The sequence below is a fragment of the Mauremys mutica genome, chromosome 7 (genome assembly GCF_020497125.1).
Source record: "Mauremys mutica isolate MM-2020 ecotype Southern chromosome 7, ASM2049712v1, whole genome shotgun sequence".
In the NCBI taxonomy this organism is placed as follows: Eukaryota; Metazoa; Chordata; order Testudines; family Geoemydidae; genus Mauremys; species Mauremys mutica.
In genome coordinates this window covers 3771746-4925178 of record NC_059078.1, presented here as the reverse complement: position 1 = coordinate 4925178, position 1153433 = coordinate 3771746, and the positions used below count along the sequence as shown (strand labels likewise).

At 43.2% G+C, this 1153433-nt stretch overlaps 4 protein-coding genes and 1 long non-coding RNA gene across 17 annotated transcripts; 3 read left to right on the top strand and 2 right to left on the bottom strand.

Annotated features, from left to right (window-relative positions):
- Nucleotides 1-66500: 66500 nt before the first annotated feature.
- Nucleotides 66501-423311, top strand: CADPS (calcium dependent secretion activator). 5 transcript variants are annotated; one of them, XM_045025307.1, is made up of 28 exons: nt 66501-66881; nt 146075-146188; nt 167675-168007; nt 220248-220328; nt 227194-227430; nt 229639-229760; nt 271930-272041; nt 278699-278838; nt 282954-283020; nt 294438-294546; nt 296176-296388; nt 307864-308000; nt 314386-314573; nt 325695-325796; nt 326913-326976; nt 327684-327807; nt 343296-343402; nt 349501-349657; nt 350859-351000; nt 359343-359489; nt 363721-363876; nt 367721-367868; nt 376520-376594; nt 378076-378159; nt 389705-389737; nt 394169-394276; nt 420258-420362; nt 422116-423311. In XM_045025307.1, exons 1-28 carry the CDS (start codon nt 66501-66503, stop codon nt 422293-422295), a joined length of 3966 nt encoding a protein of 1321 aa, XP_044881242.1. In that variant the 3' UTR covers nt 422296-423311. The 5 variants fall into 5 exon arrangements, with proteins under 5 accessions (XP_044881242.1, XP_044881243.1, XP_044881244.1 ...); XM_045025309.1 differs by lacking the exons at nt 66501-66881; nt 146075-146188 and adding exons at nt 155444-155473; nt 157144-157298; XM_045025308.1 differs by lacking the exon at nt 359343-359489.
- An 18859-nt stretch (nt 423312-442170) lies between these two features.
- FEZF2 (FEZ family zinc finger 2) lies at nt 442171-445724 on the top strand. Its single transcript, XM_045025313.1, has 5 exons — nt 442171-442719; nt 442974-443806; nt 443975-444109; nt 444274-444406; nt 445156-445724. Exons 2-5 carry the CDS (start codon nt 443024-443026, stop codon nt 445401-445403), a joined length of 1299 nt encoding a protein of 432 aa, XP_044881248.1. The 5' UTR covers nt 442171-442719; nt 442974-443023; the 3' UTR covers nt 445404-445724.
- Nucleotides 445725-462883: 17159 nt separating this feature from the next.
- On the bottom strand, nt 462884-480879 carry C7H3orf14 (chromosome 7 C3orf14 homolog). Of its 7 annotated transcripts, none has more exons than XM_045023226.1 (6): nt 479438-479587; nt 478489-478623; nt 477695-477779; nt 476019-476142; nt 467965-468039; nt 462884-464971 (listed from the first exon to the last, which is right to left on the bottom strand). In XM_045023226.1, the coding sequence occupies exons 3-6, from the start codon at nt 477745-477747 to the stop codon at nt 464828-464830; spliced, it is 396 nt and encodes a 131-aa protein (XP_044879161.1). In that variant the 5' UTR covers nt 477748-477779; nt 478489-478623; nt 479438-479587; the 3' UTR covers nt 462884-464827. The 7 variants fall into 7 exon arrangements, 6 of the variants coding, with proteins under 6 accessions (XP_044879161.1, XP_044879162.1, XP_044879163.1 ...); XM_045023227.1 differs by lacking the exon at nt 479438-479587 and adding an exon at nt 478794-478915; XR_006580943.1 differs by lacking the exon at nt 478489-478623 and having other exon boundaries at nt 462884-463979; nt 464733-464971.
- LOC123373933 lies at nt 479741-536401 on the top strand. Its single transcript, XR_006580944.1, has 3 exons — nt 479741-479891; nt 495137-495184; nt 536307-536401. It is a non-coding gene; the product is annotated as an uncharacterized LOC123373933 (long non-coding RNA).
- PTPRG (protein tyrosine phosphatase receptor type G) lies at nt 509098-1078310 on the bottom strand. 3 transcript variants are annotated; one of them, XM_045023224.1, is made up of 30 exons: nt 1078159-1078310; nt 954425-954529; nt 777723-777902; nt 769898-770046; nt 709376-709471; nt 661181-661247; nt 644545-644702; nt 639558-639750; nt 618908-619092; nt 616652-616760; nt 613886-613935; nt 611318-611378; nt 610451-610930; nt 596100-596232; nt 561267-561358; nt 541207-541298; nt 529472-529568; nt 528071-528153; nt 527700-527834; nt 527305-527439; nt 526698-526870; nt 525595-525730; nt 525105-525251; nt 520751-520844; nt 519709-519785; nt 519113-519241; nt 516610-516756; nt 514682-514824; nt 511253-511388; nt 509098-509894 (listed from the first exon to the last, which is right to left on the bottom strand). In XM_045023224.1, the coding sequence occupies exons 1-30, from the start codon at nt 1078241-1078243 to the stop codon at nt 509748-509750; spliced, it is 4014 nt and encodes a 1337-aa protein (XP_044879159.1). In that variant the 5' UTR covers nt 1078244-1078310; the 3' UTR covers nt 509098-509747. The 3 variants fall into 3 exon arrangements, with proteins under 3 accessions (XP_044879159.1, XP_044879156.1, XP_044879158.1); XM_045023221.1 differs by having other exon boundaries at nt 596100-596229; nt 610451-611378; XM_045023223.1 differs by lacking the exon at nt 611318-611378 and having other exon boundaries at nt 610451-611240.
- Between the last annotated feature and the right edge of the window lie 75123 nt (nt 1078311-1153433).

Genomic DNA, 1153433 nt, shown 5'->3' with positions numbered 1-1153433 from the left:
TTGTGAGAAAAATTCCCTCCAGAATGCGGACTCTGGGATCCCACACCAGGGCAAAGAGGCAAAAAGAACTTCCCCGTGCACCATAATGTGCGCTTACCTTGGGCCGAGGTGCGTGGTAGTGAGCAGGCTGACTCACGTCTCCATCCCCGTAGCGGATCCCTGGGCAGACAGTGGGGAAGGGCAGAAAACAGGCTGAATCTTGGCTGTTCCTCCTCCACTTACTGACCAGAGCAGCTCAGCTGGTATAGGCCACCAGGAAATGACTGTCCTCCCTCAGGAGCACGCACAGAAGCTGGGAGGGAATGGCACCTCCCAGGAATGTCCCTGATGCACAATTCCCCCTAGGGTTACTTCTGGGGTGGAGCAGCTCATACACTAGCCCTAGCTCAGGGCTCTGCCTACACTCAGAGCCTAAGAGACTTGTCGTACATTGAGAGGTACTTTACTTCATGAATGATCCTGTTGGGACTACTCAGAGTGAGTGAGAGTGGGAGAATATGGCCCTAAATCAGAGAGGGTGGCCTATGGCTTGTAAAACAACATTGCACAGCCTCGTCGCAAAACCGATGTAATTTCAGGTTGTTTGCTTTTGACAGCGAGTGCAATTAAAAATGCTGAACGATTGGTCTGTAGTGCTCAGAGCTGGACTCTGTCCTCAAATTTTATCGCAGCATTCTACCTCCTGTCTGTGGCAACCAGCCATTACACTACATTGCAATGAACACAAGCAAAAGGCAATACAAATGTTTTCCCCTACTTCATTTCACAGAGATGAGTTATTTTGCACCCAAGCGGTAAGAAGAAAAATGGGGAGATGTGTATGTACAATATTACTGCGTCTGACTGCAACTGGTGGAAAAATACTGAAAACAAGTCTCGCTGGCTGATGCACAGGACGTTTTCACTCCCTATAACTGATTGCTAGCTGGCAAAACCACAAAGCAGCGACATTATTTCTGTAGTCTGCATACCAAACAAATGTTCTTGTAATAATTTTCTGCTGGTTACTTCTGAAGAATTAAATTGAGTGCTCAGCCTGGCTTCCAGTTACATGGGCGTATTTTACTGCTTCTATATCTTGTGAAAAATCTACTGCGTGGGAGTGAGCTGGTTAGCAAGTTGTTTTGAGCACCAAAGAAGCATCAGACATAGGACTGGAAGGGACCTCCAAGGTCATCAAGTCCAATGCCCTGCTACTGCAGGCCCCCCTATGGTATCATCTCATTCATGAATTTATCAATTTCTCAATCACCAGCGTGTCTGAGGGCAGGATCATGTACTCCAGGGTCCAATCATCTGCTGAAATATAGATATTATGCCCAGTAGAAGATTGTTTAGATTATTCTATGAAGAAAGAGCACCGGATGCCTTTCCCAAGCAGTGGTGAGACCACTGCTCTTCATGCTAACTGCCTCACCAGCTGTTATCCAATCCCTCAGGCTTTGATCCAGCAAAGCACTCAAACACATGGTAAACTTTAAGCATGAGTAGTTTCACTGACTTCCATTTTGGGGGTGGGTGACTGAGAAAGTGCTGTTGGAGGGTCTCCAGTCACACCTTCATCTCACTGATACCCTCCTCCCTCATCCTTGTGCCATGATTTCTCCTGGTACCAAATGGAAAGGAAATGGAACATGCTTTTTAAAATTACAACTGTTAAATCTAAAATAATCTGCATCTATAACTAGGGATAGCAGAATCCACAGTGTATTCCACTAAGAAAAACTTTGTGAATGTTTCTAAGGGGATAATTCTCCATTAAATACCCATAGATCCTGCTATGGCAGTCCAGGATGATCCATTTTAACTATTGTTTTATTCATTTTAACTATTTTCATAGATTTCATAGGTTCTAAGGCTAGAAGGATCATTAATAATCATCTGGTCTGACCTCCTGTATAACACAGGCCATAGATCTTCCCAAAAATAATCCCTAGAGCCATTCTTTTAGAAAAACATCCTATTCGGATATTAAAATTGTCAAGGATGGAGAATCCACCAGGATTCTTGGTTAATTGTTCCAATGGTTAATTACTCTCACTGTTAAAAATGGACGCCTTATTTCCTGTCTGAATTTGTCTAGCTTGAACTTCCAGCCATTCGATCATGTTATACCTTTCTCTGCTAGACTGAAGAATCCATTGTTAAATATTTATTCCCCATGCAGGTACTTATAGACTGCAAACAAGTCACCCCTTACCCTTCTCTGTAGTAAGCTAAATGGATTGATTTCCTTGAGTCTGTCACTATCAGTCATGTTTTCTAATCCTCTAATCATTCTTGTGGCTCTTCTGTGAACCCTCTCCAATTTATCAACATCCTTTAGGAATTGTGGGCACCAGAACCGGACACGTTATTCCAGCAGTGGTCACTCCAGGACCAAATACAGAGGTAAAATAACCTCTCTACTGCTATTCGAGATTCCCTTGTTTATGTATCCTAGGATCACATTAGCTCTTTTGGCCACAATGTCAAACTGGGAACTCATGTTCAGCTGATTATCCACCACAGCCCCCAAATCTTTTTCAGAGTCTCTGCTTCCCAGGAGAGAGTCCCCCCATCCTGTAAGTATGAACTACAGTCTTTGTTCCCAGATGTATACATTTACATTTAGCCATAGTAAAATGCAGATTGTTTGCTTGTGCCTAGTTTAGCAAGTGATCCAGATCACTCTGTATTAGTAACTGGCCTCTTCATTATTTACCTCTCCCCCAATTTATGTGTCAGGTGCAAACTTTATCAGTGACAATTTTATGTTTTCTTCCAGGTCATTGATAAAAATGTTAAAGAGTGTAGGGCCAAGAACCAGTCCCTGCGGACCCCACTAGAAACATCCCTGCTTGATGCTGATTCCCCATTTACAATTGTATTTTGAGACCTATCTGTTAGCCAGCTTTTCATTCATTTAATGTGTGCCATGGTCAGTTTATAGTCTAGTTTTCTAATAGTTGTGCGGCACCAAGTCAAATGCCTTGCAGAAGTCTAAGTATATTACATCAACACAATTACCTTTGTGAACCAAACTTATAATCTCGTTTAAAAAAAGATATCAAGTTAGTTTTTTATCAAGTTCGTTTTTGTTCCTAATATACTTTTAAAAAACCTCCTTGTTGTCCTTAACTTCTCCTCTGTATTTACTGTTGAATACTTTTATATTACAGTAGCAGCTAAAGGCCCGAATCTAGATCAGAGTCCCATTGTGCCAAGCACTGTACAAACGCATCTGAAGATAGTCCTTGCTCCAATGAGCTTACAGTATAATAGAGCTTGATTTAGTTGGTAAAAGTAGAAATTGAGCTACATACTAGCACAGCATCCTTAATAGTCTTGGATACATTTTATTAACTTTCTTTAGATTTTGTTATTAAGAGCTCTGGAGTAGATTAAAACTTGCACCCTTTAATGATTCTTTATCCTTATTTATAAGCTGAGTGTGACACTGACAAGATGCTTTTAAGTCTAAAAGGACTAATCAGAAGGAGGACAACCTCCATTTACTGGAAAAGAAAAGGCAATACTAGGAGGTAGGTACAGTGACATCTGTCTCCAGTAAGACTCCTAAGGGACTTCAATCTTCATTCTTTCCCCCGTGAGCGCTGGTTTTTCATCCCAGATGGTATGCTATGGATCCCACCAGCACTATCATACATATCAGAAAAGCCTCAAGAAGAGCAACTGCAGAGACAAAATCAGGACTAAAGGGGGAAACAATTATCCAGTATGAATTTAAAAGAGGTCAGTAAACACTAAATTGTGCCAGTGGAATGTCCCAAGAGGAACCCATGATGGATTGCATGCTGAAGAAGCACGTTGCCATCCCAGAACACCCTGCTTGTGCCATGGTCCGGGAAAAATGATTTGTGACACCCCTTTTTAGGGTGCATTATACTAGTCCTGCTCAGCCAGCCAGTGCTGCTGGCCCATATGTCATTTTCAACCAACAGCCTTGCCATTTTTCAGAATGGATCTGTATGCTCCAGCAAGACATAAGAGATGAGTCTCTTCCACGGTTAACTATCTTGAGTTCCACAATTTGATTATATTTATTTAATAAAAATCACCTGAGCAAATTTTCTGTCTCTGATATGCTAGGCACACGTGATTGTGAGTAGAGCTCAGCACAGACTCAATTTTTCAGTTCTGGGACTGAAATCAGTTCAGTTTGAACTGAGAATTTATATTTGTGAAAATTTTCATTGAATCAAATACTCAGTTTTGTTTGTTTTCAATACACTGAAATGTATTGGTTTGTCCTGAAATGAACTTTTTTTCAATTTTTTGTTTGACTCAAATTTGAGAATAGTTTCAAACCCCCAAAATGCATTTTTCAATTACTATTGAATTACTATAAATACTATTAACTGAAAAACAAATGCCCGCCTTTAATTGTGAGCACAGCTGTGCAAATAGCTATTTGTAGAGCAGATCTGTGTGGTCTAGAACCTAGTTTGGGCCCTGCACATTTCCCAGAGGCATGGCCGGGTTTGTAGATGCTGCAAGCACAAAATTGGAGGCTGGTTTAAGACTTGCTGAAAATGTGTCCCTCTGAGTCATTCTGTCACTGGGTGGATACTGAGCCTTTGACAAAGAATATATACACACATGTACACAAGATATATGCCACTGTTGTCTTTAATATCTATAACCTTGCACGTGACTTTTTAATTTTAAATAATTCTTGTGAACAAACTATAAACTCCTGAAAACAGAAATGTGTGATAGAAATGCCAACACACCCTTACGTACAACACGACGCTATAATAAACATTCTGAAGAGGAGCACCAGTTATTTTAAATTGCTTCACTCTCTTCAGTCCCACAACTCCGATCACTTGCAAATTGAAGTGTTCTTAAAAACTTAAAGCACTCCATTAATTTTAAATTGCCATACACTGCACAAGCCCAGAACCCTCTTCATTTCCAAAGCAAAGCACCATTGAAAATGTGAAGCACTACAATTACTTTAAATCACTGTTTCTGATGTGAGGTCAAAATCCATTTTTTGTGTGTGTGTATTTTTGTTGTTCATATTTTATCTTGCAAATGCATTAAACAGAGGAGAGAGACAAAAAATCTTTGGCCCATTAGGGAAAAAGGTTATAAAAATAGATTTTTTTTCAATTTGTTAAAATAAAGAAGCAGCAACTTGTTTAAGCATTGCAATCACATGCAAAGAGTGACTAGAAAATGGCTTTTTCCCCAAACCTCATTTAGAAGGAGAAACATGTACACGATGTTGTTTCAAAGTTTCTGACAACTGTATTAACTTCTCAGCAGATAAGTCTACACCATCCCTTGCTGTGCAACCTTTTTTCTGCTTTTCACCTCCCTTGTCTGCCCATAATAGTACAGTCAAGCTAGAACCTTAGTGTAAACATCTGATAGCACTGCCGTTCAGGTTATCTCCTGTGAGCCAGATGCACAGTAAAATTTCCCAGATCAGACTGAAACGGCAATAAGGTTTTTCCGCTGAAAAATGGCAAAGAGATTCTAATAAACATTTTAATAAAACTCTGTGTAAAGGAAAGTGAATGGAAGGCTTGTAAAAGGCCCAACAGTGCTGAAGAGTTGCATGCACAGAAGAGATACTACAAGGCTAGTAACACAGCAATCTTTCCCCAAAATCCCCGATGATCTACTCTTCATGATACCTGATCAAATGGGGCATGATAGTTCAATCTCCAGGCCCATTCAGTCCTTGACCACCCAGGTGGGATGATCATGTCCAAATGCGTCAGTTAGCCCCCGGCTGCAGTGGTGTTTTCTGTGCTGTGTACATCGATCCCATGGGAATTACCAACTGACTATTGAAGCTGGTAGAATTCTTTTCAAATTTCATAGATTTTAAGGTCAGAAGGCACCTCTTGGATAACAACCCAGGCCATTGAATTTTATCCAGTCACTCCTGCATTCAGCCCCATAGTTTGTGTTTGACTTTCAAAAGTCTAAAAAAAGAAATGGGGAAAATTTAGATTTTCAACCAACCACAGAGTCAAAAATTTTCAAAATTTCCAAAACTTTTCAAATTGAAAAAAATGCAAAGGAAAAATTTGAAAATATTTTTGCAAAAATGTTCACCTTATTTTCCAATCCTCTCTACTCATTAAACACAGACCACAGAATGGTCATCTGATACAAACAGCTTTTAGTATGAACTTAACTTTAAACATTGATTTCAACAGGACAAATTACAAGCTTAAAGTTAAGCATATGCTTAGGGTTAAGTTGCTGGATGAGGGCTTGGGAGCAGAATCTGAGCTCAGGAACACTATCCAGAGTAACTCCACTGAAGTCAACGGAGTCACTCTGAATATATGCAGGTATAACTCCAGTCAGACTCTGGCACCTGGCTGCATTTGAATCACAAAGCCCTGAAAATTTTGCTAAGCTGTTCCTTACTCTACATTCAAGTGCACTGTAGACTCCACAGTGTCTCTTTTTTATATGTTACAGACCTTTTTAATTATTGCAGCAAATATCTATGGAGTTCTTCCTCCTACAGACATGCTGCAACACTGCTTTGCCTGTGCCAACTCCACTCCAATCAGTATGGGGGAAAATACAATTTACTGAGTGATATTTGGCTGACGTATATATCTTTCTGAGCATGTTCATATGGGAACAAAAGACGGTGCAATTTACTGACACATTTATGAGCATCTGCCACTAAGTGTAACATGCAGGTTTGGCAATCATTGAACGAAATGTGCCCCATTTAATTGCAGGGTTGCCATGGACAAGATAATTAAATGTAAATGAGCTCCAAGGTACATCTCTGACAGATTTCTGGCATGTGCTTGGAGCCTTTTTCAGCGAGAGAGAAAGCAAGAGCAAGAGGTGGCACTAAAGCGGCAATCAAATACGAAAGAGAGCTACGCACCTCTTTGCTTCATGGCCAGGGTTGGACCAATCTAGATATATAGAATTGGGGGAAGTGTATGTATGCTTTTTAATGCATATTTTCTTTTACATTAATATGAACAGGGAATCCCTTATTGAAAGACCATCACTGTATTTCATATTCTTAAAAGGCCTGATTCTGCCACCCTTCCTTGCACCGAGGAGCAGCTACTCATGCAAGCCATCCCACCAAGTTCATTTCTGACTGCTTCGGGGTCAGGGACGCTCAGCCCCGGAGCAGAAAGGACTGCAATCTAGCTCAGGTTCACTTGCAGGGCCAATGGGTCTCCTGGCTTGAGAAGTCAATGTGAGAAAGGGTTGCAGAATTAGGACCCGAACGTGTACATTGGCAGGGCAATGAACAGATTTTGCTTCAGCTGAAGTTATGCTCATTCTGGAGAGGAGGGTTGGTTTGGGGATTGAGGACTCTGTGGCTTCCAGCTCTTCCCAAATAAAACACACCAGCCTGCACAGCTGTGCTGATATCAGAGGGGATTGTCAGTGGCTCCTGGACCAGCAGCAAATTACTCCTCCCGGGAGTGGGGAAGCAGGGAGGGAATTGGGCCTCAGCGGGGTCTGGCTGGATAACATTGCCTCCTTCGTGGGGCAGTCCAGTTTGCACAGCACTCAAGGCTCTGTAGAAAGGCAACAGCTGACTGACAGTTGATACTGCAGCAGAGCAATTTGCCTCCTCCACCCAGCAGGCATGTGGAATATGAATGCAGGAAATAAATCGCGGCGCAAAACCTGGGTGCTTTTTCTTTTCAGTGCAATGACTGTTGCTAGAATCAGACAAAAGCAGCGGGGCACAGGGCTTAGTCCAAGGTGGCAGCCGTTTGTGTGCACTGGTTTCAGAGCGGAGTGTTGCTGACGTCGGGCACGCTTTGTTATTGCTAAATGCAATACAAGTCTCTGAATTCCTCAGGCAAATATCTGTTCCTTACAGGCAACCCACCTACAAAACACTGCCTAGTAATGCCCCTGGCTCCAAAACCTGCGGGTGTCCCCACCCTCACTGGGAGCTGTAGGGGAGCAGGAGGGAGTGGCAGCTTTTACTGCTTGCTCCTTGCTCTGCTCAGCTGCCAGGGAGAGACCAGGGGCTACTCACCCCATCCTCCCTTTTGCACGTAAGCAGCAGGGTGGGGATGACAGCGTGTAGAAGCAGCAGGGTCCCTGGTCCCATCCAGTGGCCGGAGTAGCTGAGGAGTTGCACAGAGGGAATTAAGCTTCTGCCTGCAAAGAAGTGAATAACTGGCTCTTTCTCTAGGGCCCGGGGGGGAGCAGGGGAGCAGAGGCGGAGTCACAATCAGTTCCCTGGTCTATTCCTGGGGCGGTGCCCCCCTTAATCAAGGCAGCTTGTGAGGTTATAGTCTAGGCCATTATGAGCAGCTGCTGTTTGCACACGGATGCTCCCTCTCTCCCCGTTGTGCGTGTGACACCACCAGGCCTTTCCCTCTCACTGGCTGCAGAGCGACGTCAGGCTTTCAGTCATGCCCTGAGGAGCCGGTTGTAACCCTTCCCTTCTGACCAGGAAGCTGGGCTGCCCATTTGGGATGTGCTTAGAGGGGTTTGTTGGGCCAGGCCTGACATTCCCAGACAGTGGCGTTTCACAGTCTCCTACTGCTGCCACTGTCAGCGTGAGTCAGCGTGAGCAGACGCCAAGCCTCCTGGAACTGCCGATTCAGTGCAATGAGGAGGCAGATGGTGGTGCAGCTGCAGAAGGAACCTTTTAAAGAGCATCAAGATGGGGAAAGGCCAATGGGAAGGTGGGAGTTAACGCCACTTCCTGACAACAAAACGTTCCAGTTTTGCTGCGAGTGACACAACCTGACGAAAAACAATTGCACCAGCTGCCTGCCCACTTGTAGCTGTCGTGCAGACTGTTTGGGAGCTTTGGAGAAAAGTTGCTGTAAGTGCAGAGAAACGGGGTGGGGGAAAGAAATCTGATGTCATTTCTTAAGAGGGTGCTTAGGGAAGTAGCTGGCTCCGTAGCTAATTGAGACTCTCGAACATCGTACCATCAAAAGGCAAATGCACGCTAAGCTGGATTTGCAGCATTAACACAAATGCGTATTATCTAGCTGCGGAATGACCCAGAACTGCTGCTGCTACTTGCTATAAGCCAGACTCTGATACCCATAGTCACATGCAAGTTATTTTTCATCTGGTGGGGCAGGAAGGGGAAATCCAAGGCTTTAAACAAATATTTAGTTTATCTGCTGAAACAAGGTGTGAACATCTCACCACTGAGGTATCGCTGTCTGATGGTAACTCTTGTGCCAATGACAAGTTTTGGCACTGCAGTGAGGATGGAGCTCAGAAGCTCATGGGGATCCTATATCACACATACAAGCTGTTTGCAGCTGACACCTGCGAAATGAAGCACCCGTTTGCAACTGCAGTGCAGAGGCAGCACCGTGTAAAGATTCTGCTGCGAATGGCCCCGAACAGAGTGTCTCAATACACCAGAAGCACTACTACCTATCAGCACTATTTGCCCAGGCCCCAGACAGTTTCCGATTGACTGTGTGGCACAAATACTACGGGAATTGTACGTGCTATTCCATAGCAAGTGACCTTGTTCAGACTGCTTCCCCACACCCCCAAATAACAAATTCTGTGATGCGTTTGCCATTCACGATGCAACTGTCAGCTTGGAGCTTAGTACCGAGAACACTGTGTAGCCAAGATGGATGGCCTACTTAATCTCCAGCATAAAACAAGACAGCATAACATTTAGACTAGTTAGTATGCCAGAAGCAAAGCAAGCTCGGAAAATGTCAGTGTTTGTACTGGATTGTGCCGCGCATACTAATCTGGGGTACCCGTCTAAGAGCCTGGGCTTTCCTGGGGCGATGTCCTCGCGTCAGAGGAAGGCTCTAGTAGAATGGGTGTTCAGGTGCAAGAACAGCTACGAACACTGCGTTTATGGCACGTCCCGTGCAATAGTGCGGCTCAGCTGAGAGATGCAGCCCCATTGTCCTGGGCGTGGGAATGCATCAGGTGAAGTAAAGAGCAGGTTTACAACCAACATATCATACTCTCATTGAATGAGAGCCATAATTCTGCACCGTATTTGCCCATATGGCTCCTAGTTGTCACTCCAAGCCTCACGGCAACCTACAGGTGCTATAAAGCTGCTGCAAAGACACAGGAGCATAGTATGTTGTGACGTGTTGAACTCAGCCTATCCCTGGGGCAGGAGTGCTGCACCACCTGACTCAGCAAGGCAATGGGAGGGCAGCACAGTATGTGGGATCAGTTATTCTCTCCAGTCTCCCTCCAACTGTAGCAAAGAGATGGGCTATGGGGAAATGACGGATGCTTGCTCCTGGGCTGAGAATCCCAAAGCAGAGCAAGGTCCAGTGCTGCCAGGCCGAGGAAAGGCAGGTTTTCCTCTGCTCATGCTTTTCTTTCCCCTCCTGTTTGTTTGGCTAAGTCCTTAACAGCAGGGCCGGCTCTAGGCACCAGCGCAGGAAGCAGGTGCTTGAGGCGGCCAATGGAAAGGGGCGGAAGTCCGGGTCTTTGGCAGCAATTAGGCGGCGGGTCCCTCAGTCTCTCTCAGAGGGAGAATTGCCGCCAAAGTGCCGTTGATCGCGGCTTTATCTTTTTTTTTCTTCGCTAAAAAGCTGGACCCTACCCTGCTTAAAGGGGCAGGACACTGGTGCTGTTAGTGGGAGGATCTAGCCTTGCTTGGGCAATATGACCCCAATCTTCCCGGGGGACAGTTAAAACCAGGATACAGAACTTCTGGCCTGAAAATAATTGTGCACTACAAAGGAAAAATGGTTTGTAATCAAAGTGCAAACCCTTGACTGCAGTGGCAGCAATTGATCAGCAGCCACTAAGAAATGCTTGGCGTTTGATCTGAGTGAGGCCTGGAGGATCTCGTCATCCTACCCGACCTGTATAAATGACAGTGCACAGTCCCGCAGCCAGCAGGTGGTGCACTGTAAAAGTTTTCAGAATAGGCACTGTAAAATCTGAGTGAGAAATCCCAGAAGAGGCTTATTGGGAAGACCTTGCCAAGCTCTACTGCAAGGGGCTGGTTCTGAGTTGGGGATTGGCGTATTTGGAAACGTATCAGTTGGGGCATGACCAGGGCTCTGGAACCTTTGTAAAACTGGGAAGGCCAAGGCCAAAGTTCCCCCTTCCTCTCCCTGGCTGGCTGTTCCAGTGGTGATCCAGCTACCCTCTCTTCTGGTACCACAGCAGCTCCTCCTGGATGAAAGGTAATTGCAGTGGTAGAATCTATTATTCTGCAAGGGGGCGGGGGGATCTGTAGGGGACATGAATTCTGCACTTATGTTGCTTTTGTTACAAGTTGGGGGGGCATGGCCCTCCCACTTTTAAAATGGGGAGGAGGGTCCATGGCCCCCTGGCTTCCCCAGTTCTGGTGCCAGTGGGTATTGAGAATGTCTATTTGGGCTCCATCAGACTGTTAAACGGTGCCAAACATCTGCTGGAGAACCAAGCCCTCCTCTAAAAAAGAAACACAATGTTTCTGACTCTTTCACTTGCATAGAGAGGCCCTTGGAGATGCATCCTGATGACCGCTGAGACTTATCACTAACACCCCCGACACACATCCATTCCCACCTGTCCTGCTTTTGTGCAATACCCGTCAGCCCCCATCCTAGCTCAGTTACCCGCCATCTTTTCCTTCCCCCACTCAAGGGAAGAGGTACCAGAAAAACATTAATTCCATGCACTCCCCTGTGATTTCTGCTCTTGGCTTCAGTGGCTTTGTCAGCACTGCACCCAGGAAAAAATGTCCATGCTCCTCCTTGGAAACTGAGTCACCGTAACTACCCCCCTTCCCACCTATGTTGAGGAAGTGAGGTCCCCCTTTGGGGGAGAGGGGGAGAACTGGCTGAAAACACTAACTCTGGAAATCGAGCTCTGGCTCACATACCTGCCCTGAGGCACCAGGCCCAGCAGCAGGCTTGTCTCCGGTGGCTCTAACGTTCGGTGGCACACACAGGGACAGCCGGGTTTCCCGACAGTACCACTGCACCACCCTCAAATATCTGATGTCTGACGTCAATCTTAATGCTGAGGCCCAGAGGGTCTGATTCTGTGTGGCGCTGGGCGGAGGGCAGGGACAAATATGAATTAAAGGTTGCTTGCTTCTGAGCATAGCTGTTTGGTAAATAACATCAGAGTATCTCCTGGTGTACTCCAACTTAAATCAATTTAAAGCAGACCCTTGGGGCTGCTGAGCCAGCTAGAGGATCACAGGATGGCAAGGCAAGCGTCTCAGACCTCTCTTGCTATTGACGTGTCCCTGTGCTGAGGGGAGGTGATTTAGAGCCATATATGCCAAAGGCCACACCCAGCAGGGACTTCCCAGCTGCATTATTAGGGCAGCATCATGTTCCTTTTCATTTGGAGAGTGGCACAAAGAGGATGAAAGAGGGCCTAGGAACTGGCCTGGTATGTCCTGGCTTTCTCAAGGTTGCTTTTTTATATAACAGAAACATTCTCGTAAGCACGTTTATTAAGTTACTGCTAGGCACACTCAGCCTTAACTCCCCCGCCTTAATGACTTGTTTTTGGTCCTCTCTCAGAATTAAAAAATAATTTAAATAATAAATCAAACGGCACCGGCACAAAGAAAGAATCCAAATGGTTCTTTGGCAACATCTGAAAGCCACTAATGAAAAAAGAATAATCCATGCCCCTGAGCGCAGGCTAGGCCAGGATCAAAGGAGGAACCGCACAGTAATCAGAGGAGGTAACATGCAACAGCTGACGTGCCCAGCATCTAAGCATATGCGCCAATTTGTGCCAGGACTGATCTGCACTGGTCCACCTGCCAGCTGGAACTAGGAACAAAAAGAAAAGAAACTAGAGCCATTATTAATCGCTCGTGGACCACTGCATTCGTGAGGGTGGAGCCATGCTCAGAAATGTTGCCCAGAGCCAATGGTTCATCTGCCTTTATCCCGGTGTTGATCCCACTGTACCCCTTACTCAGGCAAAGGGGAAAAAAGCATGAGAAGAGTTTTCAGAATATGATTAACGCACTGGATGTAGAGAATGTCTTGTCTGCATCACTTCAGTCATTTAACGGCTGTCCTCTGCCTGTGGAACATGCAAAACTCTGAAATGATCCTTTCTGGGACTCTACAATGGTAACTCATTTTCCTGAGGCTGCCACGGTTCCATAGCAAATGATAGAATTGATTTAGGGCTCCAGTGACCAGCGAGAGAGGATGGTCCGGGGAGTAGGTCGCTATCCTAGAACTTGGGAAACTCCCAAGTGATTTAACCCCACTGCAGCTCAGTAAATTGCAGATAATAGTACTACCCAGGGAAGTTGTGACTGAAGACTGTGCACTGCTATGGTGGTGTGGGCCAGCTATGGACCTTAGATAAGATATGTTCCCATTATTCAGAGTGACTTTAATTGTGTTTATTCAGAAAAAAAAATGGTTCCTATATATGTACCTTGTTCTAAGAGCCATGTCGTGGCCCCAGCTGGCAGTGGGCAGGGACCTGGTGAGGGAAGGTGTCCTTCAGCTTCTCAACAGCCTCCGAGAGAAGCCTTCGAGTACACATGTAGGCAGGCTCCTCACCCAGGTAGCTCCCCACTCCTCTCCAGAAAGCCAGGCAGGCAGACCCCAGGGGCAGGGTTTAGTTCACAGTGCAAAGGGACTTCTTCCCCAGGCTGTACCAATCACACTATATCCAGCTCCCTGCAGGACTGGCTTTTCTCTTAAGTCAACACTAACAATTAGCGACCTAAAGGGCATCTGAAGCAAATTGCTCAGATGCAAATACATCCCCCGGCGCTTCACAATCCATCAGTTAAAAGAAGAAACGTCCGTCATTATCGCATGGAGGCCAAAGGGGTGAAAAATCATTAGCTGTGCCAGGCTCCTGTGTGATGAGCACTGTGCTACTTCAGCCTCTGATCACAGAGAAAATGAAACTCCCTCTGTGGAGACTGGGGGAGGGGAGGAGATGGTGTAACCGGCTAGAATATAAAACAGCAGAGTGCACTCCGGAGATGAGGCAATTATTTTCCTACAATTACTGCATTTGTTAGTAGCACAGTTAGGTCCTTTAAAAGCCTCACATCTCAGATTTCCAAGCACTTATGACTATAAACTGAGCCAAACCTGTAGCTTGCCCTGGGTGATTATGAAGTGAACAAGACTGGTTCAATCTCCGACTCAAGGCAACATCATCTACGCTGCCCTTTGCTTGATCCCATTGACACCCCTTTAACTGGAAAGACAGCAAGTGCCATAAATGCAGCACGGGGGCACAGCATGCCAACCACATTCTGCTCTTCTATTGATTCATAGATTTTAAGGCCGGAAGGGAACCATTGTGATAATCTGGTCTGACCTCCTGCAGAACACAGATCGGCATTAATTCCTACTTCAAGCCCGATAGCTGGGATTGAGCTAGGGGATAACTTTTCAATATACATCTGATCTTAATTTAAAAACCAGCAATGCAGAACTCCCCAAAGCCCTTGGTAAGTTGTTGAGTGGTTAATTACCTTCAGGGTTTAAAATTTGCACCTTATTTCTAGTCTGAATTTTTCTAGTCTAGCATTGCTTTGAGTCAATGCATCTTGTCATTCTATTGTCTGTTAGATTGACAAGCCTGCTACGATCAAATTTTGGTTTCCAGTGGAAGTTATAAACTGTGATCAAGTCACCCCTTAATCACCTCTTTGTTAAGCTAAATACAGTGAGCTCCTCAAGTATCTCTCCATAAGGCATTTTTTTCAATCCTTTAATCATTCTTGTGGCTCTTTTTGGAACTCTCTCCAATTTATCAACATCCCCCTTGAAGTGTGGACACCTGACCTAGACGCAGTGTTTCAGAAATGGTCGCACCATTGCCAAACACTGAGAAAATATAACCTTCCTACTAGGGCTATCGATTAATCGCAGTTAACTCACACAATTAACTAAAAAATTAATTGCAATTAAAAAAATTAATTGTGATTAATCGCAGTTAAACAATAACAGATGAAATTTATTAAATATTTCTGATGCTTTTCTGCATTTTCAAATATATTGATTTCAATTACAACACAGAATACGAAGTGTACAGTGCTCACTTTATATTATCTTTTATTACAAATATTTGCACTGTAAAATAATAAACAAAAGAAATAGTATTTTTTTAATTCACCGCATACAAGTACCGTAATGTAATCTCTTTATCATGAAAGTGCAACTTACAAGTGTAGTTTTTTTGTTACATAACTGCACTCAAAAACAAAACAATGTAAAACTTTGGCGCCTACAAATCCATTCTGTCCTACTTCTTGTTCAGCCAATCGCTAAGAGAAACAAGTTTGTTTACATTTATGGGAGATAATGCTGCCCACTTCTTAATTACAACGTCACCTGAAAGTGAGAACAGGTGTTCGCATGGCACTGTTCTAGCTGGTGTCACAAGATATTTATGTGCCAGAAACGCTAAAGATTAATCTGCCTCTTCATGCTTTGGCCATCATTCCAGAGGAGATGCTTCCACATTTCCTGGTCAGTTTCATGCCAAAAAAGTAAGTACAATGGGAGTTTATTTTGCCTGAAGTGTTTCCTATTATACTCAAACAATTCCCACCCCATCCAAATCCCCTCTTTGCCAGAAGTATGAACAGTTTTGGGATAGGTGCATAGAAAACTTCCTTCGCACCACATTAGCAAAATGCCGGACTGCTTCAGCACTGCCTGGCATTTTGGATCAAGTTTTCCCAGGTATATTCGCATGATACTGATCTATCTAGCAATTGGAAACAGACCAAAAACCAAAGCTACTGAAGAGCTGAATAGTGAAAAATCTGGTGGCATCACATGTTTGCTGGGAATCACTTTGCAAAGTAGTTGGCTAGTGACCAGGCTCTGAATTACTGTGCTGTGTCTCATCAGTCTGCACGAGCATCATGGTGACGGGACACACCGCTGGGTCAGAACTGCATTGCCTAGGCTAGATCCCAAGAGGGATCTTGCCTTACAGTTGTTTCCTGCCATTGTTTATAACAGCCCTAAGTATTGCTGTTCTAACCCCCACAGAGGACAGACTAGAGTCTTTAATGGGGATTAAAAAACAAGAGCTCAATGGGGATGATGCATGTGAGTGTCAGCGCAGGGAGCAGGGGTATTGCTTTTCTCCTTGCTGCCCTGTCACCTATGTCCTAAAGGGCCCAGCTCACAGCTATTCTGGGGTACTGTCAGGACCGTCACTCAGCTGGGGTGAACACTCATACAGTTAACCCTTCCGCCCGAACCTTACTACCGTTCAAGTAGCAGGCGGAGTCACAAGTGCTGGGTCTGGGAATGAGGGTGGCCGCCTCTGAACCATGCAATGCCTCTGACAGCCTATTACTCACCAGAGTGTGGAGGATAGCTGAGATGCACAGCTCCTACCGGCCTCCATGCCTTGGTGGTTGTGAGGCCTGGAATTTGCCCTCTCTTTTTACCTGAACGCACGGGCGAATAGGAACACCGTTTCCCACAGCTGGGATGGAACTCTGCCCAGGAGTGTTCCCTGTTGAGAGCAGGTTAAAGCAATAGCAATTGGAACCAAGCCTAACTTTCATTCCCGTTGAGCGTTCACCCAGAGTCTTGTTTGCAAGGGCAAACACAAGCCAAGTACAGAGGCTATACAAAATATCCGAAAGCCTGGTTTAGTAGGTTCACTCTTTTTCTGCATTGCATCACCAGCAATGATCTGCGGGAGGCACAGCTGTGGAGGCACACAGAGTAAATGCGTACACATGGGCACAGTTTACCGCTAAAAGCAAACACAAGAAGTATGAAAAATGTGGATTCTGTTCTCCGTTGCATCAATAATCAGGCCAGGAGTTTCCAGATTTGACTTTTTCTGAATGAGGTTACTTTGCCCCTCAATCTCAACAGGACAGGACACATTGTCATTCTCAACTGGACAGGACACAGCTGATTTTTACCTCTGTTCCTGTGTTCAGGAAAACAGATTGGCTTTCTGGGGTCTTTTGATGCCCATCTTAAGGATGTCACTAGGGGCCAAATGCTACACTTCAAGCCACACTGTGATGTTTAGCATTGGGCTTTATTTTATTATGAGTTGAAGGGGCTGACAGGAGCCTGTTGACTTAATTGAGGATCACAGACTATCAGGGTGGGAAGGGACCTCAGGAGGTATCTAGTCCAACCCCCTGCTCAAAGCAGGACCAATCCCCAACTAAATCATCCCAGCCAGGGCTTTGTCAAGCCTGACCTTAAAAACCTCTAAGGAAGGAGATTCCACTACCTCCCTAGGTAACCCATTCCAGTGCTTCATCATCCTCCTAGCGAAAAAGTTTTTCCTAATATCCAACCTAAACCTCCCCCACTGTAACTTGAGACCATTACTCCTTGTTCTATCATCTGCTACCACTGAGAACAGTCTAGATCTATCCTCTTTGGAACCCCCTTTCAAGTAGCTGAAAGCAGCTATCAAATCCCCCCTCATCTCTTCTGCAGACTAAACAATCCCAGTTCCCTCAGCCTCTCCTCATAAGTCATGTGCTCCAGCCCCCTAATCATTTTTGTTGCCCTCCGCTGGACTCTTTCCAATTTTTCCACATCCTTTTTGTAGTGTGGGGCCCAAAACTGGACACAGTACTACAGATGAGGCCTCACCAATGTCAAAGAGAGGGGAATGATCACATCCCTCAATCTGCTGGCAGTGCCCCTACTTATGCAGCCCAAAATGCCGTTAGCCTTCTTGGCAGCAAGGGCACACTGTTGACTCATATCCAGCTTCTTGTCCACTATAACCCACTAGGTCTTTCTCTGCAGAACTGCTGCCTAGCCATTCAGTCCTTAGTCTGTAGCAGTGCAGGGGATTCTTCTGTCCTAAGTGCAGGACTCTGCACTTGTCCTTGTTGAACCTCATCAGATTTCTTTTGGCCCAATCCTCTAATTTGTCTAGGTCCATCTGTATCCTATCCCTACCCTCCAGAATATCTACCACTCCTCCCAGTTTAGTATCATCTGCAAACTTGCTGAGGGTGCAGTCCACGCCATCCTCCAGATCATTAATGAAGATATTGAACAAAACCGGCCCCAGGACCGACCCTTGGGGCACTCCGCTTGATACCGGCTGCCAACTAGACATGGAGCCGTTGATCACTACCCGTTGAGCCCGATGATCTAGCCAGCTTTCTATCCACCTTATAGTCCATTCATCCAGCCCATACTTCTTTAACTTGCCAGCAAGTTGCCAGCAAGATCTACTGGGATACTGGTAGCAGAGTACACAGATGCATGGCTTGACCAAAAACTGGTAATATTCGCAAAAATAACAACAACCCATCTGATCCTGTATGAGCACTTATGGAATCAGCACCTGCCATGCTACGCGATCTTGAAAAATCTATCCCATGGTATACATGTGGTCTGTACTACCAACTCCAACAAGCGGATATTCAGCGGATGTGTTGAACTTAAGTCACAATGTCAGTCACAGGTAAGCTAATTTTCAGCTTTCCAGCCACCTCCACAGATATGCACGCAGAGTTTTCTGGCTGTGAATTTTGCACATCTCTTGGCTAAATTGAGATCCAAATGCAAAATCTAGCATGCATGGGTATCATGTGGATTTGTGCCATCCACTTCAGGTGCTTAAATCAATAAGTGAGCTCCAAAGAGACATGAAGACAGTGCTCTGCTCTGTGATAATTTCACTCCTGTTTGAATATTGTTCATGCTATTTAAAGGGTATTTTCATCTGATTCCCCTCACACCAACAGTCTGAATTTTAAAAGAACCAGAAGCAGCTCTCAGCATGAATAAATGCAGCAATAGTGTTATCTCCTTGAGAAACTTCAGGCTTCTGGCACTTGGACACCAAGGGGAGAGCTAAACTTAGGTGCCACGGAAGTGGCTCTCTTTTAACTATTTTGTAGTACCACATATTGTTGTTATTCTGATGGGCTGTGTCAGGGTTCCTCCCCACTCTGAACTCTGGGGTATAGATGTGGGGACCTGCATGAAAGACCCCCTAAGCTTATTTTTACCAGCTTAGGTTAAAAACTTTCCCAAGGCACAAATTCCACCTTGACCTTGAACAGTATGCTGCCACCAGCAAGTGATTTAGACAAAGAATCAGGGAAAGGACCACTTGAAGTCCTATTCCCCCAAAATAGTCCCCCAAACCCTGCACCCCCTTTCCTGGGGAAAGCTTGAGAATAATACAGGTCTGTTGCATCTTACGCTGAGGTTACGTTCCACAGTCAGCGCGTAAAGCGAAAATCACATACAGTCAAAATTACATTGAGTGTAATGGTGGGCGGAATCGCCCACACTACAGGTACAGTATTAAAATTGTTATTTTTCTCTTTTGTTTTGTTTTGTTTTTTGTTTTTTTGCCAACCACGTAAAGCTGAAATCGCGACAGACCTGTATCCTCACCAATTGGTACAGGTGAACACAGATCCAAACCCTTGGATCTTAAGAACAATGAAAAATCAATCGGGTTCTTAAAAGAAGAATTTTAATTAAAGAAAAGGTAAAAGAATCACCTCTGTAAAATCAAGATGGTCAGTACTTTACAGAATAACAAAAGACTCAAAAACACAGAGGATTTCCCCTCTAGGCAAAACTTTAAAGTTACAAAAACAGGGATAAACGTCCCTCTTAGCACAGAGAAAATTCATAAGCTAAACCAAAAGATAATCTAACACATTTTTTGCTATTACTTACTATTTTTGCAGTGCTAGATGCTTAGTCCAGATATGCTTAAGGAGATGTATTTTTCCTGCCCTGGGTCCTTGCTGACACGGAGAGAACAAAGGAACACAAAAAACAAAACCTTCCCCCACAGAGTTGAAAGTATCTTCTTCCCTTTGGTTCTTTTGGTCAGGTGCCAACCAGGTTATCTGAGCTTCTTAACCCTTTACAAGTAAGGAGGGATTTTATGCTACCCTTAGCTGTATGTTTATGACAGGCTGTAAGCCCTGCCGTGGCACAAAAAAAGTTAAAGAAACCTGGTAGTGCTAGTAACCTGAGGGCATCTGGGGAGTGTGTGGCCAGGTGAAGAAGGTGTACTTAACAAACAAGAGAAAAGCTCAGTTGGGACAGATCCTGGGGAGAGGATGTAATGAGTTCCTCTTGTAGTAGGAAGAGAGCCTGAGACATAAGCCCTTATATCAGAGGCCTGGTCTGAGTTCTGAAGCCTGGGCTAAAGTAGCGGTCAAAGCTTTGCTAATATAAAGCAAAGTCAGGCAGTGAATGAGAGACAGGCCCTGCTCACAGAATCTGGCAAGAACAGGGCTGATATTGCAGAAACACACATTCCTAAGAAGTGCTAGGCACAGAACACACACAAACACATTCCAAAAGGCAGGGCCGGCTCCAGGCACCAGCGGAGGTAGCACATGCCTGGGGCAGCACATGCTAAGGGGCACCACAGTCCGAGTGGCTTTCTTTTTTTTTTTTTGCTTGGGGCAGCACAAATGGTAGAGCCGGCCCTGCCAAAAGGGTGGTACAAACACCTCCCACCCACACACAGAAAAATAACAAGAACACACTGACCCCTCCTAAAGATGAGTTCAGGATGACAGTATAGTGGATAGAGATGTTTTGATAGAACCAACATGTACAAGGTAATGGGTGGTAGCTGACCACGTCAGGGGGCAGTGACTAACCACGTCAGCGGGGCGACACGTAACTTGTTTGTATTGGTATAGAAAATGGAATCTCAAAGGGGGTGTCTTTGGCCAGCCTTGGGGGGCAGTGGAAAGTCCTGCCACTGACAGAGCTTCCCCGGTGCCCTCTTTGGAGCGGAATGCTGGGCATTTGGGATTCAATGGCCAAAAGGATCATGGGATCCAAAGTGTGCTTCTGACAGAGAGTGAATAAATACATAAGCAGCCTAACATAGAACCATCTAGCTGCAGGGACCTCTAAAGCATAGGTGCTGGAACTAGGGGTGCTGGGGGTGCTGCAGCACCCCCTGCCTGGAAGCGGTTTCCATCATAGACAGGGTTTATAGTTTGGCTCAATGGCTCTCAGCACTCCCACTATAAAAACTGTTCCAGCATCCCTGCTCTAAAGCAGGAGGCAGAATTGATTAAATGTACACTCCCCTGCTACTTAAACAAGGCCAATAAATCATGGTTATTACTTCTATGCTCCATTTTATTGGCGATTTCCTATGGAATAAAAGCCAGCATGGATGTGATCCAGGAAGGTACTCAGTGGGAAAGCCTGGCTTGGAAAGTCAGGCCCAATGGATCACACTTTGCTGTTTAAAAAGTTTCCTCCCTGTACGTCTGTCCCTGGCAACTCGAAGTTGTGTATGCAATGGGGAATGCCTGCAATGGAGAGATGGATTGTCATGTAAAGTGCTTCCACGTGACCTGGAACCAGAGTGCTATAGTCTTACACAAAGGGGTGGGGAACAGAGTTCCTTGCGGGATCAGGGCTGCCAACAGTATAATACTGTAATCAGTGGATGTGTTTGAGCAATCAGCTCCCTGCTTTAAAGGGGGGAGGTGTGGAGCAGAGTGCTCTCGCTAGGGGCCCCTTGACTCTGAAACACAATCCTCCACCTCCAGCTCACTTCCTAGGTCTGAAACCCCCCTCTGCATTGATCTTTACCAAAGGCAGATCTATCACCTTGGACACTTGGTAAGCGGTGAATGGCCAGGGCAGGGAGAATGAAGATTTATGCTTTATCTGGCTTGTTGGTTTATTCTGCGAGACTGTTCGAAACAGCGGAGAGATTCCATTTTCCTTTGGATCCTTCCCTTATGTTTTAAAAGTTTGCACTGGGGTTCGTGGTGGGCATTTCACAAACTGAAACAGACGAAGTGACGATGTTTTAGAACCATTTGCAGACGAGAGAGAGAGCTTCAGCATTGTCCCCAGGTTAAAAATGGTGGTTTGCACAGCAGAATCATCCCAGCTTTGGGGTGGGGGGTGGTAATTCTCCTCTCACTTACCCTATTACATTGTAGACGGGGCTGTGCTCAGGGATATCAGTGCTGAGCATCACCTGGCTCCCCAGATGGCTTGCCAAATGGAACCCACCCAGCAAAGGCTCGTGCACATGGGTAACTTTACTGATAGAAGTGTAGTTCCAATGCGTGAGCCTTTGCAGGACTGTGTCCAAAGGGTGAAATCCAATCTACCTGCATAACATCCAAGCAATCAGACTCTCTCAGGTGCAGGAGGTGGGGGAGATGAAATCTACCCACCAATGCAAGTCTAATGGGTGGAGCAGCTGTTGCAGCCATGGCCATCCAATCTAGTTGCATGGGGTGCCGGGAGCATGGATCGTTTTAAAGGTGGATGTGATGGGACATCCGCTCCACTCTGGAAGCTTGGAAGGGGTTAAGGTGGCCAGGCAGGCTAATTAACTCCCCTCCCCCATGCACCAGGGTGCTGGCCACTAATTAGGAGTAGGCTCAGCTGTGCCAAACCAGTTGGGGCTCAGTACATAGCGAGATAGCCAAGTGCAGAAAAAGGGGCTGAAGGAAGCAGTCAGTCCCTGAGTGAAGGGAGTTGTGAAGCTGGCAAGCCCAGAGAGGGGAGAAGCCAGTAACATTGGAAGAAGCCCATGGAAACAGCAGTGAGGACTAAGGAGATATAGGCCTTGGGTGCTTGTTATAGTGTCTCTGGGCTGGAACCCAGTGTAGCGGGCGGGCCTGGGTTCCCCTACTGGCCATTGGGTAGTGGCACAGGGCATTGGAGACGCCAGTCAGGGAGCAGGATCTGGAAAGCCTTTGAATTCCCCGGAAGCGGAGGACTTTAGTGACCTGGCCGGAGGGCCACGCCATGAAGAAGAAGCTGCAGATCCAGCAGTGAGCGGTGCAGCAGAGTCAGACGAGAGAAGGGAAGACGCCACCGGAGGGAGAGCGCACGCGGACAGAGCTAATCCCCAGGATGGCCAGCAGGCGGTGCCGTGAGTGGTGACGGTAGATCTCATTGCCCCACTTGTGGCCTGACCCCCATTGTGGCCTTCTGCAACACTGTGTCTGGGCCTGGTGCCAGAACCCTTACCACAGCATGGGGTGGGGGAGAAAAGGGGGAATACAGCTGCACTGCCCACACTTCCCTTCCCCCCACTCCCCATGCAGCTTTGCTATGGCTCTCTGCACCGGGGCTAGTGTGCCACACAACACAATGAGAACTCTCTCTGGGCCTCTAGTGGGGTGGTCACCCCGCTCCGGCCCTGGAGAGGTGAAAGCAGCCCTGGAGAGGGCTGCAGCAGGGCAAGAGGGATTAAGAAACGCTGGGGAAGCTGACTGGGTAGCTGACCACAGCTGTGGTGACTTAATCAGGGCCCAGCTGGCCCTTACAAGAGGGCTGGGGCCAAAAGCCAAAAGCCAGTCTCTCTCCAGCTGTTGAGAGGGAAGGGCCTGGCTGCTGGGAGCTGAGCAGGGTACCTAGACTGGAGCAGGGCTGGGGGAAGGCCAGAAGGGCTGGGGAGCTCCGGCCTGGAAAACCCCCAGGCTGCAGCCTTGCTAAAGGCCGGAAAGGTACTGGAGTTGCAGAGGGCGGCCCAAGGGTAGGCAGAGGCAGCAGGTCCAAACCCTCCTTGCCAATGATGAGTGGCAATTAGACTGCTGTCCGCCCCAGTGAGCGGGGGCTAGATGGTGACTGGCAGTAGCCCAAGAATGAGGCAAGGTGGGGATAGGGGGTTCCCTGGGGAGGGGAGACCCAGTGAGGCTGCGGGGTACTGCAGGGGGCAGAACCCTGAGAGAAGGGGCACCAGGGTCCAGGAGGGATACCGGGGCCAGTGGCAAGGCAAGACACCGGCCTGCAGAGGGCGCTCTGGAGGCTGGCGAGCTAATTCCCTGGACAACCAGCAGGAGGCGCCGCAGGGGTGAGTCGTCGTCACTGTTACAGGGCCCCGATCCTGCTTACGCATGTAACTTTGTGTACAGAAACCAGTGGCGTTTCTCAGGCACAAACTGGCCCTTACCAGTTTAAATTATATATTGCTTTAAAATTATTGTCCCTCCAGCCCTGCAAAAAATGCTGGAGATATTCAGTGTGTTCCTAATTGAAGATGTTGATTATGTATATAATTAAATTATTTCCCCTTTTAATATGATTATCCCTTAAGCCACAAGTTTTTTCCATGCCAAGTACATTTACAAAACCTCTAAAACAAGTATTAATAACATGGAGGAGAAACCTATCTTTAATATAAATAAGTGTCCAGGCTCTATGTGCTTAAGAACATAAATGAAGAGAGGTGTCAGGCCTTCGGAGTGTACACGCAGTGTTTGCATTTTGCAGAAATTGGATCATTGCTTAATGATCACTGTCAGCCATCTTCTAGTTTGGGTTAATGTGTGTGTTAAGAGGCCCTTTCTCAAGGTCCTCTAGATATCTGTAAATCACAGTCAGCATCAATTGCTTTTTTTCCCCAGCAGCTCACTAAAAGGTTTGGTGACTCAGCTGTTTTCCATGACTTGCTAAGTGCCAAGTCATCATTTCAGATGTCCTGGCTGTCCAGTCACACGCATGGCTGCACATACAGTCCGGCTAGCTCTTTCAGGCAAGTGGAGAGAAGAAACAGCTAGTTGCGGTTGTGATTCATGGGCAGGAGGAGGAGAAATGAAAAACATAAACCCAAAAAAAAAAAAAAAAAGGACAAATGCTAAGAGAAACAGACTGCAGCCAGCTTATGAATGGGCTCAGGCAAATGAGGAGGAGTAAAGACAAGCATTCCAGGAAGGCAAATGCCTGGGCAATAATGATGACACCGTTCAAAGGAAAAGCCAGGACTGGAAAAATATTAAAGATACTGCACAGAAATCCATGTGATTACCACCAGCCTGGTCAGCTCCAGCGACTGAATCAGGGACCGTGAGAATGAATGTCGTAAACATCTACTGCGTGAGCTAAAAGACGCTCCCCCAAGCTGAGGTCCATGGGGTGACCAGATGTCCCGATTTTATAGGGACAGTCCTGATATTTGGGGCTTTTTCTTATATAGGCTCCTATTACCCCCCCCCCACACACCCTCTGTCCCGATTTTTTCGCATTTGCTGTCTGGTCACCCTAGCTGAGGCTGTAGCAGAATCCTGTCCTCTGTGGAGCAGACCAAGCAATAGACTTGATAGAGCTGTGGGAACTGCAAATTTCCCTCTTCCCGGTAGTCACATTTGCAACGGATTTTGCTTTGGCTCTGCTCCCATCCCTCCGATGTTTACTATCCAGAGCCCTTCATGTGGCTGAGCATTACTAGCGGGAATGTTTGCAGATAGTGTGTTTCAAAGTTGCGTATGCAACTCATGGAAAGTGAGGTTCTATTTGCCTGTGTGAGTGAGTTCCCACTGGAAGTGCTGAGCACTTATCCACTCAGGGCATGGAAACAATTCCATGATTTCAACACAACTAGCCAACAGACTGGGAGAGCTGGTATCTAGTATTTGCAGGCAATGTGTCTGGGATCAAGAGTTCAGGTGATTTACAAAGTCCACCGTCAGATCATTTAAAATACCGAATAAATTCAGAGAAATCACAATCTGCTCAAAGATATTATGAAAACAGAAGAAGAGGCCAAATTCACTGGTACATTTTTGTTGTTGTCATTGTCAATGATTCACCCAGCATTAGGAATGGTACATAAACTGACAACAGAATGAGTAGTGACTTGTCTGAGATGAATTAGCAGGGTACTTCAGAGTAGGAGAATAATTTCATTTACAGGATGCTGGGACCTAGTCACATCCATATGTCTGTAAAATAAAAGCAATCTTTCCCTACTCACCTACTCACTGACCCAATAAGGTTACAGTGTGAAGGGAAGAGAAAATATCAGAGGAAAGTGGTTTAGTAGTGGCTGTCTTTCTCCTGTTTGACATAATCACTGGCAGAATCTTAACAGATTGGACAGGGGAGGAGACTGTAGGCTGGGAATAGAGACGGCTGCTTTCATAGTTCCTGTTTACCATTTGCTTTGTGTACTTCTACAAAGAGACACATGACTGTCCAGGTGTGAATGAAAATTGATAATAGAAGAAAGGGACAAGTCTAAGCTCATGTAGATATACAGAGAAGAGATCAAGGAATCCAGACAACAAATGAAATGAATGATCTGAGAGGGAGAGACTAATGAAGCTCAATCTATTTAGTTTATCCAAGAGATGGTTAAGAGGCAACTGGGTCATGGTCTACAAAGGAAAATATCTCTGCTAGAAGAGGGCTCTTAGTCTAGAAGACAAAAGCATAACAAACTGCAAGGATTGGAAGATGAAGCTAGAGAAACAGACTAGAAATAAGGTGCAATTTTTTTAACAGGGAGGGTGAGAAGGGCGTGTGCACCCCACACAGGGGAGAAATGGGTTAATGCAGGCCCGAGAGGCTAATTATGCTCTCTAGCTGCTCCTGGGCCAAATTTAACTGAAGATGAAGCTCTACTAGGGGAGGAACTGGATGGCAACTATCATAAGAAGAAGGCCAGATTAGAAAGAGGTTGCAGGGAGATGGGGAGGAACACTGCAGTCACTCTCTGGGACTAGAGAGTAGAGAGACTGGGTTAAGTAGGAATCCCAGAGGAAGAGTTGGCCCTGGGCTCCTCTCCTAAGTACCAAAGTCTGGTGAGAGGCCAGGAGAGTCATGGAGCACCTACCAGAGTGGACCAAGAGCTGATGATGAACCCCCAATCAAAGGGCAGGATCTGGACTTCCAGAGAAAGCGAGCCCTGGGAGAATTGTATAAGGGAAACTGAGGATAACAAGTCAAGTCTGAAGAGGGCAGAAGTTGGGTTAAGTTGTAATTTTGGTTCTTAATGAGGGGGATTCCAGGGGCAAGTCCTGGCCTTGAAAGCAGGGTATAAACTAGAGAGATTGTGGAGAGAAGACCTGTGAAAGGCTATGGCAGAAAGAAGCCCAGGGAGGTAGAGGGGTGGGTCTGAGTAGACAGACCTTGCCTGCTCACTACAGGATCCCTGGTCTGGAACCTAGAGGAATGGGAAGGTCTGGGTTTTCCTACCAGCCGCTAGTGAGGTGGTGGGAGGCCAGGGAAGCGACAAGAGTGGTGCAGAGCCCTGAGAGAACGGTGTGAGGACCACTGGGACCAGAGTTGGAGCCGAAGACCTTTTTGTAAAGACATCTGGACTGTTATTTGTTAGACTCCTGTTACCCTGAAAAGGGTGGGACTCAACCATGATCCAGCCAAGTTATGGGAGTAGAGACGACCACAGGCTGGAGCAACCGTCAGCAGGGGGAACTAGAGAGGAAAGCCCTCTATGTCACACCATGACCAGCTATGAGGAGGAATTTTAGCAGTGAATTCACTTCTTGACAGAGGGCAATTAACCATTGGAACAAATTACCTAGGGATGTGGTAGGTTCTCCATCACCAGATGCGAGACTTTTCTGAAAGATATGTCCTACCACAGTGGGTTTCAACCCTTTTTTCATTTGCAGACCCCTAAAACATTCAAATGGAGGTGTGGACCCCTGTGTACATCTTAAACATGGTCTGCAGACCCTCAGCGGTCTGTGGACCACAGGTTGAGAACCACGGTTTGTGAAGTTTTGCCCTTCTGGTCACCCAGAAATCTATAAAAACGCAGTTCCTCTCCAAGAACGCCCTGAGTGGTTGTTAATTCACCCTTAGTGTCTGCGGTGATTGGCACTTTAATGCACTCTCACGACAGTGCTGAAGTGTCTATAGATTTCTGAAGGGAAAACACAGTACAAGCCTATTCCTAGACAGCAGTCTCCAGTAATACAAAGTGCTGACTTGTTCAGAGATTGTGCAGTCTGTTGACATATTTTTGCGGCTATAGTAATTCACAGTGAAGCGTTGCTTACTTTCTCCCTGCGCTTTGAGCCATAGGAGTTTAGTTGATGCTACAGTCTTTTCTCAGCCACTTTAAATCCAGAAAGCATTAACTCCTTTTCCTCTCTGCCATTGCTGGCTTCCTTCTGTGATGCTCTGGCTGCTTAAACTGAAAAAGCAGAAATTTGTAGGTTGTTTAGTTATCTCATTTAAATAAAATGTAGAGCTAAAATAGCGCCATGATAGTCCTTGGACGGGATTCAGCAGGGACTGCATTAAAAATCAGCCCAAACATACCTGGAGCCTCATTGTTGTAGGAGCTGTATTAGCTAACCAATGTGGTCTAGTGGCTTACAGCCCTAGACTAAGAGACAAAAGAGCCAGCTTCAGCTCTGCCGCTTGTATAGTGAGTGATATTGGGCAAGTTACTTCCTGTGCCTCAGTTTCTTCATCTGTAAAATAGGGACAGTGATACGGACCCACCCCCTTAAAAAGTGCTCTGAGACACATAGAAGAAAACTGCTAGATAAGAGGTAGATATTTATTATTACTGTATGTGTGATGTGAGCTGGTAGCTGCTGCCACTACCCCACTGTCCTGTCTGAAGTGGAAGGACCTGTTCTAAATTCAGGTGGACAAGAGCTTTTTTTAAAGAACAGTAAAGGAAACTTGGCAAGCAAATGCCTACTTCAACGCTCTGTTGCTTCCACTAAAACATACAAATTAGTCAGTGGCAATGCACAGAATTAATTACTGCTGTTTCTCTGCATCATTAGTCTCATCAGCTGTGTAACTTTGCTAGAAAGATTTTGTGGTATTCTAGACGCATGGATCCTATGTTATACAAAGCTGTATAGAAGGAGTTAAATCCATCCCTAGCGTAAAGCTATTGATTTCAGTGGTGTTAGCCCTGGGATGAATAGGATCCAAAGTGTCCCCTACTGTGGCACTATCCATGGTGCTGATGTTTACTCATGCTCCCCAATGTCAGAGTATTTTCTGTCTCTGAATGTTCATACATAAGAACAGTCACACTGGGTCAGATGAAAGGTCCATCCAGCCCAGTATCCTGTCTTCCAACAGTGGCCAATGCCAGGTGCTTCAGAGGGAATGAACAGAACAGGGAATCATCAAGTGATCCATTCCCAGCTTCCACAGCACCTGTATTAGTGTGTGAGATTTGGGGTCAAATATTAAGAAATTATAAGATGGACAAGATAAGATAATCTGAAAAGAATATTCTTCCCTTCATTCCCATGGGTAGCTTTCATTAGAGTTAATGAGCATCATTCTCAGCGGCATTGCACCTTGTAAAGGTATTTACTTCTGCACAAACTGGGTGTAAAGTACTACTGAATCATCACCCATTGGTGCAAACACTCTTGCCAGTGTCTGCTTCAGCTGAACTGGGTGTGTGGCCTTTTCCTGTGAGTTTTTGCCGAACCCACTTGAGATGAGGCCAACTCATTTGTGTTCAGCCGTTATTGGGAGAGGACGCTGAATAATGTAGGTACCTTTCCAAAGATGCTAGTCTGCCTTGTACAGCTGAAAGGTTTCATGTCCCCCTTCCCTGGCCACTCTGACTCAAGGTTCAGAAAGTCACTGCTGCAAGAGTGCAGAAAGACATGTGTAGTTCTTTGCATGCATATAGCACCTTGAGTCTAGGGAACTCAAAGCACTTTACATGTAATAGTTTACTAATTAAGCATCCGTAATCTCCCGTGAAGCAGGTATTTTTCTAGTTTTGAACTGGAAAACAGTGGCATGGAGAGGTTAAATTCCTTGCCCAAAGTCATATAACAAACCAGTGATAGTGTTGGGAATAGACCCCAGGAGTCCTGGCTCACAGGCCTGTACTTGTACCACTGAACTGATACCATCTCTCTTCACCACATTCCCAGCTCCCCAAAGCCACCTGATGAGCACAGTCTCTTATCTAAAATCCAGTAGAGCTAGAGCAGCATGAAGCTGCAGTACCATAGTGGTGACTCTTTCCCAAAATACTCACAATAGTATTTTTAGCAAAAAAAAGGGGGGGTGATTTGCATGAAAATTTACTTATAACACAAATCGTCGGTATATAGCAGATTGTCCAAGTGATGGCACTGTGTTACCCCAATGGATATATTCAAATCAAAGAGAAAGTTGCTGTTATGTTCTGTGCTATACTTGATATTTATTTCAGTAACCTAGAAATCATCATCTCAGACCAAGGTGGATGTTTGTTTATTCTTTATCTATGTTATCCTCCGCATCTAATTTTTGTAGATCTCTGCGGTAGAAATGAAGAATTGTGCTTTGAGATATGCTCCAAGAAAACCTTTCCATAGACATTTCATTTTCTGCTGTGCAGCTTTTAATTGACAGCTGCCTACCTTATCTCCAGCAAAATCGGCCAAATCATCACTCAAAGCAGCTGGGAAGTGTCAGTCTGAGACAGCCAGGACCATAGCTGTGGAACTGAAAAAGCTATCTTGATTTGATTTTTCTTGCACCCTCGCTTCAGAACATATGTTCAGTCTAAAAGGGAATTGTTTTACTCTAAGACTGAAGACAAACAGCAAAAGTGTCCTGTCCATTTGGTTGGGGAAGGGGGACGAGAGAGAATGGACACAAAGTTGCCAACTAAAATAAGGCTGCGCTTCCAGAGAAGAATGGACAGTCGTCTTTGGATTCGCTGGCAAAAAATGCAAATTTGAACATTCCTCCAAGATTTATTGCTGGTGTTTCTGTGGATCTTGGTATGGTCAGAAATCCAACTATCTTACTGTTGGCAGATTAGAGACAGCACAGTCAGCCAGGCTATGTTAGAATGTGGGGAAACAGGTAACACATTAAATATCTCTCTGCAAATGCCAAGCAAGTAAGAGAATCCTCTAGTCAAGATCACTTATTCAACAAGGGAAACAGAGTAGACTCAAGACATATACATAGTAATTGATATAAGCATAGGAGCTATTTTGCCACTGTGTAATTCCAGGATCGTGCTGGTGTTGCTCCACCGGTGAAAGAAGCCTTGCCTTAGCTGCTATTACCATATTGACCCGTGCATGGAATCCCCACATGGAACCTTATAAGACCTGGACACTGGTAGTTCTACGTCCTCCATTCACACACATCCACAAGGCAATGCCAGGGGTCCCAGAGGTGCTCTGCCTCTTATGCTATTCCACAGTACAACAAAGAGCTGTCTGCAAATCACTGTTCTGAACTGGCTGGTGTTTTTTTTAAATCCTTCACTGGGTTGGCATTTGTCATTTCCATGTCATAGAATCAGCCTTTCAAACCTGCCAGCCTGGTCTTGATCCTTTGTGTGCTGCCTGCAGCCATGCGATGTTTCCATTTCAGCTGGATCAAGGTTGCCAAAGACGCCATAAGGATCATAGTTGACCCTCTGCTCTCTGGAAATGCACAGCATTGAGTGTCTCATGAAACTTTCCTGAGTCTGTGTGGAAAGCCAGTCAAAATGCAACGATACCTTCCATCAAATCATTCCCCCAAATTCAGCTCTTCCATACTGTATGGAGGAAATTGAAACCTGATAACAGCAAGGTAGGTAGCCAGCTGTGAGCTCCGCTCCTGATTGGATAAGGACAATGCATACCATATTATTTTTGTTACGCAGTTCCTCCTTCCCCACCCCTCCAACCTACTGGTCTGTCTCATCCTCCAGTTATGGTTGATTTTCTCTAGCATTGATTGGGAAATGGTTTTCCTGTGAGAATTTTCCACATTTCAAAAAACGTTCTGTCCCAATAGTCAGTCTCAAATGTTCATGATCCAAAAATCCAATAAAATTTTCAGTTCAGGTCAATCCAAACATATTGTTTAGGTCACTTAAAACTGTTTTGTTTCAATTTTGAGCATTTTCCTTTACTTAACCTCACGTAGTGTAGTGTAAATTTGCAACAATTTCTAAACAAAGCTCATTTTGACTTGAAAATCCAGAACGTTCTGGTTCGACAACCTCAGATCCTCTTTTACCAAAAACATTGTGGGTCAGGTGTCTCATAAAACTCAGTATTCTTGCCAACAGTTTCAGTTTCGATGAATGGAACTTTTTTTGCTGAAAAAGGACCATTGAAAGATTCCCAACCAGTTCTCGCCTTTTCAAACAGCAAGTTTTGGAGCAGGGTCTGTCCTTTCCCATTGTTTGTACAGCACCCACCCCAATGGGGCCCTGATCTGCCTGGCCTCTTGGTGCTTCCATCATAAAAATGTTCAATAATGAGGAGAAGGACCTCGGAGTATTGGTTGATCACAGGATGACTATAAGCCACCAATGTTATATGGCCGTGAGAAAAGCTTATGTGGTCTTGGGATGCACTAGGCGAGGTATTTCCAGTAGAGATAAGGAGGTGTTAGTACCATTATACAAGGCACTGGTGAGACCTCATCTGGAATACTGTGTGCAGTTCTGGTCTCCCATGTTTAAAAAGGATGAATTCAAACTGGAACAGATACAGAGAAGAACTACTAGGATGATCCGAGGAATGGAAAACCTGTCTTATAAAAGGAGACTCAAAGGGCTTGGCTTGTTTAGCCTAACCAAAAGAAGGCTGAGGGGAGATATGATTGCTCTCTATAAATATATCAGAGGGATAAATACCAGGGAGGGAGAGGAATTATTTAAGTTCAGTACCAATGTGGACACAAGAACAAATGGATATAAACTGGCCATCAGGAAGTTTAGACTTGAAATTAGACGAAGGTTTCTAACCATCAGAGGAGTGAAGTTCTGGAACAGCCTTCCAAGGGGAGCAGTGGGGGCAAAAGACACATCTGGCTTCAAGACTAAGCGTGATAAGTTTATGGAGGGGATGGTATGATGGGGTAGCCTAATTTTGGCAATTAATTGGTGTTTCACTATTAGCGGTAAATATGCCCAATGGCCTGTGATGGGGTGTTAGATGGGGTGGGATCTGAGTTACTACAGAGAATTCTTTCCTGGGTGTCTGGCTGGTGAGTCTTGCCCACATGCTCAGGGTTTAGCTGATCACCATATTTGGGGTCGGGAAGGAATTTTCCTCCAGGGCAGATTGGCAGAGACCCTGGAGGTTTTTCGCCTTCCTCTGCAGCATGGGGCGCGGGTCACTTGCTGGAAGATTCTCTGCACCTTGAAGTCTTTAAACCATGATTTGAGGACTTCAATGGCTCAGACACAGGTTTGATACAGGAGTGGGTGGGTGAGATTCTGTGGCCTGCATAATGGTCCCTTCTGACCTTAAAGTCTATAATTCTATGATATTAAAAACCCTTTGTCATGTTCTCCAAAAAGTGAAGAATTCTCTTCTTATAAACTGGCACTCCTATAATTAAATACCATAGGCAGACTCTCCCTAGATGGCAGCTACCACTGCCTGGAGCCTCGCACCAGTTGAGGAGATCACCACAACCAGGCAGGCAATGTTTCTGCTGTCATAGGGTGCCCAGCTTTACAGTCTGCAGAGGCTCTGTAGCAGCCCTGCAGACAGAGGCTGCATGGCGTATGCGCTGAATCAGGGCATCTCCTAGCTAGGATGTGCTCCCCTGAGATATGCCAACCAATACCGGACTGTGATAGGCCACTGTGGGCCCTCCCTGGGAGCAGAGATGCCAGCTGCTTTCCTCAGCTGCTTCTCCCCACTGGTGGGTCGCTCCTGAGTGCTGAAGGCTTCTCCAGGGCCCACGCTATCTTCCAGCAGCACAGACTTTGGGGTGAATGAGGGCCCGGTTCTGGGCTCTGTGACCTTGCTCAGAGACACCTAGTGATGATGAAACCTGAAGGAGCTATTCCTGCTGAAACACTGCACCTCGAACTGGGCCTAGAGAGCTCCTGGCTCTGGAACTGACTCAGGCAAGTGGAGATCAGCTTGCAGTGTGTCCTGGAGGTAAGAAACCAGGGCACCACAAGCCAAGTCCCTCTAAGCTGCCCCACAGTCAGCTAGGACTGATGCTCCCCGGGATCTGACTGAATCAGACTGTCACAAGACAGCCATGCTGAAAGAGATCCTGGAATCTCCCTTGGGGTCCGAACCATTCAGTGCCTGCTGGGGGCAAGAGAGAGGCTCCCGTAGTGTGGTACTGTATCATTGGCCAGGAGCATGGCAGGGCAAATTCTGCACCGACTTACACCCTGTGCATCTCCAGTGAAGGCGATGGGTGGAAACCAGTGCCGAATGTAGCATGCTGGTTCTCCTCACAGGCTGGCACTGGAGACAGGAAGATGCACTGGATGGGTGGTTCATCTGCACTGGCGTAGCATCTGTGCTGGTCCAGTGTGATAACGACTGATGAGACGAGGTACCGTAATTCCCAATCTGGTCACTAGCCAGCCTCTTTCCAAAGTGATTCCCAGCAAACACCTGGGGGCCTAGGATTCTTCACTACTCCTATCTGCAGTAGCTCTGCTCCTGGCATGTGTCCAGTCACTAAACCCGTCAGTAACATTAGTCATGCTCCGGCACAAATTGCAGCCAAAACAGAACCGAGTCATGGAGTGTGACGAGCGCAGAACTCAAGCGAGCGAGTGGGACGGTGGCTCCACCTGGCCCTTTCTCTGGCTGTAACATTTAACAGCACTTTGCAGAAGGTGTATTTATTCTAACTGCCAAATGCCACCCGACGTCACGCGCCTGCCTGAACTGGCAGGCAGTGCTGCAGCCAAGGACAAGGAAATGCTTTTGGACTCCCAGCTTCATTGGCAGGTGCCTCAGGGAGGCATTAATCCTGGATACCTGAGTTCCGGTCTCAGCATTCACTGGAGCCCCCACTGTAGCCAGATGCAGCAGCTGCTTGTATGTCAGCCCAGGTGAGCAGCGAGAGCGCACCTTCCCGGTGACCTTAGTAAACCAGCACTAGGAGTCCGGAGAGAACGGCTGGGAGGAAGGGGGTAGCGTCTGTTCTCCCCAACCCTGGCTGCTTGTGGGAGGTGATGTTGTGACCTATGAGAAGGGGTTGGAAGTGGGGCAGTGGCAGGCAAAGCACCTCCCTGGGGATTGCTGCCACCTGGCCACCTGCTCCAGCGGTGTGCTGGCAGGAGCCTCAATAACAGGGACAGGAGAGGCACCGTGGTGACCCGTGAGTGAGCCAAGGCCCCGGTGCAAAGGAGAAAACGCAGCCCTTGGATGGCATGCCTGGCTCAGCAGGGCTGAACACGCTGCCAGACTCTGCCCTGGGGAGGACGGGGGAGGTGTGGACCAGCTGAGCAGACTGAGAAGGGCACAGCTTCTCTCACTGACAGGCAGGCCAGCCGCCTGGTGCCAATGAAGCAGTATAAACGCTATGCGGCTGCCAGTGAGAGGAGCTAGGGAGGCAGAACACAGAAAAAAAAAGACCGGTCTGTGCAGGGCAAGAAGGACTGAGTGGGAAAGTCAGGGAGTCTATATGGGCCGTGAGGGCTGGGAGAAAGATACCATCCATGGGCGAGAACAAAGGAGGAGGAAAAACCTGTTGAGGAGTGGGCTGGAGGATGGCTCTGTTCTGTCTACATCGTTTTGTGAGGTCCCCTTCCGCAGCGTGGCTGGATCCTGGTGCTGGTTTGCTCAATCCGGCCTTGTAACGAAGGTGGGGATAGTTAGGGAGAAAACGAACTGCAGAAGTACAATAATAAATGGGCAACAGCACAGGAGCAAGCTCACTAAACGTTAATAAACTAAACGAATAACTAAATAACCCAGAGTGCAGCCTGGGGCAGTGATGAGCACGTGATAAATGGATACTTCTCTGTAATTGGTCATAGAATAACTCCAGTATAATTAGCCAGGAGCTAGGTTTACAAAGGCTCGTTATCTATATTAGCCTGTGGACCCATCAGCCTCCTGGGAACCATTCCCTTTGCTATACAGCAGTCCACAGGGTAAAGGTGGGTGAAACTGACAAACTCGATGGTGAGGGCATCCTGTTAAAGTCAGTTAGAAAACTCTGTAACTAGCGCGTTATTGACTCTCCAGAGGATTTGCCCTTCATTTTGTGCAGACCAGAAAGCTGACTCTTAATTCCTGGGTAGAAATCCAAGGATGGGCCTTTTCTGGATTACCATCAGGACTTGCCGAGGAGTCTCTCACCTCCCCAAGACAGAGGTCAGGTGGATCCCACACTGGCTTGAGAGTTTGGAGGGTGGATTTAGGTTGTCACTAAAGGTCACGTTTTCAGAAAGGGCCACTACCTTGCTCCCCCGGAAAAATTGCATGTGCTTCATTAGGGAACACAGACCCAACATTTGCATGCCCAAATCAAGGAACTGCACATCTATCTTACTAACTGTAGGCACACTAACTAGCACAGAGGGGTCCGGAGCCTGTTGGGGCCTCTAGCCACTACTGCACTACAAGTTAGAATCTAGTGCCCAGATTTGCAGGTAGAGAGTTGGGTTGTGGATATTCAATTTTGTGGGGAGAAGTTCAGGGCCTACTCTTGAAAATGTGGACCGTAATGCTTGTGCATCGACCTGTCTAGCACAGGCATTTGTTGACCATTAGACCTGTCCCTCTGGCCTTTACCACCTGCTGGACAAGGGGAGATAGCCTCCTTCAGCCTTCTGAGGCTTTCCATTTCTGAGATCTTTGAGAGAGCAGGTTTCGGCGGGGTGGCTTTCCTCTTCCTCTACAGCAGCACTGGTTACATTTTATTTCGCCCAGACAACTTCACTCTTTGCCTCCTCCACTCCTGCCAGCAACACAGCGAAGTGTCACGCACTGTTCCATGAGTCCCTCCTTCAGGCATCCCGTGAGAAAAATGCAGCCAGTCCAGCATAGCAAGCCATTCTAATTAGCTAGTGTAGCACTCTCCCCGTCTTTCAGGAGCATTTGGAACTGGCCGTGCTGCCAGCCTGCAGTTGCCTTTTGACGACTGTGCCTCTGCGTTAGACAGTGGAAATACAACAGATGCTGTAAAACAGTCGCTTTTAGTGATCACGCCAGCTAGGCCAATAAACCAATTTTCATTCAGCTTGTTAGAGCCCCGCTTCTACCACGTTGTGTGGCACCAGTGATCACTCAGTGCTTAGAGTACTTGTAAGAGATCTGCTGTATTCCGTGTGTGTCCCAACCCGCTGTGCAGAACCAGAAATTCACAGTGCCCCACCCGACCCTCCGCTTGGGAAGCTCAGTGTTTAAGGGCACAATCCCCAATAAATGCCACACGCTGTTTGGAAAGGGCCTGGCACTTGCTGGGCACTGCCATTAGTAAATAGCACCGCTGATAAATGTGCTTCTGCAGGAGAAATGAAGCTTTGTACTTTGTTGGGAGCTCTTCCCTCACTCCCACCTGATCAGTTGGAGAAATTATGCACATAAAAGGCCAAATTTGCAAAAGGTGGCCCAGACATAGACAAATCAAAGCATCAGAAGCCCACCTGCAGTTCTTTTGGGGTGACATCCATGCTGGGCTGAGGGCCGACAGGTGTTCTCATGACTTCGGGCCCTCAGCCCAGGGGTACACCCCATTTGAGCACAAAAATGCACAAGTCTTGAGGGAGCCACAACTAGGGAGGCAGTGCCATGCCCTCCGGACAACTGACCCCTCTCTTACCTCGTTATGGGGAGACTGTTCCTCTGAGCTGCAATTTGTTCACTGCTAAATGTTCACTACAAATCAAGTGCAGACACAGGTTTTTATTGAGGACAAATAATTCACTGTAAACGACGGCACTGACTGTATTTCCTTTATAACCAGCAGCTTTAAGGTTCCTGATAAACTAGCGCACAGACAATATATGTTACCTTGTTCCTCAGGGTTTTGAAGAAGATAAAATATCCATAGCATTTTGTATACGCAATTCTGTAGCCTTGTCATTAGCACGGGGATGAGTTGGTACCAAAAGGCCGTCCCTGGACACACTGGTGCTCTGGGGAAGTTCAGCTCTGCATGTAAACATTCTGGGGCTCACGTCTCTTTTTCCCCATGTTGTTATAATGCAGGGGTTGGCAACCTTTCAGAAGTGCTGTGCTGAGTCTTCATTCATTCGCTCTGATTTAAGGTGTCGCGTGCCAGTAATACATTTTAATGTTCTTAGAAGGTCTCTTTCTATAAGTCTATAATATATAACTAAACTATTGTTATATGTAAAGTAAATTAGGTTTTTAAAATGTTTAAGAAGCTTCATTTAAAATTAAATAAAATGCAGAGCCCTCCGGACCAGTGGCCAGGACCCAGGCAGTGTGAGTGCCACTGAAAATCAGCTCGCTTGCCGTCTTCAGCACCCGTGCCATAGGTTGCCTACCCCTGTTATAATGTTTGGTGCCCATGTTTAAGTGGGCACAGATCCAAATAAATGCATCTAAAGAAAGATGTGTGATGTCAGATCAAGTAAGTAGATGTAAACCATGATCAAGAGGGTCAGAAAGAATGTGCACTTTTTTACCTTCGGCATGTAATTACAACATGTGCCAGGAAAACATTTTCATGCCATCTATGACACCAACACAGAACTGCTCTAACATTGAATTGCAAACCCTAGGGTGCTCTAGATAACACTGTGTTGAATGCACCCAGAAGGACTTGTCACCCTAAGCATATAGGGCTTCAGGCTGAGCCAGGAGTTAGGGGGCAGGTGTGGCTGCATTGACCCAGGCGACGCTCCAGCAAGAAACTGGGGTTCAGAGAGTCACTATTCCTGCCCTGCTTCCCTCTTGCTCTGGGGTGAGGGGATGGAAGGGCCCGCAGGTTCCTGGGCAGCCCTCACAACCTGGCCACCACTGGGCAGCTCACCCAGGCAGTGAGGAGCTAGCAGGACTCTGACCCCTCCCAGAGGCACCGCCACGAGGATCCTGACTGGGGAACAATGCCTGGCCCCACAGATGGGCCAGACCAGATTATTTAAACCAGAAGGAGGCACAAGAAATTGTCAGGGCAACTAAGACTTCCTGATTGGATGCTGCACTGGCTCGGACCCCTGGCTTGGTTCCTGGCCTCTGAGTCTGGCCCTAACCACTAGGTCAGATTGCCTGTGTCCCAGTCATGACGAGGGAGTAAATTATACCACCCCTATTTAGGATGCAGTTTCCTGTTCCTTTCATGCATAGCTTGTTCAAAGGGGAGTGGGGGAGGACAGACCCATGGTTCCACCCATCCCCCACCCCTTTGCATGCTGGATGATCGTGCTATCCTGCCCACAAGCCTCCACTGTTCGCTCCATGCCCACAGCTGCAGTCTGGGTGACCCTAACACGTTACACAGGCTGGATGGGAGAGCCTGTGCTCCTGTGCTGGAGCTAGGGACAGTCTAACCCAGGCAAACTTTTTGGCCTGAGGGCCACATCTGGATGGGGAAATTGCATGCAGGGCCATGAATGTAGGGCTGGGACAGGGGGTTGGGGTGCGGGAGGGAGTGCGGTGTGGGGGGGGGGCAGAGGAGGGTGTGGGGTGCATGAGGGGGCTCATGGAAGGGGATTGGGGTGCAGGCAGGGGGCTCAGGGCAGGAAGTTGGGGTGCAGGAGGGGTGTGGGCTCTGGCCCAGCGCTGCTTCCCTGGAGTGGCTCTGGGGTGGCAGGGGCGTGCAGCGGGGCCAGGGAAGGCTCCCTGCCTGCCTGCCCAAGCCCCATGCCACTCCGGGAAGCAGCCAGCACCATGTCCCTGTGGCCCCTGGGGGAGGGGGGACAGAGGGCACCATGTGCTGCCTTTGCCTGTGGGTACCTCCCCCAAAGCTCCCATTGGCTGCAGTTCCCTGTTCCCGGCCAATGGGAGCCGCGGGGGAGGTACCCACAGGCAAAGGCAGCACGCTCAGCCCTCTGACCCCACTCCCCCAGGGGCTGCAGGGACATGGTGCTGGCCGCTGAGCGGAGCGGGGCCCGGGGTGCCATGGGGGTGGCAATCCCACGGGCCAGAGCCAAAGCCCTGAGGGGTCAGATCCGGCCTATGGGCCGTAGTTTTCCCACCCCTGGTCTAACCCAAAGAAGGGATTCTGCATGCTGGTCAGCGGCACCAAGCAAGCTGTGATCAGACCCAAACCTCCAAAGTCATGCATTATTGATCCACAGTTTCATTATAAGATGCCTAAAGTAGTAACAGGTGATGCCAAGTCTCTTCAAATGGAGCTTTCAGTTAAACAACCAACAAATGCAGCTGCAGCCAAAATCTCGTAGAAGATGATTACACATGGTACTTTGCATATGGTTTGGTGGTTGGGCCAGATGCTGCCAAATGAAAGCAGTAAAAGTTTCGCCTGAGGCAGGACTGCAGGCGATATGCAACAAAATTGCAGGCACCGCACTAAGCAGCTTTAGGCTGATGCCCTGGCACATGAGGTCTCGGAACCTTTTATGAATATGGAAAGCAAAGAGTTAGGAATCGAAAGCAGATGTGGAGATATCCTCTGTTCCTTCAACACCACCAAGTGCCATGGATGAGCTGCTTGATACGTTAAAGAGAAAATACTTGGGGTTTTGAGAATAAAAAGAGCACAGCCTGTTGGTTAAAGTGCAGGATGGGATATCAGCTCTGGATCCTTTTCCCAGAGCTACCACACTCTTTGTAGGAAGTTGCTTAAATGCGCTGGGTTCACTCCTGTCCCCATTCAAGTCAGTGGAAAAACTCCTGCTGCCTGGAATTGTGCAGGATCATGGGCTTTCTGCACCTCGGTTTACCCATTTATAAAATGGGATAATATTTCTTCCCTGACCCCTTCATCCTCGGACATTTGGAAATGGTTCATATTTTCCCATTTCCCTAAAAGAACCTGAAGTTGACATCTCACTTTATTTGTGCACCGTCACTGATGATTGGGAGTAGGCCATGTCTTGCTCTCTGTCCCGGGGTTCATTCATTGCCAGTGGCGCCTCTGGCTGGTTGTGCCCTCCCCTGTCTCTCCTGTTGTCCTCTCGTCCTGCAGATCCCTCTTGCTCCAGGAACTGCAGCCTCCTCTTCATGACTCAGCCCTCTGGCCGGGTCATCATACGTGTTCCCCCCCCTCAGAGTATCAAAGTCCCTCTTGACAAATGGGCTCAGGCAGTCGGCCTGCTCACTGCCCCACTGGTGCTACTTCATCACCAGCTAGTAGGGAGACCTGGGTCCTTTACTCTGGGTCCCAGCTCCGACCTCACTGGTTTTCACCTGAGTCCTGCCTACCTCTCTGGCTCTCCTCCTTCTCTGGGCGTGCCAAGCCACACTCCTTCCTCCCAGGAAGTAACTGTAGGCTACTTGCCTCTAGCCCCGGACACCCCTTTCTTCTCCCTGGAAGTACCTGAAGACTTCTTCCCACCAGCCCCTTCTGTTGACAGCTTCCTGGTTTATATAGGCCCTACCTGTTCCCGCCCAGCTGAGCCTATCCTACTTAAATCCCGGCTCCCTGTCTCCTTCATGTGCAACCCTGGCAGTTAATTGGTCCACTTAGCCATCTTAGCCCTTCCAGGCCTTGTTGGCGTGAACACCACATCACATTTGGCTAGCTTTATACCTGCACGGCAGCAAACCCTGTGAAAAAACACTCACCAATAATAGCTGGGGCTACTTTCTGGATTATCTGCCAAAGAGTGGTGATATTTAAGTAGAAAGGTGGCAGGGGGATATTTCCCATCTGGAGGACACACCCCCAGTGGCAACATGACAAAATATATAGTGTTGGCTACATCAATACAAATACAACAAAAGACAAATTAGCTAAACGTGTAAAAATGTTACATAAGTCATACCAGGTTCCTATGTGACATCAGATCAGAAGCATGCCACAAAGCACTCTCCTAGATGCATTATAGTGTGAAGGTAGAATCATAGAATATCAGGGTTGGAAGGGACCTCAGGAGGTCATCTAGTCCAACCCCCTGCTCAAAGCCGGACCAATCCCCAACTAAATCATCCCAGCCAGGGAATGGAGGATGAACTGCAGCCCCATCAGTTCACACTATGCTCTCATTGGATCTGATCAGCTATTCAAGGTCAAGATGAGGTCTTTGTACAGAATGCCTTAAAAGAAAACCCCAGTACAGCAGGATTGGTGATTAAATGGCATTCTTCCCTTTGAGTGGGTACCAAACCAATGACTCAGTGTGGTGTTTAGAGTAGGCCTTCCATTTGCATGAGACATAAGCAGAGGTCTTGACCACTTCTGCTTACTAAAGAGCCCATGGCAATTTGGTTAATTATGCTCTCCCAGCAGTTTCCATCAGAAGAAGTATCTGTGTTGTTTAGTGTTGCTGGGATATATTAAGCAGCTGCTGCATTTCAGCTAACTGGTGGCCACGCTTTTGTGGAAAGCAGAGAGATTTAGGTAGGCAGAATGTATTTGACAGAGCTGGGGGAACACTGTCGAAATTTTGCCACAAATAGTCAGTGGAATTGTTCACTTTCTACAGACACTCCTGCGTTTGAATTTTGCTAGCCTGAACGTTTGTGGAAAGCAGTCTTCAAGCTTGCACCCCTGAATATTTATTCACAGCCAATTTCGAGCTTGCCTGCTCAAATATTCGTGGAAAGTGAATTTGAAGTTCCCTTTCTGTGAGCATTGCCGCCAGCAGGCTGACTGCAACAGTTGAATGGATTGTATCTGGGGACAAAAATTGCTGTGTGATTTATCTCGCCATGCACAACTAAGCAACATCGCTCTGATTGTGAATGATAAATAGCCAGTTCTAATTTTAACTGAATAATATTCAAGAACACAACAATCCAATGATTAGGACCTGAACCACGGCTCATTAAAGTCAATGTCCCTTAATATTCATTATACAAATGGGGGGGGGGAGGAGGGGGAACGTGGCTTGATCTATAGTTGGTTGAAAAACCTGAAAATGTTCAACAAAAATTTTTCAGTGAAACTTGAATTTTTTTCAGAGGGGAGCCATGTTAGTCTGGATCTGTGAAAAGCGACAAAGAGTCCTGTGGCACCTTATAGACTGAGAAAGTGGGTATTCACCCATGAAAGCTTATGCTCCAATACTTCTGTTAGTCTATAAGATGCCACAGGACTCTGTCACTTGAATTTTTTTGTCATACTTGAAATTCAGAAATCTATGGCCAGCTTAGCTTTAGCAACTGTAAAGTCCACCCCATGCCTGATTCTCCCATCACACCAGTTTTACCTAGTGTAACTCCATTGCGCACAACAGAATTAAGCTTGATTTAGACTAGGGCAGGTGTGAAGAGAAGCAGGCCCGTTGGCTCGGACATGAACAGAATGATTTTGATAAAAAGATTGCGTCACGAGAAACTACGGTGTAATAATTACTGGTGCAATCGGTAGTATGATGAGCAGAACTGGAGAAAGAGGGTCAGGTTTCAGGAGGGATTTACTTTAGTGTTGCACCAGAAGGCTCAGCAACACAAGCTGGGCCCCAAATGCTTGCACATAAAACCCTAGAACCTCAGTGTGTAACACTGGCCATCCGGCAATACTTAATGTAGATCTCTTTCCTACAGGTCTGCCTACCTGCTGCACCACATCGTGCTAATGAACCACAAGCCATTTTGCTTCTTTATACTATTTAGGCAATTGCTGTTGAATTTCTGTCTCCCCCCAGTAAAACTAAAGTCATTGCAGTGTTCCTGTGAATCATCTAAAATGTTGCATATGGGAGGAATTTAATTACTGCCAAATGATCTGACCATTTCAATCATTTAAATAAGACTGAAAATTAATAGTATCCCACGTTCAATGCACAGTGTCATTTTTTTTAATAACAGGTTCACAGTATAGCTATTTACTTGCTATTATTATACTCTTACCCTCCAATTATACATTAAAATAACCCTCATCAATGCTGAATTCAGCAATTCCAATGTGAGGAAATTAGAGTGCTTCATACCATCACGGAATCAAGGGGGTTTTGCAATGGAAAAAGTTCTGCATCTAAAAGGAAGGCTACAGCTTAGAACAAATAATACTTGAGGGGTGATAGTAAGTATTCAACCAGCACAAGAATGACTTGGAAGGGATCCAAGCCAATGCTTTTAAAGCCTACATCAAACTCCCAATTCTATTGCTGCTGTTATGTGATATCATGTACAAAGATGGCAGGTCACTTGGAAGGCGGAAAACTCTGCAGCTCAGCATTTTTGTTGTTCGTAAATTGGAAAATCAAAGTGGAATCAAACGATCAAAGGATGTTGCCATGGGGCAGAGGGATGAAAAATACTGCCATACATTAACATGTATAAAAGAGAGACATTCATCTGGCTGTTTCTTTACCAGCTAATGAATGTGATTAGTGCGCATTGCCAAACTATGATAAATGCTGTACCATACATCACGTTGCACGTTCAAATCTCTTTCTCTATCAGAATATGGAGAGCTGTATGAGTAGATAATGTTAATTAGATCACTTTTAGTATTGACAATGGCTTTAATGTTATTTGCCAGCCAGCATCTGATCCAGGTAAGACCATTCCAAATTCAGGCTAAATGGTTTCAACAGAATAGAGAGTTTATAAACTCTTTTCAAGGAGGTATTTCTCATTATTACCTTTGATTCTGTGCTTCTTCTCCCATTCCCCAAGATGTACTAAAGCCTTCAAATAGGCTTTGGGGCCATCTGTTAGAAGGAATAATTTCTTTTTAACATGGGGCTAGATTGTGCCTTGGACTGTATGTCCACATGGCACAGGCAACCCACATCTTAGGGCTGGGGTCACAGGAGGGCGGGGGCATGCTTGCCACAGCAGGTGCATGAAGATGGATAAGAAATGGAAGAAGAGAGCCTTTACCCCACCTTCTCAATATTCTGTCCAACTGAGACCAGCATGGTGTATGGGGTCAAGGTGGGGGGTTCTAAATTACAACCAACTAACTGTGATATCCAGGGGCGGCTCTAGACATTTCGCCACCCCAAGCACGGCGGCATGCCACGAGGGGCGCTCTGCTGGTCGCCGGTCTCGCGGCTCCGGCTTCAGTGGAGCCGCGGGACCAGCGGACCCGCCACAGGCACGCCTGCAGGAGGTCCACTGGAGCCGCCTGCCGCCCTTCCGGCGACTGGCAGAGTGCCCCCCATGGCATGCCGCCCCAAGCACGTGCTTGGCGTGCTGGGGCCTGGGGCCGCCCCTGGTGATATCTTAAAAAGAAAATAACCCCTCCATTTTTCTTCACTGGCATTCCAAATTAGCTTCAAATCCTTTGGTTCTAGCAGCACCCACAGATGAAAGTGTAGTTAAGAGTCCACCAGCATATGCATTTTAATTCCCCATTGTCAAGTTTAAAAACAAAACATGCTCCCACTGAAGCTTGGCATGGAAATTTACCATCTTCGGGTTGAGTGACTCTTGTGTAAGTTACAAGAGGAGCCACGAAAATAGAAGTTTGGTGGTTTCAAATATCTTTACCCTGCTGCAGCTTGAAAAAGACCTTTCTTTTGTTACTAGTTTCTCAGTGCATACACACCAAAAAGAAGAAAGGACAGCAATAAGGGTAGAGAAAAGAAAAATCACAGACCCAGGGATTAAAGACACAGTTTGGGTATCACATACCACAACAAACAAATAACATACAACCAGGCCATTATGCCATCAAAATATTAAGACAGTTCAAGCAGCTAACCAGTTTCTTTGGTTCACTCAGATTAGGATCTCTAGCCAGATTATCAAGGGAAACCAATGGGAGTTAGGTGCCTAAATATCTTTGAGGTATTTCAAAGGTATGTTGTAGTGGGGCAGACTGCCCCACTCCCTGTGAGAGTGGGCTGCAGCAGGCCAGGGTGCCTGCGCAGACAAGGCTTATTGTGAGCCAATCAGAGAGGGGCTTATTAGGAGCCAATCAGGGCCCAGTTTAGAGACAGCCAATCAGGGCCAGGCTCAGACATATATAAAGGCTGCCCAGAGCAGGAGCAGTCAGTCTGTCCCAGGCCTTTGACAGGGGAAGGTTGGTCTCCACGGACAGCGCAGTGCTGGCCAGGCTTGGGAAGGCTAGGGAGCTTGAACCCGTAGCCTGCCCGGCTGCAGGCCCTGAAGGGAAGGGCCTAGCGGGTGCAAGGGGCCGTAGGGGAAGCGGCCCAGGGAAACAGACAGCGGAAGGAGAGAGAAGGACAGCGAGGCTGATGCCAGAGGGTCCCTGGGCCAGGACCCAGAGTAGAGGGCGGGCCTGGGTCCCCCCCTTCACTCCTTGCAGTGCACCCAGTCATTGGCCGTAGGGAGCGGCCATATTGCTACGCCAGATCCCTGACAAGAGGGATTGGACTCAAGGGCGGTTGGACATAGTGACTGAGGTGTGGGACTGCTGATCACCGACCCCCGGAAGGGGGCGCAGATGGAGTAAGGGGCACTGCCGGAGGGCAGTGGCCTCGAAGAGGATGCCGCTGAGCATGCAGCAACGCGGGTCCAAAGACAACGACAGAGGACAGAACGACGGACGGGACACCACCAGGAGGAGGCGCTCCACTGGAAAGAGCTAATTCCCAGAGACACCAGCAGGAGGTGCCGCTGGGGTGAATCCCAACCCGTTACATATGTTCTGTACGTTCACTAAATGGCTGCCTACAATACAGGGTTAACTTCAGTTAGGCTCTTTGAAGTCTCAAATAAATTACATTAAAAAGATGGGCTTTTTTTGAAAGCAGATATTTTTATTTTTATAATCCCCTATGTTCATCGGCTTATATCTGTCTGAAATCTTATCCTTTGGGGATGCCCATTGAGAAATTTCTTCTATAATACATTCAGCTGGTCTTGAGTTATTCAGAAGTGAAACAAATACACTTTCCCACCTAGCATTTTAAGACATTCATGATATTTCCAATATGATTGGGTGGGGGAGGGAGAAGCCATCTATGCTTTACAGACCTGATTCTGTTAGGATGAGACTTTGATGGGGCCGGCTTGTCCTCTGTAGGGTTCCTCTGTAGAGTTTTTTTTGCGCCTGTTTCTGTTGCACCTGGGGCTTGCCGCTGGTGGAGGCAGGATACTGAATTAGATGGACCACAGGTCCGATTTCATGCCTGCATTCCACTGGACGTCAACAGCAACGTTCTCATTGACTTAAAAGGGAGCAGGAAGGACTGTGACCCCACTGAGGAGAAGGCCCTTTGCTACAATTCTGACCGAGGGGATTAAAAATCAAAACACTGCAAGCAATTGCAATAGCACGTTGGAGCATGTGGCACCTGCTATAGCACTGCTGTAAAATGCTCTCTCAGCCGGCTGGTATTTGGGTAGAATTGTTTATATTTAAGCAGAGTACATGCTGTGCATTTAAATCACTTTCACGCTAAATTTGGAATGAGAATCATTAAATATTTATTGCATGCTTAACACACTGCTCAAGTGTCCTACTTACTGATATTACATATTAATTTACATAGATTTTGCAGTATTAATAATGCATTTATTTAAAAGGTGGCTCTGAAGCATTTATTACGAGTGTGGAAAAAAACTTTAGGATTCAGCTTTGCAGAGGAACATGCTAGAGCTAATTCCTCTAAAACCTGAAAAGAGAAAAGTGACCTGTGGAAAGCACAGTTCAGTGGCTGATAATTACAGATGCAAGCACAAACTGGAAGCTCCCAGTGATCTAGTGAAGGCCAAGAAACTGAGGCCACACAAATACAGTCATTTCACAGCCTATAAGAAATCACTAGTTACTTTCTGAGCAGTAGGAGTACAGTATATTCATAGAAGCAATTGCTCAGCAACAGCATAATTACTACTGAATCAATTACTACCCACTGCAGTTTAGTTCCTGGAAACTGGATGGCTGATAGAGGAACTACCACAAGTGCTTTTATGGCAATGACCTAGAAGGATCCTAATCAGGGTTTTGCAATAACTGAATTCAAGAAATAATTAATTTCAGGGTTTACACAAGACCCAGCACACAGATCGCTTGTGGTTATCTCCAACCAGACTGCTGGCAGAGCAGGTGCATTTAATAAAGTTCCTGGTTCCTCTCCTCGACAATAAGTCTCAGTCCTTTTTAATTATTGGTTCACAGTAACCTGGGAGCTAACACCGATCAAACAGCAAAATAACCCTTCAACCCTGTCGATGCCATTAGAGAAAACACTGAAGAGGGTTTTACAGATGTTCTTGACCTGGATGTGGCACTGTGAGTCTAGCAGTAAAGCTGAAATCAACTCTGCAGTGCTGGATTTTGTGGTGTGATTGCAAATATTCAGATTCTTTTCTTAAAGGGTTTGAGAATTTTTTTATATTGGGGCTTATTGAATCTCCGGAGGATGATTTAGCGTGTCCTACAGAAGGGCTAGATTTGGGGGTCAATATTTTGATTTGGGGGTTCTGCAGAATGGACTATCTTACTTCTGCAGCTGCCTGCAGTCATTATCCAGCAATATCACTGGTGCCCTGGGTCCTACTGAGATGATGACCAATAGCCTGAAAAAATGACATTGGAAAAAAAGTAGGAGAAACTGGTGACAAATTCCAGAAAACATAACTGATAGTTTGGATATTATCTTTAATATATTGTGGCAAAGTACCTGCTTCTCCCCAGCTGGCTCAGTCCCTTTTTGCCTTGGGGACACAGGCTTGGGCAAAGTAAGAACCTTCCCAGTCACGCAGGGTCTGGCTGATCCTCCTCTCAGTCAGCCCCTTGCGGTTTTTCTCCCCTTCTGGGGACAGAGTGCAGTCTTCCTTGCTGGAAGAGGGCAGAGCCTTGCTGCACCTATTTGCTGGCTGCTTCTCTCACTCCCCCCTTGTTTCCCTGCCAGGGAGGGTTTAAAAAGGTCACCAGCAATTGGGGCCAGCTGAACCAAATTAGTTCCCTGGTAACCCTTGTTCCAGCTGAACCTAATGTCTCACAGCTGCCTCTCCTCAATGGATAGGGAGAAGCCTTTTAACCCCCCTGGGACTAATTCCTACCCCCCCCCCCTTTGTAGCCATTTGGCCTGGGTTTGCCACAATATACAATTTCTGGCAGCAAAACTCAAGATTTATACGTAATGTTTTTGGGTGTGATGTGTCTGTTGCCTTCTGACTCTGAAGGCCAGTTGTGGGGTGGAGAGCAGTGCAGAAGATAACCTAATGCTCCGGTTGACTCTTTTCAATCCACCTCTGGCATTACCAAGATCCCCATAACAGTTGTGCTGTTTCTGAGTGTCATTGCCAATTGTTCAGTTAAAAACACAATCAACAACACCAGCAAATGCAGCAGCTACAACAAATATAAATGCAATTCCATGCTGTAACAAGAATGCTTAACTTGGTTAATTGAGAGTTCAGAATCTGATTTATAAAATTGGGTTCCAGCTGACATCAAGGCTCTGGTTGTCCTTGAAGGTGAAAATCAGGAGTAGAGAACAGCACAGAGCATTGACAAATAGGATGAGGCTGATTGGGAAAAACCCAGAAATCTGGTGAATGGATCTGAGTAATGGAACTTTCCATCATCTACAAACATGTTACTTACAAATAAATTAAGAGGTGACCTCATTTCAAGCTTCAGTGTGTTGCTGGCAACATTTTCAGTGAAAGGTATTTACAATTATCTTAGCATTCTACTAATCTCTAGTGTATAACTAGAGCATTGGAGAAAGCAGATAAAGTTTCCTATTCATTATCCAAAAGGAAATGTTGCCAAAAGCTCACCCTGGCCTACTCTGTGTATCTGTGACAAAAGATCCTGCTGCAATAATTTATAACATTGTGGAAATAGCTTTGGTTCATGGGCATATTCCTGCTTATTGAAGCCACTCAGCCTTGACAAGACCAGAGATCAATTGTCTCACAGAAATTACAAAGTGCCATTAGCTTTGAGAGTTCAGCAAAGAGATGGAGTTAGCCAGTCACACGGCAGTGCAGATGTGGAATGGAGGTTTGGTGACTTTTCTTATTTTTGATACAATAAAAGATGGTGGCACTTAGCATCCTCCTGGTTGGCCTCTGATAGGAGTCTTTGCTAAAGAACAGAAACCCTGTTCCCTGACAAATGCCAACATGGGGTCTGAGGCAGGAGACAAACCAGAGATCAGAACTGCAAGTGAGAGAGAGGTCAGGAGCCAAGCCAGGTCAGGATGCCAGGTAGTCAGAGCAGGAGGCATAAGGCACATAGTCAGGAGCAGGGTGGATCCCAAGTGTTCAGACAACTTCCTGTTCCTCACTTAAATAGGGCCAGCGCATCCACTGCTCTGGAACTTCACCAGTAGGACATCAGGGGTGAAACCTCAAACTGGGGCTGGGCTTCATAGATCCTGGGTCAGTAGTGGTCAGCAATTGTCAGCGGTGGAAAATTGAAGCATGGGTTCAACACCCGTGGGTCATGACAATTATATTGCATCACTTACATCGTTCCCAAAGTGTGCCAGGCACATCACAGCCATGCAATGGTTACTGTTCCCATTTCCACTTCTGGGAAAGGTGCCAATGGGGTTGGTGGAGCACATCACTCTGAGCAGTCTGGCAGTTCATCCTTGCCTCTGGGACTGTGATTGCTTGAAGTACTCCAAAGTTGGCCACTTCCCTGGGGTACCTATTGGGAAGCCAAAGAAGTGGGCTTTTTGGGCAGACGTTAGATTGATCATTCAGAGATGGGTAGTGCTGGACCTTCTCTGTTGCTGCATCTGTGAGGCCTTTGACCTTGCACTCGTTGCGAATCGTGATATTGACTACCAGGGTTTACCATCCTTGCCAATATCATACATCAGGCTTTCTCAGCTCTTATCAGTTCAAAGCAGGGGCACCTGATAGATTCTCCACTCTTGCTGTCTGGCCTGCCTGGCCGGGATTTCACCAAGCTTGTTGTGCTGCTAGCAGGCCTCCTGAACCACGAGGCATTGTCCCAAGGTGTGGGAGCAGATCTCAGAAAAGATATACTGGCACTAGAAAAGGTTCAGAGAAGGGCAACTAAAATGATTAGGGAGTCGGAATGGGTCCCGTATGAGGAGAGATTGAAGAGGTTAGGACTTTTCAGCTTGGAAAAGAGGAGACTAAGGGGGGATATGACAGAGGTATATAAAATCATGAGCGGTGTGGAGAAAGTGAATAAGGAAAAGTTATTTACTTGTTCCCATAATATAAGAACTAAGGGCCACCAAATAAAATTAATGGGCAGCAGGTTTAAAACAAAAGGAAGTTCTTCTTCACACAGCGCACAGTCAACCTGTGGAACTCCTTGCCTGAGGAGGTTGTGATGGCTAGCACTATAACAGGGTTTAAAAGAGAACTAGATAAATTCATGGAGGTTAAGTCCATAAATGGCTCTTAGCCAGGACGGGTAAGGAATGGTGTCCCTCGCCTCTGTTTGTTAGAGGGTGGAGATGGATGGCAGGAGAGAGATCACTTGATCATTACCTGTTAGGTTCACTCCCTCTGAAGCACCTGGCACCAGCCACTATTGAAAGACAGGATACTGAGCTAGATGGACCTTTGGTCTGACCCAGTATGGCCCTTCTTATGTTCTTATGTTCATACTTAGCAGAACAGCTTCTGTATCAAACATCACAGCTCTGACTTTGTCTCACCCTAGGTATTCCTTGGTAGAATATACATTCACACTGAGCTTGACAGCTGTGATGAACCAGTGATCTTCGAAGCTCTTGTGACATCTTTACCTATCATTGCTGACTGTACCATTGTGAAAGTCCTGGACCCCATGCTTTGGCAAGGAAGCTCTTTCCACTGAAGGAATTCTGCATTTCTCCATTTTCAAGGGACTAGGTATTTCACCTTGGCAGCTGGCCTTGTTTAAGGGCCCTGAGAGCTCTCTGACATGTCTAGCTTATCAGAGATCATTACTGGGGCAGTTAGGACGGACGCCCTCCCATCAGCCACAGTTTCTTGAATGCCTCCTCAATGCCATTTGCCATCAGGCTGTGTCATCCCTGGAGTGGATGATTCTATGCAACTGCCTCATGTGAAGAGATAGTGAGAGCGGTGAATCTCCCCACCTCCAAGCCTCCATACCTCAATCTACGTAGGCTATTGCAGGTGTTAGCCGTCTGATGAAGTGACCCCTTAATTGCCCTCCTGATAGTATCATCAAGGGAAGAAAGCGGAGTTCTCTTGAAATGAGTATGGTCAGTCAGGTAGATAACTCATGGTATGGTGAGCACATTCAGTATGTCCAGTTTCTGCCATGTTTCAAGAGGGCTAATCCTCTTACTTAGGGTTGATCCTCTCTAACCAGGTATCAAGTTTATTGTACAGTGCCAGATTGGAGATCCTGATCCATGGATCGACCTTCACCATGGAGTCTCGCTCAGAGCCTCCTGGAATTATTGTGTTGAGCCCATCTGTACCTACTTTCCAAATCTCAGAGTTGTTCATGACAAGAGAGTTATGAGCGGGGCTGAAGAAGACTGCATGATGCTTCCTGGGCCAGGCAGCCTGCAGGAGAACTCCACAGTGCTGATGTTCACACCTTCTCACAAGTTACTGAACAGGACCAGATCATCAATGGAGGCCAGATCTGGTATTCATTGCTGGATTGAGATTGATTTACTCAGCAGATGGGTCTAACAAATCTTTATTACGGCAAAACACCCAGTGATCAGTTACTTACAAGTGGGAAGCTCATCAGGACAATCTCTTCACAGTCACCTCCATCACCAGACAATACAGCTTCAACCTCCCTTTGTTACACAAACTTATTTATAACTTTTTGTTATCTATTCTTGTACTATATTAATCTCTCATTTCCTTGTTAACTCTCCTGCCCTGTCAGTACAGGTTTAGTGTTAATTCCAACTGGCCTTTTCTAGCTTTTTAGCTACTTTATCTTTCCTTTTTTCTCACAAACGTTGCTCTGCAATTTCTTACACATGCGCAGTTCTAGGACTGCTTACACTGTCAAATGTTATCAGAACAGACGCTTAAAATACACAGCAGGCTTCTATCAGGCCTAAATATGCCTTTGCTTTCAACACTCCTTTAATACCATACCAGAATCTGCTTCCTCCTTCCTCTCACAGGGATATCAGAGGACCCGAGTGCTAGGTTAAATCTTAGGGGAGTCATTGGGGCACCCTGCTTGACACCAACTTTGACAGCGATAGCAGGTGGTTAATTCCATGGGCAGGATGCTGCTAGGATTCCCCAGTCACTAACACTAGGATCCCAAGACTCAGATAAAATAGCTGGCAGAATATGAGAGAATACGTGAGAACAGCGTTGTTTTAACATATTCTGTTGTTTGGAAGATACAGCAATCTGTATAATGCAGTTCCCAAGAAACTAGGGTTGTCTCCATTCTATTTTAGTAGCTACTGAAATAAATAAATCTTGGTGCACACTAGAATTCAATTTCCTTGCTATAAATTAGTATTATTACCAACAGGCAATATTTCACACTGCCATTCTGCAGCCAACTAGACTTTATTTATGCATAAAACAAAGCATGTGTTGCTTGAACCTGCTTACTCCATGCCCTGAGTGTTAATTTTCTAAGCTGCTTTTCTTTTTGTCCACACAGCTGCTAGATGGCATGGTGTAAATTGCCCTGCACCACATAATCAGTGTACAGTTAAAAGACAGCAAGTCTTCTAGCGCATGCAGCATTTAGTTCCCGTTCCTCGTTCAGTCTACACAAGGTTCACACTGAATCAGCACTTTCCTCTTTGTCTTTCAGATGCTGTCAAACCTTGGCGTCTGTTGCTTGTTTTGTTACCTTGAAAGTCTTCTTTAAGTAATAATTTCACAGTTTTCTTTCATTCTTTCTTGTTTCTCATTTTTATCATTGTTGTTTGAAAAATCTCAGTTATGCCCAAGAGTTTTATCTTAAAAATACAGATGAGTAAACAGTTCTCATTCAGATGAGATTGCATGCTGTTCATTTTCTTCTGAAATTCCTGGGCTGCAGTATGGGATGGCTGGGAGGGTAAATGGAAAAGATGATTACATATAAATGTTTGGCTTCTGATAGGTGATTATATTGTTAACTCAGTTCCTCTCCTACATCAACCTATCTTCAAGCACTAGGGATCCTTAACTAGCTTCTTCATGCAGGTTCTTGCTTATAGAGGGCCTGGGAATCACCATGAATATTCATACAAACACCCAGCTTCCTCTGTCCATATCCATCTTCCTCACCCTCATAATATTAGGGTGCCTTTCCTTGATAGGCTTGCATATTAATCCCTATTGACTCATTACCATATTGCTAAAGCAAATTTGTGGTTAGACATCTGCCAAAGATCCTATCCTAAAATATCCAAGTTTAGTATCAGTTCAATATTCCTGCAGTTGCCTTGTCTCATTTTATGCCAACTTTTCTCTTAAGCAAGCTATTCCAGGTTCCCCAAAATCTAGGATGACCATTGGGTCACTTTATCTATGCTAAAGGTCATAGGTCTATGCTTCACTTATGCTAACTTGCTTAAGTCTTACAGGATGCAGGGCTGTAGGTTCCTTGCGTTACTGCTAAGTAAAATAAGGCTCTAATGACTTCACATTGTCTCTTTGGCCGTTTGTACCTCCTTCCATTAGGTTTGTTATCACTGGCTAGTTGGACAATCCCTGAACAAAGCTAATGAAAAAGTGAGTCTTTTATCTTGTGGTCCATTTAGTTCACCATTAATAATACAAAATGTATTGCTATAATAAATCTCACAACAGTTCCCTGTCTATCAAGGTAGTATATTTTCAGTGAACTCCCAACAGATTTCTTAAGCACCAGGCTATTTCTGCACCAGTCTTTAGCAGGAAAAAAGGCAGAAATAAGGCATAAATTAATTGAATTAAGATGTGCATTAAACAAAGAGTCTGGGATTAGTGAAGAATCCATTCGATACTAACCTTGTTTATAAATCTGTCATCCTCCAAAATTCACTGCTACATTAAGTACCATGTGACCTCAGACAGCTCTTTGATAGGGCTAAATATGATAAGAGAAATCCTTTCTCATATGCTTTGGTTACTTTAGAGCCCGTTTTACTTTCTCACCACCCTTCATACACGCACACAAATTTTACAAAGGAGTGAATTGTGTCCAGACTTTAGTAAATAGTGTGTTCTAGGCCTTTACCCAGGATTAATAAAAGGGAAGAGGGTTCTTTTTTATGTAAATGTGAACCTCTCCCTGGGAGCTATTCAGTTAAATGGTCAAAATGGATCCTCTTAATGGGGTTCCCCCTTATGGGGGCTTCTTCTAAACTATTCAAACCTACAGAGTTACAAACCTGGTTATAAAGACATCTAAGCCATCGGGATATAGCAGCTGGGGTCTCTTGCCCATGCAGTCACACCTCTAAACTAAGGGCCAGATCCTGTTTTCATTTAGATTGGTTTTACGTCCATTTAAATCCATTAATTTCCAATGGTGTAACAGGGGCAGATGCAATCCCTAATCCATTTTGCAGGCCTCTTGCTGTATTGAACGTGATATATTTCTAAACAAGCTAAGGGTTTGGAATGTAAAATTTGCATGGCTTGATTGCAATAGAATTACTTCTGATTTACACCGGTATACATGAGAGAATAGGGCCCCCACACTGCAGTATAGAACATATATGCACACAGTTAAATGCACATATTCAGGGCAAGATTCTGCTTTGCTCTTACATAGGAGCACAGCTGTGGAGCAGTACATGGAACATTCTCCCCCACCTTGTGTAGTCTGCATGAGGATGAGGCAGAACCTCAGGGCATGCATCCTCGGTTGTTTTGGGCCCTGTTCCCCAGGTGTGCACAGCTCCCAGTGAGCGTGGCAAGGAGGCAGGGCCATGACCCCACCCACCCTCCACACTGGAGCATTGCGGGAGAGGTCTCCCCCCTGTAGGGGTATAGTAGTGATCAGGTTCCCCCAGGGAGCTCCTGGCTGCATTCTGTCTCCTTGTGCTCCTTTGGATGGCTGGTTCCACATCATCCCCATCACTGGTTGCACCTTAAAGGCATGGGTGATGTACTGGGATCACCCAGAGGAGTAAGGGGTTCTGTCATTGCCTGCCCTGTAACCTTGGGTGCCTTTATTCTGGGCTACTATGGCTCAGAGCCCTGACACCAGCAGCCTTCCCATAAGCACAAGGGCTCACCCTGGCTTCCACCAGCCCAGTTAATCTTGGCAGGGTGACCCCAATGTCCCTTTGAGTTCCGAGTCTCCTCAAACCACTATAAGTTGCAGTGGGGGAGGTCTAGGTTGGATATTAGGAAACACTATTTCACTATTTCACTAGGAGGGTGGTGAAGCACTGGAATGGGTTACCTAGGGAGGTGGTAGAATCTCCATTCTTTGAGGTTTTTAAGGCCCAGCTTGACAAAGCCCTGGCTGGGATGATTTAGTTGGTGTTGGTCCTGCTTTGAGCAGGGGGTTGGACTAGATGACCTCCTGAGGTCTCTTCCAACCCTGATAGTCTATGATTCTGTGGTACTCCTGGGCTGCATGATCTTTTTCTGCAAATGTCTGTGGGGATCGGAGGGTCAATGATGTAAATGGATCCTAGAACTGCAGAGCAAGCTCCCTGGTATCCAGAGGAGGGAGGGATGATGCCACAGAAGGAAGCTGAATCCCCTTTGCATGGAGAACAGAGGGGATCCTGACACAGCCTGTCCTCTGTGAGCATTTCCATGGGGGACAATCCTACCCATGGTGCACAGTGCGTACCGGTATTTACAACAGGCTCTCTGCCTATTGGATACAACACTAGATACGAAGGATTAGAGCTGATCAGGATTTGTTGACTGAAAAATTTTCCTGCAGGAAATTAGGCTTTCTATTAAATGTGCTCATTTTTCAATGGAAAATTCTCAAACAAAAGACAAACTTCATTTGGTTTTACATCAAACTGACCTTTTTATTTCTGTTTTCAAAAATTAATATTTTTCAAAATTTGGATTTATGTTTTCTCCCCCCAAGTTCTCCCCCTATTTCTTGTTTGCTAGGTTGTGGATGGGTGGGAGGAAGGGGTGCTTCGCTTTTTCCATTTTATTTAATTTCTTTATTTTTCCTATTTCCACTCTGCAACTTCTCAAAACTTCCTCACTCCATGAAAGATACGGAGCAGAAAAAAAGAAAAAGGAAGTTCTGAAAGTCTGCCACTCTGGAACTTTTCCATAGTTTCAGTTTTGAAAAGTGAGAGTGGAAAAATGAAATAAGTGTGGGGAGGGGGGAATAAACCCTGGTGGTTATTTTGTTTGTTTGCTTGTTTGTTTTTTGCATTCAGTAGAAAGAGGGAAAAAATTAACATTTGAAATTTCAACAACTTTCCTAAGCATTGCAAAAAAACCAACAACCCTTTTAAAAAACCCTCTATTTCAAACCCTGCAAAATGGAAATAACTTTGACATTTTTCACAAAATAGTTTTCTGTTTTTGACCAACTGCACCAAGTTATTTGGGATCAATTGTGGCCTCATTTATGCAGCTGCCACTCTTACAGCATGGAGGAGGAGAAATTGTCATTGTTATCTCCTTGGGGATAGATCATGCAATCCTGTGTGTATATTTAATCAATTGCTCATTGTTTGTCAAGCAAATATAACCAGGAGCTTGGAATCATGTATTCTAACACAGTGTACATTTCATGTTACTTTAACAAGCAAAAGACCTAGAAATGTAGACTTTTTATAACTAGTAATTGTTCTAGAAAGCTATTTAGGAGTGGTGATTGGTTTGTGATGCTAGGAACAAATATATAGGGTCAAATTTCTGAAACCTTTCTGCTTAGAACTGAATATACTCAAAAGCTCCAACCAGATTCAAGATCCCCTATTATGCAATTTACATTAAATCCGACAAACTGGGTTACCACAATGCTATGGATCAACAGTTATTGTTTGAGCAACCTCAGTGAGTGAAGAGAAATATACACCAATATAATCTCAAAAATTAGAGGGGTAGCCATGTTAGTCTGGATCTGTAAAAGCAGCAAAGAGTCCTGTGGCACCTTATAGACTAACAGACCCACGAAAGCTCATGCTCCAAAACGTCTGTTAGTCTATAAGGTGCCACAGGACTCCTTCCTGCTTTTACATAATCTCAAAAGTTACTCAGTTAATGCTTTCATTTGTGTGTATTTGACCAGTCTCACTGGGCAATTATACAATTGCCCATCATGAAAAATCACCATTGAAAACTACATGTGCATAATTATAATCATAGCACCACTCACACGGCTCCCTTTTCTGAGCAATGCAAGAATAGGCAAAAGTTCTCCCCTGCAAAGTTCCATGCAAGGATAGGCCTGGGGGAACATTCTTAGGTGTTAACCTTCATCTTTCTACTGCTCTGGTCGTGGTAGCAGCTGGATTACATGAGCAGATATTTAGGTAGCAAGGGAGGCAGGAATTAGTGAAGCCTCAGTTATGTCTAGCCAGCAGGAAGGGTCATCCTGGTACACCAGGTACAATGAAAGGCACTCTCTGATAGGAGAGTAATAGTCTTCCATTGCCAGTATTCATTTCTGCTGAAAGGTGGGTGTAACCATTTGACTAGCTACTCCAAAAGCACTGCCAAATTGTTCCTTGCTGTCTTGTTATAACAGAGAGGGGGACAAGGCTAGAGCTTTATGAAATGCAATAAAGAAGCCCCGTTTTATCATAGGAGTGGCTTAAATCCTCCTTTTTCATTGCTGAAATTGGTGCACAGGCTAAATGCCAGGTCCTTGAAGTCATGCGCTGATCTGGCCATCTGCATGTGGGAGTGGGACATTCCATTAGGGCACTGGAAATGGGCACAACTATCCTGTATCGCCCCCTTCAGGCCAGAGTGTGGCTTTGCTATCGCCTGCGGTAGTTTCCCTTTCAGTGAGCTAATGGTTGGTTGGTACACGTCAACAGTCCACAAAAAGAAGCCAAACATGCTAAGTAACATCAGTGGGTCTTTAATGGAGCCTTCTTAAAAGGACATTTAAACAATAGTTTAAAGGCTCTTATCTCAGAGCCCCCATCCGGGCTACTCGGGACTTTAAGTCCCCAGACACCAGTCTTTGGGTCTGATCAGACCAATCTTTGGAGAGCTGGCCTAGGATCATCTTCCTTGGCAGTGTGCGGCTTCTTATCAGTTAGTTTCCACTTTCTCTAGCAGCAGGACCTTCTGCTGGAAGACCCAGACCTCTTTGCCGCCTGAAGCCTCCCACGCTGCATGTTCAGGGTCAGCTAGTGGTAGTCACACACACTCTCACCTTGCAGTGTCCTGCTGCTCTTTTTTAAGGCAGCAGCCCCTCTTCAGCCAGCTAATTAAGGTCCGCACCCCCTCTCAGCTGTGGCTTCGGGCCTCTGCCTCCCTTAAAGGGGCAGGCCACCCCATTACTGACACCCATTTGAAAACCAGGTCCCTACTGTGATTTATGATGGGGCATTTGGCCCTATGGTTACTCAAATGAGAGGTGTATTCCCCGAGGCTATCCCAGGGAGCTAAACTGTACATAACATGGCTATGAAGAGGAACCAATAAATCTGGGGCATCAAGAGGGCTGAGGAAAAAAGACTGTGAGTAGTGGGATTTTCAAAAGCATTCTGCATTGGCCTCTGCTCCCGCTGAAGTCAGTGGTAAAACACCTATTGACTTCAGAGGGAGCAAAGATTGGCTATCGCTTACAGCTTCTGAAAACCCTGCCCATATTGTGTTCATAGATGGAGGATATCTATGCTGAAACATGACGCATACACATAACTGGCGGGGTGTTTTCAAGCATATGGGTTTAGATACACTTGTCGAGACAGGAATTATCAGTTAATAATAGAGACTCCCCACCGGGTATGCACTCTCTGGGCTTTGCTCTTTTTCATTCATGAAAGAGCATTAATTTAGTAACTTTAGGTCTAGACATAACAACAATACAATGAGGAAAACTAGACTGTGAAAGCTGATGAAAGGGAAACCAGCCCCTGTGCTTGGAAGTGGACTTATTTTTGTTTTTCTGGACCTAATGTTCTTCAAAATGAATCTGCTTTAATCCTTCCTTGGATGCCTGATCAATCTCCTTCAAGCATCTCCATATTCAAACACGGTCAGCAAAGTTGCATCCACTAAAGGGTTAATGTAATTCTGAAGACACCCTAGAGAAGTACAAACTTCTTCACCACTTGTGTTTCTGTTTTGCATCAATTAATTACAAGAAATCCCTCCTGGTAATAACTCAAGCCATAGCTATAGACAGATATGGTGCACAGATGGTGGCACTATCCACAGGATAAGTTACATCTCTCATGCACTTTTGACCATCTCATCTGTATTCTACCCACTAATCAGCCTCTGCTAGGACACCTTTCAACAGTCCAACCACTGAGCAGTTTCAAACAGTTGCTATTAAAATAAAAATGGCCAGAACAAACTTTCCACCTTTTCCTACTGTCCATTAAAATGTACACTGCCCAGTGCCTGATGGGCAAGATTCAGTGCTGGAACAGGTTTAAGATCTCCTATCCCATGATCCATCATGATTCAAGAGTCTTATGCCACAGAAAAAGAAAGCTCTCTGCTTTCTAATGGGATAAACAGCACTTTTTTCTAGCCCTGGAGATCCCTCACATGGCAGACTATACATGGTGATATTACTATGCATAGAAAAGCTACCTCAGGTGACTTTTAAACGTTTCTAAATGTTTATTTTTTCTCTCCTTCCAAGTCCTGGACAATGGACCTCATGGCAATGAGGTTTTGTAGGTGGAAGATGTGAACAATAACACCAATTTGAAAAACTAAAATTCTCTAGAAACATTTCTAAAATAGTTTTCTGTAAAGTAAGTAACCGATACTAACTCCATGATGGTGGGGGACGTAGAGAAAGGATTTGATTGACATTCATTTGGAATGATCCATAGTTGTAATCATGTTTATTACGGTATTGCCTAACGACCAGCCAAGATCGGCACCCCATTGTGCTAGGCGTGGTACAAACACAGAGTAGTGTGTTTGTACCATACCCTGTGGAGCTTACAGTCTGAACAGACCAGACAGATACAGTTCTGGGGAAGGAGTAGAACACACAAGCAGAGTGAACCATGTGATGGTGGCAGACATCAGGTTAGTTGCATGAGTTTTTGTGGGGTGGGTTTAGTTAGGAGGAGAATAAGCTAAATGGAAAGGAAAATGAAGTGAGAGAAGACATGGGAAGGAAGGAGGTAGGGGGAGAGGATAAAGTGTAAGTGGGTTACTCACTTACCTAATAATACGTCATCCTGTTCAAACCCTTATAGCACCCTGCCCCATACTCCCTCCCACACATACCTAGATCTGTATCTCGCCAAGTTCTGAAGGGGATGGGGCACTCTTGAAGAAATGCCCTAAACATTCAATGTCTGGCTTTAAATTTGGGGATGGGGAAACCAGCCTTCATGAAGTGTTCACCCCAAGTTTGCATCTTTGCTATATAGGTGGGCACATCCTGAGCGCTGTGGTACACCCTCACGTGTATGTTGCAACTAGTCTGTGACCATCTCATCTGACCTGTTTACAGCAAACATGGCTGAGTTGTGTTTGCACATGAACAGTTTTCAAAATACAAACCGTGCATCAGCCATATGCAGGCCTGCTGTTACACTATGGAAGGGGAAGGCAGGGTTTGAGGGGGCTGCATTGGAGGAAGCACATCCAGTGCTTAATTTGTGCCATGGCTTGCCAGGGCTCAGCCCTGGCACCTCTAGGCTTGGTCATTCCTAGCCCCAGTACCTGTGGGCTTGCTGCATCAGTTATGAATGTAAAAAAATTGCATACGCTCTGGCACATCTTTCACTACAAATTAAGCACTGGGCACATCACCTGTATTAAGCTGAGCTTTGCTCCTTCTTTCTGTGGTACTTATAAGACCCCCCATTACTGAAGAATCTGATCAACAGATTTATCTCTTGTGAGGCAGGGCACGGCTATCATCCCCCTTTTGCAGATGGGGAACCGTGGCATAGAGAGGGTGAGTGGCTTGCTCCAGATCAAAACGGAAGTCTGTGATAGAGGAGGGCACTAAGCTAGTGCTCTGACCGTTGGACTATCTGTCCTTTCTACAGCAAGTCTCTGTGGTCAGTATGCAGAGAGTAGAGGTAGCCAGGGCAGTGGCAAGCCAGGACAGAGAGCAGTGAGGTGGCAGCTGTTGGGATGTGGATGGATAGCCCCTTCCTCTCCCCCACTCCTTTCAGAGAGCACGTTACAGCCGCAGTGGCTACGACAGCCTCGGAGTTGGATTAACTGTCTTGAAGCTACTTGGGCTGGCAGCAGGACTTGAGGAACTGGCCAACAAGGGCAAATTTCGGAGGCGTTCCCAGATGAAAGCATTAGATGGTTAGGAGGAGCCATATGGTTGTTAACAGCTTTACTTGCAGCAATGTCAAGTCGCTGGTGTTTAAGTACAGCTTACAATATTTATTGAAATTACAGAATGTGCAACAGTGGGACACACTAGATTCACTGTCAGTGAGTTGCCAGTTAATGATCTAAAGAGGAAAAATATAGCAACGGAGTCACTCAGGGCCTGGCTCTGCCACCTTCATTCACAGCAAGGCTAAAGAATGACTTGGACTGCATGCCTGCACAGGTGAGTAAGAATCTCTGTGGGCCCCTGAATGGGCTACGTTTGACTCGAGGCATGCACCGACTTCCTCCCTCCGCAGAGCAGGTGGGTGCAGAGAGCGGGAGAGTAGGAAGAGCTTTGGCTCCAACCCCACTTACAGGCTGGTGCAGCTGAGTTGATGCAGGATATGCTGTCATTTGTTGATGGCATCAGACTTCAGCAAATGACTCCACCCCCACCTACCCCCCATGCTAGAACAAAGATGAAGCAGGGCAGGAACTGTGCCTCTGGAGGTCTTGTTGTGAGTTACCTCCCAAGGCTGCCCTTGGGTTGGAGCAACTTACGCGCTATCCCTTGATCAGGGCTATGCTCGAAGTCCAAATCTAGCTCGCTGACCAACCCCTTGCTCCATATGCAGCTCCATTGATGGCACAAGGCCCTTGATTTGCATCACCGCCTACCTTCACCCTGTCCCTTCATCCTTACCCCAGCACATTTATGAAGATAGAGCTGCATCTTGAGATGACATATAATGACATATAATGAGAACAGACTGTGGCTTAATTGTGAAAATCAATACACTGAGACTATCTAATGTGGAATCTCAGTCAGCCAGTGCCCGCTGTTCACACCGACTAGCTGTTCCTATCCTGATCATAATGACCGATGCTGCATCAAACCATTGTCTACAGTGGTCTTTCATCTCAAAGCATTTCCACCCATTGCAGTTCCTATGGGCATACTGATGCAGGTGCAGTGGGAGAGAGACTGCTGATAATTGTACCTTGGGGTCATGAAGACCTGTTCTGATCAGTTCGACACAAAAGTATCCTTAACTAAGCTTTCTTATGTGACATTTCGAAGATGGTTGAAATTGCAATCATCCTAGTTCAGGGGTGATAACAGAAAGTGCTGTGGTAATTGTAAACTCGCATATACAACCCAGTTATATAGTGCACCTCATTTGCCACCACATCCCAGGCTGTAACATGTACAACATTATGCTGATATTGGAGGTGAAGTCTCAGAACATTGCATGTAATGCAATTTAAGGAAATCAGATTAGTTGATCGTAATGGTCTCTTCCAGCGTTATATCTAGGAGTCCAATACAGCGAAGGAAAAATAACTGGAATCAAGGTGGATTACTTCAGTTGGCTGAAACTTTGCCTGCAATTAATCTACCCCAAGGTCTCATTATTTCCCTGGCTTTAACCACCAGCTCTGGTGTGGGGATTTCTTGCGTGAACTGCTCACCTGCAAATGTCATCATTTTAAGTTGTTCTCTATTGCTCCAAATGAAATGTTAGGTCCCGTAATTGATACCACTAGCAAGGAGCCCTGAGCCTGTTGAGAGCCCCGCAGCAGCAAGCAGTCACTCCAGCACATCCAGTTGCAGGACAAGACTCGTGCTTTGGCACAGCAATGTGTGTAAGAGAGGGTTGTGAGTGAAAGCTTCCTCTTCCATTAATTGTTATTGTTATGGGCATGAGAAGATATCCAAACCATGGCACTCTAAGCTCCTTCTCCAGGGGGACAGCCTTGGTACATTCTATGTTACTGGAAGCTACAGAGTGGAGGACAAATTTGGATGTCAACCTTTATTGTTGGTATTCAAGCTGTTATACAAATGAAGGGCTAATTCAGAGCAAAGTACGGGGCTCTCTGCTGCCTTCAAGTACAGTTCATACCTGTTACCTCCTGGTCCAGCAGTAGGCAGGGTGGTTTCTGAGCTGGGTTGCGAAGATGGAAGGGTTTTGAGTGGGATCAGGAGAGGAGCTGAGCCTTATGGAAGACTGGCTGGAGGGAGAAAAGGAGGTTTCAGAGTTGGGGGAGTGGTTCTGAGAATTGGGTAGGAATTGGGATATTCTCGCCTGGTGGAATTGTGTGAAAGGAAGGAAAGTTGAGCATTGGAGGCAGGATAGGATGTAGAATTGCCACCTTAGAAAACTCCAAATCATTAGGGACATTTGTTGTTGTGTAAACATGCTACTTAAATTTGCTAATTTGCATCTTTGTGATTGATAAGCATATAACCATGAACTTCTGATTTTACAACTGTTATTTGTGGATTTAGTGGTGGTGAAAGGCTACGGTGAAGGAAACCTGCTGTTTATCTACATGGAAACAGCCCTGCAAGCTGCCCCCACGTACTGCCCTGCCCCAGCCTGTCTCGACGCTGATATGGGGAGGGGGTGAAAGGGAAGCTCAGTCTTCCCGGCTCAGGAAGATCTAGGCCTCACAGCTGAGTTTGCCAGAGAGTGAAAAGTATGGTGGTGAGTTTGTGATGTGGGAGTTGCAATTGAAACCCAGCTGCCCCCGCATCTGCTTCCGCCCCGCCTCCGGAATGAAAGAGGCTCCGCAACTGACCTTCTCTGCTCAGAACGAGCGGGAGGGCACAGGACATTTCCTTGAACATGGGGCCTGTCTAGATGAAGTGGGGATAGGTGACAACCCAAGTGGAAGGAGGTTTGGGGGTTGGGCTGGAGGGAGATGAGTCAATTTAGGATGGGTTGGGTTGGTTGAATTGAGTGCATGGGAGAAATGAGCGGGTGATTGTGTGTAGATGGATGGATGGTGTGTATGCATGTGTGTCTGAGAGAGAGAGAGATAGTAAAGAACCAGATTGGAGTGGGAGAGAGGAGGCTGGAACTGGGAGAGACCAGTAAAGAAGTCACAGAGCAGAAATGCTGCTTCCTCTACCATCTTTTACTGTGATGTGTCTGTTTTTCACCTTGAATGGAGGAGGGTGGTGGAAGAGGAAACAGCAGGATCCCTCTTTCCACTTCCCAAGTCCCCCCGCAAAACACCCTTCCCCAGGCTCCCACCCCAGTAGTTTTCACTTGGGAGACCTGGCCAAGCTGCAAGAGAAGGTGATGGGGTGGGTTAGGAGGCTCTGGAAGGAAGTGAAGGCTCGGCTACCTGCAGCCCTGCCACTACCTAACATGCAACTGAGTGACCCTCCCTGGCCACCTAAGCTGGTTTTAGGGCCAGTTTAGGAGGCAGGGCAAAGTAACTACATTGCACCAGGGATGCAAAGCCTGTTCAGGCTGTACATTTCTCTTCATCTGCTCCCCAGATTTACTGCTCCATATCCGCACTCCTGCTCCGCTCCTCTATTCTCCCGGTCTCTCAAAGCTGCTCCTCCACCTCCCCCGTCCACTGCTCCTTCCCACCCTCCGGATTTGCCCCAAATGTCCCATGCAGAACCCCAATCTACCTCTCCATCCTCCCAGGCCCCCTATCTGTCCCTCCATCCTCCCTAATCTGCCCCTCCATCCATCTCGCTACAACTCCCATTCTGCCCCGCCAGCCCCCATCCGCCCCTCCCTCCTCTGCTAACACCCTTTTGTGCCATTTCCTGCAACCCCATCTACCCCTCCTGCCCTCTATCTGCCCCCCTCCTTTCCCCACCCTATCAGCCCCAGCCCCTATCCACCCCCTCTCCTCTGTGAACCCCTATCTGCCCATCCATCCATCTCCCTGCCAGGGCCGCCCAGAGGATTCCGGGGGCCCGGGGTCTTGGGCGGTGGGGAGCCCCGCTTCGGCGGTAAGTTGGCGGTGGGGGGTCCTTCCGTTCCAGGACCCGCCGCCAAAGTGCCCCGAAAAACTCTCGTGGGGGCCCCTGCTGGGCCTGGGGTAAATTGCCCCACTTGCCTCCCCCGGGCGGCCCTGCTCCCTGCAACCCCCATCTGCCGCCGAATTACCGCCGAAGATCCGGCTGCGCTCCGGCGGCGGGTCCCGCTTCGGCGGTAATTCGGCGGCGGCGGGGGGGTCCTTCTATCCCGGAGAGGAAGGACCCCCTGCCAGCGAAGACCGGGAGCGAAGAAGCTCCGGGGGCCCGGGCCCCGCGAGAGTTTTCCGGGTCCCCGAAAAACTCTCGTGGGGGCCCCCCCATCCGCCCACCTCCTCTACCAACCCCTCTCTGCCCCCTCCCTCCTCTGCCAACCCCCTTCTGCCCCCTCCATCTCCCTCCAACCCCCCTCTGCCCCTCCCTCCTCTGCCAGCCCCCCTCTGCCCCTCCCCCCGGGCGGGGCACGCGGCGGGCACGGGGCCCCGGGCAGCAGCAGCCGCCCTTGGCTCACGGGCACGTGCGCAGGGGGAAGGGGCGGGCGCGCGGGGCGGGGGGAAGCGGCCTGGGCACGCGCGGGGGGGTGTGGGGGGAGCGCGCGGCGGTGGCTGCCCCGCCTCCTGCGTCCCGCCGCGCCGCTCCAGCACCCTGGTCAGCGCCCGGGCTGGCGCGCGGCGGCGGCTGAGCAGAGCAGAGCAGCGCCGGGCAGGGCAGGGTTAACCCGGCGCGGCCTACGTCATCGCCCCCCCCCCCCGCGCGCGCTCCCCGCTCCCCGCCCCGCCGGGGAAGATGCTGCCTTCGCTCTGCGCTGCGGCGACAGCTGGCAGCAGCCGGGCACCGTCCTGCCGCTGAGCCCCGCGCGCTCCGGGTGCCCCGGGGGCTGCGCTGCAAACCCGCCCCGGCGAGCTGCGGCGCGTGCGAGCGAGCGAGCCCCGAGCCCCGAGCCCGAGCCCGAGCGAGCCCCGGGGCTGCGGGCGCTCCATGCCCCCGGGCGCTCGCTGATCCCCGCCCCGCCGCTCGCCCCGCCGCCCGGCCGGGCCGGGCCCCGCCGCCGCCGCCGGCATGTTGGACCCGTCCTCCAGCGAGGAGGAGTCGGAGGAGCTGGCGGAGGAGGAGAGCAGCAAGGAGGTGCTGGCCCCGGCCCCCGCCGGCGCGCGCCTCTCGCCCAGCCGCACCAGCGAGGGCGCCGGGCCGGGGGCCGGGCTGCAGCCCGGGGGCCGGCCCGGCGGCGGCGGCGGGGCGGGCGGCGGCGGCGGCGGCGCCCGGCCTTCCAGCCCCAGCCCGTCGGTGGTGAGCGAGAAGGAGAAGGAAGAGCTCGAGCGGCTGCAGAAGGAGGAGGAGGAGAGGAAGCGGCGGCTGCAGCTCTACGTCTTCGTGATGCGCTGCATCGCCTACCCCTTCAACGCCAAGCAGCCCACCGACATGGCCCGCCGGCAGCAGAAGGTACCCACGGGCCGGGGGGGGCCGCCCCCGGGGCTGGGCAGCGGTGCCTGGCCGGCAGCCGCGGGGCGAAGGGCCGAGCTGGGGAACGGGGGCTGTGCCCCTGCTGGAAACACCTCGCTGCAGCTGCGGGAGGGGCCCGGCCAGAGGCCCCCTGGCCCGGGGGAGGGGGCTGGGCTCACGCTGCCTTCCCCTGCTCTGGAGGCAGCCCCAGCGCCCACCCACATTGCAGCCAGCAGCCAGGCCAAGGCGGAGAGGGAGGGTGGAAAGAGGCAGCGGGGGAAACAGGGATGGAGACAGGGAAAGTAAAGGAGCCTTGGGTACCACGAGCCCATCTTAGCTCCCTCCGCCCCCCCCCTTGCTGCCCCTGCCCCTGCCGCCCCAGTGGTGGTGACATTGGAAATGGACCAACCCGGCTTCCAGTCAGAGGGCCCATGTCCCCATCCGTCTGCCTTTTCCCTTTGCCATATGTACCCGCCGATATTGCCAGCGCCCCCTCAGCTTTTTAAACACAATCATAATATTGCTAGTAATAATGAGAGAGAGAGGCAGTGATCCCATTCCCTTGCACCCCTCTGTCTTTCTCCCTAGCCTTCCTGTCCCAAGGGGATTCAGGTGTGCCCAGCTCAGGGAAGCAACCCAGCCATTGATCTAAGAGAGAGCTAAGCAAAGGTTACTTTGCCCCAGTTGCTTACAGTGCTTGTACTGCTGTGAGCTCCAGTTATTGCATCAAAGCTTTTGTGTCCCTGCTGGAGGAGTCCCAGCCCTCTCAGCGCAGCTTTGATGTCTAACAGTAACAAACCATGCTCCGCATCAGATTCGGCTCACTTGTTTTCCTTTCAAAACACTCATTAAAAACTGCCCCACTGATGATTTTTGCATAATTCCTTGACCGATTATTGCACCTGTGGAGTTGGGTTTTGAAAAACGTCACTGGCCATCGCCCTGATGGAAATGATCAAATGCATAAAAATGCCTGTATTTAAATAACATTAAGGCCCACAAAAGTTCTGATAAATTTAAGAGCAATTGAAATGCATTGGTTGCGTAGATATGTATGTTACATTGCAAAGGAAATATTTACCCTGTGGCCAGTCAAATTGTTGGGAGAATATAAACTTATAAATGTTTTTTAAACACGGGTTTAATTTATCCACTCATAATAAAGATGTTTTCTTCAGACGCATTGCACTCCAATGTACATTCAGATACATATGAATCTTTGCAAAGATGCACATCTGAAGATTAGATACTCTGTTTATGCAGTGTCCAGATTGTAAAGTTTGGAATTTTGGCCATTTAAAGATTTTTTTTCTCCCACACACCCACACCCTAAAAAATACAGGAGATTTGACTGTACTGTTAAATATTTGCTTGTTTAATTTATATTTTACCTAATTCAAAGTGGTGTTTGAGCTACATGCTACATGTAATTATGTTAAAAAAAATTAACATAAATGTATGTTTGCACTGTCATTGTATTTTTATATATACACACACATGCTCTCGCTTTTACTTCTCTGTTGTAAAGCACTTCAGAATCAAACTAGAAACTTATATTCTTAGTTTCAGCCTGTAGTAAATGTTTATGGACAAGTTACAAATATGTTACTAATTACCAACTGAAGAATATATGAAAATAGAGCTTTATAATGGAAGTGTTGACACAACATTAACTATACCTTTGTGAATGCGTCACAGCCGTCACTACAATACAGCAGTATATAGCATTTCCAGACAAAAGAATAGGAAAGAACACCTCATCTGGAGTCTAAATCAGGAGGTACAATACTGCAGTGAATTAAAAGAAGTGTTATTGACTCTTACAGTTATGGTGGATTTATCTGCTAGTTCTCGGTCTGTCAGATTAAAGACCAATACAGCAATTTGGGTTTTGGAGGGCAGTTAATTCCCACAGGCACAGGATGAATTTCAGTCAAATGCAGCTGACTTTCTTCCTGAAACAGTCTGAGTAGAGAGATAATGGGACATGACTATCTGGAATGTCTGCCTGCTTTTTTCCCCCCTGTTATTTAATTAAGTTTATTGGCGCTGTAGTTTTGGACCTGATTCTGTTTTGCGTTTACAAAGCATCAGTATAAACCAGCAAGATTTCAGGACATACTGAGTAAACAACATTGATTCAGTCCGGTCACACCACAAAGCTGCTATTAGTCATTGGTACGTGAGGAGGTAGAAATGAATATCTGTACCACAAATCATCTGAAGGCAATATAGAGCAATCTGATGTTGAAATCTGAATGGCCCCATGCTTTGTTGGTTGAATGAAATATGGTGATGATGATATAGCTAGATTTTTATATAATTTTTTTATTGCAACTCTTCTATTAGGCTGTGGACATATATTTAGTTTTGCCATCCTGTTTGTTTCCTTTGGAACTTCTCCACATTAGGGGGGAAAAAAAGGTGCGGAATGTAACGTAATCTCTAGTTTTTGTGTAGCTGCAAAAGGAAAAATTGGATTTCAGTTAAAGGTGAATTGCTAATAGAAATTAGCTTTCCACAGGAACCTAAAATATTTTGGTGATCTGAAAATTAATGTAGAGCAGGGAATAAATCCTATTACATGAAAAAAATACAGCACTAACAAGAAAAGGAGAAAGGAAGGTAGGAAAAAAACCAAAATGGGAAAAAAGCCTATAAGAGGCAGCACAGGTAAAACAAATAAGTGGAAGTAGTGGGGGGGGGGGGATGATAAAGTGGAAAACAGAAAGGGGGATCGGGAAGTTAAAACAGGACTACAGAAGAAAGTGGATCACTTTCTGTCAAGAAGAAGAATGTGAGAAAACATATTGGGCCTATTTATGTAAGTAGTAAAACAACTGTCAAAATAAATGAGTTGCAGTGCATTTAAAAATAATCTCCTATCCCATAATAAGAGTTTGGGAAACTGAAGAATCTCTATTGTTTTCCTTGACTGTATGAGTTCACTTTCAAGAATAGTTACATTCTGTTTTTCTACTGTATATTCCTCAGCTGTGTTGTCCCAGAGATTCCATGGGATGGAGGCTAGACTCTCAGCTCAGGCAAAAAAAATCCCATTGACTTCAATGCAAGGATTGCCTGAGCAAGGCGTTAATGACTGGACCACAGGTGAACATAGGTGCTGGATCTAGGGGTGCTGCTGCACCCCCGGCTTGAAGTGGTTTCCATCTTAGACAGGGTTTACAGTTTGGTTCAGTGGTTCTCAGCACCCCTACTATAAAAATTATTCCAGCCCCCTCTGCATGTGGACTGTTGTTATCCTGACAGATTGTTGTAGAAAAGGGAAGGTGGCGTTTTGGGTGTTTTTTCTGTCTCACTTGGCTATGGTGTATCATTAGCGAGAGAACACAGTGTGGAGCAAGAAGGACTCATTCCCTGTCTGGCCAGGCAGGGTTGGATGTTTGTCACAATAATGTTGCTGAATTTAACAGTCTTTCTGGAAACTTTATATTCATCCATGTGTTTATTTAGAAGGACTTTTGAGGTCCTGACTCAAAAATATGTGCCTCGAGACAAACTGGGATATCCCCAAATACAATTTCTTTCCTAGAAGAAAAATGATTTATTGTTTGTTTCAAATTCTTGTTGGATCGGTTTCCCTATTTTACAGGAGATTGATCCACCACTTTCTTTTTTACGTGTAATTTGCATTTTACCCCTTAAAAAGTTTGACATCTGGAAAGAAGTTGACCAGATTTTACAAAATAATAGTTTTTAAGCAGCAAGACTCCTCTCCTCTTCTCCAGTATTGATCAGAGTTTAGAGTAAATGGAATTAGTCCAACCCTCTCCACCTTTTCTCAGAAGCATGCAGCAGGGCAGGCAGGAACTGTGTCACACTAGGATGAGCAGGAGTGTTAGTATAAGGAAGAGGTTTGCTGAAAGGGTAATAAGGGAAGGGTTTGCTTCATTACACGCACAGAGGGCCCTGGTGATTTCATTGGAGTGGGTTAGAGAACAAAGGAAATTAAATATTTCATCCTGCAAGAACTTCGTCGGCTCTTGGCTTGATGAATGCAGACAGGAAAGTGCTGCGTTACTAAGGGACTGCCTCCCACTTTAGATACTCTGTGGTAAATTCTGTACATCTTATAGAACTATATATACTTATAGAACTATATATATACCCTAATGAGTCTGATCCCGCAGTCCTCACTCGGGCAAAAGCCCCCATGATTTCCATGGCAGTTCCATTGGACTGCATTCTGCTAGATCAGGCATGATATTTACGCAGTTGCAGTTGTGATGATTGAACAGTGTTATGGCAGCAGGGAACCACTAAGTCAGAAATACTTATGCCCTTGGGATGCAGTCCTGAAGTGACAGGATTATCGAAGGTGCTGTGTAACCTCCCTGGGTCGGGCCCTTCGTTGCCAGTGAAAACAGGGGTTTAGAACATATTTCTGGTGGGCTGGATGGAGCCATTAGGCCAGTGCAGTGCACACTGTACCCTGCATGTTCCCCAGGATAGGCCAGGAGGAACTGTGCATGGGGGGTGGGGGACGATTACTTTGCCACAGCCCTGTTCAAGGCACAACCCGCTCCTCTTCTTCCACCCACTCAGCTCTGCGGGGGCTGCGACTTGCTTTTGGCGGGTGTGAGGCACAGAGCCCCTGCTCTCCCCCACTGTTTCTAGAGTACAAGCCATTTAAATTGGAGCAACATAAAACTCAGGATGTGCCACGTTGTATGGGGTCTATTCAGACTGCCTGGGCTGCTTGCCACCTCCTTCAGTTATTTGTTTACTGCTACCTTAGAAATAAAAGGGAAAAAAAGAGGTAAATTGATTTCATGACATTCAGACAAGTTGTAAACTCAAGGTCCTGTGTATGTTGTGTGGACATTAAAGATCCCAGGTACTTTTCTGAAGAGTTGGGATTTCCTACCCCCGCCCCAAAATCAATTCTCTCACCACCAATGTGCAGGTATGTGTTATATAATGCCTGGCTGCCATCCTCCACCCCAGAGGTGGCCACATTACAGTAGTGTGGTATCTGTACGCTGTAGTTGCTATTTATGTAGCACCATGGATGTGCATAGTGATCTATACATAGAAAATGTAAGTTGTGAATTGTTTTGGGGTCCTTCGAGGTGAAAGGAACTATATAAATATAAGATACTGTCATATTGGCAAGGTAATTATATGCAGTTATGGTAAATTATAATGTATAGCAAAGCAAAGAATCTCGTGGGAATGTATGAATGCACAGCCTTAGATGACGGTGCAATGCACAGACAGTATAGCAAGTGTTCCCTGTTTATGCTGTAGTCAGAATTCCTCTTGGAGTTTGAAATCGAGTGTATTTATCTAATGCTGCCCCCATGGGATACTATTTTCAAATCACTGATTCTTGATCAGTTTCAGGGACACAGAAAGGTGTGTTTATCAATATATTCAGACATAGATTAACTTCTTTATCCTTTCATTTATTTGCTACATATGGCCTTCACATTAGTAGATACAGATATCTGTGGTTGAAAATAAAATGTGAATAAGATTTACAGTTCATGTTCTAGAGGGTATTTATATTTCTTAGCGGCTTGCCTCAGACTTTTTTGCCTTTAGCTCTCATTTGATTGTTGGGAGAAGAGTTAAGCATGGCCTTTCCCTGCACCCAGTTGAGCATGAATCATATAAATCCCTTGCCGAGGTCCATGAAGGGTAGGGGAGTCAGATGGCATATATCAATTTAGGAGGGATTTGTTTGCGGCTTCAGTCCAGGCTGTTGCTTTTTTCCTATGCAACCCCTGACCTCTTGCCCCCTTCTTTCAGAATAGCTGTGTTCCCTGGCACATGTTTGTAGCCAGCTGGGGACACTTTTGATAAGATGCTAGCTAACACTTCCCTCCGAGAGCGAGAGCACCACCTCCATGACACCTTGAAATCCAAACCCAAAATACGTGAGGTTAAATGGGAGACGCCGCATAGCTCAGATCATTCATTTGAACAAGCATAAGGCAAGTGAAAGATGGATGGATGTTGTCAGGGTTATCAATGCCACATGCTCTGTATTTTATTTAGAAAGCAGCAACGTGAAGGACTCTTTAGTTTGTTCTAAAATGTAATGAATCAATTAGGCGAGACATTAAAATTAATGAATATGTTAACAGTGGTATTAAACAGATGCCTGTGTTTTTTATGCAGTGTAGGTGAACAGGCAAAAGGGAAATATCTAGCGATGTTGTCATTTCATAACAGAGTATAATACTGCAGTGAAAAAACGGAGGGCTTGATTCAGATTACTGTGAATTACTCGCTTCAGTAGAGATACTCTGGATTGGTATCGGTGCAGTTATGTGATGATGTAAGATATTGTTCTGGCCCCCATTCAACACAGCACCTAAGCATCAGCTTAAGAAGCAGCACTTACTGATCTGTTGACTAAGGATGGGTTTATGCCCATGCTTAAAGTTAAGTATGTGCGTAAGGTGAATCAGGGCCTGTAAGGCCAGTTAAAATACATTTTAAATATCAACTTCTGTTTTTCATGCATAAATTCAGACGGCTATAATAACTGAGAAAATAACAAAGCTAGTGCAATGTCTGGAGTAACTAAATATTTCGTGGATCTCCCAGACAGCATTGTAGATCCTGCGAGAAAAGCCTTCCACCATTCGTTCGTGAATAGGCTTACTGTAGACACCGATATATTGTGCTTCTTGTACTGAGCCATGAGTAAGGGATGCCGTGAAGCTGCCCTGCGCCAGCAGCAGCCTTTGGATGGAATTGTGACTTGGTGTCGGATTCCTCCTGTCTCTCCACTCTTGCTCTGGGGATGGAAGTAGTGTACTGCAGCTCTTGAAAGGAGCTGCCTACTTCCCTTCATACCCCAGTCAGCTCCGCTGGCCAGCTGCCATCAGCAATCCCTTAGAGTTTGAAGATGATTGTCTTCCATAGAATGAGAGCCAGTTATTGCTGGTGGATCCACAGGTGGCGAACGAGGCTGATCCGGGATCCACAGATCTTGTCACAGTTGGGGCAGATATTGCCTCGTGGAAGGAGCAGATGTGAATGGTTGAGTTGGGCTGCAGCACGTTCGTTCTTTCTTTCCAATTTCTCTGTTTCCTGTTTGTCTTTGTTGGATCTTGAAATACTGGGATCCCTGCACAAGGTCCTTTTCCATTTTGGTCGGTTGAGGGCTTAGGTTTCCCATGAGTTAACATCAATATTGCATTTCTTTATGTTGGCTTTGAGGGTATCTTTGAAGCTGGCCAACATGTGGGAGGTGAAGCCAGTGGGGTTCCATCCACTTCCTGTCTGGTCTTTGACCTCTTTGTTCCCTGGGAGGAGCATCTACACCATAGCTCTGGTGTTCTGCAAGGAAATGTGTCCAAGATCCAGGTGACACTGACAGGGCCATGCAGGAGGACAAGAGGGCAGCTGCGTTAGAGGTATTCACAGTCTAGCTCATCATGATTACTCACACGATTAAGGCTGCAGGACTGGTCTTTAGATTGGTGTCTAGTATTCTGCTGAATACTACTCTCAGGGTATGTCTTTGCTGCAGAGTTCACTCAGGTGGTCAGCACTAGGGTCTGAGCAACCAGATTAGCCTAGCCTGGTTGTGAGTGTCCACACTGCAAAGCTGCTCTTGCGTTACTGCGTCTACCCTTGTGCTGTACTCACCTTGTGTAGTGCTAGGACTTCTGGGGTCGTATCCTGTGGTTCTTAGCACTGCAATAAACTGAGATACTCTCTGTGTCTTTCCCAGTGAATTGTGGGAGGAGTTGCCTATCCTTCTGTTCTGGGCACACGAAGGGAATTGTGGAAAGACATTGGATAACTAGTAGCACTGAAGTGATTTAGCCTGTGTCCTCACTGCAGAGCGGGCAGATGACTGGCCTGAGTGAAAGCAGTATGGGAGCTTTAACTTATACCCCAGGCCAACCTGATTGTAAATGCCTGGGTTAGAGGCAGCATCTGAGTCAGAGCCCAGACTAACTCTGCAGTGAAGACAAGCTGTCAATATGAAGAAGAATCACTGCTTGGAATGTGTTTACATGGGAGAGGAAATACAGTATGTTTGCAATCTGGAATTTGTGCAGAGTGGAAAAAAGAATATGAATACTGAATGCAAAGTAGTACCTGGAATACACAAAGAATCAATAGTTTCACTTTAAAACGCCTGTAATTTATTTTGCTGGCACCTTGTCTTAATTTAATTTGAGGGTATATTAAATATTTGTCTGTCTTAGGCTTTTCTTACACTTTGTAGATTAATCTCTTCTTAATAATTTAATAAATACCTTGTAAACCTGTTATTCATTTGACTGTTGGAGATTTGTGGGTTGCTGATCAGTGGTCCAAGACTATTGCCAGCATCTCTGTGAATTATTAATTGAATATGTGTGGAATCTCTCAGCCCAGAGACCTTACTTAACTAATAGTTGTGGGGACTCTCTGGATGATTCAGTTTAGTTAGGTGGTTAAGTCTACCTTTAAAAATACTATTTATAGTCTTGCTATGCATAGTCTAGACACACTCCCTAAAGCAGTTTGCCTTTTGCATAACTTGTAATTTCTTCTGCTGAACTATGAATGACTATTTTATTCCAGCAGACAGTGGTCTGCAGTAATTTACCTGTATAGTATTTGTGTTTATATTTGATGCAGTCTTACTTGTTTATAGGTTATGTCAAAAGAAAATATAATTACTGTGTTAGCATTAAAAGGATTTAGTAGCAGAAACATCAGCCATCAGAATCATGGTATTAGGATATTGTCACTGAAACCTTTCATTTGCGAGAGATGCTACAAAATTCTTGTTCAAGCACCCTCCATTTTTTGTTTTCTGAAAATGCCATTGTGACATTACCCAGGGCATAGGCGCTGACTCCGTGGGTGCTCCAGCCCTGAAGCACCCATAGAAAAAAAATAAGTGGGTGCTCAGCACCCATCAGCAGGCAGCTTCCCTCCCCCAAGCAGCTGCCAGTGGCCCCGCCGATCAACTCCTCCCCCTCCCTCTCAGCACCTATTTCACGGCGTGCAGGAGGCGCTGGGTGTGGGGGAGGAGCGGGGTTGGGGCGCACTCAGAGGAGGGGGTGGAGCTAGGTGGGAAGAGGCAGGGCAGTGGCGGAAAGAGGTGGGGTTGAGGCTTGAGGGAAGGGGGTAAGTGAGGGTGGGGCTGGGGGCAGAGCAGGGGGTTGAACACCCCTGGGGTCCAGAGGAGGCCGGCGCCTGTGACCCAGGTTACAATCCGGACTGTTGAACAGCTTTGTCCCCTCATTTCTCCAACCGGGAGCGCCTTTTACACTGCTTCTATGTGAGAGGAACCACTCCTGATCTGTTCACACACAGCCTCTGGCATGTAACTCACCCCCAGCTCTGCTGCAGGAGTGTTATTGCCAGCCACTCTTGAGTTACAGTGCAGAGTAACACCAACAAATTCCCAGTCCCAGAATTCCCCCAGAAATAAGAACGGCCATGCTGGCTCAGACCAAAGGTCTGTCTAGCCCAGTATCCTGTCTTCCGACAGTGGCCAATGCCAAGTGCCCCAGAGGGAGTGAACAGAACAGTAATCATCAAGTGATCCATCCCCTGTCGCCCATTCCCAGATTCTGGCAAACAGAGGCTAGAGATACCATCCCTGTCCATCTTGGCTAATAGCATTGATGGACCTATTCTCCATTAATTTATGTAGTTCTTTTTTGAACCCTGTTATGGTCTTGGCCTTCACAACATCCTCTGGCAAGGAGTTCCGCAGATTGACTGTGCATTGGGTGAAGAAATATTTCCCTTTGTTTGCTTTAAACCTGCTGCCTATGAATTTTATTTGATGACCCCTAGTTCTTGTGTTACGACAAGGAGTAAATAATATCTCCTTATTTACTTTCTTCACACCAGTCATGATTTTATAGACCTCTGTCATATCCCCCCTTAGTCATCTCTTTTCGAAGCTGAAAAGTCCCAGTCTTATTAATCTCTCCTTGTATGGAAGCTATTTCTTACCCCTCATCATTTTTGTTGCCCTTTTTGGTACCTTTTCCAATTGCAATATATCTTTGTTGAGATGGGGTGACCAGAGCTCCATGCAGTATTCACGATATGGACATACCATGGATTTATATAGAGGCAATATGACGTTTTCTGTCTTATCTATCCCTTTCCTAGCTATCCTGTTAGCTTTTTTTACTTCTGCTGCACACTGAGTGGGTGTTTTCAGAGAACTATCCACAATGACTCCAAGATCTTTCTTGAGTGATAACAGCTAATTTAGACCCCATCGTTTTGTATGTATAGCTGAGATTGTTTTCCAATGTGCAGTACTTTGCATTTGTCAACACTGAATTTCATCTGCCATTTTGTTGCCCAGTCACCCACTGACTCTTGTGCATCTTGTACTGCCCAGCCCTCACCTGGACAACACAACCTCATATAAAGTCAGTCATTTTATTAATAGAAAATTATATGCACAAATCCTGTTATCTCAAATGGTGTTTCCCAGACACATCAATCCAAGAACCCTGGTTTTGATAAAACAATAAAACAAGTTGATTAACTACAGAGAGGTAGATTTTAAGTGATTACGAGTAATGAGGCATAAAAGTCAGAATTGGTAACAAGAAAATCAAAGTAAAACACAACTACAGTAAAAGCTTTGTTATCCGGCCCTATACCAACTGGAAAGCTCTATAAACGGGCATTTCTAATCTTCATAGAAAGTCCAGTTTGCAGTCTGGTGGTGCGGGGCTGGCAGGCTCCCTACCTGACTCTGTGTGGCTCCCCGGAAGTGGTGATCTGCCCCTGCTGCTCCTAGGCAGAGGCGCTGCTTCTGCCCACAGGCACCACCTCCACAGCTTCCATTGGCTGGGAACCACGGCCAATGGGAGCTGCAGGGGTGGTGCCTGCAGGCAGGGGCAGCACAGAGAGATGCCTAGCCGGGTCTCCTAGGAGCAGCAGGGACGGGTTGCCACTTGCGGGGAGCCACCCAAGGTAAGCGCCCCCGGGATCCAGCACCCTGAAACCCCTCCTGCACCCCAACCACCTGCCCTGAGCCCCCTCCCTCACCCAAACTCCCTCCCAGAGCCCATGCCCTGCATCCCCTCCTGCACCCAAACTCTCTCCCTCTTAGTTAACCAGAATTTTTCACTTACTGGCACCCCCCATTATCCCATTGTGCTAGATAAAAAAGCTTTTACTGTAATATCTAACTTAACAAGATAAGTGAATTCAAAGCAAAAGTCTCTCTGACCGCATGCTTCAGCAGATTTTCTGGCTGAATTCCTTTCAGACAGGATTCCTCCCTCAGTCCAAAACTGTTCCTTTGTTCCACAGGTGTTGTGGCTAATGTGGGTAGAGAGAAAGGGATTTTGCCCACAAAACACTGTCTAGGAGTGAGATGTTATTATATTTTTCAAAATTAAGATTGCATAATATGGATACAATTTACTTACAAATTGCTGGAGAAAGGACATCACACAGTGTGGGTACCACTAGTTTGGACCAGTGGGTAAATCTTCTTTAACCCTCCATCAGAGGGTGGTAGCCAATCCAGATGCAGGATTGCTGGCCCCAGTTGCTACCCTACTTGTTCTCCTGTGTCACCAGAAGGGACTGCAGCTGGTGCCTCTCTGTTAAGATACCATCTCTCGTCCCAGGTCTCAGCAGAACCTGGACCAACATGGACAGAGTGAGGACCAAGAAGACCTCTTTCCAGAAAAAGGCAGGGAAGAAGGGCAGAAAATGCTTTTCTTGGGTCTCTCTGCTGTATCCCTCAGCAGTGAGTCTGTTCTGTACCTTGCGCACCCACTTCCACTGGAGCCTCCTGCAAGAATGCCAGATCTGAGCAGAGCCATGGGTGGCTCTGAACCGGGTGACTGATCTCTGCTTTGGCAGCTCCCTGCAGATAGTGGAGGCCAGCTGAACAACTCCCAAGTCCTCCTGAATACTCCAGAGCTGCCCAGAGAGGGAGGCAAGTGGGACAGTTTGCCCCGGGCCCTGCAGGGGCCCCCACAAGAGTTTTTTCAGAGCCCCTGGAGCGGGTTCCTTCACTCACTCCGGGGGTCCCGGAAAACACTCGCGGGGCCCGAGCCCCCAGAGCTTCTTCTGCTCCAAGTCTTCGGCGGCAATTCGGCGGTGGGGGGTCCTTCCGCTCTGGGACCCGCCGCCGAAGACCCCAGGCCCCCTGAATCCTCTGGGCGGCCCTGGAATACTCAAGAACTTCAGGAGGACAAGGGGAGCTCATACAGTGACAAGCTGGAGGCGTCACCTTAACTACATCCCCCTGCCCTCAAGTCTTTTCTTATCTGTGGTCCTCAGGCATTCCTAGTGCATCCATTGGACTGCAGCCCTGAGAGTGGCTCATTATTAAGACTAGAGAGAGATTTGATGGACACAAAAGAAGCTGTCAGTATATCTCTGTTATCCTCCGTGGCTCAACAGCGAGGCTTAAATACATAGATTCCAAGGCCAGAACTGTCATCATTTAGTCTGATCTCCTATATAACACTGGCCATAAGACTTCCCCAAAATAATTCTTGGAGGAGACCTTCTGGAAAAACATCCCATCATGATTTAAAAATTGTCAGCGATGGAGAATCCACCACGTCCCTTGGTAAATTGTTCAATATTCTCTTCAGCTACCATGCTAAACTCTCTAACAAATTCACATAGGCAGCCAGAACTCAGGGGCTGTTGTGCGTGGCCCTTTTGTGGTCTCAGTTGCAGATTACACCCCTCAGTACCCTGGGCCATCCTGGGCTGCACCAGCAAGACCTCTCTCTCTCTCTCAGGCAGAAGCCGTCTGCTGGTGTTATCTGGGAATGTGAAGTTGCCTGAGCTGTCTGGACTTGTCCTTAGCTAGTGTAAGGACTGCAGTCACCTGACTGGAATTCAGTGATTTAGACCAGCAATAGGGAATGAATGAATCCCAACGCGTTGTAAGAGGGATGATGGAGTCAGGAGTTTGCAGAAGAGAGGTGGAGCTGGGATGAGGGGAATTTTCATCTTCTCCTGAAATTTTGCCCTGTTTGGTACCTAACTGCCTAAACAAGTTTTACGTTGTACTCTATTGTGGCTTTGACTGGTCAAGGGAAGCCCTGTTGCACTTTTGTCTGCCACTTAGACAGTCAGGACATTTTTTACATTTCTGCTTTGTCTTACTATAAGAGTGGGTTCCTGCTTCAACTGTCCTGTGACTCCTGTAGAGTGTTGTTATTCAGTGCTGTCAGTGTGCTTCACACTTTCCAAGAGACACAAGGAAACAATGCCTACCTTGTCCTGAGGCGCTTACGGTCTAAACAGATGTTCTGTTCAGAGAAGTTCTGTAATGTCTTAGCCCATTTAGCCAACAGAAATGTGAAAAATGACTTTGTGTTACTCAGCGAGGCTTATAAGATGGCCTCTAATCACAGGCTTTGCTGCATCCTACCCCACTTCCCTCACCTCTATTAATGATTTCAGAATAATTCTTTTCCTCCTTATCTTCTGGGCGATCTTACTGGTCTCTTGCTAGCAGTGATAACTGTAATGAAACCTGCCTTTCAGTTCAGGGGGTTACATTCTTCTCCCCCTCGGAATGAATCTGAAGAAAGTAAAGCCAGACAATTAAATCAACTGAGCTATGACAATTTGCAGATGGAGCTATGATGCTGAGCATCTGCCCATACACTGTCCACTGACCAATGATCGCTCCAATGAACTGCAGTTTCTGCAAGGCTGAGCAACCTATTCTTCGAAAAATGTAGGTCTTGATCTTGCAAAGAGCTGGCTGTGGGCATGCAGATCCCTGCCCCAGTGCAGAGCATCCTTCAGTGAGGGTTTGCAATCAGCGTCCCATTAGAACATAAGAACGGCCATACTGGGTCAGACCAAAAGTCCATCCAGGCCAGTATCCCGTCTACCGACAGCGGCCAATGCCAGGTATCCCAGTGGGAGTGAACCTAACAGGTAATGATCAAGTGATGTCTCTCCTGCTGTCCATCACCACCCTCTGACAAACAGAGGATAGGGACACCATTACTAGGGGCCTTACCTAGCCCATTTTGGAGACTGGCTTAGTTGGTCAGAGAGCAGACTGAAAACAGCCTGCTAGGGAAGTGCTATGTGATAAGGCTGGACTTAGAATGACAAGCCTACTCATCCATCTTCATTTGTAAACTTTGTTTGTTCTAAATGGTTTTTGGAAAAATGTGCATATGTAGTCATTGTGCCAGAGGCTTTTGCTGAGGACCCGCAAGCCACATCCCGTTAGGGATGGTCTAGACAGTATTTGGTCCTGCCATGAGGGCAGGGGACTGGACTCGATGACCTCTCGAGGTCCCTTCCAGTCCTAGAATCTATGAATAAGCCACAACTCTAACTGGAGTCAGTGGCAGATGGGAATGCTCAGCGCCATTGAAAATTGGGTCCCGCTGGTAATTCACGGGACAGCTGCAGCCAGGGCAACAGCATTCTTCTGCACCCAGCCCCCGTCACGTGTCCCAGCCCTATGTTGAAGAGACACCCCTGTAGGAGTAAGGTTCAGTGCTCATTCAGTCCTTGGCCTCTCTGCTAGTGCTGCCAACCAGGCTGCTAACTGCAATAGTGGACTCCTGTCCTATTAGTTTCATGTTTTTTGAGGATCCAGGCTTATGTCCTATGTCTATCACATGGTGGGTGCCACTAGAAACCGATGATAATCCTCGTCTTCCAATGCCCCATTCGTTTAGCACGGTACCGAGCAACAGCCAGATGGTGATTTTCAGCTTTATCAACATAGGGCAGATTGGAACTGGTCAATTAGAAGCTGAAAGCTTTTGTGTACCTTTTAACAACATCTGTCCTCGTCCATCTGTTTTGCCGGCTTCTTGTGCAGCACCCTCTACATGGTGGGTCTTCACTGACCTCATCTCTGAGGCCCCTACCCTTTTACATTTAAATCGCACTTATAGACCCACTTCTGCCATGCTGTCTGTCGTGAATGCTGCATATGGGTTTTAGCCCACGAAAGCTTATGCCTAAATAAATTTGTTAGTCTCTAAGGTGCCACAGGGACTCCTTGTTGTTTTTGCTGATACAGACTAACACGGCTCCCTCTCTGAAACTTGCCTTTTGTTGTTTCTCTTCCCCTAATCTCTGTCTGCTTGTCCAGGCATCACTCAGGTCTGAGCTCCTCGGAGCAGGACTTTGCCGAGTGTTTGAAAAGTCCCTACTATGAAGCGGGCACTAGAATGAATAAATAATAATATTCTCTGCATTGCTCAGTCCCACGAAACACAGTACATGTGAAGCATGGTATGTTGGCCTTTGAAAAATATGATCCCTTGAAATAATGATTTTACGCCTCAACCACCAGAGCTTCATTTTTAAGTTGTTTAGGCTGAGGCCTACAATGCTGAGGCTTTGGTTATTGTATTTTTCACATGCAAAGGCGTGTGTGTGTGTGTGTGAGAGAGAGAGAGAAATAGACAATGAAGATTCTGGCTGTCTGATGGAAATATTTCCATGTTTATGCAGAAGTACCCCCAAAGTGAATCGAATCGTTGTGTTCAGTGAGACAGTTTTCACACTGCTCTATTTATAGCACATGCAATTACTGTGAACACATCCCAGACCTCTAATTGCCTTTTTATTGCTGTTTAGCACTCTGTCAAAGGTATCTGAACACTCTTGCCTTGCTTTCTCATTAACCCTGTTTTTCCTGTGTTTCCACTGACTTTCCTCCTCCACTGCACCAAATTCAAACTTTTTGTCCTTGCCTTCAGGGCCCTGCAGAACTCTGCCAGTCACTGCTTGTTCACCCATGTCCCTTGCACATCACTGGCCTGGGTGCCCTGTGTCCTACTAATGATGGCATCTTGATGCACCATTTGTACCTTCCTCCCGCACGCATGTCTGCACTTCCTTCCTTGCCCAGCCCTTATGCAGGAAGCACCCTTCCTATAACTGCTCTGCAAAACCACCGTCCAGTTCCTCCTGACGTCCCACCCACGATGGGTACAAGCACCTAACTAGCTGATGATGGTAAAGCTCTGGGTTATTTGAGAGTGGTCTGATATCTTGTGGATGCCACTCCATAACTACGCCGATATTAACAACTTCCGGTGAATAGCAGTATTTTGCTGGGAACTAATCCCATCCTGTTGACTTTAAAGTTAATGGGCTTTGAACACTGGCCACCGCTTGTTGAACACTGGTTTTGGAAGAAAGGCCCCAGCCCCAGGCAGGCTTACGAGGCTGCAGCCAGGGTAGGAAGTGGTGGGACGCGCCTGCCCTGGCTGCAGCTCCACAAACTCCCTGTGCCTGGGGACTGCACAGGTAACAAGGGGCTAGGGTGTCACTGGGCATGCTACCTTGCAGTGCCATGGGCGCCCAGTGTCCCCACTCTACTACCCACAGTCTCCCCTCCCCGTGGAAAGCCCTGGCATCTGCACTCTAACCCCCAGCTCCGCTGCTCTGCCCGCAGGCAGCTTTGCGGGGCTGCAGCCAGGGAAGGCATGTCCCAGGCTGCAGCCCCACAAACCTGCCTTCACCTTATTAGCAACTGCAGGTTAATGGCAACTTTTTGCTGGCAACTGAGGGGTTGCAAATATGCAGAACCCACTACATATAAACAGGACAAGACCAATTGCCCCCAGACCACTTGATTTGTGTGTTGTGCTCTTTTCCCCTGCCGTCCACCTGGCTGTCAGATTCTTTTGTCATTTCAAAGTGTAAGCCCTCTTCGGAGCAGGGATGATAGGCACTGAAATCCCACTGAGGATGTGGGCTAACTCTCCTTTCAGCTTTGTGTTTGTACGTCAGCTAGCACATTGTGGGTGCTATTGGAAGCAAATAATAATCCTCTCTTGGGTTTGGACACCTACAGCCTTTGAGAGTTTATAGTCCCTTTTTTTAATGGTTTTCTTTAAAATTTAGCCTTGTTGTTCTGCAGTTGTGTAGCATGAATTGTTTAAGTTAATTATCTCCCCAGGTTCTTGCTCTTTCAGTGTCATTCGGAATTTTAGTGCCCTCCTCTTTTGCATTGAGTAACCCACCTAGCTCTGAATCATCGGCAAATGTAATCGTGTTGTTTTAAGTTTGTTCTTCCAGGTCAGCAATACATAAAATAAACCAAACCAGTCTTAATACTGGTCCAGGCACCTGGCTGTGTTTTGAAGTGCTTCCTAACCTTACATGCCCCAGGCACTCAGCCTTAATAGCATCTCTATTGACTATATCTATAAATTACCCGCAGTTTGAGAGAGTTTCTGATACAGTGTCACATAAAACATTAATGTCCATAACATAGCCCCGTCAGCCTGATCACATTTATTAAGCATGATCTCACTGCTATGAATCCATGATGACTGTTCTTAGTTAAATCCAAGCCTTCAGCTTTCTCAAGGTCACCAGTTTAGAGGCAGGTGGAGTATACAGTGAATTCAACATTCCCATCCTCATCCAGTCACGGCTCAGCCGAAAGTTATTTAACAGTAAACTGACCCAGTCAAGACACTGTTTCTGTTGTGTCTCCCATTCAGTTGCCTATGAGCAGACTCAAGCCAGGGGCTGGGTTGATTAACTAGAAAGCAAATAGCTAAATCAGAAGAGTCATTGTGTAGGCTTCTTGTGATGTTTACTAGTTCCAATGGTTTCTTTTCCATAAGTGTGTGGGGCCCATTTCACTGCTGCATTGTATTACTCTAGCACAAAGCGAATGCAAAGACCAACTCAGAATGAGTAGCATTTTACATATGCTTTACACTAGTAGAAATGATTACACAGAGCATAGGGTGGGGAAGGATCAGACCCTTAAAGTTAATGCTGCAAATCCAGAGTAACTTTGTGACACTCAGTGAATTACAGTGATGTGAGAACAGGGGGGTCAGCGGCTGGGATGCTGGTGTGGGTTTCAGTTGAGACTTCGGTTCAGTTCCCTGTTCTGCCTGTGTGACCAGGGCAATTCACTGCGCTTCTCTGTGCCTCTGTGAAATGGGATGATAAGATTCTTCTACCTCACGGGAGGGGTGTGAGGATAAATCTAGTGAGGATTGTGAGGGGCTCCGGTATTACAGCAGTGGGGCTGCACAGGTACCCAGGAGTGATAGAATCAGATCCAATAAATAGGAATATGTTGCAGAGTCTGTGTGTATCTGAACTAAACATCCCTGCATTGCCCCTTCTGTGACTTACTGTGTCCTCTGAGCAGTGTCTGCAGCTGCTGCCTCTTATTGTAAGACAGCTAATACAGCCTTGCATAATTCATTATTACAAGTTGTACACGCTTGATGATAAAGAGAGCTGATGTTTAATTTACACACAACCTCATGGTGTCTTGTGTAGGTCTTCAAATGTAGGCAAACAATAGCCATGGTAAAAGGAGGTGAAAGGAAAAGGTGTATTCCAAGTGGCACCGTGCTAGAGAATTGCAGTGAGCTGTGAAAGATTTGGGGCCTCTGGTCTCCACTTACATACACTTCTTATCAAGCTCAGACAGGAGGTACTGCAGGATCATCTGGATGAAAGCTAATTTTAGAAACACCGGTGAAATGCCATTATTCTGATGCATCAAGTATTATTTTGCATTTAAACGCATGCTTTAAACTGAAACAATATCCCCCTCCTTCAATATCTCCCTCAAAGTCACTTTTTTGATACTGTTCTCAACAGTAACTCTGCCGCTGGCAACATAGATGGATATCACTAGAAATCCCCAGATTCCCTTCCAGAATGGGTGTATATATGCTGGTACTCATACTGTAGGGTTACGTGCTTGCCTGGTGGGGAATGGCTGTGGAGGCAGTGGTCTCGAGATATTCTCCCACACTTTCTTCTCATCCTCAGAAGCCACTCTGTCCCTCCTATTCTATGAGGTCAGCCCTCCCTATTTGTGATGGGGCCGTGCCAGAGAACATCTGCTCTCTATGGTGGCATGAACCAGCCGTGATTTCCTGGTGGGAAGCAGTGCTAAGCCAGTCAGCCTTATCTCACAGAGGATCACGCTCCATGTTTGTGGCCTCCCACTCTGCCCTCCCTCCCCCTACCACGAGAAGTGGGCTGGAGGCCATGATAACGTGGTTCTTGTGGGAGCCATATTTCCTGGGTGAGGTTGGATTCCAGAGAGGAACTGTACTTTTATTTAAAAAAAAACAAAAAAAACAGAAAAAGAAGGAAAATCGGGTTAAAGCATTTGAAAGCCTTGCTTCATACCTGACATTTCATTTTAACGCCATCCCTCATTCCCTGTCTCCAGCTGGAGAGCGTCTTTAGTAGGACACACCCATTTGACAGTCTTTTAGATGGTATTACAGATGGGAAAAGAGAGGACGTTAGCTGAAGTGGGCTGGAGCGGTTGTTATTGGTGTGGAGTCAGATCCCATTTCCTAGAAGACAAAACAAGACCAACACACTCAAAAGGGAGAGAAAAGAGCAGCAAAGACAGAGAATGCAGCTTCTGTCTCTGGTGCTGACTCTCCCTTGCAGCCTTGCTGCTGGAAAAACACAGGCCTACCACATAGTCCTAGCAGCTGCTCTGAGACCTGGCAAACTTGTACCAGCATCAGGCGGTTTAGGGCACTGTTTTTAGCTGCCTTTTTGGTTATAGGCTCACAGCAGTGTTTGAAAAAAAAGTCTTGGCCAACTAACGCCAGACTCCTATTAGACACAGAGCAAAAGGAAGGTGCGGGGGTTGGGGAGAGGAGAAGAAGAAATAAGGTAGGGAAGGAAAAGAATCATAGAATCTCAGGGTTGGAAGGGACCTCAGGAGGTATCTAGTCCAACCCCCTGCTCAAAGCAGGACCAATCCCCAACTAAATCATCCCAGCCAGGGCTTTGTCAAGAATACATGGGCATGTGGGGAGACAGACTCACATCCCAGGTGATGTTTGGGGTTCATCTGGAGGAAGTGGCAATGTCATTTGGCTTCCTCTGTCTGACCTGGTCCGGTCCGGTCAGCGACATCTCTCAGGATTGGGATGAAGGTGGTCTGGGGTCCCAGAAGACGGTGGGGGTGACCACTATGATGGTAAAGCTCACGCCTTCCCTTATTTCAAATAGACAGCTTTTCCCCCAAAGTCTCTTCTTGAGCATCCCAAAAGAGTGATGGGTGGAATAGCCTGTCCCCTCATTATTTTGTCTACCAATGAGGCCTAATTTCTAACACACCAAGTTTGGTTTTAGTTTTTGGTTCCACACCAGGTATGGTCTTAACGCAGTTCTTGAGTTCTATTAGTAAAGCCTTTTTGTTTAGGCTAACTTAGTCATTTTGTTTTTCACTTTTATTTTTACAAGCAATTTAATGTAACCGTCTAAGTTGGACTTTTGTTACCTTTTCCTGTTAACATTTATTGTTAGAGGTTATTGTGGCGCTTCATGAACTTTCATTTACTTTTTACAGGTGAGCTCACAGTGTGGGTAAATTTGTAGGCCCAATTGTTACAACAGGTAGCAAGTCGAGCCTCAAATAGTGAGTCCCATACAGTTCTCTGGTTTCACGGTGTTGTAGGGAAGAGCAAGAGTGACAATCAAATATCCTTTTACATCCCTTCCAACTATCCTGGGAGTGGGACCTGGCAGAACATTGTCTCTGGTATAATGCTAAATAAGAAGCATGAGCTTGCTTGAAGATTTCTCCATGGTTCTTCCATCATCCACATCCTTTTGCTTCATATCTCCAGCTGCTGTACAGTGGTGTGCAGGTGTTTGGCTTTTGCATGATCAAGACCCAATGTCTTGTCATCCTGTAGGCCACACTGAGTTGACGTTTGCAGGGATCACTGTTCCCTATTGAAAGAGTTGCTTCCAGTTACTGCTGCATGACATGAGATGGCATGCCCAATTGCATGACAGCTGTGAAGATAATGTGCCACCACTGTCGGCGGAGGAAGCGGCCCCTGAATAGCCAACCCCATTTCGTTTTGGGGTTAAATCCTGGGAGTTGCTAGTGACAAACTCTCTCCTTGGATGTACTTACAAGTCAACACTCAGCACATTTTTTTCCCAGAGAGTGGCCTAGAGAATGACACGTTTGTTTTTTAGTGTAGTGCAATAGCAAGAAGGTAAAATACTGTTGTTGTTTTTATTGCTGTTCCTTTGTTTTCTTAAATGCTACGGAACAATTATTTACTCACAAAAGGAAGATCCAAAAACTAACTAAATACAAACCTTTGGGCCTAATTATCGGCTACTTGGCACCTTGTGCTGTCATTCAAATGTCTATGCCAAATGAGTGTGTGACTCAAGAAAGCACATAAACAGGTGCTTAAGTCCATCCTTCCTCAGGACAGGAATGGGGCTGCTTTCCTAAATCAGGGCCTGAGTGCTGAGTGTGTGTGAAGTGCTGTACGGGGCTAGATGAGATGCAGGGCCAAGGGGAATCGAGCCTGCTGATATTAGAAGTGCAGAAAGTGCAGTATTTAGTGGACAGACTCACTCCTCTCTCACATCCCTTTTAAACTAGTGTAACTCCATTGTCTTCATTGTAATTGAGAGGCGAATCAGATCCCCGTTCTTTCTATCAGCCAGATTTATATGATTCAATGGCCAGCAAGAAGCAGATGGCTCACTGTGTCTGTGCCCTTTAGTTTTATTACTGCAGGTCCGGGAGATAGTTTAAAGCTGCTCCAGTAGTTAGGCAAATCAGCTTAGTCTGTCTCGTGTTGTGATGTCAGGCGGTGCTTTTACATTTCAGATATGTTCCGACTAAGCAAATCATGATTTTTTCATCAGAAGCTAATGCTGAAAGATGACACTTTGACCTTTTTAAAAAAAACTGATTGTTTCACTCTGTATCTCTCTCCTTGCACTAACTGTAATAATATTTTTCTACCTGTGGCTTGGAAGAACAGATGTGCCTTTTGATTCAGATAGAATACTCCTTTAAAAAAAAAATCTGATTACTTGTAGTACAAAGCTTTGACCTATAGCCAAGGTGAAATGTCTTATAAATATTTGTTTTGAGGGGGGGAAGGGGGAGAGACACTTTTTTGAAGAAGATTAAGGCATGTCAGACTGCAGCTGCCATTTCAAGTAGACCCCAGAATACAAATCATTTAGACTTCTGTTTATTTCAAGGTGAGAGTAAAAAGGATTTAATTCACTTTGAGAGAAGTTGAAATCCTTATGTGCATTAATTATGTTTAGTCAGTTATGCTTGCTAAGTACTGTATAGTGTAAAGTTGAAACTGAATGAGAATATCCTCTAGTGATATTTTTGTCATGCACTAAAAGGTTTGCAGTCTACGTAGAATATTTGTTCAGTCAAAGAACTGTAATGGAAATCATCAGTAGATGAAATAATGACTTTTAAAGCTGCAGATGTGATGGCAATTCTCCAACTTCTGATGTCCCTGATTGAGTGAGTTATTTATTTATTTTTTGTATGGGATATTAATAGGTAAATAGTGCATGAGCCCCAAAAATGCAATTAACTTAGTGTTTGGGGACCAATCAAAATCTCTTAGATGTGATCATCTAAACATATCTTCCAAGGCTTAAATCCACAGTCTGCCAGATTACAGTACATGTATTTATCTATAACATAGGCCTAAATGTACACATCGAGCAAAACTCCGCCTTTACTAATACCCTGTATTAGCTCACTGAAGTTAATTGGGTTGGATGGGAACAGAATACACCCACAGTATTTGTGTGCACGTGTGTTGTTTCCCTTTGAGTCACACATAAAAGTGTTTCTGCCAGTTTTAAAGTTTTCTCTAGTTTAAAAGACATGTATTGGGGAATAACAGTAAAAACTTCAGACAGATAGAAATTTTTAATCCCCAGTTCTGCAGTTGAATCCATGCACGTGTGATCTTGCCTGTGAGTGCAAGGATCTCTCCACGTGGGTCAGCTTGCAGGATAGGATCTTGAGTATGCCAGTTACATGTATACTTACAAACTATGGTGTGCCCACATACAAAAATATACAATGCATACCTATCAAATGTATTGACGTCAATGGGACTCAAGCACATGCTTAAATGCTGCCCAGAATCAGGGCCAACGTGAGCACACGTGGCATAGGCTGATTAGATCTAACTTCAGTATATTCAGATTAAATCAGCATTCCTTAAATGGGAAAGATTTAAAAATCTGCTGCTCACCATCAGAGGAAGAATGAATACAATGAGTGCAATGTGTCAGAATGGACAAATTCTCAAAATTGTTGAATGAACAAGATCAAGTCGGAGTGGGGGAGGAGAAGGCGAACTGCTTGTGTCTCTGAATATATCCCCCTTATCCTCCTTATGCAACAGAGCTTGGAACCAAGACAGTCCAAGCACCTGGTTTACACAGCAGTGTGACATGTAATGAAATATGTTGTCCCCAAAAACGTAGGAAGTGCATAAATGAACTGTCCCAGTGGAGCCTTGCAACTCACATGTTGTAAACTTAAAGGTTTTGTTTTCTTCTCTCGGTTTTAAAAGGCGAGTGGAAGAATTTTGGTGGTGGAAAACCTTTTAGTTATGTTGTTTTCTGTTTTAAGAGGTAAAAATAAAAGCAGTTAAAGATGTTAGAAAAGGCCAGGTAAGAGAAAGATCAGAATTCTACTCTATATACTGTGTATAAAGCTTCAAAAATACCTGGCCTTTCTCTACAGTGTATATGTTGCTATTTTTTCTGCTTTCTCAACAAACCTAAAAGAAATCAGATTAATGACCCCTCCCATAAAACATCTCCTATTAAAACACTGTGTACAAGGTCACAGACGTTCATGTAGCAAATCTGACTTGATTTGAAAAATGGCATGTCTGGGTTGATCTCTTGTAAGGCTTGTCAGTGGTGTTTATAGACTGGCAGTGTACTACCTTTGTACTGTAAGAGGCTGTTTGGTGCCATAACTACACACTGTAGGGTTGTGTTCTCTCTCTCTCATTTATTTTGTTTTGACTTGCAGGCCAAAGTTTTGAAACGTGGATGACTAAGCTGTGCTTAGATACTGCGTTGAAGGGTTCTACAGAAAAGAAAAAAGAAAGAAAGTTAGGCAATGAAATCCATAGTTAGGCCTCTAAGGGCTGGTCTATGCACAAACTGATGCTGAAATAACTAAATTGGTTTTAATTCATCCCTTTACTCATTTCTGTGCAAGTCCGCATGTGGCTGCTGTTGTTTTGGAATAAAAGTGCCCTATTTTGGTTTTGCTTTTTTGTTTGTCTCTTCCCCCCCCCCCATTTTCTTTTTACTGTGGCCTGGTTTCCAAAGGTGCGGAGCAACTGAAGCTCCCGCTGGTATCATTCAGTAACACAGTGGTGTTGTGACTAGTGCCTTTTGCGATGCCAGAATACCTGCCACCAGGTTGTGCTCCTTATGTCCCATGTGACCTTTATATTCTGCTTTCTAATGGATTGGGTGCCCAGTCCTGCTCCCATTGACTTTTGTAGCAGCAGGATCAGGTCCTTCTTGTCTTCTGTTTTCCTCTTTCTGTAAACTCCGCATTGCAGACAGCTTCCTTGATGTCATTGGAGCGATGCCAGTTGACGCCAGCTAAGGATCTGGCCCTGAAATTTTAAATTACACCAGCAAATTGAGTTTGGTGATACTCTGCTCTGGCTGTTACCATCTGCTACAGCTAATTGTGTTGTCAACACAGTGGTAAATTCTGCCTATAAATAGGAATGTAGAAGACAGAAGGGAAAATTCTGGCCCCATTGAAGTCAATGGCAATGTTCCCATTGACAGTGGGGAGGCCAGGATTTCAATTTACTGTGTAAGAGCCTCCCTGTGTTCCTAGAAGACAGGGAGTAAAAGTGCACTTGGTGACTACTGGCTTCATTTGTGTGAAAGGTCACAATAAGGGAGCCTAAACTATGGTGGAGAAAAATGAGCAATCTCTGGAGTGCTGACCTAACACCGGCTTCGTCTCACATTTCAATTGTTATTGTGATAACCCTCGTTGCTCTGTGATATTTAGTAAAGGAAAGAATGGACCAGGCAGTCTGCTCCTTCTAAAAAGGAGATGGCTCCCATGCAACGCATTCATCTGTATGGTCTGGGGTTATGTCTTATGAAGTAAGTGCCAACTCCTGTGCGCTATATCAATAAGGTAACTGGGACGGTGAGCGATTCCAACACCTCTAGCAGTGAATGAGTCATTTATTATAAACCGTGACATTTCTGTTGAATGTGAGGAAAAAATCCTGCACATACAATTTAAGATTTTATTTTTAAAGAGAAGAGGTACTGGAAATACTATACTGAATAAAAGAAGAAAAACATCTTTCTCTGCCATGCCATGTTGGGATCAAAAATTGCATTATAGAAAAAAGAAGAAAAAATGACTCCGCTTTTAAATTGGTTTTAAAATGTGCATGCCAATAGGTGGCCATACGTATTCAGCTTAATGGCACAGCTAGGATTCGCTACCAGCTGATTAGATTATTTGTGTTAGTGAAATATTATTCAAATGTACTAACTCCTCATCAGTGGTCACAGGATGTTTTCTGTGTGTCCAGAGGCCCATGGCCCTTATGGAGAGGACTCTTTAGTTCATGCCACTCTGACTAAAGGATCAAGTTAAACTTTTGACACACACAACCCCTTCCCTGGCTTTCCTTAGAGGCTGATGTTTTGCCCTTTGGGATAGCTTGTGTGAAATTCACAAGCAGTCAATCGATCTACTTTTACTGGTTTTTAAGACTGTGTAGATGAAATTCTGCTGCAAAAAATGCACAGCATCAAGTCTCCACTTCTGCAGTGGTTGGTCTGGAGAGGTGCATGTGGAGTTAGCTGCTATGCACAAAGCAGAAGCCCTTTCTTTCTGGAGAATGCATCGTCTCCATTGCAGTTGCCCCTGGTTCCAAGAACTGGCTGTGCACGAAGGAGAATGTATGCTTCATCCCCCGATACAGCCGTGTTAACAGCCGGCACTTCCCTCCTGAGTACCAAGGGGAACTAGAGCTCCCTCAGCTGGAAATTCTCCCGAAGCTCCCACTGGGGAACGACACAGCTGTGTGCCTGACACACCTAACTGAACTCGGAGAAGGGACCCCTGCAATTTAGCTCATCGTGTGCATGATACTGGTGCATGTGACTGTAAAGCCTGCCAGTGGATGGCTGCTGTTGGAAAGAACCAGTATAAAGCTTCATGTGGCAAGAAAGGGGTTTCGAAATCAAGACGGGCTCTCTTTCTAACAGACATGCTCCAGCTCATTGGGGGCTTGACGCAGAAACCACCTGATCAATTCTAGGGCCTGTGTTTAGCAGGAGGTCAGACTAGATGATTTTAATGGACCACTTGGGCCTTAAAAGCTATGAATCTCTTGCACAGTTGGGTTTCTAGAATACTGATGCCACCCTTCCTCTGAAAGACTTTCCTTACCAGCCTCTTGAATCATTACTGGTGACGGGAGACAGTTTCAGGTTGAAAACTTAGGCCCTATTGCATTCAGTGGGAATTTTGCCATTGATTTACTGGGGTCAGGATTTCACCCTCATAGTTTTTGCTCTCAGTGAAAATCTAGATGTCTGGATTTGTTTCCCATTTATCCAAACCTTTGCTCTCCCCTCAAGCCGTTGCTCCTAGCATTCCCACAACAGGCCCGATGACTTTCCTTCTCTGCGCTCCTCATGACTCCCTTTATGCCAACAATACTTTGACCTCCTCCCCCTACCCTGTTGTGTTTTTTGTTTGTGAGGGTTGGCATGTTAGCCGTGGCAGGCTAGTACTTCCCTCTGATGTTTGATATTGTTTCCAGGTGGTGAGTTGCGCTGCTGTAGACTTTGATTATTCTTCTTCATGACCAGGTGGTCTGATATAGCAGAACCAAATACATCTCTCTCATGAAGAGGAACCTGGAACCAGGTCTCTCTTCTGTAGAATTGAACTGAGCATCATCTCTGCTTCCTTGGTAACCCATATTGACCTGACTCTTTCAAATTACGTGATCCTCTGGAGCTTGGATCCAAGAGAGCACTATGTCACCGGTAGACAGGTTCCTCTTTCCCATCCTGTGATATTGGCAGCCTGAAAGAAATGATAGTTTGCATATCTTCAGAATACAGATTTATACTGCTGAGGCTGTGCATAGGAGCCATGCTGGTCCATAGGCCTGGCTTTTTTTTTTTTTTTCTAGATTCATCATATATAGAAATTATTTTGAAACTTCCCAGCAGGAAGGGGCTTTGTTTCTCTTAATATAACATTCTTGAAAGAACTTTTTGTAACATGACTGCCAGGCATCCTGAGTGCCTGTATCTTGACTGGGTGGATATAAACATAACTTCACATGAATCATGGTGCCATGTGATTATGCATCTACTAGAACAGTGGTTCTCAAACTTCTTTTTTCATGGACCACTTGAAAATTGCTGAGGGTCTCGGCGGAGCACTTAATGATTTTTTCAAATGTTGTTTGTACCGTTAGCTAACTATTGTAAAGCGCTTTGGGTAAAAGTGCTATATTAAAAAAAACCTTATTAATAATTAACATTTTTTGTTCTACAAATAAAAGCACACAACTCCTATTTTAGTATCAGTAGTTTTATCTTTCTAATGCGATGGATGTGCCCTCTCTCCCCTGCCGCGGCAACCCCTGAACTGGGGCTGGTTATCTCCTCTGCCCCGGCAGCCATAGAGCTGAGGCTGGGAAGGACGGGGGAGTGTCTCTCCCTGGCAGCCGCAGCCCTGGAGCTGGGGAAACTCACTTCTTTCTCTGGCCGCCGCAGCCCTGCACATCCCAAATTCCCCTCACCCCCTCTTCTCACCCCACTGCCCCCTCCCACCTACCCTCTATTCCCCCAAGGCCACCACCTCACCTTACATGTGCATCTTTTCCAGGGTCCAGGCATCTAAGTTGTGGAGCCATGCCTGTGCGGCTCCACTAATTAGCTGGGTGGCCCTTCCCTCTCTCGTGTGTGGCTACCCAGGCGCGAGCCTTATAGGAAACTATCCGCGGACCTCCTGAATGGAGCTCGTGGACTACCGTTTGAGAACCTCTGTGCTAGAAGCTATAGGATATAGGTATGCTGTCAGCTATTGTAAAAACTTGTAAAACTCCCAGCTGTCTCTGGCAGTTTAGCACAGAAATTGGAAAGAATGGGGAAACACTCGTCAGGTAAAAGATAAAGGAATATCGGCTATTGCTCACACGACAGCAAGCAAACATGGTTTGAATCCGTGCAGGTCTCCAGTCCAGTTGCATCACAGCAGCTGTGAGTAGGGATAAAGCAAGAGGTCAAAGGTTCATGGAGCCTATTTCCCAGCCACCACAGATTCGGTGGAATGGGATTGGTATCTGTGCTGAGTGAGCTGGAACATTTGAGAAATGCAGCTAATGCGAAGGACCGAGTGATTATTTGGTACTGAGTGTGCCACAGACCTGTCTACTGAGATAATTATTTTCCCCTGGGTTTGCAGCGAGCCCTTCACCAGCGATCAAAACGCTGACAAAGCCCGTGTAGCTCCACTTGGAACAAGCTCACCAACTTCTTGCCGTTTTACCAGTAAAGCTCAAGATGCAAAGCGAGCCTGAAAGTGGCCAGTATTTCTACTTGGAAAGTCTGTGTTCGTGTGTGTTTTGTTTTGTATCAGGGACTGAAAACAGCTGGGAAGAGAAGCATTATTTTCATCCCACAGCAAAAATAGCATCTCTAATTGCCAGCCCCTCCCCCTTAGAGAAATATCCATTGATTCTGATAATATCTCCTTGGGCTTGCACACTTAGGGAGCTATTAAAAAGTTGCAAAAAGGCCTAGTCATCAGGTGGGTTTTTCTAAGCACTTTACAGAGCTAATTCTCTCTCTCTTGCCACTGGAGGGGAGAGACTCGGGGCACTCATGCATTTAATGGCCCCGAGTGCACCCTGGACTCCAAGCTGAGAGGGAGATCTTTCATCGCATGTGGAATCGTGAAGACAGTTAAAGCAAAACATTCCAGGATTTAAAGTGTGGGTGAGACACCCCAGATATACTCTCATGGCTGTGTCACCCCCAGCCTGCCTTGGAAATTCATGAGTGCCTCTGAAGGAGACTTGCGCCAGTTGTGAGAGTGACGTGAGAAATCTTACACAGTACGTAACGTTGCTTCGTAGGTGCCCATTTCTTTCAGAGCTTGGGCATGGTGATCATCACTTGTGCTCTCAGCAGCCTAGATTCTCAGCCTGGGTTAAGTCCACCCTCTAGTTTAGGAGGCAGAGAAGAGCTCAGGAGAGATGAGTGGAGCCAGTGTGCAATGTGCTCTGGTGATCCTCTGCTGGGCTAGCTTTTCCTAGAGGGTCATTCCAGCTGGAATAAGCTAGAGCAGCCACAGGGCTGCTCTAACACATGCTGGGGGCTGGTTCTGCCTTCAGTTGGCCCCTTGATGAAGAAAGGTAGAAAGGTGCCTTAGAGCCACATTTGCACCCTTTTCTTCACTAGTTGTGTTGAGCGCGATCCACCATTTGATGTTTAATGAGTTTCATAACCACCTGTTAAGTAACTCTGCTTCTGGTTTTGCACATTTCTGTACAGAAGGGTAACTGGCCAATACCTATTTTTAGTAAAACTGCATCCCCCTTTCCATTTTTCTCACTAGAAGCCTCCTCCTTGAACCTTATCTATGCACAGTGCATATCGTCTAATTATGGTTAACTACTACTGTGTGGATGAGTGCTATATTGTAGCCTGTCCTGCTAACAGTCATTGTTTTATAGAAGTATGAAGTGTCACTCTGTCTTCCCTCCAAGTGTATCAGAGTGCTGTGTAGACATTAATAATCTAATTTTCCCAGCACCTTCTGCGAGGGTAAGAGTTACTGGCTCACTTTTGGAGTTGGAAGAATGGAGGTGCAGAAAGGTTGTGTGTCACTTGCCCAAGATTACGTAGGAAATCCTGAGTTCTTCTGGGTGCCAGTTCTGTGCTTGATCAACAGGTCTATTTTCCTCTCCCAACTTGCTAGCTGTGTATATTCCCTAGTACTACCAGCTTGATGTATTTTCATAGCTAATAAGCTTCCAAGAAGACCTAATTACCACTATTGATTTATGTTCATGAATTAACTAGTAGCCCCCTTTACTCTTGTCTGGTTCAGAAATGTACTTACACTATTTCTCAGCAGGGCGAATGGTAGTGAATAGTTTCTTTCTTTTTTTTCCCTTTTCAACTTTTTGTGTAACTACTAGGCTGCACAGCACACACAATCTAGAACAAGAAAAGACGATGTGTAGGCGACCGGAAAGGTTTGTACTGCCTTGCGTGGTCCGCGAGGGAGAAGGCTGCAAAGTTGTACACTTGTGGTGCTTGCAAATTTCCAGAACCAAAATCCATTTTGTTTTCAAAACTGTCTTTGATGGAGTTTGATAAGTGGGTTGCTTCGGTACTGAAGATCCTTTTGTGTAATTCCTTTGTGCAGGACCCATGTTCAATGATTCTGTATGTACCTTTTCCACTCTAGAACAAGTAGAAAGGCCAGGTAAAATTATCTATTCATTATTAGAGGCAAATCATTACAATTCTACAACTCTATTTGCTTAACCTACTTCAAATTAATGTTCTGTGTGTGTGTTTCTCGTTATAAGAGTTTTGGGGCCTGATCCTGCTGTCATATGCCTCAGTGGGAGTTTTGCCACTGTCTCCAATGGGAGTGGAAACAGGCAATTATTGAGCAGCCCAGAGTAAGTTCCCAGGTGAATAACTGAACTGCAACAAGGCCTACGTCGGGCAAGTGCTGTTTATGTCTGGGGCATGTTGGAAACCAGAATGCTAATGCACTAAGCTAGCAGTGGGACAGTTCCAGAGTTTGGGAAACTGTCAGATACGGGGTATCATGACCTGAGGTCAAGTCTTGCATACGTTGTTTGCTCATAGCTGCCATTGAAATCAATGGATAGCCTCAGGTATGAACTGCAGGATGGGCCCCTTGATATTCTTCAGCTGCTCCTTCTGACTCTAATACGGGGGGAGGTGAAGCATGTTCGGGGCCGAGGGAGCAGAGCAATAGGAGGGGTATTTGGTAGTATCGGGTGATGGGAAATGCCAGAGGCATTGTGTAGGGAGCAGGGCCAGACAAAGTATTCTGGCTTTTTTCAGATGTAAAATTCTCCTCGGGATATGTTTGGAGTCAAGATCAGGAAATAGCCCTTCCCTGTGTGGTGGTGGTGGTGGTTATAATACCTAGCATTTATATTGCATACGCTCTCGGACGATCTCAAAGTGCTATTAGACATTGGCACTTTATTATTATTATTCAAGAGCTCTTGCATTGGGCTTTTCATCCGTAAATCACAGTGTTCCCCATTTCACAGATGAGGAAACTGAAGCACAGAGGGGGGAAGTGACTTGCCCAAGGTCACTCAGCAGGCCAGTGGCAGAGCCAGGACTTAGAACCGAGGTCTCCTGAGTCCCAGTCTGGAGTGCTAGCCACTAGGCAGCACTGCCTCCCAGCTCATGAGACAGGTATGGTAAATATTATCTCCATTTTCCAGATGGAGAAAATGAAGCCTTGAGAGGAAATCCACCAGGTTGTTGGAACTAGCCATTGGAGGTAAGGGTCAGAGGTCACCATAGGGTAAACTGGGGGAGACCTTTACGGCTTACAAGGCAAGAAAAGCACAAGGACTGAGGGCTGCCAGCTAATTGTTGGTCGGTGTGAGGTACGGTCCTATATAGGTAATGAATACAATAAGACTAAAGCTAGAGGCCTTTAAATTAAAATGAGGTTTTGTGAGTTTTATTGGCACAGCTTGCAGGTGTTGATGGTCCCTCAGCTCAGCAGTGATAGAGGACAGGCTTGTGATATCTTTTATTCTATTTTTATAGTCTTAAAAAGTTGTACACTTCAGAGGAGGGGGATGAGGTTCAGAATTATGGAAATGTGCCTCATTGTTACGGTGGGGAACTTTTAGAAAGCCCAGAAGCAGAGAGGAGTTTGTGCAGCAAAACCTCATGATCTTCCACCTGGCTTCCATTGTTCAATATGTGTGCAGAAACACACAGTGTGAAAGTTCCTGAGAACCCATTTGGCCTGTAGGTCAGATAACTGCTTGTGTTTTCAATAGCAATCCTTGCTGCACTAGATAGTTTACAAAAGGAACTTGTTTTAATGTGTAATGAACTTTTCCTTTCACCCATTAAAATACATTGCTTATGTCTATTATTAAAGCCAAGAATCTACCCTGTTATCCCATTCAGATACTATGCATTATTATTTGGATTCTTTAAAATAAGGCAGAGATCCATTTTATGTTTTTTGTTTGTGATGGAATTATTGCACAAATCCTTTCTCCTGTGGCTAGTGCTTCTCAATGAACAATATACCATTTTCATGTGTGATCAACTTAGTTTGACACACTAATATTAAATTACTACTTGTGAAGGATCCTGTTTTATTTTCTGTCTTGCTGTCTAAATACATCTTGTCATCAAACCTGTTAAGTGATATGGTTGAAAGGTATTTTTCAGTGTAGAGGAAGCTCATTATTTTGTTGTTCCTTATGTCATGTGCTGTATTTAAATTAGACTGAAAATAGTTTTGATTTTTTGGCTTCAAATTTGACTAGGGTCACATTACTGAAAGGAAACTGTATCCGCTTTTTATGCTGCATCATAAGAAGTCGAGTTCATTTGATTTATAATCCTTTGGCAGAAGTCATTTTACCATGTGTACTGTATCTTTTTTTTTTAAATACCGCATCAAGCTACTTAGTAGAACTGGACAGGGGCCAAGAGGTCAGAGTTCAACTAAGCCCTATTTTTTCCCCTGGGAATGTCTAGGATTCCATTGAAAAGGTTGACTGTTCAAACACAGCACAGGGGTTATGTTTAGGCTTGGAAGGGTTAGATTTTTGTTGGTAAGGGTCTGTGAATGTTGATTTCACCATATACACACAGGTGAAAAAAATATTTCCATTGATGATGATAGAAATTTACAGGTAGGCAAAATAAGAAAAATGTTGCCGGAGATGATAATAGAGTCAAAATCCTGCGATTTAGACTTTGGACTGAGGCTTATCATAGAACTGGAAGGGACCTCGAGAGGTCTTCTAGTCCAGTCCCCTGCTTTCATGGTAGGGCTAAGTATTATCTAGACCATCCCTGACAGATGTTTGTCCAACCTGCTCTTAAAAATCCCCAGTGATGGAGATTCCACCACCTCCCTAGGCAATTTATTCCAGTGCTTAACCACCCTGACAGGTAGGAAATTTTTTCCTAATGTCCAACCTAAACCGCTCTTGCTGTAATTTAAGCCCATTGCTTCCTGTCCTATCCTCAGAGGTTAAGAACAATTTTTCTCCCTCCTCCTTGTAACAACCTTTTATGTACTTGAAAACTGTTATGTCCCCTCTCAGTCTTCTCTTTTCCAGACTAAGCAAACCCAGTTTTTTCAATCTTCCCTCATAGCTCATGTTTTCTAGACCTTTAATTATTTTTGTTGCTCTTCTCTGGACTTTCTCCAATTTGTCCACATCTTTCCTGAAATGTGGCGCCCAGAACTGGACATAATACTCCAGTTGAGGCCTAATCAGCGCAGTGTAGAGCGGAAGAATTACTTCTCGTGTCTTGCTTACAATACTCCTGCTAATACACCCCAGAAGGATGTTTGCTTTTTTTGCAACAGCGTTACACCGTTGACTATATTTAGCTTGTGATCCACTATGACCCTGTGACAGACCCAGGCCAGTGGGGTACAGGAGTCTGGTAGAGGGCAAATATACTGGTCACTGGATGAGTAGTTTTCTGTTCCCTGAGTGACCAGAGCAGGGGCTGCACTAGAGTAATCAAGAACCTGCTAGAACCAATTAAGGCAGACAGGCTGATTAGATCACCTGCAGCCAATCAAGGCAGGCTAATCAGGGCACTATAGACAGCTGCAATCCACAGGGCCCTGGGCTGGAACCCGGAGTAGAGAGTGGGCCTGGGTTCCCCCCAAACCTCCCAACTGCTGATGAGACACAGGAGGAGTTGACCCAGACTGTGGGTTCCACCAGAGGGGAAGATCTCTGAAGTGAGCAAATCCGCCAATAAGCGCAGGACCCACCACGGTAGAGGAGGAACTTCGTGTCAGACCCCCAGATAACTTTCCGAAATACTCCTTCCAAGGCAGTCATTTCTCATTTTGTATGTGTGCAACTGATTGTTCCTTCGTAAGGGGAGTACTTTGCATTTGTCCTTATTGAAATTCATCCTATTTACTTCAGAGCATTTCTCCAGTTTGTCCAGATCATTTTGAATTTTAATTCTGTCCTCCAAAGCATTTTCAACCGCTCCCAGCTTGGTATCGTCCGCAAACTTTATAAGTGCACTCTCTGTGGCATTATCTAAATCACTGATAAACATATTTAACAGAACTGGACCTAGAACCAATCTCTGCAGGACCCCACTCATTATGCCCGCTGATAATTACTCTCTGGAAATGATTTTCCAACTAGTTATGCACCCACCTTATAGTAGCTCCATCTAGGTTGTATTTTCCTGGCTTGTTACAAATCAGCTAGCGAATGAATGGTAAAACCAGGCATGATTTGTTGATTTAAGGATATTTGCGTTGTGAATTCTGACACATGATATTGACCATTTGTCTATTAAGTTATAAAGCTTTACTTTTGTGAATCTCAGCATCTACTGTTAAATAATTGTATGAGCCCCTCTCCCATAATTTTGTGCAACTGTGAAAATTTAAATAGATAAAATAAACATTGATATTATCCATCACAATTACATATTAAAACATAATTAAATTCTGCCAAGTCTAGCGAGATTGTATTCGCAAACAGACAGGTGTCACGAATCACATGGGCCTGATTCTGCTCCCATAGAAATCAATGCCAAAACTTCCTTGACTTCAGTGGGAATGGGGTCAGGCTCCGGCCTTTTGAAAGCCACTGGCGTGATCAGTGGGGATCAAATCAGAGACTTGAGCCTTGATTTAAAACAAACAAAGATGATTTCATTTAGGTTCCTAGAAACATGTTTCGGCACCAATGTCAAGTGGCCTGATACTCAAAATAGCACCTAGCAGCTCCTGTTAATTTAGGAGCTTAATGTTCAGCTCCTATTTTTTGAAAATCTCTGCCTAATTTTAAAGTTCTTCAGCGTTTAGTTTTGTGATTATTTTCCTACAATTCCCTGCCCTTATGAAAAATCTTCCTTTTACTTCCTTTTGGGAAATGTTTTCTCCTCACTTATCTATTCGTGACTCGTTAGAGTGATCTTTCCTGAAATGCAGGGTCAGTCTGCGTCCACTCTTCAGTGTGCGTATAGCAAAAAAGTGAAGAGACTGGGGAGAATGGAAAATAACTACTCCTAAAATAATTGCTTTTACTTTTCCTCATCTAACACCCCCCCCACACACACCCATTAGAGGAAAGAGTTAGCTATCCCACTACCTAGGTTACTTGTTCTTTCCCCTAACAAAGATGATGTCAGTAATGCAAATGATTGCACTGCTGACTGTGGCATGGCTTCATTTGAGACCTGTTACTGCAATAACTTATAACAGAGACACACAGAAAGTGTGTTTTATTTAAATTTAGTTTTCATAGCTGTCAAGTTGCTTTATCAAGTAGCTGCTTTGCTGGCATTCTGAAAGAGCATAAGATTAAGTTATTTTAATAATAGCTGTGCCTCTTTAAGAACATCTTGGCTTTCCTGGTGCAAAACATAGCTAGGGAGTTTTACTTATGATTTTGGGGATTGCTTGGTTATTGCGTTCTCTTCCACAGAGAATGAATGTGCTTTTCTCAGAACATTCCTCTGTTTCCTTGGTCTTTGATCAAGGATAAATTTACCCCATTTCAGAACCTGGCTTTATAGTTCATCATATGGCAAATTTCAGTAGAAGCTAGTGTGTTAAGTGATTCAGTGAGCTCTCCTAGCACAGAGTCCCACTGATTTAAATATGGCTCCATGAGGGCACAGGGCCGTACTAAGGACTGGGGCCATAGTTTTTACAGTTTTTGATTTTAAGAACAAATACCCTAATGCTTGCGGTGGTGTTGGTCCCAGGAGACAAGGTGGATGAGGTCAGGACTGGCTCCAGGCACCAGCCAAGCAAGCTCGTGCTTGGGGTGGCAGATTCTAAGGGGCGGCATTCTGCCCAATCCTAGGGTGGCACGGCCACCCTTTTTGGTTCGCCGCTCTGGCTGCCCTGTAGGAGGCGACGGCTTGGAGGAGGGGAGCACCCTGCTGGGAGTGGGCTGCGCGCTCTGTCTGCCCCTGCCGGTGCTAGGTCTGCAACAAGCCTGGCAGCCCGCGTCCTTCCCTCCCCACCGACCTACAATTCACCTGCAGGCGGGAGTGGTGTGGAGCCCTCTCGGCAGGCGGCACGGCGGGAGGGGCTGAGTGGTGAGCGCCCTGGTTGAAGGAAGCCCTGGCTACACCCCTTCTCTCTCTCACCCCCCCCTAGCAGGGGCGCACACTCCGCTGCCCGGGGCACGTCTGCAGCGCAGGGAGTCCTGCTAGCCAGCACAGCCGGGGGAGTGGCACCGAAAGTTTGCACCTTGGCTCCGGCCGCCCTGCACGTTTTTTTTTGTTTGTTTGCTTCGCTGCTCCGGCTGCTCCCCAGGTTTTTTTGTTTTGTTTTTGTTTCTTGCTTGGGTTGGCAAAAAAGCCAGAGCCGGCCCTGGGTGAGGTAAAGTCTTTTATTGGACCAGCTTCTGTTGGTGAAAGAGACAAGCTTTCAAGCCACACACAGCTCTTCTTCAGGTCACGCTAATGCTTATGCTCTATAAACAATTAAGGATTGATTTTTCCTTTCAACTAGCGGGGGCTGCATTAATGTCCATCTAGGAAAATCAGCTACTGCACAGATTATTAGAAATGCAATGCCACCATCTGCACACCTCCCAAAATGTTCTGAGGTTGGGAACATCTGAATGACGACAGCAATTGCTATTGGTACGATGAGTTTGTATTTAGTTCTCTGTGTTGCAGTCCCTGTAATCTAGGATTATATCCAGTTGTTTCCTTCATGCATTATGTAAAGTCTGATAAAAGCAGTAGCTGGAGGGATAAAAATGGCTGAGTATGGGGCTGAAAGCACCGAATATCTGTTGATGTTACTGTCAGGAACATGAACCTGCACTCCAGTAAAATCCATGCAGGTCCACAGGCTGACAGGCTGATAGATGGAGACCCTGGGAAGGCAACCGGTTGCAAATGAAATGGTAATTGCTTTCCCCTCTCTGAATGAAATCTTCTCTGAGGCGATTATACAGATTAAAGCTTCCCACTGAAATGTACCAGAATAAATATAGTCTGCACTTCTCACAGGGACCACTGCAGAACATGGACTGTCTACCAGATGGGTGATTAGAGCTTTATAGGGAGCAGGGGGCTGCATTAGAATTAATTCTAATTGCATCATACCGCTGCAGCATTTTGTAGAGCTGGAAAAAAAAAAGTCCTCTGTCATGGAGCTATATCTGGCCTTATTAGGTGTGTTTGACTGTTCCTCTGTCTCGGCTTGAATGGGGGGAGGGGCATCGTGCAATGAGGTCAGTGGTCATGTGAGCAAGGATTGGTGAACTGGACCCTGAAGCATGTAGAAATCCTCCGATGGATATGCTACGTGGTCACAGTGTGCTAAGGCTAGTCAAGTGGGTTCATATTCTCATTCATGTTGCAGCTTTTAAAAACAGTTTTACAGCTGGGTCACAGTAACATATTTGAAGCTGGCTGGGATGGTAGGGTGGGGGAGTTTTCTGGACCTGGGCTTTTGGGGTGCTGGCTAGAGAAACATGGTATTCGGCTCTCCCAGGCACTGCAAAATGCATTGAAACGGGTGCTCGAGGACAGTGGCAGCATGCTAACACTCTTCTGAAAATGGTTTAATTTACCAGGGCCATGCGGTTTGAACAGTGTTACATTAAACTGCTTCCCAAAATAAAAGAGAAGGTATTTTGTGCCAGTGGCGCTACCGGCCGTGCCAGTGTGACTGAGGGGCAGCCCTGGATGTGCAGGAGGCACAAAATCAATGTCTTTGCTTATCGCAGCATGATTTAACTACCTGGCATTGTTGGTGCTTGATTGGATTATATGCTAGCTAACTGTGAGCACTGTGTGTGCATGGTAATCCCACAGCGCAAATTACAAATCCCTAACACGCGGGAGTCAGAAGTATGAGAGCTGCGGAGGGGTTTTATTTCTAACTAGATCCTTTCCAGAGACATGAAGATAAATGTGGGGAGAAAAGAAGAAGTAAAAGAAAGCTTTGTAAATGGGCAGGTGCAGCACCTCTCTGAATATTGTATGGCATGGCAATACGGAGAGCAATATCTTACCTCTGCTCCACTCGTTAAGGATCGCTCACCGATCCAAAGCCCATCGACATTCCTGGAAAACGGATGCGGAGAGAGGCAGGGTCATAACCCTTCCTCCTTGCTGCCCTCTGGCTGGAGCCCAGAGAGCAGGCCCTGCACCACCCAAGCATGGGCACTTCATCTGTGATAGCTGTGCAAGGAAGTTCCTTGTGTGCTCGTCCCTCTGACGGCAGCATCTCTGTTGGGTTCTGTCACAAGCTGGCCCTGGATATACCGGATCGATTGTAAGCGTGTCAGCGCTTTGGGGCAGGCACCAGCTTTTTGCTCTGTGTTGGTATAACCCCTAGCACAGTGGGGTCCTGGGTCATGACTAGGTGTCACGGGGCAGCTGCCTTCTATGGGGAGTTCGGGTCCTCTCTGCCCATGACTGCCTTATGAAGGCCCCGCCTGGGGGGAATGGGCTGCCACAGGTGGCTGATTAGCACCTGGAGCTAATAAAGGTTACCCAAGCTCAGTGAGAGGGGAACTCCAAGGGGAACGGAGCTCACAGGGGAGGCCTGAGCCAGAGGGCTGAGCTGGGAGTCTGGATGGGGAGCTCTCTGGGAACCCACCTGACCAAGGAGCCTGTTTAGAGGGGAGCCTCTTAGACTGAGGGCTGCACTTAAGCATCCAAGAGGACCTGGTCTCAGACAGGAATCTCCCAGACACCATCTGGAAACTTGGCCGGCAAGGATCACCTGCTGTCCCTGGAGAAGAGTTGCAGTGGATGGACGTCCCCAGACCCATAAATGCAATTAAAGAACTTGTTCTACTAGGGGCAAGAGACCTAATGCCAGGACAGACTGGAACTGGGAGGACGCCTGGGGACGAGTGTGGATAGCAAGCACGGGACTCAGGTCGGGGACAGATGGACTAAGAATGACCCAGTCACCCAGCTGAGACCTTAGGGTGAATATTTTTTGTATGTTAATAAATGAGACCCTCCACCAGTGGGTACTCTTTAGTACAGGCCTGCACAACTCGTAAAGCGGTGAGGGCTGAAGCCCCCCCCCGCCTGAAATACATCCCCCACCCAACACAAACACAGGGGCCGCAGGGAGCCGGGGCGGGGGGTGGCAGTGTGAAAGGGGCCGGGAGGGGGCAGGTCCCTGGACCAGGGAAGGGGGCAGCAGTCGGGACAGGGCAGGTGCAACACACACACGTCTCCCCCGGGGATTTCCTGGCTGCCCACAGACAGTTCAGCACCCCCCCCCCGATCACTATGGAGGCCACCCTGGGACCAACCAGTGTAGTAGCCGCCCTGCCCCCAACCGGGAGGGTTTGGGGGGGGTGTCTTGGCCCAGTACCCTCCTCCCCTCCCCCCGAGCTGCGGCTTGAGCCCAGGCCGGGTGCCCCTCCCCTCGCTGGGCACTTACCGGCTCTGCCTTGTGCCCAGCGCTTCCTGCCCCAGAAGTGACGCACCTGCTGTACGCCAGGCGGGGGGAGCGGGAGATGGAGACACGTGCGGTTCTGGCTGCTAGAGCACGGCGTGCGTGGAGATGTGAGCCCCCTCCCCCCCCAGCAGCCTCACCCCACCGCTTGCCCGGGGGCCGCACGTTGTGCAGGCCTGCCTTAGTATCTAGTCTGTCTAGACTTGTTGATGCCCTGGGGGAGGGAAACTAATAAGAAAATTGTGTAAGGCAAAGAACCCCTCGGTCCTTGCACGGCTGTGAATTAGACAGAACTGCAGTGGTTTGAGTAGAACAGACTGTTGGAAAGGCACAACCACTTCCTTTTAATAATGCTCTGGATTATGAAAATGATCCTAATAATGCAGAATGTCAGTTGGGACCAAATAATGATAAAACACCCTTTTCCTCCCCCTCCCCCCCAAAATCCATTTTTATTGGCTCATAGTTAATTAGCTTAATTAGAGGAAGAATTCGGCCATTCCTAGCCTTTAATGGTTGGTGTTTCAGACATAGTTTTTGATTTAGTAGATGAAAGATGATCTTTGCATCGTTATTGATACACTTGTAATAAAAGATAAGGCCAAAGTTCCAGGATAAAACGATCTGAGTAGCTGCCAACAGAGCATTAGTGAAAAATGATGATGGAAAAATTAGGCTGGATCTCGAGACCCAGTTATTTTGATAGAAATTGCAAGTGTTAAGCCCCTCTCAGGGTTTCCCTCAGGTTGGATGGTTTACATTATAAACAGCAGAACAAGTTTAAACCCCTTCTTATTAAACAACGTCATAAAGTAAGCAATCTTGGCCCTGGAGTTAGTGTGCTCAGGCTCCATCCCCTTTCACTGGATGGACATGCCATTTGTGGCTCTTTGTCTAGTGGGCTCAAAATTCATATTTATGTTTCTAAGCTGAATTGTAACTGTTTGGAAACTAGTTTGCATCTCCAAAGTTATACCCTCAGTCCTTGCAAGCGAAACTTCAGAAATAGTAACAAAGGCATTTCCATATGGGAACAGAAATTGATTTCTCAGTGTGCTTCAAAATCTAGCACGACGATCGTTGAAATTCTAGCATTTTAACTAGTAAGCGCTGTAGGAAAAGAAAATTGATTTCTTTAATGATGCTGCAATGGAACACTTAGTGTGGTAGCCCACTTCTTCCAGTTGCCTATCATGGAGGAAGGTCAACCTGTCATTGTACACCTGAAAAATTGTGCTATGGGATCGGGGGATGGAGATTTCTTCCTGACCACAACCAGTGATCAACTGATTCCCAGAACCAGGTGTATTAATAGTAATTGCTATCATTATGTTTGCTTATTCCTATTTATCTAATCAGATTTTGAATCTTGCTGTCATTTTGCTTCAGTACTCTACAATGATGACTTGCGTAAAGCAGTTTTTCCTTTCATCCACTGCCCCTTCATTGTGTGTGTCTAGTTCTCATATTTTGTGACAAGGTAAAAACAAACAGGCCTTTTCTCTAACCCTCAAGTTTTTATAATAATCTTTTAATTTTTAAAGGGCCTCTGAATGTACATTAAAATAAACTAACCCCAGAAAATGTCAAGGGTCAACAAGACGCCATCCCTGAATAAAGCGCACAAACCAGCACACATCTTAACAAACAACCTACAACAGCTAATAATAAACCCCCAAAGAAAATTAAAAAGCTCTCTGTAATGTCTCCTCTTCCAGCTCTCTCCTGCAAACAAAATAATCGAAGAGCCGAACCCTAATGTTTTGGAGGAGAGAGACCTCAGACACATTTTAAAAGATTTGGTCTAACTTTTTTAGAAACCTTAGTAATTCCTAGCGGGTGGAAACCAAGGTGTCGCTCTCCTTTCCCCGCCCTGCCCCTGCCTTCCCCGTTACCTTTCTGTTCTCCTGCCTCTTTATTTTTTTCTGTTCTCCCCTTATATTGGGGGCAAGAGGAATTCAATTTTATGTGTGTATATGTACATATGAATGTGTATATGTAATAGGGGTGGCCAAACTTACCGACCCTCTGAGCCGCATATAATAATCTTCAGAAGTTCGACAGCTGCAAGACGCACACAACCTACCCCATGGGGCGATGCCTGCTGGAGCATGAGTCTTCTGCCCTGTTTCCCCCCTGCCCCGGCTAAAGTCCTGAGGCTCTCCTCCCCGCAGGGCTGAAGCCCCAAGCTCTCCCCACTCACAGTTTGGCAGGTGGAGAATGGTGGACGTTGTGGGGCTGTGTGTCCAAGAGCTGCACTTTAAGTGTAAAAGAGCCGCATGTGGCTCACAAACCTCTCTTTTGGCCATGCCTGATCTATAATTTAGAAGAGAGTCAAGCCCTTTACTCCTTACTGACATACTGGGAGCTTTGCTTGAGTAAAGGGCTGCAGGATTTGTTCCGTTGTCAGTGAGATCTTTCCCCTTTTTACGACTCCTACCACGGCCTTCCCATATAATGCAGTTGCCGAAATATTTTTTTAACAGTACTAAATATGTTAAGTTACAAGCATAATAGTGAAGCCTTTTTGTTCTGCACTGAAATTTTGGATTGTGAGTGAAGACTGACTGACTGAAGTCCAGGTTCAGTTTTTAAAAGCAAGACATGTTTAAATAAAAAAAGCAATGATAGCCAAGTGGCTGCTTATTGAAAAATAAATACAAGTAGGTTCTTTACCCTTGGGTGCTGAGAAGGGGAAAAAAAGTTAAACATTAAAGTATTTTCAGTTTAAAATAGAGAGACCCGCAATACAACCCCTGGTTTAAAACCCCTCAACTCTGAGTCTAGATCCAGGTATTTTAAGAATAGACTCAATCAAAATCCCTGATCAGGAAACATTTGAGGTATCTGAGGACCAGATCTGAGCTTTGCATCCTACATCCCTCTCTTGTTCGACTATTAAACGGAATGATGTTTTTACATATGGCTCCTACTGAGAAGTTCAAATGCATTCAGCTGGGAGCTAGGGAGCCTTTTTGTCAGTGCCTCTTTGTTGCTGTATCGTTATGCTGCATGGCAAGGCCTCCTAGTTACAGAGGAGAGCACTTTTATTCCAAGCCCCTGATTTTCAGTGGCGTATACCGACCCCCCAACAAAACACTTTGGGGGCTGGAATCTCTCCTGTTTATTCTGAGGGCAGAAAGGTACCCCCGTCCCACTCCAATATTTAAAGATAAACATTGTGGTTACCGTCAGAGATTGGACATAATCAGCTGGTGAAGAAACAGATGCAAGAAACCCTGTAACTTGTTCCACCCAGCCTGCCTCTGGGGATCACTTCCTCTTGAATGCCAGAGGTTAGAAGCAATGTGGCTTATATCCCTCCCTTACAGTGCTGCTATTGATTTGTTAATCATTTCTGTTCTAACTCCGCATAGCCTTGTTATCCCTATAAACATCCAATCCTTCTCTGAATCCTGTTCAGTGCTATGCTTCCATGTCGTCCCTTGGCAATTGCCTGTACCTGCTAGAGAAAGTGCTTTTAACAGTGCAAATACTGTGACTAGCTAACTACAGTACTTTAGCTATCAGAGGTGATTGACAAGGGTTTTTTTTTATACTGCCACCACTGTCGGTGGATGAACTCCCATTAACGCTAATGGAAATTAGGCTCTAGCATCAGCTGCAGAATAGGCCACACCTGGTGCTCCGCGCTGTTTGACAGTGGGATCGTGCAGGATTAACATGATTGGGAGCGTAGAGGTAATCAGGCAGCACCTCTGCTCTAATTGGTGTCTAATCGCAGTGTAGACAGACCCTTTAAAATCTCTGTTATCTGGACGTTTTTCCCCAGGGTGTTTCTGCTTTTTGGGAGACGACAACTCCTCCTCCTCCTCCTCCTCTCTCCCCACCCCATCCCCCCACCCCCCTTTCTCAGTTGTTGCAAGCAGCATGGAGCAACTCTCTCTCACAGGACAACCCTGTCTCTAGGGTCACGTTCATTGTCAGGTCTCCTGCTGGACTCTTTTTTATTCTTTTCTCTCCTTCCCTCACTGGTCTCCCTGGGGTCTTTGGAGAAGATGTTTATTTTGTTGCTTTTGCTGTGTTCTGACTCTGACACCATGCTTGAGGACAGAGACCCAGGACACAGTGTGAGGGTATTTCCTGTTGGTGCAGGCCTTTTAATACTGGGTTACAAAAGGCCCTCTGGTAGCCTCTGAAATGTAGTGGCTCTTAGCAGCTCTAGCACTCCCTGCATTGCAGAGTCTTCTTTTCCCACCAACTGGTGTCTCTCTCCTCCCTGAAGCAGCTGCTACTGCCGCACACTGACTGTTTCCAAGATGGAGAGAATGCGCTTGTCTTCAAGACCATCAATCAACGCTGCCTCCTGAAGCAGACTTTGCGCGCCATTTCTGCAATATGCCAACTAGCCACAAGTTTTCATAGAAGTGCAGTGCACATAAGTTTGGTAGGGGGACTAATCAGAACAGCTGCCAATCAGACAGTTGAGTGACACCTTTAGGTAAACACAGATGTCTGTTAAATCACTTCATTTCCAAGTTCTCACTCCTGCAGCCCTTACTCAGGCAAAAGTGAAGGTCTGGTATGTGGCTTGTAAATACTGTTAAAGGTCTTTCTTTACATATTGGCTGAGGTTTTTATGGCATTCAGATGCAGCCAAACCAATGCACTGTAAATGGAAATGAGTGGGAGTCGATGGGACAATGCACGTGCGTTAAGTTAAGCATGAGAATTCATCTTTTCAGGATTGGGACTGTAGTTGGGGGAAACGCCATAAAAAACCTCAGATTATTGAATTATAAATCCAGTACCAAGCTTATCCATCAAAGATAGAGAGAGGGAAAACGAGGCAGTAAGAGCCAGGGCCCAAGGCACCACGTTTACTTTTAGGGATGCCTCTCCTTTTGTATTTTTGGCTTTCGTAACTTCAGTTATTGCTTCAGTGGGATTTGGGGACTGGAAGAGAGCGGCAGTAATAGGAAAGCTGTAGGCACATTCCAGCATAGCTGCCTTTTTCAAAGGAATTATTTGGTTTTGTGTTCAGCTCTTAGTTATGCCTAGATCTGCAAACGCTTCTTTAAAATGATATGCTCCAAATTCACCATAGACAGTTTGGTTCTTTCTTTGTGCTTCCGATACTGCAGTCACAACTCTATTACATCCGGTATAATAGACGGAGATCTTTTTGCCTCTTCAGTTAGCATTGTACTTTTGTGTGCTCAATGCACATCCTGTTTACATACGTTGATTTCATGTTCTTTCAGGCAACGCTGAAGAGAGAATAAAAAACAGGAAGTTTTTGCCCCCCCCCTTAAACCTGAGGAGGAAAAACACAACTCCTTTTATTTGTGAGAATAGCTGCCTCCAATGTACTGCAAAGTCTGAGACTTCTTTCTAGCAGTGCCTATACAGTCATGAAATATTTACTACATATACCAGAGTATAAGCTAATACATACAGACCGTAAGATTACTCCTTAATTTAAATGAAAAATTCTTCTATCAGTCGTGTGACCTGTGTATTAGCAAAGGGACTTGTATAAGATTATTTACAAAAGACAGAGCAACCACGTTTGGTGTTTATAATTACCAAATTTTATTTAGACCATGCCCAGCTATGGCAGTGATCGTGCTATATGGACTCTGCTTTTGCAGTGATTAGAAGCACCACAAATCAACACCAGGTGTGTAACCTTTGGCCAGAAGCATGGGCCTGCATGCCAGAGTTTATGTAGCTGACTTTTGGCTTACCAATACTTCTCTCTCCACATTTCTCACCATATTATTTGAGCTCTGCATATGTATTAAAAACACATTGGAACAGAGCCAGGAACACGTACTGCACTGAATTGTACCTTACACCACAAGAGGTCTCATTGAAACCAACAAGATAATTTTTGCATTAAGGTACTACTCAGTGTGTCAGAAACAGCCAATTCCCAGTTGTTGTTCACCTTGGAATTAGCCAGTTTCTTAAGAGTTAAACTGATTGTCCACAGACGTAAGTCAGAGAGCCTCCCTATTGCATTTTAAAAACCACAGGCCTGATTTTTAAAAAGAAATTGACCATAACGGCATGCCTAATATGTATGCACAACAACATACACAAATAGCCAGTTGCCCCATTTGCAGGCATTGTCATAATGTTGGACACTGATTAGATGCAATTGTGAATTGACTTTTCTATGAGAACATTAACTGCATATTGATTTACAAAACCACTAAAACCATTCCTGATTACTATCTCGCCATTGGCACCATCAGTGTTTTGAGTTTTAAGATTGAAGGATTCAACGAGGATACATTACAATTAACGCAGGTTAAAAATTTTCCATTGACGTGTTTTGTTTAGTTTATTTTTAACAGAGTATGGCTCTTGGGGAAAAAATGGAAATTTGCACAAAAACCCTTTTTCATTAAAGTTTTTTTGGATTTTTGTCACAAACTGTAACCAAAAAATTTGAAACAAACAAAATGTGTTTTGCATGTTTAGTTTTTTTCAATGAAAACCTGAAAATTTTAACAAACTAAATTTTTGGTGGGGATAAATCTCTTTTCCTGACCAGCTCTAATTATAAATTCATATAAACTACTGTTAAAACGTGTATTCTAGTGTTTACAAACTCTCTCTGACAGAGAGAGCAGAAAGTTATGATGCTTCAACTTGCCAGCAGCATTTTGCTGCTTCACAAAGAGAATGAATTGTTAACAGACTTTCTCCCAGCTGCAAGGAGGATACCATTGGGAGGGTCTGATTTACTCATTTTGGCAGGAAATGCTGTGGCGGAGGAAGAGGTTCAATATGATCCTCTCTCCTTTTTTTTTTAAATCTAGAAATCAGTTCCATTCTGTCTTGACTACTTGATTCAACCTTTTTCAAAATGCCATCCAAGGAAGATTGCTTATCCTTTTACCAGTTCGGAGTGATGTGTTTTTCTCCTTAACAGTCTGCCTTAAAACCATGGATGTTTCTTTTTCATTTGACTTCCACAGAATTTTCACAGATCTAGGGGAGGTTTCAGACTGTACAGTTTGAACATAGGCATATTCTCAGGGAGGAATGATTAGTGCCCTTCAGAATGGGCCCAACCAGGAAGAGAAATGTGGGTCAGAATTGGGTTTGCATTTTTTCCCCCTCCCAATTCCTATCTACTTTATAGATGGCAATCATCTGTTCCTGTGGCCGGTGGTTTCATTGCCCTTCCATTGCAGAGCATACATGTTAGGGACAATGTAATGGGAACACACCTGATTCAGGAAGGCGCACAAGCTTGGCAGATGAGGTATGCTCTAGGAGTTCTGCATCTTGAGTCTCCAGTCATTCATGCATTGCTGCTGCTTAGTAGGAACTTTTTTTAAAAAATGTGACATGAAGAGGAGAATCAGGGATAGTAATAAAAAAGGGAAGGAAAATAACTACTAATGGCGGAGACCAACATCTAAGGTAGCTTAAGTCTTTGTTACCAAATCAGATAAGAAGTTGCTTTTCAAGGTCCAGGCTGTTGGTTTTTAGTTTAGCAGATTGCAGTGACCGTAGTGGCTCTGTATGTCTGATAGCATCTGAGTCTGGAGGGACACATATGCTACACTGCACGTTAATTGGGGAAAAGATTAATTTATATAAAATGTAAGTGCCACTCTGAAAAAATATTAGAAACTGGAGCTGAATAATGTAACTGCTTGAGTAGGGAGAGATTTCATAGCATTGATGTAAAATGATGTGATTAGTCTGGCTGTGTTATAATCACATCGACTAGTGAGGTAGCCTCAGTGAGGTAGCTAAGGGTATGTCAGCATTTCTGTTGCAAACTTTAGTTTTTGGAGTTTAGAACTCAACTGGAGAGAGCCTATTCCAGCCTGCAAATTGGCATTTAAAGTCTCTGCCAAGCAGCACATTTATTTCTACCTTTTATAGCTGGATTTTCAGTTCCAGCAGCATGTTTTAAAAAAAAAATACCGTGGAAGCGTTATCAATGCAAGCTGTGTCTGTATCCGTTTAAAACATTGGTTTTGACTGGAAAATTTGAGAATGTGGTGAGTGCTTAATGTCAATTAATAGGAAAACCTATATTAAAAAATAAAAATGGCTCACACTGGGTGAGTTCAAAAGTTCTGTCTTATCTACAGATATGGCCCTATCACCATAGTATCTGTCTGAGGTATTGAGCCTCACCACATCCCACTTTAACTGAGGCATAGGGAAACAAAGGGGAAGCATGTGGCAGAGAAGAGAATTTCACCTGGGGATCCTGAGTAGACTTGGGTGAAATTTTTCAGCCACAAATATTGTTTTTGCCAAAAAAAAATGCAATTTGAGTCAAACAAAACATTGAGCAAGCCATGTTGACTACAGCTCATAGACTCATAGACTTTAAGATCAGAAGGGACCATTATGATCATCTAGTCTGACCTCCTGCACAATGCAGGCCACAGAATCTCACCCACCCACTCCTGTAACAAACCCCTAACCTATGTCTGAGTTATTGAAGTCCTCAAATTGTGGTTTGAAGACCTCAGGCTGCAGAGAATCCTCCAGCAAGTGACCCATGCCCCATGCTGCAGCGGAAGGCAAAAAACCTCTGCCAATCTGGCCTGGAGGAAAATTCCTTCTCGACCCCAAATATGCTGATCAGTTAAACCCTGAGCATGTGGGCAAGACTCACAAGCCAGCACCCAGGAAAGAATTCTCTGTAGTAACTCAGATCCCATCCCATCTAACATCCCATCACAGACCACTGGGCATACTTACCTGCTGATAATCAAAGATCAGTTGCCAAATTAATTGCCAAAATTAGGCTATCCCATCATACCATCCCCTCCATAAACTTATCAAGCTTAGTCTTAAAGCCAGATATGTCTTTTGCCCCCACTGCTCTCCTTGGAAGGCTGTTTCAGAATTTCACTCCTCTAATGGTTAGAAACCTTCGTCTAATTTCAAGTCTAAACTTCCTAGTGTCCAGTTTATATCCATTTGTTCTTGTGTCCACATTGATACTAAGCTTAAATAATTCCTCTCCCTCTCTAATATTTATCCCTCTGATATATTTATAAAGAGCAATCATATCCCTCCTCAACCTTCTTTTGGTTAGGCTAAACAAGCCAAGGTCTTTGAGTCTCCTTTCATAAGACAGGTTTTCCATTCCTCGGATCATCCTAGTAGCCCTTTTCTGTACCTGTTCCAGTTTGAATTCATCCTTCTTAAACATGGGAGACCAGAACTGCACACAGTATTCCAGATGAGGTCTCACCAGCGCCTTGTATAACGGTACTAACACCTCCTTATCTTTGCTGGAAATAGCTTGCCTGATGCATCCTAAAACTGCATTAGCTTTTTTTAACGGCCATATCACATTGGCGGCTCATAGTCATCCTGTGATCAACCAATACTCTGAGGTCCTTCTCCTCTGTTACTTCCAACTGATGTGTCCCCAATTTATAACTAAAATTCTTGTTATTATTCCCCAAATGCATAACCTTGCACTTTTCACTATTAAATTTCATCCTATTACTATTACTACAGTTTACAAGGTCATCCAGATCTTCCTGTATGATACCCGGTCCTTCTCTGTGTTAGCAATACCTCCCAGCTTTGTGTCATCCGCAAACTTTATTAGCACATTCCCACTTTTTGTGCCAAGGTCAGTAATAAAAAGATTAAATAAGATTGGTCCCAAAACTGATCCCTGAGGAACTCCACTAGTAACCTCCTTCAAGCCTGACAATTCACCTTTCAGTACAACACGTTGTAGTCTCTCCTTTAACCAGTTCCTTATCCACCTTTTGGTTTTCATATTGATCCCCATCTTTTCCAATTTAACTAATAATTCCCCATATGTATTAAATGCCTTACTGAAATTGAGGTAAATTAAATCCACTGCGTTTCCTTTCTCTAAAAAATCTGTTACCTTCTCAAAGGAGATCAGGTTGGTTTGGCATGATCTACCTTTTGTAAAACCATGTTGTATTTTGTCCCAATTACCATTGACCTCCATGTCCTTAACTACCCTCTCCTTCAAAATTTTTTCCAAGACCTTACATACTACAGATGTCAAACTAACAGGCCTATAATTACTCGGATCACTTTTTTTCCCTTTCTTAAAAAGAGGAACTATGTTAGCAATTCTCCAGTCATACGGTACAGCCCATGAGAAGAAAGATGTCAGAAATGTCAAACTGCCTTGATGTTTCCAAAACAGAATGTTTGGATTTTTCAGGCTATGTTTGCCAAAGGGACTTAGACTCCATTCACAAAAACCAAGGAGGAGGTGGTGCTGCTGCTCCCTTATACTCAGCAGTCCAATGATTCGGGCACTCACCTGGTATATGGGAGCCCAGGATTAAATCTCCACTCTGAAGCAGGGACTTAAACCCACATCTCAGTTGAGGCCCCTAGCCACTGAGCTATGGAATATGTCCGTCTCTCCTGTGGAATCAGGGACTGGAACCTAGGTGTCCCCTCTACCAGGGAGTACCCTAACCACCAAATTCTCTTTGTCCTGATGACTGTTTGTTACTACTCCTCCATCATTTTTGGGAATCTAGCCCTTCATTTCCTTTGCTTTTTAAAAAATGCCTGAAACAAAATGTTTCATTTCAGCTTGAACAAAACATTTGGTTTGAGCTCAACTGAAATTTTTCTGACTTTTGATTTCCCCAAATTTTTTATTTTAGGTTTAATCTGAACAGATTTTTTTCTTTGATTCTCCCTTCCCCCCCCCCAGAAGTGAAAGTGAACTGAAATATCAGTTCCTGAGACTCTGGCTTGCACCTTACCCATTGGACCATTCTCCTTCCCTCTGTTGATCCTTACAGTGCGTAGCAATTACTTTTATAGTAATACTAATTGGTATTAATCTTCAAAGTGCTGTACAATAATCCACATGGCGTCCCTGTGAATGGTAGGAAAGTACTGTTACGTTTTAATTGTTTATCAGGAGGTTGGGGAGCAAACAGAGTGTGTATTCCTGGGGTAACCTAACAAGGCTGTTTTGCTGCTTTGAGTTATTGGTTGACTTAGTGAAAACCATTATTTTTATATAATTGTTTTTTTGCCGCTGGGTGGTCAGTCATCATTTGCGATTGTCAACCTAATTAATTTTTAGAACTCCCAGGACTTTTTGCACAGGCTTTCTTCATTGTTGTTTAAATCTAAATATACAATAATATCCCTATTTTTGCAAATGGTTCAACAGAGAGATTAAATGACTTGCTCCACAAACGCTGGCAGAAAAATGGGTCAGGATTCCATGGTTTCCAGTCCTGTGCATCGTCCATTAGATCACACTGCCTTCCCCCGTTCCCCATAGATCCATAAAATATAATGGTTACTGGAGGTTCTACCCCGAAAATATTCAGTGGGAAGGAAGTATGCATTGTAGTGGATTCATAGAACAGTTTGCCATTGGCTTTTTCCAAGGGAACTACACAGTGTGAACGAGAGATGACCTGTAACTTTCTTCAGCTCCACACAGTAACCTTTTAACGTACAATGTACTATGCTCTTCATGCATGAAAGCATGTAACATAATGTCTTGGAAGCCATGTCATGTCAGCACTCATAAATTTCATGAGACTGTGCTTTATTTTTCACCCAAAGAAAAACAGAGAAAAATATAAAAGGTAATGTTATATGCCTGACTTAACCTGCAGACAAATAAGGGAAGCTCAAGTTGAGATGGAAACTCTTTCCTTGACCCATTTTCTTGTCCTAAATATTTTGAGAGGTCTCAAAATGGGTAGTTTTACCTATCACATGAGCTACAGGTATGCATGTAGGTTAAGCAGCAAGCCATTTACAATGCATACAGAAGATGTATGCCAACTTAACATTCTTCCTATCAAAATATGGGGCTGATATACTGCTAGAGTTTGCACAGGAATTCTAGTTAGTAGCAGGCATCTTCTCTTGGTCCCTTTTACAGTCCTTCTTGTGTCTCGGTTTCTTTTTTTTCTTTTTTTTTTAATTTATGACCTCGTGTTCTGTCCCTTTTCTTCCTGTCCCCACCCTTCATTTTCATTGTATCACTATCCCCTTCTCCCTGCCTTTTTCTATTTTGCATGACTTTGTGCATGTCAAACCTCAGCCATATAGGGTGACCAGACAGCAAATGTGAAAAATTGGGATGGGGGTGGGAGATAATAGGAGCCTATATAAGAAAAAGACCCCAAAATCGGGACTGTCCTTATAAAATCAGGACATCTGGGCACCCTACAGCTGTAACATTGCATCAGCGTGATCTTGACATTTATTTTCTTGTTATTGTTTTATGTAGTTCTTTAAAGAAAAACGGAAAGGTGTGTATGTGTGTGAGAGAGACTGCAGTGTTAAATAAGTGTCTGCATTAATGTGCTGCGTAGGTTAGACCCACTCATGTTGTTTTGGCTGAAATCATGAAGTGTAGAGACAAATGGAGAAAAAATGGATGCAGTGTGTTGATCTTCAAAATATGTTAGGAGTTTGCAGTAGACATGGGTCCAACCTCAAACCTCCAAACTTTCTGGAGTGTTAAAATATGGAGCTGGACGCCGATTTGACATCTCGAGCCTATTTCTAATTGTAACTTAAGTGAATCCATTCCCAAGTTTATGGAACTGTTGTCCAGCTAACTAGTTTAATTAGCCAATCTAACAGCACAAGAGGGCAGAGGCCATTTTGTTAGCAAGCAGTAAAGCTGTTGACTCGGTGGGTTCCTACTGAAAGTGGTTGTTAAACAGTTCAATAACTCTTGTTTTCTGTGAGTCAGAAGAAAGGAACATTAGAGGATTAGTTTCCAATTGATTCGTACTCTATCCAGATTGGTGCACCCATGCCTAGTTAAAACCACAAAGCAAATAGATTGAAATAGAGATTTGTAAATCTTCCAAACAGAGATCTGGGGCCAAAATGGCTGGGTTTTTTTATTTTTATTTTTATTTTAACCGTTCTGTTGTTAAAAGCAAATACGATAAAACAGCAATGCATAACACACTTTATATCTATCAGCAGGAGCATACTTAGATCCCAGTCCTGCAATTGGATCCTTGTGAGTGGAACCGTGTTCCTACGTATTGTCCCAATGGGTTCACCCATAAAAAGCTAATTACAGGATCAAGGTCCAGTGTAAAGGGAGTGTATGCTGTCAGACATCAGTTCCCAACAAGGACTGTGCTTTTAATCCCTCTTTCAACAGACTGTAAATATTAGCATTATGTATTTATTAAGCAAGCAAATCCTTGTTAGTGCAATTCTGCTCTGAAAAGTGTTTGTTGAACAATAGCATCCTGGGGTTCAACTTTGTTTCTGTGACTCTAGATCAGATGTGCTTAATTTGAAATACAAGTTGGGTTCTTTTCTTCTCACAGCAGTAATAGATGCACTGCAGGTAAGCTCTGAGAGTTTGCTCCTGCCCTCATGTAAATCAGTAGTAAGGCTTCCATTGATTTCTGGGAGATAGATCATCATAGAATATCAGGGTTGGAAGGGACCTCAGGAGGTCATCTTGTCCAACCCCCTGCTCAAAGCAGGACCAATCCCCAGACAGATTTTTGCCCCAGATCCCTAAATGGCCCCCTCAAGGATTGAACTCTCAACCCTGGGTTTAGCAGGCCAATGCTCAAACCACGGAGCTATCCTTCCTCCCCAGTTCTGTTAATAATGTGCATGCAGGAATAGAATCCAAATCCCTTTAACTGTGTTGGCTCTGAAGTACTAATAGGAAGCAGTAAAACTTTCAAGTCACTGAAGATATGACTGACTGTACACAAGGGGTGAAATTCACCTTCCATTGAAGTCAGTGGCAAAACTGAACTCCCATTGACTTCAGTGGGATCAGAATTTTGCCCAAGGAGCTATGCTGAATAAAATTTACCATTGTTGGAAATCACTTTTCAGAGGAAAAATGCAACAAAAACAAATACCCACAGAAATACTCGAGGTAGAGAATAGAAAGAAAAGACACCTGGACTTGATCCAACTCACCATCTCCCATGTGATGGACATGGGGCTGCCTGTAATCATTTAGGAATATTATATGTTCCATTGCTTTGCGTGATAGTTATTGTGGTGTTTGCTGTGTGGATATAACGGGTTAATTCAGGCGGAAGCTGACTGCACAGATGCAGGAAGGGAAACAATGATCTGGCACAGCTGCTCTGCAGGCACCTGAGACAATGCAGAAAACCAACCTCTTTGAAGTCTATCCCCATCCCGCAAGTGAGCTGCCCAAACTGGTTTAACCAGGTGCAAGAGTCACAGGAGAAAACAAAGGACTTGGCTCTGCTTATAAAGGGATGCGCTCCCTGAAGCAGGGGACAGCGGGCGTTGAGCTAAGGGCTGAATTAAGATTGGGATGTCTGGAATAAAATAGGCCAACCTAGATTTCTAGGTAAGACCGATATACGTGTAGCTTCTTTATTGTGTTAAAATCCTTTCCCCCACTTTTGTTATGTTTCATTCCTATTGTTAAGAGTACCTAGTCTGGGTCACTATATTCAGTCTGTTTGGGTTATGGGTCACAGCACCCAAAGGGAAGAGTTACAGGTGCCCAAACCTAGCTCAGCTTGCTGAGGAAACCCTGGGTGGTGCACGGGGCAGGAGCCCAGGGACCCCTTCTAAGAGTGGAGAATGGTGGGATTCCACCCCCAGAAGAGGTGAAGGCTAGAGGTCTAACACATGAGGGATGTCAAAGGAGCAGCTAGCCCTGTAACCATGACAACCTAGTATCACGTTTTCTAGATTTTAAATGTGTGTCAGTTGTATTTTAAAATGTGACCTGCAACGTTTCCCCATGTTGAAATAAGTTGTTACATTCTGCATTTAATATAATGGGTTTCTGGCACAAAGGTTTATGAATGTCCATGTCACCCAAAATTTACCTTTCCATCATATGAAAAGTAAGGGCTAGATTCACTGGTATGCCCTGGCTGCTTTGCACTGCTCCAGTGGTACACGTTAGACTCTACTGATGGATCTGGCCCTAAATGGTTTGCATTTAATAATGCAACTGAGATCCATTTCTTAAAGTTTGTTGTTTTCCTTAAGGACAATAGATTCCAAAGCCAGAAGGGACCTCTGTGATAGTCTAATATGATGCCTGTATAACACAGGCCAGAGACCTGCCCCAAAGTCATTCCTAGAGATGATCTTCTAGAAGAACATCCAATCTTAATTTAAACATTGTCAGTGACGGGGAATCAGGTATGGAAGGGTATGTGCTGTTTAGGAAAGACCGATGCAAAGGTAAAGGTGGGGGAGTAGCATTGTATATCAATAATGAGGTGAAATGTAATGAAATAACTAGCAATGCAATGGATAATACGGAGTCTGTCTGGGCAATGGTCACATTGGGGAAGAAAACTACTAGAGCCTCACCCGGGATAGTGATTGGGGTGTGCTATAGACCGCCGGGATCTAGCCTGGAGACGGATAGAGAGCTCTTTAATGTTTTTAAGGAGGTAAACACTAATAGGAACTGCTTGATCATGGGGGATTTTAACTTCCCGGATATAGATTGGGAAACAAATGCTAGTAATAATAATAGGGCTCAGCTTTTCCTAGACGTGATAGCTGATGAATTCCTTCATCAAGTGGTTGCTGAACCGACGAGGGGGGATGCCATTTTAGATCTGGTTTTGGTGAGTTACGAGGACCTTGTTGAGGAAATAGTTGTAGGGGACAACCTTGGCTCGAGTGATCATGAGCTAATTCGTTTCAAAATAAATGAGAGGATAATCAATATTGCATCTGAGACTAGGGTTTACGATTTCAAAAGGGCTAACTTTACTAAACTAAGGCGACTAGTTAGGGAAGTGGACTGGACTAACATATTTAGGGATCTAAAGGCAGATGACGCCTGGGGTTACTTCAGGTTGAAGTTGCAGGAGATGTCAGAGGCATGTATCCCGAGAAAGGGAAAACGGCTCGTAGGTAGCAGTTTTAGACCGAGCTGGATGAGCAAGCGTCTCAGAGGGGTCATTAAGAAAAAACAGAAAGCGTACCAGGAGTGGAAAATGGGAGGGATCAGCAAAGAAACCTACCTTATTGAGGTCAGAGGGTGTAGGGAAGCAGTGAGAAAGGCAAAGCGACGGGTGGAGATGGACCTAGCGAAGGGGATTAAAACCAATAGCAAAAGGTTTTTTAGCCATATAAATAGGAAGAAAACCAAGAAAGAAGAAGTGGGACCGCTTAAAACTTTGAACGGAGTGGAGATTAGGGATAATCTTGGAATGGCACAATATCTGAACGAATATTTTGCCTCGGTCTTTAATGAGGCTAATGAAGGGCTAAGGAATAGTGATAGAGGGACCGATGGGAATGAGGATATGGGGGTAGACATTACGGTATCGGAGGTGGAAGCCAAACTTGAACAGCTTAACAGAAGTAAATCGGGGGGCCCGGATAATCTTCATCCTAGAATATTAAGGGAATTAGCGAGTGATATTGCTAGCCCGTTTGCGATGATTTTTAATAAATCTCTAAATTCGGGGATTGTACCGTTTGACTGGAGATTAGCTAATGTAGTTCCTATATTCAAGAAGGGGAAAAAAAGTGACCCGGGTAACTACAGGCCTGTTAGTTTAACATCTGTAGTATGCAAAGTCATGGAAAAAATTTTAAAAGAGAGAGTGGTTACGGAGCAGGAGGCCGATGGCAACTGGGATAGTTTACAGCATGGATTTACGAAAGGTAGATCGTGCCAAACCAACCTGATCTCCTTCTTTGAGAAAGTAACAGATTTTTTAGACAAGTTAAATGCAGTGGATCTAATATATCTGGATTTCAGTAAGGCGTTTGATACGGTACCACATGAGGAATTACTGGTTAAATTGGAAAAGATGGGGATTGAAATGAAAATCCAGAGGTGGATAAGGAGCTGGTTAAAGGGGAGACTGCAGAGGGTAGTATTGAAGGGGGAACTGTCGGGTTGGAGGGGGGTTACCAGTGGAGTTCCTCAAGGTTCGGTTTTGGGTCCGATTTTATTCAATCTATTTATTGCTGACCTGGGAACCAAGAGTAGGAGTGGGCTGATAAAGTTTGCGGACGACACCAAGTTGGGAGGTATTGCCAATTCGGAAAAGGATCGGGATATCCTCCAGGGAGATTTGGATGACCTTGTAAACTGGAGTATTAGTAACAGGATGAAATTCAATAGTGAGAAGTGTAAGGTTATGCATTTAGGGATGACTAACAAGAATTTTAGTTATAAGCTAGGGACGCACCAGTTGCAAGTAACGGAGGAGGAGAAGGACCTAGGAGTCCTGGTTGATCGTAGGATGACTATGAGCAGGCAATGTGATGTGGCCGTTAAAAAAGCTAATGCGGTCTTGGGATGCATTAGGCGAGGTATTTCTAGTAGGGATAAGGAGGTGCTAGTCCCGTTATATAAGGCGTTGGTGAGACCTCATCTGGAGTATTGTGTGCAGTTTTGGTCTCCCATGTTTAAGAAGGATGAATTCAAACTGGAACAGGTACAAAGAAGGGCCACTAGAATGATCCGAGGAATGGAAGGCCTGTCGTATGAAAGGAGACTTGAGGAGCTCGGTTTGTTTTCCCTAACCAAAAGAAGGATAAGAGGAGATATGATTGCACTCTTTAAATATATCAGAGGGATAAATACCAAGGAAGGAGAGGAATTATTTCAGCTCAGTGCTAATGTGGACACGAGGACAAACGGATATAAATTGTCAGTCAGGAAATTTAGGCTTGAAATTAGACGAAGGTTTCTAACTATCAGGGGAGTGCAATACTGGAACAGCCTACCGAGGGAAACAGTGGGGGCGAAGGACCTCCATGACTTTAAGATTAAGCTAGATAAGTTTATGGAGGAGATGGTATGATAGGATACCGGGCTTAGTCAATAGGTTAATTAAGTGCCACACTGGTAAATAGTACAATGGGTCAATGATATGATATTCTTAACCTTTTTCCAGAGGGTATGGCTGGAGAGTCTTGCCCGCATGCTCAGGGTTCAGCTGACCGCCATATTTGGGGTCGGGAAGGAATTTTCCTCCAGGGTAGATTGGCTGTGGCCCTGGAGGTTTTTCGCCTTCCTCCGAAGCATGGGGCAGGGGTCGCTTGCTAAAGGAGTGGGGGGATCAGCTTATGTGGCCTGCATCTTGCAGGAGGTCAGACTAGATGATCATAATGGTCCCTTCTCATCTTGAATTCTATGATTCTATGATTCTATGAACCCTGGGTAGATTGTTCCATTGGTTAATTACTTTCACTGTTAAAAATATATGGTTTATTTTCACTCTGTGTCCAGCTTCCACTTCCAACCATTGGATCGTGTTATACCTATCTCTAGCAGATTGAAGAGCTCATTATTAAATATTTGTTCCCCATGTGGATACTTAGACTGTAATCAAGTCACCCCATAACCTTCTCTTCGTTACACTAAATAGATTGAGCTTCTTGAGACTGTCACTATAATGCATGTTTTCTAATCCTTTAATCATTCTCGTGGCTCTTCTGTGAACCCACCTCAATTTATCAACATCTTCCTTGAATTGTGGGCACCAAAACTGGATAGAATATTTCAGCAGCAGTCTCACCAGTGTCAAATATAGAGGTAAAATAATCTCTCTACTCCTCCTCGAGATTCCCCTCTTTATGCATCCCAGAATTGCATTAGCTCTTTGGGCCACACATTAACACTGCGAGCTCATGGTCAGCTCATTATCCACAATGACTCCCAGATCTTTTTCAGAGTCACTTCTTCTCGGGATAGTTTCCCACTGTGTAAGTAGGGGCTACATTCTTTGTTCCCAGATGTCTACATTTACAGTTAGCTGTCCTAAAACACACGTTGTTTGCTTACGCCCAGTTTACCAAGGAATCCAGATCACTCTGAATCAGTGACCTGTCCTCTGCATTATTTACCACTCCCCCAGTTTGTGTCATCTGCGAACTTTATCAGTGATAACTTTACCTTTTCTTCTATGTCATTGATTAAAAAAAAAATTAAATAGTGTAGGTCCAGGAACCGATTCCTTTGGGACCCACTGGAAACAGCCACCTGATTATGGTTCCCTGTTTACAATTACATTTTGAGACTTATAGTTAGCCAGTTTTTAATCCATTTAACTTGTGCCATGTTAATATTATTTCATTCTAGTTTTTTAATCAAAATGTCATGTGGTATCAAGTCAAATGCCTTACAGAAGTCTTCGTATATTATGTCAACGCTCTTACTTTTATAAACCAAACTTTTATTCTCTTCCCAGAAAGATATCAGGTTAGTTTGACAGGGTCTGTTTTGCATAAACCCATGTTGAATTGCATTAATTACATTACCATCCTTTAGTTTTTTGTTAATTAAGACCTGTATCACCTGCTTCATTATCTTGCCTGAAGTCAATGTCAGATGACAGGCCTATAGTTACTTGGGTCATCCCATTTACCCTTTATAAAAACTGGCACAATATTAGCTTTTTTTCAATCTTTTGGAACTTCCTCAGTGTTCCAAGTCTTATTGAAAATCAACATTAACAGTCCAGCGAACTCCTCAACCAGCTCTTTTAAAACTCTTGGATACAAGTTATGTGGACCTGCTGATTTAAAAATGTCTGACTTTTAGTAGCTTCTGTTTAACATCCTCCAGAGATATTAATGGAATGGAAAGAGTGTTGTCATCGCCGTCTGAGTCTGCATCATCTGTTTTTTCCCCAAATATAGAACAGAAATATTTATTGAGAGATCATGAGCCAGGTTTTATTACATTGAAAATAACTCCTCATTTGAATAGTTAAATGAGATGACACCATGCTCCTTCTTTCAGTTTGACTCTTCCAGCTGTACAGCCGGTTGGTGTGGCTATTTACAAGAATAACTAGGCTTTGCAACTCAAGTGGCATCTGTCGTCTTGGGGCCTGATCCAATGCCCATTGAAGAGAGTTGGAAGACTTCCATTGATTCCATTGGGCTTTGGATCAGGCCCTTGGTCGGCTCCACGGGAAGATGTGCTGACGACTCTGAAGCTGCTCTTAGATTAATTATGTGATTGGGCTGATGCCAGTAACTTAAGATGCCTCATTCTTCTGAACATCAATTTCTTTTGGCTTATCTAGAGTTATGAACTATTTTCAGTCTTAGAATATGGTTGTGAGCCAGTTCTCCGATATAACGTGTGTGGATCTTTTATGATTAAAAAGGAGAATTTCCAATGTCTAACTGGCTTTTTGTTCAAATCTATATAGTGCTCCTAATTAGAGTTCAGCAAAAAAAATAAAGGTTTGGTGGTACTGAAACATTTAGCAAATATATGTCAATTTCACCAAATTGCTTGTTTTGCGGGCGGGGGGTGATCTGAAAAAATCAAAACGTTTTTAAAATGAAATGATTTTATTTTTCAGTTTGAAATTACATTTTGTTTCAAAATTTCCTTTTAATTTTATTTTAAACTACAAAAATATTTTAGAATACCCAAAATAAAAAACAAAATATTTTATCAAACAAAATATGTTTATTTCACCTGAAATGGGGAGTGTGTGAGTGTGTGTGTGTAGTTTTTTGGTTGGGTAGGGTCTGGTTTTTTTGGTTTTTGAGGAGGGGGTATTCACCACAGATATTTGAAAATTTTCTTTTTTGTTCTGACCCAAAAAAAATGTTTAGTCCACTTTTTGAAATCGCCAACAAATTTAAAAAATCCATATTTGCCCAGGTCTTCTACTCTTATTTTTTGTATCCTGATATGCTGCCATGCTATTTAGTATTTGCATATGAAAAAAATGCCAAATTAAATAATTTCTGTAGTGGCATGCATTGTTATGTAGCAAGTATGTCTGGAATAAGCAATGCTAGGCATAACAACATGCTTTTCATTGTCTTAACAGTTCCATTAGCTGATTCAGAATGCTGAGGGTAGCATTTAGCCAAATTGTTTGACACCAGAATTATCCTTCCGTATGTGTATTCACCTTTAGTTCATTATATGAATTTATTTTTCTTTATTGGTTTTGAAAGTGTCACTGCTCAGTGAAGTGGACAGCTTGGTTTGACAGCAGAGCATGTCACATTTCTTTCTAAATTAACTTTACTTAGATGAAGGCAAAATATCACACTAAGATCAAAGGTATATTTTTATTATTCAAATTAAAGCTAGAAAGCCTCTGTTTGCTGATGAGTGTGTAGTAGAATAACATACTGGCTCTCTGCCATATTTGTCCATAACTCATCTTAGTAATGACTTACTTAGGTTCCAGCTTTTTATTTAAAAAATGTAAAACTGGGGGGAAGTTCACACTTACTGAACACTTGTTAGTAGAGTGTCCTAGTGTAACACGGACATACCCCAGTCATCAGTAGGTAGGATCAAACTTGGGACCTTTGGAGCTAAATGCATGAGTCCTATATACTGCATGAGCTAAAAGCCTCATGCCTCTTAGCTAAGGCTGTAGCAGACTCATTTAGACTGAATGGTGAGTTCGTCATGGGCAGAAAAGGGGCTTCAGAGGAAATGCATCAGGCAGTTCCCTCCATTTGAACACAAGTCTTTGTCAAACACTATAGATGTGTGGCATGAACTGATCCAGCCTCTGCCAAGAGAGAACTAGCGGCTGCTCTCAGGTGCTGATCCCTCCTCTACTTATGTGCTGCTTTGGGAGACCCCGAGTGACAGTTGTGGCATGGACAACCTCGAAGAAAGAAAATGGGCAGCTAGGGAAAACTTCCCTGTATATTGTAACCTCCTTGGGGGCAAGGACCACATTTCCCTCTTCTTTTTGCAACACTGAGCACACTAATGGCTTTCAAGAAGCGTAATAGCAATAACGATATATGTAGCCTGTATAACATTGGTTGGGGAGAGAAAGAGATGCACAGGTTTTGAAAGTACCCTTGTCGGTGTATAGGTAACGAGAGATCTGTTAAGAGGCTGTGTTTTTCTGTATGCTAATCTACAGTACATTAACTGTGTGGCTCCTGTCTAGCCACTCGAGGGCCAATATGTGGAAGTTTGTGAGTATTATGCTGTGGATGGGTTACTGGATGTAGTGCTTTAGCCCAAGCAGTAGAGAATTCTGCTTTTAGATCCAAGGGTCTAAGGTTCAGTCTCTGCAGGTGACCTGATCCAAGATACCATTGCTATATTTTTCTGTAATTCACACTGAATAATATTTTAGAACCTTAGAAGGAAGAAAATAAACCTAGTCTGTGTGATGTCCAAAGACTCTCCAATCCAGTGTTAGGCACAACATTGTTGTTCAAGAGCATGGTGAGTAATGGAATTGCGAACAGTGACCAATTACTGCTCGTGAAAAATATTGTTTGGGGTTTGACCATCATTAGGGATCTTCCTTGCTAAGAAATACAGCAAACGAAAAGCCTCCAGAGCTCACTGATCATATCAGAGATGGTAAAGAATGCTGGGCAACGATTAAGAAGCTGCTGCTATGCTAGGCTGGTGGCCTAGTTTGTCGTGCTTTGTGCTGCTGTGGAGGCAAATGTGGCCAGCCTCACGCTTTGCAGGCAGAGGATGGATCAAGCTGTGAGTTTTCTACCCTTCCAGTCTTGTGAGTTTTTTGTCATGCTGTCCGAGTGTGAGATCAAGTCAGCTAGCGAGCTACTTAGATCAGTGCAGGCCTGCAGTTCATTACCCAGCTGCTACTTGAGGTGCTTGTGCCTAAAACCGGCCTGTGGGAAAACGTGATTTCCTGCTGACTAGGGCGGAACAGTACTTAATAGAGTTCCTTGAAGGCCCTGTAGTGCTGTGGCACTTAACCCTCGCATTGCTGGTGGGCTCGGTCAGCAGTGTGTGAGCTCATCCAGACTATGAAGCAGGCTACTGAGCCCCTGCTAATAAAACGGCATAGGGCTTGATTCCACGTGTCACCTTGGCTTTTCTTCCCTACCAGAAAGCAGCGCTCTGTGAAGCTAGCAAACGAACTACCCTGGCCATAAGAGACTAGGGAAGGTAGTGGACGTGTTTGTGGAATAATGCCTGCCAGCTGATCAAGCAGAAATGCTGATAGGCTCTAGGCAGAGTCCAGTCCTGTCTTCGGGTAGGGATGAAGATGGAGAGGGGAGGGTGCATCAGCACAGGGAAGGAGGGGGACTGGCTTTCACCATCCAATGCTGTGGTCACAGAGCCAGTTTGGCTCGCCGCATTGTTGCAGAAGAAACGTTACGTGGATTTGTTCCCTAAATCAGATCTGCCCAGTGGAAGCATTAGTGACATGGGAACCACATGGCAGAATCACAGAGATAGCAGATGTTATGCAACAACAGTCCTCAGCATGCTGCATGCAAGCTCTAAAGGTGCCACCCAATGCTTGAGTTTGACGGGCCTTTGGCAGCTCCTGGGAGGGACGCTTATACCCTACCCCAGCTCTGCCACTGTGGCATCGCTGAGACAATACTTTACTGGGTCTGCCAACAAGCCCTGAAATCCCAGGCTAATTCCCAACCAGGATTCAGCTGCAGCCCAGGAAAGTACTACCAGCTGAGAGCTAGTTAAACATAGCTGGGCCTGCTGAGGCTAAGCACCTTAAAAGAAGGGTGTTTGCTTCAGAGAGAGATGAGGGCTTGTGCTGAAGAGAATTTAGGATGAGGTCGTTTGGAGAAACCTCAAAGGTATCCTGCATGACCTGTTTTTTTTTTTAAGTTTAGTTGCATTTTTTCCGAGTAGTAAAGACTTGTGGCAACCTGGTGTCAATGTGGATTAATTTAGCACCATCCCTGCTTTGAGTGGGCGATTGTGTGTTCAAATCAGAGCCTCTAGTGAGCTTTCCTCTCTTGTTGCTCGGTCCCCTGGGTCCTGTGAAAATGAGAAATGCAGACTCTGGGGTTAAACCACTGCTTGCTCTGGAGATGCAGGGCAGTTCTGAGCATGGAACTGCTACTGTAAGTTTTAAGCAAGCTCCTGTGTTTCTGGAGCAACATGGATGTGAAATGTGTCATTAGACTAGATAAAGAGCTGTGAGCTCAGAAAAATAACACTTCTACTTCTTAGAGACAAGGTGGGTGAGGTGATATCTTCTATTGGACCAACTTCGGTTGGTGAGAGAGACAAGCTTTTGAACTGCACAGAGCTCTTCCTCAGGTCTGGGAAAGTTACATCACAACTAAATGCAAGGTGTAACCAGAGGCGGCTCTGTTTTTCGCTGCCCCAAGCACAGCAGTCAGGCGGACTTCGGCATTATCCCTGCAGGCGGTCCACTGGGGACACAGATTCGGCGGCGTTTCTGCGGGTGATCTGCCAGTCCTGCGCCTTCGGCGTACCCACCGCCAAAGCCACGGGACCGGCATATCTCCCACAGGCATGCCGCCGAACGCTGCCTGACTGCTGCCCTCACATCGACCAGCAGGCCGCCCCCTACGGCTGTGCTAGTGCCTGGAGCCGCCCCTGGGTGTAACAGATTGTAAAGCATAAGTAGTTAACACACATTTGAAGAGACCATTAACACTTCTGCAGTCAGAAGACAAAAAAGAGGAGTTAGTGGCTTACAGATTACAATAAGCCATAAATCCAGTGTCTTTATTAAGACCATGATTTTTAGTGCCTAGCGAAGTTATTAATTTACGCTCCCAGGGTTGTCATTTGAAGGTTTCCTTTCAGGGCAAGGCCTGAGAGGTCAGTGTTAGAGTGATCGCTTTGTGAGAAGTGTTCACCCACAGGTGATAGGGTGCTTTTGTCTTTTATCATTTTTCCGTGTGAGTTCATTCAAGAGCATAGTGATGTCTGGTTTCACCCACATAGTTGTTATGGGGGTTTGTAGTGCACGTGTGATAGGCATGTGTCGCTTCTGAGTGCTTGTTCCTATGTATATTCCACTGTCCTCTGTACAGCTAACAAAAACAGAACCACGTTTGAGTTGCAATTGGGGGCAGGCAGCCCCTTCGAAATGCTGAGCAGCTCCTGTGAGCTGTTGAGTTTAGCAGGACTGATGGGCTGCGAATGAGCCCAATTCTCCACTTGCACAGGGGAAATTCTATTGAAGTCAGTTTTGGATACTGTGCGGTACAGCCAGTGTGCGTAAGAGGAGGTGCTGTGAATTCCCAGCACCACATGGCGTCTTGAATGGCCAAGCCCAAAGGAAGAATGTGCAGCTCCATTTGTACATACAATGTACATAAAGATAGTATTTATCTGCAGGATTTGGGCCATTTGTTGAGACATTGAAAAGGCAAGCTGACAGCACTGTGTATTTGTGGTAAAATCACGGCTCTTCTGGCACCAATTTGAAACAGCAATACTTTGCTGCTGGATTACTATATACCAAAGGGTTACTAACCTGCTGCATCAGCGAGCAGGGGCTGTGAATGCACAGAGTTTTAACATGAAGTACATGTGAGAGAGACAATGACATCACCCTATAGGAAAAACTTGGGCCCTATGGAAATGCCAGTCTTTAGCTAGAGCTTCAACCACCAACCATTGGATCTTGTTATACCTTTTTGCCTGCTAAATTGAAGTGTCCACTGTCAAATATTTGTTCCCCAGGTAGATGCTTACAGACCTATCAAGTCGTACCTTAACCTTCTCTTTGTTAGGCTAAATAGCAAGGATGATTGAGGATGATTGAGGATGATTGATTGTGACTATGTAATAGAGAATGTGAGAACTAGAAAGAGACAAAAGAAGCAAATCTCCTTGTCATAGTGCTGCTGTTGAAATATGCTCTACCTCAGACTTTCTGTAGAGAAATGGACATGCCAACTTGGTATCCCTGGAAAGACCTATAGTATCTGTCAGAAATGGAAGCTCTTTGGCACTGTGACAGCGTGTACCAGACCCTCTGAAACTTCCTGCTGGAGGCCTCATAGCCCTGCCACACCCTGCCCCAGAAAAGGGCAGTGGAGAGGGTTCTCCAGGTTGCCTAGAGTGGCTGTGTCCCACACAGCCAATCAGGGCCCAGCAGGCTAGTATAAGAAGAGCTGCAGGGTCAGAGTGAGATCCCTTCCTTGCCAGAGCTGGAGGAGTGTAGGTGCTGGCTGGCTGAGGGAGCTTCAGGACCTTGGACAGAGCAGTGCTGGTAGAAGCCGGAGGAGAGCAAGAAGGCATTTTGGGCTGGTTGCTGGGACTCCATCAGGACAAGGCCCTGAGGTAAGGGTGAAGAAAATGCCGGGCCACAGGGAAGCGGCCCAGGGAATTAGAGCAGTGGCGTGGCTTTGATAAAGGGACATGGTGGATGGCTGCTATCCACAGAGTCCCTGGGCTGGGACCTGGAATAGTGGGTGGGTCCAGGTCCCCCTGCCCCCATTAGCCACTGGGGGAAGTGGCCTAGCCTCTGAGGCACCCCAAAAGGGAAACTGAACTCTTTAGTGGCCCAGCAGGAGAGCTGGGGCCTGAAACACCTAGAGAGGGTGAGGACATTGCCTCTGGGGGGAAGCCCTGGAGTACGGCTCAATACCAGGGCCGAGACCATTGCTAGACTACAGGACTAATTAAGGACTTAAGCCCAAGAAGGGCTATGGGGAGAGAGAGTGCAGCCCTGCACACACTCGACCAGGGGGTGCTTCTGAGAGGTGAGTGCATCCCATTGCAAACACAATGAGCCCTCTTTGGTAAGAAGTGTAAAATGTGTCTGAAATGAGGATGTTAAGAAGATCGGATCAGGTTATTAAGCAGTCAGAAAAGACTCGCTGAGACTTACCAAGAACAATTAAAACTGGAAAGTGCTGAGAAGTTGCTAGCGAGAAGCGAAGTGTCAGAATGCTGTCTGCCTGGGATGTGTAAGGAGAGCAATGTTGTCGCTGGTCTAATTTAAGGCACAGCACACGGGTTAATATTATTCGCTTTCATTGGCTTTATGCTGACAGTATGTTTGGCATCATGGACAATGGAAACCTCAGAAGAGCTTAAAATATCCAAGATAAACATATGGGGCCTGATTCTCATTTACACTATGGCCTCTTTATTCTGCCAGAATGCTATAATAAGGCCTTAGCGTAAAAGAGAATTGGGCCCATAGAAGAGAGAACACTCAGGAAATTCCAAAGAAAGAATAGCTAAATCTATTCTATTCTGTTTGAATTTGTATAGTGTGCCTGTCACTTGGGTATCTGGGCATCCTCCAGAGATATATTGGTGGAGTTTATTTAGTTAACAGCATCAACGGTCTTATTGTGGACTTTGCAGAAGTCTTTAGGAGAGAGTTGAATAATAATGTAATAATAGGAAGCTCTGGTTTGAACTGGCCTTACTCCCTGGCAGTCAGTGGAGTGGACACCAGGGCTGGGTTTGGCTGAGGGAGTCTGAGTTTTGTGGGGGAGGTATAACTCTTACAGAGTGCTTTGGAGGGCACGTCCACAAGATGGCTGCTGAGTTAAAGCATCCACAGCCAGTAAACCTGTAGCATGTATGCAATGGTTTGGTGTTAACATACACGTCTCTGTGCAAGAAACTGCCCTTTAAAGAGAATAGGTGCCACATATTTGGGGTCTTACACTGAAAGTATAATAAAAAATTAGTGAAAGTACAGTAGTTTTAGATCAGGACTTTGAGGGGAAATCATCCTGTATCAGTATTAACAGAGTATCCTGTCATCTGTGTTCCTGGTTCATTCAAATTTAATCAGTTTAAGAAGATATGTGTCCATTGGTAAAGTAATGTATAAAGAAGCACATGTGCAGTTAGCAAATGACAGTATGGATTACTGGAAGTGTCAGTGGGAACTTGGCTGTGCATGTACATCTAAAACAAGCTGCATGATTTGTTCCTGTGAGTTTCAGTTCAGTTGCAGTAGGTAAGAGGGTAATGAATGCTCTCATTCCAATTATGGGCTGAGGAAATCGTGCATTGATTTGACCTCTGATCAGCAGTGATTATCCTGGTTATCATACACCGTATACGTAATTAGGTAGTTGGCTGCATCTAGCCTCTCTGATCTCCTAAACGAGAATGCGTTCTAAATCCTTGTGATTCACTGTCATTAGAGCAGTTTGTGAAGATCTAACTAGGCACTGACTGTCCTTGTTATGGATGATTAGCACTTTGTTAGAACAGGTGATCTGCCTTTGATTTTCACCCTTCTCTGAGTCCTGGGGAATAGAAGTAGAAGCTGGAAATATGTTACAGGTTAGTTTTGAGATGTGTAAATAGGGCCCGAGGCTTCATTCTCCACCAGCTTAGAAGACTTTGTGGTTCCTGGAAGCAACAGTGCTGAGGAGTGAAGGCAGCATGCTGACTATGCTGTTAACAGTACTTCTTAAATATTTGAAAACAGGGCAATCCTCAAAGGCGGGTGGTATGAGGAGACTGCAAGAGCATGCCGCAGCTCATATAAATAGTAACATAGTCTATTGTGTACCTAATTGCACATTGGGAATGAAGTCCTGCTTCCTGTTGTCACTGAACCGATCTGGCTGCTGGGAAAATAACCAAGCAGTGCACACAGAGTCTGCGGCAATAGACAGTTCAGCTCTCTGTACTCCCTCATTTTGATCCTTTGCAGCCCGCTGCAAGGCATGCAGGGTGGTGGTGACACAATACAGGTGCGAGGAGTAGCTCCTTGGGGTGCAGTTCATGACAACCACTAGGCATGGTCCTGTGCACCGAGCGGTCGTAAATCTCAATCCTCCTGCCAGCCTGCTACTTTATGGAAGGGCCCCTGGGATGAAAAGAGGGGTGGGGGGCACTGTGCGAGTGGAATGGACATGTCTGATTAGATGCAGGCCTAGGCACAATCCCGATCATTCTAATGAGGCTTTAGCTCCACTGCCCTCATTGGCCTTATTCCTGCAACTTGGTGGTAGTGCAGCAGTGCTCTTTGTAATGCAGGATTGGGTCCCTCTGCCCTCCCCGTCCTGCTCAATGCTTGGATGCAGAACCGTATGTTGATACATCAGCACTGGGGATGGACAGGTGAGTGCTGTTTACCTAATTTTCAGCCTACTTGAACACCCTGAAGAACAGACCTCACACCTTCCTGAGGGTCACGCTCTGTGTGGCTGTATCAAAAGGCCATTTTCTGTCTGCCAGTGATAACCGCATGGGTTCCTGGCCCAAGCAGGACACTCCCTTTCCTCCTGACCTCAGAGACGGGCATGAATTGCCAGGCTGGGTTGGATCTGTGGTCCAGCTAATCCAGTATCAAGCCTCTGACTTCAGCCAATACTGGACAGTGGCTCCAGATGGAGCAGAAAGATGGTTCCCTCAGCCTGCTTGCCCTAAGGAGCGGGAGAATATTGCATTACCCACTGGCTCAGCCCCTTTCCTTGCCCCAGTGAGAAGGGGGGATAGTGAAGATTGCTCTGCCTCCCATTAGGATGGAGGTGATGAGAACCCAGTGCCCCGACCCTTCACTAACTTTGGATGTTTCCTTGATCTGAATGACTCTTGCATTCTTTACATTTACTAACTATCTTCAGGGGATTTTCATTCTACAGCAGGCAGTCTATGTAAATGCATTTGCATTGGGTAAATTACTGGCTCCATAAAACCTGTTTGGTGAAACCAAGTAGTTTTGTGTTCTGGGTTGGTCAGGGATCGATTAAACCATGTAGTCTACTTCTCACACCCTGCCAATGAATAGAATCTCATCCATGCAACGGTCAATAGCAAAGTGACAGTTTGTGTTCTTGTTCAGCTACTTTCGTGATGGGAGGGGCTTTAGTCAATTTTAATATTTGAAGAATTGTAAGATGGGTATTGAACGTTGATGCACATATGTCCGGTACAAATCCAAACTTCATAGCTTAAATCTTGAGAACAGATTCATAATTCTGTTGGGAGGAAGGAGGGTCCAGTGGTTAGGGTGCATGCATGGAGCTTAGGAGATCCAAGTTCGATTCCCTGCTCTACCACAGACTTGGGCAAGTCTGTCTGTCTACCTCAATGACAGGGGTGTAAAATGGGGTAATAGCACTGCCTGACTTAACCAAACACAGTGACACAACCCCTCACTGCACCCAGCAAGGTGACAGGGGTGTTGTGAGGATCTCCATGTTAAAGATTGTGAGTGCTCAGATACTATAGGAGTGAGGGCTGTAGTAGGAAGAGAGCCTGAGACATAAGCCCTTGTATCAGAGGCCTGGTACGAGGCCTGAACTAAAGTGGTCAGAACCTTGCTGCTATAAAGCAAAGTCAGATTGTGAGCAAGAAGCGGGCCCTGCTCACAGAATTTGGCAAGCATAGGGCTGATATTGCAAGAAACATATTCCTAAGAGATGCGAGGCACAGAGCACTCAGGCAAGCACATTCCAGAAGGGTGGTACCAGAACACGCCGACAGACACATTCCCCAAAGACAACAGGAATATGCTGACCCATCTTAAGGAGAAGGTCAGGATGACAGCGTGATGAATAGAGATGCTTTGATCAAACCTACAGAGACAAGGCAATGGCGCCCTAATACAAGGCACCCTAATACATTAGAGGGTGGCACCCTGCTATGTCAAGGGTGATACGTCACTTGTTTGTATTGGTGTATAATGATGCATCTCAGAAAGAGTGTCTTTGTCCACCTGAGGGGGCAGTGGAAAGTCCCGCCACTGACTGAGCTGCGTCCATTTTCACGGACATCCATGTGCTAGTGTAACTGTAGACATTGATCCGGGGAGCTAGGACTGTGCTTTGCTGACCAAGCGCCTCCGCACCTTAATGGATTTTGTGGTCATTGAGCGGTTCGCTCAGGATCTGCTGTGCCAGCTATCTGCACAGAGCTGGGACAGCACACAGGGAGAACACACACACAGCTGAACATCTGATGACAAGGGCCATATTAGTACCTTAGATTTTCGGGAGTGGGGAAGGATAGTTCCATAAAAGAAATGCACCTTCTAACTACTCTGTGGGCTGCATCAGTTCCATTGACGGCTGCCTTACTTTGTGACTGATCTGTACGTACAGCTGTAGTTATGGGCAGGACTTCTTATATCCGCATTGATGGCAAATTATGGCTAGTCCCTGGCTCCATTACTATGTACGTGTTTTACTGTCTATGTTCTGACTGTCTAGTCCAGCGTGGCTTTTCTCTTAACTTCTCTGTTGGACGTAATCTGAACCAGCGTAACATTAGCCGCTCTCAGTTGGAGATTGTTTACTCCATGCACAAAGTGCATCGGCCAACGGGCTAGTGAATAAGGCTCTGACTTCTGGAGGTGCTGAGCACCTGAAGTTGTAGGTTCACAACACCTGTGAAAATCAAACCATCTGGGCCAGGTCATCTGCAGCTGAGGCCAGATTTGAAGGATGCTCAGCACCCAGCCATTCCCATTGTGATCCCCCCAGTGTGCTATGCTGACTTGAAAATTGGGCCCGGTGTGTCACTAGGAAATCCAGTACTAAACCGTATCAGCCGCTTTGCCTGAATTTCTCTCTCACTGCGATTCTGTGATAAGCACCACAAATAATGATGCTCTCTTGTAACTCAATACTGCATTTTACCCAATTATTGTTGTTGCAGTATTTTCTGTAGGGATTGCAGCATCTCATGGACATGTGAAGATAAAGAGCATGTCTTAGTCTGGCTTTTCAATTGCACCATGCCACATTCTGTAGGTCGTGGCATGCCAGATTTGAATAGCAGTGTGCTTTTGGTGTCAGTGTGGGGACAGGCCACTAAATACTGCTACTTCCTGTGACCTCTTGCGTGCAATAATTTCATTCTGCTTACCCTCACACGTGGAGATCTGAAACTGTTTTTAAAACAAAGAAGGTAAAAGCTGCAGAGCTTGGATCTAGGACTGAACTTCTCCAGAACTTGAGGTAGTTTCGATCTAGGCTTTTGGTTTGTGCCTCATCTGTATTATAGATTCTTTTAAATTGATATCAGTAATTTTATATTGAATTATCATTGTCTGACATACCCATAGTGATAAATGAACACTGCCTATTCTGCAGCAGAGCCGGCTTGTAGTGAACTCAAATATAATAACTCCATTGATAGTGAGGCATCTTGGAAGAGAAGTCCTGGATTGATTAAATAGATTGCAATATGCAATATGTAATTCTGCTTGCAGGGAAGCTATTTTTTTGAAAAATCACTTCCCTTTATGATGGTTCTGCTACGGATGAGTGTCCACCATTCATTGATTTGTGACCCTCAACTCTTCAACATATGACCCCAAATCAGTGTTGTGGCTCTGTGCGGCAGGTTTTGCATTTGGCTTTCTGAGTCAACTAAAAGATGCATAAAATCACATGTAGTCAGAGCTGCTAGCTAATTAGTCATCCTGTGGAGAATTCTGCATATTTCACTAAGGTCTGCTTAAGTTGAACTCATGAAATTTCATTCTTGATATGCTTAATGCACACAGAAACATACGTATAGCAAGTGCTCAGGGCTGAGTTGTTCCAACTGGGACACCCACATCTCATTTCTGGGGTCACTAAGCAAGTGTGTAGGACTAAATGTGTATATCTGGGCTAACTTACTTTAGAGAAGATGGTAGGAAGGCTTATGGTGGTAGAGCAGGTAACACACTCTTCTCAACCTATAGTCAATTCCATTTTTCCTGGATATGGATGTATGGTTCCAAGATCCAAACTGGGCATTTTGTACTTAGAATATTTTATAGCTGATATTTATTTTATTACATAAATGCACCATAAGATTAATGAGACATCTCATTCACATCTGAAAATCAATGTATGCAACTCCAGCAATCTACAATGTCTGTAAAGTGCAGCAGTGACTATTAGTGCTTTCCCTATCGCCGTCCAATAGTGCGAATTATCTAATGGTTGTGCATGTTCGTAGTAGTAGTGAATGCTCCAAAAAGGAGTAACGAGGGGCAAAAAAGTAAAGGAAGACTAATGAACATGGTAATAAGAAAACTCAGCTTGTCACTACTAAATATGGCCATCTATTTACTTCTCTTCTTACAATTCTGGCACACTTTCATAGAGCTACATTTGGATCCCATTAAATCTATTGAAGTTACAACCAGTTCAGTGGGGATGCACAGGTGCAACAGAGCAACACTTGACCAAAGTCCTGCCAAGACAGCAGAATGCTGATGTGAAGTATTGATTGAATCAGAGTTGTTTCAGTGGAGCAGTTATTCCGTTTTCATACCACTTGTAAGCACACTATGGAAGACAACTAAGTGAAAAATGCTCTTTCTGTATTGGCCTCTTCTAAGTCCCCCACTGGGTCTGCTCAGCGAGATAAGAGGTTATTTTTGTGCAGCTGATCATATTGCCTCTAAGAAATATGCCAAAATAACGTATCTGGACCCTGATTTCACAAAGCATTTAAATGTGCTTATTTTTAGCATAAATGGCCACATGGAAATCAGTGGCACTACTCATGTGCTTAAAGTTAAGCCTCTGCTTAAGTATTTAGTTGAATATGGACCTTAATGTTCAAGTCGGAAGTCTCTGGAGAGGCGCATTATAGGTTGGTTTAGATAGTGCTGCTGTTGAAATAAACCAGGGCCAGCAGATAAGTTTAGCAGATTCTTTTATTTTCTCAAACTTAATGGGGCTCTGCTGCTCACGCATGTTAGGCAACCTGATTAGGGACCTATAGTCAACAGGACTGCTGCTCACATGCTTTGCTGAATCAAGGCATACATTCCATGCATTATTTGGTTTGACTTATCTGATCCTGGAGAATCTGGCATTAAGCCTGGAATACTAGTTAGAATGTTTCCTTCCTGTCACCAAATTCTGCATTTTTAAAAATTAGTTAATACTGACCTTAGCATCTGAGCTCGGGAGGGGAGAGGGCATTTCCACATACGATCCATAAAAATTTTCAGAAGGTAGAAAATCCCACAGCCCTGCCCCACGCATGGCATTAAAGGGCTATTGACAGAGGGAGGTCAGCAGCTGTCCAAATGGCAGTTAATTAGCTCTTTGCTAATAGAAGTTGCTAGAACCAAGCAGGAACAGCAGGGCAGAGATTTCCTTCATTTACAATAATTATTTTGCCTTCCAGAAGGGCATCGTGCAGCAAAGCACTCTGCTGCCTGTAGGATCCAAATCTAGGCACTGAGCTCAGTCTCTAGAGCTGGAAATAATCTTGAGGAAGAATTCAACAAAAGGGTGATCTTGAAGTTACGGCACTGGATTGGGAACTGGGGAGATCTGGGTTCGATTCCTGGCTCTGCCATGCCTGCCCTATGTGACTGTGGCCAAGTTGTTTAGGGCCATCTGGGTTCACTTTTCACCTGGTCTAACTAGGACAGACTCCTGTGTGTGAACATGCTGGTTTGAGTTTGCTTTATTTCAGTGGAGCTTAAACTTGTTCAATTTAAGCTAAACCCAAGTAAGGCTGGGTTGAACTGAAATGAGTGTTCACACAGCCTTTTGCACCATCTTAAATTTGGTTTAAAGTCACACCTTGATTTAAACTGGTGCAACTCTGCATGCCGGCAAGCCCTCAGTTGCCCCATGCCTCAGTTCTCCATCTCTGAAATGGGGATAATAATCCTTCCTCTCGCCCACTCTTTGCCTGTTTTAGATTGTGAGCTCTTCAGGGCAGGACAGGTACTACCTTTTTTTTGTGTGTTTGTAGCAGCAGAGGGGCCTGGCTCTTGATGGTTTCCTCTAGGTGCTACTTTAATACAAATAATAAATATGCCACAACTCAAGTTAACGTTAAGCACCAAGGAACTGTGTCTAACAACCAACATAGGGAACTCGTGGTTGGGAGAATTTAAAAGGCGCATGCACAAAATCAAATACCCAAAGTGTGGTCAACTCAGGGTTTCCTTTCCCAGTGTGGATTGTGTTCAAACACATTCTCTTCTTTAGTTAGGCTTATGGCAGATGAAATTCCTTCACCGGTCATCTGTTTCCTTGGCACTGCAAAAGCTAAATAGAATATGAAAGCAATTTAATTTTCAGTTGGAAATTGACTTTTTCTTGATGATATTCATAGCTGTAGAAAGAGGAAAAAGATCAATAAACCAGTGCTATTTTGCAGCCTGGGGATAAAAATGAGAACATTAAGGTGCTATTAAGCAACACTGCACATGTGATGGGATTGAAAAAAAGGGGGCCTCCCTCCTCCCAACTGTGTGGTTTAAAGAAAACCAAACCCACAGCTCTAATAAGGAAATTTCCAATGATGCCTTTACACTGCCCTCTGGAGTAATTAACAATGCATGAGATGAATGCTGTTAGTCTCCAGAAATGTCAGGCAACATCACTCACTTTGAAGGCAGTTCAACCAATCTCCTGCATAAGTGTGGAGCAGAAACGACTTTTGTTTTGTAGTAATTAAACAGGCTTTTGGAAATTGCTGTGAGAGGTAATGTGCTACAAATTGAAAATTAATAAAAAGAGTTCTCTGACAAAATTATCTTAAAAAATACCAAACCGAACCAGTATGTGGCACTTGGTCCCCGCAAAATGCAACATGAAAAGTGAAGATGCATCACGTCAGGTATTTTCTAATCTCAGAATCTCTCTCCTCCAGGTACATCTTCCTCTGGTGTATCAGGATGTATATTTGGTATATTTGTCTGCTGAATTTTTCTTTTTTTAATGGCGTTTCTTGGTTCCTAACCTCTGTCTCCTGGAATAATTTCATTGTCCCTCACTGATGTTAATAACAGATTCCAGTTTAGTATCATCTACAATTTTAATCCATGTGCTGTTTATTAATAATCTGGAGGATGGGTAAAGAGTGAGAACCTTGAAGGTACATTGGCATCTAGGTTGTGATTTTAGCCACCACTGCAATTCCCCAGAGCTCCCACTCAACTGCCAGCAAAGCCTGTAAGCACCTAACCTCACTTGGTACCTAAGGTGTTTGTGTGGGGGGCAGAGGGACGGTGGGGGAGGGTTTCCTCTGAGCATGCACACTGCAAACTCAATCTAGGCACCCCAGGTATCTGTCTCCTGCCTGAGCATGTGCAGTACTGCCTTATGGTAGGTGTTCAGGCCATATTAGTACCTTAGATTTTGGAGTGTGGGGAAGGATAGTTCCATAAAAGAAATGCACCTTCTAAGTACTCTGTGAGCAGCATCAGTTCCACTGACCGCTGCCACCTATGCCCTGGAGCCATTACAAACCAGGGAAAAGAGGTGTTTGGCTCCCTAAGTCACAGGGGCCTGATCCAGTCGGCATGTTCAGAGGCTGCCTGCCAGATTGGGTCCTGCAGGTGAGTTCACACTACAGCTAGGAAGTGAGGGGGACAAGAAGGCAGAGCCTTATAACCTATAACCTAGTGGTTAGAGTACTCACTTGGGTTATGGGAGACCCCCTCGCCCTGGTTCAAGTCCCTCCTCCTCCTGAGGAGAAGGGGCTTGAACAGGGATCTGACACCTCTCAGGTGAGTGCTCTAAGCATTGGGTCTCCTTCAGTCTCTCCTATTGAAGCTGTTCCACTTTAATTAAACAATTGACTGATTAACTATTAATTGGGCCAGAGAAGGAGTTAGGATGACTCTGTAACTAGGGCCCTGCCACCTCCTGGGTGAGTACCCTGTCCACTAGGCTGAAGGTTACAAGGGAGTTTCTTCCATCCCCCCATTTTGTTTTGGACCCTATGCACAACTTAAGCAGCCAAATGGCTTCTCCCCCTGCCCCGGTCATGAATCATAGCAGAAATCGCCACCTCCCTGCAGCCTTGTCTTAGGCGCCTGTCTCTGGGAGAGGGGTGGGTCTTAGCGCACACCCCTCGTGTTGGCATCTCCCATTGGCAAGCTTAGGTGGCTCCCCGTCTAGTGTGCTGGCTTTGTGGGTCCCGTTCTTAGGCAGCTCTCGTGCTCTCCCCATTCATGGTGTAGGGGGCGTAACTCGGCTTTGTGGGGTGCAGGGGTGTTCCTCTGACTTTTCTAGGCACCTAGAAGATACGCCTTGCAACGCTGCACATAATAGCACCTAAGTCCCGTCATGGATCCCACCAATGTGCTTGATAGAAGGAGACCTACCAACGTTTCCCCTGGCGCTTTGCTAGTCTCGCCTCCCGCTTGCTCAGTATCTTTGTGGATGATCTTTTGGCCAGTTTTCAATCTATTTCTCAGTACTTCCATCCAAGTCAAACCAAACAAATTTGTCAAGCTTTGGAAATACTGTCTCAGGCCTGATGATGTAATGGGCTGCTGACAGAACTTGTTGCCAGCTTCAGCACTAGATTTTTTTTTTAAATAGGGTAACTAATAAATTTACCCAAGTTTGATTGAGTTTCCTTGAGAGCTGTGAACTCTGAATTGTCACTAGTGAGCTAACCAGGGACTGAATTTACCCATTTCAGCAGAACTCTCCACTGAACTTATTTTCACTCTATTACCAGTGTGGTAGGCTCTAGGTTGCTGCCTAACAGTACAGGGCTCCTGCTGACATGCTCAAATTTCAGGAGCTAGAACCCTGAGTAAATGGAGCTATTTTTGCAGATTTCAGGTCAGGTGCTCCAATCCCAAGGAATGAAAGGGTTTGTTGGGGCCTAATGGTTGTTCTTGTTTGTTAAAGACAAAGGCTAGGAAATACTAGACACCATGTATGTTGCTGTGTTTGAAGCAGGGTGGGCCAGCTGCTTATAGCTCCCCCTTCCCATCTCTCAAAGGGGGAAATGCAGATTTGTTTCTCATTTTCTTAAATAAGCAATGACATCCCTTGCATTACTTTTTTTGCAAAGCAACTTTCTGATAGCAGTAAAGTAAACCAAACTAGATAGTCACACTGCATTTCCTTTGCCCGTTCACCTTGTTCACCATGACATTCCAAAACTAATTACCGCCATTCACAATATTCCTTAGCTAACCACATTCGCACCTTGTGAGTTGTCATCTAGACCCGGTTATATTTATGTCCACATTTTCTAAGTGTTCCCGCACCTACGTTTTATCAACAGCTGTATCTAATGAGCCTTCATTACTTCTTAATAGTCTGTATTTCTCTGCCTTATTGTTATTTTGAAGAGAGATTTTAAAATCCAGTTTGGTAACTTGGCCATTTTAGAACCATCATTACTTTGATTTCCCTCTTACATGTTGAATCAGTCTGTTTTCTGAGTTGCAGTTCCTTCTCCCACTGATAGAGTTGCACAAACTCTTCTGATTCGTCTCAGTGCCTTTTGCTGGTAGTAACTCATTCTGCTTTTCATAATGTCCTTATCTTTTTTCTCTTCAAGACTTAATTAGTCACATACATTTTGTTTAGTTTGCTCTCCCTTATTTAGATTCTTTCTTCGCCTCAAATTCTGGAAAAGTCACCCAGGGATCTCAGCCTACCAACCGTCTGCTTCATAATGTTCCTGTTGCTCTTGTAATCATCATTGGACTCATCAGTGTGCACATGACATCTTAAGGAATCATCTCTCTGGATTTTAGTTTTTCCCTCACTAGTTTATATTATTCATTAAGAACATAAGAACGGCCACACTGGCTCAGACCAATGGCCATCTAGCCCATATCCTGTCTTCTGACAGTGGCCAGTGCCAGATGCTTCAGAGAAATGAACAGAACAGAGCAACTATTGAGTGATCCATCCTCTGTCATCCAGTCCCAACTTCTGGCAGAGGTTTAGGGACACTCAGAGCATGGGGTTGCATCCCTGACCTTTGGCTAATAGCCATTGATGGACCTGTCCTCCATGAATTTATCTAGTTCTTTTTTTAATCCAGATATATTCAGTGATTCCAGTTACACTTCAGCATTTATATTTACATTATTTCCAGTTAATCTTTCATTTCGCACACGTCTCACATTTGAATAAACCCAGTTTTGAAATGCTCTTTTATTATTGCCATATTCAGCTTTCGATGATATTCAGAAAGTAAAGGCAACAGTTGATTGCTTATACATGGCGTTAGTTACACAATATGTGGCAGGTCCTGGGGCTGCTCTACAAACAGATTTTTGTATCCATTTAACTCTGCTTAGACATGAATATAATTAAATCAATGCAACCCCATTAGTGTGGATTCAGTTATACTGGTAGAAAGGTGTTTATAGCTTGTTTCAGGGTACCAACTGGGATTTGGTTAACATTAGGGGTTGTACCAGTTTTAACCTCTGTATCTAAACTGGTAGTTAGAGCTGTACAAAAACGGTGTGCTGTTGCCTTAAGGCCAAAATAAGTCTGCTGTAAGCTTCCTATTGATGTCTTTGGGCCAGAATCAGTGGAACTATGCTGTGAACTGTGCTGTTAAAGTTGTGTCAGCTGTAGATCGATCAGAAATTGGTCTGACAGTTAAGATGCCTTGATCTGTGCTGATTTGGTATTCAGAGGGTGTGCAAAATAAATGTCATTTAAATGCTTTTTCTTTCAGCAGGTATCCGAGTTTAAAATTCTTGTCTAAACAAAGTTTATGGTCAAGCCTATTCTTTAACTTGGGTTGAAGGTGCAAAACTGCTTCTACAATAAGGGCTAAGTGGTGGTGCAAATTTGATCCTAAGTGGGCCAAATTGTATAACTATATTTCAACCAAAAAAATCCCACTTTCTTTCCTAGTCCAGGTCTAAGAGCACCCTTCTAACTCCAAGTGTAAATTATATTGTGGTTTTTGTCACCACTGAGCCTGGCCAGTATCCTGGGAGTCGGGGGAGAGTTAGTAGTTCTGTTCAGAAAATTCCCAGTTTGGAAGAGGTAGCAATTTGTCCGCATTTTGCGTTGGAAAGAAAATGTGGATGTAGTGGGTTGTTGCCCAGAATTATTTCAGATGTTCTTAGGAGTGGCCAACAGCATGAATATACTTGCCAGGATGAAGGTATTTGTATCTCATTCAACTTCTATTATTGCAACAGGCAAAAGACCATTTGGTAGAGGTGTGCCGCATGCTTTCACAAGGATGGAGCAAGGGTGACCAGCTGTTACAAGAGAGAATATTCTATAAGCTTATTTATTTGGTTATTTTAATTCCATAATTTCCATTTTGCTAACTAATCTCTTTTCATTTGAAATGTCTTTGCAGATAAGCAAGCAGCAGCTCCAGATAGTCAAGGATCGTTTCCAAGCATTTCTCAATGGAGAAACGCAGATTGTGGCTGATGAAGCTTTTATTAATGCAGTCCAGAGCTATTTCGAGGTAAGGCGTGATGGGGAGGCAATTGTTGGGCATTCCAGCGGACAATGATTTCTTATGAACAAGTGTCGCATGGCCCCTTCTGCATTAATAGTCCCATCCAAATCTCTTTGGATGAGCTCTGACAGCCAACAAGTAAACTCAGTGCTGTTTAAACCAATTCTCCCAAAATATTTTAAAGAAAATTAAATTACAGTTCAATAGTTAAATCATCTGTGCTAAGTTTAGTGCCGTGCTAAATGTGTACTCCTGCTTAATGTATCTAAATGCTTCATGTTCTTACTTTTGGGTTAAATTCTATCTGAATGGATACCTCCACGTTGCTGTTGAGGTCACTTGGGCCAAATTCTCCCTTCCATTCAGCCCGGTGGCATGTGTAGAGAAATATCGGGGATGAATGTAGCCCATGGGGATGACATGCAATGCAGAAAAGAGAAAATTTGGCTCTTTGAGGGTACTGTCATAATGTATGTGGTGACCCAACAAGAATAGCAAAGGCCTTGAAAAGCTTTACATATTGCAATAGAGGACATCATTGAAGTCTTTGCGCTTGTCGTTAGCAAGTAATCTGTGTCACCTCTATACTAGAGACAGCACCTCAAATGCTTCAGTAAAATTAGTCAAAAAGTAAAATTATAAATATTTTAGTGACAGCCACTAACTGAGGAGGGATGGATAGCTCAGTGGTTTGAGCATTGGCCTGCTAAACCCAGGGTTGTGAGTTCAATCCTTGAGGGGAACACTTAGGGATCTGGGGCAAAAATCAGTACTTGGTCCTGCTAGTGAAGGCAGGGGGCTGGACTCAATGACCTTTCAAGGTCCTTTCCAGTTCTAGGAGAGTGGTATATCTCCAATTATTACCTTTACACCTAAACCTGGTAAGTTGGCACTGTATGTCCTAGCAACAGGGCTAGCACAGACACTTGGCTAATATTAACATTACCTTTTAATTGCATGGTACTATGTTTACTTATTAACAAATATAGTGAATGACAAATAGTACTTAATAGTGCACTTACAATGCTCTCTGCAATTCAGAAAATGTTTTGTTGGGGGCATTTTAAGGCCGTAAAATCACATCTGTCCTTCCACTCCCTGCTAATATTTGTTCTAACTTGCTATTTATATATTAAAGGGACATTGACCAAGTTGGCTACTTCAAATTTCACTTACCTAATTTTTTTCTGTTAACAAATTTACATATCCTACTTTGTCGGCATATTCCCCAGACTACCAGCATATGCACTTTGCATATATGTATTGTTTGAACAGTAATTCATTCTTTGCATTTTTTTTCAACCAATCCAGTACTCCAGTTCTCATGAGCAACTCTGCAATAACTACAGCTGGTTCGTAATTATTTTGACAGAAAATGCAGTTTCTGCAAAATCAAAATTTTCCATTTGGAAAACTGACTTGGCCGAAATATTTCATTTTGGGTAGGTTCAACCCAAATTGGAACAGGTTAATTTAGACATGAATATAGTTAAATCAGTGCAACCCCATTAGTGTGGATTCAGTTATACTGTTCCAGGACAAGTAGGGACTAGCTTGCCTTAGCACCGCTGACCGGACTTTTAACAGCCCAGTCAGCAGTGCTGACTGGAGCTGCCAGGGTCCCTTTTTGACTGGGTGTTCCGGTCGAAAACCGGACACCTGGTCACCCTAATACAGAGAGACAGAGCACCAGGAAACAAGTGAGGCCATGTTGGTCAGCATGATAGACGGTGGTCTCAGCATACCAGCAACCTAACAAACCAGGGAACTGCATTTCCCTATCAGCACATTGCATTCTATTCCAACCCCCATTGTCAGGGCCGTCCATAGGATTTATGGTGCTCTACACAGTCTTATTAAACTGGTGCCCCTATGCCTGACTTGCTCTTAGCAACACAAAAATAAGCTTACAGTACTGGAAAACTTGCCCCATGCAGTTTAAACAAATTAAGCACACTATAATGCTGATGGACTATACTTGCACTAAAGAAATAGTGCTATAGAAAAAATTCTGATTTATTGAAATGATGCAAATTTAAAAAATTATATTTATTTGTCAACATTTTATTGGAAATTTCTATGAAGAGGTATTGAAACAAGGATTTGTTTTTAATTAAAAGCAATCTTTCTGGCTTTTTTTTGGCTTCAAAATCGGTAATAATGTCATCGTATGACAAAGACAAAGTGATGTCTTGTTTGCTTGCAAGAACAGCAAGACCAGTCAAGCATTACTGACTCATTTTAGAGCAGAGATAGTTTTTAATGAGCTTTAGTTTTGAGAAACTCCATTCTCCTGATGCTACTGTTACAGGAGTTGTCAGTAGAATATGAGTGGCAATGTACACATTAGGATATGTCAACAAGTTTCCTGGTATGAATAAACTGTACAATGTCTATCACCGGTTTTGCATGTGGCCACATTGATGACAATGTACTCAATTCTTCATATAGTTCAGGTCCATTTAAATCAAAACTATCACTGTGCTTCAGGAGGCTCTCTAGGTTCTTGCATTTCGTCATTAGCTGCTCTTGTTTTCCTATTTTGTTGAATTTAGTTATGCAATACAAAAATACAAACTGTTTATGGTGTGCTCGTAAGGTATTAAACCTTTTATCAATGGCAGATATTGCTTTATCCATCACATTAAAAAAGTCAACCTCAAATTTCTTTTCTGAATCTTCTATGGGCTCATCTGCTCCTTCATATTCCATTTGCCGATTTTTCCTCGAAACTCTTGTCCTGTTTGAACATGGAACTTTTGGTTCTAGACCAAGTGCCTCTGCAAACTCTCTTGCTGTAACCTGTGCTTCTTTGAATCCAGTTTATCTGTATTTCACTAAAAAGTCTTGTGTGATGTTTAGTAAGGTAAGTGTTGACTCAAGCTGCATTGCTGGACTCTGCATTATTTTGCTTACACTTGAGATTTTAACAAGAATGTCATAACAGATTACAACAGATGTTAGAAACTTGAAGCTGGCAATTTCAGAGGCCAATGACTGTGCTTCACTTTTAGCTTTTATATCCCTGGCTTCTTCCAAAATAGCAACCTGTGCTTCATAAACTTCCTCAGATTGATAGCTCAGTGTTTTCACACTTTCTGCTCTGCTTTCCCAGCGTGTCTCAGATAGAGGCTTAATCGTAATACCACTGACATGTGCTTTAAATATTTGAGTCTGGAGTCGGTGCTTGGGGTGGGGGCAGTGAGCCCCCACACACACCTATGAGCTGGACCTGCTGGCCGCTTCAGGGGTACAGCGTGTTTTGTTGAGTGGAATCTGAAAAGAGCACGTAAATGCGTTGCAGCAAACCAGAAAAAGAAATAGCTTCTACAGAAGACTAGGCCATATCACACCAAATCAAATTAAGGCTGTGGCATGCACATAGAACAAAAAAGGCTTGTGGATTTTCTGCCAGCAATCCAGCTTGCACACCAGTAATGCATCCTCTCATATTGGCGCCATTATCATAGCCTTCTCCTCTAATGTTCATTACGGACAATCCCATTCATTTTAGTTCATCAAGGAGAGCTTGAAAAAGTCCAGAACCTATAGGGTCCTCTACTTCTAAAAATGGGATAAATGATTCCTTAACTGTAATCTGTACTGAATCACTAATGTCGACAAATCTCACTACTAACAACATCTGTCCTTGATGACTTATGTCCGTGTTGCAATCTAGAATTACGGCAAAATATTTTGCCAAAGAAATCAATGAAACAATTTTGTCTCTCACTTTACCACTCATAAGCATGATCAGTTCATTTTGAATTCTTGGTCCCAAATAGTGGTCATGTATTTCATTTTCAGTTACTCTTAGGGAAATTTCCACTACATGCATCTGACAAAGTGGGTATTCACCCACAAAAGCTTATGCTCCAATACGTCTGTTAGTCTAAAAGGTGCCACAGGATTCTTTGTCGCTCTTTAGAGATGTTCATTCATCACAGTGTCAAATTTTCCCAGTAGTTGTACAAGGCCCCCAAAATTGCCATTTTTGGGCTGGTATAATTTCTCAAGGCTTCCTCTAAAAGCAAGATTGTTTGTTGATAGATATTCAACAATAGATAATAGATGTTCAAGAACACAACGCCAATGCTGTTTCTCTGACTCCAGCAATCTATGATTTGAGGCATCAAGAGTTGTCTGATTTTTTTTTAACCTTACGCTCAGCTCACACCATTCGTGCATACTTTCAATGTGGGCTTGTGCCTTTTCATGTTGCGGTAATGTGTGAATAAGATTTTGCCAATCATTAATACCCATGGTTGCTATGTTAAAATCCAACCGTTGAAAATCTTGCATGGGAAACAAAATACAGCATCCTTGCATTTAGAGAACACAAGCCACCCTCTGTTAACAATTTCACCGTTAGAAAGTATTTTGTAGTAATTGTTTTCTGTGATTTTTCCTACCTCTAATGTCTTTAGGATATTCAAGACCTTCTGTTCTCACAGGGCCTTTCTCAAGTATAATGGCGCGTAATTCATTGTTTAAAGATTGTGGCCATGCGTCAATGTCATCTATATCCCACTCTAGTACAGTTTCAACTGTTGTAATTTCTTGTTTTGTGTCTGCAGCTGTTTCAAACGATTGTTCCGTATTTTGTTGAGTTTCTTGTGCTTCATCTGAATACAAATTTTCTTCAGCAGTTACTTGATGAACTTGATAAACTTTGTTGTTTTCATGATGTACAAACCTTAAGCAAAGACAGGTTTTATACGTGTATAGCTAATTCTATTTTATCTTTCCATTTTCTTTTTTGTGAAAGTTGTTTTTGATATGACATAATTTATAAAGGTGTTTTTTAAAGAAATAACTGTTTAAATTATTTTCAGATTATCAGAAATATTATTTAAAATAAGTAGTATAGGATAGCCATGAGTCTGTGACCTTGAGCTAGTGTGGAAACACCTCAAAGGCGCTCCACCCTGACAAGAGAGTTGGAAACCCATGTCATTTTTACAAAGTCACTTTTTAGTTTTAAATGTGTAGTGGGCATCAGTCTTAATGTTAGTTACAACTCTATATCAACCTTATACTGTAAATAGCTCAATGGCATTGTTCAGTTTAATAAGCTGGGTTTCCAAGTAGTGGGAAAATAGGACCCTAGTTTTATTCCTAGGTAAAGCATAAAGTGACCAAAATGAAGCCAGCACAGAATCATCTCAACTAGATTAAGGTAGGACAGAAATGTTACAGAAGTCCTGTGCACTAAAATTAGAGCAGCATGGACAGAGACAAGCTAATTTCTTTTTCCAACCTAATGTGCCCTTGTTACAGAAGGACCCTCTCCAGGTTTTGTTATTCATCCTTTCTGATAAACAATGTCAATTATGATGCTGATCTTCCATCACCGGTTCATTTTACATAGACAACTGAGTAATCAGATGATGATAACTTCTGATCACTTGCGATCTTGACTAAGATATCAAAATAGTGTGCTAGCAACATGACTGCCTGAAGAGTCACTCCTTTCCATCAAGAGCTTATTCAGAAAAAAATATTCTTTTGAGATATTTCTGTGTTGCCCCACACCTCTAAGTTCTCCCTGTTCATACGTCTGACCTTAACATTGTCCAGTCCTTAAATTGTGCCTTATTTTTGTTTGGAAAGATGTTAGCAATAGCAGCACACTGCCAGAAATACAGGATAAATCACTGCCTCTAAAGTTCCATCAAAAACTGACATTTTCACAGCTCTAGCATATTCTGCGGCACAGATTCTTCCCAAGGAAGTCTCCCTTGCCTTTTTAACTTATATTAACCAGGCATATACTTGATGAAAGTTGGACAAAACATTGTGAAAACTTAAGACATTGGCTGTCCAACCTCTGGGCTGGCAAAAACTATACTGACTCACTGGAAAAAAGAAGCAAGAGAATCTTAGTACGACATGTGGTCACTCTCTACACTGGTAAGGAGCTAAGCATCTTACAGTTGTTCAAGGACTCTCTTTAGCAGTAACATGACTATAGGAAAGCCTGTCAAAATTCTTTGTTTCTCTGATGAAAACTAGCCCACTCCCTCCCCCAAACCAAATCTGTCACAAATAATTGTCAACAACTTAATTTTCTGGTTTTGGCTAATATATTGATTTAAGATATATATATAGAAATTGGATTCAGGATTGTTAGCATTTCTGGCAAACAAAGCTGTAAAATGACAATCTAACATGATTTTGATAAAGGTATTTAAAATGCCACCAAGACTCTGGCAAAAAAAAAAAGAAAAAAAAAAAAAGGAAAAACCGGTCCATTTTGAACCCTGCACAAAACATAAGGTTGGGGAAAAAAATGCTTGAAGCTGATCAATGGCAACACAGTCCTGCTTTCATGGTTGGCTCACCCCCAGCCTGCTGGTCCAACAGCTGCAGTAGAGGAGGAAATAGGTGGAAAGCCGCGGGACCCCAAAATCCATCTTTTGGGGTGCAGAGTGGCAGCAGCAGCAAATCTTCAGGTCAGGTCACACCATCGGGCACTGCTGCCAGCACCACGGTGAAGTGCAGCATTTCAGGGATGGGGGACCCATGAGGCCGTGGGGTGGACCACTGCCGCGCCTGCCGGGTGTGAGACTCTCCCCAGCCCAGCCAGCTTTGCACATTCTTCTTCCTACATCAGTGGAAGGGGGTTTTCCATCGATGTAGTTAATCCACCTCTCCAAGAGGTGGCAGCTAGGTCATGGAGGAACTCTTCCGTTGACCAAGCTCATCTACAATGAGGGTTAGGTCAATCTAACTACATCATACGGGGCATAAAATTTTTCATAGCCTTACCACTGTAGCCAGGCTGATCTAATTTTCAGATGCAAAGCAGATCTCAGAAATTTAGTAAGAGACAGATCCGTGGAACTGGCTTCAGTTTGGCAGCCTATAGGTGTGGTGACTGGGCCTGAATCTCATCTCGCACTGGTTTTACATCAAGCAAATCCATCATCTCCTGCTGCTCTCATCAGGCCTGGTTCTCCTTTTGCCTAAAGGAGTGTACTTTACCTGCTGAGGGGACATGAGGTGTGGGCGTAGCGGTGATACTCACTAAATCTGTCATCATATAGCCTACAAAATGTTCACTTATTTGTTTTCTCCAGCCACACCCTCCTTCCTGCTTCCTCTGAGCGAAAGTTACTTCTTATACACACTAATGGCCTTTTACTGAAAATCAGTGGCAAAATTCCCATAGAATTCAGTGGCATAGGAACAGACCCTCAGGGAATATCAGAACAATGCAGGTTACACTGCTTTATCAGTTACACTTAAAGTGTAAAGTGGGCTGATCAGAAGATGAATGTAACATGCATCCTTCTTCCTTTTTTCCTTTTCAAAAACCATCCCCGCTTTTCCAGGAAAATATGTAAGATTCTATAATGGGGATTGCTGTGTTTTTATATTTCTCTGAACGCTTGAAATTGCCTTGATGGATGCAAGATTCCACAGATACTTCCCAAGAAAGTTAGTTTGATCTTACATGGGTTTAATAGTTCAGTTGTTTCTATGTTGCCCAGTGGCCTCACAATGATCTAGTGGCACAATTATTGATTAGGAGTCCAATTAATGTAATAGTAAACAGTATGATGTGGCTGCCCTGGTTGATCCAAAGTGTTTTCCTTGCAATGAGCTTTCTAATTGGTTACTCTGTTGCATTTCAGAACACTTTTATATACAGTCCCTAAGAAACCAAAAACTACTCAGTGGGGTTAATATCAGTTATTTTGAGTAGATTACAAAAATGACTTGGATTTAGTCTGAGAGATACAATTTTGAGTCTTCTGTTGTATTAAATGGAGAGTTGAAAATTGCCTTATAACTGAGCGACCATATCGCATATAGTAACTTTAATAAGGCATCCCTTCAGCAAATGTGTATTGGATAATGGGGTTGTTTTTTCCAGTTTTCAAATGATCAAAAGCAGCTGGAAGGCAATAAAAGAATTCATGTGAAACTGGGGATGAGTTCACCCAATAATATTCAAACATTTAATGCATATCATTTGCACAATTCCAAGGCCATAAATCATAATTAAGAAACATACTTCTCTAATTATGTTCCTTTTTAAAGAAAAGTAATATTTTGGCAATTAACTAGATTTGGTAATGAATAGTCTTCATTGTACTAATTACTTTGTAGGACGAATCACCATTAAATCTGTAGTTGTTGACATGCTGTTGTCATTTAGCACAGTGAATGTCTTTATAACCTCACTTTGTACATTTCAGTCTAGCGATAAACCAGGGCACAATTCCGTATTTACATCCACATGCAGAATTTATATGAATAGTTGTGTCAAAATACACAATGATGCAAAGCTGAGAGTGTTTGTATTGTCCAACCTCCATACCCCTGAGGGCTGTTAATTCAAGGATGTAGGCAGATCAAATATGTCAAGGTAAACGCACGGAGAGAGACCCTCTAACCATAGAAGACTCGAGAGGTCAAAATCAGCATCCTGAGTTGCTGCTGGAAATGAATTGTAAGCAAGTGCAGATGCCATAATGTACAGTGAATGTCGTGCTCTCTGAGGAATATCACTGTGACTGGGCAGTCACAGTCTCCTCCTTGCTGGAGTTTGAGTGGTTATTCAGGTGAATTTTGGATTATTGGCAAGAATTTCACATTTTCATCCTGAATGAATGGTCTCTGGGTACTGTTACAGGAGTTTTCTGTCTCTATATATTGTAGATTGCCACGGACTCGCAGGGGCGAAAGAAAATGCAGGCCTGTTACTTACCAGGCTGCACGTGGCAACAGACTATATTGGTAAGGGATGCAAGGAGAGTGTGGGTCACGATGCAAACTGCAGACACACACACACACACTAAACTTAATCAATTTAAAAGTTTTATTGGGGATAATTACAAGGGGTAAGGGAGCAGTGGATGATTAGCTAATAGAGTTAATGAAACTTAAAACACACAATGACTAAAATATCTACTAACAATATTTATAAACAAAGATGCAGCATTTAGTAATAACTGATACTTACAAATACAAACCAACGCATAACGACCGGCAAACGTAGAAGCTCTGTTTGAAACACGTGAGCTGAGAGAGAGGCTTCAAGGTGATCAGGCTCGGTTACGGGCATACACAGGATACACGGGTATACACAGGATTCGTTTTTCTTTCTCCTCTCCCTGCCTGCACATGGCAGGCAGGCCATAAAGTACCCACTATGACATCATAGAAGTGTCATAGGGGACGGGGCCCAAAACCTGTTTGTGTTCGTTTCTGATTGGCACAAGCGAAGTTAACACCATGTAGGGGAGCAGGTGCCTTAAAGTCTGGCTTCGCCCCCAAAAGGTGAGGAAATGCATATTGTCTTAGAATGCGTTCAACACTGATTGACAAAAGAAGAGGCCAGGGCAATACCGGTATGGGCAAGTTTTTCAGGATGCAGACAGGAACTCATCTCAACATATATGTAAATAGTTAGATTAGCTGGAACATACAGCTCTGGTCATAGCTTTTGGAGGACCACTGAAACTTCTTGTGCACTGCAAATGGCTTTCTTTGTGCAGCTCTTAACACAGACTTTCATACCCTTCCTCCGAAGGGAAGAAGTACTTGTCAGAAGGGAGATTGATTTATCTGAGCAGTGTCATTTATTTTTGTCAACCTTCCTGCCAATCGTCTTTCTCTCTCCGAGCTATTCACCATAAAAGGTGAAGATCTAGAATGGTTTGTAAACTGTGGGAGTGGAGAAAAATTCAGTGGTAAAACCTTGAAGAGAATTTAAACTCTCATGCATGATAGCAAAGGGCAGCAACTGCCGTTGTGCGGGAAAACACATAATTCATCGCTGGTTTAGCTTTGCTGAATTGCTCTAATGGTCCCAGCTTGTCTCTTTTCTCTAGGCAGGTAGGAAGCAGAGAGTAATTTTCATACCTCATCCAAAAGGGGATTGCCAGTTTATCACTGCTTCATCGAACACGTGCTCTTGGAGAGAATGTTTCCAAGATGGCAGTGAGATTTAAGACACGCTTAACTGATTTACTTAGATGGGACTGACTGTGAGGGGAAAAAACAGACTATTTAAACCCAGCTGGGGGGGAAATGAAGGGGGAAAGATGCTGTGAAGTTATTTGCAGTTTCTCTCCACTTCTTTGTTGAAATCTTGTTCTGACCAGCTTCTGCATACAGTAGATTTTGCTTATTAGCAGCTCCTCATTTGCCAGCAAAAGGTTGCCATTATCCTGCAGTTGCTGATAAGGAGAAGGCAGACTTGTGAGGCTGCAGCTGGGGGAAGAAGCCCTGGGATATGCCTCTCCTCCCTGCAGCCATGCAAACCTGCCTGCTGGCAGGACAGCATCGGGGAGGTGACTGCAGTCTGGATGTTTGAGCTTTCTGCAGAGAGCTGGGGCCAATGGAGCTGTATGGTACCTCTCCCTGCACTCTCTGGGGTCAGGGCTCAGCACGTCCCAGCACTTCCTTCCCTGGCTGCAGCCCCAGAGAGCGCAGGAGAAATACCATGCAGCTCTGGAATCCGGACTGCATCATCCCTTGTCCTTGCTACTGCTCTTCCCACAGCTTCCTCCCCCGCCTGCAACTCCTGTGTCCCTGTGTGCAGGCAGGTTTGTGGAGCTGCAGCCCTAGAAGGAAGCACTGGGACAAGCCGAGCACTAGCTGCAGGCAGGTTTGCAGGGCTGCAGCCAGGGAAGGCACTTCCTTCCCTGATGGCATCTGTGCAAATATGCCTGCACCTTGGGCTTTTCTTCCAAAACAACTTTTCAGTAAGTGGCTTGCAGTTGCCAATATCTGAATCCCTTTCCCATTAAAGTCAATGGGCAGGATTGGTTCCCGGCAAAATGTTGCTATTAACTGGAAATTGTTAATATTGAGGCTGCTATTAAGTGGAATCTACCGTACTTGTGCCCTATGTAAAAATGTATTTTTTTAGCCTCTAATAATTTAACTTCCAGCAAACACTTGAACAAAACCTACAGAACTGAAACCCCTTTGTTCCTTTGCAGATAGGCACCCACATGGGTTCCACTGATGCGGCCATACTGCTAAAGTGAGAGCAAAGAACCAGTCATGGACATCTACTACATTTCACATAATCTATTGCTGTGCTCTGGTACTGCAGGCTTTAACCTTCTGTACAAAAAACCCCTTGTTCATGCAGGTAATTCGCTGTCTATTGTCCCTACAAAGGAAGGCAGTTCCTCCCTCTGGCCATCCTGACTAACAGGGCAGATGAGAAGTGTACCTAGGAAATAGGTTTTCCACACACCCCTCCCCAAATCTGATCACTGGTACCCCTTTCAGGTAGGGTTAATGCAATGATGCCCAGACCTCTTGGGTTATTGCCGCATACCAGTCTGCCAGGCAAGCACCTCTCTGACACCTGGGGTAGATGCAGTTGAATGTCAAACTGACTTGAAACAAAATGTTTCAACATCTCCAAGCTGCAATTTTTCAGAATTTTGTTATGCAAAAAATTTCAATACTTTAGTTTTTGTTTTCATCCCAAATTAGGGTGAAAACAAAGGTTGAAATAGAAAAATTGCCTGTGAGGTACAAATTTCAATTTTTTTACTCCGCTTTACTCATGGTTTGGTCAAGATTTGCAGAAGGCTAATCTCATGGCAAGTAGGAGCTGTGAAGCATTGACTGGGAGTGAGGAAACTAGTGCGGGGATATCCAGCACACAGGTCAGTCCTTTAAATGCAGGATGTGTTTATCAAATAGCTAATTGAGCAACACAAAACTCACTGATAGTAAAGAATTTATGAAGGCTACATTCAAAACTTATGAACCATGTAAGGAAGAATTCTAATCGAATGATGCATGTCACTTTCAATTCACTGTCAAATCTGCTTGCTATATTTTTGTTAACAGGGCCTCAGAGAGTACAGCAGAAAATAAGATTCAAACCTTTGAATGTAGTTTCCACACCGTAATGTGACTTGGTAAGCCCCAGACTGGAATACAATGGAATTTGTCAGAAGTGTACAAAATGCATTCTTAATATTCAGGTTGCCTTGGAACTGGATCCTAAAATAAACTGGCTGTCTGGGATATTCTTTGTTTGAAAGTTGGCAGGCACCTTCTTAATATACAAAACTAGCCTGTATTTCATGACGTCTGAAAAAGACATCTAGACCCACATCTTCAGAGGTATTGAGCCACAATCCTTTGAAGATCTGGATCATAGTAGAATCATAGAATACAAGGGTTGGAAGGGACCTCAGGAGGTATCTAGTCCAACCCCCTGCTCAAAGCAGGACCAACCCCAACTAAATCATCCCAGCCAGGGCTTTGTCAAGCTGGGTCTTAAAAACTTCTACAGAAGGAGATTCCACCACCTCCCTAGGTAACCCATTCCAGTGCTTCACCACCCTTCTAGTGAAAAAGTTTTTCCTAATATCCAACGTAAACCTTCCCCACTGCAACTTGAGACCATTAGTCCTTGTTCTGTCATCTGGTACCACTGAGAACAGTCTAGATCCATCCTCTTTGGAACTCCCTTTCAGGTAGTTGAAAGCAGCTATCAAATCCCCCCTCATTCTTCTCTTCTGCAGACTAAACAATCCCAGTTACCTCAGCCTCTCCTCATAAGTCATGTGCTCCAGCCCCCTAATCATTTGTGTTGCCCTCCGCTGGACTCTTTCCAATTTTTCCACATCCTTCTTGTAGTGTGGGGCCCAAAACTGGACACAGTACTCCAGATGAGGCCTCACCAATGTCAAATAGAGGAGGATGATCACATCCCTCGATCTGCTGGCAATGCCCCTACTTATACAGCCCAAAATGCCATTAGCCTTCTTGGCAACAAGAGCACACTGTCGACTCATATCCAGCTTCTTGTCCACTGTAACCCGTAGGTTCTTTTCTGCAGCACTGCTGCCTAGCCATTCGGTCCCTAGTCTGTAGCAGTGCATGGGATTCTTTCGTCCTAAGTGCAGAACTCTGCACTTGTCTTGTTGAACCTCATCAGGTTTCTTTTGGCCCAATCCTCTAATTTGTCTAGGTCCCTCTGTATCCTATCCCTACCCTCCAGCATATCTACCACTCCTCCCAGTTTAGTGTCATCTGCAAACTTGCCGAGAGTGCAGTCCACGCCATCCTCCAGATCATTAATGAAGATATTAAACAAAACCAGCCCCAGGACCGACCGTTGGGGCACTCGGCTTGATACCAGCTGCCATTGATCACTACCCGTTGAGCCTGACGATCTAGCCAGCTTTCTATCCAACTTATAGTCCATTCATCCAGCCCATATGTCTTTAACTTGCTGGCAAAAATACTGTGGGAGACCATATCAAAAGCTTTGCTAAAGTCAAGGAATAACACATCCACTGCTTTCCCCTCATCCACAGACCCAGTTATTTCCTCATAGAAGGCAATTAGGTTAGTCAGGCATGATTTGCCCTTGATGAATTCACGCTGACTGTTCCTGATCACTTTCCTCTCCTCTAAGTGCTTCAGAATTGATTCCTTGAGGACCTGCTCCATGATTTTTCCAGGGACTGAGGTGAGGCTGACTGGCCTGTAGTTCCCCGGATCCTCCTCCTTCCCTTTTTTAAAGATGGGCTCTACATTATCCTTTTTCAGTCATCCGGGACCTCCGCCGATCGCCATGAGTTTTCAAACATAATGGCCAATGGCTCTGCAATCACATCCGCCAACTCCTTTAGCACCCTTGGATGCAGCACATCCGGCCCCATGGATTTGTGCTCATCCAGCTTTTCTAAATTGTCCCGAACCCCTTCTTTCTCCACAGAGGGCTGGTCACCACCTCCCCATGCTGTGCTGCTCAGTGCAGCAGTCTGGGAGCTGACCTTGTTCATGAAGACACAGGCAAAAAAAGCATTGAGTACATTAGCTTTTTCCACATCATCTGTCAGTAGGTTGCCTCTCTCATTCAGTAAGGGGCTCACACTTTCCTTCACTTTCTTCTTGTTGCTAACATACCTGAAGAAACCCTTCTTGTTACTCTTAACATCTCTTGCTAGCTGCAACTCCAAGTGTGAATTGTACCTCAAAGGGACTAGATTCCCATCAATTCAGCTTGTATCCAAACTCACTGTTGTCAAGGTCCAATAGGAAGATTATTGTATATAAGGCGAGAGTGCCCTAAATTTAAAAAAAAAGAGGGGGGGGTAGATTTTTTTTACATTCCTCAGTGAAACAGCGCACCTGAGTTCTGTGTTACTTCAAATGCCAAACTATGCTCACCGCCTCGCAATAAAAATCTGAAAATTAATTAAAAATGTAACTGCTGTTTATGCTCAAGGGCAGTCTGGAGACTTTGAGCAATGGGAAAAAAGGCTGTAACTTTTATGGAAGAGCCAGAGAAACTGTAACATGGCTGTGTGTGCTTTTCCCATGGCTATGACATCATCAGGGTACTCTGCATCTGACCCAAACTGAACTCAAAAGCAATGTCATAGCTACCTTGAAACAGACCGCCTTTCTCAACGCACTGAATGCCCACTGTGTCTGTTCCTTTTACCTTTCCGTAGCCTTTAAATGGAAATCTGTGTTTGGAGTTTACACCAGGGACAATAACTAGCAGTTCCTATGGCACTGCCTCCCTGTTTTACCAACGGGGAAACTGAAGCACAGAGGAGCAGTGAATTGTCTGTGGTCATCCAGTATCAGAGCTGGGAATAGACCCTATGTCTGAGTTTCAGTCCACTGGACCACGCTGCTTCCCTGATTGTGTTTGGTTCCTGGCTCGTGTGCCTGGCTCTTAGCAGGGAGTTGGAAAGTATAGACCCCAAAAACCATTAAGCACCATCCCCCCTCCTGGATTCAAGGGTTGGTGCTTTAATATCCAATGTGCCCCGAGGGTAAGGCCAGGTACCAGTAAGTTGGGAGGAAAGCCCTTTGCTCCCTCTACTATGTGCCTCCAGATCGGGGACCATGGCCATGTCCCTTGCCCGCACACCTTAGGGTGCAAGCCACCCAAAGGGAGGTATGAAGAAATGGTCCCAGTCTGCCTCCTCTGGTAATAAAAGGTAATAATTGGAGATATACCAATCTCCTAGAACTGGAAGGGACCTTGAAAGGTTGTCAAGTCCAGCCCCCTGCCTTCACAAGCAGGACCAATTTTTGCCCCAGATCCCTAAGTGGCCTCCTCAAGGATTGAGCTCACAGCCCTGGGTTTAGTAGGCCAATGCTCAAACCACTGAGCTATCCCTTCCCCCTCCCACATACCAGCAGATCTAGGGAGGCACATGTTGAAGAATCTTCTGACGGGGTGATGCAGCAGGCAGGCTCCCTGCACCGTGGGGTGCTCCAGGAGGAGGTGTTGCCCTTTTGGTTAGCTCCACGCACTTCTCTGGGCAGCATTGCCTGGCCCAATGGCACCATGTGCTGCTTGCTCACCTTTGACTGCAGCTATTGTTACTATGCAAGGAGCATCAATTGAGTGCGTAATGCAGGCATGTCTTTCAAGGAGGTTGTGATCACCTTTGCCTGCAACAGCTGATTGACAGGCCGTTAACACCTCTTCCATAGCAGCATGTGCCAAGCACAAGCCCTCTGCCATGTGGTTCTTTCTACCTCTCGAGCTCCTCCACTGCATCTTCTCTTGGTGTCTTTATAGCTCTCTACGAACTGCAGTTAAACATTGCACCCAGACTAAGCCATCTCCAAATGAACAATGTGGGGTTGGCTCCCTTGGGGAAGCAGATGTTTGTCCATTGGAAATGTAGGGTATGTATACACAGCAACCAGGAGGTGTGACTGCAGCTTGTGTAGACATTCACAAGCTATCTAGCCCTAGCCACACATGATCCTGGGTGTGTACACATCTCATGCTGCCATGGCTTCACTGCTATTGGTTCAAAGCTAGATCAAAGGTGCAGTCACACCTCCCAACTGCCGTGCAGACATACCCTTAATATAAAGGGAAGGCGGCACAGCAGAGTAACAAGATTGCAGGACAAGTGAACTGTTGTCCTGCTTCTTTCTAGTCCTTTATTAAGGAGCAGGGTGAGGAGCTTGTTTATGACAAACACAAACGAGGTGGTTTTCAATAGAGAGAGGGGGATGGTGGATAAATCAGACCAGCTGACTAATCCACTGTTCTTTTTGTATATTTTTAGCTAGAGACTATTCCGTATTGCTGCCTATTTCCCACAATCATTTCTCTTGAATGTCCTTCAGTTTATATTTATGCATTAGAAATCCATATACCCAACACCGTGGTTGGATAGCCTGAAGAATCACAGGATTTGCTTTGGGTGTGGGGGAAACTTCTTTTTTAGTCAGTCTGGAAACTTTATCACTGACAATCCCAGCACAGGACGTAATCAGTATTCCAGGTTTGAAAGATTCCTCTGAACATTCCTGTGCAGTGTTAACATGCAGCTTACTCTGTTCTCTGCATTTTGTCCCCTTACCAAAATTCTGTCATGGGAGAATGAAAGGGGAACAGATTAAATGTGGGGAGCCCGCAGGCTGTTTGATATCCTTGTTCTGGTTGCATGGAAGTGGCGATGGTCTCTTCCGTCATTCGACTTGGGCATGTGTGAGCAATAATTTTATGAAGAAAGAGGGTTTTTTTTCCTACTATACCAGATTGATTTATGCTAATCTCTACAGCACTGCCATCAGATGAAAAGTCTAGTGAACGGCGCAGGCTGCGCCGAGGGAGTTGCAAAACAGCTGTAATGCTGTAGAAATATTGCAAACGCCACTGGGACAAGCAGACTTCCACAAACAGCAGTGCAGGGAGCCAGTACCTTTTAGCTGACCGGCTTTCTACAACCTGGCCACACCCTGCTCAGCCCTCCTTAGCATAGATACTCGGTAGAGTAGAGATCAGACTTTTTGAACATAGCATGCAAGACTTTCTTGCCTTTCTCCTGTTCACAAGATTCTTTGTTCAAAATGTTTTCAGTCGAAGAAAATGATACGAGTTATAAAACGTCAGTTAGAAAGTGAGTTTTCCTTGCAAGGATCCTGCAATGGAACAAAGGACTGAAGCCTAATCACCCAGCTCATGCTGCCACTCCCACAGCAGTCACTGGGATTACACATGTGCAACTGGCAAACGGGACTTGCTTCAAATGCATCACACTTCTGTATCCTCTTAATAAAAACACTTCTCCATGAACAGGTGTGAGCCCTTCTGGCCTGCCTGTTACCTGGACACCATGTAGTTCTGACCCGGTAATGCTGACCAGGCACAGCTGCTGCCATTTAGACATGCAGGTACCTGATTACATCTGCACTTACACCCATTACCTTTTTCCATTGTTAATCATAAAACTGAAAAAGCCTGGATGTAAGTCATACTATAAATGGCCATTTTACACAGAAATTGATTTAATGGGTGTTTTGTAACACTGTTTGAATACTCATGACATTTAATGTATTAACTAGCTGAAAACCTTCATCTCATTTCTGCTACTTCCCTTTATCTACTCAGTAGCTGCCAGGGAGACTGAGAGTTATAACTGATCCATATAAGGCCTAGGCTTTGTCGATGGACATGAAAATAGGAATAGCTGACTTGCATAGTGAAAGAGGTGTTTGGTTTTCTTTTAATAAACACTGACACACATACACCCATTAGAACTTTGCAACGGTAATTCTTTCTCAGCCTGCCATATTCATACTGGACATCCCAGAACCCTCTGAGTACATGGCTTATTTTCCAAAGAAAGATGCACAGTCTTCATGACAAACCAATTTTCCGTTGCAATTGTGTCAGCATCTCTTCGTATCTCCCCAATTCCCTTCTCTGCCTCACTTGCTGCGTTCATCGTTTTCTGATGTCCAGCACCTCCAACCCCAGTGTCATTTATGGATTACCTCCTGCCTGGACCAGCTGATCACAAATCTGTGCTGGCCAAAGCTCTTGAAATGCTGCTTTTTCTAAGTGGCATTTAGTTCCCCTGGCTCTGAGGGTTGCCTAAAAACTGTCACTGTGTTAATTGGAATGAGCAATAAATATAACCTCATTTCACCAGCGAGGAGAAGGTCACACTGCACGTCTGCACCGGCCCTGCCCTTAGCTGACTCACCGCTAGATAAACGCTCTGACCGTTCACAGACAGGCTGTATAAGTAAAAGTCGAAGTAGTCGCTGGTGAACTTCCAGGGCAGAATCAGTGCCATTTCAGGAACACCAGAGGATGAATTTCCAAGTCCCCTTTCAGCCTGCTGCTGACGTTACCCAGCTGAAAAAGGCAAAACTGGAGAAGGGTTTGAGTGTGCCCTGGACTTGAGTAACTCTGGGATCCGAGTCAGGCCTCAGCATGTGTGTAGGGAGGGAGCAGGCTCTCTGCCTCTCTCTCCCCAGCACTTGCACACCCGTGACAAGCACCATGCTCTTTATGGACTAAAGCCCATCCCCCTTCCCTGACAGATGCATCTGAGAACATAAGCCCGTCAAACGGCTGGGGATGCTCTGAATGCCACGCTTGAAACACTGTGCAGTGGTGTAAAAACCTGCCGTGTCCTCGGGTCATCCCTGAGGTCTTTAATTATTGAGAGCTCATAGCTACCCCACCCCCACCCCGCCCGCACAGCTTCCTCCACTGTGCTGTACTCCTGTCATCCTCTGCTTCATGAATAAAACAACCGTTTGTACTTTCCAGGCAGCCATGGCACCGCTCTCATTTGGGAAGGCGTAAAGGAGTCACTCTTTCCCCGTGTCCCCTACATTGCTGCTCACGCGGCATTTCCTGCTCTCCACGGGCCTGCGTTGTCTTGACCCTTTCTTGGAGCAGGGAGAATATTCTCACCTAATATCTGGTCCGCTCTTTTTATCTTACCCCCCGGCCCCCGCGTATCTTGTGCTGGGCAATAATCTCTGTACAACATGAGACTCACGAGGCTGAATCAAAATGCACCCCGGGTGTAACGGCCTCTGGTTCAATGGAGTGACACGTAGGTGGTGGGTATAAGGCCGGGGGAAGCCAAGCCTCCCCACCAGCCTAATCCTCTTCTCCTGCCTTATGGTAAGTGTGAGCGGGCAGCCGAAGGGCAGGTGGGTGGGGAGTGGGTCTGGGGGTGGGGGGCAAAGAGGCACATGCGCGGCCGGATGGCTCAGCTGGCCTCTGGGAGGGGGTGGAAAGGGGTTGGGCGGAGCAGGGGCAGGGCTTCTGGGGCAGGAGGCTGAGTGGGGGCGGGTTTCGGAGCAGGGTCCCGGTCCAGATGCGCCGCGCCATCTCCCCAAACGGAGGAGTCACATGCTGCCCATGGAGTTACAGCAGGAATGAATTTGCCCTTTTCAGACTATGGCTGTAGAATATGCTACTTTTTTATTTTAATTTATTTTGATGATATGAGATGTCTCTGAGATAGCCACTGGTTTACAAAGATCAGAAGCTTTCCCTACATCTTTTGCTGTGTTTCCCCTCTGGGTTTGACCACGCTACTGCAATGTTGCTTATGGTCTAAGTAGGAGGGATAAAATCTCAGCATATGAGAGCTTCTGGAGACTCTTTTGCCAATTTGAGAGGGCATTCTTGAAGCACAACTACCTTCACATAAATAGTTCATCTCCTACATGCAGAATCCTGTCTCTCTTGCTATCTCAGCAGGACAGTCTGCTGAGGTCTGCTTCAGTTCAATAGCCTACTGTGGGCATCTGCCACTCCCTTCAGACAGAAGGATAAGTTGATGTCATGATGTATGGAATCAAAGTCTGTCTTAAACCATGTTGGGTTTATTATAGAATCTACACCTACAGACTTCCACCCCGCTTGAGTTGCAGTTTTGTCTCCCCTCTTTATTGGGGAATACTCACTTGTTAGCTGCGCAAGAGAGTGGCTGAATAACATACTGCAAGTAAACTTGTATCATTACAATCGGCAGCCATTTAAAAACCTGAACCAGTGAGAGCCTGGAAAGAGTGTTGAACAGAACTTTGTCATGCCGGATATGGGACTACAGCCAACTTCAGGGACCGAGGCTGGAACTCAGACTAACACTATGGAGATTTCAGAGCTGTCCATTCCAGCTCTGTCATCTGTTAGTGAGATCTCAAAGCTTCCAGCAATTTTCAGTTCAACCACCGCTCTCTAGGGTGAATGCCATCACCTCACACACCTTCGAAGATGGAGATGTATTGTTTTTCCCCAAGGGAGGGATCTGTGTGAGCAATTATCTCTCCTGGATGGATTCTTTTCCTTCATCCTTTAATCTCTCCCATCTCTGTGGGGAAGGGGTCAGTGCTGACAGGGCGTGCCTAGGAATGGAAAAGTGTGAAGAGATATTTTTAATGTAGTGGCTGTCACAGCACCAAACACTTTTCATCTTTATTGCCTGCCCTCTGCATGCTCGTACAGACAGATAAAGCGAAGCCCACTGTGAACCATGAGAGATGTGAAACAGTTACAGATAGGTTGCTAGCCCTTACCTAGTGCTATGGATTCAACCAAGTGGCCAGCTCTGAAGTAGTGTCCTGTCTCTAGAGTCATATATTTTAATTAAAAAATTGTTGCAACAGTTCTCGGTTGCCTGCTCTGTGCAATCTGTGGAGGCCTTTCTGGGCTGGGGCTAGGGCTAGGAAGGGGAGTTTGGTGCCCAGCTTGCATGCTGAGATTGTATTAATGGATGGAAGGATCAGGGTGCAGGAGCTCTGTTGTATCCCAGCAGCGTTCCAGCCCTATAATGCTTCTCTCTTAGTTGCCAGGTTATTGCCATGTATTTAAAATTACATTTAAATACTTACTGGTTAAAGGAGCTAAATAGCAAGGATCATATTAAGATTTTAAGGCAGCTTCTTCCATCAGTGTTATCCCAGAGTAACCACACAGAAGTCAAGGGAGAACGCAAAGGTGTGGCAGTGCACATGCACACACAAACCCCATGTGGACCAGCTAGTGCAGATCAGCATTGCTCCATGGACTTTTTTTTTTTTTTTTTTTTTTTACACCAGCTGAAGGATCTGGCCCTGTATCGCCAGGATCTAGCCAAGTGATACATTTCAGAGTCATGCAGCAGAAAAATTTTATCCTGCACGTTTTGACTGTTTCACCTGCCAACTGATCTACCCCACCTCTCAGCATTGCTCTAACATTCCAAACTCCTGAGCAGCTCTAAACCGCTGCTCTTATTGTGGAGTGTCAGATGACTGGCAACTCGTTAGACTGATGTAAACAGCCTAACTCCACTGATTTCAATGGACTTAGTCCAGGTTTACACTGACAGCAAAATTTGGTTGAAGGACGGTAGGTGCACAATAGCTCTTTTGTCATAATAGTAGCTAGAACTAAAATACGCTCCTGCATCCTGAGCGGTATTTATGTATTTGGCGCAACGTGACTATGACATGAGGTGAAGTCCTGATTACATCAAAATGCTTTTGCTTAGTAGTCTGGCTTTGTTACATCTCAAAGTCCAAACGTGACCTTTCTAGTCTAGCAGGCTTGACTGCTGCATGGGGAATTGGAAAGTAGTGTATAAATAAGTTAGCTTCGGGGCCTGCAGAGCTTCATATAGACAAACCGGGTTTTAATGATGCTTTACAGTAATTGGTGACTGCAAAATGGAGTCACTTTTTTTCCCCCCTGGCCTCTCTCTCTCCTTGCAGGTGTTTCTGAAAAGCGATCGCGTGGCCCGGATGGTGCAGAGCGGGGGTTGTTCTGCAAATGACTCCCGAGAAGTTTTCAAGAAGCACATTGAGAAGAGGGTGCGCAGCCTGCCTGAGATCGACGGCCTCAGCAAGGAAACGGTTCTCAGCTCTTGGATGGCAAAATTCGATGCTATTTACCGCGGCGAAGAGGATCCACGCAAACAGCAGGCCAGGATGACTGCCAGTGCTGCCTCGGAGCTGATCCTCAGCAAGGAACAGCTGTACGAAATGTTCCAGAACATCTTGGGAATCAAGAAATTTGAACATCAGCTGCTTTACAATGCCTGTCAGGTAAGGGTCCCTCCCCATCTCGGAGGATCTAGTCTTTGATGGTATCTCATGCACGATTTTGCTGTCATTATCTTTGCCTTTATACTGCCAGCTTGCCAGTATAGAGGGGGAGCACACGTCAGTGTATCCTGTAGGAAATCATATTAGTATTTGAATTTCAGATGCACAAGGGGTGAACATTTTACACAAACTTGCGTGTTGAGATTGTACTGGATTGTCTGTGACCTGTGCACTGTTGTGAAGCTAATAAGGCTAAGCAATAACCAAATCCTACTGCTCTCACTCATGCCTGACCCCAGTGGGACCACTCCATGAGTTAAGGGAGACAGGATTTACTACCTAACCCTTGCTGCTTGTGGTACCACTGTCTGGGCAGGTAAGGGTCTCTGGGCTTCCACTCCATTCTTCCCCCTTTCTCAGTCCCTCTGCCTGCATGTAAAGGGACAGTGGGTGGTGAAGAGGGGGTGGGAATGCATGGTGGGGTATGGAGGGAGGTGAGATAAGAGGAGATACAAATGGAATTGGAAGGAGATCATGCTCGTAGGCTTTAAATTTGAGCTCAGGCAGCTCTTTGTTCCCCTGTGTGAGAATTTGCTCTAGGAATGATTTTGGGGCAGGTCTCTGGCCTGTGTTCTGCCAGAGGCCAGACTACATGATCACAGCGCTCCCTTCTGGCTTTGGAATCGATGAACCGTTTGAGGTTCACTGACCATTGTTTGCAGCTTTGCTGTGGTCCATCCAACTTGTAATTGCATCTCCTTTGTCTGCTTTGATTAACTACCGCTTTGTCTTCACTGCTAAAAGAGGTGAGTTTTTCCTGCAGGATAACTAACTCAGGTTCCCTATCCTCCTGTACAATCCTAGTGGAGACAAGGCACCTGTAGTGTTTATCACGAGGTAACTAGCTGAGGTCAACCATGGGCAAAGTACAGTGCTGTCCTCACCTATCTGCCTCGTGATAAACACTACAGGTGCCTCGTCTCTGCTAGGATTGTACAACCGGACAGCTAATGCATATTACTCATCTCCTGATTCCCCCGTCTTCTTGGCAGCAGAGACTTAGTCTTAGATGGAATATTTAGGGATCCTCTGAATGCAGACTGCAACGGGGACCAGGAGGACATTCACTACAGAGTAAAAATACCCTCCAAGCTATTTCCAAGGAAGACTGAGATCTTGGCCTCCCCACTGTATGGAGAACAAAATGTTTTTATCACTTTCTCCCCTCGTTTTGGTAATTTGTGCCCAGTAAGGATGAATTTTGCACCACTTTCTGTTCTCCTAGTTCAGATGATCACTGGAGCCAGTTCTGTCGTCCATTCCCCGGTCCTCAATTGCGATTCTTGGCATTTCCATTTTCAAGTCGGGGGTTATTTGCTGTGCCATGTTTTCCCCTCCTGACTAAATTAATTCTCTCCTTTCCCCCCCTTTTTCATCTCAGTCATTTTAAAAAAAGAGAGAGAGCAAGAGTGAGAAATGTGTGACAATGAAAAAGGATCTGATCGGCATTACAGCTCTGGCTAATAACATGGCTTCTTGGCAGAGACTCTACCGAAGAAGGACTTAAGTAGCAAATGGGCAGGGGCAAGGCAACCCAAAGCATATCCTGGTTCAGGGTGTACTCTGCAGTCCCATGACCACAGGGCCGTAAATCTGTAACCCAATAAGACTTGGCAGATTTCCTTTGTGTGCTGAAGTGCTTCTGACCACAAACTGCACCATCCTGCTCTATCCAGACTGTAGGACGTGTCGGTGTCTGCCTCAGCAGTTTAAAAAATGGCACAAATGATGTGTGGTTTTCTGATTAGTCTTGAGGTTGTCTCAAGGAGCAGAAAATGCTCCAGAAAATGGCAGAAAATGACTATTTTCACCGTGATAGGACCCATAGTCTGTCTGAGCATTGAACATTTGTTTCCTAGCAAAGATGTACCAAACTCTGACTGTGATTGAAACTGATACACACTAATGAGTTAGATTAGCATGGTTAGACTCTCTTGTCTCATCAAAGTTAACTGGAAGTACAACTTTAATCTTTCTCTAAGTAACCTGATTGACATATCTATTGGCTGTTTCCTATGAATAAAACAGTATACAAATAGTTTAATTGTTGATATATGAATGTGCAGTAAATAAAAATGTTTAAAATGTGTATGCCTGCCTCATTTGACTGGCATTTCTCTGGATGTGCTGAAAAAATAGTAACCTTCACATGAGAGCACTAAAGGCTCGCATTGCGCATGTGTGCATCATTAATCATGCAGGTGTCTATAGTGGATGCTGCTCTAAAATGCCACAGCAGAATCTGACTCTCTCTGAAAAACTGTGGCAGAAAGGTTTGGTAGCTATAATGCCACCACAGTTACAGGCTTTGCTCTGTAACTGATCAAGCTAAATAAAGCTACATCTTACTGTTGAAAATAGAGGTGACAATGTAGTTTTCGCGTGTGGTTTAAGTAACGTGCGATATACTCAGAAGCTATTTTGACTTGAACTTATCTGATGCATAGGGACTGGTATTAGAAAACTATTTATTCCCCTGATTGGCTTTCTGAATTTCATTATTCTTTTCAGAACTCTCAGTATACTGCCACTAATGCAGTTAGAGAGACAAGGTAGGCGAAGTAATATCTTTTATCGGACTAACTTCTGTGGGTGAGAGAGAGAGAAGTTTTTGAGCTAACGCCAAGCTTTTCTTCTACGTCCCCTACCTTGTGTGTCTAATATCTTGGGACCAGCTTGACGACAGCAACACTGCAGACAACTAATGCAGTGAATGATTCAATCCATCATGCTTAGAAAAGCTGATCAGATCTGCTTATGATATTGTTTTAGATGATTTTTGTGGCTGGTATAGTGGCATCCCCATGAACTATATGCTGCAGACTTAGAGACTACTCCGTAAGATCTTTTAGTATCCACCCTGACAAAATGCATTATGGAGATCAGCCTGTAGAATTAGATCTGAGCATTAACAAGTTGGTGCCAGTGTGTCCAGCGCTCTTGGAACAGAGTCCTAATGCATCAGGAAATCGGTGCCAAGAGCCTCATTACAAAAACAGATATTGCCTCAGATGTATCCAGGACCGAGCCAAGGAAATAATTTCCATGTTGACAAATCGGCCCTGTTTTACTGCTCTCCTTTCTTTCCTAGCTAGAGGTGTGTAATAATCATATTTTGCACTTTGCTCAAACCTTTCATCTGACCATCTTGATGTGCTCTAGAAGGGTGGTTAAGTATAACTGCCTCCATGTTAAGGAGGAAGAAACTGAGTCCCCTGGTGGTTAAATGATTTCCTAAGAGTCAGCAAACACAAAGGCAGGTCCAGGGATAGAACCCAGTCCTCTGAGTTTCTAGTCCAACATTAGCTGCTAGATCAGAGGTGGGCAAACTTTTTGGACCAAGGGCCACATCGAGGCGGGGAAATTGCATGCAGGGCCATGAATGTAAGGCTGGGGTAGGGGGTTGGGGTGTGGGAGGGGGTGTGGTGTTCAGGAAGGGGCTCAGGGCAAGGGGTTGGGGCAGAGGAGGGGTGTGGAGTGTACGAGGGGGCTCAGGGAAGAGGGTTGGGGTGCAGGAGGGGGTGCATAGTCTGGGAGGTGATTCAGGGCAGTGGTGCAGGGAGGGGTGCGGAGTGCGGGAGGGGGCTCGGGGCAGGGGGTTGGGGTGCAGGACAGAGTGCGGCAGGGGGCTCAGGGCAGGCAGTTGGGGGTGGGGTGCAGGAGGGGTTCGGGGGGTGGGTTTGTCCTGGCGTGGCTTACCTGGAGCGACTCCAGGGTGGCAACGGCGCACACCGGGGCCAGGGAAGGCTCCCTGCTGGCCCCGGCCCCGGCCCGGGGCCTGCGCCACTCCAGGAAGCGGACGACACCACGTTCCTGCAGCCCCTGTGGGAGAGGGGGCAGAGGGCTCCGCGTGCTGCCCTTGCCTGTGGGTACCTCCCTCGAAGCTCCCACTGGCTGCGGCTCCCCGTTCCTGGCCAATGGGAGCTGCGGGGGAGGTACCCCCAGGCAAAGGCAGCACACGGAGCCCTCTGTCCCCTCTCCCCCAGGGGCCATAGGGACATGGTACCGGCCACTTCCCTGAGCGGTGCGCAGCCTGCTCTGCCACGGGGTGGCAATCCCATGGGCCAGCGCCAAAGCCCTGAGGGGCTGGATCCTGCTTGTGGGCTGTAGTTTGCCCACCCCTGTGCTAGATCATGCGGCCTTCCCTGACCCCATTTCAGGGGGGTTTGGAAATCCATTTCAGGCTTTCTTTTGCTGGTAAAGTATGTCAAGTGGTAGCTACTAATGCTAATCTAAGAAATGCGCTATATAAATTCTTGCTTCTGTCTATAGTATTGATCCTTTTTTTTGCTTATGCAAAATGACATGGTTTTCAATGGAAATGTTCAGGTTTTTGAGCACTTAGAAGTATATTCTCCCTTTGATTCATGCACAGAGCTTGCAATGATATGAATGGTAGTTAAGTGAGCTGACATTACATCCCTCAGAGTATATCCCTTTGTGATTCCCATTGCATCTAAATGTATAGACTGCAACATACGTACTGTAGAAAAAAATCCTGAGGCAGGAATAAATCCACTTGTCCATACAATGCAAACACTGGAGTCTTAAGGGACATTCTCACCTTGAAAATTGCATTCCTGTCTGAAAACCTTGTGCCTGACTCCTAGCACAGGAGCAGGAGGGACGTTTGGTAACATTGAAAGGTGGCAAATTCAAAACTCATAAAAGGAAATACTTCTTTCCACACAGTGTGTAATTGGACTGTGTAATTCATTCTCCCAAGATGCTATTGAGGCCAAAAACTTCACGAGATTCATGAAAGGATAGGACATCTCTGGATAGTGAAGTAATCCATAGAATTGTTATAATTTAATGCTAACAAATTTTGGAAGGTATATTAAACCTCATGCTTCAGGTTTTAAGACAATCTCTGACTACTAGGGATTGGGAAGAGATCTAATGTGGGGAGCATATTATTCCACCTCTGCAAGATTTCTTGTTCCTTCTTCTGCAGCATTTGGTGCTGGCCTCTGTCAGAAATGGGATACTGAATTAGATAGACCATGGTCTAGTCTGGCAATTATAATGTACCTGCTGATGTTCCCAGATCTAATGTTACTGTAACTGAAGTGTAGGACTGAAGTAAGCACACTTTTTCTCCTGGATGTGTTTCCTTTGTGCCTTTTGAAAGCCCTTTTTATAGTCCCCTCTATAATCATGTAAGTCCCAGTCCTGCAATCAGATCTGGCCCTATGTCCACATGCCCTCCACACCCATTTATCATTTTTCCCTTTGTAGAAAGGCCCTTATAAACATCAGTGGGAGAGCAGGAAAATCCACAAAATAAACCATTTTTTTAGAACAATTTTTAAATAAAATTTTCAGACCATCCCATTTAAAGGGTGCTCTGTCAGAAACTGGCCTCTCAGTCAGGGCGGAAGGCTTAGCCTATTTAATCCTGAAACAAAAGGAAGGTAAATCTCAGGCACGATCCTTAGTGAGTGCCTTTTAGTTAACAATATTGTATGTTGTATGTTGTTTTTCCTTTGTGCTTCACATGTACATAAGAAGCCTAATGTTACAGCAACCCAAGAACATGTTGGCGGTGAAGAGTTATTTAAAAAGACTTGCCTAGTTGTTTTTCTCTGAAGCAAACATTGGCTGGGGCCCTGGCAACACGCTTGTTGAGGGAACCCGACTGATCTTTCTAACTGAGCCTGAAAGCTGGAGCCAGTGTCTTTGCTCTGAGGTAACCCTGTCACTTGCTTCACATCGGCGCCGGCTGGGCTGTGGCTGATTGTTGCAGGGCACCAAGGGGGCTGTAGCGGATGCAGCGTGTTGTTTCTCTCCAACCCAGTGTTGCCCTTGCGGAGTCCCGGTGTGTCTGAACCTACTAGTCATGCCCCCAAAACGCCAACTCTCGCTCCCTCCCACCGCCACCCCTGCCCTGCTACAGTGCCGAGAGCCCTTGGAGGGAGGATCCTGTGAATGAGGCCTAAATATTTGGGCCTAAAACAGGTTAACCCCAATGGGCACTTTCAGCTACACGGAGGCAATGTGGCAGAGTTGATCCACTCCATGTTGGAACTCTGGGAGGAGACGCTGATTAATTCATGCTGAATGTGTCTCTCTTTAGCTCCACCTGGATATAAGGGAAGTGGACGTGGCTCTTTACTCAGAAGTAGGGTGTCCAGATGTCCTGATTTTATAGGGACAATCCCAATATTTGGAGCTTTTTTAATATGGGCTCCTATTACCCCCCCCATCCCCTGTCCAGATTTTTCACACTTGCTGTCTGGTCACCCTACTCAGAAGGAACTAGGACTTGGGGGAAGGAAGCCTCTGCAGAGAAAACGTAGACACAGCCAAGCTTTGGGAGGAAATGTAGATGCGGGTTTGTGCTTTAGTTGCTGTTTAACGAGAGAGGAAATCCCAGCCAGGGGATAAGACTGGACCAAATAGGGTGGGTGGAATCCTGGCCCCAGTGAAGTCAATGTCAACATTCCCACTGACTTCAATAGGGTCTGGATTTGACCTAGCAAGTGTAGATTCTGTTCGGAGCAAGGTAGGAACTTCAGCAGCTTACATATGCCTCTAAAAGTGTGTTTTCACTGTGGATTTCCCTGCTGCCTTACTGTGACCTGCGATTAATTACGTCATGGAGAGTGTATTTTGTATTCACTTCTGGAGGCTATTTTTATGTAAAGGAGGGATTATTTCTAAAGAGACTTTTTATTTTTAATACTATATCCCTAAGCAGTATTATAGGAGTATTCGTAATGTAATGGAAGCGATGCCGTGAAGTCTGCACATATAACCAAAACAAACGAGATTGATGTGGTTGGAAAGGTTTTGAGGAAACAAAGAGATGAAATTACATTACAGTGAGATGATGATGGATTTGTCTAACAACTTTCTGACACAAAATTTTCAAATAGTGCACAGAGTCTAATAGTTTTGCATATTCACCTACTTTCCAGCAGAGATGGTTTACTCCACTTGTGACAGTCTAAGAATAAAGCATCTGGGCTCCTATTGAAGAATTGTGTGTGTGTGTGTGTGTGTGTGTGTGTGTGTGTGTACGTACCTATATACATGCGAGACAGATGTTGTTGATACCTGTAGTGTTTGAGAGGAAGGGATGGTCTTGTGTGTCAGGCCCAGAACTCGGAGCCAGGAGACTTGGGCTGAATTCTTGGTTCTACCTTAAAATTCCTCTGTAACCTTGGAGAAGTTAGTTAGGGCCAGATTTTCAACAGAGTTTAACCGCCTTTGTGCTGCTCCAGTTGGAGACTGAGCTGTTTTGAAAATGTGGCCCTGACAGTCTGATTTTTTTCAGAGGCACTGATAACTCACAGTTCGCATTGACTTCCGTTATAATTGTGTCCTTGGCGTTTCTGAACATCAGGTTGTGTTAACCTCTGCTTCAGTTTCCCCATCTGTAAAATGGGGATATATTTATCTACCTCATTTACGTATTGAAGGTCCAAGAAAATCAATAAATGTGAAGTGGACTGAGAAGTGACAGGTTATTGCAAATTACTTCTCTTAGATTAAACTTTTTATCCTGAATCTGGACTCCAGTTACCTGTAATCACCTGCATTCTTCCGTTTTTCCTACTACAGAAAAAGCAATACATTGGTATGGTTCTTATCACCCATTACTGACTGTGGCTGAAATTGGTTTCATGAATTAATTTTCTAAATGTATGATTAAAAAGCTTATCAAATATTTTTCTTTGCAGGCCCCAAGCATGGCATATACATTTCTCTAAAATACCAGTGTTATAATTCCAGTAGACATGAAATTTAAAACAAAGAGTAGAGCCTATATCCCTTACTCGCTGAGTATTACATACTAGAACATGCCCTGGGTAGTGTTCTTTCACGTTCTATCCTGTCAACCTCAGTGTTAGGTAAAATAACTCTGTAGAATGTAAGTATGTGTATACAGTATATATATCACAAACACAATGAGGTGCATCCCTATCTAGTGGCTCGATAAAAGCTTACTACTGCTATCAGCTAATGGAGTTATTCCTTTAGCTCAAGTGCTAGGAGCCTGTGTTTTTTAGATCTGAAGGTCTTGAGCTCGAGTCCTGATGACTAGAGCTGGCCTAAAATCCCATGGCTTTTCATCCCATGGCAAATTCAGGTATTTCTGACATTTGTTTTCATCACGAATCAGGATAAAAAGCCTATATTATATTATATTATATTATAATATAAAAATAAAATTCTTGGAACAGAAAGTCCCAAAAAAATTTAAATTCAGAAATGTCAAAACAAACACTTAAGTAGCCTCTTCCAATTAAAATATTTTATTTTGGCTTGATTCAGCATTAATTTTTGTCCCCCTGAGCAACCGTATGGCATGGGGGAGTTGTAGTTTGGCTGTTTTGTGCCCCCTTTCTCCTCTGAGCCAGGCGGCTTGGCTGGACTACATCTCCCGTGATGCACCACAGCAGTTCAGCAAGAGCTTTATTGCACTGAAGAAGAAAGAATTAACATTTTTGGAAGAACTCTCTAAAATTAACCTATCAAAAATACTTTTTTTTTTTTACATAAAAGGAATGATTTTTAAGTGTACACATTACAAACTTGAACTCTGCAGGTGTAATCGTTTTGAACATTAATGGCCTGTTTAGTGACCCCTCTGAAACGAGATTTGTCTCAGTCCAGTACCCAGTGGAAAAATATTCAACTCACAAAAACCAGCACCGTCCTTGGCACTGACAGAGACTGGCCTGTTGGCCCACTCTCCTCAGGGAGGCCAAGTTTTGAACTGACTGTGAAAAACCCTAGATATGTTCCATCCAGAATATTCAGGAGGCAAGACAGGAAAACTTGATCTGTGAATAGAGTTTCAGGTCAGAAGGGACCACCTGATCATCCAGACTGACCCCATCTTTTTTTGTAAAGTTATCCGGGAAAATGGAGGATTATGGTTGTTTAGGGATCACAGGCTACTAACCCAGCCCTCACTCACCAAGCCAACAACCAGAATTAGACCAAAGTATTGCAACCCTCAGGAGCACAGACACTGGCTTCCTCTGGGCCCCGAGGTTGCTCAACACCCCACTACGCCCCTGGCCCCACCTCCTTCCCCCAAACCCCCACCCCTGCGCCACCTCTTCCTACCCCCACCCCACCCTGCCTCTTCCTGCTCAGTTCTGCCCCTTTCTCCAAGTGCGCCCTGTTCCCACTCCTCCCTGTCCCCCCCAGTGCCTCCTGAATGTTGCGAAACAGCTGGTCATGGCGGGCGGGAGATGTTGGTAGGGACAGTGAGGAGTTGATCGCTGGGCCACCAGTGGATGGGAGTTTCTGGAGAGGAAGGGGAGAGGGGAGCTGGTTGCCGGAGGGTGCTAAGTACCCACTGTTTTTTTTCCATGAGTGCTCCAGCCCTGGAGCACCCACAAAGTTGGCACCTATGCTCAGAAGACTAAACTACTGTGCATCACAGGCAGAGAACAGGATAAATGGAGGACTTCAGTCTGCACAGCTGTCCAGCTAGCACCTTCACAACCATGAGCTTGATTTCCTCTCTCTGTCTCTGTTGCTTAAAGTCACACAAGTCCTTACTATTGCTGAGTCTATTGTGTTTAAAAAAAAAAAAGATCCCACACACCTTGGTTGATGTGCTTTTAAAATAATCACTAGTTCCAATCCTTTTAGCACCATACTCTGTTTGCGGTGATTCAGTGTTTATTTCCATGGAAACGGGAATGGCAGCCTGAAGCCTTCCTCAGGGTTGTAATTACTCTTGTTGCTTTCAATGGCTGAGGCTCAGCATGCTTGTCAGCGCCGGGGTAGCTTCGAAAGCAGTTTTGGATGTTAAATTGAAAAAGGAAAGTACTGGGTGCATGGCATGAAATTGCCTTTTCTGATCATCTTTTTTTTTTTGGTAAAGTTATCTGGGGAAGATGGGGGATTAGGGTTCCTTGGCGGTTAGGGGTTTATTAGTAATGCAGATGCACACCCGAGAGGTGTCTGAAAGGTGGAGAGCAGAGAGTCCAGGTTTACAGGCTTTATTTTATCACTCTAGATAGCTTTTCCATTTGTAGCTGCCCAGTTTTGGAAAAGGAGGCCCAAGGTTTGTATGTGAAAATGTGCATGCGGAAGTAGAGCAATTACCAGTGTTGATCAGTCATTTGGGTGCCTTGAAGGTCATTTGTGCATGCAAAGTGGTCCTCTGTCCGATAGCAGTGTGGCCCTTAAAGTGTGATTGCTCTCTGATAAGTGACTGTGTAAAATGTGTGGCAATTCTTTCCCTATCAAATATGTTCAGCTTCCCAAGACTTCTTTTAAAAAAAAAAAAAAGGGAGAAAGGGGTTCCCGCTGGCAGTTACGCAGGTGCAGTCTGGGCTCTGAGAGTCAAGCCTTGGTTCTTTCCTGCCTTCACGGCATTAGGGTATCATGAATAGACCTAGAGAAAGCGGGTCAAGTTTAAGGAGGGACCTAGGTTTGTGAGGGAGGTACCAGTGGTGAGAGATAAACAGCAGAGGCTCCATGGGTTTAATAAAGCTTTGTGGATTATAGATCTCCCATTTTACTTATAGCTAATGAAACGACTCCCACCAGTACAGCAGGTCAGATTGGACCCTGAGGCTACGTGGACACTGCAGCTGGGATGTGTAATTCCCCGTCTGGGTAGTGGTAGAGGTGCTAGCTCTGGAGCAGTCTGGCCGCAGCCATGCCCCTATTGTTGCATGCTAGTTCAAGCAGAGCCAGTGCACGTCTGCCTGAGCTGGGATTTACATCTCCCAGCTACTGTGTAGACCTACCCTTAGTGACACCTGTGCATCCCCCTTGTTTTCAGCGGATTTGCACACGTGACTGGCCGGACCTTGGTGAACAGTTGTACTGATGATGGACTCAGCTCACAGAATCTTACTAGGCTAGTTTGTGAGACCAGAGAGGGGTGGATGGCAGTAATCCCTTGCCTTTCTCAGCAGGGATAACTGAGTACACACCTGGAGCAGAGCTGTAGGGTCAGAAGGTGCCATTTGTACATAAACACTTTTCAGAGCAGGACTGCACTTCAGTAATTTAAGGGCTCTCTCCTTCTGCTGTGAATGACATATAAAGCATGTATGTATGTATGCAGTCACTGGCTGCTGGATAATCTATTATGTTCTGCACCAGAATGGACAGAGCGTCATCTCGGCTCCTCTAATTATATTTGAAGCAAATTAGCTCTACCATTAACCAAAATAAATCTGATGTAGCATAATATGAAGTTCTCCAGTGATGGTTGATCAGTAACTCCTGTGAAGAGTAGCCAAATGCTGCTGAGCAGATGGTCATGGCTGAGACATCATCAATTAAACTCGTTTGAGATCCTTTCATTTCATCAGAGGGTTTTTTAAACTCCTTTCTTTACCCACTGGGGATGTGTGGTTTTTGTTCAGTGGGAAGCTGGGCTTGGGTTCTGCTGTGGACTCAGTCTTCTGGGGTTTGGTTTTGTTCTAGAAACTGAATTAGAGCACATGAAATAAATCTGAGACACTAAGGGAAAAAACGATAATGGCACATATGTTCCAGTAATAAAGACTCCTGGAAAAAGTTACTTGCTTCTTGCACCAAACAGGGATCTTTATTGGAAAGAGGAAAGCAACAGAGCTTCTATGCTGCATCTTTCCCAGGCTACCTCCTTTAGAGAGAGAGTGGATGCATCCCCACGGCGTAGCCAAACGTCACTGTTCTCCCAGTGGAGCCTTGTGCATGGTGCCGGAATTCTCTCTTCCGGTTTGTGGTCTATTTCCACATCTCTGTATTCCACTGTGGCAGGAGGGTCAACATTCATACAGTATGTGGATATGAAGGGGAGCCTTGGTTCGTGCTCTCTGCTTTTCTGGGGAATGGCTTGAATGCCCAGTGTCTCATATGCCATGGCACTAGTTTGGAGATGGATTTCATTCCTAAATTGCAGCAGAAGTTCACTAGGTCTCCCCAGCCGAAATGCAGAGCTTTGGGTTTTTTATTATTATTTTTTGCTTAATACGAGTGCTCAGTGGTAATTGTTCACATCTTATCTGCCTTGCTTTTTTTCCCCTGTTCCATTCAGGTTTTCCCACTGCACTGTCACCCTGGTACCTATCCCCTATATGTAACCTATTGCTAGCCTATGAGGAGAATGCAACCAATGGAGTTGTATTGCATGTTTTCCACCAGCCTAATGAAAAGAGAGTTCTGAGCTCCCACTGCAGTAATTTTAGAAGAGAGTGACTTAAAAAGGCTCTGAAGTATAACAACAATAGAGCAGCCCAGCTAACCAGTAGAAGTTATCACTGGGCAGCACTGGGGGACAGGGAACGCACCAGTAACTGCTGTCCTGGTGCACTTCAAGCAGCATATTCAAATTACATTGAAAACCGTTATGCTTCATCTTCAGCTTCACAAGTAAAACCCGACCTACACGGCATCAGCAATGCTGATGGTAGCAGAGACTTTAAGATCCAAATTCAGGGTGATTTTTTTAACATTAATTCTCAAGGCAATTGTTGTTGTTTTTTAAATATTAATTTATTTATTGCTGGAGTGATGCTATCATAACTTTCTGTACTATCCACAGTTCAAAGTTTAAATTACCATCAAGATGGCTCTTCAATTTTATTTTTTTCTAAATGTTCCCGTATTCGCTCTTCCTCATCCCATTTTCAAGCTGAAAAGGGGACATAAAAACAAATGAAGGCATACACTGTAAAATATAAATGCCTTGACGTTTTCAGTCTCTTTTAATCGCCCTAGTCAGGGACTTGGAATGCTTTTTTTTCCAATCTATTGGTAGGATTTCCCTATTTCATCACCAGATTTATTTTTAATCAAATCAGAAGCACCATTTCAAATAGATATTTATGAACACAGTTCTTCCATTTCAGGAAAGAGAAGCTGTGCTATGAATTCCTGACACTAGGTAATAGCTTTCAGGAGAAAGAAATAATGATCATTTTGCAAGTGCCCAGTCCAGCGTAGGGAATTTGCCTGCTGAAACTACCGTATGCAGAGGATCAAAGAACTTGAGGAGGGGAAAAGTTTTAAAACTTGAATTATGAGATGAGAGAACTGCTTTGGAAGTGTTTGAATGCCTCTGATCACATGTATCAGTTCAGTGGAATGTAGAGATGTGGAAATAGACCATAATCCAGAATGATAGGGATGATAGGACCACAGTTGATGTTGCTGTGCAGGACGGATGCTGAAGAAGTCGAGAAGTACTGACAAGGGCTGGAGAAAGAATAAAGATTCTTCAGGGGCATTAAGTGTGCCAGGTTAGGAAAACTTAGCTTTAAATTCACTACTTAAAGAGGCGATTTGAGGAGGTTATAACTGAGGCCCAGAATAGGAAATACACCTCTACCCCGCTATAACGTGGCTGTGGGGAGCCAAAAATCCCTACCTCATTGTAGCTGAAACCCCGTTATATCGGGTTAGGGACAGCAGGGCTCCGGCCGCTGCGGGGTGCCCCAGGCCCTTTAAATCGCTGGTGGAGCCCCGCTGCCACAGCCCCGGGGTAGGGGCGGCAGGGCTCCAGCAGTGATTTAAAGGGCCTGGGGCTCCCCTCAGCAGCCGGAGCTTGGGGCCCTTTAAAGCACTGCCGGAGCCCCGCTGCTACGTGTTATATCGGGTCGGGTTACAGTGGGGTAGAGGTGTAATAGGTATATGCTCCGAAATTACTAGCAAGAAGAGTCACAATTAAAAATGAGAGGGAGTGGCTGGAAAAGAGAGACGTTTCTGCTAAGCTTCTTTATGCTTATTAAAGGACAATTGAAGTGCAGAATGGGCTCTTAGATTTGCAACAATAAATATGCTGAAATAGGTTTTAAAAGGAAAAACCATTTCCAGGTTCAAAACACGAGACAGGCAGGCTGCGACTCAGCAGACTCCCCCACTGTTACTGTCTGGTGCTGTGTGAAAAATTCTGAGCGCCAAATTGTCATTTACCTTTCACGACAAAGTTGCCGATCAGTCACGGAGCTCCTCCATGTCAAGTCAGTGGGAGGGAGGAGAAGAAAGAGAACCTTCAAACATCATCATGTATCGAGGCTTCATGAGGCAAAGGCGGTCCCCTCAGACAGTGCAGCTGTTGTAGCTCTTCTGTGCAAGGATGAGGAGGGGCCAAAGGATGTAGCATTAGAATATTCGATATAGGTTCTTCTTCCATCTTCATCATCATAGTATTTGAGCATCTTCCAGTCATGCACTGAGCTATGTGACTAACATTTCTCACGTGGTTCATTATTTCTCTCCTTCTCTGGGCTTTCGTATGTGGCGGGAAAACTGCAGGGCTACGCGGGTTGTTCCACCTGTTAAGGAAAGGATCCCTCATTCCCAGCAGAGATACACAGGCTCGGGGTGGGGACTCTTGCCTCAGGTATGTTGTTATAGCCTCCTCACAAGCCAACTACCAGGCCAAGTTACACATCTGGGATGTTGCCATTCCATAAACCCAAGCTGGACATAGTTCATCATTGGACACTAGGGGCCTAAATCACAAAAAAGCAGCGTCAAGTGCTTTAGGAAAGATCCACGGTAATTTAATAATAGTCCACAGAGTCAAGCAAATAACTGACACCAACAGGAGGTAATGGGACAGATCCTGTATTTAGAACAAGCATTCACTTGTTTTCCATTGGTGTCAGTGGTAGTATCATTGCTGAGGGAGAATTTGGCCACAGAGTTGAATTTATTTCAAACAGTGCCTCATTTCCTTGTGAGGAAGAGTTCAAGTCCTGTATCTGCCCTGTATCTGCAATACAAGTTGCAGAGTGAAAAAGCCAATGAATGTCACAAGGTGTGTGTGCACTGTGTGTTCAGTTAGCAATATTTTAGCAAAGCCGATTTTCATTCCTCTCTCTTTGCGTTCTCCCTGACCAAACATGGGCTGCAGGAGGCCGAACAAAGAAATTACTTTTACCCTTTACTCCCTGAAAGCATGGAGAGATGCAGAATTATTTTTAGTATCATTCTGTGTTTCCCCCATACGTGGTCCTGCCAGTCAAGCTGGGAAGCACTCAGCGACAGAAGGGATGTTACCCAGACCCATCTCCTTTTCAGCAATTGAACACTGATCAGAATCCATATGCAGTGTTGGTGGTAACAGTGCTAAGGAAGGCTAGAATATTCAATAAGGCATAACTGGTGCATGCCCCTGCCCTGTATTAGCTTTTTTTCTTTTAACATGGAATGCGATGCAGCAGTTGAAGAATTAAATTGTGTGTTCAGGTCTTTTCATTTAGTTTTGCATTCTGTGTGAGACTGTTAACCTTTGGCAGCACTTTGCTCCTCCTCTCCCCGTTTCATGCTATCGTACTGTAGTTTTACTGGGTGAATTGTCAGTGATGGGTCAGGAATTTTGTCAATAGTCGCATGAATAGCTCCCTATGGGAACGATGTGGACTATTCACCCAGGCATGTCCAGGGTCTTCATTGCAGCCAGAAATGGTTAGTCTACACTAGAAAGACTTTGCTGATTCCCCTATGTTGGGAGCTCCGCCAGCAGAGCTATGCCAAGTGGAGCCATGTCTTATACTGATATAAGGAGATCTTTTGTTGGCATAGATAATCCACCTCCCCAGATGATATAAACTATAATGGCAAAATGAGACTTTCTTCCCACCCCCGACCAACGTAACTATGCTAACAACACTTTGTAGTGTAGACCTGGCCTAAGAAACAGGAATGTTTTCCGTTGATCTGCACTAGCCTCAGATTACATCTCAGATGACTCTTTCAGCTTTCCCTATCAAATATTTTACTAAGTTTTCTCTAATCTTTGTTTCTCCAGCAAAGTGATAAAGGTGGTTTTTGGGTGATAGTTGCTTATTTCCCACTGTCCATATTGTGTTCAGTCTTCCAGAAAATAGAACTATTGAATATCTGTCAAATAATACAGAAATATGGACAGCCTAGAAGAATGAACTGTACAGGGAGGGGGCAGGGAAGAGTTCAGTTTATAAATCTTCATCCTGTTGTTTTGAATGCAGTACACAATATCATGTCATTTTAATTCAGACACATTCAGAATTGGATGGCTTATGGTGAGGACAGAGCAGAATAAATTTAAAATAAAATTAGGTGAACCCATCAATCTTGCATCTAAAACAATGCTAAAATAAAAGCTGAGAGTAAGCATATTTGCTGGGAGGAATGGAAAATCTCACCAATTGTTTCCCCTAAAGGATATCCCTGCAGGGCTGTCTTTGCGTCTCTCCAAAATGACTGTAACTCAGGAAGCACCCAGCAAACTAGATTTCATGTTATTTCAAATGCTCTATTTTAGTATCCATAGAGCATGCAAGCCACCTCTTATAGCTGTATCAATATTAAACTTTCATACTCAAAATATTATGCATTGGTGGTTGAACAACCTTATTCTACTTGTGCTTCTGAGTCGCTCAGTGAGAGATTGGAATGTGAGTTAAATGTGGGCTTTGATGTAAGCAAACATCAGCTGTAGAGAACTAAAGAATCCCTTACCATGACACTGCAGCTGTTAAAAATCATACAGAGAATGGACCAGACTCCAGCACACAAATTCAAGTGTGTTCTCTGCAGGAGAGTGGTGGTTTCTGGGAGGGTGAGAACTCCCTGGGACATTTGCCATTGTCCCAATATTAGAAATGTTTGGCCAAGGGTCTGAGATATAGTTTGCAATGATAAGTTGCCAGCTGAGAGAGAGCTGTGTTTGCTACCTGGTTTTTCATCATTTCCATGGGACTGCAAAGTCTTTTAATAAAATAACTGCAATCGATCAACCTTGGCCATGCAATGAAGAGAGAACTCATGCATCCCACTGCTTCATGAGGGGAACGTCGACACAACAATTGCTGGAAAAGAGCCTGGTGTTTATAAGATTAATGACAAAAGTGAAAAGAATTTCATGGGGTGCAGGAAAAGTGTTTCTGCCCTACTGTGCAGATGAGGTATATAAGGGGCGCTATACATCCAGCTGAGATTTCGATTTTTGTGGAGTGTGTTGGCCCTTAGTTTATACTATGCAGAGTTTGGTGGTGGTGTGAAATGAAGACATTTATATGTTAGGGTTACAGTTAAGGTGGGATAGGGAAGGATGATGGAAGTGTCAATACACTGCATTACACAGCAGCTGCTGGCAGATGACCAGTATGGGTTGGGTGGACAGATGGAACGGAGCATGTATCCTACTGGAGAGTCTTGAAATCAGAAGGTAGATCCTCATGCTGGTGACATTTCTTTTAGGTGTAAGTGTTCCAGAATTACAGGAGAAGGGGCAGGGAGACGTACTCAGCATTCCTACAGAATGTAATATGAAGCGGTGATAGTTTTGCTGACCTCTCATGAGCATGTGCCGAGGTTAGTGACATCAATAATAGAGAGGGCTCTCTTAGGGGAAACTGATGAGGCCACTAAAGCTATCAATGGTTATAGGTTAACACACAGGTTTTCTGTATTCAGCTACTAGGCATACACTCTATCCCTTGCCTGACAATGGCTTACCTTTGCTTCTGTCTCGGGAGCAGGATATTCTGCAGAGATCTGTAGACTTAAAGCTTTATCCCTTTGACCCACATAAAGAAAATGAGCACCAATTGGAGTTTTCATCTGCATGGGTTGGGAGGGGCTGAGTGTTTCCCTGCTCATGGCTTGAGTGCACAACTTTGACTGCTCAGCTTCTACTGAGGTTGTAACATAGCAAGCTAGTTTTAGTCTTGTTGTTTTCAGAGACGATGGAAAAGTCTTGTGCATAGCGATGATTGGTTTAAAATAATAATACAGGAGGGAAGAATGTTCTGTCATTTGTTTCTTCCCTCTATACCTTTTATCTTGCTGGTATTTGAGCAGGTTTGCTGGAAATCTGATGTCTAACTCAATTGAAGAGAGCATATGGAAAGATGCAAATACCGTGCACATCTTTATTCAGAATCAGGTCCTGGCTTATGAAATATTTGTACTACTGAGTTTTATTAGAAATGCTTCAATGGCAGAATAGTTTTACTGAATCAGCTGACACCAGCTACATGTGGTGGCTTATGCATCTGAAGAAGTGAGCTGTAGCCCACGAAAGCTTATGCTGAAATAAATTTGTTAGTCCCTAAGGTGCCACAAGTACTCCTGTTCTTTATGCATGCATAGTATTTTTGACATCGTTTTAAATTTCCAGTATTTTTCTGTCATTCCTGAAACATCCAGCTCTCATAAATGGAAAGATGTGCAGTGTAAAATTTGCAAATATCTCTGACATTCCTTACTGTAGTATTTTTTTCCACCACTATTGATCATTATCTTCTAATTGCTCAGTCTGATTTTTTTTCTTCTTCTGTGTATATTTTTTTATTTTATTTTTAACTAAGAGTAGCAGAAGTGCCAGTTCCTCAAATAGCAGCATCCCAGCTGTGCAACTGAGTTTTTGAACAATTCTTCTTAAAAAGAAATGTGAATTTGCCTGTTTGGATTAAATCTTACCTTTCCCCCTCTGATTTGGGCTTCTACTCCCCCACATTGTGCATAATTATTCCCAGCCAAAAATCCAGATGGCTAAATAGCAATTTCATGTAAATGAGTTGGAAAAGCTGTGTCTGCCATTGTCTACATTATTCAAAAATAGTCTTGTGGAAGGTAGCAAATATCTGATCAGAAGATGCACCCTGTTTTCAGCCGGGGAAAGAGATTTAATTTGAAATATTATAGGAAAAGTAAAAAAAAAAAAGTTAACATCAAAGATATGTATTAAAAATGGACTCGTGGTAAGCAAAAGGAGTGATGAGCAATAGGATTTTGTGAAAGGAACTATTTGCCGTCCTCTAGAAAGGCTGGAAACAGAGTATCTTGCAACATCCTTGCCTTGTTTTTTAAAGAGACAAGAGCTGTTGCTTCAAGACATATACAGCGACTTCCTTTGGGGAGCCCCTCTCGACAAGGTAGGCCGTAGCAAACTGTACCCAGTAGGGAACCTGCAGCTCCCATGTATTGTTGCAAAGCTTTGTTCCTCCCCTTGCTTCCCTACGGCCAGCAGTGTGACTCCTGGTCTTTCTTATTATCATTAAACTATAGGCAATCATCCAGGGCCATTGCTTGGTCAGTCTGTTCCATCTTTGTGTTGATGATTAAAAAAACAGCTGAGAATGTCCTGAAGTCAGTAGGAGAAGGTTTATTTCACCAGATGAAAATAGTAAAAGAAGCTAAAATCATAAAAGGAGATCATTGGGATCATTAAACCTTGCCGTCATAATGACAGTCACTGCCATGTCCATTGTATGTCTAAAAAAGGCCAGCTCAAGAGATATTTTCATCCTAAGGATACCATCTAGTGCATTTTAATCCAATGTGAGATGGTTGGCCTATATTAAAGCTGCAGCATTTTAAATAGTCATCTCAGTAAAATGAAATCATCCTCAGAACTGATGCATTCTACTGGACAAGATAAATAGATTTACCCGATACTATTATTATTATTACATAAATGTGAATGGGGCCATTCAGGGGTCAGGGCTCTGGGATCCAGCATGCTAGGAGTCACACCTTCACTTGCATTATAGACATTCCCTACATTATACTTGTTTTGGCCAGCTGAACAATCCTGCTCCGTACAGTAAAATGGGTAGAATCTGACATGATCTCTGAGCAACCAGCACTTCCCTCTCTCTGTATAGGCTACAGCAGAGTGAAGTTTTGAGCAGGGTCTTGGAGGAGGATTAGGAGGTGGCTTTGTGATTTTTGAGAGCTTTTCCCACTCGAAAAGAGGCATCATGGGAGAAGGCTTAAAGGTCTTTGTGGGGGAAGTGGACAAGCAGATGATCTAGGCTGTCATGGTGGACTAAAGGTGGGAGTGGACCATGCAATGAGATAATTGGTTAGATAGAAAGGGTGGGGCTAGCTTGTAGAGGATTTTAGAGGTTAGGGCAAGATGTTTTTGATGAATGCAGTGGCGGAGGATTTGCCAGGGGAGAGACTTAGAACAGAGTGGCAAAGTGACTGGCTGGGGAGATATTAGCAGCAGCATGGAACTTGAGGGTGTTGAGGAACCAGGCATCGAGGCCAGAGAGCAGGAGACTGCAGTGGCTAAGGTGCCAAACAATCCAGCCACGGGTGGGAGTTTTGGGTCTCCGAGATGTGCAGGGAAAAGTGCCAAGAGTTAGATTGTGTTTCAATATGTGACTCAGAAACAAGGACAGAGTCAAAAAAGAAGCGGAATCTATACAATTGAGCATCAGGGAGGAGGAGGCTGCTTTCCACCAGGATAGAGAAAGGTGTGGTGGGGAGGAGGGCTTGGGGAGATAGATCAGGAGCTCAGTTTTGACCAGGTTAAGTGTCAAGTGCCAGCTAGACATTGATGCAGAAATGTCAAGACAGGCTGAGATTTTAGTTTGGAAGGAAGGAGACAAATCCTGAATAGTGACTTTGAAAAGAAGGGCTTGGGGGGGATGGCAAATACCAACTCAGCATGAGGGGGATGCTTTGGCGAAGAGGGCAGACTTGATCCTTGGCTGTATAAGCAGGGGAACACTAGGTAGAGATAGGTAGGTGGTGTTACCTCTGCACAGGGCAGTGGTGAGACCATTACTGGATACTGCATCCAGTTTTGGTGTCAACATCTCAAGAACAGGTCCAGAAAAGAGTTTTCAGAGTGATTTGAGGCCTGGAAAACCTGCCATCTATTGAGAGGCTAAAGAAGCATAGGCTATTTAGTTTGTCCAAGAGCTGGTTACGTGGTGACTTGATCATGGTCTATGACAGGGGTGGGCAAACTGCGGCCTGCAGTTCACATTCGGCCCCCAGGACTGTCCTGTCCGGCCCCTGAGTGCCTGGCCCGGGAGGCTCGGCCCTTCCCCCACAGCCTCAGCTCGCTCGCTCTGCCGCAGGGCTGTGAGCTCCTGGGGCAGCGCAGCTGCAGATCTCAGCCTGACCTGGTCTCTGTGCTGCGTGGGGGCGGCAGCGGCGTGGCCTAGCTGTAGCGCCACCAGCCACCGGTGCTCCAGGCAGCGCGATGAGGGGGCAGGGAGCAGGGGGTGGTGGATAGAGGGCAGGGGAGTTCGGGGGGGTGGTCAGGGTGGGGGTGTGGATAGGGGTCGGGGCAGTCGGGGGGGAATAGGGGGTTGAATAGGGGCAGGGGTCCCAGGAGGGCAGTCAGGAAGGGGGAGGGGGTTGGATGGGGTGGCAGGGGGCAGTCAGGGGCAGTTTCATGCTTTGCCACAGACTTCCTGTGTGACCTTGGTGAAATCCCTTAGCCTCTCTGTGCCTCAGTTCTGCATCTGTACAGCAGGGATATTGGCAGTGCCCTGCCCCACAGGGTGTTGAGGACAAATCCATTAAAGATTGTGAGGTGCTCAGGTACGACAGTGAGCACAGATAAACTGTCGTTATGTAGAGCCAGTGTTGGGGAACCCCCTCCAGGAGGGGAGTGAGAGGCAGTTGCTGCTTCCCCAACCTGTCAACTGGACTAATGTCCAAGGAGTGTTCTCACCCTGCAGCCTGCCTGCAAATTGTGGATAAACTGCATGTCCCCCAGCTAGCCCTGTTTGATCCACTGCACCAGGCCCATTTACTGTGTTTGGCTTCTGTGCTGGAAGGAAGGAATTTCACTTATTCGCATTTGATGAAACCATATGTAGACACAATGAACATCAAAATGTACTCAGTGCCACCTGGTAGCTGTGGAATAAGCTAGGGGGTCTCTGTTCTGCGGACAGTTGCACACTTTGGAAAAACCACCAACCAAAGAGGCTGCTGGAGAGAGTCTGAGCAAAGGCCACTTCACCCCATTGATGGAACTGTATGGAGAAGGTTTCTCATGCTGTACCTGCCCTGCAGACAAACAGGGGACCTTGACTTCCAGTGCTATCAATGTGATGGGGGGTGAAGTGGAGGTGGCAATGGGAAAGGAAGGGTCCACCAGGGAGGGAGGCCCTGTGGGAGGTAGGGTCTGTCTGTAGTGGTCCTGAGATTTTGGTGGCTCTGTGCCCTGATTAGGCTTAATTCATCCCTAAAAGTATCAGTTTTGCATTTTTCACACAATCCAGGTATGTATGATCATCTTGAAGGAAAAATTGCATCAAGCTGCGGTTTTCTTTCCACTGTCCTTGGGTTATTGAACAAAACTTCTCATGAAGCCATTAGAGAAAAATCACTTCCCACTGCAACCAAATTAAGGACATTTCAGATTTCATGCACAGAGTCTAACCACAGTTATCCCCATGGAAATCTGGAATAAATCCATTTAAATCAATGGACATACTATGAATTTACAGCAGTGTAGAGAGCACCCAGAATCTGTCTCTGAGATCTCAAACAGGATCATGCTGGCAGCATGTCTGTACAATGCAGACAACTTTCAGCATATAAATATTCAGTTTCTTAGGACACTCTCTTGTAGTTTTAAAACATTCACACAACCTGTTTGTCAGAGTGTGCCACCTAAGTCATCTGATGCTGGTGTGCTTCGTTAGTGACCGCTGGCCAAATGCCATTTGGGTTTGACTAGCGTGCATGTCTGTGTGAGTATGTCATTGCTCGTGGAGCACATCCCTCAGATGGCTCCCTAATAAGGCAGGTACCTCTTTCTCTCTGGAGTTTCATGCAGCTACTGAGTGGTTAGACTCTGTTGCTAAAAAGCGCAGTGCTGAAGGCAGTGGAGGTAAAATCTGTTAGATTACATGAATCTGAACCTGGACTGTGCTCATGCTGCTTACAGGAAGAGAATGCCATACTCTGCTCACTGGCACAAGTGAGTAGAGTATGGCACCCACTTATTCTCTTGTGCAGGGGTGACACCACAGCTTCCTGTGTGCAGGGGGAAGCAGGCTGCATGGATCTATTATGCCTCCCCATTGTGAAGGTGAGAGGGGATTTGGTTGGGCTGAGTCAAGACTCCGCCCCGTGCCCTGTGGTGCATTTGTCAGCCTGCCCGGTACTGGGTATATGCCTGTCACAACTTACTCCCTCCTCAGAGTAGCAGGGGAATTGTGACTGCTGGCACAGTGATGCGCTGCCTCTTGCTGAAGGAAGATCCGAGACTGGTGTCCAGCCCTAAGAAAAGCTGCAGTCTTCATTTCCGATTAAATGACGGCTTTTCTGTAAGCCCCGAGGGAGCATACCAGGAGCCAGGTTCTGGTTTAGAGCCACAATCTGATCCCCAGGAGTAAGTATTCTGTGGAGGTAGGTAATCTGTGCCAGCCTTGTACCTGCTGCAGATTACTTCCCCAGCTGGATGTGGGGGCGGGGGCGGCCAAGGTACTACCTGCTCCCTGCCCATTGCAAAAGGAGAGCATCAGTCCTCACAGAGGCGGCTCTCTTCCCGCTGTTTCTGATGATATAAGTAGTGAGAATTGGTACGTAAGGGAACACTTCAAACCCTGCTACTCCTCTGCATGGGTGTGAGCAAGGCTCACAAGCTGGCCCATAATTAGTGTTCCATGTCTGCAGTTTTTATTTTTTAAATCCAGGAATTTTTCAGTGTTTATTTTCCAAACATTCCAAAAATCGGAAAAAAATGGGGGCGGGGGGGAAGAAAACACTTTTGTCATATACACATTTGAAACTTTTTTTTAATGTACAAAGGTGTATTGTGTCTCTCTCAAAGCTAGTAGTTTTTTCCAGAAATCCTGGTTTCCATACAGTCGCATGATTTTCTTTAAAGTCTTGCGCTCTTGGAGGTAGTCCAGCTTTGAAAATACGCACTCTGCATCAGTATATCCAGGACATACGCTCCAGCTCGCTATGCCACTTTGCTGAAGTTGGAAAGAGTGTCTTGATGACTGTTCCGAAAAGCCAGCACATCCAGTTTCGCATTGTCAGGGTTAGGCAAGTTCGTGTAAGTAGTAAATTCCCCTTTCAGACCTGAAATTTCATCTCTAGTGGCAAGTGGTTGAAATGCTCTGGAATAATGGTCAAAATCTGCTGCAAAATTCACCTTGAGGCAGGGGCGAAACACCTGGATGACATTCCAAAAAGAATCTTCGGCTGCAAACACTTTGGGGTTCCGATTATGGGTTACAATTGTCTCCCATTTCTCGCTGAGCATTGTGTGGAAGATTTAGAATGCTTTTTTGCTTTTCTCATGTGCTGGGGTGAGAAGGAATTCCAGAAACAGTTGGGTTTTCTCATGCGTTTCTCCTGCAGCTTTTGTTCTCAATTCAGCTGAGATTTTGGTTGTCAGGATCCAGTAAAGTCTGTATTGGCAAACGTATCGGCAGTGGTCTGCGAAAACTCCAGTGTTTTCGGTGTGTGTCACAGTGATTCCAAGTTTAACAATGAACATTACGTTGGTGTGCAGAATCTGAGAGACATTCTGGTTATTTGCCAGTCTCTTCAGAGTTTCTGCTTTAGAACCAGCAAACTCAAGATGATCTAGGAGACTCATTAGCACAGTCCAGGGTTTATTTACACGGCAGGTAGCAAAGTACAAGCTCATCCACCGATGTGGCACAATGGGGGTGGGTAATCAGCAGTCAGCTCTACACTTGTCTCACACTGTGTAAAACAAAGCCTGCGACTTGTTTGCATGCTTGAAAATGGCCCTTAATCCAGTGATGCAAGATTTCACGTCTTTCATTTCTTCTGTAGCAGTAGCTGCTGACAGAGCAATGTTAATCAGATGAGCAGGATAGGTAATATGTAGCAGCCCCGGTTTCTGATTGAGTTTAATCTCCCAGGAAAACTTAGCTATGAAGGAGGCAAAATCTGTGTTAGTTGTGGCCACATTTTTCCCAAGTTAGTTGGTACATCTCATACCTTGTCAGTTATTGATGCGTCAATAAAACGGGTGTCAGCAGAGGCAATGACTGTCATGTCAGCACAAAACAGTGCAGTTTTATTCACTTTGAAATAAAAAAATGAAAACAAAAGGCCAAGAATCAAATGGTCCAAAGCATCAGGAGACTTGTCTAGTCTGATTTTTGACACCATATTTCCATCAATTCGTTCCATCAGTTTAGATACTAAATCGTCATTTTCCTGCAGATACTTACGAGTGAGGTCGTCTGCATTAGGAAGGGGTTTTGCTGTTGGACAGTATTGTTGGACAGGAGTCACCAATAGCCACTCTGCAATTAACACTGGTTGTCCTGCGAAACAAAGATCACGCACAAATTCATTAATGCAAATCGTGCTGCATCCTCTCTTTCATTAAAGCCCTGGTGAAAGCTCCTGATATTGACTGTTTATCCCCAAGCTCACTTTCTTCCTTAAGCCTCTAGTATTGCTTGCTTTTGACATGCTCCTTTGTTCTGTCAGCTCCAGCGCTGACCTCAATGCTGCAGTACTTGCAGCGGAATGCAGCCTCTTCACTCCCATCTTTGCTCCTCTTGAAAACTTCTAAGCACCGATTTTCTTGTTGGTATTCAGGCCTAGATTTGCATTTTCACCCCACGTTTACCTTATCTTTATCTGTGGAGGATTGATTGATTAAATTCAGCGCCGCACTAAACGGGCGCAAAGAAATAGGTGGTCAGCATCTCCTTGTGAGCCAATCATAGCGCAGTATTAACATGGTTTGATTTTTTTTTTTACCCGACCTCCACCTTGTGTGTGTTCTGTGTTTTGCAGTGAGAAACTGCTACAGTCTCAGAGCTGCGGGACACAGCAAGCGTGTAAAGCATTAGTGTTTAACAAAAATAAGTACCTAAAAAAAATGAGTGGATTGATAAAATGGGTGTAAATCAGTAAAAACTGAACTCATTTCATTTAAAAAAAAAAAAAACCCTGGCAATTTATCAATGAAAATCGGTAAAAACTGAAAATGTGGAACACTACCAATAAGGTCAGAGACACATAATTTGATTTTTATAATTCCCAGACCGTTGTATGGGCACCTGTTTGGCTTCCATAGATTTAAATAAATAAACTACTCAAGACATAGTGACCCACAAAAGGAAAATGATTTCAGGTTGGCATTTCCTGCTGGAGTGCCACCACACTCTCCCAGCAAGCAGCAGCATTCAAAGGTACATGTAGTGCCACAGGTGTTTTAACTAGCTGATTGGCTACAGCAAAATACCACGTCAGCACTATCTGCACAGGATTACACGCCAGAGAAGAAGAAAGCTAAACCCCTGTGGAAATGTTTTCATCGTTTTCTTTTTAATCTTGTTACTCTCTTTTAAAATAAGTGACTTGAAAATACAACCAAAAATGCAAGGGATGGATGAATACACGGATGGAGTGCACGGCAAATCTGTACACTATAGGTAAACTGTGCTCTTCTGTCCATAGTGCAGCTCTCCATTGCATATTCTGCACTCTTGCATATCCTGTCCCTGTCTAAAACTCACTCACTAACCTCAATGCTAAGCTAACCAAACATTTTGAGAACCAAGACTCCATCCCGAGAGGAAACGAAGGCTTTGCCTGGAGGCCTGGCCTATACTAAGCTCCAGGGAAAGAGTTAAAAGCCAGTGGAGGAAGAATGGACTTGTGAGCAAGAAACTGAGAGTCAGGACACCTGGGTTCTGTTTCCATTTGTCACAAATTGCTTGTCATGACAGAGACAAGGGCAGTCAGTGCTTGTGATTGGAGCAGGTTAGGTCAGAATCCAAGACAGGCCAGAGGGCGAACTGAAAGTCAGGTGTCAGGCGGCTGGGTCAGGTTACCAGGAAATCAAGGTTAGGCACTAGGTTACAGACAGCAATCGAAGAACAGACTTGAGGAAAACCAGGATCGGAAGCCGGAGTCTAGGGTCCATTACAAGCAGGGGTCTGGAGCAGAGACAGGCGGGCAATCTGTGTTGTTCAGACATCTTTCATCATGGCTTCCTGGTCTAACTACTTGGCCAGTCAGGGGCCCGTGAGGGGCTGCCAGTCAGGTCCTGCATAGAGGTACTTCCTGCTGAGCCCAGTCTCCCAGGGTCCTCCCATGGGAGCCCAGCCTAAGCTTCCTGTGGCAATGCAGAGGTGTCAGTGGTCCAGACCTCCCCTGGTCCCACCTTCCACCCTAGCACTGCTTGGATGAGCTACTTAACCTCCTCCTTACAGAGGAGGACATTGAGGCACAGAGGCCTAGATCCTCAAAGGTATTTAGACACCTAATTCCCATTGAAATCAGTGGGAGTTCAGCTTCTAAATACCTTTGAGGGTCTAGGCCTCTGTGCCTCAATGTCCTCCTCTGTAAGATGGGTATAACACTTACCTACCTCACAGGGCTGTTGTGAGGATTGATTAATGTTTGTAAAGGGCTTTAAAGGGCACTGTACAAGTGCCGCATACAGTGGCATTAATTTTGTTTTAAAGAGGCATAAGCATTCAACGGTATGTTGGCTCAATCTGCCATCTTGAGGCAATTCTTAATCATGTGTTTCAATCTACCTCAGATGCCTTCGCTATTTCCTAGCACCATAAAGCACTAGGCCTCCAGAATTTCAAGATAACGGCAGTGATCGTTTCCTTAACAAACATTCTTTGCAAAAGTGCTGTGAGTAGAAGTTATTTCCATACACACATGCGGAAAACAATTAGATAAATTTGAAATGCTTTAATGTAACATTGCTCTTCATACAGCAGGCTATTAATGACAGTGAGATTGATTGACTCCATTTCTATTGCCATTACCTACTGTATCTCTATTTAAATTGGCTTATGTTAACAGCAAACATATTTAGCTCTGCAATCCTGAATTTTGAGTTAATTAGTTCGCAACTGCAATCACTCAGTGATATTTGTAATTATTTTTGAATAAATATTTGTAATGTTGCTTAATATCTTCCATCAGACAAGAGATAAAGAAATCTTGGAAATCAGAATGTTGTTGCCGTTATTTTCTTGGTGTGGTATGAGATGGAGAAGCCTGAATGTTCTCTTAGCTAAAGAACCTTTGCCTTATAGAGCTGATACATCAGCGGTCAAGGTCAACAGAGTCTTTGTGCAGCAGAGTCCTTTAAATAAAGCCATCTCTAAATAACTTAATATCACAGTACCAAACACACTGAGCCTAGAGTCCATTGTGCAGATTGAATTCAATGGCTGTCTGGCCAGGGTGCACAAAACCAAGACCTTGAGCACAGCTGTAATTAAATTGTTGGCTGAAGTGTACTGGATTATGCTTAGAGCAGGGGTGGGCAAACGTTTTGGCCCGAGGGCCACATAGGCGTTGTGACACTGTATGGCGGGCCAGGTAGGGAAGGCTGTGCCTCTCCAAACAGCCTGGCCCCCACCCCTTATCTGCCCCCTCCCTCTTCCTGGCCCCTGACTGCCCCCCTCGTAACCCCTGACCCATCCAACCCCCTCACTCCTTGTCTCCTGATAGCCCCCTCTCGGGACCCCTGCCCCCTCCCCCCCATTATTCCTCGCCTCATCCCAACCAAGCTGACCCATGCTCATATTTTCTCTTCAGACGCTGGCAGTTGGGTGCAGCAGTTTCATTCATCTAGGAAAAGCAGCACCAGGGTCCATAAGACAAATGAACAGTCCCAGGCAGCTTAAGTCATCATAGAACAGTGGTGGACAGCCTGCAGCCCGCGGGCCACATGCGGCCTGTCAGGGTACTCCGCTGGCGGGCCGTGAGACAGTTTGTTTACACTGACCGTCTGCAGGAATGGCCGGCTACAGCTCCCAGTGGCTGCGGTTCAACCTTCTCGGCCAACGGAAGCTGTGGGTGGCTGTGCCTGTGGACGGTCAATGTAAACAAACTGTCTCGCGGCCTGCCAGTAGATTACCCTGGTGGGTAATCTACTGGCAGGCCGCAAGACAGTGGGTCACAGAATCATAGAAATATAGGACTGGAAGAGATCTCAATAGATCATCTAGCCCAGTCCCCTGCATTGAGGTAGGACCAAGTAAACCTAGATCCTCCCTGCCAAGCATTTGTCTAACCTGTTCATAAGAATCTCCAGTGACAATTCCACAACGTCCCTAGGCAATTTGTTCCAGAGTTTAACTACTCTGACAGTTAGGAAGTTTTTCCTAATGTCTGACCTAAATCTCCCTGGCTGCAATTTAAGCCCATTATGTCTTGTCCTGTAATGTTCCCTTGTGTCATATTTCTCCATTGAAATCATGTGTGAACTTACTGATTCAGGTACTTCCTGGTACTGTTTATTTCAGAAGCCCCGAAGGAGGCAAACAGAGCCTGCCTTGTTCCCTGCCTTTGAGGCCGCAAAATCCTGGGCCACACATCCAGGCTGTTTTCTCTCCTCTCTCTCCCCTCCCCACCATGGCATCACCCACTGGGAGATGGCACTGTTTGCATTGAATGTGAAGGAGAGGCAGAGCTGGGTGTCATCTGGAAATTCCACCAGCTTTCCTAATGGTGTCCTGCTGAGGGAGAGAGAATCTCGTGACCTTAAGCAAGTGAGTAACCCACTCAAGTCAGTGAGGCTACTGGCGTGCTTAAAGCTAAGCACTGAATTAATAATGTAGTGACCCAGCACCCCAGTCAGAGGAGTCTCGGCAGTGTAAGACTATTTGCCCATAACAACCATCTGGGTTTGGTCTGAGGGAAGGCCAAGTTCTCCTGACTGGCTCAGTAAGGGATTTCCATGCATGTTAGTTTGAAAAGCTGACCCTGTTACCCTCAGATCTTGAGGATTCAGAATTTAAAAAAATGGGACAGTGGGTAATTGTCAGCGAGTTGCCGAGGTATCTGTCAGACATGGAACCATCCACATGACTCCTTTGATGTAACAGAAGTCAAGTGATAGTGGTGAAACATTAGCACGGGGGCAGCATTTCCAGCTTCACAAATGTGTTTGTGTAACGATCATCACATTGGTCGTCACTGGGAATTGAATCCCAGGCCTCCATCCTCCACAGCTTGTGGTAAAGGCCTAATCACCTGGATGAGAGCTGAGCAGTCGTATTCTCTGTGGGTCAGGCACATCGGGGGATGCATTGAACCGTGGGGTACTCTTACTTTGCTTCCATTTTTATTGGCAGCTTGTGCTTCTGCTCTGCAGAGGCCTCCATCTTCATGTCAAAGCATTTTGTTCCACTGATGGAGCATATGATTTTGTATATTTAAAAATATGTGCAAGATGGTCAGATGGCTTGTTGGCTGTTCCTTTTTGCTGGGAAGAGTTCATTACTGAGCCAGTCAGGAGCAAACATATCACAGACAGTGCAGCACACTCACTGGAGAACTTGTCTCATCAGCTGGAGGAACTTTTCCATTTCCAATACCTCCTACCTCTAACATACCCTACTCTGTTTAAGACTGGCTTCTTCTAAACATGCTGTGTTTTCTGTCCTATACTCTCCTGTTACAGCTGGCCCCCCTTGTTACCTCTGTGTCCAGTTCAACTCTCCTCATATCCTTAATCTTAATGCTAATGCCAGACCACCTTGGAATGTTATCACATAGCATTAAACTACATGTGACCGCCTCTTTTCAATCCAGCCCCACATCAGGTGGGATGCATTCATATTGTGTTAGTCTTCCAGAGAATGTAGCATTTCTAGTTTTGATTCTGATAGGACAGAAGGCATGGATTGCTTTTTTATTTTAGCCCTGATCAGAGTCCTCTGTTTCTGGAGGTTGGACCCTTCATCAGATCGTTCCTAATTTTAGACTAATATACAAACTGTTTAAAAAAAAATTGTAACCCTACACTGTCACAGTACCACTCTCTGCTATTTTAACATCAATGTCTTGGCTGTCCCTCAACATTTATTTTTTGTTAAGTGCTTTGGCTTTGCTTCAGCGTTTGCGTAAGAGCAGGAGACCTTTATCCCAGGGAAATGTTCTATCCCTTGATGTTGTCTCTCAACAATAAATATATTTTTCAACGTTAAGTGTGTAGTCTTTTTCACTTAAATGTCAGAGTTCTGCGGTGTGTTCAGAGTAGGCAAAGAGAAGGATAACAACTCAACCAGTGCCATTTCTTTCATTTTCAGATAATGTCTTGAAAAAATATTGGGGTTTTCACAAAAGCCCTTATGAAGCTTGTGCAGCAAGTAATCAAATTCTATTGTCGTAGTTAATACTATTGCTCCAGTTAGAACTGGGAAATGACGTCAGACCTAAATTTAACTAAAACCTTGGAATGCTGTGAAATCTCAGCAAGACCTCACAAGAGAACTCGGAGGAAGATAAAGTAATCATTTTTTAATTGGCATTATGAAAGTTTTGTTCTGATTATTATATCTTGATGAAAGGCGCTTATAAATTCAGTGTGTCTGCTCTGGAATTAGACACATGATATTTGTTGTTTGTAAGAACATAACAGCTATATTGGGTCAGACTAATTGTCCATCTAGTCCAGGGGTTTTCAAACTCTGGGTCGCGGCTCCTCAGGCTTAGCTGCTGGTGGACCGGAGATGCTTTGTTTACCTGCGGCGTCCACAGGTACGGCCAATCGCAGCTCTCAGTGGCCACAGTTCACCATTCCTAGCTAATGGGAGCTGTGGGAAGTGGTGGCCCAGCCCACGCTTCTTCCCACAGCTCCCATTGGCCGGGAACAGCGAACCGCAGCCACTGAGAGCTGTGATCGGCCGTACCTGCAGACGCAGCAGGTAAACAAAGCATCTCCGGACGCCAGTGGCTAACCCTGCGGAGCTACAAGCCAGAGTTTGAAAACCCCTGCTCTAGCCCAATAGCCTGTCTTCTGACAGTGGCCAATGCCAGGTGCCCCAGAGGGAATGAATGGAACAGGGCAATTATCAAGTGATCCATTCCTGTTGTCCAGTCCCAGCTTCTGGTAGCTGGAGATTTAGGGATGCCCAGAGCATTGGGTTGCATCCCTGACCATCTCGACTAATAACCACTGATAAATCTCTCTCTCATGAACTTATGTAATTCTTTTTTGAACCCAGTTATACTTTTGACCTTCACACTATCCCCTGGCAACAAGTTCAACAGGTTAACTGTACATTGTGTGAAGAAATACTTCCTTTTGTTTGGTTTTAAACCTGCTGCCTATTAATTTCATTGGATGACCTCTAATTCTTGTGTTATGTGAAGGGATAAATAACACTTCCCTAGTCACTTTCTTCACACCAGTCATAATTTTATAGATCTCTGTCATATCTCCTCTCCTCCCCCCGCCCCGGTCATCTCTTTTCTAAGCTGAACAGTCCTAATCTTTTTAATCACTCCTCATATGGAAGCTGTTCTATACCCCTAATCATTATCATTCTCCTTCTCTGAACTGTTTCAATTCTAATGCATCTTTTTTGGGATGGGACAGCCAGAATGGCTCACAGTATTCATGGTGTGAGTGTGGATTTCTATAGTAGCATTATGATTTTTTCTGTCTTATTATCCATCCCTTATCTAATGGTGCCTAACACTCGGTTAGCTTTGTTGACTGCTGCTGCACATTGAGTGACTGTTTTCAGAGAACTATCCACAATGACTCCAAGATCTCTTTCTTGAGTGATAACAGCTGATTTAGACCACATCATTTTGTATGTATACTTGGAATTATGTTTTCCAGTGTGCATCACTTTGTACTTATCTACATTGAATTTTATCTGCCATTTTGTTGCCCAGTCACCCAGCTTTATGAGATCCTCTTTTAATACTAGATACCAGATCATATGACGTAAGGAACAAATGTCACTGCTCCCACTTCAGACCCTGGTCTAGTGGATACATTTGCTGGACCAATGGCAGAATGCTCATACCTCTCAGACATGGCATAACTGATAATGGTTCCAGCCACAGGTCTTAAGTGGGACCCACAAAATAAAAATACCCCACCACTGCCTGCAAAGAAGAACATTTAGCTGGAACAGGACCTGATGGGACCCTTTACTGGCAATCAGGGTATTCATGTCTGTCTGTATTTGTAGTCTGGTATTTTACTGGCTGCAATAAAACCACCAATTGTGGATGTGCAGCAAGAATCTGGACCCACATGTAAAACAAGCATAAAAGACTGGCCTGTCATCAGTCACTCTGAGGGATGATGGCTGGCAGGTGTGTTGTAAAGGAGATATGGTTGATAGTGGTGGCAAGTGCTGGGGGAATACTTCTACGAAGGACCTAACTATCACCTTCTGAACACCGCTCTTTGCTACTTAAGAAACGAAGTGTAATCCAAATGTCAAGCTGAGTCCAACTCATTATTGATGGTAGTGATCATAGAAGTCATGAAATCACTGAAGAATAGTGATGTTGCTAGCGGCAGTAAGATGAGAGGGGAAATGTTAATGGGTGAGATGTGGGGTCACTTAATGACCAGACATGCAGATGATTGGTCAGAGTGGTACAGTGAGTTGAGCTCCTTAACTTATTGCTCCAAATAACCAGAAATCCTATGGCGTAATATCCTTCAGGGGAAGCATCCATGCATTTTGTGCTCCTACAGTGGTTTCTTCATACACTGGGTTCCAATAGCAGTATTTCTTGATATGTTGCCAAATCCTGAAGTCATTACTTGGAGCTTGTCTACACAAGACAATTGCACTAGTTTAACTTAAGGTGTGATTTCAAATTGGTTTAGTTAAAAAAAATGGTTCAGGGCTTTGCTACACAGAAACCAGTGTAGTGAAATTGGTTTAGTTAAACCAGTGCTAACCCTAGTGTAAATACTCTTACTTTGGTTTAACTTACTTAAACCTGTTCCCAGTTGACTTAAGCTAAGCCAAAAAATCCAGTCTTCTACCACAATAAGAGCATTGACACGGGTTTGCACCAGTTTAACTGTATCCTCTTAACTGTATCACAGCTTTGGTTTTACCAGTGCAACTTTCCTCTGTAAACAAAGTTTTATTTCAGTTTATGCCAGACAGTGAGGGAGTGGACTAGGCCCAGAGGCCCCCTGCTCAAGGCCTCAAGTTCCTTCCACACCCATCCCAGAAAAAGAGTAGTAGAGGAGTCCTCCAAGCTGCATAGAGAGGCTGCATGGGATGCAGCCAATCAGAGGGTTGCAGGCTAGTATAAAAGGAGCTGTAGTGCAGACCAGAGTAAGTTGCTGCTTGGAGCTTGAGGAGTGAAGACCGTGCTCCTGCAGTCCTTCAGCACAGCTCAGTGCTGGCAAGGACCAGGGGAATGAGAGAGAGCTCCTGGCTGGCTGCCGGGACATAGAAGAGCCCTGAGGTAAGGGTGAAGCAATGGTAAAGGCTGAAGTGGCCCAGAGAACTGAAAGCAGTTTAGTTAAAGGTACATGGAGGCACATGGCTGCTATTCTTTAGGTCCCTGGGCTGGGACCCAGAGTAGTGGGTGGGCTGCTGTGGAAGTGACCTACAATTGGACAGTAATAAACCCCCAGAAGGGGATCTGAACTGTTAAGAGGCCGAACAGACCAGAGTGGGCAAAGAGCCTCTAGGGAGGAAGCCCAGGAGCATGGCTCCCTACCAGGGCCAGGAGCGCTTAAAGACTTTGTTGGGCTAATACCCCGAAAGGGGTCTGAGTTGTGTCCCATATAATCAGAAACTGCCAGAGAAGCTGCCAGAAGGGGTCACCAGAGACTGAAAAAGGAGTGGCAGACACACACCTGAACAAAGGGGCGGTCGTGAGAGGTGGGTATCACCCTGTTACACAGACGTATTTTGGTTTTAGTTTAAATCAATTCCTAATTGAATAGAAAAATTGACTTAGTCAAAATAAGCTTGGTTTAAACTGAAGTAAGAATATCCACCCCGCCTTCTGCTCCACTTTAATGAAACCATTTAAAAATCTAATTCAAGTAAACTTTCTTCTGTAATCATGGCTTCAATTCTCACTTACTGAAGTGGATGAAAATCTTGCTACTGACATGTCTGGGAGCAGGATCAGGCCCTTAGTCCTTATCCATCTGATAAACATATTTTGCAGTGTTTTTAGTGGAACTGAAGCCAACCCAGCTGCTTTGGCTTCCATCTCTTTCTATCGGCCCTATTGACAATGGCAGCAGGAATACAAATAGCTGGCAAATAGCACTTGTTAGCTGATGTTGCTTGCACGTCACTTCTGTGCACATTAAAACAAAACAATACTTATTGCATTTTGTTAATCAGTGACAGAAAGATGGATTAGAAGACAGCAGACAGTTTGAGTATGGAATGTGCTTTCTAAAGGGATATAAGAACAGCCATATAGCCCAGTGTCCTGTCTTCTGACAGTGGCTGGTGCCAGATGCATCAGAGTTCCCTCTGAACAGAACAGGGCAATTTTCAAGTGACCCATCCAGTCCCAGCTTCTGACAGTCAGAGGCTTAAGGATACCTCGAACATGGGATTGGGCGCCTCATCATATTGGTTAATAGCCATTGAGCCCATTAGAGCTAGAGATAAAGCATCCTCAGGTGAGGGGATCCAGCTATTGCACAGTCTTCCAGAGAGCAAGCTAGTCCAGAGTCCGACTGTCTTTAGGATATGCTGCCAAACCACCTCCTTAAAAAAGGCGTGTCCACCATAAGAATGATACATTCAGCTGTCATGTAGTCAAGCCACAATGCCATTCTAGTACAAAGTTATAGTTGAGCCAGGAGAATATGCATATACAGGGTTTTTTTTCCCCCATGTCAGTTAGAATTAATATTTAAACTGCAAGATTAGCTGTTCCAAATCAGTTTATTGTGCAGTGCAGTAAAAAACATGAAATGTTTTGTCATATTGATTTGAATTTCACCTTGGAATATCTAGTGTAACAGATGAACTATAGAGAAAAAATCTGACCAATATGTCCTTGGAGTGGGTCTTACAGGGGACATACGTGAGGCACTGGCCCTCCGCATAGGAGTGCCTTTAACCCTTGTACAATACCATAATACCTGAATAATCAGTCCCTTCTTTTTATTCCACACTTCAGTATCTGCAGCTATATGATTGGTAACCTGTACATCCATGGAATGATTTTACATTGGAATTCTGGGGCTCCAGAAGTGCTTTAAATATAGCTTCAAAGGGTGTGGTATCTTTAAGAGAAAGGTATCTTGCTTTCCCAATCAAACCCCAACTACTTTTTAAATGCCTTGAAAATGTACGGAAGAGCAGGCAACATCTACTTTCTCCACTCTTTCTTTTTTCTTTAATGTAATATTTATCTTGATTTATTGTTGCTCATAAATATGTAACCTTCAAGTAATTCAATTGAAATTTTTCTGCTAGAATTGCTTCCTGCCCCCCCTCCCCCCCCAGCAGCGGAGAACAATCTGGCCTTGCAAAGGGACAAACATGGAATGCTCCCAATTACATTAATGATTTAGATCAGAATGAAGAATTCCCGTAGATTTCATATACAATGCTGTACACAAGGCTTTGGTCCCCGATCTTCCTCCAGGGCCACATGTGCATGCTGATTACTGAATGGGACATCTGGGGCTTGGCAGTGGGTAGTCAGGTGTGATGTTGAAAGGGTGAGAGGGCTTGAGGAACTCTCCCAGTCTTGCAGGTGGCCTGGCACAGTGGTGGCTCATAAACCCGCAATGTGGGGTCAGATTGGCTACAGCTTCTCGCGACAGCAGGTAGGAATGAATCAATGAAAGAAGACCTTGCCAGAAAGCATGAGTCATGTGGTGGCATGAGCCCCAGGCTTATTGCCCACTGATTGATCAGCCACCAGACTAATGAGTCATCGATGAGCCTCTGATCTTGGCAAGAAGGACTGGCCCAAAACTTTCTTCCTGCTCAGGCTTCGTCATGCCATCAACAGCACCTGCGGCTCCCTTCCCCAGCACCCTGGTTGCATCGCTTTGGGAAAACATCTCCCCATTCCCAGTGGAAGGTGAAGCATTTGGCATATTGAAAAACACAGTGCCACTGGTGGGCTTCAGCCAGGTTAGGACCTGCCTAGCAGGTAAAAACCACGCTGAGGTGTCTGTCCATGGTGTAGGACACAATAGTGTGGTTTGTTTGTTTTTTTTACCACAATGTCATCCTGGGCAGGAGATGACAAAGTTCCTTGTGCCGTGAGCAGAGAGATGCCTGTCAGTTTATGGGTAAGCAGTTGCACCAGTACTTGGCTCTCTGTACAGCTAGCTGCCATCTATCTGCCAGTGCCGTTTCCCTTTGCACATAACTGAAAGATAATGTAACTCCTGGAAGTGACACCATCTGGCTGTGACAGTACAGTCAGGGGCGGATCTAGCTTTTTTGCCGCCCCAAGCACGGCAGTCAGGCAGCCTTCGGCAGCTTGCCTGCGGGAGGTCCCCGGTCCCGCAGATTCAGTGTACCCACCGCTGAATCACTGCCGAATCCGTGGGACCGGCGGACCTCCCGCAGGCAAGCCACCGAAGGCTGCCTGACTGCCGCCCTTGCAGGGACCATCAGGGCCAGGCATGTGCCTGGAGCGCTGGTGCCCGGAGCCGCCGCTGGGCACAGTGCCACTGAAAAACAGACAGATTCACTAGTGCACTGTAGAGATGGGTCTTCTTTGGGTAGCTGAATTGCTCCCTAGGACGCTACCTGCACAGCATGAATGGTGACTGTTTCCCCACCTACAGTCTGCTAAAAGAGCTACTTGGTATATTCAAAACTAATGATTTGAGGAAAAGCTCATTTAACTGCTAATTGAATTTTATCCCAAAGAAGCAGGACTATTTTCAGCAACATCATGGAAACCTGCTTACTGGTGTGATTAAACCAGCATTTCTAGACCCTCTTTCTATAATAGGTAGCATTTGGAATTGAGCTAATTTAGGTTTCAGATGTTCAAGCCTGCTAAGAAGACCTGTGTGCTGGCACTTATTACCTTCCGTCTTCTAGAGGGCTTGGGCAGCCAGAGCTGTAGGTAAAATGTGGAAATGTAGCTGCTGCACTTTTTATCATTAGCATTCGGGAAGGGTGGACCAGTTACCTCAGCCTTGGGAATATTTTAGGCCCAGCCCTAAAGCTTGTGAACTGTGAAATAAGATTTCAATTATTAAAGTAAGATCCATCAGCCTCTACAACATTGCAAGTCCCCTGTTGCCTTAAATAGCTCACTCTAGTACCTTCTGATTATTTTCTTACTGCAGGGTTAGTTCATTTAGATAATATGGATGCTTGCTGGTATACCAAAAATAACCAATGATCTGCAGCTACTTAACTAACAGCCAATAGCAAGTGGCCTTATTTGTGAATGATTTACGCATCGCAGAAGATCAGATTTTGCATAGCTAAATAGAAAATTGCACAGGGCTCTTCTCCAGCAAAACTCATGTGCAGTCAGAGTTTGTCAGTTCAGTGCATGATGAAATGCTTGGTCAGAATGCAGAAGGAATTGTGTAATCCAGAGAGGAGGTGGTGAATTGCAAGGGAAGTGATTGAGGCAGCACGGTGATTACTGACTGGCAAATCTAATGGGGCTGTGTGTAATTCCCAAGCAGATCTAGTCGATGAGTAACTTATTCCATGAATTTTAAAATAAATTATACTGAATGGCTTTTCCCATCTTATGAAACTAACTGGATACATGGCCATTATGTTTCCTGAATTATCTATTTGACAATTTTAAAAAAATTGAAATGAAATAATCTTCTCCATGCACAAACTTCATTTCATGGGATTTTGCTGGAAATTTTTTCCCTGATTTGCCTGACTTTGACCCTTTCCCAAAGTTGTGTGCAATGACAGTTATTGTCTAGTCAGCATGAGGTTTGCAAGTATTCATGGTGGCTGCTGCCTTTGCTCAGAAGAGAGGTCCCAGTTTTGCTCATTTTGATTTGGAAACTGGTCTCTTCTGCTCAAAACCTCAGTCATTTCCTCCGCAGGTGGGCCTGCTGTTGCTTGAAAATGTTGTGTACCTTAGTAAAAGTCTAAGATAAACTGGGCACATTTTCGAATTCTGTGAATTTAGAGAAGTTTTGCATTTCATCATCAATATTTTGATTACTCTAAACCTGAGAGTGTTTCCAGGGAATCTAAATGGATAACTCAGTGGTTTGAGCACTGGCCTGCTAAACCCAGGGTTGTGAGTTTAATCCTTGAGGGGGCCACTTAGGGATCTGGGGCAAAATCAGTACTTGGTCCTGCTAGTGAATGCAGGGGGCTGGACTCAATGACCTTTCAGGGTCCCTTCCAGTTCTATGTGATAGGTATATCTCCATATATTATAAATGGCCAAGTTAAAGGTACCCTTAGGCAGCTTTTAATTATGCTAGTTGTATTTGAAGAGCAGAAAAACCTTTGGTAAAATTACTAGTGACAGCAGTGAGTAGTATAACTGAAGTTATGCTGAATCAAGGTCTTCTTGAAAGACGTGCATTGGTTAAAACTTATTTTCTCTTGACCCCAGAAAAGGTTGACTTCTTTTTCGGCTTCTTTTTATACTATGATTATTGTGGTGAATTTGAAAAAAAAATCCTACTCCCTACATTTATTCCCATATCTCCCTGTCTCTGTTGCCTGGGCATGGATTTAGTACAGGATATTGATGCATACAAGTAAGGTTTTAGAGGATTCCCTTTCAAGATTCTAGAGCTATGGAGCAGTAGGTAGCATTTGGTAGTTCTCTGAACTAGTATTTTCTTATTTTGGGATGGAAATTCATTTTCTTTCCCGATGTTGGCATGTAACAATCCCAAATGCGCTCGCACACACACACACACACACACACACACACACCCCTCTCTGACCCTGCTGCATGGGACCTACTCAGATCTTAGGAATCTTGGGACTGAGGGAGGTGACGGTGCAGTGGCTATGTGCCTGTGAGTGAGGGGTAGGGAGCAGACAGTCATGGCTCCCCCCACCACCACGTGCAGCAGCTAGTGGAGATAATGAGCTATATTTGTTGTCCCTGTGGAAAATTGGAACTGAGGAGGGGGTCCCTGCAGCACAGTGCTTTGTGGAGGCTCATCACGTTGCTCCATCTATGCACCATGCCATTCTCAGGGCTGAGTCAAAAGCCTGAGTCTGGGCCTTGGGGAGCAAAGGAAAATACTTCCTGTCTGGTGTATGAATGCTGGCAAATGAGTATCATCTGTCAGTAAAGTTCTTTAAAATAAATTCAGTGGAGGGCTGGTATAAACACTGCAGTTATGGCCTCGTTAAAGCATAATGAAGATAAAAGATGACAAAACTAACTACCCCCAAATCTCATTCCGGCTGTGTTGCACACTGGATCCTAAGCTCTTAAATCAAGAAGCTATTTTTCCTCTGAGGCTCATTTGTGTCGTAGATTTCTGTGAATTGCAGTAGGCATTTCTTTGACCCAAAAAACCCCCCACAGCCCTGCAAAAAATATTGTTTACGTTTCTTTACCAGCTATTATTATCTGCCTTCTCTAATAGAGAGCTCATCAGCATGGTGCCCAGAGAATACGACTTGCACTTCCAATCTCTGCATCCTGTTCAGAAAATGTCCCTTGAATATTTCAGGTGGTAACTTAGAGTCTACATCCAGAGGAGCTAACAGTGCCAGGCCTCTTACATAAGCTTGGTGACACAGAGGTCTATGACACATCAAAACTTCCATTCTTTCTCCTTTTTCCTCCTCGTCACTTCAAATCCCAAAACAGCTGCCACTACTAGGGTTGGAATTTACTGTGCAGAGGATTAACACGTTAGGAAAGTATTAGTGACTTAAGCTACCAAGGCAGCTTAACATCATTCACATTTCCAATTTAAAGAGAAAATTCAACATCCTACCTGACTGCGGGGGTTGTCAACAATTAAAAATTTAGATCCCCCAGTTTTTATGAGTACAGCATCAAAGGTATTCCAAGACGTCATGTACAGTTCACAATGCAGAATATATTACAGCGTGTCCTCCCAGCTTATGTCAAAACCAGCCTGCTTTATCTCTGGGAGCAGCGGCTTTCTGATAAGAAACTAAGGGCTGCCAGGAAATGTAACAATTCAGAAGGCATGCATTTTTTTTTAAGCCTTCAGCACTCGATGGTGTCCGCTACTATAAATTACTAGAATACGTTGACTTACAGATTAATTATTAATTAAAAAAAGCTTATGAATTTTTCAGTATTTTTCTCATTGTACATTACCAAGTCAAACCACCTTTTACTAGCAAAAGGATCCCTCCAAAAGCCCTACATCAAAGCTGCAAATTGTCACCCATATTGTTATCTTGTTCAGCACAGACTTACACTATGTTTACTTTGAAATGTTTAATCAACCATTTGCTGAGTTAGATGGCACATGTCATGCTTGAGTGGTAAGAGCCATAAAACTTTTTCTTTGAAGCCTTTGGGCATTGTGGTTGCATGATTTGCTGTTTGTATGGTGGTGTTTCAGAGAATATTAATGTTCCGAAAAGCACAACCCAATCTGCAGTCTCTAGGTTGATTATTAAATACATACAAGCCTGTACTTAGCATCACAGCCATAGAAGCAGTACAATTGATTAATATCTTCTTAAAATGGTTAATGGTCGTATGTTAAGCTACTACAATGATAAGACCTTTGGCTTAAATAGGTGAAATTCAGCTCTCTGCCATGAGTCAGCCGGTGCCTCCCTGAAACATCTAAGATGGTCGTAGGCTTTATGCTGCCCCTATGCACAGGGGGTGAATTTCACCCAAAGGGACTTGGGTAAGTGGGGCCTCATTCTATAATGATGTTATTGTTCGCGCACAACTAAAAAAATTTATCATTTTCTTCTGTATATGTCTAAATTTGGCTAAATTCAGAGATTTACTATAATCCCTTTATTAAAAAAGCAAACTAAGAAAAAGAACCGGACTTGAAACCTGCCAGTTCTGCTTGTAGCTGACGTGTGTGTATGTGAGTATGTGTTACTCTTGCTACTAACCTTGTCTTCCTTTCACCAGCCTCCCTCTCGTCTTCTATACCGGCTCGACTGGATCCGGTATTTAACTAGATGAGACTGTTCAGAGCATGGATTGTCTTTTTCCTTCTCTTTGTACAGCGCTTGGCTCAGTCAGGCCTTGCTCTTCATTGGGATCTCTAGGTGCTGCTGTAATAAAAAGAAAAATAATAATAATGATTTTCCTTGCCTGCCTTTTAAATCTTGTATTCCTTGATGTTAATGCTGTTGTATTTGACAGCCTACAAGACTGCCATGCTTAGGATATATAGGGCCTGAGGTCCAAACTCACTGCTCTTTTCCACAAGGACAGCATCATAGGGTCAGGGCCACCCGGGGGGGTGGGGCACAAGTGGGGCAGTTTGCTCCAGGGGCCCCCACGAGAGTTTTTCGGGGCCCCTGGAGCCAGGGTCCTTCACTCGCTCCAGGGGCCCCGGAAAACTCCCGCGGGGCCCGGGCCCCCGGAGCTTCTTCCCCTCCGGGTCTTCGGCGGCGGGGGGTCCTTCTGCCCCAGGGCGGAAGGACCCCCCGCCGCCGAATTACCGCCGAAGGCCCGGCACTTGGGCGGTGGGTCCGGCAGCGGGGGGCCCCCGCCGCGGCTCTTTGGGGCACTTCGGCAGCGGGTCCCGGAGCGGAAGGACTCATTACCACTGAAGCGGGGGGCCCCCGCCGCCGAAGACCCCAGGCCTCCTGAATCCTCTGGGCAGCCCTGCATAGGGTGGGTTGTGCCAAGGCAGTGGGACCTCCAGCAAATGCCTGGTATATCCTATGATGCTGTCCTTGTGGAAAAGAGCAGTGAGTTTGGACCTCAGGGATTGCCTATAGACATCTCCTAGGATTGGCTGTTTGTTGGTCCTCCAGTGGCTAAAATGGCCAGGCGCAGGAAGAAGCCAATCAGGGCCCAGCAGGCCAATAAAAAGGTACTGCTGTTTCTTTTGAAGGCCGTTCTGGGTGAGGCTGTGACAGCGAAGGAAGGTTCTCCTTGTCTTAACCTAACAAACCTGGCCTGGTCATGAATCAGTGATGGAATGTTTTATGTTATGGACTTTAGTGTTCAGGTGGCCATTTTGAGTCAAGTGTTAATTTATTTCCTGTAACGGAAAGGTGAGGATGCTCTGCAGACCTCTGGCTCAGGTGAGTCTGTGATATGGTCCTGTACAAACCCATTTTTCAGAGGCAGAGAGGGAATAGAACATTTAGTTATCACCTCTCTTGGATTTCCCAGCACACTCTGTCTCCTGAAAGGCTATTTTTTAATGTCTGGTCCTGCACCACTGAAGTGCATGGGAATGTTTGGCATTGATATCAATGAGCACAGAGTCAACCCAGAGACTGTACGCTCTCCAGGTCCAAGGGCTGCTTTTATCTTTGTGTCTTGTACAGCTCCAAGCATGTTGTTCTGATTAAGCAAATTACTGTTTGCAATGATCCATAAGCTGCTACAATAATTTGTAAAAAGTGGAGGTACTGCATCTCCATATTCAAAAGCAGTGCAAGGCACAGGCTGAGACTAGTTTGCACCCAGAATGATGTGGAAACCTTTCACAACAGGGAAAATGTTCAGCCAAATGGGTCCTTGTTAACCCTGAGGCAGCATGAATCAGGACTTCCTGATGTTTGTTTTGAAGCAGCACTCAGCATTAGGAGCGACTGGCAGAAAGGGGTTAAAATTAGAAAATGATCCCAACACTTTTTGCCTTCATGCTGCTGTCTTGTAATGGTTGGAGACAATAGTGTAGACGGTGTTTGTCGCATCCAAGTTGTATATTTTAAATGCCCGACTATTAATTGAAGGATATATCTGTATGTTTCATCTTTTTATTAAAAATCCTTCTAGTTCATCATGAAGATACTTCTAACTGTGTTGCTCATGATAATTTCAGGCCTAAATGTTTAAGGATGCACAACACTTCACTTGAGGTGTGGTATTGTAGTCTTACTTTCCTAGTATTTATATAAGAGCATAATCTATTTAAACAACATTTGGCACTGGTGAGGCCACATCTGGAGTATTGCGTCCAGTTTTGGGGCCCCCCACCACAGAAAGGATGTAGACAAATTGGAGAGAGTCCAGCAGAAGGCAACGAAAATGATTAGGAGTCTGGGGCACGTGATTTACGAGGAGAGGCTGAGGGAACTGGGATTGTTTAGTCTGCAGAAGAGAAGAAGGGCGGGGAGGAGGGTTGATAGCAACCTTCAACTACCTGAAAGGGGGTTCCAAAGAGGATGGATCTAGACTGTTCTCAGTGGTAGCAGATGACAGAACAAGGAGCAATGGTCTCAAGTTGCAGTGGGGGAGGTCTAGGTTGAATATTAGGAAACACTATTTCACTAGTAGGGTGGTGAAGCACTGGAATGGGTTACCTAGGGAGGTGGTGGAATCTCCTTCTGTAGAGGTTTTTAAGGCTCGGATTGACAAAGCCCTGGCTGGGATGATTTAGTTGGTGTTGGTCCTGCTTTGAGCAGGGGGTTGGACTAGACGACCTCCTGAGGTCCCTTCCTACCCTAATACTCTATGATTCTATGAACTCCTTATGTGTTCTGAATCGCAACTTGCTTATGTTATTGACAAAATCTAATGTTAACAGCTAACAGAGCCTGTGTAGCTATGGGGTTGTCAGCTGGTTTGTATCCAGCCTCATCTTCAACCATAGAAATTAAGGTCTGACTGCCAAATCAGCATTACTACTGATGATTAAAAAAGCAGAAAGAACATGCATAGCTTAATTTTGTTTTTCAGAAGTAGGTTGGGCTTGAAGAGGTTTCTTAACTCTCTTGTTTTAAACAATCTGAGGGCTTGGCTACACTTACAAATTTGCAGCGCTGCAGCAGGGTGTGAAAACACACCCTCTGCAGCACTGCAAATTGCGGCGCTACAAAGCGCCAGTGTAGTCAAAGCCCCAGCGCTGGGAGCCGCGCTCCCACCGCTGTCCGTTATTCCCCACAGGGAGGTGGAGTACGGACAGCGCTGGGAGAGTTTTCTCCCAGCGCTGGCGCTTTGACTACACTTAGCACTTCAAAGCGCTGCCGCGGCAGCGCTTTGAAGTTTAAGTGTAGCCATAGCCTGAGATATATGTAATGGAGAGGGAATAAGTCTGACACTCTGATGTCATGTCCAGTCACCTTTTTTACTACAACTGCACTGTGATGGGTTTGTTTTTAATCTGTAACAACAAAGCCTTTACTAGAGCATTTAAACTGGGATCAATGGTGGCCTGTTCTTTTTAATTGATGAAAACCCAGATTAACTCCACTGAAGTTCCTCCTGGGTTTCACTGATGTAACTGAGATCAGAATCTTGTCTGATAACATTAAAACATAAAGCATGGTTCAGGGCATTCAGGTGTCTTAGTAGCAAACTGAACAGTGTCAGACTTGAAACTGGTTTGATTCAGATTTCTTTACTGCTTCATCTTAGTGTTGCGCTCCATATTGTTTAACATAGTGCAGGTTAAATTACTAGTGGTTGTTTTCCTTTTCCTCTGACTTTTCTTCCTCCTCCTAAAGTGCAGTGTCTTTTATTCACGATGTCCCTAAAGTACAGAAGTTGAGTTTGCCACGTTCTCATGGTGAGTGTGACTCAGTGTCGTAGACTCCAACCTTGATTGCTCATTGGCAAGGTTGTCATAATGAAGAGGCTCTATTAATAATCTGAAACAGTTCTTGAGTAGGGTTTATAAATTGTTGAGGGTGTATCAATTGTACAGAATCATAGGATGGGTTGTTACTAAAGTCCTCCTTATGTCAATAACCTCCTCTAAAAAAAATTGCATCCAGTCAAAGAATATTTCATAAACAGTTTGTATGTAAGCCAATCTTTTTGCCAGATTCTTTTACTGTAATGGAACAGTCAACATTCGGTAACTACAAATGAATGTACGGTACTCTGCTGTACATTCCGGTGCACACTAACTCTGGTTCTGATACATTTTTGTTCCTAATTTGAGTCAAATCTGCATATTTTTAAACTTTTAACAACTGTAGCAAGGCAAGCGTCAAGGCAAACGGAAAAAAATAATGGCATGTGTGGATAGACATAAGAAAAGACCCAATATGCAACTAGGCAATTGTGTAATGAGCAGATTAGAATTGGAAATTGAGCATGGCCTGTATTTTTGACATGTTGCTGGAAAAAAATTGGCACATGTGACATATCTTATGTACACTGAGATTTATGATACTTTTTCAGACTTAATTGACTGGGGCAACCTTATGATTTATATCTTTGCTTTATTCATAGCACACCCATAAAAAAGTCATAATGCAGAACCAGACTAATTCAATTTCTCTTTGACCTTGTAAATCATTTATATATTTGGCTGTCAGTTTTTGAATATAAAGTATGCATACATACTGCAGAAAATAAATTGCTGACTCTCTAGCTAAGAAATTGGGCTTTGATTGCTATTCAGGGATAGTTTCCTGTCACCAGATTGTTCATTATTGCTTAGATAACTTATTTTACATTAACTGTTTAACTGTGTTTCACAAGCAAATTATATTTCAACATTCTCGATCTAGGATCAGTTCCGTCGTTGGCACTTGTCCTTATTCTACATGGAGAAAGAATTCTAATGTATTTGGTAAACTAAGGCCATGTCTACACTATGAGTGCTACAGCAGCACATCGGTGGAGCTGCAGCTATGTGGCCATGGCACTGTAGTGTAGATGCTTGCTACAGTGATGAAAGGGGTTTTTCTGTAGCTGTAACCAATCCACCTCTCCGAGCGGCAGTAGCTAGGTTGATGGAAAAGTTCTTCCACTGACCTAGCCATGTCTATACTCAGGGATAGATTGGCATAGCTACAGTTAACTTAGCAATGTTAACCTAACGTTTCAGTGTAGACCAGGCATAAGTTTCACTAATGTTATGCTACAGACTAGTTCTGGATAAGTTTTTCAAAGAATGAGTGGTAGCCATGGAGCTGCCATGTACGGTTATTGGAGTTAAGTACTTAAAAGCCTGCATAATGTTTTAAAATTGTAGGGATATGTGGCTTTTCATATCACTTTGTTCAACTGGTCATGGCAACGCTTCCTTTTAAAAAGGAATGCTTTATCCTCCAGATCAGGACTGAGAGAGCAGCTGTGGATGTAACCTCATAACACAAATAATCTCCCTAGTCCTATCCTTCCCTTCACAAGAGAAGCTCACACAATTTCCTCCAGCTGCAGCGTTACTGGAAAATGCCTGCAAAATCCTGATAGTCTAGAAAGTGCTGCTGTAAGGCATTGCGCTGGCTTATTAGCATATTAGAAGGACAGCTATCCAAGAACACCTCCTTGATTTCTACATTTAGAATTCAGGTTATTTGGGGTAATGTGATTAACCTCAATTACTGTCGCTCAAATCGAACTTGGAATAACGACGTCTGTTTCAGAGTTCTAAAGGAAAGGGGGACTTGGTACATTTCCCTCATTTAACGGAGCTGCTCTGAAAGTCTGTTCAGTCCAGTGGAAGCAAGTCTGGATAATGCATTTGTTAATAGGGAAGATATTTGGGGAACGTGGCGCAGGGGGGAGTGTCCCAAAGGGCCTGATCCTGAGAGGAGCTGAGCTCCTATTGGTTTCAGGACCATGGCCACATAGAATCCAGAGCAACACCATGTTGAGTTCTGACGTTAAAAGGTCAAATTATGAAATGCTTGTGGCACAGCCACAGGGAATGGAGTACAAATAAGCCTGAGCCAAAGGTCATTGACAGGAATAGAAATACTCTCATTGACCTCAGTGAGCTTTTGATCAGGCCCAGGATGCTTAGCAGGTTTGTGGCTTACGTTAAATCAGTGACTGAGGCCTTTAAATTGAATCAGAAAAATACATTCCCTCAGTGCCAGCTGTAATGACTCTGAACTCTCTGAGGCCTGGTCTACACTGGGGGGGGGGTCGATCTAAGGTACGCAACTTCAGCTACATGAATAGCGTAGCTGAAGTCGAAGTATCTTAGCTCGAATTACTTACCCGTCCTCACGGCGCGGGATCGACATCCGCGGCTCCCCCGTCGACTCCGCTACCGCCACTCGCTCCGGTGGAGTTCCGGAGTCGACAGGAGCGCGTTCGGGGTTCGATATATCGCGTCTAGATGAGAACTCCGAGAAATCGATTGCCACCCGCCGATCCGGCGGGTAGTGAAGACATACCCTGAGAAATCAGACCTACTGAAGCACATCAGCACACATACACATGCATACATATATGAGGGGAAAAGAAACATTTAAGTTATGCAAGGAGACAATAGGAAGGAAACTGTGACACACCAGTGTTTTGATGGCATATTGCAAATACATTCAAACCCAAGTGCAATATGCATTAGTCATATTGGGAATTGAAACTCTAATGGTTGCTGTAGCTGTAACTTTCCAGACTGCACTGCACCAGGCAAGTGGTTGCTCTGTGGAGCAATTTGTCTCTGGAGAAGGATAATACATAGGAAGACAGTTACAGCAACTCTAAGCCAGGTTATAAAATTGCTTTATGGGAAGCAGCGACTGAGAGCACTAGTGGTACAATGGCTTATGGTGATATTGCTTTCCAACAGGCAGAACAGGTCACTCTGACCATTAGGGTGACCAGATGTCCCGATTTTATAGGGACAGTCCCGATATTTGGGGGTTTGTCTTATGTAGGCGCCTATTACCCCCCACCCCCGTCTGATTTTTCACACTTGCTGTCTGTTCACCCTACTGACCATCATCGTTAGAAGAGCCAAATAGCAAGACAAGATAACTGCTAGGGGAAAGAAAACCCTGATTTCAATGTGGTTAGCTTCAGTAAAAGTTGGGGGGGAGGTTAAGTTATTTCTTACAAGAGACAAGAAGTGGCAATGGTACTGTCACAGAACTAATATTGTGGTCCTAGATTTTAGTTTTTGATTCCCCAGTCTCCTAAACAGATACTACTAGGAAACTGTGACAGGAGAATCAGTTTCCACTTGCATTAAGGGATATTTACAAAAGAAATATGAACCAGAACAATATTGAAATGTTTAATGCTGCTGAACCTGATGACTCTCCTGTATCTTGTGAAAAGAAGTGTTGCTACTAGCACTCCTACTTACCATTGCCAGTTTGAAGTTTTTAGATTCCTGCTGTGTCTCAACTTACCCAAAGGAGTTTAAACTGTACTTATAGTTGGGAAAGTGTCTGTAAAGTCAGCGTAACGTTGGGCATTTGAATGGGCCGAAAGTACTTGGTCGCTTGACCAGTCAAACATTGGTCAAATAGTGTCAAATAATGTCAAAAATGGTCAAACACTTTGAAGCAGTAATTTATTAGAACAATAATAAAGAGTAAGACTCTATGGTCTCCTGTAGGTTTAGCCTTGGATAAATATTTGCCTAATTATATTTAAAAAAGTGACTTAACTGAGTTGTTTGAGCTGAGAATAAGGCAAAATACAATGAAATTAAGTTCTTAAAAATGAAAGAATAATTATTACCTTTGTAGCAATGGTTGGTTAGCATTTAAATACAAACATTAAGACTGAACATTTACAAATGAAAAAATGAAGTTAAAATGCAATAAAACAAAAACATTGCAATTCTTAAAAAAAAAAAAAAGTCCTCTTTAAGTGCACTTATGCTAGGTAGACAGCAGGCTAACTCTTCAAGTACCTTGCTTTTCATTATCTCTTTCTTTAACAGCTTCAATTGCTTCATCTATATCTTTGTCATCATCATTTTAATGTGCTTTGTAAACTGATATGTACATTGGTGGCCTTGTATAAAATAAAGACACCCCACCACCACCTGCAATGTTCTGTTCTAGAAGATTCTAGCGAATCAAGAGGCTCAACTTCCAGTTATTCATCTTTTTCCCATCAGGTGACCTTAGCACATAGTAAAGTGAGTGATTGAGACATTTAAATAAGCTTGCTAACAATCAGAAAGGTAGGCCACCGCCTACATAGGGGCATTCTTCCTGAAATATTTGTTTATATTTGAGTGGTGAAATAGGCAGGTAGCTGACTGGCCAATTAACTGGCTTGCCAAGCCTTAGTTGGCACCTTCTTATTCCTCTTATCAGGGCTGGATTTACACCTTAGTGGCCTTAGGCACAGCATCTTCAGTGCCCCCCCTACAGCTGACCGTATCCCTAGAACGCTGGCACCCATAAGCACATGCCTAGTGTGCCTAACTGGAAATCCGGCCCTGCCTCCTATCTGCTCCTTTTGGGTCTGATTCTGATTTCACTTACACTTGTACCAATGCTGAAGATAATGGACTTACCCCGGAGTTACACTGATGCAAGAGAGAGTTAGCCCCTGTGTGTCATAGAACCATGCTGGAACTGCATGCTTAACTGTCACGAGCAACTCCTTCCTGTTGGAGCTTTCAGAGTCAGTGCAACTGCGAACAGCAGCACACTGCAGGATTCCACACGTCGATGGTGAAAGGATCTCGCCCCTGGTGGTGTGGATTGGCTCTCGTGAGGGTTGAGGTCTTAAGGAAGAAAAGAGAGAGAAGACGCGCAATAGCACTGCAATGCAAACTAATGGCCGTAAGGGCTGGTCAAGCCAGTGTGTCCGAGGTGAATATTGTGTACACCTGCGTATAGCGCACAACAAATAGAAAATCACAGCTGTACTTTCTGTTATGATCCCTGCACACTAGGAAGTTATGCAGCACGATAGTGAAGCCCGTACCGATCTTTATTCATCCAAATTGCTACGGAAGTCAGTAGATTCAAGAACTGCTAATATAATGGGCCAAATCCTCAGCTGGTGTAAACCAGCATTGCTCCATTAACTTCAGTGGCTGCACAACAGCCGAGGGGGCCGGCCTAGTGTTTATGTAAATGTGGATATTACACAGAAATTTTAAATTCCCTAGGAATTATTATGCATAAACCTTCAGAGAATAACACAGCAGAGTATCCTCTTTTATTTCTCTCTCATTTAATCTGTTAAGACTTTTTGAATCTATTATCTATGCTATTTTATTCCCACTAAAATGAAACTGGTGCCCAATGTGGCCCTCTCTCAGAATATCCTCAACACACCTTGAGACCAGATTGGGACATGTGCCTCGTTAAAGACTTCAGGACTGGGCGTCTGCTTTTAACTGCTAGGGAAAGAGTAGTGCTGAAAACAGAATGTTGTGTCTGTGGAAATGTGTGATGGGACTTTTAACTTCAACCAATGTGTCAATAAAAAAAAAATGGCAAAGGTAGCTACTCGTTTACCTACCCCTGCAACTCTTAGTGGTTTATAACTGTACTGCTGACCTCTGGGTAGAGCGCTTTGACGTCTGCTAACCAGCCACATTCTAGGCTCTCGGCTTCACCTCCAGCCATTAGTCATTAGCTGCCGTTAAATGCCCTCCCCGTCGGTCACAATTGGTTAATTAAAATCTCCAACAGACCAAATTGATCTGACACAAGGGACACTGCAAGGCACTTAAAGCACAAATAAAATGCAATTGAAACTTCAAGAGCAGCCTGTCACGTCCTCTGCTGAACAAACTGGAAACCTGGTCACAACAGCTTTTCCTACGATTTTTAGACCAAACAAGAACCTGGAGCACTTGCTGTGCATAATAGTTGCGATGGCAGTACTGACGAGAGTCCAGAGCACGAATACCTACCTCATATTCCAGAACCCTGCAGCTGAAAATGAAAAATTGGAGGAGGAGGAGGAGGAGATGCTACAGGAATAGGATGTTATGTCCTAGGAAGGAGATGGGTTAGCAAATGTAGTGAAAGCCTGAAAAATAAAAGGGGTGGTGAAGTGTGTTTTGGAGTTATTGTCCTCCTCGGCAAAGCATCTTCCTTTCCTCTTTATATAGGTACAGATATCTTCTGATGTTACAGGTTGACATGTGCTACTATAAGGCATGCCGCCATTACTGGCGGGAATCTATACAGAAGGCTAGTGCATCCCCGAACTGTGCCCTTGGGTTCCCCAGGAGCCTGAATGAAGCCTAAAATGTTGACCTATAGGTAACACTGCTAATGGAGAAAGTATAATGTGAAAAGGGAGGGTAGACTTTGCCGTGGAAGTAAGGAAGTTTTGGGCCTTAGTGCATACACTGAGTTTATCTTCAGTGAATTCCCACCATGCCTCATGTGTAAGGCTAAGATTTGGGCCTGGGTATTTTTAGTAAAAGTCATGGTCAATAAACAATAAGTCACGGAATCCAGAGTCCCACTGCCCAGGACTAACAGCCCAAACCCTGCCGTGCGGGTCTGAAGTTGCAAAGGTCACGTAAAATCACATAATCTGACCGACTCATAACCTTATTCGTGTGCCTGTGTGAGACCAACTCTACGTCCCCCATTTGCTCCTCTCTGCTGCCCCCCGCAGTAGCGCTATTATAAGTGGCGATGATACTGCTTTTCCCACATCAGTGAATGTAGAACTGGCCCAACAGCCCAGGGGGATTCATATATCTGTCCATGACGGAATTTCTACCCACAGAGGTAGCTACATGGGCATCTAATGCAGTCTGACAAAATGCATTCAACTGAGCATGTCTGTTTAAAGATTTTTTGGAAAAATGAATCAATATGCGCGTGTACCATGCCTTGCAGAATGGGGCCGGACCTTGACTGGTGCCTGTCAGAGCTAGTGCAATACAAATATTAAATAATAATGTAATGAAGTCGTACGCTCTCAGAAGCTGAACAGGCTTCTGCTGGGTGATGCTCTGGTCGTCTTTTTTCATCCTAAAAATTCTGTTTACTTTTTTTTTTTTTTTGCCACACAGCTGGATAATCCAGATGAGCAAGCTGCACAGATCAGACGAGAGTTAGACGGACGCCTTCAAATGGCAGATCAAATTGCCAAGGTAAGAAAACTCTAATTAGTAACTAGCACATACGTAGCTCCATGGAGCTACCATGCACCCCTCTTCTCAGGGCCTGCTCCTCAGAGATGCTGAGCACCCACAGCTCCCAGTGAAATTAGTGGGATCTACGGACAGTCTCTGTTTCTTAGTGTCAGGCTCAAAATTCCTGTTGGGGAATGAGTGTAGGTTCTGGGGAGCTGCTGTTGGAAACGGTGGAAGGTATTTGGGTTTCTTTCCTAGAAGCAGTTGTTTTGTTAGGAGCTGGGGTTCCTGTGTTTCTTTCCCTGCCGGTAGGCAACCTTCCCTCAATGACTCCAGACTTGCTAGTGCACATAGAACCACATTTGGCCAAATATCGGTGCTGTGCATGGGTGGGCTGGCACTCTCCTGGCCTAGTATCCGCCTCCTGTCTGGGACAACACCCTCCTCGCATGTTACAGTTGAGTTGCCTTTGATATCTATCCAGTGCAGCAGGCCTATGAGCCATTCCCTCAAACTAACCTCGGCAACAAAGCATCTGGAACCACGCCACTCTGCAGGGGCAGACTGTCACCATACCACAGCTTGCTGAAGCCAGTCATTTCTCTGTTTGGTATCGGGGTAACTCTCACACAGTTTCAGGTGACCTAAAGAGGACAATAGCTTTGGGAGCTTTGCCATTGACTTCACTGGGGCCAGGATTTCACCTCTGATTTCGCCAAATCTCCTGAGTCTTATATCAAACCCCAAATGTGGGCAGTGTCACGTGTTTGCTCTGCAGCACCATGCTCAGTGCCCCTGTGATCTAACTGAAATGTTGCAGTCTATAGTCAGGACAGGATACCCCATTAGAAGAAGAGAGAAAACAAAAAAAACCTAGTAGAAATCTAATCAGCAAACTAAATCCACTTCAATTCAGGATGCAAATAACAAATGAGAATTCCCTGCCTTCCACCAGAAGCCTGCATTGTGAAACAGCTGATTTTGTCCTTTCCCTCCAAACATATGGAATAAAAAAATCCCCCAAATGCAGACTGCCAGCATATCTCCAGCCCCGTCAGTGGCACTCGGGTGGGTTCCTCATTCCTGAGGATAAACACCCATGCACTCTCCTCTTTGCAAACACAGAAAAGTCAGTCTCTTTATATATCTGGAAAATCTGACACGCTGTCAAAGCTCTCCCATATCAGTGAGCAAATAAGACTCCATACTTTCCTGACAGGGCCAGATAATAAAATAATCCCGAATGGACTTTACAAGACAGATTTGATCAATACCCCTGCCACAAAATGAATTGCCAATTCTGACCACCTCTGGTTTATTCTAGAAAAGAAAAGTCACATTATGAGTCCCTCCATGGTAAACTGTAATTCCTTGAAGTATAAATGTCGTTATTGTACCAGAATTTTGAAACCTTCTACAAGGAATGCAGTCTTGAAGCTGCTTCTAAGTAAAATAGTTTGAGAGCATTGGGAGTAAAGTATGTATTTGTAGTCTATTATTAATGATTTAGCAGCAGCACTTGTAGGTACATCACATCCTTACAGATTGCTTTGCATTTTTCAAAGCACTGTTCAAACCGTAACCAGGTAATTTTCATCACTGCATCCTTGGGAGGGTCGCTGATATGATCCCTATTTTACAAATGGAGAAAATGAGCTATCTGAGAGCAAGTTAGTGGCAGATAAATAATCAAAACCTGACTCTCCTTCCCCACTTTTAAATCAGAGTGGGCTGTTATTTTAAGGAAAATATTGAACCTTCTCTTGTTTCTTTAAAGAAACTCTGCATGAAGCATGGTCACCGTCCAAGGTTTTGAGAATGTTAGCTGGTCATTTGGGTATTGATACTAGAGCTTCTACCTACTTATTTATTTAACTTTCTGTTTACTACATTTTCGAATGGGGGCAGTAGTATTCATAACTCACTGGCAGTCAGCAGAGGGTGCAACTGCATGACTTACCTTTGCAAACACATATATACCATTGTCATTTCCCCCAAGGACAGTAAAACAGAAACAAGCTGCTACCAGGCCTATGAGACCAGGCCATGTGAAAGCTCCTAAAACAAATATATTCTAAAACTTCCCTTTTGCAGGGCTTAACTTTCAAAATGCAACTTTGGAGGATGGGGGGAAATTGTATTTGAAACTAACATATCAGTCATGATAATATATTCAGTACATATTGTTACTTAATCCCTTTTCCATGATTGCTGCTAGCCACCAATTTAGCATGTCAAAATCCTACAGTATCTGCATACTAAGATACTTGCTGTTCTCACAACTCCATGGTTGCTGCTTTTTGCTGGCATCCAAATGACTTTCTGGATCCTTCTCTATAGTTTCTGCACAAACTTATTTTCTGTGCAGGAGCATCACAGCCGGTAATTCAGTTCCAGCCTAGTCTTTAATTTTATGAAAAGAAAAATGTCTAATTTATTGGTTCGTGTTGCAGAATTGTATCATGCCTGGTGATTGATTGTGGGTGCACAATCGATGCACTAAAAAGTACTTCGCAGCACCAAGGTGCCATCACTGAGTTTCAGTTATAATGGTAGATTAACTCATCATATAAGAAATTAAAGTTAGGATATTTTCAATTAAGATGTGATGGAGGCTGTGCGGTCTAGTAGGACCAAGAAGCAAGAGTGCCCCAGTGCTGGTGTCTTAATGACCAGCTATGGGACCTTGAAGAAGTTATTTGCCCAGGATCACTCAGTAACCTGACCCACACACCGGAACACTCGAGCAGAGCTGTATCTTTTCCTATGCTCAGGACAGCTCAAATGTAGCTTTTGGTGTTCAGTGGCGTCCTGCACTGGAATGGGTTACCCAGGGAGGTGGTGGAATCTCCATCTTTAGGGGGAATCTCCATCCTTGACAAAGCCCTGGCTGGGATGATTTAGTTGGGGATTGGTCCTGCTTTGTGCAGAGGGTTGGACTAGATGACCTCCTGAGGTCCCTTCCAACCCTAATAGACTATGATTCTAACACAATGCGACCCCACTCTTGGTTGTCCCATAGGTGCTACCACAGTAAATACAATTATAATTAATTGTGTTTATGTATATTTACTGTCCCTGTATTTGGGTTAATAGTTTAGGGCCAAATTCTCTTTTGAGCACACAGCCCAGACGGAGGGGAGTTCTGTGGAAGGGATGGAATCCTCCTGCCAGATGGCTCCCCACTCCTGGGGCTATCACAGCCTGTTGCATCCACCCCTCCATGGGTGGGAGGTCTGGGGTATGAATCATGTGTGTGTATAAGCCAGGCAGAACGGAGCCCCAGGCCTGATTAAGGGCTTTGCGTGATGCCATCATAATCATAATGGAGTCTATAGCTGAGGATCTGTTGGCCACAGTCCTGCCCCTCTTCTGGTCAGTCCCCTTGTGCGAGAGCAGTGGGGAGCCTTCCTACATGGGGCTCACTCCTTCCTGCTCTGTCTGCCTGACCCCAGTGCTATCCATCCCTACCATCCTGCCTCAACTCACTAGCTCCCACCCAGACATCTCATCTGCTGTATCATCACCTGCTACTTCTACCATCTCACACCCACCTGTGTCGTGATCTCAGCCTCCCACTGCTCCCCAGACAGCTCATGAAAGGGCAGAGTCCCCACCGGTTCTCAGCACCGCACACATGGGCCATCAGTATCAAAAGCTCAGGCCCCATCCCACGGTTTTCTTTTAGCATTTAAAGGAGCAAACATGCACGTTTCTGGGCTGCTTTATTCCTCTTACCTCCCCTTTAGCCTTAGAGACTCTTCCTGCCTTTTTTCTTTGACTTGGACTTAGTGAGACTCACCTGGTCCTCCTGTCAGGGTGAGTCAACAGAATAGCCCTACCTTTCCATATAATGTCTTAGAACCTGATAACCTAACGCACAAATAAATCCATCTTGCCCCACTTCCAAAGTGCCTCAACTCTCCACCCTTAACATCTGTCCTGCTCACCCCACTTGCCAACCATCTATTGACCCTCCCACCACTCCATGAATATCCATCATCTGAGCAGCCTCACACATACACCCCAGATTTCCAACCTGTCTCACAGACGTGTCCACCCACTTCAGTGGGAGTCTCGTCTGTACAAGAACTACAGGGTTTGGGCATTGATGGAGAAGCTACTGGTGACAAATAGTGAGATTTTATTTCTGATGGTTACTGCATTTGAAATGTGATGTATGGAAGCAGTGCAGAAGCTGGTACATCGGGAGAGATGAGTAGTGCAGTGACGGGACATTAATGTTTGAGCATCAGTGCTTTCAACAATATCTCCCATCATTTAAAAAACATTTGGGGGGTTTTTTGAGTGGTCTCTGTCTCATGTAATGCACGGGCCATCAGACAGCACAGTTAGATAGCTTGTCTTATGCCAGGAATAATTTACTTGAGGATAGTTTCTGAAGTCAGAGATTTGAAATTGAAGGCTGCATTTTAATTGCCTGGCACAAGTGTTGCTTTGAAATGTGTTTGTAATGAATAAACCATTGAGTACTCTCTGATACACTCTGTCAGCCTGTGTTGCTGTTTGTATTTCTTCTACAGCCTTAAGAAGGTTTCCTGGCAGAAACATGGTCTTGTTTTCTTTTCCAGGGTGCATTTTATGAACCTCTTTTTTATGGTGTCTTTATGAACTGTCAGCCCTGGAGCGAGAAGATATTTCTCAAGTCGTCTCCACAATTCTGTGTTAGAGCTTTTTCTGGTAATGAGCTCTGGCCAGATAGCTCTCTTTTGACATCAGGCCTCAAGTGCGGGTGCTGAGGCCTTCTTGGCCTGAGAGAGAGATTGCCCTTTGAATTACCTGCCTGGCCAGTTTGTTACAAAGAAAATGCAGAGAAGGTGCTGAGGGGACTAGAATCATTCACTGCTTCAACCATTTCCCACCACAGTGTTTATTCCTCATTTTGTTAATGACTTGGCAGCAGGCCCTGCCCACTCCTAGCACAGTTGTGGTAGGAAGTGGAATGGGTGTGTGTCCCACGGGTTTGGGAAGCATGCAGGGAGCCCCCCCAGAGTTCCCACGCCCCTTCTGAGCTGCAGAGCTCTGCTCTGCCAGGGCTGCATCTGCCCTGGCAGGCAGGTGAGACCCAGGGCTGGTGGATCTGCACAAACCCTTCTCCTGCTATGGATGAGAATGAGGGGGCTGAGGGGGCTACTGCTGCCCCGAGATCTCTCCTGCCTGCCCCATGGCCTGGGAGGGAATACTTGGTTAGCCCAGGCTGCTTCCCATTGCTTGGGCTCAGTGCAGCAACCAGGCCTTAGGATCCTGAGCTTTTAACTGGGATGATAAAGCTTAGTCAGTCACGTCTAAAGTCACGTCTAAAGTCCCATCCCATGGTAGCAGTGCCCTCTGGGAGGGAACTGTGCCTAACACCAACCCCTTCCTGAGATGCAGCTTCCAACTGGGACCACACACCCTTCGTTCTCATGGCCTAGATCCCCGTTAGCACTTCAGACCCTTCATGAGACAACCCTAAGATAACAGCAGGGAGACCTGGAGTCAAAGCATGGATGACGTCACAAGTGAAATTGATGGCCTCGCCCAAATCACTGGCAGATATTTGGCCACATATACAAACCCAACACACAGCAGGGCACAGCTGGCGATGCTTACTCGGGAGAAGAACTGTGCCTAACACTTACTCGGGAGAAGGGCACTGGCACTGGCACTGGCCTGGCGCTGCGGAGATCAGGATTCAGTTTCTGGCTCTATTGCAGACTCTGGGTGACCTTGGACAAATCACTTCTTGGTGCCTCTGTCCCATCCATGTGAAAAGGAGACAATAATCCTTTTGAACCCTTCTGCGGGGGCATTGTGAGAATAAATCCTGTTGTGTTTGTACTACGGGTGCTATGCAGCTAGGCAGGAAATTCCTAGGCTTTTTGGAGCATTGCAGATCGTAATAAAGGTGAACTGACGGAGCTGCATGTGGGAGAAGACGCTTCTGGTGCACATGCCAGCTGGGCCCAGGCAGAGTAGAGCCCTGCAACCCGACAGCATTTGACTACAAGCGATGGGTTCAGGCTGTGCATGAAAAACAACCCGAGGCTTTCTGGGTCGGGTCATCTGTGATCACCTCCTCTTGCCCATGGGGTCGGCATGACAGCTGCCTGTCCCGCTCCTGCTGGTTGTCGCCACCTCTCTCCGCTCTGTGTGCTAACTAGTCATGCAGCAAGGCACCAGTGGCCGGTAGGAGTAACACATACAGATGCCACCATGACAACTCCACACACAGAGACAGATCACATCGGGAGTGGGAAGTGCCCAATGGGCCGAGCCCCAAGGACAAGTCTGCAGCGCTGACACAAGTTCTCATGCAAGTGTCGGGTTTGGGTCAGTTCTGAAAATATCATGAGGCCCTTGGGTTAGGTTGGGGTTGGCTGTGATCGGCTCAGGGTTGGACTTTAAAATTAGCCCTGAGCAGATCTCTAAGGAGGAATCTATCATTTGAATGAGGGGAGAAAAACCAGGGGGCCATTCCTCCGCTTGTGTAAATTTGGAGAAGCTCCATTTACTTCAGTGTAGCTATGGCAACACACACCAGCTGAGGATGTGGGCCAGGGCGTGTATACTGATGAGGCATGTATATAGGAGACAAGCTGTATTAACAGATAATGAATGTGAAACTGAAAAATGCATACAGGAAGCTACAGTTTATCACATAAATGCCAGGCACTCGTTCATCCAGTTGCTAAAGGTAATGTATCCATCCAAGTGGCTTGGGAGACAGCTGTTATGGATGGTGGTAGTTCTCCATGTGCAAGGCACTTTCCAAATGCACGTGGGGACCTAACCAGATCACTCACGTGGTGCGACAATCCAACAAGCGACTCTTGAGTATCCATTAAATCTTAATATATTTTTCTTGTTGTTTTAATCCAAGGAGCGTAAATTTCCGAAATTTGTATCCAAAGAAATGGAAAACATGTTTATCGAGGAGCTGAAGTCTTCTGTCAATCTGCTGATGGCAAACTTGGAAAGCATGCCAGTGTCCAAAGGCGGCTCTGAGTTCAAGTTACAGAAGCTAAAACGCAGCCACAACACCTCAATAATTGACCTGGGAGAAGAAAATGAAAACCAGCTTTCAAAGTCAGATGTTGTGCTGTCTTTCTCCTTGGAGGTAAAAGCTACAAACTGTCTCCATTTGAACATATAATGTGCTGAATTAGTGTGATTAAGAATCACACCAATCAATGCCTAGCCAGTCTGAGCCATGAGAGTAGATATTAAAATAACAGCCTGAGGGGCAGAGGTCAGTAAAAGGATTTCCTAATCCCCAAGCGGGGCTTTCTTCCCTTTTAGGAAACAATTATAAAATGCTTTTATCAAGCTTCATAATGTGCCCTTTTAGATTTCTCCCAGTCGTGTTAGAACAATCTATGGAGATTATACTAATGTGAAATTCAAGGTAGATTGTATCAAGTCGCTCAAACAGTAGTATAATTAACTAGCATCTTCACAGTGTCACAGTGTTTGTACCAAGTGTAGAAGCCATGAGCTAAATTCATTTGCAGGGCAACTCCACTGAAATTGGGTGGAATTAATCCAGGAACTAATCTGGATGCCTCATTTCTCTATACTACCTAAAAACGTTCTGTTTCAGGGAATCACAAAGTTTCATTCTCTTTGCTTTTTGCAATAATAGGGTTCTGTGGGTTTTTTAAATCAAAAATAGAACTTCTGGGATAGAAATAGTCATCAGTGTAATTTCATAGAGACTTTATTACTGGTTCCTAAACTACTAAAACCTTGTGCTTTAGGTGTCTTTGCATTTGATTATTGCTAAGTAGAGATGTCACTTTATTCCTCAGAGAGACAAGGTGGCCAAGGTAATATCTTTTATTGGACCAATTTCTGTTGGTGAGAGAAACGAGCTTTTGAGCATACACAGAGCGGACCTGAAAAAGGTGTAAAATGAAATAAAGAGGATTTATATTTACCATTTCCCCCATTTTTGTCTATTGTTTTTTCTGCTAAATGTCCCTTTTGCTGTGTAATTTACACCAATTTTCACCATTACCCCAATTTAACAGCATGCAACTTACACCACTGTTTACAATATCACTGAATTCAGCGTTCAAAATATTTAAGGTAATATTGGCTTCATGATATTTGCAATATTCAGTTCAGCCTTACTGGAAATTTGGTTGTGTATGAATCCAGGGCTCATGTCTTTGATGTAGACATCAAACAGGGCATAACTAGTATGTGCACAGGTATCAAGAAACAGTGAAATGTCACAAAGCACTAGACCTACTTGTAAGAAAAATATGTGCCGTTCATAAACAAGCTGTTCATGACAACATTGTTTAACATGTTTATCCCAACTGAAACCGATTCAGAAGGAAATTGTACGTGGAGCTTTGAAGTTCTAGAGGGTGAGCAATCCATTCATATGCACAAAACATTTGCGCAGCAGAAGTTTGGTCAAGAAACATTGATTCATCAGAGAATCTGCAGGCGAATGACAATGCATCAGGGAATATATAGCATGGAATTTGAAATTTTAACTTATACGCTGCATCTCTAGTTATAAGAGGAACAGAAACATCCATGTGATTTCTTCATGAAGACACATTGTTAACATGATGATTCATCAACATTAAAAGAAGAAAAAGTTTTGATAAGACAGACTTAAGGTTGACAATTATATATACTGTGTCATAAACAAACACATGCATCATCCTACTGCACTTCCTGTATAATGACACTTGTTGATGAATCTTCTACAGGGACTAAACCTGTGATCTCTGGACCTAAACACATAAGCTTCTCCCGCTAGAGTGAAGGGATCAGTTCCATTAGCTTACCCGAAGTAGCAGACTGATAAGTCTCTGTGTGGCCTAGCCACTGGAAAGGGACAGAGAGCCACATTCTGCTAGTGTGGGTCAGTCAAAGAACTGGGATTGACAGAATTTGCAAAAATATTAGCAGAAGGTGAGTCCAAACTGCAGCACTGATAGTGATACGGATTGTTGATGTTTTGTGAGTGGCTTCTTGTTTGGATCTCAGCCCCTCACAAGGGTTATTTATTGGTCTTACCATGTTATGAAGTTGAAGGCATTCAGTACCCCGCAAGAGCAGACCCATATCATATATATTTGGGCAGTCTCCCTGATGAAAGATAGAGTGACTTGACAGCAAATTGAAAATTGGGACAGAGATGGGGGGTAATAGGAGCCTATATAAGAAAAAGACCCAAAAATCGGGACTATCCCTATGAAATTGGGACATCTGGTCACCCTAATGAAAGAGCTTCAGCTGAAAGAGCTAATTTGCTGTTGTATTGCTCAGTACTTTCCTTACACTTCTTCTCTTCACTCCATAGGTCGTCATAATGGAAGTGCAGGGTCTAAAATCCTTAGCTCCAAACCGCATCGTTTATTGCACTATGGAAGTAGAAGGTGGAGAGAAACTGCAGACTGACCAAGCAGAAGCTTCGAAACCAACGTAAGTTTCTCTTGCTCTCCTGCATGTTTTTCTCTGCTCCATTGCTGCACTGTTCTCATGAAAAGTAAATAAATGTATAGCTATCAAGGCCAGAAGGGATCATTAGAACTTACATAGGGAAAGCTTCATTCATTTATTTCCAGATGAGAAACATATACAGAGCTTCACCCTGCGCCAAATGAACAACAGGTAGGCCCAGTTCAGCAAAGCCCATAAGCACATGCTTAAGTCCTGTTGAAGATAATGGGACTTAAATGTGTGCTTAAAGTTAAGTATGTGATTAAGTGCTTTGCTAAATAGGGATGGAGGTTAAGCATGTGCATAAAGTTAAATATGTGCATAGTGTTTATTTGATCTGAGGCTGTTTTGGGTATGTATCCATCATCTCATCCTTCCTGTCGTGTCTTTGGAAGTATTCTAGGAAAGAAAAACAAGGATGATGGAAAAGGAACTCCGTTTTGAAAGGCAACATTAATGAGAAGAGGAGGGGAACCGAAAAGCATAAGGGTGTGTGTGTGTGTGTGTGGTGGGGAGGTCTTTAAAATACTTTCAAGGAACATTGATGGGGAAAGAAAAAAAGGGAGCCTGAGCAGAAGTTAGTGATGGGTGAGAACGTGCAGGGACAGCCGCTGCGGAGGTGAGAGAGAATGAGTCACACGTGATGGATGTTAGTCCTGTCACTTGCTCCACAACTGGAGAGTACCTGGGTACTGAGGTGATATGTTATAAAGACTGACATCGACTTTTGTACTGGCGACCCCTTTCACATGCTAGCCTCTGAGTGTGACACCCCCCCCCGCATAAATTAAAAACACTTTTTATGTATTTAACACCATTAGAAACACTGGATGCAAAGTGAGTTTTGAGGTGGAGGCTGACAGCTCGCGATCCCCCATGTAATAACCTCACAACCCCCTGAGGGGTCCCAACCCCCAGTTTGAGAACCCCTGGACTAGAGAGCGGGAAGAAGATAAAAGAAAAGTGGGAGAGAGGGAAGAGTGCATTGTAGCATCCTTTCATTTCCTCTTCACTTTTTACTCCTTGTGTGCCTCCATGTCCCCACTCAACCTTCTCCTCTCCCCTTTCCCTGACACCCCCTCCCCTCATCTCTTGGTCTTTTCTTGTCTCTTAAGCAAGGAGGCAGGGCCAGTTTGGGGAATGATGGAAATAAAGCGCTTTCTTGTCCAAGGCCCCAGAGATTGGTGAAACCTCTGTGTGAAAGAGAGAGGCAGGGATCCGGAGCTTGGCTCTGCTCTGTGCTGTGCTGCCAGGGTCTCGAGCACCTGGTGCGGAGCTGTGCGCTGCTGTAATCTGTTGGCTCTCAAAAGGAAAATTCTGTTTGGTTAAAAGGGGCTAGATGTGAACCACCAAAGGGAATGTCCTCTCCCTGCTACTGTCTTCCCACCCTCCTCGTTGCTGTTCTCCGCTCATCTCCCCTGCAAGACCTAGCACCACCCCCCTCTCTCCTTCCATCTGCTGCCCCATGCTTCATTCCATCAAGGGGCTGGTGATGGGGAGGTGACAACTGTTATCATGGGAGATGAGTCTTTTCCCACATGCCTCTGAATCTAAATCCTGACCAGCAGCACCCCCTGCTATTCTAGTCCTGAGTGGGAAGATTGGCTAGGTGTGCAAACCCTCTCTGTCAGCTGGGCCCTGAGAGTCTCAAAAGCAGGCAGAACTCATACCAAAGCTGCTAATGAAAATGCCAGTGGCACAAGGTAAACGTTTTGCACAGCTCTGATTGGCAACGTTTGAGAGACAAAAAAACTCAACAGTGTTTTCCTTAGGATTTTAAGAAGGAGCCGACACAAAATTCCCTCTGGACTCTCTTCACACCAGGAAATACCCAGAGAGATCCTACAGTATCAGCCCCAAGCCTCTTCATTTTTTAAATACAACTTTTCTCCCAAGCTAGTCATTGGGGGTGAGCAAAGTGGTTTATTACATTCCTTGGTGGGTTACCTGAGAGGCAAGGCAAACTCTGGAAATTTGCCTCTGGATCTTGGTGAGTTATATATCCTTGTTCTTAGTGGGAAACGACGTGCGATGCCATCGCTTTTCTCTTTCCTCTCCTTCCTTTGCACCAGAACCTTTTTCCTTCTCTCTTTCCTCTTTCAGTGGCACGGGCACATTTTATGAATGGAGCCAGTTGAATCGCAGGAGCTGCCTAGGGGCCTGCTCAAAGACCTCTCTGACTGCTCCTGGGGATATAATGAGCCCAATGGGGGCACTTGTTCATGTCCCACCATGCACAAGATGTGGTGGAACCACTGCGTATAGGATTTGTGAGTAAAATGTAAAACAATAGACTCTACTGGCCTGATTTTCCAAAAGTGCTTAGCTCCCATCAGCTCTCTTTGAGAAAACTTGGATCTAAATGACTGTTTAAGAGAAATTCCAAGGGCATGGGATTTCTCAGCTCTGCAAACCATTACTTCATTTGCAAAACAAGGCTTCCAGCACCTGGAACCAAAATCAGATTAGTAAGTGGCTGTGTGAGGAAGCAGTAAGCAGAGTCCCCAGCATACATATATCATCAGCGCTGAACAGCTTTCTTGGATTAATCTTGGCTTCAAATCAGCAGCTATCAAAGTTTCAGTCTCCTTGCCCCATAGGAAATCCTGAATTTGTTTACCCAGCCTAGCTGCCCAGTTACCTATCCGGCATGTTAGTACCTATTTCGGGTGGTTTATAGTACAAATATAGTACAAACACAGAAGCAGAAAAGATGGTGTGTAATGCACCATTTCATACAGGCCAGTTTCACTCTGGTGTGGGCTGACTATAGAAACCAGTGCCATCAAGGTAGTGGAAGGCACCAGAGAGCTGCAGTTATTTAAGCAGGCTACTGTGTCATACATGCAAAGGACAACTCGTGGTACCTCACTGGAGTCAGATGATGTTGGCACCAACTTACACCAGCTGTGCATACTGGCACCGGGTAGCAGAAAAGCTGCTTCAGCATTTGTTTGGAATAACTTGAATAACTGATACGTGGTTCTGTCACTTACGAGTGATGAGACTATCCCAAACTCATGCTGATAAAATCTTTCTACCATACCATTGTGTGTACAGACGCTCCCCGGGTTACGCAAGACCCGACTTACGCAAATTCACACTTACGGAAAAAGTTCCATAAGCCAGAAATAAGATTTTCAAGTTGCAGAAATTTTTGCATAACGTACGGGTATACGTTTCCGACTTATGCAAAATTCAAGTTACGTGAGGCTTTCCAGAAGAGAACGATTGCGTAAGTCGGGAGGCGTCTGTATGTGTGTATATATATATATTGGTTCTTAGACATATGTCTGTGCATAGTTTTCAAAATGGGTTCCTAAACTTAGACTCCTAAATCCATATCTAGGCATTTAAATAAGCAGCCGGCTCCCATTGGAACTTCTGGCTGCTTGGCATTTTTGAAAATCGGGCCACTTACTCCGGTCCCTGAATCGGGGTTTAGAAGTCAAACTTTAGGCTCCCATTTTTGAAAAGCTTGGAGCTAGAGCAGCATCTCTCTGTAGAGAGACATAGATCTACAGCCTGCATGAGAGGCTCTACCCCATCTGTGAGCACTAACCACTAATGCTCTTGCTCACATGTGAGTGTACAGGTAAGCACATTTTTCACTCCGTGTCCATTATCCAGAAGTGCCTTGCCTTTCGCATTGTATGTACTATAGCCATGTGCTACAAAGCACCTGAGATTGCTTTAGCTGAATCCACCTACGTATGCACTTATATTACCCATGACTACCGTTGTTTCCAGCATGTTCCCATACCAAAAGCTCTTACGATATGTTTTTTCTCCTCTTCACTGGATGCCATTTGAAGACAGAGATTTAAAAAAAGAAGTCCCTCAGCTGAAGCCCAGATGCCGTTAGCCTAGTGATCAATATGATGTCCATCAAGCTTTTATGCTAGCTTTACTCCTACTGCAATCTGATTTCCTCTACTGCTAACGAAGTCCCAGACTGTGTTTTCCATTTCCTTGTCTCCAGTTGCTTCCATCCCTCTGGCAGTTAGAAGCAATGATCCCTCTAATTATTTATATCCATGTGCGGAATGAATTTACTTATATGCACCAGTATGGAGGTGATATGTGGTGGGCTGGGGCCAAGGGGTTCGGAGTGTGGGAGGGAGCTCAGGGCTGGTGCAGAGAGTTGGGGTGAGGGTTCTGACTGGGGGTGCGGGCTCCGGCTTGGGGCCGAGGATGAGGGGTTCAGGGTGTGAGAGGGGGCTCAAGAGCTGGGACAGAGTGTTGTGGTGTGGGGGTGTGAGGGCTGCAGCTGGGGGTGCAGGCTCTGGGGTGGGGCTGGGGATGAGTTTGGGGTGCAGGCTGCCCCAGGGCTGGGGCCAGAGGACTCCCCACATCCATCTCCCTGCTGGCAGCGGCTCCGGGGGAGCAGCCCCCCTTCTCCCGCCGGCAGCACAGATTTCCAGGAGGAGCCCTCCCTTTCCTTGCAAATGATGGTTTGCCTAGTATTTGCCGGTTAGAAAACCCAGCGACCCTTCTGTAACCCTTCATGCAATTCCTTAGTTTGCTGAGAGGACATCCTAGACCTCTTTTAATCCCTGCTTTTTCAAATGTAATGGTGACGGTCAGGTCTTCCCTGTTAATGACGTAGTATCTGTATTAATGTCAAAGGAGAAAATGATTTTGTGACTTTTGCTTGCTAATTTTGGGGGTTGTTCATTTTGAAGCAATATCCATTTGGATGAAAGACAGTTTTCTCCCTTGATTCACTAGAGTCTCTTGGCACTTTTTAAATGAAACTCAAACTGAACAGCTTTATTGTGTAAAGGTCAGAACCTGAGTTACGCTAGGAGGCCCACTTTTCCTCTGATTCCCAAATCTTCAGATTTTCTTTCTCCAGAAAGCATCACAAATCCCAGTGGATGGATGAGGAAGATGAACTAGATGACCTAATAAGTCAATTCCATCTCATATTTCTGTGATTTTTTTAAGATGAGTTCCAAGCACACCATTTTCTGTAGATGACTGTGCCACAATGATAGTTTCAAAGGCTGAAGAAAACAAAGCTGAAAATCATTGCTTGAACTAGAAGCTGAAAGTTTCAGATTGCACTCCGCATCTGTACACAAATAATATAGCAAACACACATTTCCAGACTGATTTTCCAAGACTTTTAAGGCGGAAACAACAAAAATAGGCATTTTCTTCTGACTTTTTTGAGCTAATTTGGGTTGCCCAAATATGATGTGAGTTCAGATGTTAAAACTTGTATGTGATGTAAGAATTATAAGGGTTTTTTAATGTGAAGTTTAGCGCAAGTTTCTTATCTGAACAAAAAAGCACCATCATAGAGGTTTAGAGCACAGTCCTGCAAACTCCTTCAGCTGTATCCCCTCCGAAGTCAATGCATGAAATCCTGGCCCCTCTGAAGTCAATGGCAAAACTCCCACTGGTGAAGAGAGGATTTCACCAATGTGACTAAATAAAAATCATTCTCCTTCGAGAGATGTCCCTGTGGGTGTTCCACTCCAGGTGTTGGTGTGCTCCTGCACCTTCGCTCAGAGATTTTTACAGCAATACTAGCACGGGCCATGCACACACGGTGCCTGCCTCGCACGCCAACCATGCTTCAATAGTGCGCATGCACAGCCGGGCTCCTCGGTTCCTTCTCTACTGTCCCCAGCCTGAGACGAAGCTCAGCGGATTCGTTCAAAAAAAATTTGTCTTGGCTAGTTTAGTTAGTTTCTACACACTTTCACCCAGTAATTAGTAGATAAGTTTGAACTCTCCTTTCCCCGTTCTCTCCAACAACAACAAAAAAAATTTTTCCCTTCCCGTTTTTCCTGTCAGTTAGTTAGACAGTTCATACTGCGCCTGGCTCACCAGGTTTTAAGCGATGCACTACGTGTAGAGATGCCATTCCTATCTCGGACAGCCACTCTCAGTGTGTTCACTGTGTGGGGGAGTTCACTGTTAAAGCCTAGGGCGTGAAAGGACAGAGACCTGAGGCTCAATTACTTTTAATGGAGAAATGCCTCAGACCTCCCTCCGACCCAGGTGCAGAGTCATCCTCAAGACAAAGTCCACCTAGGTCAGCAAAAAATTAAAAAACAGGAAAAAAAAACGACCACTTTCCTCGCCTCACAGAGACCAGCCGCTTTCCAAACGACCTCCGAGCAGGTCTGTCTCGTCGGTGCCGACTGCTCCACGGCTCAGTATGTACCACACTTCGGGCACCTCCAGCACTGCCCGTACCCCAGTTGCTGCCGATGCGCACTGCTCCAGTGCCGAGGTTTCTCTTAAAGTTGCCTGCCTCTTCTCATATTCCAAGGACCTACCACCTTGGTATGGACACCTGTGGGTGGGACCACTCATGCCATTCCCCGGACAGTGGCATTGCTGGAGCCCATGGAGACACCCTAGTGACTGACACAGGCCCAGAAGAGGTGACATCAGATCTCCTCCTGAGCCTGTGCACATGTCTGCGACTGAAGGAGAAGAACAACCTGCAACCCTGCACACAGAAAAGGGGGCACCTGACACCTCTCTGACCAATAATAACTCAGCCCCCTCACCTCGGGTGACCAGATGTCCCAATTGTATAGGGACAGTTCCAATATTTGGGGCTTTTTTTTATATGGGCTCCTATTACTCCCCACCCCCTGTCCTGACTTTTCACATTTGTTGTGTGGTCACCCTACCCTCACCAGATGAGGCTGTTATGCCCCCACCTCCAACAACAACAGATGATTTTACTCATTTTCACAACCTCTGCAAAAGAGTGGTTAATGCACTCAAGCGGTGTCGGAAAATTAGCATGAGCTGACCAACATGTTACAACCTTCCAGCACATCCAAGAGTGCCCTCCCTATTAACGCAGCCATTATGGGCCCTGCCAAGAATATCTGGCAGACACCAGCCACTATAATACCTACCTGCAAACATGCAGACCGGAAATACTATGGCCCATCCAAGGGCTCAGAGTTCCTTTTCACACACCCCGCACCAAATTCGCTGGTAGTTGAAGCAGCCAACCAAAGGAACAAACAGCAGCATTCCTGGTCCACCCCCTCTGACAAGGACAGTAAAAGACTAGACAGACTCAGTCGAAAAGTTTATGCATCATTTACACTGCAATTCAAGGTGGCTAATTACGCGGCCCTACTGGTCAAATATGACCACAGAAATTACAGGAAACTCATGAACTTTATTAATGACATTCCAGAGGACAAGAGAGAGCAATTCAAAGCCATAGTCTCTGAGGGACAAATTGTTTCTCGCACAGCAGTACAGGCTGCCCTTGATGCTGCTGATGTGGCTGCCAGGTCCACCACGACGGCCGTCGTTACGCATCGAGCTTCATGATTTACATCATCTTCTTTCCCACACGAGATTCAAAATATGTGGAAGCTCTCCCCTTCGATGTAGAGAAGTTATTAGCTGTGAAGACCAATACAGTGTTGCACGCCATGAAGGACTCCAGAGCGACGCTCATATCCCTTGGCATTCACACACCATCAACTAGAAGAAGACAGTATAGGTATCGGCCTTATCAATGCCCACAATATCTGGCCTACACTCAATGTCATCATAGGCCATCAACAATGCTGGAGACCTAGGCACCAGCGACGCTGCCCCATGCTGTCAGCACCGTCCCCAACCCCTGCCACCTAACGAACAGATTTGAAACCTTGGTCGAGGGTATGAAGACCTCTCACCCACTCCAGCACTCATACTACCTGTCCAGATTTTGGGGCACCGTTTGCACCCTTTCTACCTCAACTGGCAGGCCATCACTACAGACAAATGGGCACTAGAGGTCATCAGAATTTTTTCAGTCACCTGGAGTGGGGCACCCGGAGTGCTCCACTGCCCACCCTGAGTAGGAGCGGTCTCTGTTGTAGAGAAGGAACCAAGGAGCCCAGTCACGTATGTGCGCTATTGGGACATGGTTGGTGCACGAGGCCTGTGCAGGCACTGCTGTAAAAATCTCTGAGCGAATACGTAGGGGCGCACCAACGTCTGGAGTGGAACACCCACAGGGATACTCATCTCAAAGAACATCAGTTACTGCACAGATAAGTAAAGATTTTCAGGGTCAACGCCTGCTATTCATTACACATGAAGCAAAACATGCACCTTTACTGCTGATTTACAAGAGAAGTGTGCCATAGGCATTATTTTTTCTTGTGGTTTTGTTTGCCAGCTAGAAAATGTGATTTCTTCAAAGAAGGCAAATATGATGCAGCATCCATCATTTTAATTTTTTTAAGATTTCATTAATGTTTTAATTGTTTTATGTTCTTATGTTTTGAGTTGCTGTTGACCCTGAAATTTTTATTTTTTTATAGAGAGAGAGAGAGTGTGTGTGTGTGTGTTCCCTCCCGACTCTGAACTCTGGGGTACATATGTGGGGACCTGCATGAAAGACTCCCTAAGCTTACATTCCACCAGCTTAGGTTAAAAGCTTCCCCAAGGCACAAATTCCTTGTCCTTGGATGGTATCGCTGCCACCACCAAGTGAGTTAGACAAAGGTTCAGAAAAAGGACCACTTGGAGTTCCTGTTTCCCCAAAATATCCCCCCCCAAGCCCCTTCACCCCCTTTCCTGGGAAGGCTTGAGAATAATATACCAACCAAATATGTAAACAAGGTGAGCACAGACCAGACCCTTGGGTTTTTAAGACACCCAATCAGATTCTTAAAAACAGAACTTTATTATAAAGAAAAAAGTAAAAGCACCTCTGTAAAATCAGGATGGAAGGTAATTTTACAGGGTAATAAGATTTAAAACACAGAAGATTCCCCTCTAGGCAAAACTTTAAAGTTACAAAAACTGGAATAAACCTCCCTCTTAGCATAGGGAAAATTCACAAGCTAAAACAAAAGATAATATAACGCATTTCCTTGCTATTACTTACAATTTCTGTAATATTAGATGTATCATTTTAGTGGGAGAAGGATTACTTGCTTGGTCTCTCTCTTTGTCTCGGAGAGAACAACAACGAGCACAAAGCAGAACCTTCCTTCACAGATTTGAAAGTATCTTCTCCCCTTATTGGTCCTTTTGGTCAGGTGCCAGCCAGGTTGTTTGAGCGTCTTAACCCTCTACAGGTAAAGGAGGGATTTTATGCTACCCTTAGCTGTATAGTCATGACCTATATAAAATATGAACTGTTACATCTTTAAGAAAAAACAAAATGGAGGCTTTATGGCATTTGTACTTTTCATCAAGGACTTTCAGCTAAAACTGATAGTTCATACACCAAAATACAGATGCCATTGATTATCAGCATTCCAACCTGAATGAACTAGACTCTTATTTCCACAGGGAGTGTTTGTTACCATATTAAAAGTAAGTGGAAGACTTCTGAATCGGCACCGATACAGTTGTGGAATCAGGGTTGTATTCTATAAGCGATAATTTCAATTATGAAGACATAAAAGATGCTGCTACTCTTCCAGCTTTGCCTGGTTCTGTGCCAGAAAAATATGAATATTCAGTAATCTGCATCAAAACAATACAGTTGAAAGTAAGGAAATATTCTCAATCAGAGAGTGCCCTCCAGCAGGGCTCACTTTCCAGAAATATTTTTAAATCCATCTCAGAGGGGGAAATAGCAGAGCTGTGCTTGGAAGTTCCTACAGTTTTAGGTATTTTTGCTGCTTCAGTGGAGGTAGTCAGGATCCATTTATAGGAGACTGTTCATACCCATTTTGAAAAGTGCACTCGGACTGGTCTGCACATACTGCGTTAGCTTAGGCAGCCCTTACTTGAATGAGGAGGCCTTTCTCATGCAGGCATTTTCACTGACCTCAAAAAGAGGTCCTCCGGGAGCGTTACTTGTACAACTAAGGGTTGCAGGATTTGGCTCTTTAGTTGGATTATTTTACACCATAATGAAATGCAGCGTCTGGGCATGGAGCCATCCACCCTCAGGAAACTCCAGGGAGTTCAAAATGCTTCAGTGCGTCTCCTCAGCAACACGAGCTCTGCAAACTCATTGCACCCGTCCTCTGCTCTCTACACTGGCTTCCCATAGAATCTCAAATCAAGTTCAGGGTCTTGGTCCTTCTCTTCACGGTGCTCCCTGGCCTGGCCCCAGGATAGCCAGAAGAGCCTGCAGCTCCAGGATGGGGACTGTGGTCGACAGCTCCTGCTCCAAGACTGTGGAATGAACTCCCGCAGGAACTAAGGACCATCGCAAACCTCACCACCTTTCACTCCACCTGCCGGGGCATTTCTTTGACCTGCCTTCTGTAGCATAAACCCAGAGCAGCCTGGACATTTAAAAAAAAAAAAAAGCAACAACAAACAACCCTATGAACATAAAACACTCCACTGCATGTACCGTTCTTCTCCTGGAGAGAGGATGAACCTCATATGACTGATGTTAGTCCTTTTCCTTAAACCACTATTGGAAGGCATTCAGGTACTACAGCGATGAGGATGGTGTAAGAACCTATATTGAATAGAATAATCCCCAGTACATTTTAAAAGGATACTACACTGTGGAAACAGATGCCATTTCTGGTATTCATCAGTCATCCAGAAATGCCGGGTTTCATCTGTTTACGGAATTAGAGCCCAATCCTCAAAGGGTCCAAATGCCTCTTTTTGAGGTCCTGAGCTTCCTGAGCTCTCCTTGAGGTCATGGGCGCTGGAGTTGCTTTTGTACTTTTTACTGTATGGAAAACATCCTAAAAAATGCAACCATTCTGCAAGGGACTAGAACAGAGAAGAAACCTGTAACTATCCTCCCAAAGAAATATTCTCTTCTTAACTTCCATACTTGGACATCCGCTTTCTGTATGCTTTGATACCAGACTGCGTATATCATTTTCCCCCTACAAACACCAGGAATTTCAGCCCTTACCTGCAAGAAAGGGCCATCTGTAAAACCTGAACCATTGAAGTTCTTAAGGAGTTAGCCTTTTTGTACGCATGGTATTTCGTTCTGGTTTAAGGATGTGTAAAACCACAGAAAAGTCTCCCTTACAGACTACAGTGTGAAGTGCAGGTAGATGAAACTATGCCCTCCTATACAAGAATCTCTCTGGGTTTAGTAACATACATCCCAAAACACATTGCTTAGAAGCAAAATTGTCTACAGAGAAATAAGTGAAATGTAAATTCCTTGTACTCATGAGAAAACTGCTTATCCGGTCTGAAAATAAAGGCCACTGTCTCAAATTTAAATGATAAATAACATCTAGCTCCAAACTGACTGAAATCCAATTTCCCCATGATCTTTCAGGCTGTGCAGGGCCACCAGAAGACTACATTTCTCGTGTAGTTGTTAGAGAGACAAGATGGGTAAGGTAATACCTTTTATTGGGCCAACTTCTGTTGGGGAGAGAGACAAGGTTTCGACCTATACAGAGCTTTTCTTCCGGTAGTTGTTATCATTCAGAGAAAAATTACATTTGAACCAGCAGGATGAATTTGACAACTGGAACTTTTATTCAGGTGAGGGGGGGAGATGAGAGGGATTGGAGGGGGAAGGCACAGGGGCATATGATGATGTAAAGTGTTTGGGTTTAGGTAACAATGCCTTTGGGAGTTGCTGTCTGTTATATGCATGCACACCCTTCTAATGCCTACGTTCATCGTCTTTACAGCCTATGTGATCTTATACTTACGGGCGGGGTTGGTTATTTGGCTTACACTGGTGTCTACAGTTTCTTCTCAGTGCTCCTTGTTCTGAGCACTGTACACTCACACACACTAACAAAAGGCAATCCCTGATCCAAAGAGTTTACAGGGAGGGATTTTCTAAGCCCTCACCTAACTCTGCTCACATTGGACTCAAAAGGAGATCTACCCTTGCAACAGTCCTATTTGGTGCAGTAAGTAGCAATGTTGAAGGGTAAAATTTTCAAAAGCATATAAGTCACCTAGAAGCCAAAGTCCCATTAAAAGTGAGTTGGGACTTTGGTTCCTAAGTCACTTAGGATACATCTGCACAGCAAAGAAAAACCCGTGGCTGGCCAATGCCAGCTGGCTTGGGCTGGGGCTGCCGGGCTGTTTCATTGCTGTGTAGACTTCTGAGCTCTGGGACCCTCCCATCTCACAGGGTCCTAGAGCCCGGGCTCCAGCCCAAGCCCAGGATGAAACACAGCAATGAAATAGCCCCGCAGCCTGAGCTAGCTGACGGCCCAGCTGCGGGTGGCTAGTTGCTGTGTAGACATATCATTAGGCTATGTCCGTACTGTGATTGTGATTGCTGCCTGGTGTGCATATCATGTTAGCTCTACCGAACACAGCTAAAAGTAGCAGTGAGGATGCAGTCCAAGCCCACTGGGGACCCCGCTACTTATTGCCAAGTCCTCTGGGGACGATCCCAAATCCACCAGGATTTTAACTAGTGTTTGCATGGCAACTCTACACTGCTACCCAGCACTGTAGTATCTAAGCTCCTTCCGTGCAAAATCAATAGCAAAGTCCCGAGCAGACTTGACATAGTCTCTGGTACAGCTCTGTTCTTGGGGTCAAAAGTCTGATTGGGGTGGGGTGATTGTTTTCTGTTTTTTGTTTGGGGCGGTCTGGAAATAGCCGGGTAGAAATACCGCTATCCTACAATCTGCCTAATAGCTCCACATCTGAGGAGGCTGCTGTGGAGAATAACTTTTCACCTGAACTGGCCTGTGTTTAAATGTAACCTGCTCTTTGGTAGCACAGTGGGAAATTCATGTTCAGGATTAGTTTGCTAGAAAAGCCCCCATGGCCTGATGTGGGAGATGGACAGGTCTCACGTAATGCATTCTGTGTAAAACAACCCTATTTGGACTATGTAAAATCCCATGTAGCTGGTGACATACTCCAGCACCCCCAAATAGTTAAATTCCACATCTTATGAGGTCTTTAATTTTCAGAGCTGAGCCTAGGGCTAAATTCTGTGCCTGGCTTCACTTGTATTGAATAATCATGTCTGCTCTGCATGTATAACTTACAATCCACTCAAAGGAGTAATTGTCTGAGAACGTATATGCCTAGTGTCCTCTCTCTACCTTTCAAATAGTGAATTAAATCCCTCTAAAATCCGAAAGGCCCCTGGCTATCTTAAGAGCCTCATGGGCTTGCTTACCACGGAGGTCGGGAGTGGAGAGAATTAAATTTGAAGACAGATTGGCCTTGTTCCCCTCTTGCTTACACCAGCATGAATCAGGAGTCACTCCATTTTACTCAGCGGAGCCATTCAGTTATGAAACTGGAGTGACTGAGAGGAGAATCAGGCCAAGCTGAATGTGGGTTTTAACTGTGTTACCCCTTTTTGACCCAAGCGGTGAGCTGGTTTTCAGGGTCTATTGGGTTATTTCCATTAGGAGAACAAATAGATGTTGGAGTGAGGCATTTCTCTGATGCAGTCCTGTTAATTTCAAAGAATGTACAAAGTCCTGTTTCCCTGAACACATCAGGAATCAAATAAGAGACTGTTTCTTTCCTCACAATTCCATACCTTTTCCAGCCATCCCTTTAACCAAAAACTCACACTCTCTCTTAAGTATATTTTGTTACGGGTTACGCTACCAGACCATCTCTGCTGCTGCTTTTTGGGTATGTCTACACTGCAATTAAACATCTGTGGCTGGACTGTGTCAGCTGACTCAGGCTTGTGGGGCCTGGGCTGCCGTCTGTACAGTAGCAGTGTAGACATTTGGGCTTGAGCTGGACCTGGGGCTGTGGGACCCTCTCCCCACCTCGGGGTCCCACAGCCTGGTGTCCAGCCCAAGCCTGAAGTCTCAGTCAGTTGGCATGGGCCAGATGTGGGTATTTAATGGCAGTGTTGGCATATCTTTGTGTCCTGTGTGTTTCTGACCCTTCTCTCCCATCCAGCTCCACCAGACACACCTAGTTCCACCAATCCATCTCCCAGCCGCTGCATTTGTTTCAGTCTCCAGGGAAACCCCTTGGGCCACATGGTTCAGCTTCTACTCACGCCTTGCCATGTGCCCGCATTTTGAGTGGCACTTCCTATTGTTTCAGCTGTCTGGTTCCATAAAGGAGCATTGTTTCTTACTTTTATCTTGAATGAAGGGTGACACTAAGCCTACCAGCTTCCGTGAGGTTTCTCTCAACTCCCCGGCATAACTGTACTCTAGGGGCGTTCTGGAATGATTTTAATTTGGGGTAAAAGCTGACCCACTTTGCAGAGGCCCTACACCAAAGGAGCCTTGCAGGAGCTCTGAGCACGGAGGCCCGGATGGAGCTCCATGCTGTATGGCCTCAGCCCCTCATGCCTGATAGGCCGGCATTGGGTGGAGTGAGGGGGGCTACACTGAGGAGATGATACTAGATCTGCACCTGCGTTCATCCACTGGCTGAGGAGCTGAGTGGATGGAGGAGCAGCCTGCCACCTTAAGCTGATGTAATGTCCATGGAGCATCTGCGTAGGGTTGGGGGGGTGGATTTTGTTCCCCACCCCCATGCATGACATCCCCGTAAAGCCTGGTGTAAGCTAGTGGGTGGTTTCCCCAGCCAGGCAGACATGAGTTCTTAAAGGCCCTTTCTTCAGCGCTTGATTTATTGTCCTCAAAACAAGAAGCTAATGGGTTAAGAGACCCTGGGAAATCATCTCTTTGGGCTTCCCCTGCGTCAGACAGCCAGAATGGGAGAGGATAGACGTGGTCCCTTAGCTCCCCTTGGACCCAGATGCTTCTTCCTATCCTACTTGGCCCCAAGCAGCCATGCCACAGGCAGGCACCTGAACCCTTTATCAGCTGTAGCAGCCTTTCCTTGTCACACCTGGGTAGCTGGGCTTCCTGCGGTTTCCAGAATTTCACTCCTTACAGACTACATTCTTTATCGCTTTTGGAATATTTCAACCACTTTCCACCCATTCCTCTGTCCCTCCCAGTTTTATGGGCTACCCTGATTCCGTTCCAGGAGAAAAGGGAGCACCTCTTAGCCTTCATTATCTTTCTGCTCCTTCCTTGATTAGCTTGCAAAGGGCTCCGCTGACTAGGGTGCTTATCTCTTATTTCACTGAGTACCTGCATTTTGCTCACTGCACCAAGCTTTCTCTCTAAGCTTATCACCTGCCTAGGGTCTTAGTTTTCAGACTCATATGCAGCAGCTTACTGAGTCCAGTGCCTGACCTTGAGCATTTATAAGACTCCACAGCTTTTTTCTTTAACTCCATTCCTTGAAAATCACCTGATGGGTAATGGAGGTTTGTCAGCAAAGTTGAATTTCCCAGAGGGGTTGCTCTTCTTTATAGCAATAGAAAATCTGTTCTTGTCATGAGCTCAGGAAGTTGAGGCCCCCACCCCAGCTCCTGAATTTTAAGATGACCTAATGTAACTTTTTGCTCCGAAGTGAACAGATGATTAAAATATTCCATTGCAGTCAGTGTTCTCTGACTATGGTCAGAGGAGGGTGATGCTGCGGATGTCAGGTAATAATGCAGTGTGAATTAGGTCCTCTTGTGGTATCATAAATAAATTCTCCACCCAGTGCAGGACTAATACCTTGATACCACTCACTGGAGTAGAGTGTAACTCAGAGGAGAATGTGGCCAGTTACCTGACTTTATGGGCTTCTTTTCACTGCAGCAGTTAACCAGAGTGACTCCACTCAAGCTCACCTACCTCAAGTGAGAGCAGCCACCCTGTGAACAGCACTCAAGGGACACAGAGGTTTTGTCTGTGCTGCAATAAAAGACCTGGAGCTAGCCCGGGTCAACTGACTAAGCTCATGGGACTATAAAATTGCAGTATAGATGTTCAGGCGCCCGGTTGGAGCCTGGCGTCTGAGCCCTTGTGAGGGGAGAGGGTCTCAGAGCCTGAGCTCCCACCCAAGCCTGAACATTTACACTGCAATTTTACAGCCCTGCAGCAGATCCCTGTGAGCCTAGGCCAGCTGATCAGGGCTCTAAGACTTGGTGCCACTGGGGTTTTTATCACAGTGTGGACATACCCCGAGTGATTGGATTAACAGCTGATGACTTCTTGTAACTCAAACAGATGCATCCCCTTTATGTGATTAGCTCCAGTTTCAGCAGCCCGTGAGCTTCAAACCCTCCATCACCGCCATCAGCCCCCAGAGGGCCTGCTAGCTACATGACTCGAGCTAGAGATTTTTGTGCGTGGACAGGAGTCAGGTTAGCGGCAAAACTCGAGTTATACCTTGAGCTAACAAGGCAGTGAAGACAAACCCTAGAGCTTTGTAATTCTGTTTGTCCTGATGTTAGCAAGGGCACTATTTTGGTTCCTGCTTATGGTTCTTTGAGTGAATCACAGAGACCAAACTCCACTGTCCACACAATGCAGCTGATTTTATATCTCAGTAACCTAGTCCCAGGTGACTGCTTGGGCCTGTTAAGAGCCAATGTTCAAAGCTACCAGAGGAAGCCTTTGCATTTAACAATACCAACAAGTTTTATTGGTTCTATAAAACTTAGGAACTGCATAACACATCCTTGAGTGCCATCTACTGATACCTTATCTATTAGGTAACTATTTACAGATTCTGTAACCCTTCTGCCACAGGATGTGCCCCCATGTGCTGCAACAGTTCAAGCAACCAGCTTGACCCAACTGTCCTCCCTGGTTCCAACAATGAGATGGCAAGGGCAGAGAAATAAGTCTCTAACTGTGTGGGGGTAGGGAGTGGCCAGAGCATCTTTTGCCAGCATGCCCACTCACCAAACCGGAAGGCTTTTAATATATCCTGTTTGCAATCCTTTGTTTTTGTTGTGCAGGGTACAACATAAGTATTCTTCACTGTTTCCCTACCAAAGCCAGTCAGAAGGGTGTGCTTGTGTATTTCAATAATAATTTAAATTTATATTTGCTTTCATAAAGCAGCCCTAAGCAGAATTCACAACTTTGGATAAAACCAAATCAGTAGAAAATTAAAAACTGAGGCTTGTTTCCCCCCTTTCTACAGTTTTCAATGTTAATTTAAAATGAGCTGCCTTAAATGCACAAAATAATTAGATTACCATTCTAGTTGCATAGTTTCATTTAAGAGCTTTACAGACATTTACAGTTCTGTTTCATTAGGAGTCACGAGGAGCCTTCTGAAAAGGTGAAGATTGACGGTGGGAGAGGTTTATTTTCACCTAGAATCGGGTGACTGGTCTGATAAAAATGATGAGGAAATCACAGTACTCTTGAAAGGAAAAGAAAAAGGCTTTCCAAATCTGGCAAAATGATATTCAGTCCACCTCAGAGAGACAGATTCAATCATCTGTAAAGCAAGGCACAAAGATAAATACGCTTAATACAAGATAAATGGTGGGAGAAGGTAGCAGAAGACACTCAATGGTATGCGGAAACAAATGAAACAACAAGTTCTTTGATTCCTTGAAGCTAGTCTATGGACCTTCAAAGGTGGGCACAGGTTCGCTCATGATGGCTGATGGCAGGACAGTCATCAAAGACAAACATGGCATGGAACAGAGGTGGGTTGACAAGCGAGAGCCTGTACTTTTGACTCTCCTGTTCTAGCCATGTGGCCTCTGTTCAGTTCAGTACCAATAATGTCAGCACCAGCTGTCATGTTCCAGGGTTCAATCCAGACCAGTGAGAGTGTCACTGCCAGGGCCGGCTTTAGGTCGTTTCCCCCGATTCCCACGAATCGGGCCGCACGCCTAAGAGGGCCCCACGCCCTAAAGAAGAGCACCTAACTTTTTAATTATTACTCACCTGTCCGCGGTCCGGGTCTTTGGTGGCACTTCGGCGGTGGGTCCTTTACTTGCTCCGGGATTTCGGCGGCGGGTCCTTCAGTGCCGTGGAAGACCCGGAGCGAGTGAAGGACCCGCCGCCGAAGTGCCGCCGAAGACCTGGACCGCCACCGGATATTCGAATCGGGTCCCGCACTTCCTAAAGCCGGCCCTGATCACCACCTGCCCCGTAACCCTGGGTGCCTAACAGTGCTTTGCTGTTATAGCTCCCAACATAGGGTGCTCAGAAACGGCCTAACAGCATACAGGTCACACCCTGAGTGTCTCTTCTGAGTTTTACCTTCATTGTTATTCTCTGGAAGTAGGATTGTCAATTTTCAGGAGACTTGTCATTTTCTTCATGTTTTTTCCTAAGAAAATAGTCGTCCTTGTTTTGGCTCGAGAGCAGAATGTACCATCCCCCTACAGGGGGAACTGTGTAATTAATAGTTTCTGTATGTCTGAGTTTCCGTATGTCTACATGACAAAGGTAACTCATGAATATGTTGTATGGGACATTTTTCTAATGGAGGTTAGGCCAGCTAGTTCCTTTCCAAAATAATATTTAAGGCCAGATGTTGACACCCTCACTCACAATGATTGTTTCCTAACTCCACAAATGGTTTCATTGATGTCAGTGGGGCCTCTTGTGAACTAACATGCTATTCAGCCTGCGTATGGATATCAAAATATGGCCTTCAGTAAGTGATCTGTACTGTTTGGTTTATGCTGTCACTTTTTAATTGGGCAGGGAAATTTTAGGGTAGTGGAATGTAATGCTATCCATTTTCTTGGCACTGGGGATGCAGTGAATATCTGTCCACAAATCCATCCAGGTTGGGGTTTTGCTGAATCGGTCAGATAACCATTGCTATTAACAGGTGAATCTCTGATACCCACCTGATTGTCACCTTTGGAATCTGCCCTGCTAACAGTGTACCCTGGCTGGTGAGTCTGTGACAAAATTTCAAAATATCTAAGAGACTTAGGAGCATAAGTCCCATTTCCCAGTGTGACTTAGGCACTTAAGTCATTAAAACCCAATGGGGTTTAGGCTCATAGGGCCAGATTTTTAAAGGGTTTAAGTGCCTAAAGAATGCAGATATGTGGGTAGTGGGGTTTTCAGAATTAAAGTCAAGGGAAATTAGGTGCTTAGGCCCAGATGTTTAAAGTTATTTCGATGGTGCTGTCTTCAGCATTGCAATGCCTAACTGATTTCGGAGACTAAATCTCATTTTCAAAAGGAGTTTAGACACTTATGAGCCAAAATTCCATTGACATTTGGGACAATGCCAATGCTCTGAGCATGATTAAAGCTTTCATCCAGTGCATTGGTGGCATCCTATGGCATCCTAAGGTAATTTAGTATAACAGGACTTTGTGCTTACATTCAGGAGGAGCTGAGTACCCTTGCCGAGAATTCTGCTTTTCTAAAGCTCCTCATGCTTCCACTGGCAATGGGGAAGTCAGGCATCCCTATCCCTGCTCCATCTTTCCAAGAGCATAAGGCATTTCTTCATAGCCCTGGTAGATTGTGAGATATTGGACCTCTTTAATATTGATATTACTGTGCATACACTGATTGTTTTAGGTAAGTTGTAGTGGTTTTGAATATATACTAGTTCTAGCATTTCTCTCCCCCTCTGGCATGTCCTCCTTATAACTAAGGGCTTCTCTACGCAGTGAGTTCCTTTACACCCCTATGAGGGGGGTGTAAATTCTAGTGCATGCTATCGAGTTGCGCACTAACTGGCTGGTGTGGATGTTAATGTAGTACTGGTTGCAATGGGACTGTATTAACGTGCATTAGGGAACACATGGGCTAGTTGGTGCATAACACGATAGCACGCACTGGAATTTGCATCCCTCTAGTGTGGACTAATTCACTGTGTAAGCAAACCCTAAGGTGACCTGGCTTTTCACACAGTGGAATACCAAAAACTCCTGAGACATCTCAAGCATTTCTAAAATATTTATTTTGGGGGAAATATGTGACATGTTGGATACAGGGTAGTGTCATAGGTGCTGGAATGAGGGGGACTCGGGGTGCTGCCACTCTCTCTGGCTTGAAGTAGTGATAACAACCCGAATACATGGTTTCCACCTTCAGCACCCCCACTACAAAAATTGTTTCAGCACCACTGGCTGGTGTGGTTTGAGATAGAGATTTTTATTGCCACCCATTTAAGATAATCTACATCAAGCCACTCTCAAGTAATATGACCATCCCACACTCCTGCTGATGAAAATGCAGACCTGTCATATGTTCTCTGTATAGCTCACGTGCACTCTGATATATTAGCTAGGCGCATTGTTTAAAATCCTTACTTATAAGACAGTCCCTCCAGCCAGCCCCTTAATTGTTTTTGTGGTGCCCAGAGGTGCACACAGTATGCACAGTATCTTCTCTCAGCCCAGGATTAGATACTACTGCACAGACATTCTGAAAGTAGAGTGCATGGGTTTGGCTGGTTTAGACTTGATTCCTTCTGTTCATCTCCAGTGCCTGATTCGCTTATGGCGTTTTTTTAATCTTTGTTACTGTCCAAGTATTTTTCTCCCATTTTCTCCCTGGTTTGGGTGGTTATTCCCCAGGTGCATTACCTTACATCTACCCAGATTTAGAATCTTATTTCCTGCCCATGTTTTCAGCTTGTCTACACTACAAAACCTTTGTCCGTATAGCTATGTTGGCATAGCTACCTCAGAGCCCCCTAGTGGATACACAGCATATGCCAACTTAAAGAGTTCTGCCAACACAGCTATACCACTTCCCCAAGCAGCAGGAGCTAAGTCAACAGAAGCACTCTTCTGTCGGCATAGTTGCATCTATACTGAGGTGCTGGGAGGGTTACTCTGAGACGACATAGCTATGCTGGCAAAACTTTGCAGTGAAAACCAAAGAGCCTGATCCAAAGTCCCTGACAGAATCCCATTGACCTCCATGGGCTTTGAATCAGGCCTGAAGTGCTGTTAGTTTGTTTTTCAGTATCTGTACATTAGATACACGACCCTCTCCATTAAGTGTCATCTGCAGAGCTAATTAATGTCCTGTTTCCCCGGCTTCCATATTGTTAATAAATTGTTAAATAAAAAAGAGCCTAGCAACAATTCCTGCTGAGCCCCAGCAGAGCTTTCCTACACACTGGAAAATTGCCATTTATCATTGTCCTTTGCTTACGTCCCGTCAGCTATTTTTCAGTATACGTGACAGTGCTCACACCCAAGCTATTCTAAGTTAATTTTATGCCAGTCAAATCCAAGAGGCAACATAACAGTCACTTCACTAAAATACATCTGTCGCATTGCTTGTTATCTGTGGAACTTTTAAAAGGGATGGGACAGATCTTGTGGATGTCAGGACAAGAAGGGGGTTGAATAAACAGAAAATAGAAGTGGCAATAGTTGGTGAATTAAGCAACTGCAGGATAAAGCAAAGTAAACTCTTCTCTTTTGAGGGGCACAAAAAAAATCATTAGATCAAGCTGGTTTAGGTTCAGTCTTGTCGCTTTTAATCATGGTACTGCTTTTAAAAAATGAAATTAACCGCCTTAAACTCCACCATGCAAAGATCTGCCCAGCACACGTCTGGTTAGAAGAGCCAACTCAAGTACGTGTGCAAAGGTCCCCAATTGATTGTTTCTTTACTGAGCATTGTGTACAGCCAGTGCATGTTATTATTTAAAGAGGGTTACTGTAATTAATATCACAGACTAGCATAGGGAAATATACCCTAAGAGAAATCATGCTTCAGAAGATCATTACAGGGTTATTCCTTACATGAGCAAAGAGTCCAGAAAACGTGCAGCTGGGGAAACCTGTGCCTGCAGATCTGTCCTTAGGGAGTGCAGAAAGGGACGGTGTGGTTTCTGAGGTACCTGGATGCTTTCCCTATGGAGCCCCTCCATGGGGTTCTGGCAGGGTGGGTACAGAGCAGTCAGAGAAAGGCAGGGGAGTGTCATTGCCAGATTCTCCACTCTGCCTATGAGATCTTCTGGGAGAACTGGGATACAGCATCTGCAGCAACCTGTGCTGCCTCCAAACTCCATAGTCGGGAACACATGTTAAGAGGGAACAGAAGGTACTTGGCTTTGGCAGATCTCCAAGATCTATGGGAAGAAAACTTTGACATTTTGGAAGAGTCTGGAGGAAGCTCTGTAAGTGCAAACTCATGCAGGGTTAGGGGTTACTGAGCCCTGAGATCACAGCAGTGACCAGAGAACCAGCATAGGCTAGTGAATGGATCTCCTGAGTTGTAATCCATGTCTGCTGCTGCTGTTTGACCAGGGACATCCCCTGCCTTGGTTTCCTGTGGGGTGATACTTACCTACCTCACAGGGGTGCCATGAAGATTATTTAGTGGATGTTCATGCATCACTTGGAAAATATAAAGCACCACAGAAGTGCTAAGCCGTAGTATTCCTCTGATTATTGTAGTTTAGAATTGGTAGCGGAATGCTACCCAGCTGGGTTCTGTGTGGGCTTATAACCATGAAACATTCTACTACCAAACCAGTCTAGAAGTTGTTCATTAGTAGGGTGACCAAATGTCCCATTTTTAAAGGGACAGTCCCGTTTTTGGGGACTTTTTCTTATATCGGCGCCTATTACCCCCTGTCCCATTTTTTCACAGTTGCTATCTGGTAACCCTATTCATTAGCAGGATTGGGATTTTAATGGTGTGAAACCAGTAACTTATTTACCTTTTGTGAATGGGATTTTTCCCTCTTTTCAGCCAGGAGGCCTGTCATAGAATATCAGGGTTGGAAGGGACCTTAGGAGGTCATTTAGTCGAACATCTAGTCATACACTGTGGAGACTTGGTGCATGGGTGTGAAAACCCCCAAAAGCCCCAGCAAGCTATTCAGATTATGGTCTGGACGGTCAGTGTCAGCAGCCATGCTCAATAAGAACAACATTTTCCTACTAGAGTTTTATTTTCCTCTGGAAATTTTTTTCTCAGCGTTGGTAACAGAATTTTATTTAAAAGATTTAGTGAAAGGGAATGCTGGGCTGTTACTCAGGTGTGCAATACGTTGTATGTGGTACAGCATGGGGTATAGACCAGTATGTGGTAGCAACTGCAGCTGGTAAATGCACAAAGACCAATTCTGTGGGATGACTTTGTCTTGAACTGGTTACATCTCCCTTTCCTCTAGCTGAGCTTCTCTCCTACATTGCAATGTCATAACAGTAAACATGAAAGCAGAGCATTAGTGCCATTGTTCTTCTTCTAAATATATAGTTGATTGATGAAAACATTGCTATAAACCGTCTTAGAAGTCAGATGAAAAATGTCTGCAGCAAAATGCAGTCAGGAAATACAGCTGAGAGCACTGTTCAGTTCTGGAGATACAGCCATTGCTGCTTTTAGGGGCCTCCAAGAAACCATCTACAGCCCTGTTTTGCCATCTAGTGGCTTAAAGGTGTTATGTAATTTAATTCATCAGCAGTCCTCTTCATAAACCTTTACTGTACCATGTTCAATAAATAGTTAAACTGAAAATGATTTATATACCATGACACTCCAGTTTCTTCATGGTAAAGATCACTGTTTTTCAAACTCATATAGACAGTTGTCCCTGATAAAATGTACAATTAATGGTGCCTAGCCAGGACATAGGTAAAGATAAACGTAGCACAGTCAAGTACAAATGAGGTCAAAGCCGCTATTGTCCAGAAAGCCACAATAGATATTAGGCTTCCACCTCAATAATGGCAGGTCCTAGTTTGAAAGAATCATTTGAGGCTTTATTATATTCTTCATAAAGGTCATCATATATTTTCTGCATCACATACTTTTAGTATGCTAGGCTCATATTTCATGTGACATTAGCTAAGATGATATCAGTGATTCATCATGCTGTCCCCATGATTCAGACCTGTAGGAATCTCTCTAAGTGGTCTACGCAGACCTGGGGGTTATGGGCTATCTCGGCTATTGTCAGGACAGTTGTAGGGACGTTTTCATGTTGTTGTCCAGATTTACCAAAATATCAACTAGTAGAAAAAAATAGTGTATCTTCTTCTGCATCGGGGATGTATTGATCACATTCAGCACTTGAAGAAAGATGGCAAACACCCTGTCCTTGCGGAGAGGAATTATCAGCATTGTTTGTTCTCAGAATTGCTACATAGCTCAGCCGTGAGCAGACGCAGGCTCAGCTGTAGGGAATGACACTATTCTGAGGAGCTGTGGGTCTGATCAAAAGGCCATCAAAGTCGTTCCAGTGACCTCAGCCGGCTTTGCATCAGGCCTTGTCAGAACAGTGAGTTGTTAGTCAATTATTTGTAGAGCAGGAACGCTTGGAGGCCCCAGCCAAGGTCTGATGTTCTAGAGACAAATAAAATGTTCCATGCTGTGACTCAGGCTCACAGTTGGACTTTTGTGTGACGTAGGGAGTGTGAGGTCGTGCTGACACTGAGAGGGAAAGTGAACAAAAAATAGTGCCCATCGTTAGTCTCCATCTGATCGTTTTGATCTTGTTGGAAAAAGAGCGAAGGCAGGGAGCTTTACTTATTGTGGGATGATTCTCTGGGAAGACTAGCAGGCGTGGGGAAGGAAACTATGCTAAAATGGATTAGAAACTGTGCATGCTTCTCATCAGAGAAAGAAAACCTGATTTTGATGCCTGATTTTTGTTTCACAGATAGGAAACACAGGGGGAGACGGGTTTAATATGTTAATTTTGGTTTTAATTTCGAACCCTCTTGCCACGTTGGTTGGGGAACGCAAGGTCTCTCACTCCTTCCCATTGAAGAACCAGGCTTCCTTTTTTTCCATTGACTTGCTTTGGCCCCTGCTTGTCACCTTAATTTCACTTCAGGAAAGCAGTCTTTCAGAATGTTGTATAATAAAAACAAGGGCTGTGGTGTGGATGAGTCATTCCCTTGGTGCTCATGGCTGACGCCCCTAAGCCTTGCGGCAGGTCCTGCAGTCCTTTGACATGCAGAATCAGAACTTGGCTCAGAACACCCCACAAAGTCACTGAAAGGATAGAAATGGCAGGAAGTTATGCCAAAGAGGTCACCAGGGCTGCAAAAAAAGCTCTCTGTTGTCTTATTTTTTTAGTTAGAAGTTGAGGACTCGGCACTGCGCAGAATAGGGCCCTGGTTGCATTTTTATGCTTGGATTTCTATACAGCACAATATCTTGTTTCAATGTAAAACTTTTGGATTCTTTTTAAAATAACAATGTCTTCTGTTAATTGAGATGATGTGCTGTCCACAAAGGTGTGCTTGTTAAAATAAATCAGCTGTTCTAAATCTTCAAATCAGCATTTCCAGAGGCATAGCCTAGTCATAGAAAAACACAGACCCTTTCCTAACTGCATATGTGTCTCTATTATAAATTGCCAAAACTGATCTATTTTTATATCAGGACTCATTACACATGACTTGTGGTCTCAGTGAAATTGCATTTCATTGTGGTGCACTGGAGGAAGTCTCTCGAGTCAGTGTTTATGTGGCCCAGATCCAGTCTGTTCTCTTGCAGAGTCACAATATGTCTTTTTTTAAAAAATTGAATTCTTATTTTCTTAATATTTTCTGTAATCCTGGAGACATAAAATAAAAATCCATCCACTGTCTACGATAGCTGCAAAACAATACTTTCCAGAAATCTTTGGAAACACAAGGTTTTTTCACCCTTAAGAGACCCGGTCATTTTTTGTCATCCAGCTCTTTGCATCTTGACTTCCTGCCATGGGACATCCATTGCATACACATTCATAGGGTCACAGCGCCATCTTTGATGCTTAATCTAACCATTAGTATTCTCAAGTGAAGCAGCTATTCAAAGAAAAACAAGACATTTCCAGTCACAGCTACTATAGGTTTTAAAAGTTGGCATTTAGTGAACTGGCATTGGAATTTAGTTGGCATTTTATGACTTAGATGATGCGTGGAAATATACAAGCATCATTTTCTATAATGAAATTATCATTTGAATCTTAGTGTAATTAAATTAATGACCACAATGCCCTGAATTTTCCTGATGACTGATATGCCAAGTAAAGCGGCTTTTTACAGTGAGCTGCTGCTGCATATACTTCTGATGGGCAGCTTGATGAACGTCCAGAAAGTGATCTCTCTGACCAGAAGTCTATAGGCAACCAGACAACATTCTTGTGCACTTATCTATAGTTATGAGTAAACGTTTTTACATACTTAGACGACCTAAAACACTAGAGACCATTAGGTTCAAGTCTTATGGGGGGAGATAAGGAGTGAGCTGAAGCAGAGCTTCCTTTATTGGACAGAATGGTCACAGGAACCGGATCAAGACTACAGAGCTCGCTCTGTCAATGAACAAGAATGACCAGAGATTTATCCATGATCAGAACAAGATTGCAGTTCTGCAGGGTACTTAAGCATGAGCCTAACTTCAAGCATGTAAGTCAGGGGTCAGCAACCTTTCAGCAGTGCTGTGCCGAGTCTTCATTTATTCACTCTGATTTAGGGTGTCGTGTGCCAGTCATACATTTTAACGCTTTTAGAAGGTCTCTTTCTATAAGTCTATAATATATAATTAAACTATTGTTGTATGGAAAGTAAATAAGGTTTTAAAAATGTTTGAGGCTTCATTTAAAATTAAATTAAAATGCAGAGCCCCCCGGACCGGTGGCCAGGACCCAGGCAGTGAGAGTGCCACTGAAAATCAGCTTGCGTGCCGCCTTCGGCACATGTGTCATAGGTTGCCTACCCCGATGTAAGTAGTCACAGTGAAATCAATGGGATTAGCCACAGGCTCAAGATCCTGGATGAATTGGGACCCAATATGCAAAACATATTTCCTAATTTTCCCTCAGTAAGTTATTTACACACGCACACTGATGTATACAACATGCTTACAAACATACACTAGCAAAAAGATATTTGTCAAGCTATTTTCCCTACATACATAGTGAGAAATTACTTGTAAATACGCAGGAAGTACTCAGATCCCAGGGTGATATATCATATAAGTACCTAGAAAAATGGATTCTAGGCAGTGGGGGAATTTGCATCATTTCCCCCCGCAATTCAAGCACTGAATTTGTTATATGAAGGTATTCTTCCTGACAGTGGAGAAACAGGCTTCTAAGACAAAACCACAGTCCTCTGGTATGAACTTCAGTAAGAGAAGCACGGAATGCCTATTGAGTCCGCTGGGCTGCATCAACATCTCAAGTGAAATGCTTTTGTTCTGTAAACACCACAAAAGTATAATATAATGGTATGTAGGATATTCTAGCCCATGGCTAATTTGCATAACAGAGTTTAACTCTTAGCTCCATTAAAGGAACAATATTTTACCTCTTTGATTAGAGTCCCAACGGAGTGATTTAATACAATAATAATCATTTCACTACTTTTTTTTATAATAAGCCAAACTGATTTTGGCAGTAGCCTGCATTATAGAATCCCGACAAAACAACCAAGTCCAAGGGTGTTTTCTCAGGCAGACAATTTTATAGCTAAAATGGCTCCACAGTTATAGTGCAAAGGCCGAAGGTTTTGTTTCAGGAAATGCAACAGCTTTCCATCCATTTTGAATTGGCAGAGGTGTAGTTGCTGTCGATCAAAATACCTTTCGATTTCTTGCAAGAATTTTCATCAAAACACATTCTAATTTTTGCAAGACTTCACAGAGCGGTACATTATGCCTGTTAAAGGCCTGTCCAATTTTGCTCCAACCACAGACATGTATAAGGAAGGAATTTCACAGTGGCTGAATCTGCTTCCGCTCACAACTTGCATTCTTTTTCCATGAAATGTGAATGTTTAAAAGTAATTCTGTGTATTTGGGAGGATGGCAGGAAACGATGGACCAGACAGCTGAGCGGGCAGGTGCACAGAATATTGTACATTCACAAAGCAAAGCTCCTGGTCTGGTAGTAAACTCTAGGGACTGGCTGTTAAACTGACTTAGACATAAATTAAAGTTGATGATTGATGCTGAGCAAGTGGTTCAGTAATGCAAATCTGGTCAGCGTACACGCCTTCCTCAATATAGAATCCTGGGACTGGAAGGGACCTCAAGAGTTTTTCCTAATGTCCAACCTAAACCTCCCTTGATGCAATTTAAGCCCATTGCTGCTTGTCCTATCCTCAGAGGTTAAGAAGAACAATTTTTTCTCCCTCTTCCTTGTAGCAACCTTTTATGTACTTGCAAAACTGTTATCATGTCCCTCCTCAGTCTTCTCTTCTCCAGATTAAACAAGCACAATTTTTTCAATCTTCCCTCATAGGTCATGTTTTCTAGACCTTTAATCATTTTTGTTGCTCTTCTCTGGGGACCTTAAACCTTAATTCATGATCATCCACTGTCTAGTCAAGCTCCCCTAGTCCTCCTTAACTTTCATCCATGTGGATCTGACCACCATAGAGAGCCGTCTATGTGCTCTTATAAAGGGGAGAATGGTGCCAGGGAGGCCAAAAGTGGGTCGACCTTTTCTCCCTTCATCTGTGCTGGAAGGCTGAGATTCATGTCACAGTGTGTGCATGTGTGAGAAAGAGAGCGAAAGAGCTACTCTGTGGGGCATCATCTGACCACAGTTAGAGCACATCTATGGGTATGGGGGGGAAAAAAAATCACCCTGGGGAGGCAAAGAAGAAAATGCTTTGCAGGACTGGAAGGAAAGTGAGAAGTTGAGGCACCCAAAGTAAGCCAGAAAAACATCAGGCCCATTGGAGAGATCCAGGTTCATCAGAAGTCTGAGAAGTAAGGGCTTTATAAAAAATCATCATTGGTTGTACATATCTCATGCTTTGCTTTGGCCTCTTGCCCTTGAGCAGATGAGATCCTGGTACAATAGGTCCCAATCCCCTTGGCCCTCTGGTGCTACCACAAAAATAATGTTAAAAATGATAAAAAAAATTCTGCATCTTGGAATCTTTTGTCTTCATCAAAGTGTCACACACAAAAAAAATTGCAACAACCATCTACAATATCCCAGAATGAAACACTGAATCTTATGCTCCAGCTTTCAGCGGTCCCTTCTAAGACTCTAGTGTGTGTTTGTGACTCTGTTGTCGGATTGCTGAAAGATGTTGGGAAAGTTTCACGCTCTCTGGAAAAAGACTTTTAAAAGAGAAACAATGAAGCAGAAAACATCCTCCTGGTCAATAACTGATAGAGAGACAATGAGGGGCTACAGGTCATGCTGGGTCAGGTGCACCTTCTGATGGTCCATGAACACTGATCGTTATGAATAAGGACCAAGACACTATTTTTCCCCCCACTCTGTAAGGCCAGATAAAATTTTATTGCAAGAATCTTACCAATAGGCTTTGAACCCTCCTGCCGCCCTGAGATATGGACATGTTTGTTTTTAGTGGTATTTTTGGATATTTCCCTTAATTATAACGTTGGAGGCAGCTTTTATATTTTCAATCTTCATTTTAACGGTCCAATTATCTTTATTTATAATCTGCAAAGTCGCTTGACAAGTCACTGCAAAAAGGCTTTACATTTCACCAGCCTAGGGGATAAAGCATCTTTAAAAGCATTATGTGACGCTAGAGTTAAAAGAGAACCTGGTGGAATGTATGTTCCAAAGAGGATTCATCTGTGAGACTTACACTATGTGCAAAGACTGAGGAGCAGCAATGGAAGGGACATCTTCAGCTGCTTTCTCCTTTATGCCACCAGTACCTGACCAAACAGCCTTATAGGTCACTAGCCGTCTGTTCTTGCCAGAGACTCCAAGGACCAATAACTGCTTCAGAGGACCAGATTCTGAGCTAAGTTGTGCCTGTGACTCCATTGAATTAAGTGCAATTACTCTTGATATATACTGGTATCATTTAGACCAGAATCATGCCCAGAACTTTGTCTCCCAGGAACTCAGTAATGAACTAACTAGGGGGATGTTAAGTAGTAGAGCAGAATTCCATAAAACCCAGAGAGAAGCCTTCAGACTGGGCTAAGCAGCACACTCCCCAGATGAGCACCTGCGTAGGTGAGCACAGATATCCTCAAAGAGGCAACGAACTGAACAACACAGCAGCATAAAAAGCATACAGATTTAAAGGTTTGGTCCCTCCAGGACCTCAGCTATGTCTTTGAACAGTAAAAAGGAGAAATAAGTTACAAAAGGGAAGTCTTACTGCAGTACAGTGAAGGGGTAGCGGAAGGACACAGAAGCACTGGGGCAGCAGAGGACAGAGCTGCAGGAACACAAGAAGGGCCCAGGGAGAAGCAAGGGGGAAACACTGGAGTAGCAGAAAAAGCAATAGAGGCTCATCAGGGAATTGGAGGAGGCAGTGAAACAACAGCACAGAAGATTCAGGGGTAGGGTGACCAGATGATAGCAAATGTGAAGAATTGGGACACTTCTTTTTTTTTTTTTTTTTTTTTTTTTTTTTGGTTTGGGGTATAGTTGTGTATATAAGACAAAGCCCCTAATATCGTGATGGTCCCAGTAATATCGGGATGTCTGGTCACCCTATTCAGGAAGCAGCAGAAGAATCTTCAGAACACACTCCAGGATTGAGACATTTGAAAAATAGGATCATATAATTAAACTCCTACGTCCATATCTAAGCACCTCCATAAAGTTATCCATTTTTCAAAAGTGCCATAATTCAGCAACTCCCATTGAAGTCAGTGGGAATTGTTGCGTGCTCAGCGCTTTTAAAATCTACCCCCTATGTGACTAAATATAGATTAGCAAGCTAGCTTTAGCCTCTGTTTTTTGCCTATCTTGCTCAAGATGTTCGACGTAGTTCCTAGCATCACAAATTATAGACATCACAGAATCAGAGATCCTAAAAATAAATCGCACTTCAGCACTCATCTGAAATGTTGAACAAAACACAAAGGTGCATTTCACAAATCAAAGGAGATAAAATAAATATTGTATCACTTGGAACACGTCAGCAGGAATGGAGTAAGTGCTGCAACTTGTCACTCATTCAAAATACCCAGTTGTTCTCCTCTCATTTAATTAGATCTTAATTTAGATAAAATATTATAATGTATTCTTTATTAAGCGTTATATGTACACTACCCCACTTTCCTTTTCTATTTCAAATGCATGGTGCAGCTCCATTGGAATCAAAGGTCTGAAATCAGTGGAGCAATGCTAATATATACCAGTTAAGAATCTGACCATGAGATCTTATATTTCTCCACTGTAAGCATCAAACAATATTTTCTGCATTGGAAAGTTACCAGGAAGAATAATAAATATAATAGAATCATAGAATATCAGGGTTGGAAGGGACCTCAGGAGGTCATCTAGTCCAAACCCCTGCTCAGTGCAGGACCAACACCAACTAAATCATCCCAGCCAGGACTTTGTCAAGCCTGACTTTAAAAACCTCTAAGGAAGGAGATTCCACCACCTCCCTAGGTAACCCATTCCAGTGCTTCATCATCCTCCTAGGAACCGCTATCCCCCTTCACCCAAATGGAAACCTCACACATGACAACCCAGAACCACCACCTGTTCTCATCTGGGATTTATTTTCCTTTAGATCCAAGGAATTTAGATGCTGCAGTATAAATAAATGATATAATTTACACCTCCTTTAAATATTCCCCCTCTTGTTCACAAAGTAGCATGGTTTTCTTCTTTGCTCCATTCAGAATATCATTTCCTATGACTTGGCTTTTTTAGTTCTGCGTTTTCAGTACAGCCCTGATCAAGTGAGTCATTTTCTTGGTAGATTTTGCTCTGAAATTTTCCAACTAGATGGTACACTATACTACGCAGTGTAAGTACACTTAATCTTTTATGCTGATGCATCAAAGTGCCAAAAGTGTCTGGCAGCAGAGGTTTGGAATAAATTATCTATAGCACCACAGTTCCAAGAGCATCCCAAAGTATTAAAGCGTTCTCGTGTGGGATCTGTCAGTGATTCAATAAATGTTTTAAACATGAGGAGCAGGAAATGGCCTTATTTTCTGCTTTCAGCTTAAAACCACAGACTATTATTTATGTTTGCTTCTTTTCCAAAAAGAAATAATGCATTGTCACCAACAGAGAAACTTAAGAAGTCAGTGGATGAATGTGCTTTGGGGGAAAGTGGAAAAAAAAGTAAGAACACCCCCCTACACAACCTTCCACTGTATATTTTCATAGCATCTGCTTTACAGAACTCATATCTCTGTTTACTATTAAAAGCCTCTTATTTGCTGAAGCATTCCCAGACCATATGTTATCAGCAAATGTTACTAACCAAATACAAACAGTAATTTTCATTAGGTTTCCTTCATGAGAACAACAGCATTAGCCACAAAGGGAATAAACCTTTCTAAATGTCATTAAACATACATAGCAAACCTTTGACAACACGGTGGTACATATACATTCATGCTCAGTAAAGCCAAGAAAATACCCACGTCAGTAAAATAAAAGTGCGCTGAAACTGGATTTAGCGCTGGTTGAAGCTGATATATCATTAGTTGCCATAGTGATGTTCACCATAAGGGCATAATTCATGTGACTGAAATATGACTTGCATTCATTCTAAGGACACAGTTCATGTGCACTGCATATTAGATTATGGTTGAGAACATTAGCTTCAGACCACTAGCAAGGTAGTAGCATCTTTCCAGAGACTGAAAGAACGATGATTTTGTGGCTACCAAAAAAAATTATTAATAGCCAAATGAGCTACAGCTAAAATAGTAAATTCTTTTGGGCTCCATGATCAGAACCCATTTTACACACTACACAGATCTCATAGTCAGTCAATTCTGCAATGCTATTCTCTTGGCACAAAGCTCATTGTTATAGCACATTTTTATGCAATAAATGAAATCCAGAACAAACTTATCCTGTCAAAAATATATATTTGCCATGTAGATGGAAAAAGAACAACCACCCATGGCCAACACTTCCAGACTTAGGTGTCTAGATTTAAGGCACCTGAATCTCGCCTGCCTCAGAGACTTCATTGGGAGCTGTTGGGTGCTCAGCTAATCCAAAAATCAGCCCACATCTTTACGAATTCAATAGGATTTAGTTGCATATGCTCTTGCGGGCCACAGGCAGAACTTTACATCAATAAAGTGCCACCAAATGTGATATATACTTTCAGCTCCCACGCTTTGAAAATGTGGGCCCTTAGCTTAACTTTTATAGCAAAGACACCACACATAAGCTATGCTGCCATCCAGATGGAGCTAAAAGTGCTTTCATCACATCCCTAAATCACAGTGGGGCATCCATTTACCCCAATATCCCCTATCCTTCCACGCACAAAGTGACTGACTCCCATTTCATGGAGTAGAGGCACACTATCTCTTAATCTCATGCCAGGAAATCAGCAGACAGAATGTGCTGAAGTAGGTTGTCCAGGTTGTGTTGGCCGCCGAGGTCCTTTGATCTGGAGCACCACTAGGAGAGGCCACTTACATTACCCAACCCAAGGTTTCCTCAGTTGCCTTTGACATAGCCTGATTTAATCATCATTTCTATTCACCTCTAGTTTGTAAGCTCCTCTAGAGAAAACATTTCTAGCTGTGACCTTACAATAGAGAACAAAGACACTAATACTCATGAGAACGCATTCAATGCTTTCATTCATATGCTTCTGTACGTGGCAGAGTCTACACAATCTCTATTTAAAATATAACAGTGAGTTTTCTCCCATTATTATTCTTGTAACTTGATCTAGCCATTATGTTGAAGCCTGTGATTTCTATAAATAACGAATAAGCATAACTCTGATTCATATCACTGTGCCAGGAAGCAACCCTGGATAACTTGCTAGGCCTGTCAGTAGACTAACAGCAGAGCATGTAGAGAATGGTTTGGTTTAGAGGGGATTGACATTAAAAAAATTATATGTGATCAAGTCTAGTAGACTTTAAAAGAGAATGTATCTTTTCTTTCTCTGTCCGCTCCCCACACATGCACCTGCCAGTTAATAGACAAGAAACATCATAATCAGAATATCCAAATCTACTTTAAATCTGAGATAGGCAAACTGTTCCAATAAAGGTGGTCATTGCAGTTGTGCTGTTATGTATTATTTGCATTACAGTAGCACTTAGAGACCAATCAAAATCGGGGCTTCATTGTGCAAGGTACTGTACGAACACATAGTGAGAGACAGTCTCTGCCTAAAGAGGTCACAAGCTAAATAAAAACTATTATATACCAAGCTGGGAGGGGTTGCAAGTGCTTTGGAGGATAGGATTATAATTCAGAATGATCTGGACAAACTAGAGAAATGGTCTGAAATAAATAGGATGAAATTCAATAAGGACAAATGCAAAGTACTCCATTTAGGAAGGAACAGTCAGTTGCACACACATAAAATGGGAAATGACCACCTAGGAAGGCGTACTGCAGAAAGGGATCTGGGGGTCATAGTGCATCACAAGCTAAAGATAGTCAACAGTGTAAAGCTGTTGCAAAAAAAGCAAACATCATTCCGGGCTGTATTAGCAGGAGTATTGTAAGCAAGAGACAAGAAGTAATTCTTCCGCTCTACACTGCTCTGATTAGGCCTCAACTGGAGTATTATGTCCAGTTCTGGGCGCCACATTTCAGGAAAGAGGTGGACAAATTGGAGAAAGTCCAGAGAGGTTATGGAGAAAAGGTTAGGTTAGGGAGAAAAGGTGATACAGCCTAGGGCTATATTGCTTGTCTCCCATCGCCTCCGTGGGGAGTATTCCCCTTTGAGGGGGCTACTGGGAGCAGCAATAGTCAGGAGTCCCTTGCAAGTTGGCTACCAGGAATTGGAGAGATAAGGGAGGGTTGCAAAGTCTCCCTCTGATTTCCCCTTCCTTCCCTTCCTCTGTTGAGTTCTGGGTGGACCCGTAGCGCGCGCGTGTGTCAGAGATGGAGAAAGGGAGGAGTGATGAGAGAGGAGCATCCCTAAGGGGAATATTTCATAATTTCCCAGTGTTGCCAGCTTTCTCTATTTTGTTGTTTTTTTCTTAAAGCTCCAGCTTCTGGAGTCATGTGACAATGTGAGAATCTCAGCTTCCATTTAAAAATAAAGTACATTTCTGGCCCTGGTTGCAAGGAAAAGCTTGAAAACGTGCACCCTAAAGGCACAAGCACCAGAAGGCAAATAAACAGAACCCCACAATTATTCTTGTAAAATTTAATGATTTTTAAGGCGGTCTCATGCTTTTGGAGGCCAGACTCGTAACTTTTTACCATGTGGGATTGGCAATACTGTTTGTTTTTTCCATGGATGTTACTGTAGGAAGAGGTGAGTCTTCCCTATAGAGAACATCAAGAAACGTGCAGTAAAATGCTATAAAAATTAAAAACAAGGCCCAAATTCTTATTTCAGTTCTTTGTTCTGTACCCCTAGAGCGTCTATCCCAAAGGAATAACTTTAACTTTACTCGGTTATGTCAGTGGGGCTACTCATGTGAGTAATGTTACTCATGTACCTGTTTGAAGGATCCAGGTCTAAACCAGCTACATGGGAGTGCAGCTGTTGAACAGACTTTGTTTCACAAATTTCATTAGCCTGTGGTTTTTCTAAATCAAAGCTGAATTTTATAAGAGTTCTGAGAAATGTCATGAGCATATTCCTCTTGATAGCCAAAGCCAAAATGCGCTGCCATGTGCTAATGGGGAGAAGCAACCGCAGTCAAGATTAGATTAGTGTATTGATTTTGTTATTCAAAGGGGCAGGGTCTTTGATGCTCATATAAACAGTCTGCTGTTCAGTGTTCTATAGGGTTTTGTAAACCAATCTGAGCACATGAAAAACATCAAAAGTTACAGGAAGGATTAGCAATGGGCCCCAAATGGTTTGCGCTTCTCCCCAGAGATCCACAGGTGGTGATTGCTAATTCAGGAGTGCAAGGGAATTCAAGAAAATGCCCTTATCAAAGAGACAAAAGCTGGATCTGTCTTCACAGTCATTGTGTAATACAACATGGTTTTCATACTAAAATAAGACATTTCGGTCTTTTAGTATTTCCCTTAATAATAAGGCACAGTAACTCATGTCATGGCAGTATTGCCCAGAACTAACTGATGTTTTTGCTTCCATGAGCATTAGTTTGTTCTATTAGGGTTATCTGGTTTTATTTGCATTACACTGCCAGGAATTTGGCTGGCGTTTCAACAAACATTTACGGACATGAGCTATTTCTGTATCTCTAACACCTAAAGGCTGGACGGGGATTACTGTTTCTGATAATCAAATGCCCAGCTGCAGTGCTGGGCAAAAGGAGAAAACACAGCGTGCCGATCAGCTGGATGGTTAACTGTTGATCTGAAGCGTTCATGGGCAGGCACCAGTTGTTGAGCTGCTTCCAGCTGATACCGCCCTGTTTCTTCCAGAAGGGTACACCACAAAAAGGCTCGGATGCATCCGAGTGATTCACTGGTGTGGGTTGGAATGACGAGACCGTGATTAGAGCAATAGCAAGCAGTTCACCAGAGATTTGAGACTCAGGTGAGCCAGCCTCCTTTGGATCACATGAATAATCACCCCTATCTCTGCTTGCCTCCTGTGGCTCAGACTCAGTGTGCTGTCGCTCGCTGTCACAGCTGAGATGTCAGCTAACTGTGTTGATGCCCCTCATGAGACTTTAGATGAATTTCTACAAAATCTCATGTTAGGAGGTACCCTTTCCTGATATTGATCCACAGGATATTCCTGGAGTCATTAACCTGCATTGGGCTAGTAACACTGCCACTAATATTTATCACCATTTGCTACATATTTTCTCAGGATAGGAAATAATTCTAAATGTTACCGGTGAGTGCCTGCATATACATTCGAGTAGATGAAAAATCTCTAAAAATAAGTAGAGACTAATAAGACTGAGACATTCTTGGATACTTCATAGGAAAAATAGTTGTAGACGGAGCTCATTAGTTAAGGTTGACCCATAATTCCCATTATAAGACTGTCTTCAGTTGCTGTGGAAAAAATACTATGTGATCATGTAATTAAAGACTGTATCCTAATACATACGTCCAGAGCTGATGGTGAAGAGTTACAAAGGGATCTCACTGAAGTGGGTGTCTGGGCAACAAAATGGCAGATGAAATTCACTGTTGATAAGTGCAAGGTAATGGACACTGGAAAAAATAATCCCAGCTATACAAGCAAAATATGATGGGGTCTAAATTAGCTGTTACTACTCAAGAAAGAGATCTTAGAGTCATTGTGGATTGTTCTCTGAAAATGTCCACTCAATGTTCAGCTAACAGAATATGAGGAACCATTAGGAAAGGGACAGTTAATAAAACAGAAAATATCATAACATCATTATGTACATCGGTGGTACATCGGGTGACCAGATAACAAGTGTGAAAAATCGGGACAGATGGTGGGGGATAACAGACGCTTATATAAGACAAAGCCCCAAATATCGGGAGAGTCCCTATTAAATCGGGACATCTGGTCACCCTAGTGGTACACCAACACCTTTAATTCCTGTGCAGATCTAGGCTCCCCATCTCGAAAAATATATAGAGAAGGGCAGCAAAAATTATATGGGGTATGAACAGCTTCCATATGAGGAGAGATTAAAAAGACTGGGGCTTTTCATCTTAAAAAAGAAACAACTAAGGGGAGGATATGATAGAGGTCTATAAAATCATGAATGGTCTGGAGAAAGCAAATAAGGAAGTGTTATTACAATAAACAAAAGCAATTACTTCTTCACACAATGTGCAGTCAAGCTGTGGAACTCGTTGCCAGGGGATGTTGTAAAGGCCAGAAGTATAACTGGGTTCAAAAAAGAATTAGATAAGTTCATGCAGGATAGGTCCATCAATGGCTATTAGTCAAGAGGGTCAGGGATGCAACCCCATACTCTGGGTGTCTCTAAAGCTATAACTGCCAGAAGCTGGGACTCAACAACAGGGGATGGATCACTCGATAATTGCCCTTTTGTGTTCATTCCCTCTGAAGCATCTGGTATTGGCCACTGTCAGATACTGGGCTAGATGGACCATTCATCTGACCCAATATGGCCGTTCTGCTGTTCGTAAGGGGGCTGAATTAAGGTTGTCTGTGCAACCTTAATTTTGGCATTTCCTAACTTTTGAGTGCTTGACTCTGCAACCTTAATAATGTTCTTTTGTCATTTTTTGATATAATTTATATAGTCTTTCAATAATGTTTCTACAACCTTCTTTGGAATCAGTTATGCCACTACAGAATAGTGATATACGAGGTAAAGAGTTGTACAGATAGACTTCTCCTGTTAAAAAGGTGATTTCTAATAAAACAACTTTTCTTACTAGTTAGACAAGCCCATTCCAGTTTCTCACTGGCAGCAATAGCAGCTCTGTATTTTGGTGCAGTTTTCAAAAGAATAAGATCACTTATAACACCAAGGCCCATTTAGATTACAATGGGAGCACTTCTCAGAGCTCGCAGATACCTTGAGGTAGGTTAAAGCAGGTGGCTGCTCAAACAGTGTTAATGCAGGAAAGATAACATTTTAAAGTGACAAGTATAATTTCCTAAAAACATTCTAAAAAAATAGTTTGTGCAGTGTCTCTAATACAGCTGATCTCTGTGGCAGCCAGACTTCCTCCATCAATTCTCCCAGGATCTACAACCTAGTTCCTGGAAAAGCCAAGTGTCTTTCTGGTAATAGATTTACAATTAAAATCCACCACTGAGTGGGACCCAGATTAAGAGGTGCAGCCATGAGTGAGCCATGTAAAACTGCACATACATTGTGGCTAAAATCTCATCAAATCTATCACTCAGTTCTGAAAGTTGCAACCTTTATCTCCAGCCTGTTTTAATAACGTGTCATTGCTTAAAAATTACACACAACTGTTAACGCTTTATTACATCAGGTATTATTTGCAACATGTTTTTGACCATCCAGCTGATGTTTATCACTACTTATTCGGCTTTTTTGATACAAGAAATGTAGCAGTTCTGTAGTCATGGAACAGGCTGCTACTTCTCTGCAAACAGGATAGAGATGTGAAATTTGAAATATCCCATATGGCAAGAAAGCTCTTTGAAAGCAATTTTCCGATTGCAGGCTTAAGGAGAGCCACTTCTGAAAACGCATCTATGTGCATTAGTGACATCAGTTAATCCTATGATAACTGCATCATTTACATGTCACTGTACATTTGAGAGGAGGATCAGATTAATGCTCTGAAGACTGCAGATAGATGGAGTGTTCATGTTATCCTAAGAAATCGCTTGCCTAGCAGTTTGGAAAATGCTACTGTTCTAGGAGTTAAAGCTTACAGTGAGATATTGTCAAGGAAATAAACAATTTAGACCAACAGTTTTTTCTGGTAGGGCTAAAATTAGACCTAGCATCTGTATTTTGGTTTACGTGCTTACACATATTCTTCACCTGCCGCCCCTGTGCTCAGTACAGGTAGGGCATTCAGAAACACAGCCCAAGAGTTCTGCTTCCCTCTCTACTACTGTATATTTCATATTAATGGGGCCATACCAAATTCACAGTCCATTCTGGTCAATTTCATGGTCATAGGATTTTAAAAATCGCAAATTTAATTATTTCAGCTATTTAAATCTGGGATTTCACGGTGTTGTAATTGTAGGGGTCCTGACTCAAAAAGGAGTTGTGGGGGAGGTCGCAAGATCATTGTAGGGGTGTTGCGGTACTGCTACCCTTACTTCTGTGCTGCTGATGCTGGTGGCAGCGCTGCCTTTAGAGCTGGGCAGCTGGAGAGTGGCAGTTGCTGGCCGGGAGCCCAGCTCTGAAGGCAGCGCTGCTGCCAGCAGCAGCGCAGAAGTAAGGAAAGGCATGGTATGGTATTGCCACCCTTACTTCTGCAGTGCTGCCTGCAGAGCTTGGCCGGCAGTCAGCAGCCACCACTCTCTGGCTGCCCGGCTCTGAAGGCAGCAATGCAAAAGGAAAAGTGGCATGGTATGGTATTGCCACCCTTACTTCTGCGCTGCTGGCGGGGCGCTGCTTTCAGAGCTGGACGTCCGGCCAACAGCTGCCGCTCTCCAGCAACCCAGCTCTGAAGGCAGCGCAGAAGTAAGGGTGGCAATACTGTGACCCCCTCTGAAATAACCTTGTGACTCCCCTGCAGCTCCCTTTTGGATCAGGACCCCCAGTTTGAGAAACACTGGTATCTGTATAGTATAAGGTAAAAGCACACAAAGGACCAGATTTCACGGGGGAGGTGGGGTCAGATTTCACGGTCTGTGATGCATTTTTCATGGCTGTGAATTTGGTAGGGCCCTACATACTCATGATAGGAGGAAAAAGCGAGGTGAATTAAGAGCCAACTAGTGTAACTGAAATTAAACACATTTTGAAGTTCAAGATCTTTATCTATTTGGTGTTTAATTTTCCTGCCTTTGAACTTCCTGGTTTCTGCTGAAACTAGATGCAGAAGGCTATTCTTGCAATAGTTCCAAACTGGACTGAACCAGACAGAACCAGCAGGTTCAAAAAGCCTATTCATACAAGGTTGCCAGTCCAATGGATTTACTAAAATTAACTTTGGATAAGCATGCAGAGTCAAACATTTGAATGTTTTTCGTCAACTAACTTCTAAATCTTTTGAGATTTTCCTGTTCCAGTTCCTTGCCAGGTGACAGAACAGAGCAGACAGACCATACAGGGTTATGATGCAAAGTGCATGAATGTGACAGCAAGCGTGAGGGCTTGTTTACACAGGGACATGCAAGAAAATTAATTCGAATTAACTAGAGGTGTGAATTTAAAATGGATTAGTTAAATCCCTTTGTGAATTGTCTTCAGAATTAAAGTGCCCTTAATTCGATATATTTTAATTCACTTCCAAAATGATTTAAGCTAAATAGATTTAAGGCCACTTTAATTCTGAATAAAAATGTTCACAGAGGAATTTAATGCCATTTAAGTAATCCACTTTAAAAGATCATTCGGGTTATCTTTCCTGAGTATCCACATGTAGACAAACCTTAGAAAATTCAGTGACTTTCCCAGTGGGATTTTTACTAATATTGTAGCCTCAGTTTCAGAAAACTGGTAGATTTTTCCAGAGAGAAAGTTGGAAAATAATGTTGTTAAAATAACAACTGTCCATTTAAGGACAATAGCAATAATATGGATACTTTGTCAGTGTTTATTGATCTTTGTATGCTACATTAAGCAAAAGAGAGAAAAGGAAACTGCCTACTTTTGCAACAGCAACTGCACTGATTTTTTAAAAAATGGGAGCACGATTTTAAAGTTCCTGAGACAAAATTAAATGAGCTGTGAAAATATTGAAAATCCATTCTGTCTATGATGAAAAGTTTCCCGTCCGTCCAAAATCTGGAGAGAGAAAAAGCGGCCGAGCACACATTAAGCGCAATTGAATGGAGAAAGTTGTGCAGTAAAACTTCATTAAATCTCTGTCCACTAATCTGTAAACCCAGTAATTCCCACACAGAAGCCAGTGGACTCACCTTCCAAAGATCAATAACAGAAACAGAGCTGTGGTGAAGTCTCCCATTACTAAAAATTTGACTTTGGTTCAGGCTTTTATATGCTCTCCAACCCCAAGTAAGTTAACGGGGGTTGTATAAATCAGGGAAATCTTTGTTGCAGTGTATTTACTAGTATTCTGTAAGTCATGAATAGCTATAACTAAATTGCACATGTCAAAAATGAATGAAGGCAGCACACTTTGTAGTGGGATAACCGTGATTCATTGATTACTCAATAGTTCACAAAATGTTCTGATCTACAGTGGGTCTGCTAGTTACTAGCAAGATTCTGCTGAATGTTGAAGGGAAAATCCATGTGCTCTGTGAAATTAGTTGTCTGCATACCCATAGATCTTTCTGTGCCTGCAGAACTTTAGGGAGCAATATAAGGACTGGTTGGCTAGGGGGTTTGTTTATGAGATATGGGATATTTAACTTTTAGGTCGCTGTTTTCAAACCCAAGCTACCATTTGATGGATGATTTGTAGACTTCGTGTAATGAATTAGTGGTCTCCATCCAGTTCTTACTTGGATAGGCCTCCGTGTCCTCAAAATCAGCACACCTTGGCATCCTTGTTAGCAGTCCCAGCTAATCTTGCTCAGAGGTGACCACTCCAGTTTAAGGCTGGAGCCTATGGATGGACAAGTACTGCCACTACCAACCCTGAACCTGTTTGGTGGATAAATAGAGCTGGCAGGGTTCATCCTTAAGTAACTTTTCGGAATGCAAAATTAACTTGCAACAAGAACTGAAAAGAGGAAGATACAATAGATAAGAGTAGAACAACAGATACAAAGCATTACAGACATTATGTGTTTAGAGAGACAATATCCTTCTAGTCTATAACTACGCTACAAACTTTCACTGCAGGCTGATTATTGGGCTTTGTTTTATTAATTAGCAAACTAGATGTAAATAAATAAAGTTCTCTTCAAACTTGATTTCGTATTACTTCCACATACTCCATTGTCTTCCATGTCGCCAGTGCGACATTTCTGAGCATCTATCTTGCATTTTCCTAGCAAGTTAATTAATACATTGTCACTCACACAGTTGTATCACGTGTGTGTGTGTGTGTGTGTATGCCAGACAGTGACATCCGATATTAACCATTTACACACCCAGGTGACAGCACAACTGTCCTGCTCATGTTTCTAAACATTTCCCTGTGGTTCTGTTCACAGCTGGGGCACTCAAGGTGACTTTTCTACAACGCACGCACTTCCCGCAGTGAAGGTGAAGCTGTTTACAGAAAGCACTGGAGTGCTGGCTTTAGAGGACAAAGAACTTGGGCGGGTAAGAAAAATCTCCACTTTAATGATGTCTCTTTAGGTCTGTTGATGAGGTTAAGAAAATATCTCTGGTAACAAGCAGAGGATTTTGTGATTCCAAGACACGCAGCAAAAGAGGGCATGCTGAACACACTCTCTCTCCACGACTGTGTTGGAAATTGATGCAGTTCATAAGTTGTCTTTGGTGCTAGCTTTTAATGGCAGTAGTTCAGCTGGCTAAGCACTCACAGAACAAATGCAGAATGTCTTTTGTGTGATATTGGCACTCCTGGATCCCTTAGACATGCACACAGCTGAGGGAAAGAAGACAGAGATTCTTTTAAGCAGAAAAAGGGGTTTAAGGCTAGACAAATGAGTGTGAGGCTGCTTTCGTACACACGTTACCCTCACTGCAGCACTTGGGAAAGTAGCATTGAAGGGGCTGATTTGCAGTACCTATTCACCAGGGTGAAATCCGGACTCCATTGAAGCCAGTGGCAACATTCATGTTGGCTTCAGTGGGGCCAGGACTTCATCCTAGGACAGCGGTGGTCAAACTTTTTGGCCCGCGGGCCAAATCTGGGTGGAGAAATTGTATGCAGGGCCATGAATGTAGGACTGGGGCAGGGGGTTGGGATGCAGGAGGGAGTGCAGGGTGTGGGAGGAGGTGCAGTGTGCAGGATGGGGCTCAGGGCAGGGGGTTGGGGGGCTCAGGGCAGGTGTTGGGGTGCAGGAGGGGGCTCAGGGCAGAGGTTGGGTTGCAGGAGGGGTGCAGAGTGCAGGAGGGGGCTCAGGGCAGGGAGGTTGGGGGCTCTTGGCAGGGGTTGGGGTGCAGGGATGCTCAGGGCAGGAGGTTGGGGGAGGGATGGGAGAGGGGTTCAGGCTCCAGATTGAAATCCTGCAGGCCAGATTGAAATCCCTGATGGGGCGGATCCGGCCCACGGGCCATAGTTTGCCCTCCACTGCCCTAGGAGATGAAATGTTGCATTACATCTGGGAGATGGATTTCATCTGCCAGTGCCCTCCTCAGTAAAGGATTCAGATTCCCTGGCTTTGGCTACAGAACCTCTGGCGACCCCTTCCTCCCCTCTCACTGCCCCACCCTTCCCCCGCAGTCACTGCTGTTCCCAATCTGGATTCCACTCTTTGTGGCTGTGTGTCCACTAGTGCCATTGCCTGCTCAGAGAGCCCATGGAGAGCGCTTTTCTGTTGCTTCATGACACGTCAGTGTGTCCATGCCTCTAATTGCTTTCGTCACCCTTCCTGTTTCCGTTTGAGGTCGGATGAGCAGAACTGGACACAGTGTTCCAGATGAGGACATGCCATTGCTTTATGCAGTGGCATTCTAATATTCTCAGTACTGTTTTCGAAACTCATTCTTTAAACCTTTTACCATGGTGCTTTCTTTTGTGACAATGACCGCCTGCCGAGCAGGTCCTCCACTGAGCCTCCACGGTGACAAGCAGCTCTTTCTCCTGCGTGGGTACAGTTGGTTTAGACCCCAGTTGCTTTGTCACTCTTGTTTCAACTGAAGAACTGTGATTTCCTTGCCAGGTGGCAATTGTGAGCAGTGTTGGATTTGCCAGGCTTGGAAAGGAACTAGCAGTGAGTGTTGTACAAAACATTTTTCGGGCTCTGCCTTGTCCCCGCTTACTTCTGGAATGCTGATGAGCCAGCCCCACTGCTTCAGTGTCATTCTAAGTCCATTGGGGAGTTACAGTTCCGTTTTAGCTTCCCAAACCCAAATGGTACTGGCCAGTGCTGATGAACACAGAGGGTGACGTGGTAATTTCCTTTGGAGTACGTCCACCAGCACTTCTCAGCCAGCTGCACTTCAAAGGCCTGAAACTGCCTTCTTGGGTCTAGTGATGGTGCTTGTCTGGTTGGGCTGCTTCGGGATTTGTTTTTGTTCAAACAACTAAATCTTGAGTGAATTAAGCCCCTGATTTAGCTGTTCAAATTGACACAAACCTGTCTGAGCTGATGAGGGAAGACAGCAGAGTCTCAAAGGGAAAGGAAGCTAATGCCATTCTGTACACACAAACATCCAGGCCTGGCTGCCGTGTAAGAAGTGTTTTGTGGTCTGCCAGACATTTACAATTCTCGTTTTCTCTGGCAATCGCTGAATTGGGAATTGGCCAACACTTTCCAATTTAACTGTTTCACTTGACAGTGAGAGCTGGAAAATACTCACGAGCCTTGAATGGCTGCTTCCAGGGCTATGTTAGACTCACGGGCCCTGTTGAAGTCCGTGGCAACATTCCTACTGACTTCAGTGGGGTCAGGGTTTCACCCATGGAGGGCAGCAAGGTCAATAAAATATAAGAACACTAAGTAAATTTTTTTTAATAAGAACAATTTTAAAATACATCAAAATAGAGGATCCTGAAAGTACTTACAAGGAGGCTGCTTTCCTCAAAAGCAGATGTTTTACCTGAAAGGAAATCAGAGGTTTCTGTCTACATCAAATTTGCGGTGGAGGGTCTCTGGTCATTACTCCTTAATACCAACCTCTGTGGGATGGTGGGTTCCCTATGCTCCTTTGTACTGGAGGCTTTGGGAGATGATGTGGCAGATCCCCCAATCATATGCCGATGTTACTGCAGCAGTCAGGTTGCAAGACGACCCACAGATCAGCTCTGCTCTCCTCCATGGCCTTGCAGGGAGGACTCCACCCCAAGTGAACACTCTGCCCCGATCCAAGGCCCAGCAACTTGGGCATGACACAGAATAAAGGTTCTTCCCCTGGAAATAGAGAACAGATGTTCATAACACTATCCCTGCCCTTCCCTCCTGCCCTTTTACTGCCAAATGCCAAAAACTTGCTTTGAAAAAGATTTTATTTTTAAAAAGTGATTGGAAATGAAAGACCATTATAACAGCTCTAGGAAACCAGGGCGGATCTTCAGGGATGCTGGAATCAAACCTTTCAAAGAATAGTGCATGCTCTGCCAATATGGCTCAGTTAATCCATATAAATAACACAGTTTTGGAATCATACTAGTGAAGTTTATCTGCATGATGAAATATAAAGGATGAATCTAGTGGGTAAAATTCAGTATGTATAGCATTAAATAAGGTGATGAATAAGAGCCTGATCCAAAATACATTACAGTTGATGGTTGATTTCAATGGGATTTGGATCAAATCCTAAAGAAGTGCACTGGGGTATCAGTATCAAGGGCACTTTGGTCTCTATGCAGAAAAAATAAATTGTAGTTTGTTATCAGCAGTAAAGCTGAAGCTCGATGGAGTACAAAAAAAGGATGATAAACTGGGTTGGTATTTGGAAGTTGCATGGAATAAGCAGTCAGGAATGAATGATAGAAACACCATAAGTAATGAGGGTGAATACTACCAGTTATAAAAAGAATTTGCTTGCCTATAAGCTAATCCATTATGAGGAAATGCATCTCACTGCCCAACAGTGGAGACTTTAATGAATTTTAACATGCATTGGTGTGAGTCACCAGAACAGGATGAAAACAAAACAAAAAAAACAATAAAGTATGAAAATGAAAAGATCAAAAGACTGATGTTTATGCATCAGGAATGGAGGGAGTCATTTCGATACACAGAATAGTTATGAAATTACTGAGGCTTTAGCCACACACATGTAAATGTACTATAATAATTGGGAATACATTACATGACGGGATAGAGGTGGAGTCCCTAGGAGGAAATGAAGTATTGTTCTCTCAGAAAGTAGTGGCAGGCTTGATCTTTCTATTCTTCCTTATCTGAGAGGCACTGTCCTTTCTAAACAGTGGGCCGTTGCTTGTCTGCAATCCATGGCCCAGTTACCATCGATGTCAGTGAAAATTCCAAGCACATAAAGAGGGTAAAACATGACCCCTTGTGGCAATTAATATTAAATGCCATGATAACGGGTGTAGACTAAGCAGATGGACAAAAAGATCCTTTTGAAGAATTTTCAGAGTTCTTAGACTTACCAGGTTATGACCTCAACTGGTATAAGCCAGCAGCTCCACTGCAGCCAGTGAAGTTCCACTGATTTACACCAGTTGAGGTTCTGACCGTCATCTCTTCCCTGCCGGAGGTGAAAGTGAGAAATGCTGGAAAGGTTATTAACCTTTTGCAACAGCTGATATCTTGGCATCTGATATGAATATGCACTGCTATAGGAATATGCCAGATGTTTTTATGTGCATTTTAATTTCCAGCCCTGTGTTTAGTCAGGAGGCAGAGAATATAGAAGGTGAACTGTTGATTAAATTCAACCCAAAATCAATTGCTCCAAACGAGGATGTATGCTCAGACTCACAAAGGGAACAGGGGCTCTTTGAAGCAGGGCCGGCTCCAGACCCCAGCGTGCCAAGCGCGCGCTTGGGGCGGCATTTTGTCGGTAGGGCGGCAGGCGGCTCCGGTGGACCTTCCACAGTCATGCCTGCGGCAGGTCCACCGGAGCCGCTGGTCCCGCGGCTCCGGTGGACCTCCCGCCGGCATGACTGCGGACGGTTCGCTGGTCCCGTGGCTCAGGTGGACCTCCCGCAGGCATGCCAGCGGATGCTCCACCGGAACCGTGGGACCGGCGACCGGCAGCGCGCCCCCTGCGGCATGCCGCCCTGCTTGGGGCAGCCAGATTCCTAGAGCCGCCCCTGCTTTGAAGACCTCTGCCAGCAAACTGACCTGTCTGAAATTTTGCCTGCTGCCTCTCATCCCACTAGGTAAAAAAAAAAATTTTTAAAGTTGGGGTGGGGTGAAATGTTATCTGAATTTCACTTTTCCACCTTTTTTAAAATCTCATTGTGTGTTTAGAATGGCCTGGAAACTGCTACATTGTTCCTTTAGAGAGACAAGGGAGTGAGGTGATATCTTTTATTGGACTAACTTCTGTTGGTGAGAGAGACACGCTTTCGGGTTTACACAGAGCTCTTCTTCCGGTCTCTGAAGAGGGTCCAATAAAAGATATTAGCTCAATCCCACACCTTGTTCTTTAATATCCTGGGATCGACATGACTACAGCTATACTGCAACATTGTTACTTTGTTTCGTGTGTTGCAGAGAAGTCCCTTTGGTATTTTGGGAGGGAGGCAACTTAGTTAGGAGATAAAATTATGTAAATAGCTGTTTGTACGTGATGTCCATAAATATAGCCAAATATAGCTCTGCTGTGGTTTGCTGGGTATTGGTGAACGCCGCCAGCAGAGGCTTTCTGAGGTCTGCTCCATGACACCTCCAACTCTCTCCACAGGAGTAGAATGTAAGCGGACCCTCATTCAGGCCTAACGAGCTGAAGGCTGATTTACTTTCAGGACTGTGCATGGAACCTTTGGGGTCTCAGTTGGGGTCACCGGCTTGTTTAATTGAATTCAAGGGGATTGCCTGTGGTGGGAAAGTGACCGCCGCTTCCCTTTGCAGTAGGGATTCCTCACTTTCATGTTGATGTTCCAACTTGTTGTTTCTTCAGTAATGTGTCATAGAATTGGGCTGCATCCTCCCTGACTGGCGCACCTGCAGTAATTTGACCTCAGAGGCATTCTGAAAGGAGCCAGACTCAGACACTGACAGGAGCCTAGTGCAGAAAAGAATGGGAGTGGTAGCCAACTAGCTACCTGAGAACTTCAAGGAAGAAGGATTGTTGTCAGGGCATATATATGTAACAGAGACAAACCAAAGTGCCAACAGAAACTATAATTTAATGATCCAAAAGCCTCCATTTGGAAAGTGTTTGTATTCCTTCAATTAATGTAATTTTGTCCTAAGTCTTATAAAAATAACAATGAGTAAAGGACACTCATCTGCTGAACATTTCTCCCTGTAATTATAAATCTTTCAAGGTTTAAATTTAAACTTATTGCTCTCTCCTTTTTAAATTACTTGAATCTGTGGCATATGATCTAAAATCGATAATTGACTGAAACACCTCTCTCCATTGAAACAGTTGCTCATGGATCAGAGTCATCCAAAAATTAGTTCAAATAAAATCCACCAAAACCAAATAAAAACCAACAAATTATTCTCCTTCTAGCTGACTTTGATCAGGTACATTATTCTATTCAAAATTACAATACATCCAAATTGTCTCAGCTCCGTTCATTTTTTTAACCTCATCCCACCCATATGTCAGTTTTGTCATTTAATTGTGTCCTGTCTATCATTTAGGTTGTGATCTCTCTAGGGCATGAACTGCCCTTTTTGTTACATTTCTGTATAGTTCCTAGCTCAATGAGTCCCTGAGTTTTGACAGAAATTCCTAGTAATATTATTACTACTAATAAAGGAGTTTTACCAGTAATAATCTTTATTCTTTTCTCTTCTGTTGTGTATGCTTTACTCTTAAACTGTTTTTAATAAATACTTATTAATAATAGTTAATAATATCATAATTTAAACAATTTAACCTAGATCACCAATTAATTAGTTATTTAACAAGGTTGCTCATGACCACCAGGTGTTAGCTTCTCCAATCTAATAACAAATGCACTAAACCAAAACACTGATCTCTAGTAGATGTTTCAGGACACTGAGAATAATTATGCAGTAGCTAAAGCAGCCAAGGAGTATAAACTAATCCCAAAATAATAAAATTTAACTTAAAATATGGTGAGTGAAATCCTGCCCCTAATTAAGTCAATAGAAATGTATTTTAATTCCCTATTAAAAACTAATGTAATGGGTCATTTCTCTACTTCACCGTTGCTATCTTCGTTATGTGCAGGTGGTTCTTCACCCTACTCCGAATAGCCCGAAACAATCAGAGTGGCACAAAATGACAGTTTCCAAAAACTGCCCAGATCAAGATCTAAAGATCAAACTTGCAGTCCGAATGGATAAACCTCAAAACATGAAGCATTCTGGGTAAGTGCTTTGTTTTGTTCTGAATCAATTGGGTTTGAGTTTGGATTTTATAACTTGAGCATGACAGGAGTGGGGAGACACTGTTTTATCCTCAAGTTCACAGAAGGATGAAAGAGGCATAAATATAGAAATGGAGCTGGTTCACTCATTTGCAGTGCACTTTACATATTTTAGCATAATCCTTTTAATATGCTCATGTGCATCAACCTAACAATTTAAATCCTTAAACAATAATCCTGAGGAAATGACTAAGGATTTTATTTTCTCTGTTAGAAAATAACCAGTGAGATGCCCTGGTTTTTTATTTCAACATCAGTATAATTTCTCAATTTATTCTGTTTCTTCCAACGTTGAATTCTCAGAACCAACAAACAACGGGCTTTCTGCTTGAGGTATACACCAAGGATGAAGATGAACTATTAGCATCATTATTTATATTGGGATGTACAGTCTTTTACAATTGTAGAATTAAATAGAATTCATGTAGAGTAAAACATGAGGGTATAACTAGGAGTAATGGGATGGAATTTAAAGACATTAAAGGTTATACCTGAATATCAGAGAGAAACTCCCACCAGAGATATCCTAGTCCATGGAATAGTCTCATGAGGGAATGATGGAATCCCCCATTGACTGAGACTTTGAAAACTATAGTAGACACAGCAGACACTAGAAAAATACAGTAAGGAAAATGTTCTTTGTTGGCAGGGAAATGGGCTAGATGATCCAACTGGCCTCTTCCGTCTTTTGGGCCCAAATCTTCACTCACATTGAAACAGTGGGAGTCGTATGTTTGTTTCTGAGGGCAGAAAATGAGCTCTTCCTGTCATGCTTCCATAAACCGTATGCACTTCAGCCAATCCTGAGCTGGCCAATTCAACAAACTCATTCAACCAAAGAAGAATAATTCCTCATCCTTTGCTTTCTCAGATAGGCAGATAAGCATATTCCCCATACTACCGGATTATAAAGCAGATCACCTCTAGGAGGATATAACCAATGCCATTGGCAAGGCTTTCCTCTCTGATTTCTCTTCGAGGAAGAGTGTGTAATAAATAGCTACCACATAAGCCATCCAGAAAAAATATTGTTTTGTTTAACTTATTCTCCAGATGCATATTTCTGTAGCTACAAAAATTATTTATTTTCATAAAGTTTTGCATCATAATTGATAGAGGGATCAAACCACTCATCCTCTTTCTTTTGTCTTCCTCCGCCTTGTTTGTCTGTCCAGTAGTGAGGTCAGGATCCCTAGCCACATTTGGAGCATAGTTGGCCATCACAGGATTCCAGAAATCATCCGTAGAGGATATTCCTTCATCAGTCATATTTGTTTACCTTGCAGCTTCTGATGGCAACTGGACTGAATAGCTCTGGCCGTGGTCATCCTTTTTTGGTCTAACATTTGATTTAGAAGGTGTTGGTTAAAATTATTTACTTTAAAATATTGGTTCATTGCAATATCTACCCCTGGAGCCTTATCCTGGAACCCATTGAAATGAATCCGAACCTTTCCATTGACTTCATTGGGCATGTGAATCAATCCCCACAGCTTCATTGCAGAGAATCTGTGTTAAAGGTGTTAGCTAAATATTGTACAGTGTGGAGAGCAAATTCTGTGCAGTTCTATGGGTGTACGTCTGGTTGACCTCACTGGAATTACTCTGGCATAACTGAGAGCAGAATCTGGCCAAAGTCTTTATTAGAATACGCTTCTATTCAGCACTCACATTCTGGCATGCCACTTTGTTGTGCAATACATTTAGGTTGTCAATCAATGATTTGACTGTTCAAATACAGAACAACTAAAACCAGCATGTTGCAGTCCTTGTCAGCACTGAAGTCTTGCAATGTTTCGCTGCTGACACTTGTTGACAAAACAGCATTTAATTATGAGAAATCAGTTATAAGTTGGGATTTTAAGGTTTTTTTTTTAAATTAGCTGAAACAGGAAATCTCTATGCAAAAGGACCTAGAGTGATTCTCAATCTTAGTGTAGAGCCTACACCTTTATACGTTACCAGGTGTGAAATTCTGGATCCACTGAAGCCAATGGCAAAGCTCCCTTTGACTTAAATGGATCCAGGATTTTAGAAGGTTTATTTTACTTGTTTGCCTATTTATGATGAGATCACAAGTTTGCTAATACTAAATCATAACATTTCTTTTAGGGTGCCTAATGAAACAGGGTTACCTGTGGGAGGAATGGGCAGAAACCATTCTACCTTTGCACCTAATGGCCTGTATCCACCCATATAAGGATATGAGAAACCTCCCATTAAAGTCAATGGAAAAACTCCCATTAACTACAGTACCACTTAGATCAGCATCTATACATGAAGCAAAAGTAACTCACAGGACTTTTGATTATATTCTTAGAATGCTTTTTGATGCTTGATTCTGTTAACTGGCTGTTAATTGGCTGGTGCATCCTAAAGTCTGAAACTGCACATTTTATGTAAGAGTCAGAGTCAAACCCCAGTTTACCATTTGAGACAATGACAAACTTCTCATTGGCTCCAATGGCATCAGAATTGGGCTCTATGTTTTTGTAACATAAACCAAGACCCCACTACCCAGGTTAGCATATTATGTGGAATTGTGTGTGTACCACAATGGAAGCCTATACATTCGCAAAGAATACGTATTCATCTGGGATCGCTTTTGACAAACAGGACTACCAGCATAACAGAAAATTACTTTCTTTGTATTTATTGGTGCAGAAAAAAGGCAAAGGTATCAGATATCTTGAGAGAAACATGTTGATACAGTACACCACAGTCCCATTGAATAAAACCAGTTAACCGCACTGGATGATGTCTTTGTGTTTATTATTACTACTACTACTATTATTTTTGCCAGTGTCTTTATTATGGATTGCAGTGGCAGCTACAGCAGGTGCTTTATCACAGAGGTTACACACAAAATTATTTTAAAAGCCCTAATTCTTCCTTTATAGGGGTGATGAATTCACTTCCTTATTAGACAGAGTTCATGTCATCTGAATTATGGTAACCAGGGAGATGCCTAGAAATTTGCCTTAAGTTTATCAACCAGGTTATTTAGTTGTCAGTCTGAATTCTGCAGTCCCAGTTTTTCATGTTTTCAGTAACCCTTATGTTTGACAGCTCCCCTCAACAGAATGGGTTTGTGAAGGCTAGAAAGTAATGCTAAATGTTTCCAAGATTTTCCACTGCAAATATCATCTCTTCCCACTTGACTGTACGGTCGCTGTTCTGTAAAGTTAAAGGGCGCCTATAGTCAATAACTCCACAAATGTCCTTTCCTAATTCACACGGCCCACTTCTCTAAGTTATACAGCTCTCATAGCAGATCAGATGACATATGCTACTTACGCTCAGCCTTACTATTTATTTTTTCCTTTTAAAGAGGGGAGAAAGTAATGCTAAATAAATACATTTTGCTTTTTTAAAATGTGGCCATCAAAATAGGCAGTAATATGAAATTCTTGGAATAAATCATCCCCCAAAGAGCTGATAGCGTGAATCCCTGAAGGTTGGTTTCTGGAATTGCCTGCCTGTGTTAGTTCTGGATCCTACTATGTCATCAATATTCTTCTGAAATTTGATCACAGTGGGCCTGATTCTGCTGTCACTTAAGGCCCAGTCCAACACTCATTGAAGTCTAGGGAAGGACTTCCATTGTCTCCTACAAATTTTGGATCAAGCCCTTTAACATGTTTTACTCCTGATTTACACCAGTGTAAGCAAGGGGAGAATCATCCCCTTCATGTTTGAGAATTAGCAAATAATGAAATGAAGGCAATTACTGTACATAACACACATTTTTCTGCTTACATTTTACCAGTTCTCCATCTAAGAGGTTTATAGCACATTGGAGATTGTGTAAATGTTCTCTGACATTAATAATGAGTCTATAATAGCTTTTTATGTTGCTATCTACAGCTTATTTTGACAGTAGAAATCACAAACGTGACGTGTTCTTTGCTAACTGTGCATAGTTTGGGACCCTTGTAATTCTTCCTGGTTTTGTGTTGACTTCCTAGTCGAGCTGTGGAGCAATGACACTAAAAAGCAATAGGAGAATAAGCAGTATGTGTATACTGAATTCAGCTATTCTGTATTTTTTCCTAGATACTTATGGGCCATTGGTAAAAACGTTTGGAAGAGATGGAAGAAACGGTTCTTTGTGCTGGTCCAGGTAACATTTCAGCTAAAAATAAGTGTTAAATTTAAGACTGATCAGTGGCTTTAAGTTTGTTTTCATAATAATTTGAATTTTAACAGTAATTGGTGGTATTGTTAAATCTGTTCTCATAATAATCTGAATTTTTTATAAAACATTTTCTGAAGTATCATTTGGGCAGCCGTGGGGTTCTCAACTTTCTCATAGAGCAAAGGTTCTGAAGGAAAATAGCCTCTTGAGGATACGTCAGCTTGCAACCTCGAAATCCAATTCCATAGTATTCCTGCAGCTACCGTGCTGTTTGGTAACATGAGGAAGTAATATTAGGGCAGGATAATACACTGAGATAAGAGGAAATAAATTCACTCTACTGTAATTTGTGCTGTTTGGTCCAGATTCTCCATTTTGTACCTGTGGGATGAAATTCTGGCTCCTCTGAAGTCAATGGAAACTTTGCCATTGTCAACCATGGGGCCCATATTTCACCCTATGTATATCTCCTCTCTCTGCATTTAAGCCATCCCAGTTATCAGTGCTGAACACCCTCTCATTCAGCCCTTAGTGGTCACTGTGCAGTGTCTTTCTTTCTTCCTATACTTTTTTTTTTTTAACCCCTCCACTTTTAGTGTCATCTGTAAGTTCAGTCATGGTTGAGTTTCCTTCAAAGAAACCAAAAAAACAAAAACAAACCAGGCGGAAAGCAGGCGCCACCCTGCAGAGACTTGTTTGGGTTTTTTGTTAAGTGAGTTGGTCCAGAAAGTACCCTGTAAACTCTAGAAAAGTCTTGGTCTGGGCAACAGCTGGGTAGGAAGGGTGTCGTCTTGGAGTGTTTGATCCTTCACCACTGTCAGAGAAGCAGTTCCACTGACCATCTGGAAATGTTGTATAAACCAGCCGTAGTCTGTCAGTCACAGCTTCGGGACTCTATCCACTCTGGCTAGACAGAGCAGCTGGAAACCTAGCAGATCCAGCTCCACTGATGATTCCCTCAGTGGAGTGGACATGTCTAATAAAATGAAGTGTGGCCAGGGTGGATTTGGGGTGTAGCCATCCCCATGTGTTGCCTTTGGAGCTGTCATCAGGTGTAAGGACAGCCCTGAAGTGAACCACTAGGGTAGAAAAAAGTCATCCTGGGCAATGGTCCTGTGCTGAGAACAGCTTGGCTAGACCAGAGAATCCAGGCCAGAGAGAGAGAGAGAATGTAAGGCCCGATTCTGATTTCATTTACACCAGTGCAGATCAGGAGTAATCAAGTTAATGGGTATAATCTTGCTCCCATTGAAGTCAATGACAAACTTTCAGTAGGGTTAGGATTGCACTCCATGTGTGAAACTGTTGGATTTGATTCTCATTTTGCACAAAGTTTCAAATTTCAGTCTGAATTCCATTGCCTTTGCAGCTTGACTTAACACTCGTTAAGGAGGGAACAGTGGATTACAACTTCCATGTCATACAGCTCACTCTTTATGTGTATAAATCTTTATAAAGAGGTCATTCTGCTTTGGTACTATTCAATATTTTCATTAGTAACTTGGATAATGGAGTAAAGAGTATGCTCATAAAATTTGCGGACCAAGCTGGGAGGGGTTGCAAGCATTCTGGTGGAAAAGAGTAGAATTCAAAATGACCTTAACACATTGGAGAAATGTTCTGAACTCAACAAGATGAAATTCAGTAACGATAAAAGGGCAAAGTACTTCACTTAAGAAGGAAAAACCAAATGCACAACTACAAAATGGTGAATAACTGGCTAGGTGGTATTATTGCTGAAAAGGATCAGGGGGTTGTAGTGGATCAAAAATTGAATGAGTGAACAATGTGACACAGTTGCTAAGAAGGACAATATAATTCTGGGGTGTGTTAACTGGAGTGTCATATGTAAAACACGGTTTCTAAAAGTCCTGCTCTACTTGGCACCGGTGAGGCCTCAGTTGGAGTACAGTGTCCAGTTCTGGGCCCACCCTTTAGGAACAATGTGGACATATTGGAGAGAGTCCAGAGAAGAGAAACAAAAATGAGGAAAGGTTTAGAAAACCTGACCTCTGAGGGGAGGTTAAAAAGCTGGACATGTTTAGCCTTGAGAAAAGAAGGGGGAACCTGATAAGTCTTCAAATATGTTAAGGGCTGTTATGAAGAGGACAGTGATCAGTTCTCCATGTCCACTGAAGGTAGGACAAGAAGTAATGGGCTCAATGTACAACAAGGGAGATTTAGGAAACACTTCCTAATTCTAAATTCTGGAATAGGCTTCTGAGGGAGGCTGTGGAATCCCTGTCACCAGAGGTTTTTAAGAACAAGTTGGCCAAACACCTGATTCTGCCTCAGCCAAAGGGCTGGACTTGATGACTTTTCGAGATCCCGTCCAGCCCTACATTGATCTGATTCTATGGCACGTTGTTAAAAATGCCAGTTTACACCACAGCCAGTGGAACTGCACCAGTGTTAAACCAGCAGTGAGAGGATTGCTTAGCATTGTCACTGTCGACAAAGCCCCATTGGTTTTGATGGTAATTGGGAGCCCTTGGTATCTTGCAGGAGGCACTCGGCTTGCCACAGGCCTAGGCTCTCGGAAACTAAACCTTAAACTGTTTCAGACTTAATTGCTGATAAAAGAAACTACTATGTCAAGGCATCTGGGGAGAGAACGAAGCATTATTAATGACTCTTTATGTGCAGAAGACACAGAAACACATGCATAGATAATCTGATGGTAAATATTTTAGGGTGCTATTTTCTTTATTATATTCTGTGTCTGAATTAACAACCATATGGCAATATACTTGGCAATGAAACAATTGGATTATCCTTTAGCATTGAATTATAGTTGTCAATTCAAACTTTGTCTCTTCTTTTCTTTTGCACTGGAATTCTCCAAACCAGGACCCTTACTCAGAGAAGTAGCTCTTAATCCAGGGACTCTCTCTCCTTCATTGCAAGGTCCTCTGGGGAGGTGCCTTTGGCACTGCTTTGAAAGCAAGGTCTGGGCCATAACTAGAAATAAATAAATGAAGGATAATTGTGAATAAGCATTTGCAGGGTTGGACCCTAATCCCCCCATCTAATGAGAAACCCCAATCCCGTTTATCTCACATGGAGTCCTTATTCTGATCCTTTCCACATCATTATAATTATTTGTATGAGTTTGGATTTTGTGCATTCCTTAGCATGAATCTCACTACTAATCACGTATGCGGGCATCCCATATGTGAGAGCATGGTGTTAAACACATGAAGCCAGGCCACGTTTTCTAATGATACTAGGTCTTTATTCTTCAAATGGCATGAGTAAAATCATAATCTGGCCTAGTGGGACAGTTTGCTTGAGTAAGGCAAGCAGGATTTAGCCGCTGAGAAAATTGCACTTCTGTAGTCCGCCTCAGAAATTCCAGCTGCCGTAACAACTGCTCTGTTATGTCACTTTGTTAATGTGAAATGTTCTGCTGTATGTGAAATATAAACAACAAATGCACTCTGTCCTGTCCCTTAGATGCAGCTCGGGCCCATTGAACTTGTCGGCAGGCAGTAAAGTTTGAATAAAAATATTTTGATCTCCGTATGTTTGTCATTTGCTTTTCATGGGATGCTAAGGATGGCTGCTGGTATTAACACTGATTGGAAGCAAAGGCACTGGTGCCTGTAATTCACTGGATTCTGCTAAATGTACTGAGTGGGATAATGGTTAATTATATAGAGAATGAAGGATGGGGAGCGGTGACTCATGAGGCTAGACACCTCCAGAACCAAGAGATGGAATTTGAAACATACCTGTGTCGTTTGGTACAACATCTAGAGAGGATGGGTCTTATGTACCATATATAGTGTTGGGGGAGCGGGAGAGGTGTCCTGTCTTCCCTTCTGCCTGGTTATATTTAGCCATGTGGGGAGGATTAGACTTTATATCTGAGTTTATATCTGTGGGTTGTAATTTTAATGTTTCTAAGGGACTCCAAGAGAAGGATAGGGGATCCTTTAGGCAGTGGTCCTGCCGTTGGATCAGCATGGGAGCAAGGAGATGCCTATATGGCTACAACTACAATGCCCAATGGTGGCATTTTTGAATTTTACATAAATCTGAACGAATCAATAAACATGGTTGCCTTCTCTTCTTCTGTCCTCTCCTTTTCCTCCCCCCAACTTTGCTCTTCCTCTCCCCTCCATTCAAGTCCAGCGTATGCTACCAGTACAGCATCAGCCTCACCATAAGTAATTTTTGCTGTCGGTTCTGAGAGCAGTTAAGTTATTTCCCTCTCCATTTGGAGGGGAGAGCAAATCATAGGCATGTCGTCACATGAGAAATTCACAGGGCTGAGATTGCTGCCATGTATTAGCCCTTTGTTCAGGAGGTGGTCGGGTGTTTCATAGCTTGTAAGTATTTATTAGAGTGCTTGATGCACATCTGGTATGTTTTATATGGGATAAAAAGTGGCTTCCATTCGAGTAATGGGATATTGCACGAGAAGCCAGAAGGAGATGCTTTCCAGGAGGCAAGTCCACTTTTAGTTGTCTTCAGTGTGAAAGTGCAGTTATGATTTTACTCACATTTAAAAATGTGAGAGGAGAGTAATAATTCATTTATAGTTTGGCTAAAACAATCATTTTCATTTTTTACTGGGGCTCTCTGTGTATAAGTGCTCAGATATTACAGTGATGAGGGCTATGAAAGTACTTAAATGGATGGATAGATAAATGATTAGCTGGTGTGTAGAGGAGAAATGGTTCCTTTGCTCAATTTCTATGTTTTGTGTATTGTGCTCTCTAATGTACACTCCCCTTCAGTATGCAGGTGTGTGTCACTACATGTCTCACAACACAGTCTCCTGTACTTGCTCTGCTAACACACCTCCGTGTATTGGAGGACAGGACTGAATCCAATAGATACAATTTTCTCTTGAGTGTGTCGCCCACCCCCCTTATAGCATGTGCCACCCTTTGAGATGAGCAGCAGAAGAGCAGAATACTGATTAGATGTAAATTACATGGCAGAGACTCGTTACTTGCCTCATTTTAAATTCCAAGATATGCAGCGTGAAAGTGATGGCAGAATATGGCCCTAAGGTTGGATGGAAACAACCTCGCAAGTGAGGAAACTGCTTGGTAAAGTCAGTCCTAATGCCAGTGGCTGTGGTAAGCAGTGAAAGCTTTTAGATCAAAGTTTTACCATGACTGGTTGAAAAAGGTAGTGCACATTCATCCTAGTGTATATGAGCCCATCGCTGACTTTAAAAATGTCTCCTAACTGGCTGCTTCTGCGAAATGTACTCAGCATGCGCATTTCAACCAGCTGGCTGTTGTGGTCCTGGAGAGGCAATATAAAATTCTGAGAGCATGCAGAGCTCGAATTCATGTATAGCTACAGTAATGCACTGCAGGACATAATGAAATGAACAGGAGTTAATACTCACGTTGGTTTTGTTGGCTACAATAGAAAATTCACAATTGTAATTCTTAAGGGCAAGAGAATTAATTACTTTGAGATTTCAGACTGAATCTATTTTTGTCATGTCATCTTCGCGATAACCCCGTTTTGATTCTCTGGCAGCATGTGGGAAGTAACACTTTGCAGTACCTGGATGACATGTCTGCCATGTAGCTTGAAGCAATTTTCAACTGATTGTGTCTGATGATGTTTGTAGAACATTTTGGAACCAGATCAACTTGCTGTAGATTACAAACAGTTGCAGTGTCTGTGCCTGGATCTATAGTTCTAGTGACAGAGTCTCTAAACTCACTGTAATTTAGACTAATAGTGACAGCTCCCGCTTTCAGCAAAACTCAGTTGATTCTGGGTAAGATCAGATGAAATGAGCATTTGGCAATGCCCAATAACTAACAGTACTTAAAATAATTCCATAAAAACAGAGTACTTTAAACAGACATCCTGGCTCATCACGATAGAATTCTGACAGTAAGGGCCCAAATACACAACTCTTATTTGTGTAGATTGGTGTGAGTGGCACTACTTGCATAGACTTCCTGGATTCAAATCTGCCCTTGGGAACACATTCTCACAACTCCCATGAAAAAGTGAATGTGCTTGTTATGTGTGGTATGTAGCTACCTTTAAACATTTAGAAATTGAATGTAAAGAGTAATTTATTGATATCTGACATTTTGTTCTGGTCTGTAGTGTTTTTTAGGTTAAGATAGAGTGCCCGTTATGTTCATTTATGTCCATAAAGTGCTTGGAAGACAATATATTTATCTGGAACCAGAGGACTGAAGTCTTCTGTCACTGTAGAAAACTGTACTGCAGCCGGAAGTATTTTAGTACAGTCTCTCTCCTCTTGGAAGAAAATATTTGTTGTTAATATAGAAATGGTCCATTTAGGAATTCCTCATTGTCCCTTCAGTAGTGAGGAACCGGGATGAAACTGAATAAGCTGTGTTGAACTCAAAGTGAGGTACAGAAATGAACAAGTATGTACAAAGTTCTAGGAAAAGTGGTGTCAGACAGAATTGGTGTATTTGGTTGTTAAGGAGCAATTATAATAATAATGGAGATATACCCATCTCCTAGAACTGGAAGGGACCCCAAAGGGTCATTGAGTCCAGCCCGCTGCCTTCACTAGCAGGACCAAGTACTGATTTTGCCCCAGATCCCTAAGTGGACCCCTCAAGGATTGAACCCACAACCCTGGGTTTAGCAGGCCAATGCTCAAACCACTGAGCTATCCCTCCCCCCAATTAAAAACAGTACTCATGAATATACATCCGTCCCGTTTATTAATTATTAGAAATATACACCTGGTGAAGAAATATGGTGAAACGAATAAGTAAAATCTAATTTGCCAATCTAAAATTAGTGACCCTTGTAATTTTTCTCCTGTTTTCTCTGTTTTCCCTTTTCTTGTTCTCTTTGTCCCTTTCTCTCTCTCACCTTTTGTTCTTCCTTTCTTGTCTTTTTCTTACTAAAAGGAATATTCCTCTCCATGTTCTGTCTCCTTTTCATCCCTCTTTTCCTGACTTGTACCCCTCAACTTTGGTTCTGTGTGAACCTTGCGGGCTGTCAAGTGAATCTTGTGTGTTAGTTGTTCCTCCTGGCAGGCCACTCACAAACCTCCATGCAGAGTAGACCACTGGTAAGCTCAGAGAGGTTAGGGGCTGATGTAGACAAGGTGCAATCTCCATCCAATTCTGCAGTGCTATCCCGTGGAGAAGAAATCTGTGGTTACACAACAGGAAACGAGGAGTCACTTCTCCCACCTAGACACCCCAAAGAAAAAACGCTGCATCCAGACATCCCCGTGGGTTTAAAAATAGTAATCACTCATTTCAATTCCTGCAGATGGCCCAGTCTGACTCTCTGAAATGAACCTGGAATATAAATCTCCCAGTAAGCAAATTTTTAGAGAATCGTTCTTAGACCGAGTGTGATGATCCCATCCCTCATGGAATAGAAAGATTCACATTTTATCACTAGATGTGGTGTCAGCTTGTTTCTGAACCCAGGGGTAAATAGTTCAGGGCCAGCACTTGCGCATAGACAGCTCCTTTTGTGTTGCAATCCTTCGTCTCATCTACCTGAGCTGTTTTAAATGTGAATATTCTGTACTGCTCCTTCACAGTTAATACTTTTCGTGACTAGCAGTGACAGCATATTACTGTCTCATCTGATACCAGTGAGACCTTGACATGCCATCTTCCAAGAACCTCAAAATAAGAGTGTCTAGTGTATTCGTACTGAGTTTGGCTTCATTGGGAGCTTTATGGGAGTTCCATGATTATGTTCTTAGAAGCCTATTCTCCTTGCCATGGTGTCAGAGAGAATTTCTGCAGTAACTCCCAGAAGTGCCAATGGAAGAGAGAAAACCAACTCTGCATCTACACACAGGAGTTGCACTGGTTTAACTAAGGTTGGATACTGCACTAATTGAGCTTAAACGTCTTTGACTTTGCGTGCAGACACTGTTATGCTGGTTTGAACATGGCTTACATCTGTGTAGCTTATACACCTCTACCCCAATATAACGCTGTCCTCGAGAGCCAAAAAACCTTACCACGTTATAGGTGAATCCGCGTTATATCGAACTTGCTTTGATCCACCGGCACTTGCAACCCCCCTCCCCTCCCGGAGCGCTGCTTTACTGCATTATATCCGAATTCGTGTTATATCGGGTCACATTATATCGGGGTAGAAGTGAATCTGTTAAATAATACAATGGGGCAAGCTACACCAGTATAAGCTCAGTTTAAACCCATGGAAAAGTATCCACACACAAAGCTGAAGTGGTTTAAGCTTACTTGGTACAACATCACACCTTTAGCTAAACCAGCGTAACTTTCTGTGTGGAGCAGACCTCAGTGAGATTTCATGAAAATGCATTTACTTGCAATACTGTAAAACTTTATTACACAGTTCCACATTAGGCTGTCCTCTGAACTCTCTACTTCTGAATATTGTCCTGCCTTTAAAAGCTCTTTATAGTTCCGGTGCTACTTAAAGGTATGTCTCCACTGCAGTTGGAGAGGTGATTGCATGTAGACATGCACCCAAGCTAGCTTTAATCTAGTCAATGCAGTACCAATTGCAGTGAAGGCCCAGCGTCGTGGGCTTGAGCGCAAGCTGCACAAGCCCACCCAAGATCCTGGGGACTTGGGCAGCTAACCTGTGCTGAAGTCCAGGACGCTTCACTGCTATTGGTGCTCCCTCTAGCTAGACTAAAGCTAGCTCGGGTGTATCTGTACCTGCTGCAATCACACCTCCAACTGCCATGTAGACAAACTTTAGGTCTCTGACCTCATCTCTTTCTATGGTATCGCCCCTCTTGTTCCCTGTGTTTTCTTTCAACTCTTTTACTTGGACACCAATTACTGCACACCAGGAAACATCCATCAGCTCCCTCAAAGCGACTTTTAAAAACTACTTATTCCATGAAGCTTTCCAATCATTCTATTTGTTTTTACTTTGCATTGTACTTACTCGTGCCTTTAGACGGTAAATTTTCAAGGGAGGGACTTATTTCTTGGCACCCTTTGTCTATTGCATAGCCCTTTGCTCACTTGCAGTGCTATATAAATCATATTTTAAACTTGTCCAGAGGACAGTGGCTTTTGGACACTTCTGTTTTCATTTGACTCATCTTACTTTTCCTGCCATATGACATGTAACCTCTCTCTGATGTAAATTAACCCTATGGTAAGTGCTCAAAATCCTGTTATATCGCCAATATAAATCATTAGCTACATTAAAGATCAAAAAACAAATAGGAGATGAATGAAAACCTGTAGACTAAGATTTGAGCTTGAATTTTTAAAAATTCTATCTCAATTACAGTACTATAACATGGGGAAATATTTTTTTGGTTATGTCAGGCTGAGAAAAGGAAGGTTATTGGAGTTCAAAGGTGGTAATAAAAAAACCCCTTAGTCTTACCAAAATAATATATGTAACAACAGTGCAAATACATGTTTTAATACTTCATGAACTTCTATTCTTGTAAGTAGAATGTTCCAAGCCACAGCTGGAGCTCTAACAAGAAAGTTTCCTTGGATCAGTAGAATGAGAGTAGTGGTATTATTTGTATAATATTGTAAAATTAGAAATACTGACAAAAGTGTGACTATATGTGTGTAAAACATGTGTGTACCTAGTTAATTTGGCTGGTTTCTTATTGGGAATGAAGAATATTTTGTGTCCACGAACTCTGAGATGCAATATATATATATATATAAAGAGAGTCTGAAAATCAGCACCCACTTTCTGGGTTAGAGAGGTTATTCTGTACTAGAGAAGAGTTGTTGTATGTTGCTATAACTGTTGCAGGAAATAAACACAAGTTGTATCACTAGAGGTTGATGTTGGATTAAAATTGAATCACTCCAAAATTAAATTTTTCTTGACATCACTAATTTCAGAAGGTAACTACTTGCAGAGTAATACAATTCTCATTATTTTCATGAAGTAATTGAGAGCTGCCAATAGTAAATAATCAGTAATAAATTCCGCAATTTGTCCAGGAGGTGGCAGCAATGTAAAGTATATGTAAACTGACTGAAAAATAAATGCAAGAGTGCTCTAAATTCTGTGTTTGTGGGCACTAAGGTTAATTTTAAGTGTATTGTTGTTTTTACAGTCTTTTTAATTATTGAATAGCTAGGAAGGTTGAGTACATAATTTCAATCAAAGTTCATGCCAAATGCTTATGTCTAGTATGCGACTGAAAACAATATCTGTTGGTTGTTGCTCAGTATTCTTAGTGGTGGTAGTAAGCAATGAACTTAACAGGTCACTATTATCTGTCTTTTAATCTTATTCCCACAAATGTGTGGGCTGTAGATTTTTATGAGCCGTTCCTGAGAATAAGTTGCCATAATGAAAAATTCTTATGAGTGCATGACAGTATTTAACACAAACCAGTAGAGGGCAGCAGTGTATCGAGCAGTGGTTGAGCAGTGATCTAATCTGCTTGCAAGTAATTTCATGTCTACAGCTTTAAATAAATAGCATTTTATGAGCGATAGATGCCACAAAAATATATGCTGCATGTATATTTATACTAGAGCAATGTCTCTGTAGTTTGGAGGCAAATCTCTTAGCTGCTTGGCTGCCGTGGAGAGCGAACACTTGCACACAGACTGTCTTTCAAGATGTTTCCGCACTTCCAAAAAATGACGAACACAATACATTAATATAAGAGTTTTAAGGAACCACATGAAGTCAAAGTTTCATCCAGAGGTCAACAAAATGTCTAAACTCATAAAATTATGTAAGGAATCCAGGCTCTGACACAACCTTAACAAAGTCATTTGAAATCATTTGACAGTAAATTTCCCTGTAAGTTCCTAGCCTAAAGCACGGAGAATCCTTTGCTTTCTAACAGTCTTCTTTCAGACATTCCAGATTTTAAAATGTGAAGTACAAGTTGGGTCTTGATGCAGCCTGATGGCCTCCTAAAGGCAATTTGAGAGCTGACGGAGATCCCGGAAGCTGAAAAGGCTTCCATCAAGAACTTGACATTGAATGTATCATGTCATACAGATGGTAACTCAGAGGAGTGAGAGCTGCCATTTACAGCACTGATGACAACAACTGCAGAGATCAGTGGGATTTTAAGATTGCTCTAATATGACTGGCACCTAGCAATTTAGCTCACATTGTTTGTGACAGGGTGTCACTCTGGCACTTGTCTGAGATGAATGATAGAGTTTATAAAGCATGTAGCTTCCTCTTTTGGGGAAATAAAAAAACATATGTATCAGTGCAGAGAATTAGGAATCAGCTGTAAAAGAATGTGTAAGAAAATGTTTTGCTAAGCATGTTCAAGTCATAGTCTGGCAACGATCAATAAGAAAATAAAATCTCCTTCTCGATCAGTAAATGAGGATGTACCCTGTGCAAAACTCCAGTTATTGAACATCATTTGTAAGCATTTACACTTTGAATCTCCCTGTTGTGGTAGCATGGTGCCATCTTAGCTTTGTGGTTTTCTTCAGGTTAGTCAATATACGTTTGCTATGTGCAGTTACCGGGAGAAAAAAGCTGAGCCTCAGGAACTACTGCAACTTGACGGATACACAGTGGACTACACTGACCCACAGCCAGGTATGAGGAAAGGTGACAGGTTTTTGCTAAGAGATAAAGCTTGTCACATTTATGGAACTGAAAAATATAGCTGCAAATCAGATCCTTTTCTTTCTGTCTTTGTAGCTAAGCCATGACTGGTTGTCTTATACATATCTTTGTGTTTATGCCAATTGTTATCTATTCAAAACTTGAAAACCACACAGCCTCTAAGTTGATTTGGGGAAACCAGCTGAAGATGAAATATTATCAAATGTCTTTCTAAATGGCACAGAGGCTGGCATTTTCACAGGAACCTAAGCAGGTTAGGTACTCCCAGTAAAACCAATAGGAACTAAGTTTCTAACTGAGCGAGTCTCCTTTGAAAATCCCAGCCTAAGCCTTCAAGTTATTCTCCACTAAGTGACACACACACACACACACACACACACACACACACACACACACACACACACACACACACACACACCTATGCCAACCAATGTACCTGTTTTCATCATAAAAAAAAATACAAGACCAAAGTATCATTTTCACTGATCCGGCTTTTCCAGGGCCTCTCTTGTACACACAATAGTCCACTTCCTGATCCCTTTTCTCATGCTGAGTAGCACCACACCTTACCGATTTCAATGGGACCACTCGTCAAGGACAGTGCTACTCAGCATCAGGATCTGATTCTCTGTGATGAGTTGTGGCACTGCATTCCAATCTGAGCAGATGGGATGTGCCGCTTTGGGCTGTTGGGAGCTGAGCTGTTCTCCAAAGATGACCTGCTCAGCTTTGTGAAGAACTAGGAAGGACCACTCCACTCTGAAATCATGGCCACAGCGGTGTCAATGGTAAAACTCCCATTGGCTTCAGTGGGGCTGGGATTGTACGGATCGAGATTACTGTAGACAGAGGAATGCAGGTATTCGTCCCTCTTACATGGGCTTCAGCAAGTAGCTGGAAAACAGCTGCTAAGGATCTGATTCTGTTACTCCAGGTTTACACGTTGTAACTGAGGTCAGAATCTGGCCCCAAATCAGGGAGCGAGAAAGAAACAAACATGCACCCTCTGGAAAAGAGAAATTCATGAAGCCCTGTCCCCACCCCAAGTCTCGTTTCCAAGATGAGAATTGGTCAGGGGTTGTATTAAGGGCACGGCAGTTAGCGGGAGTTTTTGCTTGAAAAAGGACTACAGCACCAAGCCCAAACACCTGGGGTCAAGAGAAGGGCTGGTAAATGTTACATATAACTGACATCTAGCTTCTGTAAAAACAATCTAATGCTCCATTAGACTGTTAAGATCAAACCATTTGAAAAGTTTCTTAAACCCTTTGACACACGTGCTCCCAACAACACCAACGCAACTTGTTGACTCTAACGTCAATCAAGTTATACTGGAGTAACTGAGAGCAGCTGATACACACACATTGATATAGCTATCCAATGTGTCACCTAGGGAGGTGGTGGATTTTCCATCACTGGCAGTCTTTACATCAAAATTGGATGTTACTTTTTAAAAGGAATGTTTTGGCTCAGTGGGCTGAAAGCAGGAATCACTGGGTGAAATTCTACACCCTGTATTATGCAGGATGATCAGTTCTGCTGCTAAGCTCTGTGAATCTCTGTTACCACGTTAAAATGTTTTGTTTTTTCTCCTGCCAGGTTTGGAGGGTGGCAGAACATTTTTCAATGCAGTGAAAGAAGGAGACACAGTGATTTTCGCAAGCGATGATGAACAGGACCGTATCCTGTGGGTTCAAGCCATGTACCGGGCCACCGGCCAGTCCCACAAACCTGTGCCACCAACCCAAGTTCAAAAGCTTAATGCTAAGGGAGGAAATGTTCCCCAGCTAGATGCCCCAATCTCTCAATTTTGTAAGTAAATAAAGTTCTCCTAGACAGCAGAAGTCTCTGATGGAAAGAGTTTCTGCACTGATGTGAATAAATATTCAGACACAAAATTCCAACTTTTTGAAATATTTTTTTTGTGATTTCTAAGCTGCTTTTACCTCAGTGAATTCATAACCAGTTAACCTTGTGTTTTACCCACAATCAAACCCAAGAAACAAATTATGAGAGGAAATTGTAAAATGAGTATCTTAAAGTGCAATACTTGATACTTTTACTGGAATGCTTTTTCCATCCACAAGAAGAAAGTTGCAGGTCCAGATCAGCGAACTTGATTTGCACCAAAGATCAGGTGCCTAGAGGTGCAAGTGCACAGATTTACACCCACAATTCAATTGCACATTCAAAAACATAGATACAATTGTGAAGGTGCAAAACTCACCCACAAAAGGAGGCTCCTTGTTGAAAACTTAAACTATGGGAAAGTATGTGGTATTTTTAATAGGTTGCTTTTACAGATCAGGTAGGTGGGAATTTTCATCTTATAACTCTTGATTATCTGCACACACTGTGTGTTTGTTCATAGTTTACTTAATTTTATATTTAGCATGATTCTTTTTGTCTTGTCAATGTGATCTGATTTTAAACTAAACAAAAAATCCATTATTTAAACAATCATAAGAAGCCAACACAAGTAAAAAAGGATGAACGAGGTGCGCATTTTTTCTTGAACATATCTTAGTACCACCTTTCATAGCTTTTAATTGTGGACGTGTATCTCCCTTTAACTTCAACAAGAATGATGCATGTGCATCAAGAAGAGACTGAAACCATTAGGTAAAATAAGGAAAAGATCGTAAATTCCTTAAGAAAATCTTCTAATTAAATCAACTTTACATTTAAAATTGAGGAGCAATTAAAATAGTATCTACAGAACTGTAATTGTTTTGAATATTTTGACATGATCAAGGAATTTAGAACTATATTTTCCATATAAGCTGAAATATACTTAGGGTTAACATAATTTGGGCTTTTTTAAGAAAATCAGGATTTAATATACTAGTCTCGGGATTTATAAGAACTATATTTTCCATCCCCATAGAATACAATTGTGGGACATGTAGGACGTATGGACTATTGGACCTTTTTTACTGTGCTTCACGTCCTTGCATATTTTGGACTCTGTTCTGCACTGCATAGCTTGTGTCCCCTTATAACATCCATGAGAACATAGCATGATACAGCTTGGTCAATGCATATTAAGTGTTTTCCCTTCTGTGGTCCTGCTTCTGACCTTACAGAATCAAAATTCCCATTGACCTACGGAGTCATTGACTTAACTATGGACTGAAGGATTGGACCCTACAATGGCATGGGGCCATGAAAGAGATAACTGGCTAAAAGGAGCATCTTACATGTTGGGCAATTTAACTCATATGTCTTGTGCTTCTTCAATAGACCTGTCTGGGACATGGTGATCTTGATGCAATCACAAGGATCATATTTTCACCCACCCAAATTCTTTGTCAAAAGGTTCTTCAAAATCTTGTCCTCTTTGCATCCGTTTGTGGGGCAAAACTTTTTTGGTCAGTAGCCATTTTTGTAAGTATCGTAAGTGAGCAGCAAGGAAGAGGGGTGGAGCAAGGAGCTGAGTGTGGCTCCCTTATGCTAGGGCTGGTTCAATGCCAGCTGTGGCATATTTTAGGGCAACCTCAGAGCTACTGCAAAGTAGGTTAGCTGGTAGCAGCCTGTAAGGGGCTGCTATCGACTGGCATCACTCTGGACACAGCCCTTCTCTTCCCAACATAACCCTATATCAGACCTGGCATAAGAGCTGACTATGCCAACTGCTAGAGTAGCACAACGGGGCCATATTTGGGGAGGGCGTCTGGCCCACACGTTTGCAGGTCCCCGTTCTCAAACACCTTTATCCTTAACAAATATACACTAATCAAAGGTGTTTGCAGTAGGCCTTTCCCACAACCTTACAGGAACTGAAGACAGAGGGTATCAAGGGGTATGACTAAGAGCCACACTCCGGCCATGGTCAGGGCCCGCATCCTATCCTGTGTGACCTCAGCATACGCAACCAAGGGGCTGAGTAAGCAGTACTGTACCCATTGTACTTACAGGTAAACTGAGATAGAGAGGTTCAGCGATTTGCCTGTGAGTGAGTGGCAGGGTCAGGAACAGAACACAGGAGACCTAGCTTCTTCTAACCATTACACAACCCTCCATCAAAGACTTGGGTCATGCACCTTCATTCTCCCATGCTCTGTATATTCCCGTATACTATCCATACATAAAGGTATAGAAACTCCACAAGTTTGAACTTGCGCTTTCCTTCTCATTCTTCCACTGAGGCTGGATTCTCTCCTCCCTCCTCCCAACTAAAGAAGCCAGGATCTTAGATCCCTAAACTCATCCTCTGTGATCAATTAGAGTAAAGAGCCGTCCACGCAGTGCCCTCTGTTCTTCTCAGGTCCTTGTTCCATCCTCACCAGCCTAAAATCTGAAGCCTTTGGCCTCTACGCTACCACCAAGACTCGTTGGCAGAATGGTTTCCACACAACTTTTGCTGTCATTGGAGCCCCTTACTGCTAAAGTTGCTAAAAAAACAAAAAAAACTCTTCAAGAGGGTAATTCCAAAGTGCAGAGTCGGGAACCCAGTCAAACTCCTGCATATTTCTTCCATAGCATCTAGATGAACGGATCCTCCTACACAAGCGACTAGGGGAAAGCAGAAAACATGTCAGAGCCCAGATTCATCCGCGCATTTCAGCTGCTCTCTGCCAATGGCAGCAGTAAGGAGCTAGGACCAGTAGCTTATTTTTTTATGCCTATAAATTAGTATATGTTCTGTGGACAGAATACCGCGCTCATTTAAAAGATCATTGAGTAGTAAAATACATGCAGCTTAAGTCATAAAAAGCAGAAGTGAGTCCTTCATGCACACATGAGGTTTACAGTCAAGTGTTTTGGTTATAGATAGAGATCTGGATTAAATCTTTTAACTTATAATAAATCAAGTATTGCATTTTAAAAGGGGTTTTTGTTTGCTGGGGGTGGGTTGTTTTATTCGTTGTGTTGCCTGCAGAAAGGTAAGAACTACTGTTAAGCACCTTATTCTTGTGCATTTAAGTATATACCTTGCAGATCTTATTTTTTTTCTTGCTTATTATAGTGTAAAGTTCTTGGCAAACGAAGCACTTGCAAGAAAGTAAATGTTAAAGCAGTGTCTCTATAAGTTGTTTTGTTATTGCTTTCATGGGCAGAGTAAGCTGCTTAAAGATGATAGAACTGTTTTCTGTTATACACACACGCGCACACACAAATCCAACACTCCAGTCTTGTTATGTAGCTGTCTGTTAAACAGAAACTTGAGAACAACACATTTTGCAGTGGGGAAACTTGGGAGTAATACTGAATTCATTTGGTTCCCACATAATTTGACTTAGCAAATATAAACTTTATGCATTACTCAACTTGTCTTCTAACTGGCTAGCAACACTTGACTTTGAAATAAACAAACAGCTCTAAGCAAGGGTGGAGTATATTTTTTGTGCAATTTAAATATTGGAAAAAAATAGATCCTGCTATTCATTAATTTGTGTATGACTCTACAATCCCTTTTACGTGGGTGAAACAGCACCTGTTAGACTGAGAATTTCTGCTTTTTTATTGTTGTTTTGCTACAATTTAAAAGGAAAAAATACACTAACACAAAGCTATACTTTTTCTCAAATATTTGCATTTATAAGCGAAAAATCCCAAAGCCATGCTTGTTTACTGTTGAAATGATGTACAGTACTGTAGTTAATAATGCTGCCAGGATATATTACACCCTTTGGCAATATATTAAGCTTCATAAAAGTGGTCACTTGTATGGGAGCACCAATCTTTGTCCATTCTATGTCAGTAGTACATTAAACCAAAAAAAATCATACTCAGCTTTCATTTTTTGAAAAAAATTTCTTTTAAACGTTAAAGATTGGTCAGTAATTGTTTTACATACCACTTGTGATTATACTTCATTTTTAATGTGTGTTTATATTTAATGGCTGTTAATCACATCATATAGCAAGAGCTGGCTGTTCTGAGAATTGTAATTGTTTGTTCCACCATAATAAATGGCTAGGTTTATTGAGCTTCATAAGAAATTTTCAGCTGTAAGTGTCATTGTTGTTTTGGGGGATTTTTTTTAAGTTTTCTTTTTCATTCTTTGCTTGAACCCGAGTACTTTAGCGCTAGGTTAGGGTTCCTGTCTGCTTTCCTGAGCCTTGTTGCTAGTCTTTATGTTATTCTGGTTTGTTCCTTCTTACCCTGCTAACTTCTAGCTGGACTCAAGGGTAAGTGCTTCCCTGTAGCTAGCACAGCTCAGATAATCAGACTAGATTATCTGACATATGCAATGTGCTTATTTTTCACTTAAATCTTTCTCATGTTTAGATTTTGTAGTAAAACTTTCCATGTTATTTTCCTGAATTTAGGTTTGAAATGTAAGTTTCCATACTGAAATTAGGATGCATGTGATGTTTGCATAATTGCCTTCTCTCCCTGGCTTTCACATTGGCATCAAGTGATCCTCTTAGTAAAGCCAATCATTAACATTTCCTATTTTTCATCCCAAGATGTAAATATTAACATCACAATAAATCTGTAAATAATACCTTTTTTTTTGTTTCATGGAATTTACATCTAGTTGACTGCTTAATGCCTGAAAACAGATCATTTTGCACTCTCTCATTTTTTTCCGTTCCAATTATTAGCATGGTGTAATGCACCAGCAGTGTGGGGGTAACCATGGACACCTCAAAGCATAGAAAGGTAGGGTAGTAAACCTGAAGAGGCCTAACTGAGCAAGACAAGGTGTACTTCAGAGAAACAAAACCCAAAACAGAAAGACATTCCGTGCCCATCCAAGCGTGAGGCTTCATGGTTTGACAGTTTCTGATCATGTACAATCAATAGTGGGTTATTCTGAAAGCAAACTGTAGCTCTTGGTTTACTGTATATATTTCCGGACAGGAAAGAGAATCCACTCTGCGTTAAAATAGTTTAGTCACAGTAGGGACTCTTCCTAGTCCCCAAAACAAATATACAGGAATGTTTAGCATGTGGTCTCCAATGTCATTCTTATATCAAAGAAATGCTTTTTAAAATATAATCATTTAAGAAAATTGCTATAAGAGCTTTTTATCCTCCTTTTGTTATTGTCCCGTAAAGATACCTATTTAAACAGAAAGATAATAGTTTAAATTTGTGGAATAAAATTTTTTTCCTCAGTTATTTGTTCAGTCTTAAATAAAATAGACACTGTACTAATTCTTTATTCATGTTTAAAATGCTGTTCCGCAAACACATGGTGAGTGCATACTTTACTTAAGAGGGAGTAGAAGCTGTTGGTCATGAGAGCTGGCAAATATGTATTTGGAGTATTTTGAATGCAATTATGAGAAGGAGCAGGTGGTATCTACCCTCCTGAGCATTAAACAATACTCCTTTTTTTCTTGCATAAATGTACCCCCAGGTTGCAGGCAGCATTTCTTTACCCCTTCTTAGCAGATACTACTTTTTCTTTTCTTTTATCTTTTAAAATTTTTTGGATGTCTGATGAGGATTCTGATCCAACTTTGCCATACAATGTTGACTTGGTAAAAATTAAGGATTTCAACACTTTTTAAAGAAAGAATGAATGAATTTGCGTCTGATGTGCTTTAATTGCTTTATTATATATATAAATATATATATATATAAATCCCATGAGAACACTATGGCTTCTTGTATTGTCAACTTGCAGATGCTACATATCAGGAATGCAGTATTAAAATATTAATTCGCTTCTCACATAACTTGCATGAATTTAAAATTAGACTATAAATCGCTTTTTTGTGCTTTAAAAAGCATGAATGACTTATTTTAAAAAAAAGTATATTTCCCCATCATTAATTCAAAATATTTTTAAAAACAGTTAAAAAACCCATGTTTTATCCTGGAATTAGCTTTTCTCTAAAATCTAATTTTTACTTATTCTGTGAACCACTTGGTTTTATCACATATTATAAACTGTAATTCACTTAACTACTGATTCTTGAATAACTTAGATTTAATTTCAAGATATAGTATAATTAATAATTTACAGTAAAGTGATTTACTCACTATTAAATCTTTAAAATGAAGTTGTAAAATATGTTTTCATATCCAGTAGAGGGAAAAGTAAAACCAAATAAGAAAAAGCACGACAGAATAGTCTCATTATTTAAAACAACAGTAACAATACTAAAAATGAGCTCTTGTAACTTTGGGCATGTAGGTAACTTCATTCACCTGAGTAGTCCCATTGCTCTCGATGGGTTAGGTGAGTAAAGCTACATGCATAAGTGTTTGCAGAGAGGGACATAATCGTGGTAAAATATGAAATATTAATTGGATTGACTTTTGATCAGTGGCAACATTATATCGTACATAAAGAAGGGACACAAATATCATTGCCAGCAATTCAGTAAGAAACAACAATATGGTGCTTGAAGTCCTATTTAATTTAATTGTTTATTTATTTGACTAGAACACTAGCAGTGTGAGCTAGTGTTTTCAGTTCTGCAGATTCAAGCAAATCTCAGTTCCTAGGCACTTTCTTTTGGTGTTTTGTTAACAAGTAGTCATTCTGAGAGTCTCTGTAAGTTCTGCTTAATCTATGAGACCATGAAGAAATTTAGCTATTCCTCAAAGCATGCAGTCAACTGTGTGGCACAACACAATGAGCAGGGAGTTCGCCTGCAGTTCTGCTTGCCCTCTCTCCCACTGTTGTGCATAGCTGAAGAAGAGTTAAGTTACTGAAAAACTTAGCGTTGTAGTCTGACCATGCCAATAAAGACTCTTCTAGAAATATCTGTAAATGAATAGCTGCCATCAATCATTGTCATTCCTTTATTTCATGTCTCTTGATGAGGTTGACTAGTGTCATTGTTTGTTACCGTCCAAACCACATCTTCATTCTTGTAATGTCAAGCAGATATGACAAGTACACATTTTCCAGATGAGTAGGACACAAAGTCACCTTTTAATTTACAGTTTTATAAACAAATGTGTTGTAAAATTTACTGGCTGTTCAGTTGCCCTTGGTACTCAAACAAAGTCACTCATTACTGAAAATAAATAATTTGGAGTTGGAAATTCTTACAATAAAATGGCTACCCATAGCCTTTTATAACAAGAATTCTTTTATGGAGCTTGTCCCCAGTTGTGAACTGCAGCAGTCTTAACAAAATCTGCCTAAATTCTTACTGTAGCAAACGACACGGGGGGGTGGGGGGGAGGGGAAACAAAAACACAAATAGCAAGAAAGGGATGTTTGACCTTTTTGTCTGTTGCTTTTAATTGACTGTCGTAAATAACAGAAGGACTGCCCTAATAGAACAGAGTGGTGGGGCATTTTTTTCTTCCTTTTTTTTTTTAATATCTATGTCTTACTGACACTGACAGATTTTTAAGACTATGACTTCAAACATATATACAAAATATGTGTTTGACAGAGAATCACAGTACACATAGCTAAGGCAGACAAGATAGACATGCCAGTTTTTTGTAATGCTACAAGTGGAATAAAATAAAATTGCAATAAGAGAACTGTATTAAGAAGGGCAATCATGTAAATTTCAAAGTTTAGCATAAAAGACTACAGCATATAGTGTTCAAGAAAGAAGGTTAATAGAGTTTGTGATGCCAGGATAACTTTACTCACAGTCTAAGATGTAAAACAACTTTTTTGGCCAGTAGCATAATTTTGTCTTGGGGCCTTGAATAAAGAAGTGCCAACTAACTTGGCAAAGCACCTTGGAAAGGGATTGTAAATTACAGAAACAGCACATAACACTCTCTTTTTCTTTGTATTTAATTATCATTGTTATGAGAACAGATTAGAGTCATAAGGCCAACAACTGATTTATTAAAAGTGTCTACAAATTATATGTACAGTTTGGGTCTGAGTTTGAGCCATCAACCTTTATTTTGTAATTTGCGTAAAGGCACGTTCAAGCGATACAAATTTTTTATTTTGAAAGATGGCTGTTTTATATAGGAAATCATTATTTTACATGCAGATGTTGTTACTTTAAAATCTTGAATGCCTGTCTGAGGCGGTTGAGGCAATGTATTTATGCTTTGCTTTTTCCTAGGTGGGTAAATGTTTTTAGTATAATTGGCTTCTAAAATTCAGCTTTAGGAATAATTTAAAAAAAAATCAAGATACAAAAACAAAGTGCAGATTGAGTGGTGCATTTATTTTGTAATGTAAAATAATTCAGTGAGCGAAGGCAAGCTTAGTGTAGGGTTGTAACTATTTTATCTACCGAGACATATCCTAAATGGTCCAGAGAATTTTGAGCAGCTAGACCAGTACAATATTTTTATTTAAGTTAAATATGTGTGTGCGTAACATGCAATAGAATCATTTTCCAAAGACATCTCCAATTCAAATCCCATTTGATTTTCATGAAAGACCTCCTCTTGAAAGCATAATTTCCTCATTTCTGAATTTAGATCCAAGATGGTGGTTTGTGCGCACCTAAACCTGCAGTCTACCTACATAAAACTATTACTGGACATGATGAGTGGTTTTGTGTAGATGAGAGCTGCAGCATTGAGCCATGATGAGGACTTCTGTCGTGAAGCTTACGTTCTGTGCCAGAAATGGTCACATTTTCAATAATTTTAATGAGCAGAACTCATGCAAATTGCCTTTCTTTGGAATACATCTTGGTCAGTCAAGCTCATAAAATACCATGTACGGTAACTGTCTCTTCATGTGGTCATTTTGAGCCAGTCAGATCTTTGGGGTGATAGAGAGGATTTCTAGTGGGTACATACTTGGGAGCTGGGTAAGGCATTGCTTTGCAAAGACTAGTTAAAGTATAAGTATCTTTGGGTTCAATTTACCACAGTACAGTGGACTTTGGCAAGAGGCTACTGATCACTTAACTTTGTGGGCTGTGCCTAGGGACCTGTATCGGTCCTCTGCTCTAGGGTGTAGATTGCTTGTAAACTTATATTTGATCAGAGAGGTCTCAAAAACCATGAGCAGATCCTTAGCTCCATTGAAGTCAGTTAAACTATGAGATTAACACCATCTGAGGATCTGCCCCAGGTCCCTCTCGTGAACAGAAATTGAAGGGTATCCCAGGTCAGTGTGAAAGGGAGAAAGTAGCAGTAATTTATAGTTACATATTTTCTAGCAGATCCGTTTAAAGAGGTTCAACAAAAAAAAGAGGGAAATGGCCCTTAAAACTTCTAGTTGGGTTACTCAAGGCTAAGAAAGAATCCTCTTTGCTGAACAACAAGATTGACAGTGCACCCTGGCTCATAATTGAAAAGTAATAAAATATCTGAGCAGAACTGGCAAATTAAGGCCTCCAGCCAGTTTGTCAGCTTGCAGTCTACTCGAGGAAATTTGAGAGCAGCCGTCTATTAAAAAAAAGCCTTGATATATCTGTTAAAATTGTAAAGCTATTTTATGGGCACTAGATGTGGAATTGAAAACAGCAGATACAAAACCTTTAGTAGTGTATTCATATTAATCAAATCGATCTTGGCCCAGAGGGACAGAAAGGATGGGGCATAATCTGTCAAAATAGATAGAAACCAGCCTATTGGTGTGTTGATAGTGCGCTACAATGAGAGACCCAAGGTTGGGGTGCACTTTAGATCCTCTGCCGTAGGCTGGTGGAGACTAAATGTGTCATGGAGGTGATGTGCTAATTCTCCATGTTGGGGAGGCTGCCCCACACCTCGGAGCCAACACACACTAGCTAATCCGTAGGCAGCATCAACTCTAAATGGACCTGCTGTTTCACTCTCCATGCTGGATGCATGGAGTCACAGGGAGGGAAAAACCAGTTTGGGGTCAGGTAATAGGTAGATAGATGGCAAATGGGAATTTTTATGTTGAACAAAATAGAAAAAGTTAGCCCCAGTACTGTAACATACATTCTAAACCACAGTACCTGTTCAGCAGATTTCTAATCAAAACGATTCCAAGCTCCTGCCAAATTAAGTATTGCTTGCAGTTAATTGAAATGTTACGTTATGAATCTATGTTGTCATTCTGACAGGCAATGCTATCAATATATTTAACTACAGAATACCGAGAAAAATGTAGAAAATGCCTCCTATAATAGATGGAATATCTGTGGGTTTAGACATTCCCAAGACATCTTGTAAAATGACATCATCTTTCATAGGTTAATTTTAAATATTTAATTAATCTTATATTTAACATAATACTTTGCTTCCATATAAGTCTTACTTCTGTTTTTTTTAACTTGCATATTTTTGTGCCTTATTGGAAAGGGTTAGTTTGGTTTAGAAACAAATATAAATGCCAAAGTAGTAGCAAGAAACACTAAATTTTAATTTACTGTGGTTTTGTGCTCTTTCAGCCTCCGTAATTGTTTCAAGACCACACAGTTCCCCTGGGAGTTGTAAACAGAGTGAGATTTAAACCCTGCTCTATTTGTGAGGGATTTGGCAAGAACTCATGTAGCAGGAAACTTGAGTAAATGCAAAAAGAGAGTGAAAAGTGTCTTAATGTAGTCATTTTCCATAGAACAAAGCTACTGCCTAGGGATCCCTCCTTGGCCACACCTACACTGAATATTTTGTTTTGTTTCCACTGGTGGATTTAGTATAATTTTAGTTATATTTGTTGAGATTAATTAGTTAGCCCCTAGGAGTTTGTGCTGATAGACGTCACCCACATCAGAGAAGTGTGAAGACGTTGAGGCTATTAATTCACAAAAGATGGCAGCTCATAATCCTAGCAGAGTAAATCCTGTCTGTCTGGTGAAATGGCTAACTCAATCTGCACGCTATCAGGCTACTTCCTTCATGACAACAAACTACATCTCAATTTAACTTATCAGCAATGCTTAAATGAGCATCTTTTTATTTCATTGAGGTAGCATTTAAAAGCTGTTGTGACAAAATCTGAGATTGGGGGAGACAAATATTGGAATTTTGATGCAAAAAATTATAGCTGGTTTTATATCTAGAAAACTTAGTAAATTTAGAGAAATTGCTACAGACATAACTTTACTAGAATGGCAGAATCTATTATATGATTAATCTCAAATAACTAAATAGGAGTTAATTTACTTTTGCAAGCCAAAAATCTGTTAGCTTATTGTGTTTTGTAAGATACAGAATAAGTTATTGGGTTTGTGTTCTGTTTTAAAATACAGAATAAATGCACTATAAAGAGCAGTTGACAAGATGTTAATTCTAAAAGCTTTGGCCTGAATGCAATAAGATAGTCAAAACGTGATGCAAGTTGACAATGGGAGGTGAAGAATATATTTTGGGGAAAAAAAAGTTAATGGCAATATAGGGGAAGAGAATTATTTAGCTTTCATGCTTCATGGTGTATATTTTTCTCTCTCATGTATATGTCAAATAGAATGTGCTGTATTTCTCTAAATTGTGTCTTTCTCTATATGTATAAATGAACAGATGCAGATAGAGCTCAAAAGCATGGCATGGATGAATTTATCTCTTCCAACCCCTGTAACTTTGACCACGCTTCACTCTTTGAGATGGTTCAGCGCCTCACTTTGGACCACAGACTTAATGATTCGTATTCTTGTCTGGCAAGTATATTCTTTGGTCTATAGTGATATAAACACCAGGAAAGAAAGTCAGAGCTAGTGCAAGTGGGTGCTGCTCCCATGTTCCTGAGGAGTGGTCCTGCTTTTGCCAGCTCTGAATTTGGTCCCCCAAGGTATTTGTTTTTAAAAGGCAATATATCCTGAACTTAACTGTTGTTCTACTGCAGTAGCGATTCTGTGTTATCGTTTATATTTGCACTTTTTATAATGTTACCTCCTGCAAAGACAAACTCACAGCTGGGGAAATATTATAGACAGCAGCAATAATATTTTGCAGTTTGCACCACTGCCTTACAGATGACGGTAGAGGAGAAAAAGGAATCGGTATGGTCCCATCCCCCTTGTCAGTAGAGTTACACCAGAATACATGTGCCCCAGTATTGGTATGTACTGATGAGTAGTGTTCCAAGCAGCTAACAGTTTGTTTTGTCTGAGAAGTTATCAGATGTTGGGCATGATCCTGTAATCTGTATTCATTCAGGAGTCCTGTTGTCGGGATCAGGCACATAAGAAAGGATTGCAGGATCTGGTCCAGTATGTTATAACACTGATTAAACAGAAAAAAATCTTAAGATTGTCCAAATATGACTTGTCATCTTTGTTATTTGGCTGCTCAGCGCTCAGCCCAGTGGGCCCCTGATCTTTGATTGCGGTTCCTTGGTTCTACAATAATACAAATAAATACTAATGTACAGGACTTGTACAGTGGATTTCTAGAATGAACAGTAACTTACAGTTTGAAATGCTATAAGAGCCAGAGCCTTTAGAAGTCAGTGGGAATCTTTCCATAGACCTGAGTGGTTTTTGTATCAGGCCTGATATGCAGATGGCGTTCTAGAGGGGTTAGGTCCTGATCCCACCTGAGTGCACCCTGGGTCTGTTCCTATGCCAAGCAGCAGTACGTCTTGGGTCTCCCATTACAAATAATGCACAGAAGTCTCAGCAGAAGAGTTAACTCTTTATGTACATGGAATGTTTGGTGTGCCAAAAATCTTTACCTTCTACCAATGGCATAAGCTCTGAAATTGAGGCTTTCTTGTATTGGAAGCAAGTGATAGTCCTGTAAACCACCCAGAGGTTGTCATTAGGATTAAACATTTTTTTCACCTAGCCAGTCCGTCTACACCACAGGGCCCTCTTGTATTTTGTCAGTGACCTATACCCATCTTACTGCATCCAGGAACTCATCTTCTCCAATGGACTAAGAGATGGTGATGGTGAGATGAAGGAAAGTTGATTCTAAGTGGTAGTTCTCATCCCGTTCTCCCAAGCTGTATAGGACAACCATGTAGGACTGGAGTCCTCTACCTCCTTTAGTAGAATTATTGTCATCGCTCGGAGGGGCAGGAAGAGACTCCCTTGAAACAGCAACAACTCCTGCTAATGCCAAGACTTTGTTCTGATGCTAGCTGTTCATTAGGGGGTTAACTTATGCGTTTTCAGTTGTGCTGCATGTGTCGTGGAATAGCTGGGAAGGTCTGGAGTCCTCTTTTTTGTCCTCAGTTGCTGCATGTTGGCTCGGTCCTGGTGGTGGGAGCCCAGGAAGGGACCAGGCTGAGCAAGTTTTCAGGTGAGCTTCCATGTTCACCTTGGAGAAGCATTGAGAGTGCTCACAAGGAATAATTGGGAGGTTGGGTTTATGGGTCTGAGGCGCTCTGCATTCTGCTCTGCAACCCCTCACTTCTTGTGCAGATGATCTCTGGGGGACCTTGCAGGATGCCAAGGAGGTCTGCTCAAGGGGTAGGGAGGGATTGGTGGAAATTCCCCTATTGGGAGGTTACGGATAGAGCAGGTGGGGAAAGGACATTTGTCAGGCACAGAGCATGGATCCCACTTATCTCACATATGAGGGGCAATGGCAAGCAGCAACCCTGGCATGCAGCGTCTGCTTACTCAGGCATGGCTGGTTGCTAATAAGACCAACCCCGTCCCATTAGGTCTTACTAGCTGGCTTGTGACTAGTTTGACTTAATTAGATTTTGGGAACATTTGGAGAGTTTCGACCAGTCACTTGTGAAACAGACTCACAGCTGAGGGAGAAGCCATTATTGACAAGATTGTTAATGTCTCTCTTCAAGAGGAAAGCTGCCAGCCACACTTCTCATTATTAAAGAGGTGTTTGGGCCCTTGCTTAAGAAGCCACTAGAGCGATGGATCTCGTATAAGCCCCAAGGCACATGGATCTTTGGAGCTTAGTCTCACCATTTACCATCCTGTCTCAAACCTCCCTGTTTTAAGGAATGTGGTGATGGACCCTTTCTGGATACACTTGGATTCCACAGGTTTCTTTCCTTCCTTTCAGTGTGGCTTCACCCCTGGCTGTGGAACTGAGGCTGTGTTCACCTCAAAGATTGATTTACTTCGTAAAAAGGGTCTGTGTTGACCTTCAGCATCTTTTGATGCCGTTGGCCATAAAGTTTTGTTGACTTGTCTGGGCAATGTTGTAAGAATGGCTTTTCAGTAGCTTCCCCCTTTCCTTTCCAAATGGTTCCAGAAGGGTGATGGGCAGTGGCTCTTCAGTGTGCAGGGTCTCGCGTAATTCTTCGCTTGTCACATCTGTTGTTCAGTGCGTGTGAATGTTGACTGGCACTGCTGAAGGAGGTGGTGAGAAAGATAGACAGAGAACAATACTCAGTTCTGTCCCCTTTCCACTGAACCCAGATTGCACAGTCTCCTGGGACAGGTATCTGTATGAAAACAACCTGGCTATGACCCATCTCCGAGAAGACAGAAATGATGCTTGTTGGCAGAGAGAAGCATTTAAGGAAAAGGAGCAGGAGTGTTGCCCGTGCCATTTATTGAGTGCACCTACCCACCATTCTCCAGAGGATACACTGTTATGGCCACGGGGTCCTCTTGCTACTGGATTTTCAATTAGGAGAGCTGCCTTTCATCTTCTGGCCAGGAGACAGCAGCTGTTCCTCCCTAACGTTGAGCTCACAGAAGTACCCATGCCTTTGGTACCTTCAGCTTGGACACTTGCCTTCTACTTAGAGGTACCCTTGAAATTTACACAGAAGCTGGCTGCCTCCATTCTCCCCCTATGGAACATGCTCCCTCCATGGCCCACTTCTCCCAGGATGCACTTGTAACCATGAAATCCCCACAATGCACCACACTACTCAGTCAAAATGGAGACTGTGTTACATCATGGGAGAGGCAGTCTACCAGGAATCCCAGCCAATTGGAGATAGTGGGGCCCTGAACTTCAACTCCCATGAGGCAGTTCACCACAATAGGGTTTAATGTGAAACCTATTTGAAACTAAATATTTGTTTTTTCTTTTCTCAATGGAAAAATAGAAACATTTCAGCAGAATCTAAGTCCCAGGGAGAGTTTCAATTTTCCAGAAACTCCATTGTCCATTTAAAAAAAAATAAAAAGTAAACTGTTCATACGGAAAATTCCTGAGCACCGTTTCTATAACTGATGCCAAGTGTTCCCTTTCCATTTCCTGAGTGGTGCCTACTACTCTTAGCATTTCTGTCCAGGCTTCTCATTCACTTCTGAGTGCAATTTGAGTTGTTGATGAGGATCATTAGAACGCTCAGTGGTCTAGAGCGCGGATACATTCAGTCACGTTACACCCCATCACAGCAGCGAAGAACAGCTCGGAGACCTTCTGACAGTTTGAACACTGCATGGCTGGCCTGAGGTGTGAGGCCCAGACATGTACACTCTGGTGCACAAGGCAAAAACCCAGTAGGGGGCCAGGAGCTGCCTGAGTAATGTTTCCTACAAATCCTGGATCCTGCGCTGGGCTGGACAGACAGCAGCATATACTACTACTTCCCAGCCTCTGCTTTGTAGCTATACCACAAGAGGAACAAAGGAGAAAGCTGCCACCACCACATGCCTCTGAACCCCGGTCCCTACTGTTTTTAAAGAAATATAGCTTTGCTTGGGAGTAAGCGCTTTTCCTCTCCCAGTTCTGCAAGGGTTCTCCCCCCCCCCGCGTTGCCAGATTGGAGGAGTCTGCTCCTGTTATGGAAGGACAGCCCATTTGTCCTCCTTCTGACTGCCACACATCCACTTTGATTTGGGGAAAAAGACATTTTCAGACAAGTGGGGCCCCTTCAGCTCCCCGTCTGAGCTCTGGTTTTGGAGTCGTCAGCTAGGGAATCCTGTTCTAAGGCTGTGCACTGAGTCCCTGTAAGGCGCTTTTTTGGGTTTCTGTCATTCTGCCTTGGAAGAGGCTGCCCCCAGGTACAAAGCGCAGCATCTTTCCTTCTGTCACGCCCAGGACTCTGCTCTGAAAGAGGGAGCAAGCAGCAGCAGCTATGGAATAAAGAGCAGCCGCCATAGCTGCTGGCCCTGAAAGGTTCACGAAGCTTCCACAGGCTCCACAGCCAGGGAATCAAGTCTAGATAACTCCCTGGGCCCGATCCTGTCATCTTTTTCCTGCCATAACTCCCTGGGTGAAATTCTGGCCCCATTGAAATCAATTGGAGTCTCTTCTCTGACTTCAGTGTGGCCTGGATCTCCCCCCCCCCCCCCCGCCCCCGCCCCCGCCCCGCCCTTGGAAGGATCAGATCCATTGTGGGACATTCATTGCATCGCTATGACATGTATCATAGGTAATTTAAACTGTTGTGGCAGCGTCGCCTGCTGAGCCTGGCCACTACCTCAGGATCCCCTCAGGATCTCCCAACCTTCCAGCCCGGTTCACTTGCGGTTGTGACATGGCCATCTGGCTACGCCATTATTGAAAAAGTCCACTCCTGCCAGGGTAGCCACACCCAAAACAAAACAGCTTCAGCCCAGTCTCACGCTCTCTCTCCTTCCTGAGGGCCTGTCTTCTCTCTTCAGCCCCTTCTGGGCTCATTTGAGACCTTCCCTGCTCGCTCTTGAGCAGTGACTCTCAGCACTTCCTACCTGGAGTATCCCTTCTCTCTCTGGCACTCCTGCAGGATTCTGTCTAATCTTCACCCCTGAAGGGGTCTGATTTACCTCCTGACCTGCCTGTCATGTGACTTTGCTCATTTTCTCTACCTGGGGAGGTGAGCTAAGTGTGCCACAGGTGGGGCTGACCCCAGTCGCCCTCTGACAATGCCTCAGAAGCCACACATATATCTTTCAAGTTAATTCTTACACTCGCTTCTGGTTCTCTCTTCTACAAAGTCCTCAGTTTTATGGCGGGGACGGAGAGGAGGAGGATAAAAGATTAACGCATGTAACAAAGGGGAACAGAGAAAGACAAGGAAATTGACTTTCACCCTGGGCGCAAGAACCAGTAAAGACCAATTGAAACAATGGACTTCTACAAGCATCTTTTCTGCATTATTCTGTATCTTAATTTTCTGGTGATCCCAGTAATAAAATGAACTGTATCTATTTCCTATATCCATGATTTTCCCCCTCATTATTTCAATGCTTTTTTCAATCTGTTTTGGAGTTGGCCCAACAAGGATGAGCAAATCCCTTTCTATGTCTTTTGACTGAGCTCTTAATTGATATTTCTTCAACTCTTTTCAAAGCAGCTATTTTGGCATCTAGAAAAGATTTGGTGTCATCTGAGTGGTAGAAAATATATTTTAATCTTTCACAGCAGCGTTGTTTCTAAGATGTAGCATTTGGGGTAGCAGATGGGGTGGCAAAGAAGTTGCCTATAGGGGCAGTGCACTGCCTCAACCACTCTCCCGCCCGCTGCAGGAACTTTTCAATTAAAAGAGGAAAGATTTTGCAGTTTGATGCATTCCAGAGCTGCATCTTACCAATTGTTTAGCACCCAAATTTCCATGTAAATATTGATGGGTTTGCAGCATTTTAAAAGGGTTCTCTGAGAAAATTCTTATTCTAGCTAATGACTTCACAGACTGGTGCTGTCCCCAAAGAGTCTAATCCGAGTGGCTCTTCACAGAAATGAGGGAAATGTGACTCCACCAGTTCTGATACTGTAGAACCTTGTTTGTGTGTCTTTGGTACTTTCCTATACTTGCCAGATACAGAGATAAAAGTCATTACTGAATAATTATCTGCTCTTACCAGGGGAAGAGCATAATACAACATCTCCCCCATGACGGTGTTGTTAATATTTTGTGCTGTTTCGATATACAAGTCTTTGGCTGCCCTTAAAGATAAAAGAATCTTCTAACGATAAATACTGAGTACTGGCATTAACTAGAATAGTTGAAACATTTTTCAGCATTTTGCATTACATTTATCTTAAATGTTACTCTAATGCTTTTTCACTGCAATTATCCTGTGTATTATTTGAGTTGGGAGTGGGCCCTATCATTCCTTTGTCTTTTGCCAACCATTAGCTTTGCATTGTCTATAAGAACAGTGGAGCATTACATCTCCAAATCAAATAACTCTTGTGTTTAACATCTTCTATTTAAAATCAAGTCTCTTTATTTCTAAACAGGGCTGGTTCAGTCCTGGCCAGGTATTTGTGCTAGATGAGTATTGTGCACGTAATGGAGTCAGAGGCTGTCACAGACATCTCTGCTACCTCAAAGATTTACTAGAACGAGCAGAAAACGGAGCTATGATTGACCCCACCTTGCTTCACTACAGCTTTGCCTTTTGTGCATCACATGTTCATGGCAACAGGTAAGGAATCGTTTATATCTAGCAACTAAATGCCAGCAAGGGATGACTGTAGGTTTCCTTGGATTATGCACAACAATCCCCAACTTGTTTTCATACTGGATGTTTGGCAGCAGCAATTCTGGTGGCATAATTGGTTTGTTTGTTTGTTTCTTTGCTTGTTGAAATGAAAGCAATAAAAATATGCATACAGAATCCAAAATGATAATTTTTAACTTTTTTACTCGGAAAACTCCAAGATACACTTCTTGTTAATGTATATTTGGGTGCATAACTGAAATCTGTATCATTGTCATACATGCATAAATGGATATAAAGAATGTATTACATTGATTTTAATTAATGTGTTAGAGCGTCCAGCAAGTTACCATAGGTAGCATTTTCGCCAGCACCTGGGTTCCATTTTCAAACATGATTTAGGCACTTAGGAGCCTACGTCCAGCCTAACTTGCTTAAGCATTGTTGAAAATTTTCCCCCACATCTTATTGTTGTTGCAGAGCAATTTCAAGTCCGTAGTTTGCTTGTTTTCTTCTCTCAAATGTCGCAAACATACTGTGGCAAAAAGTGTAGCAGTGCTAAGTTTCCTTTTCTATATTGTTTTATTTACAGCTAGAGTAGCTGTTGCAGCTTCTTGCATTGAGGTTTTTTTCCAAGTTGCATTATATTCTCTGAGATGTCGCACTCTCTTCTGCATATGCTACTGAATAACAGAGTGTTACAAAATAATTATGTGTTTTTGTAAACTCTCCGTTAAACATCATCCAGAATTATGATACACATTGTCTGGATTTCATATTGTGAGACTGCCATGAGATACACAGTTAATTTTATACATCTTGTCATGGAAACAGAGCTTTTAGTTTCTTGTTTTCTTTTTAGTTCTGACTTTCTTTTGTAAGTTTGTATCTTTTGCTGTTTATTATTTGGTTTCAGTTTTGTTTTCTTTCATTTATTTTTTCATGCTTTCTTCTGCTTCTTTCACTTTTGTTGCTGGCTTTACCCTGTGCATTTAAACTCATCCCAACCATTCCCCAAAGTCAACAAATGACAGAGTTACTTGGTGGGTCACAACCAAATGCAGACAGCGAGGGGGGCAAAGTGTTTAATCCCTCTGCCACTGAAGTGGAGACAAAAAAGGATTCCAAAAAGGAGTCCAGAAAAAGGAAAGATTCCAAATCCCAGCCGAATCCAGAGCCGAAAAGGTAAGAGAGCGAGACCAATGCCCAGAATTGTATTCTGTATTATATAAGAACTTTTCAATCACTGAGCACGCTGGGCACTTTGCATTTCCAATATTTACCTGTTTTTGAAGCTTTGAAAAGGCAGATTTAATAATATGATAGTAAAAGATCATCCAGCAATTTGGGGTACCAGTGAGTTTGTGATTTTTTTTTTCAAATGTGTGTTAGAAATGCAGTATTCAAAAATGACCTAAACAGAAATCAGAGAGGCTACCAGTGAAAAAAGAGTGAGGTTTTTTTACCCACGAAAGCTTATGCCTGTATAAATCTGTTATTCTTTAAGGTGCCACCGGACTCCTTGTTGTTTTTGTGGATACAGACTAACACAGCTTCCCCCTGATATTTGTCACTACAAGGTTATTAATGGCAGTTCTCTGCTCCTTAATACTAATTCCACTATCCACAGGATGCATTACTGCAGAAACCTAACTCTGTTTTGAGGATATATAGGGCCTGATCGAAAATGCACTGAAGTAAATCAGAGCTTTGCATTTACTTTCATGGATGTTGGATCATACTTCACAGCAGCCAAGGGTTGAGGTTTTGATTTTCTGATTCCCATGTAACTCCATTGATTCCAGTGCAACTGAGAGCAGAATCTGTCCACTGTGTGTATATCAACAGCAGGGACTTATTAAACTTGCCAACTGTAGACTGCCATTCTGTCCTGTTGTGTCTGGGGAATGGTACATAGGGAGGGATGTGCTGAATTCAAAACAATAGGCAAGATGTGGCAATCTGTAAACTCATATTCTGTCTGCACAGTGCCTCGCACAATGGGGCCCCAATTTTGGATGAGGCTTTGGTACTACTGTACGACAAAGAATAAATAATACAAAATGGATATCTCTAAACAAGCTGGCGGGGGGGTTAGTAACACTAGACTAGTCCCATACCCTGGCATAATTGTCGTGTTTAGCTTCAGCTTATCTTTCTTTTGCTGTAACGAGACGTTTGCCATACGTCTGACTTAGAAACCAAAGACTGAGTGTCTTACCTAGGGACATGTTACATTCTCCAGGACTTGCCATTTTTGAGTCAAGATTGGATGTCTTTCTGAACCCTGTGCTCTAGTTCAAACGGAAGTTACAGGCTTGATGCAGAAATTAGTGGAATTATTGGGTGAGGTTCTCTGGCCTGCGTTTTGAAAGTCAGACTGGATTGTCACAGTGGTCCCTCCTGGCCCTAACAAATCTGTAAATCTGTATCTTTAATTTATTACTATGGCTCAGACAGAAATCAGAGTATCTAAGTTCCTTAGATTCCTTGTTGTTCCAGGCCATGTGCGTGATTTGTTTTAGAGCCAAGCTAGACTGAGACACAGCTGGGGAAAACTGATGCTTATTTATGTGCTACCTAATCACCAATTACCAGTGTATTTGTGTGTATAAAGCCCGTCTATCTTGGACAGTCTCCTTTTCCCACCTTTCGTTTGTTGCTTGCTTTCTTAGGTCTTAAGCCTGCAGTCTGCTCTACCTAGACAGACCCTTAGCTATTGCAGAGTCAAAGCCTTACCTTGAAAGCTCTTTGGGGTAGGCATCATGTCTTGCTCTGTGATTGTACAGCACTTAGAACAACGGGAACCCATCTAGGCTTGGAACCTTTGAGCAATGTTGTAATATAAATACTAAATAATAATAAATCACATCGTTATCTGTGCGCCCAACTCTTTGGGGAAAAGTATCATTTGAACATACACATTAAAATATATACAGTCAATATCTTTGCTGTTTAACAAAAATGTATTACTTTTGTCATAAACATGGATATATTAATTTAACTTTCTTTAGAAACTGGATGTTACTTCACTTTTAGAGGGCAAAAAAACAACTGGTGGTTTAGCTTTCTCGGGAATGAGGTTGGCTGTCAGTCAGACTATGCCACTCTAGTAATGAAGGTCGAATAGGGAGAGAATTCTGTGTGGCTATCAATCTCCTATATTAGCAATAGACAGTGATGGAGCTGAGGTGGGTTGTCTGTTTGTATTGTGTTTGTGTAAGGTCAGACAGTGAGACAACAGTAGCTTGCAGTCAGTGAGAAAGTGCAGAGAGAATGTGATTCAGATGTTCAGGACAGCCTGAAGGTCAGGACTGACAGAATGACAGGCCATCATAGAGAAGAAACTAACTAGCTGCTGTCCAGGGTGCTGTTTCATGAATACTGCCTTGTTATCTGATCAGTGTCAGTGCAGGACAGGAACAAAACGGCTGCTGTTAAAAACACACCTCTAGCTTTGCTGTGACCCTATTGCCATATCATGTGAAATGGTCAAAAACCAATATGGGTGATATTTCGAAACACTACTGCAGTCCGTTTTTCCTTTACCTCGACTTTTTTTTAAGCTGATGAGCTGTTAGGCCTTTGAAAGCTCAAAATGCCTACTCCAAAGGGACACTATAAATTATTGCCATCTGCATAGCTGAATCCATTAATTTTTCTGTTAATTTTATGCATACTTTAAAAATAAAAATAAAAAAGTGACAGTTAATTGTAATTTTTTATCCCAAGTTTTGCCTTCTACAGACATCTGTATGCATGATATACAGGAGTGTCATAGATATAGATACCAATCGTGAAAACCTACTAACCCTAGTTACCATAACTAATTACAGTTCACTGCAATTAAGGAAATTATTAGTGATACTTCTTCTCTGTACTTAAGGGCACAACATCAGTGGATGCCCTTAAAAAGTTCCACCAATTTGAAAGATTTTACCAGTTCTAATGGAAATCTGGTAGAAATCATTCAAATTGGTAGAATTTTGTAAAGGCACACCCATTTGGATCTATTTGCTTTAGGTACTTATGTGGGCCCCATTACTGTAATATTGACCATCTCACAGTCCGTTAATGTAATTATCCTCACAACACCCCATGAGATAAGGAAGTGCCATTATCCCTGTTCTGCAGATGGATAAGAAAGGCACAGAGAGACTATGTGATTTGCACAAAGTTACACAATAATTGTCTGGTGAATCAGGGACTTGAACCCATATCTCAGGCTAGTGCCTTAACCACTGAACTACCTCTCTCTTTTTAAGAGTTCCCTACTTAGGGTTTTATTCCTTGACTACAAACACAGCTGTTGCCAATTGACCCATGTAAAAACAATTTTAAAAATAAAATTGGCTAGAGTGGGCAAAAAAATGACTGCTTTTGTGGTTTTATATACCGTATATACTCAATCAGAAACCAGTTCGTTTATAAGCTGACCCGCTTCTCTGGTGCTTCCCTTTTTTACTAAAAAAAATTTGACTTATGAAAGAGTATATATGGTACTTTTTTTTGTCCTAATGTATTGAAAATGTAACTACAGATTTGTGTATGTAAAAGTTAAGGACTGGATTAGTGCATGTTGAGCCCATCACCACTTGGACTTCATATTGAATCTGGTCCAAGTTGGTGGTGAAGGAACATTGTGATTATCTGACAGCTGGTCAGTGCTCTGTGTGAAATGAACTGGTGTTCGGTCCAGTTTCTCAGTCCCATCACCAAACGTCCACACGATCAATTATCTCACTATAATTTGCCCCATTTTTGCACACAGGTGGATTGGTGCACTGTCCTTCCCGTAGTCACTGTGTTTCACAAACACTAAATTCACTTTCAGAATGAAATCAAAATTGGCATCCCCTGCAGCTGTTGCCTTTGCAGATTTTCAACCATTGTCAGACTCCAGAACTATTATCATTTTGAAGTCGTTTCTGGAACTTGTGGAATTAAATATCTGCATTACATTTTAGAGCATTCTCAATTATGTCTCCTTAATATTTGGTTTATATCGTACAACAAAAAAATCATAAAGCTGGTTGAAAAATGGGAAACAATTTTGACAAATTTTTCATGGAAAAACATCATAGAAATTTCAAAAACGTCCAACCAGCTCCAAACATTCATAACATCTCTGTATGCTCTGTTTGGAGATTATATTTATTCTTTGATTAATAGATCCGTGGTGGACATGTTGTATCAGAGAGCTACAGGTTAACAAAACCGTTCTACAGGTAATGTCAGACTCTTTATTATTTCCTGGATCCATATATTAGCCAGAGCCATAATAGGTATGTATTGATAAAGTACATGTTTTTGATGTCTTCAAAACGCAGTCTGTTGTATAGGCTGAGATGATGCATTGCACCAGTGATCCACAGATAAATAGTGTCGTGTTACATGCTGACATGATACATTACCGTGGGTATAGGAGAGGAAAATGTGCCAGTGAAGCATCCATGCAGTCCAAGCATGGTTCTTTGGGGATGCATGTTGCACTTGAGAAGGAATGAGCCTTGATTCAGCTCTGCATATCCACAAAGAACCAAAGCCTGGACTGAAATTAGGAGAAAAGAGAAGTGAAATAAGAGCCAAAGCTATAGTAATGAATCGGGTTGTGTTTTTATTATTGTCCCATGTGGCCGATTAAGGTTGGGCCACATATCTATGTCAAAAGTCCCCTTAATTAAAAATACAGAAAAAAGGACTATACAATCTTGAGGATATAACATAAATTCACAGGAGCAAGAAGGATTGAATTGGATGAAGATGAAACTTAATGGCCAGCCCTTTAAAGAGAGTCCCGGTGCAGTTGGTGGGACACTCTGCAGATGTATGGGTTTGTCTGTAGGGCTGCCGTTGTACCATTAGTGCCCTGGACTATAAATCCCATAATAGTCTGTGATGCTAGATATAAGCTACGTGTTGCACCTGGCTGCAAAGGACTGAGTTGAAGATAGCATCTGCCTTATCTTAGATTTCCCTTTTGTTAGTTAAAATCAGATTATTTGCATTAATTTTTGACGTGATTTATTTTATCATCTCTGATGTGTGTGAAACTCATGCAGAGGTTTGGTTACTGCATCTAAGGAGTATTTTCCCCAGTGATAAAGCTTAAAGTTAAGCATAAAAGGTGGAAGAGATTATTTTTTTTTATTTATAAGCCTCTTCGCTTTTCAGACAGGCTAATGTCAAAGAGATTAACCCAAAGGAGCTATACTGTAGATTTATAATTGCATACAAATGCATGTTATTGCTTCATATATTAGTCTTTGTTAAAAATGATTTTGATATATTTGTTTTAGCAGCATAACTAGCCCTGAGGGCCTCCGGGTATAATTAGAAAAGGGCATGGTGGGGGAGGTGTGGCTTACAGAATGAAGCATTGGCCTTAGGATCACAGGTCCTAATTATAATTTATAATTAACCCTGTGATTTGCCCAACAGTCTAAACTAAAGAAAGAAAATCTTTTTACAGTTTGACATGAAAATGTGTGTGTTTGTTTTTAATTTCACAGCCTGCTTTTTTGGGTTGTTTTCATACTTTAAAAACGAAAAGTTGAAGAAAAATAGGAAAGTAGACCTAGATTGAAGAATAGCATGTAAAACTTTTCCCATGAAATATTTATATTAAGCACTGACAAATCTCCAGGTGATAACATAAGACTATAATCAAAAGAGTTTTATCTGAAAATGTGCTGTTGGGGATTACTAAAGATAAATTTATAGAAAATGTTTTTTTTTTAATTTCTGCCCTCCCCCCACTATTTAAACCAGACTCCTCTAATTTTCCTGGCAGGATCAATATAGGATCAGATGAAAATCTGTTACCATTCAACTCGGAGACATTTATGTTGTATGTTGATCTAAATCCATAGAAAGAAAGAGACATAGACACTGCGTGCGTGTGTGTGTGTGTGTGTGTGTGTGTGTGTGTGTGTGTGTGTGTGTATACAATTATATTTAAATACAATATAGGTGCAGCACTTCTTTCACTGTTTCTCTCCTACCACTCCTACTACTGTCTACCCCAGCGTAATATAAACCATACATGGCCACTGTGAATATGTGTGTTAGTTTTCTACAATTATGTTTTAACTAAAATGTATTGTGCAAATTTTGTTTGCTGCAGGAAGCTGTGATACCATATATAAATTAAACATCCAGTATAAAATTGATGGGGAACCTTTGTTAAATAAAAAGAGCTAATACCAGCATGAATAAGAAAATTAATTTATGAGATTTCACCTTTTTTGAGAATGTCTTTAAGGGCCATCAATTGTGCATGTTATGATAAGGGAATTACCTAGAACACAGAAGTGAATGTGACATTATAGAGAGGATAGCTTATATAACCCTTAGTTTGCTTAGCAAATGGAAAAATAAATATGCTTCAAAATTATTCAGTTTTCAAATATATTTGACAAATGTTTTGATTTTAATTAGGTTTCAGAAATTATCACGTTAATAAATTAGGTGCAGGACTTTTGATGGTGTTTTTATATAGCTCTATCAGTATCCTTGCATTTGTCACTAATTAATGAGTTCCTAATGCTTCAGCTTCTGGGGAGATGAGCAACAAAAATTAACATAACTAGTAAATCTGAAGATGTGCAGCTGGGTTATAGTATTTGAAATTTGACAAAACCATTGGAAGTATTATTATTTGTGACATGGCTCAAGATGGGAGATTGTGAGGAGAGTAAAGATGACAGAACTGGTGCTAACCACTGTGACAACAACTTGAAAAGCAGCCGACATGACATCTTTCCTATCATGCTGCCGAAAATGTCAACTTTGTGAAGGACAGTGAGAAAATGGTTTGCCGAAAATTTGAAAGGTAGATTCAAGAGATGCTCATCATGTCAGATGTGATATAGTCCACAGCTGTTTGAGAAAGGAAGTCCTTGCAGTTGTGATGGCTCTCAGTTGGCAGGCCCTTCCAGACATCCGTGCTGCTCCAAAAATGGCTACAGTTGACCTGTAGATTGTCTCAAGTTTGTAGTAGAATGATATGCGAGGGTGAGCTGTTGTTTATCTAGCGTGCAGTTTTGTAGAACGACGTAGGGTGCATAAGGTAACTTTTTAATTGTACTAAAATGGCTGAATTTGGCATTGTGTCTTCTGATAAAGATCAAGAAAAATGCAAGGCCTAACTATTTATTATGACTGAAGTGTGGTGAATATTTGAATACACACACACACACACACACACATATAGTCTGCGTGTAGCTAGATAGTTACATTTTTATCTCAGTGCAAACTGTTTGGATGTTATAACTTGACTTAGATGAGTTGTGGACATATATTAACTCTAGTCCAACCAGGTTTGGACTCAGCCGTGTGCCCACACAGAGTTCCTAACAATATCGGTGCTTTAGACTGAAAACTGCCAGAGCACTGAAAATTTAAACTGCCGCTCCAAATTGTAATGACGCAGTTGTGCCAAAGCATTGCAAGTGTCTGAAATTGTTGTTGCCTGGCAAGTGCTAAAATAGCTAGGTCAAACAGAATTAAAGCCTGATTCAGAGCCCGTTGAACTCAGTGGAAATATTTCAGTGGCTTCAAATGGGCTTTGGATCAACCCTACGTACAACTCTGGACGCTATCCCACTGAAGACAGTGGAAAATGTGCTGGGACTTTGAATAGAGGGCCCCTTGCTGGGTTAAACAGCATACAGTGATATTTTACATTAATAATTTGAATTAAAAGAGGAGCTGAAAATTTATAAAACTAGTATTATTTAACAGAGAAACCTCTTGGCACATGTTCTATCCCTTAGAAAATAAGTCTGCATTTAAACTCCTGAGTCTTCTGTGGCCTTTTCAGTAAATCTTTTACTTTGAGGGCTATTGACCCAACAAATGGTAACATAATTTTCAGAACTTTTCCAGTTCATCAGCGTATTGTTCTCAGTTTGGGCTCTTTACTGTCAATGTTTTGTGGCTACATGGTTTGTCAGTTGCTGATACAATTGACCTTCATGAAACTCTATGACCTATATGGGTTTTGTGCATCTGTGCGGGTGTGCACCCAAAACTCAAATGAGGACTTCAATCCTGTCCTTTGACACAAAGTATTTATCATGGAGTATCTTGAAAAATCTGTCACTCTACTGGCAACCAAACTGGATTCCCCAATGTACACAGCAGTGCTGGCGTGCGTAACTGATGGCATGGACTAGATCTGAATCTGAATACTAATTATTTCTGCAATTTTGGATTAAAAATATACTAAACGTGTTCAGCAGCTGTGTTTTAAAAACAATGTCTAACTGGATTTACCTGGCTTACCTGCTTCTTCAAAATAACTAGACCTAATTATGTACCAGTACTAATGAGACCAAATCCATTCTTCCATAGTTGTTTAATAAATGTGTTTTCCAGCTAAAATTTTATATTCCATAGTTCAGCCTAAATAAAATTTTTACAGCTGAGCTTGGCAAATAAATGATAGGAAACACTGGAACTTATGGAAATACTGATTAAATTTAAAGATATCCACTGTCATCTGGGCCTTTTAATATGTCCAGGATATAAGTGTTATTTAATGTAGCGTTAGAACTTACATATAATGAAAAGAAAACCAATTAAGATGGTGTTAGCATCTCTATTTGGATTTGTTAAGAGAACTTTTTACCTGTATTCTAACAGCAGAGCTAATATTTATGATATTAAGAGGTTTCTGCATCTGAGGTCAGTGAAACATGACTGTACATATTGTAATTTTTCTTTTAGTTTAGGGCCTTTTGATTCTTTAAGAGGAAAATAAAGCTAACCAATTAACCCCTGACAGGAGGTTCGTTAGAAGCTGTGTAATCCCTTGCCAAGCCTTTTGTATAACCAAACTAGTCTAGTTCTAAGGATTTACACAGCTTAAGCTGAACGCTGGAGGAGGCCTTTAAGTAAGAACATTTGTTAAATTTTAAGACATCTTACGTTACCTAAAGAGAGACTGTGCTAGTATAGGCTACACGGCAATACACAGATCTGTATACTTTGCCTGTCAATAATAGAAACTAGTGATGTTTATTGTCTGGGTTGCTGATTCCTTTGGTGAATGGATTAGACTAGCCCAATTCAGCGATTATGCTGTGGCGTGTATTTCTCTGGGGAGGGGGAGAAGGGGGCATGTGTGCAGAGGATGCTGGTTTCTGCTCACACATTGGTGCAAATCAGAAGTCAGTTTAAATCAGCAGAGTTACAAAGATGTAAAAACAGAACATGAGCACGATAGGCACAAGGACTCTCCGTATTATCTATCAACATTACAGGTGAAGAATGGAAGAGATGATTGCATGCGCACTGTGCTCTGTGAAAGATGGGAAATACCCCAAGGTAGCTACTTGTGGCTGCCTTATTCATAACGCAGTCCTGTGCATTAACAAAATATTAAAAGTGTAACAAATAGTCATTGAAGAGCTGCTTTGATGGAATGTCCTGAAAAAGGACATTATTTTTGGAAATGCAAAATGTACATTGATCTTGGAGCATATATTTCAGTTTGTGCTTCTTCCTTTTACATGATAAAATGTTATAAAGTGATTCAGTGGACATGAATGAGTGCTGTATTTTTATATTCCATTTGTACGTGAGTTTATCATCACTGTTATTTATGCTGTGAACCATATTTTAAATTTGATAAATGTGAATATGATTATTTCTGTAGAAATGAATCACTTATTGAGCCAAACAGGACTTATACTCAGTCCTTACTTAATGAAAATGTAGTATTTATATGTGTGTCTGTATATATATATGTGTGTGTGTATGTATATATATATATGTGTGTGTGTGTGTGTGTGTGTATTTTTAGAGAGAACTACATTTGTCCAGGTTTTTCTGAAGTAAACAAAAATATAGTGATTTCACTATTTAAAAACATGCATACCGTAATTTTAAAATGAGTATTTATTTTATTCTGAGATATGCTTTCTAAACAATCACGCTGCTTTACCCATAAGTGCTTCTTTGCATGGCACATGCACTATATCCTGGATCTAATAGTCGATGACATCCATTTCCAAAAACTGCAATATCTTGTTTGCCGTACAGATGACTTACCAGGGTCATGAGGTGAAGCTTGAGTCATTCATGGCATTTTTCCTTCAGGCCTGATGGAATAGGAACTGTAACTGTAGAAGAGAAAGAACGTTTTGAAGAAATCAAGGAGCGGCTCCGCTTGCTTCTGGAGAATCAGATCACCCATTTTAGGTAAAGGCAGAGGCTCCTGGTTTAAAGTGAGAGAGGATGCATTTCCTCAAGACTCCATCCCATAAAAGATGAGTCTTTTAGATTTCAAAGGCTGCAGCTTATTATAATTCTGCATAAGTAATATGCACAGTGTAAAATAACTTGGTACATTAGGGTGCCAAAACTTGCAGCTGCAGAAGACATGAATGTGTTCATAGCTGATAAACAGAAGGCTTAACCTTTTAAAGGTATTTCAACTCAATTTGCCCACATAGGCACAGCAACAAGGAGGGGACTTATATTTGACAATTAAATAATTCTAAGCAAATAATTAAAGACCCTGTGATCTTATTTCTTCCTCTTTCCCATCCCCTTCTCCTTAACGCATTCTGCTATCTACTCCCATCTCTTCCTAGTACAAAGAAAGGCAGGGTTTTTTTTCATGGATGGTTTAATTTTGGGAATAATGGATATCACCAACCTCAAAACAGGGAGGTGAGTTGCCTCCTTTCAAACCAGCCTTTTCATACAGTGATCAACCCCAATTCTCAAGATGAGAGATGATGTAACTCTCGATGCAAACTCAATACCATGACCACCCTTAGCTGCAACTCTCAACAATAAAATAGTCAGCTGAACCAATTAGTTATGGCCTGTGATTATGATGAGATCACTAATTTCCCGTCTTGAAATAACTGGTCCTTTCCTTGTCAGTGCCCTTTTCCCTTTTATTCCAAGGAGATAATATGTAACCCCTTCCTGATAGATGTAGCCACTCTCCCTCCCAGTTGACAGCCAGATTTCCTAAAGTGGCAGATCTACCAGCCCTTACTAGTAGTTTTCCCTGTGATTGAAGCATAGGGATATATCCTCCGGGCTGTGGAGCACATCATGGAAAATATTTCTGAGATTTCCTAACAATCCCACTGAGGCACTGATCAAAATTACTCTTTCAGGCCTTGATCCAGTCTCTTGGGCCCACATGGCACCACTTGAAGGGTAGGGGCCTAATTCGGGGAAGCGAGAACAAAGCCCTTGCCCCGCCACCCAGTCTTTCTTAACAGATCACTCTTAAGCTTATCGGTATGTTTGCCCAGGTGCATTTGAGTTAATCTTTACAATTGGGTGTTTTTCTAGGTATTGCTTTCCATTTGGCCGACCCGAAGGTGCGTTGAAAGCTACTCTATCCCTGCTGGAAAGGGTAAGCATCACAATAACAAAGGCAGGTTAAAATTCCTATGTTCATATTCAATCATACAGTAGAGTTTACATGGCAATTAGATTTATGCATAGATATACACATAAATTGAATTAGATAACGTTACAGTATCTGTTCGGTCATGGTCATGAGTAGATTTTTGGTGTTGTAATTACACCCTGTAATGCGATGTACAGAGAATTCTAAATATTATGAATTATGGGTCTAATTCTCTAATCAGTTAGACCAGTTTTGTGTCCCAAGATGATGCAAACTAAGGAACGAGGATTCAATGGAATTATACTGGCATAAAACTGGTGTAACGGGGTGATGAATCAGACCCTTTAAATGTAATGTTGAAAACTTGTCTGAATGAATAACAGTTCTAAAAAGCTTTATGTCACTGAATAAAGTAGTTGCTTGCAGAAATAGTACATGAATTAACTCTGCAGTGACATCTTTGGTCGGGTCACCGGTGGGGTCTGAACCTACGACTTCTGGATCTAAAAGCGTAGTCTCTGCTGCTTGATCAAAGGGATCAAGTGCAGTAGGACTTTTAAACTTTACTATGTAGGCTGGCCACTAGAGGTGAGCCACATAGAGAAAGGTAGCCACACTGGTTTAGTGTTGGGTATGCATGTGTTTGTCGAACAAACGAAAAAAGATCAATGATGTGTGTGCCACAACAAATCAGTTTTTCTTATGTCCAGGTTCTGATGAAAGACATAGTTACTCCTGTCCCTCAAGAGGAGGTAAAAACAGTCATCCGTAAATGCTTGGAGCAAGCTGCTTTAGTCAACTATACTAGACTATCAGAGTATGCCAAAATTGAAGGTAAGGCAATTACTTTATGGTGTTAAAATGTTACTATGTTTCTGTGTGGAAACTATGGCTAACAGTTATTTAAAATAATGAATTAACTATTTATTTGCTTGACAATAAAACTGAAGTCAAGGGGAATATGGAATTGGCTAGGAAATGTATTTGTGGTGTTTGTTTTTTAAGAATTAAGAGCAGAGGGTAGCGAAATATTTCCTTTTCTAGGAAAAAGAGATGAAATGGTTAACAGAATCATAGCTTCTTCTGAGCACTAGCGCGTTTGGTACAGCATACTCGTGTCTTTGTTTTTAAAAAATGAGAAATACATGGGATGTCATGTTCGTAGCTGAAAAGGATAATGCTGCTAATTGCTTGAGACAGTGGAGTTCAGAAAACAATCAAAATATAAGAAGCTAAGAAATGTTTTATCTCTGCTTGTGTGTAGCCAACTTAAAATGTCTTTTTCTGGGATGTGTTTCACTGACTTTGCTTTGTGAATAGTGGAAGTCATCAGTTGATCCCATTCTTGCATCAGATTACATTCTTGTCACTCTAAATCCAGCATAGCTGATATTATTGACCTTTTAAATTATGAGGGAATAATAACTGGTGACCAGAGACACATGTAGCCATCAAAAAGACATTTTAAAACTTGCTGGAGGATATGTGTTTTGTTGGAGCTCGATGAACAGCTAGTTCTTTACATGTTAATCCAATTTCATTGTTACCTTGTTGGCTGCTATACAGCAATTTGAAACTCCTACAAGTGCTTGTAACTGAAAGCTGTATTTTCAAAAAGAATTGTTTTACTCTGGATTTTGGTCTTCTGTTGTGTGTGAAATATAAAGCTTTACTAAAGCTAGATTCACATTGTACGCCTCTAAGACATTACTGAAAGAAAAAAAATCACCCTCTGATTTGTTCCTAGCCCTTGTTTACACAAGGGCCTGGGTTATTACATGTCAAATTTTCTAGGTTCTGTACATGATATGTCCTCTCTTTTTCTATTTTTTCTGTCTGACAATGCAAATTGTGTACCAGTGGTAATGAATTCATTGTTATGCATCCAGTGAGAAACACTTAAGAATTGGGCACTAAAAGGATGTTTATCAACTCTTGACTTGGTAATGAGTGACAAAAATAGAGAAGGATTGAAGGTTTAATAAGCACTGTATTATCAGGCAATTTATCGAAGTACTCAACTTCACAGGATATGTTAATTGGTGTATTCTGTAAAATGCAATGTTGAAATAGACTTGACGACGGAGAAGGACTCAGAATCAAAAAGCAACTTTTGTTTTGATGGATGCTTCTACCAAATGCTGGCTTCCCTAGGTCTCTGTGTAAATATCACTAACCTGTTGGTAAGATTTGCTCTCTTCTTTCAGATAAATCTATGCAAAAACAAACTTTATGATCTGTAAGTAAAAATGCATTCACTTCCAAAGTAGAACAGTTAGTGTGTACTTTCCTTTTGTGCCTCAATTCTTCTTGGTTGTGTTAATTATCTGCCCTCTTTTTCGCACTGTGACTTTTAGGTCTGGGAATACTTTGAAGCAACAAACTTTTTTTTTTCCAGCTACCTTTTCAGAGAAATACTTCATTCCACACTACCTGCTCTCCTCTGCTTCTCTCCTTCCTTATTCGTGATTGGCCACAGCCACTTTTCTATATTGTCTCTCTAAAAGTGGTTGTGACACCAATTTCAAAGCATGCTGGGATTGTTAATTCAAACAACCCAACATCCGCCAGCTGCATGCATCAGGTTTTCGCTCATGAGCATAGTCCACTACAAGCTAAAATAGTTTGTAAAAAATAAATTATCTACATGTGATTCATTTCTCTATACAAATATGATTTTGACGTTAAAAAGCTTCTATTTGAATATCCAAACGTTTAAGAAATACTTATAACAGCTGAGGAAGTATCGGTCACAGCACTTCTTGAGGCTATGTTTATGAAGAAATACCTGTAAAAGCCTTAGATACTGAAGGCTAAAATCCTTAGTATCTTGGAGCCTTAAATCAATAGAATTCTATTTCCCTTTATTCATGATGTTTTGATCATTATATTCTTGCAAACAATTCAAAATAAACCTTTAGAATCATGGTCGCAACCTCTTTTGTGACTCATGGGCATGCTGAATGGTTAATCCAGTAGATCTCCAATTTTAAATCTCCTTTTTTTCTTTTATCCTGTGTGTATCCCAAAATACTCTACAGCTATTTTCCTTTTAAGCTAATGTAAAGTTTTCCTCTGACCTATGACCTATAACCTCTTTACCTCTGACCTAAGCCTCTTGCATGCCCAAATCCTCTTTTATAGGGAAAAAGAGAGAAATGTATGAGCATCCTGTCTTCTGCTTGGCCTCTCAAGTGATGGATTTAACCATTCGTGAGTACCTACCACCCTCCTCTCCATGCTGTCTTCACTCTTTCTGTTTTCATTACTTCAAGAAAATCCAGATCCAAACCAACTCACTTTCCTTGCTTCAAGTCTTTTAGCATTGGCTTGTCTGTTGCTTCTGTCTGTGAAACCCAGTGTGAGAAGTCCAGTCACTTTTTATCAGCCTAAAACAGGTTAGACAATTAAGCCATTTGTTTGTGATAAACTCAGATTGTCTGTAAGTTTTTTCAGTTATTCTTTATGTCTGTGACCTGAATGCATTTTTACTTTGCTTCTGTGTAACCCCAATTTGTAAAGTGCTTTTGTCACTGGTACACAATCAAAAGGTAGCAGCTACACTGGGGAACAATGAGCTAGAGGTCAGATAAAGGACATTTGGAAAAAGCCGTCCCTTTTCCTGTGTATAAGATCTTTAAACAATCCTGTGTATAAGATCATATGAAGCTGTCCTTTCTCTGTACATCAGATCTTACATGTCTTCTGTCTGTTATCTCTCAAGCAGAAATGCTTTCCTTGCTCTCTTTCTAGATTTTATTTATTCTTTTACACCAAGCTCTGGGTGGAACATACAAACTTGTTGCTTGGTGAGCTCTTGTATGTTCTCAGAGCTTAGTTCACTAAGTTTACTGATTTTCTATTTGTGCAGCATTTTCTTTCACCTATGTGAAAGGAGTCTTTTTTGGTGATACCATGCTTCTTGGTGGTGGGAGTCACTGGGCAACTTATTTTCTTTTCAAATGTCATATATCACACATAACTGGGGGGCATTTTGGTCCACTTGCTCATTAATCCTGCATATCTGTTCTTGTTTCTCTCTTTTCTCTCCTTGTTGCTCTCTCTCTTTCATATAGAGAATCAAAAGGATGCAGGTGAACAATTGTATATGTATTATAAATTGCTAGGACTGTTGAGTTATATTTATCTTTGTTTTCTTTTCATAGCTCCTTAAGATATGTACTCCTGTAGACTGAAGATGGAGTTGCAATAATACTTAAGGAGTTAATTTGTGCTGTCTCAACATACATACTATCTTTTACTTCTCCCTTAAGATATAGTGTAGAGCAGAAGTATTTTATAGTGAAGGTACAACCTAATATGGAGGTTTATTTATAGTGAAGAGAAAGTTTCTTGTTTTCCAAAGGAACTAAAACAAATTTTTGGCAGAAGAAAGTTTGGATGGTTTGGCCTTTAATGTAAATTACCTAATAAGCACATTTATAACTAAACTAATCTTCATTTTTGTTTTTTCATATCTTTTGTTTTATGCCCTATTTGGGAGAAAATGGTTTATTTGTTAATGTGTAACTAACACTACAATTAGACAGAAGTCGTGTTTGTCTTTTTTGTTCGTAACACGTTGGTAACATGTAATGAAACGAGTGCAGGTCAGATAAATACCATTAAAATGGACTTCTCAGTAGTGATTCTGGAGCTGCAACATGCCAGTGTGTTCATTACTGTTACATACCAGGGTCCTTAGTTTGAAAGTTCTTGAGATCTGAACTGTTAGGGGTTTTTTTCTAAGTCGTTATTTATGTGTTGTGAAAAAGGATACACTTGATTTCAAAACCTGTTTCTAGAAAGAAATTGGTTTTAAAAAGAAATACAGCATCTTGGGCCAAGTTCTGCTCTGGGCTCCGGGGGTGCCTCTTTCACTAATAGCATTAGGAGTGGTCACTCTGTAATTTGGCCCAGTATCTTTTCATTTTTTGTTATATTTGTGGTATTGGTAACAGGCCCTAGTAACAATAACAACAACAAAAATTAATTGTTCAGAAAACAAAGCATGGATTTTCTCTTTAAATAAGTCCACAAGAAGCACCCCAAAAAAAGTAGGATATAATATTTTCAGGTGCATCCATAACAAATAATTACATTGGATTTAATTGAGCATAGATCCCAGTGTATCAGTAAAATAAGGACAATGGCCATCATCTTTTTAGGACCAGACTTATGACCTGGTTAATATCAGGGAAATTAGGTGGGGCATTTCAGAGGGCCCCATTTCCCTAAAACACACAGGTTTATGTTGCTTGAACCCAGCGAAGGACACACAGAGCCAAATCCTATTTCCCTTACGGAACCCTGACCTATTTTGACTAAATTGAGGCCAAATGCGAATGCTACTGCTCTAAACGTTGTTTCTTTCTCTCAAGCAAGAATAAAATTGAGATACTGAAAATAGCTACATCACCACCACCCCTGACATCACCCCCATGCATTTCCTGCCTCCTTCTCAAAGTGCACCTAGCCTTTCCTCTTCCCTTTAGAAATAATTTGTGGTTTTAAATAGAACATTAAAGAGAATAATATGCTAAAACAATTCAGGATTAATAATCTGTGTTAATTCTTAATAAGGCAAAAACTACTAATACTCAGATTAAGGCGTGCAAAGCCCTGGAAGGTTTCCCTCTGGCTATTTACAGAAATTGAGAATTCATTGTTCCTTTAGAAAAGAATTGCTGCAGACTAGCATCCCAGGAGTACAGGAATTGTGAAATGCAGGGCAGTCATCAAAAAAGTGCTGAGAATTTAAAGGGCCCGATTCTCATTTACACCATGACCATGTGACACTGCTATCGTGGTGTAAAAGTGGCTTTATTGCAAATGCAAATCCAGCCCAGGGTTTTTAGATTGTTTTACTTGGCAATTAATAGTTTACAATAAACTTACTTCTCCAGTTTTTTTGGACACAGTACTCGTATAATTCTGTTTGGATTTGGCCTTTGGTATTTGGTTCTTCTGAGGAGGACAGTGGAGGTGAGAAAAGGAGGGGAGCAAGGGGCAGCAGCAAATGGCAACAGGTGTGTTTGATGCAGACGCAGCAGGAGAATGAGACATGGACATAAACGATGCAGTTAAAGGTCAGCCGCAGTAAGAGCCCAGCCTGGTCCAATGCACTATAAATGCTTCGCCGTAAAAGGGGAATAGGATCCTGTTAACCTCACCCCGTCCTCTCTATCCTCCGCTTGGCCGAGGAAGCAAGGTTCCAACGAATGGGTTCTTCATTGTGTCCACAGTATGCAAACAGACGCCCCCACTGCTTAGACCAGTCCCTGTCAATGGGTGTCACGTATTGCTAATGGTCCCTGCAAACCAGACTCCTGTGCTGGCTCACCTCCATAGCTGTAACAATGGTAAATCAGCACAAAACCATTCCTGCCGCTGTTGGTGATCAGCTGAAGCTCAAAGCACATGGGGCTGGGAGAGGATTGGCACCAGCCCAAATGGTGCCAAGCGCCCTTTTATGCCCCATTCCCCACCATGTGGAGCAGAGGGGGAGCCAGCGGTGACCCCAGCAGAGCACTCAAACTGCCCAGTCAGAGCATCTTGGTGGAGGGGAAGAGGCTCCTCAGGGCAGCCAAGAAGAGAAATGAGCAACATAGAGAGACAGGCAGCTCTGCTCTTCCTCCTCCCAATCCAACAAGATCCCTGAGGCGTCGCCCCCTGCCAGTCCCATCAAGCCCCCGTTCCCATGACCAGAGCAGGTGTTTCTTTTGCTTTCCACTGTTGGGCAGGAGCGGAATAGCATTTGTGCTTAATCGAGGAGTCTGTGTTCCAAAGAGCTGTGCGGACTTTCTGCTGTCATGGCTCCTGTTTATCTGCACACGGGATTACTGTTCAGAGCTGAGCCAATACAAATGTCTTCCGTTCCCAGTGAGCTTGATCCAAAGTTAATAGAAAGGCTGCCCATCAGCTTTAATGGACGTTGGCTCTCGCCCCAAGACTTGAGACAACACGTAAATGGGTGACTCTTATCGGCAGCCTCTGGTCAGCCTTTGCCAGGGTTCTTGACAGCAGCATTGTATCCTTGAACTAACAGGTTGATTCCTGGAGGCCTCCTATCTCCAAGCCACAAACCAACACCAATTTATAATCCAACTCCTAATATATATTTTTAACTTAAAATACGCTGTCTCCATGCAGCAGAAGAAACCCGATCCCCTCCACCACTGGTTTTGTGTCTATTGTTTATTCTTTAGGGGTATGTCTACACTACCCACCAGATCGGTGGGCAGCGATCGATCCAGCACGGGTCGATTTATCGCGTCTAGTCTAGACCCAATAAATTGATCCCCGAGCGCTCTCCCATCGACTCCTGTACTCCACCTCCGTGAGAGGCGCAAGCGGAGTCGACGGGGGAGCGACAGCAATCGACTCACCGCGGTGAAGACACCACAGTAAGTTGATCTAAGTACGTCGACTTCAGCTACATTATTCATGTATCTGAAGTTGCGTAACTTAGATCAGTTCCACCCCAGTGTAGACCAGCCCTAAGACTCTCACTAATCACTTAGGGGAATCCCATTAAAGCCTTTCTCCGCTGTTTAATGTCAGTGGATTATCCCCTGTGCAGAGGGCAGCCATGGGTAGTGATGAGAGGTCAATGGTTCCAAGCCTCACCAAGTGAATCCCATCTCTTCTTCAAAACAACCTTGTGACAGAAGCTGTGCTTCTCTCCTTCTCTCCAGCAGCACCATGGGGAGAGCAGCAGAGCCTCAGGCTGGCCAAAAGTTTTCCATACAACTGTTTTTCGATGGAAAACTGGATTTTCAACTACACACATTTTTTTCTGTGAAAAGTGTCTGCTTTCCACAGAATTTTCTTTTCCATACACACACACAGCCTCCAGAACTGACACGTTTTTACATTTCAGTCAAAGCCAAAGTACTTCAAATCAGATATTCTGCTATCGTGACCCTTGGGATCTGTAGTTCAATTTCCTCATGTACCCATTCTCCTTATGAGCAGGGCTCATATGTCTCCCACGATGCACCCCCTCCCCCACCAATCGGGGAGACTGTGGAGAATCATGTGAAATGTAGTCTGAACAAGGGGCCTGGCCTATAGAAAAGAATGGGGGCATGATGCACCCAAACTTATAACTCCCACAATGCACTCTGGTGGCATTTCAGAACCAAACTCTTTCCGTTTTTGTTCAAAATACTTAATTTTTTTTTGTTTTCCCCCCAAAAGTAAAGATGTTCAGAGGAGAAGGATAACAATTTCTGACCAGCTCTTCAGCAGACAGTGGGCTGGTAGAGGGGAGAAGTATTTGGAACATCTAGTTCCTACAATGCAACACCCTAGGATGTGGTCAGGGGTGGGAAGGTTAGTGGCCTCTAGCCCCTGAGATACCTCCAAACTCTCAGGATCAGCAGGGGCCCAGAACTGAGGCAGAGGGAGGGATGAGCAGGGCAAGCCTGTGATTTCAAGGAGCTAGCGAGGAGTTGAAAGGAGTGCAGGACCCACAAGAAGGGAGAGAGTAGGGAGTGGTTGGGGCTTGCCTACTCGTTTTCTAGAGTGGGGGTAGGAATTACAGACCAGGAGCTATTGGGGCTAGGGCAGGATGCATTTATCAGTGCGGGGAGGAAGAGCCCTAAATCATTTAGTCACTGATGTTATTTGGAAGTTCAGAATTGATTTTGTGTGGGGAGGGTGGGCTCAACAATATATTTGTAGGGAAGTGGGGAGGAGATGTAATTGGCAGACGCTCCACTTCTTTGAGGCACCATCCAGCACTGACGAGGCTAAGCCCAAGGCCTAAGCACCACTTGAGTACCACCTGAGTCCTCAAAATAGGGCTTGAGTGGTGCAGGGGCCTAGTGCTGACCCTAAACCCTGGGCTGCGTGTCCCCTTTCCTGAGCTTGCTCGTTGTATTCCTGCCCTGTCACCAGAGAGAACCATATTCTGTGTGTTGGCAGGCGGATAGCAATGATTCCATAGCCTGCATGAATCGTGTTGGGGAGGAGGGCCAGACCACCCTGCACTGAATGGCATGGAGCCATCACAAGGGAGCCTGGCAGACCCCAAGCATTATTGGTCTCCACTAATGTGAATCCCGGAATGTCTCGCAGTCCAGTGCTCAGAGTCACATGTGTAAGGCATTCGTTTGAGAGAAATCCAGCCGCTGAGAAGCACAGAAGAGGCCATTTTGCCAAACCCATTTTTTATAATTACAGCTGGGGGGGGGAATAACATGCAATGATTTTTAACAAATATTATTGTTTTTAAATGAATTCCCTTCAGCCATTCTCAATCCCCTTCTGTAGTCGCTACATGATTCAGTTTTGCCGGTATGGCTGTTCCTGAGTCTCACACTCAAAAGTTTCACGCATAACCCACACGCCTCTGGGGTGTGGTGTTCTGTCCCATCTAGTGGTACCGCGGCCACTTAGACAGAGGTTAATGAATCTGCTCTACAGCCTTGGCCAAGTGCCAGCTGGCTTTTAGCTCATGTGTTTAGCTCCAGAGATCCCAGATTCAATCCCGACGACCGGGATCTGTCAGTGTTACACATGCACAAATCCATCACCCTGCTTTGAAGAGTTTACCATCTCTAGTGAGTAGCACCAAAGAAATATTACAGAAAGTATGTACCCAAAATAATGGTGCCTTTTTTTTTAATGTGTATGTTACACTAGTTGCCGTATACAGCATTCTGGGAGCAAACCCTGCAACCTTTACTCACTTAAGTAATTCATATTCTTACAAGTAGGTCAATTGCCAGACCAGGCCCTATAAGTTTCTTATTTGTCCAGCTAATAGCTGGGAGGCAACAATTTGCCAGATAGTGAGTGAGTAACACCTACCTGCTGCCTTTCTGTTAATAACTCAGATTTGTAAGTCAGTCGGACACACATTAATGAACAATATAAAATATTTCTCATGTTAAAGCAAATTAATACTGGAATGGAATAAAAAAAAGAATGGGGAAGAAAAAGTGTTGGGGGAAATCAAAGTGAAACTAAATCTGCCTCCCTGAAAAAAATTGCAGAAGTACTGTTGAATTTAGTGAACATTATAATGTTAAAGCATCCAGAGCTGTTCTAGAAAATGACTGGTGCTAAATATTAACCCAAAAACTTAAAGGAAACAAATGAGGTTGTACATATATAGCTGTTTGGGAGTCACACCCAGCAAAGCACTTAAGCTCATGTGTAACTTTACCTGAGTAGTGGCATTGAAAGTCATGGGACTACTTGTGTGCTTAAAGTTTAGCATGTGCTTAAGCGCTTTTTTGGATCAGGGCCAAAAAAAAGTTTTAATTTCCTTACGTTACAATCATAGGGCCAGCAAAGACGGAAGTAACACAAAAAGTCTCAGTCTAGAATAGAAGTAGCGATGAGATTTCTTCTTGCTGATCCAAAAGGTAAGAGAGACCACTGCAGCTAAGCCATTCCCGGCTGCTGTGCTGAGATTCCGGCCCTCCAGCCGCTGCTTTACTCAGACTTCAAGCAAAAGCCCACGATTTGGCTCTTAAAAAGTAAAAGAAATAAAAGCATCGAACACTCGGTGACTCAGTGAGTTGTTTGGCCCCATCATAATGAACCTGCCTTCATACATGGCACACTCCATCACGTGTTACAATTGGGCATGATCATGTCTCCCCAAGAGAAGGCTGCAGTAGGAGTATGCTGGGTAGGACTGAAGTATATTTGGTGGAATGAGGAATCTCTCACACACCCACTGGGACAATTTGCTGAAAACCATGCAACAAAAGTCTCTTTTAAGCTGTCTCACGTATATTTTAATAGTGACATGCTAAGGCCTGCACCATTAGTTATCTTTTTCTACACTGCCTTCTTTCTTTTCTCCTCTTCTGCTTGTGACGCTTCCACAAAAATAGAAAACCATTGAGGTCGCACTATCCAGGCTTGTTCAACAGCTTCAGGATCCAGATGCCAATAAAGCTTGAAATATATATTTTTTTCTGGGTATTGTAGGCATCTAGGTCTGGAGCAATCCGTAGATATTTCAGCTGCTGGCAGTGCAGTAGCTGGAAACATATTTGAGGCTTATGCAGGGTCAGATTACTGCAGGACTTGAACTGCCTGCTTCTCCTGGATGCAGTTTTCCTCTGGCTTTGGTACTGTTCTGAAAAACTCTGTCTCTCTGACACGCCAGTCACATTATGGGACCCAAACAGAGTAAATTGTATAGAGAGGTGTTACTGTAACATGGCTAATGTATGCATCTGGGAGCCAAGGTGTAGTAGCTGTCTATTAGAATTACCTCCCATCCTGGGATCCTTATGCAAACTTCCTTTTGTAATGTTTTGCTGTTAAATAGTCTCTTTAAATATGTGAGCTGAATTTAAGGGCCATCAGTATGTAGCTGAGTTGACTTCCTCTTGAAATGTTGAATCCGAATGAAAATCTGTAGTATCATTCCCTAAAGGCATATAATTTTCATTAGGTGGGGGGTGTAAGGAACGTTTTTGAGAAAGGGGCCCTTCTGGTAGATGACTAATAAGGATCAAGTTGTTTCTGGAATTGATTGAATAGATTTGCTTCAACTGTTAGCAGAAAAAACTAATGTTTTTAAGCTAAGGCTCTACATTAAATCATTTAACATCTTAAAGGAATGCAGGGCACGTGCGTCTCAAACTTTTACTCTTTAATGGATGGTGTATGAGAATATATTTGTCTATACCCTGATAATTTCTATAACACTATCAGAATTAAAAGCAATCACAAATCCACTTTGTGTAAACCAGCAGCCAAACTAATTTACTCCCTCCCTTGGAAAATGCAAGCAAAATGGAAAGAACTTTTGGCAACAGAACGTCCAGATAAATATGCCAGATTCCTTACAAACAAAATAATTAAAATAGTCACAATACAGTACTTGGGCTATTAAAAATGTGTTATTAAATATAACGGTAACTATAGCACCAGTATATTCATCATATATGATTTGTCTGTGTGTATGCAGAAGGAAAGGCTATTTTCATAGAATTTTTGCTGTGCTGATATTGTAAACTATATGACAGATGGGTCAAGTCCTGATTGCAGTATTCTAACATTTGGAAGAGCAAGTAACATATTTGATAGAGCTGGCAAGTTTTATATATGATTCAACCCAGAATATAAAAGCCACTAGAATTCCAAGTTGAAAATAATTAAATGAGCTGGAAACAATCAGAAACCACACATTTTTTAAAGTGACAGATTTTTTTACATGTTTAAATTGCACGAAGAATGCAAGAATATTTTATAGCTCCTTTTCACCAACAGTGGTGTTTAAGTCTAAAATCTGTAATTGGTCTTTGCAAAGCAATTAATTCCTATGTTCATTGTTTTGATATTAAACCTCACAATAGGCATTGGGGCACCTTCAATAGGGAACCTTTCTTACCATTATAGGGTGCAAAAACCAGGCAATATTATTTCAGATTTCTCACACACACCTATACGTTTTAAATTATCATACTAAACTCCTCCTTTTTGCGCTTGGCTACATGAAATACAATTAGCATTCCACTGAATTTTAAGCATCTTGATTGCAAAGCACTGTAACGTCGTAGAATCTGATGACTTCTAAAATGTTTGTTGTCAAATGGTGTTATAATTGTGTAATACTTCAAGTAACAATAAGGAGCTTATTCCATTTGTGTTTTATCATTTCTGCTTGCTTTTCTTTCAAAGTTTACATCTTTTAGTCACTGTTTATGACGTCATATGTCTCTTTACTTTTGGTGTGTCTCTCTGCATCACTGACAAACAGCTCGTCCAGCTAAACCTAAGCCTAAGCCACCGGCTGGGCCATCACCATCCACTCAAACTCAGCCTAACATGATAAATCAGATGCTCAAAGGCATACCTAGACAAACACCAAGTACTGTAACCGTTTTTCCTTTCTTTTATTCAACCGTCTTCTAGTTTAGTGTTTTTTCGTTGTTTTAGTTTAGTTTAATATTAGGAAGCTAGTTCTACTGTAAGGATTTTTTAAATTATCTAGCACAACAAAGTAGACTTTTAGAGACGTAGAAACAGTAGTACTTATTTCAGAATGTCCACATTTTTTGTCTAGCAATGTCTGACATATGCAACATTTTCAAATATCAACGTCAGCACAAAATAACATTGTTGTTGCATAACATTTTGCATGATAACGATGAATATGTATGAGCTTTAAACGATGTTGTATGAAATGTTTGATAAGTATATGGTATACGTTTCATTTAACTGTCAGTGCTCCAGCTATCTCAACAGAATATTCTGATGTATAGTAACTTACCCAGGGAAATATTTAAAATAAGAAAAAAAAAGATTGACATCTGTTGGCTGCCAAAGTTGATAAAGCAAAATATTTTCTTTAAAGACAGCATCTCTGAGCAGTTGTTCTTATTAACACTTTTGTCTTTTAGTTGTGTTTGAGAGCAGATCACTGCCACGAATGAAAGAACAAACCATATCAGGATTTATACTTCTCGCGTTGCAGTCAATGTCAAAGCTCCCATTGACTTCAGTGCTGTGGGAAAAGCACCCATGTGTTTTGGAAGGTTTTTGTGACCTGTTATTGCACAAAAGGAAAATGCTGTTTCTGCTGAGGCGTTTGCATGGATAAAAGAGAGAATGACAAGTTACTAATTAGCTCTCCGCTCAGTATTTGCCTTGAGAAAATATGTGAAGGGAAACATGGGGAACACGTTTCAAACTGGAGCAGGGGGTAGGGTGACCAGACAGCAAGTGTGAAAAATTGGGACGGGGTGGGGGGTAATAGGTGCCTTTATAAGACAAAGCCCCAAATATTGGGACTGTCCCTACAAAATCGGGACATCTGATCACCCTAGCCGGGGATGACCCTAAAGTCCATATTTAGTGCCCAACCCATCAGAACATCTGCACAAAAACTACTTCACAGGATTGGGGCCTTTGGTGCCACATAAATAGAAATGATCTGATTTTTAAAGGAACCGAACATCTATTGCTCCCATTGATTTTAGGTTTAGATGCTCATCACTTTTTTAAAACTTAAGGCACCAACATAGATGCCTAACTGTGGACTTAGGTCCTTAATTTTAGGCTTCTGATATTGAAAATGTTGGCCATTGTTTTTAATGAGAAACCATTTAACTATAGGGATGTGTTCAAAAAAAGTTTCAGGTGAAATCCTGGCCCTGTTACAGTCAACATCAAAACTCCCATAGACTTCAGAGGGGCCAAAACAGCTTCCATAATTCTTGCAGGCCCTGATTCAGCAAAGCACTTACCTCTGTGCTTAACTTTAAGTTTGTGTTTAAGTCAATCAGATACAACTAGAATGTTCAGCGGCATCTTAAGGAGATGGGCATCCAGCTCCAGTTGAATATCAGCTGATTCCCTCTGGCTCCTTTGAAAATCCCACTCTAGTGCCTTGCTAAATAGGGATGGACCATTAAGTGCTTTGCTGAATTGGGGATTAGTTAAACTGCATTTACACCACTTTAATTCTGTAAGGCCTGGTCTACACCTAAAAGTTAGGTCAACACAACTACAGCTGTGTTTCAGACCCCTGCACACTATAGCTGTACCAGCCTAACCCCCAAGGTAGACACAGCTTGGCTGATGGAAGAATGCTTCCATCACCCTACCTATTGTTGCCCAGGGAGAGGGAGTTCCTACAGTAACGGAAAACCCCTTCTGTCCCTGTTGGAAGCATCCACACTATGGCACTACAGCAGTATAGCTACAGTGCCATCACTCTGCCCCTGTAGCACCTCTAGTGCTGGCATGGTTTTAGGGTGCCCGCAAAGGGGTTTAATGCAGTTTAACTTATCCACTTTAAATTCACATGTTTAGTGAATTCGGGTTAACATTCCTGAGTGTTTCCATGTAGACAAGTCCTAAGTTCTTAGGGACCCAGCTCATGAGCTATCTACACTACAGGCCTTACAGTGGCACAGCCTCTGTAAGCTCTTCCATGTAGCCTTTCTATGCTGATGGGAGGGGAGAGAGCTCTCCCGTTGGCATAATTAATCGCAACGAGCAGCAGTAGCTATGTCAGCAGGAGAGCGCTGTCCACACCGGTGCTTTTATCAGTGAAACTTATATCAGTCAGAAGGGTGTGTTTTTCACACCCCTGACTGACAAAAGTTTTACCAACAGAAGTGCTAGTGTACACATAGCCACTGTTGCATTTGGCCAGCTCCTTGGACTTTTTCATTGATATCTGGATTATTAGTGAGTAGTGGGGTTTATATATTTATTTATTCAGAATTCTAATGAAATATTCCGAACGCTTTGTCTACTGTACATAACATTTAATATATTGATGCATAAGCATTAGTATAAGATGTACATGAGCATTAGGTTGACTTCATTTTAGAAGGTTTGGAGAATACTGCAAGATAGTATGAAATAGCTCTGTGTTTTTCTCCACCTTGCTTCGGTATTTGAACTCGTGTGATTTATTTAAGGGATTTTATGCTTTAAAGTTGAATATGTTTTCCCATAAAACTGTACTTATAAACCAGTGGTCTGATTTACCACTGTGTCCCTCCAACTTTACTCAAGCATAACTCCCTTGTTTTCAGTGTAGTTATATCCAGGAGTAACCAGGGGTGAATTGGACCTGCAATTTTTATTCTATATAGTTGGGGCCACGTATAAAGTTTCTATAAGTTTGACGTTTCTTTTTATTTTATTCCCCATTATATATATATATATATATGGAATATCTCTTAAATGGGTAAAATCTTTCAGAACAGTAGAATCTTTTGCATCTGAAGAAGTGGGTATTCACCCACGAAAGCTCATGCTGCAAAACGTCTGTTAGTCTATAAGGTGCCACAGGATTCTTTGTTGCTTTTACAGATCCAGACTAACACGGCTACCCCTCTGATACTAGAATCTTTTTAAGCGCACCCATTGTATATCATTGAAATTAATGTATCACTGTTATATTCAACAACTTATTTTTTAAAAGCTCCATTTAAACAAAACTCTACAAATTATGTGTACGTCAAATATATAATAGCACAGTCTAACCAGAAAGATACATATTGTCATCTGTTAATAGATAGATGCTGTCTCTATGGAATTTGCTATTCTGTTAGTTTGAATTAATAAAGTGTCACCAACTCAAAATGGAAAGTAAAACAATTCACATAGTATTTTGAAATTCAGAGCTGGAGCACTGCGTTTTCATAGTACAAATAACAAATGTGGCTTTACGGTTTGCTCAGTACTAATTATAGAGCATTTAACACTTGCATGAAAAGATTTTTAGAGTTATTAACTATTATGGAACTTTTTCCACTTAAATCTATTGGCCATACATCTAGCCTCTCATGTTTCACTCCATTTTAACTCAAGTTCTTGTGCTACAGAAAATGTAGGCCGGTTAGTCACTCCTGCCAAAAAGCTAGAAGATACAATACGTCTGGCAGAACTGGTAATTGAAGTTCTACAGCAGAATGAAGAACACCATGCAGAGGTGAGTAGCAGGGCTCTAGCATGTCTTTGGACAGGATCTTTTTGGTTTTGGAGAGCTTTGTCCATTTCGCTGTGCTGAATGTTGAACCACACCATGTGGTTTCATATCACTGTTAAAGCCACCTGGTCTTCTTAAATAACTGTCAAAATATAATTGCAGAAAAAATAAACTTGGGGAAGTCAGTTTTTAGAGGAGGGGAAGGGTTATGCAAAATTGGCCAAATTCTGCTCTTGTCAGTGAGAGCTGAATTTGGCCAACCCACCAGACTAATCACAATATAAAGTCTGTCCACTTTCAAGAAGGGTCATGGGTTTCCAAAAAGTCATGTTTATACTTCCAAGCATAATGAAATGAATCAGTTTCAGCCTTATCCAAACAGCATTCCCTTGTCACCATTCAGCATTTGTAGCAAAGAAAAAGCACCACAAATGTTCAAGCTATTTTTGGTCTGTTTCTTTCTATATAAAATTCTTTTAACAATTTTTTTGTTTCTTTTTCACTTGTGTCATTGAATATGATGATCTTCTTTACTCACTGTGGCTTTTCAGTCAGCTATGCCTTTCTCAGCCTGTTTGGAGTATCCTACTTGTGCTGTGGCTGAAATGAATTGTCCTCTGTTACTGAATATACAGGTTATCCAGTACTTAGCAAAATGAAAAATAGCTTTATTCTTCAAAGCTGTCTAGCAGAAAGATTCTTGTTTTAATAAGACTTTTAAACAGGGAATCCATATCTCGCTAAGTCCAAAATATATGAGAACCTCAGTAGCATAGGTTGTGATCTTGTGACCACTTAAACACGTGAGTAATTGCATTGAGGTGTATAACCTCATTGACGAGATGTCATGAGATTTTCATCTCGGTGGGACTACCCACATGAGTAAAGTTACACGTGTGTAAGAATATACAGGATCAGGCCCTTCGTTTTCTGCAAATCCAGTACTCTGTGATAATTGTCATAAAGCTGGTCATTTTAAAACTCAGATTTAACAATTATTTGTTTATAACTTTAGTATTGTTACAATCATTCACTATTTTCTCTTCTCCTTCACATTTTTAAATATATATATATATATATATTGCATTAAATAAATTTGATAAATAATGTCACAATCACCAAAAAAAATCATTCTGATGTATATTAAATTTACAGTACAATCTAACTTATTTCTACAACACAACCATCCACGAGTCCCAACTAATGCCTGATTGCATATTTAAATTTCCTCCCTGTTTTTCTACTGTTCATTCAATCTTGGATGATCCTGGCAGGGGAAAGAGGTATGTGACTAAACTGAATGAAATGAGTCACCTCCTGTCATATTTCGTGCATGCCCTCTCGGTGCCATGTTTCCTAATGGGATTTTACCTGGGTGATCCTTGCTTTGTAACTTTGGTCCAAGGAATGTAACAGCAACTTCAGAGTGACGGCTTGTGGAATTGGTAGCCCTCCACAGAGGGGTAAATGTGGGACAGTATCCAGTCCAAGCATGTACCAATGAGTATATTTTACAAGCACTGCAGTTACATCCCAACACAACCCTTACCTGCCTGGAATCTTTCCTCAGCCTGTTGTTACCTATGTTGTTCTGCATTTACCTGATCTATAGTACACCACTGCAATTATGAAATAAGTGATAAACAGTTAGGGTGATAATAGTCTTCCTTTAATTTTGTCTGTGTGTGTACTGTACTAGATATACAGTATTTATATATAGAGAGAGAATATACTGTGGTGAAGAGTGAAATAATCTTTATTTTCGTTTATTTGGGAGGCTAGCTCTAAGAGTCGGAAAGAGCAGAATGCCGCAGAGCTACATGTGAATTGTGATAGACTGTCTACAGAAAATAATACTTTATTCCACTCATCACCGTCATATATTCTATGTACGCACTGTAAGGAAAGAACTCTCTTTAGTTTTTAATGCTAGTTGTTTTTATAATGGCAGCATGTTGTGAGGCAAGTGGCTACGATGCTGGGCACGTGTTCTGTCCGCTACATTGGGAAGATAAAAATATGCATCATGGTGTTTGTGGCAATAGGAGGGGAACATGTATACTCTGCTCCTACTTTGGATGATGATCTGAAAGGGTGACATTCATCCCTGTCCAGAGGGCCAACACAAAGTCTTATTTTGGGGGGGTCTAAGGGTCTGTCTACACTGCAATTAGACACCCGAGTCTGGCCTGTGCCAGCTGACTTGGGCTCACGCAACCTGGGCTAAGGGGCTGTTTAATTATAGTGTAAATGGTCAGGCTCACGCTGCAGCCCAAGCTCTGGGACCCTCCCATCTCTCAGGGTCCTAAATCCTGGGCTCCAGCCTACGTCTACACCACAATTAAACCGCCCCTTAGCCCAAACCCAAATCAGCTGGCACGGGCCAGACGTGGGTGTCTAATTGCAGTGTAGACATATCCTAAGTGGGACTTAAGTGGTGCACAGGAACTGTGCTGACCACTGCCCATAGGGTGAATTTCACCCCAATGAGGAAAACAATAGGTTGAATGTGGTTTTATCATGTGGCTTTTATGGTATGTACAACTATATCCACATTATTTCCTTTGTTATTGTGCAGATTTCATGAGATTTTGCCAAATAACTGCATTGTACGCAAAGGAGACACCTGCAGGGATATTTATATATAAGCTCAATTATCAGAAGTGTTACGCACTGTGACATTTTAGAAATGTCTTCTCAGTATCTTACATATGGTCGAAAAAAGTCTTCACGGTTAAGTTCAAGATTTTCTGTCTAAGTTTTCTGCTTATATCAATGTAACTAAGTCTACCTTGTGGGCTTAATTACTCCAAATGAGTTTTCACATGAGGTTTTTTTTTTCTGTTCACCTGGAGTTAGTAAAGACCACCCACGACGCTAGAGATGACTCATATGTCTAGTTGGATATCCCTCAAGAAAACAAAGTTGTCACTTAATGGAGAAATGCCAGGATCAGTAGCATTTGCACATTGAAATTAGCTCGTTTTGTTCTAGCATGTGAATGCATGTAAACATGCCAACAATACACATTACAGACTCATAAAACAAATTTGAGAGCCCACAAATGGCCTCTACCCTATGGGAAAAATTTGAAAAATATTAACATGGAGAAATTATATTTTATTAAGTTGTTTTTGTTAGTCACAATAAGAAATAAAATTGCCCAGACAAAAGTGCAGACGAAACATCCATTGTACAGTATGTACACGACTATAATACATGAGAGCTTAGACTCATGTCATTTCTCTCATCAGGTGTCTCCAAAGTTGATTCTCCTCCACATGGAAGAATGATTGTAAATGTCATAAGACCTAAGCCTTCATGTATTTTTAATCTTGCCCTCTCTCTCTCTATGTATATGTATGTATATGTATATATGTATTTTAACTCTTTGAAGATATGCATATATACATGTGTACCTGTGTGTAAGATATACAATATTAGGTGTGTTTGTCTAGAAAGCACACTTTTATCCTTAAATCATATTGAAGCAAAGCAGGTAAGTAGATGATTGATAAAACTGAAAGAGATTTTTGAGTGATGAAATGTTACTTCTCTCATTTCAAGAAATTAGTGCCTAGCTGTGAAGGGGTGAGGGAATCCCAGACATGAGTTGGATAATTATGAAGGTAGAATTTGATAATTCCAGCAGAAATAAAAGTATGACTGTGTTTTTCACAAGTGATCACATATTGATTTTCTTGTTAATTTCTTTTAAAAAAAAATTCTTTCTCATGAAAGCAGATTTTCTTGCAGGACTCTTAAATAAATATTTTGGGATTTTTTGGAGAAAATATTATTTTTCTCCCCCCAAAACAGTGATTTTGTTCATCTTCATGGACAGAGTTACTAACAGGATTCTTAGCACTCAGATTCATTTGCTAATAACTTGGCAAGGGGACAGGATTTTATATTCTTAAGAAACAAAGGCCTAGCCAGAAAAAAATGTAGCATTGCAAATATCAGCTCTTCCAAACTAGTTTTAAAAAATTGTTTTAAAGGGACACTGTCAACCACCATAGCTTTTATGTTTTTTACCTTTGGAGAAAATTTGAGCAGACATTGAAAGCAGAATTGATTCCTGCCACTTTTGCTTCAGATGATCTTGCTGTTGGAGAATATTGTGTAAAAATATCCAACCCACCATCACATCAAAGCAGCATTTTCACTTCTCTCTCTCTCTCCCTTTTGGACATGAACTCCAGAGAGAGCTGCTAACAGCACTGGTTCACACTCAGCTGTGCTGAGCGGCCTTGCACTGTTCATGGCAGTCATAGAATTACTCAGCAAACACATTAGCAAAAGTCCAAGACGGTCTTTGCATCTGACCCTGGGCTTACTGAACATCCATGGGGGCAGATTTTGTTTCAGTGATGGCACGCATGATGGATGTCACTTTGCAATATGCCCAGGCTAAGGGACTGCGTGTTGCTGAGTTGGAGAATTTATTCGTGCTGCTCCAGGGAACAAGTAAAACTGCACCAGGTCTATACCCAGTGCAGCATGTGTTCCCCAGTGTGCCAGCACTGATCTGCTACTGGGCATTAATTGGTGGGGGCCTGATTAATTGGTGGCCTGATTCTTTACTCTTTTCCACTGGTTTTATGCTGGTGTGACTCTGTTGAGGTCAGTGGAGGTAGAGTGGCATAAAATTGGGATAGTGAAATGGAGACTCAGTCCCATGGCTTTGTAGCTTGTGTAGCTGGAAGCCGAGTACAAGGGAGACCAAATGGGAAACTATTCAAGGGATTCTGCCATTGGCAGGAACATTGTTATGAGGTACAGCTACCTGTATATGGCAAAACACCCTCCTTAGTCTAACATTCTAAAACAAGCTCAGTAATAAGGATTAATGAACAAATGCTTCTATTATTGATGTCAATGGCAGAACTTCAGTGCATGCAAGATTGAGCCCTAAGTAAGAAAGAAGTCCATTCTGTCCATTCACATCTGACAGAAAGTTACTCCTTCCAGGAGGCAAAAATACATATTCCTGGCTGACAGGTTCTCTTTAAACTGACATGTTTATTCTCAGTCTTCTTTGTTCCATCTTTCTAGTCTTGTGCCTATTTATTAGGTTTCCTTCTCTTGGAAAGTCTGGGATGATATTTCTTAGGTAGACACTTTAAATCTTTGAGTAGTTTCCTATCACCTAAAAATTACTGCACACGGTCCTATTGACAGCACCGCTCATACTGCATGTTCCCAGCCAGAGGTGATTACTAAACACGCATGCATGCGTTTGAAACACATTCGCATCTGAGCCATGTATGATGTGAATGTCACTTCAGAGAACCTGTACAATGAATTTTAAGGACCCATGTGCATGAAAATGAGTTACTTCACTGATATTTTTTGGTTTTCAAGTTTATATATGTTTTCCTGCCTCAGTAAAGTCCTGGCTTGATTTTGATGTTTTACGACTGGTATCCTGACATGTCTATAACATAGTTCTGAAATTGGTTACAAACATTTTCATAATAAGGGGCATTGTAAATAATGCTAGTAAGTTTAAAGAGCTTTATACCTAACCATGTAAAATGAAAGGTGCTGTAGTAATTTTTACTGGTGATGCTTGAAATATTTCTAGATAAGTGATTTAGGAAAGACTATGAAAGTGCAGGCTTCTAGCATTTCAAGATGAACAGTAATAGTGAATCCAAATACATTTAAAAACCACTGAAAAACGTAGCAGAAAACCCACAAACACAGTGAAGAAACTCCCAGATTTCTATACCTTAGAATAAGAACTAGTTGACTCCTCCAGTAAATAGCATGATTCAAGAAAAATTTTAGTGAGTTATTGTAAATTGAACAGACCTACCTTTTCTGTCATGTTACAACTGATTATTTGTACAGTGAAGTTCTGAATATATGCGCTATGAGACATTTCTGTATCAAAATGGTAGGTGCATAATTTATGTGATTTGCACTGTACATGCTGTGGCTAACATTTGAAAGCACTGTTCTCTTTACAATAAAGCTGGTTTCCCCTGGGATGCACATCTGTTTTTAAGATAAATGGTCTCATCTCATTGACTGTGCTTTAATGGAACTAATACATTTCTTTATTATTGTTTTTTTTTCTACCAAATTTTAAGGCATTTGCGTGGTGGTCAGACTTAATGGTTGAACATGCAGAAACCTTCCTGTCATTGTTTGCGGTGGATATGGATGCTGCGTTAGAGGTGCAAGCCCCAGACACGTGGGACAGCTTTCCACTATTTCAGCTCCTAAATGATTTCCTCCGTGCTGACTGTATGTATTGTATTTTGACCATGTATTTTTGATAGGGCAAATCTGCCAGGTTATTGATGCTATTTCTGGCCTTTCCATACTGTACAGAAAACCAGTATGGGGTGGTACTTTAAAACAAATGTGTCCGTTTAATTTTGTGATTGCCTTAGGGGAAAATTGCTGCGTATATCATTTATTTATTTTACTTTAATATAAAAAAAATCTTCTTTTCCTGCCTTTCATTTGCTCAGGAATTTGTTTTAAGTAAAGATAAATTCCTGTTCAAAGTCAGGGAGTGGAACTTCTGTAATGTCCTATTCACTCAGGTTCCATGGTGGTGAGTGCATTATTGATGGTTAGTAAATTACTGTTATTTTCATTAAGCATTTCTGCCTGCACCATATTTTACAAAATATGGAGTCTCTCCCCTCTCCCCCCCGCAGCAACAGTTTAATAAAAGGAAAGGAAAGACATCTGGGTTTTATATTGAGTAAAATAAATGACATAAGGTTACTTTATACGCAAGAGAAATGCAAAGAAGCAAGGTTAGCCGTGGATTGAACTGTTTTCTCTCCTGTCATGTTACATGCTGGTAGGACAGGTGAGAGTTCCAGAAGTGCCCCCTATTGGCCTAACTCTGTTCCCATTGAAGCCAATGCTGTTAATTCCTGTTAACAGCAATGGGAGCAGAATTAGGCCAATTCTGAGTGCTCTTGGAAATCCCACGCAGTGCTGTCCAGTCCCATCTGACCCATGTTAGTAAATTAGACCCCAATCTTGCAAAAAGAGCCTATTACAGAATCAGGGCCTTAATTAGCTTCTTAAGACATGCCTAATGAGTGTTGAGGTTCCTCTTAGGAGAAAAACAATTTCCTGAATAAGAGTAGTGATTCTCTAATGAAGCATTGATTTCCCAGCCTGCACAGGCAGTGATGTTTACCACACTGTTTCATTTGTACTCTTTTTATAATAGCAAATAGTACATAATTGTTTTATCTCCAAATTTGATACTAATGGAGAAGAGCTACTGTTTGATTGTTCCAGTTAAGAGCTCAATCCTGCTGTGTTTATCACTGATCTTGATGGTTCAGGACTCCCAGTTATGAAATTTCTTCATATTAGCCAGCATATTCGTTGTGTAATAAAATGCCACTACTTGTGGGTTGTTACAGAGGATTCAGTAACAATAGTTTCTTACTATACTTTTATTTATCTATTCTAGATAATTTGTGCAATGGAAAATTCCACAAACACCTTCAAGACCTGTTTGCTCCACTTGTTGTTAGATATGTCGATCTGATGGAGTCCTCAATTGCACAATCAATTCACAGGGGCTTTGAGCGGGAATCATGGGAGCCAGTAAAGTAAGGAAATCTCCTTTGATACAATCGGAGTTTGGGTGCAAATGGATGGAGATTCGTACAGAGATGAAGTAGTGAACACTAGATTGGACATCCAGCAAATGCCTTATATTTTCTAGTACAATCCTAAAAATATAAGGCCTAATTTGTTAAGGGTTTTAAAGGTTTATGAGAAAAACAATATGTGATTTTTTTTTAGTGCAATGCTGACTTAAGTTGAACACTTTAGCTGTGCAAATGGAAATATGAGAAACATGAAATCCTCTCATTTTGCTTGGCTTTTTAGATCTTACTACCCAATCTAAAAAGCCTTTTCCAATGCTGCTCTTAAATGCAAATAGCTTCTTTTCAGAACAAAAACCTTGCTTTACTGTGTTCGGTCCAGCCCTATACATTGGGTGGGTCACTATTGCAATTTTTATTCCAAAAACTCATTTTTTTCCACCCACCCTGTGAAGGAATAATGCAGGGATGTGCTTTGTCAATTCAGCACCACTGCTGGTCGCTGGATTGATTTTTTTAAATATAATCTGTGAAGGGCACCAGCGCAAGATGCTGCTTTAAAGCTATGCACTTTCAGAAATAAACCTCTTTAAACCAGGTTCGGGAGAGATCCTGGAGGTACCTGCCCTAAAGGGAAACTTGGTGTGCTAACTGCTGGGGAGCAGAAATTAGAGGGAAGATTTGAGCAACACTATTTACTGATCTCATAGAAGTGATAGCTTAAAACTAAGAAATAAATGTAGCGAGAGACCAAACTCTTAGCCGAAGATCTGTGCAATTTTGAAAACATAAAGTCCTTTAAAACAATGGCAATTTTACAGTATAATTATTACTTTTTAAGTTTCTAAGCATTACAGAATACTGTCATGCTTGTTCCAAGAAGGCACGGTTAGATACTATGAAGGACGTGTATCCTTTAAAAAAAAATTAGAAGAGTAAGCTGAAAGATACCCAGTACAGGATATTGTTCTTCTCTGAAAAGTTACTGTGTAACAGGGGGTATGTCTTTCAGTGTTTTCCATACCAAAAAGAGATTCCATACCAGTTAAAAGAGATTTTGTGCTGACAGCCAGCCCTCCAAATTCAACCTGGAATATGATTATCCAGGATGGTTCTTGCTTTCTAGTACATCACCACCAGCGGTAAAATTTTGTGTGCCAAATTAGGCCCTCATTTACACCCGCGCAATCCCCCTTTTCAGTCATTTATCCCTTTTACAGAGGGACAAATGACTGCAACTCAGTATTCCATTATGTTGATACATGAGAAGGAATAGAAGAATCCAGCTCACTTTCCCTTTGCTGTCTTGGCTTTGCAGTGTTAACAGGATTAAAAACACTAAAAATTCATTTTTTACTCTAAAATAAGCAGATGTAACTCTGAAAATTCACAGGAAATGGATCTTTGAGTGGCAAAATGCCATTTTTACATAATCATTTCTTCAGATAGAACTGCATTTTAAAGGTAGCATTAGCTTTAATTTTACAGCATGGCTTTAGTAATAGATATGTTATAAAATTGGTGCAATCACTTCATGTAACCATGCTACTTAACCATGCATTTGACAAATAATTAGCTCCTTTTATTTTATTTGTTTTAAATCAGAAACTTGAATATGTTTAAAAATAATGAATATTCTTGGTTCTAACTAACCTTAGACTCAAATATAGATTTATATAAATGTATGTTTCTGTCACAACGTTTGGGTTTTGAAATGTTTTCTCAATGTTTTGGATATGTGGAACATAATCACTTTCAAAATTAAAGTAGGGAGTTTCTGATATGTTAATGCTATAATTTTAATGTATCCTTCAAGTTATGAAAACTTCTTTTCTTAGTCTAATGTTTCACTTTGAGACTAATCTGTCTCATAGAGTGAACTGGGATGCTTAAAAGTGCTTTGACACGGAGTACGTGTTCTGTTCATGGAAAGCTTATGTTCCTTTAGTGAAAACATGCATTTTAATAATTTCTTTCACTAGCAGATACTTCATTCTTAATTTACCAGAGAGAGAGAGTTGTTAAAGATAACTCATTGGGATTTGCCATAAGGCCAGTGAACATATCTGTGCAAAACATAGAGTACAATATGCACTGCGTGAAGGAAAATAGGGACTCTTATTCCGATCTTACTGATGATCATTTGGGGCATGGTTCAGAACTAGATGTTAAGGAATCTTCTTTCGGTGTCTCATGGGCAGGCAGTGTGCTATTCTTTACCAGACTGGATGTTTTCCTAGAAGATCTGCTCTAGGAATTATTTTGGGGGAGTTCTCTGGCCTGTGTTGTACAGGAGGTCAGACTAGATAATCACAATGGTTCCTTCTGGCCTTGGAATCTATGAATCCACAATAAACCTGCGAGCAGACTCAACATAACAGATGTATTTTACTTACTCTCCCCAACTCCACCACATACCTCCTCTTTCAGCTACCCATTCACACTATAAGACAGTTGATTTCTTTGGGCCATTTGTCCTATTTTGCAGCTCTACAGAGGTGACAATTGATAACCACCACTTCACATTTCCCAGATGAGTGCACAAGATTGTTTACACACTGATATTTGCCTGTTTTTACATTCACAAGAAAGTCTGAAAGAAATAGCATTCTAATACTGCAACAGTGCAACAGACACTAACTTGACCTTCTCCTGTTACACTATTGCATAGTAATGTAGCAGCAACAGTGGAAATGATACTGCTAAAAACATAAAACATCTTTGCCCTTGGAAAATTCTGCACAGCTTTACTCAGCTTTGAAGAAAGGCTTTCAACTTGGCCTGAAGAGGTGAAGCAGAATACATGTCTACTGCTATCCTGCTTTAGATCTTTACATCAAATTGTGAGAGTGAAATTCCATTACCTCGTGACAGCCAGGAAATTATTCCACAGCATAGTCTTTTTAAAAGGCTTCTCTGTGCTCATGCTTGCAATCAAGGCTGAAGTATATGTTCCTATATAACCTGACCAGATGGCAGTAGACAAGCATGTCATCTTTATATTTTCATTGCTGGATACTGTTCACCTTATGCTACGACTAGCTGGGTATAGAATCATATAAACAGTAAGATAGATGCCATTAAATATTGAAAACACTGAAGAAAAAATGTCCACATAATTTTCTCATGAGGGCTGTGTAATCTGCCTCTTTTGCACAAGCTCTGAGTAGCTATAGAACTTATGAGCATGGGTTACCTGCCCTGTAACAGTTTGCAGAGCTGGTATGTCTGTGCAAAACTACGCAGGGAAATTAAACAAAGTGAAACAGCAAACCCTATCACAGAGTGTCAGTTAGATCTGTTTGCAGATTGGTTTAGTATGTAAAGTAAGGAGAGAGGCAGCTTCATGCCCTTAGGTTTTTTTCCACTAGCTTCTCAGTGAGCTCTGAAATACATAGCAACCACCAGACACCTAAATGTGTACTGTATGCAGAGCACTTAGCAGCCGAGGTCCTCTTGAACAGACGGTCAGGTAATGACCACTGCTGGCCTTTTGAGTTGGTTTGGTAGAAAATTGTACAAATCTCTTCTGGGACACCTGAACAACCAGAAAAGTATCTTCTGTAACATTGTAGAAGTCACTGGATTTTAATACAAGACGGTTGGTCTCAGCACTTCTTTTCAATTTGCAAGTTGAATTTGCACACTGAAAACCCAACCAAATGGCTGCACTTTATTAAGGATTTATTGGTAAGCAGGTTATAAAAGGAAAATAAGATGTTGTAATAAATGGTCCATCAATTATTATAGATTGTTATAGAGTCCAACAGGTTGCTTACAACTTAATCTCTCTGAGCTTCTGTTCCCCATCTGTAAAAGGGGGCTAATAACCTTAAAGGGTGGGCTAGTGGATGGAGCACTGGACTGTGACTCAGGAGATATGGTTTCTGTTCCTAGCTCTGCCACTAGCCCAGTGGGTGAACTTGGACAAGCACTTCCCTGCTTTGTGCCTCGGTTTCCCTATCTGTAAATTGGGGATAATGATACTGACCCACTTTGTTAATGCTCTCTGATCTACTGAGGGAAGATGCACTATACAAGAGATAGGTATTGTTATGATACCCATGACTTCTAACTATCGACAATGCTTTATACTCGTGTACCTATAACCTTCCAAAACACATACTGCTAATGATGTTAACATTTGTTAATCATTTGTTAACCCTTTATAAATGTATCCTTAATATATTAATATAACATGTGACCAATTAAACAGAGTGAGTGTATCAGCAAGTCAGACAGAACAGGTGAGGTTGTCCTGCTAGAGAGATGTTCTGGGGAAAAGTGGCCTGCCAAGAAAAAGTTCTTGTAGGGTGTATATTATTTACGGTTACCACACCAGACATCAAGCCACAGACAGAGCACAGATTTTGCTACTAACTTCACTGATATGCCCCTAGTACTGAAGCCTTTGTAGAAAGACTACCACTTGGATTGGTTCAGCATTTATAGTAATCAAATAGGATTTCTAGAGGAATCAGAGGAACAGCTGATCTAGCGGATCAGTAAGTGATTTCAGGGTACCTGTGGGAACTAAACGTTTAAGCACCAACAAGTCTCTAATTTATTTACATGTTCTGTACCTAGGTGGGCTAACTCAATAAAAACTCCATGGTTTTCTGGCCACTCTGTTATATCAATTGTATAGTATGGCATTTATTATGTAGTTTCTTATGCATTTATACTGGTTTTCTTTGGTCAATACTACAACAGGGAAAGTGAACTTTTTAATTTATTTTCATAGGGTACAATACAATGATGCCATTAGTCACTGATAGTGTGGCTGTGATGAGGTTTTTATAGCTAGACAATGGAGGTATGAATTGTAGAAATGTAGAAAATAGAAAAAATTGGGAGTAAATAGAACAATGCAAAATGAGCTGTAATATATGGAGATGTACCTATCTCATGGAACGGAAGGGACCCTGAAAGATGATTGAGTCCAGCCCCCTGCCTTCACTAGCAGGACCAAGTACTGATTTTGCCCTAGATCCCTAAGTGGCTCCCTCAAGGATTGAGCTGACAACCCTGAGTTTAGCAGGCCAATGCTCAAACCACTGAGCTATCCCTCTACAATCTGTACAATCTGACAGAACGTCCCTTATCACATACATTAGGCCCCAGTTCTGAAACTGGATCCTCGTAGACCAACCAATCTTCTGCCACTATTGAGCTGAGTGTCACCTCCATCAGACTGCTGGATTGGGGCCAAATTTAACATCTTGTATTAAAATAGATATGGGCTGATTTTTAGAAGCAACTTCCCATTTTGTACCTGTAATTTTATGGCCTGAATAAATGCAGACACAAATATTTATGGATGATATTGATGTCATTTACAGATCTAGCTACCTGATTGCAGGGGCAAATCAGATCATTAGATGTGTAAATGAGATCAGTTGCACCTGCAAAATTGTGAATGCAAAGGAGAAGGTTTTTTTCAAAATCAGGCCTTGTGTGTTAACATTACACTACATACACTACATTATTTTGCTGTTAAAAGTTGTAACTTATCTTTGCAAGGGCCACAAAGCATCAGCAAAATAATGTGTTGTGTAAAAAAAAATGTTTAAATGTGAGTACAGTATAGTATTTTCTGTGGAAAATCATTTTAATAATACTATGTTTTAATGAATATGACACTAAGTGTCTTCTTGAATTTTTAGTATTAAAAATAAAGGTTTTTTTGATTTATGTGTTCACCATTTGGCTAATCTCTTTCAGTTGCTCTTCCTTATACATTTATATGTTATCCATCCCTTGCTATTTTTGATTTATTCAATATTAATATTAACTACACGGACATACCATTCCTAAAGATCTAACAATTTCTCAGTCATTATGAAATAGGTGTATCATTTGAAAATCATATTCACTTTAAGAGGCATATACGCATCTTGAATGGAAACTGGATGGTTTTGTTGCATGAGAAGGCTCCTATATATGTTTCTTCATTCACAAGGAGAACAAGCAGATAGTGTGAAGTCAAATTTACCAGAAACATAAATAAATCAGAAAGCATCTTTTCACCCCAAAATGACATTAGACTGTATTTTTCCCTGGAGGTGGAACTTTGTTCAAAAGTTAAGAATGGAAATCCAAGTCATTCTGCCTCTTGGCTGTGTAACTAATGCAGGGGTCGGCAACCTTTCAGAAGTGGTGTGCCGAATCTTCATTTATTCACTCTAATTTAAGGTTTCGCGCGCCAGTAATACATGTTAACATTTTAGAAGGTCTCTTTCTATAAGTCTATAATATATAATTGAACTATTGTTGTATGTAAAGTAAATAAGGCTTTTAAAATGTTTAAGAAGCTTCATTTAAAATTAAATTAAAATGCAGAGCCCCCCAGACCGGTGGCCAGGACCCGGGCAGTGTGAGTGCCACTGAAAATCAGCTCGTGTGCTGCCTTTGGCACCCGTGCCTGAACTAATGCCGTGAAATGCAGTTACTGGCTGACTCTTGTAACGATACGGTTTAAACGTATTATTGCATTAGCAATTTTATATCCAGTATTGTTGATGCAATTATGTCTATCTTTGTTTTCTGATGTTATAAGATTGACCATAAGAAATGCAGCTCAAAAATGTATTTACACCTATAGAAAATTGCTAATATAATTTAATTGCTCCATTGGAAGAGGAGAACATGAAATTATACAGTTCTGCAGTATGGCCGTTAAAGCTGCCTAGAAGACAATAGCTGTATAGGGAGTGGAAGAGACCTTCCAAAGCAGAGTTCCGGAATGACCACCCTCTGTGTTCATATTGCTGAGCCAGACAATTAAGGCTGGATTAATTTTTAAAACATCTCATAAACTTTAGAGGCTAAGTGCCTGAAACTGCATGAATTCCAGTCACTGGCAAAGCTTCCTCTGACTGCACTGCTACAGAATTAAGCATTAAATCTGGTGTCCTGACTCAGGTTTTACTGTCTCCTTCCTCAAACTCCCAGTGGGAATAAAGACACAATAAAAATTGAGTCGGGACTTCTGGATTTGCCTTTGAAATGAGGCTGTAAAGAATTTTCTTGGTTTATGCCATAATATGCTATGTAAAAGCAGAAAGAGAGTTTTCAGAAAATGACTTATGTCTTGTTGATCAGATAGCGCAAGGAATAAACTTCCCAAATTCTACATCTTCCAGATACCAAAACCCCATGTTCATGTAAAATATTGTTATGATGAGATGCTTTTAAAATACGGTTATAACTATTTTACCAATGTAGGGACATTAAAATGTTTCTGGATGTTTTGGAAATCCTGGGCATGCAGCGTCATTGTACTGTACGTTGTTTCTGGGAAGCATATTACATTAAACCACCTTGTATTTGATAGACAAAATCATTTTTTAAAAGTTCTCTTTCATGTAATAATTATGTGTCTTGATAATGCTATTAAATTTATAATGCCCAGCTATACGTCCTTCAGAAATTAACCATTGAGTACATCCCATGGCCCTATTTCCAAGTGGGAAACATTCGCACACAAATCTCATGCTAAGTAATCAGGATCTGTTCATAAATCTCTGCATACCATACTGAAAACACACACCTAGATGTCAGTGCACATTATAAAGTGTTCCTCCTCCCTGACCGTTAGGCCATGATCTAGCAAACGGAGACACACAGGGAGATTCTTGTACCTGCGGAGCCCCACAAGGGTCTGCATGCATGGATACAGTTGCAAGATTGGAATCTTTCTCTTCTGGTTGGCAGAGCAGCGTTCATGTGCTCCAAACGGAAACAAATCTATAACATTTGGAGAGAGCAGGGTAAATGGAGAGTTTTCATTAAGGATAAAAGCCTGGCACCATTGAGTTCAATGGCAAAACTTCCATTGATTTCAGTGGAGCCAGGATTTCACCCTCAGTGTTTACTACTTTCAACTCTGATTCCAACACAAAACCTTTAAAATTCCTGATAGGTCTTTCAGTGTAGCTGTTTCATATATCCATCCAATCTAAATGTTGATATAAGAATTCAGATTTGCTTGCTCGTGGTATATTTTTAAATTAAAAGCTACTTTCTGTGCTCTGAAATTGTATCAGGACCTGTAAATTAAGTTATTTCGTGTGGGTGTTTGAGTAGTTTGTTAATTTGCGGTTTTGTGATTTTTCTTCTTTTGTTAATTTTTTTAGGTAACTTGCTTTTTATCACAGACTAAAAAAATAACCACACTTAAGCCTTCCATATTCATGCTTCTTTCTGAAATGTTTTGCTTTAGTTTTTTGACTGTTGTCCTGCTGTGAACTTTGCAGATTTGTTTATGAGTGTCACGTGCTTCTGCTACATCTGCATTGTCACTGTTATGGTATTTTTCTTTCTGTCTGTTTCTTCCACAGGAGTTTAACAAGTAATCTGCCCAATGTGAATCTACCAAATGTGAATCTCCCTAAAGTACCAAATCTACCAGTTAACATCCCACTAGGCATCCCACAAATGCCTAGCTTTTCTGCACCGTCATGGATGGCTGCTATATATGATTCTGAGTGTGTATTGAGTTCACATTAGATCTCATTTAAATTTAAAGTAATCTTGGCATGGATATGTGTTGTTTGTTTCTGTGCATTATATATAACTTTAAAAGAGTGACAGAGATAGATAATTAGATATTTTACTAAATGAGGCAACCCTTATGTATTTCTGGCATGTACATTAGAAGTTTTTATAAATATTGAGACTTTGTCTTACGCCCGCTGGAAGCTTGAGCAAGCGTCTCACTTCACAAAATAATTGTTGATAGTGGGCTGTAGTCCTGTTGGAGTATAAACTACAGTACGTAAATATAAGCTGACATGTCTCAAACGATAGGAAGAACCAACTGCAGTGCAAGCTGACTAATTTCCATGGACCAGATGTAGATCTAAAAGTGAGTTTTTATTTTTCTGCAAGTTCCTTATTGCCTGGAATTCTTGTACAATATTTCAAACAAAGGGGGGAGACATCTATAAGGATTCTTATGCATGACATGGGGAGCCCAAATGGTAATTGAATTCTAGAACCTCCATCCCAGCCTCGATACTTAAAAATCATTCCAAATGTCTTGAATCAAACGTAGGAAATCAAACAGGGCCCAAGTCACTAGTATGTAATAACCAGTGCCTAACACAAGATTGTTAACCTTGTGACTGTCCTATGATGTAGGACACATACTCAATGAAGAGGCATGATAGATGTGTGTTTTTCAGTGTAGGTCATGTGACTTCTGTAATTATGGTGGGTCCCCCTTAACAGTCACAGCCATTGAGTGATGCCAGAGATTGATACCCAAAGGGATAAACAAAGCTGCCACTTAGTGTTGGGCCATCATTCTAATAACATTTACCAGCATAAAAATTGAGACTTTCTAAGTTCTCACTTCAAATTGCTGAACTTTACCTAGTGTGACATGGCAGAAGGATTATCTCAGCCAGTCAAAGCACAGGGATACTGGACAGTTTCTGAGCTGCCCATGTCCTGTTGTTTTTTGACAGCCATGCAGTATGCACACCCTGGTGCTTTGACTCAGAAATCTGACCCACCTGCTCCTCATAAACCACCTTCCTCCTGAGGGAAGTTCAAAGTCACCAGCACCGCCCCAGATGGCCTCTCCCTACTCCCTCACTCCTTCTGTGACCATCCATTCCCCATCCTTTCTTCCCTCTTAAAAGCTGAAAGGGGAGAAATGCCAGGCCATGCCATGCCAGGCCAGCAAAGCACCAAGGTCCCAATTCATGAAAGGAACCCACTGCAGGAAGGTTAACTTTAAGCACATGCTTACATGCTTCTCTGAATCATGGCCTCAAACGCACATGTCCGTTTAAGCACGAGTACCATGGAAGTCAGTAAGGCTACACATGTGCTTAACATTAAGCATGTGCTTTCAGCAAAGTTTTTTGTGTTGCTAAGGGTTGGGATCCCCAGAATAACTTGCCAAGCAGCAGCACCTCAGGGTATATCTGCACAGCAGCTGGGAAATGTAATTCCCAGCTCGGGTAGACGTACACACGCTAGCTCTCCTCGAGCTAGCACTTACATGTAGCAGTGTGTCCGCAGTGGCATGGCTGGTGACTCAGTCTAGCCACCCAAGTACCATCCCCCGCATCCCTCTGGGTATGTGCTTTCCCAAAGAGGGAAAGGGAGGCAGTGTTCAAATTGCTGCTCGGTTCCCTTCCCTGAGCTGCATGCTCTGCACAGCTTGGTAAACCAATACTCGGAGCAATCTAAATAAACCTGAAAACAAACAAAGTCTGACAGATCTACAGTGGAGTCGCATCATAGGCACATTAACTTACGCAATTTTAACTATACGCGCTCGGCAAAACAAAACAACAAAGAGAAAAAGAACAGTTTAAATACTGTACCTGTAGTGCGGGCGATTCTGCCCACCATTCCACTCAATGAGCGTTTGACTATACGCGATTTTCGCCTTACGCGCTGGCTTCAGAACCTAACCCCCGTGTAAGATGCAACTCCCCTGTATATCATGCTTTGATCTTTTTCTTATACCCGAGCTGCTGATAGGTTGACATGGTAATTGATTTGTTTAACAATTTGTATTTAAGAATAAATTGTAACTTTACCCAAAGACGAAAAGTCTCACAGTAACAATAAACATCGACTTTTTATTGGGCAGGAAGGGTGGCAGAGGGGGGCAATGGTCCAGGTACAGGAAACTACACGTAATTTACATCTACACCTGGATCCTACTGATATGCTCTATACTAATACTAACGAACTGGAGGCAAAGCCAGTGACCTTTTATTTAAAAAAAAATTGAAATATTAGAGTAATTTACGTTTCAAAGAAATACAACTCATATTCATGCTAAGTTGACTGTGTTAAAGGCTAGATTAGGCAGTATCTGTAAATAATACTTGAAAGTTTGTATTACTTTTTTCTCTGTGCATGCTCTGTGATCTTGTTTTTGAAAAGATAAGAATCAAGACATGACAGTAAAGTTGACAATCATCTTTAATAAAACTAGAGCTTAAGTGTAAAAAGCATTTTGCAAATTTCTATGTGATCAAAGCAATTTTGGTGCTATTTCACTAACAATGAACAGTTCATTTTGGACATAACATAGAATATTACTTTCCTCCCAGGAAAACCTAATAATGAGCTGTTCAAAAGAAGAAAAAAATACGGAGAGTAATTTTTTTGAAAATTCTGAAACCAGATGGGTGTCATAATGTTGTTGTAATAAATACCAATTATTGCATTCATGTGTATTTAATTATTTAAAACATAAATTCATGCAGTTCCAAAACTGGGATTAGATTAGAAAAAGTTTAATTATTCCTAAACATAGGTCTCAAACAGAAGAAACTACAAATATAGATAGGTTGACTCTCGGGGCTGTGCTGTTGAAGTTACACAAAATAGTTTTTTGACTAAAGATACCATTTAAGGAAATGCCTGATTCTCTATCTTTTCAGTGTCCCAATTCCCTTGTACCCACTCACCGTTCATTATTAAGGACTTGTTTCAGTGTTACCTCTCCCTTAGTGTCAGATACATCTGTTCCTACTTCTGAGCTGATTCGTTCTTTAAATTGTTACCTTTGTTAGCACAAGCCTCACAGGACCCCTCTAGCATGTTGGGAGTATGGTTTTCACCTGGCAGTAGCCATGTATGCATCGGCTATATTTTCCTCTGTAGCATTAACTCAATGCAGCTGGCATCTGTCACAATAGAAACACCCTTCCTCATCCGTTTCTATAGATGATGTCAGCACAAGTGGTAATGCATGGTGTGTCAAACATCTTATCAATTACTGTGTTAGCATTCGTGGTATGCGAGGAGGGGGTTAAAGCGCTTGAAGATCTCTTGGTAATTGTCATGAAAAAAAGAGAGGGAGAGAAAAGGGTTATAGATAAATTTTTCTGCACCAACAAAACACAATCAAGGCCTGTATTTTATTCTCTAAGTGGAGGTTTTAGACACAATTATAGTTAAAAAGAACCAAAGTAGCTATACACAACGAGCCCGAAGCGTCCCATCTGTGCAGAGGAGTGGGTAAGACTATGCACTTTGGAAAGAATTCAGACTTTTGCAACAGACCAAAGACATAGCAAAAAAATAGAAATTAAAAAAAAAAATCTGTTGTCCTGTAGATGCCTTCGCAAGAGGCTGATCTGTGAGATGTGGAGTAGTCAACCTAACCAAAACTCTTTCACATGAGATGTCTAGTGTTCTTAGTTCAATTGACTTACCCTGATTTTTTTCCAGCTGTTCAAGAGATAAGGTGTGTCCTCGCTCACCACTTGTTAGCACTGTCCTTTACCTGGTAAATGTTGGGGAAAAAAATTAAAAATATATCATTTGAAGGAAAAAAATGCATGAAACCCTAAATTTGAATAACTGCATACATTCATGTACTGTAGTTATTGTCAGTCAAGGGTTTTCTACTACAAATTTGAGCCTTAATTTTAAATAATCACATATGTCAATGTGGTTATTAGCTAAGGCTGATTTTTACCATACACACTTTTTCCAGTTAATGTGCGTAATTCATAATTTTGTCTTATCATCTGGTCTGGAAAGATTTGTGAGTTATAACAGCAAGGTAGACTAGGCAAATGTATGGTAAAACTCAAAAGCCTGATGATGGAGATTACCCAGCATTGTTCTGTGTATTAAGCCACTGTATGCCCTCAACTTGTACAAGAATGGTCTCCACATCAGGTTTCCAATAGCAGGGTCCTGGGTCTGACTTCTGTTTTCATTTTACCCTGCCAGCAATGGATCAGGAACCTCTGAAGATCTGTTTTGGAAACTTGATGCCCTACAGACCTTCATTCGGGATTTACACTGGCCTGAGGAAGAATTTGGAAAGCACCTAGAACAGCGTCTAAAACTTATGGCAAGTGACATGATCGAGTCTTGTGTTAAGAGGTACGTCTGAACAATGGAACTGGAAGGGTCTCTAGTAGCAGATCACAATAAATTGTTGGGGGTGGGGGGGTTGCCCTATCTTATTAGAAGAGAGGGGGCTGTACTTTACCTTTCATGTTGACTTCAGCCATTATCTTTTTAAGCCCTAATTTATTTCCATCCAAGACAGGCTTGGTGGTAGCACACTTTTTATCTCTGCAAATTATTGACCTCTAAAAGGCAACATCTTTTAAATGTAGGCTCTAGATGATGCCTATTCCCAATAAGGCAACAAACTTTCCTCTGGCCTGAGAAAAGCAAATGGCAAAAGAACAGGTAGAGGCAGATGAAAGCCACAGCAGGTATGTGCAGGTGGCTCTGTGCCACCGTTGTCTGGCTGCACTGCAAGTGCAAGCATGTGTTTTAATGTTCTCTGATTCCTGGCTGTTTGGATCCACAACCTCCCCATTCACGACGTGCAGACATTTGGGCTCAGAAATTGGAACTCAGAACAAATGGTGGTTATAGGGTTGCTTTGCTGCTGTGAAATAAAACACAGTGTACAGATAATTGGATTAAAGGCCAGAGCCCACAGCTTTTATTGAAATACAGTAACTCCCACTGCGGGTTATCTGGCAGCCAATTAGCCCTGCAATGCCAGGTAATGTTAAAACTTGAGGAGAGCCATCCTGTCATGGACACCAAAGAGATGCATTTTCCCATGCTACAGCCCCCAAACTATCTCAGCCTCTGGGAGGAACATGATTCCTCTGTGCACAAGAGGCCCCTCCCCGACAGCATATGGAAGTAAGGCCCTCCTCCATGCTCGTTGTTGTTCCTCCCACCATTTTCAGCACATCTCTTCTGAACTCTGTGCAGCCATTTTACAGGAGGTGGCTCTGGCAGCTTCTACCTTCTCAAGCTGAGCTCGGCCAGGGCCCTTTCAAGTTGCCTGCATTAACAGCAAACACCCCAGTCTTTGTAGCATTGCGCAAGGGAATTTATCCTGATCTGCGCCATTGCAGGCTAAGGTGCCAACTTCCCTTTTTGCAACCAAGGTGGGACCTGCCTTTGGGCATCAGTGCTTCATTCTTCTGTACAAACCGGATCTCGCTGCAGGAGGTTCTGGACAAAGGTGGTAGAGAAAACATATCGGTGCACTGGCAGGCAAAAACTTTTTCCCAGTCCCTGATACTGTGATCAGATTTATCCTGAGCCTGTGAGCGAGGACCAGTCTGAAAAATCTCAAACTCATGAAGTCAGTCATCCCTCAGAACTCAATGTCCCGCTTCCCTTATATTAACACCATTAAAAGGTCCCTTTTCCAGACCCCAAGGGAGGGCGAGTAGGAAGCACTGCACGCTGCCAGTGAGGGAGTAGGAATGACCCCTGCTCTCAGCACTTGCCAGCCTGGGGAGAGGCAATTTGCATCCACGTGTACAAGGGCCACCCAGCACCAGCCTCTTGCTGCAATTCCCTGCACCACTGCCATGTCGCAGGAAGGCCATAGCGGCCAGCAAGGTCAACCTTCCCCACCATAGCAAAACAAAGAAGGAAAAGGGAAAAAGAGAGGCAGATGTGAGATGCCCACAGCCGGCATCAATTTCCCAGCACTGTCCCCCAGGTCACAGCAAGGTCTGTTCCCACAGAGGTACAGATCTTCATTCACATGTAAACCTTTGGGTGTTGATAAAGTCTCCTTCCTGATCATCCAAAAGGCACGTGTAACTGTCAAGTTAGTGAAGTCTCTTACTCTGTATTGTCCTGCAGATGCAAACTGCACAATAGGTCATAAAGATTCGTTAATTATGTTGTGCCTTCTTTAAAGGTCTTGAGATGATCGTGATACCTGTGGCATTAGAAAAGTTCCTCTTTCTTGCTCTGCCGGTATATTGTCGGATATAAATGCTGAGTGTCTTCAGTTCTTTCCGTTGTCTGACTCTGTTCTCTAAGAGCAAACTGAAAATAGATGCATCAGTCTGAACCTCTAGTTAGCATTATATAAATGGTAAATATTAGACTAAGGAAATAACTAAGTGGAGTTTAGCGGTTCTACACCACAGAAAAAGTGTAGGATTATCCCTGAAGAAGGATAGCTGCTGGCTTGCGGCTCAGTCCTTTGAGCAGTAAAGAGGATTCTTCTTGGGTTGGATTTCTCTTGCTTCTCCATGCGTTTGCTTTGACTTGTCTCACCTACCTGCATGTGTCCGTGCAATACAGTGCTCTGCTCTTCACTGGCCGTTCAGGGTGCCTCCCGGCTCCATGACCATGATATTTCTTTTCTCTTTCCTTTAAAATAACTAGCCCTTCCATTGCTATTCTTTGGGGAGTAACTTGGGGTATTCTGTACCTCAGAGTCCTTCTGTTCTATACTTTCGTTTCCCTTTTAAATACATTTCCTGTAATTAGAGAGCAGTTCATGATGATGCTTCAGAAATGGGCGTGATCATGCTCATCTTTCCAGGCAGACACAAAACGATGGTCCTGCTCATTTAAAGATTCGATCACCTAGTGTCAACATCAGGGTGCTAACCCCTGTGCTTTGGCTAACGTCTGGTAATGGTAATTACATCAGGCTCAATCCACTGCTGGCATAAGCCAATGATGCTGTGCTCCCTGCTTACACCAATTGCGAATTTGGCTCATTCTGTCAACCTGTATTTCCATAGCAGTTTCAGTTTGACGTGGTATTTTTCTTCACTTCTTCCTCTGACCTACAGCTAACTCTTGCTGTGCACTGTTGAACAGCTGCCACGTTTCACAAGTGGCTGCATCTCAGTGTGGGGGAACTGAGCTCCCCTGTCAAAACCCTGACTCTGCTATCAGAGCCAAGCTGGCCGGCCCATGTGCTCATACAGATCTGATTGCAGAATCAGGAGCTTCATTTATAGATATCAGCCTGCACTTCCATAGCTCTTTCTGATCCTTAAAGGTCAAAGGTATTAGTTGTAATTGATATTATTTGTTTCTAATTCCAGGCTTCTCTGTTAATTTCTTGGTCCAGGCCCACTGATGTAGTGATTCTGTGTTGTATTTCTAATAATGAATATAGTACTCCCTTAACTACAAAGTCCCTCTAACGTTTTGCATTCAGGGAATTCAGGAATCGGGACATTACTCATGATGCTAGGAGTATTCCTAATATGAAATACTGGAGCCACTTATGGCCCAGTAAGTATTTTAAAATTATTGTCAACCAATCCTGCAGTCTTTAGTCAGACAAAACTCTTATTGAAATAAAAAATTTAACTCCCACTCAAATTTTAACTGAATAAAATTTAGCAAGGACAACAGAATTTGTATGTGTGTAATTACACACATGCACTATTTTACAACTGACTTTTTGTAAAGGTATCCTGGTAGGTTTGCAAAATCAAAGAAAGATTCAGGCAAGCAATAACACTGTGAAAAGATAGAATTGCAATAATCCAGTAGTGGCCTTCCAGTTAAGCAATTAACAGGTTTGTATCATCTGTGTTTAGTATTGTGTACCAATAGACAGAATTTCCTTTAATTCATCACGTTTACTGTTTGATTGCATTTCAACTGTAGGTATAAATTAGCCAAAACAGTCCAAATTATAGGTGTACACTTTTAACACTTCTATTTGTAATCTCATCACACTGCTTACCAAGTATGAGAAAGTAGTAGTTTCTCTGAGACCGTTACACACCTTATCCGTAGCACAGAGTGTTTCTTTTTAAATTGGAAAATCATTTTTAGTAAAACACATTTGAAATAATTGTATTCTATCATTTATGGTAGCATTAAATTTTCTCTTTCACTAAGCATTGTGTTCCACATATTATTAGCTACAGTATCTTAAACACCAACTGAAATGGTCTTTTCCTACTTTCTTTAATAGAACCAGGATTGCATTTGAAGTAAAGCTGCAAAAAACCAGTCGATCAACAGATTTCCGAGTCCCTCAGTCAATATGCACCATGTTTAATGTTATGGTTGATGCCAAAGCTCAATCAACAAAACTTTGCAGTATGGAAATGGGCCAAGAGGTAAAAATGCAAATTATTTTTTATATAATTTAGAGAAAACTTAATGAATTTTCCCATCTCCTATTCTGCTAGTTTCAGAAACATTCTAACAATTGTGGATTTTAGCCTTCCGTATAGAGTATGCCAATGAATATTCAGGGTCTCTCCATCAAATAAATCTAATGGATATGGACATTCAGAATTCCAGTCATTTAGTAGTGATGGTTGGCAAGGATTGTGGGGTGTGTAAGGTATCTTTAAAGCCTGCTGATGCATGATGAATGTGTTTATTGAGTCATTAACTCCACCTTGGAGCCAGAGGTATCTTTGCCAAAAAGCTGGATATTTACATGTAGTCACCAAATGTATAAGATATGATTATTTTGAGTAGACAAACAGGAAGAAAACAAAAGTATTAAACTGTTTGTTTTGTTAAAAGACAACTTCCTAAAATTTATTTGAATTCCACCTGGTTTGACTTCCTTGAATATTGGCTGAAATCAGCAAGTTTTATGATCCCAATTGTCCAGGTTCTTAATGACTCAAGGTTTCAAAAACAATCCAGTTTTGGTCACCTGCTGATCTATTTTGTTCCTTGTAGAGACATTGTTGCAGGCTGAAAATTCTGTATTTAATATTCAAAGTAGAAAGACACGCTAAATTGGGCTAGATTAAATGCATCATCATGCTCATTGTGCTCCAATGGCTTTAAGCCAAGTTATATATTCATATGCCAGGCTCGAATCAATTCAGAACTATTGCTTGGATCTCCTGTCCTGTTGCCAACGGGCGTCTCCTAGATAAGATCTTCCACTACAGCTTTACATGTTCGGAATTTATAATAAATCATTGCAAGTTGTTTGTTCTTTTTAATTATTTATCTCACTCTGATCTATAATCCTCCTTAAGGGTCTGACCCAAAGCTCATTTGAGTCAGTGGGAGTTTGACTTTGGCCCATTGTCCTTTATTTTTTTATGTTTTCAGTTGTAACATTTTGTTTGTGACTCTCTCTTTCGGGGGAAGGGGAGTTTGAAGCTTTTGATGGTTGAGTTTCTTTCCTCAGCCACCTATCCAGTGTAGGGCATGTACTAAATGGACTCTCGTCAGCCCAAGGCCTGGCTGTTAGGCTGGTTGGTGGAATCACAACATTTCCACTCTCTGGTTGTTTCTCCATTCTTGCCCTCCATCTCCTCCTTTTATCCCCCAGTTCTTCAACCCGACAACAGCCATGTTGGCTGCTTCCTATCAGCCAGGAGGGTGAGCGTTGCAATGCTAATACCTTCATCTACTCCTCGATACACTGCAAATCAAGCACTAAACCTTAGTGAATTAAATTAGTGGGAGGAGTGACATTTCTGAGCTCAGGCAGACTCCCACGGTACATGGGATACTGCAGGGCTAGCTAGTTATGTTAATAAAAATGGTCAAGTCTGTTACCCAGTAACACAGGGATCTGATAGCACTGGCTAAATCCAGAAGTAGTGTTGGCAGGAGTTGTGTATATTTCCTCGTACATCCTTCAATACGGCAGTTTCGTTTGAACTATATGTGTCAGTGTATGATGGAGGCCACCATTTGGCCTGAGACAAATTTAAGATCTTCAGAGATCAAAGCCCTGCATTCAACCCACTCAGCCACTCAACTATTCTCTGTGGCGCCAAGAGCAAGCATAAGTCTCTGGAAATCTTTGTGTGCTTCTTTAAGAAGGTATTTGGTATAGTAGCTTGGAGATAACATAACGATGGTGTGAAACAGCAGTTGCTGTGCTAGGATGTTTTTAACAAATAGCTGCACTAATAGACCTGTAAATCAGATGTAAATTATCAGTGCATACGTTACTGTTTAGGACTGCAGTACTCATACACCCTCCTTGAGCTTTGCTTCTTTTTAATGAATGTTCCTACCCTCATCTTGACCTTCTCTGCTCACACCAGTCCATTTTGGGGGCTACCTCCCCTCCTCTTGAAGTTGTGTGAACCTCTGGGTTGAACCATTTATATTTGGAGGATGAAAAGGTTGATAAAGATTAAAATATGAGAAAGAGAGAGTGTGTGTGTGTTTGTAATTGTTGTATCCAGAAACGCTACGCCAGCGATTCCATTCCAATTCTAAGCTAAACTTAGAGACTGTCATCAAAAAGACTAAAGCATGTAACCACCAAATCAGAAACCAGATATCAATTTGGCCTCCTCACACCCGGTTATAACTCACTGTGGGTGAAGTTCCCCGCAATGCACATGGCCATATAAGGTTTCTGCACCACTTAAGTCTTTCTTAACTCTTTAAAAATAGGGCTTTAAGTGGTTCAAAGGTTTTGTGCTGAACTCCTGCTCAGAGGTGAATTTCTCTCCATGAACAGCTCATGAATAACCTTTAGGTTCAGTGTGTATCTAAAATCTGTTCACCCAACAACAAATAGCAAACAAGTTCATACAAATTGTGATCTGTTGGCAGGTTGTTCATGAACCAAAAAAGGGGTAAAATTGTCAAATAAATTGTTCAAATGCCATAGTTTTACCAGCTCTAGTCAAATTAGACACTGCTTGGAAACATACCATCAATTTTTATCACAGTGAAAGCCACGCACTAGTATAGACCAACTCTTTTGAGCTATGATTTGACCTAACTTTTAGCGTTTTCCCCTACAAGCCCTTTTTTTAAAACTATCTTACAGACATGTGAATTGTTTGATGCATTTTAAAAGTATTACTCTATTGAAAACATACCCATCGTCTCATTTCCATGTCCTTATATCTAAAGGCAGCTGTTAAAACATTTGGTAAACATACTTTACCATCTTAAATATTTATTTTTCCTCTGAATTTTTAATACATCAATGGGTATAAATTTATGTATTAAATGTTTCTCAGTTGGTCTAGTATGTTTTTATTTAATACCCAAGGTCAGATGGTCCTAACAGAAATACAGCATACACACAATCTGTTACATGACAAGGCAAAATATGCATCACGTGAAGTCAAGTGGAGTAATTTTAGTACAGGGATTGTGGATTTTATTCATTTATCTAATAGCGAATTGTGATTAACGCTCTCAAAAGTTTTTGTTAAATTGAATTAAAAAGATCAATTATTTAACCTCAAACCACATGCATTCTCCTAAGAAATGTCAGGATCTGTAGAGTATGAAACAGACTTCTGCAAAAGAAGCATTTTCTTATAAATCCTTTGGTGCCAGATCCAGAACACCTTTTCCTAGCTGGGTAATTTTTACAAGGGGAGGGTCAAATGGATTTCCATCTTCAGTTTCAGGATTGAATCTCAAATAGGTAAAGCCGGTAACACAAGATCTTTGGCAGGAGAGGTATGCCAATATATTGCATGCAAAAAATTAAGCAGGTGACATTTCCCAGTCACTTTTGCCAGGTTTCTCAGAAATGCTTTGTATTTCAGAAGCCCCAGGCCTGGACTGGATGTCAGCCACTGCATGCTGCTTGGCCAGCACTAAGCAGCCCTAAATCCAACCTTGCCTGCCATGGGGCGAACACCAGAGGCAGGGATCATCTGTCTTAGAGCTTCTTGTACACACCCTTCCCTGCAGCCAGCTTAGGGAGCATGGCCAGGAGAAAGATGACACATGGCCAAAGCCTTTTTGTGCCCCCCAGCTGCCATCATGCCCACATGGGGGCACTGGCAATCTTACCGCAGGAGACCAGCCAGGAGTATGGCATCCCCAGAAGCAATGGAGGACAAGGGTGGCTTAAAGCATTCCCCGCTCCTGAGCTGAGCTGGGATGTGCAGAGCTGGTCAGGGCCCAGGATAAACAGTGTGAGTTTGGCCTAAAAACCTAACGGGCCAAATACCGACCTGGTATTAAGGTTTAGCTCCAGTGGAATTCCACTTACTTATGCCAGCTCTGAATTTGGCCTCCTACGTTCAGAATGAGGAGCAGTCTCCACCACTGGACAGCAGCTGGGGGAGGCCATGGCCCTTCCTGACAGCAGCTGCGATGGATGTTTTGCTGTATAGGGCTCCTCTCTGAAAATCTTTCACCTTCTCGGGCTCCATGGTAGTGCTGTCCATGCACTTCTTATTTGCTTTGTAAACAAGCTTTTAACTGAAAATATATTTGCCAGTACTTTTCACACTGTATTTTTCACACACACCTCGCCATTCTTTTAGTTTAAACCCATGATTTATTCCATGACAATGAACAGCAACAAACTTCACCCCCACCTCCAGCAAACAAAACTCCTTCATTAAAATAATATGCTAATGAGGCAAATGAAGCATGTCTTTTGGGCTAATATGCAAGACCTAAAGCTGAGTGGATGGAACTTTGATTTAAACTCAGCCCGTCACCATTTACAATGGGCCATGTCTTCCAAAGCCCATGTGCACTTCTGTGCACACCCTGCTTGTCCGTCGGTGAGCTCCAGCCAGCGGCGGCTCCAGGCACCAGCGCTCCAAGCGTGTGCCTGGGGTGGCAAGCCGCGGGGCGCGCCCTGCCGGTCCCTGCGAGGGCAGCAGTCAGGCAGTCTTCGGCGGCTTGCCTGCAGGAGGTCCACCGGTCCCGCAGATTTGGCAGCAATTCGGCAGCGGGTATGCTGAAGGCGCGGGACTGGGGACCTCCCGCAGGCGTGCCGCCGAAGGCTGCCTGACTGCCGTGCTTGGGGTGGCAAAAAAGCTAGAGCCGCCCCTGGCTCCAGCACCCACGTGAGCAGTCCTACTTTGCATTTTCCCCTGTAATCCCACTCTCTGTGCACACACTGGAGTTGAGTTAGGTGTGCACATAATCACGCTCGTAACTTAGTGCACTTGCTTTCCAAAATGTGGCTAAATTACATAGCTCTGTAAGTGACTATACATTTGATGCAAGCTTCATTGTTCTGCACTTACTTGGTAGCGCGTACAGACTCAAAAGGGTTACGTCCTCCAAGGTGCTTCCACTAGGGTGTGCTGAAGACACTGGCATGCCGCTCCCTGGCAGCGCTGCCTGCATCCCACCAGTCATCCGCCACCCTGAGTAAATATCTGCAAACATGGCAGTGGCTACTGCAGATACGGAGATCCCGCATGGAGACGTTGCAGCAGAAAGGAGAGCGTTGGTTCCCGCAGGAAAGAGATGGAGAAACTTACACGTCTCCACCCGCCCAAAATGAAACTGAGCAGTAATAGTAATTCTGAAGATAACAAACGAGAGAGTCCCGTCCCGTCCCCCATTTCCCTCCCCCCCCCCTGCCTCCAGCAAGCCTGGGAAGAACTTCTCGGATTCTGCCTATGGCTCATACTGCCATTGCTTACTGCCGGAAGCACTTCTGCCAGACAGCCGCTAGCCGCTGCTCAGACGGGATCTGATGAACACTGCATTCTGTTTCTCAAATGGCTGTCAAACTGGGGGGATGTTTGGGACAGATCAGTGGGGCCTAGGTCAGACGCCCCCTTGCCAGCCTATAGATGTAGCAGGCAGGTGCAAGCAGACACTACTGCTGACTGGCTTTAATTCTCCATCCTCTCACCACATTCCCTTCCCCCAACCTCAAGCACCAGCACCTGGTCAGACTCCCTTTCAGCCACCTCCTATTCTGCCTGCACCATCCCGACTCACACCACTGCCGTGTGCCATCAGACCCTCAGCTTCTCTTCCCAGCTTCATCATCCTCTCGCTGCCTTCTCCACTCCACATGGCGCCTGGCCAATCTCTCTCCCAGATGTGGGTGGAGCCTTCCCCACCCACGCGGGAGTTGTCACATTGCACAGATGCCTTCTGCTCTGTTTCCGGGACTTCCCAACTGATAGAAGATGCAATCAGGGGGAAGAGAACATGGAGAAAACTCCACCTGTCCAGATACATGCCATATTTCATTCCTATTCACCATCTTTTCATACAGGTACTGGCCCAAGGTGGGGGAATGCACCCTCTGGATTCAACCCAGCTGTTCTGGGTGCATCCCTGAGCTCAGCAGTTGCAGCTGCCTTTCCTGATTGGTGTGAGATCTCCAGATTTTAAAGTACTGCCAAATAGGTTCTGATGAGTAAATGAAATGTAGCTACATACATAAGAATATTTCTGTGTAACTATGATTACTATAAGGCATTGATACAGATTTTGGACCCACAAAGCAGGACATTGAAACAGAAATTCTTCAGAAGGCAAATGTTTGTTTATACAAAAATAGCTTTTGCCATTAAATTGCCCCTGCCACTAAATTGTCCATATGGAAGTGGGCAAACCCCACCCTGGTATTTGTGGCTCTCATCTTTACTTGGTGTGTCCACCAGGTTCAGCCAAATGCTCACTCCATTGCTTCTTAATCTGGCTTGTGAGGGGTGCTAGATTTTGGAGGTCAGAGGCTGCACCACTTGACGAACCTGCCCTAGTCCAGTGCCAAGACTCATCATCTCGACTCCAGTCCTTAATTCAGGTCCACCTACCTTGAAACTCAGCTGTAAAATTGTTCTTATTGTTGCTGTCCGGCTTACAAGTACAATGAAAACAAGTCCTTGTACTTTCTCATCGGAGACATACAGTCTGTGTTCTGTGTGAGATCATTTTCCCTCTCCTCCCCACCACCCCGCTTTTACCTCCTATAAGTATTACAGGTAACGATCTCTGGTATTTCAGTTAAACGAGTTTTTTATTCACGTTTCATTTCCCATTGCTTATTGTTTCTGTACAAGCTGCTGCTTTTTTTCATGGCCCCATTGAATTAAGTCCCCCTTTTTTTGAAAATTTTATGTTATTTATTATTTATCTTCATGTGTTCTTTTTCCTGTCTTCTGCACCTTCCTCTTAATTTCTGTCCCCAATCATCTGAAAGTTTGCTAAAGAGTGGGTAAGTGTGTCCTACATTTTTTTTCTTTTTTCCAAGTTCCTGTAATCATATGTTATTGTTTTATTGCAAAAGAAAATATAGAGCAGTTCAAAATGATAGAAACTACCTAGTCAATGTTGAGGGACCAGTGTCCAACACTTTGAATTGCCCTCATAGCCTTTGTTTCCCCAAAGCATGATTAGTGTTTGTAGCAGATTTGTCTCTTTCAATGTAATTTGATGTTAACATTTTAAAACAATATTAATGCAGACAAGTGGCAATGCATATAGGGACTAAGATCACTACTTAAAACATTTGATTTTTAAATAAAAATTTAATGTTGAAAATATTTATTTTCAATAAGAATAAGAATATGTAGGTTTTTTATAATTAAATCCTCTAACTGAAGTTTTTCTACATTAGCCAAAAAATGTTTTGTACCTATTATAGCCAGACCACGTTGGACTGTGGTTGCCTCAGAGCTCAAAAGCTAAGTGAGGTTTGGTCTGGTTGGTATTGGACGGGAGGTGCCGTGGAAAAACCTAGGTGCTGCAAGGACTGGTGCTCGTCAGTCAATAGGTGGCGCTCTTTCCTGTGCACCAATGCTGAACCAGTGGGCCAGAATGGTACTAGCAGAATGGTACTGTGCTGGTGGAGGTGCATGAGACGAAACACAGATCTTGATTATGTTATTATCATAAAGGCATCGATTCAACAAGCATTTAAATAAGTGCTTAACTTTAAGCACTTGCTTCTGTGCCATTGAACCTGAACACATGCTAAAGGGTCTGTGTCCACTGCATCTGGGAATGAGCCTCCCAGCCCCACGCTGCTGATTTGCACTAGCGGGGCTTGCACTACTGTGCTAAAAATAGCTGTTCAGACATCCTAAGGCACCCCCTGGCTTCAGAGCCCAAGCTCCAGCCTGCGCTGCAATGTCAAAGCAACATCTACACAGCTATTCTTAGCTTGCTAACTCGAAACCCCACTAGCACACGTCTCTGGACCCAGGCTGGGAGCTCAGTGCCATTGGCAGTACAGCCATACCCAAAGTGCTTTGCTGAAACGGAGCCTAACAGATTCTATAGCACTTTTTGCAAGTGCAGCGGTGCTCCTCAAATGGTTCAGGATATTCCAGTTGCAGCCTCTTTTCTTTAAATGTCACCCTTACCGTTCCTTCTACAGAAGGCCATTGCTGCCTTTCCCAAGCTCCAACGGGGCGTGGCTGTGCCCTGGGAAAATTGCCACATTCTATCCCAGTGGTGGCTGCGTTTCAATAGGCAGTTAAATTGTTCCTTTATAAAGTGAATTAGTTAACATTGGTACAACACTGTAGAAAGCTCTAGAAGCAGTAACTATTATATTTGTACACATGGGCTATAAGGGCCAAAATCCCCCCCTTGGACACATACATTTAGCTCCTATCAGTGCTTAATCTGTGCCAGGTCCAAGCCCCGGCACCGCTGGGCCCGGCAGTTCCGAGCCCCCCGGCACCGCTGGGCCTGGCAGTTCCGAGCCCCCCGGCACCGCTGGGCCTGGCAGTTCCGAGCCCCCCGACACCTCTGGGCTTGCTGCATCAGTTATTAATGTAAAAAATTTGCTTGAGTCCCGGCACCAAATTAAGCACTGGCTCCTATTGGTGTCAGTGGAGCTGCGTGCATATTTCAGAGGTTTGCCCATGCTTTGAAAGTGCGGTCAGATTCTCCTGAATTAAAAATCATGTATAAATGTAAGTAATTACTATCCACATCAGTGAAGCAGAGGGTAATAAATTGGTTGTTTCTTAGCTGATACTATTACAAATTCTGTTTACCAGGGGAAGAGCCTAATAAACACAGTGCCATCACTTGATCAATGCTAATATTTACCTCTGCCTTTTCTCTTTTTTTTTTTTCTTAGCACCAGTACCATTCAAAAATAGATGAACTAATTGAAGAAACCGTCAAAGAAATGATAACACTCTTAGTGGCAAAGGTAACCTTCGGCTTCAGGTGAAATGATTCACTGTTAACATCACTTTTTTTTATATGTGCATTTCCATTAAAATGTGACACATTAAGAAGTTGAATTGGCTTATTGTTTCTCACGGGAAAGATCATGCATCACTCATTCCTTTCATCATGACTGTCTGATGATTGGGAGTTGCCTGGGATACAATACACCGTTAAACAGGATTGACAAATGGGGCCAAAAAAATAGTTTTAGGGAAGCATCTATGGATTTGTGTCCACCATCTTGTGTTCACAGACACCCACAGTCACACACACAAACTGCACTCGCTAGGGGGCACTATTACATACTGAGAGAAGGATTTCCCTCTGCATAGACCATGAAGACATCTGTCCCATTGACAGATGCACACGAAAAGTTGTGCTCATAAAATTGTATTCTTTTTTGTAGGGGCTAGGTTGAGCCTCATTTAACAAGTTGATCCATGATGTTGTGGTACCAGGAAACATTCCAAAATGTCTGTTTAGGTCATGAGCTCTTTGGGACGCTATGTGCATATGCAACAAAGAATCCTGTGGCACCTTATAGACTAACAGACATTTTGCAGCATGAGCTTTCGTGGGTGAATACCCACTTCTTCAGATGCATCTGAAGAAGTGGGTATTCACCCACGAAAGCTCATGCTGCAAAATGTCTGTTAGTCTATAAGGTGCCACAGGATTCTTTGTTGCTTTTACAGATCCAGACTAACACGGCTACCCCTCTGATACTATGTGCATATGGAGCATCTAGCAGAGTTCTGATCTTGGTTGGGGCAGTCTTTGGCATTATGGTGCCAAGAAACACATTCCAAAATATCATGTTCACTTGTATGGAAATTGATTTTTAATTTGGTCTGATATTTCAAATGCTTAAATTTAGATGTGCTCATCTCTCAGCTCTGAAATAGCAGTAAGTACTAGGACAGATACATAGATAGGTAAGGTACTTGTCCAAACTGCTTGTTCTCTAGTTTCAAACTGAGAACAGTATTGCAACCCAGATGTCAGCCATCACTGTTACTCAGTGTGAAGACCTTTAAACATAGTCTTTCCACATATGCCAGACCACATGGCACCTCCTTGATCCCTCTCACTGGGAGCATGAGCCATCTGACCTCCCCTCTTAGGAGCAGGTGTTCATTGGCTCCCACTAGAGGGAGCACAAGCTCTCCAACATTACCCAGAAAGGAGACACGGTAACCAGTATCATCCGGGTGATTTATATCGTTAGAGGTAAGCTGCATAGTGACATTCATTCCCTGCATAAATGCTATGCAAGACATAGTTCTGAATTTAAAGTGCAGGTTATCAGTTATAGACAATCTGAGCTTGGTCCTGCTCTCACTTACATCATTGTAAACCTTGATTTTTGTTGGCATTAATCCTGATTTAACCCATTATAAATAAGATCAGAATCTCTCCCTCTGTCTTTAAAAGTGACTGAAATATTTTCCTTTTCAATAGTTTGTCACCATTCTGGAAGGAGTCCTGGCCAAACTGTCCAGATACGATGAAGGGACATTGTTTTCTTCTTTTTTGTCATTTACTGTGAGTAGAGAAAATCGGTTTTGGTTGGTTTCCTATTTTTTACTATAAACTCATTCAGGTCTTCTGATAGATTATTTGAGGAGTAACCCTTTTTTCTATGCTGTTTTAACACTGTAAGAGCTCAAAAAATAAGCAAACAGCTTGCTACGTACACACAACGCTTAACGTAAATAGCTGATAGCACTGGATTACCAGGCTGTAACAAAGTTCAAAGATATTCAAACACCATATTGTAGTAGAAAGGAAGAGCCTGTGGCACTGGACCTGGTGCAAGGCCTGAACTAGAGGCTGTGAACCAAAGTCAGGCCAGGTATTAAAGCAGATGCTTACAAGTTTACTGTCTGGAACATGAACTTGGCAAAGTTGCTGCTAGTGTCGCTAAAACATGAGCACTCTTAAGAAGCACTAGGCACTCGATAGTTATGTAAATACATTACAGAAGGCTAGTACAAATACACACCAATCTAGTACAAGGTAAGATAGTTTGACAGAATAATGATTTGCAACGTTTTGCCCAAAATATCAGGAACAAGGTACAAGGGGAGGTAACAAACAGATGACATGAAAAGCATATAGTGGCACGTAACTTGTTTGTCTCAGTCTATAAGTGTTGGGGTACCTCGCCTTAATCCTTTGTGTGGCCAAGGGGACAGCAGAAACTCCCACTGCTGACTGAGCCGCTCTTTGCCACAGGGCACTCATGTTAATGTACTTGTGCAAGTTGTGTGAGTCATTAGGACTGGGCCTTGAGGGCAATAAACCTGGCCCAGTGCCTTTGTCACCAAACTCTGCCTGTGGTCTTTCTCTGAGTAACATCGAGGTCTGCTGAGCTAGCAGGCTGCGGTCTCTGCTAGTGCTAATAACACCGGAGCTCCAAGGCCAGAAGCACTGAGCAGTTGTAACAGCTTAGGAGGCTTGACAGCATGCCTCAGCAGCAACATTCCACCCTTCTACACGTTAGGTAGTTGGAGCTACTCTTCCGAGCAGCATTTGCAGGGAGGAGGGGATTGCACTACTTGTCTAACTTTCATAGTCAAAAGAAGGGTTATCACATATGTGTTTCAAACCCTATCATCATTAGCAGCTGTGGAACTGCACATTTCAAGACCCAATATCATATGAAACTTACAGTCCCATATTGCTTCTAAAAGAAGAGAGGATAGGAAAATAAGGGCATGAAGGTATAAATTCTCAGCACGGTGCACCAAGGCTCTGAAACCACATTTAATTTCTAAGAAACATCGCAGAGCTAAAACACTGCTTCTCCCACTAAACGTTGACTTGTAACATTCACTGCTTTTCTGGCAACAGAATGGATGTGAATGGTATTCTTGTATGAATACAGTTTACAAAACTTGTCTTGTTAACAACTAAGTCTTACAAGTGCCAAGCTGTATTATGCATTTGTTTTGATAATTGCAGCGGAAAGACACACAAGGGCCAATTTTCAAAGGTCCTCTGAAAATGGACCCTGTAAAATTTGCAAGGACATCTCTTTGCAATGGTAAAACTTTTCATGCGGGCTTCAAAACAGGTTTTACGTTTTTGACTAGATGACCTGTTGAGGTCCCTTCCAGCCCTTCATTTCTTTTTTTCTGTGATTCTATTTCTACTCCCAAATGGCTGCACAAATACCTCCTTTGAACCTATGTGTGTGAATAATTTTGTGAGTGTGCTTTGAAAACGTCTTTGAAAATTTGGCCCATCAGACCCCGTTACAAACTCATATAAAGCCTCTGTATCTTGCAATCACTAGTAATTCAACTGAGAGTGGGCAGGAGACTTCACGCTCATTACAGTTACTCATTATCGATATTCTCACATGTAGAGTCCATCCCATGACCTAATAGTACTGGTATGACCTCTCATTCCACAGGCCTCTACGAAATCATTTAAGTATGAATTTCATGTCTTGGCCAGATTTCCCTGGGCCAGGATTTGTATTCTCCCAGCTCAAATTTCTGGGAATTTTAGAAGAATACAGACCACATACAGCTCCCACTCATCTCGTTGTCACCAGCACAGCTCCCTCAGTGTCACTGCCCTTGGTGGGATTGTAGTGTCGTGTTTGCCATGAAGAGATCTTCAGCAATATCTTGCAGTTGATTCATCACGAACTGACTGTCCCTTCAGCTCAGGCATGCATGCCTTCTCCATTCTCTTCTGTTTAACTCCATGAGACTAATCCCCCCTTTCTTTGTGGTTCTTTGTCCCATGCTGCCTTGTCCTGTTGCTATCCCCCTCACTGCCCTAGAATCCCCTTGAACACGCTAGTGTCGTTAAAACGGTGGGTAGTGTTCGTTTTCACCAGGAGTTCCTCTCTTGCAGAGAGGGGTGGAGGGCTGAGGCTGGCTGTCTTCCTTCATCTTACTGTGTCTTGCAGAAGATTCTAAGTGCGCTCCTGTGCCAACAGCAGAGGTTGTGGAGGCGGCAGCTTTTCAGGCATCGGAAGTGCCAGCATCAGCCTGGGTAGACAGTGTAATGTGCAGTTCTTCCTTCTCTGCGAATCCAAGCTGTTCCTTGGTGGATGCTGCATCTCTCACACCACATCATACTGTTTACACTGAATGGTTTGACTTGTGCTGCTCCCTTCTACTGCTGTGTGAATGGAATCCCTATCTCCATGTCTGAATTGCGAAGAGCAATGGGAGGCGGACAGATACTTGGATTTCGACCAAGTGGTTGCGGCTTGACTAAGGCGTGGAACTCTTTGCAGGATAACTACTGGGAGGCAACCTGTCCTGGCAGCTGTGGAAGGGGAGAAGGCAACGGCCACCCCATGCTGTCACCAGCATTCCCCGTGTTCAATGTTCAAAAACCAAACCTGGCTTAACCTACCCTCTTAAAACCAAGGCTTGCTGCCCTGTGCAGGTTGCTGCATGAAGAAACCACTGACTCTCACATGAGATCTCAGGTCTTCTCGCAAAGCTTCCCGCCCTGTGCTCCAAAGGAAGTTTGGTACGATTTGTAGAGAAATGGCAAAAACCCCAGTGCCTTTGGGTTTGGATAAACCAGCCAGCACCACCAAGGGTTGTCCTTTGAACCTGTGCCCACTGCCACGGATGTCACAAGCCTTCAGGCTAGCTGACGTACCCTATCTGTATCAGAGCAATCAACTCTCAGCCCACATGGAGATTCCACAGTGAACACATCTGCTGTGACACCCAAGAGATGCACACTGTCAGGACGAAAGAGTCTGGAGCAGCCATGGGCCACGCTTTCGTGCTTCAGCACAGAGCCCTCAGCTGCATGGGCAAATGGTCTCATAACCCAGTAAATGCCCCTGACCTTCTCCCAGGCAAGCCTTGAAACAGTGTGTTGGATGGAAATAGGAGTCTCGGGTCTCTGGGGAAGGATGGGCATGTTGGGTACGCACCAGTAAACAGGGGCGGCTCTAGGTATTTTGCCGCCCCAAGCACGGCGGGCAGGCTGCCTTCGGTGGCTTGCCTGTGGGAGGTCCCCGGTCCCACGGATTCGGCGGCACGCCTGCGGGAGGTCCGCCAAAGCCGCAGGACCAGTGGACCCTCCGCAGGCATGCCGCTGAAGGCAACCTGCCTGCCGCCCTCGCGGCGACCGGCAGAGCGCCCCCTGTGGCTTGCCGCCCCAGACACGCACTTGGCGTGCTGGTGCCTGGAGCCGCCCCTGCCAGTAAAGAATTAAGGCAGACAGATAGTTCCCTAGCAGCATCGTTCTACAGGTGTGTGGTTGATTAAAGTGTGGTGAGGTGGGCAGTGCAAACTGGGCAGAGCTGCAGGGCTCCTTCGCACCGCACTGAGAATGACACAAGCCCTGGCCAGATGAAAATACTAATAACTTTGAGGCTGGGGGAGAACAGGGAGCAAGTTGAATGGCAGTAACAGGAGGGACAAAGCACAGAGAGCCTGTTGAGTGGAGGATAGCTTCAGCTGATCAGCTGATGGGGAAGTGGGTGCTGGCATGCACTGGCAATGCCAATGGTGTGGGCATGGAAGGGCATCCGCAGGAAGAGTATTGGTGCAGGGGAGATCTCCCGAACACCGGTCAGATGTAAGCATGGCCAAGCACAGGTCTTAAGAGGGAGGCCAGAGGGAGAGGAGAGTTATATCAGGAGGAAGCTGAGAAGCGGGGGCAGCTTCAGCGAAGCCTCCCTGGACACTGCTCAGTTGTAGAGAATGATCTGTCCAGGAGGGCAGGGGAGCTCGGGTATCCCCCCAAATCGAGTGTGGTTCCCCGGCAGCAGTGTCCAAGGAGTGGAAGGCAGTAAACAAGGGGAAACCCCCAGAGGCTGCACATCAGAGATCAGGTCTGGGTCCGGTTCTGTTCACTATCTTCATCAATGATTTAGATAATGGCACAGAGAGTACACTTATAAGGTTTGTGGATGATACCAAGCTGGGAGGGTTGCAAGTGCTTTGGAGGGTAGGATTATAATTCAAAATGATCTGGGAAAACTGGGAAAATGGTCTGAAATAAATAGGATGAAATTCAATAAGGACAAATGCAAAGTGCTCCACTTAGGACGGAACAATCAGTTGCACACATACAAAATGGGAAATGACTGCCTAGGGAGGAGCACTGCGGAAAGGGATCTGGGGTCATAGTGGATCACAAGCTAAATAGGAGCCAACGGTGTAACATTGTTGCAAAAAAAAGCAAACATCCTTCTGGGCTGTATTAGCAGGAGTGTTGTAAGCAAGACACGAGAAGTAATTCTCCCCCTCTACTCTGCACTGATTAGGCCACATCTGGCGTATTGTGTCCAGTTCTGGGCACCACATTTCAGGAAAGATGTGGACAAATTGGAGAAAGTCCAGAGAAGAGCAACAAAAACGATTAAAGGTCTAGAAAACATGACCTATGAGGAAAGATTTTTTAAAAATGGGTTTGCTTAGTCTGGGAAAGAGAAGACTGAGAGGAGACATGATAAGTTTTCAAGTACATAACAGGTTTTTTACAAGGAGGAGGGAGAAGAATTGTTCTTCTTAACCTCTGAGAATAGGACAAGAAGCAATGGGCTTAAATTGCAGCCAGGGAGGTTTAGGTTGGACATTAGGAAAAACGTCCTACCTGTCAGGGTGGTTAAGCACTGGAATAAATTGCCCAGGGAGGTGGTGGAATCTCCGTCATTGGAGGTTTTTAAGAGCAGGTTGGACAAATACCTGTTAGGGAGGGTCTAGATCATACTTAGTCCTGCCAGGAGTGCAGGGGACTGGATTAGAGACCTCACAAGGTCCCTTCCAATCCTGAGCTTCTGTGATCAGTAAGGAGGGTGGGGGAGTTGGCTGCTCTTAGCAAAGAGCCCCAGTGCAGAGCAGCAGCAGTGTGCATCTGACAGCAGGGAGGGGTGGGCAGGAAATAGCCCCGTGCCACCTTTATTGTGTTAGGCTAGGACTGAGCACAGCGCTAAAGCACTTGTTTAACAGAGTCACTGAAATCCTGCTCTGGTAGAGAGACCTCCCTGAATCGGAGTTTTAGAGAGTTTAGAAGTATTCTACTGAAGCGACAAAGAGTCCTGTGGCACTTTATAGACTAACAGACGTATTGGAGCATAAGCGTTCGTGCGTGAATACCCACCTGCATCTGACGAAGTGGGTATTCACCCACGAAAGCTCATGCTCCAATACATCTGTTAGTCCATAAGGTGCCACAGGACTCTTTGCTGCTTTTACAGATCCAGACTAACACGGCTCCCCTCTGATATCTAATGAAGCTGTTTCCCATACCCCACAGCGAGTGGGCCCAGTCCTGCACTGAACTCCTTCAACTCCCACTGGCCTCACTGGGGCACTCCTCACCCTGCAGGATTGAGCTATATCTTCTTGGGCAGGGAAGGTGCCTGTTTTCTGTTGGGAAAGCACCTCGTATCCCAGGGACATGAATGGAACTAGATAATAGTAAGTAGCACTCGACAGGTGTCCCAGTCCCATATATGCTGCACTCAGGAAGGCTCTGATGAGCAGCACAATTTCCTGCCATAGTAGCATCATTTTCTGTGTTAGAGAAGCTGTCAAATATCAGAGGGGCAGCCGTGTTAGTCTGGATCTGTAAAAAGCGACAGAGAGTCCTGTGGCATCTTCTAGACTAACAGACGTATTGGAGCATAAGCTATCGCTCATTACAGCGGAGTAGTGCTGCCTCCCATGTTTTTGCCCTGTGTGAACAAATAAAACAGTGCTATGGTCCAAGCGTTTTAATTCTAGAAAGCAATAATCTTCCTTCCCCTCCTACCAACTCCTTCCATCACATGTGTTCCAGTCTCAGAAATGACATGTACTCAGCGGTCTTCTGACAGACAGTTTTATCACCTAGTAGGAAATCCTTATTTTCAGTTCTTGCCTTGAAATTTAGTATTAACTTAATATATCTGCGCTAAAGTTCTCACTAGCCACCTCATTATAAAGAGCTTCAGAACGAAAATACCCTTCTGCGTTTGGCCAGACCTTTTTTTTTTTTTTTTTACAGTCAAATGTTTCTCAGTATCGGCAGTCCAGTCATTTGATGGGTGTCTGTCTGTGACGTTCCACTGAGTCACAAGCAATGGCAACTGTTTAATCTGGATGGCTTCTTTCATTGAGCAGCAAAGAATCACAGTGATGTTAATTAAAACTAAAGAGCATATATTACCCCAGGGAGAGATGGAAAAGAGCTCATCTTTGTTCTTCACAAATTTTGATGGTAAACTGAGACATTTCATGGAAAAGTCACATAATTTGTGAAAAACTGCAGCCTAGCAAAACTCACACAGCGTCTGGTTGTTTGGAAACTTCACTAAATGTATCCAAATCTTACTTTAGAGAAAAACAAGTCATTATTCACTTTGTTTTGTTTTTTTTAAAAGCAGCTTAGCTTTTTGTGGGTGGAGGGGAGATTGTGGAAGGAAGACTGCATTATTCTCATTACATCTTTCCTTGGGGAGGAATGATTATCCCATGATTAGGTGCTAGTCCGGGATTTAAGAGAACCAGATTCAAGTCCCTGGTCTGTGGGAGACTCCCTGTGGAAATGTCTACACAGCCCGCAGCCCTGAGCCATCGAGCCCAGGCTGACAAAGTCAGGCTAGCACTGCTGTGTAAAAATAGCTACGTGGCAGCTCAGACTCCAGACAGATCCTAAGTCAGTGGCAAAGCTTCCATAGCCACCCACAGGGCAGGAACCAGCTCATTGGTTCATAGAATATCAGGGTTGGAAGGGGGTCATCTAGTCCAACCCCCTGCTCAAAGCAAGACCAATCCCCAGACAGATTTTTATCCCAGTTCCCTAAATAGCCCCCTCAAGGATTAAACTCAGAACCCTGGGTTTAGCAGGCCAATGCTCAAACCACTGTTTCCCTCCCCCAGGTTGACCAGTGGACATAGTAACAGCATCCTACCTCTGCAGGGGATTGTGAGGGTGAATACACGGATGACTGTGAAGTGCGGCAGGCCATGTCAATACCACAGAGAGAAGGAAACGTTTATTTTTGCTGAAGTTCCGTGTCTTGTCATTTCTGGCATTTCTTTTTATGGGTTTTAGTCCTTACAGCCAGAAGGGATCATTATGCACATCCATTCGGAGCCTCCTGGATGATGCAGGCCAGAGAATCTCACTCAGTAATTCCTGCATCAGACTCATTGCTTACAGCTAGAGCTGGTTCATGTGTCATTTTAAACCTTTAGGAGGTCTGCGGGTGACTCTCGTGCCCATTTTGAGATCCAGTGGGCTTTTTGTGATCCAGTGGGCTTTTTTGTCCTTATAATTGTGCCCATCTAGTTCCAGGCCCACTGGTAGGGTTTTGAAAATATCCAGGGTTTGCTTCTGCTCTTTCACCCCAGTTTGAGGGTCTTAGTGCTGGAAATGCTTGAAATGTTACCCTCAGCAGTCACCACCGCTCTGGTCTTTTGTATCGCCTCGTTTTGCTTAATTATTCACACACACGCACCTCGTACACTCCATACAAATACATCCACCCACTCACACATTCTGTCTCACACATACAGTCAGCCCCTCATTCAGGACACATAATTTATTCATCCCAAGATGCAACTGTGTGTGTGTTATATTTAGGCTGTTTTAATGGTAGCTTTAGAAATATTTAAAAAGCAGGTGAGCTTTTACACCCAAACAAGGATGGTGAGCCCATGCTTATCCTAATTAAAAGCATAAGCTTCATGGAAGATCTCAGCTGTGAGCCTTCCAGATGGGCTACATTATGGTACCGTTGTAAGAGGGTCTCTCTCTATCCAGCTGGGAATTGCTCAGTCTGAAAAGTTGAACTTGAAACTCATGGAACTCCTGTATCCTTTGCCAGCTATGGCTGACATACAGGCTTATGAGTTCTGTTTTATGAAGGGCAGCAGAAAGGTAGCAAGTGTTTTGGGTCTTGTAATTGGCAGATATCTGGAAACAGCCTCCAGATTATCAACATGATCTTTAAATGTGAGCTTTGAAGAGGAGAACATAAGTAAATTATCCAATGGACTGTTGGCATCCTGAAAGGCAGGACTGCCCCTTGGTCAAAGCCTTTTTTAGGGCTGTACCCAGACTACACAAGCTCTGCAATCCATGGACTTGGCCTGGAATCCTCTTCAATGTCAGGGCCAGTTGGGAGGGAGAAAAAAGATCTCCGCATCCAGACGCCAGCAGCAAAAGCAGAGTGGAAAACCTGCAGAGTGGTGCCCCCTTCAGCAGCTTGGGACCCTACTCTTGCATCGTGCCCTACAAATGGAAGAGCCATCCCTGCCATTTGTCATGTAAGCTGGTTAAAAAAACCAAGTAAAGGATAAACATCCCCACCCCCCGACCCGCAGAGAGGGGCTAAGGGTTGCGTGAGTTCAGATAGTTATTGTGCACTTACATGTGGCCTTTGCCGCAGCAGTTTTCATACTCCGACAGTTCTTCTTTCCTGGAATTGGTTGCAAAATCTCTGAGGCAGAAGCTGTTGAAATGGCAGCTGCACACATTGAAGCTATTTGTGGTATGTTGGTCAGTTCCTGCCACTATTTTTTTCATTAATTTTTAATTTAAATTAGGGCTGTCGAGCGATTAACAAAACTAATTGTGATTACTCGCATTGTTAAACAATAATAAATACCATTTATTTAAATATTTTTGGATGTTTTCTACATTTTCAAATATATTGATTTCAATGACAACACAAAATACGAAGTGTACAGTGCTCACTTTATGTTTATTTTTATTACAAATATTTGCACTGTAAAAAACAAAAGAAATAGTATTTTTCTAATTCACCTAATACAAGTACTGTAGTGCAATCTCTTTGTCATGAAAGTTGAACTTACAAATATAGAATCATGTACAAAAAATAACTGCATTGAAAAAGAAAACAATGTTAAACTCTAGAGCCTACAAGTCCACTCAGTCCTACTTCAGCCAATCGCTCAGACAAACAAACTTGGTTACAATTTGCAGGAGATAATGCTGCCCGCTTCTTGTTTACAGTGTCACCTGAAAGTGACAACAGGCATTTGCATGGCACTGTTGTAGCCGGTGTCGCAAGATATTTACGTGCCAGATGTGCTAAAGATTCATATGTCCTTTATCTTCAACCACCATTCTATAGGACAGGCGTCCATGCTGATGGCGGGTTCTGCTCGATAAGGATCCAAAGCAGTGCGGACCAACGCATGTTCATTTTCCTTATCTGAGTCAAATGCCACCAGCAGAAGGTTGATTTTCTTTTTTGGTGGTTCAGGTTCTGTAGTTTCCGCATCTGAGTGTTCCTCTTTTAAGACTTCTGAAAGCATGCTCCACACCTCGTTCCTCTCAGATTTTGGAAGGCAATTGAGATTCTTAAACCTTGGGTCGAGTACTGTAGCTGTTTTTAGAAATCTCACATTAGTATATTCTTTGCGTTTTGTCAAATCTGCTGTGAAAGTGTTCTTAAAACAAACATGTGCTGGGTCATCATCCGAGACTGCTATCACATGAAATATATGGCAGAATGTGGGTAAAACAGAGCAGGAGACATACTATTCTCCCCCAAGAAGTTCAGTCACAAATTTAATTAATGAATTATTTTTTAACAAGCATCATCAGCATGGAAGCATGTCCTCTGGAATGGTGGCCAAAGCATGAAGGGGCGCACGAATGTTTAGCATATCTGGCATATAAATACCTTGCAATGCCGACTACAAAAATGCCATGTGAATGCCTGTTCTCACTTTCAGGTGACATTGTAAATAAGAAGCAGGCAGCAGTGTCTCCTGTAAATGTAAACAAACTTGTTTGTCTTAGCGATTGGCTGAACAAGAAGTAGGACTGAGTGGACTTGTAGGGTCTAAAGTTTTACATTGTTTTGTTTTTGAGTGCAGTTATGTAACAAAAAAAATCTACATTTGTAAGTTGCACTTAAATGATAAAGAGATTGCACTACAGTACTTATATGAGGTGAATTGAAAACTACTATTTCTTTTGTTTATTAGTTTTACAGTGCAAATATTTGTAATAAAAATAATAATATAAAGTGAGCACTGTACACTTTGTATTCTGTGCTGTAATAGAAATCGAAATATTTGAAAATGTAGAAAAACATCCAAAAAGATTTAATAAATTTCAATTGGTATTCTATAGTTTAACAATGAAATTAATCACAATTAATTTTTTTAATCGCAATTAATTTTTAGAGTTAATCACGTCAGTTAACTGTGATTAATTGACAGCCCTAATTTAAATGTCATTTAAACTTTTGAGTGATCTTAATCCCAGCTTGACAGCCCTGAACTCCTCTGTCCGTGTGCCGAGGGCAGTCGCAGTGCAGGCCTAGGTGGGCCTCCTCATCCACGTGCCTCGGTGCTGTATTGGACGGGGAGTATTTGGGTGCCCTGGCTGACTGGCCTGGATCTGCCAGCAAGGGCTCCAGTGGTTTTGGATTTCCTTAGGATGCGGACAGTTGTTTACTTTGAACTGGAATGAAGCCACCAAGTTGTCATGCTGTGGTAACAACTTTTGGCTACTAGGTTTGCATTGATTCCACTGCCAATCCCTTGAGCCATCCATTCCCCCCAAAAAACTGTTCACAAAAATACATTCCCCTGTCCTATTTCCAGTCACGTTAGCCAGCCAGCCTCCAGGACTCCTGTGTGCACCCCAGCTCCACACCCCCACCCCGCTTGCTTGTCTGGGTGCAACCTCCTCAGTGACCTAAGAGCTGTGCAGCTGAGGATACCTGCCTTAGCCACATATATTAAAATCTGACTCGTGTCGTGAGAGTTGAGAACAAGGCCCTGCTCATTGGCAGCATTAAGCCCCCAGAGAAATAATGAAGCGAATATATTTCTGTTGGCCTTTTCCAGAATCCCTGTACCTCCCCCTGCTCATGGAGAAAAAGGAGAAGGAGAACTCCCACACCATCATCTGCTGCAATTTGTGCCTTAGCGACAGTAAAGCCACCTCTCTTGGTTTTTTGGGTTTTTTTTAAACCACCATTACTTATAGATTGAAACAGGAAATGTATCACTTTAGCATCATTTTTTCAATCAGCATCAAGTTGTACTAATGTTATCTTTAGATATTATTGTATGTATTAAACATCAACATGAGTCTAAAATCTAGTTTTTTTCCTTTACAGGTGAAGGCGGCTTCCAAATACGTCGATGTACCTGTAAGCACAATTTAAACATTGCCTTCTGTCTTAATAACTTGCATTGTGTTTTGGTTTTACTGCCCATGTAACAACCCCTCAGTGTGGGTTGTCAGCTGCTAGTGAACCTAGGACTTCCAGTGTGATAAGCATAGGATTCTAACACTTGAGCTGAAAGGAGGACCTACGGTAGCTGGTGTCAATATTAAACATTTATCGTATGGAGACCTGCAACTAGGCAGGGATACCGTAACTAATGGACTTCACATAATATCAAGTAGGTACCGTATTTACACAAGGGACTTGGGTCACTGCAAAAAATGAGTAACAGTACATTCTGTACTTTTTTTGTGTTCTATAATTTTTTTCATTGAAACTTGCCTATATAAAATAGAGTATAATTTCAGAGAGAAAAGTCTAGAACATGTTAGAGCTGAGCCAAAATATATGTAACACTTGCTAGCCTGTTTTATTTTTATTCTTCTAATTGCTGGCATATTTTACTCTTTCAGAAAATGCTTTTAGTTTTAACTTTAGGGAAATGGTGGTAAGTTAGCAGTGTGTGTATATGGGAAACAATGTTGAAAATAAAAAATAACCAAATTTGTTCACGTTTGCAGTCGTTAAAGAAAAATTTTACATTGGCTCCACTAATTAGAGCTTAACACATAAGGAAGAGAGCCCTTCAAGTTCTTAGATAAAGCGCTTAAGTTGCCAGAAATTTACATTTAAATTGAGTTTAAGTGCAGTATATGAATGCTAGTTGGAGTTAGGGATTACTGCTGATAAACGAGGTTACGTTTACAGACAGACTTTGTGCTGAGTATTTACAAATAAAAGCAAGTAGAGAGGAGTCGCATCTTACGCAGGGGTTAGGTTCTGAAGTCAGCACATGAGGCAAAAATCGCATATAGTCAAATGCTTATTGAGTGGAATGGCGGGCAGAATTGCCTGCACTACAGGTACAGTGTTTAAATTGTTATTTTTCTCCTTTTGTTTTGTTTTGCCGAGCGCATATAGTTAAAATCGCGTAAGTTAAATGTGCCTATGATGCGACTCCACTGTAGACTTAAATACATCAGTCCAAATTCTGCACTCAGCCACACCAGTGTAAATTGAGATAGTGCCACGTACATGCGGCCTTGAAAACGTGCCAGGTTAGCTAGACAGGGTTACTTCAGTGTGTGTGTGACACACACCACTTACTAGGGAGGTGATACCCATGCGATAAATTGCGAGAAGTGTTTCCATCTCCCTCCCCCAGATGTGGAATTTCCCTCCCAGAGTACACCTGCCTTGGGTCCAGTATGGGCAAGATTCAGTCCCGGGCAAGTAAGAGCTTTTCTCTGCATAAAAACGTCCTGGCTTTAAAGTTTGTATGTCATGGCCCTTGAGGGATAGAAGTGGGCCATTTATAACACTGGGAAGGGGCAGCTTTTAGCCTCCCAGTGGGACTCAGCAGTCACATGCCTGTAAAAAAGCTTGAGATGTCCGACCTTAAAAAGTCTAGGCTTCTAAGTCACTGAGGCACATTTGACAATTTCAGCAGCTAGGACTTCAGATACAGGAAAGCTCTTCAGCTCTTCCCTTGAAGCCCTGCCAGAGAGTTCAGCATTCCGAGGTTACAAGAAAGAGTCCCAGTACAATAGTATATAACTCGCAAACATTTCCAAAATAGATTTTCCTGTAAAATAAATGATGGTGTCATGTCATATCAAGGGTTTCTTGGCATTCCTTTGGGATGCCTTGCACAATGCTCATGGCTTATCCCATGTGAGCAGTTCACTCCAACCTCATTCTAATAAAACCTTTACACCCCACCATCAGTGGCTCCACGCACACACACCCCACACGTCCACCAATATACTCATGCATGTGTGTGACCACATATTTAGGGGTGTTACCTGGACTCTGTTTTGTTTCAATTTTATAATCACTCACTAAATATTACAACTTCGTGACATACAACAGTTGTTGTTATCAATCCCCCAGGACACCCTGTCCCCAAGGCTTTAATTTTGAATTCCTTTACCCACTTGTCCGATTAAGATTTGTCCACAGAAGACAGTGCTGGAGTCCATAGTTCGACATGTAATTAAGATAGCTGTGAAGAGCCTTTCTCTTTCCAGATCAGAAAATTAAGAGGCAAAATGCTCCTTGAAGAGTTCAAACAGTCCAGTTGTGTTGTCAAGGTAGAGAATGGAAAAGAAATATCAGAGCTACAACACCTCTTACAACACTGTCATTAATGTGCATTTTATGTGATTGTATAGCAAAGCCAGCATCACTTGGAGAGGACTGAGCTGTTCAGGAGGCATACGCAAATAGATTTAAAATAACCCTTTATCCATAGATGTTTGGCTGATGTATACTAACTTTTTTTGTGTGAAACGAGATGACACAATATATCTGCATGGAAATGTCAAAGAACAATATCCAACTTTTTGAGAAGAGTTCTCCATATATATAGCTTCCACTTGTATCACAATGTTTCCTGAAGCCTGGAATCCATCATTTAGTTAATATGGGCCAGATTCTACTCTCACACTGGTTTAATATTGGTGAAACACCATTCACTTAGATCAGGGGTCAGCAACCTTTCAGAAGTGGTGTGCCGAGTCTTCATTTATTCACTCTGATTTAAGGTTTCGCGTGCCAGTAATACATTTTAACATCCTTAGAAGGTCTCTTTCTATAAGTCTATAATATATAACTAAACTATTGTTGTATGTAAAGTAAATAAGGTTTTTAAAATGTTTAAGAAGCTTCATTTAAAATTAAAAAAATGCAGAGCCCCCCGGACCAGTGGCCAGGACCCAGGCAGTGTGAGTGCCACTGAAAATGAGCTCACATGCCGCCTTCGGCATGCGTGCCATAGGTTGCCTGCCCCTGACTTAGATGGAGCTAGCCTTCCTTTTCACCAGTGTAAGCGAAAGCAGCATCCACAGTAGCAGTGAGCCACAGTATCTGTAGGTGAAGTGCAGAGAAAACCACATTTGATGATGGGTTCCTTCTCTAGGGAAAAGAGAAGATACCTGTTATTGAGCAGATAAGCCATCACTTACATCTAATTTCAGAAACTTGTTTTGTATCAAAAAACTGCAACACTTATAGTGCCACCATGAAACTGGCACAATCAGCGTGCTGAACATTGCTTCAAAGTATAACACTTGACTACTGCCGCATTTGTGTTGTCCTCATTGGTTTTCAAATTAATACCTTGTCATTGTTTCAGTAGGTGTTAAGAAATGTTACTGGCATCCCAAGGGCCAAGCATTGGCCCTTTGCTTGATAATTGTTTGCTTTGTATTAAAAAACTCCTTTCCCACTGCTTTCCAAACGGTCTTCATTTTCACCCTGGAAATTACACAGAAGTGTTAACTAACTTCAATTTACAGTGGCTGACAATCACATCTTAGAGAGAACCGATACTTTGTGATCTGAGGTAAATCACAGTAATGAAAACTAACGACACTCGTTATTAACAAACTTACAATGTGCCATGGAAATTTAAGGTTCTGTGGCAGGTCCTGTAATGATTCATGTTACAGTATTTTAATGGGTTTCCTTTGAGATCAGTTTGATTTCAACATATCAAGCAGTGTGAACTCAATGGGTTTTTTAGTATATTTCTCCCTCTCCATCTACTTCAGTTACCGTCTCCTTTAAAGAAAATATCAGAAGTATCACTGCCTTTCACAAATCTAATGTACTTATAAGTTAAGGTTTAAAACCAATGAACATATATGGCGATATGTACAGACATAACCGTAGCTATAGGTATCCTAGAAATTTAGCACTGATTTAGACATGGTGGGAAATTAGCTGATTTATGATTTTACAAGTTTATTTTAAAATATACATCCATGTTCAAGCTAACGTCTAAGTTCTAAACAACAAAGAAATGTGATTTTGGTGTGAATAATAAAATGTTCATTGCTTACTCCACACATTCTCACACTTTAGGAGAAGAAACAAGAGACTAGCGCTGGGTGTTAGCTTTCTAACTTCATATAACAGAGGGTTTGCATATAGAAGGTGACACTGAAAAACCACAGCGTGATTTGTTGTTTCATTAATTAGGTCAACAATACCAAACATAGCACGAGAACTTCCTGGCATCAGTGTGTCAAGGAAAGGCTTTATTCATCCGAGTAGCTTCCCTCTAGGCAAAAAAAGCAAGCGAGATAGTGTGTTTACATGATCTTGTGCTGCACAAGCTGCATAGACAGAGTGGCTCGTTGGCTTTGCGGCATACAAAGCAGCCAGCCGTGGTATCAGTTTCTGGCACCCAAGTGTACTGTAGGTATCAACGGGGAGTGTAGTGCAAAGCAACAGTTTAAGGAAAAAAGGGAGCTTGAGGAGAGGAACAGCAGCAACAAGACTACATAAAGGAGCTGCCTTATATGAAGATGTTCATGTTCTTTCTCTCTCTTCTTTTCTTCCATACAGAAGCCGGGGATGGATGTTGCTGATGCCTATGTGACATTTGTTCGCCACTCTCAGGATGTCTTGCGTGATAAGGTCAATGAGGAGATGTATATAGAAAGGTTATTTGATGTAAGTAAATGCCTTCTCCTCCTTGGAAACCAAGCAGGAGACTCCCCCAAAATGTGACAAAATAAGACAGGAGGATAAGTCACATTTTGAGAAAATTGATTGGTTATAGATTACAAAACAAAAAATCTTTCCTTTCCTTCTGACTAAGGCTCTTATCTGCTGTCCGCCTGCTCTAACTCTGTACTCTGATCTGCTGTGTCCTGGTCTTTATGTATGTGGTTTGTAAGATAACAGCATCTTTTAAGCCAATACTTACTATGTTAAGTTTGTGAGAAATCTTTCTAAAGAGGAACATCTTGGTCATTGTTCTTATCATTAAAATCTGAGCCAATTTTATGGCAGATGTTAGTCGGGGACCATCTCTTTGGTATGTTAATTAATTGTTTCTGACTGCCCAGCACTCAGAACTTGAAAATGAACTCTGCTACATATTTATATTTTTTAAAAATGACAAAAGAGAGCTGATAAAATCTGTATTTTTATACTCAGAAGGACTATGTTGTGGTGTCTAGCACCAGATGTAAAAGCTATAATATGGTCTCCCTGGGGAAAATGGGATGGTTGCTCTAGTCAAAAGGGCACAGATTTTCAGGAGTTCTGTCCCCTTCCCACTCTGCCCCCTGCACCAAATTAATTGATAACATGTAAAAGAGAACATTGACCTTGATGCCCAGCAGCCTACGTTTATTTTAAATATGAATGCATGTTAACTGATGTACCTGTCTCTCTCTCTCTCTCTCTCTCTCTGTTGCTTTTGTTGTGTGACACACTTTCCGTCCTTGTAGCTATTGTTCACTGAAGGTTTTATGTTTATGGCAAGCACTTAACATTAGTGTTTCAGTCACTTCTAGGATCTTTGTTTATATATTGATTTTTGTGACTGTGTGGAACAGCTTACGTTCAAACTTTCTTTTCTTTCACCTCTCAGCAACATCATTTTCCAGTCTTCTGGCTCTAGAATGTTAATAACTTTATATGCTTTGTTTACTTACTCATTTGCTTCCACAGTGTGTAGGGAAGGCTTTTTTTCCCCCAATCAAATGCCTTCTTTACTTGATATTCTTCTTTCTTCACATCACCTTTCCCTTAGAAACCTCTTCTTACTTTATAATTCCCACTCTTTCTTTCACTGATATCCTATCAGATTAAAATGGAACTTATCTCTCATGTCAAATGTTTTATCACATTATATCAAGTGGCATGAATTAGAGTCAAATAATCTTCCTGTGTACATCTACTAGCATGGCCCATATCCACTGAGAATGCCTCATTCATGCATAAAGCACACTAGTGACTCCTTAATGCTCTGTGCGTGCTCACTCTTCAAAGAATTTAAAGCACAGAATGCCAGATATAAATCACCCATCCAGTAAGCATTGGAAAAAGGATTCACTTCTATTTTGCAGCAGGTCCGCTAGTGCATTGCACATCTATGTTGAATTTTATTCCATAAGCAGTAAATTTTCAGAGATCAGCTGGGTTGTTCTTTTCAATGCCTTAGTTGCCTTTCCTTTGATCAGTTTCTTAAGATTCACTAGGGTGACCAGATGTCCCGATTTTATAGGGACAGTCCTGATTTTTGGGTCTTTTTCTTATATAGGCTTCTATTACCCCCCACCCCCTGTCCCAATTTTTCACATTTGCTGTCTGGTCACCCTAAGATTCGCAGTTGTGTGGTTTTTAGAACTTTCTGTCATTAGCTCAAACTCTAAAAATCTGTCACTGGCCTGAGTATTTATTTGTTTGATCCGATCATGCTTAGGATCATAGGACCATATTTTGGTTAAATTGGCAATAAAAAAAATAAGAATAACCTGGTAGAAGGCAAAAGTACAGAATTCCCTCTCACCTCCCCCCCCTCCACATTTTTCATAAACTATACTTTTCCTAACCTGTTAGGCAGGTAAATGATAAAGGATTTTATTAATAGTAATTAATCCTATAATATTTACATTTCTACATATGTTTTTACATAACTGCGTGCAGCTATCAAGGCATTGTGGAAGAGCAATTCACTTTTTGCTCTGATGTGTTAGCAATTCAATTCTGGGACCAAATCCTGCTGACTACATTCCTCTGTTTCTCACTCAATTGTATCTCCTCACATGAGTAAGGTGCACAGGATTGGATCCTTTATTTTGATATATGGGATTAGAATGCACTAGACTTTAAAAGGTAGCAATCTTAATTACTTAAAAGTGTGTTTTAAACTGGCTGCTCTCACTATTGCAAAATTGTTTCTGAAAGAAATGTATATTTCCCAAGTTCAGCCCTAAGCTAAAGGACAAGGTGCTGACCTCACTGACTGAATTAGTAATAGCAGAGCAATTAAATGGGGGGCCGTTCCTGCACACCCTTAATACTGGGCACAGTGGTGAATGCTGTGTGATGACTAGCATTAGGGTGACCAGACAGCAAGTGTGAAAAATCGGGACGGGGGTGGAGGGTAATAGGCACCTATATAAGAAAAAGACCCAAAAATCGGGACATCTGGTCACCCTAACTAGCATGGTTCCCAGTGGCGAAGGGTTTCAGGATTGGGCCCTTCAATGTTAATTCACAGAAATCTCCATCACCTAGAAATGGTTTGTTGCAGTATCTGTAATTGAATTTCCCACATGCTGGTTTTCTACACTTTAGCAGCACAGCATCAGTTTGTGAACATTTTGGATTGTTTCAGTCAGTTTTCCTAAATGTGCCCAGCCCTGCGTCTATGAAAGTTGGTGATAAACTCCCATGGATTTTAATGGGTGCAGCATCACATTCATATGTTTTCTTTTGTTTTGTTTTTATATAGACATCTTGGTCCAGGTTTTACTCTCGGTTATGCCGACGCAGCCAAAGGCAGACTTTGGCCTCTTTTGCTCACTGCGTTGTTGTGAAGTATGAGTAATGAAGCAAACCAGTTGTGTATAAAACCTAGAATATTCTTGAAGTATTCAGCCCTTAATTTCATGGAGCTAAATATTGTGGCCAACTAGTTTTATTTATCTTCTTTGTCAATCTCAGTGATAGATTTCTATAAAATTGTCACGTTTGTCAAGGCTTTGGGGGGGGGTTGGTTTTTTTTAGCGGGGGGGGGGGGGCCCGCAGGTACAGTTTTAAGGAAGATGGAGAATGAATAATCAACATTTGTATTATAAAATAGAAATATCCTTTTAAAAATATGTGTGGGCTGATTCAGTATATTTTAGGAGTGACACTCTTGCAGTCTGTGGAGTTGCAGCAGTGTGAATGAGGCCAGAGTCAGATCAGATTTGGAATCTGGACAGAGACATCAATTAACATTTTGCAGGCCACGGCCTCAACTAGGATAAATCAACATAGCTCAATTTACCTTAATGCAGCTACGCCTATTCATTCCAGCTGAGAATCTGGCCCTACATTTTTAGTGTATCGTGTTAACTCTCTTGCCGTGTGTAGTGACCAGGCCAAAATCTTCCCTGTCACATGTGTGCTGCAACCTCATTGATTTCACTGGGGTTTCAGGATTGTCAAGAAGGATCTAGAGATAACTAGGATATAGGGATAGATCCTCCTCTCAGACAAGTCACTGGAAAAACTCCCACTGACTTAACTGGTGCAAAATCAAGCTCATAATTTGGTCCATTACATGTTCCATTTTTTTGTAGCTCCTGGGGGTTTTGCTTCCTCCCTCTTCTCATCTGGTATTTCCGTTTATTTGCTCTGTTTGTTTTCTACCATTAAAAAAGCCTGGATACTATTAGTTATACCATGTTCCAGACAATATTTGAGGTAATATTCTTAGTGCTCATTGTGCCAGTACCTGCATAGCAGAACTGTGCTCTTTGGTGGATATTGGTGCTTGCAGAAGATTAAAATGTAGACCACACAGCAGGATTAAGATAATCTCCTTTATTCTGTAAATTAGTCAGTTTTTTCCCTGCAGTAAAGTCATCATCTTAATTTTTAATATCTGCATTCTCTGGGTCGTTAAAGGAACAGATTGTGAAATTCTGCTGGTAATCAAAAGCTAACTAGAATTTTTTACTATTTTATTTTTAAACAGTGCGTATTTACTGCAGATTAACATGATTTATTTATTTGGCCTGTCCCACTAAACTGGTAATATTTTTTAAAGAGACAAGGAGGGTGAGGTAATATCGTTTATCGGACCAAGAAGAGCTCTGTGTGGCTCAAAAGCTTGTGTCTCTCCCCAACAGAAGTTGATCCAGAAAAAGATATTACCCCAGCTGCCTTGTCTCTCCAATATCCTGGGACTGACACGGCTACGACTACACTGCATACAATATTCTTTAAAGCTACAATACTGGAACACGGCCCACTGGTACAGAGAACTAGTAAGAGAAGAATTTAAGAACAGCTTGTTGACATGCCTTCAGGCGCTTTGTTTATGTGCATGTCTCTGTATGTTCATGCTTTGAAAAAAGAGAGGTTGCAAACTCAGTTTAGTGTAATAGTTTGCAACTTTGTCTCTGAAGGGTGATTTTTGACATACAGACGCTCCCCGACTTATGCAAGCGTTCCATCCCAGAATGCCTTGTGTAACTCGAAATTTGCATAAGTGGGAAACATATACCCGACCATTACGCAAAAAAAAAAGAAAAAAAATCCTCCTATTTCTTGCTTACGGAACTTTTTCCGTAAATTCGGATTTGCATAAATCAGGTTTGCGTAACCCAGGGGGCCTCTGTATTTGATTGTTTCAAATACAAAGTGTGGGCCAGATGGGCTTGAGGTATGTCACGGACCTGAAAAAAGGGGACTGATTTTGCAGTCCTAGAGGCCAATCCTGTGTGGTCCTGAGCCCTCTCAACTGAGGGCACTCAGCGTCTTTTAGGACCAGGCCCCTACACAGCCAGAACTTCCTTTGAGGCCAGCAGGAGATTTGCCTGCAAAGATTAGTGCCTTTAATGATGATAGTTTACAGATTTAGATCCGCATACGTTAGTTTATGTATTTTCCAGCCAATCAGAACCTATCTGATCACAAAAACTGTATGGTGGACCTGTTGATATTATAATCGCTAGCCTGGCTTTTGCCTAACTAGCAAAATACTGATGTTTTGGTCACAGGAGTGTAGCTAGTGTACAAAAGGCTGTTAAATGTAGAAAAAGCAACCGTGGTTCCTGTGAATTTCAGGATATTGATGCAAACCTCCAAAGTCCATAAATAGCGCAGATGGTATTTTTTCTTTCTCATGATTAATTCAATATCTTACCCCAAAAAAACCCAAAACATGCTTTTGATATGAGAGATCAGATCATCAAGAGAAGCTCCTAAGATTGCAAGATCTAAACAAAAATTAATTTATTTTTTTCCTCCGTGTACTTCTTGAAGACACAAGCCTGAGTAGAAGATAAGGATTAAAACAGATGTGCTTAGTGCTAGTTCATCTGCTTAAATCTAGCAGTCTCTGAGATCAGTGATTAAAAAGCCATCTCTAACTTTGATGAAATCCACCGCAATGGTAATATTGTGTCTTTGATAGCTTTCTTATGGGCCTCGTGTCTGCCTAAACCGGACATAGAAAACATTTGACTGGAGATGATACGTGGATTATATGGGTCAATTATACACTTAATCTGCCTTCTGGGGATTAAATGTGCATAGATTGACTCTGTGTATTTGGCTTGTCCTTGGCAGTTATCAGATCAGTAAGGTTGCCCTTACTGAAAAGTCTGGTAAGAACTTAATCATGCAGTGATACGGTCCTGATGATGCAGTCGTAGTTACGGTGCTAACTGCTCTGTACTTTTGCAGAAGGTTTGACTTACCATTTTACTGTCACATTATGCATTTAGCTGCCTCCAAACTCTGTGTGCAGACAGTTATAGCCTGGATATTTGTTGTTAAAGGAGTGGTTTAAAATACCGCCAGGAAGCCTCTTTGTATTTGCAGGGAAAATGAGGGTGTTTTGACGTTGACACACAGAGGCACCTTGAAATCAGTGGGTTTGAGGGATGTAGGTGAGGAAGCCAAGGAGGGAGGGCAGAGTAAGGCAGTCCTGAGAGCTGTTCACCCCCATGGTGGCCTGTCAGAGAGAGGATCTTCTGCTTTGATGGGACAGTCACCTCAGCACCCGGCATCTGCAATTGGAGGCTCTGACACAGCTCTCCATTTGGCCCCTTCACCCTCCCCACCTGCCAGGGAGATCCCAGAGCACCTCATGCTGGAACATCAGGGGAGGTGCTGCCTCCCCCACCTCCGTACACTGGTTAGGGGCCCAGAATAGGGATCAAGAAACCTGGGTCCTATTCCCAGCCTTGCCACTGAGTCCCATTGTGGTCTTAGCCAAGTCAGCTCCACTCCCTGCCCCTCAGCTCCGCCATCTGTGATACAGGGATCAGGCTTGTCCACTGGCAAAGTGCTTTGTGCAGTGCATTCCTATTAGATATCGCAGCAGGAATAGAGCTCCATGCCCGTGAGTCCAGCCAGAGCACAGCTCTGGAGAGCTCTGAGCTCCTGAGGATGCATGAGACAGGATTTGGTCCCGTATTTTTTAAATGCAATTATACTAACTATTAATTGATTCATGAATGTGAAACGTATCAAGTCAGTACAAGTCGGAACCGAAGGAGCACTGAGGTTTAAAAAAGAAAGGACTTGGACCCCAGTTCAGTAGTTAGCACTGACTTCTATGGGACTACTCGTGTGCTTAAAGATACACACGTGCCCAGGTACCCTGCTGAATCAGCACTTCCTATACTCCTAAATATATGGAAACTTGCAATGGTGATATTGAGCGCTATAGGAGAAGCTAATGCAGCTGGCTGATTGAACCTTAGAAAACAGCTACTTTTCTTCCTACACAGCCAGATTGCTCACCGAGGCACCAATTCTCCTACTTCTATCCCGAGACAGCCTCCCTGTGCTGTTTCTTCTTCAGCTGCTTTTGTCTAAAAAAGAGTCAGTTTTGAAGTGAAGAAAATAAAGCAGATTGGCCTTGGGAAATACTGCACTGTTTTAAGCAAGTCTTTAAAAGAGTTACTTTTAATGCAGCCCTTGTTTTTTCAGTTAAGGCATAATGTTTTAATCAGTTGAAGTCACATCAATTGAATTTTGTACTCAAAGAAAGGAGAGTCAGATTGCAGGTACTGTGCTTCATGGCAGTTGAGTAAAAATCGTAAAGTACTTTGTGGTGAAAAATATTGTCTGTATACAGTTTTTGCTGCCCTGGGGAAGAAGAACATTGTATACCCTCCTTTATTAATGTGGGGGGAGTTACCCAACAAAAAGGCATGTTTCAAACCCACATGCAGGGTCATGCTATTTCACAGTTGACCCCTTCGTCTTTTGGAGTTCAAATGCAAAGCGTGTCTTTAAAAAAGGACAAGAGGTGTTTAATAGACTTATTAATCATGGCAAAAGGGAGGAGAAGACCTGTTTTCTTACAGTTGCTGCCCAAGGTAGTGAAGACTTGTTCCGGAATAGGGTCTTACCTAGTAAATGTATTCTGTTAACAAGGTTTATTCTTTCATGAAGTATTCATTTAAGTAGGTTTCATTCAATTTATTTTAAGGAGCCTCTTAATAAAATAAGTCCTAGATCTGTCACTGGATTTTACATGCGTGTAAGAGTTTTTCCTTTTAAATGTCTTTATCAGAACAGCTTTTCGTGTTTCAGTAGACATTTGGTGAAGACAGTTAATTTGTTTTCTTTTCCAGAGGAGATTGTTCCATTAATCATTCGAAGAAGTCAGACTGATTGCTCTGTTACTTTAGGTCAGCATAGTCTTGCTAACATGATCTGCACAGTGCTTTTTAGCGTTGGAGAATATTCTTTTTATGACAGACTGTAAGCAACAGACTCTTTGTTTTGCCATTAAAAAAATATCCAAGGTACATTTTGTGGAAGGAATATGGTCACGTTGCATTACAGAAGACAAATGGTCCTAAATTCTGAAATGAGAGGTCAGTTAGCTTAACAACGTAGTCTTTCCTGCTTAGCCAACATAGATTGTTGGATTAGAGCTGTATGTACATAATCACTGTGCAATATATGCAAGTCATGTAGGGCCAGATTATTAAAGTTATGCAGATAGTGAGATTTTCAAAAGTGCCTAGGTACCTAACTCCCATTGCTGGGGGCAACTGTGAGGGGTAAGGTGGCTGGCCACCTTAGGTCCTAGTTGAATTTTCAAGAGCACCTATCGGCAGCTTTTAAATCTGGCCTTTGAAAATCTGGCCCTTAGCACACTGTGAGCTCTGCTTGTCTATTTTTATTTAACCGTTGTTTTTAACTAATTTGAGCTTCCAATTGGTGGTTAGTCTAGAATGAGAACCTACAGGTCCAATCTTGCATATCTTGTGACCCCAAAAGCCCCATTGATTTCCACTGAAATTTTGCGAGCCCAAGGAAAGCACGACTGGGTCAAAGTTTAAGTGTGAAGATAGCAGGAGTGTTGTGTGTAACACAGGGGAGGTAATTGTTCGGCACTGGTAAAGCTCAGCTGGAGAGCTGTATCCAGTTCTGGGCACCATGGTTTAGGGAAGATGTGGAGAAATTAGAGAGAGTCCAGAGGACAGCAACCAAAATGATCAAAGGTTTAGAAAACCTGACCTATGAGGAAAGTCTAAAAGAATTGGGCATGTTTAGTCTTGAGAAAAGAAGACTGAGGGGGACTCTGATAAGCCTCAAATATGTTCAGAGCTGTTATAAAGAGGATGGGGTCAATTGTTCTTTATGTCCACTGAAGCGAGGACAAGAAGTAATGGCCTTAATCAGCTGCAAGAGAGATGTAGGTTAGATATTAGGCAAAAAGTTTCTGACTCTCAGGGTGGTTAAGCTCTGGAACAGGCTTCCAAGGGAGGCTGTGGAATCCCCATCACTGGAGGTTTTTAAGAACAGGTTGGACAAACACCTGCCAGGGATGGTCTAAGTTTACTTGGTCCTGCCTCAGCGAAGGGGGCAGGACTTGATGACCTCACAAGCAGAGGTGGCTCCAGGCACCAGCGCACCAAGCGCGTGCCTGGGGCGGCCTGCCGGTTGCCATGAGGGCGGCAGTCACGCTGCCTTCGGCGGTATGCCTGCGGGAGGTCTGCCAGTCCTGTGGCTTCGGCGGCATATGTCGGCGGGTACACCGAAGGCGCAGGACCAGTGGACCTCCCGCAGGCATGCCGCTGAATCTGCGTTACCAGCGGACCTTCCGCAGGCATGCCGCTGAATCTGCGTTACCAGCGGACCTCCCGCAGGCATGCCGCCGAAAGCCACCTGACTGCCGTGCTTGGGGCGGCAAAATACATAGAGCCGCCCCTGCTCACAAGGTCCCTCCCAACCCTGCATGTCTATGATTCTGTAGTCAATAGTTAGCTCTCACGTGACACGAAATAGTCATGATACTCAAGTGAGAAAATATTTTAGCATTGGAATCTGAGACTTTGTAGATAAGTCAGTGGCAAAATGAACAATTCTGTTTTCTCCCCAAATCCTATATTCCACTGGGCAAATCCTTTTTCCACCCCGCTCCTTTGTATGCATAGAAGTCCCAGCATGCAGTGGGACAGCTATACATGGGGAACAGGGAGTTGCTGTGCGCAGCACAGAGTGGGTTCTTCCAAGGCAAGTCTGGGGAGAACCAGAGCAGGAGCTGAGTGGGTGGATCTTTGACTATCCAGATCCGTTGACCTAACCTCATGCACATTTGTCAGGAATAATAGAAGGATCTGCTGGAGGGCTGAGGCAGCAGCTGTCATCACAGAGTGGTCCCCTACCTTCCCACGGCATGTGGAGCAGGATTCCTTACACCTGTGTACAGCATACGCTGTGTGCTGGGAGGAGGATTGGGCCCTCGGCACTGACAATGGAGGATTGTTTGATGTCCAATAGTTTCTTCATGCCTCGTTCCCTTTTCTCTCTGCAGTCCCGTCCCCCACAATTGCTCCCAGGGTAGCAAGTGAGCCAGTGGAGCATGTTAGATTAGCAGTTATAGGCCACTTCATTTCTCTTGATCTGCAGCTCTTTTCTTTCCCCAAGATTCCTTTAAACCTCGCCCTGCACTTATGATATCAGTGTACGAAAATGCTTACCAAGAGCTGGAAAAGAAATCTCTTTTTTCTGTCCTGAAATCCCATGTGCGATACCAGGGGATCCTTTTCTCCCCATTCACTCTTTTCCAGTTCACAGTTAATACCTAGGCAGCCTTTAACTACACTTTTTGGAATGTGCAGACTATACAAGAGAACTCAATGAAAGGTTCCCAGCTCCAGTTTGTGACGTCTTTTGATTCAGTTCTAGTGTTAAAATCTAAAAAACCCTGTACAATTAAAGTATTGTATAACATACATTGCATCTTATTAATCAACATTACATCCAATTACACTGTCATTGTATTATATTGCTTTGACAAACAAAGGGCTGGGCTCTTTACAAAAATGTTACGTAGCTATTATGTTTAAGCAGGCTCTTTATATGGGAACCTCGGTTTAAAATGTCAACATCTTTTCTTTAAAAATTTTTTAAAAGAACGCAAGTGGAGACTACTTTAAATGCAGAAAACAGCATTGCAATCTATATACCATCTTTTTTATGCAAAAGCTATTTTATCAAAATTGCAAATAATGTCAAATTTGGTGGGGGCAAAATCCTTCGGGGCAGTGATCACTTGTGTATAACACGCCATGCTACAAGCACTGTGAGTTTTGCACAGCTGTATCTGCTTGGGAGGAAGAGAAGGACAGGTACCCAGGAGCAAAGCATGTCAGTACACCCAGACCACATTTAGGGCCAGATCCTGTAAACACATAACACTTTATTCATCCAAGTAGCTCTATTGACTAGGGGTAGATAACCAGCATTGACTCTGGTGGGACGACATGTCTGAGTAGAGTTACCCCCGAGCATTTGGAGGATTGGGGTCCTGAAGAACAATTTGAAGAGGCATGTGTCCTTTGGACTTAATTGCTGCAAACACTGGGTGGGGTTATAATTCATGGGTGAGGTGCAATACCCTACATCAGAAAAGCCACCATGCAGGGGCCACAGGGCAGCTGTGATCCAAGAGGACCCCACAGACACACAGGTGCTCCAGCTATTCTCTGGATGTCATGACTCCCTCGGTCACAACCCAGAAGCAATTGTTAAGACCCATATCCTGCAACTGTCCTGACCTGGCAGACCCCTGCACCTGCAGGGAGCCAGGGCTCTGTCTGGACACAGTTGCAGTATTGGAGTCTGAGGCCATCTGGTTGCAACACATGAGTGTATTGGATCCCCATGGCTTTTACACCTCTGCACGGGCTTTGTTTTTAAGAATTAAACATGTATTCAACTGCATTCTTCTCACCTTCAAATCCTACAGGCAATGGATTTTGGCCAGGAGAAGCGTTATAAATCTTTAATGGCCAAGACTTTAGTTTGACCTGTCATCATAAAAACAGCATCTTCTTCCACACAACCACACCAGGCTAGGGGCTTGGTTCCATCATAACTCAGGAGAGCGCCACCTTCTCAGGCCCTGTCCCTAGAAACACACGTGTGCTTAACTTTACTCACCCTAGTCATCCCCTCGACTTCAGTGAGCTTTGGCTCAGGCCCTGTCATGTGGCGGGGTTCCCTCACCCTGGATTCCTCGCTGCCAGCAGTCCTCACACACTCCTGCATAGGTTCACCACCGTGTGCTTTATGTACAATGGGCTATACAAGTCCTTGTCCCCCCATGGCATAAGGCTTTGACCTTCTCCCTAGGCACAGAGGGAAAGGGGGGAGAAATCTCCCCTCCCCGAGAGCCTGGGCTGCTCTGGCCCGTCCATGGGGCCTTCGCCTCTTTCCCCTTCCTTTTCCTGTATCTCTTTTAACTGTCCTCAGCTGAGTTGCTGAATCACTTTAATTGGTTAATCACCTGGTGTTTAACCAATTATCTCCTCAGTTTGGCCCAGGTGGGGATGTTTACGAGTACACAGAGTGATGAGTCCACTGGAGGCTGTTCACACTCTGTGACAGGCCCCTTCCTACAGCAAGTCGCTTGTTCCTTTGACATCCCCCATCCAAGTGCTGCTGAGACTGGACGCTGCTTCTTTTACTGGCTCAAAGGAGACAACAGTCCCAGGTGGTGAGACTAGATGAGACTTGTGTGGCTAAATCCTATGCAACTATTTAGAAATGTAGAGGAAACTACATGGTTTACGAATTGTGTGATAAATGTAAAGCTCAGATTGTTTTCATAACTGTCCCAGTGTCGTGAAGGTGCAGGAGTTAATGCCTCCAGTTGGCTTTTTTTAAACTCTCTCTCTCTGTTGAAATCTGTGCTTGGATGATGTTAAGGAGCTGAATGGCTTCAGAGGCACTATAATTTGGAGTTAAGGAGCCTTAACCCATCTCAGAGTGCTTAGGTGTTGTTGTACAAAATGTATTCTAATTGTTAATTCATTGTATGCAGCACAGAGCGCTAAATGCAGAGGATCTCCATGAATGAAATGATTCGTATGTTTACAATTTATTTATAACGTAAGTGTGAGACCAGATATATGCATACAAAATACAAAGCAAAAAAAACCCCAGATTAGAGGCGTTTTTTTCCATTAATAATAGTGGGAGTTGCATGTCTAATCTCATAACCATTTACAACCAACCGTTTACAACCAACAAGTCCATTTGCTAGAGACACCAGGAAGTTCTATATGGACCTTCCATTAGCACTGATGGGAATGATATGCAAGAGACCCCTTCAAATCAAACTTAAACCCAATTAAGGGTGAAACTCCATCCTTAACTCACCCTCTTGCTGAGGTCCTCAAACAGTGGGTGATCTTAGCTACCATATGTACTGCAAAAAGCCTGCCGTACTTAAACACAACTGTGTGTGAGTTTCAGCTTTCACTCAGAATTTCCTTCCTTGTTGTGTTCCGTTTACGTGATTCAAACAACGTTTTTGTGGTTTCTTTTGAAAAAGATGATGTAATTCAATGCCATTTACATCCTAGACAGATGATTACTAGTTCAGGGTAGCGGCTTGACCCTATTATGTAAGGCTGACACTGTGGTATTATTAAATAATAATACAAATGATTTTAATATCAGTCCCCGTTGACTTTATACCCTGCCCACATAGTTAAGCTTCCAATGTGAATGAGATTTCACAGCCAAGGAATAATACAGGGGGGAAAACAATCAGAAGTTACAGAGCAGCAGGGTTGTAGGAACTACTCTAAATGTATCTGCAGTGAAATCATTATAGTAGCATTAAAAAAATCTTTGCTGAAATGTAAATCTGTAGTCTGAGCAAAGCACTTCAGTCACTTATTTAAACCAGGGTTCATTATTATTATTGCTTATGCTGTACCATAGATGTCCATGGTGTTTTAACAATATAATAGTAATAAATAAAAACATTGCACTACCATTTAGCACTTACTGAGCTAAATGTTTGCAAAAAATAATTGAAGGCATATTGCTTATCAAGAGGAAAATTTGCCACTAACATAGGACCCTATCCTGCGAAATCTTTACTTACTGAAGTCTTTACTCTTGTGAGCAAGGTACTGTTTGCTGTTCTATAGTTTCTTAAATAGGGCGTGTACCCAAAATATTTCTGAAATGTGCATTCTGTTTCTGAATGTAACCCAGTTGGAAATCCCTACTGGAAGGTAAGCTATCAAAAACCAGTTATCAACTTTTATATTTTGAAAGAAACAACGCATAAAAGAATAGTGTGAGCTAGAAAATAATGTGTTTTATAATAGAAAGACAGCTGTCTCTGCATACTCTTTCGGTTATGCCTTGTTATTGTGTGGGCTGTGATGGTATACAGAAAGACAGCCACCTTTTTAAGTACTCTGTAGAATATTTAGTTACTCGGAGATCAGATACTCTTATTGTATGGTCCATGGTGGTAGAACAGAAAGACAGCTATTTATATATTCTTTCTCAATAGTGCCTGTGATTTTATAGCCTGTGGTGATAGTAGTGGAGAATTTGATATATACAATATTGGTGTATATCCAATTGTTTGTGAACATCAGAAGTTTTTAAACTTGGTTGTAATCGAGGAATATAAGCATAAGCTTGAAAGGCTAAAGAGCAGAAAGACCCACACATAAATGCTATTATGTACTTAATGAGGCAGGGGTTTAAAAAAAAAATCAGCCACACAAGTTGGTTTTATCAAAGAAAATGTATAAATAACAACCAGTGATTCAAACTGCTTTACAAAGAAAAAGCAGGGGGAAATGAAGGTAGCACTTCACTTGTGGCATCCAGATAATAGTATTTACTACACTAATCTTTTTGGCTTAGAGATTGACAATCAATATATTATTATCAACAAGCATTAACACACACACAAAGCTTCCGTTTCTCTTTTTCTTGAACCCTGTCCCTAAGTCCTTTCAATTTAATTAAAACTGGACAGCCCTCCCAATAGTGCAAATTACACTTAAAATAATATTAAATATTTGTACTGGGTGAAGACAAAAGTGTTGGCTTGTGCAGTTGGTTGAAAACGCGCACACACACACACACACACACACAGAAAAAAATTCGAGCTAATCAAAGTTAAAATAAAGTCTCTCTCCCTCCCTCTCTCTCTCTCCCAAGACTACTGTCTATAACATGTTGTTCCTTATAGAAAGTGGGATATGGTGGCATTTGCTTGATTAACTTGCTCGACAAAAGTGACAGCTGCTGTGGGTGCATGTAGATAAGCTGCACAGCGCAGTTCCGCCTTTGTACATCTGTCAGCAAAAAAGGAAGAATAAAGAGTGAAAAGAGACAAATTGGTCCCAAAAGGCAATCCATTCAACTTAGGAGGTTTGCTCTATTCAAGCACTCACTGTGAATCTCAAGTACTAGGTAGCTTATTCAATTTCATTCATTCTTTAGAATGAGCCCACAAGTGTTTAATTTCTTATTCTGCTCTATAAAAGGGGGATCTTTTTTTATTGGAAGCATTAATTGTAAGACTAGCTGATCAATGCTTACAACATTAACTCATCATTAATTTTCTGTTTAACTATTTTTGGGCTCTGTAATGTGGTAACTTCTCACTGACTTCTCGGATTGCTGTCTGAAAAATCCAAAAATATTCCAACATACAGCTCTGTGAACTGGGGCCTTTGCCAATGAGAGCAAGGAGTGAAGGCTAGAGGCCAGATCCTCAGCAGGTGTAAATCATCATAGGCCATTGATTTTATTTTTTGCATTGCCGTAGCGCCTAGGAACCCCAGTCATGGGCCAAGACACTGTTACGCTAGGTGCTGTATAAACACATGGAGCTTCATCGATTTACACTGGCTGGAGGAGTCATCCTGACGTGTGCCTGGTTACACAGACAGGTTTCCTGGCTCAGAAAGGTAATCTTACCGGTGGTCAATCCTCTGCAGAAGAGTTACTCAGAGATCAGCTTCAGGGGGAGGCCTGCAGGCATGGCAGCCTGCAATAATAATAATAGCAAAATATGGTTTTCATTGAGAAACTGGGAGAAAAGTTGATAAACTAGTGGGAAGGGCAGTAATGTGTGGGTAAGTCTCAGCAGGGCAGAGACGTTTTTCTTTTTGTGGCAGAAGTTTCTCTGTTCCCATCTTCTGATTGATGCTGGAGGATTATTCTTAAATTCATGAGTCTCGGGGGTAGCAGCTCTTTACATCCACACCAGTCTCTGCCACCATCCTACTCCGCACCTTAACTGCAGTCTCAAACTCTCTGGTCTAGGCATTTCTATGTGCCCTCCATTGTGGTGCCTAGAAATTCCAGGCCCTCAGCACTGTGCCTGCGGCTCACCCCTCAGGGATTCTACGAGGAAGTGTACTTAACCTTTTTGTGCTGGGGTGTCTATCCCCCTCAAAGCCAACTAACCCCGTGACAGGCTGCACCGGGAGGAGAGTCAGGGCTGATACGGGCTAATGGCAGATGAAGCCCAGCTAGGGGAAGCGCTGGGATAGGCAGAAAGAGAGGAAGTTGGTGTTACGAGGAGGTGGCGGGAAGGAATTCTGCTGCCACTCCCTAGAGAAGAAGAGCTGGCAAGAGACAAGGAGGAAAAGAAATCCTGGGATCGTGTCTTGGACTATAGATTCTGGCAAGAACCCAAGGGAGTGAAGTCACCCCAGGAAGCAGAGGAAGCTCTGGTGGTGACTCAGGGGCAGGGCAGAAGATAAGGAAAAGTAGGAAGAAGCTCAGGGAAAGAGCAACAGAGTCTGGGATTGCTAGTCGGGTCCCTGGGCTGGAAGCTGGGATAGCGGAAGGGGCCAGGTTCCCCTCCTGTCCCCTGGGAAAGTGGCACAGTCTGGGCAGTGGAGCGGAAGCCTGCCTGAGACACTTTGTCCAGAAGAACTTTGCGTCCCCAAAAGAGGAAAACTATAATGACCTGGCTGAAGAGCCCAGCCACGAAGGGGGACAAATCAAGTCAGAGAGAGGGATGCAGCCCAGGGGGCGTGCAACCAAAGGAGGGCGCATCTGACTGGTCGAGAGCTAATCCCCTGGTGCGCCACAAGGAGGCGCCCCAGCGGTGCGTAGTTACACTTCCACAGAAAATAAGACAGTTCTTCCCATAATGCTGTAGCCTCTGCTTAGAGCAAAGGCCTTGGGGCTAGATCTGCTGGTCTGGCTAAGCTCTGTTCCGTGCAGGACATGGGGAGGGGGAAGCCAGAGACGGCATTAAACCACCTTTCTCCCGCCGCTTCCGATCCAGTTTTGCACCCTGATGCAACTTAGAGCCACCTCAAGACAGAGCAGGGCCAAAGATCTGACCCCAGGGGTTGCCATCAAACCCAGATCTCTCACATGGTAGTGCCTTTGGGCTAGCCCAGAACTGAACTTTTTTAAAATGAGCATGTGTGAAATATAATGTTCCTGATTTTCCACCCACTCACACTTATCATCATCTACACCTGGGCAAAACCGGTGTAAACCCTACCTCTACCACTGGTGAGGTTCTACATCCAGTTTGCACAGGTGTCAATGGCTATGCAAGGGTGAAGGTAGTGGAGACCCACTCTGCTACTGAGCTGCACACTTGGGGTTTTAAAGGTTACCTAAAGTAAATTTTGCTTTGGTGAAGTTGCCCACAGGGAGTCACATGATTTTGCACAAGACACTTTTCTACAAAGATAAAGGTGTGAAAGATGCATCAGTCACGCACTGGGCAGTTACTGTTTGGATCAGTCACTTTTGCAAAGTTCTTACATTCTGTCGTTCCCAGCATACACTGTCTGAGTTGTCATTTGTCTCCTGTTCAAGTAGGAGAGCCAGTTCAGCTGTCTAGTGGTAGCACAATGTGCTACCGTGCACAACTCTGTGTGTGAGACTACAGCTGAGTCCTTCACATCTGGGTTGGTGGGTCTGAGAAGCATTATGGAGCCAGCATGCCCCGTCACAGTGGGCAGGGAAAAAGCCATGTTGTTCCTCAGCAAGCCCCGCTTAGGGGACTGAGAAGGAACATTGAGAGACTCCACAAGAATCTGTACCTAGAGGAACTGTACAGGGCCTTGAGGGTGGGGTAATGAAGCAAGTTTGAGGGGAAACCCTTGAAGCTCAGGGGACCCCAGATGGCCAGAAGTGGCTTCATTCTTGTGCCCTTCTCAATGTCAACCTTTCCAGTATTCTCTTGTACAATAAGCTGAATGGGGAGGATGAGCCATGTCAGCTCACAGCATCAAATACTGTATCCTGCCTCTGACAATACCCTGTGCCTGATGTTTCAGAAGATAGTGAGAACCTCCCATAATGCACCTGGCCAATAGCGTATATGGTGCTGGGGTGTAAAATCTTTCCTTACCCCTATAACGATCAATTGATGGCCTGAAGCATGAGGTTTTGCAGCCCCATCTTAGTATTCTTCACTAGAAATGTTCTTATATAATTGGTCTTAAAGGACCTTGTCTTCAGAATTTAGGTCTGTGCAGCTGAGTTGTGCACACATTTGCACTCCAAGTTTGCATACTCCAGGTGCAAGGCTCCAATTCGTATGCTACATGGCTAGATAGGTGTGGCATGAAAGGACAACTTGTGGATTGTTGTAGACTCGTGTAGCAAAGTAATGTGCATGCAAAGTAAGTTCTCAGTTGTGTGCAGACTTGATTACTAAAAAAACAGGTTTGGGAGTTATCCAGGGCTGCAGACGTACGTTCCCTCCTAAGCAGGGGCGGTTCCAGGCCCCAGCACACCAAGCACGTGATTGGGGCGGCATGCTGCGGGGGGGCGCTCTGCCGGTCGCCAGGAGGGTAGCAGGCAGCCAGCCTTCGGCGGCATGCCTGCGGGAGGTCCACCGGAGCCGCGGGACCGGCGATGGGCAGAGCGCCCCCTGCAGCGTGCCGCCGTGCTTGGGGCGGCGAAATGTCTAGAGCCACCCCTGCTCCTAAGGGAAAAATGAAATGTAACTTCCATGAACCGTTGTGACAGCCTTAAAGGTAGAATTTGACCATCTCTTCTCTCTCCATACACTCACTGATCCTGATCCTGATCCAATTTACATTCTGATATGGGGTCAGATCCTCAGCTGGTGTAAATCAGCATAGCTCCGTTGACTTGAGCAGAGGGCCTGGCTCGGTGAGTGGAGAATGGACACGAGTGTATGGCCGATCAGAGAAAAGTACCAAACTGTTTGAGACGGGGCTCCTGTTTCACAGCAAATTCACGTGTCGGGTTAGCAACGAAACCCAGGGCCGGACGTGAGCACGTTCCTCTTGTGCGCGGCCTCCTTGTTTTGTGTTGCTTTGATGCTGGGTGTTGCGGAGGCAGCCTCCTGCCGCAGAATCCGTTACCTTCGGAACACCTTGAATTCAAAGGCTCGCTCGACAGCCTCCTTTCAGCGTTTCAAAACAAGTTCATGTGCCAGACAAAAAGAAGGGGCAGCCTGTGTTCAGGGCTTTCCAGACACTGGTATGCCACAGTTCTAAATAGATTTGAATTGCTTGGATTGGTTCTGGTTGGAAAGCAAAGACTGAAATCAGGGGTCATAGGTGAGAGTTACTATGGTAATTGAGTAGTATCACCAGTAGTTTTGCTCTCATGAGCATTAAAGCACATAATAAAGGACAAACAAGAGTGGTTAAAGCAAGCAGGTAGGATTACTATGTTCTTTTGTCAGAAGTATATAATGTCTTGTAGTCAGTTTTAAAGACTTCTCAACCCCCAAATCCCCCCCCCCAGCAGTCACCTGCTGAGTAATTTTGTATGCTTAATCTCTAGCCCTTAACTACAAGCTTTCTACTAATTTGAGGCAAATGGGTAGTTTTGACACTAAATCGGCCAGTAAAGAATCCCTGACCTAGAAAAACTCCATTCCGAGGCACTGAGAGCAGAAAATATTTTTTCAGCCTCCTTGTAAGACGTTTTGAATGACACAAAATAGCTTTGACTAAACCCTGCTGCAGCCTCCGATTAATGGTTTGCAAAAACTTGCCGCACATCCCCGCTGCAACTTCCCCCATAAAACTTGTCACTTCAGATTGCCATCAGCCACCACAACAATCATCATTTCATGCCTATTGCTAATTGCAAGCACAGCTGAGGCTCAGCGGGGTGCTCTTGCACAGTCCCAGGCTTTTATAGCAGCCTCAATCTGTTGTATGGCACTTGTTCACACACAAAAAACTACCCGCAAAGGCAGAAAGAGGCAGAGTCACCGGTTTCTTGTAATCCCTCTGCTACCCTGCTGACAACCCAGCCCCATAAGCATTCTTGGTTTTGTCCTCCCCTTTACAAAAGCTGAAGTGACCTTAAGCTACTAGTATGTGAGCTTTTGAATGAAGAATACAACTCCTTCAGGTGCATTAGAAAGCAGTGCTGCATCTGGCTTATGAGATTCTGTTTGCAGCACCCCTGGGGTGAACTGTGGCTTCCTGTAACATGTAAAATATGAGTGTGAACTCCAGGTTCATGGCAAGGAACAGGAGGTCATGCTTCCATTCAGACCTCACTAAAGAAAATGGGAGTTTGCAGATGTTCTTGTGTATGTGTAATGACACCACCGCCCCAAAAGCACAGGAACCCAGCACGGGTTTTGATAAAACCTGCCACAGTCTGTGTGCTACTTGCAGATTTATTCATATCCATTTTTGCCATTTATATATTCAGAGACAAGCCTGCTATTTCAACAGCTCCATAGCGCAGACTCCAACCTCTCCTCTTCCAGGCATTCAACCTATTGCTCAGGCTGGCTGGGAGGTTGTCACAGTAACGGTCAAAGCCTGCCAGAGGTCATGCTTCAGCACCCTCTATTGGCTCTGTTCAGGAGATTCAGAATCTGCCTCCTCCTGCCCCAGCAAGAGTAGCAGGCAGGTCGGCGGTGAAAGAAAGGGGATTGGATCATGGTAGCCTGCAAGAGCAACTGGAATCCTTAGGAGGCTACCTGAAGATGCCAAATGAAATCCTTGCTGGGAAAAGAACTTAGTTTTTAATTCATGCCTGGCTGGGGTAAAACTGCCATTGAAATTGGCAAGGTCTGAGCAGAAACAAAGTCGGGACTCCAGGATCTGACTCAGTGGGAGTTTTGCTTGAGCAAGCAACTTACAACAGGGAAGCGCCCCATTGGGGGATAGTATTCTTGGCCTGATTGGGCAAGGAAAAGCTTGGCTCCCCAGTGTCAAAGTATCGGATGGGTTGTTTACGGCAAAGCCAAATATTACCAATATATTCATAGCAGTGAGACACCAACAGTTCTGTGTTGCAATTAGGCAGCCTTACGTTAGGAAGTAAATGCTGCATAGCTGATGGCTTAGCCTTGGTAAACAGATCATTTTAATGAATTTTAGAAATATGGATGGGTGTTAGGAACATAATTGTTCCGTGTAGAAGTCATTTCAGTATACAAATAAAAGCATTGCTTGAACAGTGTTATCCAGGTTCTGCTGAGTTGTCTCCCACCTATGGCTTCTGTGAGCATAAACGCATAATAATAAACGTAATTTGTTATGATTTTGTATGAAATGCTCCGAGAAAAGATTGCTATAATTTTTGAAGGATTTTTATTAAATACAACAACTGAACAGGCAAAAGAAACTATTTAGTTCATATCACAACAGGACTTTGTTTCTTGTGTCTGAGATCCCATTTCTGTTTGGGAGAGCGAAATTACTTGTAAAAAATATATATATAATCGTGTGGAAATGTTAACATCTTTGTGTTAGCCATGAAATCAGAAGTCTTCTTCCTTCTAATAACACATCGTCTCTAGTGATTGTTTCAGTATCTATTTCACTCATAGCTTACTCTATTTTTATGCATATGCAAAGCTTAGATGCAGCAATTGAAGAATGCTATATTAAATCTAAAAAAAATTGATGTGATTTTTTTAAAAATCAGGATAAATGTATTAACAGATATTCCTTGAATTGTACCTCATCTATAACTTACAGTACTGAAATTTTTGTTAAGTTGATTGCTTAGCCTTGGGGAACAGATCATTTTAATACATTGAAGAAATACACGTGACATGTAGGCCTTATGTTTTAAAGATGTGCATGGTTGACGTTTTATTAGCAAATGCTTTCCTACCCATAGGAGGAAAGCGGGACGCATTTGGATCCTGAGTCAGAATCCAGTTTGAACCTCCCCAGTGTCCTGGGTGTTTGAATGCATTGTCTTTAGTAGATAATTTAGCTTCATTTGTTTTATGTTTCCAAAGACTCACATAAAATGCTGATGGAAAGAAGGGGATCAAATATAGGTTGGCAAACTCAACAGCAAAACTGCCAACCCTGTTAGAAGAGTGTTGGAAGTCACCGGTATTTTGTGGTGATTATATTGCATGGACTGTAATGTTAATTGCTTTGGGGAGTAAATAACTAATAGGTGTTTTTGTTTTTTAAAGATTGAATAAGCCGTGAATTCACCTTCAGTGTCCTTATGGGCCCTGCCTCTGGCCCATGCTCCAACCCTGGAGCCCCAGGCAGTGAAGCCGCTGTCCACTCCATCCTCAGCTTTGCACTTTGGTCTCCCCCCAGCCTTCCTTCTACCTTGGCTCACCTGCTTTCCCAGCCCCTCCGCTGGCTCATTTCCCCATCCCCTTTCAGCTGGAAACCCCACTGAGACCACAGTCCCCTTCACACTGGGGAGCCCAGCCAGCAGACTACAGCTCCCTCTGTGTTTCAGTCCCCACTGAAAGGCAGGGACCTGCCTCTTATTTCCTGCTTCCCCTTCCCAGCAGGCCTTGCTCTCAGTCTATAGTGAAAGCAGCAAAGAGTCCTGTGGCACCTTATAGACTAACAGACGTTTTGGAGCATGAGCTTTCGTGGGTGAATACCCACTTCGTCGGATGCATGTCATGAATCCGACAAAGTGGGCATTCACCCATGAAAGCTCATGCTCCAATACGTCTGTTAGTCTATAAGGTGCCACAGGAGTCTTTGCTGCTTTTACAGATCCAGACTAACACGGCTACCCCTCTGATACTAGTCTATAGTGAGTCACACGTTCGGAGGAAGCCTGGCACTTTGACCTGAAAACTTGGGTCCAATTCTTTTAATCAAGAAAATCCCTTTCTAAAGCAAAGGAGGTTTGACTCCCCACCTGCTCACAGAGGGCCTTTGAAATCAGTCGACGGACTCCCCAGAAGGGCTAGTCCCAGTGTTTTACAGTCCATAGAGCTAATCAGCCATGCTGTGGCTCACCCGTTTGTTCTCCCAGCGATAGTAAAGGACCAAATTAAGATGAACCCTGGGCCATAGGCAAGGCAGCGCCCTCGCACCACCTTTAGCCTGGTCTGCTGGGTCCAAACGGACTCCCTGGGGTGAATCTGATGCTCGTGTGCTGCTTCTGGTGTATTTTGTGAGGCAGCCTGCAGACAGGAACATACAAGGAATATGGGAAGGGATTCCAGCCATAGATAGCCCCTGGCAAGTAGCCTTACTACTAATCTCTCACAGCTTCTAGGCACTAAGTAAACGTGTGTAGGAAAACTCCGTTCCTTCCACAGAAAACAGTCAATACAAACATTTAACATGCAGCAGGTTGGCTTGCTACATGCTTTTTCAAACAGAAGAGGCTAAATGTCTCACTGAAAAGCAGCTGTAGTCCAAGTCGATCCTGGAGTTGAGGCATGATAGACAGTAGAGGGAGTATGTACGGGTAGAGTGTGAAAGTGGGGAGAGGTTCCTCTCTCAGCTACTTCAGTGAGATCATAGGACCCCACAAACTAGCTAAAGAGGGTAAATTTGGGGCTACCAGAAGCCTTTCATTTACTCAGCCAAATGAATGTTATATTCAGGGTTCCCAACACGCAGAGGTTAATGTTTCCCAGATCACTAGCCAGTAATTAAGTGCAGTATAATGAACATAGAACACCGGGATTTGAACTACCTGGGTCTCTCTGGGTTTAATTGGCTGAATGAGGCTGTTACTTTGTGAGCGTGCTGCTGAGCCGTGTCTCTGAGCCTAGCCAGGAAAGATGTTTTAATTATAAAAAGTTAAAAACAAAAAACAGGCCCTTTGCATTCTTTCAAGTACATCTTCACTAAGTTCTGCTCAGCCCTCATTGTGGATTGCTGCTAATTGGCATGTTAATTACGGGTCAGCCTGACAGGAGTCTTAAAACACACCTCTGCTGTGATGCCTACAAAACACTTGCCCCTGGTTAGGCTGAAGGGTTACAGGGAACAAAACAGATCTAATGGGTTAAACCAGAGGATACAAGTTAAGTTGGGATGCAAAAAACAAATTATAAATGTGAAAAAGATGCCCTGCGCCCAAAGGCCCCAAGGAGAATGGAAACATCCTACTGAAGCAGAGCTGGAGCAAGGTTACAATTGACTTTGGACAGAAAACCTCCCCTTGAGTCGGGGAAAGGAGTGGATGCCATGCCAGGGTATAATGAATAGGGAGTGGTCTGACTACAGGACCTCTTGAGCCCTTTCTCAGCTACCTCAGAGATCCTATTGCCGATTCGGCAGCCGGGGACGTTCTGTGGCTCCCTGGGTTAGGAAATCAATGACTGGTCTGTACTGATCCTGCCAGGCAGGAGAGGACACCCAGATGCCATGGTGAAGGAACCTCAATAAGTAGGTAAAGGGGAGCTAGATGAGGGCACTCACCCCATCAACATGGGAATGTAGTGCAAGAGACCCATTTAAAGGCGTATTCGGGGGCAGCTATGGTCAAGGCAGCCTTTGAACACACAGTATCTCTGGCAGCCATCTTCACCAGGCACCAATAGGAGCTGGGTGGTAGCGGGGAGAAGCATGTCCATATATCCCTGAAAGAAACTAGTTGAGGGGGTTTCACTTCCTGCTGTGCCCTGTTTCTTCCATGAGGAGACATCCCCGTGCAGAGAGAAAATTCATAGGACAGGCCATAGGTTTCCATTGCCTTAGGCATAAGGGGAAGGGGGTCCCATGGCTGGTAGCAAAGTCTGGAGTGGGCAGCCAGGATGAGGCACCTGGTTAGACTCCACACTTCTTGCCGCTAGCGCCCCCTGTGGCTATGACGTGTCTCGGTTACCTGCTGTTTGGCTGAGGTACAGATCTGCAAAACTCAACCCCAGCCAGATCCATTCATACTAAAGAAGGAATGTTGTTAGTGCTGAAATGTGCAAGTTATACTAACATGGGCCTGGCCCTGCACTTTTTTACACTAGTTTTGCACCAGAGTAACTGCACTGAAATCAACAGAGGATCACTAGCGTGAAGCTGGCAGGACAGAGGGGGGGGGGATCAGTGCCCTGGTCAATTTTCATTTTTTTCCCATTGCAATTAACCTTCTGGGGGGCAGTTTTGTTTTTGTGAGTGTCTGATGAACGGATGATCTCCAAAGAGGGCTAAAAAAGACAGTTTCACTAATGGGGCCATAATCTAAGAACTAAACTGCCTCGTTCTGCTTTACAAGAGAAATAAAAATGTCAGCCCACGTTTAATGCAACATTGACAAAAGATGTGACTGTCTAACAGACGCACTGTCTTGGGGAGGGTCAGAGTGGGGAGGGGAAGAGTATGAAAAGCATTTTTAACTAGCACTTGTTTAAATTTCCACTGGTCTCTGGTGCATGTATTGGCACATGTGAAAAGTAATAGTATAGGGGTGATGTGTGCACGTACTGTGTGAGAGAGAGAGAGAAGTTGTATGTGCCTATATCGCTGCACAAGTAACTTTTTAATTCAGTTTCAATTGTCCTTTGGATAATACCAAGTGGGATGAAAACTGGTGACATATTAAGATTTGATTTTTCCCCCTTTTTATCCAGCCATTTGGGAGTGTTGCTCATATGTCTCTGAGATGGATGAATATAGGAGCAGTCCTGTAACCCCAGAGCCCAGCAGAGCCTTCTGCTCTGCAGGGGCAGCAATCTGCCGTGACGCAGCTGCGAGAAGCAAAAGTTCAGCCCCTTGAGGGGAGCGATAGTTTCCACATCTTGAAATTAGCTCTTTTTGCTAGGTGCTTTTACATCTTTAGTAGTGTTGGGGTTGAGACTGGAGCAGATAGTGCAGCCAATGCTGTATGCTCTTATGACAGGGTATCTAGCCCTGCAGTTACTGTGTACTAACATGATCGGGTTGTATTAGAATCCCCTGGTACATACATTCTGCTCCTCTTAGGGAATCAGAGGCCTCCTACGGCTGATTGGGTTTGAAATTTCAAAGCAGGTAAGTGGCAAAGTTATCTCTGGGGTTGATGTGGTTAGTGGCAGGGTCGTGGTGGAGCAGCTGTAAGAAAAGCACTGGGATAAAACTGACATCCTCGCTGGCAAATCAAATCATTGGCCAAGGTGATACTACCCACCCTTCCTGTGGAAAAGCTAGCAGTGCTGTTGCTCTCCATTTGTTACCATCCATAGATGCTCCTTGTTGAGAAGGCTGTGGATGGATGAGTTGTGCTAAAAGTCTGTAGTCCTGGGGTGCATGTTTTATTTAATAATCCCTTTTTTGGGGTGGGAGGGGGAGAATCTGATTATGAAAAAGAAATGCTCATTCATTGAAATTCTGCTTTAAAAAAAATTCCCTAGTAATCCTGTCGTAGTCATGTAACAGGTTGGCAAATAGAAAAGGTCAGTCCTGATTGTATGTGCCTGTTCGCAGATTGTGTTTATTCATGATACTCATGGGATGTGTTTGCTGGAGAACTCTTGTCTCTTTTGCAGCAATGGTACACCAGCTCGATGAATGTCATTTGCACCTGGCTGACAGACCGCATGGACCTGCAGCTTCACATTTACCAACTGAAAACTCTTATTAGGATGGTAAAGGTAATAATTGTTATGTGACTTTGCAAACATCTTCGCATTGGAAGCGCTGTGTGTGGTAGGTTTTCTTAGAGGAAATGTATTCTGTAGCCAAGCAAGTAAATCCGTAATTAGAACAGTTTATATTAGATGCATATGGGGATACTGCAAGTACAAAAATTAATCAAAGGGGATTTGAGACAGATCTAGATTAGGAAAATACTTCCCACAATTCTGAAGTAGTTATTTACACGGCAATGGGGGGACACATATTATTGACATTTAACCCTAATTGTACAATAAACATTCCCAAAATTGACTTTTTTAATGTGCAAACATGTTGATCACACCAATTAATCCATTTTAACTTCGGGTTCGATTAAAAGAAATCCCAAGACTTGGTTGAAGGGAAATATTTACTCCCAAAAATGTTTCAATATGTCTTGTGCTTCTTGTCAGAATGCAAATCATGATTGTTCTCGTAGTTAATTGAAGTAGTTTCTTTTACAATGGGTGTATACAATCAACTCTAAGGGATCACAAAGGTGAGATAACATACCCTGAAAGTAGCATTTTTTTTCTGTGCATGTGTGTGTGTCTTGGACTAATGATAATTATTTCAGTGTGAAATCACAGTGGTTTACATGAAATAAGATCACAGAAGGGGGTAAATACGTTTTTTGATCATTTTAGGTTCTATTTGATGCTTTTTGGCCTAGTGTTTTAAAATGTTTGTATTTTCCTGTACACCAAGAACAAATCAAAGCATAACAAAATTACAACTGAAATGTACTAAATGTACTTTTCATAAATTGGAACAATAGGCACTAGCAAATAATCTCTATTTGTTAATTAGCTGAGGAATTATTTTTCTGGATTTATGTTCTTTTAAAGCCAATATTGCTTTGGGTAGCTGCTAGAACCAATTTGAGAATGCTCTGATCCACAAGTAACTATTTAATCCAGTTACTGTTTTATAGTGTGTTATTAAATTAATGGTATTACTGCTGGAGTCTTATCTCACAGAGATCAATCAAGAAGGTTCCAAACCTAAATTCAGATACAAAGAGGTAAATTTTAACGCTTAACTACCCAGGAAACTTTTATAACTTACCGATAGCTGCAGACTGTGGAAGGAGGGGAAGATAGAAACAGATACACTTATGCACAGTGTGTTTGTGTTTGACATATATATTCAGTGTCTCTAATGTGCAGGACTGTAGTTGTCAACAAGATTTGAATTTTGTAGATAGGAGTATTTAAAATATTTTCATTTCACTGGAGTAGAGAGTTTTGGTGCCATGTAACCATGTCTCTATGTGATATGGAGTTTTTATTTTATGAGGGAAAATAATGATGGTTTGTATTGCAGCAATACATTGCCAAGGGGAACTGGATATACCCCAATATACTTTGCAGTTTGTGCACCATTAACACAGTGGGCGCCCGATCCTGAAGTCCTTACTCAGGCAAAACTCCTATTGAAGTGGCCAAAAGTGGCCAGAGTCTCATTTACACAAAGGCCAGTTTCTATTACTCTGGCAGTATAAAGAGGGCACAAGTTACACCCATCACTGCATTGCCACCGCCATGTAAAATACCCTTCGTGTCTGGGATGTCCGTGGAGTATGTCCATGGATGTTAATGGCCTGCTGATGCAGGACCAGGGCCACTCTTTGATGACTCTTGAAATGAAGCATGAGAAATCTGTGTTGGGGAATTAAACGTGACTTTGTGCTGTTTGTCTCTCCCTCCCAACACGTCACTTCCATCCTAGAAAACCTATAGAGATTTCCGATTGCAAGGAGTGCTGGACTCCACCCTAAACAGCAAAACCTATGACACCGTGCGAAACCGGCTGACTGTAGAAGAAGCCACAGCGTCCGTTAGTGAAGGCGGAGGTCTTCAGGGAATCACAATGAAGGACAGTGATGAAGAAGATGAAGAGGATGATTAGATAATTCTGGTCTAGAGGCCCACGTGGTGGTGGCTTCTTCGCCAGTGCATGTACCTAGTCTGTTGTTCAGTTAGCCACATTAGGAATTTTTCTGTCAGCTCTAAATACCCATGAGAAGTTTACCAATACAATTGCCATTTAGCTGTGTGGTAATAAGATTAGCACCTCTGTTTGATTCATTGGTTTCCTAATTTCATATCTCTATGTTCATAAGCAATATGGAGCACCATTGTTTAATACTGTTAATGGAAAACTACATAGAATACATGCTAGGTGTGTCCCTGTTATAATTAAAGTTTAAACAATGCTTCATTAATGTACTGTATATACATTGATGGTAAATTGTTGTGAAGATGAGTGAATCAAGTACTTTCATTTCTTTGTTTCTCTTCTGTGGATGCCAACTGCTTAAAATGAATAAAAACAGCTTTGTTTTTAAAAGAAAAGTGAGGCTGTTACAAATGAGTTTTTTTTGTTCTCTGTTCATTTTTTTTTAAATCCAGCTGTTTGAATCATTCTGCATCCCAGTTAATAAACCATACGCTTCTCCTTAAAGATACAGTGAACTCCATCGAGGGTATGTACCAATGGATTAGTAATTCTGATTGCCACCACAGGTCAATCCTAGCCTAGTGGATACATTCATGCCATGGTACAGTCCAAAGCAGTTGTTTTATGTCAACATTTGCCCCTCTAAATGTTACATCTTGTTTGTTTCAAGTATCTGTGTATGTAAAAAGGCAACTTTACTTACAACCCTAGATTACAAAGACGTGTTTATAATAATATAGGAACATTTACTCCAGTAGACTGTTACTATAACTTAAATTCCTTTGTTCACAATGTTTTTTTATATATGTCATGTACATTGCATTTTGACCAGTAACTGCATGTCCCCGATTCCCCCCTCCAGAAGCTGTGTAAAATAGTGGATCCATTTTGCTTTGGCCTTTTACAAGCCGACAGTTGTAAACGTGTGGGAACTGTGGCTTTTCAATAAATGACTATTCAGATGTCCTGAGAATAAACTACGGAGTCTTTTTATGTCTGCCTTAGGAAAAAATGACAAGCTAAGATGTAAGAGTCCCTCCTCCCTCCTTCCCCGTCCCCTTCCAGAATAAACAAGGGCTTGGGGGGGGACGGGGTTCCAGGTGGGTATTTCTCCAGTTTATTGATTTAAGTAGATTGTTTTCTACTTCACTCACAAAGGTCAAGGTGAGGAAGGCGTTAATAAGGACACGTTCCAGACCAGGACCATGCTCTATCTTCTCCACCTAACAAGGGTGGAAATTCACAAAGGTATTTAGGTGCCCAAGTCCCATTGATTTCAATGGGAGTTGGGGACCGAAACACTTTTATGATTCTCACCCTAAGAGTTCCCAGCATCGCCTTGGCAGTTAGTCCTGCTTTTACCTGCACACACCACCGTGTGATCCATTGTGCAGGGGCTGGCAGATGGTTTGTTCTTGGAAGTGGTTGCAAGTTGTTCCTGTTGTGACACGGTAATTGGCCTTTCCTGACACTTACCAAGGACCTCCTGTTGTATTTGAACCTTCCCTCACAGTGCTAAAAACATCTGGTAGGAATTAAAAGTGCATGTTGCATGATCAAACTCTTAATTGAAGTTAAAACACGATGCCCTGATGGAAAGCTCGTTAGACTCAAAGTTTAGTAGTGTTTCCCCGTCGATCCCTCACACAGCCTAATCAGACTAGAAATGCTGTGATGGAGAAGGCTGAATGAAGCCTAATACTTATGTTTATGTTGTTGGCAATATTATTCTAGCTGTGTCAGTCCCAGGCTATCAGAGAGACAAGGGGAGTAAGGAGCATCTTTTATTGACTGTCAGTTGGCGGAAGAGACGCTTTCGAGCTTCACAGAGCTCTTGACCTGAAGATGAAAGCTTCTCTCTCTCACCAACAGAGGCTGGTTCAATAAGAGATATTTCCTCACCCAGCTTGTCTCACTTCCATTCTTTTTGAACGCAGATCTTCTCTACACACCTTGCTGCGGCATCCTCTCGGTGCTCCTTGGCTGGAGTCACCCCTGAAATCCCATGGTCCCAGCCATTAAAACCAGGCATTCAGCCTCTGTGAATACTTAAAGCAAAGTGGGTGTAAAAATCCATATGCAGGCTATACCTGAAGTGAATGGGCCTTGCCATCCACTGTCAGGGGCACAGGGTTTTGACAAGCTCGGAGCTAAAGGTGGAAATCAAAACAGGCTTATCAGACAGGTTAAGAGCTGACACTCAAGGATGGGCCCTTAATAAATTCATCAGAGCCTTGGTTTCATGCTGCACGCTTTCCAATCACTTTCTAAGGGAGTCACAGAAGCAAGCTAGCCCCCCCTCACATCATGCCCCCCCCCAGAACTGGGGAGACGGTGCCCTGTCATAGCCAATGGCTCAGGATGTAGGAGGTGTGTTTTCAGCCTTCCTCTAACCGATGTGGAACAGGGACTTACACCCAGGTTTTCTCGCTCTCTGGCAAGTGCCCTAACCACTCGGCTACTGGGTTTTTTTTAATCAGTCTCTCCTATTGAAGCTGTTCCACCTTGTATTCAGTAGTAATTGGGCCCAGGACCAAGAGAGACTGACCCTGTAGCCTGGCACTCACCTGGGAGGTAGGACAGTCAGGTGTCAGTCTCTGCTCCAGTAAAGGTCCAGTTATTGATACAAAGTGGAAAAGCTCCACTGAGAGAGAGAGCCTCCCGTGTGGTGGTGCCCACACTCCCCTCTGCCTGGGCGTGTTCCCCACATTCCAGCTCAGCACGCTGGCCGCTGGGCTACTGGGACGCATGCTCAGCACGCTGGCCGCTGGGCTACTGGGATGCATGCTCAGCACGCGGGCCACTGGGCTACTGGGATGCATGCTCAGCACGCTGGCCGCTGGGCTACTGGGATGCATGCTCAGCACGCTGGCCGCTGAGCTACTGGGATGCATGCTCAGCACACTGGCCGCTGGGCTACTGGGATGCATGCTCAGCACACTGGCCGCTGGGCTACTGGGATGCATGCTCAGCACGCTGGCCGCTGGGCTACTGGGATGCATGCTCAGCACGCTGGCCGCTGGGCTACTGGGATTCATGCTCAGCACGCTGGCCGCTGGGCTACTGGGATGCATGCTCAGCACGCTGGCCGCTGGGCTACTGGGATGCATGCTCAGCACGCTGGCCGCTGGGCTGTTGGGATGCATGCTCAGCACGCTGGCCGCTGGGCTACTGGGATTCATGCTCAGCACGCTGGCCGCTGGGCTACTGGGATGCATGCTCAGCATGCTGGCCACTGGGCTATTGCTCTCTCAGGGCTGGGGCTTGGCCAGGGAGCAGCCTCTCGGTGGCAGTTTAGGGGACTTTGTCCATTGGGAACTCAGCCTCCTACAGGGGCAGGCAACAGCTGAACAGTGTTTTGTCAGTTGCACCTAAAAGTTCTTGCAAAGTGTCTATGTCCCTGTGTGAAACTCACCCTACAGGTCTTGACCAAGGTCACACCCAGAGCCAGGACCTGACCACAGCTCTTCCAGGCCGGTGCCTTCACCACACGTCTCCCATATAGTCCTTCCCTGGCTGAAGTGGGCAGCCGCTGTCCCTGAGGAGCTTCTGCCAGGCAGGGTGCTCAGGCAAGACCCCACCTATGGAAGTGAGATTGCATCTGGCACAAGCAGCCAGGAAATGGCACAGCCAGTGCCCACACTGGCAAAACCCTTGTCATTGTGTGACGTGAGACCCCAGCTGGGTCAGCAGCAGGGACTGACTCTGGCTCTAAGAGCCCCGACTTATGCCGAAGGCTAGTGCCGCCGCACAATGCTGTGGCTGGGGGCCAGGCACTGGAGGTGGACAGGGAGCCACCGTACATTAGAGTGGGTTACAGATGCCGAAGGAACCTCGGGCAAGCAGACTAAAAATCTCTTATTGTTTCTTTCCTTTTTTTAATGATGTGGAACCAGGTTTTTTTAAAGCCCAGAGAACTCCCAGCAGTTCCTTGCACCTGAAGGGCTGAATTCCCATAGACCAGAGATGCTGCTGTGGGGCTCGTTCAAACCAGGGCGGGGATTTTTCCTCCACCGGCTAGGGCACGGCCCCTTAAGCTTGTTGAGAACAGCTGAGAAAACCAGACTTGGGCTTGGTCGGCCTCTAAAGAACATTTCAACCCAAAACGTAACCCAGCCCTGCCACCCGACCCAGCTAAGCCCCTTCCTACCATGGCAGTAGAGAAACCAACCTGGATTCTGCTCCACCAGTGATTTACTCGGGGGGGTGAGGGGGGAAGGGAGAGTTGCACATAAAAAAGAACTGAGCAAGCTGCCAGCTGCTGTTCCTGCTCAGAGCTGCCTAGCTGCTGTGGTCATGCCTACCCCACCCCCAACCAGGCCACTGTGGCAGCTGCGTTGGGCAAAAGTGACTGTGTGTATCTGATGTGGAAAAACTGGAGAGAGTCCAGCGGCCGGCAACAAAAATGATTAGGGGGCTGGAGCACATGACTTACGAGGAGAGGCTGAGGGAACTGGGATTGTTTAGTCTGCAGAAGAGGAGAAGGAGGGGGGATTTGATAGCTGCTTTCAACTACCTGAAAAGGGGTTCCAAAGAGGATGGATCTAGACTGTTCTCAGTGGTACCTGATGACAGAACAAGGAGCAATGGGCTCAAGTTGCAGTGGGGGAGGTCTAGGTTGGATATTAGGAAACACTATTTCACTAGGAGGGTGGTGAAGCACTGAAATGGGGCTTACCTAAGCAGGTGATGGAATTGCCTTCCTTAGAGGTTTTTAAGGCCCAGCTTGACAAAGCCCTGGCTGGGATGATTTAGTTGGGGATTGGACTAGATGACCTGCTGAGGTCCCTTCTAACCCTGATATTCTATGATTTGCCTCGTTCCCTTTAATTATGCACAGCCTAGTTGGTGGGGTAAGGGCCTGAACTGGGTGACTTGTTGATGATAACCTCCCAGAGCTCATTGCAAACAAGCAGGAGCAGAGACACTGGAGGTGCTGATTTGGGGCAGCTCCCTCAGACACACCATGTCAAAATGGCCTGTTTCTACTTATTTGCAGGGGGCAGGAATAGCTCAGTGGTTTGAGCATTGGCCACTTAACCCAGTGTTGTGAGTTCAATCCTTGAGGGGGCCATTCAGGGATCTGGGGCAAAATCAGTGCTTGGTCCTGCTAGTGAAGGCAGGGGGCTGGATTCAATGAGTTTTCAGGGTCCCGTCCAGCTCTATGAGAGAGGTATATCTCCATATATGTTGTTATAGCTCCAGGTTTAAAGCCCTCCTGGGCATAAACTACACCTGGACTAGGACTCAAACACACACAGCCTCAGGTGGGAGCCTGTTACAGTCAATCTTAGCGGCTGTGAACACGTGAAAGGGTTTGATATACCAGCAAACACACGCACAGTGGAGAAGCTGCTTATACCAGGCATTCTTTGGGCAGTATAACTTATCCCAGTTCCCCAACCAAAGCAAACTAGTCCAGCAAAGGGACTCTTTCTTTTTGCCAGTATACCCATGTCTAGCACTCCTACCAGCATAGCTAACTGTGTCGGGGTGGAGGGGGGCAGGGGATGGGAGAGCATCACACCCCACCCTGACCAACATCGCTATGCCAGAAAACCTTTTAAGTGCAGACCAGGCCAAAGCCTCTCCCGTCTTTATGGAAAGGCATCCAGCTAAACTAGGCTTGCTTGGCAGAGTTAATACGCGTGGCAGCATGGCTACTGGAAATGGAATCCACCGTTTGTCTGACAAGTCTCAGCAGCTACTCAGCCAATTTGTTTTACATTTCAGCAACGAGTAGTTTCGTTTCCTTCCTCGCTGTTATAATGCAGCTGCCCTGGCCCAGAGGCGTCTTAAACGTTGCTGTTCTGGCCCTCAGTGAGGCGGAGCGGCAGAGCTTTCCTAGGAAAAGAAAAATGTGTCCCGAAGCATTAAAAAAATGCGTGGCTGAAGCAAAGGCTGTTGTCATGTTGCTCATTTTTTAATGCAAAAATGACATCTCTGGGCTCGTGTGAGTCACTTTGGGTTGTTTTAAATAACCCAACATAGGGTTAAAGAATCAGCTACCAAAGCAAAAAATGTTCATGTAATGACCAAGCCAAAAGTGACCCAAGGTAAAACACAGCCTTGGCAGCGACAGTTATTTCCTATTCACTGCAGCTGCTTTTCTGCCTCCTGACACTGACACATCGCAAGGCTGCAAAGCTCTGAGCCTTTCTGATAGCGCCATGACTCAGCAACTGTTGGTCAAGTGGCTGGACAGAGGCCGAATGCTGGACTGAGCCAGTGTCAAGCTGCCCATCTCGAAAAGTCCCTTTTAACCCTTCCCAAAAAGCAGCAAAGAGTCCTGTGGCACCTTATAGCCCAACACACGTATTGGAGCATGAGCTTTCGTGGGTGAATACCCACTTCGTCGGCTGCTTCCCAAAAAATAAACCTTCTTTGGGTTCAGAATGGGAGCCCTGGATGCTGCAGAAACTAGCTGCTGGCTAAGACTGCATCTAAAACGAGTATATTTGTGCTTAGTTTATCAAGGCAAGCTCTAGATATGTTTAATTAATAAATAAACGACTGCCTATAGCCCCTCAACCCAGTGTATTTCAATGTACAGCCTTCATTCAAGCTTGTTTAGTTTCTTTAGCTAAACATGCAGTGATTTCCAGCCCCCACCACCTTCTTGGAGAGGTGGATTTCATCTAAAATTGTAAATCTGCGTTTGTTGAACTATGCAAAGGGAGGGAGGGGGAAGCGCAGAGATTATATGCAATCTGCCAGTAGAGTTCTGTGCCATCATAAAAATGTCTTGCAGGTCAAAACAAAGAAAAACACTGTGCAACAAATTAGTCGCAGGCAGTAGCTAATATGGAGATCAAAAGATTAAAATTAATACATGCAACAACGAACTAGCCGGAATAATGGGAACACTTAAGAAGATTAAGTCAATGACTGGGGCCAGAAGTATGAAAATCAGATTTTGATTATATTGTAAAATTTGAGCGTGAGATGACAAAAAAGCAACTGTAAACACGGCGTGTTTCACTCTGCCCATCACAGACATATTGGCTCATTTCCTATGCGAGGAATACAGTTGTTGAAATAAACAAACATATTATGACTCAACTGTTCAATCTGAAAACAAACCAGGTGGTCAGAGCCTGACAAGATGGAGTTTTTGGAAGCGCAGCCTTGCTGCGGAGCGTGCAGATGACAGCTGCGGTGAGCAAGGCCCTAGCGCTCCAAGCAGCTGACAAGAGTTGGCCAGGCCTGGCACTCGGCGCTAGGAAAGCATCATGGTGTTGGGCAGGCAGATGGGTTAATGGCTCAGAAGCTGGGCAATGATGAGGCTGTAACTACGTCTCTAGACCGAACAGTGTTACCCATTGTATGAGCGCGACTCAAGACCCTGGCCTGTGGCTTTCTGGGTGAATACAGGTCAGTGATTTGGTTGAGGCGATTGGTACAAGCTAAGGCCAAGCGACAACCCTGTAAAAGTAATAACAATCAAGTGCAAAATAACGGCGTTTGCCAGCACGGACGATGCACCAAAAGGAAGAAATGGTGGAAATCCAGGCAAGAATGTGCCACTGGTTGACATAAAGGCATTGGCAAAATGGTACTAATAATTACCATTGCACGCCTTCTACGGGCTAATATTTTCTATGGGGATTTTTTTTACTACCACTGTGCCATCACCAGAGTCCCCCCACTGCGCTGTCCGCAGGGTTGCCCAGATCGGTCTCCTGACTGATTACTGCTCATTTCGAACGCACTAATGCAGAACAATAGTTCAAATTAGTCCTCAGCTTGTAAGGCAGCACCTTGTATTTGTCTCCCTGCGGTTCATGTGGCCACTCGCTCACCATTCACCCGCCTTTGTCAGGGCCTCGAAAATTCTTCACAGGCTTGACTAACCTGTTTTATGTGCGCGAGTAAACAGGAGCTGTTATTTGCCAGTCTCCCTAGCACATCCCTTTTTCCTCAATTTTAAACCTGCCCCATAACAAATTGTCATCTGGCTCCATCCTCTGTGCAATGAAGGTCCCGTCTTCACTGCCTGTGCTAACTATGTTGACGAGCTATGAGCCGCTCTCATTTGGCAAGAGACAAGCCATGTCGGCACCCCCTACACAACAGGCATTTTGCATTTCCACATCTTTTCACCTCCTAGATCAGAGGTGGGCAAACTATGGCCTGAGGGCCACATGTGGCCCGCGGGACCCTCCTGCCCGGCGCCTGCGCTTCTGTCGCAGAGGCTACCCCAGCCCCTCCCCTGCTGTTCGGCGGCGCAATGCTCTGGGCGGCGGGGCTGGGAGCTCCTGGGGCAGCACAGCTGCAGAGCAGCTCTCACCCGGGCTCTGTGCTGCGTGGTGGCAGCGGCAGCTTGGCCTGGCTCAAGCCGAGCGGCACGGCTGTAGCACCGCCAGCCACCGGTGCTCCTGGCAGCGCGGCAAGGGAGCAGGGGGCGTTGGATAGAGGGCAGGGGAGTTCAGGGTGGTGATCGGGGGGCGGGGGTGTGGCTAGGGGTCAGGGCAGTCAGAGGGCAGGGAAGTTGACTGGGGGACAGGGAGCCCGAGGGGCAGTCAGGAAGGAGTGGGGGTTGGATGGGGCAGCAGGAGGCAGTCAGGGGCAGAGGTTCCGGGGGCTGTCAGGGGACAGGGGTGAGGGGGAGGAGGTGGATGGAGCAGGGGTTGCAGGGGGGGGCCATTAGGGAATGGGGGGTTGGATGGGGGGGCAGGAGTCCCAGGCGGGGAGGCGGATAGGGGGTGGGGGCTGGGCCACGACCCCCTTCCCTAACCGGCCCGCCATACAACTTCTGAAACCTGATGCGACCCTGAGGCCAAACAGTTTGCCCGCTCCTGGCCTAGATGCTGGTAAGACTCAGCTGGCAGCCTCACCGAACTGTGCTCTGTTCGTGGAACTGCCGTTCTGATTAGTATTATTTATATATTCATAGTGGCTATATCGGAGTAGCACTTAGCGCCCCCCCCAGTCTGATATCGGGCCTGACTTGTGCTAGGTGCTGTACAAATACATGGACCATTTCATGCCCCTCCGCCCCTGAACTTACAATCTCAATAACGTTCTCATTAGTCCCCAGCCAATGGGGAGCTGGGCATGATTAAGTGATCTGCACAAGGTCAGACAGGGAAGCTGTGGCAGAACCCAGCCATCCTAAGACCTAGGCCATGGCTTTAAACAAGGACAGTTTCCTTCACATTCCTAGATACCAAGGTTAGACGGGACCATTATGCTCATCTGGGCTGACCTCCTACCCCAGGCCAGAGCACTTTATAATGTACATTGCACTAGCGCCCAGAAGCCCTGTTACGCTAGGTGCTGTACAAGCACATACTGGCCGCCCCTGTCCAAAAGCACCGTCACTCACCGTATGACCGACACCAAACAGGCGAGCCCACGGAAACGATACGCTAGGCTGTGGTCTCACTGCTCAGGTCAGGCACATATTTGTTATTCACTGAGGAAGTTGCCGCCTGCGGCCCACCACGTGCCACTCCCCTATATGCTCAGCAATGGGGCTTTGCTCCACTAAGGCTCCAAGCCTCAAAGGACTTTCGGCACCTAACTACCGTGGAGGAGCTGGGCCTAAGGCCTGGCCTACAGAGTGGGCTGGAGTAAAAAATTAAAACGTGAGGCGCCTTTGGCTGCCGCCACCAGCTGTGGGAGGCCGGTCCGCGCACGCCGAGTGAGGGCATCAGAATCGGACTCCAGCCACCCTTCCCAGAGGGAGCCTTCCTTGTTGGCCTCATTGGGCCTGCTCAGCTAAGCAGGGCTTAATCATGTGACCATGCCTTGCCGAATCGAGGGCTCACCGGGTCCAGGCAGGCGTCCTGCGCACACACCCGCCTCATGTCATCCCCAGCTTGCCCTGCAGCCCCACGTGCCTGGGTGAGCATTTGTCCTGGCCCTTGGCCCCGTGTCTCGGCCTGCGTCCTGTGCGCCTGGTGGCGGGGCCGCCTCACTGCCCCTTACAGCTGGGGGCTGTTTGGAGATTTTCACCCTCTTCTCACGTTTGTCTTCATTTCATTTTTCTAGTTTCAGCCTGGTTTGGCTTGTCTCCTGCTCCCCCACTGGCGTCCTTCTTCTCCTGCCCATCCACGCACAGGCTGCCTGACCTGCTTGCCACTGGCCTTACGGCTCATTGCCTCATGGCTTAGCCCGGCTACCCAGCCGCTAGGGTTGCCATTTTTGGTGGGCCATATTCCTGGAGATTTAATCACATGACATAATCTCTAATTAAAGATTAATCTCTAAAGCCTAGCGACTCCAAGCCAATCCTGGAGGTTGGCAACCCTGGTTATGGTGCCACTCAGATTTAGCCTGGCACCCCTCTGTTATGATGGGGGCCAGTGCGGGGCGGGGGCGGGGCGGGGGGGGGTTGCATGCAACCTGAGTGGCACCGTCTCTCCCACACACCCTCACACACTCTCTCGCTCTCGCTCTTTCTCTCAAATTTAGCCCAGCCCTGCTCCGTCATGGGCCCTTCCCGCAGTGGTCATGTTATGGATGGGTGTGGCGCCCTGATGTTCAGATTTTTTACCCCAGGGCCCCAAAAAAACTCTACATGTGCCTGCCTGAAGGAACCCAAATAAGGCAGCAGCAACACCTGCTCTTCTCTGGCAGCCTTGAGCCAGGCTGCTGCACAGCTTCCCGAGCACTGCCGTGGGCACTGCACAGACACCAGCTCACTGCCATAAAGGTGCTGCTTTGCCTGCATTTTTCAAACGTGGTTTTCAGTAGCGTGAGCATTAAAATAGTGTGTGTCGGGCCCTCCGCAAAAAACTTCATCAGTGGGTCTAAACTAACACATGGTGGATTCTTTTCATTGATCTTTTAAACCTGGGGGGGGGTCACTTTGGTCACATTTTTGAGCTTTCTGCTACAACAGTAAGGGAATGTAATGTGGGGGGGGGGGGGGTTGTGTGCTGGGGGGGGGCTGTGTTTTTAATTAAAGTTTAGATTTTTCTCATAGTCATGACTCCAGAGGCTGGGACTTTAAGAAAACCATCTAATCGCACAGGATGCACGATAATATCGTATGAGACAATGCCCCAGGGTTTTGCTCTGACAAGAGGCTCGGTGGGTGCCATGGTGGGGTTTCCAGTCGCTCAGTGACACCGTGTTCAACATACTTTGGTTACACAATGTGCCAGCTCAACCCGGGCTCCGAGATCCAGCCTGGGGGAGGGGGGTCTTGCGCGCTCAGGCACCGTCACAGTAATAAAGCCTGTGCGTCCCAATGGGTGCTGCACAGGTCTGAGACAGGACTGAATGTGTAACCTTTAATTATTAGCTGGGCTTAGCTTGTACTGTGTATGTAGGCCCCAATGTGGGCAGGGGAGGGCGGGGGGTAAGACCTTAACTGCGGGACAGGAGTCATGCAAACCTTTGCAGCTGCGGGGAAAGGGCCCTGAAATTAGTTGGGGAATCGTTCCAAAAAAGTGTTTAAGGTCAACGACTCGTGGGCACGTCAGTCACCATGTCTCAGCGACATGAACATTCACACCACAAGTTTTCAAAACGAAACACAAGTTTTATTTCATTTAGAAAATTTCCATTTAAAAACTTTGGCATGGGGGGGTGCCCCTTTTCTTTTATTGCTTCCGCCCCTCCCTGTGAAAAGGGGAGTGCATGCAAAAGTGAAAGAAAGTGGGGTTTGCCTCTCGTGCGTGTTCTTTGTTTGGGGTTTTTAAAACTTTTTTCAATGGGAAAAAATTAACCAAGTGACAGAAAGGGGTTTTTTTTTTCATGCCTCTGTTTATCTTTCCCCCTGGCATCTTATCCCCGCCAGCCCTGTAGAAAATTGGGTGGGTGGGGAGAGTTAAACACACTGAAAACAGTGAGCCCATTCCCAGTATTTCAAAATGAAACATTCCAAACACTTTTAAAGGGGGGGGGTGTCAATATTTCTTTTTGCAAGTGTTTGAAATGAAAACAATTATTGAACCCTTATTTGGGGGGAAGGTTCATTTTTGCTAAAACACCATTTTTCAACAACAAAACTGTAACATTTTTCTTTTAAAAAGAAGGTCACAGTGGCCAGCTCTGCTTGTTGGCATGAAGGGCTGAGACATGGCCACCTACTTGCCCCCAGTTGGCCTGCCAAGCCCAGAGGCTGGAGCTGGTCGTTACACGAGTCATGCAGGAGCGTGAGGGGCACCTTACTCCGTGGCTGACATCTCCACTTTGCGCTCACCCTCTCCCCAGCCCTGTGTCATGGGCCCGTGGACAGACAGGGCAGCGTCGAGGCCTCACCTACCACTTCCGTTGCTTATGGACAAACCAGCAGAGACCCCAGCTCGCTTCCCCCGCCCCAGCTATACTGGCCCCGCAGGACTCCTCAGAGCTGTCAGCTTTACTGTCCTGTCTGACACTGAATACACCCAGCTCGCTCCAAAGTAAGATGATGCCATTTTTATAGTGACCCAGACCAACTTCAGATGTCCCCTTTGCAGCTCCACTCGTAGTAACCAGGGAGGCTGCTGTAGTCTAGACAGATTGCAGGAGATTTTAGTGCCATGTCATCCACCCAGAAACTGGGCTACTATGCAGGCTAAAATCCCTGGGCACTGTCTACATTATAATGGAGCTATACCCATACACCTAGCTCCTAAAACTGGAAGGGACCCCGAAGGGTCATTGAGTCCAACCCCCTGCCTTTACTAGCAGGACCACGTACTGATTTTGCCCCAAACCCCTTAGTGGTCCCCTCAAGGATTGAACTCACAACGCTGGGTTTAGTAGACCAATGCTCAAACCACTGAGCGATCCCTCTTGCCCCCATTCTTGCAGCCACCACCAGGGAAGAATTATGGCTGGCACAGGCACAGCTATATCGGGCTGGAGCGCCTGGTTTACCCTGTGATTCCACAGCCATGCTCCTTGATGTGAACGCCAGCCCTTGGTGTGGAAGGCTGCCCCAGAATGCGCCATTTCGTTAAAAACCTCACCCTTATAAAACCTGCCAAACATGAGCTGCATAGAAGCCAGTGCAGAGATGTCTTGTGGGTCTACAGACAGCCTGAAACAATTGTTCTGAGAGATGCAACTGCTCTGGTCATTTCAGTGGGAGTGTGAACTCTGAAACCTAAGTATTAACAGTCATAACTGCCCCCCCTTTAATACCCAGATAATGTGCTTATTCCACAAATCCCAGTGGCTTCTCGCACCTTCCGAGGTGCCCCCCCACCCAGCCATGGCGGTTCCTGTAATTGAGTTGTGCATTTTCCAACACAAAATGCTGTAGCGGGTTCAAAATTAGAAGTTTGGGAGTAGGCTCAAATGTGTGAATATGAAATTAACGAACAGAAGGGAGATGTTACGGATTAGATTGCTCCTTTTCAATCAGCAAAATTTGGAGGCCAAGACGCTGCTTTTGAAGTCTGGGCTCGTGCATTTCAGGGGCTCAGATCTGAACAAGTTTGGCCTCCATTCTGAAATGTATTTGACGCTGCCACCCAATCTCCAGCGGGCGCTGGACATCCCAGGAGGGCTGCAAAGACCTACCGGCCGCATGTGGGTCAAGTTTGCTCACAGCAGGGAGTCGTTCCGGCAGCAGCTGGAGCTCTCCCGAGTCCCCCACTCGCCCGACCTGCAAGACAGCGCCTGTGCCCCAAGTGACTATCCCACCCCCCCACTGGCGCGAGGGCGCTGCCTTGCTGTTCACACGTGCTGCAGCGAGCAGCTGATTTGCAGAGCCGGGTGCAGGACAGCGCGCGAATCGAACCTGGCACCATTGCAGGGACTTGACGCCAGCCCGCGCGCCCCGGGGAAACCCAGCCCCTGGCCCCGGGATTCGAGCCGTGCAAAGCCCAGGCGTTGAACTGGGCCCCGTTGCAACCCTGGCGAGCGAGGAGGGGAGGCTACCAAACGGGCGGCGAAATGTGGGTGCATGCAAGCGGGTTGCACGCAACGGGTTAGCGGGAATCCGCAGCGCAAAGACCCCACCCACAACGCGTTTGCAGGGTTTTCACCCAGAAAGCTCATGCTGCAAAACATCTGTTAGTCTATAAGGTGCCACAGGATTCTTTGCTGCTTCTACAGAACCAGACTAACACGGCTACCCCTCTGATACTTGGCAGGGTTTGAAGGAGAACAAAGATCTTTTCCAAAACATTGGCCCTCGAGGGACTTGTGTGAAGAAAACTTTTAAAACCACCATAAAGCGCGGGTGATTATCTCCCGGAGTCAAATACACAGGCGGTTGGTATTTTGTTGCGTTTATTATTTAAAACAGGTGAAAACGAATATGACCATGCGTGGCTCCCTGCCCCATGCGCTCGGCCCTTCAGTCAGTCACAATTTGGCTTGCCATATTTTCCATTGAGGCTTTGCCGGTGTCCCCAAAACAAAACAACCAACCGTATCCCAGCTGAGCAGCGTACACGAGTTTGTGCCCAGTGTTTCGTTGCCAGTAAAACAGCAGGGAGTGCAGTGGGTTAATCTATGGGCCCACGAAGAGTGGGAGCCCCTTAGGACTCGAAATAAACCCACAGCCTTTGGGTTTGGTTAGCAGGGATGGGAGCGTGTAATGTTCTGTAACATCAACGAACACCTGCAGAAATCCGCCTTCGCCTCGCCTGGCTTGGTGCCTCCTTAGAAGCCCGTCCGGCAGCGCTCGCTTTGTGCCATAAAACAAACGCAACGAGCAAAGCCCCCTCTGCGTGCGATAGCGGAGCACCGTGCTAATAACTTTCCGCAGCTTCCACCGCGAAGTTTAAGAAGCTGCCAAGTTAAATAAATAGGAGGCTCCTAAATTATCTCCCAGGGGACCATAAATAGACCCCGTCCGGGATGCACAGGGCTGCTAATCCGGGAGGGGCCGAAATCACAAAGCACTTGGCCGCCTGGAAAGCTGGGGACGGGGTCTGGCTGCTCACGCCGGCAGACGGCCGGAGTCGCTTCTTATGACTCCGATTTCCCTGTCCTTAGCATGGAAACCGCCTCGCTTATGCCGCAGCCTCCCTTGGCGTCAGTCCCACCCTGGGGTGCCACATGCGGGCAAGTCTGTGGGGCGACGCAGGAGATTTCGTTTGGGGGCCTAGAAGGGGCATCGGAGAGCAAAGCAGAAGCTGCTTTCCAAGCACCGGCTGAGCGGGGCTGGCTCGATCCGGGAGCGGAGCCGCGAGCTGGTACTGACCCCGCCACACCGGATTAAGGACAATGCAGCGGTGGGCTGACCTGCAATTAAACCCTTTCATTCCTCGGGTCCCTGCTTCGCTGTCTCCCCTCAGTCTCGCCCAGCAGCCCAGGGCGGTGTTGAAATCGAGCCTGGGAGGGTTTTGCTTTCCCAGCTCGTGCCTTTGCTTTTTCACCCCATGGGCTTAGGGAGCTAGTGGAGAAACGAGGTTGGGCAGCAACAGAGAGGCCCGGGCTTCCTGTCGCTGTCTGCCCCCCAGCTGCCCAGGCAATGACGAGAGAGGAAAGTCTTTGCAGCATTAACCTGCATGGGACAGTTCGCCCCAGCGGGCGGTTTGCAGTCAAATGCTTCACGAAGGGGCTTTGTTGTGGCGAAAGAACCGGCTTCTCGGGGCCCAAAGGAGCCCGTCCCTGGCCTAGCAATATATCGCAGGCGGGTAACTTCCTCCCCTTTCATTGCACCACCTCGGAATCAATGCCCTTTTTTAGAATAAAAAAGCTCGTCTCCCTTTCATCCCCCCTCCTCCTCGGTGGCTGCAAAACTGGAACGATTGACACCCGAGAGGGTAACGTGAGAGGCGCTAAAAATAACAGTCCCCCGTTGAAAATACCGATTTTCATTTTCCAATCCCTGCGGCGGGTACGCGCGCGCCTTTTTTAAATGTGCGGCGCCGCTAGACACCAGGTCCCATGTGCCAATGGAAATGGCTGGAGCAGACAGACTGCAGTAGGGTGACCAGGGCCATGTCCCGATTTTATAGGGACAGTCCCGATATTTGGGGCTTTTTCTTATATAGGTGCCAGTTACCCTCCATCCCAGGTCCTGATTTTTCACACCTGCTGGCTGGTCACCCTGGACTGCTGGGCCAAAGAAAACCCCGTTTTCATTTTGGGGGGGGGAAAGCGTGCAGCCCCCCCCTACTGTCTGCAAACCCCGTAAGTTGTTTCTGTTGTTGAAAGGTCAGGAGGGAATTACCATGCGAAGTGAGAAGAACCTGGGAGAAAATAAAGCCGTTTACACGGAGATTCCCCACGCGGTTCTTGCCGTGAAACGGACCCGATCCAGTTCCCTGCGTTTAGGGGACTCAGGGTTGCTCAGTCTAAAGACTCTTTTTACAGTTAACTCTCACGGGCTGTTTGAACGCAACCTGGAGTGGAGCAGCCCCCAAAGGCTCGCGCCTGCCTGCCGGTTCGGACAGGAACAAATCAATAAACCACGATTAATCCCATTCCGCTTCGGGTTTAGCGAGAAAAAACCCGTTTCAGGGCGGGCGGGCGATTGGCGCAGCTTTATCAAAGTCCGTCATAGTTAATATCCGTCCCCGCCTGGCAGAGGGGAATGAGTGAAGACAGCCTCCAGCTGGGCGTAAACTTGCCATTTCAATTAAAAGCCTGAGCTGCCGGGCCTGGGTTTTAGCGCGGAGCCGAGCGCAGGCATGTGTCACCGGGGCACGTCCTGGGGAGTGCGGGGCTGAGGCTGGGAATGAGGGGAAGGGGTTGACTCGGGCTCCTGCTGGCTCCGCTTCCTTTCCTTGGGGGCGGGGGGGAGCCAGATCTAGATACAACTCCCCGGGCGGGGGGCGGCGGAGTTATGATCTTCTGCGTAGTAAAAACCGTTTTCCAGCGGGGCAGGCGCCGCTCCCCGGGCACGGGTGAGGCAGGAAAAACCACGTGTCGCCAGAGCTTTGCCCCCGGAAATGTGAACGGATCAAACCCCCCCAGCACCGGCTTGTCTAGTGACTCCGCTGACTGCCGGCTTCTGCGCTCCCCCTGCCCCGGCCGGGCGCTGCCTCTCCGGCTGGAGCGTCTGGGGCAGGGGGTCTCTGGGCGGGCAGGGGCTTCATGTCGGTCCCGGGTCCCGCCCGCGCAGGGATTTTGGCAAGATGGGGGCTGCCGAGTCACCCCTGGAAGCTGCCTCTCCCCACCGGGGAAACGAGCTACCTGCCGGGGCTGCCACCGGCCCACGCTGGAGCCAGCAGCCTGCAGGGATCCTGGCAGCCCTTGTTCCTCCGCTTCTTGACCTGGCATTTGGCTGGCCCCCGGCTCAAGCCCTTCCTGGGGGGCTGCCCCAGATTCCCCGAGCCCCTGGGGATGCGCAGTCCCGGGCAGAGCGAACCCGCCTCCCCGGAGCAGAAGCTGCCTGGAGAATTCCCAGGGAACCGGTTCTGCACTGGGGGGGAGCGGGGGGGTCTCTCCAGCCACAGAAAAGGTTATTCCTTGTGCCGCTCAAATCCCAGCAGAGGGTCACCCTCCCCTCCCCTAAACCCTAGGGCTCGGCTCCCAGCCAAGCAACCCCCCCGCACCGCGCCCGGGATCACACAGGGCTTTGCTGCAATCCCGGGCTCTGAATGCCGTGAACTCCCCTTCGATCCTGCCCGCTGGCCGGGGCTCGCATTTGGTGGGCCGGGGGGCCGGGTTAGCTGTTTGGGGGGGGGACAGGTCGGATCCGCGCCTTTCTAGCCAGCTCCGAGGCCAGCTGGCCTGGTAGCAAAAAGCCCGGGGAGCGCGCTGCAAAGGGACCTTTGCTTCCACATGAGATGCACGCGGGGGGGACCGAAGAAACCCTTTCCACGAAGGAGGGCGGCGGGTACAATTGACAAAATGCGGCCAGTTAAGGAGGGAGGAAAGACACTAATCAGAGGAAGGAGCGGAAGAGAGCAAACGACGGGGCAGTTTGGTGCCAGGGAAATGGTGACCTTGCAACGCCGCCTTCGGTTCCTTGCACCGGTTCCCCAGCCCCCTTTTCTCTTGCCTGAAATCATCTCGTTTACCGAAAATATTTGTTTGCACTATTAGTTGGTACTGGAGTTAATTACTCGATGTGTTAGGTGGAGTAAGCTGGAGAGAAGTAGGCTCAGTGTTTATTGTGTGGGTGAGCTGTTGAGCGGTGCTTGAATCAACTGCAATTAGGGTTAGATAGAGATTAATTAACATGTGAGTGGCAAGGTGTAAAGCAGTTCCCAACCCTCCCCTCGCTGGAATCTGCAGGCGGGGGGGGAGGGGGGAAAGAAGTTTGTGGCGGCTAATTAAATACTTGGCTAAAGCCCGCGCGCTTTGGGGAGAGCGGCACATTAGCCAGGGCTTGTTGGGACCCAAATGTTTTCTTTCTGGCCGCTCTGTAGTAGGTAGCGGGCCCATTGTGATGCAGGGAAAGATGGCTAATGGAGCGGGGAGGGGGGAGGCAGGTTAGGGGGAGGAGAGGGGCTGATGGGAGGGGGGAGGAAGGTGGGGGGAGAGGGGCTGATGGGAGGGGGAGGCAGGTTGGGCGGAGGAGAGGGGCTGATGGGAGGGGGAGGCAGGTTAGGGGCTGATGGGAGGGGCTGAGGGAAGGCGAGGTGAGAAAGGGCCCTGTGCCCCCCTGGGGTGGGTGTCCAGGGAGGATGCCGGTCCTACCGGAGCAAAGGTGGAGGAGGCAGCTTGATTTCGGCTGCCGTGGACCCAAGGCTGGAGTGAAAGAGATGCCGGGACTCGAACAATATGTTACATTCCCGCCGATGCCCCAAGCGCAGAGGTGCCTGGGCTAGGAACTGCCCGGCCTAGCGGTGCCAGGGATCAGCCTTTCCCCCGGCTCAGCCGACCGGCTGGTCTCAGAAATAACTGCGGGCGGCGAGTGGATTTTTGAATGTTTAAACCTACTGTCCCAGCTCCCAGCTCAGGCCAGGCCCACGCGCCCTTCCCCCGGCTCTGTGCGCTCCCTTTCCCCGGCCAAACATTCACCAGCCCCACTCGGGCTGCAGCGTCCAGGGCCGCTTCCCCCGGGACGCCCCTGTCGGAGCGGAGCTGGGCCGCTCCCTGCGTTCAGAGCCAGCCCGATCATCTCACCCCCTCGGCCGCTTGGCAGCCTGGAGAGCGCCCCGGGAGCGGACTTTGTCCCCCGGCTTGTTGTGGTTCGCAGGTGAAACGGGCTGTCTGCAAACAGCTGCATTCAAACGGCCCCGCTGGAGAAGGGGCCTTTGTCGGCAGGACACAAAACGCTGAATTCCTCCAAACTTTCTGAGGCGGGCTGGGGGGAAGGGGTGATAGAGGGGCCGCGCAGGGCTTGCTTTACCTCGGGCCAGGCTAAATCTCTCCCCCTTCCCAAGCTCCCCCGATAATCCTTCCCTTTATTTTAGAAACACACAAAACCAGGTTCCACGCCGCGCTATAGTGGCGCCCAGTGAAAGAGAACTGAGCGGCTCTGAATCGGCGGAGGAAAATTGCTTCTGCTGAATAGCCCCGGAGAGGGGGCGAGCGCTTAATCAGGGCAGGGGAGGTTCTGCCCTGGCAGCCAGGCCCCCGAAAACAGGTGGCCATCGGGCCCTCAATTAGCCAAACAGCGAAGCCCCTAGAGCCGAGGTTTGTAAAGCCCCCTCGGGATCAAATCGTTGCCGTTCAAAGCAAAGCAAACCCAACGCAGAGAAGCCCCCCTGTTGCAACGCGGTACCGCGGCTTCTAAACGAAACCCAGCCGCTGGAAAGGGGGCGAGTCACCAGCCCCAAAGCAGAGGGTCCTTCACCCCAGCGGGGCACCGCTGAGAGATTTGCAAAACCCCTTCGCAGGGCGGGCGCTGCCCCGTTTCCGAAGCAAAAGCCCCAGCCCTGTCTCATGGTCCTGCCACGCCGTGCCCGGGTATTTAAGGTTAATCGCCGCGGTGCACGGGGAGGAGAATTAAACTTAGTTTAATTACCATTAATAACACCGCCCTAATTAACGGGCTGGCTATTAATGTCGACATGCCGGGGAGGCTCGCAGAGAAGTGACAATTTATTGCAATGGAGCCGGGCGCGGATGGGTTGCCAGAATAACTCGAGCATGCTGGTGTGGGGGGTTGTTGTGTGTGTGTGTTTTAAACAACCCTCCTCCTTTTAAAAAAAACAACAAGTCCTGCCGCTCCCTCCCAGTGGCTTTTCTAACCCGAGCAGTAACTACAGCGCTTCTTCCTACCCGACTTGTGAATCGCACTTGCCTTCTAATTTGCCACATGCAAAACGATTCCTCTGTTTTGCAAGTTGCTTTTGCCTTTTTTTCCCCCCTTTCCTTCCCCTTAAAGGCTGGCGGATAAATTGTGCGCCTTACACGGGAAGGAGGGGGCCCGCTGCACCTCGGTCCGGCGCTGGGGCTCAGGGAGGCTGCACCGTGGCCTCCCCATGTCATTCTGCTTGGAGTGACTTCGTGTGATGTCAGCGTTGGGTGCCAGAGCCAGCGAGCTGACGCTCGGGAAGATGTTGGCCATCAAAATGTGACAGTGTGGCCACTCCGCGCTGCTGGGACGCGTCTCGTCGGTGCTGGGCAAAGGTAATTCCTCCCCGTGCAGGCTGGACTCTCCTCCCCCCGCAAGGGCAGAGCCCGGCGAGCTCAGGCGGAGGAGAGCGGTGGGCTGGTGGGGCTCTGGCTTGGAGGTTACTTTGGTGCGTCCTGGTTAATGAGCGTTAAGCGGGTGTCCCCCCTCCCGGGGCCATTGTTCTCGGGCAGGGTCAGCTGGAAGGGGGGTGGGAGGGGAACAAGGTGCTTATTAAGTAGATTTGTCTCCTGGCTTTTCTGGAATGCAGAGCTGAGACCGGGAGCGCCCAGCCGGCTCGCTGCTCGCCTCCTGCCCGCCATGGCGAGCTCGGCGGCCGTGGAGACGGTCATGCCCTCCGCCTGCCCGCGCCACGAAGGCAGGAGCGGAGCCTCCAACCCCGCCAAGACGCTGGCCTTCTCCATCGAGCGGATCATGGCCAAGAGCGCCGAGCCCAAGCCGGCCTTCGAGCCCAGGCCAGGCGGGCTGGAGCCCGAGCCGGGCAAGAAGAGCCTGGGCCTGGGCTCGCCGCTGCCGTGCGTGCTGCCCATCGCGCCGCTGGCCTACGAGGCGCACCCCAAGGCGCTGCTCGGCTACTCGGAGCTCTGGAAGGGCAGCGCGCTGCGGGGCCCGGCCGGGCTGTGCAAAGCCACCTGCGGCATGTGCTGCAAGGCGGAGCTGGGCCTCGGGCACTCGCTGCTGCCGGCCGGCCGCGTGATCAAGCCCCAGGCCATCAGCCAGGCGGCGGGGATGCCGGCCCAGGGCTCCGTGTACTACTTCAACTACCTGGAGTCCGCGTACCCCTCCGAGCTGCTCCCGGGCCAGCTCTTCCCCTCCAGCCTGCTGGGCGCGCCGCCCCCGGCCGGCCTCGCCGCGCACCACAAACTCCTGCTGCTGGAGAGCGCCAAGCTGGCCGGGCGGGCGCCGGACAAGTTCCCCAGCGCCCAGTACCCGCACAAGGAGCGGCTCCCCGGCCAGCTGGACCAGGTGATGAAGGAGAACACGGCTCTGGCCGGGGAGAGGAACGGGGTGAAAAGCCACAGCAAAGTCAGCAGCTCCGCCGACGGGAAGCCCAAGAGCTTCACCTGCGAAGTGTGTGGCAAGGTGAGTGACCGCGCCGCCAGCTCGGGGCCTCCCTCCTGCTTGTGGGTTTTCTCGGGCAAAGCCGGGGCCTGGAGCTGCACCTTCCGGGAACAGCCCGTGGGGGGCCGGGAGAGGAGACAGGGCCCCGGCGCCCCTCGCCTGAAACGCTTCCCTCGTGTTTCCTCCCAGGTCTTCAATGCCCATTACAACTTAACTCGCCACATGCCGGTCCACACGGGGGCCAGGCCGTTCGTCTGCAAAGTTTGTGGCAAGGGCTTCCGGCAGGCCAGCACCCTGTGCAGACACAAAATTATCCACACGCAGGTACGTGCCGCGCTCGCCTCCCTTCACAGCCCAGTCAAGGTGTTGCTGGTGGGTTTCTAGTTGGAGGATTTAATTTTGTTGGATTGATTTGCCGGGCTGGGGCTTTGAACGGGCAAGATTTCGCCAAGTTTCTGCACGTATTTCTCGTCCTTGTCTTTCCCCAGGAAAAACCTCACAAATGTAACCAATGCGGCAAAGCTTTCAACAGAAGCTCCACGCTCAACACGCACATTAGAATCCACGCGGGCTACAAACCCTTCGTGTGTGAATTTTGCGGGAAGGGATTTCACCAAAAAGGTATTTTTTTAAAAATCAATCGCCTCGGTTGTTTTTGTGGTTTTGTTTTGAATGTATCTGCCCTTGGTTCCAGCCAGGCAAAGCAGCGGGGGAGAGGCCGGGTTTCCTAACCCGTGTGCCGCTTCAAATCCTTCATCTAAGCAGGAAGAAATTCTTTGGGGATACGAAGTTCCCCCACTGGCCCCAGCAGAATAACGCCCAGCTGCCCACAACGTTTGGGGCGGCTCGGTCCTGTATATCGAGCCATGGAGGCGCTACCTGGGGGAGACAAATGGGTTATAAAAAGGGGGACCCTAGCGGTGTCCCGCGTGGCCAATCTAGGCTTAAAGCGGACCCCGAGGTTGGCCTGCAAGGCAGCCACCAAGACGGGCCCTTTACACGCGCATTTAATCCGGTAGCTCCGCGTTTGGGTCTCCGGCTCGCTGCAGACAAGTTTCGGAAGAGCCTTTCTCTTCCAGTGATTCAGCCCGGGGAATTCCTGACGGGCTTAACTAAATGCTTTTTAAATGAGGTGCCATTTCTGGGGGCCTTATCCAGGTTCCTCCGTTTGCCCCGGGTCAGAAGACTGACCCGGCCTCTCATTTTGTAATGTCAGTTGTACGCCGCTCGGTTTTGATGCAAAGTACGTTTGACAACTTCTCGGCTCCCCGTCCTAATGAAGTCTTGCAGCGCGCTCCTTTTCTGCAGCGGGGCAGCCCCAGGAGTAACCGCTTTTCCCCCTTTCCTTTCCCCCCTTCTCCCTCTCGTAGGAAACTACAAGAACCATAAATTGACCCACAGCGGCGAGAAGCAGTACAAATGCACCATCTGCAACAAAGCCTTTCACCAGATCTATAACTTGACTTTCCACATGCACACTCACAACGACAAGAAACCCTTCACGTGCGGCACCTGCGGCAAAGGCTTTTGCAGAAACTTTGATTTAAAGAAGCACGTCCGAAAGCTACACGACACCGCGACCCCTACAAAAGAGCTGCCCAGGAGTTTGCAAAGCTAAAAGCTCCGGTCACTCAGCCGCAGAGATTTCCACCTGCGTCCCAGAGGCCAGGACTCTCTCTCCCACCCAGCCGGTTTTTAAAAAACAGCTTAGCAGGTGACTAGCAGCCAGAATTCCGAGTCGCATTTGTATATAAGAGGAAACTTATTTAAAACTCCTTTGCCACGCAATTCCTGGGATTTGATCGTCTTGGGTTGAAGGGGGAATAGGGGTTTGTTTTAACTTGATTTCTCCCCAGGGCCTGTCTGTAAAATATGTGCCACCAGAGCCGTCTTTATATATGTCTGTAAAATTAATGTACAATCGAATAAGGAATATACATATATATATATGGGATAATAAAAAGTCAGTTCGGAGCCTTTTTCCGCCTTTTAAAAAAGCTGCTACTAACCCTTGAATCGTTTAAAAAAAAATCTTATTCGAGCCAGGGACCCCACCGCAACAGGGCGGCCTCGGATTTCGTTCTGCGCTGGGAATCGCCTCCCCGGGCCCGTTTTAGAATCATAGACTATCAGGGTTGGAAGGGACCTCAGGTTTCGATTCTGGCACTTTAGACGGGGGAGATGACCGCGGTTTGCTAGCAGCAGAAGCCTGAGTGAGAAATAAAACGCGAGATGCGAAGGAGCCTTTAAGAAAGAATAAACCAGCCGAGAACAGGTCCGACCCTGCTGCCACTGTCTCTAGCTGGAGGAAATCACCTGTTTGCTTAATTACTTCTGCCCTGGGCTAGTCTTTCTCCGCCGCGCGGGGGGCCGCGCGCCCTGCAGGGACAGGGTTTTGCTGAAAAGCTGCGCTCTGCCATCCGCCTTTCCCGGGGGAAGCGGCGGGGCGAGCCGCTCGCTGGAACCGCTAGAAGCGCGACCGCTCGCTCCGACCCATGGAGCAATTTCCCACCCACTGGTGCGCAGTTCTCCAAGCCCTGGGGAAGCTGCGTTGCCCCCTTCTCTACAGGGGGCCGGTTTGTTCTTCGTGGGGCTTTTCAGGCCGCCGGGGCAGGGAGTGACACATAAAGGCGGGCGCGTAGCGAAATGAAACACGAGCAAAGCGGGCAGGTTGCCGGGCTGTTCCTCTGCCGAGGCGCCTGCTCGACTCGCCCCTTCCCCTGCAAGTTAGCGAGGCATCGGCTCCCCGCCGCAGCGCGGAGAGGCGGATTTTCGGTGATACTGGCAGTAGCATTCCGGCCGGCGACGGCAGATCATTGTGGCTTCCCAGAATGGCACCTTTTGGGCCCTTCATTAGGCGCATTTAGCCCGTTTCCTGCCTGGCTCTCTCTGCCCTGAATGCTGATGAAATGAGCTCGCGCTTTGCTTTCCGCGTAATGACCCAAATTAAGAGCGAAAACACAGACCCTTCAAACCGCATTACATTAACCTAATCACTCCCAGCAGGGCCCAGCCACCCCTGTTTGATCAGAACATGGAGAATCAAGCCCTGGGATTAGACTAACTGGTCCCTTCCCTCCTGCCAGGCGCTTAATATGCAAGTGTCGATTCTGCCCACGGCGGGAGGAACAATATTATTCTAGCGGGGAAGGGGACTCAGCCGGCCGGGCCCGCGCGTGCTGCTCCCCCCAAGCTCGCCAATGAACCCGCCAACCAGCCGGGCACCGCGTTAGCGGAACTTCGCTTTTCCCCGCTTAATTGAGTGGCTAAATGCGGGCAGGCGAGGGCCCCTGCGTCCCGCCCCGAGCCCGACTGAGCTTCGCCGCTTGCTCCACAGGGGCCCGGGATCAGCTTCCCAAGGGGGCTCGTCCTTGTTATTTTTACTGGGGGAAAGCGACACAGGTCACCGGTTTTAAGGCCGGAAGCCTCCTCCCCCGGGGGCTATGCAGGGGCCGGGCCGGGCGGTGCAGCCGCTCGGCCTAAGCACTTGCTGCAAGAGTCAGATACAAAATCCCGCTCAGAAAAAACGCCTCCAAAGCCTCACCCCGCGGCTGCAGGGATTCCGGCTCCCAGAGGCGGTGCTGAGCCTGGCAGCGGGGCAGGGCACAGCTCCGGGCCGTTCGCCTCACCCCGCGGCTGGTGCAAAGAGCAGCGCTCCGGTGGGGCTGCCCGGCCCCGGGCGAACCCTGCCTTGGAGACGCGCCGGGAGCAGCACCAGTTCTCCCTCTCCCAAGTGACCCGGGGGGGCGGCCGTGGGCCAGGCAGCCCCGGGGTGCATTGCTCCCCTCTGGGGGGACAGCGGACTCCCAGCTGGCCCCTCCCGCGGGGACCCCGCTGCCTGGACAGGGGGGTCTGACCCAAAGGGCCGAGCTTGGGTGTGACCCAGGGGCGCGTCGAGGGGAGCAGGGTGGGCCCGGGAGCACCGCTAGAAAGGGCCCGGGAGCCCGCTTTAAACGGGTGGCTCGTTTTGCAGCCCAGCCCGTGTCCTCCGCAGGAGCGGGCCGGGGCAGCGGCTGCCTTGGCCCCCGGCGAGGCGAGGCGAGGCCTTGCGGGCTGCGAGGGGGTCAGAAACAGGTGGTGGTGACACAGGAATCCGCGTCCGCGCTAGTCATTTGCGAGGCCCCTACAGCCAAATGAGCAGCGTCATTGCTCCTTTCTGCGGTCTCGCCTCCAGCCCCGGCGAGGGGGAGAGCCTGGTCCCTAGAGCAGGGAGGGCAGCGCAGGAACGCAGCCTGCTCCCCCCAGGGCCCCGGGGCTGCTGCCCAGGGCCCGTCAGTGCCCCTACTTCGGGCATGTGCTGCGTCTCCCGGCCCAGTGAGCCCGCCCGGGCCGCCAGCAGGTATCAGAGCAGCTCCCTGCCTGCACCAGGACTAGCCGGGGCGGGGAGGGGAGCAGCTCCCTGCCTGCACCAGGAACGGGGGGGCGGGCAGCTACCTGCCTGCACCAGGAATTGGGGGGGGGGGGCAGCTACCTGCCTGCACCAGCAGGGCCCTATTCAAACAGTTTCCATGGGGCCCTGGCAGGGATGACCAAAAATATATATAGCTATATAAACAGGCGGGGCTCCTATTCACCAGGCGGTGCTCTGAGTCTTGGGGGCACTGAAGGACCAAAGTGCCGCTGAAGACCCAGAGCGAGGAGAGGACCCACCATGGAAGTGCTCCTGAAGACCCAAAGCCCCGCCAGGTGAGTAAAAATTAAAACGGGGCCTCTAGCCAGGGAAGGGATTCTCACTGGGCCGGGGCAGGGCAATTCAGGGGAATTGGTGGAATTGGCCTAAAGCCGGCCCTGTGCACCAGGAATGAGGGGGGAGCAGCAACCTGCCTGCACCGGGTATAGGGGGGTGCAGACCCTTTCCCGGGAGTGTCACTCTCGTGTTTCTCTCTCCCATCACACGCCAGGCTTTGAAGGCTCCTGCCTTCTTTTAACGCCTGCCGCGGTCCCAGTTCCTCCTGGGGAGGGGACGTCGCACAGCGGGGTGGAACCGCGGTGCCTGCAGCAAGCGGCCCCTGCCCTCCCACGCGAGCGCTCAGCCCCCGGCCGGCCTGACCCCGCCGCGCGTGGAACCGGGCCGCTCCGGAGTGACTTCCAGTCCCGCAGAAGGCATGTTAAGGGGCGAGATCCGGATTCCTATTGACGCGAGCGGCCCCAGGCCCGCCGGCTGCGGGGAGCAAGGTCGAGTCCTGATCGATTTAGGAAGCGTTTAAAGGGACTGGGGGGCTGGATTAGCTCCACACGCCTCTGGGTGCGGACCTTGATCTTCGCCAAGGACGGGGGGAGGCTGGGCTCTGACACTGACCGGGGAATACAGCCCGCTCCGGCCACACGCTATTGCAAGGGGGGTATGTTCACACACGACTCCAATTATCTCCCCCCCCCACAAGATGTTGCTGCCGTCCATGACTGCTCACACGTCAGCAATCTTGCCAGCAAGCCTCAAATCATCATCATAATACAAACACACAGCCACGAACACAACAGCTTGAGCAGGCCTGGTACTTTTTGGGAGGGAGGGGGGGTTAGAGGGACCTCTATGTAAAGTGACACTAAAGTTGCCACCATTTCAGACCCTTCCTTTTGTGCGCTTCATTTGCCTTGCTGCTGGGGGGGGGTGCTATCCCCCACGTGCTAATTCCAGCCTAACACCTGCCCCCCCCCGGAAGATGAGAAAAGGGGGGGGGCAGGTGTGTGGAGCAGCAGGGGGAGGCCAGCGGGCTGGAGCGAAGCACTGGGAAGCGACCAACCCAAAGGCAGATACGTTGCCCTTTTCCCTGCACTCCGCTCTCCAAACGTCTGAGCAACCGGTTTGCTGCTAGAAACATGTTAATTGCCAACGGAGCTCATTAAGGCATGCACATGCAAAACACAGCGAGGGAGATTAAATGGACAAAAGCGCAATAATGAACTGTCAACAATCGAGCCCATCTACACGACCAGCAGCACTCAAGAATGAGGCATTTGGAGGCAACAAAGGATTGTCTGGGACAGGAAGAAAGGACGACCTAGACTTTTGTTTAGTCAACACAATTGATTACAAATGAGAGATTAACAGGATCGCTCCAGAGTTTTTTTGAAGGAGGCAGAAGAGAAAAGTCCAATTAAGTCCACCGAATGTTAACTACATTGATTTCCACGGCCAGCCCCAAAGAAATTCTCATTAAACCATCCCTGGCGATCCCTTTTGGAAAGTAATTTGTCTCCCTGATGGAGCAGAGAAAGGGAGCCGGGTAAAGAGAAAGAAGCGCTAGTTCTTGGCACAATGCGTTTAGGAGACACACTGGAAGGAGCCAAAGGGGGAGTTAATGAGCATCTGACAAGCCGCTTGGATTCAGGCCTGGAGAGCAGTGATGAAAAGATGGAATTGGCCAACAACTATTCTTTATATCAAACATAAAAAGGCCAATCTGAAACAGGGCTGCTTAAAGCTGGTGGGGAAGAAAAGCAAGGCCCCCACTGGGATGGGAAATGCATTGGCATGTCCTCTTCCAACCAGGCTCGGGCTGGACATGGCGGCCCTTAGCTAAGCTCCACCTGGTCAGGTATTAACAAGCCTTCCCAGCTGGCCTGGAGCTGGAGATCCTGTCCACTTTCCTGCCAGTGCACGGAGTGAAGGAGATGCCAGCTCGACACGTCACTTATTTCTGAACTGTTGTAAGGAGTAAGACACAACCACAGCCACCAGGCCAATCCCCCTCGCCGCAGGTCCCAGGAAGCACCTCCTCACGGCGAGCGCTCCTACCACCATAGACAGCCTTAAAGCAGTAGCTCCAGAGCACAGGAGTTTGCAGGGGAGCCTAGCTGTGTCACAGTCCCACCTCTCTTAGAACACGTCAAGACAAGGAAAAAAGTGTGTTTTAAACACATTAGCAGATGTGTTAAAATCCTACTTTGAAGACAAGGTAGTTGCAGTTTTAACACTTGTTAATTGATATAGGTAAATCCCAGACGCCCTCCCAGAGTTAACTTGGACCAGCTAACACCTAGGACTGCCTTGTTTCACTAGGATTTTAACACATTAACTAACGCATTAATAAAACACCTTGTTTCCCTAATGAAGCCATGGTCACATTTGCACAAGTTTACCTGAACTGGCAGGATCATAGGGTCTCATTCAGCCTGCTAAAATTGGGCTTACTTGTGTCTACATCGGTGTAGAGTGGGTTTTCAATTGCGTTAAGATAGCTGAAGGTAACAATTAAAACTAAAGAAGCTTTTTTCCTAGTCTAGACTAGTCCAGCATGGGCACCCTTCAATCAGTTTAGAACTAGTTTATATTGATTTTGGCCTAAGTCAGTATTGACTTTGGTTTAGAAATGGCCTATCCAGTTAGCTTAAGTCAATAGGAGGCTCAATTCATAAGCCCTTTTCAAACCAATTTGTCCACAGACACATTAGGGGTTTGCAGCAGTTTAACTAGTTACATCTGTGCATGTAGCCAATGTCTTAAAGGAGCACTTGTATAATTTTCCATGAAGAATTTTGGTTTAGGAAATATTACAGTTTTTTTCTGGGTGAGACAGAAAACGAGCGTACCGGACAGGTGTCTGTAATAAACTGACAATTATTTTTAAGGTGGTGAAAGTAAGATTCATATGCTCAGCTGCATTTTTGATTGCTTCAGCTCTGCCCTGCCCACGTTAGAATTATGGGGTGAAATCCTGGCCCAACTGATGTCCTAAACACTGAGTAATAACTTCAGAGAGCCACCAGTCTGGCATATAGAGGATGCAAACCTACTTACCACAAATACAAAAATATCAGCTGCTTCAGGGCATAAAACTGATCTGTGAACTGATGAGCATGAGGAAGACCCTTGCTCCAGGGGAAAACTATTCCCTAGTTTTCTTGCACCTCCTTCTGAAGCATCTGATATTGGCCAATATCAGAGACAGGTCCACTGGTTTTCATAACATCTTTACCTCTAACCACTTCCATTGCCCACCGCTGAGCAGGGGTGGATTTAGAGTTAGTGGGGCCATGTGCGCAGCTTCATTTTTGAGTGCCCCCGCTTGGGACCCAGCCAAGAAAAAGAAAGCCAGACCTCTGTCCACCCCAAGCGCGGGTCCGGACCTGGGCATGGGCAGTGGGGCAGCAGCCAGGACCATAGGCATGGGAACTGGGGGTGTGGGCAGGTCTGCTGACAGAATTGCTAGCCCCCTGGGCAAGGTGAGGGGAGCTGGCCCCCAGAAGGGGGCAGAAGGAGCAGGGCTGGGGGCTAATCCTTCAGTGCTAGCCAGCCCGGAGAAGCAGGCAGAGACCCACGTGGCAGCGGTCACCTGAGCACCCTGCTCCCTCTGCACGCTGATCTCTGCTTGCCTCCCCTGGCCACTAGGTCCTTGCAAAGCAGGGGGCTGCGATTCCCTCTTAGCTGCCGGGGCCGCGCTGCAGCCCCCATGGCCAGGATCAGGCACCTCCCTGTCTCCCCAGGAGCCTGGGTGGTTCTGTGCTCCTAACAATATGTTCTAACATAAGTGGCGCAGGGTGGCAGTGGAGCCCAGCATAAAACATGGAGGTGCTGTGGCATGCCCCACAACCCTAGTTCCCATGCCTATGTTTTGGGGCTCTCTGTCATTGGGGGCCTCAGGCTATGGCATGTTTCAGGGTAAATCTGCTCCTGCCACTGAGTCCTATTTCTGCTCTAACGTTTTAGAGATAGAGGGACCAGAACCAAATAGTATTCTAGGTAAAACAGCGGATGGATTTACACAACGGTATTTTCAATCCCATTTCTTATGCATCCTAGTATTTGCCTTACACTGATCAGAGCTGTTCATTGAGCTGTCCATGGCTAGAGCTTTTCCTTGCGTGATTACAGTTAGTTTAGTTACTAATATTTTACCAAAGAAAAACAATTGTTGGCAAACCCCAACAGGGACATAAGTAATTTGTTATTCCCAGTGTGTATTACCTTGCATTTGTCAATGCTGCTACTCGCCTGGCTTGGTTAGGGCTCTCCCAAGTTCCTCAGAGGCTTCTCTGGTCCTGGTAAATTTAAATAATTTAGGGTCAGCTGCCAATTTTCATCCCCTATATTGAACGACACTGGCCCCTGAGCAGATTCCTGAGGTATGCCCGTTAGCCGTTTGCAATGTTGAAATTGACCATTTATTCTCACACTTTGTTTTCACATAGCCAGTTTCTGATCCATGATAGTGCTTTGCCTCACACCTCATGAGTCCTTATCTAACGCTTTCCTTCCATTTCCCCCTTCATCCCTTGTTTTCCCTTTCAGATCTCATTTTGTGACACCTGCTCCACACCCACCTGCACTGCCTACGGACAGATCAGGGACGGTCTCCCCCTCCCCCATACCACACCCCTCTGCCCTCCCACAGAACACATGGATGTCTACTCCCTGGCACTGGCCAACCTCTGAGGCTGGCATGAGAACCTAGGCACTGGCCTAGCAAGATGGGAGGAGGAATATTTTAAAGGCAGGGAGGAAGGGAAGGGAGGCCTATAGAGCTGTGTAAGTAGGGATTGTGTAAGTTCCCCAAGCGCTGTGGGAGAGCTGCCTTTTTGACGTGGCTGTGCAGAACAGATACAGTAAAGAAAAGGCTGCAGGGCCACCAGTGTTTTTGTCTAGGACTTCTGCAAAGGTGCTAATTTACTAGAGTACGTGTTCTCACTAGCGACTCCAATTCTAGGGGCCCAGCGCCAATAATCTCATCGTTTGTTATCTTCACCATTGTGTATATTTTTGCCAGTTTTGGGGGTATGGGCTTTAGCATAAGTTGGAGGGACTCAGTAAGTGACTGATGGAGGTTTCTATGGCAGTGGGGACCAGGCTGGCCCCTTTAACCATTCATTTCCAGATGTGCTAACAGCTGGTGTGCTGTGGATTCTGTTTTGGTAAAGACAGTAATAGTGAGTGGCATAGTTCCATAGAGATTAAGGCCGAAGGGACCATTAGATCATCTAGTCCAACCTGTCTATCGCAGGCCATTGAATTTCATCCAGAAGCCCCTACACTGAGCCCAGTGACTTTAGACAGACCAAAGCATTTCGGTCCTCAAAACACCAAACTGTTGTGTGCCAGAGGCAGAGAGCAGGGGAGAGGGTGATGCCACCAATGCACACTGATTGCCACTGAAACATGGCCATGTGTAAGTGATTTTAACAGCACTCTCTATCTGGGATTTCCCCAGGGCCTTTTGAACACGCACCAGACATTTCAGTCAGGCTGGTGTATAAGGTCCAGAGGAGAAGCAGCCTACTCTGCCAATCTTCTGAGACCCACCAAAGCAGCCCCCTGTTCCCTTTCTTCAGGATTACTGAAGGGGAGGGGAAAGAGGGAAAACTGATTGCTTCAGGATTTAGAGCTAGAAAACTTTATATGCTTAAAAATTTCCCATCAATCAGTATCTTTGCCTTTCTCTGTCTCCCCCCCAATGCACACAGCTCAATGCTTCTCTCAATCCCCTATACCTTTCCATGTTCCCAGTCTCCCAATTCTAAGCATCCCTACACATCCTAGTCCCCTACTCCTCCTTCAGCTCCCTTTCCTACGCCTCCATACACATCCTCGTCCTGTCTTCCCCACAATGCCCTGTTCCAAGTAGCACAGCATCAGGCCACCTACTCCCCTAACCCTAGTCTACATGCCTCCCCATCAGCACCTCGTCCCCATTTCATCCTGTCTTCCCTGTGCATAAGCTACGCCTTGTGTCAGGAGTGGGTCAATTCAGAGCTGAAACCATTTCAAAGTAATTGCAAACCTTACCCTGCACACACAGGAAAGCAGCTCTGGACAAGCATCGCCTAGGCGGTAGTCACAAGTAGCAAAGAGAGACAAACACTGCCGCTTGAAAACTATACACGGATACTCTGTGAGCAGAGCATTTCTCAACTCTGGCTTCATGCACAGAGAACCAGAGCTGGGGCTTTCTTCAGCCTGGGCCAAGCCCACCCCAGCAAACCACATAGCTGATGCTTTCTTTAGCCTATGAAGCAGGGTGGAGGGAAGAATCAATATACCAGGTCTAGTGCAAGCAGGATCATTTCCCCAGCTCTTCCTCATCCCTTGGATTAGACAACCATTTTCTTTTTCCCTGCCAAGCCCCTCCCCTAGCATTCTACTGGCCATTTACAACCCGGCTTTAATGATCTCATAGTTAACTCATTTGCTGCCTGCCTTAGTGTGGAACATCGCAAGCTATTTTAATGTTTTCATTATTAGCCTAAAGCTTTGTAATTTTGTCACTAACGGAAGCTACTAAAAACCCTGTCTCCTCAGCGAGGCGAACAAAACAAATCTGTAGTTTCTAGGCCAAGCCACTTTGGAAATATTGGGAGCCAAAGAAAATTAGAACATTTTCCAAAAGTGAACTTCAGGCAAATTTTCAAAACACTGTGCCTTTAAAACTTCTGTTCAGCTCCTAATTTGACTTCCCAGGAACATTCTACCCTCAGATGCAGCATACGACATTTCAGGAAAATCCGTTTCTTTTTGGGGAGGCTGGAGCTCCTACCACTTCTTTTATTAATCCGAAATTTCAGAGACGTGGCTTGACTGTGTTAGGCCCTGATCCTGTGAAAACTTCACACAGTTTATGAACTGTGAATGGCTGACTCCAGGGAGATTACTCACAGTGTGTAAAATTAAGCACATGCATAAGTGTTTGCAGGATTGGTTCCTGAGTCAATAATAGAAAGTGTAGTAAGGGTAGCTACTGTTCTCTGATACTACCCTTCCTGGAAAGCATTCATTAAGATGGCAGATGCCACTTTGAATGATACAAAAGTAATTGATTGGCCCTATTCCCAATCACTGAATGAAGATACAGAAAGAGTGGCAGGTATTTCTAAAATCTGCTTCGATGTCACCTTTTTAAGAAGATTATTATTATCATATATAATTTTGCCAATAGCCCAATTGGTGATTAGGGTCTCAGTGCACTAGGCACCGTACAAACATGTAGCAAAAAGATAGAGCCTGCCCCAAAGAGCTCGCAAGCTGGTTCTGAGATAGACCAGGAGGAAGAGGCAAACGGGAGTGGAATGAGATAATAGTCAAGGAAGCAAGTTTTCATACAGGAAGCTGTGGTCTCACCATCTTTGTGTGTGTGTACGTAGATGGATAGAGTAGAATCAATCGGATTGATGAGAAATCCCAAAAGTGATGTGCTCCTAGTGGATACAGGTGTGTGTGTATATATATATATTACAATAGTGTGGACATTGTTTTTTATATATATATATATAAAAAACTGTCATATATATATATATGACAGTTAGTGGGATTTTGGAGAAATGATTATAAAAGATCCCAGGTGCTCTCTGTGAATTTAAAATACCTGCATGCTTTAAGGCCAAAATCTGCCTGCGGTTAGCCCATGAAATATCACTGACTGAGCACAATGTTGTGGATTACAAAGGCCCAGATCCTCAAAGGTGGGTAGGCTTTGAACTTCCGTTGTTTTAACTTCCACTGAGCCTTAACAGCTTTGAGGATCTGGACTTAAGTCTTTAACCTTTTCTGTGGTTGTGCTGGTGCAAAGCACCCACAGCCTCTTGTACGAGCTACCCAAATACCAATTTCTGCTGATATATGAAGATGTCATTACTTAAGTCATTAGTTCTTCACACCAGAGATGGATTGATTTATCTGACCTATCAAAACTAGGATTTTCTTTTCACTGGGCTCGTTTCCTAGGTAGACCTCCAATGTTACAATAGTGTGGACATTTGTGTGTGTGTGTGTGTGTGTGTATATATATATATATATACACACACATACACACACACACACACAATGTGTGGTCTGAAGAACTAATGACTTAAGTAATGACATCTTCATATATCAGCAGAAATTGGTATTTGGGTAGCTCGTACAAGAGCCTGTGGGTGCTTTGCACCAGCACAACCACAGAAAAGGTTAAAGACTTAGGTCCAGATCCTCAAAGCTGTTAAGGCTCAGTGGAAGTTAAAACAACGGAAGTTCAAAGCCTACCCACCTTTGAGGATCTGGGCCTTTGTAATCCACAACATTGTGCTCAATCAGTGATATTTCATGGGTTAACCGCAGGCAGATTTTGGCCTTAATGCATGCAGGTATTTTAAATTCACAGAGAGCACCTGGGATCTTTTATAATCATTTCTCCAAAATCCCACTAACTGTCATATATTCTATTCCTTCCCTGCTGGTGCCCCTTGCCAAGATATTCTGCATAAATAGAAGCTTTCTAATTTATAATCAGCCTCCTCCTCCTGATTCATTATATTAATGATTTGGGATGTCACCAAGATTGGATTGTGGCATCACTGAATGAATCCAGCAGGAGAAAGCTGATTATAAAGGAAGAAAAGTACAAATATACTCAAAACACCTTGGCAATCAGAAACGAAGGGAAAGGAAACATGAAGAACACAACAATGTAGAGCAGCAGTGGCTCTTTAAATCATTCTAAATGCACTTCAGAGACGACAGAGAAAAACTGTGACAGACTTCATTCAGTTTGTATGGATTAGGTCTCTCACATTATTATGGGCATTTATTTCCAGGGAAGCACAATAACAAGCTAATCTATTGTTTCCTTTGAATTATCGTTGCTATTAAGTGATCACAAATATACAAAGATTTCTTTAGTTTGCTTTATTTTATTTTTTTTGGCATAGAGTTTGTTTCTGGCCCAGAACATTTTACCCTCCTTTGAAATATAAACATTCCCCTATTTGTTCTATAGTTTAGACCTTCAATGAGCCTGCTCTGTCTCATTTCAAAGCTCCAGAAAAATGAAGGCGTAATGCTTCTTTTATAGCATCTTGGCTTTGGGCTTTCTTAAGCCTCATGTGTCTAACTTAGAGCAATTCCATCTTCTCAGATAACCAGTTGCTTCTGTTGTAAGAAAAGTCTTTGAGCAGAGGCAAAAACACATATTTTGTGGCCAAAGCAAGGGGAAGCATGCAGTTTGGATAGCAATTTAAACAAAGCTGCAGGCATGCAATTCACTTAAGCAAATTAGCCACCAGCATCTATTATAGCACAACAGTCAAAGAGCTTTGAATGACGCTATTGGGAATATATACACACTAATAATTGCAGATATAGAAATATAAGCCTGAAAACAAAAACTGTTTTGTGACACAGCTGGGTGTATTTGACAGGTACTCATTGACTGTGGGCTTAAGCTATAAACTGACCAAAGAACCAGTGATTTATTTAAAGGAGTATAAAAATTATTTTTATTAATTTACAATATATTTACAAAACAATCTTATTAAATCTGGCTGAGCTAGTATTTCTTTCAAGAGCATGATGTAAGCAAACTTCTTGGTATTCAGTGGCCTTTCAAAGAGGGGCCTTTGGTAAGTGATATGATTAGGAATCAGGGGAAAGAACCCAATCATATTTAAGATCATCATTATTCTTGGGTGAAAAGTTATGGAAGGGGATGATTAAATTCATTACTATTACATATGTAATATAGATCAGTGACAAACTCCTGTGATGTGGATCTCACAAAAAACAACCAGAATATATGCCCTGGGTGCAGGTCACAGCAGTCTCAAGAGCTTTTTTTGCATTGTTTTTGAACGAGTAACAAATTCCCAATTTAAATGGTACTACATACTGCAAAGACAAAAACTTCACACTGTAGGAGGATCCAAAAAGGAATTGTTCTTGCATCAGTCTCTTCCATAAAGGCATTTTAAAAATCTATATCCATATTTTGCTGGTAAGATGATACCTTAGATAATTAAATACTTGATTGTGTCATTGTTGTGAAACAAAAATGTGAATCCATAGGTCACCTCCACTTTAGGTTTGGCAGAATATGGGATTTCTCAGCAATAAACTTCTGAAATTCTGATCTCCATACAGCTGTTTAACTCTTTCAATTCAGTGTCAAATGAGAACTCAGGAGAAGGATTATTATTTTAAACAAGCAATTTTTTTTTGCAATTGGTCTCTTGTACATGTATTCACTGGGTCAAACTCAGCACTGCTCTGCACTTCAAACAACCCCCATTAAATCAGTGGGATTGCCATACTGGTCTTTTGGAACCAGCATAGCCCCTTTCCTACAGTAAGCTATACATCTGACGTAGCACAAGAATACACAAAAGTAATCACTGTGCCATGCGGATCAATCCTTACTGCAACTTTAAAAACACGTTTTCCATGGATCTGGTCTTTGGATGACCTAAGACATATCTATGAAATTTGTTCACTCTATTTAAAAAAGGTGTAACACCTTTACATCTTCAGCGGATTCCTAAGGCTAAGTAATATCTTGTATCTTAGCCGTATAAGAACTAAATTATTAAAATAAAATGAATATTTGAAAAACTTTTGTTTTGTACTAAATAATTTTTAAGGGCTACATTTCCAGAAGCAACCTCTAAGATTACACTCAATTTCAGAGTCAGATTTTAAAATATTGTTTAATGCACAGAAGTTCAAACTGAGCATTTTGACAGCTAACTACTTGAATTGCATGCACAAAAGCAGTTTGAGCAGTGTGTGTGTGTGTGTGTGTAAAACTGCAGCCTCCAGTGTAGAATCTAGCTCGAAGCCTCTATGAAAATATGGTCTTGAATATAAACAACTGTGGATACCATACAAAAGGGGGAAATGCAACTAAAAATTAATAAAAACTCTTATTTTATAAATATCTTATAGGAAAATAACAAAAGGCTTGAGAAAGTATTCAGGAATAAGGAATTTCTCATCCCAAAGAAATACCTAACTCCACTGCCTTCCCCAGTGATCAAGAAGGTGTACAGCTAAGGAAATGTGGTGGTGGAGGTGACGACATGAGTATGAATCAGGCTGTGTTCTTAGGTTAGTACAAGGGTTACTCATCAGCGCATAAACTTAACAAATAAGGTGATTCAGTATTCCTTCTTATGAGCCACACAAGAGCTAATCCACACACAGTAAAGTCATTTGTTTTCCCCACTGCTTTTCTCAATTAAGAATATATTTCAGCCAGGATCTTGTCATGGACTATGTGGCTTAAGTTGTAGTACTAGCAGTACAAGGACAAGAAGGGAGAATCTGAGAGAACAGCGTGTGCTCAGTAAAAAAGCACATAGGAACTGAAAGGAAACTACATAGGCTAATTAAAAAGAAAAGATGATGGGGCGGGGTCAGAGATGTGGCTGACTACTTGGAACCATATGTTCCAAATAATGACCATGGCTCAGGACAGCATCCCTATTCAGGACCACATTTAAGCACAGACTTAAACCCCATTGGAGTCAGTAAGACTTAAGCACATGCTTAAAGTTAAGCACACATTCAAGTGCTGGCTTGAATCAGGGCCAATATACACAGCAACTTAAGGCACACAGGACCAACAGTAACCGTACCAATATATCAGGGTGGTTGACAAGGTCTATTAAGTGCTGCATGAGCGACAGCATGATTGTCCTCAGTGCTGACAATAGGCCTTGAGCTCTGCGATCAAGCGAAGGGGAGAGAATCACCCCTATTTGTTCATCTCAGATGCCCTGCGGTTTGCCTCTCTGCCCCATTTCCTTTATTGTTCCACAAGGTCTACGTACAATCTCTGTATGTGCTAATCTCTTACCACATTGGGTTACAGCAGTGCAGGCAGTGACATGGCCTCTTTTGCCTTCTCAGTTCAGGATGCTTTCCTCCGGTTCTCGTTCTCTGAAATCATCCACTCAATGTGCAGCGGCAGTCAAAAAAGCAAACAGAATGTTGGGAATCATTAAGAAAGGGATAGATAAGACAGAAAGTATCATATTGCCTCTATATAAATCCATGGTTCGCCCACACTTTGAATACTGCAGGCAGATGTGGTCACCCCATCTCAAACAAGATATACTGGAATTGGAAAAGGTTCAGAAAAGGGCAACAAAAATGATTAGGGGTATAGAACAGATTCCGTATGAGGAGAGATTAATAAGACTGGGACTGTTCAGCTTGGAAAAGAGATGACTAAGGTCTATAAAATCATGACTGGTATAGAGAAAGTAAATAAGGAAGTGTTATTTACTCCTTCTCATAATTCAAGAACAAGGGGCCACCAAATTAAATGAAGAGGTAGCAGGTTTAAAACAAATACAAGAAAGTATTTTTTCACGCAACGCCCTGTCATCCTCTGGAACTCCTTGCCAGAGGATGTTGTGAAGGCCAATACTATAATGGGGTTCAAAAGGGAGCTAGATATATTCATGGAGGATAGGTCCATCAATGGCTATTAGCCAGGATGGGCAGGGATGGTGTCCCTAGCCTCTGTTTGCCAGAAGCTGGGATTGGGTGACAGGGCATGGATCACTTGATGATAACCTGTCTGTTCATTCCTTTTGGGGCACCTGCCATTGGTCACTGTCAGAGGACAGGATGCTGGGCTAGATGAACCGTTGTATGTCCGTTCTTATGTATTTTCCTTCATTGGATAGATATATTTCCCTATGCACTAGAGTAGCTATACTTCTGCTGCTTCCAAGGCCATACACTTTGAACAATATGGAATTTCAATTTCCTAAGTCTCTGAAGGGAGGATAAGTTTAGCATCATCAATATTGTTTTCAATTTAAGCTTCAACATTCTGCACACTATAAAATCCTTACTGAATTACAATCCAAAAGACCTAGTTTGGTTTAACTGATTGAAATTAACTAAAAGAAATGGATGTTAAAATATCTGGAGCTGTTCACTACCAAAGTCAGACACCCTAAGTCTGGGAATGTGATATTTTCCCTGAATCAACATTTCACAATTTCATCATGTGTTTAGTTGTCATTTTCAGATTAATTGAAACAGAAATAAATTTCACTGTGGTTGAATATTTCTTCATTATTTTCAAATCTCAGGGAGAGATTTTCAAAAGTACAAATGGGAGGTAGGAACTTAAATTCCATTATTTTTCATTGGGAGCTTCTAAGAGGGCCTCTGAGGGTACGTGTACACAGCAAAACCTACAGCTAGCCTGTGCCAGGTGACTTGGACTCATGAGGTTCAGACTGCAGGGCTGTTTAACTGCTATGTAGCCTCTGGAGACCCTCCCACTTTGCATGGTCCTGAGTCCAGGCTCCATCCTGAGTCCAGCAGTGGAACAGTCCTGCTGCCTGAGCCCCACAAACCCAGGTTGGCTGGCAGGGCCAGACATGGATGTCTAGTTGCTGAGTTAGACATACTCTGGGAATTCCTACCAGCTTGGGCCTTGTAGGCAAGATAGGCAGGGGAAAGGCTTACTTTGTGAATCCTGCTGGATCTTATGCATGAGCTTGCTGAACAGCTTGGTGGCATCAGGACTTAAGGTGGATTTGCGCCTGAGGACCAACAGGAACTTCAGCGCCCATGGAATTTAGGCACCTACTGGGTGGGGCAGCAGCTGACCACAAGTTTTAAGAATCTCAATTTTCAAGTTGGGCACATGCAATTAGTAATCTAAATGTCTTTGCGGATGTTGCCCTGGATGTCTGTGGCAGAGCAGGGAATTGAATCCAGGTCTCTTGCTAGTGAGCTAACCACTGACTCATCCTTCCTCTTTGGGAACCCAACTTCCTTTGTGCCTTTCAAAAAGCTCCCCTTTGAAGTATAAAAATTGTTCCTTTTCTATCACTCCTGCATCTGGCTGGATTTATAATTTCAGAGCTCCAGAACTAAAAATCTGCGCACATTACTGTTAAATCAACAGTATGGCTGAGAATCACTTTGTAAGCTTATAGAACAAAATATTACCAATTTGTCTTTGTGACAGAACAATGAGTAGGTAATAAAATTGCAACAGTCTCTATGCCAGTTTTTTTTAAGCTTTCTGCTTCAAAGATGAAAGCCTAATTTGATATTTTTGTAGTTATATAACAGTTCTAATATTTTGTGACATTTTGTATTGTGACACTATAGATGGAATTGTCATCGGACTGACACCCTTTACTGTTTATTCCTTAATTACAACTGTTAACAACACTGCAGAGAAGCGTGCTAATCTGCCATCACATATTATGAAAACAACGTTATTGTTACAAACACCAACACCCACTCAACAGGATATTTCTAACATGGCAGTTTCTGTAAAAACTTATCAGTTTAATGGACACTTAAATAGAAAAAGTTTCATATAAACTTTGAACATGTAAATCATTTTAAAGTGAAGCTGGGGGGGATTTTTTTTTTTGGTGCATCTTTGAGTGATTTAACTTCAGCAAACTAAGGGCCTGATCTAGCAGAAAATAGCTTCTGCAGGTGTTGGCCCTTGCAAACTGTTCAGACTTCCTGTGGTCTCCAGCTGGAGAGGCTGCTCCCTATTCTGAGGGGCAATGAATTCCTCACTAATAGCCAGTCAGCACTGGATAATTAAATCCTATTTGATTAATTAAATTCACATAATACTCTAGGTGCACAATTCGGAAGTTGAACCTTCCTTATGGAGCAGTGTAAAGAGCTGTGATACTTGTGTAGAGGTTGGTCAGGGAGTATAAGAAAGGTGCTGTTAGATCATCCATCCATAACACAAAAATCAGATATAGGGACAAGGTTACCGCCAGACACAGACACCGGACAAACCCCCTAACAGCAAATAAGGGGGTGAGGCCTCATCATTCCTAATAGTTCCTGGTAATTAATTCGGTTAGCCTATAGCTGACTGGAGTGGTTTGTATAGCTCAATTTCATATAACCACGTACATGAATTCTTCTTGCACTATGGAAGTAGTAACCACCCTTTATTGAAATTGGTTTCTATTGATCTTCTTGACTCGAGTCCCAAATCTGGAGGAACCCGCTCCCCCCAACCCCAAAGTCCACCATCCTTCCTTGCTATGGAAGAGTAAAAAGCACAAAGACCTCTAAGTCATTTACTTGAAAGGATTTCTCTCTAAATTGGGTCTTCAATATATGCAAACACTAGAAAGCAATGGACGGTGGCTCCCAGGCACACTAATTTACCAAGGGGTTGGCCTCAGACTGTAAGCTATCTGGGGCAGGGACTGTCTTTTTGTTGTTTGTACAGCACCTAGCACTGTGGGGTCCTGGTCCATGACAAAGGCTCCTAGGCACTTAGAGAATACAAATAATTAACAGTGTGCAAGCAAAAAACCACTAGCTGGCCTTCCATGCTTGTAGCCAGAGGCTGAGTAACTGTCCTTGATCTGAGATAGAAAGCAAGCTCTTCACCTTCTTATTCCAGTATCTGTGATCTTTGGGCGCTCAGCTGGGCTGGCTTTCTGTCTGGTTCTTCCCCACCTCCCTTGGCCTTATCCATAAATTATGTCTCTGGATTACATTAACAAAATGAAAGCGACACAAAGCAATGGCTTAAAACTATATAGGAAACATGGCCAAAATATAATACTGATGTTTGTTACTTCAATGTCTAAAATGAACTTCATGGCTGGATTCAACCCAAATTCACACTGGCATCTGCTTTCACAAACCAGGCACAGAACCTAATATGGGAAGTTAGCCAGGGAACGAGGGTGCAGCAGTGGTTAATGGAACAGAAATTGCAATTGCTTATGGGTGAGACCAACACAGCCCTTTCCCCGCCCCTCCAAAAAAATCAGTGTCACTGACATGATCAGAGAAAACAGGGGACATACAAACTAAATATGTGCCCTTTACCACTGCGCTCATATAGAGGATCCCAGCCATAAACTAAAGCTTCCCCCACAGCCTGGTGTAAATTGCCTGCCCTTTCCAGAGTAAATGCCCCCTGTGGCCAAGGAGGTTCAAGAAAATAAAAGGTAGATTTATACACAACATTCTTAAAAATACAAAAGTGAAGGATTATATGTAACCTAAAACTCTTGTCATCTTAAAGAGGCAATTGTACTGGTAGGCTTCCATATACCAGTGTCTTTAATTTCTGATCTTATAAAGTCATTTTCAAAAAAGGATTGTTCCTCCCACCAGGAGAAATGTTATTCTGAGCCTCCTTGAGCTGGCAGACTACAGTTTAGCTGAACTCTTCCACACAGATACAACTGGAAAAAACCCATCAAACATGATTAATTTTCATATACATACACTGAAATTGAAATTTAGTGGCCTGACACACTGTTGTCTGGATAGGATTATTTTGCCCATTGAAGTCAAATGGTAGTCTCTGTTTTGTTTTCTCTTTATCTTTGTGCAGCTCCTTCTGGGTGACTTATGTTATACTTTGTAGATTTCTTTTTCTTAAAACCAACAGGCATTTGTGCTCTTCCTAAAAGAAACTGCTCCCACTTAGGAATAGATTCTTCTACTGATGCCCAATAGAGAGTCTAAGAAAGATATGATGCAACAATAAGCAATTTAACTTTGCTTCACAATTTAATCTATTTACCAATTTATCACAAAACAATACACACATACAATGTGTTATTAAAGCTTGCCTTACGTGTGAAGCAATTCAAAAAAGGCCAAATTATTTGGATACCAAATTTCCAATCCCTCAGTTAAACAATGTAACAGAAGTTGGCAGGATTTCACCTTCTAGAGTAAGTTATGCAGTGACTGAATGTGCCCTCTTGTGGTGAATAATATATTAGAAAGGGAACCCATCATAATGGTAGTATTCATGTTCATGGAATTGTACTCATGTTTCTGTAAAACAAACATTTCTCAAGCCTAAATATTAACATTATAATTCTAGTTTAGCAGGATTTTGAGATAAAAATAAATTTGTTGTTTAATGCTATCACCAGACAAGTAGTGCATTAATATGAAGTTGTCTCAAAAATATTTGCGAGCTAAATTTTGCAATGAATAAATCCCCGATAATGTAATTGATTCCAGTACTTAGCTCAAGAAAGAAAACTGCACAACCAGCTATCTTGTGGTCTAAGAAAAAGTGGCAGCCAGAAGTTCCTGATTTGTAACTACAGCTCTGACATGCACTTGTTCTAGGGTCTTGGGTAAGAGGTTTAACTTTTGTGTCTCAGTTTTTCCAACTGAAGAAGAGAGATAACATTTCCCATTTTCACAGGAGCATCTTGAGCATATATTTGTTAATGCTTATGGATTAAATCATTAATGTTTATGGATGAAATCATACAATTTATACTACAGGCCATAAAAATACTTTAGTTAAGAGTTGGAGACAAAGGTCCAGATTTAGCAAACAATGTGCTTAACTTTAAGCACACTCTTAAATGCTTTGTTCAACAGGGGCCAATACATTTACCTGGAGATTGCTTTTTTAGCAAAATATTTGTATAGATTTTGTACACATATATTTAGGCTTTTTTTTAAAAGAAAAAAATCCGTTTTTATTTACTTAAATACATATTTTAGTGCACATACGTGATACATCATAAATCGCTCCTTTGGAAGTGCTGGACTATTGGGTAACTATTTTGGTTCATGTGTGTAACTCATATGCACAATTTCTATATATCATTAATAAAATATGTATTTACGCAATAGATCTTGTTTGAAATTTTATGTGTAATCACATGAATCTGTACTTGGACTGCTAAGTTAAGGAGCCATTATAATCAACTGTGAAAATCACAGCTGATATACATATGTATTAAGGCCATGTGTTAAATATCCTTTGAAAGTTTTATTGGAAGGAATGTGGACAGTCAATTTTGTATATGAAAGATATTTTTCCTTTCATGCTATTTAGTGCCCTCTCCTTAAAAATATAAGATTAAATATGTGAAATTTTCCCTTGAAATAGTAACACCACTCTCCCGTAACTCACACAATTGAGTGGGGAGGATGAAGGCAAAAGTCAACACTGTTTCTATCAATAATCGCTATGAATTATCTGACTTTTGTCCACTTTATCCACACTGTAAAGATCTACACCAGATTTTTTTTAATCTGTACTATTTTGTGCAATTGCTACCAGATTTGTTCTGCAGAATTTACTATGCAATGGTATGTAATTCTTCACAGTGATTGAACCAGAACTGGAAATGTCAAAACTCTCTAGCGTATGGGACTTCAGGCCTAATACAGAGAGATGCTGCTAAAACAGAGCTGAGATAGTACAGTCCATACATAAGTGACAACTGTTTTAAATTATTAAGGACTAAAACTCTATTTGCAGCACACAAACAGGTATTTATGACTTATGTAATAAATATATCCCAGGGATAAATTTAGGCCTGGTCCTGCAAACACTTAACTTTAGAACATGCATAGTCCTAGTGAACTCCGTGGAATTACTCATGTGTATAAGTGTTTGCAGGATCATACCCTTAGTCTTACAGACTCAGCTTAAATAACTTAGTTCCATTTCTTCACTTTTAAGTAATTTGTCAGCTACCAGAATTAACTTTGTTTGCAAGTTGCAACTTAAAATATATTTTAAACTTTAATGCTATTTACTATTTCATTAATATAATCTACTCACTTTAAACAGCTTCATTTCCTGAGTAACTGTGTAGTATACAGTATCTACATTTATATTTTGCGTCTGATTTTTATTTTGGTGGATGAGGGGAAGATAGGTGATATTTAGTGCCCAACAAATCCAAAAAAGTGAATGCATCACATCCCTATTTATTTTAAAGTGATATGACCATTAAAATAGCATGCTGTCACATCCGTCACTGTAACAGAAATTCTTAAAGTATAGTTTGATACAATTTTTTTCTTCTACTAAATACTCAGGACTTCAGGATATTAATTGAATGATGGCACTCACTATAATCAGGCCCCATGTATTTTACCATGGCAGAGTTCACCCTTTTCTGCAGACTTGTGCTCCAGAACCTCAATTTTAATTTAAAAAAAAAATTGCTTCAGGCTCTTGTGGTTGGAAAGAAAATCTTGAAAATGTGAACTAACTGTGACTGCAACAGTGATATCTTCACATGTTCCCAACCACCCTTACACAATAGCTCTGACAGGTGTGAACTTCCCCATTCATCTTCATGGGCTGTTGAGTCAAACATGAAGATGACAATTCTGTGGTGTACTTAAAACTGAAAATGTAAGGACAAAAAAAGGTAAGTTGAATTTAATACTGAAAAACACTATAAAGGCTGCTGTGATTCTTACATTTTTCATTTTCATATTTAAATAAAAAGCTCCAGTCAAAAAATATCTGAATCTGCTAGAGAATTTCCCCCTGGCTACTGCAGAATCTAGGGACCTTAGCCCAGAATTTAGGTTCAGCCTACTGCACAGTACACAGGCCCTTGGCTATACCAGTCAATTTCAAAATCAATTATTTTTACTTTATAAATATGCTTCAGAAAAAAAAGAAAACTATTTTGTACACAGCAAGTGAAAGGATGGAGTTTATTTCAGGACTTACTTCAAGCTTAACAATATCAGGATGTGGCTGTAGATGTACTCTTGCTTGCAGCCTCTTCTCTGCTGCTTCTATATCCTGTTTAAAATAAGTGTTTGACAAGTTACAGGTGACATTAACAGGCAATATAAGTTCACTTAAAAGGCAATTAAATATATATCTCCTAAGAGGCACTGGATTTGATATCCCTGGGCTGAAATCTTCTGTTTAGCCATAGATCCTGCAGCCTCTTACTTTTGACGATAACACTAATATATTGGACGCTTTGCTGAACTTTCTTGCATTTCCTGGCTGTAAGAATTGTTTTCTTTGCTAGAAGTGTTCTGATAGACAGCCCCTACTACATATTTAATCTCTCCATACACAAAGGTAATTTATAGTTAGACTATGTTCCTCATGACAATACAGGAAAAAAAAAAGGAGAGTGGTATTCACTATGCTATGTAGATGAACCGAAGCATGTATTCTATCTACTGTAGCTTTAAAGTAACTACGCAAATTGTGTTCAAGATCTTGTCTTCCCCAAGACAAAGATGACTTGCTAATATGCATGCATAACATGTGCACAAAAATGTAGAGATGCAGCAAGCTGTTCACCAGACATTCAAACTCAGATGAGAACACACCTCCCTTAGCTTTCTTAAAAAATCTGCACATGGGCTTCCACTTGCCCAGTAAACATGTGTTGGGTTCACAGAGGCCTAGACTCAATTTGAAAAGACTCTTTTAAATTGTAACCCTTTCTTGCGGGCTTAGTTCCATAGCCAAGCACAGAAGAGATTGAGTGCAGGGCTTTTGGGCAGATGAAGAGATGGAAAAGGGCATGGGAGATGGGTGTGAAGGAGACAAAGCAGAACAGGGGGGTGGGGAGGGAAGCATAGCAGATGGCAGAGTTGGGAGCAGAAAGCAGGTGTGAAGAGTACAGCATAAAAAATAAATGAGTGAGGAAATTCCCCAAAGGGACTTCCCAAAGATATACCGCCACTGCTGCTCAGAACAGTGAGATTCTGAAGGAGCAGGTCTACAGGAGAACCCAAACACAATTACTCATATTGAGTAGTAGCCAATTGGAATACTTGTGTACGTGCTACTCAAGTAAAGGTTGCAGAATCTGGCCTAATATTAGTGTAGAGCATGATTAAAAGACACTAATAGTGCTTAGCTGAAAGTTCTTAGCTAAAATCCAGTAAGTTACAATGTTCATCTTTATTTAAAATGAATGAAAACGTATTAATATTTGGACTGGTTTTATAGCATATTTATAGTGATTTTACTTTATGCAAATAGAAAAGAATAAGATTGAAAATATCATCCAAGCAGTTTTTTGTTTGGTCTTTCTACAGTTTTATCAGTGAACCTAGTGCTGGTTTGAGGTGCCTAACCGATCTCTGCGGAAGGATGATATAAGGTGCTACCCTATTTAAATCCTGGGACTGATAGGTGGAGCACATCACAGTAATGGAAGGCTGCCTTTTCGCATGAAGGAGAGGCCACAGGACCAGAATTAAGTACAATGGACAAAAAACAAATAAATAGTAATAAGGGTGCAGGTCATAGGGTCGAAAGGAGGGAATGAGAAAGGGACATTGAATAAATGATGCAGGGGCGCCATTTCAGATTTTGGTGTGGGGGGGGAGGCAACTTTAACCATGATTCCAGGGGCTACTTAGGCACCTGAAAACTCTAGGGTTTTTTTTTTTTTTTTGCAGATAATAATGTAGAAATTAGCTGATAGGAGCACTGTATCTATTTTCTATATAAAAATGAGGATTAAATAAATATTAGACCCACTCAGCTCTAATACTAACATGTTCTCATATCTTGTGTCAAGTAACTTTTTAAGGGACATTGGTTAGGTTTAAAACTGTAATGTATATTCTTTGTTACTAACTCTTGAATACAACAATTGAAACAATTGTAGAAAAATCTAGATTACTTTCTATCACTTTTTTGCAGTTCATCAAGCTTGGAATGATCATTTAACTTGGGAAACATCCTACTAGGGCAAGGCCCCATGAGTTTAGAATGCATCTGCCAGGGGCTCTACCCCTGTTACCTCACTACTACTAATAGACTAGAAACTAACTTTAAACAGCAGTGAAACTGACACTTTCTAGTCACTTTCATAGTATTATTGCCAACCCCAAATGTTCAAAAATCATTAATCAGGCTCACCAAAAATCATGAGATTATGTAAAAGTAACAGCTTTGGGGTTCTTTTTTTGTGTGTGTTTTTTTTGCCTTTTGCTTTTGAGCCTTTAGGGCGTACTGGGGCCAAATTTTGTAGCTTTCTCCACAGCCACTAGGGCTAGAAACTTCATTTTTCTTTCAGAATGAAGGCTGAAATCATCATATATCCACTTGACTCCCAGAGCTGGGACTTTAAGGAAAGCAATTAGCATGAGACTCATGACAAAATCATGAGATTTGGCAACACTGCTTTTACTTCTGTTTAAAGGCTAGTTACTTTCCAGAAGGCTCTTAAACACAACACTACAGTGATTGAGTTGCAATTCTCACAGGAGAATATTTAAAACCAAACAGCAAGAAAATTCTATATTTTAAAGTTGAGAAAAAAACCCAGCCACTTATGAGATATATCAGGGCCACTGCAGGCAGGAAAGGAAAATAAACAGGCACAGGAGCTCTGGGCAGCTCTTTCTCTAGAAAGAAAGTTGGATAGTCAAATCTTCTAGTCCTTAATCTAGTAAAACTTCTATTGTCATCAGCGCCTTCACTCACAGATATTAACATGTGCTTAATAACTATACACTTGATACTTAAATATCTGAGCCATCTTATCCAGGGCTACACATTTTATATACGTTGGTTCAGGAACTACATTTTCTGGCATATTCTGAACAGGGCTGAGCACCAGAGATGATGCCCAGTGAATAATACAAATCATGACAGTAATTGTCGACTTTATGGACTCTGTGGATGCAATTTCTGTTCTTTGTTCTGGAATTGGTCTGGATACAGTTGAAACCATAAGAATTTGAGGCCTAAACACATCTGATACGTATACAACACTTTCTGATTCCTTCCTTTTCTGGAACTCAGAACAAAAAATGACAAAACAAAGTGGTTTTCAGTTAAAATTAAAATTGCACAGCAGCCATGGCTTGACAACACTGCAAAGTCAAGTTCTCTATGTGTTTGCACACAGAACAGGACAGCACCAGGCAAGCTTCCCCACACTTCACCAATATGCCTTTGCCATGGCCTGGAGGAATTACCTGTCATGGTGAAAAGGTGGATCAGTCTCCATTCAGTCCTATCTATTTGGGTTTTTATGCACCACATTCCCCTCAGAGCATTTTCCTCCCCCTACGACTTCTTCCTACAAGTATTTACATAGGAGGGGGCAAAACAGACCAAGATCGCTATCTCTGTGGCTACTTAATTTTGATACAGGAATGTTTATGATAGTAGGAAATAAATTACTTTCAGCCTAGGGAAAACAGCTGTTGTACACATTTTAGTAGAGAAGGTCACATTGGCATGGCCTAGATATCAGATGTCTCTTTTTGTTGCTCCACTCCAGTTTGTATATTTGCAGTCTATTGTCATTCAGAAAACTGATTTAATGACAGACAGTGAAAGAAATGTTTGCTGGAAGGTGCAGTATGCCTTGGAAAAAAACTGAGGCCACTGAAAGATCAGATGGCACCTTTGCATGTAGCTGGTGGCTAGGAGGTGCCTGTTGTGGCATTTTTATTTTTTAAAGTCTGGTGTTGGGAATTTATCTTTTCTAACTCTCTCCAATTTATCTGAAGGCAGCAGTGCAAACACCTTTGGCAAGTAAGACAGAATCTAGGATACTACAATATTAAGCACTAGTCTATCCCATAACGCATTGGATAAAATGGCAAGGACTACAAGAAAAACAGTTCAAGTCTCTTCACAGAGGTAAAATGGAGATTCTGATACCTACATCACTTTTATGGAGCCAAATTCAGCTGTCATTTACACTCATATAATCCAGATTTACACCACCATATATGAGATTAGAATTTGGCCCAAATTTTCTGCTAAAATGCTCACTGTTACATCACACATCCTTAACTTTATAGTACAGCTCTACTCCGATATAATGTTGTCCTCGGGAGCCAAAAAATCTTACCGTGTTATAGGTAAAACCGTGTTATATCGAACTTGCTTTAATCTGCCGGAGTGCACAACCCTGCCCCGCCCCCGGAGCTCTGCTTTACCGCGTTATAGCCAAATTAATGTTATATCAGGGTAGAGGTGTATATACTAAATATCACAGTAATACATTAAGATTTATGAATAACAAGGAAGAGAACAGAAAACACTACATACATGGGCGACAGGGGATGGATCACTTGATGATTACTTGTTTTATTCATTCCCTCTGAGGCACCTGGCATTGGCCACTGTCAGAAGACAGGATACTCGGCTAGATGGACCTTTAGTCTGACTCAGTATAGTCGTTCTTATGTACATATGTGCAAGGTAGCCAAGTTAACATAGCTCTGAAGACACTTAGTAGTACTACTGCAATCTCAGCAGTTAATAAATACAGCACCTAAGTGAGGTGTTTAATCCAAGGCCTGAATGAACATTCTTAAACCTGACAACGCCTTCTTTAAACATGTTAGGGGGAAAAACATACTCTAACACAATTGTATAAAAATGCTGACTTAAATCTTTAAAATCTATTTTCTTCAAATTTCATTTTTTCCCCTAAACTCAATAAGGATTATAAAGCAAGCTAAGTTTGAAGTTTCTAGCTTCAGCCTTTTTTGAGCTATGTGAGCATAAAATTTCAATTGGCAGAAAGGGAAAGCGTAGGGTTTTTTTTTTAATGTTCCCATAAAACTGAATTAATTTTATTTGCATTTCTGTTTTTTTCTAAGTTTAAGCAAAAATCAACACCTCATCATGTCCGTGTATTTCTGAGTAGGCCAAATCAACAACTCCCCACATGGTAACTGTGAAATGTACAGTGCCTGGTATCAGGAACAATATTCTGAAGCTGGCACATAAATATGAACCGTTTTTTCAAGGCTCTAATATATTATTCTGCATGGATCTCTTTCCTGTTTTATTTTGTTATCAGAAAGCATCTGCAGTACTGCATGTCTGTTAAAGCTAGTATAAAATTAATATATCTAGACTTATTTATGCTGCTTTATCCTGCCAGACTATTTGTTTTGATGGTCATACATATGTTTTTATTTCTTCTATGAACACTAATGTTTTTGACACTTGAAAGAAATCATTTTGAGGAATACGATAGTAGATGGCAAATATCCTGCATAACTACAAGACTACATATTTTTGCTATAGGTTTACATTAAGATATCAATAACATTTACTATCATAATGAGCTTGTTTTAGTATGCACAAATGTAATCTGCATTTATTATGCTTGTCAACAAATAAGTGCTAATTTGAACCTTGTTTATAAAAAACACATATGGAGAAGAGTTATGGGGGAAAATATAATGGGTGAAATTTCCCACACCTTCACAAAGTCTGGGTATTCAGGCTCTAGATGAGTGGAACACAGAAGGCGTGGGGAGGCCAAATCTACATATCAGCTGTTTCAGACCAAGGCTGGAATAGCAGCCACACCCATTCCACAGGGTTTTGGTGCCACTGGACCTGCAATCCCACCCCTATCCTATCCCCAGTGTGACCTTAAATGGGACCAGTGCGGAGATCCTGTCTTTAGCACATATCAGGTAAACAGGCACCTTTGACTGGCATTTCTGACTACAGTCCCCAGTTGTGCAGTGTCTGTTTGGTACTTAAGGACGGTGGAGGGCCTTGCACCACAGTAGAGTTTCATTCAAACTGCAGATGTGTTAAGTCTTGTCCCAGCACACAGCTTGGCCAGAAATTTTTTCACAAAGATGAATCTTTTCACTTTCTAGAATGAAAAATTTGAGTTTTTGTCCCAGTGGACACAGGAGGACATTCTCGCTGTATATGAGATAAAAATATGATTTTATTTTGTACAGCATCTTTCATACAAATGAGTCCAAAACATTTTGCCATATTAGATAGTAGAATTAAATAATAAGCAATAGCAAAAAGAAAGGGCAAGTGCACAGAGGAAATAACCTATTTTTAAGTGCTGTTCTATGAAGATATACTTAGAAACAGACCCCCACTTTACAATGTGCTCTTGTGTTAAAGGTCAGGGCGAGACCTCTTCAGGTTCAAAATTCTAAGCTGTTGGTTCCAACAGGGGGTATCATATGTTAGTCCCTGCAATCAAACTAAGAGCCTTCTATTGACCTAATTACCAGTTCCCCTTGAGGAAGAAACCAAGATATTACCAGTTCCCCTTGAGGAAGAAACCAAGATATATGCAGAATTTAAAAATATACAGCAGGGGTGGCCAACCTGAGCCTCAGAAGGAGCAAGAATTTACCAATGTACATTGCCAAAGAGCCATCAGCCCACCCCCTCTTTACACCCTCCTGCCCACTGGCAGTCCTGCCGATCAGCACCTCCTCCTCCTCCCTCCCCGTGCCTCCTGTCTGCCGCAATCAGCTGTTTAGCAGTGTACAGGAGGCTCTGGAATGGAGGGGGGAGGAGCAAAGGTGCAGCAGGCTCAGGGGATGGGGCAAAAATGAGTGGAGTGGGGTCAGGCCTGGGGTTGAGCAGTGGAAATTTGGCACCTGTAGCTCCAGCCCCGGAGTCAGCACCTATTCAAGGAGCCACATATTAAATTCTCTAGAGCCACAGGTTGGCCACCCCTGGTCTACAAGAAGGTTACAGAACCCCTAACTCTGAAAAGTGCAGAATGGATGAGTAGGTGATCTGTCATAACACGTTCCAATCACAGCAATTAAAGGGAAGTAATTTTCCCTTCTTCAGAGATAAAAGTGACGTATCCCCACCCTTGGAGACTAAAATGGTCATGGGATGCCTTTACAAAACAAAGACACAATGTCACCGAACAGGATACTGCAACATCCAGTAGAAAAACAAGGTGAATATACCTTGAACAATAACAGTAAATACATGTGTGCTGGACAAAAGTGACTTTAATAGGTTTTATACTCTTTTTCATTAAAAAAAAGGAGGAAATGAAAAGATTTCTTTTGAACAACCCAAAAAAAATCAGACATCTCAAAAATAAAAAGCTGCTAACTAGAAAAAGGTTCTGGTGATCCAGAGGCACCGACTTTCTCATTTCCGTGGGCAGTGATCAATTCCTGCTATGCCCCAGGCCCCGCCCTCACGCCACCACGTCTCCCAAAGCTGAACCCTACTCCACTCCACCCCGGCTCTTCCCGCCCCCTCCCCCAAGTGCACCCCACCCTCACTCTGCCTCTTCCTGTCCCTGCTCCTCCCTCTCACCGCCTCCTGCTGAACAGCTGATCACCAGTGGGTGGGAGGCACGGGGGGGGGGAAGATGAGGGAAGAGCTGATCAGTGGGGCTGCTGAGCACCCACTATTTTTTTCTGGGAGTACTCCAGCCCCAGAGCACCCATGGAGTCGGCGCCTATTGGTCTATCAATCAAATTTTAACTCCGCACTTGAAACTGAATCTAAGCAACAGTGTTCAATGAGTATTTGGAGAAATGTGGATTTGATGGGCGAATCTCCTGGATGAATACAGAACAAAGATTGCAGAGGAAAAGACTGCTCTTGTTTCAAATGGGTCTTAACGTGATCTTAGAATTGTAAGTCTGCCTGCAATAAAAGATTCAGTAATCAGCCATTTAGAAACAGTTTACTTGGGATAGGTCTACAAAGCAATAAAACACCATGACAGGCTCACAGAGCTCTGGCTGCAGGACTATAAAATTTCACTATATATGTTCGGGCTCAGGCTGGAGCCCAGACTCGGAGATCCCATTAGGGATCCCACCAGGCTCTCATGAGAAGGGTGTGAGGAATAGCTAGTGATATCCCAGGTTACAATATTTAATACATTTTGCACAAGTTCCAGAATCAGGACCCTAATGTTATAAAATTCACCTGAAAAACTAAGATACAAATGTTTTTAGCCTGTGATCTATGTAACACTGGATTTCACAATGTGCCACTTAACAGTCACAGAAACTTACATTTAAAAGTGCTGCATTTCTTTTATAAGCTGCATCAGCTGCTTGTGTTTGCGATGTCTTTTCAGTCTTTTTGTCTCCTAGATGATTCTCCATCTGCTGTAGCAATACCAATCTCTGAGACAGTCTACAAAGGAAAATATTTTAATAAGTGGGCAGAACATTTTGCACAGTAGCTAGAAAATAATAACCTTTTACCTTAACCAATTCTTTTGAAATTAGAGGCCTAATTATGCCTGTTTCAGTGTGGGTGTGCTGAGGGAGGGAGAAAGTACAGTCAGACTCTTCCCGCTGTGTTCCCATGTAGTGAGGCAGACATAGTGCTGCAATCAGCAGTCCTCATACATGAAGGGGGCTCACAAGCGCTGAGTATCTCAGATGAAGTGTGGCAGGATGGGTTGAGGTAGTATAGGCACGGCACCACCCCTGCAAGTGCTCAGAAGCCAACACTGGGAGGAGAATGAGTCATATATTTTCTGAAAGAAATGTAGCAAGAGTCAAAGAGCTCCCTGCAGAGTCCCCAGAGACAATTATACTTCTTGCTCTATGGACTCATATTCCCTCCAGCCACCTCCACTCAGGTGGTACTTGTGAGCCATCCTTACATGAGCCTTAGATTCTCAGATGTCTCGTTTTAAAGTGACTTATAAAACTCAACCTTACCCACAAGTGCTAATCTAGATAGACTCTGTTGTCACATAAGTTAGTAAATGATGGATGTGGAATAGGATGCATGTGATCATAAAATTTTGTTTGTATTGCAGACAGAATATTCCACCATTCTGCAAACAGCTGAACGGAATTCGCTTGATCTAGTTGCATTTACTTACACTAGATGTGTATGTGACCCATGATTTTCAGAACAATTATTCTTTGTCAGTTTTCCCAGTCTGCAGCAACGGTCCTCTGCTATACTAATGAAGAATTAACTAATTTGTTACGTATTCTGTTCAGCAAGAACTGGAAGATAAATATAAAGGAGCTAATCAAACAACATACATGCAAGGTGTTTAGGAAAAGGCAGGCACCAGAGGTCAGAATTTTATAATAGACTTGTAAATGGGCATGTTATTTATATTACTGTAGTCTTGATGTAGATAAAAACGTATTTTCCCCACACATTTCTTTTTTCATAGTTCTCACATCCTGAGAGCTTAACCCTAAACAAATCTAATAGCAGAGTGTATTACTTTTACTGACTAGTTGTCAGAGTGTAGGCAAACTTTTCAAACTCATTTTAATACGATACTCACTTTACAAGCTGAGTTTACAGTGAACTGAAGATGTACTGATATTTTAGAAGTCAATGGGAAGAAAATACTAAATTGAATTGAAACCACAAGTTGAGTTTTGGGTGGCAGAACCCAAGCGACTTGAGTTGGAATTTAGCCAGCATACTGAGGTTAAAGGTCAGGTCCCCAGTTCTGCAGCTCATCTGGAAGACAACAACATTAGCAGCACTGTTCTCCCCTGTGGCAGGCTGGGATACTGATTCAGTAGTTTTCAAAAGAAGAGTGCCCCCTATCAAAACACCAAACCTCTTTTTACAAGACCTCACTGTTCTGTGGAGGTCTCCCATCCACATACTCACCAGTCAGTCCTGAGTAGTTTGACAGATTTGGGAAGATCATAGCATAAGTCGCTACAACATAGGCCACAATCCTGAAACAAATACTTACATCTTGTCATGTCTTCTAGCAAGCTGAACTTCTTGTGCTAAGTAGGATGCCATCTTTGATTCCTTAAGTAACTGCCAACTTTACTCTATTAAAGAAAACAAAGTAAAGTTAAAATTATTCCTCCAAAGATATACATGAATACTTATCTTTTAAGTATTTAAGAATGTTGCATATTAGACAGACCTAGTTACATGCAGGGCACCTTCCTACCTAACTAAGCAATTTTTTTTTATGTGAAATCAGAGCTGTGTACAATAAAACACTATATAGACAATAGTACTACTGGATACTTTACTTGTTCAAAACACTGTATATACACATTTCTAACTCATGATTACATCTCCTCTTGAATCTCATTAAACCCATTTTATGTACTGGAAAATGGCAGCACAAGGGCTGGATTTTCAGCTACGCAAACTGAATGTGTATTTACGTGCCTCTGCTATAGTAAAATGCTCACACAAACTGTGCATATACAAAGACCATTTAGATTAGCCATGAGAAAAACACTAGTTTAGAGACACTGGAAAAAGACGCATCCCTATTTAAACAACAGTTGAATTATGCTAATTCATCTTCTATAAATGTTATTTACTATGTTATCTAAAAACGGAGTGAAAAAAGCAGTCCCACTGCTGTATAAATTAGAGGACGAAGAATTACACAAATAGTGGAATCTAAATCTGATTGTGGGGGTTATAATGAGACACCAAAAAACCAATGTCCATACTGTCTGCTCTGCATGGAGCTTAAAGACCCTATAGCATTTTTTCCTACACATAATAAAAGTTTACCCTATTCTGTGGTCAGTTGTTTAACAAGCTCCACCTCAAAGGAATCTGCATTATGCTAAAGTGCTTTGGGATCCAGCAGAATGAAAGCCACTAGGTATACATAAAGTGATGAACACAACTGTCCGCAGCAGCTATCTGGGGAAATAAAAATATCAAGGGTCTCAACCAGCTGGATTAGGATTCAAGCAATCCCCCTCCCCAAAATGTGCATTCACACAGTATACTGCCAATTATCCACACAGCATGGGCAACGTGGATTTTATTCTGACAACTCGGAGGGACAGCGCCGTTCAGCAGCCACACACCAAGGGCTTGTCCTCCACCTCTCAAGTTTGGCCTGTGTGTATGTGTCCTCGTCTCTGTTATTCAGGCCCCTGTATTATCTGACACCCCCCCCCACGTGAGCTCATAGGTGACAAGGGATTCAGATAGTGGGATAAATGGGAGTCACCCCTCTAGACACAGGGGCGCAGTTGCGGGGGGGGGGCTGCTGCCCTCCCACATGGCCACCCTGAAGCAGTTGCAGAGTTGACCTGACTGGCGCTGCCCCCCCCGAAGTCACACTACGGCTCTGTATCTTGCGGTGACTCGGCTGTCCTCGGGAAGGACACCAAGGGCCGCCACCTTGCAGTTCGGGGGTGGATGCCGAGGAAGGAAGAAACAGGCCAAACCACCCCCGCGCGCCCGTAATAAACAGGAGCTACTGGCGGTGCTGGGGGGCAGCGCTGCCCTTGCCAACGGCCATAAAGCTGGTGCCAGAGCCTCGGGCTCCTCCCCGCCCAGTCACTGTCTCCTGAGAAGAGAGCGCCCAAGCCCAGCACCCCCATAGGGGACATCGATACGGGGGGTGTGTGTGACACGTCGAGCGCCTCAGGGCCCAGTGGGCGGGAAAGGCCCCAGGGCAGCGCTCGCGCTCGATCCGCACGCGCACGAGAAGGGGTGAGCGCACCTGGGCTGCGGCAGCGGACCCGTCACTAGCCTCCTCTGCGGCTCTACCACTGCGTCCGGGAGGAGGAGGGGGGCCACGGGAAGTACCACTCCTCGCAGGGCCGCCCCGCAGCGCCCCCTTCGGCTCGCCCAGTCCCTGCGGCCAACTGTCCACTCACCGTCAAGCTGCCGGCGCGGCACCATGGAGACGGCAGGAAAGGAGGGTGAGCCGCCCCCTGCCATTGGTCCCTCCACCTCGGTGGGCGGGCTCAGGCCGTGGGCTGGGTCAGGCGCCTCCTCGCCTTCGCCGCCGTGATTGGAGGAGAGAGTGGTCGGTAACCAATCACATGCGGAGGGCGGTGGGTCACACGGCACGATGGGGATTTGAAGGCTAGAAGGGCCCTGTTTCCAGCCCCGCCCCTCTGCCAGGCCGTTGGCTCTGCTGCTTCGCCCGTTATCCAGTCCCAACCGCCGGGGTCAGTCAGACCTGCCCCTCCCCCACTCTGTCCTGCCCTATGCCAGACCCCCCATCATTCGTTCCTGCCCCTCCCCCACTCTGTCCTGCCCTATGTCAGACCCCCCATCATTCACTCCTGCCCCTCCCCTACTCAGTCTTGGGGGTGAGGGGTTTGGGCTCGGGGGAGGGGGGGTTGGTGCAGGAGGGGACTCTGGGCTGGTGCAGAGGGTTGGGGTGGGGGAGGGGGTGAGGGGTGTGGGCTCTGGGGGGGGTTGGTGCAGGAGGGGGCGCCGGGCTGGTGCAGAGGGTTGGGGTGTGGGCTCTGGGGGGGTTGGTGCAGGAGGGGGTGCTGGGCTGGTGCAGAGGGTTGGGGTGTGGGAGGGGGTGAGGGGTGTGGGCTCTGGGGGGGTTGGTGCAGGAGGGGGCGCCGGGCTGGTGCAGAGGGTTGGGGTGTGGGAGGGGGTGAGGGGTTTGGGCTCTGGGGGGGGTTGGTGCAGAGGGTTGGGGTGTGGGAGGGGGTGAGGGGTGTGGGCTCTGGGGGGGGTTGGTGCAGGAGGGGGTGCCAGGCTGGTGCAGAGGGTTGGGGTTTGGGCTCTGGGGGGGGGTTGGTGCAGGAGGGGGTGCTGGGATGGTGCAGAGGGTTGGGGTGTGGGCTTGGGGGTGGGGGGCTTGGTGCAGGAGTGGGTGCTGGGCTGGTGCAGAGGGTTGGGGTGTGGAAGGGGGTGAGGGGTTTGGGCCCTGGCGGGGGTTGGTGCAGGAGGGGGCGCCGGGCTGGTGCAGAGGGTTGGGGTACAGGAGGGGGTGCAGGGTTTGGGCTCTGCAGGGGGTTGGTGCAGGAGGGAGCTGCAGGCTGGTGTAGAGGGTTGGGGTGCGGGAGGGGGTGTGGTGTGGCAGCTCTGGTCAGGCGGCACTTACCTCAGGTGGTTCCCAATCAGTGGGGCTAAGCCAGGCTTCCTGCCTGCCCTGGCCCTGGCCCTGTGCTGCTCCCAGAAGTGGCTGGCCTGGCCAGCCTCTGGGGGTGGGTAATAAAAAAGGTAATAATTGGAAATATGCCAATCTCCTAGAACTGGAAGGGGCCTTGAAAGGTCATTGAGTCCAGCCCCCTGCCTTCACTAGCAGGATCAATTTTTGCCCCAGATCCCTAAGTGACCTCCTCAAGGATTGAACTCATAACCCTGGGTTTAGCAGGCCAATGCTCAAACCACTGAGCTATCCCTCCCCCCATGGGAGGAGGGCAGGGGTCTCTGCTTGCTGCCTGTGCCCCAAGTGCTGACTCCACAGCTCCCATTGGCCAGGAACTGCGGCCAATAGGAGCTGCAGGGGCAGAGCCTGCCTTAGCCCCGCTGCGCTGCTGACCAGGAGCCACTGGAGGTAAGCGGGGTCGGGGGCTCTGCGCGCTGCCCCCGCCACATGCTGCTCCCGGAAGCGGCCAGTATCTGTGGCAGCCTCCATACGCTGCCCCTGCCTGCAGGCACAGCCTCTGCAGCTCCCATTGGCCACAGTTCCCAGACAATGGGAGCTACCACCCCCTCAGGGGCCGCAGAGATATGCTGCCCACTTCGGGAGCAGCGCAGGGCTAGGGAAGGCAGGGAACTTGCCTCACTCCTGCTGCGCTGCTGGATCTCTAGCCGCTAAGATCTCCCATATCGGCTTTAGTAGCCTCTGGGAGATTGAGCCCGATTCTGGGAGACTCCTGGCAAAACCAGAAGGGTAAGCAACCCTACCCCTCAGTCCTGCCCCCAGTCAGTCAGATCAACTCCTCATCATTCGCTCCTGTCCCTCCCCCTCTCCAGTGAGTCCTGCCCCTTGTCAGACCCAGCCTACTCCTTCAGTGAGACCCCTGTATCATTTACTCCTCCCCCTGACCAGTCAGTCTTGCCCCATAGCCAGTGAGATCCACCCCATCATTCACTCCTGCCCCTGCCCTGCCTCATCCCCCAATCAGTTCTATTCTCCCCCATAGTCACTACCACCCACCAACAAATCTTGCCCTCCCCTAATCAGTCAGTCCTGCCCCTCCCTCAGTCAGATCTAGCTCAGCTTTCACTCATGCCCCTCACCCACTCAGACCTACCTCCAAGTCAGATGGACCTGCCCTTCCTGTCCCCTCAATCAGGGGCGGCTCTAGGATTTGCGCTGCCCCAAGCAGGGCAGCACGATGCGGGGGGCGCTCTGGCGGTCGCCGGTCCCGCGGCTCCGGTGGACCTCCCGCAGGCATGCCTGTGGATGCTCCACCGGAGCCGCGGGACCAGTGGACCCTCCGCAGGCACGTCTGCAGGAGATCCACCGGAGCCACCTGCCGCCCTCCCGCAGGACGCCGCCCCAAGCGCGCGCTTGGGTCTGGAGCCGGCCCTGCCCTCAATAGATGGGCCTTCATTGTAGGGTTGCCAGTTTTGGTTGGCTGTATTCCTGGAGATTTCATCACATGACATCATCTTTAAGTCCTGGAGACTCCAGACCAGCGGTGGGCAAATTTTTTGGCCTGAGGGCCATGTTGGGGAATAGAAATTGTATGGTGGGCCATGATTGCTCACAAAATTGGGGGTGGGGTGCAGGAGGGGTTGAAAGTTCCAGCTGGGGGTGTGGGCTCTGGGGTGTGGCTGGGGATGAGGAGTTTGGGGTGTAGGAGGGTGCTCTGGGCTGGGACCGAGGAGTTTGGCGGGCAGGCGAGAGATCAGAGCTGGGGCAGGGGTGCAGGAAGGGTTGAAGGTTCCAGCTGGGGGTGCGGGCTCGGGTGGGGCTGGGGATGAGGAGTTTGGGGTGTAGGAGGGTGCTCTGGGCTGGGACCGAGGCGTTTGGAGGGCAGGAGGGGGATCTTAGTTTAAACTTTTTTTTTATTACTGTCATTTGCAATATGGAATTAGATGAAGACCTTTTAATAACATATTTGGGGGAGGAGGAGGAAGGGCCTGATCAGTTCTCATTAAGTCAATGGCAAAACTCTCACTGAATTCAGTGAGGGAGCTGGATCAATCAGGCCCTACAAAATCTGCATCTTTTTCTGCTTTCAGCAATACCAGTTCTCTCCCTTAGGTGGCAGGGATCCTTTGTTGTAGTGTTCAATGAATTTCAAAAAGAAGGCTGACAATAGAACTTTGGTTTAAATAAGCCCAAAATGTCTTCTAATAGAATCAGAATAAATATGCCATTTATGGAAGGAATGCAAAAAGAATTTAAATTAAATCTATGGAGGCAGTTCCCTTATGTTATCCAGTGCTTCAGTGTAACAACAGCAGAAACAAGATGGAAATAGTAATTTCCTAATTATTACTTTGTAGTTGAGAATGAAATTTATGTCCATTTATAGCAGATCAGAATCTACTTTCACATTTAATATTTTTCTCTGTTACTTGAATTGGATTTTTACTATTAAAATGCTCTTTGTGAATCAAGGAACAACTTAGACCATATCTAAGCTTGTCAAGAGTATAAGCTTTAAATTGTGAAGCAATTTATTGTAAGGAGAGAAAAAAGAAGATTGTTAGTAACAAATAAAGTCCCAAATCCTCAAACTCTTCTGAATGGGCAGATCCTTCTACCTGCAAAGAACCTCATTGAAGTCAATGAGGCTCCCACACAGGGATCTACACATTCTTTAAGGCCCCAATTCAACAAATACATTAAGCACTTAACTAACTTTAAGCACATTAGTAGTCCCAGTGACTATGCTTACTTAAAGTTATGCATCTGCTTAAGTACCTTTCTATGTCAGTGCCTAAATATAGCAGATTCTTTTGAATACTGTATATTGTCTCTTGTCTAAGCTTTCAATTATGCTTCATGGAGTCACATTGCTAAACATTCAAAAGTTTTAAAAGATGTCATCAGGTTCTATTTTTGCAGAAAGTTTGTCTTCTTTTCAGTTATACATACTTTTTTCCCCAAGTGAATTTAATATTTATAGGAGGTACCAGTCTGACAGTCCTGAAACTGAAATCCTCCATGCATGGTCAGCAGCATTGCTAACTTCTCCATCAGTCAGTATGTCTCAGCTCTTAGGGTGAGAGGGTGAGTTAGTCCCTGGTCTCTCTGATGAGATTGCCAACAAGGGTGCAAATTGTGGGAATGGGATTTTGCTGTAGAACCACCTAATTTCACTGAACGCTGAAACTATATTTCAATCAGAGGATGTGTCTGAGTTACTATTACTTTACTACAATTTTGATATTTATTTTAATTTAATGGATCTGATGAAAATATGAAAGTTTGTCAACTGTGTCAAAGTGTGTTCATTTCTTGGATATACTGAATCTCAACAAACAGAGTTACTTTTGTTTTAGGTGAATACTTGCTTGTATAAATAAAAAAAAGTTTGATTTAGATAATAGAATATTTTTTTAAAAATTGAGTACTTATAAGTTAGGCACTTACACCTATGGTAGCTCCAAGTAAGGCACTTACATCAGTATTTACTGCCTATCCCACTACTGAGAATATATGAGCACTACTCTGCAGATATGATAGTGTCATTGGAGTTTGCAGGATTGAGCCCTTAGGCACTCTGATCCAGTCCCCACTGAAGTCAGTGAGTGCTTACATATGGAATAAGGTGCTTAACTTTAGGCACCAAAGTGTGAGCATTTTGGCCATAGGTTTCCTCTCCACTCACAGTTCTATCTTAATGTAAAAAATTAGGTTAAAAAGTGGACCATTAGAAGAGAAATTGGTTAAGTTTAACACTAGATGGCACTTAAACACAACTAACAAGGGCACAACAGTTTAAAATAATCGTAACACAAAAATAGTAAAATATACTGTTGTAACGTGCAGTTAATTATAGTCTCAAAATGATGTCTTGGATTGATATTACTAAACAAACATGTATAAAATGTAATTACAAACAAATGAAATAAACAGTGTAGGCCCATAATTGTAAGATATGTTTTTTGCTTGTAATAATGGTACACGCCTGCATGCAGTTTATATAGCTAGTATTTTATTTTGTCAGTTTTACTAACATTTAGTGCAGTATAGTGCAGTTTTATGTGCTTTTATTTACCAGTACCAATTTATATCATGTTATTTTTTTAAAATATTTTTTTAATGTATTTGGATTTTCAGTAAGAGTTTTGCAAAGGAAAAACCACTATAAAATGTGTTTTATAAAAACCCAGTTTAAAATCTGTTTTAAATATTAATAAATATCTTAGGTATCCCTTTCACTGGTAGCTTTTCTTTTTCCTTCCTCCTTTGCCCCTTTGGGATTGTTCACTTCTGTCACTATAGTAATTTTTAATATCTTGTTGGCTGCTAAAAATCTATCTGTCCATATGCATTTTGAAAGTGCTGTCACTTTTAAAATGTATCCAGCCTGTAGGACAATGTAGGAGCCATGGAATCCTATCATACCAGCTTGTGGCCATCACCTTGGATTCTGTCAGTTCTCCCCATCATCTGTTGGAGTGGATGAAGGTCTGTAGCAGTTCAGCAACCTGGACAAGGACTGGCCCAAGGTTAGGTGGATTATGTTGCAGTTTCTGACCAATAATAAGCAGGAGGCTGCTGTAATTTACAGCAAGAGCTGGGGATACAAGGAATGCCTACAATGCAGGAGCAGAGTAATGAGGAAACAAATCTAGGAGGTGCAAGAACTGAATCCTTGCACCTGCACTTGCCCCTTGCTTTCCAGCACACAGGGAGCCATAACCTGGCACTTAATCTCAATGTTGGAAGGGGTCACATCACATTAAAGTCAAGGTTAAGAATACTTGGCATTTTGTTTCGAGTAGAGATGTATCGTTATATTACGAAAAGAGAAATTCAGGCAGAACGTTAGGAAGATCGTTGACAGTGAAATTTTTTATGCTGTGTAATAGACTCCCAAGAGTGGTGGTGCAAATGGCTGGGAAATATAAACTAGACCGGACAAAGCACAAGACAGCCTATTGTCAGGCCAGTTCTGTATTGTCAAGGGGATGTAATATGTGGCCTAGCAGTACTTTCTATCTTTTATTTCTATGAAGTAGCTAGCTCTATTTGAGGACTAAGTGCAACCCCTGAGTAATAACATTAGGCCCATTTAGTCTTTAAAAGAAGGCTAAAAATCTACAGGCCTCAGTTGAATTTAACAGATGTACAGGTAGTAAAATGTTTTACAAGTAATTATAGAAAGTATTTACAGTAATTAACTTGGATTTAATCACTTCTCAGCATGTTAGGATTGTGAATTACAGATTTATTTCAAACAACTCCTGTTGCCTGTTTCCCCTAACCTGATCATAGGAAACATAATACAAACAAATACTTGGAAATTCTCCATTCTCTATTCATATTTTGAAGCATGTGGGATGGTGGTGATATTTGCATGCATCTTGCAAATAATGCTCAGCTTACCACTGTGGGCTAAATACTGCTTACTTTATGCCTGCGGGTAGTTAGTTTCATTGCATCCTGCAAGAGTAACCACATGCAGAAGTGACCCTTTGATTAAAATTGCCCACAAACTTCATTGATGCTTTGATCTAGTTTTTGTATGAGAATGCTAATACGCTCACATACACTTTGAATAGCTACATTAAGACCCAGATTTTAATATGCAGGATGGGTAAGGTACTACTCCACATAGAATAGGATTATACCCAACGTGAGTAAGAGTATTAGTCTGGCCCAAGAGTAACATTTAACCATTATGGAATTATGACACACAGAAACAGAAAGTACCTGGTATTTTTAAAATATGCAGCTATTCTGCTGTCCAGTGTTAATAGTTTGACTTTTACTGTAAGTGGATCTAGAAAAAATAACATTTTCACAATTCTGATGTGATCTAGTTCTAAGCAGAATTCTCAACTACTCCAGCTTCCATCTCTAGTTCTTATCTGTACGGTCCTGACCAGGAATGCTCTTTATTTCAGATGCCAATTTAGTTTTTGAATGTTATTAGGAATTTTTTCAGTCACTGAAAGAAATTACAGAGGCAACAGAGTTTCTCTTATTGTATAACACATTGACAACAAAAGTCACTGAGCTTGCAAAAAAAAGTCAGCCTCCGATAAGCCTTTTCACTAGGTTGTTCTCATGAGAGTTCAGTTTTTCATTTTAACCAAAAAAAGGTCTCTTTTTAAAGGCAGGTCAGTCAGTCTTCCTAGAAACGTTTAATAAATGATTTTTCCCCTTTCCAAACTTAGTCTTTTGTTGAATTATTTGAGTTCCCATTAAAATTTCACAAAAATGTGCCTTTTATTATATTTCCTCTAATAGATTTCTCAGACTTATACCTATAATAAATTTGTCAGTTTAGCTTCATTGAATTCTGGACTCCTAGATCCTGCCACAGCAGATTATAAATCTAAGCATTTCTAAGACCTTTCAAGTAGCTTTACCCTTTCTTTAAACACACTTTATGTACTCAGCAATTCAGTAGAAATAACCTGTCAGAGTGATTCTTCTGAGTTACTTCTTTCTGGGATAGTCTAGTGGTTTGAGCAGGGGTGTTGGAAAACCTGGGTTCTATTCCTACCTCTGCCACTGGCTGGCTGCATAGCCAGGGCCAAATCATTTATGCCAGCATTTAAAAAAGTTTTTTCTAATTGGAGATGCCCAACTTGAGACACTTAAGCAACTAAATAACTTTAAGGCTCTGGACCTAACTCCCACTGACTAAGACAAAGAGCAAAAACCAAACCTACAACATCTCACTTGTAGTATGTCCCAGTATTCATTTCAATTGGAGTTAGGCACCTAAATACCTTTATGAATTACCCCCAGTGTTTGTCCTCTTCTCTTCCTTTTAAGTTTGCCTCTAGATTATAAACTCTTCAGGACAAAGACTGTAGCTTTATCATTTGACTGTACATCAATATGCCCATTTATAGGACTAAGTAATATATAGCAATATAATACAGCAAAAATACACATTATATGACAAAGAATTTTGTCATGTTATATTGTAGGTAGGAGCATGGAGAAGAGAGAGGCAGCTGTGGCTTTAACAAGAGAGAGTATTTTATTAAAGCTGATCTGCACAACTTCCAAGTTTAGTGAATCCTACAGCTAATGCTTTCAGTGCCTTACAATCTCCTCTCCTTTAGCTTCAGAAACACTTGAAAAGCCCAGTGATATCTAACCATGCATTTTAACTGGCGAACAGAGTGGACTCCCTGAACCTCTCTGCCTGCTGAGAGAATTATTTTCTTGGCTCTCTGTTAGCCTGCAATATGCTTCTTTTTAGTTATTCATTGTGGGCTTGATTTTTCTTCCTTATTCTCTTTGACTTCAACCTTGGCCTAGTTCTTCTGCTTATTCTCCTTGACTATACACTGGACCTTTTCCTTGTTGGCTTTAATCCAGGCTTCTCGCTCTCTCTTTCTTTCTTTTTTTTTTTGCTTATAGGTGGTTGGGTTTTTTTCTCTTTGACTATATTTTGCTTGTCTCTCTTTTTCTGGGTTTAAAACAAATTACTAAAGAAAAAACAAAAAAAGTATTTTCTTTCAGCCTGGCTGGGCCATGCACCGTATGACAGGCCTTTCTCCTCCTGGGCTCCATCTCTATAATTGGTTTGCAGCTCTGTTATCTTGGTTGCAGCGGATTAGCAGGAGTCTCTCTGGACTGCTTTAACTTTTCTGTGCCTCAAGCAGTGCTGGCCCACAGTCCTTTAGAAGAGTTGGCCCGCTGGCCTCACTTGTGGCAGACCCTTGTGACTGATAGTGGGATTGTCCTCTGAACACAATATCTTCAAGAGAAGGCTAATGTGCAATACTCTTCCATATGGGCCAAAGTCTGCTCTCAGTTTTACTGGTTAAATTCAGAGTAGTATCACTGAAGTGAATATTTTAATAAACTAACAGCCTTTGAAACAACTTGAAAGCTGGAGTTCAAATTTACCTGACTTTCTGGGCCTCCAGCTATGAAGAGAGATCAACAACAAATCACATAACATAGAACTTTTACCATCGGCTTTGATTTACCTGCCAAGTCAGCCTGCTTGTGGCTGGCACAGATACAGTGTAGGTGCGATATATATATATATATATATATGTTCTATTCAAACACAGGGAGTAGAATGGGATTGCTGTTGTTGTTTTTACTGTGTGGTGAAAGTTCATTTTGGCTGCACGGAATGTATAATATAAACTAGTGTTTGCTCTGATCGCAATATGTGCTTTATATTACAAAGTCCTACATTACATTATTTGTGTTTGGCTGTTTCTCTGCACCTCTGCTCATAGCTAAAGGCTCAGAAAGGCAGGTAAATTTAAGTTGTCTTTCAAATGCTGTCAGTTTGAACTATTAAAATAACAGGAAGTTGTAACAACAGTCTCAGATTGCCCAGTTGAATATATAAGACCTTCTTGTCCGGTAGCTCTGTAAGTGATGAGAGATATGTACAGTGTTATAGAACCAAGGCCCTAACATAGCTGGATAGAGCATTAGTACCTCTGCTGATACCAATGGGGTCAACACGTGGTGTTCTTGAGCTTTATGTTTCACTCCAGAGATGACCTAGTACTGGTGATTTTCTTTGCAAAAATGAAGCAATCACCTCATTAAGGGAACATTATGATAAAAAAATTCTAAATGATGAGAAAACTATGATCCTTAGGAGTATTCATTTATTGTCCATTTAACTGTATTAGAGAGAGATTTGAGCAACAAATGACCAAATCCTTTGCTAGTGCTAATGGCGCAGAGTTCCACAGAAGTTCATGGAACTTCTTCAATTTACATCAGCTGAGGATTTGCCCAAAAGTTTTTAGCTAAAACATTAGTTGTAGTTGAAGAAAGTGAAATGACACCCATTTATATAGGCTACCAAGTAATCTGGATCTAAAATGTGGGACTGTAATATAATTCAAGGTATGAGTAATATGCACTGATCTTCACATTCAGGAGATAGGTTGTCTCTCTATGGGTGACTAATCTCTCAGAGTAATTTATGATATCATTTAAAGTCATATATGCCTAATTAAAATGCTATATATCCCGTCCCAACTAAAATATACAGCTCATAAATTTTATCTACTTTGAATTGAATTAGATTGTTATATGTAGGTTCTTTTGAAGGGAAAATTATCTCTGGCATAAAGAAGGCACAGACAAGTGAAGGAAATGGCTATCAAGTTCCTGGTCATGTACGAGGAGAGATACTGTGGTTTCTGCTCATAAGTGGTGCCAGAGAGAGTGTGGGCAAAAATTCAGCAAAGCAACCTGGCAGTAACAAGATACCACCACAAAATGTAATCCTGAATGTAATTCACCTATCTACGTAAGCATTACTTTTTAATAAAGTGATCAAGTTAAAAATATAATTTAAATGTAATCCTGATAACAAAAGGAAATGCCACCTGATTATTTATCATGTATTCCTGAAAAATAATCTGATTAGCTTTTGGCAAGTCTCCCATTATAGCTATGGCATGGAATTGTGAGCTACAGACTCATTTAAAGTCAGGATGGGGAAGAAGAACAGAAAGGAGTCAAGAGTCCATTATATATAAAGAATAGGGTGAGTGTGTATATATTTAAATAAAAAAAATTAAATTAATTTGGTTTAATACAGTTGGAATTGCAAAATTCAGGAAATATCTATGCAGACAGTCATTCCTAGTAGAACTAAGTTGAGCTCCTAGAAACCTTCTTTATAGGCTTTTAGCGACAGTCCCTAAGCTTCAATCAATCAGCCAACTCCACCTTTCCAGGGTGCCCCTTCACCTTCGCCCTTTTGGTGTGTCTCTGTGGATACTTCTACACTGCAGCCAGGAGCATGCTGCTTAGGTTGGCTAAACAGACATAGGCTGGCTGTGTTCAAGCTAGTGCACCAAAAATAGCAGTGCAGCAGAGTAGAACATGTGGCTGCTCAGGCTAGCCACATGCGTACAAACCCTCCTGGACCCCAGGGGTCTGTACTGGGACTAGTCCTATTCAATGTAGTCATAAATTGTCTGGAAAAGGGGGTAAACAATGAGGTGGCAAAATTTGCTGATGATACAAAACTATTCAAGATAGTTAAGTTCCAGGCAGACTGCAAAGAACTACAAAAGGATCTCACAAAACTGGGTGACTGGGCAACAACATGGCAGATGAAATTCAGTGTTGATAAATGCAAAGTAATGCACACTGGAAAACATAATCCCAACTATACATATAAAATGATGGGGGGTCTAAATTAGCTGTTACCACTCAAGAAAGAGATCTTGGAGTGATTGTGGATAGTTCTCTGAAAATACCCACTGAATCTGCAGTCAAAAAAGCAAACAAAATGTTGGGAATCATTAAGAAAGGGATAGCAAATAAGACAGAAAATATCATATTGCCTCTATACAAATCCATGGTTCGCCCACACCTTGAATACGGCGTGCAGTTGTGGTTGCCCCATCTCAAACAAGATATATTGGAATTGTAAAAGATTCAGAAAAGGGCAACAACATTATTAGGGGTATGGAACAGCTTCCACAAGACTGGGACTTTTCAGCTTGGAAAAGAGATGACTAAGGGGGAATATGAGAGAGGTCTATAAAATCATGACTGGTGTGGAGAAAGTAAATAAGGAAGTGTTATTTACTCCTCATAACACAAGAACTAGGGGTCACCAAACGAAATTAATAGGCAGCAGGTTTAAAACAACAAAAGGAAGTATTTCTTCACACAAGGCACAGTCAACCTGTGGAATTCCTTACCAGAGGATGTTGTGAAGGCCAAGGCTATAACATGCTTCAGAAAAGAACTAGATAAATTCCTGGAGGGTAGGCCCATCAATGGCTATTAGCCAGGATGGGCAGGGATGGTGTCCCTAGCCTCTGTTTGCCAGAAGCTGGGAATGGGTGATTGGGGATGGATCACTTGATGATTCCCTGTTCTGTTAATTTCCTCTGTAGCACCTGGCATTGGCCATTGTCAGAAGACAACAGGATACTGGGCTAGATGGACCTCTGGTCTGACCCAGTATGGCCGTTATTTTCTTGTCTGTGTAGATGTTTGCTTGCTTTAACCTGTAAATAACTCATTTATTTTTCCTTGTTAATCAATCTTTAGAAAGTTTATTACAGGATTGGCTACTGGTGTTGTCTGTGGTGTAAGATCTAGGGTAACAGTTGATCTGAGGTAAATAACCGGGCGCTTGAGACTGGAAGCGACTTGGATGTGGTGTGATTTTTGCTGTAAGTGACCTGTTATCGCTAAGTCTAGTTTGTCTGGGTGGCAAGTTAGATTGGAGAGTCTAAGGGGTCTGTCTGTGACTCCCTGGTAAGACTGGTGTAGTGGTCCAGGAATTCACATGTGTTACTGGCTTGGGGAAATCTAATTATAGAACACAGCACCCTTTTGGGGTGTCTGCCCTGTTTTTGACAGTCTGCCCTGAGGTCGGCACTTACGGTCATGAGTCACTCCAGACGGCGTGACAGCAGGGTCTGTCTTTTTGTTGTGTTCTGGCAGCACCTAGCACAATGGGGCCCTGATCCACAACTGAAGTCCCTGGGTGCTACTGAAATATGAATAATTATAATTAATAATAAATGTATTTGTCAATTAAATAAAATCGGTACCCCCTGTTTTTGAAAAATGCATGAACACCAAGTGCCATGAGATTTAAAAGTAAGACTGAGCTTTGCCTTTGACTTCACTGCGGTCAGGATTTCATGCTCAGAGGCTGCCTGAGCAGCCACATTATGTATATGCACCAAGATACTCTCGTGTCTAGAGGTGTTCCAAGGAAGGGTGTGCAATTATGGGGTCAGAATGCTAGACTCTTAAAAGTACACTTGCACTACGAACGTTTGACTAAACTGGCATCATATGCTACTTGCCCGTTAGTAAGCAAGCTGCTCCATTTCCCGCTTTGCCATCACTCTTGACCATGTCACTTCCTGGAGCAGCAAGCTCTTAACAGATGGTGCTCTCATGTATGACTGGAATGAATTAATATTCTCGCAAGTTAAAAGAGCCAGGTGAGATAACCTGGCAAGAGACATTTAAATACACAGGACTGGTTTTTAAACTGTAGACAGGTTTGATGTATAAAGCACATTAGAGAGAAATACTGTTAAGTGGCATTGTTAATAAACACAAATATAAAACCCTTATTTTTCCAAACTGTACAGCTATAGCATATACAGACATTAGAAAAAAAACCTCCACAGATGTCATTCTTGGGTACTTTTGCTAGCAGTGATTCCAGATGTGGTCAGGTATGTCATAGTGACAGTGCTTTTAGTCACAGCTTTTATAATGAAGTAGTGCAAGGCTAACAGGCTTAAAGGCCAGGAAAATGTGAAAGAGTATCATGGAAGAGGGATTGCATCCATAGGTGCTGGGCATAACTGCCATAAACGAGGGAAACAAGATATTGCGTTGTATTGGCATGGGATAAGAACACAAAAATGGTGGTATTGTCACTATGGCCCCAGTCCTGCAATCTGATCCATGCTGTTGTGTGGAGCCCATTTGGGTACGTCTACACGGCAGTTAGACATCTGCGGCTGGCCTTTCCCAGCGGACACGGGCTCACAGGGCTCGGGCTAAGGGACTGTTTGTAGACGCTTCCACCTTGCAGGGTCCTAGAATCCAGGCTCCTTCCCAAGCCTGAATAGCTACACCACCATTAAACAGCTCTAGACGTACCCTTAGACTTCAAAGACATCTATCAAGTGGTGCACTGAGTTCTATCAAGTGGTGCCATTGAGTCTACTCATGCAGATCCAAGGATCTAAACCAACCCTATGTAACCCAGGTGCCATGTTGGATACACAATATATACATTACTGATCCCCACATCTAGAAAGGAGTTTAATGCTTTGGCGAACCTGCCGCATTGATAAACCAAAATCTGAAGGATGTGGAGAGGTTAAAGGAACTGCGGATAGCCACACTGGTTAACTTGTTAGTGTTTGAGTCCTGCCCTTTTGTTTTGTAATATGGGTCAAATTTTGAATTAAGGTTAGTTTATAAGTGGTTTATAGATTATTAACAGATGTCATAAGCATGTTACAGACATGATGATTGTGAGGGGCATTCAGAAAGCTTCTATCCTGACAAAGAAAAAAACGTAATTTGCGTTCAGTTGTTTGTTTATTTTTCAATATAATCTCTTGACATCAGTGCACATGGTCCAGCTTGCTGCAGCTGGCAGTGCCCATCTTTTAGAAGTCCTTGTCCTGTATGTCCAGAAACTCAACTGCTGTGATCACCTTGTTATCATCACTGAAAATCTTCCCATGGTGGTCTTTCTTCCACTCGGGGAACAGGCAGGAGTGAGGGAGCCAAATCCAATGAATTATCTGGATGGGAAAGCAGTTGAAAGTCAAATGTGGACAATATGCTTACTGCAACCTGCAATGTGTGGGGTGAAGTGTCCTGTAGAAGCAAAACGTTCCCAAATTTCCCAGGAAATCTCAAGTTGTGCTTTCTTCTGATCAGTGCTGAACATTCTGGGAACACATCTTGCTGACAACTTTCTCATGCCCAAGTCTTCACTGAGGATGCTGTGCACTGACCCAGTGCTGATGGCCACGGTCTCAGCTATGTGCCTGACTGTTGATCTTCTGTCCATCCTGTGGACTGCATCAACTCTTTTTGGAGTGGTGGCCTCTCTGGGGCATTCCTGATCTTGGCTCATCCTCAGTGCTGATTCTCCCTCACCTAAATTCAGCAGCCCATTTTTTTACTGTGGCATATGAAGGGGCATCATCAGTTTTGCCACCGTGTCCTCATGGATTTCCTTTTGGGTCATGCCTTTCTTATGGAGGTACTTGATCACCACTCAGATTTCATTCTTCTACATTTCTCAAATCATTGGTGACTGATTCACTTCAACATGTCCTCGTACAAGTTCTGCACACATGAAATATTGGCTTCTAACGAAGAAACATATCAAAATAGCCCTACTTTGATCTGTGGAGTCTGTTGGGCCCTAGGATGTCCTTAAATAGGTCAGGCTAGAGACTTTCTGAATGAGCCCTGTAGGTGCTACACATGGTTATGAGCACATCACTAGATGTTACATCACAGTAATAAGCAATCTGTTAAATTCTGTATCCATCTATAACTATTGATTCACCATTTATGAAAACATCTATTAATCATTTATTAACTCTTTATTTATTTATTTGTAAATTGAATCTTAATATAAAGTGTGACCAAATGGGTGTATAATATAAACTCATTGCCTTAGTTATTATTGGACTTTAGTTAATACTGTATTGTCTTCCATCTCTAGCCTATGTTTGTCTGAGTCTGAGGAGGTGGATGACAAATACATAGAGTTCAAATGGGAGTAGAGATTAAGCTCTGGTTTAGTTTCTGCTCTAAAAATACATTTTTGTTTCTAAATAGACATCTCCATTTTTCATGCCGGACAATGACTATAGTGGGACCACAAAGGTGAGTTGTTGCTGCAGTGCCCAAAGTCAAAACAAAAACCTGTTTTTTGAGGTAAGCTAGGTTAGCTATAAATATAAGCTGTTATCTGTGACATACAGTAAGTGTGACTCTTTGGCAATGATTCACATCCACTGCAACAACCCCTCCCTAGGAATCAAATCACAAAACCATTTATAGCAGTTTCAGCAGGGTGTCTTAATGGTGCAGTAGGCTCCTATATGCAGTTGGTGCTTCAAGCCCACCTTGGAATGTGGTCATGGCTCAGATACCATGATTTGTGCAACTATTTTAAAGCCAAATAAACTAGTTCTTTTGAGTGACTAACTTCAGACACCTTGAAAGGGACCCGACGTTCAGAAATGCTAAGAACCGGCCCTCTGAAATTCTTGACCTTCTGAGTTCTCTCAAGCTGGACACCCAAAATAATTAATCATTCTTGAAAATGTACATTTTCAAAGGCCTACATCCATCGTAGTTATTTTTTATAATGCTCCATTTTAAAACTTATCGGTAGCCTACTTTTGTGTGTGATAAAAATAAATACAGAAATCTGCAATTAAGAGCCTTGTTTAAAAAAACAAGCTGAAATAAATAGCCATTGATTGGGGATTGTGTGGCTATTAAGTTCAGAAAGTGCACAGAAGTGCCACTGTTAAGTGATAAGGGTGACCTTACGTCAGAGGTTCTGGATTTAGTCACATCATTTCCAAACCCAGAATGATAGAGTTGACTTTGGCTTTAGACTTTTCCATATCAAAACCTGTGACCTTAGATAGACTTAGGGGAATATGAACAAGACAGTTTTGAGGAAGCTAATATTCTTTTCAGAAGTACCCATCTTTTACCACCTGAGTCAGCCCATCTATAGACAAGGAAGTTTTTACTAAGGAAACTAGTTTATCTCCTGATATTACTGACAGTAGATAGAATGAAAAGACTGTTGAGTTTTCAAAGTGCACTCATTAAATTGGAGCTAATATCCAAGATTAAGGTTATGACTGCTGAGAATGTAACCTATTGGAATAAAATTAGTTTAACAGGCAGGGGAAAAAGTAGTCACCGTCTAGCACCCCTTTCAAGGTGGAGATTGACTATTAGTAGCTTTATTGTAGAAACCATTCTAAAGAATATAGAACTTTTATAATGGGCATCAAATTACTTGGCTGGCTGTGTTAAAAGCAAGATCTCCACGTCTGAAGCTCTATTTTGGGATTGCCAACCCATGAGAAACAAATACCATGAAATGCGACTGAGCGCAGGCAATGTAAAATGTTAACACTGCATTAAGAGACTGTATGCTTTTGTGCCCCTTGAACGCAAAAGTGTCTTTTAGAGCAAGGAATCAAACAGGAATATTCAGTATATGGAAAGTTAATGCATCACCCTTACCACGGAGGATGGTTGGGAGGTGATTTAGGAAACTCAATTAAGATTGTAGCCTCTGTAATGCAGGCAAGCTGTGGAATAACAGTGCTGATGATATTTAATCCAGTATCTAAAGATTAATATGACCTTTCTAGAGCATGTTTGTTGGACCTGCTGAGTAGGAAATAGTGAAACCGAACTTCACACTACACCTTGGCAAGGTAGCACCACATAGTCTGAAATGCAGGTATGGTGGCAGCCCCAGTATGCAGACAAAATATGGCCTAGGGATCCACAGAGAATCTATTAGGTTGACTGGAACACTGATCTTCAAAGGAAGAGATGGGATCAGGAAGTGCCTCAGATAGAAAGTCGGGGGGGGGGGAGGGGGATTGTATTGGAGGCTGAAATTCACCCCCGTACAGTGGACCGTTGCAAAGTCAATGCATCACTAAGGTCCCACTTAAGCCCATAGGACCTAAAGGCAGGAGCACAGGAACTGGGGTGATATGGCACAAATAAGACAAAACTTGGCTAGTTTTCCTTACTTGAAATCTCAAGTGTAATTTGCATAAATGTATGCCAGTTGTATTTAATTGGCTTGCCCGTTTGTATCCTAATACCTTTCTATTTGGCAAACCTTTTATATGACAACGGCTGTTTAATTTGATTTGGCTTATTGGTTGTTACATCCTTAATCTTCCTGATTTTCAGCAAAACAATGTATTTTCACCGACACACCATGAGAACTAATGATACAGTGAAGCCTTCCCTAATTCACACTAACAACTAAGAGACCCATCGTGAGTAACTGAGATTTGTGAATTAGCCAGGGGATATGCACAAAGCAAAGATGCCGCCTTACAAAAGGTACTCTGTTCATCTGACAAGTTTACTTTGAATTATTTATGATATGTCGTAACGCACTTGTAGAATGTCTCCCAGTATATTTTGTAAAAGTCACGAAGCCCGAGTCATATGAGACTTTGCTATAGCAATCCATTATTAAAGCTTTGATAAAACGTTAGAGGGCTGTTTTCTGGGCATGCATTCTGCGTAGTGCAGATTAGCAAGGTAGAGATTAATGCACTAAAACTCTTTTCCACAAGGAACCAATTTAGTATATTACTGGTGCTCCCAGATACAATAGATAACAAAACAGGCTGTTACAAAACAGACAGAAGTGCCAGGCTTGGGCCGGTTGGGAAAATATTCCTATTGTAGATATTTGTGAGCTTTTTATAATTATAGCAACCTTCATAAAAACAATTTGGAAAAATGTGGTTTTTGTTACATTTGATCATTAATAATGAACACTCTAATCTTAGATTCATAATGATGAAATACAGTACTCTGATACCATTATATATTTGAGGCAATATATTCCCATTAGGAGATTAGTAAAGTTTTCCACCTGTATACAAAATCTATATCTCGATACCAGCTAGCCTCCAGCCACGTCCTCTGAAAAAAGATTTACTTAGAGCCAATTTCACAGGCTGCAATGAATTTACAGTTTGCTAAAAGACAGGCAAAGGCACAACATATGTCAAACAGGTTCAAAGTAAGAGGTTATCTAGAAAATTGGATTTAAGTAATAAGGACACTTATTTGAAGCACTTAAATTCAGAAGGAAGATCTTTCTGTAACCTAAACTACTGAATTTTTAAGGACCTTTGTGAATGTTTTCCCCATTTATATCCTTTTTTGCAGTCTGAAGAGCTAGTATTAAGAAGCACGAGGTTACTGTCTCCACGTGTTACAAAGTCTGATCATCTTTTCTATAACCAGTAGTGGAATGTGTTTGTTAAGGTAACTATCTTAACCCTTTCCCTGCATGGCTTCTTTTCTGCATAGAACTTCCAACAATTAAAAACTAGACAGTGGAAAGTTTGGTATTTTTTAGTTGTATTTTACAATTATGCACATGATAGTTTAATAGACGGTGGGTGCCATTAAAAACTGGACACTCCTCATACACAGTAACTGTCCATTTTTCTAGTGGCATAGTCTAAAATATCTCATACTTTAAAAAACTATATTCTATAATATTTGTCTTTACATTCATACATTTTTATATCAGGGTGGATTAGGATAAAGACCAGGCAGCTGTTTTCCATATATATTCTATCTATGTGTAAGCTACCCAGTAGCCACCTGGGTGTGGGGGGAAGGAGAGAGAGAAAACAGACAACTAAATATCTCTGTCAAATAGTTACAGTCTCTTTGGAGAGACTACACTCCAGCACACACTGGATAAGCTTATTCACTCCAGTGATAGACCCAGGGTTGTGAGTTCAATCCTTGAGGGGGCCATTTAGGGAGCTGGGGCAAAAATCTGTCCAGGGATTGGTCCTGCTTTGAGCAGGGGATTGGACTAGATGACCTCCTGAGGTCCCTTCCAACCCTGATATTCTATGAAATCTCTGATAGCCACAGCTCAAAAAATGAGCCATTTATTTAATCTGCCAGTGGACAAATATATAACACAGGATAGTCAATTCCTCTTTAGAATGAGGAGCACTGGTTTTAGCTTGTTATGGAAATAATGGATACTTTCTTTTTTTGTGCTCAAACCAAGGAAATTGGAAAGATGATATGTAGCGCTTTCCACCTGTAGATCTCAAAGTATTTATTAAAAAGGAGGCTAAAATATAATTATCCCCATTTTACAGATACGGAAACAGGCAGAGAGATACAAAGTAGGTTTCTTTCTTTGATGCTCTCAGTCCATTCCCACTTATGGGACATAGCCCTTTAGTGTTCCCCTATGGAGCTGTATAACAAAGCCATGTTCCACTGGGGGGTGAGGGGTACCGGAGCACTTTTGTGCTAAGAAGATGTAATTGTCATCCATATAGGCATGTACACGCCCTTGACCAGCTCAGTTCCTTCTCCACCACTGCAGCCAGCGCTAACCGTAACCCTAACTTATGTTCCTCAGGAGGGGTGGCTAATTCACACCCCTGAGCAATGTCAACTTAAGCTGTGGTGTAGTCATAGCTGTTCAAGGTGCTAACACTAGGGGACATTATCCCGTCTCTCTAAGAGGGACTAATATGCAACTCTCAACCTAAAGGATGTTTACTTCTGGGTGGCAATAAAACCCACCCACTTCAAGCATTGCTGGGTCAGTGTGGGGACAAATCACTTCCAATTTTCTGTCCTCCTTTTTGGTCTGTGCACTGCATGGAGGCTCTTCACAAATGTCTCTTGGTAGGTGGAGCATCTCAGACTCAAGGGTATATTAGTTTATCCTTATCTAGATGACTGGTTCCTCAGAACTAGCTCCCACCAGGCTCTTTCCTCTGCAGTCAATGCTTCCTGCAATCCCCCTTCATCAGGATGGTTCTAGACTCCACTCAAGCCAGGGCCTTTCTCCCTGAAGAGAGATTCCAAAGATAGGGGAATCCCTGATCACGCTCAGGGATCAACCTGTGCAGCCAACACAGTTCTTCCTAAGATTCCTAGGTCTCATAGCCTCTTCAACCTATGTTACATGTTTTGCTTGTCTGCAAAGGAGGCCCCCTACAACAGTGGGTATTCGCTCATCACACAGCTAGTGTACACAGTCTGAAAAGGAAGCTTGGCCATGGCTCCCCAGTGTATTCCAAGGAGTATCGTTCATGCCTCCATCCCTTACTGCTACAGTCAGCTCAGATGCCTCCAACATGGGTTGGGGGTGCTCATTATCAGGACCTCCGTATGCATGGCCACTGGATCACCTGGGAGTCCAGATTCCATGTCAGTGTTCTCGGCCTCAGGGCTGGGAGATGGGCTCAAAAGTCCTTCCGCCTGTCAATACAGTATCACGTAATTCAGGTGTTCACAGCCAATACCACAACCATGTACTACATCAGTACAGGAGGGAGCACTTTCCATAATCTAATCACCCAAGGAATGTGCACATGACCTGATGATGTACCATCAAATTCAGCCCTTGATAGCATAACAGCTCTGGACCTACTAGGGACATATTAATTAAGAGCTAAATTCCACTGTGTATTGGCATCCTAAGGATATGTGTGTAGTGGGAGAAGGGGGCATAGGAAGCTACATAAGAATGGCCATACTGGGTGAGACCAAAGGTCCATCCAGCCCAGTATCCTGTCTACCGACAGTGACCAATGACAGGTGTCCCAGAGGGTGTGAACCTAACAGGTAATGATCAAGTGATCTCTCTCCTGCCATCCATCTCCACCCTCTGACAAACAGAGGCTAGGGACACCATTCCTTACCCATCCTGGCTAATAGCCATTAATGGACTTAACCTCCATGAATTTATCCAGTTCTCTTCTAAACCCTGTTATAGTCCTAGACTTCACAACCTCCTCAGGCAAAGAGTTCCACAGGTGTGAAGAACAACTTCCTTTTATTTGTTTTAAACCTGCTGGCCATTAATTTCATTTGGTGGCCCCTAGTTCTTGTATTATGGGAACAAGTAAATAACTTTTCCTTATTCACTTTCTCCACACCACTCATGATTTTATATACCTCTATCATATCCCCCCTTAGTCTTCTCTTTTCCAAGCTGAAAAGTCCTAGCCTCTTTAATCTCTCCTCATATGGGACCCGTTCCAAACCCCTACTCATATTAGTTGCTCTTCTCTGAACCTTTTCTAATGCCAGTATATCTTTTTTGATATGAGGAGACCACATCTGTATGCAGCATTCAAGATGTGGGCGTACCATGGATTTATATAAGGGCAGTAAGATATTCTCTGTTTTATTCTCTATCCCTTTGTGAATGATTCCTAACATCCTGTTTGCTTTTTTGACTGCCTCTGCACACTGCGTGGACGTCTTCAGAGAACTATCCACGATGACTCCAAGATCGCTTTCCTGACTCGTAGCTAAATTAGCCCCCATCATATTGTATGTATAGTTGGGGTCATTTTTTCCAATGTGCATTAATTTACATTTAGCCACATTAACTTTCATTTGCCATTTTGTTGCCCAATCACTTAGTTTTGTGAGATCTTTTTGAAGTTCTTCACAGTCTGCTTTGGTCTTAACTATCTTGAGTAGTTTAGTATCATCTGCAAACTTTGCCACCTCACTGTTTACCCCTTTCTCCAGATCATTTATGAATAAGTTGAATAGGATGGTCCTAGGACTGACCCTTGGATTCGGCCCTCTCCTATTTGCAGAAGCAGTGGGATAAGCTGGCTTCTTAATGCTCAAGAAAGTGATGGAAAAGAAGCTTCTCAACTGTGCCAACCTGCACTGTGTGATCCCCAGTGGGGCATGGCCTTGGAGTTAATTCACCACAAGGAATCCTTCCCTAGCTGGTAGAATTCTTTCTGCAGAGGATAAGCTGGGTGGTAGCTGTGTTCGACTTTACTGTGCCAGCCAGGGCAGGCTTTGTTCTAAGGCACTAAATGATGAAAGATAAAAATCTCAAACGTTAATCCAAGTTCAGGAAGAAAAATACCCAGAGGTTGATCCTGTGTGTTACTGAACGTCCCATCAGATGGTAGGTGATGATCAGACAGAAGAAGCCACGAACTATTGTTTCATGACATTCTATTCTGTAATTGCAGGGCATTGCCTACTTCTATGGGACATTCGGGACAGCCCTTTCCCTGGCAGCCTCTTTACAAGTGAGGCTTTCTTAGAAAGATCGTTGGGCCTAGTCCGCAGACTGGCAGAGAGAGTGATAGCCAGGACATCTCAGCTGTCCCCAACCTAGCGATTAAGTTTGTCATCTCAGGCATAGCTTTTCTCACTCAGCAAGGGGGGTTAAGAATCCCATGGCCTCTCAGAGACAGAGTCTGCACAGAGCCACTCAGAACTCTGCTGATGTGTTACAGAATTTGCCAGGCCATATGCTGAACTGATATTTCAGGCAGCAGGGAATGCAAAATTTATAACCAGTGTTATTTCCTGTAATGATAAAAACAATGGACCTGAATAAACTACCTTTCAACCTGAAGGATTACAAGGCACTCAGTACTATCTTAAATGGCTACACAATATTAAGTGTATATACAGACTAGAGATCACATCACCTGCAGCTGGAATGAATTAGCACGAAATAACTCTGCTCAGCTGTTTAGGAGTGGAAGCGAAGAACACCACAGGGAGAGTTAGGCAAATGGAGTTGAATTACCAACATTGGAATTTGGTCAATACACTATCCAGGAAAGATTGGTTTGTGAAGTGTCACTTCTTAAAGCATTACAGAGTCAGAAAGACAAGACAAGCATGGACTGTCAACAGGCAGGAAACAGAAATCATGAGTGACCTTCCAGCTGGTGTTGACACCCCAGCACAGCAAGCACTGCATGGCACTCGATGTGGTTAAGTAATAGGGTTAAGACACTACCCCACTGATCACAATTATTTTTACATTGCGAACTATCTCGGGGGTGGGAGGAGGAGGAGGAGGAGGGAAGGGAAACCTTAATCCCATGTCATAGGAATGGCACTACTATTTGTGACTGCTAAATAAGACTGCCAGGAGGTGCTGGAATTTTTAAAGGCAAATCTCATTAGCTCTTATTACACAAGAAGTTGGGATTTCCTGATACAGACAATTAATTCAGGCTTAACATTACTAGTGGGAAGTGTTGGTAAAGCACTGTTTATGGGGCCAAAGTATTACTGTGTGTTTCCCATTTTCCTAAGTTTCTGCAGATTTTTCATACAGAACGTGAATGCAAAAGCCATAACATTCTCTCACAGCACTTTCCAGCATCATCCTGTTTTTTTTCCACATAATGTGGTAGCACCATACGCCTGAACTAGAAAGAGTACAAGGGATTCCACAACACAGTGGGGTCATGAATTTGATTAGGAGATGGGTAACTAGAAGAAAAGGGTCCACTCTCTCTCTGCACCACACGAACAGCCCAGTTTACCCTGTATCCTGGTCATCTTTGTTTGCATGATGTGTGTGCAGATTTGGCTGTGAATCGGGTTTCCACAGCAGTGCTGTCACATATTCAAACTATAACTTGTCCAGATGGATCTCTGTTTAGCATTTGTTGTCTGTCATGTGCCTTATTCCATCTGTTCAATTTGGGATGGACTTCCTAGCCATTTCCTAGCCAAAGAGACTATATAGCACGATAGTAACTGAGATTAGCATTATGGGGCAAATGCCACATCTGTTTCTAAAATTCCAGGCTCCGAACAGCACTGCTGAGATAGCAGAGGATGTGAAATGTAGGATCAGGCTCCTATTTACTGCAAGACCCCTTTACACCACTCTGACATGAAACGGGGACTTTGTGCCACCATTTCTCCTCCGACCTGTGATTTACAGTCACAAGCTGCATATAGCTCACCCATAGATGTGCAGCATTGTCGCAGCTTAGGGCAGGTGTTCTGGGAAGTGTGACCAAGTGTCAGGAGACCTGGGCTTTATTCCCAACTCTGCCACTACTTCACAATCCCTCCATTTTTCAGTCTCCCCCCTCTAGAACACTGAAATACAAATATTTGAGGTGTAAAATGCAGCAGTGCAAAATTCCTCAGAACTCCAGGGTCCTAAAAAGCTGTTAACTAACTGTGCTTTGAAAATGTCAGGCAGTAATTGTAGTTTATGCCTGTGAGTTCTCTGTATGAGAGATGTTTACATAGGAACCAGCTTGGTGCTTGCATCTGAAGCTGCCAACGTAATTTTTAACCTCTGTGATTCCAGAACAGGTGCAGTATTTATACAGCAGGTACTAATGTAAAGATACAATCAGCAGAAAAGACGAAATACTGAAATGTTTGCAAAATGTGCACAACACCCAGATCCACTAATGGGAACCGTTGGCTACCACTTTGCGTGTGCATGTGTGATATTAAAAACATACCACCTACTTCCTTTATTTTTACAAGATATTTTTAAAGCCAAAACAACCATTAGCCATAAGGAAAGAGAGTAGTGCTGAGGCCAGAGCTTGAAGTCCTTACATCAGATCCTGCCAATACATACATTAATTCACTCACATGTACAGTCTCATTGACTTCGATAGGACTAGTCACATGAGTGAAGTTACTCAGGGGTGCAGGGATTTGCTGGATCAGGGCCCTTATTCTTACTCACTGAAGTAAATGGAAATTCCATCTGAGTAGAGATTACAGGATCAGCACCTTGAGCAGAGGAACACTCCTCCTCCAATGAAATATATACCTGAACTTTGGTAGTTTGTGCAAATCTGGTAGAAATAACAAAGAAGTCTGTAAAATACATCAAAAACCATACTTTATTTTATGTATAGCAATACAATTTACATATTAAATAACACTATCATAGAATGATTTAATATAGTTTTAAACATAACAAAAAGATTTTTCAAGTTACAAAAAAAACAAAACCCAAAACAAACAAAAAAACCCCTAAAACAAAACAAAAAGCAAACAAAAAATAACTTCCCAAAACCAAACACCAATTTCAACCCCCCTCCCTCCCCCCAATGGATCAATGAGACGAACTTCTCCAATGGCTGGCTAAATCTAATTCCTATTGCACACACTGACAATGGAATTGAAAGAAAATCCAACTTTCACAATCACTGCCCCCAAAGAAATAACATGTGTTGAATTCTTTTTGGAATGTGATGATCGTGTTTCACTACTTCAATACACAGAAAGTATGTATTCACATGTCCACCACAAAAAACTATGAAGGAGTTGAAACTAGAAAAAAATTAGCTTTATATGAAAATATAAAATTCTATGATTATATACCATAGATACAAAGTTCCCAGAAGATGCTTACCCAAGCAACAAAATATTTACAGTTTTAATGATTTCTGCTATTTAAAAACGAAGGAAAAGGAAATATGAGTAGACGTGAATGCTTAGTTCTTTAGAAACAATGGCTGCTTGCTAGTTTCAAACGTTCTAACAAAACAAACAAACAAAAAAGTCACTACCCCAAATGTTGGAGAGTTGTGACATTTTATAAAATTGACTCTCTCCTCTTTTGGAGACATGTTTATTCTTAAAACTCAAGACATTTTTCTTGAAATTAATTATCTTCTGTAGAAAATGCTTCCCTTTGCAAATATTTAACAAAAATACTAAAAACAGTTTAACAGCAAAGATAAAGTAGAGGCCAAATCTCTTCAGTACAGTTCCTTCTCTTCCTCTCTCCATTTTGCGTGCCTTCTCCTTAGATGAGCAAAGCCAATGTAGTTTACATTGTTAGAATGGCAACAAAGAGAGAAAGTGGGAGAAATAAAAGCAATGCAGTGGACTAACAATTACGCCTTTTTGCCTTCATATAAAAATTCACTGGCACCATTTGAACATAAACTTCAGAACACAGGAGTTGATGGCGGAAGAGAATGAATTTGAGAGCATGATTGCTAAATATTTCAGACTCCTACATTTTATTATTTTTTCTTTAAATTACGATTTTTTTTTTGCTGAGAATTAGTAATAGGTATCTTTGGTAGAAACTGTTATCTATATTTTAACTTTTAAATAAAATGCATCGTGTAAAAAAACAGAAAAGGATGAACAACAAGGCAGTTGTGCTGTGTCATTAAAAAGGTTGTTTTTCTAGGGTTCCAATAGATCACTCTGGGCAGAAGCGATTCAAGCAATCAGATACTTGAAAAAGGATTGAAACCTTGCTGATCCAGTCAATAAACCCAGTAACACAGAATGGATCCACAGGAGAGGAATAAAAGATCAGAATCAAACACAAAGAATAAACTTTAGCCTTCATATTTAGAAAAAGACATTCTGAAATGCCAAGGACAAATGCTGCTTTAGAATGAAAGTTCTTTAGCCCTGGGTCCTGCAAACACTTGTTCAATGTGTTTAACTGTACACATGTGAGTAGTGCCACTGACTTTAACAGAACTCCTCACACGTGTAAAGTTTAACGTGTAGGTAAGTGTCTGAAGGATTGGGGTTAGGCGGAGAATGCCACTGATTTTTGGATGTTGTTAACAGACAGAAGCTTTTGCAGAAATTCTTGGTCATTACTAAGGACTCAATTCATAAAAGCCCTGTACTTCACTCGCCTGGTCTCTTGGCTGAATACACTTATAAAACATGGGGAAATAACATTTCTAGAACGCATGTGCGTGCGCACACCCGAAAACACACACTTGTTTGCAATCCATTACTCCCCTTTCCCCCGGAGCGCAAGTGGTGAGGACCATTGTTGACAGCAAAGCAATGCTTAAGTTCTTCCTAATTTGCAGACTTGCACATCCTTCGAGAATTTCCAAGGTGTGAAAGACATCACAACTCTATTGTACTAACGATTGAAATGTCATCACAATGTGTGTTGGGGCAGAGTGGAGACAGCAAGGATGTGCCAGTGTGTGGCCCTGCACGTGGGGGACTTGACTGTGGTGAGACAGACAAATGCCAGCGTCTCAGCAGACCTCTATGCGTAAGGATCTGTTAACATATGTTCAGTCACACGCAGCCCCAGGGAAACAGGTGCACAGTTGAACATAATAGCAATACACTTCTTGATTCCCAGGAGAAAAAAAGCCAGGGAAAAGTCAAGACATCAGTCTGAGTTATTTCCCCAGGGGTTAAGCCCTGTGTCATGGATTTCAAAAACATTCATCAACATTCAACCCTGTTCCCATATCTCATTTGACTTTAAAGAAAATGGCACAAATGTAAGGAATTAGCCCAAGAAAAGCCAGGCAGTGTCTCATTAAAATAGTCCACTTCCACTGTGCTACTTCCTTCCCCAAAACCACACTGAAATGAAGAGTAACTGATTGCTAAATGGACTGAACAAATTCAACTCTCTAACTACCTCTGTTAATTTGCAAGCCATTCTGTTCTTGCCAGGACCTGAATTATATCCCCCCAGGAACTCAGATCTTTCAGATGTGAGCTGATCAGTCCTCCTGTGCCAAGAGCTGGAATTTCCCGGTGCAGCGGCCACTGCCAGCAATGGGTGCACTGACGCGTCTGGCACCAGCGCAGACTGGCAAATTAACTTCGCTTGGGAGGCTCTCAGCCCCAGCCTAAGCAGTGCAGGCAGCAATACTTGAAATGTGCTTGAAGGATTCCTGTTATTGAAGTGATTGGAAAGCCAATCTGAACTCTTAGTGTATTAGACTGGCTGACCCCTGAGTGCTGAGCTGCCTAATGCTAGCTATCGATGGGCACTCCACAGCACTAGCACTGAACGGTTATTCTGAGTCATCTTGACATTTGTTTTTTGAATCAGTTCCTTGGTGCTGGACACGAATGTATGACTGCATCACTGTGTAGTATCAGACGCTATTTTGGACCACTAGTATCAAGAGGTTAAATAAATTCAGATAAATTCAAAGTAACGACATAGTTGTTACTGGTGAAATCTTTCAAATGCTTAGAAATCTGGATGAACCAGGTCTGTCAGCACGAAGAAATCTTTCCATCATTAAAAATAAAGGGCCAGCTGCTCCACCTGTGTAACGTAGCATAGCTCCATTCAGATCAGTGAAGCTACGCTGATTTACACCAACCGAAGATTGGGCCCCAAGTGTCTACTCTTAACGTTATTGAAAAGTTCACTTTAAATGTCCTTTTGTATGAAAATGCACAGAATCACTAGCTTATCTCTAACTCTCTAGAAACCCAAATTAATAATTCAACCAAAGAAGTGGGTTTGCCTGGCAGATGCTTACATCCTAGCGAGGGTGTATTGCAAACAGGAAAAAAAAACCCATGGTTTTATATTTAAGTGAAAAATATGTTGTAATATTTTGACAGCAAGTCCTGAAACATTACAGTGCCCTTTTTGTTTGGCTGAAATTTAAAACTAATGAAAATAAATCTCTATATAAGGGATAATGCCTTTACATCTACACCAAACATCCGAACTGTCAAATTAACATATCCAATTTTAGAGCAAACCATACCTAGTTAGCAAAGCTGTTACGGACGTGCTTAGCTTTAAGCAGTTGCTTAAGGGTTTTGCTAGATAGGGATAGACTTAAGTACTTTGCCGAACTGGGATCAAAATGCACAGGATTAGGGAACCAGTGAGGGATTACATCTAAGTGCTCAAGATAACAACACTGTTTAAATAATGTAATTTGGGGAAATTGTTTGATTTATGTGGGAGGGAGAATGGAATCAAGAGGTTTGTACTAAATAATTAGTTTGGCAAAAAATAAAAGAGGAAGAATGTACTTTTATAGGTAGTTATTTTTATTAGTTTGCTTCACCAGTAAATATGGATCAGTACTTTATGTTTTAGCACTAAAATATGAAAATTACACACCTGTAAAAATGGCATCTAACAGTTATGAAATTAAGAAACGCTTGTCTTCGCCATGTGACATACCATTAGGTGTGAGGTCCTGTTCAAGAAATTAATGTGTTTAAAAGATTGAATAGCCTAGTAATGAAAAATATTGCTACCTTCATGTGTCTGAAAACAGACCTATTTTTGATCGTAGCACAGTTTTCATTGAATTGGCTTTGATGAAAATAAAAAACAACACACTTTCCCATATGGCGGTTTTAAAATCTAAAACTGACATTTTTATTCTGAATAATTGGGGAAGCTTTGAGGCTGTAATGGCAAAATCGTGACCAAGTCCCAGGTCTGAGTTGTTCTATACTTTTTTTAATGTAATTTTATATGTTCCATGTGAAGCAATTCTTAGGCCTCAAAGTATACAAAAAGCAGAATCTGAAACAATACAAAAGCAATTGTTTCAGCTCCATGAGGCTATTCTACCTTCACTGTAGCTAGTAATCACCTGCCACATTTTATCAAGAAAGGATGAATATTGCTTATCCACTGAACTGGAATACAGAAGATCTACAACAATTAAAATTAAAGCAATAAATATTAGGAGTATGACGGGGCGCAGTATTTCTTGTAGAAAGAATCCATCTGGTCTAGCATTCAAGATTTAAGATTCAAGGGTCACCGTAGTTAACAAAACTTCACTGCATTTAAACTAAAAAGTAGCATGTTTGCTGTCATGGAATGTCACATCAGGGCTTGCTTTTGTATTAGAGTATTATAGGCAGTAACACTGATCATATAGTGCAAACTAGATAAAATTGCGGTGCACTGTGTGAAAGAAACAGAGGTGCGAATGCTCAGTAGGATACCATTAAGACATAAAATGGCAAAAAATAAATATCAAAACTTTTATCAGTGTAAAAAAGTAATTGGGTTATTGTATAACCTAGAGTCTGGCAAAAAAGGCCTCAAAAAAGTTCACTCAGTCTTCAGAAGTTCTACAAATTAAGTGCCTTTTCAAGATTCCAATTAGACAAGAGACTCCATGCTTTCTGCAGGATCCGGTTCATCATTGGCCATCACAGCACCGTTTTTGTCCAGTGTCATGGGACCATTTCCATTTTCCTTAGTGCTCACCAAGCTTAGCATTGCTTTATAAAGAAACTGGTACTGTTCCTAGAATGAAAAGGACAAATGGTTTCAATCCCCATGCTGTTTAGGAGAATGCATTTCTGCTTGGTGTTTCCAGTGTAGCTGGTTATGAAGAGTTAGCAGAATGAACCCATTATTTTCACATAAAATGCATGGGGCCAGTAAAATCATCAATATGACTGTAATCCTTAAATGTGGTCCAGAAATTCAATAACAGATCATGCCCAACTAATGCACTTCACAGGCATGCTGCCATGTTGTCAAATTCTTACAGAATATTTATTTACTTTAATCTTGCTGTCTTCTCTACCCAGTCAATGCTACCATATCAGGCCAGTATTTAAACTATAGAATTTAAATCCTCCCATATTCAGAGGACATAACGAACAATTGTTGTTACCCTGTGGAAAGCATGAAGATGTTACAGAATATGAAGCATTATTTTTGTCAGTTTAATGCATACAAAATTTTGATGCTAAAGACAGCAAAGAAGACTATCTGGTGAGCACCCAAACCTAGCACACGTAATAGTGCCTTATATTCAGGGTGACTCTACCGGAACTGATCCAGTGCTATCTGGAGTCTTTCCATTGATTTCAAAGGCATCGGCTCAGGCCAGAAATGCACTTGTGAAGTACATTATTTAACATGCATGAACCTGTACGGTTCATCAGGGCAAACGTAAGAAGCCTTCTGCTAACATTCTAGTAATTGGGGCTTCCTTCCAGTTAGCCATTTTCTTTTTTCCTCCTTCATTTCATTGTTATGTGCATCTTTAACAATACTGTAGAGTTTATGAGCAATGACTATGAATATAAACAGACACTAACTACAGATGTCTGGCTAGATTCTCAGATGGCACCTTGGGGGCAGGAGTGGGTGAAGAAGACAGTTATGGCTCCCTGATTCTGGGTCTTAGTCTGGGGGTTACTCTGAACTATATCAATGGACTATGGTTAGGGGCCATCAATGACAGCTGTAGTGCAGTGCGTTATGGCCCAGTCCCACCTCTATCCCCTATGCTGGGACTGTGTCTATACCCACAGGGGAATTTGACATGTTTTCAGTGTAGAGGGAGTGGAGTGATTCCCAGAATCAGGCCCATCATTTCACTAGGGCTCCCTCTCTTTGGTTCTGCTGAAGCAGTAGTAGCACTGGTTGGGATTATTTTCTGAATGTGCTTAATGTAGTGAGAGCCTGTGTGGGAGCCTCGTAGCTATATGAAAACACAAACGGGCCCATTAAGCAACTTCCATTGCTTGGCAGTAGAGGCACCAAGGCTTGGTAATGGACACCATGTTGCGTGCGCGTTTTAATTTAAGTTTTACTTGTCAGCACAAGCCTTATAAAGGACCAATTTTATCCTCCACTGAAAGACTTACAATGTCTGTAAATACTCCAGGCCGCATAAGATTGATCATCTTTGCCACCTGGAAAACATCGACAGCATTTTCATTCTCCAGCTGTTGGGAAAGGGTGGTCAGGGCACACAGCGTTCCGGCTGACACAGCTCCATACCTGCAAACCACAACACTGCCATGGTCAGACATACAGAGGTGAACCTGGGCACCCTGGCAAACTGCCACAGAGCTTTGATTCAGGCTTATCCAAGTGTTACATACATTGTTTTCTTTATTTTTTGTAAATATTCAATGTTCTACTCTATATGGGCGAACAAGTCATTTTTAACCATTTTAATAGAAAAGCAGCATCAACCATACACTGGCTATCTTGAGCTAACTGCGGATTCCAATATAAAGAACCTTATCAACCAAATAATGTGAACCGTTTAAGAATACCCTGCCTGGACTGTGCAAAAGCAGAGTTAAATTTCACACACTGTTTGCGTAGAAGCGTTTCCATTATGTTGGAGGGTATTTTGCAATATGTTTATGGGAACTCAAGCAAATTACAAGCCATTACACCAAGCAAGCTTAGTTCTTCTGTTCCCTCTGACAATTATGTAAGAGGGTCTAAGGCTGTCTGCACGACGCACCTTTTAGCCACACAGCTGTGCCGCTTCAGCCGTGCTGCTAAAAGACACGCAATGTAGCCACTGTTTGTCGGCAGGAGAGAGCCTTCCTGCCGACAAAAAACTTCCACCCCCAACGAGCAGTGGTAGCTTTGCCAGCAGTAGAGCTCTCCTGCCAACAAAGTGCTGTTCACACTGGCGCTTTTCGTTGGCAAAACTTCTGGTGTTGGGGTGATGGTGGTGGTTTTTTCACACCCCCGAAGGACAAAAGTTTTGCCAACAAAAGTCCAGTGTAGACAAAGCCTAAACTGGATACTAAGTGCCCATGAGTCAATGACAAATATCTCGTTAACACCCTTCAACTGAGCTAGGTCTCGTTTGCAGGCAAACGTCTGGGTGTGGCTGAGATATAAAGGTGTTCAAGAAATGCTATTGATACTGAGTCACTGGAGGCACCCTATCAGAATTTTAGCAATGGTTTGTGACCTGAGGGCAATGCAGAACCTGTTTGTGCCAGGGATTGCTGGTATGGAGCTAGCTCCAGCCGTGCCCATGCCCATAGCAACAAACCCATGGCAAAGAAATGCAAAGACTGTTAAAAGAATGTTAAGAACTCAAGCCAACCTTGACTCTGCTTCCCCTGCTATGTTTGTGTTGCGATACAGTCTTTAAAAACAGGATGACATGCTATTATTTCCACCGGATCTCTGCCTCATTTTAATAGGACTAAACACAACACTGCCTCGGCGATTTCTGCAGATAGCTGCAAACCGAATTTAGTAAAAAGTGAGGCCCCTCTGCCTGTTAACTAACTGTGCTTTGAAAATGTCAGGCAGTAATTGTAGTTTATGCCTGTGAGTTCTCTGTATGAGAGATGTAGGATAACACAGGTGCCTAACGGGAGACACCTACATGCCTGTTTAAGGCACTAATGGACTGATGTTCAGAGAGGCTGATTACCTACAGCTCTCAATGTCCTGAATGGGAGCTGTTGTGTGCTGAACATCTTGGAAAATCAGACCACAAAATATCCTTAATTTGGTGCCTAAATATAGGCAGCCATGTTTGAAGATTTGGGTGTAAATTGTTAGTGTTTAATATGTGGTTTGTAGGTAGAGTTCCAGAACTTTTTAGAAATGTTTCTTCATCAAGTTGTCTACCAAGTACTTCCTAAATCCCACTTGCATTTAGTATTTGCAAATCCATACAATTAGAATTAATCCACAGTTGTAATTATTAGTGGATTATTGGATGCGGCTGTTGCACATACTAAAGGGAGATTTTCATTTTCAGCTACATTTGCTCAGCCTCCAAATCAAAGGTGCAATACACATTATATGCTAGGCATAAAAATAAAAATCACTGACTACGACAAATAAACCAAAAAAGCAATTTACAGAAAAAGTAACTCAGCGCTTTTAGAATCACAGTTTTGAGGATTCGTTTGGGGTTTTTTTCTGGGAGGGAGGGAAGGAGGGAGAGGGTTGTCCAGTATGAAATGCCCAAATCAATAATGGTTCTAATTTTGTAAAGCATAATCTTGAATAACGCACGAACAGCAAAACGGCACTCCAGACTAGCCAAAGCATTAATATTATAACTAGCCTCAAATTAATAAAAGCTGCCAAAATGCAACAGAGCTTACACTATGCATTAGTGAGGAAGAAAGGGAAAAACCCACTCGCCCAGGCCCAAGTCACTCTTTGTAGGAGTTTGTCATGAGAAACTGTTGTAGTAGCAATACGTTAACAGAAAGGTTGCTTTGCGGCAGCAGAATACTAACAAGCAATTTTACATCTCAGTCATTAGCCTGGCTGACCACTGAAATGCCAGTGTCTGGTAAGGCTTTTGCAGAATAAGTAAGGCCTCAAAGATTTCCCCATTAGCTCCAATGTATCATGCTGCAGCATTGACTAAAGATCATTGGTGGTCTAATGGCTCTCACAACAGTTCTTCAAAGAGTTCAACCTGCATGGGCTTCCTTGGCACTTAAGTGGTGCATAATTCTTGTGCTGGTCCTCTGCAGGGTGGTGAGTTTCTCCCTCTGAGAAGAGCTGTTGTGGGACTGTCAGGCACTAGGCTCTGCTTTACAAGCAGTACATTTGCTGGAAACTGCCATGAATGTATGCAAAGCATCAGTAAAAATGAATGTGTGATGTAAGAATTAGCATCATCTATAATCAGCTGTTGAAATGTTATTGGGCACACAAACATGTGGTTGCTTTGCAGAACTATTTCTTAGAAAGAAGCGACACCTCTTGCAGGGGTGGGTGTTTCCTTCTCATCCAGCTGAGGTCAAGATGGCTCCACAGAATGGCTGTAGGAACTGGGCAAAATAAACCCACCATAAACAAACCTCAGCTTCTGTGGCACAAATTATCCTTGCTGCGCATCTTGAGAACCAGCAGAGCTGAACTTGTTCAATCCTATTTACATACGGTTGAAGTAAAGCCCTGTGTCATAGGTGGCACATTAGACCTCCATTATTACACCGGAGTCCTGGGGTGGTTTTGAAACTGGTTTAATAAAAAAACAACTCTGGAGCCAGGTCTAAACTATGGCTCTCACCGGTTTTAAAGCCATTAGAATTTGGGGGCAGGGGGAGGGTCTGGCTTGAAAGCCCCAAACATAATAAACTGCATTAAATTCAATTTATTTGCCTTTGAAGCATGATGACTGGCTGCAATTCAGGGAGGCTAGGTACTTTGATTGTGGTGCTTAGGCCATGAGAACCCATCCTCTCCAGAGAAGTGAGGACATTTTCCTCCATCTACACCCTTATTCAATGTACAATTTCTTTTACAACCCGTATGTAAATGAGAGAAGGCAGATGACATACTCATCATGAACAATGGTGGGGCCATCCCTTGTTAAGGCCTCTTCCTTGATTACATTGATAAGTTCAAAGGTACTGCTTATGGGGGCATCTGGGTTTGGCCATTTGGGACACTGGAAGTGGCGCACTTCCAGAACGTAGTCATCCTGAAACGAAAAAACATCGTGTCGTCAGCCATTTTAACTCCACATTCATACACTTAGGGATGCTGAGGCTTCTTTATAGCAGGACACTCCTCCCATTCTGCCCGTCAATGAAAGAAACGAGAGGGGCCAGAAATGGAAATACTATTCTCATCTCCCGGCAGGTCAGGAGCAACTACGTTATACATGGATGGGTGCATCATCCACACGTATGTGCAAGTATACTGTCTATGCACCCCAGACCGCTGTGTATTCAGCTGTGCAGCAAGCTGAGCAATCCTGGGACAGACAGACTGGCACGCAAGTGGGGGCAGAAGAGGTGATGCACAGCACTTTTCTCCCAGTTCTCTCTCCGAGTAGCTCACTATGGACCCTAAGCTTCCCGCCCTCCCCGAGGACTGCATCAAACACAAGCAGAAAGCATAGCCAGGAAGAGACCCCAGAATTGTTCCAAGTTTACCTGACCCTTTCTCTCTTTGAAGGGGTCTGTGGTGGGGTGAGGAAGTTGAGTCCTCCTCTCTGTAGAGAGGGTCTCAACTATTTTTCCTTTGCAGATCCCTAAAAATTTTTGAATGGAGGTGCGGACCCCTTGGAAATGTACATAGTCTGTGGACACTCTGGGGTCTGTGGACCACAGGTTCAAAGCCACTGTTCTATGGTAACGACAACCTTTCGCAAATCCTTTAGACATAGTCTGCAGACCGCCAGGGGTGTGTGCGGACCACCGATTGAGAACTACTGAGTTAGATCCCAGAGCTCTTGGTCCTGCAGCTCTTCGAGAGGACCAGAGTGTGTTGGCATGTAGCATTTCCGGGTAGTCTTCAGTAAATCTCTTTCTGCCCGTGGTACAGCAAGTGCCTGTGTGATCGTTGCCCCTGCCTGCATGATAGCACAATGCTCCCCTCTCCCTAACTGCTACGGGAGGAACCTCCTGCCTGCTGGACAGCGCTCCTCTCCCTATCCTCTGTTCATCTCAGAGCCATCACTCAACAGCCTGCAGGCTGCGTAGCCTCTGTGAGACTCCACTCGTTGCCAGTTAGCTGCACAAATCCCTCCCCTGCACTGTGATGCAGAGGCAGGCAATGTGCATGCACAGTACCCCCTCTAGTCACCCCCTGTGGAGAGGGGAAGACATTTTCCAACCATGCAATGGCTGGGTAGTTGCCCACACAGGATTCAGTGAGGTCTGAGTGAATGCAGAACACAGCCAAGCTGTGCAGCTCTGGCATCTCTGAGGCTCCAGGGAGCAGGTTTGGGTCTATACCAAATAATTTGGAATATAATGAAATATTTAATTGTTTAAATAGTTTCCATATCAATTCAATCCACATAGGTCTTCCTTAGCCCACTGGCCTCTTCAGCATCTCTAATATTCCAAGGGCAGCTGGTCAGACAAGAGAAGAGCGACCCAAGGTATCCAGACTAAAAAGGCTACCAAGGGCTTGTAACAATATCTTCTTCCCTGCAGCTAAATACATCTGCCATTGTGATAGCAGCCAAAGAGTAGGTATCGTTGCTCAATATAAATGTGCTTTAGCAAATGCAGAGCCACCATCATCGCTTCAAAACAATTCATTTATAAAATCTGAATTTATAAAAGGGGAAATAGGAAACTGAATCTCAGTGTCTGGGGAGTGAGTGCATCGGATACACAGGCAATATATTTACAAGTAAATCCTTTTGAAAATCATTTGCAACCTCTGTCTTATTGCACAGTTTAACTGAAGGCACTAATGCGTTGGATGAAAGGGAGACCCCAACTGCACCTATTGTGGGGGTTCACTTTACCTGGGTAGCTTCAAGGATAAAGTCATGGATGATAATTTGCTCTTCATTAGAGAGGCACAGTCTGTCTTTGCTGATAAGGGTCACGGTAAAGGCCTCACAGTTCATGGATTCCTCGCGACTTGGCCAGTACACAAACTCATCTTCTGCCTGGGGGAATAAAATAAACAGATCACTGCAGTCTTCCAAATAGCTTATTTTATGTATGACTGAAAAATCCAATGGATCCAAAACCGGATTTGATAGATAGATATAACCAGAAACTGATCTTTAAAACTGTTTGTGTCTAAAAGAGATTTATTAGAGTAGTCAGCAAGCCGCAAGTAATCCTTCCTGTGCCTCCCAAATAGTGCAAGTCTGCTTTTTAATTGGTTTCATAGGGAAATGGTTATTTTAGTTAACTTACACTTAACCTTTATGTAGACACAATCTTTCCCAGACTACACCACCTGCTGTCTACCCAGTACATTACTCCCTTTCTTTTGCAGTCAGGTCAGGTACCTGTTTAGAAACACTGAGTGAACTTTAGAAATTGTTATTGTCTTTAATTCTTATCTATCTTGGTCTCATCCAAACCCAGTACTGTCAGGGGACAGATTCTGACTGACTTTACTGTGCTTTGGATCAGAACACTGGAGGTTGTCATATCTAGTTGTTGAAATTTTATGAACTGAGAAAAAGAAACCCAAACATTCCTAACCCTGAGGAAAACAGCAGGTCAGCTTAATTCTCTGTAAACTTTAGTCTACGGCAAAAATCGTCTACTGAAGGAGCAAGAGTAAATTCTAAATAAAAAGAGCGCAGTGATGGGGAAAAAAGGATTAAGAGTTTCAGTACTTTTAATGGATAACCAGCTGTAGATTATACTATCAAGAAAATATTCTTTGAAAAATAATTGTGCATTCTAAGTCACAGACCCAAAGAATGGAAGGCACAGTAGACCCAAGGCTGTGCCTGTTCTTGGATTCAAGGTCGTATGGTACGCGCCGGCATAAGCACAGAAGTTAATTTGACATACGACATGGCATTGCTGGCCTGTGTCTCTGAGGACAAGATCAGGCAAATTGTTTTTCCTTCTGAAAAAACATGAACCATTATCCTCTGCATCCATGAATCCATTTTCTCCCTCTCTGGCCCAGGGCAAGACTTTCAATGATACTTAGGCTCTCCAGTGCTTACGTCTGTTTTGAAAACGGGACTTAGGCTCCCATCACTCAGGTGCTTCTGAAAAGGTTGCCCTCAGTCTATAGACTCATATTCAAGTAGTCCCTAATATTGTTGATTGTTCCATAGTAATTTCACCCTTCTTCCTCAGACTAAACTCACTCAGACACAGTAGTCAGTCTGCATTGTCATCTCTCTCTCAGCACTGTATGTTCAGCTTCACCCACACTGACATTAACCATATCACAAAGTTTGTGCCAAATTCCGGCGCCTGTTTCCAGGGCAACCCCCACCACCCTCCACACAACGAAGGCAGAATCTGGCACTATGTGCCTTCCAAGATGAGTTGCAAGGTATTTTCATATCTAGCCAAGTGTCACCTCTCCCAGTTATATCATAATCAGAACCGTTCAGCAGCATTGCTTCGTGTGCTTTTCAAGGCAGGAGCACCCTCTTCATTTTCACCTGACACGCTCTCTTTTCATCAATTCTTTTTGATTTGATAGTGCTTATCTGAAAGCTCTTTCCCTGGGAATTCCCGCCGATCCCTTTAATCTCACTGCACTAAGGAAGAATATAAACGTGGCAGCCCTCACAACCACTCTTTTCTAGTAACGAAGACCATTGTTTCCCTACCATTCTCAGCCACACTTTAGTCAGGCACATATGAAAAAAATCAACTGTTCAGACCTTAATCCTTTTCAGTGCTCATTCTTCTTAGGCATATGCCAGTTAACCTGAAAGCTATCAACACTTCACCTGTCTCACCTCCACCACTTGAATTCTCCCTCTCTTTTATTTCCATTTATATCCACATATACAACCACAACTGCTTTCCCCTTCAATCAGAAATCATGTATTTATCCTCTCTTTGATCTCCTTAACCTTAGGTCCCCACCAAGCAAACTAATAACGACACTATTGTCTCTGTTACCACTTGCTGTCCTTAACCTTAGCCCCTGGCAAACGAATAACTTCATTGTCCCCATCCTTTCCATCACACGGGCCACAAACACATAGCACACAGTCTTAAACTATCATTTGTGCTCTGCTCTAAGGAAACTGTATGGTTTCCTTCAGTTCATTAGTAATTCAGTCTTGGCAGGATACACTAGTTGAGGTTACCTTTCACCTATAGGAGGATATAATCGATTGGAAAGAGAGCAGCGACATGGTTGACTGTAACAAGCTTGCTGTATGAACTCAGATTTAAGTAGATGGCTCAAAATTAGCTACATTTTCAATGGAAACATAACCAGCGTGCATGAGTGACCCAATTCCGGCACCCTGCTGTGCTCGGTAATTGAAGTATAGTATATACATAGTTAAGTGTTTAACTTACCAAGCTCTGGTTGTCTGGCAGCATGACAATGATCTGTGCATTGTGATCCCAGATCATTCGCCAAAAGTCTTTAGTTGTATGTGGAAGAGGATGCTGGGTTATGATGAACTCATTGCTCCTGTAGTAACCCTTATAAAGCAAAGACAAAACCACACAGTCCCTTATTGCACCGAGTACTTTTAAACATGACATTGTATTTATAGGAACAGATAATGTTGTTTTGACTACAGCTGAAAACATCCAGTACAAGTCTAATTTTTTCTTGTGCTATTGTTAATATTTCTACACAAACCATTTTCACTCTGAGTACATTTCCACTTCTCAGAGTCCCTGCTGTTTTCGTTTACTCTTAATGCCAATATTTATTTGAGTGCATATAATAGAAAAATTCATTCCATAAAAATACTTTGCATAATTTAAATAGTTTAGACAATGATCTTTTATTAAAGATAGTTAAAAGTTTTACATTATGAAATGTGTTAAAACTTCATCTTTTATACTCAATCATTATATGCAAAATTAAGACAATTGTAGGAATCTGGTATTTAACACCTTTCAGTTGATTTTGCTCTATAATTAAGTGTGGATTTTCTCACCATGATATAAGAGGCATTAATGTAATCAGTTCCCTTCATTCCAGGCAGTGGCGCGAGACCCACCCTAGCACGTTCAGCTATAAGATGAAAAACATGATCACAGTCTGGTCATGGCATGGTGCAGAAAGCATGAATTTCTGAGATGACTTTAACAAATCAGATCTAACACAACTCCCAGCAGCAGGCCGGCACTGTAACCGTGATAAAGCACTGCCAGCCAAAGCAGAATAGAAAATGAAATGTTGTACAATATTCCTACAAGGACAAAGTAATTTCAGGAATCAGATTTTACTATAGCAAAGATTTTCACAACAGGCTGAATTATCAAATAACAGTCTATGCAGTGATGGCAGGGGATTTCAGATCATTCTTGACTATAGCGTTCTATTCGTCTCCAACTGCACACAAAACCATCTGATTTATTTTGATTCTTCAGTCTTTTTCCAGCATTGCTTTATGACCATTTTGCTGACCTCGGGGCAAGCAGCCAGCTGTCTCCACAGCTGAGGCAATCCCCGTTGATTAGTCACCCAAGAACATATATAACTCCCTCAACACATCTCATCTCCTCCAAAGGGAAGAGACGTAGTTTATATTTCCAGTCCCCCAATTTTTTTTGAGTGTGCATAATGTGCTACTAACTGAGCCATTCAAATGTGGTAATTTACTCATAGCAGCAACACTACTAAACAATCAACTTCAATCGCATTGCGAGATATTATCCAAGTACAGATGCTAACATGACTGCATTACTGTGATTCCGTAGCTAAAAAGTCCTCACCCCTCCATGCCCCGCCATATAATTATTCAAAAACGTAAACTCTTCAGATTAACATTTTGCTTGGACAATGCATTAAGCTGACACCATCACCAGGTCCTTTTGCTCAGTTTCACCATAGTAATTTCTAAAGACAAGACATCTTTGGCTGAACAAAACACAACCATTCTCCTTCCTGGCAGCTATGCCTCTTCATGCATAAGCAACAGAATTCAACACAAAAAGTTATGCTAAGCAGTAATCAAACCAAAGAGGTGAGCTTACATGGCACAACTGATGAGTTTCTGTTCTTCTCTTTGTTGCAGTCTTTCTGAGCACTGAAGCATTCCACATATTTTGCATTACACTGTGTAACCAGCTGAAAGAAAATAAGTAGGAACTGGTTTGACGAAGTTCTCATAGCCCTCAAAATGAAGAGGAAAGTTTTTCCTTGGCAGCTCCTAGAAAAAATACCTCACTGGAAGAACAAGCTGTATGGTCAGATTTGCTTAAAGTACTCAAAATGCCAATAAGAATCATCCTCTTCATAAAATATATGAATGCTTATTGGATACTAAGGTCTCCACAGGTCTCAGCTTTGGCACACATCAAAATGAAATTCCATTCCAAGTTGATTTTCACAGAACACTCTAGATTTAGTTACTTTTGACAATTTATTCTGAAGCCCTGCAGGGATGTTTAGCCCAGGAGCAGGTCTCAGGGAAAAAAAAAGCCCAACAAAAGCAAGCCTCTCTCTCTCCCTTTTTAAATTGAAACAAGCTCATGCCTAAGGAAGTTTATTTACTGCTGTGGCCTATTGTGAGCCCAAAATGCTTCCAGCTGAGACCAGGCATTTGGGGCACGTTCTCCAGTCTGCCAGGTTCACTTTGTGCCGCTTTTGTGGCACAGAATTAAGTTGAGGTGGCAGGAGATTTCTCCTGGAGTATCCTTCTGTGTGGGGAAAATCACTGCTGGTCCAAAGCTGGTGCAAAGCTGGCTCTGCTGCTTTCTGGACCAGAACTCCACTGCTCAGTATAAGGGGAGGTAGGGAACGTGAAGCGGGTGGTCAGGGGGAGAACAGAGGGAGTGGCAGGTCAAGGCTCCTTTATGCCTAATTCTCCATAGGGAGAAGTCAAAGCAGCTTTAATTTATGCAGGGACCAGGTGGTGAAGAATCAGGGAACGGTGACTGATATTTTGTCAATGCCAACTCTCCGCTGGGCTGGAGCTCTGCTGTGGAATCAAGCTTCTCATATCTGCTTCTGCAGGATGGAATACCCTAGAGGCATCTGAAGTTTGATGTACCTTATGTAAAAGGAAAGACAAAAGGGGAAGAAAATTGTGCAGATACACTGCACTCCTTCTGTGTCATTATCCTCCTCCTCTGAGAGCAGCACTTCTGATGTTACACAGTCATCATATCAAGAGTCATTACAATGGGTCGATACTGTTGGAAGCAAAACTATGTCGTCAATATTGGAGCTGGTCCTAAACCTTGTATTTCCCACCACAAAAATAATTTCAAATGAAAAATTTTCATTTTAAACTTTTTGTGGGAAATTTCTAAACAAAATTAAATGAATATTTCACTTAGTTTTTAATCAAAACTTTGGATTTGGTTTTTAAATTTTTTTTATTTAAATTTTTTATTTTCTCCTTTTTCTCTATTTTTTTTTAATTTTGCCAATTAATGCAATAGAATGAATGATGCTGAGGGGTAATGTTTTGTCTTTTCTTTCAATTTTTACCTCTATTTTTTTCTTTTCCCAGTCTAACTTTTCAAAAGTTCCTCAACTTTGGAACAGTTTCAGAGCGCCAGAGTTACATTTTTCTTTTTACTCTTGTGTAATTTTTCCCAGAGACAGCAAAGATTTGAAATGTTGCAGAGTGCGGAAAAAGTGGAATAAAACCTGTACATTATTAATTTTTATTGCTCTGCGTGTCAAAAAAGGAAGGGGAACATTAAAATTTCAAATTCTCAAAAACTGAAATGAAAAATTTTGTTTTGAAATTTCTCACTAAAACAGTATCAAAATTTAGCTGACGACATTTTCATGTGATTTTATTTTCAACAAAACTCCAGTTTTTAGCTGGAAAAGATTCTGGTTGAAAAGTTTTTGTCCAGCTCTATTCATTAAAATATCAACAAGAGAGTAGCAGCTTAACAATCTCATCAAAGACATCCCTCTCTCAGATATATAATGGGCATTACATTAAATGGGGCGGCATTGATATAGTCTGCCTAACTATCGATTTGGCTCTCTACATGTATGTGGAGGCAGAGGCAGATTACGCTTTTGTGGGGCCCTGGGCTAGAGCAAGTGGGGGGCCCTCTTCACCCCTTTTGCCTGCAGGCCCCCTCACGCTCTTGGTGGGGAGCGGGGTTGGGGTGCGGGGGTAGCAGGCCAAGCCCCCGTGCCATGACCCCACTCCCCAGCAGGAGTGCCGGGCAGGCTGAGCGGGTCGGGGCGGTGCCCAATTTTCCAGGGGTCCCCAATTGGCTGGGGACCCTGAGCACGGACCCTGTTGGCCCAGTGGCTAATCCCATCCCCATCAGGACTAGTACAAACCTCTGAACAACATGAAGCAGCCACCATTTAAAAAAAAGAAAAAAACCCCTATCAGACAAAGGTTTCTCCCTTCGCTCAAAACTCTCACTCCAGAACCAAGGGCTGTGTCCCCCATTTGCCAATTCATCCTTCTCTACTGATATTCCAAACCTCCAAGTAACATCAAATAGCTGCCAACATTCACCCAGGGCAACATTTTCAAAGGTACAGAAGTGACGTACACTTCTGGTGGTGTGCAGAGTACAGGTATTAGCCGCACAGAAAGGCAGCCGTGTCCACCCTTGTCACTGCACTCTATAGCTACATGCAGCAGTGAAAGGCTCCCGCGGGGAGAGGCAGTGAGGAAAGGCTTTGGCAGCAGGGAGCTGCTCCTTCCACCAGAGCCTTTTCCTGCTACCGGAGCCTTTCACTACGGCGAGGAAAAGCTCTAGCAGGGAGACATTACACTGCTAAAAATAGCAGTGCAGATGTGAGACGCACTGCTTGAGCGTGTAGAGAGCCGTGCAGGGTGTATATGCCAGGGTTCAGGCGTGTAGGGCATGCTACTTGCCTAAGCCACTCCTCACCGTCTATCCTGCTGCTTATACCTGTGCTAACTGGACATGCAGTGTCTATGCGCTACATGCTGCCCTAGTGCAGACAGACCTTTAGGAGCCTAAAGTCCCATTTTCAAAAGCTCCTAAGCAAGTTAGGTACTGAAGTATTTTGGTAAATGTTAGTAGGTGCCTATGTGCCTTTTTAGGTGCTTAAGTCCCTTTATACATCTGGCCTTTAGGAGACTCATTGGGACATAGGCTTCTAAGCATCTAAGTCACTTTTGAAAATGGGAATTAGGTGGCTAAGACACTTAGGGTACGTCTACACCCAGGTCAGCTGACTCAGGCTTGCGGGGCTATAAATTGCAGTGGAGACATTTGGACTCAGGCTGGAGTCCAGGCTCTGAGACACTGCGAGCAGGGAGGGTCCCAGAATCCGGGCTCCAGCCCAAGCCCAAACATTCACAATACCATTTATAGCCCCGAAACCCAAGCCCCATGACCCCGAGTCAGCTGACCTGGGCCAGGCGTGGGTGTTTTACTGCACTGTAGACATACCTTTCGGCATCTAAAATGTCATGGATGCTACAGAAACCCAGAGAGTCTCACCAGTGAATTCAGAAAATGGCCTATTCATTTTTTGAATCACTTGGCACCTGGTTTAATTTGTTTAATGGTTTCATGTCTTTAGCTGGTACTTGTCTGAGGGAGTTTAACTGTGAAAACAGGGTCTGCACAGATTCACCTAATGAGACACAGTAACACAAAGTAGTTTTAAATGTGTTTAAAATGTAATCAGAAAATCTTAAATGGCTGGAGGCTTTTAATTCTTAAATGTGAGAAAATGGCAAACTTTTTTTTAATGATGAAATTATCTGTAATGTATTACTGGAAAAGCAACAGCTGCAACAGCTGTTTTTTCCTAGAGTCTCAAGAAAACTAATTTACCCTATACATACAATACTGAGGATTTTAATTGTGCTACCAACAACCATCTCCATTTGTTTTAACTAGAGATGGGTCTGAGACACCAAGTTTGGCTCCTGATCTAGATCTAAAACTAATCAAATCTAAGGAGTGTTTGGATTCAGCATTTTGGTTCAAGCTCCTTATAGAATGAGGGGTCAGCAGCATAGTTCAAATGAGTGCCCAATTCTCTCTTTACACCAATTTTACACTAGTATAACTCCATTAGGGTGACCAGTTAGCAAGTGTGAAAAATCGGGACTGGGATGGGGGGTAATAGACACCTATATTAGAAAAAGCCCCGCATATCAGGACTGTCCCTATAAAATCGGGACATCTGGTCACCCTAAACTCCATTGATTTCAATAGCATTAGTCCTGATTTACATCATTGTAACTAAGGTTGTTCAATCTGAAACGTCTCCAAAATTCAGAGGTGCTTGGACCCAGCGTTTTGGTTCAGGTTACTTTAGTTCTGCCTATTAGATATGATAGCAAAGACTCTCCATGTGACAAAAGATAGGGAACTGTGGGTGTGAAATCACGCCTGATGCCTGATAAACCTTTACCTTGAATTGTTTCTCTAGTCGTGTCTTTCCTCCTATTCCAGGTATAAGAATGCTGTTAACATAACTATGCAGCTGGTTTGCAGATACTTCAGTCTCCTTCCCAAGGATGGCTTCCAGCAAGGCATCATGAATAAAAATGTACTGCTCCTGGAAAGTCAAGAGCAAGCAGTTTAAGGGTTAGGAGAAAATTACACCGAGCAGAGTTATTAATGAAGGCAGACAGCACACTGAAGGAAAGGGGTACATTTCCTTTTTAAAACAATCTGCAAATACTGCTCAGACTGGAGTATACATTCATGAGTATAATCTAAACAATACTTAGGAAGTCAAGAGAGGAATCAAAAGTTTCTGGTCTTGAAAAAAGACACTACAAGTCACCGAAATGCCTGTATTCTGCATTTAGAGAAAAGTAACTGAAAAAACGATTTCCTTTTTGATCACATCATAAAAACGAGCACTGCTTTCAATTCAGTATCACTCCAATCTTTACCTCTGTCTGAACGAGGTAGTTGCGCTGTGTCCTGATGTGTTTCAGGAAACCCAGGACATTAACTGTGCTTTTGTCTTGTATCTGCTGCAGCATGCTGTCTATCACAATGTAGGTACCAGTTCTGCCCACACCAGCACTGCAATGGACAGGAAAGAAATTCTGATAATTCTGCTGTATTCAATTAAATGTTAGCAATGGCAAAACAGAGTTCCTACATTTCTGTCCCCAAACTTTACAGTATTAGAACACCTTGACCCTCCTGATCATTAAAGTCCTTACATAACATGTTACATGCATTCTAGGATTTCAATCACATGAAAACGTGTGCTTATTTTAGATATTTTTCCAAATGTTTGTTTCCTTTTCCCTCTCTAGCTTCCTTCTGAGGACATCTGTAGAGATGCCCCCTGCTGAGTGCAACTGCTAACACCAGTGATTGTGGGTGAAACTCTATGGAGGAAGTCAAATTAGATGATCATTATGGTCATACAATAGTTATTCTGACCTTAACATCTGTGAGAGCTCCCCCATTGCTAGCACTGGGTGTTCTATTCATAGTGAATAATGTAGCCACATAATTGACTTGCTTCTTCTCTATGAAGGTTATCTGCGACCAGACTATTTCCCAATAACTGTTTGCCGTACAATCAGTGCTAACATCTTTCAGACCATGGGTGGTTTGCAAACTAATTCCTTAACTAGGTCTTTGATTATTCATTAATCTTTATTCACAGAGCACGACTGGTCAGTCTAGAGAGACACGGTATTGTTACTCCCTGGTTGGATGGCTGGAATTGTGTAAACAAACCTTAGAAATGTCTAGTGCAAATAGCAAGTAAGTGGAGTTGTACATGTCCTTTGTCAGCACCCTTGCTTGCATCTGAAATTCACCCCTGTGTCGGCACCTTGCAGAAGACATAGGCATCCTTTACATCTGCTGGGATTAAGTGGTTCAAAGGCTTTGCACTGAGATGAGTTTCATTCTCATTTGAATTGGTGTGTTAATAATCGGTTGTATTTGCATGTTAATAAGAACCCACCTTAGAGTACCTGTTGCATCCAAAGTGTGCTGTCCACGCCCTAGTTAACCAGAGTTGCCATACCTGCAGTGTACAAGCACGGGTCCCATTTCCGGGGTCCTGGCTGCTGACGATCTCCTCACAAAGGTTAGCACAGGCAGAGCATATTCTGGCACTCCCATGTCAGGCCACTGTGTATAGTGATACTGAATAACCGTTCTCTCGTTCTGTCGCCCTTTGGGGTTTCCCTTCTGACCCTGTACATAAAACGCACCCAACAAGGAATAAATATTCGGAAAGGGGAGGCCTGGAACTACTTCAAACTCTATTGACATGTTCAAACAAGCGGGCGTCAGCTGAAGCTCAACTGGAGAAGTGCCCCTGCTCCCCCAGCTCTGCTTCCCGCTTGATGCAGACAGAGTCCCGGGGAGAAACGCACAGGAGAGTGGGGAAATAATGGCCATGAGAACTCCCCCAAGGGAAAAGAAACTCTGCACAGCTCCGCACTGTGGGTGCGGGGTAAATGCTTTCGCCAGATATCCAGTAACCCAGGCTTCACTTAGTTAGTTCCCACCAGCCAGCTACTGAAAGTTATAGACGTAGCAAGCAAGACCCCTGGGCTTTGCTGGTATGATGCTTGCACTTAACAAGCTGGACAGGAAATTAACGTGACCAGAGGGGGCTCACTCACCTTTTTCATTTTTGTGTTCCTGACTGTGAAACGGCGGACGGTGTAGCAGGCATGTACCATTGTGCTCTTCAATGTGACTATAATGTTGCCGTATTCCTCGCTATTCTCTGTCGGCCAGTACTGATCACATTTTCTCTGAACGAAGGGAGAATTAGGTGGGTTGGGGTCATTTTGGTTTTATTAAAACCATATTTAGAGTTTATTAGAAAGGGTAAAAAATCATACCTAGTAATTTATATCTCCGCTATGGGATTTACACACGATATAGCAATATGCTATTTGTGTATTTAAAGCTAATGGGTCAAATTCTGCCCATTCATGAATCAGAAGGCAGGATTTAATTCACTATATTAAATAGAAAAGGGTAGCCATTATCAAGCTACATTGTCCCTTACTCTTCCTTTTTCCACGAGGTTTGTAATCATGATAATGATTCCAGTATTTTGTTCCCAAATCATTCTCCAGAAATCTTCAAATGTAGACTTTAAAGGTCCCTGGGTGGCAATATAGGCTTTTGCTTTGTTGTAACCCTTCAAAGAAAACCAAAATGCAAAGTAAGATGAAAGCAGCAGCAGGTCAGACATATTAATAATTTACAGATAACAAAGAGAGGTGTCTTTCCTGTTCTGAATATTTGAGGAGTTTGTAGCAGGAGTCCAGGGGAAGTCAGAAAACACAAACGCTTCATAAGGAGCAACTGGATAGATTTCCCCCTTTATGAACGTATTTACAATGAGAGAGGAGAAAAAATATTCAAACAACTTACATCAACATAATTAGCATTAATGTAGTCACTGTGCTTAGAATCTTTTCCTGGCGAAGGCCTTAGTTTCACCCTACTGTGATCATCTATGAGAAAAAACAGCAGAGAAGCACTAAGGGACAGTACATTAAAAATAATGCAGGTAAACCATCCCATTTCCTAGCAATTTATGGGTGATATTCACTTTGCCTGCACATAACCTGTGTAAACTGGCTTTATGGTGATTGAAAGGGAAAGGTCGGCTCTCGTGGATCTGACTGCAGGATCACAGCCTCGGGCTGTACACAAATGAGGGGTGGTTTTATTTTTTAGTATGTGACAGCGTCCCTTTAAAAAGTATGAAATGGGAGGAGTAGGTGTGCTCGGAGTAGGGGGACCTATCGAAGGACCGTCCCCTTACCGTAGTATCTGAGTGCCTGAAAGGTCTCTCCACTCCCCTTTCCATTGGTGTTTTACATGTAATTCTCACAACACTGGAGCTGTGCTATAGCCTCCTTTTACAGATGGGGAACTGAGGCACCGAGAGACTGACATGCCCAAGGTCACATAGGAAGCAGGGAATTGTGCCAGTGTCTTCCAAGACCCAAGCTAGCACCCTAACCACTGGGTGGATGTAAGTCAGAGGGTTGTATTTTTATACAATTAAAATCATGTTGGATTTGTCCCATTTGCATCTGGTGTTCTTGAGGGCAAAGCTTTGCATTGTGACCTTTACAGGAGCAAGAATTCAGTACTGCTATACAATATGTGTTGACTGCCAATCTCCCATCAGTTCTACATGAGAGATGACAACAGAGAAAGTTATTCCACCTCCCAGCTCAGACCCGGAATAATTTGCAGTCCTGAAACGGACTTCAACTTTGCAATTCTCCGAAGGACGATGGGAGAGACCTGCAATGTGCTAAGAAGGCCATTGTTTGTCCAAGTCGCTCTCTCTTGTGGAGCAGTTTGAAATGTGACAGACATACCGATCTCAGCTTTAGCATATTTGGGAAGATAAAATGAATCCCAAGGATCATCAATAAAACACTTTGATCCACCACACATCTCCCGTAAGTCGCTTTTCAGATTAGCATATAGAGTTCTGGCAGTAATTTGATCTTAATTATTCAGTTGCATTGTCTTATGCAGGAGTGCTACTTTTGTAAGCTAAACTTGCAATATCTAACACCAAATTGTCAATGTTTTCCCGGTAAAAAGCCTGGGTGAAACCGTGGCCCCATTGAAGTCAATGGCAAAACTCATATAGACTTCAACAAGACTAGAATTGTAATTGTTAATTGCTGTCCTTCTCTGATAAAATTAATTTGAAACAACCTGGGTTTTCCACTCATGCACTGACCCTCTTAGAACAGACGGCCTTGTACAATTTATGTACTGTATTTACCGTAATTGCTTACTCACATGCTAAAATGTTGATGTATCTGTTCTTGTGCTTGTTATCTGGGTGATTGGAATGTTCTGCTGTGATGTTCATGTCGGCTGTACACCGCTGCACTTCCTAGTGACAGAATTATTCAGATGGAATATACATAAATACAAAAACATGGTTTGTCTCATTTTACAACAGCTCTTTGCAAACATGTTGAAACATCAACATTTTAATGGTTTGATGTCTTTGTTGTAATCTTTCAATGTAGTCCAGTAAGATACATTCTGGTTAATCGGGGATGTTAACTGAGTCCTGGTCTCTGATTACAGAATCAGGTCTCTAGAATGGGTGGAATTCACTCCTTCTGCAAAGATCAATGAAAGGCCTATGCACTAGAGCTGGTCAGATTAGGGTTTTCTCTCTCCCAGAGAAAATGTTGACAAATTTAGTTTTCAAAAAATATTTCAATTCAAAATGGCAACACTGGTAGTGTTTATGTGCTTTCCTCCTCTGTAAGCTGAGCTTTCTAGACAGTCTACAACTCCCAGTTTCTACTCTCTTGATGAGAAGAAGGAGTGTGTCATAGGAGTCACTGGTCATGGTGCATCATGGGAGATGTAGTCCAAAATATAATTTCATTAGAAATTTTTTGACAAGACCTACTGTGTACCTATTTCTGTTGCCTTCAAAATATGGCTTTAAAGGAATGCAAGTGACATAGTGGTCATTTGTTAGCTTTTTGCACAGGAATGACTTCAATACAATTTTTTTAAAATTGATCCGATGGTTATGAAAAGTACATTAAATACAACTGACGGCAATGACTGAAGAGTAAAAAAAAATGTTTGAAAGAAAAATGTAATGTTATCCATGTTTAGGTACATATATTTAGGCAATTCATCTAATGTATATAATAGAACCAGGGTAACAGGTACAAAGGGATTTATGTGCTTCAAGATGCAGAGAGGTGCCTACTGGAGTTTACAAAAACGTCTAAGTAGTTTAGGTGCCTGACTCCTACTGACTTTCAGTTCTCAGCATAATTCTAGCACACGCAATTAAACCGTACAATGTGGGTCTGTTAAAACAGCGGAGTGGGCGTCTTCTCCTCACAGCATTAGCATAGCAGAGATTTGCCTTCTGCCAGATTCATCTAAAGAGTTACAAGGTTTCAGAGAATGTCTTGCAGACTTTGCCAGTCTGACATGTCCCTGTGCTAATCTGGGGTGATACTTAAATCAATTAACGCATAGGCAATATCATGTTCAAGATATTCTTTGTTAACATTTTGAGGTTGTGATTAAGCACGTGTAAGACTCTTTTAAATCCAGAAAAAAGATCCTAATGACAAAGTTAAGAGCTCAGCACCTTAACATTAACATTATTATTCCATTTCTTTACACAATTTTTGAAAATAGTTCAGTGCATGTTTGTTTAAATAGTTGTGGAAGAAACTGTTTATAAAGATTTTTGTGGGCCCAAGAAATCCCTTTCCAAAATCCAGTTCTCCCCAAGGTTATGGGGTGCCAAATTATTTTGTACTAGAGGCTTAAAAGAACTTGCCTAATAAAGGAAGTCATTAGCAGTGCACAGCTGCTACAAAGATCAGGAGCTAAGTGACAGAGAAAATTATCAAGAGAAATGCTATACAAACAGCAGATGTAACAGAGTTCAGCATTATGCAGACATTTCACAAGGGGTTGCATAGTAATTTTGATATTTTCCACAGCATTTACATTTTATAAGTGCAAAATATACTAAAACCAAGTACATTTTTGTGGCTTTATATTCACAAGGCACTCCCCAGCGAACAGTTGCCTTTCTCGCTCTTCCATAGGGAGGAACATACTACAGTCAAGGGGATGAGCTCAGCAAAGACAAAGAAATCCGGCTGAATCCTCAGCTGGTCTAAATGGACAGACTTTCATTTCTATCATGGACAAATATTTTTCATATTAATGTGTACACTTTTTCTAATTCTGCCTTGCAGCGCCAGTGTGCAGAAGAGGGGAGGAGTATGCTCACTTCTGGTGCTCTGGTTATACAATAGGAAACATCAGTTCAGTCTAAACCACAATTGGAAAACTGATGATCATTTTTGTTGCATTTTAGAATTCAGATCTTTCATTCCTATATAGTTGTAGGGCACTCATCATTTAAAAAACAATTTCCTTATGTTCATTACAAACCTTTTAAAATGGTTATTAGTGTCCAAACATTTACAGAAAACTCCTGCAGAATTTAATACAGAAGACTCCAATAGGGCTCTACAGAGAGAACGCTAAAGAGCTGTCGAATTTAACAGAGAATTATCTCCTTGCTAAGGAATTCTCCATGATGATTTAAATACTGCATAGTAAATGTATCACTTTCTATTAACTTCTATAGGATTTTTCCAGAAGGGAATGATTTATAAGGTTAATCACTTTAATTAACCTTTTTTATGTTGCCCTTAAAAATACTCGAGGAGTTGGAGTAATGCCACTATAGCCTCAGCTCCGAAAAGGGGAAATTCCAATCATAATCTCCATATGGTGGAGGGTGGTAACACTCACCGAGTGGCAAATATACCACTCAGTGCCCAGAGCTGTAAGTGATCAACTCTAAAAAGTGCCAGTGGCTAACTTGGTATACAAGTGGTGAGGGTAGGGCAGCTTTTTGCCCTGAGAGGAGGAAATTGCTATCAGATTTGGGTGGATCGGGCTTGGAAGCTTTGGATGGCAGATGATTTAGAAGGTAAACTCCGAATGAAAACTGCCACTGGGTCAGCAAAGTGGGATAGTGCCAGTGGGCTACTTAGGTCCTAGGTTCTTCATGTATTATGGATTCTTCATGCTGCAGTCATTTAAAACATGCTACCATATTGGGGATAGCTGATGCGCCCTCTTCCAGGCAACAGCAACACATTAGCAAAGACCTGGAAATTGCACCATGGAACGTAGGTTCACTCACGAGGAAAGTCAGGAGAGATGGCAATGACTAGAAGAAAAATCCATATGCTATGTCTGCAGGAAATTAGGTAGTGTGGATGCAAAAATAAAATCTTGAAAGGTGGATTTAACATTTTTTGGCCAGGAGGAAAAAGAAAATGAATGGGGTCGCTACCGTTGTGAGCCCAGAGATTGCTCAGGGTGTCATGAGGGTAGAAAGAAGAGGAGACCGATTGACAGCACTATGGCTGATGAGAGAGAATAGGGTTATGTGTGATGTCAGCATACGCTATGCAACGAGGTAGACCGAAGGACGAGGAGAAGAGCATTAGCAATGAGCTGGCAGAGTTTGTGGTTATGAGTGACAGTATCATCTTGTTAGTGGTTGGGGGTGATAGGAACTTGCTATGTTGCTGAAGGGAGCCCCATGAAAGGAGTGGGGGGTAAATTTGGCTTTGGTAAAAGAAATGTAGAAGGAGAGAAATGGGTTGGGTGGTGTTTGTTCTACAGATTTTCAGTGGTGAATACATGGTTTGAAAATAAAAGAATCCCCCATGGTGACATTCTACAGCAGAAAAAGCAAAAATCCAAGTCGACAATATTTTGATAAGAAGAGAAACACATGAAAAAGTTGAAAGATATAAAGGTTATACTGAGTGAATATGTGCCATAACAAGGTAAGGTATTAATAGCTAAAATCTGATGGCAATTTGAGATAACAGGAAAGAAGATGAAATTGAGGAAGAAATTGCATTGGTGGTTTTATAAGAGGGAGAGGAAGAGAAAGGAAGAGTTAAGTAAAGGAAGGCTTTCATGCTTTGCCAACAACAGTGAAGTAAGTGGAGAAAGAATGGAGGAACTTGAAATAATGTTTCATTAAGGCAGTGGAGGTAACATGAGGCAAAGATGAGGCACTTCCAGAGAACAAGATGGTGGTGGAAGTCACATGTACAAGAGAAGTTAAAAAGAATAAAGAATTATTCAAAGAGTTTGAGGCAGCAGGTCATGATAATGAGAATAAAAAATGCATACAAACAGGCAAAAAAAAAGAGGCTAAGAAGGCAGTTGCCAAGGCAAGAATGGATGCTTAGGAGGAATTATACAGAAAGCTGGAGGAAGATGATAGCAGAAAATTGGTTTTGGGGTTGTTAAGAGAGAGGAACAATGAAATACAAGATCTGAAGAAATCTGTGTCTGAAGGATGGGAACTGTGTGGTTACTAACCTTAAAGAAGTGGTTGAAGTATGGAAAAATATTGTCAAAGGGACTGTTGAATGAGAAGAGGGAGTTTCAAATGCTAGCACCACCAACAATTATGGAGAAACCTCAAAATATATCGATCTCTGTAGAGGAGGTAGAAGAAGATGAAGACTGGTCAAGATGAGATAACTCTTGATATGATCAAGAAAGTTGGACATACTGGAGCAAAGTGGCTTCATAGATGACTATGGGTTTGATGGGATCATGCAAGGATACCAGATGACAGGAGAATGGGATTGATTGTGCCTCTTTGGAAGGGTAAGGGTAATGCAAATGATCCAAACACTTATCGGGGCATCAGCTGTTAAGTCAGCTTCTCAAAGTCCTCGAGAGAGTTTTGGAGGCATGGTTGCGGTGCAAGGTGGAGGAAAATAAAGGAGAGGAGCGACATGGCCTTAGGAAATGAAAGCGTAGTATAAATTTGCAATGAGACAGAAGTGTGAAAGAATGATAAATGGAGAATATTACTGCTATGTAGCTTTTATTGATCTTGAGAAAGCATATGAGGTGGTTCTGCAGGAGCTGGGGTTTGGAATATTGACATGGGTGGATGGGAGGGGGACTTTAAGAAGTGGAGATGATAGAGGAGCTGTATCGAGGGCCAAGAGCTAAGTTGATAACAATACATGGAATTTCAGAGAGTTTTGAGTTTTTTGGCCTGGAGGAAAAAGAAAATGAATGGGGCAGCTACCATTTTGAGCCCAAAGGTGGTGAGTCCACTTCTCTTCACCCTAGTTATAGAGTTAATTAGTAGGAGAAACAAGCCTGTGGGGAGACAGAGAAAACTAATGTATACTGATGGTTTGGCCCTTTTGGCTGACAGCAAAGAGAAACTGATACATATGGTATCAGAGTGGGCATTTGTGGCTGAAGATCAGGAAACGTGGCAAAGGAATAAAACAATCAACTCTTTCTAAAAATATAATGATCATTTCTCTGTAAACGTCCTGCTTAGATGGCTAACTTCCTACAGGATTCATGGGAGAGATGGATCTTGAGGAAGTGTTTTAAGGAGGATAGTTGCCTTATGACTAAGGGAGGGTGTTCCCTGCAGAGGAGGCAGTGTGGAAAAAAGTACAAAACCAGTTGTCTGAGAAATGCACAGATGAGATGGGAAGATCAAGGCTGACAGAGCCGGTGGAAGGGGAACCATGGTAAGAGAGAGCATCAGAAATGTAGGGTGGAGCACGGCAATGAACGGCCTTGAAGGAGAGAATAAGAAACCTAAAATGTTGTGGAAAATCCAGTGGAGAATCAAAGAGGAGTGTGACATTCTCAGAATGGTAGGCAACACAGATGATCATAGTGGCTACATTTATCATGGGGTGTTGTGGGTATCACAGAGGCCAGGGGCAAAAGGTTGCAGTCAGCAAGACAGGAGACTATGTAGGTAGATACAGTAGAACTCTAGTTACTTATCCTCCCACAATGTCACCATCTCTTCTGTATATTCCATTCTGCAGGTGCTAATGCATACATTATTCTGCTGCTCTATGCAAAACACATTAATTTGGGGCCAAATAAATCCTGACATCCTTACTCTAAGTTTTTACTCAGGTAAACTCCATTATCAGCTTGACTGTAAGGAATAAGAACCTCAAGTTTTAACTGAAGGATTCTTGTTGGACTATTGTGGGTAATGGGGTCTGGAGCATTTTTTTAAAAAATTCTTCTTGGTCTCTTTTCACTGAATTTAATTCAGGCTAGTTAGTGTAGTGGTGTCTTTTATGTTTAACTTCTCAGAACACACTAATGTTTGAAGATCAATGGATAATGCTCTTGTTTTGTCCTTTTCAACTTACTGACAACTCAAGAACCCAAAATACTTGGGTTCAACCAACCTTTAGTTACTGTAAGAAATGTTATATTCAGTGCTATAATGGCTAATTTAGCTTTAATTATATGGTCCATGCAAATACTAATTGGCAATTAATATACCAAGATTTAATGACTCATTTTCATTGCCTTTCTGAAACAAGTTACAGATTAGTTTTATAAACTTCAAAGAATTTTCACAAAATTTAAGCGTAAAATCAAATTGCTGCATATCTGGTAACGTGAACGAATGAAAAGTTCCACTGTAATGGGTGATTGTGAACCCAGTCTTTTGACTCAAATTTTGTGGGCATTACATGTCTCTGATTATTTTATGTCAGTTGCCTTCCTAACATCAGGAGATTTGTAAGCATATGAACAACGATTGAGAGGCTACATGAGTAGATTAAAGGAGCTTCATTTACAAGCGTATCTAAAAAAAGATCACTAGTTATGTTTGAAAATTATTTTGGTATGTTGAGGATGAAAGCAACTAGTTCATTCATCACTAAGATCATTTTTATCATGGCCCCAAAATCATAGAACCAACTTTTTGTAATTCTTGCAGCGGGTCCTGCCTTATCATGGCAAAGGCTAAGAGGACGTACAGATACTCACCCAGTAGCTTGCAAGGACCTAGCAATAGGCATAGCACAGAATCTTCTAAGAATCTAGCACAGGTATAAATCCTTCAATAACATTAGACAGAGGGGTGGTTGGGGATAGTCTATACAGAAGCAGGGACAAAACAAACTACACACGGTAACATAGAAGCGATAATAAGCAGTGAGACAACCATCGCCACATTCCCTTTTCCCTTCCACTGTTTTGTTACACTTGCTTGTTGCATCTTCTCTTTCAGTGGCACGTGAGCTCTTAGGAGAAGGGAGCAGGTCAACCCGCTTGTTTGTACAGCACCGAACACAACGGGGCCCTCATCTGGAACAAGGCCTTCAGGTGCTACCATAACATACACAATTAGTAACAGGAAGTCCAGGATTTGGGCTACCCTGCTGTACCGTTTCCCTTGAATTTTGTTTGTGAATTTACAAAAACTGTTTCCTGGGGTTAAACATTCAACTAGGTAATGAGAATATTGGATTTCAGGAAGAGTCTGATGGAATATGGATGCTCCTCCATCAGACAGCAACACAGTACACGCATCTTTGGCCTTTCCAGTCTATCCCTCAGAAGATCAATACGATATGGAAATGCACAGACTGGGATATTAAAATGTTAATCTCTGACTGTAGCAGCTTTTGGTCAGGTCTACACTTAAAACTTTTGCTGGTATAGAAATATCAGTTAGGAGTTTGATTTTTCTTCTTTAATGACATTTTTATACTGGCAAAAGCCCTAGCGTTGATGCAAGTCTACTGGCAAAAACCTGTCTTCGGCCAGTGGAGGCTGTGTCTACGATAGGAGGGTGTGCCAATACAATTATTCTAGCATAGTTATACTGGCAAACCTCTTCTAGTGTAGACTAGGCCTTAGGCCCAGATCCCCAAACACAGTTAGGTGTCTAACTCCCATTGACATCAGGAAAAGTTTGGAAACACAGTGATTTCTCAGTCTTCAACAGAGCTCTTCAGAAACAGAAACATTACGGATCACCTTATAATAAATATTCAGTGACACCCAAACTGCAACAGCTGCAAGGACAAAGTTAGCAGATCTGTGCCACATCTCAAAAGATATGGATTTATGCTGTTTTCTTATATTTCAGAGCTTTCCGAGAAGGTGTCACTAGAGCATAAAGATATTTTCAATTTATGTGACGAGGGAGGTAGACAGCCTGCCTTCAGTTCAGCTAGCCTGCTCAGACTCCAAATTGGCAGTGAATCACCACCCTCATGCGTCTACAGGCAGCAGACAGGTCTGAGAAGTTTACATTTACCCAATCTAATCTTTCCAGCAGCAGGGCTGACCTACCCACTAAAGAACTGGAGGTGGCAAATAAAATTATCTGATCTATGAAATCCAAATAGTGTATTATGCTATAAAAATTCATAGCTGGCTCTTTGGAGATTTCCTGATCTAATATTCCTTTCTTAGAGCCAAAGGACACAGCTATGCTAACAAAACTCACTGTCTTACTCTAGTAATAAGCCCAACTGAGAATAGAAAGAGAGAATCCCTTGTGGGAGAAAGAGCTTCACTGTAGGAGGAGGCAGAGAGCTATCGCCTTGTATATACAAGAGCTCTCAGGGTCAAATCCAGCAACACCCCAGAGAGTCTGACTGTGCAGAGGTGGAGGAATGCTCTCTCAGGCCTCCCCCAACCACGAGTGGGCTGGAATGGCCTGCTGATTTACATACTTGCAGAACCACCCCCAAAAATCCCTGGCAGCATGCCACAGAGCATTGCTGCAATGCACATGGGGTATGGGACACCCATATCCTACCCCAAAGATGCAGTAGAGACGCAATGGACCAGATGCAACCTAGGATGCCTGTGCTGGAGCTGTTTCTTAAGTAGCAATGCAAAAAGGGCTTTGCATCCCATTGGATTTCACAGGAATTTTATTGTTATTCATTTTTATTCTTCAGAGTTGGAGCAAGACCAGAACAACCATCCATTGTGGGCATCATTTTAAAAGGCTGTTTTGTTGGTCAATCAGGTTCTGGACTTTAATTTCTAGTTACTTCAAAAATAATAAATTAATTGTTCTCAAGGTTAACCTTAGCCATTCTCTATACATAAGAAAGACTAGCTAACTAGACACTAAAGTGTCGACCTGCAGTATGATTCCCTGTTGGGAATATGGATGTACTTTGGATCTACCTTCCAGGGGAAGCTTGTGAGTTCAAAGTCCTTTTCTTCTTTTACATAAAATGCTCCCCTAGCATATTCACAAAATATTTCACTGTAATTACAGCTCATTTTAAGAGAGAGGCAATTTTGAGTATTTGGACACGTTGCTTCCAAAGGAATGCTCCTCATATAATGAAGTTCCCAATACAACTCAAGGCAAGCTCCCAAAAACACAGGAGAGGATTTATACCAAAAAGATTAATCAAACATAACACGACTTGTGCCTGCTACACAGGGCGGACCTCACTTGTTCCCATCATGCTCATTTCCCTCTTCGCTTTATTTCATAAAGACACAAAGGGGAAAACTTCCTGTTGCAGAACTTTTGAAGCTACTTTGGGACCTCCTCTCAGACTCCGATATCCCCGTCCTCTAAGAGGGCTGTCTCTCTTTGGAAAACTTACTTTTTTTCCTGTGCTGGGTACAATTCTTTCAGCATCCAGCCTCCTGTTTTCTCTTTTTCCAATTTCATTTTACAGACAGAAAGAAAAGTTTTCAAAAATGCCTAAGTGACTTAAGAACGAGTCCCATTTTCAGACATGAGTTAGGCACTAAGGAGGCTGAATCCCACTGACTGTCAATGAGACATAGGCTCCTAAGACAGAAAGCCACTTTTTAAAATGGGACTTAAGACTTCTAAGTAACTTAGGTGCTTCTGAAAATATTACCCCGTGTTCTTATCGATCCACCCAGGCCTCATTATCCTATCTCACAAGTGTAAATCAGGAGCAATTCTACTGATGTCTCTGGGGTGAAACTGATGTGAGAGGAGAATCAGGTCCCTCCATGAGTAAGCAGGAGACCTCATGCAACAAAAGGAAGCGGTGTTTCCTCACAACTGTATCAATCCATTATCTTTTCAAGATGATCATTCTACCTCTCTTTCAGGAGAAGAGATTCCATTTTTACTTCTTCTTAAGGAAACATGGGCCAAATTCTGTTCTCTCTTACATCAGTATAAGTTTGGAGTAACTATACTGACTTTAAAGGAATTACTCCAGATATACACCAGTACAGAGAGCAGGATTTGGCCTAGGGAGTAGGTACTCCACAAAGAAAATTACTTCCCTTCTTAGGAGATAGTGAACTCCCAAGAAGAGAACTAACTGGCTCTCTCTGCTGACAAGCTACCATGGAGTAGCAGTCACAGAGGGGGCTTCCAGTACAAAGGGAAGAAAAGGCTATTACAGCAGTGTTTTCCTCTGCTGAAAACACAGGTGGAAGATATCCAACGTTTGTTAATAGCAATGATTTTGTGACAGCTGAAGCAAAGCCTATATTAAGTCAGATCAAGTTTACAGATGTGTAGCTGATTATTTTGAATAATTAAATGGTGTCAAAACCAGCTGTGATGAATAGCACTGGGGGCTCAATTCATAAATAATTGAGAAGACTGAGTCGCATTTGATCATTCTGATCAAATTCTACTCTCTGGAGGATAAATGTTTGTCCTGAATACCATCAACATTGTTAAATGCCTCAATATTCCTGTTCAGTCATCCAGCCAGCAGCCAATTGAACTAAATCACTTTAACACCTCACCCATTTGCCGTTCTCATGAATACAAAATATCTATGACTTACACAATAGTTTTTGGGTATCAGACAATGCAGCCGCTCACACAGACTGCAACCAAACAGAGGCAGTAAATGTTGTAAATGATCCCATAAAAGACAATTCCTGCATATAGTCTTGTCTTTATTGCATTCAGCGACAAGGCTTTATATATTAGACCACCAATTTTGTTCTGTGGTCGTGTTTGTAAATACAGCTGCCTTTATGATCCCTCCATAACATTTTAAAATAGGCATATCTTGATGAATATCACCTATTGTGGTCTCATTGTGCCCTCAGTGGAGGCAATGCCACAGCTGCATACCATTTACCAGATTTCTCAGCTGAAAATACCTCTTATGTGCCAATATTCCCAACCTCAGTTGTGAGCAGACTGAAAGGAACTCCTGTTAATGCTAGCTACAGAATGACTGTGCTCACTCAGCAGTGCCTGGGAGTACAACCCTTACTCACACTGACTGGGGCTTACTCCTGTGAATAGTTCCATGGGCATCACCGAGGCTACCCATGTGTAACAATTGCAGGTTCAATCCCCTATTGATTGCTAAGCTCCAAAACCTGTTTGTTACTAGGTGTAGAATATAGAAGTGTCACGTACCTGGGTTTAGAGAGATACGAGGCTGTATTCTAATCTCAGTTACACTTTGACGGAGGTGTTCCAGATTTACACTGGTGTAACTCCGATCAGAATCTGGTCTAGATATTTTAAAATATTCGCATAATATAAATACTGTGGGCCAAACTGGAAGCCCTTACTCAGTTTTCACTCTGACAAAAAGCCTGATGACTTCAGTGGGACTTTTTCTGAGTAAGGAGTGAGTATAAAACTGAGTAAGGACTTTGGGATCTGGCCCAACATAAACAGGTAAGAGCAGCAATTTCCGTGCCCATGTTTAACTTTGCTTACTAAGGGGCAGATTCTAGCTCACACTGAGGGTATGGCTTCGGTGGGCAGCGATCGATCCAGCGGGGATTGATTTATCGTGTCTAGTCTAGATGCGATAAATCGACCCCCGAGCACTCTCCCATCGACTCCTGTACTCCACTGCCGTGAGAGGCGCAGGCGGAGTCGACGGGGGAGCGGCAGCAGTCTACTCGCTGCGGTGAAGACACCACGGTAAGTCGATATTCACGTAGCTGAAGTTGCGTAACTTAGATCGATCCCCCTCCACCCCCAGTGTAGACCAGGGCTGAGACGTATCTTACTCCTCCTGGGCTGCTCAAGATGTAAGGTATTATTTAGTGTGAGCAATAGTAGCAAACCCCGGCCCATTGTGACTGGAATAAACTACAGCTTGTCCCTTACTGTGAGTCCACAGAACGTTTAGTTAGGCTAGGAAAAGGCTATTTCATTAAAGGTTAATGAAACTTACCTCAAAGTCTTCTGAGAAGCCATGTTGGTTATTAGAATAGAGCTCACTGATATGTTTAACGAACTGTTTGACAGGAATGGCTTCCATGTCATCTGTAGAAAGAGAAAGATATTCAGAGTTGCTAGGTCATGCTTTTTCTGTAAATACGCTGATATGTTTCATATCTGAGACTGTGAGATCCATAACTCCATCTTCAACATCAGGTCATAGAATATTTTACTTGTGCCTTCTTGGAGTTCTCTAGTGGCATGGTTTGTACTGTATATACTTTCAAGAAATCTTAGCATATCGGTTATTGATATCTGGGTGTGACTGTTCACACAAGATACTTAATCCTAGATATTACAAATATGAGTAGTGGTTTTGGCCTTGTAATGCATTTTTGCAAAGCTATCCTTTAGCACAAAGTTACAGTACCATTTTGTCAATTATACTTTTGGGAGTATTTTAACTGGGGGTATTTTAAAAATGAAAGTAGCTGTGAGTTCTCCGATAAGGTGACAATCAAAACCTGGAGCACTTTTGTGGCAACAAATTCTTTAAGAGTCACAGAATAGCCACACAAAAGATAAAGTATACTTTAAAAAATGGGCCTTGTATCACTGCTGACAGCTTCTGACTCAGCAGCAGCACAGGTGTATTTCCCGGAGTGGAGGAATTTCTCCTTTTTAATTTACAGTACAGTAGTATCCCAATGAATCTGTAATGAAATACTATATAAGCATCATTAACATTCACTTGGAGCAAAAGAACAGCTTGGGTAGAGTCATTTGAGTTTTCTCTTCACTCCAAACACTGTTCCTAACATGGCATAATCACTCCGCTGGACTGCTAACCACAGAGCCATTTCTATTCAGTACGGCAATAAATCATGAACACTTTGAATGATGAAGAACCCCAATGTTTTGATGGATGCAATAAAAACCTAAGGACATTTCCAGTGTTTTGGAAGAAGTTCCTCGGAAATCAAGACATCAAGAAAAACCAGGACAGTCCTGGTAAAACTGGGATGTAGGGGATACCCACCTCAGCAGGGCTTGTCTAGAGGAACAATTACTGCGCGGCAAACGGGGTGTAAATCTGCAGCACGCTGAGGCTACACCTACACTACAGCACTTACAGCGGATCAGGTGCATCGACGCAGCTGTGCCACTGTAGTGCTTCTGGTGGAGATACTCTTTGGTGACAGGAAAGAGCTCTCCCATTGGCTCAATGACTCCTGCCTCTGCGAGAGGCGGTAGCTACGTTGGCAGGAGAATCTCTCCCACCGACATGGCGCTATCTACAGCGGCGCTTAGTTCGGTGTAACTTACATCACTCATCGGTGTGGATTATTCAGACCCCTGAGCGACGTAAATTATACCCAAGTAACCTGTAGTGTAGATAAGGTCTAAGTATCTGTGTGGAACCTGCTACCTAGAGCTAAAAGCTCTCTAATGTGCATTGACCTAATCCTATTTCAGAGTGGAGTAAGACTTTGTCTACACTACAATTTATTTTGGTATAATTTACGTCGCTCAGGGGTGTGAATAATCCACACCCCTGAGTGATGTAAGTTACACTTACCTAAACACTGGTGTAGACAGCTCCTGCCAACATAGCTACTGCCGCTCATGGAGGCAGGAGTTATTAATGGAAGAGCTCCCTCCTGTCTCCACCACAAGCACAAGTTAAGCCGATGCAGCTGTGACGTTGTAAGTGCTGTAGCACAGATGGAGCCTTAATCAAAGCACACTCTGGAACTTTGTGCGTGTGGTAGCAAGGTCTACATGGACAAACAGTGTATAACATGCCAGTGCACTATAGATTTACACCCCAGCTGCTCTGTTCATCTAGATAAGCCCTCTTATTTTTGGGGTCTCAATGTTGCTACATTCACCACTTCAATTGGTAAAATCCCTGTGCGTTCCGGGTGTAATTAGTTAATGCTCACAACACGGCATTTTGAAAATGTCATGCACTACAACACAATAACTTATTGCCCAATGTTACTACTGTCTGATTGCATCATTCAAGGCCCTATTTAGACATTTATGTATTTTATTTAATATCCTTCTGAAGGTTACATGTGGCTTATGTTTACTTCAAGTACCTGTGATGTATTTTTCCTCCCACATGGTTTTGTGCTACAGCTGCAGTATTTTCTGCATTCTCCTGCTTTTCAAAAATATCTATGTTACGATAGAAAAAATCCAAATATTGCTACAGATATTCAGCAAAATTTAAAGATAAACAAAGAGACATGTAACATTTACTGTATTCAGAGTGAAAGATCTTTGGCAAACTAATAAATCAGTAAGCTATCACATATGCTTTTTTTAGCAAAGGGTACAAATATACAGTATGTGTAAATGAGGTTCTACTTTGGCAAGAATTTTATAGATCCAACCCTGAACATCTGATTTTTCTCTGGTTCATGGCAGTTACTAATGACGGTGTCATTACTTCTCTACTTTCATTTTCTCAAGTAAGGCTTTGGGGGAGCTTTTTGCATCTACTGACATTTTTGGACTTGAATCAGCCTGAGGGGAAAATATTCTCTTTCTTCTATTTTATTTACAAGGGCAATTGTTTAATATGTATTTATAATCTGATCACCTCATCATGGTAATTTTGAACATTGAGAACATTTGATAAGAGTACGATCATTTTAGCAAACGGCCTTAGAATATCACTAGCAATTTGCAATATGTAAATACCACCAATGGTATGTTATAATATTAGAATATAATAGTATTTCATTAAGATACATTTATGTTTTTACAGCCAAAAACATTCATGAATTCATAGATCACAGGGACAGCAGTGCCAACAGTATGTAAAAGAATCTTCCCTCTCCCACAAAGTAAAGTGTGTCCCAAGCTTCCTAGAAAATAACCGTTGCTGTATTAAGAATTTCACATAATACAAAAATCAGACAAAATATTATTATTATTCATTATTATTATTTATTTGTCCTGCAGTAGAGCCTAGAGATCGAGCTGAGATCAGGGACCCACTGCATTAGATCAGGGTGTCAAATTAAATTTTGCAGAGAGCAAAACTCCATTTTTAATGATGGCTGTGGCCGTGGCATACATTTAGGATGACAAACTCCCTTCAATCTTCTGAATTCCCATTAATTTCAATGAGCATTTGGTACCAAAGATCAAGGACAGAATATGGTCCTTATGTATTAACTAAACTTTTAGCTATCATTATTGCTCATTGACAAAGTATCCTCACCTCTATAACCACAGCTAATTCTGCTCTTTCTTTTTCTACCTTCCCTATGCAGCCTTCTCTGCCTCTTTCCCCCTTCTCTCTCTTCGTCTCTCTCCTCCTCTCTTCCCTCTGTATGTTCTCTACTATAGCAACTCCCAAGTCCCTCCATGGGCTTCACCCCAACCCAGTTTCCCATCCCATTTGATAAAATGATCAGCAATGAAATAGTTAATAATGCTGACGTGACGCAGATGAACATCACAATGAGAATAATGGGGGAGGGGGAGTTCACGCTTCCAGAGCTTCTGTTTCCGCCTGTCTGCAGACCAAGAAAATAGCACTGTAACAGTTACACGTGCTTAGCCTTTGAAAGCCTAACTTCTCCGCCATGAAGTTTAGAAACTTAATAAAATAAAATAAAAGGTTAGATTCTACAGAATCTGAATATGCCGTGCGGTGGCAGGTTCATAAATACATTGAGTGGGCTGGATCTGGCACGGGCCAGGTGTTTAACATCTCTGTGGTAGGCACTGTACAGACGCATAGTAAGAGACTCAGACTTAAAGACCCAGAGACTCAGACCGTCATGATCATCTAGTGTGACCTTCTGCACGTTGCACGTCAAGAACCCCATCTACCCACAGAACAGACCCATAACCTCTGGCTGAAGTCCTCAAAACTTGATTTAAAGTTGTCAAGTTACAGAGAATCTACCATTTACTCAAACCAGCAAGTCACCCATGCCCCATGCTGCAGGGGAAGGTGAAACCCCCCCCAGGTCTCTGCCAACCTGTCCTGGGGGAAAATCCCTTCCCGACCCCAAATATGATGATCAGTTAGATCCTGAGCATGTGGGCGAGACGCACCAGTCAGACACGTGGGAAAGAATTCTCTGTAGTAACTCAGAGCCCTCCCTGGCTGTTGGAGATATTACCATTGCAGGAACCCTTGTCATACTATCCCCTCCATAAACTTATCAAGCTCAGTCTTGATACAACTTAGGTTTTTTGCCCCAGTGCTCCCCTTGGAAGGCAATTCCAGAACTTCACTGCTCTGATGGTTAGAAACCGTCATCTAATTTCAAGCCTAAACTTGTTGATGGCCAGTTTGTATCCATTTGTTCTTGTGTCAACATTGGCACTTAAGTTAAATAACTCCTCTCCCTCTCTGGCGTTTAGCCCTCTGATGTATTTATAGAGAGAAATCAGATCTCCCCTCAGCCTTTGTTTTGTTAGGCTAAACAAGCCAAGATCCTTAAATCTTCTCTCATAAGGCAGGTTCTCCATTCTTCTGATCACCCTAGTAGCCTTTCTCTGCACCTGCTCGAGTCCCTGCCTTGAAGAATTCATAATTTAAATAGACAAGACAGACAAACTGAATCCAGAATCCTTCTTCCCAGTCCATAAATACATCTTCATGCTCCCTGATATACACAAGAAAGCAGTGATACTAAAGATATTTAAACTAACATGGAGTCGTTTGGCAAGGCCTTCAGGTACATGATCTAAATTCGATGCGGTGTGCTAGAAGGTATCGTTCTGATTTCCAGCTCTCTTCTTAAATGGAGCTGACACAAATTAATGCACTTTGGGGCCATATTTTGCCCATCTGTAATGCCCCCAAAACCTCCTAGTTAAGAGCATTAATTAACCTAGTTGGGAAGGGTGTGTTTTTGGCCACATATAGCTTGGGAGATCTATGCTCAAACACATAATGTACTAATATGGCACACTGTTGTCTGAAGGCATTTGCTCTGATGGTGACTGTCTAATCTGAAGACTATTTCCTTAAACCTTTTCTAACAAAACATACTAATGTAACTGGATACATGGAAAGTACTTTTTCTTGCAGATATCTTCAGCCACAAGGCTATGGTTACGCTTCTCTTCCATCTTAAGACAAATGAGCCTCAGAGACCATAACTCTTCTAGTCAATGGAAGAGATTAATGGAATCCTATAATAGCTAATTAGGACCCCTAATGTTCAATGCATATTCCCTTTTGCACTGTTTACTTTTCCCAGCCTAAAACCACACTGACATTTGTTAATGTCAATATACTGTATACTTTCTACCAGACCTGTAGCTTATTCAAAGGGAGGAAATATATTAAAAATGTGTCTTCGTAACTAATTACAAGTGCAAAGATAACAGTTCTTCATGGCACAGACTCAGCCCTCTGTTACACCAGTGTGAACAGAACTAGCCTGGTTTTACACCAGTATAAAATCTGAGCACAATCTCTCACCATGTTCATTTTCACTGGGAAACACCTTGCTTTCCATGGTAGTGTACAAATTAGGTAAGCCTGGGTAAACATCTCTGGGTTAGAAGGATTTATAATCAGAGACTGCTCCAGTATTCTGATGGAAGTGCCAGATGTTAGTGTGTGGGATATTCAAATCGGAGGCGAACTGGTTCATCCCTCCCTGGCCAGCAGGATCTGGTATTGCTGCAGGAGTGACTCCTGTTACTCTATAGTGACCAGTGGTCAACTATGGAGTGATGTTGAGAGGCTCTGTAGGGAGCTATCATATGCATGGACATTATGATGCAGAATGAATTTGAGAGGGGCATAATCAGGGGTGAGCTGCAGCGGGTTCGCATGGGTTCGCGAGAACCCGTTGTTAAATTTTAGCAGCCATTTTAGCACCGCTTGTTAAGGGCTGCTAAATTTAACAAAAGTTCCCGCCCACTCCTCTCCTGCTCCGCCCCCTTCTCCTCCCCTTCCCCTGCTTCCCGCGAATCAGATGTTCGCGGGAAGCCTGAACAAGCAGCATGGAGGCAGCCAGCAGGTAAGCTGGGGCGCGGAGGGGGAGGGGAGGTGCGGCTGGCTCAGCAGCTCCCGGTCCCAGACCGCGGCTCCCTCCAGCCCAGCGCCGGCCCGGGGAGTCGGGCCCCGTGGCTGCCGCCGAGCGGCCGGGCCCCGGTGCCGGCCCGGGGAGTCGGGCCGAGCGGCCGGGCCCCGGTGCCGGGCCGAGCGGGGCCCAGGGAGTCGCGCCGAGCGGCTCGGCGAGTCGGGCCCCGGTGCCGGCCCGGCCCGGGGAGTCGCGCCGAGTGGCCGGGCCCCGGTGCGTCGGCCCGACCCGGGGAGTCGGGCCGAGCGGCTCGGCGAGTCGGGCCCCGGTGCGTCGGCCCGGCCCGGGGCGTCGGGCCGAGCGGCTCGGCGAGTCGGGCCCCGGTGCCGGCCCGGCCCGGGGAGTCGGGCCGAGCGGCTCGGCGAGTCGGGCCCCGGTGCTGGCCCGGCCCGGGGAGTCGGCCCGAGCGGCCCGGGGAGTCGGGCCCTGGTGCCGGCCCGGCCCGGGGAGTCGGGCCGAGCGGCCCGGGGAGTCGGGCCCCGGTGCCGGCCCGGCCCGGGGAGTCGGGCCCCGCGGCGCCGGTCGTGGTCCTGGCAGAGTGGACCCGGTCCCCAGGCAGTGTGGTAAGGGGGCAGGGAGGGGGTGGGTTGTGGGGGGGGGTGGATAGGGGTCAGGGCAGTCAGAGGGCAGGGAACAGGGGGATTGAATGGGGGCAAGGGTCCCGGGGAGCAGTCAGGAAAGAGCAGGGTTGGATGAGGTGGTGGGGGCACTAGGGACAGAGAGAAGGGGTAGTTGTATGGGGTAGGGGCTCTGGGGGGCCATTGAGAATGAGAGGAGGGGTTGGGTGGGGCGGCAAGGGGCAGTCAGGGGACAGGGAAGGGGGGATGGGTCAGGGGTCTCGGAGTGTGTGTGTTAAGGAACATGAGGGGTTGGATGGGGCACGATCCCCCCCCCACAGGGGGGGGGAGAAAGGGGGAAACCGGTTGTTAAAATTTTGGAGGGAGGAGGGAACCCGTTGTTAAAAATTTGGCAGCTCATCACTGGACATAATGCAACTCACTTCTCTCCACAAAAGGAGTCGGCATTGCTAACATTGTGGGTATGGATGATATTCACCTGCATTTCAAAAAAACCCATTCATTTTTCACCTAAGAAAGGGCAAGAGGCGATGAACATGCAGTACATTCCTTCAGGAATCAATATGCCCAGTATATTTTAAAACTATAATGCAGGTACAGGTTCATATTTAAAAGGCAGTATAATTAGCAATGTGATTAGGAAGGTATTGGATTGGAATAGACATTTTGGGTCATGAGTGAATCCAGAAGGTCAAAACCAAAGTGCTGCCTGACACTCCTCATTTCTAGTTTGGATTGTCGTTGGAGTTCTGGTGCTTCTCATGGTCTCAACCAGAAGTCCAGCACCCAAATCAGGAACTGTTCATGAGAGGGAGCACCCCAGCCTCACCCCTGTTTTCAAGTGCTTCCTTTTTTCAGTTTCACTTTCCATTGTGCTTTCCCTAAATAATGAAAAATATCTCAGGACAACCTGAGACTTTAAATGTTTTCCACTGGTTGCTGTTTTCTCTATGTAGACTTTCTCCAACCAGCAACTTCTGTACACTGGTATATTGTTGTGTGTTTGTGAAAAAAACAAGTTAAAAAACCTTTATCAAATAAATCAGCGCCCCCCCTTCCAAAAAATTACTGTTGTTATTTAACCCACACTATGTTGCTTGATCACAAAGTTGGTCCCTAATGCTATCTCCTCTGAGAGGGCCTTATATACTTTATTTTTGTTTCTTCTTCTTCCCTTTTTTTTTTTTTTGGAAGGGCCATGATGCTAACATTGGGTGTGATTCCAGCAATAGTTTTACTAAGTCCTGTGTTTTAGTTAAATGCTCTGCGGGCTTCACAATGTTTAATTTCAAAAAGAGATGTGCAGAAGAACTCCTGATAGTGCAAGATGTATCTAGCCTTGCATCTAACCTATGTGTAGCATCTTGTATCCCTGTGTATGTCAGAAAACTGAGTCCCTAAAAGTCATTTATAGGAAAGGGGGGAAATTACATTTACATAATATATTACATATTAAGTGCATGACACGGAGCAATAATGAAAACTTGCTTTTATATATACACACCACAGCTGAATTATCTGTGTAGCTTGCTGTTGAGATAGCTTCACAGTTAACTGCTGCACGGTGTGAACTGCATCTAACATAGGAAATGCTGCAGGTAGAAAAGAACTGTATGTAGGTGCTGATATATTGTTAAATATACACCTTGGGTCAAATCCTGGCCCCACTGACTTCCATAAAGTCAAGATTTCACCCCTTAGACAGACAAGAGCTTACATAAAAAGGCCTAAGTCTACTAAGATATCTTTCACCATTTTAACAATACGAGTATAAGAATGGAAGAATTTGCATCTAAGACTGTGAAAAAATATATTCAAAACAGTCCTGGTCCTGTAACTGATAACTGTATTGTAAAGCATACACACAGGGGAGCTGACATTTCATGTGCAATCTTAGTGCTAGCACTGCCTGAGTTTTGAGTATTTGTGCAACCTGGCCCTGAATATTCTCTAAACCTTTAGTGTTGTGTTTAAGTCTAGTTGCAGTGTATGTATATGTGGGTGCAGTACATTTAGTTAAGCGATAGAATGACTTGACTTGTTAAAGCATTTAAAATAAGGAGGCAATAGAAATGTTAGTGTATCCCTCGGAATTTGTCTGATAGATCATATTTTCTTGCAATACAAAAAGAGCTGGAAAGGTTAGGCAACTTGTTTAGGGTAAAATAACGTCACAGAAGTGGCTATAATATTTCTGAACTGTCAGTGGACATTTTCTAGACAGATCATATCTGCATAAATAATAAAGTAGGGCAACGCAGCTGGTGTCATCCCCAGAGTTTGAACTACATGCTGAAAACCCTTTAAATGTTGTCTCCCTGCTGAAGTCAGTGACCTTAGAATTATTAAGATAAATTATAATTGTAGAGAGCCTCGTATCAGGGGGCACAATTCCTTTTTAACTTTTATGTTATTCAAATTGTAAGCACGAACTAATTATTATTGGTTTTTAAACAATGTCTTTCAAAATGAAAAAGGTGAAAAAAGATTTAAAATGAAAATATTCACACTCAGGGTCTTGATGTTTCAGCATATTGGAAATATTGCACAAAATACCTTTCAGCGAAACTATTATCATCTACATTTTATAATGAAATCAAACGAACACCAGGGCAGATTTCTGATACAGCAGTAGTGCATAATAAAAGCATAAAAAGAAAAGCAGAATATGTAAAATAAGACATGCAGTTCTGCAGTTACATTAATCTCACTTATTTAAAGATTTAATCTAATATAGCACTATTAATCACATGCCAATCACTAACATGAAGGACAATGTTAATTATAAAAATTATACCCGTCATAATGAAATCTGAATTTTAAAACTGCATGTAAAATCTTAGATTAGGTCATCATTAATTATAAATGAAACAGCAATCCAAATGATCTTTTCCCTTTGAAGCAGAAAGGAGCAACCAAATCCATTGTACTAACTTCAGCTCAACAGAATGAAATCATTCAAGCTTTCTATTAGCATACACATTAAACATTATTGTATTAACTTTAAAAAGCCTGGGACAGATCTCATTATTATTTATTGTGAGTATTACTGTAGCATCTATGATTATGACCCCATAGTGCTAGGCACTGTACAAACACTGGAATTGGACTACTCATGCATTTAAAATTAAGCATATGCATAAATGTGGGCTGTATTGGGGACTTAACATTTGAAAGCAAGTACTGAATTTTTCTTCTCAGCCTACAGTCATTGTTGGATTTGTTTAAAGCATTTGGGTTTATTACTAGTTGTGTTTTACATGTATTATTCTTATTTGAACATAATATAAATGTTATACATGCTCTCCAAGGACTTGATAGTACATTTCTTGCACAACCAGAATTCCCATTGCCTGCCGTGGGAGTTTGGATGTGCAGGGAATGCAGGATTACGCCACAAGCTGACTATCCTTTTTAGACACATCACAGAAAGGTGAAGCAGTTTTCTTTCATTGTGGCTACAGCATGTATAAGGAGGAAGTAATATTAAAACATTAAGGGCCAGATTCTTATCCCCGTACTTATACTGAATGACACTTTACTTCAAGAGTGATCCTATTGATTTCAGTTGGACTATTTGTTTAGCAAGGTATTACTCTACATGAGTCATGGTGTCAGAACGTACTACCAAAGTATTTTTAAATGCAGAACTTTGTTCGTTACTAGAATAAATTTGCATTTTCATTTCTACCTGAAATATTTTCCAGGGATGGAAATCAAGAAAGAAGGCATTTTTTGCAAGTTTCAGTGTTGTACTTTTCTGCTTGTAGGGTAGGTCGTAGGCAGTGTTCCCTCTAATTTTTTCCCACCCATATGCGGAATGAATTTTGTTATGTGATGTGTGACACACCACCTCCATACTGGTGCACATAACAAAATTCATGTGTTGGGGGGGTGGGCCGAGGGGTTTGTAGTGTGGGAGGGGGCTCAGGGCTGAGGCAGAGGGTTGGTGTTTGGGGGGGTCAGGATTCCGGCTGGCGATGCGGGCTCTGGGGTGGGGCCGGGGATGAGGGGCTCAGGGCTGGGGGGTGGGGCTAGGGATGAGAGTTTGGGGTGCAGGTTGCTCTGGGGCTACAGCAGGGAGAGAAGACTCCGCCCAGCAGCACCTGGGCACGGGGGAAGGGGAGGAGAAGTGCCTCTCCCCCGGCTGCAGCAGGTCCAGGCCGGGGCTGGTTTGGGGCAGGGGGAGGGACACATCTCTCCGCCGCAACCCTGAGTGTCTGCGCTGGGCTTAATAGGCTGCTGCGCAGCCGCACAGCTTAGCGCGGACTTAGGTCGTAGGATCTACACTGACTACCACACCTCCAAGAACAAGCTAATGAAGGTAAGTAACCGTGCTTTCTTCTGCAAGCATGTGCCAATGTGAGTCCCACTGTGGGTGACTGGCAAGCAGTGTCCTCCCTGGATGATGGGAGGGAGCAGTTTCAGCTGAACAGTGATTGCAGTACTGCTCTTGTGAACTTGGTGCCTTGGCCAGGCAGCCACATCACAAGCATAATGTTTCACAAAAGTCAGTGTGTTACTCCACATTGCAGCTTGACACAACTCAAAGATAGGCACGCTTCTGAAGCTGGTGATAGAGGCAGCCCGTGCTCTGGTGGAGTATGCCTTGATGTTCACAGGAAAAGGCTCATCCACCAGAGAGGATAGCAGATGGAAATGCAGTGTGTGATGCACTTGGAAGTTCTGTGACAAGATGGCATAACCTTTGGATGAGTCAGAAATGGCAAAGTGGCTTGGTCCTACTCTGGTAATAGTGTAGAGCTCAGGATATGTCCTGAGTGGTGAGTTTCTTCTCTCTCAGTGTCGAGTGTTGCCTTGGGAAGAAGACTGCCAAGGTAACGGATTATTTTAGGTGAAAGTCCAAGACCACTTCAGGGTTGAACTTGGGGTGTGGTCTGAGCAGCACCGTGTCCCTATGAAAGACTGCAAAAGGAGGTCGAGCCGTAAGAGCATTTAAGGAGACACAGAGACTTCACTGACTCTGTGAGCCAGGTGATGGCCACCAGAAAGAGCAATGAATAGCAAGATGGTACATGGAGCATTCGGATAGTAGTTCAAAGGGAAACTCCAAGAGCTTCAGGAAGACGGCATTGAGGTCCCATGAGGGAACTGGTTCTATAACTGTAAGTTAAGTATGAAGGAGGCCTATAAGGAATTTAGGTACTGTTGAGTGTGAAAAGATCAAATCCAACTGCACCAGAACGTGACACATCAATATTGCCGCCTAGTTGACTTTTGAATGACAGTGCCGCCTGTTCCTAGACCATCTTTGGAATCGGTGCCTCCACTGTGTCCAGATTTTTTTGGACTGCCCATATGGAAAATAATTTCCATTGTGAGGAGAAAATGTTCCTGGTGGACAGATTCCTGCTTGATATGAGAATGTTTTGGGCATGAAAGGAGCAGTCTTTTTCAGTGCTGCTCAATCAGCCAACATCCAAACCAGCATGTACAACTGCAGGCCTGGGTGCAAGATCTAACCTTGATTCTGATAGTGTGTCTGGGCACGCCTGTAGATCTCATGGACATCTGTAGCATGCATGACAGCCAAAAAATCTCTCAGCCACTAAGAGGCTATCAGGATGACTGTACTCTAAGCCCTCCTGATCTTGGACACAATCTTGGGGATCAAAGAAATTGGTGGGAAGGCATACAGGAGTCCTTGAGACCACCAGGGAAGAAAGGCATCTGGCAACAAGCCCAGACTCACACCTCCTCTGGAACAAAAGTTCATGCATTTGGTATCGTCCTTTTGATGAAAAAGGTCTATCATGGAGTTCCCATAGATGGAATAGGAAGTCTATGATATGCTCCTTCGGTGACCACTTGTGGTTGGTCACTATGTGCCTGCTTAAGAACTCTGCTAGGTCATTGCTGACCCCAGGGAGATGCAGAGCCAGTGGGGTTATCCCATGTTGATGTTACCACTTCTAGAACTGGATGGCCTCCTGGGAAGGAGGTGATAAGCAAGTGCCTCTCAGTTTGTTATATAATGCATCACTGATGTGTTGTCTATCTGGATTTGCACCATGGAGTTCCGCAGAGCAGATAGGAACCCTGTGCAGGCTAGTCTGAAGGCTTTCAGCACCAGGATGACCTGAAATCACATCCTTGTGTTTGCAGGTGGAAGGAGGCAAGGTGGCTTTTGAACGTAGTGCAAACTTGACTGGATCTGATGTGTCTCACAATCATACCGTCAAATTTGCTGGCGGGCCGTGGGAGCAGGGTGTGCTGCGAAGTAGGAGGTAGGCTGGCATCTTCTGCCATACCTCAGTCTTTTCTTGGTCTGGTAGTCAGGATGCTTGCATTGGGAGGACGGAATCCACAGCTTTGACTGGGGCTAGGGCCAGGACGGTTTGTGGTCAGGTGGCTTTAGAATCTTTAAACATGTGCTGAGCGCTCTTTGTCTACTTGCTGAAGAGCTCCATGCCCTAGACCAATAGATCCTCAATTGTGGCCTGTACCCAATGTTTGGTGCCATAATGTTCTGTGGATTGTCACTGTGGTGGCCACAGCTCTTGCCCTGGAGTCGGAGGCATCCACTGAAGTGCTCTCTTGGCCACCTGATGACTTTCCTTTATTATGTCTCTGATTCTATGCTCAGCACAATCTCTGTTGGTGCCAAACTTTGCTGGAGGACACTGGCTTGTCCACTGACAGGATCTTGGACCTTGTCTCCTCATAGGCTGATAGCTCCTTCAAAGGTTGTTCAAGAAGATGTAATTTAAGCCTTACCTCTTGTGACTTACACAGCAAAGGCTCTTCAAGCATCTGCTAGGAAAGTGCAGTTCTCCTCAACAGAAGAGGCACCTTCTATGTCCATCTTTTAAGGGGATCAGTCATCAGAGGATTGACAGGGTCTGATGCCACCATGTTAGGGAACCTTGACAGAGAGAGTTTGTATGGGGTGAGAGTTCTAGCGATCAGTCAAAATGGGTTGACATAGTCACAGCAACTGCAGATGAAGGTCATCAAAGGAGTTATGAAGAAATTCAGAAGGTTTAGCTGAAGCTCACAATGAGCAGGTTGGACACTCACCAGATTCCATCTCACTGTCACGGGTGGGAAGATTACCGCTCTGCCCTCACACAGGGAGAAACGAGGAGGCACAGGGCACATGCACAGCCCTGACAGACCCTGCTACTCAAGAAGTCTCTGGTCTCATGCATCTGAGGCACATGTGCACCTCCTGTGTGGTTCACACTGATAAATACTTGAAGAAGCAGCACATTTACATCATAACCATATCTACTGATGACTTGTAAATCAACTATGTTATTCAGAAACTCTATCATCCATATCATCTGACGCAATCAAAAGCAAAGAATTAACCAGAAAACATCTAATATCAATATAGTCTGAGGCCTGAGAACATGGATGTTACCACTAATGGATTTCTTAAACTGAATTTCTTAAACCCTACCATGTAAATTCAGCTTGGGATACAAAGTGACTAGCATCACAGCCGAGACATTTCTACTCAGACCAGAAACTTTGAAGAACATCTGGCTTAATACATTTAGGTTAACTAACAGCCTCAGTGAGCCAATCATTATGGTAATTTGGATTATGGTAAAATTGGTCAGGGCAGTTATAGTCTCTTAAATTAGGCCATAGAGCCAAGCATGCATTCTACTAATCCTTCAGGTGTTTCTGTACTGATCTTAGAAATTAAAGGCTTGATCCTAGGTGCTACTGAGGCCAATGACAAAATTCCCATTTCCAGGATAGGAATTCTTAAACTCCTGGGGCCTCATCAGGAGATCACTGAAGTCAATAGAAGCCCCAGAAGAATAGCTCACTACATAGGGGGAGAAAAAGCTATGAAATACTTGATCAAGGAGGAAAAGTATGTGGTAGAAATGGAAGAAGTGCCTACCATGTAGCTCCACTGTTACGCCAATGATACCTTTGCTTTGTTTACTGGCTCAGATCTTGTGACAAGAGTAAAATGGGAACTGGCTGGGGGCCTGCCTTTTGACTACAGAAGTGTTATTCCAAAGCAGGTTTTGCATGGTTTGCAGTCATGACTACGAATTCTAGGCAAAACTTGTCTACAGAGGATTAGCTGTTCCTGTTAGTTGTTGGGCCATACCAAGAGAGGACAAGCACAGAAATACCATCAGCAACTTGCAGCAGATGCTGACCCACTTGGAAAACGGGAAAAGGAATGGAAACAGGAAACATTTGCCACAAGGTCTTGCCATGACTAGATGTTTATAACAAAGAGATCCATGGAAAGATGACATGATCCAAAATTCAGTGATTGAGGAAATGATGACAGAGAAGTTGGGAAAAAATTAGCCAGGTGGCAGGTGTGTTTAAGAAATCTGCCATTCAATTATAGGTACATTACACTCCTGGGGGCATGATTCTAAATCAGACTCATGCTGAGTTTAGATTCATATATCACTTGTAATAGCCAGAGGGTGAGTCAGTTAATGATCTCTCCTTTGTCCTATGTTTCTCTAGATCAAGCAGTACGGATAATTATGAATTATGAAAAGGGCTTTATGTTTCAGGGCAAAATTTGCATAGATAAGAGAGCATGCCTATGGGTTAGGTGGCTTCATGCTCAATAATTAAGTAAATTTCGGCAGACGGAAGTGAGGCAGAAAATGGGTAAACTCACTCCTCTGTTAGATGATTTTTCTACTTGTGGACCTGCAAAGCTCAATTTTTATGGTAGAAGCTACTGAAGGTATATTAAGAGGTTGCCAGTGATTTTAGAGTTCTGAGAACAGAGGAAACAGTCAGTCTTGGCAAAACAGTTACACATTTTCAAACACATTGAGCTAAATTGCCTTCAATTGAGTACTGTATGTGCAATTGAGAGTGGAATTTGGTCCACTAAATCCAAGAAAATAGATGCATAGCTCCCTGGATATAGTTAAATATCTTTAAAAGGTATTGCCTTGGGTATTAGAAGCTAATAAGATTACTTTGAAGAACTCGCTTTCGTGAAAATGCCACTTATATTTTACTTCCAGGATCAATATGGCAAGTAAGATTTTCTCACGCTCTCTGGCAGTTTCCAGCAGAAAAAGTTCAAAAGCAACATCTTTTCATCAGAATTACGGGTGAATCAAAGGAGGATTTTGCTGTTCAACCTTTTAAAACCATTTCAGTGGGATGGCTTTATGGGAGCTCTACGTGATATCAGAAGAGAAATGGCCCCTGTTAGCAGGTAGATTGGGGGAGGCGGGAGCAGGTCTTTTCTATTCCTGTGGAAGTGTTTAGATGAGGTCTGGACCATCCAAATGGACTAAGTAGCCATTTTCATGCTACATATCCATTTTCCGGCTGGAGGAAACAGAGTCTAGTGGTTATTGCACAGGGTTTAGCATTCCTGAACTCGAGTCCCAGCTCAGCCATTGACTTGCTATGCCACATTAGACCAGTGGTTCTCAAACATCTGTACTGGTGACCCCTTTCACATAGCTAGCCTCTGAGTGCGACCCCCGCTTAGAAATTAAAAAACATTTTAAAATATATTTAACACCATTAGAAATGCTGGATGCAAAGTGGTGTTTGGGGTGTAGGTGGACAGCTCGCGACCCCCTATGTAATAACCTTGTGACCCCCTGAGGGGTCCCGACCCACAGTTTGAGAACCTCTGCATTAGACAGATCACTTGTGGCCAGATTTTCAATTATTTAGGCACTTGTCTGCATCCTCATTTGCCTCAGTATCTCTTAAAATCTGGCTCGTAACCACTATGTGCCTCAGTTTACCCATCTGTAAAATAGGTGTACTGCCCTCTTCTTCACCGAGGTGTTGCGAGGATTAATTAATTCATGTGCACAGAGTGCTTTAAGATCCTCAGGTGGAAACCACTATATAAAACGCAAGTTATTAATATTATTATACCTAGTACACCTGTGGGTTGAACATATTCACTGAGATCTCCCCCACACATCAGCTACCATTCTTCACCAAAGTAGCAAGCTCTCTTTATATGAATGTATTTGATGAAGAAAAGCATTGGCAGATTGGGATGGACATCGGGATTAAAATCCACCACAAATCAAGTGTTGAGGCATCTCGCCTCTTTGAGGCTTTAACGGAGCTCGAGTATTTTTCCAGAATTGCATTTTTTTTAAAAGGGCCATCCCAGCTGGCAAAGGAAGGGGTTGGTTTTTGGTGCGTCAGGATGTCAGCCTTCCATGTCTCTCAGTGATTATGAAGCTGGTCCCAAGTGGTCTAATGAGGGCATAGTCCATATACGGAGATGGCGGCATTAATTAGTATTATTATTTGTATTACCATCATGCCGAGGAGCCCTAGTCATGAGCCAAGACCCCACTGTTCAAGTCCGAGCAATATCTAACTATACATGGAGGGGGGGATAGTTCAGTGGTTTGAGCATTGGCCTGCTAAGCCCAGGGTTGCAAGCTCAATCCTTGAGGGGGCCACTTGGGGATCTGGGGCAAAATCAGCACTTGGTCCTGCTAGTGAAGGCAGGGGGCTGGACTCGATGACCTTTCAGGGGCCCTTCCAGTTCAATGAGATAGATATGCTGGGCCTCCTTTTCCTCAGCACCCTGCACCCAACTCTCAATCATCCCAGATTCTGACCCCTTCCTGCTCAGCCCGACCATCACCCCAAAATTATTCTGATCACCTGATGCCCCTGCAAAGCCCCACTGGCCCTCCATATCCCAGCTCACTCTCCGTGCCTTTCACACCCACCAACACTCCCATCCCACAGTGATGCTGCCTGGTGCACCAAGGAGCCAAGAAAGCAGTGCCAAGCCCCTCTTGTCCTCTTGCCTGCCCCTAGCTGCCCATCTCCTGCCTGCACCCAGCTTCCCCTTTGCCACATATCCCCTCACAGCCTTATTCAACTCTCCCCTTGTGCCTCCCCGGATTTCCATCTCCTCCACATCAGCTTGGCTGCCCAGCCAGTCTCAGGGACTCTGCTGAGCAAAGCCAGTGAAAGAGGAGATAGGTTAGAAACACTCCAGAACAGAACTAGCCAGCAGAAGTGAACAGTCCCAGGGCTTTTCCTAGCAGAGAACAAGTACTGAATGAGAGGAACGTGTCTCTTTCTCTTCAACTGGGGATTCAGAATCTGTACTGTCTCTGGGCCAGTATGCAAATGTCTCTGTGTTTGGAGCTTGTCAGGATTCTGGTTCTTTAGCCAGGGGATCCCTAAAGAACAGGGGAGAATTTCAACAAGGTCTTATCTTCAAATGTTTCCTCGACCACAGTTATTAAATATTAGCCCAAGAAAATATTAGAGAAAAGTCCACTCTCTCGGGTACTTAGAATTGGAAAAGGTACAGAGAAGGGCAGCAAAAAATTATTAGGAACACGGAACAGCGTCAGCATGAGGACAGATTAAAAAACTGGGACTGTTCAGCTTAGAAAAGTGACAACTAAGGGGGGGGTATGATAGAGGTCTATAAAATCATGAATGGGGTAGAGAAAGGGAATAAGGAAATGTTATTTACTCCGTCATATAACACAAAAACCAGGGGTCAGCCAATGAAATTAATAGACAGCTAGTTTAAAACAAACATAAGGAAGTAGTTCTTCACACTAGGTTCCGTCAACCCATGAAACTCATTGCCAGGGGATGTTGTGAAGGCCAAAACTATAATGGGGTTTGAAAAAGAATTAGATACGTTCCTGGTGGATAGGTCTATCAATGGCTATTAGCTAAGATGGTCAGGGATACAACCCCTTGCTCTGGCTGTCCCTAAACCTCTGACTGCCAGACACTGGGACTGGATGACTGGGAATGGATCACTCGACAAATTGCCCTGTCGGAGTCATTCCCTCTGAAGCATCTGGCACTGGCCACTGTCAGAAGACAAGATACTGAGCTAGATGGACCATTTGTCTGATCCAGTCTGGCTGTTCCGATGTACTCATATATCCCCCATTACCTCAACCCCACAATCTTTAATATATTTATCCGCGCAACATGCCTGTGAGGTAGGACAATGGTATTATCCCCATTAGAGAGGCTTCTGATGCTTTCCCCTTTCTAGTGAGTGTATTTCTCCAGTGTCTCTCGTCCTAGTGCGCTACAGGCATCTTTGAAAGTTTTAGTTAAGATTAATGTAATAGCTGCAGTTGGAATCCTAGAGCTGCCAAACCACGACAGAAAATGAGAAGAAAACAAAGGAAAGATATGTCATCACGTCACAACAATTAGACAATCCTTTGTGAAACTAATGTCACTATAACAAGTTGCATATTTTAGTTCTGTAAGTGAGACTGAATAATACCAAACAAGGTAGCAACCGCAAAGTCCATTCCAACATCATGAAACTTAAAAGCTTCCTTGTCGTCGTCACTGAAGGAGTAAAGAATTCTGTGCGATCAATGATACCTGGAAATATCCCATGAAAATGACCTGGAGCCAATATCTGCTCTTAGCTCCACTTCAGTGTAACTGGGAGAAGAATTTGGCCTATCTTGAATATTGCAACTATAACAAATGGCTGTGAATGATACTTTTGGTGCTTTACTTATATGCAATTCCCCTCTCCCTCAGGGCCGCTCGGGGGGGAAGCAAGTGGGGCGATTTGCCCCAGACCCCGCAGGGGCCCTCACAAGAGTTTTTCAGGGCCCCTGGAGCGGGGTCCTTCACTCGCTCAGGGGCCCGGGAAAACTCTCTTGGGGTCCAGGTCCCCGGAGCTTCTTCTGCTCCGGGTCTTCGGCGGCAATTAAGCGGCGGGGGGTCCTTCTGCTCCAGGACCCGCCGCCAAAGTGCCCCAAAGACCCGGGGTGGGTGGTCCTTCCGCCCTGGGACCCGTCGCTGAAGTGCTGGGTCTTCGGCGGCAATTAAGCGGCGGGGGATCCTTCCGCACCAGGACCCGCTGCCAAAGTGCCCTGAAGACCCACAGCGAGGGGTCCTTCCACCCTGGGACCCGCCGCTGAAGTGCCGGGTCTTCGGTGGCAATTCGGCGGCAGGGGCCCCCCGCTGCCGAAGACCCCTGAATCCTCTGGGCAGTCCTGCTCTCCCTTCCTATATAACAGTGAAGGCCAAATCTGCACCTGGTGTAAATGAGAGCAATCCTACCACCCTGAGTTGAAGCCAATGGAGTTGCTTATGCCAGACTCCGTAATTGGCCCTGAATCTGTATTCAGTTCCAGACTGGATGCCCCACACTTCTATTTTTAAAAGACATCACTTTTGTTTTTGACATTAAAAAAATTTATTCTGGAACTTTTAGTTGAAACCATTTGGGTGAATTGTCTGATGAATGCACAATATTTTCATGGTGAGAGTCAAACTGCAAAGCAAGTTAATTTTCATGAAACAGCATGGACACTGCAAACCTCTGTAAAGACTTTAATCTTGTCACAAACACAACTCTATTGCATACACATAATTAAACCAGAACCTGTCCATAAAAAGTGTGACTTCATTCAGTAATTAACAGGAGGCTAGGCCTGCCTTACCTGGGATAGGTATAATGGGAATACTCTCATTAGGGACCACTCGAGGCGAGCTGCTGTCCTCCACGTAGAAATGAGCCGTCTGAAAACACTTTCTGTTAAAGGAACAGAATAAGTTAAGTGCTATGAAAAATAGCAGATAGAAATGCAGTGAAGAACTTTTGCACATGTTCTGTCTTTCCATTTCTAGTTACATACTGTCAGATGTTACAGCTTTAAATGCTCATTAGAGAAAACACATGTAAGCTGTATGTAACTATATTTATGCTTTCAGTATGACTTTAATTCACTGATACCTATCACACACACCTCCATTTGGGAGCATACTATTGCTACGTATCAGTTCACATTAAATTAAGCACCAAAAGTTTACTATTTGAAATATTGTAGATTTCGAATACACAATTCAGCAAGAAACATACACAGTGCTATGGATCAGTTCTCAAATCAAAACTAAAGCAAGATGTTTCAAGGGAATATGCACCTACTGTAAAACTTTATGCTGTGTAACAGTGGGCAGTATCTAACACAGAATATATAACAGCTGCGTGTTACCCCACTGCTGTTATGAAAGTTACAGTTTCAACAGTAACAAACTTTATTTCTATAAGCCCTAAACCTGTAAAATCCTCTTCATAACCTCCAGCTAACACTGAATCACAGATGCTGCTATAGAAAATGCAATAGATGCTTAGCTTGGGCCGCAGAAGCAGTCTCTGAAAAGGCCCAAGACGACAAGTCAAATGCAGAAACCAAGCTAGAAACCCTGCAAGGAGGACTTAAATCCACCTGGCTGTTTTTACCTGTATTTAATGCAAAGTAGAGAGCACAAGCTGGTCATCATAGAGAAGGCACTGAGCAGATGAGAATCAAGAGATGCAAGAAGCTTCTGCATGGTGATGTTAACTGAGGCAGGGTTTTCCAACATCCGCGTCACTGCTCATTGCTGACTTAATGAGCTGCTTGAGGCTGGAACTGAATATTTAATGAGCCTTGCTCAGTATGAGCTGCTATTGTGAGGAGAGAGGGTCTGCTCTCATCTGTCAGGGGCTCTTAACAATAGTCATGCACTACCATAAAGATCCCTCTTACTGCAGCTCTGAACCAACTGCTCCTCAACACCTGTATGGAGTTGGAACACAGCCCTGATTAACTGCCCCTTTACGGGAATTGTTTCTCCTGCTGAAAGATATTTGCATGTAATAGCTTGTAACTTTCTGCCTGGCCCTATGCTTTTCTCTAATTCTGGACATTGTGTTCTGCATAGAAAGCCCACTCTCTATAGCCTGTTTTGCTGACATTGTCAAACTAATTTATGCTTCCATTGTTTCATCACAGATGCAAACCAGAGTGCTAAAAAGTCACTGAAAAAATCCAAGAATGCTTTAAGGCAAAACGGGTCTTGAAAAGAACCTAAGATCCCTATAGGCCTATGTTTGCACAGCAGCACAATACTAGCTACGGCACTTTGTAAATAATAAAAGTATATGACAAGTAAGCTCACATGTGCTATTGAATATGCAGCCAGAAAAGATCACATTTCACAGCATGGCGTGGCTTTCTTCAAGTGGGTCCTTTTTTTTTTTTTCAGGGAGAGTGTCTTGTACCGTATTAGAGTTATTTATATGGTAAGCATACTTTGCTAGGGAACACCGTAGGGTGAAATCATACACAAGACTCCATATTGCGTGACATTTTAAGGAATTAGTTCATTTCCCTCCTCTCCTCCTCAACTCTGCTGCCTTTTTTTTTTTTTTTAAAGCAAAAAGGGAATTCCTTTATTTTTTGGCAGCCTTTTCTTTGGACAATGCGCACCCTGGGGACACAGGGCAGAATAAATCAGTCACACACAAGGGGAGAAAGTATGAATATGAAACAGGCAAAATGTTCACAGTTTTGATGCATTCAGGACTTTTTTCCCTTGAGTAAATTCTACAGAAAATCCACGGAGAGGTCTCCTGGTAATTGAGGCCTTAAGAACACATACAATTTTCCACATAGCAGTTTAATAAAGATAGGCTTTTTTATTTATTGATCCCAGGGGTTTTTTGTGGGGGCAGGAGTTGGACTTACGATACATATGAAATGGTATTCTTTTTTATTCATTTATTTATTCTCTTCTCTCATATGCAAAAAACAAACAAAAACCCCATTGCGTTGTGTTTTTATATCTCCCCAAGAGAATCATTTAATAAAAATATGAAATTGCTTAATTCTATAGCATAATTACATTGTGTGATGTGCATAATGCACATATGTAGTAATATTCTAAATATGCAGTAGCATCTCAGTACAGTGTAATATAGACAGGTATTAGTGATAATATATTAATCATATAGTAGAGTTCGCTGCTGTAATTTATGCAATTGACAAATCCGTATTTCTCTTTCCTGGATGGCTATTTATAGCTGTCATTGAAAACATCATTATGTCACAATCAGATAATGATCCAAATGCTTTGCCTAATTACAAATATATCAGACTGCAACGCAGTGTGTGCATGTGGGTGTAACAGTAGGCATGGTATTATACATACATAATATAGCATCTGCTTATTACAGCACTTCCTGGTAGCAAACACTGACATTGAAGTTAGCGGTTGGCTTCCTTTGTAATCCCTTTTTCACACGCTCATAACTTTCTAAAAAACTCCTTTTCAGTTTTATCTTTTTAAATTTAGGGTTTGTCTACACTTGAAACACGACAGCTGCACCACTGCAGTGCTTCAGTGTAGACACTAATTATGCTGATGGGAGGAGTTCTCCTGCTGATGTAGGTACTGCACCTCCCTGAGAGGCAGTAGCTAGGTGATGGAAGAATTCTTCTGTCAAACTAATGCTGTCTACACCAGGGGTTAGGTCGGCTTAACTGCGTCACTCAGGAGAGTGGATTTTTCATACCCCTGAGCAATATAGCTGGGTCAACCTAATTTTTTTTTGCATAGACCAGGCCTTAGTCTCAGCTAATTTTGTGAGAAGGGAAGTTTGATTAAAGTCCATTCACCCATTTCAGGTTGGTAAAGGTGATACAAATACACCTTTTCCTCTGCAAGGAGGCTTTTAGTGACACAGTAACTCCAAAGCTCAAACTTTACAGATGGCTAGTCCTCAATGAGGCTATTCTCCAGATTGATCTGTCAAAAAATCCCATACAAAACAAATGAATCATTTTTAAAGAATGAGTTTTACAAACTCACAATATGAACTTTCCATAAAGATCAGGTTATTAGGCCAGTTCCTTGGCTTCTCTTCAGTCTCCTTTGTGGGGATCCAGCATGGGGCTGATCGCTATCTTAGTGCAGTCACTTATCCCTCCCCCCGGTGCAGGGGGCATTCTGTGGTCACCTGTGGGTGGAATGGGGCAGGCCACTATGTTCCAGTGATTGTGCCCAGAGGAGCAGCCGTTGGGCAACGTTCCCTCTAATTTTTCACATCCATGTGTGGAATGAATTTTGTTACGTGCACCAATCTGGAGGTGATCAGTGGCGGGGCCGAGGGGTTCGGAGTGTGGGATAGGGCTCAGGGCTGGGGCTGAGGGTTGGGGTGAGGGTTCTGGCTGGGGGTGTGGGCTGTGGGGTGGGCCCGAGGATGAGGAATTTGGGGTGCAGGCTGCCCAGGGCTGCGGCGGGGAGAGAGGACTCCCCCTCCCACAGCAGCAGCTCCAGGGCTGGGGGAGAGGCGCCTTTCCCCAGCCACAGCAGCTCCAGGGCTGGGAGGGAGAGACGTTTCTCCTCACCGCGCCAGAGCCGGGTGAGTCGCCACAGCCCCGCATGCCCCAAGCTCCTCCGTCACCACCTCACCCCATGTCCCCGAGCGCAGTGTGAACGCTTGCACAGCCCTTGGTGGTCTCCTGTGCGGCCACACGGGTGTGCACCTTGGAGGGAACGTAGCGTTTGGGGACCATTATCTATTGGTGAAAGTTAGAGCAGCCTCTACAATGAGAGAGAGTCCCTTCCCCAAACAGTCCATGGGTATGTACTGAGCGAAGGGGGTCACATGACTCGCTCACACAACAGGTCAGAGCGAGGCACAGAAGCCAGAGCTCCTGAATCTCAGTCCAAAGTCCTCGCCACAGTGTTTGCAGGGTCGGGACCGAGAATTGTCAGCGGAATGTTACACTCCTTGTAGATTTGCTAGGGAAACCGGAAGTGTGACCGATACACAAGGTTTACACCAGACCCTTTTCCTGACAGCTAGAAGCAGCGTTTTGTGAATTAGCAATTGAACTTTGGCAATGGCATAAATTATTGCTATAAGCTTTACTGTAACACTAGTTCCAAATGACAGAAGTGATTCTACAGCAGTGATTTAAAGTAAAGCAAATCATCTTCTTAATTTTAATTCCACAAAATTCCAGGCAGCTTGCATGCTAGCTGCAAAGTCCCCAGGACTCTGTTGCCTTTGAAACAAAATCAGTGTGCAGTGAAGCAGACTCCTCCCTCAAGCCCCATATGCTTTTTTGGGCTGCTTTTCCCTGGGGCACAATAACCAGAGATCAGACACATAATTGTCACATATGGGGCAAAGATGCAGAAAGTCATACTCCGTGAGACCAACACGGAACGGTGGGAGTGTTTGCCACTCTAAGATTACATTTTTGGAAAGTTTTTTCCCCTCTAATATCCTTAGAGGCCGATTTTGTTCAACATCTTCATTAATGATCTGGAGGCTGGCGTGGACTGCACCTTCAGCAAGTTCGCGGATGACACTAAGCTGCGGGGAGAGGTAGATATGCTGGAGGGTAGGGATAGGATATAGAGGGACCTAGACAAATTGGAGGACTGGGCCAAAAGAAATCTGATGAGGCTCAACAAGGACAAGTGCAGAGTCCTGCACTTAGGGTGGAAGAACCCCAGGCACTGCTACAGACTGGGGGGTTGGGCTCCAGCAGGGGGTGCGGGCTCTGGGGTGGGGCTGGGGATGAGGAGTTTGGTGTGCAGGAGGAGGCTCTGGGGTGGGGCAGAGGGTTGGGGTGTGCGGGGTATGGACTCTGGGTTAGGGGTGCAGGCTCCAGGTGGGGCCAGAAATAAGGGGTTCAGGAAGCGTGAGAGGGCTCTGGGCCGGGGCAGGGGTGGGGGCTCCAGCGGGGGGTGCGGGCTCTGAGGTGGGGCTGCGGATGAGGGGCTTGGGGTGAAGGAGTGGACTCTGGGCTGGGGCAGGGGGTTGGGGTATGGAGGGGTGCGGACTCCGGAAGGGAGTTTGGGTCCCGGCAGCACTTAACGTGGCTCCCGCCAGGTCCCTGCAGCACCTAGGCGCACGGGCGGCCAGGGAGGCTCTGTGCACTAGCCTTGCGTCTGCAGGTGCTGCCCCCACAGCTCCCATTGATTGTGTTTCCCGGCCAATGGGAGCTGCGGAGCCGGCATTCAGGGTGGGGAGCAGCACACGGAGTCTCCCTGGCCGCCTACGTGCCATGGGGCCGCAAGGACCTGGTGGCTGCTTCCGGGAGCCGTGTGGAGCTAGGGCAGGCAGGGAACCGCCCTTAGCCCTGCCTCCCCCTCCCCCGCGCCACCGACCGGTGTCACCGGGGGCCCTTTTCGACTGGCAGTTCCGGTCGAAAACCAGATGCCTGGCACCCTAGATAGTGAAAGAAACAGTTCCCTGCCTCTGTACACGCAGTTTTAGATTCAGTAAATCATTTCAGTGTGCAATTTTTCCATGTTGTCCAGTAAACAGAGTCCAGATTAGTTTCTGATGGAACTGACACCAGAGCACGTATGGGGCCAAGCGTACCCGTACTGCACTGCTCTGCCCTTTAAACCAGGTTCACCCCTCCTCAGTGGACATTTGTCAGTGTCACCGTCATAACTGGCAACGACCTCTCAAAAAAGATCCTCAGACTGTGCAAGAGCAGAAATGCTGCAAATCAGGACTAAGTAACTGGCAAACCAGAGTATGGGAGCTTGGACAACAACTGCCTGCAGTCTGCAAAGCTATAGCCAGGGTCATCGGTCACTGACTTTTATGAGCAATAAAATTGACTCCAGCATTAAAAACAAACCAAACCAAACCAAAATAAACAGAGGGACAGAGAAAACACAGAAGCAAAACCGATGTCCTGAATATTAACAAGTGACTAGTGAGGAGTTATAATATTACACTCATCCTTTCACTGTATGCTAAGGAGTATCTGCACTCTCCTGCTTCATACAGGCCACGATAGAGCTAAAGCTGTCATTTTCTGAGAGTATTTTGCTTCCAGTGTTTTCCATCCCGCAGCTCAACAGGAGAATGATATAAAAAGCTGGAGGTACATGCACTCTTAAAAAACCTCCTCCAAACAGAAACAGAAAGATATCAAATGCTAGAGGGGTAACACAGAGAATGCTGCCTTCACATACAAACTGTGGAACGACATAAACCTGGCAATGTATAAAACAAAGAGCGAATGTACTGCTGGAAAAAGAGGAAAATTTCCCACTACATCTATATAAGGTTGGTTCTCCTGGGTCTCTCTCATGAAGATAATTTTCCTTCTCCTCACAAACTAATTTCTGACTGTTATTCTTTTCTTGTTGTAGCGGTGTTGGTCCCAGGATACTAGAGAGACAAGTTGGGCGAGATATTATCTTTTATTGGTCTAACTTCTCTTGGTGAGAGAGACAAGCTTCTGAGCTTACACAGAGCTCTTCTTCAGGCCTGGGAAATCACCTTCGTTTTACAGCTCTGTGTAAACCCGAAAGCTTGTCTCTCTCACCAACAGAAGTTGGTCCAATAAAAGATATTACCTCCCCCACCTTGTCTTTCTTGTGCAGTGTTGATCAGAAGAGGCCAATACAGTACCTGAACAGAGTGTGCCCAGGCTCTGGAATCTTTGTCTAGCTACAATGGCATAAAAATAGCCTATCCCTTTCACTGCACTTCCTGTGGGTATTTCCTTACAGTAGCAAGTTGTTACACACCCAATTAGTCCCATTGAAGCGAATGGGACTCCTTGGCTGAGTGTGTGTTCACTAAGGTGGCCTGTCTGGCCCCAGGTTTGTAAAATGGATGTTCTACTAGATAGAGCAGGCATTTCTAGTACTCCTTGTATAATTATTTCGCTAATGGCTAACCTTCTCTCTTCCTCTCTCTCTCAGCATGCCAAAAAATTACACCACTCCGTGTAACAAACACACACTTGATCATTTAGACCAGTTCCTCTGCTTTTCCCGAGCCCTCTGGCCAATCAGAATCACACAAGCTCTGCTAATCACCTTTCCACAGATGGAAAGAAAAGCTACACTTTTCGCAATTAAGAGGAAAGCACTTTGCGGAAAAGACAACTACTGTTAAAAGATATTAGGCAATAAGAATGAAGTAACCTAAAAAATATTACAGTGCTCATTAACTGATATGAAAATTTCTTCAGGGTATGTTAAGAAATGTATCTTGTTTACCTAGTAATTAAAAAAAAAAGTTCTGGGGATTCAATTAGCGTCTATACCTTTACTGTCACTCTTCTATTCAAAAGCAATCATAAAGTTGCTAAACAGGTTGAACTTTGGGTTTTTTTATACAGACACTGAAAGTATTTGAAAAAGCACACAGATCATGTTCTTAGTGGAGAAGTAGCTTATCATGCCATTTCCAGAGGCCAAAAGAAACAAGCCATTTGATGCCTATCAAATAGGCAAGCAAGGTCATTCCCCCCATCCCCCCCAACAGGTGCACAGTTTGTGTATTCAAAATATACACATATGGGCGCGAACAAGGAATTGCCCATGAAAAATGCACCACTGTTGTGCACAGTGTTGAAGTGAAAGATTTATAGGTGTGCAGCATTCACCTCCCGTGTGACATAGGTCTCTAATCCAACATGGGGCAAAGTAATTCATATTAACAAAAGTGTATTATGTTGAAATGATACATCACACAGAGTTATTTTACAATGGATCCTTTCTAAAAAGAACTCTAGCTAAGTCTGGAAGTTACTTTTATTTAAATATAAAGATTCTTATTTCATGGATCACCTTGCTAGCAACACAGCAGAGGACGGCACAGCATCTTATCACACCCCTTCTCCGTATCGTACACACTCAAAGCTACAGAAAGTGGGGATAGCCTTCTACAGTTTGCGTCTGCTTATCAGAGCCCTGCATTTCTCTGCCTCAAGCACCCCTGCACATGTCTTTGCAGCGCAAGGTAAATGTTGGTGGTAGCTAGCGGGTAGAAGGGAAGGAATAAAACAACGGGATAACAGGAAGTGGGTGAGAATTAAAGATATGGTCCCTTTCAAAGAATATATCAAAGGTCAAAACTTTCCACCTGAAAAAACAATTTGGCAATGAGGAGTTGTGACTTTTTGGTGGAGAAGGATAGCTGACTTAGTATGTAACCCCCGCCTGCTCGGTGTGGCACTCTGTCCCCCTCTAGTGGCGGCTAGGCCAGCTAAAGATTGCTGAGCCTGCTACAACCTTGGCTAAGAAAAATGTGTCTTTTAGCTCAGGCAGTAGAGGCTTGCGCATTAAGCTCAAGAGATCTCAGGTTTGATTCCTGCTGCTGACGACCCACCTAGGAGCACAAGCGTTATAAGCGGTTGTCCGTACTATGTCTCTTAGCCAAGGCTGTAACAGGCTCATCAATCTCTAGCTGGCCTAGTCACCACTAGAGGGAGACAGAGTGCCACACCGACCAGCCACAGGTTTACAAATATTTACAGTCTGTTGCAGAGATGTCCATGTTAAGAACAAAGGATGCATTTGCAAACCTTGTTCCCCGGATGCCAACAGATTATACAGAATAACCTTAGACTGTAAACTCCTTTAGCCCAGGGTTGTCTCCCTTTATGTAGTGAACAGTGCTGAACACAGTCCGTATGCAATAAAGGTTTAGAGAAAGGTATTTAAGTGGTAAAACAGCTGTAGAAAGCATGACACATGCACAAAGACTTGATTTCACAAACCCTCCCCCATTCCTAACATCATCAGATGTACAACCAAAAAGTGTCCAGGTGGCCAATGATGTAATGCATTTACAAAGCTCTTCAATTGCAAATTGTAAGTGGATAAATCTTAGTTTAACCCAGCATAAACATTTTCCATGCTTCCTTCTCCCATCTTTCTAGTGTCCCCTGAGAAAAGCTAAGGCAATTGTGAAAGCTTATTTGTGATGACACTAACCCTTGTAACACTCGGTAACTAATTATTATCTTTGTGACCTTTGACGGAGCTAGAAGAGTCAGAATTTCCCTGAGTTTTAATCAATAGCTTGCAACATCTGTGTCCATTACACTCAGCAGTTTCACGTGCAACTGAGGAGGTTTTCTCTTCAGTATTTTCCACGGAAAGGGAGTATGCTCTCAGGCATATGCATTGTCACTCAGAGGATTCAGAGGAGAAAGCAGGGTTTAAAAATCTATGGGCAGCATTTTAACATAGCCTTTAAAAATGGGGTATCAGTAAGGTACGAAAAAGTGTATCTGCAGTCGCATTTTTCTCTATGAGCCACAGATGTATTTAGTGCAATGGGTATGTATGTATATGTTGCGAAGCTAGCAAACTGCCTAGCTACTATGCTGCCATATCTTCTATGCTGTATATTACAGGTTAAAATGGTGAGAGATTCAAGTTATCCAAGCGAATGATAGTTTAAGTAGTGCCTTAAAATGCTCAGTTTCCAACACCCTGACTACAGCAGGGTATCAGAAAGTAGCCTAAAACTTTTCTAAACGGCAGCTAAATTTTCCTCCAAGTGAAGAGCTGTAGAGTAATTGAAGAACTCCTGTGATCAATGAAGACAGGCTGTCAGTACCAACACCAGAAGCTCAAGATTGCACTGGGGCTCTGTGCAGGCCCCAAACACATCTGTTTGCAAGAGCTGGGTCTTATTTTGCCACACCATCAACAGAATGAGCTTGCAAGACTCGTACGCAGTAGCTAGTTTTAGAAAGATATCCAGTGAGACATACTTTAAAATAAGAGGAAACCTAAGTCTAAATCTAAAGTACATTTGGCTGTGTTTTTGTCCAGCCTCCAAAAACTGGGTGCATTCTTTTCATGTTTTAATTCACAAACTGATTCACTGGGGCCAGAAGCTTTTCTATAAAAACTGCAATTCAGAAAAGGCTTGTTAACAGTGAGTAGCAGAGATAGCTTTTCTGCTTGGAACATGCACCTGAAAACAGTAAATTCTTCCAAAAATACAAGAGACCTGCTTTTCCGTCCGGAAGGATTATCCTTTCTTTACATTACAATAAGAAAACAGAACAGTTCCTTGATATTTATTTGAAGTGTCCCTGGGGTGATCACCAAACCAGCTTTTGGATCTAGACATGCCTGCAACTAAACGTACTTAAAATTTAGACTTAGTTCTCATCTTGCATTGGCCGTTTTTAACTGGAACTCATTGGAACTGGAAATTTGTCCAGCATAATTAACCATAGAATGGGAAGGTAGCTCCCTTTCTTTCTTTCTAGACTGGAAAGATCCATTTGTGATGGAAGTCAAGATGGACAGATGATTGGCATATTTCAAGTTCAGACTATTTAGGGCAGGTTTTTCTTTTTGAGTGTTGTGAATAATATGGAAAGTCTTTATTGTTTGCCTTTTTACATAGAAAAAGGAATTTCACAAATTTTGTGGAGAATCCTATAGCTTCTTATTAAAATTTGGTTTCAAATGTATTGAGAAGGCCCTTTGATCAACATAACACAAGAGTAGCAGGTGCCAAAAGACAAGACCAGCAGATGTTTAGTACCTGGCAGACAGAGTTGATGGGGGACACAGGAAATACAATATTTAATGCTAGTACTCCAGTAAGGAAATTTACAAAATCTGCTCCTCACACTAAAGGACAGAATTTTTGGTATCCAGATAGTCTTCTTTCCACAGCCATGTCTGTGGAAGCCGAGATTTGTGCAGGGACAGATAACAAACCTCATATGTTATATGGGTCTCTGAGGCAGAGGTCTGGGGAATCATTAATCTCTTTAGCGATCAGTACATTTGGAGATTCTGTTCCTAATAGTGCTGATATATTATCGACTCTTCACAATTCTAGCTAAGCCAGAAGTATATCTGGGGAGACACTTTTAATTACGGCGTTCCTTGTATCCTAAGGTTAACAAGTGTAAGGAGGAAACACAAATATCAGACACATCACAATAACTTAGTGCTCAATGAAACATTGTGGGGGGAATAGTCTCAGCTGTTTTAAATTGGCGTAGCTTCACTGAAGCCAACAGATCTCTGCTGATTTACAAAAACTAAGGGTCTGCCCAATAACTTCAGTAGTCAATAGGGCAACCGCTCCCTACATGGATTTTTCTAAACAAATAAACAAATCCCACAAACAACAGCAATCCTCTAATACAAATCCAAGAGACTTTAGGCTCATACACCAGAAAGATCAAATGAATACAAAGAAGGTGTAAGCATTATTAAAGCTAAGTGTAATTAAGAAGCATGGGCAAATGAAGACAATGCATATTTGGACTTACCCACTTTCCCTGACCTAATAAACACTGGTCAGATAATTTTCCAATAAAAAAAATTCTAGACATTTTATAACCAAATGTTGTTGCTGATATTTTAATTCCTCAAGAGGCACTGGTGACTGTACTATCTCAGTCAAAGATCAAGAATGAGTTTGAAAAAGACAGGGCACAGAGTGAGAAGGGAGAATAATTTTTTCAAAATATTTATAAAAAGGAAAAAAGAAACAAGAACATCTTTGAAGTTTCAGAGCTATCCCTTGGTTCAAAATGCCCTGAGTATTCCTGTTAAGGGAAAAGATGTTTTGTTATGCAAAAGGATTGAAAGATCAAGGAACATCATTAAATATTACAGTGGGATTTAGAAACGTATTAATAGACCGCTGATTGTACAGAAAAGTCAAGAATTTTCAAATGAGCAGCAGAGGATAGTCTGCCTTTCGGAGATCAGTGTAACAGTCAAAATTAAACTGAGGACTGGAAACTCCTTTCATACCCAGATCAATTCAGTTTTGAGCAGAGATACAACGGGTACAGATAATGTATTAGCTTCCATTTGCCTTAATGTGTGTATTGAAACATCTAATAAAAAGAATCATCATACTGAAATGAATATTCTGATTAAAGATAAAACCGAGTTTCAAACGAGTGAGATACAATATAGGGAACTCAAGTCATTTACATTAATTACCAATAGGGCTGTCTGTGTTTAGATCCCTTAACAACAGATCCTCTTTAATATGTTTTCTGTTCATATTTGCAGAACATAGGCTAGTAGATTTTATTCTACTTTATTTTGACTGATTTCTTAAATCTCTGCTCATTTAACTTTAGCACTGGTTACTGTAGAACTGTCTCAAGATTGGGGGGGTAACAAACAGTATTCGTTGGAGGCTGCATTTTAACAAGAAACATGTGAATGTTTCTGAATGTTAATGTTAAAAAGAGAGCCGGTGGGCCAGGTACCTCTTCATTGCTCTCCACTAGACAACTGGGAATAGTCACTTGGTTTCAGAAACCTTTTCCATTCACTCCACATAAAGTGATCTCTGACCCTAAAGGCAGATATAATTTTGTCCATGATTTTTTGAGTTCTGATCCTTATTCTATTTTGTAATACCTATGACCCTAACAATCCTGTTCGTGATGTCTTCCCCCCCCAATCTGTATTTACTCTCCACATTCTTATGTGATCTCTGGTAGCAATTTTAATACTGTTCTGCCGGAGGGGTTAGATTATAGGCCTGTGACCAACAGAGTGATAACAATAATTAAGGCTGTTACACCCATTCTAAGGAATACCATCTAACTGAGACACAGACTTGGCACAGTTGTATTCTTCTGTTTGTGATTTTACTAAATGATCCACTCCATCACTTTCCATCTCTGAGGTCTTGGAAACTCAGTAACATTTTTCCTCAAGTTTTATACCTGTGCCTTAAACTGAGGAATTTTGCAAGATGAAGACTGTATAAAACACAGATTAAATAGAGAAACATTTTGCCATTCTCTCTGGTAGCTGTGTCTCAGACTTTTGATTTCAGGTCTGTGATTTCTTGTCTAGATCACTCAAGTGTGAAATACCTTTTGACCCATTTATTTGTCTTCTAGCTGATTACAGCCAACTTGACAGGATGGACAAATCAACTTGGTGATTTTTGTCACACACTTTATTTATAGCACACAAAGTTATACTTCCACAATAGACTCGAAAAAGCTGTCCAGACACTGAGCTCTTGTATCCTAACATTATTGCATACTATGGCTTTAGATATCATTTGTTGGACCAATTCTTTGCAGAGATCCAGGAAGTCTGGGAATTCTCTAATGAACTCTCATCAAAGGAACTTCAGCGATTCTCGCCATTAGACAACTATTGTAGATACTGCTCATTTTAGGAGGACTTCTTTTAAAATTTAATCTGGGTATTTTTAATGTGTCACAGTTCTTTGCAATTTGTACCCACTTACCCTTGTTTTGTGACCAATTTATACCTACTGCTGGGGGAATTCTGCACCACTGCATAATTTTGCAGAAATTAACACTGCATGTGCATAATTTCCTTTCCCCCACAGAAATGGGCTGCAGTGCTGCTGGCCACTACTAAGGGCTGCTGGATCCAGCAGAGCCCAGCTCAGACATAGAAGACACTGCCAGGTGGAGGGGAAAGGAGCTAGAGGGTTCCTACCAGCTGCAGTTCCCAGCATGCCCTGAGGGAAAGAGCGGGCTGCGTGCAGCAAACTCCATGCAAGCATGGGACCAAGCATCAGGCTGTTTCTCCCTCTGGATGCCTGGGCTCTGGGGGGAGGGCATGGGTGTCTGGGCCAGGGGTGGGGGAGTCCCTGGCTGGGCTCTGAGGGGAAAGGGGTGTGGGTATCTGGGCAAGGGGGGACCCCGTGGCTGGGCTGGGGTAGGGGTGCGGGTATCTGGGCTGGAGGTGTGGGGAGCATGGCTGGGCTCTGGAGGGAAAGGGGTGTGGGTATCTGGGCAAGGGGGGACCCCATGGCTGGGCTGTGGGGAGGAGGGGGTGTGGGTATCTGGGTCGGAGGTGTGGGGGCCCATGGCTGGGCTCTGGAGGGAAAGGGGGCAGAGAAACAGGAAACAGGGGTTTCTTTAACTCTCTACGCTTGGGGGAAATTTTGTGTGTGCGCCTGTATTGTTAGACATACTTGCTGACAGATATTTTGAAATAAGTTATCAAAATAACTGAAACTGGTGATTATGTAGTGTTATTTTGATAAATAACATCTGCAGAATTTTAAAATACTGTGCACAGAATTTTTTAATTTTTGGCACAGGAGCATACCACCGAGCGGGGACTTTCATCACTTTTATGACACCACTGTGTTTGGCCCAGACACATCCAAGGGAGCTGCATCCAGTTACTCAAGGTTGCATTTGGCCAAATGTCCACAAATCTGTAGATAGAGATCACAATTAAAAAAAAAAAAAAAACCACGAGCACACTGCAATTTGGAAAGAGGGAAATTATTGTTCTCACTTATAAAAGGGCAAATTGAACAGCTTTTATATGAGCAAGCAAACCCTGTCACATCAGCACAAGACGTTCAGTGCCAGATAATTTCAGCTGACTAACAAATGAGTCTTTTTTTTCCTCAAGGACGTGTGGCAAAATACGGTGTGTTTAATTAATGTCTTTTTTTGTTGGCAAACAGTCTCTTTCCTGCTCCAATGAGATGTGATGTTCCCAGGGCAAGAGAAAAGGTACACACACACACACACAATGCGGGTGTATGGAAATGACAAAGCATTCACCTCCCGCACTAGGGAGGGCTCTTGTGATGGGGGGTGGATTTGGCTTATGGGAAGATGAATGGTGTTTTATCATGCTTCTCTTTTTGGGGTCTTGCTAGGGCCAGGAAGGAGCTCTGTGCACAAGACTCCCTCTGGGAAGATGCTGAATCAGAACGCTCCCCAGCTGTCCTGACCACTGCCTGCAGTCAGCTAGTGCTGCCTTCCCACCCTTGAGCAAGGCCTGCAGGTGCTCAAACTTACACCAGGTGTTGGCAGCTGCACACCCGGGGCACTAAGGTGATTTAAAGTCACTTTCGCTCACCCTTTGTTCCTGTGTGGAGCACGAGAATGGATTAACTAAGAATCCGTCCCCTTATATCTTGAGAACTCCCTACCCTGCCTTATAACAGTGACAGGCAGGATCTACCTGTTTCTGCCTTCAAAGGAGCAGCTATTTTCAAGGTGCAGCTACACCTGGTTATCCTCCACTCCAGCTAGGAAGTCTAGGGCTTCCTCCCTTAAGTTATCACAGCTCAAGGAAGCATTGCCAGATGAGAGTCAGAACATCTTATATGAAATCCCTGTTGGGGTTTATCCCAAATTCCAGCACCACTCTCTGACTTGGAGGCTGTTCTGTCCCCTCTATTGTTTAGAAATTTCTCAAATTCCAAGTTTGCAGAAATGCAGGACTGAAAGGATCTCAAGAGGTCATCTAGTCCAGTCCCCTGCACTCATGGCAGGACTAAGTATTACCTAGACCATCCCTGACAGGGGTTTGTCCAACCTGCTCTTAAAAAACCTCCAATGATGGAGACTCCACAACCTCCCTGGGAAATTTGTTCCAGTGCTTAACCATCCTGACAGTTAGGAAGTTTTTTCTGTCTAATCGAAATCTCCTTTCCTGCAATGTAAGCCCAAGAATTTGTTTGGACAAGATTGAGCTTGGTGTTTAGTTTTGCAGCTGCCAAGCTCACCTGTCTTGACCCCCAGAGCTTTCAGACGAATCCATCCACATGAAGTGGACAATACCAATTAAAAAATCAGCAGTTAAATTGTTAATGTTACCATTGGGCTTCAGAATTAAGCCCCTTTTGAGAAGACTGCAAGGTAAAAGGGACGTTCTCTCTAGAGATGCAGAAAGTGAATTGGCTCACACTTTGAAGAAGATCTCCAAAACCAAATGAAAACTTAAAATCTGCAGTCCTGCAACACCGCAATCCATAGGAACCGAACCTTCCATCCATAATAAAACATGGAATTTTCATTTTCCAATGGCCCTGCCTACGGGTTTGTATTATAAATGGTAGTGAAGTATTAGCATTCCCTGTACCTTCAAACGTGCCCAGCTGTTTCTCAAGCAAAATGCCACAGAGAAGGAGGAGATTGTGTATTCAGATATTGTGAGATAAAAAGCCGCTGCGACTGTACATCAAATATTATTCTTGTCCTCAGCTAGAACATTCTGTGCATCTGGAATAAAACTATACTGCAGGGACAACAAGCTTTCTTTCCGGTAGGCTCCACCTATTGCTTTAAACTATACAATGGGGAACTTGTTCCATGTAGCTTTGTAGATAACAAAAACAGTGATACTGAACTTTAACCCTCTGTTTCTACAAACGTTCAAATGAATTCCCTTTTATCCTTCATCATGGTTTTTTGAGAAGGCCCATATGTTCCAAGAGCAGATGTAAATTAACATATAGGCCTTGCAATGCAGTAGGCATTTTCTCACAATAATGGCCTAAGAACGTTTTTTGCTATCACATTTTTTATTAATCAGCGCAGACATGGCATCTCCAAGTGTAATTGTCATTCAGGGGTCGCTCCAACATGAGCCCTGGCAAATCAATAGGCAACTGAAGTCATGTAACTCTAACACCACTTCCTAGTCCCTTTTCTTCCCATAGCATGTTATCATAAACAGATTGTTTCCACCTTCACTACAGTCTGTGTAGGATGGAGGGACCTGGAAGCAGGACTCTGAAAATCTGCTTCCCTGTGGCAATTGGTATGATTCTGGTATGTGGGCTAAAGAGTCTCAGGTTCAGAGCAAAAACCAATCATGTACTGGAGCAAGGAAGAATCCCCTGGCAGGGATGGGCCAGATGCATTGTGGGGCACAATCGGCATGGCCATTCAAGGAATTCTAGTCATCTCAGCCCCCACATTATCCTCAGGATCGAAAAAAAATTGTATTCTCTCTCCTTGAAGCAATCTGCGTTAGGGCTTGAATTAAGCTTCCCTTTTCCAGGAGAGCTGAATTGGCATTTTGAACACATCGTGGGTGGAGTGGTTTCTGAAGTGCCCAATCATCTCTGAAGAGACACTAAGGGCCTGGTACCAGCTACTTATTCAAAGATCACAATCATTACAATAAGCGTCAGAAAGAAAGACTGGATTTACCCTACTGACTGTAGCCAAGTACTACACATAAGTTGGCTCAGTGGTGATAAATGTCACGTTTACAATAGGTTTTTTAACATGAAAGTCCATAATTTGCTTCCCAGGGACCTAAGCTTGATTATCTGGAGACTTAAACACATTTACTGAAGTCTAATGAATAGAATTAACACATCATTTAAACAGGGACTAATATGTATGCAAATTAGAAAAGGTAAAAAAAATAACAGTTCAGCCCACAGTTTCAGAAAATGTAGATTGCATCCTTTCAAAATACGAATTTTTGTAATTCACATTCTCAGTATCTTCATATCTATGTTATCAAATTAGGTGCTTTGCATGTGAACAATAGGTTGCATCAAGCCCATTTCAATTTTATATTTAAACTTGGAATTATAAAATAGACTATATTGAAACATGAATTATATAAATGCTAATTAAATACTTCATTTAATGACCAAAATAAATAGGCAGACCAAACAGGGCTAATTTCCATTTGCAAATTTCCCTAATTATTATATTTTCTTTTGGAAAACGGAAATTGTATTTCATGACTGAGAAAAATGAATCATTTAGTCCTTGCCCATTAATTTTTTTTTGCATTTTATTTTTTTTATATGTACTGGAATTGATCTCCAAGAGATATAATTAATCTTCCTGGGTAAACAGGTATAATATTATATTAAATATCACCAAAATCAAATTATGGCTGATTTCCACATGCAAATTATGTTACTTAATAAAGTTTCTTTAATAAAACAAAATCTGAATTATTATGAAACATGAGTAACTGCTATCAAATCTGATGGGTGTGTGTCATCTTAAATATCACAAAACATGTTCAAAACAGGTCTGTAAACTAACTGCCACTGATGTTTTATAGGATATTTAACTGCCTCCCCCCCAAAAAAGGCAAGGGCACAAGACAAACATTGTCAGTAGAAAACTGGGGAATTCAATCATTAGCTGAGACTACAAGTCGGAATTTTTCTTATGCAAAGTCCAAAAGGAGTTTGTTGAAGAAGACACAGATTGAAAGAAAAGTCCTGCCGGTCTAGAGATAGTGAAGAGAGTGGTGAGATATAGTTCATCTGAATGAAGATGAAGCCTAAAATGATGCCAAGGTCAGGAGATTCTTGTTTTGCTGCTGTGTAAATGCCGGTCATGCAAGATAAAGAAGCTTAGAGTCAGCTTTAACTTTCACACCCAGCATCATTAAAGTTTTGGAGAACAGGATGCACGAACAACCACCTCTGACACTCCAAAACCGGTGCAATACTGAGATGCACAAAAAATATGAATGGGGAATGTAAGTGAGACTGGTGTATATAATCCCTCCTTAGAACTCTCCTTTGCCATGATTCCTACAAAAAACTTGACAACGGTTAGGTCGCTGGTGTGCAGAGACCATCCCCCATCATGCTGACCAATACTGTCTCATTGTTGCCTTGTACTCCCTCATCGGTCTGTCTGGATCCATCTGTTGTCTCTTGTTTTATACTGAGAGTGTAAGCTTTTTAGGGCATGGGCTGTCATTTGGTTCTGTATTTCTACAATGGAGTCTGGTCCATGACTGGGGCTCCTGGGTGCTATGAGTGAGAGAGAGAGAGAGAGAGAGAGAAAGAAAGAGCGACGAAGCTTTTATTAAAATAATTCAAAAACTAAGAACATGAAGGATATGAAGTAGGACTAGGACAATATTTCCAGAGGTTTGGTTTTGCATCTGTAATATAGACACCAAGTAGCAATGAAGGCTACCACGATTAGGAACTGAGTACTTCTGATTAGAAAACACAGGAGAGTAAAATACTGTAGGGTGTATTACTCTTATCCAATCACAACCTTCCTCCAGCAACATTAGTTTGTGACATCACTGACTGGCAGCAGCAGCAGAACAGATACTATCCAAGCAGCTGTCTTTAAAAGTTCCCCTTTTTCCAGTTTTTCCAATTCTCTCCCCTGTTCTCTCTTTTAGCACCTATGCTTCCACGCTTCTCTTACCAACATGGGCTAAGCAGGAGGGATGAAACTGTCAGTGCAGGCGACTTGCAGAAATGCTCTCAGATTCTAGATGCCAGTTATCTCTCTGGCATTCAACTGCCCCCCTGTCTCTACATAAAATCCTCAAGCCCTGTGCTTAATTTGGGCCAGGACTGAGCCCTGGCATTTCTGGACTTGCTACATCAGTTATGAGCGTAAAAAAATTGCTAGGGCCCTGGCACCTAGTTCCTCGAGCCCCAGCACCTCTTACAAATTAAGCACCGCTCAAGCCTGACAACTGAAAAAACCTTGGTTAACAAACCACAGATTCTATTGTTGCTAAAATGGTGAGAATGGCAATTTTAACTTCCTAAAATGGGTTTAGAGAGTTTTTTATTCCCCTCCTGCTGCCTTGCAAAGTGCTAAGTCCTATTCAGAGCACAAAGCCCATTGCTAATACTACATATTTATGAACAGAGGTGGATTCAATTTTCCATACACTGTGAGCGACTCACCCCAATCCAGAGCCCACAAAAGGAAAGGAAGCTTAAAGATAAGATCACCCCTGTTCTTTATTATTTCATCCAGGTGTCTGATCCATTCTGTGTATCCAGGTATACTGATGGATTGATTTGAACATTCCTAACCCTATAATTTCATACCCAGAGTGCCTCATGCTGTGAAACTAACTAGTGTTAATGTTACTCTGAATGTTGCTGTGGGATTGAGAATATGGCCCTTAGATGATTACACTTCACAGTTACAAGGAGAGGATGAAAACATGATTTATCTGGCAGCTTCTGTTATTTCACTGTTTTACGATAAATTTATACTAGGCCCTCAGGATGCATCTACTTGTATTATGGGATGTTTCATTCACAGTTCTTCCAGGAGAGTCCTACATGACTGAAATTGATTTGTTTATGAGACACCATATTATACAAATAGAGAGACTCTTCAGAGCGTCACATAAAGGTATATAACCCAGCAACAGTTCAAACAAGGATGGGATAATAAACTGTTCCTTGGAGCAGGAGAGAGAAAGAGGCTATACTGTCATTTTTTTCTTATTTGCAAAATGTTTTAATTTTAAAAATTTATATAAATATTTCACAAAAGAGTCATAATGACTGTTAATCTTTTTTAAATGACCCATTTTCTCATCACCCTTTTAAAAAGTCCCACTTTATATTAAGGCTCCACTTAAAAGGAGTTTACAAAGGGTAACTAAAGGAGTAATAGATGTTTTAATAAATAAACAATTGACATAGCATCCATTATGGTTATAACCATGCCTTATGGCCTGCTTTGACACCTTCTACTGATGTGCTTAATCATCAGCATCACATATTACGTATGTCCGAAACTCGCTGTTTGTTAACCCTTTATAAACCAGCTATAAATAGAACCTTAATATGAAGTGTGACCATTTTAAAGATAATGGATCAAACTTCTCTGTGCTGTAACCCCTCTGACTTCAGGAGGGTTACTGCAGAAATGAATCTGGCATATATAGCAGGTGATTTCAGAATAAGAGTTCTGATTGAACAAATGTGGTTAATTTCACATACATACATAAATAAATAGTTAGTAAGTCACCCCAGGCATTAAAAACTCCCCGCCCGACCTGTACCGCCCTCAGCTGCTCCCCTTCTCTGCTCTCTCCCCAGAAGGTGGCACTTCATGGAAACGTTGGGGTAAGCCCTTGGACTTTATATTGTTACACTCTCTAAATAAAAAGAGACAAGAAGTGTATAAACTGGGTTTTTCAGACTGGCTGACAATTCTGTGCGAGTTCAATTGAGTGATCTACATGGAAAAAAAAGATACACGTCCTCCCATTCAAACTGTATCTCTGAATTTCTCTGCTCTTGTCAGACTCATTTTTAAATAACAAACTTAAAAAGAACACAATTCAATATTTTACGCTGTCAGATTCTTTGCGGAGACAAAAGGAATTCTAAATAGTTGTTCAATCCTGTTCTGCCACTATAATATTGACGATAGTATAACATTCACTCTATAGTCATGTTAAATATTTTATTATTAAATATGCATCAACATCTTTTGAATAAGAGCCAATCTAAAACTAGTCAAGCCACTGGAAGAGTTCCCACTGACTTCAGTGACCCTTTTCCTTAAAGTCCCCGTGGACAAGAAATTCACATAGATGACCTAAGGTTCTGAAAGTCATAAGAGTGTAAGAACAGCCATACTGGGTCAGACCAACAGTCTGTCTAGCCCCGTATCCTGTCTTCTGACAGTAGCTGGTGCCAGATGCTTCCAAGGAAATGAACAGAACAGGGCAATTATTGGTTGATCCATCCCCTGTCATCCAGTCCCAGCTTCTGGCAATTAGAGGCTATGGGACACCCAGAGCATGGGGTTGAATCCTGACCATCTTGGCTAATAGCCACTGATAGACCTCTGACCCTCCATGAATTTATCCAATTTTTTTTTTGAACCAAGTTATACTTTTGGCATCCTCTAGCAACAAGTTCTGCAGGTTGACTGCGTTGTGTGAAGAAGTACTTCCTTGTGTTTGGTTAAAACATGCTGCCTATTAATTCTTGTAATTGCCAGGATCACCTCTGGCACCTTTTTTTTTCTTTTTAAAATCAGCATTTCTAAGGTCTGTTCTGTTTTTTCTTTTAAGCAACATACCATCCAGGATCTGACTGGTTGGAATGGCTTAGAGACAGGATTTCTCTTCCTAGGGTAATATTAAACTGTCTACGGCATATGGAATACAGGCACCAAGATGGCTTTTATTCAGTCATCTGGTTTATTTGAGGCTTAATTCTGAGTCCTTTTAACACTTAACATGCTGCATCTCTTTTGCAAGCACAGTGACATGTAACAATACCATACAATTTCATCATCCTCATCCCTTTCCCTCAGGATGCTGCTAATTTCTCTCTCTTTTCACCTAGAATGCTGCTGCTCTTTCTAGGATGCCCACTGCTGGCACTCACTGTAGACAATGCAAGGTACCAGAATCGGAGTTTTAGACAATACCTGCCAGCTCTAATAAGCAGCAGCTGTACCAAGCTCTCCTTCTCTTTGTTACTTCAAATCATCACAACATCTATAACCTGTCTCTGCTCTCAGGCTACCAACCACTGTAGAACAGATCAAATGAAACTCAGAACTGATTTGGTTTCCATCAACCTATGGGTTTCGTGACACAGTAGCTACATGCCGCAGTGAAAGGCAGGCTGTGTCCATATTGCAGTGTGTAACTTCTCTCAACAGTGAAAGGCTCTGGCAGAGGCAGGCAGCTGAGAAAGGTAGTCTGTGGCAGAGCCTTGCCCTGCTGCTGGAGCTTTTCACTTTATTGGAAAAAGACTCCAGCAGCAGGGAGGCGGCAGGACACGGCACTGCTAAAAACAGCAGTGTAGATCTGGAAAGTACTGCTTCAGGGTGTAGAGAACCATGTAGGGAATATACCCTCGGGTTCTGATGTCTGTGCTTTACTCGCCTAAGCAGTACCTCACTGTCCACTCCGCTCTTGCAACCTGTGCCAGCTGGGTGTACAGTGTCTACTCGGCATGCTGACTAAGTGTAGACGTCTTTTAACTTTTGTTATGTCCTTTAACTTAATACACTTCCAAGTGTACGCACACAGGCACTCTTAGCATGGAATGAGCGTCCGCACAGGGAGTTAGTAATTAATGCACTCCAGCCATTCTCCCCGTGTAGACAAGCCTTCAGTTACACAGCCATCCATCCTGGTCAGATACACCCTGCTCTCGTTTACTTGGCATAAATGTGGAGTTACTCCACATATACACTGGGACAAATGAGACATGAATCTGATTCACAGAGCTCAATGGGCTGGGATGCGTATAACATAGGAGGATTTGGCTCAGAATACAGAGGAAACAATGATTTAGAAATGCAATTAAATACATTTGAGAACATATTTAGAACTAAACAATTTTTCAGTCATGCAGGGCAGGTGTTGAAACAAATTCAAAACCCTGACACAGTTGGAGTCTGATCATGCTAACACCAGCATAAATGTGGAGTCACTACTGACTTCAGTAGAATTACTCAGGTTTACACTAGGATGAAAGCAGAATCTATCCCATAGTATCTTGAGATGAGGGAATAATCATTTCTGCACTTAAAGTTCCTAAACAGGTTTTTGAAAACCTGTATATAAATAACTAAAGATACTAGTTGCTGAATTTTCTAGACTTCTTCACAGTTCCAGAAATTTCCACTAATCAGTTTTCTCTTTATAAAGTTCTGGGTATCTTGGCTTGGCAAAGCCCTCTTCATCTTTTTTTTTTTTTTTTTTAAAGAAAATTAACAATAAATTTTGTTTGTTTAAGACGGAAATCATCATCACATTGTCCAATGGGAAAACTGGCAGCTCTTGTAATTCTTATCTAAATAGCTTGCAGTGAAAAATAAAACTAAAGCGGCTTAAACAAATGTAGAAACGACAGAAGTATAACAACAGAAGGGGACAATTTTCCAGCTCTCTGTCCCCCACACACACTCACTCCAGTCCTTAAATCATCCAGTATGTTTAAAAAGCAACCTTCAGCCAGTGAATCTCTCTCTCCTTTTTCTTTTCTGGGGGGGTGGTGTGGTGTGGGGAAGTGCGGAAGAGGGTCTAATGAGCATGAGTTAGTCTGTTCAAAAGCCAGAACATACATCTCTAAGCCAATTCAGCAGCAGGGGGTCCATTACTGTAACAACTGACAACTCCAGTGAATTCTCAAAAGCCCTAAAGTAGCCATTTGGGAAATAGTTACGGAGTAAAAATTTGCAAAGGAATGGCATTATTAGGTATCATGTGATAGGGCTCTCACTGCACACAGCTGCACCTCACTATGTCAGCCATTCAAGCACAGAAGAAACATGTCACTGGCATCACAGAGCAGCTGGGGCACCAGAAGAAATCCTTTTTAGTTCCCCACAACAAGATTGGATCAAACACCACAAACTAACAATGAACTGAAATAGCTGCAGCACACCATACTTTGGGATTACAAGATCTTTTTTCCCTGGATTTCACACTGTTTTACTCTGAAAAGATGAGATACAGACAGAAAAGTATTTACATGGATTATCTCGTGTTGTGTCTGAAGCATGAAGAGGACTCAGAGAGTGATGCTAGAAGCTTGAACAAGTAACCAACAGCTGCCCAGAGTTCCAAACTTAAAATGCAACAATGATACGCTTCATCTCTTCGCAGTATAGAAGAGGTAGCTGCCACACCTCAGTGAGCATGATCAGGACACCAAGATATGTCCTGAGTAAGCGAGTACTATTTCTGTATCTTTGCCTCTAGTGGCACCAAAACAAATACGACTCTTGTCTTTTATACCAGGTGCAAATAAGCTGTGAAGTGCTTCTCTGCATTGTCTAAACTGGGGAGGGAGAACATGATGGCGAAACCTACCCAACTCCCTAAAAAGTGATGGTAGGCATCAGATTCCTTAGTTTTTAATATTGTCTCCTCTTTCAGATGGCAGTAATGAGGTGGAAGGGCATGGCATGCTCCCCATCCCCACTGCTCCTTTGGTGAGGAATCACGTGGACCAGCCAAATCACAGGGAGGTGGGCACGATGGACCACACAGCAGTACGGGTGGAGTGCTCATTGCACTCTCCCCACTCCATGCAGCACTTTGCACCTACAGAAATGCAAAACCCCCAGGGGGCTCAGATCCCATGGTGATGGGGTCCAGTATAAGAATGTGGGTAGATGCTGTACTGCCAGTGCATGGATGGAGAGACCACCTGGAAGTTGCTGAAGCTGGGACGGGGGAAGTTGAGAAAGTGATTAAGGAATTGCTGGTGCAGAGGAGGCAGAAGCACCGAGGCTGGGATGGGAATCAAGAGGCAGTTTCCGTGCTGATCAATATGGGAGTGGGGGAACAGAGGCCAGTTTGAGGAGAGAGCAAGAGTGTTTGGGCACTTGTAGGAAGTGCTTAGGCGTCCGACTGAGCTCACAGCTCTTCCTACCAATATTTCTTCACCTCCAGCCTGTGAGGCCACACACTGTGGTCTGACCCACAGCTCCACTCTCTCCGGACTGCACCATCATGCTGTGGGAGGCTTTGTGCAGTCCCAACAGAACCACACCCACATCTTTATTCCTATGCCAACAAAACACACATGATTCTTCAGGGCTTAACTCACACTCCTGGGCAAATTTTGCACATGCATCCACTGCACATACTGAGACCTGCACTTGCATGTCAAAAGGATGTGTGTGGAAGATATGTAGGTACAACTTTGGAAACTCTTTGATTAGTTGTTTCCTAAGTCTTGCTGCTTCCTAACCTTTGTTAAAAATGCTAATGCTACACTTTTTGTATGACAGGAACTCAGCACTGAATTTGATTGATTACTTTTACTCAGCATGTGCAGTGGATGCTTCACACAACATACAGTCAACCCATGGAACTCATTGCCAGGGGATGTTGTGAAAGCAAAAACTATAACTGTATTCACAAAAGAACTGATAAGTTCATGGAGGATAGGTCCCTCAAAGGCTATTAGCCAAGAGGGTCAGGGATGCCACCTCATGCTCTCTGTGTCCCTAGTCCCTGTTTGCCAGAAGCTGGGAGTGGACAACAGGGGATGGATCACAAGATGATTACCTATTCTGCTCATTCCCTCTGAAGCACCTGGCATTGGTCATTGTCAGAAACAAGACACTCGGCTAGATGGACCATTGGTCTGACCAAGTGTGGCCATTCTTGTTCTTAACTTTAAGCATGTATTTCAATCTCATCGACGTCAGTGGAACTTAATCATGTTCTTACGTCATGTCCTCATAAAGAATCAGCACCTGAGGTGTTGCTGTAACACCATATCTTCATCTTACTGTATGTAAGTGGTTGCTCGAACATCTAATTTTTGAATTAATTAGAATCTAGTGGGACTGACGTTTTAGACCAATGTTAGTAAGCAAATATTCTGCACATCTAGAATGACTGGGCAGTTACTAGGTTTGAAAATGGCAACGTTTCACAGAAAACCGAGCAGTAAAAACCGTTGCTGTGTTCAAGTAGCTAGTTTTCAAAGTTCAATACAGAGCAACTTCAAAATAAGGTTTTTAATTAGAAGAAGAAAGTATTGTGGTTATTGCACGTTAAGGACCAGCTGCATGCCAAACTAATCTAGGAGGCTGGCAGAAAGGGAAGCCTGGAGAATTCTGCAGGTTTTATTAATAGTGGCTGTGCCAATGCAAATAATCTTTTGTGAAATAATAAATGGATCTCTCAGGTGATTGGCAACGAGAGAGAGACTTTTTCATCTTTAGGGCAATGGTTCAAATCCACCTGGGAAATGTTGAGCATTGTTACCAGCTGGACTGAGGCCACCCAACAGTTTCTTGTGGACAACTATTGACATCACAGAAAAGAGCTCTAATTAAAATGGTATCGTTTCCTGGAAGAGTCAGCAGAGGCACCAAGAGCTGAATTACCCTTTCACGTCTAGGGACGGCTGTTCCTCCAGAAAGGTGTTTGATGCATTGTGTCAGGGCAGTGCGGGAAAACTTGCAATGCTATTGCCTATGCTGAGCCTATTCTGTGGATAGATACAAACCTACACATTGGCCGTCTAACTTCAGAAAAGATTAACTCTAGACCTGAACTTTGCACTGGGCTATAGCTCTATAACGGGCTGTGGCACAGGGTGAGTGTCCCTTTAAGAGGGTTGAGGACTCAACTGCACTTGTGTGAGATTTGGCCTGTTTCCTCAGCGGAAGGCAATGAGTTAAGTCATCTGACAAGGTATCAGGTGACCAGGAGCTGGTTCCCTGACCGAAGTGGCTGCTGGGACTGTGTTCTTCTGCCGAAAGAAGGGCAACAGCTGTGAAAGGTGCCACTGCTGAAGAGGCCAAAGAAGTGCAGCTGCTAATGGAGCGTGGTGGCAGGGAGAAGAGAATATACCCTGCAAGGGGTGGACTTTTGGGATCTAGCCAGGCCAAGTCACCATAGTGACTTGACTATGCAGAGGACTGGGAACAGTTCAGCCAGTTTTCTGCTGAACTTACCAGGCCAGCGAGAGCACAGGCTGACTGCAAAAAAAATAAAATAAAAAATGGATCCATCCCCCCTGAATTTTGGAAAAGATTGGATTGGAACCAAAACCTTTCAGCTCTGGCCCTTCTCTGTCCAAAACGTCAGTACTCAGTGCCATCAAGATGGCAGGCAAAATTTTCAAAAGCACTACAGTGACTTTTGAACCTACATCCCATTTTCAAAAACGACTTAGGCACTTTGGAACCTAAGTCCTATTGACTTTCAGGAAGACTTAAATACCTAAGTCCCTTTTGGAAATGGGACTGGCTGCTTTTGAAAATGTTACCTAGACACTTCCAAGAGTGAGACATTCAGTAGAGACAAGAACATTTTTTAAGTACATTGCAAGTAGGTTGTCTCATTAAACTAAACAAGCAATTTTACAAATGCTGTCAATTTGCAATATAACAGCAATATTCACTTTTCAGCAAAGTACACCAGACAAAATACACCTCTATCCCGATATAACACTGTCCTCGGGAGCCAAAAAATCTTACCGCGTTATAGGTGAAACCACGTTGTATCGAACTTGCTTTGATCTGCCGGAGCACGAGTGCTGGTTTACCGCGTTATATCCGAATTTGTGTTATATCGGGTCGTGTTATATCGGGGTAGAGGTGTACAATATCATGGGTACTCGTAAGAGAAAACCCATAAAATGATCAAACAACAGCTCCACCACTGGTCAGACAGAAATCTCCCTCATTTCCATTAAGCTCAAACACAGGCTGTAGTTTGGTTTAATACTGAACGGTAGCTTTCCTAGAGAACCTTCGTTAGCAGTGATAATTATAGAACAGGACTTGGCTCTTACCTAGCATTTTTCATCTGTAGCTTTACAGACGAGGCTAAGGGCTTCATCACTAATACACCAGTTGGGAAACAGGCACTGAGATATTAAGGGCCTAATCTTGCTCCCACTGAAGTCAATGAGATCTCTGCCATTGAGTTCTACGGTACTGCTATCAAATACTCAGCGGCTTGCCCAGGGTCACACAATGAATCAATGACACAGAACCAAGATCTCCTGACTCGCTGTTAAACTCTATAGGATGCTATTAAAAAAAACCTACAGGAAAAGAGTTCCTATAGAACTTTTGCCCAAGGAAGTTAAAATCATTTTTCCCTAAGCTACCTCAAAGACCACGTGATTACAAACAAGCACTGCAAAGCTTGCTTTGCTCTCTGAAAGGCAGCAGCTGTGTTGCTCCAGAAATCCCTCCTGAATGTAAACATATTAGCACTGTATAAACAGCTTGATTTAATAAGAAAGGCAGTACAATGTTCCTGCTTTGTCTTCAGGATCACAACGTTGACAACTGCAATAATTCAAAGGTGAATTATGGTATCCACTGAAAAGAGGGGAAAAGAAAACTCTCAAGCTATACTTGTGAATTAATTTCCTCCTCTTAGCTGAAAATGAGAAATGGATATAATTTAGTTCCTATTTAAAAATTGCTGTTGGCTAAAACTCTAAAATGTTAATTGCTTCTTAATAGTGTCTGCGTATTTTACCCTTTTAAAACCACTCTCTATAGTATGGTATTGTTTTGAATAAAAGTCACAAACAAAAACATCTGACAATGAAAGGTCACCAGTCACACAAAATACCTTTTTTTTTTCATTGCAAAGCTCAGAGACAAGAACTCATTGCATGTCTAAATATTTCATGTGTTCCCAGAATGTAGCCATCTCCCTACTCCTCCATGAAACAGAAGTACAAAGAGCATTCTGGTATCAACATGCAGAACTAGTGACACCACGTAACTGGCTTATTTTCACAGTTCTAATGATTAATAATACAAGTACCACCATACAAAGGTTTAATCTGCAACAGAGTTCACAGAAATCAGCTGTGTAACCATAAACATGTCTCATGCCATATCAGGGCAGAACATAGTACACAAATTGGTTTGCTATATGAAAAGTTAAGTGGACAGTCTCTCTCTCTTGCGCGCGCGCGCACACACACACACACACACACACACACACCCTACACCTGGAGGCTAGGAGTATTTCATTCAATTCTCAAAGCCCAGAGAAAAGGAACCTATGCACACGTAAGCACATCCAAACCTTTTGGTTTGTTTCCATCAGTACTTCTGTGACTAGCAGCCAACTGTCTCAATATCCTTCCTGCACACCAGCGTGATTATGTTCATAACTAGACTCTCACCTCCCTTCAGTATTCCTATGCTAACTGTCACTAGAACAAACTTTATTTAGCGGGAGTGGGGTACTATTAATCCAAGCACAGTATGCATAAGTACTGTGCTAGTTTTCCTTTGCCGCTCTACTAATGCCCTTCATTCCAGGCATAAAACAAGTCGTCTTGTTTTAGACCTTGTGTGACCAGACATTCCAGTCATCATGTGCACTGGGGCTAAAGATCCGATTGCCAAACTCATTTTCAAATGTGAAGAAAGATGTGAACCAAGGTATACAAAAGTGAAATGTGAAATGATGGACTTCTCATTCCTCCTACTCCAGCAACCAGAGGTTCACAACCAACACCAGTAAAATTTCAAGCCGAATCTGTTATAATGCAAAGATTGGGTTTCTGGTTGTCCTATGGATATCTGAGGAAGCTACCAGCTCATTGTTCTGGGGTATCAGGCAATGGGATTTTTTTCAGCCTCATTATGCTGACATTTGATTTGCCCCTATAATAACACAGCCCTCCTTGCACTACAGCTTCATTAAAAAAATGTTAAGAAAACGAGTGTAAAAAAGAGGCCAAAATTGCTGGATTCACGTTGCAATATCTTTTCATGACTTCAGATGGTAGCAGTGCTAGAGAGAATAAAGTGACCTCCTCATTCAAAGATCAATCATGTCACAGTCTTCGTTTGTCCAATCTCCTTCAGGCAAAGGGAGTAGGAAGCACAAATTGCCCCTGCAAATCAAGAATCTCATACAGAAGTGGGACAAACCACTCTGATAGAATCATAGAATCTCAGGGTTGGAAGGGACCTCAGGAGGTCATCTAGTCCAACCCCCTGCTCAAAGCAGGACCAAACCCAACTAAATCATCCCAGCCAGGGCTTTGTCAAGCCTGACCTTAAAAACCTCTAAGGAAGGAGATTCCACTACCTCCCTAGGTAACCCATTCCAGTTCTTCACCACCCTACTAGTGAAAAAGTTTTTCCTAATATCCAACCTAAACCTCCCCCTCTGCAACTCTCAAATATCTCCAACTGTAAAGATTTTCTACTGAATACTCTACTGAAGTTCAACACCTTAAAAGGTGGGAAAAGCTTTTGCTCTTTCAATTTTCAAACTGTTCCCTTACATCTACATATTATGAAACATTTCATTTATAGAACATGACATGACAGTTGCAAAGGATCAGAAGAGAGTTAATTTTGTTATATATATTCACAAACAAAAAAATCTAACTTCTTATTTAGACCTCTAGATGCTAGGGCGTCAATACAATACAAACAACCAGAAGGCTTTGCTCTGCTTCAATGTTCTATTTATGTCACCTCTGTTCTCAAATCATCTAGTCTCTCAAATCCCCAAAAGTGAAAATATCAAGTTGTTTTACCCTCAAAATGCATTGCTAAAGGGTAATCCATGTCTCTTCTGAATTTTCTAATTCTCGGTAGGAGTTTCCTAATGCTTTTCTCACACAAGAACAAAGAGTTGCTGGACAGGAAAAGACCACTTGGACCAACACGCCTGTCCCCTTGAGGGTTATCTTTTCTTAACAACTGCTTTTTGTGCTTATACTTCAATAGCACGTTCCCCACTCTGAAAAATCTGTCTCAAACTCATTTTCATGCTATTTGCTTCGATGGCCTTATTTAGCAAATTATTCCATATGTTGCCCATTTCCCGTTAACTATTTCTTTCTGAAGACCCAGTTTATCTTAATTTCCTAACTTTTACATTAGATTGCGTGGGTGGGTTTGTTTTATTTTAAATGCCCACCAATGTAAATACATTATTTTTCCTAAGGAAAGTGAAGAAACTGAAAAGGGCACTCAAAATGCAGTGTAACCACTTCATTGCCAATGCTCTGTACAGTCAGAAACATCACTGTTTGCCTTTCTTATTGCCCTTATATACTAGTTTCATAGTCTCAAGGATTTTCATACACAAAATCTTAAACTAATTCCTACTCAGTATATATGGCCTGACTGTTAACATCTAATGTGTACCCTTGTGGTTTGGTTATTGACTCCAAATTTGTTATTTTATATTTGTTCATAAATACCTTTAGACTGCTAATTATATTCATATATTTGTGCTTCATGTAGAGGTCCAAATGTATATTTTTCATGTCTAAAATAATATTGAATCTCCATGAGTTTTCAGTATAGATTATATACATAGAGAGGCTATCCATTGTTGTGATGGGGTTTAATGTCTAGTTTTCATAATTCTTATTAACCTGTTAACAAATGGTTAATTACTCATGCAAATTATAGAATAGACAAAGACTAGTTCCTGTGCCTTTATGCTATCAAATAAGTAACTGAGTTTCAATCAAGGTCTTTCCTCATGTTCCTTCCTTCCTCTGTGTAGTTTTTTGTTGTTACTGAGCAAATTAAATCTCCTAAAAAGTCACCTGAAACATTTTAAGGATAAGTGTTGAACCTCAGTTATATTTTAATTTTAGCCACCTATAATATAGCCATCTCCATTAAAAGCATTTACTAACAGTTGTTCTATAGATATTGGTGATGAAGCAGGTACTGCAATTCCACCGTATATCTTAGAGCAAATTTTTGCTACCGCTTCAGCAAATCCAACACTAGTCTTCTCAATTACTCTTCACAGTGCATTAGTGAAATTGTACCAAAAGTTCCAACATTTCCCAAATAAAGGATATACGTTAATCTCCCAGTGCCACACAACCATTTTCCTGGATGACTCCCATTAAGATTTTTTTTCAACCTCAAAGCCTTTTTTTCTGAGAAGGGCCTTTTAAATCACTGTGAGATAAATATTACCCTCTATCATACTGTGCCTGTAGAACCTCATTTACTTCAATGGTGTTGCATGGATGAGAAATTTGCCTCTTTGTTTGTGTATCTGGAGGAAAAATAGGACAGACTTTAGAAAGATGATATACAATGAAAGAAAGGCCAGCTATGGGGGGCCATTGGAGTCTTTACAATTTAATCTTTTAACTAATTAATGTTACCACTGTATTCATGATAGCCTCATAGCAATGTTAATTATTTGCCTCCGTTAATTGAAAAGATTTTACTGTGGAGCACTGTTGCCTATTTATTAATATTTGTTTGAACTTTCCAGATCCATCAAGTTGGTCAATTAATCATTGCTCAAAGATGTTTTAGAAGATAGACTGGTAGTCCCCTAAATTGGTTCTTTATGGAAAATGATTAAAATACACAGATTTCTAATGATACTACCCCTCCCATGCCCTATTTAAGCTGTTTGTGAAATAAACTATTTATATTAATCAATATTGACATTTGTACTGGGTTAATCCTTTGTAAATTTGTGCTCAACAATTGAAGAAAAATGGTTTTAAAGAACAGTGAAAACTTAAGTTCTTTTGATACAGACCCAAACCAAAACGAACACTGATACTACTGACATCAGTGATAAACATTTCACCCAAATCCAACACCGCTGATCTGTGCTAGAACCTTGAAACAGCCTTCTCCCATTTCCCAGGCTTGGTTACTCCATCTAAACATCTGGGTCCCCATGACAGCAAGTGGGTCTGAAAGCTCTGGACTGGGATGGCAAAGATTTAACCAGTAGAGACCTGCTGTTTCCCGGCCCTGCTATTTAAACCTTTCCTTTCTGGACAGGAGCTCCAGGGCTTTCTGAACTTGTCATGCCTCCTGTCCTTCAGGATACAGAGTCTCTTCTAGAAAAGAAATGGTAAATTCCATAGAAGAAAAGCCCTGGGTCTCTCCTCAGAGCCTGTCTTCCACAGGAGTACATGCTAAGGTAAACTATCAAATAAAAGCAGCAAAGAGTCTTGTGGCACCTTATAGACTAACAGACGTTTTGGAGCATGAGCTTTCGTGGATGCATCCGACGAAGTGGGTATTCACCCACGAAAGCTCATGCTCCAAAACGTCTGTTAGTCTATAAGGTGCCACAGGACTCTTTGCTGCTTTTACAGATTCAGACTAACACGGCTACCCCTCTGATACTCTATCAAATAACTTTATCTCAACAGAAGACAAAAGATGCAGTGGCTTCAGGTACATCTAGAAAGATGCTTTAGAATCAAATCTGTTTTAGGTCTAAAGTGAGATGAGTTTAGTGATGCTAAACCTACTTCCCTCGGGGGTAACTATCATCCCCATCATTAAACTAATATACAACTTGGACTAACCAACAGGATCTCTTCAGAAGAGGAAATCTGAAGGGTTTGTTTTTATTGTATTTTATTCCCATAGGCTTTACTATGTGTTTCATTACAGTAGTATCTGGGCCCCTCACTAATATTACAGAACTAATCACAGACTATCAGGGTTGAAAGGGACCTCAGGAGATCATCTAGTCCAACCCCCTGCTCAAAGCAGGACCAATCCCCAGACAGATTTTTACCACAGTTCCCTAAATGGCCCCCCTCAAGGATTGAACTCACAACCCTGGGTTTAGCAGGCCAATGCTCAAACCATTGAGCTATCCCCCCAAAACTGAAGTCAAGGAGAATCCTTGAGGAGAATCCTCAAAAGATGCCTTCTGAAGTTCTTGGGGGATATCACAGGGGGAACAGTCCTTCTGCCTGACCAGGGACTTGAACCCTAGACCCTCAGATTAAAAGTCTGATGCTCTACCAACTGAGCTACCCCAAAACACTGCTATGAGGTAGACAAGGATTATTGTCCTCATTTTACAGATGGGGAAACTGAGAGCTTAAGTGAATTGTCCAAGATCATACAGGGAGTCTGTGGCCAAGACAGGCCTAGAACTCAGAACCCCGGTTCAGTGAGCCTTTTTCACAAGACCATCTTTCCCAAAAGTCAGGATTGATGTGCGTTCTTACAGCTATTTAAGGAGAGGTAACTGAGGAGACACTAGTCTGTGTTACAAGTGGTTCTGGCCATTGCTATCACTAATCTCATCTCATCTTCATGAAAATCAATACCCGAAACACTTGAAATACTGTATATACGTGTTCATAAGCTGAATATTTTTGGAAAAAAATGATGCATCAAAGAGCGGGGGTTGGCTTATAAATGGGTTTACACCAAAATTTTATTATTTTAAACTCTATGGAATCATTGAATTGAATATCTAATACATTATCGTTTTGTTTACCTGGAGCGTCAGCAGGCATGGAGCCTCTCAGCTCCCTGTCGGTTCGCCGTTCCCAGCCAATGGGAGCTGCGGGAAGTGGCAAACCACGGCCACAAAGAGCTGAGGGGCTCCGTGCCTGTGAACGCCCCAGGTAAACAAAACGTACAGGCCCGCTAGCGGCTTACCCTAACGGGCCAGGAGCCAAAGTTTGCCAAACCCTGAAATATAGGGTCGACTTATGAAAGGGTCATACAATTTTTCCTATTTTTACCTATCCATCTTGGGGGGGTCAGCTTATAAGCAAACGGGCTAATGAACAAGTATATACGGGTAGTTAACCAATACGGCTGTCCTAACACCTCTAGAGATATCTAATGCATCCATCATCGTCACAGCCAGTAAAATAAAAAATACAGGGATATAATCAAAAGACACTCCCCAACACTCTTTCAAATCACAGTCAGTTCCCAATGTAAAGGAAACGGGCTCACCTCCAGTAAACCAGCACAGCAAGAAGAAGGATGAGGCACAAAAAGGTCAGGGCCGACACCACAATCAGAGGGATGATCCATTCCATTTTGCCAGGAGAAGGTCTGGTTGCCATACTGGAGCTATTCTTGTCTGCTGTACAGTAAGCATATAATGAACATAATCAGTACCAATAAAAAGAATGATGCTACAATGACTACATTTATACACAGAATTAGAACTTCCATCACTCCAGTTTCACTCCAGTTCACATGATGTGAGCAAATAATCAGAGACTGGACCTTCAAAAGTGTCGCTTAATCTTTCACTTTCATATAAGCATTACAGCATGAAAGTATGGTGCATACACAATGCATCAACTGGACTCTACTACTGTACCTAGTTCCAATTTTAGGGCCAGGTCCTGCAAACAGGATCCAAGCGTTACTCTTACCATCAGAAGTCATTCCCCCAGGTCAATGAATTAAGAGCTCCGCGTGGTAAGTAAAGTTTGCAGGTTCATGCCCCTCATTTGTAAGTGCTTTGGGGCAGGGAATGTGTTTTACTCTTTTACAAAGCTCTGTGTAAAATGTACTTCAATGTACGCACTATTGTAATAACAGCACTTAGAAAAAACCTCAACATGTTATTCATCCAGTAGCACATCATAATGTTCGGTGAATTGTTAAGGTCTGTTGAGTTAGTACATATGAAGGTACTTTTAGAACACTGATTATTGAAATGGGTGGACAGATGGAATCTGTTGCAATCCACTATGGAAATCCTTACTTCTCAGGTTTTATATAAAACTATGGCAAGATCCTGGCAGCTGATATCAGGATGAGTCAGCAGAAATAACACTAGGATGATAGGGCCTTGCATACACAAAAGTATAGGCCTCAGTCATGTATTGGGACCTATTGTTCTAGAAACTGTATACACATATAATGACAAGAGGGACCTCGCTCCATAAGAACTTGCATTTTAAGGATCATTACGTATTTCAAAAAGCCCTCTACCTTGTGCAAATTCACAAAACGTTGAAAAGTGAAACTTTCTTGCACAACAGCTTAAATGAACAATTACTGGGTGCAGTTTCTGTCATTTATTTTGCATTACTTAAACATCCTGCTGGCTGCTCTGCAAATATCAATAAGAAGTGGCAGGGTAAGGAAGATTGTAAATGGCTTCAGATCTGAACAAAGATAGAAAAATACACACTTGACTTTTTGTTTATTCATCCTCACCTCGCCATGTGTTTTCTCTGACTAGAGCAATTCCATGCTCTTGTTCCGTATTGTATTATCATCTCTTCTGATACAGCAGCAAATCTTACCAGAGAAACATAATTGCCTTTTCACCATAGGTAGGCAAAACACAGATAATTGGATGTCACATAATATGAAGTCATACTCTATTTTAATAGCATTTAGATTATACTCCTCCATAGGCAGGAGTAAAATTCAAACAATATAGAAGTAAAGGTTAATTGTAAATGCTTTTGCCAGACGGCTGAAAACAGAGCAAGACCATAGGCTGTTGCAAGCCCAGCAAGAAATCTTTCTAGTTTTAAGAAGTAGGCTGATAGAGGTAATGCCCTTTGGCAGCCAAGCCTAAATGAGGTGCTAATCAGAGGGATGTTTGGGGGGAAGTGAACGTGTACTGAGTGCAGAATTGATCACAAGAAAGATGAATAGCCAGTATCATTCCTAGTCTCTAACCTCACTGAATAAATGTTGCAGAGGGCACCGGCTTTGCACTAACTTGTCTCAGACACATTATTCAGAGTTTTTATTTAGAATATGTGTGCACTACACATTAAAGCTTATAATCTATTTCACATTGTATGCTTCAGTCATTGCAATACACTAACAATATACCACTATTAAGATATTTGATTTCATTTAGTAGTTCAGAGCAAGAAAAATCTTTTCATCAGTGGAACTCAAATCGCTTTAACAAAAATTAAGCATCCCAACGTGTGTGTGTGTGTGTGTGTGTGTGTGTGTGTGTGTCAGTACTATTGATCAGAGTGGTAGAGAAGAGTAAATTAAAACGTATGGTTCATTAAAACTTACTAGGAAAGTGAAATACCACCAGCAACCCCATGCCAGACAGAATATTACTTCATTTCTCTCCTACAAGGTGAGTGTTCCATACATGATCCTCTCCTTACGCTTTGGCATAAAAATGTATATTTTAGTTTGCATGAAATAATTCACATCCCTTAGCAAACACAGAGTTTTGACACACCGCAATTAAGTACAATACTTTTGTAATATTCATGATGTTCCTTTTATTTATTCTACTGGGGAGATTGTGCTTATCTGACCTCTCATACCCATCTTGCCACAGATGTGAAAAGAAGAAAGAGCTCAATATGTCAAAAGGTAGAATAGCAAGCACAATTCATTGATGCTGATGGCTGAGATTCCAAGTGGAAATGGCCAAGCAACAATCTGCCACTAGAGAGAAAAAACTAGTTTCTTGGTTTTGAAAAGAAACTAAGTGTTTTTCACTGCTTAAGCGATGTTTGGAGTGAACTGAAATAAAAACATCAGCGAAAGTTGCTATAAGATGACTGTTGATGCTAGAAGACTTTAGCAGTACATCTGGACTGCCAGCAGGTGCCTTCTTCAGTATAGGAGAAGAGAATCAGATTAAAAGACAGCATGCTGCGTAACATGAACAAAATGTTGAGAAACTGATACATTGAAAAGAAGGATACAGAGCTTTATTCTTCTCTGCACTCTAGGAAAAATCAGCCTTTCAATCTTTCATTTTTAAACTGAGAACACCGAGCAGTGGTAGAGCAAATAATGTATCCTTGTTGTAACTGTGCCCAGTATATGCCTTACTTCAGCATTAAAAAAAAAAAAACATGGACAAGAAAACTCCAATTTTGCTAAGAAATGTAAACAGTTTCCAGTGGCATATGTCATTGTTGAATTAATTCAGTTTGCCTTTTACTGGCTTGGAATTCATCCCAGTAGGAAGGAATAAAAACTATAATAGCATATCTGCTTCAGGAAGTCCTACACAACATGAGCTCAGGCAGTTCAAAATCCACTTCTCAGTGTGCGAAAGGGTGTAGGTATCCATAACAATCACTTTCTTGAGAAACACTTAGTCAGCACTTTCATCTATTTTAGGACCTGGCACAGGAAATTGGAGAGAGAGACAACAACAAAGGGTGCTTTGGCATGGGGATTTATTGACAAAGGTCAATGGGAGAAAGAGAAATTCTACAGTCAGAAAATTCTAGTCTCTAAAGCTTTCTCCCTGAGGATATAAAAATGTTTATTCTCCAAAAGTAATGCCACTTGTCACAATAAGCAATAGTTGCTGGTAATATATTACCTACCTTACCTATGCCTTGCTGAAACTTCCCCTTTATCATCCCTTGACACCGCATAAACCTCCAGTGCAGAGACAAAGTTCTGTTTGTCATATAATTTTACTATAATATAATAAACTGTCATTGTCCCAGCACAGCTGTCTCATATCATCCACTCATTCAAATGAAAGGCAATTGTCAGTCATTCCTTTGAGTAAACGAGACTACAAGCTGATACAGAATGGTCAGTTAATAGCACTCAGAGATAATGTCAGTCATTCTAAGTGTGGAAATGTGAGAAGTTTTAAAAATGTTTTTAAATATGTCATGCAGAAATTTTTTTACTTATTTATTTACAGGCATTTCTTCAGTGCTCATTCCTATTGACTGCTATAACTCTTCAATATGCCATTTCAATATTTAATAAACTGATGTTGATGACCCATAACCATAATGTCAAGTAATCAAGATTCACACTGTTCTTCTGAATAAGATCTCCTTGTGTAATCCAGTACGTCTATTTACCAGCATTCAAACCCTATTACTGTATGCTTCTATAATCTGCCATGCAAAACTGGTCAAGTGTTGCATGAAAATACAACTTAATAATTCTTGCACATATGAAGAAAAATAATTACACAGACGTTTAATTATCCTAGTGAGATTATCCCCAAAAGGCTTTTGTAACCTCAGCCCCAGTGAAGATTTTTCTGAAAACCAAAGCACTGAAGTCCTATATTGAGACTAAATAAGGTTTAGAATGCATGACATGATCTCGCTATAAAGCCCTCTTGTGAGCAAACTTGTGTGAAGCTTTGTAACCCTGTGGGGAATAAGGAGCAGTTCCTATAAAATGGAATCCCACAGGGTCGGGGCCTAGATCTATATTGTTTTCAAGCTATGCTCATGATCCAGTCTAAAGCACTAACTGGAAATATGTTAAATTTGTTGATGACAGAGGTGGAAAGTGAATACATTATAGGGTGACCAGACAGCAAGTGTGAAAAATCGGGATAGGGGGTGGAGGGTAATAGGAACCTATATAAGAAAAAGACCCTATAAAATCGGGACATCTGGTCACCCTAATACATTATCTTGTATCAAATAGTATTTGTTTACGCTTCCAACACGGCAAATCAAAGTTCTGCTGGTTAATATCGGCAATTACATGTTAAGACTGAACCATGCTTTTTTGTGCAGAATCCCACTTCTAATTTCCCGATTTAAAAAATCCTGAATAATTCTGAACAGCTGTGTATTTTACAGTTGCAGAGCAAGATACAATTAGGCAAAAAACACAATAGAGAGGGATGAGCAAAAAACTGAAACAGGAGCATGTGAGCAAGCACTCAATAGCAGAAGGAATCATTAACATCAGCCAATAACACCAGATGAGGGGGCCAATGCCATTCAGAAAATGACGACATGGCCTCAGGAAAGGTATGTGTATGTGTTGAAAGAAAATGAGCCTTCCAATACTAATTGGCCTCTCTTTCCCCATAATTTCTCATGTGTTACTATTCTCCTCTAGTCAGCTGTGCTTCCCCTTTTCAGTTATCTCCTTACGCACTGCTAATTTGGTTCCCTATAATTAATTTTGCAAGTGTACATTGTTATAAAACAATGTTCTACTCTTTAAAATGATACAATTTTCCACTCAAAACCCCCATCAAAATAACCTGACAGCAAATTTAGCTTTTCTGGTTCACTGTAGAAATGAAGTATCCAAAAAAAGCTGCTTTGTCCTCTAGAGACCATAATCAACTGCACAAACTCTCCTTTTTGCACATCCTGGGAGTGCTTTGCACGTTTTTCACCTGTACTAGTTCTCAGCAATGCTTTAAGATACTTCCTTCCACACTAGCCACCTAAGGATGCTAAGTTTCACAAACTTTGATCTAATGACATGTTTATCTCAATGTTCCAAAAGCCACTTAAGTCCTGCAAACCAGTGTTTGCTCATGCAAGGAGTCTCATGAGCAAAGGACCAGTCTCTTTGCATGAATGAAGGGTTTGCCAGGCTCAAGAGAATAAGAGAGATAGTTTTAGGGCATCTGAGTAGCTTTTTGGGTGTGAATGGGTGTGTTGTGTATTGAGATGTCTACTTGAAGACATAATTGAGGGAAACCTAAGTTGAGTTTGCACTTAGTGCTGGGAGTGGTCAGTTCCATGGTCATACTTCTCCTCAGTGGGAGTCCATTCCACAGCCTAGACCATAGGCATGCGCAGCACATTTCATTAGGGTGGGCACCCAGGACATTTTATTTTATTTTTTTAAAAGCAAACATCATAAAGGTTGGGGTGTGGGAGGGGGTGCGGTGTGCAAGAAGGGGCTCAGGGCAAGGTATTGAGGTAGAGGAGGGGTGTGGAATGTATGAGGGGGCTCAGGGGCAGGGGGTTGGGGTGTAGGCAGGGGGCTTAGGGAGGGGGTTGGGGTGCAGGAGGGGTGCGAGGTGCAAGCAGGGGGCTTACGGCAGGGAGTTGGGGTGCAGCAGGAGGCTCAGGGGTTTGGGGTGCAGGCAGGGGGCTCAGGGGAAGGGGGTTGCGGTGCAGGAGGGGTGCAAGGTGCAGGCAGGGGGCTCAGGGGCAGGGAGTTGGGGTGCAGCAGGGGGCTCAGGGGAAGGGGGTTGGGTGCGAGGTGCAAGCAGGGGGCTTAGGGAGGGGGTTGGGGTGCAGGAGGGGTGCAAGGTGCAGGCAGGGGGCTCAAGGGCAGGGAGTTGGGGTGCAGCAGGGGGCTCAGGTGCAGGGAGTTGGGGTGCAGCAGGGGGCTCAGGGGCAGGGAGTTGGGGTGCAGCAGGGGGCTCAGGTGCAGGGGGTTGGGGTGCAGCAGGGGGCTCAGGGGAAGGGAGTTGGGGTGCAGCAGGGGGCTCAGGGGCAGGGAGTTGGGGTGCAGCAGGGGGCTCAGGGGCAGGGGGTTGGGGTGCGAGGTGCAGGCAGGGGGCTCAGGGGCAGGGAGTTGGGGTGCAGCAGGGGGCTTGGGGCAGGGGGGATGTGTGCAGCAGGGAGCTCTGGGGCAGGGAGTTGGGGTGCAGCAGGGGGCTCAGGGGCAGGGAGTTGGGGTGCGAGGTGCAAGCAGGGGGCTCAGGGGCAGGGGGTTGGGGTGCAGCAGGGGGCTTGGGGCAGAGGGTTGGGGTGCAGCAGGGGGCTCGGGGCAGGGGGTTGGGGTGCAAGGTGCAAGCAGGGGGCTCAGGGGCAGGGGGGGGGGGTGCAGCAGGGGGAACGGGGCAGGGGATTGGGGTGCAGCATGGTGCTCAGGGGCAGGGGGTTGGGGTGCAGCAGGGGGCTCAGGGGAAGGGGGTTGGGGTGCAGCAAGGGGCTCAGGGGAAGGGGGTTGGGGTGCGAGGTGCAGGCAGGGGGCTCAGGGGCAGGGAGTTGGGGTGCAGCAGGGGGCTCAGGTGCAGGGAGTTGGGGTGCAGCAGGGGGCTCAGGTGCAGGGGGTTGGGGTGCAGCAGGGGGCTCAGGGGAAGGGAGTTGGGGTGCGAGGTGCAAGCAGGGGGCTCAGGTGCAGGGAGTTGGGGTGCAGCAGGGGGCTCGGGGCAGAGGGTTGGGGTGCAGCAGGGGGCTTGGGGCAGGGAGTTGGGGTTCAGCAGGGGGCTTGGGGCAGGGAGTTGGGGTGCAGCAGGGGGCTCAGGGGCAGGAAGTTGGGGTGCAAGGTGCAAGCAGGGGGCTCAGGGGCAGGGGGTTGGGGTGCAGCAGGGGGCTCAGGGGAAGGGGGTTGGGGTGCGAGGTGCAGGCAGGGGGCTCAGGGCCGGGGATGGGGGTGCAGCATGGGGCTCAGGGGCAGGGGGTTGGGGTGCAGGGTGCAGGCAGGGGGCTCAGGGGCAGGGGGTTGGGGTGCAGCAGGGGGCTCAGGTGCAGGGGGTTGGGGTGCAAGGTGCAGGCAGGGGGCTCAGGGACAGGGAGTTGGGGTGCAGCAGGGGGCTCAGGGACAGGGGGTTGGGGTGCAAGGTGCAGGCAGGGGGCTCAGGGACAGGGAGTTGGGGTGCAGCAGGGGGCTCAGGGACAGGGGGTTGGGGTGCAAGGTGCAGGCAGGGGGCTCAGGGACAGGGAGTTGGGGTGCGAGGTGCAGGCAGGGGGCTCAGGTGCAGGAGGGGTTCGGGTTCCGGCCCCCGTCCCGGCTCCGCTTACCCGCAGCGGCGCGCTCCCCACCTGCCCACCCCGGCCCCATGCCGCGCCGCTCACCGCGTTCCTGCGCGGCCCCGTGGGGTGAGGGGGCGGGGACAGGGCTCCGAGCGAGGCCTTGCCACGCCTCCAGGTACCTCCCCCGAAGCTCCCATTGGCCGCGGTTCCCCGTTCCCGGCCAATGGGAGCTGCGGGGGGCGGTGCCTGGAGCCACACACGGAGCCCGGGGCCCTAGGGAGGTGGAGCGGCGTGGGGCTTGTGGCAGCCCGCGGGCCGGATCCAAAGTCCTGAGGGGCGCAGGCGAGAGGGTGCGGCGGGGCACGCCCCGTGCGCGCGCCTGTGGTACCCAGCGCCTGGGAAATGCCCATCTCCCGCGCTCGCTCAGTGCAAAGTTTCCTCACCCCCGTCAGCGTGTGGCGGCCCTGGGTAAGGGGGGAATCATCCCTCCCGCCCCGTCACTGCAGCGCTTATCCCCCTCCAGCAAGGGCCAGGCAGTGCGCTCAGGGCCCGTCTGGGCTGACACCGTGGCGCCCTCAGCTCCCAGCGTTGAGGCGGGAAAGCTCATTAGCGAGTTCCCCACACTGAGGCTGGGGGATGCCATGATTCCCAATGCGCCACTTCCCCTCACGGGAGCAGCAGGGGACGTTCCTCTCAGGCCCTCGCTCAAAACACCAACACCCCCCAAAAAACCCGGTATTTAGTTGCCAAAGGTCCCCCCACAGAACTGTTTCCTGGAGAGGATTGATCCCGAGGGTCGGGTGCGCAGGAGTCCAGCACCCTTCCCACTGGCGTGGTTACCCTTCTTCCCTCACCCGCAGCTGGGCATTGCCTCTTCAGCCTCTGCCTCCCCTCCCTCACCCCGACCCCCTGGGTGCTCCATGGGGAACTCAGGATAAAAAAAGGAAAGTTTCCAAAGCTGCAGAATCTCTCCCTGAGAGGGAGGGGAGCGCTCTCCCTTTCCTCGTCTGGCTCGAAAGAGCCAGGCCCCCTCAGCCATTTCCATTTCCATTATCTGAACGTACTGAACAAATTCCTGGGGAACTTGCCCTCAACTAGCAACCTGAAGGGGGCCACTGGAACAAAGGTTCGCATGATGACATGAAGGAGGATTTCACTGAGGAGACGTTGAAGGATAAGCCTTTTCCGCTCAGCCAAGATACACAGATCTATAAAGGGATCCGGATTCTAAGACTTCCATCCCTCAGGGCTATGACAAACACTGCAAAACTCCCTCAAGACACAGCAAAAAAGTGTTGGTCCTTCCTAAAGATTGACTCAATGGTCACTAGGTTTGTGACAAATCATGGGCCCTTTTTAAAGACACCATAATAGAGGCCCAACTTCAATATATACCCCAAATTAAGAAAAACAGTAAAAGAACTAAAAAAGAGCCACCGTGGCTTAACAACCATGTAAAAGAAGCAGTGAGAGATAAAAAGACTTCCTTTAAAAAGTGGAAGTCAAATCCTAGTGAGGCAAATGGAAAGGAGCACAAACACTGCCAACTTAAGTGCAAGAGTGTAATAAGAAAAGCCAAAGAGGAGTTTGAAGAACAGCTAGCCAAAAACTCCAAAGGTAATAACAAAATGTTTTTTAAGTACATCAGAAGCAGGAAGCCTGCTAAACAACCAGTGGGGCCCCTTGATGATCAAAATACAAAAGGAGCGCTTAAAGACGATAAAGTCATTGCGGAGAAACTAAATGGATTCTTTGCTTCAGTCTTCACGGCTGAGGATGTTAGGGAGATTCCCAAACCTGAGCTGGCTTTTGTAGGTGACAAATCTGAGGAACTGTCACAGATTGAAGTGTCACTAGAGGAGGTTTTGGAATTAATTGATAAACTCAACATTAACAAGTCACCGGGACCAGATGGCATTCACCCAAGAGTTCTGAAAGAACTCAAATGTGAAGTTGCGGAACTATTAACTAAGGTTTGTAACCTGTCCTTTAAGAACATAAGAACATAAGAAAGGCCGTACCGGGTCAGACCAAAGGTCCATCTAGCCCAGTATCTGTCTACCGACAGTGGCCAATGCCAGGTGCCCCTGAGGGAGTGAACCTAACAGGCAATGATCAAGTGATCTCTCTCCTGCCATCCATCTCCATCCTCTGTCGAACAGAGGCTAGGGACACCATTCTTACCCATCCTGGCTAATAGCCATTTATGGACTTAGCCACCATGAATTTATCCAGTCCCCTTTTAAACATTGTTATAGTCCTAGCCTTCACAACCTCCTCAGGTAAGGAGTTCCACAAGTTGACTGTGCGCTGCGTGAAGAAGAACTTCCTTTTGTTTGTTTTAAACCTGCTGCCTATTAATTTCATTTGGTGACCCCTAGTTCTTGTATTATGGGAATAAGTAAATAACTTTTCCTTATCCACTTTCTCAACATCGCTCATGATTTTATATACCTCTATCATGTCCCCCCTTAGTCTCCTCTTTTCCAAGCTGAAGAGTCCTAGGCTCTTTAATCTTTCCTCATATGGGACCCTCTCTAAACCCCTAATCATTTTAGTTGCTCTTTTCTGAACCTTTTCTAGTGCTAGAATATCTTTTTTGAGGTGAGGAGACCACATCTGTACACAGTATTCGAGATGTGGGCGTACCATGGATTTATATAAGGGCAATAATATATTCTCAGTCTTATTCTCTATCCCCTTTTTAATGATTCCTAACATCCTGTTTGCTTTTTTGACCGCCTCTGCACACTGCGTGGACATCTTCAGAGAACTATCCACGATAACTCCAAGATCTTTTTCCTGACTCGTAGCTAAATTAGCCCCCATCATGTTGTATGTATAGTTGGGGTTATTTTTTCCAATGTGCATTACTTTACATTTATCCACATTAAATTTCATTTGCCATTCTGTTGCCCAATCACTTAGTTTTGTGAGATCTTTTTGAAGTTCTTCACAATCTGCTTTGGTCTTAACTATCTTGAGTAGTTTAGTGTCATCTGCAAACTTTGTCACCTCACTGTTTACCCCTTTCTCCAGATCATTTATGAATAAATTGAATAGGATTGGTACCCAATGACTGGAAGTTAGCTAATGTAACGCCAATATTTAAAAAGGGCTCTAAGGGTGATCCCGGCAATTACAGACCGGTAAGTCTAACATCGGTACCGGGCAAATTAGTTGAAACAATAGTAAAGAATAAAATTGTCAGACACACAGAAAAACATAAACTCTTGCGCAATAGTCAACATGGTTTCTGTAAAGGGAAATTGTGTCTTACTAATCTATTAGAATTCTTTGAAGGGGTCAACAAACATGTGGACAAGGGGGATCCGGTGGACATAGTGTACTTGGATTTCCAGAAAGCCTTTGACAAGGTCCCTCACCAAAGGCTCTTACGTAAATTAAGCTGTCATGGGATAAAAGGGAAGGTCCTTTCATGGATTGAGAACTGGTTAAAGGACAGGGAACAAAGGGTAGGAATTAATGGTAAATTCTCAGAATGGAGAGGGGTAACTAGTGGTGGTCGCCAAGGGTCAGTCCTCGGACCAATCCTATTCAATTTATTCATAAATGATCTGGAGAAAGGGGTAAACAGTGAGGTGGCCAAGTTTGCAGATTATACTAAACTTCTCAAGATAGTTAAGACCAAAGCAGATTGTGAAGAACTTCAAAAAGATCTCACAAAACTAAGTGATTGGGCAACAAAATGGCAAATGAAATTTAATGTGGATAAATGTAAAGTAATGCACATTGGAAAAAATATCCCAACTATACATACAACATGATGGGGGCTAATTTAGCTACAACGAGTCAGGAAAAAGATCTTGGCGTCATCGTGGATAGTTCTCTGAAGATTTCCACGCAGTGTGCAGAGGCGGTCAAAAAAGCAAACAGGATGTTAGGAATCATTAAAAAGGGGATAGAGAATAAGACTGAGAATATATTTTTGCCCTTATATAAATCCATGGTACGCCCACATCTCGAATACTGTGTACAGATGTGGTCTCCTCACCTCAAAAAAGATATTCTAGCACTAGAAAAGGTTCAGAAAAGGGCAACTAAAATGATTAGGGGTTTAGAGAGGGTCCCATACGAGGAAAGATTAAAGAAGCTAGGACTCTTCAGCTTGGAAAAGAGAAGACTAAGGGGGGACATGATAGAGGTATATAAAATCATGAGTGATGTTGAGAAAGTGGATAAGGAAAAGTTATTTATTTATTCCCATAATACAAGAACTAGGGGTCACCAAATGAAATTAATAGGCAGCAGGTTTAAAACAAATAAAAGGAAGTTCTTCACGCAGCGCACAGTCAACTTGTGGAACTCCTTACCTGAGGAGGTTGTGAAGGCTAGGACTATAACAATGTTTAAAAGGGGACTGGATAAATTCATGGTGGCTAAGTCCATAAATGGCTATTAGCCAGAATGGGTAAGAATGGTGTCCCTAGCCTCTGTTCGTCAGAGGATGGAGATGGATGGCAGGAGAGAGATCACTTGATCATTGCCTGTTAGATTCACTCCCTCTGGGGCACCTGGCATTGGCCACTGTCGGTAGACAGATACTGGGCTAGATGGACCTTTGGTCTGACCCGGTACGGCCTTTCTTATGTTCTTATGTTCTTAAATCCTCTGGTCTATTAAAGACTAACATTTCCCCCTCAGAGCCCAGGGAAAGAAATGGGGACTCTAACTTAGGAAAATGGTGTGAATTGGCCCTTAACGGTCTCTATATGTCCCTCAAGGTTCACCTTCATGTTTCTTCTGCAGATTCAAGACCTAGGAGCTTAACACCATCTGCCTATGAAGTTGAAAAAAAGCTAGACCACCCCCTGTTCTTGAATAAATTTGTATGTGATGCCACCAGAGACTCAATTAAGATTCCAGCCTGGGAGATGGCAGGAAACTTTGTCACTCATCACTTCCTCTGGCTAAGACTTCCTCTGGCGAGTTTGGCTCTAAAGTCTGACTCTCAGCCTTCTCCTTACAGATATCCTGAGCCAGAACATGAAGGACACAGCTGATGTCACTTCCCTCATGCCAGCATAGAAAAACCTAGAACCATATTGGCTGTGACTTCTATAGGCTGGCTGTCCTTTTCTCAGGTCTCCAGGAAGATCCATTACATGTTCTGTCTTTCCAGATAGCCCACAGCCAACTTCCAAGTGAACAATGCCCACAGACCTGGTAACTGATTAGCACAAGCCATGCCGGACTCCCTGGACTGCACCTGGGCTATTTCCTCTCCTTCCTGCAGAGATTCCTTGAGGCATATGGGCTCTCCGTGTGTCAGACAGAGTGGGAGCAAGCCATGTCAGACTAGTGAGTCCTATCCATAATAAAATATGGCTGTGCATTAGCGTTTTCTCACCTTCCTCACATTCTGCAATGGGTCCCATCTTTTCTTAACCCCCCCTTACTCACACCCCAGAAAAACTAATGTGATAACAAACCATATGTCCTCTGATGGACATCGGAGCCATCTGTCCATTTCCTCTCTCATTTACATTACACTGGCAGTAAGCCATCAGGCTCTTTGCTAGAGCTTGCACAAAGGACATGAAATTTGGACATTTGAGGAAATCAGGACATTAGGTACTGCTAAGCAGGGGGAGGGAAGAACCCAGTACCTCTATTCAAGAGGCAGGTTTGCCTTCACAGAGCAAGCTCGAAGTGAGATTCCACTATGCCCAATTCTTAACCTTGAGCTGTGACTCAGCACTGCAAAAGCCAGAGCGCACGCTTATCCTGACAAAAAGCAGACATGGCAAGGTGGGTCTTGCAGGCTGCCTACGCATGTGTTTTAAAGCATGTATGGTGGGAAGAGCTGACTTTGAATAAAACCACCATGTGAGACCATGCAGTCGAAGAAAGAAAGCTAGAAAATCAGCGGAGTCTGCATAAAAAATGTCAGCAAAACTGGGGTTAGAGCATGACCGCTCCACTGCTGCTAATCTGTTTTCTTGCAGAACAGTTCTGAGTCGCAGCATTATAGTTGGATCAGCATTTCTATAACAAACATCATTAAGGATTGGGGGCTTTGATTTTTTTAAAATTTAGCCGTGAAAATTGATTCTGAGCTGTAACTTAGCATAAAAGGTCTGGATTTTAATCTTTATAAATGTAAAAGAGAAATAAATATTTAAGATGCTTTTTCACAGTATTCTAACTCCACAACACCTTTGCTGGAAAAACAAAATTACTGAACATACTATAATTCTGCAGAATAAACAGTGATTTTTTAAAAACAAACAAACAAACAAACATACATACATCATCTTACAGTCACTCAGACAGTCATCTCATTAAAACCTCAGAGGGAGACCAAGGTAAACCCTGTAATTGGATCCACGTGACACTGCCAGTGCAGAACCCCCTTAACTTTCATGGACTCTGTGAAATACAAAGGACCATCTACATGGATCAGTCTTGAGGCCTGAGGCCTGTGAGTGCGTGGTGAAAAAGAAGCCAGCCAGATATGCTGGAGCTAAGGAGTGAAAGTCTTACGCATACATAAAATAACTTTATACATGTCACAAACGTTTTATGAAAAACAGATATGCATAAGACACAGCGGCCATTGTTCAAAGATAATTTCACAGTTACCATTAGCTATATTAATTTCTAACAACAAAACTTCTAAAGCAGCCAACCATATTGGAGGGTAATTTCTTGCCAAACTTCATTTTTCAGCTCGAAGCACACGTTTTTAATTGGAGACTGGGTAATTTCCTAACACAATAACCTCCCTCCCCTGGGTATTTCCCACCCACCCCACCCCCAGAGTTCTAACATCATTTGTGGACTGAGTCCTGCACTGATTTACCCTATTGCTGCTAATGGGATCGTGTGGGGTGTCAGTCAGTGAGGAATCTGGTCCCTATAGCTTTTTTCAATGGAATCTGAAACAAGGCAGTAAACACAGCTCCCACTCATCCCTCCCTCAGAATCACTCACCTGGGTTAATGGTGATGAATCTGTTGTCCGATGGATTTTCCTCTGGAAACCTACGGTTGTTGGGAAAAGCTTTTCTTGATGTTGTCTCTGGTCCCTTTGGGATTTGCCCTACATAATGTTCATTTGTGAATGCTGGTGGCACTTGGGTGGAGGGGACAGGTTGGGGCTGAGTGTCTGTTTCAGTAACCCCCTCTTCTTCAGGACTCTTATCTGTTGGGAAAATGTTTTGCTCTTGACCAGGTATGGTTTTATTTCCTTCCTCCTCTACAGTTCTATTAGGGGAAATGGTCGTTAGTGTGGTCTCAGTGTTATTTTGTACCTCGGCAGCCTCTGTCACTGCATTCTTCTCTTTCTTTTCTGAATCCTTTTCTCCCTCTTCATCATGTTCCCTTTCGCCATCCTCACTTTCACTCTTCTCATCCTTTTCTCCTTCCTCTGCTCCTTCATTGTCTTTCGTCAGAGCGGAATCACTGTCCGGTCCTGGAGAAGATAAAGCCTCAGGAGTTGTAAGCACCGGCCTAACTGACTGTTTGCTGGTAGAAGCAGCACTAGGAAGGCGGGTTGGCCACACAGTGCTAGGAAAGGAGGAAATACCACCACCACTAAACCCAAGGCCGGCAAGCAATGTACTGGTCACCACGGAGGCCACTGTTGCTTGGCTTCCACTGGATGAAGGTCCCATTCCAGTTGCCATTGAAACAAAGGAGAAAGGAAGACCAGAAGAAGTCCAGGTAGAAGATCCAGAACTGATGGGAGCCATGTCAGCTGAAGAAGCAGGAGAAGCTGTAGGCTTGAAGAGACCACCAGAGGGGACAAGGGAAGAAAACACACCAGAGAGAGTGTCAGTAGGGGTAACTGATATGCTACCTCGGCTTTTTTTTCCTTTTGTTTTCTTTTTCTTTCCAAACACTCCATTCTGCCCATTATTCTGTTCAAATGAGACAAGTATATTTATACAAACTGGAGTCAAATCTACCCAGAAACAGTACAAGCACAAGCATTAAAAAGTCACAAGGCAAATGACACAGATTTAGTCTACAATGCATTCAGGTGCGATCACAGACCACATACTCGAGTTAGCTTTGATGTACACATACTGTACAACCCCACGTGGGACCCTGGGTAGGTACCTGAGCAGCCAACGTGATCTCGAGTTATGTCTACACCAGCTGCAGTGACTCCTCTGACTGCAGTGTAGACATTCCCAAGAGGAGTAAATGTTCTTGCATTTGCCATTTCCAAACAACAATTATAGCAATATCTCATTACTCTTATCTTCGTTTTATACTCAACCTCTTCCCTTCCTTAGTGACTTTTGAAGAATATTTCCTTTTTGGGAGGGGGGGAGGGAGTATATATTTTTAAAAGTTTAATGACTTTCACTGTGCCAATTCTCTAAACCAAAGACTAAAAAATGTTTAAAATGTGAAATCATGTACATTTTACCTTAAAATAAAAGCTGTGTTGCAGCAGCTACAATAATGCCCCTAATTTTGTAATAATGGGCCCAGTTCCTGCAACTGGATCCAAACATGGGGCATCCCTTGCTCTCAGAAAGAGTCCTGGGTCCTTCCATACAGATCTGATTGCAGGATTAGGGTCTCAGTTGCTATTATTTCCTAATTTTGTTAGTTACCCTGCACAGCTTGGCGTTATTCTGCTAAGGTTTGGCACTATGGCACAGTTGGGCATCATCATCCTTCAAAAGATCTCAGCTGAGACCCTGGCTGTGCACCACGCAGGGCAGTACGAGGGCATGCAGGGCTTCCTTATTGCCCTGAGCTGGCTACCACCAGCACCAGCCCTTTGTCACCACCACAAGTTGCTTCTACCCATCCTGCCCAGCGCACTCTGCCCTCGCAACTCAGAGCAGTGGCCGCACGTGGGGGGGTTGGTGGGGGTCTGTAGCAGGAAAAGGGCTGGTACAGTTTATTTCCCCAATGCAGCTGGGGCCGAATTCTGACCCAGAGTTGCAGCTACTCGGGCTGTACTGCAAGATGATCAGCAACCCTAAAACGATCAACTTTGTACACACATGATCTATCCAGAATAAAACCTGGCTAAACGTTTGAAAACCATTAGATGAATTTCACTGTTACCGTGGCTGCCTGTAGTGGTGATCACCCTAAAGACACTGACGTTCACTGATTTGTCCAAAGACACAGAATAATTCTGTGGAAGAGCCAGGATTAGAATTTAGTTCTGTGCTCAGGACATTACACCATGCTGCACTTACGCTTTGTGTTACCAGTTCAATCAACAAAAATAAAGTGGAGGTTATGCTGCAAATGCATTTATGAGGGACAGCAAACATGGGAAACACAGGCACTGATCTGAACCTTCACCCAACCCATAAAATGTCTACAACCCTAAATATTTTTAGAGTTTTAAAAGCTTAGTACTTAGTCATAATACTCTGCATCCCCTTGCTATTCCTGTTTTCAGCCAAGCCAGGAAATTGAAATGCTGCAGCAAAACAAGAAAGACTGCGCTCATGTTCTTTCTGACCCAGCTGCAATCACAAAGAACTGGAGATCTCAAGGGAGAGCCTGTTCTTCTGAGATCTTGAGCTCAAACTTTAAATAAGCATCTGAACTTCTGGATGCTTATCAATCTTAACCTCTATAGCTTTGAAAAATGTGCTTTTCTCTGGCATTCGCCGTTAGTCTCAGAGCTGGGCTGAAGAAGTAAAAGTTGGCAGCAGATTTTGTACATCTAGTACATCTCTACATTATCCGTGAAAAATGTTAATCATTCTTGTTCGAGGCCTGTGTTACTGGGGTATTACCATTCAGAATGGGACTGAGTGAAAGCAGAAATAAAGGACTTAGCCTACGTTCTTTAATATGAATTCCATAAATGTGATTGGCATTACAGCACTGACCATAACTATGTTCTTTCAGAACTAAAACTGGGCACTTTTAAGTGGTGTAAAATATATTTGCATATTGCACTTTCTGGATTTTGGAATATGAAATTAGAAGAGCTGTTGAAAGTTCACCTTAGTTAATACTTACAGCCTCAAGTAACATGAAATAAAGAATTAAAATAAATAATTTGCTAAGGCCTAATTTACACAAGTAGATATTTCCACAGCATTGGAAGACTGCAGATGCCATATGCCAAAACATTGCCTGGCTCTTACTGCATGAACCTCTCTGTTCATTTAGTTATTAAAAGAAATTAAGCATATTCTCAGTCATCATTAGGATTACATATTTTCTCTCCAAAGAAAGCTTACAGAATCATGAAGCTATAAAGCTATTCCATGTGTGGAAACAGGCTATTAAAGCTTTTGCTCAGGATTTAAATAAAATAACATCCTCCCAAATCACTGCAGTAGATTTACAACATTATGCTGCCACCTGGTGGGTATTATGGCACAATTTACAACTGCTTTTAAATTTGCTGCACTGATTTATGTCCACTACTTACCACTCCTGTTTTAACAATTCTGGTCCCCTCGAATATTCGAGTAGTGTTAGCTGGGAAACAAAGAAGGATAATTTTTATGTGGGTTATGAAGCTGAAAAAATGCAGTTATTCTTGCTAAACAATTTCTCAGAAATTAAAGGCATCTAAAAATTTCAAAACCTTGAGAGCCATTGCTACTGAGTGTGCCTAGGGATTACTATAGAGGAAACAGTGGCTGGTGTATAAGATGGTAATCACAGACCAGTAAAAAATGCCTGAAGTGGGATGATATGTACAACAAAATCCAAATTCTGGTCCCAATTACTCCTGTGTACACTGAGAGTCGGGCGAAGATTTTCAAGGTAAGGTGCCTGAAGTTATTCGTCTAAATCCATATTAGTGCCTAAATATGGATATACAAGCCTTATATTAACCACTTGGCTTTGAAAATGTTGGCCTTTGCCTACTGAGCCATAAAATATATGTTCTTACTCACCCACAAGTTAGGTGAAAATCTATGGCCCAGTTATGCAGCAGGTCGGACTAAATGATCATAATGTCTACTGACCTTAAAACATATTACAGCTGTGTTCATCTCAATTTAGGCTGATATAAATGAAATCAGATTCTAGTCCCTGGTATTCAGAATTAATATTAGAGTGGCTAAAGCTAAGGAATTGGGTTTGTCGTAAGCAATTATACATCCCTCAAGTTGTTTATTTGTGACAGCGGGGGAGAAATGTATTTCAGGTTCATCTGCCATGCCACATGCCATGTATTGTTTGTAATTAGGTACGTGTTTATAGTTTGTTTAGAGTGTGTATGTGAGTGAGCAATGTTTCAAAATAAAACTTTAATACTTTAAAACACTGCCAGTCATCACGAAACAGAGTTTTTCTTGTTTTCTTATTTATTTATAATTACTAGTTTGTAAAGGGTGAAGGAAATATAAATTGTAATAATCTGCTAGACAAATTAAATTACATTTAACCATCCCAATGTACTGTTCCCCCCACCCACACACACACATATACACACCACCAATCTGAGTTTCTATCAGTTTAAACTTCTAGAAGAATGCAGGCTAGCATTAGCATAAACAGCCAAACAATTCCAACAAGCAAGATACAGTGCGATGATACCTTCTGAGGAGTTATTTTAAAATGTATATTCTGGAGCTAGTGTAAAACTGGAAGTACTTGCCCTACTTTTTTGGAGGAGTGAGGGGGAATAGCTAAGGAGGGAAACACATCAACGTCTGCCATTGCGATATTGGTGTGTGTGTAACCTCCATTATAGATCTCTTAGTGTAACTGGGAAGCTGTCCAAAAGGCTCTTTTGCCTATAATCAAATGAGTATCTTGGTCAAGTTTCAGTGGTTCAGTCCCTTTCGCCCTTAGCTTAAAGAGCTGAGATGAAAGGTCCCCAGTACACAAACTTCTGATCCTGCTGGGCACTTAAAGACCAAAACTCTCCCCACAGATCCAGGCGCTCAGATACCACAGTGAAGTGTACAAGATACATTTATTAGATCTGATAGAAGTGTACAGCATACATTTATTAGATATTAGATATGATAGAACCTCCCCCTCCACATTGGTGATAGATAATGAGGCACTTGTAGTGAGAACATAATACTGGAGGTGGGATGATCAGATATCCTGATTTTATAGGGACAATCCCGATATTCAGGGCTCTGTTTTATATGGGCACCTATTATTCCCCACCTCCGTACCATTTTTCACAGTTGCTGTCTGGTCCCCCTAGGACCAGAGGCAAAATCGGCACCTTGTGGATCTGAGAAATGAATTGTGTCCATTGCCTGACTTTTCATAGACAGTTTCAGCTGTTAAGGATTATCAGATTAATGATGTTTGAAACCCCCATATTTCTTCAAAGGTCACCCTTAAAAATGTTTCTGTTAATTTAATGGATAACTTCTGACTCAAGTAATTTAACTCTGCTTTTTCTTAGGACTAGGGTTTATAATTTTTATCAATAGTTGTATTCCTGGTCTCAGACTTATCACGCTACTCAGAGTAATTGAAGCGGAAATGTATGAGAGATGAGAATGTGACAATTTTTATCACTGATTTAAAGTATCTTTGTTTTGGTAATCAATGAGACTGTGTTCAGGAGTAAGAATCTGTGCACACTGTTGTCTTGGTAAGACTGGGCCTGCCTTCATCCCATACAGACACTAACCAGACCTAATCCTTGCTACATGTGCATTATAGCTACAGTAATTCTTAGGGCCCACATCAGTGGGCTATGCTACCTTTGATTTATTTTTTAAATTAGGTAGCTAAAGGCTGATTTCAAATAAGGTTACATATATTTATATTCAGTCAGATTTCTAAAAGGCACCGACAAGCATGCTCTAAACTCAGATAAAAAATGTAAACATACTAATTAAACAAAATAAAACAAACAAATTGGTACAATACCAACAAAAGATTCTCATAGCCTTCTCCTGGAAAACCTGGACTAATAAAAGGGACTTGCTATATGCGCTGGAGATCATCAAATCCAGGTTCTAAAGGATCACTCAGCGGAGATGGGAAGTAATTACAGGAGCTGACAACCTATCATTGAGAAGAGTCTGCCAATGAGCCCTTCTCTTTTGAATGAATGTTCTGCTAGCCTCAGCTGATCAGAGTTGGAAATTAGCACTGTTTATAACACCCAGACCCCTTGTAATATTATTCCGTGTACACATTTTGTTCTGCAAAGAATGCTAAGCAGGAAAAAAAAATCACATAATTTTAAACACATTTTTTTTTTTACCTTGAAAGAGCATTGTCTGGCTAAAGTCACTACGCATATCATTTCGGCAAACTGCTTGAACTCTGAACAGATAAAGGATGTCAGGTGAGACATGGCTAATGATGGCTTTCTGTTTAAAAGAAATAGATATTATTCAGATTTTCCCCCCCAAAGGGCTCTCCATGATCAATTTGTACAATATAGAGCACTGTGCTAACATAGAACATGTAGACAAGACTATTTCTAGAGGGCGACATTAACTCTTGGGCAGAGGTCCAGCTGCTGGCCCATGCATTACGTAAGCTGCTGGACTTTAGCGGGACTTAAGTGGTGCACAGAACTTGCGCTAGCTCTGCACAGGGGAGAATTTCACCCATGATGCATTAGCTATCACACTAGCATACATGTTTGCTACTCCTCACTGCTCAAAAAACTGCAAACAAGTTACTTGATCTTTTAAAAATAAAAATAAAAAAATGCGGTGGGGCAGAAAAAGGTGTTTCCCATCAACCTGGATATGAACATAGAGCTACCAACCACCACAGTACCTAGGCCAGGTGCTTTACTCTGCAATGAACAGCAGGGATGACTGGGGCAATTTGCTGTATACGGTGCCCCCACACTGAATGGCTGCCCTGGGCTGGGAATCACCTTCCAGCCCACCATCACCGTTACAATGTGAGTATTTGAATATGCACATGGATGCTCTGGAGATGCTGCCTGGCTACCCAGCCATTCATTCATTCACTCTCTGTGTGCTCCTTGGTCCCTTTTTGCCAGCAATTGCTCCGCTCTGGGCCTTGCAGCAGAGGAAGATAACTGCACTGAGTATCAGCATGGCTCATTTGCCAGGCCAGTGCGCTATCTTATAGTCTAGTTTCAAATGTCTCAAGCAATTGGACTTCCCAATTTCTTCTGCCACAGTACAAGTACGTTGACAGTAAATTATATTTCACTGTCAAAGGATGTTTTTCTGCCAAGCCCCTCTCTCTTGGCCCTAATCTAAACTTTGGCTGAATCCTTTACCTCCAACCCCCTTTTCCAGAGCTGGGTTCATTGCCATTTACTTCAAGCTATCACTTCATTGAATTCCCTGCAGATTTTGTTATTTTTATATTAAAAAAAAAAAGACACTGTATTTGTGCCCAAATTGTTCCTTTTGTTTAACGTACTCTATTCTCATTAACGATGGGAAAAAATCTCCCTTAAGCATGTGACGTTATGACAAGAGAGAGGTTACAATACATCACAACCTTCATAACCTTGAGTGTCTTTCAATAGATTCCTCTCTGATTTCATGAAGTACATCACTCCCTAATGTGACCTAGATAACAATGTCTAGTGGGGAAATTGAAAATATAAATGGAAATGAAGTAAAAGAATCTTCATCTGAAGGAATAAGAGAAGTATTATTCTATAACTGATTGAATGGGCCCAGAGGACTGTGTATTTGAAAAAAAATAACAGTCATTAGGAATTTCTCTCAGTGCGGCTGCATTTTCATGTGCATATAAAATTACTGATTTCCTTATTCCAGAGACTTCCTTTGATTAACAATAAACGGAGGCCTTTCAAACCTGAATATATAACTTTGATTTTATATGCAAAGAATGTTAAAGACTAGTACAGTATTTGCTTCCACTTGGACAAGAATGACAAACAGATCCAATCTTAAATGGAGCTGGTGGATTGGTATTTCCACATTCACCTAAACTGTTCTGCCCTTCCCTCTATTATCTCATCAGCAGAGAAATCTATGGCACAGTTCCTTTTTAATACTGCAGCCTGGGCCACTGCATCCTCGGCTCCCAAGCCCTGATCTTGCAAACAGTACCAGGGACATCCCAATAGTCTTCAACGGGCTATGCACAGTGGGAAGCACTGGTCCCGTAATGGATTTTGCATGATCAGCCCTTACTGTGAAACCAGTGAGTTGCACATAAGCGAAAAAGGTTTTCACAGTGAGTGGAGCTAGTTCCCAAGCCAGATAGTTTTCAACAGCAGTATATATATATATATATAAAAAAAATACCTGCCTACCCATTTCCCTTTGTGCCCACCATGTGAACAATAAATTAACACTCTGGTATACTGGGCGATGTGCTATGTAGAATTCAACTAGCACCGAATGTGTGAAAAGCAATTTGTTGCAATTTAAAAAACTAACCATTCATTTAAACAGAACAAATGCTTTCGTACCCCACCTTCTCCTACTGAGGAAAGTACAGTGTAAGGCTAGCTTAAGACTAAGGTCAATTGCTGATGCTGTAGTTTTACCAGGTCCTTGTCACTGTCCTTGGTGAAAGTCTTCTCTTTTTCATCTTCATTTTTAGTCCAGCTGTAGGAGATCATGTAGTTCATAATGGGAGGGTGGTAGATGATCTCTGGTTGGTTCCAAGTTACTAGCAAGGCTGTTCTGTTCACAGGCTGCACTTTCATGTTGACCGGGGGAGTACTGCAAACTAAACAAAAGGGATCAGATATAAAGCTCGCCTGAAGAATAGAGAGAAACCAAATAGGAGAAAAATTGCATTTAACATTAAAAAGCCAGATTTTTGACACATTTACACAAGCTCTGTAATATTCTTCTCTATGTTACATTGAAACCAATGGGATTTAAACCACTTCCAGTTGCTTTCCTGTGCCAAGTGCAGGAAAGGGATAACAGACAATAGGGCCCATTATGTCTGTGGCCTTGGGCAAGTTGCTTAGGCCCAATTATTTATTTTACAAATGAGCACAAAATCTTCACTCCCTGCATGTGCCTACATATCTCACCCTCTGCACGCTGAGCATTCTGCACACCCAAAGTGCTCAGTGCCCTTTTAAACCTTTGGGTCTTAATTTCCCTGTGCAACTTTCCTGCATTACAATTGCCTGATGCCTAAAATGGGAGCAATAATTCTTCCCTGCCTCACACGGTGCTGGGAGAATTAGCTAATGTTTGCAAAGCACTTTGAAGATGCAATGCCCTATATCAGAGCTAAGAGTTATTACTGGGACACGATATGGTTTCTTTTTTGTGCCCACAAGTGCATAATAAACTAAGGGTATTTTATACTCTTCTTCACCTGCTTTGCAGGGAAACACAGACACTGCTTCTCATTCAAATGTCACAAAAGGAAGAAAGGGCATGTCCGTAAGCTGGCACCTAGCTCTTTGGCTGACACTTCCTAGCAGGTTTCTGGGAGGAACGCTGTGTGGAACTGTCGACTGACTCCTGCTGCCTTGCTCTGGAAGCTGTGCCTTTCTAATCCCGCCTCGGATATAAAGGTGGTGGAAGTTGCTCTCTGGCCAGAGTGTGCTAGGACTTGAGGGGGGAATGTCCGGGAGGGAAACCCTAGGAATGGCCTAGCTTGAGCTGAACTGCTAGTTATTTCAGCTGCCTACAAAAGAGGAGGACTGAGTATGGGCACTGACCCAGCGTGTGCTCTATGCTGGTATGCATTGAAGAACTCAGCCCATTCAGGATGACTCAAGAAAATATTTGTCTAATAGTTGAAATTTAAAGGCATACTAATGGAGAACACTAGATGGCACTAATATGCTATCTATAAAGAACATACTGGTCTCCCGCTATAAGGGCTATATATTTTTCCAAGCTTGAAAAGAGTCGTGATTAAAATATGTAATTCAGGACAGATTCTCACACCCTCTTTCCAAATATAACCCTTGAGCCACAAAGAATTGCATGCTATGGTACCTCAATCCACTCAGCAGGGACTAAGGATCTGGTCTTTGCTGACAGGAAAGGCTCAGGGTGTCACCCAGGCCACTAAACCTGTACACTCTTTCCAATATTATCCTCCCCACTCCTACTTTCCACTACAAGTTAAAACACACCTGCCCTAAGTTTGCTCCCTGCATGTACATGTACAAACATTTTACTCCTGAAGAGTCGTAGCTGCATTGAAGAGAAAACGAAGTCTATTTCCAGATCTGGGTTTCCTGTCTGGCCATATCGTTTGCTGCTGCATTACCAAACACCCGTGGTTTATAAATAAAAACGTGCTGCAAATGGATAAACAGGTGCATCTCCAGTATTTCCAGTGGGATGGCCCTGTTAAATGTATCCCATGCATTTGTCACCCTCATTTCATAATGAACGGGGGCAAAATGAGAGAACAGAACCTTGTCGTCTTTTTGAGGCATGTTTGTGAAGCAATTGATGTGTAGCAGGAGACTTTCCCCCTACAAAAGAAACTCGTGGCAGTTTCAAGTGTAATTTACCTATTTACAAATGTCGTGATTACTTTGAACGGAGGTGGCCAAAACTGCACCTTACCACGGGCAATGCCATTTCCAGAAACCCCCTTCTAGGACACCACTAAGTCACTGTTCCCAAGAATTCTTCTCTCTTACCCTGGGCCTCTGTTTTTCTCCTCTGAGCGTACTACCTGTTCCTCTCTCCTACTGGTGCCCTGTTCTTTCAACACTTAGCCCTACGGGCTGCAGGGGGCTCATGTTCCGTCTACTAAGTGTGGGCTAGTTTAGGTGGGGGCCCTACGCATTAACTTTCCCTGTCTGCAGTTTTTCTGCAACACAAGAACCTCCAGTAGGTTTGACTCTATCCAGTGTCCAATGGGGCTGTTTAGTTCCCATCCAGAGAAAAAGAGAGCACTTAAGCCACACAATCCCCTTAACGACTGTCCAGACATAGCTGTGATAGCCAGTTCCACAGGCAAGTCTCTCTATGTTCACCCCTTTCCATGGAGATTTTCCACACTGAATACTTATTTCAATATATCGTAACAAATATTTCATTAACACCTTTGCCATAGAAGTGTTATTCTCCAAAATACCATAGTTGCTTTATTGTTCCATTCAATTCAAAGCCTATTGGAACTGGGAGCACGCGCAGATCTTGGGAGCTTGTGTCAATCAGCATCCAACACACTGTCCAGTTAAGTAATGGTTAGTCCCAAAGAAGCCCCATCAACGCCTCCTTGGAGTTTGTTTTACCGCAGCAGGAATTGATTTAAAAAGCAATTCTCCGGTAACCTTCACAGGAGACATCAAATAAAGGCTAAACAGGCCCCAAATACTTGTAATGTCCCTGTAGTATTTGTTGACTCATCATTTAGAGACTTGTGCATAAGAGCCTGACAGTGACCCCACAGCCACTGGGTACGGAGCTGCCATTGTTTCCACCTGAACCCCGATCCAGCTAAGCATAGTGCATGACTTTAATCGCTCTAATGCCATCACTGATTTCACTAACACATGATCTAAAAGGCTCTGCTGGATCGAGCCATAGAATGGTTGGGAAATCAGGGTTCTGGCCTGCTAGGAGGACACTGAATTCACAATGCTGCTATTTCACAATAAAGAAAATTCACAACGTTTATGATTTAATAGGACTTTGTTTCAATTATTCTGAGGCACAAGGGAAGAATGTGTTATGATTACATACTAACTAGCATTTTCTATTCAGTTATCTATTTTGAGGGTTTCTGGATTGATGAATGGGAAAAATAGGATTTTTTTCCCTTTTTGTTTATAAAATGAAACATATGGTTTATTAATTTAACCAAACCTGTTCAGGACACAATGGAATAAAAAACATTTGATCTGATAATTCAATTTGATGATTTAATTAGAACAGTACATAATGTAGCAAATGTCTGAAAGGAGTGAAAAAGTACATAACAATTTGACTGTTTATAAAGCTATCCGCATTTTCTAGAGAGACCATTTTACTTTCCATATTGTGTTTGCCTTGCATTTTAGGAAGGAAAAGATTCACAGATTCTGGATTTTTTTAAACCATATTTTAGGATGCTAAGGAGCCCCCATAGATTTTGCAAAGTGTAAAGCTGAAGGACAAATACAAATGCAGAGAAGAAAAAATGTTTGTATGTTGCTCTGGATTGAAACAGAATACACTGAAAAGAAACAAGAGTTTTTCAGGCTAAATGAGCAAACAAGCCAGTGAATTGATGATTTCTTTAAAAAAACCATTTGACAGTGAAATCACAGATCTCAGCTGTTTTTAGAGAAAATATTACCATGCCTTTCCTTCAGAGTCAGCCATTATTATTACTTATATTACCGTAGCCCGAGTCGTGGACTGGGACCCCATGGTGCTAGGCACTGTACTGACACAGAAGAAAGATGTGTCCCATCCCAGAGATCTTACAATCTAAGTATAAGACAAGAGACAGACAGACAGACGGGGAAGGCAAAGGAACAATGAGACAATACTGGTCAGCATGAAAGGCAGTGATAAAGAGAGTTAGGTCTCGGAATTGTTACAACACAAAACCACCACAGCCAGTCCTCATTTCAGGACAAATGTCTCTTAAATATGGCTCTCAGCACAGTAGTACCTGAGCTCCTGACAGTCTATAATGCAACACCCCTCACAATACCCCAGGAGGCAGGCAGAGTTATTATCCACAGTTTACAGAAGGGGAACTGAGGCGCAGGGAGGCTAAGTGATGTGCCCAAGGTCACGCAGGAAGTCTGTGGTGAAGCTGGGAATCAAAGTCATGTCTTCCAAGTTCTCAGCTATTACCCTAACTGGACGATCTCTTCCTCTCTGGGCTGGTGCAACAAGAACAAACAGAAACAGTGTCCGCCTTCCGTGTCCTCTGCAAAACGGCTGTAGGGGGAGGATGACAGGGGGTCGACCTAAGGGAAGGAGCTCTGAGTGCACTTGGCTGCTCTGAACTGAAACACTGCAACCTCAGCTGACGTCTAGAGCTGATGGCAGCATTTGTGGTGGTTTCCTGGGGACTAGACACAGCCTCTGCACTGCAGATCATGGCCCCCCTGAGAAAAATGAGGTTTACGGCTGGCCTCTTTCCCCTAGCTTTCGCCGAACGATGGAGAGATCCCGCTTTCCCCTTTCACTCCTGGGGGGAGTTCTGCAAATGTCCTCTGTCCACCCTTGCACACCACCACAGCAAAGCACAACACAGTCATATGCTTAATCTACAGCACCATCCAGGTCAGCCACACAACAGAGAATTATTTCCTTCATATTAAAAGCATTCAAATGGTCTGGAACAAATAAAATTAATGTAACATCTCCACACTGATCTCTCCCTTCATTTGATTTCTACGTTGTATTTGGCTATGCAACCTCCATGGGATTTTCCTAACTCAATCAATCCCCATAGAGCCTAATCCAGAATCTCACGGCAGCCTTCCTCTGTATCCCTGATTGAGAGGTGTTTTTAAAAAAAAAAAAAAGAAAGAAAAAGAAGATGCCCCTGGTTTAGCAGGCATTAGGCACTGATGTAAGACATACCTATGACTAACTACTTATATAAACATACCTGATCACACCATGTGCTAGAAAGGTTTTAGCAGCCAAAGTTTGGAATACGCACCTTATTCACAGGTAGTGACATATGCAGTTCTACCCTGATAAAATTTCTACGCCACACTGCACCAGCGTGCATTTTGCTTACGCTAGCTATATTACTGAAACACTATTTAAAGAATGTTTTAAAACTTGCATTGAGTTTATTTCTTGTATTGCTTCCTCTTGTAAAGTATACTTTGTCTTGGTGGAATTTGATTTTTATAATTTTGTCGGATAATATAAGTTTATTTTTAAGCATTTGTTTTTTATTGATTTAAGTTTTCAGAGCCTCTCTCCCCCATTTTTATCAATTTAAATTTTCACAGTTGGGGAAAGTTAGGGGGTGTGTCCCCGACAATGGGGAGGTCAGATAGTTTAATGACAGTAGATGCTGAGATTCAAAAAGTTAAAGCTTTATGACCATTAAAACACAAACTGTCAACATTGCGTGTCAAAATATAGAAAGCAAATAGTCTTAAATCAAACTCGAATAAGCTCTCAAGCAGCATTTTTCTTACTTTGCCAGTCTGTAAATTTGGATCATCATTAATGGAAATTTTTTGTCAGTTTGCTCGTGTACAACGAAACGGATGGTTATAGACTTTTAACGATAAAAATCGAATCCTTCCAAGCCTACTTGTACTATGAACCCAACAGGACAGGGCTCAGAGAGATCAATCAAAACCTAGAAATGTTCTAAGTTAGCTTTTCTATGCATAAAAATGTCACCACCATTATTTCTGGATGTGCTGTGTCCTCTTTTGGGAAGCTGGGAATCTCCTCCTTCCCAAAGGCATAAATTGCTGTTTCTATTGTTGCAGAACTGGGACATATTGCATATTAAAGTCATGACATTTTTGTGCACAGAAAAGCCAGGGCTGGTGAAGAACTCAATCTTGCCTGTGCAAGGATGGGGAGTCCTTGGGCAAGGGGAGTTTTGAAGAAAATTCGCAAGTGGATGGAGGAAAGGAAACATTTCTGAATCAAAGTGATTTTAAAAACTGGGAGTGCATTGAAGCTGCTCAGAGGTTTGGTATGTTAGAATAAATCCTGGGGAGATGGATTAGTGGACAGAGAGCAAGTGAAGTGCTACAAGGCGAGGAATACATTTATCTATCACATGGCTCTGCAATTTAGAACCTAAATATTGCCTCATCCTAAGTGGCATATTATACACATGACTATCAACAGATACATGACTACGAGTCACTGCTAACTCGGAAGAAAATCATCTTGAATGCTTATGGATCAATGTCCTAACAGATAAAGCACAAGAGGGGGTATTAGTTGGTGTCTGCTACAGGCCACCAAATCATATTACGGAACAGCATGACCGGCACATTATGCACCTGGCTGCAGCGTGTAGGAAAAATGCAGTGTGATCAGTGGGGACCTCAATTTGAGTGACATATGCTGGAAGTCTCGTGCTGCCAGTACTAAACATCATTGGAATTCCTAAACATTAGAGATGATAATTTCCTACCTCAAGAAGTGTGCATCTAACATGACAGAATTCTATATTAGGCCTCATCTTGACAGATAAAGTGGAACTGATCACAGAACTAAAAAATAATGGTAAGTTAGGTACAAGTATCATGACTTGATCAAATGTATAATGTGCAAACAGAATTAAGTCCAGACCAGTTTTTTATATATACACACACATACAGAGAGAGAGAGATGGATGCTGGGAATTATTTTAGAAGATGGCCATACTACTTTAAAAAAACAACCTGGTTTAGTGGAGAAGTGAAGACAGTTGATAAAAAATTAAAAAATAATGTACAGCAAATGGAAGAAAAGGGAAATTGATAGCAATGAATATAGGTCAGAAGCTGAGAACTGTAGAAAATTGATAATGGAAGCACAGGGGCAAGGAGAAATCTATGGCTGGCAGAGTTAAGGATAATAAGAAGCAGTTTAAAAAAAATATATTAGAAACAAAAAGAATCCAACAATGGTATTGGTCCATTACTAGGTGGAAATGGTAGAATTGGTAGAACACTCAGAAAAGTGTTCAATAAATATTTTTGCTCTGTATTTGGGGTAAAAACAGATGATATAGTCATAGCATATGATAACACTCTTCCCATCCCACTATTATTCCTGGAAGATGATAAGTAGCAGCTACTAAAGTTACACATGTTAAAATCAGCAGGTTAAGATGACTTGCAGTCAAAAGTTTTAAAAGAGTTGGCCAAGGAACTTGCTGGACCATTAATGCTGATGTTCAATAAGCCTTGGAACACTGGGGAAGTTCCTAAAGACTGGAAGAAAACTAATGTTGTGCCAATATTTAAAAAGGGTAAACAGGATGACCTGGGTAATTATAACCCTGTCAGTCTGACATCAATCCCAGGCAATGAAGTGGCTGAAATGGGACTTGACTGATAAAGAATTAAAGGAGGATAATATAATTAATGCCAGTCAGCATGGGTTTATAGAAAATAGATCCTGTCAAACTCGATTTTTTTTATGAGATTACAAGTTTGCTTAATAAAGGCAACAGTGTTGATGCAATATACTTAGACATTTGACTTGGAACTGCATGACACTTTGATTAAAAATAAGAAAGATATAAAATTAATGTGGCACACAATAAATGGACTAAAAGATGGCTAGATATCAAAATGTAATTGTAAACGGGGAGCCATCATCGAACAGGTGTGTTTCCAGGCGGGCCCTGCAGGGATCATCTCTTGGCCCTACACTGTCTATATTTAACATTTTTATTAGTGTCCTGAAAGAAAATACAAAATCACTGATAAAGTTTGCAGATGACACAAAAATTGGGGCAGTGATAAATAATGAAGAGGACAGGTCACTGATTCAGAGCAATCTATATCACTTGGTAAGTTGGGCTCAAGCAAATATGAGTTTTACTATGGCTAAACGTAAAGTATACATCTAAGAACAAAGAATGAAGGCCACACTTACAGAATGGGGGACTCTCTCCTGGGAAGCAGTGACTCTGAAAAAGATTTGGGGGTCATGGTGGAGAATCAGCTGAACATGAGTTCCTAGTGTGAGGCTGTGTCCAAAAGGGCTAATGCGATGCTTGGATGCAAAAACAGGGGAACCTCAAGTAAAAGTAGAGCAGTTATTTTACTTTTGTATTTGGCATTGACGTAAGCACTGCTGGAATACTGTGTCCAGTTCTGTCATCCACAATTCAAGAAGGATGGGGTTCAGAGAAGAGCCAAGAGAATGATTAAAGGATATGAAAACATGCCTTCGAATGAGAGACTCAGAATGCTCAATCTATTTAGCATAACAAAGAGAAAGGGTGACTTGATCAGTCTATAAGCATCTACAGGGGGAACAAATATTTAATAATAGCTTCAGCAGAGAAAGGTATAATGCAGACCCATGGCTGGAAGTTGGAGCTAGACAAATTCAGACTGGAATCAGGTATACGTTTTTAACAGTAAAAGAAGTAATTAACCATTGGAGCAATTTACCAAGGGTTCTGGAGGATTCGCCATCACTGACATTTTTAAAATCAATATTGGATGTTTTTCTAAAAGATCATCTCTAGGAATTATTTTGGGGAAGTTCTCTGGCCTGTTTTATACAGAGGTCAGATTATATGATCACAATGATCCCTTTTGGCCTTGAAACCTATGAATCTGTCTATATACACCCACAAGGTATATTAAATGATGTTTATGCATATAGAGATGGATAAGTAGTCTTATACATACATACATACACACACACACTTGCGACCAATTTAAAAATCTCATAGCATGAGGAGGATACTTCCTGTTCCAATAGGGTGACCAGACCGTCCCGGTATTTAGGTGTTTGTCTCAATATTTCCCTCTGCTGGCAGCACTCGGCTATTTTTTTTTTTTGGCTCTGCCGGCGGACACCCCGTGTGTCCCAATATTTTCTTCCTCTCATCTGGTCACCCTATGTTCCAACTTTCAATTGAAGGTGGGGGAGGGGGGAGTAAGGAGTCTGTGCCCGCCTACCCTCAGAAGAGCCCTACCCAGAACTAGGAAGGCTGTGGGCCAAAAATGTAGTTGGCGTAGAAGGCCAGCAGGCTCTCTCTTGAAGACTTTTGCCCTCCCATCAGTGAGACACACCAGATACGTGCCTGGTGAAGACAGAACTGGATTAAGACATAGGCACTACTGATCCATGCCCAGGGTACTGGTTCTTAGAGGCACATGAATACACCAGGATTTCTACTTGCCTTTATACGCAAATCTCTGGTCTGCAGTTAGAGTAAAAGCTTGAAAATGTGGCCCGAGCATCACTGATGCTGCGATGTCTTCCTGACTCTGCAGCAAACCTGAAAGAATAGCTCGGAAAGCCCCATGGATCTCAGCTGGGGGCTCTGGGTGTGGCAGGAAGGGAAAATGCAGCAGACCCAGTCCACCCATCTACCCCAGCACACTCACTGAAGTAAATATTGAGGAAAGGGAGAGAAGATGGGAGGGGGCCTGCTGCTGTCGCTGCCTCTATGGAGGGAAAATACATCCTTGGTTACCCCCAAACAGAATAGAGTTCCTGCTGCCACTTCTAGGGGAAATAGGGATTCCGTGCTGCTGCCCCTGCCTCTTGGGCAGGGAGGAGGACCCCTCTGCAACCCGCACTCCAAGTAAGGAGCAAAGCCCCAGGGCTCTAGCCACCCCAATATTTTCTACATTTTCAAATATATTGAGTTCAATTACAATGCAGAATACAAAGTGTACAGGGCTCACTTTATGTTTATTTTTTATTACAAATATTAGCATTGTAAAAAACGAAAGAAATAGGATTTTTCAATTCTTCTAATACAAGTACTGTGGAGCAATCTCTTCATCATGAAAGTGCAACTTACAAATGTAGAATTATGTACAAAATCCCCCCTGCATTCAAAACTAAAACAATGTAAAACTATAGAGCCTACAAGTCCATTCAGTCCTACTTCAGCCAATCGCTCAGACAAACAAGTTTGGTTACAATTTGCAGGAGATAATGCTGCTCGCTTCCTGTTTACAATGTCACCTGAAAGTGAGAACAGGCGTTCCCATGGCACTGTTGTAGCCGGCTCTGCAAGGTATTTATATGCCAGATGTGCTAAACATTCGTACGCCCCTTCATGCTTCAGCCACCATTCCAGAGGACATGCGTCCATGCTGATGATGGGGTTCCGCTCGATAAGGATCCAAAGCAGAGTGGACCAACACATTTTCATTTTCATCACCTGAATCAGATGCCACCAGCAGAAGATTGATTTTCTTTTTTTGTGGTTTGGGTACTGTAATTTCTGCATCTGATTGTTGCTCTTTTAAGACTTCTGAAAGCATGCTCCACACCTTGTCCCTCTTAGATTTTGGATGACGCTTCAGATTCTTGAATCCTGGGTCGAGTGCTGCAGCTATTTTTAGAAATCTCACATTGGTATCTTCTTTGCATTTTGTCAAATCTGCAGTGAAAGTGTTCTTAAAATGAACATGTGCTGGGTCATCATCTGAGACTGCTATAACATGAAATATACGGCAGAATGCTAGTAAAACAGAGCAGGGGACATACAATTCTCTCCCAAGGAGTTCAGTCACAAATTTAATTAATGCATTATTTTTTAAATGAGCATCATCAGCATGGAAACATATCCTCTGGAATGGTGGCCGAAGCATGAAGGGGCGTACGAATGTTTAACATATCTGGCACAAATACCTTTCAATGCCGGCTACAAAAATGCCATGAGAACGCCTGTTCTCACTTTCAGGTGACATTGTAAATAAGAAGCAGGCAGCATCTCCTGTAAATGTAAACAAATTTGTTTGTCTTAGCGATTGGCTGCACAACAAGTAGGACTGAGTGGACTTGTAGGTTCTAAAGTTTTACATTGTTTTGTTTTTGAGTGCAGTGATGTAACAAAAAAATTTACATTTGTAAGTTGCACTTTTATGATAAAGAGATTGCACTACAAGATGTGTATGAGGTGAATTGAAAATACTATTTCTTTTGTTTATCATTTTTTACAGTGCAAATATTTGTAATAAAAAATAATATAAAGTGTACACTGTACACTTTGTTTTCTGTGTTGTAATAGAAATCAATATATTTGAAAATGTAGAAAAACATCAATTTTTTTTTATAAATTTCAACTGGTATTCTATTGTTTACCAGTGCGATTAATCACAATTACTTTTTTTAAAATCGTGATTAATTTTTTTGAGTTAATCACGTGAGTTAACTGCAACTAATCCACAGCCCTAGTTTCAACCTGTCGCTTTGACCAGGAGAAACATGTCTGCAAACAATACAGAAATCAAGGCCATTTTAAAGACTAACCAGAAAGTGGGCAAATATGAAACCCGCATATTCTGTCTCCTAACACCCCTTCCCTCATGCAATGTATCAAAATGATTCAATCTTAGTAAAACACACTGCAAACACTAAATCCACACACACAGCATGTATTAAACTGACTGTATCATAGCAATGGAAGTAATAAAGGGCCAGATTCTGCTTCCTTGCATTGGCATCACTCAGGAGTAACTCAACAGAAATACTGCAGTATGTAACTGGGGTGAGACTAGAATGAGACCCATAGAAAACAACACCATGCTTTTTGCTATCTGATTCATTCTCTGTCCTGGAATGGTGGGTTGCCTACACTAAGAAAAAGAGACAGGTTATGAGGATCATACACAGAGGAAACACAGGCTTAAATACATGAAAGAGTTCTAAGAGGCAGATTTACAACAACCCTGCCACTTTTCTTTTACCGAATGTCTGTAACACTTAGCTATGTTTTAGTTCATCATGTTAAGTGCTGTGATCCTTGTAAGCGCCATTATTAATACATGAGAATAATCACTTTTAAAGAGACACACACTTTTATCCTTTACCTTTGCCTTCTCTTTGCTAGCAGGCATCTACAGGCTACAGAGTGCACAGTACTCGCAAATATTTGTGTTGATCTACTTCAATCTACAGGCAGAATGTGTCTAGGACACAGACTATTTATCTTCTCTGCTCTTACCTTTGACTATGCTTCAAACAAACAAGGTTGTTACTTATGCTTAAGAAACATGGACAAAACCTCGTGTTGTCTGATGCTCCATGTGAAACAAAGACATCCCACTGGTGACTGGGTAGGTAAAATGCTCTTACAAAATTTCCCATTTAAGAGGCTTTGGAAAGCCAAGTTTTTGCCCCATTTCCTGAGGTGAATATTCAGCTAACATCTGGGGTGCAATTTGATTCATTCCTGTATGGATTTCTTTTTAGTATTTGAGTTTCCATAGCATCACTGCAACAAATCCTATTTTACTGAAAGGCAGAAACTGTGGTGTGTTTTCTCTCCTCAAATGTTTAATCGCTTTCTCTCTCACACTCACACGAGTTTGTACACTGTAGGCCAAATCCAGCGGGTATCAATCAACACAACTCCCCTGAGCTCAACACTGTTATGCGAGTCTACACCAGCTAAAGATCTGGACTACAATCTCTGTGTATATATTATACACTACAGATACACAGAGCATATACATAGTACGATACATACCTTTAAAAAGGATACCTATGTCTATTTAGATCTATGTATTTATATATTTGTACAGTATATTCGGTATATAGCGTAACAGGCGTGATCAAGTGCAGAGACACATACGGTGTCAATGCTCACACAAAGGATTTTCTAGAGAAGAGAAATATTTACAGCATTAACTAGGGTCACCCATTTAAACCTTCTGATGCATGGCAGCCAACAGTTCGGCCAACTTGTGCATAGCACTTTTTGGAACATGTGGGCACGAGCATAGTGAGGCAAGAGTCTATGCACAATACGTATATGCATGTAGGATGCCCTGTTCAAAATGGCAAATCAGCTCCACACGTAGCTTATGATCTTTTCATTAAGGGAATGTATCATGACTCCTCTTGGTCTGAACTGTAGGAAATTTTGAGATGAATGATAAATATTTTCAAGGGCCCAATGGCTGGCCTAGTAGAGGCACACAGTCACACCAGTACAGGAGAAGAGGAATGTGTGTGTGTGTGATGTCAGTGCAGCTGTAAAATGAAATGTGATGGACTGAATGGGTGACAAACCCAGGAACTTACTTGAATTGGCCCAGTAAGCTAAACCTGGCCTGGCTGATAGCGAGAGCTCCCACTTAGGGTGGAGTAGCTGCTGGAGGCGTGTGTGAGGAAGGGGGGACAGAAATCAGATACCTTTGCATCTTTCCAACCTATCAAATTATAGTAGTTTTTGGAAACCAAGTATGTTAAATGGCAGAAAGTCCGAGACCCACATTACGAAGAGTTTTCCGATCCTTTCTGGGGAGCCCCCTGTATAGAATTTAATATAGCCTCCATCACTGTGGGACCTGAGCACCTCCTAACACTGCAGTTAGGAAGGGAAAAACAATCATCCTCATTTAACTGATGTTGGAACCGAGGCACAGAAAGATGGAGTGACTTGTGCAAGATCTCTGTGGCAGAGCCAGAAACAGAGCCCCTGAGCGTTAGTCCTGTTAACTGTGGTTTTATCGTGTTTTCTATGAAGGACAGATACACCTAGTCACGCTTCCACTGGAACCGGAGGTATATAATGGAAAACACCTCTTTACTCCTTGTGGAGTACACAGCTCCCATTAGCATTAATAGGAGCTGTGCACTCATACCACAGGAGGATGCAATATGTACGGTGTTAATTTTTGTAACATGTTATTCATACCACTCTTTAAAAAATAATCCCTGTCCATGCTCTAATCTCAAAAGCACCAGGCAAAGTTATGGTGCTTCATAAATGCTTATTAATAACTCACTATCCATAGTGGTCACAGCAATGGAAACATCACACTAAACTAACACAAAACTAAGTCGGCAGGACACACCAAACTGGAAGGACACCAAACAGCTTATACATATTTGTAAAAAAAGTGGAGTATCTCCTTCTGAAAAGTGTCAGTTCCTACTCTCACCTTGATACCTAATCCTCTCTATTCCATGTCTCTCAGATTTTAGACTCCTTGGGGGGCAGGACAGGGTTTAACGTGTTAGCATAGTGCACACCTACTGGGCTATACAAATAATAATACAAGGGCTGAAAAACTGCAGTGCAAGATACTGATCAGGAAAAGGATGTCGGGTGATAATGAGAAGGTGCATAGAATTATCAGCTCAGTGTCTGACATGACTTAGGAAAATGATTAGAACAGTTTAAATATTGAGATAACTAGGGTTATCTGCAAAGGAAAGGACAAGAAAGAAGTAATGTGGCTAAGGTATATGCAAATATGAAGGGGCATAACAATGAAGGTGATGGCACAAAGAAATTTGCAAAAGAAACTTTAAAACAAAAGGGAATGAACAGAAACTGCCCCTTAGGCAGTTTAAGAAAAACTTTTTTACCCAGAGGGCAGTCACTGTGTGGAACAGATCCTACCAAAGGCAGCAAGACTAGCTGCAACTGTGACCATATGGTAAGTGCACTGAAAATGATTCTTGCTCCTTTGCATTTTCCCTAACTAACGATAAGACGGGAAGAAATAAATAATGTTTTATCATTTTGTTAGTGATTTCAAGTTAAGATGTTTGTAATATATAATTTTAAATCTGTATTTCTCACGTATACTATGTTTTGGATAAAAGATTAGGTCTCTGAGGGGAGACAGAAATGAGCATTTAGGACTTGTTGCTATACAAGATTCTTTGTTTGCCTCAGACTTTTTAATACAACTCTTAAAGAGAAGGAACCTTCCTGCGTGAGCTATTTCTTTGGAGCTGCAGAAAGAAATCAAGGGGACTGCTCGTCTGCCTTGAGGACTACACAAAACACTGGCACTTAAAAAGGAAAAACAAATTAGTATTCTTGTAGCTTTAGTCTCAAAGACCCGACTCCATTCCAGTCAGTCTTGAAGCAGTTCCTCGGAAACTCTGCAGCTAACCGAATCTTTTTGTATGACATCCATCCAGCTTGAGGTCTTCCATCCTTTCTCTCACCTTGTACTTCAAAGCTTAACACCCTGTTTCCTATATATTATTTTGATCTTCTTTTCATATGCGTAAACCGTCTAAGCCTGGGTTACCTCAGCATTTCCATCATTGGTGCCAACTTCACAATTACCCTAATTTGTTTGTTACGAACATGGTCCATCTTTGTAATGCCAAGCATCCATATCTTAACATTTTCATTTCCACTGTATTCAAGATCTGCTCCTGTCTCTTCCTCAGTGCCCAGCACTCAGAACTACACACAACCGCAGGCCTAATGACCATCTTGTATCTTCCCACAAGACAGCATCAAATCTACAAACCAGACACTCAGTTTTATTCCTGATGATTTTCATTCCAAAAGAAGAAATAAAGCACAGGGCAAAAATACAGGCAATCCTCGATTTTAGGACATTCGACTTATGATGAACGGCACTTACAACGTTTCTGAATTGACACCAATTCAGCTTACGAAAATTGGTTTCGACTTTACGATGCTTGGTCCTGCAATGGAGTGGATTGTGGTTGCTAGTTACAATGTTTCGACTTACAACACAATTTTCAGGAAACAATTGTGTCGTAAGTCTGAGGCTTCATTCCATTCTGAAATATTACTTTTAATGCCTGAAACTGTCTGCCCCCAAATGACTGCATCTTCACACACTTCTTCACCTTGCACACTTTCCAGAAAAAATCATCTTTTTTTGGATGATGTTAATTGAAGCAATGCTCTGATACTGTCCTTCTAAGAGTATGTGATGATATTCAGAAAAAAAGGAAGAACTTCCGTAGGAGGCATTGCTTTCATTTCTGATGTCAGCAGCTGTGAAATGACGACTCTGAACTACCTTGCTTTGCTTGAGTAGCGCTGTACTTTTGATTCCAAATCAATATTCGGAGCATTGCCCCAGAGTGAAACATACAGGAAAACAACAAAAACAAAAACACATCTTCTAGACAGTTTTAATAACTTGGAGGTTACAATGACTTCCATACTGAGTGCATCATGATGGCTTAACCTGGCGCACTAAATATGAAAAACATTTACATGTGGAATACTAGAGAAATAACCCAGATGTTGACTTAGAGTCAAAAGCCATTAGGTGTTACTGTAGTGAAATTATGACTGCTCATTAGTTAACTAAGTCAAGGATCATAATTAAAGGTGGTACTCTAAGACAAATTCCCACTGATGGCAAACTGCATCATATGGGACTCAGCGAAGAGCAATCAGACACCTTTGGGGAAGTAATCAGGAATCTGCGAAAGAGAACTCTGATGTCAAGAGCACCTCCCCATGGGATGTTCCTTTAATTGTTGTGAACCTTATAGCTCATCTAATGAGACTGAAAGGTGAAAGGCATTCATAATCAAACTATATATACGTACAAACAATTGTCTAAGAGCCCAAATCAGTAGCAGAAATACAGGCAAAGACTTTATTGGAAATCAGTTGTATTTTGAAACCAACTACTTGAGAGGCAGCAACTTCTCAAGTTATGAATTAATAGTGGTATGTTTTCTTTGCAACAGCTGCACCAACTGTTTGTTGGTATATCTCATTTCAGTGGGCTACTTATGAAAGTAAGGGATTTTCAGGGTTGGAGAGTTGAGCCCATTGACTGTAAGCTCTTTAGTGAGAGGACCCTGTTTATTATTATACTCTTAAGTGTCATGCTCACTTATTATGCTAATCATCACAAATCATCCTACCTCAGCTCATTAAAAACTGAACAAGGAAGAACCAGGAGCATAATGTGTGATGCTCTTTGACAAACACAGAAATCTGAACTCATCAGGTGGGAAAGTCAGAAAATAGAGAAACCAATTATTATGGGGAGGTTTTTTGTTTTTAAAGTGCAATTATTAATGTTAATGGAGATGGTCAAGTGGTATGAATCTAATATTGCCATTATCATTCTGTTACATGTTATCTGATGAATATTTTTATATTATTTGATAAGTTTGATAAATGGTTAAGAATATCAATCAAATAATATATTCAATACATTACCCATTTCATTTATTGTTTAGTTAAAAATTGTATCTAATATCTGACCAGCTCTCATTTTTAAGTCTACACATGCAGTCCCCAATCCTGCAAATCCTTACACACATCCATAGCGCTAAACAGGTGAGTAGTCTTATTAAATTCAATGGGATAAATCACCTGAGGGTTTGAAGGATTAGAGCCATAATCCGTCACTAATCTGGGATCGTCAACAGGTTATTTTATGTTTTATTTACTGGCTGATACCCCTTAATCAATAAATCATGTTCCAGCTGAGGTTGTTCTGAATGTCATAATTGTACATTTCAGTGACTAGATTGTTACAGAAGATTTGTATGTTTTTTTGATTAGCAGGCTCAATTGATCATCGCAGGATCAATTTAAATGTTATTCTCAGCTCATAGGTGCTGATTCAGCAAGGTACTTAAGCATGCCCCTAACTTTTAATATAGAGCAGTCCTAAGCAAATTAAATTTCAGTAGGTTCTGCCAATGGAAGGAAATGGGATGAGGGAATTCAAGAAACTCCACTTGCTAAACACTACGAGTTGCTGCCCTGTATGGGGAAACATACTGTGACATTGCACTCCATATGTTTTATGGAAATATGTTTATAAGTGGGAATATAATGTAAATGGAATATGATTTATGCAAAAGGTCTCTTGTAAGGTATCATTACAAAGCTTATACTCTACTGAGTATGCTCATCCTATTTGTATGAATGTATCATTCTTGTATCTGAAGCTAGAAATATGAAGTATTACTCTGAAGTCCTATTGTAATTATGCAAAGTGGGGTCATTAATGGTGGTTTAGAATCTTGATGGCTCCCATTAACCAGGACAATTGGTTGTAAATGGCTCTGTTTACTTGTAAGCCTTCCTGTGTTCATGTGAGTCAGGCTAGAAAGAATGGAGGCTGGGGTCTCACAGGACATGTGACCATGTCACCTAGTACAGGAATCCATCTTAAACCTGGTGCTTTTCCATTTAGAAGGAGCAGTGGGGGACCCAGAGAGACAAAGGATTCCCGCCTTGGGCCAAAGCTATAAAAGGGGGTTGAACAGAACAAAGGTGGTTGCCAGTCATGAGAAATCCCCTAGCTACCACCTGAGCTGGAACAAGGACTGTACCGGGGGAGAGGATTGTGCCCAGACTAGGAAGGAGTCTAGTCTGTGAAAGAAACTTACTGAAACCTCTGTGAGGGTGAGATTTACCTGTATTCAGTTTCTTAATGTATTAGGCTTAGATTTGCATGTTTTGTTTTATTTTGCTTGGTAACTTACTTTGTTCTGTCTGTTATTACTTGAAACCACTTAAACTATACGTTTATACTTAATCAAATCATATAGACTTTTGTTTATTAACAAACCAAGAGTAAGTGATTAATACCTGGGGGAGCAAACAGCTGTGCAGCTCTCTCTATCAGTGTTATAGAGGGCAGATAATTTATGAGCTTACCCTGTATAAGCTTTATACAGAGTAAAATGGATTTATTTGGGGTTTGGATCCCATTGGGAGCTGGGTGTCTGCGTGCTGGAGAGAGCTGACCTGCTCAGCAGACTTTCAGTTAAAGCCTGCAGCTTTGGGGGCATGGTTCAGACCTGGGTCTGTGTTGCAGCAGACTAGCGAGTCTGGTTCAACAAGGCAGGGTTCTGGAGTCCCAAGTTGGCTGGGAAAACGGGCTCAGAGGTAATTCCAGCACGTCAGGTGACAGTCCCAAGGGGGTCTCTGTGACCGAACCTGTCACACATACATCCAGGGGAACTGGATGAACAAGCTGATTTTTCTATTATGTATCTTCATAGTTTATTGGTCAGCTGGTCACCATTGATCTGAGTTGAATTATCTTTGATATCTAAAGAACAGGGGTTCCAATACTGATGTATGGCATATCCAGAACAGTTCAAGAGAAGATAGTTCATCAATGGACAGACACATGACATTATTAAGTGGGTGATTGTCAAAATTATTCCAAATCCTGTAAATTCTATTTCTGTGCTCCTTTTCCTATAAAATAAAATGGCTTATTAAGTACGTACTATAAATTGTTTTCTAGATTTATAACAGTTCACAAGGTTTTCATGGGGTTTGACATAAAAATCTCACATGAACGAAAGCTTAAGATGGCTACAGCCAATCCTACGATATATTACAACATAAGCCATTAAAAAGTCAATGTTTCCCAACTATTATCATACAGTTACTGCAAATATCTCTTATTCTACATATAAAGAGAAACTATGGTAATCTTGGATATTACACTGTTAGCTGTTGAGAAATGCTGGTATTTTAATGACAGCCACTGAAAGTAGAAGGATGTTAGATATGTAAAGGTTTCATACATTATATTAACCTTGTAGTCTTATATTTGTATGCTAGACTATCTCTGGCTGTGAAATGTTCTGTGCTGCAGTACTTTTGCATGAATGACACTATATAATGATGCATTGTATTTACTAGAGAAATAAACAATAGGTTTAGCTTTCACTCAAGTATTGTGACTTCAAGTCATTTTATTTATATGTCAGTAGTTCAGAATGTGCAGTGGACCAGGCATTTCATTCCCCAATTCACCTTTGTCAAGGAAGGGGCCAGGAACATTTGCATTGCAGTATCTCTGGAGCAGATATAACTCGGCCGTATAGCCTTTGCGAGGATGTGCTACACTCCATTTTATGTTGGTAACACCGGAGCAACCTATTTACTTTTAAATTTATAAAAATGCACCTGCCGCCATTGTCCCCTGGTACATGTGCAGCTGGTAAAGTTACAACATATTGACAGAGTCAGTGCAAATAAATTCTCACCAACAGTTAGCCTCCAAAGGGAAAGGCCTAGAGAAAACAATCAATGGCTCTTTTCCCACCTGTGATGGGGTGTCCACTCAACACAGCGAATGTCTGTCTCCCTCGCTGCTGGGACTGTCCCCTTTTGCTGCCCACCCCATCAAGTTCCCCCATCATTGAGGCAGGTGGGTGCCTGACTAGGATTATTTAAGCAGTGAGCTCTGCCTAATAAAATCATCACATAGAAAAAATGGAACATAAACATACAAGAAATAAATCTGAAAGTATTATTTACACCTGCACTTCTGCTGAGTGCATGCAAAGCAGCCTGACAGCCTGGAACAGCCATGTGGCTCTTAATGCTCTTTTCCAAACTGGGGTCCAGCTATCTCCGCCAGCAGCAAACACCAGCTGCTGCTCCACAGGGAGGTGCAGCAAACACTGAAGAAAGGAGTTAGGGAATAACCTCTTCACAAGGATAGTTTCTTCCCAACTGCCATTACCAAAAGGTTGGTTTATGCCCTGAACCTAAAGGTCTTATAGCCCTTCTAAAACTCTTGGCTATTTTTTAAAATCCTTTCTAGAAGATCCAGATTTATCAATATAAATGTCCAACCTTCTTTGAATCCTGCTAAGCTCTTGGCCTCCTTGTGGCAATGAGTTCCACAGGCTAAGTGAGCATTGTAGGAAAAAGTATAATTCAGTGCCTCATAACTGTATTAAATATAATAAAGTATAACTACTATCACTGAGTCTTGCTACATTTCTTCAGTGAACCTCCTGTACTTCTAGTGACAATTAATTGAAAGCCCTATGTAAAAAAAACAAAACAAAACCAAGTCTGTCATTCAACAAATACAGTTAATTTCAATCTACCTTTGGAAGCCTCTGTGCCAAATGGATTTTCTAAGATGTCCATCACATCTTGGCTCCAAGCATCTTTCACAGCAGACTTGGACACCACCCTGTCATTCAGACTCTGCTGCGGTCGGAAGTTATTCCTCAGATACTCCACAGACTTGACGTGATCTTGCTGTTCTGTGGTAAATATGGAATAGAACGCCTCCAGCTGAACGTGGCCATCAGGGCAGGGAAGAAAAAAAGAACATTAATTAGAAAAACAATGTGGTGAAATCCGGGTGGCTGATAAGAACGTAACATGGCAGGAAGCGCTGATGCCAAGACTGATTTTGAGTCTGACACAGGAAAGAAAACATTTGTTCTTGGACTCCCTTGTCTTCAAGCATTTAATATGTGCACAGACAAGCCCTCCGCCCCTTCCTCCCTCCCTCTTTGCTTATATCCTGTTTCTTAATATTATACTGAGAAGTGTTGTACACTCATTCATTACATCACAAAATCGTTCTTCTATATATAGTCCCTCTACCTACTTATACTGACATGTAGCTGTTAGGCTGCTGTTTTCATTGATAGATTTCAAAATATTTTACAAAGGAAGGTCATTTTACAGATGGGGAAACTGAGGCACAAAGTGACTAGCCGAAGGTCAAACAGCAGGTAAGCCAGGTCTAGAACCAAGATCTTCTGATCCCTTGTCCAATGTCCTGTCCACTGGGCCACACTGACTTTTTCTCTCTGCTGCTTCACTACTAAGGCAGAAAACCCTAACCATGCTCCTGGTATTTATTTTGTATGGCACGTTATTTGGTACATTTAATTCTTTCATATTCTCTCCAAGAGAACAGGTTGCTGTTTCCTATGCTGCATGCAGATCCAGGCTATTTTTACCTTAACATATTAATTCCTAAGATATAATTGTAGTTTAAAAGTGCATTCTGTTAAGAAAAAGCATAATATTTCCTAGAGAAAAACTACTGGCAGACTGAATTGAAAAGATTCAGTTAAGTTGTTTGTTCAGTTGGTTGCTGAGGTCAAAACAGCATTTATTCAAAGCTTGTTATCATTCAGATCAAGAACTTGAATTAGTAAGGAAGACTGAGCAGTACAGACCAGTATAAATAATCTAATCCTGCTCTCCTTGAAATCAATGCTCTTGATTTCAGTGGAAGCAGGATCTGGCCCAGAGACTTTAGAGGGGCCTTGAGTTTCTCTTACAGCTTAATGACAAACCACGGTTTGAAAGCGATACCAGCCTCCTTTTCATTAAGTATATTTACACTAAAAGCTACAGAGAAGGATGTGACAGTTCTGAGACACAAACTAATGACCCAGGGAAAAAAAACTATTATACTGTCAACCACATCATAGCCTCCGTTGATAGCTTCTCTCTGAAAAAATCAAAGGGAAGCTTAACAGACCTGTCAAGGGTTCCCCACTGGAGTCCGGGCACCCACTAAAATCATTTAATTTCCCTCACAGATCAGCAGCATTGAAGCACCCATCCTGTGTCACTGTCCAGGCCACATATTCTGCCGTGCTCTGTGGTTTCTAGCTACTCAACTGAAACCTGTAAAATTTCTTCTGATCATTAGGGTAGGACAGAGTTAATTGGGCCCATTTTGTTTCAATAGGAGGCTCAGCTGGAGCTTGGTGGTGTGCTGGGCCTGATAATTCGAGACAAAATTTAGAATTCTTGCATTGGGAGCCCCCCAATGAAAATTCGAACTGAGATTATGGAAGGGATTTGTTATACATCTCTAACCCTGAGTCTGGCAGTTTTGGATGAAGGTAGGGAACTTGGAACCGAGTATCAGGAGAATTCATCTGCCCTCAAATTAACACATCATAGATGATAACTTGGGCCTGCACAGCCTTTTGTATAAGAAGAGCTGAAATCACTTTGCAAACAGTGATCCTCACGACTGTCCAATGGAATACAGAACTATTAACCTCACTACGCAAATGGGGAAATTGACGCAAAGAGGGTTAAGTAACACACACCGAACAGTCCAACACCACAGCTCTGACTGACCCTATGTTATCTAATTTGTGGGAATGCGGAGAACTTCCATTAGTTAACTCCACCCTGTGATGTCATCTCAGCTCTTTGTTAACGTGCCTGCCATTGTCCAGTCCATGCCTTTTAAAGAGGTGGGCATAGTATTAATGATCAAGCAGCAACAGTGATAAAGAAATTAAATGTTCCCTCATCAATGCAGGCAACTGCAAGATGCCAGAATGAAATCTGGGGTGAAGGAGGTGCTTAGGCTGGTTATATTTCACATCAAGAACTACGATTTGTTATATTGCAATATGAAAGACTCCGAGGATCCAATCCTGCTCCCATGGAATCTCTAACCAGCATTTATGAGGAAAACTAGAGGCATCACACATAGGTAGATAAAAGGGTGAAGAGACTATTACCCTACACTTTTCTTATGAGGGAGGAAGGAAGGGAGAGAAAACATGTGGTTCCTGATAATCCCTCTTGGGCCCTGATTCTTCAAAGACTTTTGCACCTGCTGAACTGTAAGCGCTGGGAACAGTCTCATTGAACTCGGTGGGACTACTTGCAATGTACAAAGTGAAGCTGGTGCATAAGGTCTATGCAGGATCAAGAATTTACGTACCAACTGCTCACTCTAAGTTAAGTCTTTACCTTTCTACTTCCATGACATTAACCTGACTTTTTAAACCCTTTAAAAGAACTTTTCAACTATTTTCTTCTGGAAAGCTACCTTGGGGAGGCATAACTGCATTTGAACTGCTGCCGTTTCAAATGCAATTTTAACTTTCCTTTTTACATGCTGATATATAAAACCAAAGTTGAAATGATTTATTACAAAAATATGATGTAACACAAATTAGCTATTAATTGATCCATCACTGCTGGCAGAACAGAGGAAGTTAAATTCATGCCCTTCAAGGGAGCGAGAGCTCCAGTTCAAATGAAATAAAAAGCTCTTAAGGCACCATTGTAGGTAAGGAGGAAAGTGATCTAAAACTCAAAGTCATGTAATTACAAACTATTAAAAACCTGATGTGCACAGTTTTCTAAGTGATGGATATATAAATGGCAATTAAAAATACTGAACCCATTCTAATGACAATAAAATACTCGGAGGTGTGCATTATGAGAGATAATGTTATGCTTTGGGTCACTGAATGCACTTAGCTTTAGAATGCATTTGCGGGGTGACAGGCCTTGTGCTGTTTTGTTGTCTAATTATAAGGCGAGATGACAGTGATGGAGCATGAAGACTAAAAGAGAGAAGCCTCCACAAACGGACTGTTTTCAAAACTGTCAATTTTCCAGCACGATACCTTGGAAGGATTTTATTAGAACTTCAGCAGAGCTTACATAATATCACTTTTCCCATGTGGGATTACAGACCGTTTCCTATGGTTTGTGATACAGTTAAACTAAGGGAATGGATTACACTGTGCTGCTTCTATAAAAGGAACACATCATAATGACAGTATTGGCCAGGTTGGAAACTACATCTCTAAGTCTATATCCGTCTTATGCTGCAGGGGGAAATAATACTATTATTCCACATTGCCTGGTAAACCAACATGGAAGCTTGTCTACACACACAAGTTATACTATTATATCTATGCCACTATACATACACCAGTGCAATCCTCTAGTGGGGGTGGGGTATATAGGTATCATCTACACTTGTATATTTGCTTTCCACAAGCTACTCTTAGGGTACGTCTACTCTACCCGCTGGATCGGCGGGTAGCGATCGATCTATTGGGGATCGATTTATCGCGTGTAGTGTAGACGCGATAAATTGATCCCTGATCACTCTCCCGTCAACTGCTGAACTCCAGCTCAGCGAGAGGCAGAAGCAAAGTCGATGGGGGAGTGGCGGCCGTCGATCCCATGCCGTGAGGACACAAAGTAAGTGATTCTGAGTCGATCTAAGATACGTCGACTTCGCTATGCTACACTATTCTCGTAGCTGAAGTTGCATATCTTAGATCGATCCCCCCACCCCAGTGTAGACCAGGCCTTAGTGATTAATGACTAAGATTTATGAGTGACGTACCTGAATATTTGGATGCTAATAACTAAAGTGTATCATTAAATTTATTAACCTTAATTTGGGATATTGCAGATTATGTACTATATTTATTTTATGACTTTTAAACCAAACTTTGTACTTTTGGATAATTTAAGCATTATACCCAGATGTATAGACACTCATTCCTTAAACTGTGTATTAGATAATTTTAACATTTGCTTATGGAATGTGTATACAGACACATTTACATTCACTTCTAGTTAGATACTTCACTAACTTTTACCGAAATAGCTTATTTTACAACAGCTCTGTTTTCAATTGAAGCAAAACAAGAACATTAAAGAAAAATCTGACTTTAACAGGAAGTCTTTCTAAAAACAATGGTTTTAAAATGTCAAAATGTTTTTAATAGTTAAACACTTGACTGCATATATTCATTTGTTATTGTGGGATTCCTCGCAACACAAGTTCCAGTCATTGCCTCAATCTACAATAAGAGATGCTATGTGCTAGCTTTAAAGATTTGGATAAGCACATAATGGCAGCTTCACTATGCTGTAACAACAGTTAAAGATGGCAAATTAATGGTAACATTTATTTCCTAGTGTAATTACTTCAAAGTACTAAATACGTGTCCATATAAAGTTACTTATTTTACTTTCAAAACAAACCTTCAATTTAAAAGAAGAAGAAAGGATTCTGTGTAAATATTTAGACGATAGCTTAACTTTAACTTAAAATAACCAGTACTAGCTAAATCATTAGAAGGAAATTGGGTTTCATGTTGTATTATCTCCTTAAGTCTGATTGCTCATGTTCAGAAACAATATATATTAAAAAAAACTCAAATATTTCCTTATTTTGTCAACAGATTTTTTTGTTTGTTTTTGTCCTGTAAATTAAAACATCAGTTTTTGAGTAGCAGAGGGCAAATCAAGATAGAACCATTACTGATGGCACAAGCTTACCTGGTGATAAGAAATAGAAACAGGCCTGCGAAAAACTATCCATTCCACAATCTCGCTACATGGTGGAGTTGTCAGAGAACCTGTATAGCGATAATAACTTCCCAGTGATGTCGGCAGAAGGTCTCTCAGCACAAAGGGATCCAGAAAGGTCTCTTTCTCTGTAGGAAAGAACAACAAATAAAATTATACATCGATTACATTACTTTAAAACAGATACCATGTTGATGGATGGCTTTAAAATATGCATCGGTTACAATGTATTTGATCATAGTTATAAAATATAAAACCATGTCAGAAAGCTACTTTAAGAGTTATTTGTGAAAAGGACACCTGAAATGTTCATCGATCTTGGGCCAAACATTAGTGTTTAATGTAGCGGGTATAACACAGGTGTGAAATGCATTTATTTTTCCAATAGGTTTCTCTTTTTTTAACCTTAGGAAATAATATAATATGGCTTTCAGCATGGCAGGACAGTAGAACCCCATTAAATTGCTCTTCAGCTTAGTAGTCCATAAAAGTGCAGACCCAGAAAGCTCTATCGGGGGGTGGAGCCAGCATATGTGACATCATGCTCTCTACTGGCCAGTCAGAGAGCACCACATAAAGTATTGGTCCCACATCAAACAGGAGCTGCAACCCTGAAATAAGGCTAGTTACATTACACAGTGTGGCTGAGAATGGGGAACCAGAGCCAGATTGCCCACCCAGTGTTTCCGTGGAACTGCTGGGGCTCTGGGAATGAAGAGGAAGCAATGGGTAAGTCTGCAGAATCATTATCATAGAGAGCGCCTTTGGAAATGCTGCCCCACTCTTAAAATAGTCTCTCTTAACGTGGCTTGACTCAGTGCAAGGTAAGTAGCAGAGCTACTGGGCAGCCCTGTTGTTAGGAACATTGCATATGGCAATTCTTCTTCCTCTGTCTTTTCTTCCAGGCAGGAAAGGCTGGAGACATCTCCTCCATGCAAATATAGCGTCACTGACTTCCAGTGCACTGAGCTGAGTTACAGGAGTTCATTCAGGTGTGGTTCTCTCTCTTACTGTCCATGGAAAAGGAAAGGAATGAGGCCAGTCTTTCTGAAAGCCTTCCCTGTCCTGATCAAACCAGGCATCTCCGTAGTCAATCGGGCAGCTTCCATTCGGGCCCATCAGAACTCTGACCAGACAGCCCGTCCTACCACCACTTTCCTTTGGAGGAGGATGTATGAACAGTCCTGGTAGTGCATCAAAGGTGGGGCCAGCATGAGACACTGTTTCCCGGCAGGCCAAAATTACAGAACACGGCGCTGGACACATTGTCCCTGTCACAGACACTTGCTAAACTGCAAGCTTCTCTGATTTCAATTGGTCTCCCAACATTTAGAGCAAGAATTAACAAGGAAGTTTCTACTGTAATCACATTTTTCTATGTATCATTTAAAATATATATATATTCTTTTAAATTGCACTCTGCACAGATGAGAGATTGGAACTGATCATCTAATACGTCTTTTCTATCCAACTTCTGTGAACCTAAAAAGGCAGCCAGGCAGGTAGCCAGGCAGCTGGGTTTTGCAGGTCTATTGTATAGTCACATAAAACAGATTTCATCATGTGTAATTCACAGTCAAAACTGACCTGAAGTCAGTGACACGCAGTGCTGAAAACCCGCATGGTTCATCAACATTCAAAAGAACAATATAGGAGAGGTGCATTTTTATTCTTTGTGGAATTCAGTTGTTTCAGGACCTCTTGTTCTCACACTTCACAGACACAGCTTGGAGTAAAACTGACATAACTTCATCTTGAAATCCAAACAAATATATTGTACAAATTCTGATTAATTAATAGCTGCAGTTTTGTAACATTTAAATTTGGGAGAATGCACCATAAAAGAAGGAAACAGCTGCAGGCTAGAAAGCCTCTCCACTGTTCCTTTGTGGTTATCCCCTGCAGTCTGCATGACTAACGGGCTGAACCTCCCCCTATGTCTACGGAAAAGGTACCAGTAAGGTGCTTAATAAGTGCTTTACGCCTGTGGGCTCTCCCAACAATGGAACTTCTCCTTTACAGAGACAGCACCTGCATTCCTTCCTTCCTTCCTTCCTTCCTCCCTCCCTCCCTCTGTATGGCTCTATCTTTTCTGGACTTTAAACAAAAGTCCATATTAAGACTGATCCACAATTGTCCTTATCTAGTCTCATCAGAGCTAATGAGCTACCCCACTGCTCCCTACTGGTGGGGTTTCTCATGGTTTAATTGGCTGCAAGGTGATTGGTAGATCTGCTGAAATATGTCCTAAATTAGAACACAGAAAGGCAGGATTAAAAAGCTGTAGAATTCAGTTTCACTAAACCACACAGTTTTCTAGTGGCCTTGATCACATCAAAGGAAGGTATATCTATATCCCAGAGCACCATTCCTGTAATCATGATATTTTTCTGTATTGCTGATGAAAGATGTAAATATGTGATGCACTGTAGGCATTTTAGATTCTGCTACATAGCAACAGGCGTGCAATGTCTCTGAAGCCTTCAATACTCAAAAATATGAATAATTCTATTCATGTCAAAGCATATATGCTAAAAGAGCACGGTTGTCTTTTCCTCACTGGATATTTTTTGTATATAATGCAAACAGATACGACCAAAAAAAAAAAAAAAGAAAGAAAGAAAGAAGCAGGCCACATTTCTGGCCCTTAAACCAAAACATTATTCCTTTATGGAAGAAAAAAAAAAAGGTTGTTTTTAAAAATAGAAATGGTCGAACATACCACTGACCAAAGTTCAAAAGGGTCCCTAATATGCATTTATAATCAGTGCTGTGCTTCCCCCCACCCCCACAGCCAGATATATATGCGCACAACCTCGAATTCCATTTGCTCAATTTTACACATGAAAATTTGGTCAGGAAAAACTGTAGGTTCAATTTTAGGTTCTGATTTTCAAATGCAGCCTGCATACATCTTTAAAGCAACTAAAAAGAAATAGTTTTTAAAAAGGCACACGACTACGTGCCTGGCTAGTGCCTGCAATTGCCTGTATAAATGTGGTATTTTCACGTACAAATGGACAGTTATGACCCCAACAGGCCATTTGGACATGCACATAGCAAAGGCCTGGAAATTAGATGTGGTGTGTAGACATTTTTTAAAAACTGTATGGCTTACAAATCTTCCATTATAATCAACAATCTGAATTTCTGACTCCTTTAATCTTTTGTTAGAATGTATGAAAATTTGTAAAATGCTGGACAAATGTAAACATAAACCAACATACACGTATGGCATATTCCTTTATTAAAGGACTACTGAAGAATGAAGCTCATATTCCACTTCCAAGGATTTTTGTGCCATATGCTGACAATATTATATTTTAATAATTAATTGTTCATCAAAGGAAAAGAAAAAGAACAGGGATGCTAAATTCAAAGTTATTCAAATTGCAAAAATGAATAATGTATGACTTTTATATTAAATACACACTGTATTAAGTAGTCTACATTTCATCCAAATCTGTCTTTCATTTTTAAACATTTTGAACTACAACATGAATAATCAACCAAGGGAAGCTTATTTAGACAAAGAAATACCTTATTTGAATGCAAACTGAAAGTATCCTACTATGATTAAATTTTGGTTATCAATTAGGCAGGTTTTTTTTTTTTTTTAAGTGTCTGGAAAGTCACAGTCAACTGTGAAAGAAAATTTCTTGGGGAAAAAATGTAGCTTTGCTAACTCACAGTTAAAGTGAGGCATGATATATACTGACGAATATTATTATTTTTAGCTACAAGCAATGTTGTAACTTTTCATTAATAATTCCAAAGATTAAAACATATACATTGGATTAAAATATGATAATTAAAATATTAGAAGATAATCAGATGATTAATTCCATTTGCTGTGTTTTAATAACTTCATATTTCATAAAAGTCCATTAATTTTGTATCCAGATGCACAGTCTTGGGTTTAAGAACCATGCAATTATAAACATTTCTCAGTTTGAATGCTTTAATTATGTTACAAGAATAGTATATTTATTCGTACCTTCTAGCACAAAGATGCTTAATTTATACAATAATTATCATTGCAATATCCACATAGTGATGCAAACAAGCATTTAGAGTGGCCATCCTTGAAAACTGGCCAGTTTTGCTTTGGATAAATAGATACTATTTTCAGTAGTCTTTGTACTTTCCTATAATTTCTGTAGGAACATTGCTAATATTGAGTAGTTGTCTAATTACTAAAGAGGAGCATTTTCAAAAGCACCTAAGTGACTCAGAAGCCTAAGTCCCGTTTTCCTTTAAGGACTTAGGAGCCAAAATTTCATTGAAAGTGGAAGTCTAAGTCCCACTACGAAGTCATTTTGAAATTGGGACGTAGGCTTCTAAATCAGATAACTGCTTGTGAAAATTTTATCCTAGATTCCCATTGCTACGTCACTAAGCGTGACTAGTGTGCAGTGTGCTGTCATTTTTTATCCAGTGTCCTTCTACCTATCACTGAAATGCAGTACTGAGGAGGGGAAGGCAGTACTCTGGAGGGGAAGGCAGCATCTCTTAAAACAGCCTAGGTTTACACTGCACAACAGTTTGGAACAAGACTATTTACGAACAAAACTTGAAGGTAATTTAAGGTAGGCAAAAGCATCCATTGCAGACGCTGAACAACTCAACTTGTACTTTTTTTTTAATGGAGATGACTCAGCTGGAAAAATTATCTAGCTCCTCCTACCGCCTTATATGGGTCACACCCAGCTTTCCACTCTCAGTGGCAGGAGGTGGGGAATGAATTCAGTTGGGGTGGGGTCTCTCTGCAGATGAGGGTGAAAACAATTAAATTCGGAGTGAGAACAGGCGTCTTTCTGCAGATGTCCTGAGAAGTGAGGTGCTTATGAAGGTCTGAGACCCAGGAGGCTGGGCGGAGCCAAAGGATTTATGGTCTGTTGCATCTGAAGACGTTTCAAGAAATATTACAAGAGATATTTTATTGATCCAAGGTAAACAAGCAGTCTAGGGATAGACAGCAGCCTTTGGCATCACTCCACACCTGCCACAAGTGAAAACGCCATAACCCCCTGCTTTCTTTCCCAGTATAAAGGGCAAGGAGTCTGAAAACGAAGAGTCACCGTTTGGTGTCAGAATGTGAAACTCTTTGGGAGTAAGTCTGGTCACTTTGTAGGAGAACTGAGGATGAGGGAGGGGGTATCTGCGGAGCACTGGTAGAATGCCACGGAGATGGCCACCCTTGCTAAATCAGCCATCTCTGGGAAAGCGCACGCAGACCCACTACAGAGGAGGACTCAAGCAGCCCACAAATGGTGACAATGTATTTTTAATAAGCCATCCACACATCAGTAGCAGGCTGCACTTCAGTTATACTGGATGCTTTCTTGAGTTTCTAGTAACAGCTGCACCATCAACATCCTCATTAAATCACCCACAGCAAATCTCAATTCCTCCAAAACAGCGAAGTCCACAAAGCCCCTCCCACGCACACTCCTTTCTTGCCCTCACGTGTCCCAAAGGCATGTGTTAAATACGTCTTTTAGTTAGGCCAGTCCAATACACTTTCAGCAAGTGCCACGATCGTATGTGTTAGGTGAATGATACCTTCACTGATTACTCATGGTGGCACAGGCATATTAGTGACAGTGCAGGCTCCTCCCCGTCCCCTGGAAGATGAGCCCGAAGTTGTCCTTAAGCCTGCCAGATCCCATGGAGGATCACATCCAAGCCTCTACAATGAGCATCATCTCCCTGTAGAAGTCTCCTGATGACAGTGGTACTCCACAGCAGGTGAAATCCCAACCTCTGGCCCCACTGGGTTTTGCTCACTGCTGTTGCCCATTCTGGGGTGCTCCGAGGAGATTGCACAGATGTGCCAAGAAATAAGAGAAATGCACACAACCTGTCCAGTAGGAGGGACAGCACTCCCCTGGACAAACCCTGGCTGTGACTCGGAACTAATGACCTCCTTGGGAGTCCGTCTGTCCTGAGGACCCAGGGATTCACCACAACCACATACCGGCTGCTCCAGCAGCACCTCCAAGACTCTCCAAACTCAGCTTTGTACCTTATGAAACACACCCACATATATCCCCAAAACAGCCTCCTTGCCATGATGAAAGAACAGCAAAAGGATTCATGAAGTCTACTGGGGACCATGGCGTACACACCTATTTTATGTGGGAAGCTCTGAGATACTATGGTGATGGGCACTATACTATAAGACAGACAGGCAGATGCCGCCGCATGCACTAGTGAAGACTTCTGTGTACCCCCCAAAATGCTTCATGGATTGCCTCATTCAATACTACATAGACCTATGTGTTAGCCCACCAAACTGCGGTTCCAGGCATCCTTCAAGTCTTCTCTACTCCTATAGATACCAACACATGAATATGTATGTGAATAGAAAATTTGGTATTCTGAAAAGGAACCTGAAACACACCAATTATGGCTCAAATGTTAGAGTCCTGCACTAGACCTAAAGGAAAATTTCTGTTGAGGAAGATGGGCTAAACCTGTTTCCACATAAACATGGCAAAGCACTGAAAAGTGCAACCTGATATAAGCCTAATGAAATGCCACCATAAACCTAATGCAATCAGTTTTATTAGCAATATACAAATAGTGGCTCTTTGCGTAAAGCACTGAAGTGTGTGTTAAAAAAAATGTCCACTCTGATGTTTCCAAAGGAAAAACAAGTATCACAGATTCATCATCAACAATTAAAAAAATGGAAGTGACATAAACATTACTGAGATTGCTACAGCATAAAAGGACAATGTGCTATTTTAACTCTCTTCTATTCACAGGCAAGCGGACTAACATGGCCTGCTGGATACACAAACTTGACCTCCTGATGCAGTGGTATTAAAAAGGAAAGCAGCATTAATGTCCATCTCTTGGTCTTTTTTTTCCAGCACAACACTGAAATAGTTTTATTAATGAGGAAGCTGAAATGAGTGCAGATAAGCAGATTGCGTCTCCTAGTTCCAGGTCTCTGCATGAGCACTTCTAAAAGCTTCTTGTAACACCCTACTAATCCAAAAGGCAAGGAAAATATCATTCGTTTTTTATGACATTCATTATATTACTGCAGGTAGGCGAGCAGATTCTTTGCTCGGCCTGTTAAATTTTCCTGACCGTTTTGGAAGGCTGCATTAGGCCACCCTTTTAAATCCAGGCAAACTGAAGACAAAAAGAGTTGCAAGGGATGCTACAGACTTATTCACATTATCTATCTGTCTAGGCACCACTGGGGTGTCAGAACTGGTACTAGCAAATTCATTCATTTTCAAGTGCAGGGTAGTTTCCCCAAGAGATGATAAATCAGCCATTAAATGGATACTAACAACCGATCTTTACCAAAGACTACAGGTTAGTATGAGCAGCAGCCAAAGATCTTTTCTCATCTACTGTCATTGGAATGTATTGCCCCCCAAAAGACTGGCTTGCTAAAAATAAATATTGGAAAAACGCTCAGTGAAGATAACATTGAATTTAAAGCCAATCACCGAAAAATAAATGGACCCATGAGACACACAGGTAAACACCACCCAGACTATCTGCAATCTAAACCCTTTTCAAATCTACCAGAAACTTGGATCAGAGATCACAAGACAACCGCTGTATGCCATGTACGTTTGTATCTCCCACCCAGTGTTCTGGGAGTCATCAGAGTTTTCCTGCAGGACAACAGGAACTCAGCTGGATTGAGAACAATATCCTAAAATGAACTTATTTCCAGAATTAACTTACATGGAATACTTGATAGTCAGAAACACTACCCAGACCATGGACTTAAAATACTTTGAATACAGCTGTGAAATTCGCAATTCCAACAGCTTTAAAATCCTCCCAAACCTGTAAAGTGGTATTACTGCCAATTTCATTCTCACAATGAGCCAATTCATTCTAATGCGTCTGGATCCTAACCTTTTAAACCACCAAACAAAACCAAACAGGACACCGCTCTGCACACCCACAGAGTCAGAACTTCTCAGACGAAGCAGGTTGTACATTATGGAAAAAGGGACCCAGTATACGATAGTGATTTAAAGATGTGGTTACAAATAGCACACACTGCTTTATCTGGAAGGCGGTTCAAAGGAGCACACAGAGTACTTGATGTGTGAAACAAGAATGAAGAAGAATTTCAGACAATCCACTCAATTTAGGATAATTCAGGCAACTTTCTGTGGACTATTTATTAGAGCTAGGGTCCTGACTGAGCGATGTAAAGAAATCTAGGCAGTATAGGAGGCACACAAAGGTGAGCGGAAAGGACAGATGATGACACCACCACATCATCTGCCCCAAAGAGCTTGCAAGAAAAGAGGCAACTAGTGCGTGTAACAAAGTTCAGGGAGGATGGCAACAGGAAGGATGAGTGTTTTCACAGGAACCATGTGATTCCAAATCAGTTTAAAGTTTTCTCTGCCAATTAAGCTTGCCTGATGCTTCCCACCCCATTCTCAGTTGCTTATCATTTTGCCAAACTTTAACCACTCAAGCTGAAATTTTCTACCCTGGGTGTCTGCCTGAGGCTGGATTTTTGGAAAGTTTCAGCCAAAATGGTTCAGTTGCTTCTGAGAATGAGGCTGGGGAAAAATACATTGCAAAACAATGCTGAAAATTCTGGCAGCCTTTTCTTTGGGAAGCTTTGGAATAGAGCCTTGAAATTTGGCAGAGGGTGGCCTTTGCAGCAGGAATGTGCCTTTGCTGCTCTTGTGAAAATATGCCCAAATTTGGCCAAGTTTTAAGCCTTTGAAAAACTGCGGTTTTTACATGCTTGATACAGACTTCTCAGAGTTTAGCAGCTAAAATCTCTGAATATTCCATCCTCTCTGACCAATCTTGACCTACATATGACCGGACTGTGTGCGCTTGTGTGACCCCCACAAAGCAAATGAGCATGCTCCAGCCTAGGGCTACAGGGGCAAAGCCAGATTTTCCCTGTAATTGTTGTTCCCAGCTGCTGTGGGCTAGGGCGAGGCTGGGCACCTGAAATAAGCCTGGAGGAGAAAGGTGCTTGATTTGAATGCAGTGGGGAGAAAAGCTGGACCAGGGAGAGGGAAAGGAGTAGAGTGGGAAAAGGAACCTGGCGAGACTGGGACTGGAGGTGGGAGGGGGGATAAAAACTGCGATTGAACTTGAGGGAGGACGGAGACTGGGATCTGGTGAGGAAAATGGGGGAGGAGGGAGAAGACATTGAGACCAGACTAGGAACTGGGGTGTGTGTGGAGATTGGGACTGCTGGACAAGGACAGGAAACCAAAATGGGGGGAGGTGAGGGGGAAATAGATCAGATGAGGAGCCACCATGTGTGTGGGGGGGAATTGGGATGGCTGGGCAAAGAGACTGGGATTGGAAGGGGGATTTGGATGGAGTTGGGAGCTGGGATTGGATGTGAAGTCTGTGAGGGGAACTGGGATTGGGAGCGGGGGTGGGAGGGAGACACAGGGCTGGAGGGGAAACGAGTGAGGCTGGGGCAGGAGAGAGAACAGACAAGGAAATGGCACTGGCTGGGCAAGGAGACTGGGAGGAGGATGAGAAGCCTGAGGAGGGGACTGGCTCAGTGAGGAGAATGGGATGGCGACAAGGAGCCAAGGTTGGGGAAGAGACAGGATTTGGAAGAGGACAGTTTGGAGGGGATGGAGCAAAAGAGGCTGCGCTTGGGGGAAACGGGGAGAAGGGGGAGATGTGTAGTGAATGAGGCAGGGGGCTGCAGGAACGCTGCCCTGGAGAATTGTTTTCTATCCCTGCCTCTGCCACAGACTTCCTGTGTGATGCTACTCAAGTCACTTAAGCCAAACTTTTCACAGGCAGTCACTAAATGCTTGTTCCTCATTTCACGAGTCCTCAACTGATTGGCAGAAGTGCTGAGCACTCACAGCTGAAGTCAAGGGGAGCTGTGCTTTGAATGTATAAAGTGCTAGATACCGCTAAGTCCTCTGGAAAAACAGGGCCTAGACACCTCAAATTGGGCACCCTACATTAGTGGCCAATTTTGATCCTTCTCTCTCTAAGCCTCAGCTCCCTAACTTTACAATGGGGTGTTGTGAATATAAATTAGGTAATGTTTGCCAAGCACTCAGACACTACAGAGATGAGCACCATGGACAAGCCTAGGAGGACATTAAGAATTCTGTCTTCAGAGCAAGGTTTCGATAGTGTGCTTTAAATAAGGCCCAGAGTCACACAGAACAATGAAGATAAAACAAAATATTGAAATAGCTACTTATTAAGTGAGCACCGTGCATCCTGTGCACTAAATGAGGCAGGGGTCCTGGGGAAAAAAGGGATGTGCTCATGTGATTAAAGACTGTATCAAAACGCATATGCACACAGGGCCTAAATTAGGCACAGGCAACTTTAATTCTGGCTCCTCCTAACTTTGAAATGCTTGACTGCAACTTTAGTAATGTTCTGTTAACGTCGTTTTGTGTGGAATTATATTATTTTATATATATATATATATATATATATATATAAAATCAGCCCACTGGCCCTGTATCTAGTCATTATCAATGGTTCTTTCCTGAGACTAGACCAGTGGGAATTTCTAACACTTATTTTACATATTCTTGTAAATGATTCCGACCCCTGCAGTTATGCAGGTAGGCACTGGCCAATGTAAAAGGTGTGAACTGATTCTCTCTATTCTCATCTTCCTTTCCCTTCCTCCTCCTGTTTGTTACACAATGATCATGTCCTGGTCTCTCTCCCAATGACAGCACAAGCACAGCCCGGAAAACAAAGGATGGTGCCAACTCATCCTTACAGCCTGTTCTTGTTCGTTTTCATTCTCACAGTTAACATATCCCACCCTTCTGACCTTCTCCTCTGCAAACTCCACTGGGTGTTTGCCTTCTTCAAAGATCAGTCCCAAGATAACCCTCCTTTTCCTTTCTACAACCCGCAGTTTTCTAATGCAGAGAACAAACAGCTTGTCAGGTGGTGTTATGGCTCAAGTTAAAAACAAAAGAAAAAAAACCTGTGACGCTGCTAATGGTGTTTTCTTGTTATTATGCCTGGTGGTACGATAGATCCACAGGATAACTAACACTGTCTGGATTGCTTCCTTTTTAGTGCTGATTTATTTTTAACAGGTTATTCAGCGCCTTTTTGCCTATGACAACTTTAGTGATGTGCAGCTTATTCTTTCCCTATGCCATTCCCAGCTACTCTCTCTACTTCAGCATGGTCTTCTCTCCCCTCAGGCGCCTCTAAATCTTGGTGACCATCACCTACCTCACCTCTCCCCTCTCCTTGCTGGAGGGGACATAAAAGTAAAGCACTCTCTACTCCACGTCCACTCCTGCTTACGTTATGATACTTATTAATACAGAGTCAGAGGAAAAAAGGCAAGAAATTTCCCAACTACCTGGTTAAATAAGCAGAGGTACAAACAAACAAAAACCCCTACCCACCTCCAGATGAGCAAACAAGCAACACACGCAAGTGATTCACTTTCTGTTTGTTCACAAGCCTTTGATCTTGCTGTACACTTTGATTTTCAGTACTTGGTTCGACAAGGAAGGGAATAAGAGCCCCTTTTTTTGTGACATTCATAGAAGGGTTTTCCAAAATGGTAAATTATCTGTACTTCTACTTATCACTTTCTGCTGATCTGTGGAATCTTTGGCAAACAGAAGAGGGGACAGGAAAGAGCAGCAGAATGTGGCCTCCCGTCACTGGCACAAGATTTGGTGGGGTCTGGAGTGGAGCTGTCTCCTCTTCATTTTTTGAGAGAGGTAAGATGGATGAGACAATATTTTTTTATTGGACCAGCTTCTGTTGGTGAGAGAGACAAGCTTTCCAGCTACACAGAGCTTTCCAACAGAAGCTGGTCCAATAAAAGATATCACCTCACCCTCAACTTGTCTCTCTAATATCCTGGTACCAACACGACTAAAATGACACTGCAAACTTAATATTTCTATCTGTTTGCTTCAGTGGTACATATAGTAAGACTGAAGGAATAAGACACACATGGTGAGCGTGTGTGCGTGAGTAGAGTGACCAGATAGCAAGGGTGAAAAATTGGAACAGGGGTGGGAGGAAATAGGCACCTATATAAGACAAAGCCCCAGATATCAGGACTGTCCCTATAAAATTAGGACATCTGGTCACCCGATGTGCGAGGGACAATGCTGAACAACAAAGAAGTCAACACCACCTGCTATTCCCTTCAAGAGATATAATATCTTGAGAGGACTGACACCAGTGGAGGAGGAAGAGATCTGTGTAACTTGAAAGGTTGTCTCTTTCACCAACAGAAGTTGGTCCAGTAGAAGATACTACCTCACCACCGTGTCTCACTAAATGGTACAATAGAAAGAGAAAATCAGAAACACTGAGGTGGAAAATCAATACTTCTGTGGAATAGCTCCACGTTACGTTAGGTGTTCCTCAGGTCTCTAGTTGGAGTATTAGGGAGGCAAGTGAAAGCTTGATCATCAATTGTAATGGTAATCTGCTGCAAAATACAAGCCCTAGTATCAGTGTCCCTTGGACGTCCAAGAGTGGGCACACACTTTCTGTCTGAGAACAGAGAGCTCAGTACTCACATTGGAGGGAGCAGCTCCTGTCTAGCCTCTGCGCCTCTGCATCATGTACAATAGTATCAGGAGTCAGGGCAAAGTGAGACTCTTATTGGGAACAATAAAATGGAGGTGGAAGAATGCATGGTTCTGTAGACTGGGAATGATGTATCGGCAGGGTCACTGATCATTCACATGCTGCCCAGGTCACAGCGACGACCACGATGTCTTGATGTATGATTTAACTTCAACCAATTCCTAGTGGAGATCCCAAGAAATGACCGGCACAACTGGCACTGACCTTTGTTGTCAGTCTCTGCAGAGACACTGAATGGACATTGAAAAAGGAGACCAAGAGCCAAGGTTGAAAACAAGTTGGCAGGTCAGCTGGCACTGCTGGCTGCTGCCTCACGCTACGTCCCATCTGTGGAGAGAGGGCTCCCCTCTTGAAGCCTGTCTGTCTAGCATGAGCACCACCAGATACAGGCCCATGCACAGTATTTTTAGTATATTTTGTACCAGATTAAAAAAAAAAAAAAAAAGAGGGGGGGCGCGCAAGAATAACATGTTCCTCTCTGGAGGGCAAGAGCGACAATCCTTGGCAAAGCAGAAAACTGGAAGCAGTGCCAACATCAGCAACAGGCATCTGACAGCTCTGAGAAAAACTGCCTCTTCATTCATCGTGCCTATGCCACGCTTTGCAAGGGAGCATCCTGGAATTTGGAATCATGCACAGCATGTGATGCGAATGTGCCATGAGGCAGGAAGACGTGAAGCAAACCTGAAACCACTGTTTATCCACCACACTGTTAGGATGTTTGACACGTCACTAGTTTTCCTTCCAGCTAAGGAACTTTATATGTTTCTTCTTGTAAAATTAAGCTTAATCTGACATTAAGATTCTAGGAAATTATGCCTGGAGATGAAGAAAATAAAGCAATTTCTGAGCACCAACTAAACCCGTATTGATTTTTATGTGTACATTTCTCTATCATCATTACTAAGCCGGTGACACTGTGAAGGGCACAATTATTTATGTTCCATCAAATTAGTGAGTAATTCAAATCCCTGACGAAATCTCAAGCTCAAATTGCTTCCACAGGAAGTATTTCTGACATTTAAAATGTTCACTCACCCCTGGAAGGGCACTTACAACTAAGGTAACTTTCCTGGAAAACATGGAAAAAACATATGCATTGGTTTTGTATAACATGTATTGGCAGGTATAACAGCACAATTGTTTTGTATGAAATGGTGTTTCTGTACTGCCCCTTGCACAATGGAGTCCTCCTCCTGGATTGGAGCTCCTGACCCAGGTGCTAGTATAATGGAAACAAATACATAAAAAGCATCGTTATTGTTGGGTGAGTTTTTCTATCAAAACAGCATGATAATTAGCTGGCTTACCCCATTATTTGCCAAATGTTGTTGTTTCAATGGAGGGGAAGGTGGGAGAAAACAAACAGACAACCCAGGCTCAGAGCCTCCACGAAGATGGCCCTGGTCCCCCACTGATACCTCAGGATCCCTAGAATTTGGCAGTGGATCCCATGGGGGTGGGAGAATCTCCACTGGGGGATCCTGGTAGAGTTCATGAGCCAGCCCATGGTATCTGGGGTGACAGGCAGAAGGATATGGAAGATACCAACCACCACCACTTTAAATAACTTTTGGAAACATTTCTAAAATAGACTTTTTATGTATTGATTTATTTTTAATACATGGCGCATGTAGAGTAAGCAATGACATGGTATAAAGACTGCCTTGGGAAGAATATAACTAACTCATGAGCAACCCGGCCATCCCAAAGATAAGGATCATACCCTCTCTAGTAGCATCTTATACATATGTACATGCACACACACACTCTCAGGTGTTACTGTGATAGCAGTAGCTAGGCAGCCAAAGTCCACAAATGGCAAAGACATTCAAGTTCCTTACTTTGCCCATTTCCATCTCCTTTCGTTTGTATTGGTTGTATTCATTGGTGTCCTCTCCCTCCCCCACTAGCAAACTGTCCAAACTCCATAAGAGTTTCCATCTAACTAACATACAACTCAGCTGGAGTCCATATTACGGGAGAATCAGAGGTAAACAGGGCATAACTGATGACAAACAGGGGTCCCCTTTAAGATACAACCCCTGGGGATTCTGTATTTATTTCAGTTATAAAAATGTGTCCACATAAGGCTCTAGGTAAATTATATCAAATAAAGCAATGAAAGCACTTACAGTAGAACTGAAGCTGTTATGTGTACCACTACTCTACACAGAACCAAAATAGTGAAAGAAAGAAAGAAAGAAAGAAAGAAAGAAAGAAAGAAAGAAAGAAGCTATCAGTATTTCATCTAACTATTTTTTTAAAATCCCCCTCCCTCCAAGAAAGCCTTTTTCCCACCGTAACGTAAGGCTTTAAGTAGCCAAAACAGGAAGGAAAGCAAGATTTTCCTCTATTTTTTTTCTTAGCATTTTTTAAAGGAAGCAAGTTATTGAAATATATCAACCTATTTCCTCCCCTTGAAATGTTAGTAGTCTTCTGTGCATTGTGAGTGAAACAAAAATAAACATCTTTTATCCACCCAGATTCTGCTGTGCCTAAGCAGCTCCAAGAATATCATTATGTGGCCACGGAATCACAAGCTAGGGACCAGGTCACGTTATACCAGACTATTTTGGGGGGGAACGGGGTACTCTTACTAGACACCAGCATGATTATACACTAGCAGTTTTTTCAGCAGCAGTTTTGGGAAAGGAACAGGATGGATTAAACACCATCCACCTTTGCCAGGGGAAAGAGGGCCTGGAAAGAGAGAGCAGGTAGGATACAAACCTAAAGAATATTTTGGTTCACTTAAATGGCAGCTTGACTTCTGTGTCAAATTACCTAAGGCCAGAAAATCCTAACTGCTCAACTCATCCTTGGTATTTTATTTTTTTTTGCCAGCCTGTTTTGTAACTCAGTGGGAACTGGATAATAACATCTATTTCAGCTCAGTGTGTAGTTTTTATTTCACAGTAGAACACGGCAATTTATAAAAGGCAAAAACCCTATGGAAAATTCTCTCAATGAAGGATTTTGTGGTATGTTATCATTTAACCCCTATTTTTCACTTGCACTAGATTTATTGGTGTGCACAGCTGCAATGTTAAATGACTTTGAAAGCACAGCAATTAATCCAAAATCCTATTTGTTTTAATCTAACACTGTCAACTAGTTTTAGGTTTCTAGTCAAGAGAAAAAAAATGTTTGTTAAGCTCTATGGCACCAGCTAATGTCTAAAGACAATCCTCTGAAAAGGTGCAAAGATGTTTTATTGCGGTAGTGTAGACAGAACAGAGATTTATTATAGTACCTAACGGCATTTCTGCAGATGCCTTTTGAATTATAATGAGATTATTAAAACTTTACAAATCATGATATTAAAACTTGACAAAGGGACGTTAGAAGTGGAGAATCTTGATGTCATTGCTAATGATGCATTACTAATGATAAAGTTTCAGGATAATTCCTCAGTAAAACTAGTTATAAAAATATAAAATATATTAATATTTATTTCAGTACCTTCTATAAGTTCAAGGATAATAGGTTTATATGCATCAGAACAGCTGAATGATTATATTTATGCCAGCATTAGAAAGATGTTCATCTGCTGCAAAGTTTAATTAATTTTCACAGATAGTTAATTTTCTGTTTCATTATCAGCTCCCTAAATTTGAAAGACAAATAATTTATAAACAAATAGAAACTTCACAGGAGTATTTTTAGACCAAATGCAAGATAAATAGCAGGCATGAAATGTCTGCACTGAATTTGAAGTACTAATATGAATGATATATTGTACTAAGTTTTGATTTATAACTTACACATTCTAAAGCACTGATTGAAAAGAAACAAATTGTTTACTGTTAACCCACACCCATTTTCAGGTAACAAATGAGTCTGATCTGTACCAATCAAATAATGGCTTTAATGCCCTTAAACATCAGTGAATGAAGAATGTACATCTCAATATGTCCTTTGAAGGGTGACCTGATCCCTTAAGGACAATATTCTAGCCCCTCTACCCTTCCAGCAAAAAAAAGTTTAAGTAGCTACTTACCATGATGTACGACACCCTTCAACCCATGGATAATAGGATCCAGTGCTGGATTGTCCCTCTGACTGACCTACATATAAAGGATACATGATTGGTTAAATCTATTCTGGCATCAGACAGAACAGTCTCAGTTTAATCTTCTAAAGAGGGGAAAAAAAGATGTTATCTAGCAAGCTGCTTAGTTCTCACATTTACAATGGCTCCTCAGAAAATGCTGAAGATATATGGTATAATAAAATAATGCGACAAAGGCTAAATCAAAAGAGAGAAAGTCTTCAGAATACATTAAAACATTAGAAATGTTAAAGCCCCCGCAAAGCCTAAAAATGAACAGGTGATTTCTCTCCACAAGTTTCTGAGCTAAATAGTAGTTTAAAGTTACCAAAGAACAGTCTGCTATTCACTAAAAATCGCCAGATCCTCAGCTGCTGCAAGTCAACATGGCTTCATGGAAGTCAACAGAGCTGCATCAATTCATACCAGAAAGGATCTAGCCCTTAGTGTTTTTTTATTTATATTTTTAAAATAACCTATTTAAAGGCCCTTTGGAAGAGGGAGGGATAAAGATCACATCAGGCAGAGTCCAGACAATAGCCTCTGAAATTTGATAATGCAATCCTGTGCTCCTGAGGCAAAAATGTCCATAGTATTCTTCTGTGCAGAGATAAACCACATCCTCGGCAGAGATGATCTAGCCACAATCCAGAGGGGGGAGTAAAACCAGCAGACACAGGGACATTAAACCTTCCTTCCCTACCTCAAGTTCAAACCTTCCAAATTAAGGCTCCAGGATGGAAAATGATAAAATACAGGTAGGATCTGATCAGAAACCGTCAAATGAAAAAGAGTCCCATTCAATTACATCATGTAATGGCAGACAGCTAAAAAGTGACAACTTTTTAAAGTGCTTATATACCAATGCTAGAAGTCTAAATAATAAGATGGGTGAACTAGAGTGCTTCATATTAAATGAGAATATTGATATAATAGGTATCATAAAAACTTGGTGGAATGAGGATAATCAATGGGATATAGTAATACTATGGTACAAAATATATCAGAAGGACGGAAGAGGTCGGGCTGGTGGGGGAGTGGCGTTATGTGTGAAAGGAAGTGTAGAATCAAATGAAGTAAAAATCTTAAATGAACCAAACTGTACCACAGAATCTCTAAGGATAGTAATTCCATGCTTGAAAAATAAGAATATAGCAGTAGGGATATATTACTGACCACCTGACCAGGATGGTGACAGTGACTGTGAAATGCTCACGGAGATTAGAGAGGCTATTAAAATTAAAAACTCAGTAATATTGGGAGATTTCAGGTATCCCCATAGAGACTGGGTACATGTCACCGCAGGACGAGATGCAGAGATAAAGTTTCTTGACACCTTAAATGACTGCTTCTTGGAGCAGCTAGTCCTGGAACCCACAAGAGGAGAGGCAATTCTTGATTTAGTCCTAAGTGGAGTACAGGATCTGGTCCAAGAGGTGAATATAGCTGAACCACTTGGTAATAGTGACCATAATATAATTAAATGTAACATCTTTGTGGCAGGAAAAACACCACAGCAGCCCAACACTGTAGCACACTATGGGGTGGGGTGAGGTTTTCCGATCTAAGTTATGCAACTTAAGCTATGTGAATAACGTAGCTGAAGTCGACGTACTTAGATCTACTCACTGCGGTGTCTTCACTGTGTTGAGTCGACAGCTGAAGCTCTCCCGTCGACTCCGTCTGTGCCTCTCACGCCGGTGAAGTACCGGAGGCGACGGGAGAGCGCTCAGTGGTCAATTTATCGCATCTAGACTAGACGCGATAAATCGACCCGCGCTGGATCGATCGCTGCCCACCAATCCTGCGGGTAATGTAGACGATCCCTTAGTTAAGGTCAACCCAAATTTGCTAATAGTTTCAGAAATATCCGTTTTTCAGCTGAATTTCTATTCTCCTGAACTTCAGGAGATTGAGGCATTGAGGCATTTCGAAAGGTGGCTGTGTGTAATATCTGGATAATGTATGCTAAGTTATCAGGGTGCTATCTGGTGGGTGAGGTTTCCTTCTCTATTCCCATTGGAAAAGATGGGGAGCCAGCAGGTAGGGCTGGAGAAGGGTGAGCATGCAGGTCTTTTTGCTGAGAAAAGTAATCCAGAATAGGAGATTCCTAGCTGGGACAGCTCTTCTTCCCACATGTAGCGCTGTTGTTTCATCTGTGGAAGGAAAGTGTGGGGTCCCAGTAACTCCCTAGCCAGGCCCCACTCCCTTCCACCTCAGATCTTCCATGTCCCATCAGTCTTCACTTCATCAGCCAGTGAGAAAGATGTAGGAGCCATGGCTCTCCCAAGCCACTCAATGCTAGAGGAGTTGGGAGGTCTTTATCAGCTTTAACAGGGGGAAGACTCTCCCACACTCCCTATATCTTTACCTCTGGCCCTCACTTGGCCTCTCAGTGCAACTGAGCGAGGCAGGTAGGAGGAGGAGGCAGCCAGCCCTGGTTGTCTGGTGCCTGCTCAGCTAACCTGCCTCCTTGCCTTCAGCCACAGCACACTCATAGGAAGGAGCCTTGGGAGTTCAATATGGATGTACGGCTGGGAACGACAGAACGGCAACCTCAACCTATGCTAGCAGCAGTTCAAGTGGAGAAGGCAATGGCCAACCCGTGCTGTCAGCTTTTGATGTTCAAATACAGAATAGTTTAACTGTCCACACAACCCACTCTGGGCCTGCAGTTTCCCAAGGGCTAGATACACCCTGCACTGAAGAAACTGTGACCCCTATCAGATAGTTCAGGGTCTCTGTGCAAATCAACCCTCTTTGGTAAAGCTGGGCTAATGCCTAAATTACAGGAAAACGCACTACCTCCTTTTCCGACATTTGTGGGGTTGAGAGACCCAGCTGCCCTAATTCTAATGCCCACCAAAGTAATTCCAAGTCCTGCCACCAGAACAATAACCCCAAAGCTGTGACCTCATGAAAGCAGCAAACCAGGTTAGTTTAACCACGTGCACATACTAAGAAATTCATGCTCACACAACCCAACCTTCTCAATTGCTTCACACTCACACAACTCAACCCACTGTGATTACCTGATGTGTAATGTGGTAGTTCAGAGCAACTGCATCTATATTTCCCCTCAGTGATCCAGCCAGGGCACCACTCTCTACTTTAGCTCCCCAACCATTGCCTGTCTGGGTGGAGACTTGTCTCTCTCCCTTCTGATCACAGTATTTTCAGGCACAGTTCCCTGCCTTCACTATGTCATTCCCAGCAAAGACAGATCATCAAAGGACACCTGCTTGCTTCCTCTTTAGAGAGGGTTAACAGATATCATTGCTACATTTGCAAGTACCACAAAGTTCTTTCTGTGCAAGCCTATTTTATTCTGAAGGTAAAAAGCACTACAGAGAAAACATACTTAAAACAATGAAATAACCTCCATGCATGCTAATATGTTTACCAGAATTAACTCCAGCCCAAACATGGATTCTGGCAGGAACAGTCCTTCAAACTCCCACCCAAATGGGAATCTTTGTGGTCACTAGTTTATCACAACCTCAGCACAGAACTAGCAAACTCAAAACAGGTTTATAAACACTCTTTCTACAGTTCCGGGGTCTTTGAGCTGGAGCTTCCAGGAGCAAGACAGTTGTAGAAAATGGGTTTTCTTCCCCAGGGCACAGCTTCCAAAAAGGTGGATTTGAAGTGGATTATTTGCTTACCCCTCCATCCCAGCTATTTCCTAGGAAATCCACTTCACACATATTGTTCCAAAAAGCCCTTTGACATTCCTAATACCTGCCAGAGGGTGCATTAGTCAGTTTCCTAGAGAAGTTACATACAATTCCACAATAACCAATACACAATTGTATTTTTAACACAATGAACCCCAAAGGCATTACACATAATTCAAAAAGGTTTAACTTAATACAATAAAGATCATTCAGGATATTGCAGGAAATTGTCAGTGTCACAACGGCACACACAACCTTGTGCACTAAACTCCGTTCATGCAACAGTTAAGACTGCCTGGGAAGGACGGTGACAGCTGCAGCCGCAGGACTAGTCGGGAGAGGCCTGCTTCAGCTCATCACCACCTTGTTTGGGCTACACCGACCACCCGCTTGCCAATTCCAGCACCATCGAGACGCTCTGAGATTGCTCAATAGCAGCTCCCTATCAAGAGAAGATGGACAGTCGTCAGCAGCCGGCCCTGGCCAGCATTAGAACGTGGCCGGCCCTCATAGCCCCGTCCCTCAATCCGGTACAAGCTGAGAGACATGTAGCCCTTTCGTTTTGTAAACAGTCTGACTTGTAAGCCAGCCTTTGTTACAGGGCAGGTGCACCACAGCAGTCACTCCAGGGCAGCGCAGGGCCAGACACCGAGGGAAAGCTTGAATGACTCTCACACCTCTGGGTCACAGCTGAAAGTTCCACAAATCCCCACTTGCTCTGCATTTTATCGGCCATTTCATTAACTGTCAGCTTTAACCACTCCTGTCACTTCATTGCTTCCCTGTTGCCGCCCGCCTTGCTGCTATTTAGCTACCTAGCCATTGTTTAATCCATTTCTACAATTAATGGATGTTATTTAATCTAGTGGTCAAAGAACATTCACTACTGCATTTACATTAGTGGGTTAGCTCACTCCACCTTTAAAGGGACAGCACTAAAAAACCCAACAATTCTACAACTTAAAAATAGTATCAGGCATGCCCCCGATTACCTCTGTCAGATTATGTGGCCTTAATATTCATGTTGCTGTATTTTAAAAAAAGTGTTTTTCTTATAGCTGCTGTGTGAGACCTACGTTAAGAAAAGGAGAAAGCAACTCAAGAGGACACACTGAGAATGCACAAAATGATACCAGATGCAAATAAGCAATAGCAGAGGTACAAAGTATATAGAAACAAACAAACATAACAAACAAAAACCAAAAACAGGGAAGTATTTCTTCTCCATACTCTTCCAATTCTAATAATCTCAGGTGCGTCTCATAATAGTGGTAACTAAAGCATTCTCAGACACAAGTGTGATGTTTAAAGTTTTCCCTGTTTCCTCCCAGAGTGAGAAAGGAAGGATGACCCAGTGGTTAGAGCACTACCCTGGCACCTGGGAGACAGGTTCATTCCTCCTTTGACACAGTCTTCCTTCAAGGCCTTGGGCAAATCACTTAGTCTCTCTGTGCCTCAATTCCCCATCTGTAAAATGGGGGCAATAGCAAGGCCCTACCGTCCAGAGTGTTGTGAGGAGAATTTAAAGATTGTGTGGCTCTCAGATAATATGGCAAGGGGAAGGCACGTTAGAGAGATAAGTCTCTTGAATAGTCTTCCCTGTTTGTGGGAGTCTTTTACACAATAAAAGGATGAAAAACGTTTTTAAAAATAAGAAAATATCTACGTTAAAATCACAAACATTGGCAGAAGAACTCAAGGCAAGTTTAGTATTGAGTGCAGCAAGTTGCAAGTATTCAACAGTCACAAGTCAGGCCTGTAGATTTTGCACTGCTTCTCGCAAATAAGCAAGTAAACAGTTTAAAAATACAGGATTGTGCAGGGGTATGCTACTGGGTCCTTCCTATCTATTTAGATTTCTCCAAACCCATCATTGCTGCCACTAAAATCACATTTTTTTTAAAAAAGGTAAAACTAGTGATTTAGTTTGTGACTCAAAGAAAACAGAGGTGCCTGACCCTGGACTTGGGCATTGCTTTACTAACTGGTAGTTTCACTGTAAACTGTGCAGACTTTTATTTTGTTTGCTTTGTTTTTATTTCTGGTGACAGCTGCAATTGGTTTGAAAAGAGGAAAGAGATGGAAAGAATCCTGAAGGTAAAAACCTTCCAGATGGGATTTTCCATCAAAGTAGATCAATTTTTAGATCTACCAACCTTGACAGTGTCCCTTTAATCGGCTGAGGTACAGCACCTATTATAGATCCAGCTAAGTAAGCATTTTGAAAGCGTCTTCTGAAAATGTGTGATGCTCTGCAATAAAATTAAATGGGGACTCAGGCTCTGTTCAGGGAAAAAAGTATTGGTGCATCTATAATCACATTTTCTGTTCATCTGTATAATGCAGGGTGTCTTGTCTCTTTAAAAACTTGTGTGCAAATGGATACCATTTAGGCAGATCAGGTTTCCGTTCAGTGCTCTTTGGGAGATGTTTTTATTTTTCCATGCAAAAGTTTTGCTTTCCTCTTGCTAACGCTGCACTCCATTTTCTCCACATCTCACCACTATTGCGGCTTGGTTTTGCACACTGTGGACAAAGCTATATGTAATTACTAGTTGGCTTTTTCCACAGGTGAAGAGGCCTCACCAAAAAATAAATATAAAAATCAGAGTTATCTCATTTCCCATTGGGATGTTTGGTGCTTTTTGAAGATTAAATGTGTTTTAAAAACTGTAAATCATTAGGAGAAACGTTCTTTTTCTGCCTGGTTCAGAGCTGGCCTAAAATCAAAGGCAAGATGAGTAACTGTTTGGGAGCAGTTTAGTCTTTAAGGTGCCACAAGTACTCCTGTTCTTGTTTGGGAGCAGTGCATGGAATCAGCAACACACAGCGCAATAGCTCCTTTCCAGCAATGGGGATCATGCCAGAGGTAATTCAAGATCTGTTTTGCAGCTCCAAGGCCCGATAGCCATTTTCTGAAATGGTTCAAACCTTTAGAAGAAAAACTCAAGTTTTCAAATTTCTTTCTTTAAAAAAAAAAAAGGAATAATTCTCAAGTTTGCTCTATTTTAATTCCCTTTGGTAGCAAATTGTGCTTCTGAAACCCAAAGTGCTGGGTTCTAGCCCAAGTGTTTACATGTCTCTCTTTTACCTGGCACAGAAACATAGGAACTGCCATACTGGATGAGATCAGGGATCCATTTACTCCAGTATGCTGTCTCTGAGAGTGGCCCGCACCGGATGCTTAGCAGAAGAGTGGATAAGGCAGCTATGGGGTAATCTCCCCACAGCGAAAGTTTCTTCCTGACCCCCCATTAATTAGAGCAGGACTTATGCCTTGAAGCATGTGGGTTTATCACCTGGATCAATTGGTCTTCAGCTGTCATTAACACATTCACCACTCTTCTCGCACCCTTGCCTTTCTTCTCCACGTTCGTCAAGACGTTTAACAATGTCATCTTCCCATCTTTTTGGAGGCCGACTGGGTGGTCTTTTCTGTTCTCGCGGGTACCACTCAGCAATGACTGTGGTCCACCTATTGTCTGTGAGCCATGTGTGGGCCGCCCATCGCATCTTGTTATATCTGCTTTCCACAACAGTATCTTTCACCCTGCTGCGTTCTCTGATCATTTCATTTGGGATGCGATCCAGAAGGGAAATTCCCAACATAGCTCGTTCCATTGCCCTTTCAGCTACCAACAGCCACTGCTCTTCTCTCTTCGTCAGTGCCCATGTTTCACTGCCATACAGCATGGCTGGTAGCACTACTGAATTAAAGATATTTGTACGTGTGGTCTTGTTGATTTTTCCTTTGAGGACATCCCTGATGGAATTAAATGCACACCATCCTGTCTAAAAGCAGCAAAGAATCCTGTGGCACCTTATAGACTAACAGACGTTTTGCAGCATGAGCTTTCGTGGGTGAATACCCACTTCGTCGGATGCAAGAGAATCCTTCGCGAGAGTTCTCCGTTCAGATCTTGGTGCATATTCACTTCTTGGCCCAAATATATGTACTGTTCCACTTCTTCTCCAGTTACTGTTATTCGGGCTTTTAGTAAGACTTCTGATCACACGTATTTCTTTCTGCAGCGGTTCGTTTTCAGGCCGACCTGACTGCTTTTCTTGTTGGCTCTTTGGAGCATGTTCTGCAGTTGGTTGGTGCTTTCGGCAATTAGTACGATGTTGTCCGCGAATCTGAGATGAGATAATAGGTCTCCGTTTATGTTGACACCACTCCTCCAACTGATCTTGTTCATAACCATTTCGAGGCAGGCACTGAATAGTTTCAGTGAAATCGTATCTCCTTGCTTTACACCTTTCTCGACTGGGATGCGGAGGGGAGTTTCGAGGAGAGTAATGTCTGTTGTACATCCAGTATTCGCTTCCTTCAACAAACTGACGTACTGCGGGTTAATGCTCTGCGAGCGCCTTTAACACTGCATTAAACTCGATGCTATTGAAGGCCTTTTCACAGTCGACAAAAGCAATGCACAGCGGGAGTTTGTATTCCCTCGCTCTTTCTAGGAGCTGGCTAAGGGTAAATATATGGTCCATCATGTTAATATTTCTTCGAAACCCTGCCTGCTCTCTCGGCTGTTGTTCACCCAGACTCTGCGAGAGTCAGTTCATCATCACCTTTGTAAAGAGCTTGTAGATGTGAGAGAGCTGGCATATGGGGCAGTAGTTCTTAAGATTTTCTCCACCGCCCTTCTTGTGCAACAAGATGGTAGTCGACTCCTGCCAGCTTGATTCGACTCCTTCCACCACACCACGACCATCAACTCTATCAAAATGTCTTTATTGGGGAAATGTTGTATATGCCCATTATCCTTACAAATGTCTCATCCTTTTTTGAATCCTGCTAAGTTCACAGCCTCTGTGATATCTTGGCAAAGAGTTCCACAGGCTAATTGTGCATTGTGTGAAATCACAGTGACTGGTGCTTTTTTGTGACCACAGAGTTATTATAAAGATCATATGTAGGTGCCGGCACATCTTTGTTTCTCCTCATTTGGGCTTCACTTAAGAATGGCCTGTAAAAGCTTAGCAAAGCTTTTTTCCTGTAGTGGGACAAGAGCATGAACTCATTCCCATCCCCTACTTCCTGATGGAAAAGGCTAACACTGAAGACCAGCCAAATGAAGACTTCTCTAGTGTGATCATAAACGCACACCTAATACTGTTGTTCAGAAGCGCACTCAGCTCAGAATGGGTTAATGACACACAGACAGAAAACGCTATCCTGGAATTTTCCTAAAAATGCCCATAGGAACGCGACAAGACATTGTGTTTACTGAATATGAAGCATCCACTGAAGTCTAACTAATGTACATAAGATCCTCCGGAAATGGGATAGAATACTTGTACATATCATTTATAATTGAACAGTGCCTGTAATCCTCTTTGACGGAAGCAAATAGGTAACCATCACACTAAGTGCAATGGAAAAACAAACACAGCCTTGCAGTTTAAGAATATCATTATGCTGTTTCCTATACTAATAGAACTCTCTCACCTCAGGGCAGAGATGGTATGAAGGTAAACTAAGTATATACAATCTCTTTGTCATCCCTTTCTCTGTGCTATTTCTATTCCCCAATGCACACGCCATTCTGGGTAGAATGAACTGTTTCGTTTTAACGGGGTGAATAAAAATATAAAATGAGCATCTTGTATCTTACGCAGTTCATATAACAAAGTAATATGGTCTATATAACAAGGTAATGCACAAGTGACCACATCCCAGAGACATAAAACAACCCAGCAATCGAAGGCACAATGCATTCTTTGAGGGGATTTATTCTGGGAAGCAAATAAAAATCACGGTAAGATCGTGACACTGTACAGTTAGTATTTACCCACAGTTCCAGTTTCCAACACTTTGAACAGGAAATAACTGGTAGCTCAGATACCCACAGTGTGACCAGGGTTGATCAAAGATGAACTTTTTTAATGGCAACAACACTAGCACTTTTTTATGGCAGCTGCCTGTGCTCACCTTGTGACTAAGCATGTCCCTAAGAGTGTGTGCTGTCAGCCCTTGTCTCTGTGTCAACAGGAAAGGCGCAGAAGAGGAAAACAGGCACTCTGTTACTAGTGCTCTAAGGACAAAAGGTCTAAAGAGCATGCGTAGTGGGACTGCTAACAGAGCTGACAGTTAGCATCACAGCTGCATTGTGGTTAGAGATGCTGGGCTTTTATTGTATGCTACTCTAGTGCTGGTATTGAATCACAAGTAAAGATAATCAACAGACTCTACAGGACTATGTCTCTGTTGCTTACATGGCATAAGGCCGTTTTATAGGAGTGAGAAGCATAACACGTCATGATTTCAAAATTCAGTTCCATGCCCTATCATTATCCTGTAAGTAACTGCAGCTCTTTGCTAGCCTGATATTTTAAAGAAAAAAAAACCTTTAGAAACAAACTAGGAGTCTTTTATAGCTTCCAAAATTAAAAAAAAATTATTAGACTCAAAAATGCTGAATTTATAAAAGCCCAGGCTAAGAACATGCAAGTGAACTCAGACCTGTCTTTCAGCCCAAAGTGATTCTACCCATTATAGTTTAATGAAAAATAGTCTTGGTCAAAACAATTTTAAATGTGTATGGAGAAGTTAGTGAAGCAGCTTATTTTCTTTTATAATTTTTATATTTGAGTTCTAATGAACTCTGAAAAAAACAAGCACCGATGGATCCCAAGACCAGATTGTGATCACCTAGTCTGACCTTCTGTATAACCCAGGCCAGAGAACGTCCCCAAAATAATTCCTTTTGAACTAGTGCATGTCCTTTAAAAACAATCCAATCTTGATTTAAGAATTGCCAGTGACAGAGAATTCACCCCAACCCCTGGTAATTTGCTCCAATGGTTAATTACACTCACTGTTAAAAAATGTCCACTTTATTTCCAGTCTAAATTTGTTTAGCTTCAACTTCTACTGACTGTGCTAAACCTTTGTCTAATAGATTGAAGAGCCTATTATCAAATACTTGTTTCCTACAAAGTCCCCCTTAACTTTCTCTTTGCTAAATTAATGGATTGAGCTCCTACAGTCTATCAGTATATGGCAGGTTTTCTAATCCTTCAGTCATTCTTGTGGATATTTTCTGAACCCTCCTCAATTTATCAACAGCCTTCTTGAATTGTTGACACCAGAACTGGATGCAGTATTCCAGCAATGGAGGCACCAGTGCCAAATACTATGGTCAAATAACCTCTACATTCGAGGTTCCCCCATTCACATATCAAGAATCACGTTAGCCCTTCTGGCCACAGCATCGCCCTGGGAGCTAACAGTCCACTCATTCTCTGTCATGACCTGCCACTCTTTTTCGGTGTCACTACTTCCCAGGATACAGGCCGCACCCTGTAAGTATGGCCCACAGTCTGTGCTCTAGATGTACTCTTACATTGAGGGAGTGAGTAATATAACAAATGTATAGCTGCATCTACGATCGTTTTCAGGGAGCGGGTACTAGATCTCATCTTTGATACCCTGGCTTGAATAAGCTGCATCAGGTGAGGAGTGAAGCAAGAGACCCAGCTATTTCCTCTTTCCTGGCTTCCTATTTTATGCAACACCTCCAAGCCTCGGTGGCACTCCCAGCCACCAGTCTCCACATGGCAATGTCTGGAGGCAGCACCACAATGAAGGGCTAGAATCACCCACTGTAATAAACTCACCTTTCTAAATGTACATGAATATTAACAAGACTAGCAGAGCAGAAGTAAGAGTGTGTGTTCCTTTAGAAGCACGGTTAATAGAGCTGAGTTTCAAGATGGAAAAAGAGAGCAGAAGAAAAATCTCAAATCCATTCCAACGGGGATAAAATAAAAACTTCTCTCCCATTTCCACCCCAAAAATCTGGCATTTAGGCTTGTTAGACTGTCATAAATTTGTACAATCACTTTCAAGCTCATTAAAGGGGCTTACAAAGCAAGTACTATGCCAAAGTCTACTATAGCGAAAGCTGAAATGATGTCTTTTGTATAAGACACAGGAAAATTAATGGCAACCATTTTGCAATGCTCTACCTGAGCCCTTCCCCTCAGAATAGTCTCATAATTTACTTTTCTCTCCCTATGCAACATTTGGCCCTTGCCTTGGAAACTAATCATCTTCAATCTATCAGGTCTTACCCATCTGCTAAGTAAACTGGCCAAGACGATCTGCATGCCTTGAATTTCATATAGCCAGCTGCTCCCTTAGTACTGTAGCATTAGCATCCAGAGACCATCCTGTAGTGTTGAAAAAGACTGTGTCCTGCCAAGGATGAACGACTACATCCTTAACTGTGGCAGCTGACGTAAGTGACAACAGGGGAGGCAGAGAGATGGCAAATTCTGCTTTCAGTTACAATGGTGCAGGTCAGGAGGAAAACTCCCCAGACTGCCTGGCTGCAGCGCCATTCAGTTTGCCTGTAAAGTCTATTGCCCGTAGGACAAATATTCAGAGTCTAGAGCTTCTGTACAAACAGTTTCCAAAGAAAGAAAGAAAAACTATTATATATTAGCTATGCTAAAGAGATCAAATTGTCCTGTAAAATTCCAGAAGAATCAACATGGTTAAGCAATCTGTTCTCTCACAATCAGCCCACCCTGGCGGGACAGATGTCAGTACTGTACTTAGGTAGGAATGCTCCTAATTTTCCACTATTTTAGTCCAAGAACAAGAAAAGCCGCCTGCATGCATACACTAAACCCTAAACTGATGTCTATTTTAATACTATAACTACCAATTTTCAAAAATTCAGGGTAACTGCAGCTGAAGGAAATACAGATGGGGAAAGGATTTGACACATTGCTGATGAAATTGTTCAGATTCAAGTCTTTTGGGCCAGATTATTTTATAGCTATCTAATTGCTCGAGTGGCTTTTATTCTTAATATTACCACCACTTTAACTCTGGTCTCCTGTGGTATGAAAGGGTGTGACTCTCTGCAAGGCCAGGATATGTATCCTGTTATGTTGCACAAAACACATCCCCCCACTTTGTCTCTTTTGGGAAATCAACCTTGTTAAATCTCCTGTATCTGAATACATGCTCCATTCTTGAATAAATGGATCGATGGATCTGTGTCAATGAACAGAGGTGGACGGTTTTCCTATACTCTACTTTGAAATACCGGTGGCGTTTCCAATTTGAGAACTTTCTGGAGTCTGTGCTGAAAGATGCTGGTCAATACTGGGGTGCAATGGCAGATCTGTGTGGGCAGCCAGCAGCTGGATAGTGCCAGCACAGTGCTAAGCTACAGTTAGTGCTGCTGATTTTCCACCCTCCTGAGTGTTGAAAGGTCCAGAGGATGCATTCTTCTCCGTCCCCTTCCCACCCTCTCCCCACAGGTAATGTGCTATGACTGCACATCACAGACAGGTGCAGCAGAGTGGAGGTGCCATCATCCCACATGCTTACACAGATGCAAGTGGGGGGGGGGGCAGTTGCCATATAATATGTGATGCACACAGAATAAGCATCTCGAACCACAAACCTCCTAAGACATAGCAAGTAATAGAAAAGGTCCCTTTAAGACTTTAAATTGCTGTTTGTCTGAAGCAGGAAGAAAAACAGATATGCAGGCAAAATGTGACACTAAACCTTAAGCACAGTGCACACACTATTTCGCACAGATATTGCCAGGACCTCTGATTAAAAAAATATGTATTAGATCTGAGTTAACCTCCAGCTATGAGAATCTGTATCAGGTTCAGTGACTTGAAGACAAATTCCATTGTGTCAAACCTGTTTTTCTGAGCTCCTTTGGTTTTCAGGTGTTAATAATCCTTTCCATGGGTGAAGAAAATATTCAAGGCTTAGAGGCACAAAAGGAGGAAGGTTTCTTTCTGATACGTAGGAACTCCCACGCAAGCAGACTGGAAGTTTTATATATTGCATTTTTTTAAAAAGGCAGCTAATGGGTCTTCCAATGATTATTTTCAATAGAATAATGGGTGTGCATTGATCCTTCTAGCTAATTCCACTTCAAATAATGAATCTCCGAGTGAGGACTTTGTAGTGATGTATTAACTTAATACACCACAGCTTTGTGGAGAGTATTTAAAATGAGATATTAACTAGCAATGCCAAAGAGGAGACTGCTAGGCGGATGCTGCTTTTTTTTTCTTTAAGGTTAAGTTAAAAATGGTTTAAAAAGCTATTGAACTGGCTGAATATATTGTAACCAGCCCTCATCTACATCAGGCATCCTGGCTGCCCCACGCTTGCCCTGAGCGCAGCACAACTTCCTTACAGCACCACCGGGGAAAGGATCAAAACAGCCCTTACCCACATGTGCACACATTGTGCCTTGCTCAGCACTGTGATAACCACATCCAGGAAGGCCCTGGAGTTAGCTGCAGGGATATTAGACAAGCAAACTGGAAGATGTTACATCTTTGAAAATTTCCAGCTCAAAAGCTGTCTGGTTTTCAGTCTTTGTGCTCTCAGCCCTAGTGTTTGTTCTGGTTCACGTGTTCTAGTCAGGTGTCGGAGATCTCAGGGATGGGTCTTTTCTCTCTATAGGGAAACCAGGCTTCCTTGTTGTCCCAGAAGTTCCCAGTCCCCTCCTTACAGTCCAGCTTCAGTTACAAATTACCTAGTCTTCCCAAGCTAATCTTCTGCTTATTGGCCAGACCTCTTGGGGATTAGGGCAGCCTCCTTCTATATATAACATTTGGGCTGGCCGTTTGTTCTCCATAATGAGGCTCCTTTCAAGACTCCAGTCTGTCCATATCGATAAGTCAAATTTCTGCAAGCAGTTTACTCCCAAATCTCCAGCGAATTAACCATATAGAAATTACATAAAGGTCCATGATATAAAAGTGTAAATGAGATATTGTGATGTCGCTATTTATAAACAGCAGAAAACATCTTTGCTGAGGGACAGAGATAATGGGCTACATAATAAACTCCCCAACCCCACCCATTTCATTGCATCCTGGCTACCTGGCCTCACTTTTGTGGTTTTATTATGTACACTAGGGATGTTTGTATAAAATTGTTTGTGCGAGTACATTGTCAAACAGTTTGTTGCAACTTTAATGTACTAAGAAAAGAGGAAAGAGATCGAATAACTCGAATGAGAAAACACATAACATCTTGATATTGAACTCCAATATTTCCTAAGGCAGAATGCTAATACAGGACGCACTGGATCAAAAAACAAGGGCTTTGGACCCAAATGTAACTAATTAAGTGCAGTTTAATTACTCAGCTCAGAGTATGTTCTGCATTTCTATGTTAATCACATACTGTGGTGCATGCTGGCAACTGACTGATCAGTTCACTATGCCAAGCAATTCTTCACTATGTCACATAGAATATCGATGCCATCCAGTACCTCAAGTTATGTAATCGCTGGCCCAGTAAGAGTGCTTTTATTCTTTTTCTTTTTTTGCTGTAAACCATTCACTGTCCTAAACGTTGACTCCATCCGTTGACAAAGCAATACAGCAAGCCCTAATTTCACAAAAATATTTCTAAGGCCGCTTACACTACTGGTTTAAAAGCACTAAGTAATAGCATTTTCATCCCAGAAAGAAAATTTACAGTAAGTGAAAAGCACACTCACTTCTCAAATGGTTGAAAAAAACCTTTCTAATAAGCCTCCATCTGAGGAAAAACAAAAGATAACCCCAGCTCAAAGAGGACACACTGATAAACGGCAATTTGAGCAGTTCAATAGAGTATTTAAAATATACCACAGCTCTGCAGAAGACAAAATTTAATTATGACAAAGAAGAGACAGCTACAGTGGTGGAATCTCAGCCGTAGGAAGGCTTGATTGATAGAATAGGCTATTTGCAGCTGAGCAAAAAAGGAAAAAGCCGCAAGTTTATTTAAAGCAATTTTGGTGCACTGTGCCCACTTGCTCTCCTTTGAGAAAATAATATGATTTCTTCATACAGCGTGTAGTCTACTTATTTAAGCAGCAGTGCGCAAGATCTCTCAATCCTACCAGCAGTTCAGCTGGAAAAACGGCACACCAGGGGGTAACATTTTATTGGGAAGAAATCTATTTTTATAAAAACTGCCATCAGTAATAAACTCTGTTCTCACTACTCCAACAAGAAACTTAGTGTTGCTGTGATGTGTCCAATTTCAGAGAGACCTAAGGTGACAACAGCTATCACACCGAAAACAGGGCAAGGAAGGAAGTGTCGCCATGAGAAACAGAGCCCATGTTACAGCTGGGTTATCGGCAAAGACCCAAGTCTCACCGAAGAGACGCTTTACACGTTTGAAGAGACTAGATTCAAAATCGCAAAGTTATATTTAATCTTCTCGTGTTCGTGGCTCCAACTCGGTAAAGATTTGCTTGCTGAGAAAGCGTTAAAAAAAAAAATCTGTGCTGGAGGAAACACAAAAGGTGCAGGGGACCAGTTCAGACAGAATCCGGGAGGAGTTTGCAAAAACCGCTCCAGTTCAGAACGTCAGGGGAAATCAGGCATTTCCAGCTTTTTCCCCTCCTAACTGACACAGAGGCACTGGGCACAGTAATTGTCCCTTTCACAGCAGCTGTCAAGAAGAACTTTCACAGCTGCCATCACCTTTCATTCACCTTGGAAACCTCCCCCTGGTGCTGGGCTCCCTGCTTTCCTAGTGCTGACTACCCACTTCAGCTGCCCACCGTCACGCTCCCCGGCCCACCACCCAGCTCGTTCTCCCAGAGCGACAATGGCTCCGCCGTGGGAACTGGTGCAGAAAGTAAAGCAGGCAGCTGTGACTCAGAGCACACGCAGGGGGCAGAAGCGTTGATTAAGGTAACATGTTGACACAGTCATTTTTCTGACCATAACCACACCTCAGTTCACAATTCAATTAACAAATCAAGTGAAAGTAACTTCCTGCAGTACAGGATTGAGGGGAGACAACACTCAGATTAGGAGTTTAAAAAAGCAGGGCCAATTTTTCTGCTGATGTAAATGGGCACAACTCTGCCAAAGATCAATGGAGCTGCACCAACTGACAATCAGAAAAGTTAGTTTTTATTCTGATACTTATTTAAGGGGTTACTTTGAAATACAGTCACCAACACAGACTGTGCTGGCAGCACGGAAACACAAGTGACGTGTTCAAATTTTACATTTCCCCCTCCATTCGTCCACTGACACTTGCCAGCTAGTGGCAAACTATCCTCTCCTCTTTTTGCTAACCCAATATTTCTTGCCTTCAGACACCCATCTGTAACAAACGACACAGCCATGTCTTGTTGGGAACAGAAAAGAAGGGGAGACTTCGCTTGTTTGCCTCACTTCTCCAACACAAGTTTCTGGAGGGAGTCATTTCCCATTTGTGATGCAGTTGTAAGTCGAATGGACTCACACGCCTGCAGGAATTTCGCACTCCTTCTCCATGAACCCTGTTTTAGATCAACAGTGTTAATTAATCATTTTCTGCCACAGGAGGACAAATTAGTCTGTCAGTTACAATGTATTCTAGCTAGACTTGGCATTTCTCTAAGGAAGAAGTTCTTCCTTTTCACTGTAAACTTTTAAACTAGTTTAGGTTCTTGCAGTCTCTTGCCAACAACTTCCCTCGAGGTGCTCTGCCCTTCTTGCTCTTCCTGGTGATGGCACATGTGGGTGCAGCTACCTAAACTTTGCCAGGAAAATGGGGGGAGGGGAATGGGACACAGACCCACATAGTGTCACAAGACACCCTCCTGTAGTACAAATTCCCTCCAGCACCCCCACCAATAAGTCTCTAAACACCTCCAACTCTCTCATCCTTCCAAATTTCCAGTGATACCTCCCTTCTCCATTTATCCCCATCCTCTCTCCCACCAATCCCCACCCCCCATACATCCTCCCTCTCTTCCAAAGCACACCTCATTCTCCCCTCTCCAAGGCTTCCCACAAGCGGTGCAAGTAGAAATCATTTCTTGCTAGGACCCTGCACTCATGGGAGGGACACAAAGGGTGGGGGGGGGGCTTGTGACCTTCCCACATGACTCCTTTCCACCCTGCCCCCAGCTCGGGGCCCCTGCGCTCTCCCCATCTCCTCCCCATGATCCACATCCATCCCATGTTCCCTAGGGAGCAGGGGGGGCTCTGTGCTCCTCCCACTGCGCCAGAGACTTCTGCTGTACAGATCCCAGGCAGGAGGACTCAGGAGATGCCGCTGCACAGAAGGGCTGGGGGTGGTCCAGCTGCGCCAGAGGAGCTGCCGGTCTGGGTTCAGGGCTATCCTGGGAACCGCAGCAGTGAAAGGAGCAGAACGTGCAGCTCCTCCGGCGCGGCTGCTGTACCGCTCACAGCCCCACCCCCAGCCCTTCCATGCACTTGCATCTCCTGAGCCCTCCTGCCTGGGGTCTGTACAGCAGCCACACCGGAGGACGGGGCTGGGGGCGGTACAGCAGCTGTGCCAGAGGAGCTGCCGGCGTGGGGCTGCCTGGTGGCCCCACATTCTGCTCTCTTCCCTGCTGTGGTTCCTCTGGCAGGGCTGCTGTACAGACCCCAGGCAGGAGGACTCAGGAGACGCAGCTGCATGGAAGGGCTGGGGGCGAGGCTGAGGGCGTCCTCCTTTCCAGTACGCCGTACCAGCTGTAAATATCTTACTGGTGCCGTGTCCAGACCAGACCACCATACTTGCACCACCGCTTCCCACAAGCCTGAACTTCTCCCCCCAACTTCCTTTCCAAGAGCTCCCCTGACTCATTGTTCCCCATCCCCAGATCCGTCTGTGACATACAACCTCAGCTCCCACATCCCCGAAATCCCCCCCACACTTTCCTTACCCAGCGTCTCATCCGGTCCGCCCCCCCCTGCCCCCCGAGCCTGGGATCCTCTCCTCAAGTGCCATTCTGAGCTGCATCCACCTCCCCAAGGTGCCCCATCAAGCCTGGATCCTTCTTTCCAAGGCGCCTACAAATCTTCCCATAGCCTGTGTAGCCCCCTAATTCCTCCCTCCTGTTGTGTCCTCAGGAAGTCCCTGTGCCCCCCAACTCAATCACTTTCTCCTACCTGGTGTCCTTCATGGAAGTGGGGAGAGGAGATGGAGCAGGAGTGGCTACGAGGCCAGGGCTCAGGGTTTTTCCTTTTGTGCCTTTATCTGCCCACTAGGGTTCTGTGCTGTGCTCGGAGCCGGGGGAGGACACGGAGCCAGCTCCAGAGAGCAGCCTCCTGGCAGCCTAGCGAAGGGACAGAGCACCGCCCAGTAGCAGGAGGCCCAGCCCAGCAACTCAACCGGCTGAGTGGGCAGGGAGTGGGGGAAGAAATGGTTGCTGAGATGCAGTCTCAGGCTGTTCCACCCGGAGGGGAGGGTGGCAGTAGGAAAGCTGCAAGGTGGAAAGACAATAAAAGTTGGGGTGACGTCATCCCACTAGTTACCAGGGCCCCCTTTGACCAGTAGGTTGAATAATCCCCAGAGGGAAGTGCTGTGAGCCTGATTTCTTGGGACACTTAAAACTAGACCAAACCAAACAGAGAAAACGGTCACTGGGGAACGACCCTCACTGGACTGACAAATGGAACAGAGAGGAGTTGCGGGGAGGCTCCTTGTTCCTTGGATTTGGCTGAAGCAATCTGTGCTTGACTTCCCTGCTGACCTGGCTGGGCCCAGACACACTATATGGGGGGCTGAGGCTGGAAACCACCTGGTGAAACCTGCACAGGGAACTTAAAAGGCAGGATCTTGTGCTAGTTTCTTTACACTAAAACGTACTCCTCTGGGTATGCCGGTCCTTGCTCAAGGTTTCGAGGGCACCAGGCTCCATGAAGACTTCTCCTCACTTCCGGCTCAGCCACATGAGCTTAGGGAAGAAGGACACTCCTGGAAAGGCCTGTCCTTTGTAGAACATAACGAGGCCAAAACGAGACAAACCAGGGCAGCCTTCGGCTGTATTCCTTCCTCCACATACGCAGCCGCTTGCACTAAGCCCCGTCTGAAAAGTTCAAAGTTCCCAGACATAAATAAATTACAGCGCCCCCATCGGGAAGCTGTTTATTGGAAGAGTACCCACCACGAGACAAGCTGGCAGAAGCAGAGGCAAGCAGCTGCAGCAGGGGCCTTCGAACACCAATGGCATCCCCAGTGCGCAACTGCTTTCTACATTGTCACGCAGCTGATTGGCCAAGGGCTCCAATCCCCTCTTACCCTATTCCTCAATCTCTTCACATCAGCCAGGCTCCCACGCCCCTTCCTTGGTTTGTTCAGATGGTCTCCTCCCCCTAAACCCGTCCACATAGTCCCAGTAACTCTCCCCCCTTCCTCCCCGCCACGTAATCCCTGGAAAAAAAAAAAAGCCCATTGTGGGCTAACATGACATTTGCCTTGCCCCCATCTGTGCTGTACGCTCTTTGGTGCAGAGACTGTCTCTCACTAGGGGTTCGTCTACACTGTGGGGGCTGCAGCACACGTACAGTGCCCTAGCAAGGCAGGCCTCACTCGCTAGAGTAGACACAGTCTGCAGTGACGGAAGGGGATGTTCCGAGCGCCTACTGAATTCAGGGCTGCACACGGAGGCCCTGGCATGTTGCTCCACAGCTGCTTCCTAAAGTCTTCAAATCTTCCCACAGTGAAGAGGTTTCTCTCTCCTTATTTCAACTTTTTAAAAAAGTGCTTTCCTTATCTCATGCAATATTACACACACCATGGCAAAGATCATATCTCAAGCTGTTTATTTTTACTTGTTTAGAATGACCTAACTATTCAGTCTATAACGCAAAAAAGACATTTCCAACAAATCTCTTGTTCTGTGTTTAAAGGAATGGGAGAATAATTGTGCAGAACAAAAAAGCACTTAAAATACAAGTGCATTAAAAGCCTGGAAAACGTTCAGTTTACAGCAGCGATTTCTTCCTCTTGAAATACAGACGCTGCCATGACATGTGTGCTTGTCTCAAGATGTTCTATATTTCAGAAGTGGCAGAGCTATTTGAAGGCTATTCAATCAATGTGAATATCTGATAGTCAGAGTCACAGCACTTAACATGGTATTGGAAACTTCAGTCCTCTAATTCCTGGCATTTCCCTGATCCACTGGCTTCCCCTGTGCCTGTACTGACTACAGCCAGTATCCAGGTATCATTTTCTCCCTTGCTGCCTCTCGCAGATCAGAAAGCTGTCTTCCTTTCCAAGATATACTTCAGAATAATCATCTAGGACTCGACTAGTGTAATTAAAATCAAGATACATTAAAAATAGAGTGAGAAAATCTGATTAAAACAAGAAGCTATCTGCACAACATGCCTGGTCGTATTCACAGCAAGAGCTAAACTACCTGCTGGTGACCTTATCTAGGATTAGTTTTAGTAAGGGAAAAAAATCTTGTCTCCCCTCCTTTTGTCCCCCTTGACCTTTTCCACCACTCTGCCTGTCAGAGACACATCCCCTTTTCATTTTCAGGTGTGCAACTCCTCCACGTCACCCACACCCAGTCCTGCAGACTTGGTGACCATTTAGAATGTTAAAGGTGTAATTGGATTCATTGGCACATCAGACATTCAAGTCAAGGTTACCCTTCCGCAATCTGTAGTGTGGCGTCGGACAGTCTCCGACCTCTGTACGGTGACTATGCCCCCTATTTCTGCCAACTGCTACCCAGCTCCGGAGGAACTTCCCCAAATTCCTCTCTCAAGCTCTAGCCTGAACCTTAGGCTTTGTCTACACCAGTGCTTTTATGCAGCAGTGTCGCTATGCTGATGATACTATATAGAGGGGACAACAAAAACTTCAGCTGAGCGGTCTACCGAGACGGTAACAGAGAAACAAGGTGCCAGCAGAAACGCAGAGAGAAAGGTGGAATTGCCCAAACTGCAAAATACCTTTCAAAAAAAAAAACCAAAAACCCCAACCCCTCACCTATCACATGAATACAGCAGAAAACATAATGCTCATGACACAAGAACAGCTAACTGGAAGAGGGAGAATCTCCACAGCTCACCAACAATTTGCACAAGCCTTCAGCGGATCTATTAAACAGGTGTGGTAGGATCCAGCTGTCCAGCACACCCAGACACTCAAAAGTTTTTCTAAAGTCTGTGTTGTCATATGGCACTGCAACGCACCGAACCCGTGCCACCTGGCTGGTACTCGCCATCTCTCTCTCCTCCCATTCACCATCTGTCCTGAGAGTAAAATGAATGCCTACCGGGGTATAGTGAATATGTCAGGCTAATGAGCTATTTTAGGCTGGAGGATGATGGATGTCTTCATCCACAACACAGAGACCTTCCACAGACTCTCATAGAAATGTTTAAAGGTAGCTTTAATTTTGATATGTTGCTGTATGCCCAAGGTTATGAGAAAAGACAAGCCTAACCATAAGGTGGGATGGGTCCTGCATTATTATAGAAGGTAAGCTTGTTATCTGAGATACAATAAATCTCTGAGGATATACAGAGAAGCAGAAGGTAATAGTTTGCTTAGCTCTACAGCTGGTAATGAGATGGCAAGGCTAGAACACTCCAAAAAGTTAACCTAAAGTTTAATTTGATCTGTATGTACTTTGAGAGAATACTTAACACGTCTGGTTTCTCTCAGATGTTGAACTATGTGTCTGCTCTGCATATCATGGAAATAAAACAGGATATAAAACTAAGTGTTTTAGCAGCCTGGAATACAAAATGCAGAGAAATTTTTGAAAAATAATTGATGTAGTCTGATCATGTTTCATACAGGAATACTTCAAATTATGTTAGATGTTTTAATAGGATCTAGACTTCACAGAAATTAGCCAGGTGGCAAGATAAGCAGAAGGAAGAAACTAGAAAATTTTGAATTGACTGCCACTAATATTCAGGAATAAATATGATCTAATACAAATCATATATGAAATATAGAAAAGAAGTATTCATGGTTACAGTGACAGAGCTTGGCTTTCTAATCAATATTGTGTGGTATGGCTGTTTTTTAGAATATATATTTGCTTGCATTATCCTAAGGGAAAATGTATCTAGAGGTGTGATTTAAATCAATCATCTAGATTCCAATATAACCTGACCCTGTTTTTTCTAAGACCCCAAAAAGTGGCACAGAAAGTAAAGCTTACAGCTCACCTGATGTAATATTTGTGGTGTACAGAGAGACTTAGATCTAAAGTTAATCTGTTTTTGTAATATTATCCACACCAACGGATGATGAATTTTAAATTGAAAGATTTATTTTATCAGGAGCAAAACTGAGTTTGCAAAAGTCTGGCTGCTTTCCAATATAATACGCCTCTACCTCGATATAACGCTGTCCTTGGGAGCCAAAAAATCTTACCGCGTTATAGGTGAAACTGTGTTATATTGAACTTGCTTTTATTCACCGGACTGTGCAGCCCCGCCCCCCCGGAGCACTGCTTTACCACATTATATCCAAATTCATGTTATATCCACTGACGTTATATCGAGGTAGCGGTGTATATCATTTTATTCTCATAATAAAGAGAGGAGTTTGCCAAATCTGTACTTAGGCCTAATTAATTTGATATAGTACATACGATGCAAAACCAGTACTTATCTCCGGTAAGTTTCTTCACTCTTTGACAATTACTGTATTGCTATACGTTTTTGTCTACGCCTAAGTGACACAACTACTATGATCAGAAGCTAAATGAATACATATCTCACACTATCAGCACTTTTTCATTGTCTCCGCATTTCTCAGTCTGTTTTTCAGAGATAGCAAACACCATGGGCAGGTAGAAAAATTCCCGCCCTATCTTTTAAACAGTGAAAGCTTCTCTTTCAGAGTTGTCAAGAATAGGTTCCTGCAACCTTTGCTTAAAACGTGAGATACATGACACATGGTTTTAATTCTCCTCAGTGAAGAGCAGGCCCTGGACTGACAATCCTTTGCATTACTTATCTCCAGTAGAACTGGATGCTCACAAGAGCATGCCCACGCTTTTTGGCTGGTTTGATCAGAGAACCTGAATACCAGCGTTACTATGGGACGGTTTGGAGAGAGGAGTAAAAGGCCCACACTAAGGATCACACTTGGCATTTTAACATTCCCATATCCAATGCTGGTTTTAAAACTGGAGCAGGATTTACCCAGGCCAGCAGTGAAGTCCTGGTCCCATTCAAGTCAGTGGATGTTTTGCCCTCAACTTTAATAGGGCCAGGATTTCACCCCAGCTGTGCAACCAGAACAAACTTGTTACAACTTGAGCTCATCAAAATGAAACAAGCAGCTCACCTGGTTTAGTTAAAATTAGGTATATGGTCAAAGCCACTCTTGAAACAGACATAAAACCCATTCCCATGTAGAAAGCTATTTGTGGAAACACTGGATATGCCATTGTAAAGGAGAATGCTGGAGAGCTCAATTACATACTGCTACCAGAATGCTATTACAGCTCAAATCTGTTTCATAGCTGTGTGGTTGTCTGAACCCTGAGAACAAACTGAAAAAGTGGAGCATGCTTGTGTGTAGAATAGAGACTTAATATTCCCAGTTTGGGGTTTCATTTCAAAGTCACAACTGAGGTCAAGTTTGCTGAGCGATCTGAATCTGGAACTAGTTAGTATTATGGGTGAAATGTATGGAAATATTGTCAGGTTCTCATGGTTTGGGTCCAAATCCAGCCAAAACCTTGAAGATTCAGCTCGGTTCTGATCTGCGGTTTGGGATTAGTTAACAGCTGAACCACAAAGTGAAAGTTAGGGTCAGGAGGAGGAAAAGAAACAAGAATAGAGGGCAGCAGTTCCACATAGGGCTCAGCCTTGCGAGGTGCTGAGTATTCTAGCTACATTCTAGCAAAGCAGTGAAGCAGGGGTTTGAGCACGTAAGTAGCGTCACTGAACTCAATGAGGCTACTCACATACGTAAAGTTAAGCACACACTCAAGTGCTTTGCTGGATCGGAGCTAGAGCACTCAGTACCTTGCAGGGTCAAACCGATAATCCCCTATGAGCTGAAATCACAGCGCTTCACACAGCTTTGCTTGCACACGCTCTTTTCTACAGTGTTTTCAAAGCAAGGGAAGGTTTAACTCACTTTGAGCTACCAGACCTTGCAGTGTGGGCTCTTTCAAGTTGAAAACTGGTAGCAAACTCCATCCCTATTTGTGTACACTTTGTTTATATTCTTTAGGACAAGAATTTCAGAAATATGCAGGGTCTTGTACAGCTATTCATGTTCTAGACATTATTAGAAGTGTATTTGATAAGGTGCCAGGAAGGCTGGGTGTCCTAGTGGTTAGCGACCTGATGTCTGGCCCCTGGCTTCCCTGAAAGGGCAGCAGAGATGCCTGGTTCCTGGCTTTGGGCCAGGAATCAACTGGCCTCTACTTACATTTGGGCCCCACAGCCCTTAAGAAGGTGTGGTAGTGGGACCCAGGACCTCCGCCAGGTCCCAACCCAGGGCCCTGTGTGAACCATCATTTGCAGGGTCTTCCTGGCAGAGAGTCTAAGTCCACTGCCCTGGGTTATGTCCTACCTACGTCCCTTTAGTTTGGGGGCATGGCCCTCATAGTCCAAATAGCCTGTAGGGGCTGACCTGGAGGAGCACCCCCTGGGGACCTTTCACAACATGCTGTCCCTGCCTCAGGTTCCAGGAGGGGCCTAGCCCCACAATGTCCTTCCAGTCAAAGAGTAAAGTTCACTCATTGCTGGGTGCTCTCCAGTCTGCTTAACAGCCTCTCTCGGTCAGGGATGCAGTGTTTCTCCCCCCAGCGGATAGAGGCTTGTAGTGATGCTCTCCTCATAGAAATCCAGGACTGGAAGGGACCTTGATAGGTTATCTACTCCAGTCACCTTTACTGAGGCAGGACTAGGTATTATCTAGCCCATCCCTGACAGGTGTTTGTCTAACCTGTTCTTAAAAACCTCCAACGAGGAGATTCCACAACCTCCACTAGGTAGTTTCTTCCAGTGCTTCACTACCCTGACAGGAAGTTTTTTCCTAATGTCTAACCTAAATCTCCCTTAAGCAATTTAAGCCATTACTTCTTGTCCTAGTCTCAGTGGTTAAGGAGAACAATTTATCACCCTCGTCTTTATAACAACCTTTTACGGACTTGAAGACTGTTATCATGTCCCCCCTCCATCTTCTCTTCTCCAGACTAAACAAACACATTTTTTACAATCTTTCCTCGTAGGTCACGTTTTCTAGACCTTTAATCATTTTTGTTCCTTTCTTCTGGACTTTCTCCAATTTGTCCGTAACCTTCCTGAAGTGTGGTGCCCAGAACTGGATACATGCTTTGCGATAACTAACCAAGTCACTGTATATACAATAATTATATGTTGCATTTATTTGTACAGTTTGAGCTATATCAGACTCATCCTTAGGAAGATACACAGGCAAAAGAGTTCTTTGCCAAAAGGTTATCTTGGTTAAATATTTTAAATAAATACATAAATAATACATCTTCTGTATATTCTTTCTGCCACAGGGATCAGACTGAAATAGGACTCAAGAATAAACTAGCTATAGTCTTTTATTTGTATTAAAACGTATAACCTGTTGTCCAAGATGAGTTTTTATAACATTTGATATGCTACCCAAGAAATACTATCTGAGTCTTACATTGTTTATTATTGCCAATACTAGCAGAAACTCGGCATCTTTAGGTTTGAGAACTGCAGAAATTTTTCTTCAGGCAGAACAGCTGACATTTAATAAGAATAACTTTCTCATTTGCGCCCGAAGATTACATTTTTAAAGATATAAAGGCAAAGGAAGTCCCAATTTATTCAGACGTTACAACCAATCTCTCTTTTATGGCACAAAGCAGAACCAGGTAATCATTTAAGAATAGATTCTGACCACATCTTTACTTAAAATGAGCCATTACACTAACTGGTAGTCAGAGACATCTGAAGACTCTACAAGTTTTTAATTGCAGAGGCAGAGGATGAAATTGAGGCCACACAAATTCCTCCACTGCGTAAGACAACCCCCACAGGGCAGTACAGGGATGGACTGGGGATCTGCGATTACTGGCTGGAGTAGATGGATTTCACCTCCCCAAGCTCTTCTGCACTTCATCCACATAAAGTCTGATTGCTCAGGCTGTGTGTGGGGCGAACTGGGCATCATCTTCAGGTGACTACACAGAATGGGGTCTTGGGTGGGGGGTGCAGAGAGATGGACTGAACCTACATAAAACAGTGAGGATGTGAGTGGTGAGGAGTTGCCTGATCTTCCAGTTAATCAGAGTGCAGGTGACCTGGCAGCTACTGCAGCATCCATATCTCCCTCTCCAATGGATGTAACTATGCACATTCCTGAAGAAAAGTGTAGATCAGAGAAGAGTGTGGTGGAGGTGCAAGAAACAGCTGCTGCTGAGTTTAGTTCCTTAAGTCTAGATGATCCAGGACTGTGGACCCACTTGGAGCAGTAGCCTGAGGGACTTCCTTGTTCTGCACGGACCACAGTAAGTGAAAAACTTCATGTTCCCCAAAGACAATGAAAATAGAAGTTTCCATCCAACACATTACTGGCGTGAAATCCCCAATGGTGACAAAGTGGAGAAGCCATGGCATATGTACTCAAAATCCCAGAATGCTGCATACTGTTTTTGTTGCAAACTCTTCCAGTCTAATGTTCCAGCCACATTGGGTTCTACAGGAACAAAGGACTGGAAAAATCTGGCTAGAAATCTGGCATACCATGAGAAGGCAGCAAATCACCAGCGAGCATTCCATAGGTGGAAAGAGCTTGAGATGAGACTAAGGTTAAAGGCCGCCATAGATGATCAGCATCAAGAGAAGATTGCATCAGAGTCTCTTTACTGGCAAAATGTCCTGAAAAGACTCATTGCCATTGTGAGAATGCTTGCTACCCAAAGCCTAGCACTGCGTGGCACTTCAGATCAGCTGTATGTGTGAACAATGGAAACTTCCTTAAAATTGTGGAGCTGATGGCTGAGTTTGATGCTGTACTCCAGGAGCATCTAAGAAGAGTTACCACCCAAGTAATGTACACATACCACTACCTTGGAAAAACAATTCAAAGTGAGATCATACAGTTACTGGCAACAAAAGTCAAACAGAAGATTGTGGCAGATCTGAAGTCAGCAAGATATTACTCTGTTATTCTGGACTGCACCCCTGACATCAGCCATACAGAACAAATTACTTTAATGGTGCATTTTGTAACAACAACAGAATCTAGTGAAAATGTCCCTGCAATGGTGACTGTCAGAGAGCATTTTCTAGAATTTATTGACATTGATGATACTACAGGAGCTGGTATGACAAATGTGCTTCTTAAAAAGCTGGAAGATTTGGGAATTGCAATAGCTGACACGAGAGGTCAGGGCTACGATAATGGTGCCAACATGAGAGGAAAGAACAGAGGAGTGCAGGCATGCATCCGAGAGTTAAACCCTCGAGCTTTTTGGTCTCATGCAGTTCTCATTCATTGAACTTGGTGGTCAGTGATGCAGCATCAGCTTCTAGTGAGGCTGCTGAATTTTTTTTATGTAATTCAAAGCATCCATGTATTTTTCTGTGTATCAACTCATCGAAGGCAAATTTTGAAGCAACATCTGGGAACATCCTCTCTGACACTGAAACCACTGAATGCCACATGATGGGAAAGTCGAGTGGAGGCGATAAAGCCTATCAAACACCAAATTGGGAAGATGATGCCATAGTTGCCATTTTGGAGGATAATGCTATGACAGGAACTGTTGGTGGGAGAACAGTGGCAGAGAGAAATGGAATCACCAGAAACATACATAACTATTTCAAATTTCTGTGTGGCTTAGTGTTGTGGCATGACATCCTGGTGTAAGCAAGAGGCTCCAAGGTGTTGACCTTGATATATCTGGAGCAATGGAACAACTGGACAAAGCAAAGTCACACCAACAGTCTTACCAGTCAGATGAGGGATTTCAAAACATTCTGAAGAGCGCACAGAAGTTGGCAGAGGAACTTCACACTGAAGCTATTTTTCCCACCCATTCAAGAATACAAGAGTCACCAAAGAAGAAGGCATTTTGATTACAAGGCACAGGATAATCCCATAAGAGACCCCAAACAACAATTCAAAGTTGAATTCTTTAACTAGGTGCTAGATTGTGCAATACAGTCAGTTGAAGAACGTTTCATGCAGCTCAAGGAACACAGCAGTATATTTGGGATGTTGTATGATATTCCAAAACTCCTCTCTATACCTGAAGATGACCTACACCAACAATGCGGGGCACTAGAGACAGTGTTGACACATGATGACATGCACGATATTGATGTGAGCGATTTAGGTGATGAACTGAAAGCTCTTTCAAGATACATTTCAGCAGGATCAACTCCAAAGGCTGTTCTGGAATATATGTACACACATAAGATGACCACCCTCTTTCCAAATGCTTTGGTTGCTCTGCGCATACTTCTAACACTTCCTGTAACAGTTGCCAGTGGAGAACGCAGCTTCTCCAAGCTGAAGTTAATAAAAACACATCTACGCCCCACAATGACACAGGAGAGGCTGGTTGCCTTGCAACCATCTCAATAGCGCATGAGCTGGCCCAGACTGTGGACCTTCAGGAAGCAGTTCAAATCTTTGCAACCAAGAAGGCCCGGAAAGCACCACTGTGATTATTCAAACAGATAAAAATGCCAGTGTTTACTACGCAGACAAGAAAAGTTACATTTGCTGTTCAGGCATTTGAAAGTTAAGTGTTACTTAAAATTTTTGAACAAGGCATTTTAAGTTGTTAGTTCTTTATTGGGGTAGGTAGCAGAGCAGTGTCATGAGAGGAGTTGATAGGAAAAAGGCAGAATTGAGACCTTTCAAAGTTTTGGCCCAAGCGAGGGGGCATAGGGGCACCATTTGAGCTCCCCGCCTCAGGTGCCAAAATGTTGTGGGCCGGCCATGAGATTCGGCACAAGCTATGGTGTCAAGTATCAGGGGGCAGTTGTGTTAGTCTGTATCCACAAAAATAAAAAGGAGTCCGGTGGCACCTTAAAGACTAATAGATTTAGTTTGGCATAAGCTTTCATGGGTAAAAAATTTTTTACCCACGAAAGCTTATGACCAACTAAATCTGTTAATCCTTAAGGTGCCACCGGACTCCTTGATGTTTTCACAAGCTATGATAGCTCAAAAGACAGATCATGCTTTATTTCAAGGTTCTATCAATTTCTTCTCTCTCTGATACCAACAGGATCAGGTTTAAATAGAACTGTAATTTGGAATTTGATATTCATATTGAAGAAACACTTGCTGATTATCCCAGGGGAGGAGAAAGGGCTCTTGGGAAGGCAGAGTAAACAGGTGGAGTCCACCAACCCTGCAGTACGAAAGACACAAGGGGAGCATGGCAGGGATGTGAACCTTGCACTAGCAGGGGCCATAGATGATTGATAGGCTCTGTGCTCCCAATGAGGGAGTTCCTCGACCTTCCAGTATGGAGCCAGACTATTAAGAAATGCATTTGTTCGTGCAGCATTAACATTTCGTAGCCTACACTGAGAAAGAGAGAGAGTGTGTATGTGTTTTAAAATGTGTTAGTAAAATGGTGCATTAAAAATACCTCTTTCGGTGAGAGAAAAGTGTAAACAGTTTGAAATTGTAATTTGTTAACAAAGCATAAAATACAAGAAGCATTAAGTGTTGCTATAGTTAGGGAATATCTAACTAATTTGTTCTTTTATTCTGATAATTATAATCAGCAGGCATCCTGGTTATCAATCTTCTCTAAAGCACACAGGGTGTGAGATAATATGACTGCTATGATTGACTACTGTAATTTTTACATATTAGACATCTAAGTATTGGTAGCAGGAGTTTGCTAACGAAACACCCATGAAGTGTATTCTATCCATGTAAAGATTTGTATGGCCACAAAATTAATTTCTATTATTAAAGGCAAGACATTCATTACTCACAGAGAACCAAATTACTAAGTTTAGGATGCTGGCATTAATAGACACTATAAATAATAGACACTTTAACTACTTAACGCTAAACAATCTGTTTCACTTTGTATTTAGCTGTGACACTCTGAGCACCTTACCTCTGAGACCTGGAGAAGAGCTCTGTGTAGCTCGAACGTTTGTCTCTTTGGTCAGAAGTTGATCCAATAAAAGATACTATCTCATCTACCTTGTCCCACTATAAATATTCCTATGCTAACTCCACCCCCCAGCATTTAAGAAAAATACAGAGGCAGTGATTCAGTAAGGAAAAATTAAGATATGAACTCATGCTCAATGAGTTTTTACGGGAAATAATTCAAAAACAGAACATCTTTTAAAATAATGGGATAATGAAAGTAATTCAATGTAACAAATTAAGATATACCGTATATACTCGTTTATTAGCCTGTTCGTTTATAAGCCGACTCCCCAAGATGGTTAGGTAAAAACAGAAAAAACTGTATGACCCTTTCATAAGCCAACCCTATATTTCAGGGGTTGGCAAACTTTGGCTCCCGGCCCGTCAGAGTAAGCAGGTCGGGACGTTTTATTTACGTGGAGCATCTGCAGGCACGAGCCCCTCAGCTCCCAGTGTCCGCGGTTTGCTGTTCCCAGCCAATGGGAGGTGTGGGAAGTGGTGCGCCACTTCCCGCAGCTCCCATTGCCTGGGAATGGCGAACCACGGCCACAGGAAGCTGAGGGGCTCCGTGCCTGCAGACGCTCCAGGTAAACAAAACGACAATGTATTAGATATTCAATTCAATGGTTCCACAGAGTTTAAAATCATCAAATTTTGGTGTAGACCCGTTTCTAAGCTGACCCCCGCTCTTTGATGCGTCACCTTTTTGCAAAAAATATTCAGCTTATGAATGAGTATATATGGTAAGTCAGTGACATAAGGCAAAAAAGAAATGTCATCCCAATAGGACTTATTAATTCTATTACATTAATTGATTAATAATCACTTGGAAAAGCAAAGAAGCTGAAAGTCAAAAATAAAGACACCCATTCTGACATGCAAAGGAACATTAAAGTGTAGGAGCATAGGAGTCTATTCTCTGTGCAATGCTCATGACGAACTCATGATTAGTGTAAATGAGAGTCAGCTCAATACACTGAGAAGAGAAGATACCCCATCAAATGTTAGAGGTGGATTCAAATTTAAATCTAGAGTCTTCTCTCAGTAGTGAAACAGCTTACCAGTTTTTCATTCCTATCATCAGTAATGTTGTCATTGTCATTAAAAAAATCAAAGCGATGGAATATGCTGTCTCACTAAAAGCAGGAAATAGCAAAAAGTCATTAGACAACCAGTCACCAATGTAAACCACCCTCTCTGTTAACATACCAGAAAGAGAGAAATTAATGTCTAAGGTGATAGTTACCATCCCTACACAGGCCTTAACAAACATTAGAACCTAAGGAGATATCTACAGCGAATTAAAGAAAAACACACAATTCATTCCTCTCTCTGATTATGAATAAATTGCATTTATGTAGATGTACCTGAAATTAAAAAAAATAATTAAAAAATAAAAATAAAGCCCAAAGACTGACTGTGCATTCTGCTATTTTGCTAAACACAGGTGAGAGAACTACATTCTGTCACTCTGTGTATAGAGCATGCTCTTATTAATCCTGATCCTAAAACCAGGCTTTAATTGAAGGTTTTACATTCTGGAGGTCATCTGTTCATGGTCTTGGGTTTCATACTCCTGTGCCCTATTGAAAAATACCATGAAACAATTTATAAAGCAGGAGAAAGGAGGGTAAAATGATTGTTTGGGCCTTATGGAAGATAAGTGCACATAAGGTAAATTATCTCTCTGCACTGAACAGTCTGCCTGTGGATAGAAAAGTTTCAACACAGCAGGATGCAACCATCATGATCTAGAGATTGCAAATGCCTCTTGGCAGAACACAGGCAAGCATAAGCGGAGAGACGCCTTTGATTCCAAGAATGGTCAGTGTCAGCAGTCTTGTCAGTCTGCCTCCCTCACTCATACACATACGTGTGAACACCACTGCACTCCAACCATGCTCATCACAGTCTTTCTAAATTGATCAGTATGAACTACTTCTAAAGGATAATCTCTAGGAATGCACCACCACATGAACAAGAGAGCCTAAACCCACACTCCTCTGAGGACGAACAGGAGTTTCGCTTGTGTGAGGTATATGGGATCAAGTCTTTAGAGGGCTTCGCAAAAAACTCAGATTCTGAGCTCTCAGGAGTCAGGCCAAAGTAACTCTGGCAGTGTTTGTAGCATCAGTATTTTCCACTACATCAAAAGAACATCTGAAGCTTCATAACTAAATTTAAGCCTTGTTGTTTGCGTTGTTTGCTCAGCACTCTGGAAAATTAGGCCACCTATTTAGGAGCTAAAATATAGCTTTAGCATTTAGGGTCCCCGCCCACCCACCCCCCAAACAACAACAACTGTAGACATTTGTTTTAATACTAAAACTTGCCCTTATCAGGGACGGCTCCAGGCCCCAGCACGCCACGGGGGGCGCTCTGCTGGCGCTGCGAGGGCGGCAGGCAGGCGGCCCTCGGCGGCTTGCCTGCGAAGGGTCCACCGAAGCCGCGGGACCAGCGGACCCTCCGCAGGCAAACCGCCGAGGGCAGCCTGCCTGCTGTGCTTAGGGTGGCAAAAACCCTAGAGCCGCCCCTGGCCCTTATTTTAGCAATCCCAAACAAAGACACTCAATTAAGATACAGTTGCAAATGTTCATCACTCAGAAGTTAAGAAAGACCAAAGTTACTATCATACTTATTTAGGTACCTAACAGTGAAGGCTGGAAAATGTCAGATCCCAACTGCCTCCCCACCACCACAGAAAATTTCTACAAAAGTGATAACAAGCATGTTTTTGATTGGAATTTTGAGGAAAATTCCATAAAAATGTGCATGTCATTCAAATCCTACTTTTTGCAACAAAAAATTTTCAGTTCAAAATTTTGGATCAGCCCTAGTGTTTAACTGTAGGCACCCAAGTCTGAAAATTTTAGTCACAGAGACATATCTTGGGAGCTGTTCAGTGCCTTCCACCTACTGAAACCAACACTAGTTAAGGATATCAGGCACATCTCAGGATTTGGTGATTAAACTTTCTGTATGGTAAGAAATCATCTTTTTCAGATGTATTTTAATAATTTTCTAGGCAACTATGTACTCTAAAGGTAAGAAGATATTTTTTCTTCTGTAGAGATGCGCCTTTGAACCGTAACTTGCAGTAGCTCATGAGCTCTTTCTTAGAAAAATACACCTGCAGAGCTGTATTAACAGTGTATATCTTCTATGATTTGTTTGTCTATTTATGTTTTTCGTATGACCCATCCTTTAACTGTTTAGAAGTTCATAGATCACATGGCCTGAAGGGACCACTGTGACTGTCTAGTATGACCTCCTGTGTAACACAGATCTTAGAACTTCTTTTACATATTAATTGGAGGAATGGGACTGGGACCCGGTTCTCTCTCCTCCCAGGTGAGTGCCCTCATGCGCCCTCTGGCCCAATGATTATTTAATTATTTACCTACAGCAGAACTGCTTCAACAGGAGTGCCCAGTCCTAGAATCCCCCATAGCCCAGTGGTTAGGGCACTCACCTGCAAGATGGGAGGTCCATGTCCCACAGCAGGCAGGGTGGGAATTTTTAACCTTGGTTTCCCACAGCCTCAGTGAATGCTCTAACTACTGGGCTAACAGTTATAAGGGTGGCAGAACCACCAACCACCATCGTTTTTCTTGAAAAACAGCTGACCTGGTGTAGGTACCCAACTCCAAAGAGGGTTCATAGGAGGCGCCTCCCTCCAGCCCAGAGTTAGCTGCCTGACACCGTTTGAGGGCCAGGTGTAGGCCACACACCTCTCCTCAGCATATCCTGCTGGCTAGCTTGGGTGGCTCCCCGTTCAGCTTGCTGGATTTTGTGAATCTCATTCTCAGGTGCCGGACTCTCCCTGTGCATTGTACAGGGTAACTCTGCCAGGGCTGTGAATTCCACCAGGCCGCAGGGTGCCTGAAAGTTAGGCCCTGCAACCCTCAGCACTGCAGCATCTCAGTCCCCCTTGGGAGTTCCACCTTTGGTGCCTAGCTGCATCTTTGGGGGGTCTAAAATACCTTTAAATTTTTTTGTAGAGATACCAGCACGACTCACCGTTATACAGATATTTAAACAGCCGAAAAGCATTTCTAAAAATGGTTTTAAAAATATATTTTTATTGGATCTTCTGTAATTGTTTAGCTATGTGTGATGTATTAACTAATCACTGTTGTTTTCTTTTTAAATGGCAAAACGGATTTATATACCCTCCTTGTGGAAATAAGAATTCTGTTACCTCCTCCTGAATTTCTGCACTATCGAATATTTAACGGGTGCTTAGGGATTCAGTATTGTGTCTTTCACAGCAGTAATCAAGGGCTGAAGTACTCTCCACTATAATGAATCTACTGTATGCTTGGAAGATGAATATTTCAAATGCAAAGCAATATGTTTGTTTTGAACACATTTCAGTTTGGTTTTAATAAAGCAAGTAGTGAAGTGTGCAATGAATTACATTGTGATACGGTTAAAAAAAAAAAGAGCAGCGCAATATGCCTGAATGCGTTTAATCCATGTAACTATTCATTTGAAATGTGACTTGTACATATGTTTCATATGAACTAATATGAGTGGCTGGCTCAAGGACTACTAAGGGGATTTGTGACCTGTCACTTCTTGGTTGCCAGGTCACACCCTGCTGACACTGCAGTAACTGGGGCGTGGATCCCACAAAGTATGTGAAGCATTAGGTTTAACCCATAAATAGACCCACTGAACTTAAGCCTTTACATTAAGCCTGTGCTGAATCGAGACCTAGTAGAGGCTGAGGCCTGGTCTACATTACAGAGTTGGGTCAACACAAGGCAGCTTATGTCGACCTAACTATGTAAGCGTCTACACTTAAATTTCATTCCTGCTGATGTAACTCCCCCACTATGCCAACTTAATAACTCCACCTCCATGAGAGGCATAGAGTCAATGTAGTTAGGTCACCGCCGGGTCAGTGCAGATACTGCATTGCTTACATCAACTGTTACTGGCTTTCAGAAGCCGTCCCACAATGCCCCACACTGACAATACAATCGGTACAAGTGCTCCTGGTGAGGACGCGCATCGCCGACACAAGGATCAAAGTGTAGCCATGTGCACAAGCGACGTAACTACTCTAGCAGCTGTATACCGACGTAAATTAGATTGATTTAATTTTGTAGTGTAGACATGCCCTGAGATGTGATTCTTTAGATATTTGGTGGTTGTGGATATTTCAGATGTGAAACAACCTGGTTTCACTCCATATCATGGTAGTAGACTAGTGCGCACATCACTAAGGGTATGGCTACACTTGCGAGTTGCAGCGCTGGTGGAGGCTTTCCAGCGCTGCAATTAGTAAGTGTCCACACCTGCAGGGCACATCCAGCACTGCAACTCCCTGGCTGCAGCGCTGGCCGTACACCTGGCTCGGCATGGGGAATAAAGATTGCAGCGCTGGTGCTGCAGCGCTGGTCATCAAGTGTGGCCACACACCAGCGCTGTTATTGGCCTCCAGGGTATTAGCAGATATCCCAGAATGCTTTTATAAATTACTCTCTTTGTTTTGTTATGCAGCCTCTCTTTGTTTTGTTGTTAACTCGGAGCTCCGTAGCTCCGTTGATCCCGGAGCTGCTTATCTACAAACACAGCTCCTGTTTGCTGTGATCAGTCTGTGAACAATCAAATGAGATAATGAGGCAGGCAGGGAGTGAGTGTTTGCTTGACAGAAACCGGGCAGAGGGGAGAAAGGGAGTCGTGTTGGCTGCAGGCTGTTTGCAGTTAAGAGTTAAGGGTAAGGGATCGGGAACATGTTCTGATTTTTCAAGGCAGGAAGCTAAACACACAGTGTTGGCTCCAAAAATCCACTCTCTCTCTCTCTCGCCCGCTCCCTGTCACACTACGCCCCACCCCACCCCCCTCTTTTGAAAAGCACGTTGCTGCCACTTGAACGCTGGGATAGCTGCCCATAAGGCATCACTCCCAACAGCGCTGCAAATGCTGCAAATGTGGCCACACACCAGCGCTGGTAGCTGTCAGTGTGGCCACACACCAGCGCTGGCCCTGCACAGCTGGACGACCAGCGCTGCAACTACCAGCGCTGCAGATTTGTAAGTGTAGCCATACCCTTAAATGATCACCATCCAGATTAGAGAGACAAGGTTGGTGAGGTAATATCTTTTATTGGACCAGCTTCTGTTGGAGAGAGAGAGAAGTTTTCAAGCCACACAGAGCTCTTCTTCAGGTCTGGGAAAGGTACTCAGAGTTTCACAGATAAATAAGGCAGAACAAATTGTTTAGCATAAGCAGTTAGCACATATTGTAAGGGACCATTCAAGATAGAGTGGCCTGTTAACACCTCTGCAGTCATAGGACAAAAAAGGGGGAGTTGTGCATTACAGTTTGTTGTAATAAACAGTAAATCCAACACATTATTTTTGTCCTATGACTACAGAGGTGTTAATGGGCTACTCCACTTCAAAGATCCCTTAAAATTTGTGCTAGCTACCTATGCTAAACAACCTGTTCCAAACTGTATTTAGCTGTAAAGCTGGGAATATCTTTCCCAGACCTGAAGAAGAGCTCTGCTTCAAGCCCCATTCCAGAGCCTAGCAGCTGCAAAATACCACCATCCAATATCCCTGGTCAGAGCCATCCTGCCACCCATAGGGAAGGTTGCCATGAATTCCATCATCCCCAACTGCCAACTGTGACCGGACATCGTCATCACCAACGAGGACCGGAATATCATCATGGTGAATGTCACAGTGCCCTTTGAGAACAGGACCCCAGTCTTCCACGATGCCCGAGCTCGAAAGGTAGAGAAATACGCCCCTCTGGCCGAAACCTTAAGGGTTACCAGGTTCAGACACATACGCTGATCATCTGTGCCTTGGTTGCATGGGGCCCCAGTAACGAGCTAGTGTTGAAGGAATGCGGAATCAGTCAACACTACACTCGGCTGATGCGGCAACTCATGGTGTTGGACGCCATCAGCTGTTCGAGGGACATCTACATAGAACACATCACCGGACATTGGCAATACCAGGAGGGATAAGCTGGAGTGCCAATGAAAAGTGCAGTCAGGAAAGTAACTGAAATTCTTTCCTCATGGATTGGATTGTCTAAATGGACAGTCTACCCTAAATACTCAATTACTGACGGACAATCTTCACTCATTGCTATATTTTGCTTTCCACAACCAAATCTCTGTACAACTTTTCATGAGTGATGTACCCGAATACTTGGATGTGAACATCTAAACTACATTCTTAAATCTATTCACCTAAAATTGGGCTATTGCTGATTAGGTGCTGTATGTATCATATGACTTAAAAACGAACTTTGTATTTCTGGATAATCTAAGCACTGCACCCAGATGTACAGACACTCTTTTCTCAACCTATGTATTATATAATTTTTTAACATTAGCTTTAATAAAATTTTTAAATCTGAAAGCTTGTCTCTCTTGCCAACAGAAGTGGGTCCAATAAAGGATACCGCTTCACCCACTTTGTCTCTCTAATATCCTGGGACCAACACGGGTACAGCAACACTGCATGCCATCCAGATTGGCAGTCCCAGCAGAGAGACCAGTGATTTTAACCACATCAATGGAACCTCGAGACACCTCTCAGCTTGTCACATGTGAGGAGCATTGGCAGAGCCATGGAAGGAAGTATGCACAGCCACTACACGTGCCCTGCCCATTCTATAGATAAATGGAATCTAGCACCTTTTACTAGTAGTGAATTCACTTTGAAATCATTACAGGGTTATATGCTGAATGACCCAAATAGCAAGGTAAAAGGGACATCCAGTACATAATGGTTTTAAAACATACCTTCCCCTTCCTCTCCAACCAGTTCTAGGCTTATAATCACCATTGCATGCCCCTTTTAGAGTTGCTATCTGATTAATTCAGCACCTAACCTAACTCATTAATAACAGGTTCTCACAGGTTACCTTTCAGAGATGATTTAAAACAGAAGCACAGAATAGTCCTGCTGGGGTCAGGACAGGCCCCTACTATCCATAGCCCTAGAGGACAGATGGGAGCAGACCCCCAACAGCCCGTCTTTCTGCACTGTTAAAGACACAAGTGGAGCCAGTGCAAAAGACTGGGTTGAGAACACGTCTGTACTCAGACAGGAGAACTGTGAGTGAGCTCTCAACTTTGATCGAGGAGTCTCCATGCCAACAGCTAAGGATGGCGGGGCCTACCGTTACAGCTGGTCAGGAAGTGGTTTTTGTCCCTTTGAGAAACCTTCAAACAAAGTGAAAAACTTTTCCTTTTCATCTAAATTTTTCTTAATAAGGTTTTGAGTTTTCACCCAAAAGGTGAAAGCCGCCCCCGAAAAGAATTTTTTTTCCCAATCAAGCCCAAAACTTTTCTCTGTTTTCAGCTAAAAACCTTCAGTTGGTTGGTTTTGATTTTTCAATGAAACCCTGAAGAGATATTTGGAATATAGACATTTCCTGCGGAAGTTTTCATTTTGATGAAAAAGCCCTTTCAATTGAAAAAAACATTTCAAGTGAAAAATTTTGACCAGGTGTACACACCACAGCCCTGGCAGATAACAGAAGCAGTTTGCCATCTACCTTATTCTACTGGAAGAGCTACTGAATAACTCTTTAAAATAATCAGAATGTACAGGTGACCAGTTTCTAAAGCCATCTACCTCCCCTCTTGGTGGACTGACTGCTGGGATTCATGGCACCACTTGGGGTCAGGGAAGAGACAGAAAGGTCCAGCCTAGGATGGTGTGATCTGAGTTCTCCTCACACCTGCGTATCCTGTGAGAGAGCGGTCATCTTTTATTCCTGGCTAACCTGGCACTGCTAACCAAAAGTGTGTGGGTAGATTTAGCTCCACATATCATGGGATGGTATAATACCAGAGCACTTATAAACCTCCAGGTTAGGCCAAACACTGACATTCAGAGGGCACATCAAAAAGCTGAAAAAGAAAGTGAACGCACGCCACGAATTGTGTATGCCAAAAACTGGCCATCACAAAATGGGGCACTGACCCCAAAACACTTCGAGCAACCTGTCTTGCCCTGTGTTACTCAGCTGCGGAGAGCTGTGTCCCTGTCATGCTCGAGCCATGCACACAAAAACGATACGGAACTTAATCCTGCAGCCTCATCGCAGGGACTTTGAAACCATTTCTCACACTGTCGCTATACTGCCTCACGGGGACTGCACCTGCATCAGTGAGAAGGGAAGCACTCAGTGAAAAGGAAAGACAAAAACAGGTGCATGATCCAAGACATTCACAGCATGGACACGGTCCTTGATGAGCTGAGCTGAATCTACTGTTGTTTGTATGCAAGTACTTACCATATTCCCTTATAGATACAGTATTTTTCTTGAATGTTGCTTAAAGTGAGGTTGTGGTCAGGACAGTAATTGTGTACAATGGCACCTTTCCCCCTCCCTGTATCTGCTCCGATGTCTTCAGCATCTTGCTATACATATGCGAGACATGGATGCTAAGAAATCAGGACATTCAGAGCAGGGTGGATTTGATTTAAATCAAATTGATGTAAATGATTTAAATCACTAGTCAGGAAGACTCGATTTAATCAAGGATTTCTACATAAAAGTGCATTCTTGTTGGTCATTATAACCTTAATACATATTCCTCACAACTCAGAGACAGATGAGACCCAAACTGGGTCTTCTTTTATGGCCTGCTGCCATTATAGGTTTTCCCTTCTAGTGAGAGAATGGTATGGTAGATCTCAAATCAATGAAGGCAATGCTCAGAAAGACCTCAAGACTTCCAGAATATGCTGCTCAAACAGTTTCACTTTTGTTTTTACTGCCTGTTCCTCCCTTCTCACATTTATCTCCAGACTTCTCCTTGTCCAGATCTATTCCGCTCCCAACAATCTTCTAGTCATTGAACTTTCAGAGAGAGGTAAGGGATTGACTCTGTGTACACAAATTTGCAGAAGGACAATAGGGATGAGGTCCGTTATTTCTCAACTCTATTTATTTATTTATTTATTTTAAAACTTTTTTTTTTTCCCGCTGTTAACAAGCATGTCATCTTTGGAGACCTAAATCCACAGTTTGAGAACTGCAAAACTAAGCATCTCTGATGGTATCTTCTGGCCTGAGCACTGACTCCCATTGGGCAGATAGAAAGATTAACTTAAATAATCTATACAGAAGCCCCTGGAACCCCGTAAGATTGGGTCCCTAATCCATGAACTATTGGAACTCATTTACAAATCTTTTCTTAAACATGACATGAATATATTGTCTCATACTATAGAATTAGAATTTATAATCCCTATTCCATGATGAGATATCTTTGAGCTATAACGTATCTAATTAAAACGATCTTTAGATAGGTTTTTTCCTCAAAAAGCATTTTATCAAAAAAGTCTGATTTAAATAAAAAAATCTGATTTTAACATATTTTTAAAAAAAATAATTGATTTTTATCCACCCTGATTCAAAGGCTTTCTGCCTTCAATCTGAAATGCTACAGGCAATGGATGCGCATTAGCTCTACCTCCTATATGACTAACGAGGAGGCAACTGCCCAAATGTACCACATAAGTGGAGAGATACCTGATATTTTCAAGACAATCAGACAAAGCATACTTGAGTTTGTCGAACATGGGAGCAGAGGAAGATTGCCAAAGCGGGGGCACCTGCCATGAATGTGACAATGAGACTGGCTGGCTGGGATGCAGTATGGGGCACTTCTCAAGGCTGTGTGAAGACAGCGAATCGTGGAGGGAGATTGCTGGCCAATTCTTCCCATGTGTTGTGTTTACTGTGCACTGTGATGACACTTTTGGTGTTTTGTACTATGAAAGAATATATATACGTCTGTTTGCTCCCTATGCATCCAAGGAGATTAATCTGCTAATTTTTAATGACAAAAATGAGTTTTGACTTCTATTAGGAGCACAGAGCCAACTCATCTGTGGGAGAGTAAGCTGGATTCTTTCCTGCCTTGTGCATCTCCAACAAGCTGCCAGGGTGAAATCTGATCAAGGCTGATCATGGCTTAAGTCAGACTTAAATTGCACACAGGCCTCATGCTGGCCCTCTGCATGGGGGGAATTTCAAATCAAATGCACAATATTGGCTTTCAGATCCCAGTTTGAGATCGCAGTCTGGCAGTCAGAAAAAACACTGCTTTACTTGCAAACTGAGAACATCTGATATGGAGTCCTTGAGAAACAATCAACATGGAATTCCCCATGGTATTATTTTCAGAGAATCATTTTTCAGGAGTATAACCACACTCAAAACCAAACTCAGATTAACACCTATGAATGTATGCTGCTTGCACCTGCAAGAATTTCTCATTCAACTTAACCTTGTAATTTTATTCACTCATGAGGTCAACTACCCTGACAACATTTAAAATAATAATAATAATAATCATAAGGCTTGAGATAAAGTCTCTGAAAGCAATGAGAAAGATACAGACTTCATCAGCACTCATTACAACCAAGTTGTAATTGCTTCAATTTAGTCAAGTTCGGATCCAATGTGCTATACTTGGAAAGTGCCCTTGAAACATAATGAATTCAACAAGGAAAATTCTTATATGGTCTAGGTTAAATTATTAAAAAGGAGGAAAAGAAGGGTTCTTAATTATTTAATGTTTCACCAATAATTATATAGCTCAGTATAATATTCACTTACTGGGGAACCTGAATTTAGAAGGAACATTTGTGAATATCAGTCAAGCACAAAACACCTGCCAGACCATAAATTCGGTGTGGCATACACACAAATCCAGTCTAACACTGCATTAAAACCGCAGGAATAATTCAAGCCTTCATTTAATGGCAAACCCTAGCAAATCCATTACACAATACAATATTTATGTAGCAAAATAGGCACTATTTAATTTTCTTTTTGTACTTAAAAAACAAGCTTTGTCCCATAATTAATCCAACACTTGGAAACATATTCCTAGGTGGTGGAGAGAGAAGGCTCTATTTACTAGACAAAACCCAAGCGTCTAAAGGACTGGAAACAATGAGTCTAATATCGCCAGGGCTGCCCAGAGGATTCAGGGGGCCTGGGGCAAAGCAATTTCGGGGCCCCCTTCCATAAAAAAAATTGCAATACTATATTCTCGTGAGGACCCCTGCAGGGCCCAGGCAAATTGCCCCACTTGCTTCCCCGCCACAGGCGGCCCTGGGAAAAATAAACCTTCCGCATCTCGGCACAAACCCAGTTTTAAGAAAACTTCTTTACAAGGTATCACCGGTTCTCAGCATCAGCTAGTGCTAAAAGGCACTAAAGCTCATTAAAAGGGTTGAACAAATATTTTCCGTCAAAACTTTTTTTGGATTAAAAACTAGGGGTTTTTAAAAAGCAGAAAAAAAATCACGGACAATGTCTGCTTTCCTTCAAAATTTGTTGTGTTTTTTTTTAATTGAAGAGCTGAAATTAGTCTGCCAAAACCTGAATATGGTTTGGGGTTTCAGAAGTGTGTGGTCAAATATTTGCTGCTTGCTGCGTTTGATTGTTTAAAGAAACAATAAAAAAATATTCTGCTTAAAAAAAATCCAAAACTTTTGAACCACCTCAGCTTGTGACCAAACGCCTGAGCCCATCCAGTCAGAGATTTTTCCAGGTTTCTGATACTCTGCTGGCTTCCTTGACTCATATCTGTCTCCATAACTTTGGGTTCATTTAGCTTAGAACATAAGAACAGCCATACTGGGTCAAACCAAAGGTCCATCCAGCCCAGTATCCTGTCTACCAACAATGGCCAATGCCAAGTGCCCCAGAGGAAGTAAACCTAACAGGTAATGATCAAGTGATCTCTCTCCTGCCATCCATCTCCACCCTCTGACAAACAGAGGCTAGGGACACCATTCCTTTCCCATAATAGCCATTAATGGACTTAATCTCCATGCATTTATCTGTTTCCTAGAGACTGGCTCCCAGGGGTCCCTCACAAACTGGAGACGGTTACTGTGGATTTGTCTTTAGTATAGACTATGTACATACTCCACGAACTGAGCATTTGAGCTTGTTCCAGCACCTGGGATGAGCCTAGGTTGTGAAAACTGAAATGCTCAAAATAGCACATGCATGTGAATGGATACAGGGTGCTAAAATTAAATTAACCCAGGGGTTCTCAAATTGAGGGTTGGGACCCCTCAAGGGGGTCACGAGATTATTACTGGGGGTCGCGAGCTGTCAGCCTCCACCTCAAACCCCGCTTTGCCTCCAGCATTTATAATAGTGTTAAATATATAAAAAAAAGTGTTTTCAATTTATAAAGGGGTGGAGGGTGTTGCACTCAGAGGTTTGCTATGTGAAAGGGTCACCAGGACAAAAGTTTGAGAACCACTGAATTAACCCCTCTGAAGCCTCAGGGAATGCAGGGGAGGGGGTCTCCCTTGGTAGGGTTGGGAAGGAGGTGGGTGGTGTAGGATATTGCTCTTCTCATGTGATCCCTCCCCCAGTGGCTAATTTTAAATGAAGCTACCCTCCCCTGACACGAATTGCCCTATGGCACTGAAATGAAATATAGACTATAATTTGGCATTGAGAAGTGAAAGGGATGGGAGCCCTAATGGAAAAGCTCACAGCTTGGCTCTTCTGCAAGCCTCAAACTGCTGAATGAGCTTTAGGGTAGGGAAGGCTGTGCCTCCCAAACAGCCTGGCCCTGCCTCCTATCTGACCCCCACCCACTTCCTGCCCCCCAACTGCCCGCCCCCCTCAGAATCCCTGACCCATCCTGCTCCTTGCCCCCTCATCATCCCCCAGAGACCCCACCACCACCTCGGGACCCCACCCCTACTCCCTGTTCCCTGACTGCCCCAACCTCTCTCCACCCCGCCGCTGAGTCCTGACAGATCCCCGGAACGCCCACAATCCAACCCCCCCATTCCCTGTCTGCCCCCCCAACCTCTTCCCCCTCCCTGTCCCCGGGACTCCCTGCCCCTTATCCAACCCCCCTGGCCCCGGAATCTTACCCCCGGCTCCCCCTATTACCCGCAGCCTCAGCGCGTCGCATCCAGGAGCGTCCCTGAACAGCGGTGCAGCTTGCCTCCGGTGGGGCCTGAGCTCCACCCCTCTCAGAGCCTCGTGGTAAGGGGGCGGGTCTGCGATCTCCAGCGGGGCCTGAGCTCGCAGCCCCGCCCCCTTACCTTGCGGCTCTGAGCAGGGCGGAGCTCAGGCCCCGCTGGAGCTCGCAGCCCCGCCCCCTTACCACGTGGCTCTGAGCGAGGCGGAGCTCAGGCCCCGCCGGAGACACACTGCAGCTGTTCAGGGAAGCTCCTGGATGTGCTGAGGCTCCGGGAGAGGGGCGGGGTCGGGCCGGGAGCCTCAACCGTTCTCTTGGGGGCCCCTGCGGAGCCCGGGGCAAATTGCCCCACTTGCCCTCCCACCTCTGGGCGGCCTGAATATAGGACGGGCAAGTATTACACAAAAAGCAGACAGCGACATCCTGGAATTTTCTGGGCGGAAGTCAGAAAACCATTCTTCAAGGTGACTACTTACAAGTAGTTATTTAAAACAACGGTTCTCAAATTTTTATTTTTTTTTACTGGACCCCTTTCACATAGCAAGTCTCTGAGTGTGACCTCCATTATAAATTAAAAACACTTTTATATATTTAACACCATTATAAATGCTGCAGGGAAAGTGGAGTTTGGGGTGGAGGTTGACAGCTCGCAACCCCCCATGTAATAACCTCATGACCCCGTGTTTGAGAACCCCTGTGTTAAGAGAAGTATTCAGCACCTAGTACTAGTAGAGAAGGAAACCTTTTCTTTTTTTTAGTCTAAGTAAGGATTCACTAGCTCCCACTTTGCGATATGCCCCAGCATGTAATATGCAGCTAGATTACAACCACAATGGAAGCCCACTGGAGCAAAGAAGGAGCCTTCAGAGAGTCAGGAGTGTTCCATATTTAGATACACATCACAGTTTGCAAAGGTTAATAACTGTTTACTCTCCTCGGGGATATCAATTTTAATTTTACACCTGTTTATTTTGTCTTAAGTCAGATTGCAAAGGTCATCTGAAGCTTTTTCTTTCTATTCAGAACCGCTGAAATATGGAAGTTCCCTATCCCCTATCCCTCCAATCCTGCAAAGTCTGGCCCAGCTGGCAGCTATGTACTATGGCTCTTTAGCTCAAGACACATGCTTTCAGCTCTAGAGATGCCCCAGTTCAACCCCAGGTGTTGGCCAAGATTGCAGCTGTCCTGCTTAACATTGAAATCAATGGGGCTACTCCAGCTGTGCTGAATTCAGCACAACTTTAAATCTTTGCAGGATCAGGGCCCAGATAGCTAGACATTTGCACAGGTGACTTGTCATCCTTTCGTACAGCTACCCTGAAGATAGTCTTCAAACAGATCCAAAAAGTGAATCATTAATACGTAACTGATTTATAATTCAAACTTGGAGGCAGAAAAATTAGGAGAAAAAAATTTCTTTGCAGCTACCAGGCAGGCCTGTCATCAGGTCAGTATGCCCCAGATTTAGCTTAGTCCCCTTCTTTGGAAATGATCAGAGATATGGGAGAGTGTTCATCAGATTTCATGGCTCCTGCACCACAGAAACCCAGCTGCATCATACAGATGTCACATCATTAAAGCCTTGCAGGGCTAGGAATTTGAAAAATGTGGATTCCCTGCTTCCCCCAAGGAGCCACAGCACTCAACTGGGCTCAAGATACCTTAAAATCAGGATGTTTTACAATACTAAAGCACTACCTTACATTATTTTTAGTGGGTTTTATGGCTCCCTCTGAGCCCTGTAAAGTGGAACATACAGTGACTAAGGCACCTGCTTTGGCAGGTGGAGGAATACAAAAAATAATCACAGTGAATTTTTAGAGACATCTGAAAAAAGTTTCTCTCTCTCTTCCCCTTGACCACTTCCTGTGCCTTTTCCACTTCTTGGGTAATGGGCAAAGGAGCCTTCGGGGCTCTCCTCAGCCCATCCTCATCCACCAATTAGAACCAGCTCTTCCTAATCAGAGCTACTCTAGAGCAGTGGTTCTCAAACTTTAGTAGCCGAGAACCCCCATTTTGATTTAAAATTTTGCCGTGGACCCCCAAGCTCTCCCCCACTCAGCCCCAGGCCCCACCTCACTCTACCCCTCCCCCCAAGGCCCCATCTCCCGCTCCAACCCTGCCACTCCTCTTTCCCCATGCATAGTTTCAGTGAAGTCAACCCAATAGAGTACGACAATTTATACCAGCTGAGGATCTGCACCCTCCTCTTTTTCATAGACTCTGGTCAAAATCAAAGAAAAGGAGAAGATAAGCTATATTCATGTTGGACAGCGAAGTCAGGTCTGCCCATCTAACATAAAGAAGACGACACACGTTTACCCATGTGTCCATATTCCTTTCAATTGAACAGAATCACCTCTTCTTGCAATCACACGTCATAAGTTTTAATTAAGCTTCACAAAAGTAATAAAAAGCTCAACCTACTCTTCAGGACAAACCCTCTACTTTCCCAAAGGTGTGTGATGCCTCTGAAACTCACTAGAGAAACAGGATGTACCATGGCTTTGTTGTTCTTCTGAAAAAGTAACACACCTTCTGGAGGTGGTGTTCTGTCCCCTCTAGTGGCACTGGGGGGAGGGGGGGGGGGAGAGAGAGAGAGAAAGAGAGAGAGAAGAGAGAGATCTGCTCTACATCCTTAGCTAAGAGCCAGTTTGCTTTTAGCTCATGCAGTAGAGGCTCATACATTAAGTTCCAGAGGTCCCAGGTTCGATCCCACCTGCCGACAACCGGGGTCTGTCGGTGTTACAATTACACCTGGCATTGGCCACTGTTTGAAGACAGGATACTGGGCTGGACAGACCATTGGTCTGACCCAGTATGGCCATTCTTATGTTCTTATCTTTAGTTGTTTCACATTGTTCATTAGATACTACTCTGTGACAGCCCAGCGGTGTAAAGTTGCTTCAACACACTTGCCTCAATTTATCCTCCAGTCAGAAAAGTAAAAGCTCTCTTCTGCTGTAACGAGACTAAAAAGGCCCACACTGCTGACCACCACCCCAATTTGACTTGACCTGCCAGCCATCATACGCAGCAGTCTCTATAAAGGACTGCAGGACTCAAGTGTGCCAAACTAATGAATGAACTAACTGAACATTCATATTCTTGAAAATACATTTTAAAAAAAGAAATGCATAAATTCACACAGTTGGAAACGTGATCTGCCCAAGAACTTGTTACCATGGCAATTCAGAATAAGAGACTACTACAGAAAAATTGACTGAAGTTATTGATTAATCTGCTGGCAAATTATGTCTGAGTTTAAAATTTTCTACAAACAGAAGCACTTTTATATAAGTCTGTTAACATTCTGAGAACCTGAGCACCATGCTTCAGCAGCGAAGTAAGTTCCATGATAAATGTGCTCTCCAATCTGTGCACAAGTCAAGTAGCTATAAAATCAGAATAATTCATGCAAAAATTTTCATTATGTTTCTAAACACACTTATTTACATTTTAAATCACACATTAGACAATATGAAATATCTTTCATTTAGACAGGTGTGACCGAGAAAACAGATGCATGCATTAAACAAGAAACAATTCAATGAATAAAATGAATAAAAAAGAGTTGGCGAACTCTTTGATTTTAGTACTTTAGCCACTGTACAACTTACTTGAAAAAACACAGCCATGGCTCCTATTATCCGGTTTTCTAAAATTGCTGCTCCAAAACTGTCAAAGTCATCAGGATTGTAGAAGTAAATCTGCATCTGTAAAAATTAACACAATCAAATAAACTGTCTATTCCTGTAACTTTTAACTGAGGCAACATACAGTGCTGCCCTTCAATCAAATGTTACAAATCCAAGATAAAAAATATTACAGGGCTGAATTCCTTTAACTAGCATTTTGATTAACGGCATGGCTGCTTCACTAGGACAGTAACCAGGGACCAGATTCAATGCAATGAATTTTAATAACAAACCAGCGGATAAACAGAGCAGCCGGCCTCTTTAGATGGCATACCTGTTTTCTGCCAGCATGTTCACATTTCTTTATTCATCACAGGCTTTTCTCCAGTTCTATTACAGCTGCTAAACAAGTTTATCTTGAAAATCCTTAAGTTTTTTTTGTTTTTTGTTTTTTTTCAAGCAGCATTTTAATGTGGAGCGTTACTTTTTTATTTCTAATTCATGAGATAAAAAAACAGCATCGGTATCAATGCATTTTTGTGAGCCTCTGATAATCAGGACTGTCAGTATGACAGTGCCATACTTTTCCCTGACTTCAGTTAAACATCAACCAATTTTGCCTCCAGAGCTCCAGCACATGGAAGAATTAGGACTGAACAGCGCCTTCACACCTACTCATGCACATTGACTAGCATCAGCACATTGATTACAGTGTGTTCCAGTGGCAAGAGCACTGGATGAAGATCAAGAGACCTAGATTCTATTCCCAACTCTGCCACTGGCTTGCTGGGTGACCTTTGGCAAGTCTCTTCACAGTTTCCTTTGCCTGTCTTTGCTATTTAGATTGTAAGTGCTTCAAAGCAGAGACTGTTTCTTACGATGCATCTGTACATGGCACAATTCTGTCAGTTCCTAATCCCAAGGGCCTACAGTAACACGGGTACCGTACGTGCTGGTTCTGACGTTTCTACCCTTCCCTGCTCTCTGATGGCTTTGACAGACGGCTTGTGCTCTTCTGAGATCACGCTGTGGAACAAATCCTATCATCGCTTCTGCATACTTACCAGCGCTCTCTCCTGCTTTCTGCAGCTTTGTGCATGGCAAGGCATCATGCTGCCTCAACAGGCAGGTTTCCACTACAACCACGTCAAATGCACATTTAGCCTCCTCAAAGTGGAAAATAAATCTTAATTATCTTCCTGGGATAGTTACCAGACATGTTTAGTGATTCCCAGGGTTCTGGCAGCATACACTGGTTCTAAAGGTGTGAAACTACAGCAGCACCTGCACACCTAATGAAGCATTATCATAGGGAGAAAAGAAGAGGCCCAGATGAAGATCAATCTCTAACAGTGGAAATGAAGAAAGAAAACTACCTTGCAAATGGTTCACAACAATTGTAAAAATCCACTGGAAAATACCCTTGCCTGGGAGTGATGGAAGGTGATTTCCCCGCCACGTCCCGACCTCATATACCCGTGTATATACAGAGCTCAGAGACTCTGGCAGTGTCTCTCAATTGTAGTGCCTCCAGGCTTGGCCAGCTTTAGACTTGAACAAACAGACTGAGAAACATCCATTCATTGATGTTGAAATTAAAAACAATTCATTTTAGGTTGAATTGCTTAGGGTTCATTTTAACTTCTACAGACAGAAGCTCACTAGATGATGGTAAATTACATTTTACTTCCCCTTAAAACAAACAGACTACAATTGGGTATTCCTCACATAAAATATTTTAATATACGGCCCTCATCGGAGTTTATGAAGGAAAGTATCGTTCAGCGAGTTCAGTTATATGCCAAAATCATTATAGACCATCTTTGCTCAAAATATTTTAAGGAAATTAACTTTTATAATAGACTTTTGGTGCAAATGACTTTGGTGAAATGGTCGAGTTGAGATCCTCCATCGCAGCACTGCAATTGCGGAGCTAATCAACAGTATATACCTGCCCTGATTACCACATGCGTTGAAACATTTTCATGGAGCTCCCCTGATGTCTTTCCACAGAGGGTGGTGCTCTTACCTGTATCAGTCAAATCAAGGGGAACTGTACAGTATGAAAAAGTATTTTCATTTGTCATACATTAACAATCCTACATGATCATATGGCTGGAAGGAATTTAGGAGTAGAGTCTTCCAGGAAATGCCATAATTTACATGTGCATGCATCACACAAAAGTAGTGTTAAGAGGAAGATAACATTGCCATGCTTAAGTACTCAAAATTCCACAGTTAAGACTGCATGTGAAACCTTTGTGCATTGGTATTATGACACAGTTTGACCATGGTATCACATACTACTTCCTCCCATAATACGATATACTTTTTTCTGCAACTTCAGATACATGTGTAGCATATTTTCATTATTTTATACTTAATATGTGTTCCATTATCAGAATGATCTCGTATAACATTATTACGAAACATGTTTATCACAGTGGTGCCTGAGGACCAACCAAAGCTTCACTGTGCTAGGCCCTGTACAAACCCAGGAGTAGACTGTTCCTACTCCAAAGAGCTTACAATCAAAATAGACAAGACAGACACAGAGTGGGGGAAGGGGCAGACCACACCTGCAGAATGAACAGAGAGAGAGAGCAGCTAATGGCAGATTAGTTCCATGATGGGTTGGGTTTTTTTGGAGTGGGGGGGGTCGTTAGGAGGGGATCAGCTGCATGGAAAGCAAAGGGAAGGGAGAGAAGATATTGTAGGGAGCCGGGGTGAAGAAGCCAAGGCAGGGGAGAAGAGAGACAAGTGTGGCTGAGGTAGAGAGACTGGGCGATGGGAGGGTTGAAGCAAACAGCTAATCAGCCCAAGGTAGAGAAGTCCAGAGAAAACTGCAGGACGTTTTCTGAATGTCTGACAGGCCGTACTTCGGCTGCTCCTGCCTGCTGGAGCCTGGTATATCTTCACTAATAGAAAAGATTAGGTTAAAATGTCTATCAGCAGCACAGACTTCCTTAGCTACAATTCAGAGAAAAGTCAATTAGCTATAAAGCTAACTTCACTGCATACATAGGTGACCTAAATATGCCAGTAAATTTTCACTATTACTCATTGTTATATGCTTAATATGTACAATGTGCTGTGCACTTTAGGTATAAATGATTTTCATGGACTCCGTCTGGCACACATGGACCAGGACTACAAGATAGTACAAAAGTGTACTGAATGTTGCAGAAAAATTGCATCTTCCTACAATGGAATATATGAGCACTAGAATATGCATGAGGAAGCAGAGTTAAGGTTGCCTGCGTAACCTTAATTGTGACATTCCCTGACTTCTGAGTGCTAGAGTCAGGGAATGTAGTTCAAATGCAGGTTTTTGTACGCAACTTCCTACAGGGCTATTGCTTTGTTTTGAGAAAAAAAGAACTTGGGAGTAAAAAACATAAAAAGCAGAAGCTTATTCTCCCAGACTCTGAACCTCTTCACACTTGGAAGAATCTGACAATCTTTACAAGTATAAATTCCACAATCTGAAACTATTTGGCTAGACATCATCAGAGTGCCATGTAGCCTTCCTGACAGCTTTACAGCCAAAAGCCTTCCCCAGTGACAGCTCCTTCAGGCCACAAGAGCAGTGCTGCTTCTCGCCCAAAATAGTAGGTTTACGCCAACCTTTTCTGACTCCTTAACCGCTTACAAGGTCAGCAAGGGCCTAAATGGACCTTCAAAACATTTCACTACGTGGCTCACACGTGCAGCACAAGTTTCCTTAGCTGCATGTTTTACATGCCTTGCAAACATTTCTCATGCAAACTGCACCATACATGAGCAGCATGAAATTTTCAGTGGCTAACTTAGTCAAATCAAAGCAAAGCTTCACTGGAACACTCAGAGGCAAGTCTCCCCTAGGAGGGTACTTCCTTGCCAGACTTCTCCCCAGAACTGCTTCGGTTGCAAGAGTTTTCTTATAATGGGAAAAGTTTATATTTTTTCACTCCCCTTATACTCTGAAGTAGCTGGATTGATTTTCCTCAGACTGGAGAAAGATTCATTTTGCAGGAGAGATCAAGCCTGAGTTACAAGTGAATGAAAACAGGGAGTTAGAGTGAAACTCCTCATGTAACATTAACCCTAGATATTGCTGTCCATACCACAATGAAATGTGGTATGTACTGTAGGCTGCTAGCCTACTTCTCCAGCCCAGAAAATAATTAGTGCCATACCCAGGATCTGCTCAGGTGCTTCTTCAGTGCGCCATTTATCAGTGGCATCAACAGTCTTCCCCACAGTGCAACATAAATCCAACAGCTAAACAATTTGACTCAGGGCTTCCTTGCCAGATCCTCCCTGCTCCTAGCAACTCTTCCCCAGTCCCTTTACCCCAGGGCCTACCACAAAAGCCAACCTACTTCCTGGAGCTTCCCTCCTCAGACGAGCTCTTTCTGTCTTTGGGTATGGCTACACTTACGGTTTGCAGCGCTGGTAGTTTGCTGCGCTGGTCATCCAGCTGTGTAGGAGCAGCGCTGGTGTGTGGCCACACTCACAGCTACCAGCGCTGGTGTGTGGCCACATTTGCAGCATTAGCAGCGCTGCTGGGAGCAATGCATTATGGGCAGCTATCCCAGCATTCAAGTGGCCGCAACGTGCTTTTCAAAAGAGGGGGGTGGAGTGGGGTCTAGTGTGACAGGGAGCGGGGGGAGAGAGAGAGGGGATTTTTGGAGCCAACACTGTCAGTGTTTAGCTTCCTGACTTGAAAAATCAGAACATGTTTCCAACCCCTTAGTCTTAACTCTTAATTGCAAAAAGCCTGCAGCTCCCCGCTGTTTCACTCCCTCCCTGCCTGCAATCTCATTTGATTGTTTACAGCCAGGTACAGATGATCACAGCAAACAGGAGCTCTGTTTGTTTTTTAGATAAGCAGTTCAACGGAGCTCCGATCGTCCGATCGTCCGTTCTGTTGCATTCACTCTCCCTGCTTGCCTCTCATTTGATCGTTCACAGCCACGTACAGATAGCTCCTGTTTGCTGTGATCAGTGTTTGTTTTTTTAGATTAGCAGTTCAACGGAGCTCCGATTGGTTCTGTTTCACTCCCTCCCTGCCTGCCTCTCATTTGATTGTTTACAGCCAGGTACAGATGATCACAGCAAACAGGAGCTCTGTTCGGAGCTCCGATCGGAGCTCGTTCACAACAAAACAAAGAGAGGCTGCATAACAAAACAAAGAGAGTAATTTATAAAAGCATTCTGGGATACACCTTATACCCTGGAGGCCAATCACAGCGCTGGTGTGTGGCCACACTTGATGACCAGCGCTGCAGCACCAGCGCTGGAATCCTTATTCCCCATGCTGAGTGAGGTGTACGGCCAGCGCTGCAGCCAGGGAGTTGCAGCGCTGGAAGTGCCCTGCAGGTGTGGCCACTTACTAATTGCAGCGCTGGTGGAGGCTTTCCAGCGCTGCAAATCGCCAGTGTAGCCATACCCTTTACACGAGTCAGGTGCACATCAGCCAATTACCCAACCAATTCCCAACCGCCAAGCCCCAACCTGTTCTTAACAGGGTTCTCCCTCAGAGAGCCCCAGGCTCTTCAAGGGACAGGCCCTCCTGGTACATGTGTACACACATTGTGAGTTCTTAATGCACATATAATGTCTATTTATCCATTTTGATTTTATTATAAGGCCTGCTGTACCCTGGAGGCTTCTGCCCTCGGTCTTTCAATATGGCATAATGAGCAGCGGCGTGTTATTGCCTAGGCCGACAAGGCCTGGGCCTAGGGCGGCAAATTTGCGCACCCACAGAGAAGCTCCCCTGCTCCAGCTCGCCTCCTCTGCGAGCGTGCCGCTGCGTCCTGTTTCTCTCCCCTCCCTCCCAGTGCTTGCGCCGTGAAACAGCTGTTTCGTGGGGAAGGAAGGGGGGGGAGGGGGAATGCGGGGCGCTGGGGGAAGAGGTGGGGCCAGGGCGGGGATTTGGGGAAGGGATCCAATGGGGCAGGGAGCGGGTGGAGTTGGGGCAGGACTTTGGGGAAGGGGCTGGAATGGGGGCGGGGAAAGGGTGGAGTCGGGGCGGGGCCAGGGGCGGGCAGGACGACAATTATTTCAGGGCCTAGGGGCGGCAAAATCATTAATCCTCCACCGATAATGAGGGGCTGGTTTTTAATGTCTGTTTAGATGGTATCTTTTCGCTCTGCTCTCAGGACAGAAGAGCTACAGCTAGGCGGCATCCCCCATTGCCACAGATGAGGGCTGCAGGGGAGGAGAGCTTACACACAGTACGGATGCTCTCGGTTAACTTCTTGCAGCACAGATGAAAGTAAAACAAAGATGAGCATTAAATGGAGCTCAAAGGGTCCAAGAGAGTTTAAAGTGATTGTGGAACCCAAGCAAGGAGACTTCTCCATTGCCAAGTAGTTAAAAAAAATAATTAAGAGCTTTAAACAAGGCTGCCAAAGCTATTGCCCCAGTGCAACCTCCCAGGACAAATTATTCTTAGATTAAAAATCAACAACAGCTCATTGTGCTGTCACAGAGGTAGAATAAAAAAATATGCAATGGTAACAGGAATGCCAGTGTGTGGACGGAGATCATCGCAATTAGCTTTCTGCTCAGTCCCTTCCCTGGTCACACAGGACTAACATGCAATTTAAAGTGGGGGAAGAATAAAAAGCTTTGTAGGCCAGCCAATTTTCTGGTGACTCAGCCAGTTAGGTGCAAAGGCAACAGTTATGTGGGTTTATTACATACTGCGTTAGAGACCCAGAATATTTTTAGAAGAATGGAACTCAAAAGGATAGCAGGTAGACAGCAACTTTGCACAGTGCATTGAAATGAAAATTCGGAAATATTTGCTTTACACAATGAAGTTAATCACTGAATATACGCATCCTTAATTATTACCTTTTGCTGCTTGTACTGTAGGAATTATTCTCACCCACTTTTACAGCTGGAGTTAAAATGGCTTGCACAAAAATAAATTGTATGCGAAGACTATGAATCATACATGATTTTGTTGTTGTTATTGAAAGCCTGTATGCAGCTAATTTATTCTGTTTTAAATATGTGCACAGATTTTTAGGGAAATGGCTGATGTCATCTATTTGATTAGACATAAAAATTATCTAGGACCATGTTCTAATCTTGATTGCAGCAGTGTAAATCCTAGATTTACTTCTCTTCTTAATATATGTAAAACGTCTGATTTGTAGCATATTCTATACCTGCTTCGTTGAGGGGAGAAGGACCATGTGGGTTTTTTCCCCAATACCTTAGCAAGGGCTTGATGTATTAAAACAGAATTTTGAAAGAAAGAAAGAAAGAATGAACTGGGAGAGACACCTTTCTTCTACATAACCTCTTACTCACCAATGAGATTTTAGGCAAGTGCAGGACTCTATCACTACCACTGTCTCTCAGCAGTTTACAGTGCTCAAACACACTACAAAACAAAGAAAAAGTCTCGGTCTGAAGCATGTGCAATCTGAAAAACATGATGCAAAGTTGCAAGCTGTAGGGAGTCAAAAGGGTAAACAAGTACAACAAGATCATTGGTAGCTCATTTTTGGCATGTGCACATCTTGGAATTAGGATAAAAAATTGCTGGGTTTTGTGTTCATTTTTAATAAGAGCCATTCCATTGTCTATGGCAGTGGCCCACAAACTGTGGGATGCAGCAACATTGGGGTGGGGTGGGGGGTGGGGTGCATTGGGGCCTGGGCCAGCCCCCATAGGAGCGGGGAGGGAGAGCCACCCCACCCCACTCTGCCCTCAGTTCCACTCCAGCTCTGGCCCCTCCTGCAGACAAGGCCACAGCTTCAGCTCCTGGCCTCCAACTGTGGTCCAGCTCCCGGCCGTGGCTTCTGGCTCAGGCTGTGGCCTGGGCCAACCCCCACAAGCACAGTTGCCAATTTTGGTTGCACGTATTCCTGGAGGTTTCAGCACATGACATAATCTTTAATTTCTGGAGAGTCCAGGGCAATTCTGGAGGCCTGGCAACCCTACTCACAAGGGGCAGGGAGGAAGCACCACCTCGCTCCTCTCCTGCTCTGGCCCCAGCCCCCAGCCAAGGCCACGACCACAGCCCAGCTCCCGGCCCCCAGAGGAACGAGGACAGATTATGTTACGGGTAAGGAGGGGCATGACATAAAAAGTTTGGGGACCACTGGCCTATGGGCACTGTAGAAGAGATGTGATTTGGGCTATGTTATGCAAGAAGTCTCACAAGATGACTATTATGTGCTCTTCTGACCCCAATCCTACAAGATGCTCAGAACTCTCTGATGGCAATCCAGCAAGCTCTTCAACGCGTGAGTAGTCCCATTGAAGTCCCAGTAGTCAATTAATGAGTCAAAGAGAAATTAATGAGATGATTCATGTGTTAAATGCTTTGCTGGCTCAGTGCCCACACACTCAGCACCTTGAGGGTTAAGTCCTGAATGAGGAAAGAGTCGTCGTTTGGCATGACAGGATCTTGATTTGTATTTCGAGCAATAAATATTTCCCACACCCGGCTCCCTGTCCCAAACGAGGAAGTGGTGCTCTCATTTCCACAGGGTGAGTTGCTATACAGTGTGGGCAAATTTGATGCTAAGGGGCTGTGCATTAGTTTCATATTATGGAGATACAAATGAATGTAATAGTTGCAGTGTTTATGCTTTCCATACCATAAAACTTTTTTGAAATTGCTTTGTACTCTGAGTAACAGCCATATGATTCACCATGAAATGAAGTCTGGAAAATCGTTTTGGATAAATGGAACTATAAATTCAATAGAATTTCTATGACAACTTAGATTGCAACACTCTGCCACAAGTAAAATGTTATAAATCATTCAAAACCAACAAGAAATCAGCAATAAATCTTCTATTTCAAAACACACTACAGCCCAGCATTATAGTGTTGTGGTTATTACCTCACCCATACTTCACATTCTTGCTCTTTTCCCCTGTACACTTGTTTTATTTTAAACTACTTATATTTCTTCCAAATGCAGGAAATGTTTGTAACTTGTACATGTAAACAAAGTTAAAAATATTTTGAATATGGGCCATATAGGGTTCATGATTTTTTGTGCTTCTTCTCTAGTTAATTTCCTTGAACTATGACTGGATTTGTCATATTTTCTTGTTAGATGTATATTTACCAGGTTCTCTTTAGAGACACATGAATGGTAAGTTTGCAGTTTGGCAAAGTGAGTGTGCAAAAAAAAGTGTCATTTACATGCTAAAATGATGGAAGGGTACGTGACTATGTAGCACTGATCACAATGGGGTCCTGGGACAGGTGCAAAGCTCTTAGGTACTACGGTAATACAAATAATAAATAACAACTAAGAGGATGTAAAATTGCAACCAGTGTCACCAACTTTTCTAATTCAATCAGAAGTCTCATTATATTTGGTGTTTTGCTTAAAGCCCCAGGTCCTAGAATCATGTGATTCCAAAAGAACATCAGTTTCGTTTAAAAAGATTTATTTCCAGCCCTTATGGTTGAAGAGAAAAGCCAGGTAACATGACGTGAATGTATTTTTATGGCACAGAAAGCAAAAGGCAAATACAAAACTAAACATTACTTATTATTTGAAAAGCTCATTATTTTTAAGCCAATCTTATGATTTTGGGACCTGGCTCATGATTTTTGAATGATCGCGGTTGGAAATACTGACACAGGGTTGAGAGGAAGGATTGTCCAGTGGTCAGGGCACTACTTTAGGACTCGGGAGACTTGGGGTCAAGGCCCTGCTCTGCTACAGACTCCGTGTAACCTTGGGAAAGTCACGTAGCCTCTCGATGCCTCAGTTACCCACCTGTACAGTGGCACTCATGGCACTTCCCTGCCTCACAAGGGTGTTTGAGGATAAATACATTAAAGATACCATGATACGGGGGCCATGTACAAGTATCTTGGACGCACAGAATACAGGTACTTGATTATATCACTGGAACGCCACTGAATTAAGTTACAAATGTACATCCATTCCTAACCAACTCATAGCTTTTATGTCACAGAATTTGCCCAGACATTTGCACCTGATCCAAAGCAGGTTGAAATCAACAGACGTCTTTCAATGGGCTTTAAATCAAGCCCATTGTTTGGACTTTGCATGAGAGGTGTTGTTTTAAATCGACTGTTGTTTGGAGTACTGTCCCTTATCCACTTTATAGAACTCAAATCTGAATGCAGAGGATTCCAGACCACGATGAAAAGCTAGTGTGCATATAAACATACAGTGGCAACTCTCTTACTTTTGTCTAATGGACAGAACAACCCAACAGCAGCAGCATTACTTTATAAAACTGGATGGCTGGAAAACAGAAACATTGGAGCCTGTGCTTAGCTGGTGTCTAGTGTGAAAATTAAAACAGGTAATTCACAGGACATTTCAGGAAGTGGCTGAGAACCAACAATGGATAGACTGATTTTATAAATGTAATTGCTGTTGTAAGTGACTGTTACAGAGATCTTCCCCATAAATTTCCCAGAGCTTGACCTTAGAATTTGGGATCACATTAAGTCCTCCCTATAAGGAAAGAATATCCTGAAGGAAAGCCAACCCTCAACTAAAGTGTTTTACCAAAGGGACGCAAGTGTTTTGTGGATTCCAAATGGCAACTCCAAGTTCTGAAATGCCAAATCTTTCTGTACTTTGGCTCTTCTTTGATGAATGCACTTGCATTCCTAAATATCAAGGGGTCTAAAACTTTGCTGGAACAAAGATGGTGGAAGAATCCTAGGATTTGCCTGTGATGCGCTTATGAAAAGGTAAAATGACCATTTATATCACTGTTGCACAATTGCACTAAATGTGATACAAAGTATATAACCTAAGGTGTCAATGGAAAAGTTACAGTCTGTGAAGTATGATTATCCTGGTTAAATCCCATATCTGAAGTTTATGAATACTGGCTGTGTATCTATCTAAAACATATGTTATGTACCTAGGTAGCACCCCCAGAGAGATTTACATCTTATGTGTTCATGGCCAATTAAGGACAGGCCACACTCACAATGGGCCCTTGAAGAAACTCATCCCGTCCAGTAGGCCTCTCCCGTGGATGCCTCAGACAGCGAGGAGCCAATGGCCACCCCCTGTGATTCAGCAAAACATGTAGGGGCACATGATATGGTCATGTGACCCTGAACTCCACCTTGGGCCAGTACCTTTCCATACACAGGGGCTGTGGGCATTGTTTGGGACAGTTACTTTCCATGCACATGGCAGAGGATAAAGACACCTGAGACATCTCCATTTCGCCTCTTTCTTGCTCCAAGTCTCTGGACTATAGATTTACAACTAAAAGGAGCATCTTGAACCATGGACTGAGGACCTTCCCATCTTTTGGAAGTTATCAGAGAGACTTTGCAAGCCAGCAGTCTATTCCATTGGGGAGGGATAGCTCAGTGGTTTGAGCATTGGCCTGTTAAACCCAGGGTTGTGAGTTCAATCCTTGAGGGGGCCACTTAGGGATCTGGGGCAAAAATCAGTACTTGGTCCTGCTAGTGAAGGCAGGGGGCTGGACTTGATGACCTTTCAAGGTCCCTTCCAGTTCTAGGAGATCAGTATATCTCCAATTATTATTATTATTGCTACAAACTTGATATAAGGACTTTGCAATTATTTGTATGTATATGATCTATTAACCATTTATAACTCTCTGATTTTCTTTTATTAATAAAATCTTAAGTTAGTTTACTAAGGATTCGCTGACAACATGCTATTTGGGTAAGTCCTGAAATACATACTGACCTGTGGGTAAGTATCTGTTCCTTTGGGATCAGTAGAACCTCAAATATGGTGAACTGGGTTTGCAGTAACCTCTCACTACATTAGACCAGTTTGTGTGGATGGGAACCTAGGACTGGAATGCCTAAAGAGGACTGCGTTTGGCTTCTGGTTAACCAGTGTGGAACTGAAGCTCTTTTGTTACTGGCTTGGTGAATCTAATTATATAATAAACCACCAGTTTGGGGGGATTGTCTGCCTTGATTCTTGCAGTCTGCCCTGAGTGTGGTATTCTCAGTTTGGTCCATCCCACGCACCTGCTCACACCGCCAACCCATTCTCAGCAGGAGTCAGACACTGAAGTGCTCGTAATAAAAGTAAAGTACCTTTAAAAAAACCATTGGGGGGAAAAAATCACACTTTTCTCAGCATGTCTGATTAATACAATTTCAAATACCATTTACTCTAGCTTTTTAAGATGCACCAGCTCTAGGATTCCTCTGAGAGATCATGGCTTAGTGCATTTATTCTTCTTGCGGTATGGAATTCAGAGCATGGTTTACTGGGTTATTTTTAGGAGGGTTAGGAAGGGAGCTCTTTCATTCCATTTAATGCTATTCAAAAGGGTTTAGAACAAATTCTGAGATATTTGTAGTTTTGTTGCATCTTTGGGCTCTGATCCATGCAGCAGATGAAGTAGGTTTTCACTAGCTTTCCGCTGGGCAGGAAGGCCATTCGTATCTCAGAGGGGATGTGAACTCACCCAGGCAATATACTAGCAGAATTATTTTTGTTTGCTGAGCTGTGAACTGTATGGGCAATTACAGGGTAACCAGTCCATGAGAGTGACTCACTCCAAGTGCTCTGTGACACAATTTAAAGTGCGCTCTCCCATATTTTCCTGAATAACCATTTCCATCCAAGACAGTGCAGTAATCCAAACAGCAGAGTTTCTCTAATAAAGCATCCAACGGTGCTAAAGGTCATTTAATTCTCTGTGTGAACTTCCGATGTTTTCTTGGATTCGTAGTGACAGAGGAAGGACAGACTTGAAGCAGAGACGGTGCTATCCTATTGCGGTCCCTAGGCAGGAATATTTCTCCCCATCCCAGAACACAGAATAAAATGTGAATAAGGGGCCCCCTTGAGCTGTTCGGGGCCCTAAGCAATTGCTTATTCTGCTGGCCCTGACTTGAAGGCAAGGTACTGGACTCGAACTCAGGAGAACTGGGTGCATTTCCCACCTCTGCTACATGTCACCTGAAGACAAGATTTTTTTCCACAAGTGACTAGTGATTTTGGGTGCCCAACTTGAGATACCTTAAAGGGGCCTGATCTTTCAGGGAAGAATACTCAGCCCTTTCTGGAGGCATCTCAAGTTGGGCTCCCTACAGTCAAGGCACCCCAAATCACTAGTCTCTCTGGAAAATCCTGTGCTTCAGTTCTTGATTTTCTTCTTGTACATCGTATCCCATTCTCTCACCCTTTGGCTGTTCAGAATGTAAACACATCACGCAGTTGGTTTCTAAGTTATAGCTTAAGAAGTTTGTAAAGTTCTACACAGTTCACTGATGAATTCAGAGGAAACGAAAAGGCAATAATAGTGTAGCTTCCTAGGCGGACTGCTCTGGCGACTCACCCCCTGTGTTTGATAGTAGTCTCACTTTAAATTAAAATGAATTTTGTAGTTGATAAGTTCCAGCAGCTAATAGCTATCCCGTGCAGTGTCAGGTACCTACAGTGCAGTTCATATCTGACTCCCATCCAAACTACAATCATGGGGCCAAATTCTACTCCATTACATTGCAGTAAAGTCAGAATAACTCCATTGACCACAGTAGAATTAATCCAGATTTATATCTCCTTAATGGAGAGAAGAATGTGGTGCCTGGCTTTCTCACAAAATTCACATCTCCTATATCATCAACTGACTTGGTGACCAAACACTTTAAAAAATGTAGAAAACAAAAGGTTTTCTCTGCAACGTTCTAACGGCACCAGATACAGGGCCGGATTAACGCAGGGGCTCCGCAGGCCGGAGGCAGCCCACTGCTGCTTTTCATCTGGTTCATGGCAAGTCTCCGCACCGCAGGCCAGACACCGGTCCCCAAGCTTTGCCCTCTCCCACACCCAAACTCCCACCCAGAGCCCACACCCCGAACCTCCTGCCGCACACAACCCCCTGTCAAATCCCTGGCCCCACTCCCTCATCTGGAGCTGCACCCCCTCCTGTACCCCAATCCCCTGCCCCAGCCTTGAGCCCACTCTCGCACTCCAAACCCCCAGGGGTCCCACAAAATCTAATAGCCCTGGACCCACAGGAGCGTTAATCCAGCCTTGACCAGACAACATGATTTTGTAGGGAAATATTAGTGCAACACATGTAACATACAACATTACTATGCAACATTACACTGCACGTCTTGTAACAATGAGAATTATTGTACTCCTTCAACAACTGGAAAAATTAGTAAGAAACTATCAGGAGGTGGAGGTTTTGTCTCCATCTCATTCTCTGAACTCATGTGTCAAACACTTCCAAATTAGCATTAACACATCAAAAGAACTACACTTTAACATTTTGCTTGCATAAATAGGGTCACGAAAGGTAAAATATTCAAGTGAACACTAAAACTGAGTGAAAAGGTAAAGCTTCTGGAAACTGCACAATTTTCTCAAGAGATGTTGAAACCTGCCCATCAACACATCTGCAAATCTACTTGCAAACACAGACTCTGTAGCAAAACTGGATGCAAAATGTCAGTTATTCTGCTACAGTTGTGAAATAAAACACAAATCTAACTCCTACCCACCCCCTGCACATACTGGCCCCTTTCTGCAGAAATCCCCAGGGAGCCACACCAAGAGTCCCTTTGAGCACTCTGACTACACTGCTGCTCAGGCCTGGATATTTTAAGGTTCCCCGCCCCTCCATCTCCTTCTTTCAAGTGTATTGTTCCTTATACTATGGAATTTGAATACAATAACCACTCTTCACAGTTTCAGTTTTTCTAAGGCTCAATATAATGCCCACTGAGCTCAATGGAAAAGAAAAAACCCACTGAGTTGCCAGGCTTCTGGCGAAGAGAACAGCACTGTTAAGTAAGCTGTTTGGTTCCAATTTTATTTTATAGGCCCAAATTCAGCTCAGCTCTTAGGCACGTGCTTAATTCCAGCGAGTGAGTAATCCCATCCCTCTTTTGCAAAGACTCAACGCATTGTGCTCTGCATCAGTCGAATGAGAGGGAGACTATTCCCAAGAGGGTCGCGACGCCCGTGATTCAGTGCTTTGCTGCATGGGAGCCCCCGTGAATAACAAAGGAACTCAGCCATAACTCCCAGCCTAAAAGCTGCTGGTGGTTTTTATTTTATTTTACTTTGCTTTGTTTCATGTGTTTCTCTCTCATTTCTCCCCCTTCCATTTTGATCAGCCTCTGGGTTTGTGCCTAGGATTGCCAACTTTCTAATTTCTGGAAACTGGAATCTCCCCGCACTGGGCCTTGTCTCATCCCTGAGGCGCCGCCCCCGCTTCTCACTTCTCTCCACCCCTCCCCATAGCTCGCTGCTCCATCCTCTCTACCTCCCTCCTGCCACCAGCTGGTCTCCCTCTGCTCTGGGGCTGGGATGGGAACTGCAGCCCCTGACACGAAGCCTGCCTGCCCATGAGACGCAGGTAAGGTGAGGTCCCAGCTGAGCAGGGGCTGGCACGGGTTGATGACCCGGTGCCTCCCCCAGGACTTTTGGTGTCCAGTCAGTAGGGTGACCAGGTGTCCAGTTTTCGACCAGAACACCCAGTCGGAAAAGAATCCTGGCAGCTCCAGCCGTTAAAAGCCCAGTCGGCGGTCTGGCTAAGGCAGGTCTGGCTCCTAAGCAGGAGGGCCACCAGGCTCCGTGCACTGCCTGAGCACCAACTCTGCACTCTCATTGGCTGGGAACTGGCCAATGGCAGCTGAGTGGCGGTGTCAGCGGGCAAGAGCAGCACACGCTGCAGAGCCTTGTGCCCCCTGGAGCCGGACCTGCTGGCCACTTCCGGGGAGCAGCACGGAGCCGGGACAGGCAGGCAGCCTGCCATAGCCCCGCTCACCGGGAGCCACCCGTGTAAGCCAGTGCCCCAACCCCGAGCTCCCACCCCCTGCCGCAGCCCTGAGGCCACCCAAACCCAGAGCCCCCTCCTGCACCCTAAACCCCTCATCCCTGGCCCCATACCAGAGCCTGCATCCCCCAGCCCATACCCCCTCCTGCACCCCAAATCCCAGCCCTGAGCCCCCTTCTGCACCCCAGAGCCCGCACCTCCAGCCCAAAGCCTGAAGCCCCCTCCTGTACCCCAACACCTCATCCCCAGCCTCACCCCAGAGCTCGCACTCCCAGCCAGAGCCCTCATCCCCCCCCGCACCCTAGCCCCCACCACAGTCCGGAGCCCCCTTCTGCACCCTGAACCCCTCATTTCTGGCCTCACCCCAGAGCCCGCACCCCCACTTAGAACTCTCGTCCCTTCCCACACCCCAACCCTCTGCCCCAGCCCAGTGAAAATGAGTGAGGGTGGGGGAGAGCGAGCCACTGAAGGAGGGGGAATGTAGTGAGTGGGGGGCGGGGCCTCGGTGAAACAGCGGGGCTAGGGTGTTCGGCTTTGTGCGATTAGAAAGTTGGCAACCCTATTGCTCGGTACATCTGTACAGGTTCCCTCTCAAATGGACTTTCCGGTCAAAAACCTGACACCTGGCAACCCTTGTGCCCCTCCCTCTTTATCCCCTGCTCCCTTTGCGGCATCCTCCCTATATCATCCAGCTGCCCGTTCCACTGAGCTGTTCTTGCATCCCCTATTCTGACCAGGCCTTGCTGTAAGTGCTGGAGTAGATGGGTTCAAGACATGGGTCTCCCCAGGCCAATGCTGATGTCTAACTGGCCACAGAGCTGGAGTTGGAATGGAGCTGAGGTCCCTATGCAGCAGGCTGGACTCCTCTGCCCCACTTTTGTGTGATAACGGGAAGGGGCCATTCCTTTAAAGGGAGCCACTGCTCACGCCAGGTGGAGCAGCAGTGCTAGCATTTGAGTCTGAGGAGAAGTTCCCACCCTGCTGCAAACAGGCAACTCTCACAAGGGGTATGGTACAAACTTACCCCCCTCATGAGGTTTCCCTTTATTGTTCACTTCAACAACAACTATCTGTAAACCCCAGTGTAACCTTTCTCCTGAGCCTGACTGTTCCCAGGGTTAGTGCCTCTGCTGGCTACAGTACCCAAAGTCTTCAAATCTCATTCTCCTCCCTTCACTCCTCCTATTTTTGCAATCCCTGAGATGAATTACAACCTCCCAGATCAGGGTTTTTTTTTTATTATTAAGGCCAATGTGATTTCTCCAAGTTCTAGAGATACCCACCCAGAACAGTCCTTGCACGCAAAGTGAGATGTGTCACTCCTTGCTAGCTCCACCCACCTAGCACTCATATTTTGCTTAGCACGGACCTGGCCACAAAGCAGCGTGCCTCCACTGAACTTCCTTCAAATGGCAGTTGCAAAACTAGAGCCTTTCCCATAAATCTGAAAATCAACTTGCACAACTAATTTTCAGCCCTGCAGCGTGCGTTCCTTGGAACTGCCACCTTCCAATGTCTACCAAGAGGAGGCTACTATATTTCGTGTTTACCTTCGACAAGCGCAAAAACCCGGAATAAAGGGCCTGAAGAGACAAACTCCATGCAGTTTTGACAGAGGGGCCTTGAATAATACATAAAGCAGCTACACTCTTATCCCTAAAACCACAGGTGTGAACCAGATGTCATGCTTATCTTCTCTTGAGATTACAGCAAACAAATGCATGCCTTCAGAATATAAAGTAAGCTGGGGATCAAAAAGCCTGAAATATATTAAAAGCGTGGCATTGAAGTTCAAAATACAAATAACTTACAAATCACAAATTCCCTTTGGAGCGTGGCTTATAATATATTTTATATAAAAGTTACAGGTTTTTTTATTTATTAACTTTTTTATATCACTATAAAATTGAGGCAAATAATGTTACTGGCATAACTCTGAAACTGTGACTTTAAACCAGAAATACAGACCATCATCTTGCCCTGGTGGCGATCTATTGCTGTACACACTCTACAGTACGTAACACCAACTGTCTAGAAACCAACGTGGCAGAATTAAAGACAAAGTCTTGGCCTTAGTTTTCCTTCTGTTGTAGGTTTAAGTTAAGGTGCAAAGTGACACCCATATTGTACTCACAGACTGAAAGGAGCCTATGCCAATCCATCTTATTGAAATATCTGTTTGTTTGTTTGAAGTTAAATGTCATTATACAAGAAATTAACTAAAAATTGGGGAGAAGTGGTGGTTTAACCTCAGATCATAGGACTTACTGATGGAAAAGACCAATAAAGTGATCTAGGCGTTGTTCTGACAGTGCAAAATTGCTCTCCGAGGGATTTTGGCCAGTCCAGTTTTAGATGAACAACTCCTTCCTTATGGAGACTATTCCACATGTAGTGGAAGCCCCCGTTAGGATATTGTTCCTGGTACAGGGGGCATTTAGAAATGCAGCAAGATGGGACAGTGTCCTCCCTGCCCCCCAAACCATGGCAAAATAATAAAGCAAAATAGGAGACAAATTTTGAAAGTGAGTGAGTGTCAGACTCCATTTTTTCCCCTTAATTTAGGTCAGGTGGTCATGCCTTGTTTCTCACTTCTTAAAGTGGTCTATAGGCAGCCCTGCTTTTCTGTGTGTCAAAAGGGCTGTTGTCTCTTGTGCAACGTACATTTTCCGTGTCTTCTCAGCTTCTCCCTTCCTTCCTGGTTGTCTTTGATTTTTTCTCTTTCCCACCTTCTTCTCTTCCCACCATACTTCCCTTTCCCAGGCTATCAGGAGTAGACAGCTAATGATAGTCCACTAATAATAGGAGACAGCATGGTGGGTTAAGGCATAGGCACTACAGACCTGCACTTTGGGCCCCATATCCTAGCGTCATGTGATTCCACCATCAGCTCAGGTTTCATTTAATAAAAACAAGTTTCTAGCTCTCATGGTTGCAGAGAAAAGCCAAAGAATGGGACTTCAGCAGCAATGTCATCTGACTGAGTCTGCAGAGAGCCTCAAACAATAGTGCCTACAGGGATGAACTGCACCATTCATCTCAAAGAGGTGTTAATTCAAGACCTGAGAAGGTCGGGAGGATGGGGTACAGCTCTTCTGCAGCACAGGACTGTATGTGGCAGGAGGGGAAGAGCACAGCATTTCTTGCCTGCAACCAACTAAAAACACCCCGGCTGTTAAAGTTCTGGGTAGATTCTCTGGAAGGGACTAACCCTACAGCTCCTTGGCAGGGAGAAAGGGGCCCCATGGTGCCTCTCTGGGAAGGGAGGGGGCCCCTGTCACCATACTCCAAGTGGTTGGTGGTGCCACAACATGGTGTGGGGCGACAAGGGATGAGCCCCCATGCCGTGATGTGCCAAGGGCCCCAGCTTGCTTTAATCCAGCCTGGGAGAGTCTTCAATCCTAGACGCATGCAGAGATGTAACTGTGTACAGAGAGTGGTGGTGGGGAGAAGAGACACAAACACAGATACACCTCTGAGCATCCCCCTCATTTGCCCCAAACCAGCCATTCACCCCATTAATCCCTACCCATTCTAACTGGCCAGTCTTCATCATCATTCCCAGCGAAGGGGACAGGGAACCTCTGCTGTTTTTCCAGAAGCCAGAAGTGGGGAATTTGACCCTTGTCTTTTTGTAATGGAGTCACTCACGTTTCTTCTCTCTCTTCCCCACAGAGCAGTGGGCCTCATCCTCATCTCACAGCAGTTCTACACTGGTGCAACTCGACTGACTTCACCCGTTTGGACGGGTAAAGGATCAGGCACTAAGACTCTCCCTACATGCCTTGACATAGCACTGCCTGCTGCTCCATTCATGGCATGACCATCAGCCTGCTGGAGAGGGCTAGCAGCATTATTAGCCTCTGTCACATCCCCACTGGTCCACCCTTGCGATAGAGATGGGGAAGCTTTGGCTTTTTAAAATTTGACCCACATTACTTTTCAAGTTATTTCTGCATATTTGCACGTTATTTCTGTGACTTACCAGGACACTCGACACAGTAATTCCTCTTTACTCAACAGAGTTGACATTAATAGGTGTTGAGTGGCAAAATCCCATGAGCCACTTTATGATGTAGGAGCTGGGGTCTAAACACGCATATTACTAATGGAAACGCACCATCCTGTTAAATATTGTAATATGGGAACTTTCATCATGAGGCCTGTTAATGTTTAAGTACCTCACGCACTGAAGACATTTATACAACAAGCAGTAGATGAATTTTCAAATAGATACTTTTGAGTAATTACCCTCTTGAGACGACACCAATTGCTAAATAATGCCTCAGTCTAATAGCATATAGCTCTTAAGAAATGAACAATTCTGGGGACTATTAAATCTCTCACAAATGTAACAAAGATGATGATAAATACCTTATAGTCTGTTTTAGTTGTTCCAGGGATAAGGAAAGGGCCAGTTTTGCCTCACTCGTTAACAGGGCTTCTCATGGAGTAGCCCTCCAGAGAAAACTACAGAGAAAATGACTAGGTAGCTTCTCCCATTGGCTTCATGGGGCGGGAATATGCAAAATTCTCTGTCCAGGTACCAGCCCCCTAGTCCTTAAGAGTCAATTTGGCACACAAACTCCCAGGGCATGTTCCCATGGCTGGATAAGCACAGGAAAGTTAGCAAGGAAGAACACACAGATGGAAGCTCTGGAGTGCCAAAGACGCCACAGAAAAACAAATTAACAGGAAAGATAAAATTCTCCTAGTCTCATGGAATGGATCCCTGTCAGTCCAGAGAGAACTACTGTTAAGTATCAATCACAGGAACAGAGAGGAAGCAGTAAACAGAAACCCCATTCAAAACAACCCAGGCCAGGTTTCAGGAGGAATCTGGTTTTGTGGGACTCCCGAAGCTCAGAAATACCAGACAAACATAGGCCTCTCAGCATGTAGCTTTGGCCTTTATGCATGCTCCGTAAAGATCTTTCCTATAACTCTGTCTGCCTACAGTATTACTTATTGCTAACAAAACAACCCGGAGAATGAAATTTGCATAATCCAGTCTCCAGAAGCGAGTGGAGCTACCCAGCAGTTTTCTCCACACTGGCAGAAGGCTACTTCATAAAACTCCCTCTTACAGTCTGATCAAGTGAAGAGAAGCAGCAGAGATTAAAAAAGCCTCGGCCTCTCATTTCAACCTCAGTTTATCGCTCAAACATTTTGTTCCAAAGCCTCTATGAGGTGATGAGCTCTCCAGTGCTCCAATGTCATGTCACGTTTCCCTTCACTTCGATTTTAGTTGATACCCCCATCTTCAGTGTATTGTTACAATAGCAACAACTAAAAATATGGAGATGAGGCCAGATCCTCACCTGGAGTAGATAGGCATCAAAGTCACTGGAGCTACACCAATTTGCACCAGCTGAAGATCTGTCTCACACTGTCAAATAGCTGCATTACCGTTTACCAGTGTGCTATGAAATGCTCCTTCATTTAGTTCTACTTTGCATGATGAATAAAAATAAGATGAATGCTGGGATCATTTGTAAACTGCATCTTCCATCGTACTTTGTTTCTCTTCAGAAAATAATGTTACATTAAAAAAAAAAAAAGATTAATCTGGAAGTGCCAGATTTTAAGCAATGATTGAGGACTTTACACAACAAGGCTCAAGAAGTAAGGGTGGTGAAGTATCACAAGTATTTTTAGGTGCAATAAAACACAGCATTTTAACATCTATACATGTCACTTCAGCTTCAAAGTGTGATGCATTTCCATTAGTATCTTGCCCACAACTGGAGCCCAGCCGAATAATAAGTAATGCTGGCTGGTTGCCTCTCTAAACTCTGTAATATTAAGTTCCCCCCAAAATCTGATATACAGCCATTGTGTGTGAGGGAGTTTCAGATACTCCGATACCACTGTGCACCACTGGGAGAATGTGGTTATTCAGACAGCGGCCATGTTATGAACCCACTCATTCAGCCCTGGTGTACGTGGACGTGTCAGCCACTAGGAGCTGCACGCCTGCTCACCTTGGGCCTCAATCTGACTTTTGGACTTTATTTTACCCTTAGAGGATTACAGATTACAGCCCAGTTGACACTGATATTTATTCATTTCTTTGGGTCAAAATACATACCTGAGCAACAGAAAGAGCAAGTGTCCCTGTGTGGCCCACTCTGCCACAACTAACTCCCCTCCCAATGGGGTGAGCGGGGAGGGGAGGGGAGTGCTTTCCAGGGCCCGGTGTGAGGCTCTGAGACCTTTGGGAAAAGGCTCTTTAAATGAAGTTGGTTACAGCTGGAGTCTGCCTCGTGGATGGTCTTGGCACTATAGTTAATGGCACCTGACAGAGAAGGGGACCCCCAAGGATGCATTATTTCAGTAGGCAGAGAGCCTGGGCCCAAAGAGGTTTTAAAGGTGGGAGGCTTGCAGATGCCAGTAAAGACTCAGCAGTACAGTTTGCCACCCTTCCACCTGCAGATATTTAGTAACTGGCGGCACGAAGGACCCGGTCTACACACAGAACTTGAACGAGTTTACCTGAAGGTGTGATGTTAAACTGATTTAGCTAAACTGGTGCAACTTTTTGTGTGGACACTCTTTCAATGGGTTAGCTTGCTCCTGTGAAATTACTCACCATAGCGCAGTGCACTTACACTGATATATGGCTGTGCTGGGTGGGTGCAATTTGTCACCACCGAAGTAGCTTGAGCCACTGCACACCCAGCAGTTTGGACTCTACTGGGTTAGTTGCATTGGTTTAATTACAGTGATATCAACAATACTGGTGCCACTTACCCATGTGGACAAGGCTTTAGTTAAATTGGTGTCACACTGTGGATGGACCGGGCCTTAGTCTTAGCATCCTGGGAAAAAATGGGCAGCCTGGTGTGGTGTTCATTAGAGGCAACTGGGAGTCAGGCCTATCTAGCCGTAAACTCTTTGTTCTGCGTTTGTAAAACATCTAGCACAACGGGGTTCTGCTACAAGACTGGGCCTCCGAGGCAGTACTGCAATACAAATAAATAACAGTACTAAAAATAATAAAGTTTACTTGCTGTGTGGCATATGTACAGCTGTTGAGATCCTCAGATTAGAGGAGATTAAAAAGGGGTCAAGGATTGTTCTACTCTCTCTGGTACGACTGTTAGTGATTACATTTTTGAGGGTGATGATTCATTGGTGCCCTAATGTATAACCAAGAGCCATAACTGGCTTAACCTGGGTGATATTTTCTCCTCCCCTCACATCCCCATTATGACCCGATTGCAGTTACATACAAATCCAAGTTAAATATATATGGCCCTCTTACTCATTTTCACGTAAGAAAGACTTATCAGTTTTTTATCAGAATGGAATTTTGCCACGTTTTCACCAAGGAACAGCCATGATCTCAATACACATTTAAAGATGCAGAGCTGCAACATAAATGTGAAATACTCTGGAAAAACCAAGCTTGGGGAGGTAACGGCTTACTTTTCAGCAGGGCTCTTTCCCCTCCTCAAATGCATGATACATACACTAACAGACTGTCACAGACCACTCAGGCCAATCTCTAAAACACCCAGCGAGTTCAGCTGTTTGCCAGCTAATCTTGAATGGTTTTTAAGAGCCTTTCTTAAAGAAAATCCAAATTTGGAGTCTAAAATTAAGATTGTTGCAGTCCATATTGTTGATATTTAAGCAATGAAGCATAACAGGGCAATCTCAGGCCTGCCACAGGTGCAAATCAATATTTCCACATTTGAACTGCGCTATTGTTGACTCAGCCTCTCAGCAGAGCCACCAGTAAAGTTCACTATGATACATTCCACAATCTTACACAGCAGAGAGCAAGCAGAATCTGTTGTTTTGGCTATTTTCAGCAATATCTTCCGAGCACACTTCTATGAATGGCACCCTCGTTGCTGCCGACTTTTAAAAATCTAGATTAGACAATCATGCAACAATGCTACACTGGAACAGATGATTTAACAGGTCTTCTCCAACTCTAATTTCTACCGTTCCTAAGTTTGGCATTTTAAGTGTTAAGCTTAAGCGGGCCAAGCTTTGAAAGTGAGGCTGGCGATTGCAAGGCAGCTTCCCTTGTTCCCAGAGCTACAAAGACCCCTGCCGTTTAGTTACTCAGGACTAGAACAAGAACATCCGATCAAAATCCCCTCATCCTTGTGGGAAGTCCAGTACCTCCTTCCCTTGGAAAGCCTCTCCATAACAAACAACAGAACTTTTAATGTTAGTCCCTTTGTCTACTATGGAAATGAAATGACACATCCTGAATGCCCAATCCCTAGCAATAGAGGAGAAAATAAAGACATCATGTAGTACATATGCTTCACTATTATACAAACCGAGCAGGTCATTTATATAAGATACAAAGCATGAAATGGTAGTTTTATTGTGCAAAACAATCTGTTCTGACAGGGCCTGATCCTGAAGCCCTCACTCAGAATCAATGGGAGTAAAGTTTGCAAGATGGGACCCATAGAACTCATTTTCTGTTTTCCTTATGTAGTTAAAACACCAGTGACGTGATTTTTGCCTGCACAAGGGCTGTTGAAAGCCATTTCTGCAATAAAGTCAAAAGTAATAACGTTGAATCATTAAATTGCAATTAATCACAATCAAACTTAGCAGCTCTCAATTAGGACAAAGACTTTTACTTTCTTGGCTCATACACTGACTATCTGAACTGACGGTAGCTTCTGAGCCTACAAGTAGAGGATATTTTTAAATTTTCCTCAGATAAATTATTTCCCAAATGGGAAAATGCTAGTTTTAATGAAATGAAATAGCCTTAATTGATTGTGAAGGGAAGTAAACTTTGAGATAAACATGGCATCAATAATTCACAGCTTTCCATCTGGGGAACTTCTTTCTGAACTGGAAGTCTCCAAACTGAGATGTAATGCACATTATTTTAGCAGGCACTTCATAAGTTTAGTGTTCTTGAGATATACTGTATCTGAAGTGGAGAGCAACTGGCATGATTGATTTGACTGAATATTTTAAAGCAAAGTGGTATAAAGCTTTTCTGGCCCAACCCACTGTCCTCCAGAAAGGAGCTCTCTTTGCTGAAATTGCCTCCAACTTTAATATTGGGCCAGACACCAACATGTATATTCTGACACTTCTTGTTACCTTAACCAGAACACCTAGCTACTTTCCTTAAGATCTGTGCCGTCCCATGAAATGACTAGTAAGGAGCACTGGGAAACCCACATAGCCATCACTTTCCTGCTCTACTCTTCCCACACTCAAAGTACGTGACCCACCCACCCATAGTGCATGAAAAGCCTTTTCACCTCTCTTCCATGTGCAGTGCACTCTACATGGGGTTACACCCTAAAGTCACTCAGGGACTGAAGCTGGTGTAGAATGATGTACTCGCTCTCTTTTTGAGCAGGGTACCATGCACATTACCTTAGTGCTCTGGGATCGGCACTGGCTGCACACTGGTCTCAAGGTGAAATTTAAGGGGTTGCTTTGACCTATACTGCCCTAAATGGCCCGGGAGCAGCCTACCTGATAGATTTCCAGGTCCTGTTGAACAGCTGTGATCAGCAGAAGTTCTCAAGTTGGATCCCCATTATTATAAAAGAGAGTAGGTGACTGGCAGGGCGTTCTCTTGCTTCCTGCCTTGGTCCAAAATAGCCCCAATTTGGTGTAAAAAAGACACCTATTTGACAGGGATTTTGGAGAGGCCTGAGTGTGTGCACCCCACAACGTGGAAAGGAGCTTCTGTAGATGGCTGGCTGAATTCCTGTTGAAATTATTATTTTAATGCTGCTGGGATTTTGTTGTATTGTTAGCGATGTCTTATGGCACCTGGAGCCTTCGAGTTTTTTTTAAATCATCATTTACATACGTATAAATAAAAACTCAACTGGACCAAGCTTGAGTTTGACTTTTGAGCTCAAAAGTCCCAAACCTGGCTCTTCCAGCTAGATTTTACCACCTTCTAACTACGTAACTAGTTCATATGGAGATTTATATAGAACTCAATCTGATGCCCATTAAAGTTAAAGGAAGATCTGCCATAGCTTTTAGTGGCAACTGAATTCAGCCCTTATTAAAGTATAAGGCTGACAGTGATGCTACTGAACAAATTCAGTGGTAATCATGATTCTTTCTTATTTTCCTTTATCCAATTTGTTAGCTACTTGACAAGTGATTGTGTTCTGATCACATCTCTTATTCAGGGCAGTTACTGAATTTCCTTATGTGCCCCAAATGAAAGCTAGGCAATTTCACGTAAACAACTAACTACAGTAGAGTTTTCATTTAAATGGAATATTCAGGAATGACAATGACCCTTTGAAGAAAATAGTGTTGATTTAAAACATAAGTATGTGCAATACATTCAGAAAAGGGAAAAATATCCCCCCCATATATATATTTTAAATTAACACTACCATTTTTTAAAAAAGAAACTGCTAGGGATATATCTATTTTCCCCTCCTATTATACAAAATAAATATAGAAGCATAATGGAAGAATATATTATGCTTGCTTGTGTTCTCCATCACGATTTTTATAGGACCAAATCAAACAGACAATGGAAATGAGTTTTGCAGTTTCACTATGCCTTGTGGTTATCAAGTGATAAGTTCCTAGCTGATAACCATTCCCTGCCTTTTACGCAGACTCCAAAACAAACAATTCCCATACTCAAAGTAAAACTTTTTTTTAAAAGGTTTTTTCTTCTCTAGGCAATGGCAATCTGGGTAAACAGATGCCAGCAGCGGCAGCATTGGGCAGGATAGAACTTCTTTTATATAGGATACGGTTGTCTTTTTTGCTCCTTACACAACAACAATATCCAGAAACCACACTGCCACTGGCCTCAGATAACTGTGTTAATTAAATATACCTGAATACACCAGGCCTTGCTACACACACTCTGCGGCTCTGGGTTCTGGCAGCTCCTTAAACACAGAACACGGGGAGCTCTACCGGAGGGCTCACAAGCTATTTAAAGGGATACTACCCTATTTCCATACACAACAGATACAACGCATACAGCTTTGTATGTCTGTTTGATTGACGTGCTCAAGACAGGTGCTAGCATTAACAGTCCTGAGCATGAAGTCCTCCCCATATTGAACAAGTACAGCACAAGCTTAGCCCACACAATGTGTCTGTATCTTTAACTGCTTAGCCCCTCTACTGAGGCCAACTACAGTTGCCACCTAGGCCCTACTGAGAAGTTGGATGGCGTGTTGGTTAAGGCACTGAACTGGAACTTGGAAGAGCTGGGTGCAATGCCCTACTCTACCGCGGACCTCCTGATTGTTCTTGAGCAAGTCACAAGTGCTTTGTGTCTCAGTTCCCCAACTGTAAAATGGGAAAATGCCCCCTTTCTCCCAACCCGTTCTTGGTCCAGCAGCTTCTCACACTGCATCTGGGCACACTGCCCAGTGCAATGTGGCCCTGATTTCAGCTGCAGTCTGTAGATGTTACTGCAGTACAAATAACTTCAATCACAACAACAGTGTGACGTAGACACTTGTCTACAAGAAACTACACTGAAACCATCAAGTTATCTCACATGCCACAAAAACAACCAGCCAATGGGAATATCTTTCAATTACACAGAACCTTGGCTGGATTTGAGCTAGCAGCCTAGAGGTAAAAGGCTCAAGAGATTTGATAGCAGCCTTCAACTACCTGAAAGGGGGTTCCAAAGAGGATGGAATTCGACTGTTCTCAGTGGTAGCAGATGACAGAACAAGGAGCAATGATGTCAAGTTGCAGTGGGGGAGGACTAGGTTGGATATTAGGAAAAACTTTTTCACTAGGAGGGTGGTGAAGCACTGGAATGGGTTACCTAGGGAGGTGGTAGAATCTCCAGCTTTAGAGGTTTTGCTTATTAAACTAAAAATTTATTCGGGCCAGTGAAACCTTGCAGCTATTTAGTTGCGAGTGTGCACCAGTGTGAGCAGCACATAATGTGCATGTGTTTGGGAGTATTTGTATATGTGACTATTCACCTACCCACCAACTCATGCACACACTTAACAGTCATACACGTAAGCATCTATATGAATGTTGATATTTCCCAAGAGTTAAATGGGCACTACCAACTTAAACAAAATCAAATGTCTCTGAAAATATTTACCTACCATGCTACAGTTTAGAGAGAGATGGGGAGGGGGTTGTTTTTTGTTCCAGTTTAATTACTTTCTGCCTCTGATAGGACTTTATTTCACCCTTTCCCCCTGTATAGTCACTGACGGTATATCTACAATGCAATTAAAACCCCACAGCTGGCCCATGCCAGCTGACTCGGGCTCGGGAGGCTTGGGTTGAGAAGTTGTTTAATTGCGGTTTAGACGTTTGAGCTCAGGTGGGAGGGTCCCAGAGCTCAGACTGCAACCTGAGCCCAAAACACAATTAAATGGCCCGCAAGCCCAAGTTAGCTAGCACGGGTCAGTCGCGGGTGTCTAATTGCAGTGTAGACATATCGAGTCAATTACTTTTTACCTCTGTTTGCATGAGCCTATCACAAAACAGGCAGGGGAAAAATGCATAAATAAAAAAAATGTGATTGTAAAAGCCCAACAGTGAGCAGAGGGAGTCAGGGCAGTTACCCTTTTATCTCATTTACGGAAACTATCTAGAATTCCAGTTGACTGTATCTTTTTATTAAATAACTTGCTCAGGAGGAGGGAGCGGATTGTCCTGAGCTTCCAAAACCTGAAGGGAGAACAAATCCAAAAGTACTTAACAGAGAGCCATTCTGCAGCCAAGAAAGCAAATTTAAAAATGTTTAACATTAAGGGCTGCTCAGTGGCTTGAAAAGTAACTATCTATAAAAAATCTTTAGTGCTATGAGTGGAAAAAAAAAGTCTTAATAATTATATTTAATGTGAAGAGCTGCTCAGGAAGTGGAATAAGTTTTTAAAATATTTAGCACATATAGGCACTCAGTAGCTGAGAACGCATTCCTTATTAAATACATTTAATGGTTACAGCTACTCTGGTGCGGAAAAAGCAACTACTTATAAAATAAACCTAATGTTTATGGGCACTGTAGCTCAGGAAGCGACCTCTTTACAAGATATATTTAATGTAGAAGCCACTGCATCTGGGTCATATTACCACACAAACCAGCTTTTATTTTTTTAAATTTAAGCTAATGTTTAACACACTTTGTTAACTGAGCACCTGCAAAATTCATTTCCTATCATAGTAACTGAAATGGCAGGAGTCCAGTTATGTGAGAGGCTTCTAGCCCCCTTCACAGAGGTGAAAAATTTGGAAACACTAGTGCAAACGCCATTATTAAACAGAGCAGGAAAGGTTTATAAAGTTCTGTGAATATGTGCAGCGCATACCACACTAAGGCTCAGTTCTGGCTGGGATCTCTAGGTGCAATAATTAAATAATAATTTCACAAGCAGAGCAACTACAAGACACAGTGAGGTCCTGTTTTATGACTAGAACCTCTAAGCTCTACACAGTACAAATAATATATAATCAATAATAACAAAATAAAGGTTTTTTTTAAATTTTGAATGTGGAAGAGATCGTGCATTTGGGAGCACTGTTATCACCTGATATTTAATTGTTCCTTCTCTATCATCCTGCAGTATAGATGCTACTGTAAACCAAATAATATATATCTACAGAACAATACATACACACTATGGGATCAATACTTAATGGAGCTAAATGGGGTGCTGAATGCCTCTAACCCCTCTGATTTCAGGTCATCCCTCTAAAAGTCACGTCCAAGTATTTCTTAATAACGTCTAACCACTACGCACAGACACAGGCATTTTCATACAAGCAGACACAGCTACACCTTTTGTGGGTTCCTTTGTGATGGCTACCCAAAAATCTGGCCACAAATGAGGCATGACATGACTTTCATCCTCCCCAGAAGAGTTCATGTTCAACTGACCTGTTCCATATACAAAATGCAAGATCCCATTACAAATCAAGGGCCAGCTTCCTTCCCTGTGACATAGGACATGACCTTGCAGAGTTGGAGTTCAAGGTCAAATTTTAATTCTTACAGCCTATTTAGAATCCTCAAGATTATCCACACTGTCTGTGCTAAGCAAAGCCATGTTTTCAGGTTTGGCAGACAAGCTGTTCCGTCTATCAGGATAAGTCACAGATGGTATCTGTGTGACAAAATATTCATCATGTCGTATTCTTAGTGTATGCAATTTCACCCATTGCTAATTTTTCCTGCATTTGGCAAGAGCCCGAAGAAATTGCTGGTACTTCAGAAGAGATCCATTCCCAGGCACAGTGCTTTTAAAATTAACAGACTAAAGAAAGAATCCAAAGGTTGAAGAAACTCGCTCTCCCGTGTAATTGTAAAACAAACACAGTGACTTGGAGCTTTTACCTTAGGTACTGTTTTTGAACTTCCATTTTGTATCTGATGTTTGTTGCCTATTTTTCAGTTCACATACTATATTTTCTTTTTGCTTGACGTGTGCCATATTACCTTGGCTTTTGCTCTCGCTTCTGCTTATTTATGATCCCTTTTTGACCAAAATCTCAATAAACTTGCTTCAGGGGGACTTTTTAATCTTTTTTTTTCTAGGTAGTTGCATACATAAGTGAACCATTAAAATTGAATCAGTTCAGTGAATCAAACTGAATGACAACAAACTAAAATGAGTAAAAACATGCCTAAAGCAACAAACAGATTTATTTATTTATTTTACTTATTTTTTAAAGTTTGGGCTTTCCCCCTGTCCCTCTTCTAGTTCTTCTGATGGGGTAATGTGACCAAAAAAAAAAAAATCAAGAGTGAATTTTCAATTCTGAATGCTAAAGAGTTTGCACCAAGGAAAACAGATCCACATCTTTTTATGCTGCATGTTATGGATGCTGGCTCTGTGGACTTATTGCAGACTCTTGGATGGGAATTATCAGCTGGTACATGTGTAGGGAACCTCATGCAAACAGAACTGGTGAAAGTGGAGGCAGGCTGTCTTATTACATCAGTATTCTCTTCTCTATTTATTAAGAGCCTTAAGAAAACAACTTCTCCCAACAGATAACCTACTCCTTGTTGACTCAGGGCCAGGGTCAAGATCAAATTAACTGGAAATTAGAATCTCTGCATTGGAAAGAGCAAGCCAACAGTCAGAGCAGAAGCTACCAAGCCTTCTCTCATGGAATGATAAATGTTACTGTCATATTCACAAATTTTCTGTGGTTTTCAATACTTTACCTTTTATGCTGAAAGCCAAAACATTAATAAAGCAATTGAAGTAGTACGCATAGAAGTCTATGAATGTCAGTAGCGAGGTTTCACATATGCCACTTTGCAGTAATAAAATACTTCATATATAGTGCTAGGGCTGAACGTTACTATTTTTATTTTTTATATGAGGTAGTAAGGACAGGAATGCAAGTAAATGGAAGAGAAAAATGAAGGCAATTCCAATTAATCATTTCCTCTAGTGACATTTTAATGCATTATTGTTACAATTATTCTAAAATGTCCTCGAAGGATCATCACGCCAGCTTTTTTCAGAGTTCATTTTTCACAGAGTGAAAGTTTAACAAGCAACCTTTCTGATTAGTTTTGATCTCTGAAGGTGCAATATCCTTTCATCCCTCTCCCTTTGTGGAAAGCTGGGCTAGTTTCAGCTTTGAAATATCAGGTGTATCAAGCTCCAAGGGCCTCCTTTCCGTTCCTTACATTCTCACCGGCTTCTTTCTTCCCCTTGGATTTGCTTGCTACCGACTCCCCAATGACCTCTTTCAATTCTGCATTTGCAGAAGACTATTTTAAGATATGGTGCTGCACAGTACAGTATCTGTTTGGTTTTTTGAACAGCTAGAAACACCCTTCAACATTCTGCTGTTTTACAACTTAGCAAAATAGCCTGCTCATGTCTCGGCATTATTAGTTCCCCAGTCCTTATGAGCTACAGAGCCTCGAGTTGTTTGGGGTGCTTATTCGCCAGGGAACACTTAATATTCTCATCCATCACACGAAGCAATACAATGCCACCCTGTTTTTCACAAGGTGGCAGCGGACTAGGAAAAGCAGTATGGACTACGTTAATTTAAAAGTAATAGAGTGAGATTGTTCACATTACTTTTATCAAACTGACAGTACAGGCTTAGTGCGATCAAAGTAATTAATTCCATTTCATGGAATCACACATAGAGAAAGGACATAAATGTTGCTGAACTTTTTTTTTTTTTTAAATACACTTAATCCAAGCTCTCTTTCATTTAATGTCAGGAACATTTGAATTTTTAAACACTATACTAATGAAATAATGGGGAGAACAAACAGATCAACCCTACCTTCTGCTCAAGTACTGCAGGCCCCAAAGGCCAAATTCACAACCAGCAGAAATGGCTACAACTCCACTGTGGTGACAGAAAAACCAATCCCAAAAAATTACAGACTAAATCCTCAGCCTAGGACACGACCCAACTGGCTGAGCTGAGCACTGGGAAGATCCAAAGGGGAGGCACCTGCTATGGTCACAGAATACGAACAGAGAAATTAGATAAAAAAAACATAGATACTCTTGCTGGGAGTAACCTTACTTGATGTCGTAGAACTCAGGAAGATAACACGCAAGACTCCAAGAACATAGAGAGAGAAAAGAGGCTGCTCCTTAAGACAGCAAGGCACAACTCACCCCACCTGGCTTTAACCTCTCTTTTTTAGACTGAATCGCCTCACATACTTTGCTACGGCAATCTCTAGCCTGCAGCCAGGACCAGGAAACCTCCTCATCCCTAAAGTGATAGCTTGCAATTCCAACACAGTCCTCAGCTCACCACAGCATCCTTTCCTGAAACCATGGGGCCACTCTATGATGCTACTTTGGAGTCTTTACATCTCCAATCAGCCCCTGTTATGGGGGTGAGAGGAGAACAAGAGATCAATGCCGTAGAGGCTCATCTGTCCCCATAAGCCCTTCTACCACTAGCCTTATGTAGCGGATCTGCATTAGTTCCAGTGCCTGGGGCACCTCTATGGCCCCAGGGATTTCCCTTTAAACCCCCTTACATTAATGCATTTCAACTGCAGAAGAAATAGGGCTCAGGGGGAAAAGGTGCCATTGTGATTTCCTGCCAGATTTATTGTTTATCTAGTTCTGGACGGGTGCATGACACCGTACACACAGGATGACAAAATCCCTGCCCCAAAGATCCTGCCTCTAAATTGGACTCAGAACACAGGGAGGAGTCACAGCAACACCAGGGGGAAGTGAAGAAGGGGAAGCTAATGGCAAGGCAAAAAGGGAGAACTTCTCTTGGGAGGGGCTATAGTCCATGTGGGTGTTGTCAGTTCCATGGGGGGGCATTCTCAGGCCCACTGACTTCAGTGGAGTTATGACAACTGACACCAGCTGGAGATCTTCCCCCCCCCCCCCCAAATCAGATAAATACTCAAAAGAAACAAAACCATGTAACATTCTTAAGCACCAGACAGGGAGCCAGTAGTACCAGAGAAGATTCTGTGAGTTTCTACTGGACGGCAGCACAGTCAGAAACTGGGTCAGCAAAACAGATTTTAGAACATAAGAATGGCCAGACTGGGTCAAACCAAAGGTCCATCTAGCCCAGTAACCTGTCTTCTGACAGTGGCCAATGCCAGGTGCTTCAGAGGAACGGAACAGAACAGGGAATCATCAAGTGATCCATCCCGTCGCCCATTCCCAGCTTCTGGCAAACAGAGGCTAGGGACACCATCCCTGCCCATCCTGGCCAATAACCATCGATGGACCTAAACTCCATGAATTTATCTAGTTCTTTTTTTAACCCAGTTATAGTCTTGGCCTTCATAACATACCCTGGCAAGGAGTTCCACTGGTTGACTGTACATTGTGTGAAGAAATACTTCCTTTTGTTTGTTTTAAACCTGCTGCCTATTAATTTAATTTGGTGACCCCTAATGCTTGTGTTATGAGAAGTAGTAAATAACACTTCCTTATTTACCTCTATCATATCTGCACCCCTCCTCCCTCCGCCCCCCCCCGTCATCTCTTTTCCAAGCTGAAAAGTCCCAGTCTTATTAATCTCTCCTCATATGGAAGCTGTTCCATACCCCTAATCATTTTTGTTGCTCTTTTCTGAAACTTTTCCAATTCCAAAATATATTTTTTGAGATGGGGCGACCAGATCTGCATGAAGTATTCAAGATGTGGGTGTACATTGGATTTATAGAGTGGCAATATGGTATTTGACCTTTGATCATACTCATGTTATAATAGCTAACCCTTTTAGATGGTTACCAGGGAATACATGGCATACATGGATACAGTCACACATTACCGCTGGGCTTAGCAGGGTTAAATTTGTGTTGGTCAAAGTTGGTAAAATATTGATTTCATTGTACACACTCAAACTGAGGAAAAAATATTTCCACTTATCAAAATTTACAGACAGGCAACGTAACAAAAATGCTGCTTAAGAGCAGGGGCGGCTCTAGGAATTGCGCCGCCCCAGGCAGGGCGGCACGCCGCGGGGGGTGCTCTGGCGGTCGCCGGTCCCGCGGCTCCGGTGGACCTCCTGCAGACGTGCCTGCGGAGGGTCCGCTGGTCCTGCGGCTCCAGTGGACCTCCCGCAGGCACGCCTGCGGATGCTCCACCGAAGCCGCGGGACCAGCGGACCCTCCGCAAGCATGCCTGCGGGAGATCCACCGGAGCCGCCTGCCGCCCTCCCGCAGCACGTCGCCCCAAGCGCGCACTTGGCGCGCTGGGGTCTGGAGCCGGCCCTGCTTAAGAGTTTATTAGATTTTGATTTAAGGATATTTACTTTGCATATTTTGACGCGATGTTGACAAATGTGTTTTAATGGTGACATAGCTTTAACTTTTTGAATCTCATCACCACCTGTTGTAAAATAATTATGCTCTGACACCCTCTATTGTCTGACAACCGCCCCCCATAATTTTGTGCAACTGTGAAAATGTAAAGGAATAAAAATGGAAAAAATGCTTAAAATAAACATCCATATTGTTCGTCAAAATTATTTTTTGCCCATTGCCCTGAAACTTTACCCCTGGATTGGCATCCTACAACATTCAGAATCCTCATATTGATAAATTCTTCTCTGACGTGAAATTAAAATCTTCAGTTCAGAAACAGCTTTGCATCCAAGGATACATGTCATTTCTAAGATCTTGCTATTTAAATCATGTTAGACTTTGAGTGAGCTATAGGAGAAATTTAAACTGCAGTACATTTTAGTCTTCATCGTGTCAGATTTACAGTCCTGGAGTAAATCACACTGCCAAGACAAAATGTCTCCACTTAAATCAGATTTGTTGCTTCCTTCCATACTCTAAAACATTAACAAAATTGGAGTTCTAGCTCATCATAATAGTTTCATCCTTGGTTGGCCAGGAAGTCTTCAAGAGGCTAAAGTTCAGAGGGGCCTCAACTCCCGCTTCACTATTTCATGTTAAGAAATTCTGGGTCTTCATTTTTGTGACTCCAGGAATGCCTGTGCACATGGCTTGCACATGCAATAACCACAAGTGCATTAGCATTCGGGGTAAATGCACTCATATATTTGGGCCCAAGATCTGTTTTTAATGTGCTTTCTACACTCCATCCTGCAACTGTCTGCAGCATGGTGTCATTTAAAAACAATCTGAAGTGGGGATGATGATACTGACCTCATTTGTAAAGAGCTTTGAAAGCTACTGAGGAAAAATGCTATACAAGAGTTAGAAATCACTTTGTTATTAATATTTTGGAAAGGGGCAAGGACAAGAACCTAAGAACGACCACACTGGGTCAGACCAAAGGTCCATCTAGCCCAGTATCCTGTCTGCTGACAGTGGCCAATGCCAAGTGCCCCAGAGGGAATGAACAGAACAGGTAATCATCCATCCCCTGTCGCTCATTCCCAGCTTCTGCTCTTCTCTGTATCTTTTCCAATGGGGGTGACTTGAACTGCACACAGTATTCAAGGTGTGAGCATACCATGGATTTGTATAGTGGTATTATGATATTTTCTGTTTTATTATCTAAACCTTTTCTAGTGTTCCTAACATCGTTAGCTTTTTTGCCTGCTACTGCACGTTGAGTGCATATGTTCCAAGAACTATCCACAATGACTTCAAGATCTCTTTCTTGAGTAGTAACAATTGATTTAGACCCAATCATTTTGTACATATAGTTGGGATGTTTTCCAATGTGCATTACTTTGCATTTACCAACACTGAATTTCATCTGCCATTTTGTTGCCCAGTCACCCAGTTTTGTGAGATCCTTTTGTAACTCTTCACAGCCAGCTTTGGACTTAATTATCTTGAGTAATTTTGATTGTCTGCAAATTTTGCCACCTCACTGTTTACCCCTTTTCCCAGATCAAAATATGTTGAACAGCAGAGGTACCTGTACAGATCTCTAGAGGACACCATTATTTACTTCCCTCCATTCTGAAAACTGATAATTTATTACTACCCTTTGTTTCCTGTCTTTTAACCAGTTACTGATCCATGAGAGAACCTTTCCTCTTATCCCATAACCGCTTACTTTGTTTAGGAGCCGTTGCTGAGGGACCTTGTCAAAAAGGCTTTCTGAAAGTCCAAGTACACTACATCCCCTGGTTCACACATGCCCACATGTTTGTTGACCTCCTCAAAGAATTCTAATAGACTGGTGAGGCATTTACAAAAGCTGTATTGACTCTTCCCAACAAATCATATTCATCAACGTTTCTGATAATTTGTTCTTTACTATAGTTTCAGCCAATCTGGTACTGAAGTTAGGCATACAGGCCTGTAGCTCACTCCCACCGCATACTGTTTGATGATGACCTAGGTCCAGGTATCCTTGCCTTAGTGACCATCTGTGCCACCAGCCTGCCTTGTTTTTAGAAGGTGGGAAGTGGTGAATTTGTGTCTGATGACCAAATGACAATGGTAGCATTTACTAGCGTGCAGTTTCCAAATGTGTCACAGTTCTGTGAATAGACCTGAACCCAAACATCCAACACCACTGGGCTTTCCTTGACAACCAATTCCAATTGTACGTAACTGTGCTCGTGGACTGCTGTGTAGTAAAGAAAGGCACACCTTGTGATTAAAACACAAACTGGGATTCAAACTAAGTTGAGAAGGCAAGTTTAAAATTTGGTTTAAATATGGTTCTAGCCACACCAATCTCTATCCTAGTTTGGATGGCCAGGTCAGATGTGTGATTAAAACCCCCAGGCACTCACATTGGTTTGCCACATCCACAATTCACTTAATCTTTTTTAATCTCATCTACTTTACATTTGAATTTTGAGTTAACGGAATGTAAGCACATGCTTAATTCCTTTCCTGGAATTAACAGTGTTTAGCCCAGTGGAGTCCTGATTGTGTCTGAGGCTCCTAGATGCTACTGTAATACTGAAATAATTGTAATAATATTTTTGAGGCTAAACTCATAGTAGTGTTTGTGTTTGGACAAGGTGGCAGTGAAAGCTGATGGGCTGTGGATGCAAAATGGCTACCCCAAATGGTGGGGATCTCACTGAATAAGCCTTGTCCGATTTCCACCAATTTAAAAAAGCCAGTCTCACAAGATTTTAGTCACATCTAAACCAGAAACAAGTCTCACTTCTATTTCTGAATCTGACCTATAGCCAATACAGTAAGAGCTGCCTCAGATCCAGTGTTGCAAATCCATGCCTTCAAAACATAAATGTATCCATCTAGGAACAAGAATACTGGCCACACTTACAGGATGAGGGACTCTATCCTGGGAATTAGTGGTGGATAATAAGCTGAACACAAACTCCCAGTGCAATACTATGGCCAAAAGGGCTAACGTGATACTTGAATGCAAAAATGGGGACATCTTGAGCAAGAGCAGAGAGGTTATTTTACCTGTGAATTTGGCACTGGTGCAACTGCTGCTGGAATCTCATTTCATTCAGGAAGGATGTTGATAAATTGGAGAGGGCTCAGAGAAGACCCATGAGAAGAATTAAAGGATTAGAAAACCTGCCTTATAGTGATAGATTCAGAGAACTCAATCCTTTTAGCCTAACAAAGAGAAAGTTAAGAGAAGACTTGGTCATAGTTTATAAGTATCTACGCTGTCCTTGGGAGCCAAAAAAATCTTACCGCGATATAGGTGAAACCACATTATATCGAACTTGCTTTGATGTGCCGGAGTGCGCAGCCCCCCCCCCCCCCCGGAGTGCTGCTTTAACGCGTTATATCCGAATTCGTGTTATATCGGGCCGCGTTATATCAGGGTAGATGTATTTGAAAACAGGCTCTTCAATCTGGCAGACAAAGGTATAACACACTCCAGTGGCTGGAAGTTGAAGCTAGATGAATTCAGCCTGGAAATAAGGCAGACATTTTTAACAGTGAGGATAATTAAACACTGGGACTCTTTACCAAGGGTCAGGGTGGACTCTCCATCACTGACAAATTTTAAATTAAAATTAGATGTTTTTCTAAAAGCTTTGCTCTAGGGATTACTTTGGGGCAGTTCCCTGGCCTGCGTTACACAGGAGGTCAGACTAATGATCACAATGGTCCCTTCTGGCCTGGGAATCTACGAATCTAAAAATGTGAAGGAGATCAATGATTTTTAAACATTCCCATTGCAGTAACACCTGAGCCCTCCAACGAGCCATCATGGCCCCATTGCAGTGGGCATTATACAAACACAAACTTCACAAAAGCAGCTCCAGCCCAAGGAGCCGACAATGTAAGAATTAGAGAAAGAGGAGCGGGAGGGAGGTGGGAGGGCAGGATAACAACAGAGACCAGGGTGTGTGCACAAACTGCAAATGGACAGTAGTGCTCTCAGTGGTACAAGTGGTGGCTACCTGCCAAAAATTTGAAGAGGATGAGACTTGAGACTCTGATTTTGGCCCATCCCTTGTCTAATCACCATCCCCAAACTTATTTTAAAGACCAATACAGACAGGATGGCAGACATGAATCTAGATTTCCAGTGGCAAAAAAAGAAAAAAGAATAAAATGCATTATTCTAATGTGCCACCCACTACAAGCACTTAAAACATAGGGCGCCACAGCTTTACATATCACTTCTTTAGAGCACTCTGTAAGATGAGTCACATTGCTGGGAGCTCTGTATGACATGAAATGCTTAGTGCAGCATTATTACAGTAATCTTTCAGCAGGCGTGTACCCTTCCTCGTTTTAAAGAAACAATCCTAAAAACTGTATTACCAACAGGCTTTAATGAAAGCCATACATTTCATGATGCGCATTCGGTCACGCAGAGGAGATTTGTTTGGAATCAAGATCACGCCTCTCTAGGAATATGACAGGAGATTAAATCATTAAAAATGTATAGCCTGTAATTAGTTTATCATTGCAGAACTAGAAGAATGTTTCCCACCGCAAAGTTGACGCCACCAGCAAGAGATCATTTTGAAAGATCAATGTTCCTAAAATATCAGAAAGCAGAATAATTAGAAGGCAGCCTGTACAACGATGCTCCTTGATGTGCATGTTTAAACAAAAACAAAACCTTTAAAAGAATAAGCAACGGGGATTCCCCTCTCCAGGGCCAGACTGTGTGAAGTGCTAAGCCCTCTCACATCCTTTCACCGTCAATGAAAATTGAAGGCACTCAACACCACACTGGATCTGGCCCCAAGCTGGTTCTTGTAATCACTTTCAAATGACATGGTGATGTCAGGATATCCCGAAGCACCATCTTTCAAGCCCTGGGAATTTACACTTGCTGCATATTCCTAGAAAAAAAGCTGCACAAAGCGCCAGGAACAGAATCTTGGTATTAGTTAATTATGGCACTGCAATTTTTTCGCCCGAGGCATTTTCAAAATAAACGGCACTAACAGCGATGCGGTTTGCATTGCCATAGTTAAGGTGGTTTCAAACCATAAATTATTGACCCCAGTTTTTAGAATAACGACTGTTAAAAGAAGAAGTTATTTTAAAGGTAGGCATTTACAAATGAGTAGTAGTTCAGTGGTTTCAGATGATTTCCGCTCCCACTCCACCCTCTTCCACACACAGACTCCTCCCCTCCAATTTGCTCCCTGACTTATCTCCTTCCTCCCAATACCTCCCCTTCCCCCATGCAAACGTCCAGCGCCCTTCCAAATGTTATGGCTTAAAACCAGCTTTCATTTCTCAAAGAAATTTTGTAAGCTGTCCAGGTTTACACACACAGACAACTGAGTGTGTGTTTTGAGGAACCGTTAATGCGTGAGAGAAGTATTTTATGTAGCAAGAAGGTTTGATGGTGTGTGAAGGGTTAATGCCAGCTGTAGGTGTTATTCCCAGTAACGATAGTTCCCTTTAACGGTTAAAGGTTCTCAAATGTGCTCCGTGGACCACCAGTGGTCCGCGAACTCCATTCAGGTGGATAGTTCCCTCTAAGGTGCGCACCTGGGCGGCCGCACCCGACACAACGAAGGGCCACCCACCCAATGAAGCTGCACAGGCATAGCTCCACTAATTAGGGGCCTGGACCCTGGAGAAGACACACATGTAAGGCGAGGTGGTGGCCTTGGGGGGAATTTGGGACGTGCAGGGCTGTGGCGGCCAGAGAAAAAGGCAACTTTCCTCAGCTCCAGGGCTGTAGCTACCAGGGAGAGACCCCCTCCCTTCCTTCCCAGCCCCAGCTGGGGGGCTGCCGCGGCAGGGGGGAGAAGGAGAGACCCCCCCTCCTTCCCAGCCCCAGCTCGGGGGCTGCCGCGGCAGAGGACAGAAGGAGAGCCCCCCCCTCCTTCCCAGCCCCAGCTTGGGGGCTGCCGCGGCAGAGGACAGAAGGAGAGACCCCCCCCTCCTTCCCAGCCCCAGCTCGGGGGCTGCAGCGGCAGAGGAGAGAAGGAGAGACCCCCCTCCTTCCCAGCCCCAGCTGGGGGGCTGCCACGCAGGGGAGAGAGGGCACATCCATCACATTAGAAAGCTAAGATTATGGATATCAAAATATGAGTGGACCACGAAAATTTTTTTTTGAGAACCACTGTTTTAACCAATGCAGAATGGCCACACTGATCCCAGTGCTGGACCACCACCATGGGAGTTCTGCCTGCACGAGGATGGCTGAATTAGCACCTTGACTTGCTCCTCACCAGGCACAATCCAGCAAAACCATTGCTATTAATCAAAGCTCTTCAGCAGGTGCTGACAGTGCCATTCTAATCAATCAATCAGACAAGCACATGTGTACGTGCTTTGTTGAACTGAAGCTGGGCTTTAATGGAGGAATCAGTTTCTCCTCTGATACCTGGCCCTTGAGGAAGCATCCTCTATTTCTAACATAAAACCCAGTTCTCTCCTTTCCACCACCACACACATCATTAGACCTGGAGGCCATTGTGTGTGGGGGGGGGCGGGGGAGGAGTCACCCTCCCTGCCCCACCAGCCCCTCCCTTTATAGTCATTCTCTGTTGCGGGAGAACCCGTTCCACCTGGAATGTTACACACAAACCATCCTAAAAAGGCTTACTAGGTGCTGTGGGTGAGGACTGGGTTTCTTATCAGGGTATACAGTCACGTTGGGGCTTGTGGCGTTTTCTGGTTGGAACCCACTGAGCTCCCATCCTGACCACTGAGTATTCAACCATCAGTCTCTCACTCTGTTTCTCCCCTTCCCCAGGTTCCTCCAGCCTTTGGGACCAGGATAGCGGTGACAGCCTAGCAATAAGCTGGGGTGAACGTCTCATTTTGACACAGAGTAGAGAAAACGGCCTCCCCAGGCACGAAGCATTTCCAGACGCATTTATCGGAAGGTCACCCTTTCAGAAGCAAGTAGGATTGACCTCTGGGAACAACTAGGGGACGGGGGAAGGTGGCTCACTTCTCTGCTACAGACTTTCTTGGAGGCTCCAGCCAAGCCTCTTCACCTCTCGATTCCTCACCTTAGTGGGGATAACAGTCAGCTAGGTCAGTGCTTCCCCACCAGCAAGGCACAGCTTGGAAGTGGGTTTCCAGGAGGCACCCAGTGGCAGCTGAGAAAGTAAAATCTTCAAGGTTCTCCAAGAGGCCATGTGCCAGCTGCAGAGTCTCCCAAAGCAGTGCTGAATGTTGTGCCGGGATGGGGAAAGAGGAGAGAGACCTGCAAAAGCTACCAACAGTAGGACAGTTCCAACCCCCTCCAACACCATGAACATCCCTTTCCCACCGCATGAACTCACCCTCCCGTAAGGCTCCACCCAGGGCCGGCTCCAGGCACCAGCGTCGCAAGCAGGTGCTTGGGGCAGCCAACGGAAAGAGGCGGCACGTCTTCGGCGGTGGGACACTCAGTCCCTCTCAAAGGGAAGGGCCCACTGCCAAATTGCCGCCGAAGAATGAAGCAGCGGCGGTAGAGCTGCTGCCGCAGTGTTGCCAGTCGTGGCTTTTTTTTCCCCTTTTTTTTTCGCTGCCTAGGGCTGGCAAAAACCCAGCAGACCCAGCTCCCCCACTCTACAGCAACAGCCAACACCATTCTCCACCCACTCAGCGCCCCAAAACATCCCACTGTTCCTTATCACTACCTGCCACCCACATTTCTTTGCAGCCTAACTTCCATTCTGGAAATCCCACCAGGTGCCTACCTGCATCTTTAGGTGCCTAAACTCCTTTAAAATCTAGCCATAAGTTCCTAATTCCTTTTGAAAATGGGACTCAGGAGCCTAAGTCACTAATGTGCTTTTGAAAATAGCACCCTTAATTCATAAAAAAGCACTTTGCAAATATTAAATCATTATTAAGCCAGCAGTTTAGAATACAGTTTGGCTTTACACAGTGCTTTTCATACACATGGTATTGAAAAACACCAGGCAATAATTAGTTTGTTAAAGATAAAACAGTAGGTAATAGTGAAAATATAATCACTACTTTTTTCTGACCCAAGTGCTGCTCACAAAAGAAAATTAATTCAACCCAACATAAAAGAATCCTTTTCAAATGAGTCTTATTGAAATAAAACACTTTTCCCGTGTGTGACTTTTCTATTGTGTGACTACTATGTGCTCACTCAATAAGTATTTCCTCAGGACTAACTTTATGTACCCACAAATACCCACAACTAAAGGGCGCCACTCCAGCTTAATCATCAGATCGGACTTGTCACCCACCCCATGGTTCACAGGGCAGTTTCTGAGAGCCGCAGTAATTCCCTAATGCAAAACAGTGTCACCTTAGGACAGAGGTAGGCAAACGATGGCCCATGGGACCCTCCTGCCCGGCCCCTGAGGTCCTGACCCAGGAGACTCGCCCCGGCCCCTCCCCTGCTGCCCCACTCCCACCCCCTGCAGCCTCAGCTCGCTCGCTCTGCCGCGGCTGCAATGCTCTGGGCAGCGGGGCTGTGAGCTCCTGGTGCTGCGTGGTGGCAGCAGCGGCGTGGCCTGGCTTGAGCTGGGCAGCGCAGCTGTAGCACCGCCAGCCACCGGTGCTCCTGGGAGCGCAGTAAGGGGGCAGGGCAGGGGAGTTCGGGGTGGTGGTCAGGGGGCAGGGGTGTGGTCAGGGGTTGGGGCGGTCAGGGGGAACAGGAGCTGAATGGGGGCAGGGGTCTTGGGGGGCAGTCAGAGGTTCTGGGGGCTGTCAGGGGACAGGGGGTTGGATGGGGCAGGAATCCCAGGGGGTCCGTCAGGGGGCGAGAAGCAGGGGGGGGTTCAGATAGGGGGTGGGGCTGGGCCACATCTGGGTGTTTCGGGAGGCACAGCCTCCTCTAACCGGCCCTCCATACAATTTTGGAAACCCGATGTGGCCCTCAGGCCAAAAAGTTTGCCCGCCCCTGTCTTAGGAGGATGCTGTATCTTCACATTACAGCAGCAGGTATGATATTACACTGGCCGATGAATAGGATAGGACGTCCCTCTGTCCACTAGGGTCCTGAAGGCTCACAGTGGAGTTAATGTGGGTGCTGTTCTTTCCAAAAAATGGCCAACAGAGACAGGTCCATCCCGCAAGGTGCCCTGCATGGGTAGACCTCTGTGGGTGCTTGGAGCCAGCGAAGTCACTGGAGTGGGGTGTGGTACCCAGATCTGCCCATACAGAACATCTTGCAGGATTGGGATAACAGTCTCATTTTCCAAAAACAGCCACTCTGTATCCTCTCACTCCCTTAGCATATCGCCTAGGACATTATTTTTCCTCATTGTTTGCTTTTTGGTAAAGGAAATAACCAAACTCATCAGCTAGCTTGAGGAAACGCCTGCAAGGAGGGATGGGGGGATTTACACTCAGCAAGAAAATTATCTTCCTGTCACTGCTCATGCACCATTCTCATTAACACTAATGAGAGTCACCTGTGCTTTGAGAAGAGGCTGGACCCCCAAGTGTTTTACAATGGCAACAAATTATTCCTACAGAACAAACATAAGGACCCAATCCTGCCTTCCTTGCATGCTGCCCAAACCCCTAATCAGTTAATGGAGCTCTTTGGATGCCCAGATCAACCTTCATGGAAAACACACTCGGGACCAAGGACCAAGACATAACTCACCCGATATTGCATGTTTATCATTGAGAGTGATACGATACCTCTTTCTGAGTCAATACTTTCAGTATCTTAAATACAGATACAGAAACCTCTTGAACATCATTAACCTAGACTCAAAATAATCAATATATAATCATTTTATGTGTGAGTATGAAAGGCAAATGTCTAATACATTAATTGTCAAATCCGTTTCTGTGCTAACGGTTGCCATAATCCACGAGATCAATTCCATTATGGATATTTACACAGTGATCTATTCAAAATACACAGAGGTATCATTTATTATATTGATTACCCCTCCTTAAAACAGATATTAATGTATACTTAAATGCATGGATTGCAAAGATCATTTTTAACCTTTGTAATGTACTCTTGGCTGAAAAGGAAATCATTGAGCATCACAGTATGAAGGACATAATTTCAATTTATAGGTACTAACAGAGGAAAGTTACACAATTACAAATATATCAATGTATATAAGGGGGAAAACAGGAAATGCTTTTTTAAAAAATACACGGGGATACAAGGGAATTGCTTAAATTGACAGGATCAACTGCTCGAAACTAAAGCCCAGCATCCCTAAAATTTGTGGGAGTCCAGAAAATAAGCTCAGATCAGAGTTTGACAAATGAACCCTCCTTTCATTACATGATGAAGCCACATCCCCCTTCTGAACAGTCCCAGACTTTGGTATGTTTGAAAGCCAGACCCAAGTTTTGCAGTACGAGCCCATCTCTAGTTTAATATGATGCTGGATGCACAACCGGAGAAGAGGCAGAAGGTGGGACATGCCTTGTAAGTTGGTTTGGGGCCACATTAAGGGGTGTGCTCTGTGCTACATCCAGCTTCCACTTGGTGCTATGGAGATGAGGGCTGTCGGAGAGCTGGTTATGGCTCACTGTTTCTCTGTACAGGCCTACGAGCAAGTTAGAGCAGCCTAGATGCTGCTCTACCATACACCTGTTGGGAGCAGGTTTCCTAAAGGACCAGCTAAGGCTTGCCAGAGCATATGGCAATGTTTCCTTCCTGCCCTGATATGTTCTCTGTATTAGGGCTGCCACCAGTGGGTCTTACAGTATTGATATCCCTTTGCGCCACCAGAGAGGCAAGAGGGGAGCGGTACAAGATTCCTCTCTTTGCATTGGAAGTGCATGGAAAGTCAGTATGCTTCAAAGCCAAGTGGGAAAGGGGCAGAAAACAGAGCAAGTTAGTTATAAACAGCCCCTGGTGATTCTGACTGCCAGCAGAACCAGTACATTCAATTTGTACAGCATGATAATGATGAACTACTCTAATGTCTATGCCTCTGTTAAAGATGAAATAAGCACTGAAGGCACTAGTGTTATTTATTTGTATTGTGGGAGCATCTGGGGGCCCCAAATTAAGGATCACAGCCTCTTTGTGCCAGGCCCAGTACCTGCATCATTTAAAACTAGTTTTACATGTGATCTACACCAGCATAAGTGAGAGGATCACCAGGCCCTATGATCTACACCCACTCTATGTACAGTATATCCCCGTAGAAGATTGCTTCAACAATGCGGGGAGGGGAAGGAAAGGGAGGAGAGAAGAAAACTCCCCCATCTCCCAACACGTTTAACACAAGCTGTTGCTAGGTGAATCAAATTCTGAGGAAGGTGTGTCATACCTGCTTTTAGCAACTTGATTTACTGATTCTCTCAAGTGCCTGTCATTCTTTATGGCAAACTCCCCACCTGTTTAGAGCCCAGCTCCATTCAAAAGAACCATACATGTGTCAAATAAATTGAAGGTCCTATTCAAATCACAGTGTCCTCTGCCAGGCCTGATCTCCCGTCCCATCTTTCACACCATAATCTGCTTAAATTGAACAAAACCTGCTAGGAAAGAAGCACTAAATTTTCCGCCCTCTAGTGAGCCACCAGGAGGTGACAATGATTACACCTGTCAATCAGCATGTCACAGGAAAGTTCCTGTCCATTGCAAGGAGGGTGGGAATTATTCTTCTAATATATTCAGAGAATAGTCAGCACGCATCTTTCCATTCCTTTATCAGGAACTGGTTATTTTTAACAAGATAAATAGGCTTTTGTAAATCAGATCCTCTCCTTTGCTGATGATAGAAGCTGGCCCAGTATATTAAATGGAAACCCGTAGATGAACAGATGATACTAGCCTGCTGTGTATTTCCTGTGCTTCATAGCAGCACTCAAACAATGGAACTTCCACCGCAGTTTAAATTCATTTAAGATATTCACATTTTGGGGCCTCTGATGATCATTTCCAGCTGCAGCATGCATCTAAATCTCGATATATGTTTACACACACAGCCTATTATTTGAACTATGCAAATACTATTTCTGTGGTGCATATCGGAATTCCATAAATAATTTAGTATGATCAGAGAAGTGATGGGGAAGAGGGAGATCTGTTAACAGGAAGAAACAGAACTAGGTTCAACCCAGAAACATTTTGGCATTATTAGCACCCTGGGGGCTTGGCCAGAAACTCAACTTACAAAAACACGTAGAAAAGAGCTGATGTTCTTAGCTTTTCCACGTCTCCCACAGATTGTGTAGTTAGAATCTTGAGATCTTTCAGCCACCTCTTAAACACACCTTGCTATCACTGTATAAAGCCCCGATTCACATCTTTTCTAACCCATGGCACTGATTTAAATATTTTAACCACCTCCTTTTACAAACCAAGAAAGCATAGCTAAATCTAACCCTGTGAGAGCTCATTGTCAAATTAGAAGATGGATACATTAAAACAGAGGAAAGAGAGGAAGGACTGATATCTACATTTCTGCAGGAATTATTTTATTTATGCGACATCATAATGAATGTGTTATCTCAACACCCGGATTGCTGTGACTCCACACAAGCAAGGAAATAAAGCTAGGAGCAAGCCTTAAATACCATTTCAAGGATAAGGCATTGATTGACACATTGATTTTCTGACTGATGTTATCTGATGCCTATCTGTGAGTGTCAGGTGAAGCTCTGTTGATTGCTATAAAGACATGTGAGGTTACTGGTATCTGAAAATCATCCTTGCTAATTATGCCTCTTCACCCTCCCAGCCAAAAATAAATAAATAAAAAAAAATCTACCAGTTAAACTGGTATCTACTGCAGTCAAATTGTCACACTCACACAATCATCTGACAAACAATCTTTGCAGCACTCATTTTAACTGACCGTGTTGAGAAAAATTCCTGGACTAATTGTGCTCATAATGGAACAAGATGTTATGTCAAAGACCCACATTTAGAAATGTTCTTCTCAAGTCCAGGGAAGGTCAAAACTTTTTGAGAGAAAACTTTGTTCGATAAGAATTGCCCCCCCCCCTTTTTTTAGGAATGAATATTTCTGCAGAAAATTTTCATTTCTTTCCATTTGTTCCAGTTTTTCAAAATCCCCCTGAACTGGAACATTTTGAGGTTTTCCTTCTATTTTGGGTTTCAAAATTGTTTTGTTTGTTTTTTTGTTTTTGTTTTGACTTTTCACTGAAAAAGAATTAAAAGTTCTGGAAAAAAAAACCTAAATATTTTAGTTTCTTTTAATTTTTTCTTGAAACACGCTATTTCCCAAGACCACTCTGAACTGGAAGCAACAGGAAAATGCTGCTTTTGAGCTCTTGGGGGGAAAAGGATAACATGAACTGCTCCTGATGTATCACTTGATATTTGCAATACGGTACAACCAAGTGAGAAGGATATACTTCAAGAGGAAGAAGACACATAATAGTGATAATGGCATCCCAGATTTTCCAGTTCCACTCAAGTCCACGTGCATCTTACAGAGCTGTAGTGATCATTTCAAAAACGCATCAAAATAAAATACACAGCTAGAATACTGCAAATGGTGCTAGTGTAACAATATAGAATGAAGGGTCACTTTTCATCATGTGCAACATCTCTGCTAAAGGACAAATGCTCATTTTTTAAACTTTTCCCAGTTTAAGCTTTGATTCTGCTTCTGTTTAAGTTAGTGATCAAACCATCACTGGCTTCAATGGGACAGGTACTGGGACTGCAGTTAGACACCCAGTGCTGGCCCACTCCAGCTGATTCAGGCTTGCACGGACTAAGGGGCTGCTAAGGGTCCTGCAAGGCGGGAAGGTCCCAGAGCCTGAGTTACAACCTGAACCCGAGCAGCTACACTGCAATCAAACACTCCGCACCCTGAGCCCTGCGAGCTTGATCTGGCCATGGGTGACTCACTGCAGTGCACACATACCCTTAGTGACTAGGCTGCTGACGACAAGTGTGTGTAATTGTAACCGTTAATAGGAGCTACATATGGTTATTTACAGCAGAGAGATTTAAGGCTTCTTGTTTGGAAACAAGGGCTTTTAATACACAATTTACATTTTTCCTAACTGCTTGGATATGTTAAAACCTCACTGCCCTCTGAAATCGCCAGTTCTGCACTGGGTGTAATGACATTTATTTTTCTTATGGGGTTTTATGGTAGCTCTCGGTGTTTGCCAACACAAGAATAGCTATGTCAATCAGGTGGACGCCACTAATTCTTGGGGAAGGCTCTTCCTGTGAGGTGGTAAATGAGCTGTTAGTAGGGACTGTCTGGCAGTGGAGGATCTTACATGGGGAGAGATCATCAGCAGGTGAGGCAGCAGCAGGTGAGGCAAAATTCCTCCTTGAAGCAAGGCTACTAGAGGATAACTAAGCAGAAGAGATGCTTCTAGCTTTCCCCTTCTTTTTGGAGCTTTTCTCTGCCATTTTGGGGCCTGAGGCAGTGTGTATGTGTGGGGCTGGGCGGGGAGGATCCAAAACTTCTAAGAAAGCCTTAAAGCCATGAGAAGGGCTAAAATGAAAGGAATTGTACAGTTTTCCTACGCTCTAGCTCAGGAAGAAAGCGCTCTGGAGTCTGCAGGATGAGATTGCCAGGAAATAGAATGGACTGCAGCTTTCCCAACAACATGAACCTGCTTAGTTCCTGTGACTGACAATTTTGTATGTTGAAAATTCCAGCCAACTGGAGAATTAACCCATGAGTCTATTCATCTCGAAGATGTTCTAGGACCCGGAGAACCTACACATTCCAGGATTCATTTTCTTTCCCTTAAAATTAATTTGTTTTTTAAATCTTTCTGCCACCTGTTTTCAGGCAGGATGGCACATAAACCTCTGAGCCCAACCAATCGATTTGTATTTTACCTCTCGCACAAAGTAGAAATTTATAACAGTTTGAATTCCTTTCCCGCCATACTTCAACACATTCCCTCTCCCACAAAAACTGGGCCACCTTGAAGGCCAAGGTACGTACCAAAAGCTGGTGTTCATTTTCCAGCCTGAACTCTTCACATTTCACCATTCATTATCATAAGACAATTCATCTACTTCCAGAAAGTCATCTTGTATTTTGTTTTTTGTAGTTCTTGAAGAGATAACAAACACTATGAGCAAATGCTACTTTTGGTGATGCCCATTTAAGGCAATGAGGTTGAATAGATTCTGATGATACCTTGGATACACTGCAGAGAGCCCATGGGGAACTGTAAAATCAACCAGCCCCAAAACCTTTATGACATCTCAAAATCCCTCTTATCTAACATCATTTCGTCCCAAGGCTCTTACCACTGGGCAAGGCATCCACTATTTTAGACTGAGAGCCTGAGAGACTGTACTTCTAGTAACCACATCAACATTTTATGGTTGGCAGGATCGGACTCTTGTTGTTTGTCAGTATTTGTAAATGAGAACTCATTCTCCCTTGCAGATGACTCAGTGCTCCTCAGCTGACTCTGACTTGCTCCAATTTGTTTTTACTTGGGTAGTTTGTCTGTACGGTTTGCTACATTCCAAAGGCCATTCGTTTTTATGAGGATGCCTGTGGCTTCTTCTGACTTGGGAGCATCTGTTCCAGCATTATCAAACCAAGAATGCCAAAAGGGAACTGAGGCTTTTCTTAGCATCACATTTCCCCTCTGTCTCATAAAATCCAAACATGTTCTGGTAAATTTGCCATAGACTCTCAATCCTTTGAAGCCCTAATAGAACTGTTTCTATTGGAAATATTTTTAATTGAGCCACTGGCAAGCCCATTTGCCTTGCTACATGTTTTGTGTGAGAGGGACATGCCGCTGCTTCTTAACACATTTGTGCATCACTTTCTCATTCCTGTCCAGGGTTGTCAGTCTGTCTGTGGTATTTCTAAAGTGCCCTCCACAGAAGTCTCCAAGTGCCATTACAACTCAGGAGGGAACAATTCCACAAGTATGAACTACTTGAAATCCCAGGAGTCTCAGACTTCTTTAATGGAAGTGAGCAGTGTTGAATATTTGCATCCGACGAAGTGGGTATTCACCCACGAAAGCTCATGCTCCAATATGTCTGTTAGTCTATAAGGTGCCACAGGACTCTTTGCTGCTTTTGAATATTTAACAAATCCCTCATCTTTTTAACAAATGAACTATAGCTCTTATATCCAGATGGCCTTGTTGCAATGAGCATCTTACACAAACACAAAAAGTGTGCACCTAGAGCTCCGCCATCTGAACCAATGGTCACACTACCATTGTAAATATGCTCAGTACAATATGCAGCCTGGACAGCATACATTCCATTGGTTTGTAACTCACTTCTGCATAAACCCCAGGAATGTTCTGACTTCCAGAATTAAAGAAAAGCTCAGGGCAGCTTTGTTCAAGTCCATTTCTGACAAAAATCCCTGATTTATTTTAAACTGAACGATTTAAAAGTTACCAACTGCCCATTCTGGAATGACCATGGGCCGAATATCTTCCACTGAGAGCAAAAAATACAGAGCTGAGACTTCCTTCTCAAAAATACTCCTGACTTGCATCTTCTAATGGTCCAGTCAGCAGGTCCTAGGAGTGGGCAGTGCTCTCTGAACTGCATTTTGAGCAAAAGGATACTTGAGCCCGGCTGAGACCCAGCCTCATATCGCTGAGTCCTGTGGTTTAACAGCTGCTATATACCGTAGCAGCAGAACAACCCACTTGCAGCAGCCATTCACCCCACAGGAGGAGGAGGCCGGTGTAACACAGAAGAGTCTTGCTGCAAAGCAACTGGACTCCTTAAATCTTCTGCTAAGCATATCAAAGACAACGTGGTTGGAAGGTGAAGTCAGTAGGAAAGGCCTCCCCGTTATTATCAAACACTTACATTTTCCAAGTCCCACCAAGATGAACTGTGGTGGATGCTGAAGATACGGACTTAGAGAAATCTCTCTCCCTTACTATGGGCTTTTTCATACAGTCTCACATGACCTTCTCATAAACAAACTAGGGAAATACAACCTAGATGGAGCTACTATAAGGTGGGTGCATAACTGGTTGGAAAACTGTTCCCAGGGATTAGTTATCAGTGGTTAACAGTCATGCTGGAAGGGCATAACGAGTGGGGTCCCACAGGGATCAGTTCGGGCTCTGGTTCTGTTCAATATCTTCATCAATGATTTAGATAACGGCATAGACAGTACACTTATAAGGTTTGTGGATGATACCAAGCTGGGAGGGGTTGTAAGTGCTTTGGAGGATAGGATTAAAATTCAAACTGATCTGGACAAACTGGAGAAATGGTCTGAAGTAAATAGGATGAAATTCAGGAAGGAACAATCAGTTGCATATATACAAAATGGGAAATGACTGCCTAGGAAGAAGTACTGCAGAAAGGGATCTGGGGGTCACAGTAGATCACAAGTTCAATATGAGTCAACACTGTAACACTTTTGCAAAAAAAAGCAATCATCCTTCTGGGATGTATTGGTAGGAGTGTTGTAAGCAAGACATGAAAAGTAATTCTTCCACTCTACTCCACGCTGATTAGGCCTCAACTGGAGTATTGTGTACAGTTCTGGGTGCCACCCTTCAGGAAAAATGTGGACAAATTGCAGAAAGTTCAGAGAAGGGCAGCAAAAATGATGAAAGGTCTAGAAAACATGACCTATGAGGAAAGACTGAAAAAACTGGGTTTGTTTAGTCTGGAGAAGAAAAGACTAAGGAGAGATAAAGACTGTTACAAGGAGGAGGGAGAAAAATTGTTCTCGTTAACCTCTGAGGATAGGACAAGAAGCAATGGGCTTAAATTGCAGCCAGGGACGTTTAGGTTGGACATTAGGAAAAACTTCCTAACTGTCAGAGTGGTTAAGCACTGGAATAAATTGCCTAGGCAGGTTCTGGAATCTCCATCATTGGAAGTTTTAAGAGCAGGTTAGACAAACACCTGTCAGGAATGTTCTAGTAGTTATTACGTAGCCCTGCCAGGAGTGCAGGGGACTGGACTAGACGACCTCTCGGGGTCCCATCCAGTCCTACACTTCTATGATTCCCTTTCCTCCCCAACCCCCCTTATATAATCAGCTATTCAGAAAATCAAGATACAAAAAAGCTTGAGAGAGTCTGTGCCATCAATAAATCTTTGTGGGTTTTCTTTACATCCAGGGGTCCAATATCCACTGTGAACTGCTGCAAACTGGCCATGGGTTTGGCCACCAAAACATCACAACAGAGATCCTGATGTCCTTTGCAAATAAGGAAACTAGCCAACACACTGTAAGAGTGAGATTATCCCATTCCATTTTTCTGGCTCCTGACAATCCAGCATTTCAAGTAGCAGTCCCATTGAATCTGCTAGCTTCCATTTAAACAGCTCTTATAACGCTGTCAAATTCTCCAACCTTTGTACTGATTTTTCTCCTACTCAAAATAACTTCCCTTTACAACAGGAACAGGCTGTCAGCCTCTTATCTCTTATGTTCCCCTCCACCTGATCCTCCTTCTCCTTGTCACTCTTTCCACACTCCTATTAAAAATGTAGAAAATTAGGGATTTATGTCGAGGGAATGTATAACTCTTAGCCCATCATTAACATATTGCAGTTGCAGTGCAGTGCTACTGATTCACAACAAGCCACAGAAAATCCTTAGGGGAAAGCAGGATATTCCCATCAAACACTGTATCTGTGTCTAGTCACTAAGTGGCTCCTTTGAAACAAAATTCTGCAGGCACCCTGTCATCTGTGAGCTACTGGAAGTTACTTGGGTTCAGCAGACAGCAAGACATCATAAAAACAGACTGCTTCTCCTTCCTTAAATGTTGTGTTGGTCTCTGCATGAACAGTCCCACGATACATTAACACCTCCACCAACCACATTTTAATTTCAGACCATCCTCTCATGTTTCCTCTTAATTATCACAGGGCATTCACAGAAAAGATCAGCCAGATGGAGATTAAATATTTCACTACGAGAAGATGAAGCATTCCGCACTAAAATGGAACCTTTATTGCAATAAAGTCATTAATTAAAGACTCAACCAATTCCCCTGCCACTATATGGGAAGCACTAAAGGCAATCACAAGGGGAAAGTGCACCAGTGATGCCATGGAAAAGAAAAATCGAAGTAGACAGTTATACGAGGCTTTGCTTCAGTTGAACATGGACTTGGCAGCTTAACACAGGGTAAACCAAGGCAATCATGTACTCAATACATAGATCAATATTTACTCCTTAAAATTAGACTGAGCTGAACTCCTGCAATGACAAACCCAAAATACCATTTTGGAGGGGGAAGAGATGCAAAGTCTGGAGGGGAATGGAGGAGAGAGGGTAGCTTCTGGCTTTCCTCCTTTTTGATGACCTCTGTCATCTAGGGTGTCAGGGCATTGTGGGAAAAGCAGTAGCTGAGGCTTGCAACAAAACTGCCTGCAAAATGGGAGTTTGCTAAAAAGAATAATTAGTCTAAAAAATACTTGAGCCATCCCTTCCTTGCCTGACTGAGTAGGTCATGGACACAAGAACAGATGGAAATCACACCAGTGAAATTTCCTCCAACATACAAAAGTCCACTAGACAACACTGGACTTAGGGTAGGGATGCCAATTTTGGTTGGAGGTCTTCCTGGAGGTTTCATCCCATGACATAATCTCTCATTAAAGATTAATCTGTAAATCATGGAGACTCCAGGGCAATCCTGGATGGTTGGCAACCCTAATTTAGGGCCAGATCCTCACTCCCAAAGTCAACTTTGTAGCTCTCCCACTGGAGTCAATGGGAGCTCTAAGTACCTCCATATGACTACAAGATTGGGTCTTCAAAGAGAATGCTAAGCAAAAATTCTTCATCTGCTCGAAGCCGCCTGCTGTGAGATATTCCCAATGGTCTCTTTAAATTCCCTCCATCATTTACTGATTTGTACTTTTCTACATTCTGCCAGATGGAGGCAAGGAAATTTCAAGAGCAACCACCAAAAGAAATATAATGAAAACAGAACCACTCCTGCCTACCTTTCTCACTAGAAAACTTTACTGCTGCTTAAAGCCAACGGCAGTACCTTAAGCAATGACATTATTCTCTAAGGTGCAGCATGCCAGCAGTAACAAACCCAACTATTGTATGGTAAAGCAGCATGGGAGTTCTAACAGTGGACTCCAAGTGGACTCTTCTTTGCATAAACCCGCAAAGTACACAAATGTTAAAAGGCTTGCCCAAAACACTAGTGAAAAACTAGCTATATTATACGGCCCTAGGGGTGGCAAAAGGTATTAATACTGAGGGTAAAGGCAGACAAAAATACTAAATCTCAATTTATTTCCTCTAGAAAGAGATTCATTGTACTGAATCACACACATTTCTTCTACATCAGGGACACAAAAGTAGCAATATGAAACAATAGGGTCACGTGATGCTAATGGGTCTGTGACTGGGTGCACTCATCTCTCATGAGCACCCCCTTGGCTGAGTGCGCGCACCTGTACACACACACTCTCTCGGTTTGTCCCTGCTCTGGGATAGAGCAGTGTCCCAGGGCTCCTTCCCTGGAGACAATGTCTTTTCCCTCTTGGTGCTTCCTGGCTACAGTTCTCCAGCTGGGCCATCATAGTTCAGTTCCCTCTCTGAGGTGCCTCAGTATCCAGGCGACTTCCCCCCAGTGGCTAATTGGAGGTGGGGGGACCCGGCCCCCCCCCCACTCCAGGTTCCAGCCTAGGGACCCTGTAGATAGCAGCCATCCGCCATGTCCCTTTAATTATGTCACACAACTTCTCTAACTCTTTGGGCCACTTCCCTGCAGCCCCACGCTGTCTTCACCCTTACCTCAGGACCTTGTCCTGATGGAGTCCCAGCAAACAGCTCCCCCTGGATTCTGGCAGCGCTGCCTTGTCCGGGTTTCTGTAGCTCCGTGAGCCAGCCAAACACCATCCACACTCCTACAGCTCCAGCAAGGAATGGAATGGCCTCTGGCTGGCCCTGCAGCTCTTCTTATACTAGGCTGCTGGGCCCTGATTGGCTGTGCCCCATACAGCAGCTTGGAGGGCCCTCTCCACTGCCCTTTTTTGTGGCAGGGCTACGAGGCCTCCAGCAGGGGGACTCAGAGGTTCTGGTACACTCCATCACACGGTCATATGATATTGGTAGCACAATGTGATGTATTTATGGGAGAGAATTCCCGTTCATATTTGAGCAACCATCTCCAGATCTGGGCAACAATGGAGTTAGTCTGACTAGTATAATCTTGGGCAAAGGGAACTACCCCAAAGGGAGTAGGAAGCAGGTTTCAAACAAACAAAAGGAAGTATTTCTTCACACAATGCACAGTCAACCTGTGGAATTCCTTGCCAGAGGATGTTGTGAAGGCCAAGACTATAACAGTGTTCAAAAATGAACTATATAAGTTCATGGAGGATAGATCCATCAATGGCTATTAGCCAGGATGGGCAGGGATGGTGTCTCTAGCCTCTATTTGCCAGAAGCTGGGAATGGGCGACAGGGGATGGATCACTTGATGATTACCTGTTCTGTTCATTCCCTCTGAGGCACCTGGCATTGGCCACTGTCAGAAGACAGGATACTGGGGGCTAGATGGACCTTTGGTCTGACCCTGTATCGCCGTTCTTATGAGAGGACAAATAGGGAGTTAGAGGAACAACACAAAGGCTAATAGTCAACCCTGGAAAATGTTCCCAGAAGTGTATTTAAGGAAGAGTAAGAACTGCTCATGCAAATGATTGTTTATGATGATAATTTAGAGAAATGGGTCAATCACCATCATTCAGAAGCCTTCCATGAGAATCTGGTTAACCAATTAGAAAGGGAACAACTTTTTTAACCCCTCTCTTCAGCTTTGTCAATTCAAAGAAAAAGAGATCTCCAAAAAGGCACATGCAGAAACCTCCATGTGCTAAATTCCTTTAGAAGACAGCTTGGGGTGCCAGATAGTACAAGTTTGCTCATGTAAGATTAACAGGATTAGGTCTCTATGGCATATTGCAGTATGGTCCTTGGAATAAGATTCTCATTTACTAAATAAATTACTGTATATTACTGTATAATGGCATTCACATTATAACTGACAATTAGAGCCATTAAAAAGAAAGCTCATAAACAGCCGAAGCTCATATCAAATTAACACAGTCATGATTAAAATCACTCTTCTGATTTCTGCTCTTCACAGAAATAATCAGCATTTTGCATAAAAATGAATAGGAAGCAACTGAAAAAGTCCAAGTCATGCTAAGACAGAGGTGCTGAATGCTGCCAGCACAGCACTACCATGTCTATTGTTAGCCTGCCTGAGATGCTATAAACCTGTGCTTCCACCATATTAGCAGGTACGAAAAACAGTCTGACCTCCGCGTCAGAACCTCTGCAGAGGCCAGGCTATGCAGTGGTGCAGGAGGATTAAAGTTCTGCTGCTATCACTAGTGGCTCTAATGGGGAAGACCTGCATTCTAAGCTGGCCTGAGGGAAGCTTCTATTTTATTTTCTATTTTTCTATTTTAATGTTGTCACTTCACAGTTTAATGGCTTCTGGCGTTTGTACACAGATCTACTCAGCTTTGGCTCTCCAGAAAAAATGAAGTAATTAGAATAGAACAGGCACGCACACAAACATGTCAGCAACTCATTAAGATGAGGAGAACACATTAAAAACTTTCAAGGAAACAAAGAGATTTTCTCCCAGAAGGTCTAGAGCCCACATCCTTCTCTTTAGGATTACTGACACCACGAAGAGCACTGCTTTAATCCTCAGCATCACAGCACTGGTAAGTGACCCTGCTCAGACACAGGCTCTAACATGGAGTGTGAGAGAAGCCATCACTGCAATACACAGTGCCAACTAGCATCACCACAATACTAGCATTTCCCCGTCGGTGGTGGGTGAACACGCCATTGAGGGAAGCTAGCCCTCAGCCCCTCCCGCTCTGCCTGAGGCCCCGCCCCTCTCCTTCCGCTGGGTAGGTAAGGAATGCTATAATGTCTGCAAAGAAAAGCTAAGAACTAGATAGGTAGTCAAGACCACATCATGAAACCAACCATTTAAAAATGTTTTTATATATGTTATGCATTGAAAACAGATAACAATTACGCTCTGTATAAATAAAAGTACTGAAAGATAAGATGCCTTTGATTTGATCTGCCTTTAAAGTATGAAATAAAAGGACATTCTCATATATCCTACCAGCTAATTTAACATATAAATCACAAAAAAATGTGATCCAGATGGGCTTCAATGAAGGAAACCAATTAACATAGACAGCCTCACCATCTGACACATTAGTTGTAATAATAAAAAACAAACAACATGGTCGAACAATAAGGCTCTGCATTATATCTGACATTTCTAATTAGTTTCTGCAATCAGTGCATCCTCCTCAACAAAAAGACTAACAGCAAGTAGTTTGTTTTCTAGAGGAATGTGCACCTGAACTTCATGTTTACAGAGCGAAGTCTATGGCTGAAGCAGATTCATCTGCATTCCCATAGGATGTGCTCTGGAACTAATGGACTTGGTACAGTTCACATCTGGTTTTCCAGTTAGGTTCAGAGATCACTTGCTTTCAACTGCTTTGACATTAGAACTGTGCCAGACTTGGGGTACGTCTACACTACCTGCCGGATTGACGGGTAGTGATTGATCTATCGGGGATTGATTTATCACGTCTAGTTAGATGCGGATAAATCGATCCCCAATCGCTCTGCCGTCGACTCCGGAACTCCACCATGGCGAGAGGTGGAAGCGGAGTTGACGGGGGAGCGGCGTCCATCGATCCCGCGGCGCGAGGAAATGAAGTGATTCTAAGTTGATCTAAGATGCGTTGACTTCAGCTATGCTATTCTCATAGCTGAAGTTGCGTATCTTAGATCTATCTCCACCCCCCACAGTGAAGACCAGGCCTTGGAATACAAAGTGCCCCTGAGCATTCCACAGATAACTGACCTGCGTCTAGGGGCTAAGCTCAGTGTATGATTTTCCCCCACTTTTTCACAACTGTCCTAGAAATACTACCTCTAGAGCACAGCACAGTATTTCTGGCAAGAAACTCCAAGCATAAGGCAGTCGGAGTTGCAGCAGGCACTTGCAGGCTGAACTGCAATTAGCATTACACAAAAATGGTTCCATCTCGTAAAAACTTACCTAGGTCCTTTTTCAAAGTGCCTACACACACACATTAGGAATACTCGCGTTAGAATGGACATGCAGGATTGAGCCCTCGGAGCCAAACATGAATGCTCCTGAGCACTCTGAGCTCCCATTAAAATCAATGGGGCCTCTTTGGCTGATGTTACAATGAAGGAGCATTGTAGCCAACGTGTGCAGAGAGCATTTGCAAAAGGAGCTCAAGCACAATCCCAACAGATCAGACCCCAACTTTTTAAATTTGTTTCCTTTCAAGACATACTAAAGGCGGAAGTGTGGGTTCTGTGCTAGTACAGTGCAGTCTAAAAAGAGCAGGAATTTGGAAGTCCATGTTGTAACACTGAATAAAGCCTGTTTTTTAAATCAGATTTTAATTGCAATAAACCACCGGCCCTAAAATTAAACCATTTTGAAAAAAAAACAGACTGCTTTTGGGCAAACATTCAGACATAAGCACAACCTAAATGCAGAAGCTCTCAGGTTTGGGCCATGAGGGCTCAATCCTGCATACACATTCTAACTCGAGTATTCCTGATGTGTGAACAGACACCTTAAAGACGTAAGTAGGGTTTTTTGTTTTTAAAGCGGAATAAATGAGTATTCTAACCAATGCAAAAAGAAACCAGGAATATACTTTTCTATTTAAAAGAAAAGGAAATTATTTTCTATATATTGCTTCTTTCAAGGCAAAATAACCTTTCATTCTTCAAATGAGTGTGAAATAACGTTGACAGCATGGGGAAAGGAATTACAACACCTGACACAAAGAAAGGGTTGCAGTGTCCTATCACAACTTCAAAAGGCGAGTAGCCTGGCACCAGAGCTTTACATGTGTTCTTTCTTCCCCAATAAAAACCACTCTCCTCTTTGCGAATACCAGCATTGCCAAATGAGAGAGAGATGGCAACATGGGTTGAAATGTGTGTGTTGTTAGTTCGCTATCCTCATCGCATGAGCGCCTAGAGGCTGCAACAGAGATCGAGTCCCTATCATGCTAAATGCTGTCAAAACACATAGTAAAAGACAATCCCTTTCTCAAAGAGCTTACAGCCTCCATAGGCAAGACAGACAAAAGGTGGGAGAAAAGAAGGATTTCTATCCATATTCTCCAGAAGGGGAACTGAGGTAGAAAGATTCAAGAGGAGACTGTCAGAGGCACAAACGTGTGCGTTTCCAAAACTCTGCCCCAAATCACACAGGAGGAGCCTGGGAATGGAGCCAAGGTCTCCTAAAATTTCAGCCCAATGCCTCATGTGCAAGGCCTTTCCTGTCTACACACAAACCTTCAGCATGAGTACATTGTTTGCAGACAAGATTCACGGCCACGTTACACGTCTATAACGTATACTGCAACAAAGAGTTTATCCAATACAATGGCTTGTATGTAGTGCCTTCCATCTGAGATCATTCATTATATGTCGCGGTAGAAAACCTTCAGTCCATACTGCAAGCTATCAGCAAAGTTGAGTGACAAGGCAAATAAATGACATTTATTATTCAAACACAAAACCAAAAGACAACGCCTGCCCTGAAGAGCTCACAATGTAAGTATGAGGCAGGAGATAAGTGGATACAGAGAGATGGGAACATGGCGAAACAAAAAAACAATATTGATGACGGGCAGCAGTGCCAGCATGCCAGCTGCGTAACCATTGTTTTTTGTAGGCATCATGGCAGAGGAGAGTTGTAAGGAGAATTTGAAGGAGTACAATGAGGTGGCTTTGCAGATGTTTACAAGGAGCTCCTCTCATGCCTAAAAAATGGTGTGGGAGAAAGCACAAAGGTGCTTGTTTGAAAATGTAACAAGTGGGTGATGAGGGCTGGCACCTTTAGCAGAGCAGCGGGGGGAGCTGACACCTCAGCAGCACATGCGAGATGATAGGCAATCAGCCATGAAGGACCTGAAAACTGATATGTCAGTGGATGGAACATTGCAGTGCTCCTGATGCATCTCACATGACTGCAATCCATTTTTCTGCAAGGACATAAACATGTTTTCTTTCCACTCACCTCAACAGGGAATCTCTTGCCGTTGATGCTGTGCTCAGAGCCAGCGGATCCATTGCTCTGACCCCAATGAAATTCCACTTTTTCTGCTTTGAATCTACCCGGCAGCCCAGCACCGCTGATGAAATAATCGTCCTTCAGAAGGATAGCGACTGCACACACAAGACAAAGAGAGGGACAAAGATTTTGAGTGTATTTTTGCTATAGTGTTTATGATGATTGATGCACAGTTGCTGGTTACAATGGTTTTCTTTTTCTAACCATATACAAGTCCAGGAGAATAGGAAAAGCACTAATACGAGCAATACAAGTGAATTAGGGAGAGCTCGATTCCATGGAAACAATGGGAGATTACCAAAGTTTCTCCATAATCTCCAGAAAAACTTCCTAATTATAAGAACAATAGGACAATGGCAGTTTTCAAAAGGAGGCTGGATAGCCATCTGTGTTGGATGGCATCTTGGCAGGGGGTTAGACTAGATGACACTTGTGGTCCCTTCTAGCCCTGTAGTTCTATGACTCTATGATGCCATCAAAAACATGAGCCAAAGAGGAACCTTCTTGTCTCTGCTGGCAAAACAATTACTACCGTACGCTTCACACAGCTGTCAGACTCCCCACGCCTCAGTCAACTCTGTGTAAGGCAGCTCTGCTCCACCAGACCATTTCTGATGAGTGAGGAGGGGCTCCTTTCCCACTCCACCAGTGGGACTTACACAAATGGACTGATGGGGAAGCAAAGCTGTCATGTGAACAAGGATCTTCCTTCCTTGCCATCCATAAGTAATCCAACCCCCTCTTTCCCCACACTGAGCCCAGGGGTAAATGCAGCAGTGGAACAACAGAAATCCTGCAGAGCTTCCAGAGGGGGAGAAATGGGACCCATGGAAGGAGGAGGACCCATGGATGGAGGAAACAGATTTTCTAGGTGGGACATATTTGCAGCTGGCATCTTCCTCCAATTTGTCCTGGGAGGAGGTATCTTCATCCCAATAAACCCGTCTCATCCCTGCCAATCATATGATTCTGCTCTAGGGTAGCCAGAAGAGATTAGCACTATGCTGCCAGTCTGAAGGGGATTCCCCACTGCAGTATGGCCTTCATCACACAGAGGCATCAGGGACAGAATTCGGTCCTATATTTTCCTTCTATGGGCTTTATACAAGCAAACAACTTAATCATGTGTATAACTTTAAGCATGTGAGTAATCTCACTGCAGACAATAGGCATATTTACTAACAAAGTTTTGCGCATGCTTAAGGGCTTTGCTGGGTCTGGACCATGGTGCAGGAGGACCCTATTTCAAACTTGCCTTCTGAGACACTGTGTTAAGAGTTTATTTCTCTAGCCAGGGAGTCTGCTTTCATTAAAAAGCAATTAGCTGCATTAAGGCGCAGAGATAAAATGCTGGTGTCTGCCTGGCACTATCAAAGGGCGCTTTGCATGAAATGCCATTCTTTAGAATTCAAAGGCAGGATCGTCAGAACTTTCCACTTTCCAGGTATGCAACCAACACAACCATGGAGCTGAGCGTATCTGCTGGAGGAGTGCTTGAGACACAACATAACCTTGCAGGACAGACAGATACAACCTTTGCAAGCCTCCCTCAAACTCCGCTCCCCTATCTCAACACACAACAAAAGCTCTGCACGAGCAGTAGCCTACTCGAGCTACTTGAGGGTAACAGCAGCAGTGAAGACAGCGCAACAGAACCTGGGTACGTACTCAGCTTGTTAACCTGCTCTAAAGCCCCTGCAGTGCTGACTTCACTGCTAGTGGTACCTGTACTAGCTGGATCCAAGCTAGCTCGAGTAGGCTAGACTGTGCACAGCTTTTGCTGTGTAGACAGACCCTCAGATGAATTAAATTTGGCCCCTCCACACTTCCATCTCCCCCCTTTACATTCACTTTCCTTAACGCCTCTCCTATTTAATTCTTTATTGGTTCTTACACTGTGCTCCTCTCTGTAGTTTCTGCGCACCTCCCAGTAGTGCCTCAGGCAATGCAATTCATGTCTGTTACATGTGTCCTCACCATTAATGTACCATTTAAAGTAAGGGCTAAATGCTTAATTTCCAAATGCATTTGTCTTTGACGTAGCAGTCAGAGGCCCAAACAGAGAGCAGGGTCCCATTGTGCTAGGCACTGCATGTACACTTAGTCCCTACCATGACGAACTTGTAATGAAAGCAGACAAGAAGTTGGAGATAGGAAGCATTATTATGTCCATTTTACAGTTGGGGAACTGACACCGAGAAAGATTAAGTGACTGGCCCAAGTTCCCAGAAGAAGTCTGGAGAACTGAGAATTAACCCCAGGTCTCCCAAACCCCAGTCTGTTGTTTTAACTACAAGATCGTCTTTCATTTCTACTCCCACTTTTAGGAGACAGGAGACCAAACGAAGGCTTCTTACAAAAATCCCCCTTACAGAACCCCTGCTAAATTTTAAAAAATCCCTTTTATTGTTCATCTATTTAATAGTTTTTATCCCAAAGTAGTTCTCCTAAAAGTAGCTAGGGAGCACCACCAACTGTGCTCGGAATCTCAGGATGAAAGGTCACATAATCATATAAATCCATGTTTATTATGTACCAATGGAAAAGTTTTACTCAGTGCTGAAAAACAAACAGGATAGTTGTGAAATAATATGAAATGAAAATCATACAGGCTAGACTCTCTCCTGTACTGAAGCTCTGTTCAGCAGAGGAGCAGGCGCAGGCATGCGAGAGAGCTAGTAACACTTCCCTGATTTCCAGTGTCAGATCTAGCTCTGATGCAATTACAGCAGCCCAGCAGCAGCTCTAAAGTTGCACCATTGATATAGTGGAGCTCCCTTCCTTATTGTCCTGACACACTCCTCTCAATTTGTCCAGGTGGCTGGGAGAACTATAGAGGGCAGGACCTAGCTGCAGCCTCTATTGGTACAAGCAGGGAGTTCACCTGCAACACGGGGAATTCGCTGCTCGCCACCTACAGCCTATTTGCACCAAATCTGGCCCTCCATCTTTATTCTAAATTATGCCCATTAAATCAAAGATGTGAATGAAAGCGCCACGCCTTTCTTCCTCCCTTAAACATCTCAGTTGCTTTTTAAAATACTGCAGATTGCATTCAATCGGTTATAAATCCCATACATAAAATTGTACATGATGAGGAATCCGAGAAAGCAGATTCATGTGCATCTGTTACAATGCACAGTGGGGATTTCAGTTGCATCTTATAAATATTTGATAGTATCTAAATCATTTATGGCTCTGTCAGGGGTCATTTTACTTGTTTTAGATGAATAATTAAAAGGATAATTAGGAGGACGTACAATCTGAAATGTTCATCTAATTGTTCATTTTACAGTATTTCTTACTACCTGTGTCATATGACATGTGCGCCCCACCATCTCTCTGCCTCAGCAGCACTCTGTTATGGCCAACAGATTTTTCTTTATGTAAACTGTTTCTAGTATTACCCAATATTCAAGTACCACAGTGTAAGACTTCTTGACATTTTGTTTTTAAACAATGATTTAGTCAGGGAACACAGTAGAAAAATCAGCCCATCGAAAGTCATTTCAAAGTAGGCAGGCCATTCGTCCGGCTTTAAGCCCAACAGTCCTGTTTTTCAAGGTTTGTCCCCTGTCCCACACAGAGACAAAACCAGACATGGTTTTGTCCAGTATCACAGATGGGGGATGCCATTTTGAAGACTGTGCTGCCCACCACTCCCGCCAGCGTGACTTCACACATTCATGTATTTGAGGTCATGTGGGGGAAGGTGTGTGTGTGTGGGGGGGGGGGGAAATCATACAGACGGGTAGTGGGTGGGCCCACACTGTTCCTGGATGTACCAGAATGTCCAGTATTCTGGGGATGAGTGGCCACCCTATTTCAAAGTACAGTATTGCTAATATCCGGACTTAGATTTAAAAATACTAGGGAATGCAGAGCTAAGGCTGCAGACGTCTGGATTGACAACTGTATGCCACACACCCTTTCTTACAAAGATTGCAGGGATCTCAGAACACTGTATACAATTTCATCAAAATGCCAACATTAAAAGAATGTTAAGGTTGCATGTTTAAAGGAGACAAAAGTTAGGAAATGCTAACATTGAAATGGAATTCCCTAGGGTTTTTTGGTTTTCAAAAAAGATAATAGAAAAACCAGAATTCCCCAATGTGGAGTTATTGGACTTACACATCACCAAAATGCCCTTCTCAATAGTTCACAGGATGGCTCCTTTAACCTGCAAGCCTTAGGAGATGTGTGGCTTTTACCGTGCAAGGTGTGTTATGAATTTGCTTACTCTCTACAGCAAACTTAGCTGCACACTGAATGCTACCTTCTCGCTGAACGCTGCTATGAAGGGCCGAAAGAGCATGCCAACAGTACTGTGCATACATAAGGCATGGTTTTCAGTGGGTTATTACTCAGTTTAATTTGACCAATTTTCACTGGAACATGAAGGGCAGTTCTCCCAATTAGGGTATTTCCACATCAATTTTCAACTCTCTTTCTCAAGGTAGTTTGTGACCAGAACAGTCAAAAATAGAATTTTTGCATGAAGAGGAAAATGTATTTTTTCTACTCCCCTGATGCTCTGAAACCCAGGGATTGTTTTTGCTCATGCAACCCACTGGTCAGGATGCGTTGTATAGTTTCGCTCTCCTGATCCACAGAAAACAGGGGTCTGTTACTACATTCAGCTGCCAAAGCCAGCTCTTTGGTTCAAGCCGTAGCGGCTGGTAATTTCAATGCCAGAAATTACTGGTTCATTCCCCGCTGTGTCAGCCAAAAAGGTGACCCTCACATGTTAAAACTAATGAAGAAAAACATCCTTCTTACTGTTATATTTGGTAAGTTCTGTTCCAAAAGGGAAGAAATTTGTCAAGTTCTAAGTGACTAGGGGTTAGAATAGCAACATTTATAAGTGATAGTAGGAAGTGCTGCTCCCCCTGGAAAACCTAGGAACAACAGAACATACATTAAGAATATTCCGCCTTAAGCCTGGTCTACATTTCATGGTTTTAGCAGCATAGCTATCTCAGTAAAAGCTGTAGCATAAAACAGTTCTATTGGTATAACTGTGCTGATACCAGTATAGCTTATGCCGGTCAGGGAAACCAGCCTCAATGATTCCAGATACACACTATTATACTGATCCATACTACAGAGTTTTGCCAGTATAGCTATACCTAAATCCTCCTAAGGTAGACAAGGCCTTAACTGAATTGATGTGCATATTCACACTGAAGTCCTGCTCTCTTATGGGTTACCATACTGTTCTTTATCTGCTAGGGCAAACCCAGTACTGCAAAGCTAACACAGCAACTGTAGCCACATGCATTTCAAATGTAACTTTTCAGTACATAAAAAGTAATTTTTTTCCTTTTTTAAGGGAAATATTTTAGTAATGTATCAGCAAAACCAATATCTGAGTCAGGCATTTCCTGGCAGTTAGCGTGTCTAGGCTAAGAGCCTTTGACTTTGCCTTGGAACCTCACCTCCTCCAACCAGTCATTAACTGCTAAGAAATGCCCTCTGCTTGTGTCACCATTGCTTAAATAGACATTTAATTGATTGACTGTCAGAATTTAATATAAAGGTCTTATGGGGCCAGCTGGTCCCATGACTCTTGTGCCAAAAAGCATAGCAATTTACTACAAAATCTGCCACTACCTTCTACCTATCCTGCTTGGTTTGCTGCTATACCAAACTGCCAATTCAAAATTCTTCCCAGCAAAAACATCCTGCAAACCCAGGGAATGGGGTGGGGCCTGAGAAAATATGGGAGGAGCTACAGGTACCATGTTGACAGACTCAGCACAATGCCTTAGAATAGACATCGAAGCTAAAAAGACCGTGTGCACAGCTCTGAGAAAAGGACATACGGTACTCCAGAAAAGGGACAGCTGACCACTGATGTTCTGAGAGGTGTTAGCCTGTCAGGAAAAATCCACAGCGCAGTGTGAACAATTAAAACAAGACAGCAGTGTCAAGTCTGGTGCCTTGAAAGAAACCAGACTGCTCAGGGCAGGCAGGGCTCTTCAGTCTTGGTAGGCAGCCCGTCTGAGAGAAGGAATCCCAAATTCAAACCAGGGGGTGCCATGCCCCTCAGATCAGATAATCATCCTTGTGTGACAATTAACAGTGGCTGATGGAGAGGGGATGGCCATCACCGGCACTATTGTCCATGAAACATGGAGGACAATTCCTGGCCAATGACTCTCATGTATCCAGGAAACACTTCCCGAAGACTGTATTTGGTGTCCTACCTCAGATTGCTCTGACCACTGGTTTGATCCTCTACCTTCCCCCAAGGGCCTGATCCCGTGCCTTCCGCTCCCTTCAGCTTCACTTCTTAGGACAGGGCCTTACTGGCAGATGTATCTGAAACACCTCTCGCCTTACAGTTCATGTGTGAACACAGCACCGCCATGGCATTGTCTACTTTATGCTTTCTAGAATGGTTTATTTTTCCATTCTTTTGCTGGTTTCCTTCAAATGTCATAGTGATATTCTTACAAAGAATCCGATTTATTAGATACAGTCCTCAGGTACTTGTATGGTCCCCACCACCATCCAAGTATCCGAGCGCCTCACAATCTTCAATGTAGTTATCCTCACAACATCCCTCTGTGGCAGGGCAGGGCTATTATCCCTATTTTACAGATGGGGAACTGAGGCACTGGGAGGCTAAGTGACTTGCCCAGGGTCACACAGGAAGTCTGTAGCGAAGGAGAGAAATGGACCCCGTTTTCCTACAGTCCCAGTTGAGATCCTAGCCACTGGGCCCTCCATTAACTAGAGGATGTCTCAAAATCTCTATGTAGTCCAAACGATTCTGAATTCAACAAATGGGGCAAAATGGATCTCTGGCTAGTATCTATGGCTCTGATCCAAAGCCCAGTGAATTCAGTGGAAGTATTCCCAGTCTATTTGCAGCTGTGCTACGACCCCCTGAGGTATGACTTCTAGTGAGTATGTGAGCAGACCCTTAACTAGAGAAACATGACATAAAGTACTGCAGAGACACATGAAGAATATTAACAAGGATATAAATACAGATTTAATAAATAAAATTGAATTAATTATAGATTTAATTCAATTACCTAAAAATTCTTGACCTTGACAACTGAAGAGGCAGACCTTATGATTTCTGCTTTTTACAATTTCAGTATTCAAGTGCAAGCAAACGCAAACAACTTGGTAGCTTAATTAACCTTGACCTTTTGGTGAACCGTTGAATTTTTGGTACAAATAAGCAATGTCTTCAGACTGTTCTTTTATAAAACAATTATAAAAATAGGCCAGAAGAGAAGTGCAGTTACAGTGCAGTACTCAGTGTTGTAATAATATCCACAATATATTAATCACAACTACACCACTTTGCACATCTATTGCCCTTTCTGTGTCAGAACCTCCTAACTCCTAGTCTTTTCTTTTATTCACAAGAATATCTTTGAGTTTTGCATTTTGGCACTGTTCACTACTGGACTCTATAGCTTCCCTTAGTGGGTAATTCAAGGTTACACCTTCTAATTCTCATACAGGCCTTTACTGCGATGCTCACTTGGCTGCCAAGAAAATGGTTGATACTGCGGATAAACTTCAAAAAACTGTTAAAAACTGATCTACAGCACTAATTCTGCACAGAATGCAGAGACAGTGACCTGGCAACTTACTGGGAAGTTCTCATGTTAGGATTAAATAGAACAATGGGATGTCTATGTGTTGGGGTTTTTTTGTTTGTTTTGTTTTGTTTTTTAATTTATGGCTGGAGTTATTAATTGATTAAAGGCAGGCTTACGGAGACAAACAGGAAAGAACATACCAGTTTTCCCAGTGTTTTTCATCCATGTCTTGTTAGAGGATTCGTTGTCGAAACCATCAAGCTGTAATTCTTGATATTCATCTCCCACACGTGCATGATGGTCTACGATGTCTATTGGAGACTGGTGAGTGCCTCCACAGTCCACACTTGAAGTAACCCAGTGCTCAGGACCATATGTACCTGTTAAAAGAAAAGACCAACAACTCATTGTTCTGATGGGCCGACAGTTACACGACTATCCCTAAGTAAGGGCAGCAAGCATTTTAGTTCCCAAGGTAACTATGCCGCTGCTACATTTCCTGCATGCAACCTATGAAGAGACTGAAATCCATTAACTTTACACAGTACTCAAATTTTGCTTCTAGCAATAAACAACTCTGTTATTTTAATTTGCCCTTCTACACAATTATTTGCAATTTGCCAATCCCTTCACGACTGGGTTACGAGTTAGTATGGTGTTACAGGAACTTTCAAATAGCTACAGAAATAGTAGAAAGTTATGTAGTTTACCTGTTCGCATTAGATAATTAATATACTAATAATGCATTAACTCTCGTGTGTGTGACAGATTAAGATAATATGACCTTAAATAACTGCTATTTTATTTTAGGTTCTAAAAACAGGCAACCAGGGGGAGAACTTAATTTAAATCAACTGAGAAATTAAGTGTGAGCAAACTTGGGTAGTACAAAAAATAAACTACAGAAATGGTAGAGGCGAGTGACAGCACAGCATTTTCTTCTACCATTTATCCTTTTTCATGCTTTTATTTTTCTCACTACTCAAATCTGTTTTCACCTAATTTCTCAGTTGATTAAATTACTCTTCCAGATCTCCCCCACAAAAGTCAAATAGTAGCAATGTGACGCACCATGGACAGATCAGCAGTGTCTTCCATACATATCTGTACATCTAGCACAGCGGTGTTTGCTTGAGATAGGATAGCTAGCCAACCGAAGAAAGAGTGCCAGAAACTGACATTTCTCCATCCTCTCCCCCCTCCCTTTTTATTTGTATACAGTAGGGAGGAGGTTGTTCATTTTTTACAGTTTGTAAAGTGAGATAATTATGTGAAGGGGGGTTCCAAAGAGGATGGAGCTTGGCTGTTCTCAGTGGTGGCAGATGATAGAACAAGGAGTAATGGTCTCAAGTTGCAGTGGGGAAGGTCTAGGTTGGATATTAGGAAACACTATTTCACTAGGAGGGTGGTGAAGCACTGGAATGGGTTACCTAGGGAGGTGGTGGAATCTCCATCCTTAGAGGTTTTTAAGGCCCAGCTTGACAAAGCCCTGGCTGGGATGATTTAGTTGGTGAAGGTCCTGCTTTGAGCAGGGGGTTGGACTAGATACCTCCTGAGGTCCCTTCCAACCCTGATATTCTATGATTCTATAAGTAAAATACATATCTGGCATAATATATTGGATTGCATCCTGTCGTTTTGCCCCTTGACCTAGCATAAGGCAATCAAGCACAACAGCTATTCCAATTTTAGTGTCATTTTGGTCAGAGAAGGTTGTGCAGGTTGATCTTCCTGGCTGAGGGAATTCTAAACTCCTTCTCCCTGAAGGGCACCCTACAAATCGCACTCATCTTCCAATGGGTTGTTCTAATGCAGGCCATTTTAGTGGGTACCTTGATATTGTGCTCGGTACTCATCACATACAAATGCTACACATTAATCTGAACAAAAAAGTGTCCTGTTTGTTAATTACAAGCTGGCAAAATGGCAATGTGTTTTAAAAATCATCTACGGTCTCTGCTTTATTTAGACTATCATAGCTCATGATTCAGTTTATACTCTTAGTAAAAGCCACTTTAAATGAATTCCCAATTAAAGAGAACCCAATTATTAAATCCTAAACATGTTCTGTTTCTAGACAGATTTTCCTTACCAAAGTGTTTTAATGAATAACTCTTTTGTGGCATATTAGTTGGCCACTTAGATAGCCTACAAGCAAGTTTGCATTAAAATGGCAATGAAATTTTTGTTACATTTCAAAAAGCCCAGTAATGCAGATAACTCTCAAGCTATCACATGTTGGTATTGTTACGAATTCAGACAAAGGTCTGGATTTCCAAAGTGTTCACCACTGGCCTAACAGTCCTTCCAATGAAGACAATGGGAGTTATACCACTCAAACAGGAATTAGTGGTTTTTGAAAACCCCACCGTCTCCGGCAGGGCTGCTATGCAGTGCCCCCTTCTGGGCCAAGCTTGGCACTGCAGGCACTTGTTGCCTCAATTCACCAGTTGTGGCAGCCCACAGTGTAAGTTCAGTATCAGTCTTTGAAGAGTCAAACAGTAACAAACTCAGAATTTGCCTGGCTGCTCCTACAAACAAGCAAATATACACCAAAGGCAAATACTTGAAGCTAAGCCCCTGGGATTCTGGACTAGTTCTGAGGCACCCCTCCTCCGTCACAGTCTCCCTCAGTGCTCTTGAGAAGAAGCATGTCAGCCATCTTAATGGACCTTCTGGATCCCAATTGGTCAGCGTCTCCTCCTCACCCTTCTTGGCTCTGGAGAATTGTGTCTTGTTGGTAGCTTCGCCTGAGTGGGTTGTCCCTGAGCAGGCAGGTGTGAGGTTGCCAATGCTTCCAGCTGGGGGCAGAGAAGGCTGGATTGATCGCATTGCACCCACCCACAATACTTTGGTGACCACTACAATCAGTGGGAGATTTGTTGAATAAGGACTATAGGATTGTTCCTTTATGGTCATTTGCAAGGCACATACCTTTTTGAAAATCAGAACTGTTGATCAATTTGCAGAGAAAATATCTTGTTAATTTGATTTGACATATGGGTAAAAATTTCAAAAGTGGCTAAGTGACTCAGCAAAACTAAGTAAGGGAAGGGTAGGGATAGCTCAGTGGTTTGAACATCGGCCTGCTAAACCCAGAGTTGTGAGTTCAATTCTTGAGGGGGCCACTTAGGGATCTGGAGCAAAATCAGTACTTGATCCTGCTAGTGAAGGCAGGGGGCTGGACTCCATGACCTTTCAGGGTCCCTCCCATTTCTATGAGATAGGTATACCTCCATATATTATTAAGTCCCATTTTAAAAAGTGACTTAGGCACTTTGGTGCATAAAGTCTCATTGACTTTCAGCGAGATTCATTCTTCCACAGCACAGATGCTCACAGATATTTAGGTCCCTGACCCTCCTGGGAGTTAGGAACCTAAGTCACTACTGAAAACAGGATTTGGGCTCCTAAATCACTTACATGCTTTTGAATATTATACCCTCTGCATTTCTTTAATAATTGATAATCTCCTTCTAGTCAATTACCAGCTCCCTCTGGATCTAAATCTAGGATTTACTAATGGAAGTGCAGCTGCATCTTTATGTGACAGTAATATTATTATATGCATAAAATGCTTTCATATTGGTGCTGAATTATTAAAAAAAAAAGTAACGCAATAACACTCTGAGCAATTCAAACCCACAACTAAAAGCTGTGCTGTGGTTGCAAGTCCTGCTATTTCATATCACTGTCACAAGGCTAAGTTTAAGACCTGCTATCTAGAATCACCATGGAATTTTTTTAAGCTGGGGATTTTCCATTAATTTTCTTTCAGAACTTTTTGAAATGCTCTAGCTCCACTAACAGACTATTTTCACTGCATGCTAGTGTGGCATGCAAATTGCTACACACAATATGATCGGCACTATAATGCCAGCAGTTGTCGATAGTGAGAAATGTAGGGCCAGATCCCCCTGGTGGTGTAAAGCAGCATAGTCCCGTTGATTTCAACGGAGCTTACGCCAAGTTTTAGCAGCTGAGGCTGTCGCTCTTATTATTACAGAACAGTTTGAAAAGACAAGAAAGGGGATTCGTTTTTCTTTTAGATTTTGAGAATCGGGGTAAATAAATAGTACTTCACACTCAGGAAAAATTAGCTTAACACCCTGTAAAAATGTAATCAAGAGGTTAGCCCAAAAAGATTTATTTATTCGCTCATAACCATCAGAAGGTTTAAGTGTAACAGCTTGCTTTTTCCCATGTACATTCAAGTGGAGTTTTAATTGAAACTGATCTTCCACTACAGATTTCAAATTAATTCTTCTTCTAAGTGTCTCATGCTCCAGACACCCTTGCCTTGCAAAAAACCTACATCATTAGTGGAGGAAATAGAACAGTTTCTAAGCTTGCAGGTATTGATTACCTATTCCCTACATCAAAGCACAATTGCCATTCTGCACTGTATAAATCTCTTCAGTGTTAGACACTTTATAAAGTACTGAGAATTATATCATTAATCATTTGCAGTTGCACCTGTCCTGCTATATTGAATTCTTTGTTTTTTAGAACTTTAAATAAATGCTTTTAAATAAAAACATGACACTAAATAAAGATTGCATTTAACTTAAACCTAGTAAAAAAAAACCTGCATCTTGTGTGTGACATTTACTGGTCTGAAACAGAGAAACAAAAAACTATTTGCATTTCACTTGCAACAAGCATCACAATTTTAATCAAATAAAATTTGGATTGAATTTGAATTGGGCTTTTAATGGCTGACAAATAATTCAGTGTTCCAAACTTGACACTCTGGAAGCCCTCCTCTATTCATGAACAATACAAGCTTCCACAGGAAACTCCAGGAATACATGTGAATTATAATAAAATGTCAACCACCCCGTCCTTGAGTTCTAGTGCCAGAAGGAATATCTGCAGAGAAATATTGTAGACCTGCACGGTGGTGACCTTTAGCATCATTAGTTATTAATGTTAGCACCCATTCTGTGCTAAGCACTTTCCAAGCACTCAAGGAGAATACCCCTGCTCTGAGGAGCTCTCCATCTAACCTGAATAAGCCTTTACACTATATTGTGCTAATAAATCCAATGAGCAACACACTGCAAACATAACAGATGAATGGCGTGTGCTATGGTATAAGGGCTGCATTAACCCGCAGGCTATCGAAACAGGGGGCCAAGGGGAGTAGGAACAAGAGGATCAGGATTGGGTAACTGTTCACATAGGGAGTAGATGGGTCAGGTGGGGGGACAGGAATCAAGAACAGAGACTTGCACGGTCTCAGCCCATTTATTTTGCCCTGTTTTCCTCTCCTTGGCTGACCTTCAAAACAGACCAGCTACCTGCGAAAGGCCCAGTAACTCCAGGATTTGAAATGCCTCCCACACAGAGTGGTTTTCCACCCCCTGCGGCTGGATAGCCGTATTTGGGATCCTGTGGTGGTTAGTACTCCTCTCTGACAGCTCAGGAGTTTGCTGAGCTATAGAGGTTTACAGATCTTCCATGGGCCAAAAGCCTCAGAATCTAATTTTGCATGATTGGTCTCTAGTGACTTGACCACACTCCTATTGAAGTTAATGGCAAAACTCCTGTTGACTTTAGTGGTATGGGCTCAGAGCCTAGGTCAGTAGTCTTAGGATTGCAACCGTCTCTTATCATATGAATTCAGGCATCTTAAGCAGAACGCAACACTCAGGGTTTCTTTCATTTATGCTAATCGGAAACTACTTGTCGCTTCCTAGCTAGGTTATGTAATGAACATCAAGTTTTCCTCAGGATGAGGAAATATTCCTCATTCAACCGGCAGCCCTAAAATCTTTTCTTATGCTAAAATTTTCTGTCAGCTACTGCAGGATTTTTATTAATAGCCTTTTAATATATAAGCTGTTCTTTAAATAGAATAAAAAATTACCTTGTTTTTCTTCCTGCTACTGTACATCCCAAATAATGACTAGGCTTCACTAATGAAAAACCATTAAAAATAATGAATTCAGCCAAAATCTAATTAAAGCTGATATAAACTTTCATGGATTTTTTTTTTACTCAGTCAAATGTATTTATTTTTCCTTCATGAAACTATTGTTTAAAAATATAACTTTTTAAAACTGCATTTGTATTCCAACTTTGAAATTTCCCTCATTTGCATTAACTTTCCAATTACCGGCTCAGTTAGCTTTATGTAAAGTTGTGGTCTTCATATATTTCTTTACATAACAACACACTTAATTTGACACGTGGTACCATGTACGAGTTATCTTATGCCGATCGTTCATTTACCAGTTGGAAATAAAGATAGAATATAAAATTTATTTTTCTAGAGCTCACTTTCCGTGTACTTTGACATGAGCCATCTCACTCTGAGCCCCAGATCTGGCATACAATGGGCCATTTTTTGATCCCACTTACACAACAACCTTAGAGTGCTCAACTGCCTTGACTCCTAACACATCCTTCATTTCCAATAGCAAATGGGGGTGACATTTGCAAAGTGACCTAACATTTTTATAATTAGGCTTCAGCGCCAGCCCGATGGAGGCACAATTACTTTGGTCACATGGTGGGGATACCTATCCCATCCCTGAAGGGAGACCACTCATCAGTAACAGTACAGACCAGGAGTGATAGCATATGAGACATACAGCTGTACAAGGCAGATATCAACAGAGCCATCAAAAACTGGCGGTGGGGGTAGACATGTACCTCTCATTCCTCCCAACCTGCCCTTCTCTTCATTGACCCATATCCAACTTTTATTGCTCAACTAGTTTGTCTGGCTTTTCAGAGCAGAGAAAAAACAAACCTGGACTGTCATCATCTGAAGACACGGTCTACAAGAATTAGCATGCCCAAGCTGTGTGCAAACGGTCAGGTCCCTGTTCTCACTGGGCTGGAGGCAGGCTGCTAGTGGCATCTGGCATTGGGTAGTCCTCCTACAAGGTTTAAGCCTGTTTAAACCACTAGAGGGGTACAAATTTCAGAAATGTGTTGATGATTAAGGAGATTATTAAGAGCTTAAGTCAACAGGATCTAGGCTCGAACATGACTTAGGTACTTTTGAAAACAGGACCCTTGATGTGTGAGGCATGATAGCTCCCAATCCAAGTGAGGGTAGCAGGTGTCTCTTTTAGTGTCAACACCAAACCAACTATTAGGGATTGATGGGAAGAACTAGTATCTCCACAAAAATGCTGTTTACCAGCTCAAGGCTGTCTCAGGGACAGAAGTAAGTAAGGACTCTTGCTAGTCTGGCAGGGCAAGGAATAAAGAGGCACTGTTCCTTCCCATAAACTTGCAGATATGATCTGCTCAAGAACACTAAAGTTTTGTTGAACAAGGCTGCCGGCTTAAATCACCAAAGCTCCACATCAGGGCCCTTGTCATAATTCTCCTGTCCCAGCAAGAACCAGCTCTCTTTATGAAATATAATTCAGAATCCTACCTACCATCAAGTAAACTTTGCACCCTCCTGTAAGCTTAAGAAATAACGAAGAAGTTGGCGCCAATTCTAAATTCCACGGTTACATTTTCTACTTAGAGGTTGGAATTTTTAAAAGGGCATAAGTGAGTTAGGTGACCAAACACCACCGAAATAAATGGAAGCTGTAGACTTTTAAGTTCCTTTGGAAATCCGAGTCTTAACACTTCATGGGAGAAAGGGTTCGAACATACTACTTGACTCTGTAACTCAAGACTTCCCCATAAATGTAGCAATTTAAAAGCCCTTGTGATGCTAAAGTTAGGAAGGCACCTAAAGGAGGAGGAGCTCAAATTGAAAGGATTAAATGAGGAGACAGGGCCACTTTTCGTGTGCACCTCAGAACCAGACCAGCTGATTCATAGCATCCTGCATTTCTCCACTGAAGAAGGAATAGAGTAAAGCAGTCAAGATGAATTGGGAAGATGGCATTTAGACATAAGGTAAGAAAGAACACTTTGAGTGACTGACTTATCTCTTGGTAAGTAATTTGTCATGAGACTGCAGGGGTAAAAAGTATAAAAATCCCTAGAAGCCTTGATACAATCAGTGGCATCTTTCAGAGGCCTTTCCATCCCAGAAGAAGCAGTTGAGTTGTTTGAATTATTATACTGGGGGAGAAATTGCTGAAATTATCCTGTAAAAAGAATGTATCTAGCTCCAAGAGATGGCGAAACAGAGCGAAGTAGTTAGAGATCACAACGCTGGTTTGAACAAAGATCCGAGGATTTCCTACCCTGAGGGGAAAAGGACTTTTCATTTTATTATTCTCTGTCATCACTCTGTTTAACATGAGAGGCTCACACTTGCAAAAAATTCCAATTACTGCTTGAAAAATGAGAGACCTAATACCAAGAGCAAGATGCTGGAGAGTTGCACTCAGAGGCCTAAACAAGGTTATAAGCATCATTTTTTTGGTTTTGCAAGCGGAGTACTGCAAGGGGTTCATAAGAACAGCAAACAATTGATGGCAGTTCTTTGAGAACAACACTGCTGAATGGAACATCTACCAAGGACAAGATCCAAGGAGAGGTATTGGAAATTGCAGTGCTTGGCATGTAAACTCTAGCAGGGTCCTTCATAATCAAAAGGTTGCTGGGTAACATCTATTGTAAGAAAGGTTTGGACTCGTGAACAGACACACGAGAAGTATTCATCTTTAATCACTGTTAGCCAGTTACAATGTAATAATCAGAACTATTTCTTCCCAGCATACCTAGAGGGAATGTCTAAATATTTTCTTTTTTAGCAGCAAAGCATATCTAAAAAAAGATTTATTTTCTCAATGATACAGCTTCCGCCATGTTTAATCATGAGTAGATATTTGCAAAAATAAGAGCCTCAAGCCACACTCCTAAATGCATGTTTTCCTGTGTTGTTTCTAACTTTTAAACCTGAAGCCAGAGTGATTCACCTCAGAAATGTTCATCTAAAATTTGTATTTTCTCAGTCATAGTTGCAAAGAATTATTGTTGCTGCATTCTTTAATGACAAGCTTAAATTGTTTCACAATTGCTTTTGGCAGAAAACTTGCTAACATATGTATTTTCTCTTTCCTTGTATTCTCAACACAAATATATATATAAATTTTACACACATGTATGTGTATATAAGCATAGTCACATACACATATAATTTCAAAATTCTAATTTTGTTCTTGAATGTCATATGAAATTCTCATGAATCTTATATGAAGCTCCCATTGTACTGATCATCTGCCAAGGGCACAAATGTATGATAAATAGCCAACGTAAGAAAACATCAAAAACGTAATACAAATCGTGCAGGAAGCTTGTAGTAAAGTGGAATTAACATAATTAGTGAAACAAGCTTTTTATATAAACATTCTAATATTCAGTATTCATGATCTAAATAATTTACCACTATAAACAGGAAAATGGCATTAGCTTAGGAGGGGTGGATAAATTGTTTTTTAAAAATAAGGGGAGTGACTTGCATTAAACTGCTGAAAGATATGACTAATGTCTTTGCGGGTTTCTTACCTTTATGCAACATTTCAGCAATACTCGCATAGTATGTAAAACTCAGCACAACAGTATCAATAAAATGAATATCCAGAACTTATTGAGTAGGAGAATAAGTTATTGCATAGAATGTGCCTAAAGGTAGCCAGTGACTGAGAATACATAAATTGACATCCTCTATTTTTCATAATTTGTTGAATTTTTAACACAAGTAACTGACATCTCACACAGTTCATTGTATAACTGTCTGTCTCTGTGGCCTTTTAAAAACTGCCCATCACTGAGCTGTATTTAATGAATGAGGTGATAAGTTACAGTACAAGGAGAAAATACAAGATTCATTTATATGGTGAAAGTATAAATTTACTTCTGTGCAAGTTGAGTAAAAACCCATTAAGCCTGTAGAAAAAAAAAGGCCTATGCGCTTTTAAAAAATATCGTCATAGACACATTTTCTTAAAATCTGATTAAACATAAATCCTAATGAAAATTACTATGTAAAGGTGCATTGTGAGTCGGAGCAGTGGCTCAGTGACAGTGCTTTGCATTGCTGCAGGGAAGACCTAGTTTAACTGATGAGTTTGGACATGTACTCCTTCAGCAGGTAGCGTAGGGAAGTGCTGCGGAGATAGAATACGCTGTACATGCAAGGTGATAGTGCCTCACGTATTGCCTACCTAGCAATGACCCCTAGCAATGACCCCCATTTTGTCCTCTTTCTCTGGAAGGATGATAGCTGTGTTGCTGGGCCTTGAAAGCAAATGTATTAGTATTTGTGTCTCTGTAGTGGCCGAGAAGCCCTGGCCAGGCAGCCTCCTTGTGCTAGGCACTGAATAATATAGAATAGACGAGAGTTCCTGCCCCAAAGAGTGCAAAGTAGAAGAACACAAGACAAACAGTTACAAAAAACAAATAACCAATTGGTCCAAAGCTGCCTCCCACCTGATGTTGTGGGACTCGAGGTCAGGTGATGGTCTGAAGAGCACCCGCTCCTTGTAATGGCCAGAAAAAGCTCAGCTGAGCTAGGGAACTGCAGGGAGCTTTTATGGTGGAGCAGAGGAAGCATGCTGCTATTCGGTGACTCGGGGCAGATTGCCTGGGGAATGAGAACTACAGGGAGTAGAAAGCCGCCTGCAGGAGTCCCTGCATCAGGACACTGGCTGGGAGAGGAGAGGAGAAAAGCCTGTGGGAACTGTAGCCCGTGTTGGGCACAGAAATTACTTTATTTTGCCTATGTTTCTGTTTAACCAAGAAATTGCACCCTGAGGCAAGGGCCTCGGACAGATCCTGGTGTGGCATTGCTCCTTGCTGGGCTGGGGAGCACCTCATTGGCTTGCTGGGAAGAGGCAAGTGTGCGGATCAGAGTAAGGAGAGTGGGATCCCGCCCAGTGATTTAACCCTGCCTCTGTCTCCGACTCCTTTCTAGCACTGTGGGCCGCAGGGTCTCTCTCCATCTATAAGATGGAGGAATGTTGTGAGGACTGGCTAACGTTTTAACCACTCTGAAGCTGAAAAATGCTGTACTAGTGCAAAAACATAGTTCCCTCATAGGTCTGGTTGCAATCTCTGGATATGCGCACATAAGGAAAACCAAACACTGTAATTATTTTTTCTAGTGTTGGAACAATAGCTTTGAAAACCTATTTTCTCTAAGGAGTGCTCTTAGCAGTCTTGCTCGCAATGATGAAAACTGCTAATGTAAACGATACCGCGCTGTAAATTAATTATTTTCAATACAGGCTGGGCTGTGGGAACAGAAAGTGCTGCAGTTGGCTCCTAGCCAACTTATGAGTAGCCAGTTCGAGCCCTTTTCCCTCCCTGGAGCCCCGGCTCTGGGAACTGCACTAAAAAACTTCATTCCAAGAACTTTCTATTTTTATTGAATTTTTGCAGGATACAGATTAATAAAACATTGATTGAGAGCACAGACCAATCTATAAAGGGAATAAACAGAGGCAGGGAGGAGTTACATCAATATAGCCCTGCTGAAGGCAATGGTGGAATGGGAACCCTCATGATTTCTAAGGAAACCTGCTTTAAAAAAAGAATGATTTTTATCTTGTTGCTGCCGTGGCTTCTTAGCTTTTACATTTACAAAACCAGAAAAATCATCCACGTAGCAGGTGGGTTAAAAAAACCAAACAAAACAGGGAGAAAAAGATCAAATGCTTGTTAAATGTTGGCCTTACCTTGGGCTCTGAATTACCCCTTGCTGGTCCTAATCTGACTAATCTTAATTGCACCGTACATTTGGCCCTTATTGCTTAACTCTATCACAAGCAACACTTGTGTATCCTGAATAATTAGTATTTGACAAACCCCGATTCGACAGCAATCTTATTTTTTTAAGTTAGGAACAGCTTTGCCCACCCTATAGACATAATGTTGTCCCTGTAACAACCCATTATTCAATTCAGATGTCCTCTCTTCAATATATGCACATTAAATAGTTCTCAAAAAGGTTTACGTGATTGCCAGCTTTTAATTAATGATACTGAATGCCTTTCATGAACATTCAATCTATTTTCCCACCATAACTGTAACAGCACAATACCCACTTTAGGGTTTTTTTTGTTTTGTTTTGTTTTTTAAGGGTTTCTTTAATCTGACATGTAGGAGATGTAACTGCATCTATATCTGATGTAAGAGAAATGATTTTATACTTTTATACCTCAGCTGTTTCACAATTCCCATTTTCAAAATGCTACTGTCAATGACCTACATTTTCAGAGGTGTTTTTGGGATGCCACCATTTTTGAGTGCCCAAAGTAAGACCCCTAAAAAGGATTTTCAAACGGTCGGTGCTTAGCACTTTCTGAAACTCAAGGTCAATTAAGGTCAGGCACCCATAATCATTAGTCATTTTTGAAAATTTAGGCCAATGTGTTTAAAAAGCTACAAAGGAAGAGCTGGTGGAAATAACGTTTTCAGCAAAACGGAAACTTCCACAGGAAATGTCTGCTTTAGAAAAAAATCTTTCAGGTTGTCATCAAACAAACTAACAAAATGTCAGTTTTTAGCAACTGGTGCACCTGTGATCCAGAGCAGTCTGAATCCTGGATAAATTCCCACTTTTGCAACAGCTGCTATCTTGGCCCACACATTGGGGGTGGAATCCAGGTCCTGCCTCAGTGCAGGGGGCAGGACTAGGTGACCTCTTGAGGTCCCCCTTCCACCCTACATTTCTAAGATTTATGACCTTTAGAGCAAAAATACTCATCTCTACAGTTTGGTCTAAACAGCCAGGCTCCATAGCTGGGGCTGAAACTGGCCTACATCCCACGGGGGAATAGTGGGAGACATACGTCTCACAGGCTGACCTGTGAGTAAGATTACCTTTCCCTGTCATCAACAGCTAGGAGCTCAGTCAACATCCAATGGGAGCAGAGGTGGCCTGAGCAATCATAAACAGGAGAGAAGGTGTTTGCGAGACAATCTCTCTGCTAAATACTGCTCCACACTATGAAGTACAAGAATCCGTGGTTCAAATTAGTGCATGAAGAGAATTCCCCTCCATTTATTTGTTTTATCCCTCATCATGTGTAGGGACAGTGAGCTCTTTGGGACAGAAACTGTCCTTTTATTAAATACAGTGCCTTGGTGGGGCCCTCATCACCAACTGGGTTGTCTGGGCACAGCTGTAATGCAAATAAATAGCAATAATAATTTAAAAAAACCCGGTAAATTGATTGTTAAAAACATTGCATTGATAAACTGGAAACTCAGTAAATCAACAGTCTCACTTGGGGACAAGCAGAAAAATTTAATAAAAGAAAGAAAAAGAAGCCCAAGGTCCACTCCTCTTGGACAAGGTCACCATAGTAAAACTGTCTGTCTTTGCACAGCACTGGTTTTGAAGAGATGTCCACATGACCCGGTGCTTGAATTAAAAGCGAGCTAAAGCTTTTTTCTTCTCTTTTAATTAATTTGTTTGAGACTCTTGTCCTCAGTGGTGGGTGAAGTGGTTTCTAAATATAGGGCAGTAAAGTGATTTGGGCTGCCTGTGGATGGTAAGTGTTACATAAATGTAGGGCATTATCTCAATGTACCACATCCCTGCAGGACGTATGGCATGGGGAACATAAGCACCCTTGTTGTTCACAGGTTTAGTACTCACGCATGGTCTGGGTTTGAGTCTTTCAACCCACCTTAACAGCCTGGGCCCACGTCCCATTTTTAGAACCTCTTAGGTTAAATGTATCCCTCAGCAACACTTGTCTAAATCCGGAGGAAACTCCTTTGATTTCAGTTTACACCAGTGTGACATCAGCAGTGACTCAATCTAGAGCAGGGGTGGGCAAACTACAGCCTGCAGGCCGCATCCAGCCCATCAAACCTTTGAATCTGGCCCTCAACCTCCTGCTGGGGAGCAGGGTCAGGGGATTGCCGCCCTCCAGCCGGGGAGCAGGGGCAGGGACTTGCCCTGCTTTACACGTGCCGGCTCCCAGAAGCAGCAGCATGTACCCTCTCTGACTCCTATGCGTAGGGGCAGCCAGGTGGCTCCGCACACTGCCCCCACCCCAACTGTCGGCTCTGCAGTTCCCATTGGCCAGGAACCACGGCCAATGGAAGCTGCAGGAGTGGTGCCTGCAGACGGGGCAGCATGCAGAGCCGGCTTGGCCAGCACCACGCCTCTATGTAGGAGCTGGAGGGGGGACATGCCACTGCTTTCGGGAGCTGCTTGAGGAAAACACTGCCAGGAGCCTGCACCCCTGACCTCCTCCCATGCCCCAACCCTTTGCCCCAGTCCTGATCCACCTTCTGCCCTCCGAACCCCTCAATCCCGGCCCAGAACACCCTCCTGCACCCCAAACCGCTCATCCTCAGCCCCACCCCAGAGCCCACACCCCCAGCTGGAGCCCTCATTCCCCCCCGCACTCTGACCCCCTGCCCCAATCCAGAGCCCCTTCCCATGCCCTGAAGTCATTTCTGGGCCCACCCCCAGTGTCTGCACCCCCAGCTGGAGCCCTCCCCTCCTCCTGCACCCCAACCCCCAATTTCATGAGCATTCATGGCCTGCCATACAACTTCCATACCCAGATGTGGCCCTCGGGCCAAAAAGTTTGCCCACCCCTGCTCTAGAGGAAGGGGGTTCAATCTTCTCAGCCTGAGGGCTCAATACAGTATTTAAAACAGATTGAGCAGCCACCATCAATACTTATTGGCAGAGCCCATGTCCCGTTCTCCTTTCACACCACTCACACAATGCAAACCAAGCAGAAACCACATGCAATTGCCCTGCTTGGGATTCCCCAGCATGGGCAAGGAGGGAGAATAGCTGGAGTTTGCTGCACTCTGGCTATCCCCAGATGGTATATGGTCCCTAGGGGACCTTTGCCTGCTTGTGCAAGTTAAAGCAGCATGGAGGCTGCTCTAACCTGGGCTGAGGCAGAGAATCAGGGAGCCATAATTAGTTGTTGGTTCTCAGCATCTTTTTTCTTTCCCCTTGTCTGCCCTGGGTGACTGAGAAAGGGGAGCCACGCGATAGTAGGAGCTCCCCAAAGTTCAAGCAGAATCAGTCAACCGCCTACCCTGGTCTCCCTGAAGCCCATTGGTTCAGCGGGGAAGCAGGTGATGGGGTTACCAGGGCTACACTCGCCTCCCTCTTCTGCAATGCAGCAGGTGGCCATGTGGGGAGCTGCTGAGCAGCCACTGCAAGGAAGGGACCACAGCTGCACGGAGGACTCCTAGCTCCCCTGGGATTGAAGGGGGAGCAGTGGAAGGCAGTTGGGGAGACTGTGCCCCCTATGAAAAGGCAGATTCAAACGCTGGCAAGGACGCACACTTTTAATGGATAACCAAATAGACATTTTCTCCTTAAGAGAGTCGCCCTTGAAAGCCACAACAGGTCCACTGCTCTACATTTACACTGGTGTAAGCTGAGAGCATCATCTGGCTCAAAGGGCAGTGCAAACCCTGCAGTTTGAAGGGCTGGCAATGCCCTCTGCTGTTGCAAGGTCTTTCTGGCTTGGTCACCGAGGACAGTCATGCCCCGGGTAGTGTGCTCTCGCACAGTGTTCCCTGCCCCTACTGGCCTCAGGTGTAAAAGCCGGGGGGGTTAGCCTTGAACATGCCACTCTTATGCTGTGTATTCATGGCACCATCAGAGCAGCCCCAAGTGAGCTATACTATCAGACGAAATCGATAGTGTATCAGTGAGCTTGTGTTCAATCTGTAAGATATTGGATTTCTATAGTGTTTGCAGAGCACATTAAAAGATCATCATCATCATCATGTCTTTTCAAGACAGCCATAATTATTCAGGCTGTCATTTTATCTCACCAGTGCTTTTGAAAAACTACTTAATATTAGCAAACCCTTGCTAAAAACAATGTTTTGGTTGAGGGAGTAATCTTCGTATCGGTACACAGCCATACCTGGTCTTATCTACACTACCAATTCCCTGCTGATTGAGCGGATTCATTAACAACACAATCTCTGGAGACTGAAATGAAGTCTCATTCTTCGTATCACTGGTGCCTTGCTGTTTGCTTTTGCTTCACAGTGTGCACACAAGTAATTAACTTACTATGCTCCACTAGCTTCTGACACATTACTTGGCATAGAAAAATTCACCAGCAGGTAGTTAAGCATGCAACACATTTTCAGTCAAACGAACTTCATAACAAAATGCTACTTAGGAAAAGTGCAGCTCTTTCTGATACAATATGGAGGGATTTGTTAACATGCACCACACTGACTGGGCCAATAGGAACTGCTTGGTGGAATAAAGTCACCTTTATTATTAATTTTGCTTAAAATGCAATACATTAGTTTGGAGAGGGGGGAAATGGGCAGAGAGTGAAAAAGACATCACTGAAAGGATGAAAACATAGCAATCAGCCTAGAGTTGCACATACAAAGATGTGACGTAAGGACTGACACAGGATCTACAGAACAGAGAAGAAAAAGGACTGAAAGCCAGGCAGACAAGAAAGGGCCTCACTTGAATGCAGAATTATTGATTTTATCGGTGTTGAGAGAGACAAAGGACAGGACGTATCAACTGCTATTTAAATGAGGGGTAAGTTGATATTTTAAACTCAAGAGTGCAGAGCAATAGCTTTCGATGATACTACGTTTTTTGGGGGGGGGGTAAAGAAGAGAGAGAAAAGAAATGTACTTACTAAGACCCAGATCCTATAAACACTAATGCACCTGAAGTATGTGCATAATGCCACTGAAGTCAAGGGGACTACTCACTTGAGTAGAGTGACATTATGGGCTTATCTGTTTGTAGGCTCAGAGCCTTGCGGCCTGGGCTGCAAATGGATGAACTCATGTGACTGCACAGAGACCCAGTTCGTCATGGGCTTTGGAGTCTCCTGGCATGCTCTCCATCGCAGGCTGGCAAGACCAAAAGGCGAAATTCTGACCCCACTAAAGTCAATGACAAAACGCCCACTGGCTTCAATGAGGCCAGAACTTCACCCTAAGGGTACAAAGGTTATGGGAAGATTCATAGATCTCCATTCTGATCAGGGCATGTACCAAACTGGCACTTTAAACTTTTTAATAATTAGTAAATACAGCAGATTGCACCAGCCTGCTAAAAGTTCTGCTCTAGGACTTATTTGGGGAAGTTCTCTGGCCTGTGTTCTACAGGAAGTCACACTAGATGATCACAATGGCCCCATCTGGCCTTTGAATCTATGAACCTGGTATAAGAGAAACATGTCTAGCAGTGTGGACATTACACACGAAAGAATGGTCCAGTTATTTACTTTACACTACCCTTTCCTTTATTTTCCAAATTCTTGTTGGGGCAGGAAAAAACACTATTTCAAAATATTAGACTAAAAGCAGAAACTTGGCCAATAATATAAAGGCCTGTTCACAACACTAATATTACTGGCCACAAGTTCACCTTTTCATGACAAAACTCTTGCTGAATTCTATCTTGAAAGGATACGTGGTCCTGATGACCTACAATAACGAAAGCGACAGTCTCTACAAAGTAACTATTCCTCCTAAACAAAAAATCGCTTTGAATTCATGGAAATTCAGACTTTTTGTCCCCCCACCTCCTCCCTTTGCCTGAGTCTGGCACATCTAGCATAGAGGTTGCTCAACTCTGTCCAGAAAGTGTTTTGTGTTTTCCTTCCATATCTCAAAATACATTTGACTTTTCTTTTTGTGACAACACTTAGCTGGATTTAAAAGATTGTGGGTCCACTGATTCTCTTACAACAGGCATCCCATCTTGATCTGAAAATATCAGGAGAATCCACAATTTCCCTTGGTAGTTTGTCCCAATAATTAATCACCTTCGCTGTTAAAATGCTGTGCCCTCTATCTAATTGGAATTTGTCTTGCTTCAGCTTCCAGGCATGGGTTTTTGTTGTGCTTTTCTCGGCTAGATTAAAGAGCCCTTTATACCCAGAATTTTCTCCCTGTGAAGCTACAATTCACCCCATGATGAACTGCCCATTGGGTGCAAAGGTAGGGGACATCTTGAGAGTTCTAGACAGACTTATGTGCAGCGCTGGGGAGAAGCCAATGGTTGTGGTACATGTAGGTACCAGTGACACAGGGAAAGGTAGGAGAGGTCCTGAAGGCCAAAAATTAGGCTTCAAGGTAAGAGATTGAAGTCCAGGTCCTCCATGGTAGCATGTTCTGAAATGCTTCCGGTTCCACACGCAGGGCCAGACAGACAGACAGAACGGCAGGGTCTCAATGTGTGGATGAGACAATGGTGTTTGGAAGAGGGATTTAGGTTAATGAGGAACTGGGAAAGGAGGAGCCTAAACAGGAAGGATGGCCTCCACCTGAACCAAAATGGAACTAGCTCAGGGTGTTGTCCAGAGTCCTCCCTGACAGACAGATCCTTTCTGGAGCTTAGTCAGGAGTGCACTGGGCTGAAGATTGCCGTCGTTTCCAGACAGAGATCAAGGGAGGTCCTCTGCTGCACTGAGTCCTTACACAGCCAAGCTGAGTAAGGACACACTACTCCATTCCCAGAGTCAAGAGGAAAGTATTTTCTCCCAAAAGGCTGTGGTGGGCCCCACGTCCCCTACAGTGGCCACACAAGGGGTTATGCCAGCTATGCGGGGAAATAAAACTATCGTGTGTAAAACTGAGCAGTGGAGTAGGTGAGGCAGGGACATTCATCCCCCCACTCCCTCAAGCTGCCCTGCATCTCCCCTGTTCACAGCGTTCCTGGATTATCCTAACTCTCTGTCCAGGTTGGGGGGAGCTGGGTGCTGAGGGCCAACACCCACGCAGTTATTTTAAGTTTTAAAAGTACATCCATGACACTGCTTATGGGCGCACGTACCAAGAGAAATAACTAAACACCATGTCATTGTTAACAGCTGTTGTGATTATATTGCCAGTCTCACAATATTTAAAGTTTTTATTAAAGCCCCAGTGGCTGGAATCAAGAGACTGTATGACAAGTATTTCATGTATGCTGTATGACAATTCATTCATGAGAAGGAATCACATTTTTAAAGGTAAGTTTCCAGCACTCATGGTTGCACAGACAAGCTTGAAAAATATGAATGGAGAATGGCTCAAGCTAAAAAGGAAACAACCCCCCCCCTCAAATTTTTATTTACAAATGTCTTTATGGGAGGGGCTGACTCATGATTTTTGAACAGCTGAGGTTGGCAATATTGCAGTGTCCCTAACTATTGACAAATGCCAAACAGATGCTAGTGCCAGGAACAAACAGAAACAAAACTTCAAGACATTCCCCACAACCAAAGGCCTGAACAAATGCAAGGGACTCACACCAGAAGGGCTGCAGCTATTTTCTACTGGATCAGATGCTTATTACCCTAGAAGGCACTACAGTAGATTGGTTTTTACTCCATGCTCTGTTTATTCCAAGTGGTACCCCAAATACATTACACAGTCTAAACTAGGAGAGGGACATTTTATAAAATATGATTTATTAAGCACTTCTTTCGTGGGTTGCATCCGACGCTCGTGCTCCAAAACTTCTGTTAGTCTATAAGGTGCCACAGGACTCTTTGCTGCTTTTACAGATCCGGACTAACACGGCTACCCCTCTGATACTTGATTTATTAAGAACGGCCATACTGGGTCAGACCAAAGGTCAGTCTACCCCAGTATCCTGTCTTCTGACAGTGGCCAATGCCAGGTGCCCCAGAGGGAATGAACAGAAGAGGGAATCATCAAGTGATCCATCCCGTTGCCCATTTCCAGCTTCTGGCAAACAGAGGCTAGGGACACCATCCCTGCCCATCCTAGCTAATAACCATTGATGGACCTATCCTCCATTAATTTAGCTAGTTATTTTTTTAACCCTGTTACAGTCTTGGCCTTCACAACATCCTCTGGCAAGGAGTTCCACAGGTTGACTGTGCGTTGTGTGAAGAATACTTCCTTTTGTTTGGATCTTTTATTTGGATCTTATTCACATCTTTTTAGATTTATAAAAAATATATATACCACATGCAGGTTTTTCCTGTCGCTGCCATGAAGCCAAAACAAATGCATGATCACACAAATGAGGCTTGGTGCTCAATTTGAAGTCATGTGTTAACTTTAGTGGGAAGGGTCTGATGTTAAGATGTTTGGGTTTTTTTGAATATTGATGAGTTTCATTGTTTGGATTGTATTTCATTATGCCATTTTAAAAAATCGTGTTGTAAAAAGATTTTCAACAGGTATATGATAGACACTGGAAAAAGAACTCCCCACATATCAGGTAAATCAGTCTCTCCAGTCCCATCAGTTTTTCACGGTAGTGGGGAAAAAAAACCAAAAAAACAAATTGTGTTCATTCTAAAGTAAATTTGGATTTAACTGTTTATATTCAGAATATGCTAAAGCAGAAAAACCTAGCAAATCAGTAAGCATATGTTTATTAAATTAGTAGTTACTAAGAAAGATCTTATTGATCGGCTTTACTTATACCTGGCCTCCAGAGTCTACTTCACAGTTTCAGTTTATTCCTAGATTAAGTGGCACAGGAAAAACCCAACAGCCCTCTATTATATTATGCACACCATGTAGTGTAATGTTCATGGTATGATGGCGTGTAGACTGAGCAATGCATCAGGCTAGCAGAGATTCCAGTTTCACTCACTCAAAGGAGCCTCCACAAATATTCAAGAGACAAACTTTTATTATAGGGCTTTGCTTAGAAACACACGGCACTTCCACATCAGAGCACTGCCATGCACACGGCTTTACTTGTGTTACGGTTGTGAGAGAACATCAGTTCACTGTAGATTTGTTTTCAGGTTCAGAGATCACACGTTTTAGTGGATCCTTCTTTTTCTAGGCCCTGATTCAGCAAAAGCACTTAAGCACACACTTAACTGTAAGCATCAAGTAACTGGGACGACTCACATGCCTGAAGTTGACGGAGGTAATTTGCTGAATTGGTTCAGGTTTATTCAGATGCTTACAGTTAAGCATATTTTTAAGGGCTTTGCTCAATCTGGGCCATAAAGTCAGAGGGGGAGTTTAGCACGGCACATACAAATTCAGCTCTGAAGCGTTGACATTTTAATGGGGGAAATAAAAGTGCCGACAGGGATCCATTCTAATTTCTTGCATACCCAATACCTTGATTAACCACTGACTACAAACACAAAATGATGGATATATACTGACCCTGGAATTCTGCCAGAAAGGGGTTAAAAGAAGAGAGTGTGTGGTTAAATTCCCACTCACCAGAGCTCATAGGCCTTTTCAGTTTAGGTGATTTAGTAGCTTAAACTGCTGAAGGGAGTGAACAGACTGTTAAGTAAAACCCATTATAGGCTCTTCCCGTCTCAGGTCACATCTCTGCCATATGGAGCTGAGCTTCCACATTGGGCCTAGAGGCAGTGATGTTGGGGGATGCTTCTGTGTAGACTTACCCCTCCTACTTCTAGTATTATCAATCCTTATAGTATTGTCAATCCTGAGTGCTCAAAAATAAGAAATCTCACTCCCCAAAATCATGAGATTTGATTTTTTTTTTAAAGCGTGATACATCATTTTGGGGCCTTTTAACAAGACTTTTGGTTCATGAGTCTTGAGGGTATGTGTTGATCACTTTTTCATGCACTTGCTACAGCCACAGAGCTATTTTTTTTTAACATGAAACCCGATTAATTTTTATTTGACCACAGGATTCCAGCACTTGGGACTTAAGGAAAAAACACCAAATATTTGCAATAAAATTGCAAGAATTGGCAACACTGCCTGCAGCCCTCTGGGCCTTTTCCATTTTCACTGGCTCCTTCGTGCATTGTATAGTGCAAAGGCACAATATTATGCTCCTCATCAATTTAATATCAGCTACAATCTTTAAAAGTTTCAATAAACAGGGCTTTAATTTATTAGAAAAAAGTGCGCCAAACAAGGCTGCCAAACATAACTTTCAGATAAGCTGTCTCTCTACATTTGTCAGATAACAATGCAAAGTATGAAATTCACACTTAACGCACATTTGCTTTTGGAGTAGAGCCTTAGTTAAGTAGCATAAGTCCCATTGTTTCAGCTGAAAGCCCTCATCACGGGCCTTCAGGTAAAGCAATTCAATACTCTGAAGCTGGCTGCCGAAGCTAAATTAAAATGGGTATAAAATGTAAATAGAAATTCTTTTTTTCACAAAAAGATGCACCTGAAAAAATCCCAACATTGCCTTAAAGAGAAAAGGATTAAGCTCTTTTGGCCATTAGTTGTAAAATGTGTAATGAATTTAGACATTTCTTTTCTGATGGAAGAAAGCTATTTAATGAGATAAGACCTATTAAGAGAGCAGAATAAACTATAATGTAGAAAACTGTTCATTAGATGATGCCTAATTGCTCTTGCAGTTGGCAAAGAAGCAGTAATTACTACACCAAAAAGATCTATATTTAGAGATTATATGTTTTTGTGCACTGCATAAAAATAATACATGACATCAAATAAAAATTTAGCCCCACATATAAGATATCATCCACCTGGAACTGAACATATAAAACTGCGAAGAATGGCGTAGGAAGAAATATTGATCACAATGAAGAATTTTATTGCAGACATTTCTGAAACTAGACTTCAATATGTTTATAGTAATTTATTCACTGTGGTCTCACTGTTCGCCTTTTGTGCTTATAAATATTTACCACGTATTATCTTCATAAAATAATTATTATTCAATGGTCTCCCTTAGGTTTATGGTCAATATCTAGCTGAAATCAACGATGCTAAAACAAGCTCTTGCAGCATCATGCAAGAAGGTTTTGAGGAAATATGCATATTGGGAGCCTCATCCTCTAATACATCACAGTGTTTGACACTGTATCAGCCAATGACCTTGCAATCAATAGCACGAACCCAAGACCATGATTCGGATCTGGCAAAACCAAGGAGAGAAAAGCATTAACTTCACAGACCTATAAAACCACATTGGCAGAGAGGTCAAGTGCAGAAACTGAAATAACTTTTAGCTCAGTGTTTATGTAAATGGGGACTGGATTTCAAGTGGACGATGCCCCTTTAAGTGATGTATATTCTGTCTGTTTTCCAGAGCCTGCACTGGCTCATTATTTGTTTCCAATAGCAATTCCAGCTGTTGACTAGGATTCTGAAAGCCCCATAAGGCTCAGATCCAAGTTCTTTTCTATCTAGGCACCCTGAGTGACATCCGCCCCAGTGCAGAACGCTGCATGAAGCCCCGTGCACTAATGATGTCACACATTAAGGTTTAAAAAGATTTTAGCAGCACAGAGGGCCTTTCGTGAATACTTCACGTGGGGCCATATTCACGTCCATGCAAACAGATCAGGAAAAAGTCCTAGAGGACACTTGTGGTAGGGCTTTGTGAACACTGAGACATACAATCTAGATCCATTTCTGTCTCTATAACAAAACCCAAACTTGCTGACCTTGCAGACATGGCTCAACCTTTTATGCAGACTTTTGTCCTGAGTGGAACAGCTGGTGGAATAAGCCGAGTGTGGTTTTCGGCAGTTATTTCAAATATTTGTCCAAATGTTCTTTGATAACTGACATTGTATATGCCACCTGAGGGTTTTTAAAAAACAACAACAAACAAAAAAACACTGTGGACATATTTTCATCAATAAAAAAAAACAAAAATGAAATTAAATTTTTATAGATTTGCAAATCCTGCAAAAAAATTAAAGCTCTGATGGTTAGAAGTATGAATTTTAATCCCTGGGATATCATTCCATCATAATTCCTAGTCCCATTCTACTGCTAAGGTAAATTTAAGAGGAGGATATTCTAAAAGAATGGGAAACTGGAGTGTAATTTGATATTCCATTGCAACTGAACAGGATGGTATTCTCACTACATGTGTTATATTCAGCATCCAAACCTGCATATAAGAAAGTTCCAGAGGAAAACTGATTCAACATTTATTTTACTTAAAATGTTGTACGGTATGCGTAAGTCACACTGATCTTTTTGTATTTATAAAGTTGTTTTTAAACCCAAATTTCCATTAACGACATAGCATATCAAATATTATTCCAAATTTAAATACAATTTGTTTATCGCTGTAGTCATTAGCTAATGGTTTTACCTTCCTTTGGGACAACGATAAACATTAAAATTCAATTTATTTAACATTTACTTCTCATAAGGAGCGGGGGAAGGGGCGAATGGAGAATTTCCTGGCAACAATAAAGCACTCTTGAGGTCACAAATCAGATGAGAATTACATGTAACATATTCTCTTCTGAAGGCTAATGATGTGTGTGAGAGTATCTACATCTCTACATATCCAAAACACATGCAGAATTTATATGCCATATGGGCCCAGTTTTGCAACACTTACTCATGTGAGTTTCTCTGTCGCCTTGAATTCTGGGGAGCAATTTACATGAGCAAGGGTTGCAGGGCATGTATCTTTATGAGATACGGACAGGCAACATTATTATTGTAATCCATAGGAATTATATTTTATACACAAGAGCAGAGATGGTGCATGTAACGTTTCCTCAATCTATGATCGCCATAAAGTAGATTCTATTGGACACAAATCATGCTGTAGTGACCACAGTATGTAGCAGGTTGAGTCACTCAGTTATTACTGAAGTCTCTAGTCTTCCCTCTGACATGTCTGTATTGTTTAATCAAACCTCTGATAAATGCATTCTTTTCACTTAAATTGATTTCTTTTCAAAGCTCCCCTTGCCATCTGATTTGTTAAATACTTGCGGACTCCACATCTTGCTGAGTGTAGCTCCCCTGTGTATTTATCCTCTCTACACTTTCCGCTGCAGGGCTTTCAGATTTCACTGCAGATTATTTTTCAGTGGACAATTGCTAGAGTTTAGTTTAAGTATTTATAAATGTATCGAATGAATTGCTTTTAATTATTCCAGTGGAGTCTACTTTTAGAGTGGCTATTTAGTTTGACAAATGGAGAAATATTACTGTGAAAAGCATTTCAAAAAAATCCATACCCTGCCTGGCTTCTAGCTGAACAAATCAGAAATGTAATATACAGCATGTGCGTGCGATATGTATGAAAACGGCAAACTCTCTCAACTGCATATAGGTAGCAACATTTTCTAACATGTTTTGAACATCCTCCCCCATTTTGTGTTTTCACTTCAATATCTTCTCATTCTCTTTTAGACAAGGCTTGAAAAGCCTGTTTGATCATTGGCCTATTACATTTATTCTGTTTTTTGGTTTTGGTTTTTTCTAATTTCCAGTATTAAGAGAGCTGTTAACACCAACTCTTGAATTATACGCAACCTGGGAATATGAGTAAAGTCATCATCATCCATATTTATCCCTGTCCCTGATAGCAAGGCTCCTTCAAGAATTGTTATGAAACTCACAAGACATCTCCAATGAATACGCTGATGGCTTTTATTGTTAGTCTAATTCAAATGACTTTATGAGGAATAAAGTACCATGAAAGTGAAGAGGATCCTCTTTCAACAGACAAATCCAGGAGGGACAAGAATGGGAGGCAAAGAAGATGATGTATGGAAGGCTGTCTCAAATTTTATTCTGGCGCTATCATCTATGAAAATTACTACCTTTTAGTACATTTGGAATGATCACTATTCCCCTAAAATCTTTTCAAAGCCTTATTAGGTTTTGCAGGTCAGAATTAAATGACAGAAAAGTCTGAATGTTGAGAGATGATAGTTGCACTAAATGTCTTTCTGATAACCATTCATTTTATTAGTAAAGGACTTCATGATACACCTACAAGACCAAAGAGGAAATACCTACTCTGATAACATACTATTCCCCAATATACAGCAATACACAGCAACCGAATCACAACTTCCTCGCAATCTTCTATAGAAACATAGGAGAAATTTTGATATTGTTGATGAGTAGAAATAATAGCACTTTTGAGAAACAATCTGACTTTCAGCAAGAGAACTCTGTGTAATGAGCAGCTTGTGTGTTATTCAGCTCACTTAGTTAACACCTACCAGCAAGATAAGGAGGCAGAATAAAGATTTCTGATCAAAAAGTGACACCGCAAAGATATCTGTAAAACTGTCCCTTCATAGAAATCAGATAGAAACATCCTATTATGGAGACATGGTTGAAATTTTACAAATGTTATAGTGGTCTCACTAAAATCAAGATATATTGTGAAAACAATAGAGAAATTTTTTGACAAAATTCAAAACAAAAATTGTTTTGTTCAATTTGAAATTAAAAAAATCAATTGTGAATTTTTTTGAAAAAATTGTTTCATTTAAAAATTTTCAGGGAAATAAAATTGGACTTTTTGACCTGCTTTACTATTAAAGCACCTAGTGCATCCCCCAGCACCTGATCAGGATTGTTCCATCCAGAGTTTTGTCTAATCCAGTTCTAAATGACTCAATTAGCCCCTAATCCTGCAATGATTTATGTATGGGTTTAATCTTTATGAATCACAAGCAATTCCATTAAAATCTATAGAACTAATTCCATGTGCATAAAGTTAAGTTTTTGCAGGACTGGGGCTCTGGTGGGGTTTCCACTACTTGACTATGGGAGCTATTTCCAAGTTTAAGGCATGGGTCTTGCAATCTTAGCAGCCTTTTCAATGATTAAAGATTAGGGTTAGTGTCCTGTTGTATTAATTTAGATGGAATAAATGGGCCCAAAAATTCAAAGGTGTTAACATGATCCAGAAACTATCCAACATTAAACACTTTAAACAAGGTTGGAATTTGATACACTGAGACCTCAGTTTGTTAGTTTCATGGCAAACACTCTAAGAAATTCATACCAAAGTTTAGGAATTTATTAACTAAGATACAACAACAACCAAAAAAAAGGGCAGAAAGTTTAAAATTGAAATTAAATTATATTAGACAAACGTAACCATCACCTATCAAAGTCCCTTTTAAAGGGAGGATATCAGTTAGAGTCCCTTATTTAGTTGGACTGTGCTTCTTAGTGGTGAGAAAAGGGTTAGTTTTGTTGCTGAGTTCTGAGATGTGAAGGATGGTCATTTTTCCTGTTTTTGACAGACAGGCGCGAGGGGGAGATGAGATAGGATAATAAAGGCAGAGGAAATACAGCATCTGTTGATGTCCTTGGGATTCCAGGTGGCAGGTCAGCTACAGATAGATGCTTTGGGTTGGCAGATCAGCCACCACAGCAGCACTCTGAACTCTGGCTCATTTCCCGGTTTGGGACATCATTGGGTTAGTCTGGTCCCTCTTCTTTACCAGTGGCTCTCAGGCTGGGCAGAACTGGATGGGCTGCTTTGTCTCACTGTACTGGTGCTGTGTGGTACAGCTGACCTCAGGATCCGATAGGATGGAAAGCAGATAGAGAAATGAACAGGAGGGGCAGAAAGGAACGCACAAAGGAAAGCGAGACAAAGCGTGATCACATCCCCAGCTGCTGGCCAGGTGTCCCCACTGGCGTGTCAAGGTCTGGACTTCATGATGCCCAGGGGAAAGACCAGGCCCCTGTAATGGAGAAGGATGGAGGTCTAATGGCCTTCCTCCTCCTCCAGGAATTCCCCCAGTCAGTTCACCAGCCCCCAGCCCCAAAAGCCTCTTTTTAAGGGCCCAAAGAGAGGCGATGGAGGGACTAGCCCATCCTTTCGTTATTTTGATCACCATGCTGGCCTAACTTCCTGCATGCAAAGGTTAGTTCACTAACTTCCTTGTTTATCCAGTCCGGTCTCAACAAAGCCCTTGAGTTACATTGGTAAAGCCCTTTTGTTTAGACTAACTCAGTCTCTTCTTCACTTTTATTAAATTTTTTTAAACAACCTTATGCAAGTCTGAGTTGGACTTTTGGTACCTTTCTCCCACCAACATGTGTTACGACAGGTGACTAAACTATTTTACAAACTTCCATCCCTTTTCCCCACAGTTAGCTCATGGTAGAGCTCACACATAATCAGGACTGTTCAATCCACCCTTGCAGACCCAATACCCCTCTGTTACAGCAGCCCCCCGGAAGTCTGTTTCTTGTTTTTTTCATTCCCTCCAGGAAGAAGGAAATATGAAATCTTCCCTCTAGGCTTGATAATTCTGGCTGGGGTTGTGAGATATTACTTGTATCCAGCAAAACCCACTAACTTTTCCCTGCTCTTGTCCTGGATATTATTTACCCACCCATTAAATGCTACCCATGTCTTCAGTGAACGCAAGATAAGTCATTCAAAAGAAACTGTACGACAGAACTCTGATTTACATAAGAAAGGCCGTACAGGGTCAGACCAAAGGTCCATCTAGCCCAGTATCCTGTCTACCGACAGTGGCCAATGCCAGGTGCCCCAGAGGGAATGAACAGAACAGGTAATCACCAAGTGATCCATCCCCCGTCGCCCATTCCCAGCTTCTGGCAAACAGAGGCTAGGGACACCATCCCTGCCCATCCTGGCTAATAGCCATTGATGGACCTATCCTCCATAAACTTATCTAGTTCTTTTGACAAAAAACAAAACATGAAACATTTAACAAAACAAAAATACAAAACCAAGCTCACCACTCATTTTTAATCTACACCGGCTACTGCACACAGTATTACCTCAGTCCCTCATATCACCCAAAGAGTCTTCGCTGACCATAAACCGGGAATATTCCATGCCTGCTTCTCTCGCCTGGAGGAGCGGTACATTAGCAGTGTCCGGGGAGCCAGAACACCTCTTCCCCTGAACACAAGAGACCCTAGAGCAGTGGTCCCCAACCTTTTTTGTCTGGCGGGCGCCAGAGGACAAGCCACGGAGGACCATGGCGGCAGATGAGCATTGGCCAAAATTCCACCAACAAGCGGCAATGTCAACAGGCGTTGCCGCCGAAATGACACTGCCAAGTAACGTCATCCAGAGGCGTCGCCACCAAAATACCGCCGAAAATCAGCTGCATTTCGGTGGCAACGCCTCTGGATGACATACCTTGTCGGCGGCATTTCGGCGGATGCTCATCCGCTGGCCAGTATGCGGGTGCATTTAGACACACCGGCGGGCGCCATGGCGCCCACAGGCACCGCATTGGGGACCCCCTGCCCTAGAGCTTTTACTCCAGCCCCCCAAAAATAATTAGACGCCGAATCTTGGTTTTCCTGGAGTCAGATCAGTTTCACAGGCTGCCCATGACAGCCATGCTGCAATCCTCGTGGAGCTTTCATCTTCGTCACCCAGCAGTGTATATTTTACTCCATTAAGAGCAATCTTTTGTCATCCAAATCTGCCTTATACTTAAATACTATATTATGTTTTACTCATTTTAAATACTTCTACAACTGACTGAAACGAAGGGAGGAAGAAGATGTCCAGGAATGATTTAACAAATTCACCTCTCACATTTGGCTACACAGGATCCAAGTCTTTCCTTCACCCCTGTATACGAGTCCAAGCAAACAGAGGCTTTCAGCTTTCCTAATCCACCAAAAGATGCGTGTTAATTACAGATCACAACACCACCACCAGCTGAAAAGTTCCACACAAGTCAGTTTTCTGGTGAAACTCCAATGTCACGAGGCCACAAACGTGGGAAAACCAATCAATGGTGTCTCCAGCTCTGACTGATCCTTTCTTCTTTGCTAATGAGCCACATAACAGCTTCATCTGATTCTATCACTGTGCAGAAATCAGAGAGAGAGAGAACTATGAACCACAGGGACACTTTACAACTTTGCTGGAAAATCAGATTTGTGCTTTCAGCCCACACTTGTTACATTTTCGTCTTCTTAAACTAGTAGTGGGGAACCTACGGTCGGCAGGCCGGTTTCAGCCCGCTGCCTAATTTCATCCAGCCTGTGGCAAGTCTCCGTACTGCGGGCCAGAAGCCCCAATCCTTGGTGCCCCCCCGCCCCACACCTGCAGGGCTGCAGCTGTGAGCACCAGCTCACCCCGCTGCAGGGCAGAAGCTGGGATTGTCAGGCCGTTAAAAGTCCAGTCAGCTCTGTGCAGCTCCCAGAACCGACCGGCATGTCCCAGTGGCCCCTAGGCGCAGGTGTAATGAGGGAAGCTCCACACGCTGCCCCACCCTGAGCGCCGCCTCCGCCGCTCCCATTGGCTGGGAACTGCGGCTAATGGGAGCTGCGGGGGTGGCACTTGCGGGCATGGGCACTGCACAGAACCGCCTGGCCATGCCTCCGTCTTGTTGCCACAGGCACATGCTAGCTGCTTCTGGGAGCAGTGTGGAGCCAGGGCCGGCAGGGAGCCTGCCTTATCCCCGCCGCATCGCTGACCGGGAGCGGCCTGAGGTAAGCGCAACCCAGCCGGAACCCGCACCCCAAACCCCCTGCCCCACGTCAGAACCCCCTCCTGCATCCTAATTCCCTCCCACAGCCCACACCTCAACCCTGAGCCCCCTCCTGCAACCTAACTCCCTCCCAGACCCTGCCCCTCCCACACACCCCAAGCCCCTCCCCCAGTCCTGAGCCCGCTCTCACACGCCAAACCCCTTGACCCCAGCCCATCCCTCCTGCACCCCAAACTCCTCTTCCCCAGCCCCATCCCAGAGCCTGCACCCCCAGCCAGAGCCCTCACCCCAACCCCCTGCTCCACCCCAGAGCCCCCTCCCGCAGCCTGAACCCCTCATTTCTGGCCCCACCCCAGAGCCTATGATAATCCCCGAGCCTCTGCGTCCCCATCCCACCCCCCGCGGCTGTGTGTGGCCCATGACTGATTTTTCCTGTGGGTCAACAGCCCCGATAGAAAAAAAGGTTCCACCTCGTCTTAAACAATAATCCATCCATGCTACTAATTTCTCTGGCCTGTTAGCATCACATCCACAGTGTTTAAACCACTGCAAGTTCTTTTTGGCCCACTGCTTTCCCAGAAGGCACCCGAGTCTCCCAGTAATAGGGAAGACTTTGAGCTCCTGGCAGTCACTTTAAGTGAAATATTTCTGTGTTCTCAGATTCTGATTTCTCATCCGTTTAAACTCTTCACTTATTTTCAATTCTTCATTGGTTTTCAACAGATTCCATTTTGCTTCGTAAGAGTTTTACTTTCATTTATTAGCCATATTTCAGATGATCATTCCAGCCCTCCGCTCTCACCCGCTCCCCGAATTTACTTCTGGAGCAATGATTCTCCCCTCCGTCCTAGTGCCTACATTTTGATCTCGTTTATCAAGGCAGAAAGGCATTGCTTTTAGAGCTGGGTTTCAATGAGGCAGGATTAGGTCTTTTTTCCACTAAACAGATGCTATGACAACCTTTCTGAGGGCTTTTAGAAAGCTGAATTCACTCTGTCTATGGTCCCGAGAAAGATGATAATCCTGTCAGTAGTGCTGCTCCTTCAACTGTGTTTGCACAAAATTGGTGGGAGGAGGAGAAAGGAAAAAAAACCCTTCATGTTGACAGGAACTTTATTTACTTTTGGACCTCTGATTGGCAGTCATAATTGTTTGTGCCAATAATACCTCTGCTCATCATGAACAATTATTTCCAAAGCCAGAGAGGCAGCAATATAGCAGGAGAAAAAATCTCAGAATAGTATTTTTGGTGCTCAACAGGTCACACGACCTGTGCTCACAAATCCACATTAACTGTCATTTTAAGAGCTATTCTTTTCTCATTGAAAGTCCACTTGCATTTCCCTCTTACTTTATGATCTTTTGAAATCAAGAAAGGCAAGCATGTTATGTTTTAAAGCATAAACACAGAGAAGTTAGGTTAAAAACAAAGTGCTCTTCCTGGAATGTGGCAATGTAACACTACATTATTTCTAAGAATTCAAAATGATAGCACACAAGAATCCCAGAACATAGAGAAACAAAGCAGGCTGCTCCCTAAAACAGAGAGATGCAACTCAACCCACTTTATGCTAATCTGACTGGCTGCAACCTGACTGCTGCTAGGCCCAGCTTGTGTGCTTGCCTACAGAACCCACTAGCCTGCAAGCAACCCTGAGACTTTAAAGTGACAGATCACAATTTTTCAATAATCCACAAAGCATGTCACCATGGAGCTCGAGTATTCAAGTCCAGGACCTTCACCATAAAGTAGACTGGCTCTTTAAAGACATGCAAAACAGATATATGCACATTGTGTATGTGTATGACCCGTGCATGTATGCATTTACCAGATTTAATAAATGCCCATTTCCAGTGTAGACAAACTGCTAGGGATGGTTTATTTCCCTTTTCCAGTTACTACACACTGCTAATCAGACACCTTGCCAATGCATCCTTCTCTCAGGAGCGAAAGCTGTTTTTACAGTTATGCCAACACTTTGGAAATGGCCAGCTGGCTGCTGGAAGAGCCATGCCGTCAATAGACTCGCTGGGTGTCTAACGTGAGATCTGGATCCGGGCAGACGACCCAAGCCTGGTGTCTAAGCAATTTCCTTTTGATAATTGGAGACATTTCTGTGGAACAGAACTCTCTGTCTTTCACAGCATTAAATATTTCCCCCCACCCCCCGAAGAGGAGGAAGTTGCCATTCTGTCCAGAAGGTACAAATTTACAGACAGCGAACGAATCCCGTTAGCTCCCCAGTTGCATTTGGCACAGCAGTGCCTACATCACTCTGCATTCGCAAAACAGCTAATGAGTGGATGGAGAGGATTTATTTAAGCAACTTCGGGCAGTTGAGTCCTAAGGCAGGGCACCTGTATGTTAAAACTGACCCTCTGCATCATATAGCTGCCAAGCTTGGCGCAGATCCATGCATGACATTTCTCGCTGGTGAGGACAAGTTTTTGGTTTTCCGTTTGCTGTCCTCTTGGCAATAAGAGCAGGGCAGTGGAGGGAGGGAGGAGTAGTAAGGTAGGTGATGGAGGGACAAAGACACCAGGGCAGATGGAGGAAGCCAAAAGGGAATTGGGATTTACAAGCAATACTGGGAAAATCCATGGGAGAACTTTGTGGGCCACAAGAAAGCCTGGTGGAATGATCCTGCCAGCTAGGGGATTATTTAGGAGGGTTAGGGGAGCCTGGTGCAACCTTGATGTCCCTCTCCCTTCAGCTCTTCCTTACTCCCTCATCCTGTACCCCCTTCCAGACCCCACTCCCTCCCATCCCATCTATGATTTCCAATGCCTCTTCCACCCCTGGATCTCCATCAGCAGGGGACTGGAGCTGCCCGATGCCACCTCCCTGCTAGCTGGTTGCGGTGAGGGAGCAGAGGCAGAGGAGGGGTCACAGCTGACTGAATACAAAGCCCTGCAACATTCTGCAGCTGCCAGGATGTGAAAACACTGAGGAATCACTGCTGTCTCTGTACAGCTCGGCTAGATGGGCAAGACGCCAGCAGGGGGAACTGATCATCAAAGATACCACACCTGGGCCAACCCCGCTTCTGGACTATCAGTAGCAATCTGTACCCCCGAGGGAGCCAATCCTTATCCATGTAGGAATTAGCAGTTCAACACAATCTGTGGGGTTACTTGCGGTGGGAGCAAGATGGTGGTTAGATTTTTAAATTTTTTTTGTGACTATGAAGTTTCTAGTCTCGGTTTTATTCTTCACCCTGACCGGTGTCCCTGGCTGCTACCACAACGCATAAAAACAACAGTCACAAGTTATTACCAGTATCCATCTATTTGAGGATTTGTGAATTGAGTTTAGCATGTGGTCTCCAGGCTCATGTACAAGAATATATATGGTTTATTGACAAATGCCAAGCAAAACAGACTTCCCTTCCCAGATTAAAGTTTATCACAATCTCCTCAATCAGCCCCTTGAGCATAAGCCTGAGTGATAGATGAGCCTGCCACGGTGTCCTGAAAGCAAGCAGATTCGGCTGCTGACAAACAGACAACAGAAGGTAATTCCAAGCCAAGGCCCCTTCAGTGAATGGACCCCTACCCCCGGCACATAATTGTAGCAAAAGGCTCCCCCATCGATCTCCTCTGTCCTCACAGCACATCGCAAGAGAAGCCATCTCTCAGCCAGCCAGGAGCTAAGCCACAAAGGACACTATAGATCAATATCAACACCTTGAATTGTACCTTGGAATGCACAGGAAGCCAGGGCAGCCTTTGCGGAATGAACAGAGTACGCTCCCGATGCCTAACACCCTTAAGCAAGCAGGCAGCTGCATTCTGCACTAACTCTCGCTTTGTACCCTCTTTAAGGGTAGCCCCATTTAGATCATATTGCTGCGGTCCTTTCTGCAGGTCATAAACGTGAGGATATGTATGGTGGGGTCCACAACAAAGAGACACGATTGGGACTTTCTATAAAAATGATGGTGGAAACAAGTATTCCACTTCATTACTGGTATCTAGGATACACAGAAGTGTCCCCAGACTTCAAACCTACTTGACAACCTGTGGGCACGCTATCAATAGCGGGGCAGACAGCCACTGCACCTCCTGGTACCCTGTAGCTACCAGCACTACCTTCGGTGACTGTGTTTCAGATCGCTCACTCCCACCATGCCCACCCCAGGAGTGGGAAAGGAGAAAGATTGCACCATCAGCAGGCTGACAAAGGGATACTGAGCTGTGCGGTGTCCAAATACAACCAGCACTGCCGCCCCTCTGCCCCATCTCCCCCGGCAGTTTGGGTGACAAACTAGAGCTACACAAAACCCCACTGCAATTATTTTATTTTATTCTGTATGAGAACACTTTGAAACCAGTTGAGCAATTACCTGACAATGCTCCAGGGACATCTCTGGCAGAACATTACCACAAGCAGTGACATGCATGACAGCTAGTGCAGCTGTCTGGGGATTCCCAGACCTGGGTTCAAGACCTGTGACATCACAACAGGACCATCCCCACTTGCCCAGGCCCAGCTTCTGACAGTCAGAAGTCTAGAGACACTCAAAAGCATTGTGTTGCATCCCTGACCATCTTGGCTAATCGCCATGAAATGATCTATCCTCCATGAATTTATCAAATTCTTTTTGAACCCAGTTATACTTTTGACTCTCACAACATCCTTTGCAATGAGTTCCAGAGGATGATTGTGCATATGTGGAAAACTACTTCCTTATATTTATTTTAAACCTGCTTCCTAGTAATTTCATTGGCTGATCCCTGGTTCTTGTGTTATGTGAAGGGGCAAACAATACTTCCCTAGTCACTTTCTCCACACCAGTCATGATTTTATAGATCTCTGTCATATCCTCCCTTAGTCATCTCTTTTCCAAGCTGAACAGTCCCAGTCTTTTTAATCTCTCCTCCTGTGCAAGTTGTACATGTCACAATGAATCCTGATTTAAGCAGAAAACCAATATGGTAAGTAGGAAGAAAGGGTATATTAGTTCATCATAAACCCCTTGCTCAATTGTTGCTCAAAATTAAGATCCAGGGTGATTTTTTTCTTTTATTGCATTGTCTAAAAGTTTCTCAGCAGCACCAGCAATTTGCAAAAATGAAAAAAAAAGTGTTTAACAGATAATTGCAATGGTTTTGGAGATTGCTAATAAAAACACTGGGGAGTTTGGAAGAGGAAAATTCATTCAAGCCCACTACTGTCACAAACAAGCAACAGTGCATTCAGTTAACTGCTATTTGATAGCACGTTGGATACAAATTGATTTTCCTGAATCAACTATTAGAGAGAAAATTCTAGCTGTTGAAACTTTTTCAGATGACTAACTTTACAAATGGAGTTCGCAAGGCAATGATATCTAGTGGTCAGAAGCGGTGTGAAATTTAGCATCACATCATTGATCATTTATACATTATAGAACAAGAAGATTTTGGTGAATGCCATGGCAAAAGTCAATCTGATAAATATATTCAGCACTAAAATTCAGCTGTAGTCTCAAGAAGAGCTGTAATTTACAATGTTTATGAGTTCTATCAATTATGTGACAAGTTTCTCACCAAAGCTGAAGGTGGAAATGTATGCACACAGTCCAAAAGAAGCCCCTTCTAGATTAAAAATGACTTTCAGCAACACAGATGATGGGTTGTTAAAACTGTGAAAAGTACAAGAAGGAGCCACACAATAAAACAGATCAACAATAGTGACATAGCTTGCAGGGATTTTAGCTGCTTCTGCTCAGCCTGCATTACTACATCTGGCTGCTGTGAATTGGCTCGTGGGGGGGGAGGAGGGAAGCCGTTTATGTCTGATATGATTCTTTTGCTTTCTTAAGAGTCAAATACGCCGCTGAAAGACCTTTCACAGCTGAAGGGAGCGCTGCTTATATAAAGGGGCCATGAGCCTTTCCCACTAGACTCCCTTTCTCTTATTTGAACGGAATGGACAGCAATGCTACTTGCATTTTGAGAATACTGCTCCCCCGTTTTAGTTAGACATTGGCGAACAGCAAATCTAGGGCAACTTCTTTATCTGTCCACTTGATTCAAGCTATTTTGCATGCATTAAACATGGTTTCCTTGTAGTACAACTATTATCATGTGTGTATTTTAAGATATGTTTTATGTTTGTATGCAATTATCATTATAATTCTTTATGGAGACTTCACCAGTGATACCATTCAAACAAGGGGTTTTGTCAAAGGCAACAAACAGGAAACAGAGGTACAATCACATAAGAAAAGATAGAATGAAAATGCAAGAATCCTGCAACTATACTGAGCAGGACATCAACCGAACAGGAGGAGGAGGTAAAATCCCCCAGGTGATTGTGGTTATGGCACAAGAAAAGTTTCTCCTATTTGCTGGGTAGTATTTGTGTGATGTACTATAGCAAAGAGATGTTTCCTAAGTAAAATCAATTTTAAAATTCAGCTGCCTAATACTATTCTGGCAATGTCACAAACAATCTAGCTACTTAGTATAGCTCTATGGTGCTTCTACACAGGAGCTAATAGAACATTTTTAACTCAGTTAACCTATTTCTCTTAAAAGGAAAAATATATTTAGTTAGAAAACTAAGATACAAGCTGCATAAAAATATGAAGACTTTGTCCCATTCAGCTATATGAAGACTAACATTTCTAACTTTTGAGACTCAAGCTGGCATTGAATTTTGCATTACTTTTTGCCTGCTATTGAGTGCACCACTTTGGAGCCAGTCAATCTGCGGGTTACATATTTGACTATGACAGTGAACCTAATAAAGGCTGGTGCTAGTGATATGTTTAAAAGGTACGGAACTAATGCAGTGAGTGTTGTAAAACAAGGCAACTTGTATCCCAATGACCCCACTTTGAACAATAAATGATTCTCTTTTAGTGCAACAGAGCTGTGATTCCCAGCCTGTTGATTGTAACCGCCAAGGAGACTAGGAGCAGTAGCTGTCAAAGAAGGAGGTTGCCAGGCTGTTCCCATGACCTGTCTCCAGGGTCCTTCTCCATGACTTTCTGCTGTCCTCAGACACCCACAATGTCCTATGCACCCTGGCCTCAGGAATTCAGCACCTCCTATGTGTCACCAGAAAAGCCAGCACACAGCACTCTGGGATGTGTCTGGGTCAGATTGACAAAGTGGGGGGTGATTGGGCTTTGGAATGAAAAGGGTTGAAAACTAAGTGCCCCAGGCCATTGTTCCTCTAGAAATAAGAGGTTACTATTTCACTGCTCAATGCTCTCCTTGCATCTAGTCATTCCAGAATGACGGAGGAGAAACCTTCTAATCCATTTTACACAAACCAACCATCAAACAGCATTAGTTATCACTAGCCTGAGGATTGCCTTCAATAAAAGAAATCAGAGCTCTTCTCACAGCTGAATCACCTCCACAAACCAGGCCTGTCGATGTGGTCACTAAATCCTGCACGGTAATCTCCAGAATCCTTCTGTCCTCTTCATTCCCACCGGGAAAACACTCACACAGGCCCTGACCACAGCCATATCTTCTTCTTTGGCTTCCCAGACTCTTGCCTCATCCCCAACAGTCTGTCTAAAAAAAGACAGCTGTAAAAGATGATCCAGCCCGCCTGATGCCCTATCTCCAGCTTCTTTTCAAAAACTTTCACTGTGCATCAAAGGGGGAAGGGAAAGGGTGTAGAACAGAGCAGAATGGAGGCTCGTGAGAAATCAAATGCCTCAGCGCTTTATCCTGGGAAATAAGATATAGATCTATTGGTCGTCATACACTATTCTTACCTTTACAAGTGTTACTGGTGGCACAAGCACTAGGAACCCAAGATCAGCTGCCTCTAGAATCTCTGTAGTCAATGACGAACTATAAAATGAACTGCTAAGACAGTGAGGCAGTGAAATACTGTGCCATACAACAGCGTATATTGATTGGCTGCCCAGTAACGCAAGGAAACTGGAACACTTCTCAACGTTCACCATCAGCTATCAAAAGTGAGCCTAAAAAGGCTAGCATTTATCTAGTGATTTTATAGCAGCAACAAAATTACAGGAACACACATCTTCTCCTGCTTTGGCCAATACAACTAGCACATGTGTGTAAACTGTATCGTGCACAGATGCGCAAAACATGCCCTGCTTCTTCTCAGTTAGCTGGTGATCTTAAAAGTGGTTGAGTAAAAGCCCTGCTCGCTGTCCTTGCAATAAAGTTCTGCTGATGCATAAAATCAGAAAACAAGCATAAGAATCACTAAGAATTCGAAATGTACTTATTCCGTTATTGCTTTATTTATTATTGTTGGGTTATTATTTATTTATTATTATTTATTTATTATTATTATTGTTGGGTTTGGTCCTGCTTTGAGCAGGGGGTTGGACTAGATGACCTCCTGAGGTCCCTTCCAACCCTGAGATTCTATGATTCTATGAAACTTGAAGCCCCAGCATGACAAGTACAGCATCTTGCAAACATTCCCACCTGGTTTCTGTATGCTCTTGTAGAACTAAAAGGTGCCAAAATTGAAGCAGTAAAATATATAGGTCTGCAGACTGCCTCTGATATCCTGATGATTACAACATTAATGCTGCTCAGGCTTAACGTAAGAAACATGGGAATGTCAAAGGGCTAACATTGCAGCACGCATGGAACTGCTGGTTTCCTGTTAATCATTTCAAACAGGACAGGTACTGAATGAATTTACTGTACTCTAGAGCAGTGGCTCCTAACCTTTACTGCACCCTGCACATCTTTGGTTCTCAAAATATGTTCTCGCACCCCTTAAACCTAAAAAATATGTTCTCGCACCCCTTAAACCTAGATATATTTTTGTTTATATATTACAGTAACCGTTAAAAAATGTATAATGTTAATACATCTATAGGTTTGATGAAACAAAGTAGTTGTACTTACCTGCTTGTGCTTAATTTGTGTTTTCGATGATTTACCTTCTAAAAAAATCTGGCATTTCTCGCACCCCCAGAAAGGGCATCTCTCCCCCAGGGGGTGCGTGCACCCCAGATTAAGAACCACTGCTCTAGAGGGATAGTCACAGACTGTCAGCCAAGAGCCTTCACTTTTGTTTTCAAAATAGTTTTGCAGGTCACTATGAAAGTGAGTTTAACACCTAATTTATCACTTTTTGGGCAGCGATCCACATGGAAAAAACTCACATCCAAAGGACAATTTGGCTCAATTAATGGCCTTTTCTCAAAGGAAGTGAACAATTAAAAACATATGGAGATGGAACAAGCTGCTCACTTTTCAAATAACTGTTTGGTCTAGTTCTGGGAAATAAATTTAGACTCAAACTGTGCTGAATTGAGTCAGTGGATTAGGAGAGGATTGAATTCCCTTATAAACTCAGTCCCTTTCCTTTCACAACCAATATATTTTCCACAACATTTTTTTTTTCCATGCAGCAGTGAGAAGGAACTGGAGACACCAGCGGCCCGGTTTATCGCCTCGGGCGAAACCAAGATGCAGCACCGGGCACATGCACAGACCGCCAAACACTATTACTTTCAAAAGCTCCTGCTCTAGGTGCATGTGCATGACCCTCAGTGGAATACAACAGGGACCACCACTGAAAGAAGAAAAATGTTTTCCCAATCAATATTTTCCAACAATGCCTGACAATCGTGAATAACCTCCAGCAACAGTTTTGTACAAAGTTCACATTTGATTTGTGTTAGTTCCAAGAAATAGAGCTCTTTCCACACTAGAAATATTTGACATATTTAGGTGTCTAGATATGGTAATAGAAAGTGTCAGGTTAAACAAGTAAAAGCATCACGGCAGAAATAGTTTTAAAATGTGTACATCAGTGTACATTGGCTTTGATTATGGTGGCAATCAATCATGGGGGTTTTGGTAGAACTGACATTTTATTATATCTGGGAAATGTCATGGTACAGTTGATACCTTTACAGAAATGTATAAAGCTTGAAAAGATATATGGAATTTCCATTTTTTTCTTTTTCTATGAGACGTGACAGTGCCCCCGCAACAATGCCGAGCCACTTGGCAGCACTTGGGCAGATCAAGCTCTCACTGAATTCTTCCCATTGACTTCTGTGGATGAGGCCCCAGAGGAGGGATTTCATTTCACGTCAGCCTAGGTTCTTTCTTCTGCTTATCTGATTTGGTTTTGCCCAGATCACATAGATATTGCTTCTTCCCCTGAACAGCTGTGTATAGTGCTGCTGATAAAACAGTTGTCATGTTTCATGCTTCAGGGGGCTGGTGGAGTGACCCCTGTCTACAGTTTGCACGTACGCGTGTTAAATTTGTGATGTGCTGCCGGAGCCTTCAAGATGAAGAGAGAACATTGTGTACTGTAAAGCAGGTGGTTTCCACAAACCTGACAAACACAATCCACGCGGGCTGTGGTGGGTCAGAACTAACCCCTTCCCTGGTTTGGCTTTGTTCACAGGAGGAACTCAAAGTGAAACGCAAAATCCAACCCAATGCACAGCCGTGCCTCAAAGAGGGGGGGTCTTCTAGCATACCCTACAGGTGGTCCGGCTCTAAATTAGTCTTGTCTCTGGAAATTCATGTAGTGAGCCCACTCCAACGGAGAGAGCTTCACTTCCAGCTCTCACTCACTACATGTGTGCTTTGTCAGCTGCATTAGCCCTAGATAAGCACAGTTGTCCCCACTAACTATGGAATATGGATATTGATGTACCTGGCTGCTGATCATCTAGGGATAACTCAGAAGACCAGGACCAAAGTCTTGAACTGACTGGGAGCCAGTGGTTTTCATATTTATTCCATGTTCATATGGTTTAAGCTGCAACTCATCTGTGCTAAAACATGTGGGACAAGAGACCGACGGCTGAAACAAATTATTTCAGCTGGAAAACAAGACCCTTTGTAGGATTTTCAAAATCTCCTAAGTGATTTAAGAGCACTAGTGCCATTGATTTTCAGCAGATGTGTGTCATCAGTTACTAAGGTGGTTTTGAAAAGTCTACCCACCAGTATTAAACTAATGTCACACCATTGCTAGACCTAAACCACTGACAAAAGAGTCAGTATTACCTAGTGATATGCTGTATTTGCTTCACCTTCCCATGCGGATGAAAAACCTCCCAGAACATGAGTACAAATCTAATTTTACACTGCCACTATTATCAAAATATTTACTAATTACCTGTTAGTCAACTCTCATTGCCATTCATTAGTGAGTGTCATGTATTATAACCGTGGGTGTAAACATGGCCACAATGTTGGCCCATATGCTGGAATTGAACCAGAAACCTCCAGAGCTAAAAGCAACAGTTGTTACAGCTTGAGCTAACGTGCTCCAGCTTGGGTTGCAACAGACTCATATGCTGTGCAGATCAGGCACGCAAAATCTCCATTTTTTTTTAATGGAGGGCCCAAATCCTGTTTTCACCAAAGCCACTGAGAATCAACTTCAATGGACCATGAATGGTTTTCCTCATGTTTACTCCCCAAATCTTTCTTGCTTATGTGATGGCCACCATGTTGACTGGCATCAGGAACTGAACTGGTGACTACCAGGGTTAAAAAGTATGACTCGTTACAGGCTCAGCTAAAGAACCAGGGTTTCTAGGTAAGGTTTGTAACATACTAACATCCTCTATGGATCAGGAATAGACAGGGACACATAACACACGCTGACCAGTGGGTTACACTAAGTATTTCCATTAAAAGTAGTAGTCATCAGTTAGAGCATACCTGTGATCAAAATACAAAGAAAAAATGGAAGCTCTGCCCTTGAAATGTCTTTTAATGTTTATATGTTGCAATGAGTCTCAGTATAATCTGCTGGATGAAAATATTAAAAGTAAATAAAAATCAGGACCACCTAAACTTATCTTCACCCGCCTTCTCCTAATATCCGTTAGCGTTGGTCTTATTTACAGCTTGACATCTGTTTTAGTCAGCAAGAGAAAGTCCTCAAAATATCCTTTGTGCTTCTGTCTTTTAAATGAAAAGTTACAGCAGAGATCAATTAAGTGAGACAAGAAGAGAAATAGAACCCAGAATCTTGGTTCAGTAAGTCATCTGCTCTTTATGGTACGCACAGTAAGCAAAGGTTTGATGGTAATTTTCTGTGATGCATTTTCCAATAATCCATGAGTGTGAGCTTGAGTACTGACAGGAAAGTGTGGTATTTCACAGCCACACAGGAGCAGACAGTTTTAAGATCATTTATTTAATTATGCAAATACTGCTCTTGTGACAACAAGAAACAGGCTCAAGCTGAAACCCTATATTCGATAATAAAGTTCATACCCAACTGAAGATTCATTACCTGCTGCATCAACTCTAGCTATTACCACATTATTATAGCTTTGCAGTGGCAATGCTTCAGGGCAGTTAAAAATTGAGAAAGCCCTTCCATTCTAAGCCCTTATTTTAGCTCTTTTAAACTAAATGTTCTTTATGTGTGTTCCTTTAATTGGTTATAGTATATGAGACACCCCAGAATATACAAAAGAAAAAAAATCTTTTGCTTTAAAGTTAATCATTATTGAATAAACAGACTTCTTTCTATTTCATGTGAACTCCATTTCCTTCCTTCGTTTTACGGTAAGGAGTACACAGAAAATGATGGATAGCTTTTCCCCATTTCCTTCCCCCAGTTACGACAACTCTGTATCCTACCTGGAGAGCCAGCTTGAGAAACTCTGAACACAAGCTATGCAACATTAGATCAAATGAAATCTCTGCCAGGCTGTCATACTGATGAGTGGCAAAACAGTATTTTTAAGAGAGCTGTATTACTAAACTGATTTGTGTTAATGTTAACTATCATTTTGGTGCATTGCTCACTACTGTGCCAAAGCCAAGGCCAATCATGCCATAGATATTCCTGCAACTCCTGGGACCTAACACCTCTCCACACAGTGGTTTTCTTATTTGAACAAGAAGCAAGCAAGTGGATTTTAAACTGTAAGGTGTTTAGGGTAGAGACCGCCATTTTGTGTGCGTTTGTACAACACCTCGCACAATGGGGCCCAATCAGGTTGTGGTCTCTAGATAACAGGGCAATAAAAATGTTATAAATTAATTCATATAGTTTAAAAGTGTTTCTGTTGAGCTGAAAAGTCTCTGTGTGTAAAGGAACAAACCTTTGCAATTGATGGAACAACAGATTCTCTCAGGCACAGTTGGGATGCGGTGAGATATCCTGAAATATCTGCGCGTTTTAACATTTAATCTGAGAGACACTATATATAATGCGAGACGCAACCGTTACTCCATTGTTCTTACTAGTATATTAAAATGTCGCTTTCAGAGAAATCTAAACTGCAACACCACAAATTATACATGCCACACAGTAAATACAGCTTCTACTTGGCCTTTTTAAAAGATGGTTTTTATTACCAAGCTGTTCTTAATTACATCTAATCTCTCTTTCTTCTCTCACACACAGTACATGCATGTAATTAATATGATGTAAGGTCCCAAGCCTACAAAGGCTGATATTCATGCCTAAATGTACACGCACTTACTAATACGTTTGGAATCCCCCTGGGGGCAGGTCTACACGTAAAACTCTGTACTGCTGTAGCGCTTAAGTGAAGATGCACCTACACCGACAGGAGAGCTTCACCCATCGGCATAGTTAATCCACCTCCCCTAGAGGCAGCAGCTATGTCAAAGGGAGAAACTCTCCCATCGACACAGCGTTGTCTACATATGCTTGATGTCATTATGTTGCCATGGGGTGTGGATTTTTCACACTCCTGTGTGATGCATTTATATCGATATAGTTTTATAGTGTAGACCTGGCTTGGGGCTACTCACCATATGTGAAGTTCAGCACATGCGTAAGTCGTGGCAGGATCAGGGCTCATATGTTTAAGAACTATGATACAGTTATTTTATGTGTGCATTATATACTCAGATTTAGTTAGGAGAAAAAAGTATTTCAATAAGGCAAATATTACACGACACAAAACTTGTGAGGTTCCTGCTCACAGCATCAATGTTTTTTTCCAGGAGCATCACTGCAGTCCTTTCCCTATTACAGGTCTGTCACATCTTACGCTGGGGTTACGTTCCGCAGTCAGCGCGTAAAGTGAAAATCGCGTATAGTCAAAATTACATTGAGTGGAATGGCGGGCAGAATCACCCGCACTACAGGTACAGTATTAAAATTGTGATTTTTCTCTCTTGTTTTTGTTTTTGCCAACTGCGTAAAGCTGAAATCGCGCATGTTAAATGCGCGTAAGATGCGACAGACCTTATCTCCATCTTTGACACCTAGAATACTACATAAATAACAGTAATTACTAATATCCTCACAATCTATTGTTTTATTTTCCTTTCATCCTTTTAGCCTAACTTTGTCCTGTGCGCTATGTCTTTGATGAAATATTTTATCAATACCAGACACCATCCAAGCGATACTTTTTCCCTAGCCTTTCAGCTCATGTGCATTTTCTGTATTGTGTGGAAAGCTTCGATTTTTTTTCACTGCATTACAAGAACCACATGCTATGATAATATTTAGCATTTTTAAAGTACCTTACATTTGAGGATCTCAAGGTGCTTAAAAGGTTAGTAAATTAATCCTTACATCCCTACGAGGTAGGAAAGATGGGAAAACTGAAATACAAAGAAGTGAAGGGTCAGACTTTCAAAAGTATTTAGGCACCTAATTCCCATGGAAATCACTGGGAGTTCAGTGTCTAACTCAGGCGCTTTTGAAAATCCCACTAAGCACCTATCTTTGGGTGCCTGTAAACAGGTCGCCTCCTCCCCAGTGGCCCCTCGTGGCCTCAGGGCAGTCCTGCAAGTGGCCCTTTGCCTCAGTTTCCCTCTTGGATAACCCAAAGGACTATACTTCAGGCTCTTACTTAAACAGTACCTGTCCTGGGGGCAGTTTGTTACCAGCAGTCTGTAACAGATGTCCCAAAACACAGTCCGTACAGTCCTCCTTTCTCACCCCACCCCAGCAAACTCTTCTTTCTGCTCTCCTGCCTTCTCTGTCAGTTCTCATCTCCTTTTCTTCTCCTACCTGACTCCTGACTGACCTATTACAGCCCCCAGGTGCTGCCCCACCCACTTAATTGACCCAGCTGGGAGGATCTGGTCTGGAACAGGAGAGTAGATACCAGTTTCATTTAATAGGCCAGCTATCGTGTTACAGCATCTAAATAGCTCTGAGAATCTGAGAGACAAGCCTAGGTGACTTGCCCAAGGTCACATGGGAGGCTTGTAGCAGAGCTGAGACTAGGATCCACGGCTTCTGTTTCCTGATCCTGAGCCAACTCTTCAGCTGATGCAAAAATCAGCACAACTCCATTAAAGTCAACAGATGAAAGATGTTTTAATGCATCTGACCTTACTCAAAGGAACAGCTATAATGAAATTTTACATATGAACCGGCAAAGAGACAAACCACTTCAGTTCTCTCTTGCTCTTGTAGCATTTCCAAACCTCGACAGTTGAAAAGGGAACTCACACTGGAAGGTTATAAAGAAGCGACTCTCCCTGTATAATGGGAACTCGTCACATCAAGCACCATTTCAACGCAATGCAAGAAACCTGCAAGACTAAAGGGACGTTATAAGAAACGCAACTGCCTGCATGGCATGCTCATCACTTAAACACTCCATTTCATTCCAAGGTACCAAAACAATAATAGACTTTATTCTAATTGGATTGTCTGCAATGAGCCAATTTAAGTGCTAAATGCTGCGAATTATTCAGCATGACATAGCAATGCAATGAGCTGAGCCTCTGCAGGGCAGGAAGCTTGTTGAAAGCTACAGTTCCTGAAGCGTACTGAGAAGACGCAAGTCTTACTTGGCCAGACTCCACTAACCAAACTCATATTGTTTCAACAGCTGCAGTGTGTCTACAAAGCATTAGTTAGGGCTCTGACCTAGAATGCAACCACTGTCAGCAAACACCTGATTAAAATATGATTTGCTGAACAATGCCCCTTTAAGGCGCCTCTGGCTTTACGGAAGGCTAGGTGCTTATGATGCTATAATGTAGATTTATATGGATTTGTGAAATATCTGATCTAGCTACAAGCCTTAAATATTATTCTAAGTTAACTCGGTTGGTATTTTTGTGGTCACGGTAAGAATACCAGCATTATTTCTAACAGATTTACGCAACCACTGATAGGCAAGTGATGTTCAAACATTTTACATTTTTATTCAGGCGCAGTTCCAGTAACCCTGCATTACAAGTGCAAATTAAAGATTTTTCTGTTCTTGCTCATTTTTGTACAATACACAGTTCAGCCGACAATGCGTATTTTAGAGTTAATGTATCAATGCTCAGTAGTTAACATACAGCTTGTGTGTTTCCATATCTGTAGTACATAGGCTGAATTTTATGGCTATGTTTTGATATCTTCGTCGAGACTACTGCAGTGAGCCACAAAACTGAAAAGAAGAACAAATAAAATAATCCAGGGATTGGATATGGTTTCAAAACAAATATCGTTTCCTTGTATGACAGCCATAGGAGACTGTCAGACCGTGTCTGTGGCTTAGGGTTTGAGTGCAAACGCCATGGAGGTTTAGGAATTAAGCTCCTCTAATGTTCCGGGTTGACTTGACTTTAGTCCTTGGGTCCTCAATTTGTTAGAATTAACATCAATGGATGAGTAGTTTATTGTACTTTATTTCCCCACATATTTTCTAATCCATATAAGCAAAGGCACATGAATTCAGGAATTGGCGGCAATTATTTTTGCTATTCAGCTAGGAGCAGTAAACACAAACAGAACTGGCTGGAATTCAATGTCATTGCATGGGATTTTCTCTATTGTTCCCTTAGATGCAGATGTGAGAGGTGGGTAATGTTAACTCAAAATAGTGACCATACCATGCAATTTCTAATGGTGTCCCCCTAAAGGTTTTCTTGTCTTGCTGGAAAATCAGTTTTCTTAAAAGTACCTAAAAATGATCAAGAAATAATAGAATTAAAACCACTCCCTCCCTTACCAAAATGTCAGGAGGCAAATGTCTCAGCTGCCCATCTTTCATTTGAAGCTCATGATATAACTTCTAAATTAAGATTAGCAAGCTTTGTGCATTCATCTCTATTGTGAAGGCTGTGTAAGTTATAAGATGATAAAGGGGATATTCCACCATTCTATTTGCATATTGACTCCTCTTCTCCCAAACCCTGACACCTTTTGTCTTACAAACACAGGAGATGCTTGCACAGCTTGAGTAATAATCAGGGTTTGAGCTCAATTCTCCAGTTTCTTTCTCTGTTTTACTGCAGCCACCTCTGCTCTTTATAGGGAACTGCCTGATTCCCTACGGGTTGGGATCATTCTGTAATCAGGGTTGGTTTAGCCTGAGGCAATCCAGTCCATGGAGGCAAGCCTGCCTGTTAAGGATCCCTGGTCCTGCTTACAGGGTAGGAGGCTCCACAGCAATGTGTAGGAGCAGAATCAGTTTGCAGACACCAGTTTATAGCAAGGTGAGGTGAACTGTGACTCTCTAGATTAGGGAGCAGCCTGTTTTTCATCTCTGCCTGTTTTTGGGTTCTTGTGTGTGACGTTCTGAATTCTCAGAAATATTGTTAAAACGCAACCTTCCAGCAAGAGTATTTGATGTTTTTATCACTTTCTCTGTGTGTATGAGACCAAACATAATCATAGGTTATCAGATTAATAGTGGTGGGAAAAGAACATGCCATGATTTTGTGCAACAGACTGGATGTTACTTGAGTAGTCCACATCGCCAGTGAGCCCGCTGTAATATACATCACCACTGCAAAAGATAAACCAGTGCAAAAATGAGCACACTCCAGAGGTAATGAGCTCCATGGGGATGAATCAAGTGTCCTAGCTTGAAAGAGGTCCCCAAAGAGTAAGATTTTATTTACACTATTTTAAAATGTCTCTAGTTTTACAGCCTGAAGAGTGCGACATCTTGATGGTGCTGGGTGATGACTCCTACCCTTTTACACCCGTCACTTGTGACCCTCAGTGGCTATTCAGTTGCAACTAACCCACTTTGTAAAATTAAGGTTTATATTTTAATGCACCAATCCAACTGTTTGAATAGAAGATGAAAAGCCACACAGTACAATTGAGAATCACGGCCTGGCTGTCTGTTTCTCTCTCCCTGGTAGTTATTTTCCAGTGCAGTACTGCAGGGCAAGCTAATGCCTTCAATAAAACTTCAATGCTATCCAGGCTGCTTTGAACTCCTGGTGGTGGTTGTTGTTTTTTATTTTAAAACATCAAACACTGAGGGTCGGTTGGAGACTGGTAGTGGGGGAATATGAGGAGGTTTATACTCCCCATGCACACATCCCATTGCCACTGTATTCCAGTACCGCTCCCTTCCACCCACCTGGCAGAGCGGACACCTTTGCAAAGCAACACAGGGAAGGTGTCAGCCACAGCCATGGCTCATCCTCCAAAGTAGCCCCTGGACCAGGCTGTATGAGCGACAGGAGCAGGCTGTGCCAGACAGGAGACACTTGTGCACCTCACTCCAGAGCACTAGGGACAGACAAGGCCAACCACTGCCTGAGCTACCCCTGGGGCCCTGTGCAGCTCTATCTGGCACTATCTAGCCCTACACGTGCTTTGGATTCGGGTGAACTTTACTGTCACCCATAAATAACCCAATAACAAGAGCAGCATCCAAGAGCAGAGTCATGGCAGGATAGAAATAAGTCAGAGCTCTGAAGATGCTGCAGGGTCCTAAAGCTGATGGAGTTCTGGTATGCCACTGAACTGACGAAGGATGTGCTGATGTAAGGGGGAGAGACTGTCATGAGTAATAACAGAACCCACATGCCAGTTAGGTTGTTCTCTCCATCCAAAGCATTTCATTAAAACAAATTCTCCAGCCTACTGATTAGAAAACTGTACAATGTCTTCCCACCAAGAGGTGTTTTCTTCCGCATGCCCTTGTAGACTTGTAATGGTCTCCAAAGGAAGACACGTGTGTCTCAGTTTCCGGGTAACTGCACCTGTATCACCCTCTCTGCGGTCCTCTCCAGGAGTGCCCATCATATATTGTCATGTCCCCATCGAGCCAGTTTGCCTAAAAGCCAGAGTTTGAGCTTTATTTTCTCTCAGAGGACTATGAACAGTGCATTGTCAGCAGTAACAAGTTACCACACAGCTCTTTCTAAGCAAGCACATTTATTCTTAGGTAAAAGCGTTACAGAGAAAACATCATAAAAACAATGAACAGCTTGAAAAATACACTAAACATACCAGGAGACACCCACCAGTATATGCATGCTTTCTCGGGGGTGGTACCTCTCTGGAGGTGTTTGCTACATGAGTGATTCACTTTAATCACCCTGCCCAGATTTTGCTGTAGGATCTGTGGTAACCCTCACACTAGAGTTGCAGACAATCCCTGGCCCACAGCGATACAGCATTCACAAATGTAACACACTACGGAACAGAGAGATGGGCAACTCAGCCCAACCTGTGAGAAAAATCAAGCTTGCCCGTTAAGAGTTCTCCAACTGTCCAAGGAAGAAGGACGATCCTTGCTGGAGAGTCAATCTTCAGAAGAATCAAAAGAACATTCTGCAAGGGACGGGTGGACAACAGGACCGCGTGCTGCCTTCTCAGAGCCAAGACACGAGATGTCACTCAAAGGCTGGCTTTCCTTCTGAAGCTGACAGGCAAGAATCTATCGGTGATGCTTCATATTGGCGCTAATGACTATACGTCGCACGATATCTTGAAGATAATAGATGACTGTCTCATGAGCAAAGGAAGACAGAAAGCAGAAGATTCTGGAAGTGAATCACTGATGAGGTAAGTGGTGTAAGGTGGAGGGTTTGGGTTCTGTGGAACATTGGTGCAACTTCTATGGGGAGAGGGGTCTGTATAGTTTGGATGGCCTCCACCTCAGTAGAAGTGGCGGGGGGGGGGAAGCAATCTCTTCAGGATAGGCTGGCTAGAGAAGTCAGGAGGGGGTCAAACTAATAACAAAAGGGTGGGGCGGGGGTAAAGAGAGGGAAGATATAAGCACTAATGTAGCATAAAACTGAGATGTTGAGAAAAACAATGAATCAAGGAACCAAAGGATGTGAAGAAGAGAAATTACTGAATTACTATACGCCAATGTTAAGAGCCTGGGTAACAAACAAGAGGAACTGGAATTGCTCATTTATGAGCATAAATTTCAATCTAGCTGGTATTATTGAAACCTGGTGGGAAGATTCACATGACTGGAATGTTAAAAATCAATGGTATAACCTATTTGGAAGGATTGACTGGGCAAAAGTGGAGGGGAAGTGACACTGTCAGCAATGGCATTTCCTGTTTTCCGAGTCACTGATAACTTGGAAGAAAATGATCATGAATGTTTATGGATCCATTTCCTAACTGATAAAGCACAAGATGGGATATTAGTTGGTTTCTGCTATTTACCACCAAATCACACTAGCAAACAGGATGACTACTTCCTTATGCACCTATCTACAAGAAAAGAAAAAAACCTGCATGATCATGAGGAACTTCAATCTGAGTGAGATACAACTGAGGTCTCCTGCTGCCAGTACTAAAACATCCTTTGAACTTCTTTACGTTATAGATGACAATTTCCTAACTCAAAAAGTGTAGCAGCCAACATGGGGGAATTCTATATTAGTCCTTCCCTTAGATAAAAAAGTAACTGATGACAGAACTAAAAATTAATGATATAGTTTAAGTACAAGTGATCACAACTCGATCACATTTATGACATACAAGCAGAATAAAGTCCAGAGAAAAAAATATATATTATTCTTGGTGCTTTAACAGGGCCAATTTCACAAAGCAGAAAACAATTATGAGCCAAATCAGCTGGGAGGAAGAATTTAATCAGAAAAACATGAATGATCATTGGGAATCATTTACAAACACCTTACTAGATGCCCCAAAAGACACAATCCCACAATCGAAGAAGATGGCCGTACTAGTCTAAAAAGAAGTGAAGGAAGCTGTAAATAATAATAAGGTATAACAAATGGAAGAAAGGGGAAGTTGATGGTAATTCATGTAAATCAGAAAGTAGGAATTGTAGAAAATTGATAAAGGAAGACAAAGAACACAAGGAGCTACTACTAAAGTCAGACACTTTTAAATCAGCAGGTCCATATAACTTGCATCCAAGAGTTTTAAAACAGCTGGCTGTAGAGCTTACTGGACTGTTAATATTGATTTCAATAAGGCCTGGAGCACAGGGGAAATTCCAGAAGACTGGAAGAAGGCTCATGTTGTGCTACTTATTAAAAAGGGTAAACGAGATGATCTGTATAATTATAGGACCGTCAGTCTGACATTGATCCTGGGCAAGATAATGGAGCAGCTGCTACAGGACTCGATTAATAGAGACTTAAAGGAGGGCAATGTAATTAATTCAAATGAACATGGGTTTATGGAAAATAGATCCTGACAAACTTGAAATTTTTTTATGAGATTACAAGTTCGGTTGATAAAGGTAAAAGTGTTGACATAATATACTTACACAAGGTATGCCGATTAAAAAATTAGAACAATATATAATTAACATGGCACACTTTAAATGGATTAAAACCTAGCTAACTGATGGACTCAAAATGTAACTGTAAACGGGGATTCATCATCGCGCAGGTCTGTCTCCAGCTGAAGTGTAAATAAGACGTAAATTTTTAACAGTGAGGGTAATTAAATTGGAACAAGTTACCAAAGGCTGTGGTGGATTCTTCATCACTATTTTTAAAATCAAGATTACTGGATCTTTTTTCTAAAAGATCTGCTACCAGAATTGTTTAGGGGAAGTTCTATGGCCTGTTTCTACAGGTGGTCAGACTAGATCACAATGGTCCTTTCTGGCCAAGTTTTATTAATCTCTGGTCCCCAGAGATATTGCATGTGATTGCAGGATCTGTCACAATGTGCACATCGAGAGGTAAGCAATGATGGGCATCAACAAAATCACTAGGCAAAAGAGGGTTAATGCTTTTAGTGCGTAGTGACAACTCCACTGCAGAGGGGGTTGAATTACGGTGACCAGATGTACTGATTTTATAGGGACAGCCCCGATTTTTGCGTCTTTTTCTTATATAGACTCCTATTACCCCCTCACCCCCGGTCCTGATTTTTCACATTTGCTGTCTGGTCACTCTAGGCTGAATTGATTAGGGCAAAACTAAATGCCTACTTTAGGGAGCAAAGGAATGAAGAAAGCAGGATACAGGATGAATGACGAAGCAGATGGAGACTCAGATTTTGAGTGCACGCCCAAGAAACCGGTTTACTAAGCCCACATGTCAGGGATACCCTTAGACCCTCGGTTTGGGTGACAAACCAATTGTCAACAACCCCCACACATACTATATTTGAGAAGAAACTACAACAGCCAACAGAGGCAGCAGAGTAATTGAAAAGCCAATTTGAATAAAAGGTATTCATTGAGTAAATGATAAAACGAGGCAGAGCTTAGCTAACTATCATTCAAATAAGAATCAGATCAATGTAGCCCTTCCATGTCAGCCTACGGAGCTTGTTTTTAGGCCCAAGTTATGTTCCACGTTTGTGAAAACAGCACTGAATTCATACGCTGCAGATTTCTGCAATCATTCAGAACTCTGCAGAGCAGAGAGGATTTGTTAACTAGAAATATGCATAATTATGAATTTTCTATTTTTCTTTTATAATTTCTAGCCTTGATTTAAAGTGAAGGGTATGAACGAAAGAATGAGAACGACATACCAAACGTACCATACAAAAAGAAAAGCCAAGAGATCAAAACACAAACATCAAAGTCTCTTGAAATCTCACTGGTCTTTAATGTACAAAAATCAATCATAAGGACAAAATCCTTTATTTGACATTAAAGGGTAATTGTTTTGTGCTTAAGTGAATTTGAGGTTTCAGTTCAGTAAGCAAAACCTAATTCTTAAAAATGACATTGACTGTGGAATATAGATCCATAATTACATTTTAGTTTAAAAAACAGAAGCAAGGAAATACTATCCATAATGTGTCAATTTGCTTTTCAGACACATTGTTTTAAACAAGGAAAATTAAATATTTATATTGCTCTGTAGTGCAGAAACAGCAGCATTTAAATATGATTATCTAGAAGGTAGTTAGCAGTTTCAGGAAATTCTGCAATGTGTGTTTTTCTCTCTCATTAAGACAAAAACCACCCCACTCCCCCATTGAAGATGTCACCTTTAATCCTTAAAGAAACCCCTTTAAGAACATTACTATTTACACATTCCATGAACAGCAGAAGACTCATGTATCATGAGGGATGCCTTAATACATTATTAACATCACTGTTTTGTTTCGCTTTTCTGTAATTTATGAAGTCCAATGACCATGCTCTTGTGGAAAGTTGAGTTTCCAATGGTCATTTACTGTAATGACTTACGGGTGTTATTTATATTTTGTAGATTAAAAATTCTAACGAGGGCTGTCAAGCAATTAAAAAAATTAATCACTGTTAAACAATAATAGAATACCACTTATTTAAATATTTTGGATGTTTTCTACATTTTCAAATATATTGATTTCAATTACAACACAGAATACAAAGTGTACAGGGCTCACTTTATACTTATTTTCAGTTACAAATATGTGCACTGTAAACAAAAGAAATCATATTTTTCAATTCACCTAAGTACTGTGGAGCAATCTCTTTATCATGAAAGTCGAACTTACATATGTAGAATTAAGTACAAAAAATAACTGCATTCAAAAATAAAAATGTAAAAATGTAAAACTCAGTCCTACTTCTTGTTCAGCCAATCACTCAGGCAAAAAAGTTTGTTTACATTTGAAGGAGATAATGCATCTTATTTACAATGTCATCTGAAAGTGAGAACAGGTGTTTGTATGGCACTGCTGTAGCCGGCATTGCAAGATATTTACATGCCAGATGCGCTAAACATTCATATGTCCCTCCATGCTTCATGCTTTGTTTTTGAGTGCAGTTTTGTAACAAAAAAAAATAATCTACATTTAAAAAAAAAATCACAGTTAAGAAATTGTACTACAGTACTTGTATGAGGTGAATTGAAAAACCCTATTTCTTTTGTTAATAATTTTTACAGTGCAAATATTTATAATTAAAAATAATATAAAGTGAGCACTGTACACTTTGTATTCTGTGTTGTAATTGAAATTGAATATTTGAAAATGTATAAAAACGGTGATAATTAATCGCAATTGATTTTTTAAGCGTAATTAATTTTTGAGTTAATCGCATGAGTTAACTGCGATTAATCAACAGCCCTAATTGTAACATTTAAAATATTTATCTTTTATTCCCAAAAGCAACGCCGCCATACCAGCTTCATTATTACACCTTTTGGCAAGAAAAATGGAGATGACGTCAACAATTCATGTAAATCAACAAGCAAAGGGTGAACTTGGTCTGAGAGGATATGTTTCTCATCACAAAAAAAGCCTTGTGTAAATTCTCCCAATGTGCTTAAGCTCTTAGTTGCATGGAACCTGTAATTCTGCAAATACATGGCTTGATTTTCAGTAACCCCAATCACCCACAAATATTACTGAAATCAGGGTAAGTTAGAAGTACCCAACACCTTTGAACATCAGGCCACTTGCACTTAAACAGAAGAATTTTGGAACTGGTAGAAGATGTTACATGAGCAAAGCAAAAATGCTATTAAAGAACAGATTTCATATTCCGTAGAGCAATTAGAACGTTGTAACTGATACCCTGCAAAGCTTTGCTGGAATCAAAGATTTCTTCCTTCCATCAGGATGTTTTCATATCGTTTTGTGGATAGTGAATGCTGTAGAATTCACTGAAGTTTCCCACAGAATTCTTGTATCAATGCTGCAGAATGCGGCAATGGAACACCAAGTAATTCCAGGGACCCAGCTCACACTCTGTAAATATACTTTATACCTGCTGTGTTTCTCTCCCCACCCCCCCAAAGCGAGGGGATACAATGGTATGACCTCAATCTGGGGCTTCAATCTTCATGTCACATCAATATTACTAACATTATTTTTACATTAATATTTATTTTATGTAGATTAATGATAATAAATGTATGCCTTAACAGACTTTTCCTTAACGTTCATTTAACCTCATATAACATAACTGATTCCTATTTGCACTATGTGATCTATGCTTAGGGCTCATTGCTGGACTCTGTCAGAAAAAAAGGACTAGCTAGAAAAGGGTAGTCTCTCTGTGAGCCCATATACTCCTCTGGTTGGCTTCACAGTAAGGGGTGGGTGTGTGGTTTCTATACTAAAGCTTGTTAGCTTAATTACCTCAAAATTCACTTCCAAGAAGCCTACAATTTGTAGTCTATGATATGCTCTTGAGCTGGAATCCTCACTCTGTATAAAAGAATATCACTGGCTGAGCTTTCTCCTTAAAGAGGCCCTTTCCTTTGGAAACTTTCTCTGCCAACACCATTATCATCCTTAATCCAGAATCTTAAACCAGATCTTCTGGCCTTCAGGCTATGCTCCAAGTCTCAGCACAGGCTGCAAGAGACCAAAAGAATTTGCTTCATGTTTCCAAATCCCATGGCCTCACTGCAGATTCAGCTGCATATTCCCCATGAAAGTGCAGTGCTTCATATCTTCCATGCTCCCGTATTTGCAGCTTCTCTTTCTCGACACACCCACTCTCATTTCCTCATGACTGGAAGGCATGATACTGATACTCATTTATACAATTCCACTCTATCCCTGAATTGCAAGACCATAACCCCTTCTGAAATTGTAGTTGTTACTTCTTCACTTCCGATTAGTATATTAAACAAATTCAATTAAATCCCAAAGGCCATTTGCAATCATAGGTGCTGGAACTAGTGGACTGAAGTGGTCGCAGCACCCCCAACTACAGAAATTGTTCCCGCGCCCCTGTTTGCAACCAATTAAAACACTTCAATGGGAGGGTTAAGTTGTTTAGGTCCATAGAGTTCTTTAAAACGTATCTTGTCTTATTTATTAGTTCAACATCTTCACGGAAGATATCAGAAAGAGGTTAATGAAACTGTCTTCTATGGAAGTTCATTTGCTCTAGTGACTGGGAGATGAAATTAAGTCTGTGGAATTTTGTTTATTAGCACGTAAGGGTCTGATCTCTATCAAGTAGTCCAAGTACCACAGCAGACCCATCAAGTGGCATAACCTCACACACTGCAGCCTAAAATAAGTACTGGATCAACCCTGAGTGAACAAACATAAAAACAGCAATGCTAAATGCATTACAAAATACACTGTGTTCATTGATAGTAATTATTTATGATACTTCACAGTATTACTAGCAAATATTCTGCTGTAAAAGTATCAGTCATAGTAATGAGATCTCACTACATTCAGCACTTTTATTTACATCTGTGCTGAGAAGCGCAGTGGGGAAGGGAGACCATCCCTGTGTGTGAATTATGGGGTTTATGGCTCAGCAAAGATTGGATTACTGAAGTTCCATTGTATTTTTATTTTTCTGAAAGTTTATTAGATTATGGGAAGTCACCACAATTCCCAGAACATCCCAGTAGGGAATCAGTAAGCTGACAGGGGAGCTCTTAGATCGCCAAAGAATGCTTAGACTTAGGTGAAACACAAGTATGTTATTTATACTCAGGACACAGCCTGACACTGATCCATAAGAGCGCTGTCATAGAAGTTAGTATATATGTTGTATGTTATTTATCCCAGGATACAACTCTTACATACTAAACCCTGAATTCTTGAATTCTTTCAACTGATATGGCTCTTGAGGACTGATTTCAATGGGTGTTAGGGGCCTAGGTACTTTTGAAAATCCCACTATGTGCCTAAATACCTTTAAAAATCTGCCCGTTGATAAATAGGAGGTTAATATCTGTACTATACACTAAGGCAATCAGTTGGAAATTGAACTTTCCAAAAATATTGAACAAAGCAATGAACATTAACATCAATTCCTTAAAGCAGATTAGAGGATTCAGCTAATTTCCTTTTTCTAACTTTCAGAGACCAATGTAGGAGTTTAAAAAAAAAAAAGTTTTTTTCAGCTCAAACAAAGGGTTTTCTCTAATCCCTTTTCTTTAACTCTTGAATATGACAAAAGAACCATAGAAGCAGATAAATAGATGACCGTGTCTTTTTTTAAAAAAAAGTTAAATATTTTTACAATATGGTGCTTAAATATATTGTAAGCTTATTCCATGATTTTATGAAAAACTATTAGTCATATCTGAAAAAATGTATTTCCTGCATATTGGCCAAGAGTGAAACATGAACTGAATGAATAAATACAGTGAAGGAAAATTTCAGAATGCCTTTTAAAAGTGGGGGTGGATGGGTAGAGGTGTTGGCTAGCTGAGGGAGATTTTTTTTTGCTTTTTGAATATATTATGTTATTTATTTATTTTTGCCTTCTCTTCCCATTCAAATCTTTTAACTGGAGTTTGGAATAATTAATAAAAAGCGGGCTTTTAACTAACACGGTATCTGTTAACCAAACCATTAGGGTCAATTTTACCATGTGGAAGAAATGTTCTCCAGTGTATATAAAATCAATTTAATGTTTCTGAAAACGTAACTCATTGTAATTTAAAAGTTCACCTGCCCTGCATTTCCTTTGACAGGTTTATCAATTTTTAACCTACCCTGGGTGTAGTAATATTTAATACTAAGCACTAAATGTTAACCAATATTTAAGAGCAATGAAATGTGCCAAAAGATACTTTAGGGTTTAGAGATGCAGAGCTGACCAAGGAAGCTAATCACCTCCACAGGAGACACACATCAGGAGGCGATGAATAAGGCGGGAGAGCTTTGTGTTTAACTCTTCCCAATAACCATGCCACACTGAAGATCTGAAGAGACAATTAAAGGAAAGTGAAGTAGGCTTTCCAAAGAATTCTTGCTGTGACACAATGCTGGAACAAATCCGCCTTCTCCCAATGGGACAAATTGGCTGGATGGCAAAACAACTTTCAGGCAATGCAGCCTGAACATGCCAGTAACACTGGCTCAGAGGAAGAGAACAAAGAGCCGCTGCACTTTCTCCTCCCCTTTTTGTAGGGAAACTTTCCTTTTATTCGAGACTGTGATGGTCTCTCAGCCCAGCTGGAGTGGTAAATCTTAGCAACCCATGCACCAGCTAGGCGCACTCAGCTGGCTCAAAGGCTTCAGACGAAGAACAAGGGCAGGGCTAGTCACGCAGCAGAAGAAGCAACGACACATGGAATCTGTTCCGATTATGACAATTCCTATGTTTGCAAGACAAGGGGGAGGGATCAAGGTACTATCTTGTATTGGACCAACTTCTACAGGGAGAGACACAAGCTTTCAGGTCTGGGAAATGTACTTGGAATTTCACAGCTAAATACAAGGTGGAACAGGTTGTTTAGCATAAGTAGTTAACACATATTTCAAGGAACCATTCAAGGTGAAATGGCCCATTAACACCCCTCCCATCATACAAAGGGAAAGGGGGAAGGAAAAAATTCATAACTTCGCTAGATACTAAAATTCATGGATTGAATAGACACTGGATTTATGTCTTATTAGAACAATTGATAACACACTAAACCCTTCCCCCCACCATGACTGGAAAGGTATTAAATGGGCCACTTCACCTAGAAGGGACCCTTGAAATTTTTGTTAACTACTTACGCTAAACAATCTGCTGCACTTTGTATTTAGCTGTGACACTGGTACATTTCCCAGACCTGAAGAACAGCTCTGTGTAAAATCGGAAGCTTCTCTCTCTCTCCAACAAAAGTTGGTCCAATAAAAGATATTATCTCGCCCACGTTGTCTCTAATATCTGGGGATCAACCTGGCTACACCAACACTGTATATACCTGAATAAGTGGTTGCTAATACTTTAACTGTATCACTGAATTTATTGATCTTAATTTGGGATACTGTAGATTATGTACTACATGTATTTTATGACTTTCAAACCAAATTTTGTACATTTGGATAATTTAAGCATTATATCCAGATGTCCAGACTTCCAGACACTCTTTTCTTAAAAAGAACAGGAGTACTTGTGGCACCTTAGAGACTAACAGATTTATTTAAGCATAAGCTTTCGTGGGCTACAGCCCACTTCATCGGATGCATAGACTGGAATATACAGCAAGAAGATATTTATACATACAGAGAACATGAAAAGGTGGAAGTATGTATGTTCTCTGTATGTATAAATATCTTCTTGCTGTATGTTCCAGTCTATGCATCCGATGAAGTGGGCTGTAGCCCATGAAAGCTTATGCTCAAATAAATCTGTTAGTCTCTAAGGTGCCACAAGTACTCCTGTTCTTTTTGCGGGTACAGACTAACACAGCTGCTACTCTGAAACCTGTCTTCTCTTAAACTGTGTATTATATAATTTTAACATTAGCTTTAATAAAAAATTTAATTCGTATGTTTGTCAAATTCACTTGAAGTAGAGGCAGGAGAAACCTAAACAGATGAATCTCGCTTGTTGCCAAAAGGCTCAGATTCATCTTTCTAATGTGACAAGTTTAAGCTGTCTCAGCAACAGGGGCGGCTCTAGAAATCCGGCTGCCCCAAGCAGCGCGGAGCGCTGCGCCGCCCTTCCCCGGTCCCGCGGCGGGTCCCGTCTTCCCGCGGCTCCGGTTGAGCTCCCGCCGGCAGGTACGCTCATCCCGGGCTCGGGTGGACCTGCCGCAGGCAGGCCGGCGGGAGCTCCACCGGAGCCAAATGCCGCCCCCCCGGGAAACGGCCGCCCCAAGCGCCTGCTTGGCGCGCTGGTGTCTAGAGCCGCCCCTGCTCAGCAACATGTGAAGATCGGATTGATGGAGATGGAAAACAATAGAGGAAAAGTAAGAATTTAATAACACATTTAATAACATATTTCCTGTTAGTGAGCATTCCCCTCCTTACTGAATGCTGGGCAGAACCACTCAAAGAGCTAGGAGTAATGTTTGTTAGGCGACATTATGGTACATTTTCAATTTAGACTCTAAACCACTCTTGCATGAGTGTGTAAATTGGCAGGCGCAAATACCTACTTCCACACATTACAAACGCAGACACCTGTGTTAGCGCTATAAAAAGTCCTAACAGCTACATATGCACTTTCTCCTGAACACACACCTGTGAAGTTAACATTTCACACGCAAATCCAATGAGACCAGTTTCCTTACCAGTGGGATGCAATGCGCAGGGGGCTCCTGAAAGGAAATCAGGGGAGCTGCAAGACATTGAAAATTGTCTTACAAGCTAAAGCCAAGAAAATCTGGCTCCCCCACTCCCTGTACATCCTCACCTCACCTGTAAGGTCAATTACTCTCTTCAAGCTCTGAAAACACCAACACAGATAAATTAGAGAGGCTTAGCATTATCCACACATTTTTTCCCTCTTGCTTTATATAGTAAATGTAAGGGGATCATATTCAATTTCGACTTCAAATACAGGAGCACTAGCCTGAAAAGGTTGAGAAACATTGATAAAGACTCAATGAAGTGCTCCCATTGATACTTTTATACCAATACCCTATAAAATTAATTGCATCATGTGCTCTGTTATGGTAATTTGGTGAGTCCAGTGGGTGCCAACTGAAACACTGGCAAGCCCGGGTGCTATTTAAAGTGTGCACACAAATGTTAGATAATATTCTTACAGCATATGCAACCACCAGCAGTGTTTGTAACTACAAATGTGACTGCAAGTATGAGCTTATGCAAAAGGGAAGCTGGTCTTTTTAACATTGTTGCCAACTCTCAGGATTTCATCACAAGTCTCTCAATATTTGGTAAAAACAAGGTGTCCTTGTGGCACCTTAGAAACTAACAAATTTATTTGGGCATAAGTTTTTGTGGGCTAGAACCCACTTCATCAGATGCATGGAGTGGAAAATACAGGAACCGGGTATAAATACATGAAAGGATGGGAGTTGCCTTACCAAGTGTGAGTTCAGTCTAATGAGATAATTCAATTGACAGCAGGATACCAAGGGAGGAAAGATAGCGTTTGAAGTGGTAATGAAAGTGGCCCATTTCAGACAGTTCCTGTAACAATATTTGGTGTTTTTCTTCAAGGCCCAGCTCCTACAATCGTGGGATTATGTGAGAAGCTCAGCTTTCATTATTTATTTTTAAGTAAGTACATTTTTAGCCCTCATGGTTGCAGAAAAAAAAAAAAACTCGAGAACATGAGCTGAGTGTACCAACAAGGCTCAAAAGCCAGGAGGCAAATAAAAAGAACCACAAATTGGTTATTTTTTAAATCTCCTGATTCTTTGGGCCCTGCCTTTGAATGCTAGAGGCTGGCAATACCGTCCTATTGTGTATTAAAGAGTTCAATGACCAACAGCTATGGTGGCAGAAGAAATGGGCTAGAGACTAGATATTTGGCCCTCTACATGATGCTACTTAAATTATGGATTGACTGGTGAAGGAGTCACAGTTAACAGTCGCATAAGTGAGTAAGTGACCATGTGTCTATACTGGTCTAAATAAATAAATGCCAGGGCGGGTCAGGTGAGGAAGGGAAAGGATGGAGCCTCTGAGAAACCCAGAAGGGGTTGAGGGAGAGGGCGCCTGGGGACACAGTACACGGGTGGTAGTGGTAGGGAAGCAATGAGAGAAAGTAGCTGGGGGAGAAATCAATAAGAAATTCAATAGCCTGAACAGGGCTGCAGGACTTGGCTAGTATAACGTTAGTGACGTGAACTGTGACCGGATAGATCATTGTTGCAACCAAGGTCCTATAGTTGCACCAAATCCTGTACAAAGGAGGTCAAGTGAGGTGTCTATAAACAGGCTGTAATTGGCTGGTTATGAGTATGCTGTCTGTATGTGTGTATCAGTTTTGTATTTGAAGTTATGAATATTGGCTATGTACTTGTTTCTCAATGTGATTGATTCTAAGTAGCATCAGTGAAGCATTTGGTCAGCTTCTTGAAAAAAGGTCTATTCTAAGTAAGTGCCCAATCAAGAAACACTTAATTGACTATGATCCTTGGGAGACCCCAATCAACTTCTGAGGAGCCTTCCTGGGAACATTCAAGGTAGCATGTAAGCAATGGTTGCCACCTGCAAACTGAGTCATGCATGGACATGTGACTTGCTGATGTGACTCCAAACTCCATCTTGCTGCTGTAATTTTCCACAGTAAGAACAAAAGGGTCCTTCCACCTGGCAGAGGATATAAAAGGCCCTGGGAACCCCTCTATTTTGTTTTCAATACTGCTTATCTCTGCAGGAACTTTGCTATAAACTGAAGCGCTGAACAATGGACTGAATGACCCATCCAAGCTTTGGATGTACTCCAGAGACTTGACTTAAGCCAGCAGTTTATTCCATCACTGCTACAAGCCTGAATCAAGAACTTTGCCATTACTCTATGTAATTAATTATATTTAACCAATTTTAACTCTCATCTATATTTATTTCTTTTTATGAATAAATCTTTAGATTTTAGATTCTAAAGGATTGGCAACAGCGTGATTTCTGAGTAAGACCTAACATGTATATTGACCTGGGTCTGGGGCTTGGTCCTTTGGGAGCAGGAGAACCTTCTCTCTTTTACTGGGGTATTAGTTTTCATAACCATTCATCCCCAAAAGGAGTGGTCCTGGTGGTGATATGGGAAACTGGAGTGTCGGAGGGGACTGCTTGTGTGTCTTCTGGTGGGCCAGTGGGGTGAAACCCAAGTCCTCTCTGTTTGGCTGGTTTGGTGCCTTAGTAGTGAAGGAGCCCAGCCTTGGGCTGTGACTGCCCTGCTCTAAGCCATTTGTCCTGAATTAATACTCTCAGTTGTGTCCCGCCAGAGGCCGCTTTGTTACAGCTAGGGCTTGTAATAAGATAGGCCTGCTAGGCTCCGGGCTTTAAGTGGGCAGGTTAAGCCCACAACACATAGGTTGCTTTGGATTTAAGCATCAAAATAGGGGGCGGAAGGGCCAGTGATAGCTTGATGCAGCTATTTCCTTCCCCACTTTTGCTGCTGCCAGAGCATATTGCCTTCCAGAAAGTATCCAGCTTAAAGCTACAAGGCTTAATAAAGGTGTGGCCATTTGGCCAAAATGTAAATATCTATTTCCATCCCAGTGGCTGCTCTGTCATTCATAACAGTGCTTCCCTTTATCAAGTACTCAGAGATCCATGGATGACAAGTGGTCATTTCACACTCACACACACACACACACACACACACACACACACACACACACACACACACACACACACACACACACACACACACACACGTACGTTAAGGAGAGAGGCATCTTCTCCTAGCCTGGCTTTCCTGCTACTTATGCTTCTAACCCCTGGGCACAACACTCTCACAGTGGGGACTACAATAAGAAAGGCAGAAAACCCGCACTAACCGAACTCAAACCCCGAACATTACTTTTTGCTGGCACATGGGGTCAGATAATTGTATGTCTGTGTATGGGGTCATGGAACTGGATTTATCTGACTACACAGGGATTTAGATTTATGGCTGTACAGTCTGTTTGCTGTAATTGCTGCTTTGACTCTGGGATTTACTAGCATTTGTCACCTTAAACAAAACCTTTAACACTGTCTGAATGTATCTGGATGTGTGCAGGAATGTAATGAAGCTCTGCTTCCCAAAAAGTCTATCCCTGAATAGCCCAGCCGAGAATTTATCTGAATTTATAGGCAGCAGCCAAGTCATATATTACTTTCTTAAATGTCTTACATAAGCAAAAATGCACAGCTGGGCTATGGAAAGTTCAACTTACCGATACACCACTCTTCATAAAAGCATAAAATTTATAAAGGAGCTTTTCAAAAGAGGAGACTTGGTAAATAAACTACATTTTCAGTGATAAAAGAAGATGATCAAAGCCTATCTAATGAATTTCCTGAGCATATAGTACTTGTAGTAAAGCTCTGCTTTGGATAGCCTCTGTACTTCTGCTGTATATTTAAAAAAAAATTAAAAATATGGAGATATACCTATCTCAGAACTGGAAGGGACCCTGAAAGGTCATCAAGTCCAGCCCCCTCCTTCACTAGCAGGACCAAGTACTGATTTTGCCCCAGATCCCTAAGTGGCCCCCTCAAGGATTCAACGCACAACCCTGGGTTTAGCAGGCCAATGCTCAAACCACTGAGCTATCCCTCCCCCCTGCTATCCTGCTATCCATTATGGGCCTGCCATTAAAAGGAACTGGACTGAACTTTCTGGGCATGAATTTCTGCCAATCATGTACCATGGTAACTGTAGATGGGTGGTTACCCGCTCCAGCCCTGACCAGGTAGAAGCCAGTCCTGGGAGAGGGCTCGGGGCTAGGAGAAAAGCCCAAGCTGACTGGGGAAGGAGCTACACCTGGGCCACGCCCCAGTCAGGGCAGCTGGGCCTTATAAGGCAGCCAGGGCAGCCAGAAGCTGAGCAAGAGTCTCTCCTCTAGCAGTGGAGAGAGACCAGCCTGGCTGCAGGGGAGTAAGAGGGTACCTGGGAGTGAAGCAAGGCTGGGGAAGAGCCAGAGGAGCAGGGGAGCTCCAGGCTGGCGACTCCCCAGGTGCAGGGCCTGGTTCCAGGCCCATAGAGGTACTGGGTGGTAGAAGGCGGCAGCAGGTCAAACCCCCTTGCCTGTGATGAGTGGCTTTTATACTGCAGTCTGCCCCAGTGAACAGGCTAGGTGAGGACTGGCAGGAGCCCAGACTGAGCCAAGGTGGGGGTAGTGGGTGGGGGCTCCCCAGGGATGGGAGACCCACAGAGATTGTTGGGGTATTGCCAGGGGGCAGCACCTCAGAGAGAACGGGCACCAGGGTCCGGGGGGGAACTTGGGGCTCAGTTGAGGTGGATCACCGGCCTGCAGAGGGCGCTCCATGCTGGAAATCGAGCTAATTCCCTGAGAGACCAGCAGGAGGCACCGCAGGGGTGAGTCCATACGGTTACAGTAACTCTCTACTCAAGTGAATCAGCTCTTAAAATAAAATATTCTAAATTCTCCAGATCTAGGGCTCTTTCCTGTATTAAAATGCATGGGAATATGCTGGTGCTTAATTTACAAAATTAGCTACAGTACAACATTAGTCAACATTGTATCTAATTTTATGAAGCACACGGGGATTCACGTTTATGTATCTGAAGACAAAACGAAGCCATTGGACGTGCACTACGTTTAATGGCTGCAAGAAGAACATGCTCAATATATAATACATGGAGAAATTTCCAAGTTCAAATTTCCTTGCAGAAAAATAGAAGATTTCATAGTGGGTACAGGAAAATAAATGAGGCATTTGATTTTGCCAAACTTGCATAGATCAGCTGTCACTACATAACATTTTCTAGTGCTAAAGCTTTCTGTAACTACAGAAATATTTTTTCCCAAAATACACTAGTTCTAATAACCCAGATAACAGCTTTTAATTTTTTAACACACACAGATAGAAGCGTATTCCAATTAGGGCTTCTTCACCTGTACAACATCATGTTCCTAGGGCATTAATATGCACTTCATCAACAGTTGTTGATAATGATGTGTCACCTATCAAGATAACAGTCTGGATGTAATAACATCTGTTACATTCCTGTGTTAGGAAACTGGGAACATAGTTTCTGAACACATCAAATTTGACTTTTAATTACCCTATTACACCTTCTGTTCAGATATTCGCCAGCATTAACCCATAAGGTCATTTCAAGTATTAAGAACAATAAAACTCATTCCTATGAAGTTAAATGTCTCCATACGAGTGAAACAGAGAAAGGATTTTTCATGTAAAGTCATATCTCCCTGGCAATTAATATTCTCTTTCATAATTCTGGAGTCCAGTTGTAATGAATTGTCCTGTTGCAGCTTTATATTAGAAAGAAATCATATACACTACCTCAGGTCAAAGAGAGTTAAATATAATTGGACTAAGTGTACTAAATTTTAATTGCCATAATTTAAATACTAGCACACTCCAGTAATTTAAATAATGTAGGTTAACTTTTTATATTTTATTTAATTAAACAAGACATCTTTTGACAACATATTAACTAGGCACATAACTAAACCAGTGGTACATGTACCAGGAAGAGCTGTACTTTATATAATTACTTTCAGCCAGTTATCATCCACTGCTTTTTACCAGGACTGATCTTTCTGTTCATAACTGCAGTATGCCCATTCTAATTTAAAAATATCAACTAGTTATCCTACCGAACGTTTTCCTCGCTTTCCCCATCTGCTCTCACAAAGTAATGCTTCATCGACAGCACAGGAAAATAACATCTTATTTAAATGAATTGAAAGTTACAAATGCAGTCTTGAGATTTTTCAGCTGATGAAAAGATCTAGGTTATTTGCTTCATATTCTTGCCAATGCAGGATCATTCCTTATAGCATATTTTCAAGTGCTCTACTCAACCTTGTTTTAAAACTTCACAAAAGGTTTGACTTCTACCACGACAGATTTACTGAGCTTGTGGTTACCTCTTCCCCATCATTAAAGGTGAGAACACGCAAGTCAGGGTGTTAAGGGTTGCCAGTGCAATAACATACTTTTCACTGATGCAATATTATCTTTGAAACAGGTACCAGTAAACGCAAAAGGCCAAACTCTGCAGCTTTTAATCAAGAAAAACTCTCATTACTCGGTGAAGGAGCACAAGACAGCTGATTTAGCACAAACCGTGAACATGGACAATATGGGCTTATGGGATAAAAAGTGTTTAGCAAGACCCCTGTAAAAAAATATTAAAAATGACAATAATAAATAAGACACAAATATAGCATTTCCTGTTTGCAAAGTGCCATGCACTCACTAATCAATCAGCACTGCCAGGAGTAGGCAAACATTAGTTCCATTCTATAGACTGGAAAACAACTGCCTCAACGAGGTGAAATCCATCTTCCTACTCACAGGGCCTTTGCCACCCTACAATGTGAGCACCTCACAATCTTTAGTGTATTTATCCTCACAGAATCTCTGCAAGGCAGGGCAGCGCTATTATCGCCATTTTATAGATGCAGGACTGACACGCAGAGAGGCTACATAACTTGTATATGTCACATAGGGTGTGTGGTAGAACTGGGAACTGAACCCAGGTCTTCAGAATCTCTGGCTACCAGCCCAACCCTTGGATCACTCTTCCACCACCAACTTGACCGAGATCACACACTGAGCAGAATTAGAACTCGTGAGCTTAAATCCACTGCAACAAGCTCAACATTTGAAATATAAAGTAAACTTCTACAGTGCCTTTTACTTGCCTCACACTTAAAAAAAAAGTGTTTGCAATAAAATCAATACTAACCTTTTCTTCGTGTACAGACAATAGCAACTCTATCTATGATGGTGTCTCATTGTCTGACTGCGTACTAGACTGTGATTTCTAAAACTTTTTCCAAGCCTCTCACTTTACTTTGCTTAGTTTGAAAGTGAGGGAGAAAGAACTATTTTATAGAACCTAATCCCAGGTGATTTACTAGAAAAACCATTTCACGGCTACCAAGTGCAACTGCACAATGCTCAATGAAAACAGTTATCACCGACTGCTGAAGACGCTGCCACCCTGCAGGGCTTCGTAATGCCAATTACAATGCAATGGCTCTGCCATGGGTAACGTAACAAAGGAAATTTCATTTACACAGCCTTAGAGGTCACAAGTATGAAGTATCTTGAAATATGTTCAAACAAGCTTCTACTAACACTGCTTGAACAATTGGGAAAATCATAATTGTTGGAGACTTAACTTTAATCCTGTAAAAACTCTCATATAGCAGATACTAACTTTTCCATGACAGCACATGACCATTAATTTCTAACAACACAACGCAACACAGTTTGTTAAATTAACAGTGCTGGGTTCGTTTTGGCTTAAAATTTACATTTTATAAAAATAACCATTTCACTCAACCTAAGATGTCAAAAACCCAACAGAAATGCTGCTATGAAGTTCTAGTTTTGCCAATCCCAAGCATTGAAAATGAATGAGTCAGGCCTCTGAAAATAATGGGACTGCCTTGAAAATGATGAGATTTAAAAAAAAAAAAAGCAACAAACTTTGGGTTCTTTCTGTTTACTTTTGGTTCTTAAGCCCTTAGTGTGGAACTGGGTCATGTCTCCCAGCTCTTCTCTACAAATACTAGGGCTAGAAAATTCCTTTTCCTTCTAAATGAAAAATAAGATTTCCATGTATTCACTTGGCTCCCGTAGCTGGGCCTTTAAGGATACACGACAATTGTGAGACTCATGATAAAATAGTGAGAGCTGGGAACACTTTCACAGTACGGCTCCATGTACGTGCAAGGGTTGGGCTACACTATTCTCCTTGCAGGGTCAGTGTCTGTGGAACAAAGCGGAATGGACTAACCTACCATCAACTGTCCAAGAATGCAAATGCAAAAATCAAGCGAAAGGGCATAAAGAGGAAAAGTAAATTATTTAAAAAACCCACAAATGTTTAGTTTTAATAATCCAAGGTATTTTCAGTAACATAGGTCAGTAAATTTATTTTGATGCATATGTTTTTTAAAACAAAGCATGATCCTAAGCAATACTGGATTGAACTCAATATTTTATAAAGTTATTCTCTAAAATTCAAATTTTTTGTTGTTTAAAAAAATGATAAAATAGCATCTAAAAACACAGAGCAGTGAGGAGGTCTATGATTTGTACTGTAACTTCTCTGTTAATCTCTTTACAGACTCCAGTTCCTGAATAAATCTCAAACATATGCAATACCTTTTGGAGTTAAATGGTGTATGGCCAATACAGTTCACATTATCCAGTGAAATCTCCAACAGATACATTCAGCTCACAATATAGTTAAAATTGCGCTCCCACTAATTTAGCCAAGGGCAGGCTTGCATTCATCCAATTTGTCAAGCATTTCTGCGTCCATTTGGCTAAAGCACTTTAGAACTCAGTTTAAAAAAAAAAGTTAAAGATTAAAAGAAAAGAGTGAGTTGACTTCCAAATGCATAATTCCAAGGGAGAAATTAGAAAATCAGAACCATTTTTCATCTTTTATTGGCAGGGTACACATAACACTTCATTATTTACTTGATCCCAAGAACTGCATGCATGGATTGACTACAACCTTGATCAAACCTTCACTTGTTTAAAAAGACCAGTCTATTCATGCATCACGTTTCCAGTAATGGGTGGTGGTGGGGAGCGGGGGTGGGGTGGGAGGTGTTTAAGCTAAAAAAACCAAAATCGTATTTTCACACCTTCGGCCATCTCTAAAGCGTGGAGGTATACGGCCAAATCCTGCCCTCCGCTGTCAACTCCCACCCTCACTGGAGATGAAAGGATGGTCTAAGCAGCTCCAGTTGCATTAATTACATGAGGGCCAGACTTGGGCTGAAGTCTCAAACTGAACTGACATGGCTGAGGTCAAAATTTAGCCATTAGCACTGGAATGGCAGGGGGTTTATAACTGAGGATTGAAGTGTATTAGCAGAACTATGGGCCGTGCTTTCCCTTTTATGAGCAGACATCTACAAAACAGAATATTGACCTTCTTCTGGGCCGGTGATAGAATATCTCCAGGTGTTTGTGAGAATAATTCTAGCCTATCTCCCAGAAGAATAGGATCAGCTGTACTGAATCTCAGTTCACCTGCATTTTTACATAATGTAAAAAAGCCCTTGTATTCTGTACCACAACTTACACGTTGAATTTTCACATTTGGATTGGCCGCAGGCCCATCTTCCATATCGAACCCTCCAAAAATATAATTTAACTCACAGACATGCCCATGCTCTATATAAGAAATGACAACTATAACAAACCCAATCTCTCACCTGGCTGTGCAATTCTTTTCTTGCATACTCACAACTGGAGCAACATTCTCCCCGTGAAGGCCCAGGTTGTGAACAATGGTGAGCAACTACTAACATGAGTAGTCCCCCTGAAGTCAGTAAGTCTACTCACAATGAGTACGTGCTCACTAATGTGAGTAAAAGGTTTGCAGTCTGACCCCAAATCATTTCTGCCATGTTTTCTATGTTCCCTGTCCCTGCCAAAAATACCCTTCAAAACCCCACACAGCATGTCAATCCACAGAGGAAGGGGAAAATACAGCAAAGTAGCATAGCAGTACCGCACTCTCTGAAAATTGGGGCCAGGGCGAACATCCTGCTCCCCTGTCCCTAGATCCAGCTCTGGGCAGGACTACTTCTAACATCCCAAAACTCTGAGCAACTTTCAAATATCCACAAAGAAAATGTTTAAACACCAAGTAACACAAAAATAGGTTTCCTTCTCTCCCCCTCAAGAAGCTTCCCTCCCAAGATTTATACTTGGGCGATTGAATCGAACAGACAGCCTCTGGGGAGAATGGCTTCCTTCCTTCCTTCCTGCCCATTCAGCCTTTGACCTCTCTATTGAGACTGCCAGCTGTGTGGGTTGTTAGGTGGACATGTGGACACTGCAAATTGAACAAAGAGATCTAAACTCACTTCGCAGAGAACAAAGGCACAGCGCCTCAAAAAGTAAAATCAATGGGAGTCAGACATCTAAATACCTTTGAAGATCTGGGCCAAACAGCCACTAGATCTTACCTTTCAGTCACTCTTAACTTGGGCTGGATTTTAGCTTGTTACCTAGAGGTGAAAGCCATCTCATTACCAGTCTCCCAAACAACCCAGATTTTTCCTTTTCCAATTTATTTCTATAAATTTCAACACAAACCTTCATTTTTCCCTGCATCCCTTACCCCTCCCCACTCATCCCCCGCCACACCCCTCCTCTCCTTTCATACCTAATATGCTCCAAAGGCCAAAGATATGAAGCCTTCTCTTAGATTTGGACAATGGTAGATTCCACCCTTTCTCGAGAAGACGTTTTCTATGACAGTTTAAACCTGAGGTCTCTAGTTCATCATCTTTGGTCACTTGCCAAAGGCATAGAGATTTCCTTCTGCTGGTTTCTGTGTTCCCACAGAAATAATATATTGGGAGTCTGTATTAAATTCTGAAATATTTAGCTGAAATTAGTGACTCAGACAAATCTGGAGGGTATAAATTCAGACTTTTAACTTAATATATTAAATAGCTGCCTTAGGGCCCCAATTTATTTAAAAAAATTAGAGCTACTGATTTTTTGCACATTTAGAATGAAATGCTGTGATCAGATCCACACATGCTTATCTCCTAAAATGTCTTTTGTAGGCTACATTGGGAAAGCTGCACCAGTTTAACTTAAATCAGTGTCCTTGTGTGGACACTCCTACTAAAACTTAGTTTAAACTTGTTCCCAGTTGATTTAAGTGACAGCAAAATAAATCATTCTTAACCAAAATCAGCATCCACTAGTTTGCACTGGTTCAGCTAAATGGGTTTAAATTCACATATTAAGTTAAATTAGTGCAAAATTCTCATGCAGACTTGTTCTGAGAGACCCTTAATTGTGATCTTATTGGACTCTTCCATGCTTAAGTCTATATTTTGATCATGTCTACCATGTTTTAAGAGGCGGAGCATGAAAAGGGCCATCTTCAGCACAACATGCAACTTGTGCAGTTTTTACCATGCAAAAATCCATTCACATTTTTCTTAAATGAACAAATAATTCACCCTTCACCAATGTGCAGCTGCTGTCACAGCCCCATGGTTCTAGCACTGCATAGTAAGAGACATTCCCTGGCCAAAGAGCCTGCAGTCTAAATAGAGAAGACAGAGGATTAAAAGGGGAAACGGGCACAAAAAAGTGATGCGACTTGCCCAGAACCACGCACCAGGTCACTCGCAGAGCCAGGAACCGAATCCAATTAATCCTAAAACGCAGTCTAATGCAGTATCCACTGGCCATACTGCCTCACAATGGAGCATCAACAGAGAGCGACCAACTCATCCAATGGTCTCTGTACATACATACTAGCTAATATAGATATCCCAATGCAAACACTGACAACGTTTAAGAATCTCATGTGGATTTTGCCACAATCTCGGGAGGAATTTGATTCCACACAAACAATTTTATGTGTATCTACATATAAATGTGTGACAGCCACACTGTTGCTCCTGTATGTTTCAGGCTATTTAAATGGAAACTGTCCCCATTAGTTTCAGACCAGCAGCGTGAAATCTCAGAAGATAGGAAACAAGTCAGTAGGAATAAAGTACAAGGTATATACGTGAAATAATTTGGTATAAGTCTTTTCAAATTTCAGAGTTTAGAGAGGAACAAAATAGGTACGGTTTTTCTGTAGGTGTTTTACACCATGGACCTGATTCTCCATTGCCTTTTATAATCATTTTTCTCTATATTACAGTAGTACCTGCTTGGGACCCCAACCAAGACTGGGACCCCACTGTATTAGGCACTGTGCACATACAGAGGAAGAGACCGTCCCTGCCCTGGAGTTCTACAAATCTAAATAGACAAGGATGGGGAAAAGGCAAATAACATGCAGATGTGATAGTCTGTAGACATCACACCAGTTTCACATTTTGAGGAGGTTTTTTGCACTGCTTTGCCTTTTGCATAACTATTTTATATCCATGCAGAGTGGGTCCAAGACACACGAAATCATAATGGTACCACTTTGCATTGGTATAAATGACCTTGTCATGTCCGCAGACATGACTCTCATGTAATCACCTGACTCCTGGAGGTAGGGCTTTAAGACTTGTGATGATATTGAGAGAGTAGCAACATAGGCAATATAGATCAGCAAACTACTCCCACAGCCAGATCGGTATATGGGGAATAGCTGTCTGCAATAGGAAAGAGAGATTGGCAGAAGTAAGAGAGAGATAATAAGGCTCAGGAATTCCCTTTAAAAGCAGAGTTCAGAATGAGCATCTCCCCGATGCAAGAATTTCACCATGACAGATGAATCACAGTTACATTAGTAATTAGGAAGGATTCCTATTCCCATAGCTACAAGATGCCACTATTCCATTGTGATCTCCACCAATAGCAAAAAGGCAGGTACAAATAATGTTCCTGTATGTTCACACCAGCCCCCAGAAAAATATTCCTTTGAGGAGCTCAAAGCAATACTAATTGCACATTATTTGTGTCCTATTCAGCTTTGTAAGTTCTACTAAGCAGCATGTGCATTTCTGAACGAGTTGTGCATTTCAGCTTCTAGTATCAAGCAGAAGCTACATTAATATGTCTTTAAACTTTAAATATTTAGTTTGGTGTTCACAATGCCAGAATATTAAATGCCAGAATATTAAAAAGAACTGACACATCTAGTGAAAATTCTCTCGTACCAAAGTCCCACTTTTAACAACACAGATCTCAGGAACTACTTCTCTAACCTAATGAGCCTTGGCAGCCATTCAAATTAAACACTCTATTGTGCAAGGAGCTAATTATGCTGAGATTAAACCCAGAGACTGATGGGGACATTTACTGTACTTCTAGCAATTATAACAGCCGTCAGCACTGGAGAATACAACTTGTATTTCATAATTTTGAATGATGTCACTGATAATCCAATAAAAATGCATATGTGTCCACATGAGGTTGACTTAATTTTTAAAACATTATGCAACTACTTCTGTCACATTTTTATTACCCAATATTAATACTACACATTATGTTGCACTATTCCTACTGTATCGGAATGTTCATACTGTACTCAGCTTGCTGACATACAGTAATCCCCCTAACATTTTTTGATAAGCAATTAAATGGTAAATTATCCCTTTTCCCTAGACAAGCCTAAGGCCACGTCTATGCATACAGAACTGCAGCAATGCAGCTGTCCTGAGATAGCTACGCTGCTGCAGTGCGTTTGGGTGAAGACACTCTATGCCGACGGTAGACGCTCTCCTTCTGACATAGTGCTGTGCACATGAGCGCTTATGTCGGTGTAATTTATGTCACTCGAGGTGTTGTTTTTCACACCGCTGAGCGACGTAAATTATGCCAACATAGGCTGTAGTGCAGCCATAGCCTAAGGAACAATTGTATCATTGTTGCTCATCTAACATGCTAATGAACTATTGCAGTTTTCCACTGTTAAAGCCCTTCCATTCCTTAAAGTCAGCTAGTCAGTTTTCTTTTTATGGTGCTATTGATAATCTGCAAAGCCAATGCAACCAGAGAAATGGGGCTTGATTCTTCTATCATTTCCGCAATGTAAATCAGGAGTAGCTCCACCGAGGTTTCATGGACACAAAAGGTATGAGAAGAAAATTACCCCCTTCCACTCTTCTAATGCTTGCTCATTAGGGGTCTGATTCTGCAAGGTGCTCTTACAAGAAGTTGATCTTTTGCGACTCCCTCCTGGAGTCAATAGGGTGTAAAGTCATGTAGGACACACTTAGCACCTGAACCGATCAAGGTGTTTTGCACCTTTTAGGATTTGGGCCCTTGTACAGAAGTGAAGGACACAAAATTAAGAGGGTTAATCTTGTATGGTGGCAGTGAAACTTGTCTGAAGCAGTTAGTCAAGTGACTGGCAAACATTGTTTAGCAACGGTGGGAGATGGTCTTTAACCAGAAGAGTACATCTTACATTTTTGGGATACTTTGAGGCAATCTCTTCAAATAAAGGGCTGTATAACTAAGCTCTCATTCCCAGTGGCATAGCTTGTGCAAATATTCCACTGTAGTTTTTTCCACACTCTGTTCCCCACCACCATATTGTTCTCTTTAAAAAGATAAAAGCTATAACCGTGAGGCCACACTGACCTCAGTGTGATTGCATGGGTGTAAGTCAGTGCTCGATATTTGTAAGCAATCATTAGCTTAAGCAAGACACCACAGTGTTTTAAGGGCAAAGCAATGCTACTATTACTAAATGGAACTCAATGTGAAATAAAATAAATCAGACATAGGCAGTTATGTGTATTTATTAATATGACATTATCCATCGACAAACTACATTTAAGTGCATTGTACTAAAGCATCTACATAATTAGCTGTTAAACACGAATGCTTTCAGTGGGAGAAAACAGCATGGACGGTAATTGTTTTTATAAAAGGAGATGAGATAAATTACATGGGATGCACAGGAATAGAATTGGGAAATGTAGTAATATATTCATTTTAATCAATGTTGTAAGTTTGTAACTTTTTCTGCTCTTAAAGTTTTTTATGCCTGCTGCCCAGCAGAAGGGAATAGTTCAATTTACATAACCCCATCCATTTCATGAGAAATACTCGCACCTAAGTATCTTAAAAGGACAATTTTGAGTTCTCCCTTCAATTGAATTTCAATCCCAGTTAGCATTTAGAATTTTACTTTTTTCTGTATTCATTCTTCTGAGTTCTCAAATTTCTGATAGAATGATTGCCCTACTCCACCCTGCCTCATTCAAATAAAGCAGAGTAGCATCAACCTAAAGAGAAATATTGCTTTGTGTTCCACCATTCGACATATCTAATAGACTTAGAATTAGTTTGGAAATGAGTTATAAGATTGAAAATAATGTGGGGGACGGGCTCAAGTGAGCAAACTTTCCTTTTCCTTCGTAGTAAATAAAAAAATAAAAAAATAATCAGCATTATAAATTCTTGTCAGTTGTACCTCTAGCTACAGATTTGGAATATTGTGACTTGATACATTCTTTTAAATGGACCAAATCAAAATTTCTTAAGTGCTGTTAGATGGAAACCCCACTCTACTTTATCAAGGGCTTTCTCAGGATCTAGACTCAAGAATTTGCTAATTATGTAGCCCTCAATTATAGTTGTTATTCTGGGAATACTGCCTAAAATACTCTTCCCTCCTGCAAAGCCAGGATGGGAAAGTTTTGCCAGTCCTTTCTCAAGCCCTGAATATGCAATTTGTGAAATAAATTGATTCAATAAGAAGATAGGAATATTACAGGCCAATCTTATGGGATCTTTGTTTGGTTTAAGACAGACTGTTGCTGAACAGAACTGTTGAGAAGAGGTTTTTTTCCTCCAGTTAGGTAGCTGAATTTTTTTTGTAAATACTGAATTATTTTGCTCAAGAAAAATTTATAAAACTTTCATGTAATATCATCTAATACATGGGCATTTCCTGCATGAACATGAAATACAGCTTTGGCAACCTTTGCAGATGCTCTGATAATTTTCCTCAGCTTCAGTTTCTCTTACACTTGTAAGTGTAAAGTATAACTTAAATAAGTATTTTTCTATTTCCGGCATGGATACTTGGGATTAGATATGTAGAGTTAAAATGTATTAAATCTTTTATTAATATTTGCGTGGATGTCATTAGTTTGCCAGTAGTTCATTAACTGAACTTTGAGTCTCTTCCTTAATTGCCAAATGAGAAGTTCTCCTGTTTTATTTCCGTCCACACCCCATTCATATTCTCTTGCTTTAGTGAATTTTAATGATTTTTTTGTCCCTTTCAAAGGCTAATTGTCTATCATCTGGTGTAGTAGTATTTAAGTAATGAATGTTCTCATCTCTTCAGTATTTTTCCCTAATTGGTGGATAGGGTGTAATAATTTATTTTTTGTTTTGTTTTTGAGTATTCTGTTATATGACCCTTGAGGACTAATTTAAGTACTACCTATTAAGTTAGTGATGACTCTCCCATATTAGCATTTGCCTCGTCAAAGAGCTTAATTTTCCCTTTTATAATATTATTGAATTCTTTGTCTTTGAGAAAAAGGATGCATGTTGAAAGTCCATATTCTCTCATAATTCATGCCTTCATCCATTCTCTGTTTTAACTGGAGCATGGTTGCAGAGATGAATTGACCCAGTATCATTATTTTCCCCTCCCCAGACATCTCTGGGAATAAAGATCTGGCAAACACGTGCCTAATTTTAGTCACATTGGTTAAGGCACTACTGGAAGGGCCTTGGATACTACAGTAATGAAAACAGCATAAGAACCTATGCAGATGAGAATAAATTTAGAAATGAGAAAAATCAATAAAAAGGGATTATTATGGATAGTGTGTATTTTGGGGGTCTTTTTCCTTTTCGCAGGCTTCACTATCTTTAAGTCTTTATTAATGTTTCTTTTGTTTCTTTAGATTTTTCTAAATGCAGAAAAAGCCATGTGAGGAATAATCTAAATGATCTCGTGGAGCAAGGTTGAAGTCTCCGGCAAATAAATATTGGCTTAGTAGCTTGGCAGATTGTGAGAATAAATCACTGAAGATAAATGCTCCCCTCCCTGTTTGAGTATAAATATAATCTACTATGAATTTATTATTTATATTAGGATGAACTATCACACTGTAGCCATTATTTATTTGTTTTTAATTTGAATAGGATGGAAATTAATTTGCCAACCGTACAGACTCCTCAAACGTTAGCTAACCCGCCTGCTAAAAGAGCACATCTTTTCAGTCTGTCAGTAAAGTCTTTACGTAGGCGCATTTCCTATAGGAAAATACTCTCTCTAAGTCCCTGGTCCTGCAAAGCGCTCTGCATGGGTGGGCTCTTCAGCTGCACACAGCCCTATTTGAATCAGTGGGACCCTGTGTCGGTCCAGGGATCCACCAACACATGTGGGAGGGGGCACTCTTAAGTGATTTACGATGCCCCTTTCTCCACTAGTTTATTAAAGGCTCTTATATTTCAGGAACAATTATTTTATTTTGTCCCATAGCGTCATTAGCAGCAAGTTTCCAATGCCATATATGAAGCTGTGTTATTTGACTCATGAAAATATAATGAATAATTATAAAACAATACACCATATGCTTCCTTTCGCCTTGTGGAAAGTATGAATACCTCATCGGCTACAGTACTCAGATAAATTTAATCTATGTCATTAAGAGTTTGAAATTTCAACTGCAGAACACAAAGAATACTCACAACAGCATCAATTATTCTGAGCACATTTGCACACAGAAAAGAATTGTGCTGGACTCAAAAATAAAAAGGAGAAAGCGAACAAATGCTAACAGAAAAATGTTTTCACAGAACTTAATCTATCCCAGAATCAGCAGCTGTACTCCCCTCTTTAAAGAATTGCCATACTGGGTATAGCATTATTTAGACACAGATTACATTTCCCAGAAATTTCTCTGCCTTTTCTTTGAGATACGTCTATTTGCAAACACGTTTCTCTTCTCAGGATACAAGCTCTCAGGCTTGGAACTCTCCCCCCTCCCCGCGTACATGGAGATGGAAGGGCGAATTATTCAGATTTGATTGGCATTGCATCCTAATGGACCAAACCAGAGTGCCAATGCAACCCCAAGCACCAGGTCACAATGCCACCCTGTTTGGGGGCCCTTGGCAAACTGCCCCGGGATTGCTTGGTAACCTGAGCTCATTTGAACCACATGCATCTTAACACAGCCAAATGCTAGGTCACACATCTAGGAACAAAGAATGCAGGTCACACTTATAGAATGGGGGACTGTATTTTGGAAGGCAGTGATTCTGAAAAGGACTCGGGGTCATGGTGAACAACTAACTGAACACGAGTTTCCAGTGCAATCAGCAGCTAAGAGAGCTAACATGCACATTGGATGTATATGTGGAGGAAAACTGAGCAGGAGTAGCGAGGTGATATTAATGAGACCATTACTGGAGTACTGAATGAGCTCTGGTATGCACACTTTAAAAAGACTGACAAATTGGAAATGGTTCGAAAAAGAGCTACATGAATGATCTAATGTCTGGAAAACCTGTTTTACAATGGAGAGACTAAATCTATTTAGTTTATCAAAGAAAAGGTTAAGAGGTGACTAGATCACAGTCTACAAGTAACTACATGGGGAGAAGATTTGTGAAAATAGAAGGCCCTCATCTTACAGACAAAGACATGACAAGATCTAAAGGCTGAAGCTAGACAAATTCAGACTAGAAGTGAAGTGCACATTTTTAACAGTGTGGGGAATTAGCCACTAGAAAAACATACCCAGGGAGATGGTGGATTCTCCATCACTTGAAGTCTATAAATCAAAACTGGGTCTTTCTGAAAGATACGCATTTACTTTAACCAGAAGTTATTGGGCTTGATGTAGGAATTACTAGATGAAATTATCTGGTCTGTGTTATGCAGGAGGTCAGACGAGACGATAATAATGGTCCCTGCTGCCTTAAAATCTATCAATCTAGAATTTATTGGGACCAGATCCTCATCTGGAGTACAACCACCTAGCTTCATGGATTTTACTGGAGCTACACTAATTTACACCAACTGAGACTCTAACCAATTCTATATACACCTCTACCCTAAAATAACGCTGTCCTCGGGAGCCAAAAAACCTTACCGCGTTATAGGTGAAACCGTGTTATATTGAACTTGCTTTGATCGGCCGGAGCGCACAGCCCCCCCCCGAGCACTGCTTTACCGCTTATATCCAAATTAGTGTTATATCAGGTCACGTTGTATCAGGGTAGAGGTGTACTTGTATTTCAATTTGAATTATGCTGCCACTAGAAAGAAAAGTTTTTAAAACAGTACACAGATCACGGCACGACTCACAGTAAACAAACCAACCCCCACATGCTCTCACCATCTCAATGCATATGTCACAATCCAGGTCTAGTCTGAACTACAAGCCTTTGCTGATACAGGTTTGCCAGCAGAGCTCCCTAGTGTTGACTCTGCTAATGGTGAGAGAAGGAGTTTTTCTTTCAACATAGTATATATCACCTGCCCAAATGATATTAGCTATGCAGACAGAAGCCCTCTGCTGTTGCCAGAGTAGCTTCTACCTGGGGAGTTTTGCTGGCATAGCTATGTGGACTAATGGTGTGGTTTTTGCATATCCCAACCAACACAGCTATGCCAACAAAACTTTGTGGTCTCACTTATTGAAAGTAACTTGAAGATAAAACTCTGATCTCTCAGGACCATTATCAAGCCGCATTGGAAAGTGTCTTTTTAATATGTCAGGCATAAGAGACAAGATCTTCTAGAATTATGATTTGATCAGAAATAAAAAGTTTGTGATAAAATGCTAAAGTAAACCAAACCTTCGAAAAATGGACCGTTCCATAAATGGAGACATTAAGTACCAATATTCTCTCTCATATCATCAAGTCCCAAGTTTGCTTTGTTTTTAATTACTGATGAGATTAGATAAGGCTTTCACAGACTGATTTAATATGTAAATAGTGTAGAACCTTTTCCGGCTTTTCAATGTTCCCATATAATACTGTATAAAAACATGCAAAATCTTCCCAACCAGCCGTTAATCAAAAGTACTGAAAAGAAGTGTTCATGCCGTGGAAATCTAATCAACAGAAACATTTTTCAACTGAGATTTTATCTGAAATACTAACAATGTTCTTTTCACACATTTAAACCTAAACCCTCATTTCTAAAGTCTTTTCCGTGAAAAGCTAGTTATACGACCCTGCTAAATATTTTATCTGAAGCCCGACTTGGGCTCGTTTACCCTGCGTAGAGGGGCCAGAGAAATGTGAAGGGGCCTAAACGTCCCATATCCAGCGGCAGGCACCTCAGAAGACAGCCATAGAGCTGCTCCACAAGGATGCCCTCGCAAGCCATGGAGTAGGTGGTGTGCTGGGGGCAGGAAGGGCATGTCGGGAACAGGGCCCTGCAGATTCCAAGCGGCGCCATGACACATAGGGTAGCCCAGGACTAGGCTTCTCAGGCAAGAGGACTGAAGCTTGTTGAGACTGGGGGGCTGAGGGATAGGAGGAGTGAGGGGAGCTGCTGAGACACAGCAGCTGCAGTCTGGGGTGACGAAGGGAGGGATCCTCAAGGTTTCTAACTGCTCCTGGCCCAATCATCAGCGCTCCAGTCCCTCTGAGTCCCACTTTCAGTTCTGCCACATCCACATGTGCACAAGTTTACGTGGGGGCACAGTCCCCCACCATATTTCCATGGCAGGGTGCCAGCCCACGCTGACTCCCCAGTTCCACCACTCCGGAGGCTTCTGTAACCGGAGACAGGCCCCCAGGAACACGTGTTTCACACCAGGGATCTCCCCTGCTCCTGCAACAACCCAGCAGAGGGAGGGTGCAAAGGTGACAAACCTCCTTAGCTCTCTGCTCCGCCTAAGCTGAGAGTTCTGTGCCACACCAGAACAATTTCTCCCCTAGAATTGCCAGTGAAATTCTCTGGTGGCCTGACCGGCTCAAAATTTACCTAATGATACAATAAGTGCATTCAGTTTTCTTCTTTCTGCAGAACATTTTATTCTTGAGCTATTTATTGCAACGATCAGAAATAAAACCAAAGCATAAAAAAAACTTGTTACTGATAATAGTCTAGTGATCCTCTTTATTTTGTTTCTGTACATACACCTGCACCCCACAGCCCCACATGCACACAGAACAGAGTGCCAGGGACCAGCAAAAGGGCCTTCACACCACATAAGCTCTTGGTCCCAATCCAATGTCCATTTAAGTTAAAGGAAAAAACTCCCTCTGACTTCAACAGGCACTAGATCAACTCCAATATGCCGTGCTCTGGTATAGTATACCCAGCTCTTGTATCACACTTTTCACCTGTAGACCTCAAAGAAGGTGACAAACTGTGACACTCTTTACTTCAAAATAGCACCCTGGAACCCCCATATTCCCACCGTCATATGATTATGGTGTGTTCTGGACAAAGTACGCCATGTGAGGTTTCACTTAAGAAGTCCTGATTTGCTGAACATTAATATCCTGTTCAATTGTGCGCACTATCATTGTATGTGAAGTTATGAAGTACTGCTATGTGTGTGATCCTGTTGGGAGACACCCACAGCCCGCCTTCCAGTGGCAACAAGGGAGCAACGATCACTGAACAATCAAGAAGAATCCACTCTCCCATAGACTCTTCAGAGAGAGTGCATTCCCAGTGAGGGCTGCCGAACACACATGGCACAGCACGGATCTTTCCCAGCAGCTGGAGAGAAAGTATAAGTGAGGATCGATGACATCCCCACATGGCCTCTCATCTCCCCCATCTCAACACCTGGAAGACAAACACTGACCTGGGGAGACTGGTCCCAGGCTGAGAAGGAAATTCCACCTGTGTGATAAGAACTGTAAACTGCCTGAAACATTCAATGGGGTGAGAAACTGCTTGATTCAAATTTTGCTTAGTCTATAGAATTTAGAGCGAATGTTTATTTTTATTTCTTATGTAACCAACTTTGATCTCTCTGCCTGCTACTTATAATCCCTTAAAATCCATCCTTCTGTAGCTAATAAATCTGTTTTATATTTTTTTTAAACCAGTGTGGTTTTGGTCGAAGAGCTTGGGAAATCTCAGCTCAGGTTCACATGGGCTGCTGCACGCCTACTACCCTTTTGTCGGAATGGTGAACTAACTAATTAGCTTACACTGTGCAAGGGAGTCTTGAGCAATTTAAGACGGTATATTTCTGGAGAGCCACGCTGGGGTGATTGGCTGGTGCCTCTCTCTCTATGGTTCATGAATGAATGGCTTAGAGAGCACTAGTCCAATTTAGCCAGGCATAGGGCTCCACATGCTGATGGCTGAATAATCACAGCGCCTGGAGGGGTTTTGCTGCGTGTCACTGGCATGGCATAGCATTGTGTGAAAGAGCATAAGCTGTTAAGGGGGCTCAGTGGTCCCACAGTTCCAGGTTGTACTCCAGTGATCCCGCCATACACACAAAAGAAAGAATCAGTATCTCTATTTTACAAAAGGGGAAACCAAGGCAGAGAGAGGTGAAATGACTTGCCCAAGGTCACATAGCAGGACAGTAGCAGAGCTGGGAACAGAGCCCCAGGTTTCCTGTCTACTGCTCATGGTCCACATTGAGTTTAAGTGATGCATAGGGCCTTTTGCAGACTCTCTGCAGAGGCGTGAATTTCACCCATATTGACCACCTTTTAAGTCTTCCATTCAAAACATACAGGCCAAATTTTTTCTAATCAGAATCATGAAGTTAGTAGCCTTATTTCACATGTAGGCCATTTAGTAACCTAATATGAATGTAGCAGGCTAATTAAGATATCCAAATTTGCATGTTTCGGTCAGTTCACAGCAGTACTAGCCTTGCGCAGATAAATCTACGTATGTGGTACTATCTGAAGATAATATCCACTTTTCTCTTTTTAAAAACAAAATCTGTTACATCAGATAGAGATTAAAACAAAATTCCCAACTTCAAACAGAAGTGCTGAAAGATGTAATATATTATCATTCACCACATTCTTTCCCAGCTACATATGTTCCTTTTTTTAACAGTTAAAACATATTTGAAGAATCAGCATTTTCTGGCAAAGTTTCTGAGCAGAATAAAAAAGTGTTTTTCAATTTGTTTACATTTCATTAACTAAAAGTGAATTGTTTTCATTTACTTGTTAAAATGGAAACTGTCGTGTCTGCCAAATCTTTAAATAAAAGATATTGTCATCATTTCAGATGCGTTATGTTATCAGGGACTGTAATATATCCTGGAAGTACACAAATCTAAGATAACCCAGTTAAAATATAGCCACAAGTATAATTCCACAAAAATTCAGTCTATAATTTAGCTGAGGTATTAGTCATTATTTGCATACACATACAGGGCAAAGACGAAATGGCACAGCTTGTTGTGCATGTATTTTATCAATGACTAGCAAAGAAAACAACACAATACATAGACATATACACTTATTTCATAGGATCAATAATTATGACAACATTATTGCATTGCAATGCAACCCCATGAGAAACTCCATTTTAAAAACATTTTGCAAGTCATTGCTCGGGGATATAATGAAGATCAGTCAAAACAGGGATGATCCCAGATGTATTGCCAATATGAGCACCAAACAGGATCCAGATAGTAGCTCTCCAGGCCTCTGGATCCCTTGTGCAGAGCTGCCCAGCAAGGATGTAGTTTCATAGCTTTTAGAGCCAGAAGGAACCATTACTTTACCTAGACTGATCTGCTGTATAACAGCAGTTATATTTCATCCAGTTACTCATGTCATGAGCCCAATGATTAGTGGCCACTATGGGTATCTGGACAGTACCTAGCACAATGGGGCCCTGACCTCAGTTATGGCTTCTAGGCCTTCTACCTGTATGCAGTGTAGTGGTAGCCGTGTTGGTCCCAGGATATTAGAGGGCCAGGCCTTGCCTAAATTGATCCAATAAAAGATATTACTTCACCCACCTTGTCACTCTAGGCACTACTGTAATACAAATAAAGTACTTTAATAAATTTTATGCCCTTGCAAAATTCATGACAGCAGGTAAACAGCATATCCTTCTCCACTTGCAGCTCCTTGTCTGCACCGGCATGGTTTTGCAGTGGGTTTATTTTCATTGTTACTTAGGTTACTGAAGCTCTCTAATCCACTCTGGGACGAACTCTTAAACCATTACTCGTTTTTCACTCAGCTGTTACACAGGCAAAACTACCTGACCTGAAGAGGAGCATTGCCTGAGTTGGGACTTGCAGAACTGAAGTATCTGTTTTAGCTCTGATTTTATCAGGCAGAACTGAGCCACCCCACCTAAGGCCCTGTGGATCCTTGGGTCTTTCTTACTGGATATTCAGCCACACAGGCTGTTCCTTGTTCCAAGAACGTACTCTTATTGCAGCTCTGCATGGCCCCCAAAATCTGCGTCCTTCCTGAGGGCTGGTTTTGCCCAGGTTTACTGCCATCTGCATATCTATGGCAGTTGGAAACATGGGAATAGACTCATATTTTTAAGGCCAGTAGGGGCCACTAGATCATTTATAGCCTGACCTCCTGCATAAGACAGGCCCATTAGATTTTACCCAGTTACCCATGTTCTGAGCCCAATTAACTGTGCTTGGCTAAAGCAGACCTTCCAAAAAGGCATCCACTCTTGATCTGAAAACGTCAATAGGTGGAAAATCCACCACTGCCCTTGGTAGTTTGTTCTATTAAAATTTTATAGCTGAGTTCTAACCGGAATATTTCTGATTAACTTCCAGACGTTGATTCTTGTTATGCCTTTCTCAGCTACATTAAAAGGTCCTTTAATATCAGGTATTTTCTTCCTGAAAAGTTGCAATAGTGGAAAGTTAACACTTGCCTACTATGAGGCTAGAACATCAACTCATTTCACACACGGCAAATGTTAGAAGGCAAAAACTAACACAAGCTGGAATTGAACCAGTGATTTGAAGGTGAAAAATCCTCAAATCCATTACTCATTTTTGAGCCATCCAGTACCATGTGTTTTGATACAGAAGTTTTCAGAAGTTTGAAAATCTCAAAATCAACATCATTATTTATCTATTCAGGTTTAAGGTAGATTTTCCATCTGTTGAAGAAAAACAAAGAGGAAGTTTCTCTTTGGAGACAATCTCTTTGATCAGAGAACAATGACTTGGTCAAAAAGCAAAGCTTCCACTGGTGGTGTCCCCATAATCAGAAGAGTTAACTGAACATGCAGCTGCTTCCATTTAACAATCTGATCTGTGTCCCTGCTCAGCTAGTCAATGATTCAGATTATCCTTGCAAAAATATTCCAAGCAAAGGTTGATTAAATGTTAACCCACTAGGCGAGATGTTATTTAATTGGTAACCCGAATGGTTGTCGGTATGGAGTGATATCAGCCTTTAAAATCAAACAGAGAGATCTAGAATTAATTAGGCTAGACTACAGTATTCAATACAGTAGGAACAAAGGACAACTTGTGGTCAAACAGAAGGGGAGAGAGAGAAAATGTTTCCAACTAGAACATGATGAGTCAGACAAACAAAGTGGGGAAAGAAATTATATTCTTGGGTGTAAAAGAAAAATCATGTTTTGTTCTAAAAGATATTATCCTCTGGCTAGTGGTAATTATATATTTGTTATACTTCAATGACTCTGGCTTTTATTTATTTTTACAAGAGATCTTAAACAACCTCACACACCCACTTCTAAGACAAGCTGTGTCGATAAAAGGCCCACAGCTATGCAGGGGTACAGAAATGCTTCTCCACTATAGGTGGACAATGGTAGAGAGACCCTACTATCTTGGTTTTACCAGAACATTCTGGAACATTCTAGGGAGCCAGGAACTTATTCTGCGATGCCTGAAATGTTCTGGTTTGCACTTCAATCCATCAAGATGTCCCGGGTGTGTTGTGGTTTTGGGTTTTTTTAAAATATGACTACAAAATGTTTCTTCAAGATGTACTGATGCCCAGCTAGAGACTGTACTGTGCATACCTTTTTTGTTGTTGTTCTCATCACATAATGAAAAAGTGTTCCACACCAAAGCGTGTCATAACTTGTCAGGCCACAACACTGCAACACAAGTCTGGTGGCCCAGCCTAGACAGTGCCAACAAACTGCTTCTTTGGGCTATTGCAGAAGGGTTCGGAAAAGTCCCCAGCTCGGGGAAATACACATAGCTGCTGTAGCGTCAATGGCAATAGCGACACAAGGTGACAATACAAAAATAGTAAGTGTGAGTATTTTGCAAGCTTAAAAAAAAGTTGCTACAAAATTATTCCTTTTTTAAATTTTGAAAACAGTCACTGGACACACAGCCTTTGGAGAATGTGCGTAGGATTGTACGGACTGTACAAAAAGCAAATTCCTTGCAGCCTAAAACTAGCAATGTGAAGAGCACAAGACAGCAGTAAAGTAACCTTGCATTTTCCAACAATGAGAACAGCCACAGAAGAGGCCACAGATGACCCACTCGTGCTCACGAGAGATAACTCTTATGCAGCGCTGAATGGCTACGTGACACTCCAATAAGCAAATGAAAAACTGTGAATGGATACTGAAGACAGAAACATTTGCAAATGCTTTCTAAATTGCAGTGCTATTTTCAGAATTACAATCTTTATTCTCAGAAACCCAACTGGAGAATTTGTACTACCGTACAAGTATTTAACTACATACATATGCCTTTTAAATCTCACAAGACTGGGTTAAGCTCAGTTTGACCTGAGCCTTATGGGGTTTTGATTTTGCATTTCTTGAGCATAAGTCAGGGATAATTATCTTTTACAAATACTGTTCTGTTCAGATTCCCATGTATCTGTACAGCTGTCTAACATTCTAAACAAACCAGATTTCCTGATCTCATCCCTACATCTTCTCACAGGAATATTCTCCATTAAGAGACAGCAAAACAAACAAACAAAAACCTCTAAAGACCACAATTAAGCGAAACACGGGCTAAGACCGCCTTACAATGAATGAGAGAGAGAGAAAAGGAAGGCAGAAAGTATATGCTCACAAACTCTACTCTCTTTACCAGATTCAGTTCAAGCCAACTGCTAGTGAAGTTCTAAGCAAAAACCTGGCCCAATGGGGAAATTTATACCAATATAACTGCCAGTGCTGACATTCTTATTCAGGAATCAGGAAGCTAAACTGAAAAAAGACCACTGTTATTCCAAACAAGAGTGTTCACACAATGGAGTTATACCAGGATAACCATAGCGGTGTAAACTGAACCAGAATCGTAATGCCAGTAAATTTCCCCCATGTAGACAAGTCCTTGGTGTGCTTACTGATTCCTCTCCTGTAAGGCAATGCAGATATAGTAGACGTACACCAGGCAATAATGCAGCAAATAATGAACTCTCAGGTTCCTACGTCCTGATTGGTTTGAACACCTGATGCAAAAATGATCTCCAAAAATAGAGATTGGGAAGAAATTCCACTGGGGCAAGAAAGAAAACACTTCTCACCCCACCCCCCAAGGATCTCCCAGTGATTCCTTGAGTCAAAGAGGTCTGTCTGAAGCTGAACCCACATTTGATGGTTGTTTAGTCTGAACATTTTTCTGCTCAAGGATCAAACCTCAGTGTCCTCTTTTTACATATAGACACAGAGGTAATGGAGACAGAGGCCCTACACTGCATGGAACACGAATAAAGAGTGGCAAGGAAAACCAAACTCTGTTTTCTGATGCTAATATTAGGCCAATGGATTTACTCCAGATTTACACTAGCGTTACTAAGAGTAGAATTGGCACATTATGTTCATTTCTAGTCTCATTGGAGTGATGGAGCCGTATTGGGCTAGCTGCCACAGACTTATTTATTAGGGAGGGCTTACGTCTCTCAAACCATAGGAACCAATTAACTAGTCTGAACTATAATTATATGGGTTTGCATACTTCAGAAGTCTGTGAAAAAATTATGTGTTTGCTGTCAATTCACAAATTGGGCCTATTGTTTTATTTTATTTTGCTTTCAGTACATATTTAAAATTGGTTGTCTTGAGCACTACTTAAAATATTCTGTCTTTGTTTTACAGCTTCATTAATCCATTTCTAATTCATTTCTCAGGTTTATTCAACAGCTGTTTCTGATGTAAACTCCAAATCTGGATAAAATTAAAGCCGCTACACTACTAAATCGCTTTATTTTTAAAGACTTAAAAATGCATGCTGTCTTGTGCTATTTAACACCACTGTAGCTTGTAGATTAGTATTTTACTTGAAGTAACTGACTGGAGCATGGGGAAGGTAAAAAAAGTAATCTTTCTGTAATAAAATGTACAAATGTTTGAATATATAATTAATGTATAGATTGTGTACAGAACATTGACTTTCCTTATGTGTTGTTTTACTTGGACTGAAGTTCTCACTGCAAGCTTTTGCGTGCAGTATTGTGAGGATGCTGAAACTCCTGTAACCTTGAAAGTAATTTCATTATCATACTCTGGTTTCAAAGGAGAGCAATGGAAAGCATATGTAGCTCACTTGACTATTGTTTGTATCAAAAACATGACAAAAACAAAGTTTTCTGGCTGATTTTGCTTACATAAAATCATAATCAGAGATGAGGCTGTCCTTGGGTATGTTTCAAGTGCACAGTATAGCGGTCTCTCTAAGAACACAGATTCCTAGTCAGTTCTGTCCTGGTGTATTAGTATACAGGTAATGAGTTGAGATAGTTTAATAAGAGCTGCATCTTTCAGCCTCCTCTAAAGATGGCCTTTGTATAATATTACTGTACAGCTGCACTATTCTCCAATTTAGGGAATGTTACACTAATTGAGTATGCAGGCACGCGTTCTCCCCATCTCTGATTAATTAGCACCACTCTAGGTCTTCACATCAATCTTGTGAAAACCACTGTGACTGATCTTGTCTCACTTGGAGCTGAAAATTACTTTGCCAATAGCATAACATAATACTTTGGGTATAAACAACAACAAAGACAGGCCTCTTTGGTGGCCCCATCACCATTTCTTTTATGTTGCACATTTCTCCAAAGCTTCTGAAGCCAAATGCAAGACTGTAAAATGAAGACAGCATGTTTGCGCCCTAAAGGGCTTATTTTTACAACAATATCTTTGATCAAAGTCACAATGGTGTTTTTTCAGGCTCCGAATTTGACAAGAGACGGGATCACTTGTGCCAATGTTCCTCCCCCCCCATGACTAGAAAAAGGCTACTCATAGAGTTACTGTCCACATTCGGCTCTGACACCCTACCCGGTATGTCCCAGCTACACCAATTGCGTGGGGTTTGTTTGGGGGTGGTGTTAAACTTTGGAGAAAGACTTTCTCCCCAACCTCTCCCGCCCCTAGCAGCCACTTTGAGGAAACGTAAAACAACAATAGCTTTTTGTTAGCTAAGAAATGGTTTATCTCACAGTTTCTTTTAGTGCTGACAAGTCAAAGGGCAGAGCCAAAAATGTCAGCGAGATAAAGGTGAAGGATGATGATTTCAGGGCACATCTGAAATTGTCAGGCAGGATTTCCTTACTGGCCCAGTCTGCTTTTATCATGTATGTTTCAACTCACAGCCTGCCCTGAGGCAGAACTTCTCTGCTTTACACTGTACAGAGCATGCTTCCTTTCCCATTATTTTCCACATTTAGCTCTCTGACAAAGTAATCACAGACCACGTTGCCGGACTTAGAATTCACTTACTAGTTTTACCCAAAGTTTGCTAAGCTCTCCTTAAGCTGCATGTTTCAAAACAAACCAGTGAGAAAGGTTTTATATTTGCAGCCAGCCTTTATTTAATCCTTTCACTGCATTGTAGCTTTCCTAACTGAGCGTCCCTCTATTTGAGATTAAAAAAACAACAGTAAGTTAGATGGGATCTGATCATAACCCCACTCCCCTGCATGGGGAGGGAGAAGACCAGTCACTGGAAGCAGAGGTATTACAACATTCCCGTGGATCCCACAGGACCCACCCACTACATTTGGATGCAGAACCACTGTTTGTCCCCCGTGCACAGCAATCCCCATTACTCAGTGAAACAACTCAGAGAGACTTTACAAAAAGGATCCTTACTGAGCCTTCCCCCATAGGTATTCCTGCAGGCTGTGGCAACGTAGACCATCAATTTTCAAGTCTTAAGAAAAAGAATGTCAGGTTTGGGACACTCTCTCCTTGACGGTGTCCATTAAAGCTAATGGGTGGGCTGATCACAGCTCCTTAATAAAAATCTTTATTATGCCAGCAGAAGTTATCTTTGCTGAAATAATGACTAGCCTCGTGGGGAAAGTATTAACCTTCCTAATTGTTCGGGGAAAACCTACCAGTTATGATGAAGAGGCAGTCGTTTTCCCGCAGTTAAGAGGACACCAGCAGTTAAAAGAGAGACTGCCACGGTTCCACTAGACAGCGGTAGAGGATAGCTGCGGGGGAAGCATAGCTCCCCAAAGCAAATAGGTGGGAGCTCCTCTCTCCTTTCAGTAGAGCATGGGGAGCTGTGCAGCTCCCCTTAAACCGCTTCCCACCCCCTACTTACCCTAACTTTAACCCCCATAAAGCCCTGCTTTAGCAGCCCATAAAAGTTTGTCTTTTCTAAGAAACTTGGCCTGAAAATTACTCTGAAGGTAAGAAGAAGATTTCTGCAAAGCTTGAAAACACTTCAAACTGTTCTCGAGTTACATGTCATTAAAAGTTATCTACCATTTCTGTGTCTGTCTCTAGCTCAGAACAGCCCCGCTACTAGCCCTTCCTACCTGCCATACAGTTAAAGTCTCATTGAAAACTCATGCACCACCTATAGTGTGACAAAAATAAATAAGTCATTAACAATGTTGTGGGCCATTGGGACCCAATCCTGCTTCCACAGATTTCAATGGGAGTTTTCATTACCTGGAAGCAGGAAGGGGTAATTTTTCTGTAGGCATGTTGCCCTCTACTGGCTTACAAAGACCAGAAGAGTATGGCTGTAGCTGACAGCTGTGAAAGATCTGCCTCTACTCCCAGTGGCAGAGAGCTATGTCTCGAGAAATAAAGCTTGTGGCCTCTAATCCTAGTGCTGGAAATATGAAAGTAGCTCAACTGAGAAGAGGTGGTAGCATCGCCATCATTAAGGTTGCAAAATGCTCCCAATTTATGCCTGATTTTGATCCCAATTTGATCATGCAAATTGACGAAATATCCCCTTTCTTTCACATTTTTAGGGCCTCACTGGCTGTTAGAAAGTTTTCTATTAAATTAAGATAAAAAAAGGACTTTAAATGGCACATTTAAAGAAAAATGTTTGCAAATGCTACTATTTTCACAGCTCCCTAAGGAAAGTCTAGAACCCAGCCGAAATAAATTGGAATGCAGAGTCCAAAACTCATAGATGCATTTGAAAATCCTAGCCCAAACAGCTGTATGTCCTATCTACCAAAGACACCACCTTTTAAAACAAAGATGATTTTGTCATTGGCTAATCCAAGAAGCAGTTTTCCAGGGAAAAAATAGTGAAATATTAAACCAATTGGTATTTGATAACTTGTCATGAATTGCTGTAGCAGATGAGAAAAGAAAACTATATACACCAAAATAATGAACTGTGAAACAAACAAAAATAATACATAAAAGGTTTCAGCAATCCATAGGTCAGAGCTCAGGTTGGGTTGTGATGAAATATGCATTACTTCATACTTGATAAGAATAATGTGGGTGTTTATTATGTGGGCATGTATGATTTATGATGTCCTTAACTATTCAATACCTTGCATTTAAGTGCTGAGGTTTTGTACATGTTGTGATAGGTAACTAGATTCTTGTTCCTCCAAAGCCCTAACTGGAGTCTGAAACAGAGGTTTGATTTTTGTAATATTCATATTACAAGTCACCATTTATTGATCATTCCTACTTTACTTCAGGACACTATCCTGCAATTGTCAAATTCACTTGAATAGGTTCATTGGCTGCAATAGGATTACTCTCATGAGTAAGGGCTCCTTGCTCAGGTGTTGCAAGACCAGGAGCATGGCTGTATCAGTAACAAGGAAAATTAAAACTTACGCTTCATTTTACATGGGGAAAAAAGCCCTGTTGTGGAGAGCTTTACAAAAAGGTCACACTAGCAAACAACAGGGACTCAGAGACAAATGTAAAGATTTCCTATGCTGTGCAATTTCTTTCTTCCCTATTTGATCTAATAACTTAAACTATGCACACCCCTCTCTAGACATCCATATTTCCATACAGTCAAGGTTAGCCTGAAAACACTTTTTGTTTGCTGTTCAGAATGACTTGCCTACAATTGGTTTCAATGGGACCCGAAGTAATATTATAACTAGCCACTCATCCAATGAGAAGGTGTCAAGACAGCATATTGCCACAATTCCCTAGACTTCTATTTTCTACAACTGTGACATTCTAAGTAAGAAGATTCAATTAAACAGATTCTTTAGGCTTACTCACCCAGCAGTTTATGAACCATCTCACCTCTTATCGGGCTAAACCAGATATTTATTTTAACAATAAGGAGTTTTTTCTACTGTTCACTGAAGCCCTGAGATATTAAACAAGACCATTTACCACTCCCTGTTGCCATTTGACGAAGTGCATTCAGAAAATGTTAGGTGTTAAAAGGTTAATTTGGATGAATGTCAGTAGATTTTGCTTCCTTTCCCCAACCTTTGATTTGCAGAGTTCGGTAAGGCTGGGTCTCATACACCTTCAATGCCCTTGTAGAGACAGAAACTGTACCCAAGGAAATGGAAAAAATGCCACTTCTGCTACATGCTTCATTCTTCCCCCTGTCCTTGTGAAAGCCCCTCCACAGGAACTTCACAGGGTACTGGGTCTGCCTAGGATTAGGGGTGGAAGAGTCAGAGGAGACTGCTGGATTCCCCTCCTCCAGCCCCCCCAAACCTGCAGCGGATACCTGAGGAAGTCACTGGTACTAGTAACTACTACTGTTGCTCTCTCCCCACTACAGAATCCCTTTGTAGTGGGGGTTCAGGAAGACAGCTGTGCTCGGGAGAGTTACTGGAAGAATTGCGCTTGCAGGGGATCAGAATCCAAAGACCCACATCAGATGTGGTCAGGGAGATGAACCTCTGCTTAGTCCATACAGAAGGCAAACCTCACCCTCTGCTATAAAGGGTTTAACGTTTCAGCAAGAAGTTTAAAGTTGTCACATGCCTGCTGGTCACTGTAGGCTGCATACATGCTCCCCATTTATTGCTGTCACGGAAAGACCCAGGATCCATTAGCAGACACCGAGACACAGAATGCAGCCAGGCTGGACTGCAGCAACACCATTAGGTTTTCTGTATCTGTCCTGTTAGTTAACCTAAAATCTGCCCGAATGAGGGAACGAGTAAGAAACTCTGCTAGATGAGATTCAGAATTTCCTTTCCCCTCACGAGTTCTTCTTTAGGGAACAATGGGTTAATGAGGTCTGCAGAGTTGGCTAACTGACGAGAAAGTCAACTGAAAATAAAGGGAAGCGAAATACAAAAAGGTAGGCAATACCTTTAAAAATGCCATTTTACATGCACTCTGCAATTAAAGGTAAAAAGTAATTTTAAAAAACTATGAAAACACACTTTATCTCAAAGACATAGTTTTGAGCTACACAGAGTTCTTTTTCAGGTCTGAGGAAGAAGCACTCTGAGTAAGCCTGTAAGCTTGTCTCTCTCACCAACAGAAGTTGGCCCAATAAAAGATATCACCTCCCCCACCTTGTCCGTCTAATTTCCTGGGACCCACCTGGCTACAACAATACTACAAACAACAACAGGAGATCCCTTTAATCTCTGAAAGAGCATCGTCCGCCATGCCCTGTAATATAAATTGTGCTATACAGGTTTGGGGGATTAGAATGCCACCTATTGTCATGAACTACAGTTTATTTATCTCATAAGAAGACATTAATTTGACATAACTAACCCAGAACAGACATGCCAAACCCGTAAAAAAAAAAGCAGAAATTGGGCTTGATTTTGGCTTAATTGGCTTGTGAATTCCTTGTTGGTTAGTTTTTGGCTTGTAGCTTGTTTAGTTTGTAGCTTGGGGGGGGGGGGGAAATCGGCTCCCAGCAAGCAGGGGAAAGGGGGGGGGCAAGCAGGGGCAAGGAGGAGAGAGTGTCGGATGCACAGCGGGTCCACCACAGTCCCAGACTGCACGCTGGGGGGATCTAGTCACACAGAGTGTTGGGTTCTTAGGGATTGGCTTGTTTTGACCTTGTTTTGAAATGAGATTAGCTTGATTTTTGGCTTACTGTGAAAGTCGAGGTGCTTATGAAAGTTGGTAACTGTGACCCTGAGGCTGATTTTACATTTTTTCTCTTTTTACTTAGTGTTCTCATGCCACTGTAACTATTTGATGTTACACATGAAAGACAACACTGGAACCATTATCTACATGAAATGCAGCCTAGTTATCAGCACATCTATATACTGAACCAATTGATTTTGGCCCCGCAGTTTTTACTGGAGTTAGCATATTCCTCCTCTCTTTGCCAACTGCTCAGTAGCTATAGCACTGAAAGATACGCTACATTCCATTCTGTACTCATAGTCATAAAAGTGGAAGTTGAAAAAATAAACTGTTTTGTTAACACTACAATAATACCAGTATATAACCATAGCTAAAACAGTGGTGTATAACCCAAAATGTCTTAATAAGAAAGTAACAGCAATGCATAAAGGACCTGATGTAAAATCTTTGACGACAATGGGCCCTGGGTTGGGCTCCATGGAAAGTGGTGAAAGATTATCATCATTTTATAGCACCCAAAAGTGTGGTAGGCTTCTCCTGATACGGATAAGACAACACGGTCCTCATCCTGAAGAATTACAAACTATGGCCCTGATTGTGTACTTAAATTCATAGAGGTGGACCCATGCATCTGCGCAGAAATACATTAGCATCAATGGGGGTTTGGGTGAAGAGTCCATGAAGGCATAAAGGCAGCTGTGTGGATCCAACTATAGGATCATGGCCTAATTTCATACACAACACAACAAAGTTGGGTAACGAAACAGCAGGAGGAAACTGAGGGAGGAAGCTCAGGGGCAACATGAGTAATATTATGCTGTTTCTCAGCAAAATCTGTTGCACAGCAGGGTGCAGTAAAGAATTTGTTTGGTTTGCTGATGCATAAATTGCTACAGTACTTTCTAAAGTGTTATGCTTAAACTATGCAAGCTACCTTAAATGGCATGTGAGCAGTATCTCAGCATTACCAACAAACAAAAGTGGACTCTATTGGCCACAGCAAATTTTATTTCCATCTCCTCCAGCATAATGGCAACTTCCCAGCTGAGGCCGATTCCCCAAGCTGCACAGCACAAAGCAACCGCAGAACTGAATCCACGGATGTAGCATAGAAGCCACAGGCATTTGTGCTGGGTATCCTGGGAAGAGAGGTTTGTAAAAAACAAAAGGAGAGGTCATTAGCTTTCCATATTGACTCTTATTTGGGGAAGTGCCTAGCGGTCTCGTTCAGGATCAGGGCCCCACTGTGCCAATTGCTCTGCACACAACAACAGACAAGAAAACTCCAGCCGAGCAGCAGTTTATGAAGCAGAAGAGTACTAGAAGTACAGTATGATGCTACTTTAAAACCCCCAAACTGACTTTGGCCAGAGTCCTGAACCCCACTTTATATCAATCCAAGCATGACTGTGGTGGCAGCAGGACCATAGCAAGGACTGACAGTGTCCGGGATAAGATGTAAAAAAACCCAACCGCTCCCTATTTTATTTCTTCTTCTCGTTTGTTTCCCGCAGTTTCTCGCCTCCTTCTCACTCTCTGTCCAGATTAGACTGCTCCATCTTCCTCTGAGCAGGAGAGCCGCTGACTGGCAAGGGCTAAAGAAAATGACAGTTGGCACAAAGCCACCCATTCTCCCCAGGGCCCAGCTGTCTGCTGTAGCTGCAGCCACCTCTGCACCACACAGCTTGTTCTCTGCCTCTGTGCTACAGCAGAGCTGTCAGCTCCCAAGCCAGGGCCCAAGTCGCCAGTTACATCTGTCCCTCCAGTGGCAGCGGCTTCCCGGATGGGAGTAACCTTAACTCCTTAAAGTAAAACTCTTCCAAACTACCTCCTAGCTGCTATATGTGGGCAGGGGGATGGGGGGCAGAGGAATATGTAATTTTAAACCTGTCTTCTCCTTATGGATCCAGCCCAGTGGTTTTCAACCAAATTTGGGCTGCGGCCACACATGCAGCCACAGCAAATTCATGGTGGCCGCGGTTTTGACAGCTAAATTATAATACTAGTGGCAGTCCAATCATGTGGTTATTTGGAAGTGCCATGTAACTAAAATAAATCTTTTCAATGTCAAGTGGAATGTGTACTATTAACACCACCACCAAAGTTACACAGTTGTTACGATGTCAATTTAGAAAAAAAAAATGTAACAAAAATTTCTCACATAAAGTTCCTACTGGTCACATATCCCCAAAAGTCATGGGGGCGGTACTGGGAGTCCCTGGGGGCCACACTGGAGAAACTCTGACTAATCAGGTTACCCTATTCGCACAATACAAATACAAGCAAACTCTAGTGTCAGAACGTAACAGGGTATCCTGGCGTTCATGTGAACAATCAACATAACTAAAAATGCCAGAAAGTATCCTTTTATCCCATGCCATCTGCCTTTTCTTTCTTGCTTGCTTTTTGGGGGGGGGGGGGCGGAGAGAAGGGCAGAGTGGGAGAGAAGGAAAAATTAGAATAAAAAAAAAGAGAGAGAGAGAGAGAGAGATCCCTGTATTCTGAGGCCAGGCCTACACTACAAACTACACTACAAACTACACTACAAACTACAAACTATTGATCTGCGGTGTGATAAAGGGTGAGCCCTGCCTGACAAAGTTGTGCCTAGTGTAGATACATTTATACTGACAAAACTGTGTTTTTACCTGTCTAGCTTATTTCGCTGAGGGGAGGGGATGGAATAAGTTATACTGCGGAAGTGCAGTTTTGCCAGTATAAGCTGTATTGACTAGGCACACTGGGTCAGTATAGGATACTGGTGTAACTACTAGCACAGTACTGCCTAGTGTAGCCCTGACCTAAATCTTCTCAAGCCATTTCCTTCCCATGTGGATACAGCCCATTCGCATCATCAGCCTGAAATACCGTAGCATCCACAGCAGCAAGACTGTCACAGATGAAGCCCAGCCAACACAGCAGGACCAATGACCACATATTAAGCCCATATTTGTAATTCTTGACTTAACAGTGAATTGCTTTCTAATCATAGAATCACAGAATATCAGGGTTGGAAGGGATGTCAGGAGATCATCTAGTCCAACCCCCTGCTCAAAGCAGGACCAATCCCCAGACAGATTTTTGCCCCAGATCCCTAAGTGGCCCCCTCAAGGACTGAACTCTCAACTGTGGGTTTAGCAGGCCAATGCTCAAACCACTGAGCTACCTAAAATAAATTTGTTAGTCTTTAAGGTGCCACAAGTACTCCTGTTCTTTTTGCGGATACAAACTAACACGGCTGCTACTCTGAAAACTGCAAAGGAGTTATTTTTGCTTAGTCCCACACATAAACAAGACAGTTAACACAGGGAAGAATAATAAGGTTCCTGACTTCTGAAAGCTAATATCAGAGCGACACCAGATTTAAAATTTGAGAGTAGCAGCACATTCTATTAGTTGCTTAGTGGACACTCTTTGATCAGCTATGGAAACAAAGTTCAAAATATTCCAGCGCAGACCCTTCACGATCTGTGGTGAAAAGAATAATTCTTTGCTCTTTTGGGTAGGGACCAAAGGCTATCAACCAGACACTTCTTACTCAGAACCTCTGGGCTAATAAAAGGCAACAACGCAATTTCTCACAGCTCTGAAGTCTCTAAGGTTCTCAGTAAGAATACAGAGATTTCAAATTGTTCACCAAAGTTCCTGCAGTCTTTAACGAAATCTTAAGAACTTTGGAAATCAAAGACAATCTTCCGGTAATAATTTGGCAGATATTAGGAAGTTTAGCATCACTTGGTGAATCAAATGCTTTCTACCTCATGAAGCAAGACCAAAAAGGAAAGACAAAATAACCAACTTTCTACCTAGTGGGACAAACAGGGAAGTTTTAATGACTCCAGCTTAAATTTTTAGTCCTTATAAAACAGCCCCATCTACCCAGCAAGTGTCATAATTCCTTCCAAAAAACTAAGTGAAAAATGTGAACGCTCCTTTTCTGGCCTAGATATAGGTATATAATTCCCAGTGGACAGTATCATGCACTCTGTGTTTTTAGAACAGAACCAACCACCCAAATTAGTAATATATCAATGTAAATAAAGATTCTTGCAGACTTGTTAGACATAAACACAAGTTAAATAAACATTTATATTATATTTGTTGTTTAACTAAACCAACTGTAGTGCCTGGTTATATATACCAAGACCACGTAAAGGCACTGAATTTTCGAACTCTCAATTAAATTTAGTTTGTATTCTTATAATACACTTCAAGAGTTACACTCATCAGCAGATTTTGACTGTTGGAACAGAACTTTAAATTCGGTTGCACAATGCAGTTGTGACGTTCTCTTTTTTTAACCATATCACTCCTCTGTCTCCTAGGGCCTACAGTACCATTTCCAACAGAAGATGGTTGTACCTCCACTGCAAGTGCCATTTACCCATCACTATCATCATTTCTGCAATATCATGTGGGCTCTCAATCCTGTTTCCTAGGAACACTGTTATACACTTTGTGTTCAGACTGTTTTGCTAGCAGGTCTCTGCAGCCTAAAAATAAAAAAGTTCAAATACTGCACTTTCAAAAGTTAACTTCAAATTGGATTGCTGATTAAATACATGCATTCATGTGAGAAAAGAGTAAATCAAACTACATATTATTATTATTACAAATTTGAAAGGTTTAATTGTGGATAGTGTTCTTAAAACAGGAATGTTATCTATTTGCATCCTGAATAAACTTAGGAGAAACTGAGGCTTCCTGTTCTAGGGTGTTGTCCAAAACCTACTCAACAGAAGTCTGCAAAAATAATCTTTCTAGCTTTGTTTGAAGAGAAATACTTGGAACTTTTCCCATTACTAAAGGAAATGGGCCCGTCTGAACTGCAAACCCTTTATATTCTTCAAAGAATAGAAACAACCAACCTTGAAACTTCCCTCCCCACCACACTCCTTTTTTTGGGGGGGGTGGGGGTGGGGGACGGAAGTGCACATAAAACTAAATGACTGGATTTTTATCTTGATGCCGTAAATTAGACTTAAGTAAAACAAGTATTATTGAAAGTCTGTAAACCCAGAGTTGGACTGAAGTAATTTGTTTAATATACAGCATAGCTAGATGACAAAAGAGAAGGAATGTCCTGTTTAAATAAAAAATGAATAGAAACTTTCTGGAATAACTTCAATCTTTAAAGATAAAATTGCTCTTTGGATTTACATGAGAAGAATATGAAATGCGTTCCCCAAGATATTCTGGAAAGTAACTACTTGCTCGGAATATGCTGCTAGACAGGAACCATTTTTTATTTTAAATTGCCAGACACACTTGCTACATTTTGGAATTTTTGTTTTGGTTTAAGTGCTGTAGTGGTTTTCATCACTCTTCTGCGTGTTTCAAAAATAAATTATGCAGTACAAGTGAAAGAGAGGCTGCCCCAGAGCTGGCTGAATAATGAACACCACACATCTGGTTATGGTGCAACTTTCTATTTTACTGCAGAAGGGCGAGCCTGTGTAACTTGGGAGGTGTATCATACATCCGAGGCAGAGGGGATAAAATTCTATGACGACTCATAAAGCTGTCCTGCGGCAAGGCTGGGAAGTGGTAAGATTTCATCCCTCGTTTAAGGGTAAGCCATGGATTTGCAGAGCATTTCATTTGTGTGGTCACTGCTCCAATTTACAGACTAGAAGAGCAGCCCTTGCCACTCCAAGCTACTGTGTGTGGGGTTTCCTGGCCACTGCAGCATGGAATAGTAGATCCTCCACCTCCCGTCCACGTCTACAGTTCCCTCATCATCAAGTGTCACTGCAGAGCTCAGGTCACACGGCAACCTTTCCGCACAGGGGGTGCTACAGGATTATGCATATGTGGATCCTTTGCAGTGGGCGAATTTACACCTAAGGGGTCCAAAAATGCATTTACCAACATGTAACAGGAATAACATCTTTCAGAAGTAGGAGGGAATTCCAAAGAAATCATCAGCATAATGAAGCTACTCTACCTCCATAGGGTGTTAAATGACTAAAAGAAAAGCCAAACATTGACCAAGGAGAGGAGCAGCCACAGCTGAGAAGCATAAGCTGGAACTTGGAATAAGGGGTAATATAGGTACCAAGCATATGTCAAGAGCTGTTGCAATGACTTTATTCTTCTGTAGGAGTCAGCAATAAATAAATACATAAATAAATACAAATGTGCTTAGGCTCCAGCTTTGAATCAGATCTTCCAAATCAAAGCGATTACTCCATATGCATGGAGACTATGCATGAAGCAGTTACAAAAAAAACGTAGTAATGAAAGCATACTCTGTTGATGCACTGGTGTATGACACATGGATTGCACATAGGGGTTTCAGAATGTTTAACAAGAAAAAAAAAAGTCTCCAAACAAGGACACCCGCACATATTTTCTATGATTTTATAAAGCTGTAGCACTATAAAAATAAGTTGTAACAATTAATGACGGAAAAGACCCATTTGTTCATCTTCTCTGTTCTCTGCCACGGCAAGACTGTTCCCAAGAGAATATTCAAAAGTATTTTAAGGTCGTAGGAAAAATTTGTTAACCTTATAATTAAGTGCTAAAGCCACTGAAGAGCAAGAGTAGCTGGTGTCTGTATCTAAATATTCTAAACGCACTTTAAAAAAATACCTCTGAAAGCCCTTCTCCTGGGCTTTGGACAGGTATGAGGTCCCAGAATGCACAGGGACAGCTCGGAGCATGGAGGAAGCCCACTTCACAAGGCTAGGAAGTATGGTGGGGAGCAATCAAACTGCAACTATATCTCCCAAAGGGTTTAAAATAGTACTTAAAACCTTCCAAACCTGTAAAGGACTCCAGTGAACTGGCATCAAGAATTTCCATAGGCCAACAGATTTGAGTTACAACATTTTCCCCGTTATTCATCCCTAATCTCTTTACGTACAACTTCGTCGCATGACTCTAGTTATGCACTCAACTCACTGAACAATCCCCTTTTGGGCCTGATCCACAGAGACCGTTATAGCCCTGGCTACAGTGCTCAGCTCTTCAGTTTTAAATCGTACAGACTCACGCGTTCAGCTGAGGAGGTTCATTCCCTGGTATCAGCCAAGATGGCTCCCTCACATTTTCACAGCTTGAGGGGCTTTCAAGTGGACTAATTAAACAAGAAACCAGATCCTGGAACAGGGGTGTATATAAAGACAACATATTCAAATGGTTTTCCTCTCCCCCACCCTTGTATGTATCCTGCTACCCCTCTTTTTCATCTGTTTCTAAGATCACTGGGGCAAAGGCTGTGCTATATATGGAAGAACAGTACACAGCACAATGGGGCCTTGATCCAATCATGCTTCTGGACAGTACTGCGATTCAGGGCCACCATTACTACTGCACTTGAGAGCCTGGTTGGCTTTTGTCATCGACTTTTGCGTCTCATTTGTCGGTGCCCTTCCTTTAGGGCCACCTGATTAATGAAATATGATGAGCATTCATCGTCTCTCTCTTTAAGCAACAGTTGCAAACACAGGGCACAATCTTGCTTGCATTTAAGTAGATGGGAGTTTTGCCACTGACTTGAGGGAGAACAAGATTAGGGGCAGAACTGGTTTCCTTGATAGTTTTTGCCAATCTTCTCATACATCTGCACTGCATGTCTACTGTGCAAAGAGACAGGATGGGCATTGTGCCCAGTGGGTTTCTGAATATCAAATACTTTGGAAACTTTGGCTATTGCTATGCGGAAAGCTAAAAAAGAAGTCAGGCAGCTAAAGGAAGTTACATATAGTTATAGCAGCGGTATGCCTAGGTTCTTGATGTTGTCAGTTTTCATTTAAATCTCTAAGTGCTATTAAATAACAGGCACTCAAGTATGTGCAAAATAAATATGCAGATATGAAAGTGGTTTGATGCCTGTAAAGCGTCACAATCCTTTTCTTGTCTTGCTTTCTTTGATGCTGTAAATTTTATCACGTAAAATGGTCAATCGTAGAAAACAAATTGTAGGGTATGATCCTGCAATACGCTTAGTGTCCTAAAGTCTTATTAAAGCCAATGGGAATACAGAGCACTCAGCCGCAGACCTATGCTAAGGTAAATTTGTGCAAGTCAGTTTGCCGAATGGATCCTTGTGGACAGATAAAAGTTAATACAAATAAAAGCTCAGCCAGCCAAACTGTTTTGCCTGATAGAAGTCCTGTATGTTTGTGGAAAACCACAAAGTTCTAATCTGCTGAGGCACTGTTTGATAAACGGATACGAATGCAGCAATTCAGTAAGGGGACAGTAAGACACTAACTAGCACTATTATTCATTCCTATCAGGGGCGGCTCCAGGCCCCAGCACGCCAAGCGCGTGCTTGGGGCAGCAAGCTGCGGGGAGCGCTCTGCCAGTCGCCGGGAAGGCGGCAGACAGGCTGCCTTCGGTGGCTTGCCTGCGGAGGGTCCGCTGGTCCCGCGGCTTTGGTGGAGGTCCACCGAAGCTGCGGGACCGGCGACTGGCAGAGCGCCCCCTGAGGCATGCCGCCGTGCTTGAGGCGGCGAAATGTCTAGAGCCGCCTCTGATTACTATTGTGGTAGTCCCTAGTTACCCCAGTCAGGGATCAGGTCCCAAGAGCATACAAACTAAGTATCTTTCTCCTACACTAATATACATCTGATAAGATGACGAAGATGCCAGGGGGCAAATTCTGGCTCTACTGAAGTCAATGGCCAAACTTCCATTAGCTTCAACAGGGCCAGGATTTCCCTCCAGTAGTTTTTTAGAGCCCCTAAAGAAATGATAATGCTTGTGCAAGGGGGCGGGTTTGAGCATTGGCCTGCAAAACCCAGGGTTGTGAGTTAAATCCTTGAGGGGACCACTTAGGGATTTGGAACAAAATCAGTACTTGGTCCTGCTAGTGAAGGCAGGGGGCTGGACTCAATGACCTTTCAAGGTCCCTTCCAGGTCTCTGAGATAGGTATATCTCCATATATTAAGGTGACTGATTGATTTCACTGGAAGCTGAAACTTAACCTACAACACAATTGGCAACAAGTTGAAGCTTCCCCATATTGCTCCACCAATAGGCCTCAGTTCTCATCTGGATGCGCCACTTCTAGAATACTTCAATGTGTGTGCTCAGTCATTGTCTCTGTACAGAGACATTGCTCCTGTCTCCATTCCCCACCCACCGTTGTGATAGGACCAGTGCCTTCTGCTTTGAGAACACACACTGCGGGCTTTCACCTTGACACTAATTATCCATTGACCCAACAGCCTCACTGTTCGATTTGTGCAGCAGCAGGAGACCATGACCCTGATACAAGAGCAAACTCTTCCTTTCTAGATTTACTCTGCCTCTGTGGAAACGACGGACGCCACATGAATATTTATTTTCAGCTGGTCATTTAGCATAAAAATGATCACGCCACGTTTATTTGCATTTTTAGCGTAATTACCTCTAGCTTGACGTTATACTTGAGAGAGTTCTAATAAGAAGTTAAGAAAGGAGCAGTTCCTTTCAAACGCTGCCTCAGGTTAGTTCAATGCCCCATTAGCCCATTTAATGACTTCTCATCTGCAACCTTTTGTGTGAGTGTGCTGAAGTCAATGTAAAAGGAAGCATGGAAGCTGAAGGAATCTTCTCATCATCCTGGATTTAACCCATTCATTTATTCACCTTTTAATTACCAATAAAAGGTACCAGACAGGCAAAAAAATACTTCCCTAACTTACCCTTATAAAACACCTCATATTTTACTTGCTGATGAAAAAAAAAGGAACTAAACACATGACTTGCCCTTGCTACTTGCAGTGGCATTTTTAAGGTGGTTTTATTGAGTAGGTGTGAATGATCCCATTTAATCCTTCGCGATATTTCACAGCACTTGTGGGGCTGTTGGTAGTCAAGAAGGAACATGCTATTTTTTTCTGCTGTTCCTGGTCAAAGAATCATTTGTGGTTTCACTATGATAAAGGATCTCAAGACCAACTCAAGGCTATGCTGTTAATTCCTATGGTTTCTTATTGAGAAAGGCAGCATGGTGCCTTCTTTTTCCCCCCATCCACTCCGAGTGCTTTATAAAATTATTTCTATTCCCTATCACCAGACCTGCCTTTTCATGCTTCTCCTTGAACGTAATGGCTGGGACTTCAAACTTCAGAAAAGACAACATGTTTAACACTCATCACCACCACCCCCCCGCAACAGGGATGAGGTCAACATTACCCCCTGAGCTCAGTTCAGGCATGACAAAGGGGAAAAGACTGCTTTACACTATCTTTTTAGCGTCTGAATTCTGGAGCCAGTTTGGGACGAGAGCCAACCCTAGTGTACATTAGAGCAGTCCAGTGGCTGCTCTAATTTACACTCTGCAGCAGTATCCCTCTATGGAGTGTTGTGGCAATCCAGATTAGGAAGAGCTCCGACTACATCCCCCTTCCTCCCCAGACCCACACCTTATTGAGTTAGTGGCACACTCCTATACCAAGGACTAAGGAGGATGTGGGGCTGAGCAGCACAGGACCACATGGTGCCAAGGAATGACTCATGCTTCCTGGAGCTATTTGCCAGCACAGGCGGTGTACATAGGGTCCAAATAATCCTAGAATCAGGGCCTAAAATATTGAATATACACTTACTCACTTAAACAGAGAGCTGTACCCTCTATCTTGCCTTATTGAGGCATCCGTGTGATTTTAAAGACCATCGACTGAACATGTTCAAGCATGTGGAAGTGAAGTCATATCTACTTAGATGCCCACACAGCCATTTCAGGAATGTATGCTGTGCACCTCTGTTTGAAAATGTAGCCCTTCCCAGGGAAATCAGCACTTTTACTTACACATCACATAATGAATGTTAAAAAAAAAACCACACACACACACACACAAAAACAAACAAAAAAAACAGCTAACCACTCACTGAATTAAATATTTAAGCCCTATTTGTAAGACAACCCAATTTATACACATTAAACGCTTATTAACTGCTGTTAAAGCAATTGATTTATTAGATTACCAGTCCATTATTTGTTACAACAGAAAAAAACAAGATGCATTTACTTAAAGCATAATTACTTATATTGGGTGTGCCCTGCTGCATAACAGACTTCCCCTTACTCCAAGTGCTTTGGGTGTGATCAGGGAATGGACAGAAGGCAGCACGACTCTACTTAATGAGCGTTTTCGAGATGAAGTTCACAGAAGAAAAACCATCACACTCATTCAAACATACTGAGATCTCACGTCTCACATTGAACTTGTCTTCTAAAAACCCCCTGGAGTACTGACATTATCCTTCACTTTCCTATGCAAATTCATATATTTTACTTTCTGTCGAGTGAGCTACCAATAGAAACCCTAGAAAATATACATAAGTAGTATTTTGTCTGGTGCCAAATATGCATCCTGCTCGCTAACTTATCAAATCCTCTTGCACAACACATTATAATAGAACAAAGCGTCTTAATTCCCTATTAATTTTGACCCAAGGGTAAAGGGAATGGAGGCGGAATGTATGATGCACTTTTTCTGGGCATCTGTTCACAATACTATTCACCTCAAAACATCCCAATCAGCATAAAAGGGTTTATATTATTTATCATGTTTTTGCATACAAACTCACAAGCCACTGAAAACAAAGAGACGCAGCACATACTATTTTATTTATCGAAGCACAAGACGAGAACTAATTCTAAAGTAGAGGTGAGAGGAAAAATAAGTACGTAAGAACAGCCATATTGGGTCAGACCAATGGTCCATCTAGCCCCGTATCCTGTCTTCCGACAGTGGCCAATGTCTTCATACAGTGGCTCTGCTGTATGTTTTAGACAATTAGCATCAGTGTCCTTCAGCAAGCTTTCACTTGGTAAAAAGCTTATATTTTTTGTCACAAGGACAAAAAACGGTCTTGTGATTAGAGCACTGGACTATCCCCAGACATCTAGGTTCAGTTTCTACCTCTCCCACAAGTTTGTGGTGTAGTCATGTGCAAGTCACTTAATCTTTCTGAGCCTGAGTATTTCATCTGGAAAATGGGAATATCACTACTTCTCTCCTCCTACTCTTTATAGGTCTTGCAATTTATATAAGCTGTGCAGGCCACCTCTTAAGGACTCTTTCTCTGTATCTGTATTGCACCTAGCACAATGGAGCCTCTAAGAACCACTATAATATCAGTAATTTATTTTTAAACATAGAAAACAAAGGAGGAATTATTGAGGTCAGCAGGATTACATGGGTGGAAGTGAGAACAAAACGGGCACAAGTCAGCAGCACCACATTTGTTACCTGAATGTCAGAGACATTTGGTAAGATAATTGAGGTTTTGGATAATCAAGGCAATTTTCAATGTAATTAAATAATGTCCGGGGACATGACCCTGTTTCTGGTAGCTGGGAGGGTTGAATAATTGAAGTTTGGATAATCGAATGTCTGTCTTTTACCACTTATCTTACAGAATACTATACAGGTTTTTATTGAAAAGCTTTCCCTGAAAAGAAATTCAAGATCAAATGAGTTCAGAGACCATTAATTTGACACGTGCAAAGCACTGCAACAAGATCTTTTGTGCCAAACCACATACTGTTTATCTGCCAGACAACAGAAAAGTCTTTTGTATCCAGTAGAGTGAGCTCCTCCCTCTAAAGACTATATTGTGAAGCTCAATCACTTCAGCAGTGGAAGCAACATCAAGAGTTCACATCAGGTCCCCAGAAAGCTCCCCAGTAGATAACATGCTATATTTTCACCTCTGGAAACCAAGATCCAAATCTTGATGGACTCACCAGAGAGATGAACTTGATGGTCTCAATCTTAGTACTGACCCCACCCCACAGAAGCCCCAAGACAGTTGGCAATAATTAGTATTCTCTGTTCAAAGTAAGGATGGTGTCTAGAAGAGCAGGAGTTTCTCAGGGCAAGCTGAGTACGTTTCACCAATGGACATGAGGGGAAGCTTTGTCCATACTCAGCTTCAGCTCTGCAGGACTCCAGCCAGCAGATACGAGCATCAGTAAAACTAGAGAAACTAAAGGATATAAAGGAAAATGTTGGTTAACGGCTTTTGTAAAGTCTTCAAGTCAATCTCTGCTGTGTTTTTATTTCTTTTAAAAAAGAAGAACACAACCCAGGAAGTGTTTATAACAGTGGAGAAGACATTTACATGCAGATTTTCAACAGAGCTCAGCTGAAACCTCTCCTGAAATTCTATTATGTTGACAGGACAGCTTCTCCCATCCGCGTAGTGAATCCACCTCCCTGAGAGGCGGTAGCTATGTCAACGGGAGACGTTCTCCTGCCGACATAGCGCTGTCTACATGGGGGGGGGGGGTGTTAGGTCAGTATAACTACCTCGCTCGGGATGAGAATGCAGTATAGTCCTGCCTTTGCACTGCACTGAGAATGCTGTCCCCTTCTACTGGCTTCCCTGCCACTATCTCTGCTTCTACCCAACTACTTCTCTCACTTTGTATTTTTGAAGCGCTAACAGCACCAGCAGCAGCCTGGGCGATAATACCATTGTGCTCCTTTACAAGGCAATAATCTACCTCCCTCATGGAGATAAACTACTAGGAGGAACAAAAAACTAGGTTATTGGCTTGTAAAACAGCGCGGTGATAGTGTTATCATAGAAATTAATGTCATTTAACGCTTTGTGCCACAGTTCCACAGGTCCCACCTGAAGCATTAATAATGCATTTTGTTTTTTAACATGCCATATGGGAAATGGCTGACTTCGGGCACCGAGGGATTACATCAGTAAAACATAACTAATTGATGCAATCTACAAGACCAACACTGTCCAGTGTAGCAGAGCATAAGAGGAGTTTGGTGACTTCCCCTCTTTTCACCCTCCCCTTGTGATGCAATATTTTTGCTATTGTATTTTATTTAGGACAGATTTTTATTTAATACAGAATACAACTGGCTAAAAATATCTCTGCTTCACATAGACCTTTTCTTCAGAAGCTAGCCAAAGATGCAAACTCTTTTCAGCTACCTTGTTTTCATTCATGTATTCTATCCCATTTATCAATGTAAGAAATTGAAGCTTTACAAAGGAACCACCAAAACAGACAACAAATCAGGCCCTGCGTTGCTAAGACATGGTAAATAAGCTTGTGGCTGATAAATTTGCTTATGACAATATTGGCAGTAATTTGATTCAAACACTAGCAGAGTCAACTTTGAATTATAGCAACACGGGACAGAAAATAGCTGCTTTTCTTCACCGTTAACCCATGAAATCTCTCTTTTTGAATCATAATATAAGTCTGAGATATTTCCCTGGTGGTGTAGTTTAAACCAGTGATCAGAATAAGTGAAGCATGACAAATAGCTGCGGCGCTACACCCCCATCAACTGAAGGCTGCACAGGTCCGGGTGTGGAAACAGAAAAGTCATTCATTACTCAGTGTGAATAAACAGATGGCACATTTGAGATAAATAGCCATTATAGAACTACAACACACATTGGAGTTTTCTGCTCCATTGATGTACTGCACATGACATACTCTGTATTGCTCTTTCAATACTAGTTATTTAATCTTGGCTAACAGAGTACATAGACACCTACTTGCATTGTTTACATTCCTAAGCCTGGAGATCTGTATTTATCATCTATATAGTTATGACAGGCGTGGAATAAATCCTCTTTCATCAAGCTTGGAAGAAATTGGATTTATTATTGTTTATTATTTGTACGGTCCTCATGCATAGGAGGCCGGGACCCCATTGTGCCGGGCACTGTACTAACACAGAAGCAAGCCAGCCCCTGCCCCAAAGAGCTCACAATCTAAGACAAGAGACAGACAGACGGAGGAGTACAAGGAAACAATGAGACAATACTGGTCTGCATGAAGGGCAGTGGTCTCAGCACACCAGCAGCCTAACACTTATCAAGTTATCTGTAGCCCTCACAGCAGAGGAGAGTTTTAAGGAGAGAACTTCAAGAGGTTATGAGCCAGTTCTGCAGATGTTTACAGGGAACTTCTCCCGGGTGTGAACGGCACCATGGCAGAAAGCATGAAGGTCCTTGTTTGAAAATTTAACAAGTGATGATGGAGGCTGTTGATTCATCCTGTACCTTTGCCCTCACTTGCCTCTTTCCCATGTATGAGATCCTTTGGGCACCACTGGACTATAAATGATGGATAGCAATCCAGCTCTGCCAGGAGACTCCTACAACTCCAAGCCTCGGAGCTGGCTTTTTAAAAATGATCTATCAAAAAGCTTTCTGTAACTACCAACACTCCAAAATGATGGCGGGACGCTGGCAGACCAGGGGCCAGCTCATGCCAAGGCCACTAGGCCTCACTGAACACTGACGAAAACAGAGCTGGGAACCGGTCTGGCTCACCTGTGTGTTAGTATTGTTAGAATAGGCATTAGCGTTATAAGAATGTGCTTAGTGTTTAGACTTTATGGAACGCTTGTAGGATGCTGCATGTATTAATCTTACTTATAATATCTATATCCCATGGTATAAAGTAATGTTAAAAGGGTTTGCGCTGTAACTATAAAAATGTTTGCTAAGGCTGTAAACCCGGGGAGAAGCATTACCAAGTGTGAAATGCTAGTTTACCACAAAAGACTTTGTCTTCTCCCCAACAAAAGAAGACCTAGAGACACCAGACAAGTCATTGTGGAACATCAGTGCACCAAAGACATTGTTGATTGCTTTCCCCATACCCCTGAAGAAGGTACATGAACAAGCCCTCATCCCATCACAGCTTGAATGCTGAGGAAGATAATAAAAATCCCTGTTTAGGAGAAATTGTATCTTGAACTCTGATGGGCAAAGATTTCTAAGCATAAGCAAGGGTCCCCAGCTGTTTAGCCAGGATTAGCTCTAACGGACATATAAAGCATATATAGCAGCTATCATCATATTTTGGAATTTAAGACTGTATCTCATTTGTGTGTGTATGTTTACCTGCTTTAACCTTGTAATTAACTCTCATTTCTTTTTCCTAGTTAATAAATCTAGTTCATTACAGGATCAGCTACAAAGCACTGTCATTGGTTTGAGATCTGAGGTACAACTGACTTGGGGCAAGCAATTGATTCTTTGGGACAGGGAGTTACCTGAATATTGTTGTGATTTTTTGGTGTAAGAGACCATCACAAAGGCAGACTTGTCTGGGTCCTTAGGGGACAGTCTTATAGTGCTTGAGGAGTTCACACTTGATGCTTGGTTGGTGAAATCTAATTATAGAACACACAACCAATGGGGGGTTTGGTGCCCTGGTTTGTGGCAGTCTGCCCTGAGGCTGGCACCCACGATTGAGAGTTGCTCCAGACAGCCTGACAGGTGGTTTCTAGCACTAACTTGGTTTTCCATCTGTTCAGTCTCAAACAGGAAAAAAAAAATCCACATTTTTATTATTGATATGTAATGCTTGCAATGTTTATAACAAAGCTGAACGCCTTGTCAATGCAGGTTTCCCTGTGATAGTCATAATGCAATCATTATAGGCAATCATCACAATATAAACAGGTCAAAGGGTCAGATTCTGAGACTTGGACTCATGTTGAGAAGTACAATAAATAATGAGAGTGACCCAGCCAACCAGTGGTAGAACTCGGAACTGAACACAGGTGTCTCCAGAGTCTCAGACCAGTGCTCTATCATTAAAATAAAGGGGACTGACTCAGTGCGAGTGAAAGTATCACAATCTGGCCCCAAGCCTTATTTCAGTGCAGAAATAACCGGCATGTGTTTGCAGAACATACTGTCCACTTTTCAGCTTTGTATATTGAACAGCAAAACCCTTCACTATTCTGTGAATTGCACTGACTTCATTTATATGACAATTTACTGCAATGGCCTTTTTATACTTGCCACTTCTTTGGTGGTGGAGGCTGCTAAGAATATATTCTGCATTAAAAGGGACATTTTTTTCCAAACAGTTTTGAAATCCTTGAATGATTTGTAATCAGACTTATAATTATCACAGAAAGAAGATCAAGTTACCTTGGCTAATCAACTAACTTCCTCCATCTGTAGCGCCCAAATCTACTCTCAGGCATGTGCATGAGGCTACTGTTTAAGTCAGCAGGAATTACAGTTCTACCCCCCAATGCCAGATTTCATCCCTTCACATAACAGAAAGACTACACTTCAGTTTGTGATTCTTTCACTTTATGGCCCAGATTCTGCAATCAGACCTGTGTAGGTAGACCCTTTGTGGCTGTAGAGGGAACAAATGAAATTAAGATGTCTCTGCAGGAGTGCAAGGGTCCACCCCATGTGTCTGGTTACAGGATGAGGCAGCACTTGATACAGTCTTAAGTAGCCAAGAAACTCTCGTTCTCTTCCATTGTAATTCTCTACTACAAGTGTAGCAGCAGCAATTATTTTTTGTGGAGGAAGGAGGGAAAGTGCTGCAAGTTTTGAACTCTCCCCAAACTTGCATATTTATCACATTCTGTAGGTTCAAAGCAAGAAACCAAAGAAGCAAATGATTTCCTGTAAATTTCAGTTCTTCATTTGCATGTCAGATTGCAAACACAGGTCATAACTCATAGCCACTGGAGTGCAAACCATCAAATTAGTCCAATAGAGTATGTCACTGAACAGATTTAGAAACAAACAACGACCAGCGACAAAGCCTCCTGAAAGTAAGAGATATTCAACTGAGCATATTATGCCATATGCAAGGATGAGCGCTGTGATTACTGGGAGTAATGACATGAATAGCAAAGTGATACAGAGCATTTAATGCAACCACAGACATCACAGAAGTTGGCTTCACTTAAACTTTTAGCTTTATAGCTAGAGGCATGGTAGGTTTTATGAAAAATAAAATCTTCCTAATGATTAAAGAAAAACAAACAGCGCTTACTTTCTTTTAAAAAATCCTCTAGTCTAGTTGGGGTTTTTTTTATAATAATTTAAAAACTGATTAAAAAACCTTAGCACATTGTCCAATTACAAAACAAACTAACAGCCATTTATTCAATTCTTCAGTCAGGTGCACCAATGCATACTAGCTTTTAAAGTATTACTGATTAAATGTTCAAAGAAAGGCTTCTGAAACTGAGGGACCTCAGCTCTGTAGCACCCCATGCGGTGAGCCGTGGAACTGTGATGGTCCCTGCCTCAGTTTCCCTTAGCGGCCCTTCACTCAATAGTCCCAGAAGTTTGGGCCTTTGTCTCAGGTCTTTTCCTAACCCCTTGTCTGGTGCTGGCCCCTTTACAGGTTTCTTCCCTTCCTTCTTCAACTGAGCAGATATAAAGTAAGTTGAAGCAGGAGCACAAAGGCAAAGTCCAATATTCCTGTTGTTATTGCCACCGTGGTCAGGATTCTCGGATCTCTTACTCCCGTCCATGCAGGGGTGGCAGTGGGAGCCTGGCCTGCTGTCTCCTCTGGGTCCCAGCCCAGGGACCCAAGGTGGTACAGTCAGAGACTTGATTGTTTAAATCTCCTACAGCTTCGCTGGGCTCCTTCCTGCCATGGGACCTTGCAGATACTTCCGCCCCGTAATCATCTTTGATCCCTTCTGGCAGAGAACTGGTCTATCAGGGCAGCTTCCTCTGGTCTGATCCTATGGAGCTCTTTCATTGTATCTGTGTCTCTCTGGCGGCTACCCTCTTCTACCTGAGCAGCAGCCTTTTATCCCTGCTGTTCTCAGCCTGCCCATAGGCTGCAGCTGGGAAAGGGATTGCTCCCTTTTTTAACCTTTAGTGTCTGTTTCCTTGTAGGGTCTATCACCCCATCACAGGTTCCCTTTCTTTCTTTTCCTCTGGAGTCTCTTCCTAGTTCCACAACTCTTCCCCTTCTTTTATGAGTAGTGTTTAAACCAGAATGGGAAACTCTGGCCAACATTTTCAAATCTGGGTTTGAAGTTAGGCCCCATGATTCACAACCTGAAGTTAGGCCCCATGATTCACAATCAGGCACTAAAGCATCCAGGTTTGAAATGTTCAGCTTATATTTATTCTTATTAAGGCCTATGTTTGTTACCAAAATATGAATCCAGGTGTCCCAACAACTAGCAACCTGCTGGATTCAGGCGCATCAGCAGCAGAATATTCATATAAAGTTCTCTGACCTTACAGCATCTGGCCATTTACCAGCTAGAAGGGGGAGGGATAGCTCAGTGGTTTGAGCATTGGCCTGCTAAACCCAGGGTTGTGAGTTCAATCCTTGAGGGGGCCATTTAGGGATCTAGGGCAAAATCTGTCAGAGTTGGTACTTACTCCTGCTGTGAAGGCAGGGGACTGGACTCTATGGCCTTTCAAGGTCCCTTCCAGTTCTATGAGAGAGGTATACCTCCTTTTTTTTTTTTTTTTTTTTTAAACTTCCGTAGGCTCCTAGGAAATTCCCACCCTAGAAGTGCAACTTGAGTGTCCACTTGAAGGCATCTTCCAAGTCCTCAGACTGTGACTTTTGCCAAGACTGAACTCTTGGATTCTGATATTTCAATGGTGGCAGATCAGCAGCTTGTATATTTTCGAGATGGACATTGTATTATTAGCACCCAATATTTAGCAAATCCAATTCCACTCACGCTGGACAACAGTTAAGATGCTCTAGAAGTTTTCACAGCTCACCTCCCATCATGCCTATATCAGAGTCAAAAGGCAACAACCACCTTGTTATCACTTCAATAGATTGGATAGCTAAAGGAAATGCCTTGCCCCAATTCACTTCTCACTGACAATCAGATAAAAATGTAGCCAATTTCCCAGAGCATCCAATCAAATAAACTGGATGTCAGGAGGAACAGGCTGTATCCAGCTATGACAAAAGCTTTTACAATGCAACCATTCCTCTTTGCAGATCAATAAATGCAAGCAAGACACTACACTCCAAGAACTGTTCCACCCACTGGGATTTGGGTGGGAAGAGTTAGTGAGAAAGTCTCACAAACTTCTAGCATTGTTTGTTTTTTTATCCCCACGGACAATAACACTGGTATATTTAAGAGTTTCCCATTGAAATTAAAATTCCTTCAAATGAAATAAGCGTCTTCTTGCCTCTGGCCAAAAGATAATCTCCCATTTTATACCTGATTATATCTGAAAATATTTTCTCCATAGTTCAGAAATTGGAGAGGGAGTCTCTGTTTTAAATGCATTGATAGATCAAGCAACCTACGCCACTTCTAGGGTTAACATGAATATATTATCACAGTGAAACCATAATTCCCTTTCCCATAAAATGTCTTTTTTTTAAAACCATGTTATAAAAGACTCCGAGGAAAATGACAAGGGCATTGGTTGTGCCATTTTTCAGGTGGAAGTTTGGCCGAAGTGTGTTTTTCTTGCCAGCATATTAAAGGTCGCTACACAAAAGGCCATTCAATATTTGTCACTGAAAAGCTAAAGGCAAATTTAAAGAAAGAAAAAATCCATGGTTTGGAAAATACTCTTCTGCTTAAATTAAGAGCAAAGCCTCTGGTCCATTAGCCCTAACAGCATAAGTACAATGCAGAATACCCTCAAGGATGTTGCTCCTGAACAGTCTCCTTTCCCTTAAATGGCAGATGTATATTTCTGGTCTTTGGAAAAATGGGGCAGATTCCTTGGAGGATACAAGGAGATTTTTCTTTCCTTTGCTTAAGAAAAACACACCACTACTCTGCATCAGTCCCAAGATGCAGTTTTGAGAATTTCCTTTGGGAAACTATTAGAACTGCAGTCTAGGGGTCATCACCCTGATTTTTTGCAACCACATTGATTGCAATGAACCTTGCAGGATGGATACTAGGGGATAAATCATCATATAGTCTGGGCTTGAAGGTCTGGTTCTCATAGACATTAAGATCGCGTTGCACCACTGTGGGGTCTCACAGTGAGTGTGAATTACTTACTAGGCATTATACACACATATAAAAGACCAAATTTCATTCAGAATGGGAAGCCAACTTACCCTGAATCTTACCTGAAATTCTACAAGTGAGGAAGTATTCACACATCTATGTAGTTCCAGACTATCTAGATTAAGAAACAGAAATACCCCCAGAAAGGCTCTCATTGGCTCTTCTTACCAAGGTATATACTGGAAATCTCACAATAAAGCCTCTTTTAGGGAGATTTATGAGCTAAAAGGACTTGGACATTTATTGAGATTCCAATAAGCAGTTAAGAATTTTGATCTGAACCACACTCCAAATCTTGCAAACTTTTCCCTCTTTGATATTTATATTATAAAATCCATATTTTAGAGGGCCTAAAAGTTTAAATCATTTCAAAATGGATCACAATATAGTCTATCTAAAACGTTTTGTTACTTGTGCTTTAGTCAACAATGCACTAGTATCTGAACAGGTAAAAAAGTTGCCAGGAGCAAATCCTTGAACTGAACTGATGGAGATTGCGACTGACAACTACACGCCTCTGGCAGAAAAAGAACTCTCTACAGAGTAAGGGTAAAGCTGGTCTCTGCAGGAGCAAAACTTTCACAGGGCTGGTCTGAGACTGGAATACACCCAGGACATAAGGACGATCACAAACCTCACCACCTTCCACTCCAAGTACAAGGCACACTTCCCTGACCTGCCTCCTCCAACCTACCTAGAGAGCAATGTGTATTAAAAAAATAGCAAAGCCCCCTAAAACAAAACATTCCACTGCACATGCTTCTCCCCCTGGAGAGAGGGTGACAGATCACACAACATGATGCATGTTTAGTCACACTGCTACTAATGGAAGGTCTCAGATATACTGCACTCAGAATCGTAGTAAGAACCTAACAGTATAGAATAGAATAAAACAATAGAACAGAACGAACCCTTTTTTTAAAAAATGTCCATAATGGATGAGAATTTGTTAGTTAGCTGTTAGACATGCGCCCTAATTTTATTTATGTATTCGTTTGTTTATTTTTTGAGGACACAAACAGCTATTCTCCACAGGGCTGGTCGCTGTAGCCCCACTTCAGCAAAGTACACCACTACCTCGATATAACGCCACCCAATAAAACACGAATTTGGATATAACGCGGTAAAGCAGCGCTCCGGGGGGGGCAGGGCTGCGCACTCCGGTGGATCAAAGCAAGTTCAATATAACACGGTTTCACCTATAACATAAGATTTTTTGGCTCCCAAGGACAGCGTTATATCGAGGTAGAGTGCATGTACTTTAACCAGTGCACCTCTGGGCTTGGTGCATCTGCTATGAATATTAAAAAAAAAATTCCTTGAGTCCCGGCACCTCTTTTATCACAAACTAAGCACTGACTAACTTTGAGCACGTGACTAGCCCCATGACTTCAATGGGACTAAGGCACATACTTCATAGGGATGCGCTTCCATGCAGTGCTCTCACAGCCTACGTGAGTCACAATGCCTAGGAACAGTGGGCTTGGCTTAACAATACCGAGTCGGGTTAGGGATTATTCATTTGTTCTTGCTGACAGAAATATACAAACACACATCATGGGGGGATGGGCAAAGAGGAGAGAACCACCCTTCACCCACCAAAAGCTGAAGACAATTTTCTCCAGAGAAGGTGCATGACATGAAATTTAAGTGGCTTTGGTTTGTTTATTCCCACATCCCCTCATTCAGGGATCCAAAATCTGGAAGGAAGAAGGCTTTTTGTGTGTGTCATTAGTAGGGGTGGTTTGTTTTAAGAGTAAAATAAATTACAATGTGAAAAACACTGCCTGGTCCAGAAATGGCAAGCCACCAGATGGCCTGAATGGCTAACGCACTTCCCTTTCACTCCAAGTCTCTTGTTACTCCTATAGGAGTTTGGTCACAGAACTCCTATTTAAAAGAGAGAGAAGCTGGGGATTTCAGAAGTTTGCTCTGAGTCATCCTTGCGTGATTTGGGTGAGTGAGCTTCGAGAACATTACTAACAGAGTCTTTCATTTTCAGGCTTTTTAGAAATGAAAGCGCCCTAATAGAATGAGGTTTCCGCTCTAAAGCAGAATTTGCTGTTTGTTCTTGCCTCTCCAGCTGGTCAGGAGGTTTAACAATGGCAAATTGGCTTACTTTCTGCTTGGGGTCATGGAAAGTTGAAATTAGCATCGAAAGAGACGGAGTTGTGTCTAGCGGTTAAAGCACAAGACTGGGAGCAGGACTCTCAGCCTCAATCTCAGCTCAGCCAATGACTCACTAAGGCCCCAATTCAAAATTGTACTTTATACACTCATAACTGTATGCATGTGAGTAATATTATCCACCTGCTTAAATGTCTAGTGATTCGGTGCCCAAGTGACCTTGGCATTTTATTTAACCTGACTGGGGTATTAGGAGGTTTTACTTAATGTTTGTAACATGATTTGAGGTCCTCGAATGAATGTGCATATCATAAATATTATCAATACTTATTATAGTTGTCCCATAACTGGCTGCATACGTTCTAATGTTTCTAGCGTTGAAGTCAGCAAGCAATCTTTTAAATCTATACTTAAAACATTGGTAAGTCAGTAGGGTACACAAAATGCTACTGCTGGTATATTTTGCAGTGCCCTCTTCATGGAATATATTTTGTTATGATGGCACATGAGAAGAGAGATGTCCATTCACCCCAAAATACCTTCTCAGTTCTCTGCGTCCCCTCCCCTTCCAAAAAAAACAAAAACCACCACCATCCATCTCTTTATTGCACAGCCCAACCTGCTGGCTTGCATGCTTTGTCTGACTTTCTGTGACACTATGCACTGACAGACTCCATCCTCCCCGTCACTTTTAGTAGCTTTCCATTACCACACAATACATTGGGGCAGCGACAGGAAGGCTGCAGGTTATAGAACTGCACTTCATAAGAGAACATCTGACCTCCTGCAGCCTTTGCAAGTCTAGACAGATTCTTCATTAGTTGCAACATGGACACGGGCTGTAAATTCCTACTTAGAGAACAGTTAGCTAATGAAGATTGGCACAGGCCAAATTGTAGTAGCAAGGACAGTGGTGAATGTGTCACCTCACACAGGATTAACACATTTTACCCAGGACAGTACAGCTACCAGAACTGAAATCTCTTCCAAGGGCCAGTTGGCCTTTATAAACCTGAAACAAATGTACAATATATTTTATAATTTTGACATTATACAAAGTAAGTTTGATGAATCACTAAATTGGTGCAATGTAATAATTTACAGCAAATATCTGTCTCTACAACAGTCACACTTACAAACTTGTCAACTGCCTAAGGTAACTAAAACATAACCTCAGTATCATCTACAATACACCCCGGGAGATTCAGGAGATACTGAGCCAATGTTGTCTAATTGCAAAGGCTGTATATTAGGGTAACCACTTGTGTTTGATGGTTCCAGTCTCCTCCTGAAATCAGCGCAATTTGAAAAAGGACACTGGATAAAAAGCAATATAGAATTTCTGTTTATTCTAATGTGACGTGTGTTAGTTACAGGCTTACAGTAGAAAGAAAAGGGAGAAAAAGGTTTTCTTATTAGTCAGAATTCACATTTGAGAAAACAGCAGTTGCTAAACAGCTCAGGGCTGCCCAAAGGATTGAGGGAGCCTGGGGCAAAGCAATTTCGGGGGCTCCTTCCATAAAAAAAGTTGCAATACTATAGAATACTATATTCTTGTGAAAGCAGCAAAGAATGCTGTGGCACCTTATAGACTAACAGACGTTTTGCAGCATGAGCTTTCGTGGGTGAATACCCACTTCGTCGGATGTAACGTCTTGCATACCCACTTCGTCTTGCATCCGACGAAGTCGGTATTCACCCACGAAAGCTCATGCTGCAAAACGTCTGTTAGTCTATAAGGTGCCACAGGATTCTTTGCTGCTTTTACAGATCCAGACTAATACGGCTACCCCTCTGATACTATATTCTTGTGGGGGCCAAATTGCTCCACTTGTGCCCCCCCCCGGGCAGCCCTGAAACAGCTTCTCTGAATCCCAGGGCATGGCTACACTTGCAAATAGAGCGCTTTGAGTTAAACCAGCGCAGAGCAGAAAGCGCTGCAATCTGTCCACACTGACAGCTGCAAGCGCACTAGCATGGCCACATTAGCAGCTCTTGCAATGGCCACAGAGAGCAGTGCATTGTGGTAGCTATCCCAGCATGCAAGTGGCTGCAACGTGCTTTTCAAATGAGAGGGGTGGGGTGGAGTGTGACAGGGAGCGTGTTGTGTGTATGTGGGGGGAGAAAGTGGGTTTTTGGGGGGCTGAGAGCATGTCAGTATGCTGTCTTGTAAGTTCAGACAGCAACAGACGCCTCTGCGCCCCCTCCACCTCTCTCTCTCACACACACACACACACACACCCCATTCCACAGTAATAGTTGCTTTGTCTCGGAGCAGATAAGCATGCCGGCTGTCAGAAATGGAGCTTTCAAAGGCCATACTGGCATGCCTGCAGTAATTGCAAAACAATTACAAGAGTGGCCACTTGGCTTAAGGGGATTATGGGACATTTACGGAGGCTGATCAGAGCACAGTAGTGCAACACCCCATTCACACTGACGCCCGGGCACTGTAGCCAAGGCGCAGAAAATGTTATTCCACTCACCGAGATGGAGTACCAGGAGCGCTGCGGAGTCAGAGCGCTCTACGTGCCTTGCCAGCGTGGATGGGTAGTGAGCTAGGGTGCCCGGGGCTGCTTTAATGTGCAAGTGTAGCCAAGCCCTCAGTCATAGACAGGAGGGTAGCAATTATTCTGAGTCTCAAAAAAAAAAAAAAAGCTACAATCTTATTCAGAATTACAGGTTTTGAAAATAGAACTATCTCCAATGCAATTTTTTTAATGAACTGAACCACCAGCTAAACCAGTCATATACACTGAAATCAGGTAGTCAGGATATAAGCATGAATCCAGATCTAACTAATTTGAAGGTCAGGTAAACAAAGTGTTATTATCATAATCCCCAAATATGCATTTTTGTGCAAAGCTGCCATTATTTTGAGATATCTATTGCCCTGTCAGGAAAATCTGCTGAAACTGAAGACAAAGTGATAGTACAGTTTTCTACTGCAAGGCACACGTTACATAAAAGCCTTTTTCTAAAAGATGGACCTAGTGCTCAATTAAATCATTCAAGCTACACAGTAACTAACAGAAAGGAGATCTAAAGCTCATAGCTAGCAACGAGCAGTAATATAAACTGTTAGATCTGATTTTCAACATAATGATATTCTGGTACTGTAATGAGAAAAAACAAACATGAGCTGTAACAACAGTCGAAGTGTGTTAGCACACTTTAGGAAAGGCTTTTTGTTTTTGTTTCTGGAATTTCGGAAGAGAGCCCAAGTCCAATTTTGCCTCACTTGACTGACAAAGCTTGCTACACCTTTAATTAAATCTACTACTGTATGCTGCCTCTGCTAATAAGAATCAGGAATTAAAAATTAATTTTCTAGAGCAAACACCCTTCTCTTTCCCTGCAGACACACAGTATGACATAATCATGATATATAATGATTAGCTGAGACTGCATGCATGGCATTTCCAGAATAAAACTTATCAGCCTTACCATGTGCTCCCTCACACCTCTGGATTTGCACTTTTTCCTGGATTGCTTCCGCAGAAAGAGGAGCATTGGCTTAAATACAGAAGTAAAAGGACCAGCTACGGTATGAACAAAACATTGGTTTAAAGGGGACTACAGAATCAGACCATGTAACCAAAACCCTATTCTACCCCACAGGTGCACAGACAACATTGATGAGCATGAATTTACTATATAGCTAGAAAGATGGGCCATGAAAGCCACTGGGAAGTGTTTCAGATCAAGATTTTGAGGTACAGACATAAAAATAAAAGTTGCCATAGCTCTTGTCAGGACAAACACAGTGTTGCTAACTCGTGATATTTTCCTTACAGTCCCAGCTCCTGGACTCATGTGACGATATAAGAATTGCAGCTGACATTTTTTTTAAAGTAGTTTCTAGACTCCCTGGTTGCAGCAAAAACCTTGAAAACATATTCCCTGACACTCAAAAACCAAAAGGCAAATACCCCCAGCCCACCAATAAATAAATAACTGGCATGATTTTTAAGCCAATCTCATGAAATTTTGGGAGCCCTGACTCATTGTTTTTGAACAGGGTCTCCTGGTAGCCAAACCAGAATGCTTTTGGCTCTACAAGAGGGATGGCAGGATTTCAGGCAAGGGTAAGTGTGCAGGAGGTCTGCCTCCTTCAGCGTGAGATTCCCAGCTCCATGAAGAACCCCTGTACCCTCAGGGGAGTCGGTCGTAGCAGAGGCAAGTCAAAGGCTGGAGAACCCACCCAGTCCAGTCCAATTCTCCCAGGGAAAGGAGAAGAGCAAGGCCTATACTATAACTGCACAGAAGGAGACATCTCCAAATTTCTCACTATCTTGGGGAAGGTCATGTCCCTCTCACTTCCCTCATGTAGCACCTATACTCTTCCTTGCCCACTAACCCAAGAGGTACCAAATGGGTGGCCTCAAGACAGTGAAATAGCTTTGCAGCCATGGATGACAAGACTTTGGGTGACAAGGGAAAAGATTGACCCGCCTATAGAATAGGCACATAGCTTGGTGCTTGGACTATACCCTCGCTGGGTGAACTTGCTCCTAAATGCATTACAAGTGCTTAGGGTGACCAGACAGCAAATGTGACAAATTGGGACAGGGGGTGGGGGGGGGTAATAGGAGCCTATATAAGAAAAAGGCCCAAAAATCAGGACTATCCCTATAAAATAAAAAGAACTAGATAAATTCATGGAGGACAGGTCTATCAACGGCTATTAGCCAGGATGGGCAGGGATGGTGTTACTAGCCACCGTTTGCCAGAAGCTGGGAATGAACGACGAGGGATGGATCACTTGGTGATTATCTGTTCTGTTTATTCCCTATAGGGCACCTGGCATTGGCCACTGTAGGAAGAAAGGATACTGGGAAAGATCTTTGGTCTGACCCAATATGGCCATTCTTATGTTCTTAAAATGTATGTCTTGTACTGCCCAGCCCTCTCTGGGACAGTCCAAATATATGAAGTCCACTATTCCTTTAAGGGAATGATATACACACAACTTGCCACAATAAATGGAGTACCCAAACAAACACACTGGATGAGATAAAACAACAAAACAAGTTTATTAACTACAAGGAGATAGATTTTACATGAGTACAAGCAATGAGGCATAATAGTCAGAAATGGTTACAAGAAAAATAAAGAAAATGTGTTCTAGGGCCTAACAACCTATATTAGATTTAAAGCAAAGTTTCTCACCACATGTTGCAAACAAGATTACTGACTAAACTCTTCAGGTCAGATGAGGTGCCTTGGGGTATTTGACCCTCCTTTTTTATAGTTCAAGTCCCTCTTTGAAAAGCATTTCCAGCTGAGAACCAAGAGACAGGGGGTCTGGTGGAGGAAGGAGACCTCATTCTGTTCATAGGATCATAGAATATCAGTGTTGGAAAGGACCTCAGGAGGTCATCTAGTCCAACCCCCTGCTCAAAGCAGGACCAAACCCAACTAAATCATCCCAGCCAGGGCTTTGTCAAGCCTGACCTTAAAAACCTCTAAGGCAGGAGATTCCACCACCTCCCTAGGTAACCCATTCCAGTGCTTCACCACCCTCCTAGTGAAATAGTGTTTCCCAATATCCAAAATAAACCTCTCCCACTGCAACTTCAGACCATTACTCCTTGTTCTATCATCTGGTACCACTGAGAACAGTCTAGATCCATCCTCTTTCAGGTAGTTGAAAGCTGCTATCAAATCCCCCCTCATTCTTCTCTTCTGCAGACTAAATAATCCCAGTTCCCTCAGCCTCTCCTCATAAGTCATGTGCTCCAGCCCCCTAATCTTTTTGTTGCCCTCCGCTGGACTCTTTCCAATTTCTCCACATCCTTCTTGTAGTGTGGGGCTCAAAACTGGACACAGTACTCCAGATAAGGCCTCACCAATGTCAAATAGAAGGGAATAATCACGTCCCTTGATCTGCAGGCAATGCCCCTATTTATACAGCCCAAAATGCCGTTAGCCTTCTTGGCAACAAGGGCACACAGCTGACTCTCATCCAGCTTCTCATCCACTATAACCCCTAGGTCTTTTTCTGCAGAACTGCTGCCTAGCCATTCGGTCCCTAGTCTGTAACAGTGAATGGGATTCTTCTGTCCTAAGTGCAGGACTCTGCACTTATCCTCGTTGAACCTCATCAGATTTCTTTTGGCCCAATCCTCTAATTTGTCTAGGTCCCTCTGTATCCTATCCCTACCCTCCAGTGTATCTACCACTCCTCCCAGTTTAGTTTATCTGCAAACTTGCTGAGGGTGAAATCCACGCCATCCTCCAGATCATTAATGAAGATATTGAACAAAACCGGCCCGAGGACCAACCCTTGGGGCACTCCACTTGATCCTATCTGCCAACCAGACATGGAGCCGTTGATCACTACCCATTGAGCCCGACGATCTAGCCAGCTTTCTATCCACCTTATAGTCCATTCATCCAGTCCATACTTCTTTAACTTGCCGGCAAGAATACTGTGGGACCCCATATCAAAAGCTTTGCTAAAGTCAAGGAATAACACGTCCCCTGCTTTCCCCTCATCCACAGACCCACTTATCTCCTCATAGAAAGCAATTAGGTTAGTCAGGTTTGACTTGCCCTTGGTGAATCCATGCGGACTGTTCCTGATCACTTTCCTCTCCTCTAAGTGCTTCAGAACTGATTTCTTGAGGACCTGCTCCAAGATTTTTCCAGGGACTGAGGTGAGGCTGACTGGCCTGTAGTTCCCCAGATCCTCCTCCTCCCCTTTTTTAAAGATGGGCACTACATTAGCCTTTTTCCAGTCATCCAGGACCTCCCCTGATCACCATGAGTTTTCAAAGATAATGGCCAATGACTCTGCAATCACATCCGCCAACTCCTTTAGCACCCTCAGATGCAGCGCATCTGGTCCATGGATTTGTGTTCATCCAGCTTTTCTAAATAGTCCTGAACCACTTTTCTCCACAGAGGGCTGGTCACCTCCTCCCCATACTGTGCTGCCCAGTACAGCAGTCTGGGATCTGACCTTGTTTGTGAAGACAGAGGCAAAAAAAGCATTGAGTACATTAGCTTTTTCCACATCCTCTGTCACTAGGTTGCCTCCGTCACTCAGTAAGGGGCCCACACTTTCCTTGACCTTCTTCTTGTTGCTAACATACCTGAATAACCCTTCTTGTTACTCTTAACATCTCCTGCTAGCTGCAACTCCAAGTGTGATTTGGCCTTCCTGATTTCACTCCTGCATGCCTGAGCAATATGTTTATACTCTTTCCTGGTCATTTGTCCAATCTTCACTTCATGTAAGCTTCTTTTTTGTGTTTAAGCTCAGCAAGGATTTCACTGTTAAGCCAAGCTGGTCGCCTGCCATATTTACTATTCTTTCTACACATCGGGATGGTTTGTTCCTGCACCCTCAATAAGGATTCTTTTAATACAGCCAGCTCTCCTGGACTCCTTTCCCCCTCATTATTCTCCCAGGGGATCCTGCCCATCAGCTCCCTGAGGGAGTCAAAGTCTGCTTTTCTGAAGTCCAGGGTCTGTATTCTGCTGCTCTCCTTCCTTCCTTGTGTCAGAATCCTGAACTCAACCATCTCATGGTTACTGCCTCCCAGGTTCCCATCCGCTTTTGCTTCCCCTACTAAGTCTTCCCTGTTTGTGAGCAGCAGGTCAAGAAGAGCTCTGCCCCTAGTTGGTTCCTCCAGCACTTGCACCAGAAAATTGTCCCCTACGCTTTCCAAAAACTTCCTGGATTGTCTATGCACCGCTGTATTGCTCTCCCAGCAGATATCAGGGTGATTGAAGTATCCCATGAGAACTAGGGCCTGTGACCTAATAACTTCTGTTTCTTGGCTACAATGCAGATCTCTGTCCCCGCCCCCTTTCTTGTGAAAGAATGGCCACTTGACAGGGGATGGCCCATCGGCTTTGTCAACATCTGGCTGGGGCGTCCACTTGCCCTTTGTCTTTGAAAACTGGTTTAGTCACTCCCCAGATTCATCTGGGAAACACACTGCAGTCATAAGTGAAGTTTATGTTCACAACTTTATACATAATGGTGCTACATGCATTTTACCATCCTATTACTGATCAGCAAGTTATGAGTTTTCAAATGATACCTCACAAGGCATGCCTTGTGCAAAAATTACAGCAGTGTGTATGGTGTGAATACAGGGGTGTGTTCCATCACAGTTAGCTCTTCAGGCGGTGCGACAGATCATAATGATATCCATTTTAAGAAGATAGTTCCCTGAGGCAAGTTTTGGGGGCTTCTGCAGGGTTTCACAGCAATATTTTGCTAAATTTCATATCCAACTACCTCACCGGGGAGACTTCCTTAGGGTACATCAAAGGCAAGCTTCCACATGCAAAATTTCTCTTAATAATGACAACTGGATTGCTGCATATTCTACACAGTCAGATGCTACTTAAGGCAGGATTAAGTTTGCAATAAAATGCCCTATCATGTAATAAAGATAAAGCACCGCTTCTCCTTGCAATCATCCGCTAAACAGAGGCAGAACAGACTCATGGCTATTTGCCAGTCCTATGGCGCTGTCTTAGGTCTTTGCACATCATTGCAGTATCTGAGAGCTTTTCAGACAGGCAACAGTGAAGTGCTCAGTGGACTTCATGGAGGCGCTGGCTCGTCTCCCTTTTCTAGTTATCAAAACCTCTGCTTGGGGTGGGGTCTCTTTTGGGCTGTGAGAGAGGGGAGATGTCAGACGTTGTCGATGTCAGTCTGAGTATGGGGGGAAAGTCTGACTACATAGAAAAGGTTTTGCAGTAGTTCCTAAAGGTGGACAGACTCTGGATTTATCTAATCTCCAATTCCGTATTCAGGTAAAGAGACTGAAAACCAGTTCTATTAACTGCTGAGAACAAGACTGATCAAGGCTCAGGCAACTTAAGCACGATTACAGTGCGTCTGAGAACTTTAGTACTCAGCTGCAGGATGCAGAAAGCAAACCCTCTTTTTGTGGCGATAGGAGGGGAACACATATTGGTTTAAAATATACTGCTCCTGGCTCAAGAATGCACTGGATACATTGTGAAGAACACTGACTGAGCTCTCTCTAGGCTTTTGATCCTGATGAACACAAGAGCTTGCTTACCAAGTGGGTTTTCCTCTAAGATTTCATTGGTACAGTCCATTTTTATTAATCTTTAACAAACTATTACATTAATTTCGCTTTGACCAACTATAGCATGCCCTCTCTCTGTGATTTACAGGTAACTTTTGATTTGACGATATAATTATACTCTTAATTCTTTGGGGAGTCTGAGAAGCTTTTATTCTGTTTTTCAGTGTGCAGCCAGTGTAGTATGTATACTGATACTGCACTATGTACAGATGCATGTAAGGAGGAATTTATAAAGAAGAAATGAAGGATTATGAATAAATTGACACCTAAAGAGCACAAGGTTCAATTCTGCCTCTTACGCACCGGTGCAATTTACACTTCATTACCCCCATTCATCAAGATTCTGGAGTCTTCCTACAGGGCCAGAACAAAATAAAAACCAACCACTTTTCCCACTATTCTTCAATATATGCTAAACAGGTCTTATTTTCACTCTAACAAGGCTGATCACACGATTCCCTAGGAGTACCTTGGAAGGGAAACAAATTACCTGCGCAGTGATTAAGAGCTGTCCGTCACTGACACACTTATGCAGAGCTAACAGATCTCACCAGTTCAAACAGGTAACTGAATTCTAAATTGTGAGAACAAGCTTCCTCTTTTATTTAAAGAAAAAAACAACATTCAGTACAGGTTTGATGCAGGAGGCAATTGCACTGACAGGGTTCTGAAGTCAAACACTGCCCAAAATATACCAAAGCTTATATACCAGAGCCTCTTGACAGCAGCCATATCTTCCAACTGATCAAATAGTCCATCTTCATATTATTCAATCAAATATGCATAGTATAATTGGATTCTCTCACTAGTCTCTGGAGAGATCAAGCTCATAATGCTGAAGATCCATTTCAGCTCTCTCATTCTGATCAGCTGAAGCTTGCGGTGGTTCGTACTCTGTGATGCACATCCACGTTGCAAAGTAGTTGTGGAATGAGTACTGTATTGAATACCATACTGCGACTTGTCACAGATTGTTATCATTGAGAAGAAAGATCTTCTGTCCCAGAAGATAAAGCATCACGACCACAAGCAACAATGGCAAACATTAACCAAAACCATCTCTTTACCAAACTAGTGGGCACCCTTGTAATTAATACTGTTCGGAGGGGCTGGTATTCACTTACAGAAGTAGTATGTGGAATAAAAGACAATCATTCAGTTCCATGCAACATGTATCCCCATTATGTCAAGTTCTTTTAAGTCACTTTTCAAAGCAAAAAATGCACTTTTAAGTAATTAGGAAAATCTGCAGCTTCTTTTGGGCTTTCAAATACTGAGTTCCACTTTCTTTGCCATATTCTGTGCTGTTTCTTCAAGGGGATGCGCCACATACTCCCAGGAGAATTCTGTGCCACTGTGCAAGTGCAGAATTCATGTCCCCCACAGATTTCTTTGCTTTTCCACAGAAAAATGGCTTCTGATGGGGAAGCAAAGGGAAGCTGCAAGAGTGGTCACGCGTCCCTCCCGGCAGCACAGGAGTGTTGTTTCAGGTGCCCAGAGCAGCCAGCGGAGAGGTAAATCACCCCAGGGAGCAGGGCTGGGGGGAAGTCCTAGCCAGTGGCTCCTACTCTTCGCCAAGCTCGACTGATAGTCCTGGCTGGGCTAGGGACGGACAGGACTTCCTTTTCCCCTGCAAGGAGTGGCCGGGACCACCCCCAGAAATCTCCCCCTGCACACACACACCCCACATTTCCTGTTCCCATCACTCCTCAGCTGCTGCTGTTGCAGCAGCAGCAGCAGCAGGGGTCACTGTATGGGAAGCTTCTCCCCCATCCACCCAACCCCTGTGCATCCTGACCCCCCCCCACTGAGCCCCAACCAGCTGCACCCAGACTCCCACCCCACCAAGCCCACTCTCCTGACCCTTTTGCTCAGTCTCCCCACACCCAGACACCATGGAAGCACCAATCACTTTCATCTGGACCTCCCTGCAAAGTCCCATTCCCCCTGCACCTGGAATCCCCCAATGGCCCCCTTGGGCATCCAGATCCTCCCCGCGCCTGAACATCCCAAGGAGCCACCGCCCCTAGACTGTCCCACACAGAACCCTCTTACCACACCTGGATCCCCCCCACACTAAGCCCCTCCCCACTTGGACCCTGCCAGGCTGAGCCTGCCTGCCCACACCTGGATTGGGGGCCATGGCTGGGTGTGCATGCAAGACTCTGTCCCTCTCACTTGATGTCATGGGGGGGGCGGGTGTTTCTGGGGCAGGGCCAGCCCTTGCACTGTGTCAGGGTCAGGTGCAGCCTCACCACCGAGTCCATGTCCTACCTCTGTGCAGCCAGTAGCCTGTGCTCCCCACTGCCAGGCTGGAGCCGCCACGTGTATTTATTGACAAGTAAAATATACAGAATTTTAAAATATTATGCACAGAATTTATTTCTTTATTTTTTGTGCAGAATTCCCTCAGGAGTAACCACAGGAGGGGCAGCCCAAGTTGTGAGGAGAGCAAAGGTCGTCGTACACCAGCCTCTAAATTTTGGCTAAGGCCTGGCTGGTTTCCAACGCAACATACAGCCGTGCTGGGGGGGTGCTCTGCTATGGCAGCCTTGCATAGCCATCTCTGAATCCTTCCCGTGGCCCAGAGGAGTCAGAGCACAGTGCGCTCTGGCCACACCCCGACACATTGCAGGAGGGTGACATAGGACTGGAGCCATTGGGGATTCCTACCCACGGGCATTCCTCAGGGTGCCTCTCAGCCTCCTCTTTGCTGCCGGAGTGGCATAGAGAGGCTGTAAAGGGGTCACGGGGGGAACAGAAGCAGGTCCCATGGGTTTGATCCTGCAAACAATTCTGCATATGTGGAATGTCTGGTTGCATACAGCCCTACGGTAAGAATCACTCACACTGGTGAAGTCACACATATACCCAAGTGTGCATAGGGTCAAGTTCTGACTCAGCAGAATGTCTTTTTAGCAATTTGCAGTGTTTTATTTTATATATCTATATAGCTCAATCCAATCATTTTTCTGTCATCTATACATTTTTACAACTTTAAAAAAAACAAAGTACTTTTCTTTCAGTCCAATATTTCATTACAATATTCCAGTTTGTAATAGACAATGTGATGGAGGCTTCGAACAGCTAAAAATGTCTCATCTGGAAAGCTGGTAGGCTTTAATTTTGAACCCAAACAAGTTGGGTGCCTGCCAGAAGTCCTTCGTCCATACTAAGGCAGCTAATAGGTCATTTAATTATTCATCTTCCTTTAAAGTGACTCTCTCAGAATCTCCATGTGTCTGCATTTGAGTAAAGTATTGATTAAGACAAAGTAATTAACAAGTGAATTCACACCTTCATGAAGAACCTTGAGAGTTCTGCAATACAACACCTAGCCATCGAAGAAGTCTAAAACGTTTTTCATTTGTAAACAAATCTCCTATTTCCGCTTACTGTTACTATGAAAGAAAGAAATGGATAGTTTTTCAAATGTAACATATATTTGTATTATTTACACACATACACCCTTCCCCTCTGCTAAAAATCATGCTTTAGACCTCTTAAAGCAAATGATTTTCTGTCTTACTGTTGAGATAAGTAATATGCAAGCCTTGCAATTATTTACACTCTCATCCATATGACTAATGATTTTTTGGTATTTACTGGGTGCAGTTTCCTTCCTATTCCTGGAAGATATTCACAAATTGAAACAATTGTTTCTTCAAAGATAGGTCTGATATATAACCAAGGATCAAAGTGGAGCTGTTCAGTTAAAAACAAAGAGATGGGTTGTATGAAGCTGAAGTTTTTACCCTTGGCATTGCATAAAATCAATGCTAAGGGCAGAAGACAAGGGAGCAAACGCTCCAGAGTGGTGGAACCAAAGTCAGGAGCAGGAAAAGGACCATCACGTGACTTTCCAAAATGCTCTATGGCTAGAGTCATCCGGTAATAGGCAAAACCTCTTCATCACAAGACATTCCAGCAAACACTGGGCTTGAGTTTCATATAGCCACATATTGGGGTGTGTTATTTTATCTTACTGCCCCCTGTAGGTTTTAAATCTTGAGCCTTCTATTGTGCCTTGCACACAAGCCCTCACTTCTGAACCTATAAAAGCAACTGGGGCATTTTTCCCCCTGCTGAGACATGGCACCAAAGTAGTCCTGCTTCGTATGAAGATATAGGAGTCAACGTAGAGTTTCCACCGTGTGTCATGGAAAGTAGGCAAGAGGCCAGCCTAAGTAGATCACATATGAAGAAATTACTGACCAGACCAGGAGTTCTAGCTTTTTGGATTGGTGGTGGTATGAGTGTTGGTGGGGGTGATAAAAAGAATTCTTCTGAGAGGACATTTGGGGAAGATGTATCACTCTTCCTTCTTGTAGTCTACAGATTGCAACATGCAAATACTAGAAATGGGGTCGACTCTTCACTTCAACACCCTCAAACTTTGGGCTATGTTTCTTTTACCTCCAACTCCATGCTGTCTGCTAAGTTGCTCTGCTAGCATCAAAAGAGATCCACGAATCTTCTCCCTGAAGCTCTATCACCTTCTCCTAGAAACCGCACACTCATCATGATTGCAATAATTCAGAACAGGTTGCATCAGAGAAGACATCTGTTGGCAACTCAACCATTTCTTATTTGCTTTGCTATTTTATTTTGTGTTTCCACGCATACTAACCAAGACCTTTCCCTTCCCTGTTTTGAGCTGTCCTTACAACGGAAGGGTATAAGCGGTGGGTGTGCGGCGCACATGAATCATGAGCGGTATCTGCCACAAGTAAGATGAAGTGTATATTATAATTAGAGAAATCATCTTCATAGACCCTCTCTTTCCATCCTAACAGCTTCCCTCACAGATGACAGCTTACTAAAAAAAGATACACCTCTCAAATTAACTTAATATTATTAGGGACCTGACCACCCACACAAATAATCATGCTCAGGGTACAGGATGTTACTACTTTTTATATCTCCTGAAAAGTTTGCTCATGTTGCTAGCCAACTGATTTACCAGTAAGTAACTTCATGTACGGTGACAGTTTATTTTAGGAATATGTATAGCTATCTCTTAACACACCGATGCAGCATGCCTAAAGATCAGAGAATTAAACTGAGAACCACAACTCCTGAGTTCCACTGCTAGCTCAGTCACTGACTTTTTATCACACCAGGCTTTACACCAGTGGCTCCTCAACTGTAGTCCACAGACCACCGGTAGTAGCTGGAGCGTTAGCTGGTGATCTACGAAACTGGCTGACCAAACAGTGCTGGCTCTCCTTGTATCTAGACAGATGTTATATTGTGCCAAACACAGCTAAAAATGCATTCCATGTTTTCCTAAAGTTATTGTCCACATAAGCAGATGATGATGTTCTTACAAGCATGTTATGTGACAGCAAAAGGGAGAGGAGATGGCCTGAGCCATAATAAATAGAAGCTGTGACTTTATTAAGATGTTGCCCATAGCATGAAAAATTACTGCAATCCTACGCTCTAAATTATTCTAACCGTTAGCTTACCTATCTGTAAAATGAGGATACCTCTTACTAAAACTAGAACGATATAAAATTAACCTGGCACACAGTAAATGGATTAAAAGCTGGCTAACTGATAGGTTTCAAATCATCACAGAGTGGGTGTGTTCCTAGTGGTGTCCCACAGGGACGGGTTCTTGACCCTATGCTATTTAACATTTTTATAATTGACCTGGAAGAAAACATGCACTCACCACTGACAAGTTTGCAGATGGCACAAAATTTGGGGGTGTGGTAAATAACGAAGGGGACAGGTCACTGACTCAGGGCAATCTGGATTTCCCAGTAGGCTGGGCTCAAGCAAAGAACACGTTTTAATATGGCTATGTCAACATAGACACCTAGGAATAATATAGGCCATAGGTACACGATGGAGGACTGTAGCCTGATGTCATGATCAGGACATGGGTGGTCAGACCTACTGGTCAGAGCTGGAGGAGTCGGGAGCCAGGCCAGGTCAGACACCAAGGATCAGAGTCCAAGACAGACCAGAGGGCAATTCAGGTGTCAGAAGCGAGGCACCGTTAGTCAATCGCAGTCATGCAGTAGGAGCAGGTAGCACAAGGGAGACGGTCCTAAGCAGAGGAAACCCAGTTGCATGGACAACTTCCAGTTCCTGTGCTTGCTTTAAACAGAAGCAGAGAACCGGTCAGGACCCCCAGCATTCTGCCAATCAGATCCCAGGACTGGAGTCCTCTGTCCGAGCTGAGCTCCTAGTTCTGGTGACAGTTGGCAAGTTGGAAATGACTGGCTCTTGAGAGCCCCGTGAACAAGCGTTTGAGACCTGGGGTCCCTGTGACCTAGGAAGCAGCGATTCTGAAAGAGATTTGGGGGTCAGGGTGGATAATCAGTTGAACATGAGCTCACAGTACTATGCTATGGCCAAAAGGGCTAAGGCAAAAACGGGAATCGCAAGTAGGTGTAAAGATGTTGTTTTATCTTTGTATTTGGCACTGATGCGACCACTGCTGGAATACCATGGCCAGTTCTGGTGCCCACAATTCAAGAAGGATATTGAAAAGCTGGACAGGGTTCAGAGAAGAGCCAGGAGAAGAATTAAAGGTTTGGAAAATGTGTTTTATAGTGATAAAGGAGCTCAGTCTATTTTAACAAACAGAAGATTAATTACAGTCTATAAGTACCTACATGGGGAACCAATATTTAATAGTGGGCTCTTCACCCTAGCAGAGCAAGGCAAGAGCCAATGGCTGGAAGTTGAAGCTAGACAAATTCAGACTGGAAATAAGGAATAAATGTTTAACAGTGAGAGAGAATTAACCACTGGAACTGTTTAGCAAGGGTCATGGTGGATTCGCCATCACTGACCATTTTAAAGTTAAAACTGGATGTTTTTCTCAAATATACTCTTGAGGAATTATTTTGGGGAAGGTCTGTCTTCTACAGGAGGTCAGACTGGAGGATGCAATGGTCCCTTCTGGCCTTGGAATCTATGAATTACCTACCTCATGGGGAACTAAGGCTCTTAAAAATTTTTTTACATTGTATGCTTTGAGATCCATTTGGTTTGCCAAATGAAGAGAAGTGTATTGTGAACATAAAATGGCTCCCAGAAGCAAAACTGGGAAATAAAGTGAACCCACCGCAGACTCAAATAGGATCCTACTGGGCTAACATACAACACATCGGCAGAGCTCTATTGACTACACCACTGTACCCCGCTGACGATCTGACCCACAGTGTCTAAAGGAGAATAAAGAGACAAACAAGCTCTAGCTAATTAAAACCAACCAAAAACTATCAGAAAAATAACTCATTAAAATAAATAAAGCTAAGGCTAGATAACACCTCCACACAAAAGAGGAAGCACAATATCACAAGGAAGCAAATACTTGGAGACAAAACCTCATTAAATTCTTCAGGGACAGCACAAGAACTCGGAAGAGACATGAGCAAAGACTTGAGGGAAGCAGTTGTCTAACACTGTTCACAAACCAACACGCTTTCATCAAATAGTCAGACACAACAAGCATTTTTATTATGTTTCAAAACAGAAATCTCTAGACTAAGAGAAGCACCACCCTGACTAAAAGCCATAAAATACATGGTTTTAAATCACAAAAATTACTTTTGTCTATTAAAATCATTTTAACCATTTGTGATTAAAGATTCAGCTCTTGTAACTTATATGTATATCGATGCACGTGCAGTTATTTAGGCTAGCTAAAATTTTATTTGCGTATAATTCTTTTCAATACAATCCATTCCTACAGAGATTCGTGCCAACAGAGCCAGTTGCAGGATCGGGGCTTAATTTACTAGTGCTGCAATACAAGAGTTTAGCCTAGTTGTCATTTCATTGTTAGCCCTTTTTTGGCCTCTATTTGTGCATGAGGAATCACTCGTGTAATGTTTCGGACACTATATTTTCTGTGCCCGTGATAGAATTTCCATGCACAAACCTCAGTAACACATGAAAGACTGAACACAAGTAGATTTCATGCAACTAAATTCTAACCCGTGCACACAAATGATTGAGGCTGCTGCTGTTCCCATACAAACACTAAAATCCAAGCTGAGGGCTCACAGAAAATGTGGCCGATGATGTATTTAAGTTTAGTCACTATGAAATGATGGAATTATTTAAAAACTAATTTATGCACAAAATGTGTTGCTCCCAGGGCGATGTTGTACATCATTGTACTGAGTTCAACACATTATTTTCCATACATTGTATCTGAAGTTATCTGTGCTCAAAAAAAGACATCAGTGTTCCAAGTCCTGGCAATTACAAATGCCTTATTTGCTGACCAGATAATTATAGCATCACAAAAATGAAACAGAAAACAAAGTATCTTAAGATTCCAATGTAAAGGTACCTCTGGATGCTCCTCATCGTTACTCTGTGGCCAAGTTCAACAGTAATTTACTTCCCGTGGAAAACCATTTACTTAAATGGACTGAATGTCAGTGCAGAACTTAATCTACCAACTCTGAAAGGAAATTTAAAATTAAACAGCATGATAGACTTATTTTATTATTGTTTATATGCCACTGCAGATACATAATGCATTCAGATACATTCATACTGTAAACTGCTGAGTCCCTATCCTGAAAAATATACCTATAAGAGGAAGAGGGAAATCTTTATTGACGCTATACTTAGAATTAGTCCTACATCATCATTAAACAAACACCACAATGAATTCCATGAAAGCAATGTGAAGAGTCTCAATTAAACATGTAAAATCATTGTGCTTAGATTTTTGCACAAGGCTCCATCTTTAAATTTATATGCAGCTTCTGATACCGTAGTTTAACATAATCCACTGCTTTGAGACTTGGAGAGAAAGCGAGGGTCCCTCGGTGTAAACACAGACAGAATTCAGTCAAGAGTTCCACCCCAATTGATTCCCCCACCACCACTTTGGTGTTTGACTTTATGTCTTGTTATTTTTAACCTTGCTGTGGTTCTCTGGCCTTTTCTTTAAAATACGGTCGGAAGCAAAAACAATGTCAACAGAGTATTGGCCTGAGACTGTCCATCCTTCATTGACAAGAGAGATGGTAAGCTAGAATCTTTAAGGTCTATCAACTCAAGGCTCAGCTGACAACTCCTTAAAAAGATTACTGGCACAATGACACACTGGGCCATAAAGGCGCTGCCATTCAATAATCTGGGTCTTAGGAGGTGTCCAAGAACATAGATTTTAACAACTCCAGAAGGAAACGGAGGCATTTCTAAATCTGCATTACTATTAAAGACCATAAGAGCTCTAAAGGAGCTGTTATAGTCCACGGTATCAATGATCTCACATTAAAGAGCTCCCATGAAGGCCTTAATATGATAGCCTTTAATGAGTAAGTCACAGACTACTGTGTCATAGTCTACTTGGGGACACTTTAGTACACGGATCACTTAAATGAGAGACAGTAATCCTATATAGACTATCACACATCTATGCAAAGCCACTAACTCCTTAAACCTGTATATAAAATGGTAAAATCTTCCCTACACCCTCAAAACTTGTTCCTGCTGGTAGAAAGTAGCTGATATTATAAATTAAATAACTCCCCCCCAACCCCTTAGCCACCAATAGATGACAAGAATGTAAAAATACCATTAATAACTAGCTTGTTCACTGTAATTAACACCCTCACAGCCACCTTAGCATGGAGAGATTGGCACACTTAAATACAGCTCAGCAAGGTGTTATTTACTTAAGGAAAAAGAAAACATTCAAAGCTTTAAGTGAAATAAAATTATCTGTTATCTCTCACAGCTCTCCCGAATAGATTTACAGCAGTGAATTTTTTCATCCTACATTAAAAAAGCTTTTTAAAAAACCCACTAGAAACTTAGGTTTTGTCTGTCACTTTCTCACGCTCTCTCTTTTGGGGTGTTCACTATGAAGTTAGCATGCAGATCTCAGAGTTTCTCAGGTTCCATACTGTGGTTGTACTGAAGGCACCAATGGAGACAGCGCTCGATGACCAGAGTCTCAAACAGATGATGGTCCTTCTGGACTGACTCAGGAATTCATCGCTGCCCTGACAACCAGGGACTGTCTCAACTCATGGAGCTAATAGCACTATGGATCTAGTATTAGGGATGGGACTGAAGTATGAGGAGGTAAACATTATTCCATTCACATGGATTAGTCATTCATTTCTCCAGGGGCTTGAGACAGGAGCATTCTCATCTTGCTATTGTGTTTCTGTGATGAGCCACCAGAGATCACTGAACTTGTCCACTTTCAGAAGACTCGAAGAATGATATGGTGCTCTGAGAATGGCTCTATCAAAGCCCTGCTCAGACTTCATAATCATCTTTTCTCCTAGACTACACAGAAGCCTCCTTTCTCCTGGTTTTGCTCTTACAGGTTACTGTGGTTTACAGCTGAAGTGAGGGGACTGCTGGAGCAACAGTACTCATGTGAAGAGTCTGATCCACTGCATCATAGAGGAATAAAGGGTTTCCAAAGTCTTAGCCTGAGGCCTTGCAGGAGACAAAATAAAGGATTCCTTACCTCCTCCATGCAGTCTGCAAAGTCATATACAGTGAAATTGACCCAACTGGGGAAAAGCCTCATCAATCCAAACTGCCATTATTTGGTTACCCTATCAATTTTATCTCCCTCTGAAGAGTTTTAAAGTTTTGCTGGGGATAATCATCTCTCAGGTTTGGACCACGCTTTCCGATTCCATGGAAATAGAGCAGTATCATGAATGGACTGCTGCCCCACGGCCAAGATGTCGCAGGTGAGCTTCCTGCTAGAGCAGAAATCGGTGACAGAGTCTGGGTATATTCTTCATAGTGTATCTTGTTTTATTTAAACATCTTCACTAGTCCTGGAACAGAGGTGGTCAAACTGCATGCAGGCAATCCCCTCTTTCAGGGGTCTCAGCCCAAATACCAGTGTCTGTTGCCTGGAGTCATTCTGCCCCAAGAATTGAGTCTAGTAAGAGAAATTAAGGCAGGGAGCAAACTCTTACTGCTTGCCACTGCTCCCCCAAAGAAAACTAACAGTAACACAGCATTTTCTTCAAAGACAACTTGCTTGCATACTAGGGAAATGCATGCAAGACTACATGTAGCAGTGCCATCTGGCAACACCTCCCATAACAGGACAAAAAGCAGAGTCTTTGGCAAGTTTTAGCCAGTGTAACTTGCAAAGCCCTGGGAAGAATTAGCGCATGTGAAGTTACTGGATGTAGGGATAACAAATATAGTCAAAATGACATCTTTCAACTTGTACTTTCTGCAGCAAATTTGACTATTTATTTCACATGTGAATCCAGCTACACCTACCAATGCCTTGGCCACCTAATATTAGTGCACTATAATGCGCACTCCCTAGAACTCTCCTGAGACTCCTTAGAAACAGAAGCCAGTGCAGAATATTCATTTGCTGATTACAGCATCAGCTGGCAGCTCTGCATACCTGTGTTAGACTGAAGGTTCTGGCTTTAACTTGTAAAGCCCTAAATAGCTCTGGGACTGGAGCCAGCAATCCATTCCATAGATCCAGGCCAGAAAGATTTAGGCAGAGACGGTGTGATAATCCTGTACAGCCCACCAATGTGTTTGTAAGATAGAAAGCAAGAGTGTCTTTTTCAACAGAAGGTGCAATGCAGAATCCCTTTGCATTTACTACACTTCACTCCTTTTCTGTATTGCAAGGGCCTTTGGAGAGACCTACTTATCTGAGAGATGGCCCCGCTCCTCGTGCCATTCTGCTACAGTTCCAGTCAGTGGAAAGGGCTTGAAATGAGGTTTCCTGGCTCTGAATGAGAGGAAACTATGGGCCAGCCTTTCTTCCTTGTGTCTGGAATTGACTTTTCCTCTTGCTCCACTACTGGAGCCTGGATTTGTTCCCCTTGTCACACTGCAGGGTCCATCTCTTCTCTTAGGCTGTTGGGGAACGAAGCCTTGAGATTTTTGTATTCTTTTATTAAATCTACTCTTGGATACCTGGGGTTGGCTATCAATTTACTTTAGAAGGAACCAACTGTTTGTCATTTGTTAACCATCTCAAATTCAAACTCTTCCCAGCACACAGGCTAAGCATCTGCTAGCTACAAAATTTTACCTTTTTTTTTTAAATCCCAAGAATAAATGAAGCAAAGTCTCATCCAGATACATCCAAAAGAGATATTTTAACAAATCTACACTTTTCTTTATTTATTCCAGTTCAGTCTTCACTGTGAAATAATTACATTATCTTTGAAAATAGCTTTTTCTTTTTTCAAAAAAAGGTATGTATACTTTATGCATATAAATCTAGAGCATATTCCTCAAGAGATGATAATTCAAATGTTGGCTTTAAAATATTGGACAGTGTCCCTTTTAGTTCTAAAAACACCCCCATCTAATTATATACAAAGTACAGGACACGGAAATATTTTACACAACATCTTCACACAAGTAAGATAATTCCATACTAGACGTGGTAATGGCACGAAAGCATAAAATAACTTTCTTTTCCCTTGACTGCTAAACAATTACAGATGACAGGTGGTTGATGATTACTCCAAGTACCTGTCAAACAGCAGTGAGTTCCCCCCCACATCCCACTCATTAAAGGGCACAAACTAGAAAAATGGAGGGAGGGGTGGAAGAAATGCACATAAAAAAAAATCAATATCTATTTAGCTAGTCTCTTCAGAAAGCCTATTTGTGATTAATTTTCTTGACTTTTACAACATCTGGTAACAGGAAAAGAAAAGAACACATGTATAAATTAGTTTATCTAAAATGCATTAAGGGTCGTTTTATAGATCCCATTTTGTTTGAATAATTCTAGCCACACCCCTGCTGTAAAAGATTCTCTTCCACAGCCTCTGGAATAAGGGCTTGTGAACACTTTAAATGGAAAAGCATCTTAAATAAGTCACCTTCTAATCAGGGCAGGGAACAGATCTTTGAGATTACCATTTTTGGCAGACCAGTATAAGGGTAGTTATCACATTGTTAGCATGGGAGTGGGACATCAATGAGTTGCTGTAATGCTTAAAGAACAGGACTACTTGTGGCACTTTAGAGACTAACAAATTTATTTGAGCATAAGCTTTCATGGGCTACAGCCCACTTCATCGGATGCATAGACTGGAACATACAGTAGGAAGATATATTGATTTTGATTACCACTACAAAAAGTTTCTCTCTCCTCTGCTGGTAATAGCTCACCTTAACTGATCACTCTTGTTAGAGTATGTATGGTAACACCCATTGTGTGTGTGTGTGTGTGTGTGTGTGTACACACACACACACACACACACACACACACACACACACACACACACACACACAATGAAACAATGGGTGTTACCATACATACTCTAACAAGAGTGATCAGTTAAGGTGAGCTATTACCAGCAGAGGAGAGAGAAAAACTTTTTGTAGTGGTAATCAAAATGGTCCATTTGCAGCAGTTGACAAGAAGTTGTGAGGAACCGTGTGTGTGTGTGGGGGGGGGGGGGGAGGGCAGAATAAACATGGGGAAATAGTTTTACTTTGTGTAATGACCCATCCACTCCCTGTCTTTATTCAAGCCTAATTTAATGGTGTCTATTTTGCATATTAATTCCAATTCAGCAGTCTCTCATTGGAGTCTGTTTTGAATTTTTGTTGTTGTAATATTGCGACTTTTAGGTCTGTAATCGAGTGACCAGGGAGACTGAAGTGTTCTCCAACTGGTTTTAGGTTCTTAAAGATTCTAGCTTCCCATCTGTCCTGTCAATGAAGGGTGGACAGCCTGGACAGTCTCAGGCCAATACACTCTGTTGACTTTGTAGTTTAAGGAATAACTCCACTACCACTCGCAATGTGTTTGTGAGAGAGCAGCGTACTGGTCAGCAGTTTGGGATCCATTCCGGCAGAGAGCACAGTACACAAACCGTTGAAAGAGGATGCCAAATGTGGACGGAAGCACGGGGACTGCTGGAATGCGAAGCAAAGTATCACGAGGCATTGAGACAGGACTCAGGATGCCCCGCGACCCCCTCCGCCTTCCCAGAACTGTCAGCGGCAGAAGAGGAAGAGATGCTCTGTGGGATAGCTGTCCAGACTGCACCACTCCGAATAGCACTGCAAGTGCCACAAGTGTGAACACACTATTGCGCAGGCAGCTGATCGTGTGAACACACAACAGCGGTTTCCCTTCGGCGCTCTCTGAGCGGCACTGTAACTGCCAGCGATGTAAGTCTGCCCGCGTAGACGTACCCTAAGTCTTTGGTTAAGCCTATGAGCATGGCCAGATTCGCCAGAAGCCTGAGCATGCTCAGTCTGACAAGCCTATTCATGCAGGCTGGGATATTTAAAGGACCTTAAAGAATTTCAATGGGAGTTGAGTGCTTAAGGGCAGATTTTTAAAGGTATTTAAGAAGCTAACTCCCACCGATTTCCCTGGGAGTAAGGTGCGTAAATACTTTAAAAAATCTGGCCCCAGTTCCCATTAGCTTTTCTGAAATCCTAGCAGCAGTTAATACAAGCGTATCAACTTGTCTTGATTTTTTTTTTTAACCAACAATTACCAGAAGGAGACAGTACCAGCAGGGTTCAACTAGCCACAAAAAGTTTGCTTCTCATGAAGTTTTACCTAAACAATGCAGGTTCTCACTTGTGGCATAGAGAAGGGGAAAAAAAGGGAGGTGGGGAAGAGTTCCTTTTCTCATCAGGATAATATAAATACACATAAAAAGTTAATCTAGCCAGTTCCGTCGTCTTCTATTATTCAGGCAGTTTAGAGAGTTTGGCAGATGATCCATATATTTTTAAAAATACATGAGAATTTTATGACTTTTTTCCCCAAAGCAAATATTTGCAAATAATATGTTTCATTCTTTGTCCTGCTCAGGCGAATCAAGAGGCCACCACTGGTTCTGGGTTGCTTTGCTACAAAAAACACAGAGGAAGGAAACTCAGATGAGTTTCCACCAGGAATTTACCAACCCTCTTCATGGCTGCCTCTTTGTAAACCCAAGCAGAATCTCCTTCCCTTCATTCAGTATATGCAGTCTCTGTGACAGGGCAAGCCCATACCCAAATGAGAGGATTTAAAGCCTGTCTCAGCCAGCTGGGTGACAGTCCACACAACCCTTTTTTTTTTTTTTTAAATGGCGGAGAGGATAGTCAGCAGTTGTCTCTTATGAGCCAGAGAATCCCCTGGCACGGGCAGCAGAGCATAGTGAGGATGGATGGAGAATACTAGCTGGTACGTTCTCAGGCCAAGAAATCCTTGCCTGCACAGGCCAGTATTCTGCTTTGTGAGCCAGCACGACATGACCCAGGGTAGAACTTTTTGGTTCACAAAACAAGAGCAAAGTGAATGCTGACCTGCAGCAACTGGCTAGCACTTGCTGCTAAGGGCAGCATATGCAGAACTGGCCTGGAGTTATATAACCAGCACAAGCCTGCAGATCTCATGCACCAAGGAGGTGAACTCCTTATATTAGGATATTCTTATTGCCCTAAGAGGCTCTGCATGCCCACTTTCTTCCCTCATCAACACAGCAGGATCAGCAGACAGGCCTTATAACTCATGATACATTTTGGACTCAAGAACTACCCTGTGAAGAAACACACTGGGCTCACCCCAACTCCCATCTTGGTTGATATATAGAAGTAAAACACTAATCTTGGTGCGCAGAACAACACTAAAGGACTGTGTGTAAACCTACAGCATCTTTCCATCTCCAGTTCAGACAATTCTATAGTGGGAAACATTGACAGGGTTAATGCGTAACTGACACAGATTACTTTATTCACAACAGATTAATGGTGCAATGCCTATCAGTTCTGTTCGGTGCACAACCACTGAATTTTCCTTTATGTTTTCTGTATGTAATAACCCATCGTTTTCTTTCTTAGCTATCTGTCAAAGCACAAATGCACTTCTACCCTCCATAATGATGGCAGACAGCGACAACATATTGATATATGGTGCCATTTCCTAGCCAGATATGAATATTACATTAGCTGAGTTATCACTATAGGGTTCTGACCTTCAACTATCCAATTTTAAATTCATTCATTTTCAAACTATTAAACTGTTCACATCAGAGATATTGACGGTGCAAGGGTAAATGTTCCTGACAACCTTTAAATCAAAACAAACCCAGGGGTATAGTAACAGAATTGCATTTCCCCCCCTGGATTAAAAAAAAATGGGGTGTTAGGAAAAGAGGGGCAGGGAGAGTTTGTTCTCCAGGGTCAGTTTTGGTCTGATCCTGAGAAGTCACCTGGAGTTCTAGGTGTTCACCACCTCTCAGTTCATGTCCTACCGTTAGTTGTGATACCAGACACAGATAAGGTGTGAAGCCTACTCTTCACTATTTCCCAGATGACATCTATAATCTGTGCAGTACATTCTCCAGCCGGTTCTCCAGCGAGGCGTGATTCACAGGCAGAAATCAAGCTAAATTAAGGACAGGGAAGACCTGAATTAAGTAGGAAAATTTTAAAACTTCACTTGACACAGGCCAAACTCAAGGGTGATTCAAGCAAATGCTTTTCTTCAGTTTGATGCCATCAGAGACTCCCCAGCAAGTCCCCGACTATTTACCATGTCATGTCTTACGTTTTGTTCTATCCCAATGTTAAAAGTTGGGAGTTGCGCTGGTTTTAAAACAAACTCTGCAAACAGCTTTAGGCAGTCTTTCATTATTTAGCCGCAGCCAGCTGTTGTACCATTGTTGACTACGTGTATGTATGAAAGGGAAATGCCAAAACAATAGAAAATGTCTCACAAATAAGCATATTTATGCAGGAACTTTCATACAAACGACAGACACAGAACTTTACCCTCATTATGATTAGACTGTACTTAAGGAAAACAAAAAGTGAAAGAAAATACCATTGCCACGTCTTATAGCACCACCACCCAGCACCCGTGCCCTAAATCCAACAACTGAAACTGGACCCAAGCATACAGCCCACAGGCGGCTAGACTATTGCGTACCATGGACGGTCTGATGTGCACCAGAGCCCCAGGCTCCCACAATAGCAGGGAAATGATTAAGTGAGAGATACCCAGATAACCCTGACAAGTGACCTGCACCCACACACAGCAGAGGAAGGTGAAATACCCCAAAGGTCACTGCCCATCTGAGGGGGGGAGGGGGAATTCCTTCCCGACCCCGCATAGGGCTTTTAGTTAGACCCCGAGAATGTGAGCAAGAACCAGCCAGCCAAGCACATGAGGGAGACACCCTTTGGTGCCAACTCAGAGCCCTGGCCCTCCCTGTGCAATGTCCCATCTCTGGCCGTGGCCATCCCTGATGCTTTTCGAGGAAGGGCCCACATGGGGAGGGGACGGAAAATCCCTTCCTGATCTCTGCAGCATGAGTTTTTAGGAACATAAGACAAACTGGAAGTAGGCTCCAGGGCTGCTGAGTCCTGCCCCTCACCATCACAAGCAACCCAGTCATACAACCACACTCATAAATTTGTCCAGCAATTAAGTTGTTCATCCCCACAACTCCTATTGGGTGGCTGTTATTAAGATAACCCAGGAGCATCTGGAATACTACTTACTATAAAAATAAGTAAGTAACTATGTTTGTTCCTCCTAACAGGCCCGGAAGATAGATTTTAGTGTTTACTTCTTGAGGTGAGTGCCAGAAACCATGTCCAACCTTATAAAACCGTAGACAGACCGCACACAGAAAAAAGGAACCAAAAACCATCCATGGGGCAAAGACTATTGTAGAAAATCACTTTTCGTATTTGTGACAGACCCAGACCAGTGGGGTACAGGAGTCTGGTAGAAGGCAAATATACTGGCCACTGGATGAACAGTTTTCTGTTCCCTGAGTGACCAGAGCAGGGGCTGCACTAGAGTAATCAGGAACCTGCTAGAACCAATTAAGACAAGCAAGCTAATCAAGACACCTGGTGCCAATTAAGAACTTTCTAGAATCAATTATGGCAGGCAGGCCAATAAGGACACCTGGTTCAAAGACCTCCCATCAGTTAGTGGAGGTGTGTGCAAGGAGCAGGGAGTGAGAAGGTGCTGCTGGAGGAGTGAAGAGTTCAAGCGTGATCAGGCTTCAGGAGGAAGATCCTGCACTGAGGATAAAGACGGTCAGGGGTCGGCAACCTTTCAGCAGTGCTGGGCCGAGTCTTCAGTTATTCACTCTAATTTAAGGTTTCACGTGCCAGTCATACATTTTAACATTTTTAGAAGGTCTCTTTCTATAAGTCTATAATATATAACTAAACTATTGTTGTATGTAAAGTAAATAAGGTTTTTTAAATGTTTAAGAAGCTTCATTTAAAATTAAATTAAAATGCAGAGCCCCCCAGACCGGTGGCCAGGACCTGGGCAGTGTGAGTGCCACTGAAAACCAGCTCGTGTGCCGCCTTTGGCACCCGTGCCATAGGTTGCCTACCCCTGAAGAAGGTGCTGGGGGAAGGCCATAGGGCAGTAGCCCAGGGAGTTGTAGCCGTCACGCAGCTGATACAGGGAACATTGCTATCCACAGGGCCCTAGGCTGGAACCCGGTGTAGAGGGTGGGCCTGGGTTCCCCTCATCCCCCCCAACTCCTGATCGGACACAGGAGGAGTTGACCTGGTCTGCGAGAAACACCAGAAGGGAAGGTCTAAATAGGAAAGGGATCTGGCCTGTCCCCGACCCACAAGGTGGGACACAGACTGTGGGGATTGTTCTTCGTTTCCCCCAGGCTGGCCAGTGATGAGGTTAGCTGAGTGGACAGCAGGTTTGAGCCACTACAAAAGCGGCCAAACTGAGAGCTGCCATGAATCTCTGACGCAAGCAAATCCGCCTATAAGCACAGGACCCACCAAGGCAGAGGAGGAACTTTGTCACATATTTTAATAATAAAAGGACGAAGAGCAGGGATGGAAAGTGGGGGTTTCACTTAAGCATTCAGATTCTAGGTAAATCTGGGAACTTGAAATGTCAGGTGCAATCACATTTTATCTTAATCTGTTGTGTGTATTTTGCATGTCTACATTATAAATATGAAATGTTCCTACGACTGTGCTCTTACATGGCACAATGCCTTTAAATGAGCCATCATCTCCCAGCTGCCTATCTAGAATTTCTTCTCTTTGGTGTCACAGGTCACTGCCCTACAACGCTGCAATAATCAGAATTATGGGATGCCCAGGTTAGGAATAGCCAAATAGAAGTAATGCCTTCTATTAGCATAAGGAAGATTTTCTTGAACCCGCAAACAACAACTGAAATCCTGAATTTCCTAGTAGACAATAATAGCATGGTTCCTCCTCCCACCTAAAGATTGATGAAGTCCTAACACCAGAATTGTCTTCCCCAATCCTCTCCCTCTCTGCCACAGCATGGTTTCTCCGTTTTTAATACTCTTTTTCTAAAGGGTCTCAATGTATGCCAAGAAAAACATTGCCTGTTAAATGGCATCATTAGACTCACATGACTTCTTGTGGTACATGTGAAGTTTCCAGCCTCCTGCATACCAAATGATCCTTACAGTTGGATAGAAACTGGTAGAGACAGCTGCTTTATTCTGTGCTCTGATAATTAAAAAACAGCAGTCAATGAGGAAGGCATGCTTTGCTCAAGGTAAAAATAAATGGGTAAGAAAGAAGCAAATTAGCACATTACCAATGTGAGTGTGTGCTGTAGGTAGATAGCCAGGTATATATTTTCACAAGCATATCTCCATCCTTACAGCCCAACACACACCTACCTCTCCCATGGATAATCCCCTATACACCTCCACTTACATTCTGTGGCAAGAAAAGGGGCCAACCAGGTATAAAGAGGTGCCTATTAGAATCTGGTGCCTGCAATTTGAGGTACAGTATATGCCACTGCATGATGCGTTTAAGCTGACATGGGATAAAAGGGAAGGTCCTTTCATGGATTGAGAACTGGTTAAAAAGACAGGGAACAAAGGGTAGGAATTCATGGTAAATTCTCAGAATGGAGGGGGTAACTAGTGGTGTTCCCCAAGGGTCAGTCCTAGGACCAATCCTATTCAATTTATTCATAAATGATCTGGAGAAAGGGGTAAACAGTGAGGTGGCAAAGTTTGCACATGATACTAAACTACTCAAGATAGTTAAGACCAAAGCAGATTGTGAAAAACTTCAAAAAGATCTCACAAAACTAACTGATTGGGCAACAAAATGGCAAATGAAATTTAATGTGGATAAATGTAAAGTAATGAACATTGGAAAAAATAACCCCAACTATACATACAATATGATGGGGGCTAATTTAGCTACAATGAGTCAGGAAAAAGAGCTTGGCGTCATCGTGGATAGTTCTCTGAAGATGGCCACGCAGTGTGCAGAGGCGGTCAAAAAAGCAAACAGGATGTTAGGAATCATTAAAAAGGGGATAGAGAATAAGACTGAGAATATATTATTGCCCTTATATAAATCCATGGTACACCCACATCTCGAATACTGTGTACAGATGTGGTCTCCTCAAAAAAGATATTCTAGCACTAGAAAAGGTTCAGAAAAGGGCAACTAAAATGATTAGGGGTTTGGAGAGGGTCCCATACGAGGAAAGATTGAAGAGGCTAGGACTCTTTAGCTTGGAAAAGAGGAGACTAAGGGGGGGATATGATAGAGGTATGTAAAATCATGACTGATGTTGAGAAAATGGATAAGGAAAAGTTATTTCCTTATTCCCATAATACAAGAACTAAGGGTCACCAAATGAAATTAACAGGCAGCAGCTTTAAAACAAATAAAAGGAAGTTCTTCACGCAGCACACAGTCAACTTGTGGAACTCCTTACCTGAGGAGGTTGTGAAGGCTAGGACTATAACAGTGTTTAAAAGAGAACTAGATAAATTCATGGTGGTGAAGTCTAAAAATGGCTATTAGCTAGGATGGGTAAAGAATGGTGTCCCTAGCCTCTGTTTGTCAGAGGGTAGAGATGGATGGCAGGAGAGAGATCACTTGATCATTTCCTGTTAGGTTCACTCCCTCTGGAGCACCTGGCATTGGCCACTGTCGGTAGACAGATTCTGGGCTAGATGGACCTTTGGTTTGACCCGGTACGGCCTTTCTTATGTTCTTAGTGTCTTTTACATGCCAGTGCTAAAATTTTGGGAGAAAGGGGCATCTCCATCTCCTCCCCCTCCCTCATTTCTGGTGCCAAACAGGGAAAAGTTGAAAAGTGTGGAAGGGAAGGGAAGAAACAAACTAAAACTGGATTATTACTTTAGGCAGGGGACAGGGAGGTGGGAGGGGTGGGTGTTAGGGAGGGGATGGAGGAAAAAAAGGCATCTCTTGATTCCCTCAGTCTGAGAATGGATACTGAGGGGTTAAACCCAATCCCCTTTTGCATGTATCTGAATCTCCGAGTCTGCCAAAGAAACACGGCCACATTTTATTAAAAACATCAAACCAAACTTTTTGCACTCTTTGGGCCTGATCCAAATCTTCTGAGAGTCAGTGGAAAAACTCCCACTTATTTTAAAGGGTATTGAAAGAGGTCCTTAGACAGCACAGAATATATAGGCCACAAAATTTTAGCAAACTTCCCAAAAGTGTTCATTCACCTTCGGATTGAGCTCTAGCATGAGAAATGTCAGACCAAAGAAGAATTTTGTTAGAAAGTTAGAACATGCTCATGCTAGAATGCTGTCATAAGAAGTGATCCAACAGGTGTGTTACAACAAACACAAGAACCAAAGGCCCTATCTCTCGTGACACAAACAATCAAGGGGGAGATTTTCAAAAGGCATAAATAACTCAATGCCTAGCTCACACTGACTTTCACAAGTAGCTTTTGACTTTCCTGGTGACTTTCCATAGGAGCTGGGCATCTACATTATAAATCTTCCCCTACAACCACTATTCCAGTGAGAAAAAACGTTGGGATGGTGCCAGACATTTTAGTGATCACTAATTGCCAAGAGCTATTTGCAAGCTCTGCTATAAATTGGAAAACAGAACGCAAAAGGAAAGCATTTCTCTTTTCTTCCACCAGATCAGCTATTGTAACATCCATACCTTCTGGGCACCCTGGAGGGTGAGCAAATACACACCCAGCTTTGTTCACTGAAGTAGCAGTGAGTGCAGTTGCACCCAGGGAAGAATGTGCTCCATTGAGTCACATTTCTCCACAACTCATCAGCCAAGAGTGAACCAAGGATGGCTTTCAGAATTTCCATGGCAACAGTTTGTTCCCTTTGCAAACTCTGACGTCACTGATAATTTCAACACTGGACAAAGCAGCAGCATACAGAAATTTGGCATCTTATATCCAGCTAATATTAGTTACTTTTGTTTTTAGTAATGTCACAAGCATCAAATATTGATCCCAGCTGGAGGCAGGACTCTAGTTTAGGACACCCAATGGTTGGATCCAGTACGGCCAACAGTCTGTTCCTATCTGTGCTTTCTAAATGGTCAATAACAGATGACCTTTAAAAGTTCTTCAAATAGAATTGAGGTCCCAACTATTTGTGATCATCAAAACTATGGCAATTAGTATAAATACAGGGTCACAGTACTTACATAATTTAAAATTATGTAATGACATTCTACCTAAGCAAAAAAATTTCCAGTAGTTCCAACGGGATACAATATTCTTCACTTCATGCCCTGAATCACTTTGTAATGTTTCTCTGTGCTGTTCAACCATTTCTGCATTTCACTCCAGAGTTGGCTACATGTCAGTTGTGCATGAACTGTATTCTCTGTATTACTCTGCAGTTCATGTCTGTTAAACACTGTAGGATTCTTACTTTCACCGGATCCCATATCACTGAAAAAGGCTACCAGATGTTATTAAAAGCAACTGCACACAAATTTTAAAAGAGCAGCAAACGAAGAAATACGATTAGAAAATTAATTACGCCATGTGGTACTGAATTGAAAATTAAGCCTGAAAAGTTTCACTGTAAAAACACCTACTGCATTAATGTCTTAGTTTGGGTTGAATCAACCAGTTTTCATGTAACATGCACGAGAAGTATAATGAATGCTGTTCTAGATTCTGGTCCAGGATGGGTTCAAAGGTTCCAAGCCTACAGGCAGCATGTGCATAATTTTACTCATGTAAGTAGTTCATTGGAACTACTCATATGAGCCAAGTTGCATGTGTGTTTAAATGTTCGCAGGATTGAGGCCCATATTCCAAATACTGAGCTTTAAGTGCAAATCCCACCTATGGCTTTTCCAAATTAAAATGCAGTTCTGTATCTACTGTAGAATTTACTCTCCATAGCAAGGAATACCCTCTTGCCCAGAGCAACACACTCGGCTGAGTAAGAGCTGTCTCCACTGCAGTTTATAGCATCAGCCCTTCCAGAGGCATCTGATCTCTGGTATCATGCTAAATTCTTTGAAGTAAAAAAAATCCCAGCTGCCAAATATTCCTTGATCTGATGTAATGCTGGGGAAAGCTGATGACAAGGACATTTTATAGGTTCCGCCCTGCCCTGCCCTCCCCCATGGATCCATCCACCCACCTAGCCTCCCAAATAAACGTTAAAAAAAATTCTAAGTAGAGACCCACTGTGCTGTCATAGCCCAGTGATAATTGGCACAAAAGTTTGAGATTGAGAATACCTTGGTTTTACTGAACTGCTTTGATTTCAAGTCCTGTCAGCAGAACTTCCGCGCTGCCCTATATAATCCTGTCTTAACTATCACCATGGTCCATGAATTTGAAGCAAGAAAGCAGCTTACAGACACAGATCTGAATCAGCATTCGCTCATGCCAGGCCACTGCATTTTTCACCTATCAAACCCTAGAGAAAAAGCTCAGGATGTAAGAAGTACGTGGAGGACCTGAGGGATTCTAATCCAATGCAGTTCGTGGGAACAGCAGATGATCATTTAAAGGCCACAACAGTCAGTACCATTCCTTTCTCATGCTTTATTTGCTGACTGTTCAACATCCGGAAAATTCACCTCTCAGAATCAATAGGTTAATGCAGTGGATTTCATCTTGTGGACAACTTATGTTAGAAACCCTCCCATTAACACCGGCTGGGTCCCAGACCTGCCCTGAGACAATTATAGACAATTGTTACATGAAGGAGAAACATTAGGATAGTATTAAGTCAGTGATGGAAATAAACTCACTTAAATAGGTTGGGGGCAGCTGCTGTTTACTCACATCCACCTATTTTGTGTCTGTGCTGTTTTATTTCCTTTTCCTGGACATACAGCTGTTACTTTACTAATACCATATCTCCCTGTATTGCCTGAAGCCCCGCATTATACCATCTGGATAAATTTGAAGTTCAGGTCTGGTATATTTTTCATAAGATGAAAATATGATTATGGTTAAATTTAAGCCACCATCACCCCAAATATAAAACCCAAAGCGAAGACAGACGCAGAAGCAGCTATACAGGATACACACAGGAGCTTGATATTGAGATTAATTGGCTTTTAGAAGAGCTGATGGAACCCCTGAAGACGACCTGCACTGGGATGCAATGAGCAGCAAGTGTCACTGCTTGCGGGCTGACAGAAGTTTTGCAAAAGGTTCTTCCATCACATTGGCATACCACATGGAAGTGCTCTGTGGACCACAGCTGGAGAACCCTGGATTCAAATATTTTATATGAAGTACTTTTTTTTTTTTAAAAGCAAAGCAGACATCCTTTGATACTTGAAGCTATGTATAGACATTTCACATTAAAAAATTCTCTGTGCAGTTACAAATGAGCTAATCTCATTACTTTGCCCTATCCCCACACCTATGACTAATCATGCAAGATTTAAGTCATCACTAGTACTAAGAATAGAATTTGCAATTTTCTTCAAATTACTTCCCACAGGTTTTTTTTTTAAACTTAAATATAAAAAGTATCTGCTCAGCAGAGTTGGATTACTATATTTCATTGAAAGCTCAGAGGTAACCTCCAGGAAGGTTATCAGAAGTTTGGGGGTTTGGTTCTATTTTTTTTTTTAATTTAGCACAAAAAGGCATAGGGTTTTGACGTTTTTTCAAATTTTATACTGAAAGAGCCAGTTGTACGAAAAGAGACACGAGTGCCCAATCCTGCAGCCCTTCCTCTCCATGCTAGGGCTAGTTATATGAGGAAGAGCTGCAGGACTGTGGCCCAGATTTTTAAGGGTATTTAGGTGTTGATCGGCTTAGCATTGCAAGACCTGAGTGATTTAGTTGGCAATGCCTCATTTTCAAAAGGGAGACAATTCTCATTAAAAGTCAATGAGACCTGAGTGCCCAAATGCCCAAGTCACTTTTGAAAATGAGACTTCGCTATTTAAGTGGCTACGTCTCATTGAAAAGTCACTTAGGGTACACGTCCAGACTATCCGCCAGATCGGCAGGTAGCGATCAATCTATCGGGGATCGATATATAGATCCCTGAATGCGCTCCCGTCAGCTCCGGAACTCCACCAGGGCGAGCAGTGGTAGTGGAGTCAACCGGGGAGCTGCGGCCATCAATCCCATGCCGTGAGGATGGGAGGTAAGTCGAAATAAGATATGTGGATTTCAGCTATTCTATTCCCATAGCTGAAGTTGCATATCTTACATCGACCCCACCCCACTCCCCAAGTGGACCAGGCCTTAGGCACTGCAGTGCTGAGTGGAACAATGCCTAAACACCTTTTGAAGTCTGGGCCCAAGTCTTTTGCAAGAGAAACCTACACTTTTGCCCAACTCAGGCTACTGTACTCCCTACTGTCTAAAACACCAAATGAAGCCAAAACTCCTTATTAAATGTAGACCATATTTGCAACTCCATGTGCTGTTGACTCTAGTAAGCAGTATTATGTCTTGTCACCTATATGCCATCCATTTATCTAATTGGAGATTTCTATTAAGATTTCTACTAAATTCTCTTTTCCACTAGCACTGATGCATTCAAATTCATCTCCCTGGAAGTGAAGTCCCATACATCCTCCATATTATCACTTCCTGTGAGAGTTATTGGTATCGCTTTGGATTAAGCAAGCAAGAAAATAAAATCTTCGCATCTGTGAAACTCATTTAAAGTGTACGATTCTGAAAGACCCTTAAGTTACTGAAGGCATAAAGCTGCTTTAACCTGTTTTTAAGGCTGTGGAATTTGTACTTTGAGGCTTAATATCCATATTCAGTTTTTTAAAAAAATAGAAGGACCGAGTCACAGAGAGGACTGGGAAATTGACCCATATCATATTATAAATCTAAGTCAAAGTCATTTATTTATAATGTATTTCTTACACAGAGAAAAACAAATATTTAATTATTTACTGAAGTATTAACATGAAACACGAGTCAGTTCATTTCACTTTTATAAACCTCTGTTAACCAACCACTCATACAGCTAGAAATGCGATAAAGTAAGCCCAAAACTAAACAAACATTCTTGCATTAGCTCTCTACCCAGTGACCTCCATGCACCATGTCTCTGGTACATGATTCTTGTGTCAATTCTATCACTGCTAACTGATCTAATGTTAGCCTTATTTATGACTCCTTTCTCAAGTATCTCAAAAGGTATTTGCCGTTTCAGAAATGGATCAAAATCCTTGACTGATTGAGAGTTCTACATGTAATCAAACAGTGCTTATAAAACCTGCCTGCGTCAAGAGCCTTTTTGTTCTCTCTGTCCCCACCAGACAGACTGAACATCTCCCTTCCCAACATTGCTGGATTAGCACAGGTGCTGTGCTCTTTCAGTGGTACGGTAACTAAGAGTTTCATTATGATAATGTATCAAATCTCCATTACAATTAGCTTTGTTTGCTCTTCGTTCTCGTTTCCAAAAGGCACAGTAGATACCAAAATAGATCAGACTGGTTTTAAAATAAAACATTAAGTCTTACTGACTGAATAAACTTCTCATCGACAGCAAATCAGTGAAAACTGCATCAAGTTAAGCAGTAATGACTTTACAGAAAGTTTGTTAAATAAATATTGCTATTAATTCTAGCCTCGATACAATTTGTAAATACAATTGTAGCTATTTTATTTTAACAATGCATTTAACTATGACATGCTACATTTCTTATTAATGGCTTTGTTACCCAGGGTTTTCAGAACCCACAACAGGGGCAATTTAACTGTTTCATTCCAGGCGGTGTCAGGAATAAATCAATGGGAACATAGCAATTCCAGCTGATAAAAGATTAACGCAAGCAAACATGCTCTATCTAAAACTGCAGTTTATTAGATTTAAGCATACACAGGCAGAAGCAATAGGATTAGAACATTCCAGGTATTTACTTAAGCTCTGGAACGATACTGAGTAATTAACAGTGGGTTTGCAGTGGCCAGTTGCTCACCCAACGGGAAGAAAAGGTGTCAGGAAAAACCTCTCTCAAGATGGCTTCAGAGGACTGTTCTGAAGTTGCACTCTATAGCTAATCTTTTATAACTAACTCCTACAGAACAGATAAGTCATAATGATCCCTACTGGCTCACCACTTTTCCTAACTTTCAATAAGCTTCTAATATCAGAGGCGTCTAGACTCAAGGTTTTCCAACCACCAAGGTTTTCAGTCTCACTTGTTTATTTTTCTCTCCCCTCCTCCCATTCTGATTAGCAGAAACTACCAGCTAGTTTTGACCTTGCATCGGAAAGCCTGCTTTCCAATTAACCCTTAACTCGGTGGTGTTCTATTTTATTAATTCACGGTGGCTGAATGCACATCCTATGGTTGCAATTAGCTTGGTCACCTTCTTGGGTACACGCTCCCCATAAATCCAGGATAGCAGCTTCAGTAGAGCAGGACTAGAGGCATCTGTTACCCAGTTGAACCAGTGTGCAGGGGTGGGGTGAGAAGTTCTGCCTCTTTTCCCTTTCAGGCTTCATTGAGAATTCTAGAATTCCCTGGTTCTTGGCATGCTAGGAATGTAATCAGCATTGCTTCTGGTTCTTGCACAGGGACACAAAAAGGCTAGTGGTGGAAGGAAGAGCAGAGCACTTTGTGGCTTCTTTCTTTCCACCCCTCACCTTACTCAACAGCACAGGACTAGGCAGAGTCAAGCAGTAATTTAAAATCAATATAACCACAAGGAACTTTGTCATCTCAGCTTCAGTGGAGTGGATTTTTCATTCCTTTTCCTTGCCACTTTTCTCCCTGTGCATATGTTCTTCAGCTTCCAGTGCGCCTTGAACTGGGCACTAGCACTGTCGGTAAGCAGCCTCCCGAGGAATACGACACACACAGACACTTCCATCATCTACATATCCATAAATCTAAACATCACCATTTCTACTGAATATTTCCATTGACTGTAGGGCTCATATTTATTCCCAGTCAATTAAACTGACTGTTACATATGCTCAAGGGAATTCTTATTCCCCCTCAACGCACAGAAGAACAGCAAAGTGCACTTCTGATATGTATCTTTTATTATTAACTGTTTACACGGCAGTAGCACTGAAAGGTCTAAACCAGCTCCGGGCTCCATCTTGCAAAGTTCGGTAGAAACATACAGTGAATGACAATTGCCTGCCTCAAAGAGCTTGCAAGCTAAAAGGAGACAAGATGTAAACTGGTGGGTGAAACAACAAGCAGGCTTTTTGTTGTGTAAACATCCTCACATCAAAATACCCCTGCTGATTACACTCCTGGATCATAAGCATGAAATTCTAGTAATAGTGTTTATAACATGCATTTTACACAAAAGCTATCATCAGCCGTATCTGTCTAATCATGGTACCGCATGTCTGAATGCTTAGGTCCACACTGCAGCTATTCCATTTCCTTATGAAATTTCAAAAACCAACACTTCAATTTTAAACTTTAATATGAACTTACATTTTAAAACATTAAATTATCCAGTGAAGCGGACTTGAATGTAAAAAAGATCATTTCCTCCACCATTTACATTAAAGCTGAAAGTACTTATTTATTAAAATAAGCAGAGATGTCCATATGCCAGGAAATTAACATCAATGAATGTTAAAAATGCCCAGTATCACTTAAAAGACTGTAGAGCATTATGGTCTTTTAAAAATGGTAAAACTCAGCAAAACTATCTACACAGCCATTATTTTTATTAGAGAGACCAATGCTACTTCGATAAGAGGGATCAGAACGTTCTTTTCTGTGCATTGTGACTCACAGTTTATAACTGTGTATTGAAATCATAGAACTTAAGATCAGAAGGGACCATTATGATCATCTAGTCTGACCTCCCGCAAGATGCAGGCCACAAAAGCTGACCCACCCACTCCTGAAATAATTCTCTCCCTTGACTCAGCTGTTGAAGTCCCCAAATCCTGATTTAAAGACTTCAAGTAGCAGTATCATGACATGAGACAGGAAGTCATTGCCATGTCTTCCATAATTTAAGGTCTCATCTTTCAGTGATTGGTAGATTGCTGCATCCACGTAGGTCAGGGGTTCTCAAACTGGGGGTTGTGACCCCTCAGGAGGTTGCAAGGTTATGTGGGGGGGTCACAAACTGTCAGTCTCCACCATAAATCCCACTTCTCCTCCAGCATTTATAATAGAGTTAAATATTAAAAAATGTGTTTTTAATGTATAAGGGGAGGTCACACTCGAAGGCTTTCTGTGTGAAAGGGGTCACCAATGCAAAAGTTTGAGAATCACTGATTTCAGTCCTGATTGACTTCAGTGGACCTTTGTGCAGGTTCAGCCAAACAGGATTGGCACCTTAGATCTTAAATTCAGTGAGGCTGGGATTGTTTCCCCTAGACATTCATACAGGGCTGAATGCAATGGGCCAGATTGTCAAATGTATATAGATGCCTAAAGATGCAGAGAGATGCTCAAAAGGGCAGATGCGCCCCTCTGCATCTTTAGCCATCTAAAATCTGGCCCAACATGCCTCTTCTTTACATTTCTCTAGATGCTACCAGAATAGAAATATTGGTGATCACAGTTATCAACTATGCAACAACGCCAAAGAAATGTCAATCTTGTTTTTATTAGGATTCAAGCTCGAGTACTTTAAATTCACATTCAAACTATGGATCATTACTTCACCAAACACAAAAATAATCTAAATTCATAAAAATGTTATCTAGATTGCTATATTATTCCTACAGTGTTATATACAGGACTGGTGCTTAACAGACCAGAGGACAAGTCATTGGTAAAAATGGTTAATCAAAGGGCCCAATCTTGCAAAAAGCTGCACCCAGAAACGCAGGCTATTCCTGCATGGCATCCCATGGAAATCAATGGCACATCATGTGAGAAACAGGCGTAGTTGTTTGCAGGATTTGGACCCAACTCAAAACTAGGTCTTACACAGTGCATAATTCTTGTACTGGTCCACCATACAGGCCTTCATTTCACCTTCTTATGAATGCAGGTCTAGAATAGGCTACTACAACCAGGTCTTGTTTAGATTTCATCCATGTGCTTCCAAATATGTAGCTATTAAACAGAATTGGCAAGGAAACGGAATTACTGCCTGTCAGGAAATTCCAATATTTCAAAGTCTGTTGTCATACACAATTGGGATGACAAGTCAAAATTTCAAGGACTGTCACAGAACTTTCAAAACCCAGTTTTGATTCAAACCGGAATGTTTAGTTTTAAAACGTCACCAAAATTGTCCTTTTTATGTGGAAAATTTTGAGTAAACCACATTTTTCCAAAATATCGGAAAATGCGGTTTAATCAAAATCAAATTTTTCCCTGGGAAAGACTTTTCACAACATCATTTTTCAATTGGTCACAACATTTTTGACTAACTTTGCTCTGAACAGGTTTTGCAGGGTTAAGAAATTGGTGTGAGGCTCTCAAATGGCAGAGACCCGTGGTAGAAGTCTGGGGCAGAGCTGCGGTGTATCCAGAATGGCCACTTCCAAAACTAATAAGTTTGTAATTTTAGATAATGCAGCAAAAAGAGGCCATACCGGATGTGTCAAATGCACAGGGAAAGCTTTAATAAATGCATAGAAGAAGAGGGAAGGCTTATCTTTTTTTCCAGTTGTTCATAATTGTCATATTGTTACCTTGTGCTTCTCCCATCTGTTTGTTGTATCTACCCATTGTCCCTTGTCTCTCTTCAGCTGTAAGCTCGTTGAGAAACAGACCACCTTGCTACACATTTTTACAGCACAACAGGGCCCTGTAGTGTGTTTAGTGCTTCTAAGCACTACCCTAACACAAATAATAATCTGCACGACAGATACTGGAAATCGTTAACATGATCCTGAACTGTAAAGTCAGATTTGCTGAATGAGAAATCCATCTTATTTGAAAATAAATTCACTCCCCTGGGAGATCAGAATTATTTCAGGGTATCTGAGAGTATCACACAGAGAGGCCTCTCTCTTTCTGGTCTTCAAAAAACAAAACAAAATTTCTGAAGAGTTCTGGAAGCCTCTGAGTAGGAAAGTATTTGGGAAGATAATGTCACTTCTGGTTAGAAGCAGATTAGCATTTGGAATGTAAAGCCATTTTCACACCCCAAGGGTGAGAAGGACCTAGCATGTGATGCGAGCCTAGGCAACCTAAGACACAACAATACACCTTTAGAACAAAGACAACAGGCAAACAGAATGTGAAGTGATTTAAACTCTTTGTGACTTTGCAGTAGTTGTTACCTCAGGGGTGTAAGCTTGTTTTTCTACTTGATAAAGTTACACAGAAAGCAAAGCATATATACAATTGTCATTCATTCCAATGGGGTATGAGGGTGCTCAGCACCTCACAGGATTGAGCCCATAATGCCCAAAGACTCGACAATGCCAAATAAGCCATTTAAGGCTGTGCTCTTGCAGGAACAGTAAAGTTAATGGCAATTAAAGGCAGTCGGTATCTCTCAGGATTGGGTCTAACAATGGATGGAGAGTGTGGAGAGAGGTATGTAGCCATAGTTTTATTACAGGAAGGAGAGAAGGAAACAAGGTAACTTTTTTTGATTGTTTACATCAGCACAGTCCACCTGTCAGTATCAGTCATCTTCAGTCTTCTATTTACAGTGTTGTTTTCTCCTTCGCTGAATTCCTAAGAAGTTTATATGATGGGCCAGGTGACAGTGCCTCAGAAATAATGTCAGAAGAATAGAAGTACCTTATTGTTCCTAAAGTTCTTTTTGGTCAGCTAAGATATGCATGCATGCAATGCTGCATTACATCAGCAAGATTAGAGTCATTACTGCAGTGAGGTAAAAGCTGTGCCAGAAGAGAGTCAGTGGAACTTTACCCTTGCAAATAAAACCTTTAGTATGCAAGGCAGGAAGATGAGCGGGTGCTAGCATTCGTCTTGCATGTGGGCAACCTGAGCTCAATTCTCTGCTCCTGTAACAGACTACCTGTATGACCTTGGACTCAATCTCTTTGCATCAGTTCCCCACCTGTAAAATAGCATTTCCCTTCCTCCTAGAGATATTGTGAGGATAAACATGAAGACTGTGAGGGGGTCAGATACTATGGTCATGTGGGCCAGATAAATGCCTATGTTAGAACTGCAAGGGTGCTCTTGGACAATTTCAGTTAAATAGAACCTTAGAGGCTTTAAATTCTGAGAGAGACCTATCGTAGAGACCCTACGGACTGGGCCTGGGGTCGTGGAGAACTTAACAACTCTGTGCGGAAGACAGACATTCAGGAATTGCCTTGAGATGGAGAAAAACTCAAGGCCTGATCCAATCCCCAGTAGCACCGATGGACAGACTCCAGTCAATGGGAAGACTGAATCTAAGGCTTTGTCTACACTGGACTTTAATTGGTAGAACTTTTATCTTTCAGGAGTGTGAAAACACCCCTCCCCCCGAATGACAAGTTTTACCGACGAAAAGTGCTGGTGTGAACAGCACTTTGTTGGCGGGAGAGCTCTCCTGATGACAAAGCTACTGCCTCTCGTGTGGGGTGGAAGTGTGTGTGTGTGTGTGTGTGTGTGCGCGCGCGCGCGCGCGCACGGAAAAGCTCTTTCCTACCGACCAAGAGCGGCTGCACTGCACACCTTTTAGCAGCATGGCTGTAGCAGCACACCTGTGTCGCTAAAAGGTGCGTAGTGCAGCCATAGCCTAAATCTTTCCTGTGCTGTCAAACACCACTCAGGGCACAGACAAGGCCCCACCATCCCTGTCTACCCTGGGCTGCTCTTTGCACATCCTCAGTGGTGTTAATTCCCATCAAGTGTCCCTCTCTGAGTATTATTTGAGGAAGCAAGTCTTTCCACTGTCCCTTTTGCATTCCTCCAGCAGCCCAACGGCGTGCCAGCCGTGGCAGATGCTCCGGCACCTTGATGACAGTAGGAAGGCTTGTGTGTTCCATTGACCCCGTGAGCTCTGCCAGTAGGTGTTCGAACACCTAGAAAGGCTACCCAAGCCGGACAGGCCAAAGGGCAGGGATCAGACGAGAAGCAGTCTGCTGGTCCTCCAAGATGAAAGTTACAGAACTACAGAAACACAACAAGGCAGCCATTGGGAAGACTGCTTGCTAGTCAGACCAGAATACTGAAGGCTTTTTAAGTGGCTGCATATCGCTGGAAGGTGTTTTTCCCCTAGCTGACATTTCAGCCATAGAGAATAACGAGGGCCCTGTGGGTCAATAGTTCCCATCACTTCTCACAAACCAAGTGTCAACAAGAGTCAGGGATCTCCACCCTCTAGAACAGCAACAGAAAACAAAGGCTTCCTGCTTTTCACCAGTGAGTTGGGATAATTCATTCCTCCATCCTCATTAGGAACAAATTAAACCCCAATCGATCTGCCCACCCAGCAAGGCTGCGCAGTGAGGAAAGGTGGGAGTAAGGGTAGGAGACAGGTCGCTACAAGGAAGTACGAGTGCAGGAGACAGGAGCTTCATTTGCTTTAAACCCACTTGTCTCCCCAGCTCCACAAACGGGTTCACAGAGAGGCTTGATGTTGTCCTTATGCTGTAGATTGACGTGCCTCTTAAATAAATCATCCCGCTGCCAAGTCCATGCCAGTGGTCTCCCTCAGCCTGCACAGCTTGGAAGGCTACACGTACGACCCTTAAGAGTTCAGGGTAAAGTTTCAAAACATTTCAAGAAAATCACTGAAGTGTTGTTTAAAGATGTAATTTAGATGCACAGCTCTGCACTCTGCTGCGGGATTTCATATTTATTTAATTTGATGTTTTAAAGTGTACTCACACAGTTCTGTGGGCACACGCAGGTTTTAATAAAAACCTAGCAATTGAGAGCCAACGGCCAATGCACTGAGCCCTCCCAGCTGCCCTTGTTACCTCTTGCTTCCCACACCTTGCATCCCCCACATCCCTGGAGAAAAACCCAAGAGCATCCATGGGCCTTGCAGCATGACTTTACGGTCAAAGTCCAGGTTTCCCAAACAGGCAGGAACTGCACCTCACAAATGGGGACCTCCTGCCCGCCTCCCCCCTCAGTGAAGGCCTCCTGCCTCCAGCCCCTTCATGGTTTCTCATGAGCCTCTGAACACCTGAGCTGCCATGATACCTTGGTAATGAGCTCTCCTCGTGGGCTAACCAGGACCTCTGTATTTATTATCTGGTAAGGGAGGAAGGATGGTCTGGAAGAGAAGGCACTGGAGTGGGACTCAGGAGACTTGAGTTCAATACCCAGATCACCCACAAACTTCCTGTAACAGCTTGGCCAAGTCAGTCACTTAATCTACCCTGATCCTCACGTTCTCATCTGTAAAATGGGGATAATACCGCCTGCCTCAGAGAGATGTGTGGATTAAAATCCATTGATTGTAAGGCAGTCAGATGCTATAGTGACAAGAGCCACCTATGCACCTAGCTAGATAGAAGTGACCTGTTAATTCTACAGGCAAACACCCGAAATCCAGCCTGAAAGGAATATGTGACAATTTTAAGAACTACATCAAACATTACACTGTTGGCAATTGACTGGCGTCCTGTCAGTAGCCATTCACCGCTGTATTTGCTTGCTAATTCCCATGGTTAAAGAATGCACTTTACCAGCTATATTCCCTACCCAGGCACAGGCTGCCATTTCAAGGACCATAATGTTTTGATGTTACATTTTGCAAGATGGAGATCCTGCCTTGAGGGCAACTCCTGGGGTAGAGATACTAAGATGATGATTATCTTATAACTGCCTTTTTTATCATGGAGGATCCACCACAGTAGCCACCACAGACCTCAGAAATAAAAGCAATAAAAGCAATGCTACCACTTCTTCATCTACTGAAGTATTTGCACTACTCAATCCATTTATACAGCATGAGGATTCCACTTCTGTTCTGCAACTAAAATTCTGATTCATTCCTTGATTATTTCATGCTTGGGCTATTGCAATAATGTTGGCACCAGACTACTTCTTTTATCCACACCCTGCAGACTATTCACAGCCTTCCTGCTTGCTTTGTTTTCCACTGCAGTTTCCTTGCTACTCACAAGCCACTCAGTTATTTATTCTGCTATATTTATTCAGTTATATATTAAACCAAAATTGGAAGTTCAATGTATTACTGCAATCTTTTAAGAACCTTAAGGCAATGGCACTCTCCTACCTTCTGTGCATTCTCCAGCACATTTGTTCAGCATGAGCTACAGTTGGTTTCTGATCGTGCCATCTCTCATTTGCACATTCAAAATACTCGGCTTTTGTATATTTATCGCCACACTGGGGGAATTTTTCCTTAGAAAAGATTCCGGAACATTTTAGACTCAATTCCCTTTTAAAATAACTAGAACTGAGGTTTGCTCTTTTAAAAATGAACATTTAACTCTTTGCTGTCTCTGAACACTTTTTCCATTGTTTAAAGCACTATAATTATGGCTATGTCAATTTTCAGCAAAATATCCAATTCTGGTTATAATGAAAGAGTTCAACAGCCAAGACACAACATATGTTTAAAGGGTTGTATATCATTAGCATTTTTTTGTAGTTTCCCATTTTGGTGGAAATAACTAGACCCATGATTGTCCTGTGGCAAATGAGAGACTTTTGAGACAATACGGAAGCTGCAATATTCAAATCTGTGAAATCCCCATTTAACACTCCAGCTTATGTTTATTATATTGAGACCGGCAGAAACTCCATGAAAGAATTAAAGCTCTCTGAGATCGTTCTCCGGTTCTTTCCTGAATGCCTGCTCATTATCACACCTCCACTCTAGAGCGGGATTAGACTCAGTAGCTCAAGGTTCTCAGTCAAACTTATTCAGCAGCCTCCCTCCCAGCCAAAAAGCAGAGTTATCGGTCACAGATTTATTTATTTTTTCAGAAGCATAGAAACCAATCAATTCACAATTTCAACAAGACCACTGAACCAAAAAAAAACAACAGTGAAAAATAGCTACTTTACTCATAGTGATCATAGAATATCAGGGTTGGAAGAGACCTCAGGAGGTCATCTAGTCCAACCCCCTGCTCAAAGCAGGACCAATCCCAAACTAAATCACCCCAGCCAGGGCTTTGTCAAGCCTGACCTTAAAAACTTCTAAGGAAGGAGATTCCACCACCTCCCTTGGTAACCCATGTCCAAGACTGAAAAATCCAGATATTATTCCTTGCACATAACCAGAATATCAGCAGTCATTCTGGTTGTATTTGGAATAAACCACAAGTATTTCAACTATCAGAAGGGAGAAGGAGAAGACAGTGTTACTGGTGTCTAATAAAGAAACCACTTTGTCTGTGTCTCTGTGAAAATAAGTTAGGGTATGTCTACAATGAGATAATACCCCCTGGCACCGATCTCAGAGCCTGGGCCAGCTGACTCACAGAGCTAGGGCTGTGGGGCTAAAAACGGCAGCGTAGCGGTTCGGGCTCGGGCTGGAGCCTAGACTCTGAGACTCTCCCTCATCGCAGGATCTCAGAGCCCGGTCTCAAGTCTGAGCCTGAACGTCTACACTGCAGTTTTACAGCCCCACAACCCAAGACCTGCGAGCATGAGTCAGTTGGCTTGGCCCAGCTGCAGCCATGCCAGCAGTCTTTTATGCAGACATACCCTTAATGTCCTAAGAGCCCTCGTGGGAAAGTGACATGGCGATTTGCCAATGGGTGACTAAGTGAGAGAGGAATGCCTCTCTTAGTCCAGAATGGGTGTCTTGGAGGCAGAGATGAGTAGGAATGAGTAACTTCTGAGGCTCAAAAGCCAGCAGGGCAGTTTTTGCTATACAAAAGGTTGTGACAATCGTAGTCCGGACACACCCAAGGGAGAACAGAAAAAAAAATCAGTTAAACCAAGTGGTTGCATCCTACATTTTTGTACTACAAAAAATATATATATCATGTAAGATCTCCTATGAAAGCCTGTAGTGCTTGAAAGATAGTAATCATCAGATAATATACAGGCGATGGTTATGTGAATTTTTGTGTTGGTGTATATAGAAAAAACTGCTCAAACTTCTCAGTCGGGTGGTGAACAGTCAAGCAGGAAGGGCCTCTCCCAAACCAGTTGTTTACATGAAACCAGCTTCGATGAGTAATTATCCATTGTCCAGCCCAGGAAGAGACAATGGTGGTCCATCACCTCTGATGGTAAGACAGCGAGGGCTTCTCCATTCTTGAAAAGCTGCAGTGGTGCAGCTGTAGCACTTCAGCGTAGACACTACCTATGCTGTCAGGAGGGGTTCTCCCGTCAGCGTAGGTACTCCACCTTCCCGAGAGGCAGTAGCCAGGTTAACGGAAGAATTCTTCTGATGACCTAGCATTATCTACACTGCAGTTAGGTTGGCTTAACCATGCCGCTCAGGGGATGAGGATTTTTTCACACCCCTGAGCAACACAGTGAGGCCAATTCAATTTTCTAGTTTTAGACCAGGCCGCAGATAACTCGAAGTTGAAAAGAACATTGTGGCTCTCAAACATCAAGTCAAGAGGGAGTGTCACCACTCTGACTAGTCATGAGTCGCTGGGGACTAAGGGGGAAAAGACTTTAAAAGCAAGCTTGGAAATAAGCTTTTTTTAATTAAGAACTTGGGGGAGAACCTCATGGTCTGAGACTGTCTGGGAACACTAGATCCCCCCTAAAGCTAGGGGGTATGCTGGGAAACTGTTTGAAGAAAACAGAGAGACAAGATGGGTGAGGTAATATTTTACTGGACCAACTTCTTCTGGCAAGAGAGAAAAGCTTTCAAGCACCACAGAGCTTGACCTGAGGAAGAAAGCTCACCCAACAGAAGTTGATCCATTACAAGATATTATCTCACCCACCTTGTCCCTCTAATATCCTGGGACCAACATGGCTACAACACTGCATACATGAAGGCAACGTAAATCTTATTAGAAAAAGGATTTTATCCAATGTAGAAGTGTAAAGCCTAAGGTTGGGTCTTTAGGATTGGTTTCTGTGCAACGTCCATGAGTTTGCTTCCCCTTACTATTTCATCTCTGAATGTGGTTTTTTCTATTAAAAAAAGTTTTAGATGCACAAATAAGTCAGTACTCATGCTTAGAGAAAAACAGTAAACTGTCAAGCCATTTCATTTCATGAAAAAGGTGAATACTAATATCTGGATCAATTGTTAACCAATCCAATTGCCTTTGTAAGTGATGGCATCATAGCTGGTTTCAACATGGCTCAGGGCAGACAACCATTCACCTCTGATCAGTAGAGACAGGATATGCAAATCTCAATTTACTGATCAGTTCAGAGATTAATAGGAGTATTTTTCTGGTCTTCTAACTTCAATTCATCTTTAGAATGTTAGCTTGAAAGGAGAGGTGACTTACTTTTGAAATTCTTGGCTGTAATGCAGACATTTCTGGATATTTTTGATGAATGTGTTCAGAATGTTATAACAGAGAGAGTGTACAGACTTCATATTTTTTGTCAACATCAAGATATATTAGCATCCTGAGAGAGAGAAAAATATTGACCAAGGCAAAACAGGCCATTAGTTACCTCTCAGCACAATAAATCTGAGTGTTCACCTCTACAGAAGTCACTATGTGACAATTGTTTCCAGTGTAGTTCGTATTAGCTGTTTGTCTAATGAGAACACCAGACCCAGGCAAAGATCTGGAAATTGAGATTTTTACAAAGGACAAAACCAAGTTACATTTAATCATATTTAAAACCATTTGCTGTTCTTACAAGAAATAACCTTTAGTGTTTTTTCCTGTTTAATGCCAGGAATTGGTTTTAAGAAAAAAAAGTCTCAAGTTTTAAATTCACTGGTTATATTTTAAATACTGCATCTTAAAGGACAATAGAAATTGCCATTTGATGACAGACACATTCATATAAAGCAATGGCTGCTAAAATGACAGCAATGAGCAAGATCCCTTTTCTTAATGGATTGGTCCTGCTTTGAGCAGGGGGTTGGACTAGATACCTCCTGAGGTCCCTTCCAACCCGGATATTCTATGATTCTATGATCTGGGTAGAGGTTTTCTGGTTTGAGTGAGAGAGTAAGATGCTTTGGTTTGATTTTGTTTTTTTCCTTGCTGCTACTTTCTTTTATGTACTGAGATGATCTCATTAAACCATTTGGTAAATCATCCTTTCTTTGTATCTCACCAATTAGTCATAGATATTTCTCTGGACCGTGATTATTGACAGATTTGTAGAGTACCAGATTTGGATCCAAAAATCCTATCCTCCATCACATCCCAGAAGCTACTGAGTGACAAAATGGGATTAGACCAGGTAGGGTCCAAATGCTTTCAGAACCCACTGATGTAACACAAAAACAACATTAAAGTTTGAAAACAAAAAATTGGTTTACTCTTCCGAATATTATTCTTTATGAAATACAGTAGATAGCCTAAGGAAGTGTCATTCAAAAAGCCCTCAACCTGGTACACTTTTCCATGTTGTGTACTTGTGACATTTCTTTTTATTTTAAAGAAAGAAAAAGACAGAGAAAGACTTATGAACTTGCAAAGAATTTTCCACATTACTGACAAGCTATCGAACTGCCAGTGGTCACCATTATGGATACTGGGAGTATGCCACATTTAGCCTATTAAATATGGAAATATGGATGTGTTTAACAAATATTTTAGGACCTGATCGTACAATTCACTAACAAAAGAACGTCCATACTGGGGCAGACCAAAGGTCCATCTAGCCCAGTATCCTGTCTTCCAATAGTGGCCAATGCCAGGTGCCCCAGAGGGAGTGAATAGAACAGGTTATCATCAAGTGATCCATCGGCTGCTGCCCATTCCCATCTTCTGGCAAACGGAAGCTAGGGACCATCCCTGTCTATCTTGGCTAATAGCCATTGATGGACCTATCCTCCATGAATTTTTCTATTTCTTTTTTTTAACCCTGTTATAGTCTTTGCCAGAGATTATTGTGTAGTCCAAGAGTTCCACTGGTTGACTAACAGACTTATTTGGGCATAAGCTTTCGTGGGTAAAAAAATCTCACTTCTTCAGATGCATGGAAGAAGTGAGGTATTTTATCCACGAAAGCTTATGCCCAAATAAATCTGTTCGTCTTTAAGGTGCCACCAGAATCCTTCTTGTTTTTGTGGATACAGATTAAGATAGCTACCCCCTGATACTTGACAGGTTGACTGTGCGTTGTGTGAAGAAATACTTCCTTTTGTTTGTTTTAACCCTGCTGCCTATTAATTTCATTTGGTGACCCCTAGTTCTTGTGTTATGAGAAGGAGTAAACAATGCTTCCTTATTTACTTTCTCCACACCAGTCATGATTTTATAGACCCCTGTATCATACCCCCCTCAGTTGTCTCTTTTCCAAGCTGAAAAATCCCAGTTTTATTAATCTCTCCTCATACGGAAGCCGTTCTATACCCCTAATCATTTTTGTTGCCCTTTTCTGAACCTTTTCCAATTCCAGTGTATCTTTTTTGAGATGGGGCAAACATCTGCACACACTATTCAAGATGTGGGCCTACCATGGATTTATATAGAGGCAATATAATGTTTTCTGTCTTATTATCTATCCCTTTCTTGATGATTCCCAACATTCTGTTCGTTTTTTTGACAGTTGCTGCACATTGAATGGATGTGTTCAGAAAACTATCCACAATGACTCCAAGATCTTTCTTGAGTGGTACAGCTAATTTAGACACCATTTCATATTTATAGCTGGGATTATGTTTTCTAATGTGCATTACTTTGCATTTATCAACTCTGAATTTCATCTGCCAGTTTTGAGAGATCCTTTTGTAGCTCTTCGCAGTCTGCCTGGGATTTAACTATTGAGTATTAAGCACAAGCAGACTGCTGGTCTCATGTGGTAAAGTCCTATATGGGTGTGACTAGTTCTCATGGAGTTCAAAGGGATTGCTCATGTGAATAAAGGTATACAAGTGCTTATGTGGTTGGAGAATCAGGCCCTGCAATGGTAAAGCTCTAACTGAGACTCCTAATTCATTCAGGTTGAACTACTCTTGATCCAAACCTCTACTTTGCATTACACTGTAATATTTTAGCCAAATATTACAGTCAATCTCTTTTGAATCTCTCTAGCCAGATTTGACATATGCACATGTATACAATATATTGCCAAAACACAAAGTATTTCTCATAGAAATAAACTTTAGCACTTTGTATCAAAAATTCCATCTCCATCCATTCTTGCAAGTTTAAAAGGAATTTGCTATTCTTTTTCTTTTCAGTGGGCTTTCATTCATTTCTGAAGCTGGTTTAAAGAGCTACTGGCATACTCATTTCTTTTGATACACTGTAAGCTTCTTCTCTGTGATTATGACAGAAGCCATTAAAAACAGACCTTGAGTTCTCACTTCATTTAATTATCTGTTCTTTTATTTTTTTCCTCTCAAGTTGCTACTTCTCTTATGCAAGTTCTCATTTATCCTATCTGCAGTTAAGGGCATCATGAGACTCACACAAGAACTGTATTTGTAGATGGACTTTATCATTTTGTAAGGCTTAAAAAAAAAAAATTGACTTGTACAACTGGATGAGATGGTGGGTGGACCAGGCCCCTACATGCCGTATGTGGACAGCACACGCAGGAGTTCCACTGAGGTCCAGGGAAGATGTCTCTGGGAACATCCCATCACCGTAGTAGCTGAGTGCCTTATAATCAGTAGCAGATGTTTATCCTCAGAACACCCCTATGCGGTAGGGAAGTGCTATTCCCATTTTACAGGTAGCGACTTGCCCAAGGTTCCTCAGCAAGTCTTTCACGAGGCCAGAAATGGAGCCCAGATCTCCCGAGTCTCAGCTCAGCAAACTACCCCCGGAGCATCCTTCCTGCCCCCGGCTGTGGAGCGGCAGTGCAGTTATTCCACAGGCTGCCTACCCAGGGGAGGTTTGATGGCGGATCCTGTCACTGAGCAGCCCCTCCTGAACTGTTCTGCCCTTGTAACTGACCCCTTGCCCCACCGCAGGCCAGTGGTGCTCACAACTCACCACCCCTGCCTTTGGACTGATCACTGAATGTTTTAGCCTGAAAACACCACCACTCTGCATGCCCTCCGGCAGGGAAAGAATCAGCCTTGCTCCATTGAAATCGGTATCCAACTATAGCTCAGCTCATTGTCTGAGCAACAGGCACACAGGTCTATGTGGTCTCCATGGAGCACCTGTTACAGTGCTGGTCACCACAGTGGCCTGAATGCTGTTGGTAGTTAGCAGGAGCTGTTTGAACATGTGATGCGGGGTCCTTGTCTCCAGCTGTTACATTACATTAAAAGAAGCTTTAAAATAGTTGCTAATAGCACTTTACCCCACCAGCAATTGCTGTAGTTGCCCCAGGGATGTTCTATGACTGCAAAGAGAAGACAACATGGCCTGGAAAACTGTGACTGGGAAGAGAAGTGTTTCACCAGGAAATGTCTACAGAAAAGCTTGTGGACTCCTCCTCCCCTCAATGCAGACGACCATGTAAATTGCTACCCAACGGCTCACGTGACATAACCACCCTAACCACGGCCAAAACCTCTGCCCAAGAAAGTCATCACCTGTGAAAGCTGGGCAAACGGCTTGCCCATGCCCTGCCCAGGGAACAGTCCAAGACAGGCGGTTGGGAGGAGAGAAAGAAAGCAGGTGGCTTCCAGCCTTCACCTCATCACACTCGATTCAGGACAAATATATGCTCAGCATCTGTCCCCTGCCAGTTACCTCACCTCAATCTCTGTAGACAAGTTCTCTCTACATCAGTCCCCAAGGTCTACAAGCACAAACGTAGAGAAGAGATATGGGATAAAAGCAGCCGAACCGGCTGAAAATCCCACTTGTAGCTGGGGATGATAGGGAGGTGGTAGACATGGGTCAGGGGAGAAGTGGAGCAGCTCCCTTAGAAATGAAAGGTAACTAGACAGCATCGAGAAGCATTTACATGCTAATAATATAGTCACGCTCGCCTCAGTCTTCATTTTATTGTACACGCCATTAGTTTTCCTTCCTTAGGCCTGGCAATGCCGGAATCCCCTCAGGCTCCTGAGTCAGCATTGCAGGAGTATTTTTCAAAAGCTTAGATATTTATCCATCTTGTCCAAGCCTCTCTAGTTATTTCATCTTCTGTTCTCCTTACCACCTCACAAACTCTTCATGAATAATGCCCCTCTACACATTCCTCTTCCTTCCCCGTTCTCCCTGTCTCTCAGAACAACTCCTCCTGCTTGGAGCGGAAGACAGCAGTTCACTTTGCCTCAATGCAGCACTCTCCCACCACAAGGCACTGCATGCACTCCAGTGCCTTCAATGTGGCATGTGCACTGTCTAGACAGATTCCTCACCGCTATATATTGTGTATTTATTGAGTGATAAAATGTGGTTGGACCAGGTAGGGGCCAAATGCTTTCAGCATCCACTGATGTAACACAAAAACTCCACACCAACTACCATGGAGGCCTGCACTGTGTCTCTGAGTCTGGGAAGTTAAACTCTAAAAGGGTTTCTTCTGGAATGGAATTTCATATTGTACTGCTCAAATATTAAACTTATGTTATGCCATGAGCGCAACTTAACAATAAATCCTCGTTCAGTTCCTTGGCAAGGAAATGGTACACAGATCATTTCTGTCATAGAAACCCGTCACAATAGTATTTAACTTAAAAAAGGGGCACTACACAAAAATGAGGAAGCTAGTTAAACAGAAATTAAAAGGAACAATCAAGGGTGAAATGCCTGCAAACGGCATGGAGACTATTTAAAAACAAAGGCTCAAACTAAATGTCTACTCCAAATTAAAAACGGTAAAAGGACTGAAAAAATGCTACCGTGGCTAAGCAACAGAGCAAAGAAGCTGTTAAAGCCAAAAACAAACATCCTTTTAAAATTGGAAGTCAAATAGAAGAATAAACTCTGGCAAGTCAAGTATAAAAGTATAATTAGACAGGCTAAGAAAGAATTTGAAGAGCAACTTGCTAAAGACACAAAAACAGCAAAAATTGTTTTAAGTATATCAGAAGCTGGAAGCTTGCCAAACATTCAGTGGGGCCACTGGATAGCAGAGATGCAAAAGTAGTACTCCACACAGACAAGGCAATTGCAGAGAAGCTAACTGAATTCTCTGCATTTGTCTTCAGTGCAGAAGATGTCGGGGAGATACTCACACCTGAACCTCAGATTGGTCATCTAAAAGAATGGAACTGGACCAGATTAAGGTGTCACCAGAAGAGACTTTGGAACAAATAGATAAATTAAACAGTAATAAATCACTAGGCCGATATGGTAATCACCCAACAGTTCTGAAGGAACACAAATATGAAATTTCAGAACTACCAACTCTGGTATCAAATATCAGAGGGGTAGCCGTGTTTGTTGCTTTTTACAGATCCAGACTAAGAGTCCTGTGGCACCTTATAGACAAACAGATGTATTGGAGCATAAGCTTCTGTGGGTTAATACCCACTTCGTCAGTGGTGTCTGACGAAGTGGGTATTCACTCACGAAACTTATGCTCCAATACATCTGTTTGTCTATAAGGTGCCACAGGATTCTTTGTTGCTTTTAACTGAGGTATGTAACTTATTGCTTAAATCAGCCTCTGTACCAGATGGCTATAGGGTAGCTAAAGTAAAGCCAACTGGGTTTCACTCCCAGGCAAATTGGTTAAAACTACAGTAAAGAACAGAATTGTCAGACATAGATAAACACAATATGTTAGGGAGGAATCAACACCGCTTTTGTAAAGGGAAATCACGCCTCACCAGTCCATTAGATTTCTTTGAGGGGGTCAACAAGCATGTCAACGAGGCTGATCCAGTCGTTATAGTGTACCAGGACTTTGAGAAAGCCTTTGATAAGGTCCCTCACCGAAGGCTCTTAAGCAAAGTATGGAGTCATGGGACAAGAGGGAAGGTTCTCACATGAATCAGTAACTGGTTAAAAGAGATGAAACAAAGGGTAGGAATAAATGGGCAGTTTTCACAATGGAGAGAGGTATATAGTGGGGTCCCCTAAGGATCTGTATTGGGACCTATGCTGTTCAACATTCATAAATGATCTGGAAAAAAAAGAGGTGAACAGTGAGGAGGCAAAGTTTTGCAGATGATACAAAATTACTCAAGATAGTTAAGCCCAAAGCTGACTCTGAAGAGTTTCAGGGGATCTCACAAAACTGGGTGACTGGGCAACAAACTTGCAGATGAAACTGTATGTTGATAAGTGCAAAGTAATGCACATTGGAAAAACTGTCAGCTACACATAGAAAATGATGGGTTCTAAATTAGCTTTTACCACTCAAGAAAGATCTTGGAATCATGTGGGATAGTTCTCTCAAATAACCTGCTCAATTTGCAGCAGCAGTCAAAAAAAGCTAACAAAGTTAGGAACAGAAAATATCGTACTTCCATTATATAAACCCATGGAACGTCCACACCTTGAATACTGTTCTTGTCACTTCATCTCCAAAAAGATATATTAGAATTGGAAAAAGTAGAGAAGAGCAACAAAAATGACTACGGATATGGAACAACTTCCACATGGGGAGAGATTAAAAAGACTGGGAAAGTTCAGCTTGGAAAAAAGACGACTAAGGGGGGATATGATAGAGGTCCATAAAATCATGAATGGTGTGGAGAAAAAGTGATATTTACTCTTTCACCGCAAGAACCAGGGGTCCCCCAATTATATTACTAGACAGCAGGTTTAAAACAACTTTAAGGATGTACAATACACAAAGCACTGTCAACCTGTGGAACTCATACCCAGGGGAAGTTGTGAAGATCAAAAGTATAACTGGGTTAAAAAAAGAACTAGATAAGTTTGTGGAGGATAGGTCCATCAATGGTCATTAGGCAAGATATTCAGGAATGCAACCTCAGTCGGGTGTCCCTAAACCTCCAAGTGCCAGAAAGTAGGACTGGACGACAGGGGATAGATCCCTCAATAAATTGCCCTGTTTTGTTCATTCCCTCTGAAGCATCTGGCAATGGCCACTAACAGAAGACACAATATTGGGCTAGATGGATCATTGGTTTGACCCAGTATGGCTATTCTTATGCCTATTTCCCAATTTTACTTCTTTTATCAGCAATAGTGACAAAAAGGGTTCTAATTAGATAACAGTAATCAAGTAGAACTGCATGTGATTGACGACTGAGAAAACACTATCTGTCCTCTGTAAAACAAAACAGATTGGCTATTTTCCCTGTAGAAGCTGGAGATTTATCAATAGACAAAACGAAGCAAAAAAGCCAATAGATAACGTGTAATTAAAGATCGGTCTCTATATTTCACACTGACAAATCTAAAATGAGCAGTGGATGGTAAAAGCTTTTATTGGGGATAAGGTGATATTAGTCACAAACGAAAAAAACGGAATAGTCATGAAAATAGAATTTAGAAAATTGTCACACGCAGAGACATTTCATAAACTGCAGGACTGATTAAAAACAAAATCCAATAACTCATGCAAAGAGTTTTCATATCTATGACAGCAGACTAATTCCAATAGTGTTTTATTTGTTTTCTTGAAACATTTTCCTTTAATAGGCTGCAATGAATATTCCAACTACATTTTTAGGTAACCAAAACCAAGGAAACATACCAAATACCACTTAACCTGTAATTTTTATATAGTTGGTAGAGAACAGATAAAAATCGACAGACTATCCATCTTAACATACGGATTTTTCCTTGATTTGTTTCTTTCTACTATCAGATTATTTAAAATCCAATAAAGAAATAAAATTTGTGACAATACCTTTCCTGTTCATTTGCTAGTATTCTCAAAGTTTAAGCGAAAAGAGTTCATCTGTCATCTGTTACTGAAATGTATTTTGTTTATACGATCTCATTTGCAAATGAGACAGCATCTCTTATTATGACATCAAATTAAAGGAAACTGACATTTGATATTTTTGTGTATTAATGGCTGAATTCTAACCTCAGCTAGTCATGCAGTTTTAGTGAAACTGATAATTTATTACTGACGACAGAATTAGCAGTATTATCTAGGTTATAATTTTCCTATTTAGCTGACATCCATATTCAAACTCTTTAGAAACCCAACTTTATCTTTTTGATAAAACCAGTTCTACACAATGTCTCCGTCAGGACTAACATCAAATGTGTGAAATACATCACAAGCCCTTTCAAAAAAAGTCTGGCAAAATTAATGACACAATGGACCTTCCAAAAGAAACAAGTGTGTGGAAACAGTTTCTGCAAACAAACCATAGCTACCAACATGAACTTTTCTTTTTTCTCTTCCCACACCTCCCCACAACTCTTGAGGAACTGGTCTGCAAATAAACTGGAGGTCTAGAAGCTTCCAGGACTGCAATAACCAGAGAATTGCCCATGGAGGTGGGTTAGTACAAGTTACGTTGTATCGTGATTTGTAGTCTCAAAACTCATCTATGAGAGCAGGTTTCTCCTAGACCTTTCCTAACAAGACAAGAGGACAAACAATGAAACATCCACCAAATCCTACCTTCTCTAACATATGTTGCATCAGTCTGTCTCACTGTGATGCAAAACTGTAAAATATACATACATACACATACACACACACACACACACACCCCCACGGACTTCTGGACGCTCACACTTCCACTGAGAGATGCTGGGAGATTGTTTGAATAGCATATGATAGGCTGGGGAATTACTTGTGAAGGGGAAAATGGTAAATTATGAGTTTGTGGGAGCAGAAAATTCCTTAGAGGGGTCCAGAAGAACTACTTGAGGTAAGAAAGAGAAAAGTAGGAGAGCAAGTTGGGGAAGCTTGGGGGAAAGTAAGGAGAAAGCAAGCAGTGCTGGGAAGACTGACCTGGAAAACCGGTATTTGAGCGAGAAGTGGGTAAGGGATTTTTGACTGGGGTTGGAGAGCGCAGGGGTTGAAAACCTAGCAGGAGAGTAATCTGCAAAAATGTAAAATTGGAAGCATGCACACTTAAAATATACAATACTCATGTAACCCTACGAACGTCTCAATATCAACCAGTAACGGAGGTTACAAGAATATCCTGATCCTGGTATGTACATTATGCTTCACCAAAGAATATCATGTAAGGTCCTAAATGAAAGCCACGCTCACACTGTTCATTAATATCATTGTGATATGTACATACAGATACTTTGTAAAAAGTAATGTATGTATACTGAAAATATGTTCCTGTCAAGGAAGAACTAGCAAACAGATTTTCTCTCAAACAAAGGTTTATTCACCTGTCTGCGTGACATGTAACTTAAGCATTATAAGCCAACACAGTTTACATACAAAGCTAATAAGGAGATGTGAAATCAACAGGATAACAAAACACAGGTAAATAAGACACAGGAGAACAAACAATGCACTTTGGGGATATAAGTAGATGGCAAGGAAGACACCTGTTTATCCTCCACCTAGGAAGTAATCGGTCAATGAGATTACATTAACGAAAACAGGCTCTCAACCAGGCTTGTCTGAAAATGCTGCAAAGGACATTTGAGGTGAGAGAACTTGTCTTAGGCTAACCTTCTGTCTGAGTAAATGTTAAGTTTAGTCTCTAGGAACCATGTAATGATTCTGTTCCATCTGTAACTCTCCTGTTACCATGATCCTTATTCACTCACTCTTGAATCTTGATCTTTGATGATAAACTTATGATTATTTTCTCTATAAACATCTCAGTGCTGTGGTATTATTTAAGGAGGTGATCCAGAGCAGAATCATTTGAGTTGGTTTTGCATTGTTCCTTTGGGGAGAGCAGACCCGGTATTACTATGAGTGTTCAGGGGATACGAGGCTGATTACTACAGGAGAATGTTTCCAAAGGACTCAGCGATGGGGTGCATCTATTATTCATCTACAAGGCAAAGGGAAGGCTGGTATATCCCGGAGTGCTTGGGTGGCTGACTGACTGGGAGCTGACACCAGTAAGGTATCTGACATGGTTCCATATGGGAAATTATTAGTTAAATTGGAAAAGATGGGGATCAATATGAAAATGATAAGCTGGATAAGGAACTGGTTAAAGGGGAGACTAAAACAGGCCATACTGAAAGGTGAACTGTCAGGCTGGAGGGAGGTTACTAGTGGAGTTCCTCAGGGATTGGTTTTGGGACCAATCTTATTTAATCTTTTTATTACTGACCTTGGCACAAAAAGTGGGAATGTGCTAATAAAGTCTGCGGATGACACAAAACTGGGAGGTATTGCTAACACAGAGAAGGACCAGGATATCATACAGGAAAATCTGGATGACCTTGTAAACTGAAGTAATAGTAATAGGATGAAATTTAATGGTGAAAAGCGCAAGGTCATGCATTTAGGGATTAATAACAAGAATTTTTGTTATAAACTAGGGACTCATCAGTTAGAAGTAACAGAGGAGGAGAAGGACCTCGGAGTATTGGTTGATCACAGGATGACTATGAGCCGCCAATGTGGTACGGCCATGAAAAAAGCTAATGCAGTCTTGGGATTCATCAGGTGAGGTATTTCCAAAAGTGATAAGGAGGTGTTAGTGCTGTTATACAAGATGCTGGTGAGACCTCATCTGGAATACTGTGTGCAGTTCTGGTCTCCCATGTTTCAGAAGGATGAATTCAAACTGGAACAGGTTCAGAGAAGGGCTACTAGGATGATCCGAGGAATGGAAAACCTGTCTTATGAAAGGAGACTCAAAGAGCTTGGCTTGTTTAGCCTAACCAAAAGACGGTTGAGGGGAGATATGATTGCTCTCTATAAATATATCAGAGGGATAAATACCAGGGAGGGAGAGGAATTATTTAAGCTCAGTACCTATGTGGACACAAGAACAAATGGATATAAACTGGCCATCAGGAAGTTTAGACTTGAAATTAGACAAAGGTTTCTAACCATCAGAGCACTGAAGTTCTGGAACAGCCTTCCAAGGGGAGTAGTGGGGGCAAAAGACATATCTGGCTTCAAGACTAAGCTTGATAAGTTTATGGAGGGGATGGTATGATGGGATAGCCTAATTTTGGCAATTAATTGATCTTTGACTATTAGCGGTAAATATACCCAATGGCCTGAGATGGGATGTTAGATGGGGTGGGATCTGAGTTACTACAGAGAATTCTTTCCTGGGTGTCTGGCTGGTGAGTCTTGCCCACATGCTCAGGGTTTAGCTGATTGCCATATTTGGGGTTGGGAAGGAATTTTCCTCCAGGGCAGATTGGCAGAGGCCCTGGAGGTTTTTCACCTCCTCTATAGCGTGGGGCACAGGTCCCTTGCTGGAGGATTTTCTGCACCTTGAAGTCTTTAAACCAGGATTTGAGGACTTCAATGGCTCAGACGTAGGTTTGGGGTTTGTTGCGGGAGTGGGTGGGTGAGATTCTGCGGCCTGCATTGTGCAGGAGGTCAGACTACACGATCATATTGGTCCCTTCTAACCTTAAAGTCTATGACTCTGACACTCAGTTAAGCACCAGCAAGTCTCTCTTGTGCTGGAGGCAGAGGGGGAGGTACCTAGGAGACTCAGTCCTGAGCTCTCCAAGAACCATCACAACTCTTCAGTGCCATTCTGTGGAGAGCGGGTTGGGGAGTGCAGTGGCTCCAAGAGCAGTGCACATGAGTGTGCTATGCAATTGTGCTATTGTGTGTGTGGAAGGCAAGGTCAGGGTGGGTCAGTCAAGCTCTTGAATTTTCAGGAGCGTCAGTACAAAAAAACCAAGTTGCATAGCTTGCAAAATAGAAGTCTGATTCCTGTTTCAAGTTCCTGAAGCATACATAGCAGCAAAACTAATACAACAAACATTTCAAACAGGTAGTTTGGGGGTTGGCTATGTCCTAGTCACATTTCACTCCAATATAGTATGAGTCAACTCACCTGAGTAAGCCCAGTAAGAATCCCCCGAGGCCTTACGCCGCCGTATTTGCACAGAACTACCATGTCTGTTTTCATGCAGCGAGCCAACGTACCCTTCAGTCAGAGCTGAGAAAAGAAACAAAAAACAGCAGCAATTAGGAAAACGACATTCACTCGCTAAAGATATTATTTGTTAAGCAGAGACAATGGGTGTGGTGCTGTTCAGGAGTAAGGAGCGTCTCTGTTTCATGAAGAGTTCACAATCTAAAGAGACGACAAGACAAGGCATCCTGGGAAACCCTCATGACTGAGTTACCTTTGGAATAGGTTTTGTTGCTTCTTGAACGAAAACCTTTCCTTGGTGGGGGGGAGAGAAGAATGGAAGAGGGTGCAAAGAGGAGAGAAGGAAGTAATGGGATGTTCGGGCTGACAATGGTATTGGAGGAAAGGGGGAAAGTGGGTACTCTTTGGGGAAGCGACTGTCTTTCTGTTCTGTGTTTACACAGCACCTACCAAAATGGAGTCCTGGTGCATGACTGGGGCTCTTACGCATTACAGTAACACAAATAATACATAACACGATTTCGGCCTGGACTCTGTGTACAGACTCTTGAGTCAGGCATAAGGTCTCTGAAGAGACAACAGTGGGTTACTGTGACACAGAGGCTCCTAGGCAAAGCATCCCCTGTTCTTTGCCAACAACTCTCACCTCAGGCCTGACAAACTCACTACACTGAACACATCTTACTCTTTATGGATAAATATTGTGCATCATGCAAGGTATCAACAGCAAACGTACACCAGCAGAGTCTAGCCCAAGACATTTAGACTGTCGATAGGCTTTCTATCTAGCCACACAAAGGGTACGTGTGGACTTGCTAACAATAACTACTATCGGGAAAACAGCGGGTAGCCAGATTCTTGAGAAACACACATGCCAGAGTCCAGCACATTCTATAAACTTTCTGCTTTTGTAAATGTATTGTACTGGGTTCCACTACAGCAGAAACTACATTTAAAAATCCTAAACAGGTAGCCCTCCTATGGCACAGAAGTACCCTCTCTATGACTGTGTGGAGCTCTTTGGCGAGGCTGAGATTAATTGGCTAAAGTGTTGAAGGCTTGAGAACTTCATTGAGGGGAAGTCGCACTTCAGCAGCTCATGCCATCCAATCCAGCCTGGAGGACACTGACACTGCCTTCCAGCCAAGGAGAAGAGGCAGTAGTGTCAGGCAGCCACTTGTGTACAGTCCCAAGACCACCACGCAGCAAACACATCATTAAAAAGGAGCCACCAACCTGGTTTGCTTTCATAAAGTAAAGCCAGGGGCGGCTCCAGACCCCAGCACGCCAAGCGCGTGCTTGGGGCAGCATGCTGCGGGGGGCGCTCTGACGGTCGCCGGGAGGGCGGCAGGCTGCTCCGGTGGACCTCCTGCAGGCTTCGGTGGAGCCGCGGGACCAGCGGACCCTCCATAGGCACGCATGCGGGAGGTCCCCCAGAGCCACGGGATCGGCAACTGGCAGAGCACCTCCTGCGGCATGCCACCCTGCTTGGGGCGGCGAAATGTCTAGAGCCGCCCCTGAGTAAAGCACTTGAACCCACCAAACAAAACAAAAAGAGGGAATGCGTCACAGAGTACTTTCATGCGTTTTTCTTGTTATTGTTAACATCTGCTTCTTTCCTTTAAAGCAACACTCAGCTTTCACAAGAAGGCAAGTTTATACATGCAGATTTTGTGTATTGCTTCTGTACACGTGACAATCAAATCTGAGCTGTACGAGTTGACAAATGTCAGAAAAGTAGTCTGAAGAATTCCGCTCTTTCACAATACACCGCACCTGCATACCTATGTCTTATTATAAATGCACAGAAAACAAAAAATAAAACCTCCTTTTAAATCCAAAGATTTAGGCAGTATTACAAGAAAAGCCAAGCATAGTCTGACTCAACAGCAATTTAAGTCCGACTGTTCTCAGTTCAGTTATTTAATCAGGAAAGTACTAATTAAGTAATTCCAACACTTTACTGAAGTTAAGTGTCCAAAAGGTTACTGTTTGTAGTAGCCATACCACAAGTGGTGTATGCCCGTCACTTCTCAAGCCAGGCATAGCAGGGCTGGGCTTGTAACAAACCTTCATGGAACACCAAGTATTGGCAGTTTAGTTCATTTCTTCCCACTGAAATAATACTTCAATACCACCAGGTTGGTACTAAGGTACCTTGGAGCTTGTTACATTTCAGTAAGAGGTGCATTAAGCTGCCCCATCTACAAAGCAGTGCAAAGGGCTTCATTCTATGGCAGGGCCAATTGATTTCTGCAGCACAATCATGTTAAATTTCGTGGCAAACTGCAAGTTCTGTAGCAGTGTTTATGGCAGAAAAGAATTCCTCCCCACCCCCCAAAAAAATTACGGTAGGGTTCGCCCCAGCCCACATGAACAACAATCTTGACAGATTAAATAACACAATCAGAACCTCTGGTTTTGAGTATTTTTCCTGACATTTCAGGCACCTGCCAAATTCCTGGTTCACTTGTAGGATCCAATCGTGAAAACTTGAACTTAAATAAGAAATCAGGGGCCACACTGCAGGATTCAGGTTCAATATGCCATACCCCTTCCTCCTGTCTGCTGGGAGAGGGTCTACTTCCTCTCCTCCTCGCTGCTGACGGGAGAGCAGGGGATTTCAATGTGAAAGAGAAGGAGTATTTGGAGTCAGAAGAGGGACATGGAACTCTATAGGGAGAGATGTGAAAAAGCACGCGGGACAGCAGGAAGCAGCAGCCAGGGGAACAGGAAAAGAACATGGTGGTTCAGAACTGCAGGAAGTTCTGACTTTGAACCATGTGTCCTGGAACATGTGTACTGCAACTAGTTGTTATCTAATGCCCCACAAGGGGGAGTTAGACAGTCATAACTTCACTGAGCATGCAGATATAGAATAACTGTAGACAGTAGACAAGATGGCAGCTGATTTTCCAGAAAAATCTGGAGTTCTTCACCCAGAAGAAGGATGCTAGATAGCCACTTCCACCAGAGATAAAGTTTTGCTACTAATTCCACAGCCACCAGGCCTTGGGTAGGCCCTACCGGCAAAACAGGAAAGAGACAGGGTCTAAACCATTTAGGGATTCTAAAGGGAAACACTCCGAGTCAGCACACAACCTTTAAAATCAATTGTAGAACTCTGAACTTTTAGCTTAAGCAGTCAAAGAATGGCTGCATGGCAACTCTGCAGTGTGGCTATGAATCATGCTATTGATTTTCAGTATCGTCTGTGCAGAAAATTAAATTATGTAAATCCAGGCCTTTACAAATCTCTCTCTTTAATGTGAAATTGAATATTTGCTTAAGTCAGCATCTTATTTATGCAATTAAAAACTTGACATCCTTATGAAAATATGCAGTTTTAGTCTTCTACATAGACACTAATTATAATTATAAACCTATCTATATTTTTAATAGGTGAGCAGCCACCTTATGCAACTGTATAATTCCACTGAAAAGTTCTGGCAACGTAAGTCAAGAAAGTAGCTCAAGTGTTTGTTAACGGAACCGCAGGATGGAATTTGATTGTGTTACATTGCTAAATATATTTAGCATGATACAAACTGATAACAATACTCTTGAAATACAATGGGCTAAACATCTCATGTCTACTGAGTGGCAACTCAATAGTTATGTAAATACCACTCTTCTATGGTCTTTGGGAATTTTCAGATGATTGACACAGTTAAGTGCAAGATATAAAGCCACACAAATGGAGGAGTCCTGAGAGAAGGAAAGTTGGTCTTGATGTTAAGGTGTTGTAAGAACTCAGAAAATCTGAGTTCAATCCCTGAGTCTGCTACACACTTCCTATGGGTATGTCTGTACTGAAACAAAAGCCACGGTAATGCATCTCAAGGTATGTCTACTCTGCAATTAAACAGTGGCTGTGACTCAGGCTCATGGGGCTCGGACTAAGGGGCTGTTTAATTATGGTGTAGACTTTGGGCTCCAAAACTCAGGTTCTAGGACCCTGCGAGGTGGGAAGGTCCCAGAACTTCGGCTGCAACCTGAGCCCAAATGTCTGCACCACAATTAAACAGTCCCTTAGCTTGAGTTACCTGGCAGAGGCCAGCAGCAGATTTTTAACTGCAGTGTAGACATACCCTCAGAGCCCAGGTCAACTGACTTCGGCTTGCAGGGCTCATGTGATGGGCTGAAAATAGCATTCCCACTTGGGCTCTGAAACCCAGCAAAGGGGATGGGTCTCAGAACCTGAGCAGGAACATCTACACTGCTAATTTTTAGCCCCGTAGCATACGCCCAGCTCAGTTGGCTCAGGATCTGAGACTCATTGCTGCAGATCTTTTCTTGCAGTGTAGATTTGCAAGTCATTAATCTCACTATGCCTCCAGTCTCCAAGTGTAAAATGGAGTTAGTAATCCTCCCTTACCTCACAGAGATGGTGTGAGGATATATTCATTAATGTTTGTGAGGCACTCGCATATCATGGTTATGTGAATTATTTCAGTACCTATATAGACAGATAGATGGTCTGGTCAAATGGATGGAGATCAGCTCGTGTGTATCCAAGAACAGGAAAACACTAAGTAAATGTTAATGGAGCTAAGTTATAAACATTAATCATTACAATTATCCATTATTCCTTTACAGGTGGGAGATGGTGAACCCACGAGCTCTGAGGTTCAAAACAGTTCAGCAGCAGAGAGCTGCAAACTTGTTTCTCATCGTACTCAGTAAGAAACAGATCCTGCAATGCAGCCAGGAGTCAGAGGTCAATACAAAGAGGACTAGGGAAGCAAGGCGGCTTGTGAGTGGTTGAGGTTGCAGGAGGGTCAGATAGAAAAGAACAACACACCAGTTGCCCTGGGAAGGAAGCCACAAGAGGAAAAAAGGAAGGAAGTGGGGGGGATCAATGTATACAGAAGGGGAGAGAGATTGTGATACAAGGAGACACACAGCAAGTGTCCAACCGCAAAGGGTGCTGGGTACATACACCAGGCCAATGCTGAAGGTAGAGATGCACACCTTTATGCACACCAGCATATGTGATCTGAGAATCGTAAATACATATTTAAAATACGTTGGGCCCAATTTGGCTCTCAGATGCACCAATGTAAAATTAAACCCAGAGCAACTCCATGGATTTCTGCTGTACTATCGATACCTATCAGTCGAAACAACAGCCGCAGTAAATGGATTTGCGCTGGCTCCTATCGTAACCACTTGCTGTAAGAAGGTAAAGATCCCTACAGATATCGTGGTGAAATCTCTCATTCCTAATTCCCCCTAAATTTTAATCAGCACTAAATCTCACATCCTACACAGTCTAAAGTGAATCAATCCGTGTCACACTTCTACAGCCAACAAAAAAGCAATGAAATTTTGTGCTGTTTGTTTAATATTCTGATCAGCTTTCCATTTGTTCTGTCTCAGTATATTAAGTTTTCAACAAAATGGATTTGCTAAGTACCCTCTAAGGCACAATAAGGTAATTCCTTCTTGAATACGCTAGTGATATTCAGAGTTCACATGAAAATACAGAATTTAACCCCTATCTACTTGTATATAAACCTATTATAATATTTGGAGAGACTATGCTCGAGGCATTAGTGTTCAAATGATATCAAACAGTCACCCATGTAGGGGAAAAAAACCAAATCCCTTTAAGGCTGATATTTCATAACTAATGATTTCATCATTCATACATTATGTTAAATTAACGCACACTACATTCTGGGCCAAACACTGATCATTTTAGGCCTTGTTAGCATTAGAAGAGGTGCACTGCTATGACTAAATCCATTTGAAATTGTTCTGATTAAACTGGTGCAAACCCCTAACGTAGACACACCTAAACCAGTTCATCTTAATTCAGTATTTTACCCACGCAAGCTGATTTAAGCAAGCATTAAGTCGGTTAAGTGTGTCTACATTAGGGACTTGCACTACTTTAACTGAATAAGTTTAGTTAAACCAGTGCTACTTTTGTAATGTAGATAAGCCCTTCAAGACTATTCCTGAGAGTTAGGCTATTAAGAACTTGGCCCTCCATTATTATGTGAAGTCTTAAAGAGCACAGAGAAAAATCTCGTTAGTGTTTTAGCCATAAAGGGACTTTGTTATCCAGACTGTTAGTAATTAGCCCTGTGTTTAATTCAGGCTGCAGAAAGAGTTGTGGGGTTGGGTTTGAGGTGTTTTGTATGTGTGCACCAAAAAGGTATTTTATTGAAAACTACATCATTTTTCAGCTAGAGAGAGATTTACAAATTTTAGAAGGTAAAAGAGCACGCACAAGACCTCTCTCTTCGTGTGGACCATGGCTAAGAGCTGTGAGCCAAGACAGTTAACTAGCTGTAAAACAAGCCTCATTATAAAAACCAGCATCTTAGATTAGATGCACTGGCTTTATTTTCAATCACAATCAGATACTACTAGAGAGACAGTTAAGATGTAGACACCACAAGACTTAACTTTTCCACATGTTCAACTGCAAAAGTGTTTACTATTCCAGATGATGTCTTAAAATAAACACTGAATGATAGGCCAGAGAGGAAGGGAAAAAAAATAAAGAGAACAATTGATATAAAACAGATTTATAATGGTTAACAGTATATTTGTGCAATTAAAATAAAAAATGATTCAATCCATCTCTCTAGTCCCTCTCACAGGAAACTGCCTAAACAGAACTAGGCCATTTGCCTCAAATATTTTATCAGCCTCTGACAGCAAATAAATCTACAAAACATTTCAGGCACAGCTAGTCCATTTTAATACTGTATTGCTTTTAAATAGATTTCTCAACCACAGAGCCCCACGTTTTGTCCAGATGATTTTATATCTTGCCAAAAAAGGATGAAAGTCAAACGACATATGGTGGTCAGACGGTACCAACAAATTATATTCCAAGAAAGACTTCTTCCTTTGATTATACTACAGTGACTTTCCTCTGATTCTCAGATAAAAGACTAAATCTATTCTCCAGTGGATGAATGGGTAATTTTCATGGATGGCTCCCATTAATGAGCAATGAGAGTTATGCTCATAAATCTCTTATGACTCAATGGGAGAAGAGGCACCCCTTCAGCTGAGGATCTGCTGAGTGATACAGACCTACCGCCCATATGAGAGTCACCCTGCAGAATATAATCTACAGATCTGTTCATGTAAATGGCATGGGACCTTTAGGTCTATTCATTCTTTCTGCTGCTTATGTACCTGATATATGATGTGGTTGCAGCGCAGTGGCTGAGAACAAGAACATAAACGCAGAGCACAGCAGGCCTTACAGGAACTAACCGGCAGATTGCAATTTGAAGATGAAAAATAGTTCAGGGAACACAGTGTCACATTGTGGGGAAATAAATTAACCAGTGGAATTAAAACTCCCTGTACCAAGCAAGAGGAATGCAGCAGCTGCTAGGAGCATTAACCCTTTGCAACCTGGTGAGTCTGAAGCCACTGATTTCACCCTAATGCATTTTCCATTATTCCATGGTATCAGGAAAACAACTCCCACAAGCATCAGGGCTGCTGTAAATAAACCATTGAAAATCTATTTTCACAGCACAAAAGCAGGCGTATTGTGACAGGATGTAGAGCCCTTTGAGGATTGACAGGGAAGTCCCCCACTGCAGGGCACTGAGACTCTCAACCTTACAAAAGGATAGCCTCCACTTTCCCGTGAGTAGGGTCTCAGGGTGTGTAAGGGCAGCTAGCCACTGCTAGGGACATTAAATGAGCTCCCACGGAATTGGGAAGAATGAATCCAAATCCCTATGATCATCGCCAGGTTTTATGGACCCCTCTCCAAGCCTGTCTGGGTCTGAGGCAAGGCAGCCCAGCCTCATTAGCGAGTCAGCCAGGCAGCCTCAAGTTATACTAATGACCCCATTAAGGGAACTTTAAAAAAGGGAGCCTGGGGAGGTCAGGGAGAGAGAGAGGCTGCCAGTTTTGTCCAGGGAGGCTGCTGCATGATTACAAAGAGTTTGGTTTTGTATTATGCAGTTTACAACTCAGTTGGCATCAGCTGTGTGAGATGCAGCATTGCTGGTAATTTTGGGCCGCTGATCCAAATCAGATAATTGGAATCGTCTGCAGAACTAGCATTAGACATAAGCAAAGCGGGCCAGGTACCCAGCAGTGCCAAACAACAATTCATTTTCAGCCTTTTTCCAATGACAAAAAATAAATCAATTGGCTGCATAGGGAGCCCCCCAAGCCACCCTCCCCACTGGGACCTGGCTTCTGCCCGTAGACTTGCTTAGACCATCCCTAGTCACCAGAAGCTACAGAAAGCCAAAATCCTAAGGAGAGCTTTGTTTTACCCAAATCCAGAGCAAACATCCATCCCACCATGCTGTTACCTGCCCCTTCCCCCTGTGTATCCAACACACTATCTTCAGGCCAAGCATGTCTAATAGAACTAGGTATTTCGGGTGCCTAAACTGAGACACCTTAAAGAGGTCTAATTTTCAGAGGGCAAATGCTTAGGCCTTGAAAAAATCAGGCCCCTTTAAGAAATCTCAGGTTGGGGACATACACAAAAATGGAAGTACTGGAAATCACAACTAACTCTGAAAATTCTTGGCCTGTGTGTTCAACACAGGTGGGTTTTTTTAAAAACTTTTGTTAACTGTCATTATCTGTGCTTCCCAAAAGGAGTAATCCCAATGGCTGCCCAACTCCTCCCTCTACTGGATCTCATAGTGAAGTCATCAGACCATATTACTGACATCAGTTATGACGCTCGCAACTGCCCAATGTACACACAAAAGTAGGACTTCAAAACAGGGCCAATAGGCAGAAGGTTTTAGACAAGCATAAGGAAGTACCTCACATATGAGAAGAGATAAAAAGACGGACTGTTCAGCTTAGAAAAGAGACAACTAAGGGGGATATGATAGAGGTCTAGAAAAATCACAAATGCTAGGGAGAAAGTGAAGAAGGAAGTGTTATTTATCCCTTCACATAACATAAGAACCACGGGTCACCCAATGAAATTAACAGGCAGCAGGTTTAAAAAACAAAATCCCAAAGGAAGCACTTCTTCACGCAATGCACCATCAACCTGTGGAACTCATTGCCAGGGGATGTTGTGAAGGCCAAAAGAATAACTGGGTTCAAAAAAGAATTAGACAAGTTCATGGAGGATAGGTCCATCAGTGGCTATTGGCCAAGAAGGTCACGGATGCAACCCCATGCCCTGGGTGTCCCTAAACCTCTGACTGCCAGAAGATGGGACTGGGGATGGCTCACTTGATAAATTGCCCTGTTCTGGTCATTCTCTCTGAAGCATCTGGCACCAGCCACTGTCAGAAGACAGGATAGTGGACTACTGGCCATACTAGGTCAGACCATTCTCATGTTCTTATGTCAAGAGAGCAAGCTAACATAGAAAGGAAGCTGACCCTTTCTCTCCCTCTCTCCTTCAGTACAGACAAAGTCAGTGCTGGGTTAATGCAGAAGAGAGATAAAGTAAACTAATGACTGCAGAAGGGGATCGTTTTATTTCCATTCTTGTTCCACCATGAGCAAAGCGTTTGACAAACACACCCAAGTAAGGGAACTCTAAGCTCAGGCTGGAAGCGTGGGCTCTAAGCTTATCTGACCCTGCTGTAATACGGGGCTGTAGCCCATATGGCTGTAAGATTAGCCTCTGAACAGCAACGTAAGGGGCCTCAATGGAGCCTTTTGTGCTTCACTTCCTTGCTTTTAGGATACCACAGAATCATACTGATTCCCACTTCACTAATCCACAAACCTCATATTTGCCACCACCCTAGCCCCCAAACTACACAGCAGTTTAACCCCTCGTCAGCAAAATTTCCCAGCTAAGCACAGTCAGTCTTGTATTACTAAACTTTCATTCCATTTGCAAAACTTACTATAGAACAGTGGGGGGCAGCCTGCGGCCCGTCAGGGTCATCCGTTAGTCGGCTGCGAGAGTGTTTACATTGACCGTCCGCAGGCACAGCTGCCAGCAGCTCCCATTGGCCGGGAACAGCAAACCGCAGCCACTGGGAGCTGTGGCCGGCCATTCCTGCAGACGGTCAGTCAATGTAAACAAACGGTCTCATGGCCCACCAGTGGATTACCTTGACAGGCCGCACGTGGCCCACGGGTGTGACTGCTACTGGGTGTGATGTACCAAGAAGTATCCTAACTAAATACAGGCTACATCAGCCAAAAGAAATTAAGAAATATTTGTTCACTTGGACTCCACTCCTGCAAAACGCACACATGCTCACCTTTACGTAAGACAGTCACATTTACTCATCTAATAAGTCTCATTGAAGTCACATGTATTACTCATATGAGTAAAGCTAAGCATGTGTGTAAGGATCAGGGCCTTAATTGCTAATACACAATGGGTGAAGTTCTGATCCCATTGAAGTCAATGACAAAAGTCTCCTTGGCTTCAATAGGGTCAGGATTTGACCCACAATTTGTTAATTCTCAAAGTTGTCTACATGGTGTGGTGATGCCCATCAGAGGGGAATAAGCTGTGGAGTGCTCTAACTGCCCCACATAGACCTTGATGATGTGCGCTCAAAGGTTCCAATGGTGCTCTGACGTAATCTCATCTGAAACAGTACACACTGAGATGCACCAGGGACCTCTTAGAGCTCACCATCAGGGTCTATGCGGGGCAGTTAGGGGCCCACACTTTAGACCACTTTATACTCCTCTGCCATACCATGCAAACCAGCCCAAAGAGTCTCCTAGCCATTACGGTTGGATTACTACTGTAATTTTAGGGACTCCTCTAATACAGCCTCCCCTCTTCCTTCCTTCCCCAATATTAATATTTAAAAGTTATTATTTAAGCCATGTGAGAACGTGAGATGTAAGAGACCCACCAGATCAGTGAATCTACACTCTTGCAAAGAAAGCCCATAGTTCTCCTGATGGGGGAAGATATCCAACATAAAGCAGATCCCACACTGAATCTGCGTCAAGGCCCATAGATCTCCCTCTGACCTATCAAGTTGCACAATTTTGTCACTGAAGCCAGGTCACTCCACGAACGAGCAGGATAGCACTTCCTCAGCAATTCACATAGAGGCTGATGCCCTTCTCATTCACATTGTAAATTAGGAGTGGCTCCACTTAAGTAAATGGACCCATCTTGGTGTGAAACTGATATGAGATCAGCAACAGGCCCGTGATTGGGATTTTACCAGGTTCCTGTCAGGTTACAAGGTTTACATACCTAGCCAATTTTACAATTAATTTAACTGTGCGAATGAAGTAAAACCACATTAATTTCTCTCTAGTTAGGTTCACTCTGGTTTCCAGGCACTAACACTGAAGCTGCAAACTCCAAAGGGGAATGGTTATGACAGAGAATAAAAATGTTCTAATATATTTTATAGTCTATTTTTCTTGTAATTTGCAGTCAGGTCTCAAGGTCAACAAGGCACAAAATGCTCTAAAGGAACAAATTGAAGGCTAAGAAAAGCTTTTTAAAAAAAAGTTTAGAGGTGATAGGCACTAGTGTTTCTATGCCTAAAGTTATTTAATGGTGTTGATGTTTCATATAGTGATGGCATCTTAATCCTTTTATGCTGGCAGTACATAGCACATACAGATGTTGCCAGCAATGGACTTCACCTGGAAAAAACAATTCCATCTTTATTTAAAGATGACATGCAAAGACCAAAACAGAAAACTGAGTTAAAGGCAAACGTTTGTGCTGATTGACCCTATTAACCAGGCTCGGGGTGGAGGGGCATTTGGAACATTATCCCACCTTTTCAGAATTCTCTCCCTTTTCCACCAGTCTTCCAGATAAACCATCTTGTTCTTTCTGGGGAAAAGACAACCAGTGGCTGACAGCAGTTAGGAAGAAACTTCTCCCTGGGCAGATTATTCCATAATTCTCCACCATCTGTTTTTTTGTACCTTCCTCTGTAACAGCTGAAATGTGACAAGATACTGGACCTAATCCAGGGGAGCAATTCCCCAATTCAAACTCACTGCAGTGCCATGCACCCCTCACAGGCTGGTTAATAGGGATGTTCAGCGTACATCTGAGCTTTGCTGTTCACTGTTAGGGTATGTCTACACTACCTGCCGGATTGGTGGGTAGTGATCGATCTATCAGGGATCGATGTATCGCGTCTCGACTCCGGAACTCCACCAGGGTGAGAGGCAGAAGCGGAGTCATGGCGGCCATCGATCCCGTGCCACGAGGATGCAAAGTAAGTCAATCTAAGTCGATCTAAGATACATCAACTTCAGCTACGCTATTCTCGTAGCTGAAGTTGCGCATCTTAGATCAATCTCTCCCCCCGAGTGTAGACCAGGCCGTAACGTTGAATTTAGGGGAAGGGTCAGTTCTGGCAATCTAGCAGCAGCAGGGCATGATGCCACATGGGAGAAGCTGGGTTCCAAAATAACAGTTCATTTATTGCCTTCTCCAGGAACATACGACTAACTCCAGGAACACGACACTCCTCGGGGGCGTGAGTAGGTAGGGAGTTTCCTTGCTCTGCAGCAGTCTAACAACCTCAGGAACCAAGCAGAGCCAGGGCTGGCTAGAAGATTATTCTGCCTACAGCGAGGCCATTGGCAGAAAGGGGCAGAAAAAGTAGAAATGGGGCTCAGAGGAACCAAATGGACAAGAACAGTGTTAGTTACAATAACGACTTTGTAACCCAAGTAGAAACAGTCTGAAAATGAAAGGTGGTATCAAGTGGGTCCCTGCACTGCTCTTTCCCCTCCATTCACATAACAGTCTGGAAGACAACGTTAACTCCACGTTCATTAAATCTGTGGGTGATGCCAAGCCAGGCAGAATAGTAGACACTAGAGAGGATACATCAAAAACATAAAGTGATCTGGCAAGCTCAGAGAGCTGGGCAGATGTAAGTGAGATGACCTCCTACAGATAAATGTACGGTAATGCCCCTGGAGAGAAATAATCATCTGTGTAGCTATAAAGTGGAATACTGCTGCTTTTGAAACAGCAGTAACAACGAAGGACTGGGGGTTAGGGTGGATAATGAATTGGAATAGAATTCCTGCTGCGACGCCATTGCCAAAAGACCAACGCCAACTGCCATCCTGTGGTGCATGCACAAGGCGCTGGAGGTAATAATGCTGCTTTAGGCAGACTTCACAGAGACTCCCATCGCAATGCTGAATGCAGTTCGAAGCCACTTCTTTGAAAACGGGAGCTTAACAAGTTTAGAAAAAAGTTTAAAGGACAAAACACTTCGCACTTACCCAGCAGGTACCACCTCTCGCTAAAGGACCCTAAAGCCCTTGGCAAACATTTATTAACAAGGATGAGTATTACTATCCACATTGCCTATGTGGGGGAAAAAGGCACAAAGAGGAACCCAAGGTCAACACAGGGTATCAGTGGCAGAGGCAGGAACTGGAGTCATAAATCATCTTGACTCCCAGCTCTGTATTCTAATCACTAGACCATGTGGCCTTCCTAGTCAGAGGGGCAGCTGAAAACCGGGATATAGGAAAGTATCTATTAGATGAACAATTTGTCAATTGTATCTGAGCCTGTATAAAAAAATAAAAAGGTATTGGCTTGTATTAAATTAACACTAGCATCTTGGACTCAGTGATTGGCAGCTGCAACCTGGCAGGGCAGAACATGGCGATGAAGAAAGATATGGGCAGGAAGGTTGCTAAGGCACATATAGCGCAAAGGAGAGAGAAGGGATGGGGGAAAACAGGCAATACAGGGACCCTTTCAGCTGGCGTTGGGCTTACGTTACAGCTAGGAATCGCTTGTAACGTAAGCTTGTTGTGGAAGTGGGGTTTGTGCCACACAGGAGCCTGGGACTGGCACATGTTTCAATCACTATGTGAATCAGCTTTCGGTCAGTACCTAAAAGGATCGTGCTGTCTGAAGGACACTTGGCAGGGAGTAGTGGAATTCCACATACTTGCAGGCAGGATCTATACCATAAAAAGGCTCCTCCCCAGCAAGCACTTACCCAGCTCCTAGAGAGACTAATGGCTGTATGGTCATGGAGACCAAACTGCTTTCTCTTCCCAAGCAATCGTCTCCCCAGAAGCAGCAACTTGAGGCACATTAGCAGTGAGAAGCTCTCATTCCTGCTGCCTATGCTTTAACTAGTGAGTGAAGGGCTTTCAGTTTCCAGGGCTATTAATCTGACGATCACTACGAGTACTTAATTCATTTGGGAAAAAAACGTGTTAAAAAGAACTGTGCCCATGTAACAACACCGCATTTAATGTGCAAGTCACATTGGTCTGAAGAACGTAGTTACTTTCTTAAGCCTCTGTTCACTGGTAAATAGCCAGGGCCCTCTGTGTTGCATAACCCCACAAAAGCACTGGTGGATCTAGCTTTTTGAACATACGGGAAACCTTTTCACCAGGAACTCTGCCAACTTTCAGAAAGCAAGACTGACGACTGCAGGTTTCTCTGGTCAAGAGCAGATTGGGTGAGATTTAACTGTAAGACTTTGCACTGTAGCCCCACTTGATCTAGGAGGCCCCCAAATGGTCCTCAGTACCCATGGAAAGTTTAGTTACTCAGAAAAGAGAAAACCCAACTTTCCCTTAAGATGTGTGCTGCTGTGCCTCGCTGGCAAACACTCCCCTAGCTACTGCGAGCGCGTGACTGCTAGGGGCTAAGTGTTCCTACATACTGTGTTATAGGAGTTATGTTACTTATCCACAGCAGGGGGAGTGAAGGGCACTGCCAACCTTAACTTGGAAGTTCCTTGCTTTTGTGGGTTTCACAGTTGCTGTTTTCGTATTCCATACGTCTGTTCATGGTAAGCTGTAACAATATTTCTTCCTCTTGTACAGCTAGTGTCAGTGTTAAAAATAGCTTAATCCTTTCATACAATGCCACAAAGGAATCTTGTAGGGAACATCCAACAATCTAAGTTGGCCAAAAAGCAGCTATTACCTTAATACCACCACAGTTATTCAATTTTACTACAACCAACTTTAAAAAGCTATTATAATTTTAAGTAAATGATTTTCTTTAAATAAAACCCCAATGCATTAAAAAGTGACAGCATGTCAGTGATTGTTTTGTAAGAGCACTATTCATATTCATCTTAACTTCCTACAGATGCAGTGCTTGCTGCGGCAAAGCAGAATTTTTAAACAAGAACACTGCGCAGACTACCAAATGCTATTTTTCCTTGAAGAAGTTTAGGAGCATTAAATAAGTTGTTACTTTTTTTATTTGCCTGACATTCTGCATATTATATTGTGGGCTTTTATTAGATTAGCTTTGACCATATCAGTAATAGGATTTTAAATGGTAAAAAATCATAGTATACTATAGTAAAACATCGTCCCACCACTAAGTGATTAATTTTAAAGCTACAGGAAAATGTTTTGTGCTGTACATCCCTAAACATATGCATGAAATAATAGCATGCTAAGTAACCAACATGCTGAGTGCTGCACAAGGCACGCACAGACGGTCTCTGCCCCAACGGAGTATTCATCTTATTATGCTACAACCCTGAAGGGATACTACTCAGTGAGCTAGGCATCAAGTTTGAAGTCAATTTAACTAGATTTGCTAGCTCTGCGAACTCAGCTCCCAGCAAGGATGGCTCAACCCTCATTCTTCTGCGATGGACACTAGAGCTGGTCTAAGAATTAAAAAAAAAATTTTTTCATAAAATATTTCACAAAACATTTCCCCACTTTTCAGCCAGCTCTGCCTGATGTGTGCATCATTTGGGGAAAACATGAAAAAAAACCCAGACAATTATCATTGTTTGTTTGTATTGCATAGGACCCCATTGTGCTGATCACTATACAAAAGAACTCAATCTAATTAGCTTAAAGAGAAGGTTGCAAGGTGACATGATTATGGTCTATAGGAACTTACATGAGGAACAAATATTTAACAAAGGGCTCTTCAGTCGAGCAAGGAAAGGTCTAACATGATCCAATGGCTGGAAATTGAAGCTAGACAAATTCACCCTGGAAATAAGATGTACATTTTTGTACAGTGAGTGTAATTAACATGTGGAATGATTTCGAAGGGCTGTGGGTGGCTTCTCCATCACAGACAACTTTTAAATCAGGATTGGCTGTTTTCCTAGCAGATCTGCTCTAGGAATTATTTTGTGGAAGTTCTAGGTCAGGCTAGATGCTCACAGTGGTCCCTTCTGGCCTTGGAATCTATGAAACACAGAACAAAAAGGCAGCCTGTGACTCAAAGAGCTCACAGTCTAAGTGTAAGACAAGAGACAACAGATGAACAGACACACAAGGGTACAATGAGATGTTATTGCTCAGCATCACAGGCAATGGAACCCATACACCAATCGCCTAACTGTTGTCAAGTTTGTTTTTTTTTAATAGGCATTAAGGAAGAGGAGAGTTTGGTAACTTGGTAGATGCTTATAGGGAGCTCCTCTGAAGCATGGAGGGCCGCATGAAGGTGCCTGTTTGAAGATTTAACAAGTGCTGCTATCATGGGATGGTCACAGGCAGGAGAATAGGTCCATAGTAAATAAGAAATGATAGACCGTGAAGTGCCTTGGAAGTGAAGAGACGTGGCCTGTGTTTGATGCAACAGAGAGGAGGGAGCCAGTGAAGGGACACAAAGAGAGGCGAGATAGTGAAAGCAGAAAGCCTGACCTTTGCAGCAGCTTTCTGAATTGTTACGAGTGAAGAAAGATGAATTTGTCAAGGCCCAAGAGAAGAATGGTGCAGTAATGGAGACGTAATATGATGAGCTTGAACGAAAGTTTCAGCTGTGCAGCTGCATTGGAAAGGCTGTACCGGCAAGGCTGTACCATAGAGATGCTATACAGAAAAGACACATGGAAGACTTAGCCACAGCCTGGATGTGAGGACCTAGAGAGAGGTCTGAGCTGAAGAGAATGCCCATGTTATGGGCCACTGGTGTTGTTCACAATGACGGCGAAAGGAGGTAGCGAAGAGGGGAGGAAGAGATCAGAGAGAGGAAGCCTGATGGGAAGGAGTCATTTGGATGGTAGAAGACAGTGACATACGGAGGGGGAAAGGAGAGAAGAGTCAGATGCAGCGTCATTCAAATGAGAAGAAAGAGTGGGAAGGGTGAGGAGGCAGGGGCTGGTGGCAGCAATGGGAGAGGAGAAGCCCAACACTCCCACCATGGTCAGATCCAGGGACAGAAGTATGAGAGAAAGAAGCCTCTGTAAGATCGGGCGGTTGCAGAGGCAGATATTCTGCCTGCTCCTATGGCATTTCTTGCAAGAGAAGGAGTTGCACCCAGGGTCCTCGGATAACATTTTCCCCTCCCCACACTCTGGTGGTTTGTTGCTGTCTGCCCGTCTCCAACTCGCCAACCCAGATGTGGCTGCACTCTGCTGTGCATTATTCTCTTATATGTTCATCTGCAAAGGGCTCTTGGAGCCATTACTTGAAGCGACGCTACACAGAAAGGTAAGGTGTTACTACTGCCACATCCTGTGGGTCAGATTGTGGACAGCCGCTACATGGAGAAGGAGGTAACCAGTCCCTGCTTTGGATGCAGGGCCAGGTCACTGCTGCAAACCGTACACTCCTCTGAAGGCAAAGACCATCCCTGGCAAGTGGCATTAGCTACCCCAAAAGCCTCAATGGGGAGGCTACCACCCATTCCCTGCTTTAGCTTGCAGGACTGGCTGCACCAGAGGCAAGTTCAAGGTACACTCTCTTTAAGGGATGTAGCAGCCAGTACAGGCCCCCATACATAGCTGGCTGCTCTCAGAACTCCCTCTGAGGCCATGCAGCTCCACATGGTCCCCCTCCTGGATCTGTGACATAGGCACAATTGAATCCTGGGTAAGGGTGATGAGGTCACAAGTTCACGTGAATGTACTGTCGGGGAAAACATTCTGTAACATTTCTATTACAGTCCCTGACCCAAAGAATTTATATGAAACATTTAGTCCATATGCTGCATCTAGCCTTTATTCTAACACCCTCCCCTCGCACTCACAACATGGCCTGATCTTCAGAAATGATGAGCTTCTACAGTTCCCTCTGGCTCACATGGGATCTGTGGATGCTCACCCCTCGGAAAGAAATCAGGCTGTGCATTCTTAGTCCTCTTCCTGGCCCAAGGATAGCACAGGCCAGGGGTGGTCCAGGTGGCCAAAGGAGAAAGCAAGCATTCTCTTGAATGGAAGGGATTGGAGGAGACACCGCAGGAGGACTGACAGTCCAGTGAAAGGAAAAGTTCAGCGAACTGCATAAAGTCATTGGAAGATAACCTGATTGCTCATAAGAAAGTACATAGGTTTAAATGAGAGAAAAAAACCCACAAACACAAAACTGAGCAAGAGACTGTGTGTGCAATTTACAGCCATTCCATTCCAGAACAGTGGCATTAACTGAAGTGAACCAAGCCCCAAGTTAGTTCAGAAACACTGAATTTGAAAATTTTAGTTCACTAAGCAATGTGCAATCAATAGCTGTTCATTATCATCTGTGTGGGGCTTAAAGTGGAAGGGGGGGGCATGGAGAGGTAGAAAGCAGACAGATGCACATCATGACATGGAGTGGATCTATCTGCAAGAAGCCAGAGCTAAGGATGTTCAGTACTTGGGAGGATCATGACCATAAAGATTAGGGCATTGAGAATCCGATATTGCCCAGGCGCCAACATTTATGTGTTAAACCACTTTTAACAAATGGATTCAAGGTTATTTGTATTCGGTAAAATTTGAAGCAGCACAGTCAAATTAAATCATGTTTGATTATTCTGTTCCTGCTATTAGTTACAAGTAGCACCAAAGATTACAACTACTGAAAGATAAGAAACAAAACAAAAAAATCATTTGCTTATTTTGTGCTTTCAACATTAAAATTTATATTTAAAGGACTTTCTACAAAAATATAAGCATCAGGACATAAATAGTGAAAGACTGTACCGCCAGAGACTGGAGTTCTTTAAAATATAACTATTTGTTTTTTAAAACAAAACAAAGACAAAACAAAACACAAAAACGACTGTGTCCCTTTAAGATGCAATTTCCACAAGTTACAATTGTAAGTTACATTCATTTTTCCCCTGACTAAATTATTCTTTTCGAAAAATTCCAATAAATTAGCACTTGCTGCATGTCTTTTAATAGGATTACAATCATGATTTTATAATAAATTGTATTAAAAACAGAAGAGATTAAATGGCAAGAAGAGTTGTCTTCCTTAATGTTCAAATTTAGTTTAAAGTGGAGAGACTTTTTGTTTAATTAAAAACTTTTCCTTGCAGTCTTGTGAATCCATTACAGCAGCAGCTCGCCAGTGCCTAAGACCTAAGAAGTGAAACTAACCAGTCTTATGCAAACAGACTGAAATGTAAAAAAGAGTAAAGCTGCATAGATCCTGAGGTGGTGAGGCTTCAGTCATATTAATTTTAACAATATGCAGCCCCAATTCCTACCCTAGGGTGCCCACACAACTCCCACTGAAGTACAGGTTGACACATGCAGCAGCAGGGCAGAAATCTGCATGCCAAGCATAACGTTCACTGAGTAAGCAGATCATTTACAGTAGCCACTTGTGGGTGCAATTAGCCCCTCCACTGTTCAGCGAGAAGTGGAGATGAACAGGCATGCTCAAGGGAGACCGAAAGTCAAGGGAGGGAGTTTTGTAAACCCTTCTCTTCTCCTACTTCCAGGCCGGTGGAAAAAGCTGAACCACCATCACTTAGCTGAGGCTCCAAATGCTTCTCTTACAGCACTAGTTGTTAATCTGCACTCTTAACCCCACTGGAGGAGCATAACGAGAACAGCATGAAGCAACAGATGGGAGCCGGTGCCCTACATCCTCAGAGCTTGCTGTGCTCCCAGAGGGGAGGCCACAGAACGCAGAGCGCCAAGCAGCCCCTAGTGATGCTCTGCGACCTGGCCCCAACTCCAGTCCTGCAGATCTCCCGGCTCTAGGCACCTCCTCATCCCTTTTCATGGCTGCTTGTCCCTCCCCACGAAGGGAAAACAGTTTGTTTTCTGTCTCACTCGGCCACGGCAGCTGAGTCTCCATTATTAAGGCTACGTTTTAGTCACAGGTATTTTTAGTAAAAGTCATGGACAGGCTACGGGCCAGTAAACAAATATTCACGGCCCATGACCTGTCCATGGCTTTTACTAAAAATAGCAGTGACTAAAACCTGGGTAGGTGGGCTGCAGGTGCACTGGAGGGGGTGATCTGGGGGTGCTGGTGGAGGTGGCCTAGCACCCTTGCTGGTGCTGGGGTGGAAGGCTTGGCAGGTCTCCCTACCCAGCTCTGCGTCCCTGTAGCTCCTAGGCAGATGAGGGTCCAGGGGCTTCTTGCGCTGCTCCTGCAACAAGCACCGGCTGCCAATGGGCGCTGCGGGGGCGGGGCCTGCAGGCACAGGTAGCAGGAGACAGAGACCCCCCCCATCACTTTCTAGGAGCTGCAGGGCTATGTCAGTGGGAGCTGGGGAGCCCCCCACCCCAAGGTAAACACCCCCTGCACCCTCAACCCCCTCTCACACCCCCAAACTGCTGCTGCTGCTGGCTCGGGCAGCCCGCGAGCCACCACCAGCCGCTGCAGAAGTCACAGAGATCACGGAAAGGCACAGAAGCTGTGACTGACTCGCAGCCTTAGCCATTATCAATACCTTGCTCAGAGTCACTTTTGAAAATGGGACGTAAGTATTTTTGGAAGTGCTCCCCTTGATGACTGTACTCTAAGAATGCTTGAAGGATTCCCCAGAGTTATACCACCACTACCCCCGCTCTTAGGTAGTGCCTTTCATTGGTAGACCTCAACGCGATTTAGGAAAGAGGTCACTATCATTATCCTCATTATACAGCCCTAGTGAGGGAAGTGGCTCTTCCCAAGTCTTCTGAATCCTAGTGCAAGCTCTATTAGGCAACACTGCCTGAAAGAGATGGCACACACCGCCTGTTGATAATTCACTCTGAGGAGACTAAGTCACATAATTATAGTAATGTGATGCAACATGGAGCGAAACAGACTCAAAAAAGTGCAAGCCGGTAATGGAAAAAAAATACTGAATGGTGCGGATTTAGAGATGGGAAATCTGAGCCCTCCAGCTGTCCCTTGGACAGACTTCTCCCATCTCCCCTAAAATACATTTTCCCCCTTATGCTGTATGGGACTAGTGTTTGACCTTCCTAGAAGTAGGAACTAGCACTAGATACATTTCTGGGCTATGCTGGGAGAGCTTTTTGGTCCTGTAAGCTCCCACTACACAACAGTTTTCCAGGCACCTTCTGACCTCCTAGCAGGGTCTAAAAATAAGCCTCTATCCGCCTTACAAAGAAAGGTCTATGCCCCAGATCACTAAGTGATGGTCTGAAATGGTGCGAAGCGTCAGAACAGCCCCAGAAAACAAAAAGAGACGCCTCGGAATGTTCTAGAAAAAGTCACTTCTCAGAACAAAACGGGCAGACGGAGCCATTCGCCGTGTAGGCAGAGGAGTGTACTACAGGTAAAAGAAAGGCTCGTCCTCTACAATGTACAGTCTGAGCAGACTTTACGAAGCCATCCCTTGGGCAGTAGCTCGCTAACATGTTCAAGAGTCCAGAAAAAATGAAAAGGGATGTTTTCCAGCTAGTTCTTAACTGGGCCTTGAAGGTCAACAAATGTATAACAGATGTGCCCTGTTCTGAATGTGGAGGACTGGGCTGCTGCTAACTCTTATTGTCAGGATGCATCCAATGGAGCCATATGTCTACAAGGGTTGACAGCACTAGAAAAGTCTCATGTAAAGCAACACATCTTATATTTTCAGCACAATCCTAGGTTTACCTGTCATGGGTAAGGTGTTAGAGAATTGTCTTTTCTCTTGAGTTTTAGAAAAGTTTATTCAAATCAGCTTATATATTTAAATTCTTTGAAAAGAATCATTGTATCTGATACTTTGCCCTCCTCCTGATTTCACAGATAATGGTTATAATTAACATGAAAAACTACAAATTAATCACAGGACACATTCAGCTAAGACTCTTCTTTTACCTCTCAGAGAAGAATGTCATCAGAAAAGCGAGAAATCTTCCAACCCACTGCGGGTATTTCTCTCCCCACCCCCTCCTCGCTCTATCAAATGTCAGCTTTCGTTCCCAGTTATAGACCCCAAGAGAAATGCACTGACTTGCGCTGCAATTGTGAGATGGATGGAATAAAAATTCCTATCAAAATAAAAAGGAATAAAAATGCTAAGATTATACATGGCTATAAACTCAAGTTATGTGTGTAAAGTCTTTCCTCCTACAGGACTCTGCCTAGATTTTTCAGGACGCTAACGCCGTTGGTTACAAAACAGCTGTGCTGCAAAACAGGAATTGTCATACTAGCACAGACCTGCAGCCCATGTAGTCCAGTATTACTTGGGCAGTATACAATGTAATTTTCCTTACTAGCTCAGAAGAGTAACTAAAAATCCAAAGGAGAAAGGCCCTGATCCTGTATTGCCAGCATAAGGGCAGACTGCTGCTACGGTGCAGAGTGTCACTGCAGCCATTGAAGCCAGCAAAGCTCTGAATGGAGGCAAATGCAGTGCAAGGCCAGGGCCATAAATAGCGATCAACTTTTTAGCTTATTGACTTATTGCAGAAGGTGAATGTGTCTCAGTGCTTAGACAGCAACACAGTCCTGAAGCCTGATGGTATATCCCAGAGAGCAGTAGCCACTTAGAGCCGTTTTATTTTTCTGAACAAATGAGTTTTTGATTTTTCTAAAGCAAAAAAGTGTGTGGGGGGGGAGAAGGGAGGGGTTGTTTGTTTGTTGTATAACATATTCCTGATCAAGACTGCCATAATTTCAGATGATATGGTACATATTTTCTCCATAAAATAGTCACACACAAAGCAAAAGGTATATCAACCTTGTTTAATACTGTAGATAACTTCCAGCAAAAAGCCAGCATACAGACATCCAGAGCTCTTTAGGGGATATAAAGTTAAAGTTTTAGCATAGACATGGCATCAATGTTCAGGATTTACATTACAGGTTTAAAATGCTCAATCTTCTCCCGCCCTTTTCCCATATACTCCCTCTCCAGGCTTTTCACATGTAGGTCACTATTTCAGACTCAACCCTGAGCTGGCTGAAAGCCATTACTATTAGCTGGCTGCTCAGTGAGCTGTGTGATCACATTTGGTAACCCCACAATGTCAATGCACCCTTGTTGGGAGTCTCAGAGAGGCACTCAAATCTTCCACCCATCAAAACCAATGGGAGTTTTCCCACTGACTTCCCTCGATCAGGGTGCAGACTCAGCGCAGAGCCTCTTCCCTAGAGGTGTGCCTTCCAGAACAGGCTTGCAACAGGTTCACTTTGGTGGGGGAAGCGTAAGGGAGGGGCATTGCCAACTCTTCGTTCTGCAGACTAAAAGACATCACTTGAGTGCTATCTCAATGTATGGCTACCCTGCCTGCTGCTAGCTTTGACAGACAGCAGTGAAACTGTGGCAGCAGGGCACTATCAGCCTGTCCGCAAACCTGGTTACACACTCCAATGGCTAGCCCATGTTGCCGCAGCGTCCCCGCTATTCTTATTGGAGCTAGCTAGACCAAAGGTAGCTCGGGTACATCGACGCATGCTGCAGTCACACGTCTAATTGCAGGGTAGAAACGTGCTCAGTCTGCCAAGTTTCAATAGCTCTCCGTTTGTGTTAAAGCCTTAAAAACAAATTAACCAGGAGTGCGCTGAGAGCTGACAGTCACTCAGGAAAGCAGCAGACCTGTTTCTATAGGGCTCCTGCCACTAGGGACCACTGCTGTTTGGTTTCCGTAGTGACTGCAATAAAAACTAAAAAGAGAGGAAGGCGGAGAACTTGTGGCACCTTAGAGACTTGAACAAGGAGAGGCGTAATCTTCAGTCTCCCACCTTAGCAATGGAAGCCGGGCTGGGTGCAGATGAGCATTAACTGGAGAATATGTTGGCCCGTATCCAAACCTGGGTACTCTGATAACTATGTTAGAGTCCACAGTTTAAATGAAATAGCAAGGCAAAGACAACAATATTTTCCAGGTTTGCATCATATTAAAAATTATCACGAAGTGATGTTAATAGATATTTTTAGAACAATCCAGCATTTTGCACTTGACTAATCTCTGCAAATAAAGAGAAATCTGATCACATTGACATTGGGGAAAACTTGTTTGATGCAATTTCAGGACTAGGCTTGGTTAGAACATTAAACATACTCTCAGAGTACCCTGGCCTAGATCTCCGTCACTTTGATTGCAACAAAGTGTGCTGCAGAGTTTCACCTTCATTAACAACTGATAGGGTCAGAATCCTGGCTACTGCATGCAGGAAAATAGTTCTGAAACTTGAAGCATCTACAGTATATATCCCTGTTTCAGATGTCAGCACCACAATCGGGGTGAAACTCGATAACCTGTGTTGTACAGGAGTTCAGACTAGATGATCTAATGGTCCCTTCTGGCCTCAAAAAAAAAAAACTGGGGGAGGGAGGCAATCAGCACACTCTTGACAAAATTTTGTAGAGTTTGTATCCATCTAACTGCATATTTAACATGGGGGCACATTCTGCCTTTTGGCAACGAAGAATCTGCAACAAAACTTGACTTGTGGCCAAGTCATCCCTTCTGATCCTTGCAGAAGGAAGATTCACCATTTGAATTTAATTTGGATATTGACAAAATTAATCTACTATGTTCTTCTGTTGACATATGGTTTCAGTGCTTTACTGCTCTATTAATCCTATTTTGTCTTTGGGATAATAGGATATCATTGTTACTAAATACTATGCTAATAGTTTTTCCTCTAGTATTAAAAATATGCTGCATTGTCCTATTCTAATTAAGTTGAGATTAGTACTGAAATAATGGTTTATTATTTTACCATAGGCACTTTCCTGCTTCGGAGTATCAGTTGTACTCAAACTGCTATTATGACTTCGTAGCAATTGACTAACTATTATGCCATTATCCAGAGTCTAACATTTAACTGGGGGAAAGCAGAAAATGCTTTCCCACTGTAAGATCTTTGCTTTCTAATGTAGAAATCAACTTCAAAATATAAAAATTAGATTTAGTCAGTTTTTTCTCTTAAGGAGAGTGTCCCATGACACTTCACATGAGCTTAGTCTGGCTTAATTATTAGGAGGGAAAAAATTTTAAAATATGTGATGAGCTTTATATTGATGCCCTCTACATAAATCTCTCCATTTTATACTTCTTATAAGATTTGAATGGCCAAAAAATCTTCCCTCCACCCCCAACAAATTGAGAGCACACAGAGTACGTCTGTTAAATGGCATTACCATAAACTATTTTTATATTGATTTTCATTGCTCTATTTCATCCCTGTCTGTATCCATTTGCTGTGTTGCAGGCTTCTGATTTTGTTTTTTAATTGAAATCACTTTGCAGAAATCTTTATAACTTAATGGCATAAATTCTCATCTCAGTAGCAAGGACAGAGACCCACTGAGTTCCGCAGGGTTGAGCTGATGTCATCAAGAACGGAATTTGGCACAGTGAATGTCCTCATTGATAATTAAAAGCAGCCTTTTAAAAAAGTATTTAAGGGTGAAAGTATTCTAAGGAACACCTACTAAGTGAAGCCATTCACTCAAACACTGTGTACCCTGCAGAATCTCAGCACAAGAACCTTAAAAGGCACAATAGCAATGCCTGTGGGAGAAGCATTTCCTAACGTAGCTGCAGAAGGGTGGTGGTGAAACAGGCAGGCAACCTGCTAACCTACAGATAACTGGATGGCAAACGTGTTTATTTACTGGCTGCCCTGAAAATTGAGGAAGAGGCGATGGACCTGTAAAGAGGCAACTGGACCAACATACACCCATGAGGACAGACAGCTATGCACACAGACGAGAGCACCCTGTTGAGTGAGGTGGCGCTATGGACAATACTTGTGCTTAAGTGCTCAAATGATCTTTTTGCTTGTGGTCTAGTGTAATGCATAGACAAAAACAGCACTGCTAAAGTCTGAAATGCTACGTTTTACACAGTTACATCTTAGTTTCCTGGTTTCACTGGCACAGTCAGATCATTAACATTTTAACGCTGTGTGCATGTCTGTGTCTATGTATATTATTGAGATTAATGGACAGAGCCAATGCCTTTCTAAAAGCAGTCAAAGGTCTGTCATAAGTTATACAGCCGCTCTTCTAACTACTAGTCCAGCTATATGGACCTTTCATTTTTTAAATTATGTACAGATTACAAAAAATGCTAAAACAAAAACCATTCACATGGTACCGAGGTGCTTTTAAAAATAAATAAGAATAGCCAGGTTTGTACACTCCTCCTGCCAGCTGAAGTTTTGGAACCTATCAAGCAATTCAAACCTTAATACATGTTCCAAGTCAGTATGTATTGAACTCCAAGCATCTACGGCAATTGAGTAAGGACAAGCAAAGACGAGTATATCTATGCCCTAGGAATTAAAACAATTTATCGAAAGTATATTTTTAAATGAAGAAATGAAGTGCCATTTGTTAGACATTTTCATCAAGATTTAAATAAGCTTTTTTATTATTTCGCTATTCATAATTTCCGGTTAGTTTTATTTCCTACCTGGCTGGTTTCAAACTCATTGCAGGTAGTCCTGCTAGTTAGAGGCTGCTGATCAATATGCATTTAATTGCACATATTTTACTGAAAGCATTGGAGGGGAGGAATACTCTATGCTTCCCTGCCTTTTCCCCTCCAAGTATAAAAACACTCTTTGGTCTGAATTTAACTCCATATGCTGACAAGAGAGCACTTAACACAATTACTCTAGAAGGTCTTATGAATTACAATACACTAAGGTGCTACAGGAGCACTTCTCCAGTTTAGCTATATTTAAATGTAAATTGGGGAAACACCGGACAGAGGCCTCATCTACACTTAAAATTTAGGCTGACATACTTCTATCACTCACCCCTGAGCTCCATAGCTATGCGGAACTAACCCTTGATGTAGGCACAGCTAGATCAAGAGAAGAATGCTTTCATCAACCTAGCTACCCTTTCTTGGGGAAGTGGTGTTCCTACAGTAATGGAAAAATCCATTTGTTGCAATAGGCTGCACCTACATCATGGAGTTATGCCGACATTAGGCCACGGCTATGCTACAGAACCGGAGCTAAGTTCAACGTCATCTTGACATTTCAAGAGTACGTTGTTTCGGAAGATACATACCAGTCCTTATTCCCAATCACCGATACCTGCAACAAAAGGAAAGACTTACACTTGCTGTGAGACGGGTATAAAAAGTCTTGTGCCATGCTGTGGCACACGTAGACAGAATGTCTTGAATCTTCTGCACTGGCTCTCTGTGTATTAATAGAATATTTGTGGGTTTTCTTTGTTTAAACCTAAGGGCCTGCACCTTTGAACACAGCACACATCCACGGAGAGACTTGAATTCCAAACCCCTAGAGAAGGGGAGCCATTGTGCAGCAAGCCATTGTTACAAGTCACTGCCATGCAGTTTTTAAAGATTCCTTTTGGTTTCAATTGTTGTAGTTACATTTCGGGCAATTCCCCCTCCCACCACACTGGTAGTTGGGCTCAATTTCTACTGCTGGCACGATGTTCAAACACTGAACCAGCCCTGAACACTCAGCTACAAGGACACAGACTCATCAAGACTTTAATTGGAAAAAGTTTCTCCATCTTCTTCACTTGGCCTTGGGCTTGTTTTTTTCAGACCATACTCACTTCCTGAGCAAAAATGATGATGAGGAGGAGAAAACAGACACACTCAGTCAGACTCAGATTCAGCTGCCCAGTGCATGACAGTGATTCCCTGCAGCACACCACAGAATAGCTTTTAAAAAAAACAAAACCATTTAACTATATGGGAGAGAAAAGAACAAAGAGATAGGAAAATGTAGCTTCTGTCTTTGATGCTTGCAATTTAGTTGCTGCAAAAACAAAGCAAGTGACCCACAAGGTTCTGAGCCACCCTAGGATGTTGCAGCCTAATAGAATTAGGGTGTTCTGGCATTTTTAGTTTGCAACTCTGGTCACAGAGTGTTGTAAGAAGAGAAGAGATTTGTCCAGTTGGTTTAGACAAAGGAGTAAAAACCAGAAAATATTGGGTAGAAGTTGATATCTTAGCTTAAAATCCTCCTCAGTGTAAACAGGCACTTTGGTTGTGCCAATAAGAAGCTGCTAACAGTGAAGAAATATTGATAATGACACTTTCACAATCAGGGTCTTAAATGTGTTCCTAAATGTGCTCCAAATTTGTTCCTCCTCTTGCACTAATGAACTTTAACATGCACTGTACTTAATCCAAAACCTGGCTGCATTCACCTTAACGGCCTTTATAGGCCCAGTTGTGCACATACAAAGGACGCCCCGATCCCTGCTCTCTCATAGCAATCTGTGTCAAATATTCTCTCTCACACACACACACACCCCACTTACAAAAGCCATACCTAGCCAAAACCAAACCTACTTTTCATCACTGTCAGTGTGTGTGTCTTTTTTTAGGAGGGGCAGGGAGGAGGCGGAAAGAGTTAAACAGCCATATCAGCAATCAAAGAAGATATTTGGTCAATTTTTTTTTAAACCAGTGTGACACCACCGTGTCCCATCAAAAAAACCAAAAAAAAAAAAAAACCACCACCACACCCACATTTCTTCCCCTCTTCAATTACACCATCCTAATTCACAAACTACATTGAATCACTTTGGATAATGAAGATGCCACGGCTGACTCATTTGGTTTGAGAGAGGGCCAAGTTCTTAAACAGTCTATTTTTTCACCTACGACTAATTATAGGCACAAGAGATATTTAGTCGCCAAACCACCTGATATGACCAACAAATCAGGCCATTAGGCATCTAAACCCTCCTAACTGCATCTACAATTGTGCTCACAATTTTGTGCCTGGAGTCAACTCTGAGCACCAGAACAGAAACCAGGTTGAGGCTCCTTTAAAAGAGAGAGTCTGCACCCAAACGTTACATAATCTGAAAGCCTAAAGAATAAGCTTTCAAAAGGGTTTCTTCGCTTTGAGAGCTGCACTTCGAAACTGTCATAAAATTGACTTAAAAGCTCTAATACTGGGGGCTTTTAAGCCAGTACCCCTAACAGGATGTCTGTTTAGTCCTGTACTAATTCCCTTGTAACGGACGTTTCCAGTAATTCCCCACAGAATGGCCTGCTTCATCTCAGACTATTGAACTGCTGCACCCAGCTTCCTCGGCACTGCTGGGAAAATCAGTGGATCCTAAAGGAGAAACTGGAACCACAGCAGATAACTAGCATACAGAAAGCAATTCATATTTCTCTGGCCCGTTGTCCATAATCCTCGCAAGGTCTTTCTGTTGCACCAGCGGGGAATACATACATGTAATCAGTCTATGACAGTACACGTTTCCCTCCTGATGATCACAGTGACAGGCAGCATCTAAGCTATAAAGCCACAGTGCTCAGTGCATTACGAATATAGCACCTAGACAGATGGGTCTTTCAAACTGCCTGTCGCAAGACAACCTCCATTTTATACATTTTCAGCTGATACTGAGCCTTTGTTTTGTATTTTTGATTACGTTTGACTGTACTTTTTAAAAAAAAAGTTTTGTTCTGTAGCGTGCTCAGCATTCCCCATTGAAGTCAATAGAAGTTTTGCCACTAACTTCCATGAGGCCCTGATTTCATCCCCCAAGTGTCGTGATGAACGAGGTTCTCAGGAAAGGCCTTGGGCCTTTTTAAAGTCACACCGTTGTCCAACCAGAGTAACTCTGTTGCAGTCTATACAATTACATTGGATTTGCACTAGTAAGAGCAGAATTTGGTCCAAATTACTGTTCTCTCTCAGTTTAATGTCTCAGCTTGGGAACATTCCATTTGTATGGCATTTTATTGCCCTAAATAGTTCAGATTACAAGTAGGAGTTGCATCTACACACACACACACACACACACACAGCCCAGAGATTGCCACGGGTGTTAACCTCGAGCTGCATACAGATTTTGCACTCCCTGGCACTTGAGGAAATGGGAAGAGGGAAATACTCCACAGAGAGGCTATTCCATTAGATAAATCCTTAGACCCTATGTCACCCAACACATTACAGCCAGTGGCAGCTTTGTTTCTCTCACACCTGCTTGCAGTGCTACAGGCTGCCTGCTGACTGCAGCTTGTCATCTGGCAGATCCATACCTAACACTTCAAGTACCAGAGAAGAGTGTGTGTGAGAAAGGGCTGTGAAAGTAAACACACCTAATTTACTGGCAAGACACTTGCTGTCCTTTAAGTCTGGGTGCAGCAGCTGGCTGGAAAACCTCAACAGCACAACGCAGCTGGTCTATCCAAGGAATAACCTTTAGATTGTGGCACTCTGTAGTCTATTAGCCTGAAAAAAGGCTTTGTGAGCCATGTACCTAGATGTGTCCTAGTGCTCCCTCAAGCCCTCACCCATGCAGGCTCTGATTAGATGCCTGAAAGTCATGTGGTGTAAGTGAAACAATTCCGTTTAAATTAAGAAAGGCAGCACCTCTGTACTTGTTCATGCCGACTGAATCAGCTGTCCCCGCACGTAATCACGCCTGCGCCCATAGTTGAGCCTGGTATCTATTGTAACAACAAGGGTCTCAAATGCAGAGACAACATGAACGTATTCCCACAGCACTGGAGGCGACCCTCCTTGCATTTAGCAGCTGTAAGCACAGTACCTTATGCAAGCTGCCCTCTCTGTCCTCTGCCTGCCTCCTCTCTCTGCTCCAAGCACACTACAGATCAAGTTCCCTTCATAGAAAAGGGACACAGACAGTTGAAACGCTCGGTGAGAACACATGCCTTCCTGCAGGACATATGCCTACCTGACAGGTCAGTAGAAATATAATGAAGCTCCTCGGCCCTGGCAGAACTTCATCAGTTATATATACAATGATATAATCCATAAGTTAAGAAAAGAGAGTGTCTGGACATCTGGGTGTAGTGCTTGGCTTAACCAAAAGGTTTGTTTAAAAGTCATACAATACATATAGCACATAATCAGCAATAACCCACATTTAGATTAGTAAATCTAAAGATACACCTTAGGTATTAGAATCTGAATACTCGGCTACATCACTCATGAACAATTATACAGCGAGTTGGCTGTAGAAAGCAAATATAGGAATGAATGGCGATTGTCCCTCACTAACTGAGCAATTAGGATAGGTTTGTCCCTTAGTAGATATAATCCAAGGAAGTATTTCAGTTACTTTCCAATTTGCTTCTCAATGGCGTTCCAGTTCATTTCTACTGGTATTGCCGATGTCCGGTGATGTGTTCAAGGTAGATGTCCCTCAACCACATGATGGCATCTGACACCAGGAGTTGCTGCATCAGCCAAGTGTAGCGCTGACTGATTCTGCATTCCTGCAACACTCGCTCATTGCTGGGGCCCCATGCGCACACGGCTCTGACAAAGCCTGAGTTACATTCGCTTCATCCCCATGATCAAGAGATGTGTGCCTGCAGGCGTAACGACTGATGTCTTGGTGGCCTTTTCCAGTGAGTCGAGCTCTCTTCTGCACAGACTACGGCTCCGTCTCACCTGCCTTCATTATACTTGGGTCGCTTTCCTTCCTATTCACTGTTACTTGCCCAAGAGGCCAATGACAGGACAAAATTAAGTTCTTTCAAAGCTCTTGCACCCACACATCTATGGAAGTCGCTGCAGGGCTCTGACTCACTTTTCTACCACCATTGGCTATACTATTCTTCATGAAAAGTGGTGTAGCACACTATTTTCCATCCCACTCTTCATGTATCCCAGCAGCATGTTGGCATTTTGGCTTATGCAGCTGTCCTAGCTACAGGACAGCAGCACCTCTGCCCTGTTTCTGGTCTCTTTGAGGACAGCACCCAGCTCAGGTCTGTGGTCTCTTAGCCTTATCTATCTCTGGGGAATTTTACAAGACAGACTGAAACCCAGGTACGCTGCTCCCCCATGCACCAATCCCTTACCACACCCTGCAGGTCTGAGTAGGTTTTAGGCACCAGCATTCCCACCCCTCGGGAGCCTACAACCAAGCGTATTTATTTATCAATGGGATTAGAGAAAGAGGATTTTAAAACAAACCACATGCATGTAGAGTTGGTCTCATTTAACCTTATGTTTCACTACAAGCTGATTTAGTCATGATAATAGTATCTGATTCCTTGTATTACTGCAGCATCTAGGAGCCCCAGGCACGGACCAGGACCTCACTGTGCTAGCTGCTGGACAGACACAGAACGAAAAGATGGTTAGCTGCTTTGGGCAGGGACGATCGAAGTATGTGACCACCAATGACAGACCGACCAACAGGGGAGTACAAGAAACCATGAGACACTGCTGGTCAGCACGACGGGCAGGGGTCTCAGCACACCAGCTGCCTAATTTAAGGCTTTCCACTTAAGTTACAGGGAGGGGTATAACGGATGTCCATTCTTTGAGGAAGCCAGGGAATTCAACTGCTGGGACCTAGTCAGGTCTCAGTTTGGCTCAAAGAGAGTGTCTCTCCACCAGCCGGTTTCTCCCTTTCTCGGGGGAACAGGGCTCTCTCAGAAAACTTCACCCCTCCCTGTGTGTGTCTGGCCTCCACTGACCAATACTGCTCAATAGCATCTATATTACCGGTCCTAGGTGTGAAGGGTCAAACAAGGCTCTCCCAATCAGCCAGCCAGACCATCTAGGAAAATGGCCTTGTAACCGGCCAGGCAGCCACAATGGTTTGCAATCACTGGTTTTACATCCACCTCTGGGAGGTTGCGTTGAAATGGCCTCTGGCAGTCCAACACACCAATGCATAAATCACACTGCAGAGGTACAGATCAATAGCCACAGAACGCTCCCACATTCATTACAGCAGCACGTGATGCCCACGTCTTTTCCCCTCCCAGAAGCTATTACAGTTAATTTGGAAACTTGTAAGGTGTATGAATAGGTCTAATTATTCCTCCCACGCTAAGTGCATTACCTTGCACTTAACACAGTTTTATCTGCCACTGGGCTGCCCATTAACATAGCTTGGTCAGGTCCCTCTGAAGTTCCTCACACTGCTCTAGTCTTGATTAACCTACATAATTCTGTGTCATCTGCCAATTCGGCAGCATCACTGTTCATCCCCTTTTTCAGGTCATCAATACATACTAAGTCAGTCCTAATACGCAATGTTGGGGGTGCTCCACCATTAGCCCTTCACCAGGATGAAATCTGATCATGTATTAGAAATCCTTGTTTTCTCTTAGTCTAATCCACAGCAATGCTTTAAAATAGTCATGGGGTGAAAAGACCACGGCATTTTAAATCAACCATAATATTTAACAAGGCAGAATTAATCACAGAGAGAGTTTCAAAAAGCGAGAGAGAAGGCAGTAATCCAGTACAGTACTTGGTCAGCAGTTGTGACAGCAGTGACTGAGGAAAGCTGTTGACTAAGACAGCATTTTGTCTGACACCATTGTGGAGAAATTATTTTTCTTTAAAAAAAAATTAAAGTTGGAGACTATTTTTCAGTAAACCTTCAGCAGCACTCTGGCTGTGTACAAATTTACCAATTAGCCTCATCTGTACCACACTGTAAAGCATCCTAAGGATCCGCATCACGCTAGCTGATCCATGCAGGCAGACTCAGACCCCAATGAAATTAACAGCAGGCTCTGCCTGTACAGAACAGGCTGCAAGATCAGAGGCTAAGGGACTGTCCACATGAGAAGTTATACCAGTATAAGAGGTGAGCCGATACTGCAATAGTTATGCTGGTATAACTGTAACGGTATAATTATACCAGTATAGTTTTATACTTAATTTCCCCATATAGACAACCCCTCAGAGTGGTACAAGGCTTCTGTCCACAGGAGCAGAGATCGGGGGCTGGTATCACTTTTACTGTATGTTATATACAGATAGCTGTAGGTGTGCGTATTGACAGAGTGGGCATCTGACTGTTCAAGCTGACTTTTGCCTATTTATAAAAGCATCACCAACTGAAACTTTACATACAGAAGCCAGGTATTTGAAATAATTGGAAATATTAATTCTCTCTGCTGGGGAAAATATGTCAAACACACCCGCCAATTGCAGGTAATAGTCATGAAACAGAGGCACATAATAGAGCTGTGACAACTTGGGAAAAGCTACTTGGAGAATAAGCTTGTTTATTAAAATGACAAGCTCACCGAGTGCATATGGAGAGGTAAAGAGAAAAATGAGGGCAGCAGGAGGAAAAAAAATGTAGAAAAAACAAACAAGTTTCAAGCAAACCCAGGAGATGCCAAAGGGGCTTGGTGCCAATCGCCACTGATGCAAATGATGGAATGTGTCAAGGAGGGAGAGAGAGAAAATGTCATGTGGGAAATGTAATTAAACACTGTGGAAGGGAAGGTCAAAACCTACCCACCCACTCATAAGCCAAGCAGCAGAGCCCAAGATTTATTGGTATATCCCCTATTTGCTCACTTGCTGTTTGACATGATTGTACTAGCAGGAATTATAAAGCTATCCACCCATCTTGGCATGTTACAGCTTTCCACTCAATTGTCGCTCCCTTTCTGTCTAGGCACAATCAGCTTCCTTCTATCCAAACAAATGCAGCCTAATGGAGGAGGGGCAGCAATCTGATCGATCTTTTCCAATGCGCTTGACTGATTTGGCAATAAATTAGTCCCTTTACTCGTCAGGATGGTCAGAGCGATAATGTGAGGCCGGAACTTTTCTGTTTAGAGGATACCCTCTCCCTGCGTGGGGGCTTCTTAGCTTTAGCTGCCGTTATCACTGTCAGACCAGATCAGAATCTTTAACGACAATGGCAGCGGCAGCATCTTCTGCATCGAACAAGCACTGGGCCAGATTTTCAGTTGTGGCACGACAGGTGCACCCACGAAGATGCACATGGCTCCTCTGCAGTGACAGAACCCTGGCTGGCGTGACCAACAAGCTTGTTAGTGAGTGAACCGTGAGTGTGCACTTCCTGGTTTGCGCGCACTCTAGCTGCAGCCACAATGGACAAAAACAGGCCTCCTGAATTCACCCTTTAAAATACACCTCCACCCCGATATAACAGTCCTCAGGAGACAAAAAAAACTCACTGCTTTATAGGTGAGACCACATTATAGCGAACTTGCTTTGCCCTCCCCAGTTCCTTGTTCCCTGATCGCCCCCTCCAGAGACCCCCATCCCTAATCACCCCCAGGACCTCATCCCCTACCCAACCCCCCTGTCCCGACTGCTCCGACCCCTATCCACCCTCCCACCCCCTGACAGACATGCACAGCAGCAGTCCACTCCACTCCGCAGGCTCCCAGCCGCGGCGTTCTGCTTCCCGCCGTGGGTGAGTGTGGGGAGGTTCGGGAAAGGACGCCCTCTGCACTCACCTGCGGCGGGAAGCAGAGTGCTGCAGCTGGGAGCTGGCGGAGTGGAGCGGGCTGGGGCCTAGCTGCTCTATGTCCACCACTGCTGGTGAGTGCAGGGGATCCCTTCCCCCAAGCCCCCTCCCCTGAGTAACATGGCTGGGGCTGGGGCTGGGGCAGCAGAGCAGACTGCTCCCAGCCCCCTGCTAATTCTCCAGGCCACTCTGGGACTGTGGGGTCCCCAAACGTGCCCTCCCACAGCTCCTGCCCCCCAGACCCGGGGGGAGCCCCTGATCGCCCCCGAGACCCTCTGCCCCTTATCAAACCCCTCGGCCCTGGCCTGGTCCGGCACCCTTAACACGCTGCTCAGAGCGGCGTGTCAGAGCTTTACCGTGTTATATGCGAACCCACATTATAGCAGGTCGTGTTATATCGGGGTAGAGCTGTATCACATTGCTGTGTTTCGGAGACATAGGTAACATTTTCAAAAGTCACCTACCATGACTCCATGGAAAGTCACTTTTGAAAATGGACCTAAGTGCTCTTGAAAGTTTTACCCTTGGTGACCATTCTCTGCTTAAATGCTTGGAAGACACCTCACAGTAACACCACCACCACCACCACCGAGCACTTTCCACCAGTTAATTTCAAAGTGTTTCACAAAGAAGGTCAGTATCATTATCTCAAACCAGGCAGCGATTTGCCCAGAGTCACCAAGCTGAGGAGCCAGAAATAGAACCCAGAATTCGAGCCGCAGTCCAGGGCTCTATCCACTAGATCATGCTGACTCCTTGGCCATTCACAGGAAATGAGGCACTGCCTGTATCACCAGTAGGGTTTGGCTCCAGGAACAAACCTTTTCTTCTGTGCAGTTCTGTAATTCTATGCTCTGAGCCAGAGTTTTCCAGCAGACCTATGGAAACCAGCACAAGCTGTAGAATCCTCATTCTCATCACTATAGCCAGATTAGCTCCTGTAGACATCTTTTCCCCATCCCTGCACTTACTTGTGTTATCAGAAAACTAACAGAATAGTCTCCTAAGAGCCGCACTTAGGTAATCAAGTCAGGAGGTTGGAAGTTATCGAGTCACTGTTTTATGTGCCCAACTTTACATCCCTCCACTTCCCTTAAGTATCAACTCCCTTAAAAACAAAACATACCCATGGTTATAAGATTTTAATGCATTTCCCAGAGGATAAGCGTAGGCTGCAATAAGTTTGTATCCTTCACCTCCTTTGTAGGGTTCTCTTTTGGCAGCAATAAACCCTAGCAGAAGCCTAAGAGATATCCCACAACCCTCCACTTGGAGAAATAAGCTTTTTATTTTGTAATGCTAACCGAGAACATGGCCCTATTGTGCTGGTCAATGTACGTGCAGATAGTAATGAACAGTCCGTCCCGTCCCCCCACCCGAAGAGTTTACAATCTAACTAGACAAGACCAAGGAGGTATTGTTATCCTCACTTTACAGATAATGGGACACAAACAGATCAGGTGACTTGCTCAGATAGACAGATCCAGCTCTTTCCAGTTGTGTTTCAGTGCCTTAGGCTCTGACTACACTAGTGTTTGGCAGCATAATTCATATATCACTCACCCTCCCGAGCAACATTGCCACACCGACCTAAGTGCCAGAGTGGACAGCGCTAGGTCATAGGGAGAGCTTCTCCCTCTGACATAGTTACTGCTACTCGTGGAGGTGGTTTTAATTACACAGACAGAAGAGCTTGCTCCCATCAGCAGAGCGCGTCTTCCCCAAACGCGGTGCGGCTGCGTCACTGCCATGCTGTATGTGCGGACACGCTCTAAGCCACAGCCATCTTTCCTCTCAAACCTTCTCTCCTGATGCCCCAATTTCACGGTGCAGAGGACTTGGAACTTGACACTCTCCACGCTGAGCCAAGGCCGGCGTTACTCCAGGACTACCTCCGGGCTGATTCAACAAGCAGTGAGCATCTATTCATCCCATCGGGGTGTGCACACATACGCTCTAGCTGCACACGTGTATCATGAAGGTGACACTGCTCAGTGCCACCTGGCTAAGAAGCTCTTGAATCCGTGTCTCCTATGATTCGGCCGTGCCACCACTCCCACCAAATGGAGCGAAGAATTAGGAGAATGAAATTGTGCATAGCCACTTTTAAATGTCATGAAATCTGGCTCTAGTACAGTAGTGAGGAGGGATAATTCAGATAAAAATTTGTTCAGAAAGGTGCCCTTATCCCTTTCATCTATTTTTATAAGAGTGTAGCTGCCTGGAAATGAACTGCAAATACTCTGTTTAAATGCTTCAGTGCTTATATAAATGGGGTAAAGATGCACTGCTTAGCAACATCAGCACACTGTTGTTCAATCATGGCCACACACAGAAAAAACTTAGCACAATTTGCACTCGACTCCACCTCCTACCTGCCCCCCCTTTCCTATTATAGCGTAAATCCCTTCATTTTAGTTACTTGGATCTTTATTGTTTTTAAAATGTCGTATGCTATATCATAACCTTTAATGCAGGGAGAAAATGACTATAAATAATTTGCTTGTAAGTGCATTTGCCAAGAAACTGATTACATGCATCCATGAAACATGCATCCAGCCATAACAACTAGTTCCAGAAAATGACCCAAGCAGCCTGGAAAATGGATATATATATATTGCCTTTTTGAAAGTCACACATATGCATAGAATTGCTCTGTTTTTAATCCCAATAACAATTAGGTTTTTATTATTAGGGTTCTCAATTAACTGCAGTTAACGTTTGCCATTAACGCAAAACAAATTAATTTAAAAACAGTTGTGATTAATCACACTTAAATAATAATAGAATACCAATTTAAATGTATTATAAATATTTTTGGATGTTTTTCTACATTTTCAGATACATTGATTTCAGTTACAATACAGAATACAAAGTGTACAGTGCTCATTTTATATTTTATTACAAATATTTTCACTGTAAAGAGATAAAGAGAATAGTATTTTTCAATTCACCTCATACAAGTCCACTCAGTCCTACTTCTTGTTCAGCCAATCACTAATACAAACAAGTTCACTTACATTTACAGGAGGTAATGCTGCCTGCTTCTTACTTACAATGTCACCTGACAGCAAGAACAGGCATTCTCACGGCACTGTTGTAGGCAGCGATGCAAGATATTTATGTGCCAGATATGCTAAACATTCGGATGTCCCTTCATGCTTTGACTTGTAGGTTCCAACGTTTTACATTGTTTTGTTTCTGAATGCAGTTATGTTTAAAAAAATAATTCTACATTTGTAAGTTGCACTTTCACGACAAAGAGATTGCACTACAATACTTGTATGAGGTGAACTGAAAAACACTTTTCTTTTATCTTTTTACAGTGTAAATATTTGTAATAAAAATATAAAGTGAGCACTTTACACATTGTATTCTGTATTGTAATTGAAATTAATATATTTGAAAATGTGGAAACGTGCAAAAAGATTTAATAAATTTAAATTGATATATTATTGTTGAACATTGCAATTAATCACAACTTTTTTTCATCTCATGATTGAGATTTTTTTTTATCGTTTGACAGCTCTAGTAATGCTGCCATTTGTGTAACGAGTTATTGGCTGGGTATAAATGTGAAAAATTTCACGCTGGAATGCTACATGTTCCAACAAGATCGCAAGCCCTAAAGGCCCAAAGATTCAGAGGCCTTTGCGTGCAATCTTATCAAATCATTAGAGGGAAAAAAACCCCATATGGCATGATGGGTGAGTGCTCTGGAACACCGTGGGAAATATGTAGCTCCACGTGAACATAAAGGGTGTAGGAGAGAAGACAGCAGCTACTAAGATGTACAACTCGTTTAGCTATAGATTATTCATTAGACGCTCAGTTATAGACCAGTGCATTTCTAATTGCTGAGGTTCATTAGAGGACATGACTTTTTCTGGCTAAACTAGAAAACTTTCATCTCTATCATTACAAGAATAATTGAAATCGTGTTTCCATTAAAGTGTAGATGGCTTTAAATATCCTCCTTCTAGAATATAACCGCACGTAATTTAGTGCTCACACAGGCAAGGGAATACAAATGACGCGTTTGATACTTGATATACCCAAGGAACAACATTTGGTCTTGAGACACCTAGACAGGAAATATGCTATGATTATGGCACAAGGAGTCATAAGAGGGTCAATAACGATGGGCAAATCCATACCATCAAGCTAGGTTGAATCCAACCAAGATCCAAGTTTGTTACAAAATTATGCTAAATTTAGGGGGGGGGGGGGGGAAGAGACAAATGGAGAAGACAGGTGACTCATTAAAAAACAAACAATTTCCAAACTGGAGGCTCAGCCATATAATCCTCCTCCTTGCAATCTAACTGCCCCCTTCGCTACCCTCCAGCCTGACTTCAATGGGCATTACATGCATGAAAAGGCTGCGGGATTAGTAGGAGCTGTTTGTTCATATATTTTAGCAATTTTGCTCATTATTCTCTCCTTTATATTTTAGATAAAAGCTAAAAAAGCATGTAATGAAGAAAATTAGCATTTCCAGTCCCCTTTTAAAGTTTAAGCAGCATGCTTATTTCTCAACTCCTTGGTATTCTGCAGTATCGTACCAGCAAATCTTATTGCTTGTTTAGTGTAACAAATTTGCACATTTATGAATTGTGTATTAGGTCCTTATTTCTCCCCCCCCACACACACACACACACGCACATGCTTACATTTAAGCGTATAAGTGTGCATCCTGAGAAGCCAAGAATGCATGTGTTAAGCGTTTGCCGAACTGGAACCTTACTTTTGGAAACTGATAAAAGGTGTGGCCTGAGGATCAAACTCTGGAGTGTTAGTCTTGGGTCATTCTGTAGACGTGGGTAATTTACATAGTTAGGAAACTGAGGCAGAGAAGCTAAGAAAATGAAGATGGCATTTATATACGTCATAGAGGTGTAATTAAGATTTGTAAAAACCTTCAAGATTGTAAGTCCTAAGTAAGGGCTGAACGTTGCATTTGAAGGAGACCTGATGTTCTCCTTTGACTTTCTGTCAGTGCTCATGTCCAGTGACAAAACTGCTCCTTTAACATGGAATGGACACCATTCCCCTGACATATTTCTTTGTATGCAGCCTTGTTTAGCACCTGCTCCAGTTGCGTGCTTCTCTGTCCTTTTGTACAGGCTAAATAGCAAAAGCGGAGAACTGGCTGGAAAAACAGTTGCTCCCACTAGAAGAAAAGGAGGTAGAGATAGAGACTCAAATTAGAAATGCAGAGAACTTGCAACCTGCCAGAAAATTGGTTTTGGCCACATTCAAGTCCCAGCATTATTTTCTATCTCACCCGAGGATTTTTGTTTAAATTCCCATCAAACCTTTGAACTGCTGTGCTTGATATGCTCTCTTCAGGGTCCCTTCCTTTGGGGCAAGGCCAGGCTCTCAGGAAATCACCAATACAGCACACTGCTCTTGCTATTACTACAAGTAAAAGCTATTGTTGAAACAAGAAGTGTGAAGAGGATGGGAGGGGGAGAAGGACCTTAAAACCATTCTCTGCAACCTTATTTTGGGAGCTCTTTTCAAGTTGTTACTTGTATGGAAATCACTCCTTGTTCCCTTGTCATCAGCAAGGCTCTTTGCTGTTCTGAGGTTTTCTCCCTTTGTTCTCTTTTTATTTCAATGAGTTAAGCTTATCATATGCCTTTGTTTCTCTACAGTAGTAAAACTCTATTATGATGCTTGGCAGACAATTTAAGCTACTGTGACAATCATCTTTGAAAAGGGAATCTGCTTTCATAAACCCTTTCTACATAACTAAATATTCATATCTGAGCTAGAAGCAGGATGAGATTCCACAATCCTCACCATCTAGTTTATGATTAAAAAAAACAAAACAAAAAAAACTACTTTTGAAAATGAGAGGCATGAGCTGGTGGTATTTACAATGGAACGTTTTTATAAGAGAGGCAGAATATCTCCTTCAATAATACTTTACCCAGTAGGATATTTTAAATGGAACAAAGTAAAGCAATTACAGATGATAGAAATCTGTAACTCCACTCCAAACCCTACCACTGAGGATGCACAGCATACAGCACCCATCTGTTGTATCTGTAGATAACAGTATCGGCCAACCCCAACCATTCAAAACTCACAAATCAGGCTAACAGAAGTCATAAGCTTGGCTTAAACAATTAGGAGGATTGTTTGGTTTGGGGGCTTTTTTTGGAGATGATAAACATTGGATTCTTGTTTATTTCCATTCTGGCTTTGGAGTCTCTGAGAGTCACATTTTCAAGCTTTTCCCCACAACCATGATGGTTGGAAATTTTCATTTAAATAATAAAGTAAGCCAAGACTTTCACAATCATATGACTCCAGGAGCTGGGGCTTTAAGAAAAACTCCAGGTATCATGAGACTTGCAATAAAATTGTACGTGTTGGCAAAAATGAGATAACGATGTCTATCCATAGTAGGTTTCTAAATCTTGCAGCTAGCTCCCTCAGCATAGACTCCACTGTGTCCAGCTGTGCTATTAGGGTTGCCAATCCTCCACATTTGTCCTGGAGTCTCCAAGAATTAAAGATTAATCTTTAATTAAAGATCACGTCATTTGATGAAACCTCCAGGAATACGTCCAATCAAAATTGGCAACCCTGTGTGCTATAGGAGCCCATGGGAATTTCATTGAGTCCAGGCCATAAATCTTAACATCGAGGGCCTGGAAGGAGATGCTGCTGCCACAAGCAGGAAGACATGTTGGATCCAAGGGCTGCTCAAACCCACATATGTGATTGGCCTACAGAGAAGCAGCAGGAGCATAGGGTGCCTGAAAAAGAGAGCAGACAGTCTGCAGAGACTGGGGGTGTCCAATCCCTGATCTGACCACAGGAAGCCCACACTGGTGAGCACAAACAATGGCTGGTAACTCCTGCCTTGCTGCTCATCCAGTCACCACTGCCTGCCACCTCCAGCTTTCCCCAATCTTCTGCATCAACAGCCTGGGTAATGGGGAGCCAGAGGATGGACAGGGGAGTAGATAAGGGCAGTGACTTCTTTTACCAACTGAGAGACTTGAGTGATCTGAGATGCTAGGTGGGAGTGTGTGTGTCAGAACCACTGGGCCTGTAATGAGAGGACAGGGACAGCATCCCCTTAATATTATCGTCCATCACTTGTGTTACTGTAGCGCCTCAGAGCTCACCCCTATTGTGCTAGGCACGGCGCAGACACAGAACAAAAGACAGTCCCTGCCCCAAAGGGAAATTCTGGTCATAGAACAGCCCCGTTTTAAGAGAGTTTACATCAAAAACAAAAATCATTCACCAGCGGACACTAATCACACTTAGTTGCAAGGATGCTAAGAATTCCAGGACATCCTGAAAAGCGGTTGTATAAAAAACACAAGCATTTTTTTCAAATATATAATTAAACCAGATGGGAACCTGTTTCTTACTAGCTATAAGTGGCATTTCATCAATACAGTGATTACCCTTTATTATCATCGTATTATATCGTAGCACTTGAAGGCCCCAATCTGGATTGGGGGCCCATTGGACTAAGGGTCGTATAAACATAGGGAAACTCAGTCCCTGCCCATAAGAGCTTACGATCGACTTTCAAGAAAAGATGAAACAAGTGGGTGTGCCAAACGGAGGGCACTGGGGAAGGAGGACAAGGGTATGTGGTTATAGAGGAGCTATGCACCCAGCTAGGGTTCCCTCTCCTGAATGCAAGAATAAGATAAGCAAAGCAAACGGGTATCAGCCATCCCCCCAGAGCACTTCTTAGCCTATCATCACTTGACAGGCATTGTGATGGAAGGGAGGACTGCATGAGGAGGAGATATGGATGGAAGCATAAACACTCTTGTAGGAGAGGTGGACAAATCAAAACTGGGAATGCTGGCACTGGGGCGATAAGGTGCAAGAGCAGATAGGAGGGTCCAGAGCTGTGAAAGCTGTTTAATGGTGAAGACAACACATTTGAATAGAACATGGTCACAATGAGAACTTCCACAAACAAAACAACTTCCTAGATTACAATCAAGCTGTGTACAGTCTGATAGACCTGTTTTCACAGTGTGGGAGTCTATGTGACTAGCTGGGAATGGCATACTGAATACTCGACTGATTATTGAAAACCCTGATACCTTTAAATTTCCATGTTTATCCAGCCACTGTCAAAGTAAAAGTAAAGTAAATAATTGGAGATATACCAATCTCCCAGAACTGGAAGGGCCCTTGAAAGGTCATTGAGTCCAGCCCCCTGCCTTCACTAGCAGGACCAATTTTTGCCCCAGATCCCTAGGTGGCCCCCTCAAGGATTGAACTCACAACCCTGGGTTTAGCAGGCCAATGCTCAAACCACTGAGCTATCCCTCCCCCAAAAATATTTTTTGGAAGGGACCTTAGGAGGTCATCATTCACAGTGCCAGGAGTGAACAGCACTGTGAAGAAAGGTTTGTTGTGGAACCAAACACCGTGTTGTTTGGTTTGGGCTGAGTTTTCAATTGAAGCTAGATAGTTCTGAAAAGCCATTTCTAAGCACACAAGTAATACCAGAGTATCTAAAAATAACTGGACCAGTCAGTAACATAACTCCTTCTTTATGACATCTTTGTAAATTGCATCTACTGAGCAATAGAGAACCATGTTACCTGCCATACACTTTGTTCCCCACTCTAGCAAGAGGTACAGCCATGGGCCAATCAAACAACTTTCGCTAGATCTGTACTGCACAACTACTCAAGGCAAATATTGGTTTAGTTAGATTTAAATAATGTTATGGAGCACCCTCAAACTAACCACCTCTGCTTCAGGTTTTCTAGACACCTTCTAGTTTCCAAACTGCCTGGTGCATCTCACCAAGATCCAGTGTACTTTTAAGCATACCTAGTACAGCAACCCAGAAACCTATTCTGTAGTGGAGGGAGCCTGAATAACAGGTGTGTCTATTGTGCTTATGCCTGATTCTGCAGCAGCGTAGGTAAAGGCTCCAAGTAAGAGGACATAAACCTGTGCATCTGGTGTAACAACCTGAGCAACCAAAGCCACATCTCCAGCTGGCAGGAAATTGGTGCTTCTCAGCTGCTCACTTCTCCTATGGGTTTACCTAACAATTTCAAAAGCCTCCTGGGAACTGAAAATGGTGCCCACGTGCCTCCTCCTGCTCTCAGCCAGAGACCTGTTATTGCAACTTGGCATCAATTCAAAACAGAGCAGTCAGCCTGTAAGGAGTCCAAATTTGTTGTTGGTTGCAGAAGGCCACCACCGGTGTGTACTCTATTGAATACCAACCCAAAACTGGTCAAAATGGAGCTGCCAAATGAGCATCTCCAGTTCCCATACTCTGTGTCCCTGGACTTCATTCTGTGCCATGTCCACACTGCCATGCCAATAAGCTGACAGCTTCAAGCCTTTATTAGAGAGGAAGAAGTTAAACCATCTCATTTGCAGTGCCATTTGCCAGAAAGTTGGATATATTGCTGCATTATTAATATTGTACCTCACAATTGTTTCTCTAATGTGCTCATTCATCATGGAATACAGTGCTAAGTGGATGCTAATTTGGTCTCTGAAGTAGCGTTACAACATATTACTAAGGAACGTCACCAAAAAAATTCCAACAAGTACTGACCACAACGCTCCCCACTATGTCAACAGATTCCTGACTAATTAAAAAGTCACCAAATCTTTAAACATTAATAATTTTTTAAATTGCCATTTGTACATCAAGCATTCTCTCATCCCCTGATCCCAAGGCTGTGTACTCAGGTGAGTGCATTTTACAGGTGATGAAATTGAGACACAAGGTGGCAAAGTGGCTTGGCAAAGATCACAGAGATATCAGTAGCATTGTTGAGGACAGCACCCAGGTCTCCTTGCTTCCACTCCAGTACCTTAGCCAGTGGACTACCTTGCCCCCAAGGCCGGTGTGTGAAAGGCCTCTACAATCAGTCAACAAGCTGCACCAGGGTATGGCTGCTTCAGTGGCTAACAGGTGACCTAGAACAGACTGAGCCTTGAGAAAGCTTTCCAGTGGCCATGGCTACTTTTCCCTCAGATTGACAAAGACCCATTTCCTTTGGAGAAGGGCAGAATAGTCCCTTTTCCTCCATAAAGGCAGCTCTCCTGGGTTTGAACGGGTTCATCAGCATGTTAGGATATGGTTGCCTTATTCATGGAGAGCAGGACTGTTTCCAACCCCATCATGGTAGTTTGCAAAATTATTCTGTGCCACCAGTATCGACTAAGAGCCAGAATCCACTCCCACCCCACCTTACTCTTGTTAAGTTGCACCTTTTCCATCAAGCGGTCCCCCAGACTTCAATGGGATTGCTTTGCTGTAAGGATGGTACAATGAGATCCTTAGTAATTATTCCTCCAAAGCTGGGCCAAGATCTGTGCTGGCACAAACTGGTGCCGTGCTACTGACTTAATGAAAAATGACCCACTCATACCAGAAGAAAATCTGGTCTCTTTTTAATAGGGAGATGTACACACTTGATATCAATGTCTGATTTAGACGACTGACATGTCTGAACCATCAATTTCAACTGAAGATTATGCAGAAGACAGACAGTTGCTGGTACATTTTATTGGACAAAGATACTGTTTCCTTCAGAGTTATTGGTGAGAAGACTGCCAAACTTCTCCATTCATGGAGAGACATAGACAGACGCACACACACACAGAGCTATTTTGCTGCTGATAATTTGCCCACATCCCAGCTCTTTAAATAGGAACTATGCATATACCAATGGCTGAACAGGCTTTTGTTTTAACATGCAGCAAAAGAACTGGTTTTATTGCTGCAAAGGCAAGAGTAAATGGCACGGAAACTACAGGAAGCCGTCTGCCTCATCATGCAATGGCGAAGAATTAAGATCCCCTTTGCTGCCAAACAGGTTTCCTGTTTGGATTGAGATATTCTCCTGAGACGAGAGGCACCATGACCTATTACACAGTGTTCCTGCCACATATTACTTTTACGGAGAATCTTCAGGCTGCATTGGTAGCCAAAGAAAATCACACATTTCCTCTGCTTTTTCTTGGAAGTCCTTTTGCTTCATCTTGTAATTTACTCATCAGTACTAGCCAAGAAGGACTGCTCACCAAGGGACAAACATTGGAAACCATCTGGATTCTAGAAAGAGCAGAAGTAACTAATAAGCAAGAGATAGATCTGGGCTAGAGGAATTAATTAATCCACCACCACCACCCCGCCGCCACCTTCTTTCCTTACAGCCTAACAAGAACGTATGACAAAGGCTGTGTTCATTCTCCAGATGGCATTCATGCTATTCTGTTCTACGTAGGTTCTTATACAGCCCTGGTCACCGTGGTATCTGAGCCTTGAGCAAGCAACATGACTCCATTTGGTGAGACATGGCTCATTCTCTCATCCTCTCTTCAGGAGGAGAACGGTGAGTGCTGTGGAGGGTTTTGTTTTTCGTAGTGTTTTGTTTTACGATGTGTGCACAGCTCTGTGGGTATGTGTTAGAAGGCAGGTTGGTGCTTGTGGCAGAGCGTGGTGAGATTTGAGATGGCCTTTTTTCCCCCCCATGGGAGATCATTCCACTGTCCCAGGTCAGCTCCCAATAAAGTTCCATCTCCAGCACTGACAAATGTTACCCTCCTTGGAGAGAGCTCCATTGTACCAGAGCCGTCATCCGGGGCCCTCACCCTGCAGCTGTAGGTGATCTCCTAGATATGCTAAGCCCAAGTCCCTCAGCACACTGAAGATAAGAGCAGGAGAACAACAGACACTAGGGCTTGGAGTGCTTTCATTTCAACCTTCACAATAACATTTCTCCTTGTAAGTGAGCCAACACTTCAGCTCTGGATTTTGCAGGCCAGTGTGTGCAACTATCACCAAAAAGCCAGTCCTGTGGGTGAAATAGCAGGATGTTTTCATGTTCCTTGAAATAAATATTTGAATGTTGATGTTTTGATACCAGTGCTCGTATCATTTGGAACATAAAGTCTCCACATGATAACTTCAAGATCTTGTATTTCATCTTGTATAGATGATATCAGCATGCAAATAACACCCTTGTTCTCATACCAGGCAGCCTAGTCTAAGCAATGATAAAAATAGAGAGACAATTCTTGACTCTCTCTCCCTCCCCCCAAAAAGCCAAACACACACACACACACACACCCCTCCTCTTAGACAGGATGCAGTTATAAAAGGAGCTTGGATTTAACATACTGCTCACCCAGCAGAGTAACCACAGGAATAAAGGAACTGTTAAATGACTTGTAGAACTAGACAGCGTGGTTAACCAAGTTTTACGTAATGCACCACAAGTTTCCTAAACAGGGTGGGGGAAACGTACTGAATTTGCAATTAAGACTAAGTTGCCCTTTGCACTCACTGCAGTTTCCATTTCTGCTTGCGGAGTAGCTGCTACTGACAACGCCCCATGAACTCCCTGTAACCGACCAGCCTGGGCCTAACATGTAGTGTATGGGTTAGCTGTTCAGATGGGCACTGTAGACCAGCCAGGCGGTTTCTGTGATCTGGTCTGGCAGACCAAGGTCATAGGCTGTCAGCCTGAGGAGATCTGAAAGTCAGCTGTCTGAGTGGTGATTTTTCCCTCCCCACCACACTTAAAATCTTTAAATAAAGGGCTTTCTTTCTTTAGTTTTCAGTGCTGTTGCCATGTTGGTCCCAGGATATGAGGAAAATGAGGTAATCTCAAAAGCTTGTTCTTCCCACCAACAGAAATTGGTCCAAGGGCTTGGCTACACTTGAAAGTTGCAGCGCTGGGAGTTACAGCGCTGGTCGTGCAGCTGTGCAGGGCCAGCGCTGGTGTGTGGCCACATTTGCAGCATTTGCAGCGCTGTTGGGAGTGCTGCATTATGGGCAGCTATCCCAGCATTCAAGTGGCAACAACGTGCTTTTCAAAAGAGGGGGGTGGAGGGTGGTGAACTGTGACAGGGAGCAGGGAAGATAGAGAGAGTGGATTTTTGGAGCCAACACTGTGTGTTAGCTTCCCTGGATTGAAAAATCACAAAATGTTCGCGAACCCTTAGTCTTAATTGCAAACAGCCTGCATCCAACGCTGTTTCTCTGTCAAGCAAACTGCTTGCCTCTCATTTGATCGTTCACAGCCAGGTACAGATAGCTCCTGTTTGCTGTGATCAGTGTTTGTTTTTTTAGATAAGCAGTTCAACGGAGCTCCGATCGGAGTTCACAACAAAACAAAGAGAGGCTGCATAACAAAGGAAGTAATTTAGTTAAAAGCATTCTGGGATATCTCCTTATTCCCTGGAGGCCAATAAAAGCGCTGGTGTGTGTCCACACTTGATGAGCAGCGCTGGATCACCAGCGCTGCAATCGCTACACCCCAACCTGGCCAGGTGTACAGCCAGCGCTGCAGCCAGGGAGTTGCAGCGCTGGATGTGCCTTGCAGGTGTGGACAGTTACTAATTGCAGCGCTGGAAAGCCTCTACCGGCGCTGCAACTTGCAAGTGTAGCCAAGCCCCAATAAAGACATTACCTCACCTACCTTCTCTCCCTTTCCTTCTTCTGTGTGAGAGGTTGGGGTGGGCAAGAAGGGAACAGCTAGACCGGGCAGACACAGATGGTAAAACTCTCTCTCCTTTAGGTGCTAGGAAGTTCACTGGTTAAAATACACTCCAGGCAGGTCTACCCTTCAAAATTACATCTAATTAAATAACTTTTGCGTGTTCACGCTACACTCCTTGCGTCGGCGGTGTGCGTCCTCACCAGGAGCGCTTGTACCGACGGTATGGCCAGTGCGGGGCATGGTGGGACAGTTTCTGAAAGCTAATAACAGTCAACATAAGCAGTGCAGTGTCTACACTGACACTGCGTTGACCTAACTACATCAACTCGATGCCTCTCATGAAGGTGAAGTTAAGTTGGCATAGTGGGAGTGAAACTTTAGTGTAGATGCTTACATAGTTAGGTCGATGCAAGCTGCCCTGTTTCAACCAAGCTCTGTAGTGTGGACCTGGTTTCAGTTTTCTTCCTTTACCATAATGCACAAAAAACTTACATCCCCAGAGCTGTTTTGTGAAGATACTCCATGCTACTCTAGCTGCCCTCAGACTGCTCTTCATATGTAAATAAAGGAATGTGGCTGTACTTCTTGCTCTTGTTAATAGTAAGTACACAATAAAAGGAGACTTGATTCCAGAAGAAGGAGCCAGCAGAAATCAAACACAAGATATCAAAAAGTCCCTCCTAATGCTACTTCCTTGTTGCTAAGACCTTGCTCAATCCAGTTACAAATTTAAAAGAAAATGAAGACATGTAAAAGCTACCGTGAGGCACATTTGTCTGTCTGTTCCTTTAAGACTTCCAGCTGTTGCTATTCTACTAGGAGAACATGTCCACCAATGTTGCATTGAACTGCCAAGGAAGACTTGGGAAAAACAAACATTTTATATAAAGACAAGTCTGTTGGTACATCACACACAATACATCTCCAGGATTGTATTTCTCTGGTGTTCAGTTGCTCCTGTTACTTATCCTTCCTGGCAACATCACACTTCACTGTGAATCCAGCCCTGCCATCCTTGCACACTCAAGACTGCCACGAAAATCTATGAGAGCTTTATGCATTTGGCCTGCCATGTCTGACTTGTGTTCACCACATCCCAGTCATACGCCCACTGGAGCACTCAAGTGCCAAGGGAAATGCCAGGATGCTATAAAAGCAAATTAAAAAAACAAATAAATACAAATGCATATGATTATGTCATCACTAGTGAAGATTTTTGACTGTGACGGACCTGCAATGGGAGCAGATGAATTCCTAAACAGCACAGGTCTTAAACGCAAAAAAGTGCTCATCATAACAAAAAGTGAAAGAGAGCAAATGAAAAAAAAGTCAAGTGTTCTCTAAACAGAATATCTGTGTTTCACAAGAAGCATCAACAGCTCTTTAAGGTGAGGTGCCAGACAAAGTCACAATAAAAGTTTAAAATTAATATTTCATACATAAGTGATTTTTTCACATCATCCTGTTCTGCTAAAGTAACGTCACCAACTTAACATGAAAAAATAAAATAAATAAATAAAAACCTGACAAACCTAAAATGAGCAGATCAGTCTTAATTTTAAGTTTCCTTGCTTATTGTAGCTTGTGTCAATTCCAGTATTATTTTTGTAGTTTAATTTCTTTGCTTTTTAAAAGGACATACATTTAAAATAAAAAGGATCACACAAAAGTTCACTGTTTAAGACCTCATCTAAAAACAGACCAATCCACAGTGCCAGAGCATCTGCCACACATGCGGTGTCGCATTCTAAAAATCCTTATGACATTTCTCTATAGACGTGACTCAGCAGATTAGCAGATGTCTCATTCACACCATGTCTGAGTTTCAGTTTTACCAATGAAATTAATTTAGGACCAAATTGCATCTTCAGTCACACACAGCGAACACTCACTGACTCCCAGGGCACCCTAACGGAATTTTGACCTTCATTTTAAATTTCATCTTCGTACTAGATTGTCAATTTAGAGACAGACGGATGCCCCTTACTCAAGTTATATAGTACATTACATCACATGTTGTTCCACCTAACTCCATGAGACTACCTGTGGATTAAGATACTGCTCAGTGGGATTAAGGGTTTCAAATCTGGCTGTTACTTCTACAATATCTCAATCTTCAGGCTTGTCTGCACTGCTCGACAGCGGAGACGAGAGCTCTCTGAAGTGTTGCACTCTAACAACTGCCCTGGGTGGACCCTGCTTGTGCAAGCTAAAAAAGGTACCCACTGCCAGGTTTGCACCAGCAGCGTTCATATGGGCAGCTCAAGTGCAACACTTCAGAGCACACTACTGTTCACACCCCCATAGTCCGCATGGCAGCACCATGTAGACAAGCCCTCACAGGTATTGTTATAGCCAGTGTCACTACTGTGTTACACAGTCTTCCAGGATTTTTCTTAGCATGTGAACAAATGAGTTTTTTACTGCAAGGTTCTGTAGCAGCAGTGGCCCTTGGAGAAGGAGCTGGACAAGCAGCAGGAAAGTTTGCTTTCTGCCTTAGGGGCTGAATTCTCAAATCCTGAGGCAGAGTTGCTCTACGGGAACCACGTATTGCTATTGGGCTGAGATTCCTGAAAGAGGTGACTGACTGCTCCGCGTGCTGTTTTGACTACCTCTGTTCCAGGACTGGTGTATGTGGGTAAATAAGTTGAGAGTACATTCCAGCTGCATATCTGATTTTTTCATCCTTTGGCAAGCTAAGCTTTGAGGCCCCTGATATCCGCTATTGTTCAGAGGGGAGATGCTGTTGTCAGAATGGACACTGGTGTAGCAAGGGTCAACAGTACGTTAAAAATGGTGGCAAGAATTTTCAAGAGTACCCAGGTGACTCAGAAACCTAGGACATATTGACTATCAGTGCGCTCCTAAGTGACTGGAACGCTTTTGGAAATCCCAATGCGTCTCCAGCCTTAATAGATGCTTCATTTAAATCTCTATGGAGGCTTGTTATTTTAAAGAGACTTCTGGCATGGGCTTAAACCTTCACTGTTTAAAAGAAATGGATCTAAACACGAGAGGCTTGTCACAGTTCAAGAGTCTTGCATCATTATTGATGAAGAGAGACTCCTTAAATGGCAGGATGCAGCAGAAGTTTCTGACTTTAAAAATACACCTTCAAGGCAACAGGCCATAAGCACTGACATGGCCAAGAATAATAAGCAGTAAAAGCACAAGATCAGTGAACTGACCAGAGACAGGATCTTAGATTTCTCACGAATAGAAGTGCCTCTATTAGAGCCTAGTGACCAGATGTTATTTCTGTGCTTTTCTGGGGGCTCTGCTGTTCCTGGGCTTCCTTCCTGTCTAAGGACAGCCCAACACTTATTTTAAAAGGCAACATCCATCGCCTGTTCTGGCAGTCTGTGCGCAGTTGGCACTAAGAATCTAATGCTGAAATGAGCAATGTTCAAAAAGTCTCGACTCATGTATGTCAGGATGGGTTGGTTTGTTATTGCTACACAGGCTTCATTCAATTCGGCCTCTCTGCAATGCTGACTGAGCCATGTTAATGCTCCTATTCTATAAAAATGGATGTCAGATAATACTCCGAGGTTTAATTCAGCTATGACTGACTTTATGACAGATAGTCCAAAAAGCAACAGCCTCTTGCATCTGCGGTGGGAGATCAGTTTCCACCAGAAAAGCCATTACCTTTACTATTAAGATTGTGAAGATACAGTGAGTAATGCAAGGTGTTTGCCTTGATTTAGTTTGGTCATAGATTATTCCTCTAACTGTACGTTCTTTTTACCATCTCGGGAAAACAGTCTTGAATTAATCCTGTTGCCTCTTTCCAAGACAAGAAAGATACCTTGTTACAGGATACCTTGTTGCAGTACACGTTTCATGGACTAGCAGAGAGCAAACACCCTCCACCACCATCCTCTGTCAGACTTCAGCTTATGGAAAATTCTGCTGCCAGGATTCTTAAATATACCCCTATTTTGAACCTATTTCTCCTGTTTTATACTCGTTACAATCGGCTTTCCAATTCTGTTTCTTACTACAGTCTGAATTGCTGCATTCATATCTAAAGCGCGCTCTCTCTCTCTCTGTTGGTTCCAATGCATTTCAGTGACCAGTCAAAGACCCAAGGTCCATCAGTACAGGTTGCTCAGTAACTCCTGGGCATACGATCAAGACTTCGGGGTTTTAAAATGTGCCGCTCTTTTGCTAGGCCCATCATCTCTCTGCAGAGACAGAGTAGGGTTGGTATTTGCATTATTGTTTTAAATATGAACAAGCTTTGCTCAAGTTAAAAAAAAATCCTCACACAAACAAGGGGAGAATTAAGAGCAAAATTGTTCCTTCCATTGTGCAAACTCAATTAAACCCATGTTATCTGGTTGCGAGATTGCCAGTGCTGAGCTAGCTTGAAAAAGTTTTGATGGGTAGGATGGAGACAGTGAACATAAATGTGGTTTTATGCCAGCCACTGCAAAGTCCGTCTCATGGGGCCATACACACATTGCATTATTTTACTGCAAAGTGCAACCATAAGTGTATATAAATATTAGTTAAGAATTTCATCCATGTTTTGATAATTTCACAATAACCCATTTAAGTATTTTAATAAATGATGCTGGAACCCCTTTAAAGCTGGTGAAAAGTGCTTCCACTTGTTAAGCATTACAGGAGAAGTGAAGTATGAAGTTTAGAGGTTAATCAGCTTCAGAGACATAAGTCAAACAAAGCATTAAAGAAAAGTTTTAAAAGATCCATCTCTCCTAAACGAAATTCCTTGTGTGATCTCCCTCAAACTTTCAACAACGTTGAACCCAAAATGAAATGAGGCATGCAGAATTTGTGAGAGATTCTGGTTTGATCAATTTATGCTGGGGGGTGGGGGGGCAGGGAGGCATGTGTGAAAGACTGGGTGTGTAGCAGAAAACTGGCTTCAGCTTTAATTATGGAAGGATTAGCATCCCCTCCAGAATTTGACTCTGTACAAAGTTGTAAAGAAATATCTAACAGCTGCTGTACATTCACTGGGCACAAAACACAGCTGAGTGACAGACATCTGTGGTAGATGAAGGCTCTTTTTTATGTTATGCAATGAATGATCTCATTTATTTTAAACTTCTATTTAATTAAATGCATAAATGAATAAATGTGTTGGGTTGGGGATTTAAACTAATTCAATACAACTGTACTTTTAAAAGATGGTATAAGAGCCTTTGATATGTTTTCATCTTCATGGAGATATAGAAAATAGTTGTTTACAAATATGACTTCCTTATGAAGAGAAAAAACATAATTGAGAGAGATTACTTTCAGTATTTCTTGACATGAAAAATGAACATGTCTGGTCACCTTATTAACTAGCCATGTGCCAATACTAAATGTTAAGGGAAAAAAATAATTCTACTGAGAACATGTATGAACCTTAAAGCAAATATTGTTAAATAAGAATATGAACAATTTCAAAATATGCCTTTGCATGGAGTTCAAATATTCCATTGCCCTGTAGAGTCGTTTAAGCCCCTACTTTCATAACAGAAGGTGTGTTCCATGTCATACCTGGGGATGCCTGTATATAGGATGGCCTTATTTAAATTAAATGAAGAGTTTGTTTCTAAAAACCAGAAGCTACATTATAGTGCTTTCTAGGACCTCAGCAACTCAAAGAGAGAGACCTGCTTTTCCAGTGGCTGAGGATCAAAGCCAATTTAAACATCTGATTTAATTAGGACATAAACGTTACTCCAGGGATGCCACATGGAATTTAAGGACAGTACATTTGAGGGCCTGAAGAGACTGACCTTTGATTTCATAGTGTGAAATCCTGGCCCCACTGAATCAATAGGAATGTTGCCACTAATTTCAATAGGACCAACTTTTCATCCATTGATTTCAATGCCAAAGAGAGACCATTATGCTCATCTATTCATGTAGACCTCTTCCATAACACAGGCCCTATAACATCACCCAGTGATTCTGACATCAAGCCCACACCTGGTGGTTGAGTTAGAGCACACGTTTCCCCCCTCCCCTCACAGCAGTAGTGAACAAAGGGGAATACCAGGAGTAGAGCACAAAATTTATCATGCCTTGGATTTTATATAATGGCTTTTAATTCACTGCCATCATTTGATTAGCTACCACTTTCACTCGATAGTTGAAACTGGTGGAATAAGACTAGCAACAGTGGAAGCCGGAAGTTGTCATCTCTGGTCACTTAACATTTATTTCTACCGTTCAGCACCTCTCCCAGGTGATTTAGCTATCCAGACCCAGCATGCTTCCTGTCTCTTTTCTGGGCTTTTCATGTCCCAGTCTCTACAAAACACAGGATAAACGTTCGACAGCATTACCTGGGTCAGATGTGACAGAAGTGGGTGTCATCAACATCCTGACAATAATGCAACTCAAACCTCCTCATGAGCCCTCAATACACACTGAACAAGCAAGAGGTTGTAACATTTCTGCAGAACTATGTGTGACATTCCTTGTCCAGATTATCACACTGCAGTGCACAGGAATCGGGTAGCATACCTTCAGGTAGTTTGCGAGGCATCTAATGGTGCTCACCGCATTTTATGTTGTAGAAGCTGCCAAAAACCAGCCAGAACAGCAAAATGTAGACAGCTAGGCTTCGCCTGATCATGTAAACACTTATTTAGGACCCAGTGTGGTTTCTTCATATTGCTTTTTGTTGTGAAAAGAGCAAGAGACTCATCACAAAGTTGGGATGTCAGTCAGAATCTTTCCACATGCCACCGATGAGGTGGACCATGCCTCCACCTCATATACCATCTAACGTGAGATCTAGCTATAGAAGACAGAAAAGTCTCTTTAGTCTCATAAGCATCTAGGGGCAGAGTGTCATATTTTATGTGAAGTTCCATGAACAGTTATGACACCATGTAAACTCTTTAAACATGTCTAATAAAAATTTAGTATTCATTTAAATCTTGGTGTTTCATCCTATAATTGACATCAAAGCCTTAACTGTCTGTTAATAAATCATGATTTATAATACCTTGCTGCCAAATGTACTTTGATTAACCAGACTTGGAAGGAGCTATTAATAAAACAACCAAATGTAAGTTTCTATTAACCGCAGCACGGGAATAAGAACTGTTTTTAAACTTTTTCTTGAAAGTACTGAGATTCAAAGTCATAAATATGCATTCAAAACTAGGCCGATTTAAATTTAATATCCACCAAATAAATATTCCATCAATTCTATGTGTAAGTAAAAAACTTTATGATATGGCTTATAGCTATTCCAGATAAAGAGAGTTTGGTTGGTGGAGTGAATCCAGCTAATAAATGATTGTCATGGTGCAACGTATTTTTAAGCACAAGATAACACACCTCTTGAAAATACTTCAGAAGATAATTCATGATTTTTCTTTTGAGATCTTGCTTAGTTTCAAGTAAAACACCAATATCCAAAGACAAGAAACAATAAAACCATTTAAGGCTCCTTTCACTTTTTAAAAAATAGTCTAAATACTGATCTGGCATAAATACACCTCCCCCCCGCCTTTTTGTAAAACCATGATTAGTACTCTCATCTTTACCCACGCTGTACTGTCAACCAAAAGCCGGATGAGAGTGAAGGCAGCCTACTGCAGAGAGAGGATGCTTTACATTAGTCACTACTTTCAGTCTTATCTGTCAGTTTGACTGTAATGAGTATCTGACCTGCTAACTAATCAAGCAGTCTTGTTGCTTATACTTCGGGGAGTGCACAAAGGGGGCAAGCAAGGGCATGGGTCCCCCCCATCTCCACCTCCACCACCGTCCCCAGCTTCTGCTCCAACACCCCCCGCCCCGGGATTCCCTCCCCCCAGCCCATCTTCCCCCACTTTCTGCCAGGGTGGGAATCAGCCTGAGCACAGCTGTAGGGACATGCCTGGGAAGGCACTGCAGCTGGCGCTCCCACTGAGCCCCACTAGATGGCGCCTGGCACAGGGGAAGGCAGACTGGCAGCACAGCTTGGCCAGAGGGGGCGCTGGGAAGCCTGCCGAGTCCTCGCCCGCAGCCTCCCGTAAGTGTTTGGAGCCTGCCTGGGGTGCACAGAAGGGAGCTCAGGACAATGAGGGAAGGGTGAGGCAGTAGGGCCTCAGGGTGCTGAGGGGATGGGTGGGGAGCCTGAGGAGGCAGCAGGGGCCTGGTGGGTGGGCAGGCAGTGGGGGTCCAGGGACACTGGGTGGGGAGCTGGTGTTTAAAGTGCCCCTCCAAAAATAGTCACATTTAAATCCCTGCACATGCCCCTGCTTATATTATAGAATATGGTTTTACTAAAGCCACTCCAAAAATTTAAAAATATGGCCATTACTTAACTACTTCACAGAGGCAGTATTATGAGTATAACGTTTGTAAAGCATTTATATTGTTCCTTTTCTTAAATTAATAGCTGTTCTTCCTGTAGTATCTTCCCACATTCATGGTTAATTTGGTTAACACACAACATCATAAAATGCTGTTTTCTGACAAGAGCTCATGTTGGGCTTGGACACTCTCTATAGCTATTAGAGTGAAAGGACAAGTGGACTGGACATCGCTTTAGACTAGGAGCTGTGATGAAAGACGGGAGATGAATTTCAGGCAATGCTTTTGAGTTTCTTTACAGCCCTTTGTTCTACAGGATCACTGGCTTATCAGCTTCATTCAATAAATTCAGCTTCGTCTCATTTACCCTTAAATGATTTAAAATTCATCTTACAAATAAAGTGTAGTCTGCTGTGAGTCAGAGCTGCAAGTCTGCTTCTATGACACTAAGAAGGGTGTGACACAAAGGTCGTGCTGAGCCTACTCACAGCTTCACTTTTTGTACATTATTTACCATCTGTTCACACTACTGTCTGTCTGTTTAGACTAAGGTGATTTAGCTATCCACACCAGGAGTTACAAGTGGAGACGCTGTACCACAAACTCAGACTGATTCATACTCAGAGTATTACTGTTTAGTGGGAGTCACTGCAAAATACATACTAAGCGCTTTCCAAAACGTAAACAGGTCCCTGCTCCAAGGAGCTCACAATTTAAAAATAGACAATTAGAGAGGTCAGGGAGAGGAGGAATAATAGGAAATTTGTATACAAATAACTCAGTTCGCTAGCCAGCATGGCACACATGGGTCTTTAAGAGAGATTTACATGTCGACAGGAAGCGATCAGAGAGGTTGTATCATGCGCAGGGAGCTGTACAAAAGGCAGCACAGAAATGATTGTGATAGAAACTGACCAACAAGTGGAACAGACTGCAGCATGGGTGGAGTGGGAGTGATATTGGGCTACCCAAAGTTTGACGAAGGACGGTAATTGGGGGGTGGGAGGGTCAGAGTTATACAGAGCTGTCAAAATGATGACTAGAAGCCTTCATCTGATACAAGCCAGGATGAGAAGCCTATTGAGGGATTCAAGGAGGAGAATTCCATGTACAAGGAAAAGGAGGTAAGTGGCAGCATTTTGTATAGACTGATGGGGATAAGGTTTGTTTGGGAAGTCAAAGAGGAAGATGTTGTGATAATCAAGGCAGGATACAACAAGGGCCCGAACATGAGAGTTGACTATGTGAGAGAAAAGCACATATTATGGAGATTCTGAGGAGGAAGAAACAGCAAGATTTGGACTGGAAGACGAGGGAGGCAAGAGAAGGGCAAAAAATCAAAAATAATCCTCAGGTTGTAGCCCTGACTAATGTCACAAACAGAGGCCTTGTTCAGTTTATGCTGACAAGACATCCAAAAGGAGACACCATAGAGACAAGATGAGATGCAGGATTAGACAGGAGGAGAGAGAGACTTTTGCAAGTCACTCACATGGAGACTATCAGTCAAGCCATGTGACTGATATGACCATCTAAAGAAAGAGTCTAACCGGAGAAGAACAAAGGGACAAGGACAGAACCCAGAAGAATCCAACCCCAGACTGTGGGAGAGGAGAGGACCCACCGCGGGGGGAGGTCATATAGGTAGGACGAGAACCAGGAGAGGACAATATCTCAAAAGGCCAATGAGGATAAGAAGTCCAGGAGAGGATTGGCCAAGCATCTTTGTACACAATATAGGTAAACTGAGAGGTTACTAACGCACACTGAATTAATGGGCAACATTAAATGACCTGTTATTCAGGAAGTCAGATTAAATCATCCAACAGTCCCTTCTGGCCGTCAAAACTATGAAAACTCAAGACACCGGTAGCAGTTCCCACCTGACCTTTAACAAAATCCAGAATCCCTTTGCACAGCTGTGGTGTGTGTTGCCCCCAACTCTAACCCCACAGCAATGGTTCATCAACCCCAGAACTGAGGCTGATATGCTAGCAGATATGTATCCCTTCATACACAGTGTAGATTTCTGGAGGGATTTCAGTTTATTAATTAAGGTATCATTAAGCTAACTGGGATATGGCCACATCTGCTATTTACTGTACATTTGATTTCTGTGTTGACATGAAACAAAATTAATAAACATTTCTTAAAAAAAACCTGTGAGACAGACAGGACAAGTCCCTTCAATATCCTTGAAAACCATTACTGAATTAAGTTTAAGCATCTTTGGAGTCCATAGCATTAAATACAAAGTGTATGGGTTATTATGGGATTGTGTGCAACTTCTTCAGTGGGGAAATGTGATCAATGTAAGCCTCAGGAAGTGTTATGTGCTTCAGAAGACTCTTTCACACAATGGGCCAGACAAAAAGGAACTTTTGGGACAAAGTTGAGTGTTTCCCCTAGGAAATATCTGGGGGGAAGGGAATTTACACTCCCACCTCTGGACTCACCTTATGAGGCTACACCCTGAAGATCAAAGGCCCAAGCTGTAGGAAGAAGAGACTGGATTATTCACTGGGTGCCTGTTCTGAGCTGAAGTGGTTATGAACCTTCTGTGATGTGTGAAGGAGAGTCTCCTGTCAGAGCTGCTGCTGAATTTGGTGGAGGTCGAGTTCTGGAATGCTTATTAGCATGCAAGCAGAGTTTATTGTTTTATTACATTTTTTCTGTAAAGCTTTCAATGCAAGAACGTACTTTATTAGAAAGCACTTCTAACTACGGGCAATTAAAGGCTGTGAACAGCCACTGAGGACAAAAACAATGCACAGACAGGCCTGTTTAGGCCAAGTGTCTTGCTGGGGATCTCAGTGTAGGCAGGCAGCTCCTAAGCCTAGAAAAACGCCAGTCGGGGTGATGGCTGAGGAGCCGGAAGTCTTGAATGAGTGCCTGTGCTGGACCACGGAGAGAGGAATACAGGTGCAGTTTCCCTGAACTGTGACATACATCTTAAAAATGTAAGAATGGCCACACCAATGGTCCATCTAGTCCAGGATCCTGTCTTCCAACAGAGGCCAGTGCCAGATGCTTCAGAGGGAATGAGATTAATAGGGAAATTTATTGAGCAATCCATCCCAACATCCAGTCCCAGCTTTTAACAGTCAGCAGTTTAGGGACACCCAGAGCACTGGCATGCGTCTCTGGCCATCTTGGCTAATAGCAATGTTGGACCTATCTACCAGGAACTTATCTAATTTTTTTCTGAACCCCATTATACTGTTGGCCTTCACAACATCCCCTGGCAATGAGTTCCACAGGTTGACTCTGTGTTGGGTGAAGTAGTACTTCCTTATGTTTGTTTTAAACCTGCTGCCTATTAAATTTCATTGGTGACCTCTTGTTCTTGTGTTATGAGAAGGGGTAAATAACTTTTCCTCATTGACTTTCTCCACGCCATTCATGATTTTATCCCCCCTTAGTAGTCTCTTTTCCAAGCTGAACAATCCCACTCTTTTTTCTCTCTCCTCATACGGAAGCCGTTTCAGACCCCTAATCAATTTTGTTGCCCTCCTCTGTACCTTTTCCAATTCAAATACATCTTTTTTGAGATGGAGTGAACAGAACTGCACACAGCATTCCAGATATGGGCGTACCATGGATTTATATAGTGGCATTATGATATTTACTCTTATCTCTCCCTCTCCTAATGACTCCTGATATTCTGTTACTTTTTCTGATTTCTGTTGCACACTGAGTGGATGTTTTCAGAGAGCATCCACATTGACTCCAATATCTCCTTCTTGAGTGAGGACAGCTAATTTAGACCCATCATTGTACATATAATTAGGATTATGTTTTCCAAAGTGTGTTACTTTACATTTATCAACATTGAATGTCATCTGCCAATTTCTTGCCCAGCCACTCAGTGTTGTGAGATCCCTTTGTTACTCTTCACAGTCAGCTTTGGACTTCTGAGTAATTTTGTTTATCTGCCAACTCTGCCACCTTACTGTTCACCCCTTTTTCCAGATCATTTATGAATATGTTGAACATCATTAGTCCCAGTACTGAGCCTTGGAGAACCATGCTATTTGTCTCTCTCCATTGTGATAACTGATCATTTATTCTTACCTTTTGTTTCCTATCCATTAACTAGTAACTGACCATGAAAAAAAAACAAAAAAAAACTTCCTCTTATCCCATGACGCCTACTTTGCTTAAGAGCCTTTGGTGAGGGACCTTGCCAAAAGGCTTTCTGAAAATCCAAGTACACTATATCGACTGGATAACCCTTGTGCACATATTTGTTGACCTCACAGAATTCTAGTGGACTAGTGAGGCATGATTTCCCTTTACAAAACCTGTGTTGACTCCCCCAACATATTGTGTTCATCTATTCGTCTGATAATTCTGTTCTTTACGATAGTTTCAACCAAAGTTGCCTGGCACTCAAGCAGGGCCGGCTCCAGGCACCAGCTTATCAAGCAGGTGCTTGGGGCGGCCACTCCGGAGCGGGACGGCACTTTCAGGTATTCGGTGGCAATTTGGAAGAGGGTCCCTCACTCCTGCTCGGAGCGAAGGACCTCCCGCTGAACTGCCGCAGATCGCGGCTTTTTTTTTTTGGCTGCTTGGGGCGGCAAAACCCCTGGAGCCGGCCCTGCACTCAAGTTAGGTTCCAGAGGCAATCCTGGCAATTACAGGCCAGTAAGCTTTTTTTTTTTTAAATCAGCATCACATTAGCTATCCTCCAGTCATCTGGTCCAGAGGCTGATTTAAGCAATAGGTCACATGCCACAGTTGTTAGTTCTGCAATTTCATTCTTGAGTTCCTTCAGAACTCTTGGGTGCTACCATCTGGTCTCGTGACTTATTACTGTTTAATTTATTAACTTGTTCCAAAACCTCCTCTACTGGACAGTTCCTCAGAGTTGTCACCTAAAAAGAATGGCTCGGGTGTGCCTCTGCAGTAAAGATTGATGTAAATAATTAGTTTAGCTTCTCCACAACGGCCTGGTCTTCTTCGAGTGCTCCTTTAGCACCTCCATCTTCCAGAGGCCCCACTGATGGTTTGGCAGGCTTCCAACTGCTTATGTACTTTAATATTTACTGGTAGTTTGTGTCTTTTGCTACTTGCTCTTCAAATTGTTTTTTCGGCCTACCTAATTACATTTTTACATTTGACTTACCAGAGTTTATGCTCCTATTTTCCTCAGGAGGATTGGGCTTCCAATTTTTAAAGGATGTTTTGTCTCTGATCACCTCTTACTCTGTTTACCGATAGTGGCATTTTTTGATCCTTTTACTTTTTTCATTGGGACTAGTTATCTTAGGTGCCTGTAAAAGAATGCTAGAAGCCTGGGAAACAAGCAGGGAGAACTGGAAGTCCTGGCACAGTCAAGGAATTATGAAGTGATTGGAATAACAGAGACTTGGTGGGGTAACTCACATGACTGGAGCACCATCATGGATGGGTATAAACTGTTCAGGAAGGACAGGAGGGAGAGAAAAGGTGAAGGAGTTGCACTGTATGTAAGGGAGCAGTGTGATTGCTCAGAGCTCCAGTATGAAACTGGAGAAAAGCCTGTTGAGAGCCTTTGGGTTAAGTTTAGAGGTGAGAGCAACAAGGGTGATGTCGTGTTCGGCATTTGCTATAGACCAGACCAGACCAGGAGGATGAGGTAGACAAGGCTTTCTTCAGACAACTAACAGAAGTTCCCAGATCAGAAGCCCTGGTTCTCACGGGGGACTTCAATCACCCTAACATCTGCTGGGAGAGCAATACAGCAGTGCACAGACAATCCAGGAAGTGTTGGGGACAACTTCCTGGTGCAAGTGCTGGCTCTTCCTAATAATAGGGGTTCCCTGCCCCAAGGGGTATCCTCAGTGTGAGGATACCATGACATCATCTAGAAGGAGGGTCCCAATTATGATCCTTTACCTCTGCTCCAGCTTGATGTTCTCCTTGTGGAAGATTTTCCTTCTCCTCAACAGCACGGAGTCCTACAGAATTTTTTACTTCAATTAGGAAGCCAAGTAGAGAGACTGAGCATTTCTAAGCAAGAGGCTTTATCAAGCTCATGCATTATGGATGTCAGGGAGTTGTCACCAGCATCCCAGGTGTTCAGGATTTCTGCAGACATGAAGTCTAACTAATGCAAGGAATCACGCTCACTCCAGACACAAGAAGCAGACAGAAGCCTCCACAAATCAAACATGCAAAGACTCAAACAGCTTGTACCAAGTGAGTGCTGTCACACACACACAAAACACCAACACAAAAACATATCTGAATCTAGACACACAAAAAGGATAAGCTGCAGTTGCACAGAAAAATGGAACATGACAAACTGCTACATATTTTAAATGCCTCGGGGACACTGAACAACGGAGTAAAGATGTATGTAAAAACACCCAAGGAACTCTAGCCTGGCATGCAGGAATAAAGACCATATACACAGGAGGTTCAAAACTCTCCAGTCCCAGCCCCTATTAATAACCACTGCCTGCAAATAATAAGGTTGTCGCCACATGGTTAAAAGCTCTTAAGAGAAAGGAATCACTCCAAATACAGATACATGAGAAGAGTCTCAGAATAATTTGCCAAGAGCAGAAATCAAATGAAAAAAGGGTCAAACACAAGAGGTCAGCAGGAAGATGGGCAAATTGTGTGTGTGTGTGTGTCTGTATGGGGGCAGCAACAGCACGACAAAGAACCTAGGAGTCAATGGTTCTTTGGCACCGGGACCCTACAGAAATCACAATTACCAGGGATTAACAGAGAAGTTAGCAGAGCGAAAAGGCGGAGCTTAGATTAGCGAGGTGCCATGCTCACTTACGCTGGAAGTGCTAAAATCTGTACCAAGCGGATCAAAATTGGTTAGATGTGACCCCATCACTGGGGACTCATTAAGTAGTACCCAAAATGGGCTGGGCTCTTTCTAAAACACAGATGGAAACATTCCCTGCCCCGAACAGCACAGCGTCTAGAAATCAGACATGTTCAGTATAGGACAAGAAGCACGGAAACCAAGTGCTGGATAAATAGGGTACCTGCTATAAAAGAGTTTGAGATTGTGATTTTCAAAAGAGGCGGAAGGGAGTTAGGCATTAGCATCCTGCTGAACTTCAGTAGGAGCTGGCTGCCTAAAGCCTACCCTCTCTCAGCTAGCCCAGCTAACAATCTGTCATGCAAAGACCTTACTGCCATCATGTGCTTTTGTCACTTCAAGACTAGATTCCTACATGAGGCCACACCTCCGGTCCATTTGGAGATGGAAGAAGGCGCAGAACTGAAGGTGCAGAATACAGAAGTTCAGTCATCATGCAGTCTCTTCCCCCACCCCGTAGCAGGACATCAGTGCTCCAGGATCTTACCGAAAACTTCATGGCTGGGATGATTTAGTATTCAATTCAATTCTTTCCTGCTTTGGGGATGTGGAGTATTTGCTGGGCCGTGGTTTGTTTGTTTTTTAAACTAGGACTATGTTCAGTTGATAAGCACAGCACCAGAAACCTCGGATAGTAAAACTGTCATTATTATACATATAAACATCATTAATTTCTTTTACTGTAGCACCTAGGAATCCTAACAAGACTAAGATCTCCAAGGTGTGGCACAGACAATAAAAGAAGATCATAGTTCCTGCCCAAGAAAGTTCACCATCTACATGTCAGACAGCACACAGTGGGCAGCATTGGGAGGATGAGGAAAGTAAGACAAACCAACTTGAACAGAAGAATAAATACCAGGAAGGAAGAGTCATAGTAACATCAGTCTTCCAGCCTATTTCTGATCTTAAATGATGACAAATGTTCTCAGGGGAAATAGCAGTTCCTGCCACCACACCCACTACATTATGTTAAAGAATTTTTTGGCAGTTCAAAGACAGTTTGTTTTAAAGAAACAGCTAGCTAGAAATCCAGTCAAACCCCGTCAGTTATTTTCCAGTGCTTCTCTTGCCTCTCCACTCCCCAGCCAATTTGTGGTTTTATAATTGACCTTTAAGTGTAAAGGTCACACGCTGTTGCTGTGTGAAAGACAAACGGGTCTAGCAGATGTACTATACAGGCGAATAAGTGAACCTCAATGTACAGAGTGATGTCAAATGTACAGAGTGCACAACCTGTAAATACAGTGAAAGTTTTCTAATCCCATTCAAGGAGAGTAGCTTTAAGGTGTTGCTTTTAAAACACTAGGAGATAAAAACAGTCTCAGAAAGCAGCATCAGAGTTCAAGGGGATGGTGGCCCTTTGGTAGCAAGTCACAGAAAGGCAGGAGTTCAGTTCAGTCCATCAACTTTACTTTACTTGCTATAACCAGGTTGTAACCAGTTGTATCATGAGTTGCCTGGGCAGCCTGGACTATTTTCCACTTCACTGGAAGCTAGATGCATCCCATTCTCACACTCCACGTCAGTCTACCAAGAACCAAGGCCTACATTAAAGCTGACTAGTGCTTTATAAAAGACCCCACATTTCAGGTGGGAAGCACACAACCTCTGAAAAGGAGACCCTTTAAAAAAAAAGGCAATCCTTACACTGGGCACCCAAAAATTGACGCACTCCGAAATCTCTTGCCAACAGAATTTGGTCCAATCAAAGATACTGCCTCACCCACCTGGTCTCTCTAAAATCACTGGTCACTTTGGAAAATTTGTGTTTATTTAGATTGTAAAGTCTTCCAGGGAGAGACCATCTTTTCGTTCTGTGTTTGTACAGCACCCAGCACCATGGTGTCTTGGTCCCCGACTGGGTTTCTTATGCACTATGATAATACAGTTCAGAAAAAAAAAAGATTAATAGTTAAAGCTCAAGAGACCAATTTGGCAGTGTGGCATAAATGGCTCTTTACTACTGTCAGGACCTAATACTTAACAACGTCCACTGCTGCAGCGAGAAGTTTGCTTAGGCCAGGAGTTTGAAACTTTTCTCTAGGCGCAGACCATATCTTAGTGCCTAGAAATCTGCATATCTTAGTGCAGAAATGTTCTCCAGGACCCGATTCGCGTTTATATAACATCCCTGGGCAACTGCAATCAATCACCTACATGGCAAAGTAATTAGGAAAATATTTATGTTTCCTTTAGCTCTCCTCATTGCAATGGGTTTTGCCCTTTTTGAAAAGGGCCAGTCAGCCAGCCGGCCCGTCATATTCAAATGCTGAGTAACAGTTTCTTTAGTCTTTTCCTGGAATAATCCAAAGCTCTCATGCTACTGACAGCTGGACTGAGCCTGGGCAGGGCAAAGGCCCCATCTTTGTGCCAAGCAGTGCTACGAGTTACCGATCTGGAGTAACCGAGTACGTCACCTCCCTTAGGGCTGCATTACAGGAGTGTTCTATATGTGGGTATCTGTCGGTCGTTAATAGGCAAGGTGCCAGTAGACGGTGTGGCAGCTTAGGAGCTGCCACGTATTATCTATGATTACTGAGCTGTAAGAATGGTATGAATATTGTAAATTACCTGGTCAGTCAGCTAGAGTTACTGTATAACGGGGAGTGGAACGATTAGACTTCCCTATATCCGTGTACTGATCTACTTCATAGGAGCTGTAGGAAGAGAAAACAGGAAAGCCACACAATAAGTCTAGAGAAGCAACCTCAAGCACACTGCTGGAAGACAATGGGCGCAAGCTGATCACTTCTAAGAGGCAACAGTTGGTCTCCAACAAGTTGGACACCTGCTTTGCCAGAGCTGTGAACTTGAAGATCAACAGAGCCCGCAGAGATCAAGAGCTGTTCTCAGGAAAAGGCAGCAAGTTCTCTTGTCAGGAGTAGACTCCCTCTCCTGCAGAGGGAGTCTACATCAAGTCAGCCTTCCTAGATCCAGGGAACGGTAAGTCTTAGGGCACGACAGCACGCATATAGGCTGATTTATTGTTTTTAAAATGTTTTCTCGGAAATGCTTTTGTTCTACTCAATATTTGGCGTGAAGAAGGCCATTTGGTCACTGCTAACCAGTGTCTTTGCTCCTGGAAAAGAGACTAAGGCTGCAGGATCTGAGCCCAGGTCACATGTTGAGGCAAACCTGGTTAGTACCAAGAAACTGCCCCCTGAACCTACTGGTGTCAGGGGGCTTATCCCTTGCTCATGTTTTTGAGTCTGGCCCCACGTTGCACTCACACCTACTTGCTTTTTTCAAATTAAAGCTGCTGGAGGAGAACGAGGAGGAAAAAGACGCTGCTTACTGAAGGACAAAGCTCCTCTGCCTCTACTCAGCTTTTGACCAGCAAGGTGCGTGACTGGCATGCTACCCCAGCACAGCTACAGCCGAGACAACCACAGGAACAGGCAATAAATGGAGCATGGAACTAATACAGATATTATAGCAGCTAGAGAAGAAAGAATCCCTACCTTAAGATGAAGGAATTCACTTCTGTTCTTTCCAAATGTTTTGGCAGTTCAGACAGACAGTTGGCACTAACGATCAGCTTGGTAGCTTTAAATGAAGAGCCCAAACCCTTAACTACAAGCTCCAGATAAAAGATGATGCTGAGATATTGCAAAGTGTTAAAACCTAAACTTTTCTGTGATGCATCAGCCAGAAGGTACTCTGTAGAATCCTATGTATGGGAGAATAGTGTTTATTATGGTTTTAGCTTTATTCCGGAATATGTGCAGACATGATGCAAATGGTAAATGTTCTTGTTGCTAGCTCTTATCGATTTGCTGTTGTCTGAAGGAGTGGAGTAAAATTTCAGTATGGTGTGTTTGAGCTGAAATCCAGTTTGAAGAGGAAAATTAACCAAGCATCACACGGGGGGCGGGGTGGAATCCCTTTTTGAAAAGTACTCAAACAATGTGACAGGGGGCGGCAACCTTCAGCACTCAGCCCATCGGGGTAATGCGCTGGCGGGCCATGAGACATTTTGTTTATGTTGACCGTCCGCAGACATGCCTCCTCCCCCCACAGCTCCCAGTGCCCATGGTTCACCACTCCCGGCCAATGGGGCCTTTTAAAACTATTCTGAATTTTTAAAAATAAAATTAAAGACATTTTGAAATGAAAAATAGTTTAGAAACAAACAAATAAAAAAATTCTGACTTTTTCCAAACTATTTTGTTTTCCAAATGAACAGTTCAAGGAAACCAGCAGGAATTAGCTAAATACTTCAGTCACCAAATCTGCATTTTTCACAAGAAAAAAGGTTCCATCACAAAATTTCGCCAAGCTCTAGTCCTGAGCACTTCAGGGGGAAAAAAAATAAATAAATAAAAAGAAAATCTAGCCCTACATTTTTCCACAAATTTTCTTATTTACACTGAAATACTTTGCAATGTTTTCTGCATCTAACTTACCCCCCAAAAATAAAATACAGATTGCAGACAACGAATATATGGAAAGGGTAGCATACTTGGCATGTATTTGTGTTCTGTTTGATTCTGTAGTCAGCCAAACCCAATCACTATGTCAGACAGGTTGAGCATTTTGGGATTTTAAGTTTTATTTTAATATTACAGCCAACGCACTCATCTGTCAATGAATAGGATGCAAAAATTGTGCACAATAGGGAACATAATTCACACTCGCAAACAAGTGAGCACAGTTTCTCCACATCATTAGAGTCAGTGTTTCCACAGAGAAATTACCACCGTATTGTTCACAAAAAGGGGTAGCTTGAGAATGCTGAATCTTTTGTTCTAGTGCAATGGAGCTTTTATACAAGATGGCTTACAACAAAGTTTACAAGCGTGCGTACACACACACACAGGCTACTTTCTGCTTATGTAGTAAAATGTACAAGTTCCTGACGCATAAGCCAGCAAAGATCTTGGGGTTGATTCTCTCTGCAACTTGGACAGTCATCCTACCACTGTCATTTGGAAGCATGACAGCCACTCTGCCAAGGTCTCAGAGGCTCCACAAAGTGGAAGGTGATGGAGGATCAAGCCCTGTGTGTCCAGCCAAATGTGCATGAACTGACTTGAATGGGAAATTAAATCTTATACCTTTGTAGTTTATTTTATAACCTAACAGGTGTTTACAAACATTAGGTCCAACACCCATCCCAGTTATACATAATAGGTCTGAGTCTATAAAGAGAACTAGAAATTAAGTGATTAATCACAAAAAAAATCTAGATTGTCAATCGATCCTGCTCCACTGAAGTCACTGAGTTCTGTCATCAGCTTCAAAGGGCTCAGAAGCCAGCCCCACGCCATCCCTTGAAGATCGCTCAGGAAAACTACAATTTTATCCCTAATAGCTTGTACCCTTGCAAATCAGCATGTTAAACTGCTCCTCTATTACAGGCATGTACAGTTCTAGGATAGGCCATCTTGTTTACCTGCTTCTAATCAGTTTTATGCTAAAACTTTGCTATTTTCTTAGCAAATGAACACTCCATCATCCTGCAGGTATCCTGGGTGTTCCACCCTCTCTTGTACTCGTGTGTAGCTGATTTTGAAGCTCTCTCTTCATGACTATTTAAGATGTTGGCTGGGCCATAAACTGCCCTTGCTTTGTGCACAGAAGCCTCATGGGCCATCAACATGACTTGCCCCTATAAATAGAGCCTTTAACCTCCAACCTACATTAAGCCCTGTTTCACCTCCTTTTCAGATATTTTTATTTTCCCCATTGGTAAGAGGAGCATTTCTATTCCTCATCTCAGCTGCGTTCATACCAGCCTCACTACCATTCAGAGAACAGTATAAAACAAATTCCTTAGATTTTTATCTGCTCTTTTTAAAAAATAAACAATTAAAAAAAAAAGAGACAAGTCTGATTCTCCTCTTACTTAACACTGATTTTACACCAATTAATTACACTGACTTCACTGACATGATTTCTGGGTTACGCCGGTGTAAGCAAGCTGGAAATCAGGCCACAAGATCTCTAGGAGGAGCAGTTACTGAGCTTGCTCTTTCAGAGGTTTCTCTGGGCCCAAGCTCACCATCAAGGCCTAGGACTGCTGCCCTTAGCACACTCTCAGCTGCTACCCAGAACAGTTTTGCTTTTCTCTTTTTCTTGAATTTATTGCCTCTGTGCTTTTTATCCATGAGAGTAGGAACAAAGCTATACAAGGTAAATTCCTGGCCCCGATGACATCAACGGGAGTTTTGCTATTGACTTCATTTTAGCCAGGATTTTAGCCCCTACCGGTCTATCAGTAGGGAAGAACTAATGGGTACACCAGTGGTAGGCACCCTATGGCCCGTGTGGAGAAGGCGGCACGCGAGCTGATTTTTAGTGGCACTCACACTGCCCGGGTCCTGGCCACCAGTCCGGGGGGTTCTGCATTTTATTTTAATTTTAAATGAAGCTTCTTAAGCATTTTTAAAACCTTATTTACTTTACATACAGCAATAGTTTAGTTCTAAATTATAGACTTAGAGAAAGAGACCTTCTAACAATGTTAAAATGTATTACTGGCACGCGGAACCTTAAATTAGAGTGACTAAATGAAGACTTGGCACACCACTTCTGAAAGGTTGCCGACCCCCTACACATTTACCTAAAAGGACATCTCTTTCTAACCCATAGAAAGCTTGTATTTCCTAGATTGCCACCTGGATGTGCTTCTGCAGCCTAAAAAGATTAGAGCCAGTCTATGCAGCACCCATGTAAACACCAGCATATATAGCAAGCTATATTGTTTGCCTGGGATGGAAAGCTTTTGTCTTACAAAAATGGTAATTTGCTTTGTTTGAGGCAGTGTAGGGCAAGAATACACAAGAGCTGCATGCTGAGACAGTAAGGAATAGTCTCATTCATTTCCACTTGCCATTTTGACATAGTAAAGTGGAAAAACAAACAAAATCCTGGTCCTGCTGAAGTCAAAAGCCAAACTCTCACTGATTTCATTAGATGCCACCCACCCTTTGCATTTAAAAAACAATGTTGGCTTTGAAAGCAACTTATATTTCCTAGGACTACTACAATTAGAAGATAATCAAATAGTTCAGTGAGTGGAGACGATAGGAAGAGCGAAAGGAGCCGTGCCCCAAATCAGAAGGACTCAGTTTTAAATGTTAACAAGACTTCTGTTTCCTATTAACTCTCAGTCTGAGATATTGGACTTCGCCTATCAGGCCTGCTCCCTCCTCCATCTCCCTTCCCCCACCCCCAAATATCTCATTATGTGGATAAGTCCTTTATAGGCCATAGTTTGCTAACAGATTTTCTTTGCAGCCCTTGTCAAATATAATTGATTTGACCAAAAGGATTTGAGACAATTTCTAGTTTACTAGAATCCAAAAAGAAACAAAATTGTTTCTGCAACCAAGAATGCTAAAAAAAGCCTGCTCAATATAAACAAACATTGCTGGTGAGCTACACTAGTCATTTCGACAATTGAAAGCATCCTCCATACTTCTGACCACAAGACTCCAACTAGACCACAGTCAGAGTCAGAGAACTGACGCTTTAAAGTTGTATTTTTGAGCTTTGGCATAAGTCCCTTGCAAAAATGCTCCAGATGATGAGTCACACTGGCACATACTGTGTACACGCCAGATTGTGCCTAGGTGAATTTTTCCATGTTAATAGTAATAACCTGAAGTATTTCAATATCCTGCGTTAGGTCTTACAACACCCCACGCTTGGAAGTAACATCTGCCTGCAAGAATTTCAAGAGACCTCTGTATAAATTTATCTTGAATGTTCACACTCTTCCAGGATGAAAACTGAATGACTGTGGTACTGTCCAGCCTTTTTTCTCCCTGTCTGAGGTCACAAATGGATCCTCAAACCCATTTTTAATGGTATTTTAAATTTCAAAAGGCATCATCCCCTCCTTGGTATCGTTTGAAGCCCTCAGAGATTGAGCAGCTGTTCCGAGTTACATAAGCATTTGATTGTTAGTAATTTACTAGTCACACTTAAACTGAAGGCCTCATACCATGCTAGGTGATTTGCGCAAAATGTGACAGAGGGAAAGCACGCAGTGGGCAGATACAGACTGCAGCATAGCTGTGAGTTTGAACTGCATGGAGGCCTCTGAGCATCACCCAAAGCACCCAAGCCCAGCTCTCTCTCCATCTATCACCTACAACCAGTCGCAGGAGCTCCATGGAGCTCAGCTAGCTTTGTTTGGGTATTTTTAAGTGTAAAAAGTATAGGAGAAGCAGCAGTATGGGGTTTTAAGTTCTGTAGCATTTAAATGAACAAACAGATAAATTAATTTCATGTGTGCAAAATGCATGAGTGACCAAGAGATTTGTGCCAGGTAAGTCTGCAGAGAGGAGAGAGCAAGTCAGGTATGTTCACGCACGCTTGCACTCTCCCCCAGCCTAGGACTGGGGCAACCGAGTGCGACTATAGTACACGCCTCCATGGGGGGGGGGGAGCGGTGACAGCCCTAGCTCCCCACCCCCTATACTTGTATGGAGTGATAGGATCGCTGGATCTGCAGAGCAGAAGACGCAGTATCCCCACTTCCAACGCTACCTTCCATGCAGGCCTCTTCAGGTTTCTGCATGGAGGACCCCTGTGCACAGACTGCTTAAGCTCCCCCTTTCTTCCTTTACAAAGGAGAAAAATTGGGCTGACAGTCTTGTGGGACTTCCTCGTGATATTTTGCCTTTTCCTTTATGCCCCAGATCCTGGAGTCATGGGATTATGTGACAATCTCAGCTTTCGTTATTTTAAAGAAAAGAATAAAATTGGTTATGGAGAAAATCCTGGAAAGATATTTGTGCATGGTAAGGCCGGAAGAGGCTGCTGTGATGATTTTGTCTGATCTGCTGGGTAATGCAGGCATAGAACTTCCCTGAATTAAATTCCTGTGCCAACTAGAGCAGATGCTTTAGGGAAGCGAGCCAATCTTGATTTTAAAATGTCCGGTGATGGAGAATCCACCACAACTCTTGAAACATTGTTCCAATGGTTAGTTACCTCACTGTTTAAAAATTGTACCTGTTTTTCTAGCCTGAATCCTAAAGGCTCAAATAAAATGAAAATCAGAACCAAAAATTTATTTTTAAAAGGTCATGGATTTTTGGGATCTGACGAATAATTTTTGAACAATCCAGACTGGCAATTCTGGGTTTATGAAGGCAGTGCGCCTGAATTTCACCTTATACAAATACACGTCAACATTTTCATACACATGCATACATAAGCCCCTTTTCTGCTGTGGGGTATTTTAAGAAGGGTACCGTGCGGGGCTCAGCCATTGACTTTGTTTTCACTACAGCACACTGACAGCAAAGTCATTCACAAGTTAATAAATAACATGAAAAATACATATTTTACTTAATATCCTGCAGTCTAGACAGGTTTATGTACAAGGAAGACAATTAAATTAACAGTTGGTGGCCTACTCCCTGGCTTTTGTTTAAAATTTTGGGCAGGAAATAAGTTCATTCTTTGAAAGTTAAAACTCTAAATGTTATATCCACATGGCTGGAGTTCTGCGAGAGGATGAGGTGTTAGTGTATAAGGAGTCAGTGCTGATTCCAGGGTCTAGGCAGTTGGAGGGTGAGATTACAATTTTAAAGGGAGGGGGTGATGGAGTGTGTACCTGGCCAGAGCTGTGACACTGCACTCGCTGCTTGACCTGGGGTTAGGTTTGGCGGAGTATTAGGCAAAAAAGGACACTTCACCACAATAGTCTCGTCTCCTGTGGGCTGTAATACTTTAGTGTCACCTCAGGTGTTGGGTTCGGTGTGGGTGCAGGGTGGTGCTGGTGGCCTGTGATACGCAGGAGATCTGACTAGATGAACTCATGGTCCTTTATGGTCTTCAGCTCTATGATTCTGACATTAGGCAGCAAGGTTTTCTGCTTTTGGTTCTTCCCCACCATCACGTTACACTTTACTTCTGTCTTAGAGGACGGGTTCTGTCCTAGGACCAAGTGGGCCTATCTCGGTATTACATTTTGCTATAGAATACCACCCCATACTTAATTTTATAAGCATTAACAGTGTTTCCTCATCAATCCTCACTAAAAGTTAAGGTCATCGCTCCCAAATAATTTTTTACAAAAGTCAAAGGAAGATGCTGCATATAAACAGGCTGTTGGAAGTGATGTGCTAATAAAATATGGAAATTAAATACGAGTCAAGGAACCGTTAACAGCAAACAAGAAGGTAACTGACTGGATTTGTGTGTGACAACTTGCTTGCAGGATTTTATTTCAGTTTTTCTACAACCAAAGCAAACCAATTCCAAGCAACAATGTAGACCTTGACATGGAAGTAACCTTACAGTAAACTCAGGTGTACTTTAAGCTTTAAATAGTATTTAAAGCTAACAACAGCATTTAAAATTACAGTATTAATAACGTAAGCTCTAAATAGTATTTAGTCTCCTCTTCAACACAATGCATCTAATTTTCTACAAATTAAGGGCTTGTTAGGCAACCTGTAGCCAGATTTAATGTCCAGTTAGTGTTACAGACACGCTGTATATGCGTGAGTAGTTAGTAGATAAGATGCCAGCAGATGATACTCAGCATGTAGTATACTTCTTGACATTTGTAGAACCAATTAAACCCGCTATCTCCAACAAATAGCTGCTCTTTCGATCACCACTGAACATTTAGGTCTACTTAAGATTACAGCAAATCTTTCCAAAACTGTCCAATCTGTTCTGTTAGACTAATAACGAATTTCTAGAATCTGCCACAGTTTGAAAATATCAGGAGGGTTTAATGGTGGGATGTACGTTAATAACTAAAAGTTATTCAAAATGGAAGAGAGTGAGAGCTCCATAGGGTACTGAAAGTTCAAAAGTCAAGTCAATTCCCTTTTGAACCTCAGGCCAGCATATATAACAATAATTTAACAGCTCTTTTACCAGGTTCCTCCTAGTTATTCTCTCATTAGAATAAATGGGGGGCGGGGGAGAAGGAAGAGGACCCACAATGCACCAAACAAGTAGGAAGGGAACTGGTCAAGCAACTGGCCAGCTCTCTCTCTGCTCTGGGGAAAAAAGCAAGTAATCCACAATGACTGCTGTGTTCCTATCATAATGGAGCTAAAGGACTCCAACAATTAGCAGACAGACAATTAACCAAAAATTGTTCTGAATAATGTGTGGCTGATCACTTCCCACACGTGAAGAAGGCCAAAGCCACGATGACTGACAGTAGTTTCCCTTTCAGCTCAGAACCCGAAAGGACCCCCCCTCAATCATCTCTCAGAGTCTGTCTAAAGGAACTGCCATTCTGAATGACAAATCCACAGAGCAGGGACTGAGCACTGAGGTGCTCCACAACCGTTCCCTTCCTTAACCCCTGCGCATGATTAGACAGAGTCCTCAACCTTGCCTTGAGCTGCCACGTGATCCCTAGAAGACATCTGTGAGAACACACACACAGTACCTCTTGGGTCGACCCAAGCAAGGTCCTCGTCACAAGGGAGAGAGAACTGACAAACAGTAAGAGCTAGATTTACACAATCGAAAGATGAAGAGCCAGAGGCAAAGAGAAACACATGCCTCAGCACTGGGTCAAAGTAGCCTGATCACAAGCAACTCTATTAATGGGGGGGGAGGGATATGAACAAAACAAACAAACAAAAAAACCGACAAAACAAAACAAGGCCTGTGCTTTGCATTTTAAAAAATCCATTTGAAGCCACATAAGCATATTACATTCACCCTAGCCATAAATACCTTGAAAAGGAACTTCTCACGTCCCTTCCGCGATTCATCTTTTACAGAGATTACCCAAGTCATGCCTGGCTATTTGTCATCCAAAGCCATTCTTTCACAATGATCAGCAAACTCTGGTTTGAATGAGAGTTGTTGCCATATTAAATATGGACATGAAACCCGATAAGAACCATCAATTTTATAGCCCTGTTCTTTCTTGTAGAGAAAGTTTATTTCTTTCACACTTCCCTAAATTCTAAATTGTGCAACTAATGGTTCCAACATTTCTTACAAATGCAGTTTCCTATCCTCCCAACTGCTTCTTTCAGAGGAGAAAGAAAAAAAAAAGTCTCCAATTAGTCAGATTTAATCAAAACATCTGCTAAGAACTACAACCCTGGATTAAATTCCAGCATAAAGGAATAACCTTTCAATAGAACAAGAAAAAAAAGTTACACTCTGTTCTATAACACCCATTTGAAATGTCTAATGTCAAAGTCTAAAAAAAACCCTAACCTTTTATCTTAAGTATCTGCATCAGTTAGAATTAGTTTTTAGATTTAGGTATTTACAACAGTAAGGAATGGGTCATACTACAGAGCTATCAACAAAGAAGATATTCCAGCTTTAAACCAGTGGTTCTCAAATTTATTTGAATCGGGGCCCCCTCGTCTTTGTCTCTGTATGCCCCGCCCCCTTACACAGAAGTACATATACCGCCACCCAGCTCTGAAAGTAGAGCGGACAGCAGCGGCTGCTAGCCAGGCGCCCAGCTCTGAAAGTCGCACCACACCAGCACAGAAGGGTGGCAATGTAAAAAGTGATATTCTTCAATATTTTCACAGCAGACTTGGCACCCCATTGCCACCCTGACTTCTGCACTGCTGTTGCTATCCTGGGGCTGACAGCTGGAGCCCCACCACCTCTAGGAAAGGGATGGGGGAGTGGAGCCTGAATCCGGTCAGCGGGGCTCCGGCTGTCTCCTTTATCCCCCGCCTCCTGGGTGTGTGCACGGCCCTTCTGCTTAAGCCCCAGCTTTATATTTAAGAAAAAAAGTGCACAGCTGGCACCTCCCTTTACACATTCCCGTGCCTCCCTTGGGAAGCCCGCCCTGTAGTTTGAGAACCACTCCTTTAAACCAAGGCATTGACATGTATTAGGTTTAATTTGTGCCAATAGTGCTCTCTCAACTTTAAGGTTCTATGCCCATCTGACTTCCACATAGCAGAGTCGTACTACGGCTAACTACATCAGAGAGAGAGAGAGAGAGAATATGAGTTTTGTAGTGGAGAATTGGGGCTTTAATCCTCAACCTTCATATAATGCCATCAAGATGTTATGAGGTCACTATTTAGATGTGCCAGGGGGCTTCCAGCCACATCCAAACCTCAACCCTTAGTCATATCCCTGCATACAAAATCAGAACTCATTCTCAAGTATGGAGCTTATCGTCCAGCTAGAAACCTGCAGCTCTACTGAAATGATCTGATCTAGGTCAAGTGAGTATATGAAACAAAGTTATACAGAAAGGAAGAATTCCTAGATTGCAGGTAGGGCGCCTTTCAACTCAAGAGATAAATCCTAGGGCTTGGGGAAACTTCTGCTTTGGGAGAGTCTGTGGTTGATACCAGTTTCTAAACAATGTGCAGGCCTATTAAATAAAGTAGCAGAAGGGTAGAGAGAAATAAGGTTAGTAAAAATACAGAACAGGATATTAACACTGCATATAGGGCACTTGCCTATGCCACCCTAGCTCTGATATAAAGTCACAGATTGCTCTTTCATGAGAAGAACCTGGTTCTTAACATTGGATCATCCTTGGGGGTCCACAGGGAGGCAAGATGTTAAATTAGAGAGGAGAGGTTTTTCAGCTTAAGAATATAGTTTTGCAAACCTGAACATATATAGTTCAAGAGTTTCATAACAGCTTGAACTCCACGAACTTCACCTCACCCAGCGGAAAGGCACATTCTTTTAATTCATACCCTTGGATACAACTAATCATGATGAATAAGTCAAATTCCTATTAGGAATGTACCAGGATAGGTTACAAGTGAACCCTTTACAAGAGGCTCCAAGACAATAACAGATGACAAAAGTGAAAGGTTCTTCTGGGCCTTAACTTTAATAAGATGTTTCACAGTAGATCAGGTCCCCTGCAGTCTTCATTAGGTTCAAGGTCAAACTTCTACAACCCAAACACATAAAAATGATTAGTGCCAATTACTCTGGGAGGCCTGTGGAGAACAGATAGCCCGGCAGAAAGAAACCCTTCATCTCCAAAGGAATTTCCATCACCATAATGTTATATTTTCAGTCCAATTTTGGGGCAACAAAATCCTTCCCATGAACTACAATATCACATTTATTATTTGACATCAGCATGTAGCAAAGGGATTATAAAATTTACAGACTATAGAGCAGGCTTTCTGGATGTCTGCCAAAACACAGAACACCTTGCAAAAAACCTCCAACTCCAAATTCAGTCACTCACCTGCCCCCATCCCCACTCATTTTGATAGGCTAGTGTAATCATTTTTAATTGCATAGAATTCCATGGAGTGAGCCATCGTGGACTTCTTTCACTTCGGAGCCTAGCGCCATTATGGAAATAGGCTACATTAGAAAAAAATAAATAAATAAGCTAACACACACCAGCTAATTCTATTCACAACAGATTGTTGTTTATTCTGATGCTTTGTCAATTTAGTAATCCAGCAAAACCATATAGACAAACATTATCTTGTGTGTGCAAGCAAGAGAGATTATTAAGAAAAGGAATTTAAAATGGTTTGTAAAAAACAACAACAAACTCTTCAATGTTTAGGGGGAAAAAAGCCACCCAGATAATTTCAAGTTGCGAGAGTAATGGAAAGTTTTGCTTTTGGCTTAAAAAAAATAATAATAATACAAACAACACACACACACACTTTCACATGTTCAGAAACCATTTTTACCCCAGTCAATAGGTTTTTCTTTAATTTTTTTTTACTGGTCTATTCTTTACTGACTGCTCATATGCTTCACAAGCTGTTGAAACTTCCACGAGAGGCAAGGACAGCACTGGAGTTCTGAGTAAGATGAATGTATGTCCTGATTCTCTAAGACTTTCTGCTTTACTACACTTGCTATTTCTAACTTTTAACATTAATTTGAACTTCCATTTTGCTTGGGAAAAGAAACAATTATTTTAAAATAACATTTTTACCACACTGGGGTACAACCACATGTTCCACTAAGTCTTTCAAGCTGGGAAAATTGAATGAAGAGTATTCAATTGTTTTGTGGTAGAAATTCATTTGAGAATCACTTGAGGTAGTGTCACATACTCATACCCTCCCTCCCACCTTGCATAGAATTGGGGGTGGAAGGATATGTGCATACAAATACTCCACTCAAAGAGTTATATTAAAAGAATATTAATGTTGTAAAGTGGGACACTCAAGATTCAGGAAATGAGTGTTAAGGTTGTCCGGGCAACATGAACTCCTCACCCTTTTACATTTGCATTATACTACAATCGTTAACTACACATGGTCAAATAATAATTCTTCTAAAAGATCTGACACATCCAGTGCACAATTTGGATAGCGGGGAATGTAGGCGAGATGACTGCAGGCTGATTGCCCTGGGTATATTTTTCCAGACTGGTATAAACTTGCAGGCCAGAGTGCTTGAACTATTGGTCTTGAAATTGCTCATTTTGTGCTACACTGAAGACATTTAAGGAGGTTGCACCTTGAAAGCTCAAATCTGTTTTTATGACTTAATCAATTACATTTTGCCATTTTGGGGATGTTGGAGCCAAACAGGGCCTGCTCCTGAAATAAGCTACTGAGACACCTGGAGGCAGGGATTTAAGTCCTTGCTGCTGATAGGTTTTGATGATGGCATCATTGGAAAAACATCTCACTTGCAAGATAAAATGCAGCATTTTGCTCTCCAAATACTGGAAGTTTCATTCAACCATCCTGAGGAAACTGAAGTGATTTTCTGCTTTTTGATGTGAGCACAAATCCTTTCTAGCTTGTGACTTACAAGCTCTTGACATTATTTTCACTTTAGCAACAAACAGTGACAAAGGATTTCCACTATGACCCTGTCCAGCCATGCCTGTCTCTAATCAACACTGACTCCAAAACTCCCTGCCCTTTGAGCAGGGCCAGATTAACCCAGCACTGGGCCTTAGACAAACACACAGAGATATTGGTTATAGTTAATCCTCTCCTATCCAGGTTACTCCTAGCCAGTTAATCTGGCTGCATGGACACTGCCCTATTAACCCCTCTGTATTTGTAGCCACCCAAGTCTCCCTACCGCCCTTGTCCCAGACAACGTACCCGTTGTGGGCACTTACCACAGGTCCCCATCCTGGCAGCGAAGCTATGGCTGGTTGTCTGGGCAGAAGCCAGCCCTGTGGCAGAGGTGAGGAGCAGCAGCCCTGGCCATCCACTGCCCACTCAAGTTTGGCCCTTACAGGGGGGCAGTGGGACCAAGTTTGAGTGAGGAGCATTGGGGCCTAGCGCACAGGGATTGCGGAATCACTCAAGTTGGGCCCCAGGCACCTACCTAGGTTGCAGCGGCCTTAATCTGTCCCTGTCTTTGAGGCATCTAGACTATTCACTCGTTTTTATTGTTTATGCCTTTTAGGCCTAGTGGGAAATAAGTGCCTTGACCGTTTCATCTCTTCCCTTTTCACTTGGCTTTTTTCACAGACCTTGACGTTTCTAGCATGGAAAACTTTTGAAATACGCTGTGTTCATGTAACATGGGGAACAACAGCCGTTAAAGAAAATGGAAGTCAGGGGAGGTGAGCAGGGAAAAGCACAATAAAGACTCAATGGTTTTCTTAGGGGGGCAGTCTGACAGGCAAAAAGGCACCACTGACAGAGTTCTATCCATCCCTGCTGAACTAACACCACTACCTTTGAGAAGCTTGAGCTGTTCATACAACAGCTTGCAAAGCTTGTCTGGAACTGCTGCAATATGTTTTCCCTCTCTCTTGCCAAAATAGCTGTTCTCTTTTTGCTCAAACTCTCCATAACATTCTGTGGGGCTGGGCAAAAATGTGCCAAATTGTAACCAAAAAAAGAAGTTAAGGATCTGAAAGTGACCTCATAGAATGAAAGCTGCCCTTGCTGCCTTTCCTATAAGAGTCATGCTGCACTGGGTCTAGAGTAGTACAATTATATACAAACATGAGTGCATATTAGAAAGCAATTAGTTTATTGTTGAGTTGCAGATTGTATAAACATTTGTTCCCCTACAGCCACTGAACTTCCCAGATTTTTGGCATGAAGTAATATTAGTTGGTTAAAGTTGACAAGACATTAAATTGCTACTAAATCTGCGTAAACATCTACCATCAATAATGCAGTGTTCTCTCCTTCAACAACCACCACTTGCAAATATACATCTTAGTGCATCACGGATGGGAAGACCTTTTAATTTAGACATAAAATTGCCAGAGTGATCTGAAAAAAAAGACCAGATATTATTTCACATATTGTTAAACAATAAAACCTAACAGCACCCAAAAAGATAACTTAGGCCTGTTTAACAGGTGTTGACAAGCAGAACTTGAGATTTCACTGGATAGTCAAAAAAGCCCATGTGTGTATTTATAGGGTCTCTGCACTCCTGTGAACCTTGTCTGTTATAAATACAGGCTTTAGATATATTCTCACTTTGAGATAACTTACACAGTTGACTATTTGCTGGGCAAACGAATGCAATCAAACACTAAAGCTTCAAGGAGATTAGAGAGCTGCCAAGGTCTGAACTATATCAACAGCTTGAAATCAGCTCATTCAACAAAGCTTTGACAGTATTACACTGGCAAAACAAACACACCAATGGCATTTGCATAGATGGGGCATTCCATTCCAGTAGTGCCTTTTGCTAATTTCGGGGGGGGAAGTGTGCGAGGGGGGGAGAAACCATCTTGTTATGTAGCCATTTCCAGAGGAAAAATTACATCCTGCCCTCATCACAACACCACAGAAAAGATCTTAGGGGACAATCACATTGGGTTGTAACCTGCCCTTGATTACAACCCAATGGAGGTCAAGTGGCTTTGGGCCAGAGGGCAGAATTTTACCTATGAGCTAAGCCTCAAAAAAATAAAAAAAAAATAAAAAAAAGCTGTAAGAATGTGTGTAGTGGGGTGACTGCCCCACTCCCATAGGCAGGGGTTAAAAGCAGCCAAGCTAGGCTGATTGGGAAAGCCCTGATAACAGGGCTGTGGGCCAGGAGACAGAGGGAGTCTCTCTCTCTAGCTGTGGAGAGAGAAGGGCCTCGGCTGCTGGGGAGAAAAGGGTACCTGGAGTGGAGCAGGGCTGGGGAAAGGCCAGAGGAGCTGGGGAGCTCCGACCTGGCAACTCCCCAGGCTGAGGCCTTGGTAAAGGTCTATGCAGGTACTGGGGCTAGGAGGTGCAGCCCAGAGATTGGCAAGGGGGTTGGACCAGCTGCCTCTGCCTATGATGAGTGGCCATGACAGACTGCACTATGCCCCAGTGAGTGGGGCTACATGACGACTGGCAGTAGCCACTGAGGCAAGGTAGGTGAGAGGGTTGGGGGGGGTCCCCAGGGAGGGGAGACCAGAGCGTGTGGGGGTACTACAGTGGGCGGAACCCCGGGGTAAGGGGCACTGGGGTCCAGGAGGGACACGGGGACCTGAGGCAGGCGAGTCATTGGCCTGCAGAGGGCGCTCCGGGCTGGACAAGAGCTAATTCCCAAGACGACCAGCAAGAGGTGCCACACCAGTGAGTCAAGCGTCACTAAAATGAGCTACTACAAGAAGATGCTGCTGAAGGGGGAAGAAATAAAGACATGGCACAGACACGTTTTCCTTGATTAACTTGTCTTACATAAAATTCTGTGCACATACAGCAATGGAGAAAACAAAAAAGTCCCTGTCACTTGTCTCGCTTTACCCTTCCTCGGGGCTTCTGAATAGCGGAGAACTCTGCCAGTCTGACTAACGCTCCCTTCCTTTAACAATGCATTTTCTAGAGTCCTCCATCCAGTATGCTACACGAATCCAGCAGGGAAAATGAAGATTCCCGTATGCATTTGATTCTACAAACTGTTCCCCCAATTAGTTTGTTCACCAGAAGAAAAACAAAAAACAAACATCGGGGGGGGCAGAGGGAGGGGAGTTTAAATTAATATTGTATTGGTTTTTTTCAAAAAATATGTTGTTTCCAAGAAGTGTGTAAAAAATACACTTGATTTACACAACAAATATGAAAGCTACAAGATCCAGATTGTTATACTGACTTCCATATCACTTTGGATCAAGGTAGACAGATGTGTTTCACTGTTATTCACCTGCATAGGATGGGTTTTGAGAGCTCTTCAAGATAGTAAAGCTGGTTGAAAAGTTACACTTTTCAAGAAAATATGTTTCTTTGTTATTTAGATTCCTAGATTTTTATGACCAAAAGGGACCATTATGATCACCTCATCTGACCTCCTGCATAGACACAAGCCAGAGAACTTCATCCAGTGACTTCTACACCAAGCCCATCACTACTCAGGTACAGTATCACTTCTAGAAAAATAGGCTGTTTGAGTTTAAAGAATTCCAGTTATGGAAAAGCCACCTCATCCCTAGGCAAGTTGTTAACAGTGCTGATGACTGGAACAAGTGTCTTATTGACAATCTGAATCTCTCTAGCTTCAGCTTCCAATGCTTGGATCTCATCTCATTATGCCCTTTTCTGCTAGATTAGAGAGCCATTTACTACCAGAAGTCTCGTCCCTACATAGCTACAGTAGAACCTCAGAGTTATGAGCACCAGAGTTACGAACTGACCAGTCAACCGCACACCTCATTTGGAACCGGAATTATACAAATCAGGCAGTAGCAGACTCCAAAATAAATAAATACATTAAAATAAAAAAAAGTAAATACAGTATAGTACTGTGTTAAATGTAAACTGCTAAAAAAAGGAATGGTAAAGATTTGACAAGATAAGGAAACTGTTCCTGTGCTGGTTTCATTTAAATTAAGATGGTTTAAAAGCAGCATTTTTCTTCTGCAAAGTAAAGTTTCAACACTGTATTAAGTCAATGTTCAGTGGTAAACTTTTGAAAGAATCATAACACTTTATTCAGAATTACAAACAACCTCCATTCCTGAGGCGTTCGCAACTCAGGAGGTCCTACTGTACTAATATACCATGATTAAAGAAAAGATTAAGAGATCACTTGATCAGCTAAATAGACTGAGTTTCTTTAGTTAATGCCACAGACAGAGGTAATACTATCTCTTTATTTCTACTTGGTATCCTTTGCTTATGACTCCAAGGACTGAATTTGTGCTCTTAACCAAGAGAAAGTGACCTTCCAGTGCAGCGTTGTAGATATCTATCATGACTCCCACGTCCTTTTTAGGGTCACTGCATTCCTATGTATTGTATCCTCTTGTGTGACCTACTTTCTTTGTTGCTAGATCTATTGACCTTGCATTTGGCATGCTGTTCTAGTGAGCCTATCTTACCAAGCAACCCAGCTTGGTCTGCGTAACACATGTCCCCTTTATTTACCACTCCAACCCTGTGTCATTTGCAAATTTTATCGACAGTTAATTTATATTTTCTTCAAGATCATTGATGAGATTGAATTGCATTCAGTCAAAAGCAGGTTCCTACCAGGCCCCAGAAACACTCCCACGCTGGGAGATGATTCCTCATTTACAGTTGCTTTTTGTGATCTATCAGGTAACCTAATTTTAATCCATTAAATATGGCTACACTGATTTACATCAGATCATACAAGACTAAGCCGAATGCCTTACAGAAATTTAAGCATATTATATCAACAGTTACGTTTTTCAAGAAACCTGGTAATCGCAAACCATTATATCACGTTTAACTCTTTCCAGCAGAGTAGACTTTCTATTTGGGAGAAGGAGGGATTCAATTCCTTGTTCCTCTCTTCAGCAGCTAGCTAGTTCACCGTCAAGAGAAGCTAGCAGGTAAGCAAAACAGAGCTGCTGTCGGTAGTTACTAATAAACCCATCATATCCCATGTCAAAGGCAGGGTAAATATGCATGATGCAAGCCAATTCAATTTACATGGTACTGTGGGAAGCCAGTAGGACAATCTACGGCCTTCACCTGAGAAAGGCCCAGGCAAGGTCCTCTTGAGTTCTAGTTTTGGCTTAGACACTGACTCCTTCTGAGACCCTGGGCAAGGCACTTCACATCTCGGTCTCAGTTCCCCCACAACCAATCCTTGTCCTTCCCCATAGGCATGCTGTGAGGCTGACCTCCGTTGTCTGTGTAGTGCTGAGAGTGCTCTGAATGCATGTTGGTTTAGAAATGCAATATATTATTAAGATGAACTATTGCGCTGACCTCCACAATTCTGAACCTATGTCACACGACCAGTTTGTGTAAAAATTTAACACTCCCACACGGGTGAGATAACAGCATCCCACGTAACTATTAGGTCTAATAAATGGCACACGTCAATTAAACTAGGCACAAAGCATAACCTGTAAAAACCAAATACCCTCAGCCTCATTTCGTGTAAGCCTCCCCTCCCTCCTCATCTGACATCTCATGTAGCATATGTAACCTGGACTGTAATCCCTGATGGAGGGGCCACTTATTTGTTCAGACCTATAGCGCTATCAGTCAGATTGCAAACAGTACAAATACAAAGCATGGCTTTAATACAACCCATATAGCTAAACAGTCAATCATGTTGGGGCAATGCTTTAGCTTCCGTTATGGAAACGGACTGCCAGTTCCACTGGTGGTGAAAGTACTGACTTTAGGGGAAGATATGCTCACAGACACCAACGATGAATTTAGCTTATACTCTGGATCCAACTAGATGCTGGTCAGTCTTTCCAGAGCGGATTACAATAGTTGTGGAGTAAATTCATTTCTTTTGTTGTGAAAGAAGAAGGCAGGCACACTTTCACACTCCTCTCTCCCTGCCCTGCCCTCCATCCGTATTACTCAATTAAATATGTACTACGAGACACGAGAGAGTCAACAGCACCAGGGGTTATGCCAATTACAAGACACCCGCATGCAATCTAGTCGAGTTCAGACAAGTTTAAAAAGTACTTTGAGGTTCTACCCCAGCAGTCGTTGTGGATTTAGCATTTTCTAAAACCCATAAATTGGCAACGATTCCTTTTGTTTCAGCCATGTCTGATGCACACATTTTAAACAACAAATTCTAATCCCTCAACCACTGTCCCAGTGTTGCTGGCCCCTTGAGGGCAGGCGGGGCACAAGCTCCCTATGAGGAACAAGCCCAGCTGGCAGTTAATTGAATAAGGAGCTCCCAATAAAAGGCCATCAGCTGAAGAGAGGTGCTGACAGAGGGCAGCTCTCCTAAGGGAGAGAAGCACCCAGAATCTACAGGCCTCAAGGAAGAGGCTGTGAACCACTTACACAGCATGTGCACATAACAGATGAAGCCACGGTGGGGAAAGACTACAGGCCAGAGATGCTAGGATTGATACACACGGGCCCCCCAAGGAGGTAGGTTGTACAACCCACTGAGCCAAGGGCAAAGACTGTCTCAAGTTTATTTGAATTTAATAAATTAGAAACCTAGCAGGGAATTTTGCCACAATGTCCAAAAGGGTGTGAGGAGTTCAGAAGAGCCACGAGAGAAGGAAAACTGAGGCTGAGTGCCTGAAGAGCCACACTAGGTCAGCTGGGGGCATGCCCTAGGACACACCCAAAAATAACGCTGCTGCTTTTAAAAGCACCTCTGAATCATTAACTACTATTGTGGATCTTCAAGAATATTAAAAGCAGCAAAGTCCTGTGGCACCTTATAGACTAACAGATGTTTTGGAGCATGAGCTTTCGTGGGTGAATAACCACTTCGTCGGATGCATGTAGTGGAAATTTCCAGGGGCAGGTATATATAAGCAAGCAGAAGCAGGCTAGAGATAAGGAGGTTAGTTCAATCAGGGAGGATGAAGCCCTCTTCTAGCAGCTGAGGTGTGAAAACCAAGGGAGGAGAAACTGCTTTTGTAGTTGGCTAGCCAGTCACAGTCTTTGTTTAATCCTGAGCTGATGGTGTCAAATTTGCAGATGAACTGAAGTTCAGCAGTTTCTCTTTGAAGTCTGGTCCTGAAGTTTTTTTGCTGCAGGATGGCCACCTTAAGATCTGCTATTGTGTGGCCAGGGAGGTTGAAGTGTTCTCCTAGAGGTTTTTGTATATTGCCATTCCTAATATCTGATTTGTGTTCATTTATCCTTTTCCTTAGAGAGTATCCAGTTTGGCCGATGTACATAGCAGAGGGCATTGCTGGCATATGATGGCGTATATTACATTGGTGGACGTGCAGGTGAATGAACCGGTGAGGGGGTGGCTGATCTGGTTAGGTCCTGTGATGGCATCACTGGTGTAGATATGTGGGCAGAGTTGGCATTGAGGTTTGTTGCATGGACTGGTTCCTGAGTTAGAGTTACTATGGTGCGGTATGCAGTTACTGGTGAGAATATGCTTCAGGTTGGCAGGTTGTCTGTGGGCGAGGACTGGCCTGCCACCCAAGGCCTGTGAAGGTGTGGGGGATCATTGTCCAGGATGGGTTGCAGATCCCTGATGATGCGTTGGAGGGGTTTGAGCTGGGGACTGTATGTGATGGCCAGTGGAGTCCTGCTGGTTTCTTTCTTGGGTTTGTCTTGCAGTAGGAGGCTTCTGGGTACACGTCTGGCTCTGTTGATCTGTTTCCTTATTTCCTCGTGTGGGTAGCGTAGTTTTGAGAATGCTTGGTGGAGATTTTGTAGGTGTTGGTCTCTGTCTGAGGGGTTAGAGCAGATACGGTTGTACCTCAGTGCTTGGCTGTAGACAATGGATCGTGTGGTGTGCCCGGGATGGAAGCTGGAGGCATGAAGGTAGGCATAGCGGTCGGTAGGTTTTCGGTATAGGGTGGTGTTAATGTGACCATCGCTTATTGGCACCGTGGTGTCTAGGAAGTGGACCTCCCGTGTAGATTGGTCCAGGCAGAGGTTGATGGTGGGGTGGAAGCTGTTGAAATTGTGGTGAAATTTTTCCAGAGTCTCCTTCCCACAGGTCCAGATGATGAAGATGTCATCAATGTAGCGGAGGTAGAGAAGGGGCGTGAGTGGACGAGAGCTGAGGAAGCGTTGTTCCAGGTCAGCCATAAAAATGTTGGCATATTAACTTTTCCAATTAAAAAAAAAGAAGCATTTGATGGTTCGTTATTGCTTGGAAATTACTGTTCCAGAGTCAGTCCGGAAATGCTTTTCAAAGCTCTCTCTGTAGGGTTTTTCAGGGAAGGAGGTTCCGTGACAGTATGATATGACATGACCTGTTTGATGAAGCAGCTAAAAAGCTAAAATCATTTACTTTCATAACACTGGTTAACATCGGAAGTCTCACTGAGATCAATTTTAATCTGCCATTTATTACTACTTCAAGAACTCTACATGCCTTCAAGAGAATCTACAGTAAACCCTTGCCCTTTTTATCTCCTTCATACCTGAGATCACAAAAGTAATATAAGTCACAAGCTTTAAGAAGATATTGCTTTCCTGTTGACTCAGATTGCTTCCAAGCAGCTTCGCACACAAAGGTATCACTGCATTACATCATATAGACCTTTTCAACTTTCAGTAAGAGGCAGTGGTAATGAATACAAAATAGCTAGAGAACAGGTTTCATTTCAACAAAACATCTTGGCGGCTGTCTTTAGACAGGATCCTTTGTTTTGTTGTTAATGGACTGCCACCATAAATGTTTCATTAACGTATTGTTATATGCAGGTACTAAATAGGTTGGGGGGGGGGGGGAATTGACTCCATCCTGTAAAATAATTGAACCTTGAACTGTTAAATAAAAATATCCAGAACAAATGTCTGCATAGTCACACATATGGAAAAAGAAAATGTTCTATGCAATCAGTGACATTAATGACAAATACCTGCTTACTCTTGAAAAATCTTATAAAACCACCAAGAGGAAAATACTGCTGCAATGGAAACGTAGAAACACACTACTCCACTGCGCTACATAAAACCTAAGGTGGTTGGGAAGGGAACAAAACAAACAAAAATAGAGAACAGCAGCCACACAAGTGATCATATAAGCACATTTTATTTAGATTAAAGTTCACGTTTTCTCTTCGCAGTATGTGGAAGAACATATGTTGTGTGCATGTTGCAAATTATTAAAGCAACAGATGCACATTTTGCCAAAACAGAAGGCTAAAGCCAAGCAGCACAATCACCTACATTGTTTCAGAAAGAGTTCACATGAATTTTAACTAGAAAATAATTTACTTTTTACTGAAAGCAACACGTTTTTCCACTGCTTTGGCTCAGATTCAGGAAAGTAATTAAGCATGAGCTTAACTCTAAGCATATGCTGAAACACTTTCCTGAACTGGAGCCTTGAAGAATAATGTTTTTTGTTTGTTTGTTTAGCAGCGACCAGATGTGGTGCCAGTATGGAAGCAGAGAGTTAAATCAGGTGCATTGCGTAATGTAACACGACACCCCTTGCGTATCCAATTGGGAGTGGAGATAAGAGTCTGCAACCTCTCAGTCTTAAAGCACAAGCCACTACTGTCTGAGCTAGAAAATGCAGCTTCATTACCCTAGGTTGTAGCAGACTTATTGCGCTTTATGAGCCCCAGCCACCACTAGAGGGGGACAGAGTGCTTGTGGGTTACATGAACATACAACCTTAGTGCAGTGGTTCTCAACCAGGGGTACTCAGAGGTCTTCCAGGGGGTACATCAACTCATCTAGTAACTTGCCTAGTTTTATAACAGGCTACATAAAAAGCACTAGAGAAGTCAGTACAAACTAAAATTTCATTGACAAGGATTTATTTATACTGCTCTGTACACTAGACACTGAAATGTAAGTACAATATTTATATTGAAAATTATTTTTTATAATTATATGGTTAAAAGAAGAAAGTCAGCCATTGTTCAGTAATTGTGTGCTGTGACACTTTTCATATTTTTATGTCAGATTTTGTAAGTTAAGTGAGGTGAAACTGCGGGGAACACAAGGCAAATCAGACTCGTGTAAGGGGTACTGTAGTCTGGAAAGGTTGAGAGCCACTGCCTTAGTTCTTTCCATCAATACCAAGAACAGAATCTAGACAAAACACTCACGCATTTGTTCAGGTGATACTGACCTGGCAGTATTTTTTATTTTATTTTATTTTTTTAAACCAGCCATGTCTTTGGGAAACACAGCAGCTCCTACTATGCTTGGGAATAGGCCTGTATTTGCAAATTGCCAATTTCTTCCAAAACTTCTCCAAAAAGGAATTATGGGCTTATTAAGAGAACAAGTTAATCCTTTTTACCACTGAAGAGTGGACCTCACCCTGCTTCCCTAACTTAGCTCAGACCACTCGTGTCACTTTTTGGATCGCTAGCTTTTACACAACGCAGTGGACTGCTATACAACCAGCTTTGTGACAATGCTGATTTAGAGATTCTTTGACTAGAACGCACCACTACTCTGGACTTCACTGGGGGCCTTGCTTTGGTAGGAACCACAGAAGTCAGCCCTTAGATGCTAGCCTGGCCACCTTTGCCCCCCCAGAGTTTAAGGAAACTCACTGTTGGTCTTTAAATCAGTTACCCTTCTTTCCTTGCCAAAAGTTCACATCAGAAATTTCACACTAAATCCCCTAGAACAGCAAGTCTCAGTTTCTGGGTTGCCAGCAACATGCATGGGGGTATTAGAGAAGATGGTGCAAGCTAGTTCCTATTTCTTGGTTCTGGTTTCCTGCCAAAGCCGATTTGTTCAGTCACTTTCCACTAGTCCCCTTCAGATGCCAGAAGCATCCCATAAATCATTGCACTTCCATGACATCCCTTTTGAAGGGCCATGGGATCTGGAGACTCTTCTGAATTACCATGGAAACAGACACAAAGGATTCTGGGATGTATCTAAAGACGACCACTTGTGAAAGACTGGATGTGAGGGTCACAGCAAGTACAAGAATGGAGAACCGTAAGCAAACTATGGATAATGGCAAGAGTGAGTTATGCCAAGATAGGAACACTAGTGCTCTATCTATGTAGAACGGAACTTAAAAGGAAATCTGGGTATTACCTCAACAGCAGCAGCATAGAGATTGTATCCCTACGGAGTCTTCGGCATAAACCTAATCACTTCAGCATCATACAGTTTTATTATAAAGTCTGGCCATGGAAGAGGTCTGTTACGTTGTATGGAGAAGATTCTTGTTCTAGGTCATCTCACTTTTAACTAAAGCCACTTAAAACACACACACACACACACACTCCTAGCTATGAAAATAAGACCAATGTAACTTTGATTATTTTTTTTTTCCCAAACTCAGAGGTAAATTACCGGTAAGTTCCCATAGGAAGCATTTCCATTTGATTCAGAAGGTAATGGGAGACCCTGATTCGACAGATCATTTGTCACCGCTCTGATTTGAAGTTTGTAGATTACTGGAGAATATATCTGTGCCTTCAAATTACAAACCTAATGCCTAGTATGCCGCAAGGTGAGGAGCAACTCCACTGACTTTAATGGGAGTGCAGGGAAAAGTTAGACAAGTTAGACAGGTATTGTGACAGGTTGGATCACAGAAACCCCCTTGGGAACTGCCAACTGATGTGCCAAGACTACTTCTGCCCCTGCTTTCCTGCCCTGCCAGCTCAGGACTCCAGCACCTTGTCTTGTTGAGCCAGACACGCCCGTCTGCCCCAACACAGCCCCAGGGTCTGAACCACGTGCCCCAAAGCTGCAGACTTAACTGAAAGCAACTTAGGAAGTGTTCCTGTCTTTAACACTCAGGTGCCCAACTCCCAATGGGGTCCAAACCACAAATAAATCCGCTTTACCCTGTATGAAGCTTATACAGGGTAAACTCATAAATTGTTCACTCTCTCTAACACTGATAGAGAGAGAGAGGCACAGCTGTTTGCACCCACACACCCAGTATTAATACATACTCTAGGTTAATTATTAATTAAAAAGTGATTTTATTGAATACAGAAAGTAGGATTTAAGTGGTTCCAAGTACTGACAGACAGAACAAAGTGACGTACCAAGCAAAATAAAACACAACATGCAAGTCTAAGCCTAGTACAGTAATAAAACTGAATACAGGTAAAAAAAAATCTCACCCTCAGAGATGTTTCAGTAAGTTTCTTTCAAGACTGGACGCCTTCCTAGTCTGGGCACAATCCTTTCCCCTAGTACAGCCCTTGTTCCAGCTCAGGTGGTAGCTAGGGGATTTCTCAAGAGGGCCTCCCCCTTTGTTCTATTCCACCCACTTATATATCTTTTGCATAAGGCAGGAATCCTTTGTCCCTCTCTGGGTTCCCCCCTTTCTAAATGGAAAAGCACCAGGTTAAAGATGGATTCCAGTTCAGGTGACATGACCACATGTCACTAAGACTCCAAGACTTCATTCCTCCCAGCCTGACTCACAGGAAGGCTTGCCTGCAAACAGAGCCATCCACAGTCAATTGTCCTGGTTGAGGGGAGCCATCAAGATTCCAAACCACCATTTATGGCCCACACTTTGCATAACTACAATAGGCCCTCAGAGTTATTTCATATTTCTAGTTTCAGATACAAGAGTGATAGATTTATACAAACAGGATGACCACACTCAGTAGATTACAAACTTTGTAATGATACTTTACAAGAGACCTTTTGCATGAAGCATATTTTAGTTACATTATATTCACACTCATCAGCATACTTTCATAAAACCATAGAGAGTGCAAAGTCACAGGCATGTCTTGTTTAAAATGTTTCCATGTTGACAGCATACCCCATTTCACATGAATGTTTTGTAGGTTTTACACAGCCGTAGAACTAAACAGCTCTTTACACACACAATATTCTGAGTCAGATTAATTCTCCTGCCTCTGAGGACCACAAGCAAAACACATCCTTAGGCATGAAGACACCTGCTCCAATATCTGCTCCACAGAAAGGCAGAAACATAAACTTTCCACTAGCACTCCCAAATAAGTGCCCATGAATTATTGAGACCATTGGGCATGCTTTCTTCCTCAGTCTCCAACATCCTTATATTAAACTATATACACAGTGCTGACGGCAAAGAGAGCAGAAAAGATTTTTCACTTCCCAAGGAGGGACTCTATTGCCCAAATAGATAAGCAGGGTTAGATGATGCAGTAATATTTTTAGAGTACCCAATGCTAAAGTTAGCTTTAGCATTCTGGCCATTTGCTAGTAGACACGGAGTTCGGGACCCTTTCTTTCAGTGCTTGCCTTCTAACATTTGTTAAAGATAGGTTGTCCTACTGTGGGTGTTACTGACGACATAGCACAGATTTGCTCAAACCTTATGCAACTTTCATTTACTTAACCCAAATTTCTGCCTTTGCTTTCACTGCTATGCATACTGGCCCATTAATGATTCTGAAGAAAAAAAATGGATTTTTAACCCCTAACAGGAGAAGGAGCCATCAGGAAGTACTTTCACCTATTACTTGTTTTGTACCTAGATGGCTTGTACTCAGGTCCATATATTTCGTCTTTCCTACCACTGTTACCCAGGCTAGCTAGATTAAAGCTAGCACAGGTATGCTACCCACGCTACAATCACCCCTTCATTTGAGGCAGACACCCTTAGAGGACGATCGAGCCCAACATGTATAATGGTGTGAAACATGATTCTACATTCTTCTAGCAGCCAAGAGCATGTCTACACTGCAGCTGGGAGGGAGCCTCAAAGCCCCAGGTAGACTCTCGGTAGTCCAGCTCATGCTAGAGCACTAAAAATAGTAGTGTCAATGCTGCAGCTTGGGAACTCATGCTCATCCAAACCTATGGGCCTGAGCTTGGGTGTCTAGCCTGAGTCTCCGCCAGAGCCACAACATCCATGCTGCTATTTTCAGCGCACTGGCTTAAGCCCAGGTAGTGCTCATCTTGCTCCCAGCTGCAGTGTAGACATGACTCAAAACTCCTCGTTCAGTCAGTGACTTAAAACAAAACAGCAGAAGACCCACTGGAACGTGTGCGTCTTTGCACTAGGCATCAGATTCATCTGGACTAGTTTGCCACATCCCCAGGGCATGCACCTTGACTATTTGGATATTCTGGGAAGTGCCTGGTAGGTTTACAACGATGTACAAGTAATGAACAGTAGTGAAGAATTCTCAAGGTCCATACAACAAACCTAAACACATTCTTAAAAATGTATGCACCATGGTATATTTTACTGAGTGTGACAGTTAGTTACTAATAAAAATATGTACAAACACCAACCATTTTTCCTCCCGTGTAAATAAATCTCTCAGTCCCCTTCTGCATCTAATGAAGTCACTGGGAACAGGCTGCAGTCCAATGTTTGCATACCTGTTTGCTCTGAGCTATTAACTCCTACTCACAGAGCTAACCTATGCTTCTTTCATAGTCACCTCCATGAATGTGTTTTGTCAAATCACACAGTTGGCAAAAACAATGAATGAATGACCATTACAGATCCATTTGGGCTACATCATTATCAGTTTAGACTGCAACCAAATCCCATTTTCCCTTTGCAAATTCAATTCCCATCAATAGCCCCATACATCAGTGGCTGCTCTTGTCTGCTGCCTCATTTTTTATGTTAAAAAAATTGAAAGATTACTGCCAACATAACAGGCAAACTGCATTTTCAATTCCCAACACATGTGCTTCAGGGGAAAAAACCACAAGGTAAGGGGAAGAAATGCAAATGAAGTCACTGTTATCAGCTGTATATTACCCTAGCGACATTACCCTGCTTTACATCTCTAGTCACATACTTGGGGAGGAAAAAAAATAAATAAAGCAACTGTGCTGTCATTCAAGTAAGTTATTTTATCATCCTACTAAATATTAGTTCTTTACTCTTAATTTTTGAGCTATTTACACACCACACAATAAAATTAAGCTGTGATCTTTCTTCCCACATATAGTTGATCTTCATTAGCAAGAACTTGCCAACACTGACTAAAGCCTAACATGGAATTATTTGTTGTAAATTACTGCTTCTTAAGTACTGCAGCAACTGAGAGGAAAGAGACCTTTCCAAAAAGGAGTTTACAGGGATGCATGATATGCATGAGGGGAAGAAGAGAGAGTTTGTTAGAGAATCACAGATCAATTAAATTTCCAGGAAAGAAAAGAATTCAACCCTTCTTAGAAGAAAGCCCTATTGAATCCCTATTAAAGTCTCGGAGACAGCTGAGGTACTCTTGACCCAGTATATTACACAAACATGCATTAAAATTTCCCCACACACATTATTCTAGTAACTCAACGATGCTACCTGGCCATTGCTGGTAAACAATAGTTTATTCATAGTGTGTTGCAGCATACAGCAAACAGGAAGGCTGAACAGAATGATCAAAGAAATTATTCTGGATTACACTTCCACAGAGAATTAGAATGCCGAGGTAATACCTGCCAATCATTCAGAGGGGCCATTCTCCCACCAAGGTGCTGAAGATTTACACAGATAACTCCCATTAGCACTAATTGGAGTTCTCGCTTTAAAGCCCCTTTATATCCCAGAGGTAATGGAGCCCTTAGTGTATTGCTCTTAGCAGAAGCAGCAGCAGCACCTTCTAATTTTCCTTGCTTCAAAATATTTATTTTCCTAACACACAGGTGTATGCTGGGTAATTACGTTTGCTGCTCTCTCACACAGCTGAACAGGTGACCATTTCTAATAAAGCTCTAAAAACTACAGTTTTTCCTCCCTGATTTATAATCCAGTGAGTCATACAGCTACCTCCAGTTAAATATCTGACCGTGAGTTGTGTGTTTAGAAGCACAGTACTTGCCATATTTATCAATAGAAATGCCATAAAAATGAAAACCCTATGGGACAAAAAACATTCTTCCTAATGAACACTGTATTTTAACAGCACTGAAATCTACCGGCAATAGTATTGAAGGCTATAATGTTGGGTCAATGCTGCAAACACTTAAGCACAAGCATGAGTAACTACCCATGCAGGTAGACCCCATTCATATCAACAGAACAACTCAGACCTAAGTTACAAGTTCTGTGTGTTTGCAGAAATGAGGTCTTTGTCAACACATGCTTAAATTTATGGATTTATAAACTACCTCTATCACCAGTACCACAAACAAATCAAAAAACAAAGCCAAGTTCTAAATTTTAAGTTAATGAAACCAGCTCCCATAAGCTCAATTTCCATCTGCAATTATAATCATTTCCAATTTAGAATATCCACATTTTATTCTTAATTAAAAATGACACATCCTTGTGATGTGAATTAACAATTCAAATGTTATCTATGCAAATCTGTTATGCCTTTGATTCCCCCCCGCCCCAAGTCGTGTGTAAGGCCTTTTTTTTTAAAAGCTTGTATAATTTTACTCCATAATGCCTTTTGCTCCATTCTCTATACATAATATTTTCAACCCAAGAAGGACTGGGAAAGTAAGTGATGCAAACGGTGCAACAGAAGCCACTCATTTATGTACAGTATCATTCGTTTAAGGTTCACCCCATTTGTGAGCAATGCTTTCCCCCAACGTTCTGTTTGTTTGAAAGCACAGTCCACACAATATATAGGGTGGAATTTCCACACGTGCTCAGCAGTGGCATAGCTCTGCTCCCTTTGGAGTCAACGGAAGTTTTACCATCCCCTTCCTGAGCACTGCCATTATTAATGAAGATAACAATAAGATAACGAAGTCCAGCTCAAGTCTTCTTCCAGGCCTAGCCACTCCCAGCATTCCAACCTCTGGGCCACTCAGACACCTCACTCTCTGAACCAGGATCTCTCCATCCAGATATCAGCATTCTGAAGCCAACCTTCTCACTTTATATTCCCTCCACAGCTAAAGGAGCTTCAGCCCAGGCTAGGGTGACCAGATGTCCCGATTTTTTAGATCTTTCTTACATAGGCACCTATTACCCCCCCATTCCGATTTTTCACATTTGCTGTCTGTTCACCCTAGTCCAGGCTCGAGGTCAGGTGATTCAGGGCCGGGCCATCTTCATTTGCCATTTCCAAGACAAGCTATTCCCTTCTTTCTGTGTGGAATTTGAGCGCCACACATTCTAGTATCAACACTCTAGAGATCTAGGTCGTGATTTGTCTGTCTGAGCTTTCTATTGATTTTTGGAGATATTCCCCAGAGCAGTGTTAAAATGGTAACTACAGCAGCAGATGCGCTTTTTACAAGTGTGTTTATGTAGTTCAGTATAAATTTTATGCTGGGGAAGTTTCAAATTTATTTCACAGAATTAGCAGCGTTTTTTCATATCACACACACACAGAGCCAGGATTGACTACATTTTACCTGCCTGAATATTTGGCTCGTTTATCTGTTACATTAATCACGGCAATAGAGGTCTGGCATTCCTACAGTAAGAGTCTCACATTGGAGTGAGACCCAACAGTATTGTACACGATAGTGTAAAATATCCTATAGACACTAAAGGATTTTTCCTCTCTTTTTGCTATTAGTAAACTCCCTCCTAAAGGACACTTCCTCAGATCTGCTATAATCTGGTTTCTTTGCTGGAGTAAGGCCTCTGGCAGCCAGAGAAAAATAGGTCTGCAGACAATAAGCCTCCTTCCAATGTAAGCTTGCAAAATGACGTCTCTCAGAAGGGCAATTAGCTGTGTATACCAAGTTAGGAAACAAGCAAAGAAGGCCATCTGCTTCACAGATAAGATTCATCTAGTGATCATCATTAGAGACCTGGAGGTGAATTTCTCAAGTTCAAGAGAGCAGCACCAGGCTTCAGTCTGAGCATATATTTATAAAGCATGTTAACTGTCAATAACAGGCCCAAGAAAAGCAGACAATATCTCAGGACAAGATCTGCAGCTTATCAATCACGAGTACATACCCTGAAGTTCAATTACACAAAGACTATTATCTTTCAAGGGAAAGGGCTTCCGAATAGTCAAAAAATTAAAAATCTTGCCGCATTCTGTGACTAAATCCTAGCAGCCCCAAGTTTAAAGAGGTGTATTCACTGGGTATTTTAAGAACCCTCTATTCAGTGATCGTCTTTTACAGTCATTCTACTCATCTAATTTAGACAGCGCATTCTCTTGATACACAAGTTACGAGGACTTGCTTTCTGCAGCCAATGCACTCTGCTGTGCTACACTGGAACAAGGAGGTGAAAGGCGATACCCCCTCCCCATATTCCATGAGCCATGGGGTATTGGCACAGCATAAGTGTCTTCCCTTCCTCCACAGGGAGCGTGTGTAAACTCTCCTAGGCAACCATCCTAGTCATGGCTCTGCAGGGAAGGAGCTGTTGGGGATCAATGAGAGGAAAGGGGGAATCAATGGGGCAAAAGGGCTAGCAGCCACTTGCTGGGATATGCTCCTTTCCAAACCTAGCAGGATTTTTGCGAGAAAAGTTGACACAAGGGGATGGCCACCTGTGGAAATTCATGCTGCCAGAAGCCTCAGCAACCTCTGTTCCAGGGGCTGACGATGAAAGATCAGCCATAGGGAGGAGGGTCACCATAGTGCTGAGAGTCAGGCTCTCTGGACAGCTGATCCAGAATCCACAGGGTTTCCAGAAAGGCTCTTTGGTTCCACTCTGCTCCCACTCCATGAAGCCAGAGCAGCCCCTCTCCACCAAGGGAGCACCCGGTGGGAGCTCTCAACTGGTTAGAGTCCATTGTCCCCAACTCCAACAGGAAGGGACAAATGGAGCAAATGTTTCCAAAGCTAGCAGTGCAGTGGAGAGCATCTCCTCATGTCACAGGCAGCTGGTTTGCCTCTGTGGCCAAGGACAGCGCTGGTTTGGATTCGGGCTACGGGAACTTGTGTTAGCTGAAAAATAGGGTTGAAGAAGAGACCAAAGTGTGTCACCTCTCATGGGTTACTGCGTTTGAAGAGAAACAGCTACTGGGTGCCGCTGTCAGCTGGGAGTTAGGACAGGCAGGAGCTTCTGACAAAAGACTCCTTCCCACTGTGAACACATGGCCAGCCCCACATGGGATGCCAAAGAAAGGGAGGTCACAAGTAGTGTTCACACACACGCGCCTGAATGCATGGGATTAATGCTGCTGGGCAGCAAAATAAAAAAACCCACAAGTGGAGCTAGATGGTTGGCAATTCCATTCCCACCCCTCCCCTAGAGTGGGATGAAAAATAGGTGAAAGCACATGACGAAGGGTGCAGCAGGAGGCGTGTGCCGAATCTCTCTCCTCCTCTGATTAACTCATTTGTTCTCTACTAAATCTCATAAAAAAGCCTCAACCTAGCAATGTAATTGGAAGGGTTTTAAATAGATAATTTAACCTTGGGAGGATGTTCATTTTCACTGAGCACATCCTTCCAATCTAGGAAAGAGACAATCCCTTTCACCTCAGCATGTCTCTCTTTAATTGTGACAGCAGCGCAAGATAATTCATTTCAAATCGCTGATCAAGCCATGGGGGAATATTAATACCTAAATATTTAACAGATCATGAGGCCTATTTAAATGAAAACTTGGTTTACAGAAGCTGTTACTCTCTGCCTGACAGAGTACTAATACCTCCGCCCTGGAATAGTTTGCTTTGCATGGAATAAGTGCCTTTGGAGACCGTTCATGAGGCAATAAATGAGAGATTTGTAACTATGCGGGTGTCCGGTTGTTTGCTTTTCAATCCCTGCGTTATACCTGAAAAGTTCACAGGCACACGGTACTTTCTCAAAAAGTATCACCAATCAGAGCAAAAAGCAGGCATGATGGATGCATCATTCAAGATCCCATTGTGCCATTCGCTCTATTGACATGATGCTAGACTTCAAATTCAGGCCCGTGAAGGTCTATACCCACTAAAGCCAGCACCATCCACAGCTCAAAAAGCAAAAAACAGTCTGAAGGTGGGGAAGGTCAGAGACCAGACAGCCCTGAGTAACCACAACTTGTTCTCTCCACTTATTTGGTGCAGCACTGAGCAGAAACTGAGCCGAAGGGGTGGCCAGTCTCTATGCAAGGCCAAGAGGGCTCCCAAGTGATATACAGACCATCCCCTCTTCAGCTGATCCACGTAATGGAATCTGTGTTGAGCCAAATACTAGGAACTCTAAAGCACATTGCTACTCTCAGTGATTACTGTCAAGCAGGCTCAGGACCCACACAGGTGGCATCCACAGCCCAGTCACACAGCATTACCTCGATCACAACTACGCCCACCGCCTCATCCCAACAGAGATGGGCAGCCCTATCCTGGATTCCAGCCGACAGAATCAGCTGTTTGTCCATAAATGCTAATTCACTGACAATAGCATCCAGTAGGCTGAACAAAGCATTCCTTGATGGCATGGCAGAACACTACAGCCATCTACTTTCCGCAAGCAAAGGTGATCAGATACTGCAATGATGGGTAGGTCATGAAAAAATAGCCACCATCAAAATACTCATCCTCAGTTACTCCTCACTCCCTGCCCTCTCCCACCCCAGGTAGCCAAATGAAATAGGGGGTAGGATTTATTGCCATTCACGCTCCTGACACAGCTGAACCTGATTGTGGCGCAAGAATTTGATTCACTCCTCTGCCACAACAGCAAGGAAGACGTCTTTGGGTCTCTCCCCTCGACCATGGATGCAGCAAGATGGCTAATTAGTCTGGGTTGCCCATTCACTGGCATACTACTGCTCATCCCACTGCACAGGAAGCGTTGACTGAATTGGGGAAGAGCGTTACAGGCCCTCAATCAGAACCAGGATGGAAGACGACAGCAAGGCCACCTGCCCTAAAGTTCCAAACCCACAACAGGACGTGCTGCAAGCACTGGGGAAGTCAGTGCTTCCACATGCAAAAAAAATGCACCCAGGCTCTCCTTGGCTGGAGGAAACTACTCTATTTCTAGTGCCCTCTACTCTGAGCCCAGGCCTATCCAACTACAACAGTTTTCAGGATGGAAGGTTGAGGGTAAGAAGTTTTCCAAGATACACAGATCTAATCCCCTTACAAATCAGGACCATGAATTTTAAAGCAGTTCTAGAGAGAACTGGGAGCCAAGTGAGTTTGCCAGTCAGAGGTGTGATGTGATCACACTGGGCTTTAAAAAAAAAAAAAAAAAAACTAGTAAGACATGGTGTACTAGCCTTTTTACATCAGTTGCATCCAACTCCAGATAAAGTGAGTTATGGCAGTCCAACCTGGAGGTGATGGAAATATGGGTTCTTACCTGAGCAGTGTGGGTTATGTGCCATGCTAAAGTATTTTTCACCACCTTAGCAGTGGCTCAAAGCTAAGCTACCTTTGATATTACAATCTCTAGCCTGCATACCTAGGGTAGACTGATGGTCATGGTAGGTGGACAGACTTGGGTCACACCCCATCGGTCTCAAAGTTTTAACTCTCTTCCAATCAGGGTTCAGCCCAGGACATGGATTGAGAGACAACACAATCATCAGAATCCCTCCATGGTTTTGTAACTGGGGCAAACATCCTATAGTCCAGTGTCTGACTGCATGTAACTGCTACACTGTCTCCACTTGCAGAATTCTGAAGTGTTGCACTGAGAATTCTAGGCTCCAGAGACAATTGTTGTGCAGAGCAGAAATGGAAAACCAGTGGGGAAGAAAAGCATTTGTAGTTTATTTTAGTGTATTAAGATACACTCTATAATTAAACTGATTTTCAGTGCTGCAATATTATCTATCTATAAAATCTGCCACCAGAATTTCTACTGCTCTTTTAGTCTTCAAAATTTTTACTTGGAAGAGAAGTGCAGATGGTAAAATGGGAATATATAGACGATGAGAGCTGCCTGTGACTACATATATAATGGTGCTTATAGAGTTTTTCCTTCAATTGGTTTGATTAATCTTTAATAAAACAAAGATTAATCTTTACTTATTATATATTAAAGCCACAGTATTTTAAAACATGCAATTTCCACACATCCATTCAGCAACACTAGATTTCCAAATCTCATGAAACATGCACCATACCTAAACTTTCCAGGGAAGCAATCGTAAAGAAACACTATTGCCCTTTATCAACATATCCTGTAGTTAATAGTCTTTCCTTGTCAACACTACAGTAAGTCACTCACTAATCAAATATTGCTTCATATTATACCAGACATTAAGCAGAGGTCCCCATTACATTCAGCAAGGAGTTTGCCAGAACAAGAACCACCACCATAGGGGTCCGTAGATTTACCCTGCTATATATAGGGTGTCTTTAGAGAAGACTCCTCAGAACAGCCTTTCCCTACTCCGTTTTGAGTCCCTTCCTATATCAATTTCCCTACCAGCTTTCAGGTGTCACCCTCAGGTGCTACTGACAAACTACGGCTTCAACTTTATTGCCTCAGTAACAACTCGCTCTTGCTCAGATTGTTAAAAATCCGCATGTTCCTGAGTCAGCATTTCACCACAATCCAACGGAGAGCATGGTTAGGCCACGTGACCTCCCCACTGTCTACAGGGAAGTTTTCTACTTTGGAAATTTAGCTTATCTAGTCCATTGGCATGACCATATTTTGTGCTCTTCCACAAGCACAGCTTTAGACACAGATTACAATGCCACTTCATTAAACTAGGACTGTGATTTATTAACCCAACGTTTGCTAAAAGTTATCTACTTCGCATACCAATTGTGCATGGAGGAAACCTCTTCAATACCATCACTCAGTTTGCTTATTGTTTTGCACAGTTGTAAAGGGGCAGAATTTCATACATAAACAATCTTTGAATGGCTTTGTTTTGTTTCATAATGAACACAGTTCATTTATAAAAAGACTTGAGCATTAAGGCCCAATTCAGCAAAGCAATATCTAAGTACATGCTTAAGTCCCACTGAAGTCAGATTTAAGCACATGCATAGGTACTTTGCTGGATCGGGGCCTTAAACAGCATTTCCCCCCCTCAAACACACACACACACCCCTTAAGCATTTTAAGGAGGCCAAATGCAAATGAAACATGGCATTAAGCTCAAAAATGAAAGGATAATGGCCAGTAAAGATGTGAACGCTTATCTAGAGCATTTTTATTACTACTGACACATGCAGCTGCAGCCATTACCTGAGTATTAAAGGAAACACTTGGGAACCGTTTACTCTCAACAGCTAAAGCCCTTCAGGTCTGAGTTGCCGCTCTAGGCCTGACATAGGCAAGGCTGCCATTGAAGTCAATGGACTCAGTGAGCACTTCATTCCACAAATACCTCTGCGTATGCTGAACTTCACTACCGTGAGCAGTCCCACTGAACGCCCCCCCAAAAGCCTCCCCTACTCCAATGCATATGCAGTTGTCCCCCCGGGGAGGAGAGGAAACAAGATGTGTGTTTGTTAAGCGTGTGCTTAATTCACAACTGGAGGGTTGTCATGAGGGTGCTATAAGACCCTACATGGAATGTCAGTGTAGCTGTGAAGGCCATGCACCACCAAGAAAACAACGAACAGAGGACAATGCCGGACAGACAATAATAATGCTCATTTCCTCAATAGGTCTCAAAGTGCTCCACAATATTTTGACGTGTTTTATCCTCACAGCACCTGTGTGAGGTAGGGAAGGGCCATTATCCCCTTTTACGAATGGGAAACTGAGGCACAGAGCGGCTAAGTGATGTGCCCAATGTCACACCAGAGTAGGCAACTGAGCCCAGGTCTCCCATGCCCTAGCCACTGGCCCATACCGACCTGGTGCAAGACAAAATGAGCAAAAAGGGATGGACAAACAACCTTCTGAATCTGCAGTGAGACAGAAATATCTGCTTCTTCAGCCAAGGCACATACATCAAAGCATCAGTAGAAGAGTTGAAAGATTCTGCAGAGACACTTCAAGCAACATTTAAAAGAGCACATTTACAGTACTGTATTACTACAGTATCATTATACAGTTCTGCCGAAGCCCTCTGATTAATTTCTGTATATTCGTTCTTTACTAGATGTATAAATCCAACTACTCCTATAAGGCCATGTATAAAGTTAAAAGAAGGAGGAAAGTCAAGCAGATCCTTCATGCCACACTCTATAAATATAAATAAGGAAGGCAAGGGTTTAAAAAGCAAATCACTCGTCATCTCTGCTTTATTCCTGGATTGAGAGGTACAGCAAGTGTGTGATTTTTGTTTATACTACTTCATTCCTCCTCTGACACAAGTCACTAAATAAACCCAAGGGGAAATATGAAGGAATTCATCAATGTTCCTACCCAGATAGCAAGCTGGCTAATGGTTTCATCGATTGTTTTGCTTGACATCATATGGTACACTGGATGAAGAGGTCCATACAATGAACAGGAATGGAGACAGTGCTGACAAAATGGCCTAATTCACTTTCAGCTGGTGACTCTCAATAAGGGAGTCTACGAGTTTCCGAATCTTTTACCGGATCAAAATGTCATGCAGCAAACTTCAATATGGTCCCTAAGTATAAAGGCCCCCCCAAAATAATCTGTCTCTCCCTCATGCACATAGCGTACACTATTTTGTACAGCTGGATTTGAGGAACAAAACATCAGGACTGCATTCTTCTGCTGGGCACTTCCGAGCAGTTATCAATTCAGCAGAAAGCACAATTGACAGCCAAATTAAAAATTGAAGATTAGGACTACAGAGTTTTTTATTAAATTAACTTGGCATTAATAGAGTGCAAATGAGATAAGCTGCTGTAGTTATCCATTCATAATGTAAATCCTGTGAGTACTTACCTGGCTCTACAGATAGCCTGTGCACTCGAGTATCTATGAGAAGAGAGGGGTTTACACCTTTCGGAATTATGGCTATGAAAGGGACTATGGTGAGTGGGGCATGGTAATTCAATGCACAATCACAGAAGTGGGAGTTCGCAGGCCAAAACAGTCACCAAGGCCCAGATCCTCAAAGGGACTTGCAGTGCCTAGTTCTTATTGATGTCAATGGGAGTTAGGCACCTACACATGCAATCTCGGCCCAGAACTCTAATTTTAGAGGAGACCAGGATTACTGGAAAACCTTGTACAAGGCTCCCCAAGATCCAGAAAAAAAAAATTAGTGAGATGAAAATTCTATTTAACATTTAAAACTAGTTAGTTTTAAAAAAGAAAAAAAAAAGTCACATGGCTCGATAATATAAAATGTACAAAGGCAGAGCATGCAGAACTAGGCACTAACTAACTCTGCACACAGATGAACTGCTTGAGCTGGAAAACATTACTGCTTTTATTATACTGCTATCCTGGATTTGCATAGGACAGGTATGATCAAACCCCTATTAGCTTAGATTCACAGGTGCAATGTGCATTGAGAATATTTGTATATTTTAAACACAGCTGGCCATCTGGCACCTACGTGTGAATTCCTATATAGTTCTAGGTGATTAGCTGAAAATAAATGGTTTGCTGTTTTGATATCAGATCCGAGCAGTTCACGTGCTACTCAAGTTGCCTTCAAAGGTGAATGAAATGAGCTCTTCATCAACACGAGCTAGTTATTAATTTTGTAGCAACAGAACATGGCTTTCTTACAGTTTCAGGGGAACAAAAGCTCGCCTTGATTATCTCAAGAACCACTGCTGCCATTCTCTGTCCTTCTCCCCCAATTCATTAGCCTTTCTGAATCAGTAAGATAACTATGAGCAAAGCAAGAGCGATGAGGAAACTAAATGCAAGGGAGTAGGTAGCTCACCTCCAAATATCCCTAGATGGGGGGGGGAGGGGGGAGAGAGGAGAAGAGAGGATTTTTTTTTTTAAAGCAAACTAGAAAATTTACCCTTAGCCTGTTTGAGTAGTTTGGAATACTTAATACATTTCTGAGTGAGTGAAATAGAGATCAAAACCATAGCAACCCAAAGAAGCAGAGTGGAGGAAATCCTGACCCCACTCAAAGCAGCTGCATTTGCCAGTGAATTCAGAGGGGCCAGGCCTTCACCAGCTATATTTTATTTAAACATGTGATAGACTGGACAATGTAATGGTCTTTAAAGGTGCTGGTTTGATAGTACTAGTAACTGCACTTTTCTTTATCCATAGAGGAGGTATGATATTAGCAGCAGTGCAAACGTGTACACACACACACTAGTGTCCCACCAGTAGAAGTCTGAATCCTGTCTGGAAGGGCTGTCTTAAGCTGGAAACAGCAGTTAAAGTCTCCATACCCAGTCAGCTCTTGGCCTCTGCTGAGATTCCCAACCAGATGCAAAGACTGAGGGAGGACATTTGCTCACCGGAAAGTGAACCAAGACCATTGAATTCATAGATGAGACAATCATCAAGATCGTAACCATTTCCTCACTACCCTCTTATGAAAAGAATTTGAAACAAAGACAGAGGACAATTCCTGAACCCGCTTATCCAATTCCTTGAGACATCCACATATTTGATTAAGATTAATTATTATGAAGGCTTCAGAGAGTGCTACTTTAACTGGCTAACCTCGTGAGGAGGGCTTTAAACTAGGTTCGAAGGAGGCAGGTGACCAAACCCCACAGGTAAGTCAAGAACATGGAGACCTGGGAGAAGGGTCAGAATTTGGGTGGGAGCATGGGCTGTTATAGCAGGGGAAAAAAGGAGAGCCAAGGCAGAACTGGGGGATGGGTGGGGGGAATCAAATCAGTATCTTAGAGGTCTGTATACTAATGCGAGAAGTATGGGTAATAAGCAGGAAGAACTCGAAATACTAGTATATAAAACACAACGATGACATAGTTGGCATTACAGAGACCTGGTGAGATAAACACGCATGACTGGAATATTGGTATAGAAGGGTACAGCTTGCTCAGGAAGGACAGGCAGGGGAAAAAAAGGGAGGAGGCGTTACCTTATCTATTAAAATATATACACTTGGATTGAGGTGGAGATGGAAATAGGAGCCAGACTTGTTGAAAAAGTCTCTGGGTAAGGATAAAAGGGGTAAAAAACAAGGATGATGTCATGGTAGGGGTCTACTACAGACCACCTGACCAGGAAGAAGAGGTGATTGAAGCTTTTTTTAAACAACTAACAAAATCATCCAAAGCACAGGACTTGGTGGTGATGGGGGACTTCAACTATTCAGACATCTGTGGGGAAAATAACAGCAGGGCACAGATTATCCAACAAGTTCTGGGAAGGTAGTGGAGACAATATTTTATTTCAGAAGGTGGAGAAAGCTACTAGGGGAGAGGCTGTACTAGATTTGATCTTGACAGACAGGGAGGAACTGGTTGAAATATGAAAATGGAAGCAGCTTGGGTGAAAGTGATCATGAAAGAATGAGTTTGTGATTCTAAGGAATGGTAGGAGGGAGAAAAGCAATCTAAAGACAATGGATTTCAAGAAGACAGACTTTAGCAAACTCAGGGAGTTGGTAGGTAAAATCGCATGGGAAGCAAGTCTAAGGGGACAAACAACTGAAGACAGTTGGCAGTTTTTCTAAGAGACATTATTAAGGGCACAAGAGCAAACTATCCCACAGCATAGGAAAGATCGGAAGTATGGGAAGAGGCCACCCTGGCTTAACCAGAACATCTTCTATAGTCTAAACAAAAAAGAGTCTTACAAAAAGGGGAAACCAGGTCAAATTACAAAGGATGAATATGAACAAACACCACATGTATATAGGGACAAAATTAGAAAGGCCAAGGCACAAAACGAGATCAAACTAGCTAGAGACAAAGGGCAACAAGAAAACAAACATTCTACAAATACGTTAGAAGCAAGAGAAAGACCAAGAACAGGGTAGGCCCATTACTCAATGAGGTGGTGAAAAACAGTAACAAAATGTGGAAATGGCAGAGGTGCTTAATGACTTTGTTTTGGTTTTCACCAAGAAGGTTGGTGGTGATTGAATGTCTAACAGAGAATACCACTGAGAATGAGGTAGGATCAGAAGAGGCTAAAATAGGGAAAAAACAAGTTAAAAATTACTTAGAGAAGTTAGAGGTCTTCAAGTCACTAGGGCCTGATGAAATGCACACTAAAATACTCAAGGAGCTGATTGAGGCGATAGCTGAGCCATTAGCAATTATCTTTGCAAAGTCATGGAAGACGGGAGAGATTCCAGAAGACTGGAAAAAGGGCAAATATAGTGCCATTCATAAAAAGGGAAATAAGGACAACCCAGGGAATTACAGACCAGTCAGCTTAACTTGTCTACCCGGCAAGATAATGGAGCAAATAATTAAGCAATCAATTTGCAAACATCTAGAAGATAGTAAGGTGATAAGTAACAGTCAGCATGGATTTGTCAAGAATCTGATAGCTTTGAGGGTGAAAAAAGCCTTGTGGATGCATGCGTGCGAGGGGGGAAGAGAGCAGTAGATGTGGTATATCTTGATTTTAGTAAGGCTTTTCAGACTCTCTCTCATGACCTTCTCATAAACAAAGTAGGGAAATACAACCTAGACAGAGCTACTATAAGGTGGGTGTATAACTGGTTGGAAAACTGTTCCCAGGGAGTAGTTATCAGTGGTTCACAGTCATGCTGGAAGGGCATATCAAGTGGGGTCCTGCAGGGATCAGTTCGGGGTCTGGTTTGGTTCAATATCTTTGTCAATGAGTTAGATAATGGCATAGGGAGTGCACGTATAAAGTTTGTGGATGATATCAAGCTGGGAGGAGTTGCAAGTGCTTTGGAGGATAGGATTAAACTTCAAAATGATCTGGACAAACTGGAGAAATGGGCTGAAGTAAACAGAATGAAATTCAATAAGGACAACTGCAAAGTACTCCACTAAGGAAGGAACAAGGAGTTGTACACATACAAAATGGGCAATGACTGCTAGGAAGGAGTACTGCAGGAAGGGATCGGAGGATCGTAGTGGACCACAAGCTAAAATTAGTCAATAGTGTAACACTATTGCAAAAAAAAAAGGTCATTCTGGGATGTATTAGCAGGAGCGTTGTAAGCAAGACACGAGAAGTAATTATTCCGCTCTACTCTGCTGATTAGGCCTCAAGTATTGTGTTCAGTTTTGGGTGCCACATTTCAGGAAAGATGTGGACAATTTGGAGAAAGTCCAGAAGAGAGAAGTAAAATGATAACAGGTCTAGAAAACATGACCTATGAGGGAAGACTGAAAAAAAAATGGGTTTGTTTAGTATGGAGAAGAGAAGACTGAGAGGGGACATAACAGTTTCCAAGTACATAAAAGGTTGTTACAAGGAGGAAGGAGAAAATTGTTCTCAACCTCTGAGCATAGGATAAGCAGCAATGGGCTTAATTTGCAGCAAGGCCAGTTTAGGTTGTATGTTAAGAAAAACTTCCTACAGTTCCTTAATACTCTTTCTGCACTGCATGACGCCTCTGCAAGGTACAGAAACAAGATACAAGCCTGGGGATGACGACAGCATGGCTAACCTGTTTTGGTATTACATTAAAGCACCCTTGGGAACTTCTAGTGCTCACCAGCAAAGTCTACATGGGCCAATTAGTGCACAGCACATATATATGCTCTAGAAATCACACCCCAGTACTCTGCATTGCTGCTGCACGTTGACAACCCTCACAATAGTAGTTTGACAGTTAATAGCCTGAAACTATGCTACTGTAGCGGTCATTTGGGCCATAGCTGTTAAGGGAGTAGTGGCCAAAAGCCCCTCTGCCTTCAGCTCTCTCCTTTCCATTATGCACCTCTGTCATAACTATGAAGGGAAGGGTAACACCCCTCCTGTGTACAATACTATAAAATCCCTCCTGGCCAGAGACACCAAAATCCTTTTACCTGTAAAGGGTTAAGAAGCTCAGGTAACCTGGCTGACACCTGACCCAAAGGACCAATAAGGGAACAAGATACTTGCAAATCTTGGTGGGGGGGAAGGCTTTTGTTTGTGTGCTCTTTGTTTTGGGGGTTGTTCACTCTTGGGACTAAGAGGGACTGGACATCAATCCAGGCTCTCCAAATCCTTCTGCACAAGCCTCTCATATGGTAAGTAATAGCCAGGCAAGGCGTGTTAGGTTTATCTTTGTTTCCTCAACTTGTAAATGTTCCTTTTGCTAGAGGGTTTACCTCTGTTTGCTGTAACTTTGAACCTAAGGCTAGAGGGGGTTCCTCTGGGCTCTTTGAATCTGATTACCCTGTAAAGTTATTTTCCATCCTGATTTTACAGAGATGATTTTTACCTTTCTTTCTTTAATTAAAAGCCTTCTTTTTAAGAACCAGATTGATTTCTCCTTGTTTTAAGATCCAAAGGTTTGGATCGGTGTTGACCAGGAAATTGGTGGAGAAGTCTCTCAAGGCTACCTAGGGAAGGGTTAGAGTACTTGGGGGGGAGATATTCGGGGGGGGGGGAGGGAAGGTAGACAGAGTTTCCCAAATGACTCAAATAATTTGGGTGGTGGCAGCAAAACCAGATCTAAGCTGGTAGTTAAGCTTAGAGGTTCTCATGCAGATCCCCACATCTGTACCCTAGAGTTCAGAGTGGGGAAGGAACCTTGACAACAGCATGGATCACATTAAGGTTTGCACCCAATGCCCTGTACCTTGCAGAAGCTTCATGTAATATAGAATACATTCTATATGGTTCTCTCTTGAGAAGGGCAGACTAGTATGCATGTACACCGCCTGTGCACAGTACTCTGTGTCTGACAGGTCAGCTTCAGGTGAAATGGAAAGTGCTTGGTACTCTTGGGATGGAACCCCTGGCCGTCAAATTTTTTTTATTATTAATTATTATTATTAGGAAGAAACTATTGACCCTCCTACTGCATATTGTTTTCCTCAGGAGTCATTGCAGCATTCTTTCAAACATGCTGTACTGGTCATGGTTGGGGAAGGGAATCATTATTAGACGGGGCATTACTCTGATCTACGGTGGCACTGCTTATGCTCTCTTCTGTAAGTGAGCAGTTGCCAGACGTCTGCTCTGCACTCATGACACTTCACCGTTCATTCCAGAGAGGATGCTTGTTGGAGCCTGAAGCAGGATGTCATCGGTGAGCTTTTTGCCTTTGAAGACACTTGGTTTCTGCTAGATCCATGTCTGAGCAGGGTCGGCTGCTTCTGTAGTAATGTGTAAAATTCCCCTCTCTGTTCAGATTTTTGAGAACATTGGATAGAAGCATCCTAACCAATCCCAACTTGCTCAGGTACACCAGTGAGGGCAGCCGTGCAAGGTAGTTGCCCATGTGCACACAAGTCTGCTGGGGAGGGAGGGAGATGGGCCCCTATAACTGGTGTCCTCTTCACCTGCGAGTCTTGTTCTACTGGCACAATTTGACTCCCCCCCACTTTTTTGATGATACAAAACTATTCATGAGAATTGGTTTTCACTAAACCTGTTTCATTTTTGTTGGGCAACAGATCTCTTGCCAGAGAGCAGGATTTTTTCCAACCAAACTAACTTTTTTTTTTTAAGTTGTCTTGACATTTTAATCAAAGAAAGAAGTGCAACATTTTAAAAATGAACCTTCCCTTTCCCCAAGCTGTCCATGGTGCCCATCCAATGGGCAAAATCAAAAGGCTGACATGGAAGTAACCTACAATGACAAACATAGGTGTCCTACAGGGTAGCTTATTCATGGCTTTTTAGTATAGCTTGGTTAAGAGAACCTACCCCCACATCACCTCCTCAGGATGCTAGGTTAAGGGCACCGCTTATCTGGAGAGAAGGTATTTGCATTACTGAATTAGTACCTGATCCTAAATATGTGCTAAGCACTTACAGCTCCCATTAACTTCAGTAGCACTTAGGAATGCACAGTACCCCTCAGCATCAGGCCAGTAGAATGCAGTTAACAGTTTCTACTGGAGTTACCTTATTAATTACTGCAGCTGCAATGTTGGCTCAGTCTTTCGAGTCCAATACCTGGGGTGTGTGTTGTATGTTTCTCATATTTACTAACCTTTGCTCAAATTACTCACAAAAAGAAACTCCACATTTAAAGGAGAGGGTGGTGAGTAAAATAGCTGAAGCCCAGGTGACATGGCCTTTCTTCCTCATGCTATCCTACTACTGCTGCTGCAGTTTTTCTTGCCAGATGTGTAGGATGTATTTTCTGACATGCACCACTAACTTTCAGTGGATGTCTCACACTCAACTAACTCTCCTTCTAAACATACTGGTGTATTTAGTTTTGAGGGTGATGGTGTGTGGGGGGTGGTGTTATTCCAGAAACCATGCAGCACTTCCTTCCACAAATGGCTGCTGCACGGTCTCTAGAAATACTGGCCTCGCCCTCTATGCTTCTTCAATCTATTTCCCATGTGGTTGTGTACTGCAGAGCACAAGCAAACCCACGTGTGCAGGGATGGGGCAATATTGAAAAATATTCCCTTCAGCCAATAGGCCTTACAGTCTCTGAGAGAGAGAGAGAGAGAGAGAGAGAGAGAGAGAGATCCACATACCAGACATGTAGCTTTCAAGCGCTTAAGGACAAGATTAAGGCAAACTTATGTATTGATCCATGCATAGTCTCATATTTTAACTACTGTCTAACTTGGAGGTTGTCTGTGTTCTTGATTGCTTAAGAGTCCATCTATCTTATCACATCTTGTACTCATTTATAGCTGCTTCCATTTCTGGCATTGTTAGAGAGACAGCAGTGTTTCAACGTAAATTAAAATCAATAAGAAGCAATTTCATTTGTTTTTAACTACTAGGAAGGACTTTTTCAGTAAAACTCTGTACATTCAACTAAGTCACTTGGTTCATTCTAGCATGCTAATGGCCAAACCCCATTAATTCTTATACACACACAAAAGAATATTTATTTCACTGCTCCTAATAACATGTCAAATATGATTGACACACAAACATGTTTGCTCATCAATGGGGAGTGAAGACAGTAAATTTCTTTTCTTGGCACTTGCATGTGATTTTAAAACATGATTTTTAAAAAGGAAAATGATGGAACAATGTTCACAGGAAGGTGCCCCATGGATAGCTCTTGACATATGAATTAAACCACAGGTGCAAGCTTCCCACACCAATATGCTTGGACAACATTCTGCAGGGACAACAGCCAGTGGAAAGTGGACAGTGTAGGGCTCCATGTGCATTCAGTCCTTGGTTGCTCTGCTGAGACTCTCAATCCACTTCTTAGACAATATGGACCAGCTCCTCAAAGCACTCTCCCAGCTCCCTAAAATGTCTCTCCTACCTCTCATTATTTCAGGTATCTAAATACCTTTTGAGGGTCTGGTCATATATGTCCACCTCACAAAATCCCATGTAAAAAGCTGTCATCCCATTATCAATCACATCTTTTTCATAGAGTCACTGAATTGCCAGTAAGAACCAAGTGGCCCAGATCAAATTCAAATTGGTATTTAGACTGAGAATCTTAATTTCCTGTATGTTGCCTGGTTTAGAGTCTGGCTAATAGGTTAAATCATAAAAAAAAAAAATCACAGAACAGGAAGGGACCTTGGGAGGTCATCTAGTCCAGCCCCCTCCCTCATGGCAGGATTAAGTATTATCTAGACCAGGGGTAGGCAACCTATGGCATGGGTGCTGATTTTCAGGGCACTCACACTACCCGGGGCCTGGCCACTGGTCCAGGGGGCTCTGTATTTTAATTTAATTTTAAATGAAGCTTCTTAAACATTTAAAAAACCTTATTTACTTTACATACAGCAATAGTTTAGTTATATATTAGAGACATATAGAAAGAGACCTTCTAAAAACATTAAAATGTATTACTGGCACGTGAAACATTAAATCAGAGTGAATAACTGAAAACTCGGCACACCACTTCCGAAAGGTTACCCTGATCTAGACCATCCCTGACAGGTGTTTTTCTAACCTGCTCTAAAAAAATCTCCAATGACGGAGCTTCCACAACCTCCCTAGGCAATTTATTCCAGTGCTTAGCAACCCTGAGAGGAACTTTTTCCTGATGTCCAACCTAAACCTCCCTTGCTGCAATTTAAGCCCATTGGTTCTTGTCCCATCCTCATAGGTTAAGAAGAACAATTCTTCTCCCTCCTCCCTGTAACAACCTTTTATGTACTTGAAAACTGTTAACGTGTCCTCTGTCTTCTCTTTTCCAGACTAAACAAACCCAATTTTTTCAATCTTCCCTCATACTTCATGTTTTCTAGACCTTTAATCATTTTTGTTGGTCTTCTCTGGACTTTGTCCAATTTGTCCACATCCTTCCTGAAATGCAGTGCCCAGAACTGGACACAATACTCCAGCTGAGGCCTAATCAGAGCGGACTAGAGTAGAAGAATTACTTCTTGCGTCTTGCTTACAACATTCCTGCTACTATATCCCAGAATGATGTTTGCTTTTTTTGGTGACAGCATTACACTGTTGACTCTCATTTAGTGTGTGGTCCACTATGATCCCCAGATCCCTTTCTGTAGTATTACTTTCTAGGCAGTCATTTCCCATTTTGTATGCGTGCAACTTCCTGTTCCTTCCTAACTGGAATACTTTGCATTTGTCCTTATTGACTTTCATCCTATTTGCTTCTCCAGTTTGTCCAGATCATTTTGAATTTTAATCCTACCCTCCAAAGCACTTGCAACCCCTCCCAGCTTGGTGTCTGCAAACTTTACCAGTGTACTTTCTAGGCCAGGGGTCGCCAACGCAGTGCCCATGGGCACCATGGCGCCCACGGTAGCATCTAAATGCGCCCGCGTCCTGGCCAGCGGTCGAGCATGCGCCGAAATGCCACCGAATTTCGGCAGTGATGCCTTTTGATGACACTGCTTGCTGCCGAGAGGCAACATCGAGAGACGTCGCAGCCGAAATTCGGTGGCATTTCGGCGCATGCTCGACAGCCGCCACGGTCCTTCATCTGGTGCCCGCCAGACAAAAAAGGTTGGGGGACCACTGCTCTAGGCCATTATCTAATTCACTGACAAAGACATTGAACCGAACTGGACCTAGAACTGATCCCTACAGGGTCCCACTTGATATGCCCTTCCAGAATGACAACCACTGATTATTCCCCCAGGAACGGTTTTCTAACCAGTAGCTCCCTGGTATTTCCCTGGTTTGTTCATGAGATGGTCATGAGAGAGAGAGTGTCTGAAAAGCCTTACTAAAAATCAAGTTATACCACATCTACTGCTCCCCCCCTCCAATCCACAAAGCTTTCTTTGACAGTGAAACAAGCCATCAGGTTGGTTTGACACAATTTGTTCTTGACAAATCCATGCTGACTGTAACTGATCTTATCTACACAGTTTTTTTTTTAAAAGAAAGATAAAAAAAGAATCTAAGACTGCATAACAATTGTCAATAGTGACTTGGGAGATTTCAGAGATGTTAAAGGCACACAGCACACCTTACAATAAGGAGGTAGCTTTACAGTGAGAAGAAGCCAAACACCTATAACAAAAACTCTCCAATGGTTGAAAACGAAAAGTAAAAAGAGGCCAAACCATGCAGACAGGCTCTGTTGAAGGATCCTAGCTTTTTATGAAGACCCTAGATATCGGCAAGCCAAAATAACGTAGACCTGGGATTTTTAAAAACAAAACCAAAAAGACATGCATCATAACTGCTGTTATGTTCTGACCAAATTATGATTCTTTGTGAGAATCTCATTCAACAACACACTGAAATTAACAAAATCCCTAGTTTTAATATGCAACATTTTTCAAGACAACCCTTTCCATCCCCCACTGTGAAGACAATAGGGCAGAATCTCAGCTGGTGTAATTTGTCATTGCTCCTCTTGTTAAATGGAGCAATGACAATTTACATCAGCTGAGGATCTGCACCATATTAAGAAGAGAGACATATGATCACACATTTGCACCCATGGTTTACAAAGATAACAATGAATTTATTCACAGTAAACAAAAGAGGAACACTTTACTATGCGTCAACAATGTAGTAAGAAACAATTTAAAAAAAAATCAGTTTCTGAAACTGCTGTCACTGAGCCCACACAGTTAACACTTACTTAAATAGCTAAAAATTCAGGAAGGTGTTGCTTTGAAATACAAACAGTTATACAGAAGCCACATAATCTGATGCAAAACCCTCAGGCACAGAAGAAAGGAAAAATAAACAACTAATTTTAGATCTTGAGTACTCTCATTAGTGAGTCTCACCAATTAGAATATGATGCAACTGCTGTCAACAGGCAAATTTTAGGTATATTTTTTAAAAAGTGTTTAAAATAATTTAGGCATAAATATTCTACTGTAAAAAGAATATTGGTGAGCAATATGGGAGATTCTGACCTGTTGAACTAGTGCTCCAGCTCTCTCATTTAACTAGTTAAATGGATGCTGTGCTTGAAAGGTATTCCTGCACTGTGAATCCCCAGTTTACAGGTTTTACTGTTATCCTTTCTAGTTTGCCTCTGTAGCAGATCCAGAATAAAAGTTTCAAAAGCACCTAGAGTGATTTAGGAACCTTAATCCCACTGAAAGTCAGTGGGACTGAGGAGCTTTTGACATTTCTACCCCTAGTTTTTCAAGTCAATGTAGAGCTGCACCCAAGTTTTCAAAAGCAATGAGCAATTTTGGGTGCCTCAGTTTTCAGGTGGAGAAAACTTAATTATCTGATTATCAGAATGTTAGCGCTCAGCATTTGCTGGGAAAAAAAAATCAGCCCCCACTATAGAGTCTCAAGTTGGACCCCCCCCAAAATTGGGGCAAGCAAAAAAAGTCACTTTTGGAAAATATTGGCCATCTGAGACCACTTCTTTCTGACATCTTTTTATTTTGGAACGCCCTCTTAATGGTTACAATACCTCTTAAAAATGGCCTTTTTGACATCCTAAGTCCAAGGAGCAGAAGCTAGCAAGAGTCTCTCCCCAGTCGTACAGGGCTGCATTTAGAACCCTCTGCAGAATAGAGCACACATAGCAGCAGTCTTTAGTGGCACTAAATGAGCATCCTTGCTGAAAGCTGAGATAATTTCATGGGTCCAGTTCACCATTGCCTTGTACTATACACAATCATTGCCCCGTACAAGGCATAATCACTGGCACCAGCGCCAAGCAAGAATCACGGCAAAAATCAGCACGGAGGTGTTCTACACAAACTTTGCGGTGGTGCAGAAGACTACACAACGTGAATCTGATCTTTTTTGGACAGGGGTTGGGAGCGGGGGGGGGTTCACGAGTTGTGCCTTCTTTAGTTTAAGTCCTTCTGCATTCTTCTTTAGCCTCCTCTCTTCAAAGGGAGACTAATGCCTTTTTTTTTTTTTAAAGAAGGTGGCACAGCCAGGGAGCAGAAATGCCAGTTTTAAGGCTTGAGAATGATGAAGGGCAATAATCCAGTACTTAAGCGCTGTTCTGTGGACACATTCTGAAGCACTGTTTTGATTAAAACACTGTGGCATTGTATCAGTCTCTTCCCCTCCAAAAGGGGAGGGGGGGGAAGAGAATCCTGTACTACTGTCCATTTTGATGAGCAAACAAGAGATCAGATAGCTTTCCTCTTTTTCACTAGAATAAGCTGGCTGTCAGAAGAGGAGCGCTAAAAGCATTCCATCGAAAAGACAGGCATGCTTTTGAATCAGAAAAAAGAACCAATAGCTGCCACATGATCAAATAATGGCCAATATTTTGCTCCCAAATACCAGTGGAGCTCCCCCTGGCTCCAGGTTTCATTCATCAAGTATCTGTGAGCACAGAAAAGGATATTCAAAGCAGCTTTGTTAAGCTAAGTAGCCAAGTCTCAAAAAACTAGATTTTTCTTTCATAGGTTTCCATGCTATGAATGCAAAATCCCTCAAAGCAGCAACTGGCAGAAAATACATGTGCTTGGGCATACAACAACATTTATGTACTGAAGAGCTGCAGCACCCCATATCAAGTGAGATTTCACCTGTCACTGCTGCTGGCAAGTTCACGCTGCAGCCAGGAGTTCAATAGAATGATCCAGCACTATCCAAATTACTTGATTCAGAATTCCAATACGCCAGTTCCCAAACATATCTAAATATGTACAGTGACATGAAAAAAACCACCCATTACCTGATTTTACTGTTAGCCTCCCAATAAACTGTAGCTAATTTAAATTGCTCTAATGTGAACTTTCAGTAAAAATAAAAAATAAATCCTATTCTGAGTGGAATGAAGAAGCCATGCATCACAGTAATACATCTCCTCTCCCTTTCCCCACACACATTCCTATTTAGTCAGTTCCTGACATTCACATAAGAAAAAAAAATATGGTAAAGAGAAAGGAATAGAAGCAGCAGCCATTTCATCCCTCACCTCAATTGCTTTGTTTCAATGCTCTGTCTCCCTCCTTTCACCTCTTAGCTTCTGGTGGGAAGGGTCATTATTTAGACTGTAACCTCATCAGGGCAGGATTGTGTCTGCCTGTGTTTGTGCAGCAGCATCCAGCCCAATAGGGCCCCCAACCTGACCACATTACAAAACCCCCTACCAGCTACCTACATGCTCCCCCCACCCCCTTTCTTTCATTGAAGGAACATCAATCTACAAATGGAGAAACCTGGGCTTCTAACCAGAACAGCTGGTCTTCAATTGACCTTACCAGGTGGGCAAGGTAACAGGCTCCCCTCAGTAGTACAGAAATGCAGTCTGAACAGGACACAATTTATATTTTCCTCCTATCCTTGGCCTCCCAAACATTCCCAGAGAGATGCAGATGTCAATGTTAAGTGGCGTGACTCTCAGTTAAGTCAATGGAGTCACACCTGGGTCAGAAAATGAAGCCTGCAGATTTACTTTGCCATTCACTTTTTGTCTGTTTGCTTGAGTTAAAAATATGGCCCTTACCTTTTAAGCCTGAGCACCTGAAGACATGGCTAGGTGCCTACTGGGATTTTAGGCACTTTTGAAAAGGAAAAAAAAAGTCCCACTAGGAGCCTAAATATCTTTTTAAAAAATGGCTCTAAAGGTTCAGGATTTGGCTCCCTGACAGCAGAACAAATTTACTGAAATATTTAAAAGCACCGTATAATTAAGCCTTAAGGATGACTTCTTGCTGCCACATGAGAGTATAAAGAATCACAATTCAGTTAGAACGCAACAGCAACTATGATGTATGTTTTGTAATAAAATTAAAATACACTAACTTAAAAGCAAACAGAAATTAGTCTCATTCTCTCATAATTCCTCATATTAAGGTTATATACTGGATAAAGTGCAATTTTATTACTATACCCTTAGGCTTCCGAGCACATCACGCCACATGTTCGACTGGCTGCTAAAAAGCAGCCGCCAAGAGATTAGCATTTGTTCCAAAGATAGTTGAGATTAATAGTTCAAAACTTGTTTTAATTTAAACCATAAAACTCAACATTTAAATTAGAGCCAAATTTAACAATGCTTTCTTTCCAAAAGCTACCAGCATGTTAGTCCTTAAACGCTGATCAGAACAGGGATAGGATCTTCATCGTATTTTCTATAACTGAAGAGACAATGAAAACTATTCATGTTACATAATTAAAGCATTACACTTAATTAAAAAAAATGTAAGGAAAGAAACACATCCCAGGTGAAATCCTAGCCCTATTAAGGGTCATTGACTCATTACAAGCCAATGAATCCAGGATTTCACCCCCACGCTGCTGACAGAAAGTTGACACTCCTAACAGAAGCCACATCATATTCCTGGACAGTGAGATTTCTTAGGAGATACTAATCTGCTCCTCAACCTTTTCAAGGAGGATGGAACGGACAGTGGGACTTGACAACTCAGCCAGGACCTACTTGTCCATCAGAAGCTACTGTACAGACTAGCTGATGAACATCATCAAGTCTCTATGCTAGATTATGCAAAACTTTCATTAGTTCTGAGTAAAGGCTCCTCTTTTCCCAAAGTGTGATAGAAAGCTATTTGCACCAGTCTTCTGTAACACATATTGAAGTGCACCTCTCTTAAAAGAAGGGGGGGGGCAAGAAGCACACACATGATGCTATCTCACTTCTTCACCCTTAAAAAAACAGAAGACCCAGAATAGGGCCTGATCCCACTAGTTGAGAACAATGGCGCTACAGAACCTATAAATCTCAGGCAAATAACAGAAAGTTGCTGCACCACCACTATGTTTCTCTGATATCCAGATTCTATTCTATTCTCTGAAAATGGATTACTCCCCAATCCCCTTTGAATTGACTCAACTCCCCTTTCAGCCCCCACCCCCACCCCCCAAAATCACACTCTTCTTGTAGCTGTTGATATACTCAACTTCCAGCATCACAAAGATTTTACAAAGCTCTGTCCTGGCTCTGTTAGTTGTGAATCAGCCTCCATAAGCCTGCTAACGATATCAAAGCTCTTCCTTAATTTTCTCTTCAGAAGCATACCAGCAAGCTCAGCTCCCAGTGTGCAGGAAAAGAGAAGAGGGGAGTATTTGACATTCTTTAGCAGCAAGAACTCCATTAGCCACTTCCTGGAACATAAAGCATATTTAAAAAGGCATTGAAAATAAGAGAATAATTAAAATGTAAGACGTGTCATCTTCATAAAAGCCACAGGACTAAATAAAGTCTTGGAGAGCCCTCTCCTGTACATTCCCTATTTCTCTATAGTGCACACCTTGCTCTAGAAAAATCTTATTCAGCACCTTTAAAGATTTTGAAAGTGGCATTTGATTAGCTCAAAGGCACAAGCTCCTAAGAAACAGACGAACAATACTAAAGATTTCCCCCCCTCCAAAAATAGTCTTCATACTTGCTGAGTGAAGAACTAAAAGCAACCAACATCATGCCTTTAAAAAAAGTTGGAGGCGGATATATGCTAGTTCAATACTGAACTAAATTGGTTAACTAATTCGGTCATTTAAAATGAATGTGAAACCACTTTTTACATATTTCTCCTAGGAAATCAGAAACAAGCTTATAGCTCCATAGATACCAAGTACTATACTAGTCACAAAATGCATAACGGAACACAAACATTCCTTATCTCAGGGAAGCAGATTATTAAGGATGCTATCTATTATTAATATTTAGGCCTTTTCTTACTCATTGACCCAATGAATTTAACTGTATGAGTGAACAGACCCCATAGCAACAATTGTTTTTACTTTATCTTAGTTTGATTTATTAACCATTGCAATTACCAGTGACAAGTTCACAGTTAAATGTACTGCACTAGCACTGCAGGAAGAGCAAAAGCTTCCAATACATTTTCCTCGTTGTTACTGATGGAGTAGAGAACAAGACACTTATACAAAAGGTAAAAATCCATTACAATTCTGTTAGAGGACTGCTAAAGATTAAAAGGCTTATTTTCTATAGGACCTCAAACTTTATTTTACAATGTTAAGTTGTCTTTGTTCTATGTTGCTTCACTAATGAAAGCAATTGGGGAAGGAGAGGGGAAGAGACGAAGTAGTGATCTGTATCTCTTGTCCAAAGGCAGCTGGGAATAAAGTTTTTCCTACATAAAACAAACATCTGCTTCTTAATTTAGATTTAAAAAACTGAAGTAGATTTTGTTTCAGATGCTAAATAGTTAATTTTTGGCAGGGATTCCCCACCAACACCAATTTTGACAGTTTGCCATTTGGTGTTGTCAATACTGATGTCCTGTTTTAGTCCCCGGAGGAGCTCACTGCAGCCTTCCTGCCTCTGGCACTTCTCATGTACGAGGTCACAGTAGAGAAGGCTACAGTGTCCTTATTTGTCTTAATGTTCTAGCTTGCCCAACCCACAAGTGTGATCACTGTTTGGAAGAAAACCTACAATAATGAAATCAGCAAGGCCTAACATGGCAGCAGTGTCAGGAACTACAGCCACAAAAGCCTTAATAAGAAAATACTTTGTTTTCCGAGCAAAGCCTTGTATTGATCAGCATCTGTAAGTATTATATAGCTATTTCTCTGTCACTAATGTTCTTAAATCATTTAGCTATACGTGGTACATGCTCTGTGTTTGCATACCCATGTTCATCTCTCTACATCAACCTATAATGCAAATATTATCTAGTTTTAACTTCATGGATATAAATTGGTTATTCTTACAATATTGTAATATTAAACCTACATCGGAGTTTGTTTTCCTGAATTGTTCTCAGACCCTGCTTTCTAGATGTAATTACTGTATAATATACACATCAGAACCAGAGAGCAAGGCCCCATTCTCATTGAAGTGAAATAGAGAAGAAATCAATACAAAGAAGATCAATGTTTTTTTCCTCAAGAGCTGCAGAATTTCAAACAGATGGAGGTTTTAACTCTCACTCTGGCTTATCTTATTTTTGCTTGAAATCATTTTATCATCTGATAAGTTACTGGAGGTGATTGGGGTATACAGACTATTTGCTTGTGTCCTTGTGGGTATTTTAAAAGAGAATTGAAAGTTACTAGAAAGCTTCCAGAAAATGATTTTGCTCTTCTCATGTATCCTGTAAGTGGTCCACAATACAAATTGCATCAGGTGGTCAGTGTCACAGCTTTCCATCCTTAATAGCTATGAAGACATAGACTTGACTAATAACATGAACAGGAAAGCAAGCAGCAAGGGCCTTCAAAATACTCAATTGCCTCACTTTTCTGGAATAAGATACCAAACTACATTTTTAATATATATCCACACTTAACCAAGTCCAAAAAAGTACCACTATTTAAATAAAAACAATCACATCTGGCTGAAAGTTTTGTAGCTACTAAATAACGAGTAACACTAAGCAAAAGAAGTTTTTTTTAAAAAAAGAGTTCTGCAATACACACACACACCCCAGGTTGCATTTGACAGCATTTTGTGCTCAATTTCATTATTTCCACTAGTCAGCTACTTCCCTGCAACAAAGATTCTCATAAGACAGGAATGGGGAAATCAGGAAAAGCCTGATTTTTTTTTAAAGGAATGTACAGAGAAAGAGATATGTAACATTCAGGAGGGCATTGGAAACTGGAGTCACATATGTACAGTTGACAGTGCCCCTTTAAAACTGAAGGGTACACAAATTCTGGCAGAAATGGGTTTTGTAATTGTCTGGGTAGAGAAACTGGTTAACTTTAGATCTTGATCTCCCCAGCTGCGTTAGGGAAAATTGTGTGGCTACTGAAAGCCAGCAGACATGGGCAGACAAGGGGACGTTATCATCACATACATTCTAGTTCGAGAGAAACTCAGGAGAAGTTGTGAGTAACGCATCAGAAGGGCCACTTCCATCCCCGAGCGAGCGTGCGTGTTTGGGGGGCTTTCTGGAGAGGGGACGAACGCAGCCGGTGACAGACAGAAGCTCAGCAGCGCCTCTCTGGGTGCATCTGCCTGACTGCAGCTCGGGGAAACGGACTAGCAGACTCCTCCAAAGCCTCTCTGACATTTTAACTTTCCTTAGCCATTACACACACACACCCACCATACACAGCCAGCTTCCTCCTCTCCGCAGCCTGCTGGAGGATTTTGCTTTTGCCCTGAGCGCACTGTGCTTGAGAGGACGTGTTAAGGCAACCCTGGGGGTGGGATCCACCCCTGCGCCGGGCACAGGGCTATGGGGAGCACAGCCCAGCGCCCCCTGAGGCTTGAGGCTGTGGCCAGACCAGACCCCCACCCCACCGCATCCCCACCCGCCGGGGGAAGTTTCCGCATCAGGCTCCGCTGCCTCCCGCCTTGCCGGGGGAGGGAGCAGAGCAGCCGCCAGGGTTTGGGGGCTCAGCTCGCCCCGAAGCCCGGGCAGGCTCCGACCTTTGTCCCTCTGGCCCCAGCCCACATCCCCGGCCCCCAAGGTCAAGGGGGCGGCGGAACGCAGCCAGGCAGGGGCGGGGGCACCCGGGAGCGGCAGGACACAACTAACTTGGGGGGGTGGGGTGGAGGATCGGGGTGCGGGGAATCTCAGCCCGCCCAGCGGGAGCCTTCCCGGGGCACGTCCGGGCCCCTGGAGCTGGGGCGCCCGGGGCCATTAGCGCCCCGCAGCGCAGCGCCCCGAGCTCCCGAGCCGGCTGCTGCTGCTGCCCGGCCCCGCTCGGGGCTCCGCCGCGGGAAGCGCTGCGCCAAGCCGAGCCCGCCGGAGGCAGGGAGCGGGCGCCCCGGGGTGCCCATCCCTCGGCACGGGCGCGCCCGGAGCAAGGGGCTGCCGAGGGGCCGGGGTCTCTCGCCGCCCTTCCCGGGGCTGCGGGGCACGCGGCTGCCGAGCGGGCAAAGCCCGGGGATGGGAGGCGGCTGCGGGCAGGGAGCTGCGAGCCGGGGGCCAGGCTCGGGCAGCCACGGTCCCGCACCCGGGGGCGGGGGGGCCTCTCCCGCGGCCGGTCCCGCTGCGAGCAGGGGCACCCGGGGAGGGGGGGGAGTTGCTCCCCCAGACAAAGCCCACCCGGGAGCGTGGCAGGGGCAGGGCAGAGACCCCCCCCCGGCTGTGTCTCGCACGCCGTGGCTAGGGGTGCGCCGGTCAATCCCCCGCCCCAGCGCAGCCAGGCACCCTGGGGCACGAAGCGCGCAAAGCCGGCGCGCTGTATTTTCAAACCCCCCCTCCCCCGGGGCGCGCGGCACTCACCGGGGAAGCACACCACATACTGGAGCACGGAGCTGGTGACTTTCAGGAAAAAGATCCACCAACACGGTTGCAGTAGCCTCCGCATGTCCAAAGGCGCACATCGAAAGGGGGCGAGGAGGGGGCTGGAACTTGGGCAGAAGAAGTTGCGCTGCTTCCCCCAGCCACCTCCCCCCCCCACCAACACAAACAACCCCCCGCCCCCCCGCAGCAGCCCCGGCCGGGCCGAGCCGAGTCCCCCACCCCGCGTCGGGGGCGCTGGAGCCGGAGCAGAAGGTCCCGGAGGCAGCGAGCGCCGGGCCTGGAGCAGCCGCGCGGCGGCGGCGGCGGGGTCGGCTCCCGGCCGCTCAGAACTTCACTCCCCGGGCGGCGGGCGGAGGAGCAGCGCCGTGGCCGGGCTGGGGCTGGGGCTGGGCTGGCTCCTCAGGCGGGCAGCCCCCGGGGCCGGGCCATGGCAGCGGCGGGCGGCTCCTCTCAGTCCCTGCCCCGGGCTGGGCAGCGGCGCTCAGACGGCAGCCGGGCGCGCTCCATCCCTCCCCGCAGGACGCGCCATGTGAGCCCGCCGCCGGGCTGCCACTTTAAAGCGGAGAGAGGCAGCGCGGAGGCGGGGGCGCGCGGGGAAAAGGGGGGGCGGGCGCTTGCGCGCACCCGGGGCTTTTAAAGGGGCCGTGCCCACATCTCCCTCCGCCCCCCCCGTCCCCCGTCCCCGCCCCTCTCTCTCGCCTCCAGTTACTCCGCGGCAAACCCAGGAGGCGTTTGCATGCGAAGCTAGGTGTGCGCGGGAGAGCAGCTGTTCGGCCCGTGGGAGCGTGTGTGTGTGCACGCACATCTGTGTGTAAAATGTGTGTAAAATGCACACATGCGCTCACACACGGTACCGCTCGTTTCTCACGCCGCACTCGCCTGCAAACCCTGCTGGAAACAGACCCACACTCACACGCTCGCTCCAACGGGAATAAACCAGCGCCTTCCTTCCAGCCGTTTGCAAATCAAGCCTGCTGCTGCATATTTTTTTCAATTTCCTGACAGCAGGGGGGTTTAAAGCAATATCGATCTATTGGGCAGGAGCCTGGCTAACTACCGAGATACAATAGCAGACACCAGGACGGATGTGCTGCCGTTTTAATCTGGTACATGATGATAATGCGAAGAACGGCCAGAGACTTTTGCTGCTGCTAATATTTTGAGGATCCCAGGATCCTGATGTCCGGATCAGAGTTGAGGTTGCAAGGATCAGCGCCCAGAGGCTAGGCTGATTTCTGGCAGATACTTGGAAGCGATTTCCTTTTTAGCCCTTGCGTTTAAATAAAAAGCAATCCGAGGGAAATGGGAGCGCTGCTTATCTGTAATGAGTTTTGTCCCTTCCTTTAGACTGTAAGATTTTATCACGTTTTAGTTATAAGAACAGTATTTTGCCTTTATACTGCTTCTAACTAGTGCAGGGTCGTTTTTGATTAAATGTGTAATTGAGTCAAGATAATTTCCCATTTGTAATTTAAAATTTCTCACTCTTATCTAAATTGTATCTGTTTGAAGTTATTTATGTTATTACACCACCCTCAATATACACTATAGCATCCTACGTAGCTTTTTGAGTAATGCCCATCACACTTCTGGTTATGCCCAGAGACCCCCCACAAAATAATAGACTAGCATGGGGGGGAGGGGTTTAAAACAGGTACCTTTAAAAACTACTTTCAAGTTAGACTTGGTACCTAGCCTAGCAATAGACAGGGGATTCCAAGGGAACTGGCATGGGAAACAGACACTGCAGTGGTGCTAGAACAATTATTATAATAGGGGTGCTGTAAGCAGAAATCATGTATTTGGGGATCTTATAAGCTACGGGGTACAACAGCACCCCTAGTTCCAGCACCTGTGGTCTGAATTGAGAATGAATTATTTTTAGTATTAACGTGAGCTCATCTGGCTTTGTTGCCTTCTGTCAAAACTTGAACTTTATTCAGATAGAGTTTTTATCTGATTTAAAAAACATCTTATTACAGGATTATAATTTTGTTTTACAGTCAATACAAATCACATGATTTATCTGGGACTGGAATGGTCGCTGCTGGTTTTGTTGTTTGCTGGCATTGTCTTACCTTTATTTACATGCAGCGTCTTTCATCGATGAGCTCTTTTCAAACCATAGCTTCAGAAAGGGGGATGGAGGGGAAGAAGGAACCAATCTAAGGAAGTCAGCAGAATATCATTTACCCAAGCAATTGGAATAGCTATGTCAATCTCTTGGGACACAAACACAAACCCTGCTGTCACTGGTATTAGCAGGGAGATCACAATAACCACAAAGGTGGCTTGCAATCTGCAGCAGTTCAGTGAGTTTTTTTCTCTCTGCAGGCTGGAGACTCTATATCCCAGTTCACTACCAGGGCACATCCTAGCCTTGACCCTGTTGCCACAGAAGGGCCTGGAATGTGGCGAAAGCTGCAGGGGGAGGGACCCCCTCTCCCATTCCTCCTCACTGCACACCACTAAAGAACCCTGTATTCCAGGGCACAGGAATTCGAACCCAGAGTCACCACCAGCCATCATGCCCATGTGCAGCAGATAGGATGTAGAATGGGGTGTACTGCAGCCCTAGGCACCCCAAATTCAGGGGACACAAAGGTATCTTAGGTTCACCTTTGCTCCCACTCCCCCCACTGCAGGTTGTGCCTACTATGAAGTAGGAGCTGATCCTGCATTCCTTGCACACTCAAAACAGCTGTCGAGGTCATGCGTGTTTTGGGTTCACAAGGAATGCAGATTCAAGGCCCCCGGATAAAGACTAATGAACAACCCAAACAAAAGACCCAGAGGCCTGAAGAAATGGACAAATACCATAGTCTCTCAAAGTTGTGATTTAGTTTCAAACAGCTTGAAAGTAAAGAAGGTAAACTAAAAAAAAACCTGCGTCCATTTTCTCTTCCTATGCAAATAGGGAGTGTGTGTGTGTGGGGAGGAAACCACACCTGTTTTGACCTTAAGGATTATACAATGACACAGATGTTCAACTAGTCCACTCACATTGGTCTGTTCCAGAAAACCTGAGCAACAGTCTCTCTTCAGCACTCCCTGACCTAACCACAGCACTAGGTAAAGCATGTGCTCCTACTTTAACAAGGGTTATCTCTCTAAAATTATGGCAGGCTGTGTGCAAAACTGGGACTGTAAACGAAAGTTCAACAGGTGACACTATTTGAAAAAAGCAATTAAAAAGCAATTGCAGTCTCATAAGGGCAGAACAAAGTAACAGTGTTTTTTTTAATGCAATTTGCATTAATTATTCTCACTGATGCAAAATCATTAATGAAAGTTACTGGGACCACAGTGTTTTATTTAAAAATATCAGTCATTTTATATTAGCCTATGTCTTTCTAGACTAGTACATTAAAATTCTGAAACTAACTCCACATTAAGGAGTCCGGTGGCACCTTAAAGACTAACAAATTTATGTGGGCATAAGCTTTGGTGGGTAAAAAACCCACTTCTTCAGATGCATGGAGTGAAAATTACAGATACAGGCATAAATATACTGGCACACGATCCTTTCTCTTCATGTGCCAGTATAATTATGCTTGTATTTGTAATTTTCACTCCATGCATCTGAAGAAGTGTGTTTTTTTACCCCCAAAGCTTATGCCCAAATAAATCTGTTAGTCTTTAAGGTGCCACCAGACTCCTCGTTGTTTTTGTGGATACAGACCAGAGGTCAGCAACCTTTCAGAAGTGGTGTGCGAAGTCTTCATTTATTCACTCTAATTTAAGGTTTCATGTGCCAGTAATACAATTTAACGTTTTTAGAAGGTCTCTTTCTATAAGTCTATAATATATAACTAAACTATTGTTGTCTGTAAAGTAAATAAGGTTTTTAAAATGTTTAAGAAGCTTCATTAAAATTAAAATGCAGAGCCCCCCAGACCAATGTCCAGGACCCGGCCAGTGTGAGTGCCACTGAAAATCAGCTCACATGCCACGTTCGGCACGTGTGCCATAGGTTGCTTACCCCTGATACAGACTAACACGGCTACCCCTCTGATACTTAACTCCACATCTTGAACCTGGAATTTTGATTTATGCATCTCCATCTTTAGAACAAACACACACAACTGAGATACAAGTATGTAAGCATTTGGTATTAGTGCCTGAATTCAGACAGCAAATTACCTCATACGTCTTTGTAAGGCCTATTTTGTAAACAGCTGTGCCCCATTAAAAGAAATGTAGGAGGTCAGACTAGAGGATCCTAATGGTTCCTTCAGGGTCTTACAGCTATGAAATATTGAGAGAGAGAGAGAGAGAGAGAGGAGAAGAAGAGGAAATAGTAGAGGAGCAGAACTCTTGGTTCAACATGCCAAAGGTACAGCATGTATAACCCAGTTTCTGTACAGCTGCAGATCAATCATTACATCATCATCTATCAAATAAAGACCTGCAGTGAGGGAAGTAGCCTTCTTTTTACATTAGCAATTTGGGTGGGTAGGAGAATGGTAAAGATGTATGACAGGGGTCTGGAGAATGGGATGCGACACAGTTAAATGAGAATCCATTTCCTGCAGCATCTCTTTGCCTATGGCACATTGTCTAACAATAGCGAGGTGGGAATCATTCTGGAGATTTCCCTTGATTGTCCAAATAGAGAAAACTGCCTTGACAGCATGAAGCCCAGGAACACTGATGCCACGTGGCTGGGAGGAGTGTGCATTAGAGAGGACAGTGGATTCTTTCCCATTGTTTAAAGTAACTACTGCCATTGTGCATGATTAAAGTAACTGCTACTGTAAGGGGAAATTCTAATATAGTGCAAGGAAGACCAGACTGATGTGGATTCTGCAAATCTTGCTATATTTACCATTACACGTGGTGGGCACTGTCAAGGTGAAAGGAGTAGGATCAGCATCTCTGTCTGGTTTGCATGGAAGAGTGAATAATGTATGATAACTTTTATCTTCTTCTGTTTGAACAGGTAATATTTTTACCCTGCCTTCCTCAACATATGGGCATCACTCCTGGGAAAGGAATGACAGTCTGTTAATTTATTTGATCAGACAAGGGAAATAATAGAAAACTGAAACCAAGACTCACATTTGTCATATGTTTGAATTAGTGGAAAGCTGAAGAAAGCAGAAAAATATTGCACGTAGTTCAAATATGAGAAGGATTATTGAATTAGAAGAATATTAATAACATTCATCATTTCCAAACCAGGCTTGTTAATATGTATAATGACTGTATAAAGAGCTGAGGGAGGGAGGAAGGATAAAAACTGGGGGGAGGGGAGGAAAATCCCCACATAGCAACTTACATTTTGTAACATTTTAAAACAAAAGGCTACATCCTCTGCTGGTGTAAAGCAGCATTGCTCCATTAGAATCATTGGCTTCAATGGAGTGACACCAATGTACACTGAGTGATTTGGTCCAAAGAGAGAGGAGAGAGAGAGAGAGAGAGAGAGAGAGAGAGCGCAAGCATCATCACGAAGTACCTCAGAGGCTACAATTCAGATTACAAGAAGTCATGTGTGTTATAAGATTCCAGATTAATTCCGCAGCCTTTATTTCTGTCTAGCATTGCAAAGGAAGAAATGGAGGAGTGCTGAATTTGGAGTTTCATGGATTATTTTATCAGAAGAGCTACTTTCCCATAGCCTCAGGACAGATTCATTCCTCTTTAAGTGTGTTGTGAGGCATTAAAAGTCTTACATGGCATCTGAGAACCTGCTGAGAAACAGACGTGGAGGGCAAGCAAAGTAGCTGGAAGAAAAAAGGGCCTTTATTTCAATGTAATCATAGCAACATGCTGTGTTGTTTGATTTATGAAGACATAAAAAACAGATTAATCCAGAAAGATGCGTGAAGCAAAATGGAATGAAGACTGTTGATAGGTGATGTGAACTCTAAGAAAGACATAAAGTACTGGAGGTCATAGATTTCTACAAATATTGTTTATTAGCCAGCACATCTGCCACCTACCAGTGATAGATGGATAATGACTTCAGAACATTTACTTGTATGATACCCAAACATATCTTGATTGGCCAATCTCCCCTAATGTTTGCAATGGTTTGGGAGACCAATAAGCTTTCTTCCTCATGGTCTATAAAGAGACCCCCCCTCCACAGGCTGCCCTTAGGATAACATCTTCAGAGCAGACAGCTGTTCGTATGCTGAGATATCCACATGGAAGCCTCATACTGGTCTTGAAGTCACAAAGAGCTTTTAAAAAAAAAAAGAGTCCCCAAAATGGCTTTGTTCTATAAAAGTTTGTCGGCAACTGGCACAGTGGCAGGGTAGATTGATCTCTTGTGAGTTTAGTTCATTCAACAGGACCTCTAATTTAGTGTACTGTGGTAACCCATAGACAAGAAACTCAGTAAGATTTTTTGGGAGGAGGAGGAGATCAAGAGATGCACAAATTCCCTCGTTATAAAAAAAATAGTTATTCCCAATGCAATGGTGAGCAGAGCAAGCATGTTAGGCTTCTCTACACTGCCACTTACTTTGGTATAACTTACGTTGCACAGGGGTGTGAATAATCCATATCCCTGAGCGACCTAAGTTACATTGAACTAAGCACTGGTGTAGACAGCTTCTTCCACCGACATAGCTACCACTGCTCACGGAGGTCGAGTAATTAAGTCAACAGGAGATTGCTCTCTCCCGTTGGCTTACAGCATCTTCACCAGACGCGCTACAGAGGTGCAGGTGCAGCTGCATCAGTGCAGATGTGCTGCTGTACAGCTTCTAGTTCAGACTAGCCCTTAGTGAAAAGAGATGAGCCCAAGGAATGGAGGGCCTGATTCACTGTTGCTCTGCACCTTGTGGATAGTCATTTGAACCAAGGCAAGATGAATGGATGCAAAGTGGGTGCCAAAGGCTATCAAATCAGAATGGCAACAGATCATGAGAAATATTTAATTCAGCAAAATATTGTCAAATTCTGAGGGCTTACATGTTAGAGGAGGCATGAGGAATTGACCTACTAAAAAACCAGGACGTTTTGCTGATCTCCTAATGCAAACGTGCTCATTCTGAAGTGGGTGGTTGGTTGTGAATTTCAGAAATGACCTAAGGGAGTTTATATGGCTAAGATAACCATAATATATAATAATTACATTTATTAGGTACCTATCCATCAAGTGATGCCCTATGCACCCTATACAATAAAAATATAAAAAATACATCGAAGTACAAAAACATAAAAACAAATCAATGTGCTACACTGAATGCCCTCTGAAATAAAATGGGTTTAAAACTCATAAGAAGGGCTCTCCTGGAAGTAATTTTAAGGTTGAAAGGAAGGGCATTCCACAGAACAGAGTCTCTTGAGGCAAAGATTTGAACAGTTCTCATGTCTGAGCAAACCCCATACTCCAGCGCTCTTTTGCCTCCAGAGACTGGGACGGCACATAAGAAACCAGAAAAACGGGGAGATGTCCTGCCTTATAAGGACTGAAAACATTACAACCAAAGCATTCAAGTCAGTCTTTGCCCACACAGGCAGCCAGTGAAAGGAACATAACAGATGGTTGGGCGCGGGCAGCAGAGACGTTGCCCTGCCCAGCCGACATCCCATTGCTGCACACTGCTCTTGCTGTGAGCACAGTGCACTGCAGCAATCAGATCATGATGTCACAAAGACATGCACCATGCACATGAAAGATAGGGACACTGATTTTCAACGTAGCAAAACGCTGCCTAGACCACGACTGAGGCCTGAACTACCATAAATCCATGATAAGCAATGCCCAGGCTCCATTCCACACACATCCCCTTCAGTGATTCCACAAGGAAGATTGGTCAGACTATGAAAAGCCTTTTCCTAGATGCACATTAAGAAGTTTTGTGTGTTACAAATGGCAGGGTCATTTTAAGGGGTGGAATATCACTGGCACTTAAAATGTTCTTCATTTCAGCTTGTGTACGGAGAGAAGGGTTTGGCTGGCCAAAACCACACACTTTTGGGGACACTTTGCCCCCAACGAAGGTGTAAGATGTGGTTCTTGCTTGCCTTCCCCCTTGTGGGCAAATTTACACCTGTGCAGACAGGGTGCAAAATACTACTTTTCTAGGTCAGTAGTAATCCTGCACCATCTTGCAATGTGCAAATGATTGCACAGCAAAGGTGAATCAGGCACATGTTGGACAGCTGCTCCAAGTCCTTCATTGCAGCATGGATGCATTGGGAGAAACAACATTTCTGTATTGCCGCCATGATAAGCGCTCATCTGGCATTTGGCCGGTGGATCTGGCTGGGGGATTTAGCTCTCAGTGCTGCCGTCAAGAAATGCAGGTGGCCAGAGTTCAGCCCAGTTGTGACTTAGACTTCTCTGCCTTCACTGTGAATTTCCCTGCACCTGGGATTACACTGAAAACTACCAGTTACTTAGATGTAGTTTCATGTGAATTTCTCTAGGTTTGTGTGTTAAGAAATTGCTGTTGAAATAGATCCTTGTGACATACAGTACATTAGCTAACAAGGCCCCATTAAAAAGGAAAGGGATTCCACCACTAGTACCCCATGAAGTGAATGAGAGTTGATAGCTAACAAACCCTCCAAGGAAAGGAATAAAATTGGATACTCCCAGTATGCACACTGACCTCTCTGCAGTTCCACAGTTGGTACATCCTATAGACATCAATAGACTAGCTAGGTAACAAATGCACATTTAGGCTATTATGATTTGACTGTTCAGCACTAAGAGTCCTCTGGATTCCTTAATTTTATGCTTTTATTTCCCCCCGTTGTACTGTCAAAGATCAGTGTCATGCGGATGATCCTCCCTGAAAAGGACGGGATATGGTTTTGGCTGGAGTCCAGCTATGTCATTCCACACCTGGTATAAAGGTTTCTTGAGAGTGACAAGATGCTGCCCCAGAAGGTAAGCAAGCAGTACTCCCAATTCCTGCCAACATACCTCCCTAATGCAACCAAATTGATTTTCATTCAGCTTTTCATTTGCATTTGTAATGAAGGGCCAAATACAGACCTACTATACCTGGCCCCAGCTCCACTAACCTAAATGACTCAACATTAATTTCAGTGGAGTTACATCACTTACCCTGGGTCTGAATTCAGGCCACCTGCATAAGGATGTGACCAAATCTCACAAAAGTGTAGTGATCATCCAGCTTTAAAACATTAACGCCTCTTTTATTTTGGCTGAGAGGTGTAAATCTGAAGTAACTTCACTCAAATTAAATTCCTACTAGTGTCACTAACTGCAGAATTTTGCCATTTGACTTTAGAACACAAAAAGTCTTTCGTGCCCCCACCCCAAATCTTAACAAAAATTTACAGTAGAGGATAGATAGCTAAAGAAATGTTTAATAGATGCTGCGTTAATAGTAAGGATGAAATAGTTGAATTAGGGCTGATAACTAGGCTTCCAAGGGGAAATTCTCAATACAAATACCTGAAAGGGAGATATAACATAAATGGGGACAGAACCTCCCACTGTCCTGTTATTCCAAGTGACTTTTGCAGATCCAGGTTTTAAAACAGCAAGTGAAATCCATGCACATAGAATTACTGTCTCATCTGTTAAAGGTGTCAGCTTTCAAAGTAGGAAATTTAAAAAAATGGGAAGTTGAAAGTTATGTTGTAAGATTAATTCATTCAAATGACAATCTGAGACCCCATGATTCTTCTAAAAGACATGTACAGGAAAAAGGTGACACTTCTTTTATTTATTTTTTTTACTGAATAAAATAAAATGTAAAGCCATTGTTCTCATGTGGGCCAAGCCAATTTTAAAATGTGGGCTCCATCTGAACCTGAGTGTGTTCCTAGGCCCACTCTTAGGTAGGGTAGCTGCTTACTTGCCAGTCTGCCCACGACAGGCATTCTAGGTCGTTGAGATCACCAGTACCTTGAACCTACCACAGCGTATTTACCACAAGGGGGAGTCTCTCTGCTTAAATGAAGGAGTTTTTCTATTCCATAAATACTTCTCTTTGTAACTCGATTGCTCTGTAACATGCAGCTATTGCAGTTTGTCTGTGAGATAACGCAGCTTTTGGGACAACAGATATGGGAAATATCCAGCATTCTAAACCCAACTGTGTTTTTTTTTGTGAATGGATCCAGTTTAAAATAAGGGAACGAGCTGAAATTTTGTGGGTAGGCATTGAGGGGGGAGATCTGTGTATCAGACAAGGCTTTTTCTCTTAAGCTCTAGTGAACTTGCTGGCTTCCTGGACAGCTCCTCGAGGAAGGGTAAGACAAACAAGGGAAACAGCCCCGAGTTAAGAAAACGTCTGCGATTTAGAATATATTGTAATTTAGAAACCCTCACGGTGTGGCAGCTTCCTAGGGTGACCAGACAGCAAGTGTGAAAAATCGGGACAGGGGATGGGGGGGGGGAGGTAATAGGAGCCTATATAAGAAAAAGACCCAAAAATCAGGACTCTCCCTATAAAATCAGGGTACCTGGTCACTCTATAGCTTCCTGGCATGTCACTAGCCCGCATTATTACAGCAAAACAAAGGGAGAAGAACAACCTTGTCTGAGCAGGCTTTTGTCATTGCCCATTGCTCAGTGCCAGCGATACCATCTATTCTTAATTATCCTTCAGCCTGATTAACATATTAATGAATTGTCCAGTTCCTGTAAGTGTGGGCAGGCTCTGATGGTGGTGGGAGGTTGTAACTAGCCTTGGTACATTTCTCTCTGGGGTTAACAAGGGTGCTCTCTTTAGCAGGTAGGCTAGTCTTGGACTACAATACATGGGTAGTGGGAAAATTACACCACAAACCTCAGCGATTCCAAAATTCTCTGATCTCATGCATTCACATTAGCACTAACGCATGTAGTAGTTTAAATTGCCGATTTGGAACTATTATGTATAGCAGGGAGGAGCTCCTCTTGCTCTGCTTCTTTCAAGCTTGTGAATGTCTTTGATTTGGTTTACACCAGGTCAGAAGATACTCACATCTATGTGCTCATACATTTGATACACCATTTTTTCTGTCTTTGCTACGTCACAGGGAAGACTCATTTCCCCAGTCCATTGTTACAAGGCATTAGTGTAGACCAAAGCTATTACTCTGGGATATTATCCAGCAAAACAACATGTACTGACAAACAATGTCTAGTGAATATTGGCTGCCACTCCAAGAAAACTAGGGTTATTATTGAACAATACCAAAGAGCTCTCTCTAGCTTCTTCCACTTCTCCATTGAATGAGCTGTTAATAGACAAGTTGTTATAAAGAAAAAGAACTAAAGAGTTACAGGTGTAACATCTGAGGGTCCTGAGGATTACAGTACCCTAGCCATCTGAATCATAGCCAAAGTAATCTCTCACAGAGTTTCAGAGAAGGAAGTGTGACAGTGGGTCATCTGGAAGGAAAGGAAGAATAACAGTGACCAGGTTTGTAACATGTGAAATGAGAACTGTATTGTTAGCATCAAAAATTTAAGCAAACCACAAAGTGGCATATACTGCTTTTGGAAGCCATAGATAAAGGTCCATATGTCAATCCTAGAGTTGGCTGAAAAATGGGAGAGACTATTTTGAAAAACATTACGTTGTTTCCAGTTCACAGGATTTGAAATAGAATAATTTTTCATTGTTTGAACTCCTCTGATTTTATTTCTTTTTTTATTATTATTTGTAATTTTTATTTTTCCTCATTTATCCCAGTTTCTCCTTCCTCCCCTCCCCTTCTCCTTTTCCTGACTGAATGTAATAACATGTATGATGGCTGGGGTGGTGGTGGTTGTCTTTTGATTTGCCCTTTTCTTATGCTAACTTTAGTACAGTGACAGAGTGTCATTCTGCCATTTGCCAATCTGTAACTTTTCCAGAATTGAGGGAAGTTTTGTAAGTTACAGAGTAGCAACAAGAAAAACGGGGGGAAAAACAGAGAGGAAAATGTGAAAAAGCAAATCAACTCTACACATCATTTATTCTATTGCATTTAATGGCAGAAAAGAATAAAAGAAAGATAAAAAGAGATGGAAAAAGGGGAAAAACAGATAATTCAAGATTTCTGGTTTGATAAAAGACAAGATTTTTTTTATAATCAAAACCAGAACATTTTTTGTGAAAGTCTTCATTTTAGATAAAAGGTCATTTAAAAAAGTTTCAAACAAAAAATGTCAATCAGTTCTAATCAATATGTTTTCACTTTTATATTATTGTTACAATTTGGTACAGTCTTCAGTTAAAACCAAAGCTTAATATCTTCTCACCATTGCTGCAATGACATCTGTTTGAGTTACTGTAGTAAGAGCCAAGACTGATGATAGCTAGTTTAATGCAGCACTTACCAACAATTTGTAGAGATCAGGAGATTGTCGAGAAGATATCCAGTGAAGTATAGGGGTAGCCTATTGCAGTAATTCCCACTAATGGGGATCTGTCTTTGATAGCTCATTTACAGTTCAGTTAAACTAGATGAAAATCAGCCCCACAGGAAACTCAGTTTTGTCTTTTTTTGTTTTAAACAGATTTCTTGGTACATTATCATATAAATCATTGCTCACAAACTGGACTAACGTAGATCAGTGATCCAGATAACAGCTTTTCTAGCCACTCTTAAGCTTTGTCCATTAACCATTGTCTCAGAATCAGAATATCTGTACCACAGAGAAAATTTCGAGTCACATACACTTAAACCATGTATCTATGGCTTAAAGCTGAAGGAAAGCATCTCCCTTCACTCATTGGACCAGGGATAGTAGTAGCATATCGCAAATTGGGGGTGAAATCCTGGCCCACTGAAGCCAATGAAAAAACTCCCTTTGCCTTCAAGTGGGCCAGGATTTTACCCTGGATCTTTATCAGCTCCCTCTCTATCCCTGCTCTGTAGTTACAGTCACAGTGGATCAGTGCTTGGTCCCTGCATTCATCCAGCATCAGACCATGAGCACAGCTTTCTCAGCTGTGGAACGCTCTTGAGGTCATAGAATATTAGGGTTGGAAGGGACCTCAGGAGGTCATCTAGTCCAACCCCCTGCTCAAAGCAGGACCAATCCCCAACTAAATCTGCCAGAGCCCTCTTTTAGGGCAGCGCATAAGGGCCATTTATTTCACCAGCCTTATTAGTGACCATTTTGGGGAGCCCCTCTTTTGTTTTAATCTTTTATGTAAATGTGCCGGTGCCTTTTCTTCCCTATTTTGGTGGGGCAAAACCTGAGGTCCCCTCTCAGCCTTCACAGAAACAAATTCCCCCTTGAAGACTTCAGTTGAGTCATGACTTCAAGGGTAGTTTGGTTCAGTACAGACTGAATATAAACTAGACAGGACTGGGCCCCACATAACCTGGAAATTGTCTGGTGGGTTGGTTTGCTTGAGAGCTATTGTGTTTGCCCTGGTACCAGACCCTTCAGTTCTGGTTGGTAGCCTATTTGGCTCGGTTGAGCTTTATTTCTGATTCTAATGCTCTGTATTGATTTTATCAGACTGCACTTAGAAGATGTCCAGCAGGCACCTTATTACTGTAAATAAAATGAGATAAATAACTTGGCTTTATTTCCGCTTTTAAAGGGTCTGGCAGCAGCCACCTCCACACTTAACTAAGGATCAGATGCTATTACTGCCAGTCTCCCACAGGGCAGCTGTCCAGATCTAACTGGCTTGTGCATCTGTGACCAAATGTGATCTGTCAGAACGTGGTGCTCCCATCCTGCCTGTGCACACAGCACATAGCCCCAACTTACATCCTCCCGGGGCTTTCGCTTTAGTGGTAACTCAAATAGCAATAACAGGATATAATCCCAGCCCTGATTTTTCCCCCCCAATTTGACTGCTCCTCTGCTGGCACTCCCGTCCCCTGTCGTGGCTTCGTGCTCCCCTTGATTCTGAAAGATATTCAACCTGCTTGGAATTTACAAGTGACATCTGCTACTGTGACTCAGAAATCACTACCCAGCCTTTTTATGCAGGATGGGTCAGTATAGATATCCCGCATCCCTATGCAGGGTGCTAAGGTTGTCGACTCTGTTATAGGGTAGTTGCAGTCGCCTGTGTCCGTGGAGCTCATTACAGGATTGAGGCAGGTGACAGGACCGTCACTAGGTTGTGTTATAGGGCATATAACTTGATCCCACCCCCCTTATATCAACCTATTCCATCTCTTAATTTAAAAAAAAGCATCTTAAAGCCTTTTATTCCCAAGGTGAGGGCTTTTCAGGCTGCTTGCTATTGGCCATGTAGGCTAGGGTTGAAGGTCAAATGAGGGCTAGGTTTCAAATCAACTGCACCAAAATCTCATAGCCCAAAGAAGTGGAAAATTCACAATATCAATTGATCTCAGGACATATCCACTCTCTTGGGCTGTGATTTCCTGCCATGATTTGCAAGATTCTAGCCACCTCGGAACTAGAAAATAGACCTCATTCCAGTTATTGATCTAACACAGACCCAAAGTTACAAGTGTGGGCTCAGATCCAGATATTCACGCTACTCTCCATCATTATCCCAGCACCCCAAAATTTGAAGGAGTTCAGATTTGGAGGTACTGTGCTGGGCCCATCTTTGCTTTAAGATATGCAGGTAATAAAAATTACATTAAAAAAATTGTTATTGCACAAATAAACCAATACATTTTAATTAGGTAATCTAAACTCTGTTAAACAGAGTTGTGAATATTACTGTAAATATGTTATGAAAACAAGTAATTAAAAATAGTCAAAATAATGAGTAAAAATAATATGCCAAAAATCACATAAAGAGTAATCAAGCAGAGTGAAACGGAATTAGATTAGTTTAAGTCACAAGCTCATATACAGCACATTGTAGTTTTTGTGTTTGGAAGAGTAATGCATGCTGTGAGAGGGTGTTTTGAACTTCATTAAAGAATAATCTATGTACATAACAGTAGTACTGTGCAAATAAATGTAGTGAAGCAAAAATAAAAAGGTTTTGAGAAATGAATGACTATCAGTAGTTTGTTAATTAATTAGAACAAAGTGAGAAGTCTAAATAGGCAACTCAAATAAACGAATAAGGAAAGGCAAAATTTGCCTTAACATCTACTATTCTCTCTCATTCTGCTCTTTGTTAATTCTTCTGCTCACAGCTTTTGATATCTTGTAGCACTGTTGCTTACTCTCATGATTTTATCTCAGCTCTTGTCATGTCTGGTGTTTTCCTTAAGACCCAGCTCGGGGAGTCCTGAAATTACAGGAGAATCTTGGCTTTCATTTAAAAAAAATACAAAACAAAAGTAGTTCCCAGCCCGCATAGTTGTGGAGGGAAGCTTGAAAAATGTGAGCCCTGTCGGGTCAAATGCCAGAAGGCAAGTAAAGGAAAATCAGAATGTAATATTGGCTTCCAAAGTGTCTGACACATGATTTTTTGGGGACTAGCAATATTGTTGTGGTGTGTGTGTACATAACACCAACAGACCCCGATCATTGGCAGGCGGGATTGAACCTGAGATCTCTGCAGCTAAATGCACTAGACTCTACTGCATGAGCTAAAAACCAGCTGCCTCTAAGGTAAGGCTGTAGCAGACTCATTAATCTCTAAGGGGTCTCGGTGACACTAGAGGGGGACAGAGCACCACACCCAAGAGGCATGTGGGTTACATGTAGATTCCAGTAATAGAATCTCCCCACTAGCGGGAAGAAAAGTCCCCCCATCACAGCTATACAGCATGCCCTGGAGCAGTGACTCTCTGGCTCTTCACCATCCGGCCACACAGGCAATTAAAGCAAATGAGCTCAGGCCCCCACCTTCCCATGGGTTAGAGGCAATATCCTTCTATATCAGCTACTAACAACATACTAGGACCCCAAGGTCTCAAACACTGTAACAGCCTTTACTGGGACACCCTCCAGTGAGAGGGAGGAGCTGGTGTCTGAGCACAAGGCTTAAGCCACTATGGGAAGACTGACCTAAAAGGAAGCTGGAGAATGACCTGTGAGTCCCTCCAGGGACATAGGAGCTACACGGAAGAATGGCTGGAGGGACAGGGAATTTGGAGGAATCCCTACTTTCCCCCCAACATGCATCAATTCCCTCTTATGTCCCTGTCTCCCTCCCCTCCCTGCTAGCAAGGCCATGATGCCATTACTTTCTCCACCTCCCCCACCAACTCCTGGTGGGCCGGGAACCCCTGGGTGCTGATGGGGAATAGACGTGGTTTCCCTGTCCTCAGTTTTGGCCTCACAGCAGAAATTTGCATGTTCTTGTAAGTAAAAAAAAATGTCTATATGAGTTGTGTCTCCCCAGCATGCATCTTTCTTCTTAGGTTCTTCTATGGTGACCATCACCATGATATCTGGCAATGACCTATTGCTTAGGATTCATATGTCTAAAGTGAGAGTTTGTCCCGTTTAGCGCCTGGGATCACTGCTGCGGTCTTCAGCATGTGTTTTTGAACTAATAGCCTCCAGTAACCTTCCTAAGGAATTCTCTCTCCAGCTAGAGCAGCAGCATCCCATTCCTCCAAAGACAGGAGGTGCTCTATTACGTTATGAAGCCAGACATTTTCACTTTAAAAACTCAAGATGCTGCTGTTTATTTTTAGATGCTGGCCTTCTTGCTCCTGTAGGTACAATCCCACAGGTCTCCGGAGATGGAGCCTAAAAAAAAATCCTATGTTTCTGTTCAGTTAAAATCAGCATATTGCAGACACATTGCTGAGCAGGCTAAGCAAGCATGCGTGCTGAGCAGGGCTCAGTCTCTGGTGCGCATAGACTCTTGGGAGAGGCAGGGTGCAGCTTGCCCCCAAAGACTTTTAACCCTCACAGCACAAATATGCATAAGCACTCAGCTGAGAGAGGCTAGAAAGAAAAAATATTCTCTCTCAAACCTCCTTTCCCCCTTTCCCCCCGCTGGAAAGCTGCCCCCCTCTCCGCCTGCAGGCCCCTAGGCTGAGATCCAGAACACATCACCTGTCTAGCAGGCCAGTGATCTCTGCCCACCTCTCGGTGGTCAGCCTTGTAAGAGCAGCCCCGCCAGCTGATTATTATTAACCGTTTGTAACCCTGACTTATGGCATGTGACTGGGGTCAGAAACACTAAAGAGCAGTCAGTCTCTACAGCACTCCAGTATGTCCCCCCCCATTTATTAAAATCCCTGCTCCCTCACACCACCACCTTCCTCCGAAGCATGGGGCAGGGGTCGCTTGCTAAGGAGTGGGTGGATCGGCTTATGTGGCCTGCATCTTGCAGGAGGTCAGACTAGATGATCATAATGGTCCCTTCTGATCTTGAATTCTATGATTCTATGATTCTATGATCCTAGTTCTTTGCTAATTCTGGACTAACTTCCCAGCATGCCCCAGGGAGAGGTGCGATACAGCAGGAGAACAGGGTGAGGATGGATGTGGATTGAAAGGAGGCAGTTCAGGCACAGAGATATTTGCTCCTCCTGGAACCCATCACCTAGTCATGCACCCTGGGGTCAGAAACATGCTCTCCTTTCCAGCACAGCACCTGCTGATGACTTTGCTTACACTCTAACATAATGACAAGTCCCTAGGATATGGTACACCTCAGAACAAGCCAGTTTCCTAAAGGGCATAAAATAAGACATTTTGCTTGTAAATATGTATGTGTTCACCAGGCATAACCCAGAGAGAGCATCTAGTCCTCACATCAATATGTTGTTTCTTTAGTATAAAATATTCTGCATTGCCTTTCATTTTCATTTGGAATTGTATTCTATACATATTTGATATTACTTCAGAATCAGGTTTCAAGGATGTTCAAATGAATTGGGACTGTGAATGAACTAGAAAGGAATTTAACACAGATTCAATAATCCTTCCTCTCTGCCATTTCCCCAATTTTAGTTTTAAAGGTACCCCTCCTCCCTTGCTGTCACGGCATAATCAATCGCTAACGTATCTCGGATGGCCAGGAATTTTACTTTTAACATTTTAATAGTTGGAGATGAGTCTGCAATAGGTGGAGTTTTCTTGTAATTGTTTCAGGGCTGCATATGCCTGGGCTAACTGGGACCCCTCCTCAAATTCAGATGGTCAATCACAAGAGGTCTGAATTTGCAGGGTGGACTATTTAGAGGACCCAATTGTGTCTTGTTAAACATGATCATTTAGGGTGAAAAACCTTTGAGAATCTAGGTTTAAATGATTTAGGACAAGTCCCATTGCTTTTCTATGGGACTTTCAGCTCCTAAATCACTTGGCACTTTTCAAAAGTCCATCCTTTATTACAAAAGCCCCAGTCCGCACTGGGAGCTGTGTGCACAGACCCTGGGTGTTCACTGGATTCCGTCTGAGCAGCACCATGCACCTTTGTAGCAGGTGAAGGCAGGAGTTCACTCCCATAGTTCCAGTGCAGGATCAGGGCCTTACGCACTGAATTTTTGTTGACATGTCTGGTTTTCACACATTCATGGCCAAGCTAATCCTTTTTCCAAGCATGCTTTTCTTTCTCTCTCTGTCTTTTAAACAGGTGAAACACTCAGGATTAGAGCTTTAATTTTCACTTTAGGAAAGCACTGAACAAATGATAATTTTATAATCATCTTTGTGGGAAAATGGGATAAAAGTTTAACTTAACCCCTTCACTGCTTTGTGAGCATCCCAGTGAATAATCAGGAACCTTGTTGCTCTAAGGTATAGACATGTGCTTCGGTATCATTGATTTCAATAGGACCATTGACATTACTGAAGTCAAGCATGTGTTGAATCAAGGCCTCAGCTGGTCATGTCTAGCAGACCATATCTACCAGCCCCCTAACGGCTTGAAAATCTGCAGGCATATTATTTTATCTTTAGTTGAGAGGTGAGGATCAGAAAGACAACCAATGCATTAGACCAGGAGATGGGTCTTTGTTATCAGGGAAACCAATTTCACCTTTGTATTAGAAAGATGCAGTGCTGCAACCATTAGGCAACCTTGGGCAGGTCAATTCACCACTGCTCTGCCTCAACATCTGTAAAATGGGAATAATAATACATATATACCTGCTGATGTGTCCCTGTTAAAGGGAAAGTTACTTAGGTGAGTAACAATAACACCTAGCTCTTATAGCGGGCTTTTCCTCAGTAGATCTCAAACCACTATACAAAGAAGGTCAATATCATCAGCCTCATTATACAGATGGGGAAAGCGAGGCACATAGTTGAAGTGACTTGCCGAAGGTCACCCAGCAGGCCCATGAGAGAGACAGGAATAGAACCCATGTCTCCTGAGTCCTAGGTCAGTGCGCTAGCTAGTAGGCAACACTGCCACTCCAATGTAGGCACTGTCACTAGAGTAAGGTACATAACATAGCTATTATCCTGGGCTAATGAGAGCAGTCACACAGCATTCGCCAGACTCCCAAAGTTCTGGCTCAGCAACCAGTGGCTTCAGTGTAAAATCTGGAATGAATTCTCTGGAGCCATTCTCCTCTGCAGTAGTTTCAAAGAATTTGCCCAAGAGTCTGGGAGGGATGTCCCCAAGATACTGCAAATCACAGAGCTGTTCGGATAACTAATTTCTTAACATGCCAAATCCTGCAGCCTTTACTTACCGGTATGTTAGTTATCCAACTGAAGTCTATGGGACTACTCCCCAGAGTACAAGGACTGCAGGGTCAGGAGCAATCTTTGTACAGCCTTCTGTGCTAAATGTTATTATTTAATATATTTTAGTTTACTATAGGCTTGTGAGACCCTCTATGGAAATGAGTTTGTGGACTCCGCATCAAAAGGTAACCAGGGCAAGAACTGAAATTTGTTAAGAATTTTAGAAAGAGTAAAACACTCTATTTTGGAATGTAAACAACCCATCTAAAATATAACAGCTCTCTCTAGCAGCTAAACTAGTGGCCTTGTAGACAGCCGGATAAGGAGATTATTATGCTTCTCGACGTATTTTTTTATTTTTAAAGCAGCTCAGCCAGGTTATTTTCTTTCAATAAGCAGACAATAGTTTACATTTGAAATAAGCCACTGCCTGTCAGTCAGTCTCACTGGGAAAATACAAGGTTTGTCCATTCTTCTACCAGCCAGTGTGGTGACTGGATCTTTTTGTATGAGAAGGAAAGGAGAGTAGACAGACAACAGGAACATAGTGATGGAAAAAGGGAAATTCTGTTTTATTGGGGGGTGGTTTATTAGCCACCACTGAAAACCAAGGAGCTCTGAATCACTGAGATATTTTGGAAGCTCCATTATTATTTGGGAAGTTACCCAGCTATTCATCTCCCTGTGATTGTGAAGTGCCCTGTGATATACAGTAAAAAAACAAAAACAAACCTGTTTCTATGCCAGCAAAATCTTCATAAATTGCCTCTTTAGGGAGCTTTGGGTTACAGCCCAATCCTTCACACTCAAAACTCCCCCAGAAATCATCTGGAAGTGGGAATTTTCAGTGAACAAGAGAGCACAAGAGTCTGCATTAGGTCCCAATCTTGCAAGGTGCTCAGCATCTGGGATCATTGTTCCCCTAGGGTAAGCTCCCGTTAAGGTCTAGTAATAGATTTTATTTCACCTGTAGGGAGGTGGGGTGACTGATTTTTGTTCAGAACACAGGCTGCCCCTCTCTTCTTTTGGGGAGGTGGGAGAAGAAAGGAGCCAGAGTCTCTCTGAGCTGATGGACTGTGTCTAGCTGTGTGCCCCAAAGGTTATAATCAGATAACTGGCTGTGCTTTCCCATTTTGACTCTATCCAAGTCCTGTTTATGGTTAAAGGAAACATGTCCTAGGGCTGTAGTCACTGTATGAAGAGACCTATAATGTGCTTTCTTGAACCCACATTTAATAATAATTTAAAAAATAGCATGTGTACAAGGTCCCATTCAAGCAGCAGACCTGCTAATTGCATACATAAAGCATTTGCAAACATTAGCCTTATCTCCTCAAGTGCCAACAGCAAACTGTAGAGCCCTGGTGAAATTGCTGGGAGTTACGGAAATAGTGCTTGCTGAGCAAAAGATGCCAGAGGGATGGGTAAAGATCATTATCATTTAGAGCATAAATATTTAAATGGTGTTTTATGAACAGAATCCATTCTCTTAGGCCCTGATCCTGCAAACACTTATGCATGAACTTATCTTTAGTATCATGAGTCGTCTACCCATCATAGTAGAATTTATACACGTTTAAGTGTTTGCAGGATTGCAGCCTTAGACAGAGTAAAACAAGGGTGAACAGCATCATCAGCAGATTCTATCCCTAAATTAACATGCCTGTCAAGATAACTGTTCCTGTTTTATTAGTATTCCCTATGTGGCCCAAATATTTGACCAACCCCATCTTTTTTTTATTTGTCAACCTCTCAGAATGTTAAAAGTGATTCTTTTCAGGGAGTTAGTTGGTTACCTCTCTTTACAGGGATTCTAGGAACGCACCTGGCTTAGTTAAGTCACTTGACTATCTATGTAAATAGTCTAATACAAAATCCTATTGCCTTCAAATCTTGATATACTTAAGCAAAATAATACAGCTCCCAGGGTAGGAATAAAGTATGTTTGTGAATTATCAATGGAAATAAGGAGGATTCATTCCTGCAACAGCTCAAAATTAAATGCACATCAGCTATTAGTTCCCAACAGTAAAACAAACTTTTAAAGTACATTTTTTCCATGTAATGCTCAACTCATCCGAAGAATGATAAGGTATTTGTACCAATTTAGGATGTGATCCTGCACATGTTTACCTTTACTCACATTAGTAGCTACACTGAAGTTAAGGAGAAAACTCGTGTAACATTAAGGCGTGTGCATTTGCCAAATGTTAGTTCTCTTTGATGCCATAACCGACATGCTGTGCATCCAGGATTTTAATGTACATGAAGGGACAGATTCTGCACTGGGGTGCCCATGCATTGAACGCAGTGAGAACTGGGTGTGGCTCTCGGGGCAGAGATTGCCTCTAACAGAAAAGCTGTGCTGTTCAAGTATCACAAAAATCAGTGTCTGACAGGTGAAAGTGTCATTGGGCAGTGCTGTACACTACTTTCAGCTTCTTCCTCGCTGGAGTCACCTATCTCCTCCTCCCCAGTCCCCAGTTGTTAGGGGTCTGTCCCTGGGAATCTCCTTGGATGGGCTATGGTGGGTGGTGCCTTCACCAGTGGCCACAAAGTAGCTGCGATGGTGCCTGGATGTGCACTGGCCCATTGTGGTTTTTTTCCTGTCATGCTGGCTGGGTGTTCCGTATTGTCTGCCTGATGGCTGTGATACATCTTATTATGGGATGGATGGCTACCCTAAATTAAAACAGTGACCGATTACCTCTTTGGTCTCACTCTCAATACAGAGACCATCTTTTTTTTCTGTAGGATGCACCCATTTCTCACTTAAACCTATCCTCCACCAGAGGCCACTAAGCTCCTCTTATATCCATCCTAGGGTGTGGTGTTAAGATCTGCTCAGGAAGATCCTGTTAAGGAAGTCATTTGCAGTGTAACAATAGCTTTAGTGAACCTACACATTAATGAACATAACCACATACCCTATTCTTATAGACCAGTAGATAGTGATCTGCTATATTTTAGAGAGAGAGAGAGAGAGAGAGAGAGAGAGAGAGCGCTATGTTGTTATGAGTTGGGCGTAACCACCACCTTTCATTTAAGATAGTTGTAAGAAGCCATTAAGCTCCTCTATGGAACCAGACAGCAGAAACAATAGCAGCCTTCACCCAAAGCACCGGCACATGTCACTACCCAAAACAAAGGCACAGGGAAGGCATGTGGGGGGATGGTTTTTCTGGGTATTGTTTTGTGAACATTAGTGCGTGTTTGAAAGAGAAACAGAAAGACCAGAGAAGGAGAGAAAAGTAGCAAGGAAGCACCAGATAGCCAGAGGAGCAGTAATAGCTAGCAAAAACGAAGATAATTTTAGGCTAAGTACTGGCTAGAAAGAGGCTTGGAGCTGTGAGCAAAGAAACTGTCTCCTGCTGTGTTCAGGGAAATTGGACTTTCAATTGGACTTGTCAATTTTCCCTCCTAACAGAAACCATCCTCAGAGCCCAGGGGCAACAACCTATATTAGCTACCGACAGGCTCAGATTCATACAGATACTGCCCTTTATCTGTAACTCTTGTGACTTGTATTTTTGCTTACACAACTCACCCTATTATACTACTTCCCTCAGAAGGATAAAGATGCATGGCACACTGCCACAAGGTTTGACCCACCATGTTTATAGCACACAATAAATGAGCCTTAATTTGCAGAAAGTCTTTACAAATAGAAAAAAAAAAACTTTGCTAAAACACATCTTATTGAATAGATATCTTGCTGTGCTTAAATCAATGAAGCTTTTATTGTGGCTTAGGCCTAATTTTAGGCCAATTCAAAAACGGAATCACCTGATGTTAGGATACTGGCAATGTTTCATGACAGATGCGTATGGTACTGATTATGCGTGTTTGATTTGTGCAGGGGTGGGGGGAAATCAATGGAAACATCTTAAAAAAGTCAGGCAGATGAGATAAAGATAGTAGCCCTAACAGTTCTCATTCAGGGGTTGGTTGGTAGGGTAGCATCCTCTAGTAATCAGGGGGTAAGCCTGGCACCTGCAGGGGAGTTGTTGGTAGGGGATCCTTCCCACTCCACTGGGCTCCCACCCAAAGCCTTTAAGGGCCGTCAGTGATCTAAGAACCAGGGAATGCTTAAGGCTTCCCTCCGTGGGCCAGTTCCTTCCCTTCCCCTCCCTCCCCCCGACAGTCCCAAAATCGCTGTCTGGGTTACAGCAGCGTGAAGGGTGTCCACTCACCACAAGGCACCTTCGGGTGGCCGTGTGAAGCACGTAGCATGGTAGCTCTCTTTCTTTCTCGGGCAGCAACTGCCTCCTCCTGAGCCACGTCAGTCCCAGGGCTTTCCCTGGCTGAGGTAGTCCAAACCGAACAGAGGGAAATTAACAAAACCCAGAGTCCATATGAAAGGGAGAAGGGAATGCTTCCCCCTCAGCCTGCCTCTGTAGCAGGCCTTCCCTTCCCTCAGGGAGGGACCTTTGGGCAGTTGTTGTGGGGCAGGATTTTGCCTTGCCTTCAGCTTACCTCTGCCAGAGCGGCAGGATGCAGGTCCGCTCTCTTCTCTGGTCTGCCCCCAAGTGAGCTGCTCCCCTGCCTTTTAACTGCTCCTCCAGTCGATGCATTTCCTACAGGTGTGGTGGGGCAGGCCCAGCTGAGATCATACCAGTACCTTAATCCCTTGTTGCCCAGTGCGGGGGGGTTGCATACTCCATCACAGTAGCATAAAAGTCAAAGAGGAAGACGCAAGCAGGACTGGTAAAATTTCAAGGTTTGACATCACAGTCAAAAGAGATTTTTCCTGAATAAGGCTTTGGGAATGTTGCACCAATACTGTAACAGGGGCAGCACCCACCTCTGGCGAGCGCCCCCTCTGGGTGGGTGTGTCTGCAGTCTTTGGCCCAGCCCTAGCCCTGCTGTCAGGCCGTACCCCCCTGGCTTCCTCTCTGGAGGCAATGGTTTTGCCCTCTTTGTCTGTTTTGACCCCAGTCTTCTGCTGGGCCTCCTGACAGTCCAGTCTCCTTCTGGGAGCTTTACTGATGTCCAATTGTAGGCCCTTTCCCAATGGCCTATGGAGGGGACCCAGGCCCACGCACTACTCTGGGCCCCAGCCTTCACTGGGCTCAAGGCTCTTCAAAGCTCAGGCCCAGTAGCCAGCCAGGAGCTCTTCCTTGCTCCCCTGGTCCCTACTAGCACTGGGCTGTCCACTGTGCGGTCGTTCCCTTGGCCAGCCACACCACCCACACTCCGCCAGTTCTAGCAAGGAACTATTCTGCCTCTGGTGCTGAAGCACCTGGTGCTGGGCCCTGCTTGGCTGCTTCCTCTGCAGCCACTCTAGCCAATCTGGAGGACCTCTCCACTGCTCCTGACCTGGGACGAATGTGGCAGGACCCTGAGGCCTCCAGCAAGCCCCCCTCTGGGCCTAGTCCACCCCCTCGCAAATACATTTGAATTATTTGGGAGCGGAAAATCAGTTAGTGAGTTATATCACTGTAGAAAGTATCCCCGCTAGGAAAAATGTTATGCTAATACTCAGGGCTTGTGAAAGGTGCTGAACTGACGGTCTTGGATGCTGAAAGCCTCCAGTTTATCCACAGCGCAGGGACAGCACAGGCTGTGGCAGTGCAGGGGCAACACTGATCTGAAAAGACCATCTCCCTGCATCAGCAAGCGGCTCATTGTCCATGGATATCCATCTCCTGGTCTCTCTGACATGTAGAGCGCTGGGAGTTAAACCAGCCCTCGGAGACAGCCGCCGGGAAAGTGCTGCTGTGTGTTCACACTTGCTCCATGTGACTGAGGAGCATGTCCACATTAGCAGCTCTTGCAACCCCACAGAGAGCAGTGCATCGTGGTAGCTCTCCCAGCGTGCAAGTGGCTGCAGCGTGCTTTGGAAAGGGTTTGCAGTGCCTAATGGGTCAGGCACAGCATCACATGATGCAGGTTTCCCAGTCCCATTGTTCCGTGGGCATCCTACCAGATTGCCAGCTGCTTTTCGAATTAGAGAGTGGGGAGTGTGACAGGAAGTGTGTGTTTTGGAGGGCAGAGTGTGTCAGCATGCTGTCTTGTAAGTTCAGACAGCGGCAGAGGGAAGGGGGAACCCAACATAAGCCCCCACCCTCCGCGCCTCTCTCTCTCTCTCACACACACACACGCCTGCCTCTGCAGCAGGAGCATTCCACAGTAATGGTTTGCTTTGTGTCCTGGAGCAGATAAGCATGCGGGCTGTCAGAAACGGAGCTTTGAAAGGGGATCCCTGCAGCTGAGTTCAAAACAATGACCAGAGTGGCCACTTGACTTCAAGGGATTATGGGACATTTCCAAAGGCCAATCACAGTGCAGTAATGCAATACGTCATCCACACTGACACCCCGGTGCTCCAGCTCGGACGCAGCAAGCTCTATGCTTCTCGTGGAGGTGGATTACCAAGGGCCCAGTGTCCAGGTGCTCTAAGTGCCTTGCCAGTGAGGACACCTCAGGAGTTATGGCGCCCGGGGCTGATTTAATGCACTCTAACTTGCAAGTGTAGCCAAGCCCTAAGGGGCTGCCAACAAGGCAGGCAGCGGGTACTAATTGTAGTGATAGATGTTGTGATGCAGGGGATTGTCCACTTGGAAATGGACAGCCCCTCAAACCTACTCCATGCAGACAACTAAGCAGCCACCTACTCCCAGTAAAATCCAACATCCCATTAGGCTGAATCTGAAATGGTGACCTAGAATTTAAATGCATTCTCAGTCCTCTGAGCCATTCTGTGTTTCTAGAGATAGATCCTCTTTAATAGCTAGAACACTTCCTAAGAGGCCTGTAACAAAGCCATTCTGATGGCTTCTAGGGGGGAAAAAAAGAAGTGATTACCTGTCACTGGAAGCAGAACTTCCCGGCCTCTTGTGGTTGAGATCACATAATTCAACACCATTAACAAAGCAGCCGGCCCGCAGGCAGTCACTCAGCGCTGTTCCACTGCTGGGTAGATTCTGAAGACATCTAATTCCAGGAACAAAAGCCTGCTCACCACAACAGGGTTGTGCCAGCATGAGGAATCTGTTCCTAGTGGGGCATAAATGCAAAACCCCTTGGATTAAAAACAAAAAAGTTAAAACAAATCACCAGTATAAGTAGGACACAGTCTACACGTCACCCCCCTTGTGGCGGGTGATGGTCCTGAGGACATTTTTCCTCAGTGTCCCAGGAATAATCCATTTACACCCAGAGTCTTTAAAACAATATTCCCCCTCTCCTGGGGTCTCATTTGTTAAATACATTTAGCTCCAGAAAGAGACCCATTAGTCTTTCCCCCACCCCCAACTTAGGTTCAGGACTCCACAGTCCTCCTTTTAGGGCTGTGTGTGGAGTTCAAATCTGGCCTGCCCATCTTACAATCCCTCTCCTTAAGTTCAGGGGTTTTCCACAACCCTCTTAGGGACTGTCTCTCTCCGGTCCTGGCCTCCTTGGCCTGTGGGCTCTTCTCCCTTTAAGTTCAGGGTTTTTCACAGCCCTCCCTCTGGGGGCTGTATGATGGCTGAGTTCTTCCTTGACCTGGCTTGGAGCCTCCTTTTTGAGCTATCCTCCCCATCATCTCACCACTCCCTTCATCCTTCCCAGGCAGTCTAATAGCCCCCAAACACCTGGCTGGGAGAGATGGGAGCTTGCCCCACCCTCTCTACATGGCTCCTTAAGGAGCAATGGCCTGGGTTTTCCTACTCCTTTCCTTTCCCAGCCACTAACAATTCCCCAGGACCGTCTTCCGCTCACCCAGCATCTGCTTTGGCCTTCAATTGCTTCCCCAGAAACCTGGAGCAGGGTAACTGGTCTCCCAGCCTGCCTCGTCCGGCCTTAAGGGGCCAGTTCCCCTGTATAAACAGTTTATCACTTGAGCTAGAGTTGCAGCGCAGAGATGCTTTTCCACACCTGCACACAGTCCAGCAATGCTTTCTGCCCCAACCTGCCGGCAAGTCTTCTCTGTCCAGCTCCCTGCTGGAGCGCCTCCTCATGGGTAGCAGCTCTCTCCCCATCTGGCACCCCTGCTGATGGCTGCTGTAGTTATCCAGCATTCTGCCTCTTCCAGTGATGGAGCCCTCCGGCTGAGTCACACTTTAGTCCCCCTGCTTGTGGGGTAACAGAAAGTCCAACAGAAAACAGCCTGGTGTCATCACAACCTCTGGGGTCATCAGCCTCACCTCTGGGCCCTGTGGTCCTCACACCCTTCTCTCAGGGCCGTCTTCTATTATCTTGAGCCCTGCCTCAGGGGCCAGGACTCTCAGGGCTCTCCCTTGAATCCTCTGACAAAAATCCAAGAATATACAAACTCAAAACAATTTCAGTCCTCTGTGGGCTTTACTGCTTATCCCTCTCTGCTGCTCTAGCCTCTGTTCCTCCACTGAGCACCTCCGAGGGCTCCCTCTCTGTTACGGTTGCCAATTGTCTAATCACACAAACCCAACCCACTCTTGCTCCACCCCCTTCCCCGCCCCTTCCTCGAGGCCACACACCTGCCCCGCTCTTCTCTGAGGCCCCATCCCCCACTCATTCCATCCCCCTGTCCCTCCATTGCTCGCTCTCCCCCACCATCATTCACTTTCACTGGGCTGAGGCAGGAGGTTGGGGTGCGGAAGGGGGTGCGGGCTCTGGGCTGGGGCTGAGGGGTTCAGACTGTGGGAAGAGGCTCTGGGCTGAGCCTGGGGCACCGGACTGGGGGCAGGAGAGGCTGAGGATGTGGCTTTGGCCAGGCGGTGCTTACCTTGAGCAGCTCCCAGAAGCGACTGGCTCCTAGACTCAGGGGTGGCCAGGCAGCTCTGCATGCTGCCCCTGCCTGCAGGCACCACCCCCGCAACTCCCACTGGCCGTGGTTCTCGGCCAATGGGAGCTGCGGAGTTGATGCTCAGGGCGAGGAGAGCGCATAGAGACCCCCTGGCTGCCCCTGTACCTAGGGAGCCTGCCTTAGCCCCACTGTACTGTAGACCAGAGTTTTAGCGGCCTATTAAAATTTCCTGGATTGGTTTCAAGAGCCAGCAGGAGATGGATTCCAGGAGGCTCCTAGACAATCCGGGAGGGTTGGCAACCCTACTCTCTGTGGGTCCAAATCCTGCCCTTTTATCAGGGCTCACCACCAGAGCCTGCTCCACTCCCAGTGGCTCCTGGGGCTCTTTCCTGGAGCGGTGACAGACTTCCTTGCTCAGGAGATGAGCCCAAGGCCAATGTTCTCCCTGGGCCCTCTCTTCTCAATCTTGATAGTCTCAAACAGTGACTGAAGAGTGCAGCACTCTTACCTGCTCTCAGCTTCCTGCCTTGAAAATCACTTCCCAGCTCAACTTCATTTCTAATGAGCCCACTCTCCAGATGCAGCCAGATACATCAGTGGCCTCTCCGGTCCTCATTAACCTTTCCTGGGCCTGTGTGGGCTGCACAGCCCATCACAGCACCTTTCACAGGGGAAGAAATTAAGACATACTTTAACAGATCCTGGTCCTGGCAACTCCCGTGACATCTAATGGGAAAGGCCTTTTAGACCCTCTAGTCATGTCTCAGCCTCCCAACAGTGTAGGAATGCTGCCTTCGTTATATCTTCTTGCACTTTATCAAGTCTTTTTAAATGTCTGAAGCAACAGGAGCTCACCAGCGTCACTTGGGAGACTAACACAACCTAAGCAATGTCACTGTTAGGAAGTTTTTCCTGATTTTGGGGCACATTCTGCCCTCAAATACATGCAAGCTACAGTGAGAGTTGCCTTTATTTATCTGAGAGTGGAATTTGGCCCATTCATCCTAAATTTTTAATTCTTAATCTCATCCATTGCTTTGTTTTACTTTATATGCCTAAACCTTCCCTCTCCTTAACTGCCATTGAACCAAGTTAGTTCTCCCCTTAGGTGTTTGAGCAAACGGTACACAATGGAGTTGAATCAGGGAGGAATACGGGCCATTTAGCTCTTTCAATCTTTTCTACTAAACCAATCTCTCCAGTCCCGTGAGCATTTTGGGTACTCTTCCCTCAATTACTATGCCTCCAGCTTATTTATAGATCTTACTGCTCCTTGAGATTTTATATATATGAAGCAGATTTAAAATAAAATAAAAAGCTAATTCAAGTTATTTATATTTTTGCTACAATATGCCACTGGAGGAATGCAGCTAATTTACTGACCATTATTGCATGTGCATCTTTTGGCATTTCTGCTTTTCAGGTACATCCCTCCTATTAAGTGTCTGTATTTTTGGTGTATTTCTCCCCAGGCACATAAGTTTGCCTTTGTCCAGGTTAATGGTAATTTTCTTATTTCCTTCCCATATTCCTAATCTAACGCCATTTGTGTTTTTATTTCTCTCCCCTCAATGGGGTTCACAATGCTATTTAACTGTTTTCTTAACATTTCCAGTATTTTTCTAGCTTTCTCTCCACTTAAGGCATTTCCTCTCCCATAATAACCACATTAGAAAGTTAATTCTAAAGTTTCCTTTTGTGAAAGTCACACCTCTGGACAGCAACAAGGCTAGATGCTTTCTCAAAAGTCAAAGTTCTACTGCATTACAAAGCTTGTACTGTTAAAATGAGCATCTCTTCCTCTCCCCATCTCCCTTCAATATTTACAGTAGATTATCCTATGGTTACCCTGTTCATGACAAAGCGAACATGCTTTTCTTATGCTCTACTGAGTTGTTACTTTTGATTGTTTTTATTTAAGCCAAAAACTAGCTGTTGACTTCCCACTGTTCAAACTATAACTTCTCTGATTCATAGCCAGGAAATCCTTCCCAGTATAAGAGTCATGTTTGTAATCTAGTGGCACACAACCAAAAACAAGTCTTTTGATTTTCAGTGTTGTCTTATCCTAGTGCTCATGCCCACTGCTTAATAAATGCAGCGTTGCAGTGCTCTTGATTGCTGGTTGCTTTTCTCCCCATGAAGTGCTACAAGTAGGACAACAAAAAATTCTACATTTCCTACCTGAAGAAAAATGTTTAAACAACATCAAGGTGGAGATCATATTCAAGACTGTAAACAAGCTAATGTGGAAATAAACTGACCAGGTCATAGGCAGAAGGGATGGAAAATGGCCTCTACTTATACTGGAATAGATCTGCAGGTGAAGAAAATGAAGAAAAACCTCTTGATGAAATAGAAAGCAAGGGTCTTGATCTCTTGTGTTCATTAAAGCTTCTCTAGCACTCCTCCCAAGTGTTTGGTATTAGCCCCTGTATCTTAGGAAGATTCCTGGGCTTTATATGTTTCAGCATGAAAATAACGGAATGTCATGCCACATCCCTTTGTCGTCTCATCTTCTAAGATGTCAGCTTCTGGAAACTGTCCATTTTAACCAAAGTACCAAGTCTCACTAGTTGCAGTTTACTGAGGTTCACTTCTCATCACAAGTCTCATGGATTCATTCAAACTTGCAAGCATGAGTGAGCTGGACAGGTGAGGTCTGACAACCATCCTTGGCAGAGATACAGGACATGGATAAAACCTAGCTGCATTCTGATTTTTAGAACTGAGCATCATGGAAACTTATTCTTCCATAACAGAACTCAGTGCATCATATACTCCACTGCTCACTCCTCAGTATAACATTGCATTTTTATGTATGAATTGTGTTATATGCATGTATACACCTCGAAAGTATACACAGACAAAGTAGTTTATACTGTGTATTAACACCATACGTTGCTGATTATGTAAAAGATCCACATCTAACGAATGACTAATTTTTAACTTAACAACCATATTTTTATTAACTAACTCCATCAAAACATGGGTTTCTGAGTTATTATTAATTCTTATTAGCCTGAAATGAATGGACGCAGACAATTAGACTCCAGAATGTTGTCTAATTACTGACTTTCATCTGTGAGATAATGTGACACTGGTGGAGTGACTCAGCAGAACTAGAGCACAGGTGCAGGCTACAGTCGGTGAGGATTTCTGCTCAAAGGGATTTCTATAACCAGAAAACAAAGCAGCAAAAAGTGTAACGGGGACTTCTCTACCTGGGATCCACCCAGCCCAGTACTCCAGCATGCAGAGTCTGACCACCCCAAAGGCTTTTCCATAACCACCTAATCTATAGGGCCTGATTCATTTGGGTCATGTGAATACTTTGTCAGTGACACTAGTGCAAAAAACCTCACTTCTTCAGATGCATGGAGTGAAAATTACAGATCCAGGTATTATATAATGACACATGAAGAGAAGGGAGTTACCTCACAAGTGGAGAACCAGGGTCATTATATAATGCCTGCATCTGTAATTTTCACTCCATGCATCTGAAGAAGTGAGGTTTTTTACCCACAAAAGCATTTTGCCCATATAAATCTGTTAGTCTTTAAGGTGCCACCTGACTCCTTGTTGTTTTCGTGAATACAGACTAACACGGCTACCTCCTGATACTAGTGCAAAGTGGCAGCAAAGCAACTGAAATCACCTCCCTCATCTGGGAGAACATCTGGTGTAAAGGACAAGGCAGAGTCTTTGATTCCCCATCCCATACAGAGCCCCCTGATGCCTGGGTCATATCTGGGACAGTCTGAGAAGAGATATGGCCAGTGCCTCCCTATGCCCTCAAGACTCATGGTTCTCAGAGCTGCCATGGACTATGGTGGGGCCAAACCAATTCTCTGCAGCCCCTGTATAGGAGATGTACAAGCTGCCTCCCGTCAGTTCTTGCCCAGAGCTCTGCACCAGCGCAGGGCTGAAGCAGGCCAATCGTCCTTTCTCTGACAGCTGGAGGGAGCTGAACTGATGTTAACCATTTGCTCACCAATGAGGAACTACTGAACTCTCCACCCTATCACAGACAGTTTTCAGTAACTGAATCTGCATCATGGTTCTGCCTGCAGGACACATGCTGCAAATGTCAAACTCTCCCTTCGTCTAAATGCTGGGCAGGGGGGGGGGAACCCACACTTTAATTCTTATTTTTAACTGCCCCCAAAATGTTTAACCATCAGACATTAGCATAACTTGATGGTGTTTCCCTTTGGTTCCATAAGCTCTGTTCTCTGGGTTTGTAAACATCTCAGCTTTTGGCCTCTAAGTTGACTTAGTCCAGGACAGAGCTGTTGCTTCAGAAGCATGAAACCCCCTTGTGTTATCTAAATAATTTGATTTTTGGAATTAAACTTTAGTGAATACAAGTAATTCTTACCTGCCACCCATATCTTTTAACTTTACGTTTTGATTATTTTGAGAGCTGACCGTTGTCCTGTTCAAGCACAGGAAACATTAAAAGTAACCTCTCTGTAATGTTCCAAGGAGATTTCAAGCCATCTGACTAATGGAAGTGTTGACTGCTGAGTGAGGATATGGGAGCACTTGGTTAATGCAAAGGAATGGCAGCACGGCCCAGTGAATGGTGCACTGGAGCATGACCCAGCAGACCTACTCCTGGTTCTGCTGCATGGCCAGGGGCAGGTCACTTCCCTTCTCTCCCCCTCTGTTTCCCTTCTCATCCAGTGTCAGTAAGGCACTCACCTGAGAGTTGGGGAACCTCTGTTCCAATCTCTTCTCACCTCATCAGGTAGAGGGAGGAACTGAAAAAGCGTCTCCTACATCCCAGACAAAGTACCCTAACCACTGGGGTAAGCATGGAGCACACCTACCTGATTGGGCCCCACAGGAAAGATAATGCTGATCTTCCCTTGGGGTCTGAGGATTGTGCTAGGGCCTAGGCCTGACATACATATCCGGATGCCTGCCTGAGCCAGCAGCATACATGCCCACAGGCAGAAACTTAAATGCCTAGAGGACTGCTACAGGAAAAATGGAGGTGCGAGTGAGTTTAGGCATCTACAGAGTTAGGTACTAACCAGGTGGGGGTTTGGTGTATTGCAGCGGTGCCTAAATATGGGATTTAGGCACTCGAAATCTCTGTGTGGATTTGGCCCTAAGCTTTTTGGAGCTGGGGCGGTCTTACAATGCGTTTGTACAATGCCTAGTCCAATGGTAGATGCTATTGTAATACAAAATAATAATGAATAATGCAGTGTACGAGGAGCCAGGCCTCTTGGATTCTATTCCTGGTTCACTGTACAACCTTGGAGAAGTCACTTAGCCTCTCTAGGCCAAATTCATTCTTGGTGAAACTCCACTCACCACTTCACCCTCACATCCAGGCTTGGATTTAGCAGTCTGTAGCATAGTTTTCCCTATCAGTAAAGTGCATACAGTAGCTCTTATCTACCTCCCAGCAGGTGGAATTCTTTGATGTTTATAAGCATGTCTAGATCCTTGGATGAAAGATGCTGCACTAATGCTTTGCACTAATAGCAAGCAATTAAGCACTGTACAGAGGGAGAGGTGGTGGAGATCCACCAGGAGGGAGATTAAGCCAGGCAGCATATGCACTTCCTGAGTAATACAGAATAGGGCGTTTAACCGCTGAGCAAAGCTGGCCCCAGGTGGTAAGCATGGTTGTCAATTTGAGCTAGATATCAGAGGGGTAGCCGTGTTAGTCTGGTTCTGTAAAAGCAGCAAAGAATCCTGTGGCACCTTATAGACTAACAGACGTTTTGCAGCATGAGCTTTCGTGGGTGAATACCCACTTCTTCAGATGCAAGTGAAGAAGTGGGTATTCACCCACGAAAGCTCATGCTGCAAAACGTCTGTTAGTCTATAAGGTGCCACAGGATTCTTTGCTAATTTGAGCTAGAGATGCTCAGTGCATGGCTGCCCCTGAATTCATAGAGCTGTAATCAAAGAGCTACTAAACTTCTGCAGTAATGATAAGTCTAAAGAAGTTTAATTGCTTCAGTTTTAGAACTGGGCAATTGTAGCTGGGTAAAGTGTTTCAGCACTGATGTAATAGTTAACCATATAGCATATGGGTTCTCATGAAAATCCTGCAGTCAGCTCTTGCAGCCCTGATACTTTCTTTCTCTATTAATAAGTTTGTACGTCAGTATTTTTCTCACTAACCTCATGTTCTAAGAGGGGACATCAGGAAGCCCAGAGATTAAATGCACCCATCTGAATGCACAGATGAGATCATCTCGGCAGGAAAACTAGTGTCACTTAACTTCTGGGGAAAAAAAAAAGCATCATTAGATGTCGTCTTAGCATTCTACACAATCCCATTATTTAGAAAACTTGTTGACACTCCCTCCCGCTTTGTTTCTGGGTTCCTACTAGACTAGCCAACCTATAAATACCTCAGGAACTATTACGCAGGCACTAATAATTTATTTAAACTTTAGGTTTCCAAAGACCACTTTGAGGTACAAGCATCTGAAAAGGAAAGGGTTAAAAATCACTGAGTCTTTTCTAAATTCTCAGTCTAAACTAGGGCACCTCTAATCACTTTCTGGGTCAGTTTACTACATAATAAATTTTGTTAATTAGGTGAATCTTGCCTCACTCAAGTTACTTTAGGACTTAAACAGGAAGCAATAATGTTAGGTAGATGTTGAGCTACAACTCCTTTAGATAACCAGTCTCGTTTAGACAGCAAGAAGAGAGTGAGAGGGAAAAAAAAAACAACTAGCTGCAAAAGCAAAGTTCACATTGCTGCTGGGCCGGTTTGGGGGGATGCCAGTGGAACTCTGCATGGTTATCCTGTCATAGCTTTATAGTTCAGCTCAAGCAAGTCAAGGTTCTGAGGCTCCTCAAAGCCTTTGTGAGATGAGTAACACAGACTGTTGTGGTTGCATGCCTAGAGGCAGCGATTGAAAAACTAGTCTAGATCAATCTATGCAGCTTTCTGTCAGCAAGATCCACCCACCATAATCTGCAAAGTCTCCTCCAGGTCATATGTTTTATACATGAGGAATATCGCGCTGAAGAAGCTGACACACCGGATGCCAGAATGGGATTTGACTCAATCTAATGGCCATGTTTTCCAAGGTGTTTGAATTCACTAAATTGTGTTTTAAATTCAGTTCGGTTTGATTGGCTATGAAGCCTCACAGCCAAAGTTTTAAAGTACATCTTAGATCTCCCTCACCCCTTGATGACCCATATCACCGTAGAGCATTGCTAATCCTTACTTCTCATTGTATTTGTTCTGTTTGTACGGCCCCTAGTAACTCCTATGCAACAAGCATTCATATTTTATTGCCCTAGGTAAATCTTCAGGAGGGTTTGAACCCCAAACTTTCAGCAACTGTAGTGCACACCTCTACCTCTTGCGCTAAAGTAATAATCCGGAGTTGCTGGTAGCAATAGTAGGCTGTTATCTGCCAGAAGACCAGCCTGAGGAAGATGCCACACACAGTCTGCCATTGGACTGTGCAGTAAAGTAAAGTGAGTTATACCATTTTTATGCTGCCAATATTTTGTTTTCAAATCTCGAATGTTTATTGCACATGGTTAAAAGCAAAATTACAAAATTTTGGAGCACTGATCTGAGGTTTGTTGTGCTTGTTTGCTGCTGTTCTTGTCCCATCTGACCCTTCCACTCGGCTCCAGCTGCCACCACTGCACCTGTTTCTGGTCCCTCGGCTAGACTTATTGCCCTTGCCGACGGGAGTTCCAGCCATTTCCCGAAGGCAAGCACATCCAGCCTCACACAGATGGGCCAGGGAGCATCCAGAAAGGCCTTTTTGGTCTGAAAGTAGAAGAGGAAGTGTTCCTCCAGCTGGAGTTTGTGGCTCCAGCCACGTCCATGATCTCACCTGCATTCAGACCTGCTTCTCCTGGCATGCTGAAGACCCTGCCATCTCTAAAGTGCTCTTCATCAGCATGATGAAATTACAATGTTCCAAACACTCAGGCCTGGTCTACACTAAGGGCGGGGGTCGAACTAGGGTACGCAAGTTCAGCTACGTGAATAGCGTAGCTGAACTCGAAGTACCCTAGTTCGAACTACTTACCCGTCCAGACGCCGCGGGATCAAAGTCCGCGGCTCCAAGGTCGACTCCGCCACCGCCGTTTGCAGTGGTGGAGTTCCGGAGTCGACCGGAGTGCGCGGGGAGTTCGAACTATCACGTCTAGATTAGACGCGATAGTTCGAACTCCGAGAAGTCGAACTCACCGCGTCGACCCGCGCGGTAAGTGTAGACATACCCTCAGTCAATGCACATTTATTCTCCCCCACTCCGCCATAGCTAGCTTTAGCTAATGTCAGTGGCTGACACGCATGATGTCTACCAGTCACCTGCCACCTGGCCATGCTGAACAGGGAGGGAGGAAAGTCTTTGCTTAAGGGAAGGTGGTGGAATTACAGCAACACCCAGTTCTTGTCAGTGATGCAAACAGCCTTTATCAGTAATGTTGGTACAATAAAATTCAACAAATTGACTGTTTGGGGAATTTTATGGTGGGTAAGGACTAGGTACAGGGTACAGTTTTACTGTTCAGTTGGGCTACTTGCTCAGTGAGAGTAAGGGTGGCAAAACTGGGCTGTAAATTGTTAAATGGTTTAGGCAATTTAGCAAATCCGTATATTGAAACATTACCGTTTTACTAGAGACAGTGTTATATTGATCACAAAGAGCATGAATTCTAGAATAATGTCTGTATTAATTCTGTCAGTAACACTAGCATGATTTACTTCACGGAGCATGCTGTTTAGTTGTAAAGCAGGATAACTCTTCAGAGGACTGGATTTCAGTTTTTACAGCAAGCTAGCACATGGCTCAGTTCAATAACACCTGGACTGATACATTTCCATTTATATAGGATGGATCTAACACCTTAGCAAGTTCCTGATGCAAGGCCTGAGACACTCCTCATTGACAAAGATACAGAGTTAAGGAGGAAGTTTCTTGCACTTCAATTGTGTGTATTTTAAATATACAGCTGTAGAATTTGCATTGGTTACATCTCACATTTGTACATTTGGCAGTTCTGATTAGAAACATTTATTTGGAATGACAAAGGTAGAAGTGTTGCTATAGTTCAATGTATTCTACTGGGGAAAAATCATTTAATTAAAGTAAATGGATTGATTCTAGAATGTTTGGAAGCTACTTCTGGACAATATTAAGTGAAGGATAAGAGTATACTTTTCCTAACAAGCATGGTAAATGATATAATCTCTGATGGCTGATTTTTAGCATTTGATATGAACTATATGTTTCTTAAGGAGATGAAAACCATCCACTCAGTGTGTAGCTGCAGTCAAAGCGCTAACAGAAAATTAGGAACCATTAAAAAAAGGGATAGCTAATAAGACAAAATATCACCATTCCACTTTATAAATCCATGGTATGCCCACACATTGTGTACTCTGTGCAGTTCTGGTTGCCCAATCTCAAACAAAAAAAAGTTGGAAAAGTACAGAGAAGAGCAACAGAAGTGATTAGGTGTATGAAGCAGATTCCATATGAGGACAGATTAAAAAGACTGGGACTATTTGGCTTAAAAAAAGAGACAATTAAGGGGGATATGATAAAGTCTAAATACATGAATGGTGTGGAGAAAGTGTTATTTACCTCTTCACATGAAACAAGAACCAGGGGTCACCCACTGAAATTAAAAGGCAGCAGGTTTAAAACAAACATAAGGAAGTACTTTTCACCCACAATGTAGAGGCAACCTGTGGAACTCGATGCCAGGGGATGTTGTGAAGGCCAAAAGTATAACTGGGTTAAAAAAATAATTATTTCAGTCCATGGAGGATAGGTCCATCAATGGTTACTAGCCAATATGGCCAGGGACGCAACCCAATGCTCTGGGTGTCCCTATATCTGACTGCTAGAAGCTGGAACTGGATGACAGGGGATGGATCACTTGATAATTGCCCTGTTTTGTTCATTTCCTCTGAAGCACCTGGCACTGGCCACTGTAGAAAGACAGGATATTGGGCTAAATAGACCATTAGTCTGATCCGGTATGGCCACTCTTACGTTTCCAAAAAATCCCCACAAGATTATACAGCATTTCAACAAATATTTATTTCCAATGTACTGTTATTACCAATGTTCCAGGTCAGTGAAGACCATTCCCCAGGCAGCTGGGCACTTTTTTGCTTCATGCAATGCCCCATTACATAGCTCATGAGATAAGCCATAGAAATATTATAAAAGAAAATCTTGCGGAATCCTACACCACTTGTTGCCTGGAGGAAGCAACGACCTTAACTTAACTCAGACTGTGTGCCCTAGCATTCTCTCTGGTAGTCATGCCATAGACACTGAATTCCATGCTAAGTTATTTGTGTAACAGTATCTACCTATTCCTTCATGATCAAGCTTTTTTTAAAAGATTAATGACAGCAATCCAATACATATTCTCAAGTATTGTATAGTTATTTACAACAATACATCTATTTTCATACAGATTTTTGCTTGATATAATGTACTGTGCACTTTCAAAGGAGCAACACAAAAAGTACAGCTAACAATGCAAAAGCCGTTGGTACAGTAATCAAATGCAACTGCCATAATAGGTTACCTGAGACTTTGTATTTTGCCACACATTCTTGTGTAATTACATCCCCATTAAATTAATATGGGAAGTTTGTATTAGCCAGATACACTCAGCTGCACGTATCTACTAAGTAGCTATCCAGGACATAATAGAAAAAGGCAAATCTTGACTGAAATTCACTACTTCAATTGAATTGACAAAACAGTAACATTCCAACTGATCTAGTTCCCAGTGGCTTGTGGTTTTACTGTTTTCCTTAACTAAACTTCTGATTTCAGAAGTATGGGTATGTGATCCATTGATTTGCCATGTGGGAGCGAATGCCTGTTTGTCAATATATTTTTGAAGTTTAATCTTTATTTTAAATGTCTTAGACCCAAGGATTAGTTTGTTTGGGGACATATATGCAGCACTGTAACACTTTCAAGTCCAGAGTGACAGATCTTAAAATGCTTTAGTTTCCTATATCACCCTGATGGTTGCATTCATCTCTTGAGCACTCTCTCATCATCCAGTCGTGGTGCTGCCATTCTCTTTGGCTACCAGCACTCCCTGCAGGCTCTCCGCCTGCCTCTGACTCAGCCCTCCAGCCAGGTCCGACAGTCCAAAACCCCCTCTCAGGGTATAACAGACTCAGGAGGTAAAAACAGTTCCTGGCCCCTCAGGGCCAGTTATAAACAAAAACAGCTTCTTACTCTTTCTGGGTTAAATTCCCACTCTGGGATTGAATCAGCAATGTTCCTTCTTAGCCCCTCCACTGACTGGAGCCAGTAATAGGGCTGGGCCTGGCCTGGTTCCTCTGACTGCAGCCTTGGGATTATCCCTACTCATTCCTCTAGCTCCAGCTAGGAACTGACTTGCTGACAGTTTGCAGCTTTTTATTTCAGCCTTCTGGGGCTTGATTGGCTGTTGTTGGCCCCTAGTTTTCATTGGTTTTCAAAATGGCTGCTCTTCTCCCCTCCTCCCCCCGGTAAGTTTCCTTGGGTGAGGCACAGCACTGTCTCCATTAGGGGGCCACAAAGGCCTGGTACACCCCATCTCACAGACATGCTCTGGTTACCAAATTTTTAGTGTACTTTTCCCCTACCATTTCTCTGTAGACTTTGCAAAAGATTTGAATGGAAAGTAACTATTTACCCTTTGGCCACTGCTATGTTTCCCATCAGGAGCCATACTGTATGCTCCCCTTCTCACCTAAAACCATGTCGAAGCAAAGAACCAACCCTTTCAATGTGTATTCTTTGCTGAGCCTTCATTCCACCATACTGACCCCTGCAGTGGAAACATGTCTCAGGCATGCTTTCTGAAACAGTTGGGAATCATTGTTAGCTTGGACACGTTTTAATGTGTGTGATGAAATATCTTGGGCCATTTCCTCATCTGGTGGAAGTCAGTACAGCTCCACTGAAGTCAATACTGCTACACTGACATGCACCAGCTGAAGGGCTGGCCCATGATTTTTTATTCTTAAATCAGACTTCCTAACTAGTATGGCCCTTAATGCATCCAGAAGAACTCCTTATGGAGCACAAATCAATCACCATAGTAAAAAGTCATGGTCTTTATGGAAAGTATATGAAGTACACACACTGTAGTCTGAGAGGCGAAACGTTCAACTGAGACAAAACAAAGTATATACATGTCTCCAATTCTCACATATATTAAGGTGTGCAAGCTATTTTTGGATCTCTGTCCATGACCAGAGAACTTTGTTCAGCTCTGATTCTAATGATTTGGCCTCACATTTAAAAAAAAGCTGGTAATGTATCATTTGCAGCTGGCAGCTCAAATAAAAGAATTCATAGTAGAATGGTCATTTCTAATCCATTTATTGATGCTACTCCCTTAGTCTGTGTAAGGATAGATTGCATTTCAGTAAAAAAGACCAAACCAAGATGATATATTTTCATCCAACTAAAGTTTTAGATTCTAAATTAAGCATGTGCCTAAGTCCACTTGCCTTCATCATTCATCCACTGCTGAATCAGGGCCTTAATTTTTAATCATAGAATATCAGGGTTGGAAGGGACTGAAGGAGGTCATCTAGTCCAACCCCCTGCTCAAAGCAGGACCAATCCCCAACTAAATCATCCCAGCCGGGGCTTTATCAAGCCTGACCTTAAAAACCACTAAGAAAGGAGATTCCACCACCTCCCTAGGTAACCCATTCCAGTGCTTCACCACCCTCCTAGTGAAAAAGTGTTTCCCAATAATCAACCTAAACCTACCCCTGAGACTCTGAGGTTTTTCTGCAGTTTCATACCGGAGCTCTGAGCAGTCATACTGCTCTCTTACATACAATGCAACTCCCCCACCTTTTCTGCCCTGCCTGTCCTTCCTGAACAGTTTATATCCATTCATGACAGTACTCCAGTCATGTGAGTTATCCCACCAAGTCTCTGTTATTCCAGTCACATCATAGTTCCTTGACTGTGCCAGGACTTCCAGTTCTCCCTGCTTGTTTCCCAGGCTTCTTGCATTTGTGTATAGGCACTTTAGATAACTCGCTGATCGTCCTGCTTTCTCAGTATGAGGCAGGAGTCCTCCCCTCTTGCACTCTCCTGCTCGTGCTTCCTCCTGGTATTCCACTTCCCCACTTATCTCAGGGCTTTGGTTTCCTTCCCCCGGTGAACCTAGTTTAAAGCCCTCCTCACTAGGGTAGCCAGCATGCTAGTGAAGATGCTCTTCCCTCTCTTCGTTAGGTGGAGCCCATCTCTGCCTAGCACTCCTCCTTCTTGGAACACCATCTCATGGTCAATAAATCCAAAGCCTTCTCTCCAACACCACCATTCGTTGACTTCACGATTCGACGGTCTCTACCCTGGCCTTTTCCTTCCACAGGGAGGATGGACAAGAACACCACTTGCACCTCAAACTCCTTTATCCTTCTTCCCAGAGCCACGTAGTCTGCAGTTATCCGCTCAAGGTCATTCTTGACAGTATCATTGGTGCCCACGTGGAGAAGCAGGAAGGGGTAGCGATCCGAGGGCTTGATGAGTCTCAGCAGTCTCTCCATCACATCGTGAATCCTTGCTCCTGGCAAGCAGCACACTTCTCAGTTTTCCCGGTTGGGGTGGCAGATAGATGACTCAGTCCCCCTGAGGAGGGAGTCCCCGACCACCACCCACCTCCTTCTCTTGGGAGCGGTGGTTGTGGAACCCCCATCCCTAGGACAGATCCCCTTGAGATGTCTCTTAGAAGGCAGAACTCAGGAAACCGGCCAAAATATATGCCAATATATTTACAGACAAAATGTGCAAACTGGCCTAATTTTTATATTACACCTTCAAAATTCCCAGAGGAATGTAAGATGGGGTCCAGAATCAAAAAAATCAGGATCCAGAAGTATTTGATGTAAGGACAAGCTCAAAGAATAGTGCCAAAGGAAGCCTGGGGAGTATTTACATTTATGTGGGTTTCACATAAAAGTGATAAGCAACTTAATGTCATAGTACACTGAAGAGACACAAAAGAAAACCTGTGTATAATTTTAAATTGAGTTTATCTAGCTTCTGAACAAATTAATTCATTACTGGGGGCTGGGGAAGGTGGTATTCTAAAATAGGTTCTTTCTGATCTTTCCTGATATAAAGAATAATCCATGACTCTGCCCAATCTTTGGCACAAATTATTCATAAGGGAGCCATTAGAGGCTGCACACTGTGTACAGATTAAATACAGACCCTGTGGAGATGTCTTTGGGTAACAAAGTCTAGTTCAACCAAAGCTGAATTTGTGAATGAAACAGAAAAACGTCATAATATCTTTTGCAGAGTTATGTATAAAAATGATTATTGGACAAATATAGTCTTTGTGCTGGCCAAGAGGGGAAATACAAGTAAGATTTAAAAGCCTGCCTCATACACCAGCTGTGACCACATTTTAAGAGCACCTTAAAAAACCCCACACAACTGAAAACGGATTATCGATACAAAGGAATCAACATGGATAGAATTTTATGGGCCTCCTTCCATGCCTAGATAAAGAGGATTAAAATTTACTGCTAGGCGGAAGAAAGGAGATTATTATAGAGAAAGAAAGATTTTGTTCCCTCCACACATAACCACATGTGGAAGCAGGAACCATTCAATCCCAAAGAAACCTCTGCTTCTTTCTCTCTTTACTTAACTGCACAGATGAAGGACACTTCACTTTTGTTTCTGGGTGGCCTCCCTTTACAAATACAATGCATGAAGTAATTTACAAACTTTTAAACCATTAATGCTTATTTATATTATGGAAGCACCTAATCAGGTTCAAGGTCTCATAATAAAAACACACACTTTAGAAGAGACAGTCACTACCCCAAAAAGCAAAGAGTATATGAAGGGAAATGGAAAAAGGGATAAATATAGATGTAAAGTGGTTATAACAATTACATAATATTTACCATTCTATTATGTGAAAGTTGTAACCCTGGCCTTTTTTCTAGGCATTTGTTTTTAACCCTAGTCTTGTTCTAAGGTCCATAGCTCCTAAATCACATCTGAAAATGTGACAGGCAGTTTTGAAAATTTTACCTTTATTCCTATTCTGGTGTGTTTAATAGGATAATTTTTAACTCTTGCATTTGAAAGATGTGTTGCTTTTGCATTTTCCTTTTTTTGTCTTTAAACCTACCTTTATCATTTCATTATATTTAATCTAAGCATTTTCTAGTTTTATTTACCACTTCATTTAAATTTAACCCTCTCTTTTATAAAGATAAAAGAAGTATTTGTATTATAAAGAGGATGAAGTCGTTTTAACCAGATTGACTCTATTACATCTTGTTTTTCAATTTTCTAATTAAAAGGACGACATTTTGTTTATATACAGCTTCTAAGGAAGATGAAATTCTCAGCCAAAAATATATTAAACCTCTTCCAGAATAAATTTAAAGACAAAACTGAACTTCATATGTTTTAGAGCTCAAGGCCAGTGATTCACTGCCTCTGACTAATTATACTAATTTGAAAAATAAAATGTTCTTAAATTCATTAAGATTTTATTACTATAGAGATAGAGAAGGTCTCAGGCTTGGACACAAGAAAGATCATAAATGCAGAGCATCAATTTCTTTTTCTTGAGAACTTATTTGAGGCCCCAATACAGCAAGACATTTAAGCTTATGCTCAAGTTTACCCCATTAAGCAAATGCTTAAGTGCTTTGCTTCAGCAGCAACTTCCATGGGACTTAGGCATCTGCTTAAATGATTTGCTGAATTGGGGCCTAAACACTGATGAAGTTGGGACGGATGAAGCACAATTCCTAGTGCCTCTAGGAGCAATGTGGGCAGGTAGGGAGATCTAGGAGAAACCTTTCAAGCTTTCTGCTAAAATGGAATCTTATCAATGGTCATTTGTTGCCAATTACATAGGGATAAGAGTAAAACATTCATATGTATTTTCAAACTTCAGGTCTGATCCTGGCACTTCCATTCACATGCTGAAGACCTTTTCAGAACTGGATGACATGAAGAGCTCATTTTGGTCTGATGGACTGTTCTACAAGCATCCAACATTATATGTGAAGTTACTTCCACAGAAGAATTAAGCCTCCGAAGGTAGCTGTCTGGTGTCCTATCAAGATAAGGATAGCATAGGAATAGATAGGAACAAAGGATTTGCTGGAGCTTATCAGATTATTGGTCCAACCAATGCAGTAACCTGCCTGTCAGTGGCTAATATCCCAAGTCACCGAGGTAGGCGTATTATGAGTGATTTCACCTGTTCAATTGTGTTACTAACGCTTTGCATATAATTTCACAAGTTGACAAAACTGACAGATGCAAGATATCATCAAGTCAAATATTGTGACCTTTTTTTTGAAGGACTCTGTATTTGTGTGCCCATTAATAACGTCAGCAGCAATGCAAACTAAAGACAAGCAAATATCATGCTCAGGGCCTATGCTGATCATGGACCTGGTCTAAAATCCACAGTCAATGAAAGTCTGTCCCTTGACTTCAATGCACTTTGGGTTAGATCATTTTGGAAGGTATTTTTCCCTCCACACACAGCATCACACAGTTCAAGAGCTGTATTATGGTTTCATTTTCCTCTAGGTATCACGTAAAGATTAATGCTGGCAAAAGGACTCTGCACTGAATATAGGAAAGCTGTACATGGAGGGAAAGGGTCCTTCCTGGCCATCACAGGTGATTACTGATTTACTTACACATCATTATCTTACAGTGCTACACATCTGAGTTATAATATTATCCAACACTGTTTATTACCAGCTGCAGTATTTGTCTGTAAATAGTCAGTAAATAAGGTGCCAGTAGATGGAGCTCAAGAATACATAGCATAGTTCCTTGGTTTGGTAGAACCAAAAATAATCTTTTGTTTCTTCCAAATGGCTTCCTTTCTGCAGCTCCTTACCTGGGCCCTTAAAACCAGTAATCTTTAAGACAACAAAAACAGTAAGTGAGCTTTTGTGACTCTGTTGCACATAGTATGAGGATAACAACTTTTAACTGTAATACTGGGGGGCATGAATCAGCATTCACATTGCACTCTCCATCAGTACACAGCCCAAGCCAGGAAAGCTAAATGATCCAACCAGCGGACTAAATTCGGTGATGAATCCTGGTCAAGTGCCAGCTGAGGCACATAACACATATGCTAAGAAGAATTGTAACATTTATGACACAAGCGCAGATATATTGTTAGCCACTTTTATTCAGCTACCTCTTATTCATCCTCATCACTAGTTGGCAGTACAGCAACACGCCATTACAGCAACAATTTTGTTATCTGTTAAGAATTCCTAGGGAAAGAAACTTCAGGCAAAGAGTTTAAGATTATTCAAATGCCAAGAAGAGGTGATAGGAGAATTAAATATACTACTGAGCCTTTAATTCTGGTCATCCAATATGTATGCTGAGAAAAAATGGGAGTTTGAGGTGTATAATTTGTCCTGCTGACCAGGACAAAGATTCTAGCGTATGAACTGCTTGTCCATCTTTGGTTGGTTTCCTGTCTGCTCTGAGAGATAAGAGGAAGTTTGAGGATCCTGTGGCTAACAATTCTCCACTCTAAGCCACAGAAATGACTGCCAAACACAGTAAACTAAGGAAGCTGGCCAATATGAAAGGAAATTATGTACATAACCTTGGAACCAGATGCTTTTATGATGTTTAAAATGTAACAATTGCTGTCTCAATATCTTATAAAGTTAAGGCTGGATTTAGCATGTTGGCGATTCCAGGATTATAGAGCATTCTGATATTGAAGGATATTTTGGCTGAAATATGCCATTAATTCTGCCCTAATTATTTGCACTTCTTTGTAATACTGAACACTTTTGGTTCCTATCATTGGGCAAACCACCTCCTCAGCACCCTGTGATGGGGTGTTCACCCCACACCATCCTGAAGGGGTTAAAATTGGTTAAATGGGCCAATTATTCCTCACTTTTACACTTTAAAACAACTCCTTGTGGCCACTGCATTTCACCCTCAGAGTGGCTGCATTTTAATGGCAGATAGATATGACATGTAATATGGAAACCAGCGTGGAATACCTCTGGATGAAAGATACTATGTAAAGATACGATGGTCGTGTATGAATTAGAGATTTCTGGAAGCAGCATAATAAGCTTGTACCAGAATGCAGAAGAGACACTAGGGAATCTTGCAATGCCGGACGTTATTGGTGGCAGCACTAATGGGAGCCTTGGTGTACACATAGATGCAGAGTTTTAATGAACATGGGGTAAAAATGCTGGTAAACCACAGGAGCCTTTTTGACACTAAGGCATCCATTTCTGAAGCTAAAGGGGTGGTAGTACTAATGGGAATTCTTTGCCCAATTTCTTAAGGGAGAGAAAGCCTATGACATCTGTAACAGCATGCCGTTTGCCAGTATTCACATAACAGCCATAGCTTTTCTGCTTCTTTGTGTAGGTGCACCTTCAACTTGCTGAGTCATTTTGTTTCAGCCCATAGGATATGTGACATTCCCCAGGGTACAATCTGGATTGTTCAACAGCCATGTCCCCTCATCTTTCCAGCCTGCTGTGTCTTTTACACTGCTCCATTGTGACAGCAACCACTCCTGTTCTGTCTCCATACAGCTTCCAGCATGTAAATCACTCCCGGCTATACTGTATGAGTGCTATGACCACCCACTCTTGAATTACGCTGCAGAGTAACACCAGCAAATTCCCAGTTCCAGATTTTCTGCCAGAAATGGATGTCTTGCATGGCCCATGGTTTGTGGCCCGGATTTGGAATATGCCTTAGTAATATCCCTAGAATCTTATAACTTTACATACAATGTTTACAATAAAGACCAGCACATTGTGTGTTTTCAAATGATACTTCACAAGGCACACTTTGTACAAAATTATAGGATTTAAGACGGGGTGAACATAGAGTTATAGACTGTCAGAGGACTACAGTATGCAAAGTACCAAGGACAACAAAAGAAGGAGATGGAGAGAGGTGACTTATCTTTGCTGTCACAACACCACCATTCAGTAATAAGCTGTTCAGAGAGCAGGAGCCTCGGGAGAGGACAGAGAAGGTAAGATGAAATGAAGGAACTCTACCTCCACCATCTCCATGAATTTTTTATGGTCACAGTCTATAAAAGGTAAATTGTGAAATGCAAGAGGGAGAAAAAATGAACAAAGTTTGTCAAGATTTTTCATTGTAAAAGGGGACTGAAGCATTGCATCAAATCCTGTCACCTATCCATGCTTTAACATTTGAAGTATAATGTCTTCACACAGGGTCTATAATCTTCACAAATTTCAGATTTGATCATTCCAGCATGCAGAAGAGATACAAGGAAAAAATCTCACTGTGATTCTTTAAAAAAAAAAAAAAAGGCAAATGAAGCCCCTCACTAGAAAACATCTGCCCAATACCTTGATTGCTTGTTAATTGGTGGCATGTGTTTTGGGATTTACCTTCTTCATAGTTTACCAGATTCCTCAGAGACCAGTACAATTAGTGTTCCTACTAAAGATAAATTAGTCAGGAGGCTAGCCCGACGTCCCAGTGTAGAATTTGACTGGATGAATAAGAGATGAAGCTCTTAAACTTTAGGGACTATATCAGAAGAGAGCTGAGTTTACTATATTGGAGCATGGATGCAACTATCAATTGTCCTGAAAAATAGATAAGGCAAGGAGAAAGTTTTATTTTAAAAAAATCTGAAAATTTGTGTGTTCAATTCTCATAAGCATTATTTATCAAAATTCCCAAAGTTTATGCAAAAGTTTTCCTCTTTTCTCTCTCTGTGTATAATGAATGCATAATTCTCCCAAAATACATGCATCCTCAGGGTACCTATGTAAACAGGAGCCTTTCCCCAATCTAATCTAGTCCACTCCTGATGCAGTCAAACTTTTCCTGGAGTTTGGCTTTATAAGCTGTGATGGGGTGTAACAGCCCCACTCTGGTGCAGCAGGGGTTAATCCTTCTCTCTGGGCTGAGGAGGCCACGTCCCCTCGGCTCTGCTGGGCATGCACCAGCTGGAGACATGATATAAAAGGCAGCAGAGCAGCTCAATCCAGGCTGACTGCTGGTGAGGAAGGAGGTGATTTGCTGACTCCTGGAGGAGGACCCCCTGCACTCCAGGATGCAGAGGCCAGCCAGTCAGAGATGGAGCCTGACATACAGGCTTGGGATGCTGCAGAGAGGGGAGAAACTATGGAGACTTGGAGATGGCAAACCGCAGAGATTTGGGTAGGAAGTGGCCCAGGGCAACTTTGTGGGGAAGCGGTTGTAGAAATGGAGACAGGCTCAGTGTGTTTTGGTAGCATCCCTGCCCACTTCCCAGGATATCCAATAAGGCCACCAAAAGGGTCCTGGGTTGGGACCCAGTGGAGAGGGTGGGCCCGGGTCCCCCTACTGGGCCACTGCCCACCAAGGGGTGGTGACCCGGTTCACCAGCACTATTGACTCTGGCCGCTAGGCTGCACTGCCCTGATAGCAAGGGCTGTATTGCTGACTCTGGCTGCTGGGCTGCACTGCCCCAAGAGCAAGGGCTGGGCTACTGACTAAGGCCACTGGGCTATGCCTTCCCGAGACTGGGGGCAGCTCTACAGACTCAACCATGGGGCTGGAATGCACCTCTCCCCCACCCCCAAAGGGTGATGGGGTGTCATCAGCCCTGCTACATAAGCAATAAGATAACACAACTTAGCCAGCTGAAGTTTTTTCCACAGGTTTGAATGCTCCTAGGGTTCCTGCCTAAGGACTGCTAGGCCACACACTGTCAGATGATCAATCAGTCTCTCACTGAAGTTTCTCCATCAGGGCAACAGCACTCTGAAGCCTGCTGCTTCACTTTTAATCCCTCCAGCTGAAGACTCTGTCCTCTTGGCTTCATATTGTCAGTTGTTGTGGAACAGGTTTGGTCTCAGGCTGCAGGTCTCCCAGGTAGGCCATTAATCCCTCCTTCTTGGGTCCAGGATGGACTTGTGCCCTTTGTTACAGTCCTGTTTCAGAGAGCTCCCATTGCGCATGTTCACCTGTTACTTAAAGGCAGAGCTTTGCCAGCCAATTCCATGTGACGGACAGCCTTATGTCTGGCGCAAATAAGAGATACAAACTGAGTTTAAATATAAATATTTAAGCTGCAGTTAAGCAGCATGTGTTCATCCTCCTCATCCAGCCTTTCCTACAGAAACCACCAGATGTAGGCATGGAGCTCACTGACACAGATTCTAATGTACCAACTTGTCCCCTGCTTACCTCCACTTCCAATCAGATGTCCCAGAGACTTGATACTACCCTGAATATACATTTTATGGTCACATTGCCCTGAATAGGCATTTTATAATCACGTCTATGGGATGCAAAGCTGCAAAACATACAGTAGGGGAGGGAGAGCTCAGTGGTTTGAGCATTGGCCTCCTAAACCCAGGGTTGTAAATTCAATCCTTGAGGAGAAAATTTAGGGATTTGGGGATTGGTCCTGCTTTGAGCAGGGGGTTGGACTAGATGACCTCCTGAGGTCCCTTCCAACCCTAATAATCTATGACTTCATGAGCAATTTTTAAACATTAGCAATTTTTTTCACAAGTGCTCTTCCCCCTGCCCCCCAAGGCGGCAGGGAGGGGGGAATTACAGCAGTATGAACGGTGAAGAGAAGGGCTTTGTGTAGGTGGGAAATAACACTGCTTTGAGCTACTGAGGCATTCCTCTTTCATCTTTTCCTTCGTCTTTGAGCATGTAGCTGGTGGATACAGTACATCAGAGAGACCTTTATCACAGACAAGATGTGTAGGAGAGAAGAAAAAACACATCATTAATTGTCTATAAATACAGTCTCTCAACTTTAGCAATCCGATTTCAGGATTTCTGCCTGGCTCTCAGTTATCTTCAGCTCCTCCTTTTGACAAAGGGTATGTCTGTACTGCAAGCCTGGGTATGACCGGTGCTCAAGTAGACATACATAAGCTAGCTTTAATCTAGCGAGCTCAGATACCACAGCAGTGAAACCATGGCAGCGCAGGTTAGCTCAGCAAGTAATTGCCCAGGATTTCGGGTGGGGTTGCACAATCCATGCTGAAGCACACGCTGCCACAGCTGCTCTGCTCCCGTACCCAAGCTAACTAGATTAAAGCTAGCTCAGGAAGCGAGCGGCAATCATACTCTGTGATTGCAGTATAGACCTACACTAGGATTATCAACTTGCGTTCGCTCTAGCGTAACTGAACATTGTGCACGTGGATCACCCACAAGTGCTTTGCACTTGTGATTTTGAAAGTACTGTGTGGGGAGTGAATATAACCTATGGCAAGAGGGGATCAAATTCCCAAAAGCTCAGGGCCAGATTTTTAAGGGCTGAGCACCCACAATGGGGGCCAGGTTCTCCAAAAGCTCAGCACCCTGCTGCTCCCATGGTGATACTTCTGGCCAGGTTGTCAGGACAGTTTTGCACCCAATATGCTGAGTCCTGCTGACAATTTCAGCCATAAAGATTAAGAATCTGTGTTAGTTTTTATCTAGTAAGGCTTGTGTTTTAAAAGCGAATAGGGAGTGACGAGAAGGCCTCTCATCTTGGAGAAAGCTTTTTCTTCAGAGTGTCATGCCTTGCATACCAATGGATGCACCTGCAGATTCTGCATGCACTGTGGAAAACCTGGTCATAAAAGTAAATTTTTTTCCAAAGCCATTGCTATTAAAAAAAAATTTCTTACCAAAACATTATGTTCTTTTAAATCTGTTTTTATTTCCCTTTCCTTGTTGTTTACTATCATTTCCCCACTCCCAGCTCTGGATAGCTATGGTTGCAAATAAAATTTGAGGGAACTTTTATTTTTATGACATGACATTATGACCTATTCTGAAACTGCAATAATAAATGAGAAAATTAAGTGGCTACAGTGAAGATATCAGCATGTGGTACTGCGAAAGAACCATATCCCTGATGCCTGGGCTATGAGTAATAAGGGAAGTATCCTAATCTTCTTGATGGATAATTGGAGGAAGCACTTTTGCTGTACATGCTTCTGCTCTGATATTGTCAGTAGCAACTGACACAGCCTTATTCTTCCCTCACTTGCACTTATTCTTACCACACTCTGATTGGCAGCAGTGGATTATTACTGATTTGCATTAGTGTGAGTGAGAGGAGAATTAAGCCCACTCTCTCCATATATGATCCAGTCGATCTTCCCTATTTCCTGCCAGTTTCTAGCTTTCTTCTGAAGCTGGCTAGAGGGTTAAGTAGAGGCTCCTTGTTCTACTGGGGATGCGATACTCAATATGAGGCTGCCGCTGAGCTTGCAGTTAAGACTGTCAGTCAAACATGTCCAAAAGCTATATAGTTCCTGTCATGATCCCACAGGGCTGGAGTATTTTCATTTGAGTAATTCATTTCAGTCACCAGAAGCAGAAGTGTTTCATGGTAATGAGACTATGGTAAAAAAGGTTATCAAGTTATGACAAATACTAATTGCCATGGGGGACACGCTACTAGATGGCGTAGCTTTATTATTAATGCTATTGCCTTTCATCAGTGCCAACAGGCCCAACTGGATTGGGGCTCTGTTGTATGAGATAATGTACAAACACATTGTAAGATACAGCCCCTGCCTCAGTTTACAATCTAAATAGACAAGACAAAGGACAGACAAAGGATTATTTCCCTTGTCAGATAGGCACCCTGAGGCCCAGAGCAATTAAGTGCTTTGCCCAGGGTCACAGTCTGTGGCAGAGGCAGTTTTCTGAGTCTTAGGGTTTGTCTACACATGCGCTGCTGCAGCACGTCTGGTGAAGACGCTCTATGCCGATGGGAGAGAGCTCTCCAGTATAATAAAACTACCTCCGTGAGTGGTGGTAGCTATGTCAGTAGGAGAAGCTCTCCCACCAACACGGTGCTGTCCACTGGCACTTAGGTTGGTGTAACTTATGTTGCTCGGGGGGCAGTTTATTCACACCCCTGAGTGACATAAGTTAGGCTGACATAAGCTGTATGTAGACATAGCCTTATGCTGCTTTTGTCACCTCTGATGCTGCAATGTCAAAGCCTTTTCAGTAGCCAACTTTTCACACCTCTTTTCTATGCCTCCCAGGCACTCCCTGTAAGACAGCGACTACCGTAGTAGACAATGATTCAGGTGGTCCCTTAGTCATGTCTTATGCAGTGTGGGTGGAATTTCAACTGATTACCATAGCCTGGGCCCAATTAAGTCAGGTTTTTAAGTCTTCCCTCAAATGTGACTTGTTCTTCTCAGTATCTCCCTAACCATGGTACAGTTCTATTAAAAAAAGCAGCTGGAATTGTCCATGGCCTAGATTTACATATAGATCTTTTTCTTGCAGTTTTGGTAACATGGCATAGAGTGAATCACTGTGTAACTGCAGGCTGACCACCTCGGATGGAGCGCGACTCACCACTGTGGCGCTTCCTGCTGGCTGTCCAGGGAATTAGCACTGTCCCCTCTGCGGGTGGTGTCTCGCCCACTGTCACCTCTGTTGCTGGACCCCCATCACTCCCAGGACCGCGGCATCCTCTTCATGACACTGCTCTCCGCTGTGCCACACTAGTGTCCCCCCCTTCCAGGGGAACTGCAGTCCACTGTCCAGCTATTTTCTTCAGTAGCAAGTGCAGTCTACTGTTTAACCACTTCCCCAGTGGCAAGAAGGAGGGGGGAGGGACCCGCACCCATCCACTACTCCAGGTCCCAGCCTAGGGACCCTATAAATAGCAGCCACTTACTGCACCCCTCCAACTCCTCCATGGATCTCCTTGGGCCACTTCCCTGCGGCCCCAGCACCCTCTTTGCCCTGGCCTCAGCCTGCAGCACTACTATGTTCAGGGTTCTTACTGCCCTCAGCCTGCAAGGCAGCCAGTCCACCTCCCTCCTCAAGCTCCAGGGAGTGACTCCCTCTGCTCTGCCCTGCCCTGCAGCCCTCCTTATAGGAGCCTGCTGGGCCATATTTAGCTGCTCCTCTCAGACCCTTTCTAATTGGCTGCCTTCGGCACAGCCTCCCTAGGGCTGCTTTTAATCCCTTTTCTGTAGTGTGGGGCAGCTGCCCCGTCACACCATCACTTTTAGTGAGTTGTCCTCTCAGGACAGCGTGTGCCAGGAGTTAATTTTAAGTTCAAAATGAAAAGTGGGTAGGTATAGCTTGGGGGCAAATCCTGCAGGGAAGTTTGAATTTGTAAGGGCTGGAACCTAGGACTTGACACTGGAAGAGGAATCATGTCTGACCTTCAGCATCTTTAATATGGAACAAATCACATCCAGAAAGAACCTACCCCAAAATGGGTGAGATACTGAAATCTAATAAATGCTAGGGCTCAGCTCCTCTGCTGGTGTCAATCAGCATAGCTTATTAGCTAACATGGAACTACACTGACTTTCACCAGCTGAGGATCTTTCCCCGGGGCTTGAGACTTGTTTTCAATGTTTTGCCATGCTCCCGTAATACAATTGGGGAGTTTCTGCTGAGAGGAAGAATGTTCCAGTGGCTAGAACCCTAGCCAGGGACTTAGGAGACCTGGATTTGCTCCCCTGCTCAGCCACAAATTCCTGTGAAACTGAGCAAGTCACTGGTGGTGGAATTTTCAAAAAGCCAAGGTGCCTAACTCCCACTGGTTTCCATAGGCCCTTTAAAAAAAATCACACAACTGATTTTTCCTGTGCCTCAGTTCTCCTTCTGTTACATGTGGGTAATAGCATGTCACTAGTATTGAGGCTAAATGTCTTAAGGATTCTCAGGTGCTTAAATAACACAATAATGAATTTCCTAAAATGGATTTTGTGCACTGCTGGAAGAGTTTACTGGGAATGTATCTTTAGAATAAGAACATAAGAGCGGCCGTACCGGGTCAGACCAAAGGCCCATCCAGCCCAGTATCTGTCTACCGACAGTGACCAATGCCAGGTGCCCCAGAGGGAGTGAACCTAACAGGCAATGATCAAGTGATCTCTCTCTCCTGCCATCCATCTCCATCCTCAGACGAACAGAGGCTAGGGACACCATTCTTACCCATCCTAGCTAATAGCCATTTATGGACTTAGCCACCATGAATTTATCCAGTCCCCTTTTAAACATTGTTATAGTCCTAGCCTTCACAACCTCCTCAGGCAAGGAGTTCCACAAGTTGACTGTGCGCTGTGTGAAGAAGAACTTCCTTTTATTTGTTTTAAACCTGCTGCCTATTAATTTCATTTGGTGACCCCTAGTTCTTGTATTATGGGAATAAGTAAATAACTCTTCCTTATCCACTTTCTCAACATCAGGCATGATTTTATATACCTCTATCATATCCCCCCTTAGTCTTCTCTTTTCCAAGCTGAAGAGTCCTAGCCTCTTCAATCTTTCCTCATATGGGACCCTCTCTAAACCCCTAATCATTTTAGTTGCCCTTTTCTGAACCTTTTCTAGTGCTAGAATATCTTTTTTGAGGTGAGGAGACCACATCTGTACACAGTATTCGAGATGTGGACGTACCATGGATTTATGTAAGGGCAATAATATATTCTCAGTCTTATTCTCTATCCCCTTTTTAATGATTCCTAACATCCTGTTTGCTTTTTTGACCGCCTCTGCACACTGCGTGGACATCTTCAGAGAACTATCCATGATGACTCCAAGATCTTTTTCCTGACTCGTTGTAGCTAAATTAGCCCCCATCATATTGTATGTATAGTTGGGGTTATTTTTTCCAATGTGCATTACTTTACATTTATCCACATTAAATTTCATTTGCCATTTTGTTGCCCAATCACTTAGTTTTGGGAGATCTTTTTGAAGTTCTTCACAATCTGCTTTGGTCTTAACTATCTTGAGTAGTTTAGTATCATCTGCAAACTTTGCCACCTCACTGTTTACCCCTTTCTCCAGATCATTTATGAATAAATTGAATAGACATTAACAGCTGAACTTCTATGCTCTGCTTGGACACTCAAGAAATTTACAGAAGCATATGTGGCACTTAGGTGTCCAGCTCTCATGGACTTTAATAGGCGTCAGGTGCTTGTCATTTGTTCTTTGAAACAGTTTACCATAAAATCCCATGATTGTCTTTGAAGTATTTGGGGCTTAACTCTGGTGCCTTGGGTCAAAATTTCCCCTCCCCAAGTTATGGTGTCCTTTGCTAGATAAATTTTGTCCACCTGGCTTCCAACCTTTTAGAATTAGCTGCATCTCCTTGGTGCAGTCTGTACTGTATATGTTCTGCAAAATTCTTTGGGATTAGTTGTACTGTATAAATGCAAGATGTTGTTAACTAGCATCTAATCTAACTGTAGTAAACAGGCTAGGTTCACCTTGCTTGGTAAAGGGGAGTGAAAGCTACATCTCCATTCCCCAACTGGCTATGGGGAGATTCAACTGTAGAGGAGGGCTGATGGCTTTTTACACTCCTGCCCCAACCTTGGGTTACACAGGGCACCTCTGGTTTCTATTTTGGGCTTTATAGGAATTTCATCAGTGAGGCTGCAGAAGGGAGTGCAGAATCAGTACATCTCCTGGCTGCCTTGGTTATGTATTCTTCCTGGCCCTGGCACCCACTCTATAGATTCATGGATCCCAAGGCCAGAAGGGACCATTGTGACCATCTAATCTGACCTCCTGTATAACACAGGCCATAGAAGTTCCCCAAAATAATTCTTAAGACATATCTTTAAGGAAAACATCTTAGCTTGGTTTAAAACATCTTCATTGATTGAGAATCTACCACAACCCTTGGTATATTGTTGCAATGGGTTAATTACTCTGTTAAAAATTTACCTTATTTCCAATCTGAATTCTGTCTGGCTTCAACTTTGAGCCTATTGGGTCATGTTATACTTTTCTCTGCTACATTAAAAAGTTCATTATTAAATATGTCCCCCATGTAGGTATTTATAGACTAATCAAGTCTATAAATCTTAATCTTCTCTTTGTTAAGACAAATAGAATAAGATCTTTGAGTCTATCAAAGATGGCAGATTAATTGATCTTGTGAGTCTTCTCTGAACAATCTAATTTTTCAATGTTCCTCTTGAATTGGGAATACAGTATTCCACCAGCAGTCACACCAATGCCAAATACAGAGGTAAAATAACCTCTACTCCTACTTGAAATTCGCCTGTGTTCATACATTCAGTGATCACATTAGCCCTTTTGGCCACCGCATTACACTGGGAGCTCATGTTCAGCTGATTTTCCATCATGAGTCTGAAATTATTTCAGACACACTGCATCCCAGAACACAGTCCCCCATCCTATAAGTAAAGCCTACATTCTTTGTTTCTAAATATGTTTACATTTACCTGTATTAATTTCTGTGTCAGTTTACAAGTGATCCAGATCGCTCTACTACTTTTACTACACCCCCAATTTTGGTGTCATCTGCAAACTTTATCAGTGACGATTTTATTTTCTTCCAAGTCATTGATAAAAACTTTAACCAGTATAGAGCAAAGAACAGATTCCTGTAAGACCCCACTAGAAACACACATGCTCAATGATGATTCCCCATTTAGACCAATCAGTTAGCCAGTTTTTAATCCATTAAATATGTACCATGTTAATTTTATCATTCTAGTTTTTTAATCAAAATGTCATGTGGTACCAAGTCAAATGCTTTACAGAAGTCTATTATGTAAACACTATTACCTTTATTTGCCAAACTTCTAATTTCAGCAAAAAGAACAAGGGAGTTTGACAGAATCTATTTTCTATAAATTCATGTTACTTGGCATTAATTTTATTCCCCTCCTTTCATTCTTTATTGAGTCCCTTATTGGCTGTTCCTTTATCATGACCAGGATAAATGTCAGACTGACAGGCCTATCGCTAGCTGGGTCATCCAGTTTACCCTTTTCATGCTAGTCCCATGCAGGTCTTTTAGTAGAAGGGGAGGAGGGTGTTGCACCTACCACAACTTTTGATACAGACTTTCTGCTGCTGACAGCCCTGGTTTTTTTTGCCAGCAGAAGCTGTTCAGCTATGGGGTGATGTGAATTACCTCAGCACATGGACAGGTGTAGAGTGACCAGATGTCCCATTTTTAAAGGGACAGTCCTGTTTTGGGGACTTTATATAGGTGCCTATTACACCCCCCATCCCGTTTTTTCACAGTTGCTATCTGGTAACTGTAGGACAGGTAGAAACAAGGGGTGAATGTATTTCCATATATGTAGGAAATACAACTTTTTGGAATCAGTAAAATTAGTAATTCTTGATGTGGACAGTTAATGCAGGAGAGATTTATTTTACTGACCAGAATTTTAAGAAAGCAACTATTTTTAGTAGCATTTGAACAGTTAAAGCACTAAGATTTTCATAGATTTTGGTTCAAAGTCATGCCTCATACCATTATAGACTTCAATGAAGCTGTGCTAGGGATGAATTCAGCCCATTCATATCTCCTGTATGGTAGAGGTGGAGAGTCTCAAAGACAATGAGAAAAAAAGTTAGCAAACAAAATTAACTTAGTCTGATCCAAAGCCTACAGAATTCAATGGGCGTCTTTCCATCGACTGTACTTTGGACTTCTAAACTCCTCTATGATGTAAAGACAGCTCAATACATTGTTCTACAAATCTGAGAACCTGCTTGGCTTCAAATGCACAACAAGAATTCATTCAATTCCTGGACTTCCAACTTTCTGGCTTACTAGTGAGAGTAGGAACTGGCAGGTTTCCCAGTTGCCGTAAAGGACCACATAGCCTGAATCCAGTGCCCAATAAAGAAAGATAATTGATTAGTGCTGGTTAGCAGGTATTGCATGGGGATTCCTGCTGGAGTATCTCCCCAGAGAGGTCGCCATAATGATGTGGAATATCAAGGGTATGGAATGGGGATAGAAAGTGAAGAGGCAGGGGAGTAAGATGGCCACAACTTGAGCAGATGTATTTGCAGCTCAGTGTCCTGCTTCTGCTTTGATTTCTGGCTGCTGGCCTCTAGGTGCTGCTGGATGCTGACATACCCACTTAGGAGGCTTTTACAGAAGTTTAGCTGGTAAGCTGAGGCCTGCTCATTTTTAGCATTGGCCTCTTCTCTAGGAGCTTTTCCCTTGGCATGAGAGGTGCAGCTTTCTAGCTGGATTCTGCTTATGTTGCATGAATGGCCTGAAGAAGAAATAAAGATAGTGAGGAAGTAAAAGTCCAGAAATTTTTTTAGTCCTTGGCAGCAAAAAATGCTCTCAGCTCCCACCCCAGATTGAGTGAACTGGAAAAATCACCTGGACTCAGCAGCTTTGCCTCGGCTTCCAAAGCTTCCACAGTGGAAGTTTACTAGCTAATTTCAGCATTTGCCTGGGAACTTAAGTTGTGTTTAAAGGAGGTTTTAGGGAAAAATCTATGTAATTTGCAAGATTCCTTTAAAAAAGTCGTGTGAAGTAATGGAGAAATTGGTTGAGAAGGCTTGAAAGAAGTGGTTAATGTTTTTGAGTCAACATTAGAAATGTGGCAAGTGATCAGACATCTGCAAGACTTTTTTAGCTACACAGGAAAACAGAAAATGTGGGAATTTCTTTAGAGTTAAACAACAACATTTTTAAGCAGAACTAATGATTTAAAAATTCAAGAACTATAGACTTTATTTAGGAAAGGAGATTTCCAAGTATTGTGCTTCATGAGGACTTAAACTCCTCTAGTAAAAGTTTATTTTTGCCATATGGCTGTAGGAAGAACATTTCTTTTGGCTCCATTGAATTGTCTCATTAGTACAGAATTCCTTCTCCTGATAAGTCTTTGGAGCAAATCTCTAGAATATTGTTTGTCAGCTCTTCAGATACACACTAGGTGGTTTTGGCAATTGTAATGTAAGATTGTTTCATGGTGAAAAGGTTGTGTTGTTCCTGGACATTCCCAGGGGAATGCAATTATTCAGCTGTCAGTTTGTCATATAAGCAGCAGATCTTAAATCTTAGTGCAGAATTCTCTCTTCAAAGCCTATGCATGTGTCATAAGTTACCACAGCAATGTATATTTTTCAATTATTCTAATAGTCATTTATTACAAACTGAGCAAAACAAGTGAAACTGGGAGAACCGCCTATTCTTACTCATGAAGAACTGGGAATTTATTGATCAGATGGATAATTAGGGTTGTGAGAAATGTACTTTATGCATCTTAAACCCTTACATGTTAATAACTTCAGTCATGTGATTAGTCTCATACTATAGAAAAGGGACAGTTTAGATCATTCTAGGTCTATAGGGTCTACGTATAACTGTTTGCCTTTTTCCTATTTTTATCAGGAAGGCAAGACGAAGCAAAATTATAATCACTAACACACAAAGGTCCAGATTCCTCTACTCAATCACACTGAGCAGTACCTTCCTAAGTAGACAGTACAATTGAAATCAGGGGTACCACTGGTGTTGTAAGGTGTTCTCAGCAAGATCTGGCCCTACACTATTTTAAACTTTATTCTATGAAGTGGCAGTATCTAGTATACTCCTTAATAGTCACTTTGGAGGAGGATTACATTTTAATGATCCTTTCCTAAGAGGTTTGCAATGCATTAGAAATTCTAGCTGGCATAGGGCAAGTATAAGTTGCCCAGTGATGGCTGTATGGCAGCACTACGTGAAAGGCTGAAGATCACAAACCTTCTTTTGGACTGCCAGCCAAATACGTTCTAACAGTATATATCCCCACAGTTGCTAAACGGGCCGGGGATACAAAGGGGCCAGGGTATATTTACAAAAACTTCTGAACTCTTCTCACACCTGCATCAGACACGTGAAATGGTTCCAATTTACAGATTTGTGAGGATTCATGCACCAAAATGTAACAGGGCTGAATCTTCTCAGTATTTGGAGTCCAGAGAAGGTGTTTAACTATATTGATTTTCCCCCTGTCTTTACCTGTCTTCCTGTTTCATAAAACAATAAAGTAGAGAAAGGGGTAGACAGAGTGAGGTGAAGAAAATCAGATCTCATTCAACGCAACAAATGGTGGCTTAGCTATAAATGGGGTAGAATTAGGGTTGCCAACTTTCTACTTGCACAAAACCAAACACCCTTGCCCTGCCCTGCCCCTTCTGAGGCCCCATTCCCTCCATCTGTCACTCGCTCTCCTCACCCTCACTCGCTTATTTTCACCAGGCTGGCTCAGGGGGTTAACTTGGGATGAGGGCTCCGGCCAGGGATGAGGGACTTGAGGTGCAGGAGGGGGGTCTGGGCTGAGGGGTTCAGGGTGTGGGAGGGGGGGCTCCAGGCTCGGGGAAGGGGTTGGGGTGAGGACTCTGGCTGGGGGTGCAGGCTCTGGGGTGGGGCCAGGATGAGGGATTTGGGGTGCAGGAAGGGGCTGGGGCAGGAAGGGGCTGGGGCAGGAAGGGGCTGGGGCAGGGAGTTGAAATGCTGGACGGGTGACGGTTCTGGCTGCAGATGTGGGCTCTGTGGTAGGGCTGTGGATGAGAGATTTGGGGTGCAGGAGGAGGGTCTGGGCTGGGGCAGGGGGTTGGGGTGCAGGCTCTGGAGTGGGGCTGGGGATGAAGGGTTTGGGATGCAGGAGGGTGCTCTGGGCTGGGACCAAAGGGTTTGGAGGGTAGGATGGGGATCAGGGCTGGGGTGGGGGTTAGAGTGTGGGAGGGGGTGCAGGCTCCAGGCAGCACTTACTTCAAGCAGCTCCCAGAAGCAGCAGTATGTGCTCCCTCTGGCTCCTACACAGAGGCGCAGCCAGGCAGCTCTGTGCACTGCCCTGTCTGCAGGTGCCACCCCCGCAGCTCCCACTGGCTGCTGTTCCTGGCCAATGGGAGCTGCAGAGCTGGTGCTTGGGGCAGGGGCAGCGCATGGAGTCCTCTTTCCCTAAGCATAGGAGGGGGCACATACCGCTGCTTCTGGGAGCCACAGCAGGCAGGGAGCCTGCCTTAGCCCCACTGCGCCACCAACCAGACTTTTAATGGCCCGGTCAGCGGTGCTGACCAGAGCTGCCAGTGTCCCTTTTCCTGTAAAAGGCCAGGATTGTCTTTAATATCTTTTTCTTTGTAAGTAAATGGCTTGAACTGCAACAGCTACAGAAACTCCACTGTGTAAATGGTCACTGCTCTTCATGAGGTCACTGTGAAGAGACAACGTTAAGCTCCCTACTTGTCACTGTGACTGATTCTAAATGAAAATAGCAACAGATTATTTCATAGACTTCTCCAGCATATTTTATGCCTACAAAGGAGGTTTAGCAAGAAAGTTAAGCTCTGCCATATCTGTGCAATGCAAAGGAAAACCTGAAAAATGAAAGAACAATGAACCCTAAAAGATTACATGAATCTTCTGATAGGAAATGCACTGTTAATTTTTCTGTGTCAAATTTTCTATGCAAGATAAATACAGTATTTGAACTTAAAGTGGTCTATTCTCTACATGTAAGCACCCAACTTCCATTATTCCTGTGGGAACTACATGCGTGTCCCAGGGTAATGGACATTAAAACCTTTTTAAAGCACTTTTCAAAAACTTGCACTTAAAATTCAGTAGTGTATTATCGGAGGCAATCTACTGTTATTTTAAGGACAGATAATGGAAAATCTGATGTCTAGATGGAAAAGATTTCTCATTATATAACTAGATGACTCTTAATTAGGTCATTGGGGGTAGCTTGGTGATCAGTACAAAATTAGTGTGTAAATGACCAGAGAGGGAAGGAACAGTGCAGACAGCAGTGAATGAAGGATTTGAGAAAGGAGAAATGACTGCAAAAAAATCTGAGTTGAGGATATTTAAAAGAGCCTTCTGTCTAAATTTTTTTTTTAAACATCTAACCCAGAAGTTTGCCCTATATGAACATGTTTGCTTAGCCACAAGAAGACTGAATCTATGTAGCAGAAAAATAAAATATTTCACAAGTTCCTCAATCTCCTTTTTGTATAGCTACCACTGATCTAGAAGCTGCTGTTTATCAGAGGGAATGGGGGAGAGAAATGGGATAAATCCTTATGTCGGACAAAATGGTTGAGTGGTGTTTGTTAGAAATCGTACTAGCTCAAAATGCAAGCAAGTTATAGTTTCAGTTCTGCACTAGGCAAAGGCCAAGCAGGCACAGTCCTTAAATTAGTTTAATACTTGGCTACTGTACGTTAATGGAGAGAGTAAGAACCAGATTCCTGAGAGATGCAGCATGGAGGTCACAGTCCCAACCTGCTACCGTCACAACTCCTAGGTTCTGTGCTGCTCCAAAGGTAGGGGGCACGTTGAGACCCCAGAGTAAGTTAGAGCAGTCCGAACTCTAACTATGGCTGCCTATGGACTGCTTGTGGCACTAAGGTGCTCCTGCATTGAGAGAATTCCACAATGGGCCTTGATTGCTCCTTTAGAGCTTCTTTTCTTCACCAGAATGGCATAAAGGGGCTCCAGAGGGGCCTGTGTATGACCCTAATTATGGGAAGGATGCTCTTGGCCATAGGTCTGCAGCAGATGATCCTGGCCCAAATTTCCTTTCTGGATTTCCTGTTTTTAGATTGTGACCTCTAGCTCTTGAGTGTCTCAGCCATGTGGATCTGGTTTGCTTTCTGGATTTCCTGTAGTTAGATTGACCACTACTATTGAGCTTCTCAGAAGTGTGGATCTAGTTGATCCTTCTTAAATACATGCATAACATTAAATAATTCAGTTGTCATCCTGAAATCTCTTATTAAATTTCCTTGAAAACCTCCAAAGTAAACGAGCCTAACTCTTTTTAACTGCCTTGTACCAAAGATTCTTACAGCCTGGAATCATCCTGGCTGCCCATGCTGCACCCTTCCTGGTCTGAAGCAGTACAGTATTGCAGATGGGACCAGATTATAGATTAACAATAGCACATTTTTTATTAGTATTTCATCTCTGCATTTTCCTCCTCCCATTGATGCATTTCAGCTAGCTTCTTTTCCACTACACTGGGCTGACATTTTCAAGGTCCTTTTTTGACAATAGCCCTTAAATCTTTTTTTCTGGTCAGTATTCTGCATAACTGTTCTATTTAATAAGTACTTCCTACTTCAGGGTCTTACACAAACCAAAATAACCTATGTTGTTGGACCTTGTGGAGGTCAGCAGCTAAAGGCTGCTGCTGAATTGTAAAGCAGTAGGTGCCCCTTGGTAGATGCTATTGAATGTCCCTGTAGTTACCCAAGTATGCTACCTTCCAATAAGTGATGACTGGGTCATGAAAATGCATGTGTGTGTGTGTGTAACCCCAAATGTCTCAATCCATGGGCAAGGAGGCAGGGAAGAAGGCATCCTTCTCTGGGTGATTGAATGATCGATAGCAAGGGTCCTGTAAATCCCTTGGGTATCCTCATTATTATTATTATTATTTTATTATAGTATATAGAGGGCCCATCCAGGACTGGGTCCTATTGTACTTGGCACTGTGCATACCCACAGGGAGATGCTCCCTACCCTGAGGAGCTTACAATATAAAAATAGACAAGGCAGCCATAGGTGTGAGAGAAAGAAAGGATTATCCCAGTTTCCCAGATGGAGAACTGAGGGAAAAGAGGTTAAGGGATTTTCCCCCAGACCACACAGGAAACCTGTGGCAGAACTGGTAAGGAAAGAGAAAGTGCTTAGGAATCTGGAAGGGCAAGATATATTTTTACATCACACTGGCTCTCCTGAGCAACAACGTGGGGTGTAGCTGAGGTATTTTGTCTGACTCTTCTGCAGTGAGCTGACCTTCCCCCCCCTCCGCCAAAGTAGTCATCCCACTGCAGAAAGTATCTGTGGCCTTCTAGTGCGTGCAGAGGTTTGTTTGGCTAATGAGATCCTGATTTAGTTTTCCCCAGTGCTTTACTTCATTTATGTCTAAACTTAATTCCCCATCTATTAGCAGAACAGGGTTGTGGAGTCCTTTTATCTTGACAAGAGTTCAGCCCTGGCTCGGCATTTCCCTATACCTGAAGTCCTCACAAGTAGTATATCAGGTGTCAGCAGCAGGGACTGGAGGTTGTGGATGATGAATTGGGAGGGCTGGTTCAGAGATCAGTTCCCATGGAGCACCCTATCTGACTCTCCCAAACTTCAGTGCTGCTTCTCCCCAGGCTTTTGATTTAAAAATTCTTTAGTGATTTTGTTTTCTTAGCCTCCATTTGCTTCTTTATGGCTAGGGTGGTTAGAGGCAAAGTTAATGCTCCAGTCAGAAGGATGAGGGCAGTTTTTGTCCTGGAGTCATTGTTGTAAGTGGGACTGTAGTTGTCTGATCCCCTCTGGGCCTGCAGGAAAAGGCTTGAGGGGGACACACAAAACACAGAAATGACAAACCCAGTCAGGGTTACCCAATGAAATGTGGAGTATAGTGGCTGAAAACTCCATCCTCAACCCACTGTGCCTATATATTTTTTGGAAGTACCATTAGGAAAATCACCTGGATTGGGAGAAATTCTACAGAAGTTAGTCACTGTATATAGAAATGGATATTCAGGTATTCTTATCAAAGCCCCAGTTTTGGACCAGGACACCATTGTGTTAGGCACTGTCCAAACACCGAACAAAGTACTTGTCCAAAGAGCTTACAATCTCCATATATGACAAGAGACAGCAGATGGACACAGACAGGAGAAAAAGGAAATAAGACAATATTGGTCATAAATGTGTGAATTATTTTGCCTTGCTGGGGTTAATCAGACCCATCACGTTACTTTAGCATAAGCTGTTGTGGCTTACTATTTTCTGTTTTGGCTGTTTTGCATTAGTGTTAACAAATGTGGGATGGAAAGGGAAAAATGTCTCATGAGAAACAAGAAATGCAAAGGGGGGAAAAAACACTTTGTTTGTAAGTGCATCAGACTCTGAGAAAGTACATAATCCATGGATCATTGGCACGATCAACTGTAATGGCTCCAGAAGAGCCATTGTGTTAATGTAGCTGATGAGCACGGGTGCTGCCTCTGCATACTAAAAATCCTTATACAAATCTGACCACAGTGTAGATACTATGTCAGTGTAGCAAGCAGTTGTTGAAATAAAGAACATTGATGGTAAATTTGGTCTAAAATGCAGAAGCAATTAGTCTAAAATATAATGAACTAATTGTTTGCAAGAATTCTTTTTTTTTAAAAAAGAGCCATTGATGATATTGATAAAACCAGCAACTCTTGTGGGAATGACACACAGATTAAATATCTTCCTCAAGACCACAGATGTACAGAGTGACTTTCATAAGTGCTCAAGTGACTGAGTAGCACAAGTCTCATTGGCTTTCAGTGGAACCTGTGCCCCTAAACCTGTAATGGTTATACTTTGGAATAGAATATGGGACATCCTGATTCATCAGCCCGCACCTGTCTCACCAAATACATTTTAATAGTATATAAATCAGTGGTCACCAACCAGTAGATCACAATCAACTGGTTGATCTCGAAGCCTCTGCCAGTTGATCGCAGTCTCTGGCCGCTAAAAGTCCAGTGTCGCAGCAGGGCTATGGCAGGCTCCCTGCCTACGCAGGCCTTGCGCCACTCCCAGAACTGCTTGGAACGTCTTTATGTGGGGCAGGGGGCTGGTGGTCTCCATGCACTGCTCCTGCAGCTCCCATTGGCTGCAGTTCCCCATTCCTGGCCAATGGGAGCGATGGGGGCAGTGCCTGCAGGGAGGGGAAGCACAGGGAGACCCATGCCCCTCCCCCCCCAGGGGCTGCAGGGACATGCCAGCAGCTGCCAGGAGTGGCACGGAGCTGGGGCAGGCAGGGAGCCTGCCTTAGCCTTGCTCTGCTGCTCACCAGGAGCAGCCCAAGGGATGTGCCGCTTGGTGGGAGCCCGCACCCATCCTGCACTCCAACCCCCTTCCCCAGACCTGAGCCCCCTCCTGGAGCCAGCACTCCATACTCCCTCCTGTACCCCAACCCCTGCCCTATCCCAGAGCCCCCTCCTGCACCTAAACTCCCTCCCAGAGCTTGCACCCCAACTCCCTGCCCCAGGCTCAGCCCAGAGCCTGCCCGCACCCTCCACCCCCTGCTCCAGTCCAGTGAACGTGAGTGAGGGTGGGGGAGAGAGCGACCGAGGGAGGGGGAACCATGACCCCAAATTCTTTCCAGAGTCACTGCTTCCGATGATAGAGTCTCCCATCCTGTAAACGTGGCCTACATTCTTTGTTTCTAGATGTACTGATGACATTCTAATGGATTTTTGTATGTAAGGGAAATTGTAGGGGTCTGTGGCCATCTATCCCCCATCAGTCTTGGAGGGTCACCACACCCCCTCACTACTGTGTGTCTATAAATGCAATGCTGAATGGGAAATTAGCAGTCTCAGGGCTCTGGCCCTCTGGGCAGGACAGAGCAACAAGCAGTCTATCACCTGGCTTCCTGGCTCAGGCAGAGAAATGCAGGCCTCTTGGCTTAAGGTGGATAGGCAGCCATCCCAGGGGTGGGGTCGGCCGCAGGGGTAGGGGACCCAGACCAGCCCTACTCCACTGGGTTCCAGCCCAGGGCCCTAATATTGGAGGATGGTTCCACCACTGGGTCAGCGAGGATCACACTGAAACACAATGCACTGAACTCTGTCAACACAACCAGACTCTTGTCAGGTGTCCTTGGGCTACTTGCTACTAACTGTCCCTTCTGAGTGTACCTCTGTTTCCTGGGATTCTTCCGTCTCCCCAGAGAACACAACCAGCTCCTCTGGGTACTGGTCAGTCGGCATCCCAGCACCTTCTCAGGGTCCTTGGTGTGGCAGAGCCCATCTTTTAAACTTCCTGTCCCGCCCCATGGAGAGTGGTTCTTCCCCATCAGTCTCGGAGGGAGGCCACACCCACTCACTACAGAAACCACTAATTAAGCTAAGTAGAAATAAAGCTGAAGTGTTATGATTGTAATTAAAGAGTGTCACAAATGGAAATCTTTCATTTTTTTAAAATGAAAAATGGGCAAAAATAAATAAGATTTAATCTATAATAAAGATATAAATACATTTGAGACTGCTGAGTGATCCCCTTTCTTTTCAGTTCTTTGCTACTTCCATTCTACTGGCATGAGAAATTTACCATTATAAACAGAGATCAAAAGCTGATGCATGAGTTACCCTGGGCGGGAGAGTTACCTTGGCAGCAGAGAGCTCTAGTCAATTATGTCTAAACTAATTAGAGCTACAAAGACATTGTAGCATAATGAAAAAATAACCATTGCAATGTCATTCATAGAACCTTTTGGACTTTATATTAAACTTTTGTTTATCAGTGCTGATTTTATTGTGTTCCCCATCCATTTTCAAAGTTCTGATCATAGTGGGGTAATTTCATCCTACCCTAAAAGAAGCAATGGTAAATTTGATGAAACTAGGCAAATTTGGAAAAGGAACTATATTTCTATAGTTAGAGAATAAAAATAGGCTTCTTGCCCAAATTCTAGGACTGCCACCAATTTTTAAGATTGTATTTCTTCCCATCTTAAGTATCCCAGGGACTCCACTATTCCAATAACATTTCATAACTTCCAACAAAAATGGGACCTAATCAACAGCATCTCAATGCCTTTGGGAGAGTTCTACTCCCTTGACTAGTTCAAAGTGCTTAGCAGGAAATGCACATACCCTTCCTGGTTTTTTTTTTTATTTTTCACAGGAAGGGAGTCTGAATAAATGTGTGGAATACTCAGGAAGAGGAACCTGATGGGTTTTATTCCATTTTGGGGGAGAGTACAGCTTTGATCCCCACCCCCAACCATCATGGCAAGAGTTGGGATGATCTATACACATAATCTGCAGATCTCCCAAGATCAATATGACACAAGACCCATCCGTATGGAGGCCCTGTGTGCCTCTGCACTGGCTATAGGGCTTCTTGGCCTCCCTGTTTGGAGCAGAGACTTCACTAGAGCCCTGAGAAAACAGCTGCTGGGGAACATTTTAAGTAGGGTTAGGCAGCATGGAAGGAACTCCATGCAAAGCAACACCACTTCAGGTTGCATGAACTTTTCAGCAGAGTTACTGCTGGTGGCCAAGAGGATATCCCAAAGAATCATCAGATCAGACTAACTCTTCCCTGAACCCTGAAGTTGGTCCTGTGCACAGTGCTATTACAATGGTGAATGGGAAGCAGTTGTATTTGTGTGGGTGAATATAGGGGTGTAAGCAAGAAGGATTTCACAGGACTGCTTAGAAATGCATGCAGCCTCTGGTTAGTTTAATACAGATAGGAAACTGCTGGGTCACATTGAGCCGTGACACATCCGTGACACAAATGGACATATCTTTCATTGACTTGTATGGGAGTTGTATCCATTTATGCCAGGGCTGACTTAGGTCCATATTCTTTCAAGAGCAACAATAAAAATAGTGTGTGTGCTCTTTAAGAGGAATTTAAGTTGCTACTTTAAAGCTTTTTATTTGTATAAATTTTTTAACCTTCCCTGTCTGTTTTACTTTGTTTCTGTCTTTTAACCTTTGTTTTTCTTTAATTTTTTACTCTAAGCATTCCCTTTTTTCTTCTGGAGCCCACATCTTTTAGTCTTGCCCAGAGGCAGAAAGATTAATAGTGTCAAAATCAAAAGGGAGACCTACTTTGAACAGCCAGTTACCGGAAAGCAATGTTTGATGCATGATAGCTTAGTGCCTTGGAAGATTATTCTAACACTAATGCATTGAGTGATAGAATGTTAATTACATACAGATTCATTATCACCATTAAATGAATTTTTTGAACATATAAAATGTAAATATAATGTGTAAATTTAGAATTCAACAATACAAGTTTTAGCTTCATATTTTTACACCTGTCAACTAGTCTCATTATTCATGTTTCTTATTTTATTCGAGGACAAAATGGAACAATGTATTTATTATTCATGATGTGAGATATTGCTTTCTTATTTGTCTCTATTGCTGTTTAATTCTTTTTGTGATGTAGGTCCAGCATAACTGCCATTAGCTGTAATCTAACATGTCATCCCCCATTGATAGAATGGAAAATCTTGTCTCCCATCAAGAAACTGGTAAATATCTAGATCATTTTTGAAAAGCTGGATTGGATGCACAGATCTAGTTTTCTCTGGAATGTGACTAGCTCAGCTAGCAGGGTGTAGTTGTCTTTGTTTGGGATGGGTAGACAAAGCATGCTAAAAGCATTCTCCTGGCAATAATATTGCTAAGGTTATGTTTAGATTTATAAGCCTTGAATCAAAGCTGCCTGACATATTGGCATTGGAACCTGAGTCCTAGCCAGATTTCATGGCTCACTCCTTTATCATCACAGGCCAAAACACAACCCTAGAGCCAATGCACACACATACCTCCTAAACTTGTTCAGCTCAGGTAGTGCAGATTGGGGGCATTCCTAATTTTTAATACAGTATTTTTCTTGGCATTGTGGAGAAATAACTGGCCTATAACTGTTTCTCCCCTTTCCTGTTTCTTAAGATTTGTGCTATTATTCACTCTTTTTCTGTCCTCTGGTACCTTACCTGTTCTTCATGAGGTCTGAAAGATGACTACCAATGTTTCTTCTCAGCCAGTTCCTTAAGAATCTTTGGATGAATATTATTGATCTCTTCTGAATTATAAATATTTTAAATTACCTAAATATTCTTTTACCTGCCCCTTATTAATTCTGAAGCTAGATATTCCCAGAGCCTTATTAATATTTATCTCAAAGCTTCACTCTTACTTCACACTTTATATTAAAGACTTGAAAAAAAATATGGAGATATTCAGCACTTTGTGGCCAGTATGATTTGACCTTACTATTGATTCAGTGCTGGCCTTTGTTTTCCTTTTACCCAAAATGTATTTATAAAATTTTCTTTCCTGTTTACTCCCTTATCTAAAATTCTATTTTGCCTCCTTGCTTCCCTTATTGATATCCCTTGTTCTGTATTGCAATTGTAGTATCTTGTAGCTTCCCCCTCTTCCATTGCATTCTTCTTTGCTCTCTTCTGCTCTTCACAATGGGCTAGGTTGCCATGTTTATGGCTAAGGGATATTTTGATGTAAAGCTTGTGTATTAAAATATATTTGGCCTCCTAAAAGCTATTAAAGTAGCTACTTGATATATTGTTCATAAATACATGGATATAAGAATATCAGTCCATTTCTGCTAACGGGAAGTAATAAAAACTTGAGAAAATAATTGCTGATGATGGTTAAATTCAGGTGTTTGGATATCAAGACTCTGCAAGTGAAATCCTGGCCCCGTTGAAGTCAATGGGCATTTTGCCATCAACTTCAAATAGGGCCAGAATTTCACCCTTAATCTGCAACACTTAGGCATGTTCTTAATACTAAGTGCATGAGCAGTCCCATTGACTTCACTAGAACTACTCATGTACTTAAAGTTCTGTCTATGCATAAGTGTTTGGATCAGGGCCAAAGTTTCAACATGGATAAATTAATTTTAGACAGACAGCAAATTAATGTAAAATTAAGATCAAGGATGTTCCTAGCTTTGATTTAATGAACAAAATGATAGAATCCTTTGAGTATCTGGTCAAAAACATATTGTAAAAGTACCTCTGTGCAATCATCATTTGCTAATATCTGAACTACATATATTATCATTTATACCAATGTTGTTTCACTAAGAGTTCTGCATAGGAGGTTACCTACAGGCATTCTCAACAATTTTTTTTGATGGCCTCAGAGTGCAGCCACCAATTTTTCCTGAAATACCTAATTAACTTTAGGAAAAACAAATATGCACATATACATGTCCAAATCATAGTAGTTTATTTATGTAAGTTTTTTTTTTGCAGACTCAGTAACATACATTTGTCTCCTTTACTGGACCTAAACAGAATAGAAACACAAATAAGGTGCTTTGATTGTTTTTTTTGTTTGTTTGCCTTTTGACTTGCTAGCTAGTAAGTCTGCTTCTGTGCAAAGTGATATTTGCCCAAAGACCTGCAGCCGGGGACCAGAGCTGGACAACACAGTGGGGGCCAGGAGCAATGGAGGGGTGGTCCTGAGCCCCATCACCCCTGGGAAGGTGTGGAACTTACCTGGCTGCCTACTCCTGTGGCATTTGCAGCTCCAGAGGGGGGAAGGGTCAAACCCCTGCTGGCAGCACCCCCCGGCACGATCACCACCCACGAGGCTGTAGCCATAAGAAAATCTCCTGGTGGCCACATCTGAAAAACTCTGTAGACTCTGAGATGAATCCTGCCACTGTCATACAGGCTTAACTCTTGATGTCAGTGAAAATGTTGTTGTCTGAGTTGAGCATGCAGAATTTGAGTGCAGTGCTCTAGCCAGCAATACTCAGATTTGCAATTCCCTTCTTGTTCAATTTGAATAACAAATATTTGTCAAAAATAGAAGTCTGGGGAGTTTGATACAGGAAGAAAGCACATACATAAATGTAACCCCCTTCTTTGTAAATTTTCATTTTAGGTTCAGTTAGTGCATGGTGGGTTCCATGCTTCTTGGCAGATTTTTATAGCCTCAAAGATTCACAGTAGCCCTCAGTTTGGCCACTTTCATGGCTCAAATCTGCTGTTCGCTCAGATAACCTCATACATTGGCCAGTATGGGGAAAAAGAGTAAGACCAATCCCCACTGTTTCCGCTGATCCTCCATGTGGGTTGGGGAATAGCCCAGAGACCTTCCCCTCTGGTGCAACCTCCTGTGTTGGATCAGGAGTTGGGTGGTTTGGGGGAAACCCTCTACCCCAGGTTCCAGCCCAGGGCCCTGTGGACTGCAGCTGTCTAGAGTGCCTTCTGGAACAGCTACAACTCCCTGGGCTACTTCCCCATGGCCTCCTCCCAACACCTTCTTTGTCCTCACCACAGGACCTTCCTACTGATGTCTGTTAACACTTGTACTCCTCAGTCCTCCAGCAGCAGATCCTCTCACTCCAAGCTCCTTACACACACCTCACTAACTGGAGTGAGAGCCTTTTTAAGGCAAGTGTTCTGATTAGCCTTAATTAATTCTAGCAGCTTCCCACTTGGCTATAGAGGTCCTAATTAGCCTGCCTTAATTAGTTCTAGAAAGTTCCTGAGTAATCTGCAATAGACCCTGTTATCTTTATTGGAAATATACCCATCTCCTAGAACTGGAAGGGACCTTGAAAGGTCATCAAGTCCAGCCGCCTGCCTTCACTAGCAGGACCAAGTACTGATTTTTGCCCCAGATCCCTAAGTGGCCCCTCAAGGATTGAGCTTACAACCCTGGGTTTAGCAGACCATTGCACAAACCACTGAGCTATCCCTCCCCCCATTGCTGGGATGATTTAGTTGGGTTTGGTCCTGCTTTGAGCAGGGGGTTGGACTAGATGACCTCCTGAGGTCCCTTCCAACCCTGAGATTCTATGATTCTATGATCTTACCCAAGGAAAAGGGACCTGCTTAGCCTGGAAGTACTGTATCTACCTTTGACCACTCTCTTGTAGCCATCTGGCCTGACCCTGATACACTATATATATATAGTGTATTAATTTTTTAAAAATATTAAAATACCAATATGAAAGAGCTGTTAGCTTATATTTGTGTGATCCTTTAAATGTTATTTTCAGGGTGGCTATGGAGGCATTGACCCTTTTTATTGGTCTCCCTCTCTGGTGGTTGTGGTTTATGGTTTTGGGGTAATGTGTAGTAAAAATCAAACCAAAAATCCCTTAAAAAAAAAAAAAGGCAGTTGCATCTTGAAAAAACGTACATCTGTGGATTGTGAGTGAGGCATCTAACTGTAGATCCAGAGAGCTTTGCAGATTGTATGGCATTCATGGAGAAGGTCATGCAATTGATATTGATATTTACAAGTATGGTTGAAAGCTAAGGTGTGAGAATATGTCACATCATCTGTCTGAAGACTTGTCATTTGAGTAGACTGGTCCAAGATTACACCATCTCTCTCTTCTCAGCTTGTTTAATGAGTATTTTTGGTTGGTATAGCTCTTTGCGCATATCTCATTCCAGTATAGCTATACTAGAAAATGCTTTCTTATGTTGTGTAACTACAACTATCTTCATATATTTGGTAAAACATAAATCACTCATAAACTGAGGTTCTTTGTGCTGATTCTTACCCCAGAATTAGTGTATAGGAGTTATAATATTGTGAAAAATTAGGCTTAAACTGGAAATGCAGACATAATATTAACTACAGGAAAGCCAAAGTCTCTGCTGTTAATAACTAGTGTCTGGGTATATTATGACAATAATATCCTGTTCTTAATTACTTTATTTAAAATTAGAGTGATAAATAAAACAGAACCATCAAATATTTTATAAAAGGACTATATGTAGAGCATATAACCTCAAGGAGCAAGCTAAATCTTTGCAATATAAATTAGACTTACTGTACTTAATTCAGTTTCCATGTGATATTATTGTGTGTTCTAGAAAATACACATGGTTGGACAGATATCTGTCTTGCAGGCTAGGCTGCTAGAAACTGTAATGCCATAAGAATGAGTGTGAAAACCAGCATGCTGTGAAGGATGATAAAACAGAGATGCAATGGCATGAAAATGATGGCTTTGAATAAAAGATTTAGCCTGAAAAACATGATTTTAAAACAGTTTATATCATCACAGTATAAAATTTTCCTCTTTCACTTACTCATCAATAGTGAGGTTCTTCAGAGAAAAGGAACTGATATTTGCAAATCAAGAAAATAAGCAAAATTGTTAAATAACAAAAAAGACAGTTGCATGAGAAATGGCCATAACAATGTGCTGGAGTTGTTTACACAGTACAGTATCATTTGGTTTATATTGATCCCTATACGTTTGCATGCAATAAAATATTTTCATCACTTGTGCAACATAGAAATAAATATTAATGTCTAATGATATACTGTCTGTGTCCTTTCCAAATGGTTTGCCATCACTATAGTTTCCAATTTGTCGGTCTTCTTTTTCAAGTAAATAGAACTATTTTTCTACCAAGAACAATTGAAGTAGGAAACAGACTATTTGGGATCCAACTAAATATAAAAGTGGAGATTCCTAAATATTTATGAAAATATGTCTGCCAAATGCCAGAGTGATATTTAAGTAGTTCAATTAATATTTGCCACTATTAACAAACGTGCAAAAACCTGATGGCCTGAATCATGACTGTTCCTCTGTTTTTATGCAGATATAACTCCACTGATGTCACTGGTATCACAGTGTAAAACTGGGATCAGATAGGTTGTAATAATGGAGTAAAATGCAGTGGTGAATGAGGCCCTATCCTTTCTTCTATCCAAAACATTTAGCCTATATCAGCCATTCATTTGTACCATCAAAGGTGAAAATGCAGCAGTTAATGGTCAGAAATTACAGCTACTATAACCAGGGGCGGCTCTAGGCGTTTTGCCGCCCCAAACACGGCAGGCAGGCTGCCTTTGGCGGGTTGCCTGCGGGAGGTCCCCGGTCCCAAGGATTCGGCGGCAGCCTGCGGGAGGTCCGCCGACGCTGTGGGACCAGCGGACCCTCTGCAGGCATGCTGCCGAAGGCAGCCTGCCTGCCGCCCTCGCGGCGACCAGCAAAGCGCCCCCCACGGCTTGCCGCCCCAAGCATGCGCTTGGTGTGCTGGTGCCTGGAGCCGCCCCTGACTATAACATATTAAGGGTGGGCCTGACTGACCTCTCTCTGGAGTTATTCTCTGATTTACACCAGTGTAAGTGAGGGGAGAATCATACTCACCATCTGCCATGGGCTTGTTGTTTCTATGTGAGTTGGTGGTGGAAGAATAAAATTACCAGTAAAGGATCAGCCTTATTTCCATTACAGCATCTTTGTTAAAATAAAATGTTTAAAAATCTCAGGCCAGGTTATCTCTTTAGTGCATTTTCCTCCATATCTCAGCAAAGAGGAATGGCTCATTACTATGCAAACAGGGGGAGCCCTTGACGCAGGCTAATTGTTGCAAATCCCCTCTCACAGATACATATTGTATCTTACCAAACACTAAATACACTGTAGATACAGTTTACATCAGGCAGAAAGAAAGACACTAAACATCATGCCAGGAAAAATAATTATTTGTTTTCAATAACCTATTTTTGTCTGATTAATTAAAAAGACCAGAACATTTCACCATGATAACAGTTCTCTAGTATATAATACCTTTTGTGTTCCAGTTTTGATTATAGAGTCTAGGTAATGACTTTATAGTTGAGGATTCTATCTGATTCAGGTTCTTATACCTTGCTCATCACTGTGATATCTCATGTAACTTGCTTGTTATTGTAGTCTGATTATGACACCCTCTATCTTCCAGAGGGCAAAATCCTACCTTTTTGTACAGGAAATTTTGCTTGTGTGGTATCTAGCCAGTAGCATTTTTTTGGGGAAAGC

Excerpts from the sequence above, each read along its gene's own strand:
- CADPS (XM_045025307.1), top strand. The coding sequence starts at position 66,501 with ATGTTGGACCCGTCCTCCAGCGAGGAGGAGTCGGAGGAGCTGGCGGAG. Across the intron at positions 146,189-167,674 it reads CAGTCCAGAGCTATTTCGAG|GTGTTTCTGAAAAGCGATCG; the intron begins GTAAGGCGTGAT and ends CTCTCCTTGCAG. Across the intron at positions 394,277-420,257 it reads ATATAGAAAGGTTATTTGAT|CAATGGTACACCAGCTCGAT; the intron begins GTAAGTAAATGC and ends TCTCTTTTGCAG.
- FEZF2 (XM_045025313.1), top strand. The coding sequence starts at position 443,024 with ATGGCGAGCTCGGCGGCCGTGGAGACGGTCATGCCCTCCGCCTGCCCG. Across the intron at positions 443,807-443,974 it reads CCTGCGAAGTGTGTGGCAAG|GTCTTCAATGCCCATTACAA; the intron begins GTGAGTGACCGC and ends GTTTCCTCCCAG. Across the intron at positions 444,110-444,273 it reads ACAAAATTATCCACACGCAG|GAAAAACCTCACAAATGTAA; the intron begins GTACGTGCCGCG and ends GTCTTTCCCCAG.
- PTPRG (XM_045023221.1), bottom strand. The coding sequence starts at position 1,078,243 with ATGCGGAGGCTACTGCAACCGTGTTGGTGGATCTTTTTCCTGAAAGTC. Across the intron at positions 616,761-618,907 it reads AGGACAGTGACAAGGACCTG|AAAGCCATCATTAGCCATGT; the intron begins GTAAAACTACAG and ends TCTTTTAAACAG. Across the intron at positions 541,299-561,266 it reads TCCCATTATACCTATCCCAG|ATGACATGGAAGCCATTCCT; the intron begins GTAAGGCAGGCC and ends CTCTTTCTACAG.
- C7H3orf14 (XM_045023228.1), bottom strand. The coding sequence starts at position 477,747 with ATGGCATCCTACTTAGCACAAGAAGTTCAGCTTGCTAGAAGACATGAC. Across the intron at positions 476,143-477,694 it reads GCTAGAAGACATGACAAGAT|ACTGTCTCAGAGATTGGTAT; the intron begins GTAAGTATTTGT and ends TTTCCTTTGTAG. Across the intron at positions 468,040-476,018 it reads GAAATGCAGCACTTTTAAAT|GATATAGAAGCAGCAGAGAA; the intron begins GTAAGTTTCTGT and ends TATTTTAAACAG.